The sequence below is a fragment of the Copidosoma floridanum genome, unplaced genomic scaffold, assembly GCF_036245765.1.
Source record: "Copidosoma floridanum isolate Cflo_tuat_1 unplaced genomic scaffold, Cflo_Japanese_pri ptg000004l, whole genome shotgun sequence".
Taxonomy (NCBI): Eukaryota; Metazoa; Arthropoda; class Insecta; order Hymenoptera; family Encyrtidae; genus Copidosoma; species Copidosoma floridanum.
Genome location: NW_028321881.1, coordinates 23,611,257 through 24,764,689, shown reverse-complemented (window position 1 = coordinate 24,764,689; position 1,153,433 = coordinate 23,611,257). Strand labels below are relative to the sequence as shown.

General features: G+C 33.1%; 6 protein-coding genes and 1 pseudogene across 6 annotated transcripts in view; 5 read left to right on the top strand and 2 right to left on the bottom strand.

Moving 5' to 3' along the window:
• Positions 1 to 154,009: 154,009 nt before the first annotated feature.
• On the top strand, positions 154,010 to 154,486 carry LOC149375777 (uncharacterized). The gene has a single exon (XM_089596435.1). The coding sequence runs from the start codon at positions 154,010 to 154,012 to the stop codon at positions 154,484 to 154,486; it is 477 nt and encodes a 158-aa protein (XP_089452561.1).
• A 76,324-nt stretch (positions 154,487 to 230,810) lies between these two features.
• Positions 230,811 to 906,851, top strand: LOC106645530 (protein unc-80 homolog). The gene is made up of 20 exons (XM_089596422.1): positions 230,811 to 230,859; positions 231,516 to 231,993; positions 232,123 to 232,696; positions 316,350 to 316,530; positions 316,601 to 316,776; positions 316,891 to 317,139; positions 317,262 to 317,535; positions 317,597 to 317,901; positions 430,308 to 430,733; positions 556,030 to 556,248; positions 559,672 to 559,817; positions 603,899 to 603,926; positions 634,446 to 634,457; positions 660,643 to 660,662; positions 743,158 to 743,482; positions 743,559 to 744,138; positions 744,284 to 744,493; positions 819,738 to 820,088; positions 892,618 to 892,902; positions 906,607 to 906,851. Exons 1-20 carry the CDS (start codon positions 230,811 to 230,813, stop codon positions 906,849 to 906,851), a joined length of 5,133 nt encoding a protein of 1,710 aa, XP_089452548.1.
• Positions 271,271 to 272,194, bottom strand: LOC149375776 (piggyBac transposable element-derived protein 4). Its single transcript, XM_089598032.1, is given in 3 exon segments — positions 271,271 to 271,675; positions 271,677 to 271,756; positions 271,759 to 272,194. Coding segments are annotated over 3 exon segments (921 nt in total).
• On the bottom strand, positions 849,907 to 859,572 carry LOC149375775 (DNA (cytosine-5)-methyltransferase 3A-like; annotated as a pseudogene).
• Positions 906,852 to 1,008,170: 101,319 nt separating the features above from the next.
• LOC149375774 (uncharacterized) lies at positions 1,008,171 to 1,008,815 on the top strand. The gene has a single exon (XM_089596417.1). It carries the CDS (start codon positions 1,008,171 to 1,008,173, stop codon positions 1,008,813 to 1,008,815), a length of 645 nt encoding a protein of 214 aa, XP_089452543.1.
• Positions 1,008,816 to 1,009,937: 1,122 nt separating this feature from the next.
• LOC149375773 (uncharacterized) lies at positions 1,009,938 to 1,010,689 on the top strand. The gene is made up of 3 exons (XM_089596411.1): positions 1,009,938 to 1,010,032; positions 1,010,116 to 1,010,338; positions 1,010,399 to 1,010,689. The coding sequence occupies exons 1-3, from the start codon at positions 1,009,938 to 1,009,940 to the stop codon at positions 1,010,687 to 1,010,689; spliced, it is 609 nt and encodes a 202-aa protein (XP_089452537.1).
• A 107,446-nt stretch (positions 1,010,690 to 1,118,135) lies between these two features.
• The window catches only part of LOC149375772 (uncharacterized), a 158,637-nt gene continuing 123,339 nt past the window's right edge, over positions 1,118,136 to 1,153,433 (top strand). Inside the window, exon 1 of the mRNA XM_089595831.1 lies at positions 1,118,136 to 1,118,277. Coding sequence (XP_089451957.1) covers positions 1,118,221 to 1,118,277 — 57 coding nt within the window. The 5' untranslated portion in view covers positions 1,118,136 to 1,118,220. The remainder of the gene's footprint in view (positions 1,118,278 to 1,153,433) is intronic.

Here is a 1,153,433-nt window from a genome sequence, read left to right as displayed (position 1 = left end):
GTGTTAAATCGGATGTGACAGATGTAAGCGTGACGTTATAGATGTAATCAGCGGGGGCAGTAGAAAGTTATTCTGAAGTCTCCACAAGATTCGATAAAAGCGCATATTTGTGTACTGGCCAGCCTTTACAATATAATTCATTAAAATAAGACGTCTAATGACAGTTGGAGAAATAATTTGAAACAATGTTCAATGGTAGTACTGTCAAATTTTAAATTTATAAAAAAATAAAACGACGTTTCGGCCATTTGAACAATTTCCCGGCTCTCATTAGGTACAAAAATCTATGAGTAATAAAAAGTTATTTACTACAAAAATTTTGGTAAATACAATAAACGCAAATTAAGTAAAGTTTATCACGTACCTCTGACTGTTACAAAAAGGATGTTGAACCGTAATGTTGTCGGAGTTTTAAGTTTAGTTGCTTTTATACCTTGTACATACACAAATGACATAGTATGCGTACGTAATACAATCAAATAAGAAACAAGCAGTTTCTTGTGAAACGCACATAAACAATTTATGTTTTACTAATACTATAAATAAAAGGGGCGTTTAAATCATGTACATCAAGTGAATCTCCTTTCTTAATCGACTTAACGCGAGACTTATAACAATTTTTCAATTTCTTTGTGTCTTGTTGTCTTTTAATATTATTATTGAAATAATGTATATTTAACATTTCAGAAAATAGGCACTTTATGTAATTTTGTTATGTGTCTGAAATATGTATTTTATCAAAAATAAAGTTTTGTGTGAATTCAATGTTATGTTGAGATAATACAGATTCTTTTTTTCTCTATATCTCTCTTGTGTTCTGCCGTTTTTAATTTTACAGCTCTTGATGTTTAACCGATATAACAGCAGTCGCAATTTGCACATGGTACGTGGCAAGCGATATTATTTCTATTAATTGGCTCGGTTATATCTTCTCCAAGTGAAAAGATTGAACTCAATCTTTTGTTTAAACTTTATACAAGACGAATGTGAAGCTTCGTACAGTATTATTTAAGGACCATGCAAGTGGGAAATATACGGTAATGATGAGATTAGTTTAGAATTATCATCAGTTTTATTGTGATTATCAATTATATCCATGTTTTTAAGGTATTTATTCTCTTGTTTTAAAATTTATCCATAAATTTTTTACGATAGTTGTTAGCTCGCAAAGATTTATTGATAAATTTTTAATTTTCTTTATGAAACTAAGAGTCGGCTAATTTAATGGAAAAGTCTACTGATGTCTAAATAATACCTATTTTATGTTGTATTGGATGGTGCGAGAGAAAATAGAAGTATTGGCCTGAGTGTGTTAGTTTTTGGTTCTTATTATTTGGTACTGTGTTATTTTAGTGCATGATAATTTTTTAGTCTAAGAAACTAATGCTGTTGATATCACATGTCTTAACAGTGAATTCTAATTCCGGACAATGGCTTTTAAAAATGTTTTCAGTATAGTTCATATTTTCAGTAGGCACACATACGAGGATATTATCCACATACCGTACATACAGTGAAACATCAAAACATAACTCCTCTAAGCATGAAATTTCAAACAAACACATTACAAGATTACACAGCACCAGACTACAGAAACTGCCCATTGAAAAGCCAAAAAATTAATAAAATTTGTTGTTGAAATTGGAAAAAGTCTGGGGGGAAATATTGTATTGTGCTGTAGTATATTGTTCGTAATTGTTATCATATTAAATATAAATTAAAATTATACCCAATCAACGTAGGTATACTTGTTTCCACGTTAATTTCACCACCTATGTACATAATGTTGTTTCATAGAAGGTATTTTTGTACTCAAAATTATATTGTTTGTCATATAATTTCATAAAAGTAGAACTTCTTACATAATTACCCAAGCACTTACTGTGTACTGGTTTTTCTATACGTCAAGTATTATTATAATGCACTTTATTGATTCACAAAATATTCAAATAAAAATTTCTGTTATGTTATCTTATAATAAATGTTATTTCTGTGGATAGTTTTTTTTTAATTAATAAATCTTATTTAATTTCATACATATCTAACTGCATTGAGAGTATCTTAACAAATTTTGATGGCTCTCTCATAATTTTCATTCTAACAGGTGGACTGTTTTTGAGTGCTTTCTGGTTTATATTGCTACCCTGTAAGTAAGTATCATTATGATTAATAAAATAGTAAGATTGTAGCGTTTAATTTAACAAATTTCTTATACTTTTGTTATCAAAATTGATAAAAAGCTTATATTTATAAGAAGTACTTACATTCAGGTATTTAATAGAGTAGAATAATGGATGTCCTTTTTGTAGTTTGTTCTCAAATTTGGTCCAATTTAATTTTTTCACGATTTTACATACATCTGACTTTAGAAATGAACCAGGGAAACTTGATATTTTTTATCAAGATCGGACAGTGATTGTTGCCCTATAAATCATTGAATACTGCCGAGTTACAATTTAAATCAAAGTTCGTTGATATAGTTCTTATGTCGATACAAGAAGTTTTGAAAGTGTCATAAGTCCTTGTCAGATGAGTTGGACTACCGTTATTTATAAGGAAAAAAATTACTTGGTCCATTCCATTAGTAATAATCTTACCATTTAGGGAATTTGTCTTCCACTATGACAGCATATGATTTGAGGTAAAGTCTTAGTACTGAAAATAAAACATATTGTCGCTTTTTATCTAATCAAATTTAACGCATAAAAGGTTTTTCAAGTAAATAGAATCTTGAGAGTGTTACATCAGCGCAACGAATTATTTCAGTCTAAGCTTGCACTTGATAACTTGGGACTCACGCTAGGCATGTAGGTGAGACGTGGGGCTAGATAATAGTTTAATTACGTTGTAGGGTATTCCAAAAGATGGGTACAAATGTTTTCAAGTAAAGGGAATGCAAAAACTCAAAGTGGTTGCTTTGAAGTATCCTAATATGCTCACTCACAGCACGCCTAAGAGTTGTCAATATTATTCGGAGCAGAGTATTATTGATATCTCGTTTGTGGTCTAGACACTATCAGTACCATCACGAGTAAAAGTATTATTCTAAAGCTTACGTAAAGAAGCAAATTATGGTTTCATTCGCTACTGATCTAGAATCCACCAATACTGTTACGAGTAGTAGTATTCGTTCTAGATTTTACGTGTAAATCAATAGGTTAACTTTTTGGAGTTCCACGGGTACTAATACAGTCGCAAATAATAGACTGCATGTTTGACTCTACGCTCACACCAGGAAGAAAAAAAGTATTTAGGGAAAAGCAATAAATTCTAAGCACTTTTTTTTTATTTTAAAAGAAAACAATTAAACCTTTATCGAACAAGCGCCAGATGTCTAAAAATCAGATTGAAACCCTTCTCGTGGAAGAACAAATAACAGAGGTGGACTCTAACTACCCAGTCAACCGTTTGAGAGCAGACACAAACTGTGTCCTTACCTTATAATAGAGTAGTAGGTAGCAGAGGTAGACTCTAACTACTTAGTTTACTGTTCGAGAGGTGAAAATTAAGACAAACTGTTCTGAGGATTCCGGGCTTTCTAATCATAGAGGTATAAGGATAGAGGGAAAAAGCGCTATACTAGCTCATTAGCGGCAGCGACAGCATAACTAAGTGTAACGGGGCATCTGTCCTTGTTGCCAAAGCCACGTTATTGGCTACTTCTTCGTCCTGAATCCTACAGTTGATTCAATCTCATGTATGACTCGACCAATAACATAACTGCCAGACAAAGACAGATGCCCCGTTACGTAGCGAATTCTGCTGTCGCATATCACGCCCCCTTTTCTCCTCTATTCTTATACCTCTATGTTTCTAATACGCAGTAGCGAAAGTCAGGTACGTGCTGGGCCGAAAAAGATGCTGGAAAGCTTGCTGGGAGATATTTTTAACGAAAAAACCATAGCCAAAAATCGAATCAGCTAGAGCTACTCTAGTTTAGCCACTCAAAAATTAGTAGTTACTAAATTTAGCTTTTACTTCTATATGCGTCAAGAACAAGGAGAGTGATTCACTTACTCTTACTCTTTCCTTCTCTTTCACATCAAAGTCTTACAGAGTTTATTTGTAGCTTAAAAATAATATAAAGAAAAAGTCTTAATAATATTTACTAATGTGGAACACTCTTCATTTATTTTATCGAACTTGTTGCAAAATAGGCGGTAAAAATTGCTTAAAATTTCAATTTAATGTTTGGGTTAAAAAATGGCTAAAGTGTCACGATAAATCAATTTGCAGTAATATTTGAACAGAAGGAACCGTGGCCATTGCTATACTAACTTATAGTTATATCATAAATGGTCATAGTAACAATAATAATAATAATAATAATAGTAATAGTAATAATAATAATGATAATAATAGTAATAATAATAATGATCATGATAATAATAATAGTAATAATAATTTTAATGAAAATAATCAAAATCATAATAATTACAATAAAAGTAATAAAAATAATAAATTAAAATGACAACTAGGGGCTCCTCCGTCTCGGCTTCGCCTAAGGCTCACTTAATGGAACACCGTATTATGTTGACATGTAATGTGTACGAGGCGTATGCGCTAGCACACACTAGGCTCGGATAGGGTGATTGGGAAAACACAATAAAACACAATTAAATTGAACAGCATAAAAATAACAACTTTTAATGTCACTCACAGGCCAAGAAAACACAGTTAATATTCGCAAAATTGTAAAGGTCAAATTTATACCGGAGAAAATAAATACTGTCTATAGTCTTAAAGCAACGAACTATTGAAATATATAAAGGTGAAGTATGTAGAAAGAAAAGAGTCGAGTTGAATAACACGATATGTAAACACGCACTGGCCTTGAGCTCACAAGAGATTTTGTAAGTTACTTGAAATAAATGTAAAACTGAAAGCACTGATAGAGTATAACTGATTGAAATATTGAATAACTATAAATCACTGTCTGTTAAAAAATGCACAATTACTGTCTGTGGAAATACACTAGAGTTTCACTGAGTCTTGCTGATGATAATTACTGGTAGTTCGATGAGATTAACTATTTATGCTGGTCTGCAAATTATGAAATGAGCAATTTAAACAAAGCACTAAGTGCACTGCACTGCACAACTGAGTTTTGTCCACTGTATAGCGAGAGTTAATCCGAAGATTTACACTAGCATTTAAGGTGATGTATGCACCTTTAAATGCTAGAGTTTGGTAACGTAACTTAAGAGAGTCTTTTTTTGACGAGAGCTGAGTATAATCTGGCGCTTACAGTATACAAAGCTTGCCGCGTAAATACGCACACACACACACCTGCAGCGCGCCAAGTCGACTAAGCGCACATGCACAGAGCGTTGAGCCGACAGAGACTACAAGTGTACACAGTGTACACAAAAGCCGGGCCTACTGTTGGTCGCTCTCATTTCCAACATTCCGCCCGCCGTCAGTCAACGGCTGACAACAGCCGTAGACCGGCAGTGGCACCAACTTGTGAATCGGTCTCTTGAGAGCGCACACTGAGGTTTTGAGAGTCACTACTCTAACCAGGCCATCCTTGCCTGGGTGGACGTCGACGACTCTGGCTAGCGGCCACTTTCCTGGTGGTAGAGTCTCACTAGTTATAAGCACTAATGAACCTGTCTTGATGTCATGAGCTGGAGTATGCCACTTGGAGATTGAGTTTAATCTAAGCAAGTACTGTGTAGACCACTGCTTCCAAAACCTTTGTTTTTGAGCTTGGATTAGCTGCCAGCGAGTGAGCCTTGCTGGAGGTAAATCCAACAAGCACGGTTCTAACGAGCACGTGTCTAAATCCTCTGAATCATTGGTAAGTGGTGCTTGTGGTCTAGAGTTAAGTATTGCTTCGATTTGAGTGAGCAACGTCGTGATCTCTTCAAGCGTGTAAAGAGTCTCTCCCATAGTCCAATGGAGATGGTGTTTCATCGACTTTACTACTGCCTCCCATTTTCCTCCCATGTGAGGAGCAGCTGGAGGGTTGAAGTGCCATGACGTTCTTGGGCGAGCATGGCTGATAGATGAGGATTTTGACTGATTGCTTCTGAGTATAACTGTTGAAGAGCCCTGTCTGCACCAACGAAGTTCGTCCCACAATCAGAATACAACTTGAATGGACGTCCCCGACGTGGGACAAATCGCCAATACGCTGACAAGAATCCTTCGGTAGAGTAATCTGTCACTCTTTCGAGATGCACAGCAGAGGTCGAAAAACACACGAACACACATATCCAACCCTTGTATGTCTTCGACCCTCTGCCGTGCCAAGATTTGAGATGTATCGGACCTGCGTAGTCGATACCTGTGTGAGTAAACGGTCTGGAAGGAGCTTGACGTGGCTGAGTCTGACTTTATCACCAGGTAAATTACAGCACCCATAGCATCCTGAGACGCATCAGTAAAGCCATGGAGTTCCACTGCAGAAGAAGGATGGGCTCCAAGCCATCTAGGAACCGTCACTCCGGAGAGTTTGGCTAGATCATCTCGTATTTGTAGCCACCTCTGAGCGAGAGCATCTGGTATGGGTGTATCCTGTGTTATTTTGAGTAGCCACAATTCCTGAATGATGAGTTTGGCTGCAACAATCACTGGAGCAACTATTCCAAGAGGATCGAAGATTTGAGATATTTCTGAAAGAATTTTTCTCTTCGTTGGAGTTTGACTGAGAGGCTTGAGTGTGCACTGAAAGGTGAGATTGTCTGAAAGTGGTTTCCAAACCATTCCGAGTACCTTAGCATCGCAGTCTTTGAGAGAGAGTGCTGATTCTTCACTAGAGTTTGAGTAAGTGAATCTTGGCGAGTTTGAGTGCCACTTAGCCAGGGGCAATCCGCCCGCCATGCACAGCTCCTTGAGTTGGAGGGCCTGCTCGTTCAACTTATCTGGAGTCTCTACTCCACCAAAAATATCGTCCACATATCTGCCGCCGGTGAGAATCCAGGCCGCCCAGGGGGTAACGGTGCCCTTCATCCTTCACCAGCTGCAGCAGTGAGCGTGTGGCCAGAAATGGAGCAGGCCTCGTCCCGTAGGTCACTATGGTGAGCTGGAAGTGAGCTTCCTCGTGAGTTTGGCTATGCCAGATGATTCGCTGAAGATCCCAATCGTCTGTATGAACCTTGATCTGACGACACATCTTGGAGATGTCCGTAGAGAAAGTCCATTTGAATGTGCGTAACCAGAAGAGTATATCTGTTATGTTGGGCAGTAGATTAGATCCCGTGTGAGTTATGCTGTTGAGTGAATGTCCAGAGGAAGTGAGGGCTGATCCATTGAAAAACACCCTGATTTTGGCGTTGTCTCCATCTTCCTTCAATACGCCGTGATGAGGCAGATAAAAATGAGGCTTAATGTTGAGCTCATCTGCAAGCACCGGTCGCATATGGCCAAGACTCAAATATTTATTCATGAAATCTGTATAGACCTTGTCGTATTTGTCATCTGTTTTGAGCCTGGCCACTGTGCGATCGAAGCATTTACGAGCACGGTTGACTGAGTTGCCCAGGAGAGATGGAGATTGCTTCAGAGGAAGCTTCACCACGTATCTTCCGGTGCTATCCCGAGAGTGAGTTCGCACGAAGTGTTTCTCACACTCCTGTTCCTCTGGTGTAAGCTGCGAGTTTGACTTTGAAGGGACCTCTTCTTGAATCTAGAAGTTGATGAGTAATTCCTGAAGTTTATCTTCTATTTTTTAAACGATATGGTGAGTGTGACGAGTAATCTTTGTAACAGGCTGGTTAACGCAACCTGACAAAATCCAACCAAACAGTGTACGTTGAGCGATAGGTTCTGATATAGAACCTCTGAGCAGATCTGAGGTGATTATAGCTGAATAGTAGTCAGTGCCAAGTAGCAAGTCTATGTCTCGTGGCAGATAGAAATAGGGGTCAGCTAACTTCAGAAACTCCGTATGCAGCCACGATTTTGTCTTACATTGAAAAGATGGTAGTGGAGCTGTTACTCTAGGCAAGACGTGGAGCACCACATCGACGCTGGAGTCAGAATATTATGAAAACAATCTGAGTTCTACTTTACCAAGTGCTTTACTGACTACGTTGCCTCCAATGCCCAGGATACAGATGTTGAACTTCGTGCGCGTCAGCTGCAGACGCTTTACAGCATCTTCCGAAATATATAATAATTCTGAACCTTTGTCAATCAGAAGCCGGAGATGATGATGTGCAGCTGGAGCACGTACCTGGGCTACTACTGTTGGCAACAAGATAGATGTGTGACTAGATGTTTGGTTGGACGATGTGATCCTTGTTGAGTTTGACTTGATGTTGACTCTGGGATGAGTATTACTAGATGTGGAGTTTCAACGATGAGTGTGTCCGATAACTGCGCTGATTTTCTATTCTTGATGTTGAGTCGGCTAAAACGCCAACCTGCTGATCGGTTGCAACAACCGAGCGCCGTTCATCATGGTATGGTGAGCCTAACCACAGGTTTGGGACCTCTTCGTGTTCATACACTTAGCGGCAGCATGGCGGCCAAAACAGTTGAAGCACAAAGGCTTGTCATCCATAAACCAGTATCGTTGGTCAATATAGAGGGCCGCGAATGTCGGACAGCGAGCAATAAAATGTTGCTGGTTGCAATACGTGCACGGGAACACTGGAGGAGCCGGTCTATCATCCTGCGACCGAGCCGAACTCCCAACCCGATTCTGCTGAGCGTTGCTGCCCGGTTGAGTGTTGCCAAGCGGTTGAGTTTGACCTGTATGAGCGTGCTGAGCTTTGCTCGGTTTGGATTGAGTCTTACTAGATGTGGATGAGTTATCTTGTCTCTACCATCGCGCACTGCCACCGGATCACTCCCCAATCACCCCTCCCCGGACCAAAAATGTACGAGGCGTATGCGTTAGCACACACTAGGCTCGGATAGGGTGATTGGGAAAACACAATAAAACACAATAAAATTAAACAGCATAAAAATAACAACTTTTAATGTCACTTACAGGCCAAGAAAACACAGTTAATATTCACAAAATTGTAAAGGTCAAATTTATACCGGAGAAAATAAATACTGTCTATAGTCTTAAATCAACGAACTATTAAAATATATAAAGGTGAAGAATGTAGAAAAAAAAGAGTCAAGTTGAATAACACGATATGTAAACACGCACTGGCCTTGAGCTCGCAAGAGATTTTGAAAGTTACTCGAAATAAATGTAAAACTGATAGCACTGATAGAGTATAACTAATTGAAATATTAAATAACTATAAATCACTGTCTGTTAAAAAATGCACAATTACTGTCTGTGGAAATACACTAGAGTTTCATTGAGTCTTGCTGTTGATAATCACTGGTAGTTCGATGAGATTAACTATTTGAGCTGGTCTGCAAATTATGAAATGAGCAATTTAAATAAAGCACTAAGTGCACTGCACTGCACAACTGAGTTTTGTCCACTGTATAGCGAGAGTTAATCCGAAGATTTACACTAGCATTTAAGGTGATGTATGCACCTTTAAATGCTAGAGTTTGGCAACGTAACTTAAGAAAGTCTTTCTTCGACGAGAGCTGAGTATAATCTGGCGCTTACAGTATACAAAGCTTGCCGCGTGAATACGCACACACACACCTGCAGCGCACCAAGTCGACCAAGCGCACACGCACAGAGCGTTGAGCCGACAGAGACTACAAGTGTACACAGTGTACACAAAAGCCGGGCCTACTGTCGGTCGCTCTCATTTCCAACATAATGTGAAACGATTTTAGTTAAAAATTTTATATCTATTTCTGACACTTCTCAGAAAAAAGTTATCTTATTAAACACATATTTGTATGGAATCCGTAAAGTTTATTTGATCAAGTAAAAAGCTGTAAGAAGTTGAAGAAATATAGTTATACTAAAAAGTACCGTTCATTCATTATGCCATAAAAACATTTTTGGCTTGAAGGGCCCATTGATTCGAAGTTTCTCCCGTATAATCTACAAAAAGGGCTGTTTCTTTAAGCTGTTAATTAAAGACTTACAAAAAAAATAAAGAAAAATAAATTTTGTTTCATCCCACAACTTTGTTACGACAGCAACAAACTCTTGAAGCTTAATCTCTACATTTTTCATCGCCACAAAAAAATGAATTTATATTCTACCTTTTTAAAAATCTGGAAGATTAAAGAAATTACTATGAAAGTTATAGTAAAAAGCTGATCTCTTACTTAATAAATTCTTTGTTTATTAGTTTATATACTGCTTTAATCTTGATAAATTTTCAGTGTCATTTTTTTGACGCCTAAAATTGTATTCATTAGATGCATTAAAAGTTCTTCTTTCAATTTGACCGCTTGCGACTTTCAGCATAGTTAAGGCTTCTGTGAGCCCTAAAGGCTATTTTATTTAACTTTATTAAGTTCTCATACATTTATAAGCAAATTACTTTGACGTCTGATGAACCTGAGAAGTAAACTCTTTCTTGACTGAAGTTTCCAGCAAACATGATTGCCTCTACACTTCAGGATGACGTTCTTTTATGGCTTGTTTTAGTAGCACCACACTGATCGGGAGAAAAACTACAACGTTAAAAGCTTTGGATCGAGTTGTAGAGCTCTTTCCCAGCATCTTTTGGTATAACGTCGAAGACGTTGGTGTTTAAAGCACCTTCTTTTTTTGCAGACTCAGTTGTTTTGGTAATTGAGGGTCAAGGGACTATTTCGTGATGTTTGACCGTTGGAGGCTGTCCCGTTGGCTCAAGTTTGTTTTTTCTTTATAGCTGTGAGGTTTGCCAAGCATAGACCTCACGCTGGATCGATGATTCCTGTTTAAATGTTTAGATTTGAGAGGGTAATATAGGGTCATCGGTCACTGGGGTTTCCAGCCTTGCGACGAACAACTCTGTTAGTGACGGCTGCTAAGAAAGGACCGACTTGTTAAAATAGTGGCTGGCTTAACATAGTTTTTTAGTCAACGAATTGTTACTGGGAATGGTAGTAGGAACGTATTTGTTGGCAAGGCAGTTTAAACTTAGGTGGCCCTCGAAAGAACCAATAAGATTGATGGTTACGTAAGGAGCGTAAATACGTAGAATGGCCCTGAAAAGGGCCAGTGGTGAAACTTGCAGCCATTTCTTATTATTGTTTTTGATGATGGAGAGCTAGCAGCTTGACTCTTATTCTTCAAGCCTCTGTGTCCGAAGACCGTACACGAGGAAGGTACGCTGCTGACCAAAGAATATCTCGTCTTCAAGTCATTCCCCGGATAATCAACCGCTTATCGTTAGTCAGGAAAGTAGGCCTGGAGAACACCTTCTCTGTAGGTATACCGTTAGGACGATTACTGAGAAGGAGGCCGTTGTGCCTATCCATACTCTTCAGAGCTGTCTTTTTTTGCTTGCGTTTGAAGTAGAAAGTTCCCTGACTGCTTCAGGCCAGATGGTTAAACAGCCACAAAACTCTAAAGTATTGGAGAAGGTTGTGCTCTGGCTAGACAAGTCTCCTGGTATTCTGTTGGACGCGTTAATGTTCCACACGCCTATTTTTCCGTGGCACTTAGTTATCTTGGTGATCCAGGGTAAACACTGATTTATTTTGCTTGCTCATGAAAGAAGAGTGTTGTGATCAGTGTCGATGCCAAGCTGCATGACTAACAACTTTTTTCTTAATGCACTTTCTTTAACGACTTCGTTAATTGACATCTTGATTGGGTATCTTATAACCACTTTTGATTATCTTTGATTGTGGGTGTATCTTCGTAAGATAACAATAATAAGAATAGTCGTAGTATGAATGAATAGGTACGTGCTGAAGAAATAAAATGTACTACAGTATCAACCTTATTTCAAAATATGAGCAGGTTTTTTCCTACAATTTTGAGTACACGCTATCTTTAGTTCTAACACTAAAAATATAATTAAAAGCTAAACTTAAATACAGCCAGATCCTATAAAATAAGATAAAAGACGTTGCATGAAAGAATCAAACTAAACGTCTTTGATGCTGCAGTGCAGCATCACAGTATCTCGACTTCTTACTACTTCACAAGCACTAAAATTCTGTTACAAGTGCCAAATATTTATACATATATACGCATATATATATCTTCCTGTACAATATAGTCGTAAGAGTTAGAGTGAGGTTTTGCTCCCTCCCTACTCCCCTCCAAATAAGGTAGTTTTTCTTTTATTTCCTTGCATTTTTCGAGTAATCCTTCTGTTTTTCTAGCTCCCTCCAGCTTGCCCCATCTCTCCAACGCTCACCCTATACTCCTTTCATACTCCCCCTAGCTCCCCCAGTTTCCCCATATACAATGTGAATAAATTTGTAAAGCCTCATATATGAACCGTTACAAATGGTCTAATTTTAACATTTAATTTTAATAAACATAACAAAAAATTTTGTTACAATTAACTTACTTACGATGTTTATTTTCATGAAATACTACAAAAAATCTCTTAAGGTGCTCGGCTCTTACATAATTTTTCCCACAATTTTGACAAATATTTTTTTAAACGTTTTTTTCATGACTTTTTAAATGTTTCTGTAAGTGATTATTTCTTTTAAAACATTTTCCGCATTTAAGACACTTTAAATTTTTTTTAATGTTTTGGCATTCCTCTGTGTGATGCAAACAGTTTTTCTTCTTAAATATTATAATGCTACATAGAAGAGATAAAAAAAAATTTTTTTTGTGACATTTTTTGTGCGATGATAGACGCTTTCAACTTGAAAATTTTGAGTCACATTTGTGACACTGATAAAATTTTAAATCCGTAATAGTGTATCTGAAAACATATTATATAAAATGGATTGTTTACGATTTTATAAATCTGGGTACAAGACGGTACTGAAATTTGAATTTTTTATGAAAGAAAAAATTTGCAAGAAAGAATAAAAATAGTAATAAACTATGGAACAGTTTTCTTGTTACTCTAAAATTTTATTCCAAATAATATTTTCAATCTTAAATTTGTTTTCTGATTCAATTTGGATAAAATTTTTTTTGGATTTCTACATCTAAACAATGCAACATATGATTGCCTATAAGAAAATAATGGTTTTTTAATGTGTAATCCTAAGGCATTAAAACTTTGACCTTGAGATTTATTGATAGTCATAGAAAAAGCTAAGGTAAATGAAAATTGTTTTCTGTAGAATATAACTGGTAGCAAAGAAGAATTGTTTGTATTTAGAGTTTTTCTTTGAATAAAGACTTTACATTTTTTTTCTTACCTATGATCATTTTTTAACTTTGATGTTGTATTTAGATATTATTTTAATTCGTAATCTTGAACCATTGCAAAGTCCTTCGGATATGTTTAAGTTTCGTATTAACATAACAATAGCGTTTATTTTTTATTTTAATTCGTGTGAAGGAAGACCTTCTTTAATACTATTTAAATATTCTGTAGGGAAATTAATATAAATATTATTGTTTGTATTATTTACTTCATTGTGAGTTGCTTTATCAACATAATACGTTACTAATGTTCCTACCATATTATTTAGAATTTTTTTGTTCAAAAAATGTGTGTATTTATTGTGAGATGTTAATATAGCTTTATTAATAAAAAAATTATCATCATTAATAAAAATTTTAAAACGTATATTATTTGTTTTCAATGTCTGAGGAATACTCAAAGTTTTAATTTTGCCTTCTCCTATATGTAGTAGCAATGAAGAAAATTTTCAATTATCGAACGTTTATCATTTTGTAAATAAAAAATAGTAAGGAGAGGCCAAAAATTAAAAAATTTTATGAACAGTTAAGGAAAAAGATTATGTCAGCTTCTAAATCACTAATTTGACTGGTTACAATAATCTTAAGCATCCAGAGAAAAATACTATTTTACATGCCTATTGTCATTATCCATTTATTTTTGATTTATTTACTCTACTATCTTAGATTCAAATTTTTCCATTATGCTATCCATCACTTAATAATATTTAAACTATATCTCGTTAGTTTTGTATGCAAATCAAACAAAAAAGGTTTTGTAAGAATATTTACAAGTCGCTTCTTGGATAGAATCCATTTAACAGTTATTTTACCTCTGATCACACATTCTTAAATATAATAAGCTATGATTTTGGTCATGTGTCTCAATCCTATACCACCATTTGTCTTAGTTCTTGCTCCAGCACCCTTACTGTTACATTGTAGATCTGCGTATAATAAAGTATAAGACATTATGGAATTCGTAGAGTGCTTCAGTCCAAGTAATTTTTGCTTTGCATCACACATTGTCACACATTTAGCTTCATAGGCTGAGAAAGCTCTATATTTCTGTTTTTTTGTCTTCCAAGCAACTATGATACCATAAGACCTTAGGAGCTATCCTCCTAGTATAATTGAGCCCTTACAGTCAGCCAGACTTGCATCTGAAAAGATTTCTAATCCATCTCTGTAACCTTCGTAAGTAAATCCTAGATCCCTGGCATAATGCAGATATTGAAGTGCCTGCTAGGCTATTCTCCAGTCATATTTAGTTGGGCAAATTAGATATCTACTCAGAACATTTACGAAGTACAAGATGTCTGGTCGTGTTGTATTGGCCGAATACAGCAAGCGACCAAATACCTCTCAGTTCTGCACTTTTTCTTTGTTTCTGTTGTATCCAACTCTCCAGCGTCTTTAGACTCTTCTTTATCTTGTCTATGTCAATTTAAAACTTGATTTATTACCATGAGTCTCCTTTAGGATTTTGACTTGTTAAATTTAAATCTTTTTAGCATTATGTTGATGTATGGTGTCTGAGTAAGGGTAGTTGTTTTATATTTTCTATCTTTTACAACTGTAATACCTAAGAAACTGTTAACCTTACTAATATCTTCCATTTTAGACTGCACAATAACTTGCTACCATCATATCATCTACAAATAAAAGCAAGATCAAAAAGTTATCTTTTCGTCTTCATTTGTAGAGGCAAGGTTCAGTGATATGTAATTGTAGTCGTTGTTTAAGTGCAGCTTTGTAAAAACACTTATTTCATTTTTTCGAGCTTACGATGAGTCCATAAAGGGCTTCTTGTACATGACATGCTTTATGTTACTTAAATCTGTCTTCATCAAGAAGAATTCAGAAAACTCCATTTATATACCTTCCTTGATTAAAACATTCAAAAAGGTTGTCTTGACATCGAGTATATAAGATTTTAAGTAAAGTTTAGTAATAATTGATATTACCGATCTCACAAGAGCAAATTCACATACAAAAGTACACGTCCCTTGCAAGTCGTGTGAAGTAACAACTTGCGTGAATAAGTAAATTTTTTTATTTTTGTTCTATGTTACATCCCATTTATTCTCAATAATAAAGTTTTAAGACTCTTAAAAGAGTCGTACTTAACAAAAGTCGTTACTTAACAAATCTGACTGTGTTTTTCATGGCTCTCGGAAGTATCAAGTGACAACTGAAGCGAGCCACTGAGCCTAAAGATATAAAGTCAGCAGATACAGGGCCTATAGTATGTAAGACAAAGATATTTGAACTAAAACTTCGTGCAAGGTAAATTTTTTTTATGCGGCGTTTTAGTTAGTAGCTCGATGCTACACATAAAGTGCAGTATTTAATTTAACAGGTAGCTTGCTAAACATTTTTGTTAAAAAGTGACTGACTGTTATTTTTTCTCATCACTTTGTATGATTAATTTGTATCCAAATTGAATAGCAATAAATCAATCAACATCAAACTGAATACAGTGACAGCGATTTAAACTATCCATCTGATTTACCTAAAGTGGCTATTAATAAATAGAAAAAAGAACCACTGGACAACAGATTGACAGCAACGAAGTATAATACAATTAAGCAAAATAAAGCTAGGTATTCGATCTTTTATTATTCTTATACATACATATACATATAAATAAATCAAAAATCAGATATACTAAGGGAAGTAAGCAACCAAATAGTTGGACATATTGCTGGTTTTTCAGGCCGTCCGGGAGCGTAAGACTCAAGTCCACAAACATCGAGCTTTCACTGGTTGATTAAGTTAAATAACTACGACTCATCATTTAACAAAAATTATAAGCAGAGCGTGGTTAAGGGTATCTAGCTATTTAATTGTATACTACAAGGTCGTTTAGTACTTTTTTTTTTAAAACAATAAACACCATTTAAAGGAGCATGTTCATGAATGATGCGTATCACCCCGTATAGTGAAGTGTGCGTGGACGCGTATATGCTGTGCCTGTGTGGAGAGCTTGGTATATGCAATACTTGGTAATAATTTAGAAATACAGAAGTAAATAAGAAAAAATTAGTATAAATAATAATACATTATTAAATTATTAGAACAATAAGAAGGAAAACCTTACTGTTATAAAATAAAATGAAAAAAAAAGATAAAGTGAAAAATAGAATAATGTTGTGCTTTGAATAATAGTAGGAAAGTAAAAAAAAAAAAAAGTGATCTCTTATACTACATACTTACGAGAAAAAACAAATACACTATTCGTATCCTGAACCTGCTAACCAAAGCAGTTCATCCCTATTAGTCCTGCTTAAATAGCTGACACTCTTTACCCTATATTTGCTTCTTAAAGCGGTCTATCAAAATAACAAGTACATATACAGAAATCTATTCACACTTAATATTGTTAGTTATAGAAGAAAAATTTTAAAAAATGGAGTAAAGATTTAATATAAGCTAATAATTTTACATAAATACATACAACTGTTGATAAAATAATATTTAATGAAACCTCCACCACCTAATTTTGCGAGTGACAAGAAAAGTAAAAGAAGTTGTAAAAAATTGCTTGTGCAAGAGCTTATGAGAGAGAAAGCTGTTTTAAAATAAAGATTGGAATTCATTTATGATTAAGTACAAAATTTCCATAATTCATACGAACCAAATACTGAATTATTTAAATAAATAATTTTAAAGCAGAAATCAATAAACAATACGACAATTCGATTATCTTTACAGAAAGGGAACTAATAGTCTACTAATAATTCGAGACTTCTCATAATTTCCCCTTGCCTTATTCATGATTCATAGGCACGTAAATTGCGCGTTGCATATACAAAACACTCAATATTATTCTGTATTAGGTCACATTGCATTCAATTTAGTTATATATAATCATAATGAATAAAGAATAAAACCGGATCCAACGCCTTACAGAATCAAGCATATAACATATATAACACCTTATATGTCAGTACTGTATTGATACATACAGTATCATAGTCATTAAGGTGTCAGCAACTGCATTGTCACATGCTCGTATAAATGCGTAGAAATACAAAGATAGATCCATATACTGTTAAGAATAAGTATACTAGTCAGTGGTAAAAAGGAAATACTGTGATAGCATATTTAAACGTAATAGAAAGCGAATACTTTCATTCGATGCAGAGAGAGGGTTTTACATCATACCCTACATTACGGTGGCGTAGCACTGAGGATATAGAGCTGCACAGGCCATATGGAAAATCCCTGTGCCATATACTTCCTTGCTTAAAGCAGATGATATCATACAAGCGTGCTTGATTACACTCTCTACTTTTAGTTTAAAGGCATACACATATTTTCTTCATCGTTCCGTTGGCAGACATATACCTACAAAAATTTAAGCAAACTCATTGCACATGTTTTCAATAAACGCTTATATCAGAGACATACACGTATATACATTTAATTATTTCTTTATTACTTATGTCCTCTATGATAAATGTCAAGGATTTTATAGAATAATTTTTGGAAACAAATAAACAAAATGAAGTAATAGTATAGTTTTTTTTTTACATTATTATACACACTTATGAAATTTAGGATTAGAATAAATTTAAAGAAAAAGAAAAAAACGCATGGAAAGCAAATTACACAACCAAAAAAATGGCCAATGACAACGATGATGCTGATATGACAGTAGCCGAAGCACTGATGGAGCCCCTTAATGCCATCTTCTCATTTTAACATGCGATTCAATCCATCCGTGTATTTGATGGGAAAAGTATTCCGCTACAAAATTATGTACAAGATCTTAGAAACGAAAAAAACTGGGTCAGAGATGATTAAACAAATTTAAATGAAACAGAAGTATAACAAAATCTACAAGGTACCGTCCGCATAAGCGTAAATGGCCAAGATTTCAAAAAGCTCGAAGCATTTGTAACCCATTTAAAAAAAGATATGTGACAGGAAAAACCGTTGCTTGTTACCAAACTCAGCTGCAGAAAATGCGCCAATGACAAGGTCAGATTAGGTTGCTAAATATTATGATCACGTAAACGTACTATTAAGTGGTGCAGTAAAGGCCTTGATGAAACACAAAGACAACACAGAAAACGCGCAGTGACCCCTATAAGAGATATGGCATAAAATATGTTTATAAAAGGACTAGCAACTATGAAAAGCCAACAGATAGATGCAAAAGAGCCTGCTCCTCTAGCCAATGCCTTCGAGTATGCATTAAGATTGGAGAGCCAAATGAGAGTGGGTATTAATCCTGGATACACGATACCAAGGACTACCTCGCAGTCATTTAAGAAATGATTTTAATCATTTATACCCACAACAGGCCAGGCACCCTGACCAGCTATTTTTATCACATCAAATAACACAAGTTAATGAACAACACATTGACTATCAGAATCATCACGCCATTAGGCAGTATAACCGTAATTAAAATAATAATAAACAATGTCAAGAATATGGTAAATGACAAAATTACCGTAAAAATTATCAGATTTAGGAGAAAGATCCAAATTTTTGGAACAAGCCAAAAAACTCTAATTATTATCACAATAATGTTAAACAATGTAGTAACGAAAATCCTAAAAATTATTACGCTCAAAGAAATGCTAATTTTAGGCCTGGGAATGATCAAGGATACCAAGGCAGATATCGAAATTATAAAAGATACCCCTAAAATAATAAATACAATGGTTATAACCAACAAAGTTTTAATCCTTATTATTAGAATCGAAATTTTTAAAATCAGTACCAACCACGAGATGACTATTTGCTGCATCATTTAAACTCCCATGCAGCTCACCCCAATCGTCGTTTGGAGGTGAGCCCGCAAAAACAAAATTTAACCCTTACACCAAATATTCTAGCATAAATAATGAACATGGACAGAATCAAAACCGTCCACATTGGTACGTAACAGGAACCTAGCGTAGACGATAAGCCTACAAGCATAAGGTTATTAATCCTAGAAGGTAAAAATCGCTTTATCACACCCATGCTTGACATTGATGCCAACACAAATCTAATTTAATGAGATCAGTTGCACCCATATTTACGTGTAGAGACAAGTAAAATTATTAATCTTACTAGGATTACACCTCACCCAGTCTTAACTAAAGGAAGTACGTATATGACTATACAAGAAAAACCTACAATTTTCCATGTAATTTCTTACAATTTTCCGATCACAAATGATGGTTTATTTGATCAAAACTATTGTAAAGAATGACAAGCCACATCATCGTATTATTACGATGCTATAGTATAAGATAAAAATGTAATGAACCTCTTTTTTTTTTTAAGAACTCTTAAAGAAAAAGAGTGATTGGAAAAAACAAAAGAACAAAAAGCAATAAAACTTCAGAAACGAGCACAGAAAAATCAAATTTTAACTTTCACTCTTACTACTAACAAAAAGACATAGAGCCTTAGGGATAAAATTTACAATTTAAAATTTGATGATGAATACATCGTAGGTTCGCTCGAAAGATCAAATATACCTAAATACGAAAAATTTTAAGATAGTAAACCTGATTTTCATTTTCGAGATAAGTGAAATGAATTGATTTCATCAGAAATGTGTGATAATTTTATAAAATTCACTAATAATAATTAAAAAAAAGTGGGATACACAGTGAAAAAAACAATTTAAAAGACCAAGATAGACTCTTATCCTCTGCCATTAAATAGAGTAGAGATGCACGTAGTATAGAACAACATTGCCTTGATGAGGAACAAAAAATTACTGATAAACCAACTAAGTATACGATCAAGGATTGAACACATCAAGTAGTAAGAATTAATTGAATTAATACTTTTTTAACGGAAGGATACTTACCACTAGTCGACGAAGGGTATGATGACGTATACTTAGTAGAAGGAATAGTAAGAATGAAATCAGTCAATGTAATATTATGGCGATAAGCACTAATAAAAATAATATTCTAATTAAAATAGATCCAAGAGAAGTTCTACCCTTCTAATATACTGCATCTAAATCCAACTCTGAAACTAGTTGCAAATATAAAAGACCACTTATCAAAAACAAACAAGATAGAATAAAAAACCCAAAAGAACTTTTTCGCATCGGTTACTTAAACTTGGATGAATGGGACTAAATTTATTAATGAATTCCCAAACTTTCAGAGATTTTTCTGCCACTGGAAGACCCCTTACCCTGTACTAATCTTGTGGTGCATGAGATCTCGATGGCAAATAATATTACTATTAACACTAAACAATATCATCACCCACTGGTATATAGAAAAGTTCTAGAAGAACACGTAGCAAAAAAACTTTATAATGAAATAATTGAGCCTTCATCATCGCCGTAAGATTTACCGCTCTGCATTGTTCTAAAAAAACCTGATAGACATAGCAATCCAAGATGGAGGGTAGTGATTGATTTTCGAGACCCTAATAAAAAGAACATTGGTGATGCATATCCATTGCCCAATATCGCAGATATTATGGACTAGTTAGGAGGATCCATATATTTTTCAGTTTTTGATTAAGCAAGTGGATTTCAACAAATTCCTATGAATGAACATGATAAGTTTAAAACAACATTTACGACACTCCATGGATATTACCAGTACAGACGGATGTCCGAAGGTTTGAAAAATTCACCTGCCACGATGGAACGGCTAATGGATATTATGTTAAGAGCCTAATAAAGATAAAATAAATAATTCTACAACTAAAAAGGAATGCTTAGCTGCACTATACGTTATTCATCATTTTCGTTCGTATTTATTAGAAAATAGATTCATTTTTGTAGTTAATCATGAGCCCTTGAATTAGATGCATACAAAAAAGATCTGGGTCAGCGTTTATTGCGCTGGATGTTTAAATTTATCAATTAAGAATCTATTTTTAAACACAAGCCAGGAGAACTTAATACCAATGCTGATGCACTATCTCGAAATCTAATAGGACCATTTCTTAATGCGAAAAACAATAGTAACAATGGATTATCATTACTAAGAGTTATGCTGATAGGTCATAAGAGAATAGAGGAAAACAAGAAAACAAAGTTACAAATCAGAGGACAAAAATAGTAAGAACATCCAATTTAACAATTATCAAACCTAAAACACTTCGAACAATCTTAAAAGAGACAGTGAAAATAATAAAACCTGGGAGAAAAGCCAAATTAGAAGCAGATGTACCTACATTAGCCAGAGATCCTGGACGACTACTTGGTTAAAAAATAAAGAAGGAACGGCTAAAGTTAGATCATAGTGTAATTGCTCAAAGGACCCAAACAAAAAGCGAAAACATTTTTACAACCACAAAAATCATCTTTATCTTGACCAAGTATTTTAAGAAATGTCACTAAAAATACATTAGAAGATTCTAGCTCATCAAAAGAGAATTTTTTGAAATGCGCAGCATCAACATCACACGCTCATGATGCAAATACAGAAACAACCAGAATAAATCCAAGTTGTTTCACTAATGAGGAAATGCTACAGTTACCAGTCAGATGTATGATTAACCTTGGGGTATCATTAAGGACAATTACATTTTCCGAGAATGATCCGAGTGACACTGAAGAATCGTCAGAGAAAGATACACAACCACCAGTATATGACCTTAGACGGAGTGGATTACGGCAAGAATTAACTAAAACGGAAGCAGACTTAAATACAGATACTGACTAAGAGTCAGACGCGACGAATACTAAAATCTTTGTCACACCCATTTTTCTCAGAAAAGGTTTAAATGACGACGTCTTTAAAGACTTACCTTAAACTACAGTCAGGCATATTGATAAGGTTACGTATCAAGAAATACAAAAGTATACAAAAAATTCTAACCCAAGTCTTCGAGAATACTTAGACGAGTCTAATAACGATGGGAAACCCGAGCAAGCTAATACCGATTTCTTATCAGTAACTAGATTTTCTGATGGAGACAAGCGGGATCCTAAAATTCAGGTCATAATATCGAAATGAACACCTACGATCTCGATAATTTTGATGATTCTGTATTAGATAAAGAAATTGCAGATCGATCAAAACGTACAGCAGACATAAAACCCCTGTTTGATGAAGATGAAGTTTTAAGAAAGTATATGATAAGTGAAAAGTTATTAATCACCCGTCATATTCAAGAAAATACATCCTTAAGTTCTAGCACACCAACATATACTAGTACTTCCATTATTGCACAAAACAGACAGTCTAAAGAACCGGACTTGGAACTAAAAACAGAAGAAACTCTAGATAACTTGAATGAAAATAACAAACAAATGAACTGTGATACAAAAAAATTAATAAATTAAATTATAACACCTGATTTCATGCTAGTATTTGATTTATACCATCAATCGATACAAACAACAGTACAAAAAGGTGTGCGTAAGTCTGAATGATACAAACAACAGTACAGAAAGGTGTATGTAAGTCTAAATGATACAAGCAACAGTACAGAAAGATGTATTTAAGTCTAAATGATAGTAGCAGTAGTACTGACAACTATGAGAACGTAAATAGAGCCTAGCTAATGAACAACGTTATTACCACCCAGTACTGTCTTACGTACAAGAGGGACACTACAGTTTATTTTATTAGCAAAGATTGTCAACCAGTCACATCTGTCTTAAGACTGTTAATATCGATGGATGTACTATACATTAGTTATTTAAAATTAAAAAAACAAAAAAATGGCCAAATAATCAAAACACTTTATAAAGGATACAATATACTGTTAATCGTTATCAATGAAGCATCTACCAATTAATTAACTTAAAAAAGTCTTACAGAAGCTTTTAAATTACTTAAAAAAATTTTGTGATGAAGTAATCTTAAGACTTTCTGAATTCCAAGAAAGGAAGATCTAACAGACAAATAAGAACCTGGATGGATAACAAAAATGTAATTAACAAATTTTGATAAAACACCTATAAAAATTACTTTCTGTTACGGTAAAGCTGATTCTCTTAAAATTCAAGAACGTAATGAAATAATACAAACCTTACATGACAGTCCTGTTGGAAGACATAAGAGACTAAACCAAATGAATCGAAAAACAAGAGAACGATTCTATTAGCCTGAAATGAAAAATGATTTTCTCAATTCTGTTCGTAATTGCAGCAAATGTCAAGAGAAAAATATTAATTGAATAACAGCAAAAGAAGCCTTGGTGCTCACAGATACAACTATTTAAGCTTTTAATAAAGTTTCTATGGATATTATCGATAAATTAAGAATAACAATTCATGGTAATTGCCATTTACTAACCATACAGTTGAGTTTGACTGAGTAAATCATATAGGTCTCTGAAGTAGATCTAAGATCAAGCACGCTTGCCGATGCACTTGTACAAAATCTAATATTACTTTACGATGCGACTAGAGCCATTCTATCAGACAGACATTCTACATTTATGTCTAATTTATTGTAACAAATAATGAGAACCCTAAAGACAAATCATCTTACTATTATCCAACTACATTAGCATATCATCCTCAATTAAACGGATCACTAGGACAAAGTCATGCCACCCTCGCTGACTTCATAAAAACTTACTCTTAAACTTATGATGACTGGGACAGTTTAACCAAAGTTGCAGCCTTCACGTACAACACGAGTATACATGCAGCAACTTATTTTACTCCCTATGAATTAGTATTCAGGAGACTAGCCAGGTTGCCCTTAAAAAAGCCTTAAGTCAAAAACTTACGAACCCATCCGTTGTACTTACAAGATCTTATTAAACAACAAGAAATGCAACTCGCAGCAGGAAATCATTAGATAAAAATGAAAATGCTAGCAAAAACAAGATACGAAAAAAAATTAAAACCTCTAAATATTAAGCCAGGAGATTACATTTGGGTAAAAGGAGTAGTTTGTTCCCATAAATTTAATCGCTATTGTTATTAACCACTAAAGATTAAAACAGTTTTAGAGAGAAATGATATGTTACTAAAAAAATTTAATGGTAAAATTATACGAAAAAATAAAGATAAATTGAAACTTGTTCCCCAATAATAGTATTCTTGTAAAAAGTATATTCTACATGTTTTTTAGAAAGAGAAAAACACAATGATGCAGATTCTATTAGCCATATAAATGGCAATAAAGCTTGAAGGGTGCACAGTTGTAAACTATGTCCGTCATGGTAACTATAGCATAGAACCACTTAAAACAAATCGTGGAATATACTATGAAAGACTGGGTATAACAAAAATTAAAAGAGCAGATTGAAAGATAATGATATGGCTTGATAATAATAAATTTATATTGAAACACACACCTACTCAAGAAATAAATAAAACCTTTCGATTTTGTAGTGCACAGTTTAATCATCCTTATTGTACCTTTTACATGAAAATAGAATTTTAGAAAATAAAGATAAAGCTAATTAAATCTTAAAGCAACGTTATAAAACATTATAAATACTGTCAAAATTCATGCAGGAGATAACAATATTCTACCACCCAGTATACAAACAAAAAGACTGACACTTTTTGAAATTGTTGAAAGCATTGCAAAAGAACTTTTCAGCTTAGTCACAAAAGACGATATTAACGTTGTAAACATCAACATCAATAATTTGCATACAGATTAAAAAGAATATATTAAATTGTTCAAGCAAAATAGCCATATTCTCGCTGCTGCATTCAAAGAACCATATAATACTACGAACCACCATGAGCATATTCTAAAAAAAGTTGCTGATATATTGACTCCAGGACAAGATTTAACTCGTGGCAAATACCTAATACATTTATTAGCTTACCTAAGAGAAACTGTGGCTACCATAGATCACATTATTCGTTCCCATGAAGATCTGATCGACATCTTACATAATCTGCAAAGAGGTCAAGCACATCTAAAGCTATTTTCTCCAAATATTTATAGAACTGTAGCCTAGGATGTAAAGAACCTAGCAAAAAATCTAGAATTTGTAGCACCAAAAGAGAATCTTTATGTTGGCGAAATCAGCACTCTAAACAAAATAGATATTGTGCATCAAGAAAATACAACCATAATAATATAACATTTGCCACTTGTTGATCAAACCCCTTACAATCTTTATAGACTACATCCAGTCATGATACCTCAACCTTGACAAAATGGATCTGCCTATATGAATCTATCATACCCTTACTAAGCAGTAGCAGCAGATCATAATTCGTATTTACGGTTAAACGAAGTTAGATTTGATCAATGTGATAAAACCGCACATGGTTACATATAAGCGGCAATAGAACCATTAAAAGAACCCTATTCTATAAATGAATGTGTGATTCTTGTGTTATTACGACCTGAAAAAGAAGTACTTAAATACTGTGAAATTATGTTTACTTCAAAAACCGAAAGCCAATGGATTTACTTACCAGCTGATAGTTCATGGTCATGCTCAACACTTAATGAAGAACAATTAAATATTATCTGTCCTTATGAATTGGATTGATGAGAGATAGTAAAAGGTATAGGTCTTTCATGAATGAATAATGTATGTACGGGAAAAATAGAAAAACTAACCTTAATCAGTGAACATGAGATTATCACTCAGATACTGTATACCTATCATGTAGAAGTAAACCTGAAACCAACTGTACTACACAAACTCTTAAAAGACACCTATGACTTTCATGATGCTAAAAAATTAATTTGAGAACTTAATCCTAATGAACAAGCATGGACAGACGAAGAATTAAATGTGCAAAATATAATTATTCAAATGGAATCAATACTAACCTGAAAGTTAGAGGAGTAGCAAACTTCTCTTGTTATTTTTATACGTAACATCATTAAAGCTGTTATTATTAATATTATTATTATTAAAATTAATATTATTATTATTACAATAGCAATACTCATTAGCAAAACAAGAAGCCGTTTTGAGAAGACTATAAAACGTAGTATCCCGGAAAAGTTTATAAAATACACCATCACCCGCTGAACCCAGAACCCCGAGTAACCAGAAAGTAAGAACCAAAAAAACACGAACTGACTGTACTTTATGTCGAAATTTAAAAATAATAGAAAATACCTTAACCATCTAAGGCTAGACCTATAATAAAAATACGGAGTTTGATATTTTCACGCCATTCACCCTAAAAGTAGAAATGGACTAGTAATTAGAGACGATCCTAAATAACTTTGGCCCATTAAAATTCTTGAAAGAACAGCCATGTATCACACCCTGAACTGGATACAAGGCCGTATATCACCAACAGTGTAATGCTGCAGTTGCGGCAGCAACCCTTAATGAAATCCTAATTATAGAATCATAAGGGGGTAACCAACAATTATTACCAAGGCCAGGAATCGACATGACGATCCATGCAAAGAATCCAAACATAATAAGTAAGGACCCCAATATGGTACCAATAACCCAAGCAGCAGCTATGGTCCTTAAATCAGTGGAAATGGCCCTTAAAAGTGAATATTCACCTTTGAAAGAAGTATTAACTTCCATGCGTGGAATTACAGGAATGTCGACATCTATAAAATTCAGTCACCCTAGAAACGAAATTACTGAGAAAGACTAAGACACCTTTTTACTATAGTTTGTCAGAGTTAACCGTAATAGTAAGATAATACACGTGTTGTTGAAAAAACCCTTTTAACACAGATAATGTAACTAGGTTCTTCAAAAGCAGATTTAAAATAAAAGGTATCTTTTTTTCAATCAGAAAACAAAGTAATAACGTAACACTAATCTATATACACTATGAAAATGAACAGGAAGCCGAAGAAATGCGACAAACAGTAGCATACTTTATTAAAATTCAAGGTACTGAATCCAAACTTGTAACAATAAAAGAGAACGTCGATCGTGCGCAACCACGAGTATGTCAAAAATGCCCGTGAGCAAGACAATAGATGAATGGAATGACTGTCTTAAAAACTTTGGCCCTCTAAATGACATAACATACATGAGTCTACCAATACACATAAATATAAATAAATTAAAAATCCCATTACACTAAGGAAATGATTAAACCGAATCGTTCGACGTCGTACTGGTCCTGCGGCTTATCGGGGAACGTAAGACTTAAGTCCACAAGCATTCAGCTTTCACTGGGTAATAAAGGTAAATAATAACTATTAATCATTTATCAAGCCGTACTTTTCTTATCTTTAAATTTACTAATTAACAACCTTACTTTTAGCTTCGTGTTTTTCATCTTCGTCTATCTTTTTTTTAAGGACTCATCTGGAGTCTTTGATGTTTGGCTTTTTTTTTTTAACAGTTATAGTTGGTCTATCTACAGTTCTTTATACCTTATTTTTACGCATCGATTCTAATTCTTCGTCAATTAATCTAAAGTTTTTTTTAGACAAGCTTATTATTATCTATTGGTTGTCTTTATTTTCTGTTAACTCCTTGTTATTTCTTCATTTCTAATAAGACTTCAGGACTGTCTCAACTAATTTTAATAAAAAATACATTTTGTTTAATATTCATCGTATGATTATTTAAGTTTGCAATTTTTTTTCCCTAGATATCTCTAAATACCAGTTTTTCATGAAATCTTACATCCTGACACTCACAAGAATATTTATTCTCTGGTTTTCAAAAAGTGTAGGCAGTAGTCGTATGCCCAACTAGAACTACTTGTTAATCTTGTGGGCAGAATTTGGTTCGAGTGTTTTTTGTCTCTTAATAAATGACACACAACTAAATCTTTTTATTTAATTTTAATTACCTTTAGATTTAAAGTTAACTTTTCTAAGAGAGTTATTATTTCGTTGGACCAGTGTGGTGTGCGAACACATCTGTAAAGTGCAAGACCCAAGGCTATATCCTGCATGTTCTTTCTAAGCCCGGCGACGCACATGTAAGCTTGAACTTTATGCTGCACTGTACAATTAATTCGTTTTAAAATGCCATTGTGTCGAGGAGGGTCTGGACTGGCCATTTAAAGCTCAGCTCTCAATCTTTGGAGAAGTTTCACAGTTCAACTTTCTTTAAGCTCTGTGTTTTAATCAGTTTTTAAATAGCACATCTTTGCGTCAAAGCTCAGCAGATTTTATACACTGGTCACAAATTTGTCCAGACAACTTTTTGCTACACTTTCCACTTTCACACGGTATGCCATCGTCAATCTTAACGAGTTGTTTGTGTACACTATTATAAATTTGTACCCTTTAGAATGAGTTGCAAAACTTATCAGTCCCATTATGTTGGCGGAAACTATCCCAAGTGATTTTGATACCTTTTCTCCTCTAGTGTTGAAAGGCAATCTTGAAATCTCGGCAATCAGGCACACCTCGCACGTTGGAATGAAGTTATTGAACATAGACTTATTCTAATCTTCATTGTCCAGAAACTTTCTTTGCAAAGCTGTTAGATATTCTGCCAACGAATGCCCAGATCCTGTGTTTCAGAGCATGGCTCTGTTACATTTTTCAAATGTTATGTTCTTTTTTGCAAAGAAACTATTAGAGTCTAAAATCTGACCCATCAAGAATTTCCTACTATCATTAATTTTTCCAAACAATCGCTTCCAGATCCATTGCTTAGAAATTTAGGGCAGATCTTGCTAAAATTGGTAATGACTCACTGCTTTTTAATCTTGGCCTCAGAGACACTTTCTATCATTAAGCATTCTATAATTTCTTTGCACTTTTTATTATTGCTTGTCCTCCGAGTACATTGCACTAGTCTTATCATCCCACCTTGGTGCACATCACTCTATCAAGGACCATTTTATTTTTGTTATGACTACCCAAAACCCACCTTTTTTTCTGCTCTTAAGTCTCGAAAGAATTTGCATTTAGTCAATTTTCTTCTAAAGTTTTTAAAATTTTTAAAGTATTATGTAGCAAATTAAAATTATTATTTAACAAAACGCTCTGTAGCACCTCGGCCTGCAACAAACTCAATCTTATTGTTTTTATAACCGTTGACTGAAACTTTCTCCATGCCCATACGTAAATTATTGGCATGAATATTTAAAGGACAAACCATCTTTTTTTTTTAAACAGTCTATTAGAATTTAAAATTTTGAATTCTCGTACTTTCCTGACAATTGTATGGTGAAAACTATCTCTTGTCTCATCTTCAGGAAAACCTTAAAGTTTAAAATCTTAGTCAATCAAAGAATTCGTGAGGTTTAGTAGCACTCTGCATTAAATCTAACAGTATGGATCTTGTTTTGTATTTGATACGTGTTTGTTCTTACATTACTTCTTTTTATATCATTTACTTTTGCATTATTACCGTGGAATATGATATTAATCTAGTCAACTTTTTAATTTTTAAATCCTAAATTTGCTTTTTTAATAAAGTATCAATTAAATTTATCTTTTCATTTTTAAATTTTTCATTCGCTATCTTTAGTTTAGGTATTATTCAAATCTATCTTACTAATTATTTAAATCTTTAATTTGCTATCTTTAGTTGTAGCATAAATTGAATCTGTCTCTTTACTTTACAAACTTTTCATTTGCTATCTCTAATTAAAGTATTAATCAAATCTATTTTTTTATTTTTTGAATCTTTGTTTTGCACCCTTCAGTTATAGCATGAATTAAGTCTATTTTTTTATTTTTTATTTTTCAATTTCGAATCCTTAAATAAAATGTGCTTCTTACGATAAGCGATAATGTCAATTATACCACCACGTTCTCCCATTAAATTAAAGGGATCTTCTTAATCGTGATCGTTAATTGTATCTCCTATAATAACCCAGATCGAACTATATCGATTATTTTCCAGTAACCAGTTGAACGCAGGCTGTGTCACCAGAAAACATAAGCAAACACGCACACACGAACGCAATGCATGCGCAACACCCACGAGATGAGATACAGCAGATGACTAACGCACGTGAACGCCACATATCTTACACCATGCACACTAGCAGTACAGTTCCGATACGATAGAGCAAAATTATATGTACAACAAGCAAAAGATAGTCATGTTATTAAGATATAATACATTACTAGTAGACAAAAACTAGGCTACGTTTTCAGAATGTGTCATCATCACTTCTTTTAATTTTTTTATGTTCTCTTTCATTTTTGTACATGCTTTTAACAGTGTCTTCAAATTGTTTATATCAAAAAAACATTTCACTTGTTGAAATGATTTTCTAACGCGCATTACACCAAAATTAGTGAATTAAAATTTCAGAATTTTAGTTCAAGCTGGCATTTGCCTCTTGCCCAAGCGTGAAAATTTACGGGAGAGAACTGGAGCCGCACTTAGTAGAAACTTGGAAAGTTAAACGAAAGTATATCTAAGATGACTGCTCTGTGCACAACATAAGCTACCAAGCCTGCTAAGACGAACACGCATGCCTGGTCTGACCAAACTTAAGCAACGGCTAAAACGAGAGTTTCTCTCTCCGCTTTAGGGCCTCTGCCTTAGCGGTAGCGACAGCTGTATTAGTTAAATAAAGATCATCTAACCCCAATGCAAATCCAGCCTCACACAAGAAAAAACACGTACCAGTTGTCAAACTTTGAGAATTACAGAGCACTTACTTTATAGTATCATGAAACACTTAACGAACTCTATCTACTATCATATTTATGATATCTACAACATCTATCATTATCACTCTAATACAATTTTGTTATCAAAACGACGAAAAAAGCACATAACATACACTTATGGACCAATAAAGAAACTTTTAGTATTATTCTCAGTTACTTACTTTCTTTCTTCTTTATATCTTACATAATTTTTCTCACCTCGCCAGTTGTCACCTCTATAAACACAGCAAAAAAATAGCAGCTAGGAAGATCTTAAGAACACAATTACAATATACTTTTTTAGGCCCATAACCTGTTATAGTATTTCTAAATGGATAAATGCTCGGGAGATAAAATGTTCAACACTATCACTCTTATTACAAAATACGAAGCTGTTTATTCTCACTATATTAAGTATGCACTATCCTTGGTCTTTATTATAAAAGTAACAGTTTTAGGTTAAAATAAAAAAACTTAGATTTGATTAAATAAGAAAATAAGATAGCAAAGAGTGCGTATAAACTGGCTTACTGACAGCACAGAAAATAATCAGAATATTAGTTTTTGATGCCACAGCTCAGCATCACAGTGACTTTACTCCTTGCTACTATGCAAGAGCTGAAATTTATTTATAAGCATCTAATATGATCTAATATCTATCTCATAAATAACAACAATAATAATAATAATAATAATAATAATAATAACAATAATAATAATAATAAGAACAATACAAATAATCATAATAATAAGATTATTAATAGTAATAAAAATTGTGATCGTAAAAGTTATAATAATAATAATACTAACAATAATGATAATTATTATACCCCAGGCTAAGGCAGTCAGCTTATGAGGAGCACGCTCTCCAAGTGGCAGATAAAGGCAAGCTTTCTGCGGGTGTATGCTTCCGAGGCGCTGTGGCGGTCAGAGCTTGCACCCATGGGTGGTTGGAACAAAATAAACTAGTTTCCGTGGACCAGAACGCCGAGAACAAAACCTTGTCCAAAAATCTGGGTTTGGTTTCCAAATAAAACCAAACACGGGTGACACTAATGAAAACAACGTACCCCATGTGGTAACGTCTTAGAGGGAATCCACCACCAGTTCTGACCTGGTAAAGGCCTGGGTGGCTAGTGTTGGCCTCACCGATTCTGGAGGAGGCCACAAAGGCATCCAGCAGGGAAGTGAAATGCTTTCTAACATCTGAAAGCAAATGACAACTGGAGGTTGGTTAATTGATAAGACAAACGAATCACAGGACGTACACTAGAATAGCCAGAATGAACATCAGCTGTCACTGGCTCAATCAACGGTAGTCACCCACCTACAGAAAACCCTAAGTGACATAGCAAAAGAGGAGAAAAATGTACTTGGTAGGATGACGGACATTCTACAACGTATTAAAAAAGCAATTGACAGGCAGCCAAGCGTCCGCAGCACAGTCAAGAAAGCCAGAGCTCACCTGGAAGAAATCTAAGTAATCTTACAGGACCCTAAAGGCCACCGCCAGAAGACTTTGAGGAAGATTTTAAAGCTGAGGACATCTCTGTCAGCTCGTGTAATTAGATTGGAGCGCATCGGAAAACAGCAAGAACGACGACGACGATGAGCTGTGAAAGAAAGTCGTGAACAAAAGAAAGCAGGCACTTGCAAACCGCAAGGGGCAAGTGGCTGCTAGAAAGAAGCTGGTAGGTAGCATACTATTTTTAAACGACAATAAGCTCGAAAAGAAAATAAAGAAGTGGAGAAAGGCAAAGATAATAAACGATGCCATCCTCTTAAAACTAGCAGATAGAAAGTCAGACGCAAAAGTACTAGGAGCATTCCGTAATGCTCTCAACCCGCCAGATTTCGGTGCGATGGTTATTGGAATACGCAGCACAAAGGTCAAATGTATTCTAGTAGACCCCACCAAAAGCACCAAAGACTAAGAGAAGTTGACGCAGGCCATCTTACTGGCTATCGGAACCGCAGCAGAGGTACAATCAAGAAAACGTAAAGTTACCTTAGAGGTATTGAACTTAGAGGCAGTAGCTGATAAAGAGAAAGTTAAAGCAACTACCCAAGAGGCTGCTTAGACCGTAGAAGAACACGTAGGTAAAATCAAAGGGGCTATTCTACCGCCAAATCGATGGCAGGAGAGAACGGCACTGGCCAGAATGGGCAAGGTTGGTGGTCTGTTACTTTTAAGGGAAGGGTCAATAGCAGTAGGGTGGAAAAAAAGGTAGACGTAGCGCTCATAAGCAAGCAATACAGAAAGTTTAAGCCACCTAAGTGGCTCAGCAACGCAGCAAATATGTCTGCCATCTCAATTCCTAGACGAGACAAAATCTGCCAAGATGCAAGAGGATCGAAAAGACATTTTGTCTAGTTGATAGGTGGAAGCATGACGTATGTCAGCTGCTACTTTTTACCAAACACTAAAGTCAACGAATACCAAAGGAGAACAAATTACCCCACAGATACCATCAGAGATGGCATGGAAGGTGATCTTATAGTCACTGAAAACTTTAATATAAGAGCAGTAAAATAAAAGGAAGGACCACAAATTTCTGAAGGCCGAGATTTAGCCAATCAATACCAGACATAATACTGGTTTTAGAGAGCCTTGCGCCAAGAATGAAGGAATGGCAGGTAATTAAGGACGAAAATGGTAGCAATCACTAATATATCGTCTTCGAAATCACCGGTACAATAGACAAAAGAGGTATACCATGAGATAAACCAATTCTAAACATAGTATAAGAAGTATAGAAGCTCACCAAGGCAACCATGTGACTCTTAAATGTGAGGCTTCCATGCCAAGAAAAAAAAGATAGAACGGCAAACGCTTTACTTACTGGTGGAACGAGAAAATTGCCAAATTAAGGCGCCAATGTTTCAAAGTCAAACGCCTCTATAAAAGGGCCAGAAACAGACTAGATGCCAGATAAAGGTACGCCAAGTACCAGCTTACAAGAAAGACGATGCGAGTTGTTATTATCGACCCATCGACTTCCTTGCGAGGGAACGATGGTTTAACACCTTACGGAGCAGGACTTAGAAAGAATGGAGGCCAAAAAAAGACACCCTGGAAAAAATCTGGAAATACGGGCAAAAAAGATGGCAAGAGGAAACTAAATGTTAATGGACGGTACGTCTTACAAAAGATATCAAGAAATAGATTGAGCAAAAACATGGGGAGGTTGATAACCATCTCACCTAATTCCTTTTGAATTACGGGTATTTTCGCTTGTACTTCAACAAGATGCGGAAAACACCGACAGCTGCGAGCAAGTACCTGCGGCTACAATAAAGATGACGCAGAACATTTGTTCTTTGACTACACCAAGTAGCAAGCTAAACAAAGTGTGTTACAAGAAAGGATCGAAACTTTTAATCCCAACAACGTAATAGATAAAAAGCTACTCAACAAAAGAAAATGAACTGCAGTAGCTCAATACATACACACAGTTTTCCGGTCCAAAAAGGAGGACGATTTTTTGAATGAATGAGGAGAAGTGGGGGGCGCTCTGTGGTGCGTGCGTGGGTCCGGTGCCATCATGGGGGCGTGGAGTAGTGTTTTCGCTGTGGTGCTCATGATGTTCGGGGGGTAGTGACAAGGCTTCTGGGGTAGGGCCGCCAAGGCGTGGCAACGGGGGAATTGGTGTAAGGGATGGGGGCCTGCGTGAGCGGCTCTATCACCTTTCTGCTAATGATTAGCTGCGGCTTGGTGTCCCATGCTCTCAAGTGTTTCGCTTCTACTGCCCTACCCTTTTTTTTTTTTTTTTTTTCTTAGGGCTGGCTCTCGACGGTGTAGCTGTGAGGCGGTAAATATACGGGATAGGGGCTTGCGTGGGTGCTTGAATGAGGGCAGGCTCCTGCGGACCATCTTGCTATATCACCTTTTTGCCGAGGAGTGGCTGTACCACGGTGGCCTTAGTTTCTATTTCACGAGCTTTGTTGTGGGTGTGCTCCTTGCATCTCTGTCAGTGGTAGCCGGGTCTGTGCTCAAGTTGCGGGACGTTTGCTTATTATTTTGCTTCTTCTCTCCAACTTAACAGAGAAGAGCTGCTTGGATGTATGACGGGAACTAGAGAATACCTTAGACCTTAGAAAAAAAAGTTATAATAATAATAACAATAATAAGAACAAAAAAGATAAAAGTTACAATATTGAAGAAAATAATAAAGGTAAAAGTACTGGGCCTGCCATGAGTTAACATAACTAGTTTTTGGGTTGATCATAATGTTGCACAAATAAATGCAACGTTCTTGGTAGAATATCAGTCAACATATTTCACTGTCGTAATTGATGGGAACGTTGACTCGTGATACCCTAGGGACTCGGAGTTCCTATACTCGCGCTAGAGGTAGGAGCACAGACTCTTTCTTGACATTTTTTAGTCAGAAAAAGGGTAAAGAGCTATGACTCTTTCGTTTTTCTTCACACTCAAAAAAGTAACAAAATTTTACCCTAGACTAAGCAAAAGTTACAACACGCGTGGGTAACGATGTACTAGAGAAAGCCCGTACCAGAGGCTATGACTCTGTGGCCCCTGCTTAAAGTTTAAATGCAAGAGCAGATTTCGAGTTGGGTGTTCCAGGAGATATGTCTTGCCAGTTTAGTGGGTACGGTTATAACAAGTCTCACACATGAGAGGGTTCATACACCTTTCTATCGTGCATAAAGGCACTCTGGACCTTAGAAAAAAAGGATGACCTTAGAAATAAAAGTCATAATAATAATAATCATAATAATAATAAGATCAACAAAGATAATAGTTACAATATTGAAGAAAATAATAAAGGTAAAAGTTCTGGGCCTGCCATAAGTTAACATAACTTGTTTTTGGGTTGATCATAATGTTGCACAAATAAATGCAACGTTCTTGGTAGAATATCAGTCAACATATTTCACTGTCATCATTGATAGGAACGTTGACTCGTGATACCCTAGGGACTCGGAGTTCCTGTACTCGTGCTGGAGGTAGGAGCACAGACTCTTTCTTGACATTTTTTAGTCAGAAAAAGGGGAAAGAGCTATGACTCTTTCGTTTATTTTGACACTCAAAAAAGTAACAAAATTTTATCAAAATGTAAATGAGGCTATTGCAGATAGTTTATAAAATCGTTTGTGTTATAACAAAAGCTTACCTAGTAAGTCATGCGTCTGCAACTATGAACATAAAAAATTGTGTTACTTCTTGAACATTAGTAATGTTCCTCTGCTAGGTTTAATGCAGTTAACATTTCTGTATGTTACATATAGTTATTATTTACTGCAGGTATAGCACGTATGGGTTTGTATATTAACTACGTGTTTTCATTCTGAATGATTCTAATGCTTGAAATTATATTATTCAATTGTAGTCTATATGTTATAATGTAGAGTAATTCTTGTATTTAATGTAACTCTTAAGCGCAGCTGTTTCCAGTTTATTTCTTGCATCCATTGGTTTGTACAGATATCGTGTTTTTTTGCATTAACAAGTATTTCGTTTGCTTTTTATTTTCGTTAGGCATAGGCTATCGTGCATGTGCAAGTATCATAATTTGTAATTCTGCTACAGCAGCAAGAAAAATTGCAGGTGATTTACCAATTGCCAGATGTCCGTTGATCCTTGCTTAAAATGCTTTTGAATTAACATAAAAAATTCTGAAGGAATCAGGGGAGAAAAAAAGTTGTTAGTAGCTGTAGTTTACCGGTATTACGAGAAGTTTACCGTTATTAGATAATGACAGTTATATCATATTTTTAAGACAGTTTAAAGGTTTTATATTTATCTTCACTTGGTAAAGCGTTCTGTGAAAAAATTTAAAGCTCTTGTAATGAAACATTTTTATTCAATTCAATGTAAAAAGTTAAAAAAAATGATTATTTTTATTAAGTTTGGATCTCAAAACTGTTTTACTACATCTCATAATCCTTTACAATTTTTGCCATACGGACATTTAAAAAAAATTTTTTGCCTTCATTCTTAATAAAGAACTTTAGTTGCTTTTTATTGACTTTAAATATGAATTTACTAACTATTCTTTATGATAAAATTTTAAGCATTTACTCCTCTAGTTTTCTTCTATAGACATTTAAGAAGATTTAATTCCTTGCTATACCATGTGACGCTCTCTATAATTTGATGTGTCATCTGTCTTTCTTGTTTTCTTGAGACAACACAACCTTTTGTTTTTTTTTCCTTCGTTGTTAATCAACTTCTTTTCTTACTAGTACCCTTTAATGCTTAATAGAATTAAATATGATGATTATATATCTGTTTATCATTAATAAGATTATCATCTCAAGTTCATTGATAATAAGCAAGGTAAATGCAATAGAAGCCCTACAAAAGATGAGAGTCTATTAGCCTACATGTAAAAACTGCTGAATATTATAAAAATTAATTCGTTTTTTAAAGCTCTCGTAACTTCGAATTTGATATTGTCATTGTTATGACTTTATTTATTCATTCATTTGAAAACTAATTTGATGTACTCTTTTTATGATAAAATCAATGTTATTCGCTATTCAATATTGACGTGAAATAACATAAAGTATTATTTTTTTAGTGTTCTGGTTGGTGCTTTTTTCCTTAAACTACTTGTTGCTCCTTCTTTTGCATGATTTTGATAAATTATGCATGTCGAAACATTTATTCTCTATTGATTTTCCTGTACTTGCATCACTTTTTAATTAATTTGTTAAATTGAGACAAGGGATGGGTATGTTCAGAAGCTTCTTCGCTTTTTTCATCAGATCTATTTTCTTTGCTGGAAAGTTGTGTGATTTAAGTTTGCTGTGTATAATTTTCAATTTGTTTCTTCTATTTTAGGTGATTATCTATTAACTTTATCAATGCTTGGTTTCAAAAAAAAAATCTGTGGTTTTCCGTATAGAAAAAGGCCTATTGTCATAGGTCACGATTTCATCGAATTTTTCGTATCACTAGTAAAAGTCACATTCCGAGTCGATGCTTTTATGTCCTTGTCTATAATTGTCACTTGTAGGAGTAGGCATATTAAAATTCCTTTTATGTCTGAATTAACTACACATAATACTCTTTTTTTTATATATTTTGGTTGAGTGTCCAAAGCAGAAAGAGGAGAAGCACTACATGGATGTTCTTACGCATGGTTTAACTTCACTTTTATTATGTATGATTTTAATCTCTGGAGAAAAGTCTTGCCCAATAAAATAAGCTTAAACTAGTCAACAGTGAATGCTTGGGTACCTAAGTATAAAGTTATACTTCTTTAAATTATTCGACAAACAATATAATTTTAACTATAAAAATACTTTCTATGAACCAATATTGTGTACAAATGTGATGCAATTATCGTGGGAATAAGTATATCTACGTAAGCTGGGTATGATTTTTATACATATTTAATAAGATAATGATAATAAGCAATATATAATAGCACAATGCAATAAAAATAATATATATGCTGTTCGGTACACGACTGTGCACTTTCATAGAAATTAATAGAATGTATAGAAATTTAAGACAAATTATCCTGTAGTACCGTTTTCTTTAAGAGGGTAGTATTACATGCTAGTAAATGTCCCTTTAGAACGCTTATCACCCATAGGTTTGTTTGACAGTTATTATTGAAAAGTCAAACATACATTGAAATAGCATAAGAAATACCCACAAAAATTGCAGATTGTCTGACTGTGTCATCATTTTATGTATGACATACTTTAAAACATCAATATTGAACATGTAATCTTATAAAAAAAATTATGTTAAATGGCATTCATACGATTTGAAGAGATCTCCAAATTTTTTGGGTACGAAAGATCATTTTCGATAAACATATCGAATTTTTAAATAGACCAACAAGTTGGTTTTTAAATTAATTGATAAAAAGGAGATGAAATGTGCGTACAAGCATGTATGTAAGTACATCCACATGAGAAAACAATTGCTAGCCTTACTGCTCACATTAGCGTTACTCTTACTTCTCTGAACTTTTTTTCCAGTAACTATGTGAAGAATGTCCGTAAGTCGAAAAGTCACTTTAATTACAAATAGAAAAAATAAAAAAATTATTCAAGAATGAAACACGGTTGAAACTATTATTTGTACTTATACAGTACAAAATTTTTTTTTTTTAGTTTTTGAAAGTTTTGAAAAAATATGAAAAAATTATGTGAACATATATTTATTCATCCTTAGAGTAAGGAATTGTAAGTACAAAAATAGAAGTTTATTATAACACAACAAAAACGCTTCTCTGCTTGTGTATACTCATTTTGAAATTTTCAGAATATGTATCTAAGAAACATATTTGATTGAATGAATTATCTATTTATTTAAAGAATAATCAAACCAAATGATTAAATACACAAAAAATAAGAATTTACATTAAGAATTAGCAATAATTTGTATAGTAAACCGAGTTATCGAATTTCTTATATTGTGCTTGATCATAACAAGTTGGTTTGTAGCTCAGTCAGTATGAAAAAGGTCAAGGACTCAATTTTTTTTAGAAACTGAATTGTTTGTGTTTTTTTTTTTGTTTTTTTTACATTGGTAAAAAAATTAGATAAGATTTTAAATGTGTAACACGGTAATGTTATGTGGCGTCATGTGGTGTAGAGAAAACTGAAAGTACGTCACAGGGGACGAAGTAAAGGGGAAGAATCGAACAAAGTTCACTTTCGTCACACTTTTTTTTTAAGTTCAAAATCTAAAATTGTCGATTTACCCTTGTGCATAACGCGACTATACAAAAATAACTTAGAAAATGTAACTGTCTTAGAGTTATCATTAATGTTTAACTGTCGATTCAATAAGTGTTGTAACTGCGTTATAAAATAGAATAGTCAAATCAGAGATACTTGTTAAACAACCGCAAAGTTTGATAAATAGTTCTAATAAAGTATGTGAATTGCAAAATAGACTTATCTTATGTAAGATAAAGCCAATAAGCTTTCTTAAAATGTTTCAATAACCAAACAGAAGACTTGGAATTCAAGAATAGCAAAGCAGACATGCCTTGAATTTAATAAGCAACCAAAAAGTTTATAATAATATAATTTAACTCGTTAATACTTAAGTAATTTGTTGTTAAAGTAAAAGAACTATACATGTAATTACGAAAAAAAATATCAGAAAGATTATGCTTAGAGAAATTAGAGAAAGCGAAAAATTCCTTAAAAAGACATATCCATCGGAATCAAAAGAATAATAGAATACTCTTGACTAAAAAAAAGTAAATTAAGTGGTTTATAAATAAAAACGATAAAGAATTTACTAAATTATACAATACATAATTTTGAGTGAGATTCGGAAAAGGAGTTATCAGCGATATAAAGTATAAGAAACAAATAAAAAAAACTTTAGATCACAAGTGAAGATAAAGTGCAATATAAATTAAATAGTAATTTATTTAAGCAGATAAAATAATTATCTTACATAAAAAACATTTTAAGTATGTTGTCATAGCACTAAAGTAAGTAAACCTATAAGAAAGATTAAATTGTTTTAAACAAAAATTAGAAAATTTATGATCTAAACTACAGTATACGATTAAAAAAAAGTAATAATATGGGTTAAAAGCTAGCATCTAGAAATATTATAAAATTTTTGTCATTGTAAACTGTTTGAAAAGACGCAAATATAGTAGTATGATCTAATAACTAGGGTCAGCTTCATATAAACCGTTATTTAAAAACGTCATTTTTTACTAAACTCAGCCAAATTATATCAAACTTATCAAAACGTTTAAAAAGCCGTAAGCATCTTCATCATCATCTACCTCATCATCATCATCATCATCAACCTCATTATCATAATCATCAACAATCTTATCATCATCATCATCATTAACCTCATCGTCATCATCATCATCATCATCATCAATATTATTATTATCATCATCATCATCTTTATCATCATCATCATCATCATCATTATCATCATCATCATCATCATCATCATCAGCATCATCATCATTATCATCATCATCATTATCATCATTATCATCATCATCATCATTATCATCATCATAATCATCATCACTATCATCATCATCATCATCATAATCATTATTATTATCATCATCATTATTATGATGATTATCATTATCATTATTATTATTGTCATGTACATCATAATAATTATTTATATTATCATAATCATTATTACCATCATTATCATCATCATCATCATCGTCATCATTATTCTTATTATTGACATCAATATCATCAACCTTATCATCATCATCATTACCATCATTATCATCATTATCATCATTATCATCATAATCACCACTATTATTACCATCATCATCATTATCATTATCATAATCTTCATCATCTTCATTATCATCATCATCATCATCATCATTATGATCATCATCATCATCATGATCATCATTATTATTGACATTATTCATATTCTTATTATTATTATTATTTTTATTATTAACATTATCATGACCATCATCACTAATATCATTACCATCCCTATCATCATCATTATGATAATTATTATCATTATGATCATCATCGTTATCATCGAGATCATCATTGCTATCAATATTATTAATATTTTAATTATCATCATAAAATAATTATAATCGTCACTACTATAATCATCACTTTTATTGTCATTATTATAACCATCATCTTCATCATGGTTATCAAAAGTATCATTACCATTAATATAACTGTTATTATTATTAAAATCTTTATAATAGTATCATTATAACGGTAACTGTTATTATAATCACCATTATCATGAGCAACATCATTTTTATTATCTTAATTAGCACTATCAATATTTTTATTGTTGTTATCATCATTTTTATGACTATCATTATCATCATTATCATCATCATCATTATCATTATTGTTATCATCATCACTGTTATTATTATTATTGTCATAACCATAACCAATATTATCAGCATTCTTATTCTTTTACACTACAATATGAGAATTCTCATTATCACTATTAGTATTGTTATTACCATTATGATCATTATCATAGTTATCAACATGATTATTTTTATTTTAAATATCATTATTATTATTATTGTTATCATTATTATCGTCATTATTAACTTCAGTATTATTATCGTCATTATTATATTCATTTTTAACAACATAAATACCATAATGTTTATCATAATCATGATTATTATTATTATTACTATCATCGTAATGACCATTATTATCATCAGTATCATTATTATTATTATTTATATCATTATCATAATTATAATTACTATTATTATCATAATTACCACCCTTATCGTTATTATCATCATCATCATCGATGTTATTTTTGTCATCATTATCGTCATTATTATCATTAACATCATTATCGTTATTATTATATTTCTCTTAAACAACATTATTATTATCATAATTATTATCATTTTTATCATAATTATTATTATCATCGTCATCGTCGATGTTATCATTATCATTGTCCTTATGATCATCATTATTATTATCGTCATTATCATTATCATCATAATAATTATAATTATTATTATAAACATCCTAATCATCTTTATAATAAGTATCATCGTTTTTTCATCATTATTATATGATCGTCATTGTTTTCATTATTATTAGTATTCTTATTATTTTTATTATTACTATTATTAGTATTATTAAAATCATTATAATTAAAATTATTATCACCATCATTATGTTTATTACCATAACTATAATCACCATTATCATTATCGTCATTATCATCATCATTATCAACATAATCATAACCATCATCATCGTTATTATTATTTTTATTGTTATTATTATTGTTATTATTATTATCATCATTATAATTAATGACAGCATCATCATTATAATTATCATTGCTATTCCTGTTAGTATCATTACCATCTCTTTCACCGTCATCCTCATTATTATTATTGATCCTAGTTATTATCATTCTCATCATTGTTAACATCATTACCCTTATTATTATTATTAATATCATTAACATCATCATCATTCTTAATGTCATCATCATTGATATTATCATTATTATCACCATTTTCTCTATTAACATTATTTTAATTATTATGATTAGAATCATCATCATCATTATTATAATAGATATTATCATTATTATTATAAATATTATTATCATTAACATTATTATCATTAACATGATCATTATTATCATTATCATTATTATTAGTGTCATCTTTATTATTTTTAAAATTGAAATTATTTTCCTTCTCGTTATCATTATTATCTTCATTATTATACTTTATATTAACATAATTATTATCATTATCATAATCGTCATTATTATCATCATTACCATTGTTACCATTATTATATATATCATTATTTTAATTATTATTATCATCTTTATCATAATCATTATAAAAATCATCATTGTCATTAACATCAACATTATTTTTATTATTATCATTACTATTATAATTATCATCATCATTATTACCATCTACATTATTTTTATCATTATCATTAACATAGTCATCATCATTGTTATCATTGTTATCATTAATATCGTTTTTATTTGTATTATCATTATTATCATTACCATTATTATTATCATCATCACCATTATCATTATAACTATTATTATAGGCTTTATTATACTGTTTTGATTATCATTGTCATCATCTTCATCTATTTTATCATTATAATCATCATAACGATTGTTGTCATTATTATCTACATCATTACTATTCTCATTATCATCATCATTATTATAATCATTACCGTCATTATAATTACAATCATTAATTTTATTCTTAACATTATCATTATGATTATCATCGTTATTATCATCATTATCACTAACATTATTGTTGGATATTGACTGTAGTGGACTGTATTGCGGTTGGCGTGGCTGAGCTTGAAAAAGCTTATTGCAGTGATCTGGGTAAGGTTTGTGAATAGATGCTCTTCGTGCACTCGAAAGCACACGAAAAAGCAGCAAAAATATGGAGGAAGACTGAGATGTAATAAAACTGTTGGAACTATTTATTTACAGACTATTTTACAGATTGAAAAACGCGGTCTTTATGTATATGCAAGGCGTCGAGTCTCGAGCCTCCTTACATATAGCAAGCGAGAACTGTGAATTGCTTTAGCTGTACGCGCCGAAAGCAGACTGACTCATTAGGCTGCTTCGCAGAGCAGTGCGCGAACAGATATGTATTTGTTAGCATATATGTGTACTGCTACGCAGAGCAGTGGCTCGTGTGAAACTAAAATATTGGAAAATAATAGAAAGAGAAAGAGAACTTAAGAAAAGATAAAAATTGTCTGTAACATGGGTGAAAGTCTTTGTTTACATTTGCAGTGTGACTGCTCGCAGAGAAATAAAGATGTACAAGTCAAGGTGAATTTCTAAGAATAGGTTTAATGTATAAACGCGGACTAAATTCACTTCAATCCTGAACATTCCGCCCGCCTATTTCGTGAACAAAACTTGAGCGAAATATTGTTTTCTTCTACACGACACTTTGCATTTGACACTGACACAAGGTGATGAGAATGATGTGCAAGTTGCGATGATGAAGATGAAGCTGGTGTTTGTAAAACACCTGACAGCGTCCATCCAAAAATGGTACGTTGAGCCATTGATGTCCCTGGCGCTCCAATTCGTAGTCCTTCCTTTAGCACTTGATGCAGGATATTGGCACCTAGCAACAGCTCGATTTCTGAGGGTCTCTCGCGAAAATCGTCTGCCATTGCTAAGCCTTTTAGATGTTGCCAAGCGCTATGAATTTTGTGTTGGCCTGGACAGTACTTCGTGATGAGGGAGATGACTTGGGAGTCAAAGCCGATTTTGACCTTGTCATCGTTTAGCGGTGAAATCTTGAGGTGTGCGATTCCATGCACTGGTGGGCCATTAAAGCCGCCAATTCCCAGCAAGCTATGTTCTTGTGGTTTATAATCGATGCCCGCCCTTTTCAACAGGCTTTTTGAGACACACGTGGTTTGTGAAGTGCTGTCGAGCAAGGCACGAGCAATATGTCTGCGTCCGTTGGGTCCTTGCAGCTGGACAAGTACTTTTGGTAGTAGCGTCGTGCACACAGCTGAAGTACCAGGTAGTTGTAGATGACAATATATTTGACTGTCTTTGCCATAGACAGCTGGCAAAGTACCTGATGACGTTACGTGTGCAGAGGATGACGTCTCATCGTGCAGCATCGTATGATGATTGTGGGAACAAGTTCGACAACGATGGCTTGACTTGCAATTGGTGAGCTTGTGTGAGCCGAAACAATTCGTGCACAGACCCTTTTGGGCGACGAATTGTCTGCGTTTCTGTGGAGTTTTGCCGTGAAACTCTTAACAGCGATAGAGAAAATGCTCTCCTTGACAGTAGAAGCATTTATGGCGTTTGTCCGACTGGTTAAGCGCAACGTGGCTTTTTAAATTCTCCTTGACCTTGGAGGCCTTCACAGATGCGTTAATGATCTCAAGCATTGAGATGCGCTGCCCAATGAAGGTCTTAAGCTGAGCGAACGTAGGTGGATCAGTTTAAGAGCAAATTGACGACTCCCATTCGCGGAAAGACTGAGTATCGAGCTTCCGAACGGTGAGTGCAACGATCAAATCGTCCCAATGGTCCGTGTGGCGGTTGAGTTGCTTAAGCGCTACAAGTGCATTGACTGTGCCACTAAGCAATGCCTTGAGCTCCATAGCAGACTCTATAGTGATGACTGGTAGATTGAGCAGATCTCGAACAAGAGCTGAGACAAGACGTCTCTTGTTTGTGTAATGGTCTTCGAGAGCTTTCCAAGCGACCTCGAAGTTGGCGTCTGTAAGCTGAATCGTCTTCAGCATCTCCGCGGCTTCACCCTGTACGTGGGTTTTAAGCTGCTGCAGCTTCTCGACGTTACTTAGACGAGAGTCACGCCCAATAATCGCCGAGAATAAGTCCTTGAACTCGAGCCAATCGCAAAATTGACCCGAGAAATTAGGCACGGACACTGCAGGCATGCTTCTTGACGGAGCTGTTGTAGCGGGAGCAGTATCTTGATGTGGCGGGACGGGAAGCTTCTGCAGCACATCAGCCATGAACGAGGCTGAGGAGAAATATGCTTCCCCCACGATGCCGTAACTATCTTCGGCAAAATAGCCGATTTCTTGTTCACAGTCAACCGTCAAGTCGAGAATCTTCAAATGGTTGCTCAAGAAGTCATTCCAATTATTGCGAAGTTGACCCAGACGTTTGTCAACGACACATCTATTGATGTTGTCTTTTCTGAGCTTCTTGAGGTTGGTCTCGGCATTGAATATTCTCAAATATAACTCTTGCTGCCGCTTGAACAAGGTTTTCAGATCCTTGGACATTATGCTGCCGTAGTAAAGCGTGTGGAAAAATGTGAAAATGCCGCCCGCCTTAACGAATCAAGAGGTGAGAGTAGTGAACAAGGAGCTCAACTCGTCACAGAAGTACGCAGGAGGTTGTAAGGCTCCTACGACCAAATGCACTAAGAGGTCATGAATCTCTTAGCACGAGAATATGACTGTAGCACCAACACACTGAGAGGTTGTAAGTCTCTTAGTGTGACACAACTTCACTTAACACTTAAACACTGTATCCTTTCCCGTCACTGTAATCCGGCTCGAAGGACCAAATGTTGGATATTGACTGTAATTGACTGTAATATTGATAGTGGACTGTATTGCTGTTAGCGTGGCTGAGCTTGAAAAAGCTCATTACAGTGATCTGGGTAAGGTTTGTGAATAGATGCTCTTCGTGCACTCGAAAGCACACGAAGAAGCAGCAAAAATATGGAGGAAGACTGAGATGTAATAAAACTGTTGGAACTATTTATTTACAGACTATTTTACAGATTGGAAAACGCGGTCTTTATGTATATGCAAGGCGTCGAGTCTCGAGCCTCCTTACATATAGCAAGCGAGAACTGTGAATTGCTTTAGCTGTACGCGCCGAAAGCAGACTGACTCTTTAGGCTGCTTCGCAGAGCAGTGCGCGAACAGATATGTATTTGTTAGCATATATGTGTACTGCTATGCAGAGCAGTGGCTCGTGTGAAACTAAAATATTGGAAAATAATAGAAAGAGAAAGAGAACTTAAGAAAAGAAAAAAATTGTCTGTAACATGGGTGAAAGTCTTTGTTTACATTCGCAGTGTGACTGCTCGCAGAGAAATAAAGATGTACAAGTCAAGGTGAATTTCTAAGAATAGGTTTAATGTATAAACGCGGACTAAATTCACTTCAATCCTGAACATTATAGTTATTATTATCATTATCACCATTTCTTATATTTCTATCATTATTATTATTATTATTATCATTATCATTATTATTATTCTTAAAAGTATTATTATTATCATCTTTATCACCATTATTATCATCATCATCATTATTATCATCGTCATTGTTGGAGTTTGTTAGTAACCGAAAAGCAAGGAAGGGGAGTTTTTGGGGGAGGGAAGCAGAGAAGGGGAATGGGAGAGAGGGAGACTGGGAGAAAGGGGGAAAAGGCTGAGAAGGTGGCACGCACTGGCCAAGCAGTGAGTCACTGAACATTAGTTTGCTAGAGTTTCTCGACGTGCTGTTCACGAAGCTCTTTTCTAACGTGGTCGCATAACCTTACGGCTTGCTGCTAATAAGGAGCTGACCTTTAAATACGCTTGCCTTGCGGAAGGGCTGATCTCGTCCCCACTTATTACAGGAGCTGTTCTTCAGGTGACTACGAGCTGTTCTCAAGTCAACAATGAGCTGTTTTCCAGGCAACCACGAGCGATTAGGAGTGGCTGATTCACAACGTCACAGGTATTTAGAGCCACAAGGTGAATTGTCCCGCGACCTAAGCGTACGCACTAATTTACTAGCCTTAGTGATTATATCAGTGTTTTACATAAACAATTGTAAGTTGCGTCACGCAAAAGCGGCTTGCGCCACTGTATGTGTATGTGTTGCATTGTATGTAGTCTTGTGGTGATCTACGTACAATTATCTGTGTGTACGTTTCCTTTTTTTCGTGGATTTGGAACGAAACTTTTAGTATTGCTCTAAGAGCGTGTATATCTGTCTAACGTGTGAGCTATGGTTTTGGTTCCCTTGTACAATGTTGTGCGTGCATTTGTCTAACTTATAACTGTCCTAACAAGCATTGCGTGCCTGCTAGTTAATTATGTTGAAATCTGCAATGTTGTGTTGTTTGCTCGAGCATATAGGAAGCGACGTTTACTTAATGTTAAACACCATCGTCCTTGCTTGAATGATAATTAAATATATTTCAAATGTATTTAGACTTTGTTCTTTTTTAACACATCCCGAAATCATTGTAAGTATTTGATCTTTGAGGTATTTGGAGTTGAAAGTTTAACCAACATTTTTTGGTGCCCTTGGTGAGGAACTTGTTTTTGTTTGTCAGGCTGTGTTAAGTCTGCACATCTTAGTGATTTACAATAGCGAGCATCTCTCTCTTCTTTTTCCTCGTAGCGTCGATAACGACTACTGAACCCCTTAAGTAATCTCAATGGTTACCTAGTGAACACTTTCCTGTAGTGTAGGCATTAAGCCCCTAGTCATATCTGAACGCAGCAGCCATGAGCTTACCTACGTTAAAGAAGGCCGTCCTGCTGCAGACAGCACACTTTAAAGAAATAGAGATTATGAGTGAGTGGTTTGAACAGCTTTCACCCGATAAACGCAGTTCTCTTAAAAACACACTGTTACTGAGCGCATTCACGCTCTCGATAAGGTCTGGCATGAAGCCTGGTCTGCACACGCTAAAATAATCGTCCTTGATGGTGCTTCATCCAATCCGTACGTAACTTCCAACAAGTTTTTCAATATTTCCAAGCAGTACGAGGAGTTCATAGACATTCTGTTAAACGTTCTCAGCGATTTAGAGGCCTTGGGAGGTCCAGGCCCCCAAGACAAAAATAAATTGAACGTCTCCGTCAGTATTGACCACTAACTGGCTCAATTAACTAAGTTAGCACTTCCTACCTTCTCAAAAAATTGCGAGGATTGGGAGAGTTTTTCCAGATTATTTGAATCCTTAGTGCACGAGGTTGTATTGATTCCGGAGGTAAATAAATAATAATACCTGAAATCATGCTTTACTGGAGTAGCCTCAAATTTAGTCAAGAACGTAGCTCTTAAGGATAAAAATTACACTTTTACTTGGAGGACCTTTCGAGAACGATTTTCTAATCCCAAGTTGACCATCAACAACTTATTAAATGTACTTCATGCCATCCCTCACTTGACTCGTGAGTCTGCCAGAGATTCAAGGACTTTTAGCGACGAAGCACAACGCATCGTCCAAGCTTTAGAGAATTTAAAAATGCCCGTCTAACACTGAAACATTTAGCTGATCTACCTCTTGTCCGAACGTTTAGATACCGTATCGAGGAAGGCTTGTGAACTTGACATGAGCGCAGCTGATCGTTCAGCTGTAGCAAGCGCTAGTGCTAGCACTGCTGAGTTAAATACTTGCGACCGCTTCCCTATATTCGCTAGGTTTATAGAGTTTATCGATAATCGAGTACAAGGGCTTAGTATGATGGAATTAAGCACTAGAGCAACCACATATACCCCTGCCCAGAATAGCAACCAGGGTTCTTCCCATACGGGCCCTATACGCAAGGTGCATTTGGCTAAACAATTACGAAGATCCAATCCCCCAGCTTGTCTCCTCTGCAAGGGAGCTTATCCAATTTGGAAATGTCCGCAGTTTGAGACCTTGTCATCTTCCAAAAGGAAAATAAAGATCGACGTCTCGACCTATGTTTCAACTGCTTAGAAAATCACCGGTTTGATGCCTGCAAATCAATTGTTCGCTGCTTCACCTGTAAGGAGCCCCACCATACCTTATTGCATCTTGAGAAGCCTAAGACTCAGGATCAGCATAACCATTTAGAATGCAAGTTTCCACCTCCTACAGATTCTGATTCTGGATTTAAATCAAATCTTACCACGCTGCCTTCTCCTGGCCCATCTCGTCCGTGATTTTTGCCACAGCTCAGATTGAGATAGTAGGGCCATCGGGCACAGTAACCAGGGCTAGAGCTTTATTAGATAAAGGATCTGGAAGCTCCTTCATACCCAAGTCCATGGTACAGTTGACATGGTTGCCAGAGATACCTATTAAAATCACACTGGAAGGGCTCAGAGCATCCCATTCAGGAGTCTTAAGGGCAATAGTCACATTCCGGCTCCGCTCGTTAAGGTCCCCCCAGTACTCTCATGAGATGGGCGCCCTCGTGCTATCCCGCTTAACGTCTTATCTCCCGGACCAAAGCATGATACCTCTACAACCATCAGCTATAAGGCAGCTGGAGTTGGTGGATCCAGAATTTTTGAAGGGCGGATCAGTGGATGTTTTCTTTGGGGCGGACGTTTATAGAAAACTACTTAAATAAGGATTAAAGAGGTTCCCTGACACAAATTTGATCACCCTAAACACCACTCTAGGATGGATAGTATCCGAAATCGTATCCGAAGGTTTGTCAAAGCGGGCAGTGAACCCAGGTCCTCAAACCATACATGTCCTACACACTACTTATGAGGATCACCTCAGTGATCTCATCCAAAGGTTTTGTACAGTAGGCGAGATTGTGACCAGTCCCTTGTTGGCAGAACCAGATTCAGAATACTGTGAATGGCAGTATCAAACGACTCATAGTCGTGACCAGAATGGCCACTACATGGTTCAGTTACCCCTCAAGGAGGGCATACCCCCCCCCCCTAGGAAGAGAAACTCGGCAAACGGCTCTTATGACACTGACCAGCTGACATAAGCGCCTAGCCCAAGATTCCTGGCTCAGTGATCAGTATCGCGAATTTTTAACGTGATATAAAAGTCAGGGTCACGTGACTGAGGTGCCTCTGGACTCAGTCAATGATCCATCAGCCTGGTACTTGCCTCATAATGTCATCGTAACTGGTCCCGCCCATAAACAAAAGGTCACAGTCGTTTTTGATAGATCCCGAAAAACATGAAACTATTCCCTAAATGATTATCTGCATCCCAAATCTTTCCTCTAGGCTGAGCTGTCACTCGTATTGCTTAATTAGAGGAGACCCCGCTACGCTTTTATAGCAGACATCGTGAGGATGTTCAGGCAAATAAAGATGGAGCTAGCTCATCAAGAATATCAGAGAATCCTATGATCTCCCTCCCAAGATATCCCTCCCGTGGATTATCGTCTAACAACCATAACTTGCAGAACGAATTGCACCTTCTACTTAGCGATCCGTACCCTTAGGCAATAAGCTATTGACAAACGCCATAAGTTTCCCCACGGAGCTCAAATCCTAGAGGCAGAAACCTGTTGGATATGACACTCTTGTTGGGGCTTTGCACAAGAAAAACATACTCATATCCATACTAGCAACCACTGGGATCTCCTTATATGAAAAGTCTGCTAATCATCTAGATCTTATACCCTCAGAAAAATTTCAAGGGCTGAATGGGACCATAAAAGGGATTGACGAAGACGAGGTGGTCCAAACGTTGGGAATACAATGGAACCCCTCGAAGGATACGTTTACATTCCAAGTTAACTCATCTTAGGATCTTAAAGGAAACATTATTATTACCACATTATTAATATCTTTCACATTATTATTATTATTATGTATATAATCATTATTGTTATCACCACCATCATCATTATCATAACCATGATTATTTTTATTAGAATTATTATTATCACTTTCATTTTTATCATTATCATCATCATTATCGTCATCACCATCATCATTATTATCACCATTATTATTATTACAATCATTATCATCATAGTCATTATTATCATTATGATTATCATCATTTGTATCATTATAATAATTTCTATGATAATCATTGTCGTAATCACTATTAACAATATCATTATCATCATCATTTTCATTATATTTTTGTCATCATCGGCATAAGTACACAAATTGTTGTTATTTTTATCATCACTATTTTTATTATCATCATAATCATTACTATTATTATCAATATCATTATCATGATCATTATGACTAATAACCAATATTATTATTATTAACTTTATTATCATATTATCATGATTACTGTCACTATTATCATTATAATTATTATTACTATAACAATTAACATCATTATAATTATTATTGACATTAATATTATTATTATTGTTATTATTATCACCATTATTATTATTATTATTATTATTATCATAAACATCATCACTTCTATTATTATTGATATCATTATCATAGTCATCGTAACACAACATTATTATTATTATCATTATCATTATCACTATTATAATTATTATTATTATTATTTATATTATCACTATCTTGATAATTATCATCAATATTATCAAAGTCGTTATACTTATTATCATCATGTTTATCATTATTAACATTATCATTATTATAATTATTACCATTATAAATATTCTTATTATTATTATCATTTTTATTATTCTTCTTATAATTATCATAACTATTACTGTCAACATTATTATAACTAATATAATGATAAATATTATTATGACCATTATAACTATCAACATAATTACTATTATCATTATGATCATCATAATTATTATTGCTCATAATATTATTGTCATTACTATTAACATCATAAACATCGTAATTATTATTATCATTCTTACTATCATTATCATCACTATTAATATAATTAGAATTAATACGAAAATTTGCATATTTATGATAATTATCATAACTATCAATATTATTATGAGAATTATGATAATTATGATTAGTATCATCATTATCATCGTAGTTATCATCATTATTATCAAAATCATTACCAACATTATCATTTTTCTGATCATCGGCATTGATATTATTATTATTATTCTAATTACTATAATAATTATTAGTATAGTGTTCGTTATCAGGTTTAGTTGTATGTTCATTATTATTATTATTATTATTATTATTATAAATATTAATACCATTATCATTATTATCATCATCTTAATCATCAACATTATTATTACTATTATTTTACTCAGTATGACTATCACTATCGTCATTATTATAATTATTACTAACATAACTCTATCATTAACATCATCATCATTGTCAACATCAATATGAACAGCATCATGATCATTACTCTTACAATTATCACTATCATTATCACTTTTGCCATTATTATTATCACCACCATCATCATTGTTATTATTATCAATATTATTATCGTCATTTTTTTTATTTCTATAGTTATTATTACTATTATTATCACTATTCTTATCATCATCATTATTATTATCATCATTATCATTATCATTATTATCATAATTATTATCAGCATCATCATCATCATTATCATTATTATAAAAATTAACATTATTGTAATCTTCTTTATTACGATATTTAGTATTATCGTCATTTTTATTATCATCATGATCATTATAATTATTATTATTATTACCTTTAACATCATCATTATCTTTATTACTATTATTTTTCTTATTAGTATCGTTATTATTATTATCACTATTTTTCTGTATATCATTATTCTTATTACTAAACTTATTATCCTTAGTATCACAGTTTCCATAACTATTTTTACAATTATCATTATCATTATTATCATCGTTATCATTATTATCCAAATCATCATTATGATTATAATTATTATAATCATTTTTTCATTATTATCATTATCATTATCATCGTCATCATTAGTCTCAATATCATCATTATGATTATTATCATCATCATTATCACTATTATCATTGTTATTGTTGTTATCATTGTTAAAAGAGGCCTTTGAGGGTGGGCAACTTTGAACAAGGGGGGTGTAGTTGGAAGAGATTGGAGTCACTCTCAAGTGTCTCAAGCCTTCCGTTTAGGTTAAACAACGATGGTGGTACTATGTCCGATGTTGGCGTAGTGGTTTCGTTTCATTCCTCGGAATCTAACTCATCGGAGAGATGTGGCGTTTGAGCAGTAATGCGTAGAGGCCTCGATATGTTGGTCACCAGGTTGACCGGTGGGTGTTTGTTGTTGTTTTTTTTTTTTTTTTTTTTTTTTTTTTTGAGGGGAAAGAAAAAGGGTGATGACAAGTGTTTTGTATTGGTACAGTGATATTTATTAAATATGTACTTTAAGTAATTAAGTGGCTCAAGAGGTATGCTTTACACATATTTGCATAACTTGGATCGATATCAATCACTTGTCACACAGTCCTTCTTATATACTTTACGTTACTTTCTTACTTGCGATTTTCGTTAAAGACTAGTGGTAACCACCTGGGGAGCGATAAGTGGTACTATAAAGTACTAGTTGGAAGTCGGAGCTGCGCGCGAAATTTCAAAATTCAAATTTATGTAGAAACGATCTAATTCAAGAAAAATGATTATTTTAATATACGATAATTAATAAAATAACGCCCCGGATGGTAACGAATTCCCTCGTTTTAAAGAGTTTATAATACATTTGAGAAAGCAGTGGCAGAGCTACAGGAGTCGGAGAAGTTACCACTCTCGATATAAATGTTCACGGTCATTCGTTTATATATTCTCGATTGACAAAGGTCCGTGGTTTTCTGCACACTCACACTCATACTACTTTATTCAGTGTCTGTCCATCTATTTTCACTACACTTCACTTATTATTTCGTGGACGCATATTGTAACGTTGGCTTGGCCCATCAGGACCTCCGGGTGATGGTACTGAGACGTCACCTAATTCTTTTAAATTGTTTTGGAACGGCCTAGTGAACTTATCCGCTCTGCTTATTTTGCTGGCCTTGGTTGTAACGATCTTCTGATCAGACCTTGTAGAGGGCTCTGGGCCTGTGGGGTGCTGTAGAGTTGTCGATGCCGGCAGGTTGAAGTTTGCATTCGAACGTCAGCGGTGATCGATGGCCTCTGTGTTGGCGAGTTTGGAAACATAGAGCGTTCGTGGTAGCTTGGCCTGTGGAGGTTGGTAGGTAGGTAGGGCTGGATTGACCAGTCGAGTGGTGTTGTTTCTGGCATCGTGCTTGATGATCCGGAACCTGAATGTATTCCTTTGGTAGGAGTTGAGTTGCCGGCTACGGGTTCTCCATTTCCTTGGTTAAGAGGTATTGTGACCCAACAGCAGTTGAGCCGGAGATACCCTGGTAGCAGCGTTCTGATGATTGCGTAATGGTTGACTTAATCCTCTAATCTAGTCTAATTTTTTTTTTTGTTTTTTTTTTTGTTTTTGTTTTTTTTGTACTATAATCTAACGTGAAATGGGAGCGCGAATCCCGAAGAGGAGCATCAGGGTGATGCGAGACATTGATGCCAGTGAGTCGAAGCGGGTGTTCGAGCACCGACGACGATCCATCTTCTCTGTTCGGGCGAACTTGGGTGGTGCGTCATTTGCGTGGAGTTGCTGCGAAAGTCCTGAAAAGGAGCATCGACGGGGTCCGAAGCACAAATGCCGGTGAGTCAAATCAGGTGTTCGAGCGTGGACGGTGAACAGTTTCCTCTGTGTGGGCAAGCTTAGATGGTGTTGATTTCCAGCATGTGTCCTGAAGAAGAGCACCGGCATGATGCAAAGTACTGATGCCGGGGTCGAGGCAGGTGTTTAAGCGTCGATGGCGGTCAGTCTTCTCAGTTCGAGCGAGCGTGGATGGTGTAACGTCCAACGTGCGGTTGGGGTGTGAGGCCCGAAGAGGAGTATCGACGTGAATCGAAGTACTGGGGCTGGTGTATCGAAGTAGCTGTTCGAGGATGGACGTCGATCAGTCTCCTTTGCTTCGGGCACACCTAGGTGGTGTGTCGTCTGAGGTAAAGATGGAGCGTAAGGCCCGAGGAGGAGCTTTGGCGTGATGCGAAGCACTGATGCCGGTATGTTGAAGCGGGTGTTTGAGCGTAGACGGCAATCAGTCCCCTCTGTTTGGATGAGCTACGATGGTAAGTAGTCTGACATGGAGTTCCAGCATAAGTACCGAAGAAGAGCATCGGCATAAAGTGTGGTGCAAAGTACTGATGTCGATGTGTTAAAGCGGGTGTTCAAGCATCAACGGCGATCAGTTTCCTCCGGGCAAGCTTAGATAGTGTAACATCTGAGGTGGAGTTAGAGTGTAAGGCCGGAAGAGGAGCTTCGGTGTGATACGAAGCACTGATGTCGGTGTGTCGAAGAGTGGTGTTCGAGCGTGGACAACGATCAGTTTCTTCTGAGCGAGCTTGGATGGTGGAACGTCTGACATGCAGTTGGAGCAGGAGACTTGTAGAGAAGCTTTTGAAGCACTGAGGCCAGTGTGTCGAAGAGTGGTATTCGAGCGTGGACGACGATCAGTTTCCTCTGAGCGAGCTTGGATGGTGGAACGTCAGACGTGCAGTTGGAGCGAGAGACTCGTAGAGGACCTTTAGTGTGATACAAAGCACTAAGGCCGGTGTCGAAGAGTGGTGTTCGAGCGTGGATGACGATCAGTTTCCTCTATTTGAGCGTGCTTAAGTGGTGCGTCGTTCAAGGTGGTGTTGGAGCGTGAGGCCCGTAGAGGAGCATCGGCGTGATGTTAAAGCGGGTGTTCGAGCATGAATGGCGATCTCTATCCAGACGAGCTTAGGTAAAGGTGGAGTAGTTTTGAGTAAGTTCGGCTTGTGGACCGAAGTGTCTGAAGAGTTTGTTGACCTGGGTGGATATTGGCCTCTGCCTATTTCTTAAAGGATGACCATGCCCTCTGTCGACTTCCTGCTTCTTGAGTAAAGAAGTTGCCTTTCAACCTAAGTTGGGCCTGAGAGACTTCAGTAGCACTGTTACTACTGATTACTACAAAGGCTAATACCCGTTTCCATCTTCTATGGAGGCTCGTTGCAAGATGTAAGAACCTGCTGTGTAACTGATGCTCACGAGTTTCTAAGTTGGTTTGTCCTTCAGGTCCATATTCTCCCCGTGCTTGATGCTGAATTTGTAGGTTAGGTGTGTCAAGCGCCACTAGGTCTTTTTCCCCACCTAAAAGGAGTGTTGTTGGTTGCTGATAGGCGTGTGTCAGTTGGCGGTAATGATTGACTCTGAGGCTCGCAGATACCTCCCTGCAGCAGCAGAGAATTCCTTAGAGGAGGCCCCACGTCGAGCGCCAAATTGTTAAAAGACGCCTTTGGGGGTGGGCGACTATAAACAAGGGGGGTGTAGTTGGAAGAGATTGGAGTCACTCTCAAGTGTCTTAAGCCTTCTGTTTAGGTAAAACAACGATGCTGGTACTATGTCCGATGTTGGCGTAGTGGTTACGTTTCATTCCTCGGAACCCAACTCATCGGAGAGATGTGGCGTTTGAGCAGTGATGCGTAGAGGCCTCGATATGCTGGTCACCAGGTTGACCGGTGGGTGTTTGTTGTTGTTGTTGTTTTTTTTTTTTTAAGGGAAACGAAAGAGGGTGTAGACAAGTGTTTTGTATTGGTACAGTGATATTTATTAAATATGTACTTCAAGTAATTGAGTGGCTTAAGAGGTATGCATTACACATATTTACATAACTCGGATCGATATCAATCAGTCGTCACACAGTCCTTCTTATATACTTAACGTCACTTTCTTACTTGCGATTTTTGTTAAAGACTAGTGGTCGCCACCTAGCGAGCGAAAGGTAATACTATTGATTACTAGTTGGAGGTCGGAGCTGCGCGTAAAATTTTAAAATTCAAATTTATGTAGAAACGATCTTATTGAATAAAAATAATTATTTTAATATACAATAATTATAAAATAATGCCCTGGATAATAATATTATCATCATCATTATAATCATTATTATCATCATAATTATCATTATTTTTCTTATCATCACAATAACTGTAGATATTGTTACTATAATGATTGTGATTGTTATCGTCATCATTTTTATGTTCATGATTATTATTATCATTATCAATATAAGCGTTACCACAATATTTATTATTATCTCTATCATTATAATGATTATCATAATTATTATAATAATAACTATCATTATTATGGTAAACATTATTACTATCATTAATATTATTATTATAATTATTATCATCACTATTTTTATCATCATTATAATTATTACTATTTTTATTATCATAATAGTTTTTATAATAATCATTCTTGTTATTATTATTATCATTATTTTCGACATCATCATTTCCATTATTATCATTATCATCATCGTCATAAGTACATTCATTATCTTTATCTTCATTTTTACTATGATTATTATTATTATTTTTTTTATTATGAACATTATTATTGATATAATCATTATAATCGTTATTATTATTAAAACTTATATTATTATCATGAACATTATTATCATATTATCATAATCGTTGTCACTTTCATCATTATTATTATCATTTTTTTAATTACTATTCTTATTATTATTATTAACATAAATATTATTATTCTTATCATTATTATTATAATTATTGTAACCATTATTTATATTGTTATTATCATTACCATCCATATTATCATAATTATTATTAAAATCGTCATCATATGATTATCATTATCGTCACTCCTAATATTATCATCATCATAATCATAGTCATCATAACAAAACATTATTATAATTATCATTATCATTGTCACTTTTATGACTATTATCAACGTAATTTTCACTTTCAGTATCATAATCATTAAAATTTTAATTATTATAATCATAATACTTATTATCATCGTTTTTATTATTATTATTATTATTCTATTATAATTATTATAATTATTATCATTACCAGTATAATTTTTTTATTGTTATTATAATTTTTATTCTTATTCTTATAATTATTATCACGGTTATCGTCAACATTATTATTACAAACATAAATATGAATATCATTACGACCATTATTACTATTAACATTATAACTGTTATCATTATAAACATTATAATTATCAATTCTATAAATATAATTATTATTACTATTAATATTATCAACGTCATAATTATTATTATCATAAATAAAATAATCATCATCACTATCAAAATTAATATTATTGATATTGAAATAAAAATAGTTATACTAATTATTATTGAAATCGTTATTATTATAATTATTTTTATAATTACTATGAAATATATCATGATCATCGTAATTGTCATCATTATCATCAAAATTATTATCAACATTATTATTATTTATATCATCGATATTATTATTATTATAATAATTTTTAATATCATAATAATCATTATCATAGTGTCTGTTATCACCTTTATCTGCATTGTCATTATTACTGTTATTATTATTATTATTAATATTATTATAATTTTTTTTATTAGTTTTATTATAACCATTATCATTATTATTATTATTCTTTTTTGTATTATCATCTTAATTGTACACGTCATTTTTATAACTATCATTATAATCATTATCATCTCTATCATTTACTTCATTATCATTATTGTCAACATTGATATTAACATCATTATTATGATTATTATGATTATTTTTATTTTATTTTTTATTTTTATAGTTATTATTACCATTATTATGATTATCATTGTCATCATCATCATCATTATTATAATTTTTATTATCAATATTATAATTATTATTATAATTATTTTAATTATTATTATCAATATTACTATCGTTATAATTACTAATATCATTATCTCAATAATTAACATCATTAGATTATTTATAATGACAATATTTATTATCATCGACATTTATAGTATCATCATTATCTTAATTTTTTATATCACGATTTTTATTATCATAATTAGTATGATATTTATAAACATAATTATTATTATTATCATCATATATATCATTATTGTTGTCATCGTCACTGTTATCATCATAATTATTACTTCCAGTTATTACTATAATGCTTCTATTATCATCATTATCATTATTATACTTATTACAATGATTATTGACATCATTGTTATAATCATGTTTCTTATTATTGTTATTTTTATCATGCTTCTCATTGTTTTTATTGGTATTATTTCTACAAACGTTATTATATTTGTAATTATTATTATTATCACTAAAATCATTATCATAATCAGCATCATTATTATTATTATTATTGTTATCACTGTTATGATTATTATCATCATTATCATAATTATCATTTTCATTATTTGTTTTATAATTTTTATCATTATTATCTTTCACATCGTCATTTTTGTCGTCAACAATAATATTTTTTTATTCTTATAATTATTAATATCACCATCAATTTTATTACCATCGTAATTATCTCTATTATTATTATTGTCATTATTCTAGTTATTATCAACATTAATAATTTCATTATCATAATCATTATTATTTGGATCACTATCGACATAATCATCGTCATCATCATCAACATGACCATTATTACTATCTTTTTAAGAGTTTTTATTATTATTACTATTGTTATTATTATAAGAATCATTATCATTATGATTATTGTTATCAATATCACTTTTTTTTGTGTTGTTATCAACATTATTACCATCATAAATATTTTTATTATTATCATTATTATCGTTACTATCATTCTCATCATATTTATTATTAACATCAACAATTATGTTACTTTTGTGATCATTATTATCATTATTTTTATTATTAGCCTTATTTTTAACATTGTCATTATTATATTTATTATTTAAATCATTATCATCATTAATATCGTCACTCTTTTAATTCATTTTTTTAACGTTATCATTATTACTATAATAATAAATATTTTAATACAATAATTATAATTGATATAAGAATCATTATCTTTTTTTCCAATTTTTATTATTATTATAAGTATCATCATTATTATAGTAATGACAATTTTTTAATATCATTATCATTATTAGCATTATATATGTCATCATTGTTATCATCCTCACTGTTATCATCATAAATATTACTTTTACTGTTATTATTGTCATCATTCTAAAAAATTGTTATCATTATCGTCATTTAAATTATAATAAATTTTCTTATAATCATTATTATTCTTGCGATTATTATTATTATTATCAATATTATTTTTAGTATCTTTATTATTATTATTATTATCGTTACTATTATTTTTATCATTTTTATTCTTAATATTATAAATATTATTACTTTCAACATCATAATTATGAAAATCATGGTAATTATATTTATAATTGACATTACTATCATTATTATTATCATTTTTCATATGATTATTGCCATCGTTACAACAATAATTCATATCATCGTTATAATCTATATATATTTGATAATATTATTATTATTACTATCGTTCTTATTATGATTGTTATATTTAACATTATCATCAGTAACGTAATTATTATTACCGTAATTTACGCTAGTATTATCAATATCATGATCTTTATTAATACTGTAATTATTATCACCTTTAATTTTATTGAAGTAACTAACAACGATATCAAGATATTGTCATTACCATCGTTATTATTTATATTATCATTATTATCATTATCATCATTACCACCTACATGACATAATTATTATTAATATCATCATCGTAAATATTATTATTGCTAATATCATCATTATCATAAACATAATCACGATCATCATTATCTAAATATATGTGAGCATTATCATTATTCAAATCATTACTTTTTTCATTATTATCATCCATATCATTATCGTTGTTAATATTATCAGTATTATTATTATTTTTATTATCATAATAATTTTTATTATCATCAATATTATTGTCAATAATATCAGTAATATTCTTATAACTTTCAATTTTATTCTTTTTCTTCTTAAAATTATCATTATTATTATGATTATTATTATAATTATCATCATCATTATTATTTTAATAATCATCATTCTTATTATCATTATTATTAATAACATTATCATTATTATTATTATCATTTTTATCATAATCATCAACAACATTATTATTATTATCGTCATTATTATTATGATTAATATTAACATCATTATCATTATCACCATCATTATTATCATTATTATTAACTTGATGATTATAATTAACATTATTATTGCTATTATCATAATTATCATCATCATCATCATGATCATCATTATCTTTTAAAACATCATCATTATCATCATCATTATCGTGCAAATCATCATTACTATTTTAAACATTATCATTATTATCATCACAACTGTAATCATAGTTATTATCACTCTAATTACTATTATTACTGTCATAGTTATCACTATTATTTATGTTATTGTAAGAATTATGATTATAAATATTTTTATTATTATTAGTATCTTTATTATAAACAGTATCATCATTATTAATATCATTGACATAAATATTACTATTATTATTGTCGTTCTGATTATTATTATCATTATTATGATCAAAATCATGATTCTAATTATCATAACAACTATTTTATGATCACCTTTATTAGCATTATGGTATTATAATTATTATTCTTGACATCTATCAGTAACCTGATTATAATAATTATTATCACCATCCTTATTATTATCACTTTCATTATCATCATTATAATTATCATGATTATCATCATAATCATCATTATCATTATTATATTATTAATATTATACCCATTTTATCATGTTCATCATAAGTATTATAGGTTTCATGATCATTATCGCCATTATTTTCATTTATTGTCGTTGTTATTATTATAATCATTATCACCGTTTATATGATCATAAGTGTATGAAACATCACCATCACTATAACTATTATTATCATCATTATTGTCATTAATATCATAATAACTATCTACCTTATCAACATAATAAATAGCATTATTATCAAAATGACCAGTATCAGCTTTTCCGTAACTATTATAACCTAGATTAACATTATTATTATCATTATCGTCATTATTATCATTATTAAAGTTATCATCATTATCATTGTTATTATTATTATAATTATCATCAACGTTACCTTCATCATCATCATTATCATTATCATCATCATCGTCATTATCACCATTCCTTTTTTTACTATCCATTACTATCATCAGTATTAATATTTTCAACAACGTCATTATCGTCAGTATCATCTTTTAAATTATCATCATCAGTATCCATATGATTTTTTTCATTATTATTAGCATTATAACTATGATTTTCATCAAGATAATTATTATGATTATAATCAATTTCATTTTTATTATCATCCATATCATTATATTCATATTTTACATCATGATAATATTAAATATCATAATTATCCTCTCCATTATGATCATAATTATAAATAATTATATTACTATCATAATTAGCATTATTTTTATCATAACCATTGTCAGTATCATTTCCAGTATTATTATCATTGTCATCATTATTATCATTATTATTATTATAATTCTCATTATTATTATTATTATTTTTATTAATATTATCCTTATCATCAATATCGTTATAAGTATCATTATTTTTGTCATCACTATTATTATTATCAACATTATCATTGTTAGCATTATATACAATATTATCATCATTATCATTATCATTATTATTATCATTATTATAATTGTTGTCATTATTATTAAAATTAATATTTATCGTGTAATATTCATTATTATCACTATTAACATCTTTAATATTATTATTACTATTGTCATCATTATCATAATTATTTTTATATAAATCATTATCCTTGTTGTTATCATTATTATCTCTCTTATCATTATTAGTATCGCCAAAATAATAATCAGTATTATTGATTTGTTAGTATATATCAGTGCCCTCCGGTGAATTTGGAAATTCAAATCAGTCGATAGCACGACAGGTGATGAGTAAGTCAACTAAACTTACGAATTCTGGTGTACCTGCGCCTGATGAGGCTGACGCATATTGTCAGCGAAACGTTGCGCATTAATCAATCAACGCAAGAAAATTTAAATACACTTTACTTGTATTTATTTATTTTTTTACATTTCGCCCCCAATGGATCACTGATCACTTTGAATTTCCAAAATCAGTATTATTGTTATAAGTATGATTAATATCATTATTTTTTTTATAATCATTATTATTGTCACCACCATTATTAATATTTTTAACATCATCGTTATTATTACGATTAGTAACATTATTATCATTAACGTCATTATTATTATCTCTATCATCATTATCATTATTACTATGATTAATCTTTTCATTATTAGACCCAACATGATCATAATCAATATCTTTGTTGTTATTTTCATTATTATTATTATTATTATTATTATGATTATCATTATTATCCCATTTATTATCATTATTATTATCACAGTCAACATGGTTATTATCTCTATTATATTTATTATTATCATTATCATTAGCATCATAACCATTATTATTTTTATAGTTATCATTATCATTATCAGCTTGACCACTATTATTGTAATTCCTATCTTTATGATCGTTATTCTCACTACACTAAAATAACCAACATTATTAAAACTCTTATTACCATAATTATCATCGTTACCACCATGAACATGAAATTATAATTGTAATAGTAATTATTATCATTTTTTTATCAACAATATCATCATAATTATAGATATCATTATCATGACAATTATTATTACTATTATTTCCATTTTAATTAGCTTTTTTATCATCTTTATTATTATTATAATCCTTATTTTTTGCCATTATTATTACTATTATGAAAATAATCATCATTTTTATTATCATTATAATTATTATCATTAGTGTCAACATTGCTATTAGGATTATTACCATCATTCTTGTTTTTTTTATTGTCATCCTAATTTACATCTCCAATATCATTATCGTTATTATCACTATTATTATTACTCATATGATTATTGTTACCATTATTACTATTGTAATTGATATATTATCATTATTATTATTTGCATTATCATTATTATTATTATCACTATTATTATTATCCTCCTCATTATACTATATATTATCTATTGTCCTCATTATACTATATATTATATATTATCTTTGTCATTATCATCGTCATTAGAATCATCATCATCATTATTATCATCATTATCGTCATTATCACCATTCCTTTTTTTATTACTATCATCATTATTGATATTATCAAAATCGTCATCGTCGTCATCATCATTGTTATTATTATTATCATTATCATTTTTTTAATTATTTTAATCATTATCAGCATTATAACTGTAATAATCATCATTATAATTATCATTATCATCATCATCATTTTTATTATTATCAAAATCATTATATTCATATATGACATCATTATAACAATCAATATCATAGTTTTCATATTCATTATCATTATTATTAATGACTGTATTACTATCATTATCAGCATTATTATCATCATAACCATTGTCAATATTATTTCCAGTAATATTATTATTGACATTATTATTATAATTATTTTAATATTAAGACCCATTATTATTATTATTATTATTTTTTTTATTTTTTTTTTTTTTATTGATATCGTCCTTATCATTGATATCGTTATTAGTATCATTATTTTCGGTATCACTATTATAATTATCGACATTATAATTGTTAGCATTATGTACATTATAATTATCATTATTATTATCACTATCACCATTATTATAGTTGCTGTCACTGTTATTTAAAACTATATTTATCGTGTAATTCCTATTGTTATTACTATTAACATCTTTAGTGTATTTATTACTATTGTCAGTATCATCATAATCATGATCATATTAATCAGTATCCTTGTTAATATTTTCATTGCTCTAGTATCAGTTTTAGTATCGACAAAATAATAATCAGTATTATTGTTATTAGTATGATTTATTTTATCATTTATTTTGTAATAATCATTATTATGACTTCTATTATTAATATTTATAACGACATCGTTTTATATTATATTTTTAAACATCATTATCATTAACGTTATCATCATTATCATCGTCATCATTATCATTACTTTTATTAGAATTCTTATTATTAGACTCAACATGACTATAATCAATATCATTGTTGTTATTTTAATTATCATTATTATTATTATCACAGTTTCCATGGATATCATCTTCATTAAAATTATTATTATCATCATCATTACCATTATTACAAGGATTATTTTTATAGTTATTATTATCATCATCAGCTAAAACACCATTACTATAATTCTTATCATCATGATCGTTATTATCACTACCCTTACAATAACTACCATTATTAAAACTATCGTTACCATAATTAGCATCGTTACCACTAACATTTAATTATAATTATAATAATTATTATTATCATTTCTTTTATTAATAATATTATCATTATTTTTGATATCATTATCATTACAATCATTATTACCAATATATTAATTATTATTATCATTTTTACCATCACTATTATAATTATAATTCTTATTTTTTTTTATCATTATCTTTGTTATTAACATTGCTATTATGATTTTTACCATTATTATTGTCATTTTTATTGTCATCCTAATTTACATCACTAATATCATTATTGTCATTATCACTATCATCATCACCAATATGATTATTGTTACTATTATCATTATCGTAATTGATATCATTATCATTTTTATTATATGCATTATCATTATTATTATCATCACTATAGTCATTATTATAATCATTATACTATTTTCTCTGTCATTACCATTGTCATTAGAATTATCATCATAATTATTATTACTATTATCATTATTATTAACAATATTATTGTCATTATTATAATTATTATTCTTATTATCAACATCATTAACATTATTATTAAAATTATTTTTTTTAGTATAATTATCATTATTTTTAATTTCACTATTACTACAATCATAATTATTATTATTATCATCATCATTATCATCATTATCATCATAACTATAATTATCCTTACAATCACCAACATTATGTTTACTATTAGTACTATAAATATCAATGTGACCATCACTATCATTTTTATCATTATTTTTATTATCATCATAACAACAATTATTATCATTATTATCATTATTATTTTTACTATTAATGTTATCATTATTATCAATATCATCATTATTATCTTTTATATCATCATCATGATCATCATCATTATTATTATTATTGTCACTATTATTGTGATTGCAATTATAAATATTATCTTCGTTATTATTATTGTTATCACCATTATTATTATTATCATTACTGTCATTATTATTATAGTTATTTTCACTATCATCAAAATCAATTACATGATTATTAAAATTATTTCTATTATTACAATTATCATTATTAATATAATTTCACTATCACTACAAATATAATTATTATTATAATCATCATCCTTATCATCATAATTATTTTAATGATAATATTATCATTATCATTATAATTTTTATAATTATCATTATTATAATTATTATTGTTCTTATTCCTCTAACTTCTATAATAATTATTAACATTATTTAAATTATTATTATTTTTTTCTTTTACTTTATTATCATCATCATAATTTTTTTTATATTGTGATCATTATTATCATCATTATCATTATTCTCATCAGTATAGTACAAATTATTGCCATTATTACTATTGTTATACTTGATATAACTGCTATTATTACTATTATTATCAGTATCGTAATTAACATTATTATTATCATAATTATCATTGCATAACAATTATTGTTATTACTACTATCATCATAATCATAGCTAGTATTATTATTATAATTATAATTCTCATAAGTATTATTATTCTTATCATAACTCTTTCAGTTGTTATTATTTAGAGTTTTATTATTATCATAACTATCGTGATCATAACTATTATTATTGTTAACATTGCTATTATGATAATTATCATCATTTTTATAATTTTAATCACGAACATAACTATTATTACCATCATCATCATTACTTACATTACCATTATCATTATCATCATTGTGATCAACATTAATTTTGTTATTGTTATTATTATCACCATCATCGTTTGCATAATTATCAGTATTATTATCTTTATTATTATTATTATTATTTTCATTATTATCTTTGTCGTCATTATTATTATAAGAATTATTACACTATAATTATTATTATCACCGTTATTATTATCATCATCAACATCATCATCATTATGATCGTCATTATTATTGTTATTATCATTATTATTGTCGTCATTATTACTATCAATATTATTATAATTATCATAAATATAATTATTATCATCATCATTATTATTATAATTGTAATTATTATTGTTATTATTATTATCATCATCATTATTACTATTACTTTTATTATTATTTTTGTCACTATTATTATTATAACTATTATTAACATCATTATTGTCATTATTATTAGAACAATTATTTTTATCATCATCATTACTATCATCATAATCGTTGTTATCACTACAATTCTTATTTTTATTATTATAACTATTATGATTTTGATTATTATTATAAATATTCTTATCGTTATAATTATCATCATCATAATCATCATCATTATTATTAGTATTATCCCAATTATTTTTATTACTATTATTATTATCATTTTTATTATCATTACATAATTATCATTATTATCATGATTACTATTATTATTATCATTACCATTATAATTTTTATCATTATCATGACATAACGATTATTATTATCACTATCATTATTATTATTATTATCATTATCATCATTATAATGATTATTTTTATTATTTTTATCGTTTTTATTAGTAGTATCATCATTTTCATTATTTTTTACGTAATCATTATCAGTTTCATCATTCTTTTAACTTTTATTTACTTTATCTCTATTATTATTATCATGATCATGATCATTATTATTATTAATAGCATTTTTTTTATTATGATTATAATTATAATCATTTTTATGATTATTATCATTATATTATCATCATCATAGTCATTATTATTATCTGCATTATTATAATTATTGTCATTATTATTGTTATTATCATTAATATTATTATTATTGTCATTATTATTATTATTTTTAGCATCATCGTCGGGTGTATCGTCTTCTATTGCACGCTGCAATGCTGCTTTTACATAGGCTTTATTTTCGTTACGGATTGCGGCCTAATTTTTATTAAATTGGTTTGTGTAATTGCCTTTATCGCTTTTTAGTGCTTTAGATTTTCTGTGTTGTTAATAGTGTAACATAAATTGTGGCGAGGCACTTTTTTTTGTGCCTTTTAAATATGCTGACAGTATGGAGGTTACAGCATTAGTGGTATTGCAGAAGGCGCAATGTCTGTGTGTGCTGCTCGCGAGTGTGTATTTAATGCGAGTTGCTTAATAGCTTTCTGCCACTTATGCTGTGATTTTTATCCCGCCACTGAAAAATTTGCTGGTGTTTCTGCATCTGAGATAAGGACGCTGGAACTGAAAAAAAAACCAATGTTGCTGTATCGATGCTCTGAATGTGAGGCGAGTGGAGGTGTTCATCCAATACTAGTGGCATTAGTTAAGGCATTGCAGACATTGATGGACCATATAAGTACCAATGTTGCTTCTTTGGCTTATTTGAGAAAAGATGTTAATCATATAAAAAAGATGTGGAAAAAATAAAAACTGATTTTCCACAAGTTGATTTTATCAGCACTGATATAACTAAGCTTCAGGTTGATATGCTTCTTCTGCAGCAGGATGTTTAACATATAAAAAGTATGGGACAAACTACAGGAATTTTTGCCTCTAAACCTGATGATGCTACTGTTAGAAATATGTTCTGAGAGTTACAAGATGCTTCCGGAAGAGTCATGAATATTTTTATTTTTGATATCTCAGAACAACTGGCCATGGATAAGTCCAAAGAAATTAAGAAGATTAAAGAAGTTAATACGCCTTCTAAGCTTAAGACTAAGTAAATGCCTGTAAATGTTAACAGATTTGGTAATAAAGATGCTGAAAGGATCAGACCAACTGTTGTTGCTATGTCTAGTAGAAGTGATGTAAATGTTGTTCTTAGTGGCTGGCGCAAATTGCCTGCAGGAGTATCGGTAGCTATAAACTTGACACCTTAACAGAGACAGCAGTATAAGTAGTTAAAACTTCAAGCTAAAATGTTTGATGATACAAGCTCTAATGTCAAAAAAAGTGGTAAGACTTGTGCGTGGCATCCCTACTAAACAAACAAAGTTATTAAGGAACCTTGGTAAAGTTAACTCTGATGATACATCAAAAAACTTAAAGGCTTATCTGTTTCCTTTAATATCTACTACCAAAATGTCAATGGTTAACGTACAAAACTGGCTTTATTGCGTAATAATATTGGTTTACTTGGCCCTTAACCGTTAGCTATCGTTCTTACTGAGACAAACTTATATGCAGACAGAGTAAACTCTAAATTGGGCTTGGAAGGCTATATAATGTATCGAAAAGATAGATATATTGATGGTTTGGCTGATCAAGGTGGTTATGTTTTATGATAAAATGCAGTGTTGAAGTTGATCAAGTGCTTATTTTGCTACATTTGCCTAGTGTTACATATGTTATCGGTGCTGTATATTTGCTACCACATTCACTATTGTCTGACTATCGGTGTTGTATTTGCTAAGTTTTAGAGTGAACTTGTGCTTAAATGTACTTTAAATTTTATTGCTATGCGAAATTGCTGGGATATTTAAATGTCTGTTACTTCTTCGTGAGCTTCTTAGAATTAAATATCTTATGTTTCATACGTCACTACTTGGATTACAACAATACTCTAGAGACTGTGCTACATTTATACTTTTCTACGTTATAATATATTCAATAGTTGTTATCTGCAAAACGAAATATTCTTGAACATTTACATATAAGCATATAAATACACCGTGCTCTGCGTAGCACTAGTCAGTCCAAGCAAGCGCCACGGCTAAGTTGAACGCTTCACTCAGTTCGCACCTGTACATAGTATACTAATTGATTGAAAATAAATGCTGCCGTTAATTTACATTTACAAGTCTCGTATTAATCCTTTTCCCTGTATCTGTCTTCGACGTGGTCTGGGCTTTAGCTCACGACGGTAACGGCCCTTCCACGAACAGTGTTGATAGTATTGGAATTATTTGTGATAAATATGATGCTTGTCCTTTTATCTTATTGGGTGACTTCAATCTGCCCCATAGTGACTGAAATGAGTCTAACGACATTGTACCCACATGTACAGACAAAAATGCGTTAGTGCGTGACTGTGCAATGCTAGTCGGTTATCATGCATCGTTCTTTGGTTCTCACCAGCTGTTTTTGGATCACTCTACTAAAAGTTGTACGCTGGATATTTTGTTTACCCAGTTACCTGCGACTTCTATACGTAATTATCCACCTTTAGATGTACTAGTGCCTGCAGACTCTCACCGTCCTTCATGTGTTTTTTTTATTGCATTATGTGAAGTTCAAAGGTCTATGCAAGAGTGTACCTATTATGACTTCAAACAAGCTTATATTGATTGTTACATTAAGTACTTGGGGGGCCTCAAGTGGGATTTGTTATTGTGTAATAGAAACCAAGATATAACCGTGGAAAATTTCTATGAAGCTTTAAACTCTGCTATTGGTTAATTTGTACCGCAGAAATGCTTCAGAGCCAGTACGTATCCCCTCCCTGGTACTCCATGGAACTCAAGTGCCTGATTATTAATAAAAAATATGCCCACAGGGCGTGGCTGCAGTCTGGTGTTATCAATGATCAAATAAAATTAAAACGCCTTAGAGCCAGCTGCCTTCGATTGTCGCGTATTTGCTACTCACGGCACATTGATAGAGTTCAAACGAGTATGAAGAATGATATTAAATCATTTTGAAAATATGTAAATAATATTCGTAAAAAAAATCTTTTACCACCTACGGTAACATATGGTGATGTATTCGCATCTATTCCAACTGATCAAGCAAATCTTTTCTCAAGTTACTTTGGTTCGGTTTATAAATATGCTGATTCTCAATATAATACTAATGATTTAAGCATTGATAATGCGCTGTAAACTAATGTTACAGTAACTCAGGCTGATATTCTTACTGCCGTATCTGATTTGAAATTTGATGCTAGCTCTGGTTCTGACGTATGTCCAGGCTCTTATATCAAAAGTTGTATTAGCGTATTATGTAAGCCGTTAGCGATGTTGTTTAGTAAATCTTTGTCACTGAGATACTTGCCGAGTAAGTGAAAGTTGTCTTATATAATATCCGTATTTAAAAAAAGTGATAAATCAAACGTGATAAATTATAGGCCTATTTCCATTCTTGGTGGCAAAAGTATTTGATAAGATTGTTACTGATAAGCTTTTTCAGACTATAAGTCATTTAATCATAATAAAGCAACACGGCTGCATGCCTGGCTTATTGACTGTTACTAATTTATCAATTTATTTTCATGCGATTGCGGATGCACGCTGCATTCACATGCTTTTGGTTATACAACATATACATTAACAGTATAAAGTTATAAAATGTTTCAATTTCCAAAACTCATTCATTTACCAAATTTGTCTACTGAAAATTTTTTGGATAAGTTTTTTACTAACCTCCTCAGAAAACGTTAGAAAATACTTTAACTTATATAAAACTTAATTACAAATGGAATTGAGGTAAGAACAATAATTACAATCAAGTGAACGACATGTATAGTTTGTAATAATAAGTAAACACATATTTTTCATCAACAATGATTTATACCCTTGCACCTTCTGCAACATAGAATTTTTTACACCTGAAAATTTAGGAATTTATAAATTAAAACACATGAAGTTAAAGTATTTCTGTGAGATTTTGCGAAATTATTTTTACGAAAGGAAAAAATGTAGTAAGGCATAAAAAAGAACATAGTGACGTGAGATTATTTTATTGTACAAAATTTGAACAAGCGCTCAAAAGACTTAGACACATTTAGACAGACTTATATTTATTCATAAAAACTTTTAAAAAAAATGTGAGAAGGGTTTTACAACAATAGATGGGTTAAAACGATACACGAAATGTCACAAGAATAAATTAACAAAATAAATTATTGTTTCAAAAGCTTGATTGTGTATGTCTATTTAATTATACCTTTTTTTAAATTTTATCTTTTCGTAAATAAAGTCTTCAGTAAATCTAGAGTTTTATCTTTGGAAAAAAAGACATGGATCAGAAAGAGATTATCCAAACGTAATAGTAAAATTACGTTAAATAAATGGATAAATTAAAGACATACAGTGGGTAAGCGGGAGAGAATAGACACAGGGGGACCTATGATCAGCGACTCTAAAAACCATAGAAACGAGGTGCAACTTAGGTACCAAATTACATACATTTTGAAACATGAGGTGCGACTTGGGTACAAAATTACATATATTTTTTACATTCCAGAGGGTAAAATATTCTATAAATATATTTGTGAGGCAGGAGTAAGAGGAAGGTTGCTTGGAAATAATCTCATCAAAAACCACGTGAAAACCAGAAAATGAATATGTGAATTGAAAGGGAGCCGAGTGGTAGCTGAGGGGGAGTGGAGAGAGCTGAGACTAACTTTTGTCAAAACAACTGTATAATATAGGGATACATATGCTTTAATGCCCGGTGCAATACTGTACATGGAAAAAAAAGAATCCAAGAAATTATAGCATAAGAACCTATTCTGCGTTAGTGTGATTGTAAGGACATTGGGAAGGTACATGGGGAGAGAATCAGTACGACTACTGCGCTAGCTATAAAACAGTAGTCTTACTATCACACAGTGCACTGGTGTTCCTACTGTTGAGAGCCAGTCTCCCAAAAAGTAGAGCGTAAGTGGCAGTAGTCGCTATGTGACTTTGTTGTAAGAGATAAAAAAAATCGATCAAAGTGGCCATGCTGGCAACCATATTGTATGCTCACAATAACATTGAAGCCTTAATTTTACTTTAAAAGCTCTCTTGAAAATTATTTTATTTATCTAATTTGTTAACATATTTCCACACCGCCCTTAAGGTAGTGCTATAGACTGCCGAATTTTTTTTTTTTTTTTTTTAACTGTCAATAAGTTTATTAATTGCATTATTTAATATCAAAATAAAAATTGTTTTAATTTTTAAATAAAGTTAATGCAGAGATAAGTCTTAACAAACATTATTTGGAAACTCATTAAGAAATTCATACAAATACTACCAGCATATTTATAATCACGCTTATAAGTAGCATGATCTACGCTGTAATTGTTGTTAACATGGAAGAATATTTTCACCTGCTTTAAATCTGTATAATAATAAATTTTAGCAACTATTAAAACGATACATATTTGACATATTTTATTTTATATCACAATAATCTTTCCTCTTTTTTACTATTTACTACCAATGTCGTGAGTAAACAAAAAATAAGGAAAAAACTCAAGGTTAAGTTTGTCGCATGATACCTAAATCTCTTAAAAAAAATTCGGACAAATTTTTGTACAGTAAATGATGTTATATCTATGATGACCTTAATTATGTAGAAAAACGTTCGCCATAATAGTGTGTTATAATAATTTTCCGTTTTTTGTGTAGTAAATTTTTATTTGTAACTGTTCCATTTGTTGACTCATTCTATTCCCAAAATATTTTTTGGTTTTGTTTTACTATTTGTGATGCTACAAATCTTTTAATTTTTATTACAAATTGTAATGTTAATATTACTTTGCAACTTTTTGGTCAAGCTATAATAACTTTTGCTGATAATTTCCTTTAATTTTTCTTAATTTTAACTTTATTATATTTCAATAAGTCATAATGCCCGTTATCAATTTAACTAACTTATTGGCGATTATCAGGTAGACTCATTATACGTAGATTTGACTAATGCTTTCAATAGTGTAAATCATGACATTTTACTTACCAAATTGCGCCAGTTTGATCGAGGGGGGCAGATCCTAAAATGGTTTGTGTCCCATCTATCGGACCGTCATCAAATAGTTGAGTTGAATACCAGTTGTTCAGCTCCCATTTTAGTGGGTTTGAATGTGCCGCAAGGTTCACATTTGGGTCCACTATTATTTTTTGTCTATATTATTAATCTACGTGACCGTATAGCTGGGTCTAGATCGACGGATCATAATCATTTGCCTACTCAGCAACGTTGTGATTTATTGGACATAAAAAAGCTACACATGTACGATAATTATTGTTTTGTTCGAAGAATTATTTTAGGCAGTTTAAGATGTAAGACATTGCATGACCTATTCTTATGTAGAAAAAGAAATAAAAATTTCGTTACCATTGGCCAGTCACTAAAAAATTATCGAGAAGAAATAAAATATTCTACTCAATTGTTAATAGTTATTGAAGGCAAAAGAACACTTTTCCTAATAAAATCCATAATGTTAATTCACCAAGTTTGTTCAAGAGTTGCATAAAACTTTATATTGCTTCTGTACAATTTTTATCTATGCATGCAATAGCATAATAAGATTACTTATAGGTTTCATACCTGTCATTGTTGTCTTGTATGTAACCTGTATTTCTGCCCGTTGATTCACTCAAAATAAAATGAAAAATTGATCATCATAATAATTACTATCAGTATTATAATTATTATCATTTTAATAATCTTAATAATCATCATCCTCATCATTATCATCATCATTGTCATCATTATTGCAATCATTATTATCATTATCTTCAATATCATCATCATTATTACCATCATGATAATTATAATTATAGTCATTATTATTACTATGATTATTATTATTATTTTTAGCAATATAACTATTATTATCGTCGTCATGATTAACATCATTGTCATCATCATCACTATCACCATCATCATCATCATCATCATCATCATCATCATCATCATCATCATCATCATCATCATCATCATCATCATCATCATCATCATCATCATCATCATCATCATCATCATCATCATCATCATCATCATCATCATCATTATCATGATCATCATTGTCATGATTATCAACATTATCATTATCGTTATGATCGTTATTATCAATATCATCGTCATTATCATTATCACCACCATCATGAACATCATTATAATTATCATTCTCACTATAATTATTGTTATTATCATTATTATCGTGATTAAAACTATCATCATCATCATCTTTATGATCATCATCATCATAACTACTATCATCATCATTAACATCATCATCGTCATGATCATTAACATCATAATCATTATTATTACAATTATCATAATCATTATTATCATAGTCATTATCATCATTCTCATAATCATTATCATCATTATTATTGATATCATCATAATCATTACCAACATAATCACTATTATCATTATAATCATTATTGTTAGTAACATTAACATAATCTTCTTTAGAATCGTCTTTATTATCATTATTATTATCTTTATCATTATCATCATTAGCATTATTATTCTTATCATTGTTCTCATTATCATTAAAATTATTATAATTATTATTATCGTCATCATCATCATTATTATCATGAACAGCATTATCATGATTATTATTATTATCATTATCATTATTATCATGAAAATTATCGTGATTATTATGACAATCAAAATAATTAATATCATCAACAAAAAAAAATTATCATTATCATTAATATAACTATCGTTATTACTATCGTCATTATTATTATTATCATTATTATTATAATTTTTATTATCATCATTATGTTTATTGTTAATATGATTAACAACATTATCACTACTAAAATTATTATCATTATTCCCTTTATCATTATTACCATGTTTATTATCATCAGTATCATATTTATTATTATTCTTATGAACATCACATTCATCATTATTGATAATAATAAAATTAACGTTATCATCATAATGATCATTATTATCATTACTAACATGATTTATATTATTATTGTCATCATCATTATTAATAATATAAACATTTTCATAATAATAATCATAATTATTCTTATAATTATCATTTTCATAAATATTATTATTGTCATCATCATCAACATCATCATAATCATTAATATCACAAAAATCATTATTATTATCATGATTTTTTGAGTCATCCATATTATCATTATTTTAGTTATTAATATTATGATCATTATCATTATCGTCATAACTATTATCATCTTTATTATAATCATCATTATTATCGTCATTCTTACTATTATCATAATCATTATTATAAATTTCATTAACGTAATTATCATGATCAGCAATACCACAATTATCTTATAATTATAATCAATATTATTATTTTAATTGTCATTACAATTATCATAATCCTCCTTACTATCATAATTATCATTATAAACATTATTATTATTATTAACATCAACATATTTATAATCATACCTATCGGCATTTTTTAATTATATTCATATTTATTATAATTATTATAATATTTTTTTTTATTATCATAATCATTTTTATAACTATTATTATTATTCTTATTGTTATTTTTCTTTATTATCATAATTATTTTTATAACTATCATTATTACTATTTTTATTCTTATTATTCTTATTATTATTATTATCATTATCATTATTCCTTACTATTAACATTATTATCATCATAATTTTTATCATTTTAATCATAACAATAATTAGCATACTCATTATTAGTATTATTATAATAATTATTATAATGTTTATTTTCACAATAAATTTTATTATATCAAAATTATTAAATAATCATAATATCATAATAATATCAAAATCATTGTCACTATTATTATTTTCATAGTTATCATTAATATCATTGTCATTATTTTTATTTTTATGATTATCATCATATAAATGACCATCTTTCCTAAAAAATTATCATCGTCATCAACGTTATAATTATTATCGTTATCGTCAGTATCATTTTTATTATAATCATTCATATTATTTTCGTAATAGTTACTAATATCATTGTTATCATATAAATTATTATTATTATCATTATTATCATCAACATTATAATTTGTGTCATAATCATGATGATCATCATTATCATCCATATTATTCTTAATATCTTGATCCTTATTATCATAACTGTTACAATCGTCACTATTATTATTATTATTTTTATTTATTATCATTTATAATTATCATAATTATCATTATTGTCATTATTCTCAATATTATCCTAATTTAAGTAATCTTCATTATCTTTATTATCATTATTATTATTAATATCATTATTATCATAACGATCATTATCTGCGTTATTATTTTTATTATTATCATTATCTTTATTATAATTAACATCGTTGCCTTTAAAATGATCATTAATATTATCAATATTTATATTGTTATCATTACCGTCACTATTATTATAATGATCATAATGATTATTTTCATTGCTATTATTATCGTCATCTTTATCGTCGTCATTACCATCATCATTATCATTCTGATCATCGTCTTGAGAATTATTACTAAAATAATTATTATTATTAATATTAATATCATTACCACGATCACGATTATTATTATCATTATGATTTTCATGAACATTTTTATTATCATTGTTATCATGACTATCATCATTATTATTATTATTATCATTATAGTTGATACCATCGTCATTATAACCACCATTATTAGTATCATCATTATTATTTTTATTATTATCATTGAAATGACATAAACAAAAGTATCATTACAATTACTATTATAATGATAATTACAATTGTTATAATAGTTATTATCATCACCATCATTATCATCGTCATTATCATCGCTATCATTCCGATCATCATCTGCATCATTATTGTTATTATTATTATCGTAACCATTATAACTATTATAAATATTGTTATTATTATTATCAGTTAAATTATTGTCATAATTTTTTGCATTACTGTCATTTTTCTTATAATTATTTTCATCAACATTATTATTGCTTTCATTATTATTGCTTATCTTTATTATCATTATTATAATTATCATTATTATTATCATCAACGTCTTTAGAATCATCAACGTGATTGTCATAATCATTTTCAACAGCATCATCATCATTGTCAACATTATTATTATGATGATCGTCATCATTAATATTATCAATTCTATTACCATTATCATAATCATTGTTATTATTACTATTATCATTATAATTATCATTATTATTTTGTTCATTATTATTATTATCATCAGTATTATAAACATCATTATCGTTATTATCATTGTCTTCAGAATCATCTTTAATATAATTATCATAATAATTTTTAACATCATCATCATAATTATTCACATTATTATCATTATTATCATAATTATTAATACTCTGATTCTTAGAACCATTATTATCATTATTTTTATTATTACTATTATTATTATAATTATCATCATCATTATCTTTATTTTAATCATAATCATCATTTATATTATCATCGTTATAACTGTTATTATTTTTGTCGTTATAATCCTTATTATCTATATCGTCGTTATTGTCATTACTTTTTTTATTATCATTATTATTACCATCATCATTATAAGTGTTATAATCATCATCAACATCATTATTATTAAAAACATTATTTGCATTATCATCTTTATTTATATCATTTATTATCATCAGATTTATAACTATTATTATCATAATTGTTATTATCAAAATCATGATAATTATTGCTACTAAAATTATTATTTCTGTTATTACAATCACCATGGAGATTATCTGCATAGTTATAATAATCATCATAATAATTATCATAATCATTATTGTCACCAATATTATAATTAACATTATCATCATTATTATTATTATCATCTACATTATAATTATTTAATTTACTATTTTAAATATCATTATTATTATAATTATGATGACGTTAAGAATTTTTTGCTCACTAACATCATTATCATTAAAAATATTGCTATCATCAAAATAATTTTTACTTTTATGATCACCACTTTCAACATCATTATTATCATTATTATTATTTTCAACGTTATTATCATTATCATTATTATAATTATCATCATGATTTTTACTATCATTATCATCGTTATTTTTATCATCATTATTATCATCGTCGTTACTATTGTTATTATTATGATCATCATAATTATAATGATTGTAAAATTTATTCTTTATTGTTCTTATCTTTATTATCGTCATTATTAGCATAATAACCATCATAATTATTATAATAATCATTAGAATTATCATCATCATATCTTTTATTGTTATTTTTTTGATAAATACTAAAATTTACATGATAATTATTATGATCATCATCAATATCTTCTTTTTCATCTTTATGATTATCATTTTTATCATCATAATTATCATTAATATTATTGTCATCATTATCGTCATCGACATTATATTGTTATTCTAACCAACATTAGTATTATCAATATTACAGTCACTATGGTTATAATTTTAATTACTGTTATCATAATTATTATTATTATGGTGATTATCGTCATCAATTTTAGTATAATCATCATAACTATAAGAATTTTCATCGTTTATATAATCTCAATCATTATTATTGTTACGATTATTATTATTATTTTTTCCATCGTTGTTAGTTTTATTAATTTTATCATCGCGATTATTATCGTGATTTTTTTTATTATCACAAGTATCGTTTCTATTGTTATAATAATAATTATTGTCATGATACTTATTATAAATATTATTATTATAATTATTTTAATAATCATTATCATCGTCTTTATATTTTCTATCATTACTAGAAATATCATTATCATTGTCATTATTATTATCATTATTATTGTTATCATTAACATCATTATTATTATTATTATAACTGACATTATTTACATCCTTAACGTCATAATCATTATTGTTCTCGTCATTATTTTCATCATCATCATCATAATTAACATTATCATAAACAATATTATCATTATAATTTTCGTAATTATCATCTTTGTCATCATTACCATTACCAACATTATCATTTTTTAAGTGATTACCATTAGCATCATCGCAAAATTATATGCAGTATCATTATTATCATTATCCTTATTATCACTATGATAACGATCATTATGTGCAACACTGTTATTATTACTACTTTTGTCATCAATGTCATATTTTTTGTTATAATCATTATTATTACCGTTATCATCATCATGGTTACCATTTTTTTTAATATAACTATCGTTATCATTACTAATTTCGTTATTATGATAGTAATTTTTATCATTATCAATATCATAATTATTATTACTTTTATCATTATTATCATAATGATTATAAAATTTTTCATCATCATTATTATCATAATTATTATTATAATCATTATTATCATTATTAACATTATTATTTTTATCATCATTGTCATTATTATTATCAGAAACGTTATCTGCATTATTAACTTAATAATCATCATTGTTATTATTATAAGTACTATTAATATGATTACTATTCAGATTTTTATTAACATCGTGATAATTATTGATACAAGAATTTTTATCATTATTATAACAATCAACATACTAATTATCTATAAAATAATATTAATTGTTGTTATAATTATATTTACTATCGTCACCATCATTATTAATAACATTCTTATCATAATTATTCACATCATCTACATTATTATTATTATTATTATTATCTTTAATATCGTAATTATTATTAATATTATAACGTAATAATAATTTGTATGACTATCATTATTATCATGGAAATTGTTATCATAAATAAAATAATTTTTATTATTATCATTATTTTTATTATTTTTATCATTATTATTATTTTCAACGTTCTTATCATTATCATTATTATAAGTATCATCATCATAATTATTATTAAAACTATCAGTATTATAATTATTTATATTATTATAATAATAATTATTATTATTATTACTATTAGTATTATTATTATTATTACTATCTATTTCTTATTATTTCTATGAACATTGTCATTAGTATTATTATTACTGTCAGTATTATTATTATCATTTTTAGATTTATTATCATCATTATGATCGTAATTATTACAATCATTATTTCAATCATTATCATCATTATTATCATTGTTATTTTTATGATCGATATTATAATTTTTATCAATATTATCATTACTATTAACATTATTATTATCATTAGCTTTATAAGTATCAGTATTATTATCATAATTTTATTAATATCTTTATCATCATTACTATCGTCGACATTATTATGATTATTTTTACTAACATTATTATGATAAATATTACAGTCACCATGGTTCTTACTTTTATTATAATAATTATTATTATAATTGTAAGGGTAATCTTTATTATAATTATTATTATTATTATTATTGGTATTACTATCAAAAATATAATCTCTATCATTATTATCAAAACTATTATTATTTATGATTTTTCCATCATCATTATTACTATTATTATATTAATTACAAATATTATCGTGTTTTTTTTTATTTTTACCATTATCATTAACATTTTTATTTTCGTTATTATTTTTATTACTATAATTATAATAATTAATATTATTATCTTTGTTATTACAACCATAACCAGAAATATTTTCATCATTGTCATTATTATTATCATCATTATTGATTTTATTAACATTATTATTATTACTTTTATTACCACCTTTATTCACATCCTTAATATCACTTTCATTATGATCATTAGTATACTCATCATTATTTTCTTTATCATCATGATTCACACTATCGTAACCATTATGATTGTCATTATTTTTATAATTATCATCTGTATCATTACTATCACGACCACTATTATCATCATTATAGTAATGACCATTTGCATCATTGTCATTATTTGCAATATCATTATTATTATCATCCTTACTATCATTATCATTACGATCATTATTTGCAACATTCTAAGTATCATTATTATCGTCATCATTATCATTATAATAAACATTATGTTTATCATCATTATTATCGTCATTATAATTAACATAATCATCATCATTATCATCTTTGCATTAGCATTATTGAATAAATTATATCATTATCGATACTATTATTATTTTTATTATCATCATTATTATCATCTTTTTTTTTATTGTTAACACTATAATTTTAACATTATCATCATTATCATCATAATCATGATCATTTTTGTATTATCTTTATTATTATCATAATTATTATGATTATCATTATTATTATTATTGCCATTCTTTTATACTTATTATTACCATCACTACTACCATTATCATCATTGAAATTATTATAGTTAGGATCATCATTCTTATTTACAATTTTATTATTATCATTATTATTATTATTATAATCACGATTATAATTTTTATTATCATTTATATTATTATTATCATTGTCATTATTTACATGATCAACATCATTATTACTATTATCATTATCATAATAATTAGTATCATTTTTATAGTTATTATCATACTTATTTATATTATTATTATTATTATTACTATTATTATTATTATTATTGTTATTATTACTATAATCATTATCAACATTCTTATCACTTACATTATTATTAATATTATTATTATTATCATCATTATAATCATTTTAATTATATACATTGTTATCATTATTATTATTATATTCATCATCATCGTTATCTTAATCATTATTATCTTTAATATAATTATCATTATTATTACAATTTTTAACATTATTATAGTCATTAATATTACTTTCTTTATTATTATCATTATCATTATCAGCATTATTTCTATAATCGTCGACGATATTATCATCATTTAAGTCATAATCATTCTTAGCACTATTATTAACACTATTTCAATAATTATTATCATGATTATTATTATAACTATTTCTATTTTTGTAATTTTTTTTGTCTTTATTATCATCATTATCATTATAATTATCCTTACTCTTCTCTATTACAATCATCGTTATAATTATTATCATTATCTTCATCATAAACATTTTTATCATTATCGTCATTATTTTTATTATTATTAATACTATTATCATAATTTTAGTTATTATTATTGTCATTATCTTTATTCTTATGAGAATTATTATTCTCATTATAATCATCATTATTTTTATTATTATTATTACTATTATCATCATTTCAGTTAATATCATTGTCATTATCACCATTCTCATAAATATTATTATTATTACTTTTATCATTACTATCATGACATAAACTTTTTTTTCTTAAAAGTCTTTCAGAATGCCTTTAGGCACGATTGAAGGGTGTACGAACCCCTACCTGTGTGGAACTTGTTATGACTCTACCCACTAAACAGGCAAGACCATTATTCTGGAACACCCAGCTTGGAATCTGCTCTCGCATTTACACTTTAAGCTAGGGCCACTAAGGCTTAGCCCCTGGTTCGGAATTTCTTTAGTGTTTCGTTGTCAACTTGTCTTGTAGCTTTTGTGTCCTCTAGGATATTTTTTATTTTTCTGTCGAGCATCCGAGCTGCTTTTATCTGTTTACTTAGAGTAATAAAGCCAAAAACTAGGCAAATGCGTCCCAGCGTTAGTCTAGTCCCAGCTACCCCTAAGAAAGGCGCAAGATGCGCACCCACCACAGAGCAAGAGGGGCAGAGACACGGGTCTCCGAGGTACAGGCACTCATCGGTAGGACAGTGATATAGCAAAGTGGTTCTTAGGAGCTTGCCTGCATTTAAGCACCCACACAAACCCTCATAACGCACACAGACAACCACGCGGCCACCCCCCAGAAGCCCAAAAAAAAAAAACGCGTAAGCGAAGCACCCAAAAGCATCGGCCACCAGGCGGCAGCTGCTTACCGATACGAAGGTGATAGAACGAAGCGGTTTAAGGAAGTCTGCACGCGCTTAGGCACTTTTTCAGGCCCCCATCCCGCACACCAACCGCCCCACGGCCAAGCTTCAGCGGTCCCACTCCCAAAGCCTACCGCTACCCATCCCCCTGAACCCCTCAGGCGTCGCAGCCAAAAACTCATCCCAGCGCACCCCCTGATGGCGCTGGATCCACGCTTGCACCACCTCCGCTCAGTCGTCCAGAAAACCATCCTCTTTTTTGGCCTGTGAAACTGTCTGTATATATTGGGCTACTGCAGTCCAAGTCTCTTCGTTAAGCAGCAATTTATTTATGACGTTGTCAGGATTGAAGGTTCCGATCCTTTCTTGCAGCACGTTTCGTTCAGCTTGCCATTTGATGCAGTTATAGAATGAACGTTCTGCGTCATCTTTGATGTAGCTGCAGTACTTGCAAGCAGCCGTCTGTATTTTCCGCATCTTATTGAGGTACGAGCGGAAATACTCGTGATTTGAGAAAAATTAGGTAAGGTGGTAATCTTTTATCTGGCGTGCCATCCATCTACCTCTAGATTTCTCTTGCCATCTATGTTACCTGCATTCCCAGGTTATTCCCCGGGCGTTTTTTTGGCCCTTATTCTTCTTAAGTCCTGCCCGCTGTCACCATTATCGGAGACTCTGAGACTGTGTGATCGGCACTCTCTTCTTTACAACGTTTATCTTATCTCCCCATATCTTAGCCTCGTACAAAATAATAGACTGGGCCGTAGACATAACGAGCCTGAGTTTTGCAGGCTTTAGACTTCTGACGTTTGTTATGATTTGGCTTAATGCCACTACTTTTGCCGCTGCCCTGTCCGCTGCTTGTCTAAGGTGGCTCCAAAACGTAAGCTTTCTATCCAGCGTTACTCCTAGGTATTTTTTGGCTTTCTTCGTCATTACTTCTTCTTCTTGTACCTTTAGAAGGATGATAGTATCTATTTCTTTTCTCGTCAATAGTACCATCTTTGTCTTCCCTGCTGTAACTTTAGGTCCGTGGTTCTCCATCCATGGAGCCACTCTCTGCATAACCTAGTTAAGTCGTATCTGAACAAGTTCCATCGTGTGTTCGACGGTCACTACGGCAGTATGGTCCATGTATCCCACCAAAAACGTCCCCTCTGGCATTTCCTGTCAAAGTAGTCCATCGTATGACACATTCCAGAGATCGGGTCCAAGTGTGGAATCCTGAAATGCCCTGCAGTTATTTTCTTCTCTGTTTCGCCTTCTGTTGTCTCATAGGTCAAGAAGCGCCCTTGAGATAATCTTTCAATACTCTCAAGAGATGGTCTGGTGTTCTGAATGTGTATTTCAGAGCTTGAAGCATGTCCTTTCATTTTGCTGAGTTAAAAGCGTTCTTCACATTCAAGGTCACCAGAAGAACGAGGGTTCTAGCTCCATGGCATAGGTCTCAAGTATTTTAAACTGCTTTTACTACTTCTTCTACTGCTCCTATGGTAGACCTTTCTTTTCTGAATCCGTACTGCCTGTCGGATAAGGCTCCTGCGTTTTGTATGGCCTGTAGAAGACGGGCCTCGAGCAGCTTTTTGTATAACTTTTTGGGCGTATCTAGCATGCATCAGGGCCTGAAAGATGATGGAGAGTTAGGCTCCCCCTGGCCTTTATCGATTAGTACCAGCCGTGCATTTTTCCAGGGGGTTGGGAACAACCCCTTCCGCAAACATGCATTGTATAGATTTAAGAGCAGCTGTGGGTGTTTTGCCACCAGTGTTTTAATGACTTCTGCCGGTATACCGTCTGGTCCAGAAGCTTTTCCGTTTGAAGCGATCTGGCTGCTAGCTATAGTTCCTTCTGTGTAAATAAAGGTATCTCTTCTATGAGATCCAAGTCTGCTTGATCCTCGAGTTCTGGATGCGTTGGGAATAGCGCATCCACAAAATGTCTCATGGTATCTGCGTATTTGTTTGCAGTTGGTGCAAGTCTTTCCAGTTTTTCCATTACCATCTGGTTTGCTTTGCCCCAGGGGTCATTATTTACTTCCTGGCTCAGAGTCTGCCAGCACTGGTTTTTGCTGTTCTTGATAGCAGCTCACATCATCTTTCTTGCAAGCTGGTACTTGGAGTACCTTTATTCGGCCTCTGATCTGTTTTCTGCCCTTTAATAGAGGCGTCTATGTTTGAGACATTGGCACCCTGATTCTGCAGTTTTCTTGTTCCACCAGTAAGCGTTTGCCGTTCTATCTTTTCTTTTTGGGCATGGAGGCCTCAATTGCGGTTTTTAGGAGTTGCATGGTTGCCTTGGTAAGTTTCTGTACTCTTTCTGTTGTGTTCAGGTTTTGTTCGTCATTTTGGATGGCAGCAATGCCATTCTCAACTTTTTTTGCTAGTCATTCTGTATCTAGATTCTTAACATTCCATCCTGGTTTGCGTGCTATGCCCCTTTTGTCTATTGTATCGAAGATTTTCAAGACGATATATTAGTGATTGCTGCCATTTTTATCCTCGATTACCTGCCATTCCTTCACTCTTGGCGCAAGGCTCTCTGAGGGGAGTGTAATGTCTGGTATTAATCTGCCAAATCCTGGCCTTCGGAAAGTCGTGCTCCTTCCATCGTTTACAACGACAAGTCCTTGCCTTGCCACCATATCTAGGACTGCCCGGCCTTTAGAGTTTGTTACAGGCATTTTTCATTCCATTGCTTTTGTATTAAAGTCTCCAGGGATCAATAGATCGCCTTCCATGCCATCCCTGATGGTATCTTTGAGGTAATTTATTCTTCTCCTATATTTCTCGATACTAGTGTTTGGTGAAAAGTACCAGCTGACATACGTGATGCCTCCACTTTTTAACCAGACAAAATGTCCTTCCAATCCGCTTGCATCTTGGCGGATTTTATCTGATCTAGAAAGTGAAATAGCCAACATATTTGTTGCGTTGCTAAACCACTTTGGTGGCTCAAAGTTTCTGTACTGCTTGCTTACGAGGGCTAAGTCTACCCATCTTTTGCATAATATTTGTGGCAGAAGAGCATCTGTGTCAATTGCCCCGTTCATGTTTCCTTGGAGCACTCTGAGCATTATGTCGGGTTTCTTTTTTTTTGTCCAGGACCTGTCCAAAGGCCCTTCACGATTTAGATCCAGGCACATGACTAGAGCTTTCTCCTTCATGCGCGGATTTACTGTATAGAACACATCGTGGTTTTGCCTTACAGTCCTCAGCTCTAAGATTGTCTTTACCGCATCTCCAGCAGAGGCCTTGTGGGTCCGGGCCTCTACAGTCGTATCTTATGTGCCCATATTTCAGGCACCTTTAGCATCGCTGGATGATCATTCTGCACCTTAGTTGGCACCGGATCCAACCCACTGCTATCGTCCCATTCCTCAAAAAGGACAGAGCGCCAGCCTCGTCCATTTTGGCTAGCGCCATTCTTTTCTGCCATCGATTTATTAGTAGCATAGCTACTTTAATTTCGCCTGGGTCTTCTCCAGTTTTAATAGCTTCCTGGATAGCTGCTAGAACTTCCTTTTTATCGGTGACTACCTCTTAGTCTAGTACCTCCAAGGTAACTCTAGGTTTTTTTAAAGGTACCTTTTCTACGGTACAAATAGCTAGTGAGATGGCCTGCGTCAGGTTCTCCTTGTCTTTAGTGCTTTCGACGAGCTCCACCAGAATACAATTTGCCTTTGTGCTGCGTATTCTGGTAACTTCCGCGCCGCAGTCTCTCGGATTGACCACGTTACGGAATGCTCCCAATACTTCCGCGTATGCCTGGCCTTCTGCAGGTTTAACAAAGATGGCCTCGCTTCTTTGCTTTGCCTTTCTCAACTTCTTTATTTTTATTTCTAGATTACCTTTTTTAAGAGTCAATTACTTTCTATCAGCTTCTTTCTAGTAGCCACTTGCTCCTTGTGATTCGCAAGTACCTGCTTCTTTTTATTTACGACTTCTCTCTACAGTTTATCGTAGTCGTCGTTGTTCTTGCTTTTTTTTTTAACACTCTGATCCTCAGTGGCGCCATCATCTTTCTTTTTTTTTGGAGGCTGTCTAATTACACAAGCTAGCAGAGATGTCCTCAGCACTAACATCTCCCCTACAGTCTTCTGGCGAAGGCCTTTTAGGTCCTTTGAGATCCCACAGATTTCTTCCAGGTAAACTCTAGCTTCCTTGACTGTGCTGCTGACGTTTGGCTGCCTGTCAATTGCTTTTTTAATACTTTGTAGGACATCTGTCATCCTACCTAGTACTTCTTCCTCCTGTTTTTCTGTATCGTTCAAGATTTTCTGTTGGTAAGCAACCACCGTTAATTTAGCCAGTGTCAGCTGATGATCATTCAAGCTACTCTGGTCTATATCCCGTGATTTGTTGGTCCAATCGTTTAACCAATACCCACTTGTCATTTGCTTTTAAATGTTACAAAGCACAGCACTTTCGTGCTGGACACTTTTGTGGCCTCCCCCGAAATCCATAAGGCCAACATCAGTCACCCAGGCTTTCACTAGGCCAGAACTGGCAGCAAATGACCTCTGAGAGGTTACTACCTGAGAAACGATGTTTTTATTAGCTTTACCCATGTTTAGTTTCATTTAGGAAGCAACCCTAGATTTTTTGCGAGGTCTTCTCCTCAGCGTTTTGGTCCACGAGAAATGTTTTATTTCGTTCTTACTACCCATGGGTACAAGCTCTGACCACCACAGCACCGCGAAGCCATACACCCATGGAAAACCTGCCTTTATTCACCACCCAGGGGGCACGTGCCCCATAGGCTGACTGCCTTAGCCCAGGAACATCATGACATCAACATTACTATCATAATTCTTATGACCATTATTAGGATTATTATTATTATGATAATTATCATGATCATTTTAATTGTTATTATTTTAAATACAAATAGTATTAATCTAATTATTATCAATAATATGATCATTTTCAACATCATTATTATCATTATTAATATCTTTATGATTTTTTAAATTACAATTAACTTTATTATCATCATTATTATTATTATTATTATTATTATTATTTACATCATCATCATCATCATTATCATAATTATCATGATCATCATCATCATCATTATCATCATCATCATCGTCATCATTATTATTATCATTATAGTTATTATAAAAATTATCATCTACATAATCATAATTATTATAAATAATACAATTATCATTTACATCATCATTATTATTATTATCATCATTATCATCATTCTTATCATTCTATTCATCATCTTTATAATTATTATAATAATTATATTATCATAATTTACAATATTATTATAATTATTATCACCGTCTTCATTATCATAATGATCAACATTATTATTAGCATCATCCTCACTATTATTATCATTAAAATCATTACCATCAGCAATATCATCATTATATGCAATATCATAATCATCATCATCATCATCGTTGTTATCAGTATCATTACGATCATTATCTGCATCATTATTATTATCACTAATATCATCGTCATTATTATTATTATCATCGTAATTGGGATTATCGATATCATTATCATCATCGTTATTATTCTTATCATCGTCTGTAGTATTATAATTATTTTCATTAACAGCATCATCGTCATCATTATTATTATCATCATTATCATTTTTATCATAATCGTCGTCATTATTACTTTAATTATTATTACCATTATGATGACCATCATCGTTATCAATATCATTATCATTATTATCATCATTATGATCATCGTTATTATCATAATCATTATCATCATCATCATCATTTATTTTATTATTACCATCATTATTAGTGTCATTATAATCATCATCATTATCATCATTTTCATGGCATAAACATTAATGTAATTACTATTATTATCATCATTATTGTAATCAATATTAATGTAATACTTATAATTGTCATTAACATTATCATTATCGTTATTTTTATCTTTATTATTATCACTATCATCATTATAATTTTCAATTTTATCATCATCTTTATCATTAACATAATAATTTAAATCTTAATTATTATTATTATTAACATTATAATTATTATTTTTATCATTATTTTAATTAAAATTAATATTACTATCAACAATATCATCATTATTATAGTTATTTAAATTCTCATGATTATTATTATCATTATCATTGTCATTAGTATTACTATTATGATCGTCATTTCCAGTATTATTATTGTCATCATCATCATTATTATTATGATATTTACTATTGTTTTTCTTATTAAAATTATCATCATCATTATCATTAACATCTTTATTATTATTATTTTTATCATAAGTATTATTATCATTATAGTTATATACATTGTGATTATCATTATCATTACTGTAATCCTTATCATTAAAGTCATTATCATTTTCTCCTTTTTTATCTTTATCATCGTCTTTATTGTTTTTATAATTATTATCATAATCATAATTATAAATATCACAATTATAATAATTATCAACATTATCTTTATTGTTATCGTCATCCCTATCATTATTATTATCATCATTATTATTTTTATTATCATTATCATAATTATAATACTTGTTATTATTATTATTATTATTATTATTATTATTATCTTCACCATAATAATTGTGATTGTTATCATTTCTAGCATTGTTATTATAAGTTTTATCACAGCTAATAGTAAGATCATGATTACCATCATTATTAATGTTATTGTTAGTATCAACATTGTAATGTTCGTAATCATCATTATGATCATTATTGATTTTACTATGAGCATCATTAGTATTATCGTTATTATCATCATTTTTGTCATCATCATAATTATTATTATAATTATTAACATTATTATCAGTATTTTCATTATAATCATCATTAATATTTACTGTATCAACCTTATTATTTTTATTAAAATCATTGTTATCATCCTTACTGGCATCATAATTATTATTTCTATTAGTATCTGCATTATCAATATCTACATCATTATAATCTTCATCATCTTTATTATTATCATTATCATTGTCATTGTCATCATTATTATCGACATTATCATTATAAGCATAATAATCATCACTATTATTAGCATTGTTATCACTATCATCATTATTATTATCGTTATTACGATTATTTATCTATGATAATGTAAATTATTACAACCTATATCATTATTATTGTCATTATTATTATTTTCATAATCATTAATTTTAGCAGCATCATTATCGACATTATCATTTTCATCTTTATAGTCGTCATAATCATCATTATTATGCTTACTATTATCATTATCATCATTATTATTATCATTATTATTATTATTATTATTATTAACATCAGAATTATTATCACCATTGTTGATAGTATCATTGCTATTATCATCATTACTACCTTTATCATCATCATTATTATTTTTATAATTATTATCACCATCACAATTATTAGTATAATTTTTTTCTTAAATCTTTATTATGACCATTATTACTATCGTTTAAGTATCTTTTATACTTTGATAATTATTATTATATACACTTTTATGCTGATTATCATCAGTATCATAATCATTATCATTATTATCATCATTTTTGCCATTATTATTATTATTGTTCTTATTATTATTATTAATAGTCAGCACTTGAGATGACTCAAAGTTAACATTCTTGTTAGATAGTCAGTGTCTCTACGAGGAAATTAAAGTGGTGCCTTATTAGTAGAACGATCCAAATTGCAACATTCAAAAGGTTTTACAGTAACTACTAGTGCCAAAGCTTTTAGAACTTACGTCGCCAAGTATGAGAGTAGGACCCAAAGTAACAGTTAAGGACCTGTTGGCCCAGGTTCAAGTGTGTGAAGGAGAAAAACAGGAGTTGTAGGAGGATAACTACTTTTGATGAAATTATACTAGAATGTGATGACGTTTTGTAAAGAATAAGAGCCAAGACGAGACCAGTCGGCTCACAGACAAGCTAAGTACTAAGGATGTAATGATTATATTTAGAAATTAGTTACAGACGACTAGGGTGCACATACTTTGGTATAATAAAAGCTCTGTCTCTAGGCAACAGGGGTTATAAGAAAAAGGCTAAAGTGTTTAAGTAGATTTTCTTTAATCTCTGCGGCCCTGGAGGTGACTCTGCCACTGCGGCCTGCTTGTAACAAAAACAGTACATAAGCAAGAGGGCTGTCCTTGCCTAACAAGATACTTGTCTATATTTACAGCAGGTCCGCAAACCTCGTGGTAGAGGTGATGAGGAGCTTCTTGAAAAATAAGTGCTACAGCAAATACGTGAAGTCGAAGTTTATAATTTTTCTGGTCTTCCACCAGTTTTTTCGATACGTAGTCAGGTGGCATGTCAACAACTTCGTTAAATTTGGCAGTTTATTAAAGATTTATTAGAACGTACAAATTGATATCACGAACGCCAATAAGCTGTTTTGTAATTAGGCTGCTGATTCTGTCGTGATCAAGCCAAAAGCTTTTCTGGAGCTTTTCAGGCTCAGAATCCTAAGTAGTAAGCTTAAGCAGGTTTAATTTTGAAAGTTTTCAATCAACCTTCTACTGAATATAACGTGGTATCAGCTAGAGACAGCAATTAGCTACTATAAGGACTACTTAAGGGAGAAGTGCGAGGCACTGTCACATCCAAGTACTCTTTTGAGTAGATAATAAATGTGAACAGGCATCCGTACAAGTGTGCGGAGCTGCAAGGGATCACCCAAGCTGTTGATTCAATTGTTTCCCTCGAGCTTCAAGAGGGACACTTTTGGTAACTGCTTCTTAATCTTTCACTGGATAAACTAACCCCTAAAAAAAAAATTTAAAATGCGGAAAGAAGTGTCGTGGGCCCAATTAAGCCTTCAATTGCTCGGCATCGACGAGAAAGACGAAAGATCGATGTTGATGTTAATGTTTGTCAAGTGACTGCTAAATTGGTTTATGGACAGACAAAGCAGGTTTTAGTATGTCATAACCTTAAAAACTGCGTTTGTCTGCCTTACAGAGGTATTAAAAAGTTTAGAAATTATGTTATTTAATAATCAGTACGATTTTTTTCTATGGTAAGAACTAAACCCAAGTGCTTTAAACACTTTTCAACTACTATAGGTTGTCCGTATAATGTACGTTTGATATCATAAAGTCATCTCAGTAAAAGAAAAAATACGAAGACCTTGGTCTCGAGTAGAGAATTAACGCGGTAAAAGGTAATGCATATTTACTGAGACTGACCTGATGATAATTAAAGATTTAACTAAATAAATAATAAAGTATTGTATCAAATTAATTGAATCAATGATAATAACTGTTATTTAAACAACAAGTAAGGAATTTTAACTAAAAAAACCTTATTATAACTATTATTATTAGTATTAAAATTTTGTGAACTTTTAAGACCATCCAGTTCTGTACTTAGGAGTAGATGTGGGGCAAAACAAGATTATTGTGTGGAAAATTAACCATTAATTTATCACACCAGCTGTAAGAGTGTAGGCATACGCAGCCACGTAGACAGTAAAAGAAGGAGACGGCTCACTTCACGAAATTTTCCAAAAACAGAAATGGAAACGAGATAAGTAAGGTGGTCTCTTAAGCAGAAGTGCTCAATTTTAAATAAATTATTGATGATTGACAACAGATGGTAGGTAAACAGAAGTGGTTTGGACTCGACTGAGCCAAAACCATCAGGCTCTTGTAGCTCATTTTCACTCTTCGCCCCTGACATGCAGCAACCAGGGCTGAGCAGCCCCAAGCTGTGGCAAGTATGCTTGAGTGGTCCGACTGCTACTTGAGTATCCTTGACCTGCTGTTGTCACTTGATAAGCCACCACACGCGCTGCTTAAGTTCTGCGGAATCTTGTGCAGCGTGTGTAAGTGATAGTTGCATACATATATTTTGTGTAACTATGCTCGAATCCTAGTACCTCCAACTGGCTGCGACCTGTAGAGACTATATTCAAGTTAATCTGATCTATAGAGCCCTCTAACGTGTAATTATTCGCTTTGATTTTTATACAATGTAATGTATACAAGTTTTCGGTAACGCTGGCTTGCAAATGCTGCTTGAGTATGCGAGATCTTTTTCAGCTTGAGAACGCGATAATTAATATACATTTTCGCTTAAGTGAGTGCGTTGCATAATAATTAAGGATAGAGAGTGGAAGAAGAATGATTGTTGACTATTTTTGTTTTATTTTAATTAATTAGTTTATTTTTAACTAAAAAATAAGCATTAACCAAATGATTTTGTGAAACATCCTGTTTTTAAAGGAAATTTTCACAGATCTTTATTACAATCATTATCGCTGTCATCAGAGTCAACTCATTTCATATTGTAGTGGCACTTTTTCATTCACGTGGCATTATGAAGAGCACACAGGGATCTGTAGGCACCGTTGGAATAAGCACAAGTAGTAACTAATCTTGGAAGTTTAAACGGTAGATAGTCTGTCGTATTAATGACTCTCAAGCCAAATCCTTCAAGCCACTTTTGTTTCAGATCTCCAATAACAAGTATCTTCGCAGCATTTTTAAGATTCTCCCGTAAAATATTTCCTATTTCTGTGTACTCAATTTTTCCCGAGTCCGAGCTTAGTCCATGATAGTAAAGTTCAAGGTATAAATTTTTATGTTTATACTTTGTTGGCAATTTTCGCCAGCTGAAGGGTGCTTTAAAAAAAAAAACTTGTACTTCTGCATCGGTGCAACTAAGCGAAAGGATAGCCAATTCCTTGAGCACATAATCATAACCCAGTTTCTTGAAACCTTGCATGTCCACAAAATACTCCATTTTCCCACTTTTCTTGCCTCTGTTTATTTTCTGCTTCTTCATCACTCCAGCTGTTGCTCCGACCTTTATCCATGATGGCTGAGAATAAACTAATGCTCGCAGAGCCCATGAATCGGCTTTATATAGCTTTACATGAGTTTCTTGACATCCACACTTATTAGACTATACTGAATAATACGGTCACGTTAAATTAAGCAATAAGCTAATGTATCAGGAGGAAAATTGTTATGCGACTAAAGTTCTAGCCTCTCATATACTGAAGCATTTTCTAGTGCCTCATTTTGCTTAGAACAATCAAGAACAATTAAAGGTATTCGATGAAGAACGTGATGTTTGCTTAATGAAGGCGTACAATCTTTGTCATTATATGAATTTTGAAAGTTAGCATACATATTATATAGCAATGCATACTGATAACGCGTTATGTGAGAATTAAGATCACCATGAGGATAATATTGGGAGTTTAAATAGAGTTTCACATTTCTTATACTGCAATAATCAAACATACTAGCGCTTACATCTGTCTAATTTTTTCAGTTTGTTTGAAAGGCTAAAATAACATAACACTGCTTCTTCAACTAGTTAAATACTTTAACCGTCCAGATATGTTTTAATGTGCTAGGTATGAGGGAATACTCATATAATTCTGACGTTAAAAAACTCATAGATACAAACTTTTCTTTTTGCAGATAATTTAAAAAACGAGTTTTATGAGACTCTAACATTACCATCTAGGGTATAAGCTACTCAAGCTTTAATCTGACCATTTTAAAGTCTTTCAAACTGGCTGTGACCACAGAACTAGCAGGTTTAGCATTAACTAGAAATTGCAACACGTTATTTTTATCGCTTCTTGACCCTGTCAGTATGAGCTTATGTTTCACATTAACAACTATTTTACGATACTCTTTAACTAAATCTAAAATAATATTTAGTTAAAGTATAATATCAAATTAGCCGTTACGTATAGTAAGACTATTATTTTATTCTTTAACACAAAGCCAACCAGAAGTTATTGCACATTTTTTTTAATCAGGGCAATGTTGTGAGACAAACATTTTTGCACTTGTTTACCTTCATAGCATTTATCTCATATCGTATTTCTTTAAACAAATGACAGATGGTGTTATTGATTAATGTGGTGTTTGTTACGATTGTAATTTCATTTTCTAGAAACAATCTTTTGTAAACAAGTAAAAACCTTAAGATGGTGAAAGACACAAGTCTTGATGTTAAATTAAAATGCGAATTTCATCGCTGTTGCTGTATGTTAATGATGCATACGGCTGATGAGCATGAATCTCATAGTGCGCAATTAATTTATGAAATGAGATTGGAGACTTAATACTTAGAATCTTGTCCACTTCTTATGCAACAAAAAAAAATCCAATTTAGTTTGCACCAGGGCATTTTATTTTTAGACATAGACTTTTTATGAGCTGAATGGTTTGATGAGTTAGTTTTTGACGTGTTGGCTATTTTCTTAGATGTCTCGATGCTTTGATGGACTTTTTTCTCTGACGTCCTAAAGCTTTGAGAGCTTGTTGTTGACTGAGTGCTAGAGTACAGATTGAGCTGCTTATATAATTTGTCTGATTATAAATAATACTCAATAGAGAGAGAATTATATGTGCAATCTTATAGTTATAACTTTTCCACGGAAATTGACTGAATCACCATCCTGATCTATAAAGTGTAGTTGTATATGATCAATAATATGTCTAATGATTAATAAATGAATTATTTGTGAAGAAACTTAAACTTTCTTATATTCAGGGGGTACGGTGAGAGAAATTTCATCAATCATGCACACTTTGTGACTGTTTATGTAAGTTTTACGTGAGATTTTGCATTCAACTCTTAATACATCAATCTTTAGAATAGTTAGAGATAAGTCTGAAATAGAAGTGGTGTTATTTTTTTAGCTCTCTTAGTAAAACCTAATAGACGGCCTATGATATCCTCAGGTCTAAGGTCAAGAGTATGACTACACTTCAGAGCGCATTATTGTTTGGCTTGATATCGAAAGTTATGTTGTGAAGTTGTAATACTTTGAATGGAAATGACCTAATATCTCGAATCTTATGTCGGTAATACAACTTTTTTTTTGTCATCATAAAGTTTATTACAATTTTCATTACTATTTTGGATTGAGTTAAAAGACAAACTTATACTAAGCCAAGAACGTAGTTGAGTTTAAGTGATAATTCAATCGGTGGAAAATACTACGCTTCTTAAATAGAAGAAGAACCAGAAAAGCTTAGTAATAATGTTTATTCCATATTTATTAAAATGTTAAAAAGCGGTTTATCTCTATGTAAGAAAGTTATATTTGTTTTAAAAGCAACTTTAAGCTCAAATGACTGCAGTTATAGGAGTTAAACTTTTGAAATCGCTTATAATTATATTTCACCTTACTATGATTTAGGTACATAATAAGGTTAATTGGTGGTTGCAGATCCTAAAAATGTCATAGTACACAACATAACTATCACGTTTCAGATAAGCCACTTAGTGGTTTCCAGGTCCAATCTTATCATCAAGTTTTACCATAGCTGTTTTACAAAATCTTAGAGCGTTAGCAGGTAAATTGTTTCCCAGAAATACTCCACGAAAATGAGGAATTTTAAGGATTTCAAAACATTTTATTAAATCTATGTTAGTCAGAGCTCGATCAGGTAAATTTGTTTCTCTAAATTTTTTTTAGGTTTTTTTAAAACCCTTTCCAGCGTAAGATTTTAAATAGACACCTACATTAGTTTGATATAGTTTGACGTAATACTTGTTTTAAGGGTGATAGCTTTCATCGTTTAACTATGTCTCTGACATTCTGCTAGCTGCTTTTTAGCTGATTGAACAACTTTTATGCTCTTCATTGTTTTAGCAACTAGATTGGCTGTAGCACTGATTGCACTCAAACCAGCAAACAAGGGAATTAAAGGTAAAGCTTCACCAACCTATGTAGGAAAGCGTAAGATGCGTGGAATCGTAACATACCTTTTACCTCCTGATTTCTTAACTGCACTACCAGCACCTCTCAAAGCACTTCTTATGACATTTTGAGCACTTTCGCTTTTAATATCTTGCGTTTCTCGCGAGGCAGCTTTAATAACCAAACAAAAAAATGTTATAAAAAGATTAGTTTTAACAGTTTATTTATACAGTGTTGACATAGAGTTCCAAGAGCGATCCATAAAATTGCAAATTCCTAATTTTGACGCTACTATATAACAAGAAAAGCGTTCAAATCAACACGGTAAGTTAGTCCCTGACAGTGTTGGGGCGTTTCTTTGTGGTCCATCTCATTTTAGTAAAACAACTAATAGCTTCTTATCTTTAATTGTACATCACAATAAAGTTAAGTTTAAAGATGTGTATTCTAATTAAAAGTTGCTACATCTACTAAAGTACAAGTTTTTAAAAGAACTATTGAAGCTTATAGTGGGTGTAAAATACTTACCTTTCAGCAAACACAAAATTGTGAGCTCACCAAATGGTGTTTCACCAAATTCAATAATGATTTTTGATGATATAGCTTGTAAAAAATAAGACAATGTAAGAGTCTTCTTCTGCATGGTTAGCCACAAAAAAGTAGAAAGCTTTTATCTTTGTTAGTGATATGCTCAAATACCAAAGCATCTCGTATGACATCATGTTAACTTTTTAGTTTTATTTTGTCAAGATGAAGTTAACTTGAAGAATGTGTACAACGATCATGTCAACTCAGACGTTTCCTACACTTATTTTAAAAATGTAAACTCTAATAGCTAAAATGATAGTAAACATGGATTTGTTGTTATAGTCAAGGATAGGCAAATAAAGAATGGCTGTTACAGAAAAGGCTAAGAAAATTTTGTTGTACATTTTGGACATACCAAGTGCAATTTTTTTAGAGTATGCTGCAAGACGTTGTAGCATTCTCATCATCATCATGTATCGGCAAGAGAAAGACGTTCCACGTCAGTTAGTAAAGGCATGAGAGGAGTAAAAGAAAAGAACAGACTGTTATTGATTGGAAAAAATGAGGCTGAAAGAGCGCTTAGTGAAACTTTTAAGCCAATTACAGACCTAATGGAAATTGCTACCGAAACAGAAAAACAAAAAAATAATAGTAAAAATTCTGTTGCTCACAATTATTTTCATAGTAAAAACGATAAAAAAATAGTCAAGTTGATCAAGTAAAGCAACAAAAAAAAGAGGAAAATTCAGTAATCGTAATTTAATATCTTAGTCTGCCATTAGGAAAAGTGATGATGATGATACTGATTTAAATAATACTATTCAAGGTTAATCTCTTGATTCCGTTTAAGGCACTGAAAATCTATCAAATAATTTTTATTTACAAATACCGGATCAGAATCAGAAAGATTAATTAGATTGAAAGCATAATGAACGAAAAGAAAATGAGATGTACAATCTTGTAGATTCGCGAATAGACTGTAGGAATAATTAAATCGAAATGAATCACTTATATTATTTAATGACTTCTCGATTATTAGAGCCACTTATCAAAAAGCATTTTAATGAATTTCTGTTGACAAAGGAGGATTTAAAAAACACTGCATAATATTTCAAGCTTCAAGTGTGAATAAAAACGGGTTCAAAAAAATGGAGCCTTACGAACTGATAGTAATACTAAGTTTAATGAAATTATTGCTCCACTGTTAAATCTCGGAGTTCGCAAAAACGATAGATCGTTGCTAGCTCGTAATGAAACTGCTTGAATAATGAAACAAGTATATTATGCACACTGCGATAATCCTAATGAGTTAGTAGATCGTTTACGCCTAATATTAGCTGAAAAGTCAGCAGGAAATACAAGTCATGAGAATGAAATTATATTAATCATTGAAGAGCTTCATAGGGAACGATATGTATATACACACACATGTAATTATTGCTTCAGTATCAACATCGGTGTCGAGGTATTCAGTCAAAAATTGGGTAGGACCAAAGGTGGCAACCAAGGTCCTTCTGGTTTTAGTTATAAGCTTACCGCAGATAAACAGTATGGTTTAAAACGTTAAACATGCGTGTTTTAGATGAGACTTGGAAAGCAGACCTTGTAGAGATGCAGCCTTATGCTCGTGAAAACAAAATGTATCAGTATAAGCTCACTGTAATACATATTATTTCCAAGTACACATGGCCTGCACCTGTGAAGAAAAAAACTGGTGAAGAAGAAGCTGCTGCAATACATTTGATATTTAATTGTGACAAAGATTTCTATAATGCAAACTTCTAAAATCTCATGCAGAAATATAAAATAAATGTATATTTAACTCACAAAAATCTCAAAGCGTCTCTATGTGAGAAATTCATTTAAACTTCAAAAGGTTTGATGTGGAAAAAATTTAGTTTGCAAGGCAATGATAAATGGCTTAATTTATTCGGAACTTTTATAAAATTGTATCACAATACAAAACACTAAACAATTGGTTTGAAACCAAAAGATGTTGTAGCTGAAAAGAAAGCTCATACTTTTGAGAAGCTGTACAAAAAATATGAATATAGCAGTAAGTCTACACTTTAATTAAAAATTGGTGATAAAGTTCGAGTGAGCAAGACCAAACAAGCATTTGAAAAAGGGTATACGCCAAATTGGTCGACGAAAATGTTTACAAGCATCTGAGTAGCAGCAACAAATCCAGTAACGTATTATCTCAAAGATTACCAAATTCTACCTATTTCTAGAGGTTTTTATGAACAAGATCTGTAGAAAACAAAACATCTAAATACTTACCTTATGGAAAAAGTCCTTCAAAAACGTGGCAATCAAGTTCTGGTCAAATAGCTAGACTTTGACTATACTTACAATAGTTGGACGAATAAATAAGAGTTTGTAAATAACTTAGAAATTAAAATAACAAGATTGTAATATGTATCAAATAAAAATAGAAATGTTACATAAAAAGAATGTTACGTAATTGCTAAAAATTTTAAAGAAAATTTCAATCTATTTCTTCACCTATTTTACATTATGCGTAGGAAAATGTAATGTATTTTCCGTTATTAGTTATAAACAATTTAACTCTATTAATAGCATCTAACGATTCATTAAAAAATTCGTTGTTTTTAAACAGAGCTGAACTTATACTAGTCTGCAGAAAAATTTGAAATTTACCATCAAGCTCTGCAACTATCTTAGACCCGAATTTAAACCATTTTTTAAGTTTTGACACTATGTAGTTTTGATTAGAAATTAACTTAGAAAGCATCTTTGTTGGAAGAAAATCACTGTCAGGAATTTTGTTAAGTGCTGCAAGATCCATCTTTAACAAACAAAAAACATGCAAATCATATTAAAATACTAGTGAACTACATATGCTGTGTAAATATGCACAAATTGACACAAAAATTCAGTGTTAAATTATATTACCTTTACTGTATCTAAGCTTTGTACACGGTGTTCCACCTAAAGCTGATCCCAATTTTTCTAAACACGAAGATGCTTTGTAATACTTAGTTTTTTCTTCAAGTGTCAAATCAATCATTTTCAGTGGACTTTTATATAATTCTTCTAGTTTCAGAACGGGAGTATAAAAAGCCTGAGTAAAACACTAAACAGGTGTCTTTTTATCTTCCTTACTCTATCTATAGCTTTTATATTCTACTTTACTATCGTCATACAAACACTTGATGAAATAATCAATGCTAAATGCTTTGTAATATTGATCGGCTGAAATACTTTCAACAGATTCCAATAGGCATTCAAAGTCTGCGTGTACAATAAAAACTAGACTGTTCTTGTGTGTAAAAATTTTGAACTCAAGTACTATTGTGCTTATTATTATTTCTATTAGGTACTGTAATTTAAGTCTTGTTAACATTTCTATGATCAATTTCATGCGCTTCCAACTTTCACTTGGACCAAAAATAGTGAGGGCAGTGATCATATATAATTGCTGCATGTTTATGTCCAGATAACTGCTAAACGTACTAGAGAAGATAAACTTTTTATTTACATGTCATGATATTTTTACTTTCTTGTGTACTTTCGTAAGTGGTACCTTTTTTTTAAAGTAAACTAACTGACATATTATTTTGCTCTTTAAATTTGTTAAATTTTTTAGGGTCAACAGAAAATTTAATGCCGATAAAATTTGACTATATTAAATATAGTTAGAGACACGATTAGAATCTTGATTTACTGGATGTAAAAATAACAGAATAGCCCATTTGAAACATTGGTTATCTGCATTAATTGTTCTTACACAAACATGGTTTTTAATCTAGTCTGGTAAGTGAATAAAAGCACTGCCTTGCATAGGATTTAGTTAACTTATGTTAATAACTAAATTAATAACCAAGCCAAGAGACCACTCAGATTTTTTGTCTTGAAAACCATCTAAATTTTTTCCTGTAGATTGTTGCATAGTAACTGTAAACCACTTACTTAGATCAATTGTCTAGTGAAAAGCTTGTGACTTCGCATTAAATAATTTTTTATCAGCATCCTTAACATTATCTTTGATTATCACGTATTTAGCTGCTGAAACTGTATTTACTTTTAATGCTAAATGATTCTTAAGAGACTATTGAATTCACTGAATAAATATTTATTTAGCAAGTGCTTCAAATCCACAATTACAACCTACATAATATGGTTTTTTAAGGCAGTATTAACATCATTTAGATTTACAGATTCAACGTTCTCAACATTTAAAACTACAGCTGATGATGCTGTGGCTTTGCCTTGACCTAGAACGACTTTTTGATCACTTACTGGTACAAAAAATTCTAGCTCATTTTCAAAAGCATGGACTGCTGCTGCTACTTCAATCTCACAGTCTTATATAATTACTTTAGATTCATTCTTAAATATTTTTGTTCTCTCTACTACTTCCGAACGATCGTAAAGTAGTTGTATTACACTTCTTACTAAAACCACGGCAGAGTGTAGTTTTTGTTTTTCTGATGTTGTTAAATTATTATTATATTGAGTAAAAATAATAGTATCTTTAAAAATTGTTAGGCTAATGTTTAATAGTCATTAAATGTGACATTTATAAATGCAATGAGCCACATCTTTAAAGTATTGAATAGAATCAAGTGGTTTGGGTATATTGTAAGTCTTTAGCGACAGAATTCAGTCATTTAACTGTGTCTTACTAAGCATCATAAGTCTTCTTTTTATTAAAATGAATTATATTAAAGACTGTCAGGGCTTCCAAAGCTTTGGCAACATTTTGATTTTTTAAGAAATTTGTTTTATTAAATTGAAGAAAGACGTCATACCAGTTGTTGTAGTGCTTAAGTCACCCTATCTATGAGAATGTTTATCCAAAAAAAAACAAGGTCTGAACAAACAGTTGAAGGCTAATTTTTCTGGCATAACCTGAAATTTTGGCAATATTTCTTACAACAAAGGACTTGGTGATTTTTGATGCATGCTGGTTTATGTTGAAGAGGTTTACGTCAAGGGTCATAAAAAGAGAAATTGGCTACAAAGAATATTATTATGCAAGTATGTATTTGAAATCAGTAATTGATGAAAATGCATTGAGTATTATTTTAATTTTCTTATACTTTAAACTTTAAAGTTATTAACATTGAAGAGTATGGGTGTGCAGCTCTTGCAACCCTTCCACTTAATTTAATACGATGTAAACGTCATAGCTTTCACAACGATTCAAAGTGTGTGGTTAATGTTGTAGCAATAAAAGATTGGACCCAAAAAATTCAAAATATGAAATTTTTAAAGTTACATATAAGACTATCCATTTGGACAAAAAATTAGAAAATAATCTCATTTATAATGATTGTACTGACTTAAAAGCTACAACTAGTTAAAATAAAAAAATAATTTAATAAATTCAACAAACTGCACTCGATTATTTATTCATACAGTACCTTAGCTTTATCTGTTCTGACACACGCATAAGTATTATGAATTTTATTTACACAAAATAGAATGTCACAACATTATTAGTTCTTAGGCTTGTCAGTTACATAAATAAATAATTAGCACATTATTGGATTTAAAATAATTTATCAAACAAAAAAGCTATTTTACAAAATAGAATATAACGTACGAGTTTGCAAAGGCTTCGATTTACGAACCGAAAGGTTTACAGCACTAGCTGAAGGCGAGGGCCGTAACGAGGTTCGTAAAGAAGCCTTTTTGAACAAGTTTCGTATACTATTTTTCTACCTGAGAACCCAAAATCAAGCGGCGAAGATGCTATTTTGAAGTTACAGGGCGAAAAAATTAATTTTATTACAACAGGTATCTTTTAAATAGACAGTACGTAGAGCCTATCCTTAGCATAAGTCATTTTATTTTACGAATTTCCTAATTTAGATAAACAATTTAAATTCATACGTAATTTTAATTTTTGACTTTAGAAGAATACCACTTAAAAATTTTTTTTTTTTACTTTCTTGACGCTCTCGAAGTGTTGATTTTTTTTGTCTGCTTTTAATATGCTTCTTTTCCTTATAGCTTCGTATTTTAACACTTTTTTTTACCTTTAGTTTCTCTTTCATTATTCTTTTTCTCGTATGATAATTTTTTTTGTAGTATTTTCAAAAGCTACTGTACTCTCGTCATTAAAATAGTGGTATCATCTTTAGTCCATTTCTCTTCTTATAAATTGTTTCATAGTAGTGGTACTATAAATGATAAAAGTGAAGAAGAGAACTGTTGATAATGATGATGGTTGACGTGTTGAATAATATACAGCAAGTGCATCTTTCGCTGTACTCGGAATGGATGTTAAAATGCTCTTCTTCTTCAAAGGTGTTGGCAAAAATTCTTGCAAATCCTAGTTTTGATACAGCCACCACGAAGCTGATGCAACAATGGTGGTTAAAAATTCACGTGGCAATCTAGCGAATCAGGTTGCGTTACCTGCATGGGCTATTTATTTTCTGTGAACGAAAAAACAATAACTAGAAAAGACTAAATTTCGAATAATGTAGTAGTAAAAGTTATATACTTAATTATTTTCCATTACTGACAGTCACATCAAAATTTTTTTCTACTACAGTATCCAAAGCACTTACGTGTTCTGCTGCTAGAGTATTTTGGAAAGTAAAATATGTTTGACTATTTTCCGCTGCTGACATCGTGGCTGCAAAATTTTCTGCTGATGGAATATCTTAGGAAAATGGGTCTTGAAATGCCGGTGATTTCCCAAACGCCAGCTCTAGTCCTGGTACTTTCTGGGTTGGAACTTGAGCTGCTATCTCGGCCATAGCATTAAAATCTCTAGCATAATCTAGCAAGAGTTGTTCGTGATACTTTCTGATGTCAGAAGCCTTTGTCTTCTCATTATAAACTGTAACGTGAGCATTATTAAAATAATTTTTTAAGAAGAAATACAGATCTGAAAAAGTCTTTTAGCATTATTTTTGTGCTAAGAGTTGAAGTATATTTTGAAAATTTGGCATCATTTCTGCACCGAGCAAAAAAAAAAAAGAATTTCCAGCATAATTTCTGTGCTAAAAGTAAAAAAAAAGTTAAAAGCTCTTAACATCATTTCTGCGCTGAGAGTAAGAAAAAATTCTTGACATCATGTCTGTGCTAAAATTAAAAAATGCAAATCTCTTGGCATAGATTGAGTACTAAGAGTAGAATAAACTAAGTGTAGGCAAACTCTTACATACCTAATGAACTTTTATAACGAATAATTATACATACGTTTTATCACTGCGTTTGTATTCACTTTTACTTATAGGTATCTATGCTTTGTATTTGGATTACTTTTGAGATGCTTCACCAATACCAAAGTTGTAGAGTAACCAGGTCGCAACACAAATATTAAGGATCTTTTTAGCGTTTCCTTAGTTTATGGTATGGGATCCAATATATTTTATCCTTTTTTAATGTTTTTTATTCAATAAAAGTTTTTTTATGTCAAAGTTTGGAAAACCATGGTACTATGTGAGACTGTAAACATAAGTTTTTTTTTTTACTCTTTCTTCAAACCACCAAAGTGCACATCTCTAACATAGTGAGAATATTTAGGAGGGCTGGGTTTTCCCTCTCTTACTTAGGAACAAGCTGTATGTTTGGGTATTGCAAATTTTCACTGTCAGAGTGCATACGCACACGTGTCTTATCTCGTGGGGGTGATTTCGTGCCAATATTAGAGTAACTCTTCCAAAATGAATATAAAATAGGTCTTGAATTGTAAAAATTTAGTTTCAAAATTGTCACAAACAAGACCAGAATAATATATGTACCGCACATCTGTGACATGGACCTATTACAAATGTAGAAGATTGAAGACACTATCAATTATTGGTCATTGGAAGAAGGAGAAGAAGAGATAGTACATTTAACGGCTTGCTCTTCAAGTTCGGCTCCATTGCTGTTATTTACACTATCTCCAACAAACTCATGGGTACATGAGTTTAAACAAATGCTTGAGAAAGCGTGACTCGTTATGGCCCCCAGTGGGTTATACCAAACAGAAGCTGAAACAGTGGTATCTGAAGTTTGCCATGAAGAAGAGTGGTATCTATTTGTTGGTGAGTACTTTGTTAAACTTAATATTTGTCTGAATATATAAGCTTTATAATGTTGTGTTATATCTTTTTAAGTTATTCTAAAGAAGATCTTATATCTTTGTTTCTGGGACAATTTTGCCTTGTGCTTAGTGGAGTAGCACAACAATTAGCAGAAACAGTAGAAGTCGACTTTTATTCTTGTATTGGTAAATTTTTATTTTTCTTCCTTTTTTTCTGCTTAAATAATATTGATGAAAATTTTTTTTTTTCAACAGATCTTGAAAAAGATGTTAAATATCTGTCTCCAAGGCCGTTCTGTCCTGTAGTTGGTAAAGTGAATCCATAAGTAGCAGACTTAGTAGAAATCGACTTGTATCCTTGCAAAGGTAAGTTTTTTTAATTTTTTTTTTTTTTTTTTTTTACCAAAATAATTTTAACATAATTTTTCCCTATTTTCAACAGACCTTAAAAAAGAAGATGTTAAAGTCGGTCTCCGATGCCGTCTTACCTTGTAGTTGGTAAAGTGAAATCACAAGTAGTAGAAGTAGTCAAAGTCGACTGCTATCCTTGCATTGGTAAGTTTTTCTAATTTTTTTTTTTTACTTAAGCAATATTTAAAAAATTTTTTTTTTATTTTACAACAGACCTTAATGGAGATCTTAAATGTCTGCCTCCGAGACGGTTTTGATCTGAAGATGCCCTATTGATAGTGGATGTATCTGCATTGTCTCCAACTTTTTTATGTATTACGTCGGTGTGACGTATTAGTCGAGTCTGAGCTTGAGATTTTTAACTCGGGATTCGCACTGGGTGCGTAGGTGGGACGTGGAGCTAAAAGGTAACTGAATCTCTTGACAAGGCATCCTAAAAGGGCAAAACCCGACTGTCCTGATCGAATTAAAGCGGTTGTCACTTGTCCCGGAGCGCCTCTGATTCGTCAGGAATGCCCAATGCGATGGTGTCAAACTAGTGATCCATTCACGATCTAGTGGTTAAAGGTAGTTACGCCTTAAAGGTGACGCAAGTGTAAAAATAGTTTGAGTTCGCGACCATTCTGTGAGCCACCAATATTAACCGGAGTAAATGTGATTGCTCTTGATTTACATAAAGGAAGAAAGTTTAAGGTTAAGTTCGCGACCGGTACAAGAGCCACCAATACCATCCAGATTAAAAGGTGATTGCCTCAGATTTACGTGAAGAATGAGTTTTAAGTTTGCGATCAATCTATGAGTCACCAATACTATCCGGAGTAAAAGGTGATTGCCCCAGATTTACGCGACGTAAGAATTTGAGTTCATGATCGATCTATGAACTACCAATACCATTCGGAGTAAATGTAATTGCTCTAGATTCACGAAACCACTCGATAACTTATTCTCGCGGTTTCAGAACTTATCGATGCCATTGTAGAAAATAATGCAGACTTTCCGGGAGAAGAAAAAATCACAGTTAACTTTCTTAATACTTCGGAAAAATTTACTTTTATTTTAAGTATTAGAATGTACACGCAGAGAACCAACGCGAAGTGTTCGAGGTTAACACTTTTAGAACGGCACTCCTGGAGGACTGTGGGAAAGTAGAGACGGACTCTAACTATCCAGTCAACCGTTCAAGAGTAAAATTTGAACTGTAAGGTAAATGTACCAATGCTTGGCCACCAAAAAATTGGTCCCAAAGACTGGCCACAATCACAATTTTACGATTCGCACAAACTTTTGCAACTGTAAAAGATATTTCTAATAATATTCACGCTTAAAAATTATGTTAATTTATATTGTTAATAGTTCTTTTGATACTTCTTTAACCAGAAAATTAGAAAAAAATGTTTTTATAAAGTGGTTTTAGTCGGGTGGCCAGGCTTTGGGACATCTGTCAACGTAACCACACTCTTAGTGTGTCCTAAAAATAATAATAATGCCAAGAATTAAGATATTTAATCATGTCAAATGATAAATAAAAGCTTTTTTCTGTGTATGCAAAAAATTATTCTTTTTTGGTACAGCTTAAAATAGTGGTGTAGCTATAAAATAATCTTTATTAGGACTCGAAATTTTACTTTTTCTTATATTTATGGAGTACTTTAGAAATTGTTCTACTAGGATGGCCAATGTTTGATACATTAACCTTACTGTGCCTCGCTTTGCAGTAGACTGGATCGTAGCAGAGGCGGACTCTTACTGCTCAGTCTACCTTGAAGGGCTATCGTCAAGTCTCTTTCTCGGGGCCTCCGGGACTTTTTATAAGGAGTAGCAGACCTCTGCCACGCACTGGTTGGAGACAACACCGGAAGATTTGCTGGAAAAATCTTGAAGAAGAAAGACAACAGCCAAAGATCTCATTGACTAAAGATGCTCTAGTTCAGCCACTCAAAAATTGGCACATCCCACATCCGGCTCATTCTCCTCCATGCGTAAAAAGAAGGGAAGGTGATTCACTCACTCATACCCTTCGTTTCTTGTTCACATCAAAATTTTACAAAAACTTTAATTCGACTTAATATTACTATTAAGATAGAATATTGCTAATATTTACTTATGTTGGACACTGTTCACTTATTTTACTGAACTTGTTGCAGAAAGAACGAAAAGAGTCGCCTTATATTTAAATTAATGCTTGGATAAATAAACGATCAGAGTGCTACGGAACAACAACTAATACGTTATTAGAAATAACTCTGGCCGTTGTTATAACAACTTATAATGATAATATGAGTTCAATAATATGATGATAATAAAAATAATAATAACAATAATAGTAATTGTAGTAACAGTAGTTAGACTCATAAAAGTAAGGGTAGTGATAACAATAGAAGTGCTTTGCCTTTTACCAGTTAACATAATTAGACTTACGGGTGGTTCTCACTAATTACAGTATTGCAAAAATTATTCAGAATTTCGGTAAAATTTAAGTAAATATGTTTTTCGCTTCTAGTTATTGGAGAGGGAATCGGCGCATGGTGCTCTGGGGATTTAAAATTTCATTACTTATATTAGAGCAGCCGCAAGGACTCTTTTCCGACACATATGATTCAAGGAAAGAGCTATTGTTAATGATCAGCTCGGTTTTCCCGTTTCCTCTTACATGTTAAACGAGTGCAAAAATTCAGGATATTGCTGATGATATATGAAAAAATTCGGGAATGTAATAGAAAAAATGGTAGCTCGGCGAGTTATGCATCTATAAAAACCAAATGAAAAGTTGATGATGTTGTAGTATGTATTATTATTTGTCTATACGTATTAACTCTACGTTATTTAAATTTTCAACATCGTATCAAGTTGTTAGTATTGCACCACAGTTTAGCTGAGTGAGTCATAGTTGGTCGATGTGCTGCAGCTACGAATAGAGTTTGCAGGTGATTCATTTCTTCTTTAAATGCACGTTGTTCCCTGTTCGAAAGTACTTTTAAGTCGACATGGAAAATTCCCAAGAAACGAGCGGGGAAAAAAAAACTATTAGTAATTTTAGTTTACTGACTACACATGTATGAATAAATTGGAGGTACTTGCAACAGCAGAATGGTGCATGCCACCTGCAGAAGCATCTGAGTCAATAAAAGTTATCAACGTAACAACATCAGCATCGCCGTCATAGACTCACCTCTAGCAGGTGTGTCTAACTCAATACCAATTATTGATTTAGCATCGAAACTTCCAACTCCAATCATTAATCTGGTACAGTCACGGGCAGCACTTAACTGTTCACTAATTCCAGTGATAAAATTATCACGTTTACCTCTTATAATAAATGTGGACGTTGACTCGTCACTCAAAGTGATCTTCGAAGTAGCATGGGTGAAAAATAGAAAGAGGATAACTGAAGTGTTCAAACATCCTCAGAAGAGGGCATGTTGTACACTTGACTTTGATAGATAGAGCAGTTTTTAACATTTTGTTGTATTTTTGTACGTTTAATATATGTATCTTCGTAATCTTAGTATGCATTTTATCATGAATATATATATACACTTTTAATTTCATTTAATGTAAGTTATAAAAATATTTATCACGTGCTGAAATTTTTTTTTTTCCTGTAACTCCTTAAAACTTTATTTTCCTGAAATTCCTATCTAGTAATATTCTAGACTTAACAGTTTTAAGTGTAAACGTATTTATAAACAAAGTTAAGCTCCAAACAGAAATCTTATTTTTTGAACTTCTGTTTATTGTAAGTTCATCAAAAATTTTATTTTCTAAGATTTCTTTAAATTTTTCATTCAAGAATATCGTATTCAACAATAGTATTGAGTGTAGACGTGTGCTAAAGAGAGTTAAGCTTGGAACAGAGATTTTAATTTTCAAAAATTCAATATCAAGGGTGTACAAATTATTACTCTCGAGAGGGCCCTATACATCAGATTTACTCGAGTACAGTCTCTACAGGTCAGGGTGCTGTATGGAAAGAGAGAAAGAGCTTCGGACATTGTCGTAGCTGTTTGGAGGTACTTGGACCGCTCGAGTATAGTTACACACAATATACTATGTATGCAACTATTACTTGCACAAGCTGCACAAGTTTTCTTAAAACTCAAGCAGTGCTTACGGTGGTTTATAAAGTAAAAGCAGCAGTTTGGGGGTACTCAAGTAGTGGTTGGACCGTTCGAGCATACTTGCCGTAGCTCGGGACTGCTCAGCCATGGTAGCCACATGCCAAGAGTAAAGAGGATAAGTGAGCTACAACCACCTGGTGGTCTTGGCTCAGTTGAGCCAGAACCGCTTTTGCTTACTTACTACGGCTAATTAAAATTTATTAAGTGAATAATAGACAAGCTTCAAGAATTTAGTTGAAACGAACCTTTTTAAATATCACTGCAAAAAACGACATGATAATACGTGCATGCATGTATGTAACTACGCAGATTCAATTTAATTAGTGCAAGTATAACAGTTCTGCGATAACTTCGAGTGATAAGCAGATTATTTAAATTTGTAACTTTTTATTAATTAAGTTTACGGCAACCATTGATACTTAAATCTTTGCGTCAAAGTACTTATAAAATTAAAAGTTACCAGAGATTCCGATCTTATTGAAATCAAATAAAAATTTTGTTTAAAAATTGAAGAAACTATTTCAAAAACCATGAAACTAACGTCAATAGTAAAATAACATTCTTCCGTGTAACTTAACCCACTGAGTACAAATTTAGTTAAGATGTGTTTATAAGAATAAACTATATAGAGGGGAAGACTTGAGATTGTCACCTCATACACGTAAATAAATTAATCTTAAGCACATTAAGGGGGCTCCAGCGGGAGGAGTTTAGAGGTCATAAGTAATTTTTTTGATAAATTAAAACTCGCTGATTCCAACGGTGTCCTCATTTACCCCTCTAACCGTGGAAAATTTGGAGATATTTGCTCTCAAAGTTCGCACATTATACACAACCTCTTATGGAGTCACGTGAAAACATCGCCAATTTCTAACCGTAACCGAGGAGTTAAGAATCAAGACAGTAAGCATTTTATAGACAATAATCTCAGCTTTCAGATGGCACCTTAAAAAATATTTGTAACCGTGGAAACAGTTGAGATATTTCAAAAAGTATTGATCAAGTCATTGTTTTAGCAGGGTCATGGCGAGACGCCATTTTTATTTTGTAGAGACGTAAGGCGCGCGCTTTTGAATATTTCAGAGTAACACTGCAAGTACTTACGTAGGAATCGTATGTTATCTGTAACTTTTTTTTAATCGTGTTTTCATATGGATTACTTGCACTTGATTTTTTGGGAAATAAAAGAAAAGATTGAAAAATATTAACTGCAATTATTTTTTATTTTATCACAAATTGCGTCAATAATTTTAACAATTGAAGTAACTCTAACTTTATTATTTACACTCATTGACAATAATAAGTTGATACCATTTGTAGGATCTTTTTCATATGCATCTACTAATACTTCTGTTGATATCGATTCTTTGGCCATTTTATAAATTATCTTATCATTAATAACACCTTTTAATACACTTAATTTTTGTTTGTTATCATTAATTATTTTTTTATTTTTTTTTGTTGTTGTAAAATCATGTCAGCATCCTGCAAGTCTTGGTGACTCTTGCAGTGATGTATGATTTCTTCTTCAGAGACGCGTAAGACATCGACTAGAGCTTTCAAAGTTTTTACATCTTGCAAAGCATCGTGTAAATTTACTGCGCTTTCTGCAGGTAAATAATCTTTGGCTAAAGCTTCTGCAGAAAAAGACAGCTTAGCTTTCACCCTCTCTGGTAGTTTTTTCTTGAAAATTGCTAACGTGTCTGAATACCCAAAGACTGATTTCATTAATCTATCATGCAACTGAAATTGATTAGTCAATTTTCTTATCCGCACAGCGTCGAATCTACAAGAAAAAAAAATGGATTAAGTTGTATCTACATATGTACGTACACTTGCGCATGAGTTATTAAATTAAACATTAATTACTTTATAACATTATGTCCCACTAAAACTACATAAGTCACATTTTGTTTCGAATAATTTTCGATATATTCCACAAAACCTAATATCGCTGATTCAATCGATACTGTTACTAATTTTTTTCCCCTATGAAATAATTCGCCTTTTTTCACGGTCAACCCAGTTATCATTGATGCTGCTGGTTTTATTGGAACCGTTGGAACTATATGAGCGTTGAAAAAAGTTTCTCCGTCGAAAGCTGCAATCTAGTCAGGAAAATTATAAATTTGAACAAAAAACTGATTCGGGTGAGTAAATGTGATTGTACCTGGCATATTTGATTGTTCTCAATACTGAAGCCTGTAGTTTCTGTATCTACAAATATAATTTTGACGCTAGTAGGCTTACTTGTACTTGTGTTACTCACTACCGATGGAATACTCAAAGGTTCAACACAATTAATTGGAATATCCAAGATTCCGCTAAGACCTATGTCACTAGCATAAGTTACTCCCTCTCTCCTTTGAATGTTGCTTGTTTTAGAAGACCGAGCCATTTTTAGCTTTTTTTTACGAATTTTTCCTGCATGACTAGTAGAAAATAATTTTTTTTTCAACATCTTCTCATGTTCTACTTCTCGGAATCGAGATCCCACTGTAACTGGACTTAAATCTATTTTCAAATAAAACGTCCAATGACAGTTGGTAAATAATTAAAAACAACGTCCAATGGTGGTACTGTCATATTTTGAATTTATTAAAAAACAAAACGAGGTTTCGGCCGTTTGGACAACGACCCGGCCCTCATCAGGTACAAAAATCTCTGACTCTTACGAAAGGGATGTAAAATCGTAATGTGATTTTACATCCCTTTCGTAAGAGTCAGAGATTTTTGTACCTGATGAGGGCCGGGACGTTGTCCAAACGGCCGAAACGTCGTTTTGTTTTTTAATAAATTCAAAATATGACAGTACCACCATTGGACGTTGTTTTTGATTAAATCTATTTTCTTATAAACCTTTTGTATGTTATAATGCCCTATGTTTTTTTGACTAACTGCTGCTGCAACACAATAACATAGAGATTCTGATCCAGACAAGTGCTTAGATTTAGGGCATTTCGAGGCAACGACGTAGTTGAACGATTCATTTGCTTGTGTAGAGGCTGCTGGAGCTATTTTTTCGACGTTATTCAAATAACGACCCATAATTTCTTTCAAAGGTATTATAAGACTTTGATTTTCTAGCGGTTTTTTACCCGGTATTCTTGTGTACACGTAATTCTCTTTGTCATCGTAAAAAGTACAAAGACTATGATCCCCAAAAGCATGGGGGATTATTGCTTCCATCTTTGCTTTCAAAACAGTGGGTTGACCTTTACTTTCAGCAATAACGCTACTAAGAGTACTTGTGAAATACTCGATAGTAGCTTTCAGCAAAGATAATCCATACAGTGCATTAGAAAATGCTTTGATGGAGTGATTTTTGTCAGCCCATAATTGAATGCTACGTGGAGACACTCGACGCAATCCTGCAATGGTACTAAAATCATTGTCCATTATCAATCTAGCGCCAAAAACATTTTGCTCGTCAAACAACTTATTTTTGGTGTACAACTCAATTGCTATGTCAGCTTCCATCCCCTTTGCAGAGCCTTCGTAGTTTAATCTGCTATCATGGAGAGTTTTACCGTCACCAGACATACATTTTCGACAGCTCTTGCATCGAATTCCATAAGAACAGATTTTTTTGGAATAATGGCCCATCAAAACTTCATGCCCTATACAAACAACAATAACAAATGGGAATAGTCATAATCCATGTTGTTAGTATTTGTAAAGAATTTTTTTTAGGCAAGGGCGCACAGTGCGGCAAGCCCTTTGCATTTTGACATCACTGTGAACCCACGGGCAGAACAGTTCTTTTGTTAGTTGAAAATAATTAATGCCTGGACTCTAACATTTTTATCACTCATTATTACCTGACAAACTGTTATACGCTCTACCCGTTCCTCGTTTTTGCCACCCGACGTCAAAACTGAAGGTCAGTCCATCTTTGCCTTGTCCCAATCTGTAAATACACATTTAGATTTACACTGCAGTGGGTAATAAATATATCGACAATAATTCATCTGTGATACAATCTTTATTTATGATACTTTTCACGTACACATACAGTCTGTCAATAATTCTATGCCACTCTTCAATATTATTGTTATTAAAACTTTGCGAAGAAGTACAAAGCTTACAAACGTCATTAGGTACAGATTGAGAAATTATTTGCAATGCTACAAAGAAATGAATTGATGATTTGGATTTAAAAATAATATTTTGGTGTATAAACAAAAAATTAAACTTTATTATAAATTACTGGTATGTAAAAAAAAGTACTTGTCCTAAATATCGATTGATGAATGTAGAGGGTTCATTTCGACAACACACAATACATCAACTCAAAAGAGTATAAAAAATTTAGTAAAAAAAAAAATTAAGTAAAAATTGTAAATAGCGACACCATGTGTATGCATCTCATATGATCAACTCTATAAAATGTATTTGTATAAAAAAAGGGAGAATTTTTCATCCGTCTTTTCCTGATAATTTGTCGAATAACGTGGTACATATTTGTTACTAATACGTATCATACGTATAGTAAATACAAGGAGGGAAGCTGTATAATAAAAGCCAATAGTTACAAAGATCCTCCTACAACGTACTCATCCGGTATTATGTCATTAGCCTGCAGGGTCAAACGTTTTTCCTCTTCCAAACTGCTACTACAGGATTCCGTCGCAACTTCTTCAATCAGAGCTCCTACTGTCCTTTCATTACGTTTCAACAAAGTGTCTGAAACTGGAAGGACATTCATTGCTGATAACAAGATATTGAACTGAGTTTTACCTATGCCAGAGTCAATAATACCTATGAAATATATTCATTTATCATTATTAATTAATGCATTTTTGTTAAGACTAATTCACTGCTTTCAATACTTACCAACAGCTGCTTTTGCATTCATCGCAAAGGTTAAACCTTTGTTCTGTTGTCGGAAAAGTTTACCAGTTCAAACAGTCATAATTCTTGGGCACTTGCAGCACTGAATGTCGTAAATGAAGCCCAAGCCTTGCTGTTTTTTCATTTTTGTGAATTGAAAAGACAGAGGAATACAAAAATCTGGACACCACATTTCATCAGCTAAAACACTCGGCTCGTGCAACTCTCTTCCAGTCAAAAAATCATTCTTGTCTCTCTCTCTACCCTTTTCCTATAATAAACAATGTAAAGCACTTATAAAAAAATCATTTTTCTCTTTTTATTCTTTAGACTAATTAATAAAAGTATATACCTCGCATAGTCTTTTTTTAACCTCTCTGTTTTTTTTTGCGATGGACTTCTTCTTAAACTGGCCTTTGTGAAGCCCAATCAAAATTCGAGAAGTATTCCTCCACGTTTTTTCATTTTCATTGGCACTTTCTTTCATTTGTTATAACAAAAAAAACTAATTCTAAAAAATACGTTCTGTACGTGACAGCAGCTGCTGTTTGTTTACCATACAGTTACACACATACATATAGATTATGGTGCTCGCCTGCTCGCATATATATATATATTTACAGCAGTAATACCAACTAACCCAATTATTTTCGGGTTGGTACCAGTGCTCGCTAGAGCCCCCTTAAGACATAGTTAATTTAAAGTATTATTATTTGGTATGCTGCAACCAACGATTAGCGGAAACAGCAGACTAGTGCAGAAGCTCAGAGAGCACGCCCCTTGACCAAAGGGACAAGTAAATTTAAAATTAACTGGACTTAAAAAATTATTAATATTACTTATACTGCTTCTGCTTTATCCAAGAAAATTTTTAGAACGAAGTTCTTTATATCGCGTTACTCCGGTTGCTGGAATTTTAAAACCGACAGATTTTTTTTTTTTTGAAACGAAAGTGGTTTACCCAGAGTCTCTTCATCTCAAGTTTCCTCCCTTACCCCATTCCCCTTACCTACTGTTCTCTATACACTTCCCCTCCCCCCACTATATATGTATATCTGCCAACCGTGCCGTGTTACTCTTCTGGACACCTTTACTCACCATTCTCTCTCACACTTCCAAGCAATTAATTTTTAAAGAAATTTTAATTTTATATTCTCAGAATAACTTTTATTTAACTTTGAATTTTTTTCTTCTACAATTCTAAAAAACAAAAAAAACAAAAAAAACATTTTCCAACAAAGAAAATTGAACCCTCAACATCTTGCATATGAGTCCAGTACCTTACCCACTCTGCTACGAGCGCTGCCGACTATGAGAACTCGGTTTCTTGTACTTATGGTGTGGTTCGTAACTATAACATTCCATTTTTTAATGTATTTACTGATAATACATTCAATTATGTATTTGTTTTATAAACTATGTATTTGTTTACTAAATAATACATCTAAAAAAAAAAAAAAAAAAAAAAGACATGTAGAATAGAGTTGAAGAACGTATCAATTGAAAAACGTATCAATGGTTTTTAAAGGTGCTTATTTTAAATTCGACAAACAAATAATGTTACATTATCACATAATTACATAAATTAAATTATTTTTTAAGTCAATTATAAATGAATTATGTAAGATCATTATGTAAATATATTTCGAGTTTCATATTATTTTATTGGTTCTTATGGGCACTTATTTTTAATTTGATAATTAAATAATGGCACAATATCATTGAGTAATTATATAAAAATAAAACAAAAATTGTATTAATGGGCTATAAAATCACAAAAAAATAAGTAAAAAAAAAATTTTTTTTTTAATTGATGAAATGAAATATAAATATAACATAAAATAAAATTACAAAAGACATGAATAAATAAAATGGAATGGAAAAAAAATAAAATAAAAAAGGGGATGAAAAAAAAAAGATTAAATATTAAAATAAACAAAGAAATTAAATAAAAAAAGTACAAAAAATTAAAAAAAATGTTATAAAATAAAATATGAAAAAAAATAAGACAAAAAATGAAAAAAAAGAATACAACAAGAAATTAAGAAAAAAATAAAACAAGAAATTAAAAGAAAAAAAAAACAAACGAAAAAATTATAAAGGAAATTAAAACAACAAACAAGGTGGTATTATTGAATGATGGGACCCACGGTAAGAACAAAGTTCTTTAAACATGAGATGGGTATGGACACAATTTCTCAGGTAACAAGGGGGTTGCCAGATCCACAGGAAGAACGAAGCTCTGTAAACGTTAGTACTGCATCCATGTTGTTTACTAAAAAAAAATCTTGAAAAACGAATGAAAAAAAAAAAAAACAATAAGTAGTTTAGTACTCACGATGGTTAAACTTTGTGAGAACGTCATGCATAAATACAGTACTCACGAAGTTCAACCATCGGGAGTACTAAACTACTTATTGTTTTTTTATTTTATTCGTTTTTCAAGTTTTTGTTTTAGTAAACAACATGAATGCAGTACTAACGTTTACAGAGCTTCGTTCTTCCTGTGGGTCTGGTGACCCCCTTATTACCTGAGAAATTGTGTCTATACCCATCTCATGTTGAAAGAACTTTGTTTTCAACGTGGGTCCCATGACCCATTAATACCCCCTGGTTTGTTGTTTTATTTTGTACACAATTTGGGAAAGTTTGACAAAGAAAACTGAAATATTTAAACATGCCAACGTCTTCGTGTAAAATATAGGCTGCATAGTAATTTATTACACGCAGCAGCAGCAGTTAGCAGTGCAGAAGAGACGAGCCAATGGATAAGCATCTGAGCTATACATGTGTATGATATTTATAAGGCAGACACAGTTGTCAGTAGTATACATCTGTTAACACCTCTTTTGCTGTACCTCGTTAAGTTAGGTCAACCAATAAGCGATATTCTTGCGAAATGCGTTCATGGCAAAACATTAGGCTTGCACCATGATAATTTAAGTTACGATTTCATGTGTTTAGAAATAACAGAACAACGGTATCAATTGCATTTTTCTGACAGGTTTGATAAATATTTTATGATTAGTGATGATGCACGCTTGCATTAGCAATAAGAGGAATGGCAACTACAAATTTAAGTGTAATTGATAAGTTTACATACTCAGCAATAAATCCATTTTAAAATCTTTTAATCAATTTTGAATAGAATAAAAAAATTTTGTAGTTACATTTTAAAAATTGTTTTACATTATTAAAAATGTACAATCAATGTGCAAATAAATCATGCATTTATACATACAATAAAATTTGTCCATACATATTTATAACATACAATTTTAATACACACATGAATTCTTACAACAAGGCTTGTCACATTATATGTCAGCATATAAGAAAAAATGCATCTTAAAGCTAACACTCATATTTACATAGAAATGACTTATAGGCCTTACTTTATATATAAGCTTGTGTATTCACACATAACATCTTCAATGAATTTGAAAAATAAATGATGTTTTAACTCATTGTATGATTCATTCGTATCAACTCAGGATGTAACAATACTGTTCATTTAAAATGAGTTGATGATAACTCCAGCTTACACTATCTTTTAAACTTTTTTCCTGGCATTCCAAAAACTTACTTCATGAAAGGCGTGGTAAAAATTCTTGTAATAAAACGAACCTCAGTGACTACATCCAAGTCATCTAAGCCACCTAACATTTAGAAAATTATGCCAAAAAGTCAATGGCCATGGCCAGTGAGGCTACTTGTCGTTTCTTCTTAGCATTAAATCGTCAGCTTAAGTTTATTGCTTTCTTTATCATCTCTTACGATGCAACTGTATGGTGCTTTTATATTCAGCAACCATTAATATAATCCTTTTAAAAGTGCAGAACATAAAAACGTAGAATCCTGGCACGACTTGTAAAATTTTTGCCTTGATCGTTGTAGATGATAGTGAGTTGGCCTTTATGTTTCGTCAACTAATTAAATATATCATTAAAAACTTAACAGGAATGATCTTCAAAAATCTTAAGATGTACGACTTTGAGAACCATGCAAACAAACAACAACAATTTATTCCTTTTTGGTACCACGATTAGAAATTTAGCTAATTTGATGGTACAGGCGATTATATATCAACCCCAGTTTTTGAAAACAAAGATGCAGGTAATACGTAATAGTTTCGTAACTATTGCTTTGATTTCGTACTATCCAGTACATGGCTCTAATTACATTTACTGTGGCTCTTACACGTCTGTTCAATGTCAATAAATAGAAGTGCTTAACTGTAGTGTCACTTAAATCACTTTTGAGTATAAAAATAAGAAGATACTTGAACTTATATTCAATGAGAGCAGTGCTGGACTCATCACCTACTCTCACAATTTGTTAGCCAAATACAAAAAATTAATGTTATTCAGTAAAAGGTGGTTGAGTCTTATGATGTATGCTTAATTTTCGATTATATTTTAGATTAAAGAGAGAGCCTTGCTTTTTTATGGATAGTACGATGCCTGATAAGTTATAACTAAAAAAAAAAACCAAGTATTATTTCGTGAAAAAGTTGGTTAAATTACTATGAAGAAGATAATTTAAATTATGAGAAATCAATCCTAAGGTTTCTAATGTAATACTTCTTCAATTCAAAACTTACTAATTTAGAAAGCGCTTAAAATACACAAATTTAGTTATTTTAAATCAAAACGTTACTAACTAGCAGCGATTCTTAACAGCTTTTATTACCTACTTTATGCCAAGTGAAGATCCCAAGCCTTACATTTTGGAAACTTAAAAAAAAAATTTACTGGTTAGCAATTTCTCATTTTAACTGTAGTCTTTTCTTTTCGCATTTACTAGAAATACGCAATACGTAAAAATGCGAAAATTTGGTCAAGTAAACTACAGCCCACTTCTCAATAACTGGATGTCAGTAATACCTTACTAAGTTTTGTCGGTCGGACTCTATGGAAATGTTATTGCAATGAATACTGCAAATAAGATTTACTATATTGAGTCAGCAATGTGTGCCAGAACTTGGATGAGAGAAAAGCTCTTAATTTAGATCAATATTTAACACTGTTAGACTTTGTGCAAAGAAAGAACTTTAACCTGAATATAGTGTACAGTAATTAAAAGTATAAGCAGCAAACAACTCTGTACTAAAAATACTCAAAGTTCTTACAGGTATTACCATGGTCTTAGCCACTTAAGCAGTTTACTGATCTACATTCAAAAATAAAATTTGTCAGTATCAGGTTTTCATTGAAGACCTAACATAGAGGCAGATTCGTTACTTTTGAAAAACTCTGATACACTGACAGATTAAAACTCAAAAGTACGCTTTAAAAAACTTGAGCTAATTGACAACCATTTTTTGTTGAGCAGAAGAGCTCACTTGTTTTAACTATTACTTGAGGAAAGAAGTTAGTACCCAAAAGGGAGTTCTTTATAGATGATGAATTTTTTTTTTAATTAAAGCTGCCAAAGATTTTTTCTAGATACAATTGTATCCACTCTTTTATTACTTAAGAAGCCAAAAAATGGTAACAAGCTCGTTCGTTATCAAACATTTTTAAAGACAAGTCTGCAATAAGTCCATAGATTTTCGCACCATGATATAAAGTGAAATTACTTACTTGATTCGTAAAGCGAAATTTGTCTGAAAATTTTGTTAGCATTAGCTCAACAGATAAGATTTTATTGGTTAACGTAAAACATACAAAATTAGTCATTAATACATGCTTTATGGTCCTAATACAAAACTTTCATTATACTAAAAGTTCCAAAAACCTTTTAGAAATGTATCACATTTTAAAATACATTTCAAACAGACAGTTACCAACAATATTTAGAAAACAAATAACATATCTGATGTTTATACTTACAAAACTTGGACAGAAGCTAAAGTTTTAGCAGACAACTGAGTATTAGTTCTTCATAATCAATCTTTGTCAATAAAATTTTAATGTTATTTTAATTATATTTTAATTATATTTTAAGCATTAAATTATGTACTTCAATCAGGAGCATCCAATATACTGATGACAACATTTATAGAGCTAGTAACAGAGCATACACAAAAATTAAATAATTAAAAAACTAAGATAAAGAAATATTTATTACAATTAACGGTGACTTTTGTGTCAGAAACAAAGGATCGATAGAAGCAGTTTGGAAATTGTAAGAATTTTCAATTTAGGATGGAAGTTATACAGTTGTAAATTTAGCTGTTCACCTTGAAAAAAAAACAAAAACTGGTCTTTGAAGGAAATGATGTTGCACATGTTATAAAAAACTACAATACACAGTTGACAGCTTGGTTTAAACTCAAGGAACATGATGGTTTTGCGAAATTCATAAGGTATGTAAGCATTCCAGAAAACCACATTTTTATGAATAAATTATAAGTTTAAAGAATTTAAGAAAATGTCATAGGAAATACTGCAGCAAAAACGTTAAATATTGTATCTTCAAAAGATCATGAAAGGTTTTTTTCACTCGGATCGAATAAAGTAACTGGTTTGACATCGTTCGAAGTTTTGAGAGCATATAGGAATAACGTATGAAACGTTGAAATATATTACAATTGCAATGGGTTTAAAAGACTATGATCCAAAAATTCATGTCATTTCTAAAGAAGAAATTGCTGTAACATTTTCATACTAATTAGAATAATTTTTCGTTTGGCTCTTAATTTCAGAAAACATTTAATGCGGTAAAATAAAAAATAAATATATAAAAGTCTTTCTTTGAGAATTTTTCTGATGATAAAGGTAATTTAGCTCTTTCACATAATAAACTTATTTCAGAGTGGAAAGATAAGCTCTGTCAACACTTTTACTTACCTACACCTTATCTAATGGACAAATAACAATAATCTAGATGACAGAATACAATTTAATAATTGAATGTATTAATTAATGTTCAAGAATTTAAATAATAATCAGAAACAAATATCTGACATAATTCGCAAATGAAGAAAAAAATTAATTGGTAGATGGTCTGAAAAGGTCTGAAAAAACTCATTATATATACTGTTAGTTTACTGTTTTGTTTCTCAAAACAACAAAGTTCTGGTAATGGCATGAACTGGCAAAGCATCAATTTTGCGTTCAAAAGAAATATTTATTTATAGAACTTTTAGACTTTCTTTGGATCTTAATAGTATAAAAAGTGCCTTTTTAATGTAAGAGTCAACTAAAAAAAGAATTAAGAGAAGTTGGTTTAGTTACATAAAATAAGTATTGATGATTAAAAAAACAGCATCGGAAATAGTAGACAGAACATAAGGAGATTTATGTTATACTGAATAATATTTCATACAATAAATTCAATAAATTAAAAGACGATTTTCGTCAAATTTTTCCACTGATAAAAGAAAAATCACAAAAAAGCTATAATCACACAGACTAGGGATGAATGTAGGTGTTTCTGACAGTGATACAATTACTGCCACTTGAAGTTGAAGGACGAATAGTAATTGTTCATAGTTAAATCGTACGTCTAAAAAAATATTACAGTGAACTACATGTATGGCAGATCAAATTATCGTAGTTACATATAAAGAACTGTATCTTAAATTGATTATAATCGTAATGGAGTTTATGCAAGCTTGCTGGCATTTACAAAGTGTAGTCCATCGTATAAAATCAATGAGTTTTAGGTTACTTTTAATAATTACTGCACCCGTAAATCACGTTCAAAATTTGTAGGTATATAAAGTCATAGTTGTTGTTTCATAGTAATTAAAAAAAATTTTATTGATTACTTCAATGTTATTTTATTTTAATGACAAAATAACATACAGTTGTAGCACCTGTGACAATATTACTGTCATCAGCTTTCTTTACCAACGACCGTAAAACATAACCTGTTATACTACGCGAACGTGACAACATCATTGTTAAGCTCATTTTTGTTACGTTATTTTTTTTAACATATACATGGTATAAGCATTTACTAGAAAAATAAAAGAAAAAATAATTTTTGCCTACTTATTTTTTTTTAAATTTTAATTTTTTTTACACATAGGTACGTATTACTGCAGAAAAACTAAAAAAAAATTGTTTAAATCGTGCTATCATCATAAAACAGCTATTAATGCTTGTGATATAGTCAAACCTTTTTTTAAATAATCTCAAAACATCATTCACACTTGTACATTAAAGATCCAAAAATTAAGAAAACAAACTCATGCCCTTACCGAAAATACAGGTTTGAAACAAATACAATTTTTAAAATAAGACCTTGTAAAATATCACAATTAAACAACTCAAGACAATCTTGAGATCTAATTTATAAATATTAACATAGCCTAATAACAATGCCTTTTACTCCAGTAGCAAAGGATAGAATAAAAAAAACTTTTATCTGTTATATCTGGTCTTTAGTTGCAACAAGCAGTTGAAAAAAAAAAAAAAAGAAGAATCAAGGAGAAGATTATTTTGTTGAAAAAAAAATTAAAGTTGAAAATTAGGGAAACAAGAAAAAAGGGCAAGAAAAGGAAAAAAAAATAAGCTGGAAGGAAAGTATTTAAAAAAGTAAAATTATGGTTGAAAAATAAAAAAGTAAATTAGTGAAGCAACAACATCGAGCCGTGCAATTCGAAAGAAAACGTAAGATAACTAAAACTTATGTATTAAAATCCAAAGACAAAGATGGTTTGACGGAACAAATCAGTAATTTTTAGAAGCAATTACACTCTGTTACTAATATATAAGTCTTAATTTTTGTACGTAAAAGTTAAATAATGTTTTAAAAAAAGTCATGTTATAAGCATTATAGAGTTTAAAGTCTTTATTAAATATTATTTTATAATTATTTACTATCTCAAAAACAAATTCATCTTGCTAAATGTTTTTTTTCTAATGTTACGATCTTTTAGATAATAGCATACAAGTCTGATAACGTATTAACGACTTAAATGTCAATAGCTTATTAGAAAGAAATAATTATAATTTCAGAATTTATGAATAAAGTATTATTAATTTTCTCTTACGTTGCACTCTTTAATTAATGAGTTTCTAGTCTCACACTTTTAAATAACCGAGATGACAGTTATTAAAGTAGTGGCAGTAATTGGGTGTCAATAATTAAAGCTATGAGAGCAATTGGGTATCAGTAATATGAACTCAGTGGTGATAATACCAGTATTTTGAGTTTTTATTATACTTGTCACTTTTTATTATTAAAACAATTATTATATGGTAACGATGTACAAGAGCTTTTATTTAAATAGAAAATTAAGTTTATATATTAATACGTGCGTATGTTGCAAGCTTTGACGTATGTCCTAAGCAAAAAAGTGTCAGTCATACCTACATTTATCCCTATCAAATATTTCTTTTTGGGGGACTCAATTCAGATTCTAACTTATGAAGATCGGACTCGGACTCACTTATTATGATCTTAAATTGTATGCACTAATACTATTACACCAATAAACAATTACTTGTATACGTATTTACAAAATCACTTTACAACAACAAACAAAAAGTCCCTATAAATCATTCGTTGAAAGTTATTTGTGACATATAGGCACTTAGTACTTTGATTCCTAAGCATAAGTAATGGTTATTATTAAATATCCATGTATGTAAATAAAATACAATGCAATAAATTTGAGGGTGATGCTGCCGTAACTATCTCAGATTAAGTCTAAAATTTTCGGTTTTTTTAATTAACCCTTATAGATATTATATGTATGATTGTGGCTTGTAAGTACATAAAAAACAATTATCTACAACAAATTGGCTATAAGATATTAGTTTCAAAATTTACATAGTTTTTATGATTTTGGGTGGGGGTCAGAACTGGCCTATTTGTAAAAATAACTTATAATTCATTTTTTAACTGTAAAATTCTTGAAATAAACTTATGTCAATACATTTTAACATGTTTCTACCCATAAAATAATTTTTTAATGGTATGTTATTTCTTAAGAATTAAAACTCTATATTTTAAAGTTTTAAATTAAAATATTAAGACTGCAACTACATACATAATATTACTATCTATTTATTTTTACTATCATGAAAAAAATTTTTTCTACAATAACTTAAAAAGAAAAATTTGTTTATCGTTAATTCTAGTTATAGCTAGCATTTCACATAAATGTTATAAGTATTCTATTATTTGAAGACACTTTTTTTCATCAACTATTCATGTGTTTCTTTACTAAATTATAATTATTTGACTTATAAGTATAGTTTGCTAAGATTTTTAGTCAAAAGATATTTGTTTACTCAATGTAAAACTGTGTGAAACTATGTTAATAATAAATATTCAATGATTAATATTTAAATTTTCAATGACTTAAGACCTGAAAATGTAAAAAAACTTAACAACCATTGATTATCAATTTTATAGGGTCGGAACTGACAGGATTAGAACTGATATTTTGAGCTTCAAAGCTCTTAGATTGTCCACGAACGAGACCCACTGACTTTCCCGCTTACACAATACCTGTCATCGCCAAATAGTGTAAGAAAGTATAATTTACGTATCTGTTAAAACAAACCTAGTAGCTGCTCTAAGGGATGGTTGGAACTGACTAAAGTATTTGTACACACGAAAAGCAAAAAATAGTTTACTTACCAGTCACAGTGATTCCAGTTATTAGCGGTATTATCCAGTGCACTTTTTGAGTGACAGTATGTTATTCGAAGAATGACCGTGTGGGGTCGTTGTAGAACTGAATTGAGCATTTTACAAAGCTATTTATCTGCTTATAAAAATATTCATATAGATCAAGAGACAAAATACTGCATTATACGTTCTTACTTATTTGCTGAAAGCATGGGTAATTTCAAAATAAATTAAATCTACCAGAACTAAAGTTTATCTCGTAGGAGCACACGCTCCGAAAAATACCTTTATTTTTTCATGCAAGAGTCTTCTGTTTAAAATTTGTATTTTAGACAGAGGTCAGAACTGACACTTTGAGGTAATTTTTGCAGTTTCCTTTGTGAAAGGGACCAAAAACTGGTCACATATAGAACTAATAAAAAATTAATAACATTTAACATGTTTTGGCACTACAAGCATAATTAGTTTTAGTTTCAAAACGTCGTACGAGCTCTGGATACGATTTGAGCCAGTTACGGTGAAAACACCCTTGTATATGTATGAAATTTAATTATATTTTCTTAAATGTGTTATATATACATGTAGCAAATTAGCTAACTGACATGGATACTGATGTTGTTGGCATATATTAATGAGACAGCACCTACGTTATTTATAAGTATACTTAATTGTACACGATAGAACTGTGTTTTTTTCGATAGCTCAATTTTTGTGTTAATATACACTATTTGGTATAAAAATATAAAACTTTTTCTAGAGTAAAATTCTTAGACTTTCTATCGACTATTAAACAAAGTCTTTGTAGAACAAAGAGAAGAAGCTGAGGCAAGACCCTTTTTTTGCTTCTGGATTCCATAAGATCATTAAAAACATAGTTACAATATGTGGTACCAAGAAATTTATGTTTTTCGTGGAATTCAGTATATATATATATGTACATGTAAGAAATAATTTTTTTTTAATATCTTGACACATAAAAAGGTTTCGTTTTTTTTTTGATAGAAAGAAAAATAAGTTTTGTTTTACACGAACCAGACAACCAATCAGAAGGAAGCAGTAAATCAAACGTAACGTTACAAGGTGAAGACATTTTTATAAGTGAGCGTGAAAAAAACAAACGTTTTCAAGCAATACCTGGCCGACCATTTTTACTACGTCGAGGAACGGCATGCAACGCTGCTACAGGTTCTTTTAAAAGACGAAGCCTTAAGTTAAGAAGAAATACTAAAGAAGGGAAAGATATGGAAATTGATTCGTGTAAGTAATAAATTAATGCTTTTTTTACTTGCCTTTTTATAGGCTGCATAATTATTTACATCTTGAATAATTTTTTTTCTTTAGATATTATAACTAATCTCTATTTATGTATTACAAAAATTTTTGGGGCCAATAAAGTAGACTTTTTGTGGCGACACAGTTTCAAGAAGGTACGATTTTTCAAGATGTAGCATGAATATAAAAAATAATAATTTTATTAGTAAAAACACTAATAAACATAAATATCCAGAAAGCGTAGTTAGCATATACACTAGTAGGGTGTCCTAAAGTTATTAGTAAATTCTGTGATAAGAGTAATACATCCTCAAAAAACTATAAAAAAATATAGAAAATGTGTAAAGAATCATGTTCAAAAGTTTTGACTCTTGGTATAAGTGCATAATGTGAGCAACCGATGAAGTACCACTACATAAAGGCCAAATTTAACCATCATGATAGCACTACACACTTGCATCTCATAAAAATATGGACTAGTCATCGGCACGAATTTTCAGTTACTATAGTTTTATCAGTAATGCAGATGCATAAGAACTTAATGAAACTTAAAAAAAAATTCGAGTTGAAGTTACAGAAAATATTCAATAGTGTTGCTTGAAAACCGTGTGTTATAATATTTTACGACAAATACAACTGCACATAAATTAACGAAAATAATAGTTGCTCTTCTATAACAGGATGTATGCAAATTGTAACACAAAGACATTATTTTAAAAGAATGTTAATATTTATTTGAAGCCTATGCCTTGGTACGTAACATTTGTTATAAATCCAAGATGACTTACATTATTATTCGTAATGAGCTTTGTATTCGCTGTAATCTAAAACAATGCAACATGCATGGCAAGAAGAAGATGATGCTTGATAACAAGATCACATAGATCGTTATGGGCTATAAACTTCGTTAATTATTTTTTGTAGTTTTAATGTATTTTTGATACTTAGAGTATGAACTTTCAGTGTCAAAAATTTTATTACACAGAAAGTGATTTCTTCTTACCTTACTTATTTATTTATTTTTTTTTAAGCTATTGAATAAAAGTTTTTTTTCTTTTTTAAACAAATTCTTGACACTGAAAATCGATACTTTTGGTATCAAAAATGTATTTGAACTACAAAAAACAATTAAAGAAGTTCGCAGCCCATAACGGGCTATGTAATCATTTTATCTTACATCGCCTCCTTCTTGCTATAAAGATAACGCAGTTTCAGATTACTGCATGTAGCAAATTGCAACATATTGACAGCTTTTTTTTGTATACTTTGATTACATTAATTCAATCTTAGTAACTACAACTTTCTGAAGGTCTCCCTCTAATATTTTGATAAAAATGACGGATTCAAAGAAAGAAAGGGGGTTTTTATAGCTTAACCTATTTTTATACACAACATTAACTTAAATCTCAGTAAAAGTTTCATAAAAGTTCATTAAATTATGTATTAAGATGGTTTTAAGTGAGCTGCTTAAAATTTGAACATGAAGCAGTTTATCATGAAAATTTCTAAAAATACTTATTATTTCCATAACTATGAAGATAATAATGTATGTTTAAATGAAAATTAAGCAATGTGTTTGAGTTAGTAATTTTTCTTACGATAGGTGCATAGTCTTTTGGCCATTGGAAGCCCTTAAATCACTTTATGTTCACTAATGGAATAGTGTCATTAGTAGCCACAAAGTGAGCTATCAGGCTGAAAGTTTGACTTCACCCTTGGAAAACAAAACTGACATTTGCATTTCTAGCAGTAGCTAAATGTCACGGTTCTGGTCCCGTATCTCTATAAATATAAGGCTACTCCACCAATCGGGTATAAGGAAAGGCCACTGTATGTATCGAGGTGTAGAGCCAGGCTTTGCAGCCCCATAAATATAAGATCATTTCTTTTTCTTTACCAATTCCGACTATCTCTCTAAGAAAGGGGGTGGTTCACCCGTTTAAGTATTAAACTGACCTTGCAGTATTAAATACTAGAAATGTTTTTGCTTTTATCCAAAAAAATGAGCTACTGCGATTATTATAGTAGAGATTCCCCACCCTATAACAATGAGATTTCTAATCACACCCTTATCCATGAGATACATCGACTATTTTATCTCTGCATTAAATGTTTACTTCCAATCCATTAAGTCTACTATAAAAAATAATGTCCAAATAGCTTAGCATTATGGAGAGCACAACTGGCTTTAATTCACTCGTTATAATTCTTACAAGCTGTAACAATTTAAATTTTATGAACCACTGGATAGCTAATATTTATTATACTAAGAACAGTTCATTTAAGCCTCTCTTATGAACTATTTAGTATAAAGCCCCCTACACACTTTTTGCATTCATTAAAAAAGTACTGTCTGAGAATTTTACATATGGTATTGTATGGTAGTTTATCTGCATTCCATAATAATTTTATTGCAGCAAAGAGTTTTGATTTTTATATTTTCCAGTAAGTATCTTTCAAGGAATTAATTGCCTTTATGTAAACGCAATAGGCTCACCATCTCCAGTTAATAGAAATAGCTAACTCTTTGAACACAAATTCATGAGCAGGCTGTTAAAAGCCCTGGATATCATTTGAGATTTGTTTAACTTTCACGTTAAAAAATTAATTTTTTGCTATCTAAGTGCTGTTTATACATTAATGTTTTTTCCAAGCTTCTTCTTCTTTATCAGTATCATCTTTAAATGAAAGTTTTGTATTTTTGACATTACTACTCAAGTCACTACTGGTTTGCTTTTGTGACATATTAATCTTGACCCCGAGATTGCTTGGGACTTAATAAAATTTAAAATCTGACGGTAGTTTTATCTATAGTGCTGTCCCTCACTGTCATTACCTTAAAGATTAGACCCCCACCACATTTTACATAAGTCTTTTCATATCCCCACTCATTGGATTGTACTGAATAATACGATTATGTAGAACTAATTAATGGGCTGTGTTGTTAGGAAAATTTCCATAAAATTTAAAGTCTAAATGAAAAAAAAAATGAAGTATTATTTTGCGATTAATTTTGCCTAAAGCAATCAATGGCAAAAGAATGTCTGTGAATTAGAAATTAAATTTTTCTTATAAAGTTTAACAATCAGATATTTTTCGTTTATCAGTCTATGATACTACTAGGGGAGAGAAGTAAGCTTATGTGACAACAGCACGGTGCAACCTTTCCTAAAACTGGGGTGAAAATTCAGCCATTTGTTGTGACGTTGCATTTGATACAGTACCTTCTTCCCCTATTGGAGCCAGAAAAAATTGCGCAGGTCAGTCAACAATCTGTAGTGGTTATTAAAGGAGATAGGCTAATTTTTTTTATTATAAGGCTTGGAAAGATCTAGCAGAAAAGTGCCTAACAAAAAGTAAGCTGGTGCAAGATCAGTAGCGTTAGTGTTGTTGACACTAAGTGAATAAAGAGTTTTAGAGTTGAGGCAGATCTTAACCTTAGCAGACAGCTAGCGTAGATAGCTCTTCAAACGTTACTGACAGCTAGGTAAAAATTGTGCATAAATATGTGCACCACGGCTTCTCAGAGCCGCCTGAAATGCAGAGCCTGTAGTTGAGCAAATGAGCACTTAGTACCTCAGGCTTCTAGAGTTGGCGTTATGCTGTCAGATCAAACACTGTCATTAAACAACTTGTTAACAAATCAGAGACAACTTTAATATGAATTGCTTTGGTGACAAAAAAAAAACATGGCTTTAGAACCCTTAGTAGACTTAGCACGTCTGCCACAAAAAAAACTGGAACAGGGTCAGCATAGTCTAGACCAGTGATGTTAAAAGATCAAGTTAGAGTGATTAGCAGAGCAGGCAGAGAACCTATTAGATGTGTTGGAGTTCGCTCACGAAAGCAGATTCATTGCACTCATCATCTGAAGACTTCTGTGGTGACTGCATGTCTACATGTGATCTAAAATGATGTGTAGATGTAAGACAGTATTATTTGCATATCTTTGGGCTATGTATTGTGATGCACTTCCTGGATGACCCGCTTGACGATAGTGCGATCTCCAGGCAGCACGACTGTGAATCTGATCAAGCTAAAGATCCTGCATGATTATTTTGGCTACTACGTTGGTGGGTGCCAACCAACCAAGATGGTCAAATATTCGAGTTATTTCAAACAAGATCGACTTTTGGTAGTGCAAGTCGCTTGAGTAACTGTTATCGTGAATTTAAGAACATCGATCTTTAGAAGCCATAAAATACTAAGGGATGACTCTACCTCGTTTTAGTTTAATAAAACTTTACTCGCAGAAGAAGAATAGACACCTGCTAGCAGCTCTGCGAAATTCGCCACCCACTTTTCGAGGGCCATGCCAGTAAACCCCAGTAGATTGGTCAGTTGCTTGTGGCGGCATATTGCTTTCTTGGTAGTGTCTGCTTTACCGAAGAGATCGTCAACGTAAAATGTGTGCCAAAGTTTTGAAACACCTTCTGGACAGTCAAGTAAGCCGCTGATTGTGAGCTGCTTCAAAAACTGAAGAGCCAAAATGAGGGCCGACGAAGTACCGTAGGTAGTAAACATAGGAGAGATAGACAACACTTACACTTGCCACAGTAAGTATTTTGAATCATTTCAGTCAACGGGCAAGTGTGCATGCCCTCACTACGCTAGCCTTTCCATCTTATAAGCAAAGTTGAACGGCACGTAATACCAATCACGACAGCCTTCTCAAACAATATTCACTCTTTTGTAAATACTTACTATCAGATAAAACTATCCCTTGACTCTCTATAATTAACTATTAGTCTCCACTGAATCATTATCTGACTAAATTAGTCTTTTATAAATATGTAAAGAACTTTAAGATGGTAAAAACCACTAGTCCTTATCTTAAATCAACATACGAATTTTGTCATTAATATCATCATGGGACGATACGTATAGTCAATGCGTATGAATCTCATATGGCGCAATAGACTTATCAAATATGACAGCCTACTGAATACTTTAGTTCTATTTTATGTTTGATACACCAATTTTTAAAAAAATGTCTACTTTAGTTTCTGACATGGTCCTGTAATTTTAATCCTAGACTTTAAAAAAGTGATTGCTTCAATGTATTAGCTCTAGACGATTTTGTTATTATCTCTAATGTCTGTGAACTCAGATTGCATATATAAGGCTCAACATCTTACTAATACATAAAGCAAAGTCATTAAAACTGTCGTAATGACTGAACGTGAAAAGTACTTAACTAATTTTTCTAAAATTTCGCATACTGATTCTTAATAACTCCGAGATGGTTTTTGCATAGTTTTCTTTTTTCTTTTTTTTTTAAATTAATAACTATAGTGATGAATAAGCTCAAAATTATGCTAAAATAAGCTCTCTTTGCACTTAAGATTAGTAGGACCCACTAGGTGGCATCACGGCAAAATTGAAGCCACCCGCAATCAAAGATAGTGAAGAGTGGTAATAGCATGCACTACTTAGTCGTCGATTACTGAAATCGTTTATTGGCAGTACACCAAGAACAGAGTTGTTAGTCATGCAGCTGGGAGTCCTGGCTATCATAACTTGACAAAGTTTGTAAAAAACAGCCTTTTCTAGGGCTCGCAAAAATTTTCAACAATGCTTCGAATCGCAAGAGGGCGAAACGGAAAGAGGACTTCTAATGCTTTAAATGCTTACAATTTTAGGTGTCCACGATCCGCTTTCCATTGCAATCCTGACATTGATTACTTGAATCTTCTAGCAGTTCAAATGGGTGAAATGGTTTCTATCTGCACTTATTATGGTGCTAAAAAATGAGGAGACAAAGCTCCAGAGCTTTGTTGTTCTGGTAGTAAAGCTTCTTTTGATCCATTGAAAAATCTCCCTGAATTGGTAAGGTGTCTGTTAATAGATAAACACCCCCTATCAAAACATTTCCTTGATAATTTCAGACGTCACAATAATCAATTTCAAATGACATCCTTTGGAGATAAAGAGATTAGAAAAGAAAACTTTATGCCAACTTTTAAAGTTCAAAGTCAAGTTTAGTACTCAATAGGCAGCTTACTTCCTAAACAGAACAAAAGCCCACAGTATTTACAAATCTATTTCATATCTGAAACAGAACAAACTTCTGTTCAGTCAGATAATGCCCTAAAAAAACTTTAATTAAATCATTTTAAAAAATTATGCATGATTGCAATCCTTTCATAAAAACGTTTGAATGAAATTATACTTTTCAAACAGTAAATAAACTTGAAAACTTAAAATTGATTATTAATGCTGACCGAGCCCCTGTTGGGGAGCATCGAGGACGATACAATGCGCCCAGAGTGAATAAAGTTGCAGCACTAATAGTTAACGAGGAAAAAGACCCTAAAGACATTACTCTGCATGGTTAACATGGGTGGTTGGAGCGAGTTTCTGAGTCCCACCAATTATACGACTCCTTGCAACATCCTCTTATGTCTCTGTTCGAAGAAAATGTACATTTTATTGATATACCACTTTACAGTGTTCCAAACAAAACTATTTCTTGTATGCAATTTTACTCTTATAGGCTTATGTTAAGGAATGATCTTATAAATTATCTTCTTTATTATAAGAACTTACTTAATTAATTTGTTGTTGATATTATGGAAAAAATGATCACAGAGCGTTTGCTTTACTTGCGAGCACATCAAAAACAACTGCGTGCTGAAAATTACATTTATCTACGAGATGCAATAAATAATAATAGTAACATTGAACCATTTAGTATCGGACACCCTGTAATCTTATCATCCTTATTTACTGGCTCACTGCGATGTATGCATAAAAAAAACTTAAGATGAAATGGCTTACGTACGTGCGTTTGGGTGTCCATGGTTATTTATTACCTTAACATGTAACCCTGAGTAGTCGGAAGTAGAAAATGTATTACACAAAAATCAAAGACCTTCAGACAGGCATGACATTGTTTCAAGGGGTTCTTACTTAAAAATAAAAAGACTTAGAAATGTCTTAACTATGAAAGCAATGTACGGTGAACTTGATTTTTAGATCCATAGTGTTGAATGGCAAAAATGAGGCCTACCTCATGTGCACATACTTTTATGGCTTAAAACAAAAATTTAGCCGGATGAAATAGACAAGATTATTTTAGCTAAATTACCAGATTCTCAACAAGATCCCTTGCTATTAAATATTATTTACAAAAAAATATGATTTATGTACCTTGCGGCAAATTCAACATGGTCTTACCATGTATGGATAATGCAAAGTGTACAAAAAAGTATCTTTGAAATTTCGTTGGAGAAACCCTATCTGCAGATGACGGCTACCCAACCTATTGTAGAAGAGTTCCTGCAGATGGAGGTCATAGTTCTGTAATTATAATTTGTGACAAAGATATACACATTGATTGGGTTCTACCATACTCACTCATTTTATCTCAATGTTTGAATACACACATTAACGTCAAATTTTGGCACTCAGTGCAAGCAATTAAATACATTTACAAATATATCAACAAAGGATCGGATCATGCTACTTTTTAAGTTTGAAATATTGACGAAATTGCAAATTATGCCAGTGGTCGCTATGTTCGTTCCTCTGAGGGATTTTGGCATTTTTTTGATTTTGGAATTCACGCACGGTATGCTACAGTCTTACATTTAGATGTATACCTTGAAAATTATTAAAGAGCCTACATTAATCAGCAAAACATTGAACAGATTTTCGGAAATCCGAGAAAAACAACGTTGATTACATTTCTTAAACCTTACATAATAGATGATTTTGCTAAAACTCTTTTGTATTGTAAAGTTGCCACCTATTACGGATGTGGCAATAATAAATTTGTAAAAAGAAAACAAAAAAAATACATTCTACGCTGGCCAGGAGTAAAAAAATAATTAGCCATAGGTAGAGTTTATACAACTCATCACACCCAGTCGGAGTGCTTCTATCTTCGAATGTAATTTAAATATGTTCAAGGCCCAACTTCATTTGAATAATTGAAAATTATGGATAGTATTACACTGGCAACTTTCAAAGCTGACTGCTACGCACCTGGTTTATTGGAAAATGATGATCAATGGAAAAAACACTCGCAGATGCTGCTTTGTCTGAAAATCCTTCTAAGTAAAGTGACTTATTTGCAATTATTAAAGTTTTTTGTGAGTCGTCGCAACCTCAAATTTTGTAAGATATTTTTAAACAACAATTATGCAAAGATATTTTTTACTCTCAACGAATTTAACTCCACGTTTTTGAAATTGAATTCTCTGGAGAAATGTTCAACAGAGGTTTAATTAAAGTTGAAGACGAGATCATTTCTTTTTGAGAAACAAATTTTGCTGCATTCGGGATAAATTTACCTGTTCAAGATGAACTCTGTTCTACTGATCCTTTTGAGCATTCCATTAGATGTGGTTATGACTATGACCATTTACATTATTACGTTGAGCAAAATCTTTTAAAGTTGGTTTCAGACCAATGACAAGCTTTTGATCGCATAACTTAGAGTATTTTAAATAGTACTGAAAAAGTCTTCTTTCTGAATGCTCATGAAGGCACTGAAAAAACGTTTGTAATTTATCTAATGTTGGCCCAAGAAAGGCTCTGGAAGACTGTCCCTTGCTGTCACATTTTCTGGCATAGCTGCCACTCTCTTAAGTGGAGGTAGAACAGCTCACTTTACTTTTAAACTTTCATTACGTGTTGTTTCCGGAGAAGATTACATGTGCCTAATACGCAAAAATGACCCTCTTGGAAAAATTCTTCAAGATACAACATTTTTTGTGTGGGATCAGTGCACAATAAGTCACAGAGCTCACATTGAAGCAATTATTAGAACATTGCAAGATTTAAGATCGAACCAGAAACTCATGGGTGGTATAACATTTGTTTTTACTGGTGATCTTAGACAGACGTTACTAGTAACTCTGAGAGGCACTAGAGCTGATATAATTCATGCCTGCTTCAAATTATCATTTCTCTAGCATTACGTAGAGTCTCTTTATTTACGTACTTATATGAGGGCACGTATCTGTGGAGTAAACACGGAATTTCTAACACAGCTGCTAAAAATTGGTGATTTCACGATTGAAAATAAGAACAGTTTTATCACCCTTAATCAATCCATGGGAAAACTGATTACAACTATCGATAATCTTATTTCTTAAGTTTACCAGGACATTGAAAATTCATTATACAAATCATACCAATGGCTATGTGAGAGAGCGATAATTTCACTGAGAAACTTTACAGCAGACAAAAAAAACAACATTACTCTTCAAAAGTTTGTAGCTGATTCTCAAGAGTATCTTTCTATTAATTCAGTCATCACAACTGATGATGTTGCTTATTATCCTTAAAAATTTTTTAACTTCCTTACTTTGTTAAGATTTCCACTCCATAAGTTGAGTTTAAAAGTTGTAGCTCCAATTGTGTTACTACGTAATCTTTAACCCCCGAATTTGTGTAATGGAACCAGACTGCAAACTAAAACTCTGCGAAATAATGTTACAGAAGCTACTATTTTGACGGATCTAGCATCAGGTAAAATAGCTTTTGTTCTAAGAATTAGGATGATACCCAGTAATTTACCTTTTTAGTTCAAGTGCTTACAGTTTTTTGTCAAAGTTTATTTTTAAATAACAATTCATTAAAACGTTGCAAATACAGACTTATAATTTTGTGGGTAAAGATTAACAATCAAACTGCTTTTCACATAGATAACTGTACATCGGGCTTGCAAGAACTGGTGATCTTCGCCCAAATTGTATTTTTATCTTTACAGCTTCAACAACTAATCTGTTTTTATATCATAAAATTAACAAGGACAAATCAACGGCCCTTTTTAGTGCCAATACCTTTTTTATGACGTAAGAAATGCCATGTACTTTTCACCATCATAACATTTTTTTCCTTTATACGGTACTTTCAGTAAGAAGTTTTAAGAGAAAATTTAAATGAAAAAACTTGGAATCTTGGAGCATGGCTATTTATTTCATATATTAGTTGGACAATGTGATCCAATATTTCGGAGTCATCCTGACTCCCTCTTCAGGGAACTGTACAATTTACAGTATTCATAATATAAAAAACATTATGACAAATTACATTAAATGAAGATATAAGTCACCTATGCAAATGCGAACATGAAAATGCCAAACGCAGCATGACTGATAAAGACTAGTAAGTCATAACTACAGCAATGAAGTACTAATAATTAAATAATCCTAATATCATAAACTCTATCAGTCAAAATGTATAAGCAGTTAAGTTATCTACAATATAAGTCACATCCTGACCCAGCACATGTAACTGAAAGATATCAAATGTAGTAATATGGTGTTAAGGTCTTGTCACCACATAAGGGTGCACCCACGGTCAATGTATGTACAAGGAAACAAGGACCAACAGAAACGTGGCCATCAAGTGGCACACCTATCAAGCAACACTCGTCAAAAGCAACGCCACCCATGCATTTTGTCTCTAAGTTCATATAAAAAGGACTTGTAATAATTATGTAGTTTATTGGTATCTAGTTTTCTATTAACATTACGGTTGAAGTACGAAATATATAACATCTCCAAAAATTCCCTTTTAAATTTTTTGTTTTCTTGGTCCAAAATTTTGACTTCATCGAACTTGAAAGTATGGCTGAACTCAGAACAATGCGCAGCAATGACAGAATTTTTATCACACTTGTGAACCATTCTCTTATGTTCGTCAATACGTGTGGCCAACCTGCGCTTACTTTGGCCTACATAGAACAAACCGCACTCCCACTCTATCCTGTAAACAATGCCACTTTTTTTCAATTTTGGAGTCTGATCTTTACCTAGTCGGATTATGTTCGTAAATTTATTAGAGTTTTGGAAAATAGTTATTAATTTGTGTTTAGAAAAAAATGAACGGAGAGTCTTTTCAAGACGAGGATAGAAGGGTAAAATAATGAATGAGAGTCTAGAACTACTTTTCATGACTGGTGGCGACATCTCACAATTGGTGAGTGAGTTAATGTGGTTTTTTTTTTTATTAAATCTATTGATAATACTTATTCTGGCTTTAATGTATTTTTCTATGAAATATGTAGGGTAACCATTTATGGTAAGAGCTCGTCTCGCTCGATCGATGTTCTGCGACCTAAACTTTGGATCTGCTAGTTTGAAACATTTATCAAATAATGAAAAGACAATTGCGATTTTTTGTGACACTGGGTTGTTAGAGAAAAAGTTTAGAAGTCTACCGGAAGATGAAGGGATACTATATAAATCAAATTTCTAATCAACTCCAACTATTTCACTTTCAACAATTATACGTACAAACAGACATGTGGTACTCCCATGGGTGGATGTACATCTCCTTGGATTGCAGAAATCGTTTTGGAGTCCCTAGAGAAATCCATGTTACCGAGATGTAGAGATTCTTGCTTGATGTATAGGGGATACGTGGATGACTGTCTCTTAATCATCCGATCGGACAGTGTTGACACTGTTTTGGGAATTTGTAATGAATTCAACCCTTTTATACAGTTCACGGTTGAACGTGAAGACACCGGCGTCATTCCGTTTCTTAACGTCACCATCACTTGTATCGCAGATTCCGTTTGTAAAATAGATTTATATAGTAAGCCTTTATCTTCCGGTAGACTTCTAAACTTTTTCTCTCAAAACCCAGTGTTACAAAAAATCGCAATAGTATTTTTATTATTTGACAAATGTTTCAAAATAGCAGATCCGAAGTTAAGGTCGCGGAACATCGATCGAGCGAGACGAGCTCTTACCATGAATGGTTACCCTACACATTTCATAGAAAAATACATTAAAGCCAGAATAAGTATTATCAATAGATTTAATAAAAACAAAAACCACATTAACTCACTCACCAGTTGTGAGATGTCGCCACCAGTCATGGAAAGTAGTTCTAGACTCTCATTCATTATTTTACCCTTCTATCCTCGTCTTGAAAAGACTCTCTGTTCATTTTTTTCTAAACACAAATTAAAAACTATTTTCCAAAACTCTAATAAATTTACGAACATAATCTGACTAGGTAAAGATCAGACTCCAAAATTGAACAGAAGTGGCATTGTTTACAGGATAGAGTGGGAGTGCGGTTTGTTCTATGTAGGCCAAAGTAAGCGCAGGTTGGCCACACGTATTGACGAACATAAGAGAATGGTTCACAAGTGTGATAAAAATTCTGTCATTGCCGCGCATCGTTCTGAGTTCAGCCATACTTTCAAGTTCGATGAAGTCAAAATTTTGGACCAAGAAAACAAAAAATTTAAAAGGGAATTTTTGGAGATGTTATATATTTCGTACTTCAACTGTAATGTTAATAGAAAACTAGATACCAATAAACTACATGATCATTACAAGTCCTTTTTATATGAACTTAGAGACAGAATGCATGGGTGGCGTTGCTCTTGACGAGTGTTGCTTGATAGGTGTGCCACTTGATGGCCACGTTTCTGTTGGTCCTTGTTTCCTTGTACATACATTGACCGTGGGTGCACCCTTATGTGGTGACAAGACCTTAACACTATATTACTACATTTAATATCTTTCAGTTACATGTGCTGGGTCAGGATGTGACTTATATTGTAGATAACTTAACTGCTTATACATTTTGACTGATAAAGTTTATGATATTAGGATTATTTAATTATTAGTACTTCATTGCTGTAGTTATGACTGACTAGTCTTTATCAGTCATGCTGCGTTTGGCATTTTCATGTTCGCATTTGCATAGGTGACTTATATTTTCATTTAATGTAATTTGTCATAATGTTTTTTATATTATGAATATTGTAAATTGTACAGTTCCCTAAAGAGGGAGTCAGGATGACTCCGAAATATTGGATCACATTGTCCAACTAATATATGAAATAAATAGCCATGCTCCAAGATTCCAAGTTTTTTCATTTAAATTTTCTCAATTATGGCAAAGGAGCAAGAAGACAGTGGCTTTATAATCAAAAAGAAGTTTTTTGTTTTAAGAAATGTCAAAAATAGTTGTAAATTTTTTTCTTTAAAATGTTGTACATTATGCGTAAACATGCATGTGCTCCATTCAGTGAGTCTTGGGCGCAGCCAAGACGGGGGTATGCTAGTATAAGTATATGTAGAACTGCTTGTATAGATTCTATGATGACATATAATTCTTATCACACTGTCTGTTTGATAAATAATTTTACGATTTATACCTTTAAACAAAAATTGACTTAACATCCATCAGGATCAACAATACGTAGTTATAAGGTGTCAATGAATGAACCAACTAGAGGGGAATAAGTAGTTTTTGAAGGAACTCTAATAATTTTGTGCTCTTGTGAAATAGCTAAGAAATTTTTGTTAACAATATTTACTATAAAACGCTATAAAGCATATTACTGTATTGTTTAATAATATTACTTTAATTTTAAAACTATAATACTTTTACTAGGAAAGACTAAATGAATTTCTTCGAAGCTTGTTGTTGGTGATACAGCCATTTGATCACATACATGCGATTTATTATAACTGTTATCAATATTTTGAATTTAATTAAACCTTCAAATCTCAGCAAGGCTTAGAACGTTGCTACATTTTTGGATAACTTGACAGGTTGAAAATACTTCATTTTGAGTATGAAAGAAAAACCAGACAGACGAAGTGTCATTTTTTCTGGTATGATTATTATAATGCAAATAAATAAAATTAGTGACTGTTCGTGGAAGGGCCGTTACCGTCGCGAGCTCAAGCCCAGACCACGTTGAAGACAGATACAGGGAAAAGGATTAACGCGAGACTTCTAACTATAAATTAACAGCAGCATTTATTTTCAATCAAGTGGTATACTATGTACAGGTGCGAACTGAGTGAAGCGTTCAACTCAGCCGCGAAGCTTGCTTGGACTGACTAGTGTTATACGCAGAGCATGGTGTATTGATATGCTTATATGTGAATGTTCGCGAATATTTCGTTTTGCAGATAACAACTATTGAGTATATTATAACGTAGAAAAGTATAAATAAATGCACAGTCTCTAGAGTATTGTTTTAATCCAAGAAGTAATGTATGAAACATAAGATATTCAATTCTAAGAAGCTCGCGAAGAAGTAACGGACATTTAAATATTACAGCAATTTCGCACAGCAATAAAATGTACAGAACATTTAAGCACAAGTTCTCTTTAAAACTGAACATGCCGCCTGCCCATTATGATTGAGCAAGGCGAAATCAGAATACATAGTATATGAGTCACAATAATACACTTGCTTGTTAGACACTTTCACAACACTAACAATTATTTTTTCGATGAAGGCACTACTATTTAAATATGCAATGGACCAGACAGCGTCAAGCTAAAAATGGTACACTGCCCCATAGGTGTCCCTGGCATTTCGATGCGTAGACCTTCTTGTAATATTCGAGGAAGTATGTCAGCACCCAGCAGTATTTCGATTTCCAACGGGCTTTCCCGAAAGACTACAGCCAAATTTAAACCTTGCAGGTATCTCCATTCGCTTGACAGCTTGTGTATACCAGGTCTATAATTACTGATCAGCGAGAGAATCAGTGCGTCGAAAGTGAGCGTTGATTTCTCGTTGATGATGGATGTAATGGTCAGTCGAGCTTGTTCGTGCACTTGTGGACCCTTGGCGCTGCCAACACCAGTGATCTCGCGAGTTGTTGCTTGGTACGTTAGTTCAAGCTTTTTGATTAAGCTTTTTGCAAGAAAAGATTGCTGTGAGCAATGATAGAGCATAGCACGTGCTACGTGCGTACGTCCATCAGGACCTTGCGTTTTTACCAGAGAAGTAGGTAAAAGTGTAGTGTTATCTGAAGATGCACTCCAGTTGCATGATAAACGATTACCTTTAGCGAGGTTTGCAGGCCAAGCTAAAGTTGCGAGATGCGTTGCAGTTTAAAGATTACCATGCAAAGGCCCTTTGCTTCAACTACCTGTTCGCGTTCTTGCGGTTCTTTAGCCTTGAATTCGACGCAGCGCAGGATGAAGTATTCACCTTGGCATAAGCGACACTTCTCCGTAATCGTAGTATGCGTGAAGGTTGAGCTGCTAGCTCGCTTGTCCTTCTTGCGGTTATGCTTGTCTATTGAATATGCGACAATCTCGAGCATCGAGATACGTTGCTCAATAAAGAGCTTGAGCGTAGCAAATGTTGGTGGCTTGGTAATGTTGCTAAGGGTAGATTCCCACTCTCTAAGTGTTCGAACATTGAGCTTCCGGACAGTGAGAGCGATCACCAGTTCGTCCCATTGAGCTGTGGGTTGTTTGAGTTGCTTGAGCGCGGCTAAGGCATTTACAGTGCCACTGAGCAATGCCTTAAGGTCGTGCGCTGATTCCGCAGTTACAGCTGGCACTAAGAGAAAATCACGATTTATTGCTGCTACTAGGCGTCTTGTGTTGGTGTAATGATCCTCAAGCATCCTCCATGCGAACTCGAAATTGGCATCGATTACTTGCACGGTTCGCAACATTTCGGCAGCCTTACCCTGTACGTGAGTTTTCAGCTGTTGCAATTTCTCAACATTGCTTATGCGAGACTTACGTAACACAATGGCTGAAAACAAGTCTTTGAATTCGAGCCAGTCACAGAAGTTGCCCGAAAATGTAGGCACCGGTACGGCAGGCAAACTTCTCAGTACTACAGGAACAGCGATTGGAGAAGGTTGCGGCACTGGATCTGGAGGTAGCTTTTGTAGCTCTATAGACATACCTGACGCTGATTTCAAGTAACCCTCCTCTGCAAGGCCATAGCAATCTGACTTAAAGTAATCAGTTGCTGCTGTATCACCCGTGCACAGCGCCAGAATCTGAAAGTAATTCTGCAGGAACTAATTCCAGTTAGCGCGTAACTGATGGACACAATTTTCTATTGCTTGTCACATGATGTTGTTCTGTCCAAGCTTGAGCAGATTATCGTACGCTCGAGATACTCTACCGAACAACTCTTGCTGGCAGATACCCAATTGATCTAGCGTTAGCGACATGCCTAAACTCTGTGCAGTAGTGTGTATAAATTCAAGGTGACAAACAAACTGCTTTTACTCGCAGCCGGAGAACACCTAACGAAAACTTAAGACTCTTAAGCTTGACCGACACTCACCCGCACAGCACTACCTCTGGCAATACAGAAATTCTCGCGCCTCTAATTTCAAACTGCCTCGACTTTTTGTTCCAAGAAACCACGCTCTGCTACCAAAAATGTTGGTGGAAGGGCCGTTACCGTCGCGAGCTAAAGCCCAGACCACGTCGAAGACAGATACAGGGAAAAGGATTAACGCGAGACTTGTAATTGTAAATTAACAGCAGCATATATTTTCAATCAATTGGTATACTTTGTACAGGTGCGAACTGAGTAAAGCGTTCAACTAAGCCGCGAAGCTTGCTTGGACTGACTAGTGCTATACGCAGAGCACGGTGTATTTATATGCTTATATGTGAATGTTCGTTAATACTTCGTTTTGCAGATAACAACTATTGAATATATTATAACGAAGAAAAGTATAAATGTAGCACAGTCTCTAGAGTATTGTTTTAATCCAAGTAGTAACGTATGAAACATAAGATATTCAATTCTAAGAAGCTTGCGAAGAAGTAACAGACATTTAAATATTACAGCAATTTTGCATAGCAATAAAATGTACAGTACATTTAAGCACAAGTTCACTTCAAAACTGAACAGTGACTCTAAAAAGATATGCTTATATACTTTTTGACAGTCTTCGTAATTGGAACTTTAAATCCAAACGACCACAGATATGAGAATTAAATTATTGCCATCTTATACGATCTTATCTTATCTTATCAACTCCTAAGTACAACATTAAACTCATAGGTTGTGGTAGACTGAAAAAGCTGTTGGAACGAACATTATTATCACTATATTTTCAATTTGCTAATTAATGAATTCCAGGCCCATTATTATTATCTAAATTTACTATTGCAGTTTTATGATAACACAACCCATTTATTGGTTAATGATTTCTTATGAATACTCCTTTTTTCCAAAAAAAACTTTTTACAATTCTAGCATATTTTAATAAGTTAACTTTGGTGAAAGCTCTTGCACGTAATTTTTTTTAATAATCTTTTTTGAAACTATTTTAGCATAGAGCTTTTAGCAAACAGGTAATCCAGTTTTGTATTGTATATATAGGGACAGTGACAATAGCAACGTTCTTTGTAGTTGACTCTTTTATAGCTATTGCTTAGCTGCCATAGCTGCATTTGTACTTTTTAGTATCCCTACGACCCTTTTTGTGAGGGCGTCAGTTGCACTTAAGTCAGCAAATAACAGTATCAGGCGAAAAGCACCTTTTCCTCTATTAAAAAAGCTTAGTGTACGAGAAATTTTTATAAATCTTTCTCAACTCACTTTATTAACTGCACTATGACAACTTCTTAAAACAAAAGCAATAACTATAAGTGCACCTTTGCTTTGAGTATTGGTTCATCGTGAGACAGCTTTAATAACTGTATTTGAGGTAGTGTGTGGTATCTTCTTCTTCTTTATGCCAATTCTAATTTTCTTTTAATTCCTTAAACCCATACCTCATTAACTTTTAAGCTTCGTAGCACCCGTTATCGATATGGCAGTGACTTTCTCAATAAGACTTTAATCAGATGCCCAAACCTTATATCAAGCTCTTCTAGCTAAGATTTTATAAGAAAAATTTATCACTTATACGATTTTTCAATTCTGGTAGTAAGGTATATCATGCTTTTTGCAGGCTGCGTCTAGGAAATTCATATTTAGATCACCACTCAAAAGATATTTTGGAAGTTTATCATCTTCACCACAGTACTGCTAGCCTGGTACAAAAAAATCTATGGGTTATTCATTTAAAGCCTTGTTTGAATTAACTTGTCCTTTCTTACAATAAGTAATATTTAGTTCCAAAAAATTATTGTATGTACAGCCTATCAGTAATCCAATATTATACCTAAGTAGTCATAGCAATATGTTAAATTAAACAATTATTGTAATTATATTCTGCAGATTAGTCATGTTTTAACCATCGCACGAAGCAGATATTAAACTTCGGAGACAAGCTTTAAGACTATGCGTTTCAAACTCCAACGCTCGAGGGAAACAATTAAAGAATATAAATCAACATGTTGAATAACTTTATTACTTTATCTTAGTTGTATTTAATAATCCATCTTATTGTGCAAGAACAAGCATGTTTCAAACACACATAGTAGATACTGATAAAAGAAAACTTATAAATAAATATGAATATTTTATATGACTTAACCTAATTAAATGTAAATTTTTAAAAAGCTGTTAAAGCCTTGAAATAGCATATAATACCTTCCATTTCATAAACATGAGGCAGTAGTAACTACATATGATGCTCTATGCAATTCTATAATGATTTTTATTGATGTGGCATATATAGCATAATTATAAGAGACCTTTTTACTGTAAGAAAAGACATAAAGAAGTTGACTGCTTTTATCTCAGTCAGTTTTACGCAGAATAGCCAAAACAGCTTGTGAAAGATAACGCTGATTTCGTAGCTCTATTAAGCCATATAATAATAATAATTATTAACGAGTGAATGATGATAATATAAACTTTGGCATTTCTTAGGGTACGTTTCAAAATCTATGATCTAACTCTTGTAATAATATAAAAATGGGCTAGTAGTTATCGATAAAAATGGATGAATAAAAAGTAGTCAGTATGAAAAGGGCTTCGACAATTTAGACATAAATATAACAAGTATGTAGCAAACTCTATTAGGTGTACTGTATGTCGTTACAATTATAAAAAAAAATGTAGTGATGGTGAGACAATATTAAAGACTGCTGTCAATAAGACCTATAATAATGACGATGATTATGATTAAGTAAAACAGACGAGTCTTAATCTTTCTAATATAGAGAACAAAGTAACTGAAACCGTCGTGATCGCTGACCGCGAAAAGTACTGAACCAACTTTGCTGAAATTTTGCATACTAATTTTGATTATTCTAAGATGGTTTTTGCATAGTTTTTCTTTAAAAAAGTTGATAACAATAGCAACACATAAGCTAAAATTTTTACTAAAATAAGCTAGTTTTGCGCTACAGCTCAGTAGGATTCACTGGGTGGCATTGAGGTAAAATTAAACCCACACAAAATCAAAGATAGTAAAGAGTGGTTCTAAGATGCCCCATCGAGTAGTCGATTATAGTAGTCGTTCATTACCAGTCAACCAAGAGCAGAGTTATTAGTCATGTAGCTGGGCATTCCAGCTACCAATGACACTTTTCTTTCATGGGCAAGCAAAATAAACAGGTTTTAACCCTGGATCGCCAAGATAAACAAGTGCCACGAAAAATAGGCATCCAGAACGTTAACGTCTCTGGTGAAATATCAGGAGATGTATCTAGTCAGTGTACAACCTGCTCCATCACTTAAGAGTAATGTGGCCGTTTAACTATTCACCCTAGTCCGTCAGAGAGTTTCCGACTTCAAATGCAAGCCATGGAAAAGAACCCTAAAGAGTATGGGCAGCCAAAATAGCCTCCTTCTCAGTGGTCGTCCCAAAACACACCTGAAAAAAAGGTATTCTTCAGGACTTTCTTTCCAACTAACGATAACTGGTTGGTTATACAGGTAACGACCTAAAGACGAGATATTCTTTGTTCAGCAGTGTACCTCCCTTCAGAAAGGTCTTTGTAGATAGAGACTCCAAGGATAAAAGTCAAGCTACCCGCAGCTGGCTTTTTGTCACCAAGAATAATGATAAGAAATAACTAGAAATTTTACCACTGGCCCTTTTCAGGACCTTTACAAGTATTTACGTTCCCTACTTAACCATCAATGTCATCAGTTCTTTTAAGGAATATCTTAGTCTAAACTACCTTGCCAACAAACACATTTTTATTACCACTACCAAAAACGATTTGTCAACTAAAAGACTATGTTAGGCCGCTATTAAACCAAGTCAGTCATTCACTGGCAAATGTCACGAGTAAGATTATTCGTCACTAGGCTAAAAACTCAGTGACCAACAACCCTATATTATCCTCTCGACTATAAGCATTCAACCAAGAATTACCAACTTTCTCCAAGGTCTAGCATAGCATCTATGAAGAAAAAGTAAATCTGAGCCAACGGAACAGTCTCTAACAAGCAAGCATCATGAACCAATACTTCCACTTTAGAACACCAAAACAAATAAGTCTGAAAAAAAAGAAGGTGCATTAGACACCTACATCTTCAACATTATACCAGAAAACATTGAGAAAGAGATCTACAACTAGATCCAAAGTCTTAAACGTTGCAGTTTTTCCCCTGATTAGTGTGGTGCTACAAAAACCTACAAAAGAGGTTGCTCAATGTGCAATAGCAGGCCAGAGAAGACCACCCAAAAGTATAAAGGTAATTACGTTGCTGAAAACTTAATTTAAAAAAGAGTTTACTTAAAAAGCTCACTGGTCCTTTCCAGGGTTATAAGATGTCAAAATATCTTTGCACCAAATATATAATAACCTCATAAGGTTTTAAAAAATAGCTTTTAGGGCTCACAAAATTTTTAACCATACCAAAAGTGGCAAAAAGTCCGATTAGGAGAGAAATTTTGATGTTTCTAATAAATACAGTTTTGGATGTCAAGAAAATAACGCTGAACGTTTATCGAGATTGAAGAAGCATCATAATTAATGAGGAAATAATTTATTAAGTGATGGATCAGCTTTTTATTGTAACCCTCATACTCATCTGTTAAATTTTCTTAATTTTCAAATAATTAGAACATGTATTTGTATTTCTGTGGCGATAGAAAAATGTAGAAATTAGACTCCAGGACTTTGTTGCTGTAGTAATAAAGTTGTGAGATGAGAGAAGAAAATTTTTTTAATTATGTATTTTTCGTGAGTTTCAAATCTCAACAGCTCTAAAAAATAGGCCTGTTCATAGTTTTAACAAGTAAAACTGTTGATCAACAGCCTTTAAGGGACAACGATTATTTTATAGCATAAAAAATTTACGGTAGTTGTCAGCATGAAAATATTTCTTATACTTTTTATAGATTTTTACTTGATAAATGAAACTGTATAGATTCTGGCTACATATGCTTTTAGTAAGAAGACATTTGTTCTAAGAGCGTCAGAAACAGATGTAAAATTTTTAACTGACGAAGTTTCCCATTATATGTCAACACACAATGCTGTTTTATATAGTGAGTCTATTTTTTTTTTTTTTTGTAAAATATCTTCAACAAGGAATAACATACTACAGCGAATAAGTTATGCACACTTTAATAATCTTTAACAACAAGTTAACTTTCTTGGACAACAGATGTCTGAAAAATTAACAGGAAACTAAAGCCGTACTAATAAGATACTTTAAATCATCAAAGAGTTGCACAATGCAGGGTTTTTATGCCGAAGTATGTATACATTTGAATAAGTATTTGAATATGCGTTAACCTATTCAGAGGTGAACTAGGTAAGACTGAAGACAGTAACTAAGGATCTCCTGGTATAAGATATAATAAATTTTAGTTGGACAGTAAGACTGACAAAACAAGAAAATTGTGCAATATTTAAGCTGCTGCTAAGCCTAATAATGGTATAAATATTATTCATTTCAAACAAGGAATAAAGGTGTTATAGATAAGCACATTTAAAAAATTTTATTGTTAAATAAATATAGAAACTTATTTATAAGTGACATTGTAAGCTTGGAAGAAAAAATCATTACTATAAAAAAGGTCTTGTCGGGGGATTTTAAATATAATTCTAGAAGTTTAAATCAAAAAGAAATTCTTATTTTTTGGTTAAAATAAAGCTATGAAATATTATCAACATATTATATTTAATTACTAGGCATGAATAACGATGAATCATAAAAAACAAATTAAAGTGAAAAAGTTTTACAAACAAGCTTGACGTAACTACCTACTTTGGGAAGATAATATAAGGGCTAGATAAAACATAGCTGGCTGATCTCGTTAGAATGATAACATGATAACTTATAATCAAGAAAATTAAAGTTATATATGTATGCGTAATCTAATAGGTATGTCTTTTAAAATATAAATAATTTTCATCAATTAAACATAAGATAGGTAATGATGACAGTGCTGTAATCATAGTCTTTATTTTATCAAGGTCGTGTACCTAGGATTTTGCATTTGAATAAAATAAAAGAATTAAGGAAATATTTAAATACTTATTTACTTTTTAATTTTTTTTTCTTGACCTTTCGCATTTTTTTTCTCTTTATTGGTGTTTAAAGCATAAATATGTCATTGTATAAAAACTCATGCCTCTACAAAAAAGAAATCTGTAAACGATGACGCTTGTCAGCGATTAAATATAGTTGACTAAAAAAAAGAGTTTTTCTCTCACCTCATTTTCTTTTTTTTCTACCACTTCTTTTACCTTTATTTCCTTTCTCCTGACATTTCTCTTATTTCATTTTCCGACATCATTTTCTCGAAAGATATATCCCGATATAAGCGTATATGTGTTATCTAGGAGGATGTAATGTTTGTAATCTTGTAAACTATTGGCTATTTTCTATGGTTGCTCTGCCTCTAACGATTTGTTACATGAAGTAGATATAGTTTCCTGGCACATAACCAAGAATTTATTTCAAAGACAGTCTCAGTAGTTTTGAAAAATAATTTTGATTTTTACAATTAAAAGTTTTTTAGACACCTTTCTCCTTAACAATTGGTTTTTTGCTCTGAATATAAATGGAACATATCTTGCTTCGTTATCCCATAAATCCCATCGTAGTGTTACCATGTAGCATGTAGCATGTATTGTTTATCAGTTCAATGACGAATTGGGTTAAAAACGTGGATTAATCTGTTGTTCGGCTCGTTTCCCGCGATCAACGTCCGACAAGATGATGGCACGCGTGCCCTCCTTCGTTCTGCACGCGTACTGCTCCTGTGGAGCTGCCAAGCCGCGCGTGGGCTGGTACACTGACGATCGAGGACCCAAGGAAGAAAGAGCTGAGGGAGGTCACATCGACAGAAGTGATATAATTGTCTGCAACTCTGTACTAGGCGCTAAGTCATATCCAGTAAAGATTTGTAAAACTGAAAACTGGTCCTTCGAGCCAGATTCCGAGTGAGTAAGAAACAAACAGCAACCATTGCAAAGCAGGTGTAAACCAAGGAGAGCATTTAGCACACAACATAATGTAAGTATACTATTACTGGTGTCAAAGTGTTGGTTGTATTAAGCCATCGCGGCCGCCATCATGCCCGCAGTCCGGCTTGCGTTCCCTAATCCTGGCCACGACGAGATCGTGCAACCATTAACGCGACCCTCACGAGCATCCGCGTCACAAGTTGGATACAAGGCTGCCACGGCCACCGCATAGCCCGTGGTCCAGTGCTTGTCATACATACGGTCACGGCAGACATGAAGCCGTGTCACTGGTAGTGGTTATTTCGTCAGTAGCGGCGGCCACATTGCCTTCCTTACGGGTATACCTATAGACTAAAGCAAACGCAATACGGGCGGCTTATCAAGGTTAGCATTTCACCTCTCTTTTTCAATGCGTGATGCACGCAAGCGTCTACGCGCCTGCATGGACATGTGGGGGCGTTGTGCGTGTGTGCTTGTGTGTGTGTACAGAAGGTGTGAGTCTCTCTCTTTCTCGCTCTCTGTTCTTCTCCCCGTCGTATAACCGCACACATACGTGTTAATTTGTGGAAGTGAGGACAAAACCAGGCTCGGCCCGACGGCAATAGCAGCTTCGTGCAACCGTCAAGCTCATGATTGCTCTTTCAGGTCCAACAAAGGCTGGGCTACCCTATTTGGCGCCCAATGCGCTCTGGCAGACGTCATCGCTCGTTTCGCGCTGGCTGTCACGCAAACTTAGCCCTTGGCCTGGATCACCAGCCTCGTCGAAGTGAGGCTTGAGTTGCTGGATGGCTACTGGAGCGACTTTCAGGCCAACCATCTAAGGCTCATCAAGACGACTCCTCCCGAGAAGCAGGAGTCACTGACCCAAATGTGCTCGACATCAGAGGCTGAGAGCATAGAGTCACGCGCCCACCTCTACAATGCGAGGAGCACCCTCGCATCATCTCCTGGCAACGGTGGAGCGGGCCCCAGGCGCGCTACATCGAGTTGTGGACCCCGCCGGCTCCAAGTTAGTATTCCCGCCTTCTCCGGGAAAAGAGAAGACTGAGAGAGCTTCCGAGATCTCTTTCAAGCGCTAGTGCATAACGATTTACAGCTCACTGATGTCGAGTGACTGTTTTACTTAAAGTCTCTCGTGGAGGGAGATGCCAAAACAGCCCTCGACGTGATCCAGATCGTTGGCGCCAACTACTTGACCGCTTGGGTCGCGCTTGAGGCACGGTTTGAACACCGCCGTCTCCTAGTACACGATCATCTAACGGCGCTACGCAACATCAGGCCTTTAAGGAACGAGTCGGCCAGAGGTCTGTGGAGCCTTCTTGATGTGCTTGGTCGCCACCGGTACCAGTTGCAAGCTTTGGGCCGTCCTGTCCTCCAGTGGGATGACTGGCTGATCTCTTGTGCCATGACCAGCATAGACCCAACTATTCGGCGTGCCTGGGAGAACGAGCTCGAGTGGCTCGAGGGCGCTGACACAAGGGCTGGGATTGAGACTGCGACTTTTGCTGCTATGACGATCTTTCTTCACCGACAGTGCCGCGCTCTCAGCTCCATTGAGGCATCTCGCCCAGCGTTGCCAGCGAGCACATCCAGCATTGGTCCACCAGCTTCATTATCTTCTGGGCGGCACTATCGCTCCCTCGCAACCAGCGCAGTTCTGCCTCCGTGCCCATCCTGCAGCGAAACCCATTACCTGGGGCACTGTGCTCGATTCCAAGACCTCGACGCGCACGCTCGGCAAGACCTGGTCTACCAAGCCCAACTATGTTTCAAGTGCCTCCGAACGCGCCACCTGTTAAATTTCTGCCTCTCCCGATCTGTTTGTTAGCACTGCCGAGAACAGCACCACAGCCTGCTTCACGACAGCAGCCGTCGACGGCCATTGGACCCATCTGACGGTCTGCCATCACCAAAACGGCTGACGGCCGATCCCATCGGTGCAACCCGTGCCGGCGACCTGGGCCCGTCGCCCTCTTCCTGACTCGCCGTGCGTCTGACCGCTCTCGTCCAGCTGAGTAGGCCGTCTGGCCGGCGTGCGACAGTCCGAGCCCTCCTCGATGCGTGCTCCGAGGTCACGATCGTCTCTTCGAACCTGGCGTAACGGCTCAACGCCACGCTAGAGCACACCAATGTGAGCATTTCCTGAGTAAGTGGTGAGTTAGTCGTCCGCTCGAGAACTCGGGCCCATCTGCACATCAACCCGGGCAGAGATGCGCCGCCAATCTTCTTGGCGGCACTCTGCTTACCTTAGCTCGGGCTCGTATTGCCATCCGCTCCTCTGCACCCATCCGTGGCCGAGCAGTGGCTTGATCTTCAGCCTCTGGCCGACCCCGCATTCGGTACACCTAGTCCTGCGGACCTGCTCCTCGGTGCCGACGTTTACAGCCGCATATTAAGGGCGGAATCTGTCCAGTGGGGCGACATTATCGGTCAGCACACGATCTTCCACTGGACCCTCGTTGGCCGTGCTCCTGGCCTGCAGCCGGCAGCTTTTACTGTTGGCTCAACACTGGACATGGACGGAGCACCGTCTTGGCATCGCGAGCTGGCTGCGCTGCTGCAGCGCTTTTGGGAGCTCGAAGAAGTACTGCAAGTCAGCCACTGCGCTCCAGAGGACATTGAGTGCGAGCGCATCTTCCTCGATCACTATCGTGCTTTTGATGGCCGCTATGTCATTCATCTGCCATTAAAGAGCGACAGTGCGCAGCTGCTCGGCAACAGCCTGCAGAGTGCCACGGCCGCCCTTCACTCATTGCATCGTCGCCTCCAGCGGATTCCAGCGATGGGTGCTGAGTATGCGCAATTTATGGCAGAGTATATCGCTCTGGCCCACATGAGGCCACTGTCTGACGATCTGCGCACGGCATCGCCCTGACCAGTGCACTATATCCAACATCACGGCATCTGGCAGAGCAGCGATTAGGGTCGCAGGCTTCGCGTCGTGTTCAACGCCTCGAAACCGACATCGAGCGGCTACAGCTTAAACGATGTCCTCTTCGCGGGCTCTAGGCTGCAGACAGCGCTTCCCAGCGTGCTCCACATGATGTTTCGTCAGATCTGGATTGACAAGCGTAACGTCGACCTGCAGCGTATCTTGTGGAGTCCTAATCCAAACCAACCGCCCACGCACTACCATCTGTTAACAGTCACCTACAGCACTTCGTGCTCACCGTACCTCTCCTTGCGCACTGTGCAACAGGTGTGCGAGGACGAAGGACACCGTTGGCCCGAGGCAGTTCCCGTGGTGATGAACGACTGCTACGTCGATGACATACTCTCTGGTGCCGACGACATCACCACGGCTCGACATATTCGGGACCAGCTAATCAAACTTCTGCAAGCCGGCGGGTTTTCTCTGCGCAAGTGGGTAGCCAATGTGCCCGAGCTGCTGGACGGCCTCCCCGACGATGTGCGGCTGTGGCCCACTTGGTGTCAGCTTGGCGCTAAAGGTCTCGTTAGTAAGCTTGGTGTGAGCTGGGACCCACCGTCAGATTGCTTCCTGCTAACACCTCCCCTTATGCAGCACTAAACCACGAAGAGGACCATGCTCGCAGCGCTCGTGGGCCTGTTTGATCCATGCGGTTGGCTAGCGCCAATCGTGCTGAACGCCAAACTCCTGCTGCAAGACTCATGGCGAGCCAACCTGGACTGGGACGAGTCTGCTCCGTCGTCCATGATTCAAAGGTGGACTGCCTTTGCCACCGAGTTCCAAGCCATCTCCGGTCTATCCCTGCCTCGTTGGATCGGAACAGTCGCGTCAGCGGACATTCACCTGCACGTATTTTCTGATGCCAGCCATTGCGCGATGGCTGCTGTTCTGCACTCTAGACTCCAGGCCGCGGACGGTTCTCTCCGCTGCCACATTCTCCTTACTTGCACGAAGCTGGCGCCCATCCGCGCTCTTAAGCCAATGGCCGAGCCCGTGGCCTGGATGACCATTCCTCGGTTGGAGTTCCGCGCCACCCTGCTGGCTGCTAAGCTTCTGCGCTTGACGGCCGAAGAACTAGCAGTTCCGATTTAGCGCTGTCACGCCTGGTGTTACTCGCAAATTGTGTTGCACTATGTTCGCTCCGATCAGCCAACCAATAACACCCTCATCGACAACTACGTGGCTTAGATCCAGGACACGCTACCCTCGAGCGCCTGGCGGTATGTGCCGTCGCAGTCCAATCCAGCTGACGTGGCCACTCGAAGCGCGGACATGTTCAGTCTCAGACAACAACTTCTGTGGTGGGACGGTCCGTTGTGGCTCGCCGACAACAACCGAGCCTGGCCCCAGGAAGCACTTCAAGAGTCGACACCCCTGCCGTTGGCCTGCTACACCACCCATCTGGCTGAGCCGAGCATACTTGAACGATATTCAAGCTTCACACTCTACACGTCGGTGGGTCCGGCGCCAGTTGCGTCGCCCACCTGTCCTCCCGATCCTCTCACCACTGACCCGCGCCGAGCTTCAAGATGCCTTCCTGGCCTGCGTCCGTTTGAGCCAATGCGAAACGTTCGGCAAAGAGCGCGCGCGTATGCAGAACGGCAAGCGATTGCCAAAAGGGAACCCTTTGACTTTTCTTGCGGCTTTCCTCGACATCAACGGCGTTCTGCGTGTCGGTGGGCGGCTGGGTTTCTCCTTGCTACCTTACGAAGAGCGGCATCCACCGATCCTTAGCGAAGCTTCATCGCTTGCCTCGCTGGTCCTTTCTTGAGCCCATACTCAAGCTCTTCACGGCGGATACAGGGTCACTAGCGCCTATGTGGCCAAGCGCGCATGGATTCTCGGTGGCCCACGCAAAATCAAGGCTCAATTGCGGCGGTGCGTCGTATGCTCTCGACTCCAGGCTCACTCCGTGACCCAGATGATGGCCCCCTTACCAGCTTCACGAGTCACACCTTCCCGCGTTTGACCGCACGGGTGTCGACTACGCCAGGCCTTTTTCAGTATTTGCGTCAAAAGGACGAGGCATACGCACTACGAAGGGTTACATCGCCGTCTTAGTGTGCATGATGACAAAGGCCCGATATCTCGGGCTCGTCGGTAATCTCTCCACAGCCGCCTTCCTGGGCGCTTTCGCTCGGTTCACCGGTCGTCATGGTCAACCCTCCGAACTCTGGAGCGACAATGCTACTTGCTTTCGCCGCGCTGATCTGGAGCTGCGCGAGGCGTTACAAATTGCGGAGATCGACTGGGACCTCGTTGCCGGCTCTCTCGTTTCGCAAGGTATTGCTTGGCACTTCATTCCCCGCGGAGCTCAACATTTTGGCGAACTCTGGGAAGCCGCTGTCAAGTCAGTCAAAGGCCACCTCCGACGCATAATGGGCTCCCGTCATCTGACCTACGAGGAATTCTCCACCGTACTAGTTGGGATTGAGATGGTGCTCAACGGAAGGCCCTTGACACCACTCTCCGGCGACCCTTCCGACCTCAAGGTACTTACGCCAGGCCACTTCCTTGTTGGAGCCTCACTCGATTTCATCATCCAGCCCAGGCCTCAGGCCTCCACTGAGAACTTGGACGCTCCCTCGCATTGAGACCTCGTGACAGCCATTCGGGCTCAGTTGTGGTCACGCTAGAGCCGAGAGTACCTTAATTCACTCCAGCAGAGGCTGAAGTGGACCATTGCTCGCCAAAGTTTTGCCGTCGGCGACTTCGTCATCCTACTGGACGCCACCCTCCTCCAATCGAGCGGTCGTTGGCCGCTAGGTCGCATCATTTGCGCCCAGCTTAGTCCTAATAAATTGGTGCGCGCGGTCACCGTAAAGACAGTGACTGGCGAGTACGTGCGACCGATTGTCAAACTGGCCTTGCTCCCCGTAGCGAGCCCCGGTCCACCAACGCCACCCCTTGATGGTCGAGAAAGCCGACCCACTTTGGCGGCTGGCGACTAGTATGTCACTCCAGGAGCGATGCATGCAGATTGTTTGGCTCGTTTCCCGCGATCAACGTCCAACAAGATGACGGCACGCGCGCCCTCCTTCGTTCTGCGAGCGTACTGCTCCTGCGGAGCTGCCGAGCCGCGCGTGGGCTAACACACTGACGATCGAGGATCCAAGAAAGAAAGAGCTGAGGGAGATCACATCGACAGAAGTGATATAATTATCTGCAACTCTGTACTAGGCGCTAAGTCATATCCAGTAAAGATTTTCAAAACTGAACATCTGGTTTTTCAATACACTTGTATTACCTGCGTGTGTGAGCTTTAATTTAATCTCCATCCTGTTTGTTATACCTTCAGAATACGATTAATAATAACGCTAACTTTTTATTTACTTTCACGACTTTTACATACTCTTACCTATGAAGGGTCTTTGTAGCTTTGGCCATTTGTTGCTTTCATTCTAATCGTCACATCACTTTTCCAGAGATGCACCGTAATTTGGTTGAAATATACAGTCAGATTAACATTAAATAAATATTTTTTGTAAATCAAGACAGACAAAAGAATAGAGAGAGAGAGAGAGAGAGAGAGAGAGAGTGACAGAGGAAGAAATAAATTCAATTACATTGGCCGTAATACAATCGTTTGAGTGGCATTTATTCGCCAGTTGAAAAGATAAAAATTCCCATTGACGCGTGGATGCACAATACGTGAATTCAATATAACGGCTTCAACCATTGGTATATAAATAAGCGTTTTGACAACCGTAAGATGTTGTACACTGACACTGTCAGCTTGATATTTCAGATTTAAGATCAAAATTTGTATGATAATATGAAACAACACATCAAGAGACCTAATACATTAGACTAATCTTTTCTTTTCAAACAAGAAAGTCATTGAGCTTATAAATGCTGTGGTAATATCATAATCGAATTTATCGAATAATAAAGCAAGATGAAATGCACCCGTATCCAAAGCAAAAAGCTAAAAATTAAAGCAAATGGTGTCAAAATAGCTGTTGAAAAGATCAAAACTGTTTTTGAAGACTACTGGGACTGTCATTTAGATAAGTCATTAGTTAAGTGCCAGTAAATCAATATCTACTCCAGGTAACAAATCATTTAATACAAAGAAGCAGTAAAAAGATTGTCAGTCCACGAGATGATAAGCGTCACATTCTTCTAAATAACACAGATATGCTACATTGGGTATATATCATTATCTCTCGAGATGATGAGATTGGAAAGAAAGGGAAATGTGATGAGAAAAAAAATAAGGGCGGGAGAAATGGCAGAAGAAGAAAAAAAGGAGATGAGAGAAGATAGCCAACTATATTTCATTACTTAACGAATGACATTATCTATAGATACCCTTATTTAGTGGAACAAGTTTAAGGATTGTGACGTGGCAAAATTTGCTTCGCAATTCTGTTTTCCATGCCACAGGCAAGGCCCCTGCTCTGAAACTAGATAATCATGCTGATGTATATAGCCTTCTCCATGTGCTCTGTTGTAGCGAATTTTTGATAAGAAGAAGAAAGGACGAGTCACGAAGGGCCAATGGATCAAGGTAGTACGAAAAGTGCGTATGGAGATTTTTTTAAGTGCTATGGCAGCAACACGAATGAGAGAGATTGGTGGATAACGTAGGGACAGAGTAGTTGGGTCAAAAGATAACTAGTTGACCTACCAAGCGATGAGTTGGGGAACTGACGCGATTGATGAGTTTAGTGGGTGTGAGACCACCGAGCGCGAATAGTAGGAGAGAGTACGTGAAGTCAGAGAGCAGAGAGTAAGTTAATATTTAGCCCAAGAGAGAGAGAGAGAGAGAGAGAGAGCAAGTATGGTCTCAACTGCTTTATTAAAAAATTATTCATAAGTCTCTTAGAGTTAATCTTGTAAGCTTTATTTGCTCTTTTGATTGAAGCTGAATCTTTATGTATTTCTTATTATAACAATAGAAAATAAATTATTTTTTTAAATACAATCAACTTGGATCACTGTTAAAAGGTTCATTGTTAATTATATTACAAATAAATAAATTAAATCTATCACTGATTGTTATTACTGCTGCTTCGAAGTTCCCTAATGCCCCGTACAGTTATTTTCAGTGATTTCTTAAACTATACAAATGAGTTCGTTGCCAGTAAGATGTTGCGGTTTCTGCTTTATATGCCATCGCCAAATGCCTTTTTGTGGAGTTCCTTTATTGTACTTGACTTTTCAACGTACTCTGATACAATTGGCGTTCTTAAAATGTGCACGAGTTGCCTTAGCCAATACGTTATGCCTTGTGTGCATAAGGTACTTATGATTCGTGGAAGTCAAAAGTCAACTATTATTTTAAAAGGCAGGTGACGTATGTAGAAAAATCAATTATTCTTCTTATTGGTACTTTATTGTAGCGTCAAAGCGAGTAACAGAGACCGTAGGCTAAATTAGGTCAACCAATGAGCGATATTCTTGCAGACTGTGATGATAGCAGAATAAAAGGCTCACGATAATGTTTCATGTTATGATTTTATGTATTTGGAAATAAAAATACAACAGTACCAACAGAATTTTTCTGACAAGTACGATTAAGTTTGTTGGATCATTGATAACAAAATCTCCCATCAGCAATAATACAACGCCAAATTCAAGTTTAAGTGTAACAAATGAATTTACTAATTTTGCAATTTATCCTTTTGAGGATCTTACAATTGGTTTTTCTATCTTACAATTACACACATGTATTTTTACGACAAGGCTAGCCGTAATATATGCCAGCATAGTCTGAAACATTTACCTTAAAGTGAATACACACACACGCATATTAAAGACGTACGAGCTTGACTTGTCAAATGAGCTTGCTGCATATTAACAATATATTTCGTATGAATTTTATGGATGCATTGCATTGTTACTTAAACTATGATTTGTCCGTATTAACTTGGGATGTAACAGTCTTTTTCGTAGATTGTCACTACCTTGCCAACTACGGATTATGAGAGTATTTAAACGAGTTTATAAGACAAATTATTACAATAATTGTTCGTTTAAGATATCAACTCTCTTTTTTTCCTTTGTTGTAAAAATAATTAATTAATCAGTTAGCATTTCTGCTTTTATCGTAAAGTAGTGTTGATATCAACGTATTGAGAAAAAATTGCGTGCATCATGTATTAATTACACTGTTTGTTTTTTTAAATATATACATATGCATATTTATATATATATATATTTATTTATATTTGCGTTATGTACACAAGGACGGTCATGTCACACAGTGAACACACAATGAACAGATTTTATTTGTTGAACTGAAATGAGAAGACGTAGAATTTCTACGAAATTGGAACTACTACATATTTTCCCAAGTCGTGCATGGAAACCTTACTGACAAAATAAAACCTAGCATTTTACAAATATACTTAAAAAATTTTGGAAATGCTATATCAGTAAAAAAATCAACACTGCTTGTATTTCTAGGAAAAATGAGCTCACTGATTATTTTTTGTAGAGAAAAAATGCCATTAAATTCATACGAAGAATCACGTTACCTTCCACTTACAGTAAGAACTTGTTTTGGCGCATGTTCTTATATTACCCTAGGTGACAGAAATTAAGAATTAGTTGAATGTCATACTTGCTTATTCAGAGGTCATTGAGCAATAGTCAAAAGATATATACAAACCAGAGAAAAACATTATTGAAATAAAATTCACAACACCACTTCCAAGTACATACAAAAATGAAAAATTTTCCAGAAACAAAAATACGTCCACACAAATCCCAGAGAACTTATGGTTATCACAGTCATACCATCATAAAAATTTTACAAAGTTTTTATAGATACAGTCTGCCCTTTTCCAAAAAGTACATCCGGAAATAAGCAAATTGAAGCAATGCAGTTCTTACTTACAAAGTTTTTTATTGCAGCTCCTGTTTCCTGTATACAGGCAATAACTAATGCTGATGAGTTATCAAGATATTTTCTTTTAATTTTCGACATTTCTAGAGCTATTTTCAGTGACAGATCAAAAAGTTTTATTAATTAAGTATTGACAGAAGCATCAATAATTTACGGATTCCATTGAGCTCTTACTAGTGCAAATCACTCATAATTAAATGGTTTGTTAGAAAGAAGCCACTCTACGTTAAACGATTCTCTGGCTAAAAAAAAAATAACTGGGATTTAACGGTTCCCTTTGCAATGCATGAGTATAACACTTCAGTTTATTCAGCAACAGGCTTTAAACCTTTTCAACTTGTCTTTGGCAGGCAGGCACGTTCCCCTTATTCACTTACATATAGATTTTAACTAGAAACATACAGCTTGTATGCTTGTGACCATTTCCACTGTTTACGTAGAATCTAAAAAATAGCTTGAAATAGATTATCGTATCAAAGCAAAATATAAAATTGCATGATAACAACAAGTCAAAGCCACAGAACTTAAAAGTTGGAATAACAGTGTATGTGCTTAATGAACCTCAGAAAGGAAGATTGGATAGATTTTATAACGGAATTCGCTCAGTAATAAAAATCGATAGTATTTATAACGTCATATTTTAATCAGAAAATGGAAGAATTACTAACAAACACAATCTTAAAGTAAAACGTTGTTACCTATGAAAAAAATTAATTATACAAATATTTATTTTATTGTTGGAGATTGATCTGATCAATATGTTGACTAAAAACATTGTCCTTCTGCTTCTGCTAACGCTAAGACCTAGTATTATGAAAAGCAAAGAAGAGACCAAATTGAACTATACAATGAAAATCTCGATACTGAAGACTTTAAACTGTTTTTTGCACCTAAAATAAAAATACATAGTTAAAAAACAAACTTCAAAAATATTGTGAGAGTTATTCCTAGCCACATCATAATGAGATAAGCACTACTAGGAATCGTGTGGTGGATTTCGAAAGATTTATTAAAATCCATAAATGCACATCATCAAGATAAAATAAAAATGGATATAAATAATCTTTTCATCTTCACACAAACAAGATTACATTGTAAAGTAAAACAGAGATAATAGTATTAAAATTGAGTATAAAACTGGAGTACAAGAATGGACTAACGAAATACAAATAATGTGCGGAAATAATCTTGTAACCACACTATCAACTCAAATAAAATTACAAGGTACGAAAGCACTAACGATCAACAGTAACTGTATTGCTTATGCTTCTGGCTTTACCTTGTATGAAGTAATAACACTGGAATCAATGATATGAACATAACTGATAACAAAAAAAAACCTAAATAGATGCATGGGCAAAATTAAATAACGCAACAGTGTTAAAATAGGAGATACTTTAAGAGATATTGAAATAGAAAAACAAGTTAATCATCGAAATGAAGCCATTCTTTTTGGAAACCTAATAGTAAATTTGATTGTTATAATAGTCATTGCTTAAATTTCATGAAGATGTATTTAAAAATTTGAAAAAAAGTCTACTCATATACCATACCATGACTTGTATATAGAGCTTAATTGAGTGGATCAAAAAAGCCTCAAATTTTTTTAACGTAACATAATACTCCAAAAAAAAACAAAAAATTGTAAAAAATCCAGCACTACTAACTCCTGACAGAACGACAGACAATGAATTGTCGGTACAAGGTGACTAATAATGCATTAAAGATCTGACCAAATACAGTATCGAAACACTATAGACAAGAATATTACATCAATTTTTATATACACATCAACTTCTATGTTTACATCGAATTTTATAAAAAAAAAAAAAGCAAAAAAAAATTACTTACATATTCGGGAATTAAATATAATATAATCATAACATTTAGTTCTTAGAACTACTTTGAATATCTGATTACGAGCCGAGAGAATCAGTAATAAAATTATAAATGAAAAACTCAATCACTTCGCTGCTCTCCTCTTTCTTAACTTTCTCTTTGGTAGTGCACGAACTATAACCTTACAGTATTAGCTAACGGTATCACCGCTGTATTTAGTGCCTGTCACTAAAAAGCTTTCAACTAAACGTTTAATTTAATACTTTAGTCATTAAAATTACATAACACAAATATATATAAATATATTTAAATATAAATATATATATATATATGCATATGTATATATTTAAAAAAACAAACAGTGTAATTAATACATGATGCACGCAATTTTTTTTCAATACGTTGATATCAACACTACTTTACGATAAAAGCAGAAATGCTAACTGATTAATTAATTATTTTTACAACAAAGAAAAAAAAGAGAGTTGCTATCTTAAACGAACAATTATTGTAATAATTTGTCTTATAAACTCGTTTAAATACTCTCATAATCCGTAGTTGGCAAGGTAGTGACAATCTACGAAAAAGACTGTTACATCCCAAGTTAATACGGACAAATCATAGTTTAAGTAACAATGCAATGCATCCATAAAATTCATACAAAATATATTGTTAATATGCAGCAAGCTCATTTGACAAGTCAAGCTCGTACGTCTTTAATATGCGTGTGTGTGTATTCACTTTAAGGTAAATGTTTCAGACTATGCTGGCATATATTACGGCTAGCCTTGTCGTAAAAATACATGTGTGTATGAACATTTTACATTACGTGTATAAATGAATAAATCGAATTACATGTATCAATAAATAGTTTACTTTTACAATGATTGTTTATTTCTTATAATGTATACCAATTTAAAAATTGTAATTAACACATTATTTCGTTGTACTCAAAACCAATTGTAAGATCCTCAAAAGGATAAATTGCAAAATTAGTAAATTCATTTCTTACACTTAAACTTGAATTTGGCGTTGTATTATTGCTAATGGCAGATTTTATTATCAATGATCCAACAAACTTAATCGCACTTGTCAGAAAAATTCTGTTGGTACTGTTGTATTTTTATTTCCAAATACATAAAATCATAACATGAAACATTATCGTGAGCCTTTTATTCTGCTATCATCACAGTCTGCAAGAATATCGCTCATTGGTTGACCTAATTTAGCCTACGGTCTCTGTTACTCGCTTTGACGCTACAATAGAGAACCAGTAAGAAGAATAATTGATTTTTCTACATACGTCACCTGTCTTTTAAAATAATAGTTGACTTTTGACTTCCACGAATCATAAGTACCTTATGCACACAAGGCATAACGTATTGGCTAAGGCAACTCGTGCACATTTTAAGAACGCCAATTGTATCAGAGTACGTTGAAAAGTCAAGTACAATAAAGGAACTCCACAAAAAGGCATTTGGCGATGGCATATAAAGCAGAAACCGCAACATCTTACTGGCAACGAACTCATTCGTATAGTTTAAGAAATCACTGAAAATAACTGTACGGGGCATTAGGGAACTTCGAAGCAGCAGTAATAACAATCAGTGATAGATTTAATTTATTTATTTGTAATATAATTAACAATGAACCTTTTAACAGTGATCCAAGTTGATTGTATTTAAAAAAATAATTTATTTTCTATTGTTATAATAAGAAATACATAAAGATTCAGCTTCAATCAAAAGAGCAAATAAAGCTTACAAGATTAACTCTAAGAGACTTATGAATAATTTTTTAATAAAGCAGTTGAGACCATACTTGCTCTCTCTCTCTCTCTCTCTCTCTTGGGCTAAATATTAACTTACTCTCTGCTCTCTGACTTCACGTACTCTCTCCTACTATTCGCGCTCGGTGGTCTCACACCCACTAAACTCATCAATCGCGTCAGTTCCCCAACTCATCGCTTGGTAGGTCAACTAGTTATCTTTTGACCCAACTACTCTGTCCCTACGTTATCCACCAATCTCTCTCATTCGTGTTGCTGCCATAGCACTTAAAAAAATCTCCATACGCACTTTTCATACTACCTTGATCCATTGGCCCTTCGTGACTCGTCCTTTCTTCTTCTTATCAAAAATTCGCTACAACAGAGCACATGGAGAAGGCTATATACATCAGCATGATTATCTAGTTTCAGAGCAGGGGCCTCGCCTGTGGCATGGAAAACAAAATCGCGAAGCAAATTTTGCCACGTCACAATACTTGAACTTGTTCCACTAAATAAGGGTATCTATAGATAATGTCATTCGTTAAGTAATGAAATATAGTTGGCTATCTTCTCTCATCTCCTTTTTTTCTTCTTCTGCCATTTCTCCCGCCCTTATTTTTTTTCTCATCACATTTCCCTTTCTTTCCAATCTCATCATCTCGAGAGATAATGATATATACCCAATGTAGCATATCTGTGTTATTTAGAAGAATGTGACGCTTATCATCTTGTGGACTGACAATCTTTTCACTGCTTCTTTGTATTAAATGATTTGTTACCTGGAGTAGATATTGGTTTACTGGCACTTAACTAATGACTTATCTAAATGACAGTCCCAGTAGTCTTCAAAAACAGTTTTGATCTTTTCAACAGCTATTTTGACACCATTTGCTTTAATTTTTAGCTTTTTGCTTTGGATACGGGTGCATTTCATCTTGCTTTATTATTCGATAAATTCGATTATGATATTACCACAGCATTTATAAGCTCAATGACTTTCTTGTTTGAAAAGAAAAGATTAGTCTAATGTATTAGGTCTCTTGATGTGTTGTTTCATATTATCATACAAATTTTGATCTTAAATCTGAAATATCAAGCTGACAGTGTCAGTGTACAACATCTTACGGTTGTCAAAACGCTTATTTATATACCAATGGTTGAAGCCGTTATATTGAATTCACGTATTGTGCATCCACGCGTCAATGGGAATTTTTATCTTTTCAACTGGCGAAAAAATGCCACTCAAACGATTGTATTACGGCCAATGTAATTGAATTTATTTCTTCCTCTGTCACTCTCTCTCTCTCTCTCTCTCTCTCTATTCTTTTGTCTGTCTTGATTTACAAAAAATATTCATTTAATGGTTAATCTGACTGTATATTTTAACCAAATTACGGTGCATCTCTTGAAAAGTGATGTGACGATTAGAATGAAAGCAACAAATGGCCAAAGCTACAAAGACCCTTCATAGGTAAGAGTATGTAAAAGTCGTGAAAATAAATAACAAGTTAGCGTTATTATTGATCGTATTCTGAAGGTATAACAAACAGGATGGAGATTAAATTAAAGCTCACACACGCAGGTAATACAAGTGTATTGAAAAACCAGATGTTCAGTTTTGGAAATCTTTACTGGATATGACTTAGCGCCTAGTACAGAGTTGCAGATAATTATATCACTTCTGTCGATGTGATCTCCCTCAGCTCTTTCTTCCTTGGATCCTCGATCGTCAGTGTGTCAGCCCACACGCGGCTCGGCAGCTCCACAGGAGCAGTACGCTCGCAAAACGAAGGAGGGCGCGCGTGCCGTCATCTTGTTGGACGTTGATCGCGGGAAACGAGCCAAACAATCTGCCCGCATCGCTCCTGGAGTGACATACTAGTCGCCAGCCGCCAAGGTGGGTCGGCTTTCTCGACCATCAGGGGGTGGCATTGGTGGACCGGGGCTCGCTACGGGGAGCAAGGCCAGTTTGACAATCGGTCGCACGTACTCGCCAGTCACTGTCTTCACGGTGACCGCGCGCACCAATCCATTAGGACCAGGCTGGGCGCAAATGATGCGACCTAGCGGCCAACGACCGCTCGATTGGAGGAGGGTGGCGTCCAGTAGGATGACGAAGTCGCCGACGGCAAAACTTTGGCGAGCAATGGTCCACTTTAGCCTCTGCTGGAGTGTATTAAGGTACTCTAGGCTCTAGCGTGACCACAACTGAGCCCGAATGGCTGTCACGAGGTCTTAATGCGAGGGAGCGTCCAAGTTCTCAGTGGAGGCCTGAGGCCTGGGCTGGATGATGAAATCGAGTGAGGCTCCAACAAGGAAGTGGCCTGGCGTAAGTACCTTGAGGTCGGAAGGGTCGCCGGAGAGTGGTGTCAAGGGCCTTACGTTGAGCACCATCTTAATCCCAACTAGTACGGTGGAGAATTCCTCGTTGGTCAGATGACGGGAGCCCATTACGCGTCGGAGGTGGCCTTTGACTGACTTGACAGCGGCTTCCCAGAGTTTGCCAAAATGTTGAGCTCCACGGGGAATGAAGTGCCAAGCAATACCTTGCGAAACGAGAGAGCCTGCAACGAGGTCCTAGTTGATCTCCGCAATTTGCAACGCCTCGCGCAGCTCGAGATCAGCGCGGCGATAGCAAGTAGCATTGTCGCTCCAGAGTTTGGAGGGTTGACCACGACGACCGGTGAATTTTTCTAAATAGGGTTTGACTCTACAGCTACCTATTTTATATCCTTAATAACTTGGGGCATTACCAATTAACGTTTGTCAAGTTGTCATTTTAAAATCTGGTTTATAGAGTTTTTCATACAAATAAGTGATTTTTGTTACATGATTTATTAAAGTCTTAGAACATACAGTTATGTCATTAGAAAATATTAATAACTTAATGTATTGCAATCCTAATAAGATAATGTCTATTAAACGTTAAAATATTGCAGGTGCATTGCATAGGCCAAACAGCATTCCTACATACTCATAATGATCGTTAGGTGTGCTAAAAGCAGTTTTATATCTATCTGCCTGGTCAATTTCTATTTGATAGAATTAACTGTGAAGAGCAAAAACAGAAAAGTTATTAGAGCCTCTAATCTTCTCTTATATTCCAGTTATGTTTGGTAGCAAATAGGCATCTCGAATGAATTTTTTGTTCAGTTAACGGTAATCTTTGACTAATCTGTATTTTTTTGTTTCGTCAGGTCCTTGTTTATTCGGTGCTATTCAAATTGGATTCTTATAAGGGCTGCTCAATTTAATGATTATACCGTCTGCTAATAACCTTTTTATTTTAGTTTTAACATCTTGGTGTAGCGATAAGGGGGAGCGGTATTGTTTTATATACACAGGACGGTTGTCTGTCGTAGGTATTTCATAAGTCATTATAAAAGTACCATGAGCTGGGTTGCCTTAAATGTAAAATAAGAGAGCGTGATTTGTACCATTTCTTTCTTATGGACCAGCTTTTAAATGATGAGACTTTTTTATTTTATCTATTATAAACTCAATGCAATTTTTTATGTCGTTTAAATAGTTTTTTGTGAAGGCTGAGTAAAAAAAGTCTTGAGATTTCATGACATCAAAAGGCTCAAGTTCTTGTGCAGAGATTTCTGTTTTTGTTGGCTCATCTTTTGTGTTTATAACTATAGTGTAACAGTGACCTTCTCTGCAATTACCTTCCTCCTTGCCCATATGCACTCCAGCTACGGTAGTAACTATATGGAGATAAGCATGGTCAGTAATTTTGGTTTTAGTTGGTTATTTAATAGCTACTCTTGTTTCGGCTGGTGAATTTTAATTTTTTTTTATTAACTTCAAATTCTTGAGAATTATGACAGATAGTATCGCATGGGGGTGTGGGTATTTAATTATCGTCATGAAATGGAAAAATAAGTTTTTTAAAAATTAATTTAAAAATTATGTTGAGTTCTTAGTCGTGAGAGTTTTTTCGGTTTTTCAATCGATTTTATAGAGTTGATTCTATTATCTTGATAAAAAAAAGTTGTAGGATCAATTGATCTGCTTCTTACTACTAATGTAGTTTATCTGTTGTTGATTCTACCGTTTTCTCACTCAAAAAATAGATCCTTTAAAAGAAGTATATTATTTATTGGCGGTTATAAACTTTAAAAAAGAGAGTTAGCATCCGTATGGAATAAGTCCATCGTAACAAAACCTTAAGCAAATATTGCTTTGGAGATATTTCTTCTATTTTAATTATATTAAAACAATGAAGGACGTTCATTAAAATTATTTTACAACACTGTTTTTTAAATATTGAATATTAAAAAACTTTAATTTAAGATGTTACCTTATAAAAGAGTCACATAAAAATAGAATTCATAAGGAATTGCTATGTAGAATTTTTTCAATTTTTTTCCATAACGCAATACCATAATACTGGTCTTATTTTTAATTTTCAGGAAGATGGACAAGTTACTTTTGCAGTTTAATAAAAAAAGTGTCAGACGCCTATATATAGGTACACCAATGCATTAAAAACAGTTGCCAGCGCTGACAAATGCTTGCTCCCCCCCTCACTGCACTCTCTACATTTCTCCTCTAACTGTGGTAAACGTCCTTAATTTCTATGCTGATCTTTAACACGTTGTAACCAATGACATATGGTTCTCATAACAAAGTCTCATCTTAATTGCTGGTACGTTCTCATTGTTCTTGCTCGTAAGGCTCTGTAAAGAACAAACGTTGGTAACGTTCACTCCCGAAAATTTAGGAGTCTTAGAAGTAGAGATGAAGGGTACGGCCTGGTAAATGTTTCTACCCTGATTGCGTACTAGTGGGCAAGTGCATTCAGTTAGTAAAGCAGCTCAAAAAGCTTCGTGGATATCTTTAGGTTTAAAGTGCTATACTTATATTACACAAGTTAGGTAAACCATTATTAATTAATGTTTGTAGTACTGATTTTTAAAAATATGATTTTTGTGTCGTCTTGAGTTTGTCATTATTCAATTCAGTTAATAGAGCTGTTAGAGTAGTTTCTGTGAGAAAAATTATTTCGTAATGAAAATTTTGAACTGATTTTTTTTGTTCCATTACAGTATTCAAAAGTGCTACCATGTACTTATGATACGTTTTGGTTAGCGAAAGTTGTTGTTTGAGATGTTTTCTTAACTGATTTATTGATGTAAAAGTAATACTTATTAAATTCTTTTAAGCTTTGCTTTTATGTCTAGAAATAACTTTGCGAAGGTCTGTAAGTTATTAATTGGCAGTTATCAGACTTCATCCACTTTTTAAGACTAGTAAGAAGTCTTTTCAAGGAATTAAGTATCTGTCACAAAAAAGTCTGTATTGAGATGCTTTATTTGTGCACATAAACAAATTAGACGCATTTAGTTCTTGTGGAGCATTAAAAAACTGTTGTTTAATATGGTCGTCCCCTGATAAGTTCTCTAAACTTTTTCTTGGCAATTTTATTTAGTAATATTTTTTTTTATTGCATAATTTATTTGTATATATTCTTTTAACATTGTTTTTCCCAGAAATGAGATGTTAAAGTTACACAAGAGATGCCAATTTGTTATGATCAGACTTATTTAGAGTATGATCTTAACTGATTTATTTTAGTATCATTCGTGGCCCTCTTAGGGTTCAGCTTGTGAGCTTTATTTGTTTTTGTTTAATTATGTGAAATCTTTAATTCAAATAATATGGATAAAATATTATTTGATTTTAACAATTGAAAATAATTAATTTTTTTAAACACAACATACCCAGGTTACTTTGACAAGGTTCAGTATTAATTATTCATATAAGTGATAAGTACCTAACATATATCACTGATCGTTGTTATTGCTGCTTCGAAGTTCTCTAATGCTTCGTACAGTAATTTCTAGTAGTTCCTTGAACAATACGAATGAGTTTGTGGCCAGTAAGATGTTGCGGTTTCTGCTGTCTCTGCTATCGCCAAACCCCTGTGGGATTTCTTCGTTGTCCCTTGCTTCCTAGCATACTCTAATACAATTGATGTTCACACAATTCGCCCAAGTTACCTCAGCCAATACGTTATGCCTTATTCCCATAAAAATACCTTCTAATGAAAGAAAAAGGTTTGGTAATTTTGATGTGTTGCAGAGTTAATATTTAAGTGTCTGAAATTGCTGAAACCTTTATACGCTGGCAACAAATTGTATATTCTTTCTAATAAAGCTGTAGCCTTGAAAAGTTCTGAAATCCAAACATGAAAACGGTGCAGTTTTTTTTGCCCAACATAAATTTTTTATGACACTCATATTGAAATATTGTTTAGTACTTGTACTTCAGCAAAATCAAACGAAATAATTTTGATTTTTGACGGGTACTTCAGTCAAATCTTACATTAAATACAATAATGCCTTGCTATGTCCAAAGTATATAAAAATATAGGGTTCTTATTTCAATTGATTTAAGAAAAGGTTCACATACAGTACTAGTCAAAAGTCAACATCATTTTGTTTGATTTTTTTAGAATACGAGTACAAAATAGTATTACAATACGAGTGTAATAAAAAATGTATGTTGCGCAAAAAAAGCTCTACCGTTTTTATGTTTGGATTTCAGTACTTTTCAAAGCTACAGATTTATTAGAAAGAGTATACAATTTATTGCCAGCCTATAAAAGCTTCAGCAACTTCTTACATCAAAATATTAACTCAACAACACATTAACCTTATCAAAGTTTTTTGTTTCGGTAAAAGGTATTTTTATGAGGATATCATAACTTGTCAGAAAAATACTGTTTTTAAAATGTTTGTATTCAAAATCTTGATTACATTAGATGCAAAGGTTTTTTTTATTTTAATTAAACTACTTTATGATATAGTTCTTACCAATTTTTTTTTAACTCATCATAAACAATTAATTACTGTTTTTAGATAAAATTTTTTAGTAGTGCACGGATCAAAAATACAAAATGTGTCATTGATTTAACTATTTTTCATTCTTATACCATCTTTATGCATAGTTGGAGCCTCAGTCTTCCAAAATACAGTTATTCAATAACTCAGAGATTCTCACAATAAATAATAAATTATTACGAAAATATGTACGAAAATCTTAAGAACGATATACCAGTTACTAGAACAATCGCTTTTATCAAACAATTTTTTATGTCATTTCAACTTAAGAAATTAATTACTAGTGTATAATTATAACCAACTTAAATCGCTGAATTAAATGAGGCTTCGGTTTACAGCTTGTTATTTGGGGCTTTTCAGAAGATAACATGAGTTTCCTACTATCGATTATTTTCATACTACTACAGATGTTTTGCAAGATTTGTTCTGGTTAGCTGTTTTAATTTATTATACCTTAATCAGTAAGTTTCTTGATTGCATCTTTGACTAATGACACATGGTTAAAAAAATGAAAACTGAGGTTATGTTTTAATCATCTGTCATATTTTTTTCTCCTAGAGCTTCAAATTATGTTGTTAAATGTGGGCTTTATTAATTATGAGAAGCGGTAAAGTAAAGCTGTAATGCTTTTTTAGGAATAAAATAGTGGTTTTTAGTTAATTTTGTTAATAAACTTATTACCTGAAAGGATCTTATTAGTAGGGTAGAAGATTTGAATTTTATTTCGACTACTTATTCTCTTTTATCTATAATTTGTATTTATTATCTTCCTAAGTTTAATTTGTCTTTAAAAACTGTAAGAACACTACAAATAATAGCTTGTGACTGTTACTAAAAAATTATTAAATTTATTGCTGATAATTTATTCATTTATTACAAATCCCTACTTACGTACTAGAATTAAGGCGCTCACATTTAAGACGTACGAAATTCAAAGTTTAATTAATAATATATTAATCTATTAGAGATATTTAAATTTCTTGCGTATTCAAAATTTACCACTGAGTAAGTATCCTTTGTTACTAAAGTTGATTTTTCATAACGTGACCTAAGCTTCTTTAATATTTATGTTTTGTTAGCTAATGTGACATCTTTTGGTTTTGTATACATCGTCCAATGCCTTAAGTTATTATCATTAATTGTAAAATCGTGCAAAATATCAAGCCACTTATTATTACCGTTAAGGCTAAGCTTTACGTGAATTATGCTTTTTAGAGTATAGTTTAGCCTCTTATGTATAGATTAATAGATTACTATAAGTAAAAAAAAAAGATATTTATTTCAATGTGTTTTAAATTCTATTACTCCATCAAAACGCAAATTCCTAGGTACGAGACCTTGATAAAATAAATATTTTATTACAGCACTGTCATTACTACACATTTTATGTTTAATTGGTGACGATTATGCATATTTGAAAAGACACACCTATTACATTAAGCATACATATATAACTTTCATTTTCTTGATTATAAGTTATCATTCTAACGAGACCAGCCAGCCATGTCTCATCCAGCCCTTATATTATCTTCCCAAAGTAGGTAGTTACGTCAAGCTTATTTGTGGAACTTTTTTACTCCAATTCACTTCTTATGATTCATCATTATGAATGCTTTTTTAGTAAATAACTTATCTGAGTGATATTTCATAGCTTTATCTTGACTAAAATTTAAGATCTTTTTTTTGATGAAGACCTCTAGAATAATATTAAAACATCTGCATCAAAACCTTTTTTATAGTACTGATTTTTTCTTTTAAGCTTACTTTGTCGCTTAAAAATGAGTTTCTTTACTGTTTTCACATTAAAGTTATTAAAGTTAGCTGAGCTTTAACAGTTTTTCTTTTTTTCATAATCATTGATATTTTTAGCATTAGAAGGCTTAACAGATGATTAAATATTGAACAATTTCTTTATTTTCTCCACCTTATTATTTATCTAAAGTTCAACGTATTTAATAATAGAAGGACCTAAGCTTCTGCCTTTAGTGTTATCTTGCTCACGTTCAAATATGTTAGCGCATGTTTTGATACTATCTTGTATAATAACACTTTTCAGCATGTAAACACTACCTAACGCAACTCTTTGATAACTGATAGTTATAATACAAGTATGGCTATAGTTTTCTGCTAATCTTTCAGCCATCAGTAACCTAAGAAACTAAACTTGTTTATTATTATCATTTCAGTGAACATTATTTATTCGCTAAAGCATATTATCCATTGTATAGGCCATTTCATAAAAAGGATCTAGTTATTTTTCCCCTTTTTTCACCTATTATAATATTGAACATTGTACTAATAATTTCATTAAATTTATCACTACGATAATATTTGATAGCTGGGTTTTTTAAAAACATTTTCGTGTACTTATTGAATATATTAAATAATATAAAATGCTTTTAAAATTGATGTTTTGTAATGCTAGATAAATTGTGATAGTTTCTACTAGTAGCGCTATTCATCTTATATTTATAGGTGTATATAATTCGTTTTTTTCAATTTAATTATTAAAAAAAAAAGAGGTTGATTACTAAGCGTGTAAATTTTACCTTTTTTTCAAAGGTAACATTCCTAATCCAATCAATATTTATTACTTGAACCAACAATATGTAAATATACGTTGATGGATGCATACTCATTGAGTTAACCACATTTAGTCTGAGTTTTAATGAAACTATTTATTTTATTATTACCATTATCATTATCATCGTTATCATCACTGTTTTTATTTACAGGAGACTAAAATGTTGTGATACCATCACTATACTTTCCTTTTTTCATTCAGTTTACAGATTTCAAGTTATTTTCGTATGGTGTCTTAAAATACTTATAATTCTGAAAACGATTTTCTTTCTTTTAGTAACAATCTTTTTCATAGGATCTGTGAATGACTAAAAAGTACCATTGAGTACGCTCTCAACCTTATATTTTTTAAGTTTTAATATTTAATCTTTTTTATTACTTCTTTCCTTTCATCTTACAAGTTGACTACGTACATCTACTTCTTGCTTATGTATGTTGATATTGTAACTATTTAAAGTTGACCCATTACAGTTTTCTACGTACGTGTAATATTTATAGCTAAATTTTCAAAGATTTTCATTGATGACTACTAACTCATGTTTATCATTATTACAACAGTGAGATAATAAATCGTTAAATATATTTTACAAAATGCTAAAATTCGCGTAATCATCGGGCACATGTTTAAAATTTTCTTTATATTGGTGAAATACAGCTGCAAGATCAGCGCTATCTTCCACAAGCTGTTTTGGTTCTTCTGCGTGAAATTGACAGAGATAGAAGCAGTCAACAGTTTTATGTTCTTCCTAATGTTTAAGATCTTTCTAATAATTATGTTAAGTAAATATGCCACATTATTTTAGATCATACTAGAATTATACAAAGCATCATATGTAGGCACTACTGCCTTATGTTTACGGGAAGTAAGGCAGTGCGTGCCATTTAAAGATTCTAACGACTTTTTAAAAACCTATATTTAATAAAGTAAAGTGATGTGAAACATTCATACATATTCATAAGTCTTATTTTTTTGGGGCTTACTATTATTAGTGCTTAAAACATGTGCGTTTAAGCACAACTAGATAAACTACAGAATACAACTCGTATACAATAAGAAAGTTATTTACCATGTCGATTCAAACACATTTTCTGTTTCTTAATCCGAGCAGGCGTTAACTTTATTTTATTCTCTTTCATTATCAATTATTTTCTAAGTATCTCTCATTCATTAAAACTTTCTTTCTCTAAACCTAAAGTGCTTCAAAACCGGCATGTATATTGCGCATCTACAAATCAGAAAACTGAAAATTTGCTAACAACTACAATCTTATCGTTTTCCTGAATCTTATATTACAACTGCTCTGTTACCTCGTATACACACGACTTTCTGCTCTCGTTTTGTTATGCATCTTGCAATAATAGCATGGTTTGCTAAGAGTCGCTCAACCATCACAAACCTAATAATTTGTCTTACCATTTTGTCTTACCTGCACTGAAATCAGGAGCACAGGTTGACATGTATTCACTGAATATTACTCGATTCTATAAGATATGTGTAACGTTTTATCTGTTAACAAAAGCTTAATAATATTACACAATGAAAATACAGCTAACAAGAAGGAATCGGAAAATGTTGATTCACTTACTGATCTTGATACAAATCTCAACTTCTCATGTTCCTCCAAAAACCCGGTCTGCAACGTCATTTCTAAGTTCTATAATGTAATATTGAAGCAAAGCAACACAGCAAAATATAAAAATGTGGGGAAAAAAGCTAGTGTCAGTAGGGGCGCTTAATCAAATAAAGTAATCGTGCACTGATCCAACAGACAGTCTCTTGTTTGAGGTTGGCAAATAAAGCTGCTACCAAGAGTACACAGCTATACAGAATCTATCGATAGCAGTAAGTTTGTTTCGTTAACATTTTAAGACTTGGTATAAGAATTAGAAAATAAGTTCTCTAGGGACTTTTGTTCTCATATCTTATCTATTAACTGTAACTTTGCGCATCAGAAGAGACTTTGTCCCAAAATCCGTAGAAGGCTTGGCAGTTATAGTTCGACCTATCAGGGGTGGCTTAAGGGTGGAGCGAACTGGGCACTTGCCCTGGGTGCCAGAAAGGCAAGGGTGCTAAGTAAACGGCAACTCAAAACACTGTAGTATTGCAAAAACAAATTTTTTTAGTTAAGAATAAATAATGTTAGTATAAGACTTCAACTATCATAATTTAATAATTTACCACTTACGTTCTAAAATTTCGTTAACCATTATTTCCTTTAAATCAAGGGTACTTAAGTATCATTAGTAAGTGATTTATAAACAAATATGACTATATTCTACTGAAGTGTCGCATGGTATAACTTAATTCATCTATTTGTATCCTCCCTAATAAAAAAGTGTTTCTCGACAGTCAATAAAGATAGAAACATTTTACAACAATATCTCATTAGATTACTACTTTTTAAAATACTTTATTTTTACATGATAACATACACACATACACATACAGATACACTTACATACGAATTAGTACGTAGGACATTTCACGTGAACTGAAACAGAGAAAATTGTTTCCTTTACATTTTGAAGATCGGTAGGACTCCATAAGAATGCTATAATGTAATATTTTCAGATTATGGACCATCATCTTTACCATCAGTCACGGTCACAAGTATTAAATTTCTCACCGTAACCACGACCTTGTAAATTTTTAGGGGAAAAATTATCAGCGTCAAAAAAAAGGAGGAAATACGTTTTTGTTAACACTTCTTTTTCAAAATACGATAAAATTATTCTAAGATTTTGTAGGTTAAGTTTTCAGCATATTGCGGTGGTTTTTTTTATTAAAATTAAAGTAAAAAGAAGTATGAAAAGCTCTATAACTTCTTCTTTTTTTTTTTGTTTAAGTATACGCCATTAACTTTTTTTTAAAGTACTTTTCGTCTTAAAATTGGCTGCGGATAAGTGTGGCCACTAGAGGGCTCTAAGGATGCACTATTCTTCTCCTTTTTTTATTCGTTAGAATCATAAGCGTTTTGTCAGAAAAGCTTTATTTTAATAAGTTCTTAAGGTCGCTGATAAATATCGTGGTCTTAAAAATTTAAAAAAAAAAAACCAATCTTAGATGGCAAACCAATACTTAAAATCTTACAAATTTTGCATTTTCCAAAAATATTTCGTGATTGTTATACAATTTAAAGAAGATAGCATGTCTTGTTGTTTTTTGATAAAGTACATACTCAATTGAAAATGATTACGTAGTTTCTGTATGTTTTTGAGTACTTATCGAAAATACGTCATATCAGTACGTAGTGTTTGTTTAAAACCTTTCGTCATCTAATTGTATCACGTATTCTGCAGTCAGAAAGTGTATTTCTATGTTAAAATAATTTTATAATATAATTATAACGTGCATTAGCATGATTGTAATACTAATATGAAATTGAAACAAAAAACAATTTTTAAACGTTTGTTTTATCCCTTGCACAATGTATTTTGCACTTATTAATCACTTTCCACCCAAGGGCAGAAAGAAGCATTCAGTTCCTGCTGGATCGAAAAATCGTTTCCACCCTAGGGCCAAAAGTAACTGGTGGGTGGCAAGTATGCCTATGAGCTCTAAGTTGCACTTTCCACCCTTGATACAAAAAATGTCGTTCTCACCTCGAGCACAAATATACATTACCCGCACTCTTTGGGCATGCAAGTTGCACTTTCTGCCCTAGGTAAATAATATAATATTCTGTATGTAAAGTCACCGTTATATTCTAATAACCCAACCTACAAATTTTAAAATAATTTTATTGTATTCTACAGTTTGCGCACTAAAAAAAGTTGTGTTAGAAAACTATTACAAATATAACGAAAATCAATGTATTGTATAGGAAAGCTGAGACATAAAAGTGTTATGTGTAGAGATACTTTTTTTCTTTAGGAATACAGATACCTACTGAAGTGGTTTAAAAATATTTTATTTTTAAAAATATCTGCAGAAACTAAGAAGTAAACCTCTGTTTTTCGAAAGTTTCTTGTTCACCGCACTATTAACAACCGATAATCAGTCGATTTAAAATTGACTAACTACAGGTATCAATTTTTAACCACTATAAATTAAAAAATATGTTTCTCGTTATGATTACATTAATATATCTTTCAATTTTAAGACCTGTAAGCATGTAAACCTATAGATGTTGTATTAAATGACTTTCAATAATAGTAACTTTTACTATACTAAATAGTGATGCAGTGGAATAAAAAATTTTACTATTTCACAGATCAAATTCTTCTTTAGAATGTGGGGCGAAATTAAATATAATAACAATTATTAAAAACGTAACTATAAGCGTCGTTAGAACTGTATGTCTTAGCTTTTTTTAAAAATATTGAAGTTTCTAGTAGATATATTATTCTTTTTTCAACACCACTTTTATCAGTGCAGTTAAATTAAAAATTTAAAATTTGTAACCGTGACTAAAGGCGAAGGTTTTTGCCAAAAATCTGAGAAAATTACTGAATAGTTTTCTTCTGGAGAGTACTACCCATCTTTAAAGATTGAAAGGCTACATAGGGTGCCAAACTAGTCAGTTGCTCAGGGTATCAGAATGTCTTAAGCCGCCCCTGCAATCTGTGGTTAAATCTTACATGTTATCGTGGGTGCCACTGAAAGAATTAACAAATTCGAGTTAAGAGTGACAGCAAGGCCTAGCCAGATTCCTCGACGGCCGTGACGAAAGAAACATTAATCTGTTCATGTTTGCTTAAGGTTGATGGTGTGAAGCGTATCAAAAGAAGTGCGCTGGCAAAAAAAAAGGTTCATAGATCTAAGTTGACCTGAGGGCACACGCTCTCAAATTATTTAATCTGAGTGTAAATTGATCAATGAGTCTACGTGTTTTGCTTTGAGACACAGGGTCTATTGATGAAAAGTATCGCTGGCTCCAATATCTATATTTAATTTTAAGTTTTTTATACTAACTCTAGAAAGGTGCGTAAGATATTTTATTTTTTTATATTAACTTTAAGAATATGCCACTTTCTTAAATCTGTAGAGATCAATTGAGCCCGTTGATTTATTTAAAATTTTTTTTTTTGTTATGAGACTCCGTACCTTACCAAAAAGCTGACACCTGATAATTAAAATTAAAAAAGTTTATAAATAGCGATATTTTAAATAGCACATAGCATATGAAATAACCCTTTTTTCAAAGCTGTTAAAAAATGCAATAAAAGAATACGGATTTTTATTATAAAACGTAGACATCATAATTGTTATCGATATATGATTTTCCTAAAAGATTCAAACCTCACAATTGGTGCTCAACTTTAGGTAAACCAAATGGCACGGATCGTAGTGGAAGATATAGAGAAACAAGATATTGAATGTATTCAAAAACTGAGTTATTGCTTTTCACGCACAACTGATACGAGAAAGTCTACTACTGTTAATACCACACTGTGTAGAAAGATGCCACTTTTTGTGCAGCAGTAGTGAAAAAATTTTTACATCCCGCGGGATAAAAGGAAAAAGGTCTCTGAACACAATGGTTTGCCTTGAGCGTCCATCGTATGTATTTTAAACAAGCTATTAGTTTATAATTTTTTGCAATTGATAGCATTAATTTTATCTTACAAACATTAATGTAAGATACCAAAAAGTTGTATTTTTTAAAGATCGATGAGTTTTATATTAAATTCGTAATCTGAAATTTAAATACAGAAAAAAAGAAACAAGTAAGTTAGTTAGAGGAAAAAGATAATTCTACAATTTTTCAGCTATTTTTGCTATTTTGGAGTACTTTTTTGCTCCTAGAACGTAACGTTAAACACAAGAACGTTCTCTTTTAATTATACTTACAACTTTATCTTTTACAGCAAACCTCAAAAATTTTTTTAACAAAGTCATAGCCAAGAAACTGGTTTTTTGGTACTGACAGTACCATCTTTAATTAAGTAAGATACCTAGAATTTTTTTTTAAAACAGAAAACCTTGCTGATTTTGAACCATCACATCAGGTATAAGAAACTAAGCTCTCTGTTAAATATTAGCCCAATCAAAAAACTGCATGAGTTAATTCAAAAATTTGATTATGCCCATACATACATACGTCCCTGGCGCTGAATTCTTGGATCGCAATCTCTTCTCACCAAAACTTTTTTTCGCACGAAAACAATGAATTTAAAGAATTCTTACACTTTTTACTTAGTCGTGCCTAATAAACAGAAATTATTACATTCAGAAAAAAAAAGAAAAATAGGTGTGGGTTGGGACCCACAACAGATGTGAAACCTTAAAGAATATGTTATTGAACTCGGTAGTATTTAATTTTCTATAACGAAAGTAGCAGTTTTGGTCAGATAAACGCCATTGTCTCAAGGGTTATTTTGTGGCCTAAGGGACCTGCAAAACAGAGCCCGATGGACGTAAAGCAGCCACGTGGCGAATCCTATTTTCTCTACTAAGCGCAAACTAGCCTTTTAAGAACGCGTCAGGTAGAAAAAGTACTTGTTTTTTGACTCTAAGTAATCTTTATTTTATATTTTTATATTAAAAAGACATTTTAATAATGAATATGTATTTTTATCAGTAAATAGCATAGATTGGAAAAAGCAAATTATGTTTGTATTATTTTTGTTCATTAACGTATAAACAACAAAAACGAGAATCAACAATAATACACAATAAAAAGTAAAACTAGACGACCTGCTTAAACAAAGGTACATACATTGGTCTAACAAACCTTCGTGTGTATCACCTTTCTTTGTCCCTTTTCGGATTCAGATACCTGTTTACTGTACGTAGGTGCAGACGTGTACGAATTTTGTTAGGTCAGCTCCTTACTAAAGACGGGTAAAGGTAAAGCTTAAATAAACAAATTAGTTAGAACCCACAAAAATGTTGCATTATGGTCAAATAATAATGTTTTAAAATAATCCTCTTCACCGAGAAGAAATTTTTTTTAAATGATAAAAAAATGATACTATTTCTAATATTAATTCTTCATTTTCTACAAGCGCAAAGTATTTAAAAAAGCAATAAAAAAGCTTACCCATATGAGTACAACAGAGAGAAAGAGGTTGAGCGAGACAGCATACCATCAATGGCTCTCTTCATCTCGCCTACTTTTACAGGTACTGCCAAAATGGCTTTTTTATTTTTTCCTCAACATTTTGTGCTAGTCAAAACAAAATTGAAAGTGCTTATTATTAGACGATTGTTTGCCGTACATGCAGGTATTTTTATTTTTTTCTGTATAGCAAACCGTTAGAATACATAAGCAAAAAGATCTTTAAAATACAATTTTACACAATTTTTTCATTATTAGACCAATCAAAAATAATCATAACTATTTCTTTTGGAATCAGCGGTTTTATATATATATAATACAAGAAACACCTAATAATAATTCAATTTGTTAGCTAGTTTCTCAGTTGGTATCCAAAACTAATAAGAGCAAGGAGTAGATCAAATTGCTGTATAATAATCGGTTAGGTCCCCGACTACCAACCTAAAAGATAGGGTTGAATTCTTAGAGACAGTAAAATATTTTTTACACATATATAATATACTATTTACATATATATATGTTTATAAATCGTGACTTATGCTAACTTCACGTGCTTCTAACGTATATATAAATAACATGATCTAATTATGCGGACATCCACATAATTCTACTTTTGTCCTCATAATAACCCTTACATACATATGATTGTCCGTCACCTCTTGATAAACATGTATTTATATATATATATATATATATATATATATATATATATATATATATATATATACATGATAATTAAATATTATGTATATATGGGGCATTATGTATAGACGTGAGACCCCCCCTCGACAAAAATTGGTGAGCCATTTCGAGGCGTTAGGGGGCTTAAAATTTAGCTTAAGACCTTTATTTTCGAATGCCGTGTGGCGATCGTGAATAATCGAATATAGCGGACCAATATGGCGACCAGAAGCAAGTGGGAGTATCCTAGAAATCAGGTTTTTTTATTATTCAGCTCTGGAAAGCTTTAGAAAAACGGGTAAAAAAATCAGATACATTTTGATATTATTACTAGACATGACCATGGACCGAACTACAGTTACAAATATGTTTGACCACAGATAACCATAAAAAAGTGACCAATAAGTGAAAAAAAATGTGATATCAGCTACCAAGGTCACCTTAGAGATATGATGACGAATTATTTTCGTGCAATTATGATGTATCAACTTTATTGCTCCTTCCCTTATGACTTGAAATGCGATTAAATAACCCTTACCTCAAATAAGTGACAATCAAAGCTGTTTTATGTTGTAATTAAGCTTCTAGCACAGTTTAAAGAAGAAAAGAAGAGTTTTTTGGCGCCATATACATTTCTAAGTAATATGAAGACCAAGGGTTGAGCTTAAAACCCGATGCATCGTTCCTAACCTCAAAAAAGTGACCAGAGAAGCTGTTTTGACGTTGTAATGAGCGTATCAATACGTTTTAAAGATCGATAAAGGAGTTTTTTTAGCGCTTTTTTCATCTTTGAAAAACATGAAGATCAAGGCTTGAGCTTAAAACGCGATGCATCGTCCCTAACTTCAAAAAAGTGACCATTTGTATTCTGCTCAGTATCTTCTTGATAGTCTTGGACACAAAGAAGCAAGTTATTTTTACTCACTTTTTGCAGATGGATGACAATATATTCAAAGATGCCTGTAAATACAATTATTAAACCCTTACGACAAAAACTGTTTAAAGTTATTCACAAAAATACATAAATCATGTGGAATACATCTTAAATTTCTGAAAAAAGGTAAAAAAAAACAAAAATCAAAATCTAAGTACGCTCATACCTTTAAAAACAATATTACTGGCACGTTTTTTTTATTATTACAATATATCGGAGCTAAAATAATAATATTCACTTCAGGTATAGTAACATTCTTTATTTTAAATCATATTTAAGTAATGTTTATTGCGTTGCGCTGGAATATCGTTTTATTTGCAGATGATTATTTTTACTTACTACGAAGCAATAATTCATTTGTATTTCAGAAACACTAGTTTTCTAATTTAATGTTTTACGAAAAAATCATTTAACAGTTAAGTAACTATTGTTTTTTTTTCAAACTATGTTTATTTAAACTGTAAATACAGTATTACAATTTGGACCGATGAAAGTTCAACATCTGTTACTTTATACAATACTTATAATTTTTTACAATATTTTACTATAGTTTTTTAATAACATCCCTTAATAAAATTTATGATTATCCCTTAATGTATTTTTATAATTAATTTTGAACAGTTTTTGTCGTCAGGGTTCATTAATTGTATTTAGAGGCGTCTTTAGATATATTGTCGTCCATTTGCAAAAAGTAAGTAGAAATTACTTGCTCCTTTGCATCCAAGACTATCAAGAAGATACTGAGCAGAATACAACTGGTCACTTTTTTGAAGTTAGGAACGATGCATCGCGTTTGAAGCTCAAGCCTTGGTCTTTATGTTTTTCAAAGATGAAAAAAGCGCTAAAAAAACTCTTTTTTCGATCTTCAAAACGTATTGACACGCTCATTACAACGTCAAAACAGCTTCTCTGGTCACTTTTTTGAGGTTAGGAACAATGCATCGGGTTTTAAGCTCAAGTCTTGGTCTTCATATTACTTAGAAATGTATATGGCGCCAAAAAACTCTTCTTTCCTTTTTTGAACTGTGCTAGAAGCTTTATTACAACATAAAACAGCTTTGATTGTCACTTATTTAAGGTAAGGGTTATTTAATCGCATTTCAAGTCATAAGGGAAGGAGCAATAAAGTTGATACATCATAATTGCACGAAAATAATTCGTCATCATATCTCTAAGGTGACCTTGGTAGCTGATATCACATTTTTTTCACTTATTGGTCACTTTTTTATGGTTATCTGGAGTCAAACATGTTGGTAACTGTAGTTTGGTCCATGGTCATGTCTAGTGGTAATATCAAAATGTATCTGATCTTTTTACCCGTTTTTCTAAAGCTTTCCAGAGCTGAATAATAAAAAAACCTGATTTCTAGGATACTTCCACTTGCTTCTGGTCGCCATATTGGTCCGCCATATTGGATTATTTACGATTGCCACACGGCATTTAAAAATAAAGGTCTTGAGCTAAATTTAAAGCCCTCAAACGCCTTGAAACGGCTCACCAATTTTTGTCGAGGGGGGGTCTCACGTCTATACAGAATACCCCATTTATATATATTTATATACTTAAAGGTGACTTATGTGAATAATTGCATGTATGGAAGCGTTATTACAAGGACATTAGTGAAATTTTGCGGACGTCTGTATAATTCTACCATGTTATTAGTTATACGTTAGAAGCACGTGAACTCCGCATAAGGCACTATTTATGAACACACACAAACATACACACACACACACACACACATATATATATTTGAAAAATTCTACGAGTAGTAAAAAACGAAAGTAAAAAAACTATTGTTCAAGAAACCATAACTTTCTGTAATTTTTGGCCTTTGTTCAATATTTTTTTTTTTTTTTAATTATATACGTTTGATTCATAGGAAATTTTCTTTATTGCTACTGGATATAGAAGAAAGCACAATTAAATCTTGTAGAATTTTTGAGACATGGAAAACAAATGATATACTAAGTTCTTAAACTTTTAATAATGATGATGATTCTTTTATAAGTAAAGCTATAATAACATCTCACAATTTATACACACATTTTTTAAACAAAATAATTTTAATAATATGGTAGGAGCATTAGTAAAGTATTATAGTATTGATAAAGCAACTTACAAAGGAGTTGATAATTAAGACGATAATATTCATATTAATTTCTCTACAGAATATCTAAATATAATTAAAAAATGACTTCCACCACATGAATTAAATTTAAAAATTAACGCTATTGTTATGTTAGTACGAAACTCAAACATATGTTAAGGACTTTGTAATCGTACAAGATTACTAATGACAAAATTATTCAAGTACAACATCGAAGCTGAAATAATCACAGGTGAAAAAAAGGGAAATAAGGTCTTCATTTTAGGAATAACACTTAATACAAACAAATCTCCTTCGCTACCATTGACATTGTACAGAAAACAATTTGCACTTACCTTAGCTTTTTCTATGACTAATTATACATCTCAAGGTCAAACTTTTGATGCCTTAGGATTATACCTTAAAAAACCATTATTTACTCATGTAATTTTATGTTGCATTGTCTAGATGTAGAAACCCAAAAAAAATTTTTATCCAAATTAAACCAGAAAACAAATTTGAAATTGAAAATATTGTTTGGAATGAAATTTTAGAGTAACAAAAAAACTATTCCATAGATCATTACTATTCTTATACTTTCTTGCAAATTCTTTCTTTCATAAAAAAATCAAATTTCAGTACCGTCTAGTACCCAACCTTATGAAATCATGAACAATCTGTTTTATGTAAGATGTTTTCAGATACACCATCTTGGATGCAAAACTTTATCAGTGTGACAAATTGTTAAGAAAAGGTGCTTTGTGCTGCCGCCTGACGCCTCTCGTGTATAACACACTATACAGCTCGTCACAGCTGTTCAAGCCTACTCACTTCTGCCCGAGCACTTGTATAGCGAGCATCGTCCTTCCGGCAACACATACCGCCCGTGGCAACTCTTATTAAATAAAGTTTTTCAGTTCACTTACTACAAGAAGGGCATTTTTGTCTGCGACCTGTCCCTCACTCTTCCACCACCTGCAATAAGGCTTAAGTCCAACAGGTTACCGGCCCAGGCGACGTGAAGAAGGCGGGAAGCAGCAAGGAGAGCAGGAGCGAGCACAAGAGAAGTTTAGTTCAGAGTAAGGTAATTTCAGAGATCCACCTAATGAAGCTTCAAGTGTCGTTTAAAGCAGGGTGTCAAACAGACAGTTCGCTTGTGTTTTCTTTCTCTCTCGTCTTTTTCGCGGGTTTTTCATCGCGAGTGCGTAGTGGTCTGTGTCCGCGTGTTTTGTCTCTCTCTCTCTCTCGCTTTCGGCTGGCTGATCAGCTAGGCCGACTCCTCCATGTAGCGTTTTTTTCCCATGATTGCTTTAGAGAAAGAGCAATTAATAAGTAGAGAAACATTTCAGAGTGAGAAAAAAAGAAACACACGGCGCGAGTAGAGCCTGACGTGACATAAAAATACTGTTGCTATTAGAAGAGTTTTGTTTTTCAGAGTTTTTTCTTGTTGAGACGTATAGTATACATATTTACCTATATGTATGTATGTATATAAAATTACTCAGATGGGCATAACTAAATTGTTTCCTCGCTCATTTTTCTCTCTCCGTTGCGCGAGTGTGTGAAAGTGCTAGCCATGCAGTACTTTTACACACACACAAATAAATCGTGCTAAAATCTGCATTCTTAATGCAGTCGACAGTCATGCAGTGCAGACGTCGTATATATATCTCCTAAGGAGAAGTTGTCGTGATACCGCTTGGTCTGTGGGTCAGCACCGCGGGTGCACTCTCGCTCGCGTAGCTGTCACTAGTTGTGCGGTGACAGCGGCTGGGCGGGACGCGGGGAGTAGGCCTGCGGCTCGACAGCTAGAGGGCTACCCGTTCTTGACAGGCCGTGCCATCATGAATCTTGGGTGCCTTCAACAATAATTAAATCTTGCATGGGTATTTTTCTAAATACTTTTTGGTCATGCAGGTGAGATGGACAATAAAAGCAGGAGCCGCACTCCGGAGAGGCCAGTCGATGAGTCGAGTGGTGATCCGGGGGAGACTCGAACAGACGACGGGTCTCCTGAGCGGTCGCTTGCGACCTCAGAAAGAGGTAACTTATAGATGTTCAATGTTTATTGTAGAATAAATACAGCCAATCTCAGAGTGGCCAAAAAGGAGTTATATGACCGCAAGGCTTATAACCTCCAAGAAAATAAAACCCAAAATAAGATGTCTAAATGGCTGTATTTTTTGTTGTTTTTCAGAGAATTCAGAGAATCCGGAACCTGTTAGGGACACGGATTTAGACCTGGAGAGAGAAAAGAAAGAGGAAAGGCAACAACAACTTGATGCCATTAAAGAAATAGCGCGGAACTTGGCGCTAGCATCAGTGAACTTCGAGAGGTCCACTAGACATGTTCAGGCTCTGGTGGATATCTGCGAAAAAATGGTGAACGCCATGGAAGATGTTTAAGAGGCAAACAAAACTATGTTGGAGGAGATGCGCAAAAAGCGAGAAGGCCCGCCTCAGAATAAGGGAAGACTTCAGAGTTCAGATGTAAGTGATCCCTTCTTGCATTTGACATTCAGACGCAGAGATGGTATTGGGGGCTTTGGTAAAAATTTCAATTTTTTTAATATCCCTTTATTTAACGCGGTAAATATAGATAAGGGACGTCAATCAGGTCCAAAAATAATATCCGACTTTACTTTTCAAAAACTTCTGAATTCAAATAATTCAGACGACATTTTAAATCGATTGAATAACATGGTGACGAACCTTGCGCGTTCAGTAGATTCGGGAAATAGAAGCAGAGTAAAGCCCTCGTTCGAAAGAAAATATAAATTAACGCAAAAAGGTTCGTTTACCCTCTGGCTTGACTCTCTGACAAGTGAATTAAGAACGATTGACTATATACATGTTTTAGAAAATAGTCGTGATTTAGAAGAAACTAACGGTTTTTCAGAGTCGAATAAAAGGAAAATGCTTGTCAGAGAACTTATAATTAGCCATTTAGATGAGCACTATCACAAGAAAGTGATAAACATTTCAGAGCCAAAAGATATTATATCTAAAATCAAAGAGTTCTGATTAGCAGAGACAAACGTCACAGCCTCGTCAGTCAGAGCGCGGTTATATAACCTTAAAATTAAGACCAATGAATCTGCTTCAGAGTTCATAGACCGTTTCGATACAGTCGTGACGAAATATAAAAATTACGGAGACATGGTACCTCTCTCAGAGGAGGAAGAGCGATCTGCCTTTAACCACGCCGTCTCAGAGAGATACAAAGAAATAAGAACCGCGAATTCCATCATGCGCGTGACAACAAAAGCGGAAATGTCTTTAGATGATATAAAAGCATATTTAATTAATCTGCAAGCGGAGAATAATCAGAGTATTAATCAGTTTCAGAGAAAAACCACTTCAGAGGTCAGAGCAAATGTGGTCACCAAGAGCACTCAGCCCAAGGCTGAAAAGTGCTTCAGATGCAACCGGGAGGGTCACAGGGCTGCAGGTTGTCCCTTGAGAAAATAGAACCTGTGATACTATTTCTACTGCCAAGCAGATAGAAACCACAAGGGCGACCAGTGTCCAAACAAGGACAATCCGAAAGACGGGTACGTAGGGAAATTTAATAAAAATTTCAGAGATAGAGATATTAAGAAGGAAAAATCTCAGAGTAAATTCATAGATAATAGTTAAGTTAGCAAAAACCAGGCTAAGTCGAAAGCCTCTGGTAGTAAGGGCAAGAAGGCACAAAAGATAAAATCTATGCTAACAAGTGAAGGTAAGAATGATCGTAAAAATGTAGAGAATAATAAAATATTATTTATCGCAGATTCCGGAGCAACCGAACACAAAGTCAAAAAAGGTTTTATTTTAAAAGATTTTAAAAGGAGTAACAGAGAAGTAATTAGATGTGCAAATAAAAATAAATCAGCAAATACCATCATAGATGGAAAAGGTGATTTGATTTTCAAAACAAACTCAGATGATAGAGTTAAACTGACTGGTGTGATCGCTTCGGAGGATATCTCGCACAACCTGTTATCCCTTAGACGCTTTGCAGATGCAGGATTAGGTAAATATTTAGATGACACTAGACTGGAGATTTTTGATAGAGAAACAAAAGAGGAACTTTTGATTGGCGAGTATAGAAAGCCAAACTGGGTCATAGATTTAGAGGTGCAATCAAACACAACTGGTTGTACAAATCAGAGAAATATTTACTCATGTACAGCACACATGGTCAATCTAGAAGAGTTCATACAACAATCTCAGACTGACATTTCAGAGATTCAAGAAGAATTACATTTAGACGTCGCGATTGAGATAAGAGATTCTGAAATAACGAAGTCAGAGATTGGAAGGGAAAAAGAGTATGAACTTAATCCAGAAAAGGAAACGACCGATGCACATTCAGATGATAATCAGAGTTTATTAGATGAAATTATGAGTTATGAACTAAACGTTGGTGCAAAAATAGACAAGGCTCTATTGTGGCATATAAAGCTGGGTCACAAATCCTTGAAGTACTTAAAACAACTTCAGAAATCAGAGGCAATACTATCAGATGTAAATTTTAAAGACAATATACTAGATTGTGAGGTGTGCAAACTGGCAAAGATGGAAAGATTACCATCTCCCGAAATCAGAGTTAGAGCAACAAAACCATTAAAGAGGTTGCACGTCGATACGATGGGACCAATAAAGCCAGAGTCGTATCCAGGAGGCAACAAATTCATAGTGGTCATAGTCGACGATTACACCAAGTATTCAAAGGCGTACTCCACCAAGACCAAGGATCAGGCTGGAGAATGCTTATAGGAGTTCCTCAAACATACGAGGAACATTTTAGGCAAAAACGAGAAGGTCTGCTACGTTAGGTCGAACAATGGAACGGAGTTTACCGGGGGACATTTTTCAGAAGTTGTAAAAAGTGAAAATGCAGAGAAAGAGTGTTCACCCCCGCATACTCCAGAGTTAAACGGAACTGCAGAGAGATTAATAAGACTCTGCAGTGGCTAATCAGAGCACTCATGATAGACTCAGGACTTTCCAAAAGTATGTGGTCGTTGGCATTAGACGTTGCCAGAAATGTCTGCAATAGGACACCACACTTGGGAATAAACTTTGAGACACCTCTTCAGAGAATGGATCAAAGGCTTAAATCCTATATTGACAAAATCAGACGTTTTGGTTGCTTGGCATATACAAGAGTGCCAATTCCAGAGTCAAAATTTTCAGAGAGAGCAGTCAAGACTGTACTGGTAGGTTATACCAAGTCGGGTTACATACACTGGCAATATGAGACAGGCAAGTTTGTTATCTCCAGGCACGCGAAATTCAATGAAAAGATTGTGTACAGAAACATTCAGAATATTAGGAAGTTTTCACAGGAAAGTAATCACAGCAAGAACTTTGAAAGCCATTTAGAGTTTGAATCAGAAAAAAAAGACTTAGAGACACAGAATACTCCAGAAAAAACTGTGAAACCTTACAGAGGCAGACCAAAAAAAAGAAAAGAAACTCAGACGATTGACTGCAAAGAACCGAAAATTAGAAAATTGCCAGATAGAAAGGCAAGAGTAAATAGACCAACGTGGTCACACTTGCGACTGGCTGAGTGTGTTCCAACATCAGAAGAACCAAAAATAAATCAGAGTCAAGCCAGTGTTGAGAATGATAAGATAAGTCATGCGCTCTTAGCTATGACAAACAAGGATCCATCAAGTTTTAGAGAAGCCATGAACTCAGATGAAAAAGACAAATGGCTACAAGGAATTAGAGATGAATTAAAATCAATGGAGTCAAATCCAGTGTGGACTATAGTGGATAGGCCCGCTTACGATGAGAGTGGAGCAAAAGTCCACACCATTGACTCAAAATGGGTTTTTAAGAGGAAAGTAAATTCAGATGGAAAAACAGTCTACAAGGCTAGATTGGTCATTAGAGGTTTCAAGGATAGAAAGGAGTATGAACTCAAAAAAACTTATGCTCCAGTCTCCAGATCAATTGTCAGAACTGCATTTGCTATTATTAACAAATACAATTTAGATGTATATCAAATGGATGTCAAAACAGCCTTTTTAAATGGAACTTTAGAGGATGACATTTACATGGAAATTCCAGATGATTTGCAATGTACTTTGGATGAAAGAAAAAGAAGAGTTTGCAAGTTAGAAAAGGCCCTTTATGGACTTAGAGTAAGTCCAAAAAGATGAAACAAACGTTTCACTGAGAAAGTTTTAAAACTAGGTCTAGAGAAGGACATAAATGAGCCATGTTTGTTCACCTGGCGAAAAGAAAATTAGATGGTTGTCTTGGTTCTATACGTGGACGATATTCTGCTCGCAAGGAACAACGCTGGAAGAATCTTTGAAATCAAAACAAAACTTAGCTCAGTGTTTCAGATGAAAGATCTGGGTGAACCGCAAAAATTTCTTGGCATGGAAATATTCAGAGACAGAGAACAGACGATACTTACTCTTTCACAATCAGAGTATACTGAAAGAATCTTGGAAAAATTAAATATGAAAGAAAGTAAACCTCAAAAGACTCTCATGGTGACCAGGCAAGTCAAAAGCTAAAATCAGAAGCACTCAAAAGATGAAGATGAAGCAGAAGTAGCGTAGTTGACAAATGTACCCTACAGAGAGGCCATTGGAAGCCTTCTCTACCTGGCTAGTGCGACAAGACCAGATATTGCATACTCGGTCAACTATTTGTCGAGGAAACAACTACAACCAACAATGGATGACTGGAAAGAAGTAAAAAGGATTTTTAGATATCTCAGAGGAACAACTGCCTTGGGTTTAACCTATAGAGGACAAAAAGGAGACCTTTTTGCAATGACTGACACGAGCTTCAGAGATCTAAATGATTCTGCTACGACTGGCGGGTACGTCATAAAATTGTTTGGCGATCCTGTTATGTGGAGGAGTCACAAACAGTCATATAAGACTCTCTCGACATGTCATGCACAGTATCTAGCAATGAGTGATGCCTGTCAAGAGCTGGTATCTCTGGATAAGGTGATTATAAGTATAACAGGAACGTCTATGTATCCTGTGACTATCTGGTGTAATAATTTGGCAGCTGTTAAGAGCACTCAGATTGATGGATGTCATAGACTCAAAAACTTTGATGATGACCTTCAGACGATCCAGAAACAATTGAAACAGAGAGAGACTACTAGCATAAAGTGTCACATGGCAAGTACACATGGTGACTATGTGAAAGCATGTGTGCTGGAGAATAAAGTAAATATTAGATGGATTTCCACTTCAGAGAATGAGGCAGATATCATGACAAAACAAAAAAGTCGGAGTAATCTTCAGACGTGTGAGTCTTCAGAGACGATTCTTTAGAGCGATCAACCCAAAGGAAGGGTGTGTTAAAAAAAAATTGCTTTGTACTGCCGCCTGACGCCTCTCGTGTGTAACACACTATACAGCTCGTCACAGCTGTTCAAACCTACTCACTTCTGCCCGAGCACTTGTACAGCGAGCATCGTCCTTCCGGCAACACATACTGCCCGTGGCAACTCTTATTGAATAAAGTTTTTCAGTTTACTTACTACAAAAAGGGCATTTTTGTCTGCGATCTGTCCCTCACCCTTTCACCACCTGCAATAAGGCTTAAGTCCAACACCAATGTAACTCAAAATTTTTAAATTAAGAGTGTGTATCTTTGCACGAAAAAGTTCACAAAAAAAATTTTCTGTATGTGATCTATGTAGCATTATAATATTACAGAAGAAATTTATTTACGTTACACAAAGAAATGCCAAAAATTTCAAGTGTATTGAATGCGGGAAATATTTCAAAATTTAGTGTCACTTACAGAGACATTTGAAAAGTCATGAAAAAAACGTTAAAAAAAATATTTGTCAAAATTGTGGGAAAAGTTATGTAAGAGCAGAGTACCTAAAGAGAAAGTTTAGAGTATGTTATCAAAATAAACATAGTAAGTAAGATGATTGTAAAAAAAATGTTTGTTATGATCAAATAAAATTGCATGTGAGAATAAGATTATTTATAATAGTTAATGTATAAGGCTTTACAAATCTCTTCACATTATATATGGGGAAGCTGGGGTGCAGCTGGGGGGGAGCTAGAGGAAAATAAAGGAGAGGTGGGGGGAGCAGATGGGGAGCTTGCAAAAAAGTAGGATTACTCGAAAAATGCAAGAAAATGAAAGAAAAACCAACTTACTTGGGGGGAACTGGTATATACTAGTGTAATTTAAAAGTTAATATACTAGTTAAGTGTAACAGACATAGGGCAAATAATGTTGTGGAAATGGACTTTACTAATTCAAATAGCCCTTACAATACAATTCGATTAAATGAGAAAAAATATTTTCTTACGCTGATTGATGATTACAGTCAGACTCCTAGAGTAGATCTGACTAGCTCAAAATATAAAAATTTTAGACATAGTGCTTGGTTTATTATTAAAGTTTAAATTTAACGAACAAAATAATTAGAAAATAAACCTTTGGCCATAGAAGAGAGTATATCTATAAAAGATTTTTTAATTTGGTAGAAAAAGATTGAGATACGTAGTCAGCATATCTTTATTAATTAAATGCTCCAGCTAAGAAATATAATATAAGTTTAATGAAAATTGTTAGGTGTATATCAATTAATGTTAAAATACAAAAAAAAAGTTTTGGCCAGAAGTTATATTTGTCGTAGCCTATTTAGAGAACAGGACACTTGAAATTGCTGCTTAATTAAAAACACCTTACGAACTTTTCTCTAGTATTAAACCTCATACAAGACATTTAAAAGTGCATAGAAGCAGAGTATTTGTAAGTGTTACTGAACAGTAACAAAGGCCCTTATGGGATAGAAAAGCAGATGTAGAAACTCTTATATGTTATGAAAATGTTTGATATAGAACTTTGGTTGATAACAGAGTAACTAATAATAACATTTTGATATCATCCAGAAAAGAATTAAATTTGCATCAATTTGGAAAATGATGAGAAAGCAGACATTAAAATTTTTAATAATAAATCTGAGTCCTGCGATGAATTTAGGTATGTGGAAGACAAGAATCATGAGAGTTTTATTGACAGTGAAAATCAATCAGGAAATCAAAAAGAAAAAATTATTATTAATAGTCAAAAAAAAATTTTTAATCACCTAGAAAGGTAAAATAGAAATTTAAAATACAATACTATTTAGGTTTATTATCGTAGTCCAGAAAATCCTAAAAGTTTTAATGAAAAAAAAGGAAGACTTGCATATGATGGTTACAAGAAGACGATAAAAAAGGAATTGATAGTTTAAATAAAAATGAAACTTAGATACTGGTAGATAAATGATATTAAAAATTTACATGTAAGATGGACTTATTCAAGAAAGGATAAAAATAAATTTAAAGCTAAGTCAGTAGTCAGAGGATTTTAACGAAAAAAGAATTAAAGATATTTATTTACCAGTAGCAAAAGTACAAACTTTTAAAATATTACTGTCTTATTGTTGTCATAATTGCCTTATTACTGATAAGATAGATATTAAAATTTTATTTTCAGGAATTTAATAAGAATTATGTTTAAAAGTAGTGTAAACAAAAAAACGTGAGACTAAAATTGCGCCGAATTTCTGACTTCTGGAGGGGGAAAGAAATCTCTTTTTTTGTTAAAAATCAAGAGTGACAGGCATTCAAAGTTATTGATTTCTCCCTTTCTAGTAGTCTTTTTTCTATACAATAATAGATCTCATGATAAAAAAATAACATGTTAAGTTTTTTAATGATTCATGTGTTTCTTACTATTACTGATTGTTTTATATCTATTTTTAAGAATTTAGAACTTGAAAAGGCCATCAGTGGTTATAATTGATAATACAAAATGTTGATGTGTTTGAAATTTTGAGTGTACCCTCTTACGGAAAAAGACTGATAAGCATTCATTTCTAACACCAAAACATGAAGTGTCAAAAGAAAAATAACTGCACAGTTTTCAAGGTCATTTAGGGTATTTACAAAACCACTAGGCTTACAAAAACAAAACCCTGAAATGTGCCTTCATCGCCACACAGTAGAAAATCCTGTTAATGAGTCTTGAATTAATAGAGATAAATCCTTTTTTAAATTTAATTTAATGCTATTAAAGGAGACACTGAATTCATTTAGGTACGTGTGATTCATCACTTTCTCAAAGGTTCCTTATGTTCTTTTAATACTAGTTGTTTGATTGGCTTCTTATAGGAAATTTTTTTCCTCAACACTGTAAAGAGAAAAAAATATTAATAAATTCAATATTTAAAAACTTTAAAAAATTTATTAAAGATTGATTTTGTGGTAAAAATGAATGTTGAGTTTTGATGTCAACGTAAAGTTTGTGATTAAAAACCAATATAATTTTTTGTGAAAGAGTCAATGCAAAGTACTTTTGTGTTTTTTCTCCTTTTTCGAGTGATAATTTTCTTTATCTAATACCTCATTATTACTGTAATTCTACTTTGAACTTTTACAGAGTTGATTTATTTGTTTAAAGTCAACATGTAACTAACAAACGAAATACAGTATTTCATAACTAAGATTTTATCTCAGCGTGCTTATTGCGCCAACCCCCTAACAGGTAATAACAACTAATTTACTCTCCGATTTTGTTAGAACAGTCAAGCATAATTAATCACAGAACGAACAATTTCATGACAATCTAAATTTACGGGTAGGAATGTGATGTTTCGCCAGATTTAGGGGGAAAACAAATAAAGAGACTTAATGGAGAAAAAGAAGGATTACTTGTATCTGGAGATAACTCACTTGACATTGCGTTTGTTACATGATCTGGATGCTGATTAATTAAGGAGAAGTGGACAAAATGCTCCTGATAAGAAGTACGGAAAGCTTAGTGATAGTAAGCAGACCAGTTCATGGAAAATACTAAACAATCTTCTTTTACTTGTGTCAAAAATTGGATCTGTCAAGCAAAAACAATCTGCAGAGTATTTTCAGGTTGTAAGTGGTAGTCACAAATCACTAGTCTTAAAGAAATCAACACTTTAGTTACCCCTCCATCATTCAAGAGTTGAAAGTTTTGCTTCTGATATTAGCTGCAAAGACTGATTTCTAACATTTCATATTATAAATATTTGTGCGTACTTATAGTGCTTCGAGGCTTTTTCTAGCAAAAACTATACAGAACTAGTAGCATTATTAAAAATAATATGTATTGAAGAAAATGATACGTTAAACTACACCTAAACAGAAAATCACAGTGAGCTTAATGTCAAGACCTTGGATTCTAAGCTGCACAGCCCCATTCAAGTTGTTAGTAGATTTTGTTTTAGTAAGCCGTTGAGTAACTCTAGAAACTTGGCGGACAAGTTAACGTAAACAATAATTGTTATTTTATAAATTAATTGTACATGATTAATGCTACAGAAAATCATTGCGAGTTCTTAGCACGTGCAACTGCTTAAGAATGAGAAAAAAAAATTACTTAGGATTGGCCACTCAAATTCAACGATTTGTTTCTTGTAATTGATTGCTCAAACCAATGATGCATAAAGTAAATAAAGGATTGGGAGTAAGTTGCACATACCACCTCAAAATAAAGTAATCGTATTATTTGTGGGTATGATTTACAGTTACATTGGTTCCACGTTACTGTTCCTGCAGCTCGTGCTGACATTATTCAGTCCTCGCACAAACAGCAAATATTAAAACTTTGATATCCAAATTCCATTTAAAATATGTGTTATCACCGATACAAGCACCAAATTCATCAATTTAGTGCTGGTGTCAGTAAATACATGTATTTTAAGTGAAATTTGGGTATAAAAATTCTAACTTTTGCTGTTTGTGCAAGAAGCAAATTAAATTGTCTTAGGCTTTCAGGTACAAATAACAGTACTCGAATACTTTTTTTTTAAAGCCCTTGTTTTATCAATTATTATTTAACTTTTAAACTGCACAATAACAAAACAGTAATTCCAGCAGTAAGTTTACATTTTCACCTATCAATTAAAAATACAAGAATTTTTCTGGGTTGTGCATACAAATAATAACATAATATTTAAATTTTTTTACAAATGATCCAGTACTATTAACTTGATTTACTAATAGTATTGATAAACAGTAATTTTAATCATTTTTATGTTTTTAAGTACTAAGCATAGTATTACAGAAGGTTCCCAACAAAAGACGGCAGAGACAGTTGTTGAGTTGAATAGATTTTTTTAAATAGATCACAAGAAAGCACTGCAACAGCCTGGAAGCTCTCGCAAAATCCTAGTGCCATGCCATCTACCTCCCTGTCACGACCGCTATTCTCAGGCTCCGACTTCTCCTTAAAACTCCTCAGGAAATCAGGGGGACATTTTCTTATTCCCAAGGCCAATCCAAGCTTTGCACCTTTGTACTGACTTGGCCATGCGACCTGGCTGTTGCCGAACATTTAAGTGTTCAGCTCGGAAACGTTGAGCTTGTGTTAAAAAGCGCAAGCCACGGGTGTGGACAAGCTACATCAGATCACGTCTGTGATACGTCCAAGGGTCGCAGGCCCTCATCTCCGATGACCCATACCAGTGATTAGATAACAGAAACAAAGTCAAATAAAAATCAACCAGGGGGAAAGTGGGGTCGTACATAAGCGTTGAAGGTATACGTGCTTCATTTTTACGAGAAAATGGACAACACGGTTCTTTGTTTTACACAGAGTAATAATAAAAGTAATAATAATAATAGTTATAATAAATATCTTAGTAAAAATGATAATAATAACAATGAAAATAATAATACTAATAACAATTACAATACTAATAATACAAATGCTCATAAATACGTTTTATTAGCCACATTTATGCAAAAGTGCGTAGCTGGTAGGGAAGTGTTAATTATTTCCGAGTCTGAAAGTTCTTACATGAAAGTAAGTGCCATTGATTTAGTTGTTTATTAATTGTAATGTATAATACAAGGTCAAAAAAAGATGTACAAAGGTTTTAAAATATTCTATAGTGTAATTTTTAGTTAGTACCCTTACATACTAATGGTTATACGTTACCTACTAAAATAATACCAAACAGATACAATAATAGAATTTTTGTAGGAATGTACATCAGTTATTAGTAGAAAGGTATTTGCGATAAGTTTGTTCCAAGAATTCATAATTACAATATTTATAATAATACTTTCTAAGTGCTATACTATTGTTTGCTTACAGTGCAAATTTACTAAATTTCGTAACTTTATAATTGCATAATTGTTACAGGAGTTTTCTTTTAGCTATCAGTATTATTAACAATAACTACAGTTTTATCCATAGCACTATAATTAACATTAAGTGTTTGTGGAATATGTGAACCGAAGCATTACTTAAAGTGACAATAATAAGATCCTGAAAATACAGTGGCATGTTCGAGCATTATCGGGCACAAGAAAACTAAGTTAGTGAGAAGTAAAAGGAACTAATAACGATAGTCTTAAGCCCTTACTTTGTGCTTGTAGCAAATAGTGTAGAGTGGATGTGGATGTGCATATTAGAAGGTGGCTTGGAGTGACAGAGGATGGTAAATTATCGCCATTTCTGGAACAGAGTCGTAGACGCCTGGTTTTTATTGCCCTGTAAGTGCTCTGGCATATTTCAAGCACTAAAGTTCACTCGTTGCAGTATAATAATATGCTAAGTACGCTTTAGATCCAGCTACATTGCTTTTTGGGTGGTCTACCACCCAGCTTCATGTGCTTACACTTTTTTTATGATCCCTTTTTCCTCCTTTTAATGTTACTCTTTTTTTTCTAAATATATGATTGCACGTATTGTGGACGTAGAATAGGCGTAATAAGAAGTTCTCTCTAATTTTCGCTGTTCTTGGTGTGGACGCGTTTGAATTTGTTGCAGAGCACTTATAAGCATACTGCGATCACCCATGCCTCCAGATAATATCCGATGTAAGTATATAGGTCAGTTCTGCTCGCCTTTATGCTTGTCCATTTTTTTAAATTAGTGTAAGCATTTTATGTTTGTATCAGTACACCAGCGGTTAGTTTCATTACACCTGTTGAGCTCTGTGGTTATTGACCAGGATTGCCCGATCATGTTGTCTTCTTTTGGTGTCTATATTAGTGATTGACTTCTTCTTTATACCCTTTTTTTTGTATATATTTATACAATATCACTACGATTATCAGAGCAAAAGTGTTTAATTCCAGCAATTATGCACGGTTACTATCAGATGTTTCATAACTTAGAAGCCCAAGGGAGAATATTAAAGCAATTAGAATAAAATTTATAATATTGTACAGCAAAAATTGTACTATCACAATTTTTACTACGGTAGACATAGTAATTTCTATTATACCATGTAATTATTTTCGTACGACTGCTACACAAAAATAATTACTATAAATATAATGAAAATTATTTTAAACGTAACCATTGGTAACACATAAAGTGAGTATGTCTTAGCTTTTTCAAAAAATATAGAAATTCTTAGTACAGTTATTATCCTTTTCTTACACCACTTTTATCAGCGTGGTCAGATTAAAAAATTCGAAATTTGTGACCGTCATGGACGGCGAAGCTGTTCGTCAAAAAATAAGACAAAATCACGAAATGATTTTCTCATGAAGTAATAACCATCTCCAAAATTTTTAGGGCTATGTAGGGCGCCAAACTGGTCAGTTGCCCAGGGTACCACAATGTTTGAAGCCGCCCCTTTCTTAAAATGATCTACTTGACATCCGAAGAACAAATAAGACTTCACAAAGCCATTCTACGTCATATTTGCAACCAACCTTTTAGTTTAAATTATAGTGAAGTTAAAGATTACTGCCATTTGACTGAAAAGTAAGCATCATTTCATTGAACTTGAAAAACAATTTTTTTTTCATCAATACTCATGATTTTTTTGAAAAAACTTTTATTTAAATATCTAGGTCCAGCACACAGTGAGTGTAATATTAATTATCAAGACCTAAGAACGATACTTCTAGTTTTTTCATAACCTAAGTGGTAATGATTCGCATTTATTTATAAAAAAACTTGCAAAGTGCTTGCCAGGAAGAATTTAACTTTTACCGCAGACCAAAGAAAAATATGTTTCATTTACAAAATATGTAGAGGGTTATCCACACCCATGCCCAAACAATTGACTACTATTATGATTACTATTATTATTTTATGTGTACATATTCCCCATAAACTAAAACAAGGGGTCACTTGACGCTGGAGTCTACTGATAAGGATCTACGATTTGTTGATTCCTTTAAATTCATGGCTCTATCACTTGACAAATAATCATCATATTTGAACGAATTAAAAATGTTAGAGACAGTGTTCACAAATGATGATAAATATATCATAGACCAAAGAAATCTGCTAAGAAAAAGGGCTTGTTTGCTGATAATCATACTTCTTCTTTTAAAAATCTTGGTTGAAAGATGTTACCGCCAAAACGAGATTTTTATAGCAGCTTATACGAAGCTCATATAACTGATGATGATTATAAACATGCTAAAAACATCTGGAACACATTTAATATTTAAACACTTGGAGAATGTTCTGATTTATACTTGAAGACAGACGTTCTGCTGCTTACTGAAGTTTTGAAAAATTTTCGGAATAATTGTCTTAAAGCCTATGGATTGGATCCAGCTCATTACTATACAACACTTGGCTTAACTTGGGATGTTATGTTAAAGTATACAAAGGTTTGACTTTTTTATAATTTTTTGTTATTAATTCTTGAAATCAAGAAAATATTATAATTGCAGGTAAAACTAGAATTGTTAACTGATATTGACATGGTTATGTTTATTAAGCGAGGCATTCGTGGAGGCATATCTCAATGTTGTAATCGATATGCAAAAGCCAACAACTTTTACATGAAAAATGGCAATAAGTATGATAAAGATGAAAGATATTTAACGTATTATGACGTAAGTCACTTGTATGGCTGGGCGATGACTCAACTACTATCTTATTCAGATTTTAAATAGATTCAAAATATAAGTTCCTAAGGTATTTTAAATGTTGCTGACGATGCTGAAATTAGTTACATACTCGAAATAGACCTTAAATATCCTGAAATTCTCCACATTGCTCATATAGATTTACGATTCTGTGCTGAGCATACGATGCCTCGAGGATCTAAACAAAATAAACTAATGACTACTTTATATGACAAAAATTGATATGTGATACACTATCGTGCACTTAAACAAGCTGTAAGTCATGGTCTTCGTAAAAAAAAAGAATACATAGAACCCTACAGTTTAACCAAAATTCATGGCTAAAGGAAAACATTGACTTAAACAGTGAAAAGCGTCAAAATGCACAGACTGATTTTGAGAAAATGGTACATAAATTATTTAATAATGCTGTTTATGGAAAGACTATAAAAAGTAAACGTAAACGAATTGATGTGAAACTCAACAACAAGTGGAAGGGGCGATATGGTGCAGAGACATACATCGCACGACCGAATTTCCACAGCTGTGACATATTCAATGAGCAGCTTGTAGCTATACAACTAGTTCGTACAGATGTCTGTATAAAAAAACTAATATATTTTGGGTTGAGTGTCTTAGATTTATGAAAAACACTTAAATACGAATTTCGTTATGATATCATGAAAAATAAAATAGGGGACAGATGCAAACTTTTGTACACAGACACTGATAGTTTTCTATATAAAATAAAAAATCAGAATATTTATAACGTAATGTGTGAGAATATTGAGAAATGTGATACTTAAGACTATCATTTGAATAATGAGTTTCATTTGCCTCTGGTTTCAAATCCATTAAAGAAGGCCAAAGGTCTTAAAAGCTCTGTTGTGAAGACTATAATAACTTTTGACGATTATAGAACATGTTAGTATGAAAACACTAGTATGACACGAGAGCAAAAAAATATAAGATCTCATCATCATCAGTTTTTTACTGAAAAAGAGACGAAAATTGCACTAAGTGCTCATAATGACAAACGATTTCTGCAACCTGGTTGTACAGATACCCTACCATGGGGTCATTACAGCATAGTGCGAGAAAAATCATCTAATAAGAGAAAAGGATCGGTACAGGTGGTAACCAATTAGCTACGAGAAGCTGCAAGGGCTTTAACTGTATTGGATCTCCCAAAAATAGACCGAACACTAGCAGATGAGCCTATAGTGGAGGGATCAGTGCTATACAAGGAGTTGTCTCAACCAGGCAAGCTCATTCTACAATCCAGCAGAGGTTTCAGTAAGGTTGAACTTAATCAACAGAAGCTAATATCATCCACAAGTGAACCACCCAGTAAAAAATCTAAATACAGTCAAGGTGATGTATTAGTAAATATTTGTGCATATTTTCTCAGCATATGTAATGTATGAATATTTTATGCTAAGTTCCATGTTTTTTCTTTTATTGTGTTAGAAATGAATCTTACAGCAATTATTAAAATTGCTGACAGTGATTTTCTTCCTACAAAGAAACTTTTCAAATTGATACCTAATGAAAACTACATGGTGTCAAAACTAAGAAAAGTCTAAACTAAATTTGGACTTAAGATAGTTGCAGAGCTTGACGATGAATTTTAAATTTTTCTGCAGACTCAAATAAGCTTAGCTCTGTTTGAAAACGAAGAATTTTATAATGAACTGTTGGAGGCTGTAAATTAATTTGAATTATTTAGACTGTACAACAGAAAACACTTCATATTTTCTTATGCATAATGTTAAAAGATAAAAAAATAAGTTACAATTTTTTTTTTAAATCTTGAGTGTTAATTTAAAATATTCTTACTACGTAATATTTTTATTATTATTCGATACATATTAGAATCTCACAATTCTTTAATCCACGTAATTTAGGAAAAAAATCTTATTTATTTGTCCAATTATTGTAAGTACTGTTAAAATTCAACCATTTGACAAAAACTTGATTGCCATGTCTTCGAAGAACCTTTTCTATAAGGTATACATCAGGATGCTTTATTTTCTGCAGTTTTTGTTCGTAGAAACCTCCAGAAATAAGTTGATCTTGGTAATCTTTGAGGTGATACGTTATTAAATTTTTTACTGCTACTCGCGTGATGGTAAATATTTCCGTTGACCAATTTGGCGTATATCCTTTTTCAAATGTTTGTTTGGTTTTGCTCACTCATACTTTCTCACCAATTTTAAATTTAGGCTTAAATTTACTGCTACTTTCACAATTTTTTTTTAACTTCTTCCAAATTTGAACTTCGTTGTCAGCCTCAACATCTTTTGGTTTTAAACCAATTGTTCAATGTTTTTCATTATAATAAAATTTAATTAACGTTTAAAACAAATTTGATGATTTATAATTGTCTTGCAAACCAAATTTTTTCCACACCAAATCATTTAAAGTATGATTAAATCGCTTGCAAATAGACGCTTTCAGATTGCTGTACGTTTAGTATAAATTTATTTTATAAATCTGCATGAGATTTTGGAAGTTTGCATTATAGAATTCTTTGCCACGATCAGTTTGCATGTTCACGGGCACCCGTCCCTTTTTCAATATCGAATGCATTGTTGCAGTTACTTCTTCACCGGTTTTTTTCTTGACAGGTACAGCCCACGCGTACTTGAAGAAAATATCCATTACAGTGAGCATATACTGATAACCTTTATTTTTACGAGCGTAAGGCTGCACTTTTACAAGGTCTGCTTGCCAAATTTCGTCTAAGCCGCGTCGTTAAATTTTCGGAGAGGATAGTTACGCCTGGCTGGCTTATGAAGTTCCTCAACAATTTGCTCCATGTATTAATTGTCTAGGCTTAAGTTTTTTGAATTAGCTTGAATAAATGGTAATTTTTTGTGCCAGTTGTATATAAAAATTCGAAATAAATCTATTTTTTTTCAAGTCTTTTAATAACTTCAATCAAATGAGCATAATTAACAGCATCTTGAGGCTGTTTTCGTGTTCCAACATTGCATAGCCTTTTATTATCTAAGTCATACTGTCCATCTGCGGTAAGCTTGTATCCAATACTGGGAGGACCTCTACTACTGCCTTCAGTCCTACCCAATTTTCGACCGAATACATCGACACTCATTTTGATACCAAAGCAATAGTTACATGCATCAATATACATATTCTCCCTTACGAAGCTTTACAATAATTGAGAGAATTTCATTGTCATGACTTGTACTTTCTGCCAACTTTTCAGCTATTAATAAACGTAAGCGATCTTCTAACTCATTAAGATCATCCCAGTGTTTATAATCTACTTATTGCATTATTTGAACGGTTTTATAATGAGGTAGCAACGATCCATCTTTTTGACGAGCCATGAGATCAAACATTTGAGCAATCATTTCATTTAACTTATTATTGTTGTTATTATGGGTTCGTATAGCTCCATTTTTTTGAAACCCTTTTCTGTGAACATTTGACATTTTTGATAATACGTAGTATTTTTCAAAATCCTCGTGTGTCAACAGAGAATCATTAGGATGCTTTTTGATAAGTAGTTTCATTGATCCTGGAGTCATTGGATACTTTAAATCATCTATTTTGATATGATTATTTTTAAATTCTATTCGCGAATTGCCAAGTTTGTACAACTCATTTTCTTTTCGCACTCCGTACTTTAAATCTAAATTATCTTTTTGATTCTGATCAAGTATTTGTAAATAAAAATTATTTGATAAATTTTTACTGACTTGAACAGAATCATGAGATTGATCTTAAATAGTATTATTTAAATTGGTATCATCACCACTTTTACGAATGGCAGACTCGAATGTTAAATCATGATCACTGAATTTTTCTTTGTTTTTTTTTTTGTTCATTTACGTTATAAAACTTAATTCCTTTTTGTGTTTTTTTGTTTTAGAAACAATTTTTTATTAAAGGGTCTGTTATTGGTTTAAGAGTTTCACTAAGTACTTTTTCAGCCTCACTTCTTCCAAACTTCAACAGTCTGTACTTTTTTTCAACCGCCTGTTGCGCCTTCAATAACTGGAGTAGAACGTCTTTCTCTTGTTGATACATGACGATGATTCGATGTCTTGCAACACACTGTAACGATTGCGCTAGGTATGTCATAAATGTATGGCAAAATTATTAAAGCCTTTTCTGTAGCAACCATTATTTATTTGCCTATCCTTTTTTACAACGACGAATCCATGTTTATCATCATTCTAGCAATTAGAGCATAAATTTTTAAATTGATTTTATGGCATGTCTGAGTTTACATGATCATCGCACACATGCCTTAAATTAACTTTATCTCGACGAAATAAAACTAAAAAAGTGAAATTATCCCTTACAAGATGCTTTGTCATTTGAGCATATGACTAGCACCGATAGAAGCAGTCAACATTTTTGTGTCGACCCATGCAGAGAAAAAGCCTTTACATTATCTTGTTTTCCACAGGCTATATCATTAAAAATCATTATAAAATTTGGTAAAGCATCATCTGGTGAGACTACAGTTTCGTGTTCACTGAAAAGTAAGTATTTCATACCTTCTATAGGCTCCAATAGTTCTTTTAAAAGCTTGTACTTTGGTTGATGTAGTGATTTTGAATACACGTACACATTTTCAAACTTAACTTCATGAAGATGCATGATTAGAGCTCATATGCTATTAGTTTTACTGCAATTAGATGAACAGCAAAATACTGCGCGAATACTGTCAGGGAGTAGTTTGTCATGTTGATTTCAACACTTTTCTTGTTTTACAATAGCGTCAAAATTAGGAACTTGCTATTTTATGGATTGCTCTTTGAACTTTATGTCTATACTGTATGAATAATCAGTTCAAACTTATCTTCTAATAAAATAGTACAACGTTTATATAGTTTGAGCTCTTTATTTGTCAACGGATTTGTCTACTATTAATACATTATTTATTTTCTCCAACGCTTAGTTATAATCCAACCTCTGAAGACTAATCATCATCATCGTGCGCCTTATTAGAAAATACGGTCTTGTAAATAAAGTCATAAATTCTTTACCAGTACAGCTTCATTTGCCAGTATATTACTACTACGGTCCAGGTACTAAGCTCGCTAAGCGTCTTGCTAGAGGCAATCCGGGGGTAAATCCGCTGGACGCAATGTGCAAAGAGCATAATATAGCGTATTCAAAAAATCGATAAGATTTGAAAGCCAGACACGAAGCAGATAAATTTTTAGTAGAAAAGGCTTGGCAAAGAGTTAAAGCTTTAGATTTAAATATAAGTGAAAGAGAATCAGCTGCCCTAGTGACTGATGCTATAAAGATTGAAAGTAAATTTTGTATGGGGTTGGAGCAAGATAAAAAACAGAGTATTAAAAAAAGGAAAAGAAGGATGGATAGGTCATAGAAAGAAAAGTGTAGTGCTTTAAATGCAGTTATTAAGGCTGCCTCACAAGACATGAATACTAAAAGCAAAAGTATTTGAGATGTCATTAGTAGTGATTTGAAAGGTGCTCATAGTGCGGTTCAAAAAATGGGAGGTAAAAAGTATGTTACGATTCCGCGCATCTTACGTCTTGCTACATCGATAGGTGGAGCTTTACCTTTGACTCCCTTGTTTGCTGGTTAGAGTGCAACCGGTGCTATAGCCAATAAAATAGCAGGAATTATAAAGAGCATAAATGCTCCTAAGTCAGCCAAAAAGCAGCTAGCAGAAAATCAGAGACATAATCAAACCATGAAAGCTATCGCACTTGGAAAAGGTCTTTATCTCAAACCACATAAAACTGAATTAACAATCTATTTAAATCCTGATGCAGGAAAAAGTTAAAAAAAAAAAGATACCTTGAAAAAAATTTTAAAGAAATAAAATAACCTGATTGAGCGGTTACCAACATAGAATTTATAGAATATTTTAAGATCTTCAAAATTCCTCATTTTCGTAAAGTATTTATGAGAAACAGTTTACCTGCTGACAGTCCATGGTTTTGTAAAACAGCTATAGTAAATCTTGATGATAAGAATAAACCTAAAACTCACTGGGTGGCTTATCAAAAACGTGGTAATAATGTTGTGTACTTTTACAGTTTTGGAGATCTGCAGCCACCTACTGACTTTACGTTGTATCTAGAAGTTAATAAAGTGAAATATAATCATAAGCGATATCAAGAACTTACTTCCTACAACTGTGGTCGTTTGTGCTTGAAGTTTCTTTTAAAACAATTATAATTTTTTACATGGGGATAAACTGCTTAGTTACACTTTCACAACCATGAAAGCAAAATTAACACTCAGTCTTTCTGGTACTTCTTTTTTTATAGAAGCACAGTGTTTTGCACCGATTGAATTTTCACCAAAACACAACTACGTTCTTGGCTTAGTAGAACATTTGTCATTTAACTCAATCTCAAATATTAATGAAAATTGTAATAAATTTCAGGTTGACAATTGAGTTACTGTATTACCAACAAGCAGTTATAAGATTAAAGATATAAGATCATTTTTGATTGAGGTATTACAACCTCGCAACATAACTCTCAATATCAAGCCAAACAATAATACGCTTCAAAGTGTTATCAAGTGTAGTCATACTATTGATTTTAGACCTAAAGATTGTATAGGCCGTCTATTAGGTTTTACTCAGAGAGTTCTAAAGAATAATACCACTCATATTTCAGACTTACCTGTAGCTGATTTAACAATAATTGCATCAAGAGTTGAATGTAACATCACAAGTGGAGCTTACATAAACAGTCACAAAGTACACACGATTAATGCGTTTTTTCACTCTGTACCATCCTAATACAAGATTATTAAAGTTCCTTCACAAATAATTTATTTACCGATGATTGGACGTATCATTGATCATATACAACTACGCATTTTAGATCAGGATGGTGATTTAGTAAATTTTCGTGGAGTAGTCATAACTATAAAATTGCACATTAAACCTTTCCATAATGAGTATCGTTCATAACCAGGCAAGTCATATAGGCAGCTCAATATGCACTCCAGCACTCAGTTAATAACGAGCTCTCAAAGCGTTGAGACGTCAGAGAAAAAAGTCCATCAAAGCATCTAGACATCCAAGAAAACGATTGGCACATGAAAAACTAACTCATCAAAAAATTTAGCTTATAAAAAGTCTCGGTTTACACATAAAAAGCCCTGGTGAACAATAAACTGGATACTTTTTTGTTGTATACAAAATGGACAAGATTCTAAGTATTCAGTCTTCAGTCGCATTTGACGAATCTATTGCGCACTATGAAATTCATGCTCATCAGCCATATGCATCATCAACATATGGCAATTGTGATGAAATTTGCATTTTAATTTAACATCAAGACTTGTAACTTTTAACATCCAGAAGTTCTTTACATGTTAACAGAAGATTGGTCAAAGCAGATAAAAATACGTCAGAAACAAACACTCCGTTAATAAATAACGTCATCTGTCATTTATTTGAAGAAATACGATATGAGATAAATGCTATAGAGGTAGACAAGAACAAAAATGTTAGGCTAACAAACCTGATGGGAAATTGGCTATCGCTTTGTCCCAAAAACCAGAAAAAATCTATAATAAATGATGGTTGGCTTTGCGTTGGAGAAGAAGATGATCATTTTACGCATAATAATGACTTCTTTGATATTATACTTCCTCTTAATATTATCTTAGGTTTTGCTAAAGACTATCGTAAAAGAGTTGTTAATGTGAAACATGAGCTGATACTTACAAGATTAAGAAAAGATATAAATGCCGAGTTACAAACTCCAGTTATTGTCAATGCTGCTAATCCCACCACCACAGCAACTTAGGAAGACTTGTAAAAAGTAATATTAAAGCTTAAGTGGCTTATGCCCTACGTAGTAATGTCAGATTCTCATAAAATTCATTTATCAAATTATCTGCAAAAAGATAAGTTTGTATCGATGAGTTTTCGAACTTGGAAATTATATGAGTATCCCCTCTTACCTAGCACATCAAAACATATTTGGTTAGTTAAGACATCTAATAAATTGGAAAAGCCACGTTATGTTACTTTAGCCTTTTAAACAATCCAAAAAAATCAGAAAAACGTAAGCTTTAGCATGTTTAATCACTGCAATTTAAGAAATGTGAAACTTTATTTAAATTTACAATATTATCCTTATGGTGATCTTTATCTTGATATAACACGTAATCAGTATGCAGTGCTACATAATATATATGCTTATTTTTTAAATTCACATTATGGCAAAAAAACGCCTTCGTTAGGCAAACATCAAATTCTTCATCGGATACCTTTAATTGTCCTTGATTGTTCCAAACAAAACGAGTCATTAAAAAATTCTCTAGTCAATGTGAGGCTAGAATTTGAGTTGCACAACCATTTTCCTGCTAATACATCAGCTAATTGCTTAATTTTACATAATCGTATTGTTCAGCATAGTCCAATGAGTGGGGATGTCATAAAACTCATATAAAGCTATAAAAACCCGATTTATGGGCTCTGCAAGCATCAGTTTATTCTCAGCCATCATGGATAAAGGTTGGAGCAACAGCTAGAGTAATGAAGAAGCAGAAAATAAACGGCAGCAAGAAGAGTAGGAAAATGGTGTATTTTGTGGACATGGAAGATTTCAAAAAACTGGGTTATGATTATGTGCTCAAAGAATTGGCTATCCTTCTACTCAGTGCTAATGATGCAGAAGCACAAGTATTTTTTTTCAAAGCACCCTTTACCTGGCGAAAGTTACCACAAAAGTTTAAATATGAAAACTTATACCTTGAATTTTACCATCATGGACTCACCTGGGACTTGGAAAAAACTATGTACACGGACATAGGAGATATTTTACTCTAGAATCTTGAAAATGCTACCCAGATATTTGTTATTGGAGATCTGAAACAAAAGTGGCTTGAAAGATTTGGCTTAAAAGTCACTGATATGATAGACTATCCGCCGTTGGAACTTCCAAGATTAGTTATTATTTGTGCTCATTACAATGAAGCCTACAAATTCTCTTGTGCTTTTCAAAATGTCAAACGAATGAAAAAGTTTTATTTTAATATGGAATGGGTTGATGTTGATGACAACGACCACAGTCATAAAGATCTGGAAAAATGTATTGTACTTAGAGAATAAGATGTTTAACAAATTATTTTTGCAAATCTGAGTATTTTGCAAGTCTTATTTTGGTAATATAAATTTTTTAAATCTAAAATAAAAAGATTGACCACAATAAACAAACAAAATGTTAAACGATTATTTTCCTACCCCTTCACATCCTACATCAGCGTGGAACGCACTCGCTTATAAAAAAATACATATACCCATCGCGTGTACAACCTGCACAAAATGTTCAAACAGCGCGCGCAATCTCAAGCAGCGCTGTTGACGAAAAATGCGCATCGCAGCGCACTCAAACTCAAGCCTGCCAGACCCGCGCGTATTGGCTGCAAGGGAAGTCCAACTCATCTAAGAAGAGGGGCTGTCGCGGAGAGAGAAGACTGTGCTAAGATCACCATAGCTTATCTACTAATAAAGTCTCAAACTTAGTATTTTTGAGCACAACTATTTATTTAAGTTATCATCAATACGTGTGATTAATATTCGGATGTCATGCTGGGCTCTTTGGGACTAAGAACCTATTATTGTACATTGAATAAGACTTTGTAAGAATCTAATGAACAAAAATAACTAACGTAAATCTTTTTTTTTTGAAACATTAATTTCCTGTGCAGGTGTCAAAACAATACGTAAAAAAATTTTATGGCACCTAAGGGTTTCAAGTAAACAAATTAAAACGTCTTTATGTCATATAAATACGGGGCACACAAGTTACAAGAAAAAATAAGTTGAGGCTAAAATACTAACTGAATATGCCTTAGAGGAAGCAGCAAACATTAAATAGATCCAATACCAAAGACGTAAAGAAGACATGTGAAAATTGTCAAAAATCAAACTATAATCAGTATAAAATTTCTAAAAGGATTTTAATATAATAATGTATAATCAAGAACTATGATTTAATTTTTATTTAATTTATTATTAAAAATACGTAATTCCTGTAAAAATTGTTAAGCTTTTGTGTATTTAAATGTCGATTGATGTTATTATTTGTTAGTGTTATAAAAACCATTTTAGAGAATCTATGCGGGTAATTATAAGGTTTTTGATCACGTACAACTACTCTTTCAAGATCAAAACCGTACGGACGCTGCACGGAATGGTTATACAAAGCTGACCTTTATACCTATTTTAAAGTTACGATTATTCTCATGCAAGCGTACATGTAAGGATCCCGTACTTTGGCTAATGTAACATTATCTGCCCCTACATGAAATCTTGAAGACATTGCCACTAAAATCTCACTTTTTTATTCAGCTCTTTTCCAACTTAACAATGTGAGTCAATCTGTTAGTGCATATGTAAACAACATGAATATTGTATTTGGACAAGGCCCTGTGAAGAGTCATTTTCGTAAACCCGAAATAGAAAACAACAAGGAATACATAACTGCTCAGAACTGACTAGTTCAAAGAATAAGAATCAACATTTTCATCGCATTCCTACGGGCTTAGAATGTAACATGTCTGGGAATCTTTTTTCCGTCTATTAAAAAAATTAATTCTATCTTTTATGTATCTGTTATTTAAGGATGGAGGCAAGGCATTATCTGATTAAGGGAAAAACATCTAAGTATGTTCTACTCTTAAAAATTACACTATCAAAGTTATACACAATTGACAAAGATAAGACAAGTTCAAATGGAGCTTCTGTCAATTAAAATACGTGGGTAGGACAAAGAATCATGTGAAAAAACGTTTCTGTGAATATAAAAAGATTAAGAATCAAGATCTTGTTACTTCACACATATTGTATTTTAAAATTTGTTTTATAATGACAATTTTTATATCTTAGATCATGAACTAACAGACAAAATAGATTCAACTCCAAAATTTTATACAATTTCACGACTTGAACTAGAATAGAAATAGGAGACATATTGCTCCTTAACTATAGTGATTAGGCTCTTATGTTAAAACTTAAATAATCATGCAAACACTAAGCCATTGTAAGTGTTTATCTCTACACTCAAATGTTTTACTTTTGTTTGTATTATGTTATTCAATATTGTTATTTTTTTAGTCTGCAGCGTTTTTTGAAACTATGAAGACATGAGTATTGATTGCTTATAAGCCCTTTTGTTAGCCACTTGTAGCAATTTATTTATTAGAGTTGTAGATAAGATACCCTCTATTTTTTTGTTGCTACTACGTTGTAATTAAATCTGTATTTTTAAAAAATGGCCCTAACGATTAATCCTTGTGTTATATTATTATTTCTTTTGTTAACAAATTTAGTAAGCCTAATTAAATCCACGTTTAACCTTACAAAACATTAACCAAATGATGACCATTACTTAGTATTTGCTAGACTTATTGATCTTATTTTAATTTCTTAACCCCAAAAATTTATAAATAAATTACTATGTATCTTTAATAAAATAAAAAATATTTCTTAGCCTTAACATCAGACCTATCATTATTAAAATGGTTATTCTGAAACTTTTTTTGTACTAAGAGACTTTTTTAAGATTGTATAAAAATTTCCTTGAATTTTCGCGTTTTTCCTCAACTGAATTACTACATTAAACGTGCTGTTCTAAATAAGTTATTCGCGTAAGAACTTGTACTGAGTAATTCAATAAAAAACTTGTTAATAAGTTTTGTAAATTAACTTCATTTAACAGTAATGATTTTGTATTTGGCATTTTAAATTCAGTCATTTTAATACTACATTTATAGGCAGGTACCTCAAAGAAAGGTGTTTACGTTTTTTAGAAAAAAAAATTAAAAGAAACAAACCAGGGGGTATAAATGGGTCATGGGACCCACGGTGAAAACGAAGTTCTTTAAATATGACATGAGTATAAAGACACACATTTTCTTAGGTAACAAGGGGGTCGTAGGACCTATAGGAAGAACGGAGCTCTATAAAAATTAGTACTGCACTCATGTAGTTCACTAAAACAAAAACTTAAAAAACGAATAGAAAAAAAATTTTTTAAATTGAGTTCTGTACTCACAGTGGTTTAATTTCGTGAACACATTATTCATAAATACGGTACTCACGAAGTTAAATCATCGTGAGTACAGAACTCAATTTTTTTTATTTTATTTTTATTTATTTTTTGAGTTTTTGTCTTAGTGAACTACATGAATGCAGTACTAATTTTTATTGAGCTTTGTTTTTCCTATGGGTCCCGAGACCCCCTTGTCACCTGAGAAATTGTGTGTCCTTATACTCATGTCATGTTTAAAGAACTTCGTTCTTACCGTTCATCCCGTGACCTATTTATACCCCCCGGTTTGTTTCTTTTAATTTTTTTTTTTTTTTAATTTCTTGTTTTAATAATTTTTTTATTTCTTGTTTGATTTTTTTCGTACTTTATTCCATTGTTTTTTTATATTTTATTTCATTATTCGTTTTTTTTCATATTTAATTTCATTATTATATCATATTCTATTTCATAACTTTTTTTCTTATTTTGTTTTATTTTTTTGTGATTTCTTGTTTCCTTTTTTTTTATGTATAATTTTTTTTTATATTTTATTTTATTATTTTTTTAAATTTTATTTTATTACTTTATTTTTCATTTTTTTTTATTTCCTTCATTTTGTTTTTTTTTTTATTTTACTATTTAATCTTTTTTTTTCATTTTCTTTACTATTTTATTTTTTATTCATTCCATTGTATTCATGTCTTTTATTAATTTCATTTAATTTTATTTTCATATTTTTTATATTAGTAGTTATTAGCATTACTGTCATGCCAAAGAAAACATCAGGTTAAAAAACAAATCGGTCGGTATTTGATGCATCAAATGCATAAAATACAATTATTCAATGCATAATAACGCACCTTATTCAATTTAATCTACATAACCATATTTATGATAATCAAATTTTGTTTTTCTTAGACTTATTATTAAGACAACAAATACATAATTCATCATTAATTGAATGTATTATCAGTGAATGCGTATGAAAATGCAATATTATAGTTACAAACCACACGATAAGAACTAGAAACCGAATATTTATGGTTGGCAGTGCTCGTAGCAGAGTAGGTAAGGTACCTGACTCGTATGCAGGAGGTCAAGGGTTCAAATCTCGTGATTGGAAAGTGTTTTTTTTTTTTTTTTTTTTTTTTCAAGAATTGTAAGAGAAAAAAATCCAAAGTCAAATAAAAATCATTGTGGGAAAATGAAATTGAATTTGGTTTTCAAAATAATTGCTTGGGAGTGTGAGGGAAAATGGCCGGCAAAAGTGTGCAGAAGAGTAGTGCAGCACGGTTGGCAGATATAGTGGGGTAAGGGAAAGTGTATAGGGAACTGTAGGTGAGGGGGATGGGGTAAGGAGGGAAACTTAAGAGAAAGAGACTTCTGGTAAGCCACTTCCGTTTCATTAAATCTGTCGGTTTTAAATTTCCAGCCCCCAGAGTTCGTGACATGAAGAACCTCGTTTTAATAAAGATTGTTACAGGAGAAGTTAATTAATAATCTTACGCTGTAGTCATGAATGTTATATAGATACATTTTTTAAAACATTTCTGAGTTTTTTTTTACTTTGGTCAAGTTTTTTTATAAAGACTTGTAGGATTATTGCATAAGCTCATTATTACCTAAGAGCTCGTTAAGAAGTGAGTATCAAAAGTCCTAAATATTTTACGTTGTTGTTAAATAACGTTTAATGTCATTAAAGTTTGTTTTCAGCTTCAAACCAAAAACTAAAAACTGTGGACTACAGTCTCACGCTCCTTTACAGGCTGCGGGACAGCAGATAGTCCAACTATTTGTTTGTTCAAGAAAAATTAAAAGGAAGGAAGAAGTAAAGTGTTGAATATAATATCCAGATTAACTTACCTTTCTTTCCGCTAATTATTAATTCAGATGACCTGTACTTTCTCTTTCCATCGAATTATGATTATTTATTTTAATATTTATTTATTTTTATATTTATTAATTTATTATTTATTATTTTATAATAATTTAAATTTCTTTTCCAATTAGTTTTATCTCACTTTATTTTATGTTACTAGTACACATATGAAAGGAAACAGAAAAGAACAAAAAAGACAGAACGTCTGGTTAATCTTATAAAATTAGTTATTACGTCTACACTTGATGAGTGGCAGCGGGCTACTCACTAAAACGCCGCGCAAAGAAATGCACCTTGCACGAAGTTTTGGTTAAAACTTCTTCGTCTTACTTGCTATGGGGCTGGTACTTGCTGACTTTATGTGTTTAAGCTTCATGGCTCGCTTCGGTTGTCACTTGACACTTCTAAGAGCCACGAAGTACAAAGTCAGCTTTATTAGGCGACAACTCTCGTTGATCATGACTCTGTAAACAGTCTTGAAATTTTATCATTGGAAATGAAATATAACAGAAGAAAATAGAATAAAAATGAAAATTTATTAATTAACGCGAGTCATTACCTAACAGCCTCCCCTTTCTAAAACTATCACCGTCCTCAGTGAATATATATTGTATTATATTATTATTAATTTTTTTTTTTTTTTGTTTTTTTTTTGTTATTCTTTCATCTTATAAGTAAACATATATGAGTCACATAACATATACATATTACAATAATTCTTAGAGTAATATAATGAAGTATTATTTTACAGGATTATCACATTTGTTTATTCGGGACTGAGAGTAAGGGAAGGAATAAACTCGTAAATATTACGTCTTCTTTTTCTTCTTTGCCCCCTAGTTTTGTGTTGTTGATTACTTGTCTATTAAGTGTATCGAGATTTGCTGACACTCCCATCTTAAAGCATAGTTTATTCTGCCAGTCGTATTTTACCAAGTTGATATTTTCCTGGCATGATGGGCAGATTTTTTTTAATTTCATTTGTGTTTTGCACAGAAGACTGTGCACGTCAAGGTGGCATTTGTTTATTAAATTTCCACACGATGAATGTGTTACTATTTTACGGCTTTTTTGCGAGTCTTTGTGGAAATAATTCGCCACTTACAGTTTGAGTCCTTTGGGGGCCCTTTTCGTCGATTCTGCGTTACAGTATGTAGCGAAGCTTAGGTATACCTTTCTCTCATCGTCGCGTATGACATCTAATGGGTAGTAATTTAAATTGCTCAAAGGGCCAAAGGTCATTAACAACGCGGTGTATTCATCCGGATTCATAATGGCCAGTACCTTAGATACTACTTTTCGTGGAAGTGAGTCATTGTCTTTTGGATCGTTATTTATTTTGATCGTGTTTTCTGTTTTTGGGTTTTTTGTGAATACATTTTTTGGCTGCTGAGTTATGCAATACACTACTATCTGGCGCATGTTTTCTGCCCACTCAGCGGATCCATCCGTTATATGAACGGGAACAATATCTTCCCGTGTTTGTTTTTTGGTTGAAAAATGAATATCTTCTATTGGATATTTGTTTTCGAAAAATTCAATAATATAATTTGCGTTAATAGGATTTTTTTAAATGACGCTTATTTTAGTCCCGGTACGATTTACTCTTACAAATCGTAATATTGGACTAAGCTCTTCTGCATTAATTTTTTTAAAGGTTTTGACTTCCGTCGTTGATTCTACATTCTTAGCTGGTGCTTCGATGTTTCGTGAAGATAATTTGTCTTCTATTTCTATGGTCGTTGTATCATTTAAGGTTGCTGCAGCAACTGCTGCATCACATAGTTGGTAATATTCGACCTCGTAGCTGGTGTATGGGGCCGAACATGGCTGTTCTTCTAATGATAACATCGGACCAAATTTGTTAAGCGATGTTTCCAATTGGCGCTTGTCAATTGGTTCTTCGGTCATTATGTTAAACCAACGTCCATTTTCCGATACATAGTGGACCTTGACTTATCTTTTATTTGGCAAGGGGATAGGTGCCGTTGACTTTGCCTAATTCCTCTCGTCCGATACGTTCGACAATGAGTCGAATAGCTCCTGTAGCTTTGGCGCTGCATTTAGGTTGTCAGCCGCTAACGCTGCCTCCCGTGGTGAAAGGAATGTCACTTCGTAACTTGAGTACCCCATAGTACAGGGTTCCCGTTCGATGGACCTCACTATCCCGAAGTTTTCCAGAATTTTTTTAGCATTAGCCTACTATAATCCCCCTGCAGCAGTATGCTAAGCTGGGATCCATCAGCCATTGCTTCTATGATATTAGCGTTTTGTTTGTCCATTGTGTGTGTAATTCTGCAAGCTCAAATATGATGGATGTTGTGAGGATCATCACTTGATACTGTGCATGTATGAGTGTTCTTGTAGTGAATTTCGTGTTGTTATTGTTCGTAAGTGATGTATGGAATGCAGATATGAGAATAAAATTAGGTTTATGAAACAATTGGATAATGGGTAGGGAATACAATTATTACTTATCATGCTATGCCGAAATATTTGCGTATTTGTAATACAATTGAATAAGTAGTTTTAATACATGCTGAAGCTTAATATCACAAAAAAGGAGAAAAAAAAATTTGACAATAGAGTAACATGCAGCTAAAATAGAATACAACATACGCTTTTTAATTTAAAGCCTAATTATTATTATTTTCATAATTATTATATTTATTTATTTATATTTATATATATATATATTTTTTTATTTTTTTTATTTTTTTATTTTTTTTAATTTTTTTTTATTTATTTATTTTTTTTTTTTTTTTTATTTTTTTTTTTTATAACTAATAATAAACGTACTTCATATAAATCCAAAAGATAAAATTAAAAAATAAAATGAAGTTAAGAAGAAGGAATACGTGAAAGAAAAAAATTGATTTTACAAAGCTTAAAGTTAAAATCTTAAAACTAAGTGATGTGTATTCGACGTAGAAGGTGGCTAGTTGAATGGTAGGGTTCAATTATTGGGTTCATTTTCTGCTACTTTTGATCTTCTCTCGTAAATCAACGGTTTTGGTAAGGATTGACTTCGTTTCTGTAGTTTGTGTACAGCGTTGTCTTCTGCATGTAATCACATGTCTGTGGTAGGTCATTAACTCATTTTGTTGTTGACATAATTAGTGAGTCAATTTTCGGTTCATTTTGTATTTTGTACTCCTTTTAAATGGTTCAGCATATTTCGTACGATATTCAGATTCATCGTTCTGCAATGCTAAAATAGCGCTTTTAGGATCCATGTATTTTACATATCCTTGGGATATTCTTCCCCGCCGATCTCTAACGGCATAACAATATTCTAGAGTGCCAAATTGAGAGAAATGATTAAAGAAATCTCTTTCCCTTTTCTTTTCTTCTATATCCCATGGCAGAAGACACATAAGTCTTTTTGGATCAATGTTTGGTGTATCATTGTCGTTTCTTGATGGTGTTGGTGAAGAGATCTTTTCTGCTTGACAAATAGTGGATTTCATTTTAAAAGGAGGAAGTGTTTGAACTTCTTCTCCTGTATTTAGTGTTTCATCAGTTACTTTAGTAAATGAATCGCTATTGTATTTGGCGGTTATAGTTCAATGTTCATAACTATGTAAATCCGTAAGTATGTGCATTTTCTTAATATTTCCTTTATTTTCTAATTGTTCGATAACTTCATGTAAAGGTTGGTTTATGTTGACTCTAGTCTTTATTGTTATTTTATATTCGGGGTTCATTGTTCTACCTGGAAGGAAAATAGTATCAAATTACTATTAATTTATGAGTCCATTTCCAGTTTTTGGGGTGTATGGCGTGGGAGTATCAAACTCCGTGACTTCATTATAGGTCTAGCTTTAGATGATTTAGGTATTTTTTGTTTTTTTTCAATTTCAACATACAGTTCAGTTGGTTCGTGTTCATTTGGTTCTTGTTTTATGGTTACTTGGGGTTTTGCGTTCAGTGGGTTAATGGTACGTTTTATAAATTTTTCCGAGGCACTACGTTTCATAATCTTCCTGAAACAGCTTCTTGCTTTGCTGATGAGTATTGCTATTATAATCATAATAAAAATAGCTTCAATGACATTTCGTATAAAAGAAAAAAGAAAAGTTTGTTTTTCCTCCAACTTTTGGATCCGTATTTTCTCCATTTAATTTATTATATTTTGTACATTTAATTCTTCATCTGTCCATGCTTGTACACTAAAGTTTAATTCTCGAATCAATTTTATAGTGTCATGAAAGTCATCAGTGTCTTTTAAGGGTTTATGTAGTACTGTTAAGTTTAAGTTCACTTCTACCTGACAGATATACTGTATTTGAGTGATAATCTTATGTTTATTTGTTAAAGTTAATCTGTGAGTTTTTTCCGTACATCCATCATTCATCCGTAGAAGACCTATACCTTTTACTCTTTCTTGTTGATCTATTTTATTAGGACAGATAATAATCAATTGTTCTTCATTGGTTTATTGGGTGTTAAGAATAACCATGAACTATGAGTTGGTAAATAAATTCATTGGCTTTCGGTTTTCGGCGTTAACATAATTTCACAGTATTTAAGTACCTCTGGTCCAAGTCGTAATAACATAAGAATTTCACATTCGATCATAGAATAGGGTTTCTGCAGCGGTTCCATAGCCGAGCATGTATAACCATATACCGTCTCATCATATTGGTAAAATGTAACTTCGTTTAGTCGTAAATACAAATTATGGTCTGCTGCTACTACTAAGTAAGGGTACGATGGTTTTATGTAGGTGGATCCATTTTGTCTAGATTGGGGTGTCATGACAGGATGTAGTCTATGAAGATTGTAAGGGGTTCGATCTACGAGTGGTCAATGTAATATTACCATGGTTCTATTTTCTTGATGTACAACATCTAATTTGCTTAGGGTACTAATTTCGCCAGCATAAAGATCTTTTATTGGTGCTACAAATTCTAGATTTCTCGCAAGGTTTTTTACATCCTGAGCTACTGTTCTAAATATATTTGGAGAAAATAGCTTTGGATGTGCTTGACCTCTTTGTAAATCATGCAAGACGTCAATCAGATCTTCATGGGAACGAATAATGCGATCTAGGGTAGCCTTAGTTCTTCTAAGGTATGCTGACAAATGAATCAGATATCTGTCAAAAGTAAAATCCTGTCCTGAAGTCAATATATCAGCAACTTGTTTTAAAACATGCTCATGGCGTTTCATGGTATTGTATAGTTCTTTGGATGTGGCTGCAAAAATATGCCTATTTTGTTCGTACAATTTGATATATTCTTTTCGATTCGTATCCAAATTGTTGATGTTAGAGCTTATATTGTTAATATCATTTTCTGTGACAAAGCCGTAAAGTCCTTTAGCAATGCTCAAAATAATTCTAAAAGGTGTCAGTCTTTTTGCTCGTATGCTGGGGGGTGGAATGATGTGATACCCTGCATGGATTTCCAGAGTATTTATTATGTCTAATAGTGCTGCTTTGAGGTTTTTCAATCGCATTATTTTTAAATTCAAGAGGTCCATTTTCATATAGCAAGTGCAAGTAGAGTAACCAAACTGTACCATAAAATATCGAAAAGTTTCGTTTAATCCTTGAGTAGGTGTTTGTTCCAATATGGATTTATTAACATCCAGCCATATCACAATCTTCCAATCGGCTCTCTTAATTTTTGTTATACCGATTCGTTCGTAGTATATTCCAGGGTTTGTTTCAAGTGGTTCTATGCTATAGTTGCCATGATTAGCATAGTTTAAATCTGCGTGACCTTCAAACGCTATTGTGATTAAGATGGCCAACATAATCTGTATTGTTGTGTTTCTTTTTTTTCTCTGAAAGACATATAGAATATGTTTCTTACAAGATATTATTATTGGGGAACTAATTTTAATTTATCTGTATGTTTGCCTACGGTTTCACCATTGGTTTTTTCAAGTAACACATTACTTCCCTCTACAACTGTTCTAACCCTTAGAAGTTCATTATAAAAGCTATCAAATTTATGAAAACGCACTTCTTTTTTTACCCAAATGTAATATTCTGGTTTAACATTTAGAGGCTTTAATTTCTTATCATATCTTGTTTTTGCTTGTACTTTCATCTTTATTTGTTGATTTCTTGCCGCAATTTAAATTTCTTTAAGACGCCTTATAAGATCTTGTAAGTATAGTGGGTATGTTCGTAATCTTTCATCTTTAGGTATCTTCAAGAGCAACCTTGCTATTCTCCCAAATACTAGTTCATAAGGCGTAAAATTTGTAGCTGCATGTACACTCGTGTTATACGTAAAAGCTGCAAATTTTGCTAAGTTGTCCCAGTCATCATATGTTTCAAAGTAAGTTCATATAAAGTCAGCTTGGGCAGCATGATTTCGCTCTAGTGATCCGTTTGTTTGAGGAAGGTATGCTGATGTAGTTAGATGATTGGTTTTGGGGGTTCTCATGAGTTGGTCCAATAAATTAGACATAAATTTAGCAAGTCTATCTGATAAAATTGCTCTAGGCGCACCATAAACTAATATTAGATTTTGTACGATTGCATCGGCAAGAGAGCTTGATCTAAGGTCTGGTACAGGGACTAATATGATATATTTAGTCAAATTACACTGTGTTGTCAGCAAATGGCAATTACCATTTGGTGTTATTCTTAATTTACCAACGGTATCGATGGAAACCTAATCAAAAGCTTCAACAGGTGTATCTGTAAGTACCAAGGGTTCTCTTGTTTTTAGTCGTTCAATTTTTTTCTCTTGACACTTGCTGCATTTACGTACATGATTAAAAATATCATTTCTCATTCCTGGCCAATAAAACCGTTCTCTTATTTTCCGGTAAGTTTGGCTTATTCCCTTATGTCCTCCAACAGGGCTGTCATGATATGTTTGTATTATTTCATTACGTTCTTGGATTTTCGGAAAATCAACCTTACCGTAACTGACAGTAATTTGTATGGGTGTTTTATCAAAAATTGTTAATAACATTTCAGTTATCAATCCAGGTTCTAATCTGTCTGTAAGATCTCCTTTTTTTAAAATTCGGAAAGTTTTAAAATTTCGTCTCAACAATATTTTTTTAAGCGATTTAAAAGCTTTTGTAAGACTTTCTGAAGATACGTAATCGGTCGTCGTTTCATTCATAACGATTGACAGTATGATATGTCCGCTTTAAGGTGTTATTAAAATTTGGCCAACTATTTGTTTTTTTGATTTTAAATAGCTAAAGTGCAGTGCACCTATCGATCTCAACAGCCTTGAGACAGATGTGACTGGTTGACAATCCTCGCTAATAAAATGAACTATATTGTCTCTTTTGTATGTAAGGCAATATCTGATTGTAATGACATTGTTTACTAGCTTAGCTCCATTTTCGTTCTTATAATTATCAGTACTACTGCTACTATCACTAAGACTTACATACACTTTTCCGTGCTGTTGTTTGTATCGATTGATGGGTTTAAAAGTGTATAAGTCCGATAGTAACTTGAAATCAGGTGCAACAGCTCGATTCATTGATTTATTTTCATTGCAGTTTATTTGTTTGTTGTTTTTATTTAAGTTATCCAGGGTTTCTTTTGTTATTTGTTGCAAGTCCGGCGCTTTAGATCGTCTGTTTTTTGCAGTAGCAAAAGTTCTTGTTTGCGTCGGTGTGCTAGAACTTAAGGGTGTATTTTCCTGAAAACGATGAGGTAATTGATAATTTTCCACTTGTCTTATATTTTCTTAAAATTTTTTCTTCATCGAATAGGGGTTCAAGACCTGTTGTACGTCTTGATATACCCCTAATTCTTTTATCTAATACAGAATCATTAAAATTATCAGGATCATAGGTGTCCATTTCGGTTAATATGTCTTGAATTTTAGGATCCGGCTTATCTCCGTCAGAAAATCTAGTTACTGATACAAAATCGGCCTGTTCGGGCTCATCATCGTTGTTAGACTTGTCCAAATATTCTTGAAAGCTCTAGTGAAATTTCTTTGTTAACTCTTCTTTTACGTGATAAGTAACTTCATCTGTATTATTTGTCGTAGTTTTAGGTTGGTATTCAAAAACATTATCATTTAAACTTTCGCTAAGTGAAATTAGTGTAACGGAAATTTCTGTATTCGTCATTTCTGAGTCTAAATCAGTATCCGTATTTAAGTCTATTTCTGTTTTAGTCAGTTCTTGCCGTAAGTGACTTTATCTAGGGTTATATACTGGTATTAGAGTAACTTCTCTTGACGATTCTTCAGTATTACTTGGGTCATTTTCGGAAAACATACTTGTTCTTGACGATGCACCAAGGTTAATTATATCTCTAACTGGTAATTGTGGCATTTCCTCATTTTTTTAACTATTATGTTTTATTTCTGTAGTTTCTAAATTTGTATCGCTAGCATGTGATGTTGAGGCTACTGATTCTGAAAAATTCACTTTTAATGAGTTAGAATCTTTTGATGTTTCAATAGTGACATTTCTTAATATGTTCGGTTGAGATGTAGATGATTTCTGTGGCTGTGGAAATGTTTTCGTTCGGGTTCTTTGAGCAATCACACTATGATCTAACTTCGGCCGTTCTTTGCTTGTTTTTGAACTAAGGGGTAATCCAGGACCCTTGATCAACTTAGGTACTTTTAGTTCTAATTTGATCATGCTTCTTGGTTTTGTTACTCCTATTATTTCCTTCGAGGTTGTTGATAATTCTTAAGGTTTGATCGTCGTTAATTTGGATGCTCTTACTATTCCTTTGCTCTGACTTTGTAATTCGGTTTTCTTCTTTTCCTCTATTTTCTTTCAACCCATCATCATAACTCTTAGTACTGGTAATCTATTGTTTATATTATTTTTTGCATAAAGAAATGGTCCTACTGGGTTTCTAGATAATGCATCAGCGTTGGTATTGAGTCTTCCTGGTTTGTATTTAAAAGTGTATTCATAATCGGTGAATTTAAACATCCAGTGCATCAAACGCTGACCTGGATCTTTTCTTGTATGCATCCAATTCAATGGCTCATGATTGGCTACGAGAACGAATTTATTTTCTAATAAATACGAACGAAAGTAATGCATTGCATATAGTGCGGCTAGACATTTCTTTTCAGTCGTGAAATAATTCATTTCGGCTGTATTTAAAGTTCTTGAAAGGTAAGTGACAGGATTGTTAAGCCCATCTTTTTCTTAACTCAATACCGCTCCAATTGCATAGTCAGATGCATCTGTTGTTAACTTGAATGATTTACTAAAGTCGGGGAATTGTAAAATAGGCTCTTGGCATAGATGATCCTTTAGTATTTGAAAACTCTTTTCCTGCACTTCAGTCCATTCAAATTTGTCTCTCTTTTTTAATAAATCTGATAATGGTTTAGCTATTTTTTTAAAATCTTTTATAAAGCGTCTATAGTATTTCAATAGTCCTAAAAATTGTCTAATATTTTTCATAGTTTTTGGTTAGGGAAATTCTCTAACGGCTTGTATCTTTTTAAGTCTGGTTGAATCCCTCGTTATCCCACTATATGCCCAAAAAATATTACTTTTTTTCGCAGAAATTCATTTTTATCTGGTTGGAGTACCATAATCGCTGATCTTAACCGATCGCGAAGTAACTTAACTTTACGGTCGTGATCTACTAGATCTTTTGCGTAAATAATAATATTCTCAAAATACACTAGCATTTCAACATTCAATAAGCCTCTCAATATGAGATTCATTAGTCGTTGGAACGTGGCAGGTGCGTTTTTCTGGCCTTCGGGCATTCGTCTATATTGGTAAATTCTATGGGGTGTCGTTAATGCTGTTTTCTACTTATCATGTTCATCCATGGGAATTTTTTGGAATACACTTGCCAAATCGAAAACTGGAAAATATACAGCTCCTCCCAACTGGTCCATAATATCTGCAATATTAGGCAATGGATATGCATCACCATTGGTCTTTTTATTGAATTCTCGGAAATCAATTACTACCCTCAATCTCGGGTTTTCATGGCTATCTCGTTTTTTAGGGACAATTCAAAGAGGTGAATGAAACGGTGATGACGAAGGTTTAATTATTTTATCGTTAAGTTTCTTTGCTACGTGTTTCTCTAATACTTTCCTATGAACTTGTGGGTGACGATATTGTTTAGTGTTCATAGGGATATTATTTTCCGTCGGGATTTCGTGTGCGACGAGGTTAGTACACGGTAAAGTGTCTCCTGGTAACAAGAAGATTTCTGAGAATTCAGAAATCAATTGATATATTTGGTCTCGTTTGTCTAAGTTTAAATGACTAGTGCACACAAGTCCTTTTAGGTCGTTTTTTCTATCTTGTACATCTATTCGTGGTAAGTATCCTTCAGTTAAATTAGTATTAATTAAAATAATTCTTACTATTTGACGTGTTCAAGCCTTAATCGTATATTTAGTAGCTTTATTTGTATTTTTTTGTTCCTCATTAGGGCAATGTTCTACACAAGGAGTATTTTTATTCTGTTCAATGGCATGGGCTTGAAGTATATCTTGGTTGAATGATTCATTATTCTCAATGTATATTCCACTTTTATCACTTTTGTTATCAGTGGCCTTTAAAAGATTTCCAACTCTTTCTGATAAGATCAATTTGTCAAACTCATCGCGAAAATGAAATTCAGCTTTTATGTCTCCAAATTTTCCGTATTTAGGTATATTTGATCTTTCGGGCGGGCCTACGATGAATTCGTCATAAAATTTCTGTTGGTAAATTTTATTTTTAAGGCATTCTGTCTCTTTGTTAGTATCAAGGGTTGTAGCTAAAATGTGATTTTTCTGTTCTTGTTTTTTGAGTTTTATCTTTTTTTTTCTTTTTTATCTCTTTCCAATTGCTCTATTTCTTCAAGAAATTTTAAAAAAGGTATGGAGTCCATTACGTCATCATCTAGTACTATAGCATTATGATAATATGATAATGTTGCTCGTCGTTTCTTACAAAAGTTTCGGCCCAATAAACTGCCATTTTTGATCGGAAAATCGTTAGGGATCACATGAAAAATTGTAGGTTTTCCTTTTATGGTTATATACGTTGTTTCTCAAGTTAAAACTAGGTGAGGTGTGATTCCAGTGAGCTTAATAATTTCACTAGTCTTTACTCATGAATATGGGTGCAACTGATCTAATTTAATTAGATTTGTGGCGGCGCCATTATCAAGCATGAGTTTATAAAGTGATTTTTCCCTTCTGAGATTGATAACCTTATGCTTGTAGGCTCGTTGTCTACGCCAAGTCCCTGGCAGGTACCAATGTGGACGGTTTCAATTCTGTTGCTATTTTCATTATCTTCGCTGAAACATTCTGAGTAGGGGTTGAATTATCTCTTTGGGGGCTCACCTCCAAACGACGATTGGGGTGAGCCGCTTGAGAGTTTAAATGATGCGGCAAACGGTCATCTCCTGGTTGGTATTGATTTTGAGAGTTCTGATTCTGATAGTTAGGATTAAAACTTTGTTTATTATAATTATTATTTCGGGGGTACCTATTATAATTCTGACCTCTGCCTCGGTATCCTTGATTATTACCAGAATTAAAATAAGCATTTCTTTGAGTGTAATAATCATTAGGATATTCGTTATTAAATCGTCTGAAATCATTCTGATAATAATTAGAGTTTCTAGATTGATTTTAAAAATTCCAATTTCTTTCCTGATTCTAATAATTTTAACAGTCATTCTGTCTATTATTTTGTTGTTTATATTGTCTATTACAATTTTGATGATTATTATACTGCCTATCAGCGTGATTATTCTCATTGTCGATCTGTTGTTCATTAACTTGAACCACTTGATGTGATGAGAATGGCTGATCGAGATACCTATTCTGCTGTTGAAATGAGTTGTTTAAATTATTTCTAAAGTCACTACGAGGTAGTCCTTAATATCGCGTATCCGGAATTATACCCACTCTCATTCGGTTCTCCAATCTCAACGTGTGATCGAAGGCGTCAGCTAGAGAAGCAGGTTCTTTTGCATCTACCTGCTGGCTTATCATAGGTGCTAATCCTTTTATTAATATTTCTAACGCCATGTCTTTTATAGGGGTCATCATGTGCGCGTTGAATGCATTACCTTTATCTTCGATCAAGGCTTTTTCAGCACCACTTAGCAGTAGGTTTACATAACCATAATATTCACCAACCGATTGGCCTTGTCGTTGGCACCCTTTCTGTAGCTGTGTTTAATAGTAAGCAACGGTTCTTCCTAATACATATCTTTTTTTTAAATGGGTTATAAATGCTTCAAGGTTTTCGAAATCTTGGCAACTTACGCTTATGCGTGTGGCACCTCGTAGATTCTGCAATACTGCTCTTTTATGTTAATCTTTTCGATCATCTCTGACCCAGATTTCTCCATTATTAATATCTTGTATATAATCCTTTAGTGAAATATTTTTCCCATCGAATATAGGGATAGATTTAATCGCATGCTGAAATAAAGAAGTTGGCATTGAGAGACTCCATCAGCGCTTCAGCTACTGTGATATTGGCATCATCGTTTCTATTGACTATTTTCTTAGTTGTATAATACCTTACGTGTGTTTTTTTTCTTTCTTCTTTTTTTTTTTTTTTTTTTTTTTTCCTATTCTTTATGTGTGTAATGCTAACATAAAGAAATTATACTTCTATTTTGTTTCGTTTATTTGTTTCGGAAAAATATTCTATTATATCCTTGACATTTATTGCAGAAGACATAAGTCATAAAGAAATAATTGTGTATATATATATATATATATATATATATATATATATATATATATGTGTGTCTGTATAATTATTCGTGTGTGGATGTGTATGTCTTTTTATGTGAGCGATTGCTTAACGCATGCAAGTGCAATAAGTTTTCTTTAATTTTTAAAGGTATACGATAATTGTAGTATGTGTATGCCCAAAAACTAAAGTGAGAAAGTGTAATCGAGCGCGCTTATATGATATCATTTGCTTTAAGCAAGGCAGTATAGGGAGCAGGGATTTCTAGTGTGGCATGTGTAGCTATGTATACAAATCACTACGGGAGCATTAGCTAGTGCGCGGTGTAATATTAAAGAGCTCTTCTTGTACGAGAGTATCCGACTTAACTTAACACTTTTTTCTCTTTAAGCAAGACTGGGCTCGATGGTCACGGTTTGAATACCGTATTAATAATTTTTTTTATATATTCGTATGTATATGAGTAATCTTCTGCCTAAGCGTTTATATGTTCTTGAGTTTCTTTACGAAGCTCTTTCTCCACGGAAGCAATTAATTCATCACATTGTGTATTTAATCGAATTTTAAAATTATCGCATTTCCGCTGAGCATTAATTTCTGAATTATGAAAATTATTTTTCTGAAACGTACTTACTACTTGTTTTTCGACTTTTTTGTTTTTTGATAAATTACTGTTTAATGTATCACAGTTATAGAAATTTTGTAACTGATTATGAATAAAATCTAATTTTTTTCCTAGAACGTTTTTCTTTCTCATAAGCTCATGTATAAACAATTTCCTACCACTTCTCATACCTTTTTTATTACTCGCAAAATTATTCGTTGGCGGTTTCATGGAATATTATTTTATAAACAATGGTGGATATATAAGTAAAATCATTAATTATATTAAATTTTTACTTTGTTTTTTAAGAATTCTTCTTCTACTCACACTATTACGTGCAAATATGTCTGTGTGTATGTATTTGTTATTTTGATAGACCGCTTTAAGTAGCAGATCTAGTGTAAAGAGTGTCTGCTATTTCAGCAGGACTAATAGGGATAAACCGCTCTAGTTAGCAGATTCAGGGTAGGAAGAGAAAGACCACTCTGGTTAGCAGATCTTAGGTATAGAATGTCCGCTTTTTCAGCAGGACAAGAGGGATGAACCGCTCTGGTTAACAGATTTAAGGTAGGAACAGTGTGTTTGTTCTGTCTTGTAAGCGTGTAGTAAAAAAAGTAACTATTTTCTTATTTTTTTATTATCATTTAAAACACAATATTATCTTATTATTTATTAATTTTTTTGTTATTTTAACGACAGTTAACTCTTATTTATTTTTTCCATTTACTTATTAATGTAGTATTATATTTATTATTTTCTTTATTTACTTTATTTATTTTTTCATTTTTTTTTTTTCAGTTATAACGAAATACCGCATATACCATGCTGTCCGCAAAAGCACAGCATATACGCGGTCACGCACAGTGTACTATATGGGGTATTACGCGGCATTCATTAACTTGCTTCATTGAATAGTGTTTGGTGTTTCTTAAGAGAAAGCTAGTAATAAGAGAGTACATAATAAACAAACAAATAGCTAGAGACCATAAACCAAGCTCTGCTACCAATTTTGTTGTATAACGTTTAATGTCATTAAAGCTTGTTTTCAGCTTCAAACCAAAAACTAAAAACTGTGAAATACAGTCTCACGCTAATTTACAGGCTGCGGGACAGCAGATAGTCCAACTACTTGTTCGTTTAAGAAAAAATAAAAGCAAGGAAGAAGTAGAATGTTGAATATAATATCCAGATTAACTTACCTTTCTTTCCGCTAATTATTAATTCAGATGACCTGTACTTCCTCTTTCCGTCAATTTATAACTATTTATTTTAATTTTTATTCATTTATTACTTATTATTTCATAATAATTTAAATTTCTTTTGCAATTAGTTTTATGTCACTTTATTTTATGTTACTAGTATACATATAAAAGGAAACAGAAAAGAAAGAAAAAGACAGAACGTCTGGTTAATCTTATAAAATTAGTTATTACGTCTGCACCTGATAAGTGGCAGCGGGCTACTCACTAAAACGCCGCGCAAAGAAATGCACCTTGCACGAAGTTTTGGTTAAAACTTCTTCGTCTTACTTGCTATGGGGCTGGTACTTGCTGACTTCATGTGTTTAAGCTTCATGGCTCGCTTCGGTTGTCACTTGACACTTCTAAGAGCCACGAAGTACAAAGTCAGCTTTATTAGGCGACAACTCTTGTTGAGCATGACTCCATAAACAGTCTTAAAATTTTATCATTGGTAATAAAATATAACAGAATAAATTAGAATAAAAATAAAAATTTAATAATTTACGCAAGTCGTCACCTAACAGTTGTCTTGGGAGACGTTTTGTTGGTTCTAATGTCATCAAACGAATATTCAAACCAGAAATAATATATATATGCATAAATCTAATTAACTAAAAATTAAAAATTGTATCAACAGTAAATGTAACGTAAAAATATTTTCAGAATTAACAATAGCTTATATCTGGTAAATTATTCTGAAACCCAAATTTAGACGACAAACTTATTAGGTTAACGTATAAGAAATAGAAAAATACGTTATTTCATAAAATAATATATAAAACTTATTATAAATAGTCTAGTTTTATTGGACATATCAAAGTTTTTACGGTTATTCGCTGTATCCATAAAAAAGTTCATAACTTTGTAAGGATGTATCCAGCTTCTTAGTACACTCAAAGCAAGGGTACAAACAGATGTGTAGTTTCAGCTTCTCCTAAACTATAACTTAGCTCTAGTGTCATAGCCTATAGTGCCCTGCACATCAGTTAATTTATTAATAACATTGGCTAAGCGTAAAAGAGCAACTATACCACTTCCATGGAGCCATAACCCCTGAATCCCGAAGGCACTATTTATTTTACTTGAGGAAGGTAAAGAGTGTGCTTTGAAATTTAAGTAATTACTAGCCACGTGTCACGTTGACACTTTTACCTAAGTCAGAAAACCCCTATCTCATGGTGAGGGGGACTAAAATATGTCACCGTCACTGTCTTGCACACTTTGAGTACACTATAGTCATTGTATCATCAGATGATCCGTACAGACTATTTTCTTGTGAGTTTTTCCGAGAACCTTGGTCTTCGTTGTCAGTTTTAGACTCGGTTCTCTCCTATTTTACAAAGCTCCCCAATCAAACCCAGCCAGTCAAGACTTTGCAGCTTAATTCTCAATCAAGAAGATCCTCAGAACAAAACCTATAAAAATCTCCAGCCACAAGAAAGCTAATACTTTTGACATTGCTCTGAACTTCTTAATGGTTGTTACAACAAAAAATTTAGAGCCATGCAAAATAAAAATCTAACCCTACAGAATAAAGCCAGCTACTTATTCTTGCTTGATACCTTACGATATTCCTTAATCGATCGTCTTCTGTCAATCAACGATTGCTAATTGACTTATAGGTCTCTAGCACCTTTTATTTACTTAACATAAGTTAGACCTCTCATGATACTGCGTCTCATCAGTGCTACCCAACGAGAGGTTCAACAACAAACCTCAGAGGCATTAGCTGAGCCGTTCTGAGCATACGCATATGCATCAAAAGCCTAGTGATTTACCAGTAATAAATCTGTACTCGGCTTTTTTCATACAATGTGTTTTTTTTAATAAATTAATTTTATACACATTTTGTTTCTTGTTTAAATATTTATGTACACATGTCCTACACTATTTTACATTAAATTTGTTTTACTTTTTAATAATAAAGGCAGCCTTATGAGGTAAGCATTAGGACCAATAAAACATTATTCGAGAGAACATTTAATATCTTAAAGTTTTCATTCTTACTTTTTTACTTGCTCTCAACTGTTAAAATTCTTAAACACTCACCTGTATAAGTCATTTTAAAAAAATTTCACTGAAGTAAAAAAAAAGAGTGAAGTAAGAATAAAATCCTTCTTTAGGTTATTGGTAAGTGGCCCTTTGTTTTTCTAAAATAAAGCACACATATGTAAATTTTGTGATAGATTTAGACAATTATGCCTCCAACACACTCACTGCGATCAGCCTAATTTCTCTTTGTTTCAGGTAAGACCACCCTCTGTTTTCTCCCACATACGCTCCATGCATTAGCGCCTCTATACAATTATACAATTACAATTACAGTATCGTTGTGTACAGTATTATACATTCAACAATGATTCCACTAACTTATAGGAATATTTCTAACGTGGCGATTACTAATATATCATTGCTTACATCATGAAAGATAAACACATAAATGAAGTAAAAATAGTAAAATCTAGAAGAAGAACTGCATGTGTATTAACTAACTTAATAAAGTTTCTTTTTTAATATTGTAAAATTAGTATATCCTTTCATTCTTGATCTTATTAGAAAATGTGCTCACTTCTACAGTCAGTGATAGGAGGCCAGAGAAAAGGAAAAGGTGTATATGTAGGAGAGATTATGATCATAAGATTTTAAGAAAAATTTGTATATCCAGACAAAATTTTTTTGCAGGTCTTCAAATGTCAAATGAGGGTGGACATAGAAAGGCTTTTTTTCTTTTAGAATACACGTTTACACACGACTATCGAAACCAAAACTTCAAGAAAAGGATATATGCACACACAATATATTCTTTTATTGTTTTGTATTATCCTTTTTTTATGTCTGTCACTTAAGCACCTCCAACAATTGATTCACACAAACAAGCGAACATACTTTATGCCAACAAATTCTGTATACGCTACGCACCTCTGCAGTATACTTAGAGTCAGAATAATCTCAGAAGTTCTTGAGATTTCTACTTCTTTTTCTGCCTGTATTATTTAAACTTCCTTTATTTTGCTTTGTATACATAGCAGCCTTATCAACTTACCTCTTAACTTAATCTTCCTTAATGTTCTTGTTAGTAGACAAAACTGTCTTCTACAAGCTTCTTTAACATAAAATCTTGTCGTCTATAGAAAAACGTACGTTGCATATAATATTTATAAGATAGTTCTTTTTTTAAACTTGATTATTAGGTGTTGTCAGTTTACAAATATTAAAGTGACTTTCTGTTACTGAGTTGAAAATAATAAAGTCATTCTGTTACAGTTAGACGGGCTGAGTCCATTCAATCGAAGCGTAAGGTAAGTTCTTTGTCAGATCGAAGTGATATGTCTGAACCAGGAATGTATGGTGAAATCAGTGGTGAGGAGTCACCTGGTATTCTAAGTGATGACCAACCTCCAGAAAGTCCCAGTGATAGTAATGATAACGATGAAATAAACAAAAGCTTTCCATGGATGAAGATTGTAGTGGCTACAGCTTGTAGTTTTAACTTTCTTTGTTGTCATCAAAGATACTGTCATCCAAATTGTCATAGACGTCAAATGAGAGCCAGCGAACGATTAATAAAGGCAGTAAGACACATTTATAATGAAGACTTTCATCAGACTTCAGATGAAGCTCTCCTTAATTTAAAAACTGAAAAAAAAAGTAATCGTAAGAAAGACAAACGTAATCAAAAAAATTCTCAACTTGTAAATGAACAGTTACCTTCTGCTGAAAAGAAAGATAGCAATAGACATAAATTTAGGTGAGACAATAAAGATTTATACTTTGTACTCATTTTAAGTAATTCATTACAAGAACATTCATTTGTTTCCACTAGGTTAAATGGAAGTATAAATAGATCTTACTCAAGGATTAAATATGCTACAGATCTATTAGATTTAGATCCTTATTGTCAAGAAAATTTAGCAGAGGCAATGCCAAGTTTAATAAATAAGTTTAATGAGATAGAAGTACTGCCTATTTTAAAGTATCTACAAACCCAAGTCAAAAATTCATTTCACGCCCCCTTAGCTACTATCCTGAAAGCTGCAGCTGTTATATTAGAGGAACACTTTATTAACATTATTCCCATAGCTTGGGAACTTTTATTAGAACCTAATCAAGAAGTAGCTATTACAGCTGCATCTTTGTTTATTATCGCCACTATTCGTGCACCAACCGAATCAGTTACTCTTATTCATCGAGGGTTGCAGCATACTGATCCAATTATTCGTATTACTTCTATTCTTAGGTTTCAAAACTTATGGAAGTCCAGATATCAAGTTTGGCCAAGAATGGAAGAATCTGCTCATTCAACATTTAAGGTACCACCACCTGGAATTGAATTCACTCTTCCATCTCCAAAAATTGGTATCGAATCACTGCCAGTAGTTGACCCACCATGGATGCCCCAGATTAAAACAAAAGTGGAAGAAGTCACTCTAAACAAAGAGCGACGAGTAAGTAAATAACATTTTAAAGTGCAATTTTTTTAAAAACAGCTATCACAATAAAAATAATACCAATATACCAATTGGCTGGCTTAAATTATTAGTTCAGCAAGTTTAGTCGCTGCAAACTTCTTAATAAGTAATCATGATAAGAGTGTTTTTCTACTCGTGTTTGCTACAAAATTTTATTTGGATATCCAGAAGTGTTGTACATTAGATAGTCGTAGATAAAATGACCAATAATCTATGATAAATATTTAATAACAATATAATGACACAATGCTAAAAATGACATAATAGAGTACTAACTGTATGTGTTTCGATCTGTGTAATGCCTGGTATACGATCCCATGCTTCTCCAATACACAAAACTTCTCATACCCCTGCATAAGTCTTTTTTTTTAATCCACGCCATCCTTTTTTCACAGCATGCCTTTAGGGCTTTACAAAATGAAGTAAAATGTATGAATTTTGTCTTTTGAGGTTAAGCCCCTCTCTGCTGCAACACACACCATCTATAATGACTTTACAGCTCTTTTCCAAAAAAATTTAAACAAATTATTTGGAAATTCTTTTGCAACTTTTTCGAATCATTTTAAGTGCTTAGTAAGTGGAAGAAAAAATATCTTAAGGTGGTTTTATATCTTCTTGCTATAGTCATTGAAAAATTTAATTTATTTTTGTTGCATTACATGATTCAATTATTAAAATTTTATTACTCTTGTATCATGTAATGCAACAAAAATAAATTAAATTTTTAAATAAAAATTTAATTAATAAAATTTTACTACTATTGTAATACTGTACTGTAATAAAAAATTCTGACAGGAAAAAAATTTCACATACTCCTTTAAAACTTTCTTGGATCATCTACTCTTCAAATCTTATACTTATTCTTAAACGGCAAATTTTTATAAAATCATCAATTTTTACCTATGTATTTTTCACGTTTGAGCACCTCCAAGTAAAACTAACCACTTGGTAAGCGTGGTGCAATGTTTCAGTCAAAAGTGTTCTATTTAACTTAATAACAAGTGACAGATAAAAGATAGAAAATATATGAAGACATGGCTGCTGAGTAGTGCACATTTAAATACTCATTAGTACGCAAGATTAACAAGCTTGCAAGCTTGAAAGCTATTTTTTACAGCAAACCCTAGTACAAATAAAAAGTAAAATTTAAAAAGTTTGCTCTTAAGCTTTAAAATTTTTTTCGATATTATTTAATTTGCTGTGTCGCAAGCAATCGAGATAGAGATACGTATCTAACTGGAGACCATGGTTGTATTATACTAATAATTATTATTGTTATTGTTGTCCAGAGGCTCTTTTTTTAGTTCATTTCTATCTCATACTTTCATTTTTAATTAGTGCTTCATATTTTTGAAACTAGTTTGTATTACCTTGTATTGTATTTTGTGCATTTTATGTGTAAAATATCATTTCACATTTAATAGGATATTGGGTAGTAAATATCTACAATCGTTATCGCAGGTCTTCAAAAAATATTGAAAAAAATAACGTTTGTGTTAAGTTATCAAATGCAAAGTCGTTATACAACGAGCGTTAGGATAATCAACGTAAAATATAATTATTGCTTATGTTTGTTATTTTAGATGGATGTAACCGTCAGTTAAAAAGATTGTTTTGATCCGTATAAAGGATAAATAAAGCATTTGCAAAATCTGAGGGCCGTACCTAAGACTGTGAAAAAGTTTTTTTCTACCCTACAGAAGAATGCTTACGTCAGTATTCTTTATAGAAAAGTAAGTTCTAGATAATAAATGACTTATATGTGACTAATTTCAAGTAATAGAAAAATCAAAACAAAAGATACAAGACGAAATTATTTTAATAAATAACAAGCTTTAACTCAGTAAATTATTGCTTTTATTCTGGACTAGTCCTTAAATTTTACTTTCCTTGATTTTTTTGAGATGGCTGGAAGCTAAAGTAATTGTTTTGATGACACCCTTTCTTCGTTAATAGTTAGTCTATTACACAACTTGTAAGCAGATAATGTACTTGAAAATGTAAAAGGGTTTTACAAAAATGATAATTGTCGTAGGCTACTGCCTGGAATCAAAGACAATATCTGTATGAAACAAGATAATAGCAGTGAGACATGAGTTCAAAGAATAATCATCCCGTATAACTTTAGGTCTGATACTTGAAAATTAGAATCTTGACATAAAAGTTTGATTTAGTAAGCAGGATGATTAATGGACAAAAAGTTATGTACGTAATAGAGCTAATAGTACACATTCTATTCGCATGTGTCTCTTCCGTGAGTATTGTGAGCTTATGCTTACGAACTCTAATATTTTTCGTTTAAATTAAAGTAAAATAATTAATTAACAACAAAGAATGTATTTCAAAAATTATTTATAACGAGCTGACAATAAAACGTTACGTAAACTTATGTCAATGTAGCTCTTTCATAAATGAGCTAAAGTTGTATATGTTTCGGTAGTTAAGTAGTGTATGTACTAACAAGATTTTGCATCAAACGTGGCAGACGATTCATGTATCCTAATTATAAGCACGCTAAGATATTTCCTTATTATTAAATAATGTTTTGTTAACATTTAATTGAGCCCTCAAGTAAATTAAAAACAATAACAGCTGCTTGAATATTGATGTAATCTTTTGCATGTACTTTTAAACAGGAGCTTACAACGCTGTACAATAGCTTATGTACTTAAATGTGCACTTTTACACCTGCCAAGAATCTCTAAAAACTGATTACATCATGCGGCTACCAGACGTTACAGCAGTGATGGAGGAGGATGGGAAATATTACTAAATGTTAACAATTCTGTACTTTAGGGGTGCCCCAGATGCGTTGGCTGTTACAAGATCGAGTGATATATACACTCCTTGTCCACTACTAGTACTGTTACATAGTACATCAATCGTGAATATAACTATGCATACTCATTGAACAGGTGCATCTTTCCTGGAAACGCTATATACAGCAGGCTGCATTTGGGAGACATACATTATATTACTAACGAGACTCACGATGCTGCTTACACATTTTGGGAAAGCCTATGATACGTCAAACTGCCATGTCATAACTAATGTTATTGCGTTTTTTTTCGTGATACCCTGTATCTCAGTGGACAACTAAGCTAATAGTGTATCACGGCAAACGGGTACCCTAGCATAAAGCCATTAACATCTCAAAATGTCAGTAAAATAAAAACTGGGTTCTCAAAGTTATCATCTTCCACATACGATACCATTTTTTGCAAATCCATTAGTTGTCAGTGCAATAAAGTTCACCATCACCTGATAGTCCGCTATCGTAAGCTTCAAAACCGCAGAAATTAAAGAAAAGTAGTTCTGAAGGTGCAGGAAATCAGTACAAGGATTGAGTAATTAGAGCGAAAAGACAGATAGCCATCGCACAATCGTATAAGTAAGAACGGGTAAGAGCAAGACAGAATAAGAGAAAGATAGGTGTACATACGGAATAGATCAGGTTGCCCAAAAAAAAGAGTCTGAATTAGATAAGGGAGCTTTGTGGGTGGAATCATTGGAACTACAAGTGAACCAGTGCATCCAGGACTATCTAAAGCTATTGTACTGTTATACAAATATTGCTTGTCTTAATTTTGGCTATCAGCAACGAGCCATCTCTCTATTATAGTTAGATGAATTGTGTTTTGTCAGAAAGTCGTGTTGTCCAAGTCTCGGCAGTCAGTGTAGGGCTATACTTCCATTACAAAAAAACATAGTCATGTGTAGTTAGAATGTGGTAGGGGCAAGTCTAAGCAAATTTTCTAGTATAATTAATAATTTTCTGCAATAGGACGTTGCACGAATGAAAGAGTAAATGTAAAGTGAGTGTTCTCGTCTTTGAGTTTCGTATAGTAACTCATGGTCAAAAGTGTTTTGTGGTAGCTAGGTGGTTTTGCAATCCAGTCAAGTGAATGCAACTACAAAGTTGGCTGTTTTCTGGATCATACTATTAAATATTAATATCTGTACAGGTACGGGCGTATTTACGTATAGGAAGACGTCGTCATCAGAATTAGTAAAGATACTTTAGCATAACTAACTTTGGTAAATGAATACACTAGTAGTTGAAAAGTAAATTATGAATTGAACATATTTTGTTCTTATAAGTAAAGTGTGTCGTAACGGTGCCGCCGTTTGGGGTTCGCGGGAATTTTGATAGAAAGGAGAGGGGACGTGATGGAGCGGGAAGAGAGCAATGAGTTAGATAGACCAGCTGGAAATTGCGAGCGAGCCGGACGTGCAAAGAGAGATGGGAAGCGGGAAAAGGCGTGAATAGGTTAGGGGCCTGGATAAGCGTGTCATCAGGAGCCCAAACAGCGAGGATAAGCGTCGCCGGTATCGGGTATTAAGTCACCCGTGTCAGCGCTACCAACCGAATCCGAAAGAATACTTGGCTGGTGGGGATGCCCACCAGTTCTCACATCTTCAGGATGCGCATTTTGACCTTGACTTTACACTCTGTAGCCGTCGGGGAATAAATTAAGTCCGCTCCTCATGAATTGTGCAAGGTTTATGTATTAAATCGTGAGGTCTGCCCACTGCATAGGACGCGGAAATTTTACGCCAATTATAGTTATAAATATATGGGGGACAGTGGTGTCTCCACCGAGATTTATTATAACGTACTCTATTGTTAATTACAGACACACACACACATGACTGCTTGTTGTTTAATAAATACTTTAGATTCAATATAATTTTTTTTTATTCATAATGTTGAGAATCTTGCTTTATCAATGCATGTATATGTATGTGTGTCGTCAACCTTAACAGTTTCGGGGTCCCAGTCCGTTACCTTTCATTTAATATCTAGCTACTCCACGTATCAGGGACATATGTGGCCTTGAGTTATAAGCTAATGGAGCACCTGGTGCCCAGATTTGACTACAGTGACATTAGGTAAGGTCAACAGGTTGTTTGACCTGTACAAAATAGCAGGAGTGCTGTTTAGGGTTTCTGGGCCGCATAAGCCCGGCCGAAATCACATGAGGCAGGACATAAGGGCATGTCCTATTCTCTGCGTCATCCCCCCCCCGAGCACCTCGCAACAGTGTATTTACGTGTACTTAGTCATTTTCTACCATGATTGTCCGCTTCCAGACAGCGAATTTATGACAGGTTCTCTTTGATGTATCAAGTTATCATGCAGAGAGCAACTCCTATCAAAGGAGCCGTATAAGGTTGTGTATGAATTAAATATTTGTGGTTATTTTAAGTAGTAATAATGATTCATAGTATTTTAAGTCAGAACATTCAGTAGTATTATTTGTAATTATTATGTTGTAGTATTATTTGCAGTAGTATTAACCAGTTTTAAGCTTAAAGCTTGGACGGAGAAAGCTTATACTTAAAAAATCTTTTACTTTCTTCAAAAATACAATACATTTAAAAAAAAAACAAATAAAAAAAGGAATGGTAACCATACAAATCACGACAATATTATTTACTGTTACGATTTGAAACAGTTTGACTATAATAAATAATAACACCTTTTTTCCAAATTTTATTGATAGTTTTAATACTGTATTGATGTTTAAGCTACTATTTAGTAATGAGCAAAAATTTTTTTAAACATTGTTATTGTAGTCAAACTCACTCATCAATGTACTAACCTTACGCAAGTATTGAAAAATAAAAAAATTAATGTGTAAAAAGTATGGTAAAAGAAATGTAAAATGATAGAAAATGAAAAAAAAGATAGTTATTAACCATCTTATGTTTTTTCTTATAGTGTAATCGAATTAAATTATCAGCAATGAAAATTTAAGCTAGCTTAAAAGAAATGTACTTTAAAGAATCTTACACTGCCAATTGATTGTTATACAATATAACAAAAAAATAGTTTTTGCTAAGATCTTAAAAACAATAGAAAAAATGGTAAAATAGGATTGTTAGCGTCGAAAATGAATAGTTAACCTTGAAATATATATACATTGTGACCATCGGTCACTCCTACAAAAAAAAATAGTAAAATTTTTTAATCAATTTCGACTATAAAAAATATAAAATTATTATTTAGTGTTTAAAGCTTCCACCGATAAGAAGGATATGCAAATATAGCGATAGTGTGCGTCATTAAGTGCAGAACTAGAGGGAAAGAGACAACAACATTCTACCAATGATGAGAGTCCGAAAATTTCCCCCTCACGAAGCAATTGCCGAGCCGCCGAAAAACCGAGGTTTGCTGTACGATCAAGAAACAGCCACATCAGATTCTAGCTCTAGATTATCTGCCTAGCAGGTCAAAATACCTTGCTTTTCGGGCTTCTTGACTGATCTCACAACACTGGCCTATAGCGACGTGCTTGGTGAGGCATTGTGTCCGAGCCTTTCGCGTACAAATTACGCCAGCTATTTTTATATTCTTGTTATTCATTAATTATTAAATCATTCTTTTGATAACTTTTTTTTAACGGTTTTTAATTAATTTATTTGTTTTAAGAATAGCGTATTGAACTTTACGATTGTTCAAACACTTCAATAAGTTTTCAAGCGAACGAGCGTCTTATGCCGTTTACGTAATTCGAGCCACGCGCTCTTGTGTATAAAATTTGATTAAATACATGATATTTTTGATTTACACGTATTACGCATATTGATTGCGTTGAAAAACTATTTATACGTAATATGACACCTTTCACGAAGTTGTAACGTTAACCACCATAAGATAATTTATAGGTTTGCGGGTAAGGGATCCTATTACCTTTTCTTTAGATGTTTAATATACTCGTAATGTATTGAGTATTAACAAACATCTAAATTTTCCATAGTTTCCCTCTTTTCATCTCTACATGGGGCATTAGAAGGGCGGGAGATAATTCTTAGTTTTATTTCATGCATTAGATAGAATGTTATGGTCTAGGTAAGTACCGTAAACCCACGACTCCTTTATAGTCAACAACGTGGTTTTCTCCTCCGTAATTAGCCGTAAATAATAACGAGAACGTCACAACATACAAGTATGCGTGGCAAAAAAAAAACAAACTAAGCTTTCGTTGATACCTATTGGTCAAGTGGTTTCCCGTAAAAAACCTCATTTATTGAGCAAATACTCAAAAATAAGTAACTCTTTTTTGTATACTGCATAAGAGCTGAAATACAACAAAGTTGCAGCCTTAGTAGACTATAATACTTACATTAGTTCTTAGCAAGATAAGATAAATAGTTTTTTTCAACTGCAGTTAAACAGAAAAAGAGGCACTTTGGAAAAACAACCTAAACAAAGTTGCATACAACGTTTGATGCAATTTTTTGTTAGGATAAATTCTTTAATATTTACTTTACAAAAAAGTATATATCAGTGACTACGGTGGCTCATTTCTTCTAATGCACAGTACTGCCATGCACAAAAACTATTTATCACATTTATCGCTTTTCAAATTACTTCAACACTGCAGAAAAATTTGATACTTTGGTACGTTGTAGAGTAGGTATTTAACAATACAATTCTGCAAAAAGATGCCTCCATTAATGTAAGCAACTTTTTTTAGGCCGTTTTAGCGAGGTCCCTTTTTTGTATTTAGCTGAGGTTTGCAAAAACTGTCTATCTAATCTTGCTACAATTTGGTCTAGTTGTTGAAAATCACTTGAGCTGCAACTCTACACAATTTCAGTCCTCAATTTATATGTAAAAAATGTTTATTAATTTTTTATTTTTGCTGGAAAAACTAGGTTTTTAGCATTTCGTGAGAATACTACTGTCCCAATTAAATCAACTAAGGCTTAGTTTCTTCATCTTTTTGCTACACATACTTCTGTATGCAGATTTTCTAGCTTACTGTTTGCTTTTGACGCTTAAAACCGTGGTTTAACATTTTTGCCATATCGATGGTTGAGAGTAAGATAATTCCAGCGTGACGTCACCCCATTTAAAATAACATGGAGTGACGTCACGCTGGAATTGTCTTCCTCTCAACCATCGATATGTTTGAATTCTTAGTTAAAAACATTTTTGTTTGATTTTGTTACAATCGATGAACATTGTTAACTGCTCCACAATATATTCTTTTTGAACTAGTCTTAATTTAAGTAAAAATTACGGACATATCAGCTAATTCAATTACACTATTAGTACGAATATTGAAATAGTGGCTTAAGACCCGCGGATGATGTATGAAAAAAAAAAAAAAAAAAAAAAACAATTACTTAAACTGGTATGTATTTAAATAAACTATTTTTACTAAAACAATATTAAAACAACAAAGACGGACCACTATAAGTCAATTGTAGTTGCTTTTTTTCAAAAAAAAAAATTAGGGAGTTTCTTTGTGGTTTTGTACGCTGACTAACGATCATGACCATGGTTTTTATTGTTTGTTCACTACTTAAGTTTTAGTAGGTTCTTGTTATAATATCACCTGGAATGGTTGAGCATTATTCCAAAAACTTAGTATTTAAAATGTAATAGAAAGATATGATAAATAAAAAAATTCCAAAATTTTAGATCCTACTTTTACTAAAGTTTATACACAGTAATAAATGTGTGCAATGTTTGCAAGTCAATTGATTTTGCTCATTACAATATAATCAAATCATTTGCCTGATGAGTATTACTAAATGTGTGTGTGTGTGTGTGTGTGTATGTGTGGGCGTGTGTATTAACAGTCACTGATGCAGACTTTAAGTGCCACTGTTTAGATTAATACTAATAATATTAAAAAATTATGCAGACTGTCCGCATAAGTATAATTTTGTCCGTATCACAAGCATGAAAATTCTTTACTTAATAATATCCACTAAAGTTGCCTGTAGTAAATGTGTCTTCCTTTGTTATAAAGTTATGTGTGTATGTCATTCCATAGAAAACTTACACAGCTCTTCTATGGCGTACACTGCATACTCGAGGATAACTGCCTCCCCCCGCAGACTTTTTCTAAGCCACTAACACCCCCTTACTCCACCTGCCAGTTTTTCCACACCAGTTTTGGGGACTGTTACCGAGAACCTTCTAACCTTTATAGATAATTGCATACATTTATGCCCTTATTTTATGTTTATTAAATGCTATCTTTAAAATTATTTAACTATTAAATACTGATGAGACAAGAACTGTCTGCCATTTTTTCAAACTATATTTATCACTTAAAACGCACGTGCAAAGTTTAGAAATAAATTAACACATAGATATGTGTGTAGGATATTGTTTATTGTTTGCTTGTAACATATAAATAAATGATATTGTACAAATATATAAATTTCATATATATAAAAATGACACTCAAATTATATTTAGACAAATACATGGATTTAGAAAAAATTTATTTTATGATTAATTGAACAATTAGATCAATTTTACATTTATTTCATAACAATATTAAAGGTTCTTTAATAAAACTGGATTTTAGAATGCCTTAAATTCAGGACTATCTATTGGACCTGTTTCATATTTTTGGACTTTACGCATCTGTAAGTTCACTGAGAGAACGTTGGTAACGCTGAAGCGCCAACTGTAGTTACAATAGCACACTAACGTCGTGGTTCGCACGCTTCACCAATTTTGGAAGTGCTCCGTGCCCAAACGGTAGTGCATGTGCACCAATACGCGGGTCAAGACCTATACCTTTTTGTTCGCACAGAGCTTACGCCAAATAAGATAAAGGACTTGTACTTTCTACGTAGGACTTACGTCTTAGTGCTTGTACTTTCGGATTTCTTACACAATGACACTCTTATTTAGGTGAAGTATTTGTGGTACGTCTCTTATGATATTGTACATATAAAAGCATAAATATAATGAGCTATATAACCTTGCATAATTTGTGAGTAAGAACACAGGATTCCATCGATTGATATTAATTAAAAATGGCTTTTTCTTTTTAATCAGAAGCTTATAACTGCAGAATATATAACTGCAGGAGCAAAAAAATTTTTTTTTTGTTTTTTTTTTAAACAAATTTCTTAAATTTGAAGGTGGCTCTCTACCGCTACATAGCACACAATGCAAATGGATTTATTAAGATGCCTGATTAAATACAATGATAAAGATGTAGTATAATGTGGAATAGGGGTCCTTACGAAGATAGAGAAAAATTATTTTATTAAATTAAAAATATTTAATTTAAGTAAAATCAGTAATTTTAGAATCATACTCACCAAAAACAGGAATTATTTTCGGTTTTTATGTCATTTCAGTCTTAATTAAGCTTGTTCTACCCCTAACATAAGGTGCTAAAAACAATCGCATCTATGTCATTACGCATTAAATATTTTTAAAAAATTTTCATTACGATGTTGTATTAAATTTTCCAAACAGCACTAAAAAACTTTTAAAAATTACAACTGAATACAAAATCGAGGGCATTCCTGTGTTTTTAAGTGCAATGGTAAAATTTAGATCTATACACAAATGCAAAATAGTAAATTTTATAAAGTAATTCTTTTCAATCTTATAAATTACCCTTCTGTCGTATTAAACTGTACATTTCTTATTGTATTACAACAGCTACATTAACAATTGAAAAATTCGCTTTATTTAATGGTTGTGAGATACCCTAAGTGTTCTTAGATGCGTAATTTAGAAAATTATAAAATAATAAGACAAATATCCTTGAAAGCAAAAAAATTTATAATTATAAATTTATAATAGTTCAGTATAATTTAAATATGTGTTATATTTACATATAAAGGAATCATAACTTACGTAAATGAAGGAAACTGTATGCTTAAACTTTGAAATCAGTTTTTAACCTATTAAGAATGTATACAATAAAGAACCAAACAAACAGCAGGTGGTGATATATATTATAGATTCCTTACACAGGTGGTCAGTGGTTGTTCTCTCACACGAAACAAGAAGTATGTCAGCTGTAATTTAGTTGGTAAGGTATTTAACCTAACGTACTGATAGTGTTGTTGCCCAAATTTTGGTAACGCTGTGGTCCCAAACGGGAGAGCAGCCCTCCCAAGCGGTGAAGGCGCTGTGGAATCAAAGCAAGGTAGGGGTAAACGGTATAGTTGTTGACCCCCCGACAGTGATTGACCTTTTTTCTATTATTTGATAAAAAATAAGGAAGGACTTTATTTTTTGACTAAAATAAAAATTTGTTAGTATTCCTTGTACATTTTTTTCTAAAAAACTCGTTTTTTTAAAATAGGAGTATACGTAGCTTAAAAAAAAAAAAATACTCCAAGCAACTGAGTCACCTTTGTGATTTTTGTCATCTTCTTAAAAAATACGCTCGGCATGCACAATTTCATATAGACTATACAGAAACCTACAATCGATTAAAAGTACTTGTATTATTACTAATGCATATGATAACATTTAAATTCTATATTTTCACGTCCATATCAGTAAACATTGAGTTTATAAATAAATTAATAGGTGGCCAATAATTGCATCTCAAACACTTCAAAATTTAATGATTGACCTCTAGGTCAATCATTAGATTGTAGACTATACATACCAGCAGTCAGTCATTGTCATGATGCTTATGACTGCAAGTGCTAAGGTTTGTATTAATTTATTTATGTCAATTAATATGAATTATTCAATAAATTTGCATTGTTTGATACTCAAAGTTTATAAGAAGATTCAAAATATTGTATTTAATTATTATTTGTATTTAATAATTGACGCAAACTGGTAAAAATTATATAAGCACAATTTTTTTAGGTTAGGCTTATTTACAGTTATTAAGACTCAGTTGCAAAATGCCTCAAGTAAAAAAGGGAGCTTTGTGTAACAAAGTCTATACAGAAGAACAAATTCAAAAAGCCTTGAGTGCCGTTAAAAATGGAGTATCGAGACGAGAGGCATCCAGGTTGTATGGCATCCTTCGAAGTACGATAGTTTTCAGAATAAATTCACCAAATGTCAGAACAACTCCTGGTCCAGCACCTGCACTTGGCAATAAAGCTGAGCAATATTTAGTGCATTGGATTGTGAAATGTCAGGAAAGAGGATTTCCTCGGAGAAAGGAAGATATTTTTGCTTGTGTGAAACAGCTTTTGGATGAAAGTCCTACAGAAGATCCTTTTAAGAATAATGTACCAGGAGACGGTTGGTATAAAAGCTTTCTTAAAAGACACCCATGTATAACTGAGCGTTTTCCTGAAGGAGTGACGTCTGCGAGCTCTTGTGTTTCTGAAACAACTTTGAGAAGTTGGTTTCAAGAAATTCATAAGTATTTATCCAGAGAAAATTTATTGAATATTTCAGAGGAGCCTAGTCGTATTTTTTAATAAGATGAAACCTATTTCTCAGTGTGTCCAAAGATGAAAAACGTACTGGCCCCTCGAGAAGCCAAAAATGTGTACGAAATTGAAAAAGGTAATGCAAAACTAAATTTGACTGTTTTGTTTACATTTGGTGCAGGTGGTAGCACTACTTCCCCAATGATGGTTTTTCCCTACACTCGTTTACCTAGTGCTGTTGCACGATCAGTGCCTGATGAATGGGGAATTAGTGTTACACCAAGTGGATAGATGAGTGATGAGCTTTTTTGCAAATATCTTGAAAAAATACTCGATCCGTACTTATTAAATAATAATATTGAGCTACCTGTTATATTGTTTGTTGATGGACATGGTAGTCACTTAACATTCAAAGTTAGTAAACTCTGCTCTCAATTAAACATTATTATTCTATATCTCTATCCTAATGCAACACGAATCCTTCAACCAGCTGATGTTGCAGCATTTAAATCACTAAAAAACATGTGGGAAAAAAGTGCTTGAGTGGAGACAAAAAAACCTCACTGTGCTTTTGAATTTGGAAAATATGTCACCTATTTTAAAAAATGCTGTGGATCAGTTTTCTTCCAATCATACTGCAGTGATAAATGGATTTAAGGCATCTGGCCCTTATCCATGGGATCCTGATGCTATAGACTACACAAAATATCTAGCCACTAGCTCTTCCACAACTGTCACCTCAAATGTTGATAAAGTACAAATTAGCTATCCAGTATCATCAGACGTTTTTACTTTAGATACTTTTATGGAAACTGCAGGACCTGAGTTGTATAAAGAACTGTCATCGATTACTTTGACAGAAACAACTCAGTTAGAAAAATCCCAAGAGTTTATGGCTTTGAAAAGAATGCAAGTCCTTCTACAAAAATCAAAGACTAGTGTGGAATCTAGTATACACGTCCAGGAAGCTAATGTAAATTCTCAAGAAGCTGATAAATTTACCCAGAGAGCCCATATTATTTCACAAGAAGCAGATAATACTCTAATCACTGAAGATCCAAATACTCAAATTCATTGTTTGACAGGCATAGGTACAGATGCAATTGAAACTAATATACAAAGTTATTTGCAGGATGCAGAAAATGATTTGAATCTGTTACTTGAATGCTCTAATGAGACTCAACAATCTGTGATTTCCTTAAATATTGATATAAATAGTGTACCAATTATTTCATCAGATGATATCTCATATAGCTATTCATCTGGTGGTGATGTGAATTGTGATAATTTTAGTGATAAATGTACCAGTAGTCAATTACTGACTGAAAATTTGATAGATTCAAATAGTATGATGAATATAAATATTTAAGAGACTGATAATGGGCAAAAAAATTATGCTGTGATTGAGAGTAGTAAAATAAATAATTCCAGTGATTTAAAAGATAACCAGAATTTTGATGATAAAATAGAAGTCAGTTATGCTGTTATTTAAGACTTATCATGTAATCGGTCAGCCAATCGTCTAAAAATATTAAGTGATTTTTTGATTTCACCACCACGTCCTAAATGCAAAGGAAAGAAAATTAATGATAAGAAAACATATGCTGTAAAATCTTCTTAGTGGAAACTGAATGAAATCAAAAAGATAGAAAAAAGTAAGACTGAAATTAAAATAAAAGAAGCTAAGAAAATTAAACAGTTAGAGAAAAAAAACTCTATGAAATAGAAAAAACCGTCAAACAACAACTTGCATTGCAAAAAAAAGTGAAAGAGAAGCCCTAAAACAAGTCTCAAAAAGAATAAAGAAAGAAAAAATTAACAACTCATGGAATAACAATACTAAAGTATGCATGAATAAAATAAACAGAAATAAAAACATTAAATCTATCAAGAAGTAAAACTGTCAAAGTGAAACACTTTACAATTGTATGTGATAAAGAGAAAATTCCAAGTGTTCAATAAATTATAGTTACGTAGAGTTACAGATCATACTAAAAAATAAATATTAATCACTGTACGTTTGTAACTGTGATATGAAGGTAATGTATAAGCAATTATTTTAATTTATTACGTTTTTTATTTATTTCAAATGTACACCTTAGAAAATAAACGAGTCGTTTGTTAAAGCAATTTTCTATTACTTTTTGTTTTATTTTAATACTGATTTTTTTATACGTCAATCACTGTCAGAATGAGGTCAATCACTGCCTTAGGCATGTCAATGATTATTTTTTCTAGTGCTTATTATTATTTTTAATATTTACTCAAAAAAAAGTAAGAAAATCGTGTGAATTTTGTATGTATATGATCCCAGTACTCGTTTAAAAGCTGAAGACCCATTGTTGTAATTTTTATTTAATTTTTTTTTTGTAATTTTATTTGACGTAAGACCTTAAGAGGTCAATCACTGTACCATGGTAGCCATTCCGTTCGGGACTGCAGCGTCACCAACGTTCTCTCAGTGTACAAAAAAACCAGTGGACAATAGATACTTGGGTACGCAAGCTAAAGCTGTACTTGGATAAAATTAACATAGGTGCAATAATAATTTTTATAACTATATAAATAAATAGTTATAAGCAATATATAATGGCATAATACAGTATAAAAACTATACAGGCTGGCCAGTAAAAGACTGTGTGCTTTCATCGAATCTTCCGATGATTTGAAAACAACTATGTTCTACCTGCGTTGATAACATCTCTCATGTCACGCCTACATCTGTCACATATGCTACCGCACTCATTCCTAGTTCACTTTTAACACCTGAAACATAATTGTATCTTAAAAATGAATACCATCATTAAGTAATACCATTCTGCAGTGCCAGTTTCTTCAGTAGGGTAGTATTACATGTTAGTAAGTGTACCTTTAAAATGCTCATCACGTGTACATTTTTTCACACATACTATTTAAACATCAAACGTTTATCTAAAAAAGCACAAAAAATAAATAAATCTACCCAAAAAAAATGGCAGATTGTTTAATTTTACCTATTTTTATGTGTTTGATTTAAAAAAATCACGCTTCTCCATGTAACTTTATAAAACAACCATGTAAAATGCATTTACGTGAGCTGTGGAAGTCTCCTTATATTTGTTTGTATGAAAGATTTCTTTTAGAAAAACCTGCTTAATTTTTGAATAGATTTACAAATTTTTGGTTTTTGTAACAACAAAAGAAAAAAAGAAACACTATAAGAAATCACTTTAAACATCAATGCAAAAATTATGAGAGAATAAAATACAATAAAAATCAATTATTGTATTTATACAGTACCAGAAATTTTGAAAAATATATAAATATCTAATTTTTAAGTTTTTAAAACCAACGGTTTACTCAAAAAATAAGTTTAATACGTTAATTATTTATTAATTGATGTTATTGATAACTTAACTAAGTAAATTAATATATAGGAATTAAAAATAAGAACTGACATGATAACATGCAGTAATAAAATTTTCCATGTAAAAATAACTCTTAACAGAGTAAGAAAGGGCCTCGGCGAGTGTGCAGAAGAGTGTGGGCGTAAGACTCGTGGATTTAATTCTTTTTTTTTTTACTTTTTTCTGTAAGGGTTAGTAAAAAAAAAGATGAAATAATTTATAAGATTTAAGATATATGGTGTGATGATGAGACGTCATGTGGTGGGGAGGGGGCTAGTACAGACTAACTCAGCAAGGGGGCAGGGCAAGAGATCTGAAATCATTGATAAACTTTAACGCATAAGAGAAGTATATCTTCAATAACTGTAAACTTATAAAAGCATGCTTTTTTCCCAGAAGGCTTATACAAAATTTCTATATCAAGCATAAGCTCTATTTGACATTTTTACAAATTTAAAATGTATTAGATGTCGATACAGTAATTTACAAGTAGGTAATCAATGAGCATTCTAATCCAGTAAGAATTTAAATTCACTTTATAGATTAGGTTTTACATAAAATTATCCTTCTCACTAGATAAAAATCCTTTTAGTTATTTTTAAATTAACATAGTAGTTCTTTTTCCTGCACTGATCAAATGTTTATTGATTTAAAAATTTTTTTTTATTTTTTGTTACCATCAGTCTTTTATTATAATAAATACTGAATCAACAAACTCTTTTTACAAGGAGATTATGTGATAAAATATTAGGGGTCGTAAAATAGCTACTTGCAATAGAAGCAGAGATAAAAGCAAAGATCCAAAAAAAATTTGGGACATAGCAAATATGTTTAAATAAATAAATGAAGTTAACTTCTAGTATTGACAAAACAACTTTTTCTATATTCCTGGAGAAATTCTAAAGGGAAATGACTAATTTTTTTTTCAAAATGTATATTAATAAGTAAAAACTTAAAAGTTGGCTTTGTTTCACAATGTTTTATTATTCGCAGACAGCTGTTTCGGCATTTACGCCATTGTCAGATGCTCGACATACACTGAATGGTCTATGTACATCAGTTCGCTAAAGTCAAGTACAAGTATTACAAATGTAGTTGTCACTCAACGGTATGATATGTATGCGCCTGTATATGAGTACCTTATGAGATACTATGTATTACATTTTCTATTATTGGAGATAAAGTGAAATTAATTTGATCGTTCGTTATGGATTTATTATGTTTTTTTGCTAATTCTATTTCTATTGCCTCAAACAGATTCAATTTAAAACTTTTAGGTAAACTGTGTAGTAACTTTACATTATTTTCATCTAGGAAATGCGCATTAGAATTACAATGTTCACTAAAACCCGTCGTATTGCGATCATTATAAATAGACTTTTTGTGCTCCTTTATACGCTCGGAAAGGGCACGTCCTGTCTGTCCAATATATATGGCATCGCATTCCGAACAATTAATCGAGTAAACACCACATTTCTGTAAAATACCAACTTTTTCCTTATTCTTACATGCAATGGATTTCAAGTTACGTTTATTGACCATGATTGTATTTACATTTTATTTTTTTTTTTTAATTACTTATTTCATCGGATACTATGGGAACATAATTCAACATATTAAATTTTTTGGTTTGTTTAGTGACTGCGTAAAAATATTTTGAAATAAGTCTATTGTTTATTTTAAAAATTAGATTATCTATGAGGTTTTCATTGTAACCATTATTAATTGCAAAACATTTTAATAGATTGATTTACTTTTCGTAATTAGATTTCGTTAACGGTACTGTTGATAATCTATGTACAAGAGAGTAAAATGCGCTCATTTTTATATTGATGGTTAACGTTAGTTAAAGAGTTAACGTTAGATAGTATCCCATAAGGTACTCATACACAGGCGCATACATATTATACCGTTGAACGACAACTACGTTTGTAATACTTGTACTTGACTTTAGCGAAATGATGTACATAGACCATTCAGTGTATGTCGAGCATCTGACAATGGCATAACTGCCGAAACAGCTGTCTGCGAATAATAAAACATTGTGAAACAAAGCCAACTCTTAAGTTTTACTTATTAATATACATTTTGATTTGAAATGTTTCACCAACGCCCAAGCAAGAAATCAATTATTAAAATTTTTTTTGCACTGAATAATATAAGATTAAATCATTTTTTTTCGAGCGATAAAACAAACAGCCACTTTTACAGTCACAGAAATAGGTGCTATAACGTGAGTTGCGGAAAGTGGGAAGTGACTAATACGTCATAAATTTATTAAAGCTACACAAATATCCTTACAGAGGCCACTGTAAATATACAAATAGTTCTGATGGTACGTGAAGGAGGAGCTTCTGGCCGAGTACAACCAAAGGAGGCCAAACCAAAGAGAGCTGTCAAATTCTCCGGTTCACGTGCATGAAGAGGGAGAGAGAGAGAAAGCTGCTCACGGCAATACATATCGCTTTATACACCGCTGTATTACTACAGCAGGGTTGAAAAAAAGTCTTGTTACACTTTTTTTAATCTAGCCCCTATGTGCCTAAGACTCATAACACAAGAAAACTAGCTTCGTTCCAAAAATCAATACAAAATAGCTTTTAACAAAAACAGTTAGCACTACGTTCTCATCAACAGGAACATAAGTATAACGTTGTTTGCCATATTTCAAATCTGATTGGACTCTTTTTTCGTTTATTTCATTTCCTCTCCTTCTTGTACAGTTCTCCAGACTCTTCTTTCTTAAGCTTTAGTTACAGTCCTCAGTATCACACATCACACATACACAGACTATACCTGCATATAATTTCTATTCGTGCATGTATCGTTCTCTGTTTTTTCAGTGAGGTGGCCGAAGTGCGGCCTCTGCTAAAAAATAGATGAACGTAAGTTTCTGTTTTCTGGACTAAATATTTACAAAGTAGCACTGTGATACAAATGCCACGATACTGAAGACCGCAATTTTTAAGGTAATTGTGATAGGTAAATAAATGTAAGGTAAAAATATTAATTTCTGCTTTTATTGAGAAACGTAAGTCGTTAAATGAGTATTTTGCACTCAGTTTGACAAAATTGAATTTTTTTAATTTCCACAACAATAACACCTACAATATGCACCTACTCTTAGCGCTGTACAACTGAAAATTTAAAAGTCATCTCTTTACGGGCACCACTTAGACGTACCTGTTATTTAAATATGCCTTAAAACAATATAATTTTTGAAAATCAACAAAATTCAACTTGTAGTTAATAAGCTAACTCTTGGACAAAAAACTTGAATCAAAATTATGAGTTGAACTTGTTTTAAAATAAATATGACAGCGATTTCACAAAAGCACCTTTGTTATAAGCAAATGGTTTTTCGTAATAACTATTTATTTTATTTTGAAATTTTTAGCGCTTGACGATGCCATCTTTTGTTTATTTTGGAAACATTTCTATGAAGGGGTTATTTGTTACTAATAACTAATAAATATGCCATTTGTAGTGGTTTTCAACTTTGTGGACAAGCAATATTACTGATTGCAGTTAATTTCAGTTTTAGTAAGCAAGAAATTCGTTATAGAACCTGGGTGGAATGAGGGCTGACATACAGGGCAATTTGACGAAAGAGTGGTAACGAATTCTTAGGATTTCTTACACTTGGGTATATTTATAAGTGTGTAAAGGCAAGCCCTGTAACCAGCAATTTCAAGCAATGTAATAAATAATAGAGACAATCTGGTCTGAATAGACAAACGCTACTGACATGTACGAATATAACAAATTCAAAACATACAATACTAACAATCAATAATACGCTTAAGTACGATATGTCTGCTATCTTTGTGTGAAGCATTATGGGAACCTAATTAAATTTAAAAGGGAAATTCTGTTGAAACAATATAACAGAACTTTTGCTCTTATTTATAAATTATGAACAAATTATATTACTGGCTATGGATAATCCATGATCGATGATAATAATCTGACCATCACTAAGGCAGCATGTGCACGGGACTGAGACGACTATCCAGACAAATACCTCCAGATACTTGGTATGCACAACCCTAGGAAGCCATCATCTACAGAAAAATATTCTTAAGCATGGAGATACAGCCAGCACATGGGACCTGCAGTGCAGCCTCATGCAGATTTACAGCAGCAACTGGGATGACGATCCATACAGGCAGTCACAGCCTTAAAGAATAGCTCCAGCAATGCTGAGATACTTACCACTAGGAGCGGGAGATAAGGAACAGTGGCACAAATACAGAGATAACGGTAACCACGTCAAAAAAAAGTCAGCATCAGTGAAGGGCTCTAGGAAGGACACTATCCAAGTGCAGAGAAGTGAGGGTAGGCTAGAGCGTCACAATAAACAGGAATACTAAGGAGGCATGTAGATACCAAAGACCAAGCTGCAGGCCTAACCAGCTTCCGGAGTAGACTTACCTGTAAAAAAGCTCCATCCGGAGTTATCAGCTCTGTCCAATTTTATACAAAACTCTAGAACACTGGGAAAGTAGGTACAACGTCACTTACTTCACCTCACAAAGAGAGAGAGAGAAAGAGAGAGAGGGGAAGAGAGAGAGAGAAGGAGAGACAAAAAGAAAGAAAGAGAGATAAGAGGGAAGACGAGAGAGATTGAAGAGAGATAAAAAAGAGAGAGAAACATTGGTGAAAGAGGGAAAAATATGGATGAAGAGAGGCAGTGAGAGGGATCAAGAGAGAGAGAAATAGGCAAGTTGAAAAAGAAAGAGATCCCATGCACCTGCTATCTACCGTATAAGATTTACTACTCTCACTGCTGAAAGAGTACGCACTTGTGAGGGGATGAACATGAACAGAGAGAGAGCAAGAAAAAGTGTGACGCTTTCTCCTACTTCCGTCAAGTGAGGGCCTTGCATAAAAAGCTTTACTTTGAAATATGATCTACATAAATAAAAACATTTCAGTAAGGAAATGATTAACTTAACGTAAATAAGGGTGAATAGTGACCAGAAAAAAATATTTGTCGACCTCGGGCGTTTTTGAGGGTCGGGTGTGCCCTTGGTAGGAAAAGAAGGACTCACCACATAAGTTTTACCACTAAGTGGCCACCTTACGTCTCTTGGGCCCTGCTTTGCAGGTTCGCCGTGTTGCAAAATAGCCCCTGAGACGATGGCACATACCTAACAAAAGCTACTGTATTATATTATGGGCACAAAACGGGACTATTTCATCTCACCCACGGGCCACACTTTGAACTCTTGTAATCACTTTGGGCTCATGGGCAGAAGAGCTTTTTGCTTCGTTCAGGCCCAAAATTTTTTTCTGCGTTAGGGCTGAAAGTAAATTACTGGATGCACAGAGGGCCCACGAGCACAAAATTGCACTTTTAGCCCTTGGTAAGAAAAACGTTACACGCCACTTAGGTACCAACATACAACAACCATGCTCTTCAGGTGCTCACGTTTTCACTTTGGGCCCTAGTGACGTAATGTTCCATTATAGAACACGTTAATTCATTATCTCATTTTTCATAACCGAAAAACATTTTTTAATGGCATGTACTGGCATAACATTAATTTGGCTCTTGAAAAAAACAGCTAGTAAACCAAAAAGAGTGAGCAATTTTTAAGTTTGAGTCAGATAAAAAAAAAAGGAGATTTCACATAATTCTTTGAGATAAGGCTTTAATAATTTAAAAAAAGAATTGTGAACAGAATAGTAGACAGAAAATCAAAAGATTTATGTAATACAGAAAACTATTTTGGAACTAACTTCATTATTTTGGAAAGTGATCTTTGTTGAGTTCTTCTACTAATAGAAAATAGTAACAGAAGAACTACAAAAAAATTGACTATCAAGTCTTTCTTTTCATAAAACTGTTTCTTAATTTTAAAACTAGGAATTAAATTTCGTTCTACCAATAAAGGACTTTTAAATTTATTATTAAAAATTGGAAAACGGTTAATAAAAACCTTCATTTTTATAAAAATTAGATACCGAATACTGTGTATCTTCTGATATCTTTAATTGTTTGACAAATGGTGTTGTACAAACATCGCATAACAAATCCCCCTGTTATTTATATAATAAAATTCTTGAAAATTTTACTGGAGTGACTGAAATTTACTGAAGTATAGATAACGCAAAAAATAAAAAGGTTGATACAGCGTACGATAATGTTAATATAAATTTTTTGATGAAAAGTGTTCGTAAAAAGTCTTAAGAAGAATAACCACATCATAAACTTAGCCTAAAGATTGATACAATAGTGATGTTTTTTAGAAATTTAAAAATATCGGATGGACTGTGTAATGAAGCATGATAGAAAATAGAATGACATGATAAGAAAAATAACAACAAAAGGAAAAGTCAGAAGTAGATTCGTTGTTCCAAAAATTGTTTTTAAACACAGAAAATATCTGAACTACGTGGGGGAGCTGTGTGAATGACTGTTAGAGGTTGCGGGGGCTATCAAGGCTTTGTGTGAAATGCTACCCTTAAATAACTACTTAATATAGGGAGGGGTAGACAAGCCAGAGAGTGCATGTATGTTATAGAAGCTAGTTGTTTTTCTAAATAGTGGGAGTGCATGTTCAGGATTGTGCACGTGCATCTGTAAAGTTGGTCCATCAAAGGAAGGCTGTATAAGAGTAAGTTATTTTACGTGAGGTGCATATAATAACAGGTGTGTAGTTAAGCTGTACATCGAGCCTGCAGGCTGACCGAAAATTAAATATTTTAATTATTAAGATGGTACATGGCTCGTATAAATGTTATTCAAGTATGTATTTGTCAGCAGACAACACTGTTGGCTGGCTATGTAAACTGTATCAGAAAGTAACAAAACAAGGACGAGAGAAAGTTTCACAGAAGCAATGATCAACACAAAGGACAGTTAAATCTCCTTTTCAAACAGCAAAGAATGTTTTCATATCTTTGGTCAATGAAATTAAATAAGGTATCGTTACAAAATTGTTCTATTTCAAGTGTGTCACTGTGAGTAGGTGAGAACTTTTTTCCTTTTTTCTCTTAATTTTCTTAAACATAAATGCAGCTTCATGAAGCTTGTATGCTGAGCTTCCCACTGATACAATCGTGCTCACTAATATCAGAGGCGTTGACATCATGAAAACGTGCATCAGCTATGAAGTGGCTCACACTCGATACTGATTGTGTCCGCTGATTGGTATAAAACGCTTAGTTAGTACAAGAATGAATGTTATTAATTTTTTGAGATATTGAATCATGCAGAAACGAAGTACAGTTTTTTAAAAAGAATGCTAAAATTTAAACGGCAAATAGTGTCAAAGTAACCGTACCTCTTCAGGAAGTGGATGAGTTCGTTTCATCAGCTGTGATGGTATCCAAAGCGACTATCACCCATATAGAAAGAAATCAATAAAATTAAAGGATGTTCAAAATTATTTCACGTAGGCAAACAAAAATATAAAGTTGCCAAAAATCACAAGTATAAAAAAAGTGAGCAATACCAACTTTCCAGAATTAATAGAAGGTGAGCAATACCAACCTTCCAGAATTAACAGAAATTAATAAGTTAACAGGAGTGGATAGACTAACAGAACTAATGAAGGGAGTTCTTAGAATGATAAAAAATAAATGGAAGGACATAAATCAGAATTACAGAAAAACTATACAGAGGATGAAGGTAATAGAGAGGTCACATAAGGTGCTTATGGACTGTCAGACCCAATGGCTCTCAGAGATAGTAAGCCGCTTAGAAAATCCAAAGGCTGTTGAAGCAAAAGTCAAACGGCTGCAAGTACATACGAGTTAAAATAAAAATACGATACACCTAAAAAAAAATTTAAATTTTATCATATCCAACGATTCTTAATATAAACTAATTACGGAAAAACTTGGATAAGATGCCCCATGAAACTCGTCATATGCATGATGGAAGAAATTTTTTGGGCACTACCATGAGAGACAAGATGCAAGTTAAATCAATAGAGAGAGAAGATTGAGTAAAGCATGGTTATAATTGAACCCCAAATACTGAGCTCGAAATGTCGTTAGATTATTTTACTTTAGAATTGAGAACCCGTAATCTATTACACGCAATCAATAAATTAATAAAAGTTAATAATAATGCATAAGATAATAAAGTACTTGGCAAACATAAATATAAATTAAGGGATGTATTTAATAAAAATATTGATACAACAAATCGTATGAAAATACTGTCTGCTTCCAAACTTTGAGATAAACTTGAAGACATAGTACACTGATGTAATGATTGAAATCTATGATTAATTAAAATTGTACGTGATGTGTTAAAGGTTGAGGACCAGAGGATACTGAGAGAGCAAACTCTAACGATACCAGCTGCCAAGCTGCGAGTCTTGAGAGTAGACCCCCTTAAATGTTTAAGTGTGATGATATAGGTCACACGTTTTATAGCTGCATGAAGATGAATAGAAAATGGAAGTGCTTCTGGTGTGGAGAGTTTCGCAGTACTCATGTGCATTGAGGTAAAAACTGTTCCAATTTAAGAAGGAGTAAGTCACAGAATTCTTAGTAAACAATAAAAATTGGAATTGTAAAATACATGGTGGTAATCCACTAGATAACGCGTCCAGGTTTAACACACAGGTAAATAAAAAATGTTGAAATGGAAAGATAACAACAATGATAAGAATAACAAAAGACAGGAAACAGATTATGCAAATAAAAGAAAGAAGCAATAGAAAAACCGACCAGATACTTAGCATCAATAGGGACAAAAATGAAAGTGAGAATAATGACGGTAAAGTTGACGTGTGTATTCGACTCTCAACTCTGTTTTTTTCATTTGTGAGTGTTAATATTAATAATAAATTCAGAGATTTTGCAAAGTTTAAAAAAAAGTAGGTAATATAAAGTGTAATATAAAGAAACCTCAGTGAAATTGAGAACAGAGAACAGAGGGGATGTAGTTGGGCGGATTTATGACAAACGGGTTAAGTTAAAAAAAAACATTTATGCTATGGACCTTTCGGGAAATCTGTTATCGTTTTAGAAGTTTGTGAATAAGGGCCTGGGTATCTGTATAGACAACAAAAAAATCGATACATTAGACCCCAATTTAATTGCAATACGTATGTCTGAGATACACAAAAAATATTACTGAAAGTCAGACTTGTAATAAACGATAGTACAAATTTTGTTTATACTAGCAATATTACACCTTGATATTCTACGTAAGGAGTAGTAAAATAAATTAGTTAGACTAAATGAAAGTCTGATAAGAATGAAAAAAAAATCATAGAGAATCAGAGAAAACATGATGTTTAAACAAAAAAGACAATGTAACACTTAAAAGAAGACAGTAACATGAAAAAAGGGGAGAAGACCGCAACGAATACAAACGCACACAGAAGAAGATATTACATATGTTTTGTTTACTCACATCAACAATAATCTGGCTTTTTCAGGGCCCTGAATCTCTAAGGAAGCCATGCATTCTTTAAAATACAAGAAATGGGGAAATGCAATTAAGGAAGTACTTATGTCTATAAAGAAAAACAAAGTCCAAACTCTGGTAGATCAACCAATTTATATCAGGAGAAACAAAATCTACCATAATCGATCCTAAATTAGTCTCTTAAAGGAAGGTGAATCCGAAGAAAAAAGTTAAATTAAGAGCTAAATAAGTTATTTCAGGGTTTTAAGAAAAAAATAATTACAACTTTTAAGAAACCTACGCTCTAGTCTGAAGATGGGCTCTGGTTGTATTTATCTTTATAATCGTTAACAAACATGATTTATGAATGTATTTACTAAATTTAAAAATTGCCTTTTTATATTGCATTATTATAGAAGGAGAAACATGTATGGAAACACCTTAAGAATTAAGTCTACTGTGTAGAAATACAGGAAGTTAACTACGAAAACTTAAAAAGTCTCTGTATTGACTTCAAATAAGTTCCAAACAACAGTGTAAAAAGCTTACTAAGGTCGAAATCATCGTAGGGCTTGAAGCAATTTAAAAAAGATCCTGCTTATTTACTTAAAAATTGACTGGTAAAACTCTAATTTTATTGCTGCACAAATCATACGTAAATGATGCTCCATTGGTTTGTAACTGTTAAAATAAACTGACAGATATTAGAATGCAGCCACGAAGAAAATTAATAATGATAGATTTAGAAGAAACTGAAAATTTCTAAGACATTAAAGCGACCAGCGATAAAAGACACAATTACCATTTAACTGACTAGAAAATATCACAAAAATCTGAAAGCCGTTTGAGTACCAAAACTCTCACCCACAAAAAACGCCCATCGTTACAAACCAAGTATTTAATATGCAAAGAAAAAAAAAAATAACTAAAGACGAAGGAATGCGGGATATAAATAAAACTTGAAATAATTAGCTTTACTCTGAAATTATGAGAAGTCTACTTTATTTAGCCAATACAGTCAGACTAGACATATTTTACGCTATAAACGTACTAAGCAGGCAATAGTTAAGCCCAATGGCAGATAAATAAAAGATTATTTAAAGTCTGATTAGATATCATCAAGCAATAAACGGAAAACGTTTAACTTTTTAAGAAAAAGAAAGTGGCCTAGATCCTTATTCTGATGTGAGTTTTGCTGACTGCAAAGAATCTGTATCCACAGTAAGATACACAGATGGACTTGACAGAAATTCTGTCAGTCAATATCTGTCAGGCATCTCTAGTGCTAACTTGCTTGTCCATGTGTGTTATACATAGATGTATAGGAAGTAAGAAAGTACGCAACAAAAAAGGTTTCATGTAGTTTAACATACGTTTATTGTTAATTTCAATCATGCACCTGTTCTTCAATAATCACTGCACTTGGAGAAGAATGAAAATTCCTAATAAAAAGCAATTCTATGTCAGAAATTGAACTTAAAATCAAAATTAGTATAAATTTCTGAAATAGAATACATAAATTTTGTTTAAATCAAACAAATGCTTAATATTTAGGCTTATAATTAATCAAGACAAAATAACATTTAAATAAAGTAAAACAAGAAGTATAAAATACGTATAAAAATTTTAAGTCTTGCTGGTAAGTATGCTCTACCATCACTCTATGAAGGCAGTGGCATTTGTCCTAACCAACAAGCTTTAGCAAGTAAAGAACAGTATCACAGTGGCATTTCTCTGTAACTCACTTACTTCTCCTTCGTCTGCCATTTGAGTGTTAACTTGGTGGACTTCTACTTAAGTATTTTGATTATAATAGCTCGTTTTGATTATCATATTAAATTTCATCAAATAAGCTAAAGCATAAGGATTGAGAATAAAGGTTTAATAATCAGAGAAACTAGTACAGGAAGTTTGGAAAGAAATAACAAATTAGAAATTTTAAAGAAAAATAAGCTGTTTGAGTTTACGCTTTTGTACTCCTAAGAAGCACACTTTTTTTTACGATGCCAAAAAGTTAGATTTGTTAAAACTAAAAGCTCACCACGTCAAGTGCCTAATATGATTTAAGTACGCCAGAAAATAGTATGCTAGGTGCTGTGGAGCCGTTTCATATTTTTTGAAGCCAGTTAAACTGGCTGAGCAGTGTTAAGGTGTGTCAGATTCTTTTTTGTTTTACAAGCTGCTCTCATGGTCTCGTTGGAATACGGTTGAGCTTATTGTGAAGAGAAAAAAACAAGTCAAACAAGAAAAGGCTTCTGCAGTGACTATCTGGCATGCCAAAATAGTGAGTGCAACGTCAAACACGGTGTTTTATTAATCGAGAAAACAAGGTGTACTTAATTTGCTATGATAGAGGCGTGCATAATTTTCTCTGCCTTAAATATAGTTCACTGGGCTTAGATGATCAATTTATACGCGTATATAAGTGTGTTTGTGGCAGCATGCATAAAGTAAGGACAGTGATGATTGTTGAAAGTAATTTTCGTGCTGCAAGGGGAACGTCGCGTGCTTCAGTAAGCTAGAAATTTTATTGAAAGGTGATGTCAGGCATCTTAAAAGACTATGGGTTCTCTGTCTCTCCTTCTTCCATCATTTAATGTAAGCTAGACATCTACACGCGTGGCAATAGCAACCATTTTTTGAGACTGTCTACTCTACGTCTTTATTTTGATGATGTAATGATTGATGAAAAAAAATTTTTTTACGACAGAAAAGTAAGCATGGCTACACACAAGTAATGGAGCAAAATTGTTTATTCAATAAATTTTCTTTATATACTTACGATAGAACACTGTCTTTAGTAGATCAACAAACTCTGCAGATTTTTTCACTAAAACAAAATGAAATGGTGGAAGTACCTAAAAAACAGCTAAGAGAATTAGGTTCTCAGTATTCTAAAGAAAAAGAATCAATTTAACTTATGACTGGTGGTTTCAACACAAAATGAGTTTAAAGTAGGTGTAGCTGACATCATTGATGTGAAAAGAAAGCAAGCCTTATATTGAACAAGCAGTTTATTAAAAAGCTAGTATTTTCATAAAATCGTATGTCTTAACTTTGTAAAAGCTTAAAGAACTTTCAGGAAAATTATTAGCAAACGTATCTGTGACTTAAAAAATTCTCTGTGCTTGCTGGTCAACTAAAGCATGTATACGGAAATAATAATACAAATCAAAATTAAATTTATACAGAAAGACTGTCAGCTTTTAAATTACAAAAATCAAAGTTACAAATTAAGACAGTAGCATACAATAACATTTCTTTACTTTCCTACACAACTTAGTAGTTTTTTTTTTTTCATGCAGAATAAAATTTATTGAGATTTCAAGTAGGGCAAGAAAATAGATCGTTTGCTATTTTTACTCCAGCCACGCGGAGTTTGCTGTTTTTCAGAGTTCTCCGGTAACTAATGATGGCAAAAACGATCCGCAAAATACTAGGCTATATTTCACTGATTTTTGAGGTACTGTAATTGTAAATTTTAATGAATAAGTCGCTTAGCACTGTATGGAGAGCCAAAAATAAAGTGATTTGGGGTCAGAGCTTCTTTGCCGTTACAATCTGGAGGGACGAGTTAAGAGTCGAGAAATAATAAAACGCACTACTTTTGCTAATAAGGAAAGTAGTGCTGACTGGCTTAGAGCTCATACTTTTTTAATGACCGTAAGATTTTTTTTCGATTCTTATTAATGTCTCTCGAACGCTCCCTACGTGTGAGATGACTGGTGTGCTAAATTTTAATAAAAAACTATTTTTGAAAGTAAATTTTAAATTAACCTTTCGTTTAAGGATACAATGGCTTTTTGAAATGTTTTTTTCTTGCTTTTTCAAAATAAGTTTTGTTATCACTAAGAATTATTGGCAAAATACTTTTTTTAGCTCAAAACCTTTAAACTGCCATGATCGGTAAGGTTATGCTTCGGCTATGTTCTAATGAAACACATATTGCTCTAACAATAAAACACGTAAGTAAAACGCCCAAGCGTCGTTTACGTCTTTGACCAATCGTTACTCAAATTAGTCTAAAATAATTGAGACCATAACAGTTAAGGGAGCGAAGTTAACAACCGAGACAAACATAAGGAACATTAGCCATTGAAGGACTTGGAGGGTTGGCTTTCAAAATTCTGTAGATCCTACATTCATTCACATTGATGGTAAATATTTTTCATACCTAAAAAATCTAAGATATTTGTCTTTATTCGTTAAAAATGGTTTTGATACCATTGTAAAAAAACTTTTTATAAAAATACTTGAATAATAAACAAATTATCATATGATCGCATTCTAAAATGAAAGACACATACATAAATTGTTTTTCTGAAATATATATAGCCCGACTGTTTACGTGCAAAAGATCTTGATCATCTAAGAATAGGTTTGATTGTGAAAATTATCTCTCTGGTAGTAAACTCTTGTTATTCCTCAAAAGGTCAATTTTTTTCTTATGAACTTCAATTAAATTAATTTTAACCACAGCTTTTTCGCATGGTTAAACAGTTGCAAGTCACAAAAACCGATTACTGATGCCAAGCCTAATATCATGAGCCAAAAAAAATAAATACAGCTGCTTTGATTAATTTTACTCAAGAAAAAGATCTTTTAAAATCTAATTAATAAGAATGATTTCAAAGGATCGGAATTTTAACAAAGTAATTAAGAGAGCAAACTCTCATTTCTTAGTAAGCACTAGAATTTGTACAAAAGTCTAATTTTACATAGCCAAAAATTTTTTTGTCCATCAAAGAACTCAGGTCCTACAAACTGCTGATTAATGTTTCTTAAGATATCTAAGTTTATTCTTATTGCGTCATGTGCAGGGATTTTAACTAAAGAAACTGATCTTCATTCCAAGGACTTTTTCATTTCGTTTTTTCAAAAACGTTATTGAAAGTGTTTATTACAAAAATATCTTTCATAAGTGGGCCATTAACTATCTAATTTAGTACAACCTGAGATTCTGACGAAAATACACGATAAGTTATGCAAAACAAGTGCTCTCATATGATTAAATTAGCAAGTTCTACTGCTACAGCTTAAATGCTCGCATCAGAAAAAATTTGAAACTCAGTGGATACAAATGTGCTACGCTAGACCTCATAGCATCTCGGTATATTACAAGAATTAAGATTTCAAAACCTTTGAAGCCATTGTAGCCAAAGCTCATTTTTATCCTTTTCCAAGCATTGATCCCATTTTACACCAGTTAGTCAATCTTTTTGCATCAAGATTCGTGAATTTACTGTTACGGGAAAGAGAAAACTCAGGAAATAAGAGACAAATATAATCACACTTAAACATTCTTGTTGAGTAAGTTTTCTTTTCCTGTAACAAAAACTGTCGTTAATATTTTTAGTTGCGAAACAAAACGATAAAGCATCAGACCCTGTATACAACTAAAAATCAAGAACTTTTTTCTTTCTATCGTCAGATAAACCTACACTGACTGATTTTTGCTAAGAATTATCGATGAAATGTAATACTATAGGTTTATTGTATGCCCAACTTTATATATCCCAATCAGCTAAATACTTTATACGTGTAACCTCACTTATTTGCTTTTCAGCCTCTGACGATGAATCTGTACAACCTGAAAAATCACTTATGTAAAAATTCTTTACTGTACTTGCCACTGTTCTCAGAATTGATGTTTGAAATAATTTTTCGTTTCCATTTTTTAAAAGGAGCGCAGTTTTCAAGGGTAATTTTTCAACAAAAAATAAAAAAAAGATATAGTATTTATGCTTAAGGGGTACTTGAGTAATCTTTTTTCCTACACAAAAATCTTTGTGCACTTCTATGTTTTTTTCTTATTTCAATTTTCATAAGCATATATTTCAAGTTTTCTATCAAAGTGACTAAACCCTTATTAAAACGCATTACAACTCCTAAAAGATTCTTCAACAAATACGTATCTTTAAACATAAAGTCATTCAAACTCACTGAACTTGGCTTTGCAGCATTATCAAAAACCTGGACTTGTCCTGGCTTCATAAGATTTTTTATTTTAAAATGACGCAAATACCATATGAGCTTATCAGGTAACGTTTCAGCCTTTTTCTAAGAACTAAGCTCAAAAAGTCTGTTTTATTCCATATAGTAAATTTTAGCCTGAAAAAGATTCCTGTATTAATTTTTCTCTTGATAATGTGAGTAGCTTAACTATAAGGATTTTCATCCAGTAAAGATTATAATTTAGTGAGAATTCTAATCCAGCAAGAATTCTTATCCAGTTAGGAGGATAATCCACCAACGTGGACTATAACCCTTACTGGATTATAATCCTTACTGGATTATAATCCTTACTAGATTATGATTCCTATTAAGATTTTCAGTCTTGTGGTCGCAATACTACTGTGTTAAGAGTGCTCCTACGTTGAGTCCTATTACCCTACTACCTACACTCCTTACTGACCTTCTTTCGGCGCAGTGTGGGTCCCTTGTACCTCTTACTAGGGTGCTCTAATACTTTCATTCTTTTTTGCACACATTACTACGCAGTAGCTGCAAATAGCACGTAGCTGCTGTTGTTATACAGCAGTTCCAATGCTAAACTGGCTGCTCTCGGGAGTCAAAGTTAAAAAAAAAAAATTCATGCATCTAATCAAATAGGAAAAAATTAATAAGAAAATTCAAAACTATAATAAAAATAACTAATTTAACGTTATAATTAAAAAAATCTAAGTTAATTATTTTAGTTTTATAAATATTATTTGTGTTTATTCCATGGACTCAGGCAAATTTAAGAAAAACTTTTTATACAGTCCAACGTTATAATGCGCAGAGTTGGCCTTGTACGCTCCATTGTAAATTGGGTATACAGTGGCTAGATTTATTTTATTAGTTAAAGGAAAGTGCAAATCAGTAAAATCATAAACAATGAATTTTAATCTTTCCAACCATTATTGACTGTCAGCTAGAGAGGATATACGAACCAACACCCGCTCCGTGAAAACTAAAAAATTGTACACGTTTTTTTCTCAAAAAACCTTGTAGTACATTCTTATCAAAATTATTCTTGATTTTACAGATAGGGTCAATAAGATTAGAAGTGTTCTTATTGAACAACCCCAGAAACATCCTAATTGTCATCACGAGCATTAAGATAGAATAGGCATTTTAAGCGTTGCTGTGCAAGCTGAGGACGAATCGGACACGTCAAGAGGGACTAAATAGATCAATTAAGGCATCAATAAAAAAAATTTTTAAAATCATGTAAAACCGCTTGTCGTGCTATAAAATTAAAAGTTACTAACTCTATGAATATAGTGAATATATAAGAGTAGGTAAAGACCGTTTTTTTAAGCTTGTAACTGTTATTAATAAGAATTACTTCTCTAGTTACTATCTTGTGGGAACATACTTATACTTGGATGCGTTAACCGAAGAATTGGCGAGTATCCATAACGAACTAATTTTAGTAATAAATAAGAGAGATAACACATGCTAAGCTAGAGCTCTTGTATATGATAAAGTTTTGACCACGAAAAAGTATTCGACGGATCGGTCTCAACAATAAAAAAAAATAAAAACCGAAAATGAACAAAATTCAAATGCTATTAAATTGATGCAAGAGTATCACATTATAATAAACAAAGAACAAGGGTATGAATATGTAGTTTTTACTAAATTCCATTGATATTTTTAACAATGTATTCAGATTTTAAGTATGAGTCTTTTAGTGATGATACAGCTCTTATTTACGACGGTCCTGATGACGAAGTATATTGCACATCATTAAAAAACATCACGTTTTATTATGATGTGAGGTATCATAATTTAAGTAGGAATTCGTCAACGTTTGCCCTGCATGCAACAGATAGACAAATCGTAATAACACCAAGATATCACAAGATAAAAGGTTGATTTGATCGTACAAAAAATCATAAAAGACCAAAAAAAAGTATATGCGATGTAATTAAAATGATATTATTTATGTGAAAAGCTTATAAACTCAACTAAAGGCAAACATAATTGCGGAAAAAAATATTTCTATAAGTGTAAAAGCGTTTATAAGCTTACTACGCTTTATGGTATGCAACCTAATAGGTTTAAGTAAAATTTTAATTTAAAAAAAAAATTTTTATTTTTTATGACTTTAAAACTCGCCAAGATATAGAACTACATAATGCCGCCAACACGTGTGTACACATACCGATCGATTGCGTGGTGGTAGTACAAAAAAAGACGATCTCTACGCCATTTGTCTCCCCTGTAATGTTAAACAGCTTAATTTTGATGGTGAGGAGTGCCTTAAATATTTTGTTGATTTTGTAGTGAGATTTTAAAGTACGACATTCATTTTATTTATCTGTATAGCACTCTTAGGCTTTTAATAGTCAATTTCTATTAAAATTCATTTAAGATAACAAAAAAAGGTATCCTCTCGTGGTAGGCACAATATCATTTGTATGTCGTTATGAAAAACTAAATTTATAGATAGTTTAAATTAATTTTCTATAAAATGGGGTGATTTACTTAAAACGTTTAGCCTTGCAGAAAACATGAAAAAACGGTATTTTTTATATTTATTTGTTACGAATGATAAAAACCATTAATATCTATGTCTAGAGTCTTGCTTCGACATAGCAGATTCTATGAATACTCACGATTGTGTAGAGTTTTTAAAATAGTACGATAAAGTTACTTCAAACGTAAGTGCACAGTTTGACTTTTAAAAATAACTTGTTTAGTATTCTAGGCAAGATGTTAAAATATTAAGTGGAGCTTGCACAGATTTTTGAAAAATTGTTATGCAAGTTGAAAAAAAAAACTACTTTGTTAAAAGCGTTACAATAGCAAGTGCATGCTCCGGACTATACCAAAAAAAGTTAAAAAGAAAAGATGCAATCGAGATTTCTTGTGCAACTGGATATACACATGCAGAGGGATTTTCTAAAAAATGCATCCACTGGCTTTTGGGGGAAGAAAAAGTAACAAATGTAGAGATCATCTATGCAGGTAGATCACAAGAATATCGCATAGTAGAAGTTCTTCTGGTTAATGGTTATTAAAAACCTTAATTGGAACAACAAACTTCAAAGGAACCGTGTTTTAGTTTAATGAGTGTTATTTTCATAGTTGTACTCGTTTTTTTTCCCGTTGATCGTTATCAGAAATATAATAATAATATAACTTTTATGGAACGATACGAAAAAACTATGAAAACAAGTTTTGAAATCAAATACTACAGCCACGAAGTAATTGAGATATGATAGCACGATTTTGACGAATTTACAAGAAATAGTAACTAGTAAATATACTATATTAAAAATCATCTCATCGCGGAAATCTGTACTATAAGACCTCGAGATGCTCTTTACGGTGGCCGTACGAGAAATATTGTTACATATCATACAGTCAAGGATAATGAAGGAATAAAATATTTGTGCGTTTGCTTACTATACCCTTATATTTGTAGGACATGTACATTTTCCCTTAGATATCCAAAAATTTATACTGGTAATGACTGTTTAAATACATCAGAAAAAAAGCTAAAAATTCTAAAGATGTAGTCAAGAGTTTTTTATAATGCACAATTTTACCACCGCGAAACTTATTTCACCCTAAACTTCTAACAAAAATGAATAGTCGTTTACTTTGTAAATTGTACTGCATGTGTACGGTAACATCCTCTCAGATAGAATGTATTCACAAGTTAGTATCAGATAGGGCTTTATCAAGTACATGGGTATCCATGGAAAAAAAAAAGCTCTAGAACTAGGGCTCATATTCTTTGATTACTTACAAAGTTGATGAAGTACCTTTTTCGGATTTTGGAAGATGCAAGTCTCAAATAGCTTAGTTGGTTAAGGATTCTATTGTCATAAGACATTGATTCAATTCGATCTCTTTGGGACTTGCATACTATTTTTTTTATTTTCATAACTTACTATTTCCAATATTTATAAGTATGGCATTCTTCACAGTAAAATTTCGGATGGGTGATCCCCCCTACTAAAATCATAAATATTAACTACAAGGGTTATTTGCAAACATCTTTTTTTTTAAAGTGCAATAAAAATTTTTTTAATATTTTTCATTATTACTTATACCATCTACCACGGCTTGACAACTGGAAAGTTATGGTAGTGGACTTTTATTTTAAGATTCCAGACGACGTTATAATGTGCATTACTATTCTGCGATGCTTTCAAAGGTCTTGATAATCCATTCTTTTAACAAATACACTTCATACAGTTCACAAAATCACTGTTGGTCTTTGAAACTTTTTCGCGCATGCACTAAAGATAGTGGTAAAGCAACTTTTTTTAATTTTCATGCATTGATGCATTGTCAACGGGGTTTGGATTTGCGATAAGAGTTAAACCTTGCATTCCAATGTCAAACTTATTAGTTCTGCTTCATCATTACCATACGTGTGACTTCATGTGCTGCAAGGTGAATCGTAAGCTAGCAAATTTTGAATAACATATAATGGTTACATTATTAATTTTGAATAATTTGTACGATTTTTCAAAATTGTTTCAAATTAAGTGCTTCTGCGTCTGTATTTTTTTAATCTACTTTCACAAAGACATAACCTTTCTGGCCTGGCATTAACTGAATGTAATTATCAGACTAATGAAAGGTAGTTATAATATTTAAAATAAGTACTACTAGAGATAATTGGTTCTTAGGATTCAGATCACTTTGTAGTTATTTCTCTTTGGAAATGGTTTTGGCAACAGATATCAAGTGTCAAGGAGAGGTATGAAAATTAAGTAGAGTTTTTTTGTTAATCAAATGTCTAAAAATAGTTAAAATTTAGGTTTTGTGAGTTCTTTCTTGACTAGTATTAAAACTTTCTTGTTAACTTTTTGAAATTATTGTATTACCATCATTATCATCATTTTTATCATCTAGACCATAGTTGGTGCAATTAAAAAATTTATCTCAGCTGCGTTTGTAATTTTTTTTAACTTCAACTCTCTTAAAAAATTTTTTTTAAGTCAATTTTAGACGTTTTATATACAAAGATCCTAAGAAAAGTGATACTTTGTTTAACTGTTTTATACAATTATTCGACAGTCATGCACTTTCTCCACAAAGCTCCAAAGTTTTTTCACTACCATTTGTGACATCTGAATCTTCATTTGGTGATTTGTCATTATATTCTGGCTGTATGAAAAAACAGCCATATTAGCAATATTGCTGGACAATTGATCATTCGTTTATTAAACATATTTATTGTAAGTGAGTTTACTGACTTAAGAAATGAGTGGAGCTTAACACTGCTGTTGTCTATGTTATGCTGCACAATCAATATAGTATAGTCACATAACATCTTACCTTAATCATTCTTGCTCTCAGTATTGTTCAGTTTTTCTTGATGCGTTGACGATAACTGTCCTAAATTTTGTGTTGTGATAACTCTGTAGTTGTTAGTATATTCAAATCACCTAGCAAATTTTCATTCACTTCTCTTAATTGTACTGTTCGTCTTTTTGGATCACTCGCTCACTTAAAGGGATAAAAACATGAGTCAGCTTAACCCTTTACTGCACAAATTTTTCTGTTCAGTGAATTTACTTGAAAATTATTAGTCGGGGGTTTTTAGGGTCACTGATCACGAATCTGAAGTCAGGATTTCAAAATTTGCAATTCAAGATGGCGGCTCTCAAAGTTTTGAAAAAAGTGATATACGAGTTTGAAAATCCCTACTTGGAAGTTTTCGTGGTCGTTTATCACGAATCTCTAGTCAGAATTTTAAAATTTTTCAATTCAAGATGGTGAATTCAAGATGTCAGTTCTCAAAATTTTGAAAAAGGCGATGTACGAACTCAAAAATCTGTACTCAGGGGTTGTTGGGGTGTATGATTACAAATTTTAAGTCGGAGTTCCAAATTATTTAAAATCAAGATGGTATATTCAAGATGGTGGCTCCAAAATTTGAAAAAAATAGATATATAAGCCTGAAAATCTTTACTTGGGGGACTTTTTGATAAAATTTTGATGAAATTCGGAAAACGTATTCTCTCTCAGCGTAATCCAGTGACAACGATGAGGACGAGAAGAGTTCTAGCTACATAAATTTTTTTTTTTTTGTTTTTTTTTTTTTTTTTTTTTTACGTCTTCGAATTTTTTTGTTTTTTGTTATGTTTTTTGAATTTTTTACATTTTTTTTCCCTTTTTCTTTAATTGTGCTTAAAGTTTCATAAAGTAAATATCAATCTTAAATTAGGCGTGGTAGCTGAGAAGAAAATTACTATCTGAAAGAAGACACAGTGGTACATCGCAATTCATACACTTCCATTTCGATCTTCTTTCATCTTTTTTCGTACTGCAATGAGCACATCGTTTATAAGTATCACTAAAAATAGGCGTGTGAGCCACTTGACTACGTCTTTTCTCCAGAAACTTGTGGTTTCCTTTATTGGAAATCATCTGAGGTATGGGATCAGCGCTTTCTACCTTTGGGATTTGGAATTTTATGTCCAACTATTCGTTCTATTAAAGTTAAGGAGGCTTGGACGATTTTGAATTAAATGCTGGCTAGGTCTGAAATTCCGAAATTATATGGATAAAGTTTGCTAGATTTTTTTAGAAAAACAAAATAGGTAGGTCAACACATTTATTTTCAAGAAAATCGCTTGTGAAAATTCGTCATTTTAACACGCAACCTTACGGAACCCAAAATTCAATAGACTACCGTACCGCAATAAAAAGCTGTGCGCCCACACATTAAATTGGTACATGTACTGAAAAGTATAAAGAATCTATTATTTAAAAAAAAGAATAGGATCAGCACGCTAAATTTTGAGAAAATAGCGAGGAAAAAATCAAACATGAGAATTGTTTTGTTCAGGTACTGTAAGTGCGCATGCGCTATACATTCATAAACATACAAGCATGAAAATTTAAGTCTAACACAAGTACAGCTTTACCGTGGCAGGACCGTCATCTTTACACAAGGTACCTTGGGAAAACTAATAAATTTTTTAATATCAATTTTTCCAATGACTTTTCCGCGTATAATTGCTATTTTGTTCACACATGTGTATAATCAAAATGATTCTAAGAAAAATGTTACAAAGAATCATTTGTATGACAAGTACCCCACAATGGCCCTCAATAGATACGACACCAAACGCCCAAGCCTCCTAAATCGAAATTTTTTCGAAGTCAACGATGGTATTATATCTTTTTTCTTGTACAAAATAAATGCATTACTAATTGCAAGGTCCAGAAAATGCCAAAATAACCTAAACCACTACTTTTAAGATTCACGATCAATTTTATAAGTTTAAATAAGTCAAACAGCATAGTCCATATAGCCCATATGCTTATTATGATCTGAAAAGATGACAGAACAATTGATAGATTTTAAAGATCCATCTTTTTGTCTACGATCCACGGTAATTACTTCAGAAGGATCATCATAGTTTGATAAAAAATAAACCGGTTTCTTATCCATCCACTTAATCCAGGTAAGACCTGTATTTGTAGTCTTGACACTTGACACATACTCTTCCATGTCCATTTTTTCATTCGATTTTTTACCATTTGCATTTTATGGTAATCCAGCACGATTTTGTCGTATTGTACCGCAAGCAAAAATTTCATCTTGTTTCAAAAATGAAAGGAGTTGAACCCCTGTAAAAAAATTGTCAAAATATACATAATGATTACCTCCATTAAGTTCTCGTGTCAAGTCTTTTACAACTCGAACTTCCAACTGTTTTTCAGTACTATCTGCTTTTCCAGTAAAAACTTGGAATTGACATACAAAACCAGAGTCCAACACTTATATCCACACTTTATAGGTTTAGCAGGCATATATTGCTTCATGCCACTTCTTCCTTTGAACTTCATCATAGACTCGTTAACTGATTGGTACTTACTTGGCCTAAAACTTTCTTCGAAAATTTGAGAGGGCTCATCCAAAAATGGTCTTATCTTATATTATTTATCGTAATTTGGATCATCTTTTTTTGGTTTCTTAGAGTTATCATTGATATGCATGTGAGATAAAAACAAAGTAAATCGATTGACATTTATGAGATAAGAAATATAAGGGTCATGAAGTTGAGGATGATTACTCCAATCATTACGATAAGATGATATTTTTTTTAATTCCCATCATGATATTTATCTCTAAAAATATCTTCAATTCTTCTCTCGTAATAGGTTTATGTTTACTCTTTTTTGCATGACATATAGATTTGTTTGTTTAACAATATGATCCAATTGTCGTAAAGTAAACAAACAAGAAAATATTTCATATGGAGATTTTGTTGTGTCTAAAATATTTGGACCAAAGGCTTTAGAAAATGAAGTATCCATTCTTGGTCGACCAATGGATTCCCAAATATGACATTGACTTGAATCACCTATGTCTTCTTCTGTTAAATCCTTATCTTTAGCATTGTTCTCAACAGTAAAATCGTTCTTATCTGTGAATGATTTTAAGGTCACATTCTCTTCTTTATTATGAGAATGATGAAGACCATCAAGTAATTCTGAATCACTCGGAATTTTTGTTATGTTAATTTTATTTTCTCCGTGTATTTGTGACTGACCATCAAAATGAAAACTCTTGAACTTGTAAAGACTTACTCCTATAGAAAAATTATCTTGCATACAATTTTAAAAGGGAAATAAATAAATAACGTTAACTTTTATTAATATTTATATGTACGATAAATTAGTGTAAGAATAAACGTCTGACTTTATCAAATAAATGTCAAATCAATCAAATTATGGGTCACAAACAAAATTATTTTACATATGTTCTATAACACCTATTCCAAAGGAAAGTATAAGGAAAAAAACAAAATCCAAACACTATCTTAACAAACTTATTGCATTATTCCATAATTTTAATATTAGATTTCTCATTAAATAATCGCCAAATTCTGTAAATGCCTACATTACCAAAATAAATGTGAGTTGAATTTGTTTTTGGTTGTAAAAAAAATCGTTATACATATGTTCACCTTTCACAAAAAAAATTTTAAAAAAACCCAAAAAAATCAAAACACTATTTTGACTTATTATTTACAAATGTATAATTTTAATATTAGATCCGTAATAAAAAAAATCGCCAAATTCCGTAAATGCATGTGTTATAAAAATCTCATTTATATCTTTAAAAGTTTGGAACCACCATCTTGACTTTTAATATTTTGAAATTTTCACTTCAAATTCGTAATTGGCGACCCCAAAAACTCACGGGTAGAGATTTTTAAGCTCATAGATATCCTTTTTCGAAATTTTTGGAACTGCCATCTTGAATTTGCCATCTTGTTTTTAAATATTTTGAAACATTGACTTTAAATTCGTAGTCAGCGATCCCAAAAACCCCTGAGTAGAGATTTTCAAGCTCGTGCACTTTTTTTTTTAAATATCGGAAACGCCATCTCGAATCTGCCATTTTAATTTTAAATACTTAGAAATTTTGAAATTTAATTCGTAATCAGCAACCTGAAAAATCACTTAGTTTAGGTTTTTAATGTATTATGCTGAATAGGTTCTTCAAAAGAGAATTCTTCCGAAAAGAAGGCAATTTTTTATGTTTGTTTATTTATATAACAATTATTGTAAACAATTATATCAAAAAAAATATATTTTTAAGTTCTATTATCATAAGATTAGCTAATAAATAAAAGAAACCTTACAGATATACGCAAAAATTAAATTAAATGGCAAAAATCTGAAGTTTTCTTCGTGGGAGTACGTATTCCCACTGTGAAACTAAGGGTCAAATAATTATGCTTTGTGATTTTTGGGATACTTTTTTAGGCATCCTTATGATTCTTATCAAAAAATTACCGATAGACACACTGTAACTTAGACAGACAGACTTACACTGACAAACAGATAAATTCGAAATGAATACTCGTTGGCACCGTGAAGAATTCTCAGGTGAGTAGTAAGCTTTTTTGAGCTGACTACAGCTACACGTATTTGTAATTGGATTGAAAAAATCTAAGTTATTGAAAATGATTGTATCACAATCGGTAATACAGGTAAGAGTTAGGTATGACTTATACGAAAAACAGTATAATACGAGAAGAATGGTGCATGATCGTGGATGATGTGGTATAAAGAGGGGTTAGACCTAATTATAGGAGGGATATAGAACCCGATGTACCTCTCAACAACCATATAAAATAAAAATACTTATGCACTTAGAGTAACGGTTTCTTTAGCCCATGCATGTTTAGTAAGTTTGCAGTGTGTTATAGGTATACGCCTGCTGATAAAACAATAAATGTACCATGCGTATAGTGCAGAAACTAACAGAAGTGAGTACAGTAAAGCGCATGTATATAATACTCTCTGTTTCAAACCAGAACGGGAGTTAACGATACAGGAATTCTTCACATAGCATATACGGCTACGTATCTCAGTTGATACACGATAATTGCTTAGGGCGCACAAAGAAATTATATCCACCGCATAACTTAACACTTTTTCTCTTTAGATTATTACGGAACACTCTAATCGACACATAGGTACTGAAATTACAACTCATGTACACACACACACACACACACACACACACACACACACACACACACACAGTCACACGCTCGCTTATGTAGGTGAGCGCTGTGTAAGAAATCCCTACAACATTAACTCTCTTTTTAGCTTGAAGCAAAGTGTATTTTATAGACGCGCTTCATTGCACTTACTGTAGTTCTTGGTGAGTTACTCTCTTTAGTTTCTGGACAGAATGCGTAGTACGCTTATCGCTTTTATGGCAGGCACCTATATACTTTACAATATACACAGAAAACTCACTAATTATGCATGTGGTAAAGAAACCTTTACACAAGAGAATATGTCTTTCTAGATTATATGTTTACTTTGAGGAGCGTCAGGCTCTTTATCCCTCCTCTTTCTTCATTTCTCTCTCTTTTTATCGCTCTTTGTCTTTTTTTCTTCTCATTTTATTTCTCTCTCTCTCTATATGTAGATGTATATATAACCCCTTTATATCTCCCTTTACCCTAATCTTTTAGCATCCCTCTCCCAGATTTACCTATTCTCTTAAGAATACCTCGTTATTTGCTTATTTTCTTGCTGTTTCTTAGAAAAAGTAGTATTCCCTCCCGTTTTCCTTCCTTACCCAGCCAATCATCTCTTTTCCTACTCATATAGGGTGTGTCTGTGTATGTTCACTCGATTTGATTTGAAAATTATCACATTTCTGCGGAATTCTAACTTCTAAATTTCAAAACTTATTTTTCTGAAGTGAACATCTCACTATCATATTACAGTTATGATTTTAAAAGTAATACTTTTATAGGCGCACTATGCGCAGGGGTTAGTAGACGGTTTCAGATTTTTGACCTCTTACTTTCGGGTCACGGCCCTTAACTACTTTGCTGTAAGCAGGCCCAACATAAGGGAATTAACTACTTTATCTTATCTTCCAGCTTATAATTTAATTTTAATAGTAATTTTTATTAAATGTAAATTAATTTATTTAGCTTAGTTATAAAATAAATAAATGTTCAATTTACTTCACAAAATAATTTTTTTTTTAATGTTTTTTTTTAAAACTAAGAAATGAGTGTATCTTATTGGAGCACCCTTCCTGTTCATTACTAAATATTCGTTCCTACGTATTCAATTTGTTACTTTTACAATAAATAGACAGATTTTAATACAACTCTTTCATATTTTTTAAAAATTTTCAAGAATTACACAAAACTTCTTGGCACTGTACAAAGACAATAACTAATTTTAATTGTACTTTATTCTTTCAAAATTTTTTCATATGTGATTGGAGTGATTTTCCAACTTAAGGAAGTTCTTCACATAGTTTGTAGGAAATAGTTCAGAGAAATTACAAGAACGCTAATGTGTACAGTAAAGCTAGCAATTTTTTTTTTTATGTGGATGTATGTATATACATTTTTCTTATGTCTAAGTGACAATTTACAATTATTCACCCATTTTTTTCTTGTCTTAAGGTGTGTAACGCTTCAAGAGTTGCATCTAGTAGGTAAAATTTGACAAGGTTTTTATTGGTGTTGTTAAATTTATTGTAGGACAAACCATATTTAAAATAAATTTTTGTTTCTACCGAAATCAAATTTTTTGGTTAGATTTGACGTAACGTAGCTGTTTTGCGTTGCTTTTTATAGCCACTGACACTATATCAAATGGATTTCATCAATAGATTTAGTCTCAAATATCGATTTAAAATTGAGTTTCTTTCTATTTCCACCCTGTGTAGTGATCATCGTTCTTAGATCACTAATAAGATCACTAATGACAACTTCACTCGATTACACACGTGTTATCAGTATGGTGTAGCGTTGCTGATTTTATCTTCTGCTACTCTATTTTTTTTTTAAGTCACTCAACCTAAACTTTTTTTTTTATTTCTGGTGCATTGGCTGTGCCCACGAGTTCGTTGAGAGATTTTCCGAGCTGGTGTTTTATAACGTAGCCAGCTCTCTTTGTGAGATCTTAACTGAACCCCTTCACCGTTTTCAGGTACTCATGATTTACAAGCTCGATTCGGCAAACCATTATCTAAGTTCACCTTGCGATAAACATTGACAAAAAATTTATGGTGAGCAACACCACCTAAAGTATTGTAGTAAAAATCAAAAGTATAACAATTTATAGGCACCCAAGTTGAGTTCCTTACATACTCAGTTGGCAAGCTAACATCATAGTTTATCATGCGGTAATTTTTGATAAATTATTTTTTTTATCATGAACAACACCCATAAAAGTATTTGGCAAAATTTTATAATTTTATTATAGTTTACCGCACGGTAAACTATGATAAAATATTTTTTTTTATCATAAACTACACCCATCAATGTATTTGGCAAAAGAATGTCAAGGACAAAAAATTATAAAAACGCAAGGGAATTTCCTGACAAGCTCGAATCGGCAGACAATTATCCAAGTTTACCGCGCGGTTAATATTGAATAAATATTTTTTGTAAGCAACACCACTGTAAGTCTTAGACAAAAAAATGACAAAGAATAAGAAATCAAATACAAGCCAATAGATTTATTAACAAGCTTGATTCGGTGTACCATTATCGAAGTTTACCACACGGCAAACAATGATAAAATATTTATGGTGAGCAACTCTTTTAAAAGTCTTGCGAAAATGAATGACCAACATAAGAGTTAATAACCACGCGAGAATTTTTTTTCACAAGCTCAAATTGGCTGACCATTATCTAAGTTAACCACGTGGTAAACTTTGATAAAGCAATTTTTGTAAGGAACAACGCAGCATGTCCTTGGGAAAAAAATGACATGGATAAGGAATCATAAACACGCAAGTAAATTTATTTACAAGCTCGATTTGACAGATAATTACCTAAGTTTACCACGTGGTAAGCATTGATAGAACAATTCCCGTAAGCAACACCGTTTTTTTGTACACAAAATTAAAAGTATACAAAATCATAGGCACCCAAGTGGTGTTCTTTACAGACTCGTTTTACAAGCTAACATCATAGTTTATCACGCGGTTATATTTGATGAAATATTTTTTTACACCATAAACAACACCCATCAATGTACTTGGCAAAAGTATGTCAAGGACAAAAAATCATAAAAACGCAAGGGAATTTCTTCACAAGCTCGAATCAGCAGCCTATTATCTAAGTTTACCAAGCGATAAACTTTGATAAAACAATTTTTGTGAGCAACACTGCAGCATGTCCTTGGGAAAAAAATGACTCGGATAAGAAATCATAAGCACGCAAGTAAATTTATCAACAAGCTCGATTTGTCAGACCATTATTTAAGCTTACCACACGGTAAACTATGATAAAAAATTTATGGTGAGTAACTCATCTAAAAGTCTTGCGCAAGAAAATAACCAACACAAGAGTTTATAAACACGCGAGAATAATTCTTCACAGGCTTTAATCAGCTGACCATTATCTAAGTTTACCACGCAGTAAACTTTGATAAAGCAATTTTTGTAAACAACACCGCTGTATGTTTTGAGGAAAAAGTGATAGGGACAAGAAATTATGCGGACGCAAGTAGATTTGTTTGGAAGCTCGATTCGGCAGATCATTATCTAACTTTACAACACGGTAAACTATAATAAAATAATTTTTTTTATCATAAACAACACTCATAAATGTATTTGGCAAAAGAATGTCAAGGAAAAAAAAATTATAAAAACGCAAGTGAATTTCCTCAGAAGCTCGAATCGGCAGCCTATTATATAAGTTTACCACGTGGTAAGCTATGATGAAATATTTATGGTGAGCAACTCTTCTAAAAGTCTTGCGAAAATGAATGACCAACATAAGAGATAATAAGCATGCGAGAATATTTTTTCACAATCTCAAATCGGCAGACCATTATCTAAGTTTACCACGCCGTAAACTTTGATAAAGCAATTTTTGTAAGCAACACCGCTGTATGTCTTGAAGAAAAAGGATAGGAACAAGAAATTATGCAGACGCAAGTAGATTTATTTACAAGCTCGATTTGGCAGATAATTATCTAAGCTCACCACACGGTTAAACTATGATAAAATATTTTTTTTTTATGATAAACAACACCCATCAATGTATTTGGCAAAAGAATATCTAGAACAAAAAATTGTAAAAACGTAAGGGAATTTCCTCACAAGCTTGAATCGGCAGCCTATTATCTAAGTTAACCATGCGGTAAACTTTGATAAAATAATTTTTGTAAGCAACACCGCTGTATGTCTTGCGGAAAAGTGACAAGGATAGTAAATCATGTACACGTCAATAGATTTATTTACAAGCATAATTTGGGAGACCATTATCAACGTTTACAATGCGGTAATCATTGATAAAATATCTATGTGAGCATTACTGCTAAAAGTGTTGCGCAAAATGTCGAGTATAACAAGTCTTCAACTCGCAAGTAGATATCTTCACAAACTTGATTCAGCAAGCTATCATCGAAGTTTACCATACGGTAAACTTTAATAAAATATCCCTTGTGAGCATTATTGCTAGTAATCAAGTGAAGTTGTCATTACTGATCTTGTTAGTGATCCAAGAACGATGATCACTACACAGGGAAGTATTTAAATAAACTTAATTTTTAATCGATATGTAAGACTAAATCTATTGATGAAATCCATTTGATATAGTGTCAGTGGCTATGAAAAGCAACGCAAAACAGCTACGTTACGTTAAATCTAACCAAAAAATTTGATTTCGGTAAAAACAAAAATTTATTTTGAAGACGGTTTATCCTACAATAAATTTAACAGCACCAATAAAAACCTTGTCAAATTTTACCTACTAGATGCAACTCTCGAACCGTTACACAGCTTAGGACGAGAAAAAAATGGGTGAAAAATTGTAAATTGTCACTTGTATACATGCTTTAACGCACACCTCATTCCCTCTTTTCAAATCCATTGAAAATTTAACTTATGTGTGTCTATTTAAAAATCTAAAAGGTTTTTCTCAAATTAATCTTGTGTACCGAAAAAATTTAGAGATTCCTACAAATTATATACATGCAATTTGATGTCATTTTTTCATATGGTTAATGTTAAATATCTATTTATTCAATGTACCATGTATAAAATTATGGTACAGTCAAACAAGCCACAATGCCATGGGTATTTTGTATGCTATTACCCTTATACGTTTGACAATTAAATAATATCTGTCAAAAAAACCTATGTGTGATGAGCGTTCTGCAGAGACACTTACTGGCATGTAATACTATCCTATTGAAAAAAACTGTACTACAGGATGGTTTTTCTTAATTTTCTGTGTACAATTATATTTTAGGTAATAAATATGGACGAGAAATAAGTGTGGAATTGTACGTAGTAGATGTAAGGGTAACGTTACAGATGTAATCAGCGTAGGCAGTAGAATGTTGTTCTTATATCACCGGAATATTCGATGGAAGTGCACAGTCTTGGACCGAGTAGCCTATACACTATTTTAATTGCATAGCACCGTAATATATTGTTTATAATCGTTAAATAATTTAATATCCATTAAAATCACACCCAATCAACGTAAGTATACTTATTCCCACGATAATTGCACCAACTTCGTACACAATATTGTTTCATAGAAGGTATTTTCATACTCAAAATTATACAGTTTGCCATATAATTTCATAGAAGTATTAGTTCATATTTAGGTACCGCAGCACACACTGTCAACTGACTTTTTTCTTTTACCTTCATGACAGTAAAACTGTTTTTTTGTTATTTTTATTGATTATGTACTAATGTATTATTATTATTATGATTATTATTATTATTATGATAACGATTATTATTATCATTATAATTATAATGATTATTATTATTATTATTTTAATTGTTATTAGTACCATTATAATAACAATGATAACTATTATTATTATTATTTTTATTATTATTATTATTATTATTATTATTATTATTAGTATTATTTTCACAAAACATTGTATATGCTATGCTCTTCAAAAAAGCCCAGCATGTATATGTCTATGCTCACTGCACCATTTCGAGGGTTCCACGTTTTTTATTAAGATGCTTTTATAAATAATGTGAATTGCTTCTTTTTGAAAAAGATAAGTCATTAAATATAGAATAGACAAACAAAAAAGACAGATGGTTAGCAACTGAACCACTCTCTGCTACGAATTGTTGTAAGTAACTGTTTATAACCAATTGACGTTATTAATGCTGTGGCTGGCACCACTTACTCCCGCATGAGCCGTAGAATTCATAAGCAGCGTTGGGTTAGGTAAATTCAATATCGGAACTTTTTCCCTTGATCGTATATATAGCTATACAATCTAGGGAGAATGTTCCGTCGAGCAGACAGCACAGCAGTGAAGGGGCATTGCCAAAGACACGCGGAAATTAAAAATTGTAATATTAATAACACAAGTGCCTATTACCCAATGACCCGGGGCGCTAACTGGCCTCTGTATTAAATAATAAAGTATTAATTATTAACACAAGCGCCTATCTCCCAATGATCCAGGGCGCTTACTGGTCGCTTTATTAAATAATAAAATATTAATTATTAATACAAACGCCTATCATTCAATGACCCAAAGAGAGAGCTTGGAGAAGCACTGAGCTCGCTGAGCCTGGACATTGTGCTGTGAGAGCGCGACCGTCGCGTCAGGCTCACGTAGCCCCCCCCTCCCCTCGAGCTTCTGCAGTTCAATGCTATGCCGTACTGTACAAGCCCAAACTACAGGCTACGTGGCGCGCATGGTTGTGCAGTCTCAGTTGAACGCTGTTTTGACTCGTGTGACTCGATCTTCGAGTCAAGGTGGCGTGTACACTTGTGCATTAGGAGTTCAAAGCGATTTGAACTTCTCTAGCCTGAGTAACTGGGCTCTGTACGTTCAAAAGTTTTTTCCGTGAAGTTTTTGGATTCAATCCAAAATTAAGCCAATTCTTACATTTTATAATTTTAAGTTAAATTTTTTTTTTTTTTGCTAACGCGATAAAATATAAAGCATGTATTTCTCTTGATTAATATGGGTCTTAAATTGTACTTACATGCACAAATAACATTAAACAAGCATTTTATGAGGAGAATGAAAATTGATGATAAATACTTTAGTAAGTACTTGCGATACTAATTAAGTTGACATTTTTAACAAATAGAACAATTTTTTTTACAATTCTTAGTAATTAATAGTATTATAAAATTTCGTTTTTGTAAAGCCATTTGTAGGAGAAGCGTGATAGTTACATAATAATGATCATAAGTATGTTAATCAAAAGGGCAATCATTGTAGAAGTGACAATCATTGTAAAAAGCATAAAAATAACAATAATTATAATAAAAATAACAATGATAATAGTTACAACGATATAAATAAAAATGATCTTTTTAGTCTCAATGATAATATTATTAATAATAATAATAATTTTAATGATGATAATGACATCGTATTTATTGGTATTATAATAATAATAATAATAATAATAATAATAATAATAATAATAATAATAATGATAATAATAATGATAATAATAATAATAATAATAATAATTATTATTATAATAATTATAGTAATAATGATAATAATAATAATACTAATAATAATAATAATAATACTAATAATAAAAATAATAATAGTAATAATAATAACAATAATAATAGTGGTAAGAGTAACAGCATTCAAGAAAACGATACTGATAACTGTCATTATGATAAAGAGAGTGATTTTAAAATTCTTCCTGTCAAATTGCTTTGTTATATTTTTATACATAATGACTATGATAGTTATAGGTTTTAAGATATTGATTATAGAGTATTTCATTTTACAATTGTATTGGACAATGGATGTATCCCTTGATATCAATTTATCTTATATTTTATTATAAAAGTTATTGCATTAAAAATTTTGGTGACATTGTTCTTTCTGTGAAATTTGAAAAAATTCCACATTGAATAATAAAATATTTCATATTAAGAAGTAAACACATCCTAAATAAAACTATGTCACATCATTGATGTTAATTTTTGATAGTACGATATACTTAAATGAAGAATGAATTGTGTTGGTAAAAGAAACTTAACTGTATATTTGTAGTGAATTTTAAAAACACTTATCTAAAAATTTTTTTAACTTTTATATTCCTAATTCAACATGTATGAAATATTCATACATAGTATTGTACTTGATTTTTTTGGTAGTTTACTATATTTCTGATGGAGCTGGAGTCAATTTAAGACACATTGCACACAAAATATAATTCTTAAGATTTTATATTTAAGTAACAAAGTAACAATCAATTTTTCTTATAATTTTAATTAAAATGAGCAACAAACTTAAAAATGAACTGAAACTACTAATCAGTTCTTCAAGTACTATAAAAATTTTGTGGACGCAAAAAAAAAACATTATTTTTTAAAAGACCCTCTACTTTACTGTATAATATAGGGAAATGTACAGATACTTTAGTGTTATTTTAAAAGCTTGATGATCTTAGTTAGCGAACCAATCTGTCTTTAAAATCCTACAGACTTTAACCAAATTAAGAATTTTGTCATTGGAGATGGGTTGGATAATAACGAAGAGATGACTTAATGACAATACAGTAGAGGGGGAGCTGTGAGTAAGTAAATGAGAGCTAAAACAGAAAAAGGGGTTAGAGAAACTTGTTCAATATAACTGTATTAAAATCACATAAAATTAAGCAAATATACATGAACTATGGATGAGCTGACATAGTGCTGAACGGCAGCATGGGTGCTGTCTTTCATATTTGTGAGTACGGATGTATAGCAAATTGAACTACATACTTACCTAAGTTAGAATTTTCCCTCATCGCACACTACGCATCCCCCACTCTTTGATCTCAGTTGAATACTTTTTTTTTTTTAGTACGCCTCATAAAGTTAGGAAAATACAAAAATCTTTGTAAAGTAAATCAAAGTCAAATTGAATGTATGCGTAAGTTTAACACATACTTTAAATAATTAAAATAGTTTTTAAAAAATGTTTATTAATACTATCTTTTTTATTTTAATAATTAAAAATAATTTGCTACATTTACATAATATACATTAATTTTTAAGTATTGTAAGATGGCTGAGATTGCAAGACAAATAATGTAAAAATCTCAATTTATCGACACCAATAGAAATTCACATAAGAGATCATATTTGTCATCTATCATTTTTTTTTACTTAAGTGGTTAATAAGATTTGTATGAGATTAAGTAAAGATTGAATCACTTTTTTTTAAATAATATGTGAACAAAAACTAATTTGTTTTTCATTCATAGCACAAGAGGTATGTTATTTATTTTTATATAATACTTTAACTTATTATTTTATCCCTTAGGAAAAAAAGATTCTATTGATGTTATGGACTGGCAAGATATCAATGTTTTTTTTAAAAAAAATAGCAAGTCATTTAACTTTTGGCCTTATTTTAGATCCTACATTTGTAGAAACTGCATTTTTAAGATTCAAATTTGAAAAAAGAGAGATTTAAAAAAAGCAGATCTAAGTTCATAGGACAAAGCCTCCATAATTTTTAAAAAAAAGTTGGAAGTAGTAGATAGAACGTAACGAGATGTACATGGTACAAACGTTGCTTTTAAAAATAAATGAATAGCCTTCAGAGGTAACATCCGTCAAATCTTTCTGTTTTGAAAAAGAGTAACATGAGCAGTATGATTGCTAAAATTATCATATTATCGTATTTTTGGTAATAGAAAAAAATTAACCTCCTCTTAATAAAAACTTTCATAAGTTATTCTTAAAAATTGAAAGAGGAGTGATAAGATTATCAAATATTCTAGAAAATCAGAAGACAAAAGATATTTGTCGAAAGATTTTTTAGTAAAGCAAAGAATTTTTGTAATTTGACAGTCGAATACTTTTAATCCATAGTTAGAATCCTTATTTTTTAAAGATAGCATTTTAATCAAAATAACAGGAAAAAATGTATAACGTTATTAAAATGTAGATTATGCAACATATAAACGTTATGACAATTTAAATAATAATATTTACATAAATTTTTTTTTTTTGAGAGCTGAATACTATTAATAAAGGGTAACACATTTATAAGCTTAACTTAACAATAGGGCTATAGAAATATTGACTATAAATTCAAACATTACAGACATCTTATACAATGGTACACGCTTAAAAGCAACGAACTATTTAAGTATTTTATTAAAGCAGGGATAACAACTCTAGCAAAAAAATTAAAAGTACAGTTTTTATACCTAGAGTCACTTAAAATACTGAAAATTCATTAAAAGTACGATTTATTTCGTAAAGAAAATCATTTTCTCTGGTTTAAGAATATGAAATTTCTATTAATGACTTGCACGAACAAAGTTTGGATAATGTAGGCTTGTAGTGAAGAAATTTTTTTTTTTCTTACGAGCAGCTGTATGTATCTGTATCTAGATATTAGAATTAAAAACCAATATTCATCTAAAATGAATCTTACTAATATAGCAAAGTCGCTAAAACCGTTGCAATTACTAACCACGAAAACTACTGAAACGATTTGGCTGAAATTTGGCATACTGATTCTTAATGATTCCGAGATTGTTTTCGCATAGTTTTTTTCTTGAGAAAGTTAATAACAATAGTAATAAATAAGCTCAAAGTTTTGCTAAACTAAGCTAGTCTTACGTTTTAGTTCAGTAGGATCCACCAAGTGGCGTCAAGGTCAAATTTAACCCGCAATCAAAGATAGTAAAGAGTGGTTATAACATGCCCCATCGAGTCAACGATTATCGTAGTCAATCATTGGCACTGCACCAAGAACGGAGTAATCCGTTGTGCAGCTGGGCATTCCGACTACCGATGATACTCTTCTTTCATGGGCAAGCGAAATAAATCGGGTTTAAGCCAGGATCGCCAAAATAACCGAATATCACGAAAAAGTGGGTGTTTGGAACGTCAACGTATTTGGTAGAATGTTACCAGAAGACGTGTACAGCCAAAGCACAATCTGCTCCATTACTTTGGCAATTACTTAGCCGTTCAATTATTTGACCTGGTGCTGTCAGAGAATTTACTACTTTAAATGTAAGCCAGGGAAGACAGCCCTGCAGAGTACCAGCAGACACATTGGCGTCCTTCTTAGAGATCATCCCAACGGCATACCTATAGAGGAGATATTCACCAGGCCCACTTTCCTTACTAACGATAAACGGTTAGTAAGCCAGGGAATGACCTCAAGACGAGATATTCTTTGGTTAAAGGCATACCTTCCTCATGTACGGTCTCTTTACACAGAGACTCAAAGGATAAGAGTCAAGCTGCCTACAGCTAGCTCTCCATCATCAAAAATAATAATGAGAAATAGCTTCAAGTTTCACTACTGGCCCTTTTCAAGGCCATTCTACGTATTTACGTTTCCAACTAAACCATCAATCTCATCGGTACTTTTAAGAGCCACCTAAGTTCAAATTACTTTGCCAACAAATACATTTTTACTACGATATCCAGAGACGATTCATGAACTAAAAGACTATGTAAAGCTGGCCACTATTAAACCAAGTCAGTCATTCACTGGCAGACGTCATGAGTGGAGTTGTTTGTTGCAAAGCTGGAAACCCATGTGACCGACAATCCTATATTATCCTCTCGACTTTAAGCATTTAACCTGGAATCAGTGATCCTTTCCAACGTATTCGCTGGGAGAACAGCTATAAAGAAAGAAATAATAAACGTGAGCCAACTAGATAGTTTTCAACGGGCAAGTATCACGAACCAATCTCTCCACCTTAGATCACCAAAATAACTGAGTCTGCAACTAAAGGTGCTTTAGACCACAACGTCTGTGACGTGATACCAGTAGACGTTGGGAAAGAGCTCTACAGCTAGCTCCAAAGCTCTAAAAGTTGTAGTTTTTTTCCTGATTAGAGTGGTGCTGCAATAACAGGCTAGAGAAGATCACCCTGAGGTATAAAGGCAATCACGTTTGCTGGAAACTTCAGTCAAAAAAAAATTACTTAAGAAGCTTACCGGTCCTTTTTTGGGTAATCAGACGTCAAACTACCTTGCCAACAAATATATTACAACCTTAGAAAATTGAAAAAAATAGCCTTGAGGACTCACAAGAGTCTTAACTATGCCAAAAGTCACAAGAAGTTGAATTGGAACGAAAACTTTAAATGCATCTTATGAATACAATCTCAGGCGTCGAAAAAATGACAAAAGAATTTATTAAGTAAGAGATCATTTTTTCACTCAAATTTTCATAGTAATCTTTTGCATCTTCCAGATTTTTGAATAGGTAGAATTTGTATTTTTGCTACGAAAAAAAATGTAGAGATTGTGCTCCAGAACTTTGTTGCTCTGGTTTGAAATTGTAAGATAAGAAGAAGAAAAACTTTAATTATTCATTTTCTGTGAGCTTTGAATCTTTTCAGCTTCAAAAAATAGCCCTATTCATAGATCATACGAGAGAAACTGCAAATAAACGGAATTTTCAACGGTTATTTTATGGCATAAGAAATGCACGGTACTTTTTAGCATAATCATATTCTTTTCACTTTTCATGGCTTTTTAGTGGACCAAACAAACTGTATGCATTTCGAACAAATATTTTTTAATAAAAATAGTTTAGTTCTGAGAAGTGTCATAAATAGATGTAAAGTTTTGACCTGAAAACATTTTACACTACGTGTCAACACACTATGGTGTTCCATTTAGTGAGTCTCGGGCGAAGCCGAGACGGGGGGGCCGCTAGTTTATGTTATAATTCAGGAATGGTAACCACAGTTTGGAATGATATCTATAATTAATAATAAAAATTAAATCTATTTACCACAGTTAACACTTAATTAGTATTTTTGAGGGTGATAAAAATGATACAAGTGATTTCTACTGTTTATAAATAAAGTATTTGAGATACTTTACTTTTGTACGTATTGAAATTTGCTGCTATAAACGTGTCTACTTGAGCAACGCCTTATACAGTCTGCTGTAAATAGTTTGAAAACAGAAAATACCTGTGAATAAAATCACATTGCTGGCAGAACTGCTTGCTTTTAAAAACATGCATATGCTAACCATACCTAGAAAAAGTTTTAATTCGTAGCTAACTTAACGATAAAACTACTTTGTGAAACTACTTAATTTAAAAAAAATATTTATTTACACAATTTAAGACTCCCATATCTTATTTTCTTTATTTAAATAAATTTCCAGACATTATTTATTTGTAAAGATGCAGAATGTGATAAAAGGGAGTGAATTAAACCGAGATATTTGAAGCAAACCATAAAAAATATTTTTTTTCGTTACTTGAAAATTCTAGGGTACAAATTGGAAGTGACTAGTAGCTTTATAACTTAATGTGCACACCAATGGACGTGATAATCAAGTTTGCTAAGTTGCCATCCTCATTGTTCCAACAAATTTAAAAACGAAGTGATAATTCTTCCGTTCTACAACTAACAAAAATCTATTATGGAAATTCAACGAAAAATGGAAAAATAGTCGTTATTTTTTATTCGTGATGACATCTTCACCAACAGTAGAAAATTTTTCTCAGCATGAAGTTTTATTGAAAGTAGGCTTGCTGCTAAAAAAAAGCTTATGATAGAAGAAAGTGTAATTAATGCACATATACATTTCTCAATCTCTACTTCAATTAAGCTGTTGATTTCTTGTAAGAAAATTTATCTACAAGAGTTTGGCAGCTACTAAATGTGCTCGACATCAACTTTTTGAAAGAACAGTCCGTATTCAGTTATATTAACGAACATAAATGAGGTAACTAAGATCGTTAAAAACGATCTTAACTACATTTTATATGTTTAGGCAAGAATGACCAAAGGATGGCAACTTACCTAGATAAACAACAACAATGACTTAATTAAAGAGATAAGAAACTTTTTGTTTGATTTGAATAATGTGCCAAATCACTTTACAAATTCACATAACTTAAAGCCAACATGCTTACGCAACGTTGTAGAAATCAGTGGTTCAAACACATGATATAAAGTAGATCGTTAATTTATTTACATTGTAACTAGTTTTTATAATCCACACGTTGACTTGTTCAAACGAATCTTTTTTTTTCTTTGTTGTTTAAACTTTTGAAGATCAAATTATGAATAGAATTACCGTAACCATGCAATTACCTTTACTTCTGCAAACTATGTTTTCTGATGTTTGTAATAAGATAATGATTAAAATCACAAGAAACGTTCATCATTATCTTAAAAACAATAATTTATGACTTATAGATAATATAACTTCTCCTTTCCATAAGTATGGCAAAAATTATTAAAAAATTTATGAATTCACGTAAAACAACTCTCAATCTTCGATTTAAGTGGTGGAGACACGTGTTTAAAAATGTAGAACACTAAGACATCTAGTTTATGGTACTCGATGAAAGAAGACTTCTTATAAGCTGGTAGTTACTTCTCAAACGATGATTGTAGGTCAGTCTCCAAAGCAAAATGATTAAGAATCGATTATAGCCTTAACTCTATGATTATGTATATTTTAAATACATCTTTGGCTTTCAAAGAAACATTATTGAATTATCCTGCAAGCAAGAAAAAATCATTTATAGGGTAATGCATATGTTAATCAAGTTAATTGTGAGCTGGATAAGGTAAAGCCAAGAAAGTAGAGATACAGAGGTTGCAACAAACACTCTAAATGAAGAAGTTAACCTTTCGATTTCAAAGATAAAGAACGGTAAATAGACTTAAAAGTAAAAATAAATTTTACACACACATGATCGAGCACTAATATAGCAAATAGTATCAGTAAGGGGCGTAAACAGCTTATTTTTAACTGCGAGGAAGGTTACTTTAATTTGTTGTTTGTTTGTAGAAAAAAATTTAAAAAAAAGTGTTTTATTTATCTCTGAGCGTAATTTAGTTCCTTAGTATCTTCAAGCAAATTAAAGTATCTTGTAAGAAAGTGCGGCAGTTATGAAAAATACTTATGAATTGAAAATTAAATAATGCGCAATTTTTAGGAAGGGATTAGGATTCTAATACGCCACCTTTGTCAGATATAAAACGTGCCTTTTTCGTTTCTGCAAATCAAAAATAACAAAGGATGTCAAACGTTCTTTAATTTTAAAAGAGACTTGTCATTTTTTACCAACAGTTTCTTTATAACAATTTGTTGGCATCAGTGGACCTATTGTATTTCAAAGAGGACTTGTAAATAAGCATATAACTGTTTAAAGTAAATTTTGAATATTTGCAAGGGTTAAAAAAAAATCAACTTGGCTACTAGACAGATTAAATAAAGGTATAAATTCATACTTTTGTTATATGAAACCATCAAAGTGTGTTTACTCCTTTCAAATCGGTTTGAAAATCAGTTAGTCTAATAAAGTCACTTAAATATTGTTACAATACTATCATGAAAACATAGAAACTCTCTGTTAACGTTGTGAAAATTTCAGTGTTCTTCATTACATTTGATTTGTAAATGATTTTTAAAAACTAAAAAATCATCTTGTGCAACTTAATAAAGTTTACTAAAAAAAAAAAAATGTCTAACCTTCCCAATGGATCAAAAACTGTTTTGAAAAGACTTGTAGATAAACACAGACCTATACAACATATAAAATACAAATAAAAAAAGACCCACTAATGGATTTGTTTAAAATTATACAAGAATGTTTAACCTCTGTGATGTGAGCTAGTATAATAAGTCTTAACAAACTTTAAACGTTTTTAAATCCATTATAAAGTTTACCTGTAATCTTACAAAATTTTCTATTAATTATTCATCACACAATCAAATGTCTTAATCACATATTTAAGTTTTAGAGTTTCATTGGCCTAAGAAGTTATACAATATAATTAAAAAAGAAAAGAAACTTATTATTTAAGTCTGTGTATGTTCAAAAGCCGATGAATCACTTTTCTCTAAATTTTCTTAAAATCTAAGTGGCTTAAATAATCACTTAACAATTATTAGATGCCTTGAAGGATATTCCATTGATTTGTAACGTAGTAACCACAAAACTTTTTTAAGTAATCTGAAGGCAAGGTCAGTTCTACGTTAATGCTAACAAATGCTCAGAGCCAGGACTGTATTTTACCTACTGTTGCGTTCTTGAGCTAACGTGTAACAGCTACTTAACCTGTATTTTTTATGTCCATGCTGTTGTATGCGAGCATTGCTGCATCAGTGCAGTCTTTTATCATTAACAGTGACACTTAACTCCACTCCTTTGTCACACGTAGAACCGCTGGCGTCCACTCATACATGCTAGCATCACCAGAAAACGCTGACATATGCTGAAATATGCTAGAAATTTATAGACTAGAAAGTATGTGAGTGTGTGCGTGTGAGCGTGTGTGTGTGTGTACATGTGTGTATGCATGAGCCTTGGAGGTTGGCACACGAGGTTAGAAGTAAATATAGCATCGTCTCTAGCTGTTCCCCTACGTGAGTAGTAGAAACGGCATATACTATTATATTCTTGCCTGCCCAAAGCTCTAAGCTTGTGCTAAAATAAACTGACTTTTTTTATCAACAGCAGCATGCTGTAGCATTAGATAGACATACAGAAGCATAACAAATATAATATTACGTGTGAAAATAATCTTAATATGAACAATAAATAAAAAATAAGAATGATAACAAACAAAATAGTAATATAAGCATTGAGAATTAGAGCAGTAGCAAAAGTAATAATGATAGATTATAGAAATTATAATATCAATTTGCCTTGAATTAATGGTTTACTAGCATGTCTCAGCCTAAGCTATCATATACTAACATACTTTAGCAAGAGCTCACACGTCAAAGCATACGATAGCATACGCTAGCATATACTGGCATACCCGAGCAAGAGCCAACACGATCAAGCATGCACTAGCATGCACTTGTGTAGTCTTGTAATGAGGACTATTACTATAGTCTATTTTTCAAGTCTCATTATTATTATTATTATTATTATTATTATTGTTAGTATTATGAGTACTATTTTTTCTATTATTATAATTATTTTTATTATTATTATTATTAATATTGTTTTTAGTGCGTAAATACTACTTATACAAGGGTGCACTAGCGTGAGCTAAAGCATGCCAGCTTTCGCTTGGGTATACTAGTAAATGCTTGCATATGCTTGGGCATGCTAGCTCCCATTAGAGCATGCCAGTGTTTGCTATGCACCTTGTGAATATGGCTTCAGATTTAAAAATAGCGCAAGTGTATGGCCACCACGTTGGGGGAAAGAGTTGGGTGGACGCATGGAAGGACGTAGAAAGATGCCAACTCCAGGTTGAATAACGTGTACGTTGCACTGTGCAAGAGAGTTTTACTGAGTGCTAATTAAATGGAGCCAAAGACTTTTGTATCTACAAAGCTCGATTTTTTAATTAAAATGTAGACATAAATCTAATGTTATTCCTGCTGATTCATCAAGTCAACTACTGCTTTTCGTCCCCGTACGAGATGCATTTTATAGGTTATTGGTCTCACACGTAGTAGAGGATCTTAATAATAAGCAATAAAAGAGAGTGTTGCTGCTGTAAGTACAGCTCATAATTGTAAGGGGGATGGTTTCTGTGCAGTACAAAATAAAATAGAACTCAAATAAGATTAGGGCACCTATGAGACACGAGAAAGAGAATAACGTACAGGTTGTGTCTATAGTGTCGTGCACGTGTGCATATATATACTTAAACATAATAAAAAGAAATTAACAAAATGTAGCTTACGAGTAAGTATGATAGTAGGTACAATAAGGATAGTGACAAATAATCGCATTACAAAGAATCACTTTTACAATTAATATAAAGAAGAAATGAATTATACATTTTAAGAAGGCAATAAAATGAAGAAAAAAAGTTCTAAAAAATGACTATAATAGGACAATGTTATACAAAATGGATGAAGTAGAATCGCAAGGAGTACAAATATTCTAATCAACTAAAACAATACCTAAAATCTAAGAAGAATCCTGTATTATATTATTGTTCGCTGTAATATTGGAAATTATATCTGTGTATTATTACATAGATAACTATTTAAATAAATATTAAAATAAAAAATAAAAATGAAAATCATATTGACTTAAAACTAACGTACAACAATCAAAAAACAATCTGCGCAGTACCTCACAGTCACTTACTTGAATGAAATGCCTTGAAATTTACAATGGTCGATTTCGTGATAATACAGAAAAAGCGAAAGATCGTGATGTGTGTTAGTGTGTGTGTAAGTGTGTGTGTACATGAGCACGAAAGCTTACTGACGTAAGTTAGTCGAGACGCATGACGTTTTTTAAGAAAAGCCGTATTTAGTTTTCATGCCGACACAAAGGCTTGTCTACGGCGTTAATGCTTATATGCATAATACCAATTTAAACACCTTTTTTTATTTTAATAAAGTTCCTTATCGTGGGTTACAATCCTAAATATGTATTTACCATATTTTTCTTGTGTACGAAGAAGGTTGGAAACGAAAACCCATCAGCCATACAGTGTAAAGTAACAATGTGCACTTTTAAGGGTGGGGAGGGGGGCACACAGTAGTGGCAACGACAAAGAAAAAGAAAAAGAGAGCACCAACCAGCCTGCGCAGGGACCCATCAGCCAGAAAGCGTGCACCTGAAGGGAAAAGGTAGCAGTGAGTAGTAGTGACACAGCAGAGTGAGAGAACAAGACAGTCAGCCAGTGCACACAGAAATCCATCAGCCACGTAGCGTAAGAAAAAATCGTGCATTTTCAGGGAGGGGTAAACAGCCAGAAAGCGTTAGAACAAAACGTTTACTCCAATTTTTACTGGATAGTAAAAAAAAAAAAAAAAAAAAGAACTTGATTACGAATCGAGTTCTTTTTGTAAATCAATGCTATTTTAATCAATAGCAACACTTTTTTGTTCGACATACACTCGTACGACTCTCATACCCATTCAAGCTCACGCGCAAAAATAACTAACAAGTAAGAAATTGGTGTCAAACGTAAATATTAAAATTTTAAAAATAGAGAAAGCAAGCAGTGAATACGAGCTAACACACGTACTAAGCGACCCACGAAATAGGCGTTTTAGGAAACTGAACGTGTGTATATGTGCTTGCACCTTTACTTTGCTGCGTAAACATTATTACGTAATGCACATATACGTTTCGGCACTTGCTTGTAGAAAAATAAGTAAGAGGACTGAATTTGGTAAACGGTGAAAAAATATTTTGACAAACGTCTTAACAGATTACTTCTTGCGTATTTTGTTATTTATTTTTCGTTTTCATGAACCAAAAAATATATTTTATACTTAATAGTTATTACTTCGAACAAACCATTTAAATTTTTATTTAGTTTAAAAAAATGAAAATTGACGCTTCTTGACTGATTAGTTCCGACTATCGCGTAATTACGGGTTTATATTTCGGTGCACTTGCTGGCAGATGAACAAGTCCTTCTAGGAGACTTACTTTGGTCAGCGATGTATTAAACTATTTTTGAGTAATAAGAATTATAATTATGCACAAAAAACAAAAATTAATATTTCGTGGCTGATAAGTTTCCGAGCGTTTTGAACATGACCAATGTATAGAAAATACGTATACCGCCGTTACCTTCGAAAAAAAAACGTATTTTTTAAATGGGGGCTTGGTGAGAGTAAGTAATAAGAAAGTTAATGTATTAAGTTAGTGCCACTGCAAAAAGGAACGAAAGGAGTACAAGTAAAAAAGAAGTGCTAACCAAGTCAGTTGCCATCTTTTTCTTTTTCGTGTGTTCTGCGAGAAAACAGAAAAAAATAAAGTCGTAAATTTTAATGGTTATAGATAAGGTGAATGATCGACAAGTTATAAAAACGTTAAATGACACAAAGTGTGTTAATTTAAGTTACTTTTATTATGCACTACCTTGTTTGTATGGTAAAAATAAAAAAAGAACATCTTGTGACTGAATATCAGGAAAAAAATGACGACATCATTTTTTGTCTTTTTTTTCCTGTCAATTTAGTGGTCAACTCAATTATACAATCCAATACAATGATGGTTGAAGATAACAAACAGGTATCTCGGCATTTAAACAAAGTCTTTCAAGCGGGATCCATACAAAAAGACGAAAGTGTGCCATGGGAACGAGCTGGAGCTCTTGCCTGGCCATGCTTAAGCCAAAGGGGTACACGTACACAGCAAGGAAGAGAAAAGTACCACGTGGCTTATTAACTAGTAGCTGGGCCACCATTGTATAGTTCTATGAGAGTGCTTGCGCGTTCTAAGTTTTTCTCTCTCTCTCTTCGTAAAATGCAAGAAGAAAGCCAGAAGTGTATCTGTTGAAAGGAAAGTTTTAGTTTCACTTTCTCTCTTGTATGCTGTGAGAAGTAAAAAGGCTAGTGCGCATCACGCACTCTATCTCTTTTTCCCTTTTTCGTGTGCTGTAAAAAGATAACAAAAGGAGAACAAGGTGCAAACGTTGAAAGAACGGTATGAGTTTTTCTTTCTCTCTCGTTTGATGCAAGAAATCACAAGGCTAGTATGCGTTTCTCACTCTGTACTCTTTCTCTCTCTCTCTCTCTCTATCTCTCTCTATCCCTCTCATGTGCTTAAGGTCTTTTAAATGGGATCGACACAAGGAGAAAAAAGGGTGTAGCACGAACAAGCTGGTGCTCTTAGTAGGGAGCTATTAAAGGAGGAGCGTATGAACGAACGAACGAACAAACAAACAAACGAACAAACAATGCATCAATGTGCATGCGCACGGAAAAGAAGCTTTTAAAAGTGACTGTCAAGATTGCGGAAACTTCAAAGTTACTATATGGCGCAAGACGCAAAAATCGAGATAACTTAAGAGAGTATCATACATAATAAATTAATCAATAATTCCTAAATAAGTTAACAAAATAACCTAAACTGACTAACTGGATGCTAGTCACTTCGTGAAAAAATCATTTGATTAAACTATAACTCAAGTGCCAATTACCACACAACTCGTGGTGCTTACTAAAGACTTTATTTATTAATTAAATAAATATAATAACACAAGCGCCAATCACTACACAATCAAGGGTGCTTATAGATCGCTCTACTTATTAATTACATAAAATAAAATAAATAAACTAACACATGTGATAATTACCACATAACCCAAGGCACTCACTGGTCACTTTATTATAAATAAAATAATTGTAGTTACACAAGTGCTAATCAACACACAACCTGGGGTCCTAACTTGTCACTAACTTAATTGATTTAATAAATTATATGATAACAACAGCGCAAATTACCACACAACTCCAAGTACTTTCTAATCGCTCTATTTATTAATAAAAAATGTAAAGTAACAATGTAAGCACCAATTACCAATCAACCTGGATCACTTAAAAGTCACAAAATTTAATAATTAAATAATTAAAACAATAACACAAGCACTAATCACCACACAAGCTGGGGTGCTGACTAATCACTTTATTTATTAATAAAATAATTATAATAACCCAAACGCAAATTAACACACAACCTGGGGTGCTCACTAGTAGCTTTATTTATTTATAAAATCAGTAAAGTAATAATGCAAGCACCAATTACCACACAATCTGGGGTGCTTGGTAGTTGCATTGGTCATTAATATAAGAAATAGACTGATACCACAAGGGCCAATTATGACACAACTAGCAGCCCCCCGTCTCAGCTTCGCCCAAGACTTGCTAAATAAAACACTGTAGTGTGTTGACATGTAATGTGAAACATTTTCAGTTAGAAATTTAACATATATTCGTGATACATCTCAGAACAAAAATCTTCTTATGAAAACATAATTTTTGGGAATCCATATAGTTTATTTGGTCAAACAATAAGGTGTAAAAATTAAAAAAAATAATTATGCTGAAAAGTACCGTGCGTTCTTTATGCCATAAAATAATCGGTGGCCATAAGAAGCCGTTGATTAACAGTTTCTCCCGTGTAATTCACAAAAAAAACTATTTTTTAAAGCTGTTAAGATTTTGAACCCCCAAAAAATATATATTAAAAAAATTTTTTTTTCTTATATCTCACAACTTTATTACCAGAGCAACAAAGTCCTGGACCTTAAACCATACATTTTTATTGCCACAAAAACACAAACACATTTTCTACTCATTAAAAAATCTGAAGTAGGATCTTTGAAGATTTCAGAGATTGCTGTGAGGGTACAATAAAAAGCTGATCTCTCACGTAATGGACTCTTTAGTTGTCGATTTTGAGGCTGCTGTTTTAATCTCGATAAAATTTCTGCGTCAGTTTCTTGACGCCTAAGTAAAATTGTATTCATTAGATACACTTAAAGTTTTTCTTTCAATTCACCCTCTTGCGACTTTTGGCATGCTTAAAATTTTTGTGACCCCTAAAAGCTGTTTTCTGTCAACTTTGTTAAGTTCATATATATTTGTTGGCAAGGTAGTTCAACGTCCAATGGCCCTAAAAAAGACTGGTGAGCTTCTTAAGTTAACTCTTTCTTCGGGAGAAAAATCACAAAGTCCGAAGCTTTGGGGCTAGTTGTAGTGCTCTTTCCCAACGTCTCCCGGTATAACGTCGAAGACGTTGGTGTCTAAAGCACCTTTTTTATTTGCAGATTCAGTTGTTTTGGTGATCTTAGACGGGGAGATTGGTTAGTGATACTCGTCTAGTGGAGGCTGTCCCGTTGGCTCAAGTTTTTTTTTCTTGATAGCTGTTGTAGGTTTTCCCGGCGCAGACCTTGGAGAGGATCAGTGATTCCTGGTTGAATGCTTAGAGTCGAGAGGGTAATATAGGGTCGACGGTCACTGGTGTTCCCAGCTTTGCGGCGAACAACTCCACTTGTGACGTCTGACAGTGAATGACTGACTTTGTTCAATAGTGCCCGTCTTTAGTTAATATGGTCTTTTAGTCGACGAATCACTTCCGGAAATTGTAGTAAAAATGTATTTGTTGGCAAGGTAGTTTACACTTAGGTGGATCCTAAAAAGAACCGATGAAATTGATGGTTAAGGAGGGAACGTAAATACTTATAATGGCCCGAAAAAGCGCCAGTGGTAAAACTTCCAAGCTATTCTTTATTATTATTCCTGATGATAAAGAGCTGGCTACGGGTTGCTTGATTCTTACCCAGGGAGTCTTGATGTACGGAAACTGTGATAGAGGGAGGTACGCCACTGACCAAAGAATATCTCGTCTTCGGGTCGTTCCCCGCATAACCAACTGCTCATCGTTAGACGGGAACATGTGGGTAAGCGCGTTGGGGACGCGACGACCAAGAAGGTAGCCGTTGTGGCTGCCCATGCCCCTTAGAGCTGTTTTTCCCTGGCTTACATTTATAGTCAAAAATGCTCTTACTGCATCAGGTGGGATGGTGGGACTGCCACACAACTCTGAAGAGTTGGTGCTTGATGCAGATCGTGCTCTGGCTAGTTAGGTCTCCTGGTATTATGCCAGAGACGTCGTCGGTTAGAATTAATTTTTTTTTTGATCGCACTCGTCGAGATTCAGGGTGAATGGACCCCTCAGTCCCTTCCCCTTTACAGAAGAGTGTCGTCTGTAACCGGGATATCCAGCTGCAAGACTCATTAGTATGCCATGTACAGTTCGTTGATCTGCCTGAGTATATCTGCATGGGTATCGAGACGCTCCGGCTTATTATAACCACACTTTTTTAATTCTGTTTCAGGTAGCCTCGATTTTATGTCGACGCCACCTAGCGGATTTCACTGAACTAAAGTGAAAAGCTGGCGTATTTTTGCAAATTTTTGAGCTCATTTATTGCTATTGTTATTAAATTTTTTATGATAAAAACTTTACTAAAACCATCTAGGGAGTATCATGAATCAGTGTGAAAAATTTTAGCAAAATCGGTTCAGTAGTTTTCGCGGTTAGCGATTACAACGGTTTTAGCGACTTTGCTATATATATTAGTAAGACAATAAATAATTAAAGCAAGCAGTATAATCCCGTGTTGTGCGGTATCTGACGCTTGCATTATTACTTAAGTTATTCAATCGATCAACAAGCAAATAGTAAGTGCCCAAGGTAAATTTGTAATTGATACTTGCGTAATTATTCTACTTATATTATTAACAAATAAAGTGACCATTAAGTACTTCAAGGTATGTGGTATTTGCGCTGGTGCTCTTATCTTATTTATTTAATTACTTACCTTAAGAGCAAGCAAGTATCCCAAGTTATGTAATGATTGCAGCTTGTGTTATAAATTTATTTATTTCATCAATAAATAAAGTGACTACAAAGTGCCTCAGGTTGTGTGGTGACTGGCGCTTATATTATTATATTTATTTTATTTATAAATGAAGTGACCAGTAACCGATCCAGGTTGTGTGGTACTTGGCACTTGCGTAAATTTATTTATTTTATTTATTGCATTAGTAACCACAGCGATCAGTAAGCACCCCAGTTAGAGTTTTGATTAGCGATTGCATTAATTATGTTATTTTATGTAATTAATTGATAAAAATAGTAACTAGTAAGTGCCCTGTGTTGTGTGGTAATTATCGCTTGCGTTATTGCATTGATTTTACTAATAAATAAATTAGCCAGCAAGTGCTCTGGGTTAAGTGACAATTGGTGCTTGTATTATAAGGTTTATTTTTAAGTTTTATTAATAAATAAAGCAACTAGTAAGTACTTCGTGTTATGTGGTAATTAGCTTTGATGTTTTTATCTAATTCATTTAATTATTTAAGTGAGTTACCAGCATTTTTTAATTAATTTATTCATAAATAAAGTGCTCAGTAAGAGCCCCAACTTCTGTGATAATTGGCGCTTGCACTAGTTTATTTATTTTATTTATTTCATTATTAAATGAAGCGACCAGTAAGCAACTAAGGTTTAGTGGTAATTGGCGATTATGTTATGGTTTAATTGAAATCATTTATTTACAAAGTGACTAACAGTCAGTCAGTCAGCTTAGGTTATTGGATTAAATAGTTTAGGATTAATTTGTAAACCAATTATGTAAGAAATTCTTTTGGGTTATCTGAATTTTTGCGTCTCGCGCCATACAGTCAATTGAAAGTTCCCACAAGCTTGGCAGTCACTTGTAAGAGTTCCTATTCAGTGCCCATACGCATCGTTTTATCGTTTGTTTATTCGTTCGTTCGTTTGTTTGAGTTTTCGTTTTTTCAATTGTTTGGTCGTTCGTTTGCTCGTGCACTCGTGCTTCAATAGCCATCCTGGCCATCTTTAAGTTACGTTGGGCTGATACACGTATGCGGCAAGGATAAGGAAAGTGCTACGTGGCTTAACTAGTAGCTACTGGTCAGCCAGTGTATAATTATTCAAGCGAGTGTATGCATTTTAATTTTTCTCTTTTATAAGTGGCAAAAAAAAAGAAGAAGGTACAAGTTTAAATATTTTGTTTTCCTCTGTATCACTTGCTTCCAAAATAAAACTATAATTGTGTGTGAACAAATAATGTAGCTGGTTGATAGGCTCCAACAGCACAAATTAACGTCGATGAGAAGTCCAGCTATCTTCTTGATTGTTGATCTTATTAACTGAAGGACTGAAACCCTTTTCTCCTTTTAAATGTCAAGGAAATCCAGATGCAACAAGAATATTACAAGTTGACATTTGTGAGTAACACTAGTAATGCGAAGTTTTATTTCAAGATTTTGGGTGTTAAAATTAATTACAGACATTTTAAACAATAACTTCAATTTCGACATCTTGAAGTATAGAATATTCTCTTATTTAAAAGCTGTTTGGACTCTTAAATTTTTTTTTTTGTAATTTATAATCCATGCAAGTTTTCTCTTAACTTATAATTCAATTTTAAAACTATGTATTTACAGCCTTGCTACATTTACTAGAATCCAATCAGTTATAGATAATTGCTTAAGTTATCTTATTTTAAATCCTAAAGTGACTTATAATTGCATACACTAATAATTTTATCAGTTGATTTACCAACCAAAAAATTGTTATGATTTCAGAAAATTCAAGCTTATGAGCTTTTCGATAACAAAATTGATTATGTTTACAATTTAAGTGACTTTTTCAGGTAACATGGTTGATTTATTTTAATAAATATAGAAAAAATAAAAAAATAAATAAATTTTAGTAAGAAACTATTACGCGAATATTCGATCACAAAATTATAATTCTTTCTTCTCTTGTTCAATTCAAAAATTTTTTATTTGAAATATATCGTAGACTGTTTCCTTAGTTATTTAAATTTAATATATTAACAAGAGATTTATTAAAATAAATTCAACCTATGCCATGTTTAAGGGGGACGTTAAAATAAGAGAATTTAAATATTTTGTTAAAATAAGAACCTTCGTTTGAAAATGCTTTTGCTGAATTCCAAAAAAAAAGGTGAGATTGCATGACCAAAAGCCAAGCAAAAGTGAACTTTAAGTGTTTAGAAGGAAGGTACAGAAGGTTGAAAAGTAACGATTAGCATATTATGCTAGCAACTGATTATTATCTGGAACATACATATGTTACCTATGAGGTCTTGAATAAAATAAGTAATGATCATTTTAACTTATGAGGCAACTTTTTGGATTTTCTTGAACGATGCAGTGCCCATGTAACGCTGGACGAGTAGGTTCCTAATCTTACTACAAATCTAGATGCTATGGTTAATGAATTTACACAACTCCCTTGAGGAGACACTTCAGTTTTCTCTGGTGACTTGCAGGTTTGGGAACCTTTTCAAGATTTATTTTGCTTTTTTATGCACCAACAAAATGATTATACAGCAGTAGTTAAATTTCGTCACTTAAGATCGCATCATTCTGGTGAAGCAGATGAATCTACCAAAAAATTACTGATAAATAATGCTACTTATGAGCTCACTCAGAATAACCGTTGTTAAAATGATGGGATTAAGAGACGTTTAGTCACATCTTACACCAAGGGTTTTCTTTGTTTTCGAGGCTATTAAATCTGATTTTCTGAATGAACTTACGAGATTACGAGCCAATGTGCTGATTCCATTAGATTCTCTAGTCGCAATTCAACGCACGAATAGTGACTCTGATTTTTTTATAGAGTTGTTTGTTTTGCAAATTTGAAGTTAGGATTTAACAAGATTGGCAGCGCACTCTTGGCAACGCCACAGGCCTCCTTCCCATTAGAAAAATTGCATAAGCTTCTTTTGAACCAATCCTTACTTTTAAAAGGCACAGGCGGTAGTGTAGTTTTAATAGATAGGTTTACTCTAAAGGCACTACTTTCAATACCATTAGTTCTGACGAATTTATTTGTCTTTTTTGCGAAGCATTTTATTTGCTCAGATGGTGTCCACTCTTTAAAGAAAAATTTTTACTGGATTGGAAGAAGGTTGTTTTTTAAAAAAAACGATATTGAAATAGTTTCGGCAACTGCTAATCAAAGCATCATATCCTCTTCCGTCAAAACAAGCAAAAGAAATGACTTTATCTCACTAATTGAATGCGCCAGAGAGGAGCGATGAAACTAGTGTTGTAATATAGTAGTATGTAGTATAGTAGTTGTATTATAAAACTATTGTTTTTAAATTATAAAAATCAAAAGCTCAGCTATCTCGAACCATCGAGCTGTACACCCACATCTGCAATCGCGTGACATATAACTTACTTCTTTTGAAATAAGCTACCGTAGCAAAACTTCCATTACGCGTGGAGCCTGAAACAATTGTATTAAACGCTCATCTTACAAAATCAATTCGCACAAGTACACTAAATAAAGTGATTAATCGATAATTTTAACATTTTTCACTGCGGATGTACAAAAAAATATCATACACAATTTTGACAGCAAATTGTACTTAATGTAAAATCTGGAAGATCAACAGCTCTAACCATCAATTACTGTGGAATTATTGCACCACGACTGTGCTCATGTCAGTCAAAAGTAAATAGGTTAAGCTCTGATTAGTCGTTTGGATCCCCAACTTGACACGTCCTTCTTAAACGCGAGAGTATAAAAACTCCTCGCACGGAACAATATTCGCCTATTCTCTTTCACCAAGTGCTCTAAAGTAACTAAAGAGGTTGGAGAGTGAGTTCTGTTGCGTCTTTTAAGCGGATGTAATACTTACAATTAGTTTGGTGATTAAGCTACGTGTTAAAAGCGTAGATTTCAAGCAAATGTAAGACTTAGTTTGGTAACTCAGCTGTGTAAGAAAAGCTCAAGCAAACCAGGCCACTGTACACTCACCTTTAAGTGAATCAAGAAGAAACAAGAAAAAAGGACCATTGACTTGGATTCCAACGTTAAAAGCAAAAGCCTAATTAGTGTCATCGCCACGAGTGCCCTCATGTAGGATTAAAAATATTGTTGTGGTCAACCTTGTAAGATCTTGCGGCTGCGTGCGCACAAGCAGTGGCTAACAAATGATCATAGAAGTAAGTTAAGTTAAGGAAACTGTAAATTGTATAACATTGTAAATGCGGATTTAAAACTTTTTTACTTATACTATTTGTAACAGTAACTATTTCTGGCTTTTCTAAATTTATTAAATTGTCAGATAAGACATAACTTGGTTGTTGATTAAAATGATTTCCTTAAATCAAAGCATTCCAATTACTCAATTGTATAAATTATTTTCAGATCTAATAATTTCAATTAATTAACACATAATTCTTACCTTAATGAATAAATTTGATAAATACCTTTACAAGGACGTTAGATAAAAAGATGAATAAAATACGATACTACCGTCTGATAGAGGACATAAACTCTAACAGTAAGTCAATGCCAGCTCAGCGTACACCACTCCATGTATATATTACTTGGTGAAACCTAACACCACAACGTCAAGTCAACGATTTCAAAGAAAAGTATACTGTAAGTAAGAGAAGAATCACTTCACTTATAGAAGTTCGGACGTAAAAAGATCATTAAGGTTATTTATTTATGTACTGCTCAAGGTCGTGTCAAGAGTTCCAATGGGAATAATCCCTAATACGCTGTTTAAAAGATCAGGGATCTTAATTTTTGATGATTTTCTAATCTCTTTGTGATTTACATCTTTTAAAGCAATGAAAGGCTAATATTTAACTCGTTGGTCCAGGTAAAGTCATAATAGGAAAATCCAAAGCTTTAGTTTTAATTGAGTTGAGCCCTCACTTAAAGTCAAAAGAAGTTTTAAACGTAGAAGTTTTAGTACTGCCACTCGTTACTTCTTACTGACCACTTAACAACTTACAGTTTATATTGCCATTAGGAATTGAGGGCTTACAGTTGACTGACCCTTAGTTTATGCTTGACGACCGAATCGATCTTATCCTTAATGTCATAATCTACTTAGAAATCGTAAAGAGAGATGTTAGCAAAGGCAAACTTGACTACCCAATTGCTACAACCACACGGTTGTGCCGGTTAGTATCCGTTTCAATGGGTCCTATCTCTTCCACGGTTGATTTTCAAACTATTTTTTTTATTTGTGTTGCACTAGAACACGTTTCTACAATTTTGCACAAGCTCTGGCACTTGGAAAAGCTTTTCAACCACACTGGATAGCCTAGTCCCGAAGAGAAGGATTGTAAGAAGCATTTTATTAATATTGTTAGAAGGACTGAGTCAGGTCATTTTATTATTCGTTTGCCCGTTGAACTAAATCGTTTAGTCATTCAAGCTCACTCTGATTTAAACCAGAAATTTTTTAAAGCTATGTTCTTTGGTATGGAAAGAAAATTTAAACAGAATTAAAAACTTGAGAACGCTTATTCGTAGATTATGTGCGAGTATCTTGAAGTGAAGCAGATGACCGAGCTCGTGACAGTCGTAAACGAGCAGCGTTGGCTACTGTCTTACCATGAGGTGGTTTGAAAATCGAGTTTAACAACCAAACTGCAAGTAGTTTTTAATGATTCTGCTAAGGCAAATATTTCTATTTCTTTCAACAACGTTTTACACTCTGGTCAAAATCTCTTCAACTTATCCTTAAGATGGCACAATTACTTCATCGCTTTTACCACTGATGTAGAAAAGATGTTTCGTAAAATCTTAGAATACGAGTCTAAAAAAGCCTTTCAAGCGATTTTTCGGTGCTTTTAGGAACGAGCAACAATTAAAATTAACAAGCTACTTACTGTCACTTACGGTCTATCTTATTACCTTTTTTTAGAATGTTAAGTCGTCAAGCAGCCTGCATTGGAAGGCCATGATTGTTTTCTGCAGGGATTTGATATATTCAATCGAGATATTCATATAGACGACATGTTATTATAAGGTTATAGCAAAAACAAAGCTATACTCAAAATAGATAAGCTTCAATCTTTGTTTCAAACCTGCAGGAAGTGAGCTTAACAAGTTCTATCTCCCTTTCTTAATAATACCTTGATCCGCATTGGTGGACGATTGCAACGATTCGAACTTAACTTTGACTCCAAACACCTGTTGGTTCTGTCACCAGACGAGCTTTTTACTTTTGCGATGATTTCTTAACTTTAATCCACGCCCACCCTTACAAGGACCTGGCATGACTTTGCTGGACCTGTTGAGGTCTGTTTGTCTAAGTCTCAAGGCCGTTTTACCACTAAACGTTGAATCACCAAGGTCAGTGTGCTGAATTATGCAGCGATCAAGGAAATAATTTCGTGGGAGCTGAAAGACAACTCGTGCCGATATTGCAGGACTTCAGTCAGTCTTATTCTCAATCAAACTTGAGCAACATAAACATTGAATGGAAATACAGCTCTGCTGCTGCTCCTTTCTTTGGTGGTATTTTTGAGGCCGCGGTAAAATCGGCCAAATATCACCTACAAAGAGTTATTGCCGACCAGACCCTTACTTTCGTTGGCTATTCTACCTTGCTCTGTAGAATTGAAGCTCTTTTAAACTCTTACCTGCTAGTTCCCTTAACTTATGATATTGACAGTCTAAATGTCCTTACGCCCACTTTCTTTTTAACCTTGAAGAAGCCTTCCGTCGTACCCAAGGCAAACTTGCAACAGGAGAGAGTAAGCCCTTTTCAACGCTGGCAGTTTATTGCAAGGATTTCTCAGCAATTTAAAAAGGTTTGATCAACTGAATACCTTACATCTGGACAGACGCAAGCAAAATAGCAAAAACCATCTCGTTGAATTTGCCTTGGTGACTTGGTTTTAACTAAGTCCAAGAAAACTTTTCTAAGTAGATGGTCTCTTGGTCAAATTCTTGAAGTTTTTCCCTATAAGAACTCATTGTTTCATGTCACCTTCATAAAAACCCGTTTCTCAACCCTTACTCGTACTATTCATCGTTTTATTTTGTTGGTAAAAACGACTAAAAGTTAACTCAGCTTGCTCTTCTTTCACAAGCTGCAAGCCCAAGGGGGAGTGTGCTTAGAAGGGGGCTTGGCAAGAGAAGGTAAGGGGAAGTCAATCCGTTAAGTTAATGTCACTGCAAAAAGGTGCGAGAGGAGTGCGAGTTAACGTTTTGACTTCAATGCACAAACGATCAATAGAAGAACATGGGAAATAGACTGACTTAAAAATGTAGGAGAGATAAATAATTTTAAAATCATGAAGTTAAGTTTCGAAAACAATAAACCATAAAACTAGCCCAGGTATGCTCTGGCATATAAGATAAGTATCCGTTAATCTACAATATTTAAGATATTTTAGGAGTTCCACTAAGTAATTAAAAAAAAGTTGCATTTAAAAGCAATTAATTGGACTGCGAAGCTTGTCAGTTATCAAGATGGAAAAACTACCACTCTAAGGGATGAGAACACTAGCAGTTAGGCCCCCCCATACTGTCCACACAGACATTATGGGTTAAATTAACTGATCTTCTCTCTCAGGTAGCTTTCATTGTATTATAGCTTTGATGGATGACTTTTCAAAATTTGCACAAGTTTATTTAATTTTCAAGTAGAGCAAGGTAAGTATATGTTTAAAAAATCTCATGACAACTGTGCAAAATTCACTAGGAAATAATAAAAAAATATTCTTTCTTCTTCGAAGAGAGTTTAAAGAGACGAGTTAAAGAGAAAACATTGAAGGCTGCCATACGCCACCATATACTCCTGAGCTTAACGGAACACCTGAGAGACTTAATAAAACTCTCCAATAAAAAATAAGAGTACTTCTAATAGACTCTGGTTTACTTAAATCTATGTGGGTATTAGCAACAGAGGCAACGGTTAACGTTTAAAATAGGAATCCCCATAAAACCATCGATTTCAACATCCTGCTGAATAAATTAAATCCAAGAGTAAAACACCACTCAGATAAAAATAAGAGATTAAGGTCGATAGCTTATGCATATTTACCTAAAATAGAATTTAAATTTTTTAAAAGAACGATAAGGACAATCTCAGTTGGATATTCAAAAACAGGTTATATTTTGTGGAAACCCTAACAAATGAGTTTTTAACCTAAAAAAACATTACGTTTAATGAAAAATAAGTTTACAAAGATAGGTACAAAACAAATAATAAAAATAATGATACTACCTTAAAACTAAAAGTAAATGAAAGAAATTTAAAACAAAATAAGCAAGAATTACAAGATATTTTTTTCTAAAAGAACAAACTTCAAAAGACTAGCGATCTTCAAACTTAACTTGAAAAAGTACTAGAAGAACTAAGACCTAAAAAGAAAATAATTAAGAGAAGAGAAAAACCAATCAGAAACTGAAAATATAAGAATCAAAACATCCACGAGACCACACAAACCAAGAAGACACGATAAATTTGCTTATACTGCAGAAATAAATAACAATGAGACCGTGAAAGTCAATCCTGAGGATCATATAATACTTGCTTAAGTAGACAAAGATCTAAGTAGTTATACAGAGCTTTTGAGAAAAACAAATACGAAAAGATAAACTGTGCTTAGAGAAGAATGAGGTTTTCGAGGAGGTGGATAGACCATGTGACGCTAACGTACAAGATTCCAATTAAATATTTTCTAAAAAAGTGTCGAAAAAGGAAAAAGTTTTCTTACAAAGCTAGACTTGTAATAAGACGATACCAAGATGTTAACGAATATGAGATTGGAGTTTGGTTTTTACAATTAAGGATATTGCAGATATTATGACTAAACCCTTATCAGAACCCTTTTTACATGAAGTTAAGAGATAAGCTTTTGAATAAACAAAGAGAAAACGGTTAGTCAAGAAAAAGCAGAAGAGAGCCTAAATTTATAATATGTTTGTTTTTGGTATTATTTTGTTTACACACACCAATACTGATGAGAGAGTAAAAGATGTAAGAGCAGAGCACTAAAAAAAGACAAGGATTAATTAAAAGTCAAAGAAACTCCGTGGTTGTCAATAAACTGTGTCTATATGTTTTAAAGGTTAACTACATTTTCTGTTTATTATTAATTTTTTTTCAACATGAGTGTATTCATCCAAATTTTTAAAGTTTCCTATAAAGCTAGAGCGTGAAATACTTTTTCAATAAAAAATTCATAAGCTTCGTTTGTGAGTACATTAAAGGAGACGAGGTATTGCAAATAAGGCTTTAAGTGCACTTATGGCCACCACGTTAAGAGAGAGTGTCGGGCGGACGCATGGACTGACGTAGAAAGAGCACAACTCTAGGTCAAACAATGTTTGTTACACGGTGCAAGAGAGTCTCTTTAAGTGCTAGTAAGATATGTATGTACAAGGTTTGATTTTTTAAATTAAGTAAAGGCACAATCTGGTGTTGTTCCTATTAATTTACCAAGTCAACCACTTCTTTCTTTTCCCGCACGATTTATATCTTATACGCCTATGTCAGGTGGCACTGTTGAGTGAGAGAAATTGCTTCTCGCTGAGATTGCCAGAATGTATGGAGCCTTATACAAATTGTTTATAATAATTAAAAAAAAAGTTATTAAGAGATAGTCGACTAAGTAAAGCAGTCACTTAACTTCATATTATTTTAATGCACAGTAATAAATTGAGTCTTATGTTATTATGTGTACCACAAAATTTCAAAAAATACCAACATGGGTTACGACTCTAATAACACACATGCATAAGTTTATATAAATGTTTGCACTTGGGCAAAACTTGAGAAACACAAGTATTGCTTATATTTATCCGTTCGTCATAACACACTGTTTAATAAACAATCATACTCATAACGGTTAAGGTCAACTCTGACACATTTATATCAAACTTTTGTGTATAACTTGTGTCCTTTAAGCTTTACACAAGCAAAAGCATGTACATGTACTTGTCCATTATGGGTTGTAACTCTCACAATGCATGTTTTTATTTTTAAAATCTTAAATTATACATGGCATTATCGAACAAAATTTATTACTGTACCCTTACATAACATACACATAAATCACTAATTTATTTGGTTAATTTATTCCTAACAAAATTTTTTTTATTTATCAAATATTTTTGTATAAGGCTCCGTGTACTGTGGTAATCTCAGCTAAGGACAATTTTTCCCACTCGATAGTGCCACCTGACATAGATGCATAGCTAATATGATAGATTGTTATAGTGCTAGAGTGTAACCTAGTATGTAAGCACTTAAAATAGTTAAGATAATAGCAACAATGATTATAATAATAATAAGATTAATAATAAAAAATGATAACAACTTTAATAATAATAACAATAATATTATAAATACTAATGATACTAGTGATAGTAATTATACTTATAATAATAGTTGTAATGATTGTGCTCATATACTAGGCTAGTTCTCACAGTAGTATACGAGTATGGGAGTTTGCTTTAAAAAGTACAAGCTTGGACATCCCAGCTAAACGACATGTTAGGACAGCTTATTAGTAATACTGACATATTTTTTGTATCATTACTGTTGCTACTCGTATTATTTCTAATGTTTTAGTTATAAGTATTTTGATTATCATCATTTAAAGTAATAATATTTCTACCATAAAAACTGATTTTATTTGTATTACTATTATTGTTCTGCCTATATATAAATATATACTAGATCATACTAGGATACTAGGAAAGTATGCTTAGGTATGCAGGCTGTTATTCCGGTATATGAGTATATGCTAAAACAAGCTGGGGATCCTAGGCAGGCTGTAGCAACTAATTTGATGCCATATCTACAATAAACGTATGTGAATATTTAGGGCTAATGCTAGATCCGTATCTTCTCTCAAGCGCTTAGCGTCAAGTTATGTACACACTTATACTGTAGCGTATAAGCTTCCAGCATGTGACAGTAATGCAAGTGTATGTTAGAGTACGTAAAATAATTCTGTTGGCTTTCAGCACACGTTAGCATCGATGTAGCGATAATAAAGCCCTCTCATTGCTTCTAACCGTTCTGAGCTTACTACGTTACAAATTTATGGAACGACTTCAGACTCTTAAGTGACACGACCTTTTGTGATTAACTAAAGACGAACTTTGACATTACTACCCCCATTACAAGCACTTAAAGCTCTTTTGTTACTTCAGCACTTATCTGTGAACAATGTAATACGTTTTATGAGTTTGTTATGTAGTAAACACAGACCTTCTCTAACCATTTTAAGAGTTCTATTAGCTTTATGTAGCGGAACACGTACGGTATATCAAGTGGCGCGGTAGCGCCACATGCAAGTTTGAGTAGCAGACGATGCATGGCTACCGTGACACTATATACGCTCAAATTTGCATTTTGAATTTTCGAAATGGTAAAAAAATTATTTAACATCATCATATATGTAGTAGTGTGATGTTATTCGGCTTTTCTGATGCTAAACTATGATTTGAAAAAAAATCCCGTACAGAAAAGCTTTTTTAATTGTCTTATCATATATACGTTTTTGAAAAGTGCTGATTCTATTTCAAGAATTTTTACGTTCAGACCAAAAAGTTCCGACTCTTAAGTTAGCCGTGGACGAGCTTTAGAAGTATATATCGAGCTAGTGTTCAGTTTGATGTGAAGTTAGTCACGCTAAGAGTATTTACTTTATTGATATCATTATATATATATGTATACATGTTGGTGTGTATACTATGATAATAATAAATTCAAGGTACTGAAACAATCAATATATCAGATCTCATCTCATCTCATCTCAGAAAAATATACAATAATTTCAATGATAAGCATCACATCGCTAAATTTTCTTGATTCCCTAGTCATTGTTAAACACACACAGTGGCGCTGTAGTAGCATTTCTTGATGCCCTAGTCACAGTAGGCTGTGGACGCGCAGTACGTTGCGAAGTTCATGTGGTCGTTACGAACGAGTCGTATCGACGCCGGTGTCAGATTCAATACAATCATGTAATTCGTTGCCAAGACTGTGATAGGCGAATAACTACGGAACGGCCTGATTATATTGTCAGGTTACAATTACTTAAATCAACAAAAAAATCTTATACACTACAAAAAATTATAGATGACAATATAGAAAATTGGATGACTTCTACAATTAATTGCGGTAATAGCTGTAAACGAAAAATAATAGAAAAGACTGATATAACTGTGAGCAATAGTGTAATTCTAGTATAATAAGAACTATTTTCTGTGACCGAATATGGTACCCATGAAGTCAATACTGTCAATGTTTAACCCAATAATGCTATTAATAAAATAATTAGTCTTAAGATTAATGAAATACCACAATCAAAAATAAAAATAGGAAAAAGAATGTATAAGGCTATTAGTAGTATATTTCATCATGGCACAACAACTTCTAGCGGGCATTATACTAATACGCTCTCTTAAGGAAATCAATGGATAAAAGTGGATAATGAAAACGTTCAGAAAAGACCTTGGCCAAGATGTGCTAAAGATCTTTACATTTTGATCTTAGAACAAATCCCTTAAGAAATCCTAAGGTAAGAATTTTATGTCAGAAAAGTTATGAAATCTATAAAGAAAACACCTTTAAAAATGAGTATAAAGTTCTGCAAGTTTAAAGTTATTGTCTCTAAAGGTATACTTAATCAGATATATTAATTAATTTTTAGAAAAAATAATTAATTTTCATTGTTTAACAAATCCGTTAAAAAATTCTAAAAAATGAATTTTTTTTTGGAAAAATTATAAAATCTATAAAAAAAATACGTTTAAAAAAAAATTATAAAATTATGCAAGTTTGAGGCTATTGTCTCTGAAGGTAGTCATTTTCAATTATAATAAGTAATTTCTTAGAAAGAAGAATTTTCATCATACAACCGATCCCCTGAGAAATTCTAAGAAATGAATTTTTATCAGAAAAGTTATAAAATCTATAAAAAAAACTACCTTAAAAAAAAGTATAAAGTTATGCAAGTTTGAGGTTATTGTCTTTAAAGGTATTTATAATCAATTATGAAAAATTAATTGCAAATATAAAACATAATTAATTGTTATATTAAAAAAAAAAAATCATTACACCTATAAGGCAAGAACGAATTCTGTTTTTTCAATTTTAATAAAGAAATTTTTAATATCATCTTAGGCATGAGAAAGCAGTTAAATCTGAAATTAATAGACAAATTTGAAGATAAATCGAACTAAAATATTTCAGTATATAACAAAATAACTATCACATAATTGATTTTTTATTAAAAAAACTTTCTTTACGAGAAAAACTAAAAAGATTAAAAAAAGCAAAAAAATTTTTTTAAGTAAATTGTATTTTTCGTTTTTAAACAAAATGATAAAATGCGAGAAATATTTTTTGCACGTATATTTTATAACTTTCTGAGACCGAAAACCATATTATTTGTATACATTCTATATACTAATAATACAGTTTTTGGTCTTAGGAAGTAATGAAATCAACAAAAAAATTCAAGTTTTTCATTTGTAGTTAGTAGTAATTTAATTGAATATAATACAATCATAAAAAATTTATTTCCGAGATCAAAAATAATTGATTTTAATATATATTTAAAAATTTATAAATCCCTTAAATGAAGAATGGATTCAGTTCTTTCAATTGCAATACAGACATTTTTAATAGCATCTTTAGCATTAGAAAGCAATGAAATCTAAAATTAATAAACAAATTTAAAGATAAATCAAATTAAAATATTTTAGAATATAACAAAATAATATATTTTTTAACGAAAAAAATTTCTTTACGAATAACTGAACAGATTAAAGAAAGCAAAACATTTTTTATGTACATTGTATTTTCGTTTTTAAATGAAATGATGAAATGCGAAAAATTTTTTTTGCATACATACATTCCGTATACTAATAATACAGTTTTTGGTCTTGGGAAGTAATGAAATCAATGAAAAAATTTAAGTTTTCCTTTTGTAACTAGTAGTAATTTGATTGAATATAATTAACCACTGGAATAACATGGTTATATCTAACATTACTCGTGAAGGATATTATATTGAATAATATAGTACGTATTACATAACTTGCTGGGACTGATTTGAGACCGGGCTAAAGATCTTTACATTTTGATCTCAGAACAAATCCCTGAAGAAATCCTAAGGTAAGAATTTTATATCAGAAAAGGTATGAAATCTATAAAAAAAACACCTTTAAAAATGAGTATAAAATTCTGCAAGTTTAAGGTTATTGTCTCTTAAGGTATACTTAATCAAATATATTAATTAATTTTTAGAAAAGATAATTAATTTTAATTGTTTAATAAATCCGTTAAGAAATTCTAAAAAATGAGTTTTTTTTTTTTAAAATCATAAAATCTTTAAAAAAAATACGTTTAAAAAAAAATTATAAAGTTATGCAAGTTTGAGGCTATTGTCTCTGAAGGTAGTTATATTCAATTATAATAAGTTATTTTTTAGAAAGAAGAATTTTAATCATACAACTAATCCCCTGAGAAATTCTAAGAAATGAATTTTTATCAGAAAAGTTATGAAATGTATAAAAAAAACTACCTTAAAAAAAAAGTATAAAGTTATGCAAGTTTAAAGTTATTGTCTCTGAAGGTTTTTATAATTAATTATAAAAAATTAATTACAAATATAAAACATAATGAATTATAATATTAAAAAAAAAAATTATAACACCTGTAAGGCAAGAACGAATTCTGATTTTTTAATTTTAATAAAGAAATTTTTAATATCATCTTAGGCATGAGAAAGAAGTGAAATCTAAAATTAATAGACAAATTTAAAGATAAATCAAATTAAAATATATCAGTATATAACAAAATAACTATCACATAATTAATTTTTTATTAAAAATACTTTTTTCACGAAATAAACTAAAAAGATTAAAGACAGCAAAAAAAATTTTATAAGTAAATTGTATTTTTCGTTTTAAAACAAAATGATGAAATGTGAGAAATATTTTTTGCACGTATATTTTATAACTTTCTAAGACCGAAAACCATATTATTTGTATACATTCTATATACTACTAATACAGCTTTTGGTCTTAGGAAGTATTGAAATCAACAAAAAAATTAAAGTTTTCCTTTTGTAGTTAGTAGTAATTTAATGGAATATAATACAATCATAAACAATTTATTTCCGAGATAAAAAATAATTGATTATAATATATATTTAAAAAATTATAAATCCCACAAATCGAGAATGGATTCAGTTTTTTAATTGCAATACAGATATTTTTAATAGTATCTTTGGCATTAGAAAGCAGTGAAATCCAAAATTAATAGACAAATTTAAAGATAAATCAAATTTAAATATTTCAGAATATAACAAAATAATATATTTTTTAACGAAAAAAATTTTTTCACGAATAACTGAACAGATTGAAGAAAGCAAAAAATTTTTATGTGCATTGTATTTTCGTTTTTAAATGAAATGATGAAATGCGAAAAATTTTTTTTGCATACATACATTCCGTATACTAATAATACAGTTTTTGGTCTTGGGAAGTAATGAAATCAACAAAAAAATTTAAACTTTTCTTTTGTGACAAGTAGTAATTAAATTGAATATAATCAACCACTGGAATAACATGGTTATATCTAACATTACTCGTGAAGGATATTATATTGAATAATATAGTACGTATTACATAACTTGCCGGGACTGATTTTGGAGTTTTTTGTTAAACAATCAATACCAAGTTTTTCCAGATAACAGAATGTATAAAACAATTTTTTCGGATATTTTTAATTAGTTGATTATAAAGTCAATAGTTAATTACCAACCAAGAGAAAAATGTTTTATCTAAATGTTATAATAAGTTATTTCAATTTGCTCCTTAAGCTTGCGTTTCGTTGAATTTACAGGAGAACAAATTTTTTGTAAAAAAACAAATAGAAAAACAAAAATTCCATTTGTACCCTGGTAAACAATTGACCATTTTATGAGCATTTATAAAACGTTTTTTCTAGCCTTCTTCCAGAATTTTATATTTTGACAAAATAGCTGTAAAATGCTGGAAAAAGGTTGGAAAAAACATTATATAAATTTTGAAAAATGGTCAATTTCTATCAGGGTACGGACTTTTTTTTTGTCCATTTATTTTACGAATTATTGATTTGCTTATAAGCACCATTGAAATGTTATTCAAAATTTCTTTTTAAATTATTATGATTTAGCAAAAAAATTTTTAATAAACGAATTTATACTAAATGCACACTTGAAGGTACTTTATAAAGTTAATAAACTAATTAATGATCAATTGATATAAAAAGAATTATCTATTAATGTTAATATGTAACATCTAGAACTCGAAAATCAGTCCCGGCAAGTTATGTGATACGTACTATATTATTCAATATAATATCCTTCACGAGTAATGTTAGATATAACCATGTTATTTCAGTGGTTAATTATATTCAATTAAATTACTACTAGTTACAAAAAAAAACTTGAATTTTTTTTGTTGATTTCATCACTTCCCAAGACCAAGAACTGTATTATTAGTATACGGAATATATGTATGCAAAAAAAATTTTTCGCATTTTATCATTTCATTTAAAAACGAAAATACAATGTACATAAAAAATGTTTTAATTTCTTTAATCTGTTCAGTTATTCGTAAAGAAATTTTTTTCGTTAAAAAATATATTATTTTGTTATATTCTGAAATATTCAAATTTGATTTATCTTTAAATTTGTCTATTAATTTTGGATTTCACTGCTTTCTAATGCCAAAGATGCTATTAAAAATATCTGTATTGTAATTAAAAAAACTGAATCCATTCTCGATTTATGGGATTTATAATTTTTTAAATATATATTATAACCAATTATTTTTTTTCTCGGAAATAAATTTTTTATGATTGTATTACATTTAATTAAATGACTACTAATTACAAAAGAAAAACTTGAATTTTTTTGTTGATTTTATTACTTCCTAAGACCAAAAACTGTATTATAAGTATCTAGAATGTATTTAAATAATATGGTTTTTGGTCTTAGAAAGTTATAAAATATACGTGCAAAAAATATTTCTCGCATTTCATCATTTTGTTTGAAAACGAAAAATACAATTTACTTAAAAAATTTTTTTTGCTGTCTTTAATCTTTTCAGTTTTTTTTGTGAAAAAAGTTTTTTTAATAAAAAATCAATTATGTTATACTAATTTGTTTTAATATATATTGTATATACTAATATATTTTAATTTGATTTATCTTCAAATTTGTCTATCAATTTTAGATTTTACTGCTTTCTCATGCCTAAGATGATATTAAAAGTTTCTTTATTTAATTTAAAAAAACAGAATTCGTTCTTGCCTTATAAGTGTTATAATCTTTTTTTTTTAATATTATAATTAGTTATGGTTTATATTTGCAATTAATTTTTTATAATTGATTATATATACCTTTAGAGACAATAACCTCAAACTTGCATAACTTTATACTTTTTTTAAAAGTCACACATTTTTACGGTACAATAAGAGGGTCAGGCCCCTGCATGGCTATACTTTAGTGTCATTGTGTGACAACTCACCCGCAACTTAAACATGAAATATGGTATCGTAAGATAAGTGAAATAAGGAGTACTTTGTTAGGGACTGTATTCTTCAACTTTTACGTTCGGTACAACGCTACACCACAACTTGACACCATGTTACAACGCATAAGGGAAAGTAAAGTACCGTCAGCTAGAAGTGCGGAGTATATGGTGAAAATTACGAAATTCCACCCCTCAAAGTGACACTGATACACATAAAAACCCTTACGTTTTGTCACAGCAAGGGAACCAAGGGCACGTTCCTGTTACCCTCTCACACAGCCTAAACGTGACATGAGGTATCGTTAAGGATAACAAAGTTATCGGTAAGTTGTTAGACAGAGTTACTGGAACCCGTGCTGAAACAAATAGTATGAGTGTATGACAGCACTTCTCACAGCAACTAAACACATCCAAATATACCACCCTTACCCTATTGTATACTCGCATTGCTTAAGTACTATTGAGAAGAGGAAAACTAGAAGTTTAAATTACCCTGGAAACCTCTCCACTATAAGTGCACTGTTAGTCCAAATTAAAAGTTGCAAGCTATATCTTTTATTTTATGCTACAAAACGTTTTTATGTTTTGTATTTCTTATTAACTTAAAACCTTATCAGTTTTAATTAAGTACAAGTTAACATTGTTTGACGTTTACAATCATTATTTTCAGAGAGCCCTTGTAACTGCTACTAAGACTCGAAAAAAGCAGCAAATTGAATCAATTAAAAGAGCTTTGCAAGAACAAAATGACAAAAAACGGCAAGAAAGAGCTAATTTTTTAATAAGCACTATTCCAATCAACTTCCAAGCAGCTTACGAACCAAATCCACTTTGTGATGATCACGATGAAGGTACAAGCTTTTTTCCAACTTATTTTCAGATGTCAATAAAAACCAAACCTTATAGTATTGCCCTTTGTAGGAATTACTGATGAAGATAGTGGAGATCTTATTCCAAGAAACTTAGTTCATCATGGACAGTCAGTCCTATCTTTATTTCCATCAACATTATGCTCTGCTGCTCTTCCATTAATAGGCCTTCTTGATGATTCATCTGTTTCTAAGGACGGGATTGCAGTATACGAAATAGCATATCAAGTATAGTTATAACAATAATTGAATTTCATTTTATTTAACACTTTTAAGTTAACTTAAAATTTTTTTTAACTACACAGTTTTTTATTTTTATGACGATTGTTGATTTTATTGAAGGTAATTTGGAATTGCTTGGTGGAAGACAGTGCTCTGTTTTTACGTCATGTATTGGAGCGATTGACACGACAGGATCAAGATCTGATTTTTCAGAGCTTACGACACCTTATTCGATTTGTTCCCAAGCTCCCTCAACAAGCTGCTTTTGCTTTATACAACTATATAATAGGATATATTATGTTTTATGTTCGAACTCCACATGAGGAAGGCCAAAAACTTATCGGTACAGCTCTATCAATTCTTTGGATGGTATGCTTTAATTATATTAATAGCAGAGAAAAAAAAAACTTTTTTTAAGCAAGTTAGTTTACGGTATTATCAAAAAAGAACATTTAAAATGATTTTGAATCAATTCTGTTTAATGATCTTAGGTCGTACATAGCGTTCATGGAATAATGTTTAAGGATTTAAAACAAATCTTGAGAAAAGAGCAGTGTGATGCTTCTATACTTTTGACAGCAAACGTTCCATCGGCTAAAAAAATAATTGTTCATGGACCTCAAGATCCTGATGCTGGTGGTATACCATCTCAATTTCCTGTACAGGAAGATACACAATTTTATCATATTCTTAAAGAGTCTCTTGATTTTTTTGGAATTGAAGAAGAAAAACAAAAACAGTACTTTTTAACTGACTATAGAACACGTAAGTATTTTTTCATTAAAGAAACAAAGATCTATATTTCTAGTTGTGCATACTTTTTTAGGTCAAATACATAATTCTTGCTCATACGTTCGGGACTACTATTTTTTTAAGAGATCTCAATATCCGCAACTAGAACTAATACACATGCAATCAAAAGAGGCTTTCAATGCTTTACAACAGCAAGAATTACAGAAAAAGTTTGTAGAAATTGGCAAAGTTTTATTAACATGGGCAATTTTAAAAAATGTAGATATGGTTGTTCAACGAGTTGTTTTCTTACATGAAGAACTTATGAAATTACCTTCGTTTCCTCGCAAAGCCCTGGAAGCAGATCTTGACTTATATAAAGGTGGTGAAGTAGGAAAGGTAAGTTGAAGCTGTTGCTGTGGTATAATAAGAACTTCTTATAAAGATTTTTTTTCATAATTTTAATCTGTAACTAATACTTATACCTATATGCTCCACACTTTATTGTATAAAGTTTTGTATTACGGTACACAATAATCTTAAAATTTAAAGATAATGATACTACATAGCAACATTTAATAAGAATTTCTTATTTTAGAAGAAATCATGCCTTCTTCAAACATTTTTCACCTCATAATACTATAGTAATTAGAAAAATCAAGAGTGAAAAATAAGAGCAAGCAAAACTTATTATTAACTTAATTGAGTTAACTGTTTATAATTAAAATAGTTTTAAAAAACAAGTTCATAAAGAAAAATTTATTTTTTTTTAGGAAAAAATATTGATATCTGTGCCACATAAATAATCGTTAGTATGGTTATAAGATAAAAGATAAAAACAAATAATGACAATTTTCACAAACAATTTTTTACAAGGCTTCTGGTGAATCTCTTAATAAACATTGTACTCACAGTTTTGTTTGGGACAAGAATAATTCAGCTTCCTTATCTTTTTTTTTCCGTTAACCATTATTCGTGAAATTCATCGAAACTTTATTCCACTTAGTTCTTGTGTAGTATGTACCTAGTATGAGTTCTTTGTAGTATACTTTAAGGAGTGCAGTCGCAAAATATGTAAATTTAAGAAGACTACACTTATTTAATGGCACTGTGCCATTATGTACGTCAAAGTTAATTACCCAGATTTCTAAAATTTGAGAAAAAATATTGAACATTAGCGTTACTTCAATTTTTGCAATCGTCAGGCGATTTTAGCGTTAAGCAACAACCGTAAACAAAAGTAACGACAAAAAACTTGTTTATATCGTTGTTAAAAGATGCCTAGACGTGATAAAGTGATTTTTAAAATCTCCCGATGTTTGGTGACCATTGGTTAACACTTGATTCTGAAGTTAGCTGCATATGTCTAAGTGTAATAGCAGACACAACACCACAAAAAAAGAAAAAAAACATAGACCCCAATCAGCTATCGGCATTCAAACTCGACTGACTATTGTTTGCTTCATATGTATGCATATTTTCGGGTGCGTAGTGTTGACTGCGTGCAACCAGGGCCTAATTTTCTAAGGATGTTGGTGGACAAGATTATCTACACATGCTAATACAGCAGCAACAAATGTTTTGTGCGCATGCACACTACAATTTTTTCCTACATAATACAAGTTATCTACAATCTGTACCTTAGAAGAAAGGTTCTTTTTTATATTGCTAATGTCAGTACCTATACAATAAATATATTGTAAGCTTCAATATCAGATTTTATACTAAGTCATTGGCGTGCTTTATATTCATTTTTTCTTTACATTCATTGGTAATAACACTGTTTTAATTGAACTTTTTTTTAAACTTGTTAAAGTTTAAAATAGAACGTTTCATAAGTATTCTGAGTATACTGTGTTATAAACTTAACAAAAGAGTTCAGTATACAAATTTATGTTAAAGTTCATTATAAAAATTAGTTAACACAAGTTGTCTTTAAACAAGATGTTAAATAGTGAAAATTTTAAAGTACTTCGTTTTGTATTTACTATATGACTTGTGATAACAAATACATTGTTGTAGTAAGTTAAAAGAATATTTAAAATTTATTATGTAACACAAAACAATAAGAAAATAAGTAAAATGTTCTGTTATTGCCTGGTAAGTTCCTGATTAAATATTTCAACAACTAGCTTAAAATTTTATGCTTCAAAAGTCTATTAACTTAATAGAATTGAATATTCTACTGAATATACAAATTTCTTCTTATTCCAAAACGGTGTAATAAGCTAGCTTGAAAATTGTTTCTTTGAATCTGAGTCCTAACATGGGGGCCTTTACTCAACATTGTTAACATGGCTTCCAAATAGTCATAAATTTGATCATCAGAACTTTTTAGTTACTTCGTTGAAATATTCTAAAACGTAAGAGTTATGCAAAAATTAATTTTGCTGTATCCAATTCGAAGCCTAACATACAAATTATTGTTCTTTTTTTAAAACTAAAAAAAAGGCTAGAGCTAATATCAGTGGTTTTAATGAAAAGAAGTTAAGCTTGCGTAAAATAAAAAATAATAATAACGATGTGATAAAAATTCTTCATACGTTGAATTCAAAAAACATTTTTATCAGTAATAATGAAAATCTAACTTCACTTAATATTTGCAATGTAAAATAACCATTAAATGTAACTGATTTTTTGTTTATTATACTCAAAGGAAAACGACAAAACTCATTTACTAAAGCTTTTGCTTGAAGAATTAATATTATATTTGATAGATACAAAAATACAGTCGTAAAAAATCTTAAAAGCTCATGTAGAGCAAAAAATGTTAAATCGTATGTCTTTCCAGGTGTCTAAGGTAAGATGCAGTAACTGTATACATACTTTTGATATATTCATGCACATTGATTAACATAGGACGGGAACATATTTATATATATATATATAGAACATTAATGTTTTAAATATGAAGGTCCAAAATTGTATGAAATATACAGCTTTTAAATGCGTCACATATTAGAAGCAAAGACAACAATATTTAGCAATGCAATCTATGACTGACAAATGATTTCGGACGTCTATATTTACAGGTCTAGTACTAATTTATTTGTTTCAAGTATTTATTATTAAAACAATTTATATTGGTACTAGAATTTTTTAAAGTTTAAAAAAAAGAGCAATGATTCGTGTATTTAACTTGTAATTAGATACAATAAAACACAATTTTGCATAGCTTCTTCGTTTTAGAATATTCCAACTAAATCACCAAACAGTTTCGATGATCAAATCCGTGACAAGAATTAATCATAACAGACTTTTGAAGCAAACAATTTTAAGCTACTACTATGAAAGGTTCTATTTCAAACTAAAATAAATACAACAAAAATTTTTAATTAAAATAGTTGACAAATAATTCGTAATACATTAACTAGTGACTCCAGTAGACGGTGTTATTAATAATAAATATACAGAAAGTAATAGAATAAAGCGTGTCAACAACTTTGTATAAAATTTAGTATTAAAACATACAGCATATTAATTGCATAAGTAAAGACATTAGCAATATTTAAAAAAGGACCCTTTTTCTGAGGTACAGATTGTGGATAACTGGTAGTATGTAGGAAAAAAGTTGTAGTGTGCATGCGCACAAAATATTCGTTGCTGCTGTGTTAGCATGTGTAGATAATCTTGCTTATCAACATTCTTAGAGAATAAGGCCCCGGTTGCACGCAGTCAACACTATGCACCCGAAAATATGCATAAATATGAAGCAAACAATAGTGCGTCGAGTTTGAATGCCGATAGCTGATTGTGGTCTCTGTCTCTTTCTTTTTTTTTGCGGTATTGTGTCTGCTATCATACTGAGTCATATGCAGCTTACTTTAGGGTCAAGTTTTAACCAATGGTGACCAAACATTAGGAGGTTTTAAAAATCATTTTATCACGTCTACGTATTGTCTAACAACGATATTAAAAAATTTTTTTTTCAGGACTTTGGCTTACAGTTATAGCTTAATGCTTAAAAGGTCTGATAATTTCAAGAAATCAGAGTTACGCTAATGTTTAATATTTTTTCATTTGCTTATGAAACTTTTTAAATCAGTCTTTTACTCTATACATTCTGTTTCTATTCACGGTTTATTTATACGAGAAAATATGATTACACCAATTGATTTTCATTGCTTCTCATACTTTGACGAAGCTTTTATATTTGTAATTAGAAAAATTTTTAAAGTTATAGAAAATTGTGACAGTCTTAGTAAAGCTCCGAGACGTAAGAGATACATTAATATACAGCAACGCTTAAAATGCTTTGGTTTGTTTGAAAGTACCGACATAAGCGCTCTCCCAAATATTTGATCCCTTTTTTTTTTTATCAGAAAACCAACTTGTAAATCCACTTAAAAATTTAATATGCTTATCTTGTACAGTTCAATTGTACCAAAATAAACTTAAGTATTTCTACGGACCGTTTTTTTCCAACTGCAATTTTACTTGATTCTTTTATATAATTAGATGTTCAGTTGATGTTTTCTTAAACATATAAAAAACAGTACACTTTATTCTATTTCGATTTATTATGACACATACATTGTTGTAATGTTAATATTATATTTTATATCAAATATTTTAATTATCTGTTTTATATCGCTTAAGAGACATTTGTTACGAAAAGTAGTTTCTAATCAATTACTAGCCCTTAAAAATAGGTAATTTTTTAACAAACAAAAAACCTTTCCGACTAAGCCCTTTTTTGATTTTCCTGAAGCTTAATTAACTTAAAAAAAAAAAAGTATGGATACGAGGGTTTTCCATTTTTTTTTTTTTCTTATTTTCTTTTTTTTTTTTTTTTTTAGAGGGTGTCAAAAATTCTATATTTTCGTGGTTTTTGGCTCCAAACTTATTTCCAAGAGATGATAACTCCAGTTCTATTTACGCTTAAATGAACTTTTTTTTTTAAATAAAGGTAAAAAAGTAAATTAGAAAAAAATTTGTTTTGAGAAAATTTATAAGAAATTTTTAATTGTTATAAACTACTGAAAGGTTAAAATTAATTATTAAGAATTGTGCAACATCAGTAAAATTATACTGATGTAAATAAAAGATTTAGCTTATGAGATTTGAAATCTCGCACTTTAGGATATTCTCTTACCTATAAGGGCAAATCATAAGCGTGCGTGCGTCTATTAATATACCAGTAGACTCTGATTATACTTACCTTTGTCCAGCAGCTTGCTGCTGCTGCGGTTATCATTAGTCAGCCTCAAACGCCCTTTTCAGTAAGTCGCTTTGCGCTCGTGTTATAATTTTCGCGTGTATCGTTTTATGTAAGATTATTGTAACAAAAACGATTAACAATTTTGATTGACACGTCATTTCTCAGTCTGATTCAAAAACTAGTTCGGCCTTTTTTTTTATCTTGCATGTCAGCAAGTATTATAACTTGTTAAAGTAGAATTGAATAGAGAGATTTTGTTTATAATAAACGGCTAAAGTGTTGAAAAGTGTGTTGTGCATTTATTGTTGTGTCCTTTTATTACATCCGTTTTCACACTCCCCCAAATCTGGCGTGCGATAAAAAAAAAATACAGTCAACTATCTTACTGAGTTCAATTTCGAACATGGTTCTTCAAGCCGAATGTGGTAGGTGAAATGTAGGTGTAGAACATTTTTCTTTTGTGTAAGACACGTGGTCGTTTTTTTGGCCATCTTGGCTTCTTTTCATATTCTCAGGCGACGAGGCTGACGCGGTCAACGCGCCAGCACGTAGTCCATACGCACACGCACACACTTATAGCCATATCTCTTTCTCTCTTTTCTTTAATCGTTTGTCTAAGGTGCGAGCGAGTCCATTGTTTATTTTGGGGACTCACTGCTGCTCGTACTTTGGTCGTCATCAGCGTGTGCTGCTGCCTGCCTCTGCAGGCTATTGTGCCAACACCGCTGCTGCTGCTGGCTCCATGGGTCCTTCCGTCGTCAGCGTGTGCTGCTGCCTGTCTCTGCAGGCTATTGTGACAACACCACTGCTACTGCTCGTGCTTTGGTCGTCATCAGTGTGTGCTACTGCCTGCCTTTGCAGGCCATTGAGACAACATCGCTGCTGCTGCTGGCTTCACGGGTCCTTTCGTCGTCAGCGTGTGCTGCTGCCTGTCTTGGCAGGCTAATGTGACAACACTGCTGCTACTGCTTGTGCTTTGGTCGTCTTCAGCGTGTGCTGCTGCCTGCCTCTGCAGGCTATTGTGACAACACCGCTGCTGCAGCTGGCTTCACGAGTCCTTTCGTCGTCAGCGTGTGCTGCTGCCTGTCTTGGCAGGCTATTGAGTCGGCGACGCTGCTGTCAAGTCCTGTAGGTCTTTTGAACTTAACAATACTACGAATACTTGGTTCTGCTTACAGGGTTTGTAAAATTGTATATTTATTGTTTGTAACATTAATTCCTTATAGTTTTTTCGATTTTTTGGTTACCGATTGACTTGAATATATTTTTGCGAACTTAACTTTATGTAAGCACTTGTAAAAATTAAGAACACTACCGTTGTTTAGCGTATTTTTAAATTAGTTAGCCTCTGTCTGACTCAAGTTTGGCTACGGTGCACGGTTTGTATTTATTTATTAAATATTTATTACTTGAATTGAAACTTATTTTATCGAAATAGATAACCTTTATGAGGTACAAGTTAAACTGTTTAACAATATTATAGGTTTCCTTACAAACTTAAAGAAACTTGGCCAGATAAACATGACCAGGGGTCAGGCTGACTCTAGGCTTCAACAACTCAGAGATACTTTTAAACAGTTGAAATCCACTCATGATTACATTATAAATATTAAACTTTTACCCACAACTCATGATTACTTTAAAAATGAGTGCTTTGAAGTGAAAGAAGATACTTTTTATTCAGTTCAGGGTGATTTTAACGATTTTTTCAATTTGCTTAATGATCATTTAAATTTAACAGGCACCTAACCTCCTACAAATGCCAATGGTAGTTCATTGCAGAGTTTCTTTTCTTTACCTCCAATAGACTTGCCATCTTTTGATGGTGATTTTGCTAGTTGAAAAAATTTTCGCAATGTTTATAGGGCTATAGTTTATAGGAAGCAGGAATAACCAGCTATTATTAAATATCATCATCTTAGGGTGTATTTGGAGGGTTAAGCTTTAGACCTCATTAAATATATACCCTTGTCTAAAGAGGATTATATACAGGCCTGGGATACCGTAACCCGGTATTATGACAATAAACGTCGTTTTATTAATACGTATACAACTACTATTCTAAGTTGTCAAGCTATGAGAGGAAGTTTTTGCTCTGAAATAAAGCGCATATCTAAGGAGATAATAAGTTCTGTTGATTCCTTGATATTTTTAGAGAGAGCAGTAAAAGATGCTGACATATTTATCGCTCTTGTAGTTAGTAGATTTGATTTTCAAACGAACAAGGATTGGCAAAAAATGTTAGGTAGTAGCAGTAAGTCTTCTCCTTTAGGTCAACTACGAGATTTTATTTCGGCACAAATTATTACAATAAAATCGTTTTCTTGTAAACCTATAAATAAGATTGTAAATATTCGCGCAACTACTCCGTTTAAAAATATGGAATCATCTAGTAGTAAGCCTATATCTGGTATTACTGCACATTAGACAGTTGTCTCAGATTTCATTGTTTGCAAATTTTGTAATCAAAAACATCATCTTGTCTCTTGTGATTCATTTAAATCACAGGAGTGGAGCGATAAATGGAAATTCCTGAAGTCCCATCGTCTCTGTGTTAATTGTTTTGGTCCTCACCTTAATCAAGAGTGCTCTGGTGATAGTAAGTGTTTATACTGCAACCAAAAGCATCACATTATTATGCACAGAGGAGATAAGTCCAGCTTTACATCTGTCTCTGCTTAAAATAAGCAAACGAAATCTGTAAATGACTTGACGAACTCCTTTACTGTACAAAACAAAGCTCAGATTTCTTTAGAGTCTAGTGTGAATGTACAGTCATGTAGAAGTAATAAAATCGTCTCACCCAAGGTGCTTTCAGCTACTGCTCGTGTTTTCGTGTATGCCACTGATGGATCTCGCATATTGGTACGAGCTCTTATTAATCAGTGCTCACAGAGTTGTCTTATTACTTAATCTCTCTGTGATATGCTGCATTTGGAACCGAGATCAGTAAGTACGACTCTGTCAGGAGTGTGTGGACTGATTTTCATGGACGCTAGTAAATCTGTTGCTTTCAAATTTAGGCCTTATTTTGAGTCTGGTTTTGAGCACTTTGTTGATGTGTTAGTCGTGCCAAAAATTTCTTCCTACGAACCACCTCTAGGTCGTCGTTTGGCAAATTTAGATTTTGGGAAGGATGTTATTCTAGCAGATCCAGAATTTTACAGTTTAGATAAAATCGATATTTTGTTAGATGCATCTGTCCATGCAATTATTATTGGTCAGAAATTTTGCAAATTAGTTCCTGATTACCCAATTGCCTCTGCTTCACAAATTGGTTGGTTGTCATCGGGTCAGATGCCCTTCGGTTCAGGATCCAACTTGTCACAAAAATCATTAGTTATGGTTAATGTTGAGGAAACTTAGCTTAACAAGTTAGCTCAGCGGTTTTGGATTATTGAGGAACCTCTCAAGCCTTGAAAAATTTTGAGTAAAGACGAGATAGCCTGTGATGAGATTTTCATTAATTAACATTCTTGATATTCTACCAGCAGGTATGTTGTACGGCTTCCTTTTAAAGTTAATCCTAAAACTCTTCCTGAACTACAAAGACAATCGTACCAATCAGCGTTGGCAGTTTTTTACCCTTTAGAACGGAGGTTTGTGAGAGATAAGTCTCTACATGATGCTTATTCAGCATTCATGTCTGATTATATATCTTGGGGCCATTTGAAGGAATTACCGGTTGACAAATTAGCAGCTTGTTATCTACCTCATCATGAGTTTTTAAAAACAACAAGTTGCGAGTAGTTTTTAATGTATCAGCTTTTTGTAATTCTAGTTCCTTGCTCAATTCCATTTTACACTCTGGAGAGAATTTGTTGCTTAGCTTATTTGATATTATTATCAGATGGAGATTTTACCAATTCGTCTTTACTACTGACATTGAGAAAATGTTCCGACAAGTTTTGGTAGCTTCTAAAGATCATGAGTTTCAGGCCATTTTATGAAAACCTAATGCATCTGTACCTATTCGACTAACGTCTTAAACACTGTTACATATGGTTTGACAAGTTCACCTTACTTGGCTACACGTGTTTTAAGACAACTTGCCAAGGATTACACTGAATCTTATTCTATAGCTGCTTAAGTTCTTTGTGAAGACTTTTATGTGTATGATTGTTTGTCTAGTAGCCATACGTTAGAAGGTGCTAAGATTAAATGTCAGCAACTAATTGAATTGTGTGAATTAGCTGAGAAAATGGTCAGCCAATTTATCTAAATTAATAGCTGAGTTACCAGTAAGCCACTTTTCTAGTAAGCCAAAGATCATAAGTGATGATGAACCAATTGTTTCTGTTTTAGGCTCATATTGGAATCCTAGTAGTGACGAGTTTCAATTTTGCGTTATAGTAAACGTTGACACTCCCGTTCGCTGGACCAAACGTACTTTATTAGCGCAGTTGTCAAAATTTTTTGACCCTTTAGGATGGTTGGCTCCAACGATAATTTTGCTAAAATACTATTTCAATCTCTTTGGTTGTTGCAAGTGTCTTGGGATGATTCTCTGTCACCTGATTTGGTTAAAACCTGGACTCATTGGTTAAATGTAACACCTTTGTTGAACGAAGTTCGAATACCTAGATGGAATCATTTTTCGCTAGACTGTGAATCTCTCGAACTTCATGGTTTTGCCGACGCTTCTAAAAACGCCTATGCAGCGGCTGTTTATTTACGCGTTGTACGCGAGTATGAGATTTTTTTACATCTTCAATGAGCCAAAACGAAAGTAGCTCCGATTAAAGCGCTAAGTATTCCCAGACTAGAGCTATGTGCTGCAGAATTTTTATCCACAGTAGTTAGTCATTTCGTTAATGTTAATTCATTGAAAAAAATACCAGTTCACATGTGGTCCAATTCTAGGAATGTACTATATTGGCTCAATAGACTTCCTTCTAAATAGCCAGTTTTCATAGCTAATAGGTGTTCAAAGATTCATGAACTGACTCCATATGCTAAGTGGCATTATATCACGTCAAAGCAAAATCCAGCTAATGTAGCTTCTATAGGTGTTCTTTCGGGCCAATTGCTGAATCGAATATTATGATTTCAGGGCCCTAAGATTCTTCATGAATTGCACCCTTATTATCCAGAGTTTAGAGTAGAATTGATCGCCCCAACCTCTATAAACGTAAATAGTTCAATGCCTTCTGTTAATAGTTTTGTAAATAGTTCTGAGTCCTTTTATATGACTCTAATAACTTGTTGTTCCAAGTGGGAACGGTTGCTGAGAGTAACAGCATATTGCCTTCGTTTTACATACCGTTGTTTACATAAAGTTAAACAAAAGAATTTATCATTCTATATATATATATACAGCGGTGTTGTCACAATAGCCTGCACAAAAAACAATCCCACTATTTAATTCTACTATAACAAGTCATAATACTTGCTTACATGCAAGATAAAAAAAGGCAGAACTAATTTTTGAGTCAGACTGAGAAATTACGAGTCAATCGAAATTGTAAATCGTTTTTGTTACAATAATCTTACATAAAACGATGCACGTGAAAATTATAAACACGAGCACAAAGCGACTTACTGAAAAGGGCGTTTGAGGCTGACTAATGATAACCGCAGCAGCAGCAAGCTGCTGGACAAAGGTAAGTATAAATAGAGTCTATTGGTATATTAATAGACGCGCGCACGCTTATGATCGGCTCTCATAGGTAAGAGAGTATCCTAAATCGCAAGATTTCAAATCTCATACACTAAATCTTCTATTTACATCATTATAAATTTACTGATGTTGCACATAGTCCCAAGGTTGATTGACAGAAGTGTAACGAATGTATATCAATAACAAGTCTCAAAAGGGAAAAAAGGTGGATCGCATTCCACTTACAAAAATTCAGAATAATAAAAGTTTTTTCTTAATATCATGATATTCAGCCGGTAACAATCAGTAATACTAATGTTTTACATAGTCGCTCGGTTGATGGACAGGCGGATGGAATAATATACAATTTAGTACCGTGTGAATATTGCAGTGGAACGCTTTCCACGTACAAAAGTAAATAATTCATAAAATAAAATAAAATAAAACATCATAAACAAATTACTGATAATTTTATATATATTTTTGCAAGGTTTGTAACTGTTAGATATGAGATTTAATAATCATAATAGTAAATGAAAGAAAACAAATTTATCTGAATAAAACTTATTATTATTATGTCCTGACTTAAGCTCAGATACGGTATGCAATAATATTAGTTTGTGTATTGGCCTTACAAAACTAGATGAAACGGTTCTAACTTTGGCGACTCTGAAAAGAGACTTGGCATACTTATAGACTTTAACAACCATGCCCAAAGGTCATTTACCAGGTGGAAAAGACTTGTTTGTTATGAGCACGAGATCAACTGGCTTAACCGAGCGTTGAGGATTCAACCACTTGCAACGACTTTGTAAAGTGGAAAGTTATTCAAGTGACCACCTTTTCCAAAAAACTTGAAGAGATTGTTTCACTAGCTTCCAGCGTTCAAGTGACGATACCTTTTCAGAAGAAATATCGGGTTCTGGTACAAGAAATAAAGACCTCATGTTAAAAAAATAAGCACAAGTAAGAGAATCAAGCTCAGAGGAATCATCATCAAGTAAGTCTCTACTCAATCTGATGCTGATAAACTAGACACAGTCTAGAGCAATCGATTTATAATGTTGAAAGGTAAATCGAGTCAACTTTAATAATAGAATACAAGTCAATAAACTGCAAAATAGCCTGAAAAGGGGGCTTAAGATTTTCAGCGATAGGTAAATATGAATTCCTTTGTTTAACTTAATGTAAACAACAGTATGTAAAACAAAGGCAACATGCTGTTACTCTTAGCAACCGTTTTCACTTGAAACATGGAGTTAATAGAGTCACAAAAAAAAACTAAGAACTATTTACAAGACTATTAACTAAAGGCATTGAACTATTCACATTTATAGAGACCTTACAACCATAATATTTGATTTTTGTGACAAGTTGGATCCAGAACCAAAGAGCATCTGACCCGATAACAACCAACCAATTCGCAAAGCAAAGGCAATTGGATAGTCAGGGGCTAATTTAAAACTTCCTGACCGATAATAATTGCATGGACGGATGCATCTAACAAAATATCAATTTTATCTAAACTGTAAAATTCTGGATCTGCTAAAATTACATCCTTCCTATAATCCAAATTTGCCAAATGACTACCTAGAGGTGGTTCGTAGGAAAAATTTTTTAGCACGACTAACGCATTAGCAACGTGCTTAAAACCAGACTCAAAAAAAGGCCTTAATTTGAAAGCAAGTGATTTACTAGCGTCCATGGAAATCAAACTACTAATTCCTGACAGAGTCGTACTAACTAATCTCGGTTTCAAATGCAGCATGTCACAGAGAGATTTAGTAATGAGACAACTCTGTGAGCACTGATCAAGGAGAGCTCGTACCAATATGCAAGATCCATCAGTGGCATACACGAAAACACGAGCAGTATCTAAAAGCACCTTGGGTAAGACGATTTTATTACTACTACATGACTGTACGTTTACACTAGACTCTAAAGAAATCTAAGCTTTGTTTTGTACAGTAAAGGAGTTCGTCAAGTTATTTACAGATTTTGTTTGCTTATTTTTAGCAGAGGCAGATGTAGAGCTTGACTTACTCCCTCTGTGCATAATAATGTGATGCTTTTGGTTGCAGTGTGAACACTTACTATCACCAGAGCACTCTTGATAAAGGTAAGGACCAAAACAATCAACACAGAGACGATGGGACTCAAAAAATTTCCATTTATTGCTCCACTCCTGTGATTTCAATAAATTACCAGAGACAAGATGATGTTTTTGATTACAAAATTGGCAAACAATGGAACCTAAAACAACTTTCTGATGTTTAGTAATACCAGATATAGGCTTACTACTAGAAGATCCGATATTTTTGAACGGAGAAGTTGCGCAAATATTTACAATTTTATTTACAGGTTTACAAGAAAACGATTCTATTGTTATGATTTGTGCCAAAATAAAATCTCGTAGTTGACCTAGAGGAGAAGACTTACTGCTACTACCTAACATTTTTTGCTAATCCTTGTTCGTTTGAAAATCAAATCTACTAACTACAAAAACAATAAATATGTCAGCATCTCATACTGCTCTCTGTTAAGATATCAAGGAATCAACAGAACTTATCATCTCCTTAGATATGCGTTTCATTACAGAGCAAGAACTGCCTCTCATAGATTAATAACTGATAATATATAGATGTATAAGTATTAATAAGACGACGTTCATTATTATAATACCGAGCTATGGTATCCCAGGCCTGTATATAACCCTCTTTAGACAAGGGTATATATTTAATGAGGTCTAAAGCTTAACTCTTTAGATGCACCCTAAGATGATGATATTTAATAATAGCTGGTTATTTCTGCTTCCTATGAACTATAGCCCTATAAACATCGCAAAAATTTTTCCAACTAGCAAAATGACCATCAAAGGATGGCAAGTCTATTGGAGGTAAAGAAAAGAAACTCTGCAACAAACTACCATTGGCATTTGTAGGAGGTAAGGTGCCTTTTGGATTCGAATGATCATCAAGCGAATTGAAAAAATCGTTAAAATCGCCCTGAACTAAATAAAAAGTATTTTCTCACACTTCAAAGCTCTGATTTTTAAAATAATCATGAGTTGTGGGTACAGGTTTTATATTTATAATATTATAAGTGGATTTAAACTGTTCGAAAGTATCTCTGAGTTGTTGAAGCCTAGAGTCAGCCTGACCCATGGTCATTTTCACCTGGCCAAGTTTTTTAAAGTTTGTAAAGAAACCTTTAATTTTGTTAAACAGTTTAACTTTGCCTCGTACAGGTTATCCATTTTAATGAGGTAAATTTCAAATAAAGTAATAAATATTCAATAAATCAATACAAACCACTCACCGTAGCCAAACTTGAGTCAGACAAAGGCTAACTAATTCAACAATAACGCTGAACGATGGTAATATTTTAAATTTTCACAAGTGCTTACATAAGTTACGTTTGCAAAAATATTTTCAAGTCAATCGGTAAACAAAGAAACGAAAAACTAAAGGGAACTAATGTTACAAACCAAAAATATACAATTTCACAAATCGTGTAAACAGGACCAAGTATTGGTAGTTATGTTAAGTTCGAAAGACTTGCAGGACTTGACAGCAGTGGTGCCGACTCAATAACCTGCAGAGGCAGGCAGCAGCACACGCTGATGACGACCAAATCACGAGCAGTAGTAGCAGTGTTGTCACAATAGACTGCTGAGACAGGCAGCAACACAAGCTGACGACAAAAGAACCCGTGGAGCCAGCAATAGCAGTGGTGTTGTCACAATAGCCTGCAGAGACAGGCAGCAGCACACGCTGACGACAAAAAAATCCGTAAAGCCAGCAGCAGCAGCGGTTTTGTCACAACAGCCTGCAGAGGCAGGCAGCAGCACACGCTGACGACAAAAGGACCCATGAAGCCAGCAGCAGCAGCGGTGTTGTCTCAATAGCCTGCAGAGGCAGGCAGCAGCACACGCTGATGACGACCAAAGAACGAGCAGTAGCAGCGGCGTTGTCACAATAGCCTGCAGAGGCTACATGCAATGTCATTATATTAAAAAAAAAACTTTTATTATTTCGAATTTTTGTAAGTGGAATGCGATCCACCCTTTTGTCCTTCTAAGACTTGTTTTTAATCTTTATTTGTTACACTTCAGTCTATCAACCTTGGAACTATGTGCAACATTAGTGACATTGTACTGATGTAAATAGAAAATTTAGTTCATGCGATTTGAAATCTGGCGCTTTAGGATATTGTCTCACCTATAAGGGCCCAATCATAAGCGTGTCCGCGTCTATTAATTCACCAATAGACTCTGTTTATACCTACCTTTGTCCAGCAGCTTGCTGCTACTTCGGTTATCGTTAGTCATCTTTAAACGCATTTCTTGGTGAGTCGCTTTGCGCTCGCGTTTATAATTTTTACGTGTATCGTTTTATGTCAGATTATTGTAACAAAAACGATTTTCAATTTTGATTGACACGTAATTTCTCAGTCTGACTCAAAAATTAGTTCTGCCTTTTTTTTATTTTGCATGTAAGCAAGTATTATAACTTGTTAAAGTAGAATTTAATAAAGACATTGTTTTTTATAATAAACGGCTAAAGTGTTCAAAAGTGTTTTGTGCATTTATTATTGTGTCCTTTTATTACATCCTTTTTTAACGCTCCCTTAAATCCGGCGTGCGATATAAAAAGTATACAGTCCACTATCTGACTGAGTTTGATTTCGAACATATAAACATATTCACGCTGTATATATATATATATACATATATACAGTGCTGTTGTCACAATAGCCTGCACAGGCAGGCAGCAGCACACGCTGATGACGACCAAAGTACGAGCAGCAGTGAGTTCTTAAAATAAACAATGGACTCGCTCGCACCCGACGACAAACGAATGAAGAAAAGAGAGAAAGAGATATGGCTATAAGTGTGTGTGTGTGCGTACGAACTACACGCCGGCGCGTTGACCACGTCAGCCTTGTCGCCCGAGAAGATGAAAAGAAGCCAAGATGGCCGATAAAACGACCACGTGTCTTGCACAAAAAGAAAATTTCCTACACCTATAATTTACCTCCCCACATCCGGCTCGAAGGACCATGTTCGAAATTGAACTCAGTAAGATAGTGGACTGTTTTTTTTTTGTATTGCACGCCGGATTTGGGGGAGCGTGAAAACGGATGTAATAAAAGAACACAATAATAAATGCACAACACACTTTTAATCACTTTAGCCGTTTATTATAAGAAACAATCTCTCTATTCAATTTTACTTCAACAAGTCATAATACTTGCTTACATGCAAGATAAAAAAAGCAAATGTCCTACACCTATATTTTATCTCTTCACATCCGGCTCGAAGGACCATGTTCAAAATCGAACTCAGTAAGATAGTGGACTGTATACTTTTTGTATTGCACGCCGGATTTGGGGGAGCGTGAAAAAGGATGTAATAAAAGGACACAATAATAGATGCACAACAAACTTTTCAACACTTTAGCCGTTTATTATTAAAATCAATCTTTTTATTTAATTCTACTTTAACAAGTCATTATACTTGCTTACATGCAAGATGAAAAAAGGCAGAACTAATTTTTGAGTCAGACTGAGAAATTACGAGTCAATCGGAATTGTAAATCGTTTTCGTTACAATAATCTTACATAAAACGATACACGCGAAAATTATAACACGAGCGCAAAGCGACTTACCGAAAAGGGCGTTTGAGGCTGACTAATGATAACCGCAGCAGCAGCAAGCTGCCGGACAAAGGTAAGTATAAACAGAGTCTATTGGTGTATCAATAGACGCGCGCACGCTTATGATTGGCCCTTAACTTGCCCTTATAGGTAGAAGAATATCCTAAAGTGCGAGATTTCAAATCTCATAAACCTAATTTTCTATTTACATCAGTACAATGTTACTGATGTTGCACATATATTTCGTATGTGCAACAAGGATTTTTCCAAATGATATAACGTTGTAAGTATGACAATTTTAATCTACGTCAAATTTAATAGTAAAAATGCTTTTTAAATCGATGGAGAAATGATTTTTACTATTAGAAGATAACTAAATAAACTATTGCGATTTGTGAAATCGGTCAGTCATTTGCAAGGTACGCTTTATTTTTATCTCTTCATACCATTTTTTTTTTTTTGTACTATCTATTAGTAAATTATACACATAATGAATTACATATTTAAATACATGCATGATAACAGTGTTTTTGTTACTAAAGTCATTTATTAGGATTGTAATTCGTCAGTATCTTGTAAATAAATTTGGTGATAATATTTTTTTCACTTGAAAATTTTCACAATACATTTTTTTCATACATAGAGAATTGTTTCGCTCCCAATTATTGATCAGAGATTGGAATCATACTATGATACTTCCAGGTGTCTTTTATCTTAATAGATTTTTAAGAACGCGCGGAGAACAGTTTCTCCTTATCTGAATACACATCATTTGTTGAATAATGGCAAGTTATATTCGGTAGAGCTTCTGTAGCTCAATTTAACAACTCTCTTGGTATAAGGATGGAATTATTCACTTTTCGAAGACTAGCCCTACCAGCAAGTCGCTTTAACATACTACCAATGCCATCACACAGACCTTTACCATGTGATTTTGGAAAAAATGCCATTTAGCCATCATTTTCAAATCTTCAAAATGATGAGTAAGATTTATGAAAGTCTTTTTATATTTACACTTACTGCTTGCACCATCTCAGGAACAGATTATTTTATTCATCTCTTCTAAATTTGTTTTTATGAATTTCACGAGTTTTTTTTGAAAGAGATAAGCAGCATCAGTATGATGATGCAAACATTACGGAATAGAAACAAAACTTTTGATTTTTAATTCATTTTCATCATCTTCCTAGATCTTGATATTGATCCACTACATCCTAGTATATTTATTTCATATGGTAATAGAGCATGGTAAGTGTTAATCTTTTTTGATTTTCACGTGTTGCTTTGGCGGCTCATGCTAATTAGCAACTACGAGTACAGAAATGAAGTTATTCCCACACGTACGTTATTTAAAAAAAAAAATTAATCCAAGACTTCTAAAGAATTTAAGAAAAAGCTTTGTAAAATAACCGGAAAAATACTATTAATGATGAAAAGTCCAGAAAAGTCGAAAAAAAAGGAGAAGAAGACGAAATGATGGATAAAGCGAAAATTCCAGTCTTTAATAGATGTTATTCTACCTCCGGATGAACTTCTGACACAAATTGCGTGACCAAGTTGTCAAGCTTCACTTATCAGTCCTACTGCTTCTACCGTCATAGCTGATCTCGTGCCACCCAGGCGTTGCGCTTCTGCTACCCAGCGTGACCATCCCGCTGCAGCCAACACTGTTGCTGCCGTATCCCCTGACCTTAGAGAGAATAACGTGGTCGATTTCGTGCCGCATAGATGTCGTGAACCTAAGCGTGCTGCTTATGTCTTAAAAAAAACCTTATCTGCCTTTGCTGATCGTGAAGATGTTGCTACACAAAAACGTTCTCGCCAACTTTACTTCGCAATCCTTTTGCCAAGTAAATTTTTAACTAGATCAAGGCAATTTTCGTCTTAACAAAAATCAGTTTTTATCTTAAAATTTGACAAATAACTATAATTCTCGCGTCAACTACATTCGAGATGAGGGGAATCTCTCGTTGTTTGTTAAAATGAAAATGTGATCTGTTAAAACATCGTGAATTCATCAAGATCTTAACTGCATTTTAAAACTTGCAGCATGAATCTTGTCAAATTTTTGTCAAAATTGAACAACGCTGTTGTAGCATTACAATCATCGAATCACTTAGGCTCTCTTCATAGCCTAGAATTTTTTATAGAAATTTTAAGAAAAGTGCCAAACACCATGCTTTATGACGAAGCTAGGTATGTTGATGTGCAAGAAGTTGAAAAAGCTCAATTAGAAATTTTAAGTAAATTTTTACTACATAAAGCTGAAATAAGTTGATTTGCTGGTATAGTTGATCTTCAAAGCACCAAGGGGTCAACAAATGTTTGTTTTGTAAAGAAAACAAGCCATCGTCTTTTGAGTCGAAAATCTGGGTTCTTAGCTAACATTTAAGTCTCTTCTAAAAACAAAAATTAAAATTTGCGTTGAATTTTCTTACATCAAAATAATTCCATTTTTTTCGAAATGTATAAATAGGCCAAGACAATTTCAACCTCATTACATGAAACTGAGTTTTGAATACAGAACTTAAGCGATTTTTTAACATTAAAAATACTTGGAAAAGCTTATTGGCGAGGGAGAAATTTTTTATATAGAAATGCGTAGACTTTTTGAACTTAATTTCACAAAAAACGCTGATGCATCACTTAAAGAGCCAATGTGGTATTAGCAACATTTTGTCATAACCAGTTCCCATAAGTCAAATCAAGTTTGTCTGGTTTTTAATGCTGTGGCAAAGTCAGATTCAATAAGTTTTTAAGACTTTATGCTTACTGGGCCTGATCAGTGAAAAAATCTATTGGATGCTTTGATTTTTAGAGGGGGAATTTTTATACAAGCATTATAGCTTTTAAAAGTTGCGTAGCACTTATAACAACTGTAACTTTTTCCCGATAGGAACTCTAAGGAGCCGTTCTAGTAGTTAGACTTGCTGAATTAATTGAAAAAAAGACAATTCTTTGGTGCCAACCGTTGTTTTAAGTCCAATTTTTGGATCAGTCTAAATTGCGTTATTAACTGTTAAAAAAAAACACTCGTAGGAAACTATTAAAGTGTAACTTTTAAAAAAATCCACATTTTAGAATTGAGATAGGTTTCTTCCAGCGAAAAACTAGATGATGATGTGACGAGAATTATTTCAGAAACTTTCAGGTGTGACTGTCGATGGTCGGTTGAACCACTTTTTCTATGTAAGAGAGGATGTTTTTGGCCTTTTAAAAAATTGAATTCTTGCAAAAATTCTGATTTTCAAGAAGTTGGATTACCTTGTGCCTAAAAATGTTTTAAAGAATTTTCCAAAATTTTTAAATAATCTGCTTTTCTGCCAGATTTTTCGAAATTTTCTTCGTGATCAAAATTAATTCAATCAACTTATTTCGTACCTTTTTCATCACATTTTTAGTTTAAGGAAAAGAAAAAAAAGTAACAGAGTTGAGGCGTTGTGGGGATGAGTGCCCGAGGGGCAAGATTTGGCTGTCCAGTTTTAAGAGGAATAGCTTCTGGCCAACGAGAAAAACGATTAACTATTGTAAGAAGATAGAAGTCACCTTCACAGGTTTTCAAGGGGCCTACAATGTACATATGGACGTGGCAAGACCTGTCATCGGGAGCCGTAAATTGAACCAGCTCGTTCTTCACATGACGCGAAATTTTCGATTGTTGACAGTCAATACAGCCCTTGCACCAGGATTTGATATCTGGGTGCATGTCAGGCCAGACATAACGTTGTCTGATCAGCTGGTCAGTGACCTTGGGACCAGGATGCACCGAGGAGTGAAGAAGATTGAAAACACGCTTCCTGAGAGTCTTAGGAATGTATCGGCGAACGATTTTAACGGTCAAGTCGCAAAAAAGGCGACTCTGATCATGACCAAACTCAATGCTTTTGATATTCAGAAAGTGATTTAAAGAATCAAGCAATTCCTTGAGTTCGGTGTCGTCCTGCTAATGCTGTACCAGTTCAGGCATTTCAATATCTGTGGGTAGACGAAGCATATCAATGCGTGAGAGAGCGTCAGAGGTGACATTGTCAGAGCCAGGTAAGTATTCAAAATTCGTAGTGAATTGAGAGATGAAACTGTGCTGTCGAAGTTGACGAGGTGAAGCCTTATCTGCTTTTTGTTTACAAGCGTAAATAAGAGGCTTGTGGCCTGTGACAACCTTGAACTCTCAGTCCTCCAAAAAGTACTTGAAGTACTTGAGAGATTCAAAAATAGCTGTGAGTTCTCTATCATAAGCACTGTTATTGCGCTGAGCTTAAGAGAATTTGCGAGAGGAGAAAGCCTGAGGTTTCCAAGCATCATCAACAAACTGCTCAAGCACTGCACCCATTGCAAAATCTGAAGCGTCCGTTACCAATCTGGTCGGAGCCTCTGATGACGGATGAGTGAGTTGGCAAGCCTCGACGAAGTCGGATATGGTTTTCTGAAAAGCTTGGATGGCCTTCGGAGACCAATCAATGATTCGTTGGTCAATTTTCTTGGAATTGTGAGTGTATGTGTAAAGTGAATCTTGTACAGAAGCAGCGTGAGAAAGGCTTCGACGATAAAAATTAACCAGGCCTAAGAATCTACGCAATTGAGCCACAGTTACAGGCTGAAGAAAGTCCGAGACCGCTTGAACTTTCTCGAGACTGGGTCTAGAGCCATTTTGATCAATTAGATGATCAAGAAAGACAAGCTCTGCCTTACCAAATTCACATTTGGAAATATTCAACCGATGACCGTATTGCTTTAAACGGTCAAGCACTATACGAAGATGCTTCTCGTGCTCCTCAATAGAAGATGAAAAAATTAAAATGTCGTCTAAATAGATAAAAATAAACTTGAGATCTCCAATAGCGCAGAAGATATATCTTTAAAATGATTGAGATGCATTCCTGAGGCCAAAAGGCATAAATACATACTCAAAAAGACCAAACGGCGTCGTCACAGCAGTTTTTAGAACATCTGCTGGTGCTACTGGAACTTGGTGGTAGGCTTTGAGTAAGTCAGGTTTGGAGAAAACTTTTTTACCTATTAGGAGCATAGAGTAATCATGCAGATAAGGTATCGGAAAATTGTCAGGAACCGTGCAGGCATTGAGACGACGATAATCGCCACAAATACGCCAAGTGCCATCTGACTTCCTTACCATGTGAATGAGGCTGGCCCAAGAAATTTTGGAGTACCTACAAGTGCCATGTCAAACCAAATTTTTAAATTCCTCTCTGGCCGCTTTAAACTTAATGGGATCAAGACGCCTAGTGCGTTCAGTGATCGGAGGACCTGATGTCTCAATGAAGTGAAAATGTCCTTGATTGCTATTGGTTGACGGGGTTTTTTGCCTGTGACTTCAGGGAAGTCAGCAAGAATTTCTGAATAGCGAGAGGCAGGACTTACAATGCTCAGCGACGAGGGGCAATGAGCTAATCTAAAACACCCGATGAAGAACATATTAGAGTATGAATCGATGATCCTACGTCTACGTACGTCTATAATGAGACCGAAGAAATTCAGGAAGTCAGCGCCAAAAATTGGGCTAGAAACATCTGCCATACGGAATTTCCAAAGAAATAGACCCCTGAGGCGAAGGTTATGACAGAGTTCAACTTCCCCATAGGTCTCAATCACCGAGTCATTTGCCGCAAACAGTTTGAAACTAGATGGTTTAGCCCCAGCATTGGTATTAGGCCGTAACAAGATTTCCGCCCCGGTGTCAACCAGAAAAATTTTCCCTGTTTTAAGGTCATGGACATGGAAGCGTTTGATTTTAGAAGAAACCTCAGTCGAAGCCTCCACTTGAAGAGGAGAGATTAGTTTTCCGAAGTGGGTGACTTTCAGGAGCAATTACCCCAGTAGTAATAAGCTTCGCTGCTGTATTAAGCATGTATTGAGCACGGCTTATCACCAGTGCTGGCCTTGGATTGGTCCAAAGGATTCTGGGGGGGGGGGGGTTATTAAGAATTTCTGAATAGCGAGAGGCAGGACTTACAATGCTCAGCGACGAGGGGCAATCAGCTAATCTAAAACACCCGATGAAGAACGTATTAGAGTATGGATCGATGATCCTACGTCTACGTACGTCTATAATGAGACCGAAGAAATTCAGGAAGTCAGCGCCAAGAATTGGGCTAGAAACATCTGCCGTACGAAATTTCCAAAGAAACAGACGCCTGAGGTGAAGGTCAAGACAGAGTTCAACTTCTTCATAGGTCTTAATCACCGAGTCATTTGCCGCAAACAGTTTGAAACTAGATGGTTTAGCCCCAGCATTGGTATAAGGCCGTAACAAGATTTCCGCCCCAGTGTCAACCAGAAAAATTTTACCTGTTTTAAGGTCATGGACATGGAAGCGTTTGATTTTAGAAGAAACCTCAGTCGAAGCCTCCACTCAAAGAGGAGAGATTAGTTTTCCGAAGTGGGTGACTTTCAGGAGCAATTACCCCAGCAGTAATAAGCTTCGCTGCCGTATTAAGCATGTATTGAGCACGGCTTATCACCAGTGCTGGCCTTGGATTGATCTAAAGGATTCTAGGGGTTATTACCCGTCTGATTAGGAATGCAACCGTGGGAATTAGAACAACTGTGGTGACTGTTATTATTGCACTCTGATTGTTTACCCATTTCCGAAGTAAGTTGTTGAACATTGAGTGACAGTCGCTTGATCACGTTAAGAATCGAGGCGTTCGACGACAGTTTCTGAGTTTTGACAGACAAAATTTGGGAACTGTCGGAAGCCAGAGATTCGACAAATCGATTGGCAGCTGACGCGAGATCGGTGAGCGAGGTTATGTTGTGAATCGAGAGGGCCGCGTGGCAACCTGGTGTGAGCTGCTCTAAAAAAATAATTTTAAAAACCTCGTCCTGGCAGCCAGTTTTCAAGGCCCACATACGACTAAGTATTAAAGAGGGTTTACCTTCCAACAATACCTGATTACGTAACAGTTGGTGGAGGCTCTCCTCCGAAGATCCACCGAAGGTTGACAAAATTCGCGATTTGATTCGTTCGTACAAATCCGTTGGCCTGGGACATGAGTTAAGTAAATCTAAAAAGCACAAGATTGCGACCGAATCGAGTTTTCCAGATATGTAATTGGCTTTGGTTGCCGACACTGTGATACCAGCATTCCTTAATGAAATTTCTGCAAGTGCGAACCACGGTTGAGGGTTAAAGCTGATAAAATTTGCAATTTTTGGTGCTCGTGCAGCAGCAACCTATAAAGGGGGTTGACTGCATCCCTCCATACCTTGAGAATTATTCTGCAAGTCTACTATTTTGGCATTAGCGGATGCCATCTCCATGCGCAGCTGCTCAAGATCCTCCTTGGTGCACGAATCTAACAAAATGTTATGTCAGCGTGAACAATAAAACGGTCTAGCTTGCACTCACAGGAGCAGTGCAAAAATTTTTTTTAAAAATAACGGACCGACACTGACAAACTAAGTTAATTATGATTTGCAAAAGTTACGAAGAGGCGAAAAAGGTAATGCATGAACACTCGTGCATCAAAAGATGTTCAAAGAAAGAACGCGACTCCATTCGGAGAACGGAGTGATTAATAAAAACTAAAAATAAGAAAGCAATAGAATTCTCAACAAACTCGACAGCTGTAAACACAATCGAGAATCACAGGCAATTCCGAGAAATGTACAACGGTTGCCTGACAAGTTCGCGCATGCAACTAAACGCTTGTATGTATATGTATACACCTATATAAACACAGTTTGTAGGTTAAGTGGAAGTTCGCCGAAAAGTTCAAAAAACTTTTTTGAGCTCCTTTGAGCTTTAGCGCGCATGCATACCTGGTGAGCAATGCTGAGATGCGATACAATGGCAGCAGCTGGGCACACGAACAGCTGATCAGTGCCAAGGTTGATGAAATCGCGCGTGACTCTCGTACGCTGAGCAGTGGCAGCAGCGATGATGGCGTTGAGAAGAGATCAGCCCGCACGGACCGTGGACAGAGTTGAGGAGGCTACCTGCACCATACACAAAGACACGAGCAAGAGAAGGGATCAGTGCAACAGGCGGAAAAGCAAGGATGAAAACTTGCCTGGTTTGTTGCTCGGAAGAATAGCCGCCTGGACGACCGATATAACTGCAGTGCTTGTGGTTGTGGTGCGTGCGTCTCCTCTCCTTCTTTGAAGTTGACAGGGGTCACCAATGTGGGGATGAGTGCCCGAGGGGCAAGATCTGGTTGCCCGGGTCGATTTGGCAGTCCCACTTCTGCCATTAGCGTGTCTCTTCGATAAAGGGAGGTTGAGAGAAAAGTCCTGTTTAATGTAACACAAAGAAATTTTTATTTAGGCTTACAGTGTGGTGTCTACTAAGACACCGGAGATCAATCTAGGCAGAGAGCCAAAACGCAACTGACTTGCAGCGCAGCGCAAGACGCCAGACCGGGAGAAGAGAGAGAGGGGATAGCCCCACAGCGTCTCCATTATGTGTGGAAATTATGGATAACATTAGTTTAGTTACACTCCTTCGATGAAGAAATTAAAATGCTCCAAAATGATAAAATTTTGTCACGAGATAGTCCTTTAGTATCACTGAATCCTTTTTTAGGCAGTTAAGATCTTTTGTGTGTTAATGGCCAAGTTAAATTTATTCCTGAAGACCATGAAAAAGTTATTTTTTCAATTTTAGATGGAGATCACGTCATAACTCGTTTATTTATAATAAGTTATTTAGAACATATTTATTATAAAGAAACTGAAACGGTTTTAAAAGAACCAAGACAAAAATTTGGAGTATTAAAGCTTGGATGCAGAGAGCAGTGTGTAATAATATTAAGTTTAAAAACTTAATTGGAACTCTTCTATATGTAAGTGCGAGAACAAGACCTAACTTTAGCTTGAAAGTAAATTGTTTAAGTAGATTAAAAAAAAATTATGATCAAATGAATTTTAAATATGCTTTGAGGGTCTCCAAATATTTAGTTTTTAAAAAAGGATTTAAAATAAGCTCATAAAAGTAGTAGCAATAATAATAATCTTATTAATTGCTTTGTCAATGATAACTGGGCTTGTAATATAACTGATCAAAAAGTAACGGTAGCCTATATTACAAGAATGTATTAATTTATTAATTTATTTGAAAAATCAACGGGCAAGAGCCCAATACAATATTTGAAAAAATTTAGTGGTAACACAAGATTACAATCTACTATCCACGCTTAAAAATAACAATTACGTCTACCATCACTCCACACACTGTATCAGCTGCCTCTTAAAGGCAATAATATAACGTGCATTTCTAATCTTAGAATGGAGAGAGCTTCATACTTTTCTTAGTCGAGGCAACGCAGAGCTATGTAAAAATTGCGCACTATATTGGTTTTGGACAAACGTCTTACATTTTGTAAAGTACAATTAGAATCTCAAGATACGAACAATGATGTAACTGACACACAATCAATATTTCTTGCAAGTAATCCAACATAAAACACCAGTCGTTATAGATATGAAGCTGGTGAGCATCTAATAGGCCAGTCTCTGACTGAATACATAAGTAGTCGTGATTGATTGGTGACATGGTAAACCCACTTCTACATGACACAAATCTCTTAAATTTATGTTGTATCTGTATAATTTTATGTACCGCTTGCTGTGAAAACAGTCTCCAGATCTGGGAGCCATACGATAGGTGAGGCAATACAAGGGTCTTATATGAATAATCCAGTGTGCACACATGAGTAAGATCCCTGCAGCTTCTCATAAAAAATCCCTAGGCCTTGTATGCCACTGACTAGACGGAGCTAATTTGTTTGTCAAAAGTAAAAAGGTATTCAAAGGGGACATCTACATAAGAAATTTAAGTTACTCTTGTCAGCTATGAGGGACCCAGAGCATAGTCATGAAATACGATCTTCGTAGACCTGGAGAGCGAAATTACATTAAATTTCTTCACGTTGGCTCTAAAATCATTAGGTTCGTTACAACTATCAATTGCATTAAGATCCCACTGCGATATCTGACAACCAGAATCTTTATTTATATATTTATGCAATTTAATGTCATCAGAAAACGAAATAATTTATGATTCATGTACAACATCCTTGATATCATTTACGTAAACAAGAAAAAGAAGTGGTCTTGAATGTGAACCCTGAAGGACTCCTGATTTAACAGCTACACCATCAGATACAGCCCCATCCAAAACGATAACCTGCTAACACCCAGTAAGGTTTAGGATAAACCAATGAAATAAAGATTCCCCAAGATCAACTCTAAATAATTAACGGACTAGTATCTTATGGCTTATGGAATCAAATGCCTTTTTATAATCCATACACATAAAATTAACCTGGGCATTTACATCTGAAGCTTCTCTAATACTTTTGCAATACATCAGCAAATTAGCAACAGTATTCTCTTAACCTTAACAGTGTCTTTACTTGTATAATTGTTAGAATTCTAAGCAACATCAGATAGCAGTATATTTAGCGTTCTTGACGATTTTTTCTGGTACTTCACCATAGTATCCTGCAGCTGGGATTCACTCTGTGTCATATATGGGGGTGGTTTTTTAGCACAAGCACTTCATAAGTTGTTGCAAATTCTGCAACAGATCGCTAACCATCATCTCAATGCCAGAATACTGGTCCATGTCAGCAATACGCTTGTTTACATCCTTTCTGATAACATTTACCTTAGCCTGCAATCTTGCTATGAACAAGACTGCCTCCATTACTTTATCCACAGACTCCTGCAGAGTTTTAACAGACTCAAGCAGACTGAAATTTCCACCACCATTTAAAGTGCATTCAGGGCACCTATAGAGCAGCATAGGCTACTTTTTCTTCAGCTCCAATACTCTTATTTCAGAATCTGATGCATTCACACACTTCAAAGTGCTAAGGGCCTAATCACAAAAACAAATATCCTATTTACACGCAGCCGAAGATAGCCAGCAATACTAACAATTTTATGTGAGGCAGCAGTAAGCGTAGGCAAGCAGCAATCTGTCTAGATGTATGAAAATATAATTAATTGGAAATCCAAGACACAGAATAGTGTTTAAAAATCATTAACATAAGCTGAGTTCGTAGCGTTTGTCTGAGTGTGAGAGCGAATTTAAAGTCATAAAAGAATAATTGCATGATATAAATATTAAAGGGATGATTCCAATGAAAATGTATGAAGGTAGTTCTGGTGTGATAAGCATAACTGCGTTTGCAAATTTACTCAAAAAACGGATTACATTGTAACTTATCATCACTTTGTAAATGAAAGTTATGCAAAATTTGAAATTAATTTTGTAAAAGTTGATTCAGAAGAAAATAAAGCAGATATTTTTACCAAAGCATAGGGTAGAAAAAAAAACTAAAAATATGTTGAATCTACAGTAGTTCATAATACTACAGTTGATAGTATAAATTTAAGGAGGCATATTTAAATATAAATAAACAGCAGCATATAGTTATGTCTCTATGTCTTTCTCTCTCTCTCCCTTTCGCATGTGCACAATCGTGCGCCGCAGTTACTCTATTCATATATATATATATAGCATAGCCTCTCTCTATAGTATATTTACCGTTTTCTTACTACTCAATGATAGAAATCGTAACGTGGTTGTAATACAGGCTAAGCAAGGCCTCTGTTACAGGTAAGGTACTATTAGGTAAAGAATTGCTGACATAAAACGTAGCTTTTTTCTTCGAAGTCTCCAAAACACATGGTAAAAATCGTTCTCCTTTCCTGTCTATCTTTTTATGTGTATATGTACGTACCTTAACTAGCATAAAGTATTAAATATGTGTAACGTGAAAACCTAACCTTTGAAAACAAGAAAAAATGCTGTAACTTAAAGAAGAAGCTGATTGGCTAAAAATAAGGACTGTTCCAGATTCTTTAAAGACAAACTTAATTCTTGAGGTTTACAAATATATGGGGATTGGACTACGCAGAAACATAACCGCAATTTCTTTGTTTTGGACTGTATTTTGAAAAGAACAAGTCAAAAAAATTTCTTCATTGTGAATGGCATATTTAAAATATTAATATGGATGTTGACAATGTCATTTAACAATATTTCTCACAACATAACCTCTAAAAATTTTTAAAAAAGTCATATTTTGGGAAGAAAGCTAGATCGACCCGAAATAATTATTTTACAGGTTATCCACGAGGCAACTAGTTAATGGTACATACTAAATATACATACAACTTTCAGTTGAATTATTAGGTTAAAGTAATTAATAAGAATGTCGCAGATTCAAGAAACGAGCTGGGATTAGTTGAGCCAGGTCACACAGATTATTAGTAAGTGGGTACAAAGATAAAAAATTTAAACACGCCTTGATTTGGCAAAGCATGGTAGGATATCCAAAAAAAAAGTAAGCTTCTTCTGACCAATTACTCGTTTTACACGAAACTTGGTCAATTTTACTGTGGCCTTCCACAACCCTTAAGATGTGGAGCACTAGGGGGGTTAAATTGTCACTAAGTTTTCAATAAACTAACGATGATAGCAAATAAACAGTGAAGACATAAAAGAGGACGAAAATTTCTGAACTTTAGATCAGCACTCATAAAATGGGTACCTCTGTCACTATAGAGATTTGAACAATGACCTTGTCTAAACGCAAAACTTAGTTCAACAAGAAACTACTTAGACTGCCTCCAACTCACTTACCAACTTCACAGTTCATCAGAGGCAATAGGCATCAATTATTGCAAGTGACTGAAATGAAGTAGAGGTTTCTGATATTCTATAACAAGTTCCTAACTATAAAGGAGACATTGGAACAAATATACCTTCTTTGATACGTATAACTGAAAATACATCTGTTCATCCTAATTCTCCTAATTTTGTATCTTATGATGATTAACGAGTGAAACTTCAAGCACCAATAAACGATAATTCAATTGAAAACATAGTTTTTCCTTCTTTATTAACGATTGTAACCAAACTCCTGCAATTAAAATAAATATAATAAGCAGTTACACGAAGTAATTGTCCCTACCTTGTAACACAAGAACAAAAAAAATCCACAAAGAATTTAATGTCTTTGGTGTCACCAGTGAAATCAAGCTTTACCAAAGATAAATATTTATTATTTCCACTACAAAAACTAGAATTATCTCGTAGAGTGTGTCAGTTCTAAAGAACCACAGCCATGACTACACTAATTAACTAGGCCATCATCCATGAAAGGCCAAGTTTACAGAATTATAGTTGGGGGCAGTGTAGTCATAGTTAATTATTTATATCAGTTTATACATTGTTAAAAAATAATGGTCTAAAAAAACAGGCCATTTTGATAGAGTGTCTCTTAGCAAATAAAGTTCATTATACGAATCTCTTTGTCTATAAAGATAAACATCTAAACAAGAAAAATTATCAACAAAACGATAAGCTACTTCTGCTAAAAGTTGAGTGGTGCAGAGCTCTAAGCATGGAATAGTTAACGTTTTTATTGGAACTACTCTGGTTTTGCAATCTAGGGGGAAACATGAACATTACTATCAAAAATAACTCCGATATTAACACAGACAGCGTAGACAAACTTAAATTCATCAGCATACCCATGTACTTCATACCATTGAAGGTACTAACATTAAATACCTAGTAGCTCCATTACGGTACCTAAATTAAATTTAATGTAGAAATCTCACAACTTTATTTTACACAGTTTACTATAGTTTTTGTGGAAATAGTTCATCTAAAAAAATTGTTTAAAATTAGAGTGATTTAAATAGGATTTTAGCGACAATCAGAGTTAGTATGATCCATCTCAATGAGTTAAAGTTTTTTACAACATGGGCCAAAAAATGTCGCTTAGTCTAACAGCTTGGAGTATCGCTAATAGAAAACTGGAATTGAAAAAAATCCCCTGTCAGATTCCGTAAAAAACTAACAACTAAAATTGTTTTACCGTATTCTTTAAGATTCTTTGTTCATTATACTTAAAAGCTAGCGAGAACATTCACTAACACTTTTAGATTATTTGAAGACCATTTTTCTAGTGGAAATTTTTCCAAATAAGTTAAGGCAACTGATTCATGAATTTGAGTTTTAACTTCTTTAAGAGAGTAAAAATCCGTTATCTATATACATGTTCTCTTAAGAAGTCTTACTAACCCTATAAGTTTGTAACCAACTGCTCTAATAATTACACTAAATAATAAATTTAATAACTCCATGCCCTGGTGGCCAGAAAAGGGGAATTTGCTAAATCTTAGGACATTGTTCGTAACAGGTAAGTTGGAGTTGTACTATCAAGTACTAAATGCAAAAGAATCGCTTGATACATCTGAGTTTTTGAGGTTACGAAAATTCGACGAAACATTTTTCCAATGTCAGCAATAAAATTGTTCTATTAAATCTCCACTTCGGAAAAATTAAAAAAAAATTAAGTAATAAATTGGAACCAGAAAGTAATATGTAATTTAACGACGAACTATTGGAGCCTTAGACCGATGAAGATCCTTGGATTGGGACTTTTAATCATGCACTGCAGTCTGAGAACTTAGACATTAAAGAATTGTACTTCTCTTGCAACTGTTGTTCCAGTAGCAAACTTTTTTCCACATGCTTAAATAAAGCATGTGCTGATCTGTAGAAACTCTCTTGAGACTTTTTCAATTCTTTCCTAGCACACTTAAATGGAAGACTGACTGCATAACAACCGTGGAGTAAGCATTAGTGTGAACAAATAAGAAACTGTCTTATTACTAGTCTACTTTCGACGGAACAGGTTAAATAAAGAACTTTTTAGTTACCCATAAATTTTGCCTGAAATCCTTAATTTCCTTTTTTTTAAAAATGTATAACGTGACAGACATAGGAGCATTGGGATTGGTCCATTGAGTCACTAGACCAGACATTAACCATTCAAGTTTGAAGAAAGGTACAACATGTTAGTTAGTCATACACTTTTGAACATCCCAATTTAATCTGAAACATAAACTATGGCATCAAGTGAAACATCTATCTTGTTACGACTACTATAATAAGGGTCTGTTCAAACCAAATCATACATGTCTTAAGATCCAACAAACTTTCGTTAAATAAGTGGCCTGTCAGCAGAAATTTTTGGGAACAACCAAAGCTGTTATCTAGTAACTTTAGTTTGTTTTGTGATTTAACGATACTTTGACTCAAATTTTAATTAAGTTTAAGTGTTACTTTTTGCCATGGTTATGGCCAATACCAGTAAGAGAGGTGTTGGCAAAAAGTCTTTTAACTGCTATTACAGCACACAAGGAGCTTGTTATAAGAAGACTCTGATAATTCTGCTTTACCAACGACCTAATTAACGTGCTTAAGCCATTAGGCTGACAAACAAAAATACGGGCAGTGGCTAAAAAGACCTTGGGTGAATGTTTACTTAGTTACATTACGAAAAACATTTAAAGTTATTACAAAAGTATTGTAAAACTCCCTGGGTGCTTTTCTAAGATCTTACCTCCAGTCAACCTATTGAAACATTGAACTTAACCAGTAACATGGCTACCAGTCTCATTCTTATGCTTCAGAGTGTTGTGCTTCTTGTTGAAGGTAGTTCGCGCAAGGCAAACCAACAAAAGTTTTAAGGGAGTTTGTTCTCAATTCAGTTAACAATAAAAATGTTTAAATAAATTACATGTTGTAAAGAAACATTCCATAGATGTTATCACTGAATTTAAACACAATCGCGCCTACACATTTTAAAAAAAAATTCATAAAGCTTCCCTATTTCGTCATCTCTAACATGGGTTCAAATGTTAGTTATTAAAAAAGTTGTAGGAAAATACCTGTTACGCCTGACACAGCAGTAAAAATGTTTTAAAAAACTGATATGTTCCTTATGACAACTTCATTGATACATGTGCAAAGTTTCAACGAAATCGCGTCTGCAGTTGTGAAGATATTTGCACAAATGTATACAAATTCGTTTGCAGCTCGTATGCTTTATTGATGCGTAAAACAAGGACGCACTGAGTATACTGTTTGCCGTTAGATTGATATTTTACGTGGCATGATATCGTTTAACAAAATCACTTTTTGAAGCCGTTCTACTCAAAATTATGATCTAAAACTTAGTGTAAGCCATAATGAGACTTTAAACTTTAGTGCTATCCCATTAAAGTTACTAATTTTAAAAATTTATATCACACTTCTATCAAAAGAACATCAGATTAACTATACCGTTTACTTGTTTTTTATCTCCCATAGAAAAAGTATTAAAGCTATTTAATTATTACCATAAGAAACAACATATCTTGCAGAATACTCTGAAATTTTTTTAAAGTATATTATTCAAATAATAACAACTACTGGCAAGTAAAACACAAATGCATTATCCGCAATCGAAAAGCCGATGTTCTTAGGCTAGGTAAGTACAGCAGACCTCATCACAGTGCTTTCTGCACATACACGTGCTCCCCTTCACCTCCCTACGGCACGGTGGGCCCAAACTGAATTTTTTTGTTCAAAATTATCTAGAGACCACGATTTTGGACCTATTTGAAGAATTTTTTTTTTATTTTCAAGGTAAAATTATTAACAAGACATCTGTCAAAGCTGATTTTAAATTTCTGACTTTGAATTTAACTGACTCAACCTTAAATGTTAAAAATGAGCACAACCTGCAAATGACATAATTATTTCAATGCATAATTTTAATTTTACGGAGTAAAACTGGGCAATAATAGTTAAGAATTATACTCGTAGATTTAGGGGGGTATTTAAGTTTACTGATTACAAGTCTGGGATAACGATTTGTGAGTTTAAGATGCCGGATCTAATTGGCGAGCTGACATACTATCAAGAACTTGAATCTCGACAAATACTTATACTCAGGGGGTTATTGGGGTCTCTGATTATGAATCCGTAGTTACAATTTGAAAATTTAAAATGGCGAATGCAATATTAAAGACTACTGCAGTCTAACTTAATGTCAACAGTGGCCGACATAACCTCAAAATAAATGTAAACAAAACGATTCTCTCTGGTTTGGATACATAACAGTTGGAAATTTTCTATTCTTCTCCCATAAGTTGTATACTAAAATTAAACCGTACAATTTATTATATATTGTAAGACTTACAAGGGAAACATAACCTACAATGATTAAGAATTTTTTTTTCATTTTTCAATTCATAAAAATATATCAAAAAAAATTTTGAAATTGAATATGACCAAGGCTTGTGATGAAATATTATACAAAATTTTAAAGTAGATAATAATGCTGATATAGCGCTAGAAATGTAGTTTTGAAGTGAGACTTTATTTTCTTAAACTCATAATAGTTTATTAATCGTGGTGTAAATGTAGTGTATGCTCCGTCGTATACTCATCAGCTGACGATGATTGGATAATTATCATTTTTATGATATTCACATGATGTTTATTTGATTTTTACATGAATAATAACTTACTTTTATCTATATATCAAACATGCATAACTTTATATTAAAGGGATAGTGACCAAAAAAAATAAGACTCGAAAATAACGCAGCTGCAAAGAAATTACTAAAATAAACATGAAAAAAAAATATAATTATTTGTGTCTCTTTCTTACTAATAATGTTACAATGATATTCGTGTCTATTATGTAAAATATAGAGTACTGTTGCATCATATAACACACTATTCTTAAAAAATTCGTCCCATTGTTATTCAAAATATATTTTTTATTTTAATAATTTCATTTAAACACAACTACTGCATAATCTACCACTAGTACAATTATTATAATGCTAAGTGTTAATTCTACACAGCCTTAAAGTATGCAACCAATCACTTATAAAAGCTAATTCTATACGTATGAGCACATTTTACATTGTACTTGTGAGTTTTTCGGCCGCAAGGGCGCTGGCTGCGCGGTCGTGTCCTGCCGAGTCCTCCCCCCCGCGCCCCGATCGCTCTCTCCGCCAAGGTGCTCGGTGCTGCGCGCTACCATCAATCGTGCTCGAGCCGACCCCTAAGCAAGACGTGTGAGCCGCCACTCGCTCAGCAAGAAGAAGAAGAGAGAAAAGGAGAACAAAGGAGACTACGACGCGACGTTAAAGTGTTTATTTGCTGCCTCGCAGCCTGTGTACGTTCCACTATCAATAAAGAGTATTTTTCCACAAAACAGTACTTAAATAAAAATTTAGGAGAAAACGCTACATAACTCAAGGGTATACGAAATTCAGGTAGCGTTTTGCTATAACTTTAAAATATTGACAGGCCAACATAAAAATTATTGTTCAACATTAACGTGGTGGAAACCAGCTGTCCAATAGGTAGTGCGCAGGTTACAGTAACATGATGCATAACGTATTTACCACACAGTTATTGAGCTATTATAAGTCAAAGAAAATTAAATCTCAGTACCTTATTTTATACCTTTTTTGTTCTCGTATTGGTCTTCATTAATTTTTAATCAGCAATTGAATGCAGAGTATAAGATTGCAAAACTAGATTGTCTGCTTTGAGGGATACTTTGAGGTAGTCGTGCCATTTATAAAAAACTAGTTCAAAAGCAGTTTATTGTTTATCTGCGTGTTAATTAGTATTGAAATTAAATGTTGCTTATCAGACCTATTTGTTCTACTATTGTTCTCTTGTAATAAGTTTTTTACGTCTTCGATAAGCTTGTCAGGTGATCTTTCAAGAGAGCCAGTTAATTAAAGGTCAAACGGTGCTGTTAAAAAATTGTTTCATTGAAAATGGACTGGTTAGTTTCTTTACTAGTTTGTGAATAAACTGTGTGCCTTGATCTATGAGTGAAGCTGCTAAAGCTACATGTAAGCAAATTAATTTATTGGCGAGCATATTAGCCATTATTATAGTTGTTAAGGCCCTTTTTAATGGATATCGTGTATTTTGAAAGCAATTATTGCATCTTTAGAATATATTCATTGATTGATGGTGTTTTTGATAACGGCCCCACTATACATACATCACACCACGTTTGGCAAAAAGTTTAATAAATGTGTCAGTGATCTTATATTTTGGCTTATTTTTTATGTGCACTTACTTCTTTAATTGACATCCAAGACATTTTTTAATAAATAATCAAATGTTGTTTTTCAAATGTTTCCAAAAATAAAATTATTTTGGTAATTTTAAGTTTTCTTTATTCTTTTGTGTTCTCCTTTAGCAGAATTGTGTACTTTTCAAATTATATTTTATCTCTTATTGGACAGCATTTAAGATATTATTTCTGAGCCGATTGCTTTTGTTATTTGTCTGCTGTACTTTTGTGATATCTAAAATTTCTTCAAACTTAATATTCTCTGACACAGTGATTTTAATGCTACTAAAGATAACTTCATTTTTCTTAATTAAAATAATGTTTGGACTAATACTTATTTTATTCAGCATTGTAGTAGGATTTAATATACTTTTTTTATCTGGACTTTTTCTGAGTAAAGCTATGAGAAAATTTTTGTGATGCCTTATTAACTTTGGTGTTATTTTTTGAAGTGCAAAAATCTAATTGTTTCGGGATCTTGGGTTCCATTATTTAGTAATTGTCTAAGAATATCCAATAAGTGAACGTAATTGTTTTTTTTTTATACACAGCTTTTCTCTGTCTTTTGAAGTGACTTTAATAGATGGGCTACTTAGTTTACTGTTTATTATGTGTTCTTATTGAGTTGATATTTCACCTATTGGTAGAGTATGGAAAAAGTCTTCTTAGTCTTCATATGCACTTTGTCGTTGATTCTCGTTTTTTTCAAAATGGGTGGTTGAAAGGATTCTTTCAGAAGGCTTTTCTTTCGTAAAGGCGACCTTCTGCTCTTGCATGCTTTTTTTGAAAATAAGTAAGGTAAGTAAATCATCCTGATTTTTATTGCTGCCAGTTTCTCATTTTATACAAGCTTAGGTGGGTGGGTGCTCTTTTAATAAAAGCTTATATCTTTTTTTGATCCTCCAGCTTGTCGTTAATCTAAATTGTTGAGTTAATTCAGATATTTTATTTAGTAGCTATTAAGCCTTTACGTCTCTGGAGGTAAATAAGAGTATGTGCACTCCGATAAACTTTCTAGATAATGGGTCTGCCCTAATGTCTTAGAGGCTTGGCTTCTACACTTTATGAAATGAAAAATTGGCAAGCTTAAATTGTCAGCGTGTAACACAAGGGATTGATAATCAGTAAGAAATATTAATTTTCTTCGGTTAATGTATACTTTCCATTTTTCGATACAATACATTGGAGCTTCTACTTTCTCAAAAAAACTATAATAGTTGTTTTTACTTTGCGTTTCTTGCAAAACTTATTTATCGATTCGCGGTAGTGGCCCACTAGTGCTAAAAGTTGCTCAAAAAACTTCGTTGCAGTTAGAGGTATAATGTGAAGTTCAGTGACGGGGAGAGTGAGCACATGGCATTACTGGCAACTGTTTTGCATGCATTTGTATACCCATACATAACTGTCTGACACTGTTTTTTGTTATTGAACCGCAAAACTAACCAGTCGATCGCTCTGAAAGTTTAATATATTATTTGTACTATGGTATTGTGTCTTGCAAAAAAAATATGACGAATTCTAGCAACCTTTTATCGATGAATTTCATTTTTACTTGACTCTTTGAAAAGTTTACGAGTTAAATTATCCTTCTTATAACAAATAATATTTTAAAATTGGTGTTGTAAGACGGTCTGTAATTTAACATGTGACTTTTTAACATCATTACAAATGCTGATAAAATTTCGTAAAGATTTTGCCTAAAAAATTACGTGTGATGAACATCCTTAACATTTTTTTGTTTGATAAAAATCTATAGAAATTCTATCAGATTTAAGTTTTTTTTAAGTAACCAAACGTTAAGGATAATTTATTTTTTCTTTCAGAAATTTTCATTTCTTGGGTTTCAAGACTAAGCTGGCTTCACTTAGTTGTTTTCAAAATTGAATGATTACTTTGTCTGGTCTGTATGAATTAAATAAGTCAATGAAAATATAAGGGCAAATTAATAAGAATTATAAGGTTATTATCAGGTTTTAATGGTGCCCTATTTTCGAAGATCCAAGAAAATGATTCCGTGAAAGAGCCACTTATTAAAAAATGACCTCTACGAAAGTTGTAAAATTTAAAGAGGAACATCGATTGGTGGAGTGAAGTTTGACCTATTAATTGTCTTTCAAAACTTTTTAATGCTCAAGTTCTTTGTTTTACGTAGATGCCCCTATTTTCTATCGTTTATTAAGAAGCATTTTCATATTTCACGTCGAAATTGAGTCTTAATAAATTTTTACTTTATAACCTTGAACAAAAATTTCAAGGCCGAACTATTCTAAACTAAGCAATAACTTATTTTCTTATTAAAGCAAACAATTGAAACATGACTGCTACGAAAGTTGTTGAGTTTAGAGGGGGGCATAAATGATGGAGTTAAGTTTGACCTTAAACTTGTTTATCAAGGTCAGTGGAAAATCAAATTTTTTTTTTATATGGGTACATCTATTTTGTATTGCAGATACAAGAACACCTTTAGATTTAACGTCTGAATAGATATGTAGCGAATTTTTATTAAGTGATCTTAAACAAGGATTTTGATGTTAAACTATTTTAAACCAAGTGTTACATCTCGAGCTGATGCAAACTATATAATAAATAAATGCTATCCCTCCGTCAAATTTAAATGAGACGTATTGTGAATAAAAAGCAAGCTGATACGACAAGAGAAGCTCACACGTCGCGTCATTTATATGCGTGTGTGTAATAGCTTTAAGGTGAATGTTCAATAATGTGCTGACGTTTGACACCGCCAACCTCTTCGTGAGAATGAACATATGTATTGAAATTGTATTAATGTATAAATGAATAAATCGTATTGTATGTATTAATTAATAATTAACTTGCGCATTAATTGTCCACTTCTCACAACACTGGCTTGAAAATTTGTAATTAACACACTATTTAATTTTATTTTAATTAATTGTAAATTCCCCAGAAGAATTTATTTCAAAACATGTATACTTACTATACTTACTGTCACAATTGAACTTGTATTTGGCGTTCTTGTATTGTTGATGCAAGCTTTCATCAACACTGACAAAAAAAAAATCAATCGCACTTGTCAGAAAAATGCGACTGGTACTGTTGTATTGTTATTTCCTAATATATAAAATCATAACGTATAACATTATCCTGCAAGCCTACTGTGTTGATATTAACGCAATCTTTTTTTGGGTGGTTAAGACAAGACACAAGGGTTTAGTTACTGATGAAATGATGATGTTGTATACAACTAAGTTGAAATGAGAAGGGAGCTGTATCCTAGAAAAAAATATGTTCCAAAGTAGGACCATTTACGTCTTGGCTAAGCTCAATTCTCCTTAAAAAATTTGTAATTGTGCTTAACAAAACCTTTCTTTAAATATTTTGGCAGGCTTCCTTGATTCCTTAAGTCATGTTAACTCTTTAGCCAGTCTTGTGCCATAAACTTCATTTTTTAGATATTCCCACAAGTAAAAGTCTGGCGATGTCAAATCTATGGATCTTTTTGGCTTTTTTATAGGTCCACCTCTTCCTATTTACTGATTGGAAAATCTACCATTTAAAAAGTCTCTAACAATTCTAGCATGATAAAGTGGTGCTTCTTCTGGTTAGAACCACATCTTAACCCTTGTAGCAAGATCAACGTTTTCTAGTAACACCAGATGTTTATTTTTGAGTAACCGAAGATAAAATTGAGTGTTTAGATTTCCATAAAAAATAGGGTCCAATTCGATATCCGTTGACTATTTCACACCTCACAAAAACAGTCCAACGATGCTGATGATCAACTCTTCGCATCCAATGTGGAGTAACTGGCGACAAGTAATGACAACTAAGCCCATTGAACATTTAAGAACTTTTAAAAGTAGACTCATCACTGAAGAAAACGTAGTTAAAAAAATCTTCGACATTGTTTATTTGTTGTGTAACGCATTGATAAGAAGACATTGTTCATTGATAATCTATTCTTCTTAATGTTTGATTGATACTTATTAGAAATGACTGGTAATGTACATTTTTCGAATATCTACTTGCAGTTGATCTTAGAGTTTCTATAGTTACTTTAATTTTCTGTATTACTGTATAATTAGGATTTTGTCTTTTAGGAAATAAAGCAATGTACAATCTGACTGCTGTCCAATAATTTCTTTGAAATTCTTCTAAAATAAGAAGAATGTTGACGATTTCTTTAGTTGGTATGAGAAAAATCATTTATATTTAGCTCCAGTATTTTTTCATACACAATGAACTAAGAGCTTCACTATTTAAATTTTTCAAGAATCAACAAATCAAATTTATTTTATATGCTTTTAAACGAATATAGACTCGGTACCTAAAAGATACAAATTTTCACAGTAACATCGTACATGTTTCTCAAAAAGTAACTTAAAAAAAATGTTCTATAAAAATACTCGTATGATCAGATCCATTAGCCTGAATATAAACAAGTGCCCCGTATGCCACTTTTTAATGGTACCTTATGATTAACACTGATTATTTGAGGCCATGGAGAATCACACCACTTGATTTAAATAATTTTAAAGCAAAGGCTTAGCACAACTATCTATAGTTAAATGCAAATTAAAAAATGATTCTTATACGTTTTTTACAAAAACATTTTTGTTCATTCCATACATGGTGTTTCAATAAGAAAAAAATCACTACCGAAGGAACCGTCAAATGAGACTACTTCTAGCTTGAAATAGAAAAGTATGATAAGTACAACGAGATGTATTTAAAACTAATTTTTCACTTATGCGTGCATGGGCCTAGGTGTGTGTAAGGGCTGAACCACTTTGTGAAATGTGGTGTATGCTTCATGCAATGATCAGCCCCTGCACCACCTCTAGCCCATGCGTGTACACGTGAAAAAACATTTACATTTTTTTTTTTTGCAACTACAGTTATAGTCAAAAAAGTATTTGAAACCAAAATTTGCATATTTTAATATTTGCACAAACAATAGCGTTTTTAACAGAATTTGATTATTAGGTTATTGGCACTTTTTGCACATTTTTACTACCAGATTCAGATTTTATGAAAATCAGTTTAATCAAACGTTTGCAGTTTACGAGTTATTCTAGAATACGAGTTATTCTGGAAGAAAGTTATACTGGTCCAAGACTAACACAAGCAACAGGTCTTATCAAAACTCTGAAAAAAGTTTAAACGCATTTTTAAATTCATACATCATGTGGTTGAAGTTTTGAAAAAATTTTATTTGGTGATTAAATAATAAAAATTGTTTTGTCATAAAGAATATAAAGTAAATTTAGAAAGTTCTTTATAACTAACGCTTATCCAATCTTTTTACATATAAGGAACTTGCCAATGCAAACGTTTAATGTATTTATAACAATAATAACAATAAAATTTAATTTAGGAGTTTAAAAAAAATCACGTTGTAAATAAAGACACAAAAAAAACATTATATACCTGTGTCTAATGTAACTAATAAATTTAATACTTTGTTAGTTTTTCGATGGTGCAGTAGTAAAAATTTCACACAGTAACTGAAACGTTACTGATTTAAATTCTAGTGTTAACGGTTTTTTCTTTTTTTTTTTTTTACGAAAGTTTTTAGAAAGTTAATTCTATCATACTTATGTATGTACCCGCAACAACAGATTTTTTATTTGATTGTATGTTAGCAAAAAGCCATGAAGTGACATAAAAAGTCTGGCTTCAAAAATTTTACAACAAAAAATCTCTACTGCTTTCACTTTTTATGGAGTTGTGATGAATTTTAAAAGAAAGGCTCTCCAGAAAAAGAATTAACAATGTTAATTTTAACAAAATATCACAATCCACAAAGATCTTGCACTTTTCTTGGCTACTTTGTTAATCCTACCTAATACTTTCCTTTTATTTTTAGATTTAATGTCGTTGTCAAGTGAATACCATAATTTTGAAAGTTTTTTTTTTTCTCTATAGAGAAACTATAGATTCCTCACTTTCAATACGATCGTTTTTATTCACTTGTTTTGTTTACAAAACACATTTAGGTAGTAATGTAAAAAGCAAGAATATTGTGTATCTTTGATATTTTGTGTTTGTCACTGTTAAATAAATATGCTATGAGGTAGTGGATCAATAACATAGCACTTGTGAACACTTAAATAATTGTTTTAAACAATAGAAATAATGATTAATTAAGATTACAAGATCTTTTCTCTTTATACTAAGAGAGACTCTACAAAATTGTGCGTGCGCGGCAACGGCCATGTTCTTTCCATCTTATCTGCATTACTGTACAAACTACAAAGCACACACGTCATCCTGCACTTGCAGTGCTTACGCTGCAGAACAGATATTACTACTTACACATCTAATTTATGTTTACTTATATTCCAACACACCACCTTAAATTTATGTTACAATCTCAATTTTTTTATCTTCAACTACTTGATAATTAACATATTCCCGAATCTTTTAAACTTATTTTTGCCTAAAGCTTTGGTAAAAATATCTGGTATATTTTTTTCAAATCAACTTTTACAACAACACTTTCGTATTTCTCATAATTCTCATTTACAAAGTAATAATGAGTTTCAATGTATTTCGATTTTTCAGAAAGAATTAACAAATCTAGCTATACTTATCGCACCAAAATTATCTTTATACATTTTAATTGGATTGCAAACTTTAATTTTCAAATCAAGGAATAAATCTTTTATAACTTTTTTTTTTAAATCTACTTAAATAACTTACACAAAAGTTAATGTCAGGTCTAGTTTCTGTACTTACGTACAGAAGAGCTCCAACTCAGTTTCTAAACTTAATATCATTAATTATTAATTGCGCTGCTCCTATTTTCAAATTTTGTTTCATAGGTACCGCATACAATCTTACATTTCCAACATTATACTTTCTTGCTAATGTTTCAATATAGTGTTACATCCTGAGTTAATACAAATTCTATTATAACTAAGAGCTATCCGTCCGTCAAATTCAGATAAGATGTATTCTGAATATAAAGCAAGCTCATATGACAAGAGAAGCTCATACGTTATTTATATGTGTGTGTAATTGCTTTAAGGTGAATGTTTAATAATATGCTGACATATGATACAGCCAACCTCTTTGTAAGAATGTACGTATGTATTGAAATCTCATTTTATGTATGAATGAGAAATTTACTTGCGCATTGATTGTTCACTTCTAGTAACACCGATTTTAAAATTTGTAGTTAACACACAACTTCATTATATTCAAAATTGATTGTAAAATTCCCAGAAGGATTAATTTTTAAGTTTGTAAGCTTACTGTCATAATTAAACTTGTATTTGTCGTTCTTGCATTGTTGATATGAGCTTTCATCAACACTGACTCAAAAAAAACTCAATCGCACTTGTCAGAAAAATGCGATTGCTACTGTTGTATTGTGATTTTCTAATAAGTGAAATCATAACATGTAACATCATCGTACAAGCCTACTATTTTGCTGTCAACGCAGTCTGCAATAAACGTAGCTCATTGGTTGACCTAATTTAACCAATGGCCTCTTTTACTCACTCTCAATAATCTTATTAGTTTTTGTTATTTGACTGTAACTTATTAAACTTTTATCCATATCTAAAACGAAGAAAATATTTTTTATCATATTCATTTTACTTTTACCATAAACATTAGGATTGTGCCTAATATAACCAACTTTTGTTACTTTTAAAGAACGACCATCACCTTCTTTTACATTCATAGGCTATTTTAATTAAACAGATTCATAAAAATATTGACTATCATTTATAACATGATCTGAAAAACCACTATTAAGTAACCATTCAACCTTAGGAGCACAGCTGTTTACTTTAACACATGACTTATAAGGCCTTTTCTCAAATTACGCGTTAAAACTACTCATATTACCGTCTTCCTTTTAATATCTTTGATTATTCTGATGTCAACCACCTCCTAGATAATGTTGACTAGACCCTCTACCAGCTCCACGACCCTGGCCTCAACCGCCAGGATGTTCCCACTGCTGTTCTTGTCATCGCCCGTCTTGTTGCTGCTGAGCTCCACCTTGCTGACCATGCTCCCATGAATTATCGCTACGTCTCGTTCTTGTACATTGTGCGTTGAAGAGTCCATATTTTCCGCACATTAAACATGTTCCATCTTTTTTTCTTTTAGTTTTAAATGCAGTTGAACTGTTTTAGCTTCCATCTTCCTTTTCTTTTAGTTCAAACATTTTTATTTTACGTTTCACGTATTCAACTGTTTAGTCAGATTCTCTTTACACATCAATTAAATTACCAATATAACTTTATGAACTTGAAAGCTTTTATATTATGTAGCTTAATTTTTTTTTCCAGTTATATTTGCACGAGTACTTTTTAATTAATTGATCTTTACTTTTAATTCAGTAAAAATGCCCTTGAGTTTTCTAAGTCTTTTAACTTTTATTTTTCTTACTTGTTTTTTACACAAATATGTAGTGTATTAAACTCTTTTATATACATTTTGATCTTATTTCAATTAATTTGTATATACCTGATGTTTCTCCACCACTGCCTAATATAAAGGGAGAAAAAAATTCGCTACAAATACTTTTTTTTGACATTCCTTCTTAAAAACGAATCAAGATTTTTTTTAGGCAACAAAACCTGCTACATACGCAAGAATGTATTCAGATGTGGAGCTTTTAAAATAATCGAGATCTTGTAAAATGCTCGCAGCTTCGTCAATTCTTTTCTGCATGCACACCTTCAGCAACGATTTAATCTATTTGATCATTCTATTGCTTAAGTTTTTCATCAGAATTACGTATATTTTGAATACTTAACAGAACGTTAACGATATCACTGCCTTGTACATTTAATCCCTAAGGTTTAACCAAGGAGTAGGTTGAGCCTGATTCATGCATTTGTATAAAAAGTGTTGAACCATCGTGATCTTTTTAGCCACAGCAGTAATGCATTATACTGGAGGATCTCTAAAAGAATTCCATATTAATGTTGTTAATACGTCAGTAATTTTTTCCTTATTCATCTTAAAACGTAGCTTTTATACAGTAATACGATGAAATTAATATTGAAGACCTAATAACGTAATTAATGTGTAAAAATACGTAAAAATAACAAAATAATTCATTCGATTCATCAGGTAGATTATTAAAAAATATAAGACACAGAATTATGTTTATTTCTCTTTGTTCTACAGTAAAACAGTCGTTTATTCTGCCATTTTCGTAGCTCAGTGGCGTGGTAACACAGACTTACAAGTTTAAATCATGACCTTTACCTTCCATACTAACATATTTGCACAGTTATTGTCAGTTATTTTCATATCTGCGTATTCTCAACAATAGTCTCATGACTCAGAAGTCATGTGAAACATTGATCGTCAATACCGTGTAAGTGACTAAATCCCAAAAAAGTTTGGGACACTGTATTGAAAATGCAATTAAGATACTATTTACGTACATAGTATCACAAAGATGCATAACGAAACAGACAAGGTACCTTGAAATTGCTGTTAAAGAATAATACAAAGAAAAATATTTGCTATTTTTTCAAACTGATAAAGGCAGCATGCATTAATGTTGCTTGATTAACGAAATGACACCATCATAATATATTTATCTCACATGTAATTATTTTTCATAAAGTAGTGTCACTCCATACTTTGGCAAATTCTGCCAGTGTCTGTTATGGTAAAGTATGTGATGAAAAAAAAATTGTACCCTGTGCTTGTTAATAACTCATTCAACTCTGTCGGACTCATTTAATAAAAATATTTAAAAAATTAAATTTTAAGAGCTTTTTTAAATAACATGGACTTTCTTTTAAATTACTTCCGTTAAATCATGCAGTTATTACGTATTTAAATCCACAGTCATTTACTAACATAAGTAAGTACACAGCTCCAATGCTGCTTTTAATGAGACCTTTAAACTGGAGCATGTTGAGTTTGTTATGAGTTCATAACTATTTAATGTTACTTGTTTTTCTTCATTCTTCAATTAATTTAGGAATGTCTTTATTTGCTACAGATAAAGAAAACTTATTTATTTCCAGCTAAGATACACTCGAAAAATGCACTTACCAAACAAAAAAAAACTATTTACCTGTCACGCCTTATTTCCAGGTCTTTAACTAGTACTCGGTGTTCTGCTATTCATTGCATGGATCAGGAAATTCACTTATCTAAAAAACTCAATGGTTCCCTTACAGTCAAATAAATCCGGATGACTTTCTTTTAATAAAATCCTATGCTGTCAGCCATTCCAAAAAACTGTTCAATAAAAAGTGGTTATACTTATAAAATCTTACAATTGATTGTAGGTTCCTAATAACTCAAGCCATTTGTGTTGATATATACATAATATAAGGCACAGTTACTTTAAACCTTTACTTTTTGATTACTTATGAGGGAAATTATTCTATAATCAATGTATTAATTGATTATTTATACCTGAAATGTCAAAGCAACGGTTATTTTTGATACAATTACGGTCTTAAGAGGTCTTCTCTCAAATTGTAACTGGTTTTTCAACTAAATTCTTTTGAATTCTCTATATACAAGAGGGCATTCTAATGTTTTAATGAGATAACTTTGTCAGGTGTCCACAAAAAAAATGTAAAACAGATATTTCAATGATTTCTCATAAATTCTTAAGGAAAATCTTACCTTAATTTAATCATTTTTTCCACGTTTCAAGAAAAAATCTCGCAAACATTTAATAACGCGTACAAAATCTGGAAAAAACGACAATCTTCTTTTGGATTCTTTTGGAATTACAGATATGTTGCACGCTGACGGTATTTTCTGTAACACCAAAAACGTTCCACATTGTTTGATTCCAGGAAGCACCACTACTGGTTATCACATCAACTCGAAAACCAGATCTTCTTACAGGCCTCACTCAATGCCCGTTAATGTGCATTCATGCCCTCTTTTCTTAATATTTTAATTTCATAGCTACTAATAAAACGTTGTTATTGTTATTGCAAAGAAATGTTGTACAGTGTGTTTGCAAAGAATTTATGATAGTAATAATAGTAATTAAAATAAGCACATTTTCTTAAGTCACCTACACGTACGAACATTATTGTATAATTTAAATGTAGTGATTTTTATTCTGCTTTTTAACATTTTCAATTTTGTTGCGTGATGCGGTTCCTTATGACGTCATGTTTTTGTGGACCTGCATTTCTCACATTCAAGGATTTGTCAACCATGAGATTGATTTTTCAAAACGCAAGCGAAACAGTATAAGGCTTTGTAAGTAGAACCGTGTCACATAAATATACTGCCCACAAATTAGATTATTTAATATTATGGTGCAATAGAAGAAGCTAAATAAATACGCTTACTTAATAATACCATCTATTTTTTTTTTTTAATTTAACGGAAGAAAAAACAAATGACAAGATTACAGCTAAAATCTTGATGTTGTCTATTTGGGGTTTATTTGGAAGCTTAGCTAAAGTTTCATCAACGCAAATCCAAAAACAGGTATTAACATTGATAATACGTGCTGACAGTGTTTGGGATCAGTTAGTTATTTAAAATAGAGATGTGTTATCGGTGTGTACGTTAAGAAATATGATACATCCAATTTTGCATCACCATTATATTGCACATATTAGGGACATTCTTTTATAAATATTTATTGGAAGATATCAAAAGCCGCACTTAGATGGGCAGTAGCATATGCAATGTTGAAAATCGTGTAATTTTATTTACAAAACTTTTTTAATTAAGTTTTAAATACAAATCCATTGGAAAACACCAACAAAAATTTTGCTAATATTTTTATCGTTTTTCTTTCGGTGTCTTCCAATGAATTTATTTAAGTAAAATAATAAACCTATGAAGATAGAAAGTTAATTTCAAATAACGGAGATTTCCCACTTCTAATTTTATTATTATTACTTTTTTTAAATCCTTAATATCTGGGAAAGGTATACATAAATTCATGTAAAGTTGCATTTATATAAGACTAATGAATTTATATTGAGAAATTGTCATGATATTTAGTATTATTTATATTATTGTCAGTATGAGTGCAATTTCTTCTAACAAACATTTATAATTTAAAGTTCACAATATGTGATACGTCAAGGTGACAAGCACCTTTCAAGCTACGTTAATGAGTTTTTCAATTGTGTATAAGTATCAGCGTAAGATCACGATGTTTCCGTTTACTTTTTATTTCGTTAAATAAAAATATGAAATTTGAAAGTCCAGCGACATTTACAATTTTCTTCTGTATTATACGTAACACCAAGAACATACATTATAAACAAACAGTAATATATGAATCTTAATAATTTTAGTGTCTATTACTTGATTATAATCCATTAAATCTTAGTAGGCTTTGTATTATCATGTGAAATAAGGCTTTGTAAGTGTTACATTTTACCTACTTTACAAATAGTAATTTAACCATCGATGTACGGTATAAAACAGAATTTAACAACACATCAAAAGACGTACGTGCTTTGTTGTCAACTTTAACATTAATTTTCAAATAAAAAATTAATACTTTATCTGTACAAAGAACTTTATTAAAATAGACCATGTTTGTAACAGCATGGAAAGGCTAATTATGTTTAGCAAAAAAATTTTTTTGCTGTAGTATGCTTACATTAAGGGTCATGTTACAGAGAAGAACAATTCTTTTTCAAATTTTAACATGATGGTCTTTTTAACAAGCCCACCTTATAAAATTCAAACAACTTATAATAACTTTTGGCTCCCACTTTGGAGGTAAAGAAATAATTAGTGCATTTTTTAAGAGCTTAATGCGAATTTAAATAAATTTTTTCCCTTAATGGCTTAATAATATTAACAGCCACGAAATTCTGGTAGCAGACATATCTTTGGTTTAAGGCACAGTAATACTGGACATTTTTTGTTAACCTTATCATTATCCAGTGTCAAAATTGTATTACCATCATTTTTTAAAGTACTGTTACCTTAAAAGCAGAGATAATTGGAGTTCCTCAAGGACAATATTTAATTATTATTATTTTATTTGTATATTTTAACTTGTTAGGAACTTTTTCATTTCTCAAAATATAACATTTATATACCTAAGTATGTATGTATGCATCACTGCAGGCTTTTGTTGCGTAAAATGTTTTAACGCAAGACCGTGAAGTCAGAGATCAGTAAAAAAGGCTTACTTCATATACTAGAGTGTAAATCAAGCATACAAAAAACTATACGCGAAATCGTATTTTACGCACAGAGTATTAAAATAGTACTTTTCGAAAGTGTTACAATTGTGCTTGCCCTGGCTGGATGCAGACTGGTGTCGAAAGCTATTTTTTATAACGAGGGAACAGTTTGTTAACGTCCATAACTCTAAAATAACGCCCTAGTTTGAAAAAATACCTTATGCATTAATTGTTTGCTTTGCACGCGTGACAAAATGCAGACTTGTGTGCCAATTACTAGATTAGCGTACTTGCTACGTATCTAGTATTTGCGCACAGCGTTAAAAAATGTGGTATAAAATAATACAAGGCTCACAATTATTTTTAATAAGCCGTTAGTATTAGCTATCAACGAAATATTAGGGCATAGAAGTGCCATTAATTGGGTGTAAAAAGCTGGTGACACAGAAGCAATTACAACGTTTTTCTGACAGAAAGATATTTAGATCAAAAATGATGACAAAGAATTGAATAATGATCATCAGGCTTGTCAACACAAACTACATTTATGCTTATTACTTCACTATGCAGGTTAACTTTTGTTTTGTTTGATGTTGCATTCGATTCTTCAGAACATTTAAAAAATATTGACGGTATTGCACCATTTTTTAACAAAAGCTTTTCCTTAGAAATAACGTATGTCGTACTATCCAATTTATAAACGAAATTGTTATCTTTATTATTTAGTTTAAAATGCAATTTACAGATAACACTGTTTTTATTAAACGAATTACCTCCTGAAATTATCGTCTTCCCGGAGTTAAGAGTTGTGTCCTATCAAAATAAATAGTTTACATGATAGTATACACATATATAATAACGAAAAAAATAAGACCTCACAAAGCCATGCGTCTAACATTAATTGCTCGAAAAAAATGAGTTTCGGTTCATTGGATTTTGTTTTGTTTTGTTTACAATGACACCTAAATTTAAAACACGAAATTTTAATGCAAAATATTTGAGTGAGCTACACTGTCACATCACTACTTGATCATAAGTACACACCTTCAGCAGACTTATTCTCTCTGAAACATGAAAGATGCACGACAGAGCCATGCTTGTCTTTTTCTTTTTAAGACTAACATTTTTTCACAGTAAGAAGACATGGAAAACCAATACTTTTTAACGATTACATCTCACTTATGCAATAATAGTTCATTCTCAAGAACGACAATATTGTAAAATTATAACCAATAAAGTATGTGTAGCTTATTTAGTACATTTTTTTTTGAATCAGTTGCATTTACGTTTCGTGCATAAAACGTTTTTTGTTGTGTGCGTCGCTTCTGTACCAAAAATATATCCCTTTGATTATTGTTGATACTGGCTGTATAAAAAACTTATTTATTGAAAAATATATAAATATAAAGTGTTTTTGATTAGTGGAACTTTCGTTGATCATATTATGTACAAAGATTGTTCATGTATTATCTGATTTAAAATGTTTCGTATAGATGTATTGTGGGATAGTAAAAATAATACAAAAAAGTCAATAACAAAAAAAAAATTAGGATGGGAATGGATCCGATGTTTCTTGTATCGTGGAGCAAAAATCTGACCAACTGTCCTACAGTTATAAAGTAGGTTCAAGTATATGACTTTTTGCAGAATATACTCATCGAAGCTGTATGAGTTTTAGCATGATTTCAGTTTGTCTATCATTGTTTTGCCCATATATAAATAAAACTGTTGCCTAATTGATTTTTATTATTACTTTTGTTATTGCTATGACTTCTATAAAATTCTGACATACTTACTGGATCATACAAAGAGCATAAAAAGACGTAGTAAGAATATTTCTTAAGATGCATTCTAGTCATAATTAGAGTCTATAATTATCGTAAAATCCAAATTACTAGACTACAAATTCTCATTCTTGTCAATGCAAGTGTTTTTATCTGTCTAAAAATGAAAAAGGCTGTTTTCTACACATTATCATTTGTTTACTATGTAAAGTGTACTTTAAACTAATAAATTCTTTCTCATTATTTACTTACAACTTTTTTACTCTATAATAACTTTTTATTTATTATTTATTCTATAATACTATTTCTCACCTTTCTAAATACATCAGTAATAAAAATCTGTTACTATGTCAAAGCAATTTGTTGAAGCTGTTTCTGTGTTTTCTACAACTTTTATCATATTATTTTCTTTAACTACTATTGTTCGATTTTTTGCAACAGGTACCAGCAAGTTGAATACCGAATAAGTTCGTTCATAAAGAGAAAATCCCTGCAACAACTATGCTACCTTAAAAATATTTCTGATACTTTGCATAGATGAGCAATACCCAACAATAATAAGACAGTTATGTTTGTGCAACAAAGTTTTATTGTTGGATATCACCATGAAACTGTCAACTAGAATTTTTTCAATACTTTATTTTACAATATATATATGAATATCACACCCATTTTTTTGTTCTCTGGACACCTATTTTTTTTTTTTTTTATTGTACATGCAGTAAACTTTTTTAAGATAGTTTTTGGTACAATCATTTTGATGGGTGGCCACGCAAGGACTATATTCATTGTAGCGTCCATGAAGCATATGTTTGACAAGTAATTTGTTCATTTATCAATTAAGTAGAGTTTCTACCAAAAATAGAAGTGTCAATAGTAAATAATTTATTGTTAGGATGTAATGTAACAATAACTTGAGCAAGGGGTGATCTTTTTTGGAATTTAAGTGTGTAAATGTAATAATTAAATTTTTCAAAAATATTTTGCTTGCTTACATCATCATATATGAATTTTAATTCTATATGGAATAATCTGACAGACATATTTGGTATGTTATAACAAATGGTATCTTTCGCAAAGTTTCTTAAAATTTGCTTTGCTTCTCTTCATTTTGGATTGCATAAAACCATGATGAATAAATTAGGTTTCCTGAATTTTGCATGATTACCTATTGCACCAGATCCATCGTACGTGCGCAGAAAATCCTTGTTTTCAGCTCATTTTCTCGGCCTTATTCATATCCCAAAAGAATGTTGCAAACAGCATTATCGATGTACCTGTAAGTCAGATTTTTTTAGGTGTGGTTAGTTTTGAAAAAAAATTACACTGTCACTGAAAAAAGTTTAAGCCAATCCATACCTCGAAAAAACCATTTTTAATATTTTTTTAAAAGGCTACATAAAAGCTGAAGTATTTTCACTTTATAAACGCCTTTTGTTACAGTATTTTTTCTATATAAATTTGAGTGAAATGATACCAAAGAGTAAAAGCTCGGCTGTCTGGCCATGCACTAAGTGCTAGCACCGTGTCACGCTCTGCGCTAGTTGAGTATGAATATTATTAATTTAGAAATACATTCGAAACAAATATTTTACGTTATTTTACGGTTTAAGTTAAAGTTCAAGATGTAGGCTTTTTGAGACTATTAGTTTATTTAGGAAAAAGTTAATACTTAAAGCTTATAGGTGTTTTTTTTGTATTTAATGATTTAACATCGATTAGAATGACAGCGTCGAATTGCAAAGTACCCAGTTTTAATTTTGCTTCATTAATTTAAGATTTAGGCAGAATTCTTCATTTTTCATACGACTTTTTCTGAAAAAAAAAACGATTTTTCCCTTGTAATAATTCTTTGCCCAGTTAAACAAGTTTTCGGCTGTTCAAAATTCGGTTATTAGAGGAAACATGAAGACTTAACGTCTGGCACGTCTCTTTAAGTTTGCTCAAATACTGTCACACACTCCATTTTCTTGAGTTGTAGCAAAAACTGCCATTTACAATCAATTTAAGAATCTTTTGTGTAAAAAAGTATGTTTCTAAAACTGCTCTTAATTTTTAAATATTGACTGGTCCCATGAGTTATGTAAAAAACTTTCTTTACTACAAACTTAGATTTCAAACAATTTATGATTATTGTTTGAAAGTCATATGGAGCAATTGTATCATGATTGAAGTAATAGGTTTAAGTTATCCACTTATGTGTTCAAGCTTACTTTTTTCTACATAATAAATTGCAACTGTATAAAGTAAAGCTTGGTTATTGTTCTAATAAAAATATTGGGTTAAGCTTTGTATAAAAAACGCAAAGTTTTCTAAAAAATCACAAGTTACAATACATTTTTTATGCATAAGATATTTTTTAGTTGATTGATAAAAAGTGATTGTTTTGATACCCATTATCTATGACTGATTATATTACTTAACTTGAGCAAAGTGCAGTGCAGCACTGGCCCTGGGAGGCGTTCAGACGGCTTTGCGTCTATGCTTTAGTATCGTTTTACTCGAGTTTTTTAGTGAGATCACACTATGCAGAAAGGTGTTTGTAATGTAAAAAATCTTTAGCCTCTTATTTGGCTTAGCACAAAAAATATAAAATATTTTTTTTCTCAGTGACAATGAAATTTTTTTGGATGCTAACCATACCTTTGAAGAGCTGACTAAAAATACATTGAACATTTTATTAGCAACATTATTGTAGCATAAAAATGTGGTTCAAAAATTCTCTAAAAATAGTTACTTTCAGCGCTCGTGTCCTGGGCCTGAAACGTTTTGCACGAGACATTGTTGCGTTTGTTTTCCAGCTTAAAAAAAAAAACTAAAAATTTCACGGATAGGTCAATAAGAAAGTTCATACGAAATATATTGTAACGGTATGAGATTTTGTAACGCTGTCAATTTTTTTGGCCTATCGCAAGTGATAAAAAAAACTTATAAAAAAGCTCATTGATCTGTTGACGTCAAGTGAGTCCTCAACTTTAAGAATACAATGATTATAAAAAAACCGCTCAACACAAAAAGCGAAGTGCTTTTTCATAATTAATATTGTCATATAGGACTATAGAATTCTAAATCACAGTGCTGTTCACAATTAATTAGAGTACTCACTGTTACTATTTTCAAAATAAGTAGGATGGAATTAGAAAAAAAGCATAGTCGATCTGCGATGTCCCGTAGATACAGCAGCATGCAAGCCACCACTATACGCCACGCCCGATCTCCATATTATGGCTCATGAGTCTCCGAGCTTTCACGTTCAAAATAAAATCGCTATTTTTCAACATTAGTTTTTTGCGTACTTCTAAAATATCGAAAGAAATATTTTGGTAGGGTGAAGAGTAACTTCAAGCAAGTATAATGCCGTTTGAAAAATAGCAATATAATAAAAAACCAGCTACGTCCAACTTTCTTGCGGAGGGATTATTTTTTGCCATTCGTAGTGATTTGCAAAAAGTTTGTAACCGATTTCCCTCAAATTTGGTGTGGATATCAAGAAACACAAGATCTAACATAAAATTGATTTCCAAGTCCTAATAGTTAAAGAATGGAGGGTTATAAATCTTTCAAAAACTAGTCTTAAGTAGCGATTTTTGCAAATTGCGAAAAAATGACTGGACCGTTTTTATCCCACTACATGGAGACAGAGTTGGAAGAAGTGCTGCCTCATAACAGATGGCTGCTGCACTAACCACGCAGAGCGCAGAGCTCCGTTGGCGTTGACTAGAGGCTCTCGGTTGTGGGAAAGCTGCGCTCCCACTTTTGGTAAGGTAGCAGTGCCAGCTTAGTAAGAGTGCCTCTGCCATGTAAGTAGTGGTAAAGTAACTCTACTAAACGTTATAGTGTACATACGCTCTCACTACTGAGAGAGCTGCTCGCTTAATATGTTATGTTTGTACCCCAGTACGTAAAAGAGAAAAAGTTGTATTTCGCGTTATTTGAAAGAGTGCATTCATACGTATATATTGTGTATACATATGAATGAACTAAAATCAGTATATATATATTTCTCTCTTTTTCTCTCTCTTTCTCTACACACACGAGATAGTTCTTTTACTTTTTCACAACTCTAAATGCTTAAAAACTTAGTACTTATATCGTTAAAAAACCATTGCTGCTTATATCAGTTATGATAAAACTGTTTAGAAATAAGGTAGGAGCACTTTTTAAGCTGCAACAATACAATGAATTTTGTCGAACAGACCAAGTTCAAGCAAACTCAAATGTCATGTAACTTTTTTTCTGAGCCTCCCAGCCAAAAATCACAAGAGTCGATAATTGTTCATAATGCATTCTTACTCCAAAAAATTAGTTGTACTAGTGAATTGGATGCTCAGGAAAAAAGTTCGATTTAGGTGGTAATGACCACATGCTAGAACTTTGAATTCTCAGTCCCTTAACTGATTCAATTTTAATAGATGGTAAATCTTTCTTTTTGTACATGTCACACACTGACCTTTTGATCTTGAAAGATCATAGTATAGGGTATTTAAAGGATATATAAAGAGAAAAATTTAAGGAAAGTACAAATTAAACTTGGTTAAGGTCTTAAAGCTCAAAACTCTTGCAAACTGTCTGGTACCATTCAAATTTTACTTTTTTTCTGATCATCCAAATCACTTTTACATTTTGTTTTTTTAAGTTTTAGATTTAAAACTGCTGTTTTCTCTCTTGTTGTATTTGTAAGAAGCTTAGACAAAAATTGACATGGAATTTGAATTTTCGGAAATTGGGTCTGCAACCTAAAACCTGGTTTTTCTTATGAAAAGGGTTTCGAAGAGTTAACAACACTTTTCTAATCTCTCACAATCTCTCACAATACACAAAATCTAAAACATACCTACTCATATACACATGATAGTTAAAATTTTAAATTTTTATAGAATTTTTCAGTCATAACATGTCTGTAACCTATGTTTGTATTTTTAAGGCAATCACATGCCATTTTGTTTTTACATTTTGTATACAGATATATCTACGTCATAATTGTTCAAAAACATATTTGAAATTGAAAGTTCAATTCATATATATATTTATACTGAACCCATCATGAATTGAAATATACATGCTTCTTAAGACAACAGATTTCTCATTTATATATTACTAGAATGATTTGTGATTCTGATGTATATTAATAAACTGCCTACATACATACATAATTATACACTTACATAAACTGATTCTTTACGTCCTTGTCAAAATAATAACTAAAAGTTTTATGCATCAGGTGTTGTTGTACTCAAAGGAGAGCTATATTAAGATGACCAGCTCTCTCAGTCAATAAGAAAGCCTTTGTCTCAGATATCTAGTACAGTAACTGCACCATACGGGGCCACTGCGCTACTGTATGAGTGGAGAGTAGCTCTCCCACTTTTGAGGGCAGCCACGGTACGCTATGGGAGAGGTGCTCTCCGAAAAGTATGAAAGCACCGAAACCAATGTGAGAGGACGCTGCTCTATCACCACGTGCACAGCACCTCTCCCAACTTTTTTTCCGTGTAGAGCTCATTCTCTTTATTTTGGAATAGCACATGTTTTTAATGTAAAAACATTTTATTTAAGGTTCAGACTCTCAGTTTAGGTAGCTTAAAATTTTCAAAACGTGACGCTTTTTCTGTCTCGCCTTTACGTATGTACTCATACCACTCTCCTTCTCTATCTCTTTCTCTCCTCCAGATCAGCGATACAATTAAGCTACTTGGTGTCACTCTTGACTCTACCCTTTCTTGGGGCCTTTTTGCTACTGAAACCTCTCGAAAGAGTTATGCTGCCTTCACTTGTCTTCGGAGATGCCGCGATGCCTTGCCCCATTAAATTTGCCTGAAGATAGTTAGTGCCCTCGTGTTTCCCTTTTTTGATTTCTGTTCCGGCATTGCATTGGACCTATCGGGTGTTTTGGTTACTAAGTTGTCTCGTTGTAGAAATGCTGCTTTAAGATTTATCACCGACGTTGGTCGTTCCGAACACATCACCCCTGTATACAAAGCACTTCGTATACTGCCTTTTACTGAGCGACTAGTGTACCTCTCGTTATGCCTCTTGGTCTCGATCTTGCGGAATGGTCTACCTGAGTACCTTGCTAATCAACTCCTGTTTAGGCCTCTTGGAGATGGTGGCTCCCTTCGTCGCTCCCAATTTGATTTGGTGATCTCATGGCTAGCACCTCTTACTATTAAAATTCATTCCACATAGCTGGTCCGTGACTATTGATTACTCTTTCGCATGATCTACGCCGAAGCTATGATCGGCCCTGTTTCAGGGTGCTCCTTTACAGTTACTTTATTGATAAGACGTTTGGTCGCCTATATTTGATTTTTATATTTGATTTTTTTTCGTTTCCTTCTCTTATATATATATTAATATATATATATTAATATATATATATAAATATTTTTTTCTTTTTGAATATATATATGTGTATGCATGGGTATGTATGTGCGTATGTATGTATATGTATATATATTTTTTTCTTTTTAAGTTTATTTCTTTATTTTTGTTGTACCTTTTTTTTATGATTTATTAATGCGAATTTTGATAGGCTAATGCCATTGTATTAGCTCAGTCATTTTTTTTTTTTTATAATACATACACTATGCCTCGGCGTTGTAGGACCTTGGGTCCATTGTCCATTAAATCAATTCAACTCAACTCTCTCTCTCTGTCTCTATTTCTCTCTCTCTCTCTGTCTCTATCTCTCTACCTGTCTCTCTCTCTCTCTCTCTCTCTCTCTCTCTCTCTCTCTCTCTCTCTCTTACACTAAGGAGTGCTGAGCTTACGCTGCTGCCAGTAAAACTATACAGATATACTATATCGTATTCGCCTATAAGTAGCTAAGTTTACATGTCATGTGCACGCACACACGCACACATGCTGTGCACAGCAGCTGGCCAAGTGGGAACTGGAGAGCACAGCGTATTCATGTATGTCAGTGCAGAGCATAAACAGCTGACTGCAGGATGATAAAGAAAAAGAGATAGAGAGAGAGAGAGAAAATGTACGTATATGTACGTGTGTGGAGTGTAGTGCAGCAGTCAACAGCTGACAGTATCAACACTCGACATACAGGTTTGAGTATAACTGTACATTGTGCTTTATATTCGCCATGATAGCATCACCGCTTGTGCCGCTATTGGCCGAAAAAGTAAACATAGGTACTTGGACAAATCGTATATAGATATAAGGCAAACATAGTAAAATAATTTTCTTATATTAAATTTAATAATGTAATAGAATTCATCGGAACAAATATCCGACCATATGAAGAAGGCGAGTATCCGTACGAAGTATTTCACATTATTATATGTTACCATGAAGCAGAGTATGAAAACAACCTCGCTCTGCACTTACAGTCTTCAGCTTTAATCATAGAATGCTATATAATGTGAGAGTAGTGATTGTAAGGAATAAAAAGTCGTGTGATATAAATTGTCACTGCCCATGCGTTGCAGGTACTTTTAAGAAGTGCAAGCATTCCTTTGCGGTATTACTGTACGTAACAGGTATAAGGTAAAACAACATTTGCCATTGTTTTTGATATGAATATTTCAGTGCTCTTTTCTCAATCATTTCTGTTACTTTAATATAACACTTCGTCACTTAATGTTGAAAAAGCATCTTTTACTAATGTCAAACAGCAAAGACGATAAAAAAGTGCAGTTAATAAAATGTATCAATTTGTGCATGAAAACAGAAATAACATTCTAGTTATCATGTTCGTTATAATAGGTGTATTAAACACAGTGCCATTGGTGAATCAAGTTACAAATCTAGTTTTTAGTCAAGACTTGAGTACTCCAAATATTTAGCTTGCTTTTGAAGGTGGTGAAATCAGAAAATGGGCATAAAATCATACATTTTGTTAACTGTACTTTTTTACTGTCCCTACTGTTCCTTGACATCAATGCAAAATTCTTCTTTAATTTTTTTTGCTGTAGTGATCCGAATAATAGGAATAATGAGTTTATTTGTATTGAAATATTTATACCTAAAAAAATAACAAATGTCTGCACTTTTTAGAAGTACTTGCAATACTAGAGCAGCGACACTTTATACTATTCATCTTTTTATTTTCTACAATCACCACTCTTACCTTGTGTGACATACTTTGGTTAAAACTGAGGACTGCAAGTACACAGCAAAGAATTCTGTTGTATTTACACTCTGCTTCACGATACTACACGTAAGTATGTGATTTACTTCGTACACACACTTACCTTTTTAATACGGTCAGATATTTTTTCTGATTATTTCTATTACATAACTAAATTCAATGGAAAAATATTGTCTCACTATGTCTGCCTCATAAAAGTTTACGGTTTATCCCAGCACCTATGTTTACCCTTCCGGCCGATGATGGTGCTCGCACTGATGCTACCAAGGTAAATAAACAAAACCATTTAATTTGTGGACGTAACTGTTACATTTCCCACATAATAATTATTGTGTTGAACGTGAATGACAACTCTGGTGATGATTCAACGAGTAAAATAACACCTACGGCAGCGATGACAAGTACATCTCAAAACAACGGTGTAAGATTATTTTGTCTGATACATCCAATTAAAATTGATATAACTATTAACGATTCTTTTTTAAGCCAGTTCCACTAATATAATAACAACACTTTTTTAAGACTAAAGTATAAGCTAATATCTATACATAAAATATCTGTTGTGCCTCAAGTATATTTTCACATTTTCTGAGAGCCGTCCACGACACTCCCGAATGGTTCTTACTTCGCCAGTATAACTTTTTTGACCGACTCTCAAGTTTTTTTCTAGACGCGAAAATCTACATTTGGCCACTGTTTCTATATTTTTGGGCCGTTATCTTACTAATATATAAAGCCAAGACGCTTAAACCGTTGTAATAACTAACCAAGAAAGCTGCTGAACCGATTTTGCTGAAATTTTTCATACCGATTTTTGACACTTCCTAGATGGTGTTAGTATTGTTTTTATCTTGAAGAACATAATAATAATAGCAATCAATGAGCGCAAAGTTTTCCATAAATACGCCAGCTTTTCACTTTAGTTTAGTAGGATCCACTATGTAACGTTGACATGAAATCGAAGCTACCTGCAACATAATTAAATATGTGTGGTTATAATAGGCCAGAGCGTTTCGAAAATTTCCACAGTCGTCTACCAACGGATTACCGAGCAGCATCGAAATTGTGTATGATCGTCGTGCACCTGGGTATCCCGGTTATCAACGATACTCATCTCCAATGGGCAAGTGACCTAGTTCTACTTCCACCCTAAACCTCAAGGATTGACAAGTGCCACCAATAAAGAAATATTCTAATCGATAACGTCTCCGGCGGAATACCTGGAGACGGGTCTAGCCAGAGCACAACCTGCTCTTACACTTCAGAGTTATGTGGCCATTCCACCATCTTGCCTGGTGACGTCAGAGAATTTTTAACTACAAATTTGAGCGAGAAAGAACAGCCTTGAGGAGCATGGTTGACCACAACGGCTTTCTTTTCAGTGGTCGTCCCAACGGCATATCCACAGAGAAGATATTATCTAGGCCCACTTCCCTGACAAACGATGAACGGTTAGTTATCGGGGAAATGACCTGAAAACGAGATATTCTTTGGTCAGTGGCGTACCTTTCTCATGTACGGTCTCTGTACACAGAGACTCTGAGGGTAAAAGTCAAGCTACCCGCAGCTGGCTCTCCATCATCAAGAATAATAATAAGGAATAACTGGAAATTCTACCACTGGCCCTTTTCAGGGCCATTATTAGTTTTTACATTCCCTACTTAACTATTCATCCCATCGATTCTTTTAAGGGCAACCTAAATTTAAAATACCTTGTAAATACATTTTTACTACCATTTCCGGAAGCGATTTGTCGACTAAAAGACTATGTTAACTAAAGACAGCCACTATTAAGCCAAGTCAGTCATTCACTGGCAGTTGTCACGAGCGGAGTTATTCTTTGCAAGGCTGCGAACCCTGGCGACCGATGACCCTATTGTACCCTCTAATTTCTAAGTATTTGACCAGGAATCACCAATCCTCCCCAAGGTCTGCGCTGGGAAAACTTGACAGCTATAAAAGAAAAAAAGAACTTGAGTCAACAGGACAGTCTCTGAAAGGCAAACATGACAAACCAATCTCCTCATCTTTGATCACAAATCACTGAGTCTGCAAAAAAAGGTGCCTTAGACACCAACGTCTTCAACGTTATACCAGGAGAAGTTGGAAAAGATCTCTACAACTAACTTCAAAGCTTTGGACTTTGTAATTTATCTTCTGATCAGCCTGGGGCTTTAACAGCAGGTCAGAGAAGATTACTCTGAGGTATCCAGGCAGTCACAATTGCTGTAAACTTCAGTCAAGAAAGAGTTCACTTAAGAAAATTACCAGTCTTTTTTAGGGCTATCGGACATTGAACTACCTTGCCAACGAATATATCAGATCTTAACAAAGGTGACAGAAAACAGCTTTTAGGGCTCACAAAAGTCTTAACCATGCCAAAAGTCACAAGAAGGCAAATTGGAAGGATAACTTCAAATGCATCTCATGCATACAATTTTAGGCACCAAAAAACTAATGCAAAACGTTTATCGAGATTGAAGCCGCAGCATTAAAATCGATAAACAAAGAATTTATTGAGTGATCAGCTTCTCATTAGAATCCTCACAATAATCTTCTAAATCTTCTAGATTTTCATGTAGGTAGAATGTGTAATTGTATTGTTGTTGCAATTAAAAGTAGAGATTAAGCTTCAGGACCTTGTTGCTATTCTAATGAAGTTGTGAGATAAGAGAAAAAAATTTTTTAATTACATGTTTTTTGTGAGTTCTCAATTGCCATAGCTTTGAACAATAGTTCTTTTCGTAAATTCTACGGGAGAAACTGCAAATTAATAACACTTTAGTGTCAGTAACTATTTCATGGCATAAGAACGTACGGTACTCTTCAGCATGATTATATTTTTTTTTACTTTTTACATCTTATTATTTAATGAAAAAAACTGTCTGAGTTACAAACAAATATGTTCCTCATAAGAAGGTTTTTGTTCTGAGAAGTGTTAGAAATAGATGTACAGTTTTTAACTAAAAACGTTTCACATTGTATATAAATACAATATGGTGTTCCATTTTAGGAGTCTCGGGTGAAGCTGAGATGGAGGGCTGCTAGTATAACATAATTCAAAGTCTTTAACTATTTAAATTTGGTCTGAAACCACTTAACGACCACCCAGATTTTTTTTGCGTAAGAAGCAATTTTTTCAAATCAATTTTTTCTACCCCACTTAATATAATAAGCGTCATTTCATGCATCACTTTAATAGTAACTCCAGTAGTCAAAAAAAAATTTTTCAAAAAAACAGACTATTAAAAGTCATTAGATTTTATAAGTGACTCACAAAAAGCATGGAATAATGTAAGGATGCTACAGTAACTAAGAAACTTAAATCATTTATTGAGAACTTTGCTACAGTGATTCATAGTTATATTCGTAATTTGATAGATACTCTGAAAAAAAAATCAGACAGTTGCTGAAATCTGTGAAATACAGTTAGTGGGAGACTGTTGCAAATGTTTCAGAGTTGAGGGGTAACTAAAAGCAGAAAGAAAAAAAAATTTTAATATTCTTATAAGATTTTTGAAATCAAAAAATCTAGAATATGTTAATAAAAAAGCTGGTAAAAGTCTGATAACTACGAAACAAGATAAAGTTCAAATGAATTTAGAAATTTTTAGTAAATACGCAACAATCAATACGTCAAACGTTTTTTATGTTACAGATACCTGTTAATTAGAAAGATCTTACCAAGGTGACAGATAAAAATTAGATACTTTTGTAAAATAACACTACTTAAAATATAATTTTAAAAGCGTTTTATTGTTAAGTGCACGTAAAATATATAAGATGAGCAAAATTAAATGTTAAATAAAATGAAAGATTAGAATGAACGAAAAACTGTATGAATACTAAAAAAAAAAAAAATTAACTTTAAAAGTAAAAAAGTATCGCTTTTAAAAAATGTTGATTTTTTATTTGTAAAATCTTATGTGGAGAATAATAAGCGTAAAAGGTTTTCTCACAAAACTTAGAAATGATTACTTGAAATATGCAGGATACATAGAAAGTTAAATCAATAATTTATGGTTAGGAGTAACAAATTGAAAATGAGGTAACGACCACAGTAGCTACTATATTTCATCATAGCAGCATCTCAATGAATGATATTCACGACTTATACTAAAAAAGTGTTGGCAAGGATATCCAGGCACTGCTTTGATGGTAGTTAAGGTGGTTTACCAGTGGGTTTGGTCACAGTAGTAGTACCATGGCCTGGCGCTCTCTCTTACTGCAGTTCGCATCAGTCTCTGTATAGCGTCTGCTATATGTATTAGACACACCCGTTCATCTATACATGGCGTCCATATTCACAATGAAACCACGAACGAGGACGACGATTACTTGCATCTACTCTAGATAGTGCGTGATAAAGCTGGGGTGAACAAATTTGTAAGAGTTTGACATTTTCAGCATGGTTAAAAACTCAAACTAGGGTCCCTAATCTTTGAGCAGCTACTACAGGTTAAGACAAGCTCTTTAATATATCCTCATCAACCGAAGATTTAGAAAAGGGAAAATGTAAAAGATAGAAAAGAAAGACTGCTTGGCACAGATTATTGAAGAATAAAGTACGTCATTGCATGATAAACTGTTTGAAGCCAATGAGAATATTCTGAGCTTGGCACAATTCGTCTTTACATATTCAGTTAGTAAGAGTCACACTTACACAAGGAATGTGAAGTTTTAAGATCTGCTCTTTGACACATAAGGAAGGACACAAAACACTAGCAGCATAATCCAAGAAAATTGACATGACACAATCTTTGGTGAAGAAGCGTTTGCGAATCTCACTGTACCACAGTTAATTGTATCCGAGACCAGCCAAAAGAATGTAAACAAGTCGTAAAAGCCCTCACGAATTCTAGAACTCCCACGACACACGTCGATCAAACCCCCTTGAACATATCCACAAATCAGCTAGGTGCAAACTATATGTATAATATGCACGGTGGCAAGTGCATATACAGCATCGATGAGGTATACCTAGAAATGAGTAGGTAGTTGTTTAAAACACCTGCTTGTATAACGCAAACGCAAGCACTCACAACATGACCACAGGCACATGCAGTAAGCTTAACAACACGTTAAACATTCTCCTACAAGTCCTCTTATTAAGCGGCACCGGATCATCTCCCGTGTCCAGCCTCCGTGAAGGGAAACCTCCAGTCTTCTGCATTTGGAGTCAAGCAGGTCGCACAATGATTCATTATGCCGTAACTAGGCACAGATTGTCTGGAGATAAAATTGTTAGTTCATACAGCTATCAGCCTAACGTAAAAGGAGCTTTTTAAAAACTGGAGCTCATACGCAGTGTCGCAGTGACGTGGTTTTGCAAATAATACGATTAGTGGATAAGCTAGGCCGATTTTATGGCCATGGGCCTGGTTATAATATTGCTTGACCTAAGAGATACAGAACCACTCAATCACTGACGCACAAATGCACTCTTAGTATGCTGACCAGCACGTGCACTACTTCCTAACACATAAAAAAACATCTTTTGGTAAATTAAGTCGCCATAGCCAGTTGAACACCAACTGGATCTGTTCCACAGGAGCATGTGGCCCAAATTAGAGTACTGAATCGGACAAGATAAGATCTACAGCTGGCCAGAATTGCAGAAAAGAACCACCAAGGCAAAGCGCTTTCTTAAATTAAGAATCTCTTCTGCAAACAGCCCCTACCTTAACACATGTACCTGCTGGAGCCAGCATTTCAACCCATGGCTAGATTCATGGAGGCGCAAAAGTAGTCCTATTTATCCATAACAAAAAACTGCTTTCTGAAAGGCAATCAAGCAGCTGCCAGAAGAGTTTTCTAACACTTCTATGGTAGCTGAATTTGACATAATGAATGAATATACGGTTGAAGATGTGACCAAAAAAAGACTGAAAACCCTGTTATTAACGAGAAAATGGTAAAGCTGCTGTTATACCTCTTTTACGATAAAAAGTGTTGAATATTTTTGGCAAAATACGCTTATAAGCCAATGCAAAGCCCCCGCTCCTCAAAAGGATCCAATAAGCAGGAGTAACGATTATCCTTTCTACTTCACAACCGGAAAAAGCACCAAAGTTTGGATTCACACTCACTGAGGTAAAATACGAATAATATGTCAGGTGCAGAAGCCCTCAACACCCTACGAAATACATACTCTTACAGAAGGCACAACTACGCTTATTCAAGTGCAACCACCTTTGCCACTAGGCGTGGGATCATCTTAAAAAAAGGCAGGAAAACGAAAGATGACATGACATTCGTAAGCAGAGATTAGTTGAGATATTGTAAACTGCAATGCTATGATGTGAGCTCGCTACTTACCACTTATTTGGATACCCCATCATGGCTCGGCTGCTGAGCCATGCGTACGTTATTATTATTTTTTTTTGTATTTAAGAAGAATGGAAGGGGTATGCTGAGTGTGTCAGCCAAATTGCATGTAAATGTTCATGTAGGCACACACTTTAAAGGTGTAAAAAAGGAGTATGCAAAATTGTTTTGTAACAAGAAAAGAAGAACTTCTTCGCTTTTTACTATTACTATAAGTGTATAGACCTTAACTTACAGTAATGCAGCTGAGTCATGTAATTGTGAGAGGTGAGTGTATTTTTCTCATGCTTGTACCATGTTTAATTTAACTGATAGGTCTTAAACTTATATAATAATGATGTATAGTTTAAGATTTTTATACTTTTACCTTAACACGTTATAATAGCTGAATTACTTAGGTTATTTAAAAATATATGAGGATAATTATACTGTGACTTCCAATATGTTTTATAAGCATCGTTATCTATCGATTGTTAACAATATTAAGTCATTTAGATACGTAGAAAATAATCAACTTTTAACACTTGTGAAAAAAAAATACCTGATAAGCTATTTTAGTAAAGGTACGTAAAATAAATAGTTTGCAAATATAGTTTAATTTGTTCCGCGTTAGAAAAAACTTTTTTGGTTAAAAAAAATTTTCTTGAATGCACGTATATGTGTTTTGTATTTGTATAATAATAATATATACAATATACATCACATAATAATTAGTCGTATTTTGAGATCTGTCGCCCAAATATAATCATCCAGTACGTAAACCATTCACTTTTTTAATCATTTTAGAGAGGCCAAAAAATATATTATTTTTCGTCAATTTACAACCCTTACAAAGCTTTTTAATATTTTTCAATGATTCATAAGGCTTACGAAGCTCTCAATTTATTTTATTTCAAGGCAAGATTTGAAATGGTCGATGTAAATGTATAAGACCACGCTATATAGAGTCTTATGAAAATGTTGACATAAAAATAATAAACAATCAAAGTCTGAAATGTTTGCAGAAGCGATACTTAAGCACCATATGAATCACGTTACTCTGAAGCATTTTTTGTCTACTCTATATTTCTCGAAAAAACACGTATCTAATAAAAAGAGAATTTTCATTTAGCACAACTTTGATAACTCTTTTTATTCAAAAATTTTTTTACATGTAGCACATTTAAAAAACTTATGAGGATGATTAAAAAGCATTATGTAATACTTGTTTATATAGTGGAAACTTCACCTTCTTATGAAAATCGTAAAACTTAAAATTCTTAACGTCAGGCTGGGTCATGACACTAATAAAGACTGCTCTTGTTACGAAAGCTACATAATGCTAATAAATCGGTAAAATAATTGTATTGCATTATATTTTTTTACTTTTTAAAAGCTAGTAACATACTTGCCTGATGAAATGCGTATAACTAGAAGAAGAAAACCTTAAATTATAAAATAATTGTGAACTGAACATATTTGATTACAGAACAGATCTATAAATATTTTTTAGTTATAAAACTTTCAGAACTACAGTAATATGCATTCGTTGTCAAAATATTTATTTAAATACTTAAATAATAACTTTAAATCAAAAGCAGTAAACATACTCATATTATACATACAATTTTCTTTGCACACATTTATTAGCATTTTAAATTTTTCTAAACTACGTTTATTACATCTGAAAAATAAATTTTTTATCATATTTACATTTTTTTATAAATTTTGGCTTATTTGAAGATTAATAATAATTATTGATTATCTGAAAATTAAGAAACTTTTTTCTGGCTCTGTTTTCATGCCCTCAATCTTTAATCATTCCATGTTATGAAGACATATTCGTATATTTAATCGTAGTTATAAAGACTAATCTTTTTTTTAGCTGTCATAATAATTTTAAATAGTACAGTGTAGAAGTATGTTAGTAATATAGAGTTATACATTATGTCTGAGAAATATTTTACGTTATTATTAATTAACTTCTTCATAATTCATGAATCAAGGTGAGTTGTAAAAAATAGTAAAAAATGTATTCTTTTCTTGACAAAATAAAAAGTAAGGTTTCAAATGTTTGCAAAAAGATTTGTTTAAAATAGTATTTAAGTTAGAGAATACAATAGTAAAGACGTAAGAAATTCATATTATACATTATTTTGAATAGATAAGGGTTACTAGGGGTTGATACCTTATAATGTTTAAAATAATTTACGCTTACAAACTTTACTATCATTAATATTATTACTATTTAAGCATAGAAAGTGGTAACAGAGACGAACTTGATCATATGATTGTCTACAAAAAAATTCGTACATAATATAGCCAAAACTAGCTTTACGCTGAACTCCCTCGACCAGGAATGTTGATACATTCCTGATGGTCCTATCAGCACCTATCAGATCTTCCACGTTATATATCAAAAAACTTTTTTGCAATTCTTTAACATACTATTCTTATGCATAGTTCTGACTATACTTATTGTCAGAACAATTCAAAGCTTCTAGGCATAATCAACAAAATATTATTAACACCAGCATCACAGATAAAAACATGAAGATTTTAAAAAGAGTTTTTTATATGAATATTATTTGTTCTATCCCCTTAGAAAAACATGGAAGCTATTTCTATAACATATAGCTGCTTTTTAAAACTAGTTCCTAAAAAAGTAAGCTTTCTATCCTTGGAACACTAAGACTTTTTCGGTAATCAGTCGGTATAAGTAAACGAAAGATTAAAAAAAAAAAATTTAATTTTTGCTACGTAATACTTCCCACCTTGTTATAATTCAATGATAGTTAACTTTACATTTGATACGTTTAACTTATGTTACAGCCGTTTGCACTATTTTCTAGTTTCCGGGTTTCCAAGAGAGAGCTCTCATCGATCCAATCGATAATCGATTTCTCTGCTTGCACGCATAAGACCGTGAAAAAATAGTTAGCTTTTATACAACAACAAGAGAACACGTGGCTGCAAGGCTGATAAAGATAGTACAGCAAATCGGCTTGCGAACGCTACCTCGGCACGCTCTTTCTTTTTTGCTTAAGCTCTTCTACAAGCTTCCCTTGTCGTACTTGCACGCGCATTAATTTAGATCAGGATAATAAGCCAATTAACATAGTGCGTTAAATTGTTGTATGTTTGTGTAAGGGACACATCACAAACTCCTGTTCCAAGTATGTTGCTTGACCCAGCGAGTGTACACTTAATTTATAATCAACGCCCAATTCATCGGTGAGAATAACTTTGAATCATTAAAAGGGCACACTTATCCTGTATTATTAAAAAATCAAGAGTTACCTAAAAAATTTGCAAATATATGCATAAAGTAAGAATTGTTACAAAATTTTCATGGCTATTTTTGACAGCTTTCTAACGCCTAAAATCTTAGTGTCACTAATTATTATATAATTTGACAAAAATTGAATTGTGTTTGAGTTAACATGGGACAGTCTGACTTGAAAAATAGACAGTTTTCTAAAAATTTATAGATAGGCATTTATCAAAAATTGATTAGAACTCGTCACAGTTTTTCGAAACACTTTTATGCAACCTTGAATCATAGTATTATGAATCGTTCTAAAAATATATTAAGATATCAAATAAATGTCTTACACTTTGTGACACAGTAAATTAGCAACATATTTAAATACGTCACAGGCCCCTTGTTACCGACTGTTACCAGTGAGAGTCCCATAGTTATCTCTCTCTTTTTTTCCTTTCTCTTTATCATGTGGCGATATATTTTTAACGAAACTCCAGTATGAAACTTGGAGGTAACAACAATAGAGAAAACTATAAGACTCGGCCTAACTCTCTTCCCGTGCTTTCATCATATATCCTTAGAGTGTGCATGAGTCGTTATCAGTGTGTCAGTGTACAGAGAGTTAACAAGGAATGATGGCCACTCCACAATGGTACGCTTGATAAATGCATATATTAGGTCACATAGCATACAGTGCGTCTATACACCAAGACAAGAACAAATATTTAAGCTCGTGAAAAGGCCAATGCTAAAACTGAGAAGCGTGGCATCGGCAAAATCTTTCCTGACGCGATACTGTGCGTTGCTAAAGCCAAGCTTCAAAAGACCTGACCACTAGCGCACCCATACACGGAAGCCCAGACTCTCAATGCCTCAGGACATGTACCATGTGGCTCAGAACACCCAGCTAGAACATAATTTAAGATATGCTGGTAGCTACAACTACCTCATGTATGTGCCGTGTACTGTATAGTGTATAAGTAGTCCTGTTTATTTGACCGTGCACAAGTATAAAACAGACAGCCTCAGGCTCACTATCGCGAGTTATTAAATAAAGAATATTTGGTTTATAAAAAATGAATTCGCGACAACAAGCCACGATGATGTGGAACCGTTACCTGTGTAGTGTGCCACCATCGAATCTGCATTGCAGGAGCTTATTCAAGGCAACATACGTTGAATTCGTATTTAAATTGACTGCTGTTCTTTCTTGTCGTCTAGAGCGATGGTAACTCCAACTGCAATGAAGTAGTGGTCCAGTAAACGTATGAATTAAAAAAAGCTATTCACATCGAAGCACTGCACACAGTGGCTGCAGTTAGTGCTACAGAGTCACTTTTTAATATAATTCTAAATCCCTTATGATTGAAGAAATAATGACAATACACATAAGCTACGATCCCCAGTGAATGTGTCACTGCTTAAAGGCCAAAAATTATAAAGTTCTACTTATATCGCGTGAAAATGTCTGTTATTCTATAGTGAGGCACAATGTTTTTTCAAGTAAATGTATATTTATTTAATAATTCTTTGCTATACTTACACTAATGTTCTAGGAAGGAGCTATTTATCTCAGCACCGTACGCTTACTAATTTTGGATATCAGATGTAGGTTAAAAAAAAGGTTTTTATTTAATTGGAAAGGGATACAAAAAATAATTTTTGTATAAAAAACTTTATTAAAAAGATTTTTTTTTTTTAATTTATTTCTCGCGTGGTTATATAATGTTTTATTTGTCACGCCAAGATGCTCTGTGTTATTGTGGAAATCATCAACTTTAGTTATGTGTACAAGTGGTGTAAACTTGATAACTAAGATGTGTCAAATTAAAAAAATTTTGGATTTATTTATTGAGAGGAGGAGAAAAGTCTTTTAGGTCCTATTCATTTTTGGTGAAGCTTATTTTTTTTACATAAGGTAAAGACAGGTATACTGGGACAGTTTTCGGCAACTATTTTTTCGATTGATTTTTTGAGACAGAGAAAAAGATACATACATACATACCCGTTTTTCTTAACCTAAAGCTGGAATCTTATATAATTAAAAGCAAAAAAAAAGTGTGCTTGTCAGTTTTTATAATCAGGATAAAAAACATTTTCTCCATTGCGTCAGCGAGCAGTAGTGGGACACATTAATTTTAGCATGGACCTACACTGGGACATGAAGGTACCAATAGTGTGACAAATGACAGTTCAGATGAATAATGAGAATGTAAAACGAATAAAGTATTCAAGAAAGTAGTTGGTTCATGCATATTTTTATGAATAAACTCAAAGCAAACGAAATTGCAAAGAAACAATTATGGAAAATTAACTTTTTTCTTCTTTAATTTTTCTTTGTTGAACTAAGGCCTGCATCTTCATGTCTAATAGCTTTTTTTCACAATTTTATAGTTTTTCATTTATTTATTTTTTTTTGTCTACTAGATTGGTTCTATTGTCTGTACTCTCCTTTGAGTTTATAAATTTGCTTAATTTTTGTATTTCTAACTTAATATTTCTGATTTCCTGTTCTTTTTAATTTTTTTTTTCTCTTTTTTGTTCACTTATGAGAGTTTGATTTTCTTCTATTTTTTTCTCTTCTTGTTTTTTACTGAGAGCTTTTATTAAATCGCTAACTATGAAAACCCTTGGAATATCACCTAAATTTTTTGTTTGTTTCGTCTTTAGTGTTAAACTTTGAGGTAAAAACTGATTTTATATCTTCTGATATATTTTATTTAATTTAAATATAATATAAAATTTAATCATATGGTATATTTTAAAATATTAATAAGATAAATGATAAATAGCACTTTTTTGTTTTAATATTGCACTGTTATTATTACTTTTAGTTGTATTTTTTCCTTTGTATTCATTAACTAAATTTTTTTATTTCTGGTATCTTTTTTCTTGGGAGTCATTTTTTACATCTAATAAGCAATTTCTGTAAATAATTAAATTAACAATAAGTATTTAAAACATTTTCACCCATACTTATTTCTACATATTGAGATTGCTATAGCAATTTTAAGATTATGTTTTCACTTACTGTTGTTTATTTAGTACTCAGATATAATACGGCTACAACATTACTATAATTCCACATCAAACACACTTTTGTGCATAAAAAACATCATTTGGACAAAGACACATGCAGTAAACAGTCATCATCATGATTAACATTCCAGGCTAACTTAATACGTCTTACTCAGCCTCCTACTCAAGCAAGTCGGCGGTAAACTGGGACGCGTTCTGTTTTCTTGTCCCAGCATTGGGTACTGTATTTAAACATGGGAGGTTAATTGGGACACCCATTTTTGTTATAAATAATTATTATTTATAGCAATACTACATTACAAATTTGTAGAGGTATTGTATAGTAGAAAAAATATTGACAACTTATTTTAATTTAATTTCTTTATACTTTAATCCAGTTTCTCGCATTTACTTCTAATGCATGAAAACTGACCGTACAGCAGGCTGACCTTACGGAAATTTCAATATGATTTTTTTTTTTACTTATTTCTTTTATGAGAATGAATATTTGCATGTATTTTAATAATGAATAAGCTTCAGAATGTAATCATATTTTTTTGTTTCCAATTTATTTTAATCTAGGTACCATAAAGTTAATAATGTTGGTCTGTCCCAGTATAGGGTCTGGATTACGATCTGTCCCAGTATACCTGCCTTCACCTTATATATCAGTAACTTTCAAGAAAAAAAATCGTGACACTTTTCACGATAAGTAATTTACGGTTAGGAGCTTTCATTATTTGCCTTCACTTTCCGCTTTTAATGAATTTTCTATGTAGCTTGGAAAACTTTCAGTCTTAACAAAGTTTTTTAAGCTTTAAGTGTTATTTTATGCCAAAGACTCGAATAATGTTCTTTAAAACTTAGTGACTAATAAAAACTATTCTTGGAAAAAAATTCAGTGGGTCTCAACAAATACACCATTTCTAAGAGTGTCTTAACAGTATTCTTATACTCTTTACATTTAGTAGAAATTTTTTCATTTGTAACTTGTTAATCGGATCTTTTTATAAAAATTTATTTATAATATGAATTTTTTTTGTTAAAGCATATTTTACTGTTCCACCTGCATAAACAGGTGGAAACGTCTCTATCATTTCAGCTACTAACAAAAGTTCTTACACTTTTTACGTTTCTGCTACTTTAAGCTTATCAGGTAAACTATTAGCAACATTTTTTAATAAATCTTTAATTTTATTATTCTACTTATTCTGATTTTAGTTTACTAAGGAATGGGTTTTTATGATTTTAACATAACTTTGTTAACGAGTAACAAGAAGATCTGTAGAAATAATGTGTATTTAAGTGATGAGGTACATACGGCTGTTTCAATTTAAACTAAAACCACGCCTCTCTTAACATTTTAAGTTAGTATTGTCATGTTTCATGATTTCCATCATTGTCTGTTATGAATAACATGTGGCACCCATCACCTAGAGGCCATACCCATAGATCTTTACCAACGTTTGATTAATCAGTTACCTTCTCACCAACAATTTCTGCTCCTTAACTTCATCCCTTTCCCAAAATCTGACATTTGGCCTTGGCTGGTGAACTGTACCTTATTCAAAAGAACGTATACTAAATTGACCTCAACTCCCTGACTCACCTCCAGTCCTACCTATAGTTCATTCAGTTTAGGTTTAAAATTAGACCATACTTAGTAAGCTAGAAGAGCATGTGATCAGTAATTAGGTAGCGAGTATTAATGGAGTGAGTCATATTCATAAGCATTTATGTAATTTTTCCGTGATATTTGTAATATTTTTAATTTTAACCAATCAAATTTTGCTAACAAGATAATCAAGCTTTCCCCACTCGTAAAATATAAAATCAACGCAATACTTAACCTACTTTACCAGCCATCTTCAGAGAGCTGTCAACGTTGGATCATCCATTATACGAAAAGATACTTGTGAATTACTTTCAATTTTTTAATTGTTATTATTTTATCTGCTTTTTTAATAGAGTCAAGGGCACCGCCCAAGAATTAACTAAAACAATACTCCGCAATGGCCAAGTATATTACGAATTATTCTAACAACTGGAAAGGAACAAAGTTAGATTCTTTATCAAACAGCTACACTAGGTAATAAAAATACGATTAGGCCACGTAAACACTCTTGAGACAGCTGCAACCTAAGCTTTAAAATGGGAAGAGATCTCGCATACTGCGAACACGAACATTTATAAGAAATTACAGAAATCATAACTAGTAAACAAAGTCAAGATGCACCAACAAACTTTTTCCAACCTTCAGAAAAATTCTATATTTGTGAAAGACGAGAGAACACAGCAGGTAACTGATAGTATTTCTATAACACTAAAAAAGCCAAAACACGTCAAGCCATGTCCATGTACAAAGTTACACCATCCATGACCGAACAATAGTTAATAAAACTATCTTACTAGATATTAAAGCAAAAATATCTTTTATAACAGTCAAATTCAGTGAAATGAATTACCTCACGTTGGTCATTTATAAAGCGGCTTTACTGATTACCGAATTTGTTATTCCACCTAACCTTATGATTTTCAGAAATTATATTTTGCACCTAAAAGGCATAACAACCTGAGAAATAAAAACTCAAGGGTACGTCATACTAAGCTTTTTTGAATGCTTCCTTAAAGTTTACATCATGACGAATAATTTTCAAACTGAATCATACGGCCTTAAAAAAAAAATATATATATTTTTTTCTTTTTTAAATACGAATTTATTAATCTTAAAACTACGTAAGAATCTAAAATTCTATAGTATTGTTTAAAACCGAAATAAACTACACAAAACTTTTTCAAGAACAGAGTAGAAATCCCGTCACATACACGAATATTCTATAGAACTTCTTTTGCTTAAAACAACTTGAGTACTCTTACTTAGAACCTTTGAAAACTGCAGAATCCGGAATCAGTGGTGATAAAAAAACGAAAGATCTCGAAGTATAAAAAATCTTTAGAATTCAAAATCATGGAACAAATTATCATATTTCAAAGGCCAAAATCTAAGCAAAAAAAATCAATAATTTTGTAACAAAGTCTGAAATCAAAGATTCGGAAAATAAAAACACAGATAATCAAAACACGAAAGTCTAAACTTAGGGATAATCAAGTATGCGTATTAAAAATTAAAAATATGTTGGAAACAAACTACAAGTATCTTTGGAGCTCATACGCTGACTACAAACATTTACCTTCCTGTCCTGAACATATGACACCACCCAGTGCTAAGTAGAAAACGCTGATGACTACTTTATATAGTAAGAAGCATTAAATTATATACTAATGAGCATTAAAGCAAGCTTGAACACATAGATTAATTTTGCGTAAAAAACTTCTTGATATATGAAGATTTCTTACATGGGTCATTTTACAAAAATTATGATATAACATGAAGCCTATGTTTTTTGACATCAAGCTAAAAAGTTTTTTTGCGTTGATGTCATGTTGGTAAAGAAGCCAAAACATCATTACCATAAAACAAAACATTTAAAAATGACATTTTCTGTGGATTCTGATGCCTAGGTATTGATTTTTTAAATTTCTTTTGATATACAATTCAAGAATTCAAGGTGTTCCGTACCTTATCTCACAGTTTGGAAGCAAAAATAATTTTGTTTTCATGTATGAAACATTTTATTTGTGAAGCCTACTTTCGATACTTTTGAATTGCACACCACAAATTATTTAGCTGGGCCAAATGACTAATTTCCAGACAGTTGGAGTTCATTGTCTTATATTGTCAAGTGTACGAGAATGCTGACTTTTTTTGCAGCCCATAATTTTAATGTAGCTTTTTGTAATACCACCGTAAATACAGAGAGTTTTTTCCGGTTACGTAAGCGGAAATTATCGTAACGCCCCCGAATTTTCAAGGGACTTAAAATCACCGACTAGATAACTACAGTCTATTAGGGATCATAGGGTGCAGATGTAACAAACAGAATTTTATTGAAAAATTTCACCTTGGGGCTTGACAATCCCAAAAAAGTATTATTAAGGTAATGAACATTAATTTTTCACAATTTATTGTAAAGTCGAGCCTCAAAGATTCCAACTAATGTGGACCTTACATCACTTGAAAAAAATAATTTTAAAATTCTTGTGTATGACTTTTAATACGCATACATAAAGCAGCGGTTTGTATGTATGAGCGAATTATTATACAGAGACACTGATATATTTTAGTAACAAAATTGAAGATAAAGACATTAATAAAGTAATAAATAAGGATTTTGATATGTACTGTACATCAGATAATGTAGACAAAAACCGTTTCAATTAACCTTGAAGAAATAACAAAGGTATGAGGCTCATGCAAAAAGAGTAATGTGGTAAAATTGTGCTTAAATTATCGATCTTTGTAGTAAAATATATTGTTTTCGTGTGCAAGGTGATAGGTTGATTAAAAAGCAAGTGGTGTGAAACATATGTTGTCAAGACAAAAATGGTATTTCAAGAGAAGGAACAATAATTATTTAACATGTCTGAAATTACTTTCATGCAAAATCTTAGTCGCTTAAAGCTTCATAACGGTAATACTAAAAAACCAGAAAAAAATAGCTCTCAGCTCAAAAAATAATAAGCACAATTTGTTGCTAATTTCGCCTAACACACAGCCTTGGGGGCACAAATTTATAATTATTAAGGAGAATAAAGTACGCTTATGAATTCTAGTTCAGGAAGATGGCAAATAGAAAGAAGAAGATAAAAAGTTACAGCCAATGAAGGATGTTAGAGTTGGAAAAGCTTCTGGAGAGGGGCTATTCCTACGTCAGGAGTCATCGTAGCCTGTAGAGCTCATTCCAACGCTGAGTAAGTCAAAAAACATATAAGGTTCTCCTCCAAGTAAAATAAACAAGCTAGCCCTAAATAAGGAGATTTACCAGCTTATGTAAGTCGTTCGAACGGTAAACGATCGAGAGAGCCCATTGAGTCATTTTCGAACAAATGTACAGAGATTTTTACTTTTTTCTTCTATTAAAATATTAAGCTTGACTTTAAGGTAAGTAGATTTTTTAACTTAAATTAAAAGTTCAGTTATTATGGGCTATAAACTACAGCTTATTGTTTTCCAAAACGGACTTTGCTGGGTTGAACGGAATCGCTAACAACATTGACCTCTCAACAAGAATGTTATGAATATTTGAGAAGGATAGGAGACATGAAGTGATAGAACTAAAAAAGATTGATACTTAATTTGTATGCAAGGTAAGCATTACCATCAATAAAAAGTTTCAAGTCTTAGCGCTGAATTACGTCTTCAAAGCTATCGAAAAAAATAATGAATTGTATAATAAATTAATTAAGATAAAAAGTTTAGCAGTGTACTTTGTTCATAATTTAAATTGGTGATAGTAAGTTTAAATTTGTAAATTTGTAATGTGAGTTTCTATAAATAAATGAATATGTATGCATATCAGTAAAAAGAAAGAAAAAGGAAAAGAGAAAGTCCATAAACTTGGAAATAAATAATAGATAGGTTTTTTTTACAAAAAGGGGCCTCGGTCACGACTTTCCCTACTTTTTTATTCTTATTTTATGATTTTTACTTCAAATATCAAATTTATTATTGCAACATTTATGAGAATTGTCAAATCAACAATTTTGTTTTTAATATATTAAAAATTGTAAAAATCTCTGTAGACAATTTTTATATATAACCTTTTTCAGGAAAATCTTTCACTTTTTTTGTTCAAATTTTATTATAAAATTTTCATTTCAAACACATTTTTTTAGGCTTACCTTGAGAATCACAGCATTTTGAATGGGCAGCTTCATTTATTAATGTGATATCGTTTGATTTTTTAGATGTTGTCTTGAGATTTCAATTATTATAGGCTGTAATTAAGTCTGGCAGTAAATAAAGTCATTTATGGTTACCATTCAGACTAAATTTAACTTACATTTTCTAGTTACCATTAAAACTGAATTCATTTCACATTTCGTTTTTAATGTGCAATAGAATTTTAAACACATTGATGCTTTATTTTTACTGTAAGTAAAATACAGATAAGTTAATAATTTTTATGACATCTTGAAAACTTTTTTTATAAAATTCTTAACCTCTATCAGTATATAAGTTTTTTAGTACTTTTAACTGGTACGGCCCAAGCATATTTTCAAAATATGTTAATTACAATAAGCATGTCTCTATAACCTTTACTTTGTCTGATTTATAGTATCATTATAACGAGATTATATTTTAACGTCGAGAGTTAGGACAAGCTGACTCGTAAAGTTCCTCCACACTAATACTCTCATCATCGTCATCATTATCATCATTATCATCATTATCATCATCATCATCATCATCATCATCATCATCATCATTATCATCATCATCATCATCATTTTCGTTATCATTATCATTATCATTCTTATTATTATTACCATTTTCATTATCATCACTTTGAGTTACAGCAGACTTAAACATCTTATCTTTACTTTCGCTGTTTTTTTTTTTTTTTTGTAATACTTTTCTTTGGCAGCTTTGGTGTAGCAGTGTTGTAAGAAAATAATGATGAGTCACAAAATTACTCATTATATGCCCTTTCTTTGTTTGCGTCATAATCCATCGTAAGCAATTAGAGATTAGTTTAAAAGTCTAAGAAATATTTATTTTTTAAATTTTAATTTCGATAATATCTTTTTTTTCAATAATTATTAATTAAATTTTGATACTCTTAGTTTTTTTTTTTTTTTAGGCTTTTCTTGCCTTAACCAATTGGTGAAGACCGTGTTTCTTTTTCTTGTTGTAAATAATTTACCTGTTTAGCTTTACAAACCAGGCTATCAGTATTGTGGTCCAGGTATTAAACTTTTAGAACGTTTTTCCAGAAGTAATACAGGTATCAACCTACTAGATTAAGCATGCAACAAAAACAATATAGCTCCTTCTAAGATTTAAGAAAACAGTAAAGCTTAAAACTCATTAGATAAAGTCTTATCCAAGGAAGCTTTAATAAAATTCGAAGCCAAAAACTCAAGTACTTGGGAAAAAGCAGCCACTCTAGTTATTGCAAAAACTATAAGGCTTCAAAAAAAACTTGGGTATGGGTGATTAAAATAAGAAAAGACCATGCACTTCCTTGTGTACAACCATCAGGTCTGTAATACAGGAAATAAATACCAGAAACAAAGATGCATAGAAGGATTCCACTTTAGCTTGAAAGGGGGCATTAAGTGCTCTTAAGAAAGCAGACGGTAAAAAAAAATGTAAAAATATTACGTATCCTACCTCTTTCTACTTTAATAACGGTATCCTACTTCTAATACCCTTATTTTTTAGTTAAAGTGCAACTAACGCACTTGCTTATTGTGTTGCTAAAATATTGAAAAGTATAAGTCCTAACAAGACTGTTAAACAGCAGATCCAAATACACCAAAGATACAATAATAATGTAGAGTCTATTGCACTTGATCAAGGTCTCAAACTTTAACTTCATGAAACTAGAGTAGGTGTCTTCTTAAAACTGTATGCTGCAAAAGATGTAGAAAAAAAAAAATAATGGAATAGAACTTTCAGATCGAGCTTTAATTAACATTAGTTTACTTAAATGTGCTAAAAAAACAAAAAAATTTTTAACTTTCATTGGGTATTTGTGCAAAATAACTAACCTATGAATGAGTCACGATGTTCCTTTACTATTATTGTACGTCTTGACGATAAGGATGAATTTGGAACTAATTGGGTGGCATATCAAAAAAGTTGTAATAATGTTGCTTACTTTAAAAGCTTTGGCAGTTTGCATTCAACTTTTGATTTTATGCTGCACTAAGATGCGGGCAATTTCAAGTATAACTATCAAAAATATAAATACTTTAATTTGTCTCACTGCAGTCATTTGTACTTGCTATTTCTATTGACAAGATTGTCAAAAAGCATATAAAGGAGTGTTATAATCAGAAATCATTTGTTTACTGTTCCGCAGTCATAAAAGAAACATTAACACTTAGTTTGTCAAGGTACTTCTCATGTATTAGGAGAGCTGTATGTTTTGTGTCTTGAACTTTCTCTGAAACATAACTACGTTTTGGGCTTAGTAAAACTTCTTACATTTTGTATGATTCCAAATATTAACAAAGGTATCAACTAGTTTTACGCAGGTAACTATGTAGTAAGTTTTTGACAAGTAGCTATGAAATTCAAGAGATTAAGTCATTCTTAGTGAACGTATTATAGCATTATAATATAACTATCGACATCAAATTCAACAATAACAAACTTGGTAGTGTCATTATACGTAGTCATACGATTAACGGCACACTGAAATATACTATAGGCCCTTTTCAAAGCTTTTCAAAACGGGCTTTAGAACATAACGTCACCCATAAAGTAGTCTTACCTGTGGCTTTTCTCAAAGTAAATGCATTACAATTTGAGTGCAACATCACTTCTAGTGCCTATGTGAATGAAAAAAAGGTTCATACAGTTTAAGAATTTTTTCGAGGCATTCTACCTTAACACAAAATCATCTGAGTTTCCGGAATACAAATAAAAATAACTTATTTTCCAGTTGTTGGGCGTGAAACTAATCTTATGCAAGTACATACAGTTGACTTAGACGGAGAATTAGTCAATTTTTGTGCAGAAGTCATGACGATAAGATTTTACGTAGAGCCCTTACAATAATAAAAATTGTGTACGATCTAAAAAGGTATACAAGCAGCTTGACATGTAGTCCTGCGTTCAGTCAATAACAGGTATCTCAATCATCAACACGTTAATGAATAAGATGGCTAAAATACCAAAAGCTAACGTATCAAAACATTAAATTTCTAAAAAGTACAGGATTAAAAATGAAAAGACCTTGTAAAAACTAACTTGTAAACTCTTATTTATTTTGCATTAGGCATGAAAGAAATTCTAAGCATTCAGTCACCTGTCACCTTTGATGAGTTCATTACACACTATAAGATCCATGCTTATAAACCATGTGCATCTGCAACTTATTATAATAGTAACAAAACCCGTATTTCAATTTGACATTAGAATCTGTGTCTGTTTCTATCACTGAGTTTCCTTCACATTTATAAAAGGTTAGTAAAATCAGATGGTAATTCGATAATAACAAGAGCTTTATTAGTGAAGAATGCCATCTGCCATCTATTGAGATGGATCAGATATGAGATAATTGCTACAGCATTAGATAAATATAAAAATTGGAGTTTGTTGACTCTCATAAAAAGTTTGCTCACAAATCAGAATACAATGGTTAAAGTTATTTTTAATTTAAAATTTTGGATAAAACAATTGTTACTAATGTTAATGGCAACTTAACTGACGGTAGACGGTGGTAGTGGAGTTCAACTGTAAAGGCTTGTTTTTAGATCTCTTAACATCATTCGTCTTTTAACCGTTATGCAGAAAGGTCACAGCAGTAGTAGCAGCAGCAGAAGCAGAGAACAAGAAAATATTAAGCGAAGACAAGAAGAATGAAAGAAATTTAAAAAGTGACGTAAGGAGAGAAAATTGGCACACGAAAAATCTGAAGCCTAGTCTAAATACAAAAAAATTGTAGTACTTTTTAAAAGTTGTATGTCACGAAAAATTTATAACTTCGTAAACCTTTTGGGCATAAACAAGACTGAGTTCTTAGATGAAATTGACTTTCTTATTAATTCAAATAATTTCTCATTTAATGACAACATGTATAAACAGTCATGTGAAACTTTCATGGGAGGTTGTTGTTCAGCTTGGTTCGTAGTAATCATATTGGAATCCTGAGGAAGTACTGTGATGAATCTTTGCTATGATTCTGTTTTGTTGTATTTGAGATATGTTGATGATTGCTTATTAGTTATAAAAACGGATCAAATAAATTGTGTCCTTTTTAAGATATTTAATTCCTTCATACAGTGTACAGTTAAATTCAAAGTCAATAACTTAACTTTTTTAGATATTTATTAATCATATTAATATATATTTGATAAGTATAATGGATTTTATTAGCCCAATAGATTTATATAAAAAACTTTTAAACTAGCAGACTCCTCGTTCCAATCCAAGAATATTACAGCGGTCCGTTACATTTTTATCAACAATGGTTATTTTTTATCTCTTAAAAACAGATATGTAAAGGCCAAATTTAGTTTCCTTAATAGACTGAAGAAATGTGTACAGTAGCCCCACAGTTTGAGTCTCCAAGAATACGATACAAGAGGGGATTTTGGGTTCTTGAATGGATAGGAATACGTTCCTGGTGGTCCCTTATTTCTGACCTATGGGAACATCTCTTCGTGGGCTCTGTCGAAATGCAACATACGGGTAGTGTGCACAGGTTCAGGTTACTTAACTAATCTCATTAGATTTGGAAAGGACTTTACAAATATTTAGATATGAGTGGCATAGTCTATAAAATAACATGTGGGTGCGGGAAGTACTATATTGGCTAAGGTAAAAGACATCTACATATATGGCTGCGTAAACACAAACGTTATATAGAGAACAGGGACGAAAGGTTGGCCCTGTATTGTCACTCTAAACATTGCCTACAGGGCTTTGAGTTTGAAGGAGTGGTGATTCTTGATCGCGAGCCTAATAGGTACAAACGTAAATTTTTTAAAATTATTTTTATAGAATTAAATAATAATGTCAATAGATAATTGGATACACAAAATCTTATAAGTTCTTATAACAATTTTTTATTGCTAATCAAAAATAATATAAATATTAAATCATAGGTTATAAAAGTAAATTTTAATATCAAATACACTATAAATTATCATATTTGTTATAATCAGGTTATATACAACTCCGCATAACTTTCTACATCCTTGGAGGTTCCACATTTGGGGCTTATTATTCTCTGTGTGACGTATTAATAGTATGTGTACCCATCTTGATAGGCTTTTGTGTATTACTTGTCAGCGCAGTCTAAGTATGTTTGTACTGAAAAGATTTTAATGTTTATAACTTATAAAAAAAAAGAAAATTTTTAAGAACCTAACAATTATGATAACTAAATAAACAGTTGTGACATGTTGACGGAGCACTAGGCGCCATGGTTGTTTATGAGGCGTGTTTTCTTGGCATCTGCATGGTATATTGTATTTACAAATACTATATATTTAGCGTTTATTTTACGAGCATTTCATTGTAACTAAGGTTTGTTTTTTATTCTTTACGATTGTAGAAGTATCAATCTTGAAGAGGCTGTCCGAGGAACGGCGAAATATTGAATCATGTAAATGAATTTGTGAATTAATAGTCACTAAGATTAAGTCCAATTATTATTTTTTAAAAAGCTTACCATGCATTGCATAAGTCTACCATTAGCAAATTCACGAACCTACATTTAATAGCAAATTTTTGTAACTAAGGCTGATTCATAACTCTGCTAACATTTTTTGTATATTAACAGTCATGCAACGCAGTAGAGTCCAAAAAAAGGGTAGGATAGAAAATACAAAGAGTGTTTAAAATTTGTAGACTGAAAAAAGGTATAAAATTAACAGAAGAAAAAAACAGTTAAAAATAGTAAAAAAAAAAAATGATTTATTCAAAAGGAGAGCGTTAAGTCAAGGAAAAAAAAAATTCATAGTAAGGAGCCATCTGAAGGTTCTAAGCAATTGAAAGTTGTGGATCTTATTTTTGCTATGCAAGGTTCTGAACAGGCTGTCAACGATTTAGTTCTTAAGAAGTAAGCTATACTATCACTTCACACTGATAGTAAGCCCATCGCATTTAATTTCAAAGAGCACTTTCCATAATAATGACTCTTAGTAAAATACAGAAGAGAAGACTTATGGTTGGAATGCTGATTTTACGGTACACCAAGGAAATTTGAAAATTTTCCGTAAAATGCTGTAGGGACTATTTTTCGAGAACACTTACACAATACTAGAAATGTATTTGACTCATTGAGAAATTAATGGTTGGAACAGTTAAAATTTATTATTTATGATGCCGCTGATTTGAGGTGCCCTCAAACTAATTAAACAAAAGTAGACTCACGTCTAACTGCATTTTAATTGGGCGTATAAAGCCAACTGTACGTATTTCAACGTTACGCTGTACAAAAAGATATTTATAAAATTGAAATAATTATCTACTATTTAAAAAAAAATTATGTTTCATAAATAATTTTTAATAAGATTTTAAAATTTTTATTAATATCGTCTCCATTGAATAAAACGTAAGAATTGTTTTTTGTTTTTTTTTGTAACCTCGACACCCAAGAGAAGCAAATTTAGCAGTAAAATTGCTGTGCGATAACAGCGCCTATGTGCCATTTGCTGCTACTGCGCAGTAATGAGTGCAGAAAGAAGTGTAGGTATTAAAGTGCCGCAGTGAGAGGTAGTATGGACCACTACTGTGCAATAACTTGCGCAGTAAGCAGTCGAGGTAGTAGATAAATGGGACTCAACGCCATAGCATTTACAGCTGCCAGGCCAACGAACCCTTATAAAAAGTTCTATTTCAGTAAGGACTTTCATCCAGTAATGAGAATAACACAGAACCACAAAAAAAAGTGTCAGGGTACCAATAAGAAAATACATGTATCTTATGCACTTTGAGGTGCTGAATCGAGATTTAGAGACTAAATTACTTTATCGCGTTATGATTTTAACTTCACTTTAGAGAACACTAAAAATGATGATAAAAATCACCAATTTTAAGCTTCCAATGCAAAGTTACATCACGGAAATTAAAGAATTTATAATAATACTAGGTATAGCACGAGTACCTAAAATGACGTTTAAGTTACATGTGCAATATTGTAAAAAAATTTATAACCTCAAAAGACAAAAAAATCCTTACCGGTAAGAAGAAAATTATAAGAGTCATTTGTAATTGTTGATTTAATAGTCCAAGAGGTAGTTTTCTACGTATCTTCACATTAAAAATAAGAATTTGTTTCATAAATGGCTCTATATGTAGCGATTAGTTATCGCCTACTTGAAAGAGAAAAAGGTGTTTCGTCCCGAGAGCACGCCAGGACTCATCAGTAAGGCTGATGACGTGCTCTCTGCCTTAGACACAGGAGAGGTGTGGGTTCAGATTGACTCGATCGCGCTTATATAGTAATCGTGCGGGAATTTCGCCGCTTGACGGGAACGAGCTATTAGGGGCTTGGCCACCTGGCGAGTAGAGCCTGAAGCGCGAGAGATGTGAGACGCCACATCACTCCCCGCCCAGTCACGATGGGAGGAAGTGACGATATGAGTATCGAGGGTGTGAAGGCATTAGAGGGAGAAAGATGTTGAGAAGTTCTCGTTGGATCTCCGGGTCATCCACGCTCCGTTGCGAGAGATGCGGGGCATGTTGCCGTGCGTGCACGAGTTGTGCGATGTGCGATAATGTGTGCGTCGTTGAACGAAGTGTGTGGGATTAGCTGCGTTGCGTGTACCCAGCGTGGAGGATGCGGAGATGCGTAATAGTATATCAGAAGGTTGCATTTTTGCTTGTTCGTTGTCGGGGTCACCACTGTAGCGATTAGTTATCGCCTACTTGAGAGAGAAAAAGGTGTTTCGTCCCGAGAGCACGCCAGGACTCATCAGTAAGGCTGATGACGTGCTCTCTGCCTTAGACACAGGAGAGGTGTGGGCTCAGATTGACTCGATCGCGCTCATATAGTAATCGTGCGGGAATTTCGCCGCTTGACGGGAACGAGCTATTAGGGGCTTGGTCACCTGGCGAGTAGAGCCTGAAGCGCGAGAGATGTGAGACGCCACATATATCCTAATAATTTTAACCTAATTTCAAAAAAACACCAAAAATGATCATAAAAATCACCAATTTCAAGCTTTAAATACTAAGTTACACACCACGATAATTTAAAAATTTATTTTAATACTAGGTTCAGTGTAAGGATCAAAAATCACGTCTAAGATGCATGAGCAACATTGTCAAATAATTGTTAACCTTAAAAACCAAAAAATTCTCACCAAAAAAAAAAATAAGACTCGTTTGTAATTGTGGATTGAATAGGCCTAGGGGTAGATTTTTACGTAACTTTAAATTTGAAACGAGAATTTGTCATGTTAATGCTTACTATTTAAAAAATTTAAGTCTCACTTAAGAAAACTCTGAAAGTAAACATAAGCATGGCCTAACATAGATATTTAGTATAAGGTAAATTGTTACAGCAGCCATAAAAGAAGCAACTCATGTTTTTAAACGTAACAATACTTCTAAGAATGTTAAAAAGGCACTTAACAATTGTTTTCTTGTATTTTAAGACTTTAATTGATTGCATAAGACACAAAACTCTGTGTTTACAAGTAATATTTTTTTTTATTGTGTTGTTCTATACTATTTTTCATATATGTTTGCATGGTTGATCGCTATTTTCAGTTGAAGTTGCTGAACTATGTTATTATTCTAACAAAACTTAAAACTATATTAAACAGAGCCAGGAAAAACCAAAGATAAGTATACATCAAAAAAGTAACCATGCGTTCATGGTTACAAAATAAGAATCAAATATATATAACAACGCCGATATTATTTACGGTAAGTTAATCTAATCTTTTCAGCGATAAATCTTTTTAAACCTCTTAAATCACTAAAATATATTCTAAAATAGAGAAGCACATATTAACATACAAAACAACTTGATTGAAGCTGTCTCTGTTAGATCATAATGTTACTAGAACCTCAAAGCAGTAGGCATTTATTTCATAGTGCTGGTGTGAAATGTGGCGTGTATTGTACGAATGTTCTTTTTAAAACTAAAATTCATATTGTTCATAACTCTTTCATTTACAGATAAAGCAAAAAATATCTTGTTCTATTAAATTTTATTTCACTAGCGTTGCGTCAGTTTAGGCGTATAGTTATTAATAGAACAAACATTTTTTTTCACTCTTGCCAAAATTTTTTAATTTTTATTTGTTTAATAAATATTACACAAAAAAATGTTGTTAAATAAAAAATGATAAGCATAAAGTGGACTAAAAAAATCGTTTTTCTTTATGAACAACCATATACCTTGACTGACACCATACTAGTAAAATGAGTTCTAAGTTTCTGATTAAAATATACCGGTCCATCTTACCAACAAGACACTAAAAAAAATACGCCTATGTGACTACATAATTACTTATATAGATTAATTGTTACGTATTTGACTGTACTTATAGGTATTGATAGGTATTAGTTATGTACCTTGGCTTATGTGATCAAAGTTAATATACATAGCAATATTTAATATTTATCAACTTACACATGAAAGTTGTTTCATGCTGTTGCTCTTGTTAGCATTAATTTTTTACTGCTTAAAAAATTTTTTGTAAGCATGAGCCTCTCTTAAACGACCATGTGTCACAGTACAGACAAATTTTGTATCATTTGGGGACAATGTTGACCAAGTAAAACTGGAAAAAATGTGACAGAAACATGTACAGAAATGTATAGAGTCTGTTTCGGTATATAACTAGATATCAGTATTGATTAGACTCTCCTTGTCATTTGTATTGAATGTTTTGCATCTATTTCTAGTTTTAATAAAGCAAGTAAGAAGACAAAACGTTTTTTAAACCCCACACTCTGAAGACAGCCTAAAAGTCATGACACGGACTGTTTTTTTTATGTAAGACTAAAAGTTCTAATTCTAAAAACAAACATGCGATAATATATCCTACATTACATTTAATTTAAATACTTACCCTTAAACGATTTTAAAAGATTCGTCAAACTCTAACTATTCTGAGAACTGTGACTTTAAAACGCAAGTGTCAGAAGAAGGTAATGGTTATGTCTATTAATTATAGTATAAATTAATGAAGTTGACATACTAATGAGATGAATTGACCATTATGTCAGAAGCTGGAAATGATTTTGTAAAGAAATGTGAATATCCAGATGAAAATCTTGTACAAAAAAAAATATCTGACTAAGATAAGCTTAGTGAATTCATGAGAGATCTAGGACTATCCAAAAAAAATGCTGAATTTTTTGTCTCTAGATTATAAGAAAAAAGTTATCTGTCACCTAAAAGTAAGGTTAGTTCTTACCGCAATGTAAAGAGTCAAATAAAGCAGTTTTTCGCAAAAAATCAAAGTTTAGTGTACTGCACAGATGTGACTGGTCTAGTTAACAAATTTAACTACATTACATACGATGTAAACAAGTGGCATCTTTTTTTTGACCCTTCAACAAGAAGTCTAACAGGTTTACTCTCACACAACGGTGATGTTTATGCACCAATACCAGTTGCTTATTATGTATTATTGCAAGAAAAGTACGAAAATCTGCATTTAGTTTACGAAAAATTAAAATACAACTACCATAATTGGCAACAGTGTATTGATCCAACAATATTTACAATCTCACTTAGCCAACAAATGAGATTTCCGAAGTTCCCTTGTTTTAGATTTGAATGGGACAGCCAAGATAAACATAACGTTAAAAAAAAGTGGCTACCCAGAAAACATATGACACCTGTTGAAATAAATATTTTAAAATCTTCTCAAGTACCTGTTAAAAAAGGCCTACTACCACCTTTGCTTATGATACTAGGGCTTATCGAACAGTTTGTACAAGCAATGAAAAAAAAAATAGTTGGGATATTAAGTGCATACTATTTGAAATATGATAAAGATGATAGTAGTGGTAATAATAACGATAGTGATAATGATGATGATAATTATGATAATGCTGATAATAATAATGATGATATTTTCAATAATTGTCATAAAAATAATAATAATTAAGCTTTTAATAATGATGATGATGACAATGATGAAGATAATATTATGATTATATGATGATAATAAAATTGTCAATAATAATATTACTGATAAACATAGTTAAAATATTAATACTGGTAGTAATAATTATAATGACAACGCCAACATTAATGATGATGATCATGATGATTATGATGATAGTGATAATGATGATAATAATGTTAATAGTAATAATTATAATAATAATAACAACAATATTAATGAATATAATAATATTTATGATGGTGGTAATGATAATAATAGCAACAGTAATAATAATGATGATGAGCTTCGGAGAGCCTTGCGCCAAGTGTGAAGGAATGGCAGGTAATCTAGGACGAAAATGGCAGCAATCACCAATATATCGTCTTGAAAATCACCAATACAATAGACAGAATAGTTATAGCACGTAGAACAGGATAAAATGTTAAGAAGCTGGACACAGAACGACTAGCGGAAAAAGTCAAGAATGGCATCACTGCTATCCAAAATGATAAACAAAATCTGAACACAGCAGGAGGAGTACAGAAGCTCACCGAGGCAACCATTCAACTTCTAAAAACCGCATACAGGGCCTCCATGCCTAGAAAAAAAAATGGAACGGTAAATCCTCAACGTATTGGTGGAACAAAAAAATTGCTAAATTAATGCGCAAATGTCTCAAACATAGATGTTTCTATCAAAGGGCCAGAAATCGACCAGAGGCCAGGCAAAGGTACTCCAAGTACCAGCTTGCAAGAAAGACGATGTGAGCTGCTATCAAGAACAGCAAAAACCAGTGCTGGCAGACTCTGAGCCGGGAAGTAAATAATGACCCTGGGGCAAAGCAAACCAGATGGTAATGGAAAAACTGGAAAAACTTGCACCAACTGCAAACAAATACGCAGATACCATGAGACATTTTGTGGATGCACTATTCCCAACGCATCCAGAACTCGAGGATCAAGCAGACTTGGATCTCATAGAAGAGATACCTTTATTTACACAGAAGGAACTATAGCTAGCAGCCAGATCGCTTCAAACGGAAAAGCTTCTGGACCAGACGGTATACCGGCAGAAGTCATTAAAACACTGGTGGCAAAACACCCACAGCTGCTCTTAAATCTATACAATGCATGTTTGCGGAAGGGGTTGTTCCCAACCCCCTGGAAAAATGCACGGCTGGTACTAATCGATAAAGGCCAGGGGGAGCCTAACTCCCCATCATCTTCCAGGCCCTTATGCATGCTAGATACGCCCAAAAAGTTATACACAAAGCTGCTCAAGGCCCGTCTTCTACAGGCCATACAAAACGCGGGAGACTTATCCGACAGGCAGTATGGATTTAGAAAAGAAAGGTCTACCATAGGAGCAGTAAAAGAAGTAGTAAAAGCAGTTTAAAATACTTGAGACCTATGCCATGAAGCTAGAACCCTCGTTTTTCTGGTGACGTTAAATGTGAAGAACGCTTTCAACTCAGCAAAATGGAAGGACATGCTTCAAGCTCTGAAATACACATTCAGAACACCAGACTATCTCTTGAGAGTATTAAAAGATTATCTCAAGGGCGCTTCTTGACCTATTAGACAACAGAAGGCGAAACAAAGAAGAAAATAACTGCAGGGCATTCCAGGATTCCACGCTTGGACCCGATCTCTGGAATGTGTCATACGACGGACTACTTTGACAGGAAATGCCAGAGGGGACGTTTTTGGTGGAATACATGGACCATACTGCCGTAGTGATCGTCGAACACACGATGGAACTTGTTCAGATATGACTTAACTAGGTTATGCAGAGAGTGGCTCCATGGATGGAGAACCACGGACTTAAAGTTGCAGCAGGGAAGACGAAGATGGTACTATTGACGAGAAGAAAAATAGATACTATCATCCTCCTCAAGGTACAAGAAAAAGAAGTAATGACGAAGAAAGCCGAAAAATACCTAGGAGTAACGCTGGATAGAAAGCTTACGTTTTGGAGCCACCTTAGACAAGCAGCGGACAGGGCAGTGGCAATAGTAGTGGCATTAGGCCAAATCATAACAAACGTCAGAAGTCGAAAGCCTGCAAAACTCAGGCTCGTTATGTCTACGGCCCAGTCTATTATTTTGTACGGGGCTAAGATATGGGGCGATGAGATGAACGTTGAAAAGAAGAGAGTGAAAATCAGCAAAGCTCAAAGAGTTGGAACCCTGAAGATAGCCTGCGCCTATCACACAGTCTCAGAGTTTCTGATAATGGTGACAGCGGGCAGGACTTAAGAAGAATAAGGGCCAAAAAAAATGCCCGAGGAATAACCTGGGAATGCAGGTAACATAGATGGCAAGAGAAATCTAGAGGTAGATGGATGGCATGCCAGATAAAAGATTACTACCTTACCTAATTTTTCTCAAATCACGAGTATTTCCGCTCGTACCTCAACAAGATGCGGAAAATACAGACGGCTGCTTGCAAGTACTGCAGCTACATCAAAGATGACGCAGAACATTCATTCTTTAACTGCATCAAATGGCAAGCCGAACGAAATGTGCTGCAGAAAGGATTGGACCCTTCAATCCCAATAACATCATAAATAAAATGCTGCTGAACGAAAAAATGTTGACTGCAGTAGCCCAATATAAATATACAGTTCTCCGGGCCGAAAAAAAGGATGGTTTTCTGGATGACTTAGCGAAGGTGAAGAAAGCATGGATCCAGTGCCATCGGGGGGAGGGGCGTTGGGTTGTGTTTTTGGCTGCGGTGCCTGGGGGGTTCAGAGGAGGGTGGTGGTAGGCCTTTGGAGTGGCAGGCTGGTGGGGCAATTGGGGCGTAGCTGCGTGGCTGTTGGTGTGCAGTATGGGGGTTTGTGTATGTGCTCAAATGCAGGCAAGTTTCTGAGAACCGCTTCGCTATAATACTGTCATACCGATGAGTGGCTGTAACTCGGAGGCCTGAGTCTCTGCCCCTCTGGCTCTACGATGAGTGCGCTCCTTGCGCCCTTGTTACGGGAAGCCGGGTTTGGGCTCACGCTGAAGAGCATCTGCCTATTGCTTTGCTCCATTCCTCCAGGTTAATAGAGACGAGCAGCTCGGATGCTTGACGAAAAAAAGATAACCACCTAAAAAACGCAAAAGCTACAAGACAAGTTGACAAAGAAACACTAAGGGAAGCCCAAACCAGGGGCTAAGCCTTCGTGGTCCCAGCTGAAAGTGTAAGTGCAAAGAAAATTCTGAGCCGAGTATTCGTGGACAAAGGTATTGCCAGTTAAGTAAGTATAGTCATAATGAGACTTATGAAAAGTAGGGTTCGTACACCCTTCCATCGTGCATAAAGGCATTTTGGACGACCTCGAAATAAAAAAGTTTTAAAAAACAAATTATAATACCAAATATTATAATAATAATTATAATTATCACAAAAATAATAATACTTAAGATGATTATGATTTTGACGATAATAATCATAAGATTTATGATTATAATAATAATAATAATAATAATAATAATAATAACAACAACAATAATAATAAAAATAACAAAACTAAAAAAAATATAGAAAATAATAATAATAATGTTACTGATATAAATAACCATACAGATTTTGATAACTATGACGATGATATTTATAGTAAAGGAAATAATAATGATAATGGTATTAATAATGATGATAATTATAATAATAATGATGATAAAAATAATAATATTGGTAATCATAATGATGATGATTATAATAATGTGATGATGATAATGATGAGAATGCTGATAATGATGATAATGATCATAATAATAATTCTTAAATCGGAGATGATAATAATAATATTAATCATTGTGAAAAAAAGCTTATGATAATAATGATTTTGACAATCATAATTATTATAATCATAAGAATAATATTATTAATAACGATCAGAATAATGATAGAAGTGATAATAATGATGAAAATAATAATAATTATATGAATAATAATAATAATGATCGTGTGATACTGGAGATAGTAATTATTATTATAGTAACAATAATAATAGTAATATAAAGATGATGATCATAATAATGACGTTGACATAAATGGTGATGATAATGATAAAAATAATGATGTTAATTATCATGCTGTTAATGGTCATAATAATCATTACAATAATAGAAATAATCAAGATGATGATAATAATACTACTCATAATAATGATAATGACGATAATGACGATGTTTATAATAATAATGATGATAACAATAATGATCATGATAATGATAATGGTGATGATGATAATAATAGAAAAAATAGTGATGATGATTAGGTTAATGATGATAAAAATCATGAGGATTGCGATAATATCGAAGATGATAATGATAATTATGATAAAAGTGATAGTAATAGTCTTAATGATGTTAATGATGACAATTATAATAGTAATAGTAATAATAATAATAATAATAACAATAACAGTACTAATAATTATAACAATTTAAATTATGACAATAATGATTGGAAGATTAATAATGTTGATAATAATGATAATAATAATGTTTATAACGATCATAACAATAAAAGTCATGCTAATAATGACAACGTTTATAATTATAATACTAATAATAATAATGATTAAGATGATTATAATTATGAAAAAAATAACAAGAATAATAGTAACATTAAGAATAAAAATTATAAAATTTAGAATAATAATGATGAGTTAAATAATGTTGATGATAATGCTAATAATAATGGTAATGATAATGATAACTATGATAAAAATAATAATGATAATGATAATACAAATAGTGACTCTAATTATGATACAAATAATACTAATAATACTAAAAATAGTAATGATGATAATGATTTAGGTGATAATAATAATGGTAATGATAATAAGGATAACAATAGTAATGATGTTTAAAAAATTGTTATTAATAATAATAATAATGATGATAATGAAGATGATGACAAAATTAATGATCGTGTTTATGATAATAATAATAATAATGATAATCGTAATAATAATGATAGTGACAATGAAGATAATGATTATGATGATAATGTTAATAATAATAAATGTGATGATAATGATAAAAGAAATAAAGATAATTATGTTAATAATAATGATAATAATAATTACTACGATATAAGAAATAATTATAAAAAAATTGTAATAATAATGATAATAATGTTGATAACAACAATGTTAATAATAATGATGATAATAGTGATAAAAATAATAATGATGATGATAATAAAAAGGATAATAATGATAGTGGTAATAATTATACATTATTGGTACTAACGATGATAATGATAATGATTATAATGATAATGATGATAATAATAATAATAATTTTGATAAAAATAATATTAATTATGAGTATAGTAATAATGATAATGATGACGAGGATTATAATTATGATGATAATGGTGATAATGATAATATTGAAAATTATGATAATGACAATGATAATAAAGATTATGACGATGATGATAATAATATTGATGATATTGTTGATGACGATAAAAATTATTATGATGATAATATAAGTTTTGGTCATAATAATAACAATAGTAATGATGAAAATTATTTTACTTATGTTAATAATAATAATGACAATGGTGACAATAATGATAATGACAATAATATAGATAATATTGACAATAATGATAATAATAATTATAACTATAATAATAATAAACATGGTAATAAGAATTATGATACTAACGATAATAATAATAATTATAAAAGTCAAGATAATTATAATAGTAACGATAATGAATACGGTGGTAGTGTTTATGATATTAATAATAAAGTTAATGATGATAATAATAATAACGTTAATAATGGTAATAATACTCATAATAATATTAAGGCTGATAATGATGACAATAATAATTATAAAACTAATGACAATAATGACGATAGTGGTGAAAATAATGATGATAATGATAATGATAATAATGATAATGAAAATAATAATATTGCTTATTATCATGATAATTGTGATGTTATTGTAATGATAGTAATAATAAAGATGCTCAAATTAATACTCATAATCATAATAATAATTTAAATATTAGAAATGATGAAAACAATAATAATTATAGTAGCGATATTAACACTTATAATAATTATAATTTTGACGATAATAACAATAATGATTATTTTAATGATTGTGATACTAATAATGATAATAATAATAATGATAATATCAATAATAATGATGATAATGATGACAATACTGATGATGATGGTATTAAAAATTATAATAATGATGATAAAAATAATAATGTTCATGTTGATACAAGGAATAACAATGATAAATTTAATAATAATAATCATAGTTATAATAAAGATAATAATCATTATAAGGATGTTGACATCAATAGTAATGATAATAATGATGAAAATAAAAGTAATAATCATGCTTGAAAATAATAATAATCATACAATGATAAAGATAATAAAGATGATAATTATAAAACTTATAATAATTATGATAATTGCGATGATGATAATAATGATGATGATTCAGTTAATAAGAAAGACAACAACAAAGATTACGATGACAATAACGGTGTTAATAATGATGACGATAATGGTGATGATAATGATTATAATAATTCCAATGATGACTTTAATAATGATAATAATTTCGATAATAATAAAGACAATTATGCCATTGATAATGTTAACGCTGAAAATTATGTAATTGATGTTGAAAAGAATGATGATGATAAGAATAATAATGATTTTAATAATAGTGTATTTGATGATCATTATAGTAATAATAATGTTAATAATAATGTTTATAATGATGATACTTACAATAATAATAATTATAATGATAATAATTGTAATCATGATCATAATAATAATTATTTTTATAATAATGATAATAATCTTCTTAATAATAATTATCAGTTTTTTAATGTTAATAATAGTGCTAATTATAATAATAATAATAATGATAAGGATAATAATGACAAAGCTTATAATGGTTATTTTTATAATGACGCTGCTAATCAGAAAAATAATGCTGATAATAATTAAAATAGTTTTCATACTAATAATAAAGATTATAATAATGATAATGCTAATAATAACGATAATAATAATTGTGTTGATACTAAAAAAAATAATGATAATTGTAATAATAATAATAATGTTTATGATAAAGATAATTATAATAATAATGTCGAGAATATTGGTAACAATAATACTAATAATAAAAATAATGATAATGATAACAATGATAATAATCATAATAATAATGATGATAATAAGAATGATTAAGAAGATGATAATAGGGTTGTTAATGATGACGAAGATAAAGTTCATGATAATAATAATGATTTTAATGATAAAAACGATAAAAGTGATGGTAATAGTTAAATTAACATCGATAATGACGAAAATGACGACAATAGTTATGATAATAACAATGACAATGTTAGTATTAACAATGATAACGCTAAAAATTATAATGTTAAAGATTAAAAGATTAATGATGATTATATTGATATAATGTTTATATTAACAATACTTATAATGATGATAATTATGATTGTAATAATATTAATAATAATAATAATAACAAAGGTCAATTTAATAATGATAACAATAAAAATAATAATGATTAGATTAATAATGTTGATAATAATGCTTATGATAGTCGTTATAACAATTATAATATCAATGATAATAATAATGATCATGATAAAAATAATTTTGATAACGCTGACAATAGTAAAAATTATGGTTATGATAACAAAAATAGTGATGATGATGATGATTAAAGTTATAATCATAAAGATGATAACGTTAACGTTGACGGTGGTTGTATTGAAAATGTCTAAAATAGAGCTTATGATGATGATAATAATAATAAAGATAATGATAATAATATAAATAATAGTAATGACGCCGATAATGATTACGATGACAATTACGAAAAATACACTTATGATAATGATGGTCTTAGTGATTATTCTGATAAAAGTTATTATTATCATAATAATGAGAAGAATTAAATCGATGATCATAATGATAATAATGGAGATAATGTAATAATAATAATAATGATAATGATGATGCTGATAAAAATAAAAAAAATGATAATAATGATAATTATTAAGATAATAATAATGATTATAATGATGACAATAATGGTATAAATAATAACTACGCTTAAAATTATGTTTACAGTTATAATAAAAAAAAATAATGTTGATAATACTATTGTTAATAATATTGATTTTGATACAAATAATTGTAATGATTATGATTTTAACTGTAATAGTAGTAAGAAGAATAAAATTGTTATTAGAAAGAATGATCTTAATAATAATAATGATAAGATCAATAAGGTTGATAATAGTGCTTATAATAATGCTACTGATCATGATAAAGATAATCAAGTTGATGATGATTATAATAATCATGATAATGACTATACTAATAATGTTGATAGAAATGATGATAATAGTAATAATAATGATGAAGATAATAATGTTAATGTTAAAGATAAAAATAAAAGTAGTAATGGTGTTAATGATGACGATGTTTATGTAGGTAGTGTTTATATTGTCAATAATTAAGTTTATGATGATGATAAAAATATTAATGATATAAATGACGCTAATAATGGTAGCAATAATAATCATAATAAAGACAATAATAATGATGATGGTAATAATAACAATAATACTGATAATTATAATAATAATCATAATAAAGATAATAATATAGTTGATCATAATTATAATAATAAAGATAATGTGATAATGGTAATGCTGATTATTATATTGATGGTTATGATGATGATGATTATAACATTAAAAATAATAATAAAAATAATGATCATTGTAAAAATTAAATAATAAATTTTGATTATGATTTTTACGATGATATTGATAATAATAATAATAATAATAATAATAATAATAATAGTTTCTATAATAATAATTATATTTATTATCACTATCATTATCATCATAATGATCATCATTATTTGTATACTTTTTATAAGCATCATTGAGATTATTGCTATTATTATTATTACGATTAATATAAGCATTATCATAGTCATTATAATAACTATCAACATTACTTTCCTAATAATCGTTATCATTATGACTATCAGCGCTATAATTTATATTACCCTCATCATAACATTATCATCATTATGATTGATGTCATTATTATAACCATTATTATTATTGTTTTTATCATTTTAACATTAACATCGTTAGTATTATTATTATCATTCCAATCTCTATCAATATTTATAGTCTTATAATCGTAATCGTTATCATCATTAGTGTTATTATTACCATAACCATCAATATCGTCATTATTCTCGTCATCATCATTATCATCATAAGTAAGTTTATTGTTATTATCATCAGCATTATCATTAACATTACCATCGTTATCATTATTGAAATTATTATTTTTATTTTCATTATCACTATCTTTATTATTATTATTTTTATTTTTAAAAGTAACACTATCATTATTATTAAAATCATTATCATCATCATTATCAACAATTAGATTATTATTATATTAATCTTTATCATCATCATCAACATCATCATCGTTATCATCATTATTATTATTTTCTTAATTATTATTAGTATCATCACAAATGTTATGATTTTTTATCATCATTATTAGTATGTTTTTGATGGTCCTTACTATTATTATGATGATAATAGTAATAATAATGAGGATAATGTTAACATTGATGTTAAAAATTATACTCTCCATTACATAAGAAACTACATTACTATCACAAGTATTATCATTATCATTATTATTATCATCATTATCATTATTATTTTTATCTGTCGTACCATGCTTAATATTATCATTAAAGATATCGTCATTATTGTATCACTATCATTATAATTATCATCGTTATCATCATTATCATTATTGTTATTATCATCATAACTCTAAGTTTTATCATTTTTGTGTATATTAATATTATCATTATTATCATTATTATTAATATCAACAATATTATAGTTATCTTGGATGTTATTACTACTACTGTTATGATAATTATCATCATTTTCATCATTATAATAATTATTATTATGATTATCTCTTTTATTATCGTTACTGTCATTATTACTATTATTGTCATTATTATTATCATTACCACCATCATTATCATCATAATCATGAGTGTCATCTTTATTAGCAGTATCAATGACATTACTTATATTGTTATTATAATTAAAATTATCGTCAGCTATTATCATAATATTTTATTTATTTTTTGTAATCATTATCATCAACATCATTATTATTATTATTATTATTATTAATCTTATTGACATCATTATTATTATTATCATCACACTCTCATCATTGTCTTCAATAGCAGCATTATTATCATTTTTGTCTTTATGATTGAGTTTATAAGTATTATTATTATTATCATAATTATTATTATTTTTTTTATTATCATATTAACTGTTATAATTATCAACGTTTTTTTGTCATTTTTATTATTATTATTGTTTTTTTACTGCCAACATTATGATCGATACTATTTTTGTCATTATTATTATTTTGATGACAATAATTATTTTTTTTAATGTAATTATAAAAAGTGATATAATTATCATTAATTTTAGAATTATAATTATCATGATAATAATTTTCATCATCAATTATATTATTATCATTATTATTTTCATTATCATCGTTATCATTAACATTATTATTACCATCATGATCATAAGCTTGATTATCTTTATTATTAGCATTTTTATCAACATAATCATTGTCGTCTTTTATATTATAGTTATTATTATTAGTTTACTTCTTCTTATTATTTCTATTCTTATTATCACTATTGACTTTATTGCCATCATCATTATCATTATTATCACGATTATCTTTACTATGAACAATACTATTATTATCTTAGTAATTATTCTTATTATAAGTAACAATATGATGATTTTTATTTTTATTATTATTATTGTTTTTATTATCATTATTATTACTATCAACACTATTATCATCGTCATTATTATTATTATGATTATTACCATTATCATCATCATCATTATAATTGTTACCATTATCATTAGCACTTTTAATAACGTAATTATATCATTTTATTTATTAATGTTTTTACTAATTGTTCTCACTTTTATAATTATTTTCATCATTATAATCATTAGAATTATCATTATCATAATTATTATTATCTATAGTATTATTATTATAACCATTGTTATTATGATTATCATTATTATTATTATGATCATAATAAACATTTTTATGGTCATTATTATTATTATCAACATCATCATTTTCCTTATTATTATTGCCATGACTAGCAGCGTTATTATTATTATTATTACTATTATTATTATTATTATTATCATTATTATGATAATTATAGTTGTCATTACTTACATTATTATGACAATCAGCATTAGAATTACTGTCGCCATCATTAACATTATTATTACTATTAAAATCTTTTTTATTGTCATTATTTTATACTTAATCTTTATATTTATTATTCTTTATATGATTATCATTATCATTATCATCATTATCATCATAATTATAATTACCATTTATGTCTTTATCATTTTTATAATCATCATCTTTATCATCACTATCATTATTATTTTTATAATCATTATTATTTTTTCTAGTGGTATCACGATTATCGTTATTATCATCATCAGTATTTTTATCATTTATATTATCTTTATAAGTATCATTATTATCATTATCTTTCTTATGATTATCATAAATATCATTGTTATTATCATTTTCATCATTACTATCATTATTCTTATCGTTATTATTATGATCATTATTATGATCATTATGTGTATTATCTTTGATATTATATTTATAAATATAATCATCATCGTTATCATAACGATTATTATTATCATTATAATAATTATAATCATGACCATCACTATTAGTATTATATTTATTATTATTATTATCGCCAGAATTATGAGCATCATTGATATTTTTAGTAACATTATCATCATTTTTATTATTATTATCATTATCATAAGTCTTATTATTGACATTATCAACACTACCTGCATGAAAATTATTGCTATCGTCATTATTATTTTGATTAACATCATTATCTTTACTATTAGTATAATCATCATCTTTATTATTATCTTTATTATTACTATTATATTTATCATCATCATTATTATAATAGTAAGTTATTCTGACTATCATCATTGTCATTTTTATTCTTATGATCGTTTTTATTTTTATTGTTTTCATTATTATTGTGACTGCCAATTTTGTCAGTATGGTTATTGTCATTATTATTAATAGTATTATTATTGACATTATTTTTATTATTATCATCGTTGTCATCACTGTTATTATTATTATTATTAGCATCATTGTTATTATCATTACGATTTTTACTATTATCATTATTATCATGATCACCATCGTCAGTCTTATTACAAACATCAGTTACATTGTTTTTATTGTAATTATCATGATACTTATTACTGACATTAAAATTATTATTTTGATCGTTATAATTATCATCATCAACATCATTATTATCATAAATGTTATTTAGATTACCTTTACCTTAAAAAATTATCATTATTACTATTATTATAATCATCATTGTCATAATTAACACCACTCTTACTGTCATCTTTTTTTTCGTCATCATTATCATCATTATCATCATGATTATCATTAACAACATCAAGATCAGAATTATAATTAGTGTTTTAATTTTAACAACGATTATTATTTTTATTATCATCTTTGTTGTTATAATTAATATCATAATTAGCATCATTATTATCAGCATTATCATCATCACATTATCTTTATCATCATCATGATGATCTTCGATATTTTTATTTTCATAATCATTGTTATGATTATTTTTATGATCATTATTATTATTACTATTATTATCATTATTATCTTTATTATAATTATTATCGCCTTAATTATCAGTGTCATTGATATTATTTATATCATAGTTATTATTTTAATTATTATTATCATTATTGTTAATTTAATTCTTGACATTATAAACACTACCACCATAAACACTATTGTTATCGTCATTATACACATAAATTGTACCATCATCATTATTATAATCATTATAATTATGTTTAGAACTTTTATTATTATTACTATTATAATAATTATCTTCATTATCATTATAATTGGTATCATAAACAAAGTAATAATTTTGACAATCCTTATTATTGTCATCGTTATCTTTATTATTGTCATCATTATCAACCTAATTATCATTTAAATCTTTATAATTATTATTATACTCATTATTCTAATCATCATCATCATCATTATTATGATCATTATTATTATCTTTATCACTACCAAGATATCGACATCATTATTATTATTATTATAATATTTATAATCTTTATTACTGTCAACATTATTATCATTGTCATTACTATAATTATTATAATTATTACCATAATCATTGTCATTATTATTACCACTAACATAAGCACTATTATTAACACTATTATTCTTATCAGTATAATATAAATATTATTATGTTATGAATAATATTATTACTTTATTTATAATCGTGGTTAAAATCATAATTATTATTATCATTATTATTAGTATCATTATTATAAACATTGTTATTATTACCATCATTATTATTATTATGATCATCATAAGCAGTATTATTATAATCATTATTATTATCAACATCATTATTTTTTTTATCATCATGAGTGTCATCATTTTTAGCGTTATTATTATTAAGAACGTCATTGTTATCACTATCATTATAATTATTATTATAATTCTTACTATCATTATTATTTCTATTATTATCATTATTATTATTATTATCATTATCATTATTACATTATTTTTATCATCATCATCATGAATATTAATATTATTATTCTCATTATTATTATTATTATTATTATCATTAAAATCATAATCATAATCGTTATTATCATTGTTATCTTTATTATAATCATCATCGTAATCATTATCAGCGTCACATTATATTTAATACCATTATTATCATTTTAATCATTATTATCATAATTATAAGCTTTATTATTGACATTATGAACACTTATACTATAATCATTATTGTTATCATTATAATTATTATGACTTTAATCATTATCATCATCATCAATATTATCCTCATCTTTATAATTATCATCATTAACAATGCTGTTATTGTCATTATCATCAGTATTATCAGTTTTATTTTCATTATAATTCTTATTTTAATAATCGTTGTTATTATAATTATTGATACAAACATTCCAATTATCTTTATTGTAATCATTATTTTCATTATTATCAACATTATTATTATTGTCATCATGATTATTATTTGGATAATGTTTTTTAATTGTCAGCATCATTGTTATTATTTTTATCATTATTATGATTATCATAATCAATTTTTTTATTGTTATTACTATTATTATAAGCATTATTATTGACATAAATATTCTTATCATTATCATTATTATTATTATTATAAATAATTATATCTTTATTATAATCGTCATCATTATTTTTAGTATTTTTATCATAATTCTCATCATTATCAGTATCAGTATTATAAACATTGTGATCATTATCATCATCATAATTATTAGCATTATCAATCTTTTTACCATAATCGTCACAATTTTAAGCGTTATTATTGTTAATACCAATATTGTTATCATTATTATTATAACTATCATCGTCATTGTTGTCATTATCGACATTAACTTTACCATTACCATAACTATTATCGTCATTATCATTTAAATCATTATTATTATTAAAATCTCCATTATCATCATCATTGACAACTTTATTATCATCTTTATAAACATTTTAATTATTATCATTATTACTATCATTATCATCATCATTATTGCTATTATCATTATCAAAATCATTTTCATCATTATCATTATCATTATCATTATCATTATGATCATAATCATTTTTATCATTATCAATATTATCGACATTATTATCATCATCATCTTCGTTATAAACATTTTTATTAGTATCACAATTATCATGATTATCATTTGTATCAACACAACCATTATTATTGTCATTATTATCATTATTATTATAATTATAATCTTAATCACTATTATCAACACTGTCTTTATTATCATCATCATTATTATTAGTCTTATTATTATCATCTTTATTATTTTTATTATTGTTATGATTGTTATTATCATTATCAGCATGATTATTACCATTATTATTATTATTATTATTATTATTATCATAACCATTAGTCTCAACATCATTTAAATGATCGTTATCTTTATTATTACAATTATTATTATTTTTATAATTATTATTATTATCCTTAGTATTAACACTAACATTATTACCATCATCATCATTATTTTTATCATTAATATCATCATCAACAGTATTATCATTATTGTCATCATTTTTACCATTATTATCATTATTATTATAATTATTATCATCATAATCATTATCATGATCATTATCATTATCATCGTCAAAATCATAATTATCGTGAGTGTTAATATTGCTTCAATAATTATTATTATGTTAAACATGTTGTAGTGAGAAGCTAAATCTTGATTTTTTCTTCTCTTCTGTTATTTTACGTTTAGGACAGACCTTAAGGTATTAACATTTTCCCTCGTGACGATGATTTTAACACTTTTTGTTTTAATAATCTTAATACCTTGCTCACGACAAGATACTTAAGAGATTAATTTTTATAGAACTAATTTAAGAAACAAACGTAGTTAATGCACTAGAAGATACATGATGTGCAATTTACAAAGTCAACAAATATTACTGATCATGTATCCAACTTGTGGATTACCAAGCTCAATTAAGTTTGTTTACAAAACTTGGATTAACACATTTACCGTTGAACAATAATGCAGCAGCTCAGCGGAGCTTGCTGGATCGGGTGCAGGCTGGTTTTGGGGCAATGATTTACGACACTTGTTGTTGCAAGCATTGAAAAGTTTTTATTCAAAATTAAAATCAGAGGTTTTCAATGAACATACTTACATCGCACAGAAAGCAAAAACCACACGCTCTAAAAAAAGTGTTGTCTTGATCTTACGACACACAGATGCCCCAGCAAGAGAACAAGTGGCCCATCTCACACCATACTGCCGAAAAAGCTCAAAACCAACCAAAGAACTTGATTCCTGCCACCACTCTCCCTTTTTTCTTTTAGTTGCTCTTGAGGTCACCTTGCAGCTCGTTCTCTTTCTTACCAACCAATGCACTCTAATATATGAAAGCACGGAGTATAAGACCGTCATTCCTCCCACCCCTTTCTTTAGTGTCATCTGGCCACTGGGACCGCTTATCTAAAAGAAGAATTTAGAGAAGGGTTCTTGTGGCTTAGACGTCAAATTATTCGAATGCATCAATTTGAAGATGCATTTTTGCGTGATACTGAAAGCAACTTTTAGCATCTCGTGAAAGTACATCTTAAGATTCGTCACCAGTAACGCTTTTTATTACATAACTTTCTATGCTTGTTATGCTTAAAAGTAACAATGTAGCAATCTTTAAATAGCAATGATGTCAAAATCAAAACGTGTGTTCACGGACAAACCTATTACTATTTTTTTGCGCATCCTTAAATTTCCACCATGTTTCTGCAATGTTGTAATTGTGAAGTTAAGAGACGACTGATTAATCGGCAGGCATGATTAGTCAAAAGTTTTGTGAGAAGCGCTTAGGCACACGTAACGTTTTTTCATCATATTCATAGCTATATCATAAGACTCTTGGAAAAAAAGTTTATTAACTAAATAAACAGGCTATAGTAAAGCTTCATAACTCTCCATGTTTAAAAAAAATTAGTTTGAAAATGTCTCTTTCTTCTTGATACTAGAAAACTCGTAGTACTAAATATATAACGTATTTGCATATTTTGTAAATCAGAAATAGTAAATCTCATTGCAAATTCTCAATTAAAAAACAACAGCATTGATGACTGGCATCAATGAAAAAAAAATTTTTATTATTTAGTTTTGGGGGCCCCTACTTCGTGTTGGCCCATGCGCCTAAGCTCCGACTACCCTTATGTAAATTTGGCACTGTGTGTGTACGTGTAAAGAACACGATGTCTCGAAAGAAGGTGTTAAGTAAATGACTTACATTGTGTAATTATTCCATAGTTAATTACATACATGTGTGTGTATTTCTGCGTGGATGTACGTATGTGTGTCCACATTAACACATATATAAATGTACTAACTATCCACAGCTATTAAATAAGGACAAATAAGACGTGGCACAACACGATGATTTAAATTACTTAAACATTCAAAACCCTATTACTCTAACCCTAAATATTGTGTTTCTTAAAAGTAGACACTTTAATTTAAGTACCGGAATAAGGATTTAAAATAAACAAAATAGTTATAAGCAATAAGTTGTATAAGTTTTTAGTAACAGTGGTAAGTTTTTACAGCCTTCGTAGATAAATCAAGTGCAGAAGAAGTATGATTTTTACAATTGATATAAATTACAGATAAAAAATACTAAATAATGCGAAGTAAATAATAATTCTTTATCTTAAAAATTACATGCTTTCAAGTATCCAGTTAACTAAGCTAATGTTTTACAAAAATAAGTTTTTTACTGGATGAAGAAGTATTGCGGCTTCACATAACCGTCTCTGATAATTAATCAAGCCTACTTTTGACAAGATAATTAAGAGCTGAAGGAAAAAAAAATTAGATAACAGATGATTAAAACATAACCTTGTTTTTTATTTTAATAAGTGTGTGTCATAAGTCAAAGGTGCAATAAAAAAATTTACTAATTTACGTGTTATTTGATAAAATTTGCTCACAATAACTCGTGTGACACGGCTATAGTATAGTATAAACATGATCTTATTGATAAGATAGGAAATTTTATTTATTTCCTTGACTACCCTCAATATCATGCTGTAAACCAAAGTCTTAAGAAGCTCGTTAATTTGTCTAGTGAATGATAACACACTGAAAATTAATTTTTAAAGTATTACTACAATAAGAAATCGTAAAATAAAAACCATTTTTTGAGTCTCTTGCTAATTGCTTTTATAGTTTTTGTAATAAATAACTATACTATCAAGTAGCCTAATAAAGGAAAGAAAAAAAAAGCTTTATGAATAAGAATTTCGTTGGGTGAGGTTATAAACTATTTTTACAAATTAACCACTGACCACATTCATTAACTTTTAACTTCGTATTTGAGCAACTATGAGTAGAAACTAAGTGGGACCATTGTAGATATCCATACTTACGTTCTACAGACTTCCTGTCTATCTAGTACTTCCTAATACAAGTGATATTTAATACGGTTAGGTATGTTAAAATACACGTACAAAAGATATGTTTCTAAAAAGTTTTAAAATCTCTTTAAAAATACTTTTTAACAAAACCTAAAAATAAGGTAAGTTTTACGAGTTTTGTTAATACTCTATAAGAAATTTCAAAAGCCTTCATACACTGGCAATGAATAGTATTTCTCTTTATAAATCTGTAGCCTTAGAGTAATCTGATGTTTCTAATAATAAATCTGTAGCCTTTAAAAAATCTGACATCAAGGTATAAAAGCGGTCAACTTTTTTTTCTGGCACAGCACACATTTTGTATGACAATTCTCTTGCAGTTTCGAAAGTAAATAAAAATTTTAGGGCATCATTTTAATTTATTTAATAAAAAGTTTATATACAAGAGAAGCCAAAAGTCAATCTTACTTAGTTGGATTTTGTTGAAGTACAAGTACTTGACGGTATTATACTACGAGTGGTTCACACAATACTGCACTAACAACAAAAAAAGTTGACTGTTTTGACATTTTGATTTCAGAACTTTTCAAGGCTATAGATTCTTTAGGAAGAATTTTTTTTTATTGCTCGTGTATAAGAGCTTTAAAAATTCCTTTTAAAATATGAAGTCAACGGTGAAAACTGAATAACCTTTCAGTTTTGTTAAGATGTATTATTATGGGAAAATATATATACTAACATACGTGATCTTATGCATACTTAACCTTTTCTTTCTTGTTTCAGTTAAAAATTGACTTATAGATCTATTACAAAATTGAAAACGTTGATCGTTCAAAAATAATCTAGTATACAAAAAAAATTAGGAGATGTATACAGATTATTTTCTCCTGATTGCACCTTTATGTGATTAATCGTTAAAGTTACAGTTAAGAGTTAAGAGCTTTTCAAAATCAAATGTATGAAAAAAGGTATAGTTGAACAATCTACGCCTTTTTTGTCGTTATTTCTTATGCTATTTCAATCATACGTTTTACGATTTAGTAATATCTTTTCGAAATATTTCATGCGTAAGAAATTTTCTAAAATGACATTAACTGGTATGTTATATTACTCTACCCAAGATAAAGCAGTACAATAGAATAATTTTTCGTAGCTTTTCAGATGAAAATATACTGTGGTTATTAAATAGGAACTAGGAGTAAGTGCGCAATAGTATGTGACATATGGGAGCATAATGTTAGGGATGTCATCAGTACATCTTGTCATTAATTTGTTTCAAATTTTTGTTAACTACGAAGTATATTTTTTATGATTCTTCGTTTATCAAATATTGGAATATTTAGTAAAACCGCACCTTATGTACGTTTATTTACTTATTCCAACGATAATTTAACTACTTTTTTATACAATATTGTTTGACAGACGGTGTATTTATGTTAAAATATTGTCTGCTGAAGAAATTAATATAAGAATCACTTTATATTTGGGTACCCAAGCTTTCCCTACCGATTGTTTTTATTTTTTAAGGTTTTTTTTTCATAAACATCCATCCTTGCTCATTTTCTCTTTTTTTATTGTTTCCCTTTTTCGAATAAACAGTCACTTACGAACTGCAACTACAGGTTTCTTTACACCTCACAATAAACTTCCCTGCATCTCTTCCGGTTAAGCACCTAAAAAGGTAGAGTCAAATACCACTGCACTCAATATTGAGGCAAAGAGTGTAACGGTAAAGAACCATAGGTTCACTTTAGGTGGTCTATTAGAATTAGGGAAAAGAAGTCAAGAAAATAGCACGGCACAGAAGGAGAAAAAGAGAAATAGGAAGAAAAGCTGAATAGCATTCACACTATCTCGGACCTGCAAGCACGCGTGAAGTGATCTTCTGTTATTTTTGTTATTGTTACTGCTGCTGTGAGTTTGTCTCTCTTGCATTGTCTGTGACTATTTCCGTTGCTTTTTTTTGTTCTATTTTTTTGTGCTGCTTTAAGGACAAGTACCACAGAAAGTTGATCTTGGATAAACACTTTGTTAACCTGCACGAGTCTCCCTAAGTGGCGTCATGATCGCGTCGAGCTCTTGTGCTTAATGTGAATACTTACACACAGATACACTCGCGCGCACGCACACACACACACCCACACAACCTGTGCGCAGTCGTTGTGTTTATTTTATTATTCGTTTTAACCGGTCCTTTTATTATACTTATTTTTTGTCAGTGATTCTTTGAGTGCATCTTAGAGAGTTCTCAATGGATGATATCCGTGCATAACACTAGGAAAGTATTGCTAAGGACATCTAGGTATCACTGGCCTGGTAAAAGTTGAAAGCTGCTGCTTCTTTTATCTACGTTGTGTGACAACTTATAACAGTACTAATTTGTTTATAATAAACACAAAGATAAATAAAGGAGTTAGATAAAGTTGTTTTAAAAAAATGTAGTTCTCCTCCCAGTTATTTTTATGATTTATTCAAAGTATAACGTGGATTCTTACATTTCCCAAGGTGACTTACCGTTGGAGAGGAAATATCGTCATTATTCTCTCTCATACGTCTCTGCTCGACAACACTCTCCCTCTTTGCCCCTTCACTGGACCTGTCTCAAAAGGGGATTCGCGTCTGGGCAAATGAACACAAAGGCGATGTTGACTTTATTTTACAGATTTATTGAAATAAACACAATCACTATCTACAATCATTTCACGTACCTCCTCTCGGTCCCGATGCTATGGCGCAGGCCCTCGATCGCCACCACAACGCCAGTGGTGCGCTCGGAGAGCCACGCTAGTCCGCTCACACGCACATACACTCACGTGCCTTTACGCCCACTTTCCCTCTCACACTACTCTTGGTCTGGCATCAGGTCCCCTCGGCATGGTAGCCTGTCCGTACCTATACACCCCCACACTCACAGTCGGCGTAACCTATAGGTCCCGGGCGTAGATTGCCGTCGCGACCGGAGACGGTCACAAACACGCCTTACAGCTCACAGCGCCCCGACACCGGCTCTCGATCCGTCCCGCTCTCACACCACGACTACGCGACTACTCACTCGCTCTCGGTCTCACGTGCCCTTTTCTCTCTCTCTTTCTCTCTCTCTCTCTCTCTCGTCTATCACTATAGCCAACGATCTTTTTCCCACGTCCCCGCGTAACCCACACACAGTACCTTGGCGAATCCCGTGCTTCCTTACAGTAAGACCAGTCCACCATGAGCGTCGAGGGTCGCAGTCCAGGAAGTCGACGCTGTGTGATACCTAAGCCTCTCTCGCCTGCTGTCCGGTACACTTCTCACCTCGGGCTCGGTTTGGGTCGTCACGGGAGGACGCTTCGTCTCAAGATGGCCGCCGTTCAGGGTCGGATGGGTCGGGATCAGGCTTATTTTTCCGGGTTCTTCTTCCCGCTTACTCTCTCACTCGCTTTCTCTCTCGCACTTAATACTCGCTGTACACTCGGCTCTCTTGCTCCACGTAGTCTCTCCTACCCTCGCGCTCGGTGGTCTCACACCCACTGAACTCATCAGTCGCGTCCGTCCCCAATTCGTCGCTCGGTAGGTCAACTAACTATCTTTTGACCTACCTACCTAGTCCCTACCTTATCCACCGATCTCTCTCATTCGTGTCGCCGCCGCGGCACTCACAAAAATCTCCATACGCACTCTTCATACTACCTTGACCCATTGGCCCTTCGCGCCTCGTCCTTTCTTCTCCTGATGGAAAATTCGCTACAACAGAGCACACGGAAAAGGCTGTATACATCAGCATCGTTATCTAGCTTTCGAGTAGGGGCGTCAACTGTGGCGTGGCAAACAAAATTGCAAAGCAAATTTTGCCACGTCACAAAAGTCAGTGCATAAGCACACAATCAGTAGAAGCTAATCTAGGAGTAAGAATAAGAACTCCAAAAATGTCAAGTGTTGGCTTGAGCAACGTTCCGTTGGTCTTAACATCAGTCTTAGTATATATCGTAATAACGATTGTTACAGACTGCATTTACTGTACAGACCAGCATCCAACATTTTTGAATCTTTTGTTCTGACTTCTAGATTAGCTCTCACTGATCGTGTGCTTATGCACTGACTTTTGAAAAATTATAAAATTGTTAAATTTACCAAATTAGCTATGTTGTTTTCCAGCTTCCTTTGGTCACGACATTGTCTTAAACTAAAAAGTGTGGTTTGAAGTTGAGAATATTTTAATGAGATTTAATAAAAATCATACAATTTAGTATTAGTATATAAGGATAAATTAATGCAACTGAAGATTGAAGATAAATTTGTATAAGTAGATTAATTTACGTATTAAATGTTAGGTTACAATTAAAAGTGTAATAAGAAAAAACTAATAGTATAAGTATGTCCCTTATAAACGAGTGCATAGAAAAGGATACTGTTATTTTAATATGGTTTAATATGGTAACAATTACTACATGAGAAGATTATTTGCGTACAAAAATCGCACGGTAACGTCTAAGGTGACAAGTCAAAGTCGTAAGGTGAAACTTTGTGCTGGATTAAAAAGCAAGCACGCCAACTTACATGGCAAGAAAAACTCGTCATTTTCAGGGTAATTTTTATTTAAGATGACATCGTGAATAAGCACTTATATGAATGTAGTCTTCTGCTTTTTCTATAAATATTTCTAGACAAAATTGTCGTTAGTGATAACGTACAAACTGTAGTTTGAAAATGATGCCTTCAATCACTTAAAGTATTCATGAAGTGCTATTGTGCCATGAATAGTTACTTAGTTAAGGAGTTTATGCTTTTTAGGTTGTCAAAGGTAAATGGTCGCGGAGCGAAATCTATAAGTCTTTGGAAATAAGAGATCACACACTTAATGGAGTTGTGCATCATGTGTACGACAGCGTATATAGTAGGGAGCTGGTAGCTGGGCCATGAATAGCATCAATTTTTTTGTTTACAGTCTGACTTGCATTATTTCTACACGTAAGACGGTCTACTACTAAATATCTAAGAATATGCCTAGCAACTTATTAAACAGGTATACTTACACTTACGTTGTCCATATCTAGCAAGTTCGTCATAACCTTAGCTCTACTAACGCATGATAGTCTGGACTTCTGCAAATTTAGCAAAGGTTTAGGTTTCAGTTTTCAACAAGTTACCACGTTTTAGTCCCACAAAAATAGGATACTACTTTTTTTATTTTAAAGCTTATTTTATAGTTGATTGGCAAATAATTTGTTACCGTAGCCATCATATATTCGTGCACTATTGACTTAGTGTGCATAATATTCAATCTGTAAGCAGATTTTACCTTGTATCCTTAACTGTAAATATCTTAATACACATATTTTAAACAAATGAAAATAACAGTTTTCTGTGCTTGTAATTTGTATTTTTTAAACACTCAATAAACTTAGGTCGCGAAGTACCTTAATTATTTTTTTTATGCTATGCAGATATACCCGTAAATCATTTAATCGCGATTGTCGTTAAATGTATGCTCAAAACAATTTTAAAATTTATTAATGGAAAGATGAGATTTTTAAGTGGGAAAAATCAGCTTACAATTTGACGTCAGAAACCATTTTATATATGAGATGACAAATCAGTTTGCTTTTTTTACCAGTAAAACTGTTATAATTCTTACAACCGAAGAAACGTATTATAAAATCATTCTTGTTTTTTTTTTTGGACTAGAGTTATTAAAAATTTCTATGTCTTTTTTTAACTTCTTTATATAATTACGAAACTTCCTTGTACTAAGACAATTCTTGTTAAAAAAAACCTTGAGAATCTTTTAACCAAATTTTAAGTGCTGCTATTCTAAGCTTCTCACAAGGATAAGTTATATATATTCTATACTATGCAATAGTTAATTTGTTTATTTTAAAGAAAGTAAATATTTGTGTACTTTGGGCTCAAGAAAAATAATAGTGCATTAATACGTAACAAAATTAAAACAAAATAAATGCTTTTATTTCTTTATATGACATTAATAGATGTTGTAGTAGCAAGAAAATGCCTCTTTGTATTTCGTGCAGTTGCAAAGACTGCTAAACTACACAGTACGACTTACATGTGTATTATCAGACTAAAAGTTTGATTACGAATACAGTTCTATACATAAAAATTAAGTTGTAATGTAAGACAGAGTTAACAGATGGTGAAAATTAATATTGTAAGATTTCAAAAAAATGCAAAGGTTATCAAAAAGACATGAGAAAGTAAGACAAAGAAACATAAAGTCTGAGAATAATAAAAGCCATTAAGCAGCATAAAATACATTTTTTTTTAAAGAATTTTCGGAAAAACTATGTAAACGATACACAAAAAAAAGCGTAAAAAGTGTAAAAGATACTAAAAATCCTTAACCAGAAGATCATGTAATAGTAAGCAAAAGTACCACTGCTCTACACTGACCTTTTTGTGGGTTGCAACTATGTTATGAGAATAGTACATAGATAGATTAGAACAGTAATACACTTTCTTACTAAGTAACCATTTATTTTTTGAGTAGCCAGTTTATTGGTGTAGATCATGAATGATCCATAAAAGCTTTTGATTTAAGCCTTCAATCACATAAGATTTGACTATTGAATTCCTTATATTTTTTGTAGGTTTTGAATAAACATGGGTATTATATTTTACAGTTATATTATGAATATGTTTGCCCTAACTTTAATATGACATGAAAACATAATAACTGTTATTTTACTGAGCTTGTCAAAAAAGATTAAGATACTTTATAAGAGATTATTTTATAGAAAAACTTGTATGATAACAAATTTCAGAAGACTGTATAGTTCCTATTAGTTTATAAACATTTACTTAATTGTGTAACATCATGGTAGATGATGCAAAAAATATGTTAAGCTGCTATCATCTACGTAATTACCAAAGTATGCAGCATACTGTTTTTATAGTTTAAAAAACTTTTGTTAAGTACTAAAATACAGACATACATTTTTGCAGCAACTTCTTGCTCTAGATGTCTTGCACAAGTTCATGTGGGTTCGATTGATAGCTCGCATGTTTGAAGCAATGGCAGGAAATTTCGCCTATTCTGGAGATATACATCTGTTCTTAAATGTCTTAAACGGTGCTTTAATAATACATAGTGAAGATTCTTGCATACTGCGCTATGTTATTGCGACCTATATTAATGCAGCTCACAGTTTTAAAAATATTTTTTCAACGAATGGATACTTTCTTATAATGCCTTGCCTTCTCCAGCTCTATTCAACACACCAAACAAACAAACTTGTTACAACAACTATAGAATATGCAGTGAAGCAGTTTTATTTAATGAACAGAAAACCATTTATACTTCAAATGTTTGGAAGTGTTTCAGCAATCTTGGATACTGATGAAGCTGGTATTGTTGGTGAAGCTCATAAGGTATGTAGCTATTGTTTACCATTAAATAATTTAAAACAGTAATTACTTTAATTCATTAAGTTTAAATCAATTCTAAATTTAGTGACACAGTGGTACAATGACTGAGTCTTTAATATTAATAAATAATTAATCTAATAGGAAATATTAAATTATACGGTAACTTTATATTTGTACATCCGTAAAGTAACAAGGTAAAGGCGTTTTTACCCTAGCGTAGTTCTAGTTCAAAATTTAAGTATCATAAGTAGTTCAAATAAATATTTTTCAGAGTTGCTTAAAAATTTACTTATGAATAAATAATAAAAAAGAATAAGGAGTTTATCACAGATTTACCGTACTACTTTTAAATACGTATAAGGTGAAGGAATAATGAAAACAATAATGAATCCTTCTATGGAGGCTGAAAATACTTTTAGTAATTTTTAGTTGTAATACAATAGTGAGCAAGAACTACAGGCTGGCAAACTCGTAGATTTTGTCCCCAAAAATAATAACTTAGAGCCTGAAATGCTACAAAATTTTATGTCATTTTGCAACGTATTTTATTATCTACATGGAAGATAGTGAATTGTAATTAAACTGTTTAGTTTGTTGTAGAAGTGTTGTAGTAATGTTTTAAACCGGTTAAATATGTAACAATATCGGTCTTAAAATGACTTTATAGAAGCCCATAACGTTTTTTTTTTTTTTTTTTTTTTTTTTTTGTACAAATGTGTGAAGACGTGCAATATAACGTCTTCAGCTAATTCTGTCAACTTGTTTTCCAAAGGCATTGTATGGTGTAAGACTTAGTCATACTCTAAGTTCTGAGGGTCACGAACAGGGGCAAAGCCTTGCACAACCGCTGCCGCAAGGCACCTCTCTCCTCGTTTGTCCTTGGTGTTGTACCAGAGTATTTGATCCTGAAGGTAGCTGTGAAGTATTTTTCTAAAGTATTCTAGCACCTTCTGTCAGCTCAAAGCCCTTCATGTGCCAGATTACTTGGCCATGTTGAAAGTATTTTCGACGTTAAGAGTCACCAGCACGTACACGCTCCTTGTCTTGTATAAGTGCTTTCATATTTTCTTAAACAACTAAAAAATTTTGGCCACACTCATGACCAAAACTTGCCTTCTATGAAATCTGTACTGGTTGTCTAAGAGACAAATGTCTTCTCTTAACTAAGTTTGTATCAGGCTCTTAGAAATATTCCTGGGCTTGTCCAGCATGCATAAGGGTCAGAGTGACGACAGAGTCTGGGAAGAGTGGTTTGCTCTTATCCGAAATAACGAGCCTTTAGATTTTTCAGCCTTTAGATTATTCTCGCTAAATAAATTAACATGCCAGCATGCATTAAACCTATCAAGCAAAACGTAAAGCTTCTCTGTGCCTATATCCTTTAGAACATAATGTGTTGTGATGTGATGTAATTGTACTTTTTTTCGGACTCAGGTATCGTACAGAAAGATTTTTTGTCGCAGTATAAGGCACTAGAATTATCTTTAAAAAAAGTATGTTAGAATAATTTTAATTGCAGTAAATGAAACTAATAATGATTTTTTCAAAGAAGTGATAACGATATTGTATTTATTATGGTAAGTAGTTCTACAAACTTTAATGACAAATAAGTTCTTACACCATTGTTATCCTTAAAATTATTATTGCTATGATCATTACTATTATTCGTTGTATCAGTATAATTGTGAAAATTACGATAACTTTACTTAATAATAAAAATTATAATAATGTTAACATAACAGCAGTAATAAGAATTTCTATTATCATTATTACTTAATTTATTTACATAATAGAGTTTTTTGTTATCATCTTTATCACAAAAGTCACCGTTTACCGTTTATTCATTACAACATCAACAGTGTCTACATTAAAAAAAATACTGTAACTACTAAGGTCTTCATCAAAGCTACTATATTATAACTGTAAAAACCTTTATTATTAACTTAACAATTATTATTAATATAATGGACATCCTAACCGATTCGATTATTATCATTGCCAACATCAAAAGATATCATAATAAACGTTTTGATGATTATCATTACTATTCTGACAGTAACGATAGTCAATATGCTGAGTATTATCATTTATAAGCCAATAATCACTTCCATTATCAAAATTAACATATTTTTAATTATACAAGTACTTTTCCTATCAACATTAAAGTAGCTATAATTTATATTATTCCTATAACTGATAATATAATTATAATCACAATTTATAATTTTATAATTATCATTATAAAAAAACTACAATAATTAAAATTGTAACCATGATAATAAGAACTATTAAATATAAATAACAATTATAACCATACCAATAATAATTATTGCTATTACAATGATAAAAATATAATAATAACAACTATAATAATACTATGAAAAATTATTATCACAATACTAAGAATAATAGTAATAATAGTAATAATAACAATGAGTTTTATAACTGTCATTATTATAATTAGTGTCCTCAGTCATATTATAACCATAATGATTATCTTTAATATCAGAGTCAAAGTATACATCAGTACTATAACAGTATTTACTATCGACTAAATGCTATGATAACCATCATTCTTATTTTTATAATTATGATCATCATTATTTTTGTAATTTTTATTTCAATTACTTAATTATTATTATCAGCACTATTTGCATTGTTATAATCTTTTGTATTTATATTATTATTATTATTATTTTGTTTACTACTATTATTCTTGAGCTCAACATTTTTTGTATCATTATTTCATTACTACGATTATTTCTGTGGTTTATAGTAATATTTTTATTGTTTTCAAATATGCTTTTGTATTATTAAAATAATATTTATAATTATTTTTATTATTACTTTTTCGTTGTTTTTATTGTTTCTCTTATTTTAATTTCTATATTTATTTATAAAATTATAATGTCTTTTGAACAACTCTTTTATCATTCATTATATTGTTAATAATTATAATTTTTAATATCTATGTAAGTAAGCTAGTTCTTTTTATTTCTAATACTATTATTAGTTGATTAATTCTTATTATTAAAATAGTTACTATTATAATTATTGCTATTTAAAAGATCACTCTAAACAACTATATTTTCGTTTATTGTTACTATTAGTTTGACCACATAAGTGTCTTTTTTGTCAATAAAAATCATGGAAATAACTATAATAAATATATATTAACTCTAAAATTAAGCTAATTTTTTTTGATAGTAACAATTATAATAGTTATTTCTCTTCTTACCATTATTATGTTATATTTTTTTTATACCATATGCGTTATTTAAACTATCAATACTTTTGTTATTTCTTATTATTGCGTCGTCAGAATCAAGAAGCTTTAATTTTGGATTAATGTAATAAAGTTTAATATTAAAACAACTCTTTAATAACATAACAAACAATATGACAAATGTGGTCCAACACAATTCTGTGTAAAAAACTTGTAGGAATCGGTAACCCGACAAGTTTTCTGAAAATTCCATACATTTAACATATTCCGAAAATTGTCTGAAATTAGGAGCTCCTACAAAAATGTTGCAGAGAAAATTTCTCGTCGTTTCCTGTAAGAGATTGAAGTTCAGAAAAACATATTAATACTGTAACGCTCTAAAAAAAAAAAGTTTGAGTTCAATATCCATGAGAAATGAAGTGGTACTAAGTAACAAGGTTTAGTACAATAGATCCAGCAAAATCTATGATGTGATCAAGAATTAAAAAGAAATTTAACTAAACATCACTGTTTTTAACGTATTTTTACATGGATCCTTACGTTTTTACATAAGCTGTGTCAGCCATATATATAGCCTTAGTATTATTAAAAAACTTTAATTTGACTTTTGTACATTGTTTGTATGTTTTTTTTCTACAATTTATTTATTAGTTGCAAATTACATAACTTGGTGGATTGAGCCAATAATTTCACTGAATTCTACACGATCACAATTGAAAACAATTTCTATCTTGGTGATATCAAATATCTTTATTCTGAATAAAGGCATCGACCATTGAAGTTCGTACGTATTTGCATTGAGTTTGTTTACGGTCTTGCGGAAAAAAAATTTATTTATATGCTTTAATACCAACCTTACTTGTTGTGCTTATGCGCAATATGCACCAATAATTATTTAATAAAAAGAATTTTATGCATCAACAGTCTGACTGTAGCTAAAATGAAAACTGGTCTTCCACGAGGGAAGCGCTTTTAAGCACTACTAAATAGTGCAGTTTTATCCATCGGAGTATTTTGTCATATAAAGCATAGAAGACCTGTTAGAGCTTCTTTTTATCATTTACTACTAGATTTTCTTATTGTATACGTAATACAATAAAAAGATGTGACAGATATTTTTATTATTTATTATTGAATCTTTAGGTGGACGGTATAAATTTTGCAGCCAGCTGGCTATGACCGTGTTAATGGCAATGAAAAAATCTTAATGGGGCCAAAGAAATATGACGAAGCTCGGTAAATGAGTTTTTACATAACACTATGAGGTTTCAAAATTAATAGTCTCACTTTTAATAAGTACAAGATAATTTAATAAAAAAAAGTAATAACATACATCTCCATAGATATCGAGAGCTTAAGACAGCAAAATTATGGTAATTTAGAAGCGAGCAAGAACGCAAAGTGGCAACTAAGCGAGAAAGACGCCACGTTATGTGAGGTGGCACGTGGAACTGGTACTTTCATGAAAGAGAACGTGTAGCATGATGAATGAGAGCTTGCAGCAGACTAACTGGCCGTAAATAGGCAGACGCACGCATAAGGCCAGTAAAAAATATACCTATACACATTTTTATATGAAATGCTCTACATAGCAGAAACGCTCTGATGCACGCGTTCAAGCTTTATAAACTATAGTGCAACGATAGATTTGCTACACTCATGCAAACTAAGCTAATGATAAACCTATGCATATCATACAGACTCCCAGATTGATGTGTCGAGAGCTCAAAAGCATCAAAAAAAATGAAGGTTATAAACTTTATTCACATATAAAAAAAATTAGTTAACACCCCAAATAAGCTTATCTCTCGGGTTAATAAAACAAAAAAATGAGCGATATCAAATTTTAAATAATTGGTTTCGTTGACAGGCAGCTAATACAATTATTTTAACTCATGGTGATTTGACTTTACACTTATTGTATAAATTTTAAATATTTACTATCAATTATGATTGGTTAAATTATAATAGGTTATTCTGTAAATTTCAAACTTAATTTTATTGCTTAAACTATAATATTACATTAGTCTATACAACAAATTTAATCTTAGAATAAAAGTGGCTTGTAATCTTAAATTGTTTATTATATACCGATATCAATTTTTATCAATAAACTGATAGCTAACGCTGTCTTACTAATAAGAACTAAAGAGGACCGCTGCCTTTTAGAAATTTCTAAAATAACAACCTTATAAAAAAGAAATAACTTAACTAAATTTTTAGTGGTGATTAAAAAAACACGTTTTAAAATAGGTCTGTCGAAAGTCGTAACAGCAGTATGCACGCGAGCCACTCTTGGTAAAGATTTTTTTCTTGGAAATTTGTCTACTATTCTACCTACGGGTCATTTACTTGGTGAAGAGTTTTCGTTCTTACTTACCACTAAATAACCGTTTTTAATAGAACGTTGTTAAATGTGTCACCTTCGTCTAGACTGTAAGGAGTTGAGGTATTCAGAGGAGCCGCGTTTCCAAAATTGCTGCAGGCTAATCGACACAAGTATCTAACGTTTTAGAGGAGTTAATTCTTTAGTAGTTATTTAAGGTTCTGGAACAATGTAAGATGGCTTTGTTACCAAAAATTGATAAGGGGTCAACGGCTCAAGCTCATGTTGGTTATCTCTCTGGTGTACTAAGGGTCTGGAGTTAAGGCACGCTTCTATGCGGCAAAGTAGAGTCATGCACTCGATAGTTGTTAGCACTTGCTCTTCTATAACTCTTTTAAGATCAAACTTTATAGATTTAACTACTGTCTATCAAGTACCACTAAAATGGGGTGCTGGCAGAGGATTAAAATACTAATCTGTTTCAAACTTTAAAAATTGATAATTTAGCTGAGTGAAACTTTGAAATTCCTTCAATAAGAGTTTTAACTCCTTATCAGTTCCAATGAAGCTTGTCCCTCTATCACTAAACAATTTTGCACAACGACTACGGCAAGCCGTAAAACGATGAAAGTTTGCCAATAAAGACTTCGAAAAATAATCATCAATGATTTTAAGATCTACAGCTCTAGTAATCATACAAACAAAAGCAATGACATACCCCTTTTGAGTACCTCGGCCTCTAGTTTTTTCTAGTCTAACATAATAGGGATCCGCTAGATCTACTCCAGTTTTAAAGAATGGAGTTTCCGGTTGTAATCTTAATTCTAGAAGGTCACTCATATACTAAGTTGAAGTTTTTCTAGCACAACTTTTACAAGTAATACATCTATTAATATGATCACAAACTGCTTGACAACCACGCAGTAACCGATAATTTTCTCTTATTGACTTTAAAACTAATTGAGCTCCCGCGTGAGAAAATTTGAGGTGATAATAATTAATAAGGAAGTTAGAAAAGTGATCGTTGGAACAGAGTATTACCTGATGTTTTTATTTAAATGTGTTTAAAGACTGACCTATTTAACCTCCTACTCTTAAAAAACCTTATTGTAAGAACAGATTTAACTCGATCAACATACTCCAACCCTTTAAGTCAATTAAGTCTTCAGAGTATAATTTTTTTTTTTTTTTAAACAGCCAGTTTGGAGTTAAAATGCAATTTCTGATATTAATGTACCCAAAAAAGTCTGGCATTTTTAGTTAAGAAATCCAGAGCCACTTTAAATTACTATTGATCGTGCTATGTAGGTTTGAAAATGGTAAACGCAAACTTGTGTAAATATATTAAGTATTTACTTGTACATTATCAAATTTCCTCAACAATTTTCCAACGATACCAGAACGGCAATCAAATGTTAACCTTAAAATGTAGGCTGTAATTCTAGTTAACTTCCTGAGGCTTAAATGTCTGTAGAAGAAGTCTTTAATCGAGATATTTTCTAAGACGTGAACTTTAAAATCAGACCTATTCTCTAACTGAGAGGTCTCATCAAATGACACTTCTAGTTAAGGATGTATAAGGTAAGTTTTAAGTAGAAATTAGATATTAGTAAATCTATTTGCCGCAAAAGTAGGCCATCTTGAAGAAAGAGCCTGAAGCCAATAGAGAACATTTTTGAAGTAAGCCCATACATGTAGTTCTAGTTGCTTAAACACTGCATTGAAATTTTATACAAGTTAGGTATTTGATCTAGCCATTTTTGCCATACATTATTAATTTAAGATTGCAATTTTTTGTCCTAAGAAGATTTGACTATCCAGAGCTCTTGTAAATATATTTTTGGTTTTATCAAAACAGGAGATAGTAGCCCAAGGGGGTCAAAGAACTCAGCCACCTCTGAAAACATAGTACAATTAGGCCATAAAAAGCCACTGCAAGTCTCGCTAATCTTGAATGTGAACCCATCCAAATTAGGAATCTACGTCAAACCTAACAGTGTAACAAATTCTTTATGGTCTCTTAAATTGACGATACTCTGTATTTTTACTGATTCAGGTGAGGAGTTTAAAATATTTAGATAATTTAAAGTCCATTTGCACAAGAGAAAGCAAACTTAACTAAAAATTTTGTTGAGTTCATTTATCTTTCTCTTTGTTTTCTCTTAAGCATGGCCACCTGATAGAAAATCGTCAATGTACCAATCATTTCTAAATAATTCACTACATATTTACTACCAAATAGATACTTCCTTTCAATAATCTTGTCTAATAATTTAGGAATCCTCAAGGCCAAGTAGAGAAAACCTTCTAAACCATGAGTTACTGTAATGAAATGGTACACTATAGGCGGGTCTGATGAAGAAGCCCTCCACAGTATGGCTTGAAACTTCTGGTCTGAACTCTTGACTTCTATCTGTTAAAACATTCTTTCTACATCAGAAGCTAGAACATACTAATAATTTTTTCACTTAAAAACAAGATCAAATAAGTAAGAAAATTAGTAAGGGCTGGCATGGAGACAAGAAATAAAAGAATTCCCATCCTTTGTCGAGGATAAACCATTAAAAATGACTCTAAGTTTAGTTGTAGAGCTAGTCTCCTTAAGCACTCTATGGTAAGGTAATACCCATTAATGATTAAAACTTCCTTCAGAAGGTAATTTAATGTGACCATAAGTCTTATTATCTTGCACAAAGTTTTAATATTCTGATTTGGTTCACCTTTGATAATCTTACCATCTATTATATCAGCGTGAGTAACTGCGTCCAGCAAAAAATCAACTGGATCGTTTTTGTAGTATACTGGGTCCAACAATTCTTAATGCTTAAACGCTTATCAGCAGTAAGCTTTTTAAAACTAGAAAGAGTATATTACGACACCTTAGAGACAACAAGAGCCCTTACTCGTAGAGTGAGCTCTACATCAAAATGAGGTTTAATTGTGAAATCAACCGCTTTCTTAGCTACCATCATGACCTAATCACCAACTCCTACAAGAGAAGCATTGACTTTGCTCGTTTTAATCTTAACATCTTTACCAGAGATTTTGAAAGAAGTAGGTTTTGATAACAAGAGTCAATTATTGCTCGCACTAGAATTCTACAACCATTAAGACCAACTACGTACACTCTAGATGTCACCAGAAAAATAGGTGAAGTAGTGTAGTTTGTACACGTAGATCGTACCAAACTTCTTGAAGTATTGGCCTTTTATGTAAATTTAATTATTTGTTACCATCTAATTAAAATGTACCGCTACTATCTACTGATTTTATTTCCTTATGGAGAAGAGCATGATGTCTCTTTTTAGAAATCGAACATTTATAGTTAGGGGTGCAATTCTTTATGAAATGCCTTCCTAAACAGTTAAAACACGAATGATTTATGTTAAGTAAACTCTTTTTATCTCCCTGAGATTTATCTTTGAAAATTTATTTGGCAACTTCTCAGCTGGTGTTTTTTCTGACAACAACAACAAACAGTTTTTGCTCGGATAGGAACAGTTGTCTGGTAATTAATAGATTGCACTTTATCATACCTTTATGATTTTGGGTTTGGAACACTAGTATGGCTAGTTAAGACAGGTTTTTGTGCTTTTTACCCATAGGCTTCTAATTTTAATATTTGAGAGCTTATAAGCCCTGTTAGGTATCGGAGAGGGAGTGTGTTTCTATGTTAAGTAAATAAAACTGATTTATATTTAACACTCTTAAACGTATTTATTGAATAGAAACACAAAATTAATAATATTAATACAAACACTTCACAATTCTGAGGTAAAGATTCGGAATAATTGAAACGAGAAGTAATAGCAGTAATCGAGTTATAAAGAACGGCAGTAAATTGATCGTTAAAGTGCGTGTGTAAAACTTTGAAAAAGAGGCGTATGTGTGTGCTCATGCAAAGGTGCGTGCACCTTGCTCAACGACCAAGTACGAACTGGCTATACACATTGAGCAGCTACATCTAAAGAGCAAGCCGCTGCTTACTTTACACAGCTATTGACTAACTAAAGAGACGCGGCGCACTGCGATTTGTTGTCTAGAAACTCGGCGTACTAGTGACTAATTGGTAGATTTAATCAAGTGCGTAAACTTAATTCTTAGGACCTCAATATTGAACATTCCCCCTCCCTTGCTTCGACAAGACGAGAAGGAAGATTGTTGATCAAACTACAAATCCTCATTCATCCGTAAAAGGACAAGTTTGGAAATTGGTCGGACAACGGTAGAGGTAGCAGTGTGAACGCGAACAGTGCGAATTAATAGATCAGGACCTGGAAAAGTTTCCTCAACTCGAGCTAACACCCAACAACTAGGAGGAGTATTCTTACCTTTAATCAAAACCAAATCGCCTACCTCTAATGATCTCTGTGGATGATGCCATTCAGATCTACTTTGCAAATTTGTAAGATACTCCTGATGCCAACGACGCCAAAAATGCTGAGAAAGTTGAGTTATTAACTTCCAACGTTGTAAACATGAAATTTTAACATCAGTTTAATCTAGCTCTGGTAGCAGCGACACTGGCTTTATATTAAGCAGATGGGCAGGGGTCAAAACGTCTTAATCACTAGGATCATCTTTTAAAGAAGATAGAGGTCGCGAATTCATACAAACTTTGACTTTACAAAGCAGTGTGGAGTATTCGACAAAAGTTAAAATCTGATTACCAACTACTCGCTGAAGATGATGATTTATCGACTTTACAACTGATTCCCAGACTCCTCCAAAATTCGGAGCGGCGGGAGGATTAAAATGCCATTGAGTTTTCAAGGAACTCATTTGATACTGAAAAGATTTAGACTCCTTAAACTCGTACCACCTTCTACGCAATTCAATATCAGCACCCACAAAATTAGTACCACGATCACTATACAGATCGGAGCAATGGCCTCGACAAGAAATGAAACGCTGGAAGGCAGCAATAAAGGCGTCAGAACTATAATCTTCTACTGTTTCTTAATGAAGAGCCCTGGTACACATACAAGTAAAAACGGCTACATAACCTTTGGTAGTACCTCTACCTCTAGACCTAGATATCTTAACTAAAAATGGACCGGCATAATCCACTCCAGTCTTCAGAAATGCGTGTGCAGGTTAAACTCGAGCACTAGGTAAGTCTGCCGTTTGTTGAGTTAAGTTAGGGCCAGAGTACCGTCTACAAGTGATACAATTTACAAGAGCTGAACGAATCCTCTGTCGTCCCCTGATAATCCAAAACTCCCGACAAATAGTACTCAAAGTAAGTTGAGGACCGCCATGCAAGGTGATCTTATGAGCATAGTTTATGACCAATTCAGTAAAATGATCGCGAGCCGCCAACACTAAGAGATCCTTAGTTTCAAATGGCAGCAACGAATTACTCAAACGACCCCCAACTCTAATAAGTTGATTTTTGACTAACGATTTTAACGTGATCAACGAACTATTTGATGGAAGTTTGAGCTTAACTTTATCGACAGAATGAGTGACTGAATTGAGCAAATGAAATTCAGCTGTAAAATGAATCAATTGATGCAAATGAACCATCAGGAGTTCAGCATTATAGAGTTCAGGAACAGTAGGGCATGCACTAAAACTATTTATTATGACGCCTCAATTTAAAAAATCTAATTGAGACTTAATGAAGATGGGAACATACAGCTTATTAGAACGAAGTTCTTTATGTCGCGTTACTCGGGGGGCTGGAATTTTAAAACCGACAGATTTTTTTTTTTGAATCAGAAATCTCTTCCTCTCCAGTTTCCCCTCTTACCCCGTCCCCCTCGCCAACTGTTCTCTACACACTTCCCCTCTCCTCACTATATATGTATATCTGTCAACCGTGCCGTGTTACTCTTCTGCACACCTTTACCCACCATTCCCCATCACACTCCCAAGCAATTAATTTTTTAACATATTTTAATTTTATTTTCCCACAATAATGTTTCTTTCACTTTCAATTTTTTTCTTTGACAATTCTATAAAAAAAAAAAAAAAAAAAAAAAAAAAAAAAAAAAAAAAAAAAAAAAAAAAAACATTTTCCATTATAGAGATTTGAACCCTCGACCTCCTGCAAATGAGTCCTGTACCTTACCCACTCTGCTACGAGCGCTGGGCTATATTAACCCGGTTTCTTATACTTATCTTATGGTTCGTAACTATAATATTCCATTTTTATATGCATTCACTGATACTACATTTAATTCATGATAAATTGAGTATTTGTTTTCTAAATGATACATCTGAAGGAAAGAAAAAAAAAAAAAAAAAAAAAAAAAAAAAAAAATTAATTAATTAGCATAAATATGGTTATGTAGATTAAATATAATAAGGCGCGTTATTACGCATTAAATATTTGTATATAAATACCGACCGATTTTCATTAAACATGAGGTTTTTTTAGCATTACCATAATGCTAATAATTACTGTTATAAATGAAAAAAAGTAATGAAATTGAATATGAAAAAAAAAAAAACGAAATATGAAAAAATGAAACATAAAAAATAATAATAATGAAATTAAATGAAATCTGAACAAATAAAATAATACATTAAAAATAATTAAATGAAATATGAAAAAAAATGAAATAAAGGAAATACAAAAGAATGAAAAAAAAAGTAATGAAATTAAATATGAAAAAAAAGAATAATTTATGAAAAAAAAGGGAATGAAAAAAAAAGATTAAATATGAAAATAAGAAAAAAATTAAATAAAGGAAATACAAAAAAATGAAAAAAATGTAATAAAATAAGATATGAAAAAAAATAAAACAAGAAATAAAAAAAAAAAAAATAAAACAAGAAACAAAGAAAAAAAAAAAAAAAACAACAAACCAGGGAAGATGAATGGGTCATGGGACCCACGGTAAGAACGAAGTTCTTTAAACATGACATGAGTGTAAAGTACAATTTCTCAGGTAATAAGGGGGTCGCCAGACCCGTAGAAAGAACGAAGCTCTATAAACGTTAGTACTGCATTCATGTAGTTCACTAAACAAAAACTTGAAAAACGAATAAAAAAAAAAAATAAAAAAAATAGTTTAGTACTCACGATGGTTAAACTTCGTGAGAACGTCGTGCATAAATACAGTACTCACAAAGTTCAACCATCGTAAGTACTGAACTATTTTTTTTATTTTTTTTTTTTATTCGTTTTTCAAGTTTTTGTTTAGTGAACTACATGAATGCAGTACTAACGTTTATAGAGCTTCGTTCTTTCTATGGGTCTGGCGACCCCCTTGTTACCTGAGAAATTGTGCTTTACACTTATGTCATGTTTAAAGAACTTCGTTCTTACCGTGGGTCCCATGACCCATTCATCTTCCCTGGTTTGTTGTTTTTTTTTTTTTTTTCTTTGTTTCTTGTTTTATTTTTTTTTTTTTTATTTCTTGTTTTATTTTTTTTCATATCTTATTTTATTACATTTTTTTCATTTTTTTGTATTTCCTTTATTTAATTTTTTTCTTATTTTCATATTTAATCTTTTTTTTTCATTCCCTTTTTTTTCATAAATTATTCTTTTTTTTCATATTTAATTTCATTACTTTTTTTTTCATTCTTTTGTATTTCCTTTATTTCATTTTTTTTCATATTTCATTTAATTATTTTTAATGTATTATTTTATTTGTTCAGATGTCATTTAATTTCATTATTATTATTTTTACAAGAAATTTATATGGACGATGTTGTGTCAGGAGCTCATTGATTAAGTGACGCAGTAGAGAAATGAGATCAGCTCTTAAAGGTTATGTCATTGGGTGGTTTTTCCCTTAGGAAGTGGTCTTTGAATGATCCAGACGTTTTAGCTGGTTTGCCCAGTACACTTTTAAAATCTTCACCCATTATTCCATTGAATGAAGGTGATTCTTCGGTAGAAGTGCTCGGCATCGTCTGGTATTCTAAAGAAGATGTTTTTAGTTTTCAAGTTAAATTTCCTTTAGTACCGACATCATGGACCAAAAGAGCTGTACTCTCCCGTATAGCTATATTATACGACCCACTTGGTTGGTTAGGACCTGTCGTTATTTTTGCTAAAATTTTCATGCAATCTCTGTGGCTTCTTAAATTAGAATGGGATTCGTTGATACCAGAGAACTTATTATTAGACTGGCTTCGTTGGTTTCAAGAAATCCAATTATTTAATCAAATTAGAATTTCTCGTTGGACTCAATTTTCACCAGTTGTTCAAGTTATAGAGCTGCATGGTTACGCTGATGTTTCTAAACTAGCCTATGCAGCGGTTTCATATCTGCGTGTTGTTGCTAATCAAGAAGTTTATGTTTCACTTTTATCGGCTAAAGCAAAAGTAGCCCCTCTTAAAACATAAAGCGTTCCGAAGCTCAAACTTTGTGCTGCCCAATTGTTATCAAAGTTAGTTCACCATGACAGTCAAAGTCAGGACCACAGAGTAAATACAGTCCATCTGTGGTCTGATTTAAAGGACGTGTTGTATTGGTTAAGTTCTCAGCCGTCTCGTTGGCCTACTTTTGTAGCTAATCGTTGCAGTAATATCATGCAGTTAGTTCCTACAGCTACGTGGCACCATGTTTCAGGTAAGAGCAATCCAGCTGACATAGCCTCTAGAGGCGTTTGTCCCGCTAAGTTACTGGAGCATTCGTTGTGGTTCGAAAAACCTCTTAAGATTCATCAGCTATCTGCAGAGTACCTTGTTTTTACTTCAAATAAAAATTATGAAGTTCCTACCGAAGTTTCTGATGCTGTCTCTCATCATCAAAGTGCTAAACCTGAAACTTGGGATCTTTATTATCGATATTCAACTCTAGAAAAGCTTTTAACAATTACTGCCTATTGCCTTGGATTTATTTTAAATAAAACAAGAAATGAAAAAAAATAAATAAAACAAGAAACAAAGAAAAAAAAAAAAACAACAAACCAGGGGGGATGAATGGGTCATGGGACCCACGGTAAGAACGAAGTTCTTTAAACATGACATAAGTGTAAAGCACAATTTCTCAGGTAACAAGGGGGTCGCCAGACCCATAGAAAGAACGAAGCTCTATAAACGTTAGTACTGCATTCATGTAGTTCACTAAACAAAAACTTGAAAAACGAATAAAAAAAAAAAATAAAAAAAATAGTTCAGTACTTACGATGGTTGAACTTTGTGAGTACTGTATTTATGCACGACGTTCTCACGAAGTTTAACCATCGTGAGTACTAAACTATTTTTTTTATTTTTTTTTTTTATTCGTTTTTCAAGTTTTTGTTTAGTGAACTACATGAATGCAGTACTAACGTTTATAGAGCTTCGTTCTTTCTATGGGTCTGGCGACCCCCTTGTTACCTGAGAAATTGTGCTTTACACTTATGTCATGTTTAAAGAACTTCGTTCTTACCGTGGGTCCCATGACCCATTCATCCCCCCTGGTTTGTTGTTTTTTTTTTTTTCTTTGTTTCTTGTTTTATTTATTTTTTTTCATTTCTTGTTTTATTTAAAATAAATCCAAGGCAATAGGCAGTAATTGTTAAAAGCTTTTCTAGAGTTGAATATCGATAATAAAGATCCCAAGTTTCAGGTTTAGCACTTTGATGATGAGAGACAGCATCAGAAACTTCGGTAGGAACTTCATAATTTTTATTTGAAGTAAAAACAAGGTACTCTGCAGATAGCTGATGAATCTTAAGAGGTTTTTCGAACCACAACGAATGCTCCAGTAACTTAGCGGGACAAACGCCTCTAGAGGCTATGTCAGCTGGATTGCTCTTACCTGAAACATGGTGCCACGTAGCTGTAGGAACTAACTGCATGATATTACTGCAACGATTAGCTACAAAAGTAGGCCAACGAGACGGCTGAGAACTTAACCAATACAACACGTCCTTTAAATCAGACCACAGATGGACTGTATTTACTCTGTGGTCCTGACTTTGACTGTCATGGTGAACTAACTTTGATAACAATTGGGCAGCACAAAGTTTGAGCTTCGGAACGCTTTATGTTTTAAGAGGGGCTACTTTTGCTTTAGCCGATAAAAGTGAAACATAAACTTCTTGATTAGCAACAACACGCAGATATGAAACCGCTGCATAGGCTAGTTTAGAAACATCAGCGTAACCATGCAGCTCTATAACTTGAACAACTGGTGAAAATTGAGTCCAACGAGAAATTCTAATTTGATTAAATAATTGGATTTCTTGAAACCAACGAAGCCAGTCTAATAATAAGTTCTCTGGTATCAACGAATCCCATTCTAATTTAAGAAGCCACAGAGATTGCATGAAAATTTTAGCAAAAATAACGACAGGTCCTAACCAACCAAGTGGGTCGTATAATATAGCTATACGGGAGAGTACAGCTCTTTTGGTCCATGATGTCGGTACTAAAGGAAATTTAACTTGAAAACTAAAAACATCTTCTTTAGAATACCAGACGATGCCGAGCACTTCTACCGAAGAATCACCTTCATTCAATGGAATAATGGGTGAAGATTTTAAAAGTGTACTGGGCAAACCAGCTAAAACGTCTGGATCATTCAAAGACCACTTCCTAAGGGAAAAACCACCCAATGACATAACCTTTAAGAGCTGATCTCATTTCTCTACTGCGTCACTTAATCAATGAGCTCCTGACACAACATCGTCCATATAAATTTCTTTCATTAAAATGGGATACGTTAAAGGGAACTCAAATTCGTAATCACTAGCCAACTGCTTGGATCACTCTACAAGCTAGGTACGGAGAAAAAGCTAGGCCATAAGTCACGGTTTTCAATTAGTAAGCTAAAACCGGATCTAAACTGAAGAAGCGCCAAAAGATACACTGATGTTTCTGATCAATCTCATCTACACAAACCTGATGGAACATCTTTTCGATATCAGACGAAAAAACAAACTTGTAAGATCTCCAAGAAGTGACAAGATCAAAAAGATTACACAACGAATTGGGCCCAACATGGAGTAAATCATTCAGAGAGATGCCCGCTTTTAATTTAGATAAACCATTTAACATGGTACGGAGTTTCGTAGTTGTACTTGCAAGTTCAATTACTCCATGGTGGGGTAAGAACCAACAATTATTGGTCTCATCGAGTTTTAACTTCACCATGTGATTAAGATCGATGTACTTACGCATGAACAAACTATAAGCATCAAACAATACTGAGTTATTATGAAATCTACGCTCTAAATTTTTCTTCATAGTGATAGACAGAGTCTTAGCGGCATCACGTTCTTTAACTAAGGGTTTCGGATCAGTCTTAAATGAAAGTCTAACTACATATCTACCAGTGCTATCTCTGTAATGGGTGTCAATAAAATGTTGTTCGCAAGCATTCTCATCCCTTGTCCAAAGAGAATTTGGATCAACAGGGAGTTCCTCTATTTCCCAAAAACGCTTCAACAAGGGAATAAGTTGATCCTCTTCAGCGCAATGCAAAGAAACTGCACTACCACTAGTTGCTTTCTCGAAACCCATAGAATCTGAGAGAATTCACCCTAATTAAGTACGAGTAGCAATAGGCTCATTAAGTTTGTCCTTCCGGACTGACCCTTCGACTATTTAAGCATGCACATCAGCTCCAAGTATGATATCAATATTATTCATACTTGTGTAACAAGGATCAGCTACTAAACCTTCCAAATGGCTAAAACTTGAAACACATCAATTAACAGGTGGCCGATATGAAGAAACCCAAGATAATACTTTAGCAGTGACGGACAGCTTAAACTCCGAAGGAAACCTAGGCGAAATAGTAAATTCAACTACACTCTTAGCTATACCAACTGAAGTACCACCAGAACCACTAATTGGGATATTTAAGCATTGACGTTTAAGTTTTAACAATGTACATTGAGTATCAGAAACGATTGGACACTGGGAGCATTGATCCACCAAAGCCCTTACCATCAATCTAATACCTGTGGGGCCCAGGACATAGAGACGAACAGTGGCCAATAGTACACCAATACCTTTAGAGAGAGAATCTTTACTATGATGGCCGGCTTGAGGTACGTCACAATGTTGAGACGAAAGTGCATGAGAATCAATGTCTTGAGAAGCCTCAGAAGATTCAACCTGCTAGGGTTTGGAAATATGCAACAGGGTATGATGTTTCCTTTTACAGGTTAAGCAAGTGTCCTTAGTAGCTACTAATTCACTATCGGAGTTTGACTGATGAGAAGCTACAATAGCTAATTTACTACTAATTTTGCTAAGTTGAGGTTTAATTGATAAATTCTCACAAGCCTCTAATGTTATGATTTGAGAATTTAGGAACTGCTTTAATTGAGTTAGAATAGGAGGTTGGGACCCGCTACCGAGAAACTTTTGCCAATCTTTATTCGTTGAAGCATCAAACCTACTAACTATTGTAGCAATATAAAAATCGCTACTTCCTAAGTCACGACCCATAGCTTGGAGTGAGCCCATAGGATTCAGCATTTCTTTATAAATCCGTTTAAGCTCGGTACCAGACTCAGATTTCATAGCCTTACAATTCATAATGCTAGACAAATAGCTATTAACTATACGACGATGACTATCATAATATTCGATGAGAGTTTGCCAAGCTGTAGGGTATTGATCTTCTGCTAAATGAATAGATTTGATTAAGTCTAAAGCCTCGTCACCTAAATGAGTACGTAATTGATGGAATTTAATAATATTATCGTTGTCTTCCTTACGATGCACTAAAGACCTAAAGGTATCCCAAAAATTCTCCTAATCAGAATATTTACCAGTAAACTTAGGGAGTTCGATTCTTGAGAGGTAAGAATTACTAATGGGCGGAACTACCAAAGTGGGATTTGGGTTCGGAGCGGGCGGGGGGTTTTCAAAATGGAGACATCTAATGTACTCGGCAAAATCTCCCTTTACTAAATAGTACACGTCCTCAGTCATATCAAAAAGTTCACTAGTATAATATAAATGCTTATAATCTAAATCAGTAAGTGAAAGAATGTCTTGATGATTTTTACGAAGTCTTTCTAAATAATCTTTCGAAGCCAGTACCATAGCTTCTGCTTTACCACGAGACATCCTTTTACTACTTGATTTCTTAAAGTTTTCAAAGCAATTGCTAATCCTTTTGTGCAATTTAGTCTGTGTGGTATAAAGATCCTCCATATTCGTAAACGACACACTGATTTTCGAACGAGAAACTTAAAAACTAAAACTAAGATCTTAATCTAAAACTTAAAGTCTCTACTAGCACAAGAATTCTATACTGTAGCTCTGGCAGCAGACATAAGTAGTCCGCAGAAAAACTGCAAGAGCGTGCGTCGAGAATGGCTTGCTGTACTAGCAGGCACCGATGTGGACAGCAGCTGGGGCAGACGTGTATGGTCTGCTAAGGTGTAGAGGGCCTGCAACTCAAGCAGGCGACGTAGACTGAATGGTGGGGCAGGCTTGGACAGCCTGCTACAGGTGTAGAGGGCCTGCGGTTTAAGCAGGCGACTTCAACTTGCGGGTGGGGCAGGCATGGACAACCTGCTACAGGTGTAGAGGGCCTGCAGCTCAAACAGGCGACGTAGACTGACTGGTGGAGCAGGCGTGGATGGCCTGCTACAGGTGTGGAGGGCCTGCAGCTCAAGCAGGCGACTTCAACTTGCGGGTAGGGCAGGCATGGACAGCCTGCTACAGGTGTAGAGAGCCTGCAGCTCAAGCAGGCGACTTAGACTGGCTGGTGGAGCAGGCGTGGATGGCCTGCTACAGGTGTAGAGGGCCTGCAGCTCAAGCAGGCTACATAGACTGGATGGTAGGACTGGTTAGCTGGGGGAACAGGCGTGACCTACCTGCAGCAATTGTAGCAATGATGAGCTATTACTTCACCGCAGGCGAAGAAATGACGTACTAGAAAGAAAAAACTAAGTCACAAAATGGCTGATATACAGGCTGTGAGGGAGCTGCGCTGCATGTGTGTGTGTGTACATGTGAGTACAACACCAACCTAAATTAAGGAGAATCGTTGATCAAAAGATGGCGGATATAATGGCTATGAGAGAGCCGCGCTCTACATGTGTGTGTACGTATGAGTACAGCACCTACGAAAGTAAAGAGAATCGCCGATCAAAAGATGGCGGATATAATGGCTATGAGAGAGCCGCGCTCTACTAATGGTGCGTAACGACACTATACACTTTACTTTCTAATGAGCACACACTTCAACAAGACGACCTCGATGTCACCTTGCCGTTCGCATAGTCGTTGAGACTTCCAATATGGTGGACAAAGCGACTGGGCGGTGATACTAAACGCACTCAACCGTTACTCCACGTGGCACACTACTTACTTTACTACTCGATTCGTCCCTATTCGAGCGCCAAAAATGTTAAGTATCGGAGTGGGAGTGTGTTTCTATGTTACGTAAATAAGACTGATTTATATTTAACACTCTTAAACGTATTTATTAAATAGAAACACCAAATTAATAATATTGATACAAACACTTTACTATTCTGAGGTAAAGATTTGAAATAATCGAAACGAGAAGTAATAGCAGTAATCGAGGTATAAAGAACGGCAGTAAATTAATCGTTAAAGTGCGTGTGTAAAACTTTAAAGAAGAGGCGTATGTGTGTGCTCATGCAAAGGTGCGATCACCTTGCTCAACGTCCGAGTACGAACTGGCTATTACATCGCGCAGCTACATCCAAAGACATCTATTTAGAGCGAGAGTTGTACGAACCATCAACTACTTATTTCCTAATTAATACAAAATGAGCAACAACTTGCATTTTTATGAAGCAGTTAAAAAATCAAATCTCTAAACTTTTATGAGCTTCATTTTGGAGCTGGTTAAACAACCAAAAATCTGCAACATATTAAATGCATAAAATTTCCAACTAAACTGGCTATGTTTCAATTGTGCAAGTTTTTTATAGAAAAAGGAAAAAACATTTTAAATAAATTTCTACATCTTACTTAAATGCATCAAGGCAAAATCTAAGCATTAAACAACAGGAGAACTAGGCTATCAAGGTTTTTTGAGTTCCTAATAATGTAAATGTCTTTTTTCTCTGAAAATAATTTGGAAAAAATTGTTAATATATGATTTTATAAATATCATAATAAAGTATAATGTAGTTATGTTACAGACAAGATTAATATTGTTAATGGTCTCAAAAAAAGATTTCCTTAAATGACCTCACTGAGTTTACTGCATGCAAGGTATTTCAGAGAAGTTTTAAAGGAGCTTAATAGAAATCTCAATCGAATGAAGAAGTCCAAACTGTATAAAGTTATATTAGATATTTTTAAATTTGGCATTAAAACACTTAACAACTGTTAAGAAACAAAGCTAACTTGATACTTAAAAAGTAAAAATGAAGAGGATTTTTTTAAATGTAAAATGTGCAGAAAAATATAGTTTGAAGCATTAATAGTTGTATACGAGCTAAAATAAATGGTTTAATATAAGATCATAAAGATAGTTTCCGAGCAAAAATCTTTTTTTTTACTTAACGATGAATCTTATAATATTTAAAAAAGTCTTATTAAAATTATTAATTAAATATCTTTAAATTTCTTTCGATTGTAAAAAAATATATTTAAATAACAGATTTACTGTAAGACACTATGTTTTTTGATAGTTTTAATCAATTGGCTTAGTTTTTTATTACTACTAATAGAAGCTAACCTAATTTAAAAAAAAAGCATGAGACAGGTTCAATGTGTTTCGTATCTATAGAAAAAGTTGATACTATGGAATCAATAACCTAATAAACAGTAGTATGTGATACAGTTGTCATTTTTAAAGTAAAATTTGTTATAATGTTAAGGACCTCCTGAAAAATGTTTAATATTTCTTCTGTTACTTATTCAAAATTACTATGTTACATCGAAAGTTTAAAAAGTAATGAGATAAACAAAAAGTAAAGTTTGTTGCTACAATTAAAATTTCTTACTTACTTAAAATTATCAAACTTAATATGAAATATAAATTTTTATTATATATTTTAATAAATATATTTATTCAAATATCTGGGAAAAATTTAAAAAACCAAATTGAATTTTTTCAAAGGAGTGAGATTAACTTAGAATAGTTAAGTTTTTACAAATAGTTCAAAATTTATATTACAACAGTCGCAATGCTTTCCTAAGGTAAATATTTCATGACAGAAAAGCACATATCACGATTTTTCAAATTTGTTAAGTCTGCACCATGTGCTAGGCCAGCTTCATACTGTTTGTGGAAGGGTCGTTACTGTTGCGAGCTAAAGCCCAGACCACGTCGAAGACAGATACAGGGAAAAGGATTAACGCGAAACTTGTAATTGTAAATTAACAGCAACATTTGTTTTCAATCAATTGGTATACTATGTACAGGTGCGAACTGAGTGAAGCGTTCAACTCAGCCGCAGCGCTTGCTTGGACTGACTAGTGCTACGCAGAGCACGGTGTATTTATATGCTTATATGTGAATGTTCGAGACCATTTCGTTTTGCAGATAACAACTATTGAATATATTATAACGTAGAAAAGTATAAATGTAGTACAGTCTCTAGAGTATTGTTTTAATCTAAGTAGTAATGTATGAAACATAAGATATTGAATTCTAAGAAACTCGCGAAGAAGTAACAGAAATTTAAATATAACAGCAATTTCGCATAGCAATTAGAAACATAGTTAAATGTACAGTACATTTAAGCACAAGTTCACTTTAAACTAAACACATACTATTTTTGACGACTAACAAATTTTGTAAGAACCCGATAACTTTCTAAAAATGTTTAAATACTATTCATTTTTTTAGGTTAGAATATTTTAATTATTAGTTACGTAAGAAAATAGCAATTGTTCTATAAGCTACAATATGCCTTACCATTCATTAATGCAGATCAACTATAAACGTCAAAGTAACAAATATCTCATCTGCAACTTGTGATAATTCTATATATGCATGAACTTTTTCCATAAAATAAAAAAATCATAAGCTGTACATAGCCTAAAGCATAAGCACTTGAAGGTCAAACAGTATGACATCCAATGTCATATACTTTATATTTATCATTTTGAAACACATAGTTTTGATTTCAAATAATAAAAAGCAAAAGGTCGTCGATCTTCAACCATTGAGCTGTTCATCTGCTTCTGCAATTGCGTGACGTATTACTAACTTTCTTTAAACAAACTAATGGCACCAAACTTTAAGTTTGCGTGCAACTTCCAAACAATCTTATAAAGTGCTCATCTTACAACATTAATTTATACTGGAACATCCAAGAATATGAATAAGTAACAGTTTTAGCATTTTAAACTGCATACGTCTACAAGAAATATTATACACAATTTTGACTGTACCTTGTACTTATCGTGAAATTGAAGAGATCAGCAGTTTTAACCATCAATTACTGTGTAATTACTGCACCACGACTGTGCTTGTGTATATTAATAGTTATTAAGTTAAGCTCTGATTGGTCATCGGGATCTCCAACCTGACTTGTCCTCTTTAAATAAAAGAGTAGAAAAATACCTTGCACATAACAATATTTAACATTTCCCTTACTTTCAGTGCTCTAAGGTAACTGTAAAGGTTAGAAAGTGAGTTTTGTCGCCTTTTGTAAGTGAATGTAAATCTTAATTCAGTGACTGAGCTATGTAAAAAAAGCTCAAGTAAGCCAAGCCCCTGTAGATTTACCAAAACAGTGAGTTAAAGAGAAACCCAAAAACAAGAAAGGAAAGACCAATCACTTGGGTGCTTGTGATAAAAGCAGCATTTTAATTATTTTCATCGCCACTAATACTCTAGTGTAGGAGTAGAATCATCGTTGCAATCAACCTTGTGAGATCTTGTGACTTCGTGCATCCAAGTAGTGGCTAACTAACAGTCATAGAAGGGAGTAAAGCCAAAGAAAACAAACAGTTGTTAATATTTTTTTAGTAATCTAGTTAGTACAAATAGTTCTTACTTATATTACTTGTAAAATTAACAATTTATGGCTTGCTTAATTTATTAAATAATAAGATAAGACACAACTTGGTTATCAAATAAATTTCTGTTCTTAATCACAATTTTTTATTTATTAAATTATATTAAATACTTTATGCTTAAAAATTTCAATTTATGTGAAAGTAGTTCTTACTTTAGTAAATAAATTAAATACCTAAAAAATTTTAGATGGATAAAATATAACAAATATTTTTTCAAGGACGTGAGATAAAACGACTAATTAGATACGCTACTACTGTATTACATAAGACATTAACTTAAATAGTACGTACACACCAGCTTGGTGTACAACACATTCACGCTACTACACATATATCGCTCAGTGAACCTAATACCATAATGCCGAGTCGAAGATCCAAACAAAAAGTACATTGTCAATAAAACGACGTACGGCTTATAGGCTGACAGCTCGATCATGACTAACAGAAATTAAATTTATTTGTTCGTAGAACGAATCTACGAGTTCTGCCTTTCACTTAGAGAAACTTAGACGTAATAAACTGACATACTTTGAAAAGAACTAAGCCTTTTGTTTTACTTAGAGTATGCTTCAAGTGAATTAAATTTTTTACTTTATTTATTATTCAAGTTCATTTAACTTTTTTTTTATTATTTCTTTGGTGTCTTTCCTTTTTCATTCAAAAAAAATTTTTTTTCAATAGATCAGACAATTCAGAATATAAGTAAGGCAACTGATGTAGCTACAAGACGACCGTTACTAAAACAATACCATGAGTCAAGGGAAGCTGAAGAATCACTTGAATTTCTTAAATTGTCACGTAACGTAGCTCTAGATAATTCGCATTTACGTATCAATCAAGCTGCCTTACACATATCCATATGTATAGTGGCCAAAATCTACCACTAAGAGACTTTTTGCAAGATATTAAAAATAATAGATCCCTCATCTTAAATGCAGAAGAACCTACGTTTTTAAGAACAGTTATTTCCAGGCTAAATGGTAGAGCCAAAAGTTGTCTACACGAATTAAGAATAAATACATTAATTAATCTTATAAACCCTTTAAAGGCACACCTTTCTCCTACTAAGATCTACGCTTGATACATCACAGACATTATTAATTTTCAGATAAAGCAGGAAAAAAACGTTTACAATTTTTAACAAAAAAACCTTTCTACATATAAATCAAGTTGCAAGAGCAGCGATGATAAAAGCCGTTTTCAACAATATTTCTTAACTTGCAATGGAGAACGTGGACTCGAATTGCTTGACAAAATGACAAAGTATATGAGTAAGCAGTTTTAATAAGAGCAAATGAAGTTTAGTTTCAAGAAGTTAAGATCAGATTGGTTGGCTCATAACATGTAATTATTGGAATAATTATGAGATAAATAACAAATTTTTGCTGGTGTCATAGACACTTGAATAAGGAAATAGTTAGTAAAACAAGTATTTAAACAGCAGCAATAAAAAAATTTAAATAATTACCAGAAAAAAAAATAAATAAAAAATAAATAAATGAATAAAATACAGTAAACTAAAATAGGCGCACAATAAGTCTTTAAGCACGATACTTATGTACACACTGATAACACACACAAAATTCACAGACATACTCAGTGAAGACGATGACAGTGGTCATGCCGCATAAATTCAGCAAGTTTTATCTTGAAACAGGGGCGATCAAACTGCACACGAATATTCATAGGCAAATAATTCCAGACTTCAGCAGCACAAACACGAAAAAAGTCACTGTAAAACTCAGTCCTTGTCCATGGGATAACCAAGTCTAAGGCATTTGATGTCTTAGAGCCCGCAGCATCTGATGGGAGGGAAATTATTTTCTCCAAAATATGCAATGGCTTACCAGATTTGAAGATACTAAAAAGCAAGCCGGTACGCATATAGTCCCGACGAATACTGTAGGGCATGAGTATCAGGCGAATGTATGTAGGAGGGATGTGCTCATGTTTCTTGGGCCCCATAACAAATCAAACTGCCGCATTCATAGAACGTTGAGTTTTTACCAACAGCTCCAATAACAAACCAAGAAACAGGCATGCAGCAGAACTGTAGTAAAGGAAAACAAATGGCTGTACAAGAAGCAAAGAGTCAACAAGAGAGTCACTACACTTGCGCAGTTAAGAAAACGCAGCATACCACTTGCTGCTAGTCTTAGAGATCTACTGCGCCATATTCAGAGTTTCATCTAGGATAACCCCCAGAATTTAAACTACTTCGCTGCACTTGATGAAACTACTACCTTTTCAAACCTTTGGTGGATCAGAGACGTGAATACGGCTGACAAAATCACAGGAGCTCTACTACGTGATCTGCTATTTCCCTGAATAAATTTCCAGGATACTGTCAAAGCCCCACAGACCCAGTGTATTAAGGTCCTTGTTTATATCGCCAACTGAACGAGGTACATCACTATGATATCTTTTTACGCATAGCATGAGATCATCAGCATGGACGTAATACATGCAGTGCCTCAGCATAGAAGGCAAATTCTTAATGTACAGTAAGAACAAAAAAAGGCCCAGCACATTCCTCCAAGAGACTCCCGCTAATGATGAGTAGAGAGATCACTAACGCCAATGCTACGATGCGAGAAGACTTTTTGGCACTAATCGGAGCGCCCCGCCACGGCCAGCCGTCGAACTGGGCGCACATCTTACTACTCAAATCAAACAGCGTGTGCCTACAAGAAGAGGAGTAGATTCACGTGAAAATGATCATGTAGGCGCACATTTGCAGAAACGTGAAAGGGGTATACCGAATGTGTGCCTACAAGAAGAGGAGTGAAAACGTTGACTATAGCTGTAATGCTGAGAACGTGCAGCCAAAGCAAGCGATGACACTAGTGTTTCTCTTTTGACTGTAATCGAGTATATACTATGTATATTAAACTGACTGTCAATCCCACTTTTTTTTATTTTTTCCCTACTTCTAATAATTATTTCGAAATTTATTATTATTATGAAAAAAATTTTCAACAATTTTTTTAAGCATGGCAGTTTAAGTATAATCCCTAATTAATTATTTTTCCTTATTATTATAATGAACTGTAAGACAAGCTCCAGAGGTTATTACTGAACATAAGTGATTTCCAGATTTCCAAGGACCCAAATTTCAATAGCTAAGTTGATCAATGCTTATACCACCGCTCGAATTGTTTCGCTATCATGGGTTCGATTCCAACTGTCAGCAGATTTTTTTTTTTGCAGTTCATCATTCTAAGTATATTGCTTTCATTTATCTTTTACTCCAATAAATAAATAATCTTACTAATTTTTTCTTCTTTTTTTTTTGATACGTTGAAATAAATATATTTCTTGCATTTTATCTAATTTATAATTTTGTAAGTTGATACTTCTTGTTGGCAAGGCCATTTCACAATTTCATAATAATAAAATAAATTTCTTAGAATGTAAGTATAACTCATACATTTAAAAACTGACAGGAAATTACAAACATCTAATGTAAGAGTTAATACTCAATAATTTAAAAAAATAATTTAGCATGTTCCTAAGGCATAAGGATTTTTTTAAAATACATTATAAATTATTTAATAAAAAGAGAACTTTAACTCATCAAGGTGATGCAGAGAAGTATAGATTTCGTTTTTAAAATTAAAGCGTTGTGATTCTTTATATTTTACAACAGAAGATGCAAATCAAAATGCTTAGGCAGTTTTGTATAAGTTCTCTTGTGCCTTCGGATTTTCTCTCTCTTAATATATAAAATGCTTATAATTAAATGTAAGTTTTAAGATGAACAAATTATACTAATATCCTAAGATATTCGTTTTATTATAATAAAATTGAAAAATGGCCTTGCCAACTAGAAGTATCAACTTACTAAATAATTAAGCAAATTTACTATAAAAAATATAATTATTTTAACGTATCAAAAAAAAAAAAAAATGGCAAAATTATTTATACATTTCAATGAAACAAAAATAAAAGAAATTCAACTAGAATTATAAGCTGCATTAATGCATTAAACAAAACAAAAAATCTGCTGATAGTTGAAATCTATCCCGTGATAGCAAAACAGTTCGATGGGTGACATAAGCATTGATCAACTTAGCTATCAAAACTTCGGTCTTCGGAAATTTTTAAGTTATTATTGTTTATAAATAACCTCTAAAGCTTGTCCTGCAAATCATCACAATTATAAGGAAGAATAATAAATTACGGCCTATAACTAAACTGCCATCCTTCAAAAAATAGCTGAAAATTTTTTTTTTTAAATAATACTGAATTTTAAAATAAGTATTAAAAGTAGGGGGAAAAAAAAGAACGGGAGAAGAAGTCAGTTCAATATATATAGGATATACTCGGTTACAATTAGAAGAGAAGAACTCGTATCGTTACTTGCTTTGGCTGCGCGCTCTCAGCTTTATACCTATAGTCAATATTCCCACTCCTCTCCTTGTAGGCACACATTCGGTACACTCCTTCCACGTCTCTCCAAAATGTGTGCCTATATGATTATTTCCACACTAATTCACTCCTCTTCTCGTAGACGTACACTGTTTGATACGAGTAGTAAGATTCGCGCCCAGTTCGACAGCTGGCCACAGTGGGGCGCTCCAATTAGTGCTAAAAAGTCGTCTCGGATTAGAGATGGCTAAGGTCAGTTGGTTATCAATGCTTAGGAATAAGGCGCACATGAGAAATTTTCCACGCATCAGGAAACAGTTTCGACTGCAGTGAGCAGTCAATTTTATGCAGCAAAATAGGGAGGATGGTTGGAGGACAGCTCCTAAGGCTCCTTACAGGTATACCATCTGGGCCAACGACAATAAATTTAGCCGAGGCAATCACCTTCGTTAGGCTCTCTAGTGTCACGTAGGAGAAATAGAAGCGATCATCAGGAGAAATCTGCTCATATGGCTGCTACCATCACAGCCAGCGGGGAGCGTAATTTTCCCTCTGAACTCCGAAAAGGTATCCATCTTACACACGCATCTCCACATTTCGGTCGCATTTCTCAAATTAACTAATTTATATTTGTAAGAAATGGTAATGGCCTAATACGACGCACGGGGAACATGAGTTTACAGCCACTTGCATGCTGCATGATCGAATTCTCTTTTATACCTTCTGTACACAGTCCATGCCATATTTTGCGCCCTACATAGTTTGTGCAGGTCCTGAGCCATCCAAGGTAAATACCTTCTCCAAGGGGTGTATGTTAAATGAGGGGCATGCACATCGTATAAATGTGTAAGACGCACAGTGAAATAACTAGCTTTTCGATTGATATTCAGCAGCCCGTGAATATTATTCCAATCTATATTTTATAGGACATTATTAAAACACACAATGTCAAAGTCACAATAACAAAGTCTTGTAACTAAATAACTCCTATGTTGTGGAACGTTAAATAGCAGCGAGGCCCATAGAAAATCATGTTTGGATATTGTAGGATAAGGTGACTGAGTAAAATCGCAAACGCAGTCAATCTCACTTACACAGATGAAGTCAATTGTCATGTGTAAATTATCAATGTGATAAGTTGGCCAAAAACGAAAGGGCTGTAGGCCACACACTGGTAAAGAGTACTTCAAAATGCGAAAACTCGTAGAATCATCCGTTCAGTTAATGTTACAGCCTTAAAGCAGTACCTTTAAATCACAAGGCACATTGCAATTCATACTAACATCCTTAATGTTAGACCATTAATCCTGTTTTGGGAATAGATGGCATCAAGAAGCACACGTGCACGGCAGAAGTGAAGTTAATTAAAGAGGTATTTGGGTATTTTTGAGTAAGTTTCATGAGGCAAGATGTGACATATCACTCTGCATGGAATAGACTCATGCACAAACAATGCAACACCACTGCCACCTTTCCCAACGTGGTCCAACCAAATCAACTTAAAATTCTGTACTAGAAATCTATTAAAGAATGTAGGTGGCTGGAGCCAGGACTCACTAATCGCCAGCAGATAAAGTTGATAATCCGAGATTAAAGATAAGATGTCAGCAAAATGAGCTTCTAGTGACTATGCATTAATATGGCCTATTTTAAATAGTTCCATTCTACAATAAGCCGCAGTCAATAAGTCTAATTTTATGCTAAACCTTTTTTCTCAAGATTGGAGATCCTGATTTGTCAAATGCTAAATACGAGTGCACCGCACAATCTGCAGCCAGATAGATGTAATGTTTAAAAATATCACTCGTGTCTCTAACAGTGCACTTACAACTCAAATAATTGCTAGCACAGTGGCCACAGCAAATCTCCTTATCTCAGTTAATGGCAAGTGTCGATAAGGCAAGCATCTAAAGCACTGCATGATGGTTATGATCCTTAATACGGCATATAGACCAGTTAACACACATCTTTTGCTGTCTCAGTAATTTTAGCCTATGCTTGGGACTGACTTGAACAACATAAGAGTGCATTTTCTTTCCACCTGCAGGGTACAAGTAAATCAGCTTAATATCGCTAGCAGGAGCAGAGTCAAGGTTTTGCGTCACCATACAGGTGGTAAACTTTTCCTTCTCTAAATCAACAGGAACATCATAAACAATAAGACGTGGTGACATTTTTTTGTCTGGCTTTATCTTTAGCCCTGCCTGTGCAAACACTGAACACCGCAAAAACATCTGAGAGTTTAATCCGTGACCCTTTAATACAACTGTATTTCGTAGACCATAATCTACACTCCTAATATTTATCTTCAGCTGAGACAGCCTAATAGCATCCAGTAATGTTAACTCGCTTACTGCATATGATTCTCGGGAATTTTTAATCCATGAAGTCCTCTCAACAGCTGCATCTGCTGTGTTCAGAGCCTCACATGCACGATCAAGAACTTTTTAATAAAAGCAGGCCGTGGTAGAAACCATCACCAGTTGAACGTAGGCATTAGACAGAGCAAAATATACCTTATCAATGCCCAATATAGTTTTCTTTATCTTGGTGTATGGAGAAGCTTCCTTTTAAGTACAAAAAAAATAAGCAGCGTATTACGGTGCATATTAACACTCTCTGCTACCTTTTTGACATCCTGGATCGTTATCAGTGGCTCAGGCAGAGAGGAGACAGACGAATCACCTTTCCTCTCCTTCCCTATGATCATTCTCCTCACATTCTTTACGCTGGCACTTCATCATCACGGTACAATATCAACACCTTTACTGTAATGAGCAGGCAGCACTACAAGTAAATAAACAACTCACTCAGTATTCTAAGTAGCTTTCAGAATAAGCCAATACAAAACCAGCGTGGAGGAAAATGGCAAGAGTACAACAAAAACTGAGAACCATAAATCAGCATCACACAGAACACAAACAAGGTCATCACAAGCCGATAACACACAATTGATGGTGATAGTAAAACACACGTACCAGCAACTCAAAAGAGTCAAAAGTCTTAAAAAAACCAAGGTACTGTGACTTAATATATAAAGCAAAAGAGCAGTTATCCACTTGTGCAGACTTCTTCAAAAAAGGACTTGGATTGCTTGATACTACGACTGAGTACATGAGTAAACGAAATAATTTCAACAAAATTATAGATGATGTTGGCATGACTAAAGGAAGCTTATAACCTCTTCCAACTTTTTAAAATTTTAAGCTTTTAAGCCTACAGGAGTAACCATAAGTCAAAATCGTGTTTGAAAATACCAGCCAGAATAAGAAATCCAATAGAAATTTATGTAACGCAAACTAAAGGCCATAAACGAGCACACCTGTCGTTGATAAAAGCTACTTCTTACATATTCAGAGGCGAGGCAGCAGTAACTTACGATGAAGTTTGCTATTATACAATGGCTATAAACATCAAAGAAAAGCCGATTGTATTTGAGATCCTTCCTCAAAATTCCGTATCTTTTGATAAAGATGATTTAGAAGATTTCTGTGACTCAGATTAAAGTGATAATATTCCTTATATAACATTAGAAAAAAAATCAAATATGCTATGGAAAAACTTTGCTGGCATCATAATAATGAAAAAAGTTATAATCAACTTTTCCAAATATTGAAAAAGTATTCACATCGATTTTATATCAAAGGTGAAGCAGCTCTAAATACATCGTATGTACAACGTAATATATTGACAACTGATGATACACCTGCTGTTACTAAACAATGTGAATACCCTCCTGTTGTACCCGAGAAAGTTAGAGATTAAATCGATAAATTATTAGAATAAAAAACCATTAGCTGATTTATTAGCCCATACCACTGTCGATTTTCCCTAAAAATCTAGGACCTGGCGGAGAAAAAAGATATCGTCTCATAATAGATTATAGAAAATTAAACGCTTGAACTATCCTTGATACTAACCAATCATCTAACATTACAGAGATATTAAAGCGAATTAGTAAGTCAACTTTTTTTTAAATATTTGATTTAGCCTACGGATCTCATTTAATTAAAGTATCTACAAAAGATCGCCACAAAACATCTTACAATTCCTTATACGAACATTATGGTATATAGGTGTGCTATTCAAATTATGCAATGCACCAGCTACATTTGAAAGAATTATGAATTCTGCATTATTAGTAATACAAGACTTGAAACTGTTTGTATTCTTGAATAATATTATATGTGTCAAAATTTTAGAAAAACATAAAATAAAAGTCAAAAAATCTTTTCACAAACTTTAAGATGATTATTTAAAGTAACGGCTACATAAATGCGGATTTAATTTGTCTGAAAAGACTTATTCAGAACACGAAATAGGCTGTTCTGGAGTAAAACCTAATCCCAGAAGAGTTAAAGCAGTAAAAAATTTCCCAATATCAACAAGTTGCATAAAATTTGAGAATTTTTCAGGACTTACAAGATATTATCGATGATTTACAAAAGGCTATGCTATGATTTCTAAACTTTTAACCCTATAATTACCAAAAAGTCGAAAATTCGATTGGACTAAGACTTAGTGGAAAATCTTTGAAAAATTAAAATCAGCACTGTGTGAAGTACTGGTACTAGTGCGTATTAATCTGGGCAGACTATTTATTTTTACTACCGATGCATTTAATTAGGCTCTTGGAGCTGTTTTAAGTCAAGAAAAGTCAAAAAAGACCAACGTATGACCTACATATCTCGCACTCTTAATAAATGTAATTCAAATTTAAACGCTGACGCTTTATAGTACACCTCACCAATTCTCACGAAATAAATACCGTAAGGAATTAAAAATAGTACGGAGGGCCGTTAAAGAGCTGAAAAAATTTCAGCATCCAGCAGTAACAAAAGCAGGTGTCGCTCTTACAGCTCGAACTTTGACAGCGAGTCTTGTAATTTTTTAAAATTACAGTCCCACATGCTACCTTTAAAGCTTATATTAAAGATCCTCTGACAAACAAAAAATTTATTGCACGTGCTAATAAAGCCAGTGATATACGTAATCAAAGCTTAAATAAGCTCAAATCTACTACTACAACAAACTATCAATAGCTCAAAGGTAACTAAAGGCCAAGTTCAAGAAAAACAAAGTTCACCTTCTCCTGAATAACCCATGGCTACTTTAGACTCTGAAGACACAGAAACTCTGGGTACGTCAAAAGATAAAAAAAACCAGCAAGTACCAATACCGAAAAAGAAAACTATTCTTTCTAGCCTGCTGAACACTTGACCAGATTTATTATACGGTTCAACCACTATAAATGATAAATCACAACAAGAGGCTATTACTAGAGCCAGTAACTTAGAATAAAAGATTTGACTCTTTAGCACAACCGGCAACTGCCAGAACTTCCACAAACCAAAAAATCGAGACTGTACCTTAAAAACCAGTAGGATTTAGATTCATCACTTACTTATCAAGTACATCAGGAGATTAAATGGTTGATAAAATAAAACGAAATTTGAAACTGCAGTTTACTGCTCGTAGATCAACGCATAAGCATGCTCTAGAAGGTAGTTTTGATGAAAATAATAATAAGAAATATCCTTTAACTTAAAGTTAGCAAGACTCTTGCGTATCTAGCTTCATACTGAGATTTTTTTTATACCGTTGGAGCTAATAAACAGAATGGAAAAAATAGGAAACTGTAAATCAGAGTGAAGTGAAGTGATTTTTAAAAATTAGGAAACTTACTGTAATGTTTAACGAGATGATTTTAAAGAATCTAAATATTTTATAAAAGAAAGAAGCTTTTAAATAAGTTATAAATTACTCATGAGATGCACTAAAGCTGCCTCTACGTTAATAAAAGACAATGTATATACTGAGAGAAAAAAGATGTTTTTACCATTGAACAGAAAAATAGCAAAGAAGCCAGACAGGAAGAAAAAACGCATGGTAGTATATCCAATACACCTTGTTGTTCAAATGTTAACTAGTGAGACACATACATAAAACAACATTGCGTTCTTTAGTAGAGGAACTTAAGATCATCAACTTGTTCTACAGCCACATTCAGAATGTTAGAACAGCAATGAAATGCTAAACGCGATTACCAAGTTACTTGTAAGGAAATCACTATAATTAGACCTTTGATAAGAAAAGAAATTTATGACTTCGAAATATTAAACACAAAAGAATGTGTAAAATATAAATTCACACAACATCTCATTCTATTAACAATAAGTTATTATTAGATTCAAATAAGTTTTTAAAATGCAAAGTAAATAAAATGCGATCATAAGGAAGTGACATAATAACAACCAATTATATAAATAAGTCTGTAGTCTGTTTGGTTATATAAAAAAAGAGGAAGAGATAAAATATTGTATCATGACTTTCACTTGTCCTTAGTAGGTTTAGCTAAAGTAATGTAGAACAAAAATATATTTTAATTAGGAGTATCCAGCATGGGTGAAATGACCAACAACTTTCCTAGAGAGATGTTGCCCAAAGCAATTTATTAAGAACTCAGTCATGTAATCATTAAAATAACTGTATGCTTCGGCGAATGAGATTATTCATCGTCAGAAATAAGACAACATAAACTAATAAAATTTTACAATAGTCTCTTTGGAGGGCATAAAAGCATGGAATACATTCATAGAAGTATACAAGAATTATATCACTAAAAAGGTATGAGAACATGTATTAAAAATTTTGTACGAAAATGCCAAATTTGACAAGAACAAGAATTTAGACGGACGAAAACTAAAGAACCTACACTGATAATTGACACTCTAGCTAAAATTTAATCGAAAAGCCATTAATATTATAGCCACGTTAGCAACATTATCTGAAAACAAGCATATATTAGCTATACAATATTTTTTTTTCAAAATACTGTGTTGCAGTAGCTATACCTGACATCCAAGCTATCACAGTCACATACGCTCTAGCAAGACTCTTTAAAGCCTTGTATAATATCTCTAAAATAGTACTTATTGAGGATGTAAAGAATTATAAAAGTAATACACAAACAAATTTAGCTAAAATTTTTGGTTTTAAAATCAAGACCGCAACACCTTACCATTTCAAGTCGAACGGTTCACTAGAACGTAGTTATGCCACGCTTGCAATCTTTTCAGGAACAAAAGCTACAACTTAACAGCATTAACACAGAGTTTTACCTTTTGCTATATGTAAAAACAGGACATAACTGCATACAGCTACCAGGCTTATACCACATAAACTAGTATACGGTGGAAAAGTACGTTCACCAAACCCATATCTAATCAAAGATCAAATGCAATCTTACAACAATTATCTTATTAAGTTGATCCATTCTTTAAGAAAAATGCATAAAAAAGTCATCATAAGCTTATGAAATAAGAACAGAAAAGTAAAAAAGTTATACTAAGCATGCGAGACCTCAGAATTAAAAATGTGATATGAAAATTTACGCAAGAAAAGAACCTCAGAAAGAAAAATAAGATAAATATTACAATGGAGCTCTGGAGATAACTAATTTAAATGAATATAACAACAACATGATACTTGAAGTGGAGAATAAAAAAAAAATCATCAAACATTTGGATCAAGAAAGGTGATGTTACAAATAAGATTTGAGCACCAAGGATTTACCCCAGAAAAAAAAATTTTCTTCTTTCAACTCTTACAATTTACTGTAGGGAAAATTGTTTCAATACAATCTGTTGCATCAACAGCCAAATTTAGCAAACAAAATTATTTTATGATTTCTTGAGGTTTTGTGCATAAGCACACGATCAGTAAGAGCTAATTTAGGAGTGAGAATAAAAACTCCAAAGTCAGGTGTTAGTTTGAGCAACGTTTCGTTGGTCTTAACGCCAACCTCATCAGGCTCAGTCTATATCGTTAAGACGATCGTTACAGACTCGTCTTAACGATATAGACTGAGCCTGATGAGGTTGGCGTTAAGACCAACGAAACGTTGCTCAAACTAACACCTGACTTTGGAGTTTTTATTGTCACTCCTAAATTAGCTCTTACTGATCGTGTGCTTATGCACAAAACCTCAAGAAATCATGGAAACAATTGGGAGCAGAACGGCACGTTCAACAAACACCGTAATGAAAATTATTTTATATTTGTGGCCACAATGTGTAATTTTTGTTTAAAACTTATATTTGTTCATAAGTTAATCGTAAATGATTAACTTAAAATAATATCAATGATAAGATCAGTCCATACCAACCTTGATAATAATTTTGTAAAACAAGAATCTAAGTGGTTGAAATAGAAATAAATTAATTGTTATAAATTGATTACTAAAGCTAAAATTCTCTTAGCAGTCAAATGTAAAATATGTCCAAAGTTTATTACTAACGATACTTAAATTTCTAACCCCTACTAAGAAAAAAAATTTTTTTTCTTTTATAATCAGATAAAATTAAAAAAAAAATTTTTTCAACAAGCTTACGTATGCCACACATTAAAATTGTATTTTTTTTATTGTATTACATACAACTGGTAAGCATGAAACTAGTCAACGGTAGATTTTACGTTTTTTCAAGGCTCTGACACTAGTACAGTGTAAGATTCTGACAAAAATAAACTGAAAAAAAATATCTTACAGTTTGTAAGAAAGCTTACTAGACTTACAAGACAACAATTATAAAAAGCACCATAAATTTTAAACACAATTTTGATGCAGAAATAAACAAAAGCGTATGACATACTACAGTATCTCTTCTTACTTTATTTTGATGAAACGTTACAGATTCCGCAGTAATGTCACGTAAGACATTAACGACAAAAATATACATTATAAAATGCAAATCACTCATGCCAACTGCATAACACTTTTAATTAAAATTATATTCAAGAAGTAAAATAAGCAACAACTGTCTAAAGACTTTATATTCCTGACAATCAACATGCCAAGCGACCAATCTGTCGCGAATTCACTTCAGATAATAGATATGAGCAAAACTTTTTATTTACTCTAGTTACAGTATAAGCACAATTGCCGTACCATGTAATGCCTTAGGAAAAAAAAAAATAAGACTGACCAATAACGTCCAATCTTCTCACTCATATGTCATGATACAGTTATGTGCAAACATCATTCCCACCGAACAAAACAAAAGTTGGCACCATTTAACCACCACGTTAAAATTGCAAACAATTCAACAATTATGACAGTAGTACAACAATGTGTTTAATACAAAAGATTTGCTGCAGTAAAACCTCAAAAATTAGTAATTTATACAGTTAATAAATTGAATTTATATGAAAGCACAATTTTAACGTCCAATTCTTCGAATTTAGAACATTAGAGCATAAAAAAGGTATTAATAATAAAAAAAAGTTCATTATAATCATGTTTTAATTTAAAACACTCAACATGGGTATGATTGTTTTTGCTCTTCTGATTCGGCAAAGAGCCATGTCATATACTTATTCTTCATCACTTGGAAACACAGAATTCCACTAAAAAGTTATAAAAAGCAAAAGCTTAGCTGTCTTTAAACATCAAGCAGTACAACTGATTCTGCAAACTTATATTATTTTTAAAATCAACTACGACTCACTTGCTAAATTTAAAACATTGTTAAATAAAACACAATTTTGTTTCTTGTTTACTTTATTTTTAGATAATTACTATTTCAATTACTTAATAAAATAAAATATTTCACGATTTAAGGTTATTATTGATAAAAACATAATTCTAACTTTATTGAATAGATTCAATACCAAGATAATTTTAAATAGATAACATATGACAAAGACTTTTGCACGTACCTGAGATAAAAAGATAAACAAGAAACACTACTACTGTATTACGTTATATATAGATCGAAACTGTAGGTCAACACCAGCTTGGCGTACGATACATTAATACCACTCCATACATATCACTCACTGAAACCTAACACCACAATGCTGAGTCAACGATTTTGAAAAAAAGTATTCTGCCACTAAGAGCAAATAAGGCCTTTGGGCAAATGGCTGGTTTCTGACAAAGAAAAATTAAATTCACCTATTTGTAGAACGAATCTTTCAGTTTTGTCCTTAAATAATGGAATCTTAAACATAATAAGAATTTTTTTAAGCTAAGGAAAGTTAAATTAACGCATCGAAAGTAGCACGCAAATCAAGTGCAGATTAATTTTACCTTAAACTTATAACACAGATTTTATTCCTAAATTAACTTCCAATTTTCTGCAAAAACAGCATGTAAAGTCAGCCCAGACACAGTTCTAACGATTTCTTAAGATATAAACATGTTATTTCTTGGAATAAAATATTTATATTATTTGAGAGTTTTAATAATTGTAATGTAGACTGAAGTAATGTTTACAGACACAAATAATTTTGGTGGATCTTATTTCTATATATTTAATCAATTACATCGTGTAAAATTCTTTTTTTACTCAGATAATTTAAAAGAGATATTTTGTTTATTGGACAATGTCGCTTATACTTTTAGATCGGTTAGAAATTTATTGACTCTAAGATTTATAAAAGTTATTATTGATCAATTCCTAATCGTATGAATTGGCACATATCTAATTAGGAATATGAACTTGTCAGAGCCAACGATGCGACTAAGTGCGCAGCTGCTTAGTTGTTAAAGTGGTAAAGCAACCATCTAACAAACAGGAGGTAGCGTGTTGGATTTGCACATTGGAAGGATATTTTTCTATTCTCTCTTATTTCGTAGAAAATTTTATTAAAAAACAAAATTATAGTGAATTTTTATTTTGATTTATACGTGTGTATGTCATCAAAATGGGATTAGTTTAAAACGTGTTTATGTAAGAAAATGCCACAGTCTATGTAAGCGCAAACCGGTTCAATGGTAAATATTTCTTTTAGTCTTAAATCATTTTTAATGAAAAAGAATACTAAGATGTGGCAGCAAGTTTTGATATTTATCACTAATATTTTTTCTTTAAAATATTTATTTTGTTAAATACTGTTAAAACAACAAAATGGAAAATGTTAAATATTTTTTAAAAAACACTTGATATTTTCATAAATTTTAACATCAAAATAAAGACTGTATGGCGTGCAACTGTATAACTTACTGTTTATGGCAATTTTTTTAGTAGTCTTAGTTTTTTTTTTTTGTTATTGAGACTGTCACCACATTAAACTTCCTTATCCTTCTATTTAAAGCTAAGTTAGTTTTTTAGAGTTTTTTTCGATAATTTACATTCGATACTATGGATAATAATAATTATGATAATGATAATTCTTATGATTATAATGATGAAAATAATTATTAGAATGAGAACAATTAGTAAAAACATTATTAAATATAATGATATAATTACGTTATTAAAAGTGCTAATGATAATGCTAACAATTATAATAATGATGATGATAATGGTAATTATCGTCATAATAATAATGACAATGATAAGAATAATAATAATGAAAATAATAATAATTACATTGTTACTTATAATAATAATAATAACTAAGATAATAATAGTATTGTTTATAATAAAGATAATCGTGATGATAATGATAATGATAATAGCAATAAAGTCAATAGTGATAATAAGAATGAAAATAATGAGAATAAATAAACTAATAATAATGACTTTAATATAAAAGACGACACTGATTATGTTAATAATAATGCTAATAATAAAGATAATCAAGCTTATGATCATGATGATAATAATGATGTTAATTATAACGATGATAATGAAAATAATAATGATAATAATATAATTGATGATGAAAATCATTATCATGATAATTATAATACTAAGAATGATGATAATTATATCACTTTTTATAATTACATTTAAAAAAATAATTATAGTCATCAAAATAATAATAATGACAAAAATAATATTGATCATAATGTTGGCAGTAAAAAAACAATAATAATGACAAAAATGACAAAAAAAATTGATATTAATAACAGTTAATATGACAATAAAAAAAAAAAAATAATTATGATTATAAAAATAATACTGATAAATTAAATCATTAAGACAAAAATGATAATAATGCTGTTAATGATGACAATAATGATAAGTGTGATGATAATAATAAAAATGATGTCAATAAGATTAACACTAATAATAATAATAATATTGATGATGATGATTATAAAAAATAATTAAAATAATATAATAATAGCTGACGATAATTTTAATTATAATAATAATATATGTAGAGTCGTTAATACTGCTAATAAAAATGACACTCATGATTATGATGATAATGATTGTGGTAATAATAATGGTAATTACAATAATAGTAATAATGACAATAATAATAATAAGAGAGATAATCATAATAATAATTATTATAATGACGATAATGATGATAATTATAATAACAGTAGTAGTAATAACATCCAAGATAACTATGATATTGTTGATAATAATAACATTGATAATAATGATATTATAAATATATACAAAAATAATAATACTTAGAGTCATGATGATAATAACAATGATGATAATGATGATGACGATGATAATTATAATGATAGTGATACAAATAATGACAATAACTTTAATAATAATATCAATAATGGTACTACAGATAAAAATAATAATGAAAATGATGATAATGATAATGATAATGATAATACTTGTGATAGTAATGTAGTTTTTCATGTAATGTAGCGTATAATTTTTAACATCATTGTTTTTATTATCCTAATCATTATAACTATTATTATCATAATAATTATGAGGACAATCAAAAACATACTAATAATGATGATAAAAAATCATAACAATCGTGATGATACTAATCATAATGAAAAAAATAATTATAATGATAATAACGATGATGATGTTGATGATGATGATAAAGATTATTATAATAATAATCTAATTGTTGATAATTATGATAATAATGATTCTAATGATAATGATAGTGTTACTTATAATAATGAGAATAATAATAATAAAGATAGTGATAATGGAAATAAAAATAATAATTTTAATAATGATAACGATGGTAATGTTATTGATGATGCTAATGATAGTAACAATGAACTTACTTATGATGATAATGATGATAATGATGATGACGAGAATAATGACGATATTGATGGTTATGGTAATAAAAACACTAGTGATGTTAACGATTATGATTATAAGACTAAAAATGTTGATAAAGATTATAATAATAATAATGATATTAACAATGTTAATGATAAAATGATAAAAACATTAATAATGGTAATAATGATGACATCAATGACTATGATGACAATATAATGATAAGGGTAATGAAAATTATGGCACTGATAGTCATGATGATAACGATTATGAGAAAAGTAATGTTGATAATAATTATGATGATTATAATAATGCTTATAATAATTATAATAATAATAACAGCAATAATAAATATGATGCTTATAAAAACTATACAAATAATGATGATCATTATGATAATAATAATAGTGATAATGATTATGATTATTATTATAAAAACATTACTTTTATCATTAGCATACTTATTATTATTAGTATAAAAACGATTATTGTTATAATCATCAGTATTTTTATTGTTAATATCCGTATTTTTATTATTAATAGTATCATTATCAGTTTTACCATTTTTATCATCATTGTTATCATAGTTATTATAATTTTTATCATAATTATTGTTATTATCATTACTATTATTATTTTCATCGTTATAATTATCATTATCATCATGATTATTATCAATATTATCGTTTAAATCACGATCAATATTTATTATTATTTAATTTTTACAATAATTATTGTTATTATTATCAATTTTAACGTTAAAATCATCATCATCATGACCATCAATATTATTATCCGCATTACCATTAACACATTATCTTAATTATTAGAATGATAATCTACTATATCATTATCTATATAATAATTATTATTATTATCATCATTATCATTATTATTATTACCATTACCATTATTATTGTCTTTATTATGATTATCATTGCTACCATTATTAGCGTCATTTATATCATTTATATTATTATCATTATCATAAACTTGATTATTGACAATATGAACAATACCTACATAAACATCGTCATCATGAACACTATTACTACTTACATTTTTATCTTTAACATTAACATTATTATCTTTATCATTATTATTACGATCATCATCATTTCTATCAACATTATTAGTATCGTCATTGTGATGATTATTATAATCATCATCAACTTCATTATCTTTATCATTATTATTATTAAAAGCACTATCATCAACCTTATTGATATTATCATCATAATTATTAATATCATTCTTTCTAACAATGATATTATTCTTTTTACAACTATTACGGTTGAAATCATATTCATTACAATTATCATTATTATTAGAATCAATATTATTAACAATAGTATTATTTTTAACATTATTTTTTTTTTATTATTATTGTAAACATAATTTTGAGCGTAGTTATAATTATTACCATCATTGTTATCATTATAATCATTATTATAATTTTTATAATTATTATTATAATTACTTTTTCTATTGTTATCAGCATTGTCATTATCATTATTATCATTATTACATTATCTTTCTTATTATCATTATGATCATCGATTTTATTATTCTCATTATTATGATAATAATATCTTTTATCAGAATAATCATTAAGACCATCATTATCATTAGTATATTTATCGTAATTGTCATCGTAATCATTATCGGCGTCATTACTATTATTTATATTATTATCATTATCTTTATTATTATTATCATCATCATAAGCTCTACTTTAGACATTTTAATTACAACCACCGTAAACATTATCGTTATTATCTTTATGATTAAAACATTAATCATTATCATCATCACTATTTTTGTTATCATAACCATGATTTTTATTATTGTCAGAGTTATCATAATCATTTTTATCATAATCATTATTATTTTCATTAATATTATAATTGTCATAACGACTATCATAAGCATTTTTATCAACATTATTATTCTAATCATTATTATTTTTTTGTTATCATCATTAAATAGACCTTTGATATTATTATTATTATGAATATAATTACAATCATAATTATCATTATTATAAGTATTATTAATGTTACCATTGTATCAATATAATTATCATCAATCTTTTCATCTTTAACTTCATAACTTTCAGCGTTTTCGTTGTTAATACTAATATTGTCATTGTTATTATCATAACTATTGTCGTTATTGTCGTCATTATCAATGTTAATTTAACCATTACCATAACTTTTATCGGTAATATCTTTAAAACCATTATTATCATCATAATCTTTATCTTCGTCATCATTAACAACCTTATCATCATCTTTCTAATCATTCTTATTATCATCATTATCATTATGATTATTATCATTATTATCATTATCATTATTCTCATTATCAATATTATTGTTGCCAGTATTCTCGACATCATTATTATAATCATCTTTATCATAAAAATTGTTATTGTTATTACAATTATCATTATTATTGTGATAATCAGCATTATTATTACTATATTCTCAATTATTAGTATGAAAACTATTTTAATTATTATTAGCATCGTTTTTCTGATTAGAAGCGTCATTATAAGGAAAACCATTATAAGCTTTGTCATTATTATCCTCATCATTATTATTATTATTATTATAATTAGCACTATTATTAACATTATAATACTGATCATTATTATTAAGAAGATTTTTATCATTATTATAAAAATTATTATTATTATAATTATTATAACAATTATTATCATTATAATTATTATTATTGTAAGTATCATTATTATAAACATTATTATTAACATCATTATAACTATAATGATGATCATAAACACCATTATTAAAATCATTATTATTCTTATCATCATCATTCTATCCATTATCATTTACATAATTTTCAGCGTTCACATTATTAATGGCATGATTGTCATCATTATTATCGGAACCATTATCATTATTATACTTATCGTTAAAATTATTATAATCATTATCATGACCATTATCGTCATCATTATTAACATCGTTATTGTCATCGTAATCTTCGTTGTTGTCATTCTTATCAACTAAATCATCATTAGTATTATCATTATCGCCATTATAATTATTATTATCAGTTTTATAATTATCATCTTTATTATTTTTATCATTGTAATGATTATTATTATTTTCAAGCATGATTATAACTTTAATTATCATCATCATTATCATAACTATTAATGTCAACATCCTTATAATAATTATTATCTTTATTTAAACTATTATAATTATTATCAAATTTATCAATGTTATTCCTTGTATCAACACGAACATCATTCTTAAAATCATCATTATCATTATTATTAATATCATCATTAACAGTATTGTCATCATTATCATCATCATTATCAATATTATCATTATTATTATTATCATTATTATGATAACAATCATCATAATAATCATTATCGTTATCATCTTAAAAATTATAATTATTATAAGTGTTAATATCGCTACTATAATTATAATTGTGTTTATCATTTCTCATATTTTAATTATTATTATGATTATGATTATCAATTTGAGCATCTTTATTATTACTATCATGACAATAACATCACAATTATCATTATGATAAGCAATATTATTATTTTCATCATCATTATTATCATTATCATTATCATCATTATTTTCACCACCACCATCATTATTGTCATTAGTATTATAATTATTATTGTCATCATTATCAGCCTCAATATTATTATAAGTATCATTATTATTATTTACGTCATTAAAATAATCATCATCATTAACTTTATTATTAATATCATGAATACTACCACCGTATACATTGTTGTTATTATTATAATTATCTTGACTTTTATAATTATCATCATTATCGTTAGTATCATAATTATTATAACCATGTTTATTATTATCATAGTTATAATTATTATTATTATTAGTATTGTCAATATTATCTATATTATTGTCATTATCATTATTGATACCATTGTCATTATTATTATTAACATAAGTAAAATAATTTTTAACATTACTATTGTTATTATTATGACCAAAATTTATATAATAATTATGATTATTTTTATCGTCATCAATTATATCATCCATATTATTATCATTATCGTCATAATCTTTATTATCATTGTTATTATCATAATTATCGATATCATCGTTATCACCATTATCATTATAAGTGTAATCCTCGTCATAATTATTATTATTATCATTATCCTCATAATTAATATTATTACTATCAAAATTATTATTATTATCATTATTATTATAATAATCATTATCATTATTATCGTTAGTACCAATAATTTATAATTATTACCACTATCATTATTATCCTTTTTATTATCATTATCATTATTATTATTTTTATCACTATTATCATCATTATTATTAACATTGTTGTTATCAACATTATTATCATTATTATTACAATTTTTATCATTATTTCTTATATCGTAGTAATTATTATTATCATCATTATTAACATGATATCTTTATTTATTTAATCATTATTATCACAACTATTATTATTAACATCATCATCATAATCATTATCTCCATTGTTACTATCATTATTATTATGATTATCATTATCATCATTATTATTATCATTAATAACAATGTTTTAAATATCATTATTATCGTTATCCTAATTATTATTACCATTATTATGATCACCTAAATCATTATCATCATAACTATTATTAGTATTATTAGTATTATTTGTATTATTATAAGAGTCACTATTTTTATTATCATTATTATTATCATTTTTATCATGGTTATCATTATCATTACCATTATTATTAGCATAATTATCAACATTATTTAACTTATCATTATTATTCTTAATTTTATGATTTTAGTTTTTAATGTTACTATTATTCTTGTCATTTGTATTATAATTATGATCATCTTAATCATCATTATAATTAGTATTATAATTATTAACGTTGTCATTATAAGCATTACTATTATTTTTATGATCGTTATAAACATTATTATTATCATTATTATCAACATTATTAATCTTTTAATCATTATTGTCATAATTTTAATCGTTATTATTATTAATACTTTTATCGTTATTATTATTATTATTATTATTATTATTATTATTCCTATGTTAATTGTCATAATTAACATCATTATGACTATTACTATCACTTTTATCATTATTATCATTATCATCTTTGATATTATCGCAATCCTTATGATTTTTATCATTATTAACCTAATCATCATCACTATTATTTCTATTATTATTATCATCACCATTATCATCATCATGATCATTATTGTCATCATCATCATTATCATAAACATCGTCATTATCGTCGTTATCATTGTTATGAGTAGTATTATTATTTTTATTTTTATTATTTCTATTATTGTAATGATTATCATGACCATTAACAGCATGATAATTAACATCATTACTTTTATCATTATCATCACCATTCATGTCAACGTCATTATTATAATCATCATATTTATAATAATAATCATAATAATAATAGTAATAATAATAATAATAACGATGATCACAATTATGAAAGTAAGTGTGATTATAAAGATAATGATACTAATATTACCAATTTCAATGAAGATAATAATATTAATGGTAATAAAAATGTCTTCAAAATTTATAATGATAATTATTGTAACAACGATAACGATAGTAATAATGATAACACTAATGACTATTATGATACTGACAACGTTTCAAAAATTACTTATTATTTTGAAGTAGTAACAATTACAATAACGATAACAAAAAAAGCAACTAAAGCAATAGCAAAAATATGATAAGAACAATATAAAGAAGGACAAAGAGAGGATGACAAAGATAATAACAATAACAACTGTAACAAAGATAACGATAGCAATATTAATAAAGAAAAGCATAATACTGATGATAAAAGTAATGTAAGTGTCAACGATCACTATTATAATGATGCTTACAATAATATGTCACGTACAGTATGGAACATACTACGTGGGAGGGGCCTCAGCTATTAGAATTAGAAAGGAGCTCAAGTGGGGGAAGGAAGGGCATAAAAAGGGCCGCAGCAGTGGCCACAGGGCTTTTGAACGTCGGGACTAGAAGGAGGATAGTCGCAATAAGTAACTCGGAACCGCAAGCCGCCTTCCCTCAAGGAATATAGCAATAAAGAGATTGAGTTTAACTGCCACGTTGTTATTAGGCACCCCGAACCTTTACGTAACAGTACCTAACAGTTCTACGTAACAGTTTTGGTGCTGAGTGTGGGGTAGGTTTTGTCGCGAAATAAAAATTTTTTTTTTACACGTGATATTTCGGAATTTTTGGGCAACAATCGGGAAGCACACATAATGCGGTGCAACATTAGGCGCAGAAAATTCAAGGCAATCACCTGCAGCTACTATCGAGTAAGGAAGGACTAGAGTCAACATCCAGTTTCAAAAGGAACCATCGTAAAGAGGATGACTTGGAGTATATTGGCGCTTATCGTTTTGTGCCTTCTGTCAGAGTAAGTAATAATTCTTTTTATCCTTCCAAATATATATTCTTATTTTCCCTCGGGGTTGTTAAGCTAAGGAAACGACGTACAAAAAATAATACTTCACCCAAATACGGCTAGTTCCGCTCGTTTTAGAAGCCAGTAAAATAGAAATACAGAATCGGAAATAAAATAGGAATCCTTTTATCTCTATTATTTCTTCGTGCGTGGACTGGAATCAACTAATATAATTAAGCTCATATCACTCTAATATAAAAAAAAGGGGTAAAGAAATAATGATGTCCAACTACGGAGAAGAGATTGATAACGGTAGGGATGGTTTAAACGAAACTTTTTCCATGACACACGAAGATTCAGATACATTAACGGTTATACTTGAACACGACCCTGAGCCGTATGCACTCTATGAGAAAATGGATGAGAAAAATCAAGTTCTTATGTTAAAGATATTTAAAAATATAAAACCAAAAATTTCATTGAAGAAAAATCCTAATATAAAATTAGCAGAGCTAACAAATAAAACAGCAGAAATAGAGATGTTAAAAATTGCACCAGAAAAATCAAAATTAAAAGAGAATGCGATTAAGGAAAACAGAGGGGTGTACAGGAAACGTGATCAATTAGGCGTGGCAGGGCTAGGCAAAACGAGTTGGCAGAAAAAGTATACCAAACGGTGAGAACAAGAAAATACAAACAGTGAACAACCTTTTATACCATTCTGTAATTGAACACCTCTGCATTCAAATGACAAAAATTATAACTACTATATATCAAACAATAGGACAAATAGGCTGAGGTTTGGATACGAAGAAAATCATAATGACGTGTATACAAATACAGAATACCTTCTCCCTGCATGTGACCGACCAATAGAGCTGCCGATAAATAATGAGGCAGAATTTTTTCAAAAGACACCAAGTAACATACGCGATAACCCTCAGCATCAAACCATGCAATTTTTTTCTAGTAATAGGCAACAAACAGGGGTACCGTTAGCCTTAGGCTCGAATGTTAATATATTAGGCTACTTAAACAACGCAGTAAATGGTATACCACTGTATAATAGAGTCCCCGTGCAGTTGCCCTTATCTGAGCAGATGGTTAGGATGATAAAGGGAACAATACCTGCCCAGTATGAAAAATATTTCATGGGACTTTTGGTAAATAAATTGCGGGGCATAACGGACGATTAGTTCTGCACGCGATTTTTGTTATTCAATTCAATTGACGAGTTTCTGTCGGCTCTATCACGAAGATTCAATAAAATGGGAGCAGTAGAGACACTTGCAGTGAAGCTTAAAACTGTCACGCAATGGAATAACGAATTAATTATGGAATATTACGGGCGAGTCCAGCGATTACACAATGGGATCATGATGGCACATGAGGTGAACCCATACTTGACGCGAGCCAAGAAAGACGCGTCGAAAAAGAGATCAGACGGTAAAGCAGTGAGGCAGTTTCTGTACGGATTAAAGGCACCGTATAACTGGAACGTCACAGGGTTCCAACCAAAAACGCTGGAGGAGGCTATTGAAGCCGCCAATACTGTAGATAAGGAATTAAGTCTCCGCCACTCAATGATAGTGCAAAAGAGTAGATTTAGAGCAAATAACGCCGAGAGACGGTATGACACCATGGTGGGCCTTATCGGTAGCAACGCACCCGTGGGAAAGTCAGATACGGACAAGTGGGACGGTGTGGCTGATGTAAAGTACTCTTCGTATTGTCAAGATTACGGCGCCCATTCTACTAGTGGATGTGAAAAATTGTGGCAAGATGCAAAAAAAGGAATAATAAAAAATCCTAACGTTGATGAAGAACAAAAAAAAGAAACAATAGAAGAAGAAAGATGGTATGATAGGAAAGTGGCGTATAATGATTATCACCGTCGGTATGGAAACGATAGGATTTTTGATCGACAACAAGGGAATAATGGTAAAAGGCCTTACAACCAAGGGAATCGCTACCAGGGAAGAAAATATAACTACTGCAAGGGGGCACTTCTACGATCTAGAATTTATAATACACGCTTTACATTTATACTTATATTTTTTTATTTATTGTATTTTCTTATAATAAAAAATCCGTCTAATAGACAATTCAAATTTTTTGTACATACATATATTTCATTTTATAAAAAAAAAAAAAAAAAGGATAAAAATTCCTATTTTCAAATTCAAATTTGAACGCCGCGCGCGGGGAATGTGCGTCTAGTACGTTGAGAAAACGCTAGAGTGCGGGAAAACCTGCTACTCAAAAGGAAATAACGTTAGCATAAAAGGCACCATTGCGCAATGCAAAGGCAGTTCATCTTCCAGCGACCCTGGGACGCGGTATATCCGTTGCTCACCCAGACCTGGAACTTTCCCGTGCACCGGTACCATACCGCGACGAGCACGAAGGGAGAGAAAGAGACGAAGAGAGGAAGAGACGAAGAGAGGAAGAGACGAAGTACGAAGGTCGATAGCTGAAAAGTAAGTGTGTACGCCATCACCAAGGTAACACTTACACTAACCGGTACCTACTTGGACTTTCGGTGCTCGACCGCTTTAAGCGTGGAGACGACGCATCCCCAAGTAGTCGAGGCACTAGGGTTAGCGATCACGTTCTTAGGCGAAGTTCCTGGGTTGATGACTTGAGCAGTGCTCAAGACACCCAAGGGCCCTGAGAACGACCTAACCTTACGTGACTTGGTCGGATAGGTAGTTACCTGACACTAACTTTCCGCGGCTGTAATAAAATTTCGTATTAGTCTAACCTAACGTGTTCAAGCGGAGATACTAAAGAGGGAAATTTCAAATTGTCATTTTGTAAAATTTTCTATTAAAAAGGCGGATAAATTTTAAGTGAATTGTCGAGTATAGTATATATTTTTTTTTATTATTAACGTAAAAAATTGCGATCACTCAAATAAAATTAATACATGTAAAAATTTAAGATATAATTTCCTTAGAATCATATGATTGAATAAATATAAGATAATTAAAAATAAATTGATTGTACTTATTTAAGCAAACCTTCCCCTCCATATAAGATTGCGAGTTCCTTTTTATAGTTTAAGATAAAAACTAGAAAATAGCTGTTAAGATTTGAAATCATTTAATAAACTGAGAATATTATCTGAACCCCAAAAAGGGACAGGAATAAAATAAAAAAAAAAAGATATTAGATTAGAAAAATATTGAATAAGTAAAAGGAAAGATATTAAATTATTAAATTGATTAAATTAAGGAAATATTCCGGAAAACTCAATAAAGTAATGATCAATGAACAATTGCTGTATATGGTGCAGGAATTAATTGATTATTCAACAGATAAATTTTGAAACTTGATAATAAATTTTTTCAAAGTATTGTATATAATCGGCAAAGTTGAGCAATTTCGCTCTTTTACACAGGGCCACGAACCCGCCCTCCGACATATAAACACAATCATTGTTTGTATGTTGGTTCCTAATCTTAGAGTTTCCTCGGTACAGATAATATTCTTAGCCGATTGTTACTACCACAAATTAACCGGGGTTATACTCAAAGAAAGGGAAGTCGTAAATGGTACCCCTGGTGGGACTCGCAATTGTAAGAGGGAGTGTTTGAATGGGTGCAAAAAATTTATATTAGTTTCCCCGCAATATGTTGTAGATGCCAAAATCCAAGGCGAATAATAAGCCAACTGCGTACTCTGGGCTCCATTATCAGGCAATAGTGCGACGAATTGAGGAGCTCGAGAGAGAAAACGCTACACAAAAACAACAACTACTAGAACTCGAAGCACAAATCACACACATATATTCCCTAGAGCCAGTCATAGATACTATTAACAGAAAAATAAATAAATTAAAATTAGTCCGACAAAAAGACCTTACTCAAATAGCCAACGAACTCAACAAATTTTATTTAACTGATTGTAATTTTAACAGATACTTTACCTTCCTTGATTCGGAAATTACACATATTTATAAAAAACTCCCGAATTATCGAGCACTACGGGATTTTCCAAACGAATTTGAATCGATAGAGAATTTGAAAAGTGATCATAAAGTCACAGAAAAGTTTAGTACCACTTTGGCTTGTATTATATTATAAATAAACACATTATTAAATTTTATTAAAAGTTTTATATTATTCGTTTGCCTTAAAAATGGTTAAAACACGACGAGGGGGCAATAATGAAGAAACACAACAAGTAACGGCTCAGATCCACGGGGAAAACGAAGATAACTTAAGTGGAATTTTTCCATTAGAGGAGTCACCTCAGCCAAATACAGTGGGTGGAAATGATGGAAATATTTTCGAGGTTATAGGGGTCCAAAAGCAGCTAATGGCTGAAATCCTACCTCTCAACCCCGAGAATAATTCGGAACAAATTATTGACAAAGTAAATAAAGTCATCACACAAACGAACACACTGAAAGAACAATCGATGTGACTTACACATACGTACGATGCACTGGAGACCCATATAGAACGACTCACACAAACACAAAATCAAATACGTACTAAAAACGCACAACGTCAGGCAGAACTTATTAGACAATCAGAAATACTCGATAACTTAAACAAACAATTCGATCAACTCGCACTAAACATAGGGAAAACAACACAAACATTCCAAAAACTCAATCAAACAGTCACGGCACAAACACAAGCCATAGTCAATTTAGAACAGGAAGATGATCGCATATACGAGGCTATCGCCCAACACAAAAAAGACGTGGAATCGATCATCACCCGAAAATTAAATAACGTACAAGGCAGAGGAGTTTCTCAATTGAAAGTAGATCTACCCACTTTTAGCGCAGCTGCAAGTGATCGACCAATCAAATTCCTTAAAGCCTTAAAAACTTACATTGAAATAACTTCCATAGAAACTGACACGATTAAATTAGTATTATCTCAAGCATTAAAAGGCCCGGCACTTGATTGGTTTGAGCACATCGAAGAAAGAATAAATTCCATGAATGATTTTGAAACTTTATTTTTGAATAAATATTGGAACACGACGGTACAAGCTAAAGTTCGTCGAGCGCTTGAATGGAATGCATACGAAGCCACAAATAATATGAGCCGTAGTGAATACGTGTTAAATTTGTATAGTTACGTGAAGATGTTATCAGCACCACCCACTGAAGCGGAGGCCGTTGAGAAATTCGCAAATCATTTTGACGAAGTCATACAGCAGTCTATAATTCTTCGGGGAATTAACAAAATTGACGATCTCATAAAACTCTTAGATTCTATGGATGCAGTAGGCGCGTTAAATAGCTCAATTTCGATTCGAGAAAATTCATACATAGATTCCGGGAGACAAATAAACTCAAGCCCTACGCGGAATCATAGCAACTTCCGAGCCTCAACACCAAACCCTCCCAATAGCAATTGGCGTGACCGCGGTAACAATACAAATAATACCACCATAAACCGAAATACGAACTCAGGTCAACAAACTAACAACAACAATAATAGTTCCAATCGACCATACGTAGAAAGACCACAAAGTAGCTCATACAATCGAGGGACCCAGGGAACTCAAATAAATTTAATTGAAGAGATCCCAAATCAGGAAAACGAATAGACGTTGTATCCCAAACCCCTAAAGATTATCAAACCTATACTTCATGGGATACAACGATCAGAGGGGGCATTACAAAGACAAGTATATTAAAAAATTATGAATCCAAGCCCGAACAAAAAGATAACATAAACACCTTACACACTACCACGCTACCACATGGAAATAAAAATTTAAAAATAATGTCGAAAATTAACAATAATCAAGGGAATCTACTTATCAAGGCTCAAGAATGTTTGATACCTCGTACATATACAGTTTTGGTTCCATTTGATAACCAGCTTGAAAAAAAAGTGACCGAGGAGAATAAGTCTAATATTGTTACAAATGCATGCCATTCCTACTCAATTTGCCATAAAAATCAAATAAAAAGTTGTTCAGTAGTCAAACCAGAAATACATACAGTATTCGAAGATTTAAGACAGACACTATTAGAAGAACCACACAGCGAAAATCAGTTAACCAATAAAGCTTTTTTATGCCCGGAAATCAATATTGAGATAAAAGGCGTTGAACTAGAGGCCTTAATAGATACGGGGAGTAAACTCACATGTATATCTGAAGACACTTATGAAAAATATAACGAGGCATGGAAAATTTTCCCTACCCTTCCGGTAATTGGATTCCAAGCATGCGGTTTTATCGGTGAAAAATCACTTAAAGTTAAAAAACAGTTCAGAGCAGAAGTAAAAATAAAAAATATTCATTTAGAAATTGACTTTCTTATAATACCAAAACTGATTCAGGGTTGCATACTAGGAATTGATTTTTTAAAGAAAAATAAAGTAGAAATCCACTTAGACAAAGACGAAATTATTTTCCCTTACGAACATAAACATAAGGTAATACAATTTAATACATATAAAAAAGAACTAGACACAATAGAATTTATCCAAAACGAATCAGAGCTCAGTAATTCCAATGATGAGGTTCTGGTTACAGATTTACAAATATCTGATGACGAGATATCTGAGAAATTACAAAAGCTAAAAAACATTAATAATACACAAAAGAACCAACTTGAATGCTTAATAAAACATTATAGACATATTTTTCGTAAAGAACCGGGACAATTTAAGTCATACACATACAAATTGAAAGTCACTAATGATGAACCTTACTTTTTATACCCTTACCCTGTATCCACCAAGCTAAAAGAAAAGGTCGATAACGAGATTAAACGAATGCTTAAACTTAATATAATAGAACACTCGGATAGCGTATACGTAAACCCGCTTACTATAGTTTCAAAATCTGATGGTTCGGTACGAATATGCCTCGATGCACGAAAGTTGAATGAACGACTAGTAAGTGATCACGATGGAGCCGAGGAAATGGACGAAGTGTTAAGGAAATGTAGTAACATTGGGGTAATGACAAGCGTTGATCTAACAACAAGCTTTTGGCAGATCCCGTTGCACAAAGAATCACGGAAATACACGGCATTTTCGCATAAAAAAAGAACGTACCATTTCAAGGTTGTGCCTTTCGGTTTAAAGATAAGTAGCGCTGCTTTAACTAGAGCATCTGATTTTTTACTCAATGGTATCCGAGATTTTATAATCGATTTTGTAGATGATTATTTATGTGTGTCTAAAACATTTCCTGAACACTTGAACCACCTCAGGATCCTTTTTGAAAGAATTTCAAACGAAAATATAACTATAAATTTTAAAAAAGTCGAATTTTGTCGGGAAGAAATTAAATTTGTAGGACATATGCTATCTCTACATGGTATTAAACCCGACCCGGAAAAAATAGAAAAAATAAAAAACTTTCCAATACCCAGAAACGCCAAAGAAATCAAAGGATTTCAAGGGTTGGTAACCTTTTGTGCTAAATTCTCACATAGTGTTTGGGGACAAATGGAACCATTACTGGAATTGATCCGCAAGGAAAAAACCTGGAATTGGGGAGACAAGCATTTACAGGCCTTTAACAGAGTAAAGGAACTGTTCCACGACGATTTATTCTTAAATCACCCCGATTTAAACAAACCCTTTGTATTGTATACCGATGCGAGTAATATCGCACTTGGAGCTATCCTATGCCAAAAAGATCAAGATGAAAACGAAAGGGTAGTATACATGGCCAGTCGTACGATAAAAGGGGCGGAGAAAAATTACTTTACTACAGAACTTGAATTATTAGCAATCGTTTGGGCATTACACAAATTCCGTTCTTTCATTTTGGGTACCAAGGTTTATATTAAATGTGACCATCGCGCGTTATCATATTTAATGTCATGCAAATTTTTAAGTGCCCGATTAACGCGATGGATGCTTTCCATTCAGGATTATAATTTTGAAATAACATATATCAAGGGAAGCGAAAACGTTGCGGCCGATTCATTAAGTAGATACGCATATGAAAAGGACCAAAACAGGATTGAGGAATTTAATATATTTACAATATTAACTAGAAAACCGGATAACAATATATTAAAACAACTTAAAGACATATCAAACTTACAATCAACGGATAAGAGAATACGCGCCATTAAAGAAAAAATAAAGAATGGACATGAATATACCCGGTATAAACTGGAAGGAGAAATCCTCTATCAATTATGTAATCATAGAAAGAAAATTCTCCTACCAACATGCCTAGCCAAAGAAATTATTATAGAAGTGCATGAGTTATATGCACACATTGGGGCCAATAAATGTGTAGCAATGCTCAAAGACGATTTTGCATATCCAAAATTTAAAAAATTTGCAGCAAGAACACTTCGTACTTGCGATACGTGTCAAAGAACAAAAATATATACTACGGGATCACATTTTGAAACACGACCAATCCTACCCGACGGACCCAAAGATTTAATCTCGATTGATTTCTATGGACCATTGCCCATTTCACGGGGAGGGGTGCGCCACATTTTGGCCGTAATCGATGTTTTTACGAAATTTGTGGTATTGTATCCGATTAGGCGAGCCGACACGACAACAACAATTAAAAAATTATTCAATCACTACTTCCCGACATATGGTAAACCTAATCGTATACAATCAGATCACGGAACTCAGTTCACCGCGAATAAGTGGCGGAAAACACTCGAAGAAGCCGGGATTAAAATTTGTTTTTCCTCTATACGACACCCACAAAGTAATACAATTGAACGGGTGAATCGGGAGCTAGGACGATTTTTTTCGAATATTAGTCAAAGACAAACACAAAAATTGGGGAAACTGGGTAGATTTTATCCAAAATTGTATAAATGAAAGCCACCATGACACAACAGAATACACCCCTACAGAATTACAACTAGACACCTTACCTATACGATTTTGGCATAAGCAAATCGAGGCCCCTGATAAAACACCAATACCCTACATTGATAAAGTTAACTTAGCAGCTAAAAGGATTGAAAGAAAAGGAAGGAAAAGGGCAGATAAACATAACACACTAAAGAAATACACAGATTATAAGTTGGGAAGTCTAGTCCTAATAAAAACAAACCCAGTATCGTTTTCGGAAAGCGGGATTACTGCTAAATTTTCAGAACTATATGAAGGCCCTTATACCATCGCTAAAATTATAAATCACTCCACCTTTATTTTAACTAACGACCAAAATAAAATCAGGGGAATGTTTCATGGTATTGAATTGCGTCCTTACTTTACACAGAATGAGGACAAAGAGACAACAACAACGGCTTAACCGCAAAATAAAGCGGACTAAACAACGCCTAGAGACATTATTACGAGAATTAAACCAGTCACAAATGGACCCTGGTCCATCAGAAGGCCCACGTAACCCATCACAGTCGCCTACAAAAAATCCGCCGCGAGAAACGAATACGGAGACACACGATGATTATATCGATATCGAAAATGACATCGCGATTGAGGACCTCGAGCGCCTCACATTATAATAAAACAGCATGAGGTGAGGGAAAATGTGTTGTCAGTGTCGTCAGTAGTTTGGGACAAATATCAACCGTATAAGCATAAATACATAAACAACAAACCCTTAATAGATGGGGAAGAATGCCGAAAGAAGAATAAAAAAAAAATTAGAAAAACTACAGGAAAGGGAGAAGCAACTCCAAACAGTTTCCTATGGGCCATGTGACCAACGAAGACAAGTTGCCATGGCACGAACGGAAAGGGAAAAGGAGAAAATGACGAAAATCCAGCAGATACGAGCGGAGCAATGGGTCATGGGGCTCCCGTACCCAACAAATACTCAGGCTCCAATCGTTGCACCCTCTACATCTATCCTTCCTACGATTCCCCTTCTCCCACCCCTAACCCAAACCCCACCACCACTCACGACTCATCCTTTTCATGAAACCTCCACATCAATATCCATCGAAAAAAAATTACGAGACGCCCTCAACGAACTTTTCGGTCCACCACCAACCAAAACAAAAACCACCTGCTCCCGACTTTTTGACTGCGCTCCTGTTCAAATCAGCCGACCCATCATTCCACCCACACAACCAAAAATCAAATCGATCATAGTCATCCCACCTCATTCCAAATTCAGTCAACAAAACAAAAAAACACAAGAAAACACGACAAACACGCCACCCACACCCATCGCTACACCTACAAAAACCATCACACAACCTCATCCCTTAAACAAGCCTCGACCACATCGCCTCCGTAAAAAGTTCAAGCCAGTACAAAACATTCAGATATACGAGGTAAATAACAATAAATAAAACTCGTTACTTCTAATCTAATTTGTTCATAGAAAAATATTTTTTTTATTTTCACAAATTAGAGGGGGCAGATGCAAGGGGGCACTTCTACGATCTAGAATTTATAATACACGCTTTACATTTATACTTATATTTTTTTATTTATTGTATTTTCTTATAATAAAAAATCCGTCTAATAGACAATTCAAATTTTTTGTACATACATATATTTCATTTTATAAAAAAAAAAAAAAAAAGGATAAAAATTCCTATTTTCAAATTCAAATTTGAACGCCGCGCGCGGGGAATGTGCGTCTAGTACGTTGAGAAAACGCTAGAGTGCGGGAAAACCTGCTACTCAAAAGGAAATAACGTTAGCATAAAAGGCACCATTGCGCAATGCAAAGGCAGTTCATCTTCCAGCGACCCTGGGACGCGGTATATCCGTTGCTCACCCAGACCTGGAACTTTCCCGTGCACCGGTACCATACCGCGACGAGCACGAAGGGAGAGAAAGAGACGAAGAGAGGAAGAGACGAAGAGAGGAAGAGACGAAGTACGAAGGTCGATAGCTGAAAAGTAAGTGTGTACGCCATCACCAAGGTAACACTTACACTAACCGGTACCTACTTGGACTTTCGGTGCTCGACCGCTTTAAGCGTGGAGACGACGCATCCCCAAGTAGTCGAGGCACTAGGGTTAGCGATCACGTTCTTAGGCGAAGTTCCTGGGTTGATGACTTGAGCAGTGCTCAAGACACCCAAGGGCCCTGAGAACGACCTAACCTTACGTGACTTGGTCGGATAGGTAGTTACCTGACACTAACTTTCCGCGGCTGTAATAAAATTTCGTATTAGTCTAACCTAACGTGTTCAAGCGGAGATACTAAAGAGGGAAATTTCAAATTGTCATTTTGTAAAATTTTCTATTAAAAAGGCGGATAAATTTTAAGTGAATTGTCGAGTATAGTATATATTTTTTTTTATTATTAACGTAAAAAATTGCGATCACTCAAATAAAATTAATACATGTAAAAATTTAAGATATAATTTCCTTAGAATCATATGATTGAATAAATATAAGATAATTAAAAATAAATTGATTGTACTTATTTAAGCAAACCTTCCCCTCCATATAAGATTGCGAGTTCCTTTTTATAGTTTAAGATAAAAACTAGAAAATAGCTGTTAAGATTTGAAATCATTTAATAAACTGAGAATATTATCTGAACCCCAAAAAGGGACAGGAATAAAATAAAAAAAAAAAGATATTAGATTAGAAAAATATTGAATAAGTAAAAGGAAAGATATTAAATTATTAAATTGATTAAATTAAGGAAATATTCCGGAAAACTCAATAAAGTAATGATCAATGAACAATTGCTGTATATGGTGCAGGAATTAATTGATTATTCAACAGATAAATTTTGAAACTTGATAATAAATTTTTTCAAAGTATTGTATATAATCGGCAAAGTTGAGCAATTTCGCTCTTTTACACAGGGCCACGAACCCGCCCTCCGACATATAAACACAATCATTGTTTGTATGTTGGTTCCTAATCTTAGAGTTTCCTCGGTACAGATAATATTCTTAGCCGATTGTTACTACCACAAATTAACCGGGGTTATACTCAAAGAAAGGGAAGTCGTACTACGATAGTAATAATTATTATAACAATAATAATAACAGTAATAATTATGATGGAAATAGTTACAGTGACAGAAAAGTAGGTCATAATTTTAATAGATATGACCACAGGAAGGACGATTATCGGGACAGGCAAAATAACCAATACTCCAATCAGGATAATCAGGATAACCAGGATGATTATAGGAGAGATAATCTTAATAGACAAAGTGCGAGGGTAAACAGCTCAAAAACCAGGCATTTAAACTTACAGGATGTTTGACGCGATCCCCAATCGTTGGGCATAACAAAGCAATAAATGAAAGAATTTATGAGAGGAAGTTAGGAGTGTTAGAGGAGGGTATGGATAATGACAAGCATAAGGTATTGGAGACTTATGCCACGACGCGTGAAAATTCTAAGGCTGAAGAAAAAGATGAGCAGCAGCTATCTCGCACAGTGAAAATAAGTTAATCGAAAATAGGATACACACCACCCACAGTAATTCTAAAAAGCCCTTATATAAATGAAGGTGCGACATTTTATGCCGATACGGGCGCGGAAATGTCAATAATCAAAGAGAATTATCTTGATATTAGAGTAGCGGTAAATGGTAGAGAAAGATTAAAAACAAAAGGCGTAACGCATGGAGCTCGCCAAACTTTGGGATCTATAAGATTACTCCTAGAAAACTTTATGTGTACCCTACACGTAGTCCCCCATGATTTTTCCATAGAGGTGGAAGGAATCATAGGATGGGATATTTTTAAGTTGTATAACGGTCAGATAAATGCCGAAGACAACACACTTACTTTGAATGGAAGGAAAGTTCTGCTATGAGAATCAGAAAGTTTTGAAATTGTGCCGAAAACGAGGCAAGTTATATATGCGTATATAAAAGAGTCGCACAGGAAAATTAAAGTGGGCTGGGTTCCACTACAAAAGCTTACAAAGGGTATTTTGTTCGGTAATCTTATCGCAACGAACAATAATGGTAAGGTGTATGCCGAATGTCTAAATATATCAAATAAAATAATAAATGTACCAGTCCCAGTGGTGGACCTTTTAGAGTGTGAGACGACGAAGAAAGCTGACTCATCGGACGTCAATGGGGATGACGCAGGAGCATTAGAAAGAGCCTTTGTACGGATATTTCGAGGAACTGAAAACCCCCGAAGAGAATGGAAAACTAGGCAATGAGATAAGAAACGACGCCAGCTGCACATGTTCGAAGAAAAATATCGTGGAAAACGTGGGTTGTGACAAGGACGGCCGTGACAACGAGAATACTCAAACACTTGAGGAAAACATTAAAACAGACGTCCCAAGTTGCAGGAAAGCGCGAGTCGACAAAATAATGGAGTTAGTCGACATATCGGGGTGCAACGAAGAAGAGAAAAAACATGTGCGAGGGCTTATAGAGGTTGACCCGTACGTTTTTGGACTCGACGGGGAACAACTGAAAGCGACAAATCTTTTAAGACATTAAATAAACACGACTACGGATAAACCGATAGTAACGAAGCGGTAAAGATATCCGCCAGCTGTGAGAGAGAGCAAATATAAGTTGAAATTAAGAAATTACTCGAAAAAGGCATAATAGAGCCCTTAAATTCACCGTACAGCTCAAACATGTGGATCGTACCTAAAAACGCAGGACCAGATGGCGAAAAGCGCTGAAGGGTAGTAACGGATTTCAGGCAACTCAACGAGATAACAATGGGCAGTTGTCATCCACTTCCCTTCCAGAGTGATATACTGGAACATCTGGCGACAACACGCTATATTACAGTGGTAGACTTGAAGCAGGGATTTTTTCAAGTAAAAATACATGAAGACGATGCTCATAAAACAGCGTTTTCGGGACCGAATGGGCATTACCAGTACAAAAGAATGCCAATGGGTTGCACGGATTCTCCGAACACGTTTCTAAGAGCAATAACGCTTGCACTGGCAGGGCTGCAGGGCCATGAGGTAGAGGTATATTTAGACGATATAATGGTGTTCACGTCGAATCTTAAAGAACATCGCAAACGCTTTATAAGATTGTTAGAGAGATTGTCGAGGGCAAATATTACAATTAAGCCAAAGAAGTGCCAATTCCTAAAACGTGAAGCAAAAGTGTTAGGCCATATTGTAGGAAATAGTGACATAAAAATGGATCCAAAGAAAATCGAGGCTGCAAAAAAATATCTAAGGCCTACAAATGCAAAGAAAATCAAACAATTTCTTGGATTTGTTGGATATTATAGGAGATTTATTAAAGGATACGCTAAAATTGCTCAACCACTGTCGAAGCTTCTGAAGAAAGGTACAGAGTTTAAATGGGAAGAGCTGCGTGAACAAGCATTCAAAACGCTCGTAGATGCACTTTGCAGCGAGCTTGTACTTAAAGCACCCGATCTAGAAAAACCATTTGTGGTGACAACGGATGCATCTGACTATGCCATTGGGGCAATATTGAGTCAGGGAGAAATAGGAAAAGACAATCCGTGCAAGTATGCCTCTAGATGCCTAAAGGGCAGCGAAATTCGATACCCTACGTACGATAAAGAATTGCTCACAATAGTATATGCAAAGGAGCAGTTTTGACCCTATCTATTTAGCAGAAAGTTTACAGTGGTTACGGACCATGAGCCTCTTAAATATTTTCACTCATCTAAGAAGCCAGATATAAGATTTAATAGGCTTAAAGCTGAATTAAGGGGCTATGAATTTGACGTTGTTTATAGACCAGGAATAGCCAATAAGGCACCGGACAAACTGTCCCAAAATTCGATTATAGAGGATGGAGAGAAAAATCCTGAACTACCGCGACGAGAGTTATATGAACTTGCTGAAGAGCAGAAGAGAGATGGTCATGGTGACATAAATGCGCCACCCGCACGAATATTCAAAAAGAGGACAAGAAGAGAAAGAAACATAATAAGAAAGGATAAGAAATGGCAGATAGAAATATCCAGTTCAGACGAGTTGAACAAAAAGGTAGAAAGGGAAAAGCCTCGCAAGACGAATAACTCAGATAAGTTAACGGTCAATGAACACAGCGACGCAGATTCAGAATCAAAGTGGCCGTCGTCGAGTGAAAATATAGAGAGTAAAGGAGCAGAACCACGTGAGAAACAAGGGAAAAGAGGCAGACCGCGTAAAGAGATAGTACAGATCGCAGAAGAGAATAAGGGGAAAAATATTCAAATAGGATCCTTAAACAATAGTGAAGAACAAGTCCTATCACAGGATCCGACTGAGGATAAATTAGCTTACATGTGCAAAGAAAAAAAGTTGAAAAAAGGGGTGGGAATAACAAGCACACCGTATTTAGACCTAGAAATACAACCGAAGATGCAACGAAAAAATCGCAAAAGACAACTGGATACGCTGCATAGGCACCCGCCAAATTTTCCAGTAACACCGCAAATAGAAACTGTGTCGAAGAAGATTATCATAGCAAACTGCGACTCACCGGTGGCTTTAAAAGGAGAATCCGAGCCGGTAAAACATTGGGGATTTCAACTAGCCGCAGCTAGCCTAGCGAATGAGGAAGGTAAAAAGGAAGAAAAAACTGTAGATACAGAGATCATAGTCATAAATGCGAATAATGATAAGCATGGGGGATACAAGCAGGCACAGGAAGGCCTGGTTACAGAGTTGATCGGAAAGAGAGAAAGAATGCTTGACCCTCTAGATACCATAGAGGTGATGAGTTCAGACGCAGGTATGTCAAGCAGAAATGCGAATAAAGGAGAGAAGGATAATGACCAATGGGCCCAAGCTCACGCGCAAAGTGTGCTCCAAGAGAGTAACAAGCAGCAACAGAAAATACCGAGTACGGTCGAAGGGGACTGACCGATGTCGAAAGAAGGGGCACAAAGCAGACCGTCTAGTGAGAGTGTAAGCGAGAAGCAAATAAATGGATAACGACGGGGTACACAGACAAAAAAAAGTCCAGAAAAAGGGACGAAAGTAAACAAAAAGATCGGAGCGTTACTTAATGACTCAATAGATAACTTCCAAGCGAAAGTTAGACTAGATGTTAAGCGCCGAGACTTTAAAGGCAAGCTGGGAATCAGAATAGACGCTTGGGAATCCGATACTATCACCGATCAACTTCTGAGCGATCCGACGGTAAGTACAGATAATGATACAAACATATCTCAACAGCCCTCGAAGGAGAAAATGGGCTTATGGGATAGAGAGAAATTCTTTAGCAAGGAAGATACCCCGCGTGAATCACCACACATAAATGAAAACCCATCAGGGAATGGAAGAATAAGAGGGGTAACGGATAATTATACCGATGTAGGTAATAAGCTTGAAAGTAAAACAGGAGGCGGAAATGTAGCCAAACGGAATTTAGAACAAAACTGCATGGAGTCGAATAAAAATTTAAAACTTATCGAAGAACTTCTGGAAGAAATACCAGGTAATTGCTTATTCGACTCTCTTATTTTTTCCTGTGACTTGCAATTGACGGCGTGAGAACTCCAGGATGTACTACAATGTTTGAAGTTGAAAAATATATGTGTTGACCCGGAGGAGGTAGAAAAAATCCTGCAGTCCAATACAGAATACGGTAATGATGAATGCATATTTTTGTTCGCACAAGAGTTCAGGAAGAATATTTGTATACATCTACAGGGTACTAAGAGGGGAAAAAAGTGTGAAATTTTCGAAAGTTTCACGATTAATGCCAATGAGGAATATGTACACTTGCATCTCCTCAACAACCACTTCAGGCCACTCGTTGCCGCAACCCAGCATAGCGAGGAGGAACAAAGCCCGGTGGAAAGGGAATCGTGGGTTAGTGACGAATCGGGCGCCAATATAAATTGGAGAAGTGAAGTAAATGAATCATGAAAAGAAAAAGAGGAAGGAGTTAACGAAATAGAGCGTAATGAAAGTGACTCCATGAATGAGGACGTTTATGAAGATGGGGACACGCCCCCACCCGATCCACCACCACCCCCCGACTCTTCAAGTAGCTCAGACTTACTAAACAATGAGAGTGAAGAGGGGGCTGGTTTAAATAAGGCCAGACTGGAGTCGGAAAGCGAGCCAGAGGAAGCAGACCTTCAAAAAAAAGTATTATCAAACCTCCCACAGCTAAAAAAGTACAAAGTATGCAGGACACGGTTACCACATGAGAAACCACCGTGCCTACCGGGAAAAGAAATAGACATACAGCTATTCCAAAGAATGCATTGGGCAAAGGATCACCCATTTCATTATCTAGATAACCTAGTATTCGCGACGGTAACAGAAAGCGTGCCTGATATGGAAACAATAGACGCCCTATATGAGCGTGGATACATACATCCAATAGCCCTAAATAATGAAAAAAAGATGGTTGGTGATGTCATGAGAGCAAATATAAGAAGGGTCGTGGTAATGCGAATGTATATTAAATTGCATTTTGAAGATACGACGCTAAAATCGAACATTAAGAAATGCATTACGTCACTCAAGGCACTAGTAATGATAAATAAAATAAAGTCTATAGGCGTGATACGTGACTTGGCAATACTCAACATGAGCCAATGGATCTACTTCGTGGAACAACTTTAGGAAACTTTCAAAAACCTTAAGGTTGCAGTGACCTTTTACATGAACACCTTAGTTATACCACCAGTGGATCAAAGATATAAGGTTATCAAGGAGTATCACGAATCAACAATCGGGGGTCATAAAGGAATGAATAAAATCTACAATAAGATAGCAGGGTACTATTATTGGAGGAACCTGAGGGCCGATGTAAGGCAATTTATACTTGGATGCAGGTCATGTCAGACTAAAAAACTAGTGCGTGTAAAAATAAAACAAGCTATGCTCGTTACAGATACGCCCAGCAGATCGTTTGAAAAAATCTTGATTGACTTTTACGGACCAATAAATAAGCCTTCAACAAACGGCTATACACATATCATGTCAATACAGGATAGGCTAACCAATTTTATTCTATTAATACCGGTACAAAGAGCAACAGCTGAAGAAACGGTAAGAGCCTTAACGAATAAATTTTTAGCATACTTTAGTACGCCAGAAAAATTATTATCAGACCGAGGAACGCATTTTATAAACAAAACGATGGACAAGTTTTCACGATTATTTAAAATTGAAAAACTTGGGAGCACGGCATTTCATCCTCAGAGCAACGGGGCAATTGAACGCATGCACCACGTTTTAACAGAATACTTAAAAGCCTACATAAGCGAGACCGAAAAATGGAACGAACTATTGCCGTTATGTATGCTCGCTTACAATACGTCGAAACACGAGAGTACAGACTACACACCCTACGAACTTATAATTGGTCAACAGGCAAAACTCCCGTCAAGCTTCAAGAGGCCAGAGGTGGGTCAAACATATACAGAGTTACTGCTGCAAATAACGGGGACACTCGCGCAATTACGATCATTGGCAGCAATGACCCAAACACAGAACACATACAGATCGAAGTACTATTACGATAGGGCGCTGAACACGAATTTTTTTAAGGAAAGTGAGATGGTGTATGTACTAAAAGAGCCATCTAAAGGAAAATTTGATGACTAATACGAGGGCCCTTACGAAAAAGTCGGCATAGATTACAGGAACCATAATGTAAAGTTACAGAGAAATTAAGAAATACGGGTCTCACATGTGAACAAAATAAAAAAAGCTTGTGTATTGAAATCTCCGTGTCCAAGGGATGATATTATAAGAAGAGGAGAAGAAGAAAAGTGAAAGGGACCAAGCGGCAACTTACTCCCCACCCCAATAGATACTTACGAATAATAGCATTATAGACGAATAGAAGGTAGAAATAGATGTGAAAATAAATACCACTTCTCTCGGGAACTCTTTTTCTTTCGCAGCCCCTGGACGCGCCGCAAAGATTCATTAAATACAGGCATACGGGAGGAGACATGTAACGAAAGGAAATACATTACGTTTAAAATTAGTACAAACTGAGAAATTAAGGAGAAGAGAGAAACATGCAATACAAAAATAATAATTACAATCATAATAATAAGAGGGAATGAATAAATAAAGTGTATTATAAAGTGATATTCTATTTTGATTTTCTTTGTTACTCTTTACATGAACGATGCATGAGAGATGGGTAAAAAGTGCGTGTGGCTGTATCTAAGTAGCGTTAAAACCATGTCAATACAATTATCACATAAGTGTACACTTAGAAGACATACGCAGAACATAGGCACATATATGTATGTGTAAAAAAAAAAAACCGTTTTTGAGTTACATATTTGTACGGCCGAGAGGAGCATGGAGGAACGGTAAATAGTAATAAAAAGGGGTAACCGCAAGAAAAAAATTCTTATCACACTTTTATCGTAGGCCACGAGTTCACGAACTAGGACAGATCTTCCTCTTCCCTCTTTCTCCCTCCTTCTTCCACCCGCCGTCAGGGACTATCCTGCCCCCACCATAGTCACTCCTGGATAATAACAGCGCCCGTGAACGGCACACGCAGTCATCATGAGACAACACTGGATCGACGGTCACGTCCTTGGCGACGAACAGACCGTCCACTGGACCGTCCACCTAAGGTAATTTTTCTTTACAAAAGCATATAACTGGCAAATTATGACGAGAAGTAAATCAACTAATAGCGCACCTGGATTATCGGTCGGCTGTCGAGAGGATATGAAGCAGCGTCGAACTGCACGTCAACTACCACCACCATGAAGGCCCGGTGGCAAGTACACCCAATTACAATAGTATAAGTCACCCTGGACGCAAGACTTCGACAGTATTTCTTCAGCACGTGGCCGTCGAATGACGTGCGCGCCACCACTTCCTCGTGGTCTTCAAAGAGTGGAAAACAAAGAGAAACGGTGCCCCTTAGGGGCACCGAACCTCACATGTTCCAACACCTCCACAATATGGGTACCACCGCAAGGGCAAAGGGGCCACGTTGTGAGACCACCCTTGCTCACACAGAGGCCTCGGTACGCCGAAATGAGCGTACGGATCATAAACGAGCCGTGTACCCAACTTTAACAAATTTTTTCTTAAACTTCAGGAACTCGGGCAACCGCACAAAAATATCAAAAATCGCACTTGCACCAGTCATAGTAAAATTTTTTGCGTTGTGAGGGAACAACAAGAAGGAGTACCGGATAAAATCAGCGAGTACACAGCCGGGAGAGCAGCAATGAGAAAAAGAAAACCCAACAGAATCCCTTTGACATTCCCTCCTTGAATCCTGTCACATGAGAAAAAGAAAAGATAAGGTATATATATATATATATATATATATATATATATATACAGTATTAAAAAAAAGGGGGATGACAGGAGATAATGTATAAGTAAGGGGAAATAAGTGAAGTATTGGTCCCAACGTGACATACTGCTCACTACGGAAAGGCGCGATCATCAAATCATCTACTCCTCTAAGCTCATCCCAACCAAAATAGGGACAAACTGTAATACAACGCAATACCTTTCAAAGGTACAATAAACAAATACATACACAAATGTCGCAAGAATCGGCGAAAACAACGCTGTAAACATACAGACACGCATGTACCTAACACGCGACGTGGGAAATAAAACAGAATTTTGAGCAAAAAAAAAGAAATTCCTAAGGAATAAGACTATTATGTACCTTATGTTTATAGCATACACATACATAGTGTAACACATATAGATGTACATAAGTACAACATTAATATTATATGCAACGATATACCCTGAATGTAAAGACGGAGCCACAATCGCTACTTACCGTTATAACCAGTCAAGTCCTAATACTAGATTGCATTTAATGATTATTAGGAAAATATGTGTAATGAATTGTTTGGCATGGGCATTTGTATTTACACAGAACGTTAAAACAAAATAAAAATAAAGAAATAAAAATAAAATAAGAAGAAAGGTAAAATTTTTCCCTCTCTCTCGTAGTTGTTCTCTCTTTTTTTAATCAAGAATAACATAGGAACCTAGGAGCTTACGATAAATTGGAGTGAGAACGGGGAAAAAAGGATAACTATTTTATGTTTTAGGGATGAACTAGCGTTAGAAGCGGCTGCAGGATCGGTCGATATTTGAAAATGGAGGGCCCCACTCAGACTAAATTTATATAGAATGTTTGCAGAAAGAAGAACAAGAAACAATGTCGCAAGAAATGAAAATCCGGGGAATTTTGTGGCACTACAGCAAATATTTATCCAAGTACGGGGTAAGCGACGACAAAAAGATCAACCGACGGGCAGTAACAAACAGTTACCATAAGAAACAAGCAAACTTTAGCTAAGTTAAAGGTAGAGCCTTCATACCTAAGAATTAACGATGTCTAGTGAAGAAAAAAAAAAAAAAAAAAAAAAAAAAAAAAAAAAAAAAAAAAATCCATACGTAAGAAAAAGTGTAAGTAAATAAATAGAAAAATAAAATAGTAAGTAGATACGAAAATAAAAACAGTTAATATACCTTTTGGTTCAAGAATGCGTTAAATGGATGATAAGAAAAAAAAAAAAAAAAAAGAATACGTATGTAAAAATGATGATAATATAATTTTTAAAAAAAGATTTTTGTCATGTTGCGTGGAAGACGCTGCGTGAAATGTAATGAATATAGTATGAAGCAAAAAAAAGGAAATAAAAAAAAAAGAAAATGGATACAAAAAACAAAAGTTCTAAGTAAAATAAAATCAAAAGAAGAAAAATAATAACCATAATGATGAAAATGAATATGTATGAAGCAATAAAAAAAAAAAAAATATGTAAGTAAATAAGTAAATATTAAATCATATAATAAGAAATGAATGGTAATTGAACAATAATAAATGAAAGTAAGACCCGCAAAGGCATATTTATCAATTTATTATGTAAGAGGAAGAGCGCAAACATGAACAATATGTGTAATAACGCAATTATAAACTTGCGGAAAACTAATCAAAGCCTGCAAAAAAAAAATTAACGAGGATGTTCATAGGGACACCTCATTAATTTTTCTCATATAATGAGTATACATTACAACACGAACAATATGACACAGACACTAATTAAACAATCATTCCCGAGGTGGTACAGAAAAGAGCGTTGTCAAGGGCGAAAACGAAGTGGCCTCGGACGTGTCACGTACAGTATGGAACATACTACGTGGGATGGGCCTCAGCTAATAGTATTAGAAAGGAGCCCAAGTGCGGGAAGAAAGGGCATAAAAAGGCCCACAGCAGTGACCACAGGGCTCTTGAACGTCGGGACTAGAAGGAGGATAGTTGCAATAAGTAACTTGGGACCGCAAGGCGCCTTCCCTCAAGGAATATAGCAATAAAGAGATTGAGATTAACTGCCGCGTTGTTATTAAGCACCCCAAACCTTTAGAATCCTACGTAACAAATAGTAATTCAGATAAATCTGGCAAATAAAATAATACCGACAATGACGTAAGTAAAAAGGACAATAACCAAAAAACTTTATGATGAAAATGACGATAACAATAGCGATGTCAACGATTATGACAATGATGTTGTCAATAAAATAAAAGATACTGTTAACAGCAACGATAATAAAAATAATGTCTACCAATACCAGTGACGATGATTTGAAGAAAAAAAAGACAATAAATGTGTAAATAAGGATGAACACCATAATAGTAATTGTGAGAATAAAAGAACTAAAGTTATCAATGACAATGATGGTAGTAATTTAAATGAGGATGCTCATATTACTGTCAATATTTATGACAATGATAACAATAATAATAGTAACAGTCATACTAACTAGAAAAAACCGTAGTAATATTACTTAATGCATTTATAATAATAAGCATACTAATAATAATAATAATAATAATAATTATAGTAAAAATAATAAACACAGGAATAACAATAATAACAGTAGTAATAATGAAAAAACAATAATAACAGACGTTACCATGACAACAGTAATAATTATAATAATATTAAAAATAAAAGTTATAATAATAATAGTAATAATAATAATGACGATACAGTAATAATGCTCATGCTGCTAATAAAAATGCTGACGTTGGTCGTAATGATTAAAGAGAGTATTAAAATATTGATGATAATAAGATAAGGAATGGTTCTAATCATGACGGTATAAACAATAACAAAAATGACATCAATGACAATGGTATCAGAAAAGATGATCATGATTATAACGATGACAAATATAGTAAATTAAATAGCAATGTTACGGTCATTGAGATTGATAGTAATAGTTATTTTAAAAACAATATAGATAGTAAAAACTTTTATAATAAGATTGATAACGATAACGAAAACAATGACTATGACAATAACAATAGTAATTTAAAAAAAAACCGTAATAGTATTAGTTATGATAAAAATAATGATAATAATAGTAACACCACTAATAATAATAACGATAGCAATAATAACAATGTTAAAAATAATAATCATGACAATGTTAAAGACGATAATGACAACAAAAAATCGATGTTATTATTTATTGTAGTAATAACAAATATCATATTAACCACCAATTTGACAATAAGTTATATGATAATAGTGATAATAATGAAAATGCTACCGACAAAGATAACAATAATGATTTTACTAACAAATATAAGAAGAATCATAATTATAATAATATAATAATAATAATAATAATAATAACAGTAAAAATAATAAAACTAACTAATTATAATGATAATAATAACGACAGTTATGGAAATTATTGTAGGAATGGTAATAAAAATAACTGTGAAAATCATAGTTAATTGATGTTTCATAACAGTGACAATAACAACAATAATGATAATTGATGGAGTGATAATAATAATGGTTATAATAATAATTTTAGTGATAATGACGATGCTGATAATAATAATGATAGTGGTGATAATAATAATGAGGATATATGATAATAACATTATCATGATAATGTTAATAATAATAATAATGAAAATTATAACGAGAATAATAATTATAACATTGATAACGACAATAAGAATGATAATTAAAACTTTGATAATAAAAGTCATATTAAAAATGATAATGACGATACAACGAATTATGATTATGACAATAGTGAGAATTATGATACAAGTCACCATAACAATAATAGAAACAATAATAATAGAAGTAATAATGATGATTATACTTTTAATTTTTAAAAGAATAATACAGATGGCAATGCTGATAAAGATTATAATAGATAGGATGGCAACAATTCTTATAACAACAGTAAGTTTTTATGGTCATGATAATGATAATAATTAAGATAGTAATATATTAATATAAGTGTTAACTAAAATAATGAAAATCATTGTGGAGGAAAACATGATAACAATAATAATGACAAAAATATAAATCAAAAAAATAATAATAATGATGGTGATGATAATGACTTTCTTGATTACTATAACAACAATTCAAATTAAAGTAAAGATAATGATGACAGCAGTATTTATAGTGACAAGTCATTTTATAAGAAAAATGAAAATAAGAAACATAAAAACTTTTATGATGATAATAGTAATAACGATAAAAATAATTATGACAACGATGATAAGTTGGAGTGTGGTTAGAATAGTGCTGATAATAATAATCACTACAATAATGATAATAATGAAAATAATAATAATAATTATAGTAATAAAAATATTAATAGTAATAATTAACTTAATGATAGTCATTATAAAGATAAGAACAATAAAAATAATGAATATGATAAAGGTTTTGACTATATTTATGACACTGGCAAGAATAATGATAGAAGTTATGGTAATAATTATAAGACGAAAACAATAATAGTAATATCATTATCACCACTATCATAATCAGTAGGATCGATCAAGAGCCAACTAAAACGTAGGGTCATCGTTTATCAAAGCTACAGCTACCTGGAGTATTGGCACACAAGATATGACTGTAGAGGCCCAGACCGATCAGGCGTCTGCTGGAGATGCGGGAAGGACAAACATTAAGCTAAGAACTGCAAAGCTGCATCAAGATGCGTCCTATGCAGTGAATCTGCGCATAAAAAAGAAAGCTATGATCATGTGCCTAGATCTGGAACATCCAGGTACTTTAGACAGGTCCTGGACAAAAGAAAAAGAAACCTGACATCTGCCCAAAGTTCTCCAATAAAACATGAACAGGTGCCCTTTTGCCACAAATATTATGCAAAAAATTAATAGACGTAGGGCTCATCAGCAAGTAGTACAGGAACTGTAAGCCACCTAAGTGGTTCAGTAATGCATCAAATATGTCTGCCATTTTAGTTCCTAGACTAGATAAAATCTGCCAAAACGAAAGAAGATTGAAAAGACATTTTGTCTAGTTGAAAGGTGAAAGCATGACAAGTGTCAGCTGCTACGATTTACCAAAGGTTAGTATTGAGAAATACAAAAGAAAAATAAATAACCTTGAAGAAGGTGACCTCATAATCACTGAAAACCTTAACGCAAGAGCAGTAGAGTGAGGAATGCCTACACTAAATTCTAAGGGCCAGGCAGTCGTAGATATGGCGACATGACTAGGACTGGTTGTTCTAAACGAAGGAAGGACCTTAAGTTTTCAAAAACTTAGATTTTGCGAATCAATAGAAAACCTCATACTAGCTTCGAAGACCCTTGCACCAAGAGTAGAAGAATGACAGGTAATTAAAGACTAAAATGGTAGCAATCAACTAAAAATTGTCTTATAAATCACCAATACAATAGATACGAAAGGTAATGCACGCAAAACAGGATGAAGTGTTAAGAAACTGGATACTGAACGACTAGCAGCAAAAGTTAAGAATGGCACGGATGCTACTTAAAGCGATAAACCAAACCTGAACACAAAAAAAAATACAGAAGCTAACCAAGGTGGTTGCCTTTCTGTTTATGCGACTCCTAAAAAGTGCAGGCAAGGCTTTCGTGCCTAGAAAAAAAACATGAAATGGCAAACTCTCAATTTACTGGTAAAACAAGATAATTGCCAAATTAAGGCTACGATAAATTAAACACACACGCCTCTATCAAAAAGCCAGAAACAGACCAGAGGCTGGACAAATGTACGCCAAGTACCTGTTTACGAGAAAGACGATGTAAGCTGCTATTGACAACAGCAAAAAGCAGTGCAAGCAGACTCTGTGCCAGAAAGTAAATAACGACTCTTGGAGCGAAGCAAATCAGACAGTAATGAAAAAACTAGAGGGACTGGCATCAACTGCAAACAAAGACGCGTATACCTGAAGGCAAATCGTAGATACGCTATTCTTAACGCATCTAGAACTCGAGGATCAAGTATATTTGGAGCTCATAGAAGATGTTCTTTTATTTACCCAAAAGGAACTTGACCTAGCAGCCAGATTCTTTGAAAACAAAAAAGCCTCTTAACCAGATGGCATACTGGTAGAAGTCATTTAAACAGTGATGGCAAAACACCCACAACTGCTCTCAAAACGATACAATCCATGTTTGTGGAAAGGGTTGTTTTCAACTCTACGGAAAAATGCCCGACTGGGACTGATTGATAAAGGCAAGAGATAGCCCAACTCTCTGTCATTACTTAGGATGTTATGCATGCTGGACACGTCTAGAAAGTTATATGAAAAGCTACATAAGGCCTGTCTTCTACAGAATATGGTCAATCATAGGAGCAGGAAAAAAGTAGTAAAAGAAGTTTAAAGCACTAGAGACACATGCCATGAAGCAAGACGCCACGTTCTTCTGGTGACAATGGATATAAAGAACATTTTTATCCAAGCAAGATAGAAGGACATGCTTAACACTTTCAGACACACATTCAGAACAACAGATTATCTTTTGAGAGTATTAGAAAATTATCTTAAGGACCGCTTTTCAACCTATACGACATCATAAATCAAAATAATAAAGAAAATAACTGCAAGGGTATTCTAGGGATTCACACTTAGACCCGATCTCTGGAACGTGTCATACGACAGACTGCTCTGCCAGAAAATGTCAGAGGGGACATTCTTGGTAGGATAAGCGAATTATGCTGCTGAAGTAATTGTTAAATGCACGACAGAACTTGTCCAGATACGACTTAACCAGGTTCTGCAGAAATTGGCTCCATAGGTGAAGAATTACGAGCTCAAAGTTGCAACAAGTAAGACAAAAATGGTACTACTGACGAGTAAAAAGAAGGATACCATTGTCCTTACTAAGGTAAAAAAAAGGTAATAACAAGAAATGCCGTAAAATATCCATAGTGACGCTGGATAAAAAGCTTACGCTCTGGAGTCATGTTAGACAAGCAACAGATGAGACGGTGGCAAGGGTAGTGGCATTATGCCAAATTATGACAACCGTTAGAAGTCCAAAACCTGCAAAGCGCAGGCTTCTTCTGCACCTATGGTACTGTCTTGAAATCTGCGGTGATGGTGATAGCAGGTGCAGTCTTCATCGACCTTCTTGCGAGGAAACGACAATTAACTTTTCTTATGGAGCAGAACTTAGGAAGAAAGGAGGCCAAGAAAAACGCCTGAAAAAAACCTGTAAACGCTGGCAACATAGATGGCAAGATGAAACTAGAGGTAACTGGACGGCACGCCTAATGAAAGATGTCACAAAATAAACTAAGCTAAAGCACGGGGAAGTAAATGACTATTTTACTCAATTCCATTTATGTCACAGAAATTCTCGCTTGTACCTCGAAAAGATGCGAAAAACAAAGGTGGCTGCGTACAAGTTCTACGGCTACGATAAAGTTAATGCAAAACATTCGTTTTCTAACTGCACCAAGCAGCAAGCCGAACAAAATGTGTTGCAAGACAGAATCAAAGCCTTAAGTCTAGACAAAGTAAGAGATAAAAGTAATAGATAAAAGACAAGTCTCATGCAGCTTTTTGTATAACTATTGAGACGTGTCCAGCAAGCATAACTGCTTTAGTTATGACGGGAAGCTTGGCTCTTCCTTGCTTTAATCGATCAGTACCAGACGAGCGTTTTTCCAGGGAGTTGAAAACAACTCTTATCGCAAACATGCATTGGAACGTTTTGAAAGCAGTTGTTGGTGTTTTGCCACCACTGTCTTAATGACTTCTGCCAGTATGATATTTGGTAAGGGGCTTTTTCGTTTTTAAAAGATCTGGCTGCTAGCTCAACTTCATTTTGTGTGAACGAAGGTGCATTTCCTACGAACTTCAAGTCTGTTTGATCCTCGAGTTGTGGATGCATCGGAAATAGCGTATTTACAGTATGCCTTATGGTATACGCGTCTTTGTTTGCAGTTAATACCAGTCTTTTTAGTTTTCTCATTACTATCTGGTTTGCTTCGCTCCAAGAGTCGTTGTTTACTTTCTGGCACAGAGTTTGCCAGCACTGCTTTTTGCTGTTCTTATTAGCAGCTCGCATCGTCTTTTTGTAAGCTGGTTCATGTAGTACCTTTGTCCAGCCTCTGGTCCGTTTCTGGTCCTCTAATAGAGGCGTCTGTATTTGAGACATTCGCGCCTCAATTTTGCAATTTTCTTGTTCCACCAGTAAGTTGAACGTTTGTTGTTCCATCTTTTTTTCTGGGCATGAAAGCATGCGGCTTTTAGGAGTTGCATGGTTGCCTTGGTGAGCTTGTGTGATTTTTTACTGTGTTTGAGTTTTGTTTATCGCCTTAAATAACAGCTGAGCCATTCTCAACTTTTTTTAATAGTCAATCTGTATCCAGCTCTTTAACATTTCATCCTGTTTTGCATGCTATTTCTCTTTGCTCTATTGTATCAGTGATTTAAGAAACGATATAATGGTGATTGCTGTCATTTTTGTCCTCAATTACATATCATTTCTTTACTTTTGGCACAAGGATTTCCAAATCCAGTGTAATGTCTGGTATAAATTTTGCCAAATCCTGGCCTTCGAAAAGTCATAGTTCTTTTTTTCGCTTACAATGACCAGTCCTAGTCTTGCCACCATGTCTAGAACTACCTGGCCCTAAGAGTTTGTTGTAGGTATTTACCATTTTACTGCTCTTGCTGTAAAGTCTACAGCAACCATAAAGTCGCCCTGCATTACCCCTCTAATGGTATTTTCAAGGTGATTTTTCCTTTTCCTGTATTTTTCGATACAAGTGTTTGGTTAAAAGAAGCAGCTGACATACGTAATGCGTTCACTTTTCATTTAGACAAAATTTCTTCCCGATCTACTTGCGTCTTAGCAGATTTTGTCTGGTCTAGGAACTTCAATAGCATACATATTCGTTGCGTTGCTGAGCCACTCAGGCGGCTTATAGTTTCTGTACTGCTCACTCATGGGCACTACGTCTACTTTTTTATTTATTTAAGGACATATGCGTCGATTAATCCGTTCATGTTTCTTTGGGAAACTCTGGGCATTATGTCAAGGTCCTCTTTCTTCCGTCCAGGACCTGTCTAAAGACTCTGCATGCTTCAGACATAGGCACATATGTGGTGCTCTCTTTTTCATGCGTGGATTCATTGCATAGGACATATCATGGCTTGGCCTTGCAGTTCTTAGCTCTGTGTTTGTCTTTTTCGCATCTCCAGCAGAGGCCTGTTTGGTCCAGGCCTCTACTGTCGTATTTCGTGTGCCCATATTTCAGGCACCTGCAGCCAAGGTAACAACAATAAGGATAACGATAGTAATAATAACAATACTATTAACAAGAGTAAGAGTTATAATAAAAACGATGATAGTCATGACAATGAAAAAAACACTAATGATAATAATATTAACGACATTATCAACTTTGATAGGAAAAATGATAATGGTTAAGATTTAAATTATATTTTTAGTCATAAGGATGGTGATCTTAATATTTGAAATAATGATAGTGATAACAATAGTAATAATAAGAACAATAACAGTAGTAATAATAGTAAAAATACAAATGATAAACTATCATAATTATATTAATGATAATAATAATAATAATAATAATATTAATAATAATAATAATAATATTTGAATAAAAATAATAATGATACTAATAATAAATATAATAATAATAAAAATAAAATTGATATTAATGATAATAATGATGACGATGATAATGATGATGATGATAATAGTAATTATTAAGATGATTACGTTTACTAAAATAAAAAAAATCATTACAATAACGATAATAATGCTTTGAAAGATAATAAAAGTGGTAATCATAATAAAAATAATAATGACAGCAATGATAATAATAATGATTTTGATAACCATGTAAAACGATGATAATGTTAATAACATTGATGATTATAATGATGTTAATAACATTGATGATTATAATGATGGTAATAAAGATAATAGTAATGATGGTGATGGTTATAAAAAAAATAATAATGATCATAAGGATAATGTTATTAAAGATGACGATGATGATTCTAATAATGATAATAGTAATAATAATGACAGCAATAAAAAGCTAAATAATGATAATAACGACTACGACAATAATAACGATGAAAAAAAATAATATGGTAACAATAATAACAGTATTGATGGCAGCAAACATTATAATAATAATTAAATAAATAATTTTAAGGAAAAAAATTAAGGTAATGGCGATCTAGTAGAGCTTGCCAAAAGCACTAAAGAGACAGAGAAGTTGAAGCAGGCCATCTAACTGACTATCAATACTGCAGGAATGGTACAATCAAGAAAACCTAGAGTTGCCTTGGAGGTACTGGACTCAGAGTCAGTTGCCGATAAAGAGAAAGTTTCAGCAGCCATCCAAGAGGCTGCAGAAATTAGAGAAGATCAAGGAAGAATTAAAGTGGCTATGCTACCGCCAAACTGATAGCAGGAAAAAATGGCGCTGGCCAAAATGGACGAGGCTGGCGCTTTGTCCCTTTTGAGGAAAGAGAAGATAGCAGTGGGTTTGATCTGGTGCCGACTAAGGCATAGGATTATTGTCTAGCGATGCTACAGGTGCCTGAGATATGGGCACACAAGATACGACTGTAGAGGCCTGGACCAATCAGGCCTTTACTGGAGATGTGGTGAAGACAAACAGAGAGCTAAGGACTGTAAGGCCAAATCACGATGTGTCTTATGCAGTGAATTCGCACATGGAGCAGAGAGCACAAGTCATGTGCCTGGATCTGGATCGTGCAAGGCCTTTTGACAGGTACTGGACAGAGGAAAAAAAAAATTTGACATAATGCCTATAGTTCTTCAAGAAAACGTGAAGGGGTAATTGTCGCAGATGCCCATTTGCCACAAATATTATATGAAATAAGGCTAGACGTAGCGCTTTTAAGCAAGCAGTACAAGGACTTCAAGCCACCTGAGTGGCTTAGCAACGCAACAAATATATTGGCTATTTCAGTTCCTAGACCAAACAAAATCCACCAAGATGCAAAAGGATTGGAAAGATATTTTTCTGGTTGAAAAGTGGGGGTATCACGTATGTCAGCTGCTACTTTTTACCAATTACTAGTAACGAGGATTACAGGAGAAGAATAAATTACCTCAAAGATACCATTAGGGATGGCATGGAAGGCAACCTATAAGTTGCTGTAGACTTTAATGCAAGAGCAGTAGAATGAGAAATACCTACAACGAACTCTAAGGGCCAGGCAGTCCTAGATATGGTGGTAAGGCTAGGACTAGTCGTTGTAAACGAAGAAAAGACCACGACTTTTTTTAAGCCGGGATTGAGCGAATCAAGACCCGACATTACACTAGCTTTAGAGAGCCTTGCGCCGAGAGTGAAGAAATAGCAGATTATTAAGGACGAAAATGGCTGCAATCACCAATTTATTCTCTTTGTAATCACCGATACAATAGATAAAAGAGAGAAAGCATGCAAAACTGGATGAAATGTTAAGAAGCTGGACAGAGAACGATTAGCGAAAAAAAAAGAGAATGGCATCGCTGCTATCCAAGGCGATAAACATAACTTAAACATAGCAGAAGAAGTACAGAAGCTTACTGAGGCAACCATGCGACTCCTCAAAATTGCATGCTAGGCCTCCATGCCCCGAAAAAAAATGGAACGGTAAACCCTCAACTTATTGGTGGAACAAGAAAATTGCTAATTTAAGGTGCAAATGTCTCAAACACAGACGCTTTTATCAAAACGCCATAAAACAGACAGCAGTCCAAACAAAGGTACTCCGAGTACCAGCTTACAAGAAAGACGATGCGGGCTGCTATTAACAACAGCAAAAAACAGTACTGGCAGACTTTTTGTCAGGAAGTAAAAACAACCCCTTGGGCAGAGCATACCAGATAGTGATGGAAAAACTGTCAAGACTGGCACCAATTGCAAACAAAGACGCAGATACCATAAAGTTTATCATAGATACGCTATTTCCAATGCATCTAGAACTGGAGTATCAAGCAGACTTTACGCTCATAGAAAATAAACTTTCATTTACCCAGAAGGAACTAGAGGGCGCAGCCGAATTGCTTAAAAACGGGAAAACTCCTGTACCAGATGGTATACTGGCAGTCATCATTAAAACAGTGGTGGCAAAATACTCACAGCTGCTTTTAAACCAAATCAATGCATGTTTGCGGAAGGGTCCGTTCTGAACCCCCTGGAAAAACGCATGGCTGGTACTGATTGATAAAGGCAAGTGGGATCCTAACTCTTCGTCATCTTCAACGCTGCTATGCATGCATGACACGCCTGGAAAGTTATACAAAAAGCTGTTTAAGAGCCGTCTTTTACAGGCAATACAAAACGTGGGAGACTTATTTAACTGGCACTGTGAATGAAAGAAAGGAAGGTCTACCGTAGGAGCAGTAACAGAAGTAGTAAAAGCAGCTCAGAACACTCGAGTCATAGGCCATGAAGCAAGATCTCACATTCTTCTTGTGACTTTGGATGTAAAAAATGCTTTTAGTGCAGCAAAATAAAAGGATATGCTTCACGCTCTGAAATACTCGTTTAGAACACCAGACTATCTCTTGAGAGTATGGTAAGATTATTTGTAGGACTGCTTCTTAACCTAGACGACAACAGAAGACAAAACAAAGAAAATAGCTGCAGGGGCATTCCAGGGTTCTATACTTGGACCTGATTTCTGAAACGTGTCATACAACGGACTTTCCCGCCAGGAAATGCCAGAGAAGACGTTCTTGGTAGGATACGCAGATAATGCTGCTGTAGTGATCGTCGAACCTACAATGGAACTTGTCCAGATACGAATAAATCAGGTTATGCAGAGGGTGACTCCATAGATGGAAAACCACGGACTTAAAGTTGCACCAGGGAAGACGGAGATTGTACTATTGACGAGAAAAGAGATTGATACCATAATCTCCCTTAAGGTACAAAAAGTAAAAGTAATGACAAAGGACACTGTAAAATACCTAGGGATGACTTAGGATAGAAATCTCACGTTTTGGAGCCACTTTAGGCAAGCAGCAGACAAGGTGGCAGCAAGAGTAGCTGCATTAAGCCGAATTATGCCGAACGTTTGATGACCAAACCCTGCAAAACGCAGGCTCCTTATGTCATCAGCCGAGTCTATTATTCCGTATGGGGCTGAGATATGAAAAGATGAGATGAACGTTGAAAAAAAAAGAGTTCAAATCGGTGAAGTTCAAGAAAAAGGAGCCTGCGCCTATCTTACTGTCTTAAATTCTGCGATGATGGTGATAGCGGGCATTATCTCCACCGACGTCCTTGCGAGGGAAAGACGATCGAAGCACACTACGGAGCAGGACCTAAAAATAATAAAGGACAAGAAAAACGCCTGGAAAACTACCTGGAAATGCTAGCAACATCAATGGCAAGATTAAACAAAAAGTAAATGGACGGCACGCCTAACTAAAAATGTTCAGAAATAGACTGAGCAACAGCACAGAGGAGTCAATTACTATTTTATTTAATTTCGTTTAAATCATGGGTATTTCCACTCATGCCTCAAGAAGATGCGAAGAACACTGGTGGCTTCGTGCAAGTACTGTGGCTACGATAAAGATGATGCAGAACATTCGTTCTCTAACTGCAACAAGCGGCATGCTAAACAAAGTGTGTTGCAAGAAAGAATCAGAACTTTGAGGCCTGACAACGTCATAGATAAAATTTTACTCCACAAAGAAAGGTGGACTACAGTAGCCCAACACATACATACAGTTCTCTGGGCCAAAAAGGAGGATGATTTTCTGGATGACTGAGCGGAGTTGGTGCGAGCGTGTATCCGGTGACATTGGGAGGGCGTGGGGTTGTGTTTTTGCTGCGGCGCTTAAGAGGTTTGGGGGGAGGTGGTAGGGCCTTGGGAGTGGGGCTGCTAGGGCGTGGCCACGAAGCGGTTGGTGTGTGGGATGAGTGTCTACGTGATTGCTTAAGCGCGTGCAGACTTCTTTAAACTGCTTCACTCTATCACCATTCTACTAATTAGTGGCTGTGGCCTGGTGGCCCATGCTTTCAGTTGCTTCGCTTTCGATACCCTGTTGTTTTTTTTTTCCTCCTGGCCAGGCTTCTGGGGTGTGGTCGCGGGTCAGTCGGTATGTGTTATGGGGGCTTGCGTGGGTGCTTGAATGTGGGAAGGCTCCTCAGAATCACTTCGCTATATCACCGTCCTACTAATGAGCGGATGTACCTCGATGGCATATAATATTGGGTGCTTCGCTTTCACTGCCCTACTTTTTTTTTTTTTTTTTTTTTTTTTCTTTGAGGCTGGGCAACCGCAGTGTGGCTGTGGGGCAGTTGGTGTGTGGGATAGGGGCTTGCGTGGGTGCTTCAATCCTGGTAGACTGCTTCGCTATATTACCTTCCTGCTGATAAGCAGCTGTGCCTTGTTGGCCTAAGTTTTTGCCCTGCGAGCTCTGCGGTGGGTGCGCTTATTGCACTTCTGCCCAGCGTCAGCTTATTATTTTTCTCTTTTTCTCCAACTTAACAAGCAGAAGCTGCTCAGATGTATGACGGAAACTAGGAAATACCCTATTTGACGCAAAAAGTGACGCGAGGCGCTAGTAACGAAGCACTAGGGAAAGCCCGTACAAGGGCTACGTGGTCCCAGTTTAGAGTTTTAATGCGAGAGCAGATTTTATGTCAGGTGTCCCAAGACATAGGTCTTGCCTATTTAGCAGATATGGTTATAACGAGTCCTACACAGGGAAAGGATTGTACACCCTTTTATTGTGCATGAAAGTGTTCCAGACTACCTCGGAAAAAAATAAAATGAAAAAATAAAATAAATTTAAATAAAAAATTATAATAAAGATGTTGACAATAACAATAACAACAATAATAATATTAATTGTAGCAGTGTCTATGATCATAGACATAATAGTGATAAAATCATGATAATTATGATAGTCAAAATAAAATTAATGCAAATAATAATAATATTAATAACACTTAAATTAATAACAATTATAATAACAGTGATAATGGTCATAGCGATGATGATAATGATAATAATAATAATGATAATCATACTTATAATCATGACTCTGCATCATGAAGGAGTGGGCTTAGCAAAAACATGGAAAAGTAAATTATTATAATTTGATAATTCATTAGTTGATCTTTTGGGGCAAACTTTAAAATAAAAAACACACAACGCGTTTTCTTTATTTAATACAGCAACGCTTTGTTGACTGGAGTGTCGACCTCTTTAGGCTTTATTAACAAATAAACAACAAATCAGTACAAAACTAACAAATAATAAAAATGAGCACAAACTCTACAAGTGCCTTTATTATAAACACAGAAGGGAAAGATTTAACGTAACGATGTTCATTTGCACGCAAGTCAAATAGGCAAAAGCATCTGCATTTTACAAAATTGTCAATTTATAGTAGAACACACATATTTACACAGATACATCAAGAGGTCAGTATATCACACTAATAGATGTGGTCAGCATCGTATGTTTTTGAAAAAGCTTTTATAAGTTTGACTCAAAGTGTAGAAGTCTTCTTTCTTATTTATATTATTATCATTTGACACTATATGGAGCATTTCAGAAATCATTCGTTTCTCGTAATTTGGCTCATTGTCCAGTATTTTGATGTCATCCTATTTAAAGGTATCATTGTTAGTAGTTTGATGCAACGATACCACAGATTCAGTTTTGTAATTGTTTTTGTGTTCTCTTCTCCTCTCTTTAAGTGCTCTCTTTGTCTTGCCTGTGTATTTTATAGGGCAGTTATTTCACGAAATTTCATACACCACATTGGTATTGTCTGACTTTTTTGTTTTGTCTTTCAGTGCTCTCTTTGTCTTGCCTGTGTATTTTACAGGGCAGTTGTTGCACGAAATTTCATATACCACATTGGTATTGTCTAACTTTTTTGTTTTGTCTTTACCTAATTGCACAATGTGATTCAATTTTTTCGTTATTTTGGGGATAGGGCTGATTTGAAATTTTTCAAAACATAATCTTGTTTTTGCAAAATTGTTAGGGAAATATGGTAAACTAATAAAATTGCATTTGTCACGTGTTGTGAGTGTACGAAAGTAGAATATTATCTTACTCAATTACTCTACAATCATGGGTATTGTCACTCGTACCTAAGCAAAATGCGGAAATACGGACGGCTGCTTGGAAGTACTGCAGCTACGACAAAGATGATGCAGAACATTCGTTCCTTGACTGCATCTAGTGGCAAACCGAACGGAACGTGCTGCAAGAAAGGATGGGAATCCCGACAATGTCATAGATAAAATGCTACTCAACGAAAAAAGATGGACTGCAGTAGCCCAATACATACATACGGTTCTCCGAGCCAAAAACGAGGACGGTTATTCTAAGCGAGGACGCTCAAAATTTTTGGGGGGGGGTGGTAGTGGGGCTTTGGGGGTGGGGCCACCAGGGCGTGACCGCAAGGTGGTCAGTGTGCAGGACGAAGGCCTGTGTTGGGGCTCAAGAGCGTGCCTTAATTGCCTTGCTCTATCTCATTCTACTGATGAGTGGCTGAGGCCTGGTGGCTCATGCTTTCGGTTGCTTCGCTTCCCCTGCCCTTTTTTTTTTTTTTTCATTCGGGGCTGGGCTTCCAGGGTATTGGGGCTCGGCTATCAGGGGGCTACATGGTGGTTGGTGTACAGTATAGGGGCTTGCGTAGGTGCTTGAATGCAGGGAGGCTCGTGTAGACCACCTTACTGTATCGCATTCCTGCTGATAAGCGGCTGTACCTCAGTGGCCTAAGTTTCTACCCCACGGGCTTTGTTGTAGGTGCGCTCCTTGCGCCTTTGTTGGGTGTGGGTGGGTCAGAGCTTGTGCTGAGGAGTGTCTGCTTATAATTTTTCTCCTTCTCTCCAACTAAACAAAGAAAATCAGCTGGAATGCATGACGGGAACTAGAAAGTACCCTAGACAACGCAAAAGTTACAAGACGCGTTGGTAAGAAAACACTGGAAAAAGGCCGCATCAGAGGTTAAGCCTCCGTGGCCCCAGCTGAAAGTTTAAATGCGAGAGCAAATTTTGAGTTGGGTGTCCCAAGAGACAGGTCTTACCAGTTTAGTAGATATGGCTATAACAAGTACTACACAGGGAAAGGTTTGTACACCCTTCTATCGTGCATAAATGCATTCTGAATGACCTCGGAAAAAAAAATAAAAATAAATATGATTTGAGTCCTGATGTTGATGATTATAGCAATGATGATAATAGTAGTATTATCATTGAAAAAGATAATAGAAAGAAAGTATATACTGACCACAATAATCATAATAATGAATTAAATGAAGTAAATAAGTTTGCAAATTAAAGTTTTTATGGTTATAATGATGGTGACGATAATGAACGTGACATTAAAGATGCTAGTGAATAAAAAGATAATGTTAATAATAATAATAACAATAAAAGTAATGCCAATGATAATTGTAATAATAGTTATTATGTTTATGTTAATAATACTAATGACACTGATAATGATGATGATGATGATACTCATAATAATGATAAAGATAAAATAGTTGATTACAATGATAATAATGATGTTAAAAATTATGACAATAATGCTCATTTTTATTATGATGTTCATAACAATAATAATAGCAAAAATAGTAATAACAATTTTTATAAAGGTGATGAGCTTGCGAATAAATAATTCTTATTATGAAGATGATTGTTATTAAGATAACAGTAAGAATTATCATCAGAATATTGGTAATATAAATAATAATAATAATACTTAAAATGATGATAAAACTGATGATAATAATAACGATAGTAATTAAAATTAGAACGATAACCCTAATGATGACAATAATCATGAAAATGGCGATGATTTTGATGGTAATGATAATACTGCTAATTGTTTTAATGATAGTGATTAAAGGTATAATATAAAAGATGAAAGTGATAATTACAATACTTTTTATAATAGTAATTATAATATAGAAAATGAAAATAATGGTAATAATAATTATGATTATCATAATGATGATTATCATAATTATTATAATAATAATCATCATGACTAAGTTAATATTAATGCTCACGATAATGCTAACAATTACAATTGTCACAATGATAATGACGATGATAACAGTTACAAAGATAAAGGAGATAATAATAATGATGATCATAATAACAATGACACTTACAGTATTAAAAGTGACAGTTATAATAGTAATCATGTATATGATGACAAAGATTATAATAATACCATTATCAATGTTATAGAAAAGATAATACTATTAGCGATGAGCTTTCGTATGGAAATACTGAGGATAATTACTATGACGACGCTCGTTATGATAATGACAGTGACGATAATGATATTTATAACATTAACGATAAAGATGATTTTTATTCTGATAGTTATAATAACAAAAATGTTTTAACTGATCATAATAAAGCTAATTTAAAATGCTAAAAATAATATGAATAGTAATTATTGTAAAAAATATGAGTATGATGTCTTCAATAATGATGATAAAGATGATAATTATGATGATTATGATAATGGTAATGATAGTGCTTATAATGATAATAATAACGAAAATGATACTTATAATAATATCAATAATTAGAATGATATTTATATTGATATTAATAATGATAAAAATAATAATAATAAAAATAACGATGATAAAAAAAAGATAAATATGGTTATGATGACAATGACGATAAAAATAATGACAATCACACTAATAATACTAATAATATTGATGATAACAAAGATCATAATAATAATTATATTATTATTAGTTATGAGATTACGAACGAACTTGTTGACAATAATAATGATGATAACTATAGTAATGATTTGAAGTTATATGATAATATTAATTATGTTTAAAAGGAAGGTGCTAAAGATTATAATAATAGTTTTAATAAAAGTTTTGTAACTTATTATAATAACACTTAAGATTATGCTAATAATAATTATATTGACAAAAATCATTTCAATAATGATACTAAGGACTATAAAAGTAATGATTATGAACATAATGACAATAGTTTTAATGACGATAATAATAAAGAGAAAGATGATAATCATTATGATGACACTTATAAAGATATTTAACACAGTAGTGATAATAATAATAATAGTAATTATAATATCAATATTAATACCGATATTGCTGATTATGATATAATAAAAATGACCAAAATAATATTAATACTGTAAATAATAATAATAACAGTAACGATAATAATAAAAAGGTAAAAACGATGATAATAAAGATGATGACGACCATGATAATAATAGTGCTAATAAAAAAAATGATAATAATAATAACAACGATAATAATCAGTGTCATGATAATCATAATGATAAAAATAATTGTGATGATGATAATAATAATAATAACAATAACATTAATAAGGATACAAATAATTATCATTATGACGACGATAAGAACAATCACATTAATAATCAAAATTTTATAAATGTAGATAAAGACAAAGAGATAATTGATGATAAAGTTAAAAAAGGTTATGAGTCTGCAAATGAAGATTATCTAAAAAATCATAATAATGATGACTAAAATTATAATAATAATAATAATAATAATAATAATAATAATTATAATAAAAAAAATAATAATAATAATAATAGTTAAGACACAAGTAACGACAATTAAGATATCAATATTAATAAAAATGGTTCTCATTATTAGAAAAATGATGATAATGTGATAATGATGAAGTTTATAGTGATCATAGTAACTTTAGTAAAAATAATAGTGATCAAAATAGAATGATTGACCAATGATTATAAAGATAATAATGAAACTAACGATAATTACGAAAATAATATTAAACATAAAGATCGTAATTATAATGTTAATGATAATGAGAAAGATAATAGTAGTACTGATAATTGCAGCAAGAATAATAATGGTGATTAAGATAATAATGATGGTTGTTATAAAGATGATGATGTTAATAATATGATGATAATGATAATGATAGTGACAATGATGATAATGATGACGATGACGATGATTATGATAATGATGATGATGATTTCAAAATAAAAACGGTTATAACATTACTTAAGATAAGGATAATGATAATGTTGATGATGATACTGCTAAAAAAGATTATTATATCAATGATAATGATAATATCGATAACAACAGAAATAAAGATGATGTTAATAATGATGATAATAAGAAGGATAATAATCAGCGTCACAATAATAATAAAGGTAAAGATAATTATAAAAACATAACTAATACTAAGCATGATGATAATGGTACCAATGTTTATAATTATGATAAAATTTATATTTATAATATTGATGACCATGATAATGATTATTATAATAGTTTTACTCATAGTTTTGATTATAATAATAATAATGGTAGCTTTCAAAATAAAAAGATTTATAATAATATAAATAATAATATTATGACTGTTGATAATTGAAATAACTACGATAGTAATAATAATAATAAAGAAGATATTGATAAGAATTAGGATAGTTATAACAATGAAAATAATAATAATGATAACCGTGCGAGTTTCATTGTTAAAAATAGTAATAACCACAACTGTTATAATGATAATGATAACAATAAGAATATAAATAATAAAACTTTAATGACGATGATGATAACAATACCATTAAAGATTTATATGTCCTGAATGTAGATGATGGCAGAGAGATGACTGAAAATAATTTTTAAAATGGTGATGAGTTTGCAAAGTGGAATTTTTATGAAAATCATAATAATGAAGACAAAAATATTGATAATTATGATAATAGTAGTGATGATAATAAAGATAACGATGATAATAAACATTGTTATGATAATTTTAATGATGATAATGATGTCATAATAATGATGTAAATAGTGATCATAGCGATCATGATAAAAATAATACTTGTTAGGATTGAATGATAGACTGATAATTATAAAAATAATAATAAAACTGACGATAATTACGAAAATAATATTAGAAATGCAAATAATACTCATAATGATAATGATGATTATAAAGATTATAGTGATTATGATGGTGACGGTAAGGATGATTATGATAGTAAAGGTAATAATACTGTTACTTATAAAAATGACAATGTTGAAACTTTGATGATGACGATGATGATAATAGTAGTGATAATGATGATGACGTAAATAACAGCAATGATGATGATAAGGACAATAATGATGATAAAGGTGATGACGATGATAATAATAACTATAATGATGATGATGACGACGATGATCAGGATGAGGAGTACAATGACGATGATGAATATGATACTTCTAATAATAAAAATATTAATGACACTTAATACTACTATAACTTTTTAATGACGTAGTAAAGATAATGCTAATCGTGATGTCAGTTATGTGCCAAGATTTTGCTAACGACTTGCACACACTTGTAAACAGCCGTTTATTGCTTGGCTTTAAATTTGCACTTCTATTCAACGTTTTAAACTCAAGAATACAGTGCTTAAAGCCTGAATACGTTAAACCTACATTTCTTGTTTCTGATTTGTAAGTCCCCTGACTTATCTACAATTTTACATTTTTTTTAAGTAAACGAAATCTTGAGCAATTTTTTTCAACTGATCCAGTATGCTTACTTGTCTGCACAGTTGTTTGTATATTTAATAAAAAAAATTTTAAGCAGCGAATCTTTAATAACCTTGTGAAGTTACTTGTCCGCACTTTTATTTATTGATAAGATAAAATAACTCCGAAACGCTTAGTATCGAATGCTTCTGTGCTTTAACTTCACTGCACTTTTGTTGATTAACACAATCAACAAAACCTTGAGCAGTCAATACCCAATGATCCTGTGCGCAATCTCGTTCGAACAACTGTTTATATCAACAATAAACAAAACTTTAAGCGGCGAATCCTCAATAATCCAGTGCACTTACTTGCTCACTTATTTGTTTACTTATTTAATGAATAAAATATTGAGCAGATAATCTCTTATTACTAAGTGCATTTATTTTTTTGCTTTTTTGTTCATGTATAGAATTAAAAAAATATCAAGCAGTCAATACCCAATTGCTCAGTGCCCTTACGTGTCTGCAATATCTGCATTTTTGTTCATCCATATCATGAATAAAATTAAAAGCAGCTAATCCCAAATGACCGTGCTCGTTTCCTTGTCCACATTTTCAATTTTTGATTAACAAACAAGATTTCAAGTGTCCAAAACTTGGTTATAATTCTAGTAGTCTTCTAAATAAATCTAGGTTATAATTTTTTATAACCTACTGCACTTACTTGTGCGCACTTTAATTTATCTAAATAATCAAAAAAATCCTAATCAGCTCATCCCCAATGACCCACTTCGACTTTTTTTCGCACTTAGATTTATTTATTTATCAAACAATATCTGAAGTAAAATATCCTTAATGTCATAGTGTGTATACTTAACTGCACTTTCATTAATTTGTAAGATAAACAAATTATTCAGTGGCCAATGCTCGATGACCCAATGAGCTTACTCTTTTAAACTTTTGTCTTACTATATAACAAACAGAACCTCTCGCGTCTAATTCAAGTTAACCGGGTATGCGCACTTGTCCGCGCTTTCGTTCATTTATAAAATAAACGAAATCCTACAGGGCCATTTCCCGATAACTCAGTGTGCTTATTTGTCAAAACTTTTGTTAATTTATATAATAAATGAATTTTCAGGTGGTCAATTCTCAAAGACTAAGTCTGCTTACATGTCTAGATAGATGTTTATTTATATATTAATTAAAATCACCAGTTGATTATCTTCAATGAACCAGCGTGCTTCTTTTCTCGCACTTTCGTTTATTTATGCAATAACTGAAACCTTACGCAGATGATTTCCAATGACCTGGTGCACTGACTTGTGTGCTTTTTTGCTTATTTATAAAATTCAAAAAATTCAAAAAACTAATACCCAATAACCTCGTGCACTTACTTTTGCGTGCTATTGGTCATTTCTACATTAAATAAAATTAAAAGTGGCCTACTTTCCGCACTTTTGTTTATCCATATAATACCTCAAACCATAATTCGTCATTTTTTAATTACCTAGTGCATTTACTTATCCGACCTTAAGTTCAAAAAAAAAATATAAAAAGCTTAATGCAGCCAATTCCAAATAATCCAGTATGCTTACTCGATCACGCTTGTGTTTGTTTTTACAGTAAACAAAATCCGAAGTGGCCAATCTTCAATGAGTCAGCGCGCTTACTTTTTCAACCTTCTTCTTATTACTTGTCCACAATTTTGTTTATTTATATTATATGCGAAATCCCAAGCAGCTAATCCCCAATGATCCAGTAGTCTTACTCGTCCAAACTTTCGTTTATTTATATAATAAACAAAATTTTAAGGGGCCAATTTCAAATGACTCAGTGCGTTTACCCGTCCACATTTAAGTTTACTAAAAAATAAACAAAATTCTAAGTAGTCAAACCTTAATGACCCAGGGCACTTACTTGTTTGCTCTTCAATTTATGAATAAAATAACTGAAGCCCAAAAGACTAAGATCAAAAACCTAGTGGGCTTTACTTGTCTACACTTTTGTTTGTTTGTATAATAAACGAAATTCCAAGCAGCCCATTTCCAATTACCCCATGTGTTTATTCGGCCACACTTTTAATTATGTCTGTAATAACCTTTTTTTTTGCACTTTTGTTCATTCATGTAAAAAAAAAATTATCAAGTTGTTAATTCCTAATGATCTAGTGAGCTTACTTGTCTGCACTTTCATTTGCTTATGCAATAAACAAAATTCCAGGTGGACAAGTCTCAATGACCCAGTGCACTTACTCGTCCACAGTTCTGTTTGTTGTTATGATAAAAGAAATTCTAAGCGTAAAAATCCTTATAAACAAGGGTACATACTCTTCTTACCTTTTGTTAATTTATATAGTCAACAAAAAAAATCTAGTGTGCTTACTTGTCTCAGATTTTGTTCATTTATATTTGAAAAAAAGTCCAAACAGCTAATCCTCTATGACCTACTGCACTTAGTTGTCCACACCGATGTTTATTTATATAATTTACGAAATATCAAGCAGCCAATATTCAAGACTAAGCACACTTTCTTGGCTGCACTATTGTTAATTTATAGAAAAAACAAAATTCCACGCAGCTAATCCCTCATGACCCCATATGCTTACTTGTCCACACTTTCATTTATTTATTTAAAAAAAAAAATTTTTAGTGCCTGAATCCAAATGACTTAGTTTGCTCCCTTTCCCGCTCGTTTGTTTGTTTATATGATAGAAAAATTCCGAACGGGTCATTCCCAAGGATCCAGTGTGCTTACTTGTCCCTACTTTCGTTTTTTCATATTCCAACTAAAATCTTAAGCTGCTGATCCTCCAATAATCCAGTACACTCACTTGTCCAGACCTCTTTTTATTGATTTAATAAACAAAATCTCAAGCGTCCAAATCCTTATGACTTAGTGCGCTTACTTGTCCGTACTTTCGTTTACTTATGAAGTAAGAAGATCGTACGTGACCAATCTCCAATAATTCAGTAAGCTTTCATGTCTGCATTGATGTTTATTTGTGTATTGAAAAATTTTTAAGCAGCCAATCCCAAATAACCAAGTTCTTTTACTTGTCCATACGTTTATTTATTTATATAATAAGCGAAATTCCAAGGGACCAAGTCTCAATGGCCCAGTACGCTCATTTGTTCACAAGCAATCAGGAATAATCCAGTGCAATTACTTATTTCCTTTTTTCTTCATTTATATTATAAGCAAAATCTTAAGCGATAAATCGTCAATGACTCAGTGTACTTGTCTATACTTTCGTTTATTTAAAAGATAAGCAAAATCTCAAATCTTAATGACACAGTCCATTTACCTATTTGCACTTTTGTTTATTTAAAAAGTGAACAGAATTCTGGGCAGTTAATGTTTATAAATTCAGTGTGCACAGTTATCTGTACTTTCGTTTATTTATGAAATAAACAAATTTCCAAACGACCAATTTTTATGACCCAGTGTGCTGATTTGTCCCAACTTTTGTTTATTTATACGATAGAGAAGTCTCAAGCGGCCAATCCCAAATGTCCTTGTGTGCTGATATGTCCACACTTTTCTGTATATATAAATAGTGTAACTGTACATATAAATAAATGTGTCAGTGGGTAATCCCCAACGGTCTGCAGAGCTTACTTGTCTGCACTTTTATTTATTTATATAATAAACTGAATCTCCAGCAGCCGAATCAAAATGACCCAGTTCGCTGACTTGTTTGCACTTTTCTGTACTGATATCATACAGCAAGTGAAAGCGGCCAATTTTTAAAAACCTAGTGTGCTGACTTGCTTGTACTATTTTTTATTTATGTAATAAAAAAATTTCAAGCTGCCAGCTCCTAATGACAATGTGCGCTTACTTGTCCACACTTTCGCTTATTTTTAACGTTAAAAAAATCTTTATCTGCAAATTCTTATACATCCAGTGCACTTACTTGTCCACACCTTTGTTTATTTATATAATAAACAGACTTTTAAGTGGACAAATCCAAATGACCATGATCGCTTAGTCGTCTGCACTTTTGACCTTTTATATAGTATACGAAGTCTCAAGCGTCCAATTGCTAATGATTCAGTGCACATACTTGTCAGTATGCTTATTTACTTTCTTCATAAACAAATAATAAAATGCCCAATCTATAAAAAGCCCTTAAGCTAACTTGTCTGCACTTTTATTGTCAGTATAGTTGAAAAAATTCCAAGTGCCCAATTCCCCATGACTGAGTGCGCTTCATTGTTTGCAATTTCGTTTATATGTATACTGAACAAAATCACAAGCAAGCAATTCTCAATGAGCCATTTTGCTCCGTTATAAGTGCTTTTGTTTATTTATATAATAAACGAAATCTTGATCGTCAAGTCACAAATATACCAGTTCGCTTACAGGTCCATACTTTCGTTCATGTAGAAAATAAACAAAACTTAAAGCGGCAAGTTCCCAGTGACTTAGTGCGCTTACTTGTCTGCACTTTTATTAATTTATATATTTAACAAAAGCTCTAGTAGCCAATCCCTTAGGATCCAGATTACTTACTTGTCTGCACTTTTGATAATTTATGTTACATACAAAATCTCAAGCGTCCAATTGGCAATGACCCTGTGCGGATACTTGTCTGTTGGTTCTTTATTTATATAGAAAACCAGTAATCAAGCGGCCGAAGTTTAATTAACTTATTTTTTTACTTATCTGCACTCTTTTTTGTATTTATAATAAAGGAAATCCCAAGCAGCTGATTCTCAATTCCTGTGTGCGCTTAAACTTATTTATATAATAAACATAAGTCACAAGTGGACAATCCCTAATAACTCATTACACTTACTTGTCTGCACTTTTGCTTATTTATGTAACAAATAAGATCTCGAGTGTCAATTTTCCAAAGACCCAGTGCGATAGCAGATCCGCACTTTTGATTACTTACAATATATGAGTAATTCCTTGCGGCGAATTTCCAATGACATGGAACGCTTACTTATGGGCACTTTTGGTTATTTTTGGTTATTTATTTAATAAACAGAATATTAAGTGGCAAATTTCTATTGACCCAGATCGCTTGCTTGTCTGAACTTTTGATTAACTATGTTATAAAGATAACCACAAGCAGTCCATCTCCAATTACCTACTGGGATCACTTGTTAGCACTTTTGTTCATTTATGAAATAAACACAATTCCAAGTGGTTAATCTTCAATAACCAAATGCACTTACCATTCTGCAGTTTTTTTCTTTTTTTTTTTTTTATAACAAACGATATCCCAAGTTGCCAATCCCCAATAACTGAGTGCGCTTACTTGCTCCCACTTTGGTTTATTCATATAATAAACGAAATCTCAAGGGGACAATCCCTAACGACCCATTGCACCTGCCTGTGCGCAATTTTGTTTTTTGTTCATATAATAAACAGAATCCTAAGCGGCCAATTTATATTGAGCCAGATAGTGTACTTGTCCACATATTTGTTGATGTTATTTATGTAGTAAACAAAACCACAAGTGGTCAATTGACAATGACTGAGTGCACTTACTTGTCTGCACTTTTATTTATTCACATAATAAACTAGAGCCAAGGCAGCCATTGCTTAAAGACCCAGTGTGCCTACTGTTCTGCATTTTTGTTTATTTAAATGATAAACGAAATTTAAAGCTTTCAATTTACAAGTATCAAGTGCGCTAAACTGTCCACACTCTTGATTATTTATGTAATAAGCAAAGTCATAAGTAGTCAATTCCCAATGACCCAGTACACTTTCTTTCTCGCAATTTTGTTCATTCATAAAATGAATCAAATTTTCCGCACTAGACCTGTAATGACTTAGCGCGCTGACTTGCTCGCACTTACTTGTACGATTTTGTGTTTATTCATATGATAAACAAAATCTTAAGCATCCAGATCCCTAATGGTTTGTTGCGCTTACTTGTCCATAGTTTTGTTCATTTATAAAATTAAAACTAAAACCCATGTGGCTAATCACCAATGCCCCAGTGCACTTACTTGTTTGCACTTTTAATTTAATAATTTATATAATACACAAAATCTCAAGCGTTCAATTTCCAATGACCATGTGCACATACTTGTCCACACGTCTATTTATTTCAATAATAGACAAATTGTCAAGTGGCCAATACTTAATAAAACAGTGCACCCAGTAGTCTATACTTTTGTTGTTTTTATAATTAACAAAATACTAAGCACCAAGTTTTTAATAACTGCATGCTTACTTATTTGCACTTCTATTTATTAATAAACCTAACTAAAACTGATGCGGCTAATTTTCAATGACCCAGTGTGCTGACTTGTCCACACCTTTATTTATTTATGTAGTAAGCGGATTCGTAAACAGACAATTTCCTCTAACCATAATCGCCTACTTGCTCGCACTTTTAATTATTTATATAATCTACGTCATCTCAAGCGTCCATTTGCCAATGCCCATGTGCACATACAGATCGCTCACTTTTCCGCACTTTTAATTATTCATATAACATACAAAATCTTAAGCACCCAATTTCAATTAACTAACTGCGAATAATTGTTCATACGTTTGTTTATTTGTATTATAAACAATTAATCAAGCGGCCAACTCTTAATGAAGCAGTGTGCTTACTTGTCTGCATTTTTGCTTGTTCTTATATTAAATGAAATTCTAAGCGGGCGAATTCCAATATCTAGGTGCTAACAGGTCCGCACTTTCGTTTATTTACGAAACAAACAAAACTTCAAGCAGCCAATTCCCACTGACTAAGTGTGCCTATTTGTTCACTTTTTGGGGTATTTATTTAGTAAACGAAAGTTTTAGCAGCCAATTTCCAATTACCCGGTAAGCTTACTTGGCCGTACTTTCGTTTATTTCTGTAGTGAACGTAGCCACGAGCGGTCAATTCCCAATGAACTAGTAGGCTTACTTGTCTGCACTTTCGTTTATTCATGATATAAACAAAATTCCAAGCAGTTAATAACCAAAGACCCAATATGCTTACTTCTCTGCACTTTTGGTCGTTTACATAAAAAACAAGTCTACATGCAGTCAATTGACAATAACCAAGTGTGCTTATTTTTCTGTGCTTTAATTTAATTAGAAAGTAACAAAGCTCTATGCAGGCAGTCTTCAAATATCTAGTGCACTTACTTGTCCACACTTTTGTTTATGTACACAATAAACTAAATCTAAATCGGCCAATACTCAATGGCCAAGTGCACTTTCTTGTCCGCGTTTTGGTTTATTTATGCAATGAATAAGATCCTAAGTAGTCAGTCTTCAGTGACCTAGTGCACTTACTATTTTACAGTTATGATAATTTACATAATATACAAAATCCCATGTGGCCAATCTTTAATGGCCAAATGCCCTTACTTATCTGCAGTTTCGTTTGTATTTCAAACAAAATCTTAAGCGTCTATATCCTTTATGACCCAGTACGCTTACTTGTTCGTACTTTTGTTTACTCATAAAACAACCAAGATCCCATGCGGCCAATTCCTAAAGATTTAGTGCACTTACTCGTTCGTATTTTCGTTTATTTTTATATGTTTCGATTTAAAGTCACAGTTTGTTGAGCCTAATACTCCAGCTTGACAAATCTTAACAATATTCAGGCGAACCTATGAGAATTTAATGCGCATCGTCCCTTTTATTCAATCCTCGCATGTGTAAAAAAAGTAGCGGCTTTCTTACTGCGAGTACGGCGTGAGTTGGCCAGTCTGTGTCTAATAGTCAAGCCCCTACATACTTAAGACGACAGTTTCATTATTGAACTTGAATCTTAACACATTTCAATACTTTTTTTTGTAAACTCACTCTGTGCTCAGGCATATGTTATATTTTAAATTATTCGAAATTGACCATAGAAGTAAAGTTCGTAGAAAGTTAAAATAGTTAAGAGTGTAACAAGGATTGAAGTAACTTATATTAAAGTAAAATTAATTATGAACAAGTGTTACTTTATTACTTGAGAACAAATTCCTTATAAAAGTCCAGTTTCCAAACGTTTGGCACTTGAACAGGGACCTGACGCTAACGAGTATAAAGTTAACGAGACCACGTGGCTCACCAATAATCACGCTGTCATAAAAAGAGCGGCTATTTTGACTGCCATGCTCGATGATCGGGCAGATGGGAAAGCCACTCAGCACTAGTTTTGTTTAACGAAGCAGTGAGTAGAGTGCTAAATGTATTTTATTCTTTCTGTTGAGTTCCTTGCTACTTTCGATTTTGCTGCACGCCCTTCTTACTAGCCTCTCTGCAGGCCCGTGCAACTTTCATCGCTACTTGAAATTGCTGCCTGGCATCTCTGCAAGCCACCGTTCATCTTAAAGTTGATGATATTGTTGTGCAATTAATCATGAGGTTAGTCATCTAAAGAATACATGGTCATATTTGTCTGTATGAGTACTCGGGCTGTCCACTAAGTGATTGTTGAAGGCCATTGCGCTGATGTCTTTATTGCAGTATTCCAACATTTTATCTTAAGAAGAGGACATTGCTCCAATTTTCATAGTGATAAAGGAATCAATTTCGTTGGCACCAACATTAGGTTGAGACGCCAATGGATCGAGCTTTGAAATTATTACGATCTAAGTACACAAGTGTCAACTTTAAAAACCAATTGGTACTTTAATGCTCCAGCTGCCCCCCATTTTGGAGGAGTTTGGAAAGCAAGTCTAAAGTCTACTAATCATTACTCAAAGAGAGCAGTAGGTAATTAGGTCTTCACATTTGTAGAATACTCAACGTTACTGTGCAAAATAGAAGCATTCTTAAATTCATGTCCAATCTGTCCTTTGACCAATGGTCTGTCAGACCTGGAGAACTAAACTCCTCCTTATCTACTTAATTTGAAACCGGTCATAATACTGCTTAAAACTGATTTATTAGATATATAGATCTTCTGCATGCAGCGTTGAAGACTTATCCAGAAATTAACCCACAGTTTTTAAAGAAGTTAGTCTCAGGATTATCTTATATCCTTGCAGAAAATAATGAAATGACCTGTTTCTCAGAGATTGTTTCAAGAAGGTAGCTTAGTGATAATTAAAGAGGAAAACTCCCCACCTGATTGTTGAACCCTGGCCAGAGTGTTAGACGTATTTCCTGGCCCCACTCAAAAATGCGGGTTGTTGAGGTTAATACTGCTAATACTACTTTTATTCGACCAATCACTAAGTTAATATTGTTGATTGGTAATGAAAAATGAGATAGAAAGTAGTGTAGGAAAAATTGCGTTCTCATTTTATAACTTAGTTTAAACTAAGTTTTCTCAATTGTTTAAGTTAATTTCTTCTCTTCCCAGTCAAAGCAGAAGCGATTAAATGTTGAAAATTAAAGTCACAAATTGGCGTGACAAATAATACAACTTGATAAATCTTGATGATATCAAGGCGATCCTATGAAAATTTGACGCATATCGTCCCTTTAAATCAATCCTTGAGCTTGAAAAGAGAGCAGTGGCTCTCCTTTGCGGTAAAAGCACGAGTCAGCCAGTCCATATCCAATCATTAAATCCCTACATACTCAGGGAGAAAGCTCTATTATTCAATTAGAGTCTTGCCACATTTGAATAGTTCTCTTTTGAAAATCCCCGATGACCTATTATGCTTATTTGTTTCCACTTCTGTTTCTTAAAATAAAAAGCGCTAGCCCAAGCAGTCAATGGACAATGTCCCAGTCAATGACCCAGTGTATAAACTTGTCTGTATCTTTATTTATAATGTTTATTATATGTAGTAAACAAATGATGAATCGGCTTATGCCCGATAAACCAGTGCCTATACTTGTTTGCACTACTATTCATTTATAAAATAACTTAAATTCCAAACAGCCAATTTTTAATGCCCACGTGCGCTTACTTGCTCACATTTTTCTTTATTTGCATTAAAAACGAAATTCTAATTGGCCAATGTTCAATGACCAAGTGCACTTACTTCTCCGAACTTTCGTTAATTTATACAAGAGCAAAACCTTAAGCAACCAATTTTTAATGCCTCCGTGCGCTCACTTGTCCGCACTATCAAATATTAACGTAATGAACAAAATTCCAAGCAGACAATCTCCAATAATGGAGTGTGCTTAACTGCTTACACTTGTATTTATTTATATAATAAACGATACCACAAGAGTCTGAATTATTATTATCCAGTGTACTTACATGTTTACGCTTTCATTTATCTATAAAACGGATTAAATTCTAAGCAGCTAATTCTTAATCTCTTTGTGTGCTTACTTTCCCACACTTTGATTAATTTAAAAAATTCACAAATCCCTATGCAGCCAACTCCTTATGCTGGGTTGCGTTAACTCTTCCACACTGTTTTGTATTAATACAATTAATATTATTCTAAGTGGTCAACACCCATCAACCCAGTGCACTTTTGTATATTCAAATAACAAACAGAATCTCAAGCGTCCAATTTTTAATAACCCAGTGCGCTCACATGTGCACCCTCCCGATTATCCATAAGACAAATAAAATTCCAGGCTTCCAATTAACAATGATGCAGTGCAATTACTTGTCTTAACTTTCATTCATTTAAAGAATAAATTAAGCTGTATGCAGCCAAGTCCCAATGATTCAGTGCACTCATTCATCCGCACTGCTGATCATTCATATAATAAACACAATTCCTAGTGGCAAATATTTAGTAACCCAGGGCCCTTTTTTATATGCGTTTTTGGTTATTAAAATATTTATCAGAATCTCAAGCTGCCGATCCCCAATATTCCAGTGCGCTTAAATGTCCACACTTTTTTTTGATTATTTAATAAAAAAACTCTAGCCAGTTAATTATCAATGACCCAGTGCCAATACTTGTCTGGACCTCATTTTATTAATATAATAATCAAAATTATAAGGGGCCACTTTCCAACAACCCAGTAAGCTTACTCGTCCACACTTTGGTTTGTTGAAATAATAAACAAAATTCTAAGCAGTCAATTGCCAATAACCCAATGGACATACTTCTTCGCACTTTAGTTTATTTCAATAAAACCTAAATTGCAAGTGGTCAATCCACATTGATCTAGTGTGCTTACTTATTCTCACTTTTTTTTAATCATTAAATATAAAAAATCTCGAGCGTCTAATAGCAAATAACCTATAGTGCAGTAAATAAGCCAAAAAGTGTAGGAAAGCTGCAAACAAGCACAATAATGAAAAATTCTTGTTGGTACGTATTTCTTTCATTCCTACTAACCTTTGCCATAGAAAGAAGAATAAATTAATAAGAGTGATTTTGAACACCCTCAAGCACCCCCAAAAGTAGCTCTCGTGTTAAAATTTAATAAACAGATATTTCGCCACGAAAATCTGCTGTAGTATAATTTTTGGGTCGCTGATCATGAATCCAACGTTGAAATAAAGAAGAACTAATAATTTAAACCCCCAACCCCCCAAAGCAACCCAAAAAGTTGCTGTTGTCAGAAAATCTTATAAATCGATGTTTTGACACAAAAATTTGCTCTAGGAGGTTTCTTGGGTCGCTGATTATTAATCCGACGTCCAAACAAAAAAAGAACTAATATGTAACCCCCTCCCCTAAGCAACAAAGAAAGTTGCTGTTGTCGTAAAATCTTATTAATTAATGTTTTGCCACGAAAATCTGCTTTAGTAGGTTTGTTGGGTCGCTGATGATGAATCCAACTTCCAAGTGAAGAAAAAAATAGTAATTTTACCTCCCCTACCCAAAGCACCGCCCCAAAAGTAGGTCTTGCGTTACAATTAAAAAGAAAGATTATTTGCCCTGAAAATATGCTCCAGTAGACTTTTTAGGTCACTGATCATAAATCTGACGTCCAAATGAATAAATGCTAATAATTTCACCCCCCTCCCACCCTGCAATGCAACCCAGAAAGTTGCTGTTGACGTAAAATATTATAAATCAATGTTTTGCCATGAAAATCTGCTCTAGGAGGTTTTTTGGGTCGCTGATCATGAATCTGAGGTTCAAACGAAAAAAAACAGATAATTCAACCCTCCTATCACCTAAAGCACCCTTAAAAGTAGCTCTTATGTTTAAATTAAAGAAATAGATATATTAATATAAAAATCTGCTTCAGTAGGTTTTTTGAGTCGCTGATCATGTATACGACATTCGAATGAAGAAAGAATCGATAATTTAACCCTTGCATTCCCCAAAGCACCCCAAAAAATTAGTGTTGTAAGATTTTATTCATCGAAGTTCAATTACGAAAATGTGCTCCAGTCAATTGTTTGGGTCACTAATCATGAATCCAACGTCCTAGTAAAGAAAAAAAAGGATAATTCAACCCCCCCCCTCTCTTTACCAAATCACCCCAAAAAGTTGCTGTTATCACATACCAAGTTGATGCGAATTCTATCATAACTAAAAGCTATCCATACGTCAAATTGAGATCAGACGTATTGTGAACATAATGCAAGAATATATCACATAAGCAGCTCGTACGTCGTTTACGTGTGCGCGCGTGTGTATAAGCTTTACAGTGAATGCTTCCTAATATGCTGACATAGAATATGACCAGCCTTGTAAAAATGCATGTATGAATGAATAAATAGTTATTTGCTCATTAACTGTTCAAATCTTATGATTTATACAAATTTAAAATTTGTAATTCGCACATTACTAAATTATATTTAAAATTGATTGTAAAATCCTCAGAAAGATTAATTTCGAAATTTTTAAACTTACTGTCACAATTGAACTTGTATTTGGCGTTCATATATTGTTGATACGAGCTTTTATTATCACTGACTTGAAAGCTCAATCGCACTTGTCAGAAAATGCGATTGGTACTGTTGTATTGTTATTTCCTAATATGTAAAATTATATTATGGAACATCATCGTGCAACTACAACGCAGTCTGCAAGAACATCGCTTATTGGTTGACCTAATTTAACCAAAGGCCTTTTTTCCTCACTATAATGCTATAAAAACGCACTACCAAGAGAAAAAATCGCCCTCTTTACGTTTGTCACCTGTCCTCTAAAGTTTTAGTTTACTCTTGACTCTTGCAACTTGTGAGTATTTGATACACGTGAGGCATAACATATTGGCTGAGGCTACTTAAGTGCGTATCGAGAACATCAATAGTATCGGACTAAGCTAAGAAGCGAGGTAGAGCAAAGGAGGCCTGCCAAAAGTGGTTCCGGTAATAGCAGAGAAACCAGAAATCGGAACATCCTACTGTCTACGAATTTGATCATATATTTTAAGGAAACACTGAAGGTTATAGCACAAAGCACTAGAGAACTTCGAAGCAGCAGTAACAACAATCAGTGATAGATGTAAATTATTTATCAGTGATGAAATTAACGCAAAAACTCGTTAAATTGACCCGATTGAATTATATTTAAAAGAACAATTTACTATTTAATTGCTTTAATAAAGAAATAAATTTATTAAAATTACCCATATTATTTAAATAAAGAGTATAATGCAATATAACTAGAACAAATAAAGCTTACGAGCTTCATCCAAAAAGACCTATGGATGATACCTAAATTAAACAGTTAAGACCATACTTTAAACAAGTCAGGTCATGACAAATGGGCATCTTTCGTGTGCTTTTCAAATCTCAGTTTTGTTCAACAAAAAACAAAAAAAAATTACCATCGTTAACTAAATAAATTTTATTTGAATAAATAAGTAAAAAAAGTTAATCTGAATTCTCGGAAATAGCGGAAAAACTTGTCAGTGGACGACTCTTTTATACAACAGTTTTTAAATGTTTAATAAAGATTAAGTACGACTAATTTATTAATTTGCATAAATCAAATATCTCAACACATACCTCTTAATGACGTATTCTCGACTCCTTTAAAAGATTTTTTACAAGATGTAGAAAATCGATGAATTCTAATAACAGCCACTCAAGAACCTATGTACATTTTCACAGTTATTTCTAGACTCAAAGGCAAAGCTCGAGAGAGTTTAGTAGGTTCTAGTTTTGTAATTATTGATCAGTGAACATTCAAAACAAGATTTTCTACTAACCAAATCGTATCATGAAAACATGGTAGAACTTTTAAATACTACAATAAAACAAAATGGAACAGTTCTTAATTTTCACTATAGGATAATTTCTCTTACAGAAACTACCTTAATAGCCCTTTTGACTGAATTGAATGATGAGAAACTCAAGACAACACAAAAACCACAACTTGAAAAATTAGCACTACAAACGTTTATTTATAGTTTAACTGACTCGTGGAAATTAAGTATAGCACTTTCGAAGCTCAAAGATATACATGAAGCTCTAGAAGCTGCTTTACTTATTCAACACACTTGCCCACCAGTATACAGGCCAAGTACGTTTATAAGGCCGTACCCACTACCTCTACTTCTACGACTCCTGACTCTTCAGGACCAAAGGTTACTAAAATTTCTGTTTCTGTCTCTACTCAGTTTGACCACCAAAAAAATACATCAATTTCAATGATCCACTGACCCACAATAGAAGTTCTTTCCTGCATACCTGCGATAAAAATGATGTCAAGATAACTCAATCAAAATTCGACGAGTATGGTTGAAAAATTGTACATCGCACACTTAGCTACGTACCTTAACGACGATTAAGTACTTTCCAAGAATCTCCATATTTCAAACCACCAGCCTTTTATTCACCTTACTACCCACAGATGTATTATCCCTATCCTCATACTCAAGGCTTTTCTCACTATTAACAAGCTCCATTATAATACAACAACTTAAAATAATACTAAGATTATAATCAAGAACGATACCAAGACTTTCGCCCTAACTCTCTGAAAAACGAGAACGAGACTCACCGGTTGGACGTGACTGTGAGTTTGAATCTCATGACGCGTCTGAAATTAGTAGTGGCAACGAAATCTGCAGAGCCTTCCGAGCAAAAACAATTTTAAATTCACCCGCAGTTAAATTACGTTGCAAGACATTTCGGAAAGATTCAGAAATTTTTATATTAAATTCAGGTGCAGAAGTAAATATCATTAGTTATGACGCATTTATGAACGGCACAGAAATTAATTGTAAAAATACAATTGACTCAGAAAAGATAGACACATAGCAAATATACACTCTAGGTACCGTAACGGTAAATTTATTTTATAGGGATCACAAATTTTACGGGATGAGTACAGAATCGCCAATAAATAATGTATGTATTTTAGCAGATCCGTTCTTTACGCAAGAAAACACTAGAATCAATTACAGATTCAATGCATTAATAGTCGAAGGCAGACCAATAAAACCTATACCTTCTTTATACAAAGATAATTAAATTAACTTTATGAAATTATTAAAAAACAAGAAAAACCTTTAAGATTGATGTAACATTGGTGTATCCACATTAATTGTTTTTTTTTCCCTTTGTTCAAAACTTTCTGTGACAATTTTATAACACTAAACACAGGGGCCAATGTGCATCTACAAAGAGATGAATCACCTACAAGATTGCTCGTAGCTAAGGTACTACGACTATGCATGACTCACATACATGCACGCTGGCCCATGCTGACTGAAAAAGAGATCAAATGAAATACTTTTCATAGCGTAAAATAACAAAATAACTTTAGAGAACTAACAGATTCAAAAGGTAAACTGGGAACAGCTACGCTGAGGTTTGATATATGATATTTATATACATACATTGAGTTTAAAAGAAGCGATGTTAAAAACTAGGATAACTTAGAGTTAAGACCCATAGACTAAGCAAAAATATTAGCAAATGCTAGAATTATTACAAATGGCTAATACAACCTGTACACGCTACACCATTAGCCAGCAACAATATAACATAAACCTACGAAAGCAATTTTATTGACTTTCAAAGAGTTTTCCGATTTTTACCATTCATATTCATAGGCTCATGGTTTACTGTACAACCCTTTTGTATCGCGTTAACAATTTCATAAGCATACTGCAATAGCCTAAATTGTAATCTTGTTAAAAACTGTCACTGTTTCAAATGTAAAGGAAAACGGGAAGGGCATGGCACTTCCCCCTTTTCCTGACACACAGATGTTGAGAGAGAGTCCGCACTCTTGCCCCCAACACGGGTAACGGAATTTCCGATTCCCCAGGGCACCCTGAGCTGATTTTCTCTCCTACGACAAGCAGAGGAAACTATAGTTGACCCAATGCTACTAAACTTTTGAAGTACATTTACAACTAACAATGGATGGAAACTATCGGTAAATCTAAGTAAGTTAACAATATAACAATTCGCGACGAGCACCCCACTACTGTTTCTATAGATATACGTGTTTTAACCACAGAAACCGCTGTTGTTAAATAATCATTCATGATTATTTGTTAGTCCGATCAATACTCACGTGTACAGGTGTAACTAGCGGAAAATCTAGCAATTCTTATAGTTATTAATATCTAAAATTAACTACTACTAAGACTTTTATTTATACCACGAGGTACTGAACATCTATTTAATCAAACCTAAATATTAAGCAATTTTCACCGCTCTTTTTGCATTGGGCTCGAATGAATGGGTGAACAATGTTTACTATTTGTTAATAATGATAATACCACATCTTAACGGTAATATTAAGTTATGATAAAATCTTGTAACTTTTTGATGTAAAAGAGAAAGGAAGGGCATAAGTAAGTGAATCACCTTCCCTTCTCTTCACGCATAGAGGAGAACAAACAGGATGTGGGATGTGCCAATTTCTGAGTGGCTAAGCTAGAGCAGTTCTAGCCAATAAGATTTTCAGCTATTGTCTTTTCTTCAAAATTTTCCCCCGGCAAGTTTTCCTGCATTTTTTGAGCCAGCGCGTGACCGAAGTCCGCTTCTCGCAATGAAAAGGCCCGGAGGAAAAGGAGTTTGGCACACGACATTCGATGATACCGTTCTAAGTGAAGTAAGTAGTGAGAGTCCACCTCTGCTACAACCTAGTCTACTATGAATTGAGTACACAGTCGAATTTTGTTTGTCACCCTCGAAAGATCAGCTGGTAACCAGAGTCTGCCTCTACTGCCACTTGATCTTCTTCGAGCGCGGTTTTCATTCTACGCTGGTTCAACGCCTGTACCGAGTTTTTCTTTTGAAGTAAAAGTAAGTGGCAAGTTATCAAATTTCTACAGTTTCTTTCTTCTTATCAAGTGTTTTTTGCGTGAATGCGATTACTTGCCATAGTATTGGTACCCATGGATCACCGGGAAGTATCAAGTGTTTTCGCGCGAACGCCATTACTCGTCACAGTATTGGTACCCGTGGATCACCGGGAAATATCAAGTTGTTTTTTTACGAACGCCATTACTCACTATATTATTGGTACCCGTCGATCATTGGGAATATTAATTTATCCTCGCGTATACCATTTCGGTCCGCGATAGTAATACCATCTGAATAACAAGGATCGATTGGATTAAGGCAAATACTTACAACGATATTGATGCATCAAAGTCAGATCGCAAGTTAACCCATCTCTTCCCCACGTAAAGCCGAGAAACGATACCCTTACTCGTGACGGTGCTGACAGTTTTTAGATCGCGAATGGGATACCCTTTGATACGCCAATCCTGGTCAAATCGACCAACCTTAAGCGAGCCGCGAGCAAGTGCATCGGAATATTGCACAGCAGTCAGTCTTAGTCACGTGAAAGCAGTCATAGCCCCTTTGCGAATACCGCATCGTTAAGTTCAACTACCCATTTGACTCCACGTCCCACCTACGCACCCAGTGCGAGTCCCAAGTTATTAAGTGAAAGCTTAGACTCAAATCATACGTCGCGCCGACGTAACAGAAAATTTAATTAATTAATATTAGTTTCAAAGGTGGATGTCCCTCACCAAGAGAACTTTTTTCGACATGTTTCTCTGGTTTCTTGTTCTTTAGTTATATTTCTTAAATTTGGTAAAAATACTTTAGTTTTAAGTCAGCAATATTTTTAATCTAGCAATCATTTTCTAACCAAAAAGATATGTTAGCCATAAACCGCTCAAACTTCTTGCAAAAATACTGTCTTTCATATCAATTTAGAGTTTTACGAAACAAAATGTATAGTTAAGTTAGTCAAAAATTCACTTGGAGTACTTATTATTAGCACTTTTGATTTTATCAAAATGGTTGCTTGTTAGTTTTAAGTTCTTACAATTAATATAATATGCTTTTCGTACGATTGTAAAAAGCATTGCGCATTAAGTAAGGTGATATAAGTTTAATTACTTTTTTTATGCTCAATTTCACTTACAGCGGAAAAAGTTCGCTCAGGTTCCCCGTTTTAGTGAGGTTTAGCAAAAGTTTATTTAACCGAAGATGTTAACGCAGGATTAAGACACTTGTTATCCTGATTCTTTAAGATCATGATTATACTTTAAAAAGTCTCCTTATCAAAATTCATTAATAAATTTTTTTTCTGTTCGTATCTTCGTATGGATGTTTTGCCATTTATCAGCAATAGTTTTGGCATTAAAAAATAAAAAATACTTAAAAATAATATTAATGTTTTGATATTGTTCTCATTCTGTTTTGTTTAACACTACTTGTAGAGAAAGAAAATATAAATGACATTGCTACTTTTCCTGCTTAAAAATCCTCTACAAGAGTTTTAATGCATGGAATCAAATTATTAACTATTGAAACACTGATGGGGTTTTGTGCAAATGAACAACTGTAACGATAGGACCAAAATTAACCGCGGCGTTAAAATTATTGACGTATGTAGAAATTGTACTATAAGCAATCAACTCACTTTTGCTAAAAAACTTCTAATCTTTTTGACAAGCTTTATACTAAGCCTATTGCCTATCAGTCTCGTGTTTTACAAGCCAATCTTTTAATACCAGATCGCGTAACCAGTCTTTCAGAAATGAAGTAGTGGACCATCTTTTCTTTGTTGTTTCACCAACGCTATTTTTGTCGTTCGTTGTTTTTAGTTATATCATCAAGGTTAGAAAGAAAAGCACTACAAAAAATTTTAATGATTACTGCAATGGTAGAGAAAAAAAACATTATTATAAAGAGACTCATAGAATTATTAATCTTTCTGCTAACAACAACAAACAAGCAAAGTTGCGAATACAGACTGTCACAACTTTTATGGGAAGGATACAAAAATACTAAACCTTTGGCATTTTTTAAACGTCTTATGCTTTAAAGTTTCATAGCCAAATTTGAGTTGGGATCAAAAATTTTATGACATCACTTTCTATGAGTTTAAATGAAAAAAATTTTTTATTATTTTAATTTTAGTGTAACGATTCATAAATGATCATATTCACAATGCTGATAAATAGCTTGAGTATTATAACAACTGATAAATGATGTTCTAATAAGCTTTTTTATTTCTTAAGGAATTTTTTCAAATGTGATTTCTAAACATGTGCTACATGAGCTTGCTGAATTTCTGACATGATCTAGAAAAAAAATGTTGACTACTCCTAAGTACATATGTGTATAAACAAAATATAGATTCTTCCATAAGTCACGTATAAGTAGCAATGTGATCCATATTTTTTAATATTTTTGTAGTTATTAGATTTGTATCCCTAAATCTATGACTTATGTAAGATATATGCAATATTTAATGTACAAAGCAGAGTTAAAAAAACTGATAAGCTTAAATAATAACTATTTAAAGATAAATAATCTTATTTAAATTAATGTGAAGTTGAAGATATTATACATATTTAAAAACAAAAATAAATTCATCTATATAGTTGCTGTACATTAACTAATATTAACCTATTATTAGATACGAAGTAGAATATACCTATAATTTTGACCACTTGTGCAAGTACATACCCATTTGGAACAGCTATTTTTATTGTACAACATTATAGTTACTGCATTTTTTTATAAAATAAATTAATGCAGAGCCTTTTTGGTTTAAAAAATTATATTCTGGTCTGAATAAATAAAATGTCCCAAAAAAATCAATGATGATTAGACTTGTGTTATTGTACATAGGTATGTAAAAACATAAATGTACCTTAATCAAGTCTTAAACTTTGTATTCATTCATAGAACATAAGAATTGGTATTAATCAACAGCTGTCTTTTTTTATTAACTGAGGATTCGATATATTACACTCATAAACACTTTTCCTAACTCAATACAATATTTAAACAAAGAAGACTATCAACAAGTTTAAAGAGAAAAATTAAATTAAGTTGAACATACAAAACAAAAGACCTTTATGCAAACAAGTAGAAATTACCCTAAAAACGGCTTATGAAATGTGTTATTACTAAAACCAGATTTTTTTTTAGAAGAAACTGGCCTATTCATTTCTTTATATATCATAAAAGGAAAAGAAACTGTAAGAATAGGAAGTACTTGTTCCAAAAACTTTATTGCAAGTGGAACTTTACACAAACATTTTCAGCCCATATATACATCTCTTTAAGTCTCAGGACATGAGGTACATTGAAAAACGTATTATTTCTTACAGTGCAAGAAATATTTACTAGTGTCTAAAATCTGTAAACTTTTTTAAATTGCTAAGAAGTATATAGTGCACGTAAGCTGCCGAAAAATAGCTAGCATTAAAAAAGGAAGTTTCAGTACAATAATAACAGATTTTTAGGAACGATTGTATTAAAATTTTTATGCTGCAAGAGCTCATTACATAAAAAAGTATTTCCTTTAAAATAATACGTGATAAACACAAAAAGTATTAAAAATTTTATCACAAAAAAAAAATACAAAAATAGTTCGAAAGATATAAAAAAATTCTAAAAGGTGTAAGATTAAGGTTTAAAACGCAAATTAAAATACTTTTTCTCCAAAAAACAAGTTACATTATGAGAAGTATTTCTTATCATGCGGTAATAATCGTTATTATCATTATTATTATTATATTATTGTCATTACCAGCATAATTATCATTATTGTTATTATTAATATCTTTATTGTCAGTGTCACTGTCATTAGTAGTATTATTTTCATCGATATTGCTATCGTCATTGTCGTTGTCATCGTAATTATCACTATCAATATTATCATCAGCATTATCGTCATTGTTATTATTGTAATTACAATCATTATTATTACTATCATCATTATTATCATTGTTACTATCATAATTTTAACAAATAAAAATTATTAAAGTTGTTTATTTTCCTGTAGCTAAGATGCAAACTTTGACAATCCGTTATTGTATTATTGCCAAAAAGGTTAAATTATTGACCAAATGTATGTTAAAACTGCGTTTTTGGATAGAAAAGTTAAATCAGAGGTATATGTGAATTAACTGCATAGGTTTAACTATAATTTTAATAGAGTATATAAATTGCAAGAAGCATTTTACGGTTTCAGAGAAAGCCCTTAAGCTTGGTTAAAATAATTCAATGAATTTAAAAAAAAAAAGAATTTAAAAATAGCAAAGTAGACAATTGCTTATATGCTTTGAGCAATGTGAAAGATAACGCTCAAATTATTTTATTTGTTGATGATCTATTAATTTAGGGCTAAACAAAAACCACATAGCTCTTTTTTCGACACTTTTTGACCCCCTTCCCCCGACATGGTTCAATATGGTTTTATTTTGACCCCTCCCCCCCTAAAATAACGTGGTTTTTTTCAAGTTTTTACGTCCTTCTCCTCAATCCATTCAATAATTGGCTCTAGCAGAATAAACTGACACAGAAATCATGTATCTCTTTTCATAATTACTTTTTTTGCTTATATTTTATATTGATTCACTCGTCCATAGAGTGATTTAGTGTAGATGCATTTATTCTTTTTCGACGGAAAGTAAATACCACATACATCGCAGGTTCTAGCTAAAAGTAAAAATATTTGACAATTTTTTAATCTAAACATATATTACAAAATACAGATGGCACATTTTCGTGTATGTAATGAATTTTTAATATGATTAAAAATGCAGATGCTACCTACCATCCTTCTCATCACGTAACAAAGAACAGTAGTAATCGTGTAAACAGAAAATCCCATATCAGTCATAGGTTTTAAACGAGGTAGAAAGAAGCCATGGCTTACAGGAAAAATATCTCTTATAAAGCTACCACTCGAATGTCCACAACAACTTCTGTCATTGCACTTAGCAATTTAATGTTATAAAAAATATTTTTTAATGTATAAAAATGAAATTAAGTAGATCATTTTGATACAAATATTAAATAGTACAAGCATACCTGAAGAAATTACTGACTTTCTCGTACACGTATGGCATACCATTCTGCTGATACAGGATCTGGCGTCGAAGCAATGGATTCTCCTTAAACGTACCCTTAATCAACTAGATATCCATTATTAGATGATTTGCTCCATACCTTTGCTAAAGATTTGCCAGCAAACTCAAAATTATTTAATTCAAGCTTTTTGTCTATTGTAACACACGAGTTACTTAGATGAGAGCTGTAATGATCGTGTGAAGGAGCTAATCCTGATAATTCACGGCTTATTAGAGCCATGTGCCATTCAATTTGGTTGTAAGCACTTGATCCTGGAGCATTAGTTACAAAAAAAAAATCTAAGTTGTTGCTCTTAAAATGATTTATGGCATGAGAAATGACTTTCTCGTAACGCGGATTTTCAACCGGCCCACCATCTAAGAAAATCACAAAAACTGGTTTTATTTAACCTTTACGGTCTAAAAAAAAAAATACATTGTGTTAATTTATTAGTGAATAGAAAAAAAATTTTTTTTTTAATTTAAGTAAATTTTTTTTGATTTTTTACACCATAAAAAAAGTTTTTAAATGACTTCACACTCAAGAGTCTCCGGAAATCATAAGCATGCGATGCTGCACTACTAGAACAATGCTTAGCACTGCAAATAAAAACGTCAGTAGGTCCTGAGTATGTCACTGATTTGGGATGTCCTATTTTTACATCTTTGACCTGCATACCTGTTAAAACGCTTGAGATCGGATTATCATGATGTGTAACATTTTAGTTATGGTCGGGCAACGTGACATTATAATCCAAATGCATCAGCATTGGTACTTGCTTATTCACTGGAAAGATACCAATAGGAGTTCTACTCTTATCATCCTGGGAAGTTACTTCAACTTTCTCGGGACTGAAAGTAGATATTATTTCTTTAACGGATCCTAATGTAATACAAGAATTAAAATTATTACAAATTATTTGCTTATTTTAAATGAAATACTAAAAAAATAAGAATCAGAAATAATTACTTTATGAACGCTGTGCTAAATTTAGAATCAGGATGTTTTTTTTGGCATCTGTTTAAGCCTGACAGAGTTTGAAAGGTACCGTACAAACGAGCCTTTTACTTTTAATAGTGTTGTTACAATTGTGAGAAAGAAGTCGAAGATATGTAGCCGTTCGAGATAATGTATATCCCTGTTCAAGAAGTGCTCCTTGTAAATCGTCTAAAGTTTAACAGCTTCTTATCATTTCCGTCTGTCAACGATCATCTGTAGCTCCACCAATCGTTGCAATGTCAATAATGATTTTTAATAAGTCTGATTCATTGCATTTAAGTTAAGGATGCCCTGGATCATTTTGGATCTAAAATATAACATTTTTTGTGACACATTTAAAAAAAAAACTTTGTTACATGAACAGAATTTAGGAATTATGAATAAAAATAATTTACATGTAAGCTTTTAGCAAAACTGGGATTGTCTATTTTCATTTTTTTAAAAATTTTATTCCGATTATCTCTGTATTTGTTTCACGTTTTGCCTCCTTTTGTTTTGATGGTAATAGTTTTTTACTATTTTTTATATCTTGCTTATATTGATCTATTACTTTATAAATTCCAGAAGTAGTAAGCCCAGAATCACGACCTATGATGGCTACAATAAGTTCTTTTTACAAAAAGCTTATTTTTTCTTTTAAATTATCTTGGGCAGAAGTTGAATACGATCGCGTAGTTGTAACATTGGGCGGAGTATCGTTTATTTCACTGTCTTTATCTACATCATTTGATTGTAATTCTTCATGCTCTTCTGCGATGTGTATGTACACGATAATTTTTTAAAATTATTTTGATAAAATACTCCTTTTAATTATTTTTACCATTCTCGAAACAATGGTTTCTTTTCAGACGAACATTCAATATGTTTTGATTCCCAACTAGTACCAGACGAAATGGAAGGAATGTTGATTCTACTCTAATTCAAGGGTTTCTGAAAAAAAATATATTAAAATCATGTAAATAAGTAAAACATTGCCTAATACTTACGCATTAAATACAAAAACTACAAAATAGTATTGTCGGGATAAAGAAACTTTCAAAAGCGGCGTCGCTTTTTATTGTTGTTTGCGTTAATTTAATTAACTTTTGTTCAACGTTTGCGAAAAATGATTTTTTATCTTCTTGAAAGCACTTCCATAACTCATTCACATTACATTGTATCTTTTTTTTTCGATAATGACTAGCGTGATAATTACGATAAACCTCGAAAAGCTTGGTGTAATAATATATTATTATTAACTAAACAAACTTCTTACTTGATATACGTAGTAGAAGCACTTGCGTGACTCATAATAGCAGTATTAACTTGCCGGTATCTGTCGAAGTGAGAGCGAGTAAACAAAGAACTTCGATGTATTGTAGGTTAGATTAGAGCCCAAGACCTGCATTCTATGAAAAAGTTAGAAGTTTGGCTTAGCTGCTTTAGTTCTAAATTAGGCGTGCCAAAAATTCAGAAATCCTTGTGATTTGTAAAACATAAGACCACGCTGCTCAAGTGTTCACCCGCCCTTTCCCTTACATGACTTAGCATAGCGATTTTTAGACCTCTCCCTTCCCCTTTCAGAGCCATGTGGTTTTTGTATAGCCTCTAACTGAATTAATGAAAAAAGCGATATCTGTAACTTTTTATTTACAACAGGAAAAAAAAATTTCAGAATGACAATATTTGCTTAACTATGTTATACTGTTTATTTCTGGTCAGTGAAAAATTATTTATTCATCGTCAATAACATCGTAAAACTATCAACAAACTGAATTACTGTTATATCAATCGTTAAGCTTAATGCGCAGTTCATATCCGTGTAGTTATTTAAATCGTCAAATGACTTAAACAAATCGCAAAGTACTAATTTAGCATATTTAAATAAAAATAAGTAAAAATTTTTTTAAAAGTTACTGAAAAAATATTTGAGGCTAACAAAAAAATACAACCATGCCAATAAACGAATGTTTTAATAGCTTAAATCGTTAAGAAACAAGAAAAAAACAGTGCATTTCTGTAGAGAAGTTTCAAGAATTTTAATTAGAAATAGCATCATAACTCCTTCTAGCTTAAAATTATAGTCATTGTAAGTCACTTTTTAAATTTTGTACTCTTTTTTAATTTCCTGGCTTAAATTCTGATATAAAAATTCTTTGCTTCATCGAGAAGTATTCTGCTGCATTTATGATGAAGTTAATTTGCTTGCATGTGTAACAGTCTATAAAGATTTAATTAGTTTAATAGAAATTAGGTCACTGTATTAAAGCAGTGAGCACAGATAATAAAAGCAAAGCCTTTGTTGCCTCGGCAATACTGCAATCCAGGTACATTTACTTATAAGATGACAAATTGGATGATATCGATTATTAACAACTTAAAAAAAGCTTTTTTTTTAAATGCACACCTTTTATGTACACAATAACTGTTTTCGTTTTCACATAAAACTTTTAACCCGAAAAATCTTTTTTTTCTTCCTGCAGAGCTGTAGTAAAAATGCTGGAAAAATTTTGCTTTCCCATAAAATTTTTCTGGATACAATACATCCGCTTTGACATTTATTTAAAAGTTTCCTACACAATAAAAGACTATTAAAGGTTATAATTAAAACAAAGACATTTAGTGGTTATTGATTTTCATATACATTTATTTATTCCAAAGAAATACGTAACAGCTGTTTCAGCTGCAGTCTCCCCTCTCCATCTCACTTTGTCACATAAAAGAACCCCTAACAACCGAAGCTTTACTACTGTTATAAACTGTACAAACAAAATTATCTTACCAGACTTGTTATATTATTTGTTTCTTTTCTATTGAATAAAATATTTTAAAAGTTGAGATACCTTATTTCATATAACATTAAATTTTTTAAATTTAATAAAAACTAAATTTCTTTGTTTTACTTATTACATTTTTATTATGAATTTTCATGAAGTAAACAACAATTGAATCGATAAAGCTTATTGATACTATAATTACTAAAGGTTAGTTTAAAATCTTGAGCACGTATAAACACACATAATTTCATACATACATGTATACTTGCACCACGCAACTTACTCAGATCACCATTCTACTGAGGTTGAAATTTGTCTTATATTTAGAGATGATTCTTTATAACTGATATACTTCTGGCTCTAACAAAAATATAAGGCCCTCCTGTACATTAGTATTACCTTAAAACACAAATATCAATTAGAATTTTTGGAACTAAGTTACAAATATATTTTCTGTTACGTAGTGCAGCGATGACAGGCGAGTGTGGAGTAGGTTTAAGAAGTCTATTTTGCGGATGCAGAGTAAAATGAAATTCTTACTTATATTTGTAATAAGTACATGCATTAAGAATCATATGCATGTAAATTTTTAATTTTTCAGAAAAACTTCAGTACCAACACTGAAGTTGATAATGACATTCAGAGATCTCTACACATCCTGCTGATAACATTTTGTGTGGCTGCCAACGTGTCATTCCAGCAAGTCGAGAACAAATATTATTAAAATTTTGTTGTAGCTTTGACCAAATGGAAAATTAATTATAAGCCTTCAAGCAGACAATCATCAGCTACAAAAATGATAAAAGAATCGTTTGAAGAAATCGTGGAAAAAAAAGTTTGCGAGAAAACACAGATAGTGTGATGTTTATCTACGGAAGAAAATTTAAAACGACCAATCGAAAGTATTGAGTAAACAACGACACTGTACACAAAATGGTAACTAGAGCATGACTTGATTATATAATTAAGTCATGCTAATTACCTATCATCTAATAAGGTCATCCTCCAATTACCATTTTGTGTACAGTGTCATTGTTTATTATATGACTATGGAGCAAGTGTGTGGAAGTTCTTACCGTTACAAAAGTATTAAGTGCTTTCCCAAAGCAATGGTAACATCTCACAGTCATTTTTTAAGTATTATAACTTCTTTCAAGAGCAAAAGATACAAGAAATCTATCTTAGTTTATCAGCGAATTTATCATCCAAAGAAAAGAAGACTTATAAAACAGAGGCTAACAAAACAGTCTCTGATAGCGGTTAAAAAGAATGCGAGATGTATGGTTGATATAAATGTCTGACCACAGAGCTCTGATTCAGTCTTATTGTAAGTGCTCTCGTCATAGTGGTAACTTCTGCCATTTTTGTGATACCTGTTTCAGTATTTAAAAGAATACTGATATCCTCGTAAGTATATGTGACAGCAAACGAATTGGACGTAACGAAAACAGTTATTGTGTACATAAAAGGTGTACATTTGAAAAAAAAGCTTTTTTTAAGTTGCTAATAATCGATATCATCCAATTTGTCATCTTATAAGTAAATGTACCTGGATTGCAATATTGCCGAGGCAACAAAGGCTTGGCTTTTATTATCTGTGCTCACTGCTTTAATACAGTGACCTAATTTCTATTGAACTAATTAAATCTTTATGGACTGTTACACATGCAAGCAAATTAACTTTATCATAAATGCAGCAGAATACTTCTCGATGAAGCAAAGAATCTTTACATCAGGATTTAAGTCAGGAAATTAAAAAAGAGTACAAAATTTAAAAAGTGACTTACAATGACTATAATTTTAAGCTAGAAGGAGTTATGATGCTATTTCTAATTAAAATTCTTGAAACTTCTCTACAGAAATGCACTGTTTTTTTCTTGTTTCTTAACTATTTAAGCTATTAAAACATTCGTTTATTGGCATGGTTGTATTTTTTTGTTAGCCTCAAATATTTTTTCAGTAACTTTTGAAAAAATGTTTACTTATTTTTATTTAAATATGCTAAATTAGTACTTTGCGATTTGTTTAAGTCATTTGACGATTTAAATAACTATACGGATATGAACTGCACATTAAGCTTAACGATTGATATTACAGTAATTTAGTTTGTTGATAGTTTTGCGATGTTATTGACGATGAATAAATAATTTTTCACTGACCAGAAATAAACAGTATAACATAGTTAAGCAAATATTGTCATTCTGAAATTTTTTTTTCCTGTTGTGATTAAAAAGTTACAGATATCGCTTTTTTCATTAATTCAGTTAGAGGCTATACAAAAACCACATGGCTCTGAAAGGGGAAGGGAGAGGTCTAAAAATCGCTATGCTAAGTCATGTAAGGGGAAGGGCGGGTGAACACTTGAGCAGCGTGGTCTTATGTTTTACAAATCACAAGGATTTCTGAATTTTTGGCACGCCTAATTTAGAACTAAAGCAGCTAAGCCAAACTTCTAACTTTTTCATAGAATGCAGCTCTTGGGCTCTAATCCAACCTACGATACATCGAAGTTCTTTGTTTACTCGCTTTCACTTCGACAGGTACCGGCAAGTTAATACTGCTATTATGAGTCACGCAAGTGCTTCTACTACGTATATCAAGTAAGAAGTTTGTTTAGTTAATAATAATATATTATTACACCAAGCTTTTCGAGGTTTATCGTAATTATCACGCTAGTCATTATCGAAAAAAATAGATACAATGTAATGTGAATGAGTTATGGAAGTGCTTTCAAGAAGATAAAAAATCATTTTTCGCAAACGTTAAACAAAAGTTAATTAAATTAACGCAAACAACAATAAAAAGCGACGCCGCTTTTGAAAGTTTCTTTATCCCGACAATACTATTTTGTAGTTTTTGTATTTAATGCGTAAGTATTAGGCAATGTTTTACTTATTTACATGATTTTAATATATTTTTTTTCACCATAATACTTATAAATGTTTGCGTACCTTAAGCAAATTAGTCGTTTTGTAAATTGTATTGTACATTATATCATTATGCGTATGTACTCATACAAAAACTCTTTATCCTAATAAGGCTGACACGAATGGTCAGTAGATCGTTGCTGTTTTAAATAAAAAAATTGAAAATCTTCAGGTTCTATCATTTTTTGAATCTCATCCTCAATAGATCATTGATCACTTGAATTCTAAGCTCAGCGGAGGTAACTGATGTAACTACACAACTTTATTCTTGATTAAGTTGTTTAAATTATATGAAAAACAAGAACAGTTTTTAAATATCGTTTCTTAACCCACGCTGAACTTCTCTGTATCTTATCTATGTGAAGGATTATAATTCATCAATAGGGAGTTAGCGCACAAAGCGTGCAGGGGGGTGGAGCCCCAGTAATGTACACATACACCTTTACACATTACATTTTATATTACAAAATAAACGTAGACGGCAGCGAACACATAAGATACAACATGCAGGAAGAGAGAAGCCCACTGGAGCCATTTGTAAGTACTTCAGTGACTGTAATCACACCTAGGTATCTCATGACCATCGCGACTACTGTGAGAACGCTTAAACGCAAAGACGTGAACACACACACATACACACAGAAATTTGGCCACATACTGTGACAAATGTCAGTTTAACAGAAAACGCATTCTGTGCTTGTGCTAAGTAACCAAGTATAGCCAACTCACAGAAATAAAATCTCTTGTTCATTATTGATTTCCCGAAACTAATTTGTACTTTCCCGAAACTGTTTAGTACTTTATGTTTAATAATAATTATGACATTAAATCTGCAAGTGGACTATAGCGCAGTTTTAATCACCTTAAGAGCCGTTATTTTTAATAAAAACTGTTTGTAAACATTGATTACTAACTTTTATATTAACTTGTAAGCAATCGTCTATTACTGGACACTTGACAACTCTGTTAATTAAATAAATAGTGAGCAAAAGTTTTTACTAATTGTATTTCTGAGATAAATAGTTTTTGATACTTCGATCTCATCAATATGCTTATTCAATATTTAATCTTTCTTGGGCTGGAGTTGCATTGGTATGCATTCTGACAACGTCATGAGAAAATAATTTCTCTCACTTCGCAGCACCACACGAAATTGGCGCATTGCGAGTACTTTCAAGGGATTAGGAGCAATTATCTATGAGCTCTATTGTACGATTTAAGGCTCAATTAAGTGTAGGATTATCTGGCCACTAATATGGACCTGCTCTCTACAGACCTTAGTTTTTATTATAAATTTCCACATTTTATGCTTCAGTTTTTTTTTTTTTTGCAGAAAAATCTGCTAACCCACAATTCTTAACGTATACTTCTACGTTCTAACAGTTAAGTGTTACTGTCACTCAAATCCTTCGTTTTTGGTTCTACATGCCAATATCATCGGCTATAAAAGGTTTAGTGTTCTAGTCCATTATAAGATTGGTGCAAATAAAATGCTGTTCAAACATGCATCACATTTAATGGATAAAAACTGTGTTGAATCTAATTTAAAATAATTAACTAATACAAAGTGCAGAATGTAAGTATATGTATTGTCGCCACCTCGACTATCTTTGTTCTGTCTTTGATAACTTCCCTTCTCTTTTCTCGAGTACTAAAATTTTCATGTAAGCCCCTAGTAAAAAGTCGCCTTTAGACCACTATATCTTCCATTCTGCTCAGTGATTTATACAGACTGCAGCGGTCATGCTATATTTACTAAGCCTATATTTACTGTTATAAAGTGTGATGAGAGGATCTCTGTTAATGAAAGCTACCATACCAATATTATTTCAACTCAAAGTTAATTTGCCAATAAGCCACTTTGTCAACTTAAGCAACTGAACCAACTTAAAGAGAAAGTAAATGTGTCCAAAAATGTCAATTTTATAGGTTTTGTGGAGAGAAATAGTATTGTTTAAGCATACCAAAAGAAAGTTATTGGACAATATAATAACGTAACCTTTTTTTTGTAGTTGAAATCTTTATAAATTGAAATAAGAGTCATTGAAGTCTGAATATTTACATAAAAAGCAAAACAAAAGCGAGAAAATTATTTTTCAACATTTTTCTAACAGCATAACTTCAAATAAATATAAAAGTGGCAGAACTAGAAGGTAGTACATAAAACGTAAAAAGGAAATAAGTAATATTTTCAGATCTTAGAAGTATATAGCTTATCACCAAGTGAACTGTATGGTTCTGAGAAGTCTAAGGCTTGGGATGAACTAGGGACAAGCAAGACCTTAGCAGAAAGCAAAAGAAAGAGAAAAAAAATATTCTCTCTATACTCAATAAGAACTTATTGTATTTAAAAAATTCTAAATGTATTTGATGTAACATGTAGTTAAAGAAAAATTCGAAAACATCAGTTTAATAAAAAAAGTAAAAAAACAGGCAAAGCATCTAGCTTAGCTCCATAGAAAGGACCAGATAATTATGTACTTGTAGAAGGCTCAGACTGGTCTATTTTGTGATTCGTGAAGTTATGGGTGGTTTTAAGAAAATGTATGAACAGCTTCTAATACCCATTAAGAATTCTTGTTCTATATCTAGAAGGCAGAATGTCATTAAGCACTTTCAATTTCTTTGTCAAGTTTACAGTAAAATAGCACATTCTCACTGTCTGTAGCTACAGCTATTGTTCTCAGCGATGACTTAATTTTAGTTACTTAGGTAGTGTACAAGACTCTTAGGTCAGGGTCGTCATAAAAACTAAAGTCTATGACCATTTTTTATAGTACAGAGTATAACAAGCTGCTCTTAAATTATCTATGCCTACAAATTTATTTGTACAGAAGTGCAATGACTTTTTGACTAGTTAGTAGAATACTCAACGTAGTGTTTTATTTCTTAACCCGTAGTTCATAAACAAAAATGCATTTTTTCGTACATAATACTTTTTGAAGTAACCTTAATACACTTGTGCTATTCCTTCATATACACATCCATTGAATTCGAAAAATAATTAATAAAATTTTAGAATCAGTAAGAAATCCCCGTCAAATGTGGATTTTATAAAGTCAAATGTAAGACGTAATCACGTTATTTAAATGTGTACATTGAACTTTTCTCAGGCAATTTTATTATTTGATCTCTATGACAACGAATAAATATTCTTGCTCAGCATTAAAATAAACAAGATCCCGTGACATTGTGACCTATTAACAAATTACAAATTGAATAACAAAAAAAATTATAAGCGTTTAAAAAATATATGTTATAAGACTTAATTTACTAAACGAGGAACTCTTGTTTCATCACTTTGAAAAAATAGAAATTCATTATTAAAAAAAATTTTTTTTTTAACATCGTAAACTTCTGTTTAACACTTTTGAAATAGTGAAATAAGACAGTGCACCACTGAAAAAACTATCTTATTATGTAACTTTTCTTGAAACTAGTAAAATCCTTAATTTTCTACTTTGAGAAGTGATTAATCTTCCAACCATTTACCTGAGAAGTAGTTAAATGTAATTTTCTTTTATTTTGTATTTAAATAAGTGTTCAAATGGTATTTTACTATTTTACAGAGAATTAATCATGTGATTTACAGTCTCTACCTTTAATTCTTACAATTTTGATGTAGAGTGTACTTGATAATTAATAATAAGAAATATTACTGCAAACTCTTGAGATAAACTAAATGTCATCTTCTTTGTATGCTTACGGTTGGGCTTGTGAAATAATTTTGATGATAAAGCTAACAAAATAAAGAATTTTTTGTACACACAATTTTTTTAGGTTTTTGAACTTTTTCTTTGTTTTAATGGATTCTTGTATTTTTGTGAAGATAAATAAAAAAATAAGTAGGTAATGCATGATTTAACAATATCAATAAAGTTTTTATGTAATAATGAATTAAGAAAACGTTTAATAATAACACAAGTACCTTGAGCATAACTTTTAAAGTTTAAATGCATAGCGCAAATTAAAAAAAAAAAAAAAAAATAAGATAAATAAAAAAATAAGTGAATAAATAGCATGCTGCATTTAAAATTTCTAACTGTATTTTTTATAAACATGTATTCTATTACACGTAACTGAAAACTGTTTGTACAAATTAAAGCAGTACTTATTAGAGTGTTACGGACAACTCTGTACAAGCAGTTTTTCTTATGAACTAACTGATAAATGAAGTACTAATAATCTATTAATGATATAGTACACTGTGTCCGCCTCACATGACAGTGGTAAACGTCATGGACTTTCTAATATAAACTTTATTTTATTTCGAATACAGGTATTTAATTCATATAAATACACAAAAATGGTATTTTCCAAAAGTTACAATATTTCTGTTAAAATTATTTCTAATAAAACTTAAAAGGACGATAAGTTTAATGTGTTAAAAAAATATTTTTTGTGAAATTTCTAAAACCCTTGTATAAGGCCGATAAAAAATATCCTTGGTTAATAATCTTCAGCCATGCTAAGTTCTGAAATCAAAATCTAAAAAGAGTCAGAATTTTTTTTGTTTTTTATGCAGCTTACTTTTTTTACAACACTCAAAGTATTATACTGCTTCGTTATCATGCATAAAAAAATCAAACAAAGTACTGTTGTCTTATTACTAGTACTTCATAAAAATCTTACATCATATACATTAATGCTTTGATAGGTCGTTAGTAAATAAAACTGTTAGGCCATTATTTATCTACAGTTCATAAAAAATTCATATACAATACCAGTCAAAAGTTAATATAACTTACAAAATGCCATGAATATTAATTGTTCTTGTATCTACACTCAATATATTTGCATCCTAGGCAATGTCAAAAAAAAAGAATTGATGACATTCAAGAAAATATTTAATTTTGTTGAAAAAATAAGTATTAAAAAAATAGTTTGTTTGTATGTCTAAGGTCAGTAATGAGTAGTAGGTAGGAACTCCAATACAATTTGAATCTCAAAATATCCTGGGATTAAATCTTACATTTCTGGGATTTTTGGGATTTATATTAATTTTTTGATGGACAAAAACTAAGGACCGTCAAACAATTTTCAATTGCCTGAACTCTAACTTCAGTTTATTTTTTTTCAACATCATGAAAACTGAGACTCTTGGCTTCTAATATGAAATGTTAATGAATTCTTGAAAACATTTTTCTATAAATTTATACGTAATATTTAACTACAACTCGATGCTATCTCTGTAATTCGGTCAGATGGATATCAACAAGCGACACTTTTTATGCTACAAGCAGAGCTGAGGTAAGGATTACTACTATACAAATGCCTATGTTTGTGTAATTATACTATCATTGAAAAGTTACTTTGCGTCAGGGTTGTACAACAGTCCTTGATTAACTATCAAGCTAAGCGTGTTCATTTTTTCTTACAAGTTACATGTTACAGCTAGACAACGTATTTCCTTGTGTAAGTAGATTTCTCATTATTTCGTTAGTTAATTATTAGTTAGTATGTGAATTATGTGTGTGATTGAAGGGGATGTTTTTGCGTAGTCTAATAATAGATCCGTGTTTTCTATTAAAAGGTATTAGCTTATAATAAGTAATCGTACTGATAAGCACCTTTTTTTCTGACAAATTACTAGTAAGAACTACTAAACGGTTTCAGCTGTGTTAGTTGGTTCTTATTTTATTGTTAGTTGTTTAATTACACTTTACTACTAATAGTGTGTGTATATGTATTTTTGTAAGTGTGCAAACTAAGATTATTAATGACACTTGAATTTTCTTAAAATGGACCGTTGAGCAGAGCTTACAGTAAACTGGTATGATCTTAAAAAATTATGTATGTGCAACACAAAAATGACAGGAAAAGATCATCACTGTCAATCTATTTCTGTATTACTAAAGATAATAATACACGCTTTACTAAAAACCTTAAGAAATATAACTAAAGGAAATAAATGCGCAATATTAGCTGCAAAGCCGTCATGATCAACAAGCCCACGTGCCGAAAAACCACCAATGAACATAGACTTAGTTGATAATACATGCTTGCGTACTTGCAATAAGTTTAAATATAAGCTCGATTACAATCCAAATATTCTTTGGGCTTATTTATGGAAAAATGACAAGAGAAACTTAATTTGATTGAAACAATGTTTATGTTCTGTTAAAGTCTGAGCACTTGAGGTGCCCTCCTCCAGAAGCTAGGAAGGTCTTATCAGTTATTTTTAATTTTTTAATTCAACCTTAGTTGTGTTACCTTAGAATTAGCTCCATCTTAAGTTATTTTTGTACTCTTTAATTTCCTTAAACTCTTGAATGTGTGACTATTCTTCTAAAAATTAAATGATTTCTTTAAGTGATGATCATCAATGGTAACACGCAAACTATTACTTAGCACAAATATTAACAACTAGAAAAACCAAAGAATTTTTGATAACTTACTAAACTTAACAAAACTAATTTTACTATTATCAAAGCACAACACACCAGGACTCTGACTACAAGCCCTGCTCGTTTTAACTTAATTTTTTTAATCAGTACAACTGTAATGACTAAGCAATTTTTAATGTAAAATTACAATACCTAATTCTTTCACAATACAATATTGTATATTTTAAATGCACTGCGTGAAATTTTAATTACGCTAAAGTCACTCATACAAATAGTTGTAACAAAAGAAATCCTTCAAGTAAGGGTAACCTTCAGTTGAGATGATTATTATCAAATTATGCCGTAAGAAAGATAGCAGCCAGTGTAAGGATGGATTGTTACTAGTCCTAAAGGTGACAACTTTAAATAAGTATTTATCTAAAAAAGTAATTATGAATAACATGCTAAAAAGTAATTGAGTAATGTATAATTATTAGCTTATTCTGCAGTAACTAGTAAGAAATATAACGTACTATATATTTTAATAATTTCTTTGATAAGAGACTTTTTTTAGTAAGTAACTCTCACATTATCTTTTCCAAACTAACTGATAAAATACTTTTGTGTCAAGTGCCAGAGCACGACACTAGCCATCACAGAAATAATTTTTAACCCTAAATAAATTTTAAGCCTAAGTACAACATCACAGCTGTAAGCTGGAAGCACAGTGCTAACTAGCTCAAGCTAGGATTTTTAAACCTTAGCTGATTTTAGTCAGACATCTTTTTTCTGGAGAAACATTCTATCTTGGTAACAGGTAATCTTATTTTGTAATAAATGCAACATTAAACTTTAGCTCAATATTTAAAAGAGTCATATAGTTTTATCTTTCTCTCTTAATCATTTTGATTGAGTTTTCATTTCACTACACAATGCGAAATTCATTCTAAACTTTTCTCACATCATGAATTTGGTGTTAGCTAATTTTATTATGGAAATAGGTCACAAGACTAGCTCTAATTAACTTAGGCTTTATTATAAAATACATTTTGTCTTTTCTTATTATTAATAAACTATAAAAAGCACTTTAGTTATCCGTTTGATATTTAGAATGACAAGTCAATAGAAATTTTATGTAAAGAAGTGATGTGACGTATAAAAAAAGAGGTTATACCGTTACATGGCTTTCGAGAGACTAATAGTATAAAATCTCTTATACATTACATAAGATCTGAGGTTATTTGTAAAGCGTTCTTTAAGAACTAAAATATTCATACTTTAAAAAATTTCATAAAAGTAAAGAAACAAATCTGTTTTTCAGGTACCTTCGTCATGTCTATTTAATTTACTACTTAGTCTTGAAACACCGTCACCAGACCCCCTGAATATAAGTGAACTAGTCAAAGCTAATAAGCCACTTAAAGCAATTGATTTCTGTTATCACGATGAAGATGAAATGGTTTCAATACTTGACTGCATATCTTTATGTGTGATGGTTTCATCATATTCAGCTGATTCTTTCAGGGGACAGCAAATGCTGGTAAGTAGTACATATATACGTACACATATACACATCAATGCTTACAAGTAATTTAACAGCTGTCATTGGCGTGCACAGCAGGGTATTTTAAATCTGATTCTGTCAAAAATATTATTAAATAATTTGCTTAGAAAAAGGCACATTATAAGGTTGTTTAATTCCAGTCAATTATGAACAAGCTTTTAGTGTATTAGACTGCTACTAAGCGTGGTTTGATGTAAGTAAACTGTATGAAAACAAACAATTTGTCAATCAGTGGTGTAGCAGTAAATCTCTCGTCATTGTTATCTTAAGTCATTGATACTTACTACTGACACAGCACAAGGTATTTTTGTCAATGTGAAAGTCCTCATTAAATCACCAAACAAGTCATATTAGCACAAAACAAACATTTGAATTTTTACGTAATGTTAAACAACTGACAGTTACTACTTGTCAATGTACTATAAAAACGTTAACCATAGATGATTCTGCAAAAAAAATAATTTAACATTTTCATGATTACTAACGTATAATACAATTAAATAGTAATTTAGTATATTTTATGGTAATAATAAGAGTCACGCAAAACAGAAACTTCAAGAGGTGTCAAGCTATAACAGCAAATCGTTACTAAAGTTAAATTTGGGCCCTTATTAAATAGCCCCACAGTATTACAAAATAGTCACATCACAAGTGCTTCGTTAGTTTCTCGTTAGTAAGAACTTGGCAGGCACTTCATGGGCATTTGATAGCCTCTAGTCAAGTACTAGGCAGGTACTTAAGGGGAATTTGGCTCACCTTACGGATAACCTTGCGAGACTTAACTGACAGTGGTAGGACAGGAGGAGGTGGTACTTGACAGGCACTTAGCATGTACTTGGTAGAAACTTGGTGAGTACTCAGTTGATACTTGACAGGTACTTTTCTGGTACTTCTCCAGTATTTAGCAGGTAGTTGACAGGAGTTTTTAAGGTACTTGATAGGCACTTGCTGAAAACTTACTAAGTATTTGATCGACACTTAAGAGGCAGTTAACGGGTTCTTGACGTACACTTAGCAGTTACTTTGCATGTACTGAACGGAAAATTGACAAAAACTCCACGGTTATATGGCTAGTACTTGGTCAGTTGCTAACAATCATATGCCACGTGCTTTGTGGGTAACATAGAAGCATAAAATTTCTACACTTAAAAGGCAATCGACATGTACTTGGCAGGTACTAATCAAGTACTTGATTAGCACATTACAGTTACTTCATTGGTACTGGGAAGGCCCTAAGCAGATATTTAACAAGCAACTAATGGGTAGTTAACAGTAACCTGGTGACTACTTGTCAAGTATTTAACCGAAACTTTGTAGCTACTTTACAGACAGAAAAAGGGTACTTGGTAAACACTTGGTAAGACTATTGGCACATTGTGGGTATCTGTCAGAAATATAGAAAGTACTTGGTGATAACTTGGCAGATACTTAATATGCACTTGATGAGTTCTTGGAAGGCAATTTATAGGTTGTCAATGGATCTGTGTTAATACTGGTTATGACTTAACATAAGCTTGCTGAGTACTTAACGAGGTATAGACTGGTATTTGACGAGCACTTGGTAAGTACTTGACGAGTTGGTACTTGGTTTTTGACGAAAAATATACGTGTATCTTACAAGAGCTTGCTAAATATTTGATGGCCAGTTTACAGTAGTTTGGCAAATAACTAAGTACTTCTAGATGAGCAGATGTTAAGTACTTGATAATTACTAAATAGACATAAGATGGAGACTTTGTGGGTACTGCAAGTACCATTCACGTGTCCGTAAAGTCCCACGTGAAGTCTGACAAGTACTTTTCATGGGCCCGTAAGGTACTCACCTAATGTAAGTCAAGTACTTGTGAAGCCCCTACTAAGTTTATGTCAAGTTCTAATCAGTTGTTGTTTTTTAAGTCTCTGCTAAGTACCTACTAAGTGTTCATTAAGTACTCGCTCAGTACTTATTACGTACAGGGCAACTGTTTCTTAAGTCACATCTTAAATCTACTAAGTTCCTGATGAGTTTTTGTCAAGTACTCCAGAAGTAACTGTCAAGTTCCACCCAGTATCCACCAAATACCTGTCATAAGCCTGTAAAATACTTGAATAAGTACCTGTCAAGTATCTGGCAAGGAGCTATCAATTACCAGCTTAGTACACTCCAAGGGTCTGAAAAATACCTGTCGACTATCAGCCTCGTGTCAGACAAGTGTCGTAAGGTCTCGGTGAGGTAACAGCCGAATGTTTGCCAAGAGTTAACCTAGTATTTGACTAGTAACTATAAAGTACCTGTAAAGAGTTCGTTAAGCTTTTTTGCTCAAAAGCCAAGTAAGAACTTGTCATGTTATGATACTGTAGGGTTATGTTGGTGTTTTTCAGAGCCCAAGTTAGGTTCAAGTCAAGTCTTGGCACAGTACTGGTACAGCCGTATACTACTCCAAGTTGTTGTAGTCTTAGCCTCTAATTGTTAGCATACAATTTACTGAAGTTGTATCAAGGTGTCTTATAAGTAAGTGATTATGGAATCGTTAGCTCCTCTGATGGCTCACGCTAAAAAAGTTAAAGATTTTGCAGCATGCTTACAAGTAGCAGTTGTATATTATTTAGCACACAGTTGATATTCAGATATTGATTAAACAGAAATCTATTTTGTTTCGTAAGAGACTTATAGATTTAACAAGTACAAAAGTATCTGATGCTGTAATCATAGTAAGTATAAATGACCTCGTGCTTTCAAAAACTACCAACGTGCTAACCTTGGTCACTTGAGTCATACCACTGCTCTTTCTACTAACAAATAGGTTGTTGTTGTGCAGTTGCTTACTCACATTAAACCATACACTGTGACCTGCCATCCTTCAGTAACTTGTTTTTTAGACTGAAATTCATCAGTCTTGTAAAAGTCCTTAAAAAAAAAAAAAAAAAAAAATTAAAAAACTTCAATGCTAGATGCTTGCTATACACGCCAGAATCCTATATATCCATAGGGACACTGATAAGAATTTATATAGATGTACATATCTTTAATAATGGTGACTTTTGTGGACATTATTATGTTAAAAAAGATTATTGTGAGAACAAAATCGGACTTATGCTGACTGTTTTCATAACTTTTCAATGTTACTAGTATGTATTCTGAAAGCACGAGGAGTCCTCATAAGTCATCTAACATAAAGAGATATACATATACTGAGAAAGTGACTTATGCAGACTTCACAGGCTTCCAAAATGTATATCAATAACATGGTAGAATTAGTGCGTCCACTAAGTTCCACTTTTGTCCTCATAATTACTCATACCTACATGTGATTGTCCACGTAAGTCACATTTACACACACATACATATGTTCTAAGTTGTATATATATATAAATTTACTCAATTACGAACTTGCTAAATTTGTTTTCCTCATCTTGCAGACTATTTTAGAAGCTATTATGCCTTGCTATGTAAAACAAATACAACTATCAACGTACAGTAAAGAGGGAAAAACTGAAAAGGAAATAGTTGTTCATCTGGCTGCTGCCATGAAAACACTTATTAACAATTCTGAAGCTCTATCAAAGTAAGAGCATGCTTAAAATTTTTTAAATAATTAAACTATAACTATAAAAAGAAACAATTTTATTTTAACTCTTAAAACGTTTATGTTCTTTGAAAGTATAAAAAGTATTTTAACTTTCAATTTAATAAGTTGTTCATACAAATATCTTTGTAAGAGGCGGACTACCTAAACATCTACTGTGATTTTTTTTGCATGATTATTGTAAAGGTTTCTTAAATATATTAAATGTTAATTGATATGTTTTTTTATAGAATAAGCTATGACCTTTCGTTGAAAGGTAATCTTACGGTTGTTGGCAGAAGTAAAAGCCTGTAACAGCCTATTTCTTAGTCGAATGACACAGCAGTTAATTAATTTTAAATATACTACTATATAGATTTCCTTGAAATAAAGACAAAAAGTACTTATCTGAAAGGAAAAGAAGATTTAATTAAAAAATAACTATGCGTGTTAAGTAAAGTTTCACGTTTACTTGAAACACTAATATTTAATAATCAGCTGTCAACTAACTTATAAGCATTAGGAAATCGTCAGCTCAAAAATTAATAATGTCTTTATATGTATTTTTTTAACTGGTATCTTACACGTAGTAAAATAGGCTTTAAATAACAGCAATACAAAAAACATGTTTCTTATTATATTTTATTAATACATACTAAAAGAACAAAATCAATGTAAGTTTTTTTCTACATCAGTAATAGTATTGGCTAACAGTGATCTCAAAAGCAGCGACGGAACAGTGCGCGGAATTCAAATTAGCTATAAGAGCAAATCCACAAAAACCAGTTAACTAAAACTCAAGATATTTAACCCAGTGATCCGGGGGGCAGAAAATTATTAACATAATAATTATATAGGTCAATAAACAAATAACCACATAACCTAAAACCCAGACTATTAAACCCAATGACCAGGGGGGCAGCAAATTAATAACACAATGAATATATATAATAATATAATAATTAAATTATTTATTAAATAAATAGCAACAAAACCTAAAATCTAAGCTAGTTAACCCAGTGACCCGGGGGCAGAAGACTAATAACATATTAATTTTATAGGTCAATAAACAAATAACCTCACAACCTAAAACCCAAGCTATTTAACCCAGTGACCCGGGGGGCAGAAAATTAATAACATACTAATTAAATAAGTCAAAAACAAATAACCACATAACCTAAAACCTAAGCTATTAAACCCAGTGAACCAGAGGGCAGCTAATTAATAACATAATAATTATAAAAGTCAATAAACAGATAACCACATAACCTAAGACCCAAGCTTTTTAACCCATTGACCCGGGGGACAGCAAGTTGATAATTAATTAATTAAATAAATTATTAAATGAATAACAACACACCCTAAAACCCAAGCTATTAAACCTAGTAACCTAGGGCACAGTGAGTTAAAAATTTGTTAAATAAATAAATTAAAAAACAAATAACCACATAACCTAAAACACAAGCTATTTAACCCAGTGACCCAGGGTGCAGAAAATTAATAACACATTGAATATATATAGTAATAATATAATAATTTAATAATTTATCAAATAAATAGCAACATAACGTAAAACCGAAGCTATTTAACCCAGTGACCTGGGGAAGGAAAACTAATAACATATTAATTTTAAAGGTCAATAAACAAATAACCTCACAACCTAAAACCCAAGCTATTAAGCCCAGTGAACCAGAGGGCAGCAAATTAAAAACATAATAATTATATAGTCAATAAACAGATAACCACATAACCTAAAACCCAAGCTTTTTAACCCGGCGACCCGGGGGACAGCAAGTTAATGATTAATTGATTAAATAAATTATTAAATGAATAACAACACACCCTAAAACTAAAGCTATTAAACCCAGTAACCGAGGGCACAGTGAGTTTATAATTTGTTAAATAAATAAATTAAAAAACAAATAACCACATACCCTAAAAAACGAACTATTTAACCCAGTGACCCGGGGGGCAGAAAATTAACAACATAACAATTATGTAGGTCAATAAACAAATAACCACATAACCTAAAACCCAAGCTATTTAACCCAGTGAACCAGAGGGTAGCAAATTAATAACATAATAATTATATAGGTCAATAAACAGATAACCACATAACCTAAGACCCAGGCTTTTTAACCCATTGACCCGGGAGACATCAAGTTGATAATTAATTGATTAAATAAATAATTAAATGAATAACAACACACCCTTAAACCTAAGCTATTGAACCTAGTAACCTAGGGCACAGTGAGTTAATAATTTGTTGAATAAATAAATTAAAAAACAAATAACCACATAACCTAAAACACAAGCTATTTGACCCAGTGACCCAGGGGGCAGAAAATTAATAACACATTGAATATATATAGTAATAATATAATAATTAAATAATTTATTAAATAAATAGCAACATAACCTAAAATCCAAGCTATTTAACCCAGTGACCCGGGGGACAGCAAGTTAATAATTAATTTATTAAATAAATTATTAAATGAATAACAACACACCCTAATACCCAAGCTATTGAACCCAGCAACCTAGGGCACAAAGAGTTAATAATTTGTTAAATAAATAAATTAAAAAACAAATAACCACATAACCTAAAACACAAGCTATTTAACCCAGTGACCCAGGGGGCAGAAAATTAACAACATAACAATTATATAGGTCAATAAACAAATAACCACGAAACCTAAAACCCAAGCTTTTCAACCCAGTGACCCAGGGGACAGCAAGTTAATAATTAATTAATTAAATAAATTACTAAATGAATAACAACATACCCTAAAACCCAAGCTATTTAATTCAATGACTCGGGGGGCAGCAAATTAATAATATATTGAATATATATTATAATAATATGATGGTTAAATAAATTAATAAATAAATAAAAACATTACCTATAACCCAAGCTTTTTAACTCAATGACGCAGAGGACAGCAACTTAATAATTTATTACTTGAATAAATATATAATTAAATAACAACATATCCTAATACCTAAACTTTTTATAATAAAAACTTATCCAATCAATGTATTATTTAATTGCTGCATTCCAGGTCATTAGGTAAAGTAGCTTAGGATTAAAGTTATGTGGTTATTTGTTTATGAATTTATTTATTTAAAAAATTATTAACTCACTGTGCCCTAGGTAACTGGGTTGAACAGCTTGCGTCTTAGGGCGTGTTTTTATTCATTTGATAATTTATTTAATCATTTAATTAATAACTTGCTGTCCCCTGGGTCACTGGGTTAAATAGTTTGGGTTTTTCGGTTATGAGGTTATTTGTTTATTGACCTATAAAATTAATATGTTATTAGTTTTCTGCCATCTGGTTCACTGGGTTAAATAGCTTGGGTTTTAGGTTATGTGGTTATTTGTTTATTGACTTATTTAATTAGTATGTTATTAGTTTTCTGCCCGCGAGTTACTGGGTTAAATAGCTTGGGTTTTAGGTTATGAGGTTATTTTTTTCTTGACCTATAAAATTAATATGTTATTAGTTTTCTGCCCCCGGGTCACTGGGTTAAATAGCTTGGGTTTTAGGTTATGTTGCTATTTATTTAATAAATTATTTAATCAGTATATTATTATTATTATATATATTCAATGTGATCTTAATTTGCTGCCCCTCGGGTCATTAGGTTAAATAGCTTGGGTCTTAGGTTATGTGGTTATTTGTTTATTGACCTATATAATTATTATGTTATCAATTTTCTGCCCCTCGGGTCACTGGGTTAAATAGCTTGGGTTTTAGTTAACTGGTTTTTGTGGATTTGCCCATATAGCCAATTTGAATTCCGCGCGCTGTTCCATTGCTGCTTTTGAGATCACTGTTGGCTAACTGTTGATTAACAGTGTATAATTGCTTTGAAAAAGTACTGATAAACACAAAGAAGTGTTATTAGCAAATTAAATATCAATGCCTGTAACTTAAATCTTTAAGAATGTATTAAGATCTCTCAATTATTACTGTAAGCCTTTGGAAGTAACAGAAAGTCGTATTCTATGTAGAGATTAAATAACACCTTTTTTTCATGGTTTCGAAACATATTAATTGTTAAAGAATTGATATTTTTGTTGCTTATATTTTCTGGTACAAGTCTCATTGATACATGTGGGCGTGACACTAGATTTTACAACATTGTATTTAGATATATATATATATATATGTATACATACACATTTATTATACATTTTTACAAATACAAATATTAAACAATTTTATCTTATTTCTTACCTTACTTTATAAGGGGCTGTTAATACTAGAGCTTTTTTTCAGGGGGCAATGGGGGGGGGGGGAGCGTAGGGCTAATTATAACTTTACTATACGAATCAACTATGTACTATAGTAAGATGTATATAAGGTATTTTTTGTTTGTAAATAAATAACCCCCCTTCTCCAAAATTAGTTTGCTTGATTAAGGTTCTGTAGGTTATTGAATAAAAAGTCTGAGCATCTAAATTTTACTGCCAAGTGGCATATACATTGAGTCAACATTCCTGATCCAATATGGCTGCCTGAACTACGTGACCTACAGATTTTCTCCAATAAAACTACTATAAAACTCGTGGCATAAACCCTGCAGGGGTAAAAAAGGATTGAATTTAAAGTCTTAAGCTACTTTATCGAAATAAGTATGAAATAAGTTTTTGTTTGCTATGAAATTCGAAATTTCGGCGATAATACGTGACCAATAGCTTTTTTTTTTTGAAGAAAACTACTGTAAACCTTGCAGCATAAGCCCTACAGAGGTCTAAAAATGCCTAAATGAAAAGTCTTAAGCTCTCCTATTAAATTTTGTATCAATAAAATTTTTCATCTGTTATAAAATCCAAATTGGTGACAAAGACACGTGACCAACATTTCTTTTTCAATTAAACTACTAGAAATCTTGTGGCATGGACTCTGCAAGGGTATTAAAAAGCTTCAATAAAAAGTTTTAAGCTCTTCTTTCAAAATGAGTATTAAAAAAAATTTTTTGGCTGCTATAAATTTTAAAATGGTGGCAATAACACGTGACCAACAGCTTTTTTTGAAGAAAACTACTATTAATCTTGCAGCGTAAGCCCTGCAGGGGTCTAAAAAGGTTTAAATAAAAAGTCTTTAGCTCTACTATTTATAGATGTATAAAAAAAATTGTTTGTCTGATATAAAATCCAAAATTACAGCAATTACATGTGACCAACAGCTTTTTTTCAAGAAAACTACGATAAATGTTGCAGCATAATACCTACAGAGATCTTTAAAGACTTGAATATGAAGTATTGAGCTCTCCCATTAAAAGATGTATGAAAGATTTTTTTTTGTCTGCCTTAAACTCAAAAATGGCCGTAAAAACATGTGACCTGCGGGTTTTTTGCAATCAAACTACTAAGAAACTCACGGTATTAGCCCTAAAGCAGTTTGAAGAGGCTTATTTAAAAAGTGTTTTGATGCTAGCGTTTTATCTCGTGACTTGAATTTCAAAGGCCACAAATAAAAAAACTACCAGGTATTAAGCTTTTAGTTTTCAACTAAACGGCATAATTTGCCTGGATGGTGCGACTTTGTTTATAAATCACCAGAAACGGATTGATTTAACAAAAAAACATTAAAGAGGCTTTCATTTTATAAAGAATATATTTACCAAAGGAAAATAACTACAAAACAATTTTCTATAAAAGATGACTTGAGTTTTAAAAGGCTAGTGCAAACCGTTTTATTCTGTTGAGAAATGGACCGCAACGAAACGACGAGTTCGAGTCGTTCATGTGCAAAGTGCATCAACAAATAAGCTTTTCTTTTAGTGCTTAAAATCTACAATATGTCTAATTTTTTAAAAAAAAGGAAAGAATCAAAACAATGAAAAAAAAGCGATCTCACAACATCAAGTGGAGAGTTAATTCTTTTCAAAAGGCTGCTGCTACTGCTGCTAACTGCACGATTTTGGCAGGAATTAAAAATTGCCAACTAGGACGCGAAGTGAAAAAGGAGCTGCTCTTTATCGCGTGCTGACTGTTCGTAATCTGGAATGCTAGAGAGCGAGAGCATTATTCGTGATGGACGAACCAGTGCTGATATTTCGCAATTGAGAATTAGACAATAGGCACTTATAGGCAAGAGAGTCAATTACGCCCACCTTTAGGTATGTGAGCTCCTACCTCAAGTACAGTCTCTTCTTAGCTCTTGAGCAAACTGTGCGCAGCATCCGAACAAAGAATCCTTTTTGCTTTAGCTATTCAAATCTTAACAAAACGCCTTAGCTCTTCTATCAAAAGATAAACAAGAAAATTCTCTGTCTGCTATAAAATGCAAAATGGTAGCAATAACACGTGATCTACAGCTTTTTCACAATAAAGCTACTAAGAAACTTATGGCATAAGCCCTACAGAGATCTTAAAAGACTGAAATATGAAGTTTTAAGCTCTTCTATCAAAAGTTTTAAAATAAAAATTTTCAGTCTGCTCTACAATCCAGAATGGTGGCAAAAAGACGTGATCTACGAATTTTTTACAGTAAAAGTACTATAAATCTTGCCCTACAGGGATCTACAAAAGCTTGAATAAGACTTCGTAAGCATATGTATTAAACATCGTATAGAAAAATTTTTTTGTCTAATATGAAATGTAAAATAACGCCAAAACACGTGATTTACATCTTTTTTTAGTGAACTGTAAATCTCGGAACATAAACCCTACAGGGGTTCACAAAAAATTTTTATAAGCCATGTTTCTATTGGTGAACAAAACAACTCGATTATTAAGAGATATTCGGATTCGCGGGATAGCACCGAACTATTGTATGAATAAAATAGTATTCCTTGAAATTTACTAATCATTATTCATAAGCTGTTCCTGATTTCATGATTAAAAACATAAGTTTTATTGTTTACTATTATAAAAATATCTGACAACAGTTATTGAGTTGGTCAAGGAATTTAAAATGTAATTTGTTTTTGGCTATGATTTTGTTCGAAAGACTATTAAATACTAATTTTTGTTTTAAATAATGTTGTACATTTCTTCCCTGCCACTTGATACATCCAAATAAACCTTAAAAAAGTAATTGTTGGAATGCGTTTCGTATCGAAAATACTAGTATAACCTTGTTAATGCCACCATATTGACAATGAATAATATATAAAATCATAAAACTAGACCCTACTCAAAAAGTACATCTATTTCTTCGTACCATAGCTTTAATACGTCAGTGCAGAACTAACAACATGTCAAGTTTGAAGCGACAGCAATTATATGTTTTCAAAGTTTACATTACTATCCTACGTGATAAATGATTATTGCAGCTTTATTTTTATTTTACAATTTTTCACATATTTTTGACGCCACTTCTAATTCTCAGTTTAACAAAGACTCTTTTCACACTAATTTCTGGGAATAAAACTAAGAATAATCATTTAAATTTCTGTTAACCCCAGTCGGGTAAATGTAGCACACTCATAATAGTTTTAGTAAACATCAGGTGGGGGTCACGTGTTTTGCCACAGTTTTGGATTGTACAGCTAACAAGAAATACACAGTCTTTGATGTATTAGCTCAAGACCTCTTATTTAAGATTTGTAGATCTTTCTACGGTATCTGCTACGAGACTTATAGTAGCTTAATTTAAAAAAACTGTAGATCACGTCTTTCTACTAACATTTTGACTTGTATAGAAGACAAAAAAAATGTAATGTTACTTCTTTCCATAGAAAAGCTATAGACCTTACATTTAGGCCTCTTTAGACCCCTGTAGAGATTATACCATCAGTTTCTTAGTAGTTTAATTTTTTTAAAAACGCAGGTCACATGTTTTTATCACCATTTTACATTTTATGGCAGACACAGAAATTTCTTTTAAACACCTTTGGATAGGAAAACTCAAGACTTTTTGTTCAAGTCTTTTTAGACCCTTGTAGGGTTCATGCTGTGAGATTAATTGTAGTTTTTTTGGAAAAAAGCTGTTGGTCACATGTTATTGCCACCCTTTTGGATTTTATAGCAGCCAAAAAATTTCTTTCATAGAACATTTAATAGAAGAGCTCAAAACTTTTTATTAAAGCTTTTTGGACACCTGTAAGGTTTATGCTGTGAGGTTTATAGAAGCTTTTTTTAAAAAAAACTGTTGGTCACGTGCTATTGCCACCATTTTGTATTTTATGGCAGACAAAAAAAGTTCTTTTATACACCTTTTCATTAAAAAACTTAGGATTTTCTATTAAGGCCTTTTTTGACCCTTGCAGAGTCTATGCCACGAGATTTATAGTAGTTTTATTGAAAAAAATATGCAGGTTACGTGGTTCAAGCAGCCATATTGGATCATAAATGTTGACTTAATGTATATGCCTTTTGGCATTAAAAACTAGATGCTCCGATCTTTTTTCTGACTTCCTATAGAACTTTACTTAAATAAACCAATTTTGGAGCAGGGGGGTCATTCGTTTACAAAGAATACACAAAATAATGATATATACGTATAAATATAAAGATATGTAAATACGTATATGTTTATGTATTTATCTTGATCAATGGCGCTTTATGCGGACATTATTATGTCAAAAATGATATTATAAGGACAAAATATATGAGTAAATCTTATAATTGTACAGAGTTGTTTCATGTGGAAAAGTCACAATCCCCCGCTCGCCCTTAACGTGACCCCCCAGAGCCACTCAAAAGAAACTTTAATATTTATAGCCCCTGTAAAAAAAAGAGCGCAATTCGATTACTTTATTCGTAATTTTGACATAGTTAAAAATATGCTAGACCAATATTTAGCCCCCCACGCGCCTTCAACGCCCCCCACAGCCTCTCACAGATTTTTAAAGGCCTCCTACAGCCTCTTACACTATTTTAACGAGGCAAGGATAATAATTAAACTTATGCACCTGATTGTTCTAAATACATTATAACGTAATTAAACTTGTATCACTTGACGGATTAAAACCAAAAACTTGTTGACAGAATACAATATCAAAAAAATTTATTATTTGGTTAATAAACTGACAGTAAAATTACTGAAGAGGCTGGAAGACACTTTCAATAAAATAAATGACTGATCTTTTAAAAATGACATCCAAACGAATTACTTTTTAGACTTTTTATCTAATGAATAAATTATTTTAATCAGAGACACCGATTGTACTTGAAAAGTAAACATAAGTTTCTATGTGTATATAAATACTAATTAATATTATACACGAACCCCCACAACCCCCAACCAAAAAAGGTATGTTTACAAACGGCCTTTCTACAAACTAAGGTTAAATTTATTTGTTTTTTACGTAATTTTGACGTACTGGAAAAATTTGGTAGTCCCACACTTCCTCCCATGTCCACAAAATCATTTTGACGTACTACGCATCGTTATCGATCTATTATTTCAGGCCACCCATGAGGCAAATAGACGCTCTTTATACTTAAAAAGTATTTAAGCAAAAACCTTTATTAGTTACTGATTGAAGGTATAAGTTATCTTGAATAATTAAATTTAAGTTATGTATGTAGAATACATACAAGTATATTCACATTCACGAACTGTAAAACTTAACAGTTTATGTTTCATAAGTGTAAAGTGTAGGCCACGTTACATTTTTTTTTCATTTGTATTATTTTAGTACTATGTAATCTTCAATTATTGAAGTATATATTTTTATGACATGATAAAAAAAATGCTTCATCTAGAAACTCATGTCATAATATTAATAATTTAAACCGTAGAAGTTCACTGGATGTCAAAGAATTTTTTACTTAGATTATTAAAAAATGATACATTTTTTAATGTTCGAGATTGTCACGGAAATTTTACAAAAATTTAGATACATTTTCGATTTAAAAAAATAAGAAACACAAAATTTAGAGCTAATTTTTTACATTTCTTGCAAAAATTCAAGGAGTGTTTTAATTAAAAGATTAAAGATTTGTTAAAATAAACTTTTGGCATAAGCCCTACGTCAAAAAAAAGAACAGAAGCCGCCTCTTTACACTTCTTCAGAAATTAACCAATATTAGCATTAATAAAAGTGTTATTATATTTATTTAAAAGAAAAGCCCGTTGATCCGTTTCTAATTTCTTGTATTTATATGTTATAAAAACAATTTTTTAAAAATACTTAGTTTTAAAAAACATGCACAAAATTTTTACAACTTTATAATTGTAGAACTTTGTAATTTTATAAATAATATTATATTAACAAATAATTTTTGAAAAAACTCATTTTTAAATAGCTGTTTTTAATACGTACAGTAAAAACTTATTTAAAATTATGATTGTTTTGAAATTCCATAGCTTAATCCACGGTTTTTGTCATAAACAGAAGTTATAACAGTTTTATTTCCTAACAAGGAAAATTAACTTACTTTTACCAATTGAGGTTTTTTAATTTCAAATCAAAAAGATAAATAATCACGTCTTAATACAATCCACCAAGTTAATTTACTTATTAAAATTGTGCCATTTCCAAACTTTAATACAATATGTCATGTATTATAATCAAAAAAGACAACAGTTGTTTGTATAAAAACTTATTTTTTAAATATTCGGTCTCTAGGATATTTAGTTTCCTTAAATTGTTACAATTTATAAATGTTATACAGTTTATATTAAAAAAAATGTAATAAAATAAAATATGAAAAAAAACGAGAAATGAAAAAAAATAAATAAAACAAGAAATAGAAAAAAAAAAAAAAAAAAAAAAACAACAAACCAGGGGGGATAAACAGGTCATGAGACCCACGGTGAGAACGAAGTTCTTTAAACATGAGATAAGTATAGACACAATTTCCCAGGTAACAAGGGGGTCGCCAGACCCACAGGAAGAACGAAACTCTGTAAACGTTAGTACTGCATTCATGTTGTTTACTAAAACAAACACTTGAAAACCGAATAAAAAAAAAAAAAAAAAAAAAATAGTTTACTACTCACGATGGTTAAACTTCATGAGTACTGTATTTTTGCACGACGTTCTCACGAAGTTCAACCATCGTGAGTAGTAAACTATTTTTTTTTTATTTTTTTTTATTCGGTTTTTAAGTGTTTGTTTTAGTTAACAACATGAATGCAGTACTAACGTTTACAGAGTTTCGTTCTTCCCGTGGGTCTGGCGACCCCCTTGTTACCTGAGAAATTGTGTCTATACTCATCTCATGTTTAAAGAACTTCGTTCTTATCGTGGGTCCCATGACCCATTTATCCCCCCTGGTTTGTTGTTTTTTTTTTTTTTTTTTTTCTTGTTTTATTTTTTTTTTATTTCTTGTTTTTTTTTCATTATTTTATTTTATTACATTTTTTTTTCATTTTTTTCTTTATTTCTTGTTTTATTTTTTTTTTTTCTATTACTTGTTTTATTTTTTTTTTATATTTCATTTTACTACATTTTTTTTCATTTTTTTGTATTTCCTTTATTTAATTTCTTTCTTATTTTCATATTTAATCTTTTTTTTTTCATTCCCTTTTTTTTTTTTTTTTTTTAATTTATATAATTATGTGACATTGTTACATAATTAGTTAGTCGAATTCAAAATTTTAAAAACTATTGATACGTTGTGCAACTTTATCGTATATGTTTATTTTAATAATTTATTTATAAAATAATTTATTTATAACAGTAATTATTAGTATTACTATCATGCCAAAAAAAACCTTAGGTTTAATTAAAATCGGTCGGTATTTTATGCATCAAATGCATTTTTTTTTTTTTTGAACACAAATACACACTTTATCATGAATTAAATGTAGTATCAGCGAATGCATACAAAAATGGAATATTATACGAACCGCACGATTAGTACAAGAAACCGAGTTTCTCTAGTCGGCAGCGCTTGTAGCAGAGTGGGTAAGGTACTGGACTCGTGTGCAAGAAGTCGGGGATTTAAATATCTTTATTGGAAAATGTTTTTTTTTTTTTTTTTTTTTTTTAGAATTGTAAAAGAAAAAATTCTAAGTGAAATAAAAATTATTGTGGGAAATTAAAATTTGTTAAAATTTATTGCTTGGGAGTGGGAGGGGGAATGGTGGGTAAAGGTGTACAGAAGAGTAACACGGCACGGTTGGTAGGTATACATATATAGCGGAGAGAGGGGAAGTGTGTAGATAACAGTAGGTAAGGGGGACGGGGTAAGGGGGGGAAACCTGAAAGGCAGAGACTTCGGTTGAAACTACTTTCGTTTCCAAAAAAAAAAAAATTTGTCGGTTTTAAAATTCCAGCCTCCCGAGTAACGCGACATAAAGAACTTCGTTCTAAAAATTTGATATCATACTACATTTTCAACTTTTAAATCATTGTCACAGTCTATTTGTAAAAAAATGCCATTCTTATTTTTGCATCTGGATAGAGCTACATATAATCGACCATGAAAAAACAAAAGCTTCTTCGAGTATATAACAACATTATGAAAACTTTGACCTTTAGGTTTATTTATAGTCGTAGTAGATGCTAAAGCTAAGAAAAATTGCTTTCTGTACAAATTAAATAGTAAGAAGGACCCCCCCTTCTACAAAATAATGTAAAATTTGTTTAATTTTTATGTAATTTCGACGTAGCGAAAAAATTTAGTAGTCCCACATTTAGTTTCTCCATGCCCCCAACATCAATATAACGTGCTATGCATCGTTATCAGTTTATTTTTTCAGGTCGCTTATGAGGCAAATAGATAGACTTAACACTTGAAGAATATTTATGCAACACTTTCATCAGTTATATACAACGTATGAGTTAACTTATTAAAAGTAAATTCATTTACGTAGAATACGTACAAATATACTCACATTTATGAACTGTAAGACTTAACAGTTTACATTTCATAAGTGTAAAGTGTACACCACGTTATAATTTTTTTTTTGTTGTATTATTTTAGGACTATATAATTTTCAATGATCAAAACATATATTCTTATGACACAATAAGAATATAAAAAAATGCATCATCTAAAAACTTACGTAATAACATTTATTATTTAAACCATGGAAGTTCACCAAATGTCAAAAGATTGTCCACTTAAATTTTTAGAAAATGATACATTTCTTAATGTTTGACAGTTTTACAGAAATTTAACAAATATTTAGTTATTCTTTCGATTTTTAGAAAAAAAAAAAAAAAAACACTTTATAATTTATAGCAGATTGGTACATTTTTCATAAAAATTTAAGTAGTGCTTCAATTTAAAGATTAAAAATCTTGTTGAAAAAGCTTTTGACATTTTCTGGTATTCATAAGTGTACTTTGTTAAAATGTTAAATCCTTGTTCTTCTGTAAAACATTATAATAACGATGTATTTTTGTCGTAATAACTGTTTGTGTCCATTGAAAGTCTACTAACTCAGACCCAAACAATAACTCTCATGTTTTTGTTATGTTAAGATGAAATTTTTATACATTAAAAGTGCACGAAATATGACTTACTATTAATTTTTTTTCCTGTAACGTTTATAATTTAGTGCTACTGAGATATCAATAGTATAAGAACATGAAGCTTTTCTATTCACCGTCCAAAGACGTTCAAGCTAATTTTTAAACGAACCTATTAAATTTATACTAAAGGCCGCGGTCACATGGGGCACAAAAAGCCAGCGAAACGTTACAGTGTCAGAGATAAAAGTTAATTTTCCTACATCTATTTTTATTTGTTGTGGAAACCTCTTTTTTTTTAACGTAATTTATCACAGGTGGTACCATATAACTTTTTTTTGCTTTGCGGCCCTTTGTTATAACATGGGCTGATGTACTAAGAAATAGTTACATAATACGGCCCTTGTATATAGTAAATATGATTCCACGCATGATAATACACTCAGTGGACGTTCATTACACCTACACCCTTACGGCGGAGAAAAAGGTATACAGGTGTGTATATACACTTATAGTTTAGGTGATGTTGTTTGTTACATCCATACCAGAGGCCGTGGTTATATGAGACAGAAACAGTCAGTGAAACGACAAAAATTCGCCAGATCGTTGCTGGTCTTCATCTTCACAGCTTGATTATCTACAGGTATGCGCTTGATATGCCAATGCAGAGGAAACCGTCTTAAAAAAATAGGGTAGCGATACTAGAGAAAACGACAACGTCCCATGGACAACAACAACAACATTATTGTTCTCTCTTCCCTTTCCACTGCACTGCTACGAATCAAATACCATATAATAAAGCATATACTGAAATTCTCAGATTGATTTTTAATATTGTTATGACTAATTATGTCATTTAAACCTGCTTACATTTATATATTGTACTTTACAATTTTTACCACGCACTAGCAGTATGAAGAGAGGCCATTTATACAGATACAAGAAGTAGAACTGCTGTGGCGCTCTTTCGTATGCGTGAGAAAAAGCAAGACGGACAAGCATCGGAAGCAATATGCCTACATACATGCACACACACGCGCGTACACACACACGTGCACCTGTGCGTGCATACACTTACACCCAACACATAAATACATCATTATAGACTTTAACCAATAGACCCCGTAGCAAGCCACCAGGCGTTTTGTTAAAGTCTAAGCAATCCTTATTTAAAACTGGAGGTTGGCGTGCAAAGGACGCAGGGGGGCAAAACCATATATATACTAGTAGGCCTTTGCCCCCCTGCACGCATTGCTCGCCAATCCCGGGCGTAAAATGTTAAAGGTTTATTTTCGTAAATTTTGAATCATTCGATATTTGTCTGTACTAGTTTTATTGCATTATGTTGGCATATTGAAAAACCGAAAGTGTAAGAATCAAGTTATTTTAGTATTCCTTATCAAGTAAAGAAATCAGTATTCAAAAGTTTTATGTATGTATCATATTTTTATTAACATATTAAATAAGATATTATAAAATCTGCTAATGGTACTTTTTTTGCTAAAAACACTGTTATCTAAATTCTGAAACAAATAAAATAATTCAACATCACTATGTAATAGTTTATAAATATTTAATAAAATTTAAACTTTAAAACTTTACCTTTTTTATAATAAAATGTTTAAATAAAGAGGGGAACTAATAATTTGGTCATAAAAACTAATTTTAATTTAAGTTCTATATTTTTGTTGATATGAGATAAGAACAAAATAATACATTTTCGAATATTCTCTGCTCTAAGTTTTGTACGTCAATTATTTACATCTCTTTAGAGAACTGATATGAGAAAATCTAATTTCACGGGACATTTAGAAAATGGTTTCCCTTTTTTAATTGTGAATCCTGGATTTAATAAATATTTGTTGTCTCTGGTAGTAAAGCCATTACTATTTATATAATAAATATGAGATCTTAGCATACACAACTAATACGTATTTAAGTCATTTTTTTTACTACACCTTGGCAGAATGTAAGACACTTGTACTTATCCTGCTACAGGTAATCAATTAGTCTTAAAAAAGATTTATCTGTCCTCCATTCCTCGTTCATTAATTAGATTCTAAACAACAAGAAATTTTTATTATTTTAATCACATATATATTAATTTAAATTTTATACAACACAAACTTCATAGTGATCTTATTTCTGTCATACATTTTTCATTTTATCCATTGATAAGTGGTTGGAAAAAATTTTTTATTTTCTGACCTAATGGCGAACATGGAAATTATTTATTTGCAGTACTTCACGCTGTAAATTTTAAAAATGGATTGTTTGTACTGTTGTTTGTGGTATTAAAATTTGAAATAAAATTAAACTTTATACTTCGAAAATTCTTACAAATAAACAGTAAAAGAGTAAAAATAAAGGGGGACGGAAAATGTTTATTTAAAAATTTTTCTTATTTTTGTAGAATGACGAAGATTTTCATAAGATAGCTCGTTCCTCAATAATTTGTAATGTTGATGACAAATGGCAAAATTGTTATGAATTCATAGTAGGTAAGGATAATTACCGAAATGTAAAGAGTAGAAATGATTATATAAATAGACTGAAAAAAATGTGGCTTATGGAAAAAGTATTGAAATCAAAAGTGAAACTGTTACGTAGGGAAGATATAAGTAAGAAGGTGCTTTGCGGCAATGATCAACACAGATTCTTTCAAGAGCTTTATTCAAGATACCGAAATCATAGGCCAGGTAGCGCGTGTGGTCCCTACAAAGGCTTGTCGTGTACTCCCCGAATAGACCCTCTCCTTGCTCGCTCTTCCCTTCCCTTGGCCCTAGGGCCTCTCGTTATGAGGTTTGAGGTGAGGGAGCGTAGAGTCTCACCTATACTACCGTATGTTACACGTCCAAGGCCGCGACGTTATTGTCCTCGACGACGCTGACTTTTTAATTTATCTAGTGTTGAGTCTGTATACTTGTTTTCGACTTTATGTGTGTGTGTCTGTGTTTGTGTGTGTGTGTTGTATTCTGTTGTGTGTGTTGTTTATGTAACTTAATCTTTCACGCTCATCCTTTTATTCAGCTGTTATGAACCGCTGTTTTTTATACAATAATATTTTTGCTCTTTCAATTATTCAATTTCTTCTCATCGTGTGTCGAGTGTATTACAATATTGTTTGTGTATGCGCTTTGCCTTGTATTACAATTATGTACAAAATTGCCGTGAGGTGGGCATTTGCTTAATACTACTGAACATTAAATTTTGTTTTACCATGTGGCTTCAATTTTAATTTTTGCATGTGTTTATTTACAAAAAAAATTCCGTACAACCTTCTTATTATAGTATTTAAGTAAACAAAAAAAATCTTTTTGCTTGTCCACATTCTTATCATTATTATTATTAATATTATTGCTACAATTACCTTTTTTGTTCACTTTGTTTTATTTCAATCATTTTTTTCAATAGACCTTAACATAACTCCCTCCTTGTTACACATTTTGGAAAGAAAAAAAAAATTCTTTATAAGTATCCTCCTACGGACCATGCCCCCCGATGTAATCGATCGACTTCCAGCGATCACGTTCGTTTGCTTATTATTACTATCATTATTACTGTTACAACAATCAAAATTGTTTTTTTTTTTTTTTTTTTTTTTTTTTACTAGACTTTAAATGACTTTTTCGATACTACATATTTGAAAAAAAAAAAAAATTTTTTCTTAGTTTCGTCCTTAACGCACTCGTAGAGCCGAGTAATACCTAATTAAATATTGGTATGTGTGTATTTATATGGGTATATAAGAATGTTGAACTTGTATAGTATAAATATTTTGAGGTTAACAGCTACTTAATAATATACTAGTTATGAAAAAGTTTTATCTCGTATATAAAATAATTATTACTATTCTACTAATGAAGAGAGTACTTATAAAATATTGTTGGGTAAAATGTGAATGAATGAAATAATCATGGTACTAAATAATAAGTAGGTTATTAATGATTGGATTAGCTTGATACAAATACATTTGTTATTTCAGAACAATAAGCTCTATTTAATACTACTTATAAATTAACCTTATGTGTAAAAGAAACAAGTAATGTAACCCAACATTTGTATCAAATTTTACAAGCTTATTCTAAAAATACAATTTTGGGTCAGCAGTAAAAAAATTTTATTTATAAAAATTTTAAATATTTTATTTGACAAACTACATTACTGCTTTCACAAGGCAAAGAGAACTTGAGTGTAAAAAGTCATAACATTTTTAATTTTTTTCAAGTCCTTGGCCTAAGAACAAAATATCACAGTGACCAAATACAGGTATTCGATGGAAGTGATTACAACAACTACAGCCAGCGTGGCTGAAATTTTGTGCAGGTAAGTTGACAAAAAGTTTTAAAGTGCTCAATTTACTTGTGGTACCCAGACAAGAGTGCACAAAAGGATTTTAGAGCTGTCAACATTGGTTTGTGGGATTATCCACAACCTCACTAACAATCGTATGATCCAGTTGTAGGTATCTGAATGTGCATACTCATCTAGACCCTAGAATACAAATCCAAACTGAATACAGCAACTATTTAATTAACTTTACTGGTCCAAAAGCTACATTGTCATAAATTAAAAATGCATTAACACTGCTTTCCTAAAGATAATGCTAGAAAAAATTTCAGTAACCAGTTTGGTGTGATGCATGGGTATAAATATTCAGATGCCTACAACTGGCTAACACAGTGATAAGGGAGGTTGTGGGTGGTTTCACAAACCAGTGCTGGCAGCTCTAAAATCATTTTATGTACTTTCATCTGGGTACCACAAGTTAATTAAGCACTTCAAAACTTTTGGTCAACTTGCCTGCACAAAATTTAAGCCGCACTAGATGTAGCCGTTGTGATCACTCCCATGAAATACATGTATTTAGTCACTGTGATATTTTGCAGGACTCTCAGACCAAGGACTTAAAAAAAATTTGAAATCTTATGACTCAATTGTTACACTTGAATTCTCTTTACCTTATCCCAACTATCAAAATAGTATGACAGTTACTGTCATCATAAGAAAGGACATAAAATTTTACATCCTAGCTACAAATTCTAATCTCCCTCGATCGCTATAGCTACACAACAATGTAGTCGTGAGTGAGCTATAATAATACAAACATCGATGATTTCAGTGAAGAGTAGGCTGTCACTTAGCTCTACGAGTGCATTCACTGGAAATCTTAGTGAACGCAATTCATTCCTCCTAATTCTAGATGAACGCTCGAAGTTCACTCAGCTCAACGAGTGCGTTCACTAGAAAATCCCAGTGAACGTAGTTTCTTCCCCCGAATTTTCAATGAACGCTTGAAGTTCGATCGGCTAAGCAAGTGATGTCACGCCACCACGCGAGTGAAGGCCGAACGTACACCATGTTTGTAAAGGGAAAGAATCTTTGTGTGTACGCCCCCCGATGCAGTCGAGCGACTCCCAGCGCTCGTCCTCAAGGCCCATGAATTTTAATTTTGTATCACGGTCACAATTCTAGTATCCGTCTAGAGGAATGCAGTCGCTTTTCCGCTTTAAGTTGTACCTTTGGTGTGGTTTGAACAACTGCCAATTCTCGTGTTTCTTCTTGAACTTTTTGTTTTCCTGTAAACATTCTATAACATATTATTAATAGGGCCCCCCGATGAAGAAGGCACTTATACATAAGAAAAAGAACTTCTATTCCCACGACTGTCAGTCCTGCAATTAGATAAACGAGCTATTTAAAGTTTTGAATTCCTTTTCGTGTCTGTTGACTTTCTGCGAGCCCGCGGGCCTTTTTAATAATTTCCCCTAAGGGTATCCCCTCGGCTAGCGGGTTGGTCCTGGAAGGCCCTTGTTTATTAACTAGTTTAAGTTCCCCTTGTGCTAGTAGTGTGCTAATACCATCTGAAACCCCCTCATCTTTTGAGGTTTCGTCTAAGTCTTTTAATATTTCGTTAATATTCATGTTTGCCATTCCAAAGTAGGTGGTATTTAGCTCTTCCTCTATATTTGACGGAGCTGCTATGCGTACATTTGTGTTGTGGGTGGTACAGCCTGCATTGAGTCGTAGAATACCCGTGCCATTAAGTGAGATTGTTCTATGGTTTGAGCTGTAGCACTCTATAAACAGTGGCTCCTCTTGCACCGCTGTGAAAGCCCAAAGGTTTGGTGTATAGAATCGGGCCCAGTACGTATATTGTAGTTCAACGATTTTAACTGAGCATTCTTTTCACCCAATTGTGCTGTGCTGTGCTATAAGTCATGCTTCACACGAATGATGTTGTCTTATCTCTCCTATCGGTTCCGTGTGGTCGCAAATGCATAACTCGCGCAATCTTTTACAGTTGGAGACTTCAAGGGCCGTTATTGCCATGTAGGTGTTGATTTTTTTATTTATGGCCATGTATTCGTGCTCTGGCCATATATAGGCATAAGTGTTTGAATTGATTAGGCCTTCCTGCTTTATTATAAGGGGTAAAAGTCTCTATAAGTTAGCGTAGTCTTTATTCAACAACGGGATGCTTATGTGGTAAATCAGGTGATTGTTCTGCATCCAAATTGTTACTCTAGATATGTCTATTATTTCAAGTGTGCTTATCTGAGATATTGCTTCTGGAAAGATTAGCTTTGGTCTGGATAGTTTTTCTTGTATTTTGGAGTTATCAAAAATTATGGGTAATATGAGCCTCGGATGTACTAGCACTCTTGCCGCAAAGAGGACTGCGTTCATTATGAAGTCGTAGTCAGCCATGTATTGTTTAACGCTTTTATCTAGTATATTTATAGCTGCAATTGTCGAGCTATCTATCTTCTGTAAGTTATTTATGTTTTCTATTTTCCTTATATCTGCTTCTTTTTTTTCCACTCTGTCCTCTACATCGCTTACCCTGTTGGACATTAATTCTGTTTGTGTAGCCAGGAGTTTTGCTATGTTATGTGCATTGTTTTTGTTTAAGTCAAGCGCGTCTGTCAATGCTTCATGATCGTCACTATCTAACGTACCAAAGACCCGCCTGGTTCCGGTTAACTGCCCGACCCACGGAGTGGTTGGTGTCTTATTGGTGCATATATTAACATTTATATACGTTTTTGTCTTATGTGTCCAATTTCACTCTCTTTTTTTGTTGTAGTTGGGGACGGGATTGGTTGTGGATCCCCACGCGTTCTTCAACCTGCCTCGACCTTTGCGTCAGGCCGGGTGGCCGTCGAACGCCGTGCCTTTGCCAGTGCAGAGGTACAAATATCGCGGTGGTGTGACGCGTTGTAAGGTCTACTGTATGTCCGAACAGTTGTTTATCCCCATTTTCCAGGACACTCCTCAGGGGTCTCCGGTGACCTTCTCGGGCCAAGTGATCTGGACCCGTTACAGCGTCTGAAAATTGGGGGCTTCTTACTCCGTCGCTTTGGGCTGTCCATGCCATGGCACCTTTTTTGCCGTGGTGGTTGAGGGGTGGTAGAGGATCCTCATGGATTCCCTTGGGAAGGCCGCCCTATTATTCGTGTAAGTACTTTTTCAATTTATTTGTGCTGGTGTCTCTTACTAATTTCTCTGTTTTTTTTTGTAGGTCCAGGCTGTCGCAGGCAGGCGCTTTGATATTGCCAGAGAGGCGACGGCGCCCCTTCCCTGCTCGAGCTGCCGAGGCATCCTCGGTCCTCGGCCGACGTCGCCCGATTCAGGTCACGCCCGGCTTGTGTAAGGGGTGCAGGGGGTGCTGTCGTGCGTCGGTCCCGTGGGCAAGGATGGGGGTGGAAGTGGGAGAGCACTTGAGAGAGTGGATGTCACATAAAAATACAAATCCGTATATATGCCCTGTTGTAACCCATTTAAAAATAATAAAAAAAATAAGATACTAACAAAAAAATTATTTAAAAAAAATTACCGAAACCTATGGTCTCATACCTGTATTGTATTGCCCATTGCCCGTCCTTCTCTTTTTCTTTTTTCGCTGCACCGTTCTGCTATAGACTTTTCTCTTACTTTCCCTTTATGTTGACTTCGCTAAGGCACGCCCCGGAGTCTATTTTTAGCCTTTTCCTTTTGTTTTTACATGTTTTTTCAATATCTAAATACTTTATATTATATTTTATTATTTTTTCTATATCCATATTTACTTTACGTTGAATTTAATATTCTACTTGACTCACTTTTTTGTCTGTGCGGTCAAGAAGGCTTTTTTTTTTTTTTTTTTTTTTTTAAAACCTATTGTATAATGATTATTATACTTACTGTTTGAGGTAGCACCATATGCCCTACTTTTGTTTTGCTTGCATGGTTTGACATATTGATGCTCTGTGTTGTTATTATTATAATTATTAACTATGTTCTTCCTTATTTCCACTATAACATTGCCCTGAGCGTTGCTTGTACCATTTACTAGCCTAATCTCTTTATCCTTTTAATAGTTATTTGTCTTCTTAACTTATTTTCTACTTTCCTTTTCGCGCGCTTCCAGAGCCCGCGGAAACTTTGTCGTAAGCCTACACGATCCCTTATTTCTGTTATATTTTCGCGGGGTGTTCGGGGGACTCGAAGATTTTATCGTAGACCTAACTGATTTCTATATTCTGTTATATTTTTGCGGTTCATCCAGGGGCCACGAAAATTTGATGTGCAGTCAATTGTTTAAGAAGGTTCGTTCGTGTACCTTACCCTGTTCACATTCTCTGGTGGTGCCTTTACCATACATGTTTTTTTGATCTTATCTACGTGAGATACTCTTATCTCGTCACCCCTCTGTAGTTTTACATTTTTGTTAAAGTAATCAATGCCTGTTATTTCATATGGGCACTCGTATTGTGAATCATATTTTCCCTTAGATGGCTCTTTCAGCACATAAACCATTTCTCCCTCTAAGAAATATCTTGTATTCAGTTGGCGATTACAGTAATACTTTGATCGGTATTCAGCCTGAACTTGGTTCATTACTGCAATCGTTCTCATCTCTGTCAGGGTCTTAACTAACTCTTTGAAATATTCATCCGATGTTTGGCCCTTAGGTAGCAGTTTGATACTAGATGGTGTTCTGGCTCTTTGCCCGAAAACTCATTCGTGCGGTGAGTATCCCGTACTCTGATGGTCCGTGGTATTGTATGAGTGCATGCACATAGGTAAATGTTTATCCCAGTGATCATTCTGTTCTACATATGCCTTGATTAATTCCGTAAGAGTATGGTGCATTCTTTCGATGGCACTGTTTGTTTGCGGGTAGAACGCTGTGCTGCCCATTTTGTCTATTTTAAACAGCCTTGCAAGTTCGTCCATGCTCTTATTCATAAAGTGTGTGCTTCCGTCCGATAATAAATGTTCCGGTGGCCCAAAGTACGCTATAAACTTATCTGTTATCACTCTTACCGTTTCTTCGGCTGTTTCTCTCTTCACAGGTGCAAGAACTATAAATTTTGCAAGCCGGTCTTGTATAGATAAAATATGTGTATACTTATTTGCTGAGGGTTAACTAATGGGCCCGTAGAAATCTATAGAGATTTTTTCGAACGGTCTACTCGGTTAGTTGGTAAATAAGCATTGCTTGTTTTGTTTTAATTCGGACCAGTTTTTTCATCTGGCATGATGTACATCCCAGGATGACTTGTCTTACATCTGGGCGCATGTTTCTCCAATAGTAGTCTTTAGCGATTCTGTTATATGTTTTATTCATTCTCCTAAGTCTGCCTATTGCCGCTTTGTAGTATTCTTTAATGATTTTAAATCTTTGATCTGCTGGTAGGATTACCACAGTGTTCGTATAGAGTACTGCTGCTAGTCTAATATCTTTAAATATTTCCTCAAAGGTATCGACAAAGTATTCCCACTGGATTAGATTGAGAATCACTAGATCTCTAACAATTCCAATCTTTTTTATTTCGTTTGCTTCTACTACCTCTTTAAAAGCCTTAATACATTTTTTAATGTTTGATTTAAGCGCCATTTCTTTAAAATGTTTCTTCACATACATATACATAATTTTCATTCTCCTTGTATTTATTATTTTAGTTTCTCCGACTCTTTTTCCTTCGTTATTTATGCGTGTTGGATTAATGCATTCCCTCTCGTGCAGCGCATCTATGACCTCTGTATTGGGTACTGCCTCCGTTATCGTCATAAATGCTAGATTGTCTAAGTACTTAAATGGGTGGCCCTCAATCCCGTTGAGTTTTTGTAATAGGGGTAGATCTTCCTCCTCTTTTGGTGCCCATGGCAGCGTTGCCATTGGTAGGCGTGTTCTGCATACTCTATATTTTTCCATCGATGGTGAGTGTATGACTGTGTTGGCTTCATCCTCGCTCTCTGTTTTGCATAGCGCGTCATTCAACTCGTTGGCTTGCTCTCCTTTTTCCTTTACTGTACTTTCATCGCTGTCATCGTCGTTGCTTACTTTCTCTCCCCGTCCTTTTGTATGCTTACTTGTATCCATTGCACTTTCGGAAGTGTGCTCCTTTTCTGAATAACTTTTGTCCTTCTACCCTCGCTTGCCTCTGTCCATTCTCTTGTCTAGTTTGGACCTCTGTGTTTCTGTTCTTTTGTGGCTCAGTCCCTGACTCATGTTCTGTATTTATCGCGCTAGAAACTTGTATAAGAGGCGTATAATGTGCATTTTCACCTACGCCTTCTAGATGTAAATAACCAAATTTTCCGTCTGTCGTAGCAATGTAATGAGTGTAAATATAGTTTCTATTGTTTAGTGCAAAATGTACACAAATATTTTTCTTAAATTCTTGGGAGAACAAATAAGTACAATCACTGCTCCCGTAAATTGTTTGTGACTCCAAAATTTCTTCTGTTTCTTGTGGCTCTTTGCAGTTTTGTAATAAATAAGAATTCCGCAGAATCGTTTGTAACTCGGTAGTTTAGATGTCGAGTTCGTATAACAATATAAGGCTGTGGAATAAACAATTTCCGGGTGGGTTAGATGGTATTTCTGATACTTTTGTCAGAGTGCTACGAGGTTGTGAGCATTCACAAGTTTTTGTTCTGTGAGTTCTTTGTTTTGTTTTTTAAATAATCTAACCATTTATCTGGGGGTGCGACTTTTGAGTGATCATTGCTTTCGTCTCGTACCGCGTTCTCACTTTCCTCCGACTGGACCATGTTCACCCCGTCATGAGTGTTTTTGTTTTCGTCTGCTGACGTGTGTAACGCTGCTTTCTCTATTGTTATTATCTCACTTGGTTCCCACATATTTATCCTCGTACTCAGTCTTTCTTCTACGACTCGTTTTTTAATGTTTATCATTACTAGAGCTCGTAGTTTGTCGGACCTACCCTCTAATAAATCGTGTATGTTTGGCTCTTCTTGTTCATTTGTTTAAAGTTCTTTCGCTTAATTTATGCTTTCTTCCTTTTCTTCTGTAGTAGTTTCCTGTTCCTCTGTAATTGCTTCCTCATTTTTGCTAGTAATGTCATGTAATGGTGTGTGACAATTAGCTATTATTATTTCTTCCGACGGATTCGTCGTCACTTGTGTAGTTAAAAAGCGCGATTTCCGTCTATGTAAAGTGTCAAGTTGTCGTTTGCGTGCTTTTCGTAATTTTTCTCTTCGTGCTAGTATTGCTGGCATACTTGTAGCAGTTATTCCCTTTCGGAAGCCTGGCTCTTTCTTGATGTAGCCCAATTTTCCATCTGCTGTCCCCTGCAAAATTAATTTTCCTTTTTCTACAACCACTCGTACTTTTCCCTCGTTTTAATTCCTTAGTACTTGCTGCAGCGGCGAATTGTTTTCGTTAGGCTCCTCTGATTCAGAGTCCACATAGCCGTTTTCTTGACCTTCTGTACTCATATCTGAACCTTTTTCGCTATCCTTGCAACGATATCGTGTTCTTTTTCGTGTTATACCGTTCGAGTTTCCTGAGTCGGTGCCATGGATTTTTATTTTGTTCGGGTTGCCTTGAATTATTTTCTAACGAGTTGCCCGTACTTTAAATATGCGCGCCAGTGGTCCGCCACTATCGGCCGGTTCTTCATTCTCTTGTTCGTCTGCTAGCTGGTATAGCTCTTGGCGTGGCCGTTCGGGATTTACTTCCCCTTCTTTTAGTATTAGGTTTCGCGATAATGCATCTGGTGGTCCGTTGTTTACGCCCGGGTGGTATATAACTTTGAAATCATATCCTCTCAGTTCCACTTTAAGTCTGTTAAAACGAATGTCTGGTTTTTTAGATGAGTAAAAGTGCTTCAGCGGCTCGTAGTCTGTAATCACTGTTAATTTGCGCCCGTATAAATATTGTCTGAATTGCTTCTTTGCAAATATAATCGCCAATAACTCTTTGTCGTATGTCGGGTAGCGAAGCTCACTCCTTTTAAGGCAGTGAGACGCGTACTCACACGGTCTATCTTTTTCGATCTCTCCCTGACTAAGGATCGCTCCAATCGCGTAATCTGACGCGTCTGTCGTGACGATAAAGGGTTTTTCTAAGTCTGGGGCAACGAGCACTAGTCCGCTACACAGTATTTCGATAAGAGTTTTAAATGCGTTATTTTTGCTGTCACTCCACGTTAATTTTGTACCCCTCTTTAATAGCATAGATAGGGGTCGGGTGAACTTCGCATAGCCTTTTATGAATCGCCTATAATATCCGAAAATCCCAAAAGTTGTTTTACCTTTCTTGTGTTTGTCGGACGTGGGTATTTTTTGGCTGCCTCGATCTTCTTAGGATCGGTCTTTTTTGTCCATTACCTACGATATGGCCAAACACCTTTGCTTCTCTCTTTATAAATTGGCACTTCTTGGGTTCAACTGTCAAGTTTGCGTCTGCTAATCATTTCAATAATTTAGTAAATCGCTCCCCATGCTCTTTAAGATTGGTTGCAAAAACCATTATGTCATCAAGATACACTTTAACCTCATGACCTTGCAAGCCTGCGAGTGCTAGCGCAATTGCCCTTAAAAATGTGTTTGGCGAGTCTTTACACCCCATGGGCATTTTTTTATATTGGTAATGCCCATCCGGCCCCGAAAATGCCGTTTTGTGGGCGTCATCTTCGTGCACTTCGATTTAAAAAAATTCTAACTTAAGGTTGACTACTGTTATGTAGCGCGCAGATGCTAGGTTTTCTAAAATGTCACTTTGAAATGGTAATGGATAGCATGATCCCACCGTGACTTCGTTAAGCAGACGAAAATCTGCAACGACCCTTACTCTTTTTTCGTTGTTTGGTCCCAGCTGTTTTGCTACTGTCCAAGTGTTTAAGTTGTATGGGGAGGTAGATGGTTCCACTATACCCTGCTCTAGCATTTTCTCTAGTTCTGTCCTCATTTGTACTCTGATTGACGGTGATTATCTATACCTCTTTGCAACTATTGGTTTATCTGTTGTCGTCTTTATTCGGTGTTTGACGAGATGTGTTGCTTTCAGAGGCTCTCCGTCAAGACCAAATACGTAGGGATTTGACTCGATTAGTCCTCTCACATGGTTTACTTCTTTATCGTTGCAACCGGCTGTATCTATGAGTTGTATCATTCTGTCCACCCGTTCCAGTTTCCCCAGCTGCTCATCATTTCTCAAAAAATTTTTTGTTTTTTCTTTATCATTGTTTATTTCTTCATTAAATAACATCATTTCTGCTTCCCCCAAACTTTCAACATTGTCCCCTTCAAAGTCTGAGTGCTTCGGGTGAATTTCTTTATAATTTAGCAGCTCCAGTTCCAGAACAGGCACGTATCTTGTCTCATCACTCATATTAATACATTCTGCAACTATCTTCCCGTTTATACTTCTCGCTATAAAGTTCCCAAATAATGTTCCCTTTTTCATCTCTTGGAGGGGTATCCAGCCATTTTCTACTTTATTTCTACCATTTTTCACTCGCGCGTAAATGATTTGTTTCGATTTCGCAGAAACTTTAAAACACTCCGGCTTCAACAGTGGTATCTCTTCATCTTCTAATTTAATCATATTCTCGGCTGCGCTTATCTGGCCCCGATATCTTTTAAACGTATCCCACCCTATGATTCCTTCCACGTCGATAGTGAGGTCATGGGGGACAACATGTAACATGCACTCCAGCCCTTGTAACTGAGCCTGTACTGTGGCCAATAATTTGCGTGCTCCGTGAGTTACGCTAATAATAGCTACTCGATACTTACTGTCTATTAGCATGTCAATGCTCAAAAAATTAACCTTTATAATAGAAATTTCTGCGCCAGTATCCGCATAAAAAGGTGCCTTTCCATTTTTTAGCTGTGGCCCTTGTAACTGAACCGATGGTGGCCTATGCCCTGTTCTCGTGAAATTTATAGTTTTCCTAGGAAGCTGCTCTATTTCCTCGTCACACTCCGAAAGCTTGGGTTCGTCATTCTCTATACATGTGTCCGAAGCTCTTGTCCGATTACTCTTTTTGTGGTCTCTTCTCCCTCTTCTTTTACGTTTGCCCCCCCCCCTCGTTGTCCAGGAGTGTTCTCGTATTTTGCCTTATTACTTTCTATTTTTTCCTTCACCGCGTCAGTATTCGGACTGTTGTGCGTCTCCACCTCCACTACTTCTTGCTCCGCCTTTTGGGGCTTCTCTCTCGCACCTTCTTCTTCGCCAGACACGCTTTTTTCCGTCTCTCTCTCTATTTCTAGTTTATGCTGGGCTTTTGGGGACCACGCCGAACATCCTGCGAGTTTAAAGCAGCCGATCCGTTTCTCCTATAATCAGGGCCGTATTTAACGTTTCTTTGCTGCGGTGGATCTCTATCTTGTGGTGGTCCAGGTCTTACAATTTTTCTGTTATAGCCGTTCCTACTGTCCTAATTTGAATAGTCATCCTATAACGGTTGGATATGTCCCTGTTGTAGTTATTTTATGAGTCCCTATTGCCCTGATTGCCGTTATAATTATTGTTTCCAGAATTGTAATTATTATACCTATCATTGTTATTATTGTTTCTATTGTAGGCCTCTGTTGCAATATTGTTCTAACCCCTGTAATAACTATTGTAATTATTACCATTAAAGTTATCATTCTTGTCATTGTAGTTGTCGTTTCGATTATTGTACTCGTTATTACTGCTGTAGTAATTATTATTTCCGTTATAGGGCTTAATTAGGCCATTTTTATAGTCCCTGTTATAATTGTTGTAATTATTATTGTGGGAATTGTCATTTCCATTCCCGTGGTTATAGGCGTTTCTGTTGATAATGGTATTTTTTACGGGCTGGTTATACCCTTTGTTACGCTGTCTCTCCTCCTCTCTGTCTTGCCTACGTGAGCAGCAGTCTCTCGCATAATGTCCTGGTTTCTGACAATAGCTGCAGTTTCCTTTCGGTTCCCTTCCGTTATCTCTTGACGTTTTCCTGTCGTTTATCAAAGCCATCAATCTTCGGCATTCCTCGACTGAGTGTCCGGTTCAGCCGTCGCAGTATATACAGCGTTTTTCACTTGCTGTTGCCCCTTGTGCCCCTTTAGTAATCTCTGTTCTTTTTTCTTCCTTGCTTGCTAGATTTACTTGTGGTCCCATCTCGGTTGTCGTATCATATGTAGGCAGTGCACTCACCGGTATTGCATGCCACAAACTAAGGTCACTCTCTATTTTCAGCGCCTCTATGATTGCTTCGCAGAGGGTCCTCGGGTTCAAGCATGTGATCTTACATCTGTACGTTGGATGCAAGCCGTATGTGAATTGCTTAACTGCCTCTGCTTCTGCGCTTTCTTTCAGAACCTGCTTTTGAATCGGAAACAGGCTCGCATTCGAGTCATATAGCATCATCAGTCTATTGTGTAGTCCTTGTACTCTCCCGGTGTAGTCCTCTATTCATTCTTGGCTTTGCTGCCTGATTATTTTCAGTTGTGCCATCAGCGTGTCTGCGCTGTTGATTCTGCCGTATCTCCTCGACAGTTCCCGAAAAAATTTCTGCACCGTTTCAAACTGGGCCAGTCTGGGCGCAAAATGTTTGGCCGCTTTTTCTTTCAGTCTGCTCGCAAGCGTGCCGAGGAAAAATAGTTCGTTTTCCGGCCCCGCCATTTGCGCGGTCATCCTCACTATCCTTTCAAATAGCGGTAGATTGATTGAATCGCTATCAGAAAATAAGATGTTGCTCGCCATATGACCAAGCGAGGGTAGAATGTTATGCTGCGCATTCTGTGGTCTGCGTGGGTGATTATAGCTATTTATCGCTTGTGTGTAGTCCGTGAATTGGGGTCTAGTGTGGTCTGTGTCACCCCATATTCTATCTCTATTTGCCCCATAATCGAATCTGTTTGTATAGTTGCTATTTGGTTGTGGTATTGCTGTTGTGAACACGATTTCCTTTATCCTTTCCAGTTCATCGCTTTTTTTTTATTTTGTCCAGTAGCGGTTGATTGTGCAAGTCTCTTATCCAGGGATTCCCAGGCTCTTCGTATTCGAAGCCAGTTGAAGTAAGATTTGGCTACCCTTGTCTCTCTGGTACGCCCCATTGTGTCTCCAGCGTATTCGTTCTGTCTGCTCTAGCTTCGCATATTTCCTCAGTTCTTCTCACGCTTTGCCCGATGACTTGTTCGCCCGAAAGAAGACCGTCCCCTTTGTTCTCAAGTTTCTTGTTTGTTTGTATGTCACAAAACATACCTTTAGAATTTATTTCTTCTGGTTATAAACTTTGGATGGTCTTTGTGACCGTTCAGTGTTGGGAATCCGTTTCCTCCACTTTCTTTAACTTCGCCCTAATCTCTGAAAACAGGCCCATTACTGTCGCCATGATTTTCTCGTCTAGAGCGTCAAGTTCCTTACATCCCTCCGGTCCCAATTCTAGTTCTAACATCTGTTCCTTCATGTTTTCCTTTTGCTGTTTTCGACTGGGATCTGGTCTGTACATGTCGGCCATTATATTACCCAGGCCCTCGTTGTCGCTTTCTGACTCATGGGTAATGTCACCGAGATGAATCATTTTTCCTCTTACTTTTTTTCTTCTCTTTAATTCTAACAGAGCTTATATAATCTTCACGCGATTTGCCTGCGTTTAATAACTTGGTCACGGCTTAATACTAATCGGACGAAAAAATAATGAGGGGTAGGACAAAAAAGTAAAAGGTCGGTGTTTGTCTTGCACTTGCTTTCTTTAATTCTGCGATTAATTTTTGAGGTGGTAAATGGGAAGAAGCATCTTTTTTTTTTGTTGGGGGTGTTTGTCGTTTGCTTTTGTTAAAAAAAAAAAAAATGATAACAATAAGAATAGAGATAAATACTTCAGCCGATAAGAGTGCGAGTTATTATTTTCAGACGTTTCCTATGTCTGTTACAAAACCTACTTAGAAAATCCTTCTGTTCCACGTTCGTTATGCCTAGATCCCCCTAGTCCACTGCTTGTTTCAGCTTTTTATCTCGCGCTATTTTCGTTTCGAAATTCAATAGAAAAACCACTAAAAAAGGGCAACAGGTGAAATAATAAATGTATATCAAAGTTTAAAAAAAAATGCCTTGGGAGTAAGGGATGAAATTAATTTTAGTACAAATGAACTTATGCGCTAGTCAATATGCACACCAATAGGAATAAAATTTCTGGGACCATTTCCCTTGCCTCTTGTCTACTTGATCCCGTGATTATCGGGGATTGGCGCCCTAGTCCTGTTGGCTTCTGGGCTGCTGTAACCACTGCCTGTAAACTGGTACTCTTGCCTCTGATTGGATCCTTGACTCTCGAACTTTAATCGTTATGTTCTCGCAGCACTGCACTATGTGTGCTTCTCGGCAGAATTTTCGAAACGCGTCTAATAAAAGAGAAAAAATTCCAACTCTTACCGACCCCACACCTAGTGTGTGGACCCGACCCTGCTGCGCAACCGTCGGTAAAAGAGTAGGCTCTTTAGCCTTCCTCCGCTTCTCTTTCTCCAGCGTCTCTGCTCGCCGTGCCGGCCACTGCGCGAGCAGAGAAGTCTCGACCGTCATTGCAAGCACACATTTTGTAGCTTCCTTGAGAAGCCCGTTCTTACCAGTGAATATTAAACCTTTTCTTGTTAATGTTAACAAGCGTTTAATTACTTCACCTTCCTCCTCAACTCCTGGACACGGCAGCCATGGGACTGCCAACTCAAGCCGATTCATAGGCCACATACACATCATATTCCATATTGGTGACCCCGACTGTCTCGAGGAAGAAGAAAGGTATTATCATACTTCCCGGAAGATGTAAGCAGCAAGTTTGCGTTTAGGCAGCCATTATTGTTGCCCATCGAGAGCCAGCTTTCCTGGGGCGCATGCTAACACCTCGTCGATGATTTTTCCGAAATACATCGTCTCGGCCTCTCGACGCCAAAATCACCGAGCCATCCGAGCCCTCCCGGACGCTTCCAGTACAGTGATCTTGACCGTGCAGCATTCTGGCGTGTTTACGCCAGCCAACGGCATTGCCCAGCAACAGCCCATCATCGATGCTGCTCATCATACCAGTTCCAGCTTGCAGTGGCCCTCAGCTCATCGTCTTGCCGCAGCTCCTGCAGGTACTCATGCGTGACCTTGCGAAGTGCGATTTTGCCGAACATTTGCAATTATAATTAAGGTGATTCAATAGTGTTTGCATGCTTTGTTTTTTTTTGCGTACCGGCTTGATTACTTGTATATACATATATACTTTTTCTCACGTTGTTTACAATTACAGCCTTTGCGCGGGCCCACGTGAACTTGCGTATTAAATGTCGTGTCTCGACGCGCACACGCGTGCACAACTCTCAGCGTTTTCTTGGAATCACCTCGTGTTTCGCTTAAAGCCGTGCTTGCTGTTGTTTATTTTTATCTCGTTCAACACGATTTTAACATGAGGCTCTGCGTATTTTCAGACTTTTAACGTTATTATTTTTCTTTTTAATTGAAATACTCCATTTTTTTTTTTTAAAACCCTTGCAGTCCTACACTCTCGTCGTGCATTTTGCGTTAAATTTTTTTTTTGTTTTGTTTGTTGACTTGGCTTGTTATATTAAAATTTTTAATCATGTCCGCCGAAGAACTACAAGCGTCGCTCAAGCAAGCAATGAACAAAATCACAGAGCTCGAACTACAGGTGCAGGGTAGATCTAACAATTTAAACGCAAGAGGTGACGACAGCGAAAATCCGACACCTCAGGTAGTGGCTGCTGCGAGAGCACCCAAAATAGCGAACTTTATGCGTTCTCACCCTCAGGCGTGGTTTGCTCAAGCCGAAATCACGCTTAGAAATTGCGGTATCACGGTCTCCGCGACCAAAGCGGATTACATTGCCGAAAAATTAGATGCGGATTCTATGATGTCCATTCTTGATTTATTAAATTTGCATCCGAGGCCTCCAGATCTTTACGAGCAAATTAAAAAACGCATAATTTCTACTTTTGGAGGCTCGTCGGAACAGCGTCTCCATCAGCTTTTGCGCAACCAGGTTTCACTAGAAGGCAAACCGTCCATGATTTTGAGCAGAATGCGTGCCTTGGAGACAGGATGTGGGGAGGAGGTCCTCAGGATCGTGTTCCTGGAGCAACTTTCTCCCGGTTGTCGCGCAGCCCTTTCGATTCATAATATCACATCCCTGACAGCTTTAGCAGAGGCAGCAGACAGGTACTGTGACTCCCTCGCCTCCGAACACACGAATATCTCCGCTGTCAAAACTCATGCCCAAGCCACGACCAGCACCAAAACTGTTCCGTAGGGAAGATATTGATAAGGAGGTGCTTCGCGAGAACGATCAACACAGATTCTTTCAAGAGCTTTATTCAAGATACCGAAATCAAAGGCAAGGTAGCGCGTGTGGTCCCTACAAAGGCTTGTCGTGTACTCCCTGAATAGACCCTCTCCTTGCTCGCTCTTCCCTTCCCTTGGCCCTAGGGCCCCTCGTTATGAGGTTTTAGGAGAGGAAGCGTAGAGTCTCACCTATACTGCCGTACGTTACACTTCTAAGATTTATTTAATGTTAACGTCATAGCTAACTTCTTGAATAACGGTATTGAAACATTGAAAGATTTAGCTACAAATTCTAAAACTAAACTAATTTTTTTATAGAAACATTGGTTCTGGTCATCATGATATATCAGATTTTGGAAATATAACGAAAAGTTTTGTTGACAATAGCGTACGCAAATCATTCGGAAAACAAGAAGAAATCTGTCATAATAACGATAAAAGTATTAATAAAATAAATGATTTTAACCAATTACTCAATAATACTACATTTTCGAAAGACGAATTTAATGTCAAAACCTAAAATTAATCATATAATAAAATAAATTACCACTAATCAGAAAAAAATATTTCAGAAACTAAGAAATTTCAATCCTCAAAAAATAAAAATAATATTTGAGCAGAAGTTAACCACTCAATAAGTAGTACATTTACCATAATATAAAAAAGAGAATCTCAAAATAACTCAATAGGTAATCATACTGAACCTTAATACTTAAAAAATTTATTAGATAATAGTTTATATTAACTAGACAAAAATAAATTGTTAAAAATTTTCTCTCTTTTTTTGTATGAAGAAGACTACTTTTAATCTAGAGCAAGATTGATGATAGATAAAAAACGTTGTGAAAAAATAGAACTTTTATGTCGATTTCATTGTTAGGAATAACTATTTTAGGTGTATAAAAAATCCTGAAAGTTATTTTGAAATAATAATTTACTTATGAACTTATGGTACGTCGATTAAAATACAAAGTTTTGTGGATATAATAAGTCTTTACATGACAATTGTTGTTTAAATATCTACAAACGTGTGATATTTTGGTGATTGTTAAAATTATTCGAAATTGAATATTTAATTCTCAGGAACAGTGAATTCAGGTATATCTTAGTTATTATGTTATCAAAATAGTGGTATTAAAAGAAATCTACGAAACCTTGTGTAAATTGAATCGAAAAAAAAGAAAAAACTAAGTATAGAAAATCAATAATACATTAAATAATAAAAATTTAAAAGAAACATTTTATAGTACTTTAAATAAGAACAATGATTTATGAGTCAATCCTGCGTTTTATGGTGAAATGAGTTATGAGTGTATGTATTGCTCAGCAATATTTTGGTCAGTAGAAAGAAAGAAGTAAACGTGTTGTCATAAGGGTGAATTTCATCTTAGTCCGTTAAGAAAATATGATTGAGAATGCAAAAAACTTTTACTTGATGATAAAAATTTTAGAATACTTGTCACATAATACAATAATGTGTTTAGTTTTGCATCTTGGATACATAAAAAAATAGAACCAAAAAAAAGTGTATGTAATATTACAAGTCAAAGATAAATTTTACACATTGCGAAAAACACATTGAATTCTAATCTTAATAAAAAACCAAAAAATAGTGAACTATATACACATATAATGATGATGATTGAATTGCTATTGATCCAAGAATGAAATCTATAACTTATAGTAAAATTCTTAAAAATTACATTGAAACTTTGACAAAAATTAAGAAGGAAAATCCAATAGAAATAAAGTACAAACATTTATATCCAATCACAAAAAAAGAAGAACTAATAAGTAATAAAACGACTTTCCTCAGAAAAACTGACCATCAAAAGCATTCGTACAATAAACATCGACTCCAGAATGGGGTGCTATTAAAGTTTAAAACTCTGGACCTCCAGAAAGCTTTAATCTTTGTGCATACCCAAAAGAATTACGTAATAATTATCTCAAAGAAGCATTTTCAATAAAATGTTTTATTGTACCAATCTTATGGTGTGTTTCCAGTATTATTCCTCTTAGGAAATTTAGGGTAAAGTACTGGTTATTTTGAAAATGACATAAAAAAGACTGTAAAACTGACTATGTTACAACATAATTCCTATAGACTGTCTTACTGACTGAACAAAATGCATTTGAATTAATTATCATATAGCAGACGGCTGACACAACAATTTTATATTATTTTTACTTCTACATTTTAATTGAATATAACCATTTTAATTATTTAAGATATAATTTGAAAAATTTAAGAATTAAATGTTATCAAGGTTTAATTGACGCAATTGTTAATAGTGCATTTAACATATCTCAAAATTTCGATACAAACAAAAAAATTAAAAATCTATATACACTCCCATTCTCATATATTGGAAGTCCAAGATGAATGCAGACACATTATCAAGATGCAATGTCTATAATTAAAAAATCTGGCAGCTCAGGTTTATTTATATCAATAACCTATAATCGTTAATGGAAAAAATCATAGTTAATTTTACTAAAATTTTCCAAAAAACAGCACAAAATGATATTCAAACCATAATATTTAGACTATTTTACTCAAAATTATGATCAGTTTTGAATGACATCCTTAAACCAATATATTTGGTAAAATATAAGCGTACGTTTATACCATCGAATTCAAAAAACGTGGTCTACCTCATGTAGAGATTTCAAAAATTTTGCATCCTAATAAGAAAATTATAAGACGTAAATAAATTGATGTAATTATTTCATCTTAAATTTTTTCTGGTAATACAACACTTAAAAAATTAGTGCAAGTGATTATATACAAGCTTCATGGACCTTATGCAGAATAAAGTCCTTGTATAATTGATAAAAAAATGTACGAAAAATTATTGAAAATCTTTTACAAACGTATTTTTATTTCAGATGAGTGGTTACCCTGAGGAAAGAGGAAAAAATAGAACTTCCAAACAGCATGTTTATTAACTGTAGAGAAAAGATAAAATTTTAGCAGGAAATTCAATGGTTGTAACGTATAATAAGTTTTTATTGATAAAATATGAACGTCATATTAACATTAAATTCTGTGCGTCTATTAAAATCATAAAATATATATTAATGACTACATACATGAAGATAGCGACGAAGCATGCATAATAATTGAAAAATTAAAAGACCAAGATAAAGAAATATTTGATAATATTAATAGTTACATTGATGCTAGATATGTAGGTTCAATCAAAGCAGCTTGGAGATAACAAACAGAAATTTGTATTCAAATTAAATAATATTCAACTGTTATAGAAAACTGCGAAACACAGTTAACAGCTTAGTTCACATCAAATAAACATAATAACTTTCCAAAATCCATAAAGTATGTGAACATTCCAGAATACTACATTTTTGATAATAAATTAAAAATTTGGCAAAAAAAAAGAATGTCATAATAAATACTGCAATTAGTAGATTGAACATTGTTTCTCTAAAAAATCATAAAAGATTCTATGAAACTTGCATCAAATAAAGAAACTGGTTGAAAATTGCTCAAAGATCTTAAAACATATAAAGGAATAACGTATAAGACTTTTAAAGATACTGTGACTGTAATGGGTTTAATAGACAACGATTATTAAAAAAGATGATATTTTAAAAAAAAACATAGCTGTTTTATTTTCATATCAATAAGGACAGGTTTTTGTTTGATTTTAAAGTTCAGAAAACGTTCAAGATGATAAAATATAAAATAAACACAAAGAAATTTTTCACGGAGGATTTGCCTGATAATAAAAATAATTAAGCTCTCTTACATGTATAACAAATTTTGGAATCAAAAGGTAAATCCTGTAAATAATTTAAACTATCCACGCCAAAATGAATAAAGAAATACTTTATGAAAAGTATTATATTTTTGTTTGAAAATAGTATAAAACAGTTTTTTCTGGTCATTATTTGAACTTTTATACATCAAGTTAAACATGTCTTTATTAAAAAATGTTTCTTTATTTTCATAAGATAATCGGGGAGGATCAGGAAAAACTTATTGATATAAAACATTAGCTTTTTTTTTATTTCCAAAAATGAAAAAAAATCATGTCAACGGCTGGGACTAGCACAGCATCAATTTTGCTTTTAGGGGATGACAAGACATAAGACTTTAAGAATTCCTTTAGATCTCAATAGTGTAAAGAGTGCCTCTTCAGAATTTGAGTCAAATAAAAAAAATTGAGACAAGTTAACTGAATTCTATGGGATTATGCTTCGATGATTACAAAAAAAGCATTGAAAATAGTTGACAGAACGTTAAGAAATTCATGTAATACTAAAAAATATTTTGAAAACAAATTAATTATTTTGGGAGGTGATTTTTGTCAGACTCTCCGAGTAATAAGGAACAGTAATACCAAAATAATGATTGACTAAACTATTACATCATTATTTTTATTGAACTCATTTCAAATTTCGAAACTAAATTTAATTTTTGTTTAAATGATAGAATAATTTTTAAATTATTAGTGAAAATTACAAAAGGAGAAGTAAAAACTTTTAACATTCATAAGAACTACATGTCAAATAATGTATGTTCTTAAATATTTACTAATATATCAATGATTGTCCGATAAATAGTATTATACTAACATCACATAACGAGTACACCTATTATTTGAGTAGTTGAATTCCTGAAAAATTAACTGGAGAAATTAAAACGTACAGTAGTATAGATCACGCAACTAATAGAAAAGTTGATAAATAAAACGAAAAAATTTATTTCAACTTTTTAGTGGTAATGTTGAACATTATTCGTAAAGAATAACCACCTCATAAGCTCAATCTAAAAATTGGTACAAGAGCGATGTAACTTGGAAATTTAAGTAAATCAGATGGACTATGTAGTGAAAAAAGTTTACAAATTGCAAGATTACAACAACATAATATAGAAGAAGAAATAATAACTAGAGAAATAATTCGAACTGGAGTCTTGATTCTAAGAATAACTTAAGACACAGAAAACACCTTAACATTACCTTTTATTTTGTATCGTAAGTAATTTTCAATTGTTGTAGCTTTTGCTATGACATTAAAAAAATTTCAAGGTTAAAGTCTTGATAGTGTACGTTTGCATTTAGGAAAACCCTTACTTTTTTCTGGTCAATTATAAGTGGCTTCATTAAGATGCAAAAATAAAAATCATTTATTTATTTAAATAGAAAGAAAAAAATAGAAAAATAGAAAATATTGTATGGAAAGAGACTTTCACGTAGTAAATTGACTTTACTTAATAATTTTTCTAAGTTAAGTGGCTGCATTTATGGCAATCAATTCAAAGTTATAATATTTATAAATATTTTATCAGTTAACAAGTCCACATGACATGATGTATTCTTATCTTATAATAATGTATACTTTTATATATAATGTATACTTTTTTGTTAAAAAAATTAAGTTTCAAATTTTTAGCATAAAATACTTCTAATTTTTGAATTAAAATTTTTCATAGTTCAGTAGCTTAGTATAGATGTTATAAAAAGATTATAATAGTTGTTGTTAGAACATTTAGTTAACTTTATTAATATACGTTTACGTTAAAAAAATAGGTAAAAGACATACGGATTCTTAAAGTTGGAATAATACATACAAATATACATAATAATTGTTAATATATTTTAAAAATATGTAAATTAATATTCTACATAAGACACGTGTATGTATAAGTGTATATATCTTCCTACATTATACAGTTATCTCAGTGGGGTATTCCAGACAACCCCCCACAGCCCTTCACAGACCCCCATTTATCTCCCACTGCACCCCCACAAAATGAGGTAAGACCCGTCATTTTCTTCCTTATTTTGACACGTTGCGGTTATTCTCAAGACCCCCTCTGCCCCCCATAGATACCCGCTCATTTTTTATGACCCCCCCATAGCCTCCCTTCCCACCCCACTACACTACTTTTGGGGAACTTGACAGGGATCATCACGTCTTTCTCGGACCTTGATGTGTATACAGATATGTACGTGTCGTAAACGAATTAATCTATTATTTTAATTCTGCTTCACAATTAAATTAATTCAAGACAAATCTGTTTATTTACCATGATTTATCTTATAGTCAAGAAGAAATTTAAAGTCACAAGAGATTTATAGGGGATCGTGCAAAAGCGTCATTATTATTATATACAAAATAACAAAGTTAAATGTTATATTATATAGTTAACTGTGAGGCCATTCTCAGTAATGTTCCACCATATAAGACCATTTATATTGGTTGTTAAAAAACTATTCATTTATTCTTATTTTACTAAAAGCCACTCAATAAAAATATAATTTAATACATCATTAAAATAGAATGTCATTTATATGTTTATACTGTTAAAATGTTTATTCGTGAAGAATTTTAAGAAATAAGAACATATTCTCTTTTACAATAATTTTTTTTTCGTTCATTTTTCCACACTACCTAAGAGTCACATAGATAGACTTTATACATACAAATTATTAGTAACCATTCTATTTATACAACTTTGTATGACCAGAAACCAATTTATATCAATTGTTTTTTAAATTACCTATAAGTGTAAGGTTCTTGGTGCGCTAAGCATTTTGTTAGCATTTATGATTAACAATGTGTAAAATTTTCATGTGTATGTATTGTATTATCTTGTACATGAGTCAATAATACCAATACATATATTATTTAAAATAACATTTTGTGTATCATTACTACAAACCGTGTAAGTTCTACATTAAAATGACTTATTTCATAAGTCAACTTATAAAGCCCTGTCAAACGAAGAAGACTTAGATATATTCCTATTCTGTTTTTATTTTATGTCGAAATTGGTACAACAAATTAATACAATTAAAATTCATGGAATGTATAGGTAAGTAATAAATTTTTCTACACACATAAGAATATTTGAACAATGTTGTTATTATTAGATACATTAATGGTTACAGTCAAAAATTTCTTTCCGACACGCCATGCGCGGGGACCTCGATTATGAGCCATCTGTTGTGGCCCTAAAAACCTCGATTTACACACCTGACTTACAATTGGTGCTGCGCACTCGTGCAAGTGCGTGTCAAGATCTTTGCAGAGCCACATTAGGTGCATAAACAAACAACAAATGATAAATTCGGGTACTTGAATGTAAGGGAGTTGAGAAACAGCATTTAATATTTAATACTTATGCTACAATGTGTGTAGACGAAGCCGTTGCTAGCAATCAGAAATCTTGTGGAATTCAGCTAAAAAGTAGTAAAAGTACCAAACCTAATAAGCTAGCACACATAAAACGCAGAGAGGAAAAACCTTCGCTTTTTAAGTTTAAGACAAAAATAACAGTACAGTTATTCGTAAAGATAAAAGAAAAACCTTATGCTAAAAAAAAAAGAAGGTACACTGTAACTTGGCAAGGTTAGAATAAATGTATTTAATGTAGAACATATATTATCGTCTCTGAAGTTCTTACGTAAATGAAAGCATTACGTCTTACACCGATACAGGCGTGAAAATCTGGATAATAAAATAGGATTTCTTAGATTTCAAGGTAGAAATAAGTGTCAGAAAAAAGTCAATATGAAAGATGTGACACGTGGAGCATGCGAAACAATAGGGTCGATAAATATGCCCCTTGAAAATCTTACATGTACAGTCCACGTTATCCTACGTGACGTTTCCATGAAAGTAGAAGGCCTAATATGGGACATGTTTAAGTTGTATGTCAGAAAAATTAATGCCACAACAAACACTGTAACGTTACATGTAGTTCAAATGCTTCCGAAAGGGCCAGAAAGTTTTAAGATTGTCACATGAACAAGGGAGGTCACGTATGCATATATGAAGCAAGTAAACGGAAAAACAGGAGGTACCTCCAGAAAAAATAAGAGAGGAAATTTTAAGTGGCAACTATGTTGCATTATACAATGATGATAAGGTGTAGACCAAGCGCCTTGTCTTATATAATATATATACGTGGGGCATTCTTAGTGGACGTGAGACCCCCATCTCGCCAAAAATTGGTGAGTTTTCTGGAAACGTATGATGAGTAAAAATTTAGCTTGTGACCTCTAGTTTTAAATGCAGAGTGGCGATCCCGAAAAATTCAAAATGGCTGACCAATATGGCAACCAGGAGCAGGAGAAAGGACCCAAAAACTAAAATTTTTTTTAATTATTTAGCCCCGAAAAGCTATTAAAAGGGAGGTTTAGAAGTTTTATTCATAAAGACAGTGTAAGTTCACATAGTCATGGCATGTGCTATAATTGAAAACACATTTAACCATCCCTAACCTAAAAAAAAAGATCAATAAGTGAAAAAAACGTGTTTTTGGCAACTGTAATCACTTCTAAGTTACGGTAATGAGTTAATTTCGTGCTAATATCATATATAAACTTTAAAACTATTTTATGTACGACTAAAAATGCCATTGAGCAACCCTAACCTCGAATACGTGACAAAGCTGTTCTACGCTGCAAAACGGTTCCTAGCACGTTTTGGAGATCGGGAAGAGAGTTTTTATTGTGCGTTTGTTATTCCTGATCACTACGTATACAGCGGCTTGGGTTGAAAACTAAAGGCATCGTCCTTAACTTCAAAACACTGACTACCAAAGTTGTTTTCCGCTGTTAAGTATCTTTTTGTACGTGTTGGAGGCAATGAGACATACTAATCTCGCTTATTTGGTGTGGATGAACGTAAACATATTTAAAAACGGTTTCGAACATGATAAACGAACCCTAACGTCAACAAAGTGTTTAAATTTAATAGTAAAAGAGCATAGTAGTTTATGCTAAATTTTGAAGAAAAATGTAAAAATAAGAAACAAACCAACATCAAGCATGCCTTTATATTCAAAAACACTACATATTATACGTTTTTTATTATTATTATTATTATTATTATTATTATTATCATTATTTTTATTATAACAGTTCAAAAATTCTAGAAATAATGTAACAATGTCAAATTTTTTTACCTCTATAACTATTATCCCAAAAATCTATGCAGATGACTGATGATTTTTCTTTTTCCCATTAAATTAGTAAGCAAAAAATGAGATACACGCTTTAGAGCTTATGGAACTACCATTTTTTGTGTACTGCCTTCAAACATCGTAAAACAACGGTATAAAGCGAAAAATTAAATTTTAAAAAAAATGAGTTTCTTGTACACTACTTAAGTTGAATCATTAAAAATGTTATTGATAGAAATAAAATTTTCTTATTTGGGATGGTTATTGAAATAAAACAAAATTTTTTAAATAAAAATCTCTTTGGGAAACCCTAAGATATGATTCATTATACAGCGTTTATTTCATGTCATATTGAAGTGTTGTTGCTGTTATTGCGTTAGAATATCGTCTAATTTGCAGACAATTAGTCTTTTGGACTATGAAACAATGACTTATATGTATGTTGGGGACGCTAGGAGCTTTTTCAAACCTTTGTTTTAATTTTCTTGTCATTTTTCCGTGTCCAAACATGGTGTAGAAAAATGTTTCGATCGATTTAAAATGATTCTTACCCCAATTAAATAGTTTTTCTAGCGTTAAAATGGCATAAGATGATTGGCATAATAAGCTGGTATGGGCTGCTTCTCTCTTGAAGAGGGCACCGATGCCATCAGATGCTCCTTTGCCGTGGGCTGTGGCATGGCAATGCAACTCGGCTGTTACATCAAAGTCTGTTCTGTGGAACATGAGATTGTTTATCTGGTATTTATTTTTAAAATGCTGTTTAGCACCATCGCTGAAATATATAATATTTTTTACTCGGACATTTTTTTTAATGTGTGGAATGAGTTGTGTTTGAACTGTATATACAGCAGATGTGTCATATCGTGTACTATCCGATAAAAATATTAAGCTCTTGTGCAATAATTCTGAATTTTTTTTATAATAGTATACGACTGGGAATACGGTACATTGAGAATTATTGAAATGGAATGCCTGGAAAGCATCCTGAACAAAGTATTTATAATTTTCAGAAAAGTCTAAAACAACAAGTACTTTATGTTCCGCAAGATTTTTCTTTTTTTCTTTAAAAAATTTTGATTGTGCTTTGGCAATATAGCTGTGTGGTTTCAAAAGAAGCAGTTTATGTCCTAATTCTTCGAGATAATCTTGCACATTTATGATTTGGGTTAGCAATGTAGATCTTTCTGTTCCTGTCCAATTGCTGTACTTGATTTCTGTAATATGGTTATCTTTTAACAAGTTGCATACTAATTTCAATAATATATTTATGAAGGGACACTTTTCACATTCATTCAAACTGCATGCTTCAGTGAGATGCTTGCAAGTTATTATTTATAATCCATCCTTATAATTAGTGATTACTGTTTTAGAATTTGATGTTAATTTTTTAAGGTCTATACTATTCAACAACAGCTCACAATTTTGATGTATTGTACACACACACGTTGAATGCGTACCACTAGAGCCTGCCAGAATGCAATTTTTTTTTATCGAGTAACTATAACAATTATAAAAAAAACGGTGTTTACATGTACACTTTCTATTAAGTGTATAAAGTATTTAACGCAGCTTCGTATCTAATAATGTACTAAAGAAGAATCATGTATTAATAATACTATATAATAATTACTATCGGTGTAGTTAAGCACATCTTTAAGAGATTAGAATCACTATTCACAAAAGTATACGAAATCACAGAAAAGAAGAGTAGAAAGTTGTATACAACTAGGAAAACAGTAAAAGACAGTGAAAGGCAGTGAAACATTTCGGAAGTCGAAAAAATCATTCTGTTGAATCATGTAGATTATATGCGCATGTGCCAGGCCTCAAACGGGGGCCGATCTGCTTCGAGAAGTGCGATCCATAAGCATCTGCTCGACGAGCTGATCGGCCCCCGTCCGAGCCCTGGCACATGTGCACAAAGTCGATATAATAGAAGTACAATAATATAAAATGAAGATTTGGATATCCTTTCCAATTTCTTCTATGTCATAGTTAATAACAATAATAACCACAGTACACTACTTAATTTATAGAGCATGATCTTATTTAACTATATAACGGTCAATATTAGGTCATCTCACTGATGATCTCATCAGGACGCTATAAAATTTAATTGTTATATTACAAAGATAAAATACAAAGAAATACTGAACATATAATATTACCTATGCAGTTACTAAAATAGAACGCTGCAATTAACATTAGAGCGCAACCCAATGCTTACATTTTAATAGACAGTAGTAATGTAAATAGATACATATTCGTTAAATTATTAAAATTGGTATGACTGAGTACGAACAAAAGGAGTATGAGATTCTTGCAGTATATAAAAACAAAGTAAGGAACAAACCTTATGCATCACCGCCATAGAATATACACTCTATATAGGTTGCAGTATTTAGGAGTAAAGCGACAGGAATGTAAATACAAATAGCTCCACATATATTTTACCGAACCTGTGTATAAAATGTCTAAAAGTATATATAGATTCTATTTAATAAAATCTACGATTTTAAAAATATTTTTTTCCATACATCCCGCAAAAACCTTATATACACATTATTTAACTTATAAGTATCTAATTGTCTGTTAATGTTATTATTATATAGCGTAATAAATATCATTTTCAAAAATTCTTGCTATAATTTGATGTTTTACGAGCAAATCTCGTAATAGTTTAGTTGCTATTCTATTTTTTCAAACAATGTTCATTTTAATCGCAAATAAACTATAATAATCTGGACAGGTGTGAGTTTTTCTGTTAGTTTTAACTGTACATCTTACCTTTTTATCAATGTTATTGTAGACTCCTTATGCAATTTTACAATTACAGAAACATATACTCGGTATATTAACAATTTTTTACAAAAATGCTTACTAACTTAGTTATTAATAAATAGTCTGGAATGCTTAGTTATTAATGTCAGTCTTTAATGCTCATTATTTTGATGTCTCAGCAATAAAGCAGAAAATTGTATTGATGATTTTATTCTTAGAATTTCGCGCTCTAAATAAGGTATGCGTACAATGGGCTTATTTTTCAACATGCTGTATAATGAATCATATCTTAGGGTTTCCCAAAGAGATTTTTATTTAAAAAATTTTGTTTTATTTCAATAACCATCCCAAATAAGAAAATTTTATTTCTATCAATAACATTTTTAATGATTCAACTTAAGTAGTGTACAAGAAACTCATTTTTTTTAAAATTTAATTTTTCGCTTTATACCGTTGTTTTACGATGTTTGAAGGCAGTACACAATAAATAGTAGTTCCATAAGCTCTAAAGCGTGTATCTCATTTTTTGCTTACTAATTAAATGGGGAAAAGAAAAATCATCAGTCATCTGCATAGATTTTTGGGATGATAGTTATAGAGGTAAATAAATTTGACATTCTTACATTATTTCTAGAATGTTTGAACTGTAATAATAATAATAATAATGATAATAATAATAATAATAATAATAATAATATTAAAAAACGTATTATATGTAGTGTTTTTGAATATAAAGGCGTGCTTGATGTTGGTTTGTTTCTTATTTTTACCTTTTTCTTCAAAATTTAGCATAAACTACTATGCTCTTTTACTATTAAATTTAAACACTTTGTTGACGTTAGGGTTCATTTATCATGTTCGAAACCGTGTTTAAATATGTTTACGTTCATCCACACCAAATAAGCAAGATTAGTATGTTTCATTGCCTCCAACACGTACAAAAAGATACTCAACAGCGGAAAACAACTTTGGTAGTCAGAGTTCTGAAGTTAAGGACGATGCCTTTAGTTTTCAACCCAAGCCGCTGTATACGTAGTGATCAGAAATAACAAACGCACAATAAAAACTCTCTTCCCGATCTCCAAAACGTGCTAGGAACCGTTTTGCAGCGTAGAACAGCTTTGTCACGTATTCGAAGTAAGGGTTGCTCAATGGCATTTTTAGTCGTACAATGAATAGTTATAAAGTTAATATATGATATGAGCACGAAATTAACTCATTACCGTAACTCAGAAGTTATTCCAGTTGCCAAAAACACGTTTTTTTTACTTATTGATTTTTTTTTCAGGTTAGGGATGGTTAAATGTGTTTTTAATCATAGCACATGCCATAACTATTTGAACTTATACTGTCTTTATGAATAAAACTTCTAAACCTGCCTTTTAATAGCTTTTCGGGGCTAAATAATTAAAAAAATTTTATTTTTTGGGTCCTTTCTCCTGCTTCTGGTTGCCATATTGGTCAGCCATTTTGAATTTTTCGGGATCGCCACTCTGCATTTAAAACTAGAGGTCACAAGCTAAATTTTTACTCATCATACGTTTCCAGACAACTCACCAATTTTTGGCGAGATGCGGGTCTCATGTCCACTAAGAATGCCCCAATGTATATTTTTTTTTATTGTTTTTTATAAATTGTACAACTTAAATTATATTTCTGTTGTCTTCTTTTTCTCTCTTTTCTAAGCGTTGCTTTTCTTTTTGTTTTATTCGTGTTTTTGTCTGAGTGTTAAGACGTGCGTACCGCGTTGTGACAGTGCCGTTACTGTGATATAGATTTGGAGACAAGTGCCTGGTTCTATACGAAGTTAAAATCACGGAAGAGAATTGCGCGGACCTTTATTGTTTCTTTGTGCATGTCAGTGATTTAGAGAAATAGATAGATGTATTAATTGGGGGAGAAATTATTTTTCATCGCGTAGCGACAAGTCAAGCAAAGTTAGCGTCGAGTCCACGCGTCACCCGTTGCGAAGATGAATCGTCCGCGTGATATTGGGCCCGTGGAACCGCAGTTACATGCCAAGATCATGCGTGACGTGGCTTACACCCGTGAGCAAAAAGCTTTTTGGTGGCTGATCTTTACGCTTTTCTTAGAAGTGGTGTTACCCCAGCTGGACGGTCAGGGACTGACATAAGAGGGGGATGAGTTTGCGCTGCGAGACAGATACTTGCGGTATCTAATGCTTGAGCTGGAACCGGAAAACGAGCTTATCCCGCGGTATTAGTGTGATTTTGCGCAAGCCAGATTTAAAGATGGCGACGAGTCAATCACGGGGGCCAAAGTTAGTGATCATTCACAGATGTTAAGGCCGAGCAATGAGCCACGAGGGAATAGTACCATGAGCATTCCTAGTCGAGGGAGGGCAGGAAAAACTGTAGTGACCAGTGGGGGCAAATTCGACCATTCTGCCCACCGAGGAGACGTCACTTGAAGATTGGGAGTACGGAGCTATGATGAAGGCGATCGCGGGTTGCTGAAAGCACCACGAGTAGATTTACTGCTTAATCGTAGCGATCGAAATCTTAGCGCCCAGGAGCCGAGTTTTGCACGTGTCGTGACGTGTTGTGACACGTCGTGACACTGTTGGATGTCGTTAAGCGACATTATGAGTTGTCCACTCATCGCCTTGTGATACTCCGGAAGTAAGTTCCGATACACAGCTTAGGTAATCGTCTCCTGGGACGGTGGCCTGACAAAACACGACACGATGTATCGAATATTAGTCTCGTAGTCGTTCACTTTCTCCACTTTTTCTTGAGTCTGGCATTGCAGATCGTCTAGCAAATTTCCTCGGTCATACTTGCCCACAAAATGCCGCTTAAATGTTCGCTTAAACCGCCGCCAGGTCACGACTTTGCCCTTCACGGTCCCAAATTAACGGCTTACTCTTTGAAACAGGATCACTGCCACGGCGCGATAAACCTCGCTTTCGCTGGTGCTCACACTTACATGACAGTCTTACAAGCACTCGAGAAAATCCTCTACATCTTTCCCCTCATCCTTTTCCGAGAAATGGAGTTCCCAATTCTGGAGGGCCTTTGAGGCCCGGTTCTCACGTGGTTCAGCCGATCTCTCAGCTTGACCCCACTCCAACCTATTGGCAAGTTGCCTATTAAGGTAGTTGGCCCGCCAACCAGTGAACTCCACTTCGCTCTTGCTATACGAGGTTGACTGGCTGCTCAACGCTCGCTCGCTGGCTTGAGGGTGCCATTCTTCTCCCCGATCGTCCTGCATCTTCTCCGGTCTGATCGGCCCTCGCTGTCACCTACGCTAGTCTTGTGCGCGATTACGCATGTTCCTTGTGCTCGGCAGTCAGAAACCTCTCTCTCGTGGTTGGGGGTTTGAAGGTCTCCTACGCACGTTATCCACAGGGCTCAAAGTGGTCGAAGATGGGCCAGCTTTGCAAAAAATTGGCGTGAATTGTTGGCCCTGAGGGCCGGGGACTCGGGCTCCCGTTGACTCTGCGGCAGAACCTTCCGGCCTTAAACGGTGAGGAGAGACAAGAGTCCAGCCTTCGCTATCTGATAGCACGAGTTCTCGCGATTAATCAGAGAAATTTTCTCCCTCATACGCGTGCTCCACCTCATCCTCGACCTTCTTTACAAGTACCCTTGGCTGCGTCAGAGGCTTCCTCGATGGCAGCTGCTTCCATGGAAGTTGGAAGGCCTCAGTCTTACTATCCTATTTTTCCCAACGTAGATTGAGCCCCCGTAACTTGGCCATAGCTTGCGCATAAGTTTCATCGAGGCACTGGTCACTTAACACATCCTTCTTCATCGCGACACCTCCTGGACCTGGAGATTCATTAACCCATTCTGCCGCAAGCAACGCTCAGAAAAAAGAGAAAAAGAAGAAAACAGAAATATTGTATTAGTTACACAATATATAGAAAACAATAAAAAAAATTATATATATGTATATTATATAAGACAAGGCACGTTAGGCCCTGTTCTCTCCCTGTAAATGAATCACGTAGGTAAACAAACGCGAATGGCCCCTAAGATGGCCCCTACTCGTACCTAGAAAACGAAAATTGCACGCACAAGAAAAACAAACGCAATGAAAAAATACGCTCATTCGTTTACCTGAAAATTGGGCGCTCTTATCAAGCCTGTCCAATTCATGCACACGCTTAATTTCTCCAAGCCTAACCACGTCTCTCTTTCACTCTTTGACTATCCGTCTTTTTTCCCTCTCCCCTGACTAACGTTCGTACTCGGTGACACCTAACATAAACTCTCCTATAAACTGGTAATTTTTTGGTGGTTTAAAATAAAAGAATCTGATCAATGCAGTGAAGTTATGTAAACACAGATAATACTCCTGCATTGACAACGAACATGACGTAACTTCACCAATATTAAATAAAATACGCGACGACACTAGTAACACGCAAAAGTGACTATCCTACCCATGACACATTTACTTACGGCTCACGGCAATTCTAAAAAAAATTTTGTGAACAGAGAGATACTATTCACGCCCTAGTACACTGATTCTGGTTCCCCAGTTAAATAGCCCCACGTCAAGCACCACTTTGCGACGTTGCGTTTTTTTGCCCAGCGACACGTAGAGTGTCCTGGCCAGGGTGGTCCCGAAGCAACACTCAAAGACAAAAGTTATCACTGCTGTCTGCACTGGAAATGACGCAAAAAGTACTGGACCTAAAACGCGAAAAAAACTTCCGTTTAACGATGTTCGTGGCTTGGCCAAGCTCAGCTAGGCTCCTGGAGACTCTCACCTAGAGGAAGTCCTGCCGGGGGTAGCCCGTTGGAAAGCAAGCTACCCTCCTAGAAAGAAACGGGCCCTATGCCCTGAAAGAAAGCGCTGTCCGGCACTGGTTCACAAATAACGACTTGAAGTGCCGATTACTCGAATTATTAGATTCACTTTGTTCGTTATTACACTTACGCAGGTGTCTAGGCCCAGAAAAGCTCATCGCGATCCGGCGCTATGCCACGGCACGAATGCCAACAATTACGCGTCTCTCTCACCCACTCTCGCCCTACAATTTCTATGACTCACGATCCCAGGGGCTGGCTTCCACGGATTGCCCTGGCTACACGCGGTTGATATACACACACACACACATTTAATCCCACGCACTACTTCTCATGACGATACTACCCGCTACTTTACCTCGGGGTTTACCATAGTACTCTTCTCTTCTGCGGCTATTCAGCTGGTGACCTTGATCTCGCAGTGCAACGGATGACGGTGGTGGTTGATCCGGGGTCGTCGGGTGCAAGGTCGGGTACGGCTGGCTGATCGTGGTCGCTGGCTCTCCTTGTCCATCTCTCTTTCTCTCTCGATTCTCTCTCTCAATTAACCACCGAAAAATGTGAAAAACTCGGGAGCTCTCCTTTGCTCGAATGCTACTATTACAGTGACGCGTTAGGCCCACCAATTAGTGCAGCCTAGCGCATTACCGCCATATGTCTTCGTACATAGGTATCGACAGTCATACTAGCTACTCCTACTCCTACACATATACTCCCGCTCATTCTTTCTGACGCGGCGCTGTTTACAACAATAGACGACGATAGTTTTGGTACATATACGTGGCGCGGCGATTACAAGCATATATACATGTGTAATGAGGTACTACAAATCCGTATTTACTAAGTACATGTGTGTGTGTTTTCGTACGCCGTACTCTTGATGCATGTGTTCCCGCAACTCTCTTGTCTTCTTTCCTCTCCTTGGCGCTACTCTTGTATCCAGTTACTCTCACGTAGTACATGAAACACACAGACCTGGACCTTTATTAGCTTTTTATAAATATAAATAGATTCCACCTTGATGACGCGTTTTGGCGTTTAATGCTAAAGGGTCAGAGGAAAATGACTCCGTCATTACCTGGTTTTTTTTGACGTGTAAGAATATTTGAGCAGCTCATAATCCATGACCACTGTAAATTTTTAGACAAACGGATAAGATCAAAACTGTTCTTTTGCATATACTTTAAAAAAAAATTCTTTATCATTTGTTTTCAAGCATCTTGAGGCATACCCGTATGGGTTGTCTTTTTCTATTTCTCATTAACTTATTTTTACTCAAATAGTATAGTCTGATGCGTCTGTTCTAACTACAAATTGTTTTTCCAGATTAGTAGGTTTAAGTACAGTCTCGTTGCAAAGTGCTTATACAAGAATTTTTAATGTTTGTTGATGCTGCTTTTTTTACTTGAACTGAGTCTTATTCTTACAAAAAATTTGCAGTGGTTGAGTCATTTTTCTATAATTTTAAATTAATATTCTGTAATATCTGACAAATTTAATAAATTGTTTTTTTTTCTGCATTTATGGATCTTGGATATTTTTCTGCAGCTTTTATCATTTTAAGATTGACTTTTACTTGTCTGTTTCTTATGGTAAGCCCTTACACTATCGCTTTACTTGTCAAGGATGTGCACTTTTTGGCTAATTTCTAGGTTCTCTTTCGACACTTATTCTGAAAACCTAATAAATTATTTCTCATGTTCCTTAAGGTTGGAAGCAAACATCTTCATGTCGTTAGAATAAATCTCTATTTTCTGTTCCTGCAGATCTGTTAGTGCCAAATTCATGGCTTTTCAGAAAGTATTTAAAGAGTGAGTATAGCCTATAAGCATTCTTTCATGCTAATGATGCCCATCCTGTTCAGAAAAAACTGTTTTATGGGCGTCATTCTTACGTATCTCAATTAAAAAAAGCATTGTTTAGAGTTAATAACTGTTGTGTAGTATGGTGATGCCAGATATTTAACTATATTACTCTAAAACTCTAAAACGGAAGTGGATAGCAGCTCACTATTGTTGTGTCATTTACCTGCCTTTAATCAATTACTACATACCAGCATTTATCGATGTTTGGTCCAGCGTGATTTGACACAATCTAGAAGTTCCATCTGTACGATCACTAAGAAGGCTCTATGATGCCTTGTTCAAGCAGCTTTTGTAGCTCTATTCTTATCTGCTGTCCTAGGACCAGTAGATATCTGTATTTTCTTGCTGTTATTACCTTTTTTGTTGACGTTTTCATCCTATATTTTAGGAAGTTTGTTGCTTTCAGAGGCTCTCCCTCAAGTGCAAGCACGTATGGTTTGGATTCTTAAAGTTACCACTCGTGCTTTTCTTTTTTCTCCTTACAACTCAACACATTGGCTGTTCTCATTATCATATCTATTCTTGCCTTTCTACTGATTAAAATTTCTTAGTTATTACCCCTCTCATGGCCTCAAATACTTCCGTCATTACTACTTACTTCACTGCAATGCTTCCTTTTGCCCCAACTTCTTATATTTTTTTTACTGATGTCTGTATAACTTATCCGCTTTTCACTCATTCTAAGAAACATCTCACTTTTGTAACATTTTAAGATTATTTAAAATACTTGTATTAAAATTTGACCGAAGGATATCTCGTCACTCCATCAACGTCAGCTATTGCAGCTGTTTTCGTAACCTCGCAACTAATTAAGTCCGCTACCCGGACCTATATCTTTATTGTTTTGTCTGTTGTATTCAGGCACTCTGTCTACACCTTATCATCATTGTACAATGCAACAAAGTTGCGGCATAAAATTTCCTTTTTCATTTTTTCTGGAGGTACCTTCTATTTTTCCGTGCACTTGCTTCGTATATGCATACATGACTTCCCTCGTTCATGTGACAATCATAAAGCTTTCTGGCCTTTCCGGAAGCATTTGAACTACATTTAACGTTACAATGTTTGTTGTGGCATTAATTTTGCTGTCATACAACTTAAACATGTCCCATACTATTGTGACTTCCACTTTCATGGGAACGTCATGTAGGATAACGTGGACTCTACATGTCAGATTTTTGAGTAGCATATTTATTGACCCCATTGTTTGGCATGCTCCACGTGTCACACCTTTCATATTGACTTCTCCCTGACATTTATTTCTACCTTGGAATCTAAGAAATCCTATTTTATCATCGAGATTTCCACGCCTGTATCAGTGTAAGACGTAATGCTTTTATTTACGTGAGAACTTTCAAAACTCACTGACGGTAATATGTTCTATATTAAATACATTTATTATAACCTTGCCAAGTTACAGTGTACCTTCTTTTTTTTTAGTATAAATTTTTTTTTCATCTTTACGAATAACTGTGCTGTTATTTTCGTCCTAAACTTGAAAATCAAAGGTTTTTCCTCTCTGCGTTTTATGTGTGCTATAAATTCCACAAGATTCGTGGTTGCTGGCAATGGCTTTGTATACACACATTGTATTTAATATAAGTAGCTGTTTCTCAACTCCCTTACATTCAAGTATCCGAATTTATCATTTATTGTTGGTTCATGCTTTAAAACTAGGAATCACGTTAAACATCCTGCAAGTTCAAATGTTTGGCTTACAAGTTGTTTACTCTCACATTTGGTTTTTTATAGTTATTTTTCTTATAATTACTCCTGCAGTTATTGTAGTAGGGTTACTGATTATTTTGCCTGTCACGATATTTATCATTCGTGTCATATTTATTCTTATCATGACCTTTTTTCCTGTTATTTAAATAATTTGTTTTGTTATAGTTATAGTCGTTATCACCATTGTTTTTATTCTTATAATTAGTATTTTTATTTTTACTTCTATTATTATTTATATTGTATTTTTTTTCATGACTTTGGTTGCCAGAATCCTAAAAGACTATTCAATAATTAATTTGCTGTTTACAAAAATTCCTATGAATTTCGTACCAACGATCATTATCAGTATGTACTACTTTTCTATTTTATTTTTTTTTTACTTCTTTTTTTGGTCTCTTTTCAGTATAGAAATTGATTATCATTGTTTTTTGCATCCTAACATAATTTTTTGCACCCTCTTGTAGAATGTGGGCCATGCTCTCAGCAATGTGAGCACCGTTTTCTATCATCCACATGTTAGAATATAAGCAAATTTGTATCAGTTGTATAACTAGGGGCATCTTTTCTGCAACATAAGGATTGTAAGTGCAAGATAATATGTACATGTACTTTATACAGTAATACAGTCAGGTAGACCGGAAATGACTGTGGCCGTGCACGCAAGCTCTCATCGAGTCTCTCTCGGTATCAAGAGAGAAGATTTTGTAATCTTACATAATCTACATTTTTGTCACAAATATTAATATTAATCCAAGTGTTTGAAAGTGTAACATTATCGATTTACTTATTTCTAGTCAATATATTTAATATACAGTAGCAAGTTTGGGATAATTTTTGCTTTTGTCCCATTTTTACGTGCTGTTTTAGTCGCCCACGATAATCAACAGCTAAGGGTCAAAGTTAAAGTGTCAATCCAATACTAATCAAATGAAAAGAAAGTGTTAAATGAACACTAATAACATATTTTTCTTTACTCGTGTGAAAGAGGTAAAAAGACTTCTTACAATGAAAAAAATTCTGGAAGATTCAAGCAAAGAAGGAGAAGCCAAAATAGTAGATAAATTAAGAATTACGTTTAACAAAGACGATTTTGAGTATTGGAAAAGGCGAGTCAAGATAAAACTTAAATTAAAAAAGTGTATTAAAGTAGTAACTCGAGCCAGGGCAACGACGGACTAAAAAAAAAGAAGGGATCAAAAAGAACTTGAAGGCTATTAATGTAATACATAGTAAGATCTCGAATGATTTGTTACAGTTAGTGAAGGTCAAAAAAACGGCGTACAAAAGAAAAAAAATTTGAAGCAATGAGCAAAAGAGTCTACTGCACTTCAAATTTATAATTAAAATAAGTTGGAAAAATTGAAGTTAAAAAACTTTGAAAATTCAAGTGCATTTTTACTTGGGTTTAAATATTAATTAATGATTAAAAAAGTGCTTGTGCAAATGTGACTGCAAAAAAAATGTTTGACTACCTGATAAAATTGCCCTTAAGTTCATGAAGTAATGTCTATGCCTTAATCAAAGTGTTAAAAGAATTCAATCAAACAGCTGGGTACCTTAGACAGTAAAAAAAAATGTTCAAATTTAAAGAAAAGAAACATGAAAGCAAAAACAGTATAATTGCGAGTAAAACTGAAAGAAAAAAAGATGGAGCATGTTCCAAGTGCGAAAAATATGGACACTTCAAGGCACAATGTACAAGTATGAGACCAAGTGATAATTAATGGAATCAAGGTGGTGCGTAGCAGCAACAAGGTGGCGCCAACAACAACAATAATAGCAGTGGCAACATTGAGGCGATATGGGTGGGGGCTAATTCCAAGGTCGTGGAGCTGGTAGAGGCTATAGTTATGATCAGCAAGAATGCAGTTGGCAACAGACTATTCCATGACATTAAAACAAAGACGGTAATGAAAGTAGATTTAATACAGTATTCGAAAAAAGACCTAATGAGTCTCAAGTTAAAGTAAACATCTGTTCGAGTAAGGTTGAATAGTGACTTGATAGTAGTTGCTCAGATCATGGTGGAAATAATGATCGATATGCTTATAAATTTATTGATTTAAAGGAGCCTATAAATGTAAAAGTTAGGGATTGTCATTTTTTTTAGCAGCTAAAGTTGGTAGTATTAAACAAAAATTCAAGGTTTATGAAAAAAATCAAGTAAATACGAAAAAAAAAGTTGCTCACCCAATGGAGATCAATAAGAATCTAATGTATTACGGAGAAGTAACCAAATTTAATAAAATAATTTTAACAGTTAAAATGTCGAAAATTTTTAATCCAAACAAAAATTTAGTTGCATTAGCTAATAATTAAGAATATTCATCATATGGCAAGTTAAATTATGAATGTGATACAAATTTAATGTTACAAAATAAATAAACAGAAAAAAAGTTCTTTATAGAAAACTAAGTCATGTAAATTTTAATCATTTAAAAATCATGTGCGATAAACAAATGCTAGATGGTTGCCCTAAGGAATTAGAGAATTAAAGTAAGATATTTTTTTAATGTGGAATTGGTTGGACATATAAGATGCATAATTTACGATTTTATTATTAAAGATCGAGGGCATATAATATTATAGAAATAGAATTTTACAAACTGATTTAATGAGACCTCATGGTAGTATTGGTTTGAAAGGCAAGAAATGTTTTTTAAATTTTGTTGATAGTTTTAGTAAAGTAGCCCAAGTTTATTGTATTCAATTAAAATTTTAGATAAACAGTTGTTGTCTCAACAATAATGCTTTAGTTTAAAGTAAGACAGAAAAAAAAATTTTTCAAAATTAAGCCATGATAATGAACAGGAATATACACGCAAAAAGGTTCACACTGTGTAGGACAGTACAGTTGACACCTTAATACCTCGTGCGCATTTGCCTTGTAAGATGGCATGTACTGCACGCTATTTTGATGTGTAGGCACGTCTACCTTCTATGTATACTACACAGTCTGTAAAGCTGCACTCATACGCTCTGCGTGCACGGCATTTTCAGAGAAGTAGTTGTCCTTGCGTTGAGCATATATACGTATAATAAATACGATGACTTTTAACACAGTGTATGATAATTAAAAAACTCAGTACTGTTATTGATAGTTGTTTTACTAAATACAAATAAGAAGTAAAAAATATTATTGATAATAAACATGCAATCAGTAAGAAAATCACTATGCGTGTCTACTTATAACATATAAACCATCATCTTAAAGACTGTTAGAATTCGAATGCAGCTTAGTTTAAAGTTGCAGCCTTTTGAAAAGCATAATCAAGTGCGTGTATAAGTCTCAGCTGTAGCTAGTTCTGTAATAAATATTTCGTTTCCTTAAGCGAGTAATAGAACCAAATTTAGTAAAATTACTAATAATAAATATGATTATAAAAAAAAAACGTGCATAGTTGCAAAGATTGTCGAAAATGGTGGTATACAATACAGCAAAATTATAAATATATTTGTGGTGGCCAAAAAAGTTATTTTTAGGTACATTCCAATAAAACTAATTGGATTTAATTAGCATTTTTCAGCAGATTTTGTGTATGTCAAAAAAGAAAAGTGCGAATAAATACATTATGATTTCTTAATGACTGTTAGTCCATCCCTTATTTTTTAAAAAATTGATGGTTCATATGTTATAAGTAGGCACGTATTGTGATTTTTTTACTGATTGCATATTTATAATCTATAATGCTTTTTCTTCTCATTTGTATTTAATAAAAGAATCATTAGGGACAGTACTGAGTTACTTAATTATCATAGATAATCTGAGATTAAGACTTACAGGAATTTGCAAGGTTTGAAATAAGTGTGGCTGCTGATGCAAGTAAACACTGTAAATTTATTAAATACACTGTTATACATACAAGATACATGAGTCTATGATACCCGTGGAAGATTAAAACTGATGTATGTCATTTTAAATCACCTGAATCAACAACAAGTACTAACACTAACTTTTCACGCAGTATCAGTGGCCACAGCCATGAGAGTGATTGTGTGAGCTGTTCAGCAGCGCAGCATTCAATGATCTCAGCCACGCAGGCATCACACGGCTTGACGGGACCCCGACGATCCAGAGCGTTACCAAGCGCGCCGTTATTCTAGCCCAGCCCAGACTTACATTCCCCCTCCTCCACCGCTCCTGAGACATAGGATGCAAGAGTAGGATAGTATGGGATCATTTTACTAGCATGATAAATATTTGATTCTTTTTTTTTAAACCCTAAGTCAATAATGAATAATAAATTCAAAATCTTTTTTTTTATTTTGAAGGGATCCACCTGATTGTACCCAGCTTGTTTTTGCCTATGCGGTTGCTGTTTTTAATATAGACAAGATTTCCATCTTCGTATGAGATGGGGTTACAATTTTTGTCATAGTAAATTTTATTTTGATTATGGATATGTTTTGAATTTTCGAAAGCTATTTTCCTGTTTTCTTCTAACTTTTTAAAGTTATTTTTGTCTAATTCAGGGGATGTGAAGGAATTATTGATTCCGTTTAACAAATAGCTGATCGTTAATTTCGTCGTGCTGTGCACAGTATTATTATAGTTGTCGATCCATTGATCTGCTATAACGCTCCAAGGTCAGTGTCTATTCTCCGAAATTTTGCACTGAATCGAATTTAGTAATGTTTAGTTTGTTTTTCCATTTTGTCCATTCGAAAAGGAACAATCAACAGCTGTGAAAATAAGTTTTATTTTTTTGATTTTAAAAATTTTTTAAATTGGTTCGCATTTATGTTGCTATATTGGTCTGTCAAAAGTACTACTGGCTGTCACTTTTTGTTTTGAATTTTTTTTACTAAATTAATAAAGTCCTTTGCTGATTAGGTTTTTGAAGTTAGTGCAAAAGCGTATTTTGTGAAATGATCTATTATTAGATGAAAATATTTCTTGGGTGATCTATTTCTCACTAATCCCCCTACTGTATTCAATGATACGATCTGAAATAGTTTTAAGGCTGGACCTAACTGTGACAAGGGTTGTTTAAAATTTCCGAATCTTGAATTATTTTTCGCACACGTTTTGCAAGTTCTGCAAATCAGTTGTATGTGTTTATTTATGTTTTTAAAGTAAAATGTTGGTGTTAAGGTCATAGTTAATTGTTTTACACCGATGTGACTATTATCATGAATTTTTTGTATCAAACTAATGCCGAAATCTTTCTTAATCCAGATTTTTTATTTATTATTGAAAGTCTTGTAGAAGACGCTATTTTTAATTTAAAATTTCTCATTTCTTGTGTGCAATCGTTTTTAGTCTTCATTATTATCATTCAACGTAATAAAATTTAAAATTTTGATCACAGATTCATTGCTACTATTTTCACTCAGCACTGGATTACGAGAGAGGCAATCAGCTCCTAAATTATTTTTCACAGGGTAATATTTAACATCAAATTTGAAGTTTGAAATGTAATTTAATATTGTTAACAACTCCGGATCTTTACATTTTTTTACTTTGAAACCTTCTAGGGGCTTATGATCAGAAAAAGTTGTGAACGTTTGACCAATTAATTGGTATTGCCAGTATAAAATTGACTATTTTATTGTTAAACACTCGAGAAAAATAGCGCGTTTGTTTTTTTGTGATTAAGTTAATTTTTTTGAGGAGAAAAATACTGGTTTTTGCAAGTTATCTTTTTGGAGTTGCTTAAGGGTTGCTCCAACACCTTCTTTAGAAGCATCTGTGAATATATTATATCGGGAGGCTCGGATCGAAAATTTCCAGTATTAGATCAGCACATATACATTTTTTTATTTTATCGAAGCTTATTTCACATTTCCGTGACCAATCGAAGCGTACATTGTTTCTTAGCAAATTGTGGAAAGGTTCCAATATTGTGGATGCGTTTGGAATAAATTTTAAGTATAAGTGAATTTTACCCAAAAGCTGCCTTTTATTATTCTGCGTTTGAGGTCTTGAAAAATTTTTTATCATGGTTAAATTATCATTTAAAGGTCTTATTATGTTTTCCTCTACAAGGTGGCCTAAATACGCCGCTGAGCTTTTAGCAAAGCTACATTTTTTCTTGTTTAGTTTGAACCCTGCTTCTTTTATAGCTTTCATGACCTTGTCGACGTGTGTTTACTTAAGCTTTTTGAGAAAATTAATATATCGTCGATATAATTCATAGCAAAAGAGTCAAATTCATTTTCGAAAAGTATATTACTTAGAATTCTTCGATAGATTGCCGGAGCTAATTTGAGCCCAAACGGTAAACACGACCATTTATAATGTCCGTTATGAGGGACAAACGCCGTTTTATATCTATCTTTTTTTCTAATTGGGATCGACCAAAACGCCGATTTTATATCGAGTTTGGAATAAAATTTACAATCGCGTGCTTTGAGTAGCAGGGCATCAATGATAGGGAATCGATGACACTCGGGTACAATTAATTTATTGAGATCGCTATAATCCATACATAGATGCGATTTCGTTACCTCTTCTTCCTTAAATACAAGAGTTATTGGGAAAGCATATGAGCTGGTCGAGCGTTCGATGAGGCCTTTTTTCAAAAGGGACTTAATTTGAGAATCTATTTTCTCCTTGTCTTGCGAGGAACATTTGTATGGCCTTTTTGCCACGTTTTTATTCTCAATTAACGTAACCGACGCTTTATAATGCTTATTTGTCCCGATATCATATTTATTTTCCGACAACACTATCGTGTTTATAAAGCAAATCATTAAGAGTTGATAAGCCACGGTTGGCTTGGCTACTCACAGGCGTGCTTATGTCTTTGGCTAAGGTGTTTAATTTGGTTTCGTTCTTCTAAGAAATTTTTAAATTTTTGTCTTGGCAAAGACTAAATTCTTTTATAGCATCCAATCCTAGAAGGACGTCATTGTTGAACAAATTGCTTTTTATAAGAAAGAAAAACCAATTTTTCGAAAAATTAAAGATTTTTAGTGAGATTGTTTTTGAACCTAACGTTTTAGTTGAACCCGAGAAAGTATTTATTTTCTTTACTTTACTTCTATTTCAATTTAGTTTTAGTCTCTTTAAGATCTCATAATTTATTACAGATATGTTCGATCCCGAATCGTATAATGCAGTAGCCAGGTGACCCGCCAGAAGAACTTTCAATTTAATAAGAGGGGTGGTTAATCGTTTTTTGATTCATCAGAAGATAAGATACCCTCTTGTATTTCTAAGTTATTGACCAGTTTTATTCTTCCATTTGGAATTTCACATTTATTTTTAGAACAATTATTGTGGCACAAGTTTTCCGGGTTGTATCTGTGTTGTTGGAAAACCCCTTTCTGTGCAATGTGAACAGGGTTTTGAATTTGGACTATTTACGATCTTATTTTTCACTTTCAATTCGTTAGTTGAGGAATTTTCACTCTTGTTTTTATTTATTGCTAGAGGCTCTAACTGTCGAATACAAGACATTAAGGTGTCGATTGTTTTTAAATCACTTTTAGTAACGCACGACCTAACATAGGCAGGGAGTCCCAACACTATGAAATTCATTTGACTGTTGGCAGTTAAGTCAGGATCGGCATCGATAAGTAGATTAATTTTCTTTAGAGCATAATCTAATAGCGGTCCGTTCAAGTGACAAAATGTGAAGGCATAATTTATTTCCGACCAACCCACTTTAGAAAACGTATCAAGAAACAAATTCTGCCAAAACTCCCACTCATACGAAAGGGTATGCGTTTTCAAAAAGACTAAAAACCAATCAAGGGCCGGTCCTTCCAAAAAGAGTCTCAGCACCTCTGCGTAGCGCATGCTTTCAATGCTTAAGCGTTCACACTCTTTAACAAGGAGACTTAATAATGTTTTCGCGTTTTGATTTCTCCCCAAAAATTTCTCTAGAATCATATTTTTAACAACTGAGTGTATGGAAACTTTATTTATTGGCTGAGGTTGGGGAATTGGAGGGGAATCAGTATTAGGGTTAATGCAAGCCTGGGCTTCATCGAGATATTGATCATTAAATCATACGTTATCCTCCTCATCCAAGTACTCGTCCTTCAGATCATCGTCTAGTGAAATTCGCACGTTTTGGAACTTCCCTCTTGTCTTCATGCTCTTGACTATATTTTTGACGATGCTGTTCTGTTCAATATTAATTATTATCTTAGTATTTGTAACATTATTGATCCTCTACCTCAAAGTCAATATATTTAATAAACACCATTTTTCTCATCCGTATCTGAATCTCTAATGGGTGCATCACTGCCGACAAGGTCCACAATAAAATTATACTATCTCTCATCGTCATATTCCCTATATCTTTTTTTTTAGAGGTATCACTGACCAGTAAGGACCTAATTTATGGTCTGCAGTGATAGCTGCTTCAATAGCTTTTTTTTAATGTCTTAGGCTGGAACCCTAAGTGTTCCAGGAATATGGAGCCTTTAAGCCATACTATAACTGCCTTACTGCCTGATTTCCTTTTTGACCTATCTTTCTCGGCCTGTATCAAGTACAACTGCTTCATGTGCCATCGTAATCTTATTATTCAACCGCTGAAGTTGCACGCTACATTTAATGACTAATTTATAGTCCCAACACGTGATTATCTCAAGCTCTGCTAAAAGAGTATTTACCCCTAAGGTGTTACTAAATCTCCGAGAAAGAGCCGACAAAAACTCGTCAATAAAGATAAGCAGTGATAATCGTGTGCAGAACTAATCAGCGGCCATGTCTTGCAATTTATTTTCTAAAAGTCCTTTTGAAAATTTTTTATATTGGTTAGGAATTGTTGATTTTGTTGTGCTATTTCAATTTTTAAATAAAACAAACTGCATGGGGCCTCCATTATACAGTGGTTAACTTTTTCCAGCACTGTTTAGATGCGTTATCATATTACAACTTTTTTCTAAAAAGGATTTGCTATTTAACAGCTGCCTATGCGTATAAGGTGGAATTGTACATTCTGGCGCTCTGAAAGTTCTTGTAAAGTGTCTTCTAGTCTTCAGTTCTTTATATATTAGTTTATTGGTCAATTTGGCAAGCAATCAAGCAAAGCATTTCTGTTTTTATAACTTGGGTTAGTAAAAAATAGTTTTTACTGTATTTAAACATTGAGCTTTCATTTTCATCATTTTTAATGAAAAAATTATCATTCATACTTTTTAAGAGATGGGAAAAAGCACCAAAATGCATAGTTAAACGTAAGGCTGTATGAAGTTGGCTTTTCTACACTCAAGTCTTGTTAAATGCGCGTCTTGCTAGAATCAACTGCCATTCTTTAACTCATCATCTTTAAAAATTTTATTCATCAATTTTCTGGTTTTACTTAAATTTGGTTAAATTATTAATTAAACTGATTTTAAAAAATCATTAACTTTTTTGGATAGTTCTTTTTAACACAGCAAAATATTTTTTGTAGCAGCTACTCTTAACAACTACAATCAATTGTTCAATAGCAACTCTTACATAAGTAATAATATAGTAAACAGTTTTTTTTTTTAAGTTTCCCTTTTTGTAATTTGCTTCTTTAGACAGAATAAAGTAAATAAATCATTGCTGTTTTAAAATGTCTTATAGTTAAAAGATTTCTTATTTACGGAAGAAGTGATTCAAATAATAAAGCTATACTTGCAAGAATGCCTACTTGAAAATCTTTACTTTTCTTTTGTTGTTAAAGTTGTTTAGTTATTGAACCAATAAACTAGTAGACAGCCTTTTTATATGGTTAAGTCGAATCTAAAATTCACGTAAAACAGCCACCAGAACCACCTAAAAAAATGGCTCCAACAAGATTTTAAAACTTAATAAAGACATTTATAAGAATGTTTTTCTACCCTTTTTTAACAAATAATAATACAACAGAATATTTTATCATGGCATTTTGTATATGTACTGTAAGTATTATATACGCAACTAATAACGAGGATGTAAACGTATATAACAAGCAAAATCTCGGCGTTAAATGTACAATACGTCTCAATAAGACAAGAGCAAAAATACGGAGCTTTTGGCCTTAGTAAACTACTGCCTCTTGGCCAGTTCGTACTTATTATTTCAATAGAAGTACGATGAGTTTTAATATTTGAGTGGCATTAAACCTACTAAGCGGTCTAAAAAAGTAATAACTTCTTTTTAAACAGAGTTACCAGCTCAGCGTTGGCCTTACATCACCTTTAATAAAAAGGAAATTTAAACCTTGTCTGGATATTTTTACCAGAATGTAGGTTAAGAAAGATTTTCAGTTTATGTGTGCTACTTTACCTGGGTACTTCTACTACGGCATGACCAGCTGGGTGGGTTTATATAGATGTATTCCTACATTATATAGTTGTTTCGTGTGGGGCAGTCAGTTTTTTTCCCATGCCCTTTCAGGCTCCCATACGATTTTCCTCACTGCTCTACGACTTCTCAATAGATCCTCCACAAAACAGGGCCTAATTTTTTAATTTTTACGTGATTTGAATGAAAAATTTTTTTTTTACTCTTGCTTTCAACTGTGACATGACCTTTCTAGTGTCCAGAAGCAATAAGAAAACAAAACAAGATGAATTAAATCAAGAAATCAAATAACGTACAAAAAGTTATAAACTCTAAAGAATATCTAAATATAACACTGTGTAAGCCTTCCAAATGAAAAAAATTGTCTTACGTTACAGACTAATACAGTATACATTACAGATTAAAATGAATACCAAACAGGGCAAAAAAATCTGGACCAAATCTAGTGTTAAGTACAGAAGAGAAAAAAAGTTCTACAGGCTGGGCAATAACAAGTAAGGGAGACCAGAGTAGTCCAGCCACCCTAACTTTATCACGTTATTATGAACGACTACTTGATTGTAGAATAATTTAAAAAACGCAAATAAAAGAGGCCGGATGTGTAGAAATTGTATCCAATTTGTTTATTATATATTTATAATAAATGTAGTTTGAATATGAAAAACTGAAAGCGTCTTAAACTGGCCATTTTACCCAGGGCCGGGGTAGAGGTGGCCATACCCTGGGGTACAGTGGCCATCGACTTAAAAGGTTATTTTAAATGTTGCTACTAAACTTACGTCTGAAAATTGAAAATTTATGTAAATTAATAATAACTTACATAACAGATCGGTAAATAAATATGTATATCAACATAAATATTTTTCTGTCAGTATACACATAGAATAAAGAGAAATGTACATTTTTCGGTAAATCGTTGTAGAAATTGAATGAAAAATAATTACGATGTTTTTTAAACTTTCTTATTAATTTATGGCACCTTTGATACCGAATTGACTGAACATATGACTAATTACTTAAGTACTACATAACTCTTACCTGACACTGTTTGTTTTGTTTTGGCTATAAGTAGGATTAAAAAGTTTAGGTTAGTATCCGCAAATTAGCAGACTGACTCAGTATTGACGTAAACAACAAACTTGATGGCCACTGTACCCCGGAGAGATGGCCACCACACCCCAAAATTACTTATAATTATATTTCTAAATAATATTTGGTAGAATAAAAAAAGCAGATTGTAGATTGAGGTTCAAACTTTCAATTTGTGTCAATTTTGAATCGATTTGATGTATTTTCCGCTTCAGGCAAGTTTAATAATGTAGCTGTTCCTCCAAATTTTTCAACCATAAAATTTGTTTATTTAAAAATTCAACAAAAAGTCATTCTATGGTTTTATTTTATTGACGGCATGTAAGTAAAGATATATTTCAATAAAAAAAAAATGTATTATATTTTTATCTTGATTAAATGGTTGAATGTATCCAGTGGCCTGTTTACCCAGGTGGCCATAATTACCCCAGTCTCCCTTATATAAAAGGTTTTCCTGTAAGATAAAATCAGAGGGTATAAATGGGTCATGGGACCCACGGTAAAAACAAAGTTTTTTGAATATGAGATGAGTATAAAGAGGCACAATGTCTCAGGTAACAAGGGCGTCGCTATACCTATAGGAAGAACGAAGCTCTATATAGATCAGCACTGCATTCATGTAGTCTACTAAAACAAAAACTTGAAAAAAAAAAAAAAAAAAAAATTTTGTTCATTACTCACGATAGTTGAACTTTGTTAGCACGTAATGCATAAATACAGTACTCACGAAGTTCAACTATCATGAGTACTAAACTTAATTTTCTTTTTTTTTCATTCATTCGTTTTTCAAGTTTTTTTTAGTGAGCTACATTAATGCAGTACTTATTTTTATAGAGTTTCGTTCTGTCTATGGGTTTGGCGACCTCCTTGTTACCTGAGACATTGTGTGTCTTTATACTCATCTCATGTTTAAAGAACTTTGTTCTTACCGTTGGTCTCATGACCCATTTATACCACCTGGTTTGTTTCTTTTAATTTTTTTTTTTTTTTTTTATTTCTTGTTTTATTTAACTTCATATTTCATATCATTATTTTGTCATATTTCATTTGATAACTTTTTTTTCATTTTTTGTATTTCCTTTATTTCATTTCTTTTTTTTTTTTTTTTTTTTTACGTAATCTTCTTTTTTTATTCTTTTTTTTATATAATTTTCTTTATTTTATTCAATTGTGTTTTTTGTCTTTTGTTATTTCGTTTTATTTTGTTTTTTCGAATTTCATTTTATTATTATTTTTTCTTTAATTTTTTTTTTAAGCATTTTATTTTTTCATTTTTTACAATTTTATTTTTTGTATTTTTATTTCATTTTCTTTTTTTTTTTTTTTTTTTATTTATATTTTATTCTTTTGAGTCTGTTTTAATTTCATTTTTTTTTTTTAAATTTTATTTTTCAGACATTTTTCATATTATTGATTTTATAAATTACTATATTTATGTAATTATGTGACATTGTAACATAATTTTTGTATCGAATATTGAATAAGCGCCCTTATAAACCATTGGTACGTTCTGCAACTTGGTTGTAAATGTTGATTTTAATAATTTAGTTATTTATCAAATAATTTATTTATAACAGTAATTATTAGCATTATTTTAATGCCAAAAGATCATCAGGCTTAAAAAAAATCAGTCGTTATTTTATGCATAAAATGCATAAAATACTAATATTTAATGCGTAATAACTCGCTTTATTCGATTTAATCTACATAACCACATCTGTGCTAACTGAATTTTTTTTTTTTTTAAATCTATTATTGAGAAAAAAAATTTTTTTTAGGAGGAAGAGACTTCTAGTAAGTGACTTCCGTTTTATGGAAATCTCTCGTTTTTCAAAATTCCAGCTGCCCCAGCACGTGACATAAAGAACTTCGTTTTAATTAATAATTAAATTAAGAATTCATCATTAATTGAATGTATTATCAGTGATAGCATATTGAAATAAAAAATAAGTTATGAAAAACACAATAAGTACAAGAAATCGAAATCCCATAGTCAGCAGTGCTCGTAACAGAGTAGGTAAGGTACTCGACTCGTATACAGGAGGTCGAGGGTTCAAATTTCTTTATTGGAAAGTGCTATTTTTTTTTTTTTTTTTTTCTTTTTTTTAGAATGGTAGAAGGAATAAAAATTCAAAGTAAGAAATTATTGTGGAAAAAGAAAATTAAAATTTGTTCAAAAATTAATTGCTTGGGAGTTTGAAGAGGAATGGTGAGTGGAGGTGTGGAAAGACAAAAAAATCCTAATTAGATGATGCTCTAGGAAGAGCATGGTATGAAGAATTTTTACGAATAGATTCAGAAACAGTATTAAAAATCAGTGAGAACGTTCTCATTAGCAAAGCTGAAGTATCAGAATTAGCTTTACATAATTAGTAGAGTGAGATACAAGAACATCTAACTCAAGAAAACCTTTTAATCATTGAACCCACACATTTGTTCAAGTGTGACACGACATGTAAGAAAAGTTTGTTAAATAAATGAATGTTTTGTATTTCAATTAATTTTATTTGTTGGCATTTAGTTGAGTCACCCTCCTTCTGTCGTACTAGCAGCAAAAGATGAAAAAATTTTTTACTAATTTGTAAATAACAATAAAAAAAGTAACCGTTTTTCTCATAGCCAATGCTGCTTAAAGTTTCGCCTCTTTTCTTCTGCTTTTCTGTGAAAAACTGTTACTGAATAACGTATCAGAGCCAGCCCTACCTAGTTTTGCCTCTAATATTTCTAATGACAGCTAAATGTTACCTTAAAACTTCTTTGAGTGTACATTCTTTATTTTCCGAGCTTTTGTTTACTTAAAACAACATTAAAAAACCAACTGTTTTGTTTGTCGATTGTCACTTGTCACATCACTTCTAATCTTAGTAAATTTTGTTCTGCTCACAAAATTATACTTATAGCATTAAAGTATCCACATTATTCAGCCACTAGATGTACTTTTTTCCAAAGCTTTCTGAGTAAGGTTAGAGATTATTCGTCAAAAATTTTACAGGGAGACATTCTGTGTTGGAATTTGGAAGGATCAAGTGGCCCCACTTTTAGAACAAACGTTTGAATCATTGGATTTGCAAAAAAATTTTAAGTAACCGTAGTTTATGTCTCTTCATTATGAATACCGTTGATTTTGACAAAGTTTGTAATCAAATTAGGCCTATACGCGATAAACTAGCTTCAAAGATTGAAGAATACCCAAACAAATACCTTCAAGCTTTTAAAAGCTATTAGGCTAAGGAAAAAATAATGTGATGTGACTAAAGCAGAAGCTTTGCACAGTCCCATCTTGAACAAAACAAAGAATTACATATTATTTGGTATAAGTTAAAAGATTTTGATGAAAATACTTTTTATCATTAGGCAAATATTTATTTATTCTATTACTTGTTAGTTACCCTTTTCTCTTTTTTTAGTTATTTATTAATTAATTTTTTTTTTTTTGTAAGAATAATGAGCAAAAGGACCAGTTAAATTGTAGTCTAACAGACAGTATTCCATAAAATTTTTCGACTTTTTGTCTAGTTTTAAATAAAATCTTAAGCTTAGGCTTAGGGAAATTTTTACATCAACATCGCTGATAAAATCAGTCAAAATACAACTTACAATGAGTGAACGATGAATTATAACAATCCGTATGTACATACGTAAAATTTCCTAATATTTTTTTTTTAATTTCTATAGGATTATTTCTCAATAATTTATCAATAAATTTAAATAGATTTTAACTGATAAGTTAATTACATTTTTTCTTTAATATTAAAACTTAAAATTAAAACTTAGTAGTGTGGAGCATGACTGTTAATAACTTACTAACATCAATTAATATTTTGCTGTTTTGCTGATAGCCTCTTCAGGATAAAAAGTCTACAGTTATAACAAAATAGAACTTAGTGAAAGCTTGATAAAACTAAAACATTTAAATTTTATATATAAATACAATCATATTATATCTCGTAGGTACTAGGATAACTCGCATCATGAACACCTATGGCACCTATAATTTAGTCCACATATTGCCAAACTCTACTTAGTTACAATTAAAGTAATGTTCTTCAGAATTTAATTATATCACAAACATAAGAACTTTTTCTTTTCTAAAGTTATAGCAAGGTGGTACTGACATGTAGAAAGTAAAAGCCACTAAGGATCAGAACACGTACTAAATATAAGTCATAAATAACAATATTGAAAGAGGCACAGTACGAGGATGTAGAAAATCTAAGTGGAATTGTATATGAACTGCTTACAATAAATAATAAAATTTTACATGTTTTTATTATAAAAATAAGCTATTAAAAACTATAACTTAGTTCTTATATTATTTTTTGTTTAAAATAAGAAATTTAGGTAAGACTTTTTAAGTTTTATTGTGTTTAATTGTGTATTTATATTGTACTTAATTAATGTTATAAGAATCATTTCTAAAAATTCGGGTTTCTTCTTATTAGGCTCTCGATCAAGAACCACTGCTCTCTGGAATTCAAAGCCCTGCAAAGAATTTACAGAGTGACAGTACAGGGTCAACATTTTATCGCTATTTTTTATGTAACGTTCGCTTTTTCACAACCGCACACCAAGATGTCGTTTACTTTGGCCAATATAAATAAGCAAAATATTGACTGATTTAAATTAATTACTAACAAATAGTCATACTCCAAACAACTAAGTTCTTAATATTATTTTTAAGAGTCTTAATATTATTTGATGACAAAGGAGCAAGTGAAACGAGTCGATAGATGTGTTTAACTTTTTTTTTATTTCATTGCAATTTATAGTAACGTTTTCTTTATTTTGTCTCTAGGTTTAATTGAAGCTAGAAAAAAGGCTTTAAAACAAAAATACAACAGCAATAATGAATTTTCACAAAAAGCTATTTCAGTTTGACTTATGGTCGTAGAGCTTAGGATGGGATACGTTATTCCTGGTGTCAGCTAAAAAATATTGTATTCACGTTATGCGAATGTATATAGTAGAATTTCTGGTGTTGCAAGTACCTTCTTTTTGTGCTATGCTAAGTGAATCACGTTATTTAGACCTCCCACTGCCAGTAATAGATAGCCTAAATTTTTTTATTATCAAACAAGGCTTTGTGGCTAAGTCCATTTGGAGTGATCAAGGTGATGTGAGTGAAGAATTCTTATAACACCAATATTCCCTTGGCCAGTGGAATAGTTTTCTTTTTTTTTAAGGTATGTAATACTTTTTAAATACAAAAGAGTATTTTCCTGCAAGTACCACATATAAACTCAAGAAATAAATCGTGCAAGGTTTTGTCAGAAGTAACGTATTTATCACCTGATTTATGCTACCTGTACTGTTGTTTGTAGTTCCAAAGTATATGAAAGAGGTTATAATCTTTGATTTCCGGTACATTCTGACTTGCTTTTTCTGACCAGTATAAAATAGCTTCTTATTTGCACCTCCCTTAGGTAACTACATTCAACTTCATGTTATCGAATTAATTTCTCGTTAAAATTTGTGTGTGCCTATCAGAAAAAAATTTTGAAGCCTTTTAAGTAGGTATTATATCAGCTTATTGCACATCGTTACAATGGTGAAATATGCAGTGCTTAACGGTTTGAAATATAATACGTAACCAACTGTTATGCGAGTATTTGTAATAGTTTTTTCTTTTTGCACTACCTAAATAATGTTAAACACTCTTCCTTGCAGATACCAACGGGTTTGTTGCGTAACACTTTTTCTCAAACGGTATCAAACTTTCATTTCTGTTTCATCTAAGAAAGCGTACTATGGGTGAACAAAATTCTTGAACTTTTGAGTGTTCAAAGCAGGTATTACCTAAACTTTTTAATTATTGTGTCATGTGTGTGATATTTTTTTTTTCCTGAACCCTGCGATAAGCTTGCTTTCAGATCTCCTATATCGTCTCAAAAAATGTGATCGTAGTATTTTCCCTCAGTATTGTACGTATGACACCCATTTTGTGTTCTTTGTCACTTATAAAAGATTGATGTCTTTTATCTTCTACTCTATTTCTCAGAGTTTTTACCAAGCTTATATATTAGAGTCTCTCTGAAGAGTAAGTCTTATTCGTACAACAAGAGAGCAGTCCAATTAGTTCTTAAGACGAAGATGATTCCCATACCTATGAATTTTCATATATATTTATCTCACAAGGTTACGATTTATATATTTGATACTTAACATCTAAATTTTTGTCCTCTTCTATAAGACCGTTTAATAAGTAGACTTCTGTTAAAGTTGTTTAAGCCAATCCTATTAATAACAAAGTAATATATTTTGTTTTCTGAACTAATTTTTCAAGAGAATCTTGGTCTCATGTAATTGAAAAATGTATTTAGCAAACGTAATAAACTTTTAGATGACACATTTTACCGTATGTTGTTTTAAAAATGCATCGAGTCAACAATGAAATTATTATTTTCATTTATTAATGGTTGCCCTAAAACCAAAGTAAGGACAATATTGAGAATTTGACTGCAGCAAGAGACAGGTTCGATGGCTGATCCATTGAAAACTTGAAAAGTCATTGTTGTAAATTGAAGATTGATTTAATACGCATAAGCATACAAGTTAAATAATCATAGAAAATTTAATTTTTTTTACTGTGAGAACAAATCTTTAAGCAGTCACTCTACGAGTCAACCAGAACCTAAGTTCGTAGGTATAAGTAAAAAGCTGCAAACATGTTTTAATCATGGTATCGTATACTATGAGTATATTATAGATAGCTGAAAGGTGGTAATTTGATTGTTTTAAAAAAATTGTGAGTTCTTGGAAATATATCGATTAACTTCTTATATAAGGAAGAAAATCAGAAGCTTCCATACTTATACAAATAATGTTGTAACAACTGTAACTAATGGTTTCGCAATCAGCATTAAAAAAAAGCATAAAAATAGTTTGCGTGATTGGGTTGTCGAATATACGTGGTAGGGTCCAAAAGTTTTCGGCCTTTTCACATTACATTAATCGGAGACACAAAACTAACCTATCATTAAATTACTAAATTTTTAGTTACTGACCCAAAATAAAGGATATTAGGTCATTTTATTTCATTAGAAGAATAAAGCATTTTCAAGTAAGATAATTAATTAAAAATTTAAAATGGATAAAATTTAGTTTCGAGCTGTGATCTAATTCTTAACGAAAGAAGGAAACATGCCATTGATGCTGTAAATGGATACTGTATACGGGTAATCTTCTCCTTCGTATTTTACTGTTAAAAAATAAGCAAAACAATTCCGTTTAGGAATACAATCAGTTGAAGAAGAATCTCGTCCAGATTGCCCATCTGAGCTCATTACTGATGAAAACATTAAATTTGTGGAGCAGAAAGTACTAAATGACAGATAGCTTAAGACTAAAGAGCTAGCAGCTATAACAGGCAAATATTATGCCTTCTTGTTGCATCAGCTGCGATATGCAATTAAAAAGAACGTGAAGGAAAACTGTCAGGAGGAATATTGTTGCTCCATGACAACGCGCTGGTTCACTCATCAGGTGTTTCAAAGGCTGCCATTAAAGAATGCGGTCTCACTGAGCTCAATCATCCACCATATAGTCCTGACTTGGTCTCTCGTGACTTACGAGGAAAAAAATTTAACACAAATGAAGAAGTGAAGTCAGCAATTTTGTCGAATTTTGAAGGGAAAAGTTCAGACTATTTCTTCAAGGGTATAAAAATGTTAAAAAGGTATTAAAACAAAGAGTGATTATGTTAAAAAATAATATAAGTGGTTTGAGATTGTTCCTACATTTTATGGTTCAGACCAGAAACTTTTGGACCTTACTGCGTAATTTATTGTAGCATGCATTTTTAAAATTTTTTTGAAGCATAAAAGACAATGTTCTCTTGATAAATTTGCCTTCTGACTCCTAAACTTTCCTCAGAACATCGCAAGATATGGAACTGCATATATTAAAAGAAGGCCGTGCTGTCTTGTACGTTTCAAATACTGTTTAACTAAAATTATAAATTTTTCAGGTATGAGGCAAAAATAACTGCTCTAACAGAAATTTAATAATAAACATCGATTGAGCTCCCTCAGATAGAAGTTTGGAAAAAAGTCTGTGACCAATGTTATGTTTAGAGAAACTACTAGTAAGCGTTTTCCTCATTGTATTCTAATGTGGCAAATCAAATATAAGCCCCCCAATGTGTTTTTAGAAATGTTCGTCCAAGAACGAAAAAAATTTGTTGTTAGCGGTTTTAAGATTGATCATAGTATTTTGTGTTCCTCTCGATCCAATGTACTTGGTGCATTCAGGAGTATGTAGAAAGCCAACTCTCATCTAGATATTTGGCGCTACGTAGCTATATTAATTACGTCGAAGAGTAATTACAGACGTTTAGATACTTTACTAACATTTTGAAATTTTGTTTGTGATGATTGCATACAAACACTAAGAGCTTTGACATGGGTTAAGCATTCTAAAGCAACTTAATTTTGACAAGCTACTTTGTATATACTTAGAGTTGCGTTTAAAAATTAAGGTAGATCCAAAAACTTATCTAAATTTTATGATTTTCTATGTTGTGATGACAGTTTCGAGTAGCCTTATGTTAGTCAAAAATTAAGATTGTTTAAATTATGTAAAAAAATCAATTGAGATATAAATATACAACTTTGAATATTAATACGGGCCTGGTTATGTTTTACACAATGGACATAAAATGCGACACTTGTCCTATGATATTGATAAATAGTGGGCTCTAGAAAATTTTTCTGCGTATAGATTCAAAAATTGTGTGCTTATCTTAAACACCTCATAAGAACAAGTCATCAAGTTTTGCAGCAGATGATGCAAAGAGATGCTGAAATTGGAGTTCTGCACTAAAATAAACTTTGTTGTAACATCCATATTTCATCAACTTAACTACACCACGAAGGTTCCTTGACAATTTTGTTGATAACTATTACTTAATTTAAAGATATTTAAAAAATTCACTTTAGAATCAGTTGCAACAATGATGGAAATAACTTTCTAACGATGAGCAGCACATAAACTGTCAAAGTTCTTAATATCGACGTTACAGATAATGAAACTTACATCATACACAAAACTTTGGATTCTAGGAGATTCTTATACTACACATTGCTTATCAATTGTATGAGGATTGTATAAAGTGAGTGACTAAATGAGTTTGATGTAAGCCTGGAATCAGGATGTGATACCATGCAAATTACTAAGATTACCGTATAGCAATAATTTCGTAGTATTTTCGATACTGGAAGTGTATTGTATCCTAAGATTTCACTTTAAATTGTCAATCAAAAAATTAAATGTAAGCTTATTTTAAAAGAATCAATTTAATAGGCAGCTTACTATTGTAATAAAAAGCTGAAAAGTAGATTGTAGTTTTAACATAAATACTAACGTGTCTTTATCATTTCGATGAGAGATATTAAAATGACGTATACAGTAGTTCAGAATTGAATGAAAAAATTTTGTTATTTTATTTTGCTGCTAGACACTGCTATCTTTTACTGGGTTTGGTAATATTATTATCTAACGTGAAAACTGTGGTTATTACAAGAGGCTTTTAAGTCGCAAGAACTTTGATCACAGTTTGTATAACACGTTGTCGATCTGTCTTGTGAACCAGTAAGCGCATAAAATATGTATTCTGTAACAGATGGTAGGATTTTGCTTCCGCAAAAATTTTCATAGAAACACATTTCACACGTTACTAACACGTTTAAGTGACTGGTATAACACATCTCCATGACGCGTTATTTTTCACGCACGCAAACATTTTACACTTGTTCTACTCATAGCACTTACGTTTGAGCGACATTTTAAACTTGAAAACTGGTGATCAAAAGCACGTAATGAACACGTGTATTATTAAAGTCATGCTTATTTGATTGTATATGTAAATGTTTAAGAAAATCTATAGCAATAGGAAGATTAAGTGTGGTATCTTGTAGTCATGAAGACGTCGGTTAACCAAACTAAATTAGTTATTATATTTTTTTCTAAAAATTTTTGAATGGTATTAAAGAAGGTCCCCCACCACATAAACTAAATTTTAAAGTAGGTGCATTTACAGCATTAATAAAAAATTTTAGTTATGCTAATAAATAACGTAATAAAACGTGATAAAAAGTTACCAAGTTATATAAATATAATCTAGAACGAGAAATTAGAAATAGAGAAAGAATAAGTAATAAAGTTCTTATATCAGAAAAAATTTCAAATACGGGTGACATGTCTTGCTTACCATTTTTTTATGCAAAAAACTTTTGCTTTAGTTTGAACATTTCTGATTAATATAGATACATCACAAAGTCAAAGATTAGATAATGGTGGTTTACATTATTAAAAACCATGGTTCTCTTATAGTTAAATTCAAGTAGCTTTACCTCAATGTTAAAATCTTAATAACATGTAAGTTAACATAGAGTCTAAAAAAAGTTTAAAAAATAAAAAAACTTGTGTAGGAAAAAATACTTTCGTTATAATTAATTTTCTTGTGTACATTGCTTTACCAATACTATTAGGATAGTCGTAGGTATTACTGGCGTTATTCTTACTTAACATCAATATGCTAATAAAAGAAGGGAAACAAATAAATACACTACATTTTTTAAGGTAATAAATTAACAGGCTTCGATTACTCTTTAAACTTATACAATAAAATATAAACTTATTTAAAATAAATGATCTATTAATAGGAAACATGTATATTTTACTGGCAGCATGCTTTAATTACTGGGCACGAGTTACTTGCTACTTTTAATTACTGGTTCCCATGTACTATAAGATCTTGCTTTATTTAAAAAAAAAATGTAACAACAAGTCACTAAATATGTTGTTAAAATTTATAATAAACAAGAAATAAATAAATATGACTGTGAGATGATATTTTTCTTAACTCAGCTTGCAAACCAGCAATCTTGGCTTCTAAATCATTTTTTATTTTTTTATTTTTAGTAAGGCTTCTTCTTCTACCCTTTTTTTTGCTCATTTTACAGACTTTTTTTGTTGTTTAATAAATTTTTTTTCTTGAATTTTAATCTGCTTATTAAAAAAATTGTTATTGCTGTTGTCATTCATCCATTCTTTTGTATAACAAGTTCTATTTTGCTTGTCTACTCTAAGCTGTTTTTTGATTGTAGTTCTTAAATTTTAATACGATCTTTTCTCAGTTTTTCTGAGCTCATTTGTTGCCACAAAAGACTAAAAATAACTCATAAGATTTTAGCTCTAATATTGTGTGCTAGCTGATTATAACGTTATCAGTGGTAGGGTCAACGACAATAAGTTTAACTGTTATAGGTTCGTGTACAAATTCATTACTGCAGTTGTGATTTTATTAAAAAGTATTAAAAGATGACAGCTTACTCCTTTTTTTCTAGTTCTAATTTTACCTGAAGAATAAACTTAAGAAGCGTAACTATGAATTTCAATAAAATAATGAAAAAAATTTTTATATTATTATGTTTAGTCTTATATACATAGTTTACATATCGTTTGTATATATTTATTATACATTTTATATATGTACGCATATGCATTATTATGATTCATCGTGAGTTCATAGTGGGTTGTATTGTCACTAATTTCAATGGTAATATCATCATAAAAATTTTCATTATTCTAAGCTTGAGATTTTATATAAAAATTATACGGCAAATTGAATTGAGTGCTGTCTGTGGAACTACAATTTTTCGTGTAGTCTTCGTTATTATCCTACGAAAAAAAAAAAAATAAATAAATAAAATCAATAAGTAAATAAATAAAAGCAAAAAAATGGGTCATTTAAGAATGATTAAATAAATAACTGTTTTCCACCCTCAGGTGGTTTTGGGAGGCTGGTACTTCCTCGGGCAAAAAAGCAGTTTTCCGATACTCGTTTAAAAAGTCTCCTTTACGAACCTCGTTACGGACCTCGCCTTTGGCTCGGGCCGCAAACCTCTCGGTTCGCAAACAAAGACTTTTCAAACTCGTAGGAAAACTACTATTTCCGCCCTCGGGTGGTTTTGGGAGGCTGGTACTTCCTCGGGCAAAAAAGCAGTTTTCCGGAACTCGTTCGGAAAGTCTCCTTTACGAACCTCGTTACAGACCTCGCCTTCGGCTCGGGCCGCAAACCTCTCGGTTCGCAAACAAAGACTTTTCAAACTCGTAGGAAAACTACCATTACCCAATTATGAAAAGTGTTTTAACCTGGATATTTGAACTTGTACCAAATATTAAATAATTTTTTCTTTTTTTTTTGTTTAAGAGTGACCACACAGAACAATTGCATTGATTTAATTACATTGGTATTTCCTAAAGCCAACTAGCTGTCACATAATTAAGGGCATTTGTTTGTATCTTCGTCAATCTTTGAAGCTACTCTTTCGTGTACAGAACTAGCTTTATTAAAAATCTTGTTAAATTAAATGGCATGCATGGTAAAGGGATGTAAACTATTGTAATTAAAAATTTTTTTTGCAAACCCAATTATTCAAACGAATGCTTCAACAGTGTGTCCCAACACTAGAGTGAGCTCAGGTTTTGGTTGGCCTTTTTCCTATTTATTTTAGGGTATTATGTTGATCTGGGTTTAGTGTATTTGTCTATTACGTAAGACAATTTTTTTCATTCAGAATTTTCCGCAGTACGTAATGAAAGCTTTATTGAAAGTAAATATTTATTTTGTATGTTATTTCATTTCTTAACAAGATTATTTATTTTTTGCTCCATTACTGCTTATGCCCTGCTTCTTTTCCTTAGCCACATGTAACTTCTTCATTTGTGAAACAGGAAAAAACGTTCAACTTAAGAAGTACACGTTGTCAAGATAAAGAGATTGTGCACTTATGAATAACGTCGTGTATCTAACATCAAGTGGTCATATTAGAGACGCCCGTAATTAAAACACTACCAGGTACACTGACATTTGCCATTTATTGTTAAAGGTCCAACTAAACATAATTTATTTATTAGTTGCTTAATTAATATTTAATTTTTGTGTGTGCTCAAAAAGTATTATGACCTTACATTATCAAACATCGATGTGTGAATCCATTATTTTAATTCTTGAAATTTTTACCATTTATACTATGGTTGAAGAGAAACATATAGTAAATATGTGAGTTTTTTCTACGATGGACGCAACTTAATCACATTAATTCTGTGGTACAGCGTGTGGGATTGTGGAATTGTAAACTAACTTTCCCATACACAACGACTTCAGAATAATAAAAGATTTGATACATTCTTTGATTGTTTTCTTTATAACACCATATGGGGTTATGTAAAGAACACGATAAGAGGTAGCTTAAATTTGGTGACCACCATGAGTGAAGCAAGGGTGGGTGGAGTGAAAGATCAAAAGAAAAGTTTCTTAATTAAATAATGTTAAAATTGAAAAAATCTGGGCCTATTTTGCCAGGTAGCTGTAGAAAAGTCATGGAGGAGTGTCGGAAAGCGTATAAAAGCCTGAAAAAGAGAAGAAGTGGCCCCACAGAATATAATTTTATAATATAGGGAAAAATATATAGAGACGCAAATTTATTAAGTTGATTATACTTTAGTAGCAATACCCAAATTAAGCAGCTAGTGTAAATTAAATACCTTTCCCAACCTACATTCTGGTAAAAATACCCAGACAAAGTTCGAGTCCCCTCTTTTTCAAGGTGATATAAGGCCAATACTGAGCAGGTAACTCTTTTTCAAAATAAGTTATAACTCATGTTGACCATTTAGTAGGCTGAACACCTCTCTTACATTAATACTTGTCTTATTTAAATTCACACAATGAGTACGACCTGGCCAAGAGGCGTCAGCTCGCCAAGGCCAAAGAGTCCGTGTTTTTGCTCTCGTTTTATTGAGACGTAACTATTAGTTAGCGCCCCACTTGCACTTTGTTACATATGTTTATTCACTTACTTTTAGTTATGTATATAATACTAACAATATATATATCCAAAAGGCTACGATAAAATATCCTTTAGTGACGTTTTATTTAAAATAGGGAAGTGTTACATGCTAATAAGCGTTGCTTTACTAATAAAGTCACCTTCTTTATGAAAAAAAAAGGTTTTGGACAGCAAGATACAATGAAAATGTATGAATTCATCCGTAAGATCTCGTAATTCTATAGAACGCTAATTTGTCATTTTATATGAAAGATCTTTCCACAGAATTTCGAAATTCACTTGCAATGCTATTCATGTCGCGCTATTATAAAAAACGTATTTTTACAATAAATTGAAGTAGATTGGTATAGTTTTTTGTTTGTCTATATTTTTGAATCGAAGTAATTTTTGTTTTTTTTACAAAAATAATTTAGTTAGAAAATCATGTTATCTTTTTACTAAAGGTGCAAAGGAAATTGTATTTACACACTTGTTTTGTCATCTTATTTTTGTGTACTAAAAGTGTATGAATCCTAACACAGTTTGTATCATGTTTTTTATCTAACTTATAATGCGTGCTCATGTTGTATCAATGAAATATCATTGTTACTAAAATAAGAATAATTTTCACTTAACCTTACATCTCTTATACAAAAAATGCAAACAAAGAGATCAATTAATTTTATATTAGTCTTGTAGCATTTGATATTGTCCTTTTGGTCCAGAAAAAGTAACTAAGGAGATTTTTTCAGAGACAACGAATGTTATTGAGAAGGAGAAGAAGGGCAATTCCACCAGATTTGATAACCATATGTTTGTCCTTATTAATACTATAAAACTCCTGTCTGAAGTAAAAGTTTAGGCAAGTTTGATGTATTATGTTAATGAATCCAAAAAAAATTGTAAATGCAAAAGTTATCTTCTTATACAATAGAATAAACTACATTCCGTTTTTTAATATTGGAAACTACAATAATTTTAAGTCCCTTTTTAAAACATGTATATTTCTTACGCAAGGTTTTCTAAAGTCTTTATCAAAATAAAAGATTTTAAACGGAATAAGATCAACAAAAAAAAAGTTTATTGCTATATGGAAGACTTGCTGTTGATTCAATTATCAGAAAAAACATTTTTTTTACAATATTAGAGAGAAAAAAGATTGTACAAAACGAAATTAAAGATAAACAAAGTATTAAGACCAATTACTGGAATTTGTCAAGTTTGAATACAAGTTTAAGTGATCTTACGTATTAAAAATGATTTTGTATTTTTTTTTACGACCTGGTAAAATATTAAAACTATTTAAATATTTACGATATTCTTCTGAGGACAGTCTTTTACATTTCAAACTAGCTGAAGTATTTATAGTGCAAGATAAAGAATCAAAATTAATGAGATGCAAGCCTTGTGACACCGTAACTCTTAAAGCTTTAACGTGAGTTAAAATTTTAATAAATATAATGTGTCCTGCTTTAACAACGGCATTGATTAAGCTCAAACCTTGACTTTCATTCACAATTATACCGTAATTGTTGCCAATTGGAAACTTTTGTCAAAAAATAAATATTATATTCATTATTATAAATCTGTATTATAATCTCCTACTGTTTAATTCTTTTTTAAATTTTAATAAGATACGTATGTCCCTTATCACTTAAAATAAATCTTTTAAATAAAAGAAATTAAGTGGATCATGCTATTTTGCTATCATGCTTACTAAACTTACTAAAACGTTGATATTGTTTCGCATTATAACACTTGAATCTGTTTTAATCATAATTACTCGATCAATACCAAAAACACAAAAAAATTTTTTCTTATTATTCAAAAATATAATAACTGTATGTGTAAATTTCTTACAGATTTAAACGTGTTATAATGTATAAAATTTAATCCTTTCATATCAATTATAGCCCACAATAGCTTCATTGATTGAATTACAAAATGTTTTGTTGACAGTAAGTAGGCACACTGTATCAATTGGTGAAGCTCGTAAATACCTCAATGATTCTTAGATGTTTTTCAAAGAATTCTGACTTCCGAGATCGCTTAAACTCGTTTCATTTAATGAATCAATATTAGAATAAGTAAGTAAAACTCTTCGAATGAATGAAAGAATTTTAAGGTAGATTATGTCACTTTTCTGTATAATATTTCTAAGTAATTCATCGTACTCAAGTAATACTAACTAGATTAATGCTTATTTATTTTACCAAATACAAGACTTTCAAGAACAGGGAGCAGTTGAAAAATATGGTCAAAAACAACTACGTTAATTTTTCCAAATCATCCATCTTCTTTTTAAAATGTGTAAAATTTCTCAGTTAAGGAGGCTGATTTGAGACAGTTCCTGAACCAAGACTAGATAAATTAAATAGTTGTAAATCTACTGAATCCAATAAAATAATCATTTAGATCAGTTACCCTGCATAACTTTGAGATATTAATTTTATGTAGCACTTTTTTGTATTCTTATGGTGGAACTCACACACGCGATGAAAACAACTTAAGAATTGAAATAAACTAACAGTTCCAGTTATAAGAGCACACGCGTTTTGTAGAAAAAAACCTCCTTTTTAAATTACGCCTAGTAAGTTAAGTGTCACCCTGGAAAACTTTAAGATAATCTATTTAAAACTTATCAAGTCATTGTATTTCCACAGGTTAGTCTGTGGTCTCTTGCGCCAGTAATGCCAACTATACCTGAGTTTGCGAGAAAATTCAAGAGCTATGACGAGGGTTGGCATTTCCGCACAAGAGAGCCTCCTTAAATATAAATTAATGCTTACCAAATCTATATTTAATGCCGTCGATATCTCATTAATTATGAGTTATTCGATGTTTTTTAAAATTTATCTCATTTTTTGTAAGGCTTTTCCAGATAATCTTTTGCACTTAGTTATCCCTCTATATTCTATGGAAAGTAACAATAATCAGTGAATTGTAAAACTTTCATTATTGTATGAAGCAATTTAAGTAGCTGCTGTAACGGCAGTATCTTGACCTCAGTATATTTCGTGCCTTAAAAGTAAATTTACAATGACGAAGCTTTTTGCTCCTATTTCTGCTTTCCAGGAAAAACTTACATCTGTATTAAATTTTAAATTAGATACTTGTAAGTCTTTTCCATTCAATATAGTCTTTTCTAGAACAGTTTGAAAGACATTCATAGCATTTTCTTTATCGATGGGTTTAAAACTATCAGGTAAAATAGAAGAATTTATAGTGTATTCGCATTGCATTACAATTTTTCGAATTGATTTTAAACTGATTTATTAATATTTTGTATATCCTTCAGTATAATAGGGTATTTATTATGATATTTCATTGCTTGTGCGACCTTGCTGTTTTCTTTAACATTAAAAATAAATTTCTTCCTAACTTTTTAATTTATTAATGTGCTCCAAAGATTAAAATAAAAAATGAAATTGGTACGCATAATAGCTCTTTTTTGCAAACCTTGTATAATTTAGCAAAGTCATAGAAGCCCATTGAGTCGAATTCTTTTAGTCAGTTCGAATACTTATAACAATGAAAGGAATTAATGAATAAAGTTGTTTAATTGTAACCACTTAGTATTTGCATCAGGATACGTATTATGCAAGTGACTAATAAAACGTTAGGTGCTTTTTTGTGCCACATTCTTTATGTTGTAAAATACGTACATCAAACACGCAGAGCTAACTGAACAAAAGGTTATTCGATCAAACATCAGGGAAATGACCATTGGTTTTTCAGATTTTGTTTTATATGTCCTTAAATATTTTTATTGTTAAGAAAGAAGATTCTCAAAATATTTAGCATCATTATTTCTTTTCCAAATAGCACGTAATCATTAAAATTCTTCTTATCTTTCATCTTAAATAAGTCATCAAATCATAATTTGTTTTTTAATTCATTGCGATGCACAATGTCAACAGATACATCTTTTCAAATTATTACATTAGTCACATGACGTAGAAATCCAAAAAGACGGATACTTTAGAATTTTATTTCTGCCTTTTCCTCTAGATACAAAAAGTATACTGTACGTGTTATTGATACATTACGTAACAGCGATGTTATTCTGAAAAAATTCTCTTACTTAGAATACGACAAATTTTGTATTTTAATATCAACTGTTACTACTTTTCGTTAAAATTTTTACCCTAAATTGAAGCATCCTTAACCCAAAACAAACCTATTTCATAGGATTCAACGGCATGTTAACTAACATAGGTATTAATTTATAGTGAAAAAATCCAGCTTTCAATACTAGATGATAAGCTAATACGTAAGTGACTAATAGAGCAATTATAACTCCAACCTTTTTTTTTTTCTTTTTTTTTTTTTTTTCTTTCACGTACGAGGCTACAGTAAAAAATCTATGACTGTAATTTTATATCTTGGGCTAAAGTAAGTAAGCGTTTGAAATATTCCAAAGTGTATTAGTCTTATTGCGTTCTTGAAAAAAAAGGGGCATTAACTGTTGGACATAATTTGTAAGTGTTTTGATGCTAATTCACTTTAAATAAAGTAAAAATCTTTTTGTTCAGGACTTCTCTCTGCATGTTACCCACATTCGTTGTAAAAAACAAATCCAAAGTGCTTGAGATCCTAATATCTGCCTCTGTTATCTTAGGCATCAGCTATAGTTTGCAACATTTGGTGTAAATTAAAGTCTATTTCTATTTTTTTTTTTTTTTCTTATGATGTAAAGGATAAATTGTATAACGATAGTAGTGTGACTTATATTTTAATTTTTTAGTTAATATTGGTCGTACCAGTGGGTCGTTTTATGTTAAAATTTTTTCTGACAATACTTAACCTCATGCTTTTTTTAGAATTCATTCAATACTTTAATTGCATATGTTTTTTGTGCAATAATGTTTTGAGATCTTATATAATTTTTTTCTTGTACAATATATTGTTTTAGCCAATGTAGAGTTTTCTATACTTTTTTAATAAGAATATAATTTCTTAACACTTTACTCGATTTAGTAAGATCGGTTTAAACCAGAGTGTTTGATTCGTAATACATACTTATGTGATCAGATTCAAGACATATTTGGTTCGAAGTCTCTCCTAGAGGCATGGGTAAATGACAAGTTCTGCCAGTGACCGTGTCAACCTTCACATAGTGTAAAACATTTACATTTATAACCATATCCATTTCTGTTACTGTTTAAAAAGTCTTAGCTTTGGATATTAAGGATTTTTTTATTATCATTATAATTTAAGTTTCTTCGGAAACTATTTTTACCAGAAGATCTTTTAAAACGTAATTAGGTGGCATAATAAAACACAGTCTGCTAATAAAACTTTTTCCTTAAGTTGTAGCTGCATGTAATTTTTCAATATCTTACAAAAGATAATATTACATACAAAGTAGTTCAAAAGCAGTATATTTTGAGTATTCTTGTCAAAAAAAAGAGTCTTTTCCAGAAAATAATCGATCACACAAAAAGCAAGATATTTGTAGTTAATCAGTTAAAATTTTATGTATATTATTTAATGTGATCAAACAACTTATCTTTTAGATCAGATTCATTAACCTTACTTCACTAAGATTTCTGTTGCCTTTCATTGGTATACCTAGTTTCTGAGATTTTTGATAATATCTTCGATTATTAGGTCTGCATATTTTAAAGCATTTTCTCTCTTTACAATAAAACTAGAAAATATTTTAGTTTGTTGACTAATTATTTAACTGCGCGTAATTGAGATCACTAAAAAGCTTATACTTCTAATATTTAAAATTTTAAAGTACACAATACCAGTTCATCGTACTAAATACTACGAGTGCTTAGTTTATTAATATCGTGAGATGAATCGTGAGATGAATCTTGAGATAAATCTGTAGAAATAAAAAACTTGTAGGCACTTCTAAAACTCGATTCAAGAATCTTGAAAAAAAACAATAAAAGTTGGATTATTATGTATTAACGATAATTATTTTACAAAACTATGACACTCCCAGGATCCAATATTTTTATTTTTATTTTAAATAATCGGTGAAATATTGGCAAATTGTTCTTTTCTATTTGTAGTGACCTTTATAGTAATATTAAATTTTTTTAATAAATCAAGCCCACAATCATACGTAGTATCTAGAAAATAATGTTCCCAAAAAACGATGTGTTTAGATTAATTGGATGAAGGATTGAGTGAGTAATCTATATTATTTACAATAAAAAGATCATTTAATTGAGCTAAAAATGCTTATGTTTTTTTTGCACGACTTTTCTATGCCTATTTTGGATAAATATAGATCATGTTTTATCATAATATCTCTAAAAAATTTCTCAGTATTTTCTGAATATTTATTAGTACTGCTATTTACTATGTTTATAACAGCTTTTTTTTGTAATACTATTGGCTATTACTTTTTTGATTTTCTTGCTTTTTTATTATTATTTATTTATTGAGAATATTTTGTCAATGTTACGTTTTTTAACTCACAATAGCATTTAGTTATGTGTTTGTGCGTGCCTCCTAGTTTGGGCTCCAAACGATAGAAGTGCAGAGAAGATAAGGAGATAGGAGCTGAGAGTTACGGACAGTTGGAGAATACCTAGTAAGTTAGTCAGTCGAGATTAAAGAGTAGGTCCTTGGCTTCGAGCGGTTAAGCTCAATGCACCTTTTCTCTCGTTTTAATATTAATGAGGTACTTGCTCTGAATTCTTTGTGTTATTTCGTAAACACCCCAAGGCGATAGAAACCCAGTAAGAGTTTTGGGGTCAAAAGTGGAATGGTTTATGCCTAATAAATAAATAACTTCTTTTTCGTCTTCTGTTTCTGTTGGGCAAAAACGTACGCAATTTTCAAGAAACGTACATGGTGTCGTATCACGAGATGTAAAGGATCACTCACAACGAAGACGACTGTTATCGTCGTTACAGCATAAGCACTAAACGAAAATTTTTAGCTTTATCAAGCACGGACCAATGGGCCAGGAAGATTGCCAGGGGTCAATGTTATCTGTAAACGACGCCCCAAATCAAGCAGCAGTGGCAATTAACCATGATGTAGAGAATCACACTGCTGTTCATTGTACTGGAAGGGAACACCAGGTCAGTGCCTGTTATTTACCATGGATTTAATTGATACTGTCCCTTGGGTTAAGCGTATACATATAGATATCAAAGTAAATTTGTCCTGTATAAAAGTTTTCTCCTTGCGTTGTGATGAATTTTCATCTTATTTTGTGGGTATGATGATAACCAAATTGTTACTTGCAACATAACATGAGACCTTATTAAAAGTAATTAAAATACGTTTAGTAAGGATAAAACGAGGTGTAACCGAAGCAACGTGAGCTCATAAACAAAACAACAGGGAATAAGCGTTATTTTTTGATAAACTCTCGAAGGACTGCATTTGCGATTAATAGCTAAGCGAAAGAAGCGACGAAAAATAATTTACGTATCATAGAAAATTTAATAATAATAGTCAATAGTGGAGAAGCTTATACAAACGAAATAATTTGACTTCCTCAAGGTAGCTTCAGCGCCTAGTGCCGTATCCAAATGGGGAGACTAAAAATTAATCATTATTTTCTTTAAAATATGGTATAAAATTATCGTAGAGACTGTTGTAAGCCATATTCTACATTTTATCTGTTAGTTTAGTGAGTTAATATAAAAAAAACAAAAAAGTTTTATGGTGCCCTAATTGATGAACTGTTACGGTACGCTCCTAAGTTCAAGAGTAGTTATACCTATATATATGTACTCTGCAGAATGCAGACAGCTGAGAGCTGACTTGCACTTGCAACTGTATACTTAGTCTCCGATTATTTAGAGATTTCGTTCGATAACAAGACACTTTTCTTATGTCATCGGAAACTGCGTAATAGTATATACAAGATAGTATGTTTTTTACACCTTACGGGTTATTTATATAAGTGCAGCAGTAGGTTGTATATCGCATAAGCTTGCATTTCCTATCCAACCCGTCTTAAAACTACGATTTTGTAAGCATGATTTCTTACAATTTTCATCGTCAACCTTAATTTTTTTTTATACGAATAGAAAGATGGGAATTCAAAGAATATAATTCAATTTTATTAACCTCGGTTGGGTTATTTATAATTTTAACATTGAGGCCACTGGAGCTACCTTAAGATTAAAATATCGCATAAAAACGATAACAGACAAGCCCGTAACGGTAAAGTGATATAGATATACACCTGGATTGAGAAAACTCACGAAAGTTGAGATGAAGAAGCTGCTTGAGCAAGGTATAGTCATACTTTTAAAGTCACCGTACATCTGGAATATGTGAAAAGTGCCAAAACGTGCAGGGCCAGATGGAGAAAAGCGTTGCTGGGTAGTCACTGATTTTAGGCAACACAATGAAATCACTGTGGAAAGTCATTACCCTTAACCATTTCAAAGCCATGTACAGGAGCACTTAGTGACTGCTCGTTATATCACAGTAGTAGATTTCGAACAAGGATTTTTTAGAACAGAAGTTCATGGAGCCAATTCTTGTAAGATAACATTTTCATGGTCCTGATGGTCACTATTAGTATAAAAGGATACCGATGGGGTGCATAGATTCTTGATTTTCAAGAGCAATGACCTTTACCGTAGAGGGCCTACAAGGATACCAAATTGAGGTGTATTTAGATAATATAATGGTATTTGCACTAACCCTTTAAGAGCATGAAAGGCGTTTCATGCAACTCTGGAACCGTCTGACAGAGGCTAATTTAACGATAGAGCCAAAAAATTATTGATTTCTAAATAAAGAAGCAAAGGTTATGGAGCATATTGTCGGAGATGGACAAATAAAAACGGATCCAAAAAAAATTGAAGCAGCAAGAAAGTACCTAAAACCCACAAATGTGAAAAAAAAAAATAATTTCTGGGATTTGTTGGATTTTACTGACGATTCTTCTAGAATTATGCAAAAATTGTGCAGCCACTCTCCAAACTCTTGAAAAAAGGAACAGAGTTCAAATGAGATGAGCAGCAGAAGCTTGCGTTTCATAAGCTTGTTAACGCATAATGTCAAAAACCAATACTTGCAGCACTAATTGCAGCACTAATGAACAGCACTGAGCATCTTATTTCGTAAAACCCTTTATTGTGCTTAAGTTTTCTTTGCCTCTGACATAAGTACAGATGTTGTTTTTTCCTTCCGTTCTCTTTTCTCCATACCTATAAACCTTAGCTTAAGTAAGCGCATCGGTTCAGTTAGAGCAAAAAAACGTGCATACCTGTAAATATATATCTATATATAAGTACCGTAGTAGCGTCACAAGAAGTAAGCGCACAGTGTATATGTATGTGAGAGAGACAGAGAGAGAAAGAGATAGATAATTTACAGTGGGAATGTATCAATACGTACTTAAAAAATCCCCCGGTATGTCTTCAATGGCACGTATCAAATAAGGTTAGAGTGAACCTGCTCACAATTCGTTTTCTCCCACAAACGGGAATTACACTTCGTTTGACTTTGTAGTAGTATCCCAGCTTGGGCTAATACATGATAGTGGTGCCAAGCCAAAACGCTTAAAATTAAACTTTCAATTTTAATATTAGTGGTGGTAGTTATTACAATAATAATAATAATAATAATAATAATAATAAAAATAAAAATAATAATAATAATAAGAATAAAAATAATAATGTCAATAATAATATTTATTATTACAATAGTAATAATTGTCATAATGATAATATTAATAATAACTGTAGTAATAATAATAAGAATAGCAGTTGTAAGAACAATGATAAAAATAATAGTGCTTTGCCTGTCACAAGTTAAAATAATTAGTTTTACCGGTAGTTTTAAAGGTTTATAATGTTGCAAAAAACAATGTGGAATTTTGGTAGAATTTCGGTCAATATGTTTTTCTGCTGCTAGTCGTTGGAGAAAGAGTCGTCTCGTAGTACCCTAGGAAATCAGAAACTCCGTTACCCCTATTGGAGGCAGGCATATAGACTCTCTCTCTCAAAATTTCCGAACTAAGAGAAGGGAAAGGGTTAACTTTTCATTTTCCTTTACAATTGGGAAAAAGTATTAGACATTCACTAGATTAAAAATTAGACTATTGTAGTATGTTTACAAAATCAGCAATGCGATGCAAAAAAGGGTTACTTGGTTAATTATGAGCTTGCGAACTTGAATAGTAAGAATTAGGTAATCCCTTAAAAGTTAATAAAGTTGCTTGCCAGGCTTGCCATAGTTAATATGTAATGTAGTTGTTTGCTAGTGGTGTACTGTGTACTGGTTGTTTGTGATAATTCTGGCTTTTACTAACTTTATGTTATTTGATCATAATCTAAAATTATATTTGCCTTTAATATTAAAGTTTAACTGTTATCAGCTAAACTTTCGCATCTACGGTTGTCGAAGAATATTTTGTTATTTATTCCTGGTCAGCAAAGACCAGCGGGCATGTACATGAATTATGATTATACTGCAAGTACGAGTAACCTAATTCACCTCTTTTCAGATGCACGTTAGTCTTTTCTGAAGTTCTTTCAAAGCAACATTTATAGGGAATGAGCAGAGAAAAAAAATTGTTGATAATTTTAGTCCACCAACATGACAATACATAGGCGGGCCAGTACAAGACTGTGAGCTTTCATCGAATCTTCTGGTAATTTCAGAATAACTCCCTACTGTTTACCCTGAGTACATCTGTAACGGCATGCTCACATATATCCCAGAGGATCCCACACTCATTCTTCGTCCATATTTAATACAAAAAGTATAATTTTATACAGAATGTTAAGAAAAACCATTCTTTGGTATAGCTTTTTTTAATACGGTAGTACTACATGCCAGTGAATGTCCCTTCAGGACGTTTATCACACATAGGTTTTTTTGACAGATAATATTCAAACGGCAAACGTACATTGAAAAGCAAAAAAAATACATACAAAAATGGCAGGTCATTTGACTGTGCCATTATTTTATACATCTTACATTTAAAAAAATTGATATTTAACATGTAACCTTAATTAAAAATGACGTTAAATGACATTCATATGATTTGTTGGAACCTTCCAATTTTTTGGGTACTAGAGATTTAGGTACAACTTTTAGATCAACTAATAAAATTTGCAAACAGGCCCACAAGTTAGTTTTTAAATGAATTTAGAAAGAGGGGATGAAGTGTGCATAAAAGCATGTATGTAAGTAAATCCACATGCGAAAATCAATTGGTAGCTTTGCTGCACACAATAGCGTTCCTCTTACTTCTCTGAACTCTTCCCCAGTAACTATGTGAAGAACGTCCTTAAGTCAAAAAATTACTCTCACCACTAATGGAAAAAATGTAAGAGAATGAAACACAACAGAAATGAATTATTTTATTTGTACAGTACAAAAAAATTTTTTTCTTATTTTTGAAAGTTCTTATAGATAGTTTATTGAATAAGCTATCTATTTATTTAATGTATAATCAAACCAAATAAATAAATAAACAGTAAAAACAAATTTATACTAAAAATTAGCAGCGAACTGTACGACAACATAAATTAATCGAGATTCATATATTCAGTACACTCATAGCAGAGTGGGTAAGGGCCTTAACCAGTGTGCAGAAAGTCTGGGGTTCGAATCCCTTAGGAACTTTTTTTTTTCGAAATTGGTTAAAAGAAAAAATCAGAAGAAGTCAAATTGTGTGGTCTGGTGTGGTAAGATAATGTTGTGTGGTGTGGTGCTATGACGTTGTGTGGTATAGTACTGGGAACTGGAAGTATGTCAACAGGGGCTTGGCGAAGGGGGAGAATCGAGCAAACTTCACTTTCGTCCCACTTTTTCTCAAGGTCAAAATCTGAAATCGTTACTATACCCTTGCGCATGACGCACATATAGAAGTACAACTTCAAAAACCATGACTCTAAGCTTCTAGAGAAGAAAGCTGTGAGCTAACGGTTGGTTAAGATAACTATGAGCTTTGAAATCGTTTATCTTCTGGAAATAAAAAAAAAAAATCCTGTTAGTAGGCTATGTAGCTCATGAGTGCTATAAGCTGATGGTAAGATGAGTTTACTGTAGGCTTCTGAATTGATTGTCTCCAGGTAAGCTTCGCTGGTGCAACGTATGTTTAAGTAAAAAAAGCTAAACCATTCGATAAGTTCGATACCGTATGCACCAGTACAAGAATAATCATCGGCTGATATGAGTTTGAGGAGCCTGTGCTAATATTTTGCTGTTTGTTTGAAAAGTCAAATAAAATGTTAATATTTTGATTCATCATAACTAAAAAAAAAAATAAAAAGAAAAAAACTAACTTGAATACACTTTTTTCATCATCGGCAGATGAAATTTAAGTAAACGCATGAAATCATCGAGTAATAATTTATGATATAACATGCACCACCTGTTCTAGAGGTATTTTTTGATCTGACTTTAAAAAAAAGTTTGACGAAAGATTGTTGCAATAGTTGACCAGAGCGTATTTCAACTAAACGATATAAGAAAATGTACTCAGTAATTTAATAAATGCTTATAAAAATAAAGTCTTTTTTAATTAGTACGATATTTATAATAAAAATTAATTTTCTGATGTAATAGTACTTGACGTCATAAAACCGTCCATCAGCCACCTTACGGTGAAGTGACGTATACGATTTTTCATCATCCCGTACATAAAAATTTGCTCAATAGGTTGATTTCGATAACCTAGGAAAAAATGAATCACTTGTTAAACTGTACGCTTCTTACGAGCATTGGTTCTATACACTGAGGTCCTATCGGACTGTAAACAAATGAACGACAAAAAATTGACAGGTACGTTTTTTTAGTAATCGATTTTTCGGTCATTCCAATTGGTTGACCAACTGATCAACTACAAAAAAATGTACGCATGATTTAACAGTGAATGCTAAAAGAATAGTTTTTATTGATTGTTCATAAAAAAAAAAACTTTTGTTTGACGATACTTTCTTTTGATTTTCCAGTCCATGTATTGAATATGTGCATAGCTGTAGGCACTGGAAAGATAATGTGCACAAGTATCTGACCATCAAGAAAGCAACAGTAGGCCACTATGTGTACATATATGCAAATATTCGTTATAGGTATCATGTATATAGATAAATATTTAAAGTGAATTAAAGAGCATGGGCCTCGTAGAAGTGCCTCACTAAGCGAGCGGGAAGAAATCCCTAGACCGTACATTTGTCGCTTCACGTCTTACGAAGCAGAAGTAAGTAATAAACTTTAATGTTGGGGATGACGAAAATGATTATTTTCCGTAAGTTCTTGTAGGTACTTTAAATTGTCAAAGCCCAAAAATGTATAAAATTTAAATATTGTTAGATTGTGAATCAAATCTGAACATAGTATCTTTATGAAAACTATAAAATTGTGAAAAATTTAGCTGTTTTAATTGTTATATTTAAAAATAACAGTGGGCCGATGATTATTGAACGTAATTTTTATTTAATTATTTAATGATATAAGCAACAAGGATTTTTTTCAAAAGTGAATAAAATCATAAAAGATACATTTATTACTAAAAGTAAAATCCTTTTTGTAGGGGAGAGTCAATGTTTCCGCATACGTAAGAGCGATTGCGAAAGAGTATGTGTGTGTGTGGGTCCATGTACGTGCAGCATACAAGACTAAACGGGATAGGTCAATAGAGTGAGAGCATGCAAAGTGAGCGAGCAGCGAGCCAGTCCGCGTGTATCTGCCAACTAGAGCACACGTGTCATTAGAAGCATTAAATTAATAGATTAATAAGTTACATCCTTAGTGTACTCCTAATTTAATCCCTCAATCCAAATTATTAACTACAACTTTTAAGTGACCTAAAATTTTCAACACATAAGAAACATGTTACGAGGTAATAAGATTTGAAACTTTCAATAGAAAAGTGAGTATTGATAATTATAACAATACTTAATTCAGAGCATTGAATAAATGAATAAATGAGTATAATCCTGTGGTTAATAAGGACATTTAGAAAAAGTATGATTCAAGAAAAGAAGTTCACTACATGCAATGAAAGAAGAAGAGACAGCAGTGGATACCGATTGCATTGAGGTATAATGTATTAAAACAGAAGACGATCGAGAAAAAATTTTTAAAACACTCCCGGTCAACGGAAAACGGGTCAAAGTCAACACGGGATCAGTTGTCACGCTGATAGGAAGAGACCAAGCAAAACAAATTTTTTGAGGAACACTGGTGCTACGAACAGATCTACAGTTGATTACGTACTGTAAGTAAATAATGAAGGTTATAGGGTACATTACAGTAGATTTTAAGTGCAAAAATTTTTATAGTACAGGAAAATTATACATTATAAATATTGGACAATAGCTCTGATGGGGTGTTAATAGATAAAAAAGATTATTAGAGAAAACGTAACAAATGCCTTATTCGATTTAATTTTATAAGTAGATATTTCAGAAGTGCAAAAGAATAAGTTAATTAAGAAATTATTTAATAGATAAAAAAATATTACGAACGAGAATATAAGGGCAATACACAATATTCAGGCATCTTTAATACTAAAATAAGACGTTTAACACATTTTTTTTAAGCCCAGGGCTTAGTAAGTAAGTAAGTAAGGAATTAGATTTATTTAAAAAGGAGATTTATAAAAAGTTGACACTTCTGATTTTGCAACTCCTATTGTACAGGTTCTTAAGAAAAATAACTAAGTAAGAATTTGTGGAGGTTATAGCGTTACAATAAATCCCCGATTTAAAATAAATATGTACCCGCTACCTACAGTAGAAGAACTTTTATGTATATTATACTGCGTTTGAAAAATTAGATTTGAAGTTAATTTATTAACAATAACAAGTCAATGATAAAAGTGCTAACTTATTAACGATCAATACACATCGGGGGCTATTAAAATGTAATCGACTAATATACGGTGTAGCCCTAGCACCAGCAATTTGACAAGAAAAAGTGGAAAACATATTTCGCCGTCTTAAAGGCGTTAAAATTTTTCGAGACGATACATGAATGGCAATAGATAGATAGATCGGATAAGTCAAAGGTACGCAAAATTGAGAAGCAATAGAAAAAATGAAAAGACCAACAAATATTTTAGAATTATAAGCTTCAGTCAGATTTGTTAATTATTACGATGGATTCATAAAAAACATATGATCAATTTTAGGACCTTTCTATGAACTTTTTTGTACAGAAAATAAGTTAATGTGGTCCAATTGCCCAGAAAAGGAATTTCTTGGAGTAAAGAAAGCTTTTACTAGTAAACAATGCTTATCATATTATGACTCTAAAAAATAAGCGCATAAGGTGCCTTAATTCACATGATGGATGGAGAAACGAGGTCTTATATAGTGTTGTCACCGAGGACGTGAAATTCTCCATGAATAATTGAACTGACATATTCACTAATAACGTAACAGTTAAGTGACATATATTTGTTTAAGTAAATTATTGGACATTATATATTTATTTTGTCAAACGATTTTAAGTTCTAAAATCAAATGTAAGAGTAGTATCTCATTTGTATCATCTTTATCTGACAAAAAGCGTGAATATAACAGTCTACGATGCTCTCGTCCAGAAGAACTATGAAGTTTTGAAGAAAATAAGTAAAGATGTGAGATCCCACCAGCTAACTTATGAAGACTGGAAGATTAATAAATCTGAAGAAAATTTATTTTTTATTGCTGGAATCAGCTTACATAGTACTTATTAATTGTTTTCAAAAGTCTTTAAAACATATTTTTTTCAATTCGGAGTTATAATAATTAATCTTTACTTTTCTTCTAAAATTGTGCACATTCGGGTAAAAACTGCTTGCAACTCATTCCAATTTGTTAAAAAAATCTCGTGTATTACTATCAAATATCAGATATCAAAAGCATGTAAATGCCATGTAAACTAACAGTTTTTGACCTAGAATGAGTCAAAGCATTGCTTGAAATAGGAAAAGTTCTGATACAAAATAGAGTTCCACTGCAGTGTCACAAAAAAAACCAGAAAAATGGAAAGCTCACTTTCAGAAAGCCAGCGGAAATACTAATACTGTTAGAGATCATAGAGCTCAATGACCAAACTACGATTTTTTATTCCGTTAAAAAGTTATCAGATGAATAAATAATTTCCTGCAAGTTCATCTGCTTCTGCTACTAAAAATTCGACGTCACCTACTCAATGTAGGCGTTCACGTCAACTCCATGAGTAAAATTCTAAAAAAATCTACAAATTTATCATACTGCAAGGATGCAAATAAAATAAAATAAAGTAACTATGACGAAGTACAAGGACTTAACTTTGCAAGACAACTTGCTACATGGAAGTCTAATGTCTGGCATCACAGAATTTTCAAAAACAAAAGTTATTTTTCAACGCATTAAGATGGATGGTTAAGGTTACAAAAACGTAAAAATACCAGGTAAGGTTTTGAAACAAATAATTTAAACAACATCATTACTAACGTATTTATTGCAATCGAGAAAGAAAAACGTTAAGACTAAAACTTTTTTGCTGTATTAAATTATTTGGCAGGTATAACCATATAAATGTGATCACAAATAATTTTAGTGAAAGACACAGCATAGCTTTTTGGGAGTGGATTTTTAATGATCGACCAAAATTACTTGTGTTGATCCAGAGAAAGCTGATCTCCACTCCATACGCTCAAATTTTGCAAAATCACCCTCTGCCAACCATTAATGCTCGATATTAGGATGATGAAGTTATTTATATAATAAGAAATAACAACTCAATCTATTCAGCACGTATCATTCAAAATTGGTTCATTGCACATCCGTGTTTTCAAGGGCAACATTTTAATCCAAGGTCTTTTGATTTAATTCTTATTATAAATGTTCAGGCAAAGGTAGTTAGAGACTGGAAACAAGAAAATAAACTGAAATACTATTTAAGACCAAGTGAATCCAAGTCTTGGCGTCCAGTAGCTGCCATAATTTCTCAGGGGTCTTACACACGTTATTATAGAATATCACATGCATAATATACAATTGTTTGACTATTGTTATACTTATTAATATTCACTTTTCTATTGAAAGTTTTAAATCTTATTACCTAGTAACATGTTTCTAATGTGTTAAAAATTTTACGTCAGTTAAAAGTTGTATTTAATTTGGATTTAGGGATTAAGTAAGGAGTACACTGAGAATGTAACTTAATAATCAATTTATGCGATGCTTCTAATTACACGTGTGCACTAGTTGGCAGTTACACCCGGACTGGCTCGTTGCTCGATCGCTTAACATGCTCGCACTCTGGTAACAAATCCCTTTCACTCTTCTATGTCACACGTACATGGACCCGCACAAACGTACTCTTTTACGTTTACTCACGTGTGTGCGTTAACATCAACTCTTACCTTAGAATTTCTACCTTTGTATGAAATAGTGTTTAATGTGTAATGTAATCTTTTAAACGAGTTGAAAGTTTTATTCTCTTGCCTGATTTACGCAAACTATTCTTGGTGTATGGAATTCTTCGTCATTCGTTGAATTATGATAATTTTTTTGCGGTGTTTCTTTTTTTACTCTTTCTTCCTGTCCTTTGGCTCGTCTAATAGATGAAATTCTGTCATTTCCTGACTCTGTAGAGACATTACTGCTTATAAACGAGGTGGACTCTAAAGACCTCAAAGTGTTAGGGTTATTTATTATTGTTTTTGGTTCTTTACGCATCAATACCATCTAATTCCTCCGAAACGAAAAATTCTGGAAAAACTTCTATCTTTTGTACACTTTCTATATGTCGCAATAAATTTATGTATTACAACCATACTCTCCCATCGTATAATTTAATTTCATAATATAATTTGCCTGTTTAACGTGCTATTTTTTCAAAAATCCATTTTCCTTTTTCTTTGTCCTTCTTCTCACCACGCTATCTTCTACTTAAATTATTCTGTACTTTTATCGTCATTCATTTTCACTTTTTTTGTGATCTCACTTGGTTTAATAAAATCTAACCTATATTTAATTTTTCTACTGAATAACAATTCTGTTAACGGAGCCCCTGTAATTGCATGAGGTATTTGACGGTATTGTGCTAAAATTATTTGCAAATCTTATTCAAGTTTTTCTTCACGCTGTAACTTTCTTAGCGCTTATTTTGTTGTTTGCACGTATGTTTCAGCTTGACCATACGTTGCTGGGTGACAAAATTCCGTTCTTTTATGTACAATGTCATTGCTCCTAAAAAATTCTTAGAACGTTATGAAAATGAAAGTCCTACCATTATCAGATTCTAAGATTTTAGAAATTTTAAATCATCTAAAAATTTTTATACAAACAGCAATCGTCGATTAACTTAACACATCACTTATGATATACACGTCTGGCTACTTCGAAAACACATCTAATAAAATAAAAAAATATTTTCCAAGAAATGGTCCGGTAAAATCTATGTGGACGCGATCAAAAGGTGCTTTTGCTAGGTCCTAAGCGTGTATAGTTGCTTTGACCAAATGACTTTTGTATTTTTGGCATTGTAAGCAGTCTTTTAAAATTTTTCTATATCGTTACTTACGTTCGGCCACTAGCAATGCCCTCGAGCTAGACCTTTCTTTCTTATAATTTTAAAATGACCGGTATGTACTTCTTGTAAGATCGTATTTCGTAATTCTTTTGGTATTACAACTTGATTGTTTCACATGACTACCCCCTATTCTTACAAAAATTCACGTTGATCGATACACCATGTTTCTTTTGCCATAAGGCTTTTTCCGTTTTTTAATGCAGAAATTACATATTGTAATTCGCGACCTTTATGCACCCTTTCTAGTACGGTATTTGCATCAACAGATAAAGTTTTAAAAGTACTAACATAGAATAAATCAATAGTGTCGATATTTTTACGTGATCTGTGATCCGTAACAAAAGTAAATTTATTTCTGTAGAGGTATTGGTAATTTTTTTTTAGCATAAACAATGGCATATACGTCTTTATTAATCTTAATACATTTTCTTTGTGTTGTATTTAACGTTTGTGAAATGTATTTTATTGGCCTTTTGGTCCCATCAGGAAAACGGTACGACAATACTGTACTGACACCATATGGGCGAGAGGTAAGTTATAGTTATATAAGACCTCGTTTCTCCATCCATCATATGAATTAGGGCACCTTACGCGCTTATTTTTTAAGAGCAATCTCAACAGGAGGAAAGGTAAGTAAATGGATGGCCAACTTTTTATCCTCAGAACAGGTGGACATCTTAAAAAAATTTTTTTAATCATGCCTTTTACATTAGTAAGGTAATTGAATCTCACTCTTTAGTTTTTTTTCTGTATTCAAAAAGTATGTAAGAACCTCATCCCTATTTGAGACTTTGAGTAAATTTGCAACAAAAGAAAAAGATACTTTAAAATTTTTAATATCAATATTGCTTTGGAAAAATATATGTATTAAGTCATCTATAATAAAATTAAAAAAAAATTTTTATAATATCTAGATCTGTGATTCTAACATAAAGTTATATCTACGTATGTCTAACATTTTACGTAACAAAACTATTTTTATACTTTATATCTTTTTTTATTATGAATGAAATTTACTTACAGTGTTTTTTGTATATCTTTGGTATAATTAATATTGCTTAGTAATTGAAGATGCTATTATTGTTTGATTAGAAAAAGAAATTAGTTTAATCGATGTAAATAGCAAATGCTGACAAAAAAGGCCTTTAATTTTCCAAACAGTATAAGTAAGACCAGATATTCTATATCTATATGTTTTCCTTTCGTTTCTACCCATTTCCTGTGAAACCGATTGTCATTTGGCAGTCAGGGTCCTTACTCTTTGTCCATCCTTCTTGGGATCCCTCTTTATTTAATTACTAAATATTTATACGTTGGATTTACACCATTAAATGTTTTAGCAACCATAATAAAACAAGCATGGGATAATCTCATTCTGCTAGCGCTATTGCCCTATGCAAATTTCCATTACTTAGTGATTTTTCAAAAAAATGAGAAAAGCCTCATGACTATCAGCGTTATTAGCGTTTTTTTCTACGTACAAATTCAAATTGTGAATATCTCAGTAAAAGCTGCATTCAGTACATCCTTATATCATTGAACAATTTTGCTTATTAATATCAATTTATTTACTCTCCAAAGCATAAGTAAAAGACGCCGCACAGCTTTTTGGGGATGGATGTCTGGTAAAGGACCAGAATCACTTTTGTCAATCCAGAGATAGCTGATAGCCGCTCTATACGTTCAAATTTTGAAAGATCACCTGCTGCCAACTGTTAGTGCTCGATATTCAGGTGACGACATCATATATGTAATCAAAAGTAACAGTCCGATTTATTCAGCACGTATCATTTAACATTAGTACACTGCACATCCACGCTTTCAAAGGCAACATTTCCATCCAAGGTCTTCTGATTTAATTATTATTATAAATTTTCGGGCAAAGGTAGTGAGAAAACTAGAAACAAAAAGATTATCTCGTAGGCCATTATCTGGATCGCGTCCATGAAAAATAGAGAGCCTTGCAAAATAAAACAAAATACCATTTAAAACTTAGTGAATTCATGCCTCGGCATCTAGTAGCTGCCATAATTGCCTAGGGGTCTTACCCTTATTAGTTAGAAATATTATGTACATATTGTACAATCGTTTGAGTAGTGTTACAAATATCAATATTAACATTTTCATTTAAAGTTTTAAATGTTATTATCTTGTGAGATGTTTCTCATATGTTAAGAATTTTACATCAGTTAAAAGTATTTTGTTTTCAGTTACAAATGAACCTTTTAAAATTCTACTTATATCAGTGAAAGTGAGCTCTTGTTGCTTGCACGATTTACTATTTAAATTAAAAGAATACGTTTAATAATTACCAGCTTAATATTATCAATAAATATAACAATTAAAACAATTACAATTTTTACAACCTTACAATTTTATAAAGATTTTATTCTCAGATTTAGTTCACAATCTAACAGATTTATTTTATAAGCTTTTAGGCTTTGACAATATTGAATACCTAAAAGAAGTCACAGTAAATAATAATTTTTGTCATCCCCAACAGTAAAGCTTGTTGTTTACGTTTGCTTCGTAAAACGTAAGGCAACAAATGTAGGGCCACGGGACTTCCTAACGTCCGCTGAGCAAGGCACCTCTATGAGGCCCGTGCTCTTAAATTTACTCTGAATATGTTTCTTCATACATAATACCTACAACGAATATTTGCATCTATATACATATCGTGGCCGAGTGTATTTTTTCTCTATGGCCAGATACATGAGCACATAGTTTTTTCAGTGCCTTCTGCTATACACATATTTAATGCAAAGACTGGAAAACCTAGAATAAAGTATTGTTTCATGAAAAGTCTCTTTTAAAGAACTTTGAAGAACAATAAAAAAAAACATTCTTTTAGCATTCACTATTTAATCACACATACTTTTTTTTGTGATTAATTGGTTGGTCCAATTTTCTCAAAAAAGTATATCTACATTCCCTATGTACATAGATATACATGAAAATAGAATTGGAACGATCAAGAGATTGATAACAAAAAAAACGTACCCATTATTGCGCACGGTCAATTGATCATCGTTCGTCCGTTTGCACTTTATTGGGACCTCGGTGTGTAGGACCAATGAGTATAAGAAACCTATGGTTTACCGAGCGATTCATTTTTCCTTTGGTCAACCAAATTCATCTATTGAGCAAACTTTTCCATACAAGATGACAAAAAATCGTATGCATTACTCGGCAGTAAGGTGGCTGATGGACGGCCTCATGACGTAGTATACTCGTGCATCAGAAAATAAACTTTCAGTATCAATATCGTACAAATCAGAGGAGACTTCATTTTTTTGGCGTTCATTACATCATTGGGTACATAAGATTATATTGTTTGGTTGAAATACGCCATGGTAAACTATTGCAACGATCTTTCGTCGAATTTTTTTTGACAGTCAGATCAGAAAATAAATACCTCCTGAACAGATGGTGCATGTTTTGTTATTAAGCATTACTTATGTATCAATGGTCTTAGCTTTTTATGGTTATGAAATCATACGTAAGCGGAAAAGAATTCGTGTAAGAACTTCGACACTTTACACCATAAGTTAGAATATCTCTTTGTTATTCAATCATTTTTTACTTTTAATGAGTATACAAATACAATGATAAATATTAAATACAAACAAAGAAAAATAAGCATACGTGCACAGACGTAAGAATAACATTACGTTATATAAATTTAAAATGTTAAGTATGATCGCTTGTACTTTAGGTTAACATATAAATAACGTAGATATATGCAACGTGGATTATATGAGTAAAGTAGACATCTTGTTGTTTAATCAAATAAAGTATTTGAATTACGTATAAATACTTTTTTTTGTATATTTAATACTGTTGTGTACTCTTTAACTTATCTTTTTAAGAAATGTTTTGATTAAGTTATAATAATTTTGGATAAGCAAATTCACGGTATAGTTAAAAAAATTCAATATATACCAAATAATCTATTACATACGTATATCGAGTCACTTCCTTGCATCTTGCATTCACTTTTATTCATTCTTTCTACATTATCTATATCCCTTTTACTCTTTTACTTTAAAGAAGGTTTGAAAGTATTATTTAGAGAGGTAAGAAACGGAGAGTCCCCCGGGTCCACGGTGATGTACTCCCTTTTCCACGCACCTCCTCTTACATTTAACAAACTTAAAACTGTACAGTTCTAATTAATTATGTTTTAAAAAAATGCATGGCAAGGCTTTGTTTTTTTTTTTTTTAATTTTTTTTTGTCAAGCCTCATTCTTTTATACTAAGGTATACATTAAAACGATTTTTTGTTCTAATGCATTTATTATGCACCCTAACAATAAAAGAAAAAAAAACCACTAACTTTTTTCACTCACAAGATACCGTGTTAAACTGTCAGTATTAAAGAATGACTCTCTCAAAAATTTGTCTGGTGAAAAATCTGGAAAAATTTATGTAAAGTCCTGGTGTGCTTAAATATAACATACAATTCTTGTGCACGATTCTATATTTTGAACTTTTCTCCCAAATCTCCTTAAGTCTCTTAGAGTTAAAATTTCTCTGCACGTGAGCGTTTGTACCCCTGTGCATTAGTAACAGATTAATTACAATAGTGTTTGCTCTAGTCAAATATTTTCTTTGTTGTACATACACCTACTAAGCCCATCTCAGTCTTCCACCGTTAGAAATGTTTTACGCGAAGGCATTTCATTCTTGGTGCTCTTTTTTTTTCGGTTTTTCACAATTTTTTTCCGGCGGTGTAATAACACCTTGTCAGCTAGATGCAACCATTGGTCACTACTTTTTTGAAGAATTAAGAATACAGAAATTTTATTGTACAACTATTTGGTAAGAAGCTAACTAAGTTAATCCAACCGATAGCTTACGACTTTCTTACTACCGAAAAGGCCCCCTTTCTCCCACAAGCAAACTTCATGTTCTAAAAAAAATTAATGTTACAACTTTGCCAAACTTTTTTTGTCGTAAGTACCTTAGATCTCTACGTGTCATACTGTTTGTTACTTTTTGTAAAAGTTGTAGCAGGTCTTTTTTTTAATAGACTTTCGACTCAGCTTTTAGTTTGGCAGAGCCACTAGCCAGCCATAACAGATCTTAGAAGGTGCTAATGTGTGAATCCAAAAGTTTTTAATTTAAACTGCTTCATAGCTGTTAATAAGACAATGATAGCTATTAAAAGTGTTTTTTCTGCAAAGTTAGTATCAAAAAGTAAAGTGTACAAGTTTCAGAAGTCTACGATTATAACAATTGCATTAGAAATTTTGATTTATTAAAAAAAAAAGAAAAGTGTGAATCACATAAGTTACCCTATTAAAAATAGTAGAACACCATTTTCACAATGTGAAAAAAAATGAAGTTAAGAATTTTTTCGTTGTACTACATTCAAAGTAGTAATTCCGAAGAGTCAAAACTATCAAAAGAATAAAATTTAATTTATTTAATGTGACCCTTACCAAGGGCGCAAAGTGGAATTTTGCATCCAAGGGCACACTTTGTGCCCAGTAAATTATTTTGGGCCCTAGGGAAAAAGAGCACTTTGCGTCTGGAGGGCACAAAAATTTTTCTGCATGTGGGCCCAAAGTAAGTACAAGGGTGCATAGTGTGGCCTGAGGGCGCAAAACGGTAGCTACACTATGTGCCCATAGTAAAAAAAAGAAAAAAAAACCAACACGCTTCGATGGTGTAGTAGTTTATTTTTTATATTCAAGAGTGTACTCTTGGAAAACACTCTTTTAAAAAGATGAGATATTATATAATACATTTTTGAATAATTAAAAATCTCCTTAATTTTTAAATTCGTAGAAATATTCTAAAGTCATCTAATTTTGTGTATTTAAATAATAACCAAAAATAGTTGTAGCATCATAACAAAATGAATTTACTGGACGAAAATTTAGTTTTATGTTTATTGCGTAATTACACATATGAACATGTAACAATAGTCTGTATTTAGTTTTAAAGTGCAAAAAGTTCTGAACATTTGTATGAACGCAATATACAGTTGTCCATATGTCAGATTTTATTATTACAAATTACTGTCTGGGGTATTTGCAGTAGAGTACAGGTGTATAAAACTTCTCTTAGATGCTAGAAGGCAAGTTAGGGATAGCTATAAATGTATAGTACATACACACACAGTGTGTAGTTAGAATAGTTCTGGTAATGCAATGCATTATATATATATATATATATATATATATATATATATATACATGTTTATGAATAGTGACTTAAGCAGACTTTACGTGCTTCTAACATACAATTAATAACATGGTAGAATTATGCAGACGTCCACATAATTCTACTTTTGTTCTTGTTATAACCCTTATGTACATGTGATTGTCCGCATAAGTCACCTGTTGATAAACGTTTAATAATACACAAACATGTATATATATATAGTGTAAAATTTTTTGTACGACCAGAGCTATTCTAAGATCTCAGTTATCATCACGTCCCTACATTATAAATCCTGTGAACCTTATACATTTTGCTTCTGCTCTTCCCCCTCCCCCAGCTGCCGTAATGGTGGTATGGCGTGCTGCCAAGCCTGGTGATTAATGGTCAAATTTCACGTGGTAGAAGAAGCAAAATCCTCAGTCAAAGTGATATAGCTGCAAACATAGTTTCATTTAATAGGGTTGTCACTCATTGTATCATCTGCAGCTCTGCTGCAATCTGCAGCCATAAAATACATGAAGTACCAACCGAATTACACATTGATACTACAAGTTAAATTTAATTATGCAACTAAAAACAGATAATGTCAAGCACTTTGTCAACCTAAAAACAGCTCTAACTGTGCCATACTATTTGTAATGTAAGTAAATTCTGCATCCAAAAACACATCTAGAGAAAGTGGGCCTCTGTTCCACGTAATGCAGCCAGACAGAGCCACTGCACGCTAAAAATGTAAGGTTATAAAAGTAAACGGGCCAATATTGTACCTTATGCCATTTTACAAATCCATACCATGTAACGTGCAATAGATAAGTTGTTATGTAACACCCCGATAAAAAACCACCCAGATAATCACACCAACTGCCGTGAGGCTTATGTTGAAAATCCCACACATAAACGCAATAACGCAGCTCAGACAGCTGCTACTAGAGTACTGTGTCGCAGATCATACGCTGCTCATGATTAAGCTTCTATCTCTCGTCAGTTTTATGGCAGCTGGGCCATCCACGCCAGATGGGTTGAGGTCTAACCTATACAGCCATTACCTTCAACCATCTCTGAATTTACAAACTCCATGGCTGGCATGACTATTAACTGTATGAAGTGTGACCAGGCTCGACTCAAAAGAAAAGCATCAAGTATAATATGTGATCTCTTTTAGAGCAAGCGAAAGGTGGTCGAACGTTTTGGCCGAGTAGCAAGCTCTTCTTGAGGTGCTTGATTATTTTGCACAATCCACCAAAAGTGTCGACATTTGGAGCGTGGATCTTGTCAAGGCCAGACTGCAGCTGATCAGCAGCTATTGGGCCAATTTTTAGACCATTCAACCTCACCTAATGAGACGGATTTCTAAGAATAAGGTCGACTCCCTCAGACTCCTGTATAAATCTGGTGAGTAACATTACCTCACCTCTAAGGCTTGTCTTTACGATGCCAGATTTGTGGATGGCCCGTTAATCACTCATAATATTCTGACCTCCAGGAAAGAATAACAGTGAGATGCTGCATTTTTAAAATGAAAGACCATTCTTTAACTAGAGCTGCAAGCTTTTCTGCTTGCTGCAAAACTGCTGTGCATGGTTGCCAAGGAATATTCCATCTAAACCAAGGATTGTTATGCCTGGAGTAAATCTCAAATCGGGCTTCATTATCTTCGACCATTAGAGCCCATCAAAAACTTGCTGGTTAACAATTATATGGATCATTTCCAAGCTGTCTTTCTATTGGTGAAGAAACGTCCCAATAGATATGAATCCCGTAGATGTGGCATCATAGACCTGTCCACACTTAAGCATGTACACATCTGGGGGTAGAGTCCACTATGGTTTGCAGATCCTCAAGATTCATGGTTAACCAAGATTACCAAGCTCTCCAGTATCTCCAATTTTGACCCGAAAAAAAACACGTCTGCACACCTGCTACATCATTCAAAACAAAGTTCTCAAGATCCTAGAGAATTTCTCAAATCTTAGTCTTCTTCTGCACTTCCTCACTCGGTTACGGCGATGAATTCTTTATTGGCTACGTCTGTACTCAGTTTCTGCCCTGGCACCTCATATCACTACTGAGCTGTGCAAAATAAAAGTTGTGTGCCTTTGCCTCGGCCAATAGTGGTACTTCTCTTCTAATATCAAGATTTGCAAAGAGAGGGCCATCTACCTTCAAAGCATCTTTTGATTCGTTCATCTCTGGCATCGTATTTCAAGTTGATAGTAAGCTTAGGAAGAGTTCTTTTGGAGGAACAAAAAAATACACTAAATGTTTTACCACCACTTTGGGCTGTCGTGGCTTCTTTCGCCCTGTGCGTTTGTTTAGCAGTAGATGTCACACAACACCACTATGCTTAGCAGGACTATGTAGACTCCCAAAAAGATGTTAGCATACGACTAAGCTAGACTCACCTAGGTCTCGCTTGAAAAAATCTAATGCCAATTGGTCATGCCAAATGCATCTTCTATGCAATCCCAAAGGTAAATTTTATCCGGACGCATTGGTAGTACGTTCAGGGACCGAAACAGAAACAACAGTTACAACCATCCTCTGCCCCGACTTTTGACCAGTTATTCTAGGTCTACTCGTTTAGAGACAGCTTTCACAATGGCCGCTTCCACAGGGACCACGGAGTGGTGCGCCTGCTAGTTCCCGCCCGGAAATGCATAGTGGCTAGTCGTTATAGGCTGAGACGCCAATCCCAGATGGCTGAACTCTTTTGGCCGTTTACTACCTAGCTTTCATTGTTTGCATTTGCTACCACCTTTGTTTTAGTTCTCTCTTGAGGATATAGATTTTTATATGCTATTGCACATAAAAGTAATGGCATTGAAGACTTCTTGAGTGAACACATATAACTGTTTGTTATTTAGACCCTTAGTCAACCCTATTTTTGGCATAAACCGCTTTTAAATTAGGACAGCTGTGTTGAGGAGAGTTGGTGATCTAAGGTGTCAACCTTTCCATATTTGCAGATCCGGTTTTCCACTGTATTAAACCGATTTAGGTTTGCTTTCAAATTTCCGTGGCCAGTCATAACCTAGATGCTTGATGGGTTGGGCTCAAACCACCTGTATGGAAGTCTTTCCCATACATCTGAAAAGAACGAGTGTGGGACTCGTCCTTTTTTCAAAGCATCCCATCTACGCTGCCAGATATCAAGGGCCTCCTCCTAGACCATTTTGATATTTAAAATCGCACTCGTTAAATCTTTAAGGGTTCTGGAGAAGAAGGGTTTCTCTTTTATAAGTTTGTAAAGAGTGATTTAGCTTGCAAAAAGTAAGTTATTTGGAAGAATCCCCGTTAATATGCACAGAGCGTCTGTAAAGACCATTTTATAAGCTTGAGTCACTGTGACCAGAGTCGTATGCTGGGCCCTACTTGGCTTCCGAATGTAATACACCGTAAATTTGTATGCCCATGCCTCAGTAGTATAGGCCACCATTGGAGAAAACCCTGATTGTGGATATGCATATTTGTGGCATATTAAAGTCTCCAGGTGTTTCTGGCAAGAGTTCGCATCTTCTGGAAAAGTGGTGTCACATTGTCTCTAAGGTATTTGCAGTTTGAAACAAACTCCATAACTTGATTGAGCATGACACCCAGATGACTGACAGTTTCCTTTTCTTTCAATTATTTGCCCTTTAAACATTAGGTGACATACCTTGTTCTCCTTGGATTTTTAGGGTCTTTCAGGTCTGGGATTCCCACGAGAATCCAGTTCTTCTATCTTATTTATCACGAGGTCGATGCCTTTAGTTTTTTTCTCTGAGATCTCGAGTTTCAGAACTTTTTAATGCAATTTATATTGACATCTCTTAAACACTTTTTTTCACGTCCATAGTATAAGCTTAATGCTTTGAGCAGTAAGCAGGGATTAATATAATTCATACAGTGCAATAAGTGACATAAGACGTCTAGTTTCATTGTAATTATCCAAACCAGTATTTGTTTTCATAGAATCCTTTCAAAATTATAAGCTGCTCGATTAAACAATTTACCAACTTACTTTAAAAACAGTTAAACCTCTTCTTAATTAGCAATACACGTTTAAAATATCGTAAAGCCAGCCTGACAGGTGTACATAACAGATTTAACTAACTTAACTAACTAAGCAATCAATTTTTTTTTAATATAAAAGTAATATGGCTTAAAAGGTACGGAGCGATCCAGCCATGTATCCCCCTATGGATATAGAGCCACTCTGGCTTCGAATTCCCCTACGAAACCACTGGTAGCTATTATGTAATACTTGAAAGAGATAAAAAATTGAGAACCAACGCATCTGACTCGATGCGTCTTGCTCCTTAATGCTTGTATAGATAAGTGGCATAATAAAGCTCTATGTACGTGTGATACTGCTGCTAAAAATATCTAGCCACATAAAGAGTTAAAGTGTGAGAAAAATAATATAAGGGGTAGAACTTCTTTGAAAAAAAAAAATAATTTACTACCTTTGTACTATAGTTTCAAACCTCAAGGATAACAAAAGCAAGCCATCGAAAAGATTTTTGTTCAGGAAATTTTTTTTTTTATTTTAAATTTGAACATGCTAAAAATTTGTTTTTTAGTATCAGTCTCAAAACAAAAAGTATTCATTTCAAAAACAAGTGTGAATTATGTGCTGGGCAAACAACAGTAAAGAAAAACGAATAAGATCAAAATCAAAAGTATTACAAACAATAATGATAATAATAGTATTAATAACAATAAAAAAAATGAAGATGATCGTAAACATAGTATTTTAGTAAGTGGCTTACTAAAAATCATTTGACCATTTAAATATAGGTACTTAAAGTTAGATTATAAACTGTTTTAAAAATAAAGATTGTAATTGATAGTACAATTAGTGGTAGTAATGATAATAGTGAGATAAACAAAATGAAAAATAAAAAAAAATAAACAAAACTATAATGATTATAACAGTGACGATAACCATGTGAGTTATAGTGCGATTGTTATGGCAGTTAGTTGTTTGTCTCGTATTTCTCTACCACTTATTAAAAATTCAATTATTAGCTTCCTTAAAAAAAAACGGTTAACTCGAGTGACGATGATAGTGATTAAAGTGCTGATCAGAAGTCTTAAGTTTCAGTAGATGATTTAAAAAATTAGTACACAGGATCAATTAATACTACAATTTATGTCAACGATTAAAATGATGGTAATTATTATAAGAGTTGTAGTAATAGTCCATTGATATTGACATAAAAAGGGTTCTTGATTTTAACTCTGACAAAATTGCTCGTAATCATCATCATCATCATCATCATCATCATCATCATCATCATCATCATCATCATCATCATCATCATCATCATCATCATCATTATCATCATCATCATCACCTTTGTTTTAGTTCTCTCTTGAGGTTATAAATTTTTCTATGCTATTGCACATGAAAGTAATGGCATCGAAGACTTCATGAGTGGACACATATAACTGTTTGTTATTTAGACCCTTAGTCAACCCTATTTTTGGCATAAACCACTTTTAAATTAGGACAGCTGTATTTAGGAGAGTTGGTGATCTAAGGTGTCAACCTTTCCATATTTGCAGATCCAGTTTTCCACTGTATTAAACCGATTTAGGTTTGCTTTTAAATTTCCGTGGCCAGTCATAACCTGGATGCTTGCTGGGTAGGGCTCAAACCACCTGTATAGAAGTCTTTTCCTTACATCTGAAAAGAACGAGTGTGGGACTCGTCCTTTTTTCGAAGCGTCCTATCTACGCTGCCAGATATCAAGGGCCTTTTCCTAGACCATTTTGTTATTTACAATCACACTCGTTAAATCTTTAAGGGTTCTGGAGAAGAAGGGTTTCTCTTTTACAAGTTTGTAAAGAGTAATTTAGCTTCCAAGAAGTGAGTTATTTGGAAGAATTCCTGGTTATATGCACAGAGCGTCTGTAGAGACCATTTTATAAGCTTGGGTCACTGTGACCAGAGTCGTTCGCTGGGCCCTACTTGGCTTCCGAATGTAATACATCGTAAATTTGTATGCCCATGCCTCAGTAGTATAGGCCACCATTGAAGAAATCACTGATTGTGGATGTGCATATTTGAGGCAAATTAAAGTCTCCAGTTGTTTCTGGCAAGAGTTCGCACCTTCTGGAAGAGTGGTGTCACATTGTCTCTTAGGTATTTGCAGTTTGAAACAAACTCCATACCTTGATTGAGCATGACACCCAGATACTTGACAGTTTCCTTTTATTTCAATTATTTGCCCTTTAAACATTAGGTGACATGCCTTTCTCTTTTTGGATTTTTTGGGTCTTTCAGGTCTAGGTTTTCCACTAGAATCCAGTTCTTATATCTTATTTATCACGAGGTCGATGCCTTTAGTTTTTTTCTCTGAGATTTTGAGTTTCAGAACTTTTTAATGCAATTTATATTGACATCTCTTGAACACTTTTTTTCACGTCCATAGTATAAGCTTAATGCTTTGAGCAGTAAGCAGGGATTAATATAATTCATACAGTGCAATAAGTGACATAAGACGTCTAGTTTTATTGTAATTATCTAAACCAGTATTTGTTTTCATAGAATCCTTTCAAAATTATAAGCTGCTCGAATAAACAATTCACCAACTTACTTTGAAAACAGTCAAACCTCTTCTTAATTAGCAATACACGTTTAAAATATCGTAAAGCCAGCCTGACAGGTGTACATAACAGATTTAACAATTTCAAAAATATTAACATTTTTTGCTGTGTTATAAATTATTTACCAGATGTAAGTACTGATATAACTGTAATAAAGATGTACAATACTTTTATAAAACTATACTTTTCCTTTAAATTTTAAAGTTATTTTACGACTACTTAATTTTTAATTTTATTTTTTTAAATTTTTAGTTTGCCTTCATAAAAAAAAAATTTTTTGTTTTATTATTAAATCATTTTTAGTAAATAAGAGCTCCTCAACATATCTGCAAATTTCACAAAATTAAAAAATTTCTAGTAATACTCCATTAGTCTTTGATTTTGTTTTAAAAAACTTTGTTCTACTTTAGGACTATAATAAATATGTTCATTTTAAAAATAATTCGTTCCAACAGAGCATTTAATTTTTTTTTAAATATGAAAGTAGTATGGCTTAAAAGATACGGAGCGATCCAGCCTCGTATCCCCCTATGGATATAGAGCCACTCTGGCTTCGAATTCCCCTACGAAACCACTGGTGGCTATTATTTAATACTTAAAAGAGATAAAAAATTGAGAACCAACGCATCTGACTCAAGGCGTCTTGCTCCTTAATGCTTGTATAGATAAGCGGCAAAATAAAGCTCTATGTACGTGTGATACTGCTGCTAAAAATATCTAGCCACATGAAGAGTTAAAGTGTGAGAAAAATAATATAAAGGGTAGAACTTCTTTAAAGAAGAAAAATAATTAACTACCTTTGCACTATAGTTTCAAACCTCAAGAATAACAAAAGCAAGCCATCGCATAGATTTTTGTTCAGGAAATTTTTTTTTTTATTTTAAATTTGAACATGCTAAAAATTTGTTTTTTAGTATCAGTCTCAAAACAAAAAGTATTCATTTCAAAAACAAGTGTGAATTATGTGCTGGGCAAACAACAGTAAAGAAAAACGAATAAGATCAAAATCAAAAGTATTACAAACAATAATGATAATAATAGTATTAATAACAATAAAAAAAATGAAGATGATCGTAAACATAGTATTTTAGTAAGTGGCTTACTAAAAATCATTTGACCATTTAAATATAGGTACTCAAAGTTAGATTATAAACTGTTTTAAAAATAAAGATTGTAATTGATAGTACAATTAGTGGTAGTAATGATAATAGTGAGATAAACAAAATGAAAAATAAAAAAAAATAAACAAAACTATAATGATTATAACAGTGACGATAACCATGTGAGTTATAGTGCGATTGTTATGGCAGTTAGTTGTTTGTCTCGTATTTCTCTACCACTTATTAAAAATTCAATTATTAGCTTCCTTAAAAAAAAACGGTTAACTCGAGTGACGATGATAGTGATTAAAGTGCTGATCAGAAGTCTTAAGTTTCAGTAGATGATTTAAAAAATTAGTACACAGGATCAATTAATACTACAATTTATGTCAACGATTAAAATGATGGTAATTATTATAAGAGTTGTAGTAATAGTCCATTGATATTGACATAAAAAGGGTTCTTGATTTTAACTCTGACAAAATTGCTCGTAATCATCATCATCATCATCATCATCATCATCATCATCATCATCATCATCATCATCATCATCATCATCACCATCATCATCATCATCATCATCATTATCATCATCATCATCACCTTTGTTTTAGTTCTCTCTTGAGGTTATAAATTTTTCTATGCTATTGCACATGAAAGTAATGGCATCGAAGACTTCATGAGTGGACACATATAACTGTTTGTTATTTAGACCCTTAGTCAACCCTATTTTTGGCATAAACCACTTTTAAATTAGGACAGCTGTATTTAGGAGAGTTGGTGATCTAAGGTGTCAACCTTTCCATATTTGCAGATCCAGTTTTCCACTGTATTAAACCGATTTAGGTTTGCTTTTAAATTTCCGTGGCCAGTCATAACCTGGATGCTTGCTGGGTTGGGCTCAAACCACCTGTATAGAAGTCTTTCCCTTACATCTGAAAAGAACGAGTGTGGGACTCGTCCTTTTTTCGAAGCGTCCTATCTACGCTGCCAGATATCAAGGGCCTTTTCCTAGACCATTTTGTTATTTACAATCACACTCGTTAAATCTTTAAGGGTTCTGGAGAAGAAGGGTTTCTCTTTTACAAGTTTGTAAAAAGTAATTTAGCTTCCAAGAAGTGAGTTATTTGGAAGAATCCCTGGTTATATGCACAGAGCGTCTGTAGAGACCATTTTATAAGCTTGGGTCACTGTGACCAGAGTCGTTCGCTGGGCCCTACTTGGCTTCCGAATGTAATACATCGTAAATTTGTATGCCCATGCCTCAGTAGTATAGGCCACCATTGGAGAAATCACTGATTGTGGATGTGCATATTTGAGGCAAATTAAAGTCTCCAGTTGTTTCTGGCAAGAGTTCGCACCTTCTGGAAGAGTGGTGTCACATTGTCTCTTAGGTATTTGCAGTTTGAAACAAACTCCATACCTTGATTGAGCATGACACCCAGATACTTGACAGTTTCCTTTTATTTCAATTATTTGCCCTTTAAACATTAGGTGACATGCCTTTCTCTTTTTGGATTTTTTGGGTCTTTAAGGTCTAGGTTTTCCACTAGAATCCAGTTCTTATATCTTATTTATCACGAGGTCGATGCCTTTAGTTTTTTTCTCTGAGATTTTGAGTTTCAGAACTTTTTAATGCAATTTATATTGACATCTCTTGAACACTTTTTTTCACGTCCATAGTATAAGCTTAATGCTTTGAGCAGTAAGCAGGGATTAATATAATTCATACAGTGCAATAAGTGACATAAGACGTCTAGTTTTATTGTAATTATCTAAACCAGTATTTGTTTTCATAGAATCCTTTCAAAATTATAAGCTGCTCGAATAAACAATTCACCAACTTACTTTGAAAACAGTCAAACCTCTTCTTAATTAGCAATACACGTTTAAAATATCGTAAAGCCAGCCTGACAGGTGTACATAACAGATTTAACAATTTCAAAAATATTAACATTTTTTGCTGTGTTATAAATTATTTACCAGATGTAAGTACTGATATAACTGTAATAAAGATGTACAATACTTTTATAAAACTATACTTTTCCTTTAAATTTTAAAGTTATTTTACGACTACTTAATTTTTAATTTTATTTTTTTAAATTTTTAGTTTGCCTACATAAAAAAAAAATTTTTTGTTTTATTATTAAATCATTTTTAGTAAATAAGAGCTCCTCAACATATCTGCAAATTTCACAAAATTAAAAAATTTCTAGTAATACTCCATTAGTCTTTGATTTTGTTTTAAAAAACTTTGTTCTACTTTAGGACTATAATAAATATGTTCATTTTAAAAATAATTCGTTCCAACAGAGCATTTAATTTTTTTTTAAATATGAAAGTAGTATGGCTTAAAAGATACGGAGCGATCCAGCCTCGTATCCCCCTATGGATATAGAGCCACTCTGGCTTCGAATTCCCCTACGAAACCACTGGTGGCTATTATTTAATACTTAAAAGAGATAAAAAATTGAGAACCAACGCATCTGACTCAAGGCGTCTTGCTCCTTAATGCTTGTATAGATAAGCGGCAAAATAAAGCTCTATGTACGTGTGATACTGCTGCTAAAAATATCTAGCCACATGAAGAGTTAAAGTGTGAGAAAAATAATATAAAGGGTAGAACTTCTTTAAAGAAGAAAAATAATTAACTACCTTTGCACTATAGTTTCAAACCTCAAGAATAACAAAAGCAAGCCATCGCATAGATTTTTGTTCAGGAAATTTTTTTTTTTATTTTAAATTTGAACATGCTAAAAATTTGTTTTTTAGTATCAGTCTCAAAACAAAAAGTATTTATTTCAAAAACGAGTGTGAATTATGTGCTGGGCAAACAACAGTAAAGAAAAACGAATAAGATCAAAACCAAAAGTATTACAAACAATAATGATAATAATAGTATTAATAACAATAAAAAAAATGAAGATGATCGTAAACATAGTATTTTAGTAAGTGGCTTACTAAAAATCTTTTGACCATTTAAATATAGGTACTTAAAGTTGGATCATAAACTGTTTTTAAAATTAAGATTGTAATTGATAGTACAATTAGTGGTAGTTATGATAATAGTGAGATAAACAAAATGTAAAATAAAAAAAAATAAACAAAACTATAATGATTATAACAGTGACGATAACCATGTGAGTTATACTGCATTTGTTATGGCACTTAGTAGTTTGTCTCGTATTTCTCTACCACTTATTAAAAATTCAATTATTAGCTTCCTTAAAAAAAACGGTTAACTCGAGTAATGGTGATAGTGATAATAGTGCTGATCAGAAGTCTTTTGTTTCAGTAAAAGATTTAAAACATTAGTACACAGAATCAATTAATACTACAATTTATGTCAACGATTAAAATGATGGTAATTATTATAAGAATAGTAGTGATAGTCCATTGATATTAACATAAAAAGGGTTCTTGATTCTAACTCTGACAAAATTGCTCGTAATCATCATCATCATCATTATTATCATCATCATCATCATCATCATTATCATCATCATCATCATCATCATCATCATTATCATCATCATCATCACCTTTGTTTTAGTTCTCTCTTGAGGATATAAATTTTTCTATGCTATTGCACATGAAAGTAATGGCATCTAAGACTTTTTGAGTGGACACATATAACTGTTTGTTATTTAGACTCTTAGTGAACACTATTTTTGGCATAAACCACTTTTAAATTAGGACAGCTGTGTTTAGGAGAGTTGGTGATCTAAGGTGTCAACCTTTCCATATTTGCAGATCCGGTTTTCCACTGTATTAAACCGATTTAGGTTTGCTTTTAAATTTCCGTGGCCAGTCATAACCTGGATGCTTGCTGGGTTGGGCTCAAACCACCTGTATAGAAGTCTTTCCCTTACATCTGAAAAGAACGAGTGTGGGACTCGTCCTTTTTTCAAAGCGTCCCATCTACGCTGCCAGATATCAAGGGCCTCTTCCTAGACCATTTTGTTATTTACAATCGCACTCGTTAAATCTTTAAGGGTTCTGGAGAAGAAGGGTTTCTCTTTTATAAGTTTGTAAAGAGTGATTTAGCTTGCAAAAAGTGAGTTATTTGGAAGAATCCTCGTTAATATGCACAGAGCGTCTGTAGAGACCATTTTATAAGCTTGGGTCACTGTGACCAGAGTGGTATGCTGGGCCCTACTTGGCTTCCGAATGTAATACACCGTGAATTTTTATGCCCATGCCTCCGTAGTATAGGCCACCATTGAAGAAAACACTGATTGTGGATGTGCATATTTGTGGCGAATTAAAATCTCCAGGTGTTTCTGGCAAGAGTTCGCATCTTCTGGAGAAGTGGTGTCACATTGTCTCTTAGGTATTTGCACTTTGAAACAAACTCCATAACTTGATTGAGCATGACACCCAGATACCTGACAGTTTCCTTTTCTTTCAATTATTTGCCCTTTAAACATTAGGTGACATACCTTTTTCTTCTTGGATTTTTAGGGTCTTTCAGGTCTGGGATTTTTACGAGAATCCAGTTCTTATATTTTATTTATCACGAGGTCGATGCCTTTAGTTTTTTTCTCTGAGATCTCGAGTTTCAGAACTTTTTAATGCAATTTATATTGACATCTCTTAAACACTTTTTTTCACGTCCATAGTATAAGCTTAATGCTTTGAGCAGTGAGCAGGGATTAATATAATTCATACAGTGCAATAAGTGACATAAGACGTCTAGTTTTATTGTAATTATCCAAACCAGTATTTGTTTTCATAGAATCCTTCCAAAATTATAAGCTGCTCGATTGAACAATTTACCAACTTACTTTAAAAACAGTTAAACCTCTTCTTAATTAGCAATACACGTTTAAAATATCGTAAAGCCAGCCTGACAGGTGTACATAACAGATTTAACTAACTTAACTAACTAAGCAATCAATTTTTTTTTAATATAAAAGTAATATGGCTTAAAAGATACGGAGCGATCCAGCCTCGTATCCCCTTATGGATATAGAGCCACTCTGGCTTCGAATTCCCCTACGAAACCACTGGTAGCTATTATGTAATACTTGAAAGAGATAAAAATTGAGAACCAACGCATCTGACTCGATGCGTTTTGCTCCTCAATGCTTGTATAGATAAGCGGCAAAATAAAGCTCTATGTACGTGTGATACTGCTGCTAAAAATATCTAGCCACATGAAGAGTTAAAGTGTGAGAAAAATAATATAAGGGGTAGAACTTCTTTGAAAAAGAAAAATAATTTACTACCTTTGTACTATAGTTTTAAACCTCAAGAATAACAAAAGCAAGCCATCGAAAAGATTTTTGTTCAGGAAATTTTTTTTTTTATTTTAAATTTGAACATGCTAAAAATTTGTTTTTTAGTATCAGTCTCAAAACAAAAAGTATTCATTTTAAAAACGAGTGTGGATTATGTGCTGGGCAAACCACAGTAAAGAAAAACGAATAAGATTAAAACCAAAAGTATTACAAACAATAAAGACAATAATAGTATTAATAACAATAAAAAAAAATAAAGATGATCGTAAACATAGTATTTCAGTAAGTGGCTTACTAAAAATCTTTTGACCATTTAAATATAGGTACTTAAAGTTGGATCATAAACTGTTTTTAAAATTAAGATTGTAATTGATAGTACAATTAGTGGTAGTTATGATAATAGTGAGATAAACAAAATGTAAAATAAAAAAAAATAAACAAAACTATAATGATTATAACAGTGACGATAACCATGTGAGTTATACTGCATTTGTTATGGCACTTAGTAGTTTGTCTCGTATTTCTCTACCACTTATTAAAAATTCAATTATTAGCTTCCTTAAAAAAAAACGGTTAACTCGAGTGACGATGATAGTGATTAAAGTGCTGATCAGAAGTCTTAAGTTTCAGTAGATGATTTAAAAAATTAGTACACAGGATCAATTAATACTACAATTTATGTCAACGATTAAAATGATGGTAATTATTATAAGAGTTGTAGTAATAGTCCATTGATATTGACATAAAAAGGGTTCTTGATTTTAACTCTGACAAAATTGCTCGTTATCATCATCATCATCATCATCATCATCATCATCATCATCATCATCATCATCATCATCATCATCATCATCATCATCATCATCATAATTATCATCATCATCATCACCTTTGTTTTAGTTCTCTCTTGAGGTTATAAATTTTTCTATGCTATTGCACATGAAAGTAATGGCATCGAAGACTTCATGAGTGGACACATATAACTGTTTGTTATTTAGACCCTTAGTCAACCCTATTTTTGGCATAAACCACTTTTTAATTAGGACAGCTGTATTTAGGAGAGTTGGTGATCTAAGGTGTCAACCTTTCCATATTTGCAGATCCGGTTTTCCACTGTATTAAACCGATTTAGGTTTGCTTTTAAATTTCCGTGGCCAGTCATAACCTGGATGCTTTTTAAAATTTTTTTTTTTAATCAGTACAATGTTACTGATGTTGCACATAGTCCCAAAGTTGATAGACAGAAGGGTAACGAATGTATATCTATAACAAGTCTTAGAAGGACAAAAGGGTGGATCGCATTTCACTTACAAAAATTCTAAATAATAAAAGTTTTTTTTTTTTTTTTAATATAAACATATTTAGCCAGTAATCATTAGTAATACTGATGTTTCACATAGTCCCAAGGTTGATGGACAGGAGGATGAAATATTATACAATTAAGTACCGTGTGAATCAAACAGTGGAACGCTTTCCACGTACAATAGCAAATAATTTAAAAAATAAAATAAAAAAAAACATAATGAACAAATAACTAATAATTTTATATATATTTTTGCAAGGTTTGTGACTTTTTGATATGAGATTTAACAATCATAATAGTGAATGGAAGAAAATAAATTGATCTAAATCAGACTAATTATTCTTGTGTCCTGACTCAAGCTCAGATACGGTACGCAATAATATTAGTTTGTGTATTGGCCTTACAAAACTAGATGAAACGGTTCTGATCTTGGTGACTCTGACGAGAGACTTGGCATTCTAATAGACTTCAACAACCATGCCTAAAGGCCATTTACCAGGTGGAGAAGACTGATTTTTTAAGAGCACGAGATCACCAGGCTTAACCGAGCGTTGAGGATTCAACCACTTGCAACGACTTTGTAAAGTGGAAAGGTATTCAAGTGACCACCTTTTCCAAAAGACTTGGAGAGATTGTGTCACTAGCTTCCAGCGTTTAAGTGGTGATACCTTTTCAGAAGAAATATCGGGCTCTGGTACAAAAAATAAAGACCTCATAATCAAAAAATGAGCAGGAGTAAGAGGATAAAGTTCAGAGAAATCATCATTAAGTAAGGCTCTACTCAATCTACCCCTAACTCTTATCAATTCACAGTTTATAAACGGCGTAAGATTGAGCAAACGGCTAGATCGAAGTAGTGGTAAGCTATCTTCTAAACTAAGATCTTGATTTTGAGTTAGTGCCTTGAACTCAGTAAAAAGGTGACATTGTTGATGCTGATAAACTAGACACAGTCTAGCACAATCGATTTCTGATGTTGAAAGGTGAATCGAGTCAACTTTAATAAAAAAATACAAGTCAATAAACTGCAAAATAGCCTGTAAAGGAGGCTTAAGATTTCCAGCTATAGGTAAACCTGAGTTCCTTTGTTTAACTTTATGTAAACAACGGTATGTAAAACAAAGGCAATATGCTGTTACTCTTAGCAACCGTTCCCACTTGGAACAACGAGTTAATCGAGTCACATAAAAAGATTCAGAACTATTTACAAGACTATTTACAGAAGCATTGAACTATTTACATTTATAGAGGTTGGGGCAATCATTTCTACTCCAAACTCTGGATAGTTAGGGTGCAAATCATGGAGAATCTTAGGGCCCTGAAACCATAATGTTTGATTTTTGTGACAAGTTGGATCCTGAACCAAAGGGCATCTGACCTGATAACAACCAACCAATTAGCGAAACAGAGGCAATTGGGTAGTCAGGGGCTAATTTGCGAACTTCCTCACCGATAATAATTGCATAGACAGATGCATCTAACAAAATATTAATTTTATTTAAACTGTAAAATTCTGGATCTGCTAGAATTACATCCTTCCCTTAATATAAATTTGCCTAACGACTACCTAGAGGTGGTTTGTAGGAAGAAATTTTTGGCACGACGAACGCATCAACAAAGTGCTCAAAACCAAACTCAAAATGAGGCCTAAATTTGAAAGCAACTGATTCACTAGCGTCCATGGAAATCGATCCACCCACTCCTGACAGAGTCGTACTAACTGATCTCGGTTTCAAATGCAGCATATCACAGAGAGATTTAGTAATAAGACAACTCTGTGAGCACTGATCAATGAGAGCTCGTACCAATATGCGAGATACATCAGTGGCATACACGAAAACACGAGCAGTATTTAAAAGCACCTTGGGTGAGACGATTTTATTACTACTATATGACTGTACATTCACACTAGACTCTGAAGACATCTGAGCTTGGTTTTGTATAGTAAAAGAGTTCGTCAAGTTATTTACAGATTTTGTTTGCTTATTTTTAGCAGAGACAGATGTAGAGCTGGACTGATCCCCTCTGTGCATAATGGTGTGATGGTTTTGGTTACAGTGTGAACACTTATTATTAACAGAGCACTCCCGATTAAGGTGAGGACCAAAACAATTAACACAGAGATGATGGGACTTCGGAAATTTCTATTTATCGCTCCACTCCTGTGATTTAAATAAATCACAAGAGACAAGATGATGTTTTTGATTACAAAATTTGCAAACAATGAAATCTGAGACAACTGTCTGATGTGCAGTAACACCAGATATAGGCTTACTACTAGATGATTCCATATTTTTAAACGGAGTAGTTGCGCGAATATTTACAATCTTATTTATAGGTTTACAAGGAAACGATTCCATTGTAATGATTTGTGCCAAAATGAAGTCTCGTAGTTGACCTAAAGTAGAAGGATTACTGCTACTACCTAACATTTTTTGCCACTCCTTGTTCGTTTAAAAATCAAATCTACTAACTACAAGAGCGATATATATGTCAGCATCTCCTACTGCTCTCTCTAAAGATATCAAGGAATCAACTGAACTCATCATCTCTTTGGATATGCGCTTTATTTCAGAGCAAGAACTGCCTCTCATAGCTTGAAAACTAAGAATAGTAGTTGTATACGTATTGATGAGACAACGTTCATTATCATAATACCGGGTTATGTTATCCCAGGCCTGTATATAACTCTCTTCAGACAAGGGTATATTTTTAATGAGGTCTAAAGCTTCACGATTTATATGCGCCCTAAGATGTTGCTATTTAATAATAGCTAGTAATTATTGCTTCCTATGGACTATAGCCCTATAAACATCGTGAAAATTCTCCCAACTAGCAAAATCACCATCAAAAGATGGCAAGTCTATTGGAGGTAAAGAAAAGAAACTCTGCAACGAACAACCATTGGCATTGACAGGAGGTAAGGTGCCTGTTGGATTCGAATAATCATTAAGTAAATTAAAAAAATCGTTAAAATCACCCTGAACTAAATAAAAAGTATCCTTTCCCACTTCAAAGCACTCATTTTTAAAATAATCATGAGTTGTGGGTGAAGGTTTTAAATTCATAATATCATCATAAGTAGATTTAAACTGTTCAAAAGTATCTCTGAGTTATTAAAGCCTAGAATCAGCCTGACCCCTGGTCATTTTTACCTGGCCAAGTTTCTTGAAGTTTGTAAAGAAACCTTTAATTTCGTTAAACAGTTTAACTTGTACCTCATAAAGGTTATCCACTTTTAAAAGGTAAATATTCATTCAAGTAAAAAATATTTAATAAATAAATACAAACCGCGCACCGTAGCCAAACTTGAGTCAGACAAAAGCTAACTGATTCAACAATAACGCTAAGCGACGGTAGTATTCTTAATTTTTACAAGTGCTTACATAAAGTTAAGTTCGCAAAAATATATTCCAGACAATCGGTAAACAAAAAAACAAAAAACTATAAGGAACTAATATTACAAACCACAAAATATACAATTTTACAAACCGTGTAATCAGGACCAAGCATTGGTAGTTATGTTGAGTTCAAAAGACCTGCAGTACTTGACAGCAGCGGTACTGACTCAATAGCCTGTATAAGTTGGCAGCAGCACACGATGAAGATGAAAGGACCCGTGGTGCCAGCAGCAGCAGCAGTGTTGTCTCAATAGGCTGCAGAGGCAGGCAGCTGCACACGCTGACGACGAAAGGACCCGTAAAGCAAGCAGCAGCAGCGGTGTTGTCACAATAGCCTGCAAAGGCAGGCAGCAGCACACGCTGAAGACGACCAAAGCATGAGCAGCAGCAGTGGTGTTGTCACAATAGCCTGCAGAGACAGGCAGCAGCACACGCTGACGACTAAAGGACCCGTAAAGCCAGCAGCAGCAGCGGTGTTGTCACAATAGCCTGAAAAGGCAGGCAGCAGCACACGCTGAAGACGACCAAAGCACGAGCAGCAGCAGCGGTGTTGTTACAATAGCCTGCAGAGACAGGCAGCAGCACACGCTGACGACGAAAGGACCCGTGGAGCCAGCAGCAGCAGCGGTGTTGTCACAATAGCCTGCAGAGACAGGCAGTAACACACGCTAAAGACGACCAAAGCACGAGCAGCAGCAGCGGTAGAGCCACAATAGCCTGCAGAGGCAGGCAGCAGCACACGCTGACGACGACCAAAGTAGGAGCAGCAGTGAGTCCCCAAAATAAACAATGGACTCGCTCGCACCTGACGACAAACGAATAAAGAAAAGAGAGAAAAAGATATGGCTATATGTGTGTGTGTGCGTACGGACTCCGCACCGGCGCGTTGACCACGTCAGCCTCGTCGCCCGAGAAGAACGCAAAAAGAAGCAAAGATGGCTGATAAAACGACCACATGTCTTACACTAAAGGAAAATGTCCTACACCTATATTTCACCTTTCCACATCTGGCTCGAAGGACCATGTTCGAAATTGAACTCAGTAAGATAGTGGACTGTACAATTTTATATCGCACGCCAGATTTGGTGGAGCGTGAAAATGGATGTAAATAAAAGGACACAATAATGAGTGCACAACACACTTTTAAACACTTAAGCCGTTTAATATAAAAAAACAATCTCTCTATTTAATTTTACTTTAACAAGTCATAATACTTGCTTACATGCAAGATAAAAAAAGGAAGAACTAATGTTTGAGTCAGACGGAGAAATTACGTGTCAATCGAAAATGTGAATCGTTTTCGTTACAGAAATCTTACGTAAAAACGATAGACGTGAAAATTATAAACACAAGCGCAAAGCGACTTACCGAAAAAGGCGTTTGATGCTGACTAACGATAACCGCAGCAGCAGCAAGCTGCTGGACAAAGGTAAGTATAAACAGAGTCTATTGGTGTATTAATAGACGCGCGCACGCTTATGATTGGCCCTTATAGGTAAGAGAATATCCTAAAGCGTGAGATTTTAAATCTCATAAACTAAATTTTTTATTTACATCAGTACAATGTTACTGATGTTGCACAATTATCATTATCATCATCATCATCATCATCATCATCATCATCATCATCATCATCATTATCATTGTCATCATCATCATCATCATCAGCATTATTATTATAAATGGTTATTTAAGTAATTAAAGAAATATTTTAATGAATTCTTTTAGTTATGTTTTAAAAAACTACAGTAATTACTACATTGTCCAAAACTATTCTAAATATTTATAAAAATACATATTAAATACGTTTGAACGTGATTTTATAAATAAAAAAATATTTTAAATGAATTTAAGCTAAGAGATATTAACTTATCCATACTTTTTTATTTTTTAACAAAATAAAATTGCAGACAAGTTGGACCCTCAGTTGGTATAAAAACCTTATTAAGATAAAAATTTTTATACTTTTATCCTTATAACCTTAGTGATTAGAATTTTTTACTTATATTTTCAAAATTAACCATGATATTTTAATATTATACATGCAACTTAAAAACAGTAAAATACGTTATAATGGTTAGTTCTACAAAAAAGAGACAAAAATTTTTCTATAAAGTAAACATTATCTTGTCAAACCCAAAATGCACTACAATTTGAATAGTAAGTAATTTAAGAGACTGAATGTATTCTTCATAACAGTTATCAGAAATATTATTCTTGATTTATTTATTATCTTATTTTTGAATTTTGTATGAATTTTTTTAATGCATAAGTATTACGTAAGGCAAATTGGGCCAGTATATAGTTGCGTGCTTCGTGTTTAGCAAAAAATATTGATTTATTATACGAAGTATTCATCATGGGGCACTTAAGATTTAAAAAATTATAGATTCATCTGAAAACCAATTTCATTAGTTTATTGTTTTTTTTTGCCAGCCTAGGAACTTTCAAAATTACGATTCAGGCATAATTTAAGTCAACTTTTTAAGACTTTCTTATCCCTTAATATATACCTCATCGCTCATGCTAATGACTAGTTGTATTATATGCTGCATTCTATCATCAAAATTTTTTCCGATCTTTCAAGTATTCTATAAAAGTTAGTTTCTGTTTATGATACTTGGTACATGTTTGTCTTAGATAAAAATATCAATGATAAAGGAGGTCAAACAAGAAGTTATTACGGTTTCGTATCGGTCTACTTGTCTAACATGGCTACCTCCTCAAGAATAAACTTATTTTCGTCAATTTGGTAGTCTTGATCATGAGCTATAAATTTCCTCTTGCCACTACTTTACGCGGTCATTTTTTTTACTATACATTAAACAATTATTTTACATGGGTCAGGACCATCGATTTAAGCTCTTTCAACATTATCATGCCCATACTAATATTTGAAGATTTAAGGAGTTAACATGAGATAGTATTCCATTAATAGCAGTCTCTATGTTAGTGACTAAAATTCTTTATTTGCTAGTGAACATAAGCAATGGTGTTATAGAGAACAGTGCTCCAGTGAACAGGTTGCAGAGATCACATAGTGTCATTACAAGAACAGGGAAAAAATGTATTTAAAAATTATCAAAGAGAATTAGACTTGTCTACTAAGAAAGAGAGTAATACTCACTGTTTAGTATTTTGAAGATAAGGCAACAAGCATACATAAATTATATCAAGAAGTTTTAAAAAAAGGAAACTAATATTACGTACACACATAAAATATTAAGTTATTAATACACAGTTCTTAAAGATGTTGATATTCCTTAGAAACATTAATATTCAACTACATCAGATAAATAGAAATCTCGAGCTGCTGTGGCTCTGATTAAAACTCTGATGCAACTTCTTTACGATTGATCCAAACACTGTCAGCTAGTAAAAAGTGAGCATCATAAAGGAACACAAGGAGTAGGAATAGTAATAGTGACACCACGTACTATAGCCACAACATCCTTTAACGATGCATTAGTGGATTGAGAGATTATTTATAGTGCTTTCGAAAATTGAATAAGAACTTCTTTAATCGTTAATCACAAGCATTAGTATTTCCTTACATGTATGAAGACGCATGACAACAATTTATTAAACGAATAAAAGAAACTCGGGACAAACTATGATGTATGTACAACAACTAACTGAAAAAAAGGAGAATATTTTCAACACAACAAATCTGGTTGGTCATTTTGTTTTGTACTAAATTTAGTTGTAAACATTATTATACTTAACTTCATGAAAGCTCTTATTCTCAATTACTAGCTTATATAAAAACACAGGCTTTTATAAATGTTATGAACAATGATAATCCTTTCTTTAAATGGGCTATTGTATGACCATTGCATCCAGTGCAGATTCATGCATAAGATTTTTCCAACTGTACGTCGTAGAAAATTGCATTAAGCTTTAATAATATTAAATTTCCAGTACAATCAAGGAGGGTCAAACAATTTTAAAAACATAATGATGTTGCAATGAATTTATAATTCTTAGCTATTGAGAAAAAAAATAAACGTGTTAATCTTTTAATACGAGTAATTGAATTCATCAACATTTTTCCATCTACTACGGGATTGCCAAGGCAACTCGATTTTTTTTCAGTTGAAACTACGATTTGTAGAAAAATTGTCATACATGGCAATTGAAAAATAGTGCTGCCTCAACCAGGATTTAAGCCTAGAACTATTTTTTTGACGAAAAGGTGCGTTACCAATTTCACCATTAAGGTCTTGGCGACTTCTGTTCTCAATTGCTACATTTCATACTTTCGTTGATCTTTTAGTCGACGCCTGCCCATATGATATATGAGAATATTTGAAAATAATTTAGTTTTATTGATGGGTAAGTTTTAATGTGAGTGATTAATTTTATCAACATTTTTCCATCTAAGGCAATGGCAAAGTTGGTAACGCAACTTTTTGGCAAGAAAAGAGTTCCATGTTCAAATCCTGGTTGAGGTGGCAGTTTTGTTAATTGCTACGTATGATAATTTTTCTAGGAGTCGTAGTTTTATCTCAAAAAATCGAGTTGCCTTGGCAATCTTATACTAGATGGAAAAATGTCGATAAATTCAATGACTTGCATTAATATTTACCCATCGATGATATTAGATTGATTTCTAATACTATTATGTACTACATGTGAATCTTCTGTCGGTTAAAAGTTTTTATTTTAATAAATATCAAGAAACGAAATAACAACAAGACATTAATGTACATGTCTCAAACAGATTTCATTATGTATGGATAGAAAAACTTTTTCGCTTTGTACGCAGAACATTCTTTAAAAAATGTGCATCATTCATATGAAATCGGTATCCTTATTATTTTTGGACAGCTCAAAAATCACAAGCACATAAAACTGATAAATGTATAAATAAACCTTAAAAAACAAGTACTTAAAACAATAGTTATGGAAGCATACATGAATTTTCAATCTTTACTTACAAAAATTGCGTACCATGTGTTGTATACGTGGATTTCAAACGTTTGCCACAAATTATTGAGCATGATCAGGTTTTTTGACAGCACAAGACATTTAGCATTAAATTTCGTATTAAGTGGAGTTATGCTAATCATAAATCACAGTACAAATGTTACAGATAGAATTGTGAAAAAGATAAGGCACCTGCTATGCAGTTTGTAAAAAGTTTACGTGCTTTCGCATTTTTGTCATAGTACTTGCATAATATTCCATGCAAAATGATAAAACTGACATCTTAAGAACAAGATATATCTAATAATGCTTTACTGTGTCATATTCGTTATGAGTCTTACAGTTAAGAAGCAGAGATGATTCAAAATCGTTCTCCCTTTACTTTAAAGTAAATATCAAACCATGAAAAATTAGTTCTTTGAACAATTTTGTATTATGTAGACAGTTTATTATACAAAAAATATATTTTGGGTATCGAAGTCCTAAGTGGGTAAATAGGGTGGGTTCTGACCAAAGATTAATTGCCACCTGAGAGCTGGAACAGAGCCAGCTTTAAGCTTTTATTTACAGGGAGCTACATGGAACCTCTATTCAAACAAGGCCCAGTATCTTCTTTATACTATTCAAACGAGTAGCACTGCTGACATTATTACAGTAGAGACCCTTCTCCTGTAATAATAACAGCTCCAACCACGTTCTTACCTGTGACGTACAGCCATTGTTTAACCCCTCAATTAAATACTTACTTTCAATCCGTGAAGTCTACTGCAAGGAAATGGAGTTTAAATAGCTATCCTGTGATAATTATAATGCATTCAAGAGTTTTCTGTTCCAAGGAAATAGCTGTTTAAATGTTAACGCAAATAGCTGTTTCAGTAATCGTGCACACATATACCTCACATTGTCAAGTACATCTACAAGTGTTTGTTATCAGGTATGCTTAAGAAAGCAACAGATAATGGCAAGTGATAATGAATGTCTAATGTTACAAAAAGTTCATTCACTTTCATTTTTTAAGTATTAAACAGAGGATAATAAAAATAACTTATAAACCTACCCTCTTTCATAGGTTTTACATGTTGCGATAAAAATTTTAAGGAAATCATATGTTACAGAATTCATGTTGCAGCTGCTTGTTATTTAAAAAAGTATCCAACAATTTAAGATTTTTGTTTATAAGTGTTCATCGACTTATTTTGAAAAGTCTATACGGTAGCATTTTTCTATTGTGTATGTTCTGTAACTCATATTTTGCCTCGACGTTAGGGAACTGGTTATTTCTAGCTAAGACAATCCATTGGTTTCTGTTTTAAAAGTCAAACTGTAAGAAGCTTCTTCTTATTTTTCATTATTTGCTGACCTGTAGGATAAAACAAAGAAAACATTAATTTTTTTAATAACTATTTTTTACTTCAAGGTAAATTTGTGATACTTCTAAATATTATGTACTATCAAGTATAATGAGTATTTTAATCTATAAAAAATAATTGAAATTATAAATTACGTAACACATTAAATAAAGTGACATGAGAACAAGTTATGAGAAAGTGATACATACAACACTTTATATATTGTTAGCGAATGAGCTTCATTAGAAGAGTTTTTTTGTTTTAAAAATAGAAATACTAAATTTTTTTATTATTTTTCCATTCTTTGCTGATCACTCAGATACAACCACTAATCTTTTATTCAATTGACAATTATTTATAACTTTAAAGTATGATTACAATATTTTCAAATGTTATGTTGTTTTACTCACAGAGGTAAAGAAAAAAAAATAATTAAAAATTCTTATAAAATAAGCAGAAAAAAAGCAAAACAAAATAAATATATCACTTGTTACATACCTGTAAAAATAATAATAAGATCTATCAATCCTGTTATCTTGAAAAAAATTAGACATTTTAATATTATATTGATTTTAAGGACAAAAAAAATTTGTATTAATACAATAATTTAAATGTACTGATTTAATTTAATGAAACAATCTTACCATTTACTTTTTTGCAAAGAAATTTCTTTTAAGTTAATTATCAGCATAAAACATAGAGCTTACATTTCGTTTTCGTTTAGTTATCTTATATACTTTGAGAAAAGAATATTGACATAAAAACAAAAAAAAAAAAAGTGGGAGCCCTAATCTACACTCCCACCTATAAGGAAACACTATTAACAATTAGACATTTTATGAATGAATTTTTTACAATACACATAGTTTACCTTTCATCGAACATGATTTTTTGGATCCACTTTTTTTCTAAATCTTTTGTACATTTGGATTTCACAAAAGAGCTGAAAGCATTGCTCAATGGCACTGTAAATGCCTTAGCTGCACTTAAACAGCTAGACCGTTCTACTGCTCATTGGAATGACCTGATGGTGGCACTCATCGTCTGAAAGCTTAACGCACGGGCTCTGCGAGAATTGGAGTCCTTGCTGGGCTCTATCACTGAACCTCCTACCTTTGTTGCGATAAAGCTTTTCATCGAGCAACGTCTTTTAATGCTTGAGATTGTCAACACCACTGCAGAGATGTTGACTCGCAAGAAGGCTGGAAGCAGCTCTGCTTTTGAGCACAACAGCGTAAGAGAAAAATGTTGCCTGTGCAAAGGTGAGCATTCTATCATGCCCTGCGTTAAATTCAATGCCAAAATTTTGCAAAAAAGAAAACAAGTCGTTAAAGCTAAGGGTCCATGCATAAACTGCTTAGGTATGCACAAGGATGTAAGCTGCAAGTCAAGCAAGCGTTGTCAGACTTCCAACGGCAACCACTATTCCATGCTGCATGAGACTGCAATGCCTGTGTACTTTTCATCATTTGCTTGGCTGGTGGCACTCACCAAAGGATGCCACATCAGTTGCAATGGGCTTGCTCCATCAGTCAACTCTACATTTTTCCCTACTGTCTTAGTCAAGATGCAAGGTCCTGACGATCGCACGCACGTGGCATGTGCTATGCTGAACAGCGGCTCACAGCAGTCATTCGTCGCAATAAGCTTGCCAAGAAAGGTCGAGCTTTCGAGAAGAGCTACAACTCGCAAGATAACCAGCGTTGGCGGTACCAAAGGTCCACAAGTTGATGGACAAGCTAGCCTCACTCTTAGTTCGGCTAATAGCAGTGACGTAAAGCTAACGCTTAACGCCTTAGTTCTTTCGTTTATCAGCAAATACACACCTGGCACACTCAAGCTTTCCAGCAATTGGAACCATCTACAGGGCCTAGAGTTGGCCGACGACTTATGAGGATCCTGTGAAAATCGAATTGCTGCTCACAGCCGATGTACTTCCCAAGTGTTGTCAGAAGGCTTACAAATCAGACCGGCAGGAACACCACTAACCCAGTGCACTATCTTCGACTGGGCGCTATCTGGTCCTGTACATGCATAAACATCATGAGTGCTTCTTTATTATTAAGTGACTTGGATCAAAACCTTTTTTATTTTCTTTTGTTAAAAATAATTATGCATGACTATTCCGTTTCATTCACTCAAGTAACAGTCAGGTGGTATGTTCAGTTTGTAAGTTATATTTATTATACTACGTTTACATCAAAATTGTCTTTCTAACAATAGTAACGTTTATTTTACTTTTTCTATCTCCTTACACGCAAAAATAAAGTAATTGCTTCTACCTGTATAAGGATTATGTTTATCTTTTCTTAACAGCCAGTTATTTTCACTCTATTATTTCAATGTACAGACCCAAAATGCTTGAGACCTTTAAATTTAACTGTTTTGGACAACAGTCAGTCAGCTCACGGCCACTGTTAAAAACGCTTTTCTCACAGCCAGCATTTGCAAGTTATTTTCTGTTAATAAGTTTGTACATAGTTTCAAGCAATGTGACGATTTATTCACCTACTAAAACCGATTCCTACTTGCAACAACTGGGATCTTAGCATTACTTCCTAGCGCAAATAACAACGCTTTTTAGTATTTACACTGTATAAAAATGATTTATTTTCTTTTAGGATAACAGACAAAATCCTTAATCTATCTAATTCTCATCATATGCTATGTGGATTTAAATTATTTCCCATCCTCTTTTGTCTTTCTTATGATCTTTATAAAATATCATTTCATTTTATAGACATCATAAACTTTTAATACTTTTGGTACACCACAGTTTTGCTGCTAAAAGCCTTGAGGCAGATTACTAAAAAAGATACAGAAAACCTGCGAAGATGTGTAATGTTGAGCAATCAATCGCTTGGAGCGTTAGAAAAGCATGTCTTAACATCATTATTCACAGAAAAGATGCAATCCTACCAATCCATCTGGGCTTTTTTGTTCTACGTTCAAGGCAAATTGAGCAGTTTACTGAATAAGACTGGAGGAGAATTACAACAGCAGTGCAGTGATACTGAACAAAACAGTGTGCAGGACAGTATAAATTGAAAAGATTTACCATCCACATTCAAAAATCGTATAGCTACTGGTGTAAAAGATAATCGTAGACACACTAACGTTTTTTTTTTTTTGTGATTGTTACCACAGTTATTATTTTTAGAAAAGTTAAAAGTACTTTAGAACAGTACAATACTTTGAAAATTAATTATGAACTTGCTGTGGAGTACATGATACGAAAGAATGATGTAAACGTTATTGATTAATAACATTTTAACACTAAGACTAATGAAGTCTTAAGTTCAACTAACATAAGCGATGACGATTGGTTTAATTTATTCATGAAATATCGTATGATGCATCAGATGGAAGAATTTCAAGAAAAAAACTCTGACTGGACACTACAGCAGATAATTAGTTCAAATGTTAATATTAACAAACTTAATACAATGAAGGCAATTTTATATGTTAAATTATCAAAAAATCTAATGATAAGAAAAGTATGTGTATACGTACGAAATCACAATGATAAGTGCTTTATGTGGGCAGTTCTGACCACACTACATCTCATAAATAACAATTCTCGCTGAGTGAGTTATTATCAAGCAAATAAGAATAAGCTCGACTTTAATTTAATGTACTTCCAAGTTTCTCTTAAGCGAATTGGAATATTTGAGAAACAAAATCGTGTCTCTGTTAATGTGTATATATTCCGAGAATATGGAGATAAGCATACAGTATCATCATCATGTCACATTACCTCCATAAAAAAAAACAGTCATATAAACCTACTTTTCTAGTAAAGATCTTACATTCAGGAAAATAACAAAGAAGAAAATAGTCAGAATGTTCCAGAACTAAAAAATCACTATGTATGAATAAAGAATTTGTAAAGATTAGTGTTGGATAGAATATCAAAGAAAAAAAGAAAATGCTGGAGTTGTGATATTTGTTAACATTTTTTCTACACTGAAGATAAGCACAAGATGCCTTAACTTAATTGCAACAATGTTAAAAAGTGTCGGATAAAGCTACCAACTGAAGAAAACAACATTCGAAAGCTTAATCATTTTAGTAGACAAAGTCTTTTATGACATTTATGCGGACTTTGAGTGCCTACTTAAGCCTGCGGACAATGATGTACGTATATTTCAGAATCATCAAGTCTATTGTGTAGGGTATTGCATTAAATGAAGCTTCGATGACAGCCAATCAGTTAACAAGCGTTACCGAAGAAAAGATGATGCAGAAATTTCATGAAAGTGGTTTATTAAAAAAGTGAAAGCTAATGCAGAATATTTGTAATAGATATATAAGAATCCAAAGCCATTGGACTTGACTGCAAAAGAAGATAAGTTTAGGCAGACGAAAGCTTGTCATACTTGTAGTGACTCATTAAAAAAAATAAAACAGAAGAAAGTACGAGATCATTGTTATCTGACTGGAAAATTTAGAGGTGCTTCATATGAAAGTTGTAATATCAACTACTAGAATTCAAGATTTATACCAGTAATCTTTTACAACTTAATAGGTAACGACTCACACTTTATCATCAAAGAGCTGACCACTACTGAAGACTTTAAGGGATGAGTCAACCTTATCGCTGAAAATAATGAGAAATACATTTCATTCACGAAGTATTTAAAGGGCAAAGATATTTATTTTTGATTCATCGATTCATTCTGATTTATGCCCTTCTCCTTGAAAAAATCAGCATAATATTTAGATAAGTGTAAGAAAACTAATAGTAATTTCACGGTGTGTATGGCAAGGAGCAGATAAAGCTCTTACTAGGAAAGGGTGTACTCTCTTACGACTATGTTTATTCCTTAGAGAAGCTAACAGAAAGAGTGCTGCCATCTAAAGATGATTTTTATAGTAAGTTAAGCGATAGCGCAATTTTTGGAAAGATTCAGAATTCAATCTCTGGGAGTGTACTCTAATCTGTATTTGAAGACTGACGTTGTGTTATTGGTAAACGTCTTTGAAAACTCTCGCTCAACTTGCATGAAAGCATACGAGCTAAACTCTGCACATAACTACACCACATCTGGTCCAACGTGGGACGCCATGTTGAAGCTCACCCATGTCGAATAAGAGCTGTTCACTGACATAAATATTCTCCTAGTCGTAGAGAAAGGTATCATAGTAGGTGTCATTTAATGCTGTAACCGCTATGCTAAAGCTTACAAAAAATACATGAGGAAGGATTATAATCCTGGATAAGAGAATAAATACCTCATGTACTTTAATGCAAACAACTTGTTTGGGTGGGCAATGGCAAGCATCAACTGAAAGAGATTTTCAATGAGTTGATTAGGGTATCCAACATCTATCTATGATGATTGTAAGGATTTACCTCTTTGCTGACAACATACGGCTCTGTCTCACTCCAAGCAGCAAAAGCTCATGACAACTTTGTACGATAAAGAGTGCCATGAGATAGAATGGACAGCGTCACGCAAAGAAGAGGATGCAGAGTAAAAATAAGTTTGAAAAGCTAGAAAAAAGTGGAAACAGTCAATGAGAAAAGGGTAGATGATATAAAGGGTAAAATAGTGAAAAAGTAGGTAGAGAGAAAAAAAAAGTTGGGGCAAGACTCAAGCGGGTATATAAGCAACTCGGGTTGGTTCAAGCGATCATTCAATTGTCCAACAGCTCATGGACAGACAGTCTCCCTGCAAGCATCCAAGACTTTAATAACTGCTCTTTTTGTTGTAAATACTCTGCTTACTACCGTATGGTAACAAATTTAACCAATGTATAATCATGATCTTAGGAAATGAATTTTACATCACTTAACCATACTGCAGGCAATACCTTCCTGCCAACGCAAAAGCTGTCAGAGCTAGAGGTTAAAAAAATACCCAGTGACTAATCTTGAGCGTGTAACTACAATGTATAGTCGTGAGATAGTCATCCACAAAGAGTTCCAGATCTTTCTACCTTATCAAGTCTCAAAAGCTCTTGTAAATGATGATAAGTTATTTAATAAACTATGTGAGATAGTTATTAAAACTATGTTAATTCATTGTATATTAAAGCGATGGTAAGTTTAAGTTCTCATAGTTGCATTCATAAATTAACTTGTGAATGTAATAAATATTTTTATAAATAATCATGTTAGTAAAAGTGTACATGAGTATTCAATTAAATAATAGAGAAGTATATGGAATGGTAATATGTTGGTTGAACCACACAGATGAGAGCAATGGTTACAACTCTCATCTTTTCTCTTTAACTATTATTCATTTAATATGTGATTTATTCATCCAACTGCTATGAGAATCATCAAATCCTTACCACTCAACATAAACTTTTAACCACATATTTTTTCAACTTTTTGAATAAAATTTTTGTCTGATAGTTTAACTTTCAAGATTCTTTATTTGTAAAAGCTACTAGCAATAGATTAATTTCTGAAATTTTTTAAATAGTAGGTAATAGGTATTGTGTAAAACATTTTATTGATTTCAAATATCTCAGTTAACCTATTTGGTCTTTACCCTTTCTTAAATGGTAGTTTGATCTTACTCAGGCGTACTTTGTTATTTACTTAAAGTTTAAACTTGTTCATACATTTCTTACCATGTGAGTAAAGTTTTTCTGATGAGCAGGCTTCGTTATCTAATGTAACATTTTTTGGTTTCATACCAATTGTACGATGTTTTCTGTTATTATATTATTGAGTTAAATAATGTTACACGTCAAACCACTTTGTAACACCGTTTTTTTACCTGCAAATAAAGGAAGGTGCCAATTCAGCACTGCCAAATCTCGATCACGTTCGTCACTTTTGTCCCTCTTACCTCTTGGGTTTCTGCTCCTAAAAAAAAAAGGGTTTGGCGTGGGAGTTCTTTTGTTCTAAGGCAAGAAAGACTAAATTAACGCACAAACAAATACAGTATCTTTTTTTAGCATACACGACACAACGCTTTACTTCGTCCTCTGGACTGCGATGCAGCGACACCGCCTTACACCCTGCAAGCCATGAGCGCTCATCCACCACGTTCTGCTCGTTCTGAACACACACTACTATGCACACACTTACACTCCGTCTCCAATCTTACACACTACTGTACTCTCTCTCTCTCTCTCTCTCTCTCCTTTACGCACGCTCATTCTTTCTCTCACTCTTTATCTCTCTCTCTCTCCTTTACGCACGATCACTCTCTCTCTCTCTCTCTCTTTCTGATCCTAAGCCCCTGCCTGTCCCTCGTCCTGGCCTTCCTCTCGGTGATGATCTGGTGGCGGGACACAGCAGCTTCTAGGATCACGCGAACACTTCTCTCTCTTTTCTCAACACTACGCAATTTATTGCCAACTCTCTCTCTCTCTCTACTCTCACCTCAAACCCATACAACCACCGAAAGCTCTCGCTGCTCGCACTTAATCGTATAGCTCGAGGCTCTTCCCCAGACTGACTCACGATGTCTCGCTCAAGCGATGGCCACTACCGCTGCTGCTGCCACGTGTCTCTTCTCGCAGTCACTCTTAACATAGCAGCTGCTGTGTGTCCTGGTAGTTGCCTTCGCATTCGTTTCGTCCTTTTCTGCTGGCGCTGCTGTGTCTTTGCATCCCAGCTGGTTGTTCGTTGGTATCCTCTTCTCCTCCTCTCAGCGTACATACAGCTCCTGAAAAACAACTAAATTTGGAGAAGCCTCAATTTTCTGCTTTTTGTATATACGTTGCATCAGCGAGAGCATTTTAGAACGTAAAGGCCATTTTGATTCGTTACAACTTATAATTACCGTTCAGACTGAGCTTGACCCTTATTTTGTTCTTTAGTGTGGAGAATACAGATTAGTTTTGTATTCTTAAAAAAGGTCTTTAACAGGTTTATTATAAAATAATAAGGATTAGTAAGACAGTAAGCATGTATCTATAACCTTCGTTTTCTCGATGATAAGATATTATTTTAATGAGATCAATCTACCATGTTTTATCCAACCCTCTTAATTTATACATTCGACGTGGGTAGTTACGTTAAGCTAGTTTGTGAAGCTCTTTTAGTACACTTTGCTTCTAACGATTCATCCTCATTGATATCTAACTAGTGAATTATTGATCTTGAACATTTCACTTATTATTTAATGCAGTGGAAAAGAGGGGATAGCTTCTTTTTCTCGATTTAGTCTTCCAGAGTAATGTGAAAGATCTGAGACAAAACCTCCCTAATATAATAATTTTATTTTCTCAATTTTACTATAATTGCAATGAGTAAGTCTTTTAAATATTTTAACGTAACATTTATTTTATGCAGCTTATCCATAACAACTTACTTCTTTTCATCACAAGAATAATTATTTATAGCATCATTAGACTTAATAGCTGTTGCAATAGTGCACAATCCTTTGTTTTCTAAATCATACTGTCCATTTGCAGTAATTTTATATCTAATACCAGAAGGACCTTGGCTACTACCTTCCATCTAACCCAGCTTATGTCTGAATATGTCAATGTTCATATTTATACTTACTTGAATGTATCCCTTCGATGATTGATAGTATCTCAGTATTATGGCTATAGTTCCCGGCTGATCATTCAGGTATGAGTAATGGAAGGCGGTCTACTTACTAATTCGGGTCATTTCAGTGCACATAACCTACTTGTTGAAGTGTGTTATTCATTATTTGAGCAATTTTATAGTGAGGTAAGAATGTTCTTCGCCCACCCTTTTTTTACTTCCAATAATAATAATCATTATATTGATGATTTTATCAAATTTTTTCACTGTTATGCAGTCTGACAGCTCCAATTCTGCTTAATCCCTTTTTGTCTGCATTCAAAGTATCTAAAAATATAAACTATTTTTTCAAACCATCTGTACTAATAAGAAATGCATCAAAATGTTTTTTTACAAGTTATTTTATTATTCCTAGGGTTACTGGAAATTTTAACTCGTCTATTCTGATTTCATTATTCCCAAAATATTTAGGTGAATTGTTAAGCATTTACATTTCATTTCTTTTTGAAGACCATATACTAAATCTGATAGATCTTTTCAATTGTAATGAGCTATCCATTAATATGTGTTGTTAGATGTATTCTCGTAGAGCTCACTATTATTAATCTGATTTTAACTTGAATTATTTGTTTCATGATCATCATTATCACTTTAACTAATAGCAGACTAAATAATTGAGTCATCATCACTGCAATTTTCTTTTTTAGTCGTTTTTACGGATATTTCTATATTTCTATATGGTTTTTTAAAATACTTACAAATCTTTGAACGGTTTCCTTTTTTTTTGTTTTAGTAACAATTCCTTCAAGAGGATCTGCGATAGGCTTAAAAGTTTCAATAAATACCAATTTAACCTTATGTTTGCCAAATTTTAATAATCTGTACATTTTTTTAACTGCTGTCCTTGCTTTCACTAGTTCACTTGTACGCCTTTTTCTTGCTCATACATGTTGACAATGTAACATCTTCTAGTAGACTAAATATAGTCTGCTTCTTACGTGTTATATTTATAGCAATACTGTCAAAGCCTTTTCTATACCAACTGTTATTTATTTGTTTTTCTTTATTGCTAATAACAAACCCATATTTATCATCATTCCAACAGTCAGAGCATATATCTTTGAACGTGTTATAGGACATGTCAAAGTTCACTGGATCATTATACACATGTTTTAGATTAACCTAATTATGGTCAAATAAAGCTTTAAGATTACCGTTATCTCTCACAAAATGTTTTGGTACTTGCGCGTATGACTAATGGAGATAGAAGCAGTCCACATTAGTATGTCTTCCCATACAATAAAAAGCTCTGACATTATCCTGTTTTTCACACGCCACCTCATTAAAAATTATAACAGAATAAGGTAGGGCGTCATCAGGAGATCCTACTGCTATATGTTCACTGAAAAGCAAGTATTGCACGTTATTTATAGGTTCTAAGAGCTCTTTCAAAAACCCATGTTTCGGTTGGTTAAGTAATTGAGACTATATATACACATTTTCAAAGCTCAGCCCACTAGAATCTACAATAAGTGCTTATAAAGTGTATGTTTTACCACAATTAGATGGACCACAGTATACAGCTCGAATACTATTAAGAACTAATTCACCATGTCGGTTCGAATGCTCTTCCTGTCTCACAACAGCGTCAAAGCTTGGAACTCACAATTTTACAGCTTGTTTTTTAAATTCCATATCTAATTTTTATGATGGTCCGATTATGACTGATGTAAAGGCTATGAATACAGTGCTTTTATAATAACTCATATCATTTTAACTACTAAGATATCATATATGATTACACATGGACTATTAACACAATGATTCACTTTTGTAGCGATTAGCCATAATCCAACCTCTGAACAGCAATGATTATTTATCGTAAGAGAGGATAAGGTCTTTTAAACAAGGCTCTAAATAATTTTTCTGTAGAACTTTCCCTACCACGCTATAAGTATTTTGGTTCAGGTACTAAACTTGTAAGACGTCTCGTGAGAGGTGATCCAGGAGGGAATTTCTTATACGCAGTGTGCAAAGAGCATGACATAGCTTATTTTAAGAATTGAAAAAACGTTGAAATTAAGCAGATGAGCGTTTAGCAAGAGGAGCTTGGCAAAGAGTTAGAGCTTCTGATTTAATTACTAGTGAAAAACTTTATACTCTAGCAATAATAGGTGCTATGAAGCTGAAAAGTTAATTAGGTATGGGTTTAAAAAATAAAAAGAGAATAAAGAATAGCATGGGAAAAAAACATACACTGCCTTTAACAGAATTATCAATACTGCCTCACAAAGAATCAATACAAAAAGCAAAAATGCAAGCAAAGTTATTACTTCTGTTTAAAAAAGTACTAATAGTGGAGTTAAGAAAGTAAGCAGTAAAAAATATATTAAAATATCCCGTATATTAGGTCTCCTGCTAAAACAAGAGGTGCTTCACCTGTTATACCCTTGCTTGCTGGTTTATGTGTAACTGGCACCCTAGCGAAGGAGGCCATATAAATATTTAAAAGTATTAATACAGCTAAAGCAGCAAAGCAACAGCTACAAAAGAATTAAAGGCATAATAAAACTATAAAGGATATTGCGTTGGAAAAAGGTCTATATCTAAAACAATACAGAACTGGATGAGGCGTTTACTTAAAACCATATGCTGAAAAATGTTTCAAAAAAAACCACTGGTGAAGTAAAAATACGTGATAGAACTATAACTAACGGTGACTTATTAAAAAATGCTAGAATTTAAAAAATTTCTCATTTTCGTGGGGTATTTATAAGAAATGGTTAACAAAACTGCAATAGTAAATCTGTATAATAAGACTGGGCCTGGAACTCATTGGGTAGCATATCGAAAATATAATAATAATATTGTTTATTATGAAAGTTTTGGCAATTTACAACCACCTCCTGACTTAATGCTGGACTTAAGCGTTAACGAGATTAAGTGCAACTTTAGAAGATATCAAAATTTTAATTCTCAAAACTGTGGTCTTTTATGTTTGAAACTCCTATCATGAAAATTGTCAAAGTAGATAATTTTCAAAGTAATGTTATCATGTGATTATTTATTCGCTTTTCAATGGTCATGAAAGAAGCATTGACACTTAGTCTGCCTGGTACTTCTTCCATATAGGAAGAGCAGTATTTCTTACCTGTCGCATTATCTCTGAAACACAGCTGGCCTGGCTAAGCTTTGAAGGTGAAAATTTATTCCAAATACTGATAAAGAAGATAATGAATTTTATGTAAGTAATAAAGTGGTTGTATTATCAACAGGCAGCTATAAAGTTAATGACATCCATAGACGTGTGCTGGAAATTTTAATTTTCTAAAAATTTACCTCACAACACATCAGCCTATTGCTTAATTCTACACGATCGCATGATTCAGTACAGTATAGTTAGTAGGGATGTTAAAAAACTTATGTAGAATGTGGTGGGGGATAATCCGTTAGACGGTAATGGAGTGGAGCACTATAAAAGAAGGAAGAGTCAGATGTTAAATTCATTTATTCGCTGGGAACCTAAGGATAAACACTAATATGTTGCGTAAGCCAACCAGTCGTAACTTTAGTTGTAACGTGAAATGTGGACGACTTTAATTTAAGAATGATAATGATAAGAAAAAAAAAAAAAAATTTCAGCTAAAAAACTACTGGATAAGAAAATTTCGGATACCAAAAAAGTCCGTTCCTCATCATGAAAGTTAAAAAAAATTTAGAAAAATGGATTGTATAGTTGATTTTCCGGATTTTAAACAGCCTGTCAATGATTTTGTGTTAAGAGAGTTAGCTATGGTTTTATAAACCAAATATGTTGAGCCTATTACGTTTAAGTTCAAGCAACCATTTCCTTGGAAGAGGCTCACTGACAAATAAAAAAGAGAAAACACTTGACTGCAATGTAATTATCATAGAGTAACATTCCATGTTATATACTCAATATGCATTACTTCGAAGCATGGAGTCTTATTTTTAAATTGTAAAAAGCAAAGACTCAGCGATCTCCATACATCGAGTGGTACACCTACTCTCGCAACCATGTAACATACTACTTACTTCTTTTGAAACAAGCTACCTTCGCAAAACTCGAACTACGCTGGCAACCTTTAACAATCTTATGAAAAACTTATCTTACAACAACAATTTGAGTTGTACATCCAAGCATGTGAATAATCATCAATTCAATATTTTTTACTGCGTATTTTCACAAAAAAATATCATGCACAACTTTGACAGCAACTTGTACTTAATGTAAGATCTGAGAGATCAGCAGTTTTAACCATCATCTACTGTGTAATTATTGCACTAAACTGTGCTCATCCCAAACGAGAGAAGTAGGTTAAGCTCTGATTGGTCGTTCGGATCCCCAACTTGACGAATCCTCCTTAAATGCACGAGTATACAAACTTGTCGCTCACAACAGTATTTACTTTTTCTCTTCTATTAAGTGCTCCAAAGTAACTAGAAAGGCTTGAGAGTGAGTTCTGCTACGTCTTTTAAGCGGATGAAAGACTAAGTTCGGTAATAAAGCTACTTATTAAACGCATGCATTTCAAGCTAATATAAGACTTAATTCGGTGACTAAGCTGTGTGAGAAAAGCTCAAGCAAATCAGGCCACTGTAAACTCACCTAAAAAGAAAATCAAGGAAAAACAAGAAAGAAAGGACCGTCAACTTGGATTTCAGGCGTTAAAAGCAGCAGCCTCATTATTGTCATGGAAATGAGTTCTTTCATGTAGGATAAGGATTATCGTTGTTGCCAACCTTGTACTATCTTGTGACTACGTGCATGCAAGCAACAGCTAACCAACGATCTTAGAAGTAAGTTAAGTTAAGGAAACTATCAATTGTATAAACATTGTAAATGGGAATCTGAAACTTTATTATGTAGACTATTTATAAAATTACCTATTTCCAGAATTTCTTAATTTTGCCAATCATCAGATAAGACATAACTTTGTTGTTACGGAAATTTACTTTCGTAATTAAAAATATTTCAACTACTTAATTATATGAAACATTACAAGATCTTATATTTTTAATAATTAACATATAATTTTTATCTTGATGAATCAAGTAAATGCAAAAAAATATTGAGCTATACAACGTATGACAAGGACTTTAACAAGAATGTGGGATAAGACGATAAATCAGATATGCTACTACCGTATGACATAAGACATAAACTCAATCATTTGTAGAACGGATCTACGAGTTCTGCCGTTGACGTATTAAAGCTTGGATATAGTGGGGTACTATGGGATACAGGTGAACTACCATACAATACCGTAGGTAGAATTTTTAGAGAGTGTCTTGTTAATGCATGCAAAGTGTATGTAGGATGCTTTGTGCAAAAAAGTTGTGAAAAGCGTTTTAAATTTTACGTATGTATTATAATAAAGTTTGGTTATCCACCAACGGATAAAATTTAAGTTGTTACAGATTGTATAAACAGTAATGGGTTATATGAGAAAAATTGTGCTCTTAATAACGTTACGCTATTAAAACATTATATTCTAGCAGTGGACTTAAGAAATTTGGAGGAATCATTTAATGGAGAGGTGAAACATTAGCTGTACCTCAGAAATAAGAGCGTGGTTGGGGCTTCCATCATTACAGGGAAGGGGAGAGGATCTCTACTATAGTAAAAGCAGTAGTGCTATCCGCTTAAGCAGTGTCAAAAAAATACTGGGCTTTGTTTTAATGGGGGGGGGGGGCTCATGTAGCTCCCGAGATATCAATGCTCAAATCTGGCACTATTCCAGCTTCCAGAAGGAGACTAGCCCTGGGCCAAAACCCACCCTGTTTATCTAATGTCCTGCACACATCAAGTTTCACCTTAATTACGAAGACTTAGGAATAATACCTATAATCTCTCATAATTTAAGTGGCATGATTTTAATTTATTTATAAAACAACTTGCAATGAACTCTCTAGGCTATGTGCAACTTCTGCCACAAACAAGAAAAAATACATATCTTTCACAAGTATTTTGAAGGGACCAACATTAGTCTTTGTTTTACCAACTCCCTGAAATTTATCTGTTCTTTCTTAGATAAATTAAAATAGGTTTAAAGTGATAGAAAAAACATTTATGAATTATGATAAATACTATATTCAGAAAATCCAATTTTTTTAAAGGAAAAGTGAATTTTCTTATGATTTTGTTTCTTTATTTGAAAAGCTTTAACAAAAGAGTATTCTCTCAAAAATAATTTCCATAACAGTTTATATAAAGCTCGTGACATCTCATGTCATATACTCAATATTTATTACTTTGAAATACACAGCTCTGTTAAAAACTTATAAAAAGCGAGTGCTCAGCGATTGCTAATCATTGAGCTATATAGCTGCTTTTGCAATCTCGTGACATATAACTTACTTCCTTTGAAAAGAGCTGCCATTGCAAAACTCTAACCACGCGTACAATTTCCAAATAATCTTACATAGCGCTCATCTTACAACAATCAATTCGCACTAAATGTCAACAAGAATGAAAACAATCAGCAGTTTCAACATTTATTACTGAGAATAATCCACAGTAAATGTCGAAAACAGTTTCAACATCAACTGTACCAAATGCAATAACCGAGATATCAGCGATTTTTACCAGTGTTTGCGGTATAGTTGTTGCACCACGTAGACTCGGTAATTAGTGCGAAGGACGATATGGTGCAAAAGCACTAATTGCTAAATTAAACATTCATAGTTGTAATATCTTTGGCAATCAACTTGTAGTAATACAGTTGTTACGTACTGAAATCTGCATTATAAAACGTATTTTCAGTGAACAATGTGTCTTATACTTATCAAAAACACGTGCTTATAGATTTCACTACGACTTTATAAAAAATTGTATGGGAGATCAATCTAAGCTACTCTATAGTCGTACTGGTCGTCTTTTATACGAAGTAACTGATAGCAATATGTATAAGGTCATGAGTGATAGTCTTGAAGAACTTGATACGTGGGGTTATGTTGGAAACAATCCATTTGTCATTAAACGAAATATCAATGAAACTATTGGCTTTATGAAAGATAAATGTTCTCGAAATATCATAGTAGAATTCGTGGGATTTAAAAGCAAGATGTACTGTGTAAAAATACAAAATCAAAAAATGACAACAAAAGACTGATTTTCACGTCGCTTACTGAAAGCTTTATTTATTTATAATAAAGCCGCTTCGTTAACTAATAAAATAAATTCAATGACACAAGCGCCAATCACTACACAACCGGGAGCGCTGACTGGCCGCTTTGTTGATTAATATAATGAATTCAAAGTTATTAATTATAAAAGTGACCAGTCAGGGCCCCAGGTTTCCTGGTAATTGGCCTTTTGTATTATTTCATTTATTATGTTAATTAACAAAGCAACCAGTAAGTGCACCGGGTAGTGTGGTGATTGGCACGTGTGCTATTTTATCCATTCTAAATAAATAAAGTGACCATTAAGCACTCCGGGTTGTGTGGGGATTAGCGCTTGCGTTATTATTTAATGTATTATAAATAAATAAAGCAACTAGTAAGCATCCCGGGTTGTGTGAAGATTGGCGCTTGTGTTATTATTTAAAGCATTATATTTTAATGTGGCCAGTAGGCGTTCTGTGTTGCTGAGTTCGATAGCATAGGGTTATTGGGTTTAATAGCTTGGGACTTAATTATTTATTATGTTAGAAATTCTGTTGAGTTGTGAGTGTTTTTGCGTTTTTCTCCATATAGCCCATTTGAATCACGTGCTACTTTGTATGCCACTTTCGAGAGCACTGGTGTGCAGCTCCACCTTTCAGTTTGCAGTAAAAAGCATGAGAGTGTTATTTATTCATTTATTTATAACAGATACGGAAATAAATTCCATCTTACAAATAGGTAATGTATAATGTTTCGACGAGATTTTAAAATTTTAACAATAATTATGAAAATAAGTTTTACTTTTTATGACTATATCAAATGTCTGTATAAAAATACAAGCATGTCTTGAGAGCAGAAAAGTATCGGATCACGTCATCATAAGCTTTTCTCAAAAAAATCAGATAAAATAGCGTTGAGTACATATGACAATAAGCGTTCTCTACAGTGTGGTCAAACCGGCATCTTTCCCTGGAGCCTGAAGCCACTATAGCATCATTTCAAGACCAATCAATCAAGGAGAAAAAAAAGAAGAAGAGGCTACGCATCAGAAGACCTAGACTAGAGGAAAACCTACCAATTAATAAGTCATATTTCTGTGTAACAAAGAGGGAGCAGCCACATATAGCGAGCTTCCATAACTGACTAAGCCTAATTTGTCAACAACTTTAAAAAGGATTATTATCACAAATTTTACAGAGAAAACAGCACGTTCTTGTAGGATTGCATACTTATAAAAATTTGGAAGGTTGTCACATTATTTTCAATAAAGGCCTAAATGAACTAAAGGTTCGTCAGTATTCAACGTATTTTTTTTTGTAGAATTTCTTATGCCCTTGTAACTCCTCAAATGCTTTAAGCTGCACATGTTGATGAACTATCAATCGTTTTTTTTAAATGTACGCAAGCTTTTATTACTTTGTTTTGTGTTTCAGATAAATCTTGATACATTAAATCGCATCGCTAATAGTCAATATCACCTCGCTAAAATCTAAGATAAATTGAAAATGATCACAATCTCATGCTTACGAAATTGAAAAAAGTCAATACGCACTATAAAATAAAGACTGGTGTCAAGTTAGGCAACGAATTCCAAACGTTTTTTCCTCCATTAGAAAATAAAAATTATGTGATGAAATCGAAAAGAGATGCGAATAATTAAAGTTATGTTTTTATACGGATGATTTTGTGACAGTTTTAGTGTAAGACAAGAATCAAGTTCAATGTAGTTTTGTGTTTCTCATCCATATTTTTTTGATACAACTGATATTTATCTTTATTTTTAGAAAAACTTTTTACATTGACATAAGGTTTTAGAAAAAAACGTAATAAGTTCTTTTTATCAATTTAACTATTGTGAATATTGTCGAAACCTAGGCACATGACAAGAACACAATACTCTTGACGACTTATAATTTTTTAAACAAGATAAGTATCTGAACATTAAGTTTTCTGAAATTCCTATTTATAGAAACCTGAAGAGGTTCGTTGGTTTGGATAATCTTTTAAAGTGTAAGTTGGTCGGCCAGAAGGAGCTACTTGTGATATAGTGAAAATTTCAGTAGACCAGTTTGGTGCTTACCCTTTTTGAACCATTTGCTTGATATTACTTACTCGCACTTTATTATCCAACTTGAACTAAGGTTATTTTCTCTCTAATGTTTTTTTTACACATGAAATTTTTAATTACACTATTCGAATTAGCAGCTGATTCAACTTTAGGTTCCATAGCTATCGCTTGATTCTTCCTACGATTATAGGCGGCCAGTAACTTATGTAAGATATTGATCCATGTAGCTGATCCATCCATTGATCCATCCAGCTATCTGATAAGCTCATTTTTCTCTACACAGCATGATTGAGCGTACAATGAAATCACTCACGTATACATGTTTTGAGATTACTATAAGAAGAGTACAAATTAATTTTATACTTTTGCATGAGACTTAAGAAATTCGCGTGTCAAAACTCTGTCCCACTATCTGTTTGTTAACTTGTTAGTACTTTTTCCTCTATTAATATTGACTTAATAGCTGCAGTCACATCTTCACCAGTTTAATTCCTTACAAGTACAGCTTATGCAAACTTTAAAAATAGATTAATGACTGTGGGTGTATATCTATAAGCTTTATTTCTACAATCATGAGGTATCATCTCCACAAGATCAGCTTGCCATGTTTTATCCAAGCCACATTTGTCAAATTTTTAACACAGACAGTTGCGTCTGAAAGGTTTATCAAGATTTTTTACAACTTCTTACAGATCTTCTAAATGTTTTCAAAAGATATACAAAATATTTGCGCCATAATCTCCTTGACTGTGTATATTAAACAATGCAAGTTAAGTATTTTTTCTGAAAGTATATCGCTCAAATCTCTTAACAGTAGACTTATTTTTTCTTGTTCATCGAAAATGAAACTCTTTTTTTTTTAAAGTAGTGATATTTACAGCATTGCAAGGTTAAACAGCTGATGCAATATTGCACAATCTTTTGTTTCCCAATAAAATTGACCACCTGTGGTGAGCTAATATCTGATTCTGCGAGGACCTTAACTATCACTTTTCAAGTTAGTTGATCTACGTCTGAATATGTCAAGGTTCACTTTAATACAGAAGTGAAATTGATAATTAACTTTAATATATAATATAATCCTTACGAAGCTCCTTAACGATAAATTTTATATCATTTATACGACTAAGATTGGCAGCTGACTTTTTTGCTACTAATAATGAAAGTCAATTCACCAGTTTATTAGGGTTGTTTCAATAAACGTTAACCATTTGCGTATTGAGCTTAGCAATTTTAAACGACGGTATGGACCTCCTTTTTTTCTCCACTTGTGTAAGATTAAATAAAGGGGCAATAACATTATAAAATTCATTACTGTTATATAGACAAATCGTTTTATTTTTGTCAAATTTTTTCTTACATGCACTTAAAATTTCTAAGATGTGTTTGTATTGAGCCAAATAATCTCGTATCACGGGATTTTTATCTGGTTGCTTTTTTATAGCAACCAGATATAGCCTATTCTTAGAATCGAGAAAACATCGCAGCAAAAAACACTGCTGACAAGATTTTTACTGAACAGACCTTGCAAAGATTCAAAGCCAAAGGAGCTAGTTGAGGGGAAAAAACTGCTGCTTTTACTATCACTAACGCCATGAAATTGAAATCCAATTTTTGCATCAAATCGTTTCGTCGTGCAAGTTCTAGTAAAAAAAATTAAAAAATAAAATAAAATAAAATAAAAAATCAATTTGAAGAACTTGTTTTAAAGTGCCACAAAGAATATGATTCTATAGGGAGAGCAGGATGCTATGAAAAAAGTTGGTGGCAAGAAAAATTCTGTTTTACCTTGCGTATTGCCTAAACTGCAAAAAAATGACTTTTTATCATACCTTATTCGTGTGTTTGGTAGCTTAAGTCCTTTAGGTGCTATTACTAATGGTGTGACTGCAGTTGTCAGGGCTATTATTAACGCTTTACTCGCTTGAAAACAGCTAGATGATGGTAAAAGGCATAATAAAGAAATGGAAGTGCTCTTACTTGGAAACAGACTCTTTTTAAACCATACCCAGAGCACTTAGGTCTACATTTAAGACCTGTCAGAGGTTTAAAATATGAAAAAAAAGAAAATTCCTGTGTAAAACTTCCTTATCGAGCACTCACAGACCTTATTAAGTATGCAAAAATTTTGAAAAATCTACATTTCCATGGAGTATTTATACTTAATGGTTTGCCAGCAAATGTCCCACGTTTTTCTGAATTAGCAATACTTAATCTCAATGATAAAGATGGTCCTGGTACTCAATGAGTTGCCGATAGAAAGTGAGGGAATAACGTGTCGTACTTTAACAATTTTGGTGACATGTAGCCACAGATTGATCTAATGCTATAATTTATTTACTCGATGCTGTAAAAATAATACATCATCTTGAGGTGCGCATTATTGGTAAGGAAGATAACTTGGTTTTTGCAATTGAAATGTTAAAGAAAAAGTGATTGGAAGGTTTAATTTATAAGTTGTTAATGTGAATGATTATCCACCATTCAAGCTTCCATCATAGGCTACTGTATGTCCCTACCATAATGGTGCATAGATATCCATATATGTTGTCCACAGTATGTAAATCAAACGAAAAAGTTCTACTTCCGTATGAGTGGAAAGATGTCACTGATTCTTACAAAGAGGTGCAATAATAAAACTATTCAGAAACTCGCTTTTTTATAAGCAAAAAAAAAATTATATGAAGCTTTATCTAAAGCGTAGCTGTTGAGCAGTCAAATTAAAAATGGGTCCGTACTTCAATATATTAAATTAGTCACAGGGGGGCCACAAGAGTATTCATACCCAGTCAAAAGTAAATAATAATTATTATTCAGAAAATATTAACTTCTGTTCTAAAAAAGAATGATGTAAAGTAATTGGAAGTGAATAAGATAATTTTGTATAACAATTAGCCCTCACAAGACCCACAATTTTTATTTCTTAATATGTACTCAAATTTTTAATAAATGTATTGTATTAAAAATTCATATTATTATTCATGTAACCATTTTTCATGCTATTCTTACGATCAAGACCTACGAATTTATTATCACGATACACAGAAAATTAATTTTTTGAATATATAACAATAAGCTATTTATAATATCAACAACTGTTACTTGTTGCGAATAGTAAAGTAATCAGAGATCACAGTATCACTGAATTTTCTTTGCTACACGTACTCGTATAGAAAAGCAAGAGAACGAGAGCTCAGCAGATCTGGCATGAGAATAGGCGGCTGTTCTGGCGCTAGTAGGTTTGCCTGGGGCTTTTTCCAAACTAAGAAAAGTGATGTTAGAAGAAAGGTTACAGCTGTAATAAAAATCACTATATTTTATAGAAAATCTAATACATACTTGCCATGTTATAAAAATTACTATGCTACATAGTAAAACCAGATTCTAGTAAAATTTGCTATTTGACTTAGTAATTTTGACTATGTTCAGAAAGAATTTTTATATTAGTAAGTAAAAGAAAAAAAATACATATACTTACACACATATTGCTTAGAGAAAGTATATATTGAACAGAAGATATATATATATATATATATATTTAGACAAATACATTTTTCTTTTCTTATAGTATATGGATACTGATGAATTTAAAACATATTTTTATTAAAAAAAAAAACTGCAGCCACTGGGATTTGAACCTTTATCCTCAAGCTATCGAGTCAGGCTATGCAACCAGTAGACCACGGGACATGATGTCCACGCAAGTATGGACAAAGTACATGAGGAAACGTGTACTGTTTATCACACACACATCAAATTACAAAATCAAAGGGTTTTGTGTAGACCACGGTATTAACAACGGATAGTTAGTCGATTCGAAATTCATTGTCAGCATGTATCAATTTTCTACCCTGATATAAGAAATAATATGTTTCTATTAATATTTACATTCGTTTAACCTTAAATTTGAAACTCAATAGGCGTTTATACCTATAGACATCGTACAAAATTACTTTCAAATACAGTAATTTTTACTTAACTGAATAGCAATGCAGTGAAATAAGAAATTTTACTATGTCACATAGCCAATCCTACTTTAGAATGTGGTACGTTATGAAACGATTACGATAAAATTGACTATGTTGTACGATAATTTTATTATGCCGTAAAATAATTTTTTCAGAGCTGCTGCATAATAAAAAGTATTAAAAATATCGTACAAATTATTTTAAACGTAATAGTTCTGTGTCATCAGGTGAGTATAGCTCAATTTTCCTAAAAATATAGTAATTTTTAGAACGGTTAAATTACTTTTTTTTAACACCACGTTTCTCAGTGCAGTGGGTCCACAGATGGATACGACGCCAGAGCATAGAGGTATAAGAATAGAGGAGAAAAGGGAGCGTGATATGCGACAGCAGAATTCGCTACGTAACGGGGCATCTGTCTTTGTCTGGCAGTTATGTTATTGGTTGAGTTCTACATGAGATTGAATCAACTGTAGGATTTAGGACGAAGAAGTAGCCAATAACGTGGCGTTGGCAACAAGGACAGATGCCCCGTTACACTTTATTATACTGTCGCTGCCGCTAATGGGCTAGTATAGCGCTTTTCTCCTCTATTCTTATACCTCTATGCGCCAGAGTGATTACGTATCTGGAGGCCATATTATTTTACGTATCTCCGTAGCTATACTGCTTAGCCACCAAGTTTTTTTTAGTTGTTCTTATTATATTCGAAATCTTTCATTTCTTTAATTTTTTTGGAATAAATAGCGTTAGAAAAATTGCACATTTAAAAAAAAAGATATTCTAAGTTATTATAGTTTTTTTATTAAAATGTGTACTGTTGTACATATCACTGTACTATAGCATTAGTTTTGTAGTCATAATTCTCTTTTGAATTGATATAAAAAGACATTAAGCTCACCTAACCATTTACTTTCAGTTAAAATAAGTTTTTTTATAGAGGTTTTATTTTTTTTGTAGACTTTTTAAGTTAACCCGTAATGATATTAATTAAACAAAAAAATTTTTTAACTAAATACATAACAGTTTTTCTGATGCACTGATTTTACTGAAGTAACTTTTTATTTAAGTTCTTTCGTTTTTTATTTAACTACTTAAAATAGCTCAAATTTTGCCTGAAAAAATTTATTTTTTTAATTCCTAGCTCTTTCTGGGCATTGTTTACTTAAAATCTTCTTAGTATTACCATGAAGCTATACTTTTTATGACTTAATATATTTTTTTATCTCAACCTTTCGATACACTACCGTTATATACCAGTCTGTTCAAAACCTTTTACTTTCTATCATTCATAGTTACAACATATGTCGAGATGGCATTAGTTTTAGTTTTCATCTTGTTAACAATGCCTTTAACAGTTTTCTCTTATAAAAATTATTGTTCAACTACAATAGTATTACTAATAGTCTAATCGTGTTCTGAAGTTTTAAGTTTATATAATCGTTAGGCATGGAAGTCAATCAATGATCTTTTATCATTCTTTTTCTGTCTGAATAAGAATTTTTTTTTACCAAGCTAGATCTTATGATCTTTTGTACATGCAAATATGTAGCAGTGCTGGCGATTGTTTGGTTTACATAGATACACCTACATTTTAACATACTTTTACGCATACTCAAACTTTTCTTACTTATTTCATTAAAAACACTTACTTGCAGATCTGCTCTAACATTAAATACGATCATCTAAGAGTATTCTATCATACAAAAAAGTATTAAGAGATTTCTGCAAATTTTTTTCTTATGAATGCGATTAAAGATGTTTCTTAACTATACAACTACCCTTGTACCCAGGATTTATTTGACGGTTTAAATAGAAAATTATAATAGTTTCAACCTTCTAGACTTAAAAATAACACGAAGTGATGATAAATTAGCATATCAAATTTATTTAAAACCTGTATTTACTGACACTTAGGTGCTGAACGATTCAACACAGTCCGTCAAACTAGAAACGAGCGCTTTTCATTACTTTATGCATAGGCTATTATCCATACTTCTACTAAAAGATCACTATGATAAGATGGTGAGATTATTGAAATGCCTAGTAACAATAATGAATAAGATGAAATGACTATATATGGTCTCATAAAAAAATACGTAACAAGCTCGTATTAAGACATTTGTATTTAATAATGGCAGAAAACGAAAAATTCTACCTGAAATTATGTTTCCGTATTTTTAGACAAAATTGGTAAATTATTAAAAATACACAAAATGAGTTTATCACTAGTTCACTAACACAATATTAAAACTATTTTAGTTATAATAATTAAAAAAAATCTCGCATAATAGAAAAAATAGGGTGTATTTATTTAAATGTTAAAATTACGACGATGTGTACATAGGGCAAACGGGGTGCACCCTGTCTATACGTGTTGATGAACATGTAAAATCTGTTTCCACTAATTAGACTTCGACTGGTTTTAGCACACGTTGTTACTCAAATGCACATTTTCTAGGTTTAAATAATTTAAAATTATTACATAATACACTTTAAAGCATAAAGTTTAGTGTCTTAGAAACAAAAGAGATTGTGAATGCACATATGCACAATAAATTCATAACTACCTTCCCTTTGACTAATAATAGATAATGCTCTTAATAACTATATTCAGTCCGGAGCTCGTTATGCTTACGTTTTTTGTGTTACCGTTCACTAGAAAATCATTTATTAATATTTGCTTTAATAATTTCATATGTATACATTGTAGAGTATACGGCTTAAATATTCAGTGTAAGTCAAACTGTTGATAATAGCGTAACTGTAAAAACAGCTGTCAGCCTTAATTAAGAAAAAAATTAATTAAGAATCAAAGCAAAGCAGAACTTTTAATTATTATAATAAAAGCTGTTTATTGATAACATTTTAAATGTAATATAACATTTTTCTTCTTCCGTTCAATTAAGGCGCTTTTTAAAAATACGCGTGTACAAAACACTACTATTTTTTTCTTATTTTCATCATTTATTATGTACACATTATAAATATGTTTTCAGTAAGTTTTATCAACAATTTGTTATTATTAAATTTATATAATTATACAAAAATTAACTACTACGAACTATTTTTTATTAATTTCTAGCCCTTTTACTAAATACGTATTGTAGGTGATATATTCGTAACTGAAAGTATGTATGTGAGTGTATGTAAGAGGTTAAATTGTTGCGTTAGGAGTGTTAGACCTACAAGCTGTTTTGAATATGATTTATTGTATGATTTTTTATTAACCAAGTATCAAAATATATATCAAAACCACACCTTATTACAGTGTCTCCTAATTCCAAGGATAATTGCATCATCTTCGGTACATTTCAGTTAGTTATTTAGTATATTGTTATGTAGAAAGAATTTGCACTAAGAATGAAAGTTGAGGGGATAAAAGAATCTACACTAGTATTCATTGTGGTAATAACGTGCGATTTTAAGGTACGCTACTTCACAAAATGGAATATAAAAACTTTTATTTATGCACTATCTTGAAAAATTAGAGATAGATTTAGAAGAAATTAATTCCCATTCATGTAAGAGACACAAACTTCTTATTACAATTGTTGTTATGTTGAAACTTTGCCACGCTGAAAATAAAATTGTGCATCCTCCGCCACAGCATGTGCAAAAATCACACAAAATACCCTAATACTTTTTATCTCAGTCACTTGTGCAGCAGTCGCACAAGTCAGGGGAGCTTACATTCCAGATTTGTACGTCAGTGGCACTCGCATCTTAAGGTGTCTGCTACTCATACTTTCCATGCATCAGATGCTTCTTGTCTCTTGTGTGCAGTGCAATTAGAGCGTGAACCTTGTAAAAAACTATTTTTTCTATTCATAAACGTGCCACAAAGGAGTTACCATGGAAACGTTGCAGCAAATTGTTGATATTCTTATGTCTCCAAGAATAAGTAAAAAAAAATTCAAAAGATTTGATAATTTTAGTTGAAAAAATGAATAAAATGTATATTGAAAACATCCATATTTAATATAATTAACAAAGTACAAGTCAAGACGCAAGCAGACGTAAAATAACAAACTGATCAGTGAATATATATAGATATATTTATTTATACATGTATTTATACAATTAAATTCTTATTTATCTAGGCTGACCAATCAATTATCTGTTAAATTGTGCGTTACACCAAGCACTATACTTTTATGCGTAAGCGTGTTATGAATTTATACCGATTTTTCTTAATGCGTATATTGTTATGTAGCTTTCTTGAAATACCCCATGACTAGCGTTGCTGCTGCACCATACAGTTTGCTCAAATCGTACACCATACGACTTGTGCAGCTGCTGCCCAAGTCTCGCGCAGCAACAGCACTAGTCTTGGGCCGCTTCTGCTTTAGTGTGAGCGAGGTAACAACTGCCCTACCTCTAGTTGAGCAGGTACACTATTTTTTTCCCACGAGTGATCATTAATTTCAAGAGAATCTAAATGCTGAAATTCTAACTTTGTCTGCTCTGCACGTGTCACATACATGTAACATTGTGCGTTCATAGTAGACGTACGAGAGTGGTTGTGTGAGCTCAAAAATCTCTCAACTCTACTTTAACCTCTGAGTTAAGAAGTTTTAAAAAGCTTTTGTATGATATTCGATGCATACCTGTTGCTTAAAATAGTATGGTAACGTTCAGTATTGTAAGCTTCAATTAATTTAAGATTAACTTCATGAACAGTAAGATCCTTTATTATAAGACCTTTTTCTCTCATGTCCGTACTAAAAGGTACGCGAACGTATCTTTGGATCACCAACTTTAACTACGAGTGGAGGGTGCTGTGATCAGTCTTAGAGTGAATATTTACAGGCTTATGGTAAAATAAACGACTGAACATGCCCAGTGGTTGAACACAGAGAAATATTTTGTTATTCCTTCTATTATTACTGATTATTTTTTGGTCAGCTAAAATTTAATATGTTTCTAACATATTAAAGTAAGCACGTCAAACATTTTTAGTGAGCAAAACAAATATTTATACCTTTTAATCATACTGATATGAATATTACTTATAACTTGCTTGAATTGCACAGGCTATTTTAAGCCCTCTGTTAATAAAATAATGCTATTTTCTAAGACTATCAAATTATAACTATTAGGCTGTTGTGTTGATATGCAGTGCTGCTGAAATCTACGTGTGTCTTATACTTACTAAGAAATAACATCCAACCAAGTACTTTTACTTTTCCATCAAAATTATGCATGTCTATCTTTTAGTATATGTAAACTAACAGTGAATTAGTTCATGACCGACTTCGTTTGATTATTGGTATTAGACTCTGTTGTTAAAAGACCAAAAGATGAACGTAAACTTGTAACTTGAGTCAATGTGTTTTTTTGAAGAAAAAATTGACAAATGGTGCTGAAACAGTGTTCAGAGTCTTAAACTAAGTATTGCAAATTTTAACTACGTAATTTTTTATTGTATTTCGGCTTTGAAATTTATAACCTAAGAATCAAGTAAGATGTACGTAATAATGTTTAAATACTTTTTTTTTTGTCACCAGATACATACTTACAAGAATACAATTTAACTTCACAGACTAATTTTTAGAATCAGCACTAGTAAGATGAAAAAAACTAGTGAAGTAAAGAAAATTTAATCACCAAGCACCTAAGCTATAATAATTACAACCTAAGCCACCACTCTACCGTAACCGTCTAAAAATCAAGAGATTTATTATGCTGGCGGCACAACAGAATTCAGATCATAAAAAAGTATTGGTTTCGTTTAAGCTACAAAACAGGGTCAAAGTTAGCTTAACGAACTCGTGATCTACTTGAAAATTCAGAGTTACGACAACAGCTACAATAAAAAAACGGATTTTAAATTTTTCTACGGAATGCGATCTTAAATGTACTAGTATAAAATAAAAATAAAAAAATTGCATGCTTTTTAGAAAATCCAAGACAGTGTATCCAAGATATAATTATTATTAAGTTGGAGAACTAAAATATAACAAGTTTAATGTTTCCAGACAAAAAGCTCTCACAAACTGAAGCAGATTAATTCAGATGTTTTAATAAAGATGTTTGTCATGAAATAAAGATCAATAAGGTTATTGAAGTTCTATAAATTTTTCTATTTCAACAGGTTAGTGCTACAGACTTGTATGTGTGAACTTAGTTCTCCAAAAATAAAATTTAAAAGCCCATCACGATAAAAAATCTCATGCAACTATGGAACTCGGACAATGGTGAATTAAAATACAGCTGTTTTTTATACAATGTATCCGAAGTGGTAAAGTTTCATATTAATTTGGTGCATTACAATTCCTATAATGTGGCACATTCTTAAGAGTTCATAATCATTCTATTTTAAAAAGTCCATAACCCTAACTAACTGACTATATATTCATGAGACACTAAGAAATAGACGTTTTGTATGAATATGAGTTCAGTGATACAGTATGATTTTAATTTGGTGCTTTATAATGACGATTTGTCAACGACTCTAAAAGAGTCCGTGACATTTTTTTTTTTGCTAAGAGTCGAAAACGCTATCTTATTACATCTTGTATATTCGTTTAATGTTAAATTATCAACTACGGCAGTAACCTTACATTCTTTAATGGTAAGTTCATGATATAAAAGTAAACATGAAGGCAAACTTTTGTGGAAAGCACCTTTATTTTGATAATAAAATTCTAGGAGAGCTCGTAACGATCCTATTTTTATGAAATAGAATGAGAAAACCATAGTTCAAACCACCTTGCCCAAATCTAGCGTGGTCCAAGAAAGTCTTAGCTTGTTTTGTTTATGAGCAATACCTCAAAAAGTTTTATAATTAAAAATTTATTTCAAGAATTTATCCATCGTGGCCTTTAGAGTATACTGGTTTTTTATACAATAAACCATATATAATATTATATATGTTTGAGTGACAGAAACACAGTGAAAAACACGTACTAATTCAGAAATGAAGAAGTATTTATCTTAAGTGTCTGAGGCTATGTATGTATAGCTCCACATAACCTCATTATGTACAGTTAAGGTTGTATAGGACACTCCTTTTATGCTAGAGTACACGTTTCAAACAAAATTTTTTCTGAAGTTTGTTTGACTGTGAATTATTAATTATTTATAATAAAATTTTATTTGCTTATGATAATTTTCTAACAACATTGTTTTATTAACATCAGTAATTAATATTTCACAATCAAAAAGAGTTATAATTTTAGATAATTATTTCCTCAAGATAATGAAAGGTTTTGTATCGAAATCAAAAGTCAATTATACAAGTTAACTATTGTTAGGTAGATTTTTTAAAACAGCTTTACTGTTTTAAATAATTGAGCCATTTATTCAAACAAAACTTTTATTTATTTAGCCACACTATATGTTTGTAACTTATTTGTAATGTTATCGTTAAGGACTTAAAAGAATTGATAAAAATTTGGTTTTAAGGCGCACTCTAGCGTAAAGGAGGTGTTCTACACAGCCTTAAGAATTTGGGAAGTCCTTGATCGTCTTTCTCGGCAGATTTTTATCTACCGTCTCTTAAGTAATGACTGTCGGTGGATTCTCATAACTTTGAAAAATTTCTATAATTATAGTATACTAGTAGTTCATTTATGTTTTTGTATAAGATTATTTATCCAACATCTATTTCATAACGACTGTTGGTGGATCTTCATAATGCTCATAAATTTAAAAAAAATACAGTGTACAAGTAGTTCATTTATGTTTGTGTATAAGTATTTTTTATATTAGCTATTACAAGCATATAATAGTAAAGTATCGGTTAAATGACGGGTTTTGGTCATCTACACGACTATTAGTCTTCTTGTATCATGTCTGATAATACGTATAGGTAGTAGTAGTCACCGCTAGACTCCAAATATTAGTTAGAAGTCTAGAATCAAATATTTATGCTGTAGTGTTTTCCATGAAGTTTGGTTTAGGTGCTCGAATTTCCAGTATGTTTAAAGAATCAAGTTGAAGCTCAGCTGCAAGTGCTTGCAATACTTCTAAAGTGTAACGATAATAAACTCCATGCCCAAGATGGCATATACAGCAGCTCATTTATGTTTCATTGCAGCAGCTCTTTGAAGAAGTGTCCAAAATGTTAAGACACTTTTGAGTACGTCCATCTACGTCCTAAAGGAAGCAAATTACCATTTACCTACATTGCTGCATGTAATAGTTATTCAGATGGCTTGGGCAACTTTGACTGGACTTAGAATAATCTCTAAACCTTAAAAGTTATGTTAACAAAGTGTGCCAAACTTATTTGCGATACCAAATTACTGGGGTCAATCACTTTATTTTTTAGAAAACTATTACTTAAAACCCACCAATTTAACATGTCAATAGAGGTCTTCAAAAAAAAAATTTAATTACGATACTAAATAAGTATGACAATAAACAAAAGATATTTCTAACAATTTATTAAATCTCAAAGTGTCCCTCATTTACTACGGCACCTATTTATAAGCCATCTTAAAATCAATCAGACATTTCTCACCGAGCCTGTTGACGTATTCGAGACAATATATTTATGTTCTACAGCAGCGCTTTTTTTCAACTTTCGACTATGCAACTCATTAAAACGTGTCAAAAAAAAGTACAATTATACATTTACTGACGAGCTTAAGGCTGAACACATCTTATTTTCTGTCATTGTAAATACCACAGATGACAAGTAAGCTGATCTTACTAAAGATAATAAAAGAATACATAACATTCAATTGAGAGTATATTTATTGACAGTTATAACACTGTTATCTATAAGGCTAATCGAAAATATACGTCGATAAAAACAACAACAAAATTAACAACAGGAAGAACAACCACTATAACAACAATAAGAACAACAACAACAATAATAATAATAACAACAATCATAATAATAATAGTAATAAAAATAATAATTATAATAATAATAAAAACAATGTTGATACTAAAAGCAGCTGCAATAAAAAAACAGAAATTGCAAAACTAATATCTGCAGCAGTGACGATACAATTATTGTAAGTTTTTCCCTTGGGCTCAATATGTGTAGTTACCGTCCAGGGTAATACTTTATTAAATATTACTTATTAAAATGGCTACTATACATTTATTTCATCGTTTAACATAGTTTTGAAGTGTCATGCACAGCTTCAATTTCAAACTTTACGCTTGATAGTACTGCCTACCACCCGCTAGGTAGTAACTACTAGTTTCTGGAAAACATCGTAAGTAAGACAGTAGTACATAGTATATAAGAAGGGCTGCGCGACGTCTTGCAATCATCCTTTCGGATCACTCGATCTAAGCCTATGCCAGGTTTTTGCTTGATGAGACCTGTGCTATAGCAGTGGCTAGAGCAATAGTTTATTCCAATAAATATTTATGTATAAGCCACATTGTAGGTTCTACGTGTCTACTCTTACTTTACCCACTATTGCCATCCTTGTCTGCATTATGGGGTATGAATTTTCACCTACTATGAGAATCTGACTAATTTACTGGCAACGGGCTCTTCTTGACTGCTGCAGGTTACTGCTCATCGACCCACCAGCAGTACCAGCTCCAGCGGTGGCATCAGATTCTAGCAGAAGTGCACTACCTTTCAATGCCTAGAGTCTCTAGCACAGGGTGCTTATTGCTGATCGTTCCCGAGTGCTGATCAATACCCTAGAAGACGACTCCAGCCACCCTCAGTTCTTTCTTACTGTTTGAAGCCGCCTACCCCCCTTCCCCCCAAAAAAGGCCGCTTTAACAATTTGGCGCTCGACATGGGGCCATCTTTAAAAAACTTTTTGCTGCTGTAGGGAGATTCCACGAGAATCTGAGTTAATTAACATTACCAACTAACGTACGCCTTATCAGCAACAAATAACAATTCTTCTAGGTAGGGAGAAACACCTAGTGATGCTTAACACAGCTTACCTACACAAACTTAGCAACAAGCACGAGAAGGATATGGACCTGAAGAACCAACCTTTGAGAATCGTGAGCACGAGTTACATAACAAATTTTTGCACCTTGCAACAAGCCTCTAAAGAAAATGGAAGCGAGTATCAGCCTTCATCGCAATCATCGGTAACATAGCCACTGATGTCCCTTGGATAAACCTACTGTTGAAATGTAACTTCTTTCCTCAAGAAGCAGAGAGTCAGCAGATGGCGTTGTCATCCGTCAAGAAATACGCAGAGGCCTCTATTTACCCAGTTCAACCAACTTGTCAGGCACTTTAGTCCACAGATCAAACTGCCCTAAATCTACACTGACATAACCCAAGCACGTCCGCACAGAGGGGACTAATGGCCATCCTGGCTCGAACGCCCGCTTTGACATATCAACATCAGTGCTTTTCATCACGCTGATGCTCCTCTTCAGGACTTATGCTACCCTTTGCGATACATCGGCATTAGTACTTTACATTACGCCGATGCTTCTCTCCAAGGCTGACGTTCCAACTCCACGTCAGATGTTATACCACCTAAACGTACCCGCATAAAGAAGACTGATCGCCATCCATGCTTGAATAGCTGCTTCGACACACCGGCATGAGTACTTCGTATCATGTCAATGCTCCTCTTCGGGACTTAAGCTCCAACTCTATCTCAGATAACGCACTATCTCAAACTTGCCCGAACTGAAAAAACTAATCGTCATCCACGTTCGAACACCTGCCTCGACACACTGGCATTAGGGCGTCGCATCACGCCAATGCTACTCTTCGGGACTCACGCTCCAAGTCCACGTTAAACGACGCACCACCCAAGCTTGTCTGAACTGAAAAGACTGATCACCATTAACGCTCGAACACACACTTCAACACACTGGCATCAGTTTAGGAATTTTGTAGTAACTCCACATCAGATGACGCACCATCCCAAACTCACCCGAATAGAGAAAACTGATCGCCGTCCATACTCATACGGCTACTTCAACACACTGCCATCAGTGCTTCGCATCATGCTGATACTTATTTTTGGGATTGATGATCTTAAATTTAACGTCAGATTGTAGGACTGAATTAAAAAAAATAATAATTATAAAAAAAACGAGCAAAATGGATAAGTAAACTTAACCATTACAACCCAGCTCAAAAGAGTAGCTCTACGTATCAGCAAAGGCCTTTGTTTTATCGTGGCTCATATAGCGAGGGAAATCTACCTGGTCTCTGCAGGCTGTACTACCAAAAAGTTTTATGCCCACTCTGAGGACATTGATTGCCTCTGACGTTCAAAGGCTTAATTCAATCTGCTGGCATCGACAACTTCAACGTTAACTGCAGATCCAGAGTTTCCTATGAGACCCGATCAGAAGATCAAGCCAACCAATACTAACAAGATGCACTAAGTGGATAAGTCCACCAGACCATTCCAAAATGAATGAGAATGATTTGGTGAAGTCTCAGCTCAGCCACCTGGAGGTCCCGATGAGCCATACTAACGCTACAACTGACATAAAGTAAATTGTAGTAAAAATATATCTCTAGTAAAAAGACACTGAACAAAGTAGTATGAGTGTGAGTGTGCATTAAACCGTGAGCCTTTGTTATTAAAAAATGGATGAATGAATGGTCATGAACATTTGTATCAAGAGTGATTTTTTCCCTGGCTCCTGTAGCTCTGCCATTCCTTAACAAATTCATTACAAACTGTCTCAAAGGGTGGGTTTATTACTGTCTGGCATATTGTTTCAATAATTATTATTTATTAAAATAACTACGATACCTTTGTTTTTTTATTGTTGTACATAAATTTAAGTTTTAAAATGTTACGCGCAGCTCTGATTTTAACATTCGTGCTAGATAGTATCATCTACCACTTGCTACAAATATATACGTATAAAAATATTAAATGTTGCAAGTAAGAAAGTAGTTCATAGTATATAAAAAAGGCTGCGCGACTTCTTGCAATAATCCTCCCGGATCACCCGATCCAAGCCTATGCTAGGTTCTCGCTTAATAAGACCTGTGCTATACCAGTGGCTAGAGCAATAGTTAGTCCAATAAATACTTATCTATAAGCCACGTAATAAGGTCTACGTATCGACTCTTACTTTATCCGCTCTCGCCATCTTTATCTGCATTCCGGGGTATTGATGTCCTCCACCTACTGTGAGAATCTGACTGATTAACTGGCGACAGGCTCTTCTTAACTGCTGCAAGTTATTGCCCAACGACCCACCAGCGGTACCAGCTCCAGCGGTGGCATCAGATTCTAGCAGAAGTGCACTATTTTTCGACGCCTAGAGCCTAGGGTGCTTATTGCTGCTGGATCTCGAGTGCTGATCAATATCCTAGAAGACGACTCTGGCCACCCTCAGTTCTCTCTCACTGTTTAAAGCCGCCTACCCCCCTCCCCTCCCCAAAAAACTGCTTTAATAGTTGTAACAGATACTAAGTCAGATATGATGAACGTGAAATGAATTAAGCCTTAGGGGATCCAAACAAACCTTTTAATGACAGTATTTACAAATTAAATACAAAAAATAACTTCAATATTATTACAACTTTGCATTATTTTTTATAAAGCTGACAGACATGTTTGAATATTATGCCTGCCTGCACTATGCCCAGCGAAAATTTTTCACATGCCTATTTTAAGAAAAAGACCACTTTTTGTAAGGTCTTGGTTTAAAGAAATTTCAATCTGAGCATTTAAAGATTTTTATCTCTTATCATCAGTGTTTTAACAAGTTTCTCCTCTATATAATTTCTTGAGATTTCAATTTTAAATAAAAATGAGAAAAAAAAGAGAAATATTAGATATACAAGTAATAAATTATTAATAAAGTATTTTATAAAACCTAGTGTGTGATTTTTGAGTTAATTCCGTAGTGATGCCAGAGACCTCAATTTTTTCTTGAGTTTTCCTGGCTAGCCACGACAGAGCATCTCTACTCTCTCTCTCTGAGCAGGTAAGCAGAAGTAGGGGAAACCCTCTCCCCAACCTATAAGTTGAGCCTTGTTGACTTTCGACAACTTGAATACATCCTTTAAATCTCTAATACCATAGCTGCTAATTGTGGAGTGGACTGTTATGTCTTTTAGTCGTGATTAAAATCTATAAAAAGACGATTTAATTCCCAGCGATTTTTTTTTTTTTTTCATACATGTAAAAATCAAAATAATTAATCGATACAGTTCTTACATTACCTCGTACATGACAGTCTAAAATACCTTAGAGAAAATTATTTTGTTAAATATTTGGATAAAAACTATCAAAAGTAATATAATAAAACATACTAATTAATAACGAAACACTTTTTTTTCGATACTATGAATATTTAGAACTTAAATAGTTGAATGAGTCTGATTCGTACTTAAGAGTAATTATCATTAATTGAAACATTTTTGCTAATACGCTTCATTATTAACAAAAAACATACATAACCAAGCAGTCTTTTAGCCATCACAAATCTTACTATGACTTCAATTTGTTAAAAGCTTATATAAGTTATAAGTAGTTTGCCATAAATAATACGAATTTGAATTAACTGCATATTTGTATAGTTTGCCTTTCACTTCGATTTTTGAACTTATAGCTGCATTAGATTAAAATATTTTACAATTCAATAGTTTGAGATAGTCGTCACAAATTTCAAAATTTCACGCATTAATGTTGTGCGCTGGAAAACAACTATGAATACAACAAATTATCTTAAGCAAACCTATCTCTATTTTATTTTAAAAAACATCTCACTTTTTGCCTTGACTGTAAAAATCATTTAAATAAAAGCATAAAGGCAGCTGCAAAATTTTTTTCTTTTTAAATAGAAATTGGTATCAGAGAATGGAAAAAAGATTTACGATTTTAAACTTTACAATGATTCTCTTTCTAAAATTCGGTACTTAAGGCTTCCGTTGGCTCAAGAAAATCAAGTGCTTCAAGTAATTTGTCGTTTTTAATGTAATTGTTTTGATTCTTTTCAAAGGCGGTAACGTTAAAATTCAAGAAGTTCTTTTAAACGTCCATAGCGTCTCACTATGGAAGTGACTTTAAAATAGAATCGCATGCATCACTCACAACAGTTTTGCTTAAGGACTAAAAATCTTTATTGTTATTCTTATAGCTAACTTTTTTTGTAATTTTTCTACTGCTGGGTCATTAAGAAAGTTGTAGCCTAAAAATAACAATATTTTTCTAATACAAATGCGGAAATTAGTACATACTTTGTGTTTTTGTGAAAAAGTTGCACTAAATTTATAAAAATTAATAAATGTAAAGTATAAGAAATGTAAGTAAGCAATAACTATGTCATTACCTAGTAAAGTATACATAAGCTGCATCGAACTTTTTTTTCTAGCAGTAGAGTTCTCAGTGGATTTGAAAAAAAAATGCTTTTAAAACTAATTAATTATCTAAAACACAATCAATACAGTTAAAAAGTGAAAACCAATTTGTACTAGCAAACTTTAAAACTTTTTTTGTCAAAATGTCGTAAAAAATTGAAAGTCCTCAAAATTCTAGCATATCTTGCTGCTATCACAATAATATTTAGCAATCAACCGTAGTAAAGTTTGGCACTCTGCAGGTACATTCACGCAACTTTTTTTTTGTGACTAAAGCTTATGAGTGACACATACAAAAAAGTTAAACAATATGAGTAACATTTTTTTGTAGTGAAGTAAAAAAAGAGTTTTTTAAACCAGTCATAATGCTAGTATTATAGCATGCTGATTTTGTAATGTTGTCAAAAGAAATTCTGTTTTTAGTGAAAAAGTTTTTGAAAGCTTTAAAAAGTTTTTTAGTATCATACTTTTTTCCATTTTATTATAATAAACTTTATAGGTCAGTTTTTACTGTAATGTTTAAGAGATTTCAATATTAAAAGATGATGCATAAAATGTTTTTTAAAGTAATATTCGTAGACTTATCCCGTAAAATTAAGAAGCAGTGATTTTTGAAAATGTCAAAAGCTTTTTGATATTTGCAAGGGCCAGTGTCAAATTGGGGCTGAACAATTATCACCTTTTTAATCAGTGTCAAATTGGGGCTCGGGCCATTATCTCCTTTTTTAAATATTGTCGAACTGGGGCCGAGCTTTTTATCGCATTTGTTAATCAGTGTCGAATTGGGGCCTGGGAAATTTGTTGACACGTTTTTCCGTCACACTTCACCCAGGCTTTGGACTGGCAGTTTTATAAAATAACTGGCGTGTTTAAAAAATGTGTTTGAAAATCTAATAGATCCGTCGTTATTGTAAAACATATTCTCATCATTCAACATAATAGATTTTCGTTAGTATAGCAGTTTGCGTCATCAACTGCAGTTTATCCACAGCATCGTGAAATTCTGAAACCGATTTTGGTAGCTTTGGTAAAGCTTTACGACGAGCAGCACCAGTATTCCGCCTCACTCTATCAATGTCTTGCACAGTATTGCTGATCGTCCTTCGATTTAAAGTAGTTTCCAATATTGAATCATGATTATGGCTTGCCACATGTTCAACAATAGCATTACTCGAATTAAGCTTTACGTAACTATTACACTTTTTATTCGAGCAAATCCATCGCTGCACCTCGTTGCGCAAATTCGCCTTAAATGAGTACGTGTACATGTCAAGATATAACAGTTGCTTGCCACGTTCACCCATACAAAATTCCATTGCCGTAACGTATGTTGGCTGTCGTTATTACAGAAGGACTAAGAGGGACTAAAGGACTATTAGAAGATTTCCCGCTTGGAGTCAAATGTACGAGCGAATGAATATGTATACATTAGTTATGTTTACAGTTCTTCAATGTACAAATAGATGTGTTTACAGTGTAGATGTAGAAGTGTATATTAAAATGTAATTAGGAGATAATAGCCCGGGCCCCAATTCGACACTGATTAAAACAGACGATAAAAAGCCCGGCCCCAGTTTGACACTAGTTCAAAAAAGAGATAACAGCCTGGCCCCAATTCAACCATTTCTCTTTTTTTCAGCCCCAATTCTTCATTTCCCTTTGCGAGTGCTCAAAACGTCTTTAATGGAGCAGACACACTTTTCTTTTTATTTGCCCATTGGCGCAACAAGCTTCGACTTTTTACAGAGCTCTTGCATGAAAGGGATCAGGCAATTCACGTATTGTTATGGCAAGATATATTCTGATACAGAAAGTGCAGTTCTCAACTTAAACTCTTCAACTTGAGTGTCAATGTCTTTGACCGTTGTAAGAACAGATAGAACATTATTTTTTTTTCGCAACTTTTACATGACTTAAATTTTCTGCAGATACACCGTGTTTTACCAAATCTTGCATATTGCAGCACGTGGTATAAGCGCAGCAAAAAAATGAGCTATTTTATCAAAGTTTGTTACATTGTGCAAAAGCTCATATGAAAATAATTTATCTAGCAGCCAAGTCAAAAGAAGAATACAAGTTGACCTTGCTTTTTTCAGTGGGCTGATATTACTGATTATTTTTGATTTCCATTCAGACGCAGCATTAGACAACATAATAACAATTGTATAACTATTATGTTACAAAAAAACTGAAACATGAAAGAAACTGTCATTTTTATTAACAGTCAAGCTAACTTTCGTATGCGCAAATGCAATTCTTTAGTACTATATTTTAAGTAGGCAGTGAATTACCTACGTTCTACGCATGCAATAAAATATAAAGACACTTCCAACATTAAAATTAAACCTAAAACTGTACTTATTTTATTAGTGAAGTGTCATACCTACAGTGAAATCTACTTATTATGCAGCTTACAGTTAACACCATAGTAAACTGTATAGTTGTTCTGTGCTTGCGTAGCACCAGGAGCACCCAAAAAAAAGCTTGGATTTCTGGCATCACTGTAACTAGTGATGCAGTTGTCCAGAACTTGTTTGTACCATAAACTTGCTTTAGTGCACTTACATTCCACTTAATAGATAAATAGTTAAACTTATAAAAAAAAAAAAAAAACTAGAGACCAGTGAGTGCTTAGCTACTTAAGTCTACAATTATACTGCTATAACATAGCAGATAATATATAAACATAAATATTTCTTCTACGAAACAAAATTCTGTACAAAGGTTATTCAATTATCGTTAAAATAAGTATTTGTACGTTAATCAGGTGTAATAGAAGTTAATAGACTTGTAGTTGAAACGTAAACAATTATAAAAATATATAACGTAGGTGATCAAAGGACAAGTTATTGCAGTAACATGCGGTGCCACGAAGCAACCTTGTATAAAATTACCTGATTTCTTTAAATTCTCTAATATTTTACAACTTCTTACTATAATAACATCTTTTATGTACCCCTCGCATGAGTCGCATATTCTGACTCACTTATTTTTGTAATAAGTAATGTACATAACACGCACAATTTCAATCAAAAAAAAGGCTTAGAAAATATGAATGGATCAGTTTTATTAAATGATAATTATTAAACTTTCTATTCTAAGTAATTAAACTATGCAGGTACAGGGCCACCTCCCAGTCATCACAGTTTCGTGCTATTGCACGACCCCCTCTTCCCATGCCTGTGCTTCTCAGTTGGCTACAAACACAGGCTCTTGGAAATGTAATTTAGAAATTTCTAGATTTTAAAGTTATTTTTATTCTTTTGTTATTTCCATTTTTCTTTTTTAATTATTTAATACTGTATTAATTTAATATTAATGTTTAAAAACTAATATTATATGTTTTCACTCACAAATTTTCCTTTTAAAGACATTTGAACCTAGAACTACGGGGTGACAAACAGGTTCGCAACCGACTGTGCTATCGGATAGTTGGGGGATACCTGTACTAATACCAATATGTTTGGAAGATGGTGCAACACGGTCTTATTGACATGAAAAGTAGATGTCTTAAAGATAACTTAAATATGACTTTAGGATCATTCAGCATTGCCTTGAAGAAGACCTTAAGAGAACTAAAACAGACCTGAAAGATAGCTAAAAAAAGACTTGAAAATAACTTAAACATGTCTCTTGTACTGCTTTCACTCATAAGATGAGTTAAAGAAGTTTAACATTATTACGATTTTTATTTTGTGGCAAGCTTGATAAGAGCCCCAACCAAACGCTCTCATCCATCAGGTATAACCATCGAATCTTACCTCTCCAAAAGATTTGTTGTCAAATGTTTAGTTCATAAATAAAAAAAATTTTAAATAGGATGATTAAAAAGCAATGGTTGCATCCATTCCATGGACCCAAAAAAATCTAGGGGTAACTTTTTGTACAGTCTCACATTATAATATGCACAGTTTGCCTTGTACGCCCCATTATAAGAAGGTCAAACAGTGGCCAGTTTTATTTTGTCGGTCGGAGGATAGCCCAAATCTGTGATATCGTGAGCTGCAAATTAAAATCTCTCTAACCATTGTTTTCTCAATGATCCAAACACAGGCACTTTTCTTGCATTGTGTAGGTGTTCTCGCAAAATTATTCCTATAGTATTGTACGGAAAATTTTCTAACTCCCACGGTTTACCATAGAAACTTCGCTTCAGCCATTAATTTTCCCTTTTGTATTTGTCTGAGAGCCCTTGCCATGAAAATGGTTCTTTGAAGAGATATACTGCATGTTCACCATTAAAATGGAGTGCTAGTATAGTTAATTTCTTGATATCTAAATTGTTGACAGGTTGTTTGAAGCCTTGCATATCAACTATGTAATGTATTATTTGCTTATAAACTTCTTACTTTTTTATTTTTGGTTACTTCAACGCCTAGTCTTTATTTTTTTTATTACTTTTTTCAGATTCTTTTTTTTCTGTTCAGACCACTTGACAAACCTGTCAATGAACTTCTCACACTGTTAGTATTTTTTATCGTACTCTTTTTTTTCTGCGCTCTAACCTTGTCCCATTAGTATCTCCAGATAATGCATTACCTCACTGTATCGTAACTTTTGGTGACATAGCTTGTGAAAAGCAGGATAATGTAAGAGCTTTCTACTGTATGGAAAGACATAAAAATGTGGACTGTTTCTATCGATGCCAGTCATACGCGCAAGTACCAAAACACCTTGTGAGAGAAATTTCGTGAAGATAAGCTGAATTTGAAGTATGTGTATGATGATCACGTGAAGTCTGACTTGCCGTATACTTAGTTCAAAGATCTCCACTTAAACTATTGTAATATTAATAAATGAAGGTTTTGTTGTCATCAATAAAGATAAATAAATTAATAGTGGTCGTTATCGCAAAGGTTTTAAGAACTTTGCTACAAATATAGGGTGCGCATGGTATACTACATTAATTCTACTTTAAGACGTTGAAGTATCAATATGTACAAAAAAATAAAAGATGTTCTTTACCAGCTGGTGAAGGACAGAAAAGCTGGCAAAAAAAATCATTTATCGAGATTTAGAACAGACAAGGTTAAATAATTTCTTAGTAAGACCTTCAAACATATTACTGATCCTCTTCGGGAAGCTGTTACTAAAACAAGAACAAAAAGAAATAATTATGTAATTCCTAATTAGCCAACACCCATCAAACAAATGAAAAAAGAGAGATCTACGATGATGATATAATGTTTTAGTCTGCTGTTAGCCAAAGTGAAAATGATAATAATAATGATAAAATGAATGTTACCATTCAACCTCTTAACAATGTGTACTTACAGATAGTTGATAAAAATAAAAGAGATTTATAAGATTTAGTTGATGGAGTGTGAAGAGAAAGTGGATCTTACAAACATGGTTATTCATCGATAAATTTTAAAAATAATCAAATTAAGATGGGCGAGTTGAGCTTTCTAATGATTGATGGGTTAATGGAGTTACTGGTAAAAAACATCCTGATATACCTCGCATGACTGAAAATGATTTAGAAAAATATAACATGCTTTTGAGTTCTTTAAGTACCCACAAAAGTAGACCTATCAGAACGCACAATGGTAATAAATTTATTAAAATCATAGCTTCAATGTTTGATCTTATTGCTAGCAAAAAAGGGGGATTATTGTTACCTCATTGCAAAATTGCTAAGACAATGCAGCAGGTAGACTATGTGCACTGGATCCACCCAAGTGAGCTAGTCGATCGCCTTCGATTACTTCTAGCAGAAAGATCTGCAGAAAATTCTAGCCATAACAATAAGATAAAATCGATTATTAAAGAGTTGCGTGAAGCTAAGTATATATACTGGAGCATTCACGTTAGTAGTAAAATGAGCATTAACGCGTTCGGACGTAAAAGTGAAGTCGATAGTCAAGATCCTTCTGGTCCTCCAAGTGTTGGCTATAAACTGACTACAGATGCACGATATGATATTGAACATAAAAGACTGTGCAATGTTGCAGCAGCTATCCACCAAATCGATGCGGTGAATCTCAATACTTTTCAGAACAAGATACAAATCATTAGGGATGAACAAGGTGAAAAGGTAAAGAATTAACGTGAAATATGTGCTAAAAAATTGCAAAGATTAAAGTGGGAAGTGAATACAATAAGAAATGTATTGTCTCAAATCTTTTCTCAAGAAAGTGATCAAACTGGATGCATCAAACCAACGATCCAAATATTTGAGTCTCATTCGCTTATCAGCCGTCAATGAAAATGGACCGTATGAAGAAAATTGTTGTTAAAGAGCTCCATAAGCCAGCTCTTGTAACTATCTACGATAAAAGTATAATATCCGAGGTTTAGATGAAAGATGACAAGCTGATCTTGTAGAAATGATACTCTATGCTCGGGAATAAAAAGTTCATAGGACATGCTAACTATAAGAGATGTATTTTAAAATTATGCATGGGCTGTATCTGAAAAATGAAAAACTGAAAAAGATGTTACAGCAGCAATGAAGTTTTCATTACGAGATGGTCGAGTGTCGAGAAATCTGCATACTGACAGGGGTAAAGAATTTTATAATACAAGTTTTTAAGACCTCATGCGACACTGTAACATCAATCTTCATTCGACACATAGTAATCTCAAAGCATTGATATATAAACAATTTAATTGCACTACGAAAAACAAAATAAGGACAAAATTTAATCTTTGTGGAAATTACAAATGGCTTGATATCTTACCACATTTAATTGCAGCGTAAAACGCTCGCAAGCATCGAGCAATTAGTATTAGGCCTGCAGATCTCACTGCCGCCAATCAAGCTCAAGTTCTACGAAAATTCACGGTTAATGACGAAATGATAAAAAGAGAAAAATTCAAAGTTAATGATAAATTGCGTGTGAGTAAAGCTCAAAATGTCTTGAGAAAAGGCTACACGCCAAACTGGTCAACCAAAATATTTAAAGTTTATAAAGTATTAAAAACCAATCCAGTTACTAATTATTTAAAAGATTATGAAGACCAGTTGGTCTCTGGCGGCTTTTACAAACAAGAGCTTCTACAATCCAAGTATAAAGACATATATCTTGTGGAAAAAGTCATTAAAAAACGGGGTAATAGGGTTTGTGTTCAATGATTGAAACTCGATAAATTATATAACTGTTGGATCAACAAGTCTAGCACCTTATCAGGTGATGAACAACCTCTTATACATATTCACCTTTGTTAACTTTCTCTTTTTCTATTTATTTACAAGTTTACAAATTTAAACTTATTATCACCATGATATAAAATCTCATGGAGGGAAGGTAGATATTGGTAGCAATACGGTTCAATGCAGCAAAGTAGATTCTACTGAAATAGAAAAAAAGAATATTAAAATATAGCAAATGAGGCTAAAAAAACTTGATTGACCTCAAAGAATTCTTGCTTCTTTAATTGGATATGTATACTCCCAGGGAGTCAGTAAGCTTTCTAGTTTGTCAAGAGACAGAATGAGCTCTGCTGGAGGATGCAGCTCTATTTCTAGCTCTTCTTCCCCCTCCTCCATTTCTTCCTTCTCCACTTTATCATCATGAGAATGGACTATCATATCTAGTAGCTCAAGATCTTTACCGTCTAAAGTACTGTAGCCCCATGTAAGCGTATCTGTGCCGTCCAGGAGTAACTGACGTTTGTCATCTCGTGGACTAAAAGCTATTTTTCGCTGTTGCTCTGTATGAACAATGTGTAGCCTGGAGCAGATATTGTTTTGCTGACACATGACTGTTGACTTATTAATGTGACGGTTCCAGTAGTCTTCAAAGCCGATTTTGGTCTTCACTGCAGCTGTTTTGACACCCTCCGCTTTCTTAATCAGCTTCTCATTTTGCACCCGAATGCAATACATCTTACTACGCAGCCCAATAAATTCGGTCATAATGTTACCACAACACTTATCCTTTATCAACCCTATGAATTTCTTATTTGAAGGAGGCAGATCAAACTTTTTGTTCGATGGATAATCTGACGTAATAAATCTATCAATACCTTGCTTCATATCTTCGTAAACATTTTGACTAAAAATTTCATGTTTTAAGCTGTCAGTGTCAGTGTATAGCAACTTGCATCTATCTAAACGGTGTTTCATGTATCAATAATGAAAACCATATGTAAGAGTCTTTGATATGTCGAGTACACTTAGACTAATGTATATCGATTTTCTTACGCTAATTTATGTACGAGCAAGCTGTATAGCCACAAGATTTTCTACGAAATTAGAGCCACTGTGAAATTTTGGTCTGGCGATAAGTATTTCTGCGCTGTATCATTCATTTTACTTATTTACGAGTTTAACGACCACTCACTTTAACTCGTTCTCCATAGTCTTGCCATACATACTGTTGATCATAAGTTTGAAAAAAAGATTTTCGAACTTATTTTAACTCTGCATCCTTTTCTTCATGTTCAGATCAACTTAAGGTTTGAGCAATGGACTTTCTCTAAATCGCAAGAGTCTACAATTTTTTTTAGCACTAGTCCATGTGCAAGAGCCTGCTTTAATGCCTTATGGTGTATGACATATCGCTCTTTATCATACGAAGTTGTCATGAGCTTTTGCTGCTTGAAGTGAGGTGGAGCCATTTGTTGTGGACAGAGAGGTAAATCCTTGTATTTATAATGGATAGCTACTGGATATCACAAATCTACTTCCAGTATGTGACCATATCCGTAATCTGGCATTACGAGGAAGCTAGATTCTGTGTCAACCCATTGAAAGTCTTATTTTGGTAGTAGCTGGGTCATTGCCCATACATACAGGTTGTTTGCATCAAAGAACATGAGGTATTTATTTTCGACCTCTTGATTTTCATCCTCCATGTACTTACTGTTGACTTTGGCATAGCAGTAACAGCACTGGCTCACACCACCTCTGATGCTTTTTTCCTTAAATAAAAGCATGTCTATATCTGTAAACAGCTCTAATTCGACTTAGGTGAGCTTAAGCATGACGTCCCACGTTAGACCAGGCGTGGTGTAATAATATGCAGGATCTAACTTGTATGCTACCAAGCATATGGAGCAAAAGTTCTCAAAGACATCTGTCAACTGAAAAACGTCAGTCTTCAAGTATAAATTGAAATACTCTCGAATCGTTTGAATCTGAAATGTTATCTATATACCTGTGCATGCTTATAATGTGTATCGGAAATTTTACTGCCATTCAACTTGCTGTAAAATGTAGCTTTAGCAGGAAGCTCTGTTTCAGCTTCTCCACAGAACTAACATAATCGTGAGAGAATACACCGTTTCTTAGCAAGAGCTTTGTCTGCTCCCTACTTTATACACCTTGAAATTTACTGCTGGTGATGTCACACTTATCCAGGTATGATCCCAATTTTTTCAAGGAGAAGGGCATGGATCGAAACAAATCGATAAATCAGAATTAAATGTCACTCACCCTTACGTGTTTTGTAAATAAGATGTAATTCTTCTTGTTCTTAGCTATAAGATTGACACGTCCCTCGAAGTCTCTACTGGTAGCCAACTCTTTCATGATAAAGTGTGAGTCGTAGCCAGTGAGATTGTTAAATATCACTGGAATGAATCTTGAGTTCTTATTGTTGATGTTACAACTTTCTTGTGCAGCACCTCTAAATTCTCCAGTCAGATGACAAAGATCTCGTTCTTTTTAGTCATTTTTTCCAAAACTTTTAACATGACAAGCTTTAGCTTGTCTGAACTCATTCTTTTCTGTTTTATTCAAGATCGTTGGCTTTGGATTTTTATATAACTGTTGCAGATACTCTGTGATAGCTTTCCCTTCTCGAGAGAACTACTCTGCTAGAGTCTCCATATTATTATTTCTTCGGTAACTCTTGTAAGCTAATTGGCTACTGCCAAAGCTACAATTTACATAATAGCTTATACTAAAGGCTTGATGCTTATGATATGCGCATGCGTTATTCTCCACAGGCTCAAGTAAACACTCAGAGTCCGCATAGATAACGTAAGGGACTTTTTCAGCAGAATAAAAATTTTTTAACATAAGAGTTAAAATTTTAAAAGAGTTTTAACCTTGTTGTTTCCTTCACTTGCTAATTTTATCCAGCACTGGTTAACGTTTTCACAATCAAGTTCATGCGTTTTAGGTTTATCTTCACTGAAGAAAAAGTGTAAGCATCGGTCACAAACCCTACATTTTCACTTTTTCTGAGATATCTGATCTGCCACCAGCCTGGACAAATTTTTAATCCATACATCGTGGGTTTTTAGTTCTGGAATGTCTTTATTCTTTCCTTCATTGTCTTTATCGTTGCAAAAATTCTGTATGAAAAGCAGATTTGAATGATTGTCTTTCCTCGCAGTGATAATACATGACAAAATCGAATGTTTATCACCGTATTTTTTTAACATACTTGCTGACTTGCTTCAATGAAACTGGAAACTCTATTCCATTAAAGTTTAGCTTATTCTCATATGGTTTATAATGATTCACGCTACATGAATAACAAATTGCTGGGTGTAGAGCAAATAGTACTGCCCACATAAAACCTTTTTTACCACTATTTTTCACATTCACACAAGCTTTTTTCTTCCGTACATTATATGGCAACTGAACAAATAAATTTTCTTTTACCGGATTATATTTGTTAATATTTACAGTCAAACTTATTATCTGCTGTAGTGTCCAACCAAAATCTCTCTCTTTAAATTCTTCCATTTGATGCATTATAAAGCGTTTAAGGTTCAAATTGAACCAATTATCATCTACGTTCGTTAATCACAAGACTTCAACATTTTTGGTATGAAAATGCCTCAGATCGATGACTTCTGCACCATTTTTCTGTATGCTGCATTTGGCTGCAAGCTCAAAATCAATTTTTATAGCAACATATTGTTTTTAAAGCACTTATTATTGTAGACGCAATAATAACTTTGGCATCATCTAAAAAGAAAACAATGTTCATATATCCACGATTCATTATAACATCAGTTGCTGTACGGGTCATAAATGCTGATGGTAGATCATTCCATTGCACACTAGCACTGTTTTGCACATCAGCATTATTTTGCACACCGTCGTGCACGCTAGGACTGTTTAGCACACTTTTATCATTACACTACAGCTGTTCAGGAAGATTCTGCGACACTTGCAATTCTCCTCCAGTCTTCCTAAGTAAACTGGTCAACTTGTCTTCAATGTGTAGCTAGAAAAGACTGGGAGAATTGCATCTCTCCTTTAGACATATATGTTGATGTGATAGTAAATTTTTTCAGAGCTTCGATCGCCTGTTTGGTCAACTCCAACCATCTTTGTAGATCTTTATCATCTGCGTCAACAAACTGTCTCAGAGCTGTTAGAAGCAAATCTGCAGTGTACTTGGAGTATTGTACAGACATTGCACTTTTCGATGTTGACTCTTCAAGTTCTGAATACTAAGAACTTTTAATATCTTCCTGATGCTTCTTATATACAAATTTTTCTCTCAAATTTTAATTTAGTTATAGGAATGGGGGGGGACTTTTGAATATATAGTATTAATAAGAGAATGTTGTAGCAGGATGCAGGTGTGGAAGTGGGAGGTCCGTAAATAAAGGGACAAAGCTTTATAAGCAAAGTGAACGTTTATTCAAAAGAAACCTGACGTAAGTGCGTGCTCACTGCGTGGCGACAGTCGAGAGACTAACTGGCAGCGAGGCGCAGCGCTCGCTCCGTCGCTCGCTTCGTACCGCGAGCGTACGTACATATACATGCGTAGGTACTGTCGATAACCTTTTAGCCGATAACACGAGAGAAAAATATTACATGTATTGTTTCAACACCCCCTCTGCTTGAGTGTTGTCAGTTGTACGCTCAACTACATTTAAATTTTTACACAGATAATTGAATTTTTCATGGCTGAGCGCTTTTGTCATGATGTCGGCATATTGCTCGTTTGTGTTGACATATTTAGGAATGATTGTTCCGTCTCGCACTTTTTCACAAATAAAATGATAACGGACGTCGATGTGCTTTGACCTTCTATGAAATTCTTGTTTCTTAGTTAACTTAATTGAACTTTGATTGTCCATGTATAATGTAATCGGGTCTACACTTCCACGTCCGATATCGTGTAATAGTTTTTGTAGCCACATGGCCTCTTTTGTTGCTTCGCTAGCTGCAATGAACTCAGCCTCCGTCGTACTTAGACTTACGCTTGTCTGACGCTTCGACGACCATGTTATACATCCACCACCCATCATATATATATAGCCGCTAGTCGAGCGTCGCGTATCGTGGTCGGCGGCATAGTCCGCGTCTGAGTAACCTACGAGTACATCGTTCGTATCGCTTGCGCGGAACAAAATTCCAAAATTTTGTGTGCCCTTGAGATATCTCAAGATACGCTTGACGTATGCCCAATGCGTTTCATTATGATTGTCGAGATATCTGCTCGCTACACTGACTGCGTATGCTATGTCCGGCCTTGAGACCATGGCTAAGAACAAAAGTGAGCCGACGACTTCACGGTAGGGGACAGATATCTCGTTTGTTTCGTCAGGGCTCGTCAGTCTGACGTGGGGGTCGGCTGGCGTTCGCATCGGATTGGCATCGAGCATATTGAACTTTGTCAAAATTTTTTGAATATACAATTTTTGATTAATAAAAATCGAGCTTGAATCGCGTGTAATTTCCATACCAACAAAATAGTTTAGAGGACCGGTGGTTATTGCAAATTTAGACTCGAGAATTTCTATCAATCTTTTTAAAACTTTAACGTCCTTTGCGAACATCAAGCCGTCGTCCACGTAGAGGGCAAGGTAGACTTTTACTTTATTAAAAATTCCGATATAAATACATTTGTCAGCACTCCTTTGGACGAAACCTAAGTTTCTTACAACGCCGTCAAATTTCTCGTTCCAGCAGCGCCCCGATTGTTTCAGGCCGTAAATGGCTTTATTCAGTTTCAAGACCAAATTTTCGCCCTCTACATTTAAACCGTCCGGAATTTTCATATACGTAGTTTCTTTCAACTCGCTGTTCAGATAAGCGGTGCTAACATCGAATTGTACAGCTTGTAGTTTCTCGCTCGCGGCTATCGCGAGGAGCACGCGCACAGATTCAAAACGAACAACGGGCGAAAAAATGTCCTGATAATCGATACCGGCTTCCTGCAAAAAACCTTGGGCGCACAATCGAGCTTTGTATCGAGGTGGATTTTCACCGTTTAAATTTTTTATTTTAAACACCCATTTGAAACCTATTGCTTTGCGCCCTTCCGGTAACTCGGTAACTTCCCACGTGTTGTTTTTCTTGTGAGCTTGTAGCTCCTCGGCAATCGCGCGTCGCCAAAGATCGGAATCTCCGCGGTTCAGTGCTTCTTTAAAATTTTTCGGCTCGTCGAAAACGATAATACAGGCTTCATATTTCTGCGGAGGTCGCCGCTATTCGCGAGAGCGCAAGTTGTATGGCGCTTGGTTTTGAGGCGCAGGGATCTCGCCGTCGTCCGGTGGGTTCTCCGGCGGATCGTCTCGCGGATCTATTACGTCATCATCCGGTTGTCCCTCGTTGGGCCGCTCCCCGCTGGGATGAGGGGATTCGGGGCGATCCTTATTTTCTTCCTCGGGCTCTTGACTCTTATAGTCGATTGAAAAATCTACGCCGGCGTCTCTTGTACCGACGGACAAGCTTTCGTTAAATATAACGTTTCTCGAGACCGTGACGCAGCTAGTTTTAGGATCAAATAGCCTGTAATTTTCGGACTCGTTTTCGTAACCTACAAATAGTAGTTTTCTTGACTTTTTATCAAATTTCTTGCGAAAAATACCCGGTATAAATTCATACGCATCGCAGCCGAATGTGCGTAGATGAGAGACGTTAGGCTTTTTGTTATACCATAGTTCGTAGGGGGTAGCGACAACGGAACGGGCGCCAAGCGTTCGATTGAGAACGTATACCGCGGTGTTGACCGCTTCCACCCAGAGGCGCGTGGGCAAGCTCCTCGCGGCTAGCATAGTGCGCGCGCTCTCTACAATCGTTCCCATCTCGCGCTCTGCCCGCCCGTTCTGCTCGGGCGTATATGGCGCCGAAGTAACATGCCTAATGCCTCTCACCGCCAAAAGTTCTTGAACATTGTTATTGATGTATTCAGTGCCGTTATCCGAATGTAATACTTTTATTTCTTTGTCAAAATGATTTTTAGTTAAAATTACGAATTTACGTAACGCTTCAAAAGTATCACTCTTATGCTGCAAGAAATACACGACGCGAAAACCTGTCGCTTCGTCTTTAAATAATAAGAAAAATTTTGAATTGCCGACGGACGCTACCTGCATCAGGCCACACAAATCGGTATGAATGACCTCGCCGGGGGTATCGCTAACAATTTTCTTATTTTTCTGAAAAGGCAATTTGAATTGTTTACCTAATAGGCAGGCCTCGCAAAAATACTCGTCTTTGTCTCGAACGTTTATACCAAATACAGCGTCATTTTTTAGCATTTTTTCGATTGAGTCGCGGCTTACATGGCCCAGGCGCTCATGCCAAACATTGAGTGGCACTGAAGACACGTAATTAACTTCCTAACGAGATTCGGTTTTCATAAGCATGCGCGTCAAATTATTATTAAAGCTAAGTCCCTGTGCCATCAAGCTCCCGTCATTCGAAAAAATACTCGCGCAATTTTTGTTGAGAATTACAGAGTAACCATTCGACGTACAAACTCCAGTAGACAATAAATTCTTATTCATAGTGGGCACCAAAAATACATTGTTTATCTCACCGTCGAGCCATCTGCCGCCGACGAAGCATTTAATAAGGACTTTACCGCGCCCCTCTACAGCTTTTCGGGTTCCGTCGCCGAGGTACACAAACTCGTCTCAGCTCGGCTGGAATTCCACGAACCAGCTCCGCTGGCAAGTTACGTGCCAAGACGCGCCGCTGTCAAGTAGCCAACACTCACTCTCGTCGATTTCGCGAATCCAGCTATGCTCGCTGTCGGGTAAACAAACAATGTTGTGGGAAAAACTCGACAGCTGAGATACTATAAACGCAGCCATGTTCGCGGAAGCAAAGCCTGCATTGCTGTTGCCCGAATTTTTGCCGTCCGGCTTACCGTTATTATTCGACTCTTCATCGGCGTTTTTGTTAGCGTTGTTCGCGCGCTTTCTCGCGTAGCAAAATTTGGCGATGTGCCCCGATTTACTACAAAAATTGCAGATGACGTTCTTCCTCGGTTTATTTTCCCCTTTACCTGAAGATCGATGATCGCCGTTGCCTGAAGAAAGAGTCGTCGTTGCTAGCGCGTTCATGACATCAGCCGTTGTTATACGTGCCTCTTCCCGCAGGAGCCTTTCTCGTAGATTGTCCAGCGTTTGATCGGCCTCTTGCACGCTGTCCCATGCCGAGATGAAAGCATTATACTTCGGTGGAAGAGTGCTCAGAATTTTTGCCATCACCATGATGGTCGGGACCTCCTGGCCAATGTCCTTTAGCTGACTGGCGATGTTCTTCACTTTGGCGATGTGTTGAGATACAGAGTCAGTTGGCGCTATGCGGTACTCGTCGAACTTAGTAGTGAGCGCCAACTTATTCGAAGCGCTTTTTTGCTTATGAATGCTTGAAAATTTTCGCCACATTTCATTCGAACTCACGCATGTCATCAAATAGTCAAGTTGCGAATAGTCGACCGACGAAGATAACACAAACATGGCTTTGGCGTCCTTCTTCGTCTAAGCATTCAAGTTGTTGCAATTCGCTTCTGTATTTTCTGGCTTCACTTCTCGACCTTCAACCATGTCCAGCAGCTCGTGAGCCGTTAGTATAGCCTTTATCTGAAACTTCCAGAGCTGGAAGTTTTGTCCGTTAAATTTCGGGATGTTTTTCACGTCAGAAATGTCGGCCATCTTGACGCTGATGATAATCTCCCAAAGTAAAATAAACTCACTTAATACACACAGAAATATGCAGCAGGATAACAGTCAGTCATAAAGAAAAAACGCGTCACACGAGCTCTTTTTAACAAAGGATCCCAACAGCACACTGGCTAAAGCCCTGGGCCCATAACCTGTAGCAGGATGCAGGTGTGGAAGTGGGAGGTCCGTAAATAAAAGGACAAAGCTTTATAAGCAAAGTGAACGTTTATTCAAAAGAAAACTGACGTAAGTGCGTGCTCACTGCGTGGCGACAGTCGAGAGACTAACTGGCAGCGAGGCGCAGCGATCGCTCCGTCGCTCGCTTCGTACCGCGAGCGTACGTACATATACATGCGTAGGTACTGTTGATAACCTTTTAGCCGATAACACGAGAGAAAAATATTACATGTATTGTTTCAACAAATGTATATCTTAATTTGTAAAAAAAAATTGTTTCAAAAGGTGGTGGGAGGCTTAAAACTTCGTTCCCTATCCTGTGCAGTCCAACCATCGTCTTTGACTGCCCCATTAATCTTTTTTGTTTGTTTTTTTTTTTTTTTTAAATACATTTATACCTTTTACAAGGGAATGAATCAAACATTAGAAAATGACGTTTTTTAGGATTTTTTTTACCTCCTTCCACTTACCCCTCTTTATCCAACCCTTCTCCTTCTTCGGTTTTATCAAGGATGAAGGATAAATTAAAAGAAGACTTAAGGAGGTAAACATCAGAGTTTTCCTTCTTCTCCTCATCATCATTATTATCATTATCATCATCATCACCATCATCATTATTATTAAACAGACGACGTCTCACTTGATCCAAAGATGAGAATGGAATGAGGGTGGAGTTAATAGGAGCTTCCTCAGCAGTCAAAAATATTAGTGGCGACATTGGTGGTGGTTGTGACAGTCCCCTTAGAAAAAAAGTGTTATAAAATTCCTCCTTGGAAATGATTTCCACATCATCATCAGAGAAGTTATCTATGACTTATATTACGCTACAAATTGTTTAACAATCATTAAAATAAAATAAAAAATTCTAATGAGAAAAGGTTTTTATAATTACGATGAAGATTAAGTGGTGGTAAAGCAAGTGGTACCCTCCACGAGAGGTAAGGTTAGTGGTGGTTGAGACAGCTCTCCTAGAAGGAATGAGTCAACAACTTTTCCCTTCAAAGGAGAATTTCCAAGTCCTCCACAACAGGGGGGAGTTATTGACTTTTCATGAACAAGATTTTCACATCATCATCAGAAAAGTTTTCTTTCCCTTTCATTACTCTAAAATGATTAAGTTTTCAGTTAAAATCAAATAAATTAAAATTTAGAACAAAAAAGTAGGTCATACATACATAATTCTCAATAGCAAGCGTAGAGGGTTAAAACTTACGAGAATGACTTGCTCTTGACAAGTTTTTATTCCGGTAGAGCTGGTTATTTTACCACTTGAAGCTGATACTTAGCCATAAATTTTTTACTTCAGCCCCGATGTAGATGGTTTAAGCTTTTAAATACAGAACTCACTGTTAATGCTTGGCTTGAAAAATACTTTCATGGGATACCTTGGGACTTAGAAAAATTATTTTTCGCTAGAGTTACTTCCATGGTTCAGTATTTCTAGAAAGATGGTAATATCATTTACATCAAGGAATTAGAAAAAAAAGTAGCTAAAAGAAATACTGTCAGAGAAGTAAGTACTTTAAGCAATAATTTACAATATTTAAATTAATATTAACTCTACCATGTTTCAGATACATCTGTAATGTTAAAAACTTAGGTTGTCCCACTATCAGTAAAATAAGTAAGGAGTATGAAGCATGCTTTGCTCATAAGTTATGCATTAAACTACTTTGTGCTGTAAAAAATGCCTCTACTCTCAACAAATGGCTACTGACTTAAAGAAATATAGTGGATAATGTACTTCACTTCAATGATAATGATTTGTCATATAAATATGATAAAATTTTATAATTAAATTTAAAAAAAAATTAATAAGTATAATTCAAGAAGAAGAAAACATATAGTTGTTCTCCATTGGCAGAGGCATGGTGGGGCTCCTACCACTTTCTTTCTTACATACTTGTTAAAGTAATCAACTAAAGTATAAATGCTATGAATGTATCTACAAACAAGGTAGTATATATTTTATGAAAAGAATAGATAAGTTAAAGCATTATAGGGTGGCGTACATCTGTGAACAATTTTAAAATTGTGTATTCAATGTCATGTTAATATAGCTAAAAAAAGGAAATTGACGTTATGGTGTCATATTGATCCTTTCTATATTCTTACACCTCAAAATTACGTCTTCCTGTAGATGACTAGTAAAATATTTTTTTGGCTTGTCCGTTTTGAATCTTATACTAATTATTCCGCCAATACGTCAGCCTACTACTCAATTCTACACGACCGTATTGTTCAATATAGTACCATGAGCAGAAATGTTTAGAAACTCATGTCAATCTATAAAAGCTCATGTATAGCTCTGCTAACATCATTTGTCTTTCGAGCATCATAGAGAAAGATCAGGAGAGGAAAGAATATAATTAACGGCGACAAGAAGAGTAAGCAAGATTTGAGATGAGACACGCAGAAAAATAGGCAAAAACGAAATCAAAAGAGAAAGATATAAAGTGTTAATTATTTCAAAAAACTTATTTTTAAAAGGACATTTATCAACATGTCACATAAGCTAACTAAAAGCAAACTTACCAATGACGTAAAATGTCGAAAACTTTCTCCCAGGGATGATGAAAAGAGATCTTGGTTAAAAAATTTAATAGAAAAGTTTTTAACTAATACATTATCGTTCCCTCAACATAAAGGTTATAAGCGATTGTTATTAACGGATTACATATTATGGTAATGGGGGTATATCTTTAAAGGCTGATGGATAACTATGCGAACATCATTTATCTATCAATCATGAGACAAGGTTACGGCTCAGAAAAAAAAGAGTACGATAAAAAATACTAACAGTGTGAGAAGTTCATTGACAGGTTTGTCAAGTGGACTGAACAGAAAAAAAAGAATCAGAAAAAAGTAATAAAAAGAAATAAAGATTGGGCATTGAAGTATTCAAAAATATAATAATGAGAAGTTTATTAGCAATTAATACATTACATAGTTGATATGCAAGGCTTCAAACACCCTGTCAACAATTTAGATATCAAAAAATTAACTATACTAGCACTCCATTCTGATGGTAAATTTGCAGTATCAGTTGATCTCTCCAAAGAACTATTTCTATGGCAACGGCTCTCAGACAAAAACAAAAAAGAAAATTAATGGTGAAAACGCAGTTTTCATGATATACCGTGGGAGTTGGGAAATGTTTCGTACAATACTATAGGAACAATTCTGCGAGAACACTCATACAATACAAGGAAAGTGCATATGTTTGGATCATTGAGAAAACAATGGTTAGAGAGATTTCCATTCAAATTTTACGATATTACAAATTTGGGCTATCCACGGACCAGCAAAACAAAACTGGCCACTGTTTGCCCTCATTATAATGGGGCGTACAAGACAAACTGTGCACATCATAATGTTAAATAATCATAAAGTCATCTTCAAAGTTATCTCTAAGACATCCACACTTTTTGTCCATAAGACCGTGCGGTACCATCTTCTAAACATATCAGTATTAGTACAGGTATCTCCTAACTGTCCGATAGCACAGTCGGTAGCTTATTTGTTTGTTACCCTGTAGTTCTAGGTTTAAATCCCTTTAAGAGAAAATTTTTGTATCAGTTACATATAATATAAATAAAAATGGAAGTAACAATGATATAAAAATAGTTTTGAAATCTAAAAATTTCTAAAATTACATTTCAAACAGCCTGTGTTTGTAGCCAAGTGTAAGCGAGTTCAGGCACGGAAAGGGGGCCTATGTAATAGCACGAAACCCTATTGGCGGAGAGATGGCCTCTTTCAAGCCTAGCTACGACGCCATAGCTGGCCTCAAAGCGAGGCCAGGGGGGGAGGTGGCCACGTACTTGCCTAGTTTACTTACTATTTTATCAAACTGGTGATTAACGTTTAGTTAATACAATTTTTTATAAACACTCCAATTGTGTAAGCATAATGAATAATTGTTAATTAAGAAATAAGCGAATATAAAAAAATTTTTCGTTAACTCTGTACAGATTTTAACTTCGTTATTAGCTTCCTTTGTATTTTATTCTTAAAACGATACGATCAGCTTGTCATAACTTAAGTCAGAAATACAAAACTTTAAATTCGAATCTACAATAATTGACATCTTGTAGTACAAATTAATCTGTGGAAGGGTGGTACTATATGTCCATTTGTGTACCTTAAAAATCACTAGGGATAAACAAATTTTTTAAAGAATGAGACGCAATAAAAATGTTACAATTCATTCATACGATTTTATTTAAATAAGCTAATTATAAGAGAAAAAAAACTTAAGATAAGTTTTAAAAGAAATTACATAATTGTTTATCAAAAAATGCTGGATTATGAAAAAAAAGTAAATATAAATTTATTACAACATAGAATAGCTGTAACTGTGAAAAAAATTTGTAAAATTAAGAAAAACATTTTGTACCTAGTAAATAACCTTGTTATGAACGAAATTTATAATTCAAAAAATTTTTTTTTGTGGGAAGGAGATTTTGACACATCGGTAAAGTGACTGTTGTGTAGAGCATTGTATTCCAAACCCAAATTCGTCGTTGTTTGATAATCACATGATTGTATTCCTTTATTTTCGTATAAAATTTTTATTCATATTTGGCTAACCTTAATGGAAGTTCTTTGATATAATTTTTTTTGGTTACTTTAATATTTTTTTTAAGCGTTACTCAGTTAATCGTTTTTTTATAACCTTTTTTGTTATTTAATAAAGAATATGCCCCCATTCTATGCCAAGAACTGGATTAAATGACTCATTAAATGAATTTGATTTAGTGTTACAAATATAAGGAAAATAATATTATTTTTTTCAGATGCTACAATCGTCCGCAAAAATTTAGTCCAGATCACAAAGGTTCTAGTCAAAAAAACACCGCTAAAGGTCCGTATTCAACAAAATATGATTTTGATGAGGAAGCCCATTATTGTAGACATAGTGAAAATATTAAAACTAAAACTTATGATCAAGAGAATGATGACAGTGAAAGAATTTATAAAAGAGAATTTATCAAGCCTAGAGACACATTGCTGAATATGGTGGGTGAGTTTGTTGATAAATGCTCAACCCGCCTTAACGAACTTAACAAAAAATTACATGATGGAAAATCAATTGAAATACTGGACTGCCGTTGCCATATTGTAATTAACAATACTATTAAAAATATTATTTTCCTGTAACATGTTTTTACAAAGATAATTTTTTTTTGTATTTCAGCGCTTAGCTGATATTGCACACAGTTTGTTAAAAATCTCCCCGTACGATCCAAATGCAATGGCTTGTCAAGGCTTAAAACGGTACATGACTGATATCTTACCTTCCGGGGAATGGTCTAACGATGATATGAGGCCAGCATTGACTGTTATTTTTCGTCGACTTGATAAGACTTTTAGTAAAATTCATAAAAAAAATCATGTAAGACGTAATACTAACTGGGACGCTGCAAGTGATCTTTTACATGGAGTTTACAAAACTTTGAAAAGGTGTCCTTACGTAGCATATTTTCCAAATTTAAAAACATTGTTAAGTACGTGTCAAGCCCTTATAATTGGTGACACAGCGCAAATTGAAGTAACATCATCAGCATCAGCTGCTCTTATGAGTAAACTACCACCAAAGCAATTTTGCTCCACAGTTCTACGACTACTGTCGCTTCAAGTAATCTCTTTTGGTGATGGTTACAGTTTTGAAAGTATTTGCGTTGGACACTACGTGTTTGCTACAGCAGGCCGAGCTGAAAATATTTTATTAAATTTATTGATTCCACTTATTCTTCAAGTTGGTACTGGAAATAAAGGTTGCTGCAATATTGATATTATATAGCATTATTACAGTCAATTATTAATTTTTCTTAGTAGTTTAAAAACTGTTGAAAAAAGTATTTGTATTCTCACTATAAAAGATTGTTACATAACTTATTAAATTATAATATTTGTTTCTAGATGTTCCAAGACTTCGACAAACCGACATCTGTTTTTCTTTATCTGCAGTTTTAAATATTTTGTGGCCCTCAGGAACAAAAACAATGCAAATTTCAACATTAAGTTCAAAAACTGCTAATGATCTTCGTGCAGGTAGTCTTACTTTTGCAGCCAGGGACTTGAAAAATTTCAGTAAAACATCAACATCACTATATCAAGTCGCTTTCTTAGGTAAACCTAACCATTGTAACATCTTATTCACACATATTTCTAGTTACAAACAATCCGTTAAAAAGTTGTTTTTGGAAAAACAAAAAAAAATCTTTCATGAATTTTACAGAAATCTTATATTATATGTCTCCTCAGCCTTATCTAGCTCATATACGTATGAAGAAAAAAAAATTATTTTGTTTTTTAACATGTGATATAATGTTTTTTATTAATCTAGTTCTCATCAGTTTACTTTATCATGCTACTTCACTCTCTCTTATAAGTAAAATATCTAAAATACTACAAAAATTTATAAATACTCTGTATCTCAGGGTTCAAAAGGTGTTTTTACATGTTTTCTTTTCAAGTCTTTTATCTGGACCCTCATTTCATAAAAAAGGTGTGTTTACGAATTATAGTACTAGATCTTGAAAAACAGTGTTCTTACTCTAATTACATTTTTGTCAACAAGTTACGCAAATACTTATGCTTGCTCATATTTTATCATGCAGCTACTACGCTAAGAATTAAAAGGAAGAAAGGACCAGAAGACATCACTGATTTTGCTGATACATTACCGCCACCCTATTTTCTCTGGTTATAACCTACTTAAAGTATCTGAAAAGAGTTTCATGGGGATGTTATCTCTGTTCTGTTGAGAGAACTAAATAACCTTGTATGTGAGCTTGCGTTAACCTTCTTACAATAAACCATTTTAGTTGTCTCTAAAATCTGTACTTACTAGTCTAAAAATACGCAGGTGCTTATACTTATTTGTGTACGTGCATATGCTGTCAATTGTGTCCACAAACTTTAAACTAGATAGAGCTACCTAAGCGATGTCTTATACGTACTTCTGTGAGGACTTACATGCATACATGTACTCTCTGTATTAGCTTTTACCACGTTTATTAGCTTCCTTGCATGGACAGTCTTGAACCGTCTGGGCGTTGACTTCCACTATCTACCCAGAAAGTCATTACCAACAGTATACTTTGGAGTATCTGATATGATGTATATAAGATTTTTTTTTCATTGGTATCTTTGAAATCGTTATTTGGTATCTGGTACATTTAAAATCAATATTTATGTGCCAAAATTACCAATAAAATAACAAACACTAATTAATCTAAGATTTTGAAAGCACAAGATTTAGTTGTGTAAATTTTTTAACGCTTATGCTACCATGAGCTTATATTTATCATAAACGTCGCCAAAAATTTATAACATTGATGTTAACGAATTCAAAAACTTCCTAAATGAAACTCAAAACAAAAATCATAGACAACTCCTTTATTGTTGTTGCCATGACTAACAAAAGAATATTTCTCATAAAAGCAGATACTGACCAAAGGGTCCAGATTTCTGGCTATTATCTTTTAGAAGTAATCAATGATATAACAAGTATAGTGAGATATAGCTTACGCTTAAAGTTGTCTTACAGTTGACACCCTGAATTCGTGACACACTGTTTTAAACAATATTAAGTTATCAGCGTATTTACTCGTCAATGTAGTCTTATATAACCAGTTTCTTGTAAGTGCTATCTATCATCTGCTTTATACACTGTAATTAAACAAATTTGTTGCCACCTCTGCTGAGTACTTGGCTAAATATTTTCTCTTATACTTGGCTGCTTCTAATAAGAACCACAGACTGTAATTTTGTGGCTCATTATGTAAAACCTAATACTTTCTTCACATCTGAACATTACTAGAAGAAGCCATTATTTTATTTCTTCTTTACCTTATACAAATAACCTGCCTTTTACTGCGTCTACTTCATAATATCTTTCCTGAGGTACTTTCAACAGATTTATATGACCATATTTCTCCCACATGACAGACTAGCTTGGAAATCTTAAGTAGTTAGAAACATGTTGCCATGTGTAAGGTCTTATCTATTACGATAACTAGCTCTTAAAAAAAAGTTTATCCTTATCGTCATGTGCACAATAGTGCAAAAAAAGTCATAAGTAATGTTACACCTGTGAGGTGTCATGGCTGAACGTGATACAGTGTACATGCTATGGTCTCATTTTTGATCGTATATTTAGCTGTAGCACTAATCTTTCACTCTCCTGAAAACTGTGGGCTAAGGTCAATAATGAGAAAGTCTTAGTTTATGCAGTATTCGTTGGCAATAAGATTGCTTCAGTACCTGGTGCTTGTGATAATATGCCAGCAATGCGCAACCTTTGGATTGGCATGACATCTTTTCATTAGCTTTGTACTATATTGTCACTGTTTTGATGTTGTAACCCCCACTATGTCTACCTCTATACCAAAGTAAAATTTAACATCTCTTACTAGGTGGCAGGTATTGAAGACTGTCCCCAAATCCTGAACCAGTTCAAAAGTATTTTAAGATGTGGCAACAGCTCTAAGACTCAACTGGTTGGAACAGCCTAACCAGTAACTACTAATAATGGCTAAACCACTCTATTTATCTTATTAAATTTGTGCCATACCCGTATCTGATGATTACATTCTCCTTTCTTAGTTTAGCCCACTTTTTTTTTTTAATCTATTTTTCTTATAGTAGCCACGTTATTATCTCTTATTATGGCCTGGGCTGCGTTTTCTAGCTTTTTTTGTTCTCCGCTATTCCTCAAAAAGATATACTGGGTCTTCCTGTTATACTAAACATTGACACTGCTCTATTTAAAGCTTCCATGAACTTTTCACAAATGATCTACAAATACTTTCTTACTGAATCCAATGTTAACTGTGCAGCAGAGCTTTTTTAGCCAGGATGTGACTTTAGTTGAAGTGTGGGGTCCCATGTCATATACCTAATATTTATTACTTCAAAACACAAAGCTTCGTTTCTAAATTATAAAAAGTGAAAGAACAGTGATCTCAAACCATCAAGCAGTATACCTGATTCTGCAATCGCGTGACATATGACTTACTTCTTTCTAAACAAGCTCCCGTCACAAAACTAAAACTATGCATGCAACCTCAAACAATCTTATAAGACGCTCATCTTACAAAATAAATTCGCACAAGTATACCAAACAATGTTATTAATCAACAACTGTAACATTCTTAACAGCGAATGTATACAAAAAAAATCATGTACCATTTCGACAGCAACTTATACTTAATGTAAAATCCAAGAGATCAGCAGTATTAATTATTAATTACTAGGAAATTATTGTACACCGACTGTGCTCGTGTCAAGCATGGGTAATTAGGTTAAGCTCTTATTGGTCGTTCAGATCTCAAACTTGACGCGTCCTCCTTAAACGCAAGCGTATGAAAACTCCTTGCCCATAACAATGTTCGCCTGTTCTCTTTTACCAAGTGCTCTAAAGTAACTATAAAGATTGGAGAGTGAGTTCTGTTACGTCTTTTAAGCGGATGTAAGACTTAGTTCGGTGACTAAGCTGTGTGAGAAGAGCTTGAGCAAACCAGGCCACTATAAACTCATTTAAAAAATAAATCGAGGAACAAAAAAAAAAGGACCGTTGACTTGAAATCTGACGTTAAAAGCAAGAGACTAAATATTCATTTTGCCACGAGTGCTCTCGTATAGGATTAGAAACATCGTTGCTGTCAAAACCTTGTAAAATCTTGTGACTGCGTGCTCGCAAGCAGCGGTAAACCTACGATCATAGAAGTAAGTTAAGTTGAAGAAACTAAGAATTATATAACATTCTAAATGCGAATCTAAAACTTTATTATTTATACTATTTGTAAAATTAACTATTTTCGACTTTTTTTAGTTTATTAAATCATTTGATAAAACATAACTTGGTTGTCGATAAAATAAATTTTCTAAATTCAAAGGCATTTCAATCACTAAATTATATGAAACACTTTAAGATCGAATAACTTATTAATTGACTTATAATTCTTACCTTAATGAGTACATTGAATGACAAGGAAAAATTAGATAGACACTGTACGATAAGGACCTTTATAAGGACATGAAATAAAAAGATAAATAAGATACGCGACTACCGTATGACATAAGACATACATTCTAACAGTAAGTCAACGCCAGCTCAACGAACACCACTCCATGCATATCTCTCGGTGAAACCTAACACCTTAACGCTGAGTCAACGATTTCAAAGAAAAATATACTGTAAGTAAAATCGAATAAGGCTTTTGGTCTGATGGCTGATTTATGACGAAAAAAAATTTAATTTACTTGTTTGGAGAACGAATGTATAAGTTCCGCCCTTCACTTATAAAAGCTCGGGCGTAACAAATTAGCAACCCTTATGGATAACTTAGCCTCTTGTTTTACTTAGAGTATGCTGTTACCAAATGAGAATTTTTATTTTCGTTTGTTTTTCTTAATCTTTTTTATTGTCTTTCCTTATTTATTTTCAACTTTTTTTTTTTTTTTTTTTTTTCATAATGGACCATACACTTAAGGAAATAAGCAAGGTTGCAGATGTAGCTACACGGTTACAGATACTCCAACAATACTATAGGGCAGGGGAAGTCGAAAAATCACTGGAATTTCTTGAGTTATCTCATAACGTAGCCTTAAATAGTTAAGGTTTACGTATAGTTCAAGCTACCTTAGACATACCAATATAAAAGAGTCAAAATACATTTTTCAGATATTTCTTGAAAGATGTTGAAAATGGTAAGTCCCTTTCAAATGAAAAAAAGTACATGTTTTTAAGAAGATTTATGTCTAGGCTAAGAGGTAGAGCAAGAAATCGTCTAGATTGATTAACAAAAATATATTAGATGATGTTATAAGTAATTTAAAGGCACACTTAGCTCCTTCTAAATCTTACACTCAACGCATAACCAATATTAATAATTCTTAAAGAAATCAGGAAGAAACTGTTCTCGATTTTCGCAAGAGAATTTCTTAACTCATTAATTATGGCGCTAGAGCAGCTATAATAGAGGTCGTTTTCAACAATATTTATAAAAATCAACAGCCTGATTTTAAGTTATATCTAGAAATGATTGGCCATCAAGCATTCATGCAAGGCCTACCCAATGAATTTAAGGCCATTATGATGTCAAACGTACCAAAAACGTTTTCTGGTGCTTTACAAGTAGCTTTAATAGTAGAAGGAGTTAGAGAAATATTATACCTTGATACTCACGCTACAACGTACTATCAAAGCTCACGTATGTACCTTGCTCAGCAGTTACACCCTACAGCAAGCCAAAATTTATCAGTATATCAACAAAACAGACAAGGAAATTTGGCATGTTTTTAGCTCAATCAAAATTATATACAAGAAGTTGACTATAACGATCTTCACAAGTACAATCGCGATAATATATCTTATTGTTACAACCCTAATGACACAAAAGTTTTTCCGACTATGTTCAATTGAGACAAAAGAATAGTATCACACCCAGCTCTTCAATATCGTGATAATGACATAAATTATTCATCTGTAAGCTTGTGTCAAAAATCGAATGAAACACAATCTTGCCAGCCTTTGAACGATTCCTGGAAAAATCATAGAAGAAGTGTAACAATAAGTGACGAAGAATGTGGACTTGAATTGCTTCAAATAATATAAGTAATATAAATAATTTCCACAAAATTATAGATAATATTAGCATCAATGAAGGAAACTTTAAATTTCTTTCAACTTGTGAACATTTTGAGCCTACAGGAGTAACCTTTGGTCAAAATCGTGTATACGAAATACCAGCCAGAGTAATGGTTCTCCTAGAGATTTTTGTAACATAACCTTACAGTCATTTGCAAGCATACTTGCGCTTGATAAAAACTACTCCTGGTATATTCATAGGTGAAGCAGCAGTAACACACGATAAAGGCCGCTGTTCCACGATGGCTCAACACTAGAGAAGAGCCAGTAGAAATCGAGATCCCTATGCAAAATTTCATACCTTTTAATCTAGATGATTCAGAAAATTTTCTTGACTCAGATTTGAGTGATCATATTCTCAACATAACAAAAGACAAAATAATTAAATATACTATGGAAAATTTTCGCCAGCATTATCATGATAAGACAAACCATAAATAACTTTACCGGATAGTAAAAAAGTATTCACATTTTTTGTACATTAAATATGATGCTGCTCCACGTAGGTCATATGTACAACATAATGTACCAACAACTGACAATAAACCTGTTTTTACTAAACAATATAGATACCCTCCTGCTTTTTACAAGAAAGTTGGAGATCAGATTATGAAATCATTTCCAGAAGGAACCATCAGCTATTCTTCTAGCCCGTACAATAGTCCGCTGTGGATTGTCCCAAAAAATCCAGGACCCAACGGAGAAAAAAGACATTGTCTCGTAATGGATTACAAAAAATTAAACGCTGAAACTATCCCTAATGCTTACCAACTGCCTAATCTTACAGAGATACTGGAGCAAATTGGTGGGTCGGAATTTTTTTCAGTATTTTACCTAGCCAATATATTTCATCAAATTGAAGTATCTCTGGAAGGTCGCCATAAAACAAGTCTTAGTACTTAGTACCATGACAAGTATACAGGTATGCCATTTGAATTATGTAATGCACCAGCTATATTCCAAGGTCTCATTGTTTTTTGTATTATTGGGTTTGCAAGGCACATAACTATCAATTTTTTTAGATGATATTATAATATGTACTAAGACTTTAGAAGAACATAAAATGAAAATAAGAAAATTATGTAATATACTGTCAGATGCTGGTTTCAAATAGCATCTAGATAAATACCAATTTCTCACCTCTAAGGTCACATAATGAGGACATAAAAAATGAGGCACTGGTACTTGCATGTGTTGATCTCGACAAACCATTTATTCTAACTACCGACACATCCAACTGAGCTCTCAGTGCTATTTTAAATTAAAGAGAACCAGGAGAAGACCGTCCTGTATCCTAAATGTCTCACACTCTCAATAAATGCGAAAGAAATTACTCCACAACTAAAAAATAGTGTTTATCAGTAATAACCGCCGTATAACATTGTTGACACTATTTATACAGATCAAAATTTACAGTTTACGGAGACCACGAACTTTTGACATGGATCGAATCAATAAGAGACCCCATGAGTCGCCTTGATCGATGGAGAGCCAAACTCTGCGGGTACAACTACACCTATAAGTACAAATCCAGACGTTTGAATTCAAATGCTGACGCTTTATCGCGTAACCCTGCAGATTCTTATGTAATAAATACCATAAAAGATGATATAGATTTTAAGGGAAGGCATTAAAGGATCGGAAAAATTTCAACATCCAGCAGTAACAGAAGCAGTAGTCACTTTAATAGTTCAAGCTTTAATAGTAAGTCTTGTAATTATAAAACATTACAGTCTCATATGTAACATGTTACCCTTAAAACCAACTTTAAGAACCTCTTGACAAACAAAAACATCTATTGCACGTGCTGATAGGGCCAGTGACTTACACCGTTGAAGTTTAAGTAATCTCAAACTAACTACTACAGCGAAGCAAGCAACAAGAGGAAAAAAAGGCTCTAAAAGTCTCTTCTCATCATACCGCCAGGAATGGAAGGAGGGCAGGGAGAGCTCAGTAGACTATCAATAGCTCAAGTTTTACTTAAGCACCAAGCTCAAGAAAAACGACGTTTACCTTCTCTTGACAACTCTAGGGCCACTTCAGACCCTGATGATACAGGAATTCTAGATACATCGGAAGATGAAGAGAACTAGCAAGCACTGATACCCCAAAGAGATAAATCTCTACCTCCTAGTCTCATGAATACTAAACCAGATTCTTCATCCTTTTTAACCACAACAGATAATGAGTTGCAATAAGATACTATTACTAGAGCCAGTGACTTGGATCAGATATTTAACCCTTTAGCACAACTGTCAACTTCTACGACTTCTACAAATAAAAAAATCGAAACTGCATCTCGAAAATTAGTGGCATTTAAGTTTGACACTGACTCATCAAAAACATCCGAAGATGAAGCGGTTGCTAAAATAAAGCTAAATCTAAAGCTACAATCCACCGCTCTCAGATTAATGTATGAAGATGCTTTGGAAAGCAGTTTGGATAAAAATAATGATGAACAATATACTTGAACTAATTGTTCGCAAAATACAAACTTTGCTGATACATGATTATATAAGGATTATTACATAGTGCCAAGAACAACGGAAAATAATGAACCAGAGTCAACCAAAACAAATTTTCAGAATTTAAAAACTTTATCTAATAGTTAACTAGACTATTCCAATGACTCTGAGCATTCTGTAAAAAAAAGAAAGCTTTTCAGTAAGATCAAAATCACCTATAAAACACACCAAAGCTACATCTACGGTAATAGAAGACAATGTCGATACTGTATGGAAAGAGCCTAATGTTTCTACTATTGAACAAGAAGATAGTGAGGAAGCCAGGGAAGAAAAAAAAAACGAATGGTAGTATATCCAATACACCTTCTCGTTAAAGTGAAAACCAGTGAGACACATTCATAAAACAACATTACGCTCTGAAGCAGAGTAACTTGACACCATCTACTCGACCCACTGCCACATTTGAAATGTTAGAACAGCAATAGAATGCTGAACGCTATGTTCAAGTCATTCGTAAAGAAAGCACTATAGTAAAATGCAGTCTTATAATAATTATCTTATTAATTTGATCTATTGTTTAAGAAATATGCATGAAAAAGCCCACGATAAGCTCATCCAATGTAAACACAAAAGTAAACAAAATTATAATAAGCATGCTAGACCTCAGAATTTAAAAGTTGATATGAAAGTTTTTGCACTCAAAGAATCTTGGATAGAAAAAATAAATAAACATTATAACGGAATTTTTAAAATCACCATTATAAATAAATATAATAACAACTTAACACTTAAACCAGAGAATAAAGAAATGATTATCAAACATTTGAATAAAGTAAAGCTCTGTTACGTATAAGACTTTCCCATCGAGACTTACTCCAATATAAGTACGGATAAGACAAAAATAATAATTTCTTCCTTTTAACGCTTGCAATTCACTACTCGTGTATGAAAAGTTACTTTCATAAAATTTTCTTTAATTAACAGCCCAGTTCTGCGAGTACAATTAACTTATACTTATTACTTTATTTTGAACTCTGTTAAAAACTCACATTTGTTTATAAGCTCATAAGATGTGACTCATAATAAATTAAATAATAAGATTAAACCTTAACAGTTTTGTAAGAGAATAATTTCATTAGTTAAAATATACATAACTATATTTCAGTTACTAGGTCCTTGAACTGAAACTCTTCCCAAAATGTTTTAAAATGTAAGTAATGTCCAAACTTTATTACCAATAATACCAAAACTTTTTAACCACTTAAAAAAAAAAAGGTTCTTACAATTAAATAAAATTTCACAAAAATTTTTTTACAAGTTTGCGTCTACAACTAGTTAAAGATATACTCTTTTATTGTACTACATATAGCTTGAAAACATAAAACAATTTTTATGCACGTGTGAAACTGTCAACGGAAGATTTCTCGTTTTAAAGAAGAATTTCCAACCACTAACCTTGAACAACATTTCGTTTAAGACTATTGCATTGTAAAGTTGTCACAAAAATCTACAGTGGCATTTATGTCTTATAGTTTGCAAAAAACTTTTCAAACATGTGAAACATCAATAAAAATAAACCTCATAGTGTTACAACACAATTTTACGCAGGATTAAAGACAATATAATAAAGGCGTGACAGCAACACTGCAGTACCTTCTCTCACTTAATTTCAATTGAGCAATAGAGCAAGGTCAATGAAGCAGTACCGATCCCGCAGAAATATTGCGTAAAATAATAAAGCCATTAGAATAATTCGTAAAATGCAAACATCCATGCCTACTGCATAACACTACCAATAAAAGCTGCATTCAAGAAGTAAAGCAATCGCCATCTGTCTATTGAAAGTAACCGACAACTCTCTATTGACTTTTATCAACACGCCCAGAATACAGCTCGTCACAACTCGTTATAGATAAAAGATGTATACCAAACTTATCCTATACTCTAATGACATTGCCCCCCATACCATATAATGACTTCAGGTAAGAGAAGAGAAAAAAAAAGGAAAACAATTGACCAACAACTTTAAATCACCTTATTCATAAATCAAATGCAAACATCATTCCTACTAAACTAAGCAAAATTGTGACCATTAAGCTGTCATTTCTAAATAACAATCCATTCTACAATTATAACTGTAAAATAATATCACCTCCAATAAGTTCAACACGGAAAACTTGCAACAACAAAATCTCAAGAAATAATGATTTATCTCATAAATTGTATTCAATCATATGTAAAACAAAATCTTAATGTCTTATTCTTCTATCTTAATGTTTGATACTACTAGACATATATATATATATATATTAAAATTGTGTTCGTATTTTTAGTACTTGACATGTGTTTGACTATTTTCGCTCTTATGATTGCCGAGGGCGGCAATCAGCTAAGTGGGGGGGGGCGTGTGACATCTCATGTCATATACTTAATATTTATCACTTCAAAACACAGAGCTTCATTTCTAAATTATAAAAAGCAAAAAAACAGCGATCTCAAACCATCGAGCAGTATACCTGATTCTGCAATCGCGTGACATATGACTTACTTTTTTTTAAACAAGCTACCGTCACAAAACTAAAATCAAGCATGCAACCTCAAACAATCTTATAAGACGCTCATCTTATAAATTCAATTAACACAAGTATACCAAATAATGTGATTAATCAACAACTTTAAAATTCTTTGCTGCGGATGTACACAAAAAAATCATAAACAATTTCGACAGCAACTTGTACTTAATGTAAAATCCAAGAGATCAGCAGCTTTAACTGTTTATTACTGTAAAATTATTGCACCACGACTGTGCTCGTGTCAGTTAACGGTAATGAGGTTAAGCTCTGATTGGTCGTTCAGATCTCTAACTTAACGAGTCCTTTTTAAACGCAAGAGTGTGAAAACTCCTCGCACATTACAATATTCGCCTTTTCTCTTTTACCAAGTGCTCTAAAGTAACTATAAAGGTTGGAGAGTGAGTTCTATTGCGTCCTTTTAGCGGATGTAAGACTTAGTTTGGTGATTAAGCTACGTGTTAAAAGCGTGCATTTTAAGCAAATGTAAGGCTTAGTTTAATAACTAAGCTGTGTGAGAAAAGCTTGAGCAAAACGAGGCCACTGTAGACTCGCCAAAAAAGTGAATCAAGGAAGAACAAGAAAAAAGAACCGTCGACTTGGGTTCCAACGTTTAAAGCAGAAGCCTAATTATTTTCATCACCATGAGTGCTCTCGTATAGGATTAGGAACATCGTTGTGGTCAACCTTGTAAAATCTTGCGACTATGTGCGCGCAAGCAGCGGCTAACCCACGATCATAGAAATTAGTTGAGTTAAGAAAACTATAAATTTTAGAGCATTGTGAATGCAAATCCAAAACTTTATTATTGATTATCTATACTATTTATAAGATCATCTATTTCTGGCTTTTTTTAGTTTATGAAATCATTATATAAGACATAACTCGGTTGTTAATAAAATTAACTTTATTCATTTAAAACCATTTTAATTACTAAATTATGTAAAATATTTCAAGATCTAACAATTCTTATTGATTGACACGTAATCTTTACCTCAGTAAATAAATTGAATATCGAGGAAAAATAAGATAGACACTGTATTATAAAGACCTTCATAAGGACGTGAGATAAAAAAACGAATAAGATACGCTACTACCGTATTATATAAGACATAAACTCAAATAGTAGGTCAATGCCCACTCAGCGTACACCACTCCATGCATATCACTCGGTGAAACGTAACACCACAACGATTTCAAAGAAAAGTATACTGTTAGTAAAAGCAAATAAGGCCGTCGGGTCCATGGCTGGTTTCTGTCGAACTAAAATTAAATTTATTTGTTTGTAGAACAAATGTACGAGTTCCACTCTTTACTTATAGAAGTTCGAACGTAACAGAAGCATGGTTAACTGACAATTTTCTTGGGATTTCTTTCTTTAATATTTTTTTATACTTTTTAAATAAAAATACTCCTTATCCTCTCTTTACCCCTGACAGTTTTTCTTTTTTAAATTCTCGCTTTTTAGCAAGCTGTTTTGCTCTGAGCACTGTGAGTACGAACACTAGACTTATGGGAGAGGTGAGGTAAAGAATCATATAAATAATGTTATGGAAGAACCTACTTTTTTCTCATGCATTTATATTCTTGAATGCATGATATTACTATACATCATATTATTACTAAAGTTTCAAAAATAATTAATTCCGAATTCATCACTAAATGCATTCCCGATTACGTTGCTTTGCTTTTGTCATTCTTTTTTATCCTTATATCATTATCGAACAATATTATAACTTTATTTCATAAGATATTTTATGTTTTGTTTTGCTCTACACTTTTTATTCACTCTTGTGTAATTATCCTATTTGAACTGAGCTTTGTAGCTCTTAAGATGTTAATAGAAAAAATTGAACGAAACATTTTTTTCTGATCTTTTTGTTACGTAATTAACACTTCTTTATGCTATTATTTTCTGAATCGCTAGTTAGTTTTCTACCTCCTTATTTCTCAACTCAAACTCATCTTATTCTTATCCTGATCTATAAATATTGTATTTACCGTCTGTAGGTCTTTTACTCTGCACACTCTACTCCAGACTACTCTACAATACTTAACTCTACTTTCTAGAACATTTATTCTCTTATACTGTTGAAAATCTTATGAATTAAGTCTCTCTCCCTCTCATTTTTCTCTCTCTCTCTTTTATTCTTTATCTCTCGATCTCTCTCTTATTCTTTTTCCCTCTCTCTTTTTGTCATTCTTTCTCTCTCTCTCTCTCTCTCTCTTTCTTTATATCTCTGTCCCCTTTTTGGATTTTGATTAGTTTCGTCTATTGTCCTCAACTTGTGGACAGACTTTTACTATGAAGAGCACAGAAACTGCTAAAGTTGTTCACACATAGTCTTACTTTTTTTTTCTTGCTATCCTACTAACACTTTTATGTCTTTTCTTAAACTTTTTGTGTTTCTCCTTATCACATACAGACTAAAAACTAATTGACGAGAATGCTGGAACTCTTACTACTAACAGTTAGGTTCTAAGCATGAGACCGACTTAAAAAAGCATGCTGTAATGATTATCTGCTACCACTGCTGTAGCTACTTATCTCCCTTTAAAGTTACTTATGGCATAAATAAGATTTTTCATAAAGTTAAAGGCTTGTGATGTCTTAAGATTACATATTTAGTATCTAGAAATTTATCGCATTCTACGCTTTAATACCAGCTGCTCTGTATACGTGAATGACTTAGTATGCAGCGCATACGAGAAAAATTGATGCCGTCAAAAGCTAACCCAGATTTTTTGAAATTTTTGATTTTAAATGCTTTAGTCAAGCGATATCGCTATTTTCTACGCTCATTCAAGTTTGAAGATACTTTACTAAGAACTGTAAGAGCGCATTGCGGAAGAATGGGCGTGGCCTCTATTGGTGGCTAGTAATGCCTCGAGCCACTGCAGGTATCTTGCAGAAATACATATAATTTAGTTACGTATTTGGTATTTGGAGAAAACTTAGTATAATACTGTTGAGTACTCGTACATTAACAAAATTAAACAAAGTAATGTTGAATTGTGCCATAATATTTTTATTTACATTTAACAAAGCATAGCATAAATATATTAGATGTGTGGACCAAGAAACAAAGGCCCAAAGTCTGGAAATTTCTCTTACCTGTATTATCATGAAAAAATGGATCATGTAAAAAAAGGTTCAAAAATTTTAAGTATTATAGTTCATTGCAAAAAACTTATTTTTATACAAGTTTTTGAAAAAAAAAACATATATTTTGAATATAGTAATGTGTATCAAAAAACGGCTTGCACCAATCGAATGAGTGGAAAAAATGCAAAAGATAGCTCTTGTACTTTTATTTTGACCAGCGTCAAATTTGGGGAGAAACAGCTCAGACGAAGATACGGCATGAGCATTAATATCATATATGTAAATAGATTTACTAAGAGACCATTTATACTTTCACTACCCCCTCTATTTTTCCCCTGATTAGCGGAATTTGACGTAAACGTTACCTAGCAAGTAAGAAATAACCAAGAATATAATAGTACAATTAAAATTAATGTAGGTTGTAAAGTTTTTGAAATAAATTTTCTGTATCACTAAAAAAAGTGTTTTGGTTGCAATGGATATAGAATCGTAATCTCCATCGTGTTTTATGTAGATAAGCACTTTGTTGTACGCATCATCGCAATTAACTTAATTACATTTTTTTTATTAAAATAACGTACTCTTGAAATGGGGCCCATCAGCATTCTTAGAGTTAGATAAGTCTCATTTATAAGCTTCCGGAGAAGTGCAGCATGTGTACAAGTCACTTTATTTTTAAAAGTTACGGCTTTGAGTTCTTCATAAATAATCATCAAAGTTGGTGACAATAAATTAATTTTTTTAAACTATTTCTGGTCACGTGAAAATAATCGTAATGCCAAGCCAACAGCGAGCTCAAGCAGCAGCACTATTCGATTTGTCTGTCCATAGAGTAGTGGTGGGAAGCTTCCGTGGATGTTACGAATGAAGTGGTTTTCTTACTATAGTTGCTATGCTCCGTAAGCTCCACAGCCTACACACACATGCACTTACGAGGGTACCCCGCCCTGGCTCCTCGAGTGCTCGGGCTTCTCAACGTGGCGATGTCCCGCGCTCGCTCTCTTCGCCTACAGACCGGTGTGCGAGTAACACCTGTGCGAGAGCCTGTGTTCTGCTGCTGAGCCGCGACAGATTCCATGCACGTCGTGCTATTCAATACGTAATATCTATCTACTTTTGCTGCTTGGGATGTAGTTCTTCTCGTCCTCGGCTTGATGAGTCTAGTTTTACATTAAAGAAAGTTCTTTCCCCTTTATATTAAAATTCAGAACTTTATTAGTTGCACTCATGCATTAATGTTACTTCTTCAATATAACTTAACAATATTGAAGCATTGTACAACGGTTTTTTTTTGCTTGAAGGTAATCGGTTTTATTTACCAAATTCTAGTTATATTGTAGATCTTAAGATAAACATTTAACTTCTAATTTCGTCATTACTTTCCCTTGGACATTGATTTGTGCCGCAATACTAAATTAATCGTGATCCTGCTTACGCTCTCTACTTGAGACTTTTTTCAAGAGCACACCTATTCCAATTATATACAGAAAAAATTTTGCTTTTATCTAACTTAACGATAAAGCCTCTTATTGTAAAGGCTAATCTAGAAGAAATTTTGTAAAAAAATTGAAGCATTTTGAGATACACAGGTATTGCTTTCATTATTCTAACAAATTTTTGGCCTATTCTTGTCAGTAAAACTGTACAATGGAAATAAAATGACAGAATAAAGCCTAATCACATCAGGCATACCGGTGAAAATACTTTTTTTTGGTATTTAAAAATTTAATTGTGCAAATCTGAAAGTAATACTAGCGTGGTCACTGAGGCTTCGTCTGCTTTCTTAAACTTACCTCATGGTGCTCCTACACAACCATTTTAGGATATAGTTCTAAAAATTAATTAGATAGTATAGTATCTTTTGAAAAGAGTTAAAACTTTAAAAATAATCCTACATAGTTCTGAAACTGATTTAGGGCCATTTTTCGAAAGCGCCTATTTTGGTTATACCTGCATTTTTCAAGAAGTTTATATCTGATTAAACTAAAATTTATTGTGTCCGTTTAAAACTGCAATACAAATCTTTGGCTTTATGAATTTCGTTTCTTCAAACAATAAAAACGTAAGCTGTTAAATTTTGACAACGAATCCTAAAATGGTAGCTTTTACGATTAGCAAACTAATGGCTAGGCCAATTTGGGCCCAGCGTGGTTCATTTTTATGGCTAAAAGTCTTGCATTCTTTTACATTCAGCATCTCCTCATTTTAAATATTATTTTTAAAGTAGATGTAACAATCTATATTAGCCATTTTTACATTTTTTTAAGGCCTTTACGTGACAATTTTCTGTTTTTTGTTTTCGTCATGTATACCATAGAGATAAAGATACCTACCAAATTTTTTTTTGGTCAGGTATGACTTTTAACAAAATAGTATCATTTTTTTGCAAGTGTTATCCTTCTACGGATAATACTGGCAGTATATATATTTATAGTTTTCATGAATTTCGGAATTATGAATTTTTAATGTCGTAACCTGGAAGACGGTGGAAAATAAAAATGGTTCTGACAAAACAGATTATGTATGTTTATTTAAGTATTAATGAAGAAGTTACAGAGATATGTGGAAAGATACCTTCTGACGACCGAATGCATAGCCTGCTCGGATTTAACTAACTATCAGTACGTAACAATTAGATGCTTTTAAGTATTAACGTAAGTTGTAGAGTTTCTTTACCAAAAAAAAATTTTATTCAAAGAAAGATTATTGCCTTACTTACCCTTACTATTTCTTATAATTATTTCAGCCCACATTTGGTGACGTAATTTGGAGCTCAAAGAGAAAAATAAGATGTCAGACAATAAAAATGTAACCTTATTTTTTGTTATTTGAACCGTGTGTCATAAGTCAAAAACGCAAGAAAGAAATTTACTAATTTATTTACTGTCAGAAAAAAATTATTTCTTTATTTATTCGTATAACACAAATGTAAAGTAGTATTAATAATCGTTAAGATCGGAGGCTCTAACTATTCTCTGAGCTACCCTAAGTTACAATCTATAAACACAAGCCTTTTAAGGTCATTGATTTAGGTAGTTAATATTCAAACATGAATAATTAATTTTTCAAGTCGAAGTCTAATGAGACGTAGTCAAATAAAACGATTGTTTAAGTAACTTGCATATTAAATTTATTGTTTTCGTAATAAATAACTGTACATCATAAGCATGACAGAATTACTTACTAACTGTGATTCAAAAAATTTAGGTCTTATCAATACACTACAAACACCTTATGATAAAAACTAGAAAAATAAATGATACATTTAGGATTTCCAATATGTTTACTCACTCAGTATTTTCTTTTACAATTCTATTCCAAGGAGTTATTTAACTTTTGGTATAAGCCTTACAAAAGCATTGCAATGAACTTAACAATGAAGTAGTTCAATAAAAGTAACCAATAAAAATAAGCGATACGGGAAAGAATCTTAAAACTGTACTTTTTTAAGACACTTATTTTCTTTGGTAAATTTATGAAGTATTTGTCTCATTTAAAAAATGCTTACGCTTATACATTCAAAACATCTTTATATATGCATTATCACGTAGAAATTTATTAGAACCATTGAACATCACCATAGGTATGTTGTACAGATCTCATTTTTGTCTAGTAGTTTCTTATAAGAGCAATATACAATTTTTTTAGGTTCTTAAAAGGTTATTTCAAGGAACTGTTCAGGTTGTCCCAAGTTTTTTATCTTTAATATTTAATTAAACTTGGTTTTGATTTCAGTAAGCTTACCACTATCATTTACTGCTAGCAGGATATCGTCTACATATAGTACAAGTAGAACCATCTGACCGTTCTTCCACCAGATAAATAAGCATGGTTCGTTGATGTCTTTTTTCAATCTAAGTTTCAGAGCTTCCTGTGTGAACCGTTCATTTGAATGCTTAGGGCTTATTTGAAGTGCATATAAAGATCTCTAAAGTTTGCATACATTTGTTTTCTTGAACTCTGAGTCGATTCTTACTCAATTAAGTATTTCCATCAAAATATTGTCCTCTAGAGATCCATTGAGAGAGGCAATTTTAACATCCATTTATTAAACGTCCAAACCGTATTTATTGATTATCGAGAGAGCAGTTCTGACTATGGTTAGTCTAGAGACTGAAGCATACGTCTCTTTGAACTTGTTCTCTTTTCGGTCTTTAAAACCTTTGATCACAAGTCTACTTTTATACACTGTGTTTTAGTTTAAGTCAGTCTTTTTTTTGAAGATCCATTTGGAATAAATGGTGTGCATCTTAGCGTCGTGTTTGTCTACAAATAGTCGGTTGACAATTGTCCATACTTGATAATATTCAATAAATTCAAGCTTTTCTTTGACTGCTTCCAGACACTTTTTTTTGTCTTCTGAATTTAAAGCTTCTTTGTAACTTGCTGGGTCTTGATTTATTCGTGCAATAAAAGCGTGTTTGCTTTTATCTTCTAAGATCTTATCTGCTTGCTCTAAAAGCTATATACATCCAGCTAATCTCGGATGTGACCATGTTAGTCGGTTTGTTCTGGCTGTCTTCTCTGGTAGCTTCCAAATTTTTGGTGGATTTTCATTTTGCGTCTGATCTGTTTTCTTTTTCCTAGAACTCTTCCCATTGGATTTCAAGTTTTTATATGAGGGTTTTGTTTCTCTATTTTCTTTGACTTTTGAACCAATGTCGTCAAGCTCCAGTTGATTTTGCATACGCTCTCTTAGATTAATTTCTTCCAGTCTGGATTGAAAATCTGAAGGTCTATCTAGACTTCTTCTTCATTGAATTTGATATGTCTTGAGATTATTAATTTTCTTGTCTCTGGGTGCCGCAGTACGTAGCCTATCTTGGTGAATCCCCCTAAGATAATTTTGATAGCTTTCTCTGAGAACTTTGATTCAATGATGGGTAGTTTTGCATAGCCCAGAAAACCAAAATGTCTGATTTTGTCCGAGTGTGATTTTTAATTTTAAATTAAAATGTTTAGCGGCATCTTGAAGTCGAGTCTAAAATGAGGAGTCCTGTTGTTAATATGTGTAGCTACTTCTGAAGCTAAGGACCAAATGCTTTTGAGAAGACCTGAGTCCAACATAAGAGCTCTGATTTTCCATTGTATTGTTTTGTTCAATCTCTCTGAAATTCCAATTAACTCGGGAGTATGAGGTGGAGCATATTCTGCCTCACATTTATCTTTTGCCGTAACCTCTGAAAATTTTTCTCGAGTAGACTCTGTACTGTTGTTTATTCTGATACAATACACTTTTTCTTCTGCACCTAGTAAATTTCTTGTATATTTTAAGAAGTTCTCTAGACAGATTTCTGCTTGATCTTTGCTCTGAACTGCATATGTTTTGGCACATCTAGAGTGATCATCTATGAAAACTATTATGAATCTGTTTCCCTGTTCTCTGTTTATCTGTTCTGAAGGAGGCTTTATTAGGCTCATCGTATCTACCTAGATTTTTTCCAACGGTTTCATCGCACTGATTCTAATTTCTGAAAATGGTAGCTTTTCCATTTTTGCCAAGACACATACTTCATACTCTAATATTGAATTGTCAAATTTTACATCTGACATAGACTCTTCTGTTTTCTGTAGTCTTTTCAAGTACTTTAGAAAAGTATATCTCAATTTGATGTGCCATAATAAACCTTTATCGAGTTTCTTGGTCAAGAAGTTTTCCACATTGTCTGAACTCTCTGTTGGTTTTCCACGTGGCCGAGAGAGTTCATGCCTTTTTTCATCCCCATCTCAGGCGGACAATCCTAGAGATTTGTTATGACCTCTAAATTGTTGGGTTAGACCCTCTGACGTAAGTCTATTATGTCAGTCTGAGATTGATGCATAAAATCATCTAAGAAGACTATTCGAGCCAAAATAAAGTATTTGTATTCACTTTGAAACTGATAGTCTGATTTTGAATTTAAAGTTAATGTCCAATTAGGTTTTGTTTAAATGCCAGATATGTACTCTGCTCCCGTTTTTTGTCAAAAATTTGTAATTTTTTATTGTCAAAGTAAATTTCTAGACCTGCATCGGCGAATTAGGACAATTAATTCTCTGAGACCTTATTTGCAACTATCACATTAGTTAATTTTATTATTTCATCTGAATTTATTTTTTAGTAAGGGTCATCACCTTTTCGGCTTATTCTAATGTTTGCAGCTTTGTTTTATTGACATATTAAATAATTTTGTTTATGAATTCTTTGGAATTTTTGAGAATAAATGCTTTGTTTATAATGTGATAAGTGGCTCCTGAATCTGCTATAAATTGATTATTTGAACTGTTAAATGACTTAGTTGTAGTTTTACTTGTTAGCTAAGCTTTTATTTCTTTGAATTATTTCTTGTTTCTTCCTGGGGTGGGCAGTCTTATTTGTTTCTTAAAAATTTTACTGCTATTGTTTAATTTACTCTGACTCTTACCTCTACCATCACCATTGTTTTTATCTTCACGTCATGATTTGAATTTATTGTTAGTACGTTTTTTTTCAAACCCATCTTTTGGATTGTTTTTATTTGGGCAATCGTCGCCCTCATGATACTCAAGGTCCTGACACCAGTAACAGTACCAGAGTCTATAAGCTGCTAATGTGCAGTTGCTCATCATGTGCCTTGGTTTCCTGCAACAGTAGCACTTCTCCTCTGACTTGCCCTCATGACTGACCCTATTGACTCTGGCAGTGCTTCTCTGAGTAGAATCTTCTCTCTGACTCTGAAGTTGGCGTCTTTCGGCTTAAATCTGAATAAGGTTATTTTTTTATTCTTCTAGGGACATTTCTGAGCCCGTTGTTTGACGTGTAACCATATTGGCTGTGCGAATCTCTCTAAATTTACTCGAGACTATTTGATAAAACGCTGATCGTTTCTCTTTATCTGTGAGAGGTGTCATGCTGTCACAGTTTTCGTACTTTGAGATTATTACATTGTCATGATCGATAAACTCATTTGCATCCTCTTTGGGATTAATTTTTATGTTGTACAAAGCTTTGCTCTGACAGATGAAGAGGAGATGTTGGATTCGATACGTCTGATAGTTTTAATTTTTTGAAGTAGCAGTTTGGGATCTATCTGCTGTAGTACCTTTTAGGAATAATTTTTATCTATGTGATTGATGATAAGATCTCTGACTGCAGTTTATCTTTTTTCTCACTCTTCAGTGGTGCATAGCTTATCTAGTCTATTCTCATTTTTAATGATACATGAGAGGTTATTTGACCTCAGATTGTTTGTCAAAGAATCGAGCCAGACACTGAGAGATCCCTTCTGAGATAGTTTGTTATATTTTTTGTAAATAGGTAAAGGGAAATTATTTGCATCAAGTAAATTTTTAAAACTGTTAACTGTTTTATTAGGAGTGTATAGATTTATGTTTGTGTTGTTACGCAACGTAGATTTTTTATTGCTAACCGATTAATTGGAGCTTGAATTCTTTTTGTAAAAAATATCACCAAGATCGAGTATTTGAATGTACTTTATCCTGGGAACCGTTAATCTCTTCTGATAATGTTCAGGATTGATAGTAGAGTGCATAAAGCTTACTTCTGAATTTCTCTGAGCTAGCATCTAAACGTTCCCCTCGGTGTTCCTAGCAATCTAATCAGCCTTTTAAAAGGCTAACTTCAGAGTGTCTACGCTGATTTTGGTCATCTTGATCAATTCGGGGATGCACTTCATTGAATTAATCAGTACTCTCGAGGTTTCCACCAGTGACCTTGCGATCTCCATCAGTTTCTTTTTTTTGTCAGTCTCCAAGTTGGACGATTACTTCTTCCTGACGCCGATGTATGGCTTAGAATTTATTCTGCTGGCGTGCTCTCTGATTGTACCTTCATCAAACTACCGTACACTTGGCTAAGAGCCTACTCGTGGTACTCTAGCTGAGCTTTATTTACTTCAATTTTAGCATTGGAATTGTGGGGTGGGGTGTAGCTTCCACTATTTTTCAATTCATCTCTCTGAATATTCTCCTCTGCCATTTCAGTGGTCTGCCGAATAAGTACAGACATTAGAGATCAGCCGATTTTTTTTCGAAAGGAAAGATATAAAAAACGCATGCATGCATTTTATTTAAGTGTTGAAACCATCCAGGTAACCGCCAAAACCTCTCGATCAGTACAGGTTGGTCCCGACAGATGATGTATGCTGACTGTGTACCCCGCTCACACGCTTCCTCTCAACACTTGTCACTATGCACAATACTGTAAAAGTGTGAGATTGAGTGTGCCCGTGTGGACATGACGTCACAAGTCCATGAAACACTCACAGCCGCTCACATTAATGAGCTGAAGAGCAACTACTGCACCGCTAGTAAGCTGTGTGATTTCCCTCGCTGTACGCCTGTTTTATACATGCATCAATGTGTGTGCACTCGTCCACAATCAAAAACGGAAAAACACAACTACATTGTGCAGGTCTGTACCACTGTTAACAAACTCAACGAGCACACGAGTCCCTCGTACGATAGAAAAAGAAAAAAAAAACAGATCAAAGTGTCGTGAAGTAGAATTGAAACCTTAATTTGAACATCCGATTGTATCAGAAACTCTTTAAAAAATGTCTCTGTATCGAATTATTGATTCTCACGCAAGTTGACAGCACTGCTTGTCAATACACAGAGAAAAAAAAATTGAGGACAGGCCATGCACGTATGGCTAAGTAGCATCATACTCATGTGCATGCATATACGCATTCGCTCAAGCACCCGTTTTCCAAGAAAAACAAAAAAAGGTTTGCCTGCCACCTTGGCATGCTTACGTCTGAGTACATTCTCGAATCTCGAGTGGCCACGGTGACACCATTCACCCGAACAGAAAAACAACTCGAACCCGATAACTCTTAATTTCACGTGTGGGAGAGAAAAAAAACACACTTCTGTCAAACCAGAAGAATACAAGATTTCCTACTTCACACTCTGAACAGGCACTTACTTAGTTCTCTGAAGTGCTGCAAATCTCATCCACAATGAGTTCAGACTCTCCAAGCTGCAGGCCCACAACCTGTTAGAGTAGCAAGAAACTTGGAGTCCGTCAGGAAGCACACACGAGTCGAGAAGCTGGTACTTAGTTTTACAAACTTATTTATTTATAAGAGAAGGCACAAAGGTGATACAGTGGGGCCACGAGTAACTGAACTCTGAGAGAGAGGTAATTATATGTATGCAACTCGTAGCGATGTTACTTATGGTGAAGCTAGCGCTAGAGTGTGCCTCCGTGCTGGAAGAAAGGGACCTAGCGGAGAAGAGCCCGTAAAGAGAGAGCGTAGAGTAGCTACCAGGCCGATAGATAGGCCTGACAAACTCTGCTTCTAAATGAGCGCTAAATAGCTTTCCTAACAGTATATACTTGCTGAACAAAATTAATATTGTTTTTTAACTTGCTTGAGTAAAATATGCATTTTTTAAATGTTTTTTATCAGCCAAAAGCGTTTATTTGCCTTTTATTGCACTAGTTTTAAGGTGAAAGACGTATTTATAATCAGGCAAAATTCAAATGGATCGTTTATTTTCTGAGGAAGACTTTTCTATCATAAAACTTATCCAGCCTTTAGAATAAATATGAAAGCAAACACTAACAAGGATGCGAGCAGGTTCTATGAGAAGTAAAAGGCAGAAATAAGATTATCGTTTACTGCCAGCTGATCTTTTTACAGGAAGCAAAACGTTTTTACAAAATTGTATCTAAAATTTTTTTAACTTGTTTTATCATGGTCTTAAACTAAGTACAGCCCTCTTCAAGACCTCAAACTATAATGCTGTGCAAAAATAGTTTGTTTTTCGAAAATTTATACCACACTTTTATTTACGAAGAGTAACTCTTCATCTTCTTTTTTTAGACTAATTTTTATTATGCACACCACATATTTGCAAAGCTTTTACACAAACTATCAAAAAGACGCTGCTTTATTGTATGTTCCGTAGTTTTCTCATAACATTTAATCGTTTCACCTTTGAGCACTGACAGGTTGAACACAGTTTAATTGGCCATGATGTAATGGGTAGGCATTTTCTTGCACAGTCAGTACAACTTACTTTAATACGTCTTACGAAATCCCTTTTATATCTGCCCATCAACCTCTGAGAAAATGTCTAAACCTTTTTGAAAACACTAAATAATCTGATCCCTCGTACTTACAAGTTATACATCTTGATCATAATTTTAAATAATTCTGAACGTCATATTAGGTTTCTACAAAAATTATGTAAGTTTTAATATAGTTTTTAGGAAAAATATAAGGACTCTTATACTATACGTTATTGGTAATAATAAAAAAAATATGTAGAATAAAACTCTTGATGTAACAAACACTTATGAGTTACAGTGTCCACAACTACCATTAGGTACGAAAGTATTAATTAATTAAAATTTCCAAGTACACCTATTATAAGATAAAATTGTTGTTTCATTGTTGTATTAATTTCTTATAAGCTGCTTAAGGTAAACAAAGTTCTTAAAACTCTAATGCTTTCTAATAACTACTATTTTCTGTTAAATCAGAAGAATCATGATTAGTTCTTTAACAGAAAAAGCCTTATCCATAGAATAATAATAGGCGTACTTAGCAATAATCAGAGCACCCACTATCTGTGAATAATCATGTACTTAATTAAAAACTGTTGTAAGTAAGACCTTTAACAGCCTATGAAGCTGCTATGCAGCCAGTATGGGGCCAGTGAGTTGGCAAGCATCAATCAGAGAGTGCTCGAAAGAAGAACCTCCAACTAATAGGATTAGAAAATTTTAAGGCATAAAGTATATTTGTATACACATTGGCAAGTTTGAAAGGGATGTACTGAAGTACTTTGTGTTTCTAAATGAACGCTTTTCTCTCTAGTGCCCTCTGAGGTGAGCTTGCTAACTAATTAGCCCCGTAGCTCATACCTAGATTCATGCTAATACTATTCAGTAAGCCTTTTTTTAATGAAGAAGAAGAATTTATTTCAACCGTACTAGTGTAGTGCCAAAGAAATACTATGTACAGAATTACCTACCACAATTTTGTTATAAAAATGGTAATAGAAATATGGTTATATCAGAAACTATTAAGGAAGTTCGGGCACTCTAAGGGAAGAGGAGAGTTAGTATATGGGAGCTTCTATCAGACAACGTGTTAAAGTGAGTTGTACTAACCCTGCATTAAAATGTTCACCTACTGCATCACGATTAATTGAAATCTGTTTTACTCGTCAGTGCTCAAAAGTTAAACCATTAAATATTACGAAATAATTTTAGCACATACTTTAAATAAGCTAGTTACCGATAGTTTTTGTAAAAAAACTTGTTGAAAACATGTTGTTTGCATGTCAAAAATAACCTGAAGGAAGAAGGTGGAGGCTTAACTTTCGTCAACAGAAAAGTATTATAAATTTTTGAAAAACAAACTTCTCTTTGCACAGCATTATAGTTTGAGGTCTTAAGAACGGCTGTGCTAAGTTTCAGATCATGAGTATAAGTAAAACATATTCTAGACGTAATTAAGTAATGACTTATCAGTAGTAGCATATGACAGGGTATATTTATATTTCATCGTGTTACAATTTTGTTTAAAATCATTAAAGTTAAAATTTTTAATCGAGATAACTATTAATAAAATTTTTCCAAGTAAGATCATTCTTTTAATGTTCTAAGCAAAATTGGTTTATTTTTGTGGTAACTTCGAATACGCATTAAAAAAAATAGCTCAAAAGAATTAAATTTTAAGATTCTGGTCTGAAAATCTTATTTTATAAAAATTAGCGTTATGTACAATATAATCACTTTTACGTATTAAATAGTTTTTTTTCTAATTTGTATACATAAAAAGTAATAGGTTTGAGACAGACAGATATGTAAAGAAAAGAAAATATAAGCAAACGTATAAAAGAATAAATAACCTATTATTGAACTACTATGTCCATCAAAGATTTTTTTTCGTAAAATCAGGTATCGAGAAGTAATGTCTTTTCATGGTTTTCTAAGGCTACTGGCAATGACTGTGAGGGGTTTTTTTTTTATTTTTCAACTACTCAAGTTTTAATGAATACCTAGAATCACATAATGTCATACAATAAAACATATTTATTCACAACTCAATGTAGGAAAAAAGTAATGAGTATAAAATGGATCCATTTGCCTCCTGGGCAGTGTGAAAAAAATGGATAAACACACACACACACACACACACACACACACACACACACACACACACACACATATATATATATATATATATATATATATATATATATCTGTGTGTGTGTTTGTGTGTGTGTGTGTGTGTGTGTGTGTGTGTGTGTGTGTGTGTTGTGTCTATGGTTTAAAAGAGTAGTGTTGCTGCGCATTGACCGTGGCTTACCTAGCCTCATCTGAGTAGCAGCAGTGAGTTCGTTACGAGTAACTGAGAGACCCGCACGACACACAGCTCATCAATCTACCATTACATACCTAATCTTATTATTTAATATTGTTGTATTGTGATCCGTTAAAATACATTTACTTAACTCTACGAGTAAATAAATTTTATTTTATACCTACATACATGACAAAATTGGTGTCAGAAGTTAAAGAAAAAAAAGTGCTTTAGTGCCACGTCTTTGTTAACCAAACAACGAAGAAGTGGTAAGAGAGTCTGTCGCAATAATGGCGCAGATCTCACCAGAATTACAAAATGCGCTCGCGGAAGTGCCAGTTATTGCATTAAAATCTGCTCTTCCAGCAGTAGCTGCGCAAAATCAAGGTCTAGCCTCGCAACCAAAGGCACCGCCTTTTTAATTTCAACCGTTTGGTGGGTCCAACGGGGCAACAGTTGCAGATTATTTCAAAAGATTACAGTGGGCTCTTGAGCTGAGCAAAATTTCAGAAAGTTCATATGCTAATTACGCTCGTGTACACATCGGTACAGAGCTCAATGACGCCTTAAAATTCCTAGTTGCTCCTGAAGGTCCCGAGGATTGCACGTTTGAGAAGATAAGAGAAGTACTTCAAAGACACTTCGATTGTGAAAAAAATAAATACGCCGAAAGCGTCAAGTTCAGACGCATAGTGCAGCGTGAGAAAGAGACAGTCGCGAGTTTTTTTTTATGTTTACGACAAGGCGTGTCTGATTGTGACTACGGAGAGTTCCCTAATACATTCAAGGATGCGTATGAGGTCGCCCACTCTCTAGAGGCAACGCGTTTAACAGTTGAGCAAGTCAAGTCGCAGGCTGGACAAGTCGAGCAAGCAAACATGTACTCGCGTCTTCGCAGAAATTCAAGCAGAAGAAAAATAAAGCCAATACTTATTATTCTAAGAAACCAAGAGAAAAGGACGCCAATGAGAAAACAAAGCAACCGAATGGTATGCAAGCTTGTTTTGGCTGTGGAGCTCAACATTTACGTTCTAAATGCCCTTTTCGTCATGCAAAGTGTCATACATGCAAGAAGACGGGTCACATAGCAAAAATGTGTAGATCCAAGAAAATGCAAACGCATCAAATGCAAGAAGAGGAGGAACCGTTACTGACCGTCGATAATATTCTGTCATTAAACTCGATACGTGAATCACAGCCAGCACGGTCGAGTGATAAAAAGATTGCTCCAGTAAAAATAAACGAATGCATTGTCAACATGAAGATAGATACTAGCGCTCCATGTAGCTCAATTGGTAGTAATACAATGCGTAAAATCAAGTCAGAAATTTAGTAAGGGCCGACAAACAGGCTGTTTGAAAGTTACCCACACCACATACTTCAATGCATGGGATGCGCGTCAGTGAACGTAACGATGGAAAATACAACGGAATTAACCTATACGTCATTGACGGTGAGTATGACAGTCTGCTTGGTCGAAAGTGGCTTGCAGAGTTTTCGCACGAAATCGATTGGAATACGATTTTCAATCCTCAGCGCGTGCATAACCTAAATGCAACTTCGTCAGAGCTGTCTAAAGTACAGACTCGGCGCTTAGCGGAGCTACTGCAAAGACATAGTGATGTTTTCAGTGTGACTGCGGGTAAGCTGAAAGGGCCGCGTGTTAAAATGCACTTGAAACAGGGAGATACACCTGTGTTTGCAAAGGCGAGAGACATTCCTTATGCTCTGAGAGACGCAAATGCTAAAGAGATAGATAAAAAACTCGCAACAGGGCAGTACACTCGGGTTGATCATTCAGAATGGGTTTCGACAACACACATAGTGATGAAAAAGAGTAGGCCAAATACGTATTACAGGTAATTACAAAACTACGTTAAATCTGAGGATCGTCATCAAAGAAAACAACAGGTTAATTGATTGGATTTTTTTTTCTATTTAGTTTGCAAAAATAAAAAATTGTATACGTGGTGCATGCACTTGTAGAGCCAAAGAAGTTGGAAAGATTTTGAAAGATTCGGATAATGGGCTTGATTTTGACTTGATTTTGACCAGTGGAATCAGCTGGTCGTTTGATCGTTAAAAAAAGGAAGGAGGCTGAGACAAGCGCCTGCTCAACATGGGTACAATCGTGTAATAGAGGATGCTCGTCTAGATTTAGGGGAGGGATTGAGAACGGCATGGCAAACAAGCAAGTGGACAAAGACATACGCAGCTGCAAGGATCTCTTAAAAAAATCTAAACTTTTATAGACCAAACTCATGCAGTGGGAACAAAAATTCAACGATCTTTTGACGATTGGCCATGAAAAGGTTCACGAGGGCCACTTTGATGCTCCTGCTATTTTAAAAACTAGTGAAGCTATACAAAAGAAGTCAGTTAACTTAGAAAAAACTGCATTGTTAGTTATGAGTTTTAATATTCTTAAGCTACCTAATACCGATGTATTTTTATTTCAAGATTTCAGAGTCACAAGATAGGTCAGAACTTGCACCAGGAGCAGTCCCTCCACAAAAAGCACAAAAAATTCATAGCTGAGATAATAGGTATGTTTTTTGTTTGAGTGCGTGCTGAATTAGAAAAAGAAATAACCTGCAAAAAGTTACAGTGGATGTTTTTTTATGTGTTGATGGCTTGCTATTTTTATGTCACAATGTTATAATTTTATTTTGAAAAGTGTTTTTTCGTATTTTTTAATGTCTCACAATTTTTGGCTATTGATATCCGCGCATGAATCACAATGATGTTTTATTTATATTCTTAGGTTTGATTTAGCCTTTAAGTATGTGTACTTTAAATACCTAGTGTACGTGTCTTGCAGCTTTTTTTATTGAAAAGCTTGTCAATTTATGTCTTTCCTTATCTTTTCATAATGATTAAAATTTTAGATTCAAGAGCTGTGCTACAACTTGAACGATGCACGAAAGAATCTTCAAGAGAAGGCAACGGAGTAAAGTCACGCTCTTGATTTGTCTCTGAAAGCTCAAGAATTTCTCTTCAAGGCTAGAAAAGTGGAAAGTTGGCACGCCAAAATATCAATATACTAAGCTCTACTGACTATGAACGCGGTCATAATGCAGCCAAACAATTACTTGCCAAATATTAAGTATGATTTTTGTGTACCATTTAGCTGAAATCATTTGACAATTTCGAACTTTCCAAGGTAATGATAACAAATTTTATCTCAGGCTTTGGAACTCGAGTTACAACCCTACAACCGCATTGTCACAGTAATGGGCAACACAGCTGGTACGATAACAAATGCCAAATATTCTGAGAAAAAATCTATTACTAACAAACAAGCAATTTCTCAGCAAGTACGATCTCTGCAATGTTTCGCTGCTCAAAGATATCAACAATTGATGGAAAGCATTTACAGGCACAACTACGTCCTTGAAAGCTGGGAGCTTGAGCAATGGATCAAACAACAATAGCAAACAGCTGCCTCCAGAGACTACGGCCAGGACTACAAACACTTATTACTCCTTCAGGGCAAGTTTAACGATTTTGAGAAATGTACCTTTGATTAATAAAATGACCGGAAAAAAATGTAAGAAATTTCCTATTTCACGATAATTTTATAAGAGTATATTTGTGTTTCTTAAAACAAATTTAGCAACATCACGCTCGTTTCATTACAGTTGACAGAAAGAAAAGCACAACAGCTCAAACGGCTCTGGCAATGGTTGATGAAAAATCCCATGTTTGACGTCGATTAAATGTGGATGGATCTTGTTAAGAAAAGATGGTATTTGCCTTATGAGATGCAGCAAACGAGATTTTTGGCACAAGACATCCTGACAGGTTTCTATGATGTAAGGTTTGAACAACCAACAATCTGTAAATCAAGCTAATCTGGGTGCTGCAACAACGGCTTCTGGTCTGAATTTTCCTAGACTGGGCAATCTTAACAAGTTTGTCAAGTACCACATTTTGTAAAATTTATCTGTTGTTAAATTTATTCTACAGCAATAAAGTAGACAAGACATAATATTTAGAAGGTGTTAAATACATTCAAACTTAATAAAAGCCTGTTAAAAAAATATACTTTCATAACATGTGTGTGTGATTATTTTCATGTCCTACATTTTAACTGTACAATCTACTACATTATAAATACATTTTTATTTTAAAATGGTATCGCGTGAGAAGATGTTGGTCTATAAAGGTTTTAAATTAAAGTAGTTTTTATTGCTGCAAGTTAAAAAGAGCTCATATCATCAAAAAAGTATTGCTTTAGCTTTGGATAAGGAGTTAGGCTGTATTAGCGTTGCGAGTTCGTACATGACTTGACAATTCACGATTTCGACGAAATCTGTGTTAAAAATATGAATTCAACTATCTAAATTGTATTTATATTAACGTTAACACTATTTTCGTGCTTTTAATAAGCAAAAAAAAGTGATGCTGTTTTAGTTACTAGACCAATACATCTTTGTATAAATTTTTTAATTTTTTTTTCTAAATTACTTATACACATTTGTGATTGACAAATCACAACAATAGTAAATATGATATATTGGAGATTATTAATAAACTGAAGCACATCAGATGATAATTTTGCATTCAAATAATAGAAAATTCGAAAGAAAAATATTTATGAAATGCCGTATACGTAGCAACCTAGCAACTGTTCACTGTTATAAGGTTGACTATTAAATGTTTTTAATTAAATTATTCGTCTGACAGGGAATTAGATATCTTTGTTTGTAAGTTAATTTATCGTGTACTCGATGAAAACAAGGGACGCAAAAAATCATGGTAATCTTATTAATTGTAAGTTACATACACTTATTAACATATATTAATATTAAGTTTCACTATTAAATATTCAATTACTAGATAATTTCAATATGGATGAGCTGGAGGCTCAACTGAATGTTTCTTCTTTGGCATCGTTAACTCAACACCAGCAGCAACAATAGCTACAGCTACAACAGCAACAGCATGAAAAATGCAGCAACTTCAGCAGCTACAGCAGCTACAGCAGCAACAGCAGCAACAGCAGCAACAGCAGCAGCCGGACTCACCACTACCGCTGCAGCCTAATCAAGGTACACGAGACGGTCATAAGACAATTGCTGCTATCAATTACACAGCCACACAAAAAAAAAATTTTGGTCTAGGGGTATGACTATGTATACTATATGTTTTCGGAGTCGATGACTCCATATCTAAGGTCAATTTTACTTCAGCACGTCAGGTCTTCAACATAACCTTAAAAAACACTTTAACATTAAGTAAAAAAATATAAAAATAATTTTTCCGACATAGGAGTCTGACTATGTATAATATATGTTTTTGTGTTTATAAATAACGATAAATAAATTTATAAATAAATAACATTAGTACGGCTTTTTATACACCTTTTTTAAAACTGTTACAGAATTAACGATGAGAAAATTCTTTGAGTTATCATTTCTCTTTCAGGCTTTTGCCTAGCTGAAAAACTCAGTGCCTCGGCTCGTCAACTCTTATAAATTCTTATACCAATTAAACCATTTGATTATTGTATTTAAGTATTATGACGTTTCCAAGCCATATATAGAAATTGTCTTACTAACGAATACAGCGAATTTCAGAGTTCTTTCAGGTTATAAGTGTAACCAGACATGCTGGGGGTAAACTTGATCTTAGATTTGGATTTAGTGACCCTGAAAACATATAATATATATAAATGGACTCTCAGGCTGGAAAAAAGACTTTTTTACATAGTTTTAGTGGATGTTAGAGTATTTTTTGAGGTTATGTCAAAAATCTGACGTGCTAGGGTAAAAATTACCTCAGATTTGGATTCAGCAACCACAGAAACATATGGTATAAAATCCTGCTTTTTATACAATCAAGATTATTAGTACATATATTATAGTTCTAGCAAGTATCAAGAAAAAGAGCTATTTTTCTTTGAAAAGGCATGGATGGCACTAATGCTGGAAAACTATTGGAAATATTCCTGTACCACGTGACATGGCAATATATATTGGTCATTGGTCAGCAGTTAAATTGTTATAATAATATTTATATACGAAAATTAAACTGAAAGTAATTGTGCTTCGTGTATTTTTACGAAAAATTTCGAATCATGTATGATTTAAAAGCATGAACAAAGAATATAAAATATGTCATTACCGTGACATGTCTCCAAAAATAATCATATCCTCTTTTTCCATTAAGAGAAAATTTCAATTCTTTTAATTTTTTATATCAAGTCCGTTTTTTAAGACAGTTGGTCATTACTGTAACTGTCATTACCGTATTAAAAAAAATTAATTTTATTGTGAGTTATTTAAACAGATGTATTTTTTCGCGTAGGTTACAGATCTAAAGATTTCAAATGGCCCCAATTTAAAAAAAATATACATAGATACGTAACATTAAAAAATTTCTAACTTAAAAAAAAAATAAGAGCGAAAGTAAAAAAAGTGAATTATTCAACTAATTAAATAAATTTTTATAAAAGTTTCACAGAAAAAATTATAAAATCAGCCAATTATAGAGACGATGTAAGACAATAGCGTTGTAAGCTTAAAGAAAATTCAGAAAAACATCAGAGGTACCTTACTTCTGAAAAAGTGTATTATAACCGTAACCACTAAAAATCTGAAATTCATATATATTCAGAGATTCTTACATACGTTTAAGGTGGGACTACTTTTTTCTCTTATTTTTTACCTTACAAATCATGATAGAGCGAAAACAAGTGATGATAGCACCCATTTTTTATGGGGTCAAAATAACTCTTTAATCGTTCAAGTTTATAATATATACGTGTTATTGTATGACATTATGTGATTCTACACATTTATTGAAACTTGAGTAGTTAAAAAATTTAAAAAAAACCCTCACAGTCGTTGCCAGTAGCCTTAGGAAACCATGAAGAGACATTACTTCTAGATACCTGATTTTACGAAAAAAAATCTTTGATGGACATAGTAGTTCAATAATAGGTTATTTATTCTTTTATACGTTTGCTTATATTTTCTTTTTTTTACATATCTGTCTATCTCAAACCTATTACTTTGTATGTATACATATTAGAAAAAAACTATTTAATACGTAAAAGTGATTATATTGTACATAACGCTAATTTTTATAAAATAAGATTTACAGATCAGAATCTTAAAATTTGATTCTTTTGAGTTATTTTTTTTCAATGCGTATACGAAGTCACCACAAAAATAAACCAATTTTGCTAAGAACATTAAAAGAATGATCTTACTTGAAAAAATTTTACTAATAGTTATCTCGATTTAAAATTTTAACTTCAATGATTTTAAACAAAATTGTAACACGATGAAATATAAATATACCCTGTCATATGCTACTACTGATAAATCATTACTTAATTACGTCTAGAATTTTTTTTACTTGAAATCATGATCTGAAACTTAGCACAGCAGTTTTTAAGACCTCAAACTATAATGCTGTGCAAAGAGAAGTTTGTTTTTTAGAAATTTATAACACTTTTTTGTTGACGAATGTTAAGCCTCCTCCTACTTCCTTCCGGTTAGTTTTGACATGCAAACAACATGTTTCCAAGTTTTTTTACGAAAACTATCAGAAACTAGCTTATTTAAAGTATGTGCTGAAATTTTTTGTAACATTTAATGGTTTAACTTTTGAGCACTGACGAGTAAAACACATTTAAATAAATCGTGATGCAGTAGGCGAACATTTTAATGCAGGGTTAGTGCAACTTACTTTAACACGTTGTCTGATAGAAGCCCCCATATACACGCTCACCTCTTCCCTTAGAGTGCCCGAACTTCCTTAATGGTTTCTGATATAACCATATTTCTATTACTATTTTTATAACAAAAAGTGTTTGACGGAAACTTCCTCGCAAAATTATTAATTAGGTTTCAAAATATATGTGTGTATTACATATATCACTCTAAGTTCTGTCTTATATCTCTAAAGCTTTTTTTGAAATCGTAGAAGCTTTATCCCAAATCATTTTATCAATTTTACATAATTTTTTTTTCTAAAAATTTGAATTAAAAACATGCAGTCTCTATATTATTTAAATCCAAAGTCAAGCGAAAAGTTCTATGACTGGTCATACCTTTGTTTTAGTAGTACTGACGCAATGCCAGTTTATGCTATAGGCAAAATCTTTTTCTTTGTGATAAAAAGTATTAAATAAATGTTTTGTACAAAAAAATTTTTTCTGATCCTCCAGGACCATCTATAAAATAAATCTTCCTAACGGTTTTACATACAATTTTAAAGATATTTTCTAATTCATTGTTTAGCTGAGCATACATTAAATCGAACATATGTTTACAGAATTCAACTTTTTCTGCGTCATTATTGTTTTGTAAGTCAATTTCAATTAGTACAGGTTAATGAAATGATTTATATGATTTATTTTGAAGTTCAAAAATTTTGTTGATGTGCAGAAGAGCATAATTTTCCTTACAATGAAAGAAACCTTTACAAAAATAGTTCATAGACTTACTCCAAATTTTACTACCTTGTATATTCTCTGATACTTAAAACCATGCAAAAAATTTCCCTAATTGATGAGGAATCATAAACGTATCAGATTTTTGAACAATATCATTAATCTGTAAATCATACTCAATAAAATCTATGGCAATTTCAGTATTTTAAAATGTTGTATATTTTATATCTTTATACATTTTTTAATCTTCAAATGAAGCTGCTGTATTCTTTTATTCAATATTGATTTTGAAAAGAATTTTTTATGTTTTTTTAAATGATTCTGTATTTAATATACCTATTGAAGTATTTATTTTTTTCTTTTCACCCAATTTTTTAGTTGATTATCAAAAATATAGTTTTTTTGAATATCAACGTACTTTACAGATTTTACAGGATTATCAATTTTTTTTAACTTAAACGTAGCTATGAGATGCGTCTGTAAATTTTCTTAGTATCTTGAGAATTTTATTTTCTTTGAAAAATAGTTTTTGTTTATTCTCAAGCTGCACAGCAACATAAATAGCCTTGTGACTCCTACCACAAATTGGATATTTTTGTAATCTCCATGCTGCTTCCATGGGACTGAAATTTCTACCATTATCATAGCTTTTTATTTTGTCTAGAATTTCATCATCAGAATTACTTAATCTTTCAAGTTAAATGAAAGCTCTATCACCACCTTAATAAATGTAGTCGTATACGTATTTCATGCTTTGCATAGATGCACAATATTTAACGAGCAACAAAAGAAATAGCAAAGTTAGGATCTTTTACATAGGCTCTGTGAGATTGCTGTCACGAAATTTATATTTTTTCCAATAACTCGAAAAATCCTTCTACAAATTTTTCAAACAACTAGTATCATATTGTAAAGAACAAAAATATAGAGCTAACAAAAGTTATAGATAGACATACTTACTGTAACTGACATATTTTTAAAGTATGCATTGGTAGGATCAATTGAATCAAAAACAAGGGATGATATCACAGCAGCAATGAAATCCATATCAAATCGAGAAAGAGTACCAAAAAATGTACATACCGATAGAAGTACAGAATTTTCAAAGATCAAAACAAAGACAGAACAAAAGTTTTAAAGATCATACGAAAAAGTACAAAATCCAACTGTATTTAACTTACATTGACTTTAGAGCATCAAAATGTACAAAATTTAATAACACATTGAAAAATAAAATGTTAATTGTACTCAGCTTCGATGGTAACTAAAAATGGCTCGATTTACTGCCACTCCTATTTACAACCTATAATAATCAAAAACATCGCACAACATCTATAAAACAAGATGATATTACGTTAACAAATAAAGCAAAAATTTTGAAAAGCTATGAAACTCAAGGTAAGCCTGGAAAAAAAAATCCAAAATTCAAAGTTAATGATAAAGTGCGTATAAGCAAAGTAAAGCATGCTTTCAAAAAAGATTATATACTAAATTGGTCTACAGAAATTCTCACAATTACTGAAATGTTAAAAACAAGTCCAACTACTTACCATTTAAATGATAGTAAAGGTCAACTAGTGTACGGAGGATTTAGTGAACAAGAATTTTTTGAGACCAAGAATTCTGATGTCTATCTTGTTAAGAAAGTTCTTTAAAAACGCGGTATTTGAATTTGTGGTAAATAGTTAGGATGTAATATTTCTCATGAAATTTATATTAATCGACCTAATATTTAATGGAAAAATAATAAAATAAGGAAAAGAAAGTAAAACGAGCCCTGTCTAACTCCACCTTTTGTGGAAAATAACCTATTTATCATTTATTTTCGACTTCATAAACTTTTTCTTTACCTTTTTTTTTTGTTGGGATGTATTTATGCATTCATTTACATTACCTCATATTACAAACTCAAGAATTTGAACAAAACATCAACATAATTAACTATGGGTAAAGCATAATTTTGCCCTTTCTTCTTCAATTCATTATGCAAGACTTTTTTTTCGATGGCTTTGGAGATGCGATCTTTAGCAAAGACTTGGAACTCATGATCGATGGTGATAATGACTTTGCATTTAAAGCGGGTATTAATCTTCCTAAGTTCTGTCACCATATTTCCAATCCTTCTCCAACTCTGATAACTTTCTTGTAGGAAAATGAATGGTTTCAGCAATACGATTTTACTCGGCAAAGTCTTTTTTCTACAATAAATCGAGAACTAATCATTATGTTATATAGTTTACAAAATATTAAGTAAAAGTAGCTACTCACCTCAAAGTCAAGATTAATCTTTTAATAGATAATAAGAGTTAAAATCTTTGTATATTGCTTCAAGGAGAATTTAATGTGCTCCCTGGCTTGTTTGACGTTAGAATGATTTCCACAGACTGGTATACCTCTTTATGTACGGCTAGCTTCTGTCTCTTACTTGGAGGAGGATCTAATGTGCTCTTCGACTTGACTAGCATTTCAATGAGCTCTGCAGGCTAAGGTAACTCCTAATATAAGGATATTTCTTCTCCAGAAGCTTTCTTCACTCCAACATCCTTCATTGGCTGTCGCTCTCTGTCTTTTTCTTCTACTTTTTTGTCTTTCTGCAGTAGAATTCGTAGAAGTGCTTTTTTCTCCTCATCCCTTATAAGTCCATGCCCCCCTGGCAGTGTATATGTAGAGTTAAGCAGCAGATGGAGCTAAGCATCTTTCAGGCTCAGGGCTATTTTTGTTTGTTTTTAAGTGTTATTGTCATGGTGCTTGAAACAAATGAGATTTTGCATGCATGTAATTTCAGATTTGATAAATAAACAAGCTTGATAATCTTTAAATCTCATTTTTGTCTTGACAACAGATGTTTTCACACCTTCTGCTTGTTTAATCAACTTATCGTCTTGCACACGAATACAATACATTTGACTGCATAGACCAATACATTCAAAAATGATTACCCCACAACAATCATCCTTCATGAGTCCAATCACTTTCTTGTTCCTTCAAGGCAAATTGAAACGATTACCATCCACATTATCTGAAGTATTGAACTAAGTAATATCTTAACTCATTATTTAATAAATATCGTTATTTTTAATTTTATGAATCAAACTATTAGTGTTTCATAACTTGCACATACCTGCAAACCACTGCTTCATGTACGAATCATAAAAGTCACATTTAATGTTTCCGATGTATCGAGTACGCCAAGTCCAACGTAGATAAGCTTTCTTATTGCGATATCTGTTCGTACAAATTTACATTCAGTTGAGAAAAATTTTAACATATTTTACAAATAAAGCACATTTATTTATAATTTGTTCATTTACTTCTAACTAGACGTGTTAAGTTTTCAATTCACACATAGTGGATCTTAAGTTATGGAAGACTCATTTCACTAGCATCTTTATCATGTTCTTCTATTCCTTGCTCATATTCGTAAGTATAATTATTGTAAACTAGTGATAAATTGGCACGCTTTTGTTGCTTCACCAAAGTTGTATAGCATGTAGCAACGTTATAATTTTTCCCAACTTTTTGAAGGGTGTATAGGTTCATGGATACAGGACTTCGTTTTCAAATTTTACATTACTTTTCACTAAAACTGGAAGCTTTTTACGACTAAAGTTAAGTTCATTTTCTCATATACTCCTACAGTTCTATATAAAAATCTGGTAAGCTCATTCTTAATGCTTACTAAATTATCTGTTAGCGCTATACACGAATGCCTTTTTTCTCTGGTTAATTTTGACGTAGTAAGCAACTCCTCTTGTGTAGTAATTATCTCTGAAGAGAATCGCAGCCATCTACGTAAGTTTAAATCATTTACATCTATGTTTGCTGCATAATTCAATGACTGCAGACTCATTTTCACTGTCAGTTTACAGTATTGTAGGTCTGCCATGCTATATATTTGATCCTTGATTTAAGCTGAAATAACTCTTAGAAAGTACTCGTTTATGTGCTCCCACCGAACACCGAGCGAAGAATAATTGCTCTTCGGCTTAATCACACCTTATATTAGAATTCCTAGAGTAAACAAGCTGTAGATATCTACTCTCACTAAAGTGAAAAACTAAAAAGATCCAGTACGCAGGTGTATTGAATCTCGTTCTTTTTGCTGTTGTCGATGTACTTCTGATGAACAATAAGCGAAAAATGACTGCTCCAAGCTTGACGCTGCCTTATATTCCTGTCTAGTTGAATTGAAAAAACCATGGAGACTATCTACGCAGACGTATTAAAACTTGTAGTCTCTGCTTCCGACTAATTCTAAACGTTGAATGACTGCTCCAATGCTTAGCGTTACCTTATATCCTCGTATGACTGGAGTGGGAGTAATGTGCGCATGTGCAAGTGAGTAAGAGAGGTGAAAATTATCCATAACTTCCATATAAGAAGAATGTTAGCTGCAAAAAGGTCATTCCTAGGTGAGTCGTTGAACCGAATGGGTCCGATACAGACGGACCGCTTTGTTGATCTGTAGGGCTTCAAAAACTGTTTAAATATCTTCATTTTAAGGAAGGTAGTATTCATGACAATTTGAGAATGGGCTACACCTATAGTTTACCAATTTCAAGTGCCTTGCCAATGGTCAAAGCAGTCACCAGGTAAACGCCGAGATTATCAATGGTTAGAATTCTATTTTCAAAGGATTTAATGGGCTTTCGGTTGTATACCTTGTAATGAAGTAATCTTCACCCTATAAAACTCTATGAAAAATGCTTGGAAGATATTTCCAACGAGATTAGAAAAAAAAGTGGCTTGAAGAAACTTTGTGTGATATGTAAGTATAATATATTTTTTATGCTTTTAATCTAATAAGCATAACATTTTATATGAAAAAGTAATCTACAATGTTAATTAAATAGAATGTTCTTTAATAAAGAGCTTGAACGACGATAAAAGAGTTTTTTTGTTTGAATCATTTACGAAATAAAAATCCAGTAGGTGTACAAAAAGACATGTATACACACTGTAATACTAGCTTAAAAAATAGCGACTACTACCAATTTTTAAAGTAGAAAGAGAAAATACAAGTGATTTTCATGAAAAGTTTCTTAATTTAGTTTTAATAAATGAAAAATTTAATAAAATAAAGCGGCATTATACGGAAAAAATGATACGACTTTGTATCTCACTAGTAAGGGCGTTAAATAAAGCTCTTACAGCTTTTTTTTTTTTTTAAATAGTTTTATAATAAATTTATGCACTCTTTGTTTTTTATGAAACTATTCACTTGAACTATTTATTATTTTTACGTGAATATTATCTTTTTTAAACAATCTATTAGTTTTATTAAAAAGCTAGAAGCGGGATCTTAGGAGCTTTTGAAAAGCAGTAGTAAGGGCTCCGACTAACTCCCATACTCGTGAGGATCAACCGCTTTTTTATCTTTTTCTTAATTTCTTTTTCTTTAAATTTTGTTATTAGGATTCAAAAACTGTCAAAAATATAATACATAGTATAGAACATACAACTTATTTATTTGTATTTTTCTTTTATTTTTTACTGACGTAGGAATTAAGTTAGGCAGAGTAGGCTGTCGTTTTCAGGCCTACTTGACATGTGTAATTTTTCCACCCCATAGTGCCATCTTTGTACCAAAGAAAGCTTTTTTAGTATCCTTATCATTACAGAAAGGTGATTCATTTGCAATCTGATATCTTAAGATTTATCTTTTTTTTGTAATAATGTAGAATTGAAGATCCCTTGTAAAGGGTAAGTTGAATACATTTTGAGATGTGTAGTTGCTGTAAATGTGTTGGTAGTGATAAATGATGAACTGCAATACAGGTAATATTTTATGTAAAGGTTAGTATATAATAAACTTAATGTTGATTAGTTTATAATTAACAAAAATGTATAAAATACCAACCTGCAAGGTTTTTTTTGCTTATAACACAAAAGACCTTTGATGGAGGAGGAGCAAAGGATGTGGATATTGAAGAAGAACTCAAAAGAGAACTTGAAGGTAAATTTGCAAAATTATACAGCAAAACAAGACATAAAAACATTTTGAATAAAAAATTGATATTTAAACATAGCTGTTCGACTTAATGCACACCACTTATCTAAGAGGATCTTTTCGACTGAAAATTTCTTATAATTATTTAATAGCGTCATGGCTGTATCCTTACGTTCCATCATATCTTCAACTGTATCTGAATTTTCTCCTTCTTCATCTTGTATGGAACGGCAGAACTCATCCAAAAAGCTTTGTATGATAGGCATTGTGATTCTGTTGATAATAAAAACAGTTTAAATAGTGATGTTATTAATAAATGATAAAAAATTTCTAACATTTTCAGAAAAATAAGCAGCAGAATGTTAAAAGAATAAACCACCATGAGTAGCATTGACGGCACCAACTGCAGTATAACTACAATGCACACACTCAATGGTAGCACAAGGTCAACACGCGAGATCAATGTCGATGATACCTATATGCAGTATTGACAGTACCAGCTGCAGTATAACTACAATGCACATACTCAATGGCAGCACAAGGTCAACACGTGAGATCAATGTCAAGTGCAGCACAAAGACAATACGTAAGAGCAACGCCGATGAACCGTAAAGCGGCATCGATGGCACCAGCTGCAGTAAAACGTAGTGCACACTCTTGATGACAGTACGACTACAACGAGAAAAAGCAATCTCAACGACTTCCGAAAGCATCTTATAACGGAAAAGAGCGAACAGTTAACCAGCTGAGAGCAGCAGGTTCATCTACAGAACTGCTTTGCTGCAACAGCACCTACGTGCTGTTTGCTTTTTCTGCGCAATAATGTCCGCAAAAAATAATGTAGGTCTTAGAGTACCGTATTGAGAGGTAATAGGGACCCCCACTGAGCAGTTACGTGCATAGTAAAGCGAAAGAGATAGTATGGTAATGGGACTCAATGCAGTAGCAGTCTTAACGCAGTAGCATTGCAGCTGCCAGGCTGAGAACCTCTGTAAAGATTTACATCTAATAGAAATTCTAATCCAGTGGAGATCATGATACAATAGGGAGGATAATCAAGTGTAAGGACGACTAACGTGGCTTAGAATTTATATAGGATAAGAATCCTCATTGGATTAGAATCCTCGTGAGATTAGAATCTTGATTGGATCGGAATCATCAGTGTTTACCTACTTGTTATTATAAGTATCATTTTTATTGTTATTTTTATTATTATTATTATAATTAAAATTATTATTATCCTTAATATCAATCATTCAATTATCTTTCTTGTTTTAAGTACTATTACAATTATTATCAACATTATTATTAAATTAATGATAAAAAAGATTACAAAAGAGATTGCTAACTGCAATGCTACCACGTGAGTTTACTATTTGCCATTGTATCAACCTGGCCAAGCAGCAGGTGCACACATTTTTTTTTTTTTGAAAAGCATAAGGGCTTTGCCAAGTAAGGGCCTACAAATTCGCGTGGAAATGTGCATGTAGGTATACGTTTTGGAGACGCATGGAAGGGGTATGCTGATAGTAAGCTTGTAACGAGAAGAGGAGTGCTTTTTCTCTTCTGACAGTAACTATATATATATATCTGTTATGTAATTCATCTGAATAGAGTAAAAATAAGCAATGAGTCTATTATTCCGGTGGTTTTATTTTCTAGTACACGGGTACGCTCCAACCTCATTCGATAAATATATAAAGTTTCTTCTTTTAAGATTTTTACTTTTACACACCATAATAGCCATTAACTATAGCCTAAAGTTTCTAAAGTTTTCCATGAACATATGCAACTTTCAAACATAGAACTGTACATTGCTGTAGTACGTGAGGTCGCTAATGCTTTTGTTTAGATTTGTCAGTTTATAGCCCTCGGTTCAATTTCTGCAACTTTTTATTTGTTTTTTTTTTTTTTTTTTTTTTTTGCATACAATCTAACAGATACATGTTGCATTGTCATAAAATTCCTTAATAAACTCCTTAAAAAATTTTTTACGTATATTTAAGCAAAAAAAATAGGTTATCTAAAAATATTGACTTATATTAACTGATTGTCAACACTTTTGAAAAACGTTGTTTAGTTCCTTACTGTTAATTAATAACAAAATTTCATTTTTCAGAAGGTATAAACCAATGTTGAATACTTATTGCAACAAAATGCCCTGTATACTATTTTATAAAAGGTATGTGAACATTAAATGTTATCCAGATACTTCAATTTGCTTACTCGTACAGAAAAATTGTGTTACATAAGAAAAAATTCTTTGTTTGCATGAAAGCGTGTTATGTATTTATATAGTAGTTAGTTACATCTGAAAATTTAATTTACAGCCAAGTGTTGGCGTCTCCACAAATCGATTTATTAGTAAGCAAGACGAAGCAACAACGAATAAATTTGGTTGCATGGAGGGATAAATTAAACAATTTACCAGAAGTATAATAAACTGACTGTAACAATTTATTTTTAACTCAAAATTAATACTTTTATTCAACTGAATTGGTCAGAAATAACAAAACTATGTGCTTAGTCACTCGCCTTCTTAACTTGCACTCACATTCAAGAAACCTAAAATACCTGTTTTGAATTAGCTTTTTTTTGTTTTATTTCTTGCCTTAAAACTACGTACATACGACAGTGTTGATTTGCTTCTATGTGCTGGCGCGTAGCTCTTGTTTTTCTCAATGTGGCCGACGGCTTGACTCGGATGACGATCAACCACGTGGAATGATAAGATGCAGTAACTCTACATCAAAGAGAGCTTCCTGGCCGGGGTCTAATTCGTTGCAATCCTGCCCAACCTTAGTGAAATAGCCTGTCTCAATAAGATAAAGATGAAGCTCCAATGAGTGATGTATAGGAAGAATACCAACAGTAGCCAGGGCGCACATCTACGCGCTTCACTGGCCTGTACTGAACTAGACTGTCACTGCCTCGCCACGTAATGCTATCCCCTGATATCTCTCTAATTCCTTCCACGGCTGGCGATATTTCAACAAGCCGAGAAACCATACACTGAAGCCATTGAGTGACAGCCATATGCACACGTACATCCTCATCTCTCCCCACAACACAACGTGGACGCAAACTTATTAAGATAAACATACACATACATCCTAACATTAAGTGTAATGATCTAGTGCGTAAGCTTTTCATTTTTTTTAAATATTTTAGTGAGACCAAAAAAAACAACTTATCGGTCAATTTTCAACCCTATTTGATATCTCTCAATAATTTATAAGATTCTTTGGGAGACCTTAAAATACTGAAAATAAAAATTTAAGACAACTTGATATTATGTTACATAAAACTATTGGAGTGCAAAAAATAAATAGACGCTAATTTTCTCAACATGATTTTGTCTCACCTACAAGGTATATAACCTTATGAATAAAGTAGCAGTCGTTTTTTCCAGTAATTTTCTCACACATGGCGTATTAAAAAATAAAATAAGAGTCATTAAGCAACATTTCATTACGTTTGTTGGTACAATACTACAGGATCTCTTAATTGAAATCGTTAAAGCTAAAAATAATAATGTCTGGCCAAGTCAAGATAATGATCGGGAGCCCTCGTGGTACAAAAGCTATATGATGCTATTAAATCGTCAATATTATTTTTTTTTTTATTAAATTTTTTTATTTCTTAGAAAACGACTTTACACCAGTCTGGCAGAGAGATTTGTGAGTTGAAATATGATGTACGAAACGAAGTAACAACAGAATTTACGTGAGAAAAAAGCCAAGGGCACAAAAAAGGTCACTGTAATAAAATACTAATACAATTATTTTAATTTACGTATAGTTCACATATTTTCATTATAAAAAAATACAATCATAAACAAACATACCAATACATATTAATTTTTATTTATTCTTTACATTTTTTGCATTTCGGAAGTTCTGTTAAAATATATCTTTCTAAGGACATTCCATGTAAGTGATACATGGTAAACGAAAAGAGCGCATGGTGTAAGAAATGTAATGAGAATCAGCCTAATATTGAAATATAAATTTTAACAAGCATCTTACGTTTATCAGGATTTATATTTTTTAAGCCTATGCCTTCTATTTTTTAATATTTCCTCGAGTAGTCTTGGAAACTGTTACTCTCGACAAAATTTGTAAAGCTTCTACTGGATGTTCGTAACACGTACTACTCTTATCAAACCACTAAGAATAGTAATCATTAATTATTTTTTTCATTTCATCTGTTAAACATGTAATTAGTTTTCTTGATTGCCAAAGACTTGTATGATGCTTGTAACCTCTTAACTGACAAGAAATGATTTTAGGAAAATATTTAATGGATCTCAACAAATTATTACGTTATTTCTGAGTGTTTTATCTTTAAGTTCATTTTCTTTACAATTCGTACACTCAAAGTTTTCCGTGATTTACTAAAATCTGTATTATGCTCCCACTTGACTAAACAAAATATTATATTCAAAACCTTTTCTTTATGTTACTCACTCCTATTTTGCTTTAATGCGGGGTTTCTTTGAGGTGCGGCATCTTTGTACATAAAATTATTTACACTTTTACTTACATTATAAACAACTTCATAATTCAAACAAACCTCATTTGATTCACTTACATCAATTTTTTATAATATATATTTTTAAGAAAGGTATAATATGTCATTTAAGTGTTTCGTTATTCGTTGTCTTCAAAAACAATGTAATGTGCTTTATTACTTTTTTTTGTGGTAGTTTTACACGGTATGCTATTATTACTTGTGATTACTTGATCTTCTTGAAAATCAATTTCCATTGGTTGTTCTTGTACATGGGTTCGATTGGGTTTTATTGAAGTTGACTTACTTGTAGTTCATTGTTAGCTGTAGAATCCGTAACACGTACTAGTGTGATTCGCTTCAATATTCCTCGAATAATCTGAGATTCAGCTGATCGCCAACCAATAGATACACCAGTGGCATGCAAGCAAGTTTTTCCATAAATATTTTGTACAAAATCATCCTTTGCAAAATTATTTTCCCATAGCCCAGCAAAAGATGTTGGAGATGCCACCAGATGTAAAAGATTGTTGGTCACTATATATGTAAACAATATTTTGCGTTACTTTCGTATGAAAAACAGATAAAATGTGTTAAACTGCTGTCCAGTTACTTTCAAAAGGTCTTCTCGAAATTTACTTCGTATTGAAAATGATCAATTTAAAACTAACAAAGATTTTTTTATTTCAACATGTTATTTTATAGATAACTAGCGGCCACTAAATGAAGCACCGTAGTGTGTTGACATGTAATGTGAAACGATTTCAGTTAAAAATTTTACGTATATTTCTGACACTTCTCAAAACGAAGCTCTTTTTATCAAAAACATATTTGTTTGGAATGCATACAGTTTATTTGGTCCAGTAAAAAGCTATGAAATTCAAAGCTTACAAAAAATAAATAATTGAAAATTTTTTTTCTCTTTTCTCACGATTTTAAACCAGAGCAACAAAGTTCTTGAGCTTAATCTCTACGTCTTTTATCGCAACAAAAATATAAATTCTACGTTTTTAAAAACTGGAAGACTTAAGAGATTACTATAAGGGTTATAGTAAAAAAATGATCACTCACTTAATAAATTCTTTCGTCATTTTTTTTATGCCTAAAATTGTATTCATAAGATGCATTTGAAGTTTTCCTTCCAATTCAACTTCTTGTGACTTTTGGCATAGTTGAGACTCTTTTGAATCCTCAAGGCTATTTTTTTTGACTTTATAAGGCTACAATGTATTTTTTGGCAAGGTAGTTTCACGTCCGATGACCCTGAAAAGGACCAGTGAGCTTCGTAAGTAAACTCTTTCTTGACTGAAGTTTCCAGCAAACGTGATTGCCTCTATACCTCAGGGTGATCTTCTCTGGCCTGTTTTTGAAGCATCTCATTGATTGAGAAGAAAACTTAAATGTTTGAAGCTTTGGAACTAGTTGTAGATCTCTTTTCCTGAGTCTCCTAGTATCACTTTAAAGACGTTTTTGTCCAAAGCACCTTTATTTGCAGACTCAGTTGTTTTGGTAATCTAAGGTGGAGAGGTTGATTTGTGATGCTTGCCCATTGGAAACTGTCCCGTTGACTCATGTTTATTATCTTTTCTTCATAGCTGTTAGGTTTTCCCAGCGCATACCTTGGAGAGGATCGGTGATTCCTGTGTGAATGCTTAAAGTCGAGAGGATAATATAGGGTCGCCGTTCACCGGGGTTCCCAGCTATGCGATGAACAACTCCGCTAGTGACGTCTGCCAGTGAAAGACTGACTTGGTTTAATAGTGGCCGTTTTTACAAAGTCTTTTAGTTTACGAGTCGTCTCCGGATATCGTAGTAAAAATGTATTTGTAAGCAAAGTAATTTAAACTCAGGTGGCCCTCAAATGAACCGATGAGATTGATGGTTAAGAAGGAATTGTAAATACTTATAATGGCCCTAAAAAGGGCCAGTGGTGAAACTTGCAGCTATTTCTTATTATTATTCTTTATGATGGAGAGCCAGCTGCGGGTAGCTTGACTTTAATTCTTCGAGTCTCTGTGTACGGAGACCGTACATAAGGGAGGTGCGCCACTAACCAAAGAATATCTCGTCTTCAGGTCGTTCCCCGGTTAACAAACCGTTCATCGTTAGTCAGGAAAGTGGGCCTGGAGACTACCTTCTCTGTAGGTATGCCGTTGAGACAACCACGAAGAAGGACGCCATAGTGGCTGCCGCATGCCGGCACTCTGCAGGGCTGTCTTTCGTGGCTTGCATTTAAAGTTGAAAATTCTTACAGCACCAGGTCAAATGGTTGAACGGCCACATAACGGCCAAACTGTTGGAGCAGGTTGTGCTCTGGGCTATAAACGTCTCCTGGTAAGATTCTACCGGACACACCGACGTCCTAAACACCCATTTTTCCGTGACAGTCGGTTATTTTGGCGTTCCAGGGGTAAGCCCAATTTATTTTGCTTGCCCATGGAAAAAGAGTGTTATCGGTAGCCGGAATGTCCAGCGGCACGACGGACTACTCTGTCTTTGGTGTAGTGCCAATGATCGACAAAGATAATCGTTAACACAATGGGACATGTTATAACCAGTCTTTACTATCTTCGATTGTAGGTGGCTTCAATTTTATCTAGACTCCACCTAGTGTATCCTACTGAGCTAAAGAATAAAGCTAGCTTATTGTAGCAAAACTTTGAGCTTATTTATTGCTATTGTTATTAACTTTTTCAAGAAAAAACTATGCAAAAACTATTTTGGAATTATCGAAAATTAGTATGCAAAATTGCAGCAAAATCGATTCAGCAGTTTTCGCGGTTAGTTATTACAACGGTTTTAGCGACTTTTCTTCATACATTAGTGAGATAAATTCTAAGCCTAGTATGTTGTGTCTTATGGTCTGAGTAAGTCACATAAGTATATGTATTCATGTACATTATTAAAATTTTGGCTAACACAAGTAATTCTTATCAAAGTTGGCTCGAGTTTTTAGGTAACTTTTTTGAACTATCCATTTTACCCTTTTATACAACGCAGATGGTCTGTAATATAAAATGTATGTGAAAATAGCAAAAAAATCGTTTTTCAAGATAAATAGAAGTCATTTAAATTTTACCGTTAAGTGTTCAATAGCATCTTACTGTACTACATTACAGTTGAAGTTAAAATTTTTTGTACAAAGGTTGTAGTTAAAGATTCTTTAAAATCACACTTCTTAGCACTCATTATTTTGGTTGGTAGCTTTGTCCTCTCACATTAAGGAAGAATATCATTTAAAATTACAAAGAAAATTGTCATGTAGACATACATTTCTTACTTGTCATTGGCTAACTTAACTTTGAGTGTAAGACTTTTAGATTTTATTTAAAGGGCTCAATGGTATTTGTCATTTACGTTTCAAGCGTCGTTCTAACACACAATACAAAAAGAGTCTTAAACTGATAAACAAATAAATTTATTGTGTACAAACTATTGTTGTATAGTTTTAAAAGATACATTTAACGTTAGGTCCTTTTTACTTGAATAGAGTTGTAAATAAACAACTGGATCACAGTACACTTTATAATTTCTTAAAAATATGATTTATTCACAGTATGGCATAGGAGCCTAGTAATTTATCTAGTTAATATAAATTATACTGTTTAATTTTACATATGCTATAAAGAAGATTATTAAATAAAAATAATCCACAGAATGTGCAAACGGTTTAATACAGATTGAAGAAGATTTGGAAGTATCATTCAAAGGGACGAGGAAGGGAGAGTCTCCTTTGCTCGCGCAACTTGGCCCCCTTTACCACGCACGCCCTCTTGCATCCCGCAAACTCAATATTTTCCTCACGTTTGATGTTTGAATTGCTTAAAATGCACTATAACATGCCTCTAAGTTTTGCTCACCAAATAATTAAACAAAAATCAACTCGTAGCTAGATTTTTTTAATACCTTTGCATTTTTTTAAAATTTTTGTCCATTTAAGGGAGACAAAGAAGTTACTTTTTACAAGAGCCTACATTAATAACATGATTTTTGTTTGTATAATTCTTTTAAAAATAACCTATAACAAATATTTCAAGAATTCATATAAGTTCTACGTATTCTAGACTATCAAAAAAATTCTGTATTACTGTGATCCCTGCCTTTTATCATTACTCCCGAACCTCCTTAAGAACGTAGTAAATGCTAACATATGTTACTTACACACTTGAAACATTTTTTTTTAGTCTAAGATAATATTCCGTTCCATCTCGTCAAGCTACTAAAAGTTCATTGATTATAGTTTTCTGTAAGATCGCAGAAAGCTGAAATAATAGTGATTCTGCCATGCTACATAATTTAAATCACCCCAGCTGAATTCTTCAAACACTAGCTGGTGCTCACTCCCACTACGCTATCAGGTCAGCTGTCATGATGCATCAATAAAAACATTAGTTTAGTAGCAAACTACAATGATAAAGCGCAATACTACATTTTCCCACAAAATTTGAAGCTTAGAACTATAATTACTGTGAATTTAAACTTTACATGTAGTAAAATATAGTATCAGACATTATTAAAATATATATACATACATGTGGGGTTTTTTTTGAGATTTGATCCCCCCATCCAAAAACGGAAGTAACAGAAAAAAATTTCATGTGCTTTTTTTATGGATATTGGACTAAACTATTAACTGTGAAATAGCTCTTGATAAGAAAATCATATGGCTAATGACAGAAATAGGTTAAGTTACGTAGTGTTGCGCAAAAAATTTGTTAATGCAATAACATGAGATATAAGAGTGAGTTCTTCTTTATAGAATAATCATAAAAAAATATATATTGGGTCCCTTAAATCTTACGTCTACAAATACCATACAAATTTACAGTTTTTTCTATTTAAAAAAATGGTTAAAAGTCGAAATTTTGAAGCTTTACGTTAGATTTTTTGTCAATAAGGACAACAAAAATAATGAATTTGCATTCAATAGCGAAAAATAAATTTTTATTTATCATTGAAGGAGCCTGGGCGACACTATTGGATATCAAATAACAGTCACTTGATTTTATTACTGTATGCAATTTTCAATTTCTGTTCATGTACACCTACCATAATTTATTTAAATTACTCTGCACCATATAATTCTTTTAATCTTATATTTCAGTTACTTCTATAATTACTCAACGGATGCAACTTTGCAAAATTTGTTATGCACTGCGCCCAGCAACACACTTTTATTATTGGATTACAGTTGAGTTTACGGCCCGTCAGTTCTATAAATTAATGAATTAATACGTAATTGTTGTGGCACTTGAATGAGCTATTATTAACTAAGGAATTAATTTTGTATTTTCTTAGCTTCTAAGAGTTTTAACTTTTCCACTTAAAATATTTAACAGTAATAATAAAAATTCTTTATCAATGTGAAGGTAAATACAATACGTAAAATGTTAACAAAATATTTTAAAACTTGAAAGTCTGTTCTACAATATAAGTTTATTTTGAATTTTCCACAACTAAAATAGTTACACGAAAGTTGTCCTCTAAAATTATCAATTTATTTTTTAAAGGTTCATTGCTATTACGCAAACTTTTAAGAACTTTGTCAACAATTTCTACACTGTTTTTCGGTATCATGCAAGCTTTATTGATGACATTACTTGAAGTATGAATATATGAATTCCTTCTTTGACATTACTCTTAGCAAACTTAGACTTGATAAGGACTACTTATTGTGTAGTCAAAACGTCGTCACCTATTTGTTAACAAATGTATAGACAGCCTAGCCCTTAATTCACTCATTTATGTTATCTCCTTTGCTAACTATTCTTTAATGCTTGGTTTTGAAAACTGGAAATTAGTTGATAGGCAATGATTTACTTAGTCATAGAAATAAATAATAGCTCTTTTTATTATAGTTTGAAATTATATCTAAATGAAATAATTTAAATAACTTAGATTATTGATATTGTATGAAAAATAATATGCAAAATAAAAAGTAGTAACAAAAGACTAATTTAACTAAATGTATGATGTTATTATAAGTAGATGAAAAATTGTTATAAAGCATAGAAAATGAATTTATTTAGCAATAGATGTTAACAATAAGCTTTATCGTTAATAGAAGTCATGGATAACATAAGTCAACGAATAGTAATATTTTTACAACAAAATTAAAACTAAATTACGTATATTTTGATTAATACCTCAAAAGCTTGGAAATTATATCTTCAAGGTATGGACTAAAAAACGAAGACCAGAAGTCCGGAAATTTCTTTCATCTCGAATTTTAGGTATATTATGTTTTCAAAAGTGCTGATCACGGGTGAAATTGTTAAAAAATACCTTGTATCGCTATTCATAAAAAAAACGCGTTTTTATGCAAATTTTTCGAAAAACGCATATTTTTCGAAAACGGTGACGCGTACCAAAAAACTGCTTTCATTAATCGAGAAAACAGAAGAAGATGCATTAAGTAGCACTTTTAGTTTTATTTTAACCAGCGTAAAATTTTGAAAGAAACGGCTGAGAAGATAATATTGCAAAATAGACGCTCTACCAAACTTGAAGTGCATATGTATTGACACATCATAATAGTAATACTCAGCTCGTGATGTCACCAGCTTGGCCAGTGTTGGTATATCTATACTTATATAGAGCAGAGAAGAAGAGAAGTGTGAAGTGTGTGCATGTGCTAAGGATGTATACCTACCTATTTTAAGCGAACAAACGTACAACCAACGCTAATTCGTTGCCACATTCCATATGATATATGCTTATTTTGCAATGGCATAGTAATATTGTAGCAATTTTTTTACGTGTAGTGTCCACAGTAAGTTATAAATACTTATTGTTTTTTAAAACTTTTTAGTTTGCTTATCACCACTGTCTCTTGACACATACTCATAAGTAACGTTTAATATTTAGGAGAAGTATGGTACAACATTTTCAGTAATTGATACTTTCTATTCCACACGTATTAACATAAAAAGCATCCAATATTCATTAAGCGATTTATGTATGAACTATTCAACAAAAAAAAATAAAAAATAGGCACATGCGTTCAAAATTCGAATTCATTTTCAATATTGTGGTCCAGTTGATGTGATGTACCTGATTCGTATTCTATCACGTTCTCTACGAGCTCCTCATCTTTATATGGATAGTGAACGTCATTACCATCTTCAACGTCGTCGTCGTCGTCGTCAACTATTCAGAAAGTAAATTTACTTTTACTTACAACATTAAATATTCTGTCGCAACTTTGACCGTTACAATGTTTGCATCCTACTGTACATAAAAGACTGGCTTTTTTACAGGTTTATCTAGAAATGGTTTTTTTTTTGTGGCAGGAGGGGAAATGCATTGAGGCACACCACAGAAATAGTGGTAGCGTGGGACTCGGTGGATTTTTTTTATTAGTCCACCCATACCCACTAAAACGCCATGCCGTGTGGCTTCTGTTCCACCCCAAAACCACGTTAGCATCACTTCAGGGTAGAGCCACCAGGAAGAACATTACATCTCACAGCTTAAAGCGAGCAAGCTCGCCACCAGTTGCTAGAGGTGCCAATCCTCCCGAGTCCTGAAAAGGACTTGGGGTCCCTGAGGACTGGCGCATTTGTCTAGCACTTCTTTGTAGGCTGCTTCCTTACCTTTGTGCCTAGATCACCTCTGACGGCCTACTCAGAGCCCCCTGCCACTTGCGTGGCAGCTCTTTTTTCTTATTTCTTACGCCAAATGACAGTCCCAAGCGCGCCCCCCCCCCTGGTTCCATCGTTATTCCGACCCTCAGAAATGTTGAACGATTGCGGAAAAATGCTCGAGAGGCTGATAAGAACTCGCTTAAGAGGAGAAGTCAGCCTCTCGGAAAATCAGTACGGATTCCAAAAGGGGCATTCGTCGGTTATGGTTGTAGCCGAAGTTCTTAAGTTGGTTAGGGAGGCATGAAAACCCTCTCATAAGACGAGAAGCGTCTGTGTCCTGGCTACTCTCAACGTTAGAAATGCCTTTAACTCAGCAAAATGGTCCGACATGATGACGGCCTTCAGGCGCCAGAATGTACCGGACTACGTTATGAAAATACTAGATAGCTATCTCTGGGATCGTGAACTCCGGTGTGACACGAAGGATGGACTAAGAGAGAGGTGCCTGACGTTGAGAGTCGCACAGGGCTCTGCCCTTGGCCCTGACTTATAAAACCTGGTCTATGACGGACTTCTGCGCCATGAAATGCCTTCGGGGGTCAAGTTGACGGGTTTTGATTATGAAATAGCACTGCACCTTGCAGCAAGACCTCGAGAGGAAAGAGCGTAAGATTCGGTGGGTGGTCGCGGTAGTGTCGGAGTGGCTGCAGAATCACGGTTTTGAGCTTGCAATTGAAAAAACAGAGATGGTCGTTCTCACAAGGCAGCGATGGATTAGGGGGGACTTCCGTCTGAACGTTGTGGGTGAGGTGATCTGCGCGAGTCCAGTGGTGCACTACCTAGGAGTGTGAATCGATTCACGGCTCACCTTCTGGGAGCACATCAGGAGAACTGCCGACAAAGCCGCTAGATTTTCCGGGGCGCTTTCATGGTTAATACCGAACGTTGGGGGTCCACGAGAAGCCAAAAGATGGCTTCTTCGGTCGGTCTCTAACTCGATCCTGCTGTACGACCAGCGATGGGATATAGTTCCGGCCAGATTTGGGAATTCTCTAGGACCCAACCTTTCTGACGTGGGAAATCACTAGATCAAAAAAAAATAGTACCGAAGGTGACGCGCGAGATTCAAATAAGGTCCAATAACACAAGCGCCTATCACCCAATGACCCAGGGCGCTTACTGGACACTCATTTAAATAAATAATTATTAGTAAATAACACAAGCGCCTATCACCCAATAACCCGGGGCGCTTACTGGCAACTCTTTTAAATAAATAATTATTAGTAAATAACACAAGCGCCTATCACCTAATAACCCGGGGTGCTTACTGGCAACTCTGTTAACTAAATAATTATTAATAACACAATGGCCTATCACCTAATAACCCGGGGCACTTACTGGCCACTCTTTTAAACAAATAATTATTAATAAATAACACAAGCGCCTATCATCGGATCACCTTGGGCGCTTGCTGGCCACTCTGTTAAATAAATAATTATTAATAACACAAGCGCCTATCACCTTAATCCCTGGGGCACTTACTGGCCACTTAGTTAAATAAATAATTATTATAATAACACAAGAGCCTATCACCTGATGACCCGGGGCGCTTACTGGCCACTCTGTTAAATAAATAATTATTAAAATAACACAAGCGCTTATCACCTAATGACCTGGGGTACTTATTGGCTACTATTTAATACTCAATTATCAAGTAATTACAAAAGCACCAATTAAAAAGATCTTAGTCGTAGTAGATAAACAATTAAAATTGTGATATGTTTAATATGTTATCGATCAATTTTTTATTATTTAATAGTGTTGCAACTAAGTGTCCTAAATGATCAGAAAGAAGGTGCTTGACATATTTATGAATAATTATTGTGTTATTCATTAATAATTATTTATTTAAAAGAGTGGTCAGTAAGCGCCCCGGGTTATTAGGTGATAGGCGCTTGTGTTATTAATAATAATTTATTTAAAAGAGTGGCCAGTAAGCGCCCCGGGTTATCAGGTGATAGGCGCTTGTCTTATTTACTAATAATTATTTATTCAAAAGAGTGGTCAGTAAGCGCCCCGGGTTATTAGGTAATAGGCGCTTGTGTTATAAATAATTATTTATTTAGCAGAGTGGCCAGTAAGCGCCTTGGGTTATTGGATGATAGGCGCTTGTGTTATCAATAATTATTCATTCAACAGAGTTGCCAGTAAGCGCCCCGGGTTATTGGGTGATAGGCGCTTGTGTTATTCACTAATAATTATTTATTTAAATGAGTGGCCAGTAAGCGCCCCGGGTTATTAGGTGATAGGCGCTTGTGTTATTAATAAGAATTTATTTAAAAGAGTGGCCAGTAAGCGCCCCGGGTTATCAGGTGATAGGCGCTTGTCTTATTTACTAATAATTATTTATTCAAAAGAGTGGTCAGTAAGCGCCCCGGGTTATTAGGTAATAGGCGCTTGTGTTATAAATAATTATTTATTTAGCAGAGTGGCCAGTAAGCGCCTTGGGTTATTGGATGATAGGCGCTTGTGTTATCAATAATTATTTATTCAACAGAGTTGCCAGTAAGCGCCCCGGGTTATTGGGTGATAGGCGCTTGTGTTATTGGACCTTATTTGAATCTCGCGCGTCACCTTCGGTACTTTTTTTTTTGATCTAGTGATTTTTCACGTCAGAGAGGTTGGGTCCTAGAGAATTCTCAAATCTGGCCGGAACTATATCCCATCGCTATGTACGACGAGGAGGTGTGGGCGGACGCGCTTGCGCGCTAAGGGATATCCGGGAGCGCCTAAACTCTGTGCAGCGTATCAGATTGCTCAGAATTGCGTGCGCCTACTGCACAGTATCCTCCGCTGCCATTATGGTGATAGCACGAACAATGCCCGTTGTGTTGCTTGCACTGGACCGGTGAAGGAGGTTCCTGGACTCCAGTGACGAAAGTGATAGCGACATGCGGGAAAAAACGTTGACGACGTGGCAAAAGGAGTGGAGTTAGTCTGGTGTGGATAGGTGGACTCACTGGTTGATATTTCACCTGCGGCCATGGGTGGAGAGAGGACACTGAGAGATTAATTACTATCTCACCCAGTTCCTCTTCAGGCATGGTCAGTTTAATGCTCATCTCCATCGCATGACGGTGATAGCATCACCCAGATGCAATTACTGCTCTGCGTTGGATGATACCGTTAAACATACGTTTTTTATGTGTGAGAGATCGTACTGTGAGTGCCAGCAGCTGATAGACAGGCTTGGCGTGGCACCCACCCCCGAAAACATTATCTCTGAGATGCTACGCATCGAAGAGGGGTGGAGGGTAGTAGATGGCTACGTCGCGACGTACACCCGGGCGGTTTGCTATTGTCCAAAAGAACAAGCCTTTAGATCTTCCAACGCTCGCTGAACAGTCCAGCACGTAAGCATATATTGAATATGTCCAGCAAAATGCTATGTTTCTCCATAGAATGAACAAGATATGACCTTAAGGACTCTGGACGGCACTCCATCCAGGCCAGGGGCCTTTTGCCCCTCGTCTCCGATGCCACCAACCTCAATTTATCGAGGGAAAAGAGAGGCACTTGGTCTACACTTATGTTCTCCCGCCTCCTATCAGGATGCTCCAGAAAGAGGCTGGAGACCACCTGCTCCAAAAAGGAAGGTTCCATCAGTGGCGTCGGGTCCGAGCCGCGCAGTCTTTTTAACGCAATCCAGTAGCCCAGGCCCTAAGTATCTCTATCTATCTCAGAGATGAGTTCACGCCAGCATCGGTTCTTGCTCACCTTGATCACCCTCACCAAGGCTTCTTTGCGTTTTTGTACGTGGCGACAGCTACCTCGGCGTGTTCGCAAGTCCTGTGTCGCTGTGCAAGACGCTGAAGATGCTGTGCCTCCTGGCGCAAGTTTGCAATATATTCGGTCCACCAGTAGCACGGCCCTCGACCCCTCCTGGCAGACCTTTTCGGCATATACGCATCGCACCATTCCTTGACACGTCTCATAGTGCCACTTACAAGTGCGTTAACCTCCACTGTATTTGGGATCTTGTTCAAATCAACAGGAGGGGGTTCACTTACCATGGCTTTCCGCAACAAACCTTGATTAAGTTTTGCCAGATTTCACCTGGATACGCGCTTTCAAATTATTTCTTGCGAGCTTGCTCCACGATCCTCGTTTAACACAAAGCTGACATACTGGTGATAACTAGCCGTGTAGTCCTCAAGGATATGCCAGTCAGTTACCCGCGCCGCCATTTGTGACGACACTAGGGTAAGATCGATGATCGTGCCCCGGTTTCCAGGCCGCCTGAACGTTGCTGAACCACCAGAGTTAATGACGATGAGATCTAGTCTTGTGGCCATCTCTAGCACCGCCCGCCCTTTGGAGTCAGTTTTCGGCTCCCCCCAAGCGATGGCCTTGGAGTTAAAGTCGCTGGCCAGGACTATGTTACTATTCTCCCCACACACACAAACAGCATCTTCGAGATCGACAAGCCGTCCTCTAAAGACCCCAATCGGGTTGTTAGGGGATATATAGCAACTTGTAAAGGTCACGCGCCCACATTTTATCCACACGAACCCGTCTCCGCCTCCAGTGTTGAATACGGAGAACTTGTCGCTGCGGATCAGGATGAACGCACACCCCGTCCTGTCGCTGAACCAGCCCCAACCCGGTAGCATGCGGGCTGGCTCATTTAGAAGAAGCAAGTCCACATCCCGAGTACGTGCAAACTGGTCCAGCAGATCGTGCATGAGCATGGTCCTATCAAGGTCTAACTGCAGGATCAGCGCCATTTCCACTGAGCCGCCTCTGCAGACGCCCGTAGCGCGCGATACCTGACGGTTTCAGAAACGTGTCTAGTGTCTGGCTTCGGGACCACGCTCTTGCACAGGTAGCAGCTTACTTTTTTTTTGGAGCAGCTGCGTGATACGTGGCCCCTTTCACTATACCTCCAGCACGCCCTAGTCCTGTTGGATCCACCACACTGTCTGGCAATGTGGCCGAAGCCCAGTCATCAACTTTGGGTTTGGGCCGCATCCTGCAGTCTACCCAACCCAGCCACAAATGGTCCAGTTTATCCAGGACTAGTGCCGCGGACGCAGGGGCCTCCACGTAGGCCACTCTATTGCTTCTTATTGTCCCAGGTAAAAGCCATACGACCAAATTGGGGAAGCAGCTGTGTCAAATTGGCCTTTTACTGCCACCTTGATGTCCTCCTTGGTCACCGTAGGATCCACATCCCTGATTTCCCAGACGAAACTCGGGACGAGAGTCCTAACCCCGCCAGCACCCGCCACCGCATCTTTCAATGCGGCCACGAACGCATTGTGGTGCTCTGCGTTGGCGTCACGCAGTTCAACGAGGATTCCTACCACCCTGGTCTCCCTGACTGACGCCACTCTCACCCCAAGCTCGTCCAGGCTCATCTTTTTCATTTGGGCCAGGACTTCGGCGTATCTCCTGCCTTCGGCTGGCCTTACAAGGATTGCCTCTGGCCTGGCCCTTTGACGCCTTTTTTTTCAGTGCCTCCAGGAGGTAAGGTCTTTCCCGAATTCCTGCTCGGGTCAGATCTCACCTCCTTTTTCTTTTTTTCCTGTTTTTCTTTCTTGGGACGGTCTTCCACTCCTCTTGGTCGAGAGGATAACCGTTCCCGTTTTCTTCATTTATGGGCGGGGTCCGTTCCTGAGTCTTTGGACTGGACTCTGCCCATCCTTTTTTTTTTTTTGGCAGTTGCACCGGGTTCATAGGGATCGGAGAATCCCGTGACACCTTTCTTTCCTTCTCCCCTAAAGGACCCAAAAAGAGAGAGGGGCCGTCCAACCCCAATCCCTCATCCACAACTCGATTTACTCTGTTTTTCAGGCCCTGTGCTGTTATTAGGGCCTCCACTACACCCTCCCAGATATCTGGCTGGGTTGTCCCGTACTTCTTGACGAGACTCCCCAGCTTAATCAAAACCTCCTGCAAGTTGGTGAAGAGGGCCTCTTCATTGAGGTTTTCCACTCCCACAGCACTGCAGTGGCCTCTATCCGCTCCACTGACCGTTTCCCTCCCAAAAACCCTTTTTGTATTGTACTTCATTCTTAATCCCACAAGAAGCTAGGGAAGTACCACCGACACAGAGCCCTGCGTGTGCCGGTAAGGCTAAATACTCATAGAGGTCGCTATGTATTGACGAGGCACCGTTTAAAAACCGCCAGTACCCCGACGGCCAACTAACCTGTCAGCACGGCTTAGGAAGTGGAAACTATCTGTCAACGAAACCACTAAATCAAGACAGCAGGCTGATTCTTAGTGGCTTGGACGGGGAGTCAGCCCCTGCCGGCCCTCCAAGTCGGCTGGCTTGCATTCAGGGATCCAGACAACTCCTTTCAAGCTCTGGTCTCTTCATACATACGAACATTTATGCTCTCATTCATTTTTAAAAGTTCTTCCATTTTTGTTTTTTCTTGTGTTTTTGGGGAAACCCAGTTCCTTTCACATTCAGACGAATGATCACCTATTTCTTTAGAGCCTACCCCATCCCAAGCCAGGCACCCTCACCAACGACAAGGTCTTTCAGCCCCTAGAGAATTATCCAGAAGTGGTGCAACGGCCACGTCAGGCACAAGTTACCTAAAACACAAATAGTGAAGTTGAATAGAAGCAGAATTTTCATAATCATTTAACGAAATTATACTAGTACTATCAGCCAAATATTTGGACTAAAAGTTGATTAATGGTAAAGCTTATATCATAAGATCTGTAAATCGAATGTTACCTTATTTAATAAAAATGTTCAAAGTTACAAAAGTTTTCATGACTCGTTTTTGTACTCGTGTGCACTGACGTATGTTCTCTCAATTTGTCCAGGTAAATATTCACGTATATTGAGTGCAAATCCGATCTCTTAAACGTGTTAGTAGACACGAAAGGACATTTATTCGAGAGATTTCTCTCAATGTAATAGAAAATTATTCTTTACTCGCATTTTAAAGGAGTTCTCTAGCTGTTCAAATTTTTTTTTCATTAATTTACTTTTTTCTTCATTTCTGGTTTTTTCACATTTCATTCTATTTCTTTTTTTTTCATATTTTATTCCGTTGGTTTTTTATTTCGTTTTTTTTGTAGGCCATTTTTGATTTCACTTTTTTTTCTTTTCATTGTATTTATCTTCATTTCTTGTTTTTTTGATGTACTTCGTTTTATTAAATTTTATAAATTTTATTTGCTGTATTCTTAATTTATTTCTTTTTTTATTTTTTTGTGGCATTTCATTTTTTAATGTCTTTTCGAATTTTATTTTGTTTTTTTATTTCATTTTTTTATTATTTTCCATTTTAATTTTCTCATCATTTTATATTTATTTATTTCATTGAATTTTTTTTTTTTTTATTTAAAACTATTTCTTTTATCATTATTTTTAATTGTTTACTATTCTATTTTGTTTTAACTTTTTTTATAAAATTTCTGTAGATAAATTTTTTCCGAATGATTTTCTTATATTTATATAATTATGTGACATTGTAAAATAATTTGTTTGTTGAATTTGAAATAAGCGCCCTTAAAAACCATGGACACGTTCTGCATCTGTGTTTTATATGTTGATTTTTATAATTTATTTATAACAGTAATTATTAGCATTATTTTAATGCCAAAAAAATATCAGGTTTCAAAAAAATCGGTCTCTATTTTAGGTATCAAACGCATAAAATACAAACATTTAATGCGTAATAACGCGCCTTATTCGATTGAATCTACAGAATTATATTTATAAAAATTAAATTTCTTGGTTTTTTAAATTTATTTTTCAAATTCATTATTCAGAAAATAAATAAATAATTTATCATTAATTAAATGTATTATCAGTGAATGCATATCAAAATGGAATATTATAGTTACAAACCACACGATAACTATAAGAAACCAATTTTCTATAGTTGGCAGCACTCGTAGCAGAGGGGGCAAGGTACTTGATTCGTATGCAGGAGTTCAAGCGTTTGAATCTCTGAACTAGAAAATGTTTTTTTTCTTTTTTTTTTAGAATTGTAACGGAAAAGAATTTAAAGTAAAATAAAAATTATTGTGGGAAAATAAAATTAAAAATCGCTTAAAAATTTGTTGCTTGGAAGTGCGAAGGGGAATGGTGGGCAAAGGTGTGCAGAAGAGTATTGTGTCACGGTTGGCAGATATATGATGGGGTGAGGGGAAGTGTGTGGAAAACTGTTGGTAAGGGGGACGGGGTAAGGAAGGAAGCTTGAGAGGAAGGAACTTCCGGTAAGCTACTTCCGTTTCATCGAATCAGTCGGTTTTTAAATTCCAGCCCCCCGGGTACGCGACATAAAGAACTTCATTCTAAAAAACATAGGCTGCTTTTCTTTTTTCAGGGCAATGTAAATATCATTACAGAATGTTTAGTTAAGACATTTTATTAAGACATCATTACTAACATTGTGGCCATCCATCGCACATCATAGTTCTTGCTAAGTGAACAAATGTTTTTCACAGTTTTAAATGAACGTAAACACATTTTGCAAGGTCATTTTTCTCTCAGACGTTATATTGGATTTCGTGTAACTGGTCTCAGATTCAAACTTCTGCTACGCTGAATCTGTGATAATGTAACCTAATACTATTACATTGTATTGTATAACTGAATCCGCCCATGATATCCTTAAAAATTTCTTCCTTTAGTGACGCAGTCTCCTGGAGCCACTGAAGTACCTGTGGATCGGAGACTCACGATACTTTTTTTCGTTATTTGTCTAAGTTGTTTCCACAGAATAAGCAGTCATTTTTAAAGTCGAACTCACTCCATTTATGTACTGGTAAATCAATATCGCTCGTATTTGCTGGTGACTCTCTTGTTCGTCAACCGTATCTTCAAACCTATGCTTCACAGAAGAGTTATTGAGTAGTGGGTAAGTTTTCCTGCCCTTTTCGTGAAATATAACAGAACTGTTATGGATTCACTGCTCCAACTTTTCATCAACAAGTTCCTTGCTTCCTGCGATGAGTGTTTGCAATCGTTTAACTTTAGTGAAAACTACTCTATCCAACGAATTGTACGGGTCAGAGCAGCATACACTGCAACATTAACGCTCCTCCATGTTTTTATTACTGCAATAAAAACAGTTAAGTTTTAAAAAATTGTAAAGAAAGAATTGGAAGGAAGTCAATTGAAAGATATCCGACTTATAAATAAATTAGTATTGTAGTTTTAACGCATAACCAAACCTCATGCTTGTAGCTGATAATTTCTGACCAACAGTAAGTAAATCCTTATGCGGACATCTACGTTTAGGATCACAAATGACCATGGGCATGTATTTTATGTATTCTTAATCATAAGCAATCAAGTCGTATATTATCTGTGTATTTAAAAAACTCTTTTATCATATTTATGAAATGAGTCAAAACTTTCAAAAAAAGATTAACTGTATGATTAATTTTACAAGAACAACAGTCCTATTAATCTTTGTCAAATTTTATGAAAAAAGTTTCTGTTGTCAGAATATCACGATTTGTACGTGATCCTCGGAATGTTTTTTTTAACAATCAACTGCACTTATTCACCGGTAAGTAAACTGAAGTTATATTCCTGTTATTGTCGGACGTTATTGAGATCATGCTAATTGTGTATTTGTCCTGTAGAAAAAAGAAGAATCATTCAGACTTACATCTATTCCATATAACATAATTATGTTTGTGAGCACGGCAAGATTATAATTATGGAGGGCGTATGACCAAATCATATTTACCCATACTACAAATAACTAGTGATTTCGAAGCACCCTTCAATTCCACGATATTACCATGCTCGCAAAATCAACGAAAAAACAGATGCAGTAATGAAAGTATTCAACAGATGAGGCTTTATCAATAATTGGCACTCAAGTGTTTGCTATACACTTACTACTTGTATTTAACAACAAAATCTAACCATAGACATTTACCGTTCGATGTGTATCGTCAGAAACATAACCTCTGTTGCATACATGCAACTTACCATATTATGGATTGTGCCATATCATACTAATATATGGTAAGTAAATATGCACATTCTCTCCTTCTCTACTCCATATATGTATAGGTACATCGGCTGGCCAAGCTGGCGACGGCGAGCTCTGAGTATCAATATATACGCGTTTTGAGTTTGATAGAGCGTCTATTTTGCAATATCATCTTCTCAGCCATTTTCAAAATTTTATGATGGTTAAAATAAAACTAATGGCGGTACGAAATAAATTTTTTCCCACTCCTTTGATTAATGTAAGCCATTTTATAGTACGCATTACCGTTTTCAAAATATAGGCGTTTTTCGAAAAAATTTGCATAAAAATGCTTTTTTTTCAATGAACTATGATACTAGCAATTTTTTAACTATTTCTTCCACGATAAGTACACTCGTAAAACGTAAAATACCAAAAATTCGAGATGAAAGAAACTTCTGGACTTCTGGACTTCGGGCCTTCGTTTCTTAGTCTAGTAGATCCCTTACGAAAACCTGAGAAACGAAACATGTCTAAGTTTGTAGATTAAAATCCACTGAATTTAATGGTTCCTCTGTTTATATTTGAAATTGGACAAAATCTCGAAAAAATTCAGATCAAAGCCGAACCGTTTAACACGAGCTTAAATAGAAGAGCATTAAAAAATCCGTTGTACAAGCATTTTCCAACTTAAAATCAAAAACCTGAGTGGACATTTTATAGAAAACATTGACTTATAGGCAAAATTCTGTTTTTTTCCCATTCTGTTTTGGAAAATGCTGGTAATCGGTCATTTTTAAAAGACATTTTCCAAAAAAGACCTGAAAATCAGTTTCATGGTAACGTAAACGTATTGCCATATGATTAATATTTTAATCATCTAAAATCAAATAGGAAGTATAGGAATGATTAGTGAGACTCAGTCGTTACAGTACTTGTATTCTTATGACACCGTGCTCAGGAACTAATGACTGTTAATAATGCTTATTCAGAAATAGGGCTTTTACCTTGAATATACGTTTAATCACATAAAAAAATTTTTTTTGGACGTTGACAGAGGGGCCTGCAAATATGATTTAACATTACAGAAAAATCATGAATAAACTTATTACTTTGTTCTAAAATAAATAATAACGAACGGTCATTACATGTTCCCATGTTTCGTACCCTAATTTTTTTACATATCGTGTATTACATACAATGCATGAAAACTATTTATACTGATTGCCTTACTATACCAAGCTAAGCAAAAGAAAGTGATTGTATCTCATAAAAAATAAGAATTTGTCGTTAGCTATAAAGTAGTTTTTTGAAACTTTGTTGTGCAATAAAACAGATTGTAAAAACCACGTGAATTAATTATAATAATATGTTTTGAAGAAATACACGGTAATGTAAGTCAAACCCACTTGGCTTATAACAGAAGACCACATGGCTTTGTTTGTTTAATACAGTATTTTTTAATATTAATAATTCAAAAAATTTGGTACTGGTGATAAATACATTACATCTAACACTTTAACTAGTACACAAATCTTGTCGATATCTTTTGTAAGAATAATTGCATCTATTTCTTTAATTTGTAGTATTTATTGCAAATCTTCATTCAACTTATTAAAATTTTATGTATGTACTTTACTGCACAGCATTACTTCTTAATGTCTTTCATGATCTACAGTGAAAGCAACTATTTGAATATATTTGCCATTTTTTAGTTTCACAATAAAATTGTTAGATCTTTTTTAATTTTTATATGTGACTCGTACAAACATTGTGTTTTTACGATCTTATAACAAATATTAGCATGACTTGACAAATTTAAGTTATTTGTAAAAGGTACTGAGTTTCGTGTTATCCATTTCTTAAGCCCTACTATTTGACACCCATACCATGGGAGTCGCAAAAACATATGTAATTCACCATTTTGTATCGACCACCACATTAAATGGGAATTTTCGTTTTGATTGTTATTATTATTAAACATAATATATGTAGCAAACCCATTTATTTAACACATATTTTTTGAGAGTAAGTGAAAAAAAAGCTCTTTTGCCATGTTGTGCCACCCACCATATTATACTTCCACTGACGTCACACATTTTATTGTAGGAATAAAGCAGCTCAAGATAATATCTACAAAGAGAAAGTTGCCATAAATAAGACAATATCCCCGTAACTACAACATAAACATTTAATAGATAACGTTTTTTTTCACTCTTAAAATTTTTTTTAGTCCTGATGCATACAAGGTTTATAAATTTTTTAAAAAATCTTTAAAACATGTAGCTTAACCTACTTAAAATTGTTTGAAATAAAAAAATAAGAAGTCCTAGGAAAACTTTTTTCAAAAATCTCAGGTGAGATCTTAGGTGGTTTCTCAGCTGAGTTTTTGGCATGAGATTTCACCTGAGCAATCAGCTGAGTACTTAGGTGAGATCTCATCTGATTATTGAAGACAGGGCTGCACTAACTCTTACCCCGAAGTTTCGTCTCAAGTCGTTCATCTCCTATTTCACCTACACCAGAATGTAATTGCGCATATTAAGTATTTGTTGCATGTTAAGACCTTTCTGGGCAAACTCACTAGCAGAATTTTTCATCCATAATATTTATTCAATATTATTACTGCACCTGAATGTTTGTTACACTCTTACGTGACAAAATGATGTCTTCAGCAACTGAAAAATTCTGAGGACATTTATACGTAATGTGGCTCATCATACTCACGTTGAATGCGATTTTGAGCCGTTTTGTGAGTTATTGAAAAAATTAACCTCTTTTGATTTTGTTGATGGTATGTAGAAAAAATGATGCAATTAAAAAATCTACTAGAAAATTTTCCCGCATACGGCATGTAACTAAATGCACAAACCATACGTTTTCTACAGTGAGACTGTGGTAGGAATAAATAGCATGATGTTTAAAAGACGACAATTTATGCCAGTAAACAACTGAAATAAACGAGCGTGACCAATTTATTGTCAAGTAAAACAGAACAGTAGTAACACTGTTTGGATTGGTCGCCAACATGATTGTTCTTTAATAGATGTATTTATTCATTAGTCTTACTGCATCCATTCAATCATGGCATTTTAACCAACGAATGTAAACCTGGCACAAATAAGGAATTTGTGGAAAAAAGGAGTTGGAGTTACAGAAATATCTAAAATTTTACATTACTGCAATAAAACAGCCTTGAAGTGGACGTTACGATTTGAGATGGAGAAAGAAATTGAGGGTTTTTTTGCCGAAGATGAGAAACATTGTAAGTAAATGTCAGAAGAATGGGCTTACTATTTTTAAAATTGCATTTTTGTTTTGTCACAAATTTGTTTTAATTGTAAAATTTGTTTGTTGATAGTCAACCAATGATTTCGTAAACCAAGTGACGAAGATACAGCTTTGATTATAAATGAAATTACTCTCCATCCTTTTAATCCCGTGAAAAGATTTTAGCGAGACCTTGAAACTTAATGTGTCCTACTGAACATTAAGAAAAAATTTAGCAAACAGTATATAATTAAAGTGCTGTGTGGCTTTAAACAAGACGGGTCTGTCTGAAAAACACAACGTTGCCAGACTAGAATCCGCGCGAAATCATCTACATCTTATACATCAGAAGTGGAAAGATACCGTATTTCTTGATGAGAAAGTTTTTTTAAAGGATGACAATGGACAATACAGGGTGTGGAGGCCTCCTGATAGCCGTTACTTAGATAAATATGTAATTCCAAATTTCCATAGTGGTCAAGTAAACGAGAGGTGTGTTGGAGGTGGTGTTTCGGGCATTGTGCTGGTGATATCGCTGAAGTTGGTCGTCGCATGAATGCCCACCGATACGTTGGAATCCTGGAGCATTTTCTTTTAGGATCCGTGGCTCCTCACTTTCTTGGCCAGAAGGTGGTATGAGTTGTTGGAAATGACAGCGCAGCGCATTCAACTCATATAGTTCAGAAATGGTATCGCGGACATCCCCGCTTTCAATAACTGCCGTATCCAGCTAATTCTCCTGATATTAACATAATCAGAAATGCTTGGTCTATAATGGTTAGGGTTTGGCGATCTGGATAGGCTCGAGATGCCCAAGAACTCCATGAATTGGTGACAGCTGCTTGAGGAGAGCCAACAAAGAATCCTAATTACTTTATAACTTTGGCGTTCTCCATGCCACGACGATTAGAACAATTGATTAGAGCAGAAGGTGATCTTTTAACTGCTTGTCTTTAAAAAAATATATGTGTATTGTAATTGTAATAATTTTATTTCGTGATCAGTAACAGTAGCTTAACAACGATATTGCAACTGTTCCGTATCCACTGACGTCAAATTCATGTAAGCGTTTGTTATAATAAATTACTTTCCAATGAAATTAAAAGAAGTACTTGTCCATTAATTATTTTTTGTCATAACGAATTGTATATTGAAATGTTAAAAATGTAAAGCAGTTTTTTTTTCGTTAGAATAAATAATCCCATCAATGGTAGTAATATATTAAGTTTTAACGTTATAACTTCTACTTTGAATGTTTTGAGCTAAGGGTTATGAAATTCATTTGGATAAAAATAGGTGATTCTCCTAGTGAAACATAAGATCTCAGATACAAGAACGTATAGGTGATCATTTTTTTGTTACCTTTTTAAATCCCTATGGACCCTATGATGTTGACAATACTTTTTTTCAGCTGTTATCACTTTTACTCTTGTTTTTAGATAATATCAAAAGGATTTTACAATCATTAAAAAAAAAATATTTAGCTTGGCTCGTACGAAAGCTGAATCATACATACTCGACCTGCATCTGAGGGTATTGTTGGGCGCACAACACGCAGGCTATAATTGTAACCACACTGCTCTTTCTCTTATTATCATCGATAAAACCCCAGAGTGCATTGTCGTGCAAAAGTAGGACAAGTCAAATAAAGCACTAACTTGCTCTTTTAACCTACTCGATGAAGAGTGCTTGAATGCGAGTAGATAATGTGATGTTGGTTTACACTGTAGGTGTTACTCTACTCCCCTTAAATGACGTGGCCAAGATTTCTTACTATCATTAGCACTTCACAAATCGAAGTGTCCCAAGAAATGATAAAAAGCCATGAGACCTAAGGTAAGTAAGTCATTGTTAGCTTTGAAATTTAAAAATCCAGCTATTATCTTTCTCATGTCTATATCATATAAATACAATGAAAGGTGCAAAAATTATTGATTTTATAATTGGTTTAAACAAAAAAATTTAAATTAAGTGAATGAATAAAAGGTACACCTACATTTTGCTAATAGAGAAAAAAATTTTGAATTGAAAGCCAGGAAGAGACTTCTCTGCGATGCTCTTCACATAAAAAGTTTGACTTCTCAGCTGATGAAACAATTGAAGATCATTAAAGACATACTCAGTAACGAACAAGGAGCATTGTTCAAGAAGAAGTACAGTTTATATTAGATGAGCAAACGATTGTCAGCCAATTTATGGACTGCATCACACTCCACCATTGAAACTTTTTGTTGCAGTGATTTCTCGTAGAGACTAATCGCTTATCATTAATCTAGATAAATTTTATCATATAGTCCTCGCTATCCTGAAAAAAATTAAACACATAAGCACACACAAAGTATTTAGTTGTTTGGGACTTTTTTTTGTCATTTATTGATATAAAAAAATTTTGGGTTACTTATCTAAAAATTCGACGATCTTCGGCTTTCTTTACTGAAAGTTTTTGCAACCTACCTTATAGTTGTCAAACTTCCTGGTTTAAATTATTGATGAGCTTCTCCGTCACCATTTAGTGGCAGCTGATCCTCAGAAAAAAGATTTTTGACTTGGTGCAACAAGGATTGGACTTCTGCTGGCACTTTCTTGCAAACAACCACAAATCGGCTCGTTCTTCGGCTAATTTGCTTCTTCAGGAAGAAACCTCAATGGCTGGCATCATTATTATCATCATCAGCATCATAACAGCTGCAGGTAAGTTCTAAAAAGTAAACAGTCGTGCGCAAGCACTGATTTGCCATACTCTTTCTAGCACAGTTGCACGTGAAAGTACAGCTGGTCCAGCTGCCCTGCAGACCAATACCGCCATGTTTTATTCATCTACAGAAAACGAATGCGATGTTGCCATTTACGGCAAGTACTGATAAATAATCATTATTCCCTGGGTGTGCCACTGCATTATTGGCATTTGATGAAAAGGATTGAAGTTTGTTTACGATCTGCAACATGAAAAAAGCCTTATTAATACCAATCTAAAAAATTATAAGGTGATTTTTTTATAATAAAATACTACGCAGAATAAAAATTTTTGTAATTCTTAAACATCTTTTAAATAGTTTTATGGACGTTTTAACTAAAATGTTTTAATTGATTATTGAATTTTTATTTAAAAAAAAAAAAAAAAAAAGAGCCTAAGCTTATTTTTGTCCGTAAAAGCTTTATTAAAAGCCAAATTGTTACCAATAAATAAATTGACAGTGCAAAATCCTGAAAAAATTCACACAGTTATCTATTACTTCAAATAACTAACATTCCGTTTTTACTGTTTCTTTAGCCGTAAAAAAAATTATTAAATGTAATTAAATTATAAAGAAATAAGAATAAACGATTTTGGTCACTGATTCTAGTCCATCGTTTTTTATTATTAAACAATCGTTGTTTTAAAATAAACACAACTAAATTTATTTATTTTTCTGTGATAAGTAATTTGAAGTTCATATTTAAAAGAACCTCAGATAAGTAAAAATAAGTTGAGAACAGTTTGATATTAATCTTATTGTCATGAAATTATCATTTCGTAGAAAAAAAAAATGAAAATTCTTATGGAATAAAAGAAAATCAAAATTAAATTAATTCGTGCTGTATGAAATAGCATTATGTTAAGAGTTAAATTAAAACAACATTTTAGAGGTTGTTGTAATACTGGTAATGATATACGAAATTTGCATCCATCTACTGAACCCACTGTAAGTGAATGCAGACAAAAGTTTGAAAGCTTCCACAACTAAACACATCAATTGAATGTTAAGGAATGCCTGATTTTTATAAAAAATTTATTAGTTTATCGTGAACCAACACAATATACGACTATATATAATATACAGTATACATATTATAATACTACTCTACATAAAAAAAGACATTCAACTGCCTTGCGTGATACCGCTGGAAACTCATTTTAATGATTAATACTATCAAATACAAACAATAAGATTATTTCATGCTCAGCATTATGTATGGCACAACAGTCACCATTACTAATGAAAAGATTGCCAGAACTGATAGTGCAGTATAAATTGTAGGATTTTTATATGCTTTTAATATTTATGTGCTGACAGCACGAATATGTTATATTGGCAACAATTTTTAAAATTAGGAAAAATATTATTATAGAAATTTGCTGGTAACAATCATGAATAATAGTATTTGAAAAAAAAAAAATTTTTTTGGGCCCTCAGCTGTTTTCTTTCTTAAACTAGATGTTCATAATTTCTTGGATGTTCTAAGACATTTAAATTTATTCCACATCCTTAAAAATCGTTTGTTTAGTATTATGAATTTGTGGAGAAGCCTTGCAAAGTAGAACTATAAACAAAATTAATCATTTAAAATACTCAGTACTATAAATGTGATAATTTCGATGTACCCGATAGAAAAAAATTAACAACATTGATAAATTAAAACGAAAGTAATATTAAAAAATTAGAATGGAATGATAAATTGAGTTAAACAAAAAAGAAAAAAGAAATTCTGACAGAAATTCCAATCAAATCCCAGATAAGATTACGAAACTATCTATACAGTGGCATAAGCCGTAGCCACCTCAGCTATTTAAATTTTGGACATCGTATAATCCGAAGTCATATGTTTATGTTCATTGATAACCTCCAGATTTTAGCCAACAGTTTATAGCGATTATGATAAGTAAAAGTAATAAATAGTAATTATGGTGATTATAGCCATACTTTCAACTTCTAAGCATGGTTTATGTTAAAAACTTTTGAGCGCACTTTCTTTAATATACCATATTATAAGAAAATCCGAAGTACAAGGAGAATTAAAATATAAATGCCTTGAAAGTTTGTGCTTACAATTATAAACATTTAGTTGTGTGATCTCATTTTCGAAAAATCATGTTGCGTGTCTTTTTTAATTTCAATATTTCATAGAGAATCGTAAAGAAAGAAATTTTTGTTTTGTTTTATAAGCATAAAATGTCAAAATTTTATGTTCTTCATTTTCCCTTTATCTCTAAAATCTCATTCAAGAAGTAAATCGAGAAAGACTTGTCTCATAGGTCGCATTTCGCACTTGTCGCTTACTTTTGCTACAGTACAAGCGTTCATAGCTATAAAGCTGTAGTATTGTTATGATTTTTTCTTCTCTCTTTGTAGACCCACATTTAGTTCATCCCTTTCATACGCCTATAAAGTATGCGTCTAGATGTCCATTTCTACGCAAATGCGTAGGCGCACACTTGGCACACCCCCTCCTTGCTTCTCAAAAAAAAAAAGAAATATGTGTGCCTAGTTCCGCCACTTGGCCACCACGGGGCGCTCGAAATAGAGGAAAAAAGTGAGCTCGTGTCATAGCATTGCAGTCAGCAATCCCTCTATTTATCTCTGATGGGGCATATTATTAAATGTGGAAAAGCGTTGAATAGTAGAGCGATGTTTATCGTAGTTCTACTGTATTAAAAATTTATCACCCTTATGATCATGATATGATAAATTTTTGTAGGAGCTAGCGCAAACGTTGCAGAGGGGACGAAGCCCTGCTAGTGTACATGAGTATTTTAACTTATGCTGACACTCTGCAAACAAAATGCTCATATATACAGATTTTTACTAACTTATAATTAACTTTTGTATGAGATTTAAATCTTTATTAGTATACATCTTGAAAACGTAGTGTCTAGATCAGTCAGTTTTATCAAGTGTGTATATATATGTTGGTGATTCTGCTGTAACTTGCTCAGATCGTGTCCAGTACTCATACTCACGTGCCGTTATGAAATCCAAGACTATAAAAACGTTTAATTGTGTTGCATGTTGTCAACTTTACTTAACATATTATCTTATACCAATATATTAATTCCTTCATTGAAATAACTGATCATTTAAGGACAAATTGAAGTCAAATAGAAACAACCACTCGATGTGCATGTGCAGCTACGAAGACTATAGTTCCTTATTGCATTTGAGGCTGAGTAATAAAGAATGGGTTGACAAGTCATTGTAAACGTCTATGAGTCTTACAAGCACTTTAAACTTTGAAAATCCCATTCCAAACTTTTCCATTCTGACCCAACCTCACCTCAAAGTACCGTTTTTTTTCGTTTTAGAGCAATCAATCTCAGCCAAACTTTTTTTGCATTACTGTTGGGCCTAAAAACGAGACACGTGTCTCGGAATTTTGTCCAATTGGCCTCACTTCACTACATAAATGCAAAAACGGTGGTGCTACTTCGAACGTTAGTAGCCAAGTGGTGAACTTCATTAGGTGGCTTTATCTAGGCTTAAATGAAAGAAAAAACATAGTCGTAATGATTAAAACACAAATTTTTTTAATTTTATGCCTCAAATCGAAAGTGATAGTGATTTAGAAGAAAATACCGAATTTAAGCCAAAATTACATTATTAGCGAAATTTACGCTTCAATTAAAACAGCTGTAACACTTGAACGGAGGCTCAAAATCGAGATAAAAATTTTTTTAATCAATAGGTCTTGATCTCAATTTTCACTTAAGCCATTAGAAACATTTAAGTTGTTAAAGAAGGTTAGCCACACGTACTGGAAACTGATACAATTCTCCAAAAATCGATGGAAATTACCTTACATAAAATTTCGTATAACTTTTGTTCAGCAAATCTTATAGTTGCATCGCTTAAGACATTTGTTACTGATGTTATGTACAGTAGAAATACCATGAAAAATTTGACTAAACCAACTTCTTTTTAAAAGTTTGTCAAGTCAATCTGAGCAAGTTGCGGCAGAATCACCCATGTACATATACATATATATATCTTTATATTATTAAGTTATTTGTGTGAGGCATTCCACACATCCTCCCCACAGTCCCCCCACAGACCCTCCACAGCCCCCCTCCCCAAATAAGCTAAAATTCGACCGTTTTTATTGTTGATTTGCTGCTTTCAAACTTTTTCCTCAGCTTAACTTAACAGCCCCCCACACAAATTTGCCTGCCCCTTCACAGACCCCCCAAAGTCCCCCTATAGGCCCCCAACACAATTCACACTACAAACAAATTACCTCTACTAACAATAAAATTTAATTTTACTTAGTTTTAAAAATATTTATTTTCATCTATTTTTTTTTACACCGATAAAGAGGCAAATAGATGGACTTTAAATATACAAATGAAATATAAAATCCATGTTTAAATATGTTATTATGTTAATAAATAATTTATTTCAAATTGTAATGAAATAATTAACGAATTGTTAGAAGTCATTGATAAGTATAAAGTTCTCGATGCATTCAACTTTTTTTGTGTTACTATTATCTTAAAACACTGTAACATTTGCTCATTTTTATACGTACATATATGACGTAATACAAGTTCATATATAAACTACAACGTTACATAATTATTATTTAATAATAACCGTGGAAGTATCGCCTAATTTGAAAGGTTAAGTAAATAACCTATGTAATTTAGTTGTATCATAACAACGAAGAGATAGAACTCCCCGCACCCAATCGTAAATTCTGATAATATTTATAATGATACACATGTATGGTTGTTTTATGTATATTATAAATTTATACATGTCTTAGATACATCAATATTTTTTATGTATATTTATATATATTATCTTAATTTTAAGAACCCGACTGACTCTTACCTATTACTTTAACGTATACGTGTCATAAGATAATTATTGTTGTATTTTAATATTGTAAATCATCAAATTTGTTTAGCAAAAATTACCATCGTAAAAAAAATATACATTATGTAGTGTATCCTTATTAAATGATGAAATATCGGTAGTTTTGTTTTCTTTTTTTTTTTTATAAAACTTAGAAAGAAATATTAAATGAAGTTAAAAAAATTTTTAGAGGTAATGCTATTTTCCATATTATTATTTTACAGAAAGAAACACATGTTTAAATAGTATTCTTTCTCATATGTTTCTGCTAATATGAAAGTTTTAAAAACTAATGAAACAAAGCATATGAATCAAAATTTTTAATGTGATATTTGCAATATAATTATAAAATCAAGAAATGATTTCAAAAGACATATAGATAATGTTAAAATTTAATTAAATATAACCATATTAATAAATATAGTAGTATATAACTATTCCATTTATTTTAGAATTTTGATGAAAGCGTTTTTTGAAGAAAAATAAAACGACAAGCAAATTTTATAAAAAATTTTAAAATTTATAAAAAAAAATGTAATATGTGCAAAAATTTAAAATATTTATTTTTGTACATAAAAAGAAATAATGAAGTAAATTAATTTTTACATTTCCTGTTTTTTAAGATTCTTAAAAAAATGACTTCAATGTAATGCAGATGAATTTCAAGCAATTGAAGATTTAAAGAAAAAAATCTCAAAATTTTACGCTGGGGGTTGGCACACGGTTCGCGCAGGGAGGCAAATATTTATATAGCTATTTTAGAGAAAACGTTATATTCTTCGACTATTTTTTTAGAAAAACAGTAAGTTGTTGTTTAGATTACTAAATTCATCAAAAGCCTTATTGCGTTTTAAGTGTGTTTTATACAACCAAAGAATATTGTAAAATATGATGATATTTTTTATGAATGAAATTACTTGTTATTTTATGGTAGTAATAATATTCAACATAAAAATGAAAGGAATGTTTTTTTAATCATATTCCAATAAAATAAATGTTGTCAAAACTAGCAAAGCTTATATATACCTTTTTTCTCTAAACATAACGGAGAGTTTCAAAGAAAACTCTTAACGTCCCACACTAGTACCTTCTGGGTAGTGTGGAAATTTACTTATAAATATAAAACTCTTTTTTTTATTAGAGTGCTCTACGTCCGGCTCCTTCAATAAGGGCACTACTATGGGCACTTAGCACTTGGGAGAAGGAAGGGAAAGAAGGATGGGAGGCCTCCCATTACTGGGAGAGGGGTAGGGGAAAATTAGGCAATTTTTGCTGCGAGAAGGTCGCCTCAACCCTCCTCGAGGAGCATTGCGTGGTGAAAAAGCACATGTGAAAAATCACAGAGGTACTTGCCTAAAAAAGTCGCACTGGCCGGGAATCGAACCACGGTCTTCCGCGTGCCAATCCACGACCTAGCTGACTGAGCTACTGCGCGCTCTATAAATATATAACTAATGCTGAACGATGTAGATCAAAAGCTCTTCTTTCTTCCAAAATTCTGGGCACCAATCTCTCCTCACTAACAGATAAAATTTAAGAACACTCCTTTCATGTTAGAACAGTAGGGGGTTGGCGCGTGGAGCGCGCAGGGGGGCGAAGCCCTATTTCTTTATATATAAATATGTTCTTGTTAACTGCGTTATTTATTTCTTGAACGTGAACTTCTTTTAATGTCTGATCTTGTAATACTAGTGATGTATTTAGTACTTTGAGCATCAAGTGTTATTCTGTAAGCCCTTAAACTTACGTAGGCATACAACTGCTTGTTTGTTGTTTTTGTAGTCAACAATAAATATATTAGCCCTTAATATAAAGGTATAGCTTTACTTGTAATACTATTAATTTTAACTGTGTAGATAATAAGTGAGGAAAAAGTCTGTTTTTTTTTATTTTTCCTTATTTTTCAAACAATTGAATGAGATAGCTGATTTAAGCTCATAAAAATAATTTCTTATTTAATGTTTTTCTTAGCATTGAAGATAATAGTAATATGTTTTGAGTGTGAACTAAGAACCGAATGGCCTAGAATTATACGAACTATTAAATTGTTAAATAAAAGAAACGAAGCATCATTATTTGTGTGGGACTTCTTAGAATATGTTGTTACTCATAGAACCCCACTCTATATAGAAATGTTGCCTTTCATAGTTTATAAAATTGGACAAGCACCTATTTCTGATCATGAACGGAATATGCAGACAATTATTAAAGAAAAAATAAATGGTTATGGTGTTATTGTTCCTAAGTCCAGAGGAGCACTGCTTACTGATCTTGTGCATGAATTAGAAAAACTGAAAGAAAACATGGAAAACTGCAAGAAAGGTAGGCTTCTACTTCTTATTCCTTCAAATAATGTACGTACATGAAACTTATTAATTTTAAAGTGGATCAAAAGTAATATGAACAGGTAACATTAGGTAACAATGAAAATAGTTGCATTGGTTATTAATTTCGTGGCTGATAACTCAAGTAATATTTATGTATAACTCTAATAAGACCAGTTTTTATGATATAATTGTCTAATGTTTTATGAACATGAAGCAAAAAATTATGAAAACTACAGAACAATGTGCCTTTAGACATAGCTGTAGCTCAATCCATATTGTTTATGAATACCTGTTTGATTTTGTAACACAGTAGCCAAAAATCATTATTCTAGGAAGTTTTAGGTAATTAATCGATGCATTAGATTCTAATGTGGATTTACTTTGTCTGTATGCTACAATAAAAACAGAGCTGTCGTATAAATTCTAATTTTAAATGCGTGAAACTCTTTTATAGTAAGCTTCAATATTAGCTCTGTTTAAAAATTGGTTCATCTAAGGGCTAATTACTTCCACTGTTTAAGTGTAATGTAAGTTTTTTGAAGAACTAAGATAATTGTCTTCGAAGCGATTATTTAAGAAAAGATTTCACTGGCCTACAAAAAGCATAAAAAGGCAATATAGCTCTCTTTTTTGGAAATAAGTCGATAATGAATTAATATAAGTACCAACTAAGTAATAGTTTTACACTTTTTTTTTAACACAAGAGCATGTTTTTTTGTTGTTAAACAGTTTTTATGAAATTCTTTTCAACTGACATCTACTTTTATCAGTATGTATAGTAGAATGTCGATTATACATTTTGTCACTAGTAAGTTTACTATTGGTTGGATGATATGGAATATAATATTAATTACTGCCTACAATAGGGAAATCTTTTACTTTTCTCCATCTTTTGGTTTTATCATTTTTTTTTTTTTTTTTTTTTGCTTATTTCTCCATATGACTTTTCTTACATTTATTTATTACATCTTTATCTTGTAAATTTTTATTTTTTATGTATTTTAAGTGTTTCCATCTTTTCTTTAAGGGTTGTAAGTCCAATATAAATCTGACGAATAAGGTAGGGCACACACTGCTTTTTTTTTATAAATTTTTTTCTAACTCTTTTCTAGTAGTGGCAGCTTAAGCACCAATACAATAAATTTGTGGTTGCAAGACTGCATTTAACTTTGCTCTCAAGCTATGAAAAATATTTTGAGGTTTAACATGTAATACTATTTAATGGTAGTATTTATTAAAACTTACGACAGTACTCAGAAGAATCACACCATCAAAAAAGCAGTTATTGTTCTTAGTCTGAATATAAACTATTTCACGTACTAAGCCTACTTATATTTGTAGTTTATTGATCCTTAACAGAATTATGAAGTAACTAATTTTTTTATGAGACTCATTACTTGTTAAACAAATACCTTAATACAGCATATTTTTTACTTCTCTCCTTTGTATAGATGATAAATGTCTTTATTTAGAGAAATAGTACTAATCAACATTGTCTGAATAATTATTTACACTGACTTGTCATCAATCCTTTAGTTACTTCAGTATTACGTTAGGCATACGTATGAATATTGAATTAAGTAACAGCTTTAGTTACTATTAATGGATTACTGATAAGAATGGCTAATACAGATGAATCTAAAAGTACACAACTGACTTAGTAGCGTTAGCAGAACGCTGGACGTTAAATCATATGTATATTTATTTAACATAGTAAAACAGGATTGCAAGACAAAGACTTTTTTAAGGCACTTTTTTTCTAATCCTCGTTTTGTTAAAAGTCTAGTGGTTGGATCACTCGCAGCTTCTAACTTTTTAGTTATCATTTCTGACTTACTTATAGTTTAGAAACTTATTGTTGACAAAGTGACAGAGCATCTAAAGGCATCTTTATTGAGTGGACAATCAGCATGTATTTACAGCCAATAATGCGTTCTACAGTAAGTATATGTATGATTTGTAAAGAAATTTTAGTGATTTTGTATTTTGTTGGTATAACTAAAAAATGTACAAGAAGTTAAGAAAAATTCTCGTTCGTAAATAGGCTCTACAACCAGTCCTAGGTTTGAATCTTAATATACGAACCTTGAGAATAACTACGGATGTATTTTAAATTTAAAAAAATGTATCTAGAAACTTGTTCAGTAAAACCTACCTTATTTATGCGTGTATTTCCATTTGCATCAAAATAAGTTAACGTTTTTAAGGATATAGTGGCTTGGACTAAAGGCAGTTATTACTAATGAACCAAACACAGTGATTAGAGTAATGCAAGTACGACAAATGTACTCATAATAATAAGCTAATCAAGGTAAGCTTACAAAGTTTATATGCTACTTCGCACCATAGTTAAAATAACTAATTTACGTTAAACATAGTAAATTACGCACTTAGTAAGTAAGGTAGAAAGTGTCACAGATTTTACGTAAATAAACATTTAATAAAGGCCAAGCAGAGGATGATTAATCTGAAGTCTAAGGCACTCCAAACATGGTGTGTATACGATCTCCTGTTTCCTGGAGCTCGGTAAGCTAAAAATTCCACTCACGTATTAGGTGATCATTTTCACTCATAGCGTACCATTGACCTACATAACTGTAAGTAATATGTGCTAAATTTGCTATGCAAAGCAGAACTAAGTTATCGCAATTTCGTTTATATTTTTAGCAGATTTTGCTTGAAGATCATTTAGAAATAACAGTAGTGAGAGAAAGCTTCCAAAATTATTAAAAACGAAGAGAGTAAGATATGAAAAAAAATGACTGGTAGCAGATGAAACTAATATTGTCACATTTAAAATCATAAATAAACTTAGAAATAACCACGTTGTTTAAAAGTAAGCTAAGTAGATGCAAACAAATGGTAGTTTTTTGCCAGGGTAAGTACTAGGCCCAAGGGACTCCTCGTACTCGCCCTGGTTAGATGCGCACCAAATGTGAACCCATTTTTTCCTTCTGAGGGGGCACTAAACGTCCAAATGTGGAAAAAATCGCCAAAAGTAGAAAAAATGTATTTACTCCTCAACCTCATAGTCCTACATAGTTCTCCATAATAGATCTCCATAATGTAGAAAAATATTTGTACGCATAGGGCACAGGTAAAAAAGTAGGAAGGTTAGAACTATAATGTGTTTACAAATATCTGCACAAAAAACAGTAAAAGATCTCTTAGAATTGTACTAAACATACACCTACACCATTTTAATAAAATAAGCTTGTAAATTTTAATTAATCTTATACACGTAAATATATTCTTGATTTGATTGTTAAAGTGTGAGCTGCTTACACTTGATCATTCAAAATTATAATAAGACTGACTTAGAGACTCCTTTTATGAGATACAAATTTTTTTAAATCTTAGCTGTTATCGAATGATTACCTTTCCTTCATCCAAAGTCAACATTTGCTTGATGCAGTCAAATAATTATTATTTTGTTTATTAGTATGCTAAATAGTTATAATATCTTGATGACAGTTATTTATTAAAGTCTTACTTTTTAAGCTTAAATAAATTACTTTTCTTGTATTTATGTATTTTCATCAGCTATCACATAATACGTACCATTAGATTCAATAAATCCTCTACATTTGCTATACTTCTGGTTACATGATTGAATTAAAGATTCTAGAAGAAAGAATTTAATGCTTTTTGCTCATCTACTATTGATAATGCTAAACATTCTCGAACTCTAAGACAAAATGATTTAAATGTTGATTTTCTTTGCAGTATCGTCTTGTCAGTTTTGAGCTGCCGAATAAAATGTTGTACTACCAGCATAGAAACCACTCCTCATGTAAGTAATAAGAGGTGTACAGTTTCATGTAATTAGCTTTTATATTTGTTCTTACTTGCTTATCAGATCCTCACTAAAAATAGGGTTCTTTAAAGCTCATGTTAGAGATCTTCATAAGATATTGAGTAACAGAGCATGATTTCTTGAAATAGATTTAATTGTAGGTACAAGCTTAAATCGTCATAGACTTTGGGTTAAATGCTATACGTGCATATGTAAGTGTGTAGGATGTGCAGGAGTTCATCATCTTTGAATTTGTCAGAGTGGGTGGTCAATATTTCTGAGAATACCAAAGCAGTTACTTATTAACAGTTGCAGTTTTGGTTTGTAGATACAAGCACTTTGCAATGGCTCTCAACAAGTAGAGGCATATGGCTTAGGGACCTTTTACATTGAGCAGGAGAATTTGATCTAGAGGATTGACGTTGTTTAAAATCAGTAGTAGCTATCGGTCTCATCATTAAAAATGTTTACTTACTCAGTAAATATATATATATATATGTATATATATATATATATATATATATTCACATATATACATTTGTGGGGCTTCACAACCCTGTGCACTTCATACGCTGATGCGTCAATTTTTAAATATTAGTTAAATACTTTTCTTTTGCAATTCACATTTTAAAGTTAAATGAATACAAAAATCGTGCACTTTCACACATAAATAGAATTTTTTAATTAGAAGGTATGTGATATAAAGATTTTAATTTACCTACACCAACAAAAATAAATGTACAACAAAACAGTACTATAAAAAAATAGCTTTTTGCATTTAGATGTTTGAATCAATGTATGATGAATTAGAGAAACGTTAATTTGTAACTTTTTAAATCATATGTAGTAAGAAAAATAATTTTTTTTTTATAAAAGGCCCAGGAGGTTCAGAAAAAATATTTCTATATGAAAAATTAATTTAAAATTTCACTTGTCGTGAAATAAAACCTCCATCAGTAGCATAGTCTGGTACAGCGTTAATATTACTTTTAAAAAGAATGACCGGTCAAAGAACATTTCCTTTACCATTCGACTTCAACGGTACAGAAAGTTCGTTCTTGAAACTTCAATCTAAAAAAAAAGTTAAGAGATATACATTTCATCATAAGGGACAAGGCATCTATGATCCCAAAAAAGCCTTCGAAATAGTTGACAGAATATAACGTGATTAACATGAAACCAATATCTATTTTAATAATTGATTGTTAAAGAAAAAGATTTTAGACAGACCCCTCCAGCTTTTGAAAATAGTAATAAAAGCATGTTTGTACGAAAATGTATTAAATCACCATATCTTTGAGCACTGTTTTGTATTCTAAAGCGTTATATCAATATTCATAAAATTGATAAAACGTTTGTTGATTATTCAACCATACCATTTATTCGTCCACGATGGGCTTTATGTAAGAAATAAAAAAACTATGAAAACAAGCTATTACAGCGATGGGTTTTCTACAGATACAAAGTGATCATATGAATATAATTTACTTTAAAAAGGATTCTTTGTTCTTAAGAGACTAAGGTATCATGTAACAAATTGGATGTTGAATTTTTCAATTATGAATAGCTGTTTTTTTTTACATACGAGATTGGATCTAAATGATGCAAAGAACAAAAAATTTGTGTACTATCTAATAAAATACATAAAATCAGCGTTTTTAGGCAATAGTTGCTTCAATTTATTATCATACAGACTTAAAGGAAGATGAGATATTCTTTAACTTAACAACAATTGAATTTTTATCTTCCATTTTGCGTAAATTTTGCTCAAAAAAATTTGCTATGCTTATATTCTAGAATACTACTGTTTGTATTTGGTAACAAAAACTTGGGTAAAACAAAAAAAAATTCAAAATAATTTAACAATAGTTCAGTTTGACATGGAGTCTACTATATACTAAGTGTTTTTCTTATTTAAAATAATTTTAAATTGGATTCCAAAAGCAGAATCTGCGTATTCTTAACAAAGCATGTAACATTATATTGTCATGCAAATTGAAAAATTTTTGTGTGTAGTTCCTAATATCTGAAGAAATTTAAGGCTGAAGTTCATGGAAAAAAAATAATACAGTTTTTGTTAAAAAAAAAAAAAAAAAAAGAAGAAAAAAAAACAACAACAATAATTTATAACAGCTGAATTCAATTTTCAGTTTAAAAGAAAACTCTGAAAAATTCTTAAAAAAGCTTTTAGTTGACAAATAATATTAAAAAATGTTATTAAATCTTAAACAAAAAGCAAATTAAATTATTTAAACTGCCAAATAAGTAAAGCTAACTAATGTTTGTCCTGATATTTTAGGTAAAAATATTAACTTTTTAATACATAATGTTACACTTACTTTTTATAACAAATACACTTACTGTTTACAAATTAAAAAGTGAATTTCTTCATTATATGAAAGGAATAATAGCATAGATCATGCTATAAACAAAGTTGATGATAAATCTGACAGTAATATTTTGCAAAGGGACGTTCTTTAACACCTAGAAGTTTATCATTTACACTTTTAATTTTTATTTATATCTTTTTTTTTTGTGTTAATTTCTTTCAAAATAACTAATAAAGAAACCTTTAATTCGACAAGTTAAAAATTTAATGAGTCGGTATGAAGCAAATAATGAGTGCGATTAATAACGCTCAAAAAGCTAGATGAGACATGTGCATAGATTATTGGCAAATGTGTATAATTAATAATGCGCACAGAGATTGTGCATATTACGGTGGCGAATTATCTGCAAGTTGGATATTAGCCCAATCAATAGGTACAAGGCCACCCCAAAATTTTTTACAGCAAACAAAAAATATAATCGTATAGGAAAAAAAATTTTAAGAAAGATAGCATTTTTGTCCACCTTCTCGCAAATGGCGAAATTAACCTTAAAAATTCGTAAAGTCAAAAAAAACGGTTTTTTGCCAAAAAAAAAAAAACTAAGGCTCGTAGAGAAAAAAATTGAATAAGAAAGTTGTAAATATTAAAAAAACACATCAATCCCTTTTCATTTTATATTAATCTGTACATTACTTTTCAAGATATATCAAAATAACCGTTAAAAATCGAACATTCTTATTTTTGCTGTACCTTTCGCAAATTAACATTTAGGAAATTGTTTCTCACTAAAAATGTAGCCCTTGGCGAGCCAAAAAAAATGCATTTTTAAAAATTGTAAAATATCGGTAATTTTTCGAGATATATCGATTTTTTGAAAAAAAGATTGTCTCAAAAATCGGTTCCTCATGCCCGAGGGCTTATCCTACAGAAACGAATCGGGGCTCATTTTTTCATTAGGAGTTGTAATTTTGTGCTAATAAAAAATCGTAACGATTTTTTTATATTTAAGGCTCCAAAAACCCTTTTAAAAAAATTAAAAAAATTTCGGTCACGTTTATCTTTGATAATTTTGTCAATCATTATTCCTCAATAAAGTCTATTGCATACCTTGATTGCTGGTATTTTTACTTATATTTGAAAAAAAAAGTATTGCTCTACGACCTTCTGGAGCCGAGATGATTTTTTTTTTTTCAAAAAATTCCAGAGGGCGCTAGTTACGTGCTACAGCGTCCATTCTTACGAAAAATAAAGTTGAATGCTTATATTTTTTATAAAAAAAATAGATGAACTTATTTCATTGGCCTTTAACATATTTAAAAAAATTCCAAAATGCAGCGTGCGAGCGCACCGCGAGCGGGCCGTGGAGTGGGGATACGGGACTCGGCCGCTTCGGAAACTGAATTCACGCGTTCAAAATTGTTCGCGCTCTCAAAATTTTTGATAACTCGACTTCTAAATGACGTACAAAAATCCTTTCGTACTTAATCTCAAGTAGCTTGACGAGATAAATCTGAATATGACAATCGAATTTGTTTATTTAATAAATTAGACCCCGAAATATTCTTATAAACTTTTTTTTTTTTTTTTTTTGATATTTAAAGATATTGTTGGACTGTTTATAATAGAAAGCAGCATCACCCTCATTAAATCGTACTTAAAATTTAACGTTTTCTTTATTACATGAACTCATGACATTTTAGATCAATAATATTTGTTTATATAATTATAAATTACAGTTGTACTGTAATATGCATTTAAATGCTTTATTGTTTTATTTGCTTAAACTATGAATTCGAAAGTCTAGCCTAATCGTTTTAAAAAGATTTGAACCTTAATAAAATTTCTGAATTCACATTAGGTATATAACCGTCAAAGGGGCTCCCTTTATTGCTCTTTCTTTATGGCATGGTTCTTCTGAAAGTGGGGATGTCTGGGCTCGGGAATGACTAATACTTGTTGGCAGTGTTTGCTGAGCCTTTGAGCAGTGTGCTTTGCATGTAGAATATTTCGAACGCACCACGTGTTTCTAATCTCTCTTTTACCAAAGTGTTTTTGTGTGCTAGTGTGCAATTGTTATTTCGTTTATCTAACAATATTGCAATTTTTTTAAATTACGATTTAGACAGTGAACGTTAAACAACAATAAGACAAAAACAACATTAATCTCTTTTTAAATAAAGGCCTGTTCATAGAGTGAGTATTATATACATTTTCACGTGTTCCGAAACTCTATGCTTTTAGAGTTTTATGTAACGTTTTTAATTTTTAATTTTAACATACAAAAATATCTCACATATTCTTTTTACTTATTTTACAGATAAACATCTAACAATGGCAGAGACAAATACTGAAATCTGTATTTTTTGCGAGAGTGAAATCAGTGATGATAAATATCGCATGGGCGAACGTGCTATAACTACAGTAATAAATGTAAGTAAAGAATTACACGACAAAAAGCACGAGAAATTACAAGGTTTAGTATTTCAAAGTGTACACAAGTCCTGTTACAGTAAGGACACTTTAAAAAAAATTGTTGAACAACAAAAGAAAAAATAATCAGAACTGTTGGCTTGGAAAAGAAGAGAGCATAAAGAGGCCCGGCAATTTGACTTCGCTACGTTGTGTTTTTTTTGCGCATCTGACGCAACAACTGATACGCACAAACATCCGGTCAGATTAGTTTCAAATGATACCGTGAAGATAAATATTCTGCAACAGTTGGAATTAGATCCGGAGACAGACTTTAATAGAAATTTAGAACTAAGATTAGAGTATGCAGTAAATCTTACACAAGTAGGGGCTCGTTACCATGCAACGTGCATGCAAAAGTTTTACATGTCTGGGTCTGCTAAGAAAGTTGGCCGTCCAATAGGCGATACTATGTCGATGGTAGTACAGCATATTATTAATTATTTAATAGATCATGCTGACGATTCGCAATTTTCTCTAAAAGAACTATTAGAAAATTTTCGTGAAAACTTGCCACGTATAGACCATATAAAAGAGCATTTAATTAATTACTTTGGCGATGATATAGTCATGCATTCAGTGCCCAACGATACAACAATTTGTTTTGTAGATAAAAAAAGGAAAAAACTAAACGATCAATAGTACAAAGAAAAAGCCTTTACAGAAGAAGAGGAGCGTCTCAGAATCGTTGAAATGGCTGCTAATATCATTTTACAAGACATACGAGAAAAACCTTTTAACACGAAAGTTTATATCACCCCGAGTAACTTTTTAGATAATTTTCAAAAAGATGTTCCTGATAGCTTGCAAACTTTTTTCAAGGTTTTAATAAAAAGCAACAAACGCTCAGAAGAATTGCAAAATAAATGGACTTAAAGAGTTACAATAGTCGCACACATTCTGATATCAAGCGTTTGGCCTCGAACATTTATATCTTCGATATTATTAGGTTTATCATCTTTTATACATAAAAAATACACTGCCAAAGGCCTTATAGATAGTCTATCCTATTTAGGATCATGTGAATCTTATCACGAAACTCTATTGTTCAAATCGTCGATAGTTAATGATCCTCAGCAGTATATAATCTCCGATGATGTCTTCGTTCAGTTTGCATTTGATAATGCTGATCATAACACTAATACATTAGATGGGTTAAACACTAAAAATTCTATGGACGGCATAATGGGCGTTACTTTTTCCTCTTTTGTCACGTCAGAAATATCCATAGCAAGATTAAATGCGATGCCAAAATCTACGGAAATCGGAAAATTCGGATTTCTTCCTCTTCGGTTCTTTGATAGAGGTACTTCGGTTGGCTTACATAATGAAATCGTAAAAAATTCTGAAACAATACAAAATGATTTTGACATTTCTACGGCTGATTTTGTTTGATCATATCAAAAAACGACACGCCCACTTGAAACACAAGGATGGAGTGGTTTTCAAGAAGACTGTCATAAGAACAGTGATTATGAGACATCAAAAATAATTCCGATCCCGTTTGTAAATAATTCTCCAAGTGACTATAATACAATATTCACGGTTCTCGTCGAAGCAGCCAAAAGATGCCGAGCGAGGGGCCAGCAGCGCTGTTTTGTTACGTTTGATCAACCATTTTACTTAAAAGCTCGTGAAATTATTTCTTGTGTAAATCCTACAAATGATCCTCATAATTTACTTTCTATCACAGTACAGCTTGGAGGTTTTCATATGCTTATGAGTTTCTTAGGGACTGTGGGATTTATAATAAAACGATCAGGACTGAAAGAAGCATTTTCTGTTTTGTATGCAGAAAAGTCGGCCGAAAAAGCACTTGAAGGTCATGCTTATTCACGAGCCATAAGAGGTCACTTATTAATACAAGCAGCACTCGCCGCAATTATTTTTGAATCAATTTCTTTAAGTGAAGATGAAATTTCATGTTTGTTGGAATATACAGAAAAAGTTTACGAAGCTGATGATACGAATACTTATTACGATAAAGTTATTAATATAAAAAATAAATTTATTGGACACTTGAAAAAACTTGAAGAAAAAGGACCGACCTGCAAGTTATGGGTGCAGTATTACAAAATGATAAATATTGTTATGCAGTTTATTGAAGCCGAGAGACTTGGAGATTGGAATTCACATCTCAATTGTGTAAAAGAAATGCTGCCATTTTTCCACGCTAGTGGACACTATCCATACGCTAAAAGCAGTCATATTTATCTTCAAGATATAATAGCATTAGAATCTACAATGGATATTTTTGAGTTTGATAAATTCGCAAAATGTAGTTATTTTACGATCAGGAGATCTGAGAAAGCGTGGTCTGATATTTTTACGGATATGACCATAGAGCAAGTTTTAATAAAGGCAATGAAAAGCAGTGGCGGATTGACCCAGGGGCGTGGAATAACCGACAGTGTTGCTGCAAAATGGATCGTATCTACCATTGCATTGACTGAAATATGCAATGAAATGGAGAAATTTTGCAACGTTTCTTTGGATACGTCAGAGCAACATGTTGATACGCGTACTTCTCGAATAAAAAGAGATGCAGCTGATTTTCAAAAAATGAGCGAATTTTTTACTAAATACAATTCATTTTCCAATTCAAACGTTTTAATGTCAATTTATTCAGGAATTATTGGAAACAAAAAGATAAATTGCCATAATGCCTACGAAGAGGGACTGAAAGTTTTACAGAATCACATCGGGAAGCCACTTAGTAATATGAAGGGTTCCTTCAAAAATAAAGTTCACTCTCTCGGCTCAGTGACATCGAGCATAAAAGTTCAAGAACACGTTGTGACAATAAATCCTTTGTTAATTTTTCAACGAATTTCAATAAATTTCAAAAATCAAGATGATATGAAGCATTATTTGCAATACGAACTCGCACCGTTTCCACTGTCTCTCTTTGATGAAAATGGAATGCGCAAAACGAGAAAATTGATGTTTTACGATAACTTCCAGAGCTTACCTCAGAGTCCAGAAATACCTACAAATTTCGTGTACATTTTAGATGGCGGAAGTCTTTTGCATCGTGTTGTTTGGCAGTCTAATATAATAGTAAAGGAAATAATCGACAAGTACGTACAATACGTACGTCAGTATATATAAGCAGTTGTAGTATTTGATGGTTATCCGGAGGACACGCAGCAGCTTACATACTAACAGCAGCTTTAAGTATCCAGAATTGGAAAAATACATAGCGTTTTTCCATGCCGCATCGGCTTGTGATACAGTATCTTCCTTTTATGAACAAGGAAAAAATAAAATAATAAAATTATTGAATTCTCATTTAAAGCACCTCAATTTAATAGACATTTTTTATCAAAAAGATGCTTCTCAAGAAGAAATTGCTAAAAATATGCTCCAAATAATTTCTTTACTGTATTGCAACAAAACAGAAGGTACTCTGAACGAACACCGTTTTGTATGTTTTAAACGATCCACTGTTCGAGTATCATTTAAATTAGAATGTCTTCCTCCGACCGAAGGAGCCGCACAACAACACGCTTTCCGAATTTACTTACAAATACAAAAATGGATAGGTAACGACAACATCGTAACTCAATGGGGGTGGAACACGGCTGACAATATATTAATCCCGGTTAACACTGAGGCACCTTTATTACCAGAGGCAATATTAAAAAAAATATCGTGTAGTTGCACAAGTGGTTGCTAAACTAAGGCCTGCGGATGTAAAAAGAACTTCCTTAAATGTACGTCCGTTTGTGTAAGTTGTGATGCAACCCAATGCGATGAATTCGAAACTCCTGTAGTTCAAATGGATGACGATCCAGAAAATATTTTGGAAGTAATTCTTAAAGAAAATGACGAGGGAAATAATGATAAAAATATGAGCATGCAGGAAAAGGAAGAAAGCGTAATAGTAGACAACGAATCCGAAGAAAGCATTAAAACGAAAAGAAAAGAGTCAAAGAATAATTGTAATAAAAATTTCCTGTATTTTTTAATTTTATATTCATGTATTATTATTATTGTATAAAAAAATTGTCATCATTTTCATAATCAGACAATAATAAATTTTATTTGATTAAAATTGTTTTTTTTTTCTAAACAACCTAACAATATCTTAAAATGTCAAAAAAAAGAAAAAAATTTTTATAAAAATATTTTGGGGTCTAATTTATTAAATAAACAAATTCAGTTGTCAGATTCAGATTCATCTCGTCAAGCTACCCCAGATTAGGTACAAAAGGATTCTTGTACGTCATTTAAAAGTCGAGTTATCAAGAATTTTAAGAGCGCGAACGATTTTAAACGCGCGAATTCAGTTTCCGAAGCGGCCGAGCCCGGTATCCCAACTCCACGGCCTGCTCGCAGCGCGCTCACACGCTGTATTTTGGAATTTGGTAAAATATGTTAAAAGCCAATGAAATGAGTTCATCTATTTTTTGTTTTTAAATATAAGCATTCAACTTCATTTTTCGTAAGAATGGACGCTATAGCACGTAACTAGCGCCCTCTGGAATTTTTTGAAAAAAAAAATCATCTTGGCTCCAGATGTTCGTAGAGCAATATTTTTTTTTTAAATACGCGTAAAAATGCCAGCAATTAAGGTATGCAATAGACTTTATTGAGGAATAATGATTGACAAAATTATCAAAGAAAAATGTGACCGAAAATTTTCTAATTTTTTTAAAAGGGTTTTTGGAGCCTTAAATATAAAAAAATCGTTACGATTTTTTATTGGCACAAAATTACAACTCCCAATGAAAAAAATGAGCCCTGATTCGTTTCTTTAGGATGAGCCCTCGGTCAAGAGGAACCGATTTTTGAGACGATCTTTTTTTTGAAAAATCGATGTATCTCGAAAAATTACCGATATTTTACAATTTTTAAAAATGCATCTTTTTTGGCTCGCCAAGGGCTATATTTTTAGTGAGAAACAATTTCCTTAATGTTAATTTGCGAAAGGTACAGCAAAAATAAGAATGTTTGAGTTTTAATGGTTTTTTCAATATATCCCGAAAAGTAATGGACGGATCGATATAAAATAAAAAAGGATCGATGTGTTTTTTTAATAGCTACAACTTTCTGTTTAAACTTTTTACTCTACGAGCCTTAGTTTTTTTTTTTATTTGCAAAAAACCATTTTTTTTGAATTTACGAACTTTTTAGGTTAAGTTCGCCATTCGTGAGAATTTAGACAAGAACGCTATCTTTCTTAGAATTTTTTTTTCTATACGATCATATTTTTTGTTGGCTGTTAAAAATTTTGGGAAATTTAACATTGCGCCGTTACCTATTGATTGGACTATATAAGAGGCGCTAACGCGCAAGGAATTATGTTCCTCTTCAAGTACACCTACGATGTGGAGGTCTGCTGCCTACTTAGACCTGGAACTTTCCCGTACAACGTTACTTAACCGCGACGCAAACGAGCCAAGAGAGAGAGAGAGAGAGAGTGGTTAAGTAATAGAGATACTAAGGGTAGTGACGACGCTCCTTGGGCGAAGTACCTGGGTAAATTACTAGAGCACTGCTCAAGACACCTAAGGGCCCCGAGGACAACCTAGCCTAAAGTGACTTTTCAGTATAGGCATAACATCTATGACTAATTCTTTGTGACTGTCTTGATACTGAGCTTCAGCATTACCATGTACCTGTAGAAGTAAATTTATTTGTGGGAAAAGTAGAAATTAGAGTTTGGTGGAAACTAGAATTTAAAATATAACTCCATTTTTGTATCCATGTGCTGAATTTAAATGATTTCTAAGTAATTCAAATCCTTTGAAATAAAATAGATAAAATCGTTCGCTTATTTAAAATTTCGCTTATTATTTTAATTAATACCAGTAAATAATATACCGATTAAAAAAACAGAATTTCTTTACTAAAATAAAATCGAATACATTCAGGCAATAAAAAAATCAAGTGTACTATTTTGCTTTAACTTACTCTTCCACAGGTGATTGCAAGTCTTAATGTTATTTGAAGTTTATTTAAGGATTTATTCAAAAGTTAATTTTGTTCTTATGTTAACAACTTAATCTGTTAAACAATCTCGTTTTTCTTTATCAAATGTTTAGTTTACAATTATCTAAAAAACTGAATAATATTTAAAAAATCAAGTTTTGATGTATAAGAATATTATCTTTGCTCAAAGAGACATAAATGAATTTATTTAGAAGAAGAGAGTTATCTGAACAAAAAAAAAATTATGAAACATAGGAAAATTAGTCTAATGTACTTTTTTAAGAAATGATGAACAGTAAAGCAATTAACAAACATAATAACTGCAGACGTTGCAGGGATTAAGAAATTATTTGACAAGTTCATTAAAATTTGATTAAAGCTATTTTGAGATAATTTTATTTAAAAAATTGGCATTCTAAGCAAATCCTTTTACACTGAACAATGAACCTACCCTTCGAAATATGTTCACTAACATTAATTATATGTTGGTTCCTAATCTTACAGCTTCCCCAGTACATATAAAATTTTTAGCCGTTCTTTAACTACCGCCAAATAGTCGGGCTAATACTCAAAGAAAGAGAAATCGTAATTCATATTAATTTGAACTAAATTTTTAAACATTATTTGTGGAGGCTTATCTTCACATAAATTTTATTTTCAAACTGGAAACTTTTATTTTTAAAATTGTGAGTAGGCAGAGGTGGGTTTTTTTAAAAAGTGTAACGAAAGATGAGGGGGATGGGGCAAAAGGTTAGTAAGCTAAGAATCACATAAAAACCTATATAATTTTACCTTATTTAAAGTTGCAGCTAAAGAGTTGCAGCAGAAAGTTCTTTAAAATTAAGAGAAATGCTTGTTATATTATCCAGTTACAGGGTTATATAATTGCAAGGGGTGGTGAAGAGGGACTCAGAAAAAATTCGACCCAATAAAATAAGACAAAAACTGATATAGTTTCACTTCATTAGGAGAGGGCTCTTTAACATTGAATGGGAATGAAGAGAGTAAAAGGGGGCTCGACATAAGCTCAGCCCAGTAAAAATAAGGTAAAAACCAATCGAATTTTAAATTACTTATAGGGGGGCCAGCGGCGTCTGAGAGGGGTGACAGGGGATTTTTGTGGAATGACCCTTCAAAATCAGTATAATATACATAAGTGAAACTGTACCATCTAGTGTATTTCACTATGATTTTTCTTGTTCTTTACACATTTACTCTGCTTTATAGTTGTGCACTTGCAGCACAATTTTCTTTACTTTGATTATCTGCTCAGTAATATACTTACGCATTTACAGTACATTGTATTAACTATAACTGTGTGAATGCTTTAATCTAGTTTTGCTTCAACACTAAAAATATCATGTTTTGTAGATATATGCTTGATGTAATTTATTTAAAGGTGATAAATAAACAAACAAAAAAAATTTAAGATCATATGATATAAAGTAATCAGAGATGAGTCGAAAGATTGTTAACGCCAATGCTAAGGGGAGAGATTACTTTGTTCCACTGATTGGGGCAACCCGCCACGGCAAGCCGTCGAACCGGGTGCGGGTGCACGTTTTGCGAGAGTGCGAGAGTCGTATCGAAAAGCGTGCGCCTACAAGAAAAGAAGTGGATTTGTGTAAAAGTAAGCACGTAGGTGCATATTTTGGAGAAAAATGGAAGGAGGGTATACTGAACGTGAGCCTACGAGGAGAGCAGTAGAAATAACTATATAGCTATATAGCTGAGTGCCCAGCCAACACAATTGACGATACATGTCTTTCTCTCTGACTAATGACTATACCTAAAATTACTTCTAAGTAGACGAGTATATTGCTGACTCTTATTTCAATGTTATTTATATCAATCTCACTTAACTCAACTGTAGAAGAAGAATGCTAAAATTATATACACTATCTTTGAATTCCAAGAAATTCATTTTTCATCAGATTCCGTACTTTGAATACTTATTCTGAAATCCAGTAATATTTTGCAGAAATGTTTTGCTTAAACTATTTTTTTAAAGATTTTTAGTTCAGTTTTAGTCACTAACTTATTATTTTTATCATCATAATAGCTTTAATAGCAATAGGATAAGCTCTAGAGGTTATCCATGAACATATATGATTTCTTAATCGAACGAGTCCGAAGTTTAGATAGCCAAGATGGTAAGGGCTTATGCTGCTCTCCGAATTTCTTTTAATCTTAGTTTCAATTCTCACAATCAAAAGTTTTTTTTTTTTTTTCTCGAAATGCAATTCATGACTCTGTTTTACTTTTTTTTTTTTTCATATTTTTGTTTGATTTAAATATATAGATTATGTTGTTGATACTTTTTTTTTTAATGTTGAAACAAAACGGACGGTACAATAAATCTTACCTTTATTACTATAATATTAGACATGATTATTACCAGCAAAGTAAAACAAATCAAATTATATATTAAAATGTGTCTTTATACGTATATTATAGTTTTTGGCTTGTATTTATACATTTTTAAATTATACTTTGTGGTATCAGTAAATTAAAACTTATAGTATGGGTTTTAAGAGAATAATAGTTTTATCGTGAAAAAAAACGTTCTTAAAATCTTAATTTGCGTTTTTTTTTTTTGTTTTTTTGTATTAGTTTTTATTGTAAATGACGTGCAAGCCCTTTGGAACATCTGGCAAAAGGCTCTTGGCTTCTTAATTTTTATTTATTCAATTTACAAAATGATCAGTAAGCATCCCAGGTCATCTAATAATTGGCACTTAATGTTTTTATTCATTTGATTTATAGAATGGCCTGTAAGCACTCCAGGTTATTTGGTAATAAGTGCTTGCCTTACTGTTTAATGTTTTAATAATCGATAATCTGGATAGTAATTTTTAACCCAGGTTACCTAGTGACTCAAACGAGGCTCAAATGAATCTAGTTAAGTGTCCAATCAATGTCGTAGTAAAAATAACTAATGATGAATTTCCTGAGTGGTTTAAAAAAAGTAATTCATGCTACCAACACTAAATCGATGGGTTAAAATTTTTATTAAAAGTAAAAGAATTTATTACTATTTAACAAAATAATAAAAAACGCGGAGTGAAAACAAAATGACCGATTAAAACAAGTAGTCGTAAAATGAAAATACTGAAAAATGCTGAATTAAATTTCTCAGTATTAACAATTTGATAACCTAAAATGTTCAAATAACAATTTAATATTCTATTAACGTTCCCTTTGAAAAAGGTTTTCACCTAAATAAAGCACTTAATTGGAAATATGAATGCATATGTTTATTGCCAGAAATTTATAGTTTTACGAGTAATTAAATAATTGTTTGAATAAGTAAAATTTCGTCTTATGTTTAGTGTCAATTGACACTTTTTAGAAAATCATAAATTTGTCTTTTTATTCCAACATATAACTCATGTGCTTATGTCATTTTGGAATTTTATTATTCGTAGTTTTCTGTAAATTATAAAAAGTCATATTATACCTAAGAAGCAGCAAACACAAATTAAAGTGCAAATATGTTGGTTGTTGAACATGCAGTTCTGCTCTCAGTTATTTCCGTAATGACGAGAGGTAGTGCATAAGCATGCGATCAGTTAAAAGCTCATTAAAGAGCGAAAGTATACACCAAAACGTCAGATATTTCTTTGAGCAACGTTTTGTTGGTTTCATCACGAATGTTATTAAGCTCACTTTGTTAACAGAAAAACACAACAAAATTTGTAAATTACATGGTAACGCGAGTACTTAGAACTATCTTAACAAAATGTATGTATAAAATAAATTGTAAAGAATAAAAATTCTTATTTTGGCACGTACATTATCAATTAGAAAATTTTTAATCTCATTAGTAGTACTTTATATTTTTAATTCGTTTAAGTTGACCAACGGTCTGTTACGATCCTCATAACGATGAAGATGTGTGTTACTATTTGATTTAAGAATATTAATATTTTAATTCCATATTCAACTACTTGAATATAACTATTTTTGAAATAAGTATGTGGTTATAGTAGTTTTTCTACCTGGTGGTGCATGTCTTCAGGGCTAGTACCAGGCCCAAGGAATCTGCAAAGCAGGGCCCAAGGAACTTCTTGTGCTTGCCCTGGTTGGATGTCCACCAGGTGTAAATCCTATTTTTCCTACTTCGGGCGTTTTATAATTTACAGAAAACTACTAATAATAAAATTCCAAAATGACAAAAGCACATAAGTTATATGTTGGAATAAAAAGACAAATTTATGATTTTCTAAAAAGTGTCAATTGACACTAAACATAAGACGAAATTTAACTTATTCAAACGATTATTTAATTACTCGTAAAACTGTTAATTTCTGGCAATAAACATATGCATTTATATTTCCAATTGAGTACTTTATGTAGGTGAAAACGTTTTTTAAAGGGAACGTTAATAGAATCTTAAATTGTTATTTAAACATTTTAGGTTATCAAATTGTGAATACTGAGAAATCAAATTCAGCATTTTAAGGTATTTACATTTTACGACTACTTTTTTTAATCGGTCATTTTGTTTTCACTCTGCGTTTTTTATTATTTTGCCAAATAGTAATAAATCCTTTTACTTTTTATAAAAATTTTAACGCATCGACTCAGTGTTGGTAGCATGAATTACTTTTCTTAAACCACTCAGGAAATTCATCATTAGTTATTTTTACTACGACATTGATTGGACACTTAACTAGATTCGTTTGAGGCTCAAGACTTGCATGATGTTGTTCATAAACTTCTAACTGACAAAAAAAAATTTTAGAAAAAACATCTGTGGGTCTAGTTTAATACGCAGCTTTTGATAGTGAAATGTCGGTATGAGTGTATTCTCTACATTTGGTGAAGTGTTTATAAACAGTAACTACTTTTTTCACAGTTTTAACAAATAGCTTTTTACAATCAGGATATTTACTATTTTTGAAAGCATTTTCGGCAATGTAACTACTTAAGTAAGTAACAACGTTTCTCTTATACGTGCCTTTGGTTTAAAAACCGGTTTTTTATAATGAGTCTATGAGTTGAAATATTTGCATTACTTCGGATACTTGTAAAAGTTCTCGTATTTTAGAAAATTATAAATCAGGTAAATAGTTTTGTAACAGCTGCTAACAAGTCCACGTTTTTATCACCGCATTGAATATTTTTCATATTTATGAATGAATTTGATTCTGTTGTTTGAATATTTTTATTTTCACGAAAGGCAATAAACGCAGTTGACATAATATGTCTAAAAGTAAGACGATACATTCGGTAAGTTGGATTAAGAGAAAAGCTACCTTTATCTTGACATTTTTAATTATAATGTTCAACGCTATGTTGGTTACAAAAACCAATTGCTAATTTAAACTCTGGATTGCTTGAATCTACATGAAGATCTTGAAACAACTATAATAAACAATTTGCAGTTAATAATTAGCCAATGAAACACGGTGATCTACCAAATGTCTTAAATTTGTAGTGTTTACCCAAGCGTATCGGATGTGTCACCCACTTTTTACAGCATCGCAGAAACTCTTCAAGTCGCTTTTGGATTTCCGCGTTCAGATAGGACAGTGGGTGTTTTTGTTTCTCTACGTTACGCATTCTATAAGAATGAGAGCATTTACTACAGCATCCAAATATTTAACAAACTCAGCCAACTGCTCCCACGTGTCTGATATTAACCTGTTTTTATTATCTCTTTAACCAGCTTCACCAGCAGTTCTCACAGCAGCTGTTATTCGTCTGTTAAGAAGTTGGAAAGCTTATTTTACTCTTATACTCTTAAATTTATTAGGGTTAAAGTGTATATTACTCAAAAACGCTAGTTAATAAGATAAAGAATTCATTTTATCTACGTCACAGGTGTCTTATACATCTTTCTAAGCCATAATATCTTTGTCATGTACGAATATATATTCATGCATTCTCAACTAATGAATCGAACGTTTGATCAGATGGGGCCAATCAAAAGTTGCAAAAATTTTCTTCCTTTTATGCTTAAAGTATGGTTGTTCTACATTTACTTTTAAATGTTTGTTAAACAATGATTGGTTATGTGAACCTTTGTCGCATTCAATAATTTTAACAAGAGTTCTAATTTCAAACAGTGCTGATAATACTTGACGTAAGACAGTATGCACCTGTTCAGCAGATGCACCAATTTCATCAAAACCGAAACAAAGAAGCTGGCGCCAAGAATTTTTAGCATTACTGCTACCTTGTCAAATTTTAGAGAACATATATGCTTCTCAGCAGGTAATAAACTTTAGTTTTGTTCAATTTATCTCAAATTATTCTCATTTTATCCCAGCTTAACATCTAACTGTGCTATCCCACTTCTAACTGTTTACTCCGTGGCTAACTTTATTCCTAATTTTGTTAACTGAGAATAGTCAGCTGCAGAATGATAGTACTTTATTTGACACAAATTTTGCTCAGCAAATATTATTGTTTGTCTGTTTTCGGTTTGTATCGCATCGCTACTAAAGTTTTATGATACTCACTCCACTCAAGGTCAGTCATAAGATCATTTGTATGTATCATTTGTTTGGCCTTTTTAAGTTATACACGTTGTTTTAATCAAGTATTATTTTGTTTGATATTTTTGTATACCGTTGTTAAATGCTTCACTTTTTTTTAAGAAATTGTATCGGACGCTCAGTAAACCACGATTCCTTTTTACACTTGATTAAACAAAATTTTTGTATAGTGGCTTTTTTTCCATCAAAATTCTGTTACTTTAAATACGCTGATTTACATGCTTCTGAGTTTTTACTCGATCAATCATCACATCCTTTGCGATATTATTACTATCATAATCAACTTCATGATTTAAATTAAATTCGTTGGATTCACTTTCATCATTATTTCAAAAAATGTTATTTTTCGAAAGATATGATAAATCATTCACGTGTTTTGTTACGACAAACGATTTACCACTATTTTTGACGCTGCAACTAACTACACCATTTTAGTATGCACGGATTGAAAATGCTTTACTATAACCTGCACTTTCTTGCTGACTACTAACAGCAATGTCCATTCGTCACTTTTGTACGTCACTTGCTTTATGGTCCATACATTACATTTACGCCATTTGATCAGATTTAGCAGATTCAGGCTCAGATTTTTCCTCCATAATCTGACCTTTATCCACTCGCCAATCAATGGACACTGCTTTGGCCCACAAGCATAAAGTACCGTCTTCATTTTGTATCACATCATCCTCCGCAAAATGATCAGTGCTCAGATCTGTTGATCGTACAGAAGATGCTGACCAAGTAAGAAGGTTGTTGTTGCCTGTGTAGGAAAATGTTTCACCAGTCTACCTTTTTACTTGAAAAATATATGTATTAAATAACCTGCTCTATTTATCGGCAATATAACAATCGTAATGTTACTACAAATAATCAGTAAGAAAAACTGTTTTGTCAAGTTGGAAAACTCCATTATTTGCTGTGTGCGAGAACATCGGCACCATCTGATACCAGACTTGTATCAATTTGCAGAACCTTTTGAAGGCTTAATGCATTGTTAAATATAAATTATATATTATTGGGAATTATTACAATGTCAAGTGTATGTATTAGAATTAACATAACTGTGTGCTTACGATTACATGCCACTTATTTTATTTTATTTATTGTAATGAAATCATTAGTTCGTTAACTTAAATTTCTTCTGAATCCAAAAACTGTAAAACATGGGCCCGTCATGATTCCTCTTATGTACACACTAAACAACTGGAGTAGTTGTAAAACTTAATAATGTACAGTCAATAATGCATTATAAATACAAAAACTTCTGGAACTCTACACTTCTATCTAACCATGAGCTGTTCTAAGCCCTCCAGTAACGTGCAGACAGTAAAAGTGTCATTGTTAAAAAGAAAAACGATATAAACATATTGTACAATAATTTTAAAAATTTTATTTCGATTAGTAAATAACATTAACCAAGATGAAAAAAGCTAACGTGGTGGAAAAAAAGAATTATTTTTACGCGTATGTGTACGCGCGCACGTGCGTGTGTGTGTGTGTGTGTGTGTGTGTGTGTGTGTGTGTGAATACGTATATGTGTCATGGAGCGTAATCTCAACAAAAAATCATAATCTCTTCGAAATACACCTATGACCTACTTTTAAAGAGGTACCTCAGCCATAGAGTACCAACCTAGAAATGTCTGAAAATTTTCACTAGAAAAATGTAACTATACTTCTCTACCAATCTTAGCGCTATATAAATGTTTCGATGAGACGCGTAGGTGACGTGGGACGTACGACCATGAGAGCAGGTGTCGTATGTAAACATGACATGAGTTTCTTATTGGAAAGAAAATTCTAAATGCTAATATCTTATATAGACCGATATATTAATAATAATATAAAAGGTTTTAAAGATTTGTTTGGAGAAAATTCCGAAAGACTCATTCGTGTAACAAAATTACAACGTGATGTAAGCAGAATAAATACTTTTATAAAAGAATGATTTGACGGAATACTTGATTGATAAGGAAGTAGTATTATATTAACTCTCAAGTCTTCAATAGTCTGTATTTTTTTTTCAAAAGTATTTTTTATGTAACCAAAATTTTTTATAACTAAATGAATTGTTAAATTATCTCAGTGTTACTTAAATACGTGCTCATGATGAAAAAGAAAATTATGTTTTACCAAGCCAAATTTTTGGAGTTACGTTTGTATTTTCCACCAACAGCGCCAACGCAACATGGTATCAAAAGTAACTAAGTCCTATGAGTGGTATTAATAATTGATTCATCATTGAATTTAGTGGTGAGCTGATTGCCTAATTTGTTTACCATACTTTTCTTCGTATGTTTATTTATATTCTTCCTAGTTTTTATAAAGATCTGTTTGGTTACTTTCGAGATATTTACAACACTGTTTACAACCTCCACTTTTTTCATAAGAGTGCATGTTACATTTTTCTCTTCAACTAACGAGCCCAGGGCAACAAAAATTCAACGGTGTATTATATATTTCTTAAGCATCAATTGTACGAAGCTATTTGGTAACTTCGTGGCTGAGGTACCTCCTAAAGTGTTTTTTGAGATTTTAAGACGTTTACTGCACCCTCATCAGAAAGAAAATTTACCGCATTAGCACTATCGACCCCAAAATAACTAATGCTCTCCGTAGCCCAGCTTCGTGTATCATTTTTAGCAGAGCGATCGTTCTGGATTTCAATTTAAAGGAGCCATAATTCGAACTTCGTAATCTTCGCACTATGACATACATCGAAAAGCCGATAAAAAATCATGTGCCCTCTTGATTCTTCCAGGATATTTTAATTTAAATACATTGTTTATATTATCATAAGCAATGTCCATCGTTTTCAGTATGGCATTCGTTTTTATATTTCAGTTATGAGTGCCAGAAGTCAGAACGCGATCATTTCCAATTTACGCGTATTACAAAAAGTCGATGAAAAATTAAGTGCGCACTCAATTCTTCCTAGGTATTTTAATTTAAATACATTTCTTACATTCTAATAAACAATGTGTATTATTTTCAGCAGAGTACTCGTCCTGGTTTTTCAGGTGTAGTATTAAGAAGTATGAATACAAAAAAAGTCGTGAGTTTGCATGTTGAATACAAAATTTTTTTTTTTTTTTTTTTTTTGCCAGCGAAAATAGGACTGCACGCTTTTTTCTTACACTTTTTGGCTGACAGCTCCTTGTTACCAATTATCCTTACAGACAACAAATTTATGAAAAGTATATATGCTATGGCAACCTATGATAAAAGACATCGTTCTAAAAATATCCTTACCATAATTTGCTTAATATAAAAACTCACCAGAGTGCAGAATCCATTGATTTTCACGATCCTTTTGCGTTGTACCATTGGTAAACTTGAACATCTTTGCAGACTGATTCGATTTCTGACAGCCTCGGTACTGATAAAAATCGTCAATCCTCATTGCCATTTTAATCTTCAACAACAACTTTACTAAATGGCACTGTTAATAACGTTGCACTGTAATTTCCAGTTACACACGTGCTAGTTACAATAAGCGCAAATAAATAATAATGTCTGTGCAACGGCAAACAATTGCTGTAAGAAATTCTTATTTAAAGTATTAACTTAATTTTTATTGACCTTTAATCTCAAAGAACACGCCAATAAATAAACTTTTTTTTGACAGTGAGCTGTCAACACATCGCTCATATGGCGGCTTGCGGTGGCACGGCAGCGGCAACAGAGCTGATTCTCAGAGCTGGTCGTGTTTATATAGAAGGCGTCCAAGCGCAAGAGTGAAAATTAAATCTACTAACTTTATATGTAGTTGTATGTATACACCCTCATAAGTATGTGTATGTAACCGTACTTATACCTGCATAACTGTATACTAGTGCTCTTGATTGTGGCAGAAAACCGAGGACGTGACCGTCATATAACCGCTGTCGGAATTGACAGCCTGTGGGCAAAGTTGACACGCATCAAGGGGAAAATTCAAATAAGTTTACCCTATGTTCCGGTTTAACCTCACAGTTACTTGTACAAATAATCCGTTATCTTATTTGAGAATGCTTTGCCACAGAGATAAAATTAAAGCTCTGAGTAGGCCGCCCGCACAGAGTTCGAAAAGAAACATCTGGGGCCGCACTTTATTCGACTCGAATGAGGCACGGGGCGATAGAACAAATAGGTTTATCGCGGACGGTAGGCCATAGAAGCGTTCGTCATTTGTCGTTGCCATGGGGCTTTTCTCGATGTTATTTTTTTGATGGTGAACTGTGAGGTTACGCTTCGGGGGAGCTCGATTTTGTTCGCCTAAACGATAATACGTTTGTTAAATCAATAAATAAGTTGTTTCCAATTGGTCTCTAAATTATTTTCCCCGAGTCAAATCATTCAGAACATTTGGTGCCGAACCCGGGAAAATTTAATTGACTCTTGGAAAAATGAGCGAACGGAAAAGAAAAGCTCCATCTCTTGAGGCTGTCAACGTCAAGCAAACTTGACCACAGAGAAATCGAGGCGCTTCAGCTGATATCGGCTACATTTTTGGAAACCTACGACTGCCGTGAGCGGAAATCGGTCCACAGCAACCCAAGTCCCATCCATGGTTCGAAGAACTGCAGATTATCGACTTTCAGCGATATTTAAGGGAAACAAATTGACGACCACGATCACCCTTGCTGTCGTCGGAAGATAATCAACTTTTTTTTTCTCATCGTCTCGAAGCTATGAAAGAAGCAGTGGCGGGAAATACAGAGGCGAATAATGTAACACTACAAGTTCCAGCAGCAGTGTAACATCGCGCGCCGCATCGTCCACCACCAGAGGCGGCTATCGAGCTGCCGCAAGCTCTGGTCCTGGTCCGTCAGCCAGTGGTACCGTGCGCTAGTGCGCTGCGTCGTCCACCACCAGAGGCGGCTGTCGAGTTGCCGGAAGCTCCAGTCCTGGCCCGTCAGCCAGCGGTACCGCACGCTCGTGTGCTGCGTTGTTCACCACCAGAGGCGGCTGTCGAGCTGCTGGGGGCCTATCAAAGCAACGAACGAGCGCGTGAGCGCGTGTGTGAGCAAGTGATCGAGCAAGTAGGCGAGAGAGCAAGCGCACTGTTGCATTGAGCACCACTGACCTCCAGATCCGCCTGTGACACTCAAAGTTGCGGAAAATTGAAATTGGCTATATGGGTAAAAACGTGAGAACGCAGTTACTTCAATCAACATTTTATTTAAGTATAACCCAAGAACTAAGACCAAGTGAGTCAACGCGTTTTACTGGCCTTGTTTGTTTAATAACAAACTACCACTGACTGGTGTTGTTTACAACAAAAGAACGATCATCGGGTGAGCTAGAGCTTCCAGTAAGCTCATTTTTTAAATAAAAAAATGTCAAAATTACTTGAGAACAATTTTTTTGAAATATGTTTTAAAGAGGCAACATGTAAGAAAAAATCGACTGATTATGTAAGAGACTATTTTACAGCTACCCACTTTTAACCTCGTGGTATACTGATGCTATTTAATTAGACATTCATCTGATACGTTATACAAATTTTAGTGGAAATACTTAAATCACAGTAGGGTACAGGCAGTAATACTACTAGACTATCTTTTATTATATTATATGTGTTTTATTTACACTTGTACATATTTGATTAAACAAAAATTTCTACACGGCACTAAAAAGGTTTATTTTAAACATACTTCTGCTACCAAACTAAGGCCATTACCGTGACTGGTTGCTACGATGTATAGGACTCTTGCATGGATTTGGTCCAGTACTGGTGCTTCTTCTCCAACAGCATTGCCTGTGCGTTTTCTATATGCTTGAAGTTTAGCATTTTCCCGACAGGCATCAGATTGTAATGTTTTCTACAACTATTAGTGTCAAGAGCTTATTAATTTAATGTTGCATTGAATCATTAATGGAAGAACTCATTAAATGAATTTGGTATTGATTCTAACTCTCTGCCAAGCTGCCACATCTTTGCTGTTTCCTTCAGAATTCAAAAATGTAGAGACTTCGGTCCATAACCTACTTTTAGTAGCTTTTGGGTCTGGATCTCCTTTGAATCGTCCTAGAGCGAAATTCGTATGTGATTCCATGTACCTGACAAGAAATTCCATTTAAAAATCAGTCACGTCATACCTGTTGAATGAAAACATCACAAATGCTTACAACTACGTTAAAATTATAATGCTAATTGATACAAACACCGAACACTTCGATGAAATACACTATTACAGAAAGACATCACCTGCATGTATGCTTTATAGGTTATGATACAGGAAATAACAGTGTTTCGTAGTATCTATACTTGTATTGTTACTATTGCAAATAAGTACATACCGCCTTTCCTTATACCCAAGATTCGCCATGGCTTGATTGTTGGTATTTGCTTGCCTAGATAATACTTATACTATATGACCAGCAATTTCAATTCGTAGGTACCATTACAAATTTCTCTACATGTAACTTATAGTTAACTTACTGGGCAAATATGCATATGTGTATATATATATGGGTGGACGTCACATAAGAAAGTAACTAAACTCACACACACACATCCGTGGATATATATACAGATAACTGATCGACTGATCGTCCGACAGACCAACCGACCGACCTACTTTATTCTACTTTAACCTTCATCTTACTAGCTGGCTGTTGCTTAAAAATTTATCATTAGTATTTCTTTGATTATTGTGTTTACACGTCAAAGTAGAAGTAATATTCAGAATGGAGCAGAGCACGCAAAAAACGTAAAGCACCTCACTTATTTACATATTATATCGTATATTATGTACAAAAATATTTTCCAAAAGTTTATAAGATATGTTGTCCATAACATATGTGAGATAATCATTCTTAAATGTTTATTTAAAGGGGAAAGCATTCAAAAATTCCAAATATGAGCCAAAGGAAGCATTTATTTAATTGTGTGAAAAACCATCCACACATTATAAATATATCTCATAAAGTGATAGGAGAGTGAGACAATTTAAAGAATACGTTGAACCATTTAGGACCCCCAGTTAGATCTATTGCAGAATGGCAAAGAGTATAAATGCCACGTTTTTTACATAGTATGCATTCCAAAAAAAGTGCTTAAAATACATATTTGATTTTTAGACAGTAAAAGATAAGGTCAGAAAAGACAGGGCAAAGTTACAAGAAGAAAATAACCTAATAGTGAATAGTAATAAATAGTGAAACATGCAGTGCTATATCTCAGTCATACCCTACTACTGCCAATTCTTTTGACGAGTTAGAACTATCAACCACAAGCTATTAGTAACCCTCAATGTACACCTGAAGAGACAACCTCTTCAGAAATATTGCCAGTGCCTATAACAACTGCAGGTTCATCGAGATGGTCATTTTCTTCAGGTGTGGATGGATTGAACTGTAGTGAAAGTCAGTCTACTTTGAATTAAAGTACGTACTTATTATTATTATTATTACTATTTTTATTATTATCATTATTATCATTATTATTATTATTATTATTATTATTATTATTATTATTATTATTATTATCATTATTATTACTATAATTGAAGCCAATTATCAAATAATATTACATAATATTACATAATATTACATTTTATAACATCGTTGCATAAATGACACCGTATTTTTATCCCTAACATTGATACACAAGAGACAACTTCAGAAATATTGCCAGTGCAACTACCAACTACAGGTCCAACGAGAGGGTTGTTTCCTGCAGGTGTAGATGAATTATTGAACTTAACTGGAAGTCAGTCTACTTCTAATGCAAGTACGTACTTATTACCATACAGTAATACTACATTTATGAGATAGTTGTATGAATGATACCTTGGTTTTCTGTCTGAAATAGTATCAAAATATTAATGTACAACATCAATTATGTAAAAGATGTCAATCTCATAGAATTTGAATGTGACGCACACGATGATACTCATAACCGATTACTCAACAGTCCTGAAAATCAGCGAAGCCCACCAGTTGCTTCAGGATATGTAAAACGTCCAAAAAGAGGTAATCTTAAAAATTTAATTTTTATAATTGTATTCTAATAATTTTTGTAACACACACTTTTTTTTTGACAATTTATAAGCTAATGTTGCTTCTGCTGCTTATGACGCTGTGGATGCAGTAGCAAGTACAGAACGTGCAATCACTATGTGGGTTCAAGAATTACGCGATATAAAAAACGTAATATTGAGTGAGGAACAAACTAGGAATAGTATCGATGCGAGACAACTTGAAGTTTTGCAAGCTATGCACACCTTAATAAAGAAATTGTGATACTAAAATAACTTTTTATAGCATATAAAACGATATTTAAAGAATATATCTATTTTTAATTATAAATCTCATTCATTTGTGATCACTCACATTTATTCCACCTGAGATTTTCAGCTGCGTGACAAAATAAAATCTTAAAATTGCGTGTAACGTGCGAGTAATGTATAAATATTATTTATTGCTGGATTATCAAAGAATTTACTACCAGTTCATAGTGGTTCTGTGGTCATACTTATCCTAATATATTAGGAGAGACATATTTTATAAGGAAACCTTGTAAATCCTGTGATTGCCTAGTATTGCATTAAAATTGTTAAATTTTTTTATCCACACGAATATTCATACTAATACTTAAACACATTTCCATAAATTCAGTCATAAAGAAAATCAAAATAAAAGTTGTATTAACACATTTATTGATTTGAGTCATTTTTACCGTACATCATTGCAAAATTTTAACTGACATATACGTTAATTACATGTCTTACTGTATTATTAATTAGCTGAGGATCATTAATTAAATAAAAGACTTGTTATTCCGTAATTAGCTATTTTTACTAGTATTATTTTTTTTTTTTGAATCAATCCTGGACTTAAAGAAATGTTTAATTGTCCTTAAAAATATCATGATGGTTTGTATACACCAAGCCTTACCAAGTAAATTCAATCTAGATGTTTTGCTTAAATTACCAACATCAGTATAGTGCTGGAGTAGATTGAAGGCACTTTCAATCTCTGTCACCCACAAAGAATCAGATTTTCTATTCATAGCAACAACTTTACCTGGTGAATTTAATCGTTTATTAGTAAATTCATTATGTACGTAACATGTAATAGTTTTTTTTAACTTAGTATAAGTAGTATTGTAAAATAGTATTTTTCAACTTTTTTGGAGAAACATTGAATTCGTCGTTATGGTCCCCAATGTCTCAACCATGGCTTGGCGGTCTACATTTTTTGCGAGAACTTCTTGAAGGTTGACCTTCTCGTCATACATTCGTATATTCGTTAAATTATTTCAAAATAAACGACGTCAGCGTTGTGGAGAAAAATCGCCCGAATTAACTACCAATGGCTTGCTTCCAAGACATCTACGGAAATTTAAATTTTATGTCAATATATATTGCATACTTTCCTCTTTTACAGTACCTTATGCCACTAGGGCACCAAAAAAATTATTACGTGCTAATTTTTTGTTTTGTTTCACGTGTCATTGATGTTACATTCTCAAACAGCCACTACATGTCAATGCCTTCATTGTGCACCTTTAACAACTCCAGGATACGACAGTATTTATAGAATAATACGCCTGTGCCACTGGAATCTAAAAAAAAATATACATTTTGGGTTGCTAATGTTCTACGTACTGTGTGAAGTGTTTTTAAATTCAAGTTTAATTAATTAAAATCAGATATTATACCGTCTAGGCCTCAACGATTCGGACTGACTGAACTTAAATCATTGCAGGGTGACCCGCCAGTCAACAAGTGTATAGGAACAATCTCTTTGATAATCGTTTCATCGATTTTACGCACGTCTCCTAAGTGTATAACATCTTGGCCATGATTGAACTTGCTTACCAATATCGCACTTTCATCGATTTCACTTGCGTAGTAACTTTCAATCTCGAACTTAAGATTTTTCAAAGCCACTAGTCCTGTTATTAAATTTTCATATAATATTGTAGGCCATACAGTAATCAAAACAGTATTAATGAAACAAGAATTAATAAAAACGTATGTGTGTGTTAGCTTAAGTATAACTCATCAATTGATATTACATAATAAATAAAGTTATTATTTTACACATGTTTGTGTACGTTTGCGTGTGTGTTTGTGTATGTCTGTTTTGGTGCAACTCATGGAATAGTGCTTCAACTATGTGTAGGTTTAATAACATCCATGACTGGAGCATCCATTGATAATAATGGTTCAGCTATTATATGAATATATGTATAATGTTATGTATATGATTATGTGTTACATAAATATATATATAAATTACCAGTACTAATGCCATCGAAAAGTGACAACACTCGTATTTTCGTGTTTTTGTCGTTTGTACTAAGATGATTGGTATCATTGGTCGTGGCCTGTAGACGATTCTCAGTCATTGTTTTTAAATATGAGTTTTTGGCCTTTCACAAACAGCTTCGTTCCTCACGATATTTCGAACAACATTTTTTGTGTTCGGCACTTGCCATTTACAATTTTTTATAAAAAAAAAAATGTTAAAATACTTAAAAAAAGGTAATACAAAAATATATAATATGATTAGCAAAAAAAATGATTGAAAAATATTATTACATGATTTTTAAATCAAGCCCTAGAATAATTTAATTGATTTTAACCTTATATATAAGAGATCCAGGACTGTAGCTATTAATGTCGACGTCCTCTATCGCAGACACATAGGTAATCATTCGATCAGCGTATCTCTTGAATTTTTTTCCATTGCCTCTTCTTTTTTAGCAGAGTAAGGCATTATCACTGCCATATACAAGAAGAACAATGTTCACAAAAATAAGGATAAAAAAAACGGTATGTTAAATATTACGAAACTAGTGGAGCATACAAATAGAAACTTATGTAGTTAACTCTTGATAAACCAACATTCGCTGGTTCCGATTTATAAATTTTAACTTTGGTTTAATTATGCATGTTGTAACAACTTACAAATAATTGTAGATTCTTCAAGTAAATATTATTAACAGAAACCAATACCAAGAAGCCCAGGCATCACAATTTTAAAGTCTTAAAAACTGGCCGTATTAATTTTTGAAAATATATGAGATGTAGATCAATGTAAGTATTGATCTCAGCTATCGAAGCTCGTTCGGTACTGTGTGAGCAAATGGCACAGACTACCTGAAGGTAGTATTACATCGAACAATGTAGGGTTATAGACATATAAAACAAGTAAAAACGAGTGTAAACATTACCATACAGCTCATAAGTTGTACTGTATATATATATATATATATATATATATGTTTAGATACGGTAGAATACAAATCGCACATGTTCTATGTACGTAGGATAATAATAAGCGGTGTAATAAAAACATGTTTGAATCAAAGAGATCTACAATTTCGTCAGGGACTTACAATCGCCGTATTATACTCCTTTGGTTGTCCCACTATTACTCGCAAATTGCCATATTTTTCTGTACAAATAAATGAAAAACGGACATCTATGACCAACTGCCTGAAGGTACTAAAAAAATTCACACAGTCTTGTCTAAACATCGTCCTTAATATACTACACTATCAGCTGGTTTTTTTTACATTTGCCCAAGTTATGGACAAATAAGTTTTTTTCAGAATTCCATCAAGACTGCACTTACTGATAACTTCACCCTTTTCGAGTAAATAAAAATTTTCAAAAAATTCACACAGTCTTGTCTGAACATAATCCTTATCATACTGCAATTTTAGCTGATTTTTTTCACATTTTCCCGAGTTATGGACAAATAAGCTTTTTTTCAGAATTCCATCGAGACTGCACTTACCGATGATTTCAGCCTTTCCGAGTGAACAAAAATTTTAAAAAAATACACACAGTCTTGTCTGAACATAGTTTTCAACATAATACAATATCAGCTGATTTTCTTTACATGTGCCCAAGTTATGGACGAGTCAGTTTTTTTTCAGAATTTCATCGAGACTGCACTTACCGATGATTTTACCCTTTCCGAGTGATTAAAAATTTTCAAAAAATTCACACAGTCTTGTCTGAACATATGCCTTAACATACTATAATATCAGCTGGTTTTTTTACATTTGGCCGAGTTATGGACAAATAAGTTTTTCTTCAAAATTTCATCGAGACTGCACTGACCGATGATTTCACAATTTTTGGGTGCTAATAATCATAAATAATGGGCATAATATTCCGACTAATCTCTTGAAAAACAATATCATAGATCCATGAATCTTGAATGGATGGGTTTGATTAATCACTGTACAGTAAACTTATAAATAAAGATTTTTTTTCTTCTATTTTTGGAAGGTAGTTTTATAATACCATTTTAAAAACATTTCTAATTGAATTAATGCAAACCGTAGAAAATAAAATAAATGTCTACCCAATAGTAATGATGGTGTATTGTGTTAAGTTATATGTTAATAAATCAATATATCTTCCGTCACATATTGCTTATCACTAGAAATCAGATTTACGTACTTAAACCAGTTGTAAGAGTGTGTACAGTAAACATTGTAATATATCAGTGATTACTTAAGTCACTGAAAAATAATATTTATAAATTGATTTCTTCATAAGCTTTAAATAAACTCCGTTAAAGAAAAAAATTTAACTGTAAATCATACAGCAAATGTTAATTTATTTATATTTTTTGGAAGGTGTTCGTCAGTTTTAACATCATTAATTGAATAATGTATTCTTTTGCTTCACTTTCGAAGGATTAGAAAAGTATCAATTAGACAACCTAGTAGAAGGATTTGAAAAGTATCAATTGATAATGACTGTTGTACGTATGTATTTCCACACAACTCCGCAGAAGTATAAGTTTTATAATTTGAAAAGTTACCTTGACTTCACCTAGTAATAATGTCATCAATCTCTTGAGTCATCTCTTTCGAACGAATTTTTCTTTGGTTTCTATAATTCAAAATCACTGACATGCACTCCACAGCTAGCATGACCAGTATATGTATTGTTTTTGAAACTTCTTCGATTTTTACATCGAGTTTATACTTAGCTATACTATGAATACCAGAAAATTGGAATGGTATCAAAGTATCTGTTGAATGATCAAGTATGTAAAATGTAATGACGCTATGTAATAGTGGTCGAATTTATTATTTATATCGGTAATGGTCTTCACTGAATTCTATCTGTTAGGTACTGTACATGTGTACACTGTTAAAATTATGGAACATTGATGAATTTGAAGAAAATGTTGTTAGTAAATGGTAAGTAAATAACAATTTGGACATGATTGTATGCATTGGTTGTGTGTTAAAGGGAGCCATGGTAGGGTCAAGTTTTTAAGTTTTTTATGGTATTTTCCCCTTATATACATCAAGACATAGCCATACACTCCAACCCGTCATAAGAAAGTAGTCGATTAGCAATCAAAACTGAGTGTACTAAATTAAAATTGATGCTCTCAAGGAAAATAATGGCAGTTACACTTAGGGTAAACCACATTAAGGAAAATTACCTTGCTGACAATTCAAATTTAAAAAAAACTTTTCACAAATATTGTTTACTTATAAAATGCATAATCCGATATCATTGTAGTGAGTGTGTGCCCGTATGTATTAGTATTTATTATGCTCGATTTAGTACCTGATTGATCTGCGAATGCAGGATCATTATTTTCTGTGATCAATAACGGAACTTTTACAAAAGTTGATTTTCCAATGCACGTTACAATTTTTATTTGCAAATCTAATTACGAAGATATTGTTTTAAAGTTTTTAAACTATCTGTTTATTATATTTTTATTTTAGGTAATAGCTTTTCATAGACATACATTTTTTTTTGCCATTGCGGTTGTATTAAGCTTGCTGTCTATGAAAGTCTTTTAAAAATCCAATTGTTATGATTAGTTAATGACATTTTTAAAACTCAGAAATAATCAGATTACAAGAATTTTCACGTTACTCTTATCCATGCTTGCGGAGTTCTGGTAAGAGGACCTTTGCTGTTAAGTAATTTTGCAGCCTCAACCCATAATGAAAAATCAAAATCACCTTTCCAGTCCCTTAGTTGTAGATTTTCCTGAACTAATAACTTGAAGGTTTGGTTTTGTTGATCATTTGGAAATAAATGCTGCCTATAGATTAAGTTGATTATGGACCAAATGTTTTTATAGTCATCCTTTGTCATTGATAAATTTTAACTTAAAGCAGGATTCATTAATATACTTCGGAGTATTTTGAGTAGACATCTTGACGACAAAAAACCTCTGCGTGGATATTCCGCGGCCCAGCCGTCTTCTGTAATACGGGTTGGGATTATATTTACTTTTCTATGAGGTAGTGCAAGGGGGAGGGGGGTGAGGTTATGACGTTTTTGTATACTCTGTAGGTAATAAAGTAAAGGTTCGAGACTGTCGAAAGACCGTAAGGTAGATGCGTGACCGCTCCTAATTGGGCTCACTATATATTCATGATCTCCATTCATATACAAGTCTTATATGTTACAAACCAATGAACAACTCTGAGCGTAAACGTCTGCCGTATTCAGGACTGTCTTCTGCAGTGTCCCTCAACTTACTGTAGGTAAATATCTCTGCGTTATAATAAATACTAAACTACTCGCCTTAGAACTGTATTAATTACGCATCAATTTATTCTTGACATAGACATTGCAAAAATGAGAAATATAATAGAAAATTGTGCACGCGTTGCTGTAGATAGATGTAGATAGATAGAACAGAACGAGAAGAACGGAAATGCTGAAAAAACGTACCTTAAGAGACGCTAGTAATCCCTTTTTGTTAAATGACAGTGATTTTTATAACCTCTACAGGTATGTTTTACGGTTATTTATGTTAATATCGATCTGCGTTTTGAGTCTACTGTACAAAAAAACACTCGGAAAAGTTCTTGTGTTCTAATGATGAAGTATTGATCAAGCAGTACGAGAAAATTTTTTATTCATTTCTTGTAAAATGCAAAACAAAACGGTATTTAGACGCGAATAAGTAAATAGTACTAATTAGGACATTTTCACAAGAAATATATGCACATCTAAATAAATGAGCACTTATAAATTCACATAAGTAATTTGAATCGGAAACCAAATCACCTTGATGAGTATTAATATTTACAAGCATGTGCGTAGTGCACAAAACATTACTATATACATATGTAATGAAATATGTAGGATGGACAAAAACAGGGCATTAGATTTATTGGAACTCATAACTCTGTATTTACCAGAGCACCCTGAAGGAGTCCCACCGTTTTTGCAATTGTTTAGTACAATTAGATTTCTCGCTGAAGGAAGCTACCAGAAAGAATGTAGTAGAGACATGTTTCATCCAATGAGCCAAGTTACGTTTAGCAAATACTTGCATTTTGTCTGCGACACAATTAATCAACATTTGTCGCACTTAATACGGTTTCCATCAACAGTAGATGAACGCCAAATAATTTCTGAAAGGTTTGTCATAACGACGCATAATTAATGCGTTACCTATCTACAATAAAATGTATAGTTAACGTTAAAAATATAAGCACGTAGTGAATTCCCATTTTTTAATGTATTTATTAATTTTGAGCAAACTATCCGGTTTCCTGGAGAACTTGGTGCAGTTGACTGCACATTAGTGAAGATTGTAACACCAGTAGAATACGAAGAGGCTTATGTAAATTACAAAGGATATCACTCTTTAAATGTGCAGATGGTATTTTTTTTTCTTACAATATTCAAAGTATATCTTAATGAAAGTAAATATATCTGAAAAGCTTATGTTAGTTGTCATGCAATATATCACCAGGTGCGTGACAATGATTATAATATAACGAACCTGAGAATATGTAGCGGCTCTACCAATGACCACTTTATTTAGGGCTGGAGTGAGATGACAAAGAAAATGTATAGAGTACGAAATAATAATAATATCATGCAACAAGAAGGATTCTATTTTCTTATTGGTGAGTAAAGCTATAGTTCTTGTAAAAATGTTTTTATCTACAAAAAATAGGCTGCATTAGCTCTAACAAATTATATAGCACTCAACAAGTATTCGAGGGATTTATTAGTTTATTTATGAAATCCGACAATAATTAAACATTTTAATACAGACAGTTTTTTAATAATGATAATAATTGTTCATTCGATGTAAAAGTTAATGTAAGTATTAACATTCTTTAAAATTCTTACATTAAAGTATGTCTAATGTGTAACAAAGCACGATTTGCTTCTAGCAGAAGCTACATGTGTTGTGAAATTTCATAGGTAACAAGTCTTGGTAATACTCTCTTCTCAAATTGCACTTATTTATCTAATATTAAATGGTTGTAAATATTGTTTTAATATGACTTGAAAACAACTACCTAGAATGATACGAGATGTTCGACGTACACGAAATGAATTCCCACATAAATAAGTAATCGAATTTGTTCGGTGATTACGTTAAGTCTTTTACAGTAGGTGATGGTGGCTTTACATTATCTTCAGTTTTAATGACACCTTATGCAAGAACTGCGCCAAATACACCAGCAAGCCGATTTAATACAGCTCTTAAAACTACCAGAAGTATTATTGAGAGGACGTTTGGTATTTTAAAAATCAAATGGAGATGTACTCTGTTGGATAGAGTATTACATTATACACCCTGGACAGCAGCAATCATAGTAACAACTACTGCTATTCTGCATGATTATATTAGACAAAATCGGTGAGTCAAACGCAATATTATTAATTTAATTTGTATATTACTACATCAAATTCATATTGTAAGAACGTTACTGTTTGTTTAGTAGAGTGAACGATCCTGCATAGCATATAAACGATGACTACGTAGTAAATGATGTGCCTCATGACGATGACGATGATGCAGAATTACCTAATAATTATGTGGAAGGTCTAATAATTCGTCATGATTTTACTCAGCTCTATTTTTTGTAATAAACTTGTAGTACTCAAACGTCTACGATGTTCGATAGTTACTTTACATGACAATATATTATCTGTACTGCATCAATTATATAGAAAATACTGATAAAAAATTGTAGTATTTTTAAAATGTTCATTGTGTATCTTGTGGATCATTATCTGCGTTTTTACACAGATATTACAAATGCATATTGTTCAGGCAAGATATAACAATTCGTGAAAAATTCTTAATAAAACAATATATATCCTATTAGCTGTAATCTTGATTTACATCAAGTAATAATAAAAAATTCCTCTTTTAGAGAAGAACGAGTCCTCTAAAATAACAATGGTATGCCGAAAACGGTATTAATTAATTAGATTTAAATATTGTATTATAGGATCTCCTAGTATCACATGTACTGCAACTGAATAGATGAATAATAATTATCTGTTTAATAACTATACAGCCAACGCTTGAAAAAAATATTTCAACATTGACATAAAAGTTATACCAATTAAACTGCTACAATTACAGTAAAACCTGATAGGCAGGTCAGTGGCTAATTAAAATGAATATGTAAACTATATGTTACTTAAACATTAATAATTATTAGTCCATCGTCTGCCTATTTCCTGAGTTTTAAGGTTATAGTCTATTGGGATTAAGAGGATTAAAGTTTATGTCACAGAGTTCTTTGCATGCATATTTGCATTGCAAAACAATTTATATGAATTGGTTTTTCATTAAATCATTTAACAGACATTTTAGAACAAATCCTAATATCCATTTTTAGTGTTTATTGAAATTACGCACTATAAGAACTGTAAAATAACTAAAATTCCAAAATTAAAAAATAGATAAAAAAAAAGGATTTTTCATTACATTAGAACTTATTGGGTTATGGTATTCAAAAGCTTTGTTGCTTCGATAGCCACTGGGTCACTGCATTTAAGTTATTGGATTTATAGAATTTTCATTATTTAAAAATCGAGCCTACTAGAAGCTCTAGGTCGCCCGATGTTCGTTCTTTTGTTATAAACAACACCAGTCGGTGGTAGCTTGTTATTAAACGAACAAGGCCAGTAAAACGCGTTGAGTCACTTGGTCATAGTTCTTGGATTATACCTAAATGAAATGTTGATTAAGGTAACTGTGTTCTCACATTTTTGCCTTTATAGGTGATTTCAATTTCCCGCAACTTTGAGTGTCGCAGGCTGGATTTGGAGGTCAGTGGTGCTCAATACAACAGTGCGCTTGCTCTCTCGCCTACTCGCTTGCTCACTCACTCACACACGCACTCACGTGCTCGTTCGTTGCTTTGATAGGTCCCCTGCAAGCTCCAGTCCTGGCCCACCAGCCAGCGGCACCACGTGCTCGTGCGCTGCGTCGTCCACCACCAGAGGCGGCTGTCGAGCTGCTGCAAGCTCCGGCCTTGGCCCGTCAACCAGTGGCAGCGCGTACTCGCACGCCACGTCGACCACCACCAGAGGTGGCTGTCGAGCTGCTGCAAGCTCCGGTCTTGGCCCGTCAACTAGAGGCAGCGCGTGCTCGCGCACCACGTCGTCCAGTAGCAGCGACAGTCATCGATAAACAACTGTGGGCGGCTAACATATATCAAGCGTTCCGTCATCCCACAGCAATCAACGAAGAAGTGTTGAATCAAGTAATGCGAACTGATGATGAAGAAGAAAGCGATGCTAATAGCCTTTATTTTGAGAACAGATTAGAATTTGAACAAGCAGAAGGAAATAATTTTGGAATTGAATCCTCATCGGATGACGATGTATCAGAAGATGATAATTATGAAAATATGAGCGAAAAACTCAACAGACTAATGCACAGCTCAAATCATGACAATACCTAATCGAGAGAATATCCAGTGAATAGGTTAGTAAATGCAATGGAAAAAGCTTTAGCAACTGCTAACAGAAATTCGTCTTTAAATAATGAAAGTGCAAAATTCATTAACAGAATGACATTAGCAAAACTTTTGCCAAAGTTCTCAGGAGATCCTCTCGATTGGTCGCGAACGCTTTAAGCAAGCATTCGAAATCTCAACCGATTTTGGAGGCTATTCTGATAAAGAAAATGTCACGCGTCTTTTTGAAGTGCTTTTTGGTAAAGCGCATAACGCTAATAAGATTTTATTTTCTTCAGGTAATGCACAAGAAATTATGTCAACATTGGAAATGAGGTTTGGTAATAAAAGGTTAATCATTAATAAAATTATAACAGAAATTAAAAATTTGCCAGAGATTGAATCAAATAAGATCTCGTTGACTGAATTTCCAACCACATTGAAAAATGCTGTGACGGGAATAAGATCTTTTGGCATTACAGGATACTTGCACAGTCCAGATCTTGTGAGAGAATTACTATAAAAATTACCTCGCTCAACGATTCACGATTATGTTCGTTTTTAAATCAAAGAAGATATGAACAAATCTGAGATAGAAAAAATTGCCAAATTTGTATTTATTGAAGCTAAAATGTTTGTAAAAACGGGTGTAATCGATGTGCATTTGAACGAGGTAGTTTCACGTCGAGCTGAGAAAAATAGTACACACTCTCAATCTGATCAGAAATTAGTTTTGACTACAAATGTAAACAAAGGAATGAATTATGAAACGCGTAAGAGTAATAAAACTTCTAATACTAATTGTTTATATTGCAAAAGAAATAATCATTCGATTGAGAACTGTATTGATTTTAAGAAAATTCAAATGCCACAGCGGTAAAAAATCACAAGAGCTAATAAACTGTGTTACGGCTGTCTTGAAAGTGATCTCAGAATTAGAATTAAAAGGCTCAAAAATCAATATAGCACTGAAAGTCTTAGGGGATAAGAGTGTGACCGTAATGTCAAGTGAAAAGGTGGATGTTAAAATTCGAGGTGAATCAAGTATTTTTTCGCTAAAAAACGTTTTGATCATTAAAAATTTAGGACTTTCAGTTCAGACTGTCAGCGAAGACCTTACAAAGTATTGTCACCACAAGACCAGTATTTACGTTGAATCTTATAGTGAAACCCCTGTTATGCTTATAGGACAAGATTATTGTAATTTAATACTTATTCGAGAGTATTTTGAATTTCACAATAATATGGCCGTTTCACGATGTTTATTAGGATGGACCATTCACGGTCATTCAGGTCCAGATAAAATTTGGCAAGTAAATATTGTCAATAAATGTTAACGGTCTAATTCTAAAAATAATAACTTGGAAAATTTAATCAAGTTTTATTTTGAAATAGTTTTTTTCGATCTTGAAGAAAAAGAGTCGAGTATCGAAAATAAAAGAGCGCTCGAAGTTTTGAATGATACGTGTCGACACACAAATTCTGAATGGGTAACGGGCCTTTTGTGGTAATCTGAAAATACTTTTTTACCAGATAGTAGATCGAACGCGCTTGATAGGCTACGGAAGCTTGAAGACAAACTCGACCATAATAGGGAATACGCGGAAATGTATTATAAGGAGATGGATGGATTCATTTCAAATGGGCGTACTGAAAAGGCTGATAGAGAAATAACGGGAGAGAGAATTTGGTATTTACCTTATTTTGGGGTCCAAAATAAAAACAAACCGGGAAAAGTTAGACTGGTTTTTGATGCAGCGTCGAAAACCACTTCTGTCAGTTTTAATGATTTATTACTTCCAGGCCCTTCTTTATTAAAATCTTTACCAGGAGTGCTGATGCGCTTTTGCCAATAAACATTTGCTGTGAAAGCAGATATACGCGATATGTTCTTGAAAATCAAGATTAGAACCGAAGACAGCGACGCGCAGCGCTTTTCGTGAAAGGGGGAAAATAGGTCGATCGAACCTCAGGAATATCTAATGTCATCTAAGTTATTTGGTACAATCAGCTCTCCTTGCACAGCTATTTATGTTAAAAATAAAAACGCAACTTTATTTAGTCAAAAATATCCAGAGACAGCGAAAAGGTTGTTAAATAATTGTTGCATGGATGATTTTTTAGATAGTTCTGAAACGATCGAAGAAGCGTCATCGCGAGTTAAACAAGCAATAGAAATAAACGAAAATGCAGACTGGTTAATGCACGGTTGGGCAAGTAATTTGGGTGAGGTATTATTAAACGCGAATGAAAATATGGATCTCAAAAATTTAATGAAGATCGATACAAAAAAAAGCGGTGGTGAGAAGGTTTTAGGCTTAAAATGGAATTATCAAGAAGATAAATTATCATTTAACGTGAACAGTCATCAAATCGCGAACAAAATTTTGCAGGGATTTAAAAGGTCTACCAAAAGAGAATTCTTAAGCATTGTAATGTCAGTTTTTGACCCGTTGGGTTTTTTAACTCCGCTCTTAATTTAATCGCAAATTTTTTTGCAAGATATTAGGCGCAGTAAAATTAAATAGGATCAACAACTACGAGACGCAGAATTTTTAAAATGAAAACAATGGCTCGGCTCTTTAGAAGAAGCTAAAGCTTGCGAGATAGATCGCTGTTATCAAGTAAAAGCTCATCAAGTTAAAGAAGCTGAGCTTCACATTTTTGCGACGCAAGTTTAAAAGTCTTTGCATCCGTTGCTTATTGGCAATTTAAATTAAATAACGATTCTTATCATGTTTCTTTTATTATGGCATGCAGTAGAATAGTTCTATTACATAAAGATCAACATAAAAATTCCATATCAATTCCTCGTTTGGAATTACAAGCGGCAGTTCTTGCGACGCAATTAGCTAAATTAATCAAAGACGAACACAATTTTGAAATTACCTGCGAATTTTTTTGGTCGGATTCAAGAATTGTTTTATTTTGAATTCGGAAAGATCCACATGAATTTAAAAGTAACGTATCCAATCTATTGAACAAAATTTGAAGAAATTTAATAATTAATAATTAGTTCTGGATAAGATCTAAGGATAATCCGGTGGACGACGGAACTAAGTGTGTATTTGGTGCACTAGAGAAAAACAGTAGGTGGTTATTGAGGCCTGAATTTTTACGAAAACCCGAGCAGGATTGGCCAAAGGGTGATTTTAAGTCGATTCAATGTGAAGATAAGACCGAATATTTAGTAACTTATTATATGGTTGCTACAACACTAACTTCCGAACCTTCACTGATTGATTTTTTACGCTTTTCTTCTATAGAACGCCTACTTAATTCGGTTTCGATGATTTTTCAAGCATTGTCAATATTTTTTAAGGATGTTAAACTGTGGAAATTAAAAAGTAAAGATTTACTTGGTCCTTGAGCAAGGGCAGAGTTATTGTGTTTCAAAATTAGTCAAGTAAAATCATTTAGAAATGAAATGAGTTGTTTAAAGAAAAAGGAATTTGTTTTCAAAAACAGCAGAATTTTGAATTTAGAGTCGTACTTAGATAATCAAGGTCCATTACACGCAAAAGGTTGACTAAAAAATACTTGAAATTAGAAGATACCAGTGAAACTAATAAATTGCCAGTCATTCTAGATGCTAAAGAGGTATGACCACAATTAATAATTAAATATTTTCACGAGAAATATTATCACGGAAGTCATGAAACTGTAGTTAATGAATTACGTTTAACATTTTTGGATAATTGGCTTGAGGTGCTGTTTGAGAAATATCGTGAATAAATGTATAATCTGCAAAATATTAAGGGGAACACCCGAAAATTCAAGAATGGCAGCGCTGCCTTCAACTAGACTTAGAAGTCGCGTTCTTCCATTTACTCATTGTGGCCTGGATTATTTTGGACCTATAGAAGTTAAGATCGGAAGAAGACGCAAAAAACAGTGGGGTGCGTTATTTACTTGTATTTCGACACGTGCTATTTATGTAGAACTTGCAAATAGTCTGAGCACTGACTCAGCTATTATGGCTCTAAGGCGCTTTTCTGCACGTCGACGCACTCGAAGTGTTATTTACTGTGATAACGGAAGTTATTTCAAAGGTATAAGTAAAGAAATCCAGAAAGCATTACAAGAATTAAACCGTAAAGTAATCAAACGTTTGGCTGATAAAAAACAAATACGTTGGAAATTCAATCCCCCGACTGCATTGCATATGGGGGGTGCTTGGGAACGGCTTATTCGATCGGTTAAATCAGCCTTAAGTGTTGTTTTAAAAGATCGCGTACCTAGTGAGGAAGTTTTACGAACGGTACTGATAGAAATCGAGCATTGTATAAACTCTCGGCCTCTCACACTTGTATCCGTAGATCCTCGAGACGAAGAGGCCTTTACTCCAAATCACTCTCTAATAGGAACATCCTCTGAGTTAATTCGAATTAGTAAATTTGAGACTGAGAAGTTCTGTACGCGCAAGCAATGGCTTTAGCACAACATTATACAGATTTATTCTGGAAAAATGGCTGCGTGAATATTTGCCGACCTTGATATTTCGTAAAAAGTGGCATGAAAAAGAAGCGCCTTTAAAAAAAAACGACCTAGTTCTAATTCTTGATGAAAATGTGAATCGTAATTGTTGGAATAAGGGAGTTGTTACATTGTTTGTGTATGTGTTGTGTGATTTTCAGGTTCAGATGACCAAGTACGAGTCTTCGAAGTGTCGAAGAATTTCAAATGGATTATTCTTAAAACCAAGCAGAAAACTAGTTAAGTTTGCGTGAGTTGTAGTAAGCTTTCAGTTTTGTTCGGTGGGGAAGGATGTTCCGGTTCAACCTCACTGTTACTCGTCTAATAACCCGTGTATGTGTTGTGTGATTTTCAGGTTCAGATGACCAAGTACGAGTCTTCGAAGTGTCGAAGAATTTCAAATGGATTATTCTTAAAACCAAGCAGAAAACTAGTTAAGTTTGCGTGAGTTGTACTAAGCTTTCAGTTTTGTTCGGTGGGGAAGGATGTTCCGGTTCAACCTCACTGTTACTCGTCTAATAACCCGTTAAATTATTTGAGAATGCTCCGCCACAGAGATAAAATTAAAGCTCTGAGTAGGCCGCGCGCACAGAGTTTGAAAAGGAAAATCTGGGGCCACACTTTCTTCAATTCGAATGAGGCACGGGGCGATAGAACAAATAGGTTCATCGCGGACGGTAGGCCATAGAAGCGTTCGTCGTTTGTCGTTGCCATGGGGCTTTTCTCAATTTTATTTTTTTGATGGTGAACTGTGAGGTTACGCTTCGGGGGAGCTCGATTTTGTCCGCCTAAACGATAACACGTTTGTTACATCAATAAACAAGTTATTTCCGATTGGTTTCTAAATTATTTTTCCCAAGTTAAATCATTCAAAACACCTTATATAACTTAATCCCAAGCTTCTTAATTTACTACCTCTGTATCCTAAGCATCTGACCACATGACCCTATACTCTAAGCATATTGAACTTAATAATATTTTATATACATGTTTAGTTTATAAATAAATAAATTAATTATAATAAACCTTTTCAAACAACCTTTACTTAGAATGTAAATTATTTTATTGCACACATAGCATAAACAACAAAAACCAAATTATCTAAAGAGCCCAATGGCCAAATTATGTATTAATGAAAATGTAATAAATAACCGTCGCACCGATCACTAGGTAACCTGGGTTAAAATTATTCTACAGTTTATCGATGGTTGAAACATTAAATAATACCGTAAGCACCTATCACCAACGAAACCCGAGCACTTACAGGCCATTTAATAAATCAAATAAATAAGTACATACCCCGCCTATCATCAGATGACTCGGGACGCTTACTGGTTATTTTGTTAGTTAAATAAATTAAAATTGACAAGCTAAGAGCCCTTTACCAGATGTCTTGAAACACTTACGGACCACTTTATATTAAATACTGAAAAAAAAAAAAGACCGTAAATTTAGATTTCAAGAATGTCTTTTTGTTCACGATAAGACTTTCATTTTCTCAAAACCCATACTGTAAGTTTTAAGTTATTGTAATAATAAAGTATGATTTTAGAATGTAAATACAAGCCAAAAACTATAAAATACGTATAAAGACAAATATCAATGTATAATTGGATTTGATCGGCATGTTTAATATTATTGTAATAAAGGTGAGTTTTATTGTACCGTTGATTTTGTTTTAACGAATTCGAAAAAAGTGTCAACAACATTATTTATTAAAATGTTACAAAAATCAAAGAAATAAAACAGAATGATTAATCGCTTGGAAAAAAAAAAAAAAAAAAATATGCTGATTGCTAGAATCGAAACCAAGATTACAAGAAGATTTAAAGAGTGGCATAAGTCCTCACTATCTCAGCAATCTAAACTTTAGACTTGTTCGATTTAGAAGTTATATATGTTCATGGATAACCTCCAGAGCTTGTCGTATTGCTATTAAAGCAATTATGATAACAAAAATAATAAGTTTGTGACTACAGCTGAACTGACATCCTCAAAGAATAGTGTAAGCTAAATATTTTTTCAAAATATCAGTGGGTTCCAGAATAAGTATTAAAAGTACGAAATCTAATGAAAAATAAATGTCTTGAAGTACAATGATAGTGTATATAATCCTGAGAATTTACTTTTACAATATAATTAAATCGGATTGATATTGATTATACTGAAACAAAAGTCAGTTAAATTGCATTTACTTCTAAGTATTTTTGCTTATAGTATATAAGTAGAGAGAAAGACGCGTGTCGTTGACACAAAGTGAAGAAAGACAACTTACGTTGGATGTGCGCTCAGCTATACAGCTATATAGTTATTTCTCCTCCTCTTCTCGTAGGCACACATTTAGTATACCCCCTCGGATGTTTTTCTAAAATGTGCGCCTGTATGCTTATTTCCACGTGAATCCACTCCTCTCCTTGTAGACACACACTCTCTACACCCCTTTTAAGTGTCTTCAAAATTTGCGCCTGCGTGTACGTTTTCACGCGAATTCACTTCTTTTTTCGTAGGTGGACGCTCTTTGATATGACTCTCGCACTCTGAAAAAGTGTGTACCCGGTTCGATGCCTAGCCACGGCGGGTCACCCCGAGTAGTAGAAAAAAGTTGTCTCACGCCGTAGCAGTGGCGTTAGCAATGTCTCTACTAATTTCTGACGTTACTTAAATATATTTTATAAGGAGTCTTAGAAGTTTATAAGTCTTTTCATTGTTTAAGACACAAATTTATCATTTTGTACAATACAGATTTCGAGATTTTTAAAAGATATAGTGCTGAACTTTGCACGATTTATCCAATACATTCATATAACTTCAAAACAAGCTTTTAGGAGAAGATTTTCATGAAATGGTACTTCTTACGAAAAACAGTATAAGAAGTATAGTTATATCAAAAACTATTAAGTCACTACTTTTTTACAGATTTTTTACAGCTTAGAGTGAAACACATACATTTTTTAATAGAGTAAAAATTTTTTAAAATTATTGTTACAAGTTTGACAGAAAAATATTAATTTACAAAATGTTTTCAAAAATGGAAAAAGTATACGTTTAAACGTATTTAGTAAAGAGAACCAATCTTTTTCAAAAAGTAAACATTAAATTCTGAAAATTATTAAATTTTTCCTTAAACAAAATTAAAATTTATAGCATGGATTGTGCTACATACAATGGTGTTAATTCATCTGACGCTAACGTTCATGTAAATTTCTGAATAAGATACCGGTTATTATTCGTGAAGCTTCATTATCCTGAAAGCTTTATTATCAGTTTTGTGATTAAAGTAGAAGTTATGCAAACTAGGAATTAAAGTAAAACTTACGTATTATACAACGTTTGATAGTTTAAAGTAACAAAAGTATTTAAACATAGTATCAACGATCGAAGAAAAGCTTTTTAAAAACTTATTAAAGTTACAAGCTTCTTAAAGTGTTGTTGTTCTACCTGACTATGTTCTAGATATTCACAATTTTGGAATTGTAATTGCTAGCTTTGCCAACGGTACAGCAGTAGATGGTCTGCATATATTGCGTTGAGTTGTAGAGGTGGCTGAAGAATCTTTGATAACAGTTTACTGTAGGTGGCACGTTGGGGCTATAAATAAAAACAAAGAGTAATCTTATAAGGTGAAAAAATTGGACATACCCATGAAGTTTTTCCATATTTTTCAGGTAGTGATCAGGGGGACGTGAATGAGCTGTAAAATGTGTTCATAAAAAGTAGATATCGAGATTTCGTTGGTCTGAGATATAATCTTATTACATCCAAACAATAAAAAAAGCAATTAAATTGCATTTCTTAATGAAAAGGTAAAACTTATAGCTCTATATGAACAATTATAATATATTTAAAGATATACTTGTCTGTTGGTAAAATGTATGCATTGGCAGTGTGCAGGTGGCTAGGCAGATCAGACTGTCAACTATACATCAGTTGCTTATTTGAAAGAACTTATAGATACCTGTAAAATCTAATTAAGATGCAAAGTATGCAAACTAGCGCACATTTGCCGAGCAGCCGAAACAAGTAGTATATTCTGCACCTAGGGAGCAAGGTGAGAACATGCAGCTTAAATAGAATACAACATGCACTTTTAAATTCAAAGCTTAATTATTATTATTTTTATAATTATTTTATTTATTTATTTATGTTTATATATATATATATATATATTAATTTTTTTCTATATTATATAACTAATAATAAACGTACTTAATATAAATCCTAAAGATAAAATTAAACAATAAAGAAAAGTTAACAAGAAGGAATACGTGGAAGGAATAATTAATTTACAAAGCTTAAAGTTAAAATCTTAGAACTAAGTGATGTGTATGCAACGTAGAAGGTGGCTAGTTGAATGGTAGGGTTCAATTATTGGGTTCATTTTCTGCTACTTTTAATCTTTTCTCGTAGATCAATGGTTTTGGTGAAGATTGACTTCGTTTCTATAGTTTGTGTATAGCGTTGTCTTCTGCATGTAATCACATGTCTGTGGTAGGTCATTAATTCAACTTGTTGTTGACATAATTGGTAAGCCAATTTTCGGTTCATTTCATATTTTGTACTCCTTTTAATTGGTTCAGCGTATTTCGTGCGATATTCGGGTTCATCGTTCTGCAATGCTAAAATAGCGCTTTTAGGATCCATGTATTTTACAGATCCTTGGGATAATCTTCCCCGCCGATCTCTAACGGCACAACAATGTTGTAGGGTGCCAAATTAAGAGAAATAATTAAAGAAATTTCTTTCCTTTTTCGTTTCTTCTATTTCTCATAGCAGAAGACATATAAGTCTTTTTGAATCAATAATTGGTGTATCATTGTCGTTTCTTGATGGTGTTGGTGAAGAGATCTTTTCTGCTTAACATATAGTGGATTTCATCTTAAAAGGAGAAAGTATTTGAACTTATTCTCCTGTTTTTAGTGTTTCATCAGTTACTTTAGTAAATGAATCACTATTGTATTTGGCGGTTATAGTTCGATGTTCATAACTATGTAAATCCGTAAGTATGTGCATTTCCTTAATATTTCCTTTATTTTCTAATTGTTCGATAACTTCATGTAAAGGTTGGCTTATGTTGACTCTAGTCTTTATTGTTATTTCATATTTGGGGTTCATTGTTCTACCTGGAAGGAAAATAGTATCAAATTACTTTTGATTTATGAGTCCATTTCTAGTTTTTGGGGTGTATGGCGTGGTAGTATCAAACTCCGTGTCTTCATTATAGGTCTAGCTTTAGATGATTTAGGTATTTTTTGTTTTTCTTCAATTTTAACATACAGTTCAATTGGTTCGTGTTCATTTGGCTCTTGTTTTATGGTTACTCAGGGTTCTGCGTTCAGTGGGTTGATGGTACGTTTTATAAATTTTTCTGAGACACTACGTTTTATAATCTTCTTGAAACAGCTTCTTGCTTTGCTGATGAGTATTGCTATTATAATCATAATAATAATAGCTTCAATGACATATCGTATTAAAGAAAAAAGAGAAGTTTGTTTTTCCTCCAACTTTCGGATCCGTACTTTCTCCATTTGATTTATTATATTTTGTACATTTAATTCTTTATCTGTCCATGCTTGTTCATTAAAGTTCAATTCTCGAATTGATTTTATAGCGTCATAAAAGTCATCAGTGTCTTTTAAGGGTTCATATAGTACTGTTAAGTTGTTAAGTTTAAGTTCACTTCTACTTGATAGATATACTGTACTTAAGTGATAATCTTATATTCACTGGTTGAGGTTAATCCGTAAGTTTTTCCCGTACATTCATCATTCATTCGTAGAAGACCTTTACCTTTTACTCTTTCTTGTTGATCCATTTTATCAGGACAGATAATGTTCAATTGTTCTTCATCAGGTGTTAAGAATAACTATGAACTATCAGCTGGTAAATAAATTTATTGGCTTTCGGTTTTCGGTGTAAACATAATTTTACAGTATTAAAATACTTCTGGTCCAGGTCGTAATAACATAAGAATTTTACATTCGTTCATAGAATAGGGTTCCTTCAGCGGTTCCGTAGCCGAGCATATATAACCATATACCGTCTTATCGCATTGGTTAAATGTAACTTTGTTTAGTCATAAATACGAATTATGGTTTGCTGCTACTGCTAAGTAAGGATACGACGGTTTCATTTAGGCAGATCCATTTTGTCTAGATTGGGGTATCATGACTGGATGTAGTCTATAAAGATTGTAAGGGGTTCGATCTACGAGTGGCACATGTAGTACCACGGTTCTATTTTCTTAATGTACAACATCTAATTTGCTTAGGGTACTTATTTCGCCGGCATTAAGGTTTTCTGTTAGTGCTACAAATTCTAGATTTCCGGCAAGGTTTTTTACATTTCGGGCTACTGTTCTAAATATATTTGGAGAAAATAGCTTTTGATGTGCTTGACCTCTTTGTAAATCATGCAAGATGTCAATCAGATCTTCATGGGAACGAATAATGTGATCTAGGGTAGCCTCAGTTCTTCTAAGGTATGCTGACAAATAAATCAGATATCTGTCAAGAGTAAAATCCTGTCCTGAAGTCAATATATCAGCAACTTGTTTTAAAATATGCTCATGGCGTTTCGTGGTATTGTATAGTTCTTTGAATGCGGCTGCAAAAATATGGCTATTTTGTTCGTACAATTTATATTTTTCTTTTTGATTGATATCCAAATTGTTGATGTTAGTGTTTATAATGTTAATATCATCTTCTGTGACTAAGCCGTAAAGTCCTTTAGCAATGCTCAAAATAATTCCAAAAGGTGTCAGTCTTTTTGCTCATATGCTGGGGGGTGGAATAATGTTATCTCCTGCATGGATTCCCAGAGTATTTATTATGTCTAATAGTGTTGCTTTGAGGTTTGTCAATTGCGTTTTTTTTAAATTTAACAGGTCGATTTTCATATAGCGAGTGCAATTAGAAAAACCAAACTGTACAATACAATATCGAAAAGTTTCGTTTTATCCTTGAGTAGGTGTTTGTTCCAATATGAATTTATCAACATCCAGCCATATCACAATTTTCTAATCTGCTCTCTTAATTTTTGTTATACCGATTCGTTCGTAGTGTATTCTAGGGTTTGTTTCAAGTGGTTCTATGCTATAGTTGCCATGATAAGCATAGTTTAAATCTGCGTGACCTTAAAACGCTATTGTCATTAAGATGGGCAATATGATCTGCATCGTTGTGTTTTCTTTTTATTCTCTAAAAGACATATAGAATATGTTTCTTACAAGATATAATTATTGGGGAACTAGTTTTAATTTATCTGTATGTTTGCGTACGGTTTCACCATTGGTTTTTTCAAGTTACACATTACTTCCCTCTAAAACTGTTCTAACCTTTAGGGGTTCATTAGAAAAGCTATCAAATTTATGGGAACGCACTTCTTTCTTTTCCCAAACGTAATATTCTGGTTTATTATTTAGAGGCTTAAATTTTTTATCATATCTTATTTTTGCTTGTACTTTCATCTTTGTTTGTTGATTTCCTGCCGCAATTTAAATTTCTTGAAGTCGCCTTATAAGATCTTGTAAATATAGTGGATATGTTCGTAATCTTTCATCTTTAGGTATCTTTAAGGGCAATTTTGCTACTCTCCCAAATACTAGTTCATAAGGTGTGAAATTTGTAGCTGCATGAACACTCGTGTTATGCGTGAAAGCTGCAAATTTTGCTAAGTTGTCCCAGTCATCATATGCTTCAGAGTAAGTTCGTATAAAGTCAGCTTGGGCAGCATGACTTCGCTCTAGTGATCCGTTTGTTTGAGGGTGGTATGCTGATGTAGTTAGATGATTGGTTTTGAGGGTTTTTATGAGTTGTTCCAATAAATTAGACATAAATTTAGCATGTCTTTCTGATAGAATTGCTCTAGGCGCACCATAAACTAATATTAGATTTTGTACGAGTGCATCGGCAAGAGAGCTTGATCTAAGGTCTGGTACAGGGACTAATATGATATATTTCGTCAAATAACACTGCGTTGTCAGCAAATGGCAATTACCATTTGGTGTTATTCTTAATTTACCAACGGTATCGATGACAACCTTATCAAAAGCTTCAACAGGTGTATCTGTAAGTACCAAGGGTTCTCTTGTTTTTAGTCGTTCAATTTTTTTCTCTTGACACTTGCTGCATTTACGAACATAATTAAGAATATCATTTCTCATTCCTGGCCAATAAAACAGTTCTCTTATTTTCTGGTAAGTTTGGCTTATTCCCTTATGTCCTCCAACAGGGCTGTCATGTTATGTTTGTATTATTTCATTACGTTCTTGGATTTTCGGAAAATCAACCTTACCGTAACTGACAGTAATTTGTATGGGTGTTTTATCAAAAGTTGTTAATACCATTTCAGTTATCAATCCAGGTTCTAATTTGTCTGTAAGATCTCCCCTTTTTGAAATTCAGAAGGTTTTAAGATTTCGTCTCAACAATATTTTTTTAAGCGATTTAAAAGCTTTTGTAAGACTTTCTGAAGATACGTAATCGGTCGACGTTTAATTCATAACAATTGACGGTATATTATGTCCGCTATAAGGTGTTATTAAAATTTGGCCAACTATTTGTTTCTTTGATTTTAAATAGCTAAAGTGCAGTGCACCTATCGATCTCAACAGCCTTGAAACAGATGTGACTGGTTGACAATTCTCGCTAATAAAATTAACTATATTGTCTCTTTTGTATGTAAGGCAATATCTGATTGTAATGACATTGTTTACTAGCTTAGCTCCATTTTCGTTCTTATAATTATCAGTACTACTGCTACTATCACTAAGACTTACATACACTTTTCCGTGCTATTGTTTGTATCGATTGATGGGGTGAAAAGAGTATAAGTCCGATAGTAACTTGAAATCAGGTGCAATAGCTCAATTCATTGATTTATTTTTATTGCAGTTTATTTTTTTGTTGTTTTCATTTAAGTTATCCAGGGTTTCTTTTGTTATTTGTTGCAAGTCCGGCGCTTAAGATCGTCTGTTTTTTGCAGTAGCAAAAGTACTCGTTTGCGTCGGTGTGCTAGAACTTAAGGGTGTATTTTCCTGAATACGTGGGGTAATTGATAATTTTCCACTTGTCCTATATTTTTTTTAAATTCCTTTTTCATTAAATAGGGGTTCAAGACATGTTATACGTCTTGATATATCCCCAATTCTATTATCTTTTACAGAATCATCAAAATTATCAGGATCGTAGGTGTCCATTCCGGTTAATATGTCTTGAATTTTGGGGTCCGGTTTATCTCCGTCAGAAAATCTAGTTACTGATAAAAAATCGGCCTGTTTGGGCTCATCATCGTTGTTAGACTTTTCCAACTATTCTTTAAAGCTGTAGTTAAATCTCTTTGTTAACTCTTTTATTTCTTGATAAGTAACTTCATCAGTATTATTTGTCGAAGTTTTAGGTTGGTCTTCAAAAATATCATTATTAAAACTTTTGCTAAGTGAAATTGGTGTAACGCAAATTTTTGTATTTGTCATTTCTGAGTCTAAATCAGTATCCGTATTTAAGTCTATTTCTGTTTCAGTCAGTTCTTACCATAATCTACTTCATCTAGGGTTATATACTGGTATTTGAGTAACTTCTCTTGACGATTCTTCAGGATCGCTTGGGTCATTTTCGGAAAACATACTTGTTCTTGACAATGCACCAAGGTTAATTATATTTCTAACTGGTAATTGTGGCATTTCCTCATTTTTTGAACTATTTTGTTTTATTTCTGTAGTTTCTCAATTCGTATCGCTATCGTGTAATGTTGAGGCTACTGATTCTGAAAAATTTACTTTTAATGAGTTAGAATCTTTTGATGTTTTCTTAGTGACATTTCTTAATATATTCGGTTGAGATGTAGATGATTTCTGTGGCTGTGGAAATGTTTTTGTTCGGGTTCTTTGAGCAATCACACTATGATCTAATTTCAGCCGTTCTTTGCTTGTTTTTGAACCAAGGGGTCGTCCAGGACCCTTGATCAGCTTAGGTACATCTGGTTCTAATTTGGTCATGCTTCTTAGTTTTGTTTCCTATTGTTTCCTTCGAGGTTGTTGGCAATTCTTTAGGTTTGATTGTCGTTAATTTGGATGCTCTTACTATTCCTTTCCTCTGACTTTGTAATTCTGTTTTCTTCTTTTCCTCTATTTTCTTTCAACCCATCATTATAACTCTTAGTAATGGTTATCTATTGTTTATATTATTTTCTGCATAAAGAAATGGTCCTACTCGGTTATTAGATAATGCATCCGCGTTGGTATTGAGTCTTTCTGGTTTGTATTTAAAAGTGTATTTATAATCGGTGAATTTCAACATCCAGTGCATCAAACGCTGACCTGGGTCTTTTCTTGTATGCATCCAATTCAATGGCTCATGATCGGCTACGAGAACGAACTTATTTTCTAATAAATACGAACGAAAGTGATGCATTGTATATAGTGTGGCTAGACATTCCTTTTCAGTCGTGGAATAATTTATTTCGGCTTTATTTAAAGTTCTTGGAAGGTAAGTGACAGGATTGTTAAGCCCATTTTTTTCTTGACTCAATACCGCTCCAATTGCATAGTCAGATGCATCTGTTGTTAACTTGAATGATTTACTAAAGTCGGGAAATTGTAAAATAGGCTCTTGGCATAGATGATTCTTTAGTATTTAAAAACTTTTTTCCTGCACTTAATTCCATTCAAATTTTTCTCCCTTTTTTCATAAATCTGATAATGGTTTAGCAATTTTCGAAAAATCTTTAATAAAACGTCTATAGTATCCTGCTAGTCCTAAAAATTAACTCATATTTTTTATAGTTTTTGGTTAGGAAAATTGTCTAACGGCTTATATCTTTCTAGGGTCTGGTTCAATCCCTCGTTGACTTACTATATGCCCAAGAAATATTACTTCTTTTCGCAAAAATTCAACTTTATCTGGTTGAAGTACCACATTCGCTAATCTTAACCGATTGTAAAGTAACCTTACTTTACGCTCATGATCTACTAGATCTTTTGCGTTAATAATATTATCATCTAATTACACTAGCATTTTAACATTTAATAAGCTTCTTAATATGAGATCCATTAGTCGTTGGAACGGGGCAGGTTCGTTTTTCAGGCCTTCGGGCATTCGTCTATATTGGTAATGTCCATGGGGTGTCGTAAATGCTGTTTTATACTTATCATGTTCATCTTTGGGAATTCGTTGGAATCCACTTGCCAAGTCGAAAACTGAAAAATATACGGATTCTCATAACTGGTCCATAATATCTGCGATATTAGGCAATGAATATGCATCACCAATGGTTTTTTTATTAAATTCTCGGAAATCAATTACTACCCTCCATCTTGGGTTTCCATGGCTGTCAGGTTTATTAGGGACAATCCAAAGAGATGAATTATACAGTGATGACGAAGGTTCAATTATTTTATCGTTAAGATTTTTTGCTACGTGTTTCTCTAAAACTTTTCTATGTACTGGTGGGTGACGATATTGCTGAGTGTTGATAGGGATGTTATTTTCCGTTGGGATTTTGTGTGTGACAAGCTTAGTACAAGGTAAAGTGTCTCCTGGTAACAAGAAGATTTTTGAGAATTCAGAAATCAATTGATAGATTTGGTCTCGTTCTTCCAAGTTTAAATGACCGGTGCGCACAAGTTCTTTTAGGTCGTTTATTATATTTCGTTTATTTTTAACAATTGGTCTCTCATGTTCGCTGCTAGTATCGGGATCAAATTCAGGTGCAATGTATTCGAAAGGTAGGATTTCTCTTGGGTCTATTTCAATCGTAATATTATCCTTATAAGTATTTATTGCCATAGTATTACATTGACCGTTCTTATTTTTTACTATTCCTTCTCCTAAATATATGTTATCACACCCTACATCTATTGGCGGTAAGTATCCTTCAGTTAAATTAGTATTAATAAAATTAATTCTTACTATTTGACGAGTTCGAGCCTTCATTGTATATTTAGTAGCTTTACTGGTATTTTTTTGTTCCTCATTAGGGCAATGTTCTACACTAGGAGTATTTTTATTCTGTTTGATGGCATGAAGTATGAGTATATTCTGGTCGAATAATTTAATATTTTCACTGTATATCCCACTTGTATCAGTTTTATTAACAGTGGCCTTCATAAGATTTTCACCTCTTTCTGATATGATCAATTTGTCAAACTCATCTCATAAATAAAAATCAGCTTTTATATCTCTACATTTTTTGTATTTAGGTATATTTGACCTTTCGGATGGGCCTACGATGTATTCGTCATAAAATTTCTGTTGTTTAATTTTATCCTGAAGGTATTCTGTCTCTTTGTTAGTATCAAGGGTTGTAGCTAAAATTTAATTTTCCTGTGCTTGTCTTTGAGTTTTATGGTTTTTTGTTCTTTTCCAACTCTTTCCAATTGCTCTTTTTCCTCAAGAGTTTTTAAAAAAGGAATAGGGTTCATTACCTCATCATCTAGTACTATAGCATCATGATAATATAATAATGTGGCTCGTCGTTCGTTACAAAAGTTTCGACCCAATAAACCGCTATCTTTGATCGGAAAATCGTTAGGGATCACATGAAAAATTGTAAGTTTTATTTGTATGATCACATACGTTGTTCCTTTAGTTAAAACTGGATAAGGTGTGATTCCAGTAAGGTTAATAATTGTACTTGTCTCTACTCGTGAATATGGGTGCAACTGATCTAATTAAATCAGATTTGTGGCGGTGCCATTATCGAGCATAAGTGTTATAAAGTGATTTTTCCCTTCTGGGATTGATAACCTTATGCTTGTAGGCTCATCGTCTATGTCAAGTTCCTGGCACGTACCAATGTGGACGGTTTCAATTCTGTTGCTATTTTCATTACCTGCGCTGAAACATTCGGTGTAGGGTTGAATTCTGTCTTCGGGGGCTCACCTCCAAATGACGATTGGGCTGAGCCACCTGAGAAATGAAATGATGTGGCAAACGGTTGCCTCCTGGTTGGTATTGATTTTGAGAGTTCTGATTTTGATAGTTGGGATTAAAACTTTAATGACTATAACTATTATAATTACTATTTCGGGGGTACCTATTGCAATTCTTACCTCTGCCTCAGTATCCTTGATTATTACCAGGATTAAAATTAGCATTCTTTTGAGTGTAATAATCATTAGGATTTTCGTTATTATATCGTCTGAAATTATTCTAATAATAATTAGAGTTTTTCGATTGATTTTGAAAATTCCAATTTCTCCCTTGATTCTATTTATTTATACAGTAATTTTGTCAATTATTTTGTTGTTGATATTGTCTATTATAATTTTAATTATTATTATACTGCCTATCAGCATGATTATTCTCATTGTCGATCTGTTGTTGATTAACTTGTGCCACTTGATGTGATGAGATTGGCTAATCGGGATACCTATTGTGCTGTTGATATGAGTTGTTTAAATTATTTCTAAAGTCACTACGAGGTAGTCCTTGATATCATGTATCTGGATGTATACCCGCTCTTATTCGGCTCTCCAATCTCAACGCGTAATCGAAGGCGTCAGCTAGAGAAGCAGGTTCTTTTGCATCTACCTGCTGGCTTATCATGAGTGCTAGTCCTTTTATGAACATGACTAACGCCATGTCTTTTATAGGGGTCATCATATGTGCGTTGTATGTATTGCCTTCATCTTCCATCAAGGCTTTTTCAGCACCGCTTAGCAGTAGGTTTACATTATCATATTATTCACCAACTGATTTTCCTTGTCATTGGCGCCCTTTCTGTAGCTGAGTTTGATAGTAAGCAACGGTTTTTTCTGTTGTATATCTTTTTTTTAAATGGGTTATAAATGCTTCGAGGTTTTCGAAATCTTGGCCACTTACGCTTAGGCGTGCGGCACCTCGTAGATTCTGCAATACTGCTCTTTTATATAAATCTTTTTGATCATCTCTGACCCAGCTTTCTCCATTTCTAACAACTTGAATATAATCCTTCAGTGGAATATTTACCCCATCGAATATAGGGATGGATTCAATCGCATGCTGAAATCAGAAGTTGGCATTGAGAGACTACATCAGCGCTTCGGCTACTGTGATGTTGGCATCATCGTTTCCATTGACCATTTTTTTAGTTGTATAATACCTCACGTGCGGTATTTTTCTTCTCCTTTTTTTTTAATTTTTTCAAAACTATTTTTGTTTTAATTTTAATTTTTAATTTCTTATGTGTGTAATACTAACAAAAAAAAATTATACAACTATTTTGTTTTGTTTTTTTGTTTTGGAAAAATATTCTATTAAATCCTTGACATTCATCGCAGAAGACATAAGTAATAAAGAAATTATTGTATATATATATATAAAAATACTAGTGGGGCTCCGCCCTCCTGCGCACATCTCGCCCCAACCCCTCCCTTTTATTGAGTTATAAGTGTCATTTTATTAAAATAAAGTTTGTATTATTATTTTCTAAAGCCTTAAAAAATGATAGAATTAATTGTTAGTATGAAAATATTATGCTGAAGTATATTCTACAGAATTTGGAAGACTATGGCATTTTTCAAAAATACTTGGGAATAAATTTTTTACGCTGGGGAATAATTACTGGTCTGCTTTTGAGGAAATATGAATATTAAGCTGCTTATTTTAAATAAAAGTGGTAAAGTTTGTATAGACAGAGAGATGTGCCCTTGACTTTTGGTTGGTGAGCTTTTTTATTTCTTTTAGTGGCTATCTTTTTTAAATGAGCTGTCTATCCTGTATGAGTCAATAAATATTTCTAAGCTCTTATAACCATATATGCCCCCTGCGCGCTCTGCACACCAACCCCCGTAATTGTAAATTAGATTTACGAAGTATGGAAAAAAACCCAAGTTATATTAATTGTTTTTTTAAATTTACATATTAAAAAATGTATATTAATTATAATTAATTACATAAATTTTTAACAATCACTTTTTTATTTTTCCTGACTAATAACAGCTATTTCTATGGGATTAGTAGAACACGATTCTCAAAACGATGTTATTTTTGATGAAGCATGTAAGGTTATGCTGCCTTTTCAACAACGAAAATTTTTCGAATGGCTTATTATGTCTGAAAATTTTTTTGGTAATATTATTTAGAAAAAATACAAAAAAATTTTCATTAAAGATTGTAAAGATGATCAAAATAAAGCTCTTTTGTAATCAAACGAAATTTATAATTCTGAAAGTATGTCTTGTAAAGATTTCAGTTTACCAGAAACAACAGAAACGACGAAAAAAAAATCTATACTGACAATGATAAAAGAATAATTTTTATGAAATGTTTTCATGACTTAGTTACGGTCAACATGTAATTTTTCAAAAAAAAATAAAATTTGGGAGACATTTTATTTTTTCGATGGTCCTAGTGGATCTGGAAAAACTTTTCCGTACAAAACATTAATTTATTATTTTATATCAATTGAAAAAAAAAATTCTAACAATGGCTTGGGCAGGTATTGCTTCTATTTTGCTTCCAAAGAGAATGACCACTTACAGAACTTTGTGACTGTCTTTAGACTGAAGCACTATAGAAAATGCAGTTTCCTAGTTTAAGCTAGATAAACAAAAATTACTTTATGTAGAAGTAATTATTTGGGATGAAGCTTCTATGATACCGAAAAAAGCGTGAGAAATCGTTGATAGGACTTTAAAAGATTTATCTAGTAGCAATAAACCTTTTGGAAATAAAATAATAGTTTTTGGTGGAGATTTCGTTCAATTCTTCCAGTGGTAAGAAATGGAAGCAAAACCACTATTATTTAAGAAACCATAAAATTTTCTAATTTTTGGCCTTTGTTAAATATTTTTATTTAAAAATGATGTACGTTTGATTGACAAAAAATTTTTTTCATTTCTACTGGATATAGGAAAAGGCAAAATTAAAACTTTTAGAATTACTTAGACATGGAAAACAAATGATACATGTTTTAAAATTTTTTATAATGATGCTGATCTTTTCATAAGTAAAGCTTTATTAACATCTCACAATGAATACACATTTTTTAAACAAAAAAATTTTGAATAAAATGGTAGAAAAATTTGTATCATATTAAAATATTGATAAATAAACTTACGAAGGAGTAAATAAATCAGACGATAGTATTTATACTCATTTACCTACAGAATATTTAAAGAGTATTAAAGAAGATCTTTCTCCACACAAATTAAATTTAAAAAGTAACGCTATCGTTATATTAGTACGAAACTCAATCTTATCTGAAGGACTTTGCAATGGTACAAGATTTTGAATTACAAAATTATTCGAATACAATATCAAAGCTGAAATAATCATAGGTGAAAAAAAAGGAAATCAAGTCTTTATTCCCGGAATAACACTAAATACAAGCAATTCTTCTTCACTACCATTTATGTTGTACAAAAAACAATTTTCATTTACCTTAGCTGTTTCTATGACTATCGATAAATCTCAAGGTCAAAGTTCTGGTGCCTTAGGATTATACCTTTGGAAGCCTTTATTTTCTCATAAGCAATTATATGTTGCATTGTCTAGATGAAGAAACTCAAAAAAAGTTTTTATCCAAATTAAATCAGAAAACAAATTTAAAATTTAAAATATTGTTTAGAATTAAATTTTAGAGTAACAGATATACTATTCTATAATTAATTACTATTTTTATAGTTTCTTGCGAACTTTTTGTTTCATCAAAAAAGCAAATTTCAGTACCGTCTAGTACCTAGATTTATGTAATCATAAACAATCCGTTTTTTGTAATATGTTTTTAGATACACCATCATGGATACAAAATTTTATCAGTGTGACAAAAGTTACTCAAAATTTTTAAATTAAGAGTGTCCATCATTGCACGAAAAAATTCACAATAAAAATTTTTTGTATGTGATCTGTGTAGCATTATATTATTAGACAAGAAAAACTATTTGCGTCATACAAAGGATTGCCAAAACATTGAAAAAAATTTTCAAAAGAAATTACCACTTACAGAGACATTTGATAAGTCATGAAAAAAACGTTTAAAAATAGTTGTCAAAATTGTAGAAAAAGTTATGTAAGAGCAGAGCACCTAAAAAGAAATTTTAGAGTATGTAATCAAAATAAGCATCGTAAGTAAGAAAATTGTAACAAAATTTTTTGTTATGGTCAAATAAAATTATATGTAAATATGAGACCGCTTGTAACAGTCAATATTTAAGGCTTTACGAATATATCTACATTGTTTGTGGGAAAGCTGGGGGGGAGCTGGGGGAAGTTGGGAAGGAAGCGGGCGGAGCGGGGCTGGAGGGGGAAGCGGGGGGGGACTAGCAAAAAAGTAGGATGGCTCGAAAAATGCAAGAAAATGAAAAAATAACTACCTTATTTGGAGGGGAGCTGAGGGGGAGCTGGGGGGAGCGGGGGGGAGCGAGGGGGGAGAAAGGGGGAGCAAAACCTCGCTCCAACTCTTACGACTATATAATATTGAAAGATATATATATATATATATATATATATATATACAAACATAAGTATACATTATACATAATGAACATGTGTACATTATACGCAGCATATAAGTATATATTAGATAAAATGCATGTGTTAACAAAATTTCCAAATTTTACCGACTCTAAGACTTGAACCCGCATTCTTCGAATTGGTAGTTGAAGACCTTATTAATTGTGCTACGTAGCATGCCGATCTACTCTCTGTTTTTAGTACTTATGGATACCAACTGAGAAACTTCTGAATTAGAAAATTGAACGATGAACGGATATTTTTTATATTGTATGTAATTTAACCTGCTTATTAAAAATGTAATAGTTATAAGTATTTTTAAGTAGTCTGATGATGTTAAAATCATGATTTTAAGTTTTTTTCGCTTCTATCTTGTAACGATTTAATATACGGAATAAATAAAAATACCAGTGTGTAGGATGGAAAATTTTCTATCAATAGGCACTTTCAATTTTGTCTCAACAAGCGCAAAATTGAGAAATATAACTTTAAAAATAAACAAGGCATTTTGGCAGTACCCGTTAGAGTAATATAGAAAGAGCCATTGATTGCCTCCTCTGCTGTTGCGCTTGCTTTTTTTTTATTATTCTTGTAGTCGTAAATTACTATTACTTTTGTAATTATTTTTTACAAATTTTTTCTTTGTGAACACAATTATTTTCAAATATAAATATTTAACAATAATCCATAATTTTTCTGTTGTCTTCCAATTGTGTTCATTCAAACCTCATATTAATCCATCTTTAGTAAGGAGCCATCGCACGCTTACAACTGGGCACAGGTATCTTGAAAGAGATAGAGAGACACCAAGAGTAATACACACGAAATTATTGTTAAAAATATATATACCTATGTGTAAGTAAGTAGTATAGATACTCTTTACTGCATGTTATAGTTTTTTCTCGTTGTTGTCGCTTGTATGTTAATGAGCAAAAACGCACACCTAGTTTTTTTTTTTCTAGAGCAAGAGAAAATGTACTGAGGCTTATTGTAGAAATAATGGTAGTGTGAGACTTTTTTAGAACTATTTATACCCACTGATCTCCCCCCCTGTGCCACGTTCATATAGTTGTACCTCGGAATTGCGTTAGTATTTCTTCAGGGTAGAGCCACCAGGAAAACCATTACATCTCACAGCATAAGCAAGCAAGCTTGCCACCAGTTGCTAAAGGTGCCAATCCTCTGAAGTCCTGAAAAGGACTCAAGATCCCTGAGGACTGGCACCTATGTCTAGCGCTTCTTTGTAAGCTGCAATTTTATCTTTCAGCTCTTATCACCTCTGACGGAAAACTTAGGGGCCCCTGCTTTCTGCTTCCTGCAAGTCCTAAAAAGGACTCAGGATCCCTTAGAACCAGTACCTTTGTATAGCACTTATTCGATGGCTGCAATCTTTGCAAGCACCTCTTAATGCTTGATGCTTTTTCTTGCTGATAAGTACCTGTACCAAACACACTTTAAAACTGAATTAAAATTCACGAACCATAATGACCTCGTCACCTCTGATGGCCTACCCAGAGGCCCCTGCTCCCTGCGCAACAGCTCTCTCCTTATCTTTTTTACGTCGGAAGACGGACCCGACAAAGCTATCCATTACCACTTGACCTTCTTCGGTATGCATAGCATCTCAGAGACGATGATTTTGGGAGCAAGTGCCCCACTGAGTCGGTCTATCTCTATCAGCTGCTGGCTCTAATAGCACTATCTCTTACACACGAAAAACGTGTGTTTAACGGTATCATCCAATGCCAGGCAATAAGTGCATCTGGGTGATGCTACCACTGCCATGTGGTGGAGATAGGTACTAAACTGTCTATCTCCAGAGAGAAGCTGTGTCAGTGAGTAGTATACGTATCCGTATTCTTTTTCCACCCATGGCTGCAGGTGCAATATTAAACAGTGCGTCTACCTACCCACACTAGACTGACCCCAGTCTTGTTGCCACGTCGTCAACGTTTTCTCCAACCTAGCACTATTGTTTACGTCACTGGAACCCAGGAACTTCCTTCGCCACTTCTGTGAAATCAACACAACAAAAATGGTCCATGCTGTCACCATAGCAGCAGCGGAGGAGACTGTGTGATACGTGCACGTAATCCTTAAGAATCTAATGCGCTGCATTAAAGTAAGGGACTCCTGGATATCCCTTTTCGCAAGCGCGTCTGCCCATATCTCCAAGTCATACAGCAGGATAGAGTTAAAGAACAATGCAAGAAGCCTTCTTTTGGCTTCCCGTGGATCCTACACGTTTAGCATGAACCGTAAAAGTGCCCTAGGAACTCTAACGGCTTTTCCAGCTGATTTTTAATGTATTCCCAGAAGGAGAGTCAGGAATCGATCCACACTCCTAGGTAGCGCACTACTAGACTCACGCAGATTATCACACTGGCAACGTTCAGGTGAAAGTGCCTCCCGAACCATCTCTGTCTAGTGAGAACGACTATCTCTATCTTCTCATTCACCAGCTCAAAACCTTGATCCCGAACCCACTCTGACACTATCGTGACCACCTACCGTATTTTGCACTTAGTCTTATGTCGGGATCTCGCTGTAAGGTGCAGTGCCTTGCCATCAGTAGAGCTTGTCAGATTGACCCTTGGAAGCATTTGAAGGCGCAAAAGTTCATCATAGACCAGATCTCAGAAGTCGTACAAGGGCAGCATCGTGCGCAACCTTCAACGTCAGACATCTCACTTTTGATCCATCTTCCCTGTCGTACCGGAGTACTTGATCCTGAACATAACGATGTAGGATCTTTCTCAAGTAGTCCAATATATACTGGGGCTTCAAGGCTCTCATTATGTTGGACCATTTTGTCGAGTTAAAAGCATTCTTTACGTTGGGAGTCGCGAGGACGCAGACGCTTCTCGTCTTATGAGAGGGTTGCCATGCATCTCTAACCAACACAATGTTACCGTCTGGGGTATTATTTAATTAATTGTTATATATTAACATAACCATTTTTCTTTAAATTCGATCGTTTTACGTAAATTTGAATTTTAAAATATCGCGCGCAGCTCCGACTTCAAACTTTGCACTTAATAGTACCATCTACCGCTCGCCAGGTGGCAACTACTGGTCTTTAGTGAACATCGCAAGTAAGAAGGCAACGTAAAGTATATAAGAAGGACTGCAAAACGACCATCGAGATTGCCTCAGATCATGCATATACGTGCAAAGCATGAATCACTCACTTGGTATAATTAAAATATACGAAGCAGTGGTAGTAGCAAAGTACATATTCAATAAAAATCACTGTACACTAAACCACTCTATAACTGTACGAGGCGTATGCGTTAGCACACACTAGGCTCGGATAGGGTGATTGGAAAAACACAATAAAACACAATAAAATTAAACAGCATAAAAATAACAACTTTTAATGTCACTCACAGGCCAAGAAAACACAGTTCATTTACACAAAAATTGTGAAGGTCAAATTTATACCGGAGAAAATAAATACTGTCTATATTCGTAAAGCAACGAACTATTAAAATATATAAAGGTGAAGAATGTAGAAAGAAAAGAGTTAAGTTGAATAACACGATATGTAAACACGCACTGGCCTTGAGCTCGTAAGAGATTTTGAAAGTTACTCGAAATAAATGTGAAACTGGAAGCACTGATAGAGTATAACTAATTGAAATAATAAATAACTATAAACCACTGTCTGTAAAAAATGCACAATTACTTTCTGTGAAAATACACAAGAGTTTCACTGAGTCTTGCTGTTGATAATCACTGGTAGTTCGATGAGATTAACTATTTGAGCTGGTCTGCAGATTATGCAGTGAGCAACTTGAACAAAGCACTAATTGCACTGCACTGCACAACTGAGTTTTGTCCACTGTATAGCGAGAGTTAATAAGAAGATTTACACTAGCATTTAAGGTGATGTATGCACTTTTGAATGCTAGAGTTTGGCAATGTAACTTAAGAGAGTCTTTCTTCGACGAGAGCTGAGTATAATCTGGCGCTTACAGTATACAAAGCTTGCCGCGTGAATACGCACACACACACCTGCAGCGCGCCAAGTTGACTAAGCGCACATGCACAGAGCGTTGAGCCGACAGAGACAACAAATGTACACAATGTACACAAAAGCCGGGCCTACTGTCGGTCGCTCTCATTTCAAACAATTACTTTCTCTAAACCTCACCATACGCCCCTCCTATCTCTCTCACGCCTCATAAGTGTATATATATATATATATATATGTATCAATACAAAGTATCAATACAAAGTACAATTAGTAGTTACGTAGATGCTAGATATCTAAGTCCAATAGAAGCAGCTTGCAGACTTCAAGAATATCCAATTTGTGGTAGAAGTCATACAGTTGTAAATCTAGCTGTTCATCTTGAAAACAAGCAAAAACTCATATTTAAAGAAAATAATATCAAAAATGTGAAAAAAAATTATCAAACACCCCTTACAGCTTGGTTTGGATTAAATAAAGAAGACGATTTTGCAAAATCACTAAAATGTGTTAACATTCCAGAACATTACATTTTTGACAATAAACTTAAAATTTGGAAAAAAAGGCAAGTTACACTGAAAAATATTGCTATAGGTAGATTAAACATAGTATCTTCAAAATACCATAAACACTTTTTTTTTAACTTATTTTAAATAAATTACATGGGGCTACATCGTTTGGAGACGTTACAAAACATAGTGGAATAACATATAAAAATTTCAGAGATACTGCAATTGCAATGGATTTAATAGAACATGATTCTGAAATTGACAATATTTTTAAACAAGCCATAACAATTATGTTTCCATACCAGTTAAGACAATTTTTTGCTTGGTTTTTGATTTCAGAAAACATTCAAGGAGATAAAATATGGAATGAATATAAAAAATATTTTACGGAAGACTTCGATAATGATAATAATAATTGTGCTCTTCTGCATATTAATCAAATTTTGGTATCGGAAGGTAAATCATGTGAGTCTTTTAGTTTACCGACACCAACCATTAGAAACTATATAAATAATTGCAATATTAAGGAAATATTTTTCAGTAAAAAAATGTTCGATATAATGTACACAAATTTAAATGAAGATCTAAGAAAAATTTTTAAAACTATTTGTGAACAAGATGAAAAAGTATATTTCATAGATGGTCCTGGTGGATCCGGAAAAACCTACTTATATAAGACACTCATTTACTTTATTTTTAGAGGTAAAAATATTTTTTTAATGGCTTGGACAGGAATTGATCTGTATAACTACCAAAAGGTATGACCAGTCATAGAACTTTTCGTTTACCTCTAGACTTAGATAATATTAAAAGTGTATTTTTAGAATTTGAAACTGAAAAAAAAAAAATTAAGGGAAGTTGATTTAATAATATGGGACGAGGCTTCTATAATTCCGAAAAAAGCTTTAGAAATCGTTGATAGAACGTTGAGAGACTTGTGTAATACAAAACTTTGCTTTGGTGATAAATTAATAGTATTAGGAGGAGATTTTTGACAAATCCTTCCAGTTATGAAAAATGGTAATAGAACTATAATAATAGAAGAAACTATTTAATCATCATTTTTATGAAACCCCTTCAAAATTTCAAGATTACAAAATAATATCTGTTCTAGTAATAACAAATTTTTAAAATTATTGTTAAGAATTGGAGAAGGGGACATAAAAACACTTAACATTTCTAAATCTTAGATAACAGATGATATCTGTACCAAAATATTTGGTAATTACAGCAACTGTTTTGACAATAACGTGATACTAACTTCACATAATGAATATACTTTTTTTTCAAACAATAAGATTTTAAGCAAATAACATGGAGAAACTAAAACTTATTACAGCATCAATACTGCAACATATAAAGGTGTTGATAAATAAGATGATAATATTTATATAAATTTTCCCGTAGAAATGTTAAACAACATTCGTGAAGGCTTGCCACCTCATAAACTTAAATTAAAAATAGTTACAATAGTAATGCTAATTCAAAATTTGAGTATATCAGAGGGATTATGTAACGGTACACGATTGCGAATTGCTAAATTACCAAAGTATAACGTAGAAGGCGAAATAGTAACGGGAGAAAAAATTGGTAAGAAAGTTTTCATTCTAAAAATTACATTAAATACTGGAAATACTTCATCATTATATTTTATTTTATAGAGAAAACAATTCCCATTAGTTGTAGCATTTCCTATGACTTTAAATAAGTCTCAAGGTCAAAGTCTTAATAATGTGGAATTATACTTAAAAAAAACCTTTATTTTCTCATGGTCAATTATACGTAGCTTTATCAAGATGCAAAAATAAAAATGGAATTTTTGTTCAAGTCGACAGAGAAAATAGTTTAGGGATTGAAAATATAGTTTGGAAAGAAATTTTTGTATATAATAATGTATCTTATATTTATAACATGATTTAATAATAATTTTTTTTTGTATAGGTAAAATTTATAAATTAACAATAGAAATAATTAATGTATATCGTGTTCATCTATTGTACCATTTTCAGCACTAATTAAGAACAAAATAGAAATAGACGTAAGTCTTCGTGGTTTTATCAGGCTTTATAAGATGACTCATAAAGTGATGCAAAACTTTTATTGTTTATAAAAATGATACTCTAAATTTAACATAAGTTTATGTACGTAAAAAGAAGAATTGTGTAATAAAGGACTATATAAGTGATGATGATATAATAATTATGCGCACCAATACATGTGTATATATTATTTGGTTTCAAAATATTGTTAACTCCATACAATTTGGTTTTTAAACGTACTTAGTTGTATAAATACTGATGTTTTGTGCAACAACCCCCCCATGAATCAATTTATGACTTTAAATTTTTTTTTTAAGATAAAATAAATCATGGCAATAAGACAGTTTTGTCCAAAGATAGGTAAAGGTGGTATGATCATTGTCAGGTTTCAAAAAAGTGGTGTGGGGAGGCGGTTGGGGCCATCAAAAATTTCGTGGGGGTCAGTGGGAGGGCCATAGGGGGTAGGTGGGGAAATTTAGGATGTTTTGAGAAAAAAAACTATACAATATTTTCATGTGATTTGGTTGGAATGTGGTAATAGACTTTAAAACATTGACAGGGCTGGTAAAATGCAACGTTACAAAATGCTAACAAAAAAAGTCAGCCCACCAAAAACTTTTTGCTTACAAAGAAACCGAGGGATCCAGTAAACTGTACTACAATTGATTGTATTTTAGTTTAGCTGATTGTAGTATTGTGCAGTAATCTGTAACTATTTTATTAAATATTAAAACATACATTGTTTTTATCCCATGAAGCCATACGTGGTTGAACCCTCTGGCTTGAATGAAGACTTATACCATACTTCTATACTATTCATATAATATTTTTTAGGGGGTGGGGGGGGCATGAAAAAATGTGTGGGGGGTTGGTGCGGGGGCTGTGGGGGTCAGTGGGGGGCTTTGGGGGGTTTTGAGAAAAACTACGATATTTCAAAATAAGCAAGAAATAACGGATTTTTATCTTATTTTGTTGGGGGTTGGTGGGGGGCGGTGGGGGGTAAATGGGGGGCGGTAGGGGGTTTGTGTGGAATGCCCCACTAAGTTAACTATATAATATATGAAGATATTGCCTTTGGTCCAAGACCCCGAAATCTCTCAACATTGGGACGATCTTGAAGGGGACATCGAAAACCCCAGCAAGGTCAACTAAGTCGTAAAAGATTACGGCTCTGACATTATCCTTCTTTAACGTTCTAAACTTGGACAAAGCCAGCTTACCCACTGCACCTACGACATCAGGGCGATACGACCTTCATCGTTTATCCACGAAGGGACGACTTGGCTCTCCCGAAGTGACAGCGGTTGCCTTTAACTACACCCCCCTTGTTCAAAGTCGCCCACCCCCAAAGGCCACTTTTAACAACAAGAACCTCAGCCACAGCCATATCCATTAAACACCCCTATTGGAACCTATAATGGTCATTTGATAAGCTGATTTCTCCTCTTAAACGAGTTGTTTTCAGCCTTTCAAGTTTTTCTCCACAATTGTCCAACATGCTTAAAGAACGGATTGACGACGGGACTAGGGGAGGTGGCCTAGGACGACAAGAACAAGGGAGAAAGCCTTTGGATCTTTCAACGTTCACTAAACAGTATGATGCGCAAGAATGCATCAAACATGTCTAGTAAAAATTGTGGCTCCTCCACAGCAATGACTTTAAGGATTTCGGACGGCACCTCATCTGGACCAGGGGCCTTTCACCCTGGCGTCTACAATGCCACTGACCTCAATTTATCGGGGTAAAAAAAAGCACTTTGTTTGCACATATGTCCTTCCGTTTTCTATCGGGATGCTCTAGGAAGAGGCAAAAGACCACCCTCTCCAAGAAGAAAGGTTCCACCGGTCGCGTTGGGTCTGAGCCGCAAAGTCTTTTTTAACACGATCTAATAGCCAAGGCCTTACGAATACTTATCCGCCTTGGTAATAATTTTGTGTCAGCATCGGTTCTTGCTCACCTTGATCGCCCTAACGAAGGCCTTTTTACTTTCCTGTATGTGTCCACAGCTACTCAGGCGTCTATGTAAGTTTTGTACCGCTGTGTAAGACGCCGTTGGTGGTGTGCCCCTTCACGAAGATCGGCCGTTTTTTTGGGTCCACCAGTAGCACAAATGTCTACTTCTCCTGGCAGATCTTTTGGGCACAGACGCATCACACTATTCCTTGAGACGTCTCACAGCACCATATACGAGTGCTGTGGCCTGCTCTAGATTTGTGATCTTGTTTAAATCAGTAGAAAGAGGTGTGCTTATTATTGCTTCCTGCAGAAAATTTTGATCAAGTTTTGCCACATTTCATCCAGTAACGTGCCTTGGGATTGCTTCTCGTGACCTTACACCACTGTCCTTGTTTAGTATGAAGCTAACATACTGGTGATAACTGTCCATATAGTCCACCAGGGCTTGCCAGTTAGGCACCAGTGTCACCATTTGTGATGACACTAACGTTAAATTGATGATCATGCCCTAGTTACCAGGCTGTCTTTACATTGCTAAATCACCAGAATTAATGACGATTATATCAAGCTTTGTGGCAATGTCTAGCACCACCTGCACTCTGGAGTCAGTTCTCGGCTTCTTTTAAGCGATGGCCTTAGAGTCAAAGTCACCGGACAGGAAAATGTTGTCACACTTTTCACACACACAAACAACGTCTTTGAGTTTAGCAAGCCACTTTTTTAAGACACCAATCACTATGGTTGAACATAAATAGCACTTAATATAGGTAACAAGTCCGCACCTGATCCACATGAACCCGTCTCCATCTCCACTGTTAGTTACGGAGAGTTTTTCACTGCAAACCAGGACGGCTGCACACCCAGTTATGTTGCTGTACCATGCCTGACCTGATAATGCGCTTGACAGCTCGTTTATAGAAAACAACTCTACACCTTAAGCGTGAGAAAACTGATCCAGTAGATCGTGCGCCAGAACTGTCCTATCAAGGTTTATCTGCAGGAAAACCACTATTTTTGCTGAACTGCTTTTGCAGACGCTCGCAGTGCTCTACACCCAGCAGTTCAGTTACGTGTTCTGTGTTTATCTTCAGAAGCATGCTTTTACACATGTAACAGCTCACTTATTTTTTGGAGCAGTTACGTGCTACGTGGCCCCTATAAGCACATCTACAGCACTTCCTGGCTCTGTCGGGTCTGCCGCATTGCATGATGATGTGGCCGAGATCCAGGCGTATGAAGCAGCTCTTAGCCTTAGATTTGAGCCACATCCTGTAGTTCACCCTGCTCAGCCTAATGTAATTTATTTTATCTAAGATTGTAGCCAGCATTGCCGGTACCTCAACGTAGTTAACCCGATTTCCCCTGACAGTGCTGGCTGACAGCTATAGAGCCATATCAGGGGCCCTCTCTTTTTCGAAGCAGCCTCTTAGTATGGCCTGTACGTCCTGTTTGGTCACCATAGGATCATTGTCTCTGATCTCATAGGACAAGCACCAGGCAAGAGTCCCCATACTACCGGCATTAACCACAGCGTTTTCAAGCGAATCGGCGAACACATCGTGGCTGTCACACGAGGTATTTTTCAGTTCAATAAAGACACTATTAGTTCTCGTTTTCTTGACTGACCCCATGCCAGCTTCAAGCTCGGCAACATCGACCTTCTTTATCAGGGCCAGGACCTTAAAATACTTTTTGCTATCTGCTGGCTTAACAAAGAAGTGCCTTGGACCTGTCTCTCCAACTTCTTACCTTAGTGACCTTTGAAGGCTGGACTGTTACCTTTTTTCTGTCTTCTGTTTTTTTTTTTTTTAACCTCTGTCCATTTTTCTTCACTAGCCATGCCAACAGCAGTTCCCGACAGCTCGACAAAGTTCTTGGTCCTTGCCATGTTGTAGTGATTTACCACGGAGTACCCTCAAATTAGCCATTGCCGCTTTAAGTGTCTCAAACGCAATGTCCTGATTTACTATACATTGTATTATACAATGGCTGCAGTCACATGGAGCTTAATAAAGCGTGCAGTACAGAATTGTGTTAAGTCCATCCTACTGCGCAATAGAGCAGGATAGACTGAACTCATTAGTTTATGGGAACAATTTTGTCCTGCACGCTCCATTACGCTCCATGTGACTGCACCCTAAGTGTGTGTGGACATTTTATAGTTTATAAGGCAAGTTCAAAAGTTTTGCGCAATTTTTATTCTAAAGTGTAGAGAATTGTTAGCATTTAATCTGATTGTTATTAACACGTGATAAGGTTTTTTTTTAAAAACATACAAATTTTGGATTTAAGTTTCCTTATACTATAAATGTAAAAAAAAACATAGTTGAGACATAATGTTTGTAAGGAAATAAGATTAGAAAATTATAAACTGACTACTGGGTAATCACTTCTAGGAGTAAAATTGCCATGTTTAATTAATTTTTAGATGAAGTACAGCTTGATCCGAAAAGAAACTCAGGAGATATAAACCAAACAAGTGAAGGTTTTCCACGTACTCAACGCCCATCGCTGCTTATGGACCTTCTTACTAGTGATCTGGGTGTAAAAGCTCACACAAAAAATGTACCAGCAGAAACATCATGTTCTAAATTACCACAATCTGTAGAAGAATCTAGTCTTTTACGTCAGTCAATAGGTTCTACAAGTCAAGCAATGAAAACTTTATCACAATATAAAATATTTACTGATGATGGTGATGCTTACGAACAAGGTAAAATTTTGTTTGATTTTTTTGATCACTGTTTTTCTTCAATTTTCTTTTAAAAATTTATTATTTCCAACTAATAGTTTAGCGTTTCCGCATTTGTATTCTAGTTATTTTTTAGTTTGCTAAAGTTCAGTAATACTTTCTTACTGTATGGCTGCTTTAAATAATAAACATACTATTTTCCGTCTGTAAAGTGGGCACTTGTAATTAACAAATTGACAAATTGTGTAAGGCAAAAAAATTGTACCTTTGATTCTGTGCTTTAATATTTTTGTTGTTTAGTTGTGCGTCAATAAGATTATTTCTCACTATGAACAAACGTTTTTGGTGGTACTAAATATATGACCTTATATAAGCTGTGCAGCTTACGTAAGTTTCCGTGTTCTCTGCTCAGTTATGTTAACATAAAATTTCAATACATTACATCCACAAGTATGTATAACGCAAGCTATTTTTTAAATCTCTCACAACAATAACCAAATTGTTTTAACCCTGTTAGTCCTATAACTTGATTAAAAAACATCAAAAAATATGGAAAGAAGTTGACTTAACAATAAACATTAACAAGTATCATTATTTCTAGTAAATTCAATTTTAACAGTTCTTACTATAATTTTTTGTACTGCTAACAGCAGCCAATTTTTTTTGTTCATTATTTTGTAAATTTATAAGAAAAAATTTCTTGATAAAATTCATTTCTTGGTAACCAAATAAGTTGGCCAATGACAGTGAATAAAAAAAAAAACAACGTCTAGTGGTGGTACTTTCATATTTTTGTTTCAATTCAAATACAACAACAATTTTTTAGCTGCTCGAACAACGTCCTGATCCAGGTAGGTACAAACAGCTTTGACTTTTACGAAAGGGTTCTAAAATTATAGTAAAGTGATTTTACATTACGATTTTATATTTCTTTCGTAAGAATCAAAATCTTGTATACCTAATTAGGGCCAGGATGGTGTTTAAACGGCTAAAACATTGCTTTTTTTTTGAATAACTGCAAAAATATAACAGTATTATTATAAGACATTGGTTTCATGCATTTAATAACGCCAGTTGTATTGAAAAAATCCATTGTAGGCTAAACAGAAGCCAAAATATGATACTGTACCATGTTGACTTGTTGAGCATAAATCATGGCATACAGACAATCAAAACTTGATTATTCACTTATGTTAATATCAAGATAAACAACAAAAGTAATCCAACATGAATAGGAAAAACAATTTTTTTCGCCCTCGGGTGGTTTTGGGAGGCTGGTACTTCCTTGCGCAAAAAAGCAGTTTTCCGATACTCGTTCAAAAAGTCTCCTTTACGAACCTCGTTACGACTATTTCCTACGAGTTTGAAAAGTCTTTGTTTGCAAACCAAAAGGTATGCGGCCCGAGCCGAAGGCGAGGTCCATAACGAGGTTCGTAAAGGAGACTTTTCGAACGAGTATCGGTAAACTTTTTGCCCGATGAAGTACCAGCCTCCTAAAACCACCCGAATGCGGAAAAAACTTGTACGCAACTAGTGCGTGATGACTTTCCGCACTCGTGTGCTAAACTGGCACTCGTTTCCGTCAACTCCGGCCACTCGTACAAGTCAATCACGACTCTTGCGGGAAATCGTCTTTTCCGCACTTGTTACGTAAATAACTATTGAGAAATCGTTTGTTCATGACAGTATGTACATACAATGGATTTTAGGCACGCAGTCCCTTCCTTTGCTATGTTAATAAGATCTGGGTCCACACAGCTATGTACTGACTTCTCCCTCAAATTGGGCCTGCCCAGATTGTATTAAAACGAAGAGAAATCCTAATCTTAAATTTGGAGAAGAAAGAGTAATCTTGATGGGTAATACCAAGATAAGATTTTACTTTACTGAATAAGATTTTACGCTTTTCTAAAACTAGAAAGAAAATATCTTAGAAAGAAACATATTAGAAGGAAATAAGTTTGCAGTAACATAAACAAAAAAATTTTCATTTTAAATTGAGAATCGGTATAAAGAAGTCTAAAAATAGAAATTTAGTTAGCTATGTTGAATCAAAAATAAAAAATTAAATCAGAAATCAGTGGAAAGATGAAAGAGGGATAATTGCAAACAAGTAAGAATTTGCCTCCATGCATGCACCCAAAACTCTATTTAAAATAAAAATTTTATGATTTAAAATATTTACTTTATTTTAAGTCTTAAATAATAAGTTATATGATCTTATACTTGAAAAAGTAAAAAAGTAATGCGTACTGCATGTGAATATTTAGTATCACAATATATATATATATATACAATATAAAGCATTATATTTACTTTAAAAAATTAGATAATATTGCTTACATATCTATGTGTTCATTCGTACAGTGGATCCACCTCCGATCTGAAACATCAAGTTTAGATACGGAGTGCATATATTAAGTTTTCTTTAGAAATGTGATGATTTTTAAAACAGAAATTAGATTTGAAAATTTTGTTAAAATTTATATAGTTCTAACAAATGAACCTTAAAATTTTAATTTTACTTATAGAATTGAAAACGAATTCAGTAATTTTAATTTAAACTTATTTTCTAGTGATAAAAATAGTCGGAATTATGACTCATAATATTATAATAATGTCTGAATTAGGAATAAACGTAAAAGAAATTATGGAAAAAATTATTTAATTTAAAGAAAAAAAGTTGCAAGATAATATAAACGTTACAATTCATAACGAAGAACCAAAAATCGGTTGTGTTACAAATAGTAAAATAAAATCAAGAAATGGTAGTTCGGAAAAAAAATGTGTGAACAAATGTAACACAAACAAATAAAAATTCTGTACCCAGGAAAAAAATGAATTTATTCAGTTGATGCTAAGCTTAGATAATTTTGGGCTGGCCCTGCTTGGGCTCCTTGTTCTTCGCTTTCTGCTGATAAATAATATAGTAGAAATAAGAGAGATTAACTAGCTAGGAAAAAGAAGAGAATCATGCCGACTTGCCTGAAGTCCTCCGTGCAACCAAGCCATCGCAAGGATTGGGGTGAGCTCCAGGTAGCAGTATGTAATAGTAAAAAGGTAGGTGTACTGTTAATAATGCACTTGAACTGTGTAACGTGACAAAGTTATTGGGACGATCTGACTTTGTATAGGGATGGAAAAATAAAGGAAATACTAGTGTGAGAGCAAATCGTAAGGTCCGTTGCAAAGGTGGGTATCGTAACATTGCCGAAATTTTTGGTGTTAAAAGATTTGTGCGAGAAGGATACCGAGTACGAGATGTGTTTAAAACTGTGCATGTGAGTGTGTGGTATAGGGACTGGTCAACTGACCCAAGAACAAAAACTACGTAAGCCATGAGAATTTGCAATAATAGGAAACTAAAACTTAATAACTTTGAAAGTTTCAATATTTTCAATTAAAAATATACAAGAGCGTTTCTTAGTAAGAACAAATATATTATATTTACTCGATCAGATAAAAGAAAAGTAATGGATTGCCTTAATAAAAACTCATAAATACAGAACATAGAGGTAATGTTAAGCAGTAATACCGCGTTTTTGATAGTTGATAAGAATTCATTAAATAATTTACAATAAGAAAATCACAAAACTTTAATAAAACTTAACAATAACTCAGTTCTAAAATACAAATATCATTAAAATAAATCAAGGCAACTTAATATATACATATCTAGATGTTATAGGTGGCCAAAAATACATAAACCTTCACTTTCACATAGGCTTATTATTTTATTGATTTACTCTCCTACACGCAAATCAGCCTAAATTATTTACAATCCTTAATTAAAAGTGTTTAATGATTATTCTGAATATAGAAGACTATTAATTTTAATCCAAACCACCTGCAATCTCTAAAAGTTAGTGCGGTATACGGTCAAGTTGATCAAGCTATTTTTTTCCTGTTATAACGTACCACAGGAAGAATATTCTTACGGCTAAAATAAGTTAACACGATAATTACTTTACTGAACATTTAATAAAAAAAGTACATCAAGTGAAAACCTTATTGAATACAAAATACTAATACTAATAACAACTTACTGAATGATAATCTATGTTCGAAAATATAAATTTCTACTCCTAAAAGCCCATTATTTTTTAAATATTGTTCAATAACTTTGGAAAAATAAAATATACAATTTAAACCTCTTGTTTCAAATAAATTGGATAGTTCCATTAGTGTTACGAAGGATAAAATTAATTAGCTGAGTCAAACTAACATCGTATAACATATTCGCTTGCGATTCTTGCTCTAAATTATACAAAGGTAAGACAAAGAGAGCATTACAAAAACGCCAAAATTAACATAAAAGTACGAAGAAAGACGAACTTGTTGTCGCTTCATACATAATAAAATTTAACTATAGTTTTAATTTCTGTAAAATCAAAATTCTAGACCAGAAACCAAATAACCAAAAAGATTAATATTAGGAATGTTACACATACACTCTACGAAACACACAATCCATATAGAAAAGACACCTCACTTTTCAAAAACATATATAAAGATCTTAAAAGTAATCTCTCTTAATTCTTATTTTAGATACATACATATTTATATATATTGCGCGTTTGGATGTGTATAGCACTCCACGCGCAAGCCCCTTACTGTTTTTTCTTAAAAGGAGAGTCTTTAAATTTCATCTGTTAGTGGAGAGAGGTTAATGCCCAGAATTTCGTGAGGAAGAAGAGTTTTTGATCCTTATTGTTGAGCATTAGTTATATATTTATCAGTAAATTTCCACACCACCCAGAAGGTACTATTGTGGTACGTTGAAAGTTTTTTTCTAGAACTCTCCGTTATGTTTAGAGAAAAAAGGTGTACATAATTTTTTTATGATTAAGTTCTAAACAACAAAAAGATTTAATTACCTGAATCTTATATAGATTATTTAAATTTTATATAACCTATACTTTGTATTATTTTTATTACTATTATGCATTCTATATTTTATCAATTGATATAAGTGGTTAGAAAGAATTTTTCATTTTCAGATTTAATGACAAATATGAAAACGATTTCTTCACAGTGATCCACATTGTAAATTGTAGATATCTTTTGTACTTTGTCCTATTAGCATTTAATTTAAAATCAAACTTAAATTTTTTTAAATTTTCAGAAATAAACAATATAAAAGAAAGTGTAAAAGGGGATAAAAACTGTTTATTCAGAACTTTTTCTTATTTTCTGTATAGTAACGAAAATTTTCACTTAAGAACTTGTTCTTTAGTAATCAATAGTGTTGTTGATAAATAACAAAATTATTATACATTTATATTAGGAAACAATTTTTATCAAAATGTAAAAAGTAGTAATAAGTATATTAACATAATGTCAAAAAATAGGACTTATGGTACAAATATTGAAAATAAAAGCTTCTCAGATTTATTACATGTTCACGTTATAGTTAATATCTTGAACAACAATATTTAAACATATGGAAATTTAAATAGAAATCTTGAACTAAAAATTAATATTAAAGTAAGAATATAAGAAAAATGTTGCAATTGGTCGATTAAATATTGTATCTCCAAAAGATCATGAAAGATTTTTTTTCAAACTTGTATTGAATAAAGTAACTGGTTCAACATCGTTCAAAGACATTAGAGCACATAAAAGAAAACATCGATGATATTTTCAAAGAAGCAATTGCTGTTATGTTTACATATCAATTGAGACAATTTTTTTCTTGGTTTTAAATTTTACAAAACGTTCAAGGTAATAAAATATGGAATGAATACAAGGAACTTTTTATGAAAGGTTTGCCTAATACTAAAGATAATTTAGCTCTTTCACATATTAACCAAATTTTAGAACCAGAAGATAAATTATGTGGATGCTTTAATTTACCTACACTAAAAAAAATAAAGAGTTAAAAAGAAAATGTAGATGATGAAATACGTTTTAGTAAAAAAATGTTTAACTTGATGTACAAAAGTTTAAATAATGACCAAAAAAATGTATTTTATATTATTTGCAAACAAAAAATTTATATTTTCTTTATAGATAGCCCTATAGGAACATGAACAACTTATTTATATAAAACATTAATTCATTTTTTTATTTCTTAAAATAAAAGAATCATTTCAATGGCATGGACTGGCATAGTACCAATTTTGCTTCCAAATAGGATGATCAGTCATAGAACTTCCAGACTTTCTTTAGATCTTAATAATATGAGAAGTGCATTTTTAGAACTCAAGTCAGAGAAAAAAAATCAGGAGAAGTTAATTTAATTATTTGGGATAAGGCTTTAATGACTTCAAAAAGAGCATTAAAAATAGTAGACAGAACGTTAAGAGATTTATGTGATACTGAAAAATATTTTGGAAGTTAATTAATTATTTTAGGAGGTGATTTTCGTCAGATTCTCCCAATAATAGAAACGGTAATAGAAAAGTTATACTTAAACAAATTATTAAGTCTTTATTTTTATGGAACTCATTCCAAATTTTAAAATAAGAAATCAATATTCGTTCTAACGCTAGAGAATTTTTCAAATTATTATTAAAAATTGGAAAAGGGGAAGCAAATACTTGTAACATTCCTAAAAATCAAATCTCAAATGATGAATGCTCTCAAATATTTTCTAATATCTACAATTGTTCGATAAATAGTGTTATACTTACATCGCATAACGAGAACACCTCTTATTTCAATAATAAAATTCTTAAAAAATAGAGTCTTTATTCCAAGAATAACTTTAGACACAGGAAACTCCTCGACATTACCGTTTATTTTGTATTGTTAACAATTCCCAATCGTTGTGGCATTTGCTATGACAATAAACAAGTCCTAAGGTCAAAGTTTCGATAATGTAGGTTTGTATTAAAAAAAACCCTTATTTTCTCATGGTCACTTATGTATCGTTTTATCAAGATGCAAAAATATAAAAATAATTTATTTTTTGAAGTAGAAAGGCAAAAAAATACAGAAATAGCAAACATTGTTTGGAAAGAGACTTTTACATAATTTATAAAACTTTACTCGATGATTTTTATAGATAAATCGGCAATATTTTTGGTAATTAATTGAAAATCACTTATTTATGTTTCATCATTTAACAAGTACAAATGACATAATGTATAAAAAATAGTGTGGGGGGCCTGTGGGGGAGGTTTTTGAGGGACAGAAAAACTGGTGTGGGGGGCTGGAAGGGGGCTGTAGGGGGTCTAAGAAAAAGTTAGAAAAGGTCAAATTAGCGATAAAAACGGTCGAATTTCAGCTTATTTGTAGGGGGGCTGTGAAGGTCTATGTGGGGGATCCGTGGGGATCTGTGGGGAGATGTGGGGAAATATGTGGAATGCCCTACACAAATGACTACATAATATAAGGATATATGTATATATGTTTTATATAGATGTATTGACGAAAGTGAGTCACAGCCCCCCCCAAATCCCCTAGATCACCTAGCTAACCCCCTCCCTCCCTCCCTTCTCTGTTTATTTTCTCCTTTTTACTCACTTAATGACTCTAAAGGACCATTATTTGTTTAACTTGATTGAATTTTGACATTTGGAATATCTTTTTCGTCCATGTGTACTTTACCCAAGTATAAAATTCCTTATTAACTGAGGACTTTTTTTTACAAAAAGACAGAGTTCAGAAGCAGGTGTAATTCAATTGATGAACACAATCAAGCTTTTGAAACTATAATTCATTCTGTTAATTTAATGTTGTGACATCTCATGTGTCGTTTTAACCCATCTGTTCTTTTAAAACCCTTTCCACATTTTTCACATATTCTTTTTCATGGTTTTTATGGATAAACAAATGTCTGTTTAAATGTGACAATCTTTGGACTCACATATTTTTGAATAACTGAAAAATTGCTTGCTCAACAATATTTTTAATTTCTGATTTATTCTCATACTCAATTTAAAGAGAAATTCTTTTAAGATTCTTACATTTTGATAAAGCAACGTATAATTGTCCGTAACACAATGAAGGTTTTTTAATATACAATGCTCAGGAATCAAAACTCTGTTCTCTTATTTTTGCTTTTATATTATATTTAAATTATTTTGTTATTTTCAATCTTGTACCATTATAAAGACCATCTAATTTACTGACATTTCTTATAAACATTACTATAGCATTTATTTAAAATATTTATTCGTGTGGTGTAAAACCTTTTTGATATTATTTAAAAATTCTATTGGAAAATTCTTTGTAAGTCGCGTATTCTTATGTTGTGAACTCATTCTCAGTCTGCATTGATAATCACAGGTGTGATGTTGTTATTTTGTCCACTTAATCTGTTAGTGGGGGTTGGCGCACGGAGCGCGCAGGGGGGCGTCAGCCCCACTAGTATATATATATATATATATATATATATATATATATATATATATATATATATATATAAACGTTATCTATGTTTGTAACAAGCGTACATTTGTAGTTTGCATTTATATTCGTAAATATAAACGTGTTCGACACTTATGTTTTTCATTGAAATTGACTATCAGTCGGTACTAATCGTTATAACGGTATAGACGTTAGTAACTACTTTATTTTTCAAAATGTTTTATAATCCTATTTCGTAATTAGCTACTTACACATTAACAGTTATTGGATTAATGTAAATATTTGTCAACAGTAGCTTTACTATGTAATTTACGAAATTGTTGTGTTTTTCTGTTAATAATGTGAGTCAGATGACGTTGTCGTTAAAACTAACAAAACCTTGCTCCAACCAACATCCGACATCTTTGGAGTTTTTATTCTTACTCCTAGATTAGCTGTTACTGATTTAGTGTTTATGCACTGACTCTCAAAAAATTATGGTAATAACTAAGAGCACAACTACACGTCTAACAAATAATGTAATTCTTTTTCAGTCGCATTAAACACTCAACATCACCTTTTTTGGCGTCAGTACACGCTTTGCAACCGTAAGTAAAGTTTCTGTGGGCTTCAACCACGATCTTTTTCGTTTAGAAGTGTAATACATAATTTACTTTCTATCACTTCTTATTATTAATTTTTTTTAAATGGCTTGAGAACACTTTATTGCAGTATAGATTCACAAATAAAAACTTGGTCCACTAAATTCTTCTCTATGAATTCCTATGAAACTAAAGTATCAAGCTTGTTTTAGTACCGAGCCTTATGTAAATGATTCAAATCTATTAGATGTTTGATCTGTAGATCCATGATTTATGTCATAAGATAAAATATGTCAATTTTTCTCAATTTGCAGAAGAATTCTATTAATTTCATAACCTTTGGCTGACCTGGACAAGTCTCCTCTCTAATATTAAAATTTCTAAATTTAAAATGAGCAATCTAATTTTGACACAAGCGTTCACTTAGGCACTTAAAACCATGAACACTAAGCAATTTTTCATCAGCCTGCACTGTATTTTTTTCCTTTCTAAAGTAAAGAAGCAAAATATTATAAAAATGACTCTCCAGAATCTGCATTGTCAAAGCGTAATGACATTGTCTGAGTATATAAATGGTTCTACGGTTATATCTACGATGTTCTATAAACTGCTACCTTTTAAAGGCGCCATAGTACAACTTTATTTAATAAGTGTAACTAACAACATATTTCGTTTATACATTAGAAGTTAAGAAAAATCATGTTTAATACTTCTTTTGCTTTCAAACAGGCTAAAATTCTTTAGTTTAAAAGTTCTACTATATTAACCCTCTTTAAATTAGTCGCGTTAAAATTACGGGACCTTAACGAAAAAATCGCGCGATTTTCGCGTGATTATTACAACAGGTTTTCGACTGAATTCTCACAGAGAAATCGCGCGATTATCACGCGATTTTCACGAAATAACTACGTAATATTAAAAAAATAATACGAAAGTTAGGAATAACAAATATGTTCATTATCGCTAAACAATGATTAGCCGTGACCTTAAAGATAATATTTTCATTAGTTGTGGGTGTTGCACAGTTTGACAAAATAGCCTCGTCTTGGAAACAACTCTGGTTCTCACAACTTTTTTATTAAAAAAAAATGAGATAACTTCTTAGAGTATAGACTATATTACCTCACTGATCTTTTTTCAATATAGCCTATCTTTTCAAAAAGCGATTTAAAAAATTGAGTAAAATAGAAACTGAAAAAAAATTTTGTATCGTTGTTAATAACTCTACTTCAGATTTTCGAGTCCCTGATCGTCAATTCGATGTAAGAATTTAAAAATTTAAGAAGCTGGATTAAAAATAGCTAGTATATTACAAAAAAAATGTTTTACTTCAGACGTCAAAAAGGGATGTACAAGGTTTTGAGATCACCAATTATGAACCTGGGGTAGAAATTTGAAATTTTAAATAAAACCATTTTGTTGAAATTAAAAAATTAAAAACAGAGTTTTTAAACTGGTGGATATAAGAATTACAAGTTTTTATTTTATTTCCACAAGTGATGTGCAGGGGTTTTTAAGGCTACTAATTACGAATTTGGTGCAAAACTAAGAAATTAAAAATGGCTGATGAGAAATAGTGGCCAAAAAATTAAAAATTTAATTTAATATGCCAAAACTTGTCTACCAGGAAATTTTTTTAGGCAATAATCACAAATCTAGTGTCAAAATTAAAATTTTCAAGCCAGTTGACCTAACATAGCAAAAAAGAAATTAAGCTCTTAAATAACACGATAAAAAGTGATGTTCAGGGCTTTCTGTTGTCACTGATTAAAAATCTGGTGTCAAAATTTAAATATAATAAAATTTCAGACAAAATTATTTAAAAATCCAGCATGACAATTGCTTAATTCAACGTATAATGAATAGCAACCAAATATTGTAGTAAATTAATTTTTTTTTATTACATTTATATTAGTATGATAGCATGTTGGCGTGTGGTATAATGTACATTTTCTGGTTTACATTAATAAAAGTAGATATTTTAGAAACATAACATAACTACTACAACTTGATTCTCAGAAATTTGTAATCTCGCATATTATACTGCAATGACTACTGGCTCTTTTTTCCAAGATTTCGCAAATGCCTAATGTTTTATTATTGTCAAAGTCTACAACAAAGTTCTGCATTCTTACAAATGTACCAGTTCAAGTTAAGCGTAATAATTACAAGCTCACATATTTACTTTGTGGGACGTAGCAAAAAGACACCCATGAAAAACCATTTTTGAAAACATTTTTGCACTTTGAGGTATATTAAATTTGCGTACTATCTTTTCGCAAACTGACTTTCTACGTCCAAAGAAATTTACTTTGCCAAATTATAGTTTTTTCTGTATTTATGAGTTCTGTAAGCTTTCACAGTATTTAATAACAATTTTTTAACAGTCATTATAAACTTTTTTTTCCAGTTTTTTCACAAACTATTGTATGTTCAAGTGGCGAATTATTTGCGATACAACTCCATTTGCCGAATGTATCGCAGAGTTAACAGTAAACAAAGTATTTTAGTGTCGAATTAGAGTGAATCTACATAGGATCTCAATTTATCCAACCTAACGTGTGCATATACCTTCTTGGAGACAGTCAGAGTCCCTCAAAGACACTCGGAGAAGAACACTTGTTCATTCCATTTTTGGAGACTCCCAGAGTCTCTCCAAGAATTTGCTTGAACAAATCTGTAGCTAAATAGTAGGTATATATAAACTGAACTTTCAAAAATCCATCAATAAGGAAAATTCAAGAAAACTGCACTTTATTTTCGCATGAAGAATCTGCTATTATCATAACTATGCGTCAATTAGTATTGTTTTGATTTATATAAAAGATTGCGGATATTTGGATGCCTGTCAGATTTTTTTTTAAATGAAGAATATAAATCGGAGGACAATGAAAGTAGTACCAATCGTTTGCACGCAAATTGTACTTACCATACTAAACGATGAACCTGTGGTTTGTGCGGGCATACGGTTAGATTATAAGTTTAAATAAGCAAGTTTCATTTACACATAAGGTACATTTTTCTTTGCGTTAAGTCAGTCGGTCGGTCCTTTACCGGAATAACAGCAGGAATAAGAGAAATAATGTGTTGATGCACTATACTTTTTGAAAACATTAATTGGCACTGATGGCCTGAGCCCTATTTTTCCACTTATTCTCAATATTTCCTTATCCCTGTTATTTCCTTATTTCACACTCTTATCGCATTTGCGTGAAAAGGCCCTAAGATACCTCCATCATACTCCTGTACTGCTGATCTAAGCTGTGTAATGCTCAGAACTCTCGATTTCGTAAGCACAGTACAAGTACAAAAAAATTATCTTTGTCTAGTCGTAATTGTACAGACAGAAAAAATTTTTAGTATTAAGTTCGCTTGTGTGAAGTTTTACGATGAAAAAAGAACCCGAATTTTGATGTTACTACTATAAGAAAAAAGGAAGCAACAAACAATTAGAAAAATTGTGTCCATTGAACGATAGTGATTATTTACGAACCATGTGGTATTACGTACCTTGACGCATGTGCCAAGAATCATGTACTCAAAATCATGATCATAATTTTATGGTATAAGATAACATTCTTCATTTAGGTGGTAAGTATCACATTCGTATTTTTTCAAACAAACTCGACAAATAATTCATTATTTTATTAGGATCCAAAGAGAGTGTTATTTAAAAAAGAGAAAGAAAACGTATGTCATTTCCAAAAATGTTGAGCACAGACTCCAGTCCCGGATCTGATGATGAAATTACGGAGGCAGGGTCTCAAAGTCAAACTGCTGTACGTCTAATCATATTGTTGCTTAAAAGTTGTGACGAAATTTATAAGTAAAAAAAATATCAACAATTAATTTGAAAAAAATACTTAAATTCGTAACAATTATTGACTTCAAAGCCTAAAATATAGCTTATACAATAATTAATCTTTTCATTTACTGTATTGATAACATTTGTTTCTAAATGACTAAGAGAATAAAAATCCAAATTCTAAAAACTAAAGTATTGCAAATTAAAAACAAAGCAACTCTGGATAAAGTAACCAAGAAATTTTAAGTTCCACGATTTATCCTGTTGGAGAGTAATCCAGAAAATGATGATGAATTGGATAGCTGCTCTAATCCAAAAATACCTAAAATTATTGTTCAAAAAATAGATGGGGGTCAGTTGATGAAATCAATAACAAGGGACAATATACAAGGTTTATTAATGTTTGTCGGTACCCATTAATTTATACTTTTGTTTTCTTTAAAAATACAAGTTTCACTAGACATACACATACATATTTATATATATGTTAATGCAAGTTTCATTGAAGATAATAATTCATTGATAGATATTCATTGATAATATATTTTAATGTATAACCTGATGCTTTGTAGAACGTTAATAGTAAAATTAACTCCAAGTATGCAGGTGTGCCAGTTCAAACTCAAACAATTAAAGAAGAAAAGCGTGTCCATTATTTGCCTTGAACACATACAACAAGTGATGTCATACCTATAAAAAGCAAATCTCAAAAAGATAATCCAGGATTCATATTAAAAATAAAATGTACTAATAAAGAAAACGATACCAAAGTCATAAATAAACAAAATGACCTACAGAAATTTAAGAATACTGTGTCCAAAAAAGTCTAAAAAAATGCATTAGCAAAAAAATCAGTCAGTGGCAATAAAGATTCTATGGAAGCGATGGAGGAACTAGATAATTTATTTGTATCACTATGCCATGATGAAGCATCTATCAGAAGCCCTACAACTCCAAATAGTTGGCGTAACGATAACGATGTACTCGAAAATTCACCAAATGTAAAAAGAAACTTATTTGCAGAGCCTACTCAAAATAATACTAATACCAACAACAATGCGGCTGTCAACATCCCTCAAATTTCTCAATCAGATAATTCTCAAATAAATGGTATTGAAAATAGTAAAACAAAAAATGATGCTTTAAATGATAATGAGCCAGAGGATGAAGATGAGCGTAAAACAGTAAACAGTGGAGACGAAATGATAATCCCAGAGAATGGATTTACAGAAATTGACAATAGAAAATGTAATACTCTACACAATTAACATAATTGTTTTGTCATCGTTTTTTTAAGTAACGTTTATCAGTACATATTTAGCTTAATTATACAGGTAAAAGAAAGAAGACTGTAACAATATATGAATGCGTAATTGAAAGCATAAATTATTATAAATATGCAACAGAAGGACACGTGTGGAGAGCAAAAAAAAATCGTTATGCATTGCTGAAAAATAAGAAGGTAAATTGCTAACGTCTGTTTAAGAGTTCTATAAATTGTTTTAAACATTTTAGTGCATTAATAATAAAACAAAGAAAATAAATTGGATAAAATTACTGGCCAAAATCATTCTAAAATAAACAAAATAAATACAAAAACTTGTTATTTTAGATGTATCTTGGTAAAGGTATTTGTGTTGATCCAATAAAATGGAATGCATTCAATACTGAAACGAAGCCGATTTACTTTTTGATCAGCTAGCACTTCTTCTTTGGACAGAACGAGGCTTGTCAAATAGAGCTTTTGTTGTTAAGCAAAACATGAAAAAAATTACTGGATGCTCCCCAATTAAACTTATCAAACAAAATAAGTTGAGACTATTGATAAGTACGTAATCGCAATTAAACTTAAATTTCCAAACTTTTTTTGAAGTAACATTCGTTCTATGTAAGACATTACTGCGAAAAATAATTCTTTATTTAAAGTATTTTTCTTCATTAAAATTATTTGGACAGTAATTTTTATTTACTTCAATATTTATACATGCTACAGGTTTATATTATCAATACTTGAAAAATAATAGTACTATAACCAAGGAGGACAAACTTGACAGTTTACTCAAAGTAGTATACTACCTTAAACATCGCATCAGAGACTGGCGAAAAAGTGCTAAAGAAGAGGCTTCCAAAAGTAATAGACGTTATGAAGACAGTCAAGTCCAAATTCAAAGTGTTAGATGTAATAATCGTTCTGTTCATTAAAATATGGTGTTTTTAATGTGATTTGGTGAGAGTCTGCACCATTGTATGTAGTATTACACGTATGATACAAGTAAAAGGAAACTTTCCTAATAAACATCAGCTGCTAATACACATGTCAGCTGATGTTTATCAGAAGGGTGATATGTCATCTGAGATGTAATCTGGCATGTCAGGTGATGTGTTGTAAAAGACATACTAAAATATTCGAATTCTCGACAAAACTGTAGAATGTGAAAACTTCAGCTCTCTAGCATGCCAATTTGATTTGACTATCCACATGGTACATTGAACAACATAATTATTGATTTATATTGATAATGTTTTTAATTTTTTTAATTAAAAAAAATTGTTTCAGACAACATGTCAGATGATATGTCAGACGACATATTTATATCAATTGGCCTATATGTCAGGTGATATGTTTTTTGGAAATGTTAAATAATGAGAATAAGTACTATATGTTTTCATAAAAATGTTCCCTATTCCCCTGGTACTCCATTCAGATGCTGTATTTAAATTGGCACAATAGAAAGCCTTAAATTGCTCATTTATTATTTTTTAACAATTTTAATATTATCAGGAATACATGACGCATTGACGTGATATGTCAGATGACATCTCAGATGACATAATGGCTGACATTTATACGGAGAGAATCATTATTATTTTATAGCACTACAGTACATTTTATAAAAAAAAAATTTGGTTGGTAAATTTGTTTAGTCTTTGATATGGTATGCAATGGTGTCAAACATAAAGTGAAACGTTAAAATCTCAAAATGTTTTTTTTTTATTAAATTTAAATTGATTAAGGTTTTATTATTTATTAAAAGATTTTGTAAGAAGCTTCCTAAGTACTTTTTGCATCATTAAACAAACAAAAATTGTGTATCCTATGAGAGCAAGAAAATAAAAATTGTAATATGATTTATGTCAATCACTTTCATAAAAATTGTTATATACTATACTTAAAAAAGAGTTTTCTGTAATTACACATACGCACACATACACTACAATATGTGTAGTGGTACAGAGAACCCATAATGTCAAAGTCGTAATAAATAATTCAAATTGAAGTATTTTGGACTTCAATTTATGTAGTGCTTTAAGCTTACAGCTGCCATTATTAAAAATATTTGTTCCTGCTAACTTTCGTACTTCCCTGAGAATTGTTATTTATTAATTTTATTTATTCTTTGAAAAGAGTTCGCTAATTTATTGCCTATACTCGATTTCTTAAAATTAAATAATAGCCTTTTCAATATATACAACTAGTTTTTTTATCGATAATTAATGCTTGCTTGACTGTAAGTAGTTTTTGTGCTATTTTGCTTTTAAAAACACTTGGTAAATCACTAATCTATGCATTTTAAACCGTAAGTTAGTTGTCATGGTTATTATTATTATTTAACATTAAAAAAAATTTATTCTCACCTCTACTTGCATACTATTGACATTTTTTGTTAGGTATTACTAAAATATTGCAGATAAATCAAAAAGAAGATATTAATACACAGTACGAACAAGTCCTTAAGTTCTTGCTTTCGAAACGACAGCTGTATTAATTGGAGTGCACAGTATATGTAAAATGAAAGTGACGAGTAAGCGTTGGACTCTTAAAGAAAATTATGAGAACAACGTGAACAACAATTGCTAGTAAAACTGCGAAAGATTGATAAAATAATAAGACATGTACACCCGTAGGACGTCAATTCTATTTTAGCACTTTCCTTAATGGCAACGTTGCATGCAGTTTGCTGGCATATCGTAGATATCAATACTTATGGTAGATAAGTTGGGAAATGATTCAAACGATAGTGATGACTGCAGTAAATAATTTACTAGTCCGTGACATTGATGAAACATTTTAAGTAAGGATGGATGATTATTTATTTTTGGAGTTGACCTGATTTAAGTAGTGGACAGCCAGTTGCAGCCGTGTGGCCACCACCAGGAGTCGGACTCAAGTAAAGAACTTGGTTGAGGTATGGTCTCTTTGGGAACTCTTCAAAAGTGACATCAGAGAGAGATGCCATGTGGTCGTAAGTGACTCTCAAAGTGTTTTACCCATTTTTTCAGTAGTGACAATTAGGGTAGAGCAGTCAAGGCAGCAGCGGAACTTGTGGTCCTAGTGGAAATTCAGTAGTGAGCAGATCCCTCATCAAGAACCTTGATAGTGGCGTCACGCATTTCGTGTTACAAGTCTATGTGAGTTAAATTTAATATAATTAAAGAATATGCAAGAATTATTATTAAGGCTTTTTTGTGTATCTTTGTTAATGCCATCATATATTCTTATTAAATGCAATTGAAAAAAAAGTGCTCTCATTTTTTTTCCGAAAAGTGATTTTTTTATTATTAATACTCTAGAATACTACTTAATAACAATAATACCGTCCTTATAAGATCAACTTATTAAGTCAATATACACTCCTATACTTTAAAAACTGCTCCAGCTGTCAGAGAAATGGCTCAATGACTGAATGTCCCGTATGAATAAATCATGGAATCAACTAAGTAGCTTGTCATTATTATTTTGTTTTTTGACATTTGCAAATCACGCTCTCATAAGATAATGGACAAGGCTCTTCTATTAAAAGTTCTACATATCAACCAAGTTAATTTGCTACTCCTTATGGGAGTATCTCTGTGACTGGCTACAGCTTTAGCGGAAGCTTTGACCGTTTGATCTAGGTATTGCAAAGCAAGAGTATAAAAATAAGTATTTGTCCGTAACTAGAAACTAAAAACCTTTCATATTTATTACAAATACAATTGCCAAATGTGAAATAAGTACTATTCTTTTAAAACTATATAAAAATAGAGAATGGCACTGCTTGTAGCTCAAAGTTTGATGGATATTTGTTCTATTTGTCCTTGAATCTGTTTGTTTCAACCTAATTACTCGTTTGCTATCAACTACACTGGCTTTGGAACCACACCAAGCTGACCTGATGAGAATAAGATTGCTATACGAACAAAGTCAAACGGTTGGAAATATTGCAGCTCAACTTAACTGTCACGTCAAAACAGTGTGAAAGTGGGTTGCAAGAATCAATGAAGAGGAGCCTGATTTTTAATTGCGAGACCAAGTAAGCGTAAATTACACTGTGCACTTCAATTCATACAGCTGTCGTTTTGAAATCAAGAATTTAAGGACCCGTCCGTACTGAGTATTAATATCTGTTATTTAATTCATTTGCAATATTTTAGTAATACCTAACAAAAAATGTCAATAGTATGCAAGTAGAGGTGAGAATAAATTTTTTTTAATGTTAAATAATAATAATAACCATGACAACTAACTTACGGTTTAAAATGCATAGATTAGTGATTTACCAAGTGTTTTTAAAAGCAAAATAGCACAAAAACTACCTACAGTCAAGCAAGCATTAATTATCGATAAAAAAACTAGTTGTATATATTGAAAAGGCTATTATTTAATTTTAAGAAATCGAGTATAGGCAATAAATTAGCCAGCTGTTTTTAAAGAATAAATAAATTTAATAAGTAACAATTCTTAGGTAAGTAATGATCAATATTACATATATAATTTACACATTTAAGTCAGAACAATTATTTTAGTAAGCACTGTTAATATCAGTTTATTACTATAATTTTCAGCATGACTACGTTACAAGCAATCTATTATGACTAAAAAACCAATTTTCTAAGTAAATTTATAAAAAAAAAAATTTTCAAGATATTGATCATGGCCAATAAAGAAACAATCTATTTTAAACAGGTAAATAAAAACCATACAAATAATTTTTTAAAAGCAATTAGTATACAAATAATTTTGAATTGAGTTAACTGTTATTAGTATATTACGCACCTAGTGAGCGAGGTTAAGAATGTCGCAGATTTCACATGAATAAACGCCCGAGGCGAAGCCTCAGGCGATTAATTTAAAATCTAGGGCATTTCTTAACCTCCGAACGTGGTGCATATACGATTTTACGTCTCCTGGCGCTCGGTAAGTAAAAAATCCCGCCTGCGTAGCGGGTGGTAATTTTCACTTATGGAGCACCAGTGACGTAAAATAAATTTACAAAGTGTTTTTTAAGAGTTTATGATGACGAAACTTATTTTTTTTTTTTAAGAACACATCAGTTATAAAAAAACAAACTGGTAAAAAAAAAAAAATAAGCGAATTTTAAAAAAAATAGGCGTAAGGGGGCTATGGATCCCTGGTCAGAACGAAGTCCCATTTGCTTTATTGTAGACGTTGGCTACATACAGTTATTATGTGTAGGATAAAATGTCGAGTTATTTAAGTATATCAAGTATTTAAGTAGTAGCTTCAAGTACAGTAATAAATTTTTTTGGTGATAGCACATGTTCTACAAAAGCAGAAAAAAAGCAGGAATTGTAACTGTGTAACACAATAGCACAATTATTTTTGTAAACCAACAATTAGGCTTGCGATGACACTCTAAAGTATCAGTTTAAGTAACTAGTACACAAAAACTCATGATTATTTTCTGATTTCAAAAATAGCTTCTTATTGAGCAACGTTATATCTGTGTTTTCTCACCGTAACTTTCAAACAGACATGGTACTTCTTATTTCTACACCAATCAAAAGTTTTTTGTTTAAGAAATTTTTTTTAAGCCAATTGTTGCTATTAGTGTATTATAATAATAAATGGTACATTAACAAAGATGTTTATTTAGTCTAAAAGTTGATGACAAAAACATTGGAAGTTGTTAAATTACTCTACGAGTATTAGAAGCAGAGATAAAAGCAAAAATCTAAAAAAATAATTGGCAACTTATCATAAATTTTTGAATAAATGGATGAAGTTAACTTTCAAGTCAGACAAAAATATTTTTTCTGTATTTCTAGAAAAATTTTTTTGGGAAATAAGCATATTTTTTTTTCGAAAAACATGAGATTGAACCGTTTTTTTCCAGCAATAAGCTAAACAGCTACTTTTACAGCCAGTGAAATCTCGTGTGGTGCAATAGCGTGAGATGTGGGGTGCGGAAAAAAAGTAATACGTTATATGTAGATTTAAGCTATACGTATATACTTACAGCCAACGCCATAAATGTGTGGGTAGTGCTGATGGTGTGCGGCACTGAGAGATGGAGCTACTGGCTGAGTACAACTAAAAGAGGCTGAACAAAGGAGAGCTATCGGATCAGGTCCTTTGGTGTCTACGCATGAAGAGGAAGGAAGTGCCTGCAGTAATGTATTTAGCTTTATACACAGATGTATTACTGTAGCGGGGTTGGAAGAAAATCTTGTTACACTTTTTTCGGTCTAGCCCCCATGTGCCTAAAACTGATAACGCAAGAAAAAGAAATAATTAATAATAATAATCAAAATTATTACTGTGTGTTATGCGAATGTGCCTTAAGCCGATATATATTCAACTGTTTTTGAGCATTACTTATTTATAAAATGTGCCCTAACACGACTAAACATTGGTGATCGGAAAAATGACTGTGTTATGTATTATGAATCAAAAAATTTTTTTCTTAGGCGTGCAAACACTGATCGTCAAAAATCCAATTTTTTTCGATTATTAGTTATTAAGGAACATAATCCTAACTTAAATAAGCATCTAATTGAAAACGCGACAGTTTTATAGTATTATTAATTAATAGATTTTTTCATTAGGTGAACAGGCATTAATAATAAGAGACCCATCTGTTTTTGAGTGTTATTAATTGATTAACTGTTATCTTTAGGCCAGCAAACATTGGCGATAAAAAAGCCAACTGTTTTTTTGTATTGCTCATTTATCATGACATATGCTTTTAGGTAAGTAATCATTGGTGATCAGAACTTATCTGTTGTTTTGATCTATTGATCAAAAAAAATTTTCCTTAAGTAAGAAAGCATCAATGATTAAAAATCAAACTGTTTTTTGAGAGTTGTTTGTTAATAAATTATATACTTTGGCAAATAAACATTAGTGATTAGAGACGCAACGTTTCTTTAGCAATAATGGTTAATGAATTTTTTCTTACGCCAGAAAATATCACCGATTAGAAACCCATCAGTGAAAAATAAGCATTGGTGATTAGAGACGCAACTATTTTTCAGTATTAACGGTTAATGAATCACTTCTTAGGCCAGCAAATATCAGCGATTAGAAACCCAGTAGTTTTTTAGTATTATTAATTAATAATTTTTTTTTGGCTAAGCAAGTCTTGGTAATTAGAAATCCCACGGTTTTTTGAATTAGTTGATAGTGAATTTTATCTTTAGGTGAACAAGCATCACTGGTAAGAAGCCCATCTATTTTTTGTATTGCTTGTTAATAAATTTTTTCTTAGACCAGGAAGCGTTGGCAATTAGAAACCTAATCATTTTTCTGGAGTTATTAATTGACAAATTTTTTTCTTAGATAAACAACCATTAGCAATTATAAGCCTAACTGTTTTTATTGGTATCAAAAATTAGTAATCTGACCGTCTTCAAAATCATTTATAGTTAAATTTTTGGTTTAGCAGGCATTGGCAGTTCGAGGCCCAACAGTTTTTCACTATTATTGATGAAGAAATTCTTTCTTCTGAGAAAAGGCATTGGTTATTAAAGAATTAATTGTCTTATAGTATTCTTCATTCATAAAATTTTTCCTTAGCCGTGCAAGCATCATGTGGGCAAAACGACTTAACAACCTAAATTCTGAGATCTTTACAAGTGTTAGTAGAAAAACTACAAGTTGTTTCACTTAAATGCTTGGATCTATAAACATTTAAGAGATTGTTAGGTATTCTTGCTGTGGTATATATTCACCCTGTAAAGCTACTGCTCGTTCTACTTGGCTTAAGAACGATGCTCTTCAACAATGTTATTTTAGTGCTTCCTTGCCATCTTCTTCAAGAAGTTCATGTGTGTCTTTTTTCAGAAGTTCTTCTCTACACTAGACAAAGATAATAAAAAAAAAATTCTGGTAGCTCTACTACATCACAACCCCTGATCACTGAAGCAACACATAATACTTTAATTACTTAAATGAAGTAGCTTTTTAATAAATCCAATCATGAGGTAAACACGTTAATTTTTAACTGCAAATCAAAAATACTTTTAAGACTTTCAAAACTTAACTTTAAACTTAAAACCACTAATAAGAAAGTTGATTACATAGCAAAAAAAACCAAAGATACTGTTTAATGACTTAATAATATGGCTCCTGCTTCAGTTCATTATGCGTATCATAGGACTAGCAATAATGAAAATGTAATCCCTATCGTCTAAAGACACTAAATTAGCTGTAGAGGAAATGCAGGAAGAAGCAGGTAGGCTTTGAATCGAATCATACATAGTATACTAGAATCTGATACTTTTGCTAGTGATTTAGATAAAGCGAAAACACCAGTCATGGTTGACGATATCAAGTCTTGTAAGCTAAAGTAAACATAGGGACCTGTGGATGTACGTCGCTGCCAAAGAAATTAAATCTCTGATAAAACGCTGATGCAACGTAAGTCTTTAAGAAATGTTTTTCAATCACTAGCAAGTAAGCCTACCCAACTGTCAGTCACTGATTTTGATGAAACTTTGCATAGTGGTAGAAAATCAAAAAATTAATAACACATGTTTTTTTTAACAGCGGAGAACGGTTCCTAAGGGGTGAGATCGACCCTTAAGTTTTTACCCTTAAAACACATATTTTGTAATATTTTATTTTAAACTCAATATTTTTCAAAAAATTACATGAAAATTTCTCTCATCAAAAAGTACTTATAATTTAAGAAATAATTCACAGTCAGGGTTGCATCCCTTATTTTTCAAGGGTTGAAACTATGTTTTTTATTGTAAGTTTTTTTTTTTAAAATTCTGAAATTCGTTGAAAATTAATTTAAAAAATGATTTTGCATGTTACATAACATGTGCAGGTAACCAATATTTGTATTTTTCTTGGAACTATCCCTTTTAGGAGTAAACAACCCCTATTTAAAATAAATTACTAGAGCCGTTGAAAACAACAAGTTAAGCATAAAAATTGATATACGAGGGTTTTTCAGGTCACTGATTGCGTATTCGTAGTCTGATTTTGGAAATTGAAAATAATAAATCAAATATGGCAGAACACATATAAGAATTCAACACATGAAGGACAGCGAGGGATTAGAAATTAAAATTTTTAACTAATGATTTCAACTTTAACTAACGATAAGGAAGGGGTTGGCAAGAAAAAATGTACGTATTTTGTAACAATAGAAAAATGTCATTTCTTTGGGTACCAATGATAACTCTTTATTATTCCTTATACTGATTAAAATAATGAGGTAGATTTTGATTGAATTCTACTGCAAAAAGTATTGTATGCATAATAATACAGTACACCATGAGCACTTTATGATTGCGATGTTGTCACACAACATACAGTTTGTACCAGTGTTTTTGATACAAAAATCAACGGTCGTTTCAAAAGGACTAGGCTTATCTGAAATGTAACCACTCTTTTACCATGCATATTTAAACATGTTTATGAATCAAGGAGAAGAAAACTAATTGTGGATAAGAGACTGAATTTTCAGAATATTGTTCCTCAAGTGGAAGTCAATATTGTTATCATACAAAAGGATGAGATCTGAAAAAAACTTTATAAAGTTTTCCAGGGTCTGAAAGTGTATACATCAAGTGGTTGTATAAGACCAGTTGTTCCAGCCAGTACAGTAAGAACTTTTATTTTTTTATCGTTTTTTTCAATGTTCATAAATATCTTCTCTTTTCGACCCGTCCAAGAGGCTAGACACAAAATCGATCTCTTCCTGGCTGTCGGTATGAAAACCTTTTTGGAACATTTAGTGACTAGATCAGAGGTTAATTTTCCCGACTTGGAGGGGAAAAAAAACAATATTTTCAGATCGATATATGTTTTTCTCGAATATTGGTCCGAACTTACCATTTGTCTCTTGCAGAACAATGAGTAAAGGTGATTTCAACTCACCATCTGCATTTATTAAAGGTTGGATTGTATAACTGTGTGTTAAAAAGGTTAACGATTGCGTGATACATTCAATCTTTAATGAACCCTTTACTAAAAGTGTACAACCTGCATGTATTTCTAAATTAAAACCTGATTGATCGGTGTTGTACACATTTGCTGCTCTGATTTGTGATATCTCCAATTTTACACGTTCTACAAATTTAGAAGAGCTTTCTCGAAGTTCGGCTTTATTAAATAGTTACTTTTGTGTCACAAATTTATTAATTTTTTGAGATACGATTTGATGTTGTATTTTAAATGTATGCAACCATTTAGATGATGCTTTAAATAAATTAGCAGACAACCCAACATCTTCCCTGGCTTTCAAAGGCCATCGCCTTGTATAGCGATAGATTTGTTCGATGCTGCATTGAACTTTTCCAAAACGTACTCTGATACATGACACAATTTATCAATTCTTCTACCACCCTCGTTCAATTGTTTTTCCCATCTATACAGTGTTCTCTCATTTGAAACTTTCTTGAATTTTTGTTGTACTGACTCAAAACTTCTTATCTTTCTTTTTCCTAAGCGCCAAAACTGTATTGCTTTTTTTTAATACTTCAGATCAATTTGTTTATCATATTTATCGTTGTAAATTGTACAATTATCATCAAAGTAATTGTTTTCATCACCTTTAACTGCAACAGGTTCAGGTACTGCACTACAATCGTTGAAGCATAAACTATCGTAAGTATCAACAAATACTTGACAATCAACCACATCTTTTATCAAATTTTCTACGTGCAGAGCAATCAATATTTCTTTATTTGTTGTAACGGATTCTACATCAAAAATTGGACCCTTAAGGTTTTGATTTAGTACTTTTAAAACATTTCTCGGATTCATGAACATTATGTATGTAGCTATGAATTTAAATTTTACAATTAAATTTAATATTTTTTAATTAATTGAACCATAAAAAGATAAATGCATACCAATCTTTCTCTTGATTCTTTCCAACACAAATAACTGTATGACAGGTGAGTTGAATCAAGACAGAGAAAAAACACTTAACATGAAATATGAAACAGAGGTTCCAAAGAACTCGTATTGATTCAGAATTACTTTAGTATATATGAAGGTTCGTTTCCTGACTTTAAAATAAACAAGTATGGAATTATAATATTATAATTTATGAACGATACTACCTAATTGACAGCTAGTAAAACCTTAGCATATTGATACAGATAAATGTTATTAGTGTGGTGTCAGTTTAGGTACATGGATGTAGGAAAAGTAATTTTTTCAAACACTAAAAATATTTCTCATCTAGTAAATTTTGACAGTGCTAAATTTGATATCATTATTTAATCTGTTAATGGCACTGAATAAAAGTATAAAAGTGGAAATTCAGAAACAAAATTAATTTTTGTACGAACCATGTACCAAAACTGACACCACGCTATGATAGCTTGAATTTTCATCTATGAGTCAAGGTTGATCTGGTGGACAAACGAGCTCCCCAAAATTAAAAGTGTTACTATGTAAATCCCCCCCCTGAAACACTATAAAAAATTTTGTTTTCAACAAAATATAAGCGTTTTCTGATTCCTCGGTTTATTTTAAGTTAAAAAGATCATTGTTTTTAATCCATTGGTTTACCACAAACGTTGGCCAAGTTTAAAAAAAACTTGTTTTTTTAAGATTTGAGATGCAAATTAAACAATGGTTACTTAACGTTTTGACAGCAAACTGGTACTTATGTGAAAAAAATTAGCATTTTACATGAAAAATTCCATTTTGTACGTCTTGTTGAGTTTTGAAAAATAGTTGACACGTATTTTTTCTTTTTTCTAAAAAATGAAAATATCAAAAGGTATAGTACGTTAAGGTTTCTCTATTGCTCATAGCTATAGATAGACTCCCTGTATATGTGACGTTACAATTACACGATAACTTGAGTAAAAGTAAATATTGTTCTTATAAACTTTTAAGAATACTTGCATTTGATATTATGTTGATTTAGTTTAATTTTGAACAAATTTATTTAACCGTTTCCGTGTTATTTAGGATTAGGTGAACGTTTGTTACTTTTTTTAAATCACTGCATCTTAGAAAGTTTTTAATCCATTTCGATGTTACGCATTTTATTTTTTTCGTAATTGATCGTAAAATATATATGTGTAATGTATGCTTTACAACGTCATATATATATATGGAGTTTTTTGTAACTATTAAAAAATCATAACTTTAAGTTACTGTATCTTTTACAATTTTTATTTTGTGGAAAAAAAAAGAATAACGTGTTAGCTATTTTTTAAAACTCTACGAGACGGACCAAATGAAAAAAAAAATTTTTTTTTATGCATAATCCCAATTGTCGAACCTTGTAATTTATCAATACGTCAACGATGACCTACTAAATATATTCATTTTGAGACCAGTAAACTTTGAACCTATGGAATTTTTACGTTCATACAATACGAGTAATCTATACCTTTATATATAATGAACCTAAGCGCCTGGGAATACACGAGTTAAATTCATATAAAACCCCGTACGTTTGAGGCTTACTGGATACAAATCAGATACAAAAACTGGATACAAAAAAGAACAAGGTTCAATGATTATTTTTAGCACTAGTTGGCTATCATAACAATAAATAATAATTGCTCAATATGCAGCAAAAATCTGCAAAAAAAGCATTCTTCAAAATTTTGTGAGTTTTTGCAGAGAACCTAGACGATTTATGTGCCAATGCTTTTCTCAGCGTACATGAGTATCGTCAATAAAATAATTGATTAGAATTGTATATGTAGTTATTTGAGCGCACGGTGGCTCGGTCGGCTAGGTCAAGGATTGGCACGCAGGAGACCGTGGTTCGATTCCCGGCCAGTGCGACTTTTGGGCAAGTATCTCTGTGAGTCTCACATGTGCTTTTTTACCACGCAATGCTCCTCGAGGAGGATCTAGGCAACCTTCTCGCAGCAAAAATTGCCTAATTTTCCCCTACCCCCCTCCCAGTAATGGGAGGCCTCCCATCCCTTTCCTTGTCCCTTTTCCAAGTGCTAAGTGCCCATAGTAGTGCCCTTATTAAAGGAGCCGGACGTAGATCATTAAAATATATTTAAAAAAAAATATGTAGATATTTTTCAGTTAGGAATAATTTTATAGGATATAAGTACACATTTAGGTAACAGTATATAAATTTTAGTCATTTCTGACAATAAATATCTCTTTTTCAAAGTGAATTTTGAAAATTCTAGTTTGATTGACTCATTAAACATTTATGTAAAGTTATCCACTGTATAGTTGTACAGCAAAAAAAGAGCTTGCGTACGTTTTAAAATAATAGTAAAGTAAAAAAAATGTTAAAAAAGAATACGGAAGATATTTTAAAAAAAGATATAGTTCAGTAAGCCACAAAGAAACAAATTAGGTTTCTAATAAAAAACATTTCTTATGTATCTTGTATTTACCAAGAGAATTCATGAATAAATTATTGAAAAGTATAAAAATTAGTTTAAAATTTTAATTTCGAAACTCTTGCTGTCCTTGATGCGTTAAATTCTTATCTGTGTTTCGCCATACAAAATTTATTATTTTTAATTTCCAAAATCTGACAACAAATACGCAATCAGCGACCCAAAAAACCCCCGTATATCAATTTTTATGCTTAACTTGTTATCTTCAACGGCTCTAGTAATTTATTTTGAATAGGTGTTGTTTACCCTTAGAGGGGGTTGTTTTGAGAAAAATACAAATATTGGTTAACTGCACATATTATGTTACATGCAAAAACATTTCTTGATTAATTTTCAACGAATTTCAGAATTTTCGGAAAAAAAACTTACAATAAATAACAAAAAATTAAATAAATAAATAAAAAATAAAGGAAATTAAAACAACAAACCAGGGGGGATAGATGGGTCATGGGACCCACGGTAAAACAAAGTTCTTTAAACATGACATGAGTATGAAAACACAATTTCTCAGGTAACAAGGGGGTCGCCAGACCTGTAGGAAGAACGAAGCTCCATGAACGTTAGTACTGCATTCATGTAGGTCACTAAACAAAAACTTGAAAAACGAATAAAAAATGAAAAAAAAAAAAAAAATAGTTTAATACTCACGATGGTTGAACTTCGTGAGAACGTCGTGCATAAATACAGTACTCACGAAGTTTAACCATCGTGAGTGCTGAACTTTTTTTTTATTTTTTATTCGTTTTTTAAGTTTCTAACGTTTATAGAGCTTCGTTCTTCCTACGAGTCTGGCAACCCCCTTGTTACCTGAGAAATTGTGTTTTTACACTCATGTCATGTTTAAAGAACTTCGTTCTTACCGTGGGTTCCATGACCCATTTATGCCCCCTGGTTTGTTGTTTAATTTGTTGTTTGTTATTTGTTAATTCCCTTTATATTTTATTTATTTATTTAATTTTTTGTTTTCATTTTTTGTTTAATCTTATTTCATTTAATTTCATTTTTTTTCATTTCTTCTTTTTCCATACATCATTTTTTTTTTTTTTCATGTTTAATTTTATTACATTTACTCGTAGCAGAGTGGGTAAGGTACTGGACTTATATGCAGGAGGTCAAGGGTCTAATTCTCTTTATTGGAAAGTGTTTTTAATTAAAATTTGTTTAAAAATTAATTGCTTGGAAGTGTGGGAGGGAATGATGGGTAAAGGTGTGCAGAAGAGTAACACAGCACGGTTGGCAGATAAACATATATAGTGGGGGGAGGGGAAGTGTGTAGAGAACAGTTGGTAAGGAAGATGGGGTAAAGGGGGAAACTTGAAAAGAAGAGACTTCGGGTAAACCACTTCCGTTTCAAAAAAAAAAAAATCTGTCGGTTTTAAAATTCCAGCCCCCTGAGTACGCGACATAAAGAACTTCGTTCTAAAAACATAGTGTCAACCCTTAGAATAAAAGAAATGCAACCCTGACTGTATAATATTTCCTAAATTATAAGTACTTTTCGATGGGCAAAATTTTCATATAATTTTTTGAAAAATATTGAGTTGAAATGAAAATTTTACAGAATATGTGTTTTAAGGGTACAAACTTAAGGGTGGATCTCACTCCTTAGGAACAGTTTGCCGCTGACAAAAAAAACATGTGTTGTTTATTTTTTGATTCTCTACCACTATGTAAAGTTTTATTAAAATCGGTGGCTGACATCTGGGTAGGTTTACTTGTAAGTTAAAGACAAAGGAAGGGTGAGAAGCATTTATCTTTAAAACTTATGGAAAGTAATACAACTATTGTCACGAATTGGAGAATATCCAAGACCAAAAGTTAGGAATAGAAGTAGCACATGATCTAGAAAATTTTTATAGAAACACAGCTTAAGGGGGAAACCTGAAGGCTTTTATATTTTACAAAGAGGCCTACACATATAAGTATCTTTGAATTTCTGTTCATAGTGGCCTTATGAAATAAGTTTGCATTTTTTTTTGTGTACACAGAACCATTTTCTCTAGTTAAAGATTTTTTGTAACGTACTAATAAATTCTAAGGTTTCTCAAACGTCCTCCAGCACTATTACTTATCCTATCAGAACTATTAGTATTACTTTTTAGTCATCGTTGATTTTAACTAACCACAATTTTCATCGAATAAGCAGGGTAGATGACTTATAACTTGCGGCTTCCACTAAGGTCCAGTGCTTTAAAACGCCGTTCAGACTGTTAAACTACTTGTAAAATTTTTCTTTACATCAGTTACTGACTTTATCGTTCGAACTTGAATATTTTTAAGACTTTTGTTTTAGCAATCTAGAAGTTGTTTGCGCTGGAAAGTAATGCCCCGATGGCAATTGTCGCAAGTAGGAATCTGTATCAGCGGGTGAATTAATTATAACACTGTGAGGACCTTATATCTTGACTAAGGCAGTAGGAAGCAACGTAGAGTTGACTGACAAAGCAAGCTAGTTAAAATTGATGCATCATCCTTTGGCGAGGGCTGCTCACCAGCCAAGCAGATGCTGGAAAGCGTAAAGATGTTGCAGTCATGCAGAATGGAATACTAATCGCCGTTGCGAGTCTGACAATGCTTGCTTGACTTACAGCTTACAAGCTTGTGTATACCCAAGCAGTTTATGCGCAAACCTTTAACTTCAACAATTTGCTTGCTACTTTGTGGACTTTTGGTTTTGAAGTCAATGCAGCGCATGATAAAATGTTAATTCTCACAGAGACCATGAGTCAAGCTTAAGGATAATGAGAGCCACCACGAGATCATCCCAAAAGCAGTTTAGCTGTTTAAGTGCAGCTAGGGCATTCACAGTGCCACTGAGGAATGCTTTAAGCTTTTTTGCGGAATCTGATACAGTTGGCACAGAAAACCAATCTTTATTAAATGCTAAGATCAAGTGCCACTTGCTTGTGTAGTAGCTATTAAGCATTTTCCACGCGGCTTCAAAGTTCGCATTGATCGGTTGCACTGTACGCAGCATTACTGTTGCTCCGTCCAGGATGTGCGTCTTTAGGTGCTGCAACTGCTCGACGTTGCTTAGCTGAAAATCACGCACAACAAGAAAAGCTCCGAACAGATCCTTGAATTCTAGCCAGTCTCAAAACTTGCTTAAAAAGGTTGGTACAGCTATTGGTGAGAGACTTTTTGGCGCAGCCAGAGGCACAAACTCGTCATTGTCTGGTGGCACAGAAAGATTATGCAGCTTCTCAGAAATGAGTATAACTAAATTAAGATAGATGTCTTCTGTAGTGCAGTAGTTTTCATCTTTATAATAGCTTGCTTCTTTAGCATCGTCTTGAAGTGCGAGAATTTTAACGTGATTAATTTAAAGGTATCCCAATTGACAAATAACTGCTCCTAGCGTCCTTGAATTATAGTACGTGTAAATTTTTCTGGCCAGCTTTCTAAAATTTACGATTGCACTTTTGATCCACTTAAGCAACTTGACTTGCTTTTTAAAAAGCGGTTTTCAGTCCGACGACATAGAAAACTTAATACTACCATGAAGTGCGTGGGACAGATAAGCTGAAGTGCGTCGAAGCTTACAAACATCCGCTTTGACAGTTGAAAGACAGAAGACGCCCACACTGCACTTAAACTTGTAGTCTTTCACAAGCACACGTATCATATGCCACATACCTAACAGGTCACAGACGAACTTGGAGTCAGCACACGTTGCAAAGTCCCGACCCTACACCAACAATTTAATGGTTCCTGGAACCATTCTCTGCTATGAAAATATTTGCCCCAGGAAGTAATGCTGAGATGGCAATTTTTGCAAGTAGAAATCAGGAAAATCGGGTTAATAAACTACCACGTAGCTTAAGACAGCGTATAAATTTATGAACAAAAAAAATAACTATGAATGCTTGCTGTAAGAAAGGTGTTCTCAACAGTAGTCATGTGCTGACTAACAATTGCGCAGAACAGCTAAATTTGATTGTCTTAAGCATTTAAACTTATACTTTAAAATAATACAGTAAAAATAGCTAGCACTTAAAAAAAGATTAGCATAAGCGTAATATAGACTAAAGTTTCTGTTTTGATTTTGCTCGTAAAGAGATAGGAGAGATGAGAAAAGAGTGAGTACTGTAAGAGAATGAATGCAGAACAGAAGTAAATTCATTTATTTCCGATTGCCCATTAGTCATTCCAGATAAATCTCATTCGGAACGTAGTTTAAAAGTGCAAGCCGTCTTACATAAGCGTACCCGTAATGTCCTGAAATTAGCTTCATTTTTTATAGGGGTAACTATGATGACTCACATATGGTGCTAGACTCTGTGAATTGTAATTAATTTTTTTCTGATACATTAGTTAATTAGTCAGTAAAAAGTTCTTCCGAATTTTTATTTTATTTGTTTAGTAAATTATACCTAGATCAGTGTGCCTTACTTTACGCTTTCTTAGCTGGTTTTCTAATATTTTAAGGAGGGTGATAATAATAACAGAAAAACGTTAACATAAACAGTACGAATGACTCAAGTCTGACAACTATTACAATTTCTTTAAGACAAAAAGATAACACTGAAAACCACTGGCTGCTTTTTTTCAAGAGAAATGTTGTACAATTCAGGAAAAATCATGTTGAGACTGTTTTATAAAACTTTGGTTATTCATCATTTTTGATAAAAAGTTTTATTTTCCGTATACTATGCTTCTCTTTAACCAGAGTGCTAGTGATCGACTTTAGTGTACAGTAATAAATTTTGTTTAGTGTCATTACGTGTACTACAAGATTGGAAGCAATAATTAGCTGATATACACTTTTTGCTTGCTAAACTTTTGTGTATTGACGCTGTCATTTTTGTTTGATCTGCAGTAAATACCACGATGAAGCATATGCCAGTAACATTATTCACAGAAAAACGAGTTAAAAATCATTCATTTAACATATAAAAAGAATCCTTTGGCTATTCATCTTTCACAAAATCGTCACCCGAGCCACAACAATCATTGGAAATGACTGAGGCCAATCTTTTGCTAATTTAACAACATTTTCTCTAGTCAACGTAGGAGAATGCGATATTCCAGAACCGTTTAAAAATTCAACTAGAGTACACGTGTCACTCTTATAATTAAACGACTACGCTTCTGCACGTGTCATTTATTGCAAAATCAAGCTCAAGAGAACAATATAATATTTTAGCATGTGGTTGCATAATTTAGTATTAAAAAACGGGGAAACCGAATACCTCAGAGAAAAAACACTAGATAAATGTAGTAGAATGCATTTACACAGAAGTATAACTCTGTACGACAACATAATACAAGACATTTCCGTCAATAATACGAAGACCTTTTTCGTAAAATTAGCAGCCTTTGCAGCCTCTAAATAGTAGATGTCACTATCTGTAACCAATATTAATTAACTTATATTCAAACACATCTCCTTGAATTTAAATTACAATCAACGTTTTTCTTAATTTTTCTAACTTATTACGTTCTAAGGGCTTTGTCAGAATATTTGCAACATTTTCATTTGAATCAGCTTTTACTATATCAACTAAATTTTTTACGCAACTCTTATTTACAGAAAAATGATGTGTTTAAATATATTTAGAAGTTTTTAAAAAATTACCATATTTTGCAATTTTTATAGCACCACTATTGTCTTTACAAGTTTTAATAGATTTTTTCAACTTAACTTTCAAATTACTTAAAATGTTCTTAATCATTTTCCGTTCACTTACACTCTCAGATAACGCAACATACTCAGATTTAGTTGACGACTTAACTAGTAACACTGTTTTGTTTTCCGGATTTTCAAAAAATTACATTACCATATAATCCTTCAATATAACCTGTCGTAGCTTTCCTATCAACAACATCACTGGCCCAATCAGCATCAACATAAGAATCAATAAGATCACCTTTATTATCACTGTCACGAAGTAATTTTAAATCTTTTGTCGAAAATAAATATTTCACAACTCTCAACGCATATTTAAATCATGTCTTTTAACTATTTCGGAATGTACTCAAATAATAAACACAAAAACTTGTATCAGGTCTTGTCCCTGAACTTATATACAACAAAGCTTCAATTCAGTTTCTAAATTTAGTCTCTTCTAATGCTGATTGCGCTGGTTCTAGTTTTAAATTTTGTTTTATCGGAACCGCATACAATTTTCAATTTTGAGTATACAGTTTTGTTACCAACATTTCGATGCATGTTTTTAGATCAAGTGTCATTTTTTTTTCTTTTCTTATTATTGTAATAAATATTCAGATCTAAACAAGTTTTCATTTCTCCTAGATCTTTTATCTCAACCCTTCTTGACAATAAGCCTTTAATGTAGTCAACTTAAGTCTTATTTTTACCATGAATCAGTAAATAAGTGATACAAAAACAAAATTAAATGAATAGATTTATTTGCATCAGTGAATACATGTAGGAAGCTATCATTATTACTTCTAACGAATCTTGAATCTTTAATATATGTGTCAAAAAATTCATACCATAGTCTTGGACTTTCTCTTAAACCATACAAACTTTATTTGGTTTTAAAACTTTCTTGGTATTTTCTTTCTACCCTCTAGGTTCTTTTGGCCTACATTTTGGCAACTGGTAAATGTATATCTTCAAAAATTATATTCTGTTAAGATCCCTTTACAACTAACCTTGCTTTATTAACATCATCATCTTTTTTTGTATAAACCAATTCCAAGTCCAAAACTTCTTCATTAATCGGTTTTTGAAGTAACCTCCAAGTGTTGTTTTTAATTAAATGAAACATTTTTCTGTCCATTGCATTTTTCCAGCTCTTATAACCATACGAATTCGTTGTATCATCAAAACTTACTGGACTTTTCACATTTACATAGTGAATATATACAATACCATTATAAACAAAATTTTAATCTTTATCTTTAGCGGGCTGTTTTACATTTCTTTTTGAACGTCTCAACTCAATATTTTCAATATTATTTTCGTTCTATCTTTTAACAGACTCCAGATCACTTATTTCATTATCATTTTGAATTCAATTTTTAAATCAATTTGCATAATTAGTTTTGTTATTGTTCATTTTCAGGCCAACCATCTTAAAATCTCCCCCAACTTTGTCAACATGTCTAGCTGCTATTACTCTACCATTTGATAAACCCTACTTTTTTATAACCTAATAAAACTTCCATTTGAGCTTTATCATCCCATTTAGATTGTCTCTTTTGTTCTTGTATTCTTCCAAAAATTTTAATTTCATACAAACGTAAATTTTTAATAAAATGTTTCTCACCAATTATTTTCTCGTCAGAAGTTTTATTTTTTTTCTACTGAATTTGAAACTATCCTATTTTTTTTAAATATGCAACCATTTTAACTACTTCGGCCCATACATTCTCGGTACATTAGCATCTGCTAGTAGACATCGTGACATATTCATAATATCCCTGATGTATTTTTCTGCCGGTCCATTTAACTTATGATCATATCGTGGGCATGGTTTCATCACAATTCCTTATCATCTCACAAAATTATGAATATCTGTATTATCATATTCCTTACCATTATCAAGCCTCAATACTTTAACTTTCTTCCCAGTCATATTTTTGAAAGTATAAGTATAAATAATCAATGAAACAATCATAAACCTCACTCTTTAATTTAATAACAAGAACTTTAATTATCTAGCTATAATCATTAATAAAAGTCAAAACAAATTTCTCTGCATTAAAACTCGTTGTACTTTGGGGCCCATTCAAGACAGTATGCATTATTTTCAAAATTTTCTCTACTTTTTCTCTATTATTCTCTAAAGGCAAATTATGCTTCATATTTTCAATACAAATTTTACGTTCAAAATAGTAATACTCAATATTTTTTGGTAATCCATCTAATAATTTTTTATCATACATTGTACTTAAATAGTGAAAATTTACATGGCCCAAATTTTTGTGAAGCTTTTTTTTTCTTTCAATGATTTTTCAAACTCATTTGTCGTGTTTCAATCTTTTTTTATTACAGAACTATATAAAAAATAAATATCGTTTTGCTTATACGCAACTGCAATTAAATCTTTAAATTTATTATAAATTTTGAAAGTTTCATCTTTTAAAATAACTTTATTATTATTTTTAACTTTATTATAGATTATTAAATTTCTATCCATTTTTTTAACATATAAAACGTTATTTAATTTAACTTCTTAATTTAAATTACTAAAACTTACTAAGATATTTCGTACTTTTGTTGCTTTCAAAAATTGACCACCATCCACTTTTACACTAACTGGTTCTTTTAAATTAATATATGCATTATAAAACTCATCATTATTTACTGTATGATCAGATCAATTACTGTCTAATAGCGATTCAATACTATCATCGCAAATCTTATTGACCCCAACATTTAAATTTTGTTTTAAATCTTGTATTTCTTCCGTACAAAAACTATTTTTCTGACCATAACCTCTATTTCTGAGGCACCAATCCTGGTCTTGACACCACTGTTACTGCTGCTCACTGCCACGATATCCTTTTCCAGCTCCTGGACCACCACTGCCACGGTGATGCCAATTCTGTAGCTGCAGACGCGCGCCTCCTTGTTGCTGCACGCCGCCCCTTTGTTTTTGCTATTGGTGTCCACCTTCTCGATGCTGTGAACCCCCACGAGGCTTCTCCGAGTTTTCCCTTTGCCTCCTGTTTATGCTTGGACACTGAGCCTGGAAGTCTTGCCACACTTAAAACATGCTTAGTCTTTTTTTCTCTCTAACTTGAACACACTTGTATCTTTATTACTTTTTCTGTTCTCTTTTCAATTTTAATCATTTTGATTTTCTTTTTAACAATTTCTTCTGTCTGGTCTGATTCTGTCAAAACGTTAATAATGAGATCACCAATGTAACTTAATGAACTTGGAAAGTTCTTAACACCTAACTTATTATCTTTTTTCACTAATCGTTGCACCTGCACTTTTTACCTTATTGATTAATTTTTCAAACTTCGTGAAAAACACACTTGATTCTTCAAAATTTTTTAATCTTAATCTTTTCTATTTGTTCCTCACACATACTTGCAGTACAGTAGATTCTCTTAGATACATTTCATCGAACTTATTCATAATGCTCTCAACCGTATCTTTGTCCTTGTTCAAATATGTAGCCTTGTAATGGACTGTATGATTTGGAGGGGGGGGGGGGGCTGGTGAAGACGAACTTGATCGGAAATTTCTAGTATTCAAAAAAAGTTATCACACACTTGTTAATTTTGTTTAATTTTAATTTTAAGTAAAACACGAACTCGATAATCAGACTTGAAACAGTTTTTCTTTATTTGTAACCACGATTGTCCAATAAGGTCTTAGCTCGAAGAAACACAAATATAAATTTTACTGGTATGGCAATTTTTCTCTACAGTTATCCAAATTTGCTTTTACTCAGAAAATTTAGCAATCACTTATTTTGTTCTTAACGATCACAATTCTACCTTTCTCGGCCGTTGTGCGAGAAATAATAAGAACAAAAATTCACAATAACTTATCAGATTAGCGATACGACTATGTTAAATCTTCTTCAATTTTTGCTTCACTGTTCACTTTCGCCTTTTTCTTTGGCATTTTAATTAGATTAAAATTAATAACAATTTAGCACTCATCTTCACGACGGATATTTTGTCAAACCGTGATTAACTTATTCATTAACTACAGAGTCGGTTGCTGCGTGAAACAATAAAGGACAAAGGAAAAAATGGCGATTTCTTGTACGCCGTAATAAGGTACTGAACATTAAAGGTGAAGCCTCTGTTAGTTGGTTTAACTCATACGTGATGCTCCAAAGTCATCGGACAGCATTTACTCCAAGATGCGCCAAAATATGCAATAACAACGTTGCGAACAGCATCTACTCCGAGATGCGCCAAAATCAAAAAGACCAAAAAGCCACTGCTCTGTTAAACAAAGTTGCGGTACTTTCCACGAGTGCAAATGGCGCCCAGGCCTTGTATGTGCACTTGATCTCGGCCAGCTCAACAGAGTTAGCACACAGCTGGTTGCAGACTGGCGTTGTGCCGCAAACGACTTTTGCTCCACCTCTACGCTCAGTGTGTCGGCAATATTGGTCGATGACGCAATCGACACCTTTCTCCTCTCGCTCTTTCTCTCGCTCACTGAACCCATATCCAAAAAGTCCTTGATACATTTGAATTGATCATTTGAAATGACACAGTATATATAGTTCGTTGCTCTCAAGTCTTTTTCGAACCATTCTTTTTCTTTGTCCGTTGTCTATTTCTCTCTCGGTACCACTTCGTCACATTTCTGTAACTTCAAAATTATCAAAATTTTTTTCTTTTAAATACTGTAATATTAACCATAAAAAACTGGTCTTCTTACATCGTCTGCCATCTTGGCTTTTTTTTCTTTCTTAGATTCTTCTATTACTCCAAAAGCGAACCTTTTATTATGTACATTTTGGTAATAACTCTCAAAATAAAAATCAAACGACACGGCAACCACTGACTTGGCTACCACGTTCAATGAAATAAACGTATGGTGAGGTAGCAAACACAATGAAGAGATTGGATTTCCTAGTATACAAGTTTATTTAACATAACGAATAAAGATTAGTAACGATTCTTACAGTTACTCTCATGACACTGAGAGAGATACGACGCAATTGTGCGTACCCGGCAACGGCCATAATTAGTCTGCCTACTACTTTTTAATTACATATTCTCTTGCTCTGATCGTGTGTCGTATGAGTTGTATTCATACCGTACAGTGCATGTTGTTAACTATAACCAGTATAAATTTACTTATATTCTAACACTATATAAAAAAAAGAGAAAAAACAATTTTTCTTTTCTCACTTAAAATATCTTTATTTTGTTTTTAGATATCAGAATTGTTCTTGAATCATATTATAATTACAATCATGACAACAACGAATTCCGAGGTAATACCTAGATTTCATCATTCAAACTTTAACCCAGGAAGCGCTTTTAAACAAACAAAATATGAGGATAATAAGCGAATTTCGGTCGATTGTGTCTCACATGGACACTCAACATCTTAAAAAAGCTTACTATGACCTCACCGACATTTCAACCAATCTCAACACACTTTCCAACTAGAGGGGGTGACTCATTACCACTAGTCGCATACGAACACATACGCAACCAGCCTCACACACCGACAAACCGACCATTGCACAAAAGCTGGAAGTTGAAAAAATCTTATTTAAAGCAGCTTTCTACATCGATGGTGTGAGTAAAATACGTGCATTGGACTGCACTTGCAAGTGGTACTCAGATAGCTTTATCGAAGATATGGTGATAAATGCATTACTGGACAATTCCGAATTTATTTTCGAAGTTATTATTAAACACCAAACAACGCGAGCATTCAAGGTGACCCTTAGAAACTCAAAAAACAGCCTGTAGCATCGTGAAGTGAGAAAGTTCATAGAACACCCCGAAAGGGATCCAGCCCAAACCGTGAACAAGAGCAAGGTGCAATCAGCACAGCTGGTACAACATCCGCTAATCTTTAAGAATGGCTTCCATTAAGAGGAAAGGGTTACAAGTGACATGTAACTCATCAGCGATACAAAGTTGGTTTCCTAGACATTAAACCCTGGAAAGATTACTGTGCATGCACCATTTATCATTTCCAAGGTAATGGAGACGATACCATTGGAAGATGCCAGCTCGAGTACCCCAACCCAGTACACTATTGGAACACAAATAGTGATGTTTGCCGTTACTGAGAGTCCTTTTTCAACAAATTTGACTTTAACATTGTGGTCCATTATTAACCACCTTCCTTTCCTCCTGCCATGCAATCTGAATCTCATCATTATGGTATATTTACTTTATTAACCTAATACCATCGTAATCTACTAAAAGAATATATTGAAGAAGTTGTACTAAGAATAGAAATTATACACATTGCTAATGGATGACCAAATTGATTGCGAAGATGTCAATTGTAAATGTTAGTAGTAATTCCAACAAACAAAAAACAAAATCATAATATAAGTCATAATTAACAGTAAGCGAATAGATACGAAATCAATGCATGCTTGGTCGATCACGTGCTCACCAGCCATTTCCGCTCCTTAACTCAACTCCCGCCAAATTCAACATCTGGCCTATGCCTGCAGCTGCATCTTTTTTCCAAGAATATGTTAATCAAATTTACCTCCACCATTTGACTCACCAACGGTTCTACCTCTGATTATCAATCCGATTTAGGGTTTAAATAGAACTGCGTCCTGCAGCTCACCCTTTTTCCTAGAGAAACCGCCGACCAAAAAACAAGTAGTTAGTATTGACTAAAGCAAGTTATGTTATTAAAAATGTCAATGTGATTATTTAAATTATTGGTATTATATTTTTGAATCAATAAATCAAGTTTTGCTGACTATTTAATTAAACTTTTTATTTTTTATAGTATATGACTGGCTTAACACGCAATTTACTTCACCGGCCAACCCAAAAAAACTGTCAGCTTCTAATCATCCATTACTTGTAAAGGTACTGCTAAATTACTTTTAATACTTGAACTCCATTACGAACCTTGCTAAACACAAACTAATTAGCTGTCCACGAGCTGCAAGCTGCATTTAAATCCTCGTACGCTAAAGTTACGTAGAAGGGCCACAAAGAAATTGTTATTAAATCTGCTCTTTTGTACGTTGTTAGCACCACACACCAATGTTTTTGCAGAGTATGATATTTTTAGAATGTAATGGGATGGTGCTTGGTATTTTTCGATATTGATTACGGTACGTCCTAGCGTAAGGTCCATATAAATGGCTTTGGCAATGAGTGTACATGAGGTACGTGACAGTCTTTTTCTGGACTCACGTCTTCAGGTAGAAAGGTAAAGTTGTAAAAGTGTTCATTTTTATTCACTTAACTTTACCCAGAGCGTATACGTAGCATACGTAGCGTCTGACATGGACTACCAAACTAGTCGGCACTCAATACAGAGATTTGCCTAACCTTGCCTTACCTTATCTCTCCAAAATTTCTACGACATTGTTACATTTAGCTTGAACAATGCAATTCATAGTATTAGTAAAGGTTTGGTCAAAGCCCACTTTGATCCGTACACTACCTAAGCATACGATATTCCAATGTGTAGTACAGTGAGCGAACGAATCAGGTTATTGCAAGAAAATAAGTAAGCACTGTCAGTACTGTAAGAAAGTCAAGGTAGTAGTAGTGGTGGTGCTGCTGCTATTGCTACTAGTGTTGGTGGTTGCACTGCTGCTTTTACTGCTGCTGTTGGTTGGGGCAGGGCTGCTGCTAATATTTCTAGTGGCACTACTGCTATTACTGCTTCTGTTGATAGTAGCACTGCTCCTTCTACTACTATTGCGGATACCACTGCTGCTCATGCTATTACTGTTGCTGGTAGCGCTGCTGCAATCACTGCCGCTGCTGTTAAAGTCACTGTAGCTACTGCTGTTGGTGGTAGCACTGCTGCAATCACTGCTGTTGTTGGTGGTGGCTCTAATGTTGTCACTACTACTTCTATTTGCGGTAGCGCATCTGCTGCTATTGGTGGTGGCACTGCTACTATTAATGCTGCTGCTAAAGGCACTGCTACTGCTGTTGGTGGTAGCGCTACTCCTGCTATTGGCAGTGGCACTGCTGCTGAAGGCAATGCTACTACTGTAGATAGTAGTGCTTCTGCAATTACTGCTGCTGTTGGTAGTGGCTTTGCCACTGCTGCTAAAAGCACTGCTTCTGCTGTTGGTGGTAGCGCTGCTGCAATATCTGCTGCTACGATTGGTGGTAGCGCTTCTGCTGCTATTGGTGGTAGCATTGCTGCTGTTGCTGCCAATGGTTAAAAATGATCTCTACCTGCAGTAAAACGAGGTACTGTAAAAGTCGTTACTTTTTTTATTTTATTTTTGTTCTCACTGTTGATGTTCCTGCTGTTAAAAAAAGCTTAGTTTGCTTTGCTAAGTTTTGCGGTACAATATCTGTATACATTATCCTAAAATCTTTTAACCACTTATGTATCAGATATATTGGCGAATAAAGTGATGGATTATTTTAAATTGACTCAAATTATTCTGTTAACGGCAGCTCTTCAAATATTAGATTAGCATATATTAAAAATAAGCGAAATGTATAACACTTAGAAAAAGAATTAATTTTATGACTGTTAAGAAAAAAAATTAAAAACATTTTGGAAGGGTTCTTTTAAATACCTATACCATAAAAATTTAAAGTGTATGTTGATGACAAAATAAAGAAAAGAATTTGAAAAGAGTAGTGAGTACAATAGTTTACACACATACACAACTTTAGTCCAGATTTCTTGAAAAATATAAATATAGATTTTTCATATCTTTATATACATGGGCTATATTAAACATAGAATATACACAAGAAAAAGTAAAAGAAGTTCATAGACATATGTATTAAAATATCTAGTTTAATAATAATTAGGATAAACATGTTTTGACAACGGATGAATGTTATTGACAGCCCTTTTTACATTTTTCTTTTGTATTTATATAAAGTTCCATTAAAACATTGAATGTGATCAAATTTCGTAGTATTTATAGGTACAACTTTGCACATGACATATTGGTTTTATTTTCTCCATGGAGTAAAAATTCCGCAAAATATGGTTAAAAACTCCCTGTCTAATAGTAATACCTCTATGTCTGCCAAAGATCAGGATGACTCTAAAGTTGACGAGAGAAGTTGATAAAGTTTGCTTGATACTTGTTTAACTTTTTTTACTAAATCTTCTTTTTATCTAACACTGCTTTTATTATACTAGGTTTCAGTCTTGTTTCAAATCTGTTAATGTTTTTCAGACACATACACACATGCGCACACATATGTACACACATAAAAATAAAATAAAAAAAGTAACGACTTTTACAGTACCTCGTTTTACTGCAGGTAGAGATCATTTTTAACCATTGGCAGCAACAGCAGCAATGCTACCACCAATAGCAGCAGAAGCGCTACCACCAATCGTAGCAGCAGATATTGCAGCAGCGCTACCACCAACAGCAGAAGCAGTGCTTTTAGCAGCAGTGGCAAAGCCACTACCAACAGCAGCAGTAATTGCAGAAGCACTACTATCTACAGTAGTAGCATTGCCTTCAGCAGCAGTGCCACTGCCAATAGCAGGAGTAGCGCTACCACCAACAGCAGTAGCAGTGCCTTTAGCAGCAGCATTAATAGTAGCAGTGCCACCACCAATAGCAGCAGATGCGCTACCGCAAATAGAAGTAGTAGTGACAACATTAGAGCCACCACCAACAACAGCAGTGATTGCAGCAGTGCTACCACCAACAGCAGTAGCTACAGTGACTTTAACAGCAGCGGCAGTGATTGCAGCAGCGCTACCAGCAACAGTAATAGCATGAGCAGCAGTGGTATCCGCAATAGTAGTAGAAGGAGCAGTGCTACTATCAACAGAAGCAGTAATAGCAGTAGTGCCACTAGAAATATTAGCAGCAGCCCTGCCCCAACCAACAGCAGCAGTAAAAGCAGCAGTGCAACCACCAACACTAGTAGCAATAGCAGCAGCACCACCACTACTACTACCTTGACTTTCTTACAGTACTGACAGTGCTTACTTATTTTCTTGCAATAACCTGATTCGTTCGCTCACTGTACTACACATTGGAATATCGTATGCTTAGGTAGTGTACGGATCAAAGTGGGCTTTGACCAAACCTTTACTAATACTATGAATTGCATTGTTCAAGCTAAATGTAACAATGTCGTAGAAATTTTGGAGAGATAAGGTAAGGCAAGGTTAGGCAAATCTCTGTATTGAGTGCCGACTAGTTTGGTAGTCCATGTCAGACGCTACGTATGCTACGTATACGCTCTGGGTAAAGTTAAGTGAATAAAAATGAACACTTTTACAACTTTACCTTTCTACCTGAAGACGTGAGTCCAGAAAAAGACTGTCACGTACCTCATGTACACTCATTGCCAAAGCCATTTATATGGACCTTACGCTAGGACGTACCGTAATCAATATCGAAAAATACCAAGCACCATCCCATTACATTCTAAAAATATCATACTCTGCAAAAACATTGGTGTGTGGTGCTAACAACGTACAAAAGAGCAGATTTAATAACAATTTCTTTGTGGCCCTTCTACGTAACTTTAGCGTACGAGGATTTAAATGCAGCTTGCAGCTCGTGGACAGCTAATTAGTTTGTGTTTAGCAAGGTTCGTAATGGAGTTCAAGTATTAAAAGTAATTTAGCAGTACCTTTACAAGTAATGGATGATTAGAAGCTGACAGTTTTTTTGGGTTGGCCGGTGAAGTAAATTGCGTGTTAAGCCAGTCATATACTATAAAAAATAAAAAGTTTAATTAAATAGTCAGCAAAACTTGATTTATTGATTCAAAAATATAATACCAATAATTTAAATAATCACATTGACATTTTTAATAACATAACTTGCTTTAGTCAATACTAACTACTTGTTTTTTGGTCGGCGGTTTCTCTAGGAAAAAGGGTGAGCTGCAGGACGCAGTTCTATTTAAACCCTAAATCGGATTGATAATCAGAGGTAGAACCGTTGGTGAGTCAAATGGTGGAGGTAAATTTGATTAACATATTCTTGGAAAAAAGATGCAGCTGCAGGCATAGGCCAGATGTTGAATTTGGCGGGAGTTGAGTTAAGGAGCGGAAATGGCTGGTGAGCACGTGATCGACCAAGCATGCATTGATTTCGTATCTATTCGCTTACTGTTAATTATGACTTATATTATGATTTTGTTTTTTGTTTGTTGGAATTACTACTAACATTTACAATTGACATCTTCGCAATCAATTTGGTCATCCATTAGCAATGTGTATAATTTCTATTCTTAGTACAACTTCTTCAATATATTCTTTTAGTAGATTACGATGGTATTAGGTTAATAAAGTAAATATACCATAATGATGAGATTCAGATTGCATGGCAGGAGGAAAGGAAGGTGGTTAATAATGGACCACAATGTTAAAGTCAAATTTGTTGAAAAAGGACTCTCAGTAACGGCAAACATCACTATTTGTGTTCCAATAGTGTACTGGGTTGGGGTACTCGAGCTGGCATCTTCCAATGGTATCGTCTCCATTACCTTGGAAATGATAAATGGTGCATGCACAGTAATCTTTCCAGGGTTTAATGTCTAGGAAACCAACTTTGTATCGCTGATGAGTTACATGTCACTTGTAACCCTTTCCTCTTAATGGAAGCCATTCTTAAAGATTAGCGGATGTTGTACCAGCTGTGCTGATTGCACCTTGCTCTTGTTCACGGTTTGGGCTGGATCCCTTTCGGGGTGTTCTATGAACTTTTTCACTTCACGATGCTACAGGCTGTTTTTTGAGTTTCTAAGGGTCACCTTGAATGCTTGCGTTGTTTGGTGTTTAATAATAACTTCGAAAATAAATTCGGAATTGTCCAGTAATGCATTTATCACCATATCTTCGATAAAGCTATCTGAGTACCACTTGCAAGTGCTGTCCAATGCACGTATTTTACTCACACCATCGATGTAGAGAGCTGCTTTAAATAAGATTTTTTCAACTTCCAGCTTTTGTGCAATGGTCGGTTTGTCGGTGTGTGAGGCTGGTTGCGTATGTGTTCGTATGCGACTAGTGGTAATGAGTCACCCCCTCTAGTTGGAATGTGTGTTGAGATTGGTTGAAATGTCGGTGAGGTCATAGTAAGCTTTTTTAAGATGTTGAGTGTCCATGTGAGACACAATCGACCGAAATTCGCTTATTATCCTCATATTTTGTTTGTTCAAAAGCGCTTCCTGGGTTAAAGTTTGAATGATGAAATCTAGGTATTACCTCGGAATTCGTTGTTTTCATGATTGTAATTATAATATGATTCAAGAACAATTCTGATATCTAAAAACAAAATAAAGATATTTTAAGTGAGAAAAGAAAAATTGTTTTTTCTCTTTTTTTTATATAGTGTTAGAATATAAGTAAATTTATACTGGTTATAGTTAACAACATGCACTGTACGGTATGAATACAACTCATACGACACACGATCAGAGCAAGAGAATATGTAATTAAAAAGTAGTAGGCAGACTAATTATGGCCGTTGCCGGGTACGCACAATTGCGTCGTATCTCTCTCAGTGTCATGAGAGTAACTGTAAGAATCGTTACTAATCTTTATTCGTTATGTTAAATAAACTTGTATACTAGGAAATCCAATCTCTTCATTGTGTTTGCTACCTCACCATACGTTTATTTCATTGAACGTGGTAGCCAAGTCAGTGGTTGCCGTGTCGCTTGATTTTTATTTTGAGAGTTATTACCAAAATGTACATAATAAAAGGTTCGCTTTTGAAGTAATAGAAGAATCTAAGAAAGAAAAAAAAGCCAAGATGGCAGACGATGTAAGAAGACCAGTTTTTTATGGTTAATATTACAGTATTTAAAAAAAAAAAATTTTGATAATTTTGAAGTTACAGAAATGTGACGAAGTGGTACCGAGAGAGAAATAGACAACGGACAAAGAAAAAGAATGGTTCGAAAAAGACTTGAGAGCAACGAACTATATATACTGTGTCATTTCAAATGATCAATTCAAATGTATCAAGGACTTTTTGGATATGGGTTCAGTGAGCGAGAGAAAGAGCGAGAGGAGAAAGGTGTCGATTGCGTCATCGACCAATATTGCCGACACACTGAGCGTAGAGGTGGAGCAAAAGTCGTTTGCGGCACAACGCCAGTCTGCAACCAGCTGTGTGCTAACTCTGTTGAGCTGGCCGAGATCAAGTGCACATACAAGGCCTGGGCGCCATTTGCACTCGTGGAAAGTACCGCAACTTTGTTTAACAGAGCAGTGGCTTTTTGGTCTTTTTGATTTTGGCGCATCTCGGAGTAGATGCTGTTCGCAACGTTGTTATTGCATATGTTGGCGCATCTTGGAGTAAATGCTGTCCGATGACTTTGGAGCATCACGTATGAGTTAAACCAACTAACAGAGGCTTCACCTTTAATGTTCAGTACCTTATTACGGCGTACAAGAAATCGCCATTTTTTCCTTTGTCCTTTATTGTTTCACGCAGCAACCGACTCTGTAGTTAATGAATAAGTTAATCACGGTTTGACAAAATATCCGTCGTGAAGATGAGTGCTAAATTGTTATTAATTTTAATCTAATTAAAATGCCAAAGAAAAAGGCGAAAGTGAACAGTGAAGCAAAAATTGAAGAAGATTTAACATAGTCGTATCGCTAATCTGATAAGTTATTGTGAATTTTTGTTCTTATTATTTCTCGCACAACGGCCGAGAAAGGTAGAATTGTGATCGTTAAGAACAAAATAAGTGATTGCTAAATTTTCTGAGTAAAAGCAAATTTGGATAACTGTAGAAAAAAATTGCCATACCAGTAAAATTTATATTTGTGTTTCTTCGAGCTAAGACCTTATTGGACAATCGTGGTTACAAATAAAGAAAAACTGTTTCAAGTCTGATTATCGAGTTCGTGTTTTACTTAAAATTAAAATTCAACAAAATTAACAAGTGTGTGATAACTTTTTTTGAATACTAGAAATTTCCGATCAAGTTCGTCTTCACCAGCCCCCCCCCCCCCTCCAAATCATACAGTCCATTACAAGGCTACATATTTGAACAAGGACAAAGATACGGTTGAGAGCATTATGAATAAGTTCGATGAAATGTATCTAAGAGAATCTACTGTACTGCAAGTATGTGTGAGGGACAAATAGAAAAGATTAAGATTAAAAAATTTTGAAGAATCAAGTGTGTTTTTCACGAAGTTTGAAAAATTAATCAATAAGGTAAAAAGTGCAGGTGCAACGATTAGTGAAAAAAGATAATAAGTTAGGTGTTAAGAACTTTCCAAGTTCATTAAGTTACATTGGTGATCTCATTATTAACGTTTTGACAGAATCAGACCAGACAGAAGAAATTGTTAAAAAGAAAATCAAAATGATTAAAATTGAAAAGAGAACAGAAAAAGTAATAAAGATACAAGTGTGTTCAAGTTAGAGAGAAAAAAAGACTAAGCATGTTTTAAGTGTGGCAAGACTTCCAGGCTCAGTGTCCAAGCATAAACAGGAGGCAAAGGGAAAACTCGGAGAAGCCTCGTGGGGGTTCACAGCATCGAGAAGGTGGACACCAATAGCAAAAACAAAGGGGCGGCGTGCAGCAACAAGGAGGCGCGCGTCTGCAGCTACAGAATTGGCATCACCGTGGCAGTGGTGGTCCAGGAGCTGGAAAAGGATATCGTGGCAGTGAGCAGCAGTAACAGTGGTGTCAAGACCAGGATTGGTGCCTCAGAAATAGAGGTTATGGTCAGAAAAATAGTTTTTGTACGGAAGAAATACAAGATTTAAAACAAAATTTAAATGTTGGGGTCAATAAGATTTGCGATGATAGTATTGAATCGCTATTAGACAGTAATTGATCTGATCATACAGTAAATAATGATGAGTTTTATAATGCATATATTAATTTAAAAGAACCAGTTAGTGTAAAAGTGGATGGTGGTCAATTTTTGAAAGCAACAAAAGTACGAAATATCTTAGTAAGTTTTAGTAATTTAAATTAAGAAGTTAAATTAAATAACGTTTTATATGTTAAAAAAATGGATAGAAATTTAATAATCTATAATAAAGTTAAAAATAATAATAAAGTTATTTTAAAAGATGAAACTTTCAAAATTTATAATAAATTTAAAGATTTAATTGCAGTTGCGTATAAGCAAAACGATATTTATTTTTTATATAGTTCTGTAATAAAAAAAGATTGAAACACGACAAATGAGTTTGAAAAATCATTGAAAGAAAAAAAAAGCTTCACAAAAATTTGGGCCATGTAAATTTTCACTATTTAAGTACAATGTATGATAAAAAATTATTAGATGGATTACCAAAAAATATTGAGTATTACTATTTTGAACGTAAAATTTGTATTGAAAATATGAAGCATAATTTGCCTTTAGAGAATAATAGAGAAAAAGTAGAGAAAATTTTGAAAATAATGCATACTGTCTTGAATGGGCCCCAAAGTACAACGAGTTTTAATGCAGAGAAATTTGTTTTGACTTTTATTAATGATTATAGCTAGATAATTAAAGTTCTTGTTATTAAATTAAAGAGTGAGGTTTATGATTGTTTCATTGATTATTTATACTTATACTTTCAAAAATATGACTGGGAAGAAAGTTAAAGTATTGAGGCTTGATAATGGTAAGGAATATGATAATACAGATATTCATAATTTTGTGAGATGATAAGGAATTGTGATGAAACCATGCCCACGATATGATCATAAGTTAAATGGACCGGCAGAAAAATACATCAGGGATATTATGAATATGTCACGATGTCTACTAGCAGATGCTAATGTACCGAGAATGTATGGGCCGAAGTAGTTTAAATGGTTGCATATTTAAAAAAAATAGGATAGTTTCAAATTCAGTAGAAAAAAAATAAAACTTCTGACGAGAAAATAATTGGTGAGAAACATTTTATTAAAAATTTACGTTTGTATGAAATTAAAATTTTTGGAAGAATACAAGAACAAAAGAGACAATCTAAATGGGATGATAAAGCTCAAATGGAAGTTTTATTAGGTTATAAAAAAGTAGGGTTTATCAAATGGTAGAGTAATAGCAGCTAGACATGTTGACAAAGTTGGGGGAGATTTTAAGATGGTTGGCCTGAAAATGAACAATAACAAAACTAATTATGCAAATTGATTTAAAAATTGAATTCAAAATGATAATGAAATAAGTGATCTGGAGTCTGTTAAAAGATAGAACGAAAATAATATTGAAAATATTGAGTTGAGACGTTCAAAAAGAAATGTAAAACAGCCCGCTAAAGATAAAGATTAAAATTTTGTTTATAATGGTATTGTATATATTCACTATGTAAATGTGAAAAGTCCAGTAAGTTTTGATGATACAACGAATTCGTATGGTTATAAGAGCTGGAAAAATGCAATGGACAGAAAAATGTTTCATTTAATTAAAAACAACACTTGGAGGTTACTTCAAAAACCGATTAATGAAGAAGTTTTGGACTTGGAATTGGTTTATACAAAAAAAGATGATGATGTTAATAAAGCAAGGTTAGTTGTAAAGGGATCTTAACAGAATATAATTTTTGAAGATATACATTTACCAGTTGCCAAAATGTAGGCCAAAAGAACCTAGAGGGTAGAAAGAAAATACCAAGAAAGTTTTAAAACCAAATAAAGTTTGTATGGTTTAAGAGAAAGTCCAAGACTATGGTATGAATTTTTTGACACATATATTAAAGATTCAAGATTCGTTAGAAGTAATAATGATAGCTTCCTACATGTATTCACTGATGCAAATAAATCTATTCATTTAATTTTGTTTTTGTATCACTTATTTACTGATTCATGGTAAAAATAAGACTTAAGTTGACTACATTAAAGGCTTATTGTCAAGAAGGGTTGAGATAAAAGATCTAGGAGAAATGAAAACTTGTTTAGATCTGAATATTTATTACAATAATAAGAAAAGAAAAAAAAATGACACTTGATCTAAAAACATGCATCGAAATGTTGGTAACAAAACTGTATACTCAAAATTGAAAATTGTATGCGGTTCCGATAAAACAAAATTTAAAACTAGAACCAGCGCAATCAGCATTAGAAGAGACTAAATTTAGAAACTGAATTGAAGCTTTGTTGTATATAAGTTCAGGGACAAGACCTGATACAAGTTTTTGTGTTTATTATTTGAGTACATTCCGAAATAGTTAAAAGACATGATTTAAATATGCGTTAAGAGTTGTAAAATATTTATTTTCGACAAAAGATTTAAAATTACTTCGTGACAGTGATAATAAAGGTGATCTTATTGATTCTTATGTTGATGCTGATTGGGCCAGTGATGTTGTTGATAGGAAAGCTACGACAGGTTATATTGAAGGATTATATGGTAATGTAATTTTTTGAAAATCCGGAAAACAAAACAGTGTTACTAGTTAAGTCGTCAACTAAATCTGAGTATGTTGCGTTATCTAAGAGTGTAAGTGAACGGAAAATGATTAAGAACATTTTAAGTAATTTGAAAGTTAAGTTGAAAAAATCTATTAAAACTTGTAAAGACAATAGTGGTGCTATAAAAATTGCAAAATATGGTAATTTTTTAAAAACTTCTAAATATATTTAAACACATCATTTTTCTGTAAATAAGAGTTGCGTAAAAAATTTAGTTGATATAGTAAAAGCTGATTCAAATGAAAATGTTGCAAATATTCTGACAAAGCCCTTAGAACGTAATAAGTTTAAAAAATTAAGAAAAACGTTGAATGTAATTTAAATTCAAGGAGATGTGTTTGAATATAAGTTAATTAATATTGGTTACAGATAGTGACATCTACTATTTAGAGGCTGCAAAGGCTGCTAATTTTACGAAAAAGGTCTTCGTATTATTGACGGAAACGTCTTGTATTATGTTGTCGTACAGAGTTATACTTCTGTGTAAATGCATTCTACTACATTTATCTAGTGTTTTTTCTCTGAGGTATTCGGTTTCCCCGTTTTTTAATACTAAATTATGCAACCACATGCTAAAATATTATATTGTTCTCTTGAGCTTGATTTTGCAATAAATGACACGTGCAGAAGCGTAGTCGTTTAATTATAAGAGTGACACGTGTACTCTAGTTGAATTTTTAAACGGTTCTGGAATATCGCATTCTCCTACGTTGACTAGAGAAAATGTTGTTAAATTAGCAAAAGATTGGCCTCAGTCATTTCCAATGATTGTTGTGGCTCGGGTGACGATTTTGTGAAAGATGAATAGCCAAAGGATTCTTTTTATATGTTAAATGAATGATTTTTAACTCGTTTTTCTGTGAATAATGTTACTGGCATATGCTTCATCGTGGTATTTACTGCAGATCAAACAAAAATGACAGCGTCAATACACAAAAGTTTAGCAAGCAAAAAGTGTATATCAGCTAATTATTGCTTCCAATCTTGTAGTACACGTAATGACACTAAACAAAATTTATTACTGTACACTAACATAATACTCACTTTAATCACTGATTCATTTGGTCAATTTACTCTTAATAACCTTTTTTTAAATTTATTTAAAAAATTTTTTTATAAGGCTCCATGCATTCTGGCGATCTTAGTGAGGGACAATTTCTCTCACCTGACGGCGCCACCTGCCATAGGCGCATAGCAAATAGGATCATACGAAACTACGTTTCAAATCACGCAAATAATCATGTGATGTTCAAAAATTACGCTATTTATTACGTAATAATTGACGTGACATTATCGATTCTTAGCCAGGCTGTTTATTCATGTCTATCAGTTTTCTCACTAGCATGAAATTATTTTTTGTACAAAAAGTATATTTTTGAAAATGTCAAATATTCTAAGCTACTCCTTCAAAGTATTGTACCTTAGCCGAAGTTAGTTTCGTCTTTGAACAACTTAGGAGATTAAGTAATCAGACAGTGAAATAATTTGACTATTTGATACAATCACATTAGTTGTAGAGGAAGGGGAATTTAAAACATATTTGATTAATATGGGATACAGTAGATAAGTACAGTGTGGTGGATGTACACCTTATTAAAGCCATTTTAGTAAATACAGATTTCTTTTTTTGACACTTTTAATATGTAAATAGTACACAATTGACTAGACTCTATACACTTATACACAGTAAAATGGCTTAAATACCACACCTTAACGTCTACCATACTGTAGTTCAGAAAAAGTTGAGCATAGTAGTAAAACGCAGTAAGATTTGTGTAAAACAAAATAAAGCCTCCTTTATCGCAACGAATAAGAATGTTTGGTCCAAGTACTTGCAGTCAACTGAACCTAATGAGTTTCTAAACACTAAAAAAGTAGTGATAAGAGTGTAAGAAAACTTATTTGTATTTTTTGTCATACATAAAAAAATGTAAGCACTAATTTTTAAGCTTATTGACATGTCACAATATAAGTAGCTCATACAACAGGTCAAACAATACTATAGAAAATTAACAATCAGTTCTTATCCATACATTTTTTAATGCCAATCGTGATTTTTTCAACTGCTTTTCGATTCTTCCTTATTTAATGAGCCACTTTTTTAGTTTCAGCTTTCATTTTTTTTTTTTTTTTTTTAGCTACTTTTCTTTGAGTCTTATCTTATTTCCAACTATTTTATGTTTAGGACAAATTTCAACCTCTTGCTTCTCTTCATTACTTCAAATAAAAACTTTTATTTTTTTCCTCTTCTTTTTCGTTCACTTTCTCTTTTATCGTAGGTTTTTGTAAATAAGATTAATAAATTTCCAAACGCTTTTTATTGCTTATCATGTGTGACATCACTAAGTATTTGCAATTGTGGCATTAATATTGCCTGCGATGGTTTGAGTTATTGTAGGAAAGTTAGTGTTGATGAAGGTAGTGGAGAAGATGGTAGTTTTTGCTTTAACTACCATATTATTCGATATGTGCTTCTACGGTGATTGCTTTTTATCAGTAATTTTCTGTGTTAAATTTGATAAAGTAAAAAATTTGAAGTGGCCAGCGTCAAACAGAGTTTGCTACATTCTAGGAAGAATAAAGATTAAAGTAACAAATGGCACCAATTACAAGCGCACTGCAGAAAAGACTTCCACATGGCAAAGGTGTATCTACTATTCTCTGATTTAGGTTAAATCATACAGTGTATGAGGTCAAGGTAGTAGTAGTGATAGCGCTGCTGCTATCGCTGCTAGTGTTGGTAGTTGTGCTGCTGCTTTTGCTGCTGCTGTTGTTGGTGGCACTGCTGCTGCTGCTATTGCTATAGGCGCTGCTGCTGTCGCTGCTGCTGTTGATACAAGCACTGCTGCTGCTGTTGCTATTGCGAATGACACTGCTGCTAATGCTGCTACTAGTAGTGGTAGGACTGTTGCAATTACTGCCACTGCCATTGAAGGCACTGCAGCTACTGCTGTTGCTAGTAGCGATGCTACAATCACTGCTGCTGTTAGTGATACATTTTTGAAAACCTCTTTGGAATAGAAAGAAAGTTTATGCTTATGACTAAGTAAAAAGAATTTATTTTTTAAAGTGTAGTCAGTACAGCAGTTGACACATGTACACACCTCTATTCCTGTTTTTTTGATAGATATAAATATGGATTCTTACACCGTTACATGTAAGGCTATATTTGACATAAATATCTAGAAAGTAACAAGTCAAGAGAGCTGTTAGATATTTGTAATAAAATATCCAGTTTTATAATTAACAAAAGAAACATGTTTTAACCACGAATAAATACAGTTGGAAGCCATATTTACATTCTTCTTTGTATTTAAATCACGTTCAATTAAGATTTTTAATGTGATCAAATTTCATAGCTTATGTAGGCGCAACTTTGTACATTAAATGTTGTTTTTATTTTTGCCATGGAGTAAGAATTCAGTAAAACATGGTTAAAAACTCTCTATCTAATAGTAAATGCACTTTTTCTGCCAAAAATCGGGATAACTCGAAGTTGACGAGAGAAGTTGACGAAAATTGCTTTGTACTTGATCCATCTTTTTTACTTAAATTTCTTTTCATCCAACACTGCTTTTTTTAAACTAAGTCTTAGTAATTTTAAAACTGTAAGTGTTCCTTAGACAGATACACACATGCGTGTGTATATGTGCACATGTATATGTGTATGTGCGTACGTTATACGGCTGGCACCAGAGGCGTGGCCGAAGCCTGGTTTTCAAAAGATGTGACATAATTCGGCGTGGGGGGTAATTTAAACCATTCACCCAAAAAAAGGGGCGTAGAAAAATTTGTGAGTAATGGCGCGAGATTTTGGGCGTGATTTAAACTCTATAATCAACACTGCCTGGTCCGTAAAAATAAATATTGAAAATAATGTAAAGCTTTTCATTTATACTGACTAACAAAATTACATTATTATGCATAATAAGTCATAATTAAAATCATCGCCAAGGTTTTTAGGATTTTCAGAAAAAACCAGCTACTTGTTACCAGTAAAATAATTAATTAAGTAAGTTGTTTGAGGCTTGCATATTTTAAATATGGAAAGCTAATGTATATGCAAAGGCTTAAGCTTTATAAAAGTCACAATGCATTTTACATACTTGTTGTGTAGGAGGATTTAGCATTCAGATTCAATGATAAATTTTTGTTTTGAACTATATTTAACCATTTATGAGAAATAAATATATCTTGCAAATCTATAGCCGTTCAGCAGTCTAAGTTCAATACGCACTTAAAATTTTAAGTTATCTAGTACAGCACGTATTACATGTGGAAGCACGGAAATAATAAACCAGGCAGATTATTTTCTGCTGTTGTTAGTAAATTACCTTTACAAATTTTAAGAGGCAGTATTGTTTTTGAGCCAAAAAGGACAAAATTTCTCAAAAGTATTCTGGTATAAAAAGTTTGGAGAGCTTTTAGTATGCTATACTAATCACTCAGCCTCTTAGTACTCTGGTTACAGGTGCTGAGAGGCTATTTACTGCACAGCTTGTTAAATAGAAGCGGTCAGCATCCTAACTTGCATGTGAAGAAAAATATAATTTTTCGTGAAAAAAACATAGATTTCAGACTTTCATTCGAACTAGAGTGTCAGCTACGCTAACGCAAGCAGCTATGTAGATAAAAGAATTTACAGTTTTGAGGCACTAAATGCCTAACCATATAAGGTAATAAATGCAAAGATTGTAATCAGTTCTTATTTACAAAATTAAAATTACGATCTTAAGCAACACGTTTATACAAATAAATTTTTAAATATTTTCATGCTAAGTTAACATCCGACGATTCCAACAAATGAGACTTTGATTCATCTCGAATTATCCAGGATACAGACAATTGAAATTATGACTTACCAGTTTCTCAATAGGTTGTTATCATGTATCACGTATTTAACTTTCAGGACTTATCATGATACACAGTATCATGCAACATCAGCTGGTGTTAAGTCGTCATTCTTGATTACGTAAATGGAAATTTGTCAAGTTTACGTTACATTAAATTGACTTTTCTGTACATCACATGTAGTGACAAGACTCTTGACGCACTTTCGAAAGACTATATAGTACTTTATTTTTATAAAATTTAACACACTTACCGTACCTTAAGGCCCAGCAAATATTATTATTTTCTGATATTTAAAAAACCTTGTCTGTTTGTATGAACAATTTTTTTCTTGCTGCTTAGTCCATATGCATTATGACCTGATAAACTCTGACTTCAGATATCTTTCTTCCCACACAAAATTTTTTTAAAATATTAAAGAAAAGCCAAAATAAAACATTTTGCTATAAAACTATTATTTCTCACTTCACTTTATGCTACTACTCTTAGATGTTATAACATGACATTTATTTTTTTCTTACAAGTTTATACTCAATTTTGTAACAATGGATCAAATCTTAATAGTTTAATAGTGGTGATTTGGCTATCACTATGTTTTTAACAATGTCATGGAATGGATAACAGAGATATTTTGAAGCTTTTACACCAAATTGATTTACAATCTTCTACTTTGAATGTAAAAGTTTACAAACGCATTAACACGTTAAATCAATAACGTCAACGAAATGGATTAACTGCAGGTTAGTGAGATAAAGTTGACATTAACTTTATACTATGAAGCAAAATCTGATAAATTTATTAAAAACTTATTTGATTTTGAGCAAAATTATTCCAAGTGACAAAAACAAATGTACATGGATGAAACGATTTGCGGCATCAAGCGTGTAACTGTATTAGTTATTAAATGCAAAGATTATTTTGTGGACGTGTTTACTTTCTTATATACAAATTTAACTATTACAAAAATCATTGAGGTACTAAGCGTAAAAAAAATGCTTAGAGTAAATTTGTTTCCTATACAAAAAAACGTCAATAAAAATCATTATTTTTTCACCAATAACGTATTTTTAGATAATAATTGTAAAATCGTAATTTTAGAAGTAACTTTTTTTGCTTAGAAATAGTTGTAAAAGAAATTTATTTAAAATAAAAAAAAAATTAAACCGATTAAAGCAATAATCCTCAACAACTTTAACATATGAAGTTTGTTTCACTTTTTAAAATATTTATGTTTATTAAATATAAACTGTATAATTAACAGCTGCACCATTCTAAGACTGAGAAGAAGAAATAATACATATATGTTATAAGCAGCCTTCTGGGGTGAGCGGCTTCAAACGGAGAGGGAGAGTTAAGGGTGGGAAAAAATCCCTTTCGAGGGTATCGAATTGGCTGTAGAGATGATTTAACGGTGAGAACGCTGGATCAGAGGCTCTAGGCATCGTAAGGCAGTGCTTCTGCTAGATTCCAATGCTATTGCTGGTGCTGGCGCTACTGGTGGGTTATTGAGCAGTGACTCGCAGCAGTCAAGAAGAGCCCCTTGCTAGTATATTTATCAAATTCTTACAGTAAGTAGACAACAATATCACATATTTCAGAGAATGATGGTGAGAGTGGGTAAAAAAAAGAGTCAACGCATAGAGTTTTCTTTTTTGCGTGGTTTTATACATAATAATTTATTTTCATAAGCTATCGCTCTAGCAACGGCCATAGCACAGGTGTCGTTAAGCGAGAACCTGGTATAGGCTTTGATTGAGTGATCTGGGAGTATGATTTCAAGAAGTCGTGAAGACCTTCTTATGTGCTATAAGCAACTTCCTTACTTGCAACGTTTGCCAGAAACTATTAGTTACCACCTTACAACCTTACATGTAGTACTATGAAGCGAACAGTTTAAAATTGGAGCTGTGCGCGAAATTTTGCTTTGGATATTAGCGTTGGCGTGATGCAAAGTACTGATGCTAGTGTGTTGAAGCAGGAGTTCAAGCGTAGATGGGGATCAGCCCCCTTCGTGGGAGCAAGCTTTAACTAATGCTTCGTCTGACGTAGGGTGAGAGTTTAAATTTCAAAAAGAAGCATTTGCGTAATGCAAAGTTCTGATGCCAGTGTGTTGAAGTAGACGTTCGATCATAGATGGAAATGATTCTTATCTGTGCGGGCAAGCTTGGATCCATGCGTCGTTCAACGTACAGTTGGAGCTTTAATTCCGATGAGGAGCATCAGTGTGATGCAAAGTACTGATGCCAGTGTGTTGAAGCAGCGTTAGATCGTGGATGATGATCAATCCTCTCTGTGAAGGTAAGCTAAAACTGGTTTTCCAGCTGACGTAAAGTTAGAGCTTGTATTTTGAAGAGGAGCATTGGCGTAATACAATGTACCCATGCTGGTGTGTCAAAGCGAGCATTTGATCGTGAACGGTGATCAGCTTCCTCTGTGTGGGTGAGCTTAAATAAGTGCCTTGTCTGACGTAAAGTTGAAGCTTGACTTTCGAAGAGAAGCAGTAGTGTAATGCAAAGTACTGATAATGGTGTGACAAAGCGGGTGTTTGAGCGGTACTGATGCTGATATGTCGTAGCGGTCACTTAAATGTCAAAGAATATCAATTGCCTCCATGCTGGTAAGCTCGAAATGGTGCGTTGTCCAACATAGAGTTGGAGCTTTAATTCCGATGAGGAGCATCAGTGTGATGCAAAGTACTGATGCCAGTGTGTTGAAGCAGCGTTAGATCGTGGATGATGATCAATCCCCTCTGTGAAGGTAAGCTAAAATTGGTGTTCCAGCTGACGTAAAGTTAGAGCTCGTATTTTGAAGAGGAGCATTGGCGTAATACAATGTACCCATGCTGGTGTGTCAAAGCAAGCATTTGATCGTGAACGGTGATCAGCTTCCTCTGTGTGTGTGAGCTTAAATAAGTGCCTCGTCTGACGTAAAGTTGAAGCTTGACTTTCGAAGAGAAGCAGTAGTGTAATGCAAAGTACTGATAATGGTGTGACAAAGCGGGTGTTTGAGCGGTACTGATGCTGATATGTCGTAGCGGTCAGTTAAGTGTCAAAGAAGATCAATTGCCTCCATGCTGGTAAGCTCGGAATGGTGCGTTGTCCAACATAGAGTTGGAGCTTTAGTTTCGAAGAGGAGCATTGGTGTGATGCGAAGTACTGATGCTGGTGTGTTGAAGCGGGCGTTCGATCGTGGATGGTGATCAATCCCCTCTGTGCATGTGAGCTTAAATTGGTGTTTTGTCTGACGTGGAATTAGAGCTTGTATTTTGAAGAGCAGCATTGGCGTGATACAATGTACTCGCGCTGGTGTGTCAAAGAGAGCATTCGATCGTGAAGGGTGATCAGCTTTCTTTGTGCAGGTGAGCTTAAATAAGTATCTTATCTGACGTAAAGATGAAGCTTGACTTTCGAAGATAAGCAGTAGTGTAATGCAAAGTACTGATAATGGTGTGACAAAGTGGGTGTTTGAGCAGGTCTCATGCTGATGTGTTGCAGCGGGAAGTTGAGTGTAGTTGAAAATCAGTCACCTCCATGCTGGTAAGCTCGGATTGGTGCGTTGTTTAACATAAAGTTGGAGCTTTAGTTTCGAAGAGGAGCATTGGTGTGATGTGAAGTATGGATGTCAATGTGCCGAATCAGGCGTTGAAGCGTGAATGACAATCAGTCCCCTATGTGCAAGCCAGCTTAAATTGGTGCGTTGTCCAACGTGTGGTTTGAGCTTGAATTCTGAAGAGGAGCATCAGCATTATGCAAAAGTACTGATGCCAGTATGCCAAAGTGGGCGTTTAAGTATGGATGGCGATCATGCCCTTTTATGCGGGTAATCTTGGATTGGTCTGTCGTCCGACGTGGAGTTGGAGCTTAAATTCCAAAGAGGAGCATTGGCGTCATGTGAAGTACTTATGCCGGTGTGTCAAATCTGGCATTTGAGCGTGGACGGTGATCAGTCCCTCGTGTGCAGGTGAACTCGAATTGGGGCGTCGTTTGACGTGGAGTTGGAGCTTGAATTTCAAAGAGGATTATCGTGCGTGATGTAAAGTACTTATGCCGGTGTGTTGAAGCGGGCATTTGAGCATGGACGGAGATCCGTCTTTTCTGTATGGGTTATCTTAAATTGGTGCATCGCTTATTGTAAAGTTGGAGCTTAAGTTCTGGAGAGTATCATCCGTGTGACACGAAGTCCTGATGCCGGTGTGTAAAAGGGAGCGTTTGAACATGGATGGTGATCAGTTCTCTCTGTACAGATAAGCTTGGGCGATAGCAGTTTAGTTTTCAGGAAGTTTGACCTATGGACCTTTTTAATTCCTTATATTAAGAAAGTTATTACGAAGCTACTCAAAGATATTTAATAACTATCTGTCTTGCTTCGAGAATCTCATTACTTTTAGTCACTGACAAGATTACATTATTACACTTACAATCTAAAATATGACTAAAATTCAAGTTCTTAAGACCTCAAGATAAAACTCCTTTATTTTAACCAATAAGATTTTTTACCTACTGATCTGTTATAGGCTTGTATATTTAAAAAACATGAAATAAATATATACGCAAGTGCTTAATCTCCGTAGCAGTTAAAATGAATTTCACACGTACGTTGTACAAAAGGGATGAGCGATTAAAGTCTGATCTAAAGCAGTCCAACAAAAAATTTTTGCTTTGAACTATGTTGAACCATCGACGAGAGTTAAACATATCTTGCATACATAAAAACCTTCAATAGTCAAAGTTAAATAAAGATTTAAAATTCAAATTTATCTAACACAGCATGTATCACATACGCATGCAGGTGAATAATGAGCAAGGCAGATCATCTGCTGCTGTTGATAGTAGATTACCTATCAGACATTTTGAAATACCATATGATTCTTGAGTCAAAAAGTACAAAATTTCTCAAAAGTTCTTCCAATTAAAAAGTTTGGAGAGCTTCAAGTGTGATATACTGATAACTGAGTCTCTTAATACTCTGGTTACTGGTGCTGAGGGACTATTCGCTGCACAAATAAGAGTTTGTCAAATAAGAGGGGTTAGCATCCAAACTTGCATGCGAAGCAAAATTGGATTTTGTGAGGAAAAAAAGAATATGCAAACTGGCATACAAAACTAAATATATACTAATTATTCGTTAACCCAAGTCGCGCTTACAGAGAGACAGAGAAGTATTTTTACACTTTCTCATTTTTCTAGAAAAAAAAATTAAAAAATAAACCCTGTACCTGGTATGGGCTTCACGTGGCTTTCCCGTCCACATTTGAGCTAGAACTGCCTAGCCTACTTACTTTTATGTATAATAACCCTGTCCTGGCCATTCATAGAAGTATTTAGAGATACCATGCCATAATTATTCCAACTTGATCCAAACTTCAGAGTAATTTATGATTGTACAGAACTACACTATGATACGTCTCCTACAGTTAAGCAAAGGATTTTTACGTTTCCCAGTTGTAAAGGTAGATTGACTGTCAAGTATTTAATGAGGATAAGTCCTTCAGGCTTAATAATCTTTTATTTTAAATGCTGCGCTGGACGAGCTACTGGGAGTATTATTGTAATTGATTATGGATTTCTGAATTCGTTGTGTCCAGGAGACAAGGTGATGGTCAAAGAGTTTTCAACAAATTAAAACTGAATTATTGCGCAGAAAGTGTACATTCGTTTTGTTATTTTTTTTAATCAAACCGTAGTTTACTAAGAAAGAAGCGTTAGAAGTACATGCAGTTAATTCTGTTGGAATTCATGTTAGACATGATAGAAAGTGCATCAAAATTTTTTAAATATTACAATTTGTACAAATGATTGATTTTCAAAAATCGATTCTGCTGTTAGTTTTATCATCAAGCCATGCATTATATCTTTTTTATCTCGTCTTTTACCATTATCATTTTGGAAACCAGCAGCCTAATCTTTTAACGTTTGTTTTTTAGTTTCAACACTGTGAGCCTTACAACTGCAGTTGGCTTATAAATTTATACTTGTAAACCAAGATACAGATGCTGATTGCTTAGATTTTCTTGTTTTTTGAGGTCCTACGCTTTGAAGTCTTAGCCAAATAAGATTCAAATTTCTTCAATCATGTAGAAATTGACAGTAACCTTTTTCTTGAATGTACAAACATACCTTTTTTACATTATTACAGTAATCTACGTCATATTCAGCTCAGCACTAAAAGCATACAACCTCAATAAAAAACAGAAATTTCGTTTTTATCTAAATAATAAGATACAATTAAACAAAATAATGCAAGTTTTATTTTAATAATGCATTGATCATGATAATAATTATAATGATGATGATGATAATAATGATGATTATAATGATGATGATAATGATGATGATTATGATGATGATAATGATAATTCAGATTGTGGCTATAATAATAACGATAACAATAATGCTGATATTAACAATTATGTTAATAATAAGGCCGATAATGACAATTAACTTAATGAAGCCGTCAGAAATATAGATGACAACGATTATTATAATGATAACTATGACAATTATGACGATAACACTGTTATTATTTACAACAGTAATAATGACGACGATAGTTATGTTGTCAACTATGACAATACCGACAATGTTAAGTATGATAATCACGATGGTGATGATGACAACGATAATGATGACGATAATGATGATGACGATAATGATGATAATGATGATAATGGCAGAAAATATGATGATGATGACAATGATAATGATAATATTGAAGATAATTATTGTAATAATAAGAATTAAGATTATTATAATAATGGTAATAATGACGATGATGACGACTATAATGATGATGGTGATAATTACAATGATAAGAATGATGGTGGTATTCATAATTCTGATACTGAAGGCGACAATAATAATATTCATGATAATTATAATAATGATGATTTTAATGGTGATGGTGACAGTGGTAAAAGTGACATTGAGAGTAACAACGATAATGATAATGATAATAATGTTGATGATAATAATGATAATAACGATGATTTTGATAATGATGATGTCGATGATTATGACGACAATGATAATGATAATCATAACAATGATAATGATGATGATGATGATGATAATAATAGTCATTATGACGATGATGACGATTATGACGATGATGATAATCGAAACAATCGTGACAATGACAATGACTTTGTCGATAATGATGATACTGATAATTATGTTAATGATAATGATGATGATGATTATGATGGAGACAATGATATTGATGATGATAATGTGGATGTAAATGACGATGAAAATGATGATCATTATAACAATGATAAAGATGATAAGTATAATGATAATCATAATAATGATAATGACGATGATGACGATGATGACGATGATGACGATTATAACAATGATGATGATGACAGTGAAGAAAATGACATTGACGATAATGACGAAAAAAATAATGATGATAATGATGATGGTGATGATGATGATGATGATGATGATAATAATGATGATAATCATAAAAATGATAATAATTGTATTAACCGTAATGATAATTATAATTAGTATAATGATTTCTATACGTTTAATAATAATGTTGACGCTAGATGTAATGAGAACAATGGTTATAAGGTTGATGACGAGAACTATGATAATAATAATGATGACGACGATAATGACGATGATAACAATAATGATAATGACAGTGATAAGAATGACATTTACGATTAGGTTGATGATAGTGATTATGATGATGTTGTTGTTAATGATGATCATGATGATGATGACGATGATAATGATGATGATAATAATGATGACGATAATGGAGATTGTGATGATGATGGTGATGAATTTTCTATATTGATCACTTTAAGTATGGAAAAATTTTACTAAAGATATACATACATGTTTAGAAATGAGGTTAGGACGTTGTCAATAAAATGTTAACGATGCAATTTTTATTTTCCGAATAATATAAATGATTTTTACCTACTGATCAGCAATTAGCATTGATAGTGATAGATATTTTTATTTCTTAACTTCACTCAATATTTTTCTACATAGTTGCATAAATTATTTTCAATCCTACGAATACAGTTGTCAGGTTAAAAATTTATTTACGTAGTAGTTTGCTAGTGAAGTGCACAAAAACACTTGTGTTTATTTGTTTACATTAAAATAGTGGCAGATTTTCTGCTTCAAGTATACTTATGCATACAACGAAACTGAGCTTAGTTAGTGAGAAAAAACGGTCTTATGACTTGAGCTTGTAGACTTTTTTTCCGGCTTTTGAACTTTCAGTGCTACCTTTGAACTGTAGAGAGCCTATCGTAAGAAATTCGCGGTGTTAACGATTGATACATTGCCATTTACTGCTGTATTAAAACGCATACAGTTTATTCTTTGGCCTACAGAAAAATTACCTTTGAACTGTTTTACCTTTAAGGTGTGGTCGATTTTAAATACTTAAATTATCCAGTCTGTTTCAGTGCCAAATTTTTTTTATGTAGTGCAACAGAAGGTGATAAACGTAATGTGAACGTTTATTTTCTTATTATCTATTAGAGTGTGTCGTTGGCGCTGCTCTTGATTGTATCTGATAAGCTTGCTGTTTGTGTTGTTGTTTTTCCTCTTGAGTTAGATATACGTTACTTTGAATTGTGGCTACTTTTTTTAAAGACATCATCACCATTGTCAGGTAGCCATCAAGTGCAAGTATTATCCTTGAGCATATATTTTTGTATTTATTTTTTGGGTAGTGCAACATCAAATAAATTTCTGTTATTCACTGCTTGTAGATTATACGATGCTAGGAGAACTGGTAGTCTCTCGCTCGTTTACCATACGTGCCTGTTTTTTGCATGCTTTCTGAGTTGCAATTACTTTCTCATTACATTCAAATTCATTACGTAAAATTTTGTGCTGCTAAATAAATCATGAGATCTAGAAATGCAACGAGAAAAATAAACTATCAAAATGTTTGTTAAATTTTTCTATATGTTGAGGATTGACGTTTTAATTCTTTTTATTTAAGTGATAAATAATAATATCACAAGAATCCAATAAATTATTTAAAGCAATGAAATAAATCTGATTTTTTTTATTTTTTCTGTGTAAAACTTTTCTTTTGCGTTGCTTGATAATATACGGTGCAGAGTGGTAGATAAATAATTAGTAGTATTTTTGTTTTTATTCTGTTCAGTCCGTTTATTTTGAATTAAAATAAAAAATTAACATGTACAAAATGACTTTGTAAAAGATTATAGTCTCGAAACACCATACATTTTCACAGCACTTTATTATACTTATTCTCGTTATCATCAACATTAACTTATTCCATGTTAAAGAAAAAATTTTTTATACGTTTGACATTATGAAAAGCACACATGATACCGTAGGTACTGTTATGATAAACACAAGTAGTAACTTATTTTGGGAGTTTAAACGGTGGATAGTCTGTCATATTATTTATTTTGAAGCTAAATTTTTCCATGCCATTTTTGTTTTATATCTCCAAAAACAAGTATCTTTGTAGTGTTTTTAAGATTCTCCGGTAAAATATTTTTTTTCTTCGTGTACAAAACCTTTTCTGAGTCCCAAGTAAGTCCATGTTGGTAAAGTTCAAGATATAAATTCTGTTTATACTATTGCAGTAGTTTTTTCCAGGTAAACGGTGCTTTGAAAAAAAAACTTGTACTTCTGCATCATTAGCACTGAGTAAAAGAGTAGCCACTTCTTTGAGCACATGATCATGCCCTGGTTTCTTGAAACCTTACATGTATCCAAAATACTCTATTTTCTTGCTATTATAATATTTAATCTTATTGTTTTTATTGTTTCGTAACCTTTATTTTTAGGACAAGATCCTTTGTTAGTTAAATACTTATTGACATAGTTTTGACACAGATTTCTCGTTCCTATTAGCATCATTCTTAGTAGAAAGTTTTAAATACTAAACATTAATAGTAGAGTTGCTTGTATTCGGTTAATACAACATATTATTTAAAGTCTTCTTAAACAAATTAATTTTTCCAAACAATTCTACAGTCTTTATCTTTTGATTTTTTCACAGATTTTGTTTTTTTGACCTTGACATCTTCTAGTTCTTCTTCATAACTTTTTCCCCCTCTTCTTAGCGTTTGTTTTCTGCTTCTTCTTTACTCCAATTATTGGTTTAGCCTTAATCCATAAGGGCTAAGAAAAAACTGATATTTTCAGAGCCCATAAATCTGCTTTTTACCTGAGTTTCTTGACATTTTCACTTACTAGAATATACAGAACAATATGGTCATTCAAAATTAAGCTATAAGTAGATGTATTGGCAGGGAAATTTTTATGTGACTCAAAGTTAAGCCTCACATTTCCTAGAGCTTTTTTTTCATGCCTTGTTTTATTTGGAACAATAGAGCATGATTAGACGTAATCAATTAAGAAAGTAATGTTTGTCTAATTAAAGTGTACAATCTTTGCCATAATGTGAATTTAAAAAATTAGCAATGAATACTGATTACGCGTTATGTCTACATGAAACTCACTGTAAGAATAATATCGTGAATATAAATAGAGTTACACATTTTTTGTATTGATGATTTTTCATATTTAAATGATATCTATTACAGACAAAGTTTTATGTGCAATCTTATAGTAATGAATTTTCACGAAAATTGAATAAATCACTATCCTTATGTACAATGCGTAGTTGTATACGATTAATGATATGCCTAATATTGGTAAATAAATTATTTTTAAAAGAATTCTAAAAATTTGATATTTACGTGGTACGTCAATAAAAAGTTTAAGAATCATTTGTACTTTGTGGTTGCTTATTTAAGTTCCACTCGTAATGTTACATTTAATTCCTAATGCGTTTATCTTTAGAATAGCTACAGATAAGTCTCAGATATAAGTAGTATATTTTTTAGAATTTTCTTAGTAAAACTTCATAGACGGCCTATAGAATTTTTAGGTCTAAAATTAATAATATGACGGTAGTTGATAACACTTTGAAGCGTCTTATTGTTTGGCTTAACATCAAGAGTTATATTGCGAGGTTGCAATACGTCAATTAAAAATGACTATACCTTTGATTTCTTCACTGCCTATTGGTTATGCAACAAATTGAATGCTGATTTAAAATTTATTACAATTTTCATCGACGTTTGGGATTGAGTTAAATGACAAATGTCTACCAAACTGAGAAAGGAGCTATGTTTTGGTGATAACTCAGTTGCCATAAGATACTGTGCTTTTGAAAGAGAAGAAGTACCAGAGAGGCTGAGAACTTATGTTTCTTTAATGGTTGTCAATGAGGAACCAAGCGGTTGTTCCCCGTGTAAAAAAGTTATGATTGTTTTAAAAGAAACCTTAAGCATAAATGACTGCAGTTGTAGAAGTTAGATTTTTTGAATTGCTTATGCTTATATTTTACCTTACAAACTTTTAGGTACAACATTTATTCAGTCCTTGGCTACAAATGTCTAAAACTGTTAAAGTACAAAACATTATTACCACGTTTTCGATAAGCCATCTAATAAGCTCCAGGTCCAGTTCTATCAGCAAACTTCACTATAGCTGTTTTGCAAGACCACGGACTGTCATGCGTCAGCAGGTAAATTGTTTCTCGTAAATACTCTACGAAAATGGGGAGTTTTAAAGATTTATAAATATTTCATCCAATCTATGTTGATCAATGCTCAATCGCGTGATTTTATTTATTTTAATTTTTTTATCTACCTTCATTTTAAACCTAGAACTAGATATGGAGTCTATTAAAAGCCTGACGCTTAAAAAGGTAGATACCTTTTCCAAGAGCTTTTCCAAGGGCGAAAGCTGAAATGGCTTATTTATGTCTCTGACTCTCTGGTAGCTGCTTTATAGCTAACTTAGCAGTATTATTACGTCTTGTAATTCTAGCTATTCCATTGGCTATGGCATCAGTGGCTCTGAAACCAGCAAACAAGGGAATTAAAGTTAAAGCTCTACCAATCTAAGTAGAATGACGTAAGATGCATGGAATCGCAAGATACTTTTAACTTCCCGATTTTTTTACTGCACTACAAGTACTTTTGAAAGCACTTCTCATGACATCTCGAGCACTGGCTTTTAATACTCATGCCTTGTGAGGCAGCTTTCATTACTGCACTGAAAGCACTACATTGTTTTTTCTTTGACCTACCCATCCTTGTTTTTCTTTTTTTAATATCCTTTTTTTAATATCCTTTTTTTTTTCTGCCTCAAATCCAAAACAAATTTACTTTTAACCTTTATAGCACTGGTCACCAGGGTGGCTGCTGCTCTTTTATTAATACTAGAATCTAAATCTTTAACTCTTTGCCAAACAGTCTCAGCTAACATTTTGTTGGCTTCTTATCAGGCATTTGAATCTTTTTAGTGATTTGAGTACGCTATATCATACTTTTTGCATGATAAGTCAGGCAGATTTACTCCAAGATCCTCTCTATAAGGACACTGAGAAAATTTAGTACCAAAGCAGCAGAAGTTATAGCCGGGCAAATGAAGCTCCCCTGGTAAAAAACCTTACGATCTCATTTACAAGACCGCTCTCTCTCTTATGATGCATGATAATGGTGATTAGTCTTCAGAGGTTGTATCATGACAAATCGTTTGAGGAAATGAATAAAGTATTTGTAGTAGACAAATTCATTAAAAAATAAAAAGGTTAAACTGTATAAGCGTTGTACTACTTCATTAAACGATGAGTTGTAACTTATTGTTCATTCAGTATAGACACAGAGTTCAAACAGCAACCCATAAAATTATAAGTTTATAATTTTGACACTATTGTAAAACAAGAAAAGCGTTTTAATCAACATGGCAAACTACTCCCTGACAGTATCAGTGTGGTATGCTTTGGTCCATCGAATCATAAAAAAACCAATACCTTATAAGCTTTAATCATACATCATAGTAGAGTTAAGTTTGAAAATTAGTATGTGTACTGAAAATTACTACATTAACCAAAGAACAAGTTTTAAAAAATGTTATTGGAGCCCATAGAGGGTGTAGAATAATTACATTTCAGCAAGCACGAAACTGTAGTCTCACAAGATGATGCCTTACCGAATTCTATAATGATTTTTGATGATAAAGCTTAATGAAAAAGAAGATCATGTATAGGCTTTTTTCTGCATGGGTTGACACAAAAACGTAGACTGCTTTGAACTCTTCCAGTCTTATGCTCAAGTACTAAAACATCTTATAAGAAACAATATTAACTTTTTTACTTTATTTTGTCAAAATGAAGTTAACTTAAAGCATGCGTATAACGATCATGTAAGGTCAGACATGACATACATTCAATTTAATAATTTATGCTCTAATTAATAAAATAATAGTAAACATGGATTTGTTGTTGTAAACAAGGATAGGTAAGAAAATTATTACCACTACAGAAAAGGCTTTCAGAATTTTTTTGTACATTTAGGACATACCTAGCACAATCATTACAATCTATTGCAAGACCAAGTTTAAACTTTATAGAAACCCACAATAGTAGTACTATTAATAACAATAATGGTAAAATAATTGCAATAAATTTAATAAAATTACTGCTATAATGTTGAATCTCATGGTTTGTAAAAAAAGCAGATCGTTGCTACCTCATAATGAAACTGATTAAATAATACAACAAGTGAATTATACACTGCAATGAGCCTTATGAGTTAAAAGATCGTTTACGCTTATAATAAGTTGATAAGTTGGCCGGAAGTACAAGTCCTGACAGTAAAATTAGGTAATCCATAAAGAGCTTGATGAGGAGAGATGTATACATTATTGCATATAACTATTGCTGTAGTGTCACAATGAGTGTTAATGTATTCAGTCCAAAATTGGGTAGGACCGAAGTCAGTAGTGGAAGTCCTCCTGGTATTGGATCCAAATTTACTGTAGATGGACAATATGACTGAGAAAAAGACTGTGCAATGTTGGAACACTGAAGTTATATTTATCATCATTACAACAGCTTCAGCATAAATATCCGAACGGACTATAGGATCCATTATATTCGATTTTATTTTCGTACACATGCTTAGAATTACATTGAGCCTTACGAAAAATGCTAAAAAGCTAACGTTATCTTGTCCAAGGTGATTCAGTACTTGCACATATAACTGACAGGAATAAAAGGAATCAATTTTCTTGTGTACCTCCAAGCAGTTTAAATCTTTTACATTGTTCTGTTTTTTGTTTGCAATACCATAAAAAATTATAATGAAATTTCGTAGAGGATTATCTGGAGACACTTATCCTTCATGTTTACTTAAAAAAAAGGTTTGCACACCACCTATAGGTGCTAGAAGCTTTTCGAGAACTCATTTTTCGGTCAGTTGATTGAATTTACATACAAATAAATATTTTGTATTCTTAGTTTATTAGAACGCTTTATTAGTATTTATAAACTGGTGGACTTGACACTATTAGAAGGACCGCAGAAAATAGCTCAAATGTTGTCAGGTAGTAAGTTACCATGTTGATTGAAGCGCTTCTTCTATTTGAGTATAGCATCAAATTCAAAAACCTGCAATTTCTTAGACTTGCAGACTATAAATACGATGATTTCCTTCTTTAGAGCTTAGTCGAAAGCCAACCTCTAAAAAGTGATGATCATTCATAATAAGAAAGGTTGTGGTCTTTTAAATAAAATCATAAGCCCTTTAAATTTTTAACTTTACGTGCTATCAGTACTGTGCTTGAGGTACTAAACTTAAGAAATATCTTGCCAAAGGTGGTCACGGTATAAATTTACAAGACAAAGCAAGCAAGGAGCGTATTGCAAGTATAGCTGCGATATTCGAAATATTTCTAAAAATTTGTGAAAAGTCAATGTTTAGGAATGTTTGTGTAATGCAAATCAACGCTCAACGATTTAATTAAGTAAGATTAATAGATAAGCTGGAAGCAAGTGTTTCTAAATAAGCATTTTAAAGTATATATACGGAAAGATTTCTGGCTCGTGTGATCGGTTGCTTTGACTTAACAGTCAGCTACAGCTACTACCTTCATACATCTCCAAAATGTACACTTATAAGCACACTTCCAGATGAACCCACTCCTCTTCTCGAAAGCACACGCTTTTGGATACGACTCTTATTCTCTCAAAGAATGTGCACCAAATTCAACGGCTTTTGAAGACAAAGTGCTTAAATCAGTGGCTTAAAATCGGCACACACGTTTTCATCAGCATAAAAAATCTGTTTTCTTATCTCTGCTCTTCATATCATTCGTCTTTCAACCACTATAGAAAAATATCAGAGCAGTAGTAGCTTAAGCAGAGGAGAAGAAAAGTTTCAGCGAAGAAAAAAAGAGTAGAAAAAATGTGCCGTGATTAGTCCAGAAGAATCTGAAGACAAATATTAATATAAAAACAATTGTTATATTTTTCAAAAAGCTATCTTTACGTCGTATTAGCCAATCATTAGCAAGTTTGCAACCAATTAGTAATATCAAAAACTTTTAACTAAGACTGATGCATAACTCCCCTTACATCATTTATTCATCAAGAATTGTGGGACAATATCAAATTGCACAAAACAAAAAGAAAATAAATAGAGCTTAAAAAGTTCATTGACAAATATGTGAAGTTAAATCAACAGAAAAAAAAGAGTCAGAAAAAAGTCATAAAAAGTAGTGGTTGATTAAAAGAGAGCTACTCAAACATAAGAAAATATGGTAGTGAGAAGGAGTTATCTGAACATGAAAGGCACTTCTCATGAATCGATTACATAAATAATATACAAAGCTCATAACAGCCTTCCAACAGTTCTATTTCCAAAAAATTAGATATACTATAACTTCATTCTGATCGTAAGCCTATAGTTTTTTTCTTTAAAAAGCCGTTTTTATTTTAACGACTTTCAGACAAATAAACAAGAAAAAACTTATAATTAGTAGCGTTGTTTCTAAAGTATACCCTTTGAAACAGGAAAATTTCCCATACAATGCAATAGAAGCAGTTCTTTAAGAACACCTATACCATGCAAAGAAGTGCAAGTGTTTGGCTGATTGAGAAAACAATAGATAAAGAATTACGAGTTTAAAGCTTATGACGTAACAGATTTGGAATATGCTCAAAGTAATACAAAAAAACTAGCCTTTTTTCCCACACAACACTAGCCCAACTGTGCGATGGATAACCTAGGGCCATAAAACTGGTGTACATAAAATTTATAGAACAAAAATAATTTACCTAATTTTTTCTCAAATTTTATGCTTGTGTTTTGAAAAAAATTTGGGCTCCACTTTTAATTTTTTTATTAATCTAAATTTTTCTTATTAATAATAATAGTTGATTTTCTTTCTTAACCTCGGCCAAATAAGGCCGCAAAACGGATAAAAGAGAAGTAGAGATAGTAGGGGTATGGCCAAAATACCCTTGTAAAGATTTCAACCCAGTCAGGATTTTAGTCTAGTGAGAACAACAATCTAAAAAGAGTTCTTATGCATGTCGTAAATGAAAATACATTATAAATTAAAAACTTTACTGTATTCGATTTTTTACTGAATTAAAATCCTAACTTGCTTTGCATTTATCTATTAATAAAACTAATAGGCAGTTACATTTTTAATCCTAATGTTTGCTCGCTTATTGGCACAGTTTTATATATAATACTAACAAATAATCGAGTCCCCTATCGCCACTGCTTCTGGCTTAGAGGTACATTTTTATAACTAATTAATGATAATAGTCGGATTTTCAATCAGTAATTATTGCTTGCCTATAAGCATATTGTTTTATTTATAAAACCAAAGAACAATCAAGCCTCTAATCAGCAAGACATGTTTGGCTAAGGTCACATTTTTTTAAGTAAATAAAACAACCGAACGGTTAGGTTGCTGCATGCCAATGATCGCTTAGCTTGAGGCACATTTAATTAATAAATAGTGTTATTAAACAAAATGGTGGCTGCTCCCTGATTCTTGTTCTACCAAAATTATTCTCATTGTTTTAGTACACTAAAAATCAAAAGGAATCGTAATCGCCAATATTTGATTGCGTACAACTACATATTTTTTAATGTTAATTTTTAAGACAAGTTGAGTTTTGAATTGCCAACGCTTGCTTGCCTGTGTGCAACTTTTAACAATCAATAATACAAAAAGTTGTTGTGCTTCAGATTGCCGATGCTAGCTAGCCTATGGATACATTTTCTTATTGATGAGACTAATAAAAGAGTTGGAAAGCTTATCACTGATACTAGTTTGGCTCAGTACACATTTTTAAAATTAATAACATTTAAAAAGCAGCTGTGTTTTTCATTGCCAATGCCTGCTTATCCAAACATATTTTTGTTTTACTATAATAAAAAACAGTTGAAAATCTAACCATCAATACTAACTTGCCTGATAACACATTTTAAAATAAATAAAACGTTTAATTAGATAGGCTGCTAATTGCCAATGCTTGCTTGTTTAAAGGCATATTTTATTTATTAACAATCCTTAGAAGTAGCTGGGTTCTCAATCATTGTTAATTGCTTGCCCGTAGGCACATTTTATTAACAAACAGTACTCAATTATAGATTAGAATTACTTGTAATGGCTCACTTATTGGCACACTAATTTATTTATCATATTAAATACAGTTGGTTGTCTAATCAACAATGCTTTCTAACCTTGGCCAAATTTTATTAATTAAAAATACTCCAAAGTAATTGGGTTTCTGATCGCCAATGGTTGCTTGTCTATGGAGACATGTTATTGATAAGCAGATTAAGGTAACAGTTGGTTTTTAAATCGCTTTAACTTTCTGGCCTATGGGCAAAATTTTTCAATTATATTAATAAAAAATAAGCGAGTATCCTAGCGTCAATGCTTACTTAGTTTAGAACTAAGTTTAGGAAACTTTTTATAAATAAATAGTGCTTATAAAAAATGTGCTTCTAATTACCAATGCTTGCTTATCGAAGCATAATTTAGTTTTACTATGATAAAAATTAGTTCGATTGCTAGTTAGTGATACTTGGTTGCTGAAAGGAACATTTTTTCAAACAAATAATACCCTGCAACGGTTAGGTGGCTGATTACAAATGTTTGCTTCGCTGTAAGCACACTTTGTTAATATATAATTTTACTGCTTTTGAACCCACATGTAGTTGATGATCAAATTTCTTCTACTTTAAAACAAAACGTAACATTTAAAGACGAAACAATGATTAGGAATAAAGATAAATCGGAAAACAGTTTACAAAATTAAATGGTGGACTATGCTCCAACTACAACTGAAAGTGTTACTTTCAGATCAAATAACGTACTTATCGACATAAATGATGTCGAAGGCGAATCAGAGAGCAATTTGTGAGCTTAAAGAGTGGACTTTGTTTTTAGTAAAACTGAAGACGCTACCTTCAGATTGCCATGTAAAAAACGAAAGAGAAGTAATAAAAACGAGAATCTTTGAATTATGAAAATAATAAAGAAATGAAAAGAATTAAATTGCATTTTACTTATTGTAGTATTTCCATAAGCTTTTGTAATGACAGTAAAAAATGAATAAATGAAAGATATAAGAAAAGTTAAAGTATTTTATTATGGTCAAATCAATCTTCTCACACGATGTTTCCTAAAATAGAATATGTAACTCGTGCACGAGAAATGAGATGCACGCACGAGCGGAGAAAGTCATGTTTATGTTCCTCGCACATAAGTCACATAATGTACTTTTCTCCACTTTTATACAATTTTCTCTGTAAAAGTACTCTTACTAACATTTTTTCCGGCAAGATATAAGGTTGCTTTTTTTGAGATTAATACTATTAAATCAATGCGTTTTCTGTTTCTTTAATACGGCTAGTTACATAAAAAATGTTAATAGTTTTATAATTCACTAAACAATTTTATTTATAAGAGTGTCTAATTTTATACTTCTAGAAAATTATTTGTCGTTATTTATACCTTTTTTTTTAAAGTTATTTTATTTGCATTACTTTTTGTATGACTTTAAATTGTTTCTGATAAGATCACTAATATTGAATAAGTGCGCTTTCTATTTCCTTGTATACGGCTATTGACAAAAGATATACTAATAGTTTTAATATGATTTATCAGACAATTCTACCGATAAAGATATTCGATTCTATACTTCTAAAAGAAATTTCATCGTAAGACTTTCACGATTACAGAACTCTTATGGGTAAGTGGTACAGTTATTTACACCCTTAAAATGATTGACTTCCAATGTCATTCGTGTATATGCATAGACATATTTCAATTAAAAATTCATGTGGTGATAAATCACTATCGTGAATCAAGAACTGTACTGTCACCCCTGTTTGTATCACATTTAACATGACTGTTATGCAAAGAGGGTCACGTATTCCAGTAGTGTCAGTCCAACTTTTCAAATATAATCGGTTGTTGTCTGCCTACCGCAAACTAAATTCTATCATATTACTTATATTTCTGGAATTTGTACTACCAGAGAAGAGTAGCTCAAGTTTGCTTTTTAATGTTTTTAAGAATTAAATTATCTCTAGCCTTATAATTATTTAAAAAATGTGGTAAGCACTGTAGACCCTTTTTTATTTACTCTGAATATAAACTAAAGTAGTCACACGTGATTGTTAATGACAAGTCATTACTTGACTTATAATGTAGTGCAAGATGGACGTTTCAAAATAATTGTGCATTTTACTGCAGAAAATTATATTCTTTAAACATTCTCTGACTTTTTTTACTATTTCCTGATTTTTATTCCTTAGCAGCTTACTCTTTGTTCTATAATTTAAAGGTAATGTTTATTTCTTGTTATAACTTATCTAAAAATTTCTGTAGATAGCCAGAACATACACTGTTTATTAGATACGCTAACCAGAAGACAGTCTAGTTTAAAAAAATGGATTTTATACTTGTTCATTTATTTTTATCTTTAATCATACAAACTTTCTTGTTCCTGATAATAGTAAGTCATTACAGTAAACTTAATAAATAATACGAAGTTCATCACAGACAACACAAAACGTACTTATAGCCTTTTCAATTAGGATACAATTATATTGTATTCTAAAATTATTACACGTCGCACTTATACATTTGCTAGATACAGTTAAACAACAATATTTATGATTTCTTACTAATTTAAATTACTTCAGTCTAAATTTGTTATCTACAACTTACATTTACGAAAATTTTTTTTGCACTTTTTTCGTTTACTTTTAGTATTTGGAGTTATTACTTAAGCATGTTTTATAATAAAAAAAGCAGTTATAAAACTTGTGTACTTATCCATTAATTCCTCATGCTGCTTAGTTTCTACAAAAAAGAAAAAAAATTACAGTACTAAACAAACTACCTGTACGTGAAAACTCACAAAATTTAAAGTCCATCGCAGCAATACTTTTGTTGAGCTCGATTATTTAAAAATATTTAAACATTTTTTGAATTGATTCTGACCCTTGCTTTAGAAGTCTGATTAACGTTATCATTACCAACTGATTCCTCGCCGTTATCCCTTCCACATTCCTTATTTTCTTTACTTCTATTATCCTCAATCTCTGACAGTTCTTGATTATTAGCTTTATTTTCATTCTGAACCCCTTCAACAACAATAACCTTATTCTTCATTTATCTGGATTTTCTTTATAAATCCACAATTTTAGTTGTGATACAACGTCCAACTATTTTGATTTTCAGCTCAACTGTGACTGGATCACAATTTTTATAATTGGCCAAAAAATACTTGAATATCCCCAGAAAATATATTTTCAAATGGTATGACACTAATATCTCTATTATGGATCAAACAAATTTAGTTATTAGTAATCTAAAAAAGTAATCAAGTTTCTTAAACGTAGCTAAAAGAAATGATTTACTTACCAACAATAGAGCCGTAAAGTTCTGGTTTGACTTGCTTCCTCTTTGGACTTTTTGCCCTGTTCCAACTTCTACCAGTTAAAGTGCAAGCCTTTAACTACACTATGCCAACTATCCTCAACGACATACTCTTTCCAAACTATGCATAATTACTTTGATTTATGACTTTGTTTTAAGCGTTTCTGTAAGTGTGTATAATAATGTTAATATTGTTTTCTCAATAATTCTATATTCCAATGCAAACAAGATGTAACTATATAGATTATTAGAATCAAACAGTATCTTACATGTTACATAACTTATGTTTTTTATTATACTTATCTAATTTTTTTAATAAATTTTTTTTGTTGGTTTTAAATAACACTTTGCCACTCCCAAAGTTCCTTCTCTTTATGACTGGCAGTAGCCTTATAAATTTAAATTCTTTTTTTTTAATTCAAACTTTCTCGCTTGGGTTTAAATAAAACAACTTATTCTGTGCTAAATTTTTCTATTTTGTACGACTGCTGCTATATAATTTTTATTGCCATTGTCATGGGATGGCTTACTTTTGAGTTTCTAGGAATAAAGTTAAAGTATACATATACTGAAGGAAGTGCTTGCACAAAACACATGTCTTCACTTTTAACTTGATTTTCAAGCATGACATTACATGTTGGAAGCATTTCCAGATATCTTTTTATCTTGGTAGTATTTTTAGTTGTTGTATATGCTTTAATATTGTGATAAATCATCGGTATGCATGCATCAATATTGATAATTGTATGACAAGAGTTAAATTAAAATTGTTAATTTTTTAAAAAAAGCATAAATATAAAGTATAGCGTATTAGTCTAATGTAAGGTCTTTCCGTTAATATTACCATTATAGAACCATAATTTCATGGAACAAGCTTCTTTAACTTCAACCTTGTCTCTAGTAGTATCAAAAAGGACTTTTAGCGTTTCTTTCGTTAGTCTTATGCTTTTCCTTTTAAGATAATGTTACGTGCTATAAGTTAGTGAAAGAAAATGTTACTTTATCAAGATTTTTGGTATTACTGCTCTCATCGTTCGTCTTGTTTTCAATGGAATCGCCTATTTCTAGAGATCTTTCTCCGGAAACTTCTTTAGGAGTTTTCATCAATTTACGATTTTTTATTCGTTTTTCCTGAATATTTAGGGTGAGGATTTCCATAGCATAGATTATTCTTCTAATTTTATGCATGATACTAAGAAGTAATGTATGCAACCACTGTCTTTGGTTGTGTACCTTAAATATAGAGCTTCAACTCATTTATTACACATAAGCATGAGTCTCTTACTTTCGTTTTCTTTCGGAGCCTGTTTTGTACTGACTACTGCATCACTGTATAATTTACTTTTCTTTATACTTTTTTTTGCTCCATGCTTGATATTTCGTTAAGGGTACTTAATTTTTGTAGTACTTCTCCTTTAATACTGATATTGAGTGTATTTAATAGATTTACGATCGTTGCTGTAGAATATAATAATTTATCTACAGATGTTACTCATATTTCAAACTAGTATTTTTTCTTTGATTACTCATTTGTACTGTGCAAAAGTTCTGATAAAAAAAAAATTACTTAATAGTCAGTAAACATAAGCTACTTGGATGTATTAATGAAATTAAAGACTTTCCCATGTCTGCTCTAATGGTCGAAATGCAAAGGCATGCTTTCTTCTATAGATGCATAATAAATGCTTATGAATAAATTTATGCTGTTTTTATGTATCTGTACTAGCAAGTGTGCTGAATTAAGTATCGATTCTCTTTTAAACACAACTGACGAGATTGGTGTAAGTATAATAGACACCACACTTGCCATTTCTTACATGCTCTATCAGGTATGTTTTTTAAAGTATTAAGCACATGTTGTTTTTTTTTTTTTTTTAAATCGCTGAAAATAGAGCAAATCAAAGTCAAGAATAAAAGGCCCTGTGATTTCTATGTAACATAATAAAAAATGCACTATAAGTATAAAATCACTTATAAACTTTGAAGTGGCTTACTTCTAACCGTATTATCCTAAGTAGAAATAGACAAAAATTTGTGTCAAATGTTCTGTGGCAGTTAACTCTAATTCGCAAAAAGATTATTCCATAAAGTTCTAAGGAATTAAAGAAAAATGTTTTTTTCTAAAAACGTATTAAAAAAAAAAATTCATTTACTTCTTTCGGTAAAAGCAAATCAGACATGAATCAAAATTCTTCAAAAGTTTATTTTCAGTCAACAAATTATAATGTACAATTTAAAAAAAACTAAATAATAAGTCTTTCTGAAAAGTACCGAAATAAAGTGCAAATATCAAACCAAATAATTATTCTTATTGTACTGGCGTTACCTACATTTATTCATGATAACTACTATAAATAAATAAAGATGAAAAACCAAAAAACTCTTTATCTTTCTGGATCCTAGGCTGCTAGCTTTAGAAGTTAGTATTATTACCTCTACTTGATCTGAGTGGCTAAGCTATCTGATACACAGCTTAAATTCATGTACGGTATACTTGTTTATACACCAGTACTACGGTACACTTACCCCGTACTTACTTTTATTCTCGTTATTAACAACTGAATGATAATTATATCAACATGTTTTTCATAGCTCCTCCCCTAAATACAAATATTTTTATGTTTTATGAATAACAATTTTTTTCTTCCGTTACTTTTAGCATTTGGTATTGTGTTGTACTATGATGAGCTTATTCTTAGTACAGTATTTAGTGTGATAATTTGTTATCGAATTATTAAATAAATACATCTAAAATTACTGTTACTATTACTTCAAAAGTATTCTTTGGCTTGTGAAGCCAGTTATCACTTTAATTCTACAACAGAACATAAGAAAACTTGAAAAATAGTAAAAAAAATAGTTTATTTGATGTCAATAAAAAGTCTTTTCAATATTTTTTGAGAAATACGAGGGTCTTAGATAAATTCTTTTAACGTTAATATTTAACTGTTATAAATCTTTTAACCTTAACTATCTGCTTATTTCATGGACCTGGAAAGCTTACGAAAAATTATTTATGCAAGAACCCTAAAAATATCGCTCCATTTCTCCCCTTACTACACGCGATTTTTTTTTGTTTTTGTAGAAAAGTAGCAGACAAGAAAGTTTCAAGGTAGTAATTGATAGGCTGATTCTATAATAATTCAAAACATTGATTGTTACAAAATGTAATCTTTGCTAGTCTTCACGTCATTAGTTGGAGCCTACAAGTTTCATGCAAAAAAGAATTGTGAAAGTGTTTGTGTACAAAAAATTCTTAAAACTTGGCTTTTATGAATTACATATTGAAACTATTAAGAAAATAAGACTAATGACAGCGTGTATTACATACAGAGCTGATGGATAGTTTACTTTGGTACTTATTTTTTGCTTATCAAGACGTTGGTAACAAAATTAGTTTTAAGTGTATTATCTATACATTTATCTCTTTTTTTGACGAAATAGTCTTTTTGCCAAATTGTACCACATAGTAATTTGACCTCAGAATCTATAATTTTTTGGGCTTTTTCGTATCTCGTTGACCAAAAATATACTGAGGTAGAAAAATGTATGTTGTGCAACATCTCCAGGTTTGGGATCAAATAAATTTTCTCAATAATTCACAGAAACTTTTTAGTAGCTGAAGGTTCAAGGAATCTATTTAAAAGTTTATTTTTTCTTCTAGTTTTCTGCTTCTTGTTTTTTACAATGTTAGATGCGTTGATTTCTCCCTCAAACGCGTTAATTGGAATTTAAATGAAAAAACAAAAGTACTCTATCAAGATCTAGTTCTAAGAACACTTCTTTAAGTAACGTTGTAAAGAGTAAACATGGATTGTAATGAATTCTACTTAATACAAAATTTTATAGTCTTTACAAAATTGTAGTAAATCCACTTAACAATTTTTAAGTTATACTTCTATAGGTGCGTTATAAGTAAGGGTTAATTAACGATTTTTGATTTTGACGATTTTGACCGTTAGAAAAAGGGTGATGGAAGTGAATTTTGCTTGATTCTCCTCCCTTTGCCCCACCCCTTGCAACGTACTTCCAGTCCCCTGTACACCACTGTACACCATACTAAGCCACACCACTGACATACAACGTCATAGTATCATGCACACTACAGCACAAATTTTTATTTGTTTTTTTTTTTTTTTTGACCAAGTCTACAAAAAAAAAAAACAAGAAAGTTTCCAAAGAAATTTAAGCCCCAAACCTTTTGCACGCCGGTTAAAGACCTTCGTCACTTGGCTACGAATGGTCACAATATAATATATTTGATGACTGCATATTATAGTGTAGTTAAAAATTTTAAGTAACGCATAGTTTTTAATTCGGCTTCGTTATGTATTAAATTAATGAATAATTTTTTTTAATGGAAAAAAATTTTTTTTTAAAGGTTTTTCAGACATCTTGGAAATTAGTGTATTTGAACAGATCAGCTTTCCAATAAATCAATAAATATTCAACCCTATACAATACAATTAATCGTTACTCTTACTCTTACAATTAATCAATAATGGTTTTTAAAACTTTTTCATTTTTTTTTAGAATTTTTAACAATTAAAAAACACCATTTTTGGTACTGTGCAAACACGATTATTAAATATTCTTGTGTTTTAAACGTTTCCAATTTTCCTATACGTTATTAAAGCAATTTTTTGACTCAAGGACGTTTTTCACACATTACGTGACGAAAAAGTTTAGAAAAGTAAGAGGAACGCTAATGTGTGCAGTAAAACTAACAATTGTTTTTCTCATATGGATATACACACATTTATGCTTGTATGCACACTTCATCTCGTCTCTTTAAATTTATTTAAAAACAGACTTGTGCGTCTATTTAAAAGTTGTATAGGTTTATCTGAAAGTAATCTTTTGTACCTAAAAAATTTAGAAATTCCTACATATCATATAAATGCCCTTCAACGTTGTTTTTTTATTAGGTTACATACTAAGTATCGATTTTTCAAAGCATATACACGGAAACAAATTTTGAAAGCTAGGACCTCAAATATCTTGAATGACCTCACTTCCAAAAAGATTTAATGCTGGGACTTCCAATTACGACGAGCATGTAGCCAAATTAAAAAGCCCAGCAGTTCAAAACAATTTGAACTACTGCATGTTAGACTTCCGATGACAAGAAAATCTGACAATTTCAAAACAACTTCCTACTGCCTATACGCTGATAACATCTATAAAATCTCGCTCTTATCTACTACATACGCTCCCACATCTGTTTCTAGTCCATATTTGATACCCAAAATTTAATTGTATCTAAAAAATAAAGATTAACCATCCTATAGTATCGCTTTCTTTAACAGCGTGGTATTACGTGCCAGTAAAAGTCCCTTCAGAACATTCGTTACACACAGGTTTTTTTGACAGATATTATTTAAGTGTTAAACGTATATTAAAACAGCATAAAAAAACTCCCAAGAATTGCAGCTCGTTTCACTGTACCATTATTTTATACACGGAAAAAAATTTTGAACGCTAGGACCTCAAATATCTTGAACGGCCGTACTTTCAAAAAGATTAAACGCCGGGACTTCTAAATACGACAAGCATGTAGTCAAATTAAGAAGCCCAGCAGTTCAAAAGAATTTTAACTACCGAATGTTAGACTTAGACGTTGGAGTCAACGAGATTGGAGGCCGTTGATTTAAAAAATTGTTAAACACGCAGAGGTCTGAGCTCAAGGTCTCCCATCTCAAAGTTAGATGGTTGAGACTCCCAATTTTAAGGTCGCACAGTTCCATTCTATCTTAGCTGTATACGTACAAACATTGACTTCAGGCTCACCAATGCAACGAGAGAGTCTATAGTAGGCGGGCCTGCAGTCAATGTTTGTACGTATACAGCTAAGATAGAATTGAACTGTACAACCTTAAAATTGGGATTCTCAGCCACCTAACTTTGAGATGTGAGACCTCGAGCTCGGAGCTCTGCGTGTTAAAAAATTTCGGAAATCAACGGCCTAACAATCTTGTTGACTCCAACATCTAAGTCTAACATGCAGTAGTGAAAATTCTTTTGTACTGCTGGGCTTCTTAATTTGACTACATGCTCGTCATATTTAGAAGTCCCAGCGTTTACTCTTTTTAAAAGTACGGCCGTTCAAGATATTTGAGGTCCTAGCTTTCAAAATTTTTTTTCGTGTATAAAATAATGGTGCAGTGAAACAAGCTGCAATTCTTGGGAGTCTTTCTATGCTATTTTAATACACGTTTAACACTTAAATAATATCTGTCCAAAAAACCTGTATGTAACGAATGTCCTGAAGGGACTTTTACTAGCATGTAATACTACGCTATTAAAGAAAGTGATACTATAGGATGGTTTATCTTTATTTTTTAGATACAATTATATTTTGGGTACTAAATATGGACTAGAAATAGATGTGGAAGCATATGTAGTAGATAAGAGCGCGATTTTACAGATGTAATCTGTGTATAGGCAGTAGGAAGTTGTTTTGAAATCATCAGATTTTATTTTCGATAAAAGTGCGGTCTTTTACTGGCCAGCCTATGTATAATTTCTGAAGAGAAGCTTCTTATATGGCGTTCTGGGGCTGTAAGTGAGCTGGCAAAAAGTGACAGATTTAAAACGACCTGACATTCTTTCCCCACTTTGCTCCGTATCGCAATAGCAGGACGTGTGTATCCATATACATAGCTGCTGAGACTGCTGCTCCTGCTGCTGTGGTATTCGGAGTTGGTCGTACAAGCTTGGAAGCACTTAAGTTTTGCCGTCTCAAAGGCCTTCTTTAATCTCTCACTGACTTCGTATTCGTGTTACTACATTGTTCTCACTGTACACTCATATGCAGCTACATGTTCCATATACGTTGTTTACATGTGTGTGTGTGTGTGTGTGTGTGTGTGTGTGTGTGTGTGTGTGTATAGTGCAGCTTGCTATTTCTGATTAAGTCACTATACTAAACTACCACTTTATAGGTATATGTTTTTTACCTTCTTTCACAAAACTAGAATTTATGCATTATGAGTTTTATCAGTTAATGTTATTATATGTATTCATATTAACTGTGTCTATACTTTGTATATAGGCTGGGTGCATGCCGATTTTTACGCGCTACCAAGGCTTGATAATCAAGTATTGCGGTGAAAAAAATTCAAAAAATACACTTACAAAGCTGATTAACCAGGATGAATAATTTTTTTTGCACTTTAATAAAAATTTTTTGAAGGTTTATCATTAGTCCTTGAATCTACCTTAGTACTATTTTCACGTAAATTTTTTTCAGCGCAAGAGAATGCTCCTATAAGCCCCAAAAAATCTTTTTTTACCTCAGCTGCAAGTCGGCAAGACCGTTTTTTATCTGACACAAGTCTTTTTTAATGATCTTAACGTCAATGTGTCAGATGTTTTTGTTTTATTGAAATAAATAAATAAAAAATGGATGGACTTACAACTTTTTGGTTTTTGCTCATCACTGAAAATATTTTACGTTTGAGCAACGAAAAGAAGGGGAAAGCTTTGAATGAGAGTAATCATATACGATGTCATAGAACAGAAAATAAATTGTGGGCTACATATAGATGCAAAGTAAATCCCCTTAACCAGAATTTATGTTGTTTTTTACAAAGTTAAATTGAAGGTAATGATAAAAAATGGTATTTTTCGTCCCTCGGGCAAAGTGCTTTGCATCCTAGGGCACACTTTCTACCCGCTGATTACTTTTCGCCCACGAGTGGGAAGTAACATTTGGGCCCTGCCAGGTCAAGTTGATGCTTGAGACGTCTAACATATTGGAGTAAAGTGTAAATCATTGTAACTTTTATTTCTCAAAGGATCCATTTTTTGCGAGTATATTGATACAATACTTAAAGGAAATTAATTGTTGAGCCAGTTGTAGCTAGTTACTGAAAAGTGTGCTGAAACCAAATTTTCGTAGTCTCTTATCCAATAATAACTTGTAATTAAATGAATAGTTAGTATAAACTGAAAGAGACCTATTGTAAATGACGTATGCAAAAAAAAAATTTTGGAACGTACCTTGCATAGTCTTTTATATGTATATTTAAAGCTGTACATTGTATTTAAACTAAATCCTTAGAGCTAATAAGTCTAAGAAGACAAATATTCTGACATACAATTTTCATTTGGAATATTACGAAGAATTAATTTTTTTTCCATTACCGCCAATCTGCACAAACTGATGTGTTGTGATACTATGCTCATGATAAAAAAAAAATAATAGATATTTCGTTGGAATTTTGTTTCTTTATACTCTAAAAACTGTCAATTTTCAGTATTTTACTAAACAAAAAATGTTGCAACTTTAGAAGGTTGCGGTTCCAGATGTTTAAACTGCGCAGACTTGTATATTATAATTTTTAAGCTAAAGTTCAGCAAACTTCCAATTTCCGGTAATTTCCGGACATCTAAGCTTTACAAACTTGTATTTTCTAGTAAAAAGCGTATATATTACAATAATGATGGGTATTTTCTTGAGGCATCGTAACTTTATACTCTATTAATTCTTAATTTTTGGTATTTTGTGGAATAAAACATGCTTTGACTCTTGGAAGTAACATTCTCGGTTGTCAAAATTGCATACACTTGTGTGTCATGGATAAAATCTCGTGATTAAAGTAAAAGTGAGCTTTTTTTATGAGCTCTATACTTTCGTCAACAAATAATTGTAGATTTACTTTTTCTGTGATTCTACACGGTAAAATACTTGCACTTTAAGATCACGTTCTTATAACAGCCATCATTGATAAGATATGTACAGTAACTGTGGAAGTTTCTGAAATACACAGATTTTTACATTACAGCTTAAGAATAGCAAAGCCAGGCACTTGACAACGTTAATTTGCTGTGCGTATAGTGGAGTAAATAAAATCATGAGCATTAAAAAAGTTGAATCACAAAACGCTATAACTAAAAAAGATTGATTTGGGTACGTATACCATTTTTTTTGCACCCACGTTAACCTAAAGCCTCTGAATCCGTAGGTCTTTTTACAGTATACATATTTTTCTTACATTGCCTTTAGATGTTAAGTAACCTCACGATTTTTATACGAATAAAAAAGTATTTAACTGCTTATCTTAGGGGGTAAACAATTTTACAAGACTTTATTCAAATAATCTAATTTTCTCATATTACATTATTAAAGTTCATATAATTACTGTACATAATTTTCATCCTTTAATGAGGTGTCGGTTTGCAATAATCATCTAATCAATAAGTATAACTAGATTAATAGTTGTAATACGATTATCCGCCATATTAAATTTAAATAGATTTCAATGAATCATGCAGACTCTTACAGTACTTGGAGTCAACCCAACACTTTTAAAATGTTCTCTAGGTTTATTCAACCTCAAAATGTTATTTGTAACTTTAAATGTAATGAAATGATTTCATTACATTATCAAGTTATGTGCAAGTCTGCATCACATGTTGAAAGCCCTTTAAATTTTATTAAAGGGATGTATCAAAGTAAGAACCATAAATCTGCACATTATTAAGTTGTTGTCAAGGTCAGAATTAATTTCATCTAAAGATTAATGTAATCATTTTCACCTTATACTGATAAGTAGTTATTGCAACTAAGAGCTCGCTATTGGAATCTCCGTGTCTCATTTGGATGACCTTTCATACAACTTCTTCACTATATTACATTGCAATTCTTGTCATAGCCAACAGTAAGTTGCTGGAAGTGGCTTATTAGTACCAGACAAGAAATATGTATTATTTTCTGTCTTTTCTGGCTTTGACACTGTACAAAAATAAACTATTTTTGCTATGCTTATAAAAATATATCAGTGGGTCCAAAAAGAAAGGTGACATTTGAGTTTGAAGGGCAAGCACTAATATATTAGGGGCAGTGCTTTTATTTAAAGGTAAGCCAAACGTCTTTGATATCTGTGCTAAAATTCACATTGGAATGTTTGTTAGTATTTAACATACGCTTCGTTTTGTAGGCTGTTAGAAATACATTTTTTGATTTTTCTAATGTCTGCATTTTTTGAGCAGAAAATTTACAATAAATTTTGTTTGGGAAATAAGTTTTCTGCTGCTTATTTGTTAAGTATTATGCTAGAAGCTTTTAGTGATGATGCTACGTAAGAAAAAATATTTAGAAGTCGCATGAAGAGTTTCAAAAAGGTCGAGAACGTCTCAGAGACGAAAAGCGTCCTGGTTGACCGTCAACCTCGACCAACGAAGCTCACATCCGAAAATTCAAAGATTTGATACTTGTAATTCTTTAATTAACAATAAGAAATTTTGCTTATTATGTTAGCATTTTAAAAAAAGTCAATATTATGTTGAAAAAATTTTTGGGCCGCATACACATTAAATCTTGATTGGTACCGAAAACACAAAAAAATGTTGTCACGTTAAACTATGTAAAAGATGCTTTCTGACTATCAGAACAAAATAAAAAATCTTATTAAGGGAGATGAGATATAGATTAATGCTTAATATCCAGGAACAAGCTATAAATTAGGCGAATATCGTGCTAAAAGTAAGACAAGATCACAAATACTGCGCCAAAGTTGCTTAATAAGAAAGGTCATGTTGACTGCTTTCTTCGAATATCATGGTACTGTACATTCTAAGTTCTATTTACTGGGTTGCACCATCAGCAAAAAATATTATTTAAACCTTATGCATCGTTTGCGTGAAGCCATTTATCTAAAGAGGTCAGAATTGTGAAGATAAAACTCTTGGTTTTTGCCCCACGAAAATATACCGTCTCACGCTGCATTGATTCTTCAAGACCATTTCACCAAAAACTTGACTTCTATCATTCCACAATCATAACATTCACCTGATTTGGCACTGTATTACTTCTAGTTATTTAACAAACTTAAAAGACCGTTTAAAGAAGACCAGCTTGAGTCAACAAAAAAAGTACAATCTGCATCAAAGAGGAAGCTAAAGGCTGCAAGGGGGCACTTCTATCACCTAGAATTTATAATATACGCTTTACATTTACATTTATATTCTTCTATTTATTATATTTTCTTGTAATAAAAAATCCGTCCAATAGACAATTCAAGGGTACACATTTTTTTTATACTCACATCTATTTCATTTTATAAAAAACTAGCAGCCCCCTGTCTTGGCTTCGCCTGAGACTTACTAAATAAAACACCGTAGTGTGTTGACATGTAATGTGAAACGTTTTCAGTTATAAATTTTACACATATTCCTGACACATCTAAGAACAAAAATCTTCTTATTAAAAACATAATTTTTCAAAATCCATATAGTTTATTTGGTCAAATAATAAGGTGTAAAAATCAAAAAAATAATCATGCTGAGAAGTACCGTGCGTTCTTTATGCCATAAGATGATCGGTGGCCATAAAAAGCCGATGATTTACAGCTTCTCCCGTTCACGGAAAGGGCTATTTTTTAAAGCTGTTAAGATTTTGAACCCCCAAAAAATTTATATTAAAACAAAATTTTTTTTCTCATATCTCACAACTTTATTACCAGAGCAACAAAGTCCTGGACCTTAAATCCTACTTTTTTATCGCCCCAAAAACACAAATACATTTTCTACTTATTTAAAAATCTAAAGTAGAATCTTTAAAGATTTCAGAGATTGCTGTGAGGATACAATAAAAAGCTGATCTCTTACGTAATGGAATCTTTAGTTGTCGATTTTAACGCTGCTGTTTCAATCTCGATAAATTTTCTGCGTCAGTATCTTGACGCCTAAGTAAAATTGTATTTATTAGATACAATTAAAGTTTTTCTTCCAATTCACCCACTTGCGGCTTTTGGCATGCTTAAAATTTTTGTGACCCCTAAAAGCTGATTTCTGTCAAATTTGTTAAGTTCTAATATATTTGTTGGTAAGTTAGTTCGACGTCCGATGGCCCTAAAAAAGACCAGTGAGCTTCTCAAGTTAACTCTCTCTTGACTGCAGTTAACAGCAATTGTGACTGCCTGAATACCTCAGGGTGATCTTCTCTGGCCTGCTGTTGAAAACCCAGACTGATCGGGAGAAAAATTACAAATTCCGAAGCTTTGGGGCTAGTTGCAGTGCTCTTTCCCGACGTCTCCCGGTATAATGTCAAAAATGTTGGTGTCTAAAGCACCTTTTCATTTGCAGATTCAGTTGTTTTGGTGATCTTAGATGGGGAGATTGGTTAGTGATACTTGTCAAGTAAGGGCTGTCCCATTGGCTCAAGTTTTTTTTCCTTCATAGCTGTTATAGGTTTGCCCAAAGCAGACCTTAGAGAGGATCGGTGATTCCTGGTTGAATGCTTAGAGTCGAGAGGGTAATATAGGGTCGTCGGTCAACGGGTTTTCCAGCCTTGCGAAGAACAACTCCGCAGGTGATGTCTGCTAGTGAATGGCTGACTTGGTTTAATAGTGCCTGTCTTTAGTTAATATAGTCTTTGAGTCGACGAATCGCTTCCAGAAATGATAGTAAAAATGTATTTGTTGGCAAGTTAGCTTATACTTAGGTGGCCCCTAAAAAAACCGATGAAATTGATAGTTAAGTAAGAAACGTCAATACTTATAATGGCCCTAAAAAGCACCAGTGGTGAAACTTCCAGGCTATTTTTTATTATTATTCCTGATGATAAAGAGCTGGCTACGGGTAGCTTGATTCTTACCCTGGGAGTCTCAATGTACGGAGACTGTGATGGAGGGAGGTACGCCGCTGACAAAAGAATATCTTGTCTTTGGATCGTTCCCTGGATAACCAACCGCTCATCGTTAGACGAGAACATGTGGGTAAGCGTGTTGGGGACGCAACGGCCATAAAGGTAGCTGTTGTAGCTGCCGGTGCCCCTCAGAGCTGTTTTCTCTGGCTTACATTTGTAGCCAAAAATTCTCTAACTGCACCAGGCAGGATGGTGGGACTGCCACACAACTATGAAGAGTTAGTGCATATTGTGCTCTGGCTAGGTATGTCTCCTGGTATTATGCTAGAGACGTCATCGGTTGGAATGAATTTTTTTTTATCGCACTCGTCGAGATTCAGGGTAAATGGACACCTATAGGTCCCTCCCCTTTACAAAAGAGTGTCGTCCGTAACCGGGATACCCAGCTGCAAGACTATCATCTGCCGTCCTTATACAGCTCGTTGAACTACCGAAGCACGACTTCATCACTATCGAGACGCTCTGGCGTATCATAACCACACTTATTTAATTCTGTTGCAGGTAGCCTTAATTTTATGTCGATGCCACCTAGCGGATTTTACTGAACTAAAGTGAAAAGCTGGCGTAAGCTCATTTTTTGCTATTGTTATTGAATTTTTTAAGATGAGAACTTTACTAAAACCATCTAGGAAGTATCATGAATCAGTGTGCAAAATTTTAGCAAAATTGGTTCAGTAGTTTTTGTGGTTAGCGATTACAACGGTTTTAGTGACTTTGCTTTATATATTAGTAAGATTCCTATTTGAAACACGAAAATTTAAATTTGAACGCCGCGCGCGGGGAACGTGCTTCTAGTACGTTAAGAAAACGCTAGAGCGCGTTTAACCAAGGGAAAAACCGCTACTCAAAAGGAAACAACGTTAGCATAAAACGCACCAGCGCGCAATGTAAAGTCAGTCCTTTTCCAGCGAGCCTGGGACGCGGAAAATCCGCTGCTCACCCAGACCTGGAATTCTCCCGTTCACCGGTACATTACCGCTACGAGCACAAGGGGATAAAAAGAGACCAAATACGAAGGCCGAGAGCTTAAAAGTAAGTTTGTATAACACCTACAGGTAACACTTTCACTAACCGGTTCCTACTTGTACTTTCGGTTCTCAACCGCTTTAAGCGTGGAGACGACGCATCCCCAAGTAGTCAAGACACAAGGGTTAGCGACCACGTTCTTACGTGAAGTTCCTGGGTTGACGACTTGAGCAGTGCTCAAGACACCCACGGGCCCTGAGAACGACCTAACCCTACATGACCTTGTAGGCTAGGTAGTTACCTAACATTAACCTTCCGTGGTTGTACAAAAAATTCGTGATAGTCTAACCCAAGCAGAGGTATTAAGGAGGGAAAATTCAAATTGTCATTTATGTAAAATTTTCTATTAAACAAAGGCGGATAAATTTTTAGTAAATTATAAATTATTAAGTATATTATATGTTTTTTTTTTTTTATTATTAACGTAAATAACCACGATTACTCAAATATAATTAATACATGTCGAAATCGAAGATACAATTTTCTTAGAATCATATGATTGAATAAATATAAGACAATTAAAAATTAATTGATAGTACTTATTTAAGCAAACCTTTCCCTCCACGTGTGATTGCGATTTCCTTTTTTATAGTTTAAGATAAAAACTAGAATAATAGCTGCTAAGATATTTATGGAATTGTTTATATCAACTGAGAATATTGTCTGTACCTAAAAAAGGGCAGGAATAAATTAAAAAAGATATTAGATTTAGAGAGATGTTGAATAAGTTAAAAAAAAAATTAAATTAATTAACTTAAGGGAATATTCAGGAAATAATGAGAATTAAATAAAGTAATAATCAAAAATTAATTCCTGTTTATTGTGCAGGAATTAATCGATTATTCAACAGATAAATTTTAAAACTTGATGTTAATTATTTTAAATATTTTATGTAATCGGCAATCTGAATAACTTTGCTCTTTTACACAGGGCAACGAACCCGCCCTCTGACATATGAACACTAATATTGTTTGTGTGTTAGTTCCTAATCCTAAAGTTTCCTCGGTACAGATAATAATCCAAGCCGATTGTTACCACCATCAATTAACCGGGGTTATACTCAAAGAAAGGGAAGTCGTAAGGCCATCCCAGAAATCGACCTTAACAACTGTTTCAAGGACTTAAAAATCCATTGATATGAGTTGATTGTAACTGGAAAGGATTACTTTGAAGGTAATGGAATTGATTTGGGTAAGAGCTAAAGACTTTTCATCATAAATGTCACTTTACTTTTTAGACACAGTGGTATATGCTGAAATTGAAGAATATATACATATATTGTTAAAAATACATAAGCCTGGTAAAATGAATACTGTATAACATCTTTTATAATAGACTAAAATTTATTGACATTTATACTCCATGTATTACATGAGGCATCTTCCCTCAGCAACGGTTACCTAATCAATGAATATACGTATCGCCATTAAACATGTATCAATAATGCAAATCGAGAAATCCTACGCATGCTGAACGCCTATCACACCAGTGCCGTGTGCATACTTTCAAATTTACTTATATTATAACACGCCTCCTTAAATTTGAAATTTCATCATGTTACAAATTTTAGTTAACAATTTTTTTACTCTAAATGAATCTTGAATCCTTTCCAAAACTTAAATCTCATTCTCCCTGATGCCTTAGTAAAAATGTGTGCTTTGTTATCTTCTAAGTTAACTTTAACTGTATTAATTATACCATTGAAACAATGTTCGGTTTGATAGAGAAAATGTGTTTCGAAATATTTTCAGTTTTTCGTAAAATTACCAAATTTAGCAATACTAATTGCACCAGAGTTATCTTCAAAAACATTAAAAGGTTTATAAAAAAAAATTAAAAAATCTTTAAACATTTCTTTTATCCATAAAATTTTGCTTACGGTTTCAGACAACGCCACATACTTAGCTGCTGTCGAATATTTTGTTACACTTCCATGTTTCTAAGATTTACAATATATTACATCACTAAACAGCTTCATAACGTAACCAGTAACTAAATTTCTATAAATTACATTACCTGCCCAGTCTGCATCTATAGAACAAGTCAAGACATCTACTTTGAAATTTTTTTTCACACGTTAACTTAATATCTTTTGTTAAATGCAAATGCTTTAAAGTTCTTATTGCATATTTGTTATGAGTTTGATTGAAACAGTTGTAAAACCCACTCAAATAATTTACGCTGTAACTGATATCTGGTCTTGTTTCTCAGCTTATAGAGAGAAGTGCTCTTATAAAATTTTTGTAGTTTTTAAACTCAGATGCTGACCATGTGGACTAACATTTTAAGTTTTGCTCCATTGGAGTTTCATATAATTTTGCGTTTATTACATCATACTTTTCTGCTATAGATTCTATACGTCTTTTCTGATCTAATGTCATTATACCACTTTAACGATTGTAATCAATGTTTATACTAAAATATGTATTTACATAACCACTGTCTTTCATCTTATATTTATTTGTTAATACCTTTTTGGATCCGCTAATTCTATTTTGACTTTTACTACGTACTGAAAAATCATTTATAAAGACAATTAGATACATTGAATCATATCCATCATGTATATAATACAAACAATAATCGTTCTTGCTTATTTTAAAATTTTAACTTTTTAAATATGTATCCAAACGCTTACACTACGCTCTTGGGCTCTCTCTTAAATCATGTAATGCTTTTTTTAACCTGCATACGCTGCCTGTTCCATCATTCTAACCTAGGGTAGTTTTACATTTACTTATGATTTTACGTTCCCATTCAAAAAAGCTGATTTCATATCCAATCGATGAATAATAAGATTATTTTGTAAACGATAAGCCAATGAAATTTTAAAAGTTTGTATTTTTGCTACAGGTAGTTATATGTCGTCAGTTGCTTTTTTTTGTTGAAAACAACTAATCTTGCTTTATATCTATTGTCTGATTTTTTGGTATGCACCTTATATACCTGGCTTATACCTTACTGGTTCTTTACGCGTTCTACTAGACGTTCTTATTTTAATTTTGTTTTTATTTAGGGCTCCATTACTCCTTACAATTTTAATACCTTCATAAAAAACTGAATCATTATCACTACTATCATTGTTATCATTTTCTGTATTGTAAAAATTCTCATTTTCTTCATTATTGAAACCTTCTAATTTCACATCCTTTTCTACAACATCAACATGTCTAGCAATTCAAATTTTATTATGAAGAAGTACTCTATAACTAACACTTTTATACCCTACTAATATTCTTACTTCTGCTTTTTCATTCCTCTTATTATTTTGTTTAACCTATGGAATTCCTACAAACATTTTACTCCCATAAAATTTTATATTATTTATGCTTCGCTTAACTTCCATCATAATTTATATGGAGATTTTCTTTTAAAAGTATTTGCTAAGATTCTGTTTTATAAGTAAACAGCCGTTTTTAATACTTCTGGCTAAAATTTAATATCTAATTTTGCGTCAAATAGTAGACACATTGCTGTACCCATTACTGATCGATTGTATCTTTCTGCAGTTTCATTTAACTCATGCACATATGAAGGGCATGGATCTGTTATAATACCTTTCTGTTTTGTAAATTTATAAATACTTTTGTTTTAGAATTCTTTTGTATTACCACATCTCAACTTACTTACTCCTTTCCCTGTCAAGTTCTCCAATTTATTTATATAATCTACTAAACTTTATAAACTTTATTATCAAACCTTATAACGTATACCTTAGCAATTTTACTGTTATCATCAACAACAATTAAAAAATATTTATCTCCATTCTTATTATTTCAATGAGGCCCATTCGAATCCATATGTTAGATTTCTAAGATATAATTTGATCTACGTCCATCCTTATGAAATTTAATAATATGCATATTATTTTGACTACAAGTGCCACATTTCATATAATTATTTTCTACATTATTAGGCAGACCTTTAGCAAGCTTTTTTTTAACACAAAATATTCAAACAATCAAAATTAACATGGCCTATTACTCTATGATATTCTTCTTTTTGACTCATTTAACATGTTACATCGTATGCCAGCTTTTTATCTACAATGCTGGAAATCTTGTATATACTATTCATTTTGTGTGCTGTTATAAGCAGATCATTTTTTTTATTAAATATTTTTGTAGTATTATTATCCATAGTAATTTTAATACAATTTGCTATTTCACCAACACTTATGAGATTTTTATCAACTGTTTTAACACAGTAAGTGCTTTCCAAATGGACTTCTTCAGTCTTATTATGAAATTTAAATAATAGATTGATACTTCCTATGTTTGTAGCCTTTAAAGTTTTTTTATCGCCTATTTCAACATCGACTCGATTTTGTCTATTGATATATTTAGAATAATAATTTAGGTTATAATTCATATAATTGATACAGCCACTATCTAAAATGCATTTAATTTTATTACTACAATTATTCACTCCACAATTGGCAAGCTTTTGATTCTTATTAATACTTACATTCTTATTTAAAGTTATACAGAACAAGTCGTTGTTAGTACTTTCATTTTCACTATCCCCTCTTCCATAATTAGCACTGTTATCTTGATAATGTTGTTGTTGCTAATGTTGATTCTGTCACTGTTGATATCCTTCACGACCATGCTATGATCTGCTATGGCTTCTGTTGTTGTTGTGAGAGCTTTGCTGTTGTTTGTCGTCGAACTGACCTCATCCGCCTCTTCACTGTTAATTACTTCTTCCTCTGTTCACATTTTTAAATCTTAGTCCACGATCCTCTTGATGTGTTTTGTCATTAATTATACTTGTTATAACACTGACTTTGAAAATTTCTTTGCTTACCACACTTATAACAGTTTTCATTTCTTTTCTTTTGTACTTGAAGAACACTTGAAAGTCTTATGACTGGTTATCCCCTTTCGAAGCAAAATTGATGCTATGCCAGTCCATGCCATCGACATGATTTTTTTGTTCTGAGAAATGAAAAATAAATTAACATTTTATATAAATAAGTTTTTCCTGACCTTTTAGGACCATCTATGAAAAAAATATTATTTTTCTGTTTGCAAATAATATGAAATACATTTTTTTTGTCATTATTCAAACTTTTATGCATCGAATTAAACATTTCTCTACTGAAACGTATTTCATTATCTATATCTTTTTTTTCTCTCCATTTTTTTTGGTGTAGGTAAATAAAGGCATTCACATAATTCGTCTTCTGATTCTAAAATTTGGTTAATATGTGAAAGAGCTAAATTATCTTTACTATTAGGCAAACCCTCTGTAAAAAGTTAGTTGTTTATATTTTATATTGTATCACCTTGAACGTTTACTGAAATTAAATACCAAGCAAAAATTGTCTAAATTAATACGGAAACATAACAGCAATTGCTTTTTTAAAAATATCATCGATTTTTTTATCATTGTCAATTAAACCAACTGCAATATTTTTAGAACGAAGTTCTTTATGTCGCGTTACTTGGGAGGCTGGAATTTTAAAACCCACAGAATTTTTTTTTTACGAAAGTAGTTCACCCGGAGTCTCTTCCTCCCAAGTTTTCCCCCTCACCCCGTCCCCCTCACCTACTGTTCTCTATACACTTCCCCTCTCACCACTATATATGTATATCTGCCAACCGTGCCGTGTTACTCTTCTGCACACCTTTGCCCACCATTCCCCCTCACACTCCCAAGCAATTAATTTTTAAATAAATTTTGATTTTGTTTTCTCACAATAATTTTTATTTCACTTTAAATTTTTTTCTTTGCAAAAAAAAAAAAAAAAACCATTTTCCAATAAAGAGATTTGAACCCTCGACCTCCTGCATATGAGTCCAGTACCTTACCCACTCTGCTACGAGCGCTGCCGGCTATAGAAACTTGGTTTCTTGTACTTATCGTGTGGTTCGTAACTATAATATTCCATTTTTATATGCATTGACTGATAATACATTTAATTCATGATAAATTATGTATTTGTTTTCTAAATAATACATCTAAAAAAAAAAAAAAAAAAATAAACATGTAGAATAAAATTGAAGAACGTATCAATGGTTTTTAAAGGCGCTTATTTCGAATTCGACACACAAATTATGTTACAATATCACATAATTACAAAAATAAAGTAATTCATCAAATCAATCATGAATGAATTATGTAAAATTATTATATGAATATATTTCAAGTTTTATATCATTTTAATGGTATTTAAGGGTACACACAAAGATTTTTTCCCTTTACAAACGTGGTGTACGTTCGGCCTTCACTCGCGTGGTGGCGTGACATCACTCGCTTAGCCGAGTGAACTTCGAGCGTTCATCTAGAATTTGGAGGAATTAATTGCGTTCACTAAGATTTCCAGTGAACGCACTCGTAGAGCCAAGTGATACCTAATTAGATATTGGTATGTGTGTATTTATATGGGTATATAAGAATGTTGAACTTGCATGGTATAAATATTTGGAGGTTAACAGCTACTTAATAATATACTAGTTATAAAAAAGTTTTATCTCTTATATATAATAATTATTACTATTCTACTAATGGAGAAAGTACTAATACAATATTATTGGGTAAAATGTAAATGAATGAAATAATCATGATACTAAATAATAAGTAGTTTATTAAAGATTGGATTAGCATAATACACATACATTTATTATTTCAGAACAATAAGCTCTATTTAATACTACTTATAAATTAACCTAATGTGTAAAAGAAACAAGTAATGTAACCCAACATTTGTATCAAATCTTACAAGCTTATTCTAAAAAAACAATTTTAGGTCAGTAGTAAAAAATTTATATTTATAAAAATTTTTAATATTTTATTTGACAAACTACATTATCCTTACAAGTCCTTGGCCTAAGAGCAAAATATCACAGTGACCAAATACAGGTATTCGATGGGAGTGATTACAACTACTACAGCCAGCGTGGCTGAAATTTTGTGCAAGTAAGTTGACAAAAATTTTGTAACTGCTCAATTAACTTGTGGTACCCAAACAAAAGTGCACAAAAGGATTTTAGAGCTGTAAACATTGGTTTGTGGGACTATCCACAATCTCACAAATCACCGTATAAGCCAGTTGTAGGTATCTGAATGTGCACACTCATCTAGACCCTAGAATACAAAACCAAACTGAATACAGCAACTATTTAATTAACTTTACTGGTCCAAAAGTTACATTGTCATGAATTAAAAATGCATTCACACTGCTTACCTATAGATAATGCTAGAAAAAATTGCAGTAACCAGTTTGGTATGATGCATGGGTATAAATATTCAGATGCCTACCACTGGCTAATACAGTGATGAGGAAGGTTGTGGGTGGTCTCACAAACCGATGTTGGCAGCTCTAAAATCATTTTGTGTACTCTTATCTGGGTACCACAAGTTAATTAGGCACTTTAAAACTTTTGGTAAACTTGCCTGCACAAAATTTTAGCCACACTGGATGTAGCCGTTGTGATCACTCCCATGGAATACATGTATTTGGTCACTGTGATATTTTGCAGAACTCTCAGACCAAGGACTTAAAAAAAATTTGAAATCTTATGACTTAATTGTTACACTCGAATTCTCTTTACCTTATCCCAACTATTAAAATAGTATGACAGTTACTGTCATCAAAAGAAAGGACATACAATTTTACTTTCTAGCTACGAATTCTAATCTCCCTTGATTGCTATAGCTACATTACAATGTACTAGTCGTGAGTGAGCTATAATAATACAAACATCGATGATTTCAGTGAAGGTTAGGCTGTCACTTGGCTCTCTACGAGTGCATTCACTGGAAATCTTAGTGAACGCAATTCATTCCTCCTAATTCTCGATGAACGCTCAAAGTTCACTTGGCTCTACAAGTGAGTTCACAAGAAAATCCTAGTGAACGTAGTTTTTTCCCCCGGATTTTCAATGAACGCTAGAAGTTCACTCGGCTGAGCGAGTAATGTCACGCCACCACGCGAGTGAAGGCCGAACGTACACCATGTTTGTAAAGGGAAAGAATCTTTGAGTGTAGTTATTTTGAATTCGATAAATGAATAATGGCACAATGTCATTGAGTAATTTAATCAAAATAAAACAAAAATTGTAATAATGGGCTATAAAATCGCAAAAATATAAGTCAAAAAAAAAATTTCAAAAAAAATTAATGAAATGAAATATGAAAATAAAATGAAATAAAATTACAAAAGACATGAATAAATACAATGGGATTAAAAAAAATAAATAAAAAAGGGAATAAAAAGAAAAGATTAAATATGAAAATAAGAATAGAAATTAAATAAAGGAAATACAAAAAAAATTAAAAAAAATGTAATAAAATATAATATGAAAAAAAATAAAACAAGAAATGAAAAAACAAAAAATAAAACAAGAAACAAAGAAAAAAATAAAACAAGAAATTAAACAAAAAAAAATAAATAAATAAATTATAAAGGAAATTAAAACAACAAACCAGGGGGTATTAATGGGTCATGGGACCCACGGTAAGAACGAAGTTCTTTAAACATGAGATGAGTATAGACACAATTTTCCAGGTAACAAGGGGGTCGCCAGACCCACAGGAAGAACTAAGCTCTGTAAACGTTAGTACTGCATTCATGTTGTTTACTAAAACAAAAACTTGAAAAACGAATTAAAAGAAAAAAAAATAGTTTACTACTCACGATGGTTGAACTTCGTGAGAACGTCGTGCATAAATACAGTACTCACAAAGTTAAACCATCGTGAGTAGTAAACTATTTTTTTTTTTTTTTCTTATTTGTTTTTCAAGTTTTTGTTTTTGTAAACAACATGAATGCAGTACTAACGTTTACAGAGCTTCGTTCTTCCTGTGGATCTGGCGACCCCCTTGTTACCTGAGAAATTGTGTCTATACTCATCTCATGTTTAAAGAACTTCGTTCTTACCGTGGGTCCCATGGCCTATTAATACCCCCTGGTTTGTTGTTTCAATTTCCTTCATAATTTTTACATTTGTCTTTTTTTTTTTTTATCATATTTTTCCCTTTTCGCCAAATTTTTAATTTATTTATAAACATGTAGTATTCTGGATTGATAGTATATACTTTATGCATTTCGCAAAGTCATCATGGTTATTTGTTTCAAACCAGGATGTTCACTGCGTCTTGTAGTTTTTTATAATAGTTTTAATATTATTTTCTTTAAAAACCAGTTTTTGTTTGTTTGCAAGATGAACAGCTAAACTTACAACTGTATGACTTTTACTGCAAATTGGGAATTCTTGTAATCTCCAAGCTGCTTCCATTCGACCTACATATCTAGCATCAAGGTAACTATTAATTTCATCAAATATTTCTTTATCTTGGTCTTATAATTTCTGAATTTTGATGTATGCTTTGTCACTGCCTTTATGTATATAGTCATAAATACATTTTATGCTTTGAATAGATGCACAGAATTTGACGTTAATATGACATTTATGTTTCTTTAACAAGAATTTACGATATGTTACGACCATAGAATCTACTCAAATTTTATCTTTCCTCCAAATTTTATAAAAATGTTGTTTCATCAGGATGCAAAATATGTGCATGAGGTAGACCACGTTTTTTGAATTCTATGTTGTAGACGTATGCTTATACTTTACCGAATATATCATTTACAATGATGTCATCCAAAACTGACATCAATTAAAACTGGAGTAGTCTAACAGTTAAGTTTGAAATATCATTTGGTGTTGTATTTTTAGAAAATTTTGATTAAATTAACTCTAATTCTTTTCATTTAGAATTGCATGTTACTGTTATAAATAAATCTGGTCTACCACATTTTTTCATTATAGACAATGTATCTTGATAATGCTTCTGCATGTATCTTGGACGTCCAATGTATTTTGATGAAAGTATAAAAAGATTTCCAATTTTTTCCTTTGTCTCAAAATTTTTAGAAATGTTGGATGCACTATTAATAACTGCATCTAATGAACCTTGATAACATTCTATTCTTGAATTTTTTTTTACTATATCTTAAATAATTTGAACGGTTATATTCAATCATGATGTAAGAATGAATAAGAAATTGTTGTGTCAGCCGTCCCCTGTATAATAATAGATTAAAATTTTTTTCATTGGGTCTGTAAGACAGTCCGTAGAAATAATATTGTAACATAGTTAGTTTTTTTCTCTTATTCAAGTTATTTTAAAATAACTGGTACTCCATCCTAAATTTCCCAAGGGAAAAATGATGGAAATACCATGGGATTGATAAAATAATACAGTTTATTCAGAATGCTTGTTTCGAATAATTATCGGGTAATTCTTACGGGTGTACACAAAGATCAAGACTCCGTGGAAGTCCAGAGTCTGATACTATAATAGCACCGCATTCTGCTGTCAATGGTTTATTGTACGCATGTTTTTGCTGGCCGGTTTTTCTTAAAAAAATTATTTTATAATTTGTTAGTTTCTCTACATTCGTAATTTAATTTAAAAGTTTGTACTATTTTGCTATTTGATTTTCTTTCATAATTTTCATTAAAATTTAAATAAGTTTTTTAAGAATTTTAAATATTCATGAATATTCATATGGCTACTTTAAAGAAAAAATTATACTTTATTTATAGACTCTTTAAAAAAAAAGCAGGAAGTTCGTATTTAGATGATCTAATTCATCGAAAGTTCTATTGCGTTATTAATATTTCTTAAACAATCAAAGAATATTGTAAAATGTTATGATATTTTTTATCGATGAAATTACTTGTTATTTTATGGTAGTATTAACGTTCAACATAAAAGTTAAAGGACTGTTTTTTTTTAATTATATTCGAATAAAATGAAAGTTGTCAAGACTAGCAAAGCTTATACATACCTTTTTTCTGCGAACATACCAGAGAGTTTCAAAAAAACTCTAAACGTATCTCAATAGTACCTTCTGGGTGGTGTGGAAATTTACTGATAAATATATAACTAATGCTTAACGATATAGATCAAAAACTTTTCTTCCTCACGGAATTCTAGGTACCAACCTCTCTCCACTAACAAATGAAATTTAAGGACTCTCCGTTTGAGTAATAACAGTAGGGAGTTGGTGCTCGGAGCACGCAGGGGGGGCAAAATCCCACTAGTATACATACAGGTGATTCCGCCATAACTGGCTGAAATCGTGTCCAGAGCTTGTACGACGTTTTGAAACTAAAATTAACTATACTTGAAGTGCCAAGACATGTTAAATATTGCGAGCTTTTAATTAATAACATATGTAACGAATTCCATGTCCCTTTTACAAAGAGAATTACAAAAATCACCTTAAAATGTCAGTTCCGATCCCCGACCAACACTCAACTTTTCAAACAAAAGACTCTTGCATATCAAAATAAAGCTTTTTTCCAGAATTTTGGGCACCTAGATTATTAACTTTATTTGTGATAAATTATATTTACACTTCAATTACACATGCTTTTAGCAAATAAGTAAGAACGTATAATGCATTATTTTTGTCCCTTGATTTATATAAATATTATGTTAAGGATAGAAATAGATTTGTAAAATTCTTAATTTAGTTCTGTAACGCTTCCTTACAGTTATTTTTCAAATAACATACTGTCACTTAAAAAGTGCGCTGTTCAATGCCACTAAAAATTAAAATCACTAGGAATACTTTAGTCAGTTCTGACCCTCTCCTAAAGCAGCCACTAGGTTTACTTGAATAGGTACGTAAACTGTACTTTCTTATACTATTTGGCGATGACAGATACTGTATAAGCAGAAAAGTTCGTGTGTCTTGTTCATGGACAAACCAAGAGCTTCAAAGCTCGAAATGTCAGTTCCAACCCCCTGAAATTGATCATCAATTTTAATTAAGTTTCTATACATTTTTAGGTCTTCAGTCATTAGAAATTTAACTTCTCATCATTTTACACTTATTTTTTACATAGTTTTGACACTTTTTTTGTATGTAGCTCGGTAACAGTGTTCAAAGAAGAACTAAAAAATCAGGATGATAATACATTGGAAAATTTAAATAAAATAGTCAGTGATTTGAATGCATTGAAGTTTAGGTAGAGTAGCAGAGTACCCAAAGCCACTGAGATCAAAGTTGACTATATTTATTGAATAAATAAAAGTTTTTCACCAAATATCTCAGCAAACTGTACTTTTAAGTCAAATAACTATAATTTAGTATAGAAACAAATTAAAAAATGATGAAGAATAATGTGTTAAAATGTTGAAATACTAATCATATTTATATAAAATGTTAACTAATACTAGAACTAATGATAAAATATAATTTTTTCTGAAGTTACTGTAAAAAATTGATACTCATGATAGTAAAAATTAAATATTTCGTATGTAGTTGCAGTTTTTATATTTTATTAAAAAAACCTAAAAATATTAAGTTTTAATTCTAAAAGATCCCATAAGCCATTAAAAAATCATTTCGTCAGTATAAACATGTTAATATGTATCCATAAAAATTTTCTTAGAGATACTTACTGTTAAAAAACGATTTATAAGTATTTTTTACAAATAGATCTGTGCCAACCCCCACCAAAAATCATTAAAGCTGAATAAGTTTTGACACAAACAGTTTGTAGCAAATTTGTTGTAGGTAACTATTTTTTATGTACTGACATGCAATAATCAGCCAAAAATTTTTATAAAGTTCTATTCGAAAAGCCAAAAAGTTAAAACTGAATCTGAGACAGTTACGTCGGAATTACTCATAGATATATGCCCATTATTATAGCCATCAACCTCCTTATTTCCAGTGGCTTGTGCCGACTTTTTCAGTGCTCATAAATTTGTGCACTGAACTTTTAAGATCATGCAGGGGGTTCAGTAATGTCGAGTACCCAGCCTTACTCTTCTTTTAAGCTGCACGAAAAATATCAATGCATTGCGTAAGCATTTATGGCTTTTTTTGCATATTAACATAGCTTTATAACTAATTTTTTACACAAATATTAACGAAAATTTTTAAGCTGGGAAGATTTTTATTGTACAAATCTTTTTCCGGCAGCTGGGTTTAAATAATTTAAAAATTAATTTCAGCTAAGAAAATATTTTCTTATGGCTTTTTTTTGTTAACAAACCAACTAAACATTATTTTCAAGCAATTAGGGTTGATAAAAAACAAAATCAATAACTTTTTATTTTTACTGCATCCAAACATTTGTAACTTTATACGCATACGTGCATAATTATATGTAAATTTGAATAACACCTTTAATTTTATAAATTTTATACAAGACTGTTCAAATAAGATTCAGAAATTACACAAAATGAAAACTGCTTCATTTAAACAAAGACAGATATTTAGCATAAAAGTTTTAATGAAGTTTGAAGTGTGTGGGTGTAACAGCTTATAAGGTTTGGGTGTTACTTATCTTAACAACAAAATTTAATTGGAAATCCCCCAATTCATGGCAAAGTACATAAAATTAAACAGTAATGAAGTTGATACTGTATATAGCCTATTGGTTCACAAACATTTTGTTGAACGTCACCTTAATGTATGCAACGTTACCTTATGTTTACCATGGGGTTAATGTTTAGAATTGAGAAAAGTAGTAAAAAAAACTCTATGAGATCCCAAAAGAGAAATAGTATAGTCCTAACAAAAACAGAAACTACCACGAAATTTGTTCTTATTCACGTTGTACAGTGAGTACGTGTGTCCATAAATATTGACAACTTGATAGGGCCCTTCATAAATAGCATGAAAGTTCGCTATTTTTTGTAGTGACATATAATATAGTAAGTGATTTTACTAAAGATGAATTATTGATTTTGAGAACAACTTTTTTTTTTCAAGACCATTTCTTCTTGGTCTTTCTCATTTTTTAAATATTTTGCCGTAATAGCAAATTAAATTGTGTCAGGGGTTAATCTGCACGGTTGCTTCAGTTCCCGAAACGTCAAAACAACATTTTCATGAAAGAAATTTTTAACATTCTCCAACGCTTTTGAGGATCCCTAGCCCTTAAAAAAAGGTTCTTTTATCTTGAACAGTTAATAAAGAGAATAGTAAAGTAAAAATAATTTTTTAAGAACTAAGCATGAAAGTTTATGGGTCTTAAAAATGATTGCAGAATTTTACCATTTTTCAGCGTAACAAAAGATGGAATTGAGAGATTTTTTTTTTTACTAGGGTGTAAAACCATCTGGTGACAAAAACTAGACTTAAAAATTCACAAAAATTGTGTTATAATGCGACTTTCAAAGTGTTTATACCAAACACTACAACATTGAATTAATAAACGTGGTTGTCTTTTTTAAATACACTGTACTTTGATAGGTCTTTAAATAAAAATACCTTCCGATATGAACAATTAAAATAAAAATAAGGTAAAAAAATTAAGGTTTTGGTACCTTGGAGACAATTATTGGATGTAGTTTATAGTGAAATTTTCTTGTATTTAGGCACAAACGAACAGAATAACTTTTTTTCTAACGATTCCAAAAGGATAAATGTAAAGGCTACCATACCTACGTATGGATTTAAGTTTCAAATGTTTTCTTAATTTTATTTAAGACTTTATTCCTAGACATCAATGGTTTTGGATATTGGCGAGTAAAAAATGTCATATTCCTTGGAACTAGCTCATGTTCAGCAGTTATTATGAAGTCTAGCATTTTTTCAAAAAGATATTCCTTGCTACGAATTAATGTCCTAAATGAAGTGATTAACTTGCTCAGGAGATTTGAACGTGCATTTGGCATAAAATGGATTTCTTAAGTTATTATTTTATAATTAAAATCAAGGTTTTTCAGCTTATCATTAATAATAATAAATTCTCGCACGGAATATGAGGATACCGAGATTGATTCCTGAGAATGTGTGCGCACAAAAACTTCCAATTGAATAACAATTTTAATTTGATCAAACACATTTTAACGTTTCTCATTAATGATCTCAATTTCCATAATTGATAGAAAAGCTTTTTATTTATTAAATAATAAGCTTGTTACATAATTTAATGAGAAAATGATTAAAAGTAGCACACCCACAAACTACACAGTAAACTTTTATTGCTGTTTCTTAAAAGTTTAAGTTACAAAAAAAATTATTGGCTTATTAAAAAATCATAAGCAAGAATAAATAATATTTCATCATTGAAAAACTAATTCTATTTACAAATATTCTCACACAAGCAACCTATACAAAAGTGCTTTAAAAAGCCTTATACATCATGTTTTGTACCTGAGTGCTAAAGTTCTACTAAAAAAAATCTAGAAAAATGGTGTATTACGCACCTAGTGAGCAAAGTTAAGAATGTTGTAGGTTTCACGTTAATAAACACCCAAGGCTAAAGCAAGAATAACGAATCATACTTTTTAGAGCTAATAAGATCTATAAAGAAAAAAATATGCAAGAAAATTTGAGAATACACATCTGCTTGCAAACATAAAAAAAAAAACGTGTATTATGATTAAGGTTTGGGCTTAAACACCGAAAGCAAAGCTTAGATCTTCTCTTTTTTTTGCAGTCACCTGGAACATGTCTACACTCCAGGCATTTCTAGCAACTTGTTACTTGAATTCTTCGTTAAATTTAGCAGCTTACGAAGCCACCTCTTAACCTACCTTCATTCTCTGCTTGTCCAGCAGCTGCTTTGTCTAGTGTTATTAACGCCAGCCTCTGTCTTCTGATATTAAATTTAAGAAAACTACTTTAGTCTCCAGGCTATTTGGTCAAAAAGTCTTTCTCTTCAAAAAGACAAAAGCTTTTAGAACGAAGTTCTTTATGTCACGTTACTCGGGGGGCTGGAATTTTAAAACCGACGGATTTTTTTTTTTGGAAACAAAAGTGTTTTCACTTAAAGTCTCTTCCTTTCAAGTTTCCCCCCTTACCCCATTCCCCTCACCTACTGTTCTCCATACACTTCCCCTCTCCCCACTATATATGTATATCTGCCAACCGTGCTGTGTTACTCTTCTGCACACCTTTACTCACCATTCCCTTTTCACACTCCCAAGCAATTAATTTTCTAACCAATTACAATTTTATTTTTCCACAATAACTTTCATTTCACTTAGAATTTTTTTCTTTTACAATTCTTAAAAAAAAAAAAAAAAAAAAAAAAAAAAAACATTATCCAATAAAGAGATTTGAACCCTCGACCTCCTGCATATGAGTCTAGTACCTTACCCACTCTGCTACGAGCGCTGCCGACTTTAGAAAGTCGGTTTCTTGTACTTATCGTGCGGTTTGTAACTATAATATTCCATTTTTATATGCATTCACTGATACTACATTTAATTCATGATAAATTGTGCATTTGTGTTCAAAAAAAGAAAAAAAAAAAAAAAAAAAATTTAATTACCATAAATATGGTTACATAGATTAAACATAATAAGGCGCGTTATTACGCATTCAACATTTGTATTTTATGCATTTTAAGCATAAAATACCGACCGATTTTCATCAAACCTGAGGTTTTTGTTGGCATTACAGTAATGCTAATAATTACTGTTATAAATAAATTATTTTATAAATAAATTATTAAAATAAACATATACGATAGAGTTGCACAACGTATCAATGGTTTTTAAGATTTTGAATTCACTAACTAATTTTGTTACAATGTCACATATTTATATAAATTAAAAGAAAAAAAAAAAAAAGGAAATGTTAAAAAACGATTGAATGTGTAAATAAGAAAAAAATTAAATAAAGGAAATACAAAAAAATAAAAAAAAATATAATAAAATAAAATATGAGAAAAAATAAAACAAGAAATGGAAAAACAAAAATGAAACAAGAAATAAAGAAAAAAATTAAAAAAAATGTAATAAAATAAAAAATGAAAAAAAAAACAAGAAATACAAAAAAAAAATAAAACAAGAAATAAAGAAAAAAAAAATAAAATAAAAAAAAAAAACAACAAACCAGGGGGGATAAATGGGTCATGGGACCCACGGTAAGAACGAAGTTCTTTAAACATGAGATGAGTATAGACACAATTTCTCAGGTAACAAGGGGGTCGCCAGATCCACAGGAAGAATGAAGCTCTGTAAACGTTAGTACTGCATTCATGTTGTTTACTAAAACAAACACTTGAAAAACGAATAAAAAAAAATAAAAAAATAAAATAGTTTACTACTCACGATGGTTGAACTTCGTGAGTACTGTATTTATGCACGACGTTCTCACGAAGTTCAACCATCGTGAGTAGTAAACTATTTTTTTTTTTTTTTTTTTTTAATCGTTTTTCAAGTGTTTGTTTTAGTAAACAACATGAATGCAGTACTAACGTTTACAGAGCTTCGTTTTTCCTGTGGATCTGGCGACCCCCTTGTTACCTGAGAAATTGTGTCTATACTCATCTCATGTTTAAAGAACTTCGTTCTTACCGTGGGTCCCATGACCCATTTATCCCCCCTGGTTTGTTGTTTTTTAACCTCGTTTTCCTTGACAATAACGTCCCGGTCTTGGACTACTAGTGTCATTTTTTCAGTGCTTACTTTGACAGTTTTTCGTCCAGCTACCAACTTTTTGATTTGCTGTGAGAATTCAATTGCATCTTCTACACATTTGGCTTTTATAAGAATGTTTTTTTTTGTGCTGACAACACCTTAGACTGCAGCATTGGCCTTGCCTGGGTCGAAGTTCACCTTTATTGGCTTTAGCTTATTAGCAAAGGTCTGCTTTTCGGCCATCTTTACCAGTACTGTTGTCGTTACGGCTACTCTCTTCTTCTGGCCTTTTTTGTCTTTTAGGAGAACCTCTTCTTGTTGACTTCTATCTGTTTTCTTTTTCTTAGAGGACATGGCTAGTTGGTGATTTTCAGGGCTGTCTAATGGGCTAATATTTTCTTTTAACTTTCTCTATTTCCTTAAGGACAGTGTTTAGGGTTTTTTCTGAACATGTTGTCAGAAATTATCTCTACGCTGTTTTCTGTTTTGCGGGGATTAAAAGTGCTCCTTCTACCCACTAAAAAATCAATCTTTTGTAAAAGAGACACTGTTTCTAGTCTTCTGGGCTTCTTTAAGGTGTTCAAGTGCAGCTTTCATGCTGTTTTTAATAGCATTTGCAGTATTTCCATTTTTCTGGCTTATAGCTTCAAGCATTTTTTCAAGCTCACTTGTTGCAAGTTGAACTTGCTCAGTTTCTTCATTTTGCTTTGCTCTTAGCATTGCACCATAAATTTTCATCAACTCAAGCTCCTCTAAGGTCTGATAGCTAAGAACTGTCACGTTGCTGTCTTTGCTAACGTTACTGCCTCTGCTTGAAAGACTGACTTTTCGTCCTGTATCTGTAAGAACAGGCCACGAAACATTTAACAGTCCCTGTTGGCCATGAGATACTTCTTTACCCCCCCCCCAAAATCTATGGGGCCAGCAGTAGTTAACAGGGCTTGCACTACATCGAAACTGCCAGCGGATCACCTAAAAGAGGTTACCGCCTGGGGTACTAATTTAACGTTGACCTTCTTCACTTTAAATTTTTCTTGAAATTATTTTGACCGCTCAAAGCCAACACTTCCTTTTTTTTTCATATAAGCATCTGGAAAGGGTTAAAATCAATGGAGCAGCCCACTTTGTTGCCGAAGATAGGCGCTAGTGGCTCGGGCTAGCGGGAAGTCGCCACTCTTTCTTAGTCCCACCCACGGAGACTGCCCTGACGTTGTGTTAAGAGTGTGAAAATAGTGATTGTGTATAGTGAATATATATGTTAGTACACTACAGTCACCTCAGCAAGACAAGCAGCAGGTATATAATCCCACGACCAGCGCAGACAACCGGACAAAACTAGCTGGCATATACGAGGCACTAAAAGTGCCGCCATATAGCTTTCTTAGTGGTAGTAAGCCCAGATTAGTCAGCCCAACACGATTTACCTAGGCCTCATCGTCTGGTTAAACCCCCCGTCAGGCTTCCCATGCTAGCCACAAAAAGACCTCGCTGCACGCAAACCCAAACAACTAGTGAGTATATCTGTGTTTGTTTAGTAAGAGTGTTATGCACGTATCTGAGAGAAAAATTATAACCACTGCTTACTTCGATACTTAACTAAATAGAAAGTAGTTAAGACTTGTCAAAGTTACCACCATACCAAGACAGAAGGCTGATTCATAATGGCTTGGACGAGAGGTCAGCCCCTGCCAGCCCTCCAAAATGGCTGGTTTTTATTTGAGGATCCAGACTGCTCCCTTTAAGATCTAGTTCCTACACGCATACACTACTTTTCAAAACCAGTCCCTCACACATTTAAACGAATGATCACGAATTTCTCTACAGCATGCGCCATTCCAAGCAAGGCACCCCGACCAACAACAAACTAAAACAGCCCCTGAAGAGTGAGTGGTAGCAGTAGAAGTTATAGAAGTAGAAGTAGAAGTAAAAGTAGTAGTAGTAATAAAAGAAGATGAAGTAGAAGTAGAAGTAGTAGTAGTAGTAGTAGTAGTAGTAGTAGTAGTAGTAGTAGTAGTAGTAGTAGTAGTGGTAGTGGTAGTAGTAGTAGTAGCGTTGGTCCACACTAGTCTGCCTTTTAACTCAAGGCCTTTTTGCCTTATTTCCGTCCTGCTTGGGCCTTACCCCTGGCCTCTTCTAGCGCTTTTTTAAAAAAAGGGCAGCTCCCACTGCCTGCTTCGTGCTTGTTGTCCGTTATTAGGCGAAGAAAGCACCATGCTGGGCCTGGACACTCTTTCTTCCGGTGGTTTGAGCTTCCACATCGAAAGCAAAGCTTCGATCTGCTTTTTTTTCTACAGTTGCCTTAGACGTGTCCATATCCCAGGCATTTAAAACATCTTGTTACTTCAATTCTTCTTCGTATTTGGCAGCTTACGAAGCCAACTCATAACCTGCCTTCCTCTTCTACGAGTCTGGCAGTTGCTTCGTCCACCTTTATCGACGCCAGCCTCTGTCCTCTGGCATTTAGCTTTAAGAGACCTACTTCTGGCTCCTGGCTCTTAAGTTTAAAAGTCCTAGCAAAAGCCTTTTTAACCTTATCTTCCTCTACAATAGCATCCAGGTTTCGGACCTCTAATATCACTTTTTTGTTGCTCATTTTGACAGTACCCTGTCTGGCTACCGACTTCTCAATTTGCTGTGAGAATGCAGTAGCATTCTCTACACCTTTGGCCTTAATAAGTATGTCCCCTTTTTTTGTAGTCACAACACTTTGGTTTGCCACATTAGCCTTATCAGGATCAAAGTTCACCTTCGTCGTCCTCAGCACCTTTGCAAAGGTCTGCCCTTCGGCCATCTTCACTTTTACTGCTGTTGTTGCATCCACTTTTTACTTCTGGCTTGTTTTTTCGTTTGGGAGAATTACTTCTTGTTTGCCACTGCCTGTTTTCTTTGTCTTTGAAGGCATGGTTTGCTAGCGTTTCTCAGGGCTGTTCAATGGGCTCCTTTTTCTTTTACTTCGTTCTATTTTCATTAGGGCAGTGTTCAGGGTTCTTTCCGGTACCTGCCATCGTAACTTATCTCGCCTTTATTTCCAACAGTGCAGGGATTCAAATGACAACTTCCAAGCGTTTGCATACACTTTTTCCTCATGAAAAAAGCTTTTTCTTAGCACCTCTGCCTTTTGAAGGTGTTCAATCAAGGCTTTTAGCCCATTCTTAACAGTGTTCACTGTGTTGCCGTACTTATCGTTGATTAATTGTAGTGTCTCTGTAATATCTTCCGTTGCTGATTGGACTTTATCAGCCACTTACTGTCACTTCAATGTTAGCTTAGCACTATCTTCTTCTAGAAGGGCAAGCTCTTCCTGGGTCTGGTGGCTAAATACCGACACGTTGCTGTCCTTGGTTTCGTAAGTGCGTATACTCGACAGGCTTCCTCGTCATCCTTTGTCTGTAAGGAAAGGCCATAGAACATTTAGCAGTCCCTGTTGGCCATAAGACACGTCCTTGTGGCTCCCACCAAAATCCGTGAGGCCTGTGACAGTTACCCGGGCTTTCACAAATTCGGAGTTGCTGGCGGAGTCCCTTAAAGAGGTAACCATCTGGGGTACAAGTTTTGCATCGAAGTTTTTCATAGTGGCTTTTTTTTTAATGTCGCACTGCCGTGCGAGGGCCAGCACTACCCTTTTTTCTAGAAAAAAGTATTTGGAAAGTGTTACCAGAGAGAACCGCTACTTGCTCAGGCTGGCCGGGAGTCGCCACTCTCCTCCTTAGTCTCACCTGTGGAGACTGCCCTGGCTTTGAGTAATAAGTCTAAAAACGGTGTTCGTGTGTAATGTATGTATATGTTGGTACACAACGGTCATCCCAGCGAAACGAGCGGCAGGTGAACAGTCCCGCGACCGCGGAGACAACCCAACAAAACGGTTTGGCGTAAGGCACTAAGGTGCCGCCACATAGCCTTCTCAGTGGTAGTAAGCCTAGATTAGTCGTCCTTTCATGTATCCTTTGTTCATGAGGTGTACAGCCATATCAGATGTGGTTACTCAGACTTATCTGGGCCTGATCGTCCAGCTAAATCGGCCACCAGGCCTTTAACGCAAGCCCAGGAAAGGACCTACCACTTGCAACCCGGAAAAATCCGTAAGTATCCCTGTGTTTGTTTAGTGAGAGTGTGGTGCATGTATCTGAGAAGAAGGTTTTAACCGTCACTTACTTCTATACATGATGGGTGCTAGTTTTTGTTGGCCCGCATCAAGCAATGGAGTGCCACCCACGGCGGCAGCAGAAAGCGAAGAACAAGGAGCACAAGCAGAGCTGGTCCTAGCATCCACACCAATGAAGACAAGGGGCACTAGTCTCCTGTCCACACCACCACAGATACACATGCCAAGGCCACACACGCGCCCCAATCCACGCTCCCGAACACAACCACAGAGAGCAATCCAAGCTGCCCATCGTCACCTCATGTCTTTAGAGAATGCCCCTATCTGCCACCCGGGAAAGCGCCAAGTATGGGGAAACTAGCGAAAAACCCGCCTGGGGTAGTAGTATGGTAGTAGTAATAGTTGAGTAATAGTAGTAGTAGTATAAGTAGTGGTAGTAACAGTAGTTATAGTCGTTGTAGTAGCAGAAGTAGTTAGTGCAGTAATGATAGTAGATAAAAGTAGTAGCAGTAGTAGTAGTAGTAGCAGTAGAAGTGATAGCCGTTGTTTTTTTTCGTGGAGGAAGAAGAAAATTATTTAGGTACATCACAAGGATAATGGTAGTGTGAGACTTACTGCGTTTTTTCTATTTAACCACCCATACCTGCCAAACAACCCCCCTCCTATGCCACGTTGCTTTAGTTAAGTTATACCCCAGAGTTACGTAAGCATTACTTTAGGATGGAGCTGACAGGGAACCCTCGTCTAACAGTTACCGAGCAAGCTCACTACCAGTCACTAGAGGTGCTAATTCTCTTGAGTTCTGAAAAGGAATTGGGGTTCCTGAGGACCAAGTGCTCGTGTCTAGCACTTCTGTAAAGGCTGTAGTCTTTCTTAGCACCACTTAATGCTCGATGCTTTTCCTGACTAGTAAGTATCTGTACCTTCCCTAATCTAAGCCTGTATAAATTTTCACCTACTATCATGATCTCGTGACCTCTGATGGCCTCCTTAGAAGCCCCTGTTCCTTATACATGGATATCAGATCTGACAAAAGAATCTACTGCTCTTGATCCCTTTTTGGTGCGTAGCATCTTAAAGATGATGGTTTAGTAATTAGATGCAACACTTAACCTGTTATTCAGCTGCTACCATTAACGATGCCATTTTTTGCACGCGAAAAATGTTTGTTTAACGGTATTATAGAACGTAGGGCAGTAAGTACATCTGGGTGATGCTTTTATCACCATGCGATGGAGATAGGCACTATACTGGCCTGGCCCTAGGTACTATGCTTAGAGGGGAGCTAAGTTATATAGTAGTTTACCTTTCTACGTCCTCTCTCTATCCATGGCTGTAGAATACGTACTAATCAGTCAGTCCGCCTACCCAGACCAGGCTGATCCCACTCCTGTCACCACGTCAACAACCTCTTCCCCTGCCTGTCACATTCACTTTTGTCACTGATACTCAGAAACTTTTTTTACCACTTCAGCACAAGCAACTGAACGAAAATCGTTCGTACAATCACCATAGCAGCAGCATAGGAAACCATGCGATAGGCAATCTGAAGTAATCCAATGAGCTGCACCAAACTGAGGCACTCTTACACTGAAAAAGATTCGGCGAGCCCCCTACTCTTCAAGTTTAGAGGCTACTCATATTTGACATGGCAGCACCTATACTTTTCATCAGAGAACCAGCTACTCCGATCGGCGTAATATACGCTCTGACTAAGTGTACACAATAGTCAATTGGGTTTGTCGAGTATGTTTGCAACTGAGTAGCCGTTACTCTTTTTGTTCGGCATCCATCATGAACACGTGAGCTCATCACTTTAGTTCACTGTTAGTTTTTTAGTTTTGTAACTAAATTTGACAATGGATGCGTTCTTTATAAAATATGATTCCATGTTTCCAAGAGTTTCGTGGAAGAATTAAATTCACTTTATTTAAAGTTTTATGGTAAATTAAAACCAAAATTTCACTTTTCAACTTACTATATCTTAACTCTAGAATATTTCGGTCCTTGTATACATTTTTGGAGTATGCGTTTTAAATCGAGACATAGAGAACTAAAAGCTAATGTGATCTCTACTAGTTCAAAAAAAAATTTGTTACAAACTATTGCATTAAAACAAGTTTTAAAAATGTGCGAGGTGTTTAATGTTCTTGAAAATAAGTCAAAAATTAAATTTAATCGCAATCATACTAAAAATGGTATCAATTTTACAAAAGTTCACATGAATGGGACCTTATATAGTTTGGATAGTTTTATAGTTATAAGTATGGTGGAACCAGAAATACGATATGGAAAGATAGTAGGTATAAAAAAAGTAACAAAAATAGAAACTGAAGAAGAATCTAAAAAAAAAATTATTCAGTTCAATGTACAGTTTACAGTTAGCGTGTATTAAAAAATTTATTTTGATAAACATTTAATGGTTTACATAGTGGAAAAAAAACATAAACAAGAAATATTTAATCAAGATAACATTTCAGCTATGCCACCAGTAGTGGCCATAAAAAAAAAAAATAATTATTGGATCATTCCAAGATACAAACTGTAAAAAATCATAACTTTATTTTTTTTAAATGGTTTTAGTGTTTTATCAATATAGATTGTTAGTTTTTTCTTTATTTTGCTTGAATTATTAATCAACTTACATCCATATAAAAGAAAAATATCTGCTCACTTTACCGTTATTATGTTGTTTCGATTTATTCGTGAGGTTAAAAAAAAATTAAATTAAATTAATTACATGGTGTAGAATAAGGCTTGCCGAAGAGCACATGATTTTTCACATGTGCTTTTTCACCATGCAATGCTCCTCGAGGAGGGTTTAGGTAACCTCCTCGCAGCATAATTGCCTAATTTCTCCCTACCCCCATTCCAATAATGGGAGGCCTCCCATCCCTTTTCTTGTCCCTTTTTCAAGTGCTAAGTGCCCATAGTAGTGCCCTTATTAAAGAAGCCGGACGTAGAGCACTATAATATAAAAAAAAAAAAAAAAGGCTTGCCGAATGCATAAGAGACCGTGGGAGTGCGAAAGAGGTCTGTGAAATTGCTTTTCGGCAGACCTCTGTCTCTTTCTCTCTCTTTCTCTCTCTCTCTCTTTCTCTCTCTCTCTCTCACGGTTTCTTATACTTCGGCAGGTGCTGTTCTGCACCCTTAGCATGTGTAACACAGCCTAACTATTATTCCAAATCGGAGTAGCCTCTACTCCGATCATACGTATAGTGGTTATGCATAGTGGTCGACACAGTAGCGCTACGCGTAAAAAGCACCTCTGTTACTCCGTTTCAGCGGATTATCCACTTATAAAGAGAGGCGCTGCTGTCACTCATATTAAAGTATAGCAAGCGCGCTGAATCTTTTTCAGTGTAGATGCCCCTTTTTGCAAGCACATCTATCCACACTTCTACGCCATACAACAAAATCAAGTTAGAAACCACCGCAAGACAGTAGTGAAAGCATCATCAAGATGCACTTACTGCCCTGCGTTTAATAATACCGCTGAACATACGTTCTTCGTAGGCGAAAAATGGCACTGCGAGCCACAGCAAATAAGAGACGGTCTTCGCGTTGTACCAACCCCCGATACTATTATCATCTAGATAGTATCCATTAAAAAAAGGTTAAGAACAGGTTATTTCTTTGTCAGATCTGTCATCCAGCTAAAAAAAAAAAAAAAGAAAAAAGCCACTGCGCAGGAAACGGAGGCTTTGGAAAAGGCTGTCAGAAGTCGTGAGGTCATTATGGTTAGCAAAGTTCAATATGGGCTTAAGCAGCACTGAGTATAGGTACTTATCAGGAAGAAAGAGTATTAGGCATTTTATGGTGTTTGCAAAGACTGTGGCCTTTAAAAAAGCACTAGATACGATTGGTGGTCCTCAGAGACACTAAGTCCTGATGAAGACTCAAAGTGATTGGAACCTCTAGCAACTAGTAGTGGCCTTGCCTGTTTATGCTGTGAGACACGTTGGTCTCCCTGGTAGCTCCACCCTAAAGTAATGATAACGTAGTTCCGGGGTACAACTAAAGCCACGTTGCATGGAAGAGTCTTATTAGGTATGGGTGCCGCTGCTGCTGCTACTACTACTACTACTACCACCACTACTACTGTTACGAAGGGACACGTGGAACGTAACTGCTCCAAAAAAGAAGTGAGCTGTTTCCTGTGCAAAAACGTTGTCCCGAAACCAGGCACCAGACATGTCGCTGGGACTGGCGGGTGTCAGGCGCCTCAGGCGCCTGAAGGGACGGCTCAACAGAAATGGCGATGATTCTGCAGGTAAACCTGGATAGGACCATGCTCGCATACGATCTGCTGGACCAGTTCTCTTGTGCCTGGGGTGTGGATATGCTCTTTATCAATGAGCCATCCCGCACGTTACTGGGCCGAGGCTGGTATTGCAACAGGACGATAGGCGCGGCCATCCTGATTCACAGCAACGAATTCTCCGTATCCGATACCGGAGGTGGAGACGGGTTCGTATCGATCAGATGTGGCAGTGGTTTCTATGTGAGTTGCTACATGTCCCCTAACATTTCGATTGGTGTCTTCAGAGAACGACTTGCCAAACTCGAGTATGCCGTTCAAGTGTGCAGGGAAAGTAGTGATGTAGTCCTAGCTGGCGACTTTAACTCCAAGGCCATCGCTTGGGGGGAGCCGAGAACCGACCGCAGAGGGTGGGCGGTGCTGTATATGTCTGCAAGGCAGGATCTCATCGTCATGAACTCTGGTGGTTCAGCAACGTTCAGGCGACCTGGTAACTGGGGGACGATCATCGATCTCTTGCTAGTGTCGTCAGAAATGGTGGCACGAGTGTCTGACTGGCAAGTCATGGAGGACAACATGGCTGGTTATTACCAGTATGTCAGCTTCGTGATAAACAAGGATGGTGGTGCAGGCTCATGAGATGTAATTCGAAGACGCACTGCCAGGTGGAACGTGGCAAAACTCAACCAAGATTTGCTGCTGGAAGCGATGGTTAGCGCACCACCTCCAGCTGATTTAAACAAAATCACAAATCCAGTGGAGGCCAAGACACTCGTGACCAGCACTACGAGACGGGTCAAGGAATGGTGCGGCGCGTGTATGCCTTAAAGGTCGGCCAGAAGAGGTTGACGTTCGTGCTACTGGTGGACTGAGGACATCGCTAACTTGCGCAGAGAGGCGCAGCATCTACGGCGTCTTGCACAGAGACACAGAACTCGCAAAGGCGCCAGGGCAGCTGTTGCCGCGTACAAGAGAGAAGAAAAAGCGTTGGTGAGGGCGATCAAGGTGAGCAAGAACCGATGCTGGCGCGAGCTCATCACTAAGGTTGATAAGTACACGTGGGGCCTGAGCTACTAGATCGTCTTGGAGAGAGTGGTCCTTTGCCTCTTTCCGGAGCATCCCGATGGAAGGCGGGAGGACATAAGTGCAGAACAAGTACCTCTTTTTACCCTTGATGAATTGAGGTCGGTGGCATCGGAGACGCTGGGGCGAAAGTCCCTTGGTCCGGACGGGGTGCCATCCAAGGTCCTCAAGATCATAGCTGCGGAGAGGCCACACGTTTTGTTGGACATGTGTTTAATGCGTGCCTGCACGTTGGACTGTTCAATGAGTGGTGGAAGATACAAAGGCTTGTTCTTCTGGACAAGGGCAAACCACCCCCCCTGATCCCGTCGTTATTCTGGCCCTTTGGTATGTTAAAAAATGCTGGAAGAATACTAGAGAGGCTGATAAGAAACCGCTTAAGAGGGGAAGTCAGCCCATCAGAAAATCAGTACGGGTTCCAAAAGGGGCGATCAACGGCTATGGCTTAAAGAATGCCTTTAACTCGGCAAAATGGCCCGACATAATGAGGGCCCTTAAGCGTCAGAATGTACCGGACTACCTGAAAAAGATCCTGGACAGTTACCTCCAGGATCGAGAACTCTGGTACGACACGAAAGATGTACCAAGAGAGAGGTGACTGACGTCGGGGGTTGCCCAGGGATCTGCCCTTGCTCCGATCTCTGGAACCTGATTTATGATAAACATTTACGTCTTAAAATGCCCCTAGAGGTCAAGCTGACGGGCTTAGCTGACGACATAGCATTGCACGTCATGGCGAGATCGCGAGAAAAGGCCGAGCGCAAATATGTTGGGTTGTCGCGATAGTGTCGGAGTGGCTCCGGGATCACGGTTTTGAGCTAGCTGTAGGAAAAACGAAGATTATCGTCCTTACCAGGCAGAGATGGTTTGGGGAAAACTTTCACCTGAGCGTTGTAGGTAAGGTAATCTGCGCGAGTCCGGCTGTGCACTACCTCGGAGTGTGGATCGATTTACGACTCACCTTCGGGGAGCACGTCAGGAAAGCAGCCAATAAAACCACTAGCATCTCTGGGGTGCTTTCACAGTTAATGCTGAACGTTAGAGGCCCGTGGGAAGCCATAAGACGGCTCCTCACGTTGGTATTCAACTCAATCCTGCTGTACGGCGCAGAGGTATAAGTGAATGCACTCGCGAGGAAGGATGTCCAAGAGCGCTTAACTTCAGTACAGCGCATCGGATCCTTAAAAATCGCGTGTGCCTATCGCACGGTCTCGTCCGCTGCTGCTATGGTGATAGCACGAACGATTCCCGTCGTGTTGCTTGCGCGAGAGCAGCAAAGAAAATTCCTGGGCTCCAGCGACGAAAGCGATAGTGACAGGTGGAAAGAAACGTTGACGATGTGGCAACAGGAGTGGGATCGGGCTGGTGTTGGTAGATGGACGCACCGTTTGATACCGCAACTGCGACCATGGGTGGAGAGGGGACACTGAGAGATAAATTACTATCTCACCCAGTTCCTCTCCGGGCATGGCCAGTTTAGTGCTTATCTTTACCGCATGGTGGTGAAGGCATCACCCAGATGCACTTGCTACACTACGCTAAATGATACTGTCAAACATACATTTTTTGTGTGTGATAGATAGTACCAAGAGTGCCAGCAGCTGATGGACTGGCTCAACGTGGCCTCTTCTCCTGAAACCATTATCTCTAAGATGCTACGCACTGAAGAGGAATAGAGGGTAGTGAATGGTTTCGTTGGATACGTCATTCGGCAGAAAAAAGACAAGGAGAGAGCCGCCGCGCAGTGAGAGTGGACCCCTGAGTTAACTGATGTGAATCTAAGCTGCGCTAAGTATCTATACTAATCAGCATGAAATAGCATCAATGAAGCGCTAGAACAAGGGTGCCAATTCTCAAGGACCCCGAGTCCTTCTCAGGACTCAAGAGGATTGGCACCTCTAGCAACTGGTGGCAAGCTTGCTTGCTAATGCTGTGAGATACGATGATCTCCCTGGTGGCTCCACCCTAAAGTGTGTAGGGGGTGGGGGGCGTGTGTGGTGTTGGCGTGTGTATCTGCGGTGATGTGGATAGAAAACTAGTGCCCCATGCCTCCATCGGTGTGAATGCATCGGCCGGCTCTGCTTGTGCTCCTTGTTCTTCGCTTTTTGCTGCTTCCATAGGTGGCACTCCCTTGCTTGATGCGGGCCAACAAAAACTAGCACCCGTCATGTATAGAAGTAAGCGGCGGTTAAAACATTCTTCTCAGATATATGCATCACACACTCTCCCTAAACTAACACAGGGACACTTACAGATTGTCTTGGGTTGCGAGTGGCGGGTCTTTTTCCGGGCTTGCGTTGGAGGCCTGGTGACGGGTGAAGCCGGATAATGAGGCCCGGGTTAGTCTGGAAACCCACATCTGATTTGGCAGTACGCCTCATAAACATAAAAGACGTGGTGGGCCGACTAATCTAGGCTTACTATCACTGAGGAGGCTATATGGCAGCACCTTAGTGCCTTACGCCAGCCCGTTTTGTTGGGTTGTCGGCGCAGTCTTGAAACTGTACACCTGCCGCTTGTCTCGCTGGGATGACCGTTGTGTACTAACAAATACATACATTACACAAAAACACCATTCTTACACTTGTTACTCAACGCCAGGGCAGTCTCCGTGGGTGGGACTAAGGGAGTATGGCGACTTCTGGCCGGCCCGAGCAAGTAGCGGTTTTCTCTGGTAACAGAGAGGGCTGCTGCCCTGGTTTTAACACTTTCAAAATATTTATTTCTAGAAATAAAGGGTGGTGCTAGCCTTTGCCGGTCAGTACGACACTAAAAAAATGCTAAAATAAAGAACGTCGATGTAAAACAAGTACCCCAGGCAGTAATCTCTCTGAGGGAATCCGCTGGCAGTTCTGATCCGGTGAAAGCCCAGGTGACTGACGCAGGCCCCACGGATTTTAAGGGGGGCCACAAAGAAGTGTCTCATGGCCCACAAGGACTGCTAAATGTTCCATGGCCTTTTCCTACAGACAAAGGACGAAGACGAAGCCTGTCGAGTATAGGCACTAACGACACCGAGGTTAACAACGTGTCTGTATTCAGCCACCAGACCCAGAAGGAGATTGCCTTTTTAGAAGAAAGTGTCACTAGGCTCGAAGTCAAGCGACAGCAAGTTGCTGATAAAGTCCAAACAGCAACGAATGACATTGCAAAGACGCTACAACTGATTAATGATAAGTACGGCAACACAGCAAACGCTGTTAAAAATGGGCTCAAAGTGGCGCTTAAGCATCTTCAAGAGGCAAAGGAGGTAAGAAAAGAATGTCTCACTAAATAAGATTCGTATACCAACGCTTGGAAGTTATTCTTTAAATCCCTGCAGTTAAGGGAAAAAGCGAGATAATTTCTGACGGCATGTACAGAAACGAACCCTAAACACTGCCTCAGAGGAAATAGAACGAAGTAAGAGAAACAGAAACCCAATGGACAGCCCTGAGCAACGCCAGCAGGCTATGTCTTCAAAGAAAAAGAAAACAGGCAGTGGAAAACAAAAAGAAATTCCACTGAATGACAAAACAAGTTGGAAGTAAAGAGTTGACGCCACAACAACAGTAGTAAAAAAGATGGCTGAAGGACAGACCTTTGCAACAGTGCTGAAGACTATAAAGGCAAACTTCATTAGGCTAAAGTGGCAGTCCAAAGTATTGTCACTGCAAAAAAAGGAGACATACTTATTAAAGCCAAAGGTGTAGAGAATGCTACTGCATTCTCACAGCAAATTGAAAAGTCGGTAGCCGGACAGAGTACTGTCAAAATAAGCGACAGAAAAGTAACATAAGAGTTCCGAGACCTGGATGGCATTGTAGAGGAAGATAAGGTTTAAGAGGCTTTTGCTATGACTTTTGGACATCAGAGCCAGGAGCCAGAAGTTGCTCTCTCAAAGCTAAATGCGAGAGGACAGAGGCTGGCTTTGATAAAGGTTGACGAAGCATTTGCCAGACTTGTAGAAAAGGAAGGCAGGTTACGAGTTCGCTTTGTAAGCTGCCAATTTCGAAGAAAAATTAAAGTAACAAGATGTTACAAATGCCTGGGATATGGACACGTCTCGGGCAACTGTGAGAACCACAACAGATTAAAGCATTGCTCCCAGTAAAGAAGCTTAAACCACCGGAAGAAAGAGTGTCCAAGCCCAGCATGGTGCTTTCTTTGTTCCACAACTGACAATAAGTACGAAGCAGGCAGCGGGAGCTGCCCTATTTTGAGAAAAGCATTAAAAGAGGCCAGGCATAAGGCACAAGCAGGACAAAAATAACGCAAAATGGCCTTGATTTAAAAGGCAGGCTTATGTGGACCAACGCTGAGCTGGGTACTTTGTACCTATTAGCAAGTGATAGCATCAAGCTTATAGTGGTGCTTGCTAGGTAGGCGGCTTACTATAGAGTGCTAGACAGAATGCTGGTTTAAAGGGACCCTGAGTCCTTTCCAGGACTCGAGAGCATTAGCACCTCTAGCAAATGGTGGCGAGTTAGCTTGTTAATGATGTGAGACGCGATGGTCTCATTGGTGGCTTCACCCTGAAGTAATGCTAACGCGGTTTCGGGGTGGATTAAAAGCCACGCGGCATGGGGGGGGGCTTAGTGGGAATGGGTGGTCTAATAAAAAAAATCCATTGAGTCCCACACCACCGCTGACCCTTTGGTGTGCCTTAATGCATTTTCCCTCCCTCCACAAAAGAAAAAAAAAAATACTACTACTACTACTACTACTGCCACTACTACTACTACTACTACTACTACCACCACTTCTTCTGCTACTACTTTTACTACTGCTTCTATTACTTGTACTACAACTACTACTACTTCCCACCCTCTAGGGGCTGCAAGACCTTGTCGTTGGTATGTGTGACTGGCTTAAATTGGGATAGCTTCCTAAGAAATAGGTGATTATTTTTTTGAATGTGTAAGGGACTGGGTTTTTTTTTATACAAAAGAAAAAAAGACATGAAAAAATACAATGGAATTGTTTTTTTCTTTATTTAAATTTTTTTTGATGTTTCATCGTATATTTTCGTGTCTTTTTGATTTTTTTTTTTTTAATTCATCTTTTTTTTTTATTTTTCATTTTGTTATTTTTTTTGCTTCTATTTTTTAAAAATTTGTATTTATTTCTGCATTTTATTAATTTGTTTTTTCATTTTTTACTAAACTTCATTACCTCTACTTCTAATTTATTATCTTTTTTTTAGGGTTATTTTTCTCAATTTAACAACGTCTTTTTATATTTCATTCCAATTTTCTTGATTTTATTTTGTAATTATTCTTCTTATTATCTTTTTTTTTGTTTTTTTAATTGTGTTGTATTCATTTTTTTTTTTTTTATTTAATATTTTTGTATTTTGGCCTTGTACATTAGTTTATAATACAATAATTTATTCTCAGTTTTAATTGTTTATTATTGCATTTTGTTTCAATTATTTTTATTAAATTTTTTAAATAAAATAAGAAAGAAAGGGTTAAGTATTCATAAAAGTGACTATATAGGTACATTTGTACGTAAACGAGTAACAAGATATACTTCTGTAAAATTATGTGGCAGATAATATTATTAAAAATATAAATTACCTTCTGTGAAACGATATTGCGTACGGAAATGGTGCAATTATCGTTAGAAAGAGTATACCCACGTTACTTTCGTGTAGTTTTAATAAATATTTTAATATATAATGAGTTAAAAGTTACAAGCAATATCCTACGGCACAATGTTATAAAAATAATATAAAGACTGGCCAGTACAAGACTGTGCACTTTCTTTAAATCTTACAGTGATTTCAGAACAACTTTCTACTGTCTACGCTGATTACATCTGTAAAGTCACGGTCACATCTATCACATACGATTTAACACTTATTCCTCATCTATGTTTATTACCCAAAAAATAATTGTTTACAGAAAAATAAGAAGAACTATCCTGTAGTAAAGCTGTCCTAAATGGAGTAGTAATACATGCCAGTAAGTGTTCCTTCAGGACGTTCATCACACATGGATTTTTTTGACAGATATTATTCAAACGGCAAACGTATATTAAAAACGCATAAAAAATACCTACAAAAATTGCAGCTTCTTTGACAGTTCCATTATTTAATACATGTTTCATTTAAAAAAATCAATATTTAATATGTAACCTTGTAAAAAAACAACGTTAAATGGCGTTTATATGATTTGCAAGAATCTCCCAATTTTTTGGGTATAAAAGATTTCTTTCAGATTAACCTATAGAGTTTCCAAATAGACCCATAAGTTGGTTTTCAAATAAATTTAGAAAGAGAGGTGGAAGTGTGCGTAGAAGCATGTATTTATACATATACACGTGAGAAAAACAATTGCTAGCTTCACTGCACACATTAGCGTTCCTGTCATTTTCATAAACTTTTACCCACTAACTGTGTGAACACCGTCCTTAAATTAAATTATTTACATTAATCACAAATAGAATTATTGTATGAGAATAAAACATAATAAAAATTAATTATTGAATTTGTATAGTACAAGAAAATTTTTTTTTAATTTTTAAAAATTTTGATGAAAAATTGTGTAAACAATTATTTATTTATTGAAAAAAAAATAAATTATAGATCAGTAAATAAATGTTTATTATAACAATAAAAAAGCTGCTCTGCTTATAAATACTAATTTAGAAATTTCGGAGACATGGACCTAAAAATCAAATTTCATCAAATAAATAGATAATTAAACAGATAACTTATGTAATGTATAATCAAACCAAACGAATAAATACACAGTAAACAAAAACTGGCATTAAAAATAAGCAACAAGCTATACGACTAAATGAAGTTATCGGGACTCTTAAGTCGGGTACGTTCATGGCAGAGTCGGTAAGAGCCATGACTAGCGTGCAGAAGATCAGGGGTTCAAATCTATTTCAAAACTGTTTGATTTAATTTTTAATTTAATAAAACGTTAATTGCTTAGTGCGTGTGTGCTTCAATAGTGTAGTGTAACAGGGAATGGCAGAGCGAGGTAAAATGGGTAGTAATAAGAGGTGTGCAGGAGACTAGCGCAGAACGGTTGAAAGAGACAGGGTGAGGGAAAGTGTGTAGAGAACTGTTGGTAAGAGTGGCGAGAGAAGAGAGAAAATTACTAAAACATAGAAGGAAGAGACTTCCGGTAAGCCACTCCTGTTTCATCTAAATCTGTCGTTTTTACAACTTCAGCTCCCTAAGCACACGACATAAAGAACTCCGTTCGAAAAACGAAAAAAGAGGAACTTTAATAAAATGAATAAGAGTATGAGTGGTGTATGTGTGTAGGGACTAGAGCTTAAAAGGAGCTGTCCGGACCCCCGAATGGAAACCAGCTGACTTAAAGGGCTGGCAGGGGCTGACCCACTGTCCACGCCAATAAGAATCAGCCTGCTTTCATAGTATGATGGTAACCTTGATAGGTCTCAACCACTCTCCACCCTGTCATGTATAAAAGTAAGCAGTGGTTATAACATTTTTCTGCGATACATGCATTACACTCTTACTAAACAAACACAGGTATACTTACTAGTGGTTATGGTTTGCGTGTGGCAGGGTCTCTGTCTGGCTGGCGTGTGGGGCCTGGCATTGGGTAAAGCCAGATGATGAGGCCCAGGTAAGTCTGGGTAACTGCATCTGATATGGTTGCACGCCTCATAAGCAAAAAAAGTGATGGGCTCACTAATCTAGGCTTACTACCACTAAAAAGGCCACATGGTGGCACTTTTGGTCCCTTTATACGCCAGATCATTTTGACTAGTTGTCTCTGCCGGTTGTAGGATTGTATGCCTGGCACCCATTTGGTAGGATGACTGTAGAATTTAACAACGGACAAAAAGCACGAAGCCAGCAGTAAGAGCTGCTTGCTGTTTAGAAAAGTGCTAAAAGAGGCCAGAAAAAAGGCTCAAGCAGGACGCAAATAAGGTGGGAAGGCCTTAAGTAGGAAGGTGGGCTAATGTGGATTCACGCTGCTCTAAGTACATGTACCTATTCATAATAAAAAGCATCAAACTTAGTGTGGTGCTTGCTCAGTGAGCAGCTTACTATGAAGTGCTAGACAGGGTGCTCATTATTAGGGGCCTTGAGTCTGTTTCAGGACTCGAAAGGATAAGTACCTCTAGGAAATTGTGGCAAGCTTGCTCGTTAATACTGTAAGACGCGATGATTTCCCGAGTGGCTCTACCCTGAAGCAATACTTACGCAGTTTTGGAATGAAACTAAAGTAACGTGGCATGAGAGGCAGTTCTAATAGGTATGAGTGTTTTAATAAGAAAAATCCACCTAGTCCTACACTAACGCTGTCCCTGCGGTGTGCCTTGATGCCTTTTTCTTCCCCCTAAAAGAAAAAAAAAAAAAAACTACTTCTACCACTGCTTCTACTACCACTTCTTCTACTACTACTCCTACTACTACTACTACTCCTACTTCTACTACTACTTCTACTACTACTACTACTACTAGTCTTGAAGTTGTCTTGAAAGGCCTTGAGTGGGAAGACAGGCTTATGTGGACCCACGCTGCGCTGGGTATTTTTTACCTATCAGCAAGGGAAAGCATTAAGCTTATAGTGGTGCTGGCTAAGTAGGCGGCCTACTATGAAGCGCTAGACAGGGTGCTGGTCCTCAGGGATCCCGAGTCCTTTTCAGGACTCGAGAGCATCAGCACCTCTAGCAAATGGTGGCGAGTTAGCTCGTTAATGCTGTGAGACGCGATGGTCTCCCTGGTGGCTCCACCCCGAAGTAATGCTAACGTGGTTCCGGGGTGGATCAAAAGCCACGCGGCATGGGGGGGGTTTTAGTGGGTATGGGTGGTCTAATAAAAAAAATTCACAAAGTTTCACACTATCACTGTTCCTGCGGTGTGCCTCAATGCATTTCCCCTCCCTCCACAAAAAAAAAAAAAAAAAAAAAACTACTACTACTAATACTCCTAGAGCGCCTAATTTTGGTGCAGCGCATCGGATCTCTACGAATCGCGTGTGCCTACTGCACGGTCTCCTCCGCTGCTGCTATGGTGATAGCACGAACGATTCCCGTCGTGTTGCTTGCGCAGGAGCGCCGAAGGAAATTTTTGGGCTCTGGCGACGAAAGGAATAGCGACAGACGTAAGGGAACGTTGACAACGTAACAACAGGAGTGGAGTCAGGCTGTAGTGGGTGGATAGACGCACCGCCTGATTCCGCACCTACGCCCATGGCTGAAGAGAGGGCAAAGGGAGGTAAACTACCACCTCACCCAGTTTCTCTCTGGGCATGGCCAGTTTGATTCCTATCTTCATCGCATGGCGGTGAGGGCATCATCTAGGTATTCTTACTGCCCTGCGTTGGATGATACCGTCGAACGTACGTTTTTTGTGTGTGAGAGATGGCACCGTTAGCGCCAGCAGCTGGCGAACAGGGTCAGCGTGGCGCCCACCCCCAAAAACATCATCTCTGAGATGCTCAGCAGCAGAGAGGGGTGGTCGGCAGTGGATGGCTTCGATAGGTCTGTCCTCTTGCAGAAAAAAGTAGAGGAGAGGGCCGCCATGCAGGTAACGAGAGTCCCTGAGTAGGTTAATGCGGACCCAAGCTCAGTATTTATACTGATCAGCGAGGAAAAGCATTAAATAAGCACTAGAATACGGGTGCCGGTCTTCAGGGACCCCGAGTCCTTTTTAGGACTCGAGAGGTTAGGCACCTCTAACAACTAGTGGTGAGCTTGCTCGCTAATGCCGTGAGACGCGATGTCCTCCCTGGTGGCTCCACCCTGAAGTAATGCTAACGCGGTTCCAGGGTGGATCAAAAGCAACGTGGCATGGGGGGGGGTTTAGTGGATATGGGTGGTCTAATAAGAAAAATCCACCGAGTACCACACTACCGCTGTCCCTGCGGTGTGCCTCAATGCATTTCCCCTTCCTCCAAAAAAAAAAAAAAAAAAAAAAAAAAAAAAAAAAAAAAAAAAAAAAAAAACCAACTGCTAATACTTCTAGCACTACTACTACTACCCCACCAAATGGGCTTTTTGCTGGATTTTCGATACTGGGCACTTCCCAGGGTGGCAAATAGAGGCATCCTCGTAAGATTTAAAGTGATGATGGGCAGCTGGGGTGGCTTTCTGTGGTGATTGTTGGGGAGGTGGAATAGGAGGCGTGTGCGGCATTAGCGTGTGTATCTGTGGCAATGTGGACAGGGGACTTGTGGCCTGTGCCTTCACCGGTGTAGATTGTGTGGCCTGTGCCTACACTGGCTGGCCCTGCTTCTGCTCCACGTTCTCCGCTTTTTGCTGCCGCCATGGGTGGCGCTCCGATGCTGGATGTGGGCCAACAAAAACTAGCACCCATCGTGTATAGAAAAAAGGTGTGGTGAAAACATTCTTCTCAGATACATACATCACACCCTCACTAAATGAACACAGGGAAACTGACGAATTGTTCCGAGTTGCGGGTGGTGGGTCCCTTCCCGGGCTTGCGTTGGACGCCTGATGACAGGTAAAGCTGGACGATGAGACCCAGGTAAGTCTGGGTAACAACATCTGATATGGTTGTACACCTCATCAACGAAAAATACGTGGTGGGCTGACTAATCTAGGCTTACTACTACTGAGAAGCTTATATGGTAGCACCTTAGTGCCTTACGCCAAACCATTAGGTTGTCTGCGCAGCCGTAGAACTGTACGTTGCTGCTTGTCTCGCTGAGATGACCGTTGTGTACCAACATATATGTACATTACTTATAAACACCATTCTTAGAGTTGTAACTTACCACTAAGGCAGTCTCCGCAGTTGGGACTGAAGAAAAGTGGCAATTCCTGGCTGGCCCAAGCAAGTAGCAGTTCTCTCTGGTAACAAAGAGGTCTGCTGCCCTGATTTAGACACTTTTAAAATTCTTATTCCTAGGATAATGGGTAGTGCTCGCCTTTACGGATCAGTACGACATTTAAAAAGATGCCAACATAAAAAACGTCGATGCAAAACTTGTACCCTAGGCAGTAACTTCTCTAAGGGAGTCCACCGGCAGTTTTGATTAAGTTAAAGCCTGGGTGACTGTCGCAGGCCCTACAGACTTAAGGGGGGGCAACAAAGACGTGTCAAATGACTATCAGAGACTGCAAAGTAGTGCGAGGAAATCTGTCGATCAGAGGCACCAATGACACTGAGGACAGCAACGTGTCAGTATTTAGCCACCAGACCCAGAAGGAGCTTGCCTCTTAAGAAAAAGTGGTTCTAAGCTCAATGTAAAGCTACAGCCAGTGGCTGATAAAGTCCAATCACCAACGAAAGATGTAACAAAAACGCTACAATTAATCAACGATAAGTACGGCAACACAGCAATCGCTGTCAAGACTGGGCTTAAATCAGCTCTTAAACACCTACAAGAGGCGAAAGAAGAAGTGTATGCAAACGCTTGAAAGTCGTCATTTAAACACCTGCAGTGAAGGAAAAAAAACGAGATAATTTTCAACAGCATGTTCACGAAAACCCTGATCACTGCCCTGAAAGAAATAAAACGAAGTTAAAAAACAAAAGCCCATCGGACAGCGCTAAGAAACACTAGCAAACCATGCCTCTAAAGAAAAAGAAAACAGGCAGTAGCAAACAAAAAGAGATTCTACTAAATAACAAAACGAGCCAGAAGAAAATAGTGGACGTGACAACAACAGTAGTAGTGAAGATGGACAAAGGGCAGACCTTTGCAAAGGTCCTGCAGACGATAAAGGCGAACGTTGACCTTTATAAGGCTAATGTGGCAGTCCAAAGTGTTGTCTCTACAAAAGGAGAAGACATACTTATTAAGGCCAAAGGTGTCGAGAGTGCTACTGCATTTCCCACAGCAAATTAAACAGTCGGTAGCCGGATAGAGTACTATCGAAATGAGCAACAAAAAAGTGACATTAGAGGTCCGAAACCTGGATGCTATTGTAGAGGAAGATAAGGTTAAAAAAGCTTTTGCTAGGACTTTTAAACTTAAGAGCCAGGAGCCTAAAAAAGCTCTTTTAAAGCCAAATGCCAGAGGACAGAGGCTGGCGTTGATAAAGGTGGACGAAGCAATTGCCAGGCAAGTAGAAGAGGAAGGCTGGTTACGAGTCTGTTTCGTAAGCTGACGAATACGAAGAAGAATTGAAGTAACAATATGTTACGAATTCCTGGGATTTGGACACGTCTCAGGCAATTGTAGAAAAGAAAACAGATCAAAGCTTTGCTTCTGGTGTGGAAGCTCAAACTACCTGAAGAAAGAGTGTCCAGGCCCAGCATGGTGCTTTATTTGCCCAACGACAAACAATAAGCAAGAAGCAGGTGGTGTGAGCTGCTCTTCATTCAAATAAGCGCTAAATGAGGCCAAAGGTAAAGCATAAGCAGGATGAAAATAAGGCAAAAAGGTCTTGAGTTGAAAGGCAGGCTAATGTGGACCCACGCTGCGCTGGGTACTTTTTACCTATCAGCAAGGGAAAACATCAAGCTCATAGTGGTGCTTGCTAGGTAAGCGGCCTAGCTTATAGCGCTAGAAAGGGTGCTGGTTTTCAGAGACCCCGAGTACTTTTCAGGTCTCGAGAGCATTAGCACCTCTAGCAAATGTGAGCGAGTTTGCTCGTTAATGCTGTAAGACGTAATGGTCTACCTGGTGGCTCCACCCTGAAGTAATGCTTACGCAGTTCCGAGTTTGTTAAAAAGCCACGTAGTATGGGGAGGGGGAGGTTTTACCAGGCTATTATAGTTTTTATCTTTATCGCATGGTGGTAAAAGCATAACCCAGATGTACTTACTGCCCTGCGTTGTATAATACCGTTAAACAAGCGTTTTTAGCGTACAAAAAATGGCATCGTTAATGTCAGCAGCTGAATAGCAGGCTTAGTGTAGCTTCCATTCTTTAATCTATCATTTTTAAGATGCTGCGCACCAAAGAGGGATCAAGAGCATCGGATTCTTTCGTAAGATCTGATATCCATGTATAAGGAACAGGGGCTTCTAAGTCGGTAACTGTTAGACTAGGGTTCCCTGTCAGCTCTACCCTGAAGTTATGCTAACGTGGTTCTGGGGTGTAACTAAACTAAATTAACGTGGCATTGGGGGGTTGTTTGGTAGGTATGGGTGGTCTAATAAAAAAAATCTACTGAGTCTCACACTACCGCTGTTCCTGTGATGTGCTTCAATGCATTTTCCCTCTATCCACAAAAAAAAAACAAAAAAACTAATACTAATACTTCTACTACTACTATTACTACTACTACTTCTACTACTACTACTACTACTACTACTACTATTTCTTCTACTCCTATTACTACTATTACTACTACTACTACTTCTAAAATGCCTTCATGGTATGCGTAACCTTGTAGAAAATCGTGCTGCTTGCAGCCTGGGTTGGATGAGGGGCATTTATCTAACGGCATACCTCCTTTTTTATACTATTTTGAGCTTTTTTGTCCTGTAACAAAGCTCTTTCGAAACTTACATACATAAGTACTTACATTTTTCCGTGGGTTGGATACCTTGGACAGCTTGTGGGGCTCAGCTGCTGCTTAGAATCCTGTGCTCAGGCAGGAGTTGGGGGTAATTAATGAATTATCAAATTGATGCAGTGACTGGGGGGCCCAGGTACTTCTACCACTGATAAAGTCAGACATTCGTTAATAGAAAAGATGTGGCGATCCTACTACTCAAGGAATCTGACTATTGAAGAGCTACATGGAGGGCACTTCTAGTGCATACCAGCCGGTACTTTATCGCACGGCAGGGATTTGTTGGTTAGCTGTTGCCTTTCCTGGCTTGTGGCCCGGAGTTAACATGACACAGGAGAACCGCACACCTTTACTTAAGCGACGCCCTTTCACCTTGCCTACTTATTCTAAGAACATTCTAAGAAATGGTCTCTTAATAAGGGCTTAAGGCTCACCTTGTTTGCCGTGCGGTGTGACCCGTGAGTGGCTAAAGGAAGATTCTGGGAAGCAAGGTGATACCTAGGCTGCGTGCCAAAGTAATTCAAACCGTTTTTGGCTTTTGCTGATAGCAAAACGGGAGGTTGGATTCCTAACCAGGTTTGGTCAATCGGCTATCACTGGAGGGGCTGTATGGTTTGGGAATTAGCTAATTGTGCTGCTTTAGTGTTTTTTTTATCAGTAGATGCTTGTAGATCTGGGCTGGTGTGGCGTCTAATCAGTAACTGTCTGACTCTAGTGTCTGTTTAGTCTGGCATGCGCTTGCCTTCATTAGTGCAGTTGCTATTGTGGCGTTGCTGGTTTTCTCTGGCTGTGGGGCTGTTCCAGTGTGTTGAGTACGTTTAACTACGTGATGTTTGCTGGAAACTCTCCAGAAAGTCGATCGTTTCTGAGTTGGGGCGTGAGGTTTGAGGGAGTGAAGGTGAACTAGCGTGATACGTCATGCTATACCTTGGGCTTACCCACCTAGTCCAAAGCCACTCTTCAGGCATGTGTTGAGGATAAAACGGCAGCCTCCATTGGCTGAGAGATCTTAATGGGTCAGTGGCGCTCTTGGTATAAATCTTTTTTTAGCAGGCATGAACCCAAACGAAGCAACCATCAGCAAAAGGATGGGAGGATAGGTGCTGAAACAGGGAGACTCCGTTGGAGAGTCACCTGCTTCTTGCTCAACTGGAGTGGCCAAACCAGGCCAGGATGTCAATCTTGGTGGAAGCGTGAACAGTAAGTTTGAGGCTCTCGTCAGGATGATAACAGAGCTGAAAGTCATTATGGCGAAGTATCCTAACACCGCGAAGACCATCAAGGACAACGTCATGCTGGTGGTAGCTGCCTTAAGTGCCCTTACACAAAATTAGGCATGGCTAGTCGAAGCTAAGGAATTAACCTCGTAACCAATACAGGCAAAGGATAAGATAAAGGTTAAATAGAAGTGAGGATGAGGGGGTTAATCCCAAGCTCAAAAACGACACCCAAATAGGTGCTGAAGAAGGTGAGAGGGCTTGCTACTAAGCCGCATGTGGAGGGAATGATGTCTAATGTATGAGTGAAAAAAAAAATAGACAAAGATCTATAAAAAACTAAGTTAGCGCACAGCGAAAATAGACAAGCCTCCCGGATAAAAAGAACTTCATCTAAAGATTGCCAAGAAGAAGCGTTGGAGGGCCAGACCCAAGGGGATCCTGATGAGACTAACTAAAAGCAAGCCTTATGCTGAGGTTCTGACCCTCAGAAAAAAAGTCAACGCAGCCGAGCTTAGGGGGGCGTGGAGTTGGTCAGGAAGACAAATATACGAGGTAAATATCGTAGGTGGTGCTCTCATCGAACTGAAAAATACCATGCCCAAGCTTCGTGATGCGTTTGCCGAAGCACTAAAACATGCTTTGGTGGACGCTTGTGGCGTTAGAACTTTTGCCTCACACCTGACCTGGGACATCAGGGATAATGATCTTATGGTGACAAAACAGGATGTTGAGGTGATGGTATAGGGCCACTTTGATGGTGGAAAAAGAGCCTGATGTAACTATACATCTTTCTTCTAGGACTATCAGAAGAAAGCATGTAGCCAACGTTAAGATACCTGTGACGGTGTCAACGGTTCTCGACAAAAAGGGCATATAGTGCTAGGCTGGGTGAGCTGCTAGATGTGTCTTAAGTTCGAAATTGAACGCTGCTTCAGGTGCCTGGACTTTAGCCACATTGCAAAGAGGTGTAGCGGACCTGATAGGACCAGGGCGTGCTGGAGGTATGGTGAAAAGGACTACGTGTCGAGGGCTATGGGTTTCTGCAGGGGCAACTCAGCAGAAATGGTGGTGATCATGCAGGTAAATTTTTATAGGACAGTACTGGGGCACGACCTGCTGGATCAGTTTTCCCACACCCTAATTGTGGACTTGCTTTTTATTAATAAGCCGTGACGCACGTTACCTGGTTGGGAGTGGTACAGTGACAGAACTGGTCGTGCAGCTGTCTTGGTGTGCAGTGACAATCTCTCCGTAACCTACAGTAGAGATGAAGATGGGTTCGTGTGGAACAGGTGCAGACGTGTTACCTATGTAAACTGCTATTTATATCCTAACGTAACGATGGGTGTCTTCAAAGCGATGATTGCTGAACTTAAAGACGTTGTTGACGATGCCATAAATGGTAGCACAGGTATCTGACTGGCGAGTCCTGAAGGACTACACGGCAAGTTATCACCAGCATGTCAGCTTTCTGTTAAACAAATACTGTGATTTTGTAAGTGCGCCCTTTTCTGCTAAATTGAGCAAGATCATAAATCCAGTGGACGTCGAGGCACTCGTAAACAGTAGTATGAGACTTGTCAAGGAATGATGTGATGCATGTATGCACAAAAGGTCTGTGAGAAAGGGTCAACGTTCATGCTACTGGTGGACCGAAGAAATTGCTTATGTGCTTGAAGAGGCGCCGAATCTACTGCGTCTTACACAGTGACACAGAACTCGAAACGTCGCTGAGGTAGCTGTTGCTGCGTACAGAAAAGCAAAAAGGCCTTTTTAAAGGCAATCAAGGTAAGTAATAACCAATGCTGGAGCAAACTCACTGCTGAAGTGGATAAGGATACGTAGGGCCTGGGCTACCTGATCGCGTTGAAAAGACTGCATGGCTTGGAGCTGACGCCACTGATGGAACCTTGTTTCTTGGAGATGGTGGTCTCTAACCTTTCTCTGAAGAATCCTGATAGAAAGTGGAAGGAAATAAGAGCAGGCCAAGTGCCTCTCTTTTCTTCCAATGAATTAAGGTCAGTGGCATCGAAGACGCTGGGGTGAATAGCCCCTGATCTGGACGGGGTGAGATCTGAAGTCCTTGAGATCATAGCTATGGAGAAGCCATATGTTTTGCAGAATATTTTTAATGCGTATCTGTGCGTTGGACTGTTCAGTAAGCGTTGGAAGATCTAAGGGCTTACTCTATTGGACAAGGGTAAATCCTTCCCCTTGGTCTTGTCCTTTGATGGTCATGGCTGCAACTAAGATTTTTAAGTCTGTTTGGGGGGTATGGAAATTCTTTTATGAGATAGCGAGCGTCTGTGTCCTGATGACTCTCAATGTAAAGAATTTCTTTAACTCACTAAATTTTCTAACATAATAAGGGCCTTGAAACGCCAGCATATTTAAAACTTCCTAAGAAAGATCCTAAACGGTTATTTCCAGAATCAAGTATTTCTCTAAGACACAAAAGGTGAGCCAAAAAAGAGGCGTCTGACGTCAGGGGTTGTACAGGAATTTACTTTTTGATTCAACCTCTGAAACCTGGTCTATAACGATCTTCTGCACCTTAAAATGCCTGCAGGGTTTAAGCTGATAAGATGAGCTGATAACATATCATTGCACGTCACAGCAAGATTTCAAGAGGCGGCCGAGCACAAAATACGATGGGCAGTCACTATAAAGTCAGAGTGGCTTTGGGATCATGGTTTGAAACTAGCGATAGGAAAGACGAAATTGGTCGTTCTCACCAGGCAGAGATGGTTAAGGATAAACTCTTGCTTAAACGTTGTAAGTGATGTATTTTGTGTGAGTCCAGTGGTACACTCCTAAGAAGTGAGAATCGATTTACGATTCACCTTCTAGGAGCACATCAAGAAAGCAGTTAATAAAGCTGCTAGGGTCTCCAGGGCACTTGCATGGTTAATGCTAAGTGTTGAGGGTCTGTGAAAAGCCAGAGACAGCTTTTTTCGTATATCAACAACTCAATCCTGCTATATGGAGTGGAGGTATGGGCAGAAGTGCTTGCGAGAAAGGATATCTTAAAGCCCCTCACTTTGGTGTAGCGCATTAGATCCTGGAGAATTGCGTGCACGTATCACATAGTCTTCTCCGTTGCTGCTATGGTGATAGCACTAATAATTTTCTTTGTGTTGCTGACACTTAAATTACGAAGAAAGTTTTGAGGCTCAAGGTAGGTGGACGCAATGGTTATTACAACACCTGTAGCCACAAGTGGAGAGAGGATACAGAGATGTTAGTAACTATCTCACTCAGTTCCTCTCTAGGCATGGACAGTTTGATGCTTTGTTTCATGTAAAATGCTTTAAATAGTGGCAATAGCATCAGCTAGATGAACTTACTGCTCTGCGTTGGTTAATACCGTTAAACATACGTTTTTCGTGTGTAAGAGATGTTACCGTAAGCATGAGCAGCTAATAAACGGTTTCGGCGTAGCACCTACTCACAAAACCATTATCTCTACATAGGGTCAGAGGGCAGTGGAAATTTTTGTTAAATGTGTGTTATCTGGCGTAAGAGAAAAGAAGAGAAAGCTGCAGCGCAGAAATCAGGGGCCCCATTAGTCCGTCAGTGGTGATAAGGGCTTAAAGGTTACATTGTAGATTACAACAAAACGCTATACATGGGTGCCAGTCTTCAGGGACCCTAAGTCCTTTTCAAGACTCAAGAAGATTGACACCTCTAGCAACTGACAGCAAGCTTGTTCACTAATGCTGTAAAATACAATGTTCTCCATGGTAAATTAATCCTAAAGTTATCCTAACGTGGTTCTGAGATAAAGTAAAAGCCACGTGGCATGGAAGGGTTTAGGGGTATTTTGTGGTCTAATAGAAAAAATGCACCTAGTTCTACACTACCATCATCCCTGTGGTGTGTCTCAATAAATTTCCCCTCTTTCCACAAGAAAAAAAAAACAAAAAAAAACTTTGATGACTACTACTACTACTACTACTACTACTACTACTACTACTACTACTATTACTACTACTACTACCACTACTACTACTATAACTACTACTCCCGGGTGGGGTTTTTGCAAGTTTCTCCATACCGGGAACTTCCCCGGGTGGCGGATAGGGGCACCCTCTTAAAATAAGAGGTGACAATAGGCAGCTGGGGTGGCTCTCTGTGGTGGTGGTTGGGGGCGTGAATCGGGGGGCGTGTGTAGCGTTGGCGTGTGTATCTGCAGCGATGTGGACGGGAAACTGGAAACTAGTGTTCCATGCCTCCATCGGTGTGGACGCATGGGCCGGCTCTGCTTGTGCTCCTTGTTCTTCGCTTTTTGCTGCTTCCGTGGGTGGCACTCCATTGCTTGATGCGGGCCAACAAAAACTAGCACCCGTCGTATATAGAAAAGAGCGGCGGTTAAAACATTATTCTCAGATACATGCATCACACACTCTTACTAAACAAACACAGGGACACTTACGGATTGTTCTGGGTTGCGTGTGGCGGGTCCTTTTCCGGGCTTGCGCTGGGGGCCCGGCGATGGGTAAAGCCGGATGATGAGGCCCAGGTAAGTTTGGGTAACCACATGTGATATGGCTGTACGACTCATAAACAAAAAAGACGTGGTGGGCCGACTAATCTTGGCTTACTACCACTGAGGTGGCTATATGGCGGAACCTTAGTGCCTTACGCCAGCCCGTTTTGTTAGGTTGTCTGCGCGATCTCGGGACTGGACGCCTGCCGCTCGTCTCGCTGGGATGACCGTTGTGTACCAACAAATACATACATTACACACAAACACCACTCTTACACTTGTTATTCAACGCCAGAGCAGTCTCCGTGGGTGGGACTAAGGGAGTATGGCGACTCCCGGCCGGCCCGAGCAAGTAGCGGTCTTCTCTGGTGACAGAGAGAACTGCTGCCCTGGTTTCAACCCTTTCCAAATACTTATTTATAGGAAAAAGGGGAGTGCTGGCCTTCGCAGGTCAGTACGACACTGAAAAGATGCCACAATGAAACTCGTCGATGCAAAACAAGTACCCCAGGCGGTAACCTCTCTGAGAGAATTCGCCGGCAGTTCCGATCCGGTGAGAGCCCGCGTGACTGACGCAGGCCCCACGGATTCTGGGGGGGGGGGGCAACAAAGACGTATCTCATGGCCAACAGGGACTGCGAAATAATCCATGGCCTTTCTTTACAGACAAAGGACGACGAGGAAGCCTGTCGAGTATAGGCACTAACGACACCGAGGTTAGCAAGGTGTCGGTATTTAGCCACCAGACCCAGGAAGAGCTTGCCTCTTTAGAAGAAAGTGCCACTAGGCTCGGAGTAAAGCGACAGCAAGTTGCTGATAAAGTCCAATTAGCAACGAATGACATAACAGAGACGCTACAACTGATTAATGATAAGTACAGCAACACAGCGAACGCTGTTTAAAATGGGCTCAAAGCGGCGCTTAAGCATCTTCAAGAGGCAGAGGTGCTAAGAAAATGCTGTCTTACTGAAGAAGATTTGTACATTAACGCTTGGAAGTTGTCATTTGAATCCCTGCAGTGGAGGGAAAAAAGGCGAGATAATTTTCGTCGGCATGTACAGAAACGAACCCTGAACACTGCCACAAAGGAAATATAACGAAGTAAGAGAAACAGGAGCCCATCGGACAGCCCTGAAAAACGCCAGCATACTATGTCTTTAAAGAAAAAGAAGACAGGTAGTGGCAAACAAGAGAAAATTTCCCTGAATGAAAAAACAAGCCAGAAGAAAGAAGTGGACCCTACAACAACAGTAGTAGTGAAGATGGCTGAAGGGCAGACCTTTGCAACGGTGCTGAAGACTATGAAGGCGAACTTTGACCCCGATAAGGCTAAAGTGGCAGTCCAAAGTGTTGTCACTACAAAAAAAGAAGACATACTTATTAAAGCCAAAGGTGTAGAGAATGCTACTGCATTCTCACAGCAAATTCAAAAGTCGGTATCCGGACAGGGTACCGTGAAAATGAGCAACAGAAAAGTGACATTAGAGGTCCGAGACCTGGATGCCATTGTAGATGAAGATAAGGTCAAAGAGGCTTTCGCTAGGACTTTTGGACATCAGAGCCAGGAGCTAAAAGTTGCTCTCTTAAAGCCAAATGCCAGAGGACAGAGGCTGGCTTTAATAAAGGTGGACGAAGCATCTACCAGACAAGTAGAAAAGGAAGGCAGGTTACGAGTTGGCTTTGTAAGCTGCCGAATTCGAAGAAGAATTAAAGTAACAAGATGTTTTAAATGCCTGGGGTATGGACACGTCTCGGGCAACTGTAAGGAAGAAAACAGATCCAAGCTGTGCTTCCGTTGTGGAAGCACAAACCACTTGAAAAAAGAGTGCCTAGGTCTAGCACGGTGCTTCCTTTGCCCAACAACGGACAACAAGCACGAAGCAGGCAGCGGAAGCTGCCCTTTATTTAGAAGAGCCCTAAAAGAGGCTAGGGATAAGGCCCAAGCAGAATTAAAATAAGGCAGAAAGGCCTTGAGTGGAAAGACAGGCTTATGTGGACCCACGCTGCGCTGGGTACTTTTTACCTATCAGCAAGGGAAAGCATCAGGCTTATAGTGGTGCTGGCCGAGTAGGCGGCCAACTATGAAGCGCTAGACAGGGTGCTGGTCCTCAGGGACCCCGAGTCCTTTTCAGGACTCGAGAGCATCAGCACCTCTAGCAAATGGTGGCGAGTTAGCTCGTTAATGCTGTGAGACGCGATGGTTTCCCTGGTGGCTCCACCCTGAAGTAATGCTAACGCGGTTTTGGGGTGGATCAAAAGCCACGCGGTATGGGGGGAGGTTTTAGTGTGTATGGGTGGTCTAATAACAAAAAAATTTACCGAGTCCCACACTACTGCTCTCCCTGCGGTGTGCCTCAATGCATTATCCCTCCCTCCACAAAAAAAAAAACTATTACTACTACTATTACTACTACTAAAACTACTACTTCTATGACTTCTACGACTCACCCTCTAGGGGCTGCAAGAGCTTGTCACTGGTGAGGGTGCCTGGCTTGAGATAAAGTAGGCTCTGAAAAATTAGGTGATCGTTCGTTTGAATGTGTGAGGGATTGTGTTTCCCCAAAAACCAAAAAAAAAGCAAAAAAGAGGGAACTTCAAAAAATAAATAAGAGTATGAGTGGTGCATGCATGAAGGGACTGGAGCTTGAAGAGAGCTGTCTGGATCCCCGAATAAAAACCAGCTGACTTGAAGAGCCAGCAGGGGCTGACCCCCCGTCCAAGCAACTAAGAATCAGCCTGCTGTCTTGGTGTAGTGGCAACCTCGACAAATCTTAACCAATCTTTACCTTGTCGTGTATAGAAGTAAACGCCAGATTCAACATTTTTCTCAGATACATGCATCATACTCTCACTAAACAAACACAGGTATACTAAATGGTCGTTCTGGTTTGCGACCGTCAGGGTCTTTTTCTGGCTGGCGTGAAAAGCCTGGTTGCGGGTAAAGCCAGATAATAAGGCCCAGGTAAGTCTGGATAACCGCATCTGATATAGCTGCACGCCCCTTTAACAAAAAAGACGAGGTGGGCTGACTAATATAGGCTTGCTAACATTAAGGAGGCTAAATGGTGGCACGCAAACTCGTTTTAGCGGGTTGTCTGCGCCACTCGTGCGATTGTATACCTGGCGCATGTCTTGCTGGGTCAACTGTGGTCTACCGTTTCATACTTACACTACACACATACACCTGTTTCATACATACTCTACACAATGCCAAGGCAGTCTCCGCAGGTGTGACTAAGGGAGAGTGGCGATTCCCGGCCGTCCCGAGCAAGTAGTGGTTCTCTCTGGTAACAGAGAAGGCCACTGCCCTGGTTTTCACCCTTTCCAAATACTCATTTCTAGAAAAAAGGGTAGTGCTAGCCCTCGTGGATCAGTCAAAGATTTAAAAAGATGCCAATATGAAAAACGTCGATGCAAAACTTATACCCCAGGCGGTAACCTCTCTGAGGGAATCTGCTGGCAGTTCCGAAATGGTGAAAGCCCGGGTGGCTGTCGCAGGCCCCACGGATTCTGAAGGGGGGGGGGCACAAAGACGTATTTCATGGCCAACAGAGACTGCTAACTATTCCATGACCCTTTCTCACGGACAAAGGACGAAGAGTAAGCCTGTCAAGTATAGGCACAAACAACACCAAGGGCAGCAACGTGTCGGTATTAAGCAACCAGACCCAGGAGAAGCTTGCCTTTCTAGAAAAAGAAGGTGCTAAGCTTTGACTAGAGCAACAGTGAGTAACTGATGAAGTACAATAAAAAACAAAAGATTTAACAGAGACACTACAAGCAGTTTATGATAAGTATGGTAACACAGAACACAGCGAACGCTGTTGGTAAAAGGCTCAAGGCCGTGCTTAAACACTTTCAAGAGGCAGAAATGATAAGAAAAGTCTTTCTTTGTCGGGGGAAAGTGCTTAGAAACTCTTGGAAGGCGTCATTTGGATGCCTAAAGTTGCGGAAATAAAGGCGAGATAATTTCTGACGGCATGTTAAAACAAAAACCCTGAACACTGCCCTAAAAAAATACAACGAAGTAAAAAAATAAGGTGCCCATAAGACAGCTCTAAAAAACGCCAGCAAACCGTGTCTTTAAGAAAAATAAAACGGCAGTGGCAAACAAAAGAAGATTCTACTGAATAACAAAACGAGCTAGAAAAAAAAAAGACGCGACAAAAACAGTAGATGTTGAAATGGCTGAAGAACAGAACTTTGCAAGGGTGCTAAAGACGATGAAGGCGAACTTTGACCCCGATAAGGCTAATGTGGCAGTCCAAAGTGTTGTCACTACAAGAAAAAGAGACATACTTATTAATGCTAAAGGTGTAAGGAATGCTATTGCATTCTCGCAGCAAATTAAAAATTTGGTAGCCAGACAAGGTACTGTTAAAATAAGCATAAAAGAAGTGACAATAGAGGTCCAAGACCTGGGTGCCATTGACGAAGAAAATGAGGTCAGAGAAGGTCTCGCTAGGACTTTTGGACGTCAGAGCCAGGAACCAGAAGTAGCTATCTTAAAGTCGAATGCCAGAGGACAAGGGACAAACGCTTGCGTTAAAAGAGGTGGACGAAGCATCTACCAGAAAAGTAGAAGAGAAAGGCAGGTTACGAGTTGGATTCGTAAGCTGCCAAATTCAAAAAAAAATTAAAGTTACAAGATATTACAAGTGCCTGGAATATGGACACGTCTCAGGCAACTGTAGAAACGAAATCAGATCTTAGCTTTGCTTCTGGTGTGGAAGCTTAAACTACCAGAAGAAAGAATGTCCAGGCCCAGCACGGTGCTTCCTTTGGCCAACAACGGAGAACAATCACGAAGCAGTCAGTTAAAGCTGCCCTTTATTTAGAAGAGCATTAAAAAAGGCCAGGGATAAGGCCCAAGCAGTAAAAAAAAAAGGCAATCAGGCCTTAAGTAAAATGGCAGGCTAATGGGGACCCGCGCTGCGCTGAGTACTTTTCACCTATCAGCAAGGAAAAGCATCAAGTTTATAGTGGTGCTTGCTAGGTAGGTGGCCTACTATGGAACGCTAGACAGGGTGCTGGTCTTCAAGGACCCAAAGTCCTTTTAGAAACTCGAGAGCATCAGCACCTCTAGCAAATGGTGGCAAGTTAGCTCGTTCATTCTGTAGTACGTGACGGTCTCCCTGGTGGTTCCACCCTAAAGTAACGCTTACGTGGTTCCGGGGTTGATCGAAAGCCATGCAGCATGGAGGATGATTTTGTGGGTATGGGTAGTCTAATGAAAAAAATTCACTGAGTCCCACACTACTGCTGCTCCTGTAGTGTTCCTCAATTCATTTTCACTCGTTCCAAAGAAAAAAAAAAAACCTACTACTACGACTACCACTACTACGACTACTACTACTGCTACTACTACTACAACTTCTACTTCTACCCCTACTAAGACTACTACTCCCGGGTGGGGTTTTTGCTTGTTTCTCCATATTGGGCCCTTCTCTGGGTGGCAGATAGGGGCATCCTCTTAAAATAAAAGGTGACGATATGCAGCTAGGGTGTCTCTCTGTGGTAGTGGTCAGGGGCGTGGATCGGTGGGCGTGTGAGGCGTTGGCGTAGGTATCTAAGGCAATGAGGATAAGAAACTAGTGCCCCATGCCTCCAGTGTAGATGATGAGGCCCGGGTAAGTCTGGGTAACCACATCTGATATGGCTGTACACCTCATAACCAAAAAAGACGTGGTGGGCCGACTAATCTAGGCTTACTACCACTGAGGAGGCTATATGGCGGCACCTTAGTGCCTTATGCCAGCTCGTTTTGTTGGGTTGTCTGCGCAGTCTCGGGACTGTACACCTGCCGCTCGTCTCACTATATTGACCGTTGTGTACCAACAAATACATACATTATACAAAAACACCATTCTTACACTTGCAACGCCAAGGCAGTCTTCGTGGGTGGGACTGAGGGAGAGTGGCGACTCCCGGCTGGCCCGAGCAAGAAGCGGTTTTCTCTGGTAACAGAAAGGGCTGCTGCCCTGGTTTTAACCCTTTCCAAATACTTATTTCCAGAAAAAAAGGATAGTGCTGGCCTTCACGGGTCAATATGACATTAAAAAAGATGCCAATTTTTAAAATGTCAATGCAAAACAAGTACCCCAGGCGGTAACCTCTCTGAGGGAATCTGTCGGCAGTTCCGATCTGGTAAAAGCCCGGGTGACTGACGCAGGCCCCACGGATTCTAAGGGGGGGCCACAAAGACGTGTCTCATGGCCAACAGGGACTGCTAAATGTTCTATGGCCTTTCCTCACAGACGTAGGATGATGAGGAAGCCTGTCGAGTATACGCAATAACGACACCAAGGTTAACAACGTGTCGGTATTCAGCCACCAGACCCTGAAAGAGCTTACCTCTTTAAAAGAAAGTGTCACTAGGCTCGAAGTAAAGCGACAGCAAGTTGCTAATAAAGTCTAATCAGCAATAAATGACATTACAGAGACGCTGCAACTGATTGATGATAAGTACGGCAACACACCGAACGCTGTTAAAAATGGGCTTAAAGGGGCGCTTCAGCATCTTCAAGAGGCAGAGGTGCTACAAAAAGGCTGTCTTATGGATAGAGATTTGTATACCAACGCTTTGTAGTCGTTATTAAGATCCCTGCAGTGGAGGGAACAAAGGCGAGATAATTTTCGTTGGCATGTACAGAAACGAACCCTGAAGACTGCCTTAAAGAAAATAGAACGAAGTAAAAAAAACAGAAATTTAACGGACAGCCCTAAGAAATGCCAGCAGGCCTTGTCTTTAAAGAAAAAAAAAACAGGCAGTGGAAAACAAGAAAAAATTTCACTTAATGACAAAACAAGCCAAAAGAAAAGAGTGGAAGCCACAACAACAGTAGTAGTGGAGATGGCTGAAGGACAGACCTCGCAACGGTGCTGAAGACTATGAAGGCGAACTTTGACCCCAATAAGGGTGAAGTTGCAGTCCAAAGTGTTGTCACTACAAAAAAAGGAGACATACTTATTGAAGCCAAAGGTGAAGAAAATGCTACTGCATTTTCACAGCAAATTAAAAAGTCGATAGCTGGACAGGGTACTGTCAAAATGAGCGACAAAAAGGGACATTAGAAGTCCGAGACCTGGATGCTATTGTAAAGGAAAATAAGGTCAAAGAGGCTTTCGCTAGGACTTTTGAACATCAGAGCTAGGAGCCAGAAACTGCTCTCTTAAAGCCAAATGCCAGAGGACAGAGGCTGGCGTCGATAAAGGTGGACAAAGCAACTGCCAGACTCGTAGAAGAGGAAAGCAGGTTATGAGTTAGCTTCATAAGCTGCCAAATACGAAAAAGAATTGAAGAAACAAGATGTTACAATTGCCTGGGATATGGACACGTTTCAGGCAACTGTGAGAATGAAAACAGATCCAAGCTGTGCTTCCAATGTGGAAGCTCAAACCATTGAAAAAGAGTGTCCAGGCCCAGCACGGTGCTTCCTTTGCTCAACAACGGACAACAAGCTTGAAGCAGGCAGCGAAAGCTGCCCTTTATTCAGAAGAGCCCTAAAAGAGGTTAGGGATTAGGCTCAAGCAGAATTAAAATAAGGCAAAAGGGCCTTGAAATGAAAGACAGGCTTATGTGAACCCACGCGGCACTTGGTTCTTTTTACCTATCAGCAAGGAAAAGCAGGAAGCTTAAAGTGGTGCTGGCTGAGTAGGCGGCCTACTATGAAGCGCTAGACAAGGTGCTGGTCCTCAGGGACCCCGAGTCCTTTTCAGGAATCGAGAGCATTAGCACCTCTAGAAAATGTTGGCGAGTGAGCTCGTTAATGCTGTGAGACGCGATGGTCTCCCTGGTGGCTTCACCCTGAAGTAATGCTAACGTGGTTCCGGGGTGGATCAAAAGCCACGCAGCATAGGGGGGGGATTAAGTGGGTATGGGTGATCTATTAAAAAAAATCCACCAAGTTCCACACTACCACTGTTTCTGCATTGTGCTTTAATGAATTTTCCCTTCCTCCACAAAAAAAAAGAAAAAATCTACAACTACTACTACTACTCCTTCTCACCCTCTAGGGGCTGCTAGACCTTGTCTTTAGTGGGGTTGCCTGGCTTTAGATGGGGTAGGCTTCGAAGAAATAGGTGTTTATTCGTTTGAATGAGTGAGGAACTTGGTTTATTCGAAAACAAAAGAAAAAACAGAAAAGGGGGAACTTAAAAAAATGAATGACAGTATAAGTCGTGTTTAGGGACTTCAGCTTGAAGTTAGCTGTCTGAATCCCCGAATAAAAACCAGACAACTTAGAGGGCTGGCAGGGGCTGACCTCCTGTCCAAGCCACTAAAAATCAGTTTACTGTCTTAGTATGGCGGTAACCTTAACAGGTCTCAACCAATCCCCACTCTGTCGAGTAAAAAGGTAAACGGTGGTTTCAACGTTCTTCTTAGATGTATACATTACACTTTTACTACATAAACTCAGAGATACTTATGAAATGTCCTGGGTTGCGGGTGGCAGGGCCTTTTTTGGGTTTGCGTTGGAGGCCTGGCGGCATGTGGAGCTGAACGATAAGGCCCAGGTAAGTCTGAATAACCACATCTGATATGGCTGTACGCCTCATAAGCAAAAAAGATGTGGTGGTATGACTAATTTTGGCTTACTACCACCTGGGAGGCTATATGGCGGCACCTTAGTGCCTCACACCAGCCTGTTTTGTTGGGTTGTCTGCGCAGTCGTGGGACTGTCCTACTATCACTCGTCTCACTGCTATGACCGTTAAGTACCAACATATACATACATTAAACACAAAAACCATTTTTATACTTGTTACTCAACGCCAGGGCAGTCTTCGTGGGTGGGACTGAGGGACGAGTGACGAATCCTGGCAAGCCCAAGCAAGTAGCGGTTCTCTCTGATAACTGAAAAGGCCACTGCCCTGGTTTTCACTCTTTCCAAATACTTGTTTCAAGACAAAAAGGGTAGTGCTGGCCTTCGCAGGTCAGTACAACACTCAAAAAGATGCCAAAATGAAAAACGTCGATGTAAATTTTGTACCTCAGATGTTAACCTCTTTGAGGAAATCCACTGGTAGTTTTGATCCAGTGAAAGCCAAGACGACTGTTGCAGGCCCTACAGACTCTAGGGTGGCCATAAAAACGTGTCTCATGGCCATCAGGGACTGCTTAATATTTCATGGTTCTTTTTCACGGATAAAGGACGAGTAGAAAGCCTGTCAAGCATGAGCACAAATGACACCAAGGACAGCAACGTGTCAGTATTTAGCAACCAGACCCAGGAGAAGCTTGCGTTTTTAGAAAAAAGTGGTGCTATGCTCAAAGTAAAGCGTTAGTAAGTGGCTGATAATGACCAATTAGCAACGAAAAATATTACAGTGACGCTACAACTAATCAACGATAAGTACGGCAACACAGCAAACGCTGTCAAGACTGGGCTAAAAGAAGCCCTTAAACACCTACAAGAGGCAGATGTGCTAAGAAACGGTTTTTTTTATAAAAAAGAAATGTATGCAAACGCTTGAAAGTCGTCATTTAAATTTTTGTGTTGGTGGTAACCAAGGCAAGTTTTTTTTTAACGGTATGTTTAGAAAAAATCCTAAACACTGCCTTAAAAGAAATAGAACAAAGTAAAAGAAGCAGAAGCCTATTGGACAGCCCTGAAAAACACCAGCAAACTATGTCTACAAAAAAAAAGAAAACAAGCAGTGGCAAACAAAAAGAGATTCTTCTGAATGACATAAAGAGCCAGAAGAAAAAGGTGGACGCAACAGCAACAGTCGTAGTTAAAAAAGATTGAAAAACAGACCTTTTCAAAGGTGCTAAGGACGATAAAGGCAAACTTTGACCCCGATAAGGCTAATGTGGCAGTCTAAGGTATTGTTACTACCAAAAAAATAACATACTTTTTAATGCCAAAGGTGTACAGAATCCCATCGCATTCTCACAGCAAATTGAAAAGTCGGTACTAAGACAGGGTACTGTTAAAATAAGCATAAATAAGTGCCAACAGAGGTCCAGGACCTGGATCTATTGTAGAGAAAGCTGAGATCAGAAAACTTCTTACTAGGACTTTTGGACGTCAGAGCCAGGAGCCAGAAGTAGCTATCTTAAAGCCAAATGCCAGAGGACAGAGGCTGGCGTTAATAAAGGTGGACAAAGCATCTGCCAGACAAACAGAAAAGGAAGGCAGGTTACAAGTTGGATTGTAAGCTGCCAAATTAAAATAAGAATTGAAGTTACAATTTGTTAGAAATGCCTAGTATATGGACAAGTCTCAGGCAACTGTAAGAACAAAAACAGATATAAGCTTTGCCTTCAGTATAGAAGCTTAAACTACTGGCAGAAAAAGTGTCCAGGCCCAGCACAATGCTTCCTTTGTCCAACAATGGACAACAAGTACGAAGCAGGCAGCGGGAGCTGCCCTTTATTTAGAAAAGCATTAAAAAAGGCCAGGAATAAGGCACAAGCAGAACAAAAATAACGCAAAAAGGCCTTGATTTAAAAGGCAGGCTAATGTGGACCAACGCTACGCTGGGAAATTTGTACTTATTAGCAAGGGATAGCATCATGCTTATAGTGGTGCTTGCTAGGTAGGCGGCCTACTTTAAAGTGCTAGACAAAATGCTGGTTTTAAATGACCCCAAGTCTTTTTCAGGACTCCAGAGCATAAGTTTCTCTAGTAAATAGTGGCAAGATAGCTTGTTAATGCTGTAAGACGTTATGGTCTCCCTGGTGGCTCCACCCTGAAGTAATAATAATGTGGTTACGGGGTGAATCAAAAGTTACGCAGCATGGGGGGGGGGGTTTTTTAGTGGGTATGGGTGGTTTATTGAAAAAAAATTCATCAAGTTTAACACTACTGCTGTCCCTGTGGTGTGCCTCAATGCATTTTTCCACCCTCCACAAAAAAAAAAAAAAAAAAAAAAAACTAGTACTACTATTATCACTACTACTACCACTACTACTATTACTACTACTTCTACTACTACTACTACTGCTACAACTTCTACTACTACTTTAACTTCAACAGTTAAACTACTTTGAAGTTCAACACTACTGCTGTCCCTGTGGTGTGCCTCAATGCATTTTCCCACCCTCCACAAAAAAAAAAAAAAAAAAACCAAGTACAAGAAGCACTCCGGGAGTGCAGGCAGAAGTAAAAACTTAAACTTATGGCGCGTTGGGCACTTTTTTGGGTGAGCATTTTTAGGTGCGCACGCGACATGAGAAATTGTACATGAAAGATTAAGTTTATTAAAGCAATGTGGGCACTTTTTAAATGGACATAAAGTATAAGAATATAGAAACTATATTCTAAGGAAGTGGTTTTATTTAAATGGGTAAATATTAGTAAATAGTAAATACAAAATTTATTCATTTTTTCAACACAATACAATAACAGCAACACAAGTCAAATAAAATATTTAAATAAATAAATTTTCCGCTTAGTTTCATTTTTAAAATAAATATAAATAACTCTTAATCTCGTCTGTCACGAGGGCACAAACGAATGCTCATGCAAAGACTGCGTATTAGCGTTGGTCTGAGCATCATTCCACGCTCACAGTTCATGCTTAATCGCACATAGCGCTGCTGACTGGATTCTACCGAGAACTACTTCGCGCGAGAATTCAAATTCAAAATCGTATGATTTTTTCAACAGACAGTAGGTGCGGAAATTCAAATTGAAAAGAATCCTGGGTATACTATTTATGTATGTAATCATGTGGCGTCTCACATCTCTCGCGCTTCAGGCTCTACTTGCCAGGTGGCCAAGCCCCTGATATTTGCTTCCGTCAAGCAGGGAAATTCTTGCACGATTCATATATAAGCGCGGTCGAGTCACTCAAAGCCCACACCTCTTCTGTGTCTAAGGCAGAAAGCACGTCATCAGCCTTACTGATGAGTCCTGGCGTTCTCTCGGGACGGAACACCTTTTTTCTTTCTTATAGACGACCTCTTGATCTCTATAATCATACAACATTATGTAATATTTGTAGGCATTAATTAGCCAATACATATAAAGATTTCTTTCGAATTTAAATTCCTGCACCTTACTGTCTGCTGAAAAACTCATACGATCTTGAATTTCAATTCTCGTGCCAAGTAGTTTGCGGTGAGATCCAAGCTGCGGCGCTATGTGCGACCAAGCATGAACTGTGATATGCTAAGACCAACGCTGCTGCCAGCTGCGTATAGCAGCAGCGCTCTCGCATACCTATACACTCTGAGTATACATATAGGTATGTAATCTCGTCTGTTGCGTGAGAACGAATGAATGCCCACGCAAGAGCACGTACAGTATACATGTATTATGAGAATACACGCGGAGTATATCTGTGTAAAATCTCGTCTGTCGCAAAAACGGTTGAAAATGCTCACCCACAAAAGTGCTTAACGCGCCATAAGAAGTTTTTACTTCAAAAAAAAAAAACTAGTACTACTATCATTACTACTACTACCACTACTACTATTACTACTACTACTACTACTACTTCTACTACTACTACTCCTCCTACTACTTCTACTTCTACTACTATTACTTGCGTTAGAGGCCTGGTGGCAGGTGAAACCGGATAATGAGGCCTAGGTAAGTCTGGGTAACCACATCTAATATGGTTACACGCCTCATAAACAAAACGACGTGGTAGGCCTACTAATCTAGGCTTACTTCCATTAAGAAGGCTATATGGCGGCACCTTAGTGCCTCACGCCAGCCCGTTTTGTTGGGTTGTCTCCACAGCCGTGGAACTGTCTCACTGCCACTCGTCTCACTGCAACGACCGTTAAGTACCAACATATACATACATTACACACAAATACCATTTTTATACTTGTTACTCAACGCCAGGGCAGTCTTTGCGGGTGGGACTGAGGAAGAGTGACGAATCCTGGCAAGCCTAAGCAAGTAGCGGTTCTCTCTGGTAACTAAGAAGGTTACTGCCCTGGTTTTTACTCTTTCCAAATACTTGTTTCTAGACAAAAATGGTAGTGCTGGCCTTCGCGGATTAGTACGACACTCAAAAAGATGCCAAAATAAAAAACGTCGATGTAAATTTCGTACCTCAGATGTTAACCTCTTTAAGGAAATCCACCGGTAGTTTTGATCCGGTGAAAGCAAGACGACTGTTGCAGGTTCTTCAGACTCTAAGGTAGCCATGAAGACGTGTTTTATGGCCATCAGGGACTGCTTTATATTTTATGGTTCTTCCTTACTGATAAAGGACGAGTATAAAGCCTGTCAAGCATGAGCACAAATGACATCAAGGACAGCAAAATGTCAGTATTTAGCTACCAGACCCAGGAGAAGCTTGCCTTTTTAGAAAAAAGTGGTGCTATGCTCAAAGTAAAGCGTTAGTAAGTGGCTGATAATGACCAATTGGCAACGAAAAATATTACAGTGACGCTACAACTAATCAACGATAAGTACGGCAACACAGCAAACGCTGTCAAGACTGGGCCTAAAGAAGCCCATAAACACCTACCAGAGGCAGATGTGCTAAGAAAAGGTTCTTTTTATAAAAAAGAAATGTATGCAAACGCTTGAAAGTCGTCATTTAAATTTTTGTGTTGGAGGTAACCAAGATAAGATTTTTTTTAACGGTATGTTTAGAAAAAATCCTAAACACTGCCTTAAAAGAAATAGAACAAAGTAGAAGAAGCAGAAGCTCATTGGACAGCCCTTAAAAACGCCAGCAAACTATGTCTACAAAAAAAAAGAAAACAAGCAGTGGCAAACAAAAAGAGATTCTTCTGAACGACATAGAAGAGCCAGAAGAAAAAGGTGGACGCAACAGCAACAGTCGTAGTTAAAAAAGCTTGAAAAACAGACCTTTTCAAAGGTGCTAAGGACGATAAAGGCAAACTTTGACCCCGATAAGGCTAATGTGGCAGTCTAAGGTATTGTTACTACCAAAGAAAAAACATACTTTTTAATGCCAAAGGTGTACAGAATCCCATCGCATTCTCACAGCAAATTGAAAAGTCGGTTCTAAGACAGGGTACTGTTAAAATGAGCATAAATAAGTGACAACAGAGGTTCAGGACCTGGATCCATTGTAGAGGAAGCTGAGATCAGAAAAGTTCTTACAAGGACTTTCGGACGTCAAAGCCAGGAGCCAGAAGTAGCTATCTTAAAGCCAAATGCCAGAGGACAGAGGCTGGCGTTAATGAAGGTGGACGAAGCATCTGCCAGACTAGCAGAAAAGGAAGGCAGGTTACTAGTTGGATTGTAAGCCGCCAAATTTAAAGAAGAATTGAAGTTACAATTTGTTACAAAGCCTAGTATATGGACACGTCTCAGGCAACTGTAAGAACAAAAACAGATATAAGCTTTGCCTTCAGTATAGAAGCTTAAACTACTGGCAGAAAAAGTGCCCAGGTCCAGCACAATGCTTCCTTTGTCCAACAATGACAACAAGTACGAAGCAGGCAGCGGGAGCTGCCCTTTATTCAGAAAAGCATTAAAAGAGGCCAGGCATAAGGCACAAGCAGGACAAAAATAACGCAAAAAGGCCGTAATTTGAAAGGCAGGCTAATGTGGACCAACGCTGCGCTGGGAACTTTGTACCTATGAGCAAGGGATAGCATCAAGCTTATTGTGGTGCTTGCTAGGTAGGCGACCTACTATGAAGTGTTAGACAAAATGCTGGTTTTAAATGACCCCAAGTCTTTTTTGGGACTCGAGAGCATAAGCTTCTCTAGTAAATGGTGGCGAGATAGCTTGTTAATGCTGTAAGACGTTATGGTCTCCCTGGTGGCTCCACCCTGAAGTAATAATAATGTGGTTACGGGGTGAATCAAAAGTTTCGCGGCATGGGGGGGTTTTCTAGTGGGTATAGGTGGTCTATTAAAAAAAAATTTATCAAGTTAAACACTACTGCTGTCTCTGTGGTGTGCCTCAATGCATTTTTCCACCCTCCACAAGAAAAAAAAAAAAAAAATAAACTAGTACTACTATTATCACTACTACTACCACTACTACTATTACTACTACTACTACTACTACTACTACTGCTACTACTACTACTACTACTTTAACTTTAACAGTTAAACTACTTCAAAGTTCAATACTATTGCTGTCCCTATGGTGTGCCTCAATGCATTTTCCCACCCTCCACAAAAAAAAAAAAAAAAAAACCAAGTACAAGTAGCACTCCGGGAGTGCAGGCAATAGTAAAAACTTGAACTTATGGCGCGTTGGGCACTTTTTTGGGTGAGCATTTTTAGGTGCGCTCGCGACATGAGAAATTGTACATAAAAAATCAAGTTTATCAAATTAATTTGGGCACTTTTTAAATGGACATAAAGTATAATAATATAGAAACTATATTCGAAGAAAGTGGTTTCATTCAAATGGGTGAGTATTAGTAAATAGTAAATACAAAATTTATTAATTTTTCCAACACAATACCATAACAGCAACACAAGTCAAATGAAATATTTAAATAAACAAATTTTCCGCTTAGTATTCATTTTTAAAATAAATATAAAAAACTCTCAATCTCGTCTGTCACGAGGGCACAAACGAATGATCGCAAATAGCGCTGGTGACTAGATTCCACCGAGAACTACTTCGCGCGAGAATTCGAATTCAAAATCGTATGATTTTTTCAACAGACAGTAGGTGCGGAAATTCAAATTCAAAAGAATTCTTGGTATACTATTTATATATGTAATCATGTGGCATCTCACATCTCTCGCTCTTCAGGCTCTACTTGCCAGGTGGCCTAGCCCCTGATATTTGCTTCCGTCAAGCGGTGAAATTCTCGCACGATTCATATACAAGCGCGGTCGAGTCACTCAAAGCCCACACCTCTTCTGTGTCTAAGGCAGGGAGCACGTCATCAGCCTTACTAATGAGTCCTGGCGTTCTCTCGGGACGAAACACCTTTTTCCTCTCTTATAGACGACCTCTTGATCTCTATAATCATACAACATTATCCAATATTTGTAGGCATTAATTAGCCAATACATATAAAGATTTCTTTCGAATTTGAATTCCTGCGCCTTCCTGTCTGCTGAAAAACTCATACGATTTTGAATTTGAATTCTTGTGCCTAGTAGTTTGTGGTGAGATCCAGGCTGCGGCGCTATGTGCGACCAAGCATGAACTGTGATATGCTCAGACCAACGCTGCTGCCAGCTGCGTATAGCAGCAGCGCTCTCGCATACCTATACACTCTGAGTATACATATAGGTATGTAATCTCGTCTGTTGCGTGAGAACGAATGAATGCCCACGCAAGAGCACGTACAGTATACATGTATTATAAGAATACACGCGGAGTATATCTGTGTAAAATCTCGTCTGTCGCAAAAACGGTTGAAAATGCTCACCCACAAAAGTGCTTAACGCGCCATAAGAAGTTTTTACTTCAAAAAAAAAAAACTAGTACTACTATCATTACTACTACTACCACTACTACTATTACTACTACTACTACTACTACTTCTACTACTACTACTCCTCCTACTACTTCTACTACTACTACTATTACTTGCGTTAGAGGCCTGGTGGCAGGTGAAACCGGATAATGAGGCCCAGGTAAGTCTGGGTAACCACATCTAATATGGTTACACGCCTCATAAACAAAACGACGTGGTAGGCCTACTAATCTAGGCTTACTACCATTAAGAAGGCTATATGGCGGCACCTTAGTGTCTCACGCCAGCCCGTTTTGTTGGGTTGTCTCCACAGTGGCGGAACTGTCTAACTGCCACTCGTCTCGCTGGGATGACCGTTAAACACCAACATATACATACATTACACACAAACACCATTCTTATACTTGTTACTCAGCGCCAGGGCAGTCTTCGTGGGTGGGACTAAGAGAGAGTGACGAATCATGGCAAGCCTAAGCAAGTAGCGGTTCTCTCTGGTAACTGAGAAGGCCACTGCCCTGGTTTTCACTCTTCCCAAATACTTGTTTCTAGACAAAAAGGGTAGTGGTGACCTTCGCAGATCAGTACGACACTCAAAAAGATGCCAAAATGAAAAACGTCGATGTAAATTTTGTACCTCAGATGTTAACCTCTTTGAGGAAATCCACCGGTAGTTTTGATGCAGTAGAAGCCCGGGTGCCAGACGCAGGCCCCATGGATTTCAAGGGGGGCCACAAAGACGTGTCTCATGGCCAACAGGGACTGCTAAATGTTTCATAGCCTTTTTTTACAGAAAAAGGACGAAGAGGAAGCCTGTCAACTATAAACACTAACGACACCGAGGACAGCAATGTGTCGGTATTAAGCAACCAGACCCAGGAGGAGCTTGCCTTTCTAAAAGAAGAAGGTGCCAAGCTTAAATTAGAGCGACAGCGAGTGACTGATGTAGTAAAATCAGGAAAAAAAGATTTAATAGAGACGCTACAAGCAGTTCATAATAAGTATGATAACACAGAACACGTCGAATGCTGTGGGTAATAGGCTCAAGGCCGTGCTTAAACACTGTAAAGAGGCAAAGATGATAAGAAAAGTCTTTCTTTGTCGAGAAAATGTGCTTAGAAACTCTTGAAAGGCGTCATTTGGATGCCTAAAGTTGCGGAAATAAAGGCGAGATAATTTCTGACGGCATGTTAAAACAAAAATCCTGAACACTGCCCTAAAGAAAATACAACAAAGTAAAAAACAAATGAAGCCTATGAGACAGCTCTGAAAAATGCAAGCAAACCATGCCTCTAAAGACAAAGAAAACAGGCAGTGGCATACAAGAAGTAATTCTCTTAAACGAATAAACAAGCCAGAAGTAAGAAGTGGATGCAACAACAACAGTAAAAGTGAAGATGGCCGAAGGGCAGACCTTTGCAAAGGTGCTGAGGACGGCTTTTGCTAGTACTTTTGGACTTAAGAGCCAGGAGCCAGAAGTATTTTTCTTTAAGCCAAATGCAGGGGACAGGGGCTGGCGTTGATAAAGGTGGAGAATGCAACTGCCAGACAAGTAGAAATGGAAGACAGGTTACGAGTTGGTTTTGTAAGCTGCCGAATTCAAAGAAAAATTGAAGTAACAAGATGTTACAAATGCCTGGAATATGGGTACGTCTCAAGCAACTGTAAGGAAGATAACAGATCTAAGCTTTGCTTTCAGTGTGGAAGCTCAAACTACCGGAAAAAAGAGTGTCCAGGCCCAGCATGGTGCTTCCTTTGCTTAACAACGGACAACAAGCACGAAGCAGGCAGCAGGAATTGCCCTTTATTCAGAAAAACCCTTAAAAGAGGCCAGGGATAAGGCCTAAGCAGGATTGAAATAAGGCAAAAAGGCCTTGAGTTGAAAGACAGGGTTATGTGGACCCACACTGCGCTGGGTACTTTTTACCTATCAGCAAGGGAAACTATTAAGCTTATAGAGGTGCTGGCTAAGTAGATGGCCTACTATGAAGTGCTAGTTAAGGTGCTGGTTCTTAGGGACCATGAGTCTTCTTTAGGACTCGAGAGCATCAGCACCTCTATCAAATGGTGGCGAGTTAGCTCGTTGATGCTGTGAGACGCGATGGTCTCTCTGGTGGCTCCATCCTGAAGTAATGCTAACGTGGTTTCGGGGTAGATCAAAAGCCACGCGGCATGGGGGGGGTTTTAGTGGGTATGGGTTGTCTGATAAAAAAAATCCACCAAGTCCCACACTCCCACTGTCTCTGTGGTGTGCCTCAATGCATTTTCCCCTCCTCCAGAAAAAAAAAAAAAAAAAACTACTACTAGTACTTGTTTTTTTTAACAGTATGCGTTACCTTGTCAAAGATTGTACTGTTTGCAGCCTCGGTTTGGTTAGGGGCTTAAGACTGACGGCATACTACCCTGTCGTGTATAGAAGTAAGTGGCAACTATAACGTTTTTTTTGGACACAGGCATGACACTTCTACTATTCTATCACAGGCAAACTTGCGATTTATTTTGGGTTACGTATGATGTAATCTTTTTCTAGCTGGGGTAGGGAGCACGGTGGTAAGTACTGCCGGATAATGAGGCTTGAAGAATGCTGGGTAACGACATCTGATTTTGCTGTACGTCTTTTAAACAGAGAAGACGTATTGGGCTGACTTATGTTGGCTTATTACCACTGAGAAGGCTACATGGTGGCATTTTTAGTGGATTGCTTATTCACCATATTTGAAAATTTTCTTTGCTCTAGTCGTGGGATCTCATGCCTGCTGCTTGTATCACTGGGGCACTTGTAGTTGGCCTACCTACATAAGCACTTACTACACAATCTGTCATGCTGAGTAATTTTTTTGACATTTTTAACTTTTTTGGCTTTTAGAAGCAAGACTTCTTTCTTGGTTGCGAGAATACTCTGGAAATCTGCTTCCGTCTTTTCAGAATTTTAGCCTGCCTTTATCGTTTTTTGTACCCCGGCAAAGGTTTGCCCTTTTCTGACTCTTACGAGGACTTTTTTTATCACGTCATGAGCTTTTGTTTGGGCACTTTTATAGTTTAAAGAGACCGTTTTTCTCTCTTCATTGATAATCTTTTTTTTTGAGGTCACTGCTCTTTGCCATTTATTAGGACTTTTGGAGTGGCCTTTTTTCTGCTTTGTCCACGCTATTTTATAAAGAGCACTGTTTAGATATCCTTCCTCGACCTGCCAATAAAAATAATTCCATTTTATTTCCTTATATCTCAGTGGTGCAAAACTCTTTTTTCACTGTGAACTGTTGTCAACTTTTTTAATAGTTCGTTGTTCTCTTATAACAACAGTTTATGTAAGATAATTAAGTACATTTTTAAGGCTATTCTTGTCAACGTTGCTTGTGTTTCCAGACTTTTTTTATATTGCTTCGAGCGTCTTTTCAATTTTTCTTGTTGCTGATAAAGCTCACTTAATCTCTTGGTTCCACCTTGCTCTTAGATGTACAACATATTTTCCTATACAGTCATGCTCTTCGTCTGTCAAATTGCTAAAGACATTAACGTTGGGTTCCTTACTCACGTTTCTGCTACTTAGACAAGACTTGTTCACTGTCTCTTGTCACCATCTGAAACGTCTTAGAGGCCCCCTTTACGATTTGTGGGGCCTACAATAGTCACTTGGACTTTTACTGGATCGGAACTGCCGCTGGATTCCCTTCAAAGCACTTATCAAACGTAATAGTTGAGAGCGTATATTGTTTTTTAACTGTGGTCGTAAGCATTGCGATCTTCTGATTTTTATCGGTTTTTTACCACAAACCGTTACCATTTGTTCGATTAAATAGGATTTTAAAAAAATAAGAGTACCAAGTGAGGGATGATAGCCTGGCCAAAAAATATTAAACTATATGATCAGATAAGTGAAATGCTACCAAGAATAACTTTTATGATAAATTCATTTCAGCCCATATTTTTCACATCAAAATTTATGTAATTGTTTTATTCACAATGTTTTTTAGTATACCTCGTAACAAATAAGATCAAGTGCAAGATGTTAATTTTCGCAAACTTTATAGCATACGCATGGACATGGTACCTTTCTAAGAATAATTCAATTTTTTTTCTATTAATAAACTGTATCCAAACAAATGTTAAACTTATTAATAATAATTTTATTTTTAACACAAAGCATAACTGATTACTAAGTTTGAGTAGATGTTAATATTCTGAACTTTTGCTGTGACTACAGCTAAATTTTTGCAACCAATGTATAGTAGTTTTTAGTTGTAACACATTTTGTACATCATAGTGATTCTAGTTTTATAAATGTATATACGTAATTTTCCTATAGGTTATAATAGCTCTTTGTTACTATGTTTTAATTTATCATAAAGAAGAAAAGTTAGGTAAGGTGTGGCTTTTATCGTATTTGGTATTTATTTATGTTCTTTCCTCTCGAAACATGACATTTTTCTGTTAATATGCTTATTTCATAACAACATTATCGTCTCAGTGAGCAAGCATTCTCAATTTGAAACACGTCTGTATTCAGAGTCGTTCGTTGATATATTCTCTCTCTCAGTTGAATAAGCATCACTAACTAGAAATTCAACTGTTTTTGAAAATAGTTTTTAATAAAATGAGCCCTCAGCCTTGGAGTCATTTGTAATTAAAAACCTAAATGCTTCGTAGTACTGTTCATGAATTGAATGTTTTTAATGCTAAAATTAAAAAACTGTTGAAATTCTTATCGTCAATGCTTGCTTGCCCAAGATTAAAATTTATAAATTAAAAGCGCTATATATAGGTTCAATTTCTTATTACGCATACATGTTTGCCTTAGGGCACACTTTATTAACGACTAATCCTTAAAAGAGTTTAATTTCTTATCACCAATGCTTACTTACCCGAGGGCATAATTCTTTGGTTAATTATACTAAAAACAGTTGAGATTCTAATTCCTGATGTTTGCGGGGCTGAAAGCTTATTTGATTATTAAACAATTTTGATTTTTTGTATAACTACTTATTATTTTTGAAAACGTATTTTGTATTAGTCTTTGATAAAATTAGGAGCCAGTTAGTTAACTTTTAGCTGATGCTTTCAGAATGGCTAAAAAGATTTATCATATATTTTTCAAAAACAATGACTTAATGTATTATTTAAACTAACGCAACGATTTGTTATTGACATTATTTAAACGTTTAACAACAGCTGGGTTGATTATGTAACGCAAGCTATGTTGCCTCACGAATGATTCTCTGTATTGAACTTGGAAATATACTTTAGGTACTAACGACTTATGCTTTTCTGTCAAAAAATTATTTCTATAATTGTAAATTTACATTTAAATATAGTTTATTTTGTTGACAATAGATGCATATCTTAAAATTATTATAATTGCCAGAATAGTCCACGAATCAGTAAGTTTACTCACATTTAATTGTTGCTTACTAGGTACTAATAATTATCATAATTATTCGTTTGGTATTACTAACATATTTTCACGTAGTTGTACATATAATATGCGCTTAAATTTAATAACACTCATCAATGCTCAGTACATACGCTTATTTTTATTTCTACTCTCGGCGTGGCAGCTGTATCAAATAAGAAACATAGTATTTAAAAAAAGGCGTAGAATTCATATTGGGTTTCCCCAGAGCATTGAGAAAACAATTTAAACGATAATTGTTTTCAAAACTACAAATAATTAGTAAAATAATGAAACATGCAATTGTTACACTATTATCAAGCGTAAATAAGACTTAAAAGCTTATTTTGAAAAAATTAATGAATTTGATCTTTTTGAAATAAATAAAGTTTTTAACATGAGTATCTTCATTTTGAATAAATAAACAAAATTCCAAACTTGTTAGACACTTTTTTTAGCAAACTATATCATTAAATTCAGAAGTGATTCTTTAACAACCAATGCATTTTGATTGTTAAGGAGATCTTTATGTTTGAAAATGACGAAAGTACTTAACTTCTAATTAAGTGGTGGAGCTTACTGACAAAAGGAAGCTTGTTAAATAGTCCCGTGTTACTGCAGTCCTTACAACTGTGATGCCCTAAAAATCGTTAAATCAAGAGTTTCGTTTTAATTAAATTTAAGTGAGCTTAAATATTTTTTATTGGATGAGATAAGATTTTTCTTTATAAAAAACAAACAGTAAGATAAAAAAAAACATAGAAGTATGAACGATTTTCTGATAATATAAAGATTGTCTGAAAATGCTTCTTCGAACAAATTAAAATTTGAAATATCATTCTCAATATGGAAACATGGCCAGTGTAAAAATACCAGCAAATAATCTTAAATTTAATTATAATTTTCTTATATCAAAGGCACCTATGTGAAAATATTATGTTTTTAGCGTTAAAAATATCAATAAATACTGTATAGATCAAAAATCAGAACAAACCTAATTTTTCTTTTTAATAATGAATTTTTATGTTTATTGTACATTTATACCAACGAATGTATATGTATACGTATGAGAAATGTACTGGTGGCGCCATCTCTGGCCAACTCAAGTTGTAAGATATTTTCGGACGCTTGGCGTTCAAACGTGGGTGCAAGGTATATTTCGTGTGTTCGTCGAAGCATGCGGTCATGCATGCAAGCAGCCGTTTGTCATTGGCTGTGAAGTTTCTCGTTCTTATAAGTTTATTTTCCTTTTATTAAATATTATTTACTATTACAAGGTGTGTTTGCTCATTTTCCGATCTACGGAATAAATCCCTTAATATATTAACATGGTATCAGAGGTCCGTGATTACGTGTGATTAAAGTGTAAATCCAACTCTGAAAATCAAGAAACAGTTTTTGTGAAAGTTTACCGTTTATATTTACGTAATCCGTTTAAGTATTCAAAATTAAAGAGATTATATGCAAGCGATGACATATAGAACGTGTCAATTCAACACTGAGAAGTTTACGAAAAACTTTGGTAAATGTGATCAAAGACATACTGGTACTGAAAAAATTTACTTTCAAAGAGACAAAAAAATCAAAAAATCTAGAAGATTTAAGAGAGAAAATGAGCTATTCCAAAATGGCGGAAATTTTAATACCTGTGTTTGATGGCCAAGATTATGCACATTGGAAAAAAAGAATACCAATGTTTTTAAGGTTAAAGAAATATACAACGATGATAGAAAGAGAAAAAGTATCTACGAACAAAAAAGACAAACGGGCCAAGCACGACTTGAAGGCCATGAATTATATTTACAGTGCTGTTTAGAATAAGCAACTGGAATTTTTCGGTGATTCAGACATGGTATTCAAGAATATGACAACGTTTACTACTGTTTATTTAAAGGAATAAACAGCTTTGCAGACGATATACTGGAATAAGCTCAAGTAAATCAGGTTCAAGGATATTCAAGTATCATCAGTCTTTATAAGTGAATTTACAGAAACAGTGAACGAGTTAAAATCAGCTGGTGCATCAGTGAATAAGAAAAAAAAGTTAAATTATGGATTAAGAACATAACCAGAATCGTATAGTTATATTAGTGATTTAATAGACACGTTAAGACCGGAGGATCAAACAGTTAGTTACGTGATCGATGAATTAAAAGTGTTAAAAATTAAAAATAAAAGTGAAAAAGCTAGTGTAAGCAGAAAATCAAATGCTTTCGTATCGAAATCAAAAGGTCACGAGCAAGGCTCCCAGATTTTCGGGAGTTCACCGCATGCGCAGTGCGCAATCGCCCTCTCTCCATAGAGTAAGCTTAAATGGAAAAGCCCCCCTACCCAGACCTTTAACCTAAGCCTTACCCACTTCTTACAACTTTATGATATCTTGTAAAGTAAGCGTACAATCGATGATAGCCACGTGGGCTAAGTCTTTTGCCCCAGCCAAACATGCCAGCTTTTGAATCTTACTGATATTTTTTTTTTTTTTTTCCCCATCTGCACAATTTTTGTAAGTTAGTTTTTTGTATTAAAAAAATTTTTTTTGATTTGTTACCATTTTTTACGTAAATGCTCGGTACATGCAACGAGTCGTCACTATGGATAATTTCAACGAAGCAAAAGAATGAGTTATTTTTTCTTATTAAAAAAAAGCTTGCAGTTTTTTTTTCTTTTTTTTTTAACTCGTATATTATACATAAAGTGTCATGCCACGATTATAAAATTATGTAAGCTCATGTGTAACGTTTTAATACCAAGACGTAATTTCTTAGAAATACTCTGTATAAGACAAGGTAAGTAAAATTACAAAACAAATTATAAGTCATTTGTAAGGATATCTGAACAGTAATATTTAGTGTGTTAAGCGTCGAATTATAATAAGTAAAGTATTATTTAGTATTTAAGAATTACCAAATGACACGTCTTGATCATTGTTAATAAAATTCGCTATTATATTATTATGGTCAGTAAGCAACACTGTTTAATATATTAAAATGTCCCAAATTGCACGAACTTTTTTTTGATTGGTGTATCATTAATAGTTTACTTTGCTACAAGTATTTATTCGTGGAAATACATCTCCCTAAAAAATATGGATTGCTATAAAAGCCTAAAAGCACTTGACAAAAAATATTTAAAAAATTTATGCTGATTTCAGGTAGTATAATTATTAAGATTCAAAAATTTTTAGTTGTTGTTTCATAAATAAAAACAACAACAAACATTTTTTTGCTAAGAGTATATTTATTATAACAGCACCCTTTCCCTGTTGTTTCTATGGGCTTGAGACCGGCGCATTTACTGTGGCCACATCACGCGCACAGTTATTTGTTTATAATTATGTATGAAATGAAAAAAAAGTAATTAAAAATAAGAAAAACAAGTTCTAGGCAACAAAATTAGGAAAGTTTTTAACATATTGCATAATTAAAACGTTGGTATATTTTAAGCCTGCTGCAACAATACAAAAATGGTTACCATTGTTATTTTAATAATAAATACTATTTTTATATAACGCTTTAGATTTATCAGCTAGCGCAACAATTGCTAATCTGTATGATCTTTGCAATAAGTATGTTTTAAATATTAATAAATCAGTTGCTAGTATTAAATGAAAAAATTTACCGTTATACTTTTCTAAAAAAAAAGTCGTAGAGTTAAAATCTCTTGAAATTGATCAACTTTCGGGTACCATCTTTGTCAAAAAACAGAATGTGGGCTTAATTTTACTGTTCCTTGAGCTCACAAAATTAGTTTTGCGTGTTGTAACCTTGCCACATTTGAACGCGTTGCCAGAGGGAATTTTTTCAATTGTTAATGACATCAAATCTGTCAAGAAAATGGCAATGGGAACACCGCTTATAAACGCGTATTTTTTAATGAGAAACTACTGCACTATCAAAGGTATAAGCTCTTACTATTTTTTTGTTAACTTTCTTCAATCCTGGTTTAAAAATTTTTATGAAAAGAATAATAGTTTTTGTTTTAACGTTGCTACCTTGACGTCAAATTAACTCTGCAACTTATGTTAATTAATTTTCCTAATTCTGTTGCCTAGAACATGTTTTCTTCATTTTTGTTTATTATTAAAATTTTTTTCTTCATTTCATTCGTAATTGTAAAAAAATAACCGAGCGCATGATGTGGCCACAGTAAATGTGCCGGTCTGAAGCCCGTAGAAACTACAGGGAGAGCGTGCTGTTATAAACATACTCTGAGCAAAAAAAATGTTTGTTGTTGTTTATTTATAAAACGACAACTAAAAATTTATGGATCTTGATAATTATACTATATGAAATTAGCATAAATTTTTTTACTATTTTTTGTCAAGTGTTTTTAGCGTACATACAGAAAAATATTGAGTTATTGCAGCATGAGCTTTTATAGCAATTCATATTTTTTAACAAGACGTATTTTCACGGATAAATACGTGTAGTTAAGTAAATTATTAATGATACACCAATCAAAAAAAAGTTCGTGCAATTTGGGACAGATTAATATATTAAACAGTGTTGCTCACTGACCATACTAAGATAATAGTGAATTACATTAACAATGATCAAGACGTGTCATTTGGTAATTCCTAAATACTAAATAATACTTTACTTATTATAATTCGACGCTTAACTCACTAAATATTACCGTTCAGATATCCTTACAAATGACTAATAATTTGTTTTGTAATTTTACTTACCTTGTCTTATACAGAGTACTTTTAAGAAATTATGTCTTAGTATTAAAACGTTATACATGAGCTTACATAATTTTATAAACGTGTCATGACACCTTATGTATAATATACATTAAAAAAGAGAAAAAAAAATACAAGCATTATTTTAATAAGAAAAAGTACTTTATTCTTTTGCTTTGTTAAAATTATCCATAGTGACGACTCTTCGCATGTACCAAGCATTTACGTAAATAAATGTAACAAATCAAAAAAATATTTTTTCAATACATAAAACTAACTTATAAGAATTGTGCAGATGTGGAGTTAAAAAAGAAAGTAAAAATATTAGTCAGATTCAAAAGCTGGCTTGTTTGGCTGGGGCAAAAGACTTATCCTGCACGGCTATTGTCAATTGCACGCTTACCTTACAAGATATCATATTTAAGTTGTGAGAAGTGGGTGAGACTTAGGTTAAAGGTCTGGGTAGGGGGGCTTTCCCGCTTCAGCTTGCTCTATGGAGAAAGAATGATTGCGCACTGCGGCGGCGAGCTCCCGAAAATCTGAGAGCCTTGGTCACCAGAAACAAGAAAGAAAACAGGAAAAAGCCTGTTTCAGCTGTGGTGAAATTCGATATTTTAAGAAAAATTGCCTGAATGTAAACAATGTCACCTATGTAGGCCAAGCACAAAGAGTCGGACGCCAACAATTTTGTGAAAATAACACGCAACAAGGAGCATCAAGAGGCAGAGGCAGAGGCACAGGCAGAGGCTTAAGTGGACAACGAGGCAGAAGCTACGGGTCATAACAAGAAATGTGGCAGCAAGGCAACAGCTCGTTTGGCGCTTTTTCTGCGAAAATCATTGAGTCTTCTGTGATGCATAGCGAAACGCAAGGCAAACGTATTGACTGACTTTTTGGTAGTAGTTGTACTGATCATGTATTAAATCGAAATAATGTTTTTGTAAATTTTATTGAATTAATAAATTTGTTTATCGTAAATATAGGAGACGGTAGGAGTTTAAAACCCAATAAAATAGGAGGAATTTCAAGTTATTTTAATGAGTACGATAAATTAGTGAGAATTCAAATGTCTAATGTGTACTGTGTTAAAGAAATTATAAAAAAGATTTTTCAATTTTATCGAAAGTAACATATAGAAATAAAGTTATTGCTCAAAATAATATGGCAAAAATTTATATGGCATATTTGAAAGTTTTATGCAAAATTTAACTAGTGTAAGGTCTGCCAAAAGAAATTAAAAGTGACTATATGAAACGCGCTATTTGTATGGAAAGTAAAATGCGCAATGTACCATTTAAAAATAATACACAAAAGGCTAAGGCATTTTTAGAAACAGTACATACTGATTTGAATGGGCCTCATTATACTACTGTTGTAAGTTGAGAATATTACTGGAAAAATAATAAAATAATTAAGGTGTGATAACGGTAAGAAATATATGAATAAAAGAGTTTTTGATTTCGTAAAAAAAAGGAATAAGTCAACATGTATGTCCACCGTCTGTGCAAAAATGAAATGGTATTGTCGAAAAATATAATAGAAAACTAAAAGAAGTTTCTGGATGTTCGTTATCTTATACTAGAAAAAATAGAAGACTTTGACTAAAAGTTGTATGCATGGTGGCATGTTCAAGGAACTAAACACTTGCAAATACTGCTGATTCAAAAACTCGTTTTATGTTGTTCTTTGGTGTAAAATCTAATGTTAAACGTTAAAAAATGTATGGTAGCAGAGTATTTGTACCTGTACCTAAACAGAACGAAGGTCTCAATGGGATAGAAAAGCAGATGTAGGAGTCCTTGTAGGTTATGAGAACGTAGGTTATAGAGTTTTAATATACAATAGGATTATCGTATAAAAACTTGTTGATGAAATGAAAAAGGTAAAAATTGTATTGGATTAAAGGATAATGATCATGATAAATTAGTAAATAAAAATAAAGAAATGGATGGCAAATCCGAGTCAACTGACGAATTTGAAAATGTTGAGTATAAAAATGACAATGATATACCTAAAAGAGAAAATTAATGGCAAAATCAAAAAGAGAAAAATGTGAACAGAAGACAAAAAGGAAATGTAAAACGTCCAGAAAGATATTATAATAACAATGTTTATCATACGATTTATGTGAATTATTGTACTACAGAAAATCTTAAAAATTTTGATAAAGCTATTAAAAGTTTTTAATCTGATAATTGGGAAAATGCGATGGAAAAAGAAGCTGATTGTATAATTAAACATAAGGCTTGGATCTTATTAGATGAACCAAAACATAAGAATGTTTTAGATGTAAAATGCGTTAATTCGAAAAAAGATAAAAACAAATTTAAAGCTAGGTTAGTAGTAAGAGGGTTTCAACTAAGAGAAATTATTAAAGATATTTATTCTTATATAGCTAAGATGCAAACTTTGAAAACTTTGTTATCGCATTGCTACCAAGATGGCTTAATTATTTAAAAGATGGATATTAAAACTTTATTTTTAAATGGGAAAGTTAGATCAGAGATATATGTTAAACAATCGCAAGGTTTTGACAATAATTTTAATAAAATTTGTAAATTTCAAAAAGTATTGTATGGTTTAAAAGAACGTTCTAGAGCTTGGTTTGAATGTTTTAATTAACTGATAAATAAATTAGAACTTTGAAACAGTAGACAATTGTTTATATTCTTTAAGCAGTGAAAAAGATAAATCTTACATTATTATAGTAGTTGATGATTTATTGATTTGTTGTAGAAGTTAAACGACCATTGATGTGATTGTGGGAAAATTGTTAAAAATGTTTTGCATAAAGGATTTGGAAAAAGTAAAGAATTATTTAAAAAACAATATTTACTTCAATGTAAAGAAAAATGCAATGTTTTTAATCCCAACAAGTTATTTTAAATCATTAGCAAATAAGTACATACAAGAAAATGCTAAATTATATGATACAACAATGGAAGTAATTCAAAAGCTAGAACAAGCTAAAGAAATCACAAAAGATTTAAAGTATAAAAATTTAATTGGTGAACTTTTGTACATTCGTTCAAGCAGAAGACATGATATCTAATTGTCTTGACAATTTTATCTTTGAAAATACTGTGTACGTAATAATACTAACTAAAAGAAATATTTAAAAATGCTTTGTATACAAGAAATTTCTTAGTTTTTTATATCTATTCACGTTATTTTCTCAAACTCTGGGCCTGTCTTATAAATATTTCTTTAATTTACAGTGTAAGCAAAATTGTTTATTGTTATATTTAATTAAACAATTACATCTGCAGAATAATTATTGTATAAAACCTGCCCATTCTTAGTTAACAACGTTTTATATTTCGAAAAGTTTTGTTGCTTAGAAGCTAAGTAATAGCTAATAATGATAAAGTGTAGGATATAAAATTACCAGAGTTATTTTGGCACATTTTTTGAACTTAGCATGATTGGATTCAAGGCAAAGAGCAAAAACGTGTTAAACAGACTAATTTTGCTCAACTATTGGCTTTAAATAAACAAAAGTCTTGGACATTGCTGTGAGATTGCCAAATAAATTAATATACATTTCATGATGCTTCCTGGTAACCTTCTGTGTGCATACTACGTTGGGGTGAAATACGTTTAATGAGCTGGTAATGCTTATAATTTTTATCAATTTGGTATATAATCTTCAATTTTGGACTGACTTAGATACGTATTTTTCAATGATCATAAAACACTATTTTATAAAATAAAAGGACTAGCTGCAAGCCATTTTTGAGTAACCATTTTTTAAAATGTTTTCCAGTGATAAGTCTAAAGAAATTTTACCAGATCTAAACGAGAAATTGATTTTTTAATATGATTTCTAAAATTAAGTGTAAAATATACCGCCTCAACAAATTTAATAGTTATTTTTACCAGGACACAACCACCAGACCCTGACGCGTCATGCATGACCTTAACGTTTGAGTTAATGATAACGTAACAATTTTTCAAAACTTAAAAAATACGTTGTTGCTTCATACCTTTTCAAGAACTTGGTTTTCAGACAAGTTTTGACAGTCCAAATTGTAATCTGCCTTTTTGTGTCATACCGAATAGTCTTTTATGGACAAAATTCTGATTTGATTCGGTCCAGCAATGCATATATGACAACAGCGTGTCAAGACAAAAAATTCAATTTATTTAAAGATCCTTTATCTCCTAATTCAAGCCTAATTGTCGAGCACGGGGCAAAAAATATTATACTATTTTTATTTTGAATATTTACAGTTTAACTGAGTTTTTTCGATGTATTTACTTTGCCGATGAAATATTCGAGACTAACTTAGTTTTCACTCAACTTTATACGACTTACAAATAAAAGAGACCACTTAGAATAATACTGTCTAGTTTTCAGACAAAGTTTTTGGGAAAAACTAAAGAGAATACATGAATTGCACCATCATAATTTTTGCCTGCGTGTGAACCTAGTAGTTTCCCCATTCCGAGGTAGTCGTAGGAGATACCGCAAGGTCAACTTAAACATTTTTTCATCAAGCTGATTACACTCTTATTTTCGAAGATACCCTTTCATGAAAATTCCTTTGAATAAGCTTATCAAATTAAGGTGATTTAATATTCTCTAAGGCCTTATCATAAACTTTTTTTGTTTCTTTTTTTTTAACGATATTTTTAATAATTGAATCATGGGTTGATGCACCACTGTTTTTGATTTGTTTATAAAAAACCTCTTTTTTCAAGCGTTTTTGGTACGACACTCTTAGTAAGCGAGTTAGTAATATGCTCCAAGTAATTGTTTTATTGTTTATATAACGCTGTTTTTTCAGAATTAAATTGCAAAAAAGATTTTTTTATTTTTTTTTTTTAAATCAGTATCATGACTTACGTTCATCTCAATAGCATCGCGCAAAACATCATAAAGTTTCTAATTAAATGTGGATTGTATGACTGTACAATAAATTTTTAGATGCATCTTACTACATACTGAACACTGTAGCTATTAGAATAAAGTTATTGTATCTACAACATATAACTTTGAGTTAAAGCTACATTTTAGTAAAATTATTGCGAAGTATAAGTCACAGCCAACTAAGAGCTCAAAATAAATAAAAGTCGTGGCACGAGCTACGAACAAGGGGCCAGCTTTTGCTAGAAAATCCATGGAATTTGCCCTAAAAAATCAAATTATCTCTGAAGAGCCTCCAAAAAAATGACCAAAGATTTGGACTTTTGTGAATATTCAAACTATTTTTCAGAATTGCATGCCTATCTTTAAAACTAGCAAGTAGAATCATACAGTATACCATAATTTATTTATGTGCAATTTGTTCTATCTTATTTAAAATTAAAAATTATTTAATTATTATTAATAAAGGCTTAACTATCAAATTTGTTAAGGTTAAATATTTAACAATTGATGAAACAAATCATATTGAAAAATAAAATAAATTCCCGTTTGAATCTGGGAAAATTCCTTTAGACTTGTCTTTCGAACACATAAAAATAAATAAACTAAGTAAAACAACAATTGAAAATTAAATTTGAAATTGAGAATAATTATTAGCATTATAAGCTCTATTTCACATTTAGTAATTACTAGTAAGCCGTAACATCTTACCTAGTCATAGTTCTAGTAAAATAAGATACAGATTATATGTATTAGTTATCTAATCTTCAAATATTTAATTGTGTTTAAGTTTTGTATGTTGGACCATGTGTGACATGAAAATAAATAGTGACTCATTTATTTAAGAAAAAAATCTGACAAAAAACCCTTTTTTATTTAGAACAAAATGTTACATTCGACATAGTGATTCTTTCTATTTACAATTGAATTACTTTTTCCTTAAGAAAAAAAAAAAATTAAATTGAACATAATTGACTTAAAAAAAAAAGAGAACATGAACATAATTTTAGTACATTTAATCAAGCAAATGAAGCGATGATTGATCATTGCTACAAAATATCAATTTTAACTTATATGTATACGAGAAAATGTTGATTGACAATCACGTGGACTGTTGTCCGATACACGACTGTTATTGATCCATTTAGATAATTTGTGTGTTTGCTGGTTTTTTTAACTATGGTAATTGTCCTTACTATATATTGACACGTCACTCACCGAGAAATTATTTAATACCCGATGCTTTCATCCTTCATTAACTATCTGATTCCCCATCACTTGCTCCCTTACAATTGACTAGAACCTGGCAACCTTTCTCGCTCATCACACTCACATAACCGTGCCCATGACGCCCTTTTTTTCTCACAACAACATGGATAGCTGCGTTAAATTTTAATTTCCACCAAGACGCGATCTTACACAATTCCGACACCATTAATAATTGCATTTCCACGCACAATCAGAAAACTCTGTACAACAGAAACTACAAAACAGACATACACTAACCGCATGGTATGCGTGACAACAAAACTTTGATATACAACATCACTAAGCAGTTTTACGTGCACACGTGAATTCCTCTGCCTCCTTTATGAGGCCTATGTTTGACATGCTTACTATTACTCTACTGACTAAATATCTTAAACAAGAGTAGACGCATTTATAAGGAGCCAGGTGATTCAACTCAGACTCTCGCGTTGTCAAGGCTTAATGATTTTTTTGAAGTCACTGTTTGTCGCTGCCCAAGTTGTGCTTCCTCCCACGAGCGTCTGACCTCTTCTCACGCTGCTTTTGTTCTAACTTTTCTCTCACCCAGCCGCGTTCCTGCGAACATCCCTCCACTTCCCCCTCCCCCACTTCAAACTACTCCGACCATCGGTCTCTTTCCTACGCTGCCGCGGCGTATTTAAATCTCGGTAAACGAAAACTGTGACGTCCCCTTTTCGACGGAAAAAAACTCTTAAAAATGTATCTCACGCTTACTTACTACGCATGCAGGAGGTTACCACAAAGCATTATAGAATGTATATTAAATTTTTTTGCAATCTTACAGCAATATTTAAAAATAAATATATTAAAAGCAAAAAGTTAGGCAAAATCTATCTGATTCAAATGTTTTCGCTCTTAACTTGGAATCTTATCATAAGAAGTTAAAAAAAGTTTGACAAAGTACATTTTGTGAAATAATATTTTAAAGTTTATTATTATTAGACCTTTGCTGGCTTTTACGCAACAAAAAGTTAAGAAATAAAAAACATTGTTCATTAAGAATAGGTAGGTTTAACATAGTAATTCTTCTGCAAATGTAATCGTTCTATCGCTGAGTACAATAATCAATATTATAAATACCGTTACTTAAGGAATTAACAATCCCAGATTTCAAATGAAATTATTAAGACAGTTATGAAAGATTTTGTAAATTCCAAGCATTTACAAATATTTTTAAAGTTATCATAATAAGGTTTACAGTTTCATTACAAGTGAAAATGACAAGACAATTCGAAAAATAATTTAAAATTAAAACCACTATATTTCCTCTTTGAAAAAAAAAATAATAATAATTAATGTATTTACGTACTTATTATGTAGCGTCAAACATAATAGTACCACTTTCAAAACATCGTTGATTATTTATGTTTTATGAGGTTATAATAAAACTACTATATTGTTTCTCAAAAATTACTGTATGAAGTCATAATAAAATAAAAGTTTTTATAAGTCAACAATTACGGTGCTATAGTACGTAGCAAACAAGATCAAGAAACATCAAAATAGAATCTTAGAGAGATTCCTTTCATTAAATTAATTCCTACAACTGTTTTAAGCTCAAAAATTCTTAAGCATTTACAAAAACAAGAAATTGCTTTTTTCAACAAAAAATGCTAAGACAGTAGAAAAACTGCAGCAGATCATTTGATTTTTTTTAATACATTACAAGGAAAGTCTTAGGTACAGTCACAATTGACAAACGAGACAATTCTGGACATTTATATGCAAAAAATCCGCAAAAAAAAAAGAATTTGTACCTTATAAAGCAATTTTTTTTATCACACAACAAAACTCAAAATGAGTCATTGTCTGACACATACAACACAAATTTAACTGCATGCAAAGCATGTAGAAAAATAGCAGCATTCCTAAAAATAATTATCAGAATAATAGATCAATGCCTTTCGATGAAGAAAGTAAAGCAAATGCTGAATAACGCATTAAATAGTTTACAGATTGTGTGCTTTTATTAGACAACGTGAATTGAAAAAAAATATCAAATTAAGAAAAAAAAAAAGTGAAAAAATTGGTAAAAAGAAAAAAAATTTGTCTCGGATTCCATGCGTAACTAGTATCATTTTAACTATAGACATCAACTAGCACATGATCGCTCAGTTTGCTAGGTCATGGGTCATAATTCGGGGGACCGTGGTTCAATTACCGGCCAGTGGGACTTTTTTGGGCGAGTACCTCTGTGAATTTTTACATGTGCTTTTTTACCAAACAATGCTTCTCAAAAAAAGATGAGGTAACCTTCTCGCAGTATAATTGCATAATTTTATCCTACCCCCTTCCCAGAAATAGGCGGCCTCCCATCCTTTTTCTGATCCTTTTCATAAGTGTTAAGTACCCAGAGTAGTACTCTTTAAAGAAGCCAGTCGTAAAGTACTATAATATATAAAAAAAAAAAAAAAAAAAAAATGAGACATCTCAAGAAAAATTAATTATTTTACCACTAGGATCATGGCTCTAGATATAGCTAAAAGAAAAATAATTGTTATACATTCATTATTAAAATTTCATCTGTCAGTGAAAAATTGATTAATTGTGGACTGACGCGGCATCCATTATTTTTAATTTCATACTAAAATTCCAAGTCTGTTATTGTAACCAGGCTCTAACGATATTAGACACCACTGACACAAACATGACTAGATCAACAAGTTTTTTTAAAACATGAAAAGGTCAACTGTAACTATTTCTTAATCCTTTCTAACAACTGTTTAACTATAATATAGTTTCATGTGGACTCATTAAAACTCGCTTACACTATCACGCATGCAAACTCTTTTAAGTTAAGAGTTCGTATAAGTACTAAAGTGTACTAAAGATTAAGTTCTAGGAAATTAGGAAAGAGTTCTTAGGTAAAAAGCTTCTTACTTATGCGATACAAAGGGACTTGCTTTAATAAATCGCACTGGCTAAAGATCAAATCGCAGTCTTGGGTATGCCTACCCACAATCTAGCTGACTGAGCCACCATGTGTTTAAAAAGTTTTTTTATAATAATTCAATGTAATTATGCTAGAAATATGAGGATTAAAATTGCGAAAACAAGACTTCTTGTTCTTTGCTACGAAATGAATATTCAGTGAGAGTTAAAAGTCTCTAGGGTTCTTACTTTTTAGATAATAATTTTTTAAGAAACCGCAATATATTGCTGTTGAGTTGATTGCTTAGAGCAACTATATAATAAATTTCAATTACTTGGAACTTATTTCGTAAATTTTTTTTAAGTTTAACAACTAAGTTTTAAAAAGTATTGCTGTAAAATCTTTAGTAAAATTAATTTTCCATAAAAACAAAAAAGAAATCATATCTTGTATTTTATAGCAAAATTAAAGAATATTAAAATGTTCTTTCCAAAAAAAAAGTACAACAAATAAACCGTAGAAAGGTTAATTATCTAGAAGTCAGAGAGATTTTTGCATTTTTCTTATAAAAAAATTATTAAACACTTTGTTTTAACTTTTCTATGGAGTTTTCCTAGTTCAACTTCTACTCTGATATAACGTTGGATTTGTCAGGTTCACTAATTACTTAGTTTTTAAACTGCAGAAATGCAGCTTTAAAGTTCGTCTCTGATATTCGTCAACTTAGAACTATTTTCCATACATAAAAAGCATAGCGTATCTTGCCTTTTACTGAGCAGTGACTAGGAGTGTTTTTCGAGTACAGTTTTTTTAAGGTAAGAGACTCTTTTTGAAGTTTCCAGTTTGATTCAGTGATACAACATGCTAGGTCCTTTCGCTATCAAAATGCGTTCTTCATCGCCATTCTTTGACTTTAAAATAATTTTTTGTAGGATCTGCACTGGTGCTTTGATAGGTCCTGTATGAAGGTGCTCCTTTACAAGTACTATGTTAAGAGGATGCTTAGTCTTTTATAGCTTTTATATTAATCCGGTTAATGTGCATTGCTTCGTGGCTGTATCATTTTTTTGTGTTTTTTTTTGTTTTATTATTTCTCATCATTTTTACTATACATTGTTTTTTTTCTTTTTTTTTTCTCTTATTTATCCCTAAACCTTTCTTTCAATACATGGTGATATTGTGCAAATTATCAAGCTGATACAAAAGTCATGGCTCTGTGGTATGTTATCTATCTGTATCATTCTGGCTCGGCAAAGCAGGACCTTGAGTCCATTGTTGACTTTAATAAATTTAACTTGAACTTGAACTAATAAGTGACAAATCATTTATTTGTAACGAAATTATTATATGCTATTCGAACCCATATTATTGTAATCATATGATTCACTCTTAGTTAAAAGACTATAGTAATAGTAGAAGATACAATCAACAACAAACTCCTCAAGTGGTAGTGTTCTTATGTTTATGCACAAGTATCTTTAATACAATATTTTTATTCATGCAGAACCTAACAGTTCAAGGCTATCATATTATACGTTAAAAGATGGCACACTATAGAATTACCTTCTTTAATTTTAAATTTTTTCATTACATAATTTATTTATCATTTCAAGTGGTCTTTTATTGTTCTTTACACTAAAGTTTAAATTTGAACGACACGCCATAAAAATTGGTATGAAGTACGCTGAATGGAGGTTAGAGTGCGTTCACTGAAAAGGTTTTAAACTCTTTACAAAACTACAAAGAAAAGGTATAAGAAACCCTAAATAATTTAGGAGAATCAGGCTAGCTCATGCCTAGGACCCATTGTTTGGCATAAACTTGTTAAGAGAGGTATAGGCTATCAAAGCAGTTTACCACCTTAGCAAGTTACGTGAACAATCCTGGATCGAAGTGATTTTCTTTTGAATTAAACTAGTAATAAGGTAAATACTTTTTAAATTTAATAATTTTAAAAAGATATGATAAAAAATAGTTGTTAAGTCAAGTATAAATTGAACAATATTCTTCTTTCACAGCTTTATTTTTTTTTTTTTTTCAATGCATATTACATATTAGTTAAGATCTTGTGGGCTCTCATTTTAAAGTGCTTTTTTTTCAAAAAAGGTGGCAAGGTTCCAGAGCAACATTTTAAAGGATCTTCGATTAATTATAAAAATTTGTGTTAGTGAAATAAGTCTTTTATCCCATTTAGGTCCCTCAAGATTTTTAAGCATTGCTTAGGATGCCGTTTCCAGATTTTTCTTACCCCATATAAGCTTATTCATCCATTGGAATAGAACTTGACTACTCCAGTAAACACAGATACATCAATAATTCAGTTAAAACACAAAAAGTATTTACCTCATTACTAGTTTGATTCCAAAGAAAATCACTTCGATCCAGGATTGTTCACGTAACTTGCTAAGGTGGTAAACTGCTTTGATAGCCTATACCTCTCTTAACAAGTTTATGCCAAACAATGGGTCCTAGGCATGAGCTAGCCTGATTCTCCTAAATTATTTAGGGTTTCTTATACCTTTTCTTTGTAGTTTTGTGAAGAGTTTGAAACCTTTTCAGTGAACGCACTCTAACCTCCATTCAGCGTACTTCATACCAATTTTTATGGCGTGTCGTTCAAGTTTAAACTTTAGTGTAAAGAACAATAAAAGACCACTTGAAATAATAAATAAATTATGTAATGAAAAAATTTAAAATTAAAGAAGGTAATTCTATAGTGTGCCATCTTTTAATGTATAATATAATAGCCTTGAACGGTTAGGTTCTGCATGAATAAAAATATTGTATTAAAGATACTTGTGCATAAACTTAAGAACACTACCACTTGAGGAGTTTGTTGTTGATTGTATCTTCTACTATTACTATAGTCTTTTAACTAAGAGTGAATCATATGATTGTAATAATATGGGTTCGAATAGCATATAATAATTTCGTTACAAATAAATGATTTGTCACTTATTAGTTTAAGTTCAAGTTAAATTTATTAAAGTCAACAATAGACTCAAGGTCCTGCTTTGCCGAGGCAGAATGAAACAGATAGATAACATACAACAGAGCCATGACTTTTGTATCAGCTTGATAATATGCACAATATCACTATGTATTTAAAGAAAGGTTTAGGGATAAATAAGAGAAAAAAAAAAGAAAAAAAACAATTTATAGTAAAAATGATAAGAAATAATAAAACAAAAAAAAACACAAAAAAATGATACAGCCACGAAGCAATGCACATCAACCGGATAAATACAAAAGCTATAAAAGACTAAGCATCCTCTTAACATAGTACTTGTAAGGGAGCACCTTTATACAGGACCTATCAAAGCACCAGTGCAGATCCTACAAAAAATTATTTTAAAGTCAAAGAATGGCGATGAAGAACGCATTTTGATAGCGAAAGGACCTAGCATGTTGTATCACTGAATCAAACTGGAAACTTCAAAAAGAGTCTCTTACCTTAAAAAAACTGTACTCGAAAAACACTCCTAGTCACTGCTCAGTAAAAGGCAAGATACGCTATGCTTTTTATGTATGGAAAATAGTTCTAAGTTGACGAATATCAGAGACGAACTTTAAAGCTGCATTCCTGCAGTTTAAAAACTGAGTAATTAGTGAACCTGACAAATCCAACGTTATATCAGAGTAGAAGTTGAACTAGGAAAACTCCATAGAAAAGTTAAAACAAAGTGTTTGATAATGTTTTTATAAGAAAAATGCAAAAATCTCTCTGACTTCTAGATGATTAACCTTTCTACGGTTTATTTGTTGTACTTTTTTTTTTTAAAGAACATTTTAATATCCTTTAATTTTGTCATAAAATACAAGATATGATTTCTTTTTTGTTTTTATGGAATATTAATTTTACTAAAGATTTTACAGCAATACTTTTTAAAACTTAGTTGTTAAACTTAAAAAAAATTTACGAAATAAGTTCTAAGTAATTGAAATTCATTATATGGTTGCTCCAAGCAATCAACTCAACAGCAATATATTGCGGTTTCTTAATAAATTATTATCTTAAAAGTAAGAACCCTAGAGACTTTTAACTCTCACTGAATATTCATTTCGTAGCAAAGAACAAGAAGTCTTTTTTTCGCATTTTAAATCCTTATATTTCTAGCATAATTACATTGAATTATTTTAAAAAAAGTTTTTAAACACATGGTAGCTCAGTCAGCTAGATTGTGGGTAGGCATACCCAAGACTGCGATTTGATCTTTAGCCAGTGCGATTTATTTGAGCAAGTCCCTTTGTATCGCATAAGTAAGAAGCTTTTTACCTAAGAACTCTTTCCTAATTTCCTAGAACTTAATCTTTAGTATACTTTAGTACTTATACGAACTCTAAACTTAAAAGAGTTTGCATGCGTGATAGTGAAAGCGAGTTTTAATGATTTCACATGTTTGGCAGCAAGTAAAAAGAATTAAGCTCAGAAATTATGAGTGTACGTTTATTAGATATTTTACTTGAATGCATTTTTCATACCTTATCATAAGTTAAGTTGTTCATGGACAGCTAGTGTTAATATTGAAAATCATACGGAAATTTTATTTTAGGTTCAACAGTTGTTAGAAAGTGTTAAAAAATATTTTGAGTTGGATTTTGTATATCTTCAAGAAACTTTTAAATCTAATTATATTTGTATCAGGGGTGCCTTATATCTTGAGAGCCTGGTTACATTAGCAAACTTAGTAGCCAAAAATTATATTATAAATGATGGATGCTACGTCAGACCACAATCATTAAATATTGTTACTAAATATGAATGAATCTGAAATATTGAATCGATAACAAACGTTCCTGTTTTAGCAATATTTAGGGCCAGAAACCCAGTGATGATATAATAAACTCTTTTTGAAAAGTCTCTATTTTTTTTTTTTTTTTTTAACTACAGTACATTACGTATGGCTCCTATATGGAGCACTACTTTGGACACTTAGCACTTGGGAAAAGAAAGGGAAAAAGGATAAAAGGCCACCCATCACTGGAAGAGTGGTAGGAGGAAATTAGGAAATTGTGCTGCTAGAGAGTCACCTCAACCCTTTTTGAGGAGCATTGTTAAGTGAAAAAGCACATGTTAAAATTCACAGAGGTACTCGCCCAAAAAAGTCCCACTGGCCGGAAATCTGAGACAAATTTTTTTTTTTTTTTTTTACTAATTTTTTACTTTTTTTTATTTAATTTTTTTTCCAATTTACGTTCTCTAATAAAAGCACACAATTTTTAACCTATTTTATGCGTCATTCGGCATTCGCTTTATTTTCTTTATCGGAAGGCATTGATCTTTTATTATGATCATCATTTTTAGCAATGCTGCTATTTTTCCACATGTTTTGCATCCAGTTGAATTTGTGTTGCATGTGTCAGACGATGACTCATTTTTAGTTTTGTCGTGTGATTGAAAATATCGCTTTATAAGGAGCAAATTCGTTTTTTTATGCGGATTTTTTTCATATAAATATCCGAAACTTTTTATAAAGTTGTTACGTGCTGACATCTTGGACAAATTATTAGTGCTACAACTTTTTTTGCATGTAAGACTTTAGCTGCACTACCGTGATCCTCCTAAGTTTGGTCAGGTTCGGGAGATAATAAATTAGGTGATAAAAAGGTCAGATTTTTTTGTTTGTCAATTGTGACTGTACCTAAGACTTTCCTTGTGATCTATCAAACAGAATTAATTTATCTGCTGCAGTTTTACTACTGTCTAAACATTTTTTGTTGAAACAAGCAATTTTTTGTTTTTGTTAATGATTAAGAATTGCTGAGTTTAAAATAAATGTAGAAATCTGTTTAGTTAAAGGAATTTCTTAAAGATTTTATTTTAATGTTTCTTTATCTTGTTTGCTGTACAGTGCAGTTCCAAGATTGTTTAATAATAACAACTTTTATTTTATTATGACTTTATACAGTAGATTTTAGGCAATAGTATGGTGGTTTTATTATAAACTTATGAAACATGAAGAATAAAAAATGTTAGAAAACTGGTACTTTCATGTTTTACGCTACTTAATACGTCAAGTAACGACAGAAGTCATTCTCTTTCTTATAGACAGTAAGTGAAGCGTTTTAAATTTTAAATTCTTTTATCTAATTGTCTTCAAGTTTTTATCTTTAATAAAACTGTATACCTAGAAATGATGGCTTTATAAACACTTTTTAATGCTTGGTATTAACAAAATGTACCTTAATCTATCATGTCAGTTAACATCATTTTATGTAAACTCTGGGCCTGTGTCATAAATAATTTCTAAAATAACAGTGTTAACAATATCGTTTATTGTTATATTTAATTAAATAATTACATTTGCAAAAGAATAACTGCATTTATCGAAGGCAATTTTAATGTACAGTGTTTTATATTTATTAATTTTTTGTTTCTTGAAAGCCCATAAATGTCTGATCATAATAAAGTTTAGGATATTATTCTACAAAATCTATTTTGTCACACTTTTTTCAATTCCGTATTATTGGATTCCAAGCAGAAAGCAAAAACAATTTAAACACACTGATTCTGCTCTATTATTTGCGTTTATCATGTGAATTTTCTAAATATTGCTGTGAGATTGCCAAATAATTTAATATAAATTCGATAATACTTCCTTGTAATCTTTAGTATGCGTAGTAAGAAAGCGTGAGATACATTTGAAAGAGCTTATAATCCAAAAAATTATTCCCAATTTGATATATAATTTTTAATTTTCATTTTACTTAGGTATATTATCTTAATTGATCATGGGACAGTACGTAACGAATAAAAATGTCTCACTATAAGCCGTTTTTAATTAGTCTTTTATTGTTATGTGTTCGAAAGACAAGTCTAAAGGGATTTTGCCAGATTTAAACGGAAAATTGTGGTATTTCTTAATATGATTTATTACAATAGCTGTTAGATATCTTACCTCAACAAATTTAATAATTAGGACTTTATTTACAATAATCTAATAATTAATATTTTTTAATAAAAAAAAACGAATTGCACATTGATTGTTAGTAAAGACTGTATTATTGTACTTGTTATCATTTAAGATGGGCATGTTATACTGGAAAATAGTCTAAATATTTTCAAAAGTCTAAGTCTTTGGTCTTTGTTTTTAAAACTCTTTAGTAAAAGATTGATTTTTGAGAGCAAATTTCATAAATTTTCTAATAAAAGCTGGCCTCTTGTTCGTAGATCGTGTCACGACTTTTGTTAATTTGAAGCTCTTAGTTGGCTGCGGCTTATACTTCACAATTATTTTACCAAAATGTAACTTTAACTTAAAGTTATATGTAATAAATACAATAACTTAATTGTTCTAGCTACAGTGTTCAGTATCTAGTAAGATACATCTAAAATTTAGTGTACAGTCATACAATTCACATTTAATTAGAAACTTGACGATGATCTGCGCGATGCTATTAAGAGGAACGTAAGTCATGATACTGATTCTATTTAAAAAAAAAAAAAATGGAGATTTTCATTGGAAACTTAATTCTGAAAACAATAGCATAATATAAAAGGTTAAACTATTACGCAGATCCCACTACTTACACGCTCACTGAGAGTGTCATACTAAAAACACTTGGAAAAGAAGTTTTTTTACAAATAAATTAGAAACAATGGTGCATTAACCAATGATTAAATCATTTTAAATATTGTTTAAAAAAAAAAATTTATATGATAAAGCTATAAAGTATATGTAATAACCTTATTCTGATAAGCTTATTTTCCGCACACTATGTGGGACAATCGATTTTCCACTCTAATGTCAGTGCAGAAGACACCTATTTTCCGCACACTTAACGTGAAAAAACTTGTACTCAACTTGTGCGGGATGATTTGCCACACTCGTGTGATAGACTCGCACTCATGGCCGTTGATAGGAATGAGTATCAGTTGAGCACACAAGTGTGTAGTACGAGTGAATCACGACTTGTGCGGGAAATCGTATTTTTCGCACTTGTTACGTAAATAACTATTAAGTTATTTCATTCAAAGGTCCCTTTGAAAATAACAGCGATATAAGAATCAGGAAAAAATGTTTAAATTGACCTTACAGTATTTTCTACAATTACATTAAAATGGGAAGCCAACTAGGCTCGCACGCAGGCAAAATTCATGTTCGTGCAATTTATGTAACTTCCTTAGTTTTTGCCAAAGACTTGGTCTCAAAATCTAGACAGTACTATTTTTAGTGATATATCTTATTTGTAAGTCGTATAGAAACTTAGTCATATCCGTAAATTAAGTAAAAACTAAGTCATATTCAAATATCTTATCGATAATATAAATAAATCAAAAAAACTCAGTTTAACTGCAAATCTTCAAAAGAAGAATAGTAAAATATTTTTTGCTTTATGTTTAATAATAAGGGTCAATTCAGGATATTGAAGATCTTAGAATTGATTAAATCTTTTGTCCCGACACTCTGTTGTTATATTTGCATTGCTGGACAGAACTAAATTAGAAATTTGTCCATCAAAGACTATTCATTATGATACAAAAAGACAGATTACGATTTGGATTGTAAAAACCTGTCTCAAAACAAGTTCTTGAAGAGGGATAAAGCAATAATGTATTTTTGATGTTTTTATAAATTATTACGTTATCATTACTTCAATCGTTGACATCATCCGTGACGCGTCAAGATCTATTGGTTATTTCTGGGCAAAAATAACTATTTATTTTGTTGTGATTGGATATTTTACAATGAACGTGATCTACTAAATTTGGCTTTTAATTTTACTGCTTTAAAAAATGCCACTATTACGACATCGGCCTTTAGTTCCCACATCGATCACGATAAAGCGACAATGAGCATCAGACACACCTGTTTAATTCATACTGTGTTGTTTTTTTGTTATTCAAATAACTGGATCTATTCTTTGAAGAGACCTATAATGTTGCTCATAACTTTTTGTGTATTTTTGTGTAAAAAATGAAGTAATACATATTTCCGTGATACCTGCAAGGTGACGTGCTTTCCGTTTATTGCTCCCAAGCAATGAGGAAAGTCCCATTGTTCATGAATATCATGAGCAAGTTGCTCCCATTTTTCTCGTGTTGGGAAAGGCAACACTTGATTTTTGAGGCTTATTAAAATGATCTCACAGCATTCATGCCCTTTTTTGATACAGTGTTATGACAGACTAGGAATGCATATCTCATCGAGCATATGGTATCTCCACTGGCCTAATAAGGCAAACAAACCTGAAGCCACAAGTGAGCTAGTATTGGTTTTCGAACAGCTACCATCTTCGTTATCCCAGGACCAACTATGGATAAAGGCCTTACAAACATGTGGAAGGCCATCCTTAAAAAAATGAAGTACAGACTTAGATCTGCATTCTTCAGCAAACAAACGAGATTTTCACTGTCTCCCTGTACAAGTCTTTTCTGTATTGTGTAAATGGGCCTGACCCACATTTATCTGTTTTTTTTTTTCTAATTTATTGTACAGCAGGAGCAGTTCTAGTAAGTTTTGATGAACTTCCATTTTTTTGAAACTCGTTATTAGCTTTTTGATGAAAATGGTCACCAAAGTTATAATGGCATTTTTCAAAATGCATACTTAGGAATCTGACATCTTTACATAATGCACAGCAACTTAAAAAAGTTATCTGCATATGAACTTAACGAATGCAATATAACTCTGGATCCTTGTTATTTCAAATGGCCAAGTTTACTATTGTCACACGAGCAGAAAGGACAGCTGTGTAATTTATTTAAGCCAATGAGTGTGAGGGAGGGACCAGAGGTACTTCTTTCTCTCTTGCTCCCACAAGCTGAAATGAGTTGTGGAACGGTCTTTCCTGCACATATGAGTGTAGCAAACTTGGATGTCCAAAATGAAGAAGTCCGCAATAGCTGTGATTGGCTCTTCCCATTGTGGATGGTCTGTTGCGGAGCTTTATTTCGTAGCATGGGATTGCGCCCTTAGGTACGTGCACTGAAAGTGAAGTTCGAACATGAAATATGATGTTCGAACTCAACACAGTATTGTTTCAGTAAAATGACGTTGCAATTCTTAGTAAATTTTGTCTCTCATTTTTTATGGCATTATTCCAAAGACTTAATGTATTTTTTTTTTTTTAACGCAGGGTACGAGAAGGGATACAAAGCTAGTTGACAGTGTACTAGACTAACACTTAGTCGTGTTAGTTATTGATATAATGTGAGATAAAAATCAAAGGCTTTATGAACAATTATTTTTCTTGATTTGGTACTGGCCCAGTTTTTTTTTTCATCAATATTACATAAGTAGGTAAACTAGACAGGGACTGGGCCACCTCACCCATACAGAGACTAAACCACCTACCCCCTGGCCTCGTAGCTAGGCAGGTATGGAGCCACCTCCCCACCATCAGAGTTTTGTGCTATTGCACGCTCTCTTCCTTCCCGTGCCTGTGCTTGTTCTTGCGTGGATACAAACACAGGCTGTCTAAAATGTAATTTTAGAAATTATAGAATTTTAAAATTATTTACATTCCATTAAAATTTTTAATTTTATTTTTGTAAAGCTTATTATTATATTTATTTCGTAATGATGATTAAAAAGTGTTTTCATACGTACACTCAAAGGGATTCCATTCTAGGACTCCAGAATGACAAACGGGTACGCTACCGACTGTGCTATTGGACAGTTGGAAGATACCTGTACTAATACTGAAATGTTTGGAAGATAGTACCACACTGTCTTATCGACATAAAGTGTATATGTCTTAAATGTAACTTAACAATGACTTGAGGATCATCTGGTACTGTAATAAAGATGGTTTAAAGATACCTAAAAGACGACTTTAAAGATAACTCAAAGGTGACTTAAAAATAACTCAAACATGCCTCCTACACTGTTTACACCCATAAGATAATTTAAAAAAGTTTTACGTAATAATAATGTTTATTTTGTGGTAAGCTTAATGTGAGTCTTAACCAAACGCTCTTATCAGTGAGGTAAAACTATCAAATCCTACCTCTCCAGAAGAAGCGTAGAAAAAATAAGTTGGTTCATCGATTGACTGCTAGATGGCATTCGTAAAGTAAAAAAATTTTTAATAGAATGATTAAAAAGCAATGTTTTACACCCACTCCATGAACTCAGGTAAATCTAGAAGAAACTTTTTGTACAGTCTAACATTATAATGTGCACAGTTTGCCTTGTACACCCCATTATGATGAGGTCAAACAGTGGCCTGTTATATTTTATCGGTCAGAGGATATCCCAAATCAGATGTCGAATTAAACAGTAGGCTGATGCATAGGTGTAAAAATTAGCGTCAGATTCAAATTCCAAATTCATATCTACTGGAGCATTTATCAATGACTCACTTTGCTTGAAGCTACCAATTACAATTCAAGGTGCGACCTTCATAAACTCATATCTGTTTAGCAAAGGTTCAGGGTCTTTAACATAATAGGAACTCTGAAAATGAGCATAGACATCATAGAACAGTGCATACTTATAGTTTGTCATATCGAGATTAAGATCAGCATAAGGCTAATATTGTGAATGTAAATAGTCTCACATTTCTTATGTTACAGTGATTGAGCTTCTTAGCACTAGCAGCTCTCAAACTCTTTCGATTTGTTTAAAAAGCCAGTATAACGTAACGTAGCTTTCCCAACTAATTGGACGTCTTAACTGTCCAGATATGCTTAGATGTGGTGTCCAAGAGTGAATATTCATAGAGCATTGATGAATGAAAATTCATAGATACCAGTTTGTCTTTTTGCGAATAATTGAGCAGACGAATTTTATAAGAATCAGACATAACAACGTAGGGCAAAAGCCATTTAAGCTTTAGTATTTCTATTTTATACTCTTACCAAGTCGGCGGTTCATAAGCATTTGCAGCAGAAATAGCTCCTTAAATAACTGCATTTAAACCATTTCTCGATCTCGTAAGTATAAGTTCTGTTTCACATTGACTCCAACCTAACGATAATTTTTAGCAAAACCTAAAAGGCTGAGCCTGCTGAGAAGAATCGAGAAATCAAAGAGGCTATCCTCTGTTAGACCTAAAGCATGAGTTCCCTTCCAATTTGCATTCTGACTTAATACGTCTTGATCTCGGCTGAGTGTTCACCAATTTTTTGTGAGGGTTGTTAAACCTAAATTTTTACACTTATCAATCTCAAAAGAGTTCATGTCATATCTAATTTCTTCAAGTAGAGGACATACGGCGTTGATTACAAGCTCAGTATTCGTAGTTTTTCTATCTTCATCAGCCTTAATTAATTTTCCATAAATGTGTAACGAGCGGCGAGATGGTAGCAGACATAGGTCCTGATGTTGAATTGATATACGGATTTTATTACTGTTACCATAAGTTGCGAATGCGTGTGGCTCATGAGAATAAATCTTATAGTGCGCTATGGATTTATCAAAGGTGACAGAAGACTGAATGCTTAAAATTTTTTCCATTTTGTACGCAACAAAACAAGAATATGCAAATTAGTTTCAACCACGGCCTATTATTTCTAATTCTAAACTTTTAAGAAACTAACTGTTTTGACGTGTAAGTTGTCTTTAATGTGTTGACAGTTTGACTGTTCGTTGTCTACTGACTGTCTACTTATATAGCGTTTTTGTTGTATACGATCCCCATTATAATAAAGGTTTTATATGTAACCTCACGGTTATGACTTCTCCTCGGAAGTTGACTTAATGACCATCCTGATCAACAATGCGTAGTTGTGTATAGTAGATAATGTGTCCAACAATTAGTAAAAAGATAATTTGTGATGGTACTTTCATGATTTTATATCCTGGTGGTACAGCTGAAAAAAATTCGTAAATGGTATAAACTTTTGCTTCTTTTACACATGCTCTGGTAGTGACATAACACCTTATTCTCAGTGCATTAACTTTAAGAATAGCTACAGGTTAATCTGAGCTGTGGGTTGTGCCTTCTTTTAAGAACACGTTCAGTTAAACCAAAGAGATGGTCTATAGAATCTTTTGGTCTAAAATCAATTGTATGACTACAAGTAATTACACTACGGGTAGTTCAACTTCAAGCTTTTTTCAAATCTTTTATAGCATATGGTTTCAAGTAGACACCTAATCCAGTTTTATATGGCTGAAGTCTTAGATCTTTCCTAAGTGCAATGGCCTTCATAGTTTTATTATGTCTTTGGCTTTTATATAGCTGCTACTTTGCAGCTTTACTTGCACATATACTTATTAATATTCCAGCTCCACCATTAGCTAGTACATTGGTTGCACTTAGCAAATAAGAATGTTAGATTTATTTCACCACCAGTTGCAGCAAAAAGACTTAAGATACGTAGTATTTTTACACTTTTCTTATCACCTGCTTTCTTAGCTGCACAACGAGCCCTCTTCAGAGCCGAGGTTATAACCTTGTGTTCATCTTTGCTATTAATTTTTTGTGATGCAGCCTTAATAACTGTACTCAAAGCAGTGCATGGTTTCTTCTTCTTACTTTTTACACCCACACCTAATTAACTTTTAAGCTTCATGGTACTCGCAATAGCTAGACCATCTACTTGTTTTCCTCAGTACTCGAATCTCCAGCTTTGACTTTTTGCCAAGCTTTCTCGGCTAAGACTATATCTGCTGAGTTTTAAGCTTCGATGTTTTCTTGACTCTGGGAATAGGCTATATCGTGTTCTTTGCACGCTGCGTCTGGTGAATTTATTCCCTTATCACCTCTGCCCAGACGTTTGACAAGTTTAGTGCCAGGACCGCAGTACTGGCAGCCCGGTATATGTAATTCTACAGGGAAAGTATTTATATTCCTATTAAAAAAATCACGTCCTCTTGCGTGATGGATGATCATCATTACAAGTTTTCGCAAGAGTTGTTGGAGCCCATAGATAACATACAATTTCTTATATTTAGTGAACATACAGCAGTAGAATCTCCAGATAATGTACTACACAACTCTATCATGATTTTGGACGACACAGCTTGTGGAAATCAGGATAATGTAAGAGCTTTCTACTGTATGGAAGACATAAAAATGGAAACTGTTTCTTTCTATGCTAGTCATACGTGCAAGTACCAAAACACTTTCTGAGAGATAATCTTAATCTTTTATCTCTATTTGTTCAAGATGAGCTGATTTGAAATATGTGTACGATGATCATGTGAACTCTGACATGTCGTATACGTAGTTTAAAGATCTCTACACAAACTGTTGGAATAATGATGAATAAAGTTTCGTTGTAATTAATAAGGATAATAAAATAAACTGTGGTCGATATCGCAAAGGTTTTGACAATTTTGTTATAAATATAAGGCGTGCATAGTGTACTACATTCAGACTACTCTGAGATGTTGACGTATCAACATGTACAAAAGAGCAAAAGATGTTTCTCATCAGCTGGTGAGAGCCAGAGAAGCCTTCAAAAAGAAATATCAATTATTAAAATTTGGAAAAGACAAGGTCAAAAATGTTCTCAATGAGACTTTTAACCTATTACTGATCCTCTTCGGAAAATCATCACTAAAACGAGGACAAAAAAAAATTATGTTATTCCTAATAAGCCACTACTCATCAAACAAATGGAAAAAAAGATACAGCGATGATGATATAATGTTTGAGTCTGCTGTAAGTCAAAGTAAGAATAGTGATGATGATGATAAAATGAATATTACCATTCAACCTCTTGACAATGTGTATTTACAAATAAATGATTAGAATAAAAAAGATTTATTAGATTTGGCTATGAAGTGCGAAAAAAGAGTGGATTAAACAAGTTTGGTAATTCATCGACAAATTTTTAAAATAATCAAATTAAGATGGGCGAGTTGAGCTTTTTAATAAGTGATGAGTTAATGGAGTTACTAATAAAAAAATATCCTGATAGATCTCACATGACTGAATATGGTTTGAAAAAATATTACTTGCTTCTGAATTCTTCAAGTGCTCACAGGAGGGACTACAAAAAAAAAGACATATTAGAACGCAAAATAGTCATAAATTAAATTAAATCATAGCTCCAATGTTTGATCTCATTGCTAGCAAAAAAAAAAGATCATTGTTACCTCATTACAAAATTGCTAAAACAATGCAGCAAGTAGATTATATGCACTGGGACGATAGAAATGAGCTAGTCGACCGCCTTTAATTACTCCTAGCAGAAAGATCTGCAGGAAATCCTAGCCATGACAATAAGATGATATTAATTATTAAAGAGTTGCGTGAAGCTAGGTATATATACTAAAGCATTCATGTTAGTAGCAAAATAAGTAGCGACGTGTTCGGACGTCAGAGTAAAGGCGATAGCCGAGGAACTCCTGGCCCTCCAGGTGTTGGCTATAAACTCACTACAGATGCACAATATGATATTGAACATAAAAGACTGTGTAATGTTGGAGCAGCCATCAACCATGATGATGTGGTGAATCCCAACACTCTTCAGAATAAAATAAAAATCATTAGAAATTAGCCAGGTTAAAAGCTAAGCAATCGACGTAAAATAGATAATAAAAAATTGCAGACTTGAATCGTGGGGTAAATTCAATGAGAGAAGTATTGTCTCAGATCTCTTATATTACTTAAGAAAATAATTTCACCAGATACGTAAACCAATGATTAAAAGATTTTCGTCTCATTCGCTTATTATCTGTTAAAGAGGATAAATCGTGAGAAAAAAGCCCTTGTGGAGGAGCTCCATAAGCCAGCTTGTCGTAACTATCCACGATAAAAGTTTGATATCCGAGGTTTGGATGAAACATGGCAGGCTGATCTTGTAGAAATGATATCCTATGCTCATAAAAACAAAGGTTATAGGTACATGCTAACTGTAATAGATGTATTTCTAAAGTATGCATGGGCTGTATCTGTAAAGAAAAAAACTGAAAAAGATGTTACAGCAGCAACGAAGTTTGTATCACAAGATAGTCGAGTACCGAAAAATCTGCATACAGACAGAGGTAACGAGTTCTATAATAAAAGTTTTCAAGATCTCATAAAACAACGTAACGTTTATCTCTATTCGACATGTAGTAATCTCAAAGCATCGATATGTGAACGATTCAATTGCACTTGAAAAAACAAAATGTAGACAAAGTTTAGTCTTCGTGGAAAATACAAATGGCTTGATATCTTACCAGATCTAATTGCAGCTTAGCTTACAATGCTCGCAAGCATCGAACAATTAGTATTAAGCCTGCAGATGTAACAGCTGACAATCAAGCTCAAGTTTTGAAAAATTCACGGTTGATCATGAAATGATAAAAAGAGTCAAATTCAAAGTTAATTATAAAGTGAAAGTAAGTAAAGCTTAAAGTGTCTTTCAAAAAGGCTATACGTAAAACTGATCAACCAAAATATTTAGAGTTTATCAACTATTAAAAACCAATCAAGTGACCTTTTATTTAAGAGATTATAAGGATCAGACGGTCGCTGGTGGCTTTTACAAACAAAAGCTTCTAAAATTTAAGTACCCAGATATATATCTGTTAGAAAAAGTCATAAAAAACGTGGTAATATATTTTATGTTAAATAGCTGGGATTCAATAAACCACATAATAATTGGATTGACAAGTCAGATATTTAAAAAAACGAGAAAGTAGAGGGGGCCCCATTCAGCACCATATCCTGTAATGAACAACCTTTCATGCATATTCACCTCCATGAACTTTTTTTTATTTTGTTTATTTTCAAATTCACAAATTCAAACTTATTATCACCAGGATATACAATAAATAAAGCATATTTCCAAACTTTTTATCTTAACTCATTCTACAAATCATCATTGGCTTCTATTGCTTTTAAAGCACGATCTCAAATGAAGACATGAAATTCATTATCTATGATGATGACTACTCTGCATCTAAAATAGGTGTTGACCTTCTTAAGCTTGATCATTATGTATTTCCGCTTCTCCTCCAGCTGTGAGAACCTTATGGTGGAAAGGTAGTTGTTGTTAGCAATACTGTTTCATGAAGCAAAGTCTATTTTACTGTAACAGAATAAAGAAATATTAGTATATAGCATATAAGGCTGAAAAATTGTAATTTACTTCATGGAATTCTCGCTTTCTTGCTTCGAGATGTATACGAAAATGGATCCCAGGGAGTAAGTAAGCTCGTCAAGCGACAGAATGAGCTCTGCTGGAGAATACAGCTCTATTTGTAGCTCTTCTCCTACCACTTTACTTTTCACTTTCTTATCATTTATATGGACGAGCATATCCAGTAGCTGAAGATCTTTATTGCCCAGAGTGATGTAGCCTCATGGTAGCATATCGGTGCTGTCTGGGAGTAAGTGACATTTGTTATCTTGTGGACTTAGAGCAATTTTTCGCTGTTGCTCTGTGTGGACGATGTATAGCCTGATGCGGATATTGTTTTGCTGACACATGACTATGGACTTATTGAAAAGACAGTTTCAGTAGTCTTCGAAGCCAATTTTGGTCCTCACTGCAGCTGTTTTGACACCCTTTGCTTTCTTAATAAGCTTCTCGTTTTGCAATACATCTTATAACGTAGCTAAATAAACTTCGTCATAATGTTGCCACAACACTCATTCTTTATCAACCCTATGACTCTTTTATTTAGAAGAGGGAGATCAAATTGATTATTTGATGGATAGTCTGATGTGTCAAATTTATCTATGACTTGCTTTATAACTTCCTAAATATTTGACCAAAAATTTTAAACATCAAACTGTCAGTGTTGCTGTATAGCAACTTGCATCTATCGAGACGGTGTTTAATGTATGAATAATAAAAATTATGTACGATGGTCCTTAATATGTCGAGTACACTTGGACCAACATATATTGGTTTTCTCACGCTGATTTTTGTATAAGCAAGCTATATAGACACTAGACTTTTTGCAAAAATGGAGCGAGTGTGAATGTTTGGTCTGGCGATAAGTATTTCTGCGTCCATCCCACTTATTTACAAGTTTGACATTTACTACCTTTAGTTCGTTCTCCATAGTCTTACCATACACATTGTTAATCATCAGTTTGAAGAAGAGCTTTTCAAACTTACTTTAACTCTGCTTTCTCTTCTCCGTGTTCAGATAAACGTAAGGTTTGAGCAATGGACTTTCTCTTAATCACAAGAGTCGATGACTTCTTTTGAGCATTAGTCCATGTGCAAAAGCTTGCTTTAATGCCTTATGGTGTATGACATATCGCTCTTTATCATACAAAGTTGTCATGAACTTTTGCTGCTTGGAGCGAGGTGGAGTCATATGTTCTGGACAGAGAGGTTAATCCTTGTTTTCATCATGGATAGCTACTGTATATTCTAGATCAACTTCCAGTTTGAGCCCATATCCATTATCTAGCATATCAAGAAAGTTAGATTCTGTGTTAATCCATTGAAAGTTTCTTTTTGGTAGTGGCTGTGTTATTGCATATCCATACATGTTGTTTGCATCAAAGTACATAAGGTATTTGTCTTTGACCTCTGAATAATAATCCTGAATAATAATCTTTCATACATTTATTGTTGGCCTTGGCATAGCGGTAACAGCACTGGTTCACACCTCTCCTAATGCCTTTTTCCACAAACAAAAGCATGTCTGTATCTGTAAGCAGCTCCAAATCGACTTAGATGAGCTTGAGCATAGCATCGATCGTTAGACCGGGCATGGTGTAATAATGTGCAGGATTGAACTCGTATACTGCCAAGCATGTGGAGCAAAAGTTTCTAAAGACATCTGCCAACAGCAAAAAGTCAGTCTTTATGAATAACTCAGAATACTCTCCAAGCGTTTAAATTTTAAATGTTTTTTATACATTCTATGCATGCTCATGATCTGTATCGGAAGTTTCACTATCGTTCAGCTTGATGTGAAATGCGGCTTTAGAGAAAAGCTCTCTTTCTCTCAGCTTCTCCAAAGAATTAACATAATCGTAAGGGAATACACCATTTCTTAGCAAGAGTTTTGTCTGCTTTCCACTATATACACGTTGGAATTCACAAGTGACATCGCACTCATGGAGGTAGGATGCCAATTTTTTCAAGGAGGAGGGCATAAATCTAAGCGAATCGATGAATCAAAAATTTATGTCATTGCTCTTTATATGCTTCGTCAATGAAATGTATTTTTCTTTATTCTTAGATATAAGATTGACACATCCCTCGAAGTCTTCACTGATGGCTTACTTTTTGATGATAAAGTGTGAGTCGTAGCCAATGATATTGTGGCATATCACTGGAAGAAATCTTGAATTCTGATAGTTAATGTTACAACTTTTGTGTGCAGTACCTCTAAATTTTCCAGTCAGATGACAATAATCTCGTACTTTTTTCTAATTTTTTCCAAATGAATCACCATAAATATGACAAGCTTTAGCTTGTCTAAACTCATTCTCTTCTGTTTGATTCAAGATAATTGGCTTTGGATTTTTATATGACTGTTGCAAATATTCTGCAATAGCTTACACTTTTTGAGTGAACCACTTTGCTTGAAAAGTCAGAAGTCAAGGCTATCGCAGGCTATCTCGCTTTTAGGCTGTTATTTAAGCTACAATTTACATAGCCTATACTATATGCTTGATGCTGCTAATTTGCGCGTACGTCAATCTCCACAGGCTCAAGTAAACACTCAAAGTCCGCATAGATGACATAAGAGACTTTTTCAGCAGAATTGAAATTTTTAAACTTAAGAGTTTCAATTTTAAAAGAGTTTTAACTATGTTGTTTTCTTTACTTGCTAATTTTATTCAGCACTAGTTAACGTTTTTACAATCAAGTTCATGCGTTTTAAGTTTATTTTTACTGAAGAAAAAGTGTAAGCATGGGTCACAAACCCTACATTTTCACTTTTTCTTAGATATCTGATCTGCTACCAGCCTGGACAAATTTTTAATCCATACATAGTGCGTTTTTAGTTCTGGAATGTCTTTATTCTTTCCTTTATTGTCTTTATCGTTGCAAAAATTCTGTACGAAAAGCAGATTTACATGATTGTCTTTTCTTGCAGTGGTAATACGACATGACAAAATCGAATGTTTATCACCGTTTTTTTTTAACATCTACACATTTATAGAAACATGATTTTGTTTTTTATACTTGCTGACTTGCTTCAATGAAACTGGAAACTCTATTCCATTAAAGCTTAGCTCATTCTCATATGGTTTATAATGATTCACGCTATATGAATGACCAGTTGCTGGGTGTAGAGCAAATATCACTGCCAACATGAAACACTTTTCATCACTATTTTGCACATTTACACAAGCTTCTTTCTTCCGCACATCATATGGCAACTAAACAAATAAACTTCCTTTCATCGGATTATACTTGTTGATACTTACAGTCAAATTTATTATCTGCTGTAGTGCCCAACCAGAATCTTTCTCTTTAATTTTTTCCATTTGATACATTATAGGGTGTTTAAGGTTCAAATTAAACAAATTATCATTATCTACCAATTAATCGTTATCTACGTTCGTTGACATTAATACTTCAACATTTTTTGGTATTAAAATGCTTCTGATCGATGACGTCTGTACCATTTTTCGGTATCCTGCATTCTGCTGCAAGCTTAAAATTAATTTTCATAACAATGTGTTGTTTCTAAAGCACTTATTACTGTGGACGCAATCACAACTTGAGCATCATCTAAGAAGAAAGCAATGTTTACATGTCCACGATTCATTATCACATCAGTTGCTGTACGGGTCTTAAATGCTGTTGGTGGATCATTTTATTGCAGACTAACACTGTTTTACACATCATCACTATTTTATTTACTAACACTGTTTTGCTTATCAGCATTATTTTGCACATTTCCCAGCACGCTAGGACTGTTTAACGCACTATTACTATTACACTGCAGCTGTTTAGGAAGATTCTGCGACACTTGCAATTCTTCTCCAGTCTTCCTCAGTAAATTGTTCAAATTGTCTTCAACGTGTAGCAAAGTAGCAAGGATAGACTGGAAGGATTGTATCTCTCCTCTGGATATCGATGGTAATGTGATAACACATATTTCTTAAGAGCTTCGATCGCCTGTTTGGTCAACTCTTACCATCTTTGTAGATCGTTATCATCTGTGTCAGCAATCGGTCTCAGAAGTTTTTGCAGCAAATCTACGTTGTACTTAAAGTTTTTTACAGACATTGCACTTTTCGATGTTGACTCTTCAAGTTTCTGAACACTAAATAATTCTAACCTCTTCCTGATGCTCCTTATGTACAAATTTTTCTCTAAAATTATAATTTAGTTATAGAAATGGGGGAGGAGGCTACGGAATATACTGTGTTTATAAGAGCATGTATATCTTAATTAAAAACAAATTTTTTTCAAAAAGGTATTAAGGGGTTCCAAACCTTGCCCTTGATCATGTGCTGTTTAACTATTGTTTTGACTTTTTCATTGACCTTTTTTTTTTTTTTTTTTTTTTTTTTTTTTTTTTTTTTTTTTTTTAATTTTTTTTTTTTTAATATATTTATACTTTTTCCAAGAAGGTAAATTAAAATTTGAAAAACGACGCATTTTTGGATTTTCGAGTTTGAGTTCCAGTAAAGGTAGAAATAGTAGTCTCCACGACAGAAGAGATAAGTGGTAGTTAAGACTGCTTTCTTACAAAGGACGAGTCAAGAAACTCCTCCCTCGAAGAAAAATCTTCCAGTCCTCCACAATGGAGGCGAGCGATTGACTTCCCACGAACAAAATTCTTACAACATCATCATCAGAAAAGTTTTCTTTACCTCCCATTCCTCTAAAATAGTTAAATTTTTTTATAACATCAAATCAATTCAAATTTGAATTCAAAACAAAAAAGGTAGGGTATACATACACGATTCTCAATAGAAAGCGTAAAGAGTTAAAACTTACCAAAACGACTTGCTTTTTACAAGGCAGAGTGAGAAATGATGCTCCTAGCTGATTCCATCAGCCTTTTATGCACATCGAGAGGTGGTGGCAGACAACCAGAGAGAGTGGGTAGTCGTTTGGTGGGAAGAAGACTAAGTGACGAGTGGAAAGGATATAAGGATCTTAAAAGGAGGTGAAGATCTCAGTTAACAGCTAGTCGGCTAAGTGGTTGGACCTGCCAGTCCAAGTCTTGAGTCGTGTGCGTCGTGCGCGTGACAATGACTGAACCCTCCATCTTTCTTACCATTACCCTATGTAGGTGGTAGGGATAATAATTGGGGGGATGGGGGGAGAAGTTAATATAAGAAGCTTGCTGAAGCTGATGAGCTCAGTTCACAACGAGCTAGTTGAGAGCACAGACCTACATAATTATGGGCTATATCGTCAACATTTAGGGCTTAAGAAATTTCACAAATTTTTCAATTTCAACAGACCTGGTTATTTTACCACTAAAGGCTGATGTTTAGCCAGAAATTTTTCACTATAGCCCACCATGTAATTGGTCTAAGCTTTAACATAGAGAACGCACTGTTAATGATTGGCTTAAAAAATACTTTCATGAAATACCCTGGAATTCTGGAAGAACATTTTCCTCTACAGTAACTTGCATTGTTTAGTATTTTTTGAATGACATCAATATTATTTATATCAAGAGATTAAAAAAAAAGTGGCTAAAAGAAACACTGTTATAAAAGATAGAACTTTAAGCAGAAATTTACGATATTTCAATTAATATTAACTGTACTATGTTTCAGACGCATCTGCAATGCTGAAGACTTGGGTTGTCCCACTATAAGTTCTAAAAATGAGAAGTATAGAGCATGCTTTGCTCATTTTTTATGCGTAAAACCTGTTTGAGCTGTCAAAAGCGCCTCTGGTCTAAGGAAATGGCTACTCACCTCAAGAGCTACAGCGGATAATGTACTTTACTCTGCTGATAAAGATGATTTGTAGGATAAATATGATAAAATTTTATAATGAAATTTAAAAAAAAAATATCTAAGGAGCAGAAAATGGATGGTTTTTCTCTAATGGTAGGGGCCAGAAGAGGTTTCCACCACTTTTTTTAAATAATGTAGATAGATTCTCCCTGACTATAAAACAATGATTTCAATTTTACGTAAGAATTATCAAAATATACAATGATTTTTTCTTGTAATGAAAATATAACCCTACAATATTCTAAAAGAATTCATGTGATCATTAAATAAAATTCTTTTCGTATTACTTAAAATTCTTTCAGTATAACTTAATAATCTTATGTAATACTATAGAATAAGGATGAACTCAATATAAAGTAAAACATAATAATAAATCTTTAAAATAGTTAGTACAAAGTACCTATATAGACGTAAAATTGTATAGCAAGTATCTGATCCACGCTGGTCAAATGAATAAAATACTTGCCTCTTGAACAGGCAAATACGAATATATGAATAAACAGAAGAAAGCCAACTAAAAGAAAATTTACCAATGACGTGAAATATTGAAATCTTTCTACTAAGAATAATGATGAAGAAAAACCTAAGTTGAAGAATAAAACATAAGAGTTTTTAACTCATAAATTATCGTTCCCTCAACGAAAGATTTATAAGCGATTGTAGTTAACGAATTACATTTCATGGTGGCGAGGGTAAAGCTATAAGGGCTGATAAATAACTCTGCTAACATCATTCATCTATCAACTGGCATGAGATAAGGTCAGAGCACAGAGAACAAAGAGTACGATAAAAAGTACAAAGAGTGTGAAAATTAATTTAAATTTAAAGTTCACGGTAGTACAGATTTGGGCTATCCTCTGACCGATAAAATATAACTGGCTACTGTTTGCCCTTATCGTAATGGGGTGTACAAGGCAAACTGTGCACATTAAAATGTTAGACTGTACAAAAAGTTTCTTCTAGATTTACCTGAGTCCATGTAGCGGTCAACGCCATCTAGCAGTCAATAGACGAACTATCTTAATCTTTTCTACGCTTCTTTTGAAGGGGTAGGATTTGATAGTTGTACCTCACAGATAATAGCGTTTAGTTGGGGCTCTTATTTAGTTCACCACAAAATAAACATTATTATTACGTAAAACTTCTTCAAATCATCTTATGGGTGTGAACAGTAAACAAGGCATGTTTAAGTTATTTTTAAGTCACCTTTTAGTTATTTTTAAAGTCGTCTTTTAGTTATCTTCAAACCATCTTTATTACAATACCAGATGATGCTTAAGTCATTGTTAAGTTATATTTAAGACATATACACTTAATGTCGACAGGACAGTGTGGTACCATCTTTCAAACACATAAGTATCCGTACAGGTATCTTCCAACTATCCGATAATATAATCGATGGCGTACCTGTCTGTCACCCTGGAGTCCTAGGTTCAAATTCCTTCGAGAGAAGAATTTTTCATCAAATACGAAATTCAAACGTAAAACGTTCAAATCTAACTGCAAAAGATAAATTATATTATATGTTTTTCGTTAGTTACAAGCTCGTATGAAATATGTTTATTTACTTATCTTTGGTAGAAGCAGTTCCAATATGCTACACTAACACTTATTGCGATATAAATATTTGTAGTTGTTGGAGCCCATATAAGGACCTGCGTGGTTATTTAATATTATAATGAACGTATAACCTTCTAACGTGCAATAAAGCCCTATTTTTTCAGGCTACTATAGTGTGAGTTAAATTACATTACGTTTCTTGTGACCGTTCTAAATTTTTTTGTGTTATGTTTGCATTTGAGTAATTTCAGATTCACACCTGATGAGGTCCTCCAATTATACAGCTACTTTTTTACGGGTCAAAATGTTATATAATATTTAAGATAAAAAAAAATAAAATTAATAGCATTTAACTAGTTGAACCATTTGCTTTTAATAATATGATTTATAATTATTACAATAGTGTGAAATATGCATATGATACAGCTAATAATTAAGTCACATGGAAGCGTGACGAGGTAAGTTTGAGAAAGCAGAGGAAGCCTCAGTGACCAGGCTAATTTTTACTTCAGGTTTGCATACTCGAATTTTCAAATACCGAAAAATAAGTATTTTCCTCCCTCGGGTGGTTTTGGAAGGCTAGTACTTCCTCAGGCGAAAAAGCAGTTTTCCAGAACTCGTTTGAAAAGTCTTCTTTACGAACCTCGTAACGTCCCTTGCCTTCGGCTCGGGCCGCAAACCTCTCGGTTCGCAAACAGAGACTTTTCAAACTCGTAGGAAAACTACTATTTCTCCCTATCAGAGGCAAAGTGAGGGTGCAAAGTACTTTTCGTGCTTATGTCATGGGCCAAGAGTGAAACTTTTCTGCCTTAGGGCGCAAACTAATCAATTTTTTGTATACCATAATAAATACTTTTTCCACCCTCAGGTGGTTTTGGGAGGCTGGTACTTCCTCGGGCAAAAAAGCAGTTTTCCGATACTCGCTCAAAAAGTCTCCCTTACGAACCTCATTACGGACCTCACCTTCGGCTCGGGCCGCAAATCTCTCGGTTCACAAACAAAGACTTTTCAAACTCGTAGGAAAACTACTATTTCCATACTAGTTTGCAGAAAATGTGCGTTTTTCCCATTACTTGAAGTGCTGAAAATTAAATTTCTCACACTGTACATGAGAATAGTGTGCAAAATATATCAATATTAGTTTTTTAAAGCTATATGACAGTATAAAATAGTTTAATTTTAAATTGTTCCACTTCTATGGTAAATTTTTAAAATAAAATTATAAAGTTTGGATGAAATTGTTCTTATATATAGTTTTTGAAGAATAAAAATGGATTTTTTTTTTTTTGCAGAACGATCACTTCATTTTTGTAGTCGAGGGGCTTCTCCCCCCGTACCCCCCTCCGGGGGCTTTGTCCCCTTGTCCTCTACCAAGGGCTACCGCCCCCGGATCTCGCACAACCTTTCTTACGAAACATATCTTTATTGCTGCAAACTTTGTTATTTTCTTTTGAAATTTCAATGCATTTTTTAAGCATAAAGTATTGATTTTTATCAAAGATTTTTTTTTCAAACAACAGTGTTTATTATTCAATGGTTTACTAAAAATAATTAAGTAAATAATGTAACAAAACCTGTTTTCTGTTCAAAACAATTAATACAAGTTTTTAATACTGAAAATAAATACTTCAAGTATTAAACATTTATTAAAATTACAAAAAAATTAACTAAGTTTGCAACACATAAGCTTTGCATTTGTATTATTTAACATCGCTTTTTCATGCCGTTCAGGTAGCGCTGTTTTTGATTACCATACACAACGACACAGCAAATACATATGGTTTACGTATCCTTATGAGTGTAAATACCTCTTTGTGATCAGCACACTTAAATTTGTAAAAAAAAAAAAAAAAAAAGGGTAAAGCATATTTATCAACTCAATATGGGATACTGCGGTGTCTCTATTACCATTGGAACAGAAGACCATATAATACTACCAGTGCAAGCATACACATACATACATCATTTTCCCTTTCAGTGAAGTGACGTCACGTTCAAAACTCAACCATTAATACTCAAGTTTTAATTTTTTTCCTACTCTTTTCATGCCCGTCTACCCCTCTGATTATACCGCATGCAATTTATTAGCCATGCATCAGTCTTAATGTGTATTTTTCAACTCCTCTACAAATTTAAGCTGACTGTAAGTATAATTATATGAAACAATTCAGTAAACTTTATATATTTAAATCCATTAAAGCTCCATTTTCTGTCAGGTTCACGTTTTTTTTTTTACTGGAATCAAAAAATCCAGCATACTACAGTCATAGAGTTCTAACCTATATAAAAAAAAGAAAGAAACTGTCACATGATCAACTATAAGTGAGTATTGTTGTCTTTTTGTTAAAAAATTTTTACTGATAATGCACACCATCGTTTAATTTAGTCATTTTTATATCTTAAGGTTGCTCGTCTATAAAAATAAAGAGAAGACGATGACTGAATCTGAGTAAATGAAGTAGAGATTAAACGCCATGGAGGATGGAAATTGACAAAAGTAGCTGAAGGCAACATAGCTGATTCTATTAGTAACAAGCGAAAACTGTGTGACAAAATAGTGTCAGATATTGTTAAAATGGAAGATAACAGTCAGCCTTCATAGTCAAAACAAGTTAAACTCAGTGATTCCAGTAAACTCAGTATTTCCTCCAATCGTCGACATTACTGATACAGTTAAAGTGTCATCAAAAGATACGCCTCAGAAAACGAACATCAATGAGACATCTTGTGATTCTTTTACTGCAGCAGCCATCAAAAACGTTACAATAAATATAAATTCTTTAAATTCTAGCTCAAATCCATCTACCTCAAAACCTTTTTATTTAAATATAACATTTTAATATTAATTCTTTTATAGTGGTAGATAATTTTTTACTTTGTTACTTGTATTTGATGTAAGGTTTGCATGAGGAACCAGTCAAAAGTCAATATTACTCAAATTGATTTTCCTAAAGTACGAGTACTAATCAGTATTATAATACAACGAATGTCATAAAAAATGTATGCTGCACAAAAAAAAGACTTTACCGTTTTTAGATTTTGATTTTAGAACTTTTTAAGGCTGCAGCTTCATTGGGAAATAGTAGTCTTCCTATGACTTTGAAAAGTCTGTGTTTGTGAACCGAGAGGTTTGCGGCCCAAGCCGAAAGCGAGGGACGTAACAAGGTTCGTAAAGGAGACTTTTTGAATGAGTTCCAGAAAACTGCTTTTTCGCCCGAGAAAGTACCAGCCTCCCAAAACCACCCGAGGGCGGAAAAATATTTTACATTACTTGTGCGTTTAAAGGCTCAGAAATTCCTTAAAAAATATAAACTCAACACATCCAACGTACCTTATATCTTAGTTCCGTTAAAAGCTATTTTTGGGGAGATAACAATTTTCTTAAAAAAATAACCATGATTCCATCTTTAAAAGATTTTTCGTAAAAATTTCGTTTGTCTCAAAATGCCAAAAATAGACCCAGTAGCTTAAGAGTATTGAGAGATAAAGAGAGAGAGAGAAAAATAAGCTTTGTTTATATATAATATACCTGTGTTCAACAGCGTTCTTTGTTATAGCTATTTTATTGCACAATAACGTTTGCTCACAACATGTAACTCTCACTCAAAAATAGAAGGAACTCTTTGAGCGTAATCAGCTGTACTTGGATAGGTAGGAGTAAAAAGAGTTGTAGTCATGACAACCATTAGTGCCTATCATAAGGTGCTCACTTTCTTGCACCAAGACCACTGAGTTTGTTTGCAACATTTTATCAAACTCGTATATCTTTGACATTGAATCCTGAATTATTCAAACATTTAGGAGTCTCAAGAATTCTTACTTTTACGGCTCGTTGTCTGATTCCAAAACAAATTCTTCGTCTTGTGTGATTTTCTCATTTTCAAACAGGTAATCAAAAAAACAAAGACAAGCTAGTATTTTCTGGAGAATCGTAAGCTCTTATTTGATCTCAGTGTACGACTCTATCAATGAATATGGGAAAGAAAATCATTGAAACAGTGTGAATATGACAAAAATTTCCTAAAATGCCTAAATCTATATTTTTGCAACGATTATTTATATCAGCCTCAGTGTGATTTTGTTACAAAAAGAGCTATAAGCGAAATTTTTGTTAATATATTTTGAGTAGTCATCTTCCTCAAATTCTACGAGAGCTAATTTTGACGAAATGAAAGGGTAAGTGGGCTCACATGATTCCATTTATGGAGTGAGCTATTAATTTTATAAGCACTTATAAATTACAAAAATTATAGTAATAGCATAGTTAAAGCAAACAAAATTTTTTTCATGTTAATTGTTCACTCTTCCTGTCTGTATTTATATAATATATGATTTTGGGCATAAAAAAATTATAACTTAACTAATGCACTTATAAATGTTATCATAAAAAATTTATTTTTAAAAACGTTTTAAAACGTTACCATATGAAACGTTATCATCTTCATAGGAGCCTCGTTTCTCTTCCATCTTAGCAGCTGATACTTTCCTGGCTCAGCAAGTCAGAAGATCTTAGGTTATTCAGCTGATGATAATTGTATGAAACCAGCATTAAAAGAGGGGTAATGGACGATCTAAATCTAGGAATAGATTTAAGCAGTGCAGTAGCCCTCCATGAAATCAGAACCGGGACTTTTGCCCATACCATCACGGCTCTGATGCTATCTGCTGCTATCTAGTCCTGTTGTTCCAATCGGGGAAACCAGCGAAACCCCTCTGCTGATGACGGCAAAGATGGATCTCTAATCTAGACCATCATATACAAGGCTGCACACCAGAGACAAATAAAAAAAACTCCTGTTCCGCATCGACTCTGTCTTAAAAGTTTCCATTACGTTCAAGTAGCTTTTAGTAATCTCATGATACAGAAGAAGTTCATGCTATATGCTGCTTACCTACTACACATTTCTATGTACGGCATTTATACTGCGTCAGTATACTTGAGGCTACATAGGGACCTCAGCTGGCCATTAATCATTGCCAACGTTATATGTGCTATCATTGGTGCAAATGTGCTATTCAAGTTGCTTCTGATGGTCTACCTTAGAAACAGAAAGCTTATTGACTCATTCACTGGGCTGTATGACCCTTGCATTGCGTTTGTAAATAGTTGTGATAGGTGTCGTTGTACTGATGTGTATGAATATAATATGTTGTAGAACCGAATAGAGTTTAGTTTATAAACCTCTGTGTTTGAGGAAGGTACAGTGTGCTGAAACAATTGTAACACTTATATATGACAATAAATTGTGAAGATTTATGTACAAACTCATTTTTCATTTGATTTTAATATGGAATTGAATCTTTATTAAGTAACGACTGAAAGTATTAATTATGAAAAAGTTTCTACCCTTAAGAAAGTGCTCAAAATACTTGACGGCCGTATAAATAGCTAGCACACCTCTTTCATACGTGCTGTGCATAGATACAGTCGTGTACTCTGACACACCCTCTTGACTTGACAAAGCAAAAAAATTACAAAATTACAAAAAAGATAGATTTTTTGGTTTCATTGATCTAGATTTAATAAATTCAAAAGGTCCAAGGCACCAGGATCAGTGCTATAAAGACCAAGGATCAGGTGGGTGTACACCTAACTTCTTATCTGAAATAAAACCAGTCATAAATATTATTCATTTTAACTACAGCCTTTATAAAAAATACAGTTTGTAAGTTTTTCGTGGAGCTTGACAGGTAAAGGTTTTGTTAAAATGTTTGCCGTCTGTTCTTATGTATTCATCCGTTTCACTTTTATCCGACCAAAAGCTACACATTCCTTAACATAGTGTTTATGTATTTCTGCCATATGTGTTAATTTTAAAATCCCACTTACCTTTGAATTTAATTTGGCTGCCTTGTTATCACACCACAGGTCAGCCAGACAATAAGTTTTATTTTGGATGGTTTTAAGCAAATTGTCCACTGCCATTAACTCTCTATAAGCTTTACATAATGTCACATATTCAGCCTGACAAGTAGACTATGTCACAGAGGTCTGCTTGTGAGTTCTGCAGGCAACAGAATCTCCAAAGAGCATGACAACGTATCCGCTCGTCGTAAAAGAGCCCTTACAATCACAATAGCTGGTATCTAAGAATGCTTTTAAGGTGTCCTGCTTTTCTAAGAAATTTTAACCAAAAGATTTACTGCCTGCCAAGTACCGGAACACTTTTTCGAGCATGTTCCAATCTCTATCAGTTGGATTTATCTGATGTCGACTAAGTACAATTACAGCGTAGCTGATGTGTAGACAAATAGTGTTAGCTACATATAGTAAACAGCCCGAAGCCTCTTAGTAAGAAACAGTTTTTGTTGATTTTGTCTCTTTTAAATCATTGTGCCTTTCAGATTGTTGTTTTTGTTTTTTTTGTTGATTTAACACGTGCCCAGTGGATATGAAAGTCCTTACGGTTTTTGAATTTTTAAATCTAAATTTAGCCAGAATTTTATCCATACACTCAGTCTGAGTCAAGGTTAAAACCTGCATCTCCCTTTCTCTTCTGACTTTGATACCCAGAAAAGATTCTACTTTACTGAGATCCATCATTTCAAATTCGCTTTTCAGACTTTTTTAAAGAGACTTTAAGGGGTTTGGACTAATACTTACGATGATCATGTCATCAACATATAGAACTTAAATAATAATTTTATGGAAAATAAACAGGCATGGTTTTTAAATGAGATTTCAGACCTATTTTAATTGCTGCTGGTAAGAATCTTTCATGCTATTTTTTAGGATTGGCCTTTAGCCCATAGAAGGCCTTTTGCAGCTTACAGACTTTATTCTGACTTTCTTGGTCTGTGCAAATTAAACGTTCTGGTGTATCCATATATATTTCATCATCAAGAGTACCATTTTGAAAGGCTGTTTTTACGTCTAGTCGACAGGTATCCAAGTTTAATTTATTGACTAGAGCTTAAGCCATTTTGATCAAGGTCAATCTCGACACCAGGTCGTACGTTTCTATCAAATCGTGTTCATTTTTGTCCTTAAATCTGCGAATTACCAGCCATACTTTGTATTTTTTTCTGTCCTTGACGTTTATAAGTCCCACAGGTGTTTTTTAAATAATCCAGACACGATTTCTTGCCATTTAGTCGAGCTCATCTTATATCACCGAAATCCAGCCTTTGTGATCCACTGTCTATATTGCTTCCTTGTATGACGACAGATCTCTGTTAATTTCAGCCAACAGCAATTGATTGAAAAAATTTTTTACAAACGTATCGTATTATTGTGACATGTCAACGTCATATTTTTCAAAAGTTAGATCATTCATTAAATTGTTACTATCCAGGATATCATTTAATTATTAATTATAATTTTATCAGAATAAAAAATTTCTTTAAAATTAATTGTTTACATAAATTTGAATTTTAAATTTTCGTGCAGCGCTTCAACTTTAAGCTTTGAACTCAGTAGTACTACTTATCGCTTACTAGGTGGCCACTGCTAGTTTCTAGCATACGTCGCAAGTAAGAAAAGAGCGAAAGGTATATGCTGTAGTACAATAGTACAAAGCTGAGCAACGACCGAACGAGATCGCCTATATTATACGAATACGTATATTGTTTGAATCTCACTCTTTCATCTATCTATGTAATAAAAACAGTGGTAGAGCAAACCGTACATATTTAATAAATATCACTGTACGTTAATCTCTTACCCTCCTTCTTTGTTCACCTATTCTTTCCTCCTCCTCTAATCCTTTGTCCTGTCTTGGGTGCTCATGACATGTCTACCCTCCACAACGAGTGGAGACAATTGACCCCAGGTCAGCGTATCAACGATTGTCTCTCACAAGGATACGTCATGGTCACCTCCCTCGAATTTCTTTCTTGAAAGTCTACCCGAAAGACTTGGCTTTACAATTCCCGAAAAACTTTTTTAAGGGTACCCCCACACGCCCCAAGTGTTCGCCAAGGTTGACCCTACTCAGAGGATCAGAACTACCTCCATCAATCCAAGTGCTTTCGCACCATGAAGGCCACCACCTTCAAATACCCCTTTGCCAGCCACCAGCTCTGAGCCGATAGAGGGCCCTAAACCTCTCATGCGTAGTGTGGTCCAGGTGTTGCCACCACTTCAAGATACCAAGGCTCTCTGAAAGCGAAAAGATTATTGGGCTGATGTTAAGCAATTTTGTCGTGGGTAGAAAAATAAATATGTGTAGTAATTTTAACAGTCAAATGATTTTGTAAAAAAAAAAGAAAAAAAAAATAAACAACAATGGAGACCAGATCATCTGAGACTTTATGAATAACTGCCCAATCACCACACGCCCACGACGATCCAGACTACGATAAAGCCAGCACAACTACAACTCCCACAGTTTTCCGGGCAATTCCATTATCGTTATTTGAATTGAACGGATGACTACACTCTCTGGATAGGGATATCAGTCCTCCTCAACTCCCCCTCTCGGTTGTAAGCAGTCCATCCCTACAGGCCGCTTTCAACAAGATCCTTAGCGAGAGCCAAACTCGTGAAACGGACGATTTGTACCAAAGTTTTGTAAGCAGGAATTATTTTTGCTATTTGTTCTTCCAATACTGCTGACTTTTTTAAGCCTCTCTGGTTTTCTCATGCAACCAGAGGCTTTGTCTTTGATATTGGCATCTTTTTTCTTTCTTTCTCAAAAATAGAAAACCACTTATCAGTTTTATGTCTACAATCATTTTCTCCCTATTTTTAATTAAATTTTTACCGTATATATCTCCATACACGAAACTCTCGTTAAATCTGACGTCCCTGCTTTTGTAAACCTTTTTTTCATCTGCGATCAGAGCAAAGCAGCCCTGTGGGTATATAGCCCACCGTTATTGTCCGCTTTTCTTTAGCCTAAAATTTCGCATTGGTGTTTCTTTGAACTCTCATATAGAAGACGCAACTGAATCTTTTTGTCTGACTTATATCTGCTCTTTTGTGCTAGGCAAGTTTGACCAAGAAATTTTCCAAGTTGTTTCAACAATGTTGGGTGCGATTATACGCAAAAACTGCCGCATTTAAAGCCAAGTCCTACATGTTTTCTTGGAGTTCCGAGTCACATATTAGAGCTCAAACGTTAATTTGGGGAGTTTTGTTTAGTCTTTCTAACGTACCCTTTACTTTGGGGGAATCCAGACGGTTAAATAAATATTCAGCTCCAAGGCTGTTCAGTACTTTTTAAGTCCCCCCCCCTCGTAACTTCTGTGCTTTGGTCTTACCTTACATAACAGACCTTTGTATTATAACCTAAAAGATTTTTACAGCCTTTAATAAAATTTTCCAGACATTTATCCACACTACTTTTGTTCTTTATGAGGTACGCCATGGCAAATCTCAAAAAATCATCAATAAACACAGAGATAAATTTGTATTTTTTTAAAAAAAGATGACAAACTTATCGGAAAAGCAGTTCCTAAAAAATCGTTTTAAAAAATCACGTCACACATTCTTATTATGTGACTAAAAACAGCCTCATTTAAACTTTCTATTCCTGGATATACTTTCTGCAGTTCTCTGAGATATTCTATAACGCATATTCCAACCTGACATATAATAGCAGAGTCCCGTTATTGTCTTTAACTGTTTTATATTTTTTAGAAAATGGACTTTATACTTTATTAATTAGTTAAATCTCGACGGTTCTTGTATCTTGAACCTATCTATTTTGTATCAGAAGTTCATCGTCAAAAGAACTGTTATCTAGATCTGCCCTTTCAATGAAGCTCTTTGAGTTATTGGTTAAATTGAAATAAATAAATAATAAATATAGCTGAATTTTTAGGACAAGTTAGTGCTCCTGACTCTTCCTTCAGTATTTGCATGCTTTTGCCATTTCCGATCTGTCTTTGGCCAAACTTTCTTGTGCTATCCAACTTTATAAGTGTGACTGTCCAGTACAATTTCTAGTATACTCCTGATATCCAGACATTTTCTGTTTCAGGATCAGAAATGCTAATATCTTTATCATCTTAATAGATGGACAGATCTATGTCAGCAAATTCACGTAAGAAGAGCGCACTTCTAACCAAAATTCGAGCACAGACCCTCTTCAACTCAACCTTGTTACTACTAATTCTAAGGAGCAGACTTCCTACTTTCTCAATTTTGAAATATGTAGATGAGTCTGAATTTGCACGCTTAATTTTTCTAATTTTTCTTCTGTCAAGGTTTTAAGATATTTTTTCCAACTTTGTAAAATGGTTGGTCGCTTTCGAATCATCTATAAATTTAGTTTTATAAGTTTTATCCAACTCTGAATTATTTACTCCATCTGCAAAAAATTAAAAACAGAGGTTTGAAAGGCTTGATCAACGTCAAAGACTCACTTTTACTCAAAACCGACACTTAAGTTTTTCCTTAGTATTCCAGTTCTAGTCAAAAACTTTCTGCCTTTTAAAACTTTTCCCATCTCTGACGTTCCAAGAATCCTATTTCTGACCAAAACCTCGGGAATTTGAGTAGCCCCAACCCCTGCCACGGCCACGACCATGACGATTCCCTCAACTTCTTTACCTCTGCCTTTTAAAATCTCATAAATCTGACTAAGATTGCTTACCACATCTTAGACTGCAGTTCTTGTGGGCTGGTAAATAATTTTTTTACAAATTTACAATTTACAAAAGTACACTTTTCAAGCCCAGTTCCAGCCTTTGGGCATCTATCGGCCTTACAGTCTCGGTCGTCATAGTTAAAACTCCGGAGGCGATCCCAAGACCATGACGCTGTCAACGTCGACCTTATAAGTTAGCCTCCAGTGGCTTCTGCGAAGCCTTCTAACTCAACCTTTAACATGTACAATATAAGATTCTCGCATGTCATACTCGTTCCATCTCTATTTTGCATTTTAAGCGTCAAGTCTGTCACCTGCACTCTGGGTACCATTTTTACTACTGCAATTTAAAAGGCATCTTGATTTTCTTCTTTATAAAAGAAACTAGACGTACTTATAATCTTGTAGTTGTTTACGAATTTCGCAGATCTTTCAATAAATTTAGACACCAATTCTTTCTCTTCATTTAATTTTATTTCGTGCAATTTTTTTCAAACCGCGGCCGTAGTGATGAGAGTTTCTTTACTTTGAAACTCTTTCATACTTTTTTAAATCGCAACTGGGTCTTAAAGACGTTATATTCTGAGATCGCAAATCTTGACAACTGTGTAAAACAGTATATCTCTGACTTAAAACTTATTATTACGAACTGTGTCTATATTTATTGACTCTAAGCTTTTAACCAACAGATCAATAATGTATAGTTGTGTGTAATGTATAGTTGTTGTAGTAATGTATAGTTGTGTGTAATGTATAGTTGTTGTAGTAATGTATAGTTGTCCTTTTGATAGGAGTTCTGACTTAAATTTATCATAAAAGACTTTAAATTTAACATCTTTAGTTAGACTAGAGTTAAAGAAACTATGAGACTTATGTCTGCATCTCGAATTAATCATATTTGAAATGGTTGTAGCAATAAGTTTGATGCCACTTCTAGATAAGTTGTATGCCTTTGTATCGTCAAAAAAAGTTTAAAGTTTTTCTTTTGTGCTCACCTGATTTCTTTTGAGTTTTAGCGTGCAGTGTGTAAGGAAACCAAAAGCGGCCAATGCGGTTGAAAGTTTGTAGGACCACAAAAAATTATCCCTTGCCTGCTCTTCTTCCTTCCTTTCCTCTTCTGCCTTCTTTCTTTCCTCTGCAGACTTAGCATTCTCTTTCTCCTGCCTTTTTAACATCCTGTCTAATTGAGCCATCAGGCTCTCCAGTTAGTGTGTAGCAATATTTTCTGAAAATTCAGAAGTCTTATGTTGACCTGAAGCCAACGGTCCATTATTTACTGCCCTCGGCTATTTGTATTAGGCAGTATTTCCACTTTCTTTATATTCATTTGAAACAGTTCGCCTGTGCTCAAGAGTAAAGCAGTTTGTACTTGTTTTTTTGACGTGTTCTCAATTCCTAACTTTCCGTCTATTTTCAATTTCTCGTCACGTTTTCTGCCATAGTCGATAGCATTGAGAGCATTTGTATCAAACGTTTTATACGCCAATATTATTTCATTAACTGTCTTATTAATATTAATCGACTTTACAGAAAATCCGGGTTCATTAAAAGCAAAATTCTTATTTTCATAGTCTCCCTTGAACAGATCCCCTAGTGCCCTTACACAGACATCCTATGAAATTGAGCCATTCGACTTTCTAGTTGGCGTGTTGGACTGTTTTCTAGAAATTTAGAAATTTTATTTTTGTCAGGAGTTGACGGTCGTTCATTTACTGCCTTTAAATATTTGTATTTATTTCGCACTATTTTTTCTTTCTTTATATCAAGTTAACAAGTGTCGCCTGTGCTTAATTCAAAAACGGTTTCTGCTTTTTTTTCCAACGTTATTTTAATACCTGCTTTTCTATCTAATCTCAATTTCTTGTCACGATTTCTGCTATTTCCGATATCATTGAAAGCATTTGTATGAGATGTTTAATAACTCAACTTTATCTCATAAACTGTCTTATTTCTATCAACTGACTTTACAGATAACCCGGGTTCATTTTAAGCAAAATGTCCATTTTTGTAGTCTCCCTCAAAAAGATCTCCTGGTAGTGTTAGGTCTCTGCCCTTGAGGTTCAGAGATTTCAGCAAGTATAAATGGTCGCTTTCTGTTACAAACTCTAAAACACAACTAATAGCAGGAGTCTCTATAGATTTAACCTAGACCGACCAAATAAAAGTTTTTTCTAGTAATACGGCCTAGTACACACCAACGTACTCGAACACAGAGCACTATTGTGTGCTGGGCACCTACACAGCCCTGTGTAACAAAACACAAGCGTCACATAACTGTGCAGGGAAAAGTAAAATTCTTTTTTTTTTTAATTGTATATTACACACCTTTAACATTTATGACATTACGCCCAACGTCTGCACTGATACAGCTTTTATCCACTGATATTATAATTTCCAAACCTTGTGCATTCAGCCTTACATGAAATTAAATTCCATTAAAGACTTTGAAAATTTTTTTTTTTAAGTGGGCTTTCATATTCAATTTGATCACTGCTTAATTCTTTTCTCATACATTTTTCCTCATCTGCTTTATATTTTACTTCTGCTCCCCCTCCTCAGTCTTTTACTTCTTTTTCAACGTAAGCATTAGCATTAATATTGTTATTTTTATTATTACCAGCAGCATCGTCGTCATTGTCATCTTTACCACTTTTTAATTTTTCTATGCCATCTTCTTTTTCTTATTCTCTATATCCTTTTATTACCAATCTGTGAGTGTAGCCTTTTCCTTACGAAATAGTTCTTTTAAGCTTCTTGACTGCATATCTTCGAAAAAAGCCTTACAATAGCGTGTTCTTTTTTTTTATAAAAAGCTGACGTGGTGTTACAGCCTTTTTATCAGCCCATAGCCATCATTTGCCAATGTCAAAATACAACTTTAACTACACCAGGTGTCAAAACTACTATTTCGTGCTGTAAATGAAGCCCCAAGGAGTAAAATATTGTGACAAGTGAGCGTGATAATTTTTTGTCACTATACGGTTATTGGGCTCGATCTACTTGTTGTTTTAACAATTTGTGCCCACAGTTGAAAGAGAAAGTGAAAAAGATTGTAAAGTGTTGGGGTTGCAGACCCTTACTGAGAGGCAATCTCACCCTTGAATAGACGTACCGGTACACGTGAAAACATGAATGCCCCAACAATCTTTCTTTTAAACATCAAATAGTGTAAAACAAGTTTAACATAAAAAACGAAAACGATTATTTACTTTCGAATCTCAAATGTTTAAGTTCAATTAAGGTACGTACGATGAAGTACAATGTGTTTAATACAATAAGCACATTGCTCACTGTACAATTCCAGAGAACAATTCCATTCAGAGTCGATATGATGATAAAGGTATAATTGCTTGGTCCACCGAGAACTTTTTTAGTTTTCCTTTCTGTTTAATTTATTTAGAGATATAGAATGTGATCATTTATTTATAAAGGCCTTCAGGAGATGCGTGCTAAGTTAACCAGCGATGTCTGCGATATGAGAATCCAAACATTATAAAATAATAATTTCACAGAACTAAATAAGTGAGAGCATATGGAGTTTAGAATCTCAAGTCCACGTCAAACACTAGTCAACATCAGAGATCAAAAGTTCGAAACGTTCAATCCGAACAATCAGATGTCTTGAAAAGCTGGAAAGTAGTGGTCAAGAAACTTTTTCTACTGTCCACTAAAATGAAGAAAGCAGCCAATGTTATGATGCTATGACATTAACTTCATAAAAGATCCCATAATTTGTTTACGCAGCTACTTTGATGACAGAAGCTCCTTAACTAGTAGCAACCACAATTGGTGGGCTTACCGAAGCAACAGAGTCTCTTCAAACACGGTTCATTCAGAGTTCAGAAGTATCCAATTTCTTAAACTCTACCACTTATCATCACAGCAACAATGATTTTCATGAGAATTCTCTTGAAAATTCATTTGATGCCAACAATCAGAAATCAAACAAGTAAGGCAACTCAGAGAAAAGTAAAATTTTAGAAAACTTAAATAAGTCATTAGTAAACCTTGAAAGTTCAATATACTCAAGCAAAATTAATTCAAAATTTTTTTACAAAAAAAATTACACACTTACTAAGAAAGGGTCCCTTAATGTTTGGCTTGACTGCTTGATTTTAAAGTTAAAAACAGAAAATCTATTAGATGTCATCAAAAATGACAATAAATAATAAGAATTTCAAAACAATAATGAGTAGACTACGAAGCTTTAGAATGGCCAAAGCCAATATTACAGCTTTCTCAGTCAGAGCGAAATTATATCAGCTAAGAGTCGCTTCTAAGAAAAATGTAAATAGTTTTATTGACTTTTTCGATAATATTGTGACAGAATATAAAAATTTAGACGGTATGATACTTCTGATGATGAAAAAAAAGAGGTCTGTATTTTATTAAACAGTTGCCAATAAATTCCCAGAACTAGGCACTGCCAACATAGTGTGGAGGCAGACTGCAAATTCAAAAATCAGTCTTGAGGAAATAAGAACGATTTTAATACAATTATAGGCTAAACGAAACCAATATTTAGAGACCAGATCAGATTAAACCAGAGCGAACCTGGCAACAAGGAGTCAGGCAGGATCAGAGCAGCCAAAGTGCTAATTTGGACATAGGTCCAGTTGATGCCCATCAGCTGCCTATGAACTTTGGTACTGTTTTTACTGCCCAGACCTTGAATATCATGAAGAAAACCTGAATCAAATTTAAAACAATTCAAAACACGGGTACGTCAAAGTTAATGCTAATAATAATTACAACGGAGATAACATGTATAACCATCCCAGAGGTAGTGCTAAGGACAAAAGTAACGGTAATAATAAATTCAGAGATATTAGCCAAATACACAAAAGACCCAATGCTTTGAATTTTCAAGCTGAAGAAAAACAGAAAAATAAGTTGAAGGCTATGCTAACAGGTAATAACAATAATTTAAAACAATAAGTAACACTGAAGTTTCTTTTATAGCTGACTACAGAGCAACTTATCACATTGTCAATAAATAGTTAATTTTAACAAATTTAAAAAAATCAAACAATACATTTATTAAGAGTGCAAATAAAAATCTATTTTCTCACATTGTCATTCATTGATGGGAATGGTGATTTAATTCAAAAATTAAATTCAGAGAAGTACATTAAATTGACAAAAGTGAAAGCTGCAAAGTATGTTACGAATAATTTAATCTCACTAAGACAATTTGCCAAAGCGGGGCTTGGCATATATCTAGACAATATGAGGTTAGAGATTTTGAATGAGCAAACAGGAACAAAATACATATCAGGAAAATACAATATACCAAACTGAATTATAGAATTTGAAGCTATAAATAACCGAAATAGCATTCAGATGAAGAACTATGATATATATATTTATTTGTAGCAACATTTAGTTTTATTTAACAAGGTCATGGAACAATCTTAGACAGACATCATGGATTTTCAAAAGAGTCAAAATTCGGAGACTTTCTGTGACACTCACAATCTTCAAGATAATCAGTCTGAGACTGGAAGAAAGAAATAGTATGATCTTGACAAGTTAAAGGAAGTTTCAAGCCTAGACACGATTTCAAATCAACATATGAACATGCTTAAAAACTATACGAAACTTAATAAAATCTAAAGTTTTAAGGAAAAAGAAGATTATGGTCTATTGCAACATATAAAATTGGGGCACACGTCCTTTACATACTTAAAACAGCTAGAAAAATCAGAGGTAATTTAATAGAAGATTCAATTTACATATTTCATATTAGCTTGTGATAAACATAGACTAGCTACAATGGAAAAATTAAAACTCTCAGAAGTAAAAGTCAGAGCATTTAAACCGTTAAAAAAATACATGTGAATACTATGATCAGATTTGTATCCAGAAAAAAACAAATTCAGAATTGTTTTGATAAACAACTATTCTTGATACGCCGAAGCATGCACAGTAAAGAACAAAGGTCTAGCAGGAAATTGCCTAAAATAATACCTTCAAAATGTTAGAAGGCTATTAGGCAGTGACAATGAAGTTTGCTTCAACAGGACAGATAATGGCACGGATTTCACTGGTGAAAAATTTTCAGAGATCAGAAAGAGTGAGAAAATTGTTGGTGAAGTCTCGCCACCACGTACTCCAGAGTTTAATAGTACTTCAGATTGTTGTAATAAGTCAATCCAATGTAAAATCAGAGCATTGATGGTTAACTCAGGTTTGCCAACCAGTATGTAGACTTTAGCTACTGATGTAGCAGTGCACATATACAACATAATTTCACATTCTAGTATTAAATTTCAAACCCTAATAAGCCAAATTAATAAAACTCAGAACGCCTATATCGATAAAATTAGACGTTCAAAGTGGTTAGCTTATGCTTAAATCCCAATAGCTAAATAAAAATTTGCAGAAAGAGCTTTAACAGCTATATAAGTCGACTATACGTTGACTGGTTACTTGTTATGGCATGCTGTAACAAAGAAATTTTCAATCTCTCGATACGTTAAGTTTAATGAAAAGATTGAACATGAAAAAATTTACAGAAATATGAAAAACTTAACAGAAAATAATTTGATGGAAGATTTAAAGTTTCAATCGGATCCAGATTATGACAATCCGAAAAATTCAGAGCACACTCTAGAGTCTGATCCTTTAAAAGCTGCAATTAAAGTAAAGAAAGGGCGACCAAACAAAAAAAAGTTGTTTAGACAACCAAGGTAATAGACACCAAAGTAAGAAAGCTACATATTAGTAAAGCCAGGATCAACAGACCAACGTGGTCCTACCTTAGGATGGTCGACTCCTGCCCTTGATGACATCAATTGTTTACTTAACATGTACACTTCAAAACAAGAAAATTAGTCCTGTACAGTAAAGCTTTGAATTCAAATGAGAAAAAATGCAGTGGCTTAATAATCATTTGATGGAGGAAAAATAACAAAACGGTGATATAAGTATTTGTGTGTTGATGATATTCTACTCGCTAGAAACTAATTACCTAGAATAAATGAAATCAAGTCCAGCTTAAGTACGACTTTACGAATGAGAGACTTGAGAAAACCTAAATATTACTTTGGCATGTAAATTTTCAAAGACAAAAATCAAAAGATTCTTACCCTCAAGCAATTAGAGTATATTAAGAAAAGTTTGATGCGATTCAATATGTATAAAAGTCAACCGCAGAAAACTTCCATGGTGACAAAATAACTAAAAAATGAGAAATTAAAAAACTCTGAGCACAATAGAGCAGAAGTAGAGCAGCAAACAGTTGCGCCCTACAGAGAAGCTATAGGAAGCCTCCTCTACCTAGCAGAAGTAACTAGACCAGATATATCTCTTGCAGTCAACTACTTGTCCAGGCGACAAATGAAACCCACTAAGCTGGACTGAAAAAAAAAAAATTTCCGTAAAGATTATTTTTTATCAAACTCTGACGGGAAATTTCGCATTTCCGTCCTGGTTTGAGGCTAGAAAGTTATGCATTCTTTACCAGGGTAGGAATTTTGTGGCACACTAACGTACTGCGCTGATTTCTCCTAGTTATTTTTTTATATCTGTCATCAGATACACATGTGTACATAAGGATATCCATTTCAAATGTGGATTGACATGTTCCAAAAAAAAAAAGTTCAAGGCACACTAATAAACGAATTATTTTCTTATTTAATATACCCTAAGAAATAAGAAAAAAATTATGAGCAGGCATTGAAAGGCTTGTGACACTGTGTTTTACCCCAGTAATGATTTTAAATACTAATTTTTTACAGTGAAAAAGACAGACTTAACTGAAAAATGTCAGAAACTGATTGAATCGTACTAGATTTAAAAAAGTCTAATTTTTCGCATTCTGTAGATGTTAAGAAACATTTATCTCCTCAAATCTATGTATTACTACGAAATATAAGTAATTGAGGCTGAATTTAGCCACCTTGAACTGCCCCATAAATTGCAGAGCCAAAAGTTGGTGTGAATATGTATTATTTTACCTCGAACATCCGCTTTTGAAGGTTTTCGGGGTTAGTGATAAAAAATTGGAGGTCTTATTGCCAGCAGGGGTAGTTTCGACTCCCCAAAATCAATCCCAGTTGCAATAAATCATTGAAAAATCCATAATTTGGCCTTCAAAACCATTCCTCAGAGGATTTTCAAGGTCGCTTCTACAGTTTCAAGGTCCACTTTTGCACAGGGGTAGTTTGAACCCTTAAAATTACTCCCACTTCCAAAAATTCCTTAAAATTCAACTATTTTACTTTGGAAACTGTTTTTTGGGAAAACATAGGAAACTTACTCGTAGATTATAAAATAAAGGAGTAAAACAGTATTAAAACTATCAAAGCACTTAAATAGATCTTAAATTTATGATTAGTGACCTCGAAAATTAATGAGAAACGATTTCTAAGGAAAAATTATAAATTTTTTAGTGATTTTTTGAGAAAAATAAGGATTTCAGGGGTTGATATTTCCCCTGCCCAAAAAAAAATCTCGAAATCGTGATGAGCGACCTTAAAAACTCTCTAAAAAATAATTTCAGAGGCCAAATTACAGATTTTTTAATTATTTACTGCAATGAAGGGTAATTTTTCGGGGTTCAAGCTATCCTTGCTTACGAATAGACCTCCGATTCATGATTTGTGGCCTCAAAATTTTTGGTACTGAAATTTATGGAGAGGCTTTAATTGGGTGAATTCCCCCTCAATTACTTATATTTCAAAGCTTGTATAAAGTTAAGAAAGTAAATGTTTAAAAACATTTACAGAATGTGGGAAAATAAGATTTTTTCTAAACCCAGTACGATTTAATCAGTTCTTGAAATTTTTCAGTTTAGTTTGGCTTTCTTACTGTAGAAAATAAGTATTCAAAATCTCCAGTGGAGCAAAAAATAGTGTCACAAGGTCTCAAATGAATGCTCAGAATTTTTTTTCAATTTCTGAGGGTGTACAGAATAAGAAAAAAATTGGTTTAAGTGTGTGCTTCAAAAATTTTTTTTTGTTTTTTTTGGAATTTGTAAATCCAAATTGAAAATAGATTTCCTCATATGTAGCTATAGTCAATGATAAACTATACCCTGCTGACAAAAACAAAAGCACCCGGATTATAACCTCAATATATATGCCATGCGAATATGTAGATTGCAGAGTGTAAAATTTATGATTTTAGCGAGTGAATGTTATACTCAACAATTAAAAATAGTTAAGTACTCAGACTCCATACGTCTGAGTTCTGTAAACGATTCTGTTAGTATATGAATGAAGTTTAAAAGCTTTTGTATTTGGTAATATACTATAGGTTTGTTTTGTTTTCAAGTTAATTTGTATACTAATATAATTTATATTATGCCAGTATAAAAGATTTAAACATTAATTTTTTGTGTAATTAAGGTTTATACATAATTAAACGACTTTTACTATAGTGGCTGTTGCATAAAGTACCAGGGTCACTATGTTTTGTTTTATATCCAGCTTGCTTTTTACTGTCAGAAAGTTCCTAAATTAACGAGCGCATGCGCGTTTATAATTAACGACAGAATGACTGCGAGTTGACGTTATATCAAATAAGGTACAAAATAACTGTTTTGGCATCGTAAAGTTGCTGCCAGGTAGAAAGAAAAATTGTATACACCACTTGACAGGAATATAGCACATTACTGTCCACGTAATTTCCACTCTTAGCTTTACTTTGGGTGGCAATGTACACGTAGACGAGAATGAACTATTTTCTCTACCTTTTAACGTTGTATACTATTTTACGTTCTTTGTATCATAAGCTCTGTGGTACAAGGAATATTCTGAAATCTCATAAATATTTCCTTCGATGCGATACAGAGGCTGCGTCCTCTGAATCAGATATTTAAGAAGGGTTTTTGCATGCAAACAAACAGTTTAGAGCATACGCCCATGAATATAGCTGCTCATGATTAGCAGGCTCACTGGAAGGGACTGTGGAAGAGGATTGCTTTTCTTTCTCTAATCTTAAAATCATAAGCAGTCACATGTTGTAAGGCATTTGTTGTCATGCAAAAATATTTATTTAATATTTAATACAGAGGGCGCAGCCTCCTCATTGGCTTCAAGGGATTAAGGTTGTAGATATTACTAACTCTATTTTGTGACTAGCATGTAGACAGAACGAAGACTTCCATGTTATGAAGAACCTGTTATATTTTTAATTTATTTTTAATTGCTCTTTTTCCTTTAAGAAACTATTTTTATATTGTGTGGTTATATATGAGTTGGTTTAATTATTCCAATTGTATGTCTCTGACAACTTATAAACAGGTTACTTTTTTAATGAGTGTGTAAGTGGTAGATCACAATGTACAAATTGATTAGATAAAATTAACTTAAAAAAACGAATAAATAAAAATGTAAGCAATTGATTTATCAGCAAATACCTACATATATCTATAAAGATTAGGGTAACGCAAAAAAAGGTGTCCAATTAGACGGAAAAAGCATACTTAGTGTAAAAATTCTCTTATTAAATAACTAGCATATAATTACATACAAGCAAAGAAGTTCATTGTTTTAACAAAAATGATGAAAAAGGAAATAAATAAATTAAGGAAATAGTAAATTTACCAGCATTGATAAAAATTAAAACAAAAAAAAAACGAGTTAGCGCTGCACGAAAAATCACTCACCTACAGTGTAAGTGCATGATTTTAAAACAATAATGTATGATCCTTATGAGCTACGCTTGCTTACGATGTAACTCCTGCCACACTACACGATAGGTAATGCAAAATTATGGTGCAACTGTGGTTACACTATACAAATTTAAAGTCTCTTGCCTTGTGTCCTGTTAGGACCGTGGCTTGAAAATATTGACCATGCAGTCAGATACCTGCACACACTATCTTAACGCTCATATTAATAATCCAATCTGTATTTAAACTACAGTTATTTAAATGCTATTCGAAATAATAAGCAAGATACAATTATTTAACAAGGTTAATTAGTATAAGTGCTTTTACTGATTCAACTGCGTTATTATTGCAAGCAAATGATAAAGTTGACATCTACATAATAAGAAGATCTTGAAAAATAGTGTTAAATTCTAGTAACTATTAAAAAAAAGAAAACGCGTGCATGACCATCAACATCAGTTTTTACAACATTGAAGCAGATGACAGAAGCAAAAAAAAGGGAAATCTTGTAGACATTTGCTAAAATCCTACTCATCATACTCGTCATCACTTTCTAATGATTAATTAGAGCCCAGCTTATAAGTGCTTCTTTTATTTTTAGGCCCAAATATTCCAAGAAAAATGCGAAACCACTGCGTCTTGTATTGCACTTTTGTTGTCACGCATATACATACACATACACATGCACACAGAAGCTGTATGGTCGTACGTAACAAACCAGTAGTTGTAAACTAATTACTAATATAAAAAACGGTTTCGTAAAGCTTAATTTTTAGTTATAAAAAAATGTAACTGTCCAAAAAAACCAGGTGCATAGTAAACCACAATTTTTAATTATCAATCATGAAGTTCTTATCTACAAGCTTTTTTAACACAACACATAATTAAAACCGTTATTGTATTTTTTTCTGAATGCAGAAATTTCTTACCACAAATAATTGATAGAAATAAATTAACAGCTTTTAGTTTTATTTTTATAGACAAAGACATTTTGTTTAGCTTCACTGTTTCTACCTAACACCAGGTTGTAGATTAGTGAAAACATATTCTAATTTTACAAGCACAATTCTGCTATTTTATACTGTGTAATCGAAAAATTTAACAATGTTTTTGGTAATGTTAAAGCATTATTATTAGATGTTATATTTCTTAACGAAACTACTTCGTGATTCTCCAGTAACTAAATAAGTAAAGATAAAGTAGAGTTCATAAGATCTCTAACTTTGCTAACAGTATGAATTATTCAAGAAGTGAGAGTTAAAACTTTAAAAATATTAGATGTTTGTTTTAGCAACGTTTTGTTGGTCTTAAGGCTAACGTTTTATTAGCCTTAAAGCCAACCTTATCAGGCTCAATCAATATCGTCATGTAACACGTACTTTATGTAACGATCATCACAACGATATAGACTAAGCCTGATAAGGTTGGCTTTAAGGCTAACAAAACGTTACTCAAAGAAACATCTGACATTTTTAGAAATCTCATTCTTACTTTTTGATTAGCTCTCACTGATCGTGTACTTATGCAGTCATAGTCAATAACTCATAGACCCAACTAAGAACAGAACTACATCTTCAACAACCAACAAAGTATAATAAAATATTTGAATTACAGTTATTCTTTATGTTAACACCTAATAAGAAAATAAATCAACGATCACTTAAGGACAATAAGTAGACACAACTGCCTTTCGATAAGGTAACACTTTAATGGCTTAGGTTTCGCCAACCTCATCAGGCCAAAAAAACTTATTGACTATAAATACACAAAATAACTTACAATGAAATACAAAAAGTTATAGTATAAAAGAAATAATAATGAATAAACAATTATAATAATTAAATAATTTTTATCAACACATAAGCATCACAAAAGTAGTTCGAGCAAAAATACACTCTAGTCATGTTTACGTCTACATTGAGTAATACCACAAGAATAACAGATATCAGACCACTAAGCACCTATCATATTTACAAAACTCTCCACAAAGGTGAATGCATTGTACCGAGCGTGTCAACGTCTTCTTTATTATTTAAAGTATTAAAATTGAAATTAACATAAATAATCTCTGACAACAGTCTTCTTTTGTAGTTAGGTTCCTTATTATATATAATCACAGAGTTCTAATTGAAATTCTATCTAAAATTACTTACATTCTCAGAAGCAACTCAGTTGTGTTTATATTATTTAGAATGTTTATCAACACAATATCTTAAATTTCTCTTTGTTTGTCCAATATAACTAGTGGGTTCATCGCCGAAAGAGAACTCATACACGACTTAAGTTGTTTTCTGCTTACCTGTTTTTTCTTTTCCTAATTTCATGATATTACGAAGAGGTTTATGAATCAATAGAAGAACACGGACATTATGTGACCTAAGAATGTTATAACACTAAAAAAAATTGTTTATATTATTAACAAATTCATCGTTTAACACTACAGAAGCTACAGGAAATTCAGAAGCGCAGTCCTAGGTAACTGTTTAATCGTTTGGCAAGCCAGGTATGGAGAGCAAGTGAGACCATACGTGATAGTATTAAATTGGAAGCTTTTCAATTGATCTCGCAAATCAGATCTCTAAACCATGAGTTGAAAGGAACGATCGATCTCACAGACAAGCACCTGCCTAAACATCTCTTTAACTTTGGTAACGAAGGCGAATGGGTAATAACGCCATCTTAATATAAAGTCAAATAATTTCGGAAGAAGGTTGGGACCGAAATGAAGAAGGTCATTAAGAGAAATACCGTTACTAGTTCAGGAGGAACCATTGAAGACAGTTCTAAGTTTGGTGGTCGAGCTAGATGTCTTGAGGACTCCGTGATGAGAGAGGTACCATTCAGTCAGAGATATAGTAGCTATAATGTTACCCAACTTTTTATACTCTTCCATAAACTGGGTGTAAGCGTCTTTTACAGAAGAATCCTTGGCAAATCGATTTTCTAATGAATTCTGAATCGAGACGGCTTGATGATGAGAATCGATCTGGAATTGAGGATAAATAGTAGGGTCCTCCTTAAACAGTAAATCTACAACGTAACGTTTATCTTCTTACCTACTAACTGTTCTTTGATAGAATTATTTGCAGCTTTCTTCTTTGGACGAGAGAGTAGACTTGGGGTGAGGTACTTTCTCCGTTTTCCAAAATCTTCGAACTTACTGATTGAGCTCAACACCTGATGTGTCACGTTGCGAGCTAACATTCAAATTAGCAGAATGTTCTGCTACAAAGCCAGATACGAGCCATGCCAGAGAAGTAGTGATGGCGATGGGATCGTCAACTCGACCCTTACGAATACCGTTTTCTAAAACAATTGCATCAATGTTGGCTCTCAAATGTAGGTCAATTTTACCTGCCCTTGTGTATTTAGGATCAGCTAGGTCTAAGCCAATTCAGTGGCCAAAATTACAATCGACCTTAATCAACGGTGGTTGGTAGGAAGAAACCTCATTAAAGACGAAAGCATCTACCTTAAACTCAACCGATGAGTCTAATCGAAATTGCATTTGGAAGTGGATCTTACTTGTATGAAAATTAATGGAAAACCCACCAGTTCCATGAAGCTTTAAGTAACTTTTTTCCTTTTTAAGGTTTGATAAGTCACACAACGAACGAGAGATTACCAAAACCTGCGAAGCTTGGTCGATCAGAGCTCTAGTAAACAGTCTAATACCAGTAGCTTCAATAACGTACGCTTTAGCAGAAGCTAGCAAAACTCCAAGACCTTTAGAGCTAAGAGTGTGAGTTTGATGAATGGACTCACTATTATCGTTAGACTCACAATCCTTTACATCAGCACAATTATTAGAAGAATCTGATGAGTCAATCTTTGGTTTGAAGAGATCAATGTGTAATAATGAGTGATGCTCCTTGCTACAGATAATGCAGGATTGATCAGACTTACAATCTTTAGCCAAGTGGTGACCAAAACAATTTTAACATAAACAAAATTTGAAAATCAGATCTCTTTTTTCATTTCACGGCTTGGACTTGAAAGAAGGGCACTGATAAAGGGGATGATGACTTTGACAATTAGGACAAGATGACAATTTTGATTCAGTAACGTAAGAAGATCTCTTTGAGCTATCCCCTTTAGAGGTACAGACCTGAGCCTTAACATTGAATGACTCTTATGTGATGATTTCTGACTTAATAAAATCTCTAACTTGGTATAGAGTGGGTGCGGCAATAGAATTACCTAAGGATCGTTGCCAATTTCGTTCCGTGTTATTATCAAGTCCATCAACTATCCAGGCGATGTAAAAATCAGCGGAACCTAAGTCTTTACTGAAAGTAACTAACGAATTAATTGAGCTAACGATCTCCTTTTGTTTGTGCTTCAATTCAGTAAAAGAATCCCAAACATTCTGATATTGCTGTTTAGTGACAGCAATACCTTGAGTTAAATTAAGCGTTTCTCCAGACAGATGCGCTTTCAAGTGGTGAAATTTAACGATCGCTCAAACATCTTCTCTTTAATGAACAAAAGCCCTAAACAGATCATGAAAATGTTCTCATTCAGAGTTATTTCCAAAAACTGAAGCAATTCAATTTTTGGAAGCGAAAAATTCGCTTTCGTAGCTGGAATAGGAGCTGAAGAAGCTGGGGGAAAGGAGGGTTAGGATCCTGTGGAAACGAACCAACAAATCCTAAAAAATCTCTCTTTACATTAGAATAAGCATCGATAATGAGATCATACAACTCTGAAGTAAAACACTTGTGGGTTTCATCTAATTCATCTGATTTAAGAATTTCTGAAAGAGCTAACTAAAGTTAGAAAGATGAAATTTCACTGCTTCTAAATATGAACGAGCTTTTCCTTTTGTCATATTAGCTTAACCGAGCTTCTTAAAAGTATCGAAAGAATTAACAATACTCTTGTGGCGTTTAAGCTGCTCATTGTAGAGAGCTTTCATGTTTTCTGACTATAATATAACTAATCAGCCTCAACTTACATTGTTGAGAACTCGACTGAGAAGCAAGAGCTAGATTAGAGAGAATCGAGCCAAGACTCAAATTAGGCTACACAACTATAGGGAAATAAACCATATAAACGATAAACTACAAGAAAATTAAATATCTATTTCGTTTCAACACAAATGACGCAGTGATGAATACTTCCTGACAGAGATGATCGGCTTCACTCAGTTAAACATCCACAACTTGATTTTAAATCAAACGTAGTACTTTACAATAGTGCTAGATTATTTTAACTCAAGATGAAATGATCGCAACAGTACGCAAACTAAAGTGATACGTTCAACTGTCATACCTGGATGTTATCTTACTTAGTAGACGACTTACAACTTATCCAGTGTGATGACAAGCAAACTCGAGTGTCCGTTAATGGGCAAGACCCCTTTGAGGTGGCGACAATCGAAGACACAGCTTACGATGGCTTGGTACAAAGGTGGCTATTGCGACTGTAGACGCGATGATTGCAGTGACTACTGACGTAAGTGATGACAGTAGTTACTTACTAAAATTGACAAATCGAACGTATATTAGTGAACGATAGTAATCTAATAGGAGAAGCACAGTCTCCGCTGGTGAGTTCATGTCTGCGAGCTTAATACAATCAAATTCAAAGACAAGAGTCACGCAACGCTATACTCTAATACAAGATTTACTTACACTATTATATAGAGCGGTGCGAGTAAAAGAGAGGTAACAAGTGCTTAAAATATACTATGCACCTGTATATCACTCCCAAATAAATTTTCACGTGTACTTTTTACTGAGATACAAAGACCAAAACTAATACGTATACCTATACGTATGCTTAACACAAAGCAAGCAAGCGAAAGTAAAACAACAACACGAGGCACTCAGCACGCACCGATCTACTATAACAGAGCTAAAATAAGAGAGACGAGTTGCCAAGGTCAAAGCAAGCCGAAGTAAGTGCTTTAAAGCCAACTCAAAATGGCTGCCACACGACACACAACTAAGTTAAATTATGAAAAGAGCCGTTTAACTAAGGCGACTTGCCCCGCTCCACCACTACAGATCTGGCTCGAAGGACTAATGTTAAAGATAAAGACATTAGTGAATAAACTGTATGATTTAAATTTTAATTACCACCGGATAAGTAGCAAGGGAAAGAGGGAAGATGAGGAAGTTTGTTACAATGACAAAGTCGTCTCTTACTTTATTATTATACTGAACACCAAGCTTAACGAAAACTAAAGTATTTAATATAAATTGACTTCTCTTTACACTTTAAAAGAAATTCAATATGAAACTCTTAGAATTTATCAAAGCTATTAAAAGGAAACTAATGCGACTCATAGCGATGCGTATAGCTAAGCGAGCAGACGTGAACTGGCTTTCAGAGCGCAAGAGCCTAGAAGTCTTACAGGCGCGTGCGCCCATACATTCATACAAGTACACACATATTATTTTATTCTCTCTTACTTGCTAGCAGTAGCCAGTGGACTACTTCACATAAGCTTACGATTGCGAGTATACTTAAATATCCAACATTCTCCCCGACTTTGCTAAACCGAAGGGAGAGCAACAAGAAAAATTAAAAGTCTTCAATTTAAACTAACAAAAATAGAATAAGTTTAGTCACTGGTTGCTCAAGAGTCGCAAGGGCTAAGCAAAGTTTAACAACGCAGACAAAACCATCTCTGTCAGGATATACCTCCACACATAAAACAGCGAGAAACGATAGAACGAACAGATTGCCTACCTCAAAGCACATAAAACTTCTGTCTTGATGTAGTGAGAATAAGCTGCGTACCTCTATGAAGTGTGAGAAGATAAAATTCATGTATTACAAGGTTAACAAAGTGATCACCTGGTTGAAAAAAGATGAGATGCTTGCTAAGGTTGATGAGGCACGATCGACTTAATCTACTGCCTACTCGAAGTAATCAATTAATTGGTACCGGTTTGAGTGGAAGAACAGGACTATTTCGAGGTGGAGTGACGACAGTCTTGCTTTCTCGGTTTGTTAGGTCCAGAGTATTCTCAAGGATTTTATATTCCGATTAAAAATACGACCTTTAATGAAACCAAATAAGAATAAATTCAGAATTTTCCAACTCATCGGAACTTAGAACGAGGCTTACGGTCACAAGAAGGAAGGTCTAAGGAAGTTTGTTACAATGACTAAGTCATCTCTCACTTTATTAATACACTGAACACCAAGTTTAACAAAAACTAATTCATTGAATATTAATTGACTCCTTTTTACGATTAAAAAAAAAGAAAACATAAAAATCTTAGAATTTATAAAAGTTATCAAAAGGAAACTCAAGTGGCTCATAGCGATGCGTATAGCTTAGCAAGCAAACGTGAGCTGGCTCTCAGAGCACAAAAGCCTGTAGGCTTCTATAGAAGTCGTACATGCGCGCGCACACATACATTCATACAAGTACACACATATCATCTTGTTTTATCTTACTCGTGAGCAGTAGCCAGCGGACTACTTTACATAAGCTTACGATCGCGAATGTACTTGAATATCCAACAGTCACCCCTTAAGAATGACTACTCCAACTTGTTTATCAATAAACACTTTAGGTGCTGTATCTGTGCTTGATCTGATAAACCTTCTTGTGATTCGGTCTCATTATATCCTCATGATTATAATTTAAAGCTGTTCATACCTATTCCATTTGTTAATAATCAATTGTTTTTTTAATGTAATAATCGCCTTGAGCCACAATATATACAAGTTTTTCATTGACTCATAAATCTCTTAGTAATAGCATTAAATAAGTAAAAGATTAAACATCTAAGCAGGATATGACTTGTGCCGTGTATAAGTTCTTTTGTGGCGATTGTTACACTAGTTATGTTGGACAAACAAAACAAGCTTGAAAACATCGTGTTAATGAACATTCTAAAGGATATAAATACGACTTAGTTGCTTCTGAGCATGTAAGTAATTTTATATACAATTGTAACTAGAACTCTGTTATTATTTATAACAAAGAACCTAACTACAAAAAAATGGTATCAGAGATGATTTACGAGTATATTAATGTAAATATAAATACTTTAAATAGTAAAGAAAACGTTGACATGCTCGGTATAGTGCACTCACCTTTGTGGAGAAACATTGACAGGCACCAAGCCGTCTGGTATCTGTCATTCTGTGCCCAGACATAATAAGACCATTACTTAATGAGGACGTAAAGTTGACTAGAATGAATTTTTACTTGAACTATTTTAGTGACGCCAATAAGTTGGTAATAATCATTTAATTTTTATAATTGTTGATTAATTAATTTTCCTTTTATATTTAAAGCTTTTGTACTTTATTGCTTAATTTTTTGTGTGCTTATAGTTTATAAATTATTTCGATCTGATAAGGTCCATATAGTTTGTGTTATTGTTGCTATTTCTTTAAACTCTAACCATGCTATCTAGTGTTGAATGTCTAATGCAAAAAACTTTATTATTCTAAATAAGGGTTTTTCAGACAAGATTTGTATCCTGTTTATGCAGCAAACGTTAGTTCTTATTATTTATCATTTTATATAGTTTAAAGACTTTTCATAGAATATCGTTCTTTTTTTAAATGACTTATGTTTTTACTTATGTACACTACAGTTAAAAACCGTCAGAAGTTTCCGCAAAAATCAACTGTAGATTTTAGCTTTACATAGCTCCTAGACTATACATTGATGTAACGTACTTTGGTTAATTTAATATTTAAACTTTTTTTCATAACCAGATGCTTCAAGTGTACGTAAGTTAAGTTTTTCATTAAGGTTTCTATATAATGTACTATTTCTGTTACAAACGATTAAGAAGCCTTATGTAATTGGATAACCATATTTTAAAAATTACATAAGTATTAAGTTATTTCTATCAAAAAAGTGTATTTTTTCCTAATACTAAGTACTTTACAGGGATCTGTTCAGATCAAATAAGCCAGAGCAGTCCAAATGACAATAATTTTAGTACATTGTGTTCAGAAAAGCCACGGTTGCAACGTTCAATGGTTCAAAGTAGGCGCACATTTCAGTTAAAAAAAAGTCGACGCAACAATATTCAGGTAACTTGGCTTTTTTTGCATATTTGTATTAATGGTTAACAGAAATCCCTTAGATAATGTAACATGTTATAAATAGAATTAACACGTCTATTCTTAGATAGGGCTGAAACGATATTCCTTGTATACCCATTTCCAGCAAAAAAATACCTCAACTTAGAATCTTTTTTATGTAAATGACGTGGCACTTAGAGTTGGCAACTATATTTTTTTTTAATTAACTAAAGTTGCTTTTAATAACAAAGAAACTGTTGTTAAAAAGCTTTTGTCGGTTAGTTTTATAATACCTAGCAATTAATTCTAAATATCGTAAAAAAGTATTTCTTATAATTTTATTAAAATTTTGAACGATTGTTTATGTAGTTTTTCACAAAATCTTATTAATTACGAAATGTCGTATGAGATACAAAAAACAGACTTATTAAGAAATTCAGTTAAAATTAAAAGTACATATTATAATTTTGCGTAACGTTTAATCGACTAATTAAGACTCAAAATAATGAGAATCTTATAAATACTTATACGAAAATTTGAAACCTGCGTCCCATGCCAATTGAACTCTTATTTTATCAGCCTAATGTAAGACAACTAAGACAAAGTTTTAAAAAACATAAGTGTTATGGTAACACATAACTTTTATGGTAAGAGCGAAGGTTGTTTAAATTTTATTTATCTTATCAATGGAAAATACTTTTATTAACTGTATATCAATGTGTTTATATAACGATATTTAGTTTTGCAGAGGATGATGAGGGCCCTTTGCACCAAAAGCTAAAATACATGCATCAGAATGAAAAGAGTAAAAATAAAGAAAAACTTTGAATCCAGTCAGTAAGAAAATGATTTTTATACACCTGTTTATGACACAGTTGTTCTACTACTTGAGTTTCCAAGGAGCCATCAATTCTTTTACACCGTAGATTCAGATTAGTTTTTATTTTTAATGATGACTAACTGTTTTGGCCTCCAACTCAGTTGATATAGATGAGCTTAAAAATGATTCTACTGCTCTCTGATAAACTAGAGATCTTATGTACTCTGCAAGATACACAAGCAATATTGATGCACTGATATCGACGCTGTTCAGTAAATTGGAGGTTATGTATTCTATGCACATCCGGATATGATTTTGCTTTTATTCCTATTCGTTTTTTAAATTTGCTTGAAATAGAAAATGCAAGTAAATTTTCATTTTAAGTCTTTAATAGACTTACTATCGAAAAAAGGACATGGGTGGTTTTAAAAGTTTTTACATTAAAGTGTCACTGTCTATATAGTTGACAATCAATAAATTTGTCTCTCGTAGAGTAACGTTAAATCTCTAATTCATAAGCACGCATTAGCACTATATTCCAACTTATTTGTTAAAACTAAGCTTGCGGTGTAAACAGCTTATAACAATTAAGAGTGAAAACTTATCTAAGCCTGCAGTACGAGAGAACGCAAGCCTTCTCGGTAGCTCAAGTGGTAGAGCAACTGTGTAGTCATCCGGAAATTGTTTATCCAAACCACACTTAGTAAATAGTACTCTTTAACAAATGAAAATAGTAATTTTAAATCTCGAGTATATTTGCCATAAAAAAAAAAAAAAAAACATGAAAGGTCTTAATAATGCTTACATAAAAGTGCAGCGATCTGTATACATGCCAATTAATATGATGATAAGTGGATCAACACTACTCGTGTACTTTATAGAGTCACATTAGTTCTTAACTTTGAAGTCACCTTTAAAGGATCCAGAAACCAATATTCAGAAGCTCCACTTAAGATGCTTGACTTCTATCAGAGGGGAGTGTGAAGGAGAGGTTTGACTTTGGGCCCTTTTTAGGTAAAAAATGCATGCGCATATCGCGTAATTTAATATTGAGTTGTATGAACACTCTAGATAATTTATTTAAAAACTTTTTTTACATGTACCTAATTGACATGGTTGTTTGACATTATTTTTAGGCAGGTATTAATTTACTGCTGACAACCGTTATGATCAAATCTAACTGTTAATTGTATGAAAGTTTTTGATTACAAGAGTCACTTTTGATAATCTCACATGAAAATAAACATCAAATTCAAAACGCTTGTTGCATCAATTCCTCACTTTATAAATAGTTTGAGTTGTTAAAACTTTGAATAAACTTTTTTTACACATTATTAAATCTGTGCACATGTTTTACTGAAAAACTGACAGACATTGCTTAAGATAAACCTCCTCAAGTTTCCTCCTTTAATATCCCTTTCGAAGGTCTTTTAAATAAATAAAAATAAAAAAATTATCACCTATACCAGCAGAAATGTAAGGTATATGTCCCTATCAAGAAATATTGTCCTTATGGTGGAGCGATTTTTTATTTTTTGTACCAAAATTTTTATTGCTTATTTAAAAGTTTACAATAAATGTAATTAATAGCTCAAAATATCTTTAAAACTTTTTCAAAAGTTTTATCTGAATACACCAATATAAGAAGTAAAATAAAAATAATTTAAGAACGTGCACTTTCTGCATCTAAAATTTATGCGAATAAGTGACACTCATTATGAAAAGAGAGGATTTCTTTACCCATGCTGTAATAATTATAAAGCATTGTATGAACCCGGAATCAAATTTTTTTGCATGTATTAAAGCTATACTTTAGATTTATACGTATAGTTTGATAAAAAACTGAATATTTTTATTAATTTTCACGCGTTACGTTCCATGTTGAGTGTCGGTCAAAATGTACATTAAAAGAAACAGCCAAAATAACACGGTCCTCATTACCTACGTAAAAAAGACATCTTGTCCTGATCGTGAAGCACACTTTACTGGTCGTTATTATAACGTATTGAACAATGTCAGAGTGTTTAGAGTACTATTTGTTTGTTTACTATAATCAGATTTGTCATTGTTTATCTTAAATTGATTTGTAAGTAATTTTAAATTACAATAGCTTGAGAACGTTACAGTTACAAATTATATTGCACCTTAACTTGGTATTACATACCCCTACAAATTATTTTGAATAATTACACAAGAATTTCAAAAAATATCTTTCTCTTTTTTTCTCTTACTTTGCTTGAAACACTTCAAATCAATCGAAAATACACGAAAGCAATAAATCTTTGGAAATGTTTAACAGCATTTTCACATTGCCTGAAAAGTGTTCACCAAAAAAAAGAAAAAAACTAAAGGAAAAGTAAAATTGTCACTGCATGCAAATTTGATTTGTGATAATTGAATTGCTTAAAAGAAACAGTTAGATATAAAAATGAAGGAGATAAAAATAAAAATATTACAAGAAACAGGTGATAAAAAAAAAAATTGCAAAAAAAAAAAAGTCTTAGAATAATAAAAAAAAGTTTGACTTGAGAATTGAAGCTATTTTATTAAATATCAAACAAAAAAAACTGTAGATAGTTTATTATAGTTTATTCGAATCTAACACTTTATATTGACATTTAGTCAAACTGAAAATATTTTTTTATTTTCCAAAAGCTATAATTAAAAAAAATTTTACGAATAAAAAAAGGTTATACGAATAAGCAATAATTTCAAGTAATAAGAAGAAATAAACACGAAGTTTATAAAATAAAAAGTAAATCATATATATTTTACCTTGGCTTACAACCTCTCATTTGTTATAACCTTTAAATAACACATAATTAATTTAAAAGTTCTTGTATATTGATTTGAAGTCATCTTCCGCAATAGGGACAATGACTGCGGAACAGTGCTGCCTAATTACTGCAGACGTTCCGCTTAATGTACATTTTGATCACCTTGTAATTTATCACGTAAATGTTTTTATTCTGCCTAAATTTTGATATAAAATAGTAACTTACGTTAAAAAACAGATAATTTACCATTAATAATCAAAAATTAATGATAAAACGTTAAAAAAAAATTTTTATCTGTAATAATGGTACATTGATACCAAAATTTATTTTGTGGTAGGGACAATTATCAAATGTCTCAGACTTAAAAGAAACATGTCCCTTCGATGCGGCTTGCTTAAAGTGATTTTGGTAAAAAGAACACGCCTGCATGACAAGTACGTACAGAGAAAACATCTTGCATGGCTCTCCCAAACGTTTTATTACTTCCCTCATTGCCCGTTTTGTAACAGACTAAAACCCACTCACACGTTTGCATACAGGACGCTGATAAGACACTAATACAGGCATATGACAGAAACACATGTACATATCAGAAATGGCTGCCATCTGCTGTAAAAGCAGAAGCGTTCTCTGTCTTGCTTAGTGGTCGAAAGTAGGGGCCTTGTAACGCCGTGTTGACAGACCTTTGCCTCGCCCGTAGCTGACAATAGTGATAAATAATCTTAACGCACAGCTAACTTTTGCAAGAGCCTCGATGTAGTAACATTTTCGTGTATGTAAGCCAGCACCTTATTTCATGTATGTAAGCCTAAGTAAATACCAAGTACCCTTAAGAACATTGAGTATCATCAAGTGAGCAGTGGTCTGATAGGTACAGTGCACATACGGTAGTGGAATGAATGATCAGCTAGCAGTTAAACCATACCCGTTCTCTACTGTTACTTGAGAACTAAGCGAGGATTCGTTATAACGAAACATTTAATTCTCTGCCATAGGGCAATACGTATTGAAGAGATAATCATAACCCACGAGATGTGCGCAATTTAGCCAAGCTATAATATATGTTATAAACGATTGAAGGCCTGTTGGTATACATTTATGTACTTGTTGTATTTGTATACAATAATAACGCAACCATAAGGAGCATGAGAAGTGCGCCAACTACTGGTTTCTTATGAGTATTTAGGACTGACATTCTTTTTGGATGCACAGCATTAGTGCTATTATGAAAAAAAGTACATTTTTCACTCAATCTGGCTGCAGTTAACGTGATTAAGGCTTCCCTAACGTGAGCGTTCATATTAATTAGTTATATCCACAATCTTTGTCCACCACTGCAGGCATCCACAAGAGCAGTGGGGAAAATTGGCCATAATTTTAAATTCTCTTCATCATTTTTGAAAAATTGTTAAAACAATGCGTATTGATTTTGAAACTTTTTATAATCTTAATAAAGAAAATTTTCATAACATCCTTGTTTTGAATCTGAATAAAGAAAACATCACTTAGGTAACTTACGGTAGCTCACACCTTTCCTTCACCTTAAATGCAATTCTTACAACTAACAAAGAATAACCTTAACTTTTAAATGGTCATTTCGATTAAAAAATTATGTGCTGACGTAAAAACAAAAGATTCTACTGTTAATACTATTGTGATTGACAATATTTTACTTTTAGTATAGTCTGAATACTAATCAGGGAAACCAGACTGCTACATCTCAACGCCATGCAAAGCTCTAAATGTTAAGTGTCTTGCAAAATATAACTAAAAATTTAAAGCACCCTGTCACAGTGAAAATACGATTGTGTATATACATACATTAGTACATAAACAAGAAGGGTTCCACTCCTTTACGCTTTACGTGACAAAATCTTCTACTCTTACTCTACAAGGAGTCAAAATTTATTGCTAATTTTTTTAGTAAAAAATTTAAGAGTTTGGTGATGGTCTCGCTATTATTATTATTATTATTATAATTATTATTATTATTATAAAAAAATTAACTGTGTATTATTATTGATTTCAAGAAAAAAAAACAGAATATACTCCCTTTTGATGCTTTATTAAGGCTCTTTACAATGGTTTATACAAACAAGGTGTGTTTTTAGGGCAAAGTTTTCACAGCTTCTATTATTTAATGACTATGTAATACTATAATAAAAACATGTAAATTCATAAGATTATAAAATTGCATGTAACAAATTACAGTTTTTTGTATCTGTACATTAATATTTACAAAGAAAAGATTGATGCACTTAAAATATTATACCTACCAATAGAATAAAAAGTTGTAAGAAAACTGAAATAATAAGTATTTAAAATAACGTTCAATGAAGGTACTGTTAAATTTTGTATTTATTAAGAAACAAAACGACGTTTTGGCCGTTTGGACGATGTTCTGGCCCTTATCAGGTACAAAAACCTACGAGTAATAAAAAATTCTTTACAATACAAATTTTAATAAATACAATAAACACGAATTAAGGACAGTGTATAATATACCTCTAACTCTTACGAAGGGGCTGTAAAATCGTATTGTAGTAAGAGTTTTAAGTTTTGTTGCTTTCATACCCTGCACATAAGCAAACGACACAACATACGCTCACAATACAATGAAATAAGAATCCAAACCAGTTTTTTGTGAGACGTACGTAAACAGATTATGTTTTTCTAATACTATAAATGTAAGGAGCCCTTAAATCATGTACATTAAGTTAGCCTCCTTTCTTAATGGACTTAACAAGAGACTTGTAATAATTTTTAAATTTTTCTGTATCTTGTTGTCTATTAATTTTATTATTGAAATAATGTATACTTAACATTTTGGGGGACAGGTGCTTTTTATAATTTTGTTCTGTGTCTAAGATTTTTATTTCATCAAAATTAAAGTTGTGTGTAAATTCAATGCTATGTTGTGATATTACAGATTAATCCTTTTTTTCTCTATGTCTCTTCTATGTTCTACCATTCTTAATTTTAAGGCTTTTGATGTTTGACTAACAGCAGTTGCAATTCGCCCATGGTATATGGTAAACGACATTATTTTTGTCGAGTGGCTTTGTTACATTTTATCCAAGTGAAAAAATCGAGTTAAATTTATTGTTTAAACTGTGTACAAAACTAATGTGAAGCTTCTTACAAAAATATTCATTAGGAATATGCAAGTGGGGAATGTACGGTAATAAAGACATTAGTTTGTAATTATTATTGTTTCTATTGCAAATGTCAATCATGTTTCTATTTTTTAAAGTATTATTCTTTTGTTTAAAAATTTATTAATGAATCTTTGAGGATAGTTGTAAGATCTTAAAAATTTATTGATTAATTTTAAAATATTGTTATAAAATTGAGTGTCTGCTAACTAAATCAAAAAGTCTACTAATGTGTAAATAATACCTACTTTATGTTGTATTGGATGGTGGGAGAGAAAATTCAAGTATCGGCCTAAATGTGTGGGTTTTTGGTAACAATTAGTTGGCACTGTGTTATTTTGTTGAATAATAATGTTTAAATCTAAGAAACTCAAGTTGTTGTTGCATGTCTCAACAGTGAATTGTAATTCCGGACAGTAGCTATTAAAAATGTTTTTAGTACAGTTTATATATTTAGTAGGCACACATATGAGAATATCGTTCACATAACACACATACAGCGAAACATTAAAACGTAACTTCTCTAAGCATGTAATTTCAAGCAAACGCATTACAAGATCATACAATTCTGGACTACAGGGTATTGCTTATTGGAGACCCAAAAACTTGTTTATAAAATTTGTTGTTAAAATGGAAAAAAGTTGAATTCAAAATTAAAAGTACACCTATGCAAAGTTCATTGAAAAAAACGTTGATTTTACCATTTAAAAATTTCAAAAAACGTTTCATTGCATTTATGAATAAGGTTTTATGAGTATTAGTAAAGAATTAAAAAGTGGTGAATTAAAGCGTAAATTAACAATTAAATGTAGGACTTGTGACGTTTTCCCAAGACATATTACACAACATACCAATTAACTTAGTAATGTTACCTTTTTTAGTTTCTAATCGAACATAAAACATAAACTAGCTATTTCTAAATTTTATAAACTAATTTCAAATAATGCGATTTTGGACTCGTACACAAAAACTAATTTTTTTTTAAGTAAAATAAAATTAATTAAGGAAAAAATATTAAGTCATAGCTTTAAATCTTATAAGATAAATACATTAATTGATTATCACGAATTAAAATTAAATAGCATTTTTCGCGAATATCGTTATAAGTTAGAAAAAAAGTTCGATGCCCTTTTCTCACATGAAGAATCTAAGCGTGAAGGTGTATGCGATACAATTCCAACTACAAGTGTCAGTGACCCTGACCCAGTTCGGTGCCCTGCCTTTACAACAATGAACGCATAAGTTAAATAAAAGAAAACTGGCTATGTAACCTTTCTGACACACCGCTACCAGATTGTGTCTCAAGCATATTAGAGTTGGGCGATAAATTTAATTTTGTTTCTAACGTCAATAAATATGATTATTTTTAACTTTTAAAAAATGTTAAGCATTCATTAAAATATTTGGGAGAACTTGAGACTGTCAGTAAAAAACTACTTAACAATATTGGTAACAATAGACGTAATGTACCTACTCATATTTCTTTAAATGATGGAATTCTCCAAGGCTATTTAAAGCGAACACGAGACTTTTTCCTTAAAAAAATAAACACATTTTAATAACTAAAGCAGACAAAGGTAATATCACTGATGTCATTGACAAATAAGCTTACATTAATGAAGTAAAAAGTTATTAGGTGATGATATCTTTTATTTACAGCTAGAGAATAATCCTTCAAAGAAACTAACTAGAGATACAAAAAATTTTGTAAGCAAGTGGGATCAATATGGTATTTTTAATGAATAAAATAAGTTTGATAGAAATAATCATAAAGAAACTTATCTAAATGTTACGGACTAGTAAAAAAACACAAAAAAAACTTTCTATCCGTATTATTGTCTCCACACTGAATTCACCTACTTATATTTTTTTAAATTTCTTTCTCACTTTTTGATAAAGAATTTTTAGCTGGCGAAATCAAACATAAAAAGTAGTAATAAGTTTAAAAATAAATTTAAATATATCATCAATTTACCTGGTTCCACTCTTATTACTCTAGATGTTGTTAGTTTATTTACTAATACGAGTTAAACCTTAATCATAAATGCAATAAGACATTTTTGGAAATTCTCAAATGGTAAAATCAATGTTTTTCTTAATGAGTTTTGCACAGGTGTGTCTTTGATTTTAAATCTAACTTTTTTCCAATTAAACAACATATTTTATAAACAAGTTTTTGGCTCTCCAATAGGAAGTTACTGAAGTCCAGAACTGTATGATCTTGTAATGCGTATGCTTGAAATTACATGCTTAGAGAAGTTATGTTTTTATGTTTCACTGTATGTGCACATTGAATTTAAACACAACTTCAATTTCGATAAAATACAAATTTTAAACACAGAACAAAATTATAAAAAGCGCCCGTTTCCTGAAATGCTAAATATGAATTATTTTAATAATAATATTAATAGACAACAAGATACAGAAAAAGTGAAAAATTGTTACAAGTCTCTTCTTAAGTCCATTAAGAAAGGAGGCTAACTTAATGTACATGATTTAAGGGCTCCTTTCATTCATAATATTAGAAAAACATAATCTGTTTACGTACGTTTCACAAGAAACCGGTTGGGATTCTTATTTAATTGTATTGTGTGCGTATGTTGTGTCTTTTTTATTTGTGCAGGGTATAAAAGCAACAAAACTTCAAACTTTGACTACATAACGATTTTACATTCCCTTCGTCAGAGTCAGATGTAAATTATACACCTTACTCAATTTGCGTTTATTGTGTTTATAAATTTGTATTGAAAAGAGTTTTTTATTACTCATAGATTCTTGTACCTGATAAGGGCCGTGACATTGCCCAAGCGGCCGAGACGTCGTTTTATTTTTTAATAAATACAAAACTTGACAGTACCACCATTGGACATCATTATAAATATTAACCAACTGTTATGAGACGACTGATATTACTATGAAATACTAAGTACTGGTAGCCCCCCGTCTTAGCTTTTCCAAGACTTAATAAATAAAACACCTTAGTGTGTTGACGTTTTCAGTTAAAAATTTTTTATCTGTGACTGACACTATCCAGAACAAAAATCTCTTTATTAGAAACATGCTTGTTCAGTATTCACACAGTTTACTAGGTCTTATAATAAGCTGTAAAGACAAATATATATGATTATGCTAAAAATAATCATGCACTCCTTATACCATAAAAAGATCGTTAGCCTCGTAAAAAGTATATGATTGTAAAATTTTTCCTATAGCTCAATCTCTAAATTCAAATTAAAGAAACTACACTTTCTGTACATGGATTTGTAATTTAAAGCGATAAAAATTGTAGAGTCTGTGCTTTTTATAAATGTACTTCAAGAATACAGTCGTAAGAAGATAAGAAAATGACAAACGTCGAGTTAGTACGTGGACTAATAAAAGCACAGAAAGTGTATACAAGAAGCCGACATGTAGAAGCACTACGTAGCCGCTTGTATCAAGGCATGGCTCAGCAGTCCAAACTTAAAGACGTATTAGAACACATGGCAGTTCAAAAGTAGATACAAAATATTAATTAATTGTAGTTTCTTCATTTACAGACAAGACTGTGCATAAAATCTTTCATTTGGAAATATTGTACAGAGGGAAAATAGTTAAATAAAACAATAAATAAATTTGCTTTATTTACAGAGAAACATACCATGTTTATTTAATAATAAAATTCAACTTTCTCAAATACATATTCGACATATTAAAAAGTCTGGAAGATTGAAAAGATAACTGTGAGAATTATAATGAAAAACTCATTTCCCACTTCATGAATTCTTCATTTGTCGATTTTATTGCTGCTGCTTTAATCTTGATAACTGTTCTGCGTATGTTTTTGGGCTCCTAAATGCGTATACATAACAAACATTTAAAGTTTTTCTTTCAATTTGCCCTCATGTGACTTTTGGCATGGTTAGGATTTTTTAAGCCCTACAGGCTATTTTTTGTCAACTTTGTTAAGTTCTTATATATTTATTGGCAAGATAGTTCGACGATCGATGGCCCTAAAAAGAGTGAGTAAGCTTCTTAAGTAAGCCCTCTCTTGACCGAAGTTTTCAGCAAAGGTGACTGCCTGGATATCTCAGGGTGATTTTCTCTGGCTTGCTGTTGTAATACAAGATTGATTGAGAGGACAACTACAAAAACTAAAGCACTGGAGCTAGTTATAAAGCTCTTTACTAATGTCTTCTGGTGTTCTGCAACTCTGTAAAATAAGGCGTTGGGTAAGCATCAAGGATAGTTTTAGTGTTTAATTTTATGTTATCTATTTCGAGACGATGTCTCTTTTATCTGTTGGGTCCTGGCTTTTTGGGGACAATCCACAGTGGACTACTGTATGGGCTAGAAAAGTAGCCAACGGTTCTTTCTGGTTTTAATTTGTTGATATAATGTCTAGCTTATTTGCGACAAAAAGTGGAATACGTGATTTTTATTAAAAATGTAAAACGTCACTGTGCCTCATAATATAATATTTTGAGAAATTAATCCAATACTGGCAGTTTTCATATCATCATAGTCAAACCTGAGTAAAAGAGAGTTCAAGAGACCATAATTTTTTCTTGCTTTTAAAGGTTTCTCACCAGTTTGAGCTCCTAGCTCGAGGAGATAAAGAAGGGATTTCTTTCACCTACATAGGTTTATTGATGATATTCAAAACATTTTGTTGTGAGCATGATAAGGAATAATACACTTAAATTGTAATTATAAAGATGTAAACGTACTAAAAAAGCAAATAATAGGCAAAATTTACTTTATAAAATTGTTCAAATTTTTTTTTGTCTCTAATTAAATGTCATGCGTATGTTTTTTGAGCTCATACATTTTTTATAATCATTAAATGTTCATATGTATTATACTTTGTCATTTTATAATAGATTGATTTTGGTAATCTAAATTCACTTTGTTCTTCAGACCTTGATTATCCCGACTTAAACGCATTTGCAAATTCCAGTTATCACTTAACGGCAGCACTTTGATTTTTTGTCTGGACATTGTAAGTTGTTGTAAGAGCTGTACTGTTTACGGCAAACGATATTTAATAACTGTAATGAGAATTAAAAATAAGTAAACACAGTTAAATATTGTCTCTTTGAACTTCAAGAAAACAACAGAATTCCTGAAAAAAAAAATTAGTCAAACATAGGTGAACTGTCACTTACAATACAAAAGAGGCTTTCAGTTATAACGGTCATAGTAGGAAAAGCAACTGTCACTTATGAAGATTTTTATTTCTTACTTATAGAGGTTTTAAGAGGTCAAAGTTTGAGAACTGAGAATTATTCTTACTTATAGAGTTTTCTCGCTTATCCAGTCGTCTCTCACTCAGGTTTGACTGTTGTTATAATAACATTCAAAAGTTATGAGAAAATTTTTTTGGCATTGATGTCAGTTCCTATGTCTATGATAAATGTATCTTCGCTTTTATTTATGGATGGACACTCAGGCTATTGCACTAATTGGTTCATCAGTGGATGCTGACTCAGGTGTTTACTTGCCACTGCATCTTGGTGACGATTACCATTACCGTTTGAAGGATGGCTTAGTTTAGGAGAATTTGGTCTAAAATTTTATTGAATTAAAAGCATTTGACCTTGGTCAAAATTTAGTGTTGTTTTATAATTCTTGTAAAGTCAAATTGTTTTTGCAAGTGCAGGGGTCATTTTCCATTGAAAAAACTCGCTAGTTATCAAATATACACTGCAGTCCGCTTATGTAAAAGGGAAGATTCCAGTAGGTTAATGTAAAGTTTTTTTTCTCTTCATTCTCATGTTTTACAATGCTGTTTGCTTATTTAACGTGTATTATCGTACTTGAAATAGTAGCCATTGGTAGTGCTAACGGTACTTGTGATAGACCGGATCCGGATGAAGGTAAATTTTAGTGAACAAATTCTAATATCCAATACATCGGAATACGACCTTAGTTTATGACATCGATTCATCGATTTTTGATCAGTGGCCTTCCCACGCAATTATTATTGTAATTACTGTTTATGAACACTATTAAATAATACTTGCAATTATTTGCAATCATAACGTGTGACTCAAATCTAATGTTTGTTAGTTTTAAATTATCTACTACATTCATTTAGTTCGCCCAATTGCAAAATCAAGCTACGTTGCGTAATGGGAGTCAAACTGTCACAGAAAAATATAAAGGAAAACAGATTTGTTTTTCAGTTGAATGCAAATAAAAACCTAATGCTTTGACTGTTATCGTTAATGTTCGTTGCATAACTATTGAACGGTTTTCTATTCATTATTGCTCTTATAGTAACCAAGAAAATCCTTAATCTATGTGTTGTTATTGTTATTATTGTTACTTATTGACCGATCAAAAGGGTAAGCTGTTTGACAGTTTAGGAAAAGATTATCTCACTCTGAATGCACCCAAAAATGTTAGAGTTATTTAAAGTATTATACTTACTTTAATGTCAACAAAATGTCATATGCTTAAACCTTTTGAGGTAAGCACTTTCAAAATGTATAAGCTATTTATGCTCCAAAAAATATCTTTAAATTTCTGAACATTTACATAACGAACAGCTGGTCACTTCATAGTTTAGGAAATCTATTAGCATGGGAGGATTTCGTTTAATTTGAGTGCGAATATGTGATATATGATAAGTGTAGTTAGAAGAAAGGTATTTCAAATACTGGTAAATAATTTTCCTTGCCAATATTTCTACATGGTATTTAAGTTATTTTAGCAGCTGGCTGTAATTTCAGGATGTGTTGGACAAATATTTTTAAATGTTGTTCATACATGTTTTTTGTCTCTGTTGTAAAATTTTTAGTGTGTCATTTCCGCGTATATAGAAGTTATTTTAGATGATAGCTGAAATTCTTTATTAGTTATAAGAATGACTACTTAGGTGTAAGCGGAGACAGGGAATATCGTAGTCAGACATGTATATATGTGTATATACTTTATCGATCTTTTTTTTGCGTGTATAGCAGACAGCATTACTAAGCTGTCAAATACGGCAGTTTTTATTTTTGCTGAAGCAACTGAAAAGATTTTGAAACAGTTACTTCAAATTTCTTACTACCCATTATACTCACAGATATCTGTTAGTAGTCTTATTTTAAAATATTTTATAAAAGATTTGTGATTAAACACTGTCTTAAGTACTTTTTTAAGACTCAACGTTATGTACTACATTATGCATTATGTAGGGCATCTTGAATAATCATGAATTCTCCCAATATTTCCAGACAGTCATTTTTCGAAGTAAATGCATGTCAGAAATGAGGTCTTTCGCGTAGGCTTTTATAGAGGTTAATCTTAAAGAATTCAAGTTAATTATCATGGAACATAATGATGTGCGCAACTCTGTGATAATGAAATTATTAATGTAATTAAACAAAAACAAGAATACAATGCAGTATCTGTGTCTAATACAAGATCGCTTTCTGAATTACTTGTTAACCCAATAACATAATAAACTATTTTTTACTTTGAAAACAACTGAAAGTATTTTCCCATAAAAATTTTTCACAAGATACATTGAAAAAAATAGTCATCGGACATTTAACCATAGAGATCTCGTACATCCCAGTCTAGCATGCTTGAAAGTATTTCTATATCATTAGTTATAACAGCGAACTCTACAAGTAAGTCTAGTCTAATATTTCTTTGTTAGCAATATCTGTGAACTGTGCGTTTTGATACAAACATGAATGTAGATTGCATAAGCTGTTATTGTTTTTATTAAATAATATTCATTTGTTTTTTAATGGAATTATTACTAATCAATCGAAGAAAACAATTTTTGGTAAAGGTGCACCATATTGGCAGATTATAATGAAGACATTTCAAATTTCCTACAACTTGGTCATCATGTAAGAAATAGTATTAAATACTTATATAACTATTATTTTGTAGTAAAAAATATAACAAAAGCAAACTTTCAAACGTGCAGAATACCACATTTTTTATCTATGAAGGGTTTTCGATTTGCTTTGACACAAACGAAGTTCCAAGATACTACAATATCATCAAGATCTTTTTGCAATGACTTGTAAAAGTGAGACAGAAAGAAAGAGTGAGAGAGCATCAACGTCTGGTGCTGCAGCCAGCCTTTGGCTCATGCCATGAACCTTGGTTCGTAAATAGAAGCTTTTCCAACAAGTTTTATGTCTTACTATTTTCAATATCTACCTGTAGCTTTGCTAAGTTATTAATTCACTGCAATCGACTGCTAACATAGGATGTCTTTTATTTGTGGGACTCTCACAGCTCATGACATAAACATCGTTATAATACAACTGCTAACTTTGCATTGTTTTTTATTGTTTTTCATTCATTAACTAATCACGAGATAAAATCATTATGAATATTAAATACAGTTTTATGCATAATACAGAAAAAGTTATAGTTAAAAATTGTTTCTATTAAATGTTAATGTGATTCACCTTGTATAGAAAACATATTCACAAAACTTATTCGACTCTGTATTTATTTAACTTTCTTATGCATACAACGGTATAACTGACGAATTGTCAACATTTTTACTATTTTGTCATTTGATAAACGTTTTTTTGGTTATATTACAGAAGGTCATCGAAATAAAACAGTAATACCACGATTTTGATTTATCATGACCCAGTTTTCGTTGCTGTTAGAAAATCGAGCCATGTGATTAAAGTCAGAAAAATAAAAGTTAATTTCTCTTTGAATCCAAAAGTTTCGATGCTTATACAATACGTTGTACTGAAAATTGAATTTGTATGAGTCTTTTGACAGATCTAATAAAATTTGCAGTTTCAACAGCAAAAGAGGTTTGGATTAAGATAAAACAAAATTAACACACTCTGAAGGTGCGTTTGACGACTTCAAAAGCCAGCATTGTATAGTTATTATTTTGTAAGATGTTATGATAATTGTTATTTTAATATTTTTTTTGATTAGGATACACTCATTGAAGTAATAAAGTTAATCTGAAAATAATGAACTAGTCCAATAATAATTGTACAATTCACTCTTGCTGAACTACTGTAAAAGAAACTGATAACATATCTAAAAAAAAAACTACTACATTTAACAAAAGGCATATTATAACTGAAAGCTGTACCAGTGAGTGCAATTTTTAAAATAATGATGAAATCATAATGACAAAAAACCATCTGTTTTTTGAAGATAAACACATTAATTATAACCGAGATTCAGAAGAAACCCAAAATTTTTTAAAAAACGAAAACATTAAAAAAAAGAATCGAATATTGTTACTGGTGTCATTACATACGATAGATTTGTTAGAGACACGAACAATGACTTCAGAAAAACTCATCATGAAATACGTATCAAAAATACAGAAGCGGATTATGGATAAGTTGCTGATTTTTGTTAAATAAACGTTCTAGAAGGTAGTGAATCAATAATATAACACTTGTTAACATTTTAATTAATACATTAAAGTACAGAAATAGAGATTTATAAAAAATTTTAAGATCTCCTCTCTTGATACCGGAAGAGACTCTACGTAAGCGTGTGTGCGTGACAACGGCCACGTTCTGTCCAACCCACCTGCATCACTGTACAAACTACAAAGCACATACACATTATCTCATACTTACAGTGTCCATGCTACAATGTAAATTTAATTATATTTTAACACATCTCCTTAAATTTATATAACAATCACAAGTTTAGTATGTTAACTACTTTACATTCAACATATTTCTCAATCTTTCGAAATTATTTCTGCCAGAAGCTTTGGTATAAGCATGTAATATTTTCTTCTAAGTCAATTTTTACAACATAAATATTGTATTTCATATAACTTTCACTTACGTACAGATAAGGAGTTTCAACGTTTTTCGAATTTCTCGTGAAATCTCTAAATCTAGCTATACTTATCGCACCAGAATGATCTTTATACATTTTAAGTTGGTTGCAAACTTTGATTTCCAAATCAAGCAATAATTCTTTAATAACTTTTAATTTACTTACACTCTCAGATAACGCTGTAACCTTAGCTTCTGTTGATGATTTCGTAACACTATTCTGCTTTCTGAATTTCCAATACATTACATTTCTATACATTCTTCTTACATAGCTTGTCATTGATTTTTTATTAATTATATCACCAGCCCAATCAGCATAAAGAAAGCAAGCAATAATATTATTACTTCTACTTTTTTCAGAAACTAATTGAAAATCCTTTGTTTAAAATAAATATTTGAGAACCCTAAAAACATATTTAAAAGGTGCTTTATTGTAACTTTTTTTTTAATCCACATAAATAATTTACACTAAAGCTAATGTCGGGTCTAGTTCCTGCACTTACATTTAGAAAAGCTCCAATTAAGTTTCCAAACTTAAAATCCTCACACACTTCTTGCGCAGCTTCTAATTCGAAACTTTGTTTCATAGAAACCGCAAACAATTTTGAATTTCCAATACTACATTTCCTTGCTGATGTTTCAATGTAGTTTTTCTCATCAAGTGTCATTTTTCCATTTTCATAGCCATAATTGATGCTAATACTTAAATAAGTACTTATTTTATCTAAATGTTCTATTTTAAACTGTTAACACAACAATCTTGATAAAATTAAATTCTTCCTGATTTTTACAGCAAATTAATAAGTCATCTATAAAAATTATTAAATATGCAGCATAATTTTCGTCTTTTAACATGTATTAGCAAAAATCGTTTTCGCTTCCTTTGAAACTTAGACTTTTTAGACAAGTATCAAGACACTTATACTAAAATCTTGGGCTTTCTCTGAATCCATACAATCTTAATCGAGTCTTATTACCTCACTAGCAGCCCCCCCGTCTTGGCTTTGTCCAAAACTTTCTAAATGGAACACTGTTGTGTGTTGATATGTAATGTGAAACGTTTTCAGTAAAAAATGATACGTCTAGTTCTGACTTTTCTCAGATCAAAAATCTTCTTATTATAAACATATTCGTTCGGAATGCATACAATTTATTTGATTAAGTAAAAAAATGCAAAAAGTGAAAAAAAATAATTATGTTGCAAAGTACCGTGCATTCCTTGTATCATAAAATAGTCGTTGGCTTTAGAGGCCGCTGATTTACAGTTTTCCCGGATAATCTAAGAACAGGGCTATTTTTTAAAGCTGTAAAAATTCAAAGCTTACAAAAAATTTATCATTGAATAATTTTTTTCTTTTATCTCACAACTTTATTACCAGAGCAGCAAAGCTCTGAAGCTTGATTTCTATGTTATTGATCGCAACAAAAATACAAATACATATTCTACTTTTTTTTAAATCTGAAAAATTCAAGAGATTACTATGAGAATTATAGTAGAGAGCTGTTCTCTCACTTAATTAATTCTTTCTTTATTATCTTGACGCCTAAAATTATATTCATAAGATGCATTTGAAGTTTTCCTTTTAATTCGTCTTCTTATGTTTTTTAGCATATTTGAGACTCTTGTGAGCCCTACAGGCAGTTTTTTTCAACTTTATTAGAATATTTTATATTTGTTGGCAAGATAGTTCGACGTCCGATGAACCTAAAAAGGACCGATGAGCTTCTCAAGTAAAGTCTTTCTTGACTGAAGTTTCCAGCAAACGTGACTGCCTGGAAAAATCAAGGTTTGAAGCTTTGGAGCTAGTTGGAAAGCTCTTTCCCAACGTCTCCTGTCATAACGTCGAAGATGGTGTCTAAAGCATCTTTTTTTTCAGACTCAGTTGTTTGGGTGATCTAAAGTGAAAAGGTTGGTTCATGATGCTTGCCTGTTGGTAACTGTCCGGTTGACTCACTTTTATTATTTTTTCTTCATAGCTGTTAGGTTCTCCCAGCGCAGACCTTGGAGTGGATCGGTGATTCCTTGTTGAATGATTAGATTTGACAGAGTAATATAGGGTTGTCGGTCGATAGGGTTATTCCTTTTTAGCTATTCCTTATTATTATTCTTGATGATGAAGAGCCAGCTGTAGGTAGCTTGGCGCTTATCCTTTGAGTCTCTGTGTACGAAGACTGTACAAGAAGGAAAGTATGCCACTGACCAAATAATATCTTGTCTTTAGTTCGTTTGCCAGATAACCAACCGTGCATCGGGAGTCAGGAAAGTAGGCCTGTAGAATACCTTCTCTATAGATATGCCATTGGGACGACCATGAAAATCCATGGCATTTTTATAAGAAATAAGTGTCTCAGCATTTGGATAATTTACATAAATAATTTTAATTTATTCATTATTCTTAACTTTTTACCTATTAGGCTCTTTTCTTTCCCTGGTTGACTATCTTAACTCAAAATTATTATTTCCATTATTGCCGTTTGTTTTGTTATCGCCATTTGTGTTTTGAACTTTGTTTTAATTTAAACTAATTTTTACTGTGTCATTTTCTGATTTTAAACCGATACAATCTATGCTTTTTTGATAATATCAATGTGCCTTGCAACTATTACTTCATTATTTATCAGCACTGTTTAACCAACTCTTCCATAAACTTACAAAATTCCTGAGTCTACTTTTTTGTCCCATTTGGAAAATCTGTTTTCTCTCTGGTATTCTCCCAAAAACTCTTCTTTCATGAATTTAAAAATTTTTTTTACACTAGGCTTTCTCCCAAACATTGTTTTAATAGCTGTTTTATTCTTCTTTAAAGTAGTATCGATGAATCTATTTTTCAGATAAGCCACTGTTTTAACTATTTATGGCCAAAATTTATTATAAAATCTTGCTTTTTTTAATAAACATCTAGACATATCCGTAGTCTCCCTGTTATATTTTTCTGCCATTCTATTTGATTTACGTACATAAGGTGAATGCAGTGCAATGGATATACATTTTGTGCTTCCAAAATAACTTATATCTTTATTTATGCATTCCTTTGCCTTATTAAATCTTAATCTTTTGACTTTTTATTTTGTCTAACTTTTAATTAAATTTAGATAGTCAACAGAACAATTGCATACTTGATCTTTTGATTTAAAACAATACACTTTAGCTACTTTACTGTAGTTATCGATAAAACTCGTAAAATATTTTTCGCCACTCAAACCAGTGATATAAAAAGGCTCGTTTACATCAGTATGTAAAATTTCTAGAATATTTTCGGGGTTATTGGTGGTCAAAGGTCAAGGTTTTACGAGTTTTATCGATAACTACAGTAAAGTAGCTAAAGTGTATTGTTTTAAATCAAAAGATCAAGTATGCAATTGTTCTGTTGACTATCTAAATTTAATTAAAAGTTAGACAAAATAAAAAGTCAAAAGATTAAGATTTAATAAGGCAAAGGAATGCATAAATAAAGATATAAGTTATTTTGGAAGCACAAAATGTATATCCATTGCACTGCATTCACCTTATGTACGTAAATCAAATAGAATGGCAGAAAAATATAACAGGGAGACTACGGATATGTCTAGATGTTTATTAAAAAAAGCAAGATTTTATAATAAATTTTGGCCATAAATAGTTAAAACAGTGGCTTATCTGAAAAATAGATTCATCGATACTACTTTAAAGAAGAATAAAACAGCTATTAAAACAATGTTTGGGAGAAAGCCTAGTGTAAAAAAAATTTTTAAATTCATGAAAGAAGAGTTTTTGGGAGAATACCAGAGAGAAAACAGATTTTCCAAATGGGACAAAAAAGTAGACTCAGGAATTTTGTAAGTTTATGGAAGAGTTGGTTAAACAGTGCTGATAAATAATGAAGTAATAGTTGCAAGGCACATTGATATTATCAAAAAAGCATAGATTGTATCGGTTTAAAATCAGAAAATGACACAGTAAAAATTAGTTTAAATTAAAACAAAGTTCAAAACACAAATGGCGATAACAAAACAAACGGCAATAATGGAAATAATAATTTTGAGTTAAGATAGTCAACCAGGGAAAGAAAAGAGCCTAATAGGTAAAAAGTTAAGAATAATGAATAAATTAAAATTATTTATGTAAATTATCCAAATGCTGAGACACTTATTTCTTATAAAAATGCCATGGATTTTCATGGTCGTCCCAATGGCATATCTATAGAGAAGGTATTCTACAGGCCTACTTTCCTGACTCCCGATGCACGGTTGGTTATCTGGCAAACGAACTAAAGACAAGATATTATTTGGTCAGTGGCATACTTTCCTTCTTGTACAGTCTTCGTACACAGAGACTCAAAGGATAAGCGCCAAGCTACCTACAGCTGGCTCTTCATCATCAAGAATAATAATAAGGAATAGCTAAAAAGGAATAACCCTATCGACCGACAACCCTATATTACTCTGTCAAATCTAATCATTCAACAAGGAATCACCGATCCACTCCAAGGTCTGCGCTGGGAGAACCTAACAGCTATGAAGAAAAAATAATAAAAGTGAGTCAACCGGACAGTTACCAACAGGCAAGCATCATGAACCAACCTTTTCACTTTAGATCACCCAAACAACTGAGTCTGAAAAAAAAGATGCTTTAGACACCATCTTCGACGTTATGACAGGAGACGTTGGGAAAGAGCTTTCCAACTAGCTCCAAAGCTTCAAACCTTGATTTTTCCAGGCAGTCACGTTTGCTGGAAACTTCAGTCAAGAAAGACTTTACTTGAGAAGCTCATCGGTCCTTTTTAGGTTCATCGGACGTCGAACTATCTTGCCAACAAATATAAAATATTCTAATAAAGTTGAAAAAAACTGCCTGTAGGGCTCACAAGAGTCTCAAATATGCTAAAAAACATAAGAAGACGAATTAAAAGGAAAACTTCAAATGCATCTTATGAATATAATTTTAGGCGTCAAGATAATAAAGAAAGAATTAATTAAGTGAGAGAACAGCTCTCTACTATAATTCTCATAGTAATCTCTTGAATTTTTCAGATTTAAAAAAAAGTAGAATATGTATTTGTATTTTTGTTGCGATCAATAACATAGAAATCAAGCTTCAGAGCTTTGCTGCTCTGGTAATAAAGTTGTGAGATAAAAGAAAAAAATTATTCAATGATAAATTTTTTGTAAGCTTTGAATTTTTACAGCTTTAAAAAATAGCCCTGTTCTTAGATTATCCGGGAAAACTGTAAATCAGCGGCCTCTAAAGCCAACGACTATTTTATGATACAAGGAATGCACGGTACTTTGCAACATAATTATTTTTTTTCACTTTTTGCATTTTTTTACTTAATCAAATAAATTGTATGCATTCCGAACGAATATGTTTATAATAAGAAGATTTTTGATCTGAGAAAAGTCAGAACTAGACGTATCATTTTTTACTGAAAACGTTTCACATTACATATCAACACACAACAGTGTTCCATTTAGAAAGTTTTGGACAAAGCCAAGACGGGGGGGCTGCTAGTGAGGTAATAAGACTCGATTAAGATTGTATGGATTCAGAGAAAGCCCAAGATTTTAGTATAAGTCTTGATACTTGTCTAAAAAGTCTAAGTTTCAAAGGAAGCGAAAACGATTTTTGCTAATACATGTTAAAAGACGAAAATTATGCTGCATATTTAATAATTTTTATAGATGACTTATTAATTTGCTGTAAAAATCAGGAAGAATTTAATTTTATCAAGATTGTTGTGTTAACAGTTTAAAATAGAACATTTAGATAAAATAAGTACTTATTTAAGTATTAGCATCAATTATGGCTATGAAAATGGAAAAATGACACTTGATGAGAAAAACTACATTGAAACATCAGCAAGGAAATGTAGTATTGGAAATTCAAAATTGTTTGCGGTTTCTATGAAACAAAGTTTCGAATTAGAAGCTGCGCAAGAAGTGTGTGAGGATTTTAAGTTTGGAAACTTAATTGGAGCTTTTCTAAATGTAAGTGCAGGAACTAGACCCGACATTAGCTTTAGTGTAAATTATTTATGTGGATTAAAAAAAAAGTTACAATAAAGCACCTTTTAAATATGTTTTTAGGGTTCTCAAATATTTATTTTAAACAAAGGATTTTCAATTAGTTTCTGAAAAAAGTAGAAGTAATAATATTATTGCTTGCTTTCTTTATGCTGATTGGGCCGGTGATATAATTAATAAAAAATCAATGACAAGCTATGTAAGAAGAATGTATAGAAATGTAATGTATTGGAAATTCAGAAAGCAGAATAGTGTTACGAAATCATCAACAGAAGCTAAGGTTACAGCGTTATCTGAGAGTGTAAGTAAATTAAAAGTTATTAAAGAATTATTGCTTGATTTGGAAATTAAAGTTTGCAACCAACTTAAAATGTATAAAGATCATTCTGGTGCGATAAGTATAGCTAGATTTAGAGATTTCACGAGAAATTCGAAAAACGTTGAAACTCCTTATCTGTACGTAAGTGAAAGTTATATGAAATACAATATTTATGTTGTAAAAATTGACTTAGAAGAAAATATTACATGCTTATACCAAAGCTTCTGGCAGAAATAATTTCGAAAGATTGAGAAATATGTTGAATGTAAAGTAGTTAACATACTAAACTTGTGATTGTTATATAAATTTAAGGAGATGTGTTAAAATATAATTAAATTTACATTGTAGCATGGACACTGTAAGTATGAGATAATGTGTATGTGCTTTGTAGTTTGTACAGTGATGCAGGTGGGTTGGACAGAACGTGGCCGTTGTCACGCACACACGCTTACGTAGAGTCTCTTCCGGTATCAAGAGAGGAGATCTTAAAATTTTTTATAAATCTCTATTTCTGTACTTTAATGTATTAATTAAAATGTTAACAAGTGTTATATTATTGATTCACTACCTTCTAGAACGTTTATTTAACAAAAATCAGCAACTTATCCATAATCCGCTTCTGTATTTTTGATACGTATTTCATGATGAGTTTTTCTGAAGTCATTGTTCGTGTCTCTAACAAATCTATCGTATGTAATGACACCAGTAACAATATTCGATTCTTTTTTTTAATGTTTTCGTTTTTTAAAAAATTTTGGGTTTCTTCTGAATCTCGGTTATAATTAATGTGTTTATCTTCAAAAAACAGATGGTTTTTTGTCATTATGATTTCATCATTATTTTGAAAATTGCACTCACTGGTACAGCTTTCAGTTATAATATGCCTTTTGTTAAATGTAGTAGTTTTTTTTTAGATATGTTATCAGTTTCTTTTACAGTAGTTCAGCAAGAGTGAATTGTACAATTATTATTGGACTAGTTCATTATTTTCAGATTAACTTTATTACTTCAATGAGTGTATCCTAATCAAAAAAAATATTAAAATAACAATTATCATAACATCTTACAAAATAATAACTATACAATGCTGGCTTTTGAAGTCGTCAAACGCACCTTCAGAGTGTGTTAATTTTGTTTTATCTTAATCCAAACCTCTTTTGCTGTTGAAACTGCAAATTTTATTAGATCTGTCAAAAGACTCATACAAATTCAATTTTCAGTACAACGTATTGTATAAGCATCGAAACTTTTGGATTCAAGGAGAAATTAACTTTTATTTTTCTGACTTTAATCACATGGCTCGATTTTCTAACAGCAACGAAAACTGGGTCATGATAAATCAAAATCGTGGTATTACTGTTTTATTTCGATGACCTTCTGTAATATAACCAAAAAAACGTTTATCAAATGACAAAATAGTAAAAATGTTGACAATTCGTCAGTTATACCGTTGTATGCATAAGAAAGTTAAATAAATACAGAGTCGAATAAGTTTTGTGAATATGTTTTCTATACAAGGTGAATCACATTAACATTTAATAGAAACAATTTTTAACTATAACTTTTTCTGTATTATGCATAAAACTGTATTTAATATTCATAATGATTTTATCTCGTGATTAGTTAATGAATGAAAAACAATAAAAAACAATGCAAAGTTAGCAGTTGTATTATAACGATGTTTATGTCATGAGCTGTGAGAGTCCCACAAATAAAAGACATCCTATGTTAGCAGTCGATTGCAGTGAATTAATAACTTAGCAAAGCTACAGGTAGATATTGAAAATAGTAAGACATAAAACTTGTTGGAAAAGCTTCTATTTACGAACCAAGGTTCATGGCATGAGCCAAAGGCTGGCTGCAGCACCAGACGTTGATGCTCTCTCACTCTTTCTTTCTGTCTCACTTTTACAAGTCATTGCAAAAAGATCTTGATGATATTGTAGTATCTCGGAACTTCGTTTGTGTCAAAGCAAATCGAAAACCCTTCATAGATAAAAAATGTGGTATTCTGCACGTTTGAAAGTTTGCTTTTGTTATATTTTTTACTACAAAATAATAGTTATATAAGTATTTAATACTATTTCTTACATGATGACCAAGTTGTTGGAAATTTGAAATGTCTTCATTATAATCTGCCAATATGGTGCACCTTTACCAAAAATTGTTTTCTTCGATTGATTAGTAATAATTCCATTAAAAAACAAATGAATATTATTTAATAAAAACAATAACAGCTTATGCAATCTACATTCATGTTTGTATCAAAACGCACAGTTCACAGATATTGCTAACAAAGAAATATTAGACTAGACTTACTTGTAGAGTTCGCTGTTATAACTAATGATATAGAAATACTTTCAAGCATGCTAGACTGGGATGTACGAGATCTCTATGGTTAAATGTCCGATGACTATTTTTTTCAATGTATCTTGTGAAAAATTTTAATGGGAAAATACTTTCAGTTGTTTTCAAAGTAAAAAATAGTTTATTATGTTATTGGGTTAACAAGTAATTCAGAAAGCGATCTTGTATTAGACACAGATACTGCATTGTATTCTTGTTTTTGTTTAATTACATTAATAATTTCATTATCACAGAGTTGCGCACATCATTATGTTCCATGATAATTAACTTGAATTCTTTAAGATTAACCTCTATAAAAGCCTACGCGAAAGACCTCATTTCTGACATGCATTTACTTCGAAAAATGACTGTCTGGAAATATTGGGAGAATTCATGATTATTCAAGATGCCCTACATAATGCATAATGTAGTACATAACGTTGAGTCTTAAAAAAGTACTTAAGACAGTGTTTAATCACAAATCTTTTATAAAATATTTTAAAATAAGACTACTAACAGATATCTGTGAGTATAATGGGTAGTAAGAAATTTGAAGTAACTGTTTCAAAATCTTTTCAGTTGCTTCAGCAAAAATAAAAACTGCCGTATTTGACAGCTTAGTAATGCTGTCTGCTATACACGCAAAAAAAAGATCGATAAAGTATATACACATATATACATGTCTGACTACGATATTCCCTGTCTCCGCTTACACCTAAGTAGTCATTCTTATAACTAATAAAGAATTTCAGCTATCATCTAAAATAACTTCTATATACGCGGAAATGACACACTAAAAATTTTACAACAGAGACAAAAAACATGTATGAACAACATTTAAAAATATTTGTCCAACACATCCTGAAATTACAGCCAGCTGCTAAAATAACTTAAATACCATGTAGAAATATTGGCAAGGAAAATTATTTACCAGTATTTGAAATACCTTTCTTCTAACTACACTTATCATATATCACATATTCGCACTCAAATTAAACGAAATCCTCCCATGCTAATAGATTTCCTAAACTATGAAGTGACCAGCTGTTCGTTATGTAAATGTTCAGAAATTTAAAGATATTTTTTGGAGCATAAATAGCTTATACATTTTGAAAGTGCTTACCTTAAAAGGTTTAAGCATATGACATTTTGTTGACATTAAAGTAAGTATAATACTTTAAATAACTCTAACATTTTTGGGTGCATTCAGAGTGAGATAATCTTTTCCTAAACTGTCAAACAGCTTACCCTTTTGATCGGTCAATAAGTAACAATAATAACAATAACAACACATAGATTAAGGATTTTCTTGGTTACTATAAGAGCAATAATGAATAGAAAACCGTTCAATAGTTATGCAACGAACATTAACGATAACAGTCAAAGCATTAGGTTTTTATTTGCATTCAACTGAAAAACAAATCTGTTTTCCTTTATATTTTTCTGTGACAGTTTGACTCCCATTACGCAACGTAGCTTGATTTTGCAATTGGGCGAACTAAATGAATGTAGTAGATAATTTAAAACTAACAAACATTAGATTTGAGTCACACGTTATGATTGCAAATAATTGCAAGTATTATTTAATAGTGTTCATAAACAGTAATTACAATAATAATTGCGTGGGAAGGCCACTGATCAAAAATCGATGAATCGATGTCATAAACTAAGGTCGTATTCCGATGTATTGGATATTAGAATTTGTTCACTAAAATTTACCTTCATCCGGATCCGGTCTATCACAAGTACCGTTAGCACTACCAATGGCTACTATTTCAAGTACGATAATACACGTTAAATAAGCAAACAGCATTGTAAAACATGAGAATGAAGAGAAAAAAAACTTTACATTAACCTACTGGAATCTTCCCTTTTACATAAGCGGACTGCAGTGTATATTTGATAACTAGCGAGTTTTTTCAATGGAAAATGACCCCTGCACTTGCAAAAACAATTTGACTTTACAAGAATTATAAAACAACACTAAATTTTGACCAAGGTCAAATGCTTTTAATTCAATAAAATTTTAGACCAAATTCTCCTAAACTAAGCCATCCTTCAAACGGTAATGGTAATCGTCACCAAGATGCAGTGGCAAGTAAACACCTGAGTCAGCATCCACTGATGAACCAATTAGTGCAATAGCCTGAGTGTCCATCCATAAATAAAAGCGAAGATACATTTATCATAGACATAGGAACTGACATCAATGCCAAAAAAATTTTCTCATAACTTTTGAATGTTATTATAACAACAGTCAAACCTGAGTGAGAGACGACTGGATAAGCGAGAAAACTCTATAAGTAAGAATAATTCTCAGTTCTCAAACTTTGACCTCTTAAAACCTCTATAAGTAAGAAATAAAAATCTTCATAAGTGACAGTTGCTTTTCCTACTATGACCGTTATAACTGAAAGCCTCTTTTGTATTGTAAGTGACAGTTCACCTATGTTTGACTAATTTTTTTTTTCAGGAATTCTGTTGTTTTCTTGAAGTTCAAAGAGACAATATTTAACTGTGTTTACTTATTTTTAATTCTCATTACAGTTATTAAATATCGTTTGCCGTAAACAGTACAGCTCTTACAACAACTTACAATGTCCAGACAAAAAATCAAAGTGCTGCCGTTAAGTGATAACTGGAATTTGCAAATGCGTTTAAGTCGGGATAATCAAGGTCTGAAGAACAAAGTGAATTTAGATTACCAAAATCAATCTATTATAAAATGACAAAGTATAATACATATGAACATTTAATGATTATAAAAAATGTATGAGCTCAAAAAACATACGCATGACATTTAATTAGAGACAAAAAAAAATTTGAACAATTTTATAAAGTAAATTTTGCCTATTATTTGCTTTTTTAGTACGTTTACATCTTTATAATTACAATTTAAGTGTATTATTCCTTATCATGCTCACAACAAAATGTTTTGAATATCATCAATAAACCTATGTAGGTGAAAGAAATCCCTTCTTTATCTCCTCGAGCTAGGAGCTCAAACTGGTGAGAAACCTTTAAAAGCAAGAAAAAATTATGGTCTCTTGAACTCTCTTTTACTCAGGTTTGACTATGATGATATGAAAACTGCCAGTATTGGATTAATTTCTCAAAATATTATATTATGAGGCACAGTGACGTTTTACATTTTTAATAAAAATCACGTATTCCACTTTTTGTCGCAAATAAGCTAGACATTATATCAACAAATTAAAACCAGAAAGAACCGTTGGCTACTTTTCTAGCCCATACAGTAGTCCACTGTGGATTGTCCCCAAAAAGCCAGGACCCAACAGATAAAAGAGACATCGTCTCGAAATAGATAACATAAAATTAAACACTAAAACTATCCTTGATGCTTACCCAACGCCTTATTTTACAGAGTTGCAGAACACCAGAAGACATTAGTAAAGAGCTTTATAACTAGCTCCAGTGCTTTAGTTTTTGTAGTTGTCCTCTCAATCAATCTTGTATTACAACAGCAAGCCAGAGAAAATCACCCTGAGATATCCAGGCAGTCACCTTTGCTGAAAACTTCGGTCAAGAGAGGGCTTACTTAAGAAGCTTACTCACTCTTTTTAGGGCCATCGATCGTCGAACTATCTTGCCAATAAATATATAAGAACTTAACAAAGTTGACAAAAAATAGCCTGTAGGGCTTAAAAAATCCTAACCATGCCAAAAGTCACATGAGGGCAAATTGAAAGAAAAACTTTAAATGTTTGTTATGTATACGCATTTAGGAGCCCAAAAACATACGCAGAACAGTTATCAAGATTAAAGCAGCAGCAATAAAATCGACAAATGAAGAATTCATGAAGTGGGAAATGAGTTTTTCATTATAATTCTCACAGTTATCTTTTCAATCTTCCAGACTTTTTAATATGTCGAATATGTATTTGAGAAAGTTGAATTTTATTATTAAATAAACATGGTATGTTTCTCTGTAAATAAAGCAAATTTATTTATTGTTTTATTTAACTATTTTCCCTCTGTACAATATTTCCAAATGAAAGATTTTATGCACAGTCTTGTCTGTAAATGAAGAAACTACAATTAATTAATATTTTGTATCTACTTTTGAACTGCCATGTGTTCTAATACGTCTTTAAGTTTGTACTGCTGAGCCATGCCTTGATACAAGCGGCTACGTAGTGCTTCTACATGTCGGCTTCTTGTATACACTTTCTATGCTTTTATTAGTCCACGTACTAACTCGACGTTTGTCATTTTCTTATCTTCTTACGACTGTATTCTTGAAGTACATTTATAAAAAGCACAGACTCTACAATTTTTATCGCTTTAAATTACAAATCCATGTACAGAAAGTGTAGTTTCTTTAATTTGAATTTAGAGATTGAGCTATAAGAAAAATTTTACAATCATATACTTTTTACGAGGCTAACGATCTTTTTATGGTATAAGGAGTGCATGATTATTTTTAGCATAATCATATATATTTGTCTTTACAGCTTATTATAAGACCTAGTAAACTGTGTGAATACTGAACAAGCATGTTTCTAATAAAGAGATTTTTGTTCTGGATAGTGTCAGTCACAGATAAAAAATTTTTAACTGAAAACGTCAACACACTAAGGTGTTTTATTTATTAAGTCTTGGAAAAGCTAAGACGGGGGGCTACCAGTACTTAGTATTTCATAGTAATATCAGTCGTCTCATAACAGTTGGTTAATATTTATAATGATGTCCAATGGTGGTACTGTCAAGTTTTGTATTTATTAAAAAATAAAACGACGTCTCGGCCGCTTGGGCAATGTCACGGCCCTCATCAGGTACAAGAATCTATGAGTAATAAAAAACTCTTTTCAATACAAATTTATAAACACAATAAACGCAAATTGAGTAAGGTGTATAATTTACATCTGACTCTGACGAAGGGAATGTAAAATCGTTATGTAGTCAAAGTTTGAAGTTTTGTTGCTTTTATACCCTGCACAAATAAAAAAGACACAACATACGCACACAATACAATTAAATAAGAATCCCAACCGGTTTCTTGTGAAACGTACGTAAACAGATTATGTTTTTCTAATATTATGAATGAAAGGAGCCCTTAAATCATGTACATTAAGTTAGCCTCCTTTCTTAATGGACTTAAGAAGAGACTTGTAACAATTTTTCACTTTTTCTGTATCTTGTTGTCTATTAATATTATTATTAAAATAATTCATATTTAGCATTTCAGGAAACGGGCGCTTTTTATAATTTTGTTCTGTGTTTAAAATTTGTATTTTATCGAAATTGAAGTTGTGTTTAAATTCAATGTGCACATACAGTGAAACATAAAAACATAACTTCTCTAAGCATGTAATTTCAAGCATACGCATTACAAGATCATACAGTTCTGGACTTCAGTAACTTCCTATTGGAGAGCCAAAAACTTGTTTATAAAATATGTTGTTTAATTGGAAAAAAGTTAGATTTAAAATCAAAGACACACCTGTGCAAAACTCATTAAGAAAAACATTGATTTTACCATTTGAGAATTTTCAAAAATGTCTTATTGCATTTATGATTAAGGTTTAACTCGTATTAGTAAATAAACTAACAACATCTAGAGTAATAAGAGTGGAACCAGGTAAATTGATGATATATTTAAATTTATTTTTAAACTTATTACTTCTTTTTATGTTTGATTTCGCCAGCTAAAAATTCTTTATCAAAAAGTGAGAAAGAAATTTAAAAAAATATAAGTAGGTGAATTCAGTGTGGAGACAATAATACGGATAGAAAGTTTTTTTTGTGTTTTTTTACTAGTCCGTAACATTTAGATAAGTTTCTTTATGATTATTTCTATCAAACTTATTTTATTCATTAAAAATACCATATTGATCCCACTTGCTTACAAAATTTTTTGTATCTCTAGTTAGTTTCTTTGAAGGATTATTCTCTAGCTGTAAATAAAAGATATCATCACCTAATAACTTTTTACTTCATTAATGTAAGCTTATTTGTCAATGACATCAGTGATATTACCTTTGTCTGCTTTAGTTATTAAAATGTGTTTATTTTTTTAAGGAAAAAGTCTCGTGTTCGCTTTAAATAGCCTTGGAGAATTCCATCATTTAAAGAAATATGAGTAGGTACATTACGTCTATTGTTACCAATATTGTTAAGTAGTTTTTTACTGACAGTCTCAAGTTCTCCCAAATATTTTAATGAATGCTTAACATTTTTTAAAAGTTAAAAATAATCATATTTATTAACGTTAGAAACAAAATTAAATTTATCGCCCAACTCTAATATGCTTGAGACACAATCTGGTAGCGGTGTGTCAGAAAGGTTACATAGCCAGTTTTCTTTTATTTAACTTATGCGTTCATTGTTGTAAAGGCAGGGCACCGAACTGGGTCAGGGTCACTGACACTTGTAGTTGGAATTGTATCGCATACACCTTCACGCTTAGATTCTTCATGTGAGAAAAGGGCATCGAACTTTTTTTCTAACTTATAACGATATTCGCGAAAAATGCTATTTAATTTTAATTCGTGATAATCAATTAATGTATTTATCTTATAAGATTTAAAGCTATGACTTAATATTTTTTCCTTAATTAATTTTATTTTATTTAAAAAAAAATTAGTTTTTGTGTACGAGTCCAAAATCGCATTATTTGAAATTAGTTTATAAAATTTAGAAATAGCTAGTTTATGTTTTATGTTCGATTAGAAACTAAAAAAGGTAACATTACTAAGTTAATTGGTATGTTGTGTAATATGTCTTGGGAAAACGTCACAAGTCCTACATTTAATTGTTAATTTACGCTTTAATTCACCACTTTTTAATTCTTTACTAATACTCATAAAACCTTATTCATAAATGCAATGAAACGTTTTTTGAAATTTTTAAATGGTAAAATCAACGTTTTTTTCAATGAACTTTGCATAGGTGTACTTTTAATTTTGAATTCAACTTTTTTCCATTTTAACAACAAATTTTATAAACAAGTTTTTGGGTCTCCAATAAGCAATACCCTGTAGTCCAGAATTGTATGATCTTGTAATGCGTTTGCTTGAAATTACATGCTTAGAGAAGTTACGTTTTAATGTTTCGCTGTATGTGTGTTACGTGAACGATATTCTCATATGTGTGCCTACTAAATATATAAACTGTACTAAAAACATTTTTAATAGCTACTGTCCGGAATTACAATTCACTGTTGAGACATGCAACAACAACTTGAGTTTCTTAGATTTAAACATTATTATTCAACAAAATAACACAGTGCCAACTAATTGTTACCAAAAACCCACACATTTAGGCCGATACTTGAATTTTCTCTCCCACCATCCAATACAACATAAAGTAGGTATTATTTACACATTAGTAGACTTTTTGATTTAGTTAGCAGACACTCAATTTTATAACAATATTTTAAAATTAATCAATAAATTTTTAAGATCTTACAACTATCCTCAAAGATTCATTAATAAATTTTTAAACAAAAGAATAATACTTCAAAAAATAGAAACATGATTGACATTTGCAATAGAAACAATAATAATTACAAACTAATGTCTTTATTACCGTACATTTCCCACTTGCATATTCCTAATGAATATTTTTGTAAGAAGCTTCACATTAGTTTTGTACACAGTTTAAACAATAAATTTAACTCGATTTTTTCACTTGGATAAAATGTAACAAAGCCACTCGACAAAAATAATGTCGTTTACCATATACCATGGGCGAATTGCAACTGCTGTTAGTCAAACATCAAAAGCCTTAAAATTAAGAATGGTAGAACATAGAAGAGACATAGAGAAAAAAAGGATTAATCTGTAATATCACAACATAGCATTGAATTTACACACAACTTTAATTTTGATGAAATAAAAATCTTAGACACAGAACAAAATTATAAAAAGCACCTGTCCCCCAAAATGTTAAGTATACATTATTTCAATAATAAAATTAATAGACAACAAGATACAGAAAAATTTAAAAATTATTACAAGTCTCTTGTTAAGTCCATTAAGAAAGGAGGCTAACTTAATGTACATGATTTAAGGGCTCCTTACATTTATAGTATTAGAAAAACATAATCTGTTTACGTACGTCTCACAAAAAACTGGTTTGGATTCTTATTTCATTGTATTGTGAGCGTATGTTGTGTCGTTTGCTTATGTGCAGGGTATGAAAGCAACAAAACTTAAAACTCTTACTACAATACGATTTTACAGCCCCTTCGTAAGAGTTAGAGGTATATTATACACTGTCCTTAATTCGTGTTTATTGTATTTATTAAAATTTGTATTGTAAAGAATTTTTTATTACTCGTAGGTTTTTGTACCTGATAAGGGCCAGAACATCGTCCAAACGGCCAAAACGTCGTTTTGTTTCTTAATAAATACAAAATTTAACAGTACCTTCATTGAACGTTATTTTAAATACTTATTATTTCAGTTTTCTTACAACTTTTTATTCTATTGGTAGGTATAATATTTTAAGTGCATCAATCTTTTCTTTGTAAATATTAATGTACAGATACAAAAAACTGTAATTTGTTACATGCAATTTTATAATCTTATGAATTTACATGTTTTTATTATAGTATTACATAGTCATTAAATAATAGAAGCTGTGAAAACTTTGCCCTAAAAACACACCTTGTTTGTATAAACCATTGTAAAGAGCCTTAATAAAGCATCAAAAGGGAGTATATTCTGTTTTTTTTTCTTGAAATCAATAATAATACACAGTTAATTTTTTTATAATAATAATAATAATTATAATAATAATAATAATAATAGCGAGACCATCACCAAACTCTTAAATTTTTTACTAAAAAAATTAGCAATAAATTTTGACTCCTTGTAGAGTAAGAGTAGAAGATTTTGTCACGTAAAGCGTAAAGGAGTGGAACCCTTCTTGTTTATGTACTAATGTATGTATATACACAATCGTATTTTCACTGTGACAGGGTGCTTTAAATTTTTAGTTATATTTTGCAAGACACTTAACATTTAGAGCTTTGCATGGCGTTGAGATGTAGCAGTCTGGTTTCCCTGATTAGTATTCAGACTATACTAAAAGTAAAATATTGTCAATTACAATAGTATTAACAGTAGAATCTTTTGTTTTTACGTCAGCACATAATTTTTTAATCGAAATGACCATTTAAAAGTTAAGGTTATTCTTTGTTAGTTGTAAGAATTGCATTTAAGGTGAAGGAAAGGTGTGAGCTACCGTAAGTTACCTAAGTGATGTTTTCTTTATTCAGATTCAAAACAAGGATGTTATGAAAATTTTCTTTATTAAGATTATAAAAAGTTTCAAAATCAATACGCATTGTTTTAACAATTTTTCAAAAATGATGAAGAGAATTTAAAATTATGGCCAATTTTCCCCACTGCTCTTGTGGATGCCTGCAGTGGTGGACAAAGATTGTGGATATAACTAATTAATATGAACGCTCACGTTAGGGAAGCCTTAATCACGTTAACTGCAGCCAGATTGAGTGAAAAATGTACTTTTTTTCATAATAGCACTAATGCTGTGCATCCAAAAAGAATGTCAGTCCTAAATACTCATAAGAAACCAGTAGTTGGCGCACTTCTCATGCTCCTTATGGTTGCGTTATTATTGTATACAAATACAACAAGTACATAAATGTATACCAACAGGCCTTCAATCGTTTATAACATATATTATAGCTTGGCTAAATTGCGCACATCTCGTGGGTTATGATTATCTCTTCAATACGTATTGCCCTATGGCAGAGAATTAAATGTTTCGTTATAACGAATCCTCGCTTAGTTCTCAAGTAACAGTAGAGAACGGGTATGGTTTAACTGCTAGCTGATCATTCATTCCACTACCGTATGTGCACTGTACCTATCAGACCACTGCTCACTTGATGATACTCAATGTTCTTAAGGGTACTTGGTATTTACTTAGGCTTACATACATGAAATAAGGTGCTGGCTTACATACACGAAAATGTTA

Coding starts and splice junctions, on each gene's coding strand:
- LOC149375777 (XM_089596435.1), top strand. CDS start 154,010: ATGCTCGCAGCGCTCGTGGGCCTGTTTGATCCATGCGGTTGGCTAGCG.
- LOC149375774 (XM_089596417.1), top strand. CDS start 1,008,171: ATGGCGATGATTCTGCAGGTAAACCTGGATAGGACCATGCTCGCATAC.
- LOC106645530 (XM_089596422.1), top strand. CDS start 230,811: ATGTGCTCACTTCTACAGTCAGTGATAGGAGGCCAGAGAAAAGGAAAA. Junction 230,860..231,515: donor AGGCCAGAGAAAAGGAAAAG/GTGTATATGTAG, acceptor ATTCTGTTACAG/TTAGACGGGCTGAGTCCATT. Junction 892,903..906,606: donor TGGTGATGCTTACGAACAAG/GTAAAATTTTGT, acceptor ACTTATTTGCAG/AGCCTACTCAAAATAATACT.
- LOC149375773 (XM_089596411.1), top strand. CDS start 1,009,938: ATGCCCCTAGAGGTCAAGCTGACGGGCTTAGCTGACGACATAGCATTG. Junction 1,010,033..1,010,115: donor GCCGAGCGCAAATATGTTGG/GTTGTCGCGATA, acceptor CGTCCTTACCAG/GCAGAGATGGTTTGGGGAAA. Junction 1,010,339..1,010,398: donor TAAGACGGCTCCTCACGTTG/GTATTCAACTCA, acceptor CTCGCGAGGAAG/GATGTCCAAGAGCGCTTAAC.